A 1,153,433-nucleotide genomic window follows, 5' to 3' on the forward strand; every position below is an offset into this window, starting at 1 on the left:
GTGGCCGATCTTGGCTCACCGCAACCTCTGCCTTCTAGGTTCAAGCAATTCTCCTGCCTCAGCATCCCCAGTAGCTGGGATTACAGGCATGCTCCACAACGCCTGGCTTATTTTGTATTTTTAGTAGAGATGGGGTTTCTCCATGTTGGTCAGGCTGGTCTCGAACTCCCGGTCTCAGGTTATCCACCCGCCTTGGCCTTCCAAAGTGCTGGGATTACAAGCGTGAGCCATCATGCCCAGACTTCCTTGCTGTCTTTTTTGATCAGTTGCCTTGGAGGAAATCAGCTGCTAGATGACTTAGTAGCCTTAGGAAGAGGTATGTGTGGCAAAAAACCAAGGTTGTGTGAATGAGCCAGTTTAGGAACAGATCTTCAGCCCCAATCAACCCTCCGGAAGACCTTGAGCCAGTTGTATATTACCAGAACCTGGTAATATACAACTAACATAAATATATAGGGGTGAACTGCTTATTAAGAATTGCTACGAACAGCATGGATGATGTTTGGGTGTCCATTTTAAGGACGGGAGGTCTCATTATCTGTGTTAGAAATAAGATTTTGACCACAATTGTGTGGTTAAGATACGGATCCTTGAAGGAGACTTCCAGGGCTTCAGTCCTTACTTTCTCACTAATTTTGCTACCCTGAACAATTTGCTCAAGCTCTCAGGCTTCACTCTCTCCATTTATTAAAACAAAGATAATTAGGCTGGGCACGGTGGCTCATGTCTGTAATCCCAGCACTTTGGGAGGCCGAGGCGGGTGGATCGCCTGAGGTCAGGAGTTTGAGACCAACCTGGCTAACATGGTGAAACCCCGTCTCTACTAAGAATACAAAAATTAGCTGGGCATGGTGGCAGACACCTTGATCCCAGCTTCTTGGGAGGCTGAAGCAGGAGAGTCATTTAAACCCAGGAGGCGGAGGTTGCAGTGAGTTGAGATCGAGCCATTGCACCCAAGCCTGGGGGACAAGAGTGAGACTTCTCTCAAAAAAAAAAAAAATTAATAATTACAAAATACTTATTAGAGTGTCTGGAACATAGGAAGCATGAAATAAGCAGTAGCTGTTATTGCTATTTCTGCAGTTGTATGACCTTACACTCAGGGATCTAAGTTTACAAAACAGTGCATATATTATCAGAAAGCATGAAGCCTGGTTTATAATGGGCTCAACGAATGAATTCTCAAATCAAACATTAAGGGTTATCTTCCTCTGGGCCCTCAGCACACACAACTCAGGGGCTGGTCTTGAGGTTGAAGCACTTGGGGCCAATTGTCTTGGGACCATGGTGGTGTTTGCTGTTAGATATTGCTAAAAGAACAACCTCAAATGTATTAGTGTGAGAGGCAAATTAACAAAATGTTCATATTTTTTGACATCTTGGCTCTCAATGTTATTTTCCCCTGAACTCAATGCAATTTTATAGAATTTTAGTACCAGATAAATTAACTTCTCTAAGAAGGAGATCTGGACTCAAATGTGATATGCCTTTGCCTACAATAAACTTTTACCTACTGCTTAATCCTGATGACAATTCCTACGTGAATGTTAAGCATCTGGTACATAGCTAGAACTTCAAATATGAAAACACAAAATAAAACTTAAATTTGCAAGACTTTTCTCAGAACTACCTTTCTGCTCAGACAAGGAACATCAGTCCTGCTCCTGGCCCTTTTCTGTCTCTGTCACTTGCACCCATGAACTTTCAGAACAAACCTAGGCATAGTTTACTAGACAGTATCACACTTGGGTTAATTGTGTGCCTTGCAAGGTGTGAATAAGGCAGAACAGTTTACCACTTTGGAGTATTTTTTTCCAAGAAGTTTTTTGGCCTAACCTTGAAGTAGAAAAATAAATGAGAAAATTCAGAAAAATTCCCTGGAGAAATGAAGTGTGATAAAATATATCAAGAACATGTCTTTCCTGCTAAGAGCAGGGAATGGCACATTTTCATTATGTTTATTAGAAAGTGGTAAGAATAAAATCAAAGTATTTTTAACTGTATACGCTTTGAAACTAGAGAAAAGAGCTACACTGTTCAAGAGACATAGCGAATCAAAAACAAAAAACTTGGTGCCTTTTGCTTTGACGACAGAGGGCTTTCCTTCATTAAAACTTACGCTATTTAGAAAATCACAAGGGCATTTCTAATCACAGAGCATTTTGTGTAGGGCTAATCCATTTGCTTCAGATTTGACTGAAATCAGTCTGCTTTGTTGTTTTTACTAGGATTAAACCTTTAGCCATTACATTTCAAATTCTTTCTCGATGTAAACTGCAGAATGATGAAATAAAGAGAGGAAGCTGTTTGGGGAACAAAAGCCCTATTTTGTTCTAGAAGAAAAATATTTTGAAATACATTACTATAATTAGGTTTTTCTATAGATAGGAATAATAATAGTTTCAACTTTGTAAGGTGTTATAAAGATGAGTTATCATTTTGAGTTAATATTGATAATGAATTTTGAACAGTACTTTGCACATATTTCATGTTGCATAAGTGCTTGTTAAGTGAATAAATAAAATAATTCTCACAGAAATAAATGTTAGTGATAATGCTCCGAGGGAAATAGTGGCTAGAAGTGTAATAGGAACGTAGTAGGTGCCTGAACACTTGTGAGATTACTTGTATTTGCTGAGCTAAACCATTCCGACAGTTCTGCAAAGATCTTCCAGGCAGAGTGTGACAACAGATGGCTTATTTTCTTGAGTGATGAAAATATTTTGTTTTTTCTTCCTTTGTTAGGGCCTCACTTCTTGTTGCTTGGTTCTAGGAGAGTCTTTTAGATTTTTCTCTAAGGTCTTGGTGTTAGATTCCTTTCATCAGAATGGGACCTTGCCATATGATGTTGCCCATTGAATTAGTATGACACAAGTTTTACATGGTGCATCCTCCTGAAACACACATTCATGCATATACAGGAATATCCCCTGGCAAGAATGCTGGATAAGCTTCTACTGGAGTTTGGATTTCTTGCTTGTCAGAATACATTTTTCTCCCAGGGTAATTATTTTGTTGAAGGAAGGAGTAATTGGGTTCTCTGGTTCTTTCTGAAATGGAAACTTTCTGTGACAATTTTAGCATTTCACATTTGCTTTTGACTTTACAGCTTACAAAGCACTTTCTAGAAATTATCTCATTTGATTCTCATAACAATCCTATAAAGCATTAATATTATTCACTTTTTATCTGATCATGACACAGGTAGGAGGGAAAATGAAGCCTCAGAGTGGCTGAATTACCTACCCCAACATCACCACTAATTGTGGAGTTAAGAGTCCCAGACCTAAACTCTTCCCATCTCAACTTTATTCCATCAGTTAAGGTTTTAATTTTAAAGCCAGAATCATGGCAAAAACATTTAAGATGGTTAGTGTATTTTTACTTTTTTTGGATAATGTTTTATCCTTTCTTCCTAGTTGCTTAAAATAATGTTTGAATATAACTTATCTACATATTAATGCCTTTAGTCTGAGGTTTTAGATCTTATGGTAGGCAGACTTCCAAAGATGCATCCCCCACCCCGCTGCCCCAAATTCCCATTCTTTGGTTATTCTATTAAACAATAATCTAATGACTGCTGTGAAGGGACCTTGCAGATGTAATTAAGGTTACTAATAAGCTGACTTTAAAATAGGAAGATTATCCTGTATTTTCTGGGTGGGCCTGGTGTAATCACATGAGTTCTTTAAAAGCCAAAAAGGAAATAGAAACGGAAGCCAGAGGAATTCAAAGTGTGAGGATCCAATGCAGTGTTTCTGGCTTGCAGGTGGAGGGGGTCACGTGGAAAGTATGAGAAGGAATTCTGCCAACAGCCACTGGGCCTCAGCCCCAGGTGGGAATTGTAGCCCTGGATGATACCTTGGGTTTAGTACATGTACAGTTTGAATATGCTTTGTTCCCACCACATCTCATGCTGAAATTTCATCCCCAGTGTGGTGGTATAGGGAGGTGGGGACTAGTGAGAGGTGTTTGGGTTATTGGGGTGGATCTCTCGTGAAAGGCTTGGTGCCCAAGGTGCTGAGTAAGTTCTCCATCTTGTGAGACTGGATTGGTTCTGGAGGAATGGATCAGTTCCTGAAAGAGTTAGTTGTTATAAACCCAGGACACCTGTCAGGTTTGATCCCTCTTTACACTTGTCCTTTGACCTTCTCTGCCATGATTTGATGCAGCACAAAAGCCATCATCAGAAGCTGAGCAGATGCCAGCAGGTGCCACGCATTCTGTATAGCCTGCAGAACCAGGAGCCAAATAAGCCTCTTTTCATTATAAATTACTCAGTCTCAGATATTCCTTTATAGCAACACAAAATGGATTAAGACAGTGTGATGAGATCCTAAGCAGCGAATCCAGTCATGCTGTGCTGGACTTTTGGCCAAGAGAACTGTGAAACAGTAAATGAGTACTGTTTTAAGTCTCTAAGGCTGTGATAATTCGTTTTGCAGCAATAGAAAACCAATACAGGTCTGTAAATTTAAAGTCTATGAAATTCAAAGAGAAATATTTGGTCTTTTTCTATATCACATTCTTGACCTCACTCATGAGATCATTTTCCTGGCCACTGAGATGAGAGAGTGGCAGAAATCTCCATTTATCATTGTCAAACAAGTACAGGGCTCCAGGGGATCCTAAATGGCTTCTTCACATCTGTATCAGGAGACTTTTACCACTCCCTGTGCAACAATAACGTTTCTCTATTTGTAAATAAAAGGAGTCTGAACCACTTCAGAAGGGCATGCATTTGGGTACTTCTAATAATGATAATGGTATCTACCAAACTGTCTACCTACTCTTTCATCTGCCTGCACTTTGACCAGGTCCATGCATTTCTAACGATAGAGGTGCTGTGGCCTCAGAATCCTATTTTTTTTTTCCCCTTTGTGTGACTATAGCTGGCTTCCTGACAGTAGGCCAATGATTCCTTCATGCAATTAAAAAGTACAGTCAGCATCCATGTTTTATCCATTAGACATTTTGTCTGGACCAGGAGTTCTATTCCTAGGTGTTATGGGTTGAATTGTGAAGGAATCTGAAGGAGAAGCTCTTGTATCCTGGTCCACTGTCGAGACAGACCTGTCACAGCCCCAAGGTTATAGTCCCCAAGGAGCCTACATTATTTGGAATTGACTAATTGGACTAAATTTTGGCAGCTCATGTTGAACTGCTAGTTGGAGGAAGGAGTTTAAAGTTTCAAGCATTTTCAAAATATTGTAGGTTTGATGGTGGGACTTGTCAGTCTTTGCTGTTTGTCTAAACTTGTCTAAACACATTCCTCAGAATGAGGTCTGAAGTCATTACTAGTTTCCATTTTCTTAATAAAGATGAAGTGATCATTCCTGGGATGGTGGTAGTGGGTGACATTTGTATTTAGTTAAATTCAATTTAAATATCAAAAACAACAGCAATGACAAACGTTTATATGTTGAAGTCTGAGCCCCCAGTATTAGAGAATGTGATCATATTTGGAATGGAGTTATTGCAGATGTAATTAGTTAAAATGAGGCCATACTGGAGTAGGATGGGCCTCTAACCCAATTTGACTGGTGTCCTTATAGAAAAAGAAAGTTTGGACACAGGAATAACATTATGTGGAGATGAGGCCAGAGATTGGAGTGATACAAAAGAAGTCAAGGAAAACCAAAGATGGACTACAAAGTTCCAGAAGCTGACAGAAAGGCCTGAAAAGATCCTTTTCTCACTGCCTTCAGAAGGAGCCAACTCTGCCTACACCTTGATCTTAGACTTCTATCCCCCAGAACTGTGAGACAATACATTTCTGTTGTTTGAGCCACTCAGTTTGTGGGATTTTGTTATGGCAGTCCTAACAAAATAATAAACTAGGCAAGGTAGGTACTATTCCCATACTGGCCCTTATTGCAGCTGAAGGATGGTAGATATAAGCTGTCTCACATCCTCCTGTCTATCTTATAATGTTGACCTTTGTGGCAAACATTTTTGACACTATCAAGGTGTTCTACAATCTGGTGTCATCTTTGTGTCTTTTCCAGGTCAAGTTTACCTACGGAACCATACACTTATTAAAAGGCCCACATACTCCACATAGAGGAACATCAAGTGAAAGGTTCTAGTATAAAAATATGAGTCATTAACATGAGATGGGCCAAATGTCTGAGTAATGTTTTATTGCTGTCAGTAAAATGTAAGACCAAAAGATATCTTTTCAAAGAATCATGAGTTTCATAAAAAAGCATGTCAATGGGTTTTCTGGAGTTAACAAAATCAATTCACTAGTCCTTTATATCAATATAAAAGCATAGAACAGGAAAAATACTGAGGACTAAGTTCTTACTAGTTCTTATAGCTCCATTTATTAAAAGTAAAAAAAAAAAGTTGGGTATGTTTAACAGCATGTATCTTTCAAATAGAACATCATTTTAGCAAACAAAATGTTATTTTTCTCATCCATGAATTTAGCAACCTTAAGAGTCAGTGTTTAACCACAGTGAGAAAAGTAAAAAAATCTAAGATTTGGAGAGTGTGGATTTCTTGTCTATTTTCTTGACATTATAGATGCATTTGAGCCATTGTTATAACCCTCCTCTGCCTGACTTCTTTAGCTGTGAAATGGGAGTGGATGAGTTGCCAATACTTTCTTCCCTAGAATGTTATGGTATAATGTCTGTGAAAGTTCTTTAAGTGCTTTGAAAAATATGTTCAATATACATTTTCCCAAAGGAAATATGAAAGCGACTTTTGTGTATGTGTGTGTGAAAGCTCATCTTTCACTGTGGCTTCTGAGTCACCAGCGTATTGGAATCCTTTTCCACCAGGATTTGGTTGAAGATGGAGGAAACTGAAAAGGCCTTGTCGCCTAGAGAGGATTAGACTAGCAATGGGGCAGGGCCTGCATCAAGGCACCAAGACTGGAGGCAGGTAGGAGGAGCAATTTGACTATTCTGAGCGACTATTTAGCACTAATACTGATGTTATTAACATCCTATGCTATTTTGCAAAATGCTGAGTTTGAGGTGATTTTACATATGTGTGTATATATATATTCTTACTGTGTGATTTGTACATATATATGTATGTGGGGTGATTTTATGTATGTGTATATGTATGCATGCACACTATATATACCTATACATATATATATACACACACATACATATATTTATGTGCATATATATGTACACACAAAAATACACGGAAGCTTCATAGAATGAGATCATGTATAAACAAGTACTTTATGTAAAGACTGGAGGAATATGGGGAAGATACAAATAAGAATTTCCAGTTTTGAAAGATTAATCTAGCAACATTCACCTTTACATTTCTAAAACTGTATTCATAGATTCAGAGCCTTAAGAAACCCCTAAAACACAGGATTGTGACAAGAAATTCAAGTAGGATAACTGGGGCGCATTGGTCTAAAAAACTTTTTATAAAATCTTTCTCATTTTTCAAGGCTTGGTTACTTTTTCTTTGAAGTATTTCTGACCTCCCACTCTCCCTTTCTGACGCCCTCTGCACAGAATTTATTCATTATACTAAAATAAAACTCGTCATTTTGCATTCTTTCTTCCTCAGACAAATACTTTTGAGGTTTGGTGCTGAGGCCACAGCAGTGAGTAAATATAACGGACACTGGCAAGAACTGGATTTTCATCTCTCTTCAACTCCAAGCAGAGTGTCTGGTGCTTACAGGCACTCAATAACATATTTGGTTCCACTGAATTCCTTGTGTATGTGTGGAACGTTTACTTGTGCATGTCTTCATGTCAAGTTCCCACTTCTGCCTGAAGACACTTGTAATGGCTTTACTTCCCTGACTTCTTGTATTTATGGGTTGAATGATCAAAACCCCTAGAACAAGGCCTGACCAGCGTCAGTGTCAATAACTATTCACTGAATGAGTAAATGACATCTGAATGAGATTCTGCTGCTATGCAGTGTTTAGGAACTTAGGCTCTTGTATTAGTCTGTTTTCACACTACTGTGAAGAACTACCTGAGACTGGGTAATTTATAAAGAAAAGAGGTTTAATTTGCTCTCCGTTGTGCATGGCTGGGAAGGGCTTAAGAAACTTACAATCATAGTGGAAGGCAAAGGAGAAGCAAGCATCTTCTTTGCAAGGTGGCAGAAGAGAGTGAGTGAGGGAGGAAGTGCCACACTTTTAAACGATCAGATCATGTGAGAACTCACTCACTATCACTAGAAGAGCATGGGGCAAATCCACCCCTAGGATCCAGTCACCTCCCACCAGATCCCTCCTGTGACACGTGGGGATTACAACTTGACATGAGCTTTGGGTGTGTACACAGAGTGAAATCATATGAGCTCCGTAGACAGATTTGGGTTTAAACCCTACCTTGACCTCTTACTAGCTTCATGATTGCAGGCAAATTCCTCAATCTCTTTAATCCTTATCTGTAATGTGGAGGTAATAGTATCCACGTATATGGTTGTTTGAAGACAAAATGAGAATACATATGATGAATAGTATTTCTATGGTATCAGTATTTTCTTTTTGATTTTATGACCTGTAATTACAGGGACCACCTCTATTCATGCTTATATCTTCAGAACATAGCTCAGTGCACCTTGGTTTGCCAGAAAGAAGCTTGGTGTTGGATAAATGGCAAGATCATAGCAGGTAACTGGAATTTTCTAATGGTCCTTCCTGCCCATTCATATTCTTCCTGCCACACCTGTCTTAACCTTTGAAAACTTTTCAGTATTCTCCCAAATCTCTTGTGAATAATGTTCAAGAAATACAAATAAACCCTTTTCATGAGAATCAAAAGAATTTTTGTTGCAGACCATATACCATCCACTCTATTTTAAGTAGGAAAGCTTGGAGAACTGAGTCATTGCGAGGACTGGAGAAACAGACTGCAGGCTGAAGATTGGGGAAATATCTCCAAAACCATATCACAGACCTGACCCGGAAAGGAAGCAGCTGCTGCTGCTAGGTCAAGAAGCCACTATTGCTACCAACCATAGGACCATATTACCACTGCTGCCACTGCCCCAAGCCACACTGCTTCTCCTTCCACCCACACCAGCAAAGTGGAGGCCCTGTACTTCCTCATTTTAATTACCTTCTAAAACAAAGCATCATGCAGGTGTGCTGACTGTGGAATCTGTCACATGCCTGCATCATTGCAGTACATTTACATTTTTGGATTCCATATTGGGAAGGAAGTTTGGAGTGTTTTAGAGCTGGAAGAAAGTCAGTTTGCTGGAGTAGAGGGAATAGGGGAGTGAGGCAGTCAAGATACACAGAAGTACTGGTTTACATGCAGGGATTTTGCTCTGCTTGAAACACGGTAGGATGAATACTAAATCTTCCAAAGAAAACTAAGGAAAACAATAAACCGATTATTTATGTACCCTCCCCCCCAATTCATATGTTGAAATCTAACCTCCAAGGTGTTTGTGTTAGGAGGTTCAGCCTTTGGGAAGTGATTAGGTTAGAGGGGGAGCCCTCCTGATGACAGCCATTATAACCAAGTCCCTAGAGAGCTAGCTTGTCCCTTCTACCATGTGAGGACACAACTAGAAGGCACGCAACTAGAAATGCCTTGGACCAGAAAGTGGACTCTCACCAGACAGCAAATCTAATGAAGCCTTGATCTGGTTCTTTCTAGCCTTGAAAACTGGGAGAAATAAATTTTTGTTTTTTTGTAAGCCACCCAGATAGTGGTGGGTGTTACAGACTACTGGTTTGTTACAGTAGTCTAAATGGACCAACGAAGGACGGGAGGGAGGAAAGGAGAGAGAGACAGACAGAGAGAGAGAGAAGAAAGGAAGGAAAGAAAAAAGGAAATGAAGAAAGAGAAAAAAAAAAGAAAGAGGGAAAGAGAGGGAAAGAGAGAGAGGGAGGAAGGAAGAGAAAGAAGAAAAGAAAAGATAAAGAGAGACAGGGAGAGAGGTGGTAGGGGAAGAGATAAGGAAGGACGAAAGGCTACACTGAGAAGTGGACTTGAGAATTGTTTTCTGGAACTTCAGATAACTCCCATGAATTGTTTTTTTCTGTGTGTGTGTGTGTGTGTGTGTGGGAGTACAGGGAGTAAGGAAAGGTTTTATAAGGAAAGATATAGGCAGCTATTTAAGTAAAACAATTTCAGATGCTATGAAGATCTTTCTCCCCAGCTACCCAAACAAACAAAAAGCAAAAAATAAAAACCCAACTAAGGCAACAACTATCAAAATAAAAGCACCTCCCCACTAGTTAACACATACTTAAAATCAGTTTAAGAAAGCACTAACATTGGCCTGGCACAGTGGCTCACGCCGGTAATCCCAGTATTTTGGGAGTCTGAGGTGGGCAAATAAGGAGTTCAAGACCCACCTGGCCAACATGGTGAAACACTGTCTCTACTAAAACTACAAAAATTAGCCAGGCCTGCTTGAGGCAGGAGAATGGTTTGAGCCTGAGAGGCGGAGTTTGCAGTGAGCCGAGATCATGCCACCGCATTCCAGCCTGGGTCGCCAAGATCAATGCCACCGCATCAATGCCACCGCATTCCAGCCTCGGTGGCATTCCAGCCTGGGCGACTAAGTGAGACTCTGTCTCAAAAACAAACAAACAAACAAAAAAAGCACTAACATTTAAGATGGAAATTTAAAATATTGGAAGTTGACATAAGATTTACAAAAGAGGCAAGCAAAGACGGCTGTCTCTGATAGGAATGGGAAGTGAGACGCATGGTACAGACCTATTCACTTTTCCTTTTTTTAATTTTTATTTCAAGTTCAGGGGTACATTTGCAGGTTTGTTACATAGGTAAACTTGTGTCATAGAGGTTTATTGTACAGATTATTTCATTACCCAGGTATTAAGCCTAGTACCCACTAGTTATTTTTCCTGATCCTCTCCCTCCTCCCACCCTCCACCGTCTGATAGGCCCCAGTGTGTGTTGTTCCCCTCTATGTGTTCATGTGTGTTCTCATCATTTAGCTCCCACTTATAAGTGAGAACATGCGATATTTGGTTTTCTTTTCCTGTGTTAGTTTGCTAAGGATAGTGCCTTTCAGCTCCATCTATGTCCCTGAAAAGGAAATTATCTCATTTTTTTTAGTGGCTGCATAGTATTCCATGGTGTATATTTACCACATTTTCTTTATACAGCCTATCACTGATGGGCTTTAAGTTTGATTTAATGTCTTTCCTATTGTGAATAGTATTGCAATGAACATGTGTTTCCATGTGTCTTTATAATATAATGATTTATATTCCTTTGGGTGTATATACCCAGTAATGGGATTGCTGGGTCAAATGGTATTTCTGTCTTTGGGTCTTTGAGGAATCACCACACTGTCTTCTGGCTAGCCATATGCAGAAGATTAAAACTGAACCCCTTTCTTACACCATATACAAAAATTAACTCAAGATAGATTAAAGATTTAAATATAAAACCCACAACCATAAAAACCCTGGAAGACAACCTAGGCAATACCATTCAGGACATAGGCACAGGCAAAGATTTCATGATGAACACGCCAAAAGCAATTGTAAAAAAAGCAAAAATTGACAAATGAAATCTAGTTAAACTAAAGAGCTTCTGCACAGCAAAAGAAACTATCAACAGAGTAAACAGACAACCTACAGAGTGGGAGAAGAATTTTGCTCCCCCTTGAATATTACTTCAGTTTCAATGGCTTATTCCTCAGATACCCCATAAGGATAGGGGAGGAGGATTGCTTGATTTTAAATAAGAGTGTATTTAGGAGCAGAAAATGAGTCAGCTATATACGGAGAATATTTCTGGACTCAAATCCTAGAGGAAACGTGTTAGGATCTATTGATTTATTCAAATAAGGAAGGGTCACATGGATTTACTCTCAGGGGTATTTCCCGCCAGGGCACATGTTCTTGAAACTTGGTAAACATTTCATGTTCCTGACTTAGGCCAGGTCACTGTGACTGTTAGTTACCCATGAGACAATTTTCTACCAGCCTAAAATCCAAGTCTGTCTCACCTGAGATAAAAAATATATATATATCTAAATTTCTTTCTCTGAGGGAAAAGGGTATAAGCAAGCTGTGAAATTGCTTCTTTAAGATCAAATATAGGTTCTGCTTTCGGGGCCAGTTCAGTACTCCTCAGAATTTACTGAATTATTTAAAATGCTATTACCAGGCCGGGCATGGTGGCTCACGCCTGTAATGCCAGCACTTCGGGAAGCCAAGGCAGGTGGATCATTTGAGGTCAGGAGTTCGAGACCAGCCTGGTCAACATTGTGAAATCCTGTCTCTACTAAAAATGCAAAAATTAGCTGGGGGTGGTGGCGGGCGCCTGTAATCCCAGCTACTCGGGAGGCTGAGGCAGGAGAATCACTTGAGTGTGGGAAGCGGAGGTTGAGGTGAGCTGAGATCGTGCCACTGCACTCCAGTCTGGGCAACAGAGTGAGACCGTGTCTCAAAAAAAAAAAAAAAAAAAAATGCTATTACCAATAGATAATTTTGCTTTACAATGAGATTGAAAGTGGCTTATGAAATTCTCAAATGCAAAATTTCATCGTTTTCATATAATTAAAAAATAATATATGTTGTATGAACATTAGAAGATATATGAAAGCACAAAGAAGATAACAAAAATTACTTACAAATATACTATATTAGATATTTTAGATATGTATAGATATGGCATTTACTGAGTCATTCTAAGTATTGCTGTATTCTGAATTTGTGTCCCATTAAAAATTATGTGTTGAAACCTAAAATCCAATGTGTTGATATTTGGAGGTGAGGCCTTTAGCAAGTAATTAGGTCATGAGAGCAGAGTACTAATGAATGGGTTTACTGCTCTTCTAAAAGAGATTCAGACAGCTTTTCTGCCTCTTGTGCCATGTGAGAACACAGTGAGGAAACAGGCATCTGTGAACCAAGAAGCAGAACCTCACTCAACCCGGAATCTGCAGGCACCTTGATCTTGGACTTCTCAGTCTCCAAAACTGTGAGAAATAAATTTCTGTTGTTTATAAACTACTCAGTATGTGGTATTTTGTTATAGCAGCCTGAATAAACAAAGACTGTATTACCATATGTATTATCTTATTTACTTCTCATGACATGTCCATGAGCTAAGTACAATTAGTCTTTCCATTTCACAGATTAAGAAAATGAGATTTAGAAAGGGTAAATGGCTTGATCAAATTCATATAGAAAACTGTGAAGCCTGAATTTGAACTCAGGCAGTCTGATTTGCAATTCTATTCTGCTAACCTGTATTATATGTGTGTGTACATGCATCTGTTAGGAATGTAGGGTCATATATGCTCTATGGATACCTGCTTTTTTCAATTGGTTATAAATATTTCTTGGTGTCTTTTTTTTCTATGACATAATTTTGGAATATGGCATGGTTATCCACTGTACAGTGTAATTTGTTTATATAAAACCTTATGATTTGACATATTCTTTGGTAATTATCATCACTCATAAGCATGAAGGTTTCTACAGAATACATTCCTAAAAGGGAATTGCTTGGTCAAATAATAAGCATTTGTTTTAAAGCTTTTAATATATATTGGACAAATCATTCCACAAAATTGTTGCAAGTTTTCCTCTAAATTAGGGGCATGTGACTATGGCCCACAGGCCAAATCTGGCTCACAGCTTGTTTCTGCAAATAAAGTTTTATTGGAATACAGCCATGTCCTTTTGTCTATGGCTGCTTTTATGCTACAACAGCAGCATTTAGTAGTTGTGGCAGAGACTCATATGGCCCACAATGCTGGAAGTATTTACTAGTTAGTCTTTGACAGAAAAGATTCACAATACTCTTTCTAAATAGTAGATTATACAAGTATAAATTTCCTTCCATTCCTATAAATCTTGCATTTAGATAGATAGATGGACAGATGGATGGATAGATGGCTAGGTAGATATACAGCTGGTCACAAATCTGATAGAGTAAATTAGTATTTCAGTGTTGAAAAAATTTATGTTTATTGGCCATTTACACTTCTACTTTTGTGTCCATGATCCCTTTTTAAAATGTATTTATTTGCTATTTTTGCTATTTTGTTTGTTGACTGTTCATAAATTAAATATTTACACTTTGGCTGATACACATGTCTCTTTTAGATGGCTGTCTTTTATATTATTTATGATGGTTCATAATATAAAGAAGATTTTGATTATTTTGTAGTGGAGTCTACAAATCTTTCCTTTTAGGATTCCTTCCTTCAATTAAGTTACTGACAAAGTCCTGTGTTCTTTTGTGCTTTGTGCATATTCACGTGCATTTTCACCTGGCTCTTGCATAGTTTATTTATTTGTTTATTCATTTATTTCTTCTAACTCTAATTAGTCTGGAGTATATTTTGGATAAGAGTGTAAAGTGAGGACCGATTTTTTTTTTTTTTTTTGGGGGGGGGGGTACAGAGTCTCACTCTGTAGCCCAGAATGAAGTGCAGTGGCGCGATCTCGGCTCACTGCAAGCTCTACCTCCCAGGTTCACGCCATTCTCCTGCCTGAGCCTCCCGAGTAGCTGGGACTGCAGGCACCTGCCACCATGCCTGGCTAATTCTTTGTATTTTTAGTAGAAACGGAGTTTCACCGTGTTAGCCAGGATGTTCTCGATCTGCTGACCACATGATCCACTCACCTTGGCCTCCCAAAGTGCTGGGATTACAGGCGTGAGCCACTGTGTCTGGCCGAAGACCTAGTTTAAAATTTCTAGACACTTAGGCAATTGTTCTAGCATAATCAATAGGACAATCTTTTTGCTGCTGATTCACAATTCTGCTGTTATAATACTAAATTCTGATTTACATTAATGTCTCTTTGTGCCTTTTCTGTGATAGTTCACTTATTCTGACTGTTCTCATGTTATTCCCTAAACCTTAATCAGTATTTTAGAAAACTTAAAAATTTTATTTTTATGATACGTGGCAGTTGTATGTATTTAGAGGGTATATGTGAAATTGGATACAAACACACAATGTGTAATGACCAAATCAGGTTAAATGAGATACTGCTTCAAGCATTTATCATTTCTTTGTGTTGGGAACATTCCAAATCTACTCTTCTAGTTATTTTGAAATATACAATGAATTATTGTTAACTGCAGTCACCCTATTGTGCTACTGAACACTAGATCTTATATCCTTTCTAAGGAGATTTTTGTACCTTAATGATTGAGCATATTTTCAAATACCTGATGGCCATTTGTATGTCTACCTTTGAGAAATGTCTATTCAGATCCTTTACCATTCTTAAATCAGGCTTTTTTATATTTATTTTTTGCTATTGAGTTGTGGTTTGGGTCACTCATATATTCTGGTTATTAATCTCTTGTCAGTTGAATAGTTTGCAAATATTTTTTCCCATTCGGTGGGTGGTCTCTTCACTTTTTTGATTGTGTTCTTTGCTGAGCAGAGGGTTTTAGGCTTAATGTAATTCCATTTTTAAATTTATTTCTTTGGTTGCCTGTGCTTTTGAGGGCTTACTCAAGAAATCTTTGCCCAGACTAATGTCCTAAAGTGTTTCCCCATTGTTTTATTCTAGTAGTTTCATAGTTTCAGGTGTTACATTAAGTCTTTAATCCATTTGTATTTGACTTTTGTACATGGTAAGAGATAGGGATCTAGTTTTAGTCTTCCTCGTATGGGTATCCAGTTTTCCTAGCACAATTCATTAAAGAGATTGTCTTTTTCCAAATGTGTGTTCTTTGCGCCTTTGTTGAAGATGAGTTGACTGTATATGTGTGGATTTATTTCTGGGTTCTCTATTCTCTCCCATTGCTATATGTGTCTATTTTTATGCTGGTACCATGCTATTTTGGTTATTATGTTTAAGTTACTCAGTTTTAACTGATGAAAACAATTCCCTTGTTATTTTATATAAATTTTTTTGACTTCTTCCATTCTATTTATTCTTTCAGCTGTATGAACTTTAGAATCATTTTTACAGTCTTAAAAACCTTAATCTGTATTTAAATTGAAAGTCGTTACAACAGTAATCAGCTTGAGAAGAATTGAAATGTTTACCATATTGTCTTCCTATTTAGTCAGGTTCTTTTCATGTTTCTGAGAAATGTTTTCTGTATAGATCCTGCAGATATTTTCAAATGTTTATTCCTAGAGATAGTAAATTTTCTTGTGCTTAATAAACTCTCATCTCATTACATTTTCTAACTCGATATTCTTGGTATTTAAAAAAGCAAGCTATCATTTTTGTAACAGCCATATGTATGTATTCTGTTGATACTTTAAAATTATTCCCCAGTTGATTCATTTGAGTTTTCACTTGAATGATCTTTCAAATTACTATAATTTTGATTTAATTTTTTTATTGCATCAATCAGAAATTCCAGATGGTGTCAAGCAATAGCAATACCTATATGCATTTTATGTGTGCTTTGTTCCTCACTTCAGAATAATTCCTTTAATGTTTCTCAGTAATATATGAGATTGGATTTTGGTTAAAATACGCTTTCTATAGTATGTTAAGAAAGTATTTTGTCATTTTTATTTTATTAAGGATTTTGTTAGTTTAAAATCTGGAGTATTTGTTGAAAATTGGCAAATAGTTTACAGATATCTGTTAACCCAATTCGATAATCTGAGGTGGTTTTTTGCCTATTAATAGTGCATATTTTATTAATAAATATCTTATTTTAAGCCATTTTTTGCTTTCCCCAAACCACCTCTACTTGCCATTGAATATCATTCAACATAGAGCTGAATTTGATTTAATAGTATTTTATGATTATTTTTATAAATATATTTATGGTGAAAATGAACTGTAGCTTTATTTTTATTTTGTATTTTGTAGGTGTTGTTATTTAGTTTACACCAGCCTGGTAAGATAAACTCAAAAAACTGCATGCTTAAAAAAATCCAACAGTTTGGAATAATTTATTTGTGTAGCATGAGAGTCGTCTTAATGTGTAAGAAAAGTTACTAATTAATTCTGTAGATCTAGTTTCTTTTTAGGATGACCTGTAAAGTTTTAAATTTGTTTCTCTCTGGTTATTGCGTTCTACCAATTTTTTTTTTTTTTAAGTTTGGGTGGATTTTAAAAGTATACCTAATCAGAGTGTGATGAAGTGTCCTGGGCACATAACTTGAAGAAGAGAGAACTTGGTAGGCACATTTTTTTTTCTTAACCTTGTTTTCAGTACCATCTTCCCGTTCACAACAGTTCCTGGCACGTGACAGTCCAGTCCTCTACTTTACCCTCTCCAGTGGGGAAACCTCTAGTTTCCTGCTAGCTCAGAGAAAAGCAGGTGGTTGGCTGCAATTAGGAAAGGAAACGGGGGATTTGTTTCTTAAATAGTCTTACAACCAATTATTTTGCCTTACTCTTGTCTTCAGAGGTATGTGTATATAAGATACGGTATGATCATCATCTTTTAGGTACTCTGGAACATTGAGTATTAACCCAGTATAATAGAAGTAACTTAAAATAGTCTTTACAAATTAGGTATTCCTTGACATAAAATGGAAACTTTATTATGAGCTATGAATGATTCTTTTAAAATGCTGTCTATTGAGTTATTTCTTTCCAAATAATTTACTAAATTAGAGAACTGATACTTAGTAAAATCTGATTAGGATGTCAACATGAAAGAATAATAGGCAAAATCAAATAAGGAAGCAACAGGTGTAACATTTTATTTATGAATTACAAGAAGGATCAAAAATAATATTTAGAAACAATTTGCATTTATTTCCCCTGCCTTTTAAAAAGCACTACTTGTCTGTCTTAGATTTTCTCTTTGACCCCAGAGCCTGATAATTTTTATGTTATATAACATACTGTACCTTCTGCCATCATGGTGGTTTTGAGGTTTATGAGGCTGGGGCTGAGAGGAAGTGAGAGGGAAGTCTCGCGGTAATGACACAGCCTCACCACCCACCACATTGAGGAATCCAGCTCTTTGCTGATCATCTTTTACGCTATAATTAGGTTTAGAAGAATCTGATTGTCACCTGTGAATGCCAGACATGCTTCCACACCACGTTTCACATTTTATCTGCAGAGACAGTGCATCCAGGAAACAACCAGCTTTAAGAATGTGCAAATTCACACCACTGAACTGCTGAGAAATTCTTTAGCTCTAACTCTAACTGTCAGAGTGAGCTATATTTGCTCTCCCTGACTGAGATGTAACAGGAGTTCAAGAAGTCACTTATTTTTCATTTCGTTATTACAAATGTGACTAAAAATAGAAGTAGAACTCCTGGTTTTCACTCTGCAGCTGAAGAAATCACAGTGAGGAGCACCTGCCACACAAGGCATGGTTAATGAGCTCAGAGATTCCAGCTGGCCTTTCTTGGACTTTTGAGGCCTTCCAGACAGCCAGTGAGGGTTATACTATCCCCTGAGCACGAAAACCAGTGAGGAAATGCTGTCCTTCAGCTAAGAGACTCAGCAGCCAACGTGGGTGTCCTGGATAATTTCATTAAGACAGGTCACTCTTCTGCACAATTTCAGTTAAGTCACTGTCTCCAAGATATCTCTTCTGGCTTTGACATTTCCTGGGAGTGATTTGAAAGAGTGGAGGCATGATCAAAGAAATGAAATATTTCTACTTCTCTGCTAACTTTAGAACTGCAGAAGGAATAAATGCCAAGGCTGAAACCTTGCAGAAAGGTGGAATGTTCCCAGAAAAGAGGTAGTTGCCACTTGATGAGAACAAGAGGGAGAGACTAAGGAGAATGTCATCTAACCACAGACATTACAAAATTGAGCACAACATTAGAAATGTTGTGGGTCCCAGCACATAACTTCAACAGTGAGTCTAGATATTTCATGGCATGCAACGTGGCCAGAATTTAGCCTACGATTTAGAGGTGAATGTGTATGGAAGCAGCTGGATCTTGCAAGATTACTCCTTTTTGTTGTATGAGTCTTACTATGTTGACAACTCATATCAGGCAACCAGACTCCAGCCTAAGTAATGGTGGGGGAAAGGAACTAGTGTAGTGAAACTGAAAAGGACACAGGGAAGCAAGTATTGCTTCTGAAATAAATGGGTGTTTTTCATAGCACTTATATTGAATTCTAGCTGCTGGATTACATACTAAAGAAACATTTAAAATGTTGTTCTTCTTCCCTCCTTTCCTTTCTCCCTCCCTCCTTTCTTTCTTCCTTGCCTTCCTTCCTTCCATTGTTCTTCCATCTCTTCCTCTCTTTTGTTTCCCCTGCCTTTCTTCCTTTCTTCCTTGTCAGAAAAACCATGATTTGTACTGCTTCACTGCTAAGTGGTGATGTGTGTGGGTTGATCATTTGTTTAGTATTAAATTGAGGTCATGCTGGTTTCATTCTGCTGATAAAGGATGTGTCTGCAAGCATCATATTCCATTCTTTCTACCCTGTCCCTTCCAAATGCAGAATGGTCTTCTACTTTCTTTACTCTTTACCTCCTCCACAGGCTTCATCACTTTCCTTATTAACTGTGACACTGTGCTCTAAATCAATCTCTCTAGAGCTGTGGTTTTCAAACTGCAGGTCCTGACCTATTAGTGGGTCTTGAAATCAATTTAGCAGGTTGCAACCAGCATAAAAAAAAAAGAAGTAGAAGAGGACATATGATATTAGAATGCATTGCACATAGAAATGAATCTTGCTTTATTTAATGACATTGGTTTAGTAAAACGTGTACATGTACTCTGACTACTATGCAAAATATATTACTTAATGTGGGGAAAAAAAAAAGAAAATTTGAAAAACACTGCTGAGGGATGGTAGAGATTCATTGGTGGCCACTGCAAGAATCTTCAGTGACAGTGGCTATCGTGTCCCACAGACTTTTTTTTTCTGGATGATTTGAAGTGGTATCTTATTCAGATGTTCTGCTTCCTGACCCTCAACATTCTTAAAGAAAAGAATTTTCAACCCAGAATTTCATATCCAGACAAACTAAGCTTCATAAGTGAAGGAGAAATAAAATACTTTACAAACAAACAAATGCTGAGACCCTCCAAGGGGACCCTCTTGGAGTTGCATTAGTTTCCGTCTGTTTTCTAAACCTTGTGTCTAGACTTTTTTTTTTTTTTTTTGAGATGGAGTCTCACCCTGTTGCCAGGCTGGAGTGCAGTGGTGCGATCTCAGCTCACTGCAACCTCCGACTCCCTGGTTCCAGTGATTTTCCTGCCTCAGCCCTCCGAGTAGCTGCTGGGATTATAGGCACGCGCCACCACACCCAGCTAATTTTTGTATTTTTAGTAGACCCTGGAGCTTGTTACTTTTCAGGGTGAAATTTGGCCCTTGTTACTTGGATCAAGTATATTTTGGCATATTGTGAGATGGCAGTGACATCTGTTTTATTATTTTGCATAGAGTATGACCATTTGTAAGTGTTTCTACGAATGGTGTATATTTAAAACATAAAGTGTGCACAAATAAAAATCCCCAGTGATGGGGACTCAGTTGTTGTCATAATTCATTGGTGCTTCTGGCGTGTTGACCAGGATGGTCTCCATCTCCTGACCTCATGAGCCGCCTGCCTCGGCCTCCCAAAGTGCTGGGATTACAGGCGTGATCCAACGTGCCCAATAGTCCCTAGACATTTTTATCAGCTCCCAATATCCTTCTAGTAATTATTTTGCTGCCTAAGTGAACCATAGTTGAACCATTATAGTTTGCAAAGGTCTCTGAAATATGATCTCAAATAGAGAAGTTAAGTGTTAATCTGCCTAATATTGAGGCTGCAAGAGTTCTGAAATAGGAAAGGTCATAAGTGATACCACAAATCTATAATTAATGTGGTTTACTCCCTTCCGCTTTTTTCCCCCCCTAAAAAGACAAAGAAAGCCAAGTTGAGTTCACTAATTAGGGTCAAACAGATCCTCAAATAAAGGCAATATTCTGAATAGTGGTAATGTCATTTAGAATTTTAATGAAATTTAATATGCCACATCACCCTTAATTATACTTCACCAAGAGCCTACTGTAATGCTTGGCAATTGGAGTTGGAAAGGACTGTAAGGGGTAAAATCACCAGATGAAACGGTCTCAAGTATGACAATGTGCTTCTTTGCTATTTCAACCAATATATTAAATAATTAGAGGGTTTAGGATCTAAGCAGAGTCCTAGGCTAGAAGTATTTTTATATATATATATGTGTGTGTGTGTGTGTGTGTGTGTGTGTGTGTGTGTGTATACACATATATATAGCTTTGTTTGTTTATAATAGTACAAGATGGGAAGCAATCTAAATATTCATCAATTATGAATTTTAACAATTAATTGGATACCTGTATAACTGACTGTTATGCAACAAAAAAGATTTTCCGTATGTACTGACATGAAACAATCTCTGAGATAAACTGAGAAGAGCAAGGTGTAGAATGATGCATTTAGTGAACCTCATTTAGTTTAAAAAAAGGAGAGAGAAGCATATATTTGCTTGCTTATGCATAGAAATGTCTTGGGAGTGATTCACAAGAAACTGATGCCTTTGTCAAAGGAAACCTGCTAGGGGACAGGGGAGGATATTTTTTCCTATTACCTTTTGAATATTTTGAATTTTGTATTAAAAAAGTAAATTTAAAATGAAAAGCACCTTTTAACATGATGATCTTTAACCCTGAGTATCTGTTTTTTTTTTAAGCTCCATTTACTCTTTCTTTTCTTTCCATTTTTTTTTTTTTTTTTTTTTACCTGAGCCTTAACATGATGAGAATTATAATCTCCAAAACTCCTCATCTGGGAGAATGTGGAATTGAAGTGGAGTAATTAGCCTTGATGATCACTGAAATACTAGAGACCCTGCAGCTTGTTACTTTCCAGGGTGAAATTTGGCCCTTGTTACTTGGATCAAGTATATTTTGGCATATTGTGAGATGGCAGCGACATCTGTTTTATTATTTTGCATAGAGTATGACCATTTGTAAGTGTTTCTACAAATGGTGTATATTTAAAACATAAAATGTGCACAAATAAAAATCCCCAGTGATGGGAACTCAGTTGTTGTCATAATTCATTGGTGCTTCTGAAATAGACCACTTTGTGACATCCAGGATATCATTTGGGAATATTAAACTGTTGCTACTATTGTCCACTTCTTGTCACAGACATTGCTATGAATATATGCAGTGAGAAAACTGTATTTCATATTTATAAAAAATGAAAAATTCTGGTGCAATATACTTTTTTTTTTTAAAGGCACTGTAACCTACAGCTAGGCCAACAGCACTTGGACTACGATCTTTTCAAGAACTTAAGAGAAAAGAAAATACTTACGTGACTTTTAGTGAGATGCGTATCTGTGCATTAGATGAATGATTAAAATGCCTATGCTCCCCATAATTTCTATGTTTCCATTTTTAAAAGCTTTTCTAGTACCCAGAGTAATAATAAATACAATATGGCTCTCTATTTTTTGAGCTCTTATTTAGATGATATTAACATATTTGTTCCACAGAAATAAATATCATACTCATTCACAGTATATTTCAGGAGCCTGAGCTAAAGTGGTCTAAGTGGGTGCATTAATAATATTCTATATTCTGCAGAGTTTTATTACTAGAGGTATAAGTGTAAGATAAAACCAGTTAAACTTTCAGTTTCAATCTTATAACATCTAATTCATTATATGCATTTTAAAGAAGTGTCATATTTTCCAACGATACAACTTGCATGCCATCTGTTTGATGAGGGGATATTTGAAGTCATGCCAATTGGCAGCAATGCTTATTGTTGAAGCTGAAATTTGGCACTTAACACCCTCCTATTCCCCACCCCTTCCATTTATACATGCATCCACAAATAAATGTACCTGAGCTATAGTGGATAGGTTTAAACAGTTCAACCAACCACAGTTTTTCTCCCTTCCATCCTCTCTCTTGTTTCCACCACCACCTTCTTCTACCCCACCCCACTCACCTCTCTCTCTCTCTGTCTCTTTCTCTCGCTTGTAGGTAGTGATTCTGTAGACTCTGGAGTAAAGATAATTACACCTCTCAACACTGCCTATAAATTCTGGAATAGAAGATGTTGTATTATTATGGGGTGAGGCTTCAGAAGAAAGCAATAAGAGACAAAGCATTAATGTTAGGATTAATGAAAATTCTCAGTTGAAGGAAACTGGTGACCCTAGAAAAATGAGGGAGGGAGAGGGAGGAGAGAGGCCATTTGCAGAGTAACAGATGTCTTAAAACTGAAATAGATCTTGGATTTGGCAAGAATTTATAAAAGCTTCAGAGTTAACCTCTTCTACCAAAGTGACATTATCTTTCCTTCTCTAGCAGTTGGTTAACTCCAGTTAACTTCAGCAGTAATAGCACTTTGGGCTTGCAAGTTGATGAGGAATCTGATTTAACTAGAATATAGATATTAACTTTTAAATAGAAACATCTTTAGATTTTATATGGTTATAACATTATTTTAAATAATATGCAAACAATTAAAAGTTCAAATTAGATTATTATAATTTCAATTTCTTCTTGGTAGTAATACAGGCCTAGTAGTACTTTCACGAGTTCAGAATTTTTTTTTTCTTTTTTTTTTTTGAGATGGAGTTTGGCTTTTGTTGCCCAGGCTGGAGTGCAGCGGCACAATCTCAGCTCACCGCAACCTCCGTGTCTCTGGTTCAAGTGATTCTCTTGCCTCAGCCTCCCGAGTAGCTGGGATTATAGGCATGCACCACCAAGCCCAGCTAAGTTTTGTATTTTTAGTAGAGATGGGACTTCTCCATGTTGGTCAGACTGGTCTCGAACTCCGATGTCAGGTGATCCACCTGCCTCGGCCTCCCAAAGTGCTGGGATTACAGGCATGAGCCACCACACCTGGCCTGAGTTCAGAATTCTTTAGGTGGTTATTGCTACTTGATTTCTGGCTTCCTGATAAACTGTGCTGTATAGGATACAACAATATTCCAATGCAATAATGCATTTAGTCTTTTCCCACTGAGATATTTACATTTGTTTTTCCATTTGCACTCCCAAAACATGAACTCTCATATAGGTAACATTGAACTATTTCACTAGCAAAAAGTGGTAAAAATATGCTCTGAACTAATGAGATATAATGACCTAATCTAGAAAGGAGACTCAGAAAAATGCTATACCAATTCATCAATTACATGCACAAAACAGAGTTTTCTTCAATTTTACTTTTGGTAGTGACATACGCTTTCTGCTATATTATATATTTATGTAGAGATGCACAACAATATCTAAAAATACATAAGGCTGGAAGTAAAATAAACTTTCAGTTTAGATCTCAGCTCACTACTTATTGGCTTTTTGATCTTGGGCAATCTACTGATTTTCTCTGAGTGTCAGTTTTCATCTCTAAATTTGGGAAAAATTATAAATGCATCAAAGATATAATTAAATGAGTTATGTGTGCTTTATCTTTTTCTCCTCTGGTCCATACATTTCTTTTGCTGTTTTTCATTTAACATCTTAATGTTTTAATTAATGATTTGTAATTGCGTTTTGTACATAGTGCTAATAACTCCTTGTTTTATTTGTTGTTGATGATTATTCAAAACTCATGGTCTTGCATTTTGCTTATATTTTAAAAGTGGACTTTTAGAATTTTAACGCTGACAAAATTGCACCATCCTCCCCAAATTATTTCCTCCATCGTGCCTGGTGTGAAAAAAGTCCTTCCTTAACCAGGAATCAGGTCCTCCCCGACACACACACACACACACACACACACACACACACACGGGCACACATACACACAGACACACACAGATATGTATTTGTTTTTCTATTTTTATTCTTCAGTTTTACATCTCTTTCTTCAATGTAATTGTCATATATTTAGCATATGATGTCAGATAACATCTTAAATAAATGTTATTCCAAATAATTAGCTTACAATTTACTCAATGGCATTAATGAATAATCCCTTTACTTTTGCATGTTTTTGATATCATATATTATTTTGCTCGGATTGAATCTTAAGTGATTTTTTCTGTTGCACTGATCGCTCTGTTCTTCTGTCAGTTCTTCACTTTTTCTACGTTTATAGCAGGTTTCACCATCTGGTAGGGTCAATCCTTCTGCATTAGTCATTATCAAAATGTTGAGCATTTTGTCCTCCTGTTTTTCCAGATAACACTTTGGAATTTATGGAGTATTTGAACATTTTTTATTTGCATGTTTTAAAAAACTAATACATGCACATGGTAAAAAGGAAAAAAAATAAAGTAGAAAGTAAATATTTCTCTCAATCCTGATCCCTAGTTTTCCTTTCCCAAAGGTGAACTACTTGGTGGTTAAAAACACTGGCTCTTGAAACAGAATGACTGGATTCAAATTACAGCTTGCAACTGCTAGCTGTGGAACCCTAGGAAAATCACTTATAAACGTTCTATGCCTCAATTTCCCTATCTGGAAGATGAGGATAATAATTACACCTAACAAATGAATTGTTTCCGTAATAGAATAAGTAAACCACTTAGAACAATGCCTAGTTCATTGTAAGTGTGCTGTAAAACTTAGCTATTGCTATAACTAGAAAATGTTTCATGTAAATACTTCTAGAGATAGTCTATGCAGACAAAAGCACATGTGCTTTATGCAAACAAATGGAAGCAAAGTGTGTATATTTCTCTGTACCACTTTAAAGACATTAATAATGATGTAGATAATTCTGTATCAGTTTATATCGATCTTTCTTATTTTTTTCAAATTACTTCATAATAGATCATTGTATAGATATATTATTGTTTATGTTAAAGACCTTGCTAGTGAATATTTAGATTGTTTCCAGTATTTTACTACTACAAACAATTTCGCAATGAATAATTTTGTCTTTTTTTTACCTGTATATTTGTTGAACAATTCCTAGAAATAGAATTGCTAAATCAAAGCATTTTTCACTTGACCTCCCTAGATATTGTAGCAACTTGTACAATCATCAATGATGTGGAATAGATTTTGCATCAACACACTATTATTAGCACAAAAGATTGTCAAACTCTGTCTTTGTGAGTCTAAGATAGGAAAAATGTTTCATGATTTTAATTTGCATTTACTTCACTATGAGTAAGGTCTTTTTCTTTGGATATGCTTTAAAAGATATTTTTTATTTGAAGAGTCAACGAATGTCTTTTTTCCATTTTTAATGGGGGTTTGGTCTTTTTCATATTGGTTTGTAAGAGCTTTTGGATATTATTGGGATATTATTGGGTTTGGATAAATATTGGGTCTTTGACACATGTGTGGTAAACATATTTTCTCCAGTTCTTCATTTGTCTGTTACATCTTTTATAAATTTTGTTTATGTGATCTAGACATTTAAAGTTGCTATGTGGTTAATTTCTTCTGGATTTTGTTACTGGCTTCTGATTTCTTTTTTGCGTCACGGACTTGAGAGTAGGTCACCTCTGTTGTTCTCTGGATCTTTTGTGTGATATTGAGGAATGTGCTTAAGAGAATCGAGGGTTAGAAGAAAGATGTTCGAGTTCTGATTGTGATCCATCCCAATTTAATAGTTTTTAAGGCAACTAACCAGGAGATTAAAGGTTATTAAAGGTTAAAGAGGAAGGCAATCATTGTCACATCTGTCACGGGAGTGAACTTGCAGCTTTTCTCTCTAGACCAAGGATGCTTGCTGGTGGCCTAAGTCATGGGCCATTAGGTGTAACCTCCCATTTCGGTCTTCATCATTATAATTTATTTCTAAGTTTGCCATGGCATACCAGGGAGTTTCAGTAAAATGTGAAAATCTTTTTTTTGGAGTGTATGTATTGAAAATATTTGTATATCTTTAATTTATATTATCGTTGTAGATACAGGCAAAAATAGATACTGTCTCTCACTTTGCTTATCAAATAAAGTGTCTTTTTAGTGCATTGGTACCATTAGTGTTCTTGAGATTTAGTGATGTTTATTGCTCACTTTACTGAAGAGAATACTGGAAAAGAAAATACAGAGTATTGGATGAGATTTCTGCAGTACTGAGCAAGTATATCAAAGAAGATAGATTTATATGTTTTATACAGGAAAAAAGGGTTCATGTTTCTTTTCTACCCCAGTAGACCTAATGTGAGCACTAAGTTTTTTTTTTTTTTTTTTTTTTAAATCTATGGACACTGTATTCTTGGAACTGCTTCATTGAGCTATGAGCAAGTTTTTTCTCTGCTCAAATTTTCTCATTTTTCTGTCCCCAACTCCTTTGTTCTTTCCTGTGATATTTTACAAAAAACCCATTCAACTTAATAAAAGTTAAACTCATTTAAAATAATCCTAGGAAATTGAAAATCAAAAAAGCTCCAATAATATCATAAATACATTATTAGCTCATTTCCCCTGGCACCATCTACCATTTGCATAGTGTAACTTCATATGGTCTTTTATGACTTAATTAACCAATCTCTTTATTTAAATATTTATATTGTTTTCAAGGTTTTGCTTTTACAATCAATAATGGAGATGTTTGTACATATAAGATGTTTGTACATACAATATTTTCCCCACTCGGTGGCTGATTTTCTTTAGGCAAATTATTAAAAGTAGAATTTTGGATCAAAGAATAGGCATATTTTTGGGGCATTTGGTACCTATCCATATTGTGTCCTCCATAACTTATGAAAACTGATACCAACAATAGAGGACATCCTCTTTCCTAGAGCCCTTATTAATACTGAGCATTCACATTGAAAGATCTCTATCAATTTCTAGATGAAAGATATTATCCCATTGGTGGTATAATTTGCATTTATTGGTTATGAATGAGGCTAAACTTTTTTTGCTTATTGTATTTACTTTTTTAGAAAATGTGCACTTAAATAATTAAAATTTTGTGTTGTTTGATTTTTTATTATTGATTTATAAGAGCTCATTGTATATAAAGGGTATTTATCCTTTGAATGTCATGTAGCACACTGAATATTCAATAATCCAAACGTTCTTCTGAAGTTTGTTTATATATGTATATACTGACACATGTATATATAGTACTTTTACTTGATTTTTACATATGTACATACACACACATCATTTTGCTTTCGTACATGTTGATGCTTATTCATGTATATAGAATATATGATATATTAATATCATATATCATAAAAACTCTGTAAAGTAAGTTATATTATTAATAGTTTTATATTATATATGATATGTAATATATGGTATTTAATTATAATATAATTGTATAATATATTAATATAATAATATAATTATAATATAATTACATATCACATATAATCTAATCTAACAATACATTTTTAATCCTGTTTTATATTGTATGCAAGGAGTTTAGAGATGGAGAGGACAACTTGCCCAAGGTCATTCAGCTAGAGGAGGCTGAAATTAGACCTTTAGAACCCCAAGTGAATCAGAAAATTATATTTTTACATAGAATCTCTAGATTTGTTAATGTTGCCAACTAATTCAGATACGTTTTATATATTGTGTGACTCAACAAAATGCAGTCCAAAGACAAAATAGCCACACACTGAATGCAGCCCATTGCTACCATTTTGTGACTTTGGACTTACAGGATCTTTTATTCATGTACATCTTTTCAGTACTGCTGGCTTTGTTCACCACTGCTGTCTTTTTTGGATCTTTCTATGAGGCATTTTATCATTCTCTGATCTCTACACTGTTAAATAGGGTTTATTTACTGGTTTCTTCTCATATTCTTGCAAGCAATTAAAAAGGACAAATAGGCCCATCCAAAGAAGAAAGAGAGAGCGGGAGAAAGACAGAGAGAGAGAGAGAGAGAGAGAGAGAGAAGCTGTGTTCATTTGAGGTACGATATACTAAAATGAAAAAACTCTTGATGAGTTTAGGAAAATTAAAATATTATTTTGAGAAGAATCAGGTAATCTTATAAAGAATTTGTTCTTTACCTCTTATCCTCATTGAAAATCTTTCACCCTAAATACTGCAATGCTCTGTTTCATTAGTGGAGTGCATTGTGTCGATTGCAGGGTTATGTTACCTCTCGTCATCATCCTGTTGTCTATACGCTGCTTTTTTTTTTATTTTTTATTTTGCCTCCAAACTCCTCATTTGAAATTTTTTCCTCATTCATGAAATTTTTTTGTGTGTGACATTAGTCCCATTTATGCCCTTTTCTCTTTTCTTGGTGTACATATGTAGCTAGTGGTACTGGTCTTTGCATTTCAACTGCACTTTAATTGGTTGGGATATTTCATTTGAATCCTTAAGCTTGGAGTACGCTGTCTTACAACATCCAGCAGAGAAATCAGTCCTAGCAGCCCTTTCCTTGCAGAGTTGACATGGTTGAAGTGCTCTACAGGCAATGGAAGCTTTTATTCCGGAAATAGAGAGAAACTTCATGAACTGAAGGACTGGTGTGTGATCTGCAAAACAGAAAATGAGATTGACTAAACTGGGACATTTCTGCCTCCTCCTGCTGAACTAAAACAGAGTATATTCAGCCAATCCCATTTGCAGTCTGGCATTGGAGTGCTCCTGTGATAAGGGCTACATAATAACATGGAATAAAATCTAAACAATTGCTAGGATTACATATATATGTATATATACACATATGTACATACATATGTGTGTATATGTATATATATTTCCTTTAAAGAGATATCTGTTGTTATGCTATAATTTTTTAAAAGATATCATGATTGAAGATATACTTTTTTGAAGTTAAAAACCTTCCCCTTCAATTTTTGTAAAAGATCCCTTTTGCCTCTTATACAATGTTAAGAAAACAGATGGATAATACAAATTATATATTTTTCTGATTATTTAAACTTTTCATTTATATTTGTATCAGGTTTGAAAAAAAAGACCTTTAAGGGCAAAGAAAAAGAGCTGGGGGCAGAGCAGAAATGAGATTGTTTAAGTATCCTCACCTATTGTCCCTATAGCAGGCCTTCCCAGACAGCCAAATTACAAATTGCACAGGAGGTAAGAAATTTTATTCCCTTTTTAAATTGCTAAAAAACAAACAAAAGAAGAAGAATATTTTGTGGCATTTAAAAGTTATATGTAATTCAAATTGTAATGTCCATAAATTGAGTCATATTGGATTTAAGTGTGGTCTGTGGCTGCTTTTCTGCTGTAATGGCAGAGCTGTGTAGTTGCAAAAGAGACCATATGTGTCTCAAAGTCTAAAATATTTACTACCTGGCTATTTACAGAAAAGTTTGCTGACCCCCGAGTCACAGTAATAATTGTTTGAATTGTAATATCTTGTTTTTAATTCAGAAAAATAACTGTTGTGGATTGCCGCTTGCTCTCTTTTAGTTCAGCTGGAGTTTTTCCTCCAAATTATTAATCTGCATATATCTGTTCTGCAATGTTTTTTCAGTTTTGTCTTAACTTTATTAAGATATGCCCATCACTCTTATTTCTATTTGTTTCAAAACAATATTGAGGGTGCACTCAGACTTTAATCAAGTGTAAAGGAAGAATTGGAAGTGAGATTGGTCCCAGTAAATGTACTCCTCAGCATGTATCAATACCTTTAACTCTTGTATTGGGTCACATTACCACGTGATCAAAACCACTTGAAATGCCAGCTTGTTGTCCGGCAATATTAAACAGCATTGTGATGTATAATACATATTTCATATTCCTTGCATTAGCATACAATGCCTTTCACAATGTTGCCGCAACGTGCCCTTCTTATGTCATTTTTAAATCCTCTCCTGTTTATGTGTCTTCTTCTGCCACAATGATCCTCACACTCTTCCCCAACCAGCTTTGTCTAATTTCTATACATTTGTTTTACCTGGAACTCCCTATTCACCATTATTAATCTCTTGTTTTTAATCTGCTCCAAATTTGAGGTGACACCGCTCTATGGCCCAGATTATATATCACTTTAATTAATCTATTTTCAATGCTCTGAAAATTTTAGGTGTTCAAGATCAGAAATTCTTTAAGGTCAATGAGTTTTTACCATTTGTCCATTTGTTTTTCATTAATGGCCATTTGTCCATTTATTTGTTTTTCATTAATGCCCATTTTCATTAATGTCCATTCTTCATTATTTGTTTTTCATTAATGTCCATTTGTCCATTTGTTTGTCTTTAACTAAATGCCCTCACCGTATTTAGACATTACTCTCATGTTCCTGGTTTTCCATCTAGGAGTAGAAAATGAAACCATCCTAGGTCTAGATCTGTTGTTGCTTCAGTGTATACAGTGAAGCAGGGTGTATTAGGGTTCTCTAGAGGGACAGAACTAATAGGATAAATGTATATATGGAAGGGAGTTATTAAGGAGAATTGACTCACACAGTCGCAAGGTAAAGCCCTGGGACAGGCTGTCTGCGAGTTGAGGAGGAAGGAAGCCAGCGGTGGATCAGTCTGAGTCCCAAAATCTCAAAAGTAGGGAAGCCGACAGTGTAGACTTTAGTCTGAGGCCAAAGGCCTGAGACCCCCTGGCAAGCCACTGGTTTAAGTCTGAGTCCAAAAGCTGAAGAACTTACAGTCTGATGTTCCAGGGCAGGAAGAATCCAGCATAGGAGAAAGACGAAGGCTGGAAGACTCAGCAAGTCTAGTCCCTCTACGTTCTTCTGTCTGCTTTTATCCTGGCTGCACTGGCAGCTAAGTAGGTGGTGACCACCCAGACTGAGCATGGGTCTGCCTCTCCCAGTCCGCTGACTCAAATGTTAATCTCCTTGGGCAACACTTTCACAGACATACCCAGGAACAATACTTTGTGTCCTTCAATCCAATCAAGTTGACACTCAGTATTAACCATCTCACAGGGAATTACAGACCCTCAACTCCAGCAAATGAAGGTGATGTCATGGTTCTCTCTCTCCACTTTTTTTTTTTTTTTTTTTAGGGGATAAAAGGGCCGATGTTGTGACTGCCAATGAAATTATGTACATCCTTCTTGAGGGTTAATCCCATTAATTCCTATCAGGAGGCAAAGATTTAAGTGAATCCTTAAACTGCTAAAGGGGTACTTGACACGCAGTTCCCGGAAAAAGGAACCTTAGGCAGAAGAATTATATGTATTAGTCCTTCCTTCTTTAGTGCAAGCATGCAAACACCTCAGAAGACAATGGGTGAAGAAATCTTTGACATGCCCTGCTTTGGAATGATGGTCATCTATTTATTATTATTTAATCTAATAAGAATAAAAAACTCATATAGCAGGGTGACAGAAAGTTTGATATTTTCTTTAAAATTTCACATAGCAATTTGGCAAATTCTACTTGTATTTTAATTTCAGCTTTTATTATACTCCCTAACTCTGCCAGGCAGAATTACTTATTTTTTCTGCACCATAGCATTTTGTTTAGTCATAACACTTACTGTGATGTTTTATAATTTATATTTCTTTTCTTTTTTTTTTTTTTTTTGAGACAGAGTCTCGCTCTGTCACCCAGGCTGGAGTGCAGTGGCCGGATCTCAGCTCACTACAAGCTCTGCCTCCCAGGTTTACGCCATTCTCCTGCCTCAGCCTCCCAAATAGCTGGGACTACAGGCGCCCGCCACCTCGCCCGGCTAGTTTTTTGTATTTTTAGTAGAGACGGGGTTTCACCGTGTTAGCCAGGCTGGTCTCGATCTCCTGACCTCGTGATCCGCCCGTCTCGGCCTCCCAAAGTGCTGGGATTACAGGCTTCAGCCACCGTGCCCGGCTGTAATTTATATTTCTATCTCCTCAAATAGACTGTGAACTTCTTGAGGAATCAGAAGAAAAGCATCTCACTAAAATGTTAACAATGATCACTTTTGATAGTGAGGTTATTTGTGATCCTTAAAAAAATTCTTTTTGCTTCTGCTTATCTAATTTTCTATTCTTTTTCTAACTTTAAAAAATTTGTTCGGCAATTAAGTATTGACTTTGTGCCGGTTTACATTCTAAGCATTGGGTAATATGCAGTAATCAAAATAGAGCGGAATCCCTGTTCTTATGCAGCTTATATTCTTGTGAGGAGACAGAACAAAAGAAAAGTAGGGAAGAAAAGAAGGAGGGGGAGGAAAAAAGAAAAAGACGGTGAGACAAAAGGAAGAGGAAGAGAGAAGAAGGAGAAGAGAAGGAAGACAAAGTAATAGTAGTAGTAGAGGGTGAGCAATGACTGTTGATCATTTGGAGGTAAATGCGAGGTAAAGGATAGCTCCTAATGGGTAAAATCTTGTTAAGTAGAGAATATATAGAAGATACAAATATGTTAGTATGCCAGGAGTTTCTTTAACATCATTTCTAACAGTGAAAATTTCTTTAAAAAAAAAGTGCTGGAAATTCCAAACTCAAGATGTATAAAATCCTGTCTACTGTTGTGGAGAGTGTTGATGGATGAGGGGTTAGATGGAACGCTTTCAGTCACCTTCTGACACACCTACTAGTTTCCTCTGCCTCTACGGAAACTTCAAGAAGACTTCAAGGAGGTTACTGTACTATGTTTAAAGTTATATATTTAAAGTACGAAAGAGGGGACAATTTACAGGTCAAATTCTTTGTAGAGATAGGATAGGATGTTTAGAACACAACTTTGGAAAGCACGATATAGCTCATTGAGAAATAAATAAGAGAAACGGGGAGGCCTACAAAAATGTTAAGATGATGGCAAGGGTGGGTTGGAATAGTTTTAGCCTCATCCCCTAACCCCCAGAAATACCACCAAAAGCAACATAAACGATAATAATAACAAATCTTTAAAATGATTAATTGCTTTTGTTAATATTATGTAAAATTTGTGTAAATAGACTTTTACGAAGTTCTATGATTATAGATCCAAAATGTTATGATATAATTGAAATCAATGTGCTTGCTTGCAAAGGCAGTTTCAAGATTTGTCCCTTAGTCCTCCCTTTTAGCTGGATTACCATGCCAGGCCACTCCTGTTCAGTGATCAAAAGGAATGAGAAAAGAGAAGGCACATTGGTTGGCTTCATTTTTTCTCAGGAAAATAGAAGGTTGACTCACAGCTTAAGACGTGTAAACTTGGAAAAAAAAGGAAGCAGTATCTGGAGTAGCAACGAAAGGCATGGCATAAATAAAATAAATTAGAATAATGTGGATTATAGACATTCTCAGCTCTCGCTGTTATGGATAGGTGCTCTTTTTATTGCTTTTCTTCCTTATCAGTAGTAACAATAATTAACAATTTGCTACTCTGCTGTAAAACTCAAACTATTTTAACTTTTGAGATATTGCTATTATTCTTACCTGTGTTGTTGCTATTTGCACCTATGTAACTATTAATTTACAACACCAGCAGAAGCAGTCAGAGTAGAACTACCTAGATGGATACCAGAATTCTGATAAAAGGAATATTTATATGTAGGGTAGAGATAATGTGGCCCCTTGAGTTCTTGGAAAAAACTCAAGAGTTGGACCTGACAAATAATCCAATGACTAGGTAGGTTTTTGCTGCTAGCATTGATTCTGTACTGGGACCAAAATGATAATAAACTACTACCCCTCCATCCAAGGAAGGTAATTGTTAAATCTAATGATGGCTTTAGGGAAGAATAGGATGGCAAATTCTTAGGTGAAATTGATGCTTCTATTCTAATGCAAGTCTGGGACAAGGAATTTGGTGGGTGTGACAGATGCTTTGCCATAGCACACTACTTATTAGCCCAGGAGTCAGGAGGTAGTTAAAAGAAACAGGTAACATTTGAGTTCTACTTTTTTTCACTCTATGTGAGAGAAAAATTGCTTTTATGTGGGGAGAAGATGATGTTATTTAGTCAATTATGGAAAAAGGAAATAATAAAACAGTCAGGCCTGAAATAAGAGAAAACTATATATAATGGTAAGGTTCATCCCACATAAAATCTCATCATATTCAGGGTTAAACATCAGCCTTTCCCACCTCTTGGTTATTCTCCTCCTTATTTCCAGTGAAGCTTCCTTCCTCTATGACCCAAGATGCTAGAATTTCTCACTGGAATGCTTATCTTTAGATCTGCCATTTATAAGAAGTTTCTAGAATAAGTCTGCGACACTTTCCTTATCAAATAACCAAACTTTCTTCTTTCTCATCACGATGACATACTGAGTGACATGCGCTGAATTGTGCAACCTCTAATTCATATGTGGAAGTCATAACCCCCAGTGCCTAAGAATGTGACCTTATTTGGAAACAGGGTCGTTGGAGATACTCAAGTTAAGATAAGGCTGATAGGATGGGCTTGAATTCAATGTGACTGTGGGTTTATAAATAGGAGAAATATGGACACAGGGAGAATGAGGTGTGAAGATGCAGGCCGAGGTTGTAATGATGTTTCCGCAAGCTAATGAACACCAAGGACCACCAGAAAACCACTAGAAACTAGGAAAGAAGCCTGGAACAGAGTCTCCCTTACAGACCTTAGGAAAAAAACCAATCTTGATGACATCTTGATCTCAGCCTTCTAGTTTTCAGAGCTTGAGCTACTCAATTCATGATACTTTCTTATGTCAGCCCTAACTAACTAATACACTTGGGAAAGCAATTCCTCTCTAAAGTATTAACAACATATAACAAAGGCATTACCAACTCAGAACTTTCAGTTGTTGACAATTTAAGATACTATATACATTTGAAAGTGGAGGAGAAAGATGGAGTAGAAAACAGGCACTTTGTTTGAAAAATCTGTACAAAAGCCGTTAGACTCACCAGGCGACTTCTACCACTCACATAGATGTGCAACTATTCCAGCTAAAGCCAGGGCACTTGTTCTCTAAGCAATTGACCCAGAGAAGCCCTGGACTAAGGGGCAGAAAGCACAACTGAGGGGAAAGAGGAGACACTGAACAGAAAATCTGAAGTGTCAGTGAAAGTATAGGTATTGAATGGTGAGACAACTCCATCCACAACAAAATTCTCCCCTTTCTCAGCAACCAGAATACCAGGCTTTTTGTATACATCTCCTTGCAAGTAAGAGATAGTCTGACTGCCTTTGGAATCTCTTCATTCCAAGAGAAAATATCTACTTTCTTATAGCTGGGCTTCCCCAATGAAATGACTAGGTTCCCATCAGATTACTCTACAGAGAATTCACAATAGATAATTTTTTAAAATTATATTTTAAGTTCTGAGAAACATGCAGAACATGCAGGATTGTTACATAGGTATACACGTGCCATGGTGGTTTGCTGCACCCATCAACCTGTCATCTACATTGGGTATTTCTCTTAATGCTATCCCTCCCCAACCCCTGACCCCCGACAGGCCTCAGTGTGTGATGTTCCCATCCCTGTGTCCATGTGTTCTCATTGTTCAACTCCCACTTATGAGTGAGAACATGCAGTGTTTGGCTTTCTATTCCTGTGTTAGTTTGCTGAGAATGATGGTTTCCAGCTTCATCCATGTTCCTGCAAAAGACATGAACTCATCCCTTTTTATGGCTGCATAGTGTTCCATGGTGCATATGTGCCACATTTTCTTTATCCAGGCTATCACTGATGGGCATTTGGTTGATTCCAAGTCTTTGCTGTTGTGAACAGTGCCACAATAAATATACGTGTGCATGTGTCTTTATACTAGAATGATTTATAATCTTTTGGGTATATACCCAGTAATGGGATTGCTGGGTCAAATGGTATTTCTGGTTCGAGATCCTTCAGGAATCACCACACTGTCTTCCACAATGGTTGAACTAATTTACACTCCCACCAACAGTGTAAAAGTGTTCCTATTTCTCCACATCCTCTCCAGCATCTGTTGTTTCCTGACTTTTTAATGATCACCATTTTAACTGGCACGAGATGGTATCTCATTGTGGTTTTGATTTGCATTTCTCCAATGACCAGAGATGATGAGCATTTTTTTATATGTTTGTTGGCCGTATAAATGTCATCTTTTGAGAAGGGTCTGTTCATATCCTTCACTCACTTTTTGATGGGGTTGGTTGTTTATTTCTTGTAAATTTATTTAAGTTCCTCATAGCTTCTGGATATTAGCCCTTTGTCAGATGGATAGATTGCAAATATTTTCTCCCATTCTGTAGGTTGCCTGTTCACTCTAATGATAGTTTCTTTTGCTGTGTAGAAGCTCTTTAGTTTAATTAGATCCCATTTGTCAATTTTGGCTTTTGTTGTCATTGCTTTTGGTGTTTCAGTCTTGAAGTCTTTGCCCATGCCTATGTCCTGAATGGTATCACCTTGGTTTTCTTCTAGTGTTTTTATGGTTTTAGGTCTTAGGTTTACATCTTTAATCCACCTTGAGTCAATTTTTGTATAAGGTGTAAGGGAGGGTTCCAGTTTCAGTTTTCTGCATATGGCTAGCCAGTTTTCCATATACCATTTATTAAATAGGGAATCTTTCCCTGTTGTTTGTTTTTGTCAGGTTTGTCAAAGATCCGATGGTTGATGTGTGGAGTTATTTTTGAGTCCTCTGTTTTGTTCCATTGGTCTATATATCTGTTTTGGTAGCAGGGCCATGCTGTTTTGGTACCTGTACCATGCTGTTTTGGTTACTGTAGCCTTGTAGTATAGTTTGAAGTCAGGTAGTGCGATGCCTCCAGCTTTGTTCTTTTTGCTTAGGATTGTCTTGGCTATAAGGGTTCTTTTTTGTTTCCATATGAAATTTAAAGTAGTTTTTTTCTAATTCTGTGAAGAAAGTCAATGGTAGCTTGATGGAGATAGCATTGCATCTATAAATTACTTTGGGCAGTATGGCCATTTTCACAATATTGATTCTCCTATCCATAAGCATGAAATGTTTTTCCATTTGCTTATTTCCTTGAGCAGTGGTTTGTAGTTCTCCTTGAAGAGGTCCTTCACATCCCTTATAAGTTGGATTCCTAGGTATTTTATTCTCTTTGTAGCAGTTGTGAATGGGAGTTCACTCATGATTTGGTTGTTTGTCTGTTATTGGTGTATAGGAATGCTTGTGATTTTTGCATGTTGATTTTGTATCCTGAGAATTTGCTGAAGTTGCTTATCAGCTTAAGGAGATTTTGGGTTGAGATGATGGGGTTTTCTAAATATACAATCATGTCATCTGCAAAGAGAGACAATTTGACTTCCTCTCTTCCTATTTGAATACCTTTATTTCTTTTTCTTGCCTGATTGCCCTGGCCAGAACTTCCAATACCATGTTGAATAGGAGTGGTGAGAGAGGGCATCCCTGTTTTGTGCCAGTTTTCAAAGGGAATGCTTCCAGTTTTTGCCCTTTCAGTGTGATATTGGCTGTGAGATTGTCATAAATAGCCCTTATTATTTTGAGATATGTTCCATCAATACCTAGTTTATTGAGAGTTTTTAGCATGAAGGGCTGTTGAATTTTATCAAAGCCTTTTCTGCATCTATTGAGATAATCATGTGGTTTTTGTCATTGGTTCTGTTTATGTGGCGGATTACATTTATTGATTTGCATATGTTGAACCAGCCTTGCATCCCAGGGATGAAGCCCACTTGATCATGGTGGATAAGCTTTTTGATGTGCTGCTGGATTTGGTTTGCCAGTATTTTATTGAGGATTTTTGCATCGATGTTCATCAGGGATATTGGCCTGAAAATTTCTTTTATTGTTGTGTCTCTGCCAGGTTTTGGTATCAGGATGATGCTGGCCTCACAAAATGAGTTAGGGAGGAGTCCCTCTTTTTCTATTGTTTGGAATAGTTTCAGAAGGAATGGTACCACCTCCTCTTTGTACCTCTGGTAGAACTCGGCTGTGAATCCATCTGGTCCTGGCTGTTTTTGGTTGGTAGACTATTAATTACTACCTCAGTCTCAGAACTTGTTATTGGTGTATTCAGGGATTCAACTTCTTCTTGGTTTAGTCTTGGGAGGGTGTATGTGTCTAGGAATTTATCAATTTATTCTAGATTTTCTAGTTTATTTGCTTAGAGGTATTTACAGTATTCTCTGATGGTAGTTTGTATTTCTGTGGGATCAGTGGTGATATCCCCTTTATCATTTTTTATTGCATCTATTTGATTCTTCTTTCTTTTCTTCTTTATATTCTGGCTAGTGGTCCATCTATTTTGTTAATCTTTTCAAAAAACCAGCTCCTGGATTCATTGAATTTTTGAAGGGTTTTTTGTGTCTCTATCTCCTTCAGTTCTGCTCTGATCTTAATTATTTCTTGCCTTCTGCTAGCTTTTGAATTTATTTGCTCTTGCTTCTCTAGTGTTTTTAATTGTGATGTTAGGGTGTCAATTTTAGATCTTTCCCACTTTCTCCTCTGGACATTTACTGCTATAAAATCCCTCTAAACACTGCTTTAACTTTGTCCCAGAGATTCTGGTACATTGTGTCTTTGTTCTCATTGGTTTCAAATAACTTATTAATTTCTGCCTTAGTTTTGTTATTTACCCAGTAGTCATTCAGGAGTTGTTCAGTTTCCATGTAGTTTTGTGGTTTTGAGTGAGTTTCTTAATCCTGAGTTCTAATTTGATTGCACTGTGGTCTGAGAGATGGTTTGTTATGATTTACATTGTTTTGCATTTGCTGAGGAGTGCTTTACTTCCAATTATGTGGTCAATTTCAGAATAAGTGCAATGTGGTGCTGAGAAGAATGTATATTCTGTTGATGTGGGGTGGAGAGTTCTGTAGATGTCTATTAGGTCTGTTTGGTCCAGAGCTGAGTTCAAGTCCTGAATATCCTTGTTAATTTTCTGTCTCATTGATCTGTCTAATATTGACAGTGAGGTGTTAAAGTCTCCCACTATTATCGTGTAGGAGTTAAGTCTCTTTGTAGTTCTCTAAGAACTTGCTTTATGAATCTGGGTGCTCCTGTACTGGGTGCATTTATATTCAGGATAGTTAGCTCTCCTTCTTGCATTGATCCCTTTACCATTATTTAATGCCCTTGTCTTTTTTGATCTTTGTTGGTTTAAAATCTGTTTTATCAGAGACTAGGATTGCAAACCCTGCTTTTTTTTTGTTTTCCATTTGCTTGGTAAATATTCCTCCATCCGTTTATTTTGAGCCTGTGTATGTCTTTGCATTCGAGATGGGTCTCCTGAATACAGCACACTGATGGGTCTTGATTCTTTATCCAATTTGCCAGTCTGTGTCTTTTAATTGGGGCATTTAGCCTGTTTACATTTAAGGTTAATGTTATGTGTGAACTTGATCCTGTCATTATGATGCTAACTGGTTCTCTTGTGCATCAGTTGATGCAGTTTCTTCATAGTGCTGATGGTCTTTACAATTTGGTATGTTTTTGCAGTGGCTGGTACTGGTTTTTCCTTTCCATATTTAGTGCTTCCTTCCGGAACTCTTGTAAGGCAGGGCTGCTGGTGACAAAATCTCTCAACATTTGCTTGCCTGTAAAGGATTTTATTTCTCCTTTGCTTGTGAAGGTTAGTTTGGCTGGATATGAAATTCTGGGTTGAAAATTTGTTTCTTTAAGCATGTTGAATATTGGCCCATCACTCTCTTCTGGCTTGTAGGGTTTCTGCAGAGAGTTCCACTGTTAGTTTGATGGGCTTCCTTTTGTGGGTAACCTCACCTTTCTCTCTGGCTGCTCTTAACATTTTTTCCTTCATTTCAGCCTTGGGGAATATGATGATTCTGTGTCTTGGGGTTGTTCTTCTTGAGGAGTATCTAAGTGGTGTTCTCTGTATTTCCTGGATTTGGATGTTGTCCTGTCTTGCTAGGTTGGGGAAGTTCTCCTGGATAATATTTTGAGGAGTGCTTTCCAACTTGGTTCCATTCTCCTCATCACTTTCAAGTACACCAAATAAACGTAGGTTTTGTCTTTTCACATAGTCCCATGTTTCTTGGAGACTTTGTTCATTCTTTTTTTCTCTAATCTTGTCTTTACACTTTATTTGATTAAGTTGATCTTCAATCTCTCATATCCTTTCTTCTGCTTCGTCTATTTGGCTGCTGATACTTGTGTATGCTTCACAAAGTTCTCATGCTTTGTTTTTCAGCTCCATCAGGTCATTTATGTTCTTCTTCAAACTAGCTATTTTACTTAAAAATTCCTCTAACCTTTTTTCAAGGTTCTTAGCTTCCTTGCATTGGGTTTAAACATGCTCCTTTAGCTTGGAGGAGTTTGTTATTACCCATCTTCTGAAGCCTACGTCTGTCAATTCTTCAAACTCATTCTCCATCCTGTTTTACTCCCTTGCTGGCAAGGAGTTGTGATCCTTTGGAGGAGAAGAGGTGTTCTGTTTTTTTGGAATTTTCAGCCTATTTGTGCTGGTTTTTCTTCATCTTCATGGATTTATCTACCTTTGATCTTTGATGTTGGTGACCTTCGGATGGGGTTTCTGTGTGGATGTCCTTTTTGTTGATGTTGATGCTATTCCTTTATGTTTGTTAGTTTTGCTTCAAACAGTCAGGGCCTTCTGCTGCAGGTCTGCTGGATTTTGCTGAAGGTCCACTCCAGACCTTGTTTGCCTGGGTATTACCAGTGGAGGCTGCAGAACATCAAAGATTGCTGCCTGTTTCTTCCTCTGGAAGCTTCATCCCAGAGGGACACCCACCAGATGCCAGCCAGAACTCTTCTGTATGAGGTGTCTGTTGACCCCTGCTGGGAGGTGTCTCCCAGTCAGGAGGCGTGGAGTTAGGGCCCCACTTGAAATGGCAGTTTATCCCTTATCAGAGCTCTAGTGCTGTGCTGGGAGATCTGCTGTTCTCTTCAGAGCTGGCATGCAGGAATGTTTAAGTCTGTTGAAGCTGCACTACAGTTGCCCCTTCCCCTACATGCTCTGTCTCTGGGAGATGGGAGTTTTATCTATAAGCCCCTGACTGGGGCAGCTGCTTTTCTTCCAGAGATACCCTGCCCAGAGAGGAGGAATCTAGAGAGGCAGTCTGGCTATAGTGGATTTGCTGAGCTGTGGTGGGCTCTGCCCAGTTCGAACTTCCCAGTGATTTTATTTACACTGTGAGGTGAAAATTGCCTACTCAAGCCTCAGTAATGGTGGACGCCCCTTCCCCTACCAAGCTCGAGCACCCCAGGTTGACTTCAGACTGCTGTGCTGGCAGCAAGAATTTAAAACCAGTGGATCTTAGCTTGCTGGGATCCGTGGGGGTGGGATCCACTGACCTAGACCACTTGGCTCCCTGGCTTCAGCTCCCTTTCCAGGGGAGTGAATGGTTCTGTCTCGCTGGCATTCCAGGAACCACTGAGGTATGGAAAAAACCAAAAAACAAACAAACAAAAAACTCCTGCAGCTAGCTCGGTGTCTGCCCAAAGGGCTGCCCAGTTTTTTGCTTGAAACCTAGGGCCCTGCTGGTGTAGCCACCCGAGGGAATCTCCTCATCTGTGGGTTGCGAAGACCATGGGAAAAGTGTAATATCTGGGCCAAAATGCACTGTTCCTCACAGCACAGTCCCTCATGGCTTCCCTTAGCTAGGGAAGGGAGTTCCCTGATCCCTTGCACTTCCCGAGTGACACGATGCCCCACCCTGCTTCTGCTCGCCCTCTGTGGGATGCACCCACTGTCTAACCAGTCCCAGTGAGATGAGCTGGGTACCTCAGTTGGAAATGCAGAAATCAACCACCTTCTGTGTTGATCTCACTGGGAGCTGCAGACCGGAGCTGTTTTTATTCAATCATCTTGCCAGCCACCTAGATAATTTAAAGATATTTCAAGTATCTCTTTAAGGCCTCACTCTTCATGGCTAATAATGTTCATTATGTCCAATGATACTTTTTTCTTAACTTTAACACTGTTTTTTTGTTTTGTTTTGCTGTAAGACTTATTAGTATTTGGATTTTAAAATGTATACATTTACTATTTTGAAACCAAAATAAGGAAGGAAAGAAGGAAGGAAAAGGGGAAGAAAGGAAGGAAGATAAGAAAGGAGAGAAAAAAGAAAAGAAAGAAAAAAGTTTTTAAAAAAAGAGAAAAAAAATTTAAAAAGCAGGCAGGGAGGAACAGAAGGAAAGAGAGAGAATGAGGGAAGGAAGGCAGGAAGGAGAAGGACAAGGAAGTGAAGGAAGAAAGAAAGGAAGAAGCAAGCTAGCTCTAAGCAAATAATAGAGTGATATGTACTTTAGACCTGCAAGATCACCTATTTGTGCATGTTGAGGGTCTATGGGTAGAGAAGAAGGGGTGGTCAATTATGTATTTTTTCCTTTTAGGAACTATTAATTCTCAAATTCTTGTGATTATGGTAAAAGAGTTCAACACCCAGCCCCACCTTCATTGAAACAGAGGAAGCATATACCATAGGCTAACCAGTGTATTTCATGATTCCAGACAAAGTAATTGGCTCAATGATAAAGACATAATTGATATAGATTCATAAGAATACTGGGGGAGAGAGTGTGTCTCATATTTTTCTCTGGGTTTCTTAGCTGTAACCCTGAAGCTGCTGAGGATCATCTTTGCAATTATATAATTGGAGTCTTCCTGGACTAAAACAAACACAGAGGAAATCAGAGTGTAGAAATAGATACAGCTTCAGATATATGAAGATATTGCACATGGATTCAGCCATACCTAAAATGGGTCTAATATTTCTTGGTTATCTTTGCCAACATATATCTTTTGCACTTTGGCTAGTTTGAGTTGGTTTTTGTTAACCTGGCATCAAGAGTTCTAAGTAATACAGAGCCTCATCTCCATTTCCCAGTCCCTTTTCTCTTTGTCCCTGCCTTGTTTGCAACACTAACTCCAGGCACCCACAGTTCTCCTCTATAAAAATCTATGTTAAAACATCATAAACTTTGTTTTTTTTTTTTTTTTTTTTGAGACGGAGTCTCGTTCTGTCCCCAGGCTGGAGTGCAGTGGCCGCATCTCAGCTCACTGCAAGCTCCGCCTCCCGGGTCTACGCCATTCTCCTGCCTCAGCCTCCCGAGTAGCTGGGACTACAGGCGCCCGCCACCTCACCCGGCTAGTTTTTTGTATTTTTTTAGTAGAGACGGGGTTTCACTGTATTAGCCAGGCTGGTCTCGATCTCCTGACCTTGTGATCCACCCGTCTCAGCCTCCCAAAGTGAAAACATCATAAACTTTGTTTCGAAGGTCAGTTAATATGTTATCTGGGAATATTTGAATGTTGACTTGACATGAAAGAGAAGGTGAATAATAGGATTTTCTTTTGTATTTGGTTTTATTTCCTTTTGGCTATTTTAATGAACAATCCAGGTGATCATTGTTCAAGCTTTATCTGTTAAATTGCAATTTTATGCAATTCTTTATAAAGAGACAGTTTAGTTATTGCAAAATAATTAAAATAAATTAGCAAAAATGCAGATGATCTTTAAACAATTGGCCTCATCATTTCCGTTAAAGACAATTTAATTCAGCCAGTTATTTGTACTTTTTTCAGAAACAATATTATGTGACTAAAAATTTGCAAATAACAGTCTAATTGGTTTTTAAAAATTCAGATATACATACATATAGTGTACATAACTATATTTTTCAAACACTTTCCTTCTCAATCATTCTTTAACCCCTCTTACCATTGCTACAAATTTTAAGCCAGGTGAGATACATTTTTTTTTGTTGCTTTACTTTCTCTTTCTTCCCCTCCTTTTCCTCCAGGATGAGGACCCCGATTTTGAGAGAAGGTGATGGTGATGAGGATGTGGGTGGCATTAGCTTCTTGGATTGTTACAATGTTTGACCTACAGGTCAGTTTCCTGAGTGAACTTTTCTGGCTAAAAGCAAGCAGAAAGAACACTTAAAGAAGCATTAACAAAGAAGCAAACAACAAAGTTGAAAAGCTTAACTAGATAAATGCATTTATTTTATTTTACCCATTCTGATTATAATTATGAAATACCAATTATAAATAGGGTAAAATTTTTGGAAACAGCCTAATTATACATGTTTATGCTGACAGAGCCTTTATTTAGATTTTATATGAAATTTATAATACTTAGTGACTTAGCCTGAAACAACATTTTTGTTTGTGTGTATGGATGAGAGGTTTATCAACTCAGAACTCACAACGAGAGGTTTATCAACATTTTTGCAAATAGTACTCTTATAATCTCCTTCCTGTGATAGGTAAAGGTCAAGCTCAGGAACTTCCTGTTGCTATTACAGACGTAATTTTGTGTGTTCCATTACAGGAAAGACAAACGTCAAAATGAAACGGAGCCATCACGCACTTTATGTGGAGGAAAAATGTCAGAATCAGACAGAGAATAGTGTAATTTATATCCATGATATAGGGGTGACACCATCACTCTTGAATGATACTACAAATTGGTAATGAGGACACCTCTGTGGGTAATGGATGCCAATTTCTCAGCATACGATATTTGTGACATATCCAATTTATGAAGTTCTTCCATCTTTAAGTTTCCCCAGAGTTTAAACTTAGTGATAGCTGCTCCTAACTACTCACTCTTGAAATCCAGTATTGTGTGAGAATTGACCTTCAGAATTACGGAGGAAAGAATGAGAAAGAGATATGCTTTTTTCAAATTAACCTATAAACTTAGAAAAGTTATTTACTTTTATCAATGCCTTGGTTTCATCTTGCTCTCTCTTCACATCATAGAGTTTTTAAATGATAAACACTTGTTTCTTAAAATAGCCAATATTCCATACACTGTTGAAATATAAAGTTGTTATTATTAAGAAAAAAGCTTCCCAGAGTTACCGAAAGTAGAATTAGAAAATCTTAATTCTTAAGGGATCCCTTATGTGCAAACTGCTTGGACAATTTGCTTTGATATCAAAGCAACTTCAGATAGATTACCATGCATCCTATTCTAAGGCCTCACCCTCTCTGAAGGTGGAGATTGTATTCATTTCTGCAGAAGCCTCTTTTCTGAATATTAGAATCTCTAAGCAAACCTCCTTTATCTTTAGTGTAAATCTCCTTTCAATCACAACTTAAACCTATTTTCCCACCTCATGTAGCTCTCAGAGTATGAGAAAAGCTGGGAAGTACCCTTTTTAAAAAAATTTTCTACTTTTTAAATTAGTTGTCATTTAATAACCTTCATTTCAGAAGATTGAATAACCTCAATTTCTTTATTCTTTCTTAATATGTTTTATTACCATTCTACTCATCGTTTTGGCCTGCCTTTTCCAGGGTCTTTTTAAAAATTCTCCAAACTGCTCCTAAAATATGGAAATCAACATTAAACGTATACATAAATACGTAACATATACATACACATAAACATAAATAGGCTATATGGTATAGCCTATTGCTCTTAGGCTACAAACCTGTGCAACATGTTACTGTACTGAATACTGTAAGCAATTGTAACACAATGGAAAGCCTTTATATATGTAAACATATCTAACATAGAAAAGATACAGTAAAATACAATCTTATAATATTATGGGACCACCACTATACATGTGTCTGTTTTTGACGGAAACATTGTTATGTGGTGCGTGATTGTAAAGGGCATCATTGCTGGTTATCATCTAGCCAACTGCTGCTTAAAATAACCTATCACTGACTCATAACAAACTCATGATCTGTTATCATTTCCCACTTTAAAAAAATGTGGTCTCAAGGTCTAGCTAGTGTCTTCCACAATTAGAGTTGAGTTTGATTTAGGACACAAATGATTAGAGATAACTGGCAAGAAATCTTCCTTTTCTTCCAGCCTAACATCAATAACATATTGTACCCCTGTTGGAGAACTGTCAAATTTCTTTATTTTACTTTGGTGAAGATGGCCTCATTAAGAACATTACATCTCTCAATACTTCAGGAAAAGGAAAGCTGTATTTCAGTCCACTTGATGTTGTGATGTAAAGATACTTTATTAGTCAGAGTTCTCCAGATAGACAGAACCAATGATGGGGTGAGGGTGGGAGTTGGGGAGAAAGAGAGAGAGATGAGATAGGATTTATTAGGGGAATTGGCTCATACAATTACGGAGGCTAAGTCCCACAGTAGACCTCTGCAAGTTCGAGATCCAGGGAGGCCAGGAGCAAGCTCAGTCCAAGTCTGAAAGCCTCAGAACCAGGGAACCTAATAGAATTAGGTCTGAAGCCAAAGGCCTGAGAACCCAGAGGCCACTGGTTCAAGTCCAAAGGCCAGAGAGCCTGGGGTTCTGATATCTAAAGGCAGGAGAATACGGTTGTAAAAGCTCCAGGAGACAGAGAAAGAATTTTTCTTTCCTCTGAATTTTTGTTCTACTCGATCCCCAACTGATTGAACAGTGCTTGCCTACGTTGAGGGTAGACCTTCCTCACTCAGTCCACCAACTCACATACCAATCTTCTCTGTAAACACCCTCACAGATGTACCCAGAAATAATGCTTTCCAACTTTGTAGGTATACCTTAATTCAGTCAAATGGACTCCTAAAATTAACCATCACAAATACCTTCTCAATAAGTAGAAGAAAGCCAGTGGTTATGTTAAAAAAATTCCAGCCTGAAACTCTTTTCAAACTTCATATATATATTATATTATGTACATATACACACAGATAATTTGTATACAACTGTATTTATATTGATACATTTGCCAATATATTTGCGTGTTTATTGTGCATCTTTGGATTACTAGGCATTGTGTAGAAGGAAAGTATATCCCTTTGGTGTCCTATCAGTTTGCCACATTGCAGTACGACACAAATAGAGTATGGATCTATATAGTCATATGTATTTTAAACATATAAATATCATGATTTTGTTTTTTCTATTCTGGACTTTACTTTTCAAGTTATTTTTATTAAGGAAATCCAGGTAAATATACAGAGCATTGTATGTCTCAGACACATGAATCTGCATGTAAGATATCTCACTCCTTTCCGAGCTCCTGTTTTTTTCTAAATGCGCTTGAATTTAGGAAGATTTTTAATGAAGGAGAAATGATGGTTTAACAGATGGCAGATGGGAGCTTGTTCTGGCTTTCTGAAATAGCATAAATTGTCCTGTAAAACATCTATAGAAGGAGAGAGGCAGAAGGAAAGATGAGTGGTATTTCTTGATTAGCGTGTTGGAAGCAGTTGGGAAAAATGGTGGAGGTGATATTGGTAGGCAGGGTGGGGAGAGTAACCTGGACACCAGACTGATTGCAATATAGGATGGAGTGCCACTGAACTTTTTTGAAGAGGAAGATAATTTCTTTAGCAGCAAAGGAAGAAGAACTAATTATTTAGTAAGTGAAAAGAGAACTATAGAAAGTAAAAAGGAGACTTAGCATATGGTGAATATTCAGCCCACAAGAAAGCATGCCAGCAACCCTTTCTAACTTCCCATTGTTAATTTCCCCACCTAGGAGTAGGCCTCTGATTTAAGTGCAATGAAAAGCAAGTTAACAGAAGAGTCTATACTTTTTAAAATCAAATATTCATCAGCATTCCAACACATGCATTCTACAACTACATGGTACTGTGTTTACAATTGTGAACAAAATAGTGACAGTCCCAGTCCTTGTGGAGCTTCTAGTTTAACTGGGGTGGAATACAAAAACAAAAGTAAGTAAACAAGTAAGTACTTTACAAACTGTGCTAGATGCTATGAAGGGGAAATAGCAATGTGCAGCAAGAGACTACATGGAAATGTAGAGGGGCGAGAAAACTGCTTTAGAAAGAATGTTAAGAGAAGCTTTTAGGAGGAGGTGATACTTGAGATTAGACATGAAATTAGAGAAGCTGGCGTTCAGGGAAAGGAGTTCTAGTTAGAAGGAAGAGCCTTTGTGATAATTTTAAGGAAGGAAAAAGCTTAGTGTGTTTCAGAGGTTAACGAAAGTCAGTGTGTCTGGAACATAGGGCTTAAGGAGAAGGGTGAGACATGAAACTTGGCCAGATCACACTGGGCCTTCTAGACCATATTTTTTTAAAAAAATATTTTATTCTAAGTGGAACAAGAGGTGACTGGCAGGTTTTTAGCAGGCATCTGGCATGGCCAGAATTATATTTTTAAATGAGTGTTTTGGCCATTGCATTAAAATGGATGAGGTAAAACAGGCAGGATTATAAACAGATATGATTATTTAGGCAAAAAGTGATGATGGATTTCATTATGGCAATGGCAGTTGAGATAAAGAGAAGTGAATGAAATCAAGATATGCTTGTAGTTAAATTGACAGGACTTGGAAATGGATTAGATATAAGCGATAAGCAAAAAATGAGGAATCAAAAACAATTCTCAGATTTGAGCAACTGGGTAAATGGGAAAAAGTTGGGGGATTGAGAATTATAGGCAGTATTTTTTAGAAAAATGAAATTTGAAATACCTGTAAGATATCCAATTGGAGATGTCAAACAGCTGCTTAATATGTGAGTTCAGAGGAAATGTCTGAGTTATAGATAGAAATTATTGACATATAGAGGGTATATAAAACATTTATAAAGACATACATAATACAGCATATACCTATTCTGTGAATATGAAATATGCAGGATATAAAATCAAATATGTTTTACCATAAAGTTAAATTGGCCATCTTTGATGTCCCAGGTAATATAAGCTTTAGCTTTTACTCTAGAATGGGCATTACTACTTAGTCAGATTTCACTTAAACAGATATTTGTGGAGATATCAGAATACATTTGAAGACAGAAGACTTAATAGGTTTTTAAGATGATGTTCTGCCTGGTAAAAAGTGAGAGAGAATTCAAGTAGCATTCTCCAATGCAAAGTTTTAGCCCTCATCAATTTTTCATTTGCTTCCTTACTTCTGCTGTTGGGCCCAGAGGGTGTGGTGTGGGGTGTGTGTGTGTGTGTGTGTGTGTGTGTGTGTGTGTGTTTTCTTCTTTACCCGTTTCCTGGTTAAGGACGTGTTCTCTATTATTAAGTCCACCAATTAGGATCACTGCGTTATTTTTCGTTTCTCTTGGCTATTATAATAGTAATCACAATCGTATTTTGGAGCAATCTTTTATCCCTTCAAATTATTTTTGAAAACACTAACTATTTCTTAGTACACTTCTGTGCAAAATAATACTTTTATGGATGCAAGAATGAAAGAGCAGGTAAATTGATGGCATTGTGACAGCTGTTGTTTATTTAAACAATCACTTAAATGATTTGATAGGTAGAATATCTTAGCTGGTGAGTTCATTGCATTTTTTTTAAGAATAGAATGGCAAATAATGAGTTCATGGTCAGAGGAAAGTTAAACTTCATTTATTCTAAAGGCTGAGAGACTGAATCCTAGATAGCTGGACTTCAGTCTATTTCACTATATAACTAGGTAAGTATATAACTATATAAATAAATATATATAACTAAATATTACTGTATATAAACTGTATAAATAGCTATATAATTATACATAACTTCATATATAAAGCTACATGTTTGCCTCTCTATCAGTCTTAGAACGTCAACCATTTTACATAAAATACTTTGAAACAAATCTTTCATCTTAATCAGATCAAACCAAGTATAATTTGATCTTTTCTAGATGATTTAGGATTAGCATTATAAGCATTTATTATTGTACTACACTAGAGTAATGTGAGGCCTACCTGCCAGAAGCTATGAAAAGTTTGCATTCTGACCTCTCCACAAGAAGGCCACAGGGGAGTGCACTCTTGCCTTTGTCTGCTTTCAATATTCCTTATTATCCTGTTCCTTACCACAACTTTTTTCTTAACTTCTTCATTTGCTTATTTCTCATTGTTCTCAGCAGCCTAAGTCAATGCTTAAGGAACTTAATTTTATTAAACCCACAGATTCCTCAGGGCGCAGTGGCTCACACCTGTAATCCTAGCACTTTGGGAGGCCAAGGTGGGCAGATCACCTGAGTATAAGAGTTGGAGACCAGCCTGGCCAACAAGGTGAAACCCCATCTCTACAAAAATTACAAAAATTAGCCAGGTATGGTGGAATGCGCCTGTCATCCCAGTTACTTGGGAGGCTGAGGCTGAGGCAGGAGAATTGCTTGAGCCTGGGAGGCAGAGGTTGCAGTGAGCCAAGATTGTGCCATTGCATTCTAGCCTGGGCGACAGAGTGAGATTGTCACACAAAACAAAAACAAAACAAAACAACAACAACAAATTCATAGATTTGAGTACATTTAAATCTATTTTGGTTGCTTTTTTGTCTATTTGGTTTTATTGAGCTCCTTACCTTTGTTTAGAGAAGTTAGTTATAAGAGTAATATAAATTCATCACATTACTCACCTATCTACTTGCAGAATAATTCTAGGTTATTTATATCTAGATTCTTATTTGGACTCTCCTCATGGTGTCAAAATCCTAAGCTGAGATAGTAATATAAAAACTGAAAATATGAAACTGAAAATATGAAACTCTATAAGGCTATGAACAGAGCTAATTTTTTGCCAATATGGGTTGCCATATGGGTTAATTCCAGGAATGCCAGTGTGATTTAATATATTTTTAAAATCAATAAATAGAATTCACCAAAGTGACAGATTAAAGGATAAAAATAGCACAACCATTTCAATAGGTGTAGATAAATATTTGCTAAAACTCAACACATGTTCATGGTAAAAATTCTCAGAAAACTAGAAATAAAGGATAATTTTCTAAATTTTATAAAGAGTATCTATTTAAGATCCTACAGAACACAATATGCTTAATGGTGAGATAGTGAATGTTTTCTTCTGATGTTGGAAAAATGTCAAAGATGTCAACTCTTATAACTTCTATTTAGCATTTACATTAGAAATGCAATAAAACAAATATAAAAGGAAAAGTATAATGATTCAAAAGGAAGAAGGAAAACAGTGACATGATGACATTCTTAGAAAATCTTTAAAAACTACAAAAATAATATAAATAAATAAAGTTAGCAGGCTCCTGAATACAAGGTCAATATACAAGGACAATTATATTTCTATTTACAAGCAAAAAGCAATTAAAAATTAAATTGAAAGCAGTATCATTTATAATGGCACCAAAAAATCATATAGCTTGAAATAAATTAGTAAAGGTGTACAAAACACTACAAAATATTGCTGAGAGAAATTAAGAAAAGCCAATATAAATAAAATGACATTCTATGTTAATGGATTAAAAAATGTAATATTGATAAGATACTGTAATATTGATAAGATACAAATTTTCCAGATTGATCTGCAGATTGAATTCAATCACAATCAAAATGTGATTGAATTTGATCTGTAGGTCAATTTTGAGAAAACTGAAATTGATCTGTAGATTAGATTCAATCACAATTAATATGCTCATAAACTTTTCTATGGTAGAAGTTGCCAAGTTGACCCTAAAATTTATATGGAAATTTAAAGGACCCAGAATAGGAAAGACAATCTTTTCTAAAAAGGAAAACAACTGCAAAACATACTACCAAATATAAAAACTTACAGCATTTACCTTTCAGTGGATAAACCGACTAGCAGGAGGCAGGAGAGTGCTGGAAATATTATGTATCTTTGTCTGTATGTTGGTTACATAGGCATATACATATGCAAAAATTAGTCAAGCTGAATACTTCATATTTGTGTATTTTACTGCATATACATTGTACCTTAGCCTAAAAATAGCATAAAATTGGTAATAGGGATGCCTCCATAATCTGGAATGTGCATTTTGTTACAGAAATTTCACAGACAAAATTACAAAGCACACACGTAAACCACCACCATGACAGGAAGAATGTACTCCCAAAGAACAGAAAATAATAGAGCAATAGGAAAAGATGGACAGGGTATGGTGGCTCACACCTGTAATCCCAGCGCTTTGGGAGACCGAGGTGGGTGGATCATGAGGTTAGGAGATCGAGACCATCCTGGCTATCACAGTGAAACGCCGTCTCTACTAAAAACACAAAAAAAGAAAAAAAAATTAGGGGGCATGGTGGCGGGCACCTATAGTCCCAGCTACTAGGGAGGCTGAGGCAGGAGAATGGCGTGAACCCAGGAGGCAGAGCTTGCAGTTAGCCGAGATTGCGCCACTGCACTCCAGCCTGGGCGACAGAATGAGACTCCGTCTCAAAAACAAAACAAAACAAAAAAATAAATAAAAATAAAAATGTTAGTATAACTATGTTTAAACTGAGAAGAATAAATCATAAATCAAAGGTCTATCAAAGAGAAAAATGAAGACATAGAATCCATAAAATAATGACAAAATATATTCTGTCTATGTATCTATCCATCCATCATCTATTTATACCTATCTCTTCCCTCCAGGTCTGTTTAAATCTAAAATTTATTATCTGTTTCTTTATCCCACTAAATTGCTCTCATGAACTATTAAAGAGATTAAAGAATTTTAATTTCCATGTTGTTGGTGTTTAAGTTTTTAGAGTTAGATCTTAATGAAAGAAAGAGTAAGTTAAAATCAGAAAGTTGAATCCTTTTTATTATCAAGTCTACGAAAACTGAATTTACTTTATATTTTTATTTCCAACCCTTTCATGTCTTTTTTCTTTAAGAAAATGGTCCTATATGTCTTATTATAAAATATTGTGCCTATAAAATTGAAAGTATCTATAAAGTGCAAATATTCTTGCATATATTATTTCTAAAAGTATCAAGATATTGGCTGAGATACAAACTAATGACATAGCAGCTATCAAATGTTTTCAAATATGAATAGTTGAATCCAAATATATTATAAAATTAGACTCTTTTTATCTTAAATTATAATCCTTTGGTATCAGTTGACAATTACAATCTTATTTTTAAAACTGTGTCTTTTAAAATATAAATATTAATCTTTTCCCGGAAAATAATAATATAATAGGTAAAACATATGAACATGGTCAACACAGTATTTTGCTGTTTCTGGTACATGTACCCCAAAATATTTTAATCTATTGCGGCATTCTAATTTGGAATGTGTGACCTGAACTGTATAAAGAAAGGTTGTAGAATTAGCACCTTGTAGTTATTCTGAAGGAAGAGAAATAAAATATTTACAAGGTCCCAAAAGAGTTTATTCTTCTTATACCAGTATGCAGGATCCTAGGTCATAAGAATCCAGTAATGTAGCTATAAAAATAAATCAAAATGCAAATGTTGGCCTTATACCCAGAAGATAAATCACTTGAAAGGCTCAGCAGTATAATGAACTGAAAATTCAAGAACTTGTCAGGATACATTCTTGTCTTATGACACTGACAAACCATAGATTCAGACTAGAGGATATAGTTGCCTTTTGTTTTTGTTTTGGAAATTGTTACTAAGGGTTATTTATGAAGAATATTAAAGCTAGATGAATTTTTTTCATTAGTGATGAATGCTATAATTTGAAAATGTTGAATACAGTTTAGTTCCTTTCTTTTGTATCCTGAAGATTGTTGGTAAAGCTGCTCTCAGACCCAGAGAATATAGTTAATCCATGAGAGATAACATCAATGTTTTCATATATTTTCCTTAACACTTCATCTATGATTAGTGTTAACTACTCTGCAAGGTAGACTGTGGTACATTGCAGTAGAGACAGCCAGGATTCACCCAGGGAGACCCAGGAGGTGAGTTACCTAGGATGGGGATATACTCCTAAGAAATTTCATTCCTAGGTTTGGGAAAATTAGTCCAGTATTAGGAGCACTGAGGGAAGCAAAGGCCTTCTTGCATTTACAGCTGACATTGTCATATCTGGCTATCTCATAGTAAAGAATGATGATTGATTTTATTAATTTTAGGTTTTACACATATTTTGAAGGACAATCAGGGTTGGATAACTTCTAGATACCTTGTTTTATCCATTAGGAAGGAAAAATCATGGATTTTGGATCTGAGGCTTGGGTTTAAGACAAAGAGAGTAACATCCAATTATGAAGCCCTTCTGTCCTCACTTTCCATATTGTTCAAAAACCCCTTAATGTACAGGTAGAGGAATAATGATAATAATAGTATCTAGTATTGAACACTGACTAGCAAAACCTTGTCTTAACTTAGCTGATCAAATAAAGTTGATCGATGTGGACTTATTTCAGTTTAAGTTTTTTGTTTTTTGCTTTTGTTGTTTTATTTTTGCATAAAGCTATAAAGCATGTTTAAATTTATGTTCACATATTTGATATAAATCCACATAAACTTTACATTTTAAAGTAAAGTTTAAAGTGTACAGTAGTTGTGCCATGTCTTTTATGGTCCAATGTGAAGCCCAGGGTAATGTTGTCATTTAAATTATTTTTGAAACTGGTGTCACTTATTACTAGTTTTGTAATTTGGGGCCCATTCCCTCTCTCTCTGACTGTGCTTCTTCCTTTGCAGAATGAAGGTAATAATTTTGCCTACTTCATTGGGTTGTTGCAACACATTTAGTACAATCTGTGACAAGGAGTAATACACAGCAATAGACAGCTGTTTAAGATTACTCTTTCTCGTCTCAAAATTTTAGCAAGATCTTATTTTTGCAAACAAAATTTCCAGAGGTCAGGGATCATATTTAAAGAGAAATCTCTTGGTAAAATTTCCAACATTACACAATGTGCCTGAAGACTTCTGATAAATGCTGTTCGATTGCGTGATTCTGAATGATCAGGTAAGAAGGATTCAGAAATGAGCCTTCCGGTACATTAGATGAATGAGTCAGTAGAAAGTACAGCAGTAATAAATTCAATGATTCCATGGCATAATTTAGCAGGCTTTCAATGATCTGCTAACTGTTCTTTAGTAATGGTGTTGCCTTTCTTTAGCCACATTTACTGCTGACATTAAGCGGGGGAATTAAATTCCTGTGATTATCAACGTCGTATTACTTAGTATCAAAAGAATGTGTGCTAGAAAGGGACTTCTGAGAACAGAACAGCAAGGGGCTCTCACTTTTAGGGGGCAGCGTGGAGACCCTTTGTTGAACATAAAATGTTATTGGCAGCTATTCAGACATTTCAATTCTATCTTTCCTTTGCAAAATAAATAGGCTCTCTGCAAATTTGTACAGAATTTTGTGCTTCTCAAATAAAAAAAAAAAGAAGAAACCCAAAACATTGGGATGGTATGAGAGAGAAGGTCATGATAATATATTAAGTTTTAGCTCTGCAGAAGTAGAAGATCTTCACATTCTAATTTTGAGCATCTTCTAATTATTCTCTTTAGAATAAACATTGTGGCTCCATTTTAGATCCAGGCATCTAATTCTCTTAAGATATTTTTATCATCCTGTTCAATTAGAAACACTAAAGTCTTGCAATGAGCTAATCTATAATTTACATGGGAAGTTCCTGTATTTTTTACTTCTTCAGCTATCTAGCTGTATACAGCAGGATAATTCTTTATGTTTACTTGATTCTAAGGCTTTCTGTTACTTCCTATGCTCCAACTTTTCCAAAATCACATTCCTGATATAAAGCTTAGCTATTATATTCCAAATGAATAGAAAATTCTTTTGTTTTGATCATTTCATAATAAGCCCTTGAGAATAAGCCCTCCTTGAGATTATTGTAGAGAATGACTCATTATGGCTAAAGAACATACATCTATATCTATAATCTTTTAAGATCTCACATACATTTCAATATTACTTATGTTTATGTGGCACATCCATACACAAAGCAAGAAATGTATTTAGCAGCAAGTATTGTATAGACATATTAACTTCATGGAGTAGGAGAACAGATGTCTTCTGGATATACATCACACATTAAGGAAATTCTAGCCTTTCCTGTTTTACATGGGGAGAAACAGAAGGACCATACTCCAATTGCCAATATCTATTCTGTTTACTAGTTTCACTTTAACTCCTGGTATTCCTGGAAATAGATAAGAAAGAATGAATAACGTGTTGCATTTATAGTCCATTTTAAAATTCTCTTTTTCAACTCATTATTATTTAAATGTATTTCTGGAAAGTGGAATGGGGTCTATTTGAAACCTTGCTTTGCTTATAATTGAATCTTTTGTGGAGCCCTCTTTTCCTCCTCTTATGAGAGTCACCATAATATTTTTTTCTGTGATTCTTAATTTTTACCTGCATCTCCTGTTTTCTCTTTCATTCTTTTTTGTCTCATCCAGATTTGTTGTTGTTATTGTTCTGCCACCATTACACTTTAAAGAAAAAAATTAAAGGTAGTTTTATTATTATAAGTACAACACTGCTCGCTAATTTCCTACTCAAATGCCATTCTTTCTTACTTCCACAGAAGAAAACCTGAAATTTACTTCAACTAAAGACTCCAGTTCTCAGCCTGTAGATGGTGGTGGCCATGATATGTTGGGTGGGGCTTCCGGGAAAGATCCTCAAAGGGGCTGAGTCAACTAGGAAGGAGATGTGCCCTTCACCTACCTTTTACCATCCTTTTCCTGCTACAAATGCAGATAGAATGGACTATGAGGTGACCCCTGAGGGAGAAAGCTGTATTCTACTGGTGGAGCTGGGTCACTCTTGTCTCTGATGTTGCCATATCTCCTCTGAACCTTTTTTAAGTAAGAGAAATAAACTTTTGCCTTGCTTAGCCTGTGTAGTTGGGTTTTTAGTGAACTCAAACACTACACATATATTCAGAATTTGTTTTGAGTGCATATTGGCTCACTGCAACTTCCACCTCCTGGGCTCAACTGATCTCCCACATTGGCCTCCTGAGTAGCTGGGGTGACAGGTGCACATAACCTCATTTAAAAATTTTTTCGTAGAGATGAGGTCTCATTATATTGCCCAGGATGGCCTCGAATTCCTGGCCTCAAATGACCTTCTTGCATCAGCCTCCCAAAGTCCTGGGATTGCAGGTATTATCCCAATGTCGACAAAGTTTTCTTGATTGTTGGCATTTTTCTTTTAACGTTAAAAGATAGGGACACAGGAAAAAGGATGAATATTGGGTTTTAATAGAAAATAAAAAGAGGCATTCTGTTTTGCATAAGTTGTTTTGGGGGTGTTGGTAGTGCATCTGATTGAAGTTGTGCACTATTTCTTGGTCTCCCAAGAGAGGTGTGGGCCCTCTTTATGCTGAGAGAAGAAAATATTAGAACTACTATTTGTATTTAATTTTATTTTTTAGAAAACAAGCTTTACCAAACATCATCTGTGGATGAGCGGGTCTGGCTGGCTCATGTGCTTCCTGTGTCTTGTACCAGAATGTATTATATACAGTAAAGGAGGTTTCCTGTACCAAGAGTTTAATTTTGCACCAAGTATGGGCTGACAGTGGTAGCTTATGTGTCTAATCAGGGGTCTGCTAGACAATGACATTACTGGATAAATGAATTTACAGGATTTATTATTGAGTTTTAACTAAAGAAGGTAGCTCGGGAAATGGACAAGAGGCCTAAAACATTAATATGGGGATTATAGTTCAAAATATTTATAAGCACACATGCACCATAAGAAAGTGTTAGGGCTGACACTTCTCCTATTAGGAGTTTTTTCAGCCATATTGCATGGTTAAAATGATGATTATCTACTCAGATCTGACAGAGTTTGCCAAATACATTCACAATTATCCACCTGTAAGTTTTGTATTAATGGCTAATGACAAAATAACAATGCAAAGACTATAATGAAAAAATAAACATTAGGTACTAGGCTTAGTACCTGGGCGACGAAATAATCTGTACAACAAACCCCCATGACACAAGTTTACCTATATATTAAATAACAAACCTGCGCATGTACCCCCAAACCTAAAATAAAAGTAAAAAGAAAGAAAATGGACATTTGGAAATCTTTTCATTGTTTCAATAATGAATGTATTAAGTGTGCCTTTGTTAAAGAGTCACACACACACACATACATGTAAGAACCTTGAAAACAGAATTTTCTAAACAGGTTAAAAATATTTCATACAACAACCCACTTGTTAAAAATACAATAAAGCAACATGGTCTAATATATTTTCAATGACAACTGTTTGACATCAGAGAAAATGGGTATTTACTAGCTGAACATTTGCTTTTAATGATGGCCATAACCAAATGAAAGATACCTCATATAGCTATCAAAATAAACTGAACTTAGAATCTGACCTATAACCAATTACATAACAAGATATTAAATAAAAATTTAAAAAGGCAGCATATTCAACCATATTGTACTCAATATTGCATTTAAATAGTATTCATTTCATATTATTCTATTTTGAATTAAATTGTATGCAATACAGTTACATAAAATTATACATAAATAAATATACACGTATTAGGACTATGTGATGAAGATTTTTGTACTAATAGAAGAATATTATAGAAAAAGCTTGAAGACTGTTGATTCAGTAGAAAATTGGAGGTTAGAATGAGAGATTCCCTTTTGGTGGATAATTGGAGGATTAGAGTCATTCAGGAATGGCATGTTAAATGACAAAAGGACTGATCAAAGTGCTCCTCTGTCTCATGACTATTTGGAATCTAATTATACAGTAGAAGCATATGAGAAACATAATCCACAGACTCTATAGTAGAAACCAGTATGAAAATGCAAAGGGCTCTGTGTCCAGCAGTCCTCAGTTTCAATTCTGCTTCCACCGTTTCCTAGTTTATACTCTGGGCAATTTATTTCTCAGAAACTCAGGCTCCATATACATGAAATGTAAATAATAACTAATTCTTTGAATTATTTTGAGCATTTCTGAGATGATATGTGTGGGATACTTAGATTCCTGCCTGGCAGGCAGTAGGTAACCAACAAATGACAGTATTTGTTATGGCATTTACTCAGTATGATGTCATTGAGAAACTCAATTTCCTAATAGTTACCATATGAGGCTGAATTTCATTTGAGAATAGGAGTCATTCTCATTTCTTTTGTTTTATTTTCATCATCACAGTGATGTGAGCTGGCATTTGCTCAAATTTTGTGGTTTTGGATGGATATATTTCTCTTCTGTAGGTAGGGATCTAAAAGATTCATATTATCTGTGGTATTCTCCCAAAAGCTTATGTTTAATTTTATGTCTGATCCCAGTCCATCTTGCATCTTAAATCCTTTTACTAGACATCACATCCCTTTTATTGTTCCCCTTTGCTATTTATTAAATTATATTGCTTTATAAAAATATTCCAGTGCACTTTTATCTTGCGCTTTAATCTCTCCATCCATCCCCATTGTGCTTAAGACACCACTTTTATACCAGCTGTTCTTTGGACAGAACCCTGCTGCCAAACAGTGCTGCCCACCTACCAGGAAATCTTGAAAACATCTTTTGTAGGCTTTCCAGTTTATGTGCAGATGCTAAGAAATTCATATTTTCTCAGCCCCAAGGGTCCTGATGCTATTCAGAAAACCCAGTCCTCAGCCAAGCTCTGTGCTTAATTATTTCTGTCAGTTACTTGTCAGCAGAAGTGGTGCACTCACCTTTGGCTTTTCATCTATAAACCTGAGTCTGAAAGAAGATAGTCAGGAGGTTGAAGTTAAGTGTAATGGCAGGCTGATCTGAGTCTCTAGAGATCTCCAGATGTCCCCTTCCCATTCCCATCTCCTGGAAGTATCCTCCCCTTGTGAGACTCCTGTAGTTATTATCTTCATCTCCCCTGAAGCCCTGGAGCCTTTTCTGACACCCAACTCTCAAATCCTGTGTCATAGGTGGGAGGGAGGGAGGAATTGTCTGCAGCAGCTGCTCTTTTTTCAATGGTAGGAGATTTTAAAATTCCTTTTTAAAAAATTCAAATGGAATCGCTTTTGCTTATTTATTTGTTTACAAACTATTGGTATTACCTATTTTATTTATTTCTATTTTCTTTTCACTAAGATCTTAGGCCAGACTCTCTAGGACTAACTCAAGGGAAAATTAGACAGATGCTCACATCATTACACCCTGTCAGTGTTTCCTAAACCTGGCTGCACAGCAAAATCATTTGGGAAAGCTTTTATTCTTTAATTATATCTTCTGAAACTGAAACTGAAGTTCTTAGAAATTACTGAATGAGATGTCTGAGATGGGGCCTAAGAATCCTCACCAAGCGTTATCACCCCTTAGTTACAATCAGTAAGTGTTTCTGAATTGTATCCAAGAACTATATTTATCTCCTACTTGAGAGCAAAGTCAATGCCTGTGTTTTTCCTGATTTCTCCCCACTTCCCCCTGTTTAGAGCTTTTTCATTACTGGCCTCCAGACCTTTCTTTCCTCCTGCCCCATGACACATCATTATACTAGGTAGAACAAGGATACTGAAGTTAATGTATCATTGTAAAATCCAACACAAATGAAAACTAAGAGCATAATTCTCCCTATGGAAATTAGGGGAAGAAACTTCTACTCTGTCCTTTTTTTTAAGAACATTTACTTTACAGAACTTGAAATTTTAAGTTATTTCTGCTCTCTTTAAAACATACATGAGTCCTTTTGAAAACTAGATAGGGCTTTTTTCAGCTTTTTGATACAGCAATGTCTTTCTCAAGGACCTCGGTGCCATCTCTCTGAAATGTAAACATTAAGGAAGAGAGCACCTCTGTCTCCCAGATTCTTTGAGAGGGTAGGAGGCTTAGTGGGTGCCTTGCTCCAAGTTGCAAAACTGCCTCTTGTCATATGGATATTAGAAGTTTATTTTTCCTCTGAATAGAGCCAATTAGCTAAAACAAATGGTCACTCCAATTACCCATTAAAGTTAGGATGAGCTATGTGGGACAAATTGTGCCGTCAAGTCCTCTTACTTAAAGACTGGGTATTGTTTATTTTGAAACATACATGGAACAGGTTGTATCTACTTGAATAAAAAAAGGGAGATTTATTTCTGTCTTCACAATCTCTTAGCACATTGTCTATAATATACATCACATTCTGGGCCGGGCGCGGTGGCTCATGCCTGTAATCCCAGTACTTTGGGAGGCTGAGGCGGGTGGATCACGAGGGCAGGAAATCGAGACCATCCTGACCAATATAGTGAAACTCCGACTCTACTAAAATACAAAAATTAGCCGGGCGTAGTGGCGCGTGCCTGTAATCCCAGCTACTCAGGAGGATGAGGCAGGAGAATCGCTTGAACCAGGGAGTTTCAGTGAGCTAAGATTGCACCACAGCACTCCAGTCTGGTGACAGAGTGAGACACCATCTCCAAAAAAAAAATAAATAAAACATTATTTATAAATATACCCCCTCCCCACACACACACATCACAATCTGGTTTAATCCTTTGTCACCAAAAAATAATATTATTTTCTCTTTCTCTACTATCTTTGTGAAGGATTTCTGGGTTGGGAGATTTTGTTTTTAATTGTATTTCCCTGGCATAATCAGTTAAGGAGGATTTGTGAAGGAAGAAACAGTGTTTACTATAAATAAGAGAAATTTAACTGGAGAAAGGCCTGAAGAAGATGGGGAGGAGAAATGGGGTAGAATGGACTGGGTTTGAATATAGGAGTGGATAGGGCAGCCATTTAGAGGTGAACTAAGACACCTAAGAAGAACCATCTTAAAATAAAAGGCACTGCCTTTTCTTTTTCTTTTCGTATTTACTTTCCGTTTGAGGGAAATATAAGAGATTTCTGTGGGATACGGCTTTCCTAATGCAGGCAGGGCTGGGCTGAAGGCATGAAGCAAGGTGAAGGGGTAAGATTTCTTTCCCAAACCAATACCGGTGAAAACAAAGCAGACACACATAACTTAATGACATATTCACTTTAAGGGAAAGAAAAATTCTGAAAAAGACTTCAAAACAGAAACAATAACTGACAAAGAGATCAAGGAGACAAACAAAATGTTCAGTAAAGCTGGAAGAATAAGCTTTTGCGGATATGCACAGGAAAAATACGGCTAAAACAAACAAAAAACTCAAGAGCCACCCTCTGTTCCCATGCCATCTGACAAGTTTCTCTTCTTCCACAATCTCGTTTTCCTCTGCAGATAGGCAACTGTCTGCCTCCCCAAGGGAGGTTGGTCGTGGAGTTACCTCAAATTGTAAGTGCAAGGAACTGGGGGCAAGCAACCTTCATGCTCTCAAAAATATCAGTGCCTGTATGACTCTAACTCAATTTTCTCTTCAGCAGCTCCTGGCACTTGTCTCTAGATAGACTTTGGCTGACACTGTAATCAATTCGTTTGTAAGAATGTTCTAAGAACTCTGCCATAAGCTAATATGAATAGACAGAGTACACATCAACATTTAAGAACTGCAGGCTGGGCTTATACAAATGGCCCTATGCCTTGTAGATAAACAAGATGTACCATTCCACAGGGGGCAAACTGCTTGGATGTAGATTTAGGAAATGTTTGAGCATTGACATTCAAGCTCTTGACAAGCCACTATATTTCTGTTTGCTTCACGAACTGGGACAAGTATAAACAGTATCTTACTAGCTTTTTGACCTTAGTTTAAATTTATCTGTGGCTGGCTGGCTTCCAGGGCTACAAAGCATCTCATAAATAACAAAGGAGAAAACTAAATGTGAAATTATACCCACTTACTACAATGAGAGTGCTATGGTTTGAATGTATGTGCCCTTCCAAATTCCATACCTTGGAACCTAATACCCAATGTGACAGTATTAAGAGGTGGGGCTTTTTGAAAAGTGATTAAGTCATGAGGGCTCTGCCTTTATAAGCAAATCAGTACTCTTATAAAAGAGATTGAAGGAAGTGCCTTCCTACCTTTTGCCGTTCCATTCCTTCTACTTTGTGAGGACACAGCCTTTGTCCCCTACAGAGAATGTGGCCATTGTGGAAAAATAAAGTAGCCTTCACCTTCAGGGAAATGCAAATCAAAACCACAATGCGATATGACCTTCCTCCTGCAAAAATGGCCATAATCAAAGAATCAAAGAAGAGTAGATGTTGGTGTGTATGCGGTGAACAGGGAACACTTCCACACTGCTGTTGGGAATGTAAACTAATACAGCCACTGTGGAAAACAGTGTGGCGTTTCCTTAAAGAGCTAAAAGTAGAATTATCATTTGATCCAGCAATCCCACTACTTGGTATCTACCCAGAGGAAAAGGAGTCGTTATTTGAAAAAGATACTTGCACATGCATATTTACAGCAGCACAATTCACAATTGTAAAATTGTGAAACCAACCCAAATGCCCATCAATCAACGAGTGGATAAAGAAACTGCTATATATATGTACAATGGAATACTATGCAGCCATAAAAAGGAATGAATTAACAGCATTTGCAGTGACCTGGATGAGACTGGAGAATCTCATTCTGAGTGATGTAACTGAGGAATGGAAAACCAAATATTGTATGTTCTCACTGAACCAATAGAGCTAAGATATGAGGATGCAAAGGCTTAAGAATGATACAATGGACTTTGGGGACTTGGGTGGAAGAGTGGGAGGTGGGTGAGGGAGAAAAAACTATAAATATGGTGCAGTGTATACTGCTCTGGTGATGGGTGTGCCAAAATCACCACTAAAGGACTTATTCATGTAACCGAATACCACCTGTACCTCAATAACTTATGGAAAAATATAGAAAAAAGTAAAAAAAAATAAAAAAATAATAAAAAAAAAGAAAGTAGCCTTCACCAGACACCAAATCTACTGGCACCTTGATCTTGGACTTCCCAGCCTCCAGAATTGTGAGAAATAAATTTCTATTATTTACAAATTACCCAGTTTATGGTGTTTTGTTTTAGCAGCAGGAATGGACTAAAACATATGCGGCATGTTTGTCTAATTTACCATATGAGACAGTAGTATGAATTATCTCATGGTGGCTTTATTAGGCAGCACATAATTATTTTTGTCTAAATGTCCATCATATGCCATTTTGAATGGCCTCATCTGGGACGAACCTCCCTTTGGCTGATTTACACATTATGACTCAGATGTTGAAAATATATCTGAGTTTACAGTATGAGAACCCGTGAACTCATGGCTATGTTTGGCTTACTTTTCCCCAAATTTATTAAAATAAATTCAACAAGTATTTTGTGGTTAACTATAGTATTGGGGCACTGGAAACAAAAATAAAACAAATGATCCCAATCCTGTAAAAGTATACATTGTCATTGGGCATAAAAAACCAAAACACATAACTCAAATAATGTAATTCAGTGTGCAGTCTCAGTTGTTCAAACATATTGTGCTTAGCTCTAAATGGGAAAAGAGAAGTAAAGTGCTTCAGAGCGGAGGAACGACTTCAACTGCTATGAAGAATTAGTAAAATGTAGCCAAAGAAAGCAGGAAAGTGTGGGCAGTCCAGCATGAGCTAGCAGCATGAGCAAACGAATGGAGGTGTGGGAATAAGCATTGCCAATTCCGCAAACTGTAAAGCTATTGGCTTGTCTGGAAGAAAAAATTTATATTATGAAATGTATCACTTAGGATTAAATACAAATGACAGAAAAATTCTAATTGGCAGAGGTTTTTTTTTTTAACACAGAATTGAATTTCTCGCTCATATGAAAACCCAGATGTATGTGGTCTGAGGATGATAGAAACACTCTGGTGTCAAGGATTCAGGATCTTTCCATCTTGTTGCTCTACCATGTATTAATTCTAGGTCCAAGATCATCCATATGTGAGATGACTTTTCAGTTATATTGTCATCATTCTAGCTAGAAAGAAGGATACCAAAGAGAAGAGTATACTTTCTTTAAAGTGTTCCTATAAGGACATTTCTGGGAAGTTGCAGGTACAAGTCTGCTGACGTCCCATTTATTCCACTGACCACACCAAGATTCAAAAGGAGCTGAGAAATGTAGTCTTCAGTTCAGTCTGCTATGTGCTTGGTTAAAATAATCAGAGGTTTCATTACTATAGAAAGTAAGAGTAGATATAGAAAATAACAAACCATCAGTGCCACAGAAAGTGATAAGGAATGAGATAGGATACTTTGAGTGGTCTAGGTGAGGGTTCTTGATCAGAGAGGCAAACGTTTTCCGGAAAGAACTGACTAGTCAACATTTTAGGCTTTGTGAGCCATACAGTCTCTGGTGCAACTACTCAACTTTGTCATTGTAGTGCAAAAGCAGACATAGATAATAAGAAAGTAAATGATTGTGGTTGTGTTTCAGTAAAACTTTATTTGCACAAGCAGGTAGCCAGCAAAGTTTGTCCCACAGTCTATAGTTCTCTGATTCACAGCTTAGATTATAAACTTGACTTGATCAATAGGAATCTTTGAAAATTTCATAATGTATACAACATGGAGAGAGTATGCTATGCATATGACAGAAGAATCACTGAGCTATTTTTTGGGAGAGAGTCTAGTTCTAGTTGATCAAAAATTCAATTTGCAAACTGGAGAAAGTAATTTCTGCAAAGGGTCAAATAGCAAACATTTTAGGCTTTGTGGGCCATAGAGTCTTTGACACAACTACTCATCTCAGTCATTGTAGTGAGAAAGTAGCCATAAACAATATATAAACAAGTGAGTATGTCTGTGTTCTCATAAAACTTTATTTATGGGCACTGGAATTTGAATTTCATGTAATGTTCATGTATCATGAAATCTTTTTCTTTTGATCATTTTCAACCATTAAAAAATGTAAAAACCATTCTTGGTTTGTGGGCTGTACAAAAACATGTAATGGGCCAAATTTTTCATAAAATAATCCATTTTATGGCCTAAAGTGGACCATAATTTGCTCATTCCTGCTCTGTGTGCAAGCAGTTCTCTTGCAATAAGACTTCTGACCTCTCTTGACATTCTTACCCTGTTTGGGAATCTGGAGAGAGAAACAGGGCACATGTAGCTCTAGCCCTTTTGCTTCCTTATCGTTAGGAGAAAGGAGCACATTCCATTCTATTCCCCTACAGAGAGGCTCTGCCAATTTGAGGGTCAGGAACAGGAAGCAATCTCTGGTTCAACACGGGTTATGTCTGTTGATTTCTGGGATTCAGTTTGTGGGAAAGTTACTTGTCCACAGACATAAATTACATCCACCAACTCAGTTTTATCTGAGTGATATTTTGCAACAGACAATCTTATGATTTAGAATTTGCACAGTAAAAGGAGAGCTATTTATCAGGCCACCTCAGTGACCTTGGGGAGTGCTATCTGTTTCCAGAGTTGGACAAGTCATTGTTTCAGAGACTTGAGTGCCTGAAAGCACACCTGGAGACTCCCTAGCCATAGACATTAGAGACTGGAAGAGTGCTTAGAACATATTAGTTAATGGGTGAATTAACGAATATGTAATTACTAAAGCATGGGAATAGGGTTCTGAAATGGTGGTGGAAGACAGAGGTAGGTTGACTTCATCTAAACTGGGGCTACATTCCTGCAATTTTGACTGCCTATCAGCTGACATGTACAGTTGTCAATGGTTTTTACTCAAGTTATTAGGGTTAATAAGATATACTGAGACAACTGAAAATTTAATGTATACCATGAATCTCTTTGTCTTATAGAAATATTGAATTTATTTGAGAAAGAAGAAGCATAACTAAGATATATATATGTATATATATGTTTTTTAACTTCTGAGGAGCTGCTTGAGATAAATGAAGTTAAATTCTTTTTAATAAAATGTGCTCTGTTGCTTGTCTCAGAAACAGAGAGAAAAATCCATGAAAAAGACATTTGGTTTCCTAATTAATGCGTGTAAATACAATAGACAAATGGTCAGCAATTACTGAAAGCTGCCATGTAGATTTAAAACCAGTACTAAAGGATTTTACATTGTAGTTTTGTCAGCAAGTTGGCATCACCTTTTCATTTACTCCTTCTTAAGATCTCTCCTCTGTTCTAGTTAAATTGGTCCATAAAAGAAATTGGGCCTGTATCCCAACATGTGGTATCTATCTGTGTGTGTTATTTCCCTTATTTGGTAAACACTGAACCTTGTCAATTACCAAATGCCACTCTTCAGTTGTAGCCAAAGGTCCAAGTATATCTTCCTACCCCAACTCCCATTCATTTTCCCCTTCTCCAGATACTTTTGGCACAAAAAAACCTATTCTTTCTGTTCAGCAAGATGGATATTATTAACATTCAAGACGACTCAGATTTTGACAAAACTACAGAGGCATTTTCTGGATCTGCAAACTTACTTTGTTACATAGTATTTGTATAATCATTTTATGTGTATTGAATAACTATAAATGGCACACTGGTACAATTACTGTTAGTGAAATTGGGCCTAATTAAGACAGGTCGTGGATTATGTTCATTTTCCAGGATGTTAATGTAACTCCATTCTTTTCTCTCCTATTTAAGAATGCCTAGCTTAATACAAGTAAAAGTGAAGTTTGTCATGTTGGGGTGTTCTAGTGACCTATTGCTGAGAAACAAACTAGCCAAAATTTAGTGGGTTAAAAAAGACATTTATTTTGCTCACGAATCTGCAAGTTGGACATGGCTTGTAGTGGGGGCAAGAGGATCCCATTCATAGAGGGATCACTCACATCCATCGATGTAAAGTGGTGCTGGCTTCTAGCTGGAAGCTCAGCCAGGGCTGGGGATTGCTGGCTGTAGGCTGAGGGCTTGATGGGTAGGGGTCTTGCCTTTTTTCTATGTAGGTCTCTCTACAGGCTGCTTGGGTTTCTTCATAACTTGTTTCCAAGAGGAAACATCTCAGGGAAACAAGGCTAAAATACATGACACTTTTATGACCTTGCTTCAGAAATCACATAGTATGACTCTGTCCTACTTATTGGTTGAGGCAGTCTCAAAGCCTGCCCAGGTTTAAGGGCAGGGATATAAATGCTACCTCTGGATAGTCATTGGCAATTCTCAAAGAGCTTATGGGATAGGCGGTATTGCTGCAGTCATCTTTAGAAAATATAATCTGTCAAAATCGAGTTTACTTTGAATGAAACTAGTAATTGATTGCAACATACTGTTACTTTAACCACACTTTGGTAGAGAGTCTCCTGGTTTATAGTTCAGTGTTTTGTGCTTAATATTAAATTGGTCATAAATGATTTTCTCACTGTCTCATGCTGTGCACGCTTTATACTCCACACTAGATTAAAGGGAAAAGACCATGTCTTACAGTGTTTTAACCACTCACAATGAGTGTCAGAATGCTGGACATCTAAGTGAACAAGGAATTGTTCATTGGGATGTGAACAGAGAAGAGTTTGCGCTGTAAATTCTGTCTAGATAAAGAAAGGAGACTGGTGTTTTAAACAAAACCCTGAAGTAAACATCCTGTTGTGTATTGTCCTACAAGGCAGCCATCTTAGAAGGTTCCACACCTTTTCCAAAGAGGCTGCTCTTGCTGATAACATTAAAAAAATTCACATTAATACTTGCTTCTTGGGCTTTAGCAGGTGGTTAGAGATGTCTGTGGTTTCAGGGTAAGGGACTGTTACAGCAGTACAAGGTGGAGGAAGTTCACTGAAAATGAATCACAACTTTGCCTACAGCCTGGGCCAGATGCACTACTGTTGACCATCCAAGACACACACACATACACACACACACACACACACACACACACACACACAGAGAGAGAGAGAGAGAGAGCGAGAGCGCTAGGTAGATAGATCCCAAATCTGGTCTTTCTCATCATTGCTGCTGGTGCCATGTCACCAGGTTACAGCGTTCTGTCTCATTCTTTCTGTTTTGACTGTTGTACTATGTGTTCTTAGCATAACAGCAACAGCAAGAATCATCTTTTAAAAATGTAAATTGAAATTCTGATTCATAATGTAACATAGGTAAAACTTGAAACATTGTGCTAAGTTAAAGAAGTCAGACACAAAAGGACTAATGATTTCACTTATCTGCGGTGCCTAGAATAGGTAAATTCATAGAGCTAGAAAGTAGATTAGTGGTAACCAGTGCAAAGGGAGGGAAGGATGCAGAGTTATTGTTCAATGGTTCTGAGCTTCGGTTTGGAATAGTGAAAATGTTCTGAAAGTAGTGATGTTGATTGCCCCACATTGTGACCTTACTTAGTGCCACTGAATTGTACACTTAAGTGGTTAACATGCTAAGTTTTATGTCGTATATATTTTGCTACAACACAAATGTAAATCAGATTATTTGGTTTGTCATAAAGACTCTTTAATGGTCTTCTTGTGCTCTTAGGAAAGATTCGAACTTTTTACCACGTCCCACAGCGTGGTGCGTGGACTCTCCTCCCAGCACTCTCTGCTCTTGCTCCGAGGGCTCTGCTTTGCCCCCATGATGTCTTTTGAGTGGGTTCACATGGTTCTTCAGGGGCATTTGCCCTGTGGTTCCTTCATCCAGAAAGCTTTCCCCACCCCGGAATTTCCTATCACTCACTCCCTTATTTTCTTCAATCTCTGCTCAGTTGTTGTCTTCCTTGAAAGACCCATCTTGCCCGTCCCCTCTAAAGTAGATGCCTCCCACCCACAACTTTAGAGTTGTATGTCTCCCGGCCTGGCTGAAATGATCACTAATGACATCATATTACAAATGCTTTATATCTATTGTCTGTTGCCCCCATTAGTGTGCAATCTTTCTGCGGTCAGTGGCCTGTGTGTCTGGCTCACTGCTGTGTCTCCAGTGCCCAGAACAGCACTCCAATGAATGAAGGAATAAAATTAAAATATGCCCTTATATTTATGTGGTACTTGATTAATTTAAAACGTGCTATAACATATATCCTCAAAACAATCTAGGAAGATATCCTACAAATAAACCTGGAAAGTTGACAGGGAAATATTATGTACTTGAATAGATTCAGTGATGACCAATATTTCATGTTTATTATGTTTAAACGCATGGCTATAATTATTAACACAGCTCACCTTATTATGTGTTTACAATGTTTCAGGCATTGAGATAAAAGCTTTATAGGTGTTATTGTATTCACTTCCAATAACAGATGTTATTATGTATAAGTTACATAAAATAATTTTATTTTACAGATGAGAAAATTAAGGCTTAAAACAATAACTTGCCGAGTGTTACTCAGCTAGTGACACTGATCTGAACCCAAATGGCTGCCCACTACATTAGCTACAGAATAGGTGCTGAAAATCAGGGATTCCCAAGCATGGCTGTGAATCAGAATCACTTGGAGAGTTTAAAAATGATCTTAACATTTCAAACCAAAACCTATGTGCCAGATTTAAAAAATGTACTGATGTCATTTTAAAAAAAATTTCCTTGACCATGGTGTGGACTTTGCCGCAGGTGAGCACCAACAGATCTCAGAACAAAGAAGTCATTTGAAGCCCTACATGGATTGTTTGAATTCAAAGCAGATACAGTAATTCAAAAAACAAAATTGTGGTTTTGAATTCCAAAACAAACCACTTAATAAACAAACCTCAAACCCTTGATTGAGAATACTGGGGTCCATATTTGTGAAAGAAAGGTTATCAGATTCCACTCTGTGGATTCCACTATTCCACAGAACAACAGACTGGAAAAAAAAAAATAGACCAGGAGCCTTTTCCACTTGGAGAAGAGATAAAAAAACTCTTTAGGATTGGCCAGAAAAACACTTCCGCCAACATCCTTGTTCTCTCACCTCACCCCCATCATGGAGTTGCCTTGTACCCTGGGGAATGTAAAGCTCTGAGAATTTGGGAAGCAACTATGATGAGGCAACCATGGAGATCAATCACAGCGTGACTACACCCCCTGAAACAGTTGATGACCATACCTGACTGGGGCAGAGGGAAGCAGTTATAAAGGTCAGACAGCTCCTATTTCTGTCTTAAGTGTCATTAAAATTTTTTTAAACAGCTTTATTCTGCTCTTATCTTAGACCTCTAAATTCCAAGTTAATCTCTCTCTTTCCCTCTCTGTGTGTAATATCTTAGAATCACTGTATACTGTTGATAAAAGTTACTTTCAAAATGGAAACAAGCCAAATAAAGATTTGGTTTGTAATACTTCTCAATCTGAGTATGCTTCTAATTCACAATGTGTTACTGTGTATGGTAGGCAGACTTCTAAGATGGTGTTCATGCCTTTGTGTCATCCTCTCCTCTTGAGTGTGGGTTGGACCTTGTGACTTGTTTCTAAAGAATAGAATACATCAAAAGTGATGGGACTTAACTTCCATGATTAAGTTACCAAAGACTTCGACTTTCATCTTTGTAGGATGCTCTCTCGTGCTAGAAGACTCTCTTGCTTTCTTGGCTTTCTCACTTTGATGAAGCAAGTTACCATGTGAGAGAGACCAACGTGGCAAGAAATTAAGGGCGGCCTCTGGCCAACAGTCAGCAAGGAACTGAACCCCTCAGTCCAACAACCCACAAGGATTAACTCCTACCATCAACCACATAAATTAGCTTGGAAGTGGTTCTTCCCCAGGAGTGCCTTAAGATGAGCGCAGTCAGCCAACGCTTTGACTGCAGCCTGTGAGCAACACTGAAGCAGGGAATCCAGCTCAATTGTGTCTGGTTTCCTGACCCATAGAAGCTATAAAGATAATAAATTTTGTTGTTTTAAGACACTACATATTGGGATTAATTTGTTACACAGTAATAGATAACTATGATCATTAAAGCAAGTTAATTTTAACATGTATAAGAAATTAAGAAATGAAATACAACCTTACTCTGGAAAATATAATAACCACCTTGAATAAGGTATTAATAAGCAACCTAGATATTTATTTTGCTTTGTATGACATTTCACTCCTTTCTTTTTCAATATTAAAGAAAAGAATACTTTTTCCTTGAAAAGGAAATGAAAACCTAGCACTGGATTGAAAAACAAAATGTAGTAACTTTACAAGTTTTCAGTGTAAATTATTTCAAGCTTTATGCACTGAGCCTTCTGCTCAGGATGTGTCAGGTGGCAAGTTTTGGTAAATGTTTCCATTAGTGTTTTCTTTCTGTTCTGCCCCAAATGATATGAATTTGTGTTTGTCCTTAATGATAATTCTGTCGGTAGGTTTGTACTACAGGCAAATGGCAGTTAAGCAGAAAGCAAAAAACGTAAGAACAAGAGTGTAGATGGTTTTGGGCCTAAGTACCTTGAGCTGGTGATCCATCTTGTGGGCAGCTATGCATGCATGTGTGTGGGAAATCCTCATGGCAACAAGGATTTATATTTTATGAAGATTTCGCTGTAATTGTCCTTAGAAATTTTTCCTCACATCTCACGTTGCAGGAAAAGCAACAAAGGGGATTCGCCCACCTCCAATCCAGAATTATAGCCTGGTGATACTGCAATGATGATTGTCTAATTACCCCTATTTCTCACAAATCTTGGGTCTTATAAATAAAAATTTCAGTTGGCCAATTAGCTTTTACTTAGCTTTCTAGGGTATGATGAAACATAATTTCTAGTATGACAAGCTACATATAGAGGAGTAAAAAGTCCACAAAAAGAAGGAATAATTTAATTTTCCACCAACAATAGGCAGTAGCTTGCAGTGGTCTTTGTCTTGTATCGATTTTTAATAAATATGAACTCTTCATGGTTGGAAACATTTATCCTGTGCTATTTGTACCAGATTCATATGGTTTAACAGTCTTACTCCATGAACTAGATGTTTCCTAGGAGATAACTGTTATGAGTGAGTTATTAAGATAACCTCACAGGAAAAATAAAAAAGAATAATTGCTCTTCAATGATGACACTTTGTTTAATGGGGCAATATTTTTTCTTACAGAGCCCAGTGATTTCTGGCTAAGGGTAATGAGTGTACACAGCAGAGATGGAGTCTGACATCAGTTATTTTCAAGGTATAAGGGGTGGGAAATTTCTCCCCAACATCAAACATAACTGACAGTGGGAACAAAGCTGCTACATGGGGATGGCTCACTGTTTTTTACTTTTGTTTTTGCAGAACTAATCTGCACAACAAAATACATATCAATAGGGAAGCTGGGCTAAGTGTCCAGAATTTGGTACAAAAATATACATGTGTAGAGAGAGGATTAATACACCTTTGCCTTACTTAGGACTAAGTAGGCATTTTTCCTTCTGCTATCACAAGAAACATTAATATTTACCTTAACAGTTATATATATATATATATATATATATATATAATTTTTTTTTTTTTTTTTTGAGACGGAGTCTCGCTCTGTCGCCCAGGCTGGAGTGCAGTGGCGCGATCTCGGCTCACTGCAAGCTCCGCCTCCCAGGTTCACGCCATTCTCCTGCCTCAGCCTCCTGAGTAGCTGGGACTACAGGCGCCCGCCACCACGCCCGGCTAATTTTTTGTATTTTTAGTAGAGACGGGGTTTCACCGTGGTCTCGATCTCCTGACCTTGTGATCCGCCCGCCTCGGCCTCCCAAAGTGCTGGGATTACAGGCGTGAGCCACCGCGCCCGGCAACAGTTATATATTTTATTGGATTTGTTAATATTTGCTCATTTCAGGAAATTTGGAGAACACAAAACATACACAGATTTGTAAATAAAAACAACCCATAATCCCATTGCTCACAGATAACTATTGTATTATTTTCTGGCATAAAACTGTGTGTGTATGTGTCCAGCTTTGCCATTTACTGTCTAATTTTAGGCAAATTACTGAATTTCCCTGTGCCTTCACTGCTTGAGCTATAAAATGGTGAAAATAGTAGCACATAGGATTGTTGTAAAGATTAAATAAATGTATACACCTGTTTGCCTGGCAAATGATAAGTAAAAGCTATTATTCTTCTAATTATGTACATGTAGTTTGATCAAAATTGAAATTGTATTATATATATGGGATTTTAAACTTCATAGGTATTTCAGGAAAATTATTTCTGGTTCATAAAATAATATTCTACAATATGGTTTTAAATGGCTAGGTAGAATTTGTCACATGGATGTATCACAATTTATTTAACAAATTATCTTTTTTATTAGATGTGTATTTTCTCTCACTATAAATAATGCCATAATCAACCTCCTTTTATCTCCATTTTTACCACAGATGCTACTCATTCTTTAAAATAAAGTTTACAGTGAAAATTCTTTAGTCAAATGGCATTTATGATTTAAAGATTTTTTGTAATTATTGCCAAATTGCTCACCAATTTATACATCTCATTGGAAATCTATGAAAGTACATCTTTCTTAAATCCAAACAACACACACACACAAACACTCTCTTATTTTTCTTTCTCCTCAAAAAACCAAAACCAAAACCAACATCCAAACTAAAATCCTATAACAATTTTATATGGGTAAAAATTCTATTTATTTTTTATTACTAGTGAAGCTGATTTTTATGTGTCTATTGATAATTTGAATTCCTTTATTTTGGTCTGGGTGACTATTTTTGAAATCTTTCTTTAGATGCCTTTAGATAGAATGTAGAGACACTGATGAATAAGAAAAAAGGAAGTATTCTCTTTCTATATCTTTGTTTAAGTACAAATAGCCAATGCCACAGCAACCTGCTACTCTGTTACAACATAGGTAAATTAAGTTTCAGAAGTTGTCAGTTTAACTACAAGCTGACAAGGGTGATTAAGTCAGTTGATGTCTGAGCTGATCTAGTTTAAAAAAAAAAAAAGTAAGTAGAAGCTTTACTTGACTTGCTTCCACACGAGGGCTCTCAATGCTGCTAAACTTCATTTCTAAAACTTATCTTTTTAGAGTAGATGTGAGCATGAATGTTTCCTTAGTACTTAGTGAATTCCATTTTCATGATTAACTACTTTAGTCTTTAGGAGTGTTCCAATATTCCATGAGAAATATAATGTAAAGCAAAATGTCATAGATGATGTGATTGACAACATAGAAAATCCAAGAGAATCTGCAGGCAGACTATTAGAATTTAGATCAGTAACTTTGCTGAATATAGCAATCATTGCACAAAAATCAATAGCATTTATATATACCATTAAAATTAATTAGAATATATGATTTTAGAAACTCATTCAATAGAGAAAAACATCTATACATCTAGAAATAAATATCACAAAAGTCATTCTTTATTTTGAGAAAATCTTATATTTTTACTGAAGATAAACCTAAGTAAATGGAGAGAAATACAGTGTTGTGGGTAGAAAGACAACATAGAGAGTATTTCTATTTTGCCCAAACTTATTAATAAATTCAATACTATTCTAATACTAAAAGTGCTTTTCTTAGACCTTACTAAGAATGAAAGAGTGAAGAACAAAGATTAGTCAAGACAAATTTAAAGGAGAAGAAAAAAAAGGAAATGGAGTATCTATTTGCCCCGCAAGATTTCAATACTTATAAAACTATCATAATTAAAACAGAGGATATTGATACTAGATTAGGTTGATAGGCCAAATTGAATAGGATAAAAAATCCAGAAAAGGTTCCATGTTTATAAAACATGTAGAAGGATAAGTTAGCATAGTAAATTAGTGGAGAAAAGTTGACTATTAAATATATGGTGCTCAGAAAAAAATCACTATTTATATGGAAAACAGTAAAATAATGTTTCCAGCTTATACTTTATTTATGCAAAAATTCCAGGTGTGTTAAATGTAAATATTAAAAAGCCAAAATTCTAAAGCTTCCATGAGAAAAATGGAAGATAATCTTTATAACATCAGAATAATGAAAACTTTCTTAAATAAGACACAAATGTACAAACCACAAATGAAAATACTGCTTAATTTCTTTGTGACAGAAGACATCATTGAGCGTGAAGAAAGTCACAGGTTTGAAGAAGATATTTGCTAGGAATAGATCTGATAAAGGTTTAGTACCCAAAACACAAACAAAATCTACACCTTCATTAAAAGAAGCATATCTATCTATCTATCTATCTATCTATCTATCTATCTATCTATCTATCTATCTATCTATCTTAGTATCTATCTATCATCTATATCATCTATCTAATCTTGTCATCCATCCATCTATCCATCAATCTATCCATCCATCCATCCATCCATCCACGAATCCATCCACTCTCCCACCTCCTCACCTATGATTTGGGAAAGAAAGCTGAATATACACATGAAAATATGTTAAGCCTCACTGGTTGTTCCAGTCAGGATCCACTCAGGAGACAATAATCATACCGATAATTTTAACCGGAAAACTTTAACATAAAGAATTAACTAGTGAAAAGTGGTTAACTACAAAAAGAAGTTAAAAAGGACCCTTAAGGATACAGAAGTAGCAAATACAGAAAATAGCTACTACTCCTAGGCTGCAGGGGAATAAACAAGAAAAAAATTAAGAATGTAGAATACTCTGGTATCCCCCTCCCCTAAATCTACCAGTGGGAAGAAGAAACTCACCAGAAGGCATGGGCTGGAGCTGGCCCATAGATGCATTCAGCCAGGTGGCTGAGAAACTTGCCAGAGGGCATGGGCAGGTTGGAGAAGGACCATGCATACCGCTGAGGTGAATTTGCTACCAGGCCTCTTGCACATCAATTTCTTGGCTACTGTGCTGAACAGGAAAAGCACTATGTGTTGAGGAAAGGAAACCCCTTTATGCTATGGTTTTGAACTTCATTCAGTAGCCTCTGTTGACAGACCCTAACATAAAAGGACAGATGTTTATGGAGTCTTGTTCCAGTATCACAGAGTGGGATAAAGAAGGGTGGATTTGGAGCCCAAGAATCAGTAAATTGATAACTTTAATCAAATTAACACTGTTAATCAGAAAAATGCAAACAAAAGAACAAGAGGATATCTATGACAAAAATTAAACAAGTGATAATACCAAGTATGTGAGTAAGAACAATCATACATTTCTGGTGATAATGAAATCAACAAAGCTATCTTGAATAACAATTTGACAACCCTGAGCAACGCTGAAGACATGCATACTTTATAGCTAGCAATGCTACTTCTAGGTACAAGGGAAGAAATCTCCTGGCACATGAGCACAGGAGATGTGTATGAGGATATTTATCACAGATTTATTTTTAATGACCAAATATTGGACACAACCGAAATGTCTATTGATAGGCACATTATAAAATAAATTGTGACTTTTCCATTGGTATTTTAACTATGCAGCAGTTTGTAAAAATGAATTTGACCTACAGGTATCAACATTGATAATTCTCAAAAACAGCGTTGAGTGAAAAATGAAAAGTTACATGAGGCTTTTTTATTATGAGACCATTTATATAAATTTTGAAAACAGATAAAATAACACTCGGTATCAGGGATCAATAAAGTATCCTGTAGATGGCCTGATGATGTTCTGGGCTTTGTAGCCCACATATATTCTTCTTTGTTTCAAGACTTTAAAAATATAAATCAATCCTGACTTATGGGCCATATGAAACAGGCCATGGCTGGATTTGGCACACAGGTTATAGTTTGCCAACTTCTGCTTTCTATTGTTTATGCAAACATAAGTATATAGATAGTAAGGCTATGTAACAACTTTACAGTGGTGGCAACTTCTCAGAAGGCAGGGAGATAATCAGACTGGGAAATTATGATAGAATATTAATATTTTCTGGCTTTGGGAAGTGAGTACATACGTATCTTCTGTTATTTTTCTCTTTGTTTTTATACACATTTAATGTATTTCATAATTAGACATAATTTGAAAACAGTATAATAAAAAATCGTGGGCATGTGTAATTTGCAGATTAAGGCTAGTAAATTGCAGGTATTGTCTAGTTGACTTAAACAATAGAATTATTTTCTAATTAATTTTTAGTATTATTAATATTCTTTCTCCAAATTATTTTTACTCTTTTTTTCTTCTTCTATTTTCATTTTACGTTGCAGAGGTACATGTATAGGTTTGTTACATGGATAAATTGCATGTCTCTGAGGCTTGGTGTATAAATGATCCCATCACCCAGGTACTGAACATACTAATCAACAGCCTTCAAAACCATGTCCCTCTTATAACCTCCCCTCTTAAGTAATTCCCAGTGTCTATTGTTCTCATCTTTGTGTCCATGTGTATTCAATGTTTAACTCCCACTTATAAGTGAGAACATGCAGTACTTGGTTTTCTGTTTCTGTGTTAGTTTGCTTAGAATTATGGCTTCCAGATATATTCATGTTGCTGAAAAGAATATGATTTTTTCTTATTTATGGCTGTGGAGTATTTTTTATAGTGTATGTGTACCACTTTTTCTTTATCCAGTCCACCATTGATAGGAAGCCAGGTTGATTTCAAATCTTTGCTATTGTAAATAGTGCTGTGATGAACATACGAATGTGTGTGTCTTTTTGGTAGAACAATTTATTTTCTTTTGGGTATATACCCAGTAGAAGGATGACTAGGCTGAATGGTAGTTCTAAGTTCTTTGAGAAATTTCCAAACTGCTGTCTACAGTGGCTGAACTAATTTACATTCCCACCAACAGTGTATAAGTGTATGCTTTTCTCCACAACCTCACCAGCATCTGTTGCTTTTTGACTTTTAATAATTGCTATTCTGACTAATGTGAGGTGGTATCTTGTGGTTTTGATCTGCATTTCTCTAATGATTAGTGATGATGAGTATTTTTTCATATATTTGTTGGCTGCATGTATGTCTTCTTTTTAGAAGTGTCTGTTCATGTTCTTTGCCCATTTTTTAATGAGGTTGTTGGTTTTTTTGTTTGTTGAATTGTTTAATTTCTTATAGATCCCAGATGTTAGACATTTGTTGGAAACATAGTTTGTGAACATTTTCACCCACTCTCTAGGCTGTCTGTTTAATGTGCTGATAGTTTATTTTCCTGTGCAGAAACTAGTTAAATTAGGTTTCACTTGTTAATTATTGCTCAGTTGCAATCACTTATGGAGACTTAGTCATAAATTATTTGCCAAGGATGATGTCTATGATGGTATTTCCTAGATTTTCTTCTAGGGTTTTTGTTGTTTTAGGTCTTTAAGCTAATTTTTGTTTATGATAAAAGGAAAGGGTACTGTTCCAATCTGCAGATGCTAGCCTGTTGGTATAACATTTCAATAAATTCACTATTTATTGAATAGTGAATTATTTCTCTCATTGTTTGTTATTATCAACTTTGTTGAAGATCAGGTAGTTGTAGGTGAGTAGCTTAATTTCTGGGTTCCTAATTCCATTCCATTGGTCTATGTGTCTGCTGTTGTACCTGTAGCCTGTTTTAGTTACTGTTGTCTTGTAGTGTAGTTTGAGGTTCAGTAGTGAAATATCTCTGGCTTTGTACGTTTTGCTTAGGATTGTTTGGGTGATTTGGGCTCTTTTTTGGTTCCATATGAATTTTAGAGTAGTTTTTTTTCTACTTCTGTGAAAAATGACATTGGTAGTTTGATAGGAATAGCATAGAATCTATAAATTGGTTTAAACAGAGTGGCCATTTTAATAATATTGACGCTTCCTATCCATGAACATGGAATGTTTTTCCATTTGTTTGTATTGTTTCTGATTTCTTTCAGCAATGTTTTGTAATTCTTGCTGTAGAGATTTTTCACCTCCTTGGTAAGATGTATTCCTAGGCATTTTATTCTTTTTGTGGCTATTGTAAATGAGATTGTGTTCTTGATTTGACTCTCGGCTTGGTTGTTATTGGTGTACAGAGATGCTACTGATTTTTGTACATTGATTTTGTATCCTGAAACTTTACAAGGTTCAGGTTTATAGGTTTTTGTCATTTATCAGATCTAGATGCCTTCCAGTGGAGTCTATGGGGTTTTTCTAGGTATAGAATCATACTGTCTGCAAACAGAGATAGTTTGACATCCTCTCTTCCTATTTATAGTTTTTATTTCTTTCTCTCACTTGAGTGCTCTAGCAGGGACTTCCAGTACTATGTTGAACAGGAGTGATAAGAATGGACATACTTGTCTTGTTCCAGTTCTCAAGGGAAATGCTTCCAGCTTTTGCCTGTTCAGTGCAGTGTTGGCTGTGGCTTTGTTATGTATGGCTCTAACTATTCTGAGGTATGTTCATTCAATGCCTAATTTGTTGAGAGTTTTTATCATGAAGGGACATTGAATTTTACCAAAAGCCATTTCTACATGTCTTGAGATGATTATGTGGTTTTTTAAATTTTAATTCTGTTTGTGTGGTGAATCACATTCATTCATTTGTATATGTTGAACCAAAAGCCAACTTGGTCATGGTGAATTAACTTTTTGCTGTGCTGCTGGATTCAGTTTGCTAGTATTTTGTTTAGAAATTTTGCATCTATATTCATCTGGAATAGTGACCTACAGTTTTGTTTTATCCATTGTGTCTCTGACAGATTTTGGTATCAGAATGTTGTTATTTTCATAGAATGAGCTGAGAAGGAGTCCCTTCTCCTTGATTTTTTATTTTTGAATAATTTCTGTAAGATTGGTACTAGCTCTTTTTTTTTTTTTTTTTTTTTTTTTTTTTTTTTTTTTACATCTGGTAGAATTTGTCTGTGAACCCATCTGGTCCAGGGCTTTTTTTTTTTTTGTAGGCTTTTTGTAGCAGATTAATTTTATAACTCATTATTGGTCTGTTCAGGATTTAATTTTCTTTCTGGTTCAATCTTGGGAGGCTGTGTGTTTCCAGGCATTTACTCATTTCTTCTAAGTTTTCTAGTTTGTATGCAGAGAGGTGTTCATATTAGTCTTTAAGGACTTTTTTTTTGTATTTCTGTGGGGTTGATTACAATGTCACCTTTGCCATTTCTGATTGTGTTTATTTGGATCTTCTCTCTTTTTTCTTTACTAATCTAGCTCACAGTATATATGCCTAGTTGAATCTTTCAAAACACAACCTTTGGTTTTGTTGATTTTTTGTATGCATTTTTGCATCTCAATTTCATTTGGTTCAGCTCTAATTTTGGTTATTTCTTTTCATCTACTGTCTTTGGGGTTGGTTTGCTCTTGTTTTTCCAGTTCCTCTAGGTGTAATATTAGATTATTAATTTGGGATCTTTCTAACTTCTTGAGGTAGATATTTAGTGCCATAAACTTTCCTCTTAATATTGCTTTAGCTGGGTCTCAAGGATTCTGATATGTTATGTCTCTGTTTTCATTAGGTCCAAAGAATTTTTTTTGATTTGTGCCTTAATTTTATTCTTTACCCAAAAGTCATTCAGGAGCAAGTTGTTTAACTTCCATGTAATTGTATGGTTTTGATAGATCTTCTTGGTATTGATTTCTATTTTATTGTTCTGTGGTCAAACAGTGTGATTGGTATGATTTTGATATTTTTAAATTTGTTGAGACTTGCTTTATGGCTGAGCATGTGGTTAATCTTAGAGTATCTGCCATGTGCAGATAAGAATGCATATTCTGTTGTTTTTGGATGGAGTATTCTGTAGATGTCTTTCAAGTCTGATTCATCAATTGTAGAGTTTAAGTCCTAGATATTTTTAGTTAGTTTTCTGTCTCAATAATCTGTCTAATGCTGTCAGTGGGATGTTGAAGTTCCCCATTATTATTTTGTGGTTGTCTAATCTCTACTCTCTAAGAATTTGTTTTATGAATCCAGGTGCTCCAACACTGGGGGTATGTGTGTGTATTTCAGTCATTTCAATCTGGTTAAGAACCATTGCTGAGGAGCTAGTGTGATCATATGAAGGTAAGAAGACACTTTGGTTTTTGGAGTTGTCAGAGTTCTTGGACTGGTTCTTTCTCATCTGTGAGGGCTGATGTTCCTTTGCTCTTTGAAGTTACTATCCTTTGGATAGGGCTTTTGTTTTTATGTTCTTCATTGCCCTTGAGTGTTTGACTGTGGTACAAGTTGGATATAGTTGAATACTTTTGTTTCTGGATTGTGTATACATATACATATACATATACACACACACACACACACAAATGCAGGAAATGTGTGTGCATATATATATACACACACACACACATACACACATACATACACTGGGTGTCTTTTGGGGTCTCTCTCTCTCTCTCTCATATTTAATGTTAGACTACATTAGAGTACATGTTTAAGGAGGTCAAAAGCTCTTTAAAAACATTAATTAAAATTTGTTGCTCTCTAGAGAAGTAAATAAATAATATTTTTCTTCTGGAGCAGTAATCTTGACCAAGTAGAGGGTTGTGCTGGTTGGAACCTTAGCTCAAAGTCAAATGTGAGTCATTATCTAGGATGCACAGAAAACTCAAGGTTCTTTTTCCTGTTCTCTTGCTAGGCTACTGCACAACTAAGAGAGAGAGTTGGGTATAGTTGAATACTTTTGTTTCTGGATGTTTTCAGAGGGCCAAGGCTTAGCTCTGCATTCCTAGGCTGTATGCTCTAACCCTGGGTGACTGAGACCAGGCCCATAACTTTGTGTTCTTGTCTCTCGAGGTTTAGCCCCAGCTGGGATGGAGGAGCCAAGGTCCTACCAGACTACTGTCAACAGTGCTCTATCAGGAGGGGCAGAGGCACTGTGGGCAAAAAGTGCTCTGGCAGGGGCAACGGGGCTTTGCAGATGAGAAGCACGGTGGTAGGGAGGGTGCAGAGTCACAGGCAAACATACTCTGGTGGGAGTGGGTGGAAGTCTCTGGAGAAAGTGCTGTGGTGGTAGCCACTGGCAAAAGCACTCTGGTGAAGTAACTGAGGCTATGTTGCATTTAATATTACATATATATATATATATATATATATATATATATATATATATATATACACACACACACACACATATATTTAAAATTAAAACTGCATTTTGTATTTGTAATTTTAGTCTGTAGTTGTGTTTCATAATATTTAGGAAGAGATAAGAGACAAGCTATTTAAGAAAACAAAACATGAAGTAGTAATTATGTGAGGTTTAGAGATAAAAGAAAATTATTTGAGGTAGATATTGTCTTTGAAATGAAAACAGATGAGGAAGGTATAATTTTAGGGAAACCAATCTTTTAAAATGATGGGCTTACATTTTGGGACATGAGCTCCAAAACCAATGCTCACACCATGAATTTGTAGGATAAGGAATTTGTTTCAATTCTTAAATTCTTACAGGAAAGCAGCAATAGTTAAGACTAAACTTCATGACAGATTTTAGCTAATTGGTAGTAGCTGTGTGCATTTAAAAATACCTTGGGACTCAGTTGTTTCTGTTATTGGTTTGGTAATGATAAAATTCTTGTCACAGAGAGCAGTGCTCTGCAGAAATGCCAAGGTGATAACTGTGTTCTCTTTTCAAATGGATGGAATTCTTAGGTTTCTATTATGTCTTCATTGAACATTGCAGAGCATCTTTCCCTTATGTGCAATGTAATGTAATCTAACATTAAATATAAGTAGTCTTCTTTTAATTTTAATTTACCTAACATTTTATTCCAATATCTGTTGTGGAAGTCATTTTAAAGGTGATTCAAAAAATAATGACCAAACCAAAAATAGAGATCATTATACAAAGGCTAGTACATGTTTAAGGAGGTCAAAAGCTCTTTAAAAACATTAATTAAAATTTGTTGCTCTCTAGAGAAGTAAATAAGTATTATTTTTCTTCTGGAGCAGTAATCTTGACCAAGTAGAGGGTTGTGCTGGTTGGAACCTTAGCTCAAAGTCAAATGGTGAGTCATTATCTAGGATGCACAGAAGACTCAAGGTTCTTTTTCCTGTTCTCTTGCTAGGCTACTGCACAACTAAGTCTCTAAGTGCTAATTAAGTAAATGAACCAAAAAATTCAAGTAGAAAACAAGCAAAGAAACAAAAATGTGAATGAACTCTAGAACTATGATGTTAATCTTTATAAAGCATTTACTTTATCATAAGTAAGGATGTTCACCTAGTTTAACCATGATTGTCTTATTACCCCTAGCTTTGGTTTACCTGAGTGTAGTTCAATGATGATGGTTATTTCTAAGTAACTTTTAGGCACTCTTAGTTTATAATATGACACATATAAAATATCTTTAGCTTTGGGGGAAAACGCTCTAGAAATATGAAGTTCATTTAGGATGATGAAGTGGGTAATACAGCTACCAGTGCAAATGTATTGCTCATTAACGGTGTGTGCACGGTTATGTTCACAGTGAAGTAAAAACCATTCTTAATAATGAAGTTTACCAATTTGCATAAAGACTTGAAAAATATGTTTTTTAAGAACATTTTAAAATACATATCACATTTCAGAAGAAAATGATGATTTTTTTCAGGTTCTATGATATACAGTCAATAATCATTCAGCAACATTGCAACTCAGGGAGATATATAAGAAGTCTGTTTAAAAATTATAGGGTTTGCAACATAGATAAAGGAAAATATTAATAAAACATTTTTGGTTGGCAATGGAAGATTTCATGAGACTGATAAATGATGATCACCCTCTAAAGTTGATGAGCCAGATGAGTTGATTATTAATATATTAAATATTAAATCAATAGGTTTTCATGTAGGGGCTTCATTCAGGGTTTGTTTTCTTAAATATGTGTTAATACTGCTCCAAACAATTTTAAAACAAACCCTAAAATCCAAAGAGTAAATCCAAAAAAAACATCTGTGCTAGAGTACAATTTAACAAATTTCCCTTGGTAATCAATTTCATGGAATATTGCTGGGCTGGCATATTTGTTGTTCTAGTGCCCCTGAGTATATTGTAAAGACAGGAAAGCTACACTTAGTGAATGGTTATAATAATAAGTTTAATTAAGATAAAACAACATTAATTATATGGTTTGGCTATGGCATTGGCAACAACTCTTCCTTTATCCTGCCAAAATCATAATCTCATGAATGCGTCTGTCAGCTAGCTTAGAAGAGCTGACTGTGGGGAGTTTTCCTTTCAGGTTTCCTTGAGGAAGGTGTGCTTTCCTCTTGTTCAGGCAATTTTTCTATTTATTTAAGACAATCACTCCTAAACCTCTTGAGACTGGTAAAGTCCCACAGTAACCATCTCAACTTCATTCCTATGTTGCTTATCCTAAACCTAGGCTCACGTGACACTAAACATTTCACAATTTTTGCCACAGAATGGAGAGCTTCTTACTTTTGACCTGAAGTCTTCTGAAGACTTTTTATTGTATGTGTCTAAAGTGTACCACATAATGTTTTGATACACACAGAGTGAAATGGTCACTATAGTTAAGCAAATTAACGTATCCATCATTTCATATCGTTACCCTTTTATTGTGTGTGGCCAGAGTACCTAAAATCTACTCTTTTACCACTCTGAACATGACTTATCTGAAGTCCTTATTTTTATCCTCCCTCTCCCAGGGCTATATCCTGAATCTCTCTCACCCTAAACCTTTAGTAACTGGCTGAAAATGTTATTTAAAGGTGGAAGGGGGCATTTCCCCCTAACTAAACATCAACCTCCTTTCCCTAAGGCACTTTCCATAGTGTTGGAAAATTTAGCTTCATGATTACTATTCACCCAAGTGCATTTTCTGTTTGAACTGCCAAAAGGCCTTCAAATGTTCAAATATATCAGCTAAATATGGGAGTGAAAAATGTCAGCCCCAATATTTTATTAAGGTTTTGATGGTTGGTGCACATAAACCTGTTCAAACTATAGTCTATGAATGGTTTGCACAAGTGTAACCATCTTTACCAGTAGTATGAGCCAGAATTCACAAATGTAGATTCTAGATTTCTAAAGACACATGGAATTAATTAAGTCCACATGCATTCTCATTTCAAGAATGCCCTCTATGAGATTGCTCAGAGATGGATCTTGTATTAGTCAATCTCGCTAAAATACAAATAATCCCCAAACATATATTTCCTTTTTATTTTAATATTGATTGTTGTGGCCCTACTCCACATATCTTATTCTAGGACCCAGGCAGAAGAAGTAGCACAGATTTGGGACTTGTTGGTTTTGTGGGAGGAGGAAAAAGGCAAGAGAGATATTGGAAAATCATGATGCCTCTTAAACCTTAACTGTAATAGAAATCCTTGCTACTCAAAAGTTGTCCTGATAGCTGGCAGCTTCAACATTACTTGGGAGCTTGTTAGATATACTGCATCTCAGGCCCCAATCTAGACCTACTGAATATGAATTTCATTTTAGCAGGATCTTCAGGTAATTTGTAAACACATTAAAGTTTCAGAAAAACTGGCATGTAAACAGGCCCTGATAACCACTGACCAAAGCACTTCACATGGACAAACCCCATATGGGTCAAGGAAGTACACACCCACAGAGAGCTACTGCAAGTCACATGGCACTTGGCAGGGATAAATAATCCTCTTTCAGGGAAGGAGCAAAACACTAGAAACTAAAATGCAATCTACAACCCCTAAAGCTTCTGTTTCTTCTGCTTATGCCAAATGGAACTAGTTATTTATTGAGGCAAGCCATTTTGATTATTGAACATATTTGTTAATTTAGTTTTACTCATTGATTCTACTTTGGTCTTCTGCAGTGAAGAAAACATCTACTTCCTAGTCTATGTAACGTTTATTGAATAATTTGAATGCACTCCCTATGTGCTTCTTCATTTATCCAAGTATTATCCAAGTTAAACAGACATTCTTTCTTCAGCATTATCAGTTTGTCTAGCTCATTATCCTGGTATCCCTGTTTGGTAACCACCTACTCAGGTTGGAGATACTAGAATTGAGTCTGATATTTTATTATCTGCCAGGCATAGAGAAGAATAGGAACATTTAATCTTTCTTAATCAGGATGTAGTCTAAGTTTACCTTGGTGTGATGGTTAATATTAGGCATCAACTTGACTGGATTGAGGGATACCTAGATGGTTGGTACTGTTTCTGGGTGTGTCTGTGAGGATGTTGCCAGAGGAGACTGACATTTGAGTCATTGGACTGGGAGAGGAAGATTCACCCTCTGTGTGGCTTGGCACAATCGAATCAGCTGCCAGAGCTGCTAGAACAAAGCAGGCATCAGAACTGGGGTAAGCAGCTTGCTAAAGCTTCTTGTTGTCTCTCTACCCATGCTGTGCCAGACACTTGGCTGCTTCTCCTGGCCTTGGACATCGGACTCTAGGATCTTTGGCCTTTGACTCTGGGACTTACACCAAAGGTCTCCTGGGGATTCTCAGGCTGTCAACCTCTAACTGAAGGCTGCCATGCTGGCTTTCCCGGTTTTGAGGCTTTTGGACTTGGACTGAGCCACACTACCAGCATTTCTCTTTCCCCAGCATGCAGACAGCCTATTGTGGGGCTTCGCTTTGTAATCATGTGAGCCGATCCTCCCTGATAAACTCATATATATTGGTTCTATCTCTCTGGAGAACCCTAACTAATGCACTTTTTCTTTTGGTAGAGATGGGGATCTCACTGTGTTGTCCAGGCTGGCCTTTAACTACTGGCCTCAAGTGATCCTCCTGCCTGGGTCTCCCAAAGCTCTGGGATTACAGGCACAACCACTGTGCCTGGCCCTTGCCTTGGGTTTATAGCAGTTGTGTCATACTGCTAGCTCCCAGTATGTTTGTGCTACCATCTTAGGACTTCTGAGCTGCTGTCAAACTGTTCCTTTTCCAGTCTGTACCCAATGAACTGATTAATTTAAATGAATGTTAGGGCTTTAAATTAATTCTTATAAATTAATCTTGTGATGTTGGTTCATTCTTTTGGAAATTGAAGATTTTTTAAGTTCCCAATTTCACTAGGTCATAAATGAAATATCCTACCCAGTGTCAGTTAATGTATAGTCATATTAAAAGCCTGCGTTTGGGGCAGAAGCATATCCCGTATATGAAGATCTGAATCTCAGAGGATTTCTTGGTTTTCTCTTTTAAGAAAAAGAATTTCAAAATACTTTATTTTTCTAAATCTCACAAAATCATTGTTAAGGCTCTGTTAAATGTTTCAAAAGTGACCCTTGGGTGTGAGGGGCCCTGAAAATTAAGCATTATTAGTTTTATGATAATTCTTCCACTGAACTTGGGACACAGTAAATGAGAAATTGAGGAGTTAAGTGTAACATAGGAGGATGACAATGCATTTATTAAAATGATAGCTCTTGAAATGGCAGCACAGGAAGAAGAATATGGGTAGAGAGGATTGAAAATGAGTTAACCATCAGCTGAAATTAGGAACCTGAGTGAAATGAGCCGTTGAAGTAGGATTAAAAGCCTGTCCTCTCATATCTTTAAGATCATGGATTAAAATTACAAACCAAACAGGACCATTCAAAAATTCAGTCTGCAGGTATTAATTAATAAAACTAATAGGAATATGTGATACACATGCACACACATAAAACCAATAGGAATATAACACACACACACACACACACACACACACACACTTCCCTCTCCTCTTTCATTCATTTAGAGTTCTCTTATTTACGACAACAAATTTCCTGTCAAACATGTATTATATTATATAAATTATCTCAACTTCACACAACACAATTTGTCCCATGGCAAAAGTCCATTATTCCAATGCCTAAATTTTTATTAAAAAACACATATATCCTGTTTCCATTGCTTTCATTCCATTTATAATGTATTTTTTAGTAGATTAGCCAAGGATTTTCAGAAAAATAGAACCAATAGGATATGTGTCTGTCTGTCTGTCTGTCTGTCTGTCTATCTATCTATCTATCTATCTATCTATCTATCTATCTATCTATCTATCTATCTCTATCACCATTGCTATCTCTAACTCTATTTGTGTCTACCTTATCTATCTATCCAGAGACATTTATTTTAGGGAATTGGCTAATGTGATAATGGAGGCTGACAAGTCCAAAATCTGCAGGTGTAGGGTGGAAGTCTGGAGATCCAGGGAAAAGCTGAAGCTGCAGTTCAAGTCTGAAGGCTGACTGCTGGCACAATTCCTTCTTGGCTAGAAAAGGTCATTCTTGTCTATTAAGGCCTTTAACTAATTGGATAATGCCCACTACATTATGGAAGGCAACTTGCTTTACTCAAAATACAATTTAAATGTTAATCTTGTCTAAAAAACACCCTCATCCAGAATACTGTTTGACCAAGTATCTGAACACTGTGGCGTAAGCAAGTTGATATGTACAATTAACCAGCATATTTACACTGGAAGAAGACTTGAAAAACATTTGTGTCCCCAAGTCATGTCTGCTACTCAGAACTTTGAAACCTTGAGAGCCATGTTCCACATTCCTTCCAAGATTTTCTCAGACCCCCTTTATGGAAATGAACCCAAAGTTTTTCAGAGTTTCACAAGACTCTGAAATTTCCATAATGTAGGGAGAGTCATCTGGGGGAATCTTTTTTTTCTAGGGTTCAGACCATGATACATATAAAACCAACTAATTATTGGGAGAGACTGAGACTACTCTGGTGTAATATTTCTGGTGATCTTTTGTCAATATTGTGTTGAGAGGTCAAGGCATCAGTGTGTGAAAGTTCACCAAAGTGGGTGGAAAGCCTACAATGTTTTCTTCTAGTAATTTCATGGGTTGAAGTCTCAGATGTAAGTCTTTAATCCATTTTGGTTTTTTTATATATATAATGAAAGATAAGGGTCTAGTTTCATTCTTCTGCAGATGGCTATCCAGTTTTCTCAGCACCATTTATTGAGGAGACTTTTTCCCGTGTATGTTCTTGGGCCTTTGTCAAAAATGAGTTGGCTATAAATGTGTGGATTTATTACTGGGTACTCTGGTTCTGTTCAATTTGTCTATGTGTCTGTTTTTATGCCAGCACCATGATGATTTGGTTACTATAGCTTTGTAATATATTTTGAAGTAAGGTAGTGGGATTCCTTCAGCTTTGTTCTTTTTGTTCAGCATTATTTTGGCTATTTGGTGTCTTTGGCAGTTCCATACAAGTTTAAAAATTTTTTTCCTATTTCTGTGAAGAATGTCATTGATATTTTCCTAGGGATTACATTGAATCTGTAAATTGCTTTGGGTTGTATTGTCATTTTAACAACATAATTTCTTCTAATTCACAAGCATGAAATAGCTTTCCATTTGTTTGTGTCCTTCTTATTTTCATTCATTAGTGTTTTTATAGATTTTCATGTATAGATTGTTCCCTTCTTTGGTTAAATTGATTCCTAGGTATTTTATATTTTTTGTACCTATTATGAGATTACTTTCTTTATTTTATTTTATTTATTTTTTTTGAGACAGAATCTTGCTTTGTCACCCAAGTTGGAGTGCAATGGCATGATCCTACCTCATTGCAACCTCCATGTCCCAGGTTCAAGTGATTCTCCTGCCTCAGCCTCCCGAGTAGTTGAGATTACAGGCATGCATCACCATGCCTGTCTAATTTTTTTTGTATTTTCAGTAGAGATGCAGTTTCACCATGTTACCCAGGCTGGTCTCAAAATCCTGACCTCAAATGATCCACCTGCCTCGACCTCTCAAAGTGCTGGGATTACAGGCATGAGCCGCCATGCCTGGCCATCTTGATTTCTTTTTAAATTGTTTGCTGTTGACATATTATTGCTTTTTGTATGTTGATTTTGTATCCTGAAACTTTACTGAATTTGTTTATCAGTTCTAATGGTTTGTTTTTGGTGGGGTCTTTAGGTTTTTCTAAGTATGGAATTATTTTGTCTACAAACAAGGCTAATTTGACTTTTTATTTTCCAACTTGGAAGCCCTTTATTTTTTTTTCTTACCTAATTGCTCTGACCAAAACTTCCACTATTATGTTGAATAAAGTAGCAAAACTGGGCATTCTTGTCTTGTTCCAGGTCTTAGAGGAAGGGCTTTCAATTTCTCTCCATTCAGTATGGTGTTTGCTGTGGGTTTGTCATATGTGGCCTTTAATAGGTTGTGGTATGTGACTTTTGTACATCATTTATTGAAGATTTTTATCATATAGGGATGATAAATGTATTGAATACTTTTTCAGCATCTGCTGAAATGATTATATGGCTTATGTTCTTGGTTCTGTTAATGTGATGTATCGTGTTTATTGACTTGCATATGCTGAACCATCCTTGCATTCCTGGGATGAATCCCACCTGATCATGGGGAATGATCTTTTTAATATGTTGTTGGATTCAGGTTGCTAGTATTTTTTTGGGGAGTTTTGCATCTACGTTCATCAGAAATATTGGCCTGTAGTTTTTGTTGTAGTTATTGTATCCTTGTCTTTTGATATCAGGGTAATGCTGGCCTCATAGAATGAATTTAGAACTATTTCCTCCTCTTCAATTGTTTTGAAGAGTTTGAATAGAATTGGTAATATTTCTTCTTTAAATGTTTGGTAGAATTCAACAGTGAACCAATCAGGTCCTGAGATTTTATTTGATGAGAGACTTTTTACAACAGTTTCAATATTATTACTCATTAATTTGTTGAGGTTTTCTATTTTTTTCATGGTTTAATTTTGGAAAGTTACAAATCTATTTCCTCTAAGTGTTCCAATTTTTGTCATATAGTTGTTCATAATGGTATCTAATGAATCTTTGTATTTTGTGGTCTCAGTTGTTACATCTTTTTCATATCTGATTTTATTTATTTGAGTCTTCTCTCTTTCTTTCTTAGTTAATCTAATTAAAGTTTATTGATTTTAATTATCCTCTTATATTTGGTTTGGTATATCTTTTATATTGTTTTTTATTCCTTGTTTCATTTATTCCTGCTCTGATCGTTATTATTTCTTTCTTTCTACTAATTTTAGTTTGGTTAGTCCTTGCTTTTCTCATTCCTTGAGGTGAATGGTTAGTATATTTGAAGTTTTTCTACTTTTTAAATATACACATTTATTGTTATAAACTTCCCTCTTAGTACTGTTTTTGCTGTATCTCATAGATTTTTGTACATTGTATTTCTACTTTAATTTGTTTCAAGAAATTTTTAAACTTCCTTCCTAATTTCTTCATTGATCCATTACTCATTCGGGAGCATGCCATTTAATTGCCATTTGTTTATGTACTTTTTGAGTTCTTCTTGTTATTGGTTTCTAGTTTTATTCCAGTGTGGTCAGAAAATGTACTTGATATGATTTCTACTTTTTTGATTTTGTTATTTATTTTGCCATCTAAGATATGGTCTGTTCTAAAGAATGTTCCATGTGCTGATGAAAATAATGTGTATTTTATAGCTATTTGGTGAAATGTTCTATAACTGTCAGCCCCATTTGAGCTAATGTGTAGTTTAATGTATTGCAGTCTATCTCTCCCTTTATATCTATTACTGTTTGCTTTATATATTTGGACCTCCAGTGTTGGGTGCATGAATATTTACAATTTATATTCTCTTGCTGAATTGACTCTTTTATCATTATATTGTGACCTTCTTTGTCTCTTTTTAAATTTTTGATGTATAGTCTATTTTATCTGATATGAGTATAGCTACTCCTACTATTACTCTTTTTTGGTTTCTAATTGTATAGAATGTCTTTTTCCACCCCTTCACTTTCAGTTTATGTGTGCCTTTATAGGTGAATTAGGTTTCTTGTAGCTGAGTCTTGTTTATTGATTAAGCTACCATATGCCTTTTAATTAGTAGAGAATTGAGTCCATTTATATTCAGTTTTGTTATTGATAAGTAAGGACTTACTACTGCCATTTTGTTGCTTGTTTGCTTGTAACTCTTTTCTTCCTTTTTTACTGTCTTCCTTTGTAATTAGATTATTTTCTCTGGTAGTATGTTTTAATTCTTTGCTTATTATTTTTAGTTAATATGTTATAATTTTTGCATTGTGCTTACCATGAAGCTTACAAAAATATCTTATAGATATAAAATGTTGTTTTTAAAGAGACAACTTATACTAGATAACAAAGAAAAGAACAGAAACAAACAAAGACAAAACCCAGAATTCTACACTTTCACTCTAACCTCTGGATATTTTGACTTTTAGTTGTCTCATTTTGCATATTTTTATACTGCCTTCTCTTAGAAGGTTTCTGTAGATATTATTATTTTAGATAGAGTTGTCTTCTGGGTTTCATACTAGAGTTATAAAAGGATTGCATACTATTCTTATACTGTTAGAGTATTCTAGGTTTGTATATATACTTAATATTACCCAGGGGTTTTTATACCTTTGAGTTTTTTTCTTTTTGCATGTTTGTGTTTTTTCCTTTTAGATTGATCAATGAATTCTTATTAGCACTTCTTGTAAGATGGGTCTTACAAGACCATCTTGTAAGAATGGAGAATTCTTTGTTTTTGTTTTTCTGGAAAAGAGTTTATCTTGACTTTATATTTGACGGATAGCTTTACTGGATACAATATTCTTGGATGGCAGGTTTTTTCTTTCAGTACTTTGAAAATGTTGTCCCACTCCCTTCTTGCTTGTATGGTTTCCATTGAGAAGTCTATTGCTAGGTAAGTTGGAACTCCTTTACATGTTATTTCCTTCTTTTTTTCTTGTTGTTTTTAGGCTCCTTTCTTTGTCTCGACCTTTGAGAGTTTAATATTCATGTGCCTTGAGGTAGTCTTATTTGGGCTGAATCTGTTTGGTGCTCTCTGACCTTCCTGTACTTGGATATTATCCTCTTTCTCAAGTTTTGGAAAATTTTATGTTATTTCTTTGAATACAGTCTCTCTGCTTGCTCTTGCTTAACTCCCTCTTGAACACCAGTAATTCTTAGATTTGGCCTTTTGAGGTAAATTATTATAAAATTTTGTAATTTGAGGTATATTTTATAGGCCATCTTCATTCTTTTTTTTTTTCTTTTGTCTCCGTGGACTGTGTATTTTAATCTCCTTTAAACATTTCTCTGATAAATTTCTGAATTGCTTTTCTGTGTTATTTTGGTGATCACTGAGTGTCCTTCAAACTTAAAACTGCTGTTTTGAATTCTTGGTTAGAGAGTTCACATATTGGAGTCTTGTTAGAGTCAGTCACTGGCTCCTTTGTCTGTTTGGAAAGATGTGATTTCCTCTCCTCCTCCTCCTCCTCCTCCTCCTCCTTCTCCTTCTTCTTTCTTCTTTTCTTCTTTGTGTGTGTGTCTTTACATTGAATGATTAGTCGTTTTGTCCAGTCTTCTCTATCTGGTGCATTTTTTTAAATGTGATTCTTAGAGATTTTTTGTTTGCCTCAGTTTTAGTAAAGAGAGTGCTGTCTGTCCCCAAAAAGGGAGGTCCCAAAAAGGATGTCCCAGTAGTATTGGAAGTCTAGCTAGGGATTAGCTCCCAGGGGACCTGTGGAATTACCTCTGCAGTAATGTGCTGCTGCTCAACAGCCACTCTGATTTGGTGTCTTCTTTGACCAAGTAACAGGGCAGTTTCCACGTCTGGAGATGGGTCTGGGGATGGTTGCCCTCCCTCCCCTGTTTGTTTCTGACTGTCCTCAGGGACATTTCTCTCTTCAGGCACTCCTGATGCTTCTTGTAGGTTGAGTCAGAGACAGATTTTCTGCTAGGGAAACCAAGATGATGGGGAAGTTGGCTGTCTATCTCAATCTCACTTCTTCCAGCGTAGAAACCATGAGTCAGAAGGAAATTTTCTGCACATTTAGTGCTGGGCAGATTAGGGAGAGAGGCATTGCAGATATGGAAGTGTTATTCTCTTACCATCTGTTTGGATTTTTTTCATTTCTCTGTGACCCTAGAAAATGTCTCCTCCTCATATTTGAGTTCTGGGTTATTTCTGGTGATAATTTAAGCACTGTATATTTGCTTTCGGTTTTCTGTGGGGAGGGGGAAGTTAAGCCAACTTGTTTCTACACCACTATTTTGGAACTGGAAGTCGTCACAAAGCCTTTTTGTGCTCTACTTTTCATGCTGACTAGGCTGTCATTTCATCTTGTTGTAATATCTTATTTTTGACATGACCATACTAGTACATGTCACAAGAGGAACATTTATTTCTTTAGCTGACATGTACAGTACTTTCCCTTTATCCATGGAAGATATGTTCTAAGACCTTCAGGGGATGCCTGAAATTCCAGATAGTACTGAACCTTACATACACTATGGTTTTTTTTTTTCTATACATACATAAACCAAAAAGTATCTGAGACAGTTCTCAATCAATTTAGAAGTATATTTTGTTAAGCTTAAGTGCACACCCAGGAGAGAGGTCTGTGCATTTCTCCAAAGATGATTTTGAGGGCTTCGGTATTTAAAGGAAAAAAGTGGGCTGGAAGGGAAAGAGGGATGGCATGGTCATGTTACTGAATCCATGTGGTACCAGAGAAAAGGAGCAGGTAGGGGAATATCAATTATGTTTTCTTCTCAGACTCAATAGATTGGCATTTTACATAAGATGCAGTGAACACAGAGTAGGTATCTATGGAGATATTTAACCTTTTATATGTAGCTATCTGCTTAGGAACAAAAGGAAAGGCAATTTCTTGCATGACTCAGTTTTCAGCTTAACTTTTTCCTTTTGGCATAGTGAATTGGGGTCCCAAGTTTTTATTTTCCTTTCCCAGATACATACCTGTGATAGAGTTTAATTTATAAATTAGGCAAAGTAAGAGATTAACAACAATCATTAATAATAAAACAGAACAATTATAATAATACAGTGGAATAAAAGTTATGTGAAGGTAGTCTTTCTCTCTCAAAATAATTTATTGTACATTATATTTTCAGACCCTGGCTGACCATGGATAACTGAAACTGTGAATAAGGGTGGACTACAACACCCATTTCAAAGACTACCCATGTTTCTCTGTGAAGGTACTTCTGGTGACCACCCTTGGTCCAGATTTCCGAACTCCGCAGCAACAACCTATTTACAACAATGAATTCTATATCAAATAGATCTCTGCTCAACAGTCCCAAGTCACTTTCTTTCCACTGCAGAAGATTATCTTCATTCAAACAGAAGTTTCAGAGAGTTCACATTTCTTTAAAAGGGGTGGAAAATACAGTTAGGTTTAAATGCTCATGTAGTATTCTATTATTTGCCACTGCATGGTTTAATTTCTAAAGCTGGCTGCCATGTGTGACTTGTCTCTGTTGTGTACTGGTTAAGTGTGCAGGCTCTCCAACTAGGCTAAGTCACCCTGTACTCTGGCTTCATCATTACTTGTGAAACTTGGGCAGATTACTTAACCTCTCAAAGTCTTAGCTTATTCCTCTATAAAGTGGGAATCATGATTGCATCTACCTTATAGAATTGTGTGAATTAAATAAAATATATATAAAGCATTTACTATAGTGCATAGCACATAGGAAGCACTCACTAAATATTAGAAGCTATCATTTTATTATTAGAAATAAACATATGCCTATATTCCTTTATGTACAGCATATTAGGTAAGAGTATGGGCTTCAGTGCCAGGTCCACATTTGCTAGGTATGTGACCTGAGAAAAGTTCCTTAAGCAGCCTGACCCTTAGCTTTCTCATCTGTCTAATGGAGAGGAGTAGGTACTCTGTAAGGTAGCAGGAAATAATTTGAGTTAGATAATATACATAAAGCACTTGCTGAAGAACTGAATAAGCATTGCTATTGTTATTCTTATTGTAAAGTTTTCTTCTCTGGATTCATCTAACTGTGATAGTTTTCTCTGTAAGCATGTGAAGTGCACTATCACTTTATTTCAGCAAATAGCACGTGGTGAATTCCATGGTTTAACTTGTTACATGTGTATTCTTCCCTCCATCTAGTTATAAGTCCCTGGATGAATGCGTTTATGTTAACATTGCCATCCACATAAATTGCCCTACACATATATCCATTTAATACATATTTGTATGTGGTTGTGGGGTTCATATACTATATAAATATGAATGCTTTGAGAATCAACAAGTTTTGCTGAATGACTAGTAAAACATTCATTCATTTAACATACATATTGAGAATGCACTGTGTTCCAGGCACTGCTTTAGGCTCTGGGGCTATCACAGTAAACAAAGAGATTTTATTTCAAAGAATAAGGTGTATATTTTACTCTGTCACAGTTTGGTGTTGAGAACATGTTGGTGAAACATGAAAGTGGAAAGATGGGGATGAAAAAGCTTCGGTGTTGAGATGGTGAGGTAGATCATGTGAGAGGTCAAACTGCTGATTATTTTGTAGAGGTAACTGAGATATTGTCCCTTCAAATCTTGAACTGCTGTACCCTGTTCCCTTTAGCAGCTTCAGTTTTTGCTTCCTTGTCTCATTGCTGCAATTCTGCCTCTGGTCCTGCCTGTCTCCTTTGTCCATCACTCATGCCTGTGGCACTTATTGGACCTCTCACTGTGGCTTGGATATTTGCTTAAATTGTTTCTGTCCTTTGATATTTGTCTGATATTTTAATGTAGGTGGTTGGGGGAGGGAAGAAGAAATGATTTTCCCATTCTTAAGGTTGGTAATTATTGATTAGAGGCAATCTATAAGCGAAAAGAGAATACTGGGGTAATCAAATCCACTCCATATGAAGTTTTTATTTATACAATAAGCATTTGTTCAGTTTGTGAAGACTAATCTATGAAGTGCCACATAAAACGTGTAGTGCTCTATGTACATCATTTACATGCTCTTTGTGTTGCTTCGCAGGGAATTGGGGGTGGAGAGGAGAGACTACAAGGAAATGAGATCTTCATCTGAAAGCAGATGTGTAAGCTACTGGCCAGCCAGGGATTATAGAAGGCTTTTCTCCTTGTTGCAGTTCTAGGAAATCTAGGATCAGTGAAAAGTCTGTGCAGAGACACTCTATTTTACTCACAATATTTTTGGGCAGACACACTCCACAGCTATGGTTTTATTTTCCTCCAATTTTATCATATTCTTTCTCTCATCTAGCAGCATCTGTGTTTCAAGTTATTTTTCATTCATTTCTTTATATCCTGGGACACTGGAATGTAATGTTCAAAGACCAGTTTAATATTTTCTGGGAAAGCTATTAATGCTGAATGACATACCTATTGGTCACTGTAATATGTTTAATGACAGAAACAAAGATACTGGATCAACTTCTGCTTTTTATTCTGACCTAGACAGCTCCTGCACTTCCTTCTGACTGACCACAAAATTGATGAACCTTAAAAATGACTTACCGGTTTTTTCCTAACCCATCTCTACTGCATGTGAACTCAAATAAGATCTCTGAAAGGAAAAATCAAATGTTTTAAAAAAAATTTCTTGTGTCAATTTAAGCCTTCTTAATTGAATAGGTAGCATTTCCAAACATAAAACATATCCTCATAAAGCTAAAACTGCCTAATCTATAATCTTGAAATTGTTCCAGAAAACACACAGAAATTCCACAGGAAGTAATTCAGCCAAGCAGTTTAATTTAATAACAAAAATAAGATAGAAATGAGGTTGAGTGACTGTATATTAAACATACACTATAGCCATGTCTAGCGTGTTGCCAGTCATCAGATATTTTCAGCATATCTACCAGTCCAATAGACTGGATAAAGAAAATGTAGTACTTATACCCCATGGAATACCATGCAGCCACAAAAAAATGAGATTGTGTCCTTTGCAGGAATATGGATAGACATGGAGTTATCCGTAACAAACTAACACAGGAACAGAAACCAAGTATCTCATGTTCTCACTTATAAGTGGGAGCTGAATGATCAGAACACATGTACCCAAAGAAGGGAACAACACATATGGGGGCCTATTGGAAGGTGGAGGGTAGGAAGAGAGAGAGGATGAGGGAAAATAACTAATGGATACCAGGCTTAATACCTGGGTGATGAAAAAATCTGTGCAACAAACCCCCATAATACAAGTTTACCTGTGTAACTAATCTGCTTTTGTACCCCTGAACTTAAAAATTAAAAAAGTTAGTCTTATACAAATTATAGAATAAACTTAGGGGCTTAGTGTTGGGGATGTATGGGGTAGATATAATTTTGAGGTGTACTGTGATTTTTCCTCTGTTCTATAGTTGACATTTGGGAGTCAGAACTGGGGATATTCTATTACATCTGTAAAAACTTAGTTGCTTCTCAGATTAAGATTTTGAAGGATCAAATTACCAGTAAAATAATTTATTTGGGGCATTGGCTTGCTGAAACGGCTGATAATGAAATTATTTCTCTGATATCTCATTTTTAAAAGTATGCTTTATGACTAAGACTTGTCCATTATCATTTTAGGGCAACAGTTTGCAACTTCTTTTTTAAAAAAATACTGAAGGACACATGTTTGTAAAACAAAATTTTACATGGAATTCCAATTATCAACGAGGGACTGATCTGCCTGTGGTATGGTTCCTCCTGCTTCCCATTACATCTAATGGAGCACATACAGAGAGTCCCAGGCCTCTGTAGATAAGTGTGAAAGCCACTGTCCCAGGTTTTAAATTCCCAGAGGCCATAATAGACCAGTGGTTAAAGAATCCTGCTCTGAAGCCAGATGGATTTGGGTTCTAATCCTAGCCCTGGGAGTTATTGGTCTTGTGAACTTGGGAGAATCACTTAACTTTACATGCTTCATTTTCCTTAGTTCTAAAACTGGGAAGATAATGTCAATGACATGGTGTTATAAGGAGTAAATGAGATATTTCAGAGATTGTTAATTTTGGAGGGTCATAGAACCCTTTGGTACAATTGGAAAATATCATATATACAGTTATAGAGAAAACCAATTATATTCAATTATATTGAAATATAGTTATCAAAATATTAAAGATTATGTGACAGTAATATATGTGAATCTTTACACATTAACAAGTTCTAATCATGAGTCAAATTAAAAAACTTCAACGTAGTAACAAACATAAACAAGTTTTTAGAGATAGTTGTTGTAAGTATAATGTATGATGAAAATAATTTATTATTTCTATAGAGGGAAATAATAGATTTCTGTTGAAAGAAATGATAAATTTCAGTTAAAGTTTAGTAAAAATAACGATGTAATTTTTCCCATTCAAACATATGGATTCCTAGATTCTACTGAAATCTGAGTTAAAAAGTCCTATATTGGAGGGTTTAGCGTAGTATGTTTTGAACAGGGGCTTAAGGTATTTGGTGTTACAATTATTACCAAAACCATCATGACCATTTTCATCATTTCAGAAGGTAGGGATATGTAGTTGGAATTATGAGTTGAGTGATAATGTTTCAAGATGCTTCAATGATACTAAAAAAAAGTTAAGAAAATTGACAATACAGAGTGAAATAGTTTTTCCTAAGTTATACATTCATGTGATCTATATATAAGTGTTACCTTTCAAAAGTTTAGTGAAAATAAATGAGTATGAACTAGCGATGGAACTAGTGACAGAACGATCTCCTGTGCCTGTAATTTTAGTTCTTCCCATCAGGTGACAGTAAAGCAATGTGAGTCAGTGTTTTACATACTCTCTTTTAACCACAAAAACCCCACTAAAATATGACAATTTGATATTTCATTAAAACTCCATGCAAGGATATTTTCTTTAAGTCAAATAAAAAGAATTAGAACTATTAACAATTAGATGACTTGTCATCTCCAAAGTTTTTATCTATTTGACAAGTTTTCTTTTTCTTTTCAATTATAATCCTAGTATGTTTTTGTTCTCATCACTCATCTCCACATTTTGTCACATTGAACAGATACATAATCTGGCTTTAAAAAATACAGAAAGTTATGTGCATCTCTTCAGAAGCCTGTTACAGAGGCAGCAATAAAATAATTTTATAACTCAGTATCTAGTTTGCATTTTGTCTGTATTATATCATATATTAATTGTGCTTTATATAAATAGAAACATGCATAGTAATATATGTGAGTCTTTACACATTAACCAGTTGAAGTTATTAACTCTTAACTAGAATTCCATGTATGAATATACCACAATTTATTCATTTTTCTGTATTGGCATTTGATATTTTCCAGTTTGAGACCATTAAGAATAGTGCTGTAATGAATATAACAATTCCGAGTTTTAGCAGAACACAGTGAATGATTTGTTTGGCATTTATCTAAGAGTAGAATTGTTGTGTCTTATTGTATACATATAAGCTAAGACACAGAATGAAAGCATCAAATCAAACTCAGTATATCAGAGATCTTATACCTTAGCAAGCTTTCTTAAGTAATTTCAATTTGAAAACAATCATACATTTCAGAAAAAGCAGAGATAAGATAGGGGCATTGAGGCTGAGTTCCCAGGTCCTGTTTTCTTCTGTGAGACATGGCTTTCTGGTTCAGAATAAAAGATGAGATCTCTACATTAAGTTTGCAGTACCATTTCACACAGCAGGGGCATTTAAATTGTGAAGTCAAAAAATTTTGAAGTCAAAGAATTATGTAACTTGTATATCTTGGGTTCTTTTTTATAGGTTATCCTGAACCAGGACATCCTGCCAGGGTTGTAGGTAATCCTGAACCAGGACATCCTGCAAGGGACATTTTGGAGACACAGTCACTTATTTCTAGCAAATATTATTAATCTATTTATTTGGAGGTCCAGTTATGAAGATTAGAGTGGATGGACTAAAGAGCCTTTCTGTCACCCAAGAACTTCCCTTTGTGAGGATAATGAATGGATTAAAACCCAGCTACTTGAACTCCTTCCCAGCATGGGCGGCTTTAGTAGATACCGCCAAAAAGTTTTACAAAGTGATTGTACTAATTTACTCTCTGAGTAGAAGTGTATAAGTATGTAAGATGTTATCAACATGTATTTTCCATTTTTGTTTTGTTGTTTATTTTCCTCTTTACCATTATGGTAAGCATGTAGTAACTATGAAGTTGAACGCCTTTTCATATCTTTGTCGGTTTTTTGAACGTTATCTTTTGTAAAGGTTTTGTTCAGAAATTTTTACCCAATTTTTGCTGGCTTTGTGTGTCCTTTCCTGTTGATTCATGGGAGTTTTTATATATTCAGGATATAATTTTTTGCATATATGTGTTATGAATACCTTTTTCTACTCCATGTGCTTCTTTTTTACTCTTAGTATTTTTCTGATGAGTAGAAATTCTTAATAATATTATTATCTAGTGTTCCATGTCTTTTTAACATAGAAAACTACTACTAAATTTGATATTCCAAGTGTCTCTACTCCTTGGCCTAATTAAGAAAATACAGGGCCCAGACAGTGTGAATGAAGATGATACCTTAGAAGGAAGAAAAGAGGAGAACTGTAAATGATTTTATGATACTTTGTCCATGTCACACAACAATATAATGCACATTGTCACACTTTATATTCTGAATGTCTGGCCATGCTGTCTTCTGACAGTTTTGGGATTAGAAGGCCTGATAATTTTTTGTTTTTCATAGCTCAGCTGCATCTGTTTATTTGCTACTTTTACCTAAAAGATGTGGCTTAAATCCTATTTTCCACATTAGACATGCAGAAACTTTGTGTGTATGTTTGTGTGTGGATGTGTGTGTATTCCCTACTCAGCATTATAACAAAGTCATTCCACATCTGCTTTTGTTCCCTAGATGGAAAAGATTTTCTAAAGCGTTTCAAGGAAAGTAGTCTTTATCAATAAGTTCCTTCTTCAGCCCCTTCTTAAAGATTACTTAATGGCAGAGGGAATTGTAAGAAATTTGTCTCTAATTTCTCACATATTGTGAGAAATTTCTGCTTTTAGTATTGTCAGGTTTTTGAATTTTAGCCATTCTAATAGGAATGTAGTGGTATATCATCTTTGTTTTAATTTGCAATTCTTTAATGATAAATGATGTTGAACATCTTTTTATATACTTATTTGCTGTCTGTGTATCTTCATTATTCAAGCATCTATTCAGATCTTTTGCTTACTTTTTAATTGGTTGTTTGTTTTTTAGTGTTGCTATAATTACATATTAGTTTTGTTTGTTTGTTTTTGTTTGTTTTAGAAACTGATGTTTATTTTCTATCAACCATTTTTCCATGTTGCTTAAGAGCCCGTGCAAGAACAGCTTAAGACCATTCAATGGTTGCTCCTACCCATTCAGTGGCCTGAGCAGTGGGAGCTGCAGATCAGTCTTCCGTGGCAGGCTGAGCACTCCAGTCTTCAGTAGGGAACTGCTGAATGGGCACAGAGGGCACCTGCACACCTTCAGACCAGTCTGCAACCTCAGGCTGAGTAGCAGTGAACTCAGGAGCTGGAGCAGTCCATTCACCCTGAAATTCCTCCTTGGTCACTGCCTTTTCAGCAGCAGCCTGCTCTTTTTTTCAATCTCTTCAGGATCTCTGTAGAAGTAGAGATCAGGCATGACCTCCCACGGGTGTTCATGGGAAATGGTGCCACGCATGTGCAGAACTTCCCGAGCCAGCATCCACCACATTAAACCCACTGAGTGAGCTCCCTTGTTGCTGCATGGGATGGCAATGTCCACATAGCGCAGAGGAGAATCTGTGTTACACAGAGCAATGGTAGGTAAGTTAACATAAGATGCCTCCGTGAGAGGCTGGTGGTCAGCCCTGGGGTCAGTAACCACAAGAAGCGGTGACCCCCGGAGGGCTGCCTGGATCTGGTTAGTGAAGGTTCCAGGAGTGAAGCGGCCAGCAATTGGAGTGGCTCCAGTGGCAGCAGCAAACTTCAGCACGGCCGGCCCTCTAGCCAGTATTCCTGGAGGATATAACACTGACATCAGCAGGGTTTTCAATGGCAACAATGGCACGAGCCGCCAGCAGAAGCTTCTCCCAGGTCCTCTTCAGATTTATGATGTAGATGCCATCACTTTTCCTTTTATAGATGTACTGTTCCATCTGGAAGTCAAGATTGGTGCCACCTAAGTGGGTTCCTGCTGCAAGGAACTTAAGGACATCCTCCTCCTTCATTTGCAGGACATCAAGGGCTCCGGACATTGTCAAAGTTTCCCTTTAAGTTACGACGGGAATCCAGAACAACGCCGTATGGACCCCTCTGTAGGTAGTGCAGAATTACATATTAGTTTTAAGGGTACTTTGCATATTTTAGATAACAGTCCTTTATCAGATATGTGTTTGCCAAAATTATCACTGAGTCTGGGGCTTGCTTTTTCATTTTCTTGTGTCTTTCACAAAGATGTTTTTAATTTTAATAGCATCTCACATTTTTCTTTTACAGATGATCCTTTTGTGTTGCATCTAAAATTTCTTCGTTCCTACTTCATTTGTTGAAAAGATAAATCTTTGAATTGCCTTTACTCCTTTGTGAAAGATCAGCTGGCTCCACATGTGTGGATCTATTACCAGGCTTTCTATTCTTTTTCAGTGATTTATTAATATGTGCCTATTTTTTTCACCAGTACCAGACTGTTCTGATTTTGGTAGCTTAGGAAGTCTTGAAGTCTAGTAGGGTCAGTTTTGCAACTTTGTTCTCCTTCAGGAGTGTGTCAGTTATTTGGGATCTTTTGTCTTTCTGTATAACTTAGAATCAGTTTGCAATATGCACAAAATTGCTACTTGGGATATTGATTGGGATTTCTTTGAATCTATAGGTGAAATTGACATCTTAAAATATTAAGTTTCTAATAAATGAATATGAAATATCTCAACATTTGTTTAGATATCTTTGATTTTCTTCATCAGAGTTTTGCACTTTTCAGCATGAAAAGCCTGAGTATTCTGCTGGATATATTTTGATGTATTCACTTTTGGGGTGCTATTGTAAATGCTATTGTATTTTCAATTTCAAACTCTAATTGTTCATTTCTAGTATGTAGGGAAGCAATAAACATTGGTATATGAACTTTGTATCCTACAACCTTGCTATAATTGCATATTAATTCCAAGAATTTTCCTGTCAATCCTTTGGGATTTTCTACACAGACAACCATGTAATCTGTGAAAAGGAAATTGTATTTCTTTCTTCCTAATCTGTGTTCATTTTATTTCCTTTTCTCATCTTATCATACTAGCCAGGACTTTCAGTACAATATTGAATAGGAATGATGAGAGAAGACATTCTTGACTTCTTCTCAACCTTAATAAGACAGTATCCAATTTCTCCCAATAAGCATAATATATTAAAAACTGTATAGTTTTTGTAGATGTTCTTCATTAGGTTGAAGTAATTCTAGTTTGCTGAGAGTCTGTGTTGTGAATGGGTGCTGAATTGTTTTTAAATGCATTTTCCACATCAGTTGGTATGATCATATGATTTTTCTCCTTTAGGCTGTTGATGTGATTGATTTTTGAAAGTTGAACCAGCTATGCCTATCTAAGATAAATCTCACTTGGTCATTGTATATAATTCCTTTTAGTTGTTCTACTTTTAGTTAGCACTAAGATATAAAGGCGTAATTTAATGTTTTATATATCTATAATTTGCAACAAAATTATTACTGTTATTTGCATCTCTTATCCAAAATATTTTTGTCATTTAGTAAATGCATACTAAGTATTTGCCAATTGCTTTCTTTAACAATCAGCAGCTATTGTCAAAAGGTAACAAAGTAGAGAAAACTCCTTGAAACATTACTTGTCAGACTGAAGCTAATCCTGGGATTAAAAATTTATCATTTTTATTAGAAGGCTCTCTTCTTCAATGAAGCCATTGAAGCAATCTACTTCAATTTCTTCCATTATAGATGTCAATATTTATTCATTTAATGAACTACGAAGAAGCAACAAAATCATGAAAATAAGAAGCTACAAAGTTATAAAAATAAAGTAAAATAGCATTTAGGAAGAAAGTACAACAAAAAAGGCAGCCCTCCTATCCTATAGAAAACGATGGAGAAATTAGTTACATTATTTTTGCTGGTCCCAGAAAAAAAGAATGTTTGAAATGACTTGGAGGTAGAATATTGTGAATTCTGATATCCGAAATGTGTGAGAAATATTAGCCAGAGAAACAAACCTATTTCTGAGGAAAGTACCACAACAATCCTGGAAATGATCCAGTGGCAAAACATTTTTGAGCTGTGTTGGTGGTCTCATCAGTGATTGAATGGAATCCGAGAAGACTGGTGTGGTGGTGTGGAAGAAATGTAATAATAGCAGAAAGTAATATCAAGTCACTGTTTTGATGTTACTGTTGGATCTTGGAATTATTAAACTATAAAACCTGCCATAAGGAAATGAATAAAATATAAAATACTTTGCCCACCCCCACTTAATATGCATAAGAAAAGCACACCTTGCTTTTCTTGCTTAAGAATGCTTAAGAAAAACAAGTCCTTGTTGTGAACAACCATATACCTTCCATTTAAAGGTGAATCAGAATGATCTTATTAATAGATATACCAAGTTCTTGGAATTTACCTATGATTGTGCATGTAGCATTGAGCCAGTCATTACGAACCTCTTTGTTACACAACCTGAGGTAAGCACAATTTTTTTCTTCATCAGAGAAAGTTCTTGCAATTTTGTGAAATTTTGAAATGAGAAATCACTTTTGAGAATGATGAAAGAGCAGTGTACATATGTATAAAGGACCTACTAAGTTTACCATTTCACTTATGTAACTCACAGATGTATCCATTATACTATTCAAATTTTTGATGTATAATTAATAAATAGCCAGTTTATGTGGGGTGATCTATTTTATTTGTTACCTGAAAGCAATCTGGAAATGTTGTTGCTTACAGAAAAAAAAGTCTTAATACAGAAAGGTAAAACTTATTTTTATTGTTAGTAATATATTCATGCTATTTTATTGATTTTTTTGTATCCAAAGGCAGCCTCTCTGTTTTCTTGTGTTAATGTGAAGTAAATTATGATTAATTTCCACTAACTTTCTTTCTCACGAAACTCTAGTTATTATTCCATTCCTGTGGCGTATCAACCAGATTGGCCTACTCTGCACCATTTCTTTCCCCTTCTAGATGGCCTCCCTACATTTGTAGCTGGCCAGCTACAAATTAAACGTTGTGATTCCCTTACAGCTCGGGTTCTACATGTGTTTCTGTTTCTCCATGCAGTTATACTCACAGAAGACCTGGGGGTAGAAGTGAGCAATAACACACGGTGGCACCACAAGGTGAGACGGAGTCTCCTGGCGGCATGTTTGAGAAAAGTAACACGATTCATGTGCTGGAGCAGAACCTATGAGAAGAGGGTCTCAGGGGAAAGAACTGGCAACCACATCCCGCAGGTCCTGGTAGATGGAAAACCTTTGGAAGATCGTGAGCGGAAAGACACCATCTGACTTGTATGTTAAAGGAATTGCTTTGGGTGATGTGTTGAAGAGATTCTAATGTGGGAAGGTGGAAACAGAAAGACTAGTTAGGGTGTCATCACAATAATTTAGATAGAGGTGATAGTGACTCCAGGTAAGTATTAGTAGTGGACATGGTGAGCATGGTCAGATCCTGGATACATTTTAAAGGCTGAACCAAGGGGTTTCCTGGATTAAGTGTTGCAGAGGAGGGAGGACTCTTCCACTGGAGGAGCAGCTTGGCCAAGTGTATAGAGGAAGAGTGCTCACCCATGTCAGATGCTGCCCCGAGGCCAAGGAGCATGAGGACTGAGAAACAACAATAGGCAATGTGAATGTCACTGGTGACCTAGAGAGGAGTAAATTTGGTGAAGTTCAGTGTAAAAGACACGGTGGAGGCCGGGTACAGTGGCTCACATCTGTTATCCCAGCACTTTGAGGGGTCGAGGCATGTGGATCACGAGATCAGCAGTTCAAGACCAGCCTGGCCAAGACGGTGAAACCCCGTCTCTACTAAAGATACAAAAATTATCCGGGCATGCTGGCCGGCCCCTGTAATCCCAGCTACTTGGGAGGCTGAGGCAGAGAATTGCTTGAACTTGGGGGGCCAAGGTTGCAGTGAGCCGAGATGGCACCACTGCGCTCCAGCCTGGGTGTCAGAGTGAGACTCCGTCTCAAAAAAAAAAAAAAAAAAAAAAAAAAAAAAAAGCAGACACAGTGGAGTGGGTTTAAAAGAGAATAGGAAGAGAATAATTGGAGACAGTGGGTAAACACAATGCTTTCAAGACATTATGTGCTAGGAAAGTGTGATATTGTACTTTAAAATAAGAAGTACACATATTGATCTTCATCGCTAGTTCCTGAAACAGAGCTCCTAATCCCTTGGAATTTCCTGGGTGATAGCTGTGTTAGGCCATTCTTGCATTGCTATAAAGAAATCACCTATGACTGGGTAATTTATAAAGAAAAGATATTTGATTGGCTGAAGGTTCTGCAGGCTGTACAAGCATGGTGCAAGCATCTGCTTGCCTTCTGGAGAGGACTCAGGGAGCTTTTACTCGTGGAAGGCAAGGCAGGAGCTTGAATGTCACATGGTGAGAGAAGGAGCAAGAGAGAGAGAGAGAGAGTGGGGGAAATGCTACACACTTTAAACAACCAGATTGCATGGGAGCTCACTCACTATCACAAGGACAACACCAAGCCATGAGGGATCTGCCTGCATGATCCAATCACCTTCCACCAAGCCCCACCTTCAATACTGGGGATTATATTTCAACATGAAATTTAGAGGGCACACATATCCAAACCATATCAGTAGAAGTGTATTCCTTTTTTTCTAATGAGATGACCCATCATGAGCTTCTGGATGTGAGCTGGTCAAAAGAAAGACCAGGCCATGATTGGATGCCTGGAACTGTCAGCGTCATTGCCATCCTCTGGGAGGGACAGAAGAGCAGGATTCTCCTCTTCAGCTTAATTGTGCCTATGTGATGAATCCTCCATAAAAATCCCTAACCTACTGGGTTTAGAGCGCTTCCAGATTGCTGGACATGGGGGGGTGCCTGGAGAGTGGTGCACTTGGAAAGGGCACGGGAGTGCTGTGCCCCTTTCCTCAGACCTTGTCCTGTGCATCTTTTCCGTCTGGCTGTTCCTAATTTATATCCTTTTTAATGAACTGCTGATATATTAAGTAAATGTTTCCCTAAATTCTGTGAGCCACTCTAGCAAATGACTGAACTCAAGAAGGGAGTATCTAAGAACCTCTGGTTTGTAGACAACTTGGCCAAAAGTTGTGCAGAATCTGTGGACCTACTGCTTGCAACTGGTGTCTGAAGTGGAGGACAGTCTTGTGGGACTGAACACTTAACTTGTGGGATCTGATGCCATCTCCAGATAGATAGTGTCAGAATTTAGTCAGCTTACAGGAAACCCAGTTTTTTTCTGCAGGAGAATTGGATTGATGCATGGGGAAAAAATCACACATGTCTGGTGTCAGAAGTGAAGTATTGAGAGCATTGATAGCATAGTAGAATTTTTCTTTTTTCTTCCTATTATACAGAAAGCAAAGCAACAGAGTGGGAGAAAGGAAGCAGACAATGAAAGGAAGGAAAATTTGCTTTTTTTTTTTGTAATGTGGAAGGAATACTTATGTATCTGTATGCTAATAAACTAGTAGAGAAAAATACATGTTGATATAGGAGAGACAGAAGAGAATTGCTATAATAATGTCTTTGAGTAGGAAAGAAGGGATGGAATCCAGTGCTCACGTGGATGGCCTGGTTTAGATGGTTGCAGGGGTAGTTCATATTTAGCAATAAAAAAGAAGGCAGAGCATGTGTATATAAATGCAGGTAGAAATCTGGTAGTTCTCTTCTAATTCTTTCAATTTTATCAGTAAAATAGTACTCACAACAAGTGAAAGGACTTTGGGACGATTAATGGATCAATTAATGAATAATATGGCAAGTGGTGATATTATAGCTCTTCAAAGGTTAGTTCAGGCTGAATCAGTTCTCTAGCCAGTGCCTGGACATGACAGGAATGAGAGTAGGCAGACAGCGACAGAGGAGAACTGAGTCTAAATTTTGCTAGGAGGATACTGGTTAGAACTAGGCAGGGCATCAGGGACCTAATTAATAAAACTGAGGGCTGGGCGCGGTGGCTCACTACTATAATCCCAGCACTTTTGGAGGCCGAAGTGGGCGGATCACAATGTCAGGAGTTCAAGGCCAGCCTGACCAACATGGTGAAACCCCATCTCTACAAAAATACAAAAAAATTAGCCAGGCGTGGTGGCGTGTGCCTGTAATCCCAGCTACTCGGGAGGCTCAGGCAGGAGAATCACTTGAACCCAGGAGGCAGAGGTTGCAGTGAGCCGAGATCGTGCCATTGCACTGAAGCCTGGGCGACACAGTAAGACCCCATCTCGGGAAAAACCAAACCAAACTGGGGCAGAGGGTAGGCACTGATTGCAGTAGTGTATAGAACCTGAAAAGCACTCAGAAAATCAAGGCAAAGTCATAAGGAAGAACTGAATAAAAAAGGACGATTCAGTTAGGTATATATGGGATGCTAAGAACCCACCCGAGGTATAGGTAGATCTCAGCAGAAACCCTACCTCTGATCCCACTACTAATATTTTGCTCAGGTGCCGGGAGGGCTGAACTGACATGAGGAAGCCCTTTGTTGCTTAGAGCTTAAGACTGTTGGGATAAACAGAAAATTATAGAACTCAGCTTATTTTTTCCAGTTGTATCTATATCATGCCAAATGGTGAAATCTTATCAATTATGTTAATGTTTTGTCCACACAAGCATGTAAATTAAAGCAAATAGCTGACTATTGGGCTCGTTCCAACATGTTCTCTGACATCTCAAAATAAAACTGTAATTTCTAAGTGTAAGTAAAATGTTGAGATAATGTGTTCCTTTTAAACAATTCAAATGTTTATATATATTGTAACATGTTATTCTATGAGGCAGATAGCATTATATTAGATGAGAAAGCTGTGTAATAGAGATGCAAAATATCCAAGCTCACAAAGTGGTGAGTGGCAGATTCAAAACCAACTCTGATTTTAATTCAGTGAACACTTATTAAGTTGCTGGGTGTCAGATACTCTGCTAGGTGTTTTGTTTTGGTCTCACTTCTAGACCGATGCTCTTTCTGAATAAAGAGACTGTCTTAGTCAGTTCAGGCTGTTATAACAAAGTGCTATAAACTGGGTGGCTTATAAACAACCAAAATTTACTTCTCACAGTTTTGGAGGCTGGAAGTCTGAGATCAAGGGGGCAGCATAGTAGGTTCTGGTGAGGGCCATCTTTTAGGTTACACACTGCAGACTTCTCACTGTGTCCTCACATGGCAGAAAGAGGGCCAGGGAAGTCTCTGGGGTTCCTTTTATAAAGACATTAATCCCATTTATGAGGGCTTCACTCTCATGCCCTAATCGCCTCTCAAAGACCCCATCACTTAATACCATCACTTTGGGGATTAAGAATTCAACATAGGCATTTTGGGGAGACACAAACATTTCATCCATTGCAAAGATCATCTTGAGAAAGTTTCCATCATCAAAATAACTATTTTTTTCTTTATGCTAAATAATATGAAGTAATTCATCTTGTATTCATTGAAATCACATTATGAAAATAATGACTGGGTAAATCTGCAAATATTTCTACAAGGATGGGCCATAGCTACTTTTGCAGAATTCCAATGTCATGTTCCTTTTTTTTTTAAATACCATCTGTGCAAGAGTCTTTTATACAATGAAGACTATTTTCAACTTGCTTGTCAATTAAAAATGCCTTGGTGTTGTTGGTAGTAAGGCAATTAATACTAGTGAATTCATGTTCTGCCATTTCTTAAAGGAATACTCTGCTTTTGCCTGCAGGCTAGTGTGCATAACAGAAAAAAAGAGGCAGTTAGAAAATAGTCACATTTTTGCACCTGCATCCATCTTGTAGGCGGGTGTTTATAGCTACTTTAAATGAGTGTTTCGATAATATGGTGCACTCTGTCATCACTATGCCAGGGCAAATAATCAGGCTCAAGAAAGAGATCTGTGCTTAAAGAAATCTGTCAATAAGTTGATGAAGTTGATTTCTATAAAGGAAATGGGCTTCACCATTTAAGTGCTTGCTTGGGAGACCGTTATGAAGACAAAACTTCTAACAATGCCTGCGGTAGTGCTGGCTAAAGCTTCACTTATTTACTGTACTAGTATTTGAAGATCGATATTCCTTTAATTTATATAGTTTGGAACCAAGATAGGACTTTATGTCTCTGAATTACACTGCTATCTGGACAAGGTTGTTTTTAAGAGTGTATATGACTATTTGGAAATTCCATCATGATGTGTGAAAGTTGGCATAAGTGATAATAAAACATATATATACAATTATATATATTATATATAATGTATAATTATATATTATATATACAATATATAATATTATATATACAATATATATTATATATACAATATATAATATTATATATACAATATATATTATATATATATAAGGCCTTTCATTAGGACACACGAGGTTAAAAATTGGTATAGTTGTTAGTTTGCAGTGTATTGATCAAGGTCTCTGATTTTCCTTTGCCTAACCTTGTTGCTTTTCTGAAACCTGATGTGATGTAGGTACTGCATAGTTACTTTAATAAAGAGCTAACACATTAGAGTAAAATCCTAAAGGAATTGTTAGAAGCTCTTATTTAAAAGGTGATTTTCAGTTAGAAATCCTAAACAAACCAGAATTGAATGGCCAGCCAGTTCCACTGCTAAAGATAATATGTTAAATGGTTTTTAAAAAAAATGTAGGTTTCCTGTAGCTTCCCTTAGTACTTCTACTTCATTTATTTAAATATATATGGTTTTAAAAAATTATTTTATTCATTTTTTGAATAAATAACGTTTCAAAAATCATCATAATATAAAGAGGTTTACATTGAGAAGTTTTGCTCCTACTTGTTTCTTTCCATCTCCTATGAGTAACCATTTTTTTCTGTGTGTGTGTGTGTGTATGTATCCTTTCCGTGTTCTTTATGCAAATACAATGAAATCCTAATATGGATGTCTATTTTCTCATCTGCTTATTTATGCCGACCCGAATCTTGAACTTTTCACTGAATCTGATCTTGGAGATCTTCCCATGTCAGTATTTGGAGAGCTTCCTTTTAAAGAATTGTATAGTATTCCATTGTGTGAGTGTAGCATAATTTTCCTCATTTGTGAACATTTGAGTTGTTTCCAATTTTTTGCTCTTACAATGTTGCAATAAATAACTGTTTTGCACTGTGCAAGTAAATTTGTAAGGTAAATTCCTTATTCCTTTCAGATTTGCTACTGCCAGTCAGTCTGTAGTGGAATGAGCATGCAGATAACTACCAGACACCCAGATTACCACAATTAAAAATTATACATTGTCGGCTGGGCGCGGTGGCTCATGTCTGTAATCCTAGCACTTGGGAGGCCAAGGAGAGTGGATCACGAGGTCATGAGATCGTGATGTTAACCCTCCTGGCTAACACGGTGAAACCCCATTTCTACTAAAAATACAAAAAATTAGCTGGGCGTGGCGGCGGGCGCCTGTAGTCCCAGCTACTGGGGAGATTGAGGCAGGAGAATGGCAACCCGGGAGGCGGAGCTTGCAGTGAGCCGACATCGTGCCACTGCACTCCAGCCTGGGCTACAGAGCCAGACTCCATCTCAAAAAATAAAAAAATAAATAAATGAATAAATAAATAAATAAAAATAAAAAAATTATATATTTTCTGTGAAAAAATCATTTCATCTCAAGATGATTTAAGTACTGTATGTTTAATGACCATGCCTCTCAACCAATTGTCATTGAAATAATGAAAGAAATATTTAAAAATCGTTGAAAAAAGTATGATAGGAGCAGCAAAACAGGAAAGCTTGCTGAGAATAAGACACATGTCTTCAAGATGCTGTGCAGAGAGGGCCAGAGTGAGGAAACCAGCCCACAATAAAATACATGTCTAGGGAAGAACCTGCTTGGGCATAAGTAAATGTCATCTCCCGTAGTAATCTCAACATCTCACCTCTCTGAGAATGGCCACGCCTGGAAGTAAGAGGGAGTCATGGGTGCTCAGCAAGGGAGTAGGGGTCATACTTCACTCTATCAGGATTTCAGAAAGTACCAGCAAACCCCAGACTGATTGGGTCATTGTTTCTAAAATTTTCCTCTAGCTTCTCAGTGCTCTTGGAAAAATGTGAAGATTTTTAGCATGACTGACAAGAGCCTGTCTGCCTCTCTTGTCATCTCTTGATTCATTCTCCCCTTTGGTTACAATATTTCATTTGTGTGCTCAAATACACATGATCCTTTCACACCAAATACTCTTTTAGATCTTTCAGGTCTCAACTTGAGTGTCACATTCTTAGAAAAATCTTTTTTCTTCCCCTAGACAGAGTAAAATACAATTTAAAATGCTTTTAATGTGTAATACAATTTTTTATTATTGTGATAATCACAATCATAATTAGGTGCAGTCAAGGGTGCTAGAAAGTACAGACAACAGGCAGAAATTATATTGTTGAAGATGGAGATATTATTTCTTCAAATTTAACACACCTCAACAACCGAAGAAGAAATAAAATTTAGTTATTGCTCAGATAAACATACAACTTCCAAAAGGCATCTGAGTTTTTTAAAATTAAGATTTCTGAAAACCGATGGGACAAAGTTGGGGAGATGGGAATCTTCAACACATAAATTATTTTTATTTGTTTTAAAATTAAAATACTGTGTCCCCCCCAACGCCCCAATGACATACAAGTTCACTAAATGTGAATAGCTTTGCTTTTCACGTGATTAAGACCCTACTCCAAATTGTAGAAGCTTTTCAGGAACCATATTACTCTCATGATACTTCATTAATCTCCATCATGTATGCCAAGCCTGACACATTTGACAGTGAGGACAGTGTGGCTTGCTCCTTTTTGAATCTACAGATAATGCATGTTTTACAGTACTCCAGATGTCTACACTCAATAAAACATTTGACAAAACCAAAAAAAAAAAGAAGGAGGAGAAATCTAAAAGTATCAATACATAAAGACTAAAATGAATACGCAAAAAATAAAATAGCTCTTGGAGTTTTCTGTTTTCCAAATTAAAAATAAAGAATTCAGATAAAAAAATTTAAAATTAGAAATGAGAACGGCCGGGCGCGGTGGCTCAAGCCTGTAATCCCAGCACTTTGGGAGGCCAAGATGGGCGGATCACAAGGTCAGGAGATCGAGACCATCCTGGCTAACATGGTGAAACCCCGTCTCTACTAAAAATACAAAAAACTAGCCGGGCGAGGTGGCGGGCGCCTGTAGTCCCAGCTACTTGGGAGGCTGAGGCAGGAGAATGGCGTAAACCCGGGAAGCGGAGCTTGCAGTGAGCTGAGATCCAGTCACTGCACTCCAGCCTGGGCGACAGAGCGAGACTCCGTCTCAAAAAAAAAAAAAAAAAAAAAAAAAAAAAAAAAAAAAAAAGAAATGAGAAAAATGTGAACAAATGTTAATGTATCTTAATTTAAATATTAAAAATATAACATATTAAATTAGAAGATATGTAATATCCAAAAAGAAAATAAAGAAAATGACATTCTAGATTTTAAAAAATATATTATTTTACAAAAACTTGGAGATGGGATAAAGAAGGAGTTAAAAGTATATTAATCTTTCTCTTTACATGTGGATGTCAATAAATGTTTATTTTTTACCTTGATAGAGAAATATATGTTAAAATATAATTGAAATTTAAAGGTGACCACCAGTTACCAGAATACATGCCACCTGGAATAAAGATCTTCATTTGCCTTTGTACTGCTAGGTATGGTCATGGGTAGGAAATCCCAGAAAGAAGAGAGAAGTAAGGAAGAGCTCCAAATTCTATGTACAAACTCTTTTCAAAGCCTTGTCTGACTTAGAACTGCACATGTTTGGAGCAAGTCTCCAAGGAATCCAGGGGAGCAACAGCTGCTTGAAAGCAAAAAAAAAAAAAAAGAAAGGCTGCCCAAAGATCTTGGTAGCTACCTGTATATTGGGAAGAAAGAGCTCAGGACTTTGATTCCCACCAACTTAATGATATTTGGAAAACACCTCAGACTGTTCACAGAACCCAGAGGGCCATGGATTAGAAATAAGAATCACATCTCAGGTATAAGGGCAAAATGGAAATCGGTTTGTTTTAACAGCCTGACACTACATCTTCATATCAGTAATCTGATCCTCCACTAATTTATTTGCTAGAACAAAACTTCATACTTGTCAGAAAGATAGGAGAATTTTGTACTGGAAGCTCAATGGGCAAATAGATCAATAAGATGAAATAGTGCAGAAACAAACCCAAATAAACATATTGTATTAATACCTGGTGCAGTTGTATTTACCAGAAAAGCAAAATCAAACAAAACCCAAAATAGCTAACCTCAAAATAACAGTGGCTTTAACAACTCTGCAATGTGCTATCTAATACAGCAAAAGATCTCTAGACATCTGAAGAAACGGAAAAGTGTTACTCATAGCCAAGAGAAAAATATGATTGATAGAAACAGAATGACAGATCAGATGATGAAATTAGCTGACAAGGACTTTAAAATAGTTATGATTAATTTGTTAACAAACCTACTAAAAAAGATGAAAGTAATGGGAAGAAGTTGGGGAACTTCAAGGGAGATATAGAAAGTCCACAAAGGAACCAAATGGAAATTCTAGAGCTAAAAATATGCAATATCTAAAATCAAAAATTAATTGTATGTTATTAATAAATAATATAGAAATAACTGTTTAATTATTTGAAAAGAAAAACAACAATAGACTTCTACCTGACATCTCATACCAGGACATAAGATTTAAATGTTAAAACATAATTTTGATGTATAAACATATAATATTATAAAATATTTAAAGTAAAACCATAAAATAACACACAAAAATGTAGGTAATATTTATATTTTCTTGAGGTGGAGAAGACCATTCTCAACATGGCCCAAATGTAGAAACTATTAAAAAAACAAAAAAGTGGGCCGGGCGTGGTGGCTCATGCCTGTAATCCCAGCACCTTGGGAGGCCAAGGCGGGCAGATCACGAGGTCAGGAGATCGAGACCATCCTGGCTAACACGGTGAAACCCCGTCTCTACTGAAAATACAAAAAATTAGCCAGTCATGGTGGCGGGTGCCTGTAGTCCCAGCTACTCGGGAGGCTGAGGCAGGAGAATGGCGTCAACCCGGGAGGCGGAACTTGCAGTGAGCCGAGATCGTGCCACTGCGTTCCAACCTGGGCAACAGAGCGAGACTCCATCTCAAAAAAAAAAAAAAAAAAGTGAAAGTTTTCACAAAATAAAAAATAATTTTATTATAAAAGCAATACTTTTAAAAAGGAAAATACAAATTATGAACCAGGAAAAGTATTTGCAGCACATATGTGTTACTGGTTTTAATGTAAAGATATCAATTTAGAAAATTGTAGAAATTCTGACATAAAAATGGGCAAAGGACAGAATTTAAATACTTGCAAATTAAGAAATACAAACGGCTGACAAACATGGTAAATATTCAGTTTCAACAGCAGTAAAGGATGCAACTGAAAACAAATGATATGCCATTACATGACTATCAGATTAGGAAGTTTATAAAGTTGAAATAATAAGTTGATAGTGATGCAGGAACCTGGGCTAACACATAATAGAGTTCAATTTTTCTAAAAGGCATTTTTAGTGAAGATTTACATAAAAATCATTTAATATGGCATTCTCTTTGACTTGGTATTTCAATTTTAGGGATGTATACAAAATAAACAAATGTGTGAAGATAGATATTTGATAACGTATACATATGTATACTTATAATACGAAAAGAAGGAAATGATCTAAATGCCTTTCTTAGTCTATTTAAGCTGCCATAACAAAAGACAGTGTTATCAACTGGGTAGCTTATAGACAAGAGAAACCGTTTTCTCACAGTCTGAAGACTGGGAAATCGAAGGTCAAGGCAGGGGCAGATTTACTGTCTAGTGAGATCAGGCTTTCTCGTAGATAGCTCCTCTTGCTGTATCCATGGTGGAAGAAGAAGGACTGCTTTCTGAGGCCTCTTTTATAAGGGTACCAATCACAATCATGAGGAGTCGGCCCTCATAACCTATTCACCTTCCAAAAGGCTCTACTTTTTAATACCATCACTTTGGAAGTTACAATTTCAACATATGAATTTGTGGGGGTCACATTCTCACCATAACAGTATTCAAAATATAGGTTGATTTACAAGTTGTGATTTACTTATACAACAAGTAAAGCCATTAACAATGACAATATAGATAAATGATTTTTGCCATGATATCTGTGATATAAGTGAATAAAAACAGATTTTAAAATAATATGCCTAGTATAATCAATCAGTTTTGTTAAAAAATAACATTATACATATTCATACATATATATGTTTGTATAGAAACAAGTCTCAGATAATATGCATCAAAATGTTAAACACAGTTACATATGGGTGGTGGAATTACAAGTGATACATTTTATTGTTTATCTGGGTTTCTTAATCAAAATAATAAAAGTTAAAGATAGTTTTGGTAGACTTTTCATGCTCCTCCAGTGTTCTGGCTATATTTTCTGTTTTGAATAAACAATCTTTAGAAAAAATGAAGGGTTACTGCCACATAATGATTAGCACTACAGTTAAGCTTCACCTTGGGTTAAATAGTGTTCTGTGGCTGGTCTGTCCATGATGTATAACACTGAATGCAGAAGAAAATGCATTTGGAGTTCCAAATAACAATTTTTTGGAATAAAATGTATTGTAAAATGGGGACTTCTCGTTCTGTTCTAGTCACTCTGTCCGTTTGGTAATCACTTGCTCTTTTGGGTCATTGTAAGTCTCTGAATAAACAAGAGACAAACTGTGTTCATACTTTGAGTGGCAAGTTTAATTTAGACAATCTGCAAATTTGAGAAAAAGATTCTATCAATTCCCTCTGAGCTTTTTTCACCCCTTCAAATTGGCCAAAGCTGTGCCAGTCTTTCCACAGCCGTGATTGGGCTCAAAAGTGTGTACATAGAGCTCTCTTGGCACAATTCAGCACCAGCATCCAATGGAACTCAGTCAATTTTAAGCCCTCGAGAGCTCCTTTTAGAATCGCATCTCTGGTTTCCTGGGTGATGTAGACATCTGCATTCATGTGAGAACAATATACAACTTTGTTACCAGAAGTGGAAACTACTTGAGTTCTGCACAGGAAGGAAGAAAATCAGAACATGCATAGTACTTAGATGAAGATTCTGGTGGAAAATGTGGGAAATTAAGCTGAGAATTTGTTATTTTGTGCTGAAATATTAAAATTAAATATCCACAGGGACAGTGAAATCAAAGCATAATGCCTAAGTAAACCTCTTTCCTCTCTGCATAGTTTGGAAATAAACCTCTAGTGGATAATCCCAGGTAACTTTTAGCTATTGATTTTCTAAAGTTAAACAAAATGTTATTACAGGTAGTTCTTGCTTTGCACAATAGTGCAGGAACATTAAATGGCCGTGCATGCTGAAACCACACAAAGGAATCTTAACAATAAATGGGAAATTGTATAATGTTCTGTGACTATTAGAAATTGTTGTCAAGGCATTAGAAACACTCTTACTGTTGGTCTTGAGTTTATAGGGAAATTCTTTAAAAATAATAAAATTAATATTTACTTAGTACACAATCTATAATATTGGGAATATTAATAATTAACATGTTTGATTTCTTTGTAAAAAGCTTATCAAGGGTAGTTTGAACTGTGCTGCTTGATTTATTGTCATTGTATAACTTATAAAGTGAACAACTTTCTATGCCTGAGCCAATTGTCATATTTCTTTCCTTAGATTTATTTGGATCAGCTTTCAACTCTTTATCCTTTGCTCTTTTAATGTTGGAAATGTCACCAAGATTTCCTTTAATGAGAAGTGCTTGACAGCATGACTTCCTCTGAGACATCATCCTTTTCATCGCTTTTCTCATGTATGTCCATAGCTTCACCTTCACTATGTTCTCTTTTTAAATTTTTTAAGGCGACAGATAATTACATGTTTTTATGATATACAAGATGTTCTGAAGTACACATGCATTGTGGAATGATTAAATCTAGCTAATTAATAAGTGCATTACCTCACATAGATATTATTTTGTGATGAGAACACTTAACATTCAAACTCTCTTTACATTTTTCTTTTTCTTTAACTTTTATTTTAGGTTTTGGGATACATATACAGGTTGTTATATAGGTAAGTTGCGTGTTGTGGGGGTTTTGTGTACAGATTATTTCATCGCTCAGGTTATAAGCCTAGTACCTGATAGGTATTTTTTTGTTCCTCGTTCTCCTCCCACCCACAAGTAGGCCCCAGTATGTTATTTGTGTCCATATGTACTCTATATTTAGCTTCCACTTACAAGTGAGAATATGTGGTATTTGGTTTTCTGTCCCTATGTTAGTTTACTTAGGATAATGGCCTCTAGCTCCATTCATGTTGCAGCAAATGACATGATCTCATTCTTTTTTATGGCTGCATAGTATTCCATTGTGTATATGTACCACATTTTCTTTATCCAGTCTACTGTTTATGGTCATTTAGGTTGATTCCATGTCTTTATTATTATAAATAGTGCTGTGATAAACATACACGTGCATGTGTCTTAATGGTAGAACGTTTTATAATCCTTTGTGTATACACCCAATAATGGGATTGCTGGGTCAAATGTTACTTCTGTTTTTTTGTTTTTTGTATTTTGTTTTTCTTTTTGAGACAGAGTCTTGCTCTGTTGCCCAGGCTGGAGTGCAGTGACTTGATCTCAGCTCACTGCAAGCTCCACCTCCCAGGTTCATGCCATTCTCCTGCCTCAACCTCCCAAGTAGCTAGGACTACAGGTGCCCGCCACCATGCCACACTAATTTATTGTATTTTTAGTAGAGCCAGGTTTCAGCATGTTGGCCAGGATGGTCTTGATCTCCTGACCTCGTGATCCACCCCCCCCTTGGCCTCCCAAAGTGCTGGGATTACAGGTGTGAGCCACCATGCCCGGCCGGTATTTCTGTTTTTACATTCTTTCAGAAATTGCCAAACTGCTTTCCACAATGTCTGCACTAATTTACATTTTCAAATGTATAAGTGTTTCATTTTCTCTGCAACCTTGCCAATATCTCTTATTTTTTGAATTTTTAATAATCGCCAGTCTGACTGATGTGAGATGGTGTCTCATTGTGGTTTTCATTTGTATTTCTCTAATTATTAATGATGTTGGAACAAGACAGCTATGCCCTCTCTCAACACTCATATTCAACATAGTACTGAAAGTCCTGGCCAGAGCATTCTCGCAAGAGAAGGAAATAAAAACCATCCAAATAAGAAGGAAGGAAGTCAAACTATCCCTGTTTACAGAGGATGTGCTTCTATACTTAGAAAACCCCATAGTCTCAGTCCAAAAGCTCCTTTATCTGATAAACATCTTCAGCAAAATTTCAGTATACAAAGTCAATGTAGAAAAATCAGTAGCATTCCTATACACTAACAACATCCAAGCTGAGAGCCAAATCCAAAACACAATCTCATTCATAATAACCACAAAATGAATAAAATAGCTAGGAATAGAGCTAACCAGGGAAGTGAAAGATATCTTCAATGAGAATTATAAAACATTGCTCAAATAAATGAGATGACACAAACATGTGGAAAAACATTACATGTTCACGGAAAGGAAAAAATCAATATTGTTAAAATGGCCATGCTGCCCAAAGCAATTTATAGACTCAATGCTATTCCTATCAAACTAACAATTACATTCTTTACAGAATTAGGAAAAACTATTTTAAAATTCACATGGAACCAAAAAAGAGCCCAAATAGCCAAGACCATCCATCCCAAGCAAAAAGAATGAAGCTGGAGGCAGCACATTATCTGACTTCAAACTATACTACAAGGCTACAGTATCCAAAACATTATGGTACTGGTACAAAAACAGTCACATAGAGCAATGGAAAAGAATGGAGAGCCCAGAAATAAGGCCACACATCTATGACCATCTGATTTTGACAAAGCTGACAAAAGCAAGCAGTGGGGAAAGGACTCCTTATTCAATAAATGGTGCTGGGATAACCAGCTAGCCATATGCAGAAGATTGAAGCTGGACCTCTTCTTTACACCATACACAAAAATCATTTCAAGATGGATTAAAGACTTAAATGTAAAACCCCAAACTATAAAAACCTGGAAGATAACCTAGGAAATACCAGTCTGAGCATAAGACTGGGCAAAGATTTCATGATGAAAATTTCAAAAGCAATTGCAACAAAAACAAAAATTGATATATAGGACCTAATTAAACCAAAGAGCTTCTGCACAGTGAAAGAAACCATTAGCAGAGTAAAAAGACAGTCTAAGAGTGGGAGGAAATTTCTGATAGCTGTGCATCTGACAAAATTCTAATATCCATGATAAGGAGTTTAACAAATTTAAAAGCAAAAAAACAAACAACCCCATTAAAAGTGGACAAATGATATGAACAGCCACTTTTCAAATGAAGACATACACGTGGCCAACAAGCATGTGAAAAAATGCTCTCTTTACATTTTTTAGGAATAAAATATATTGCCAATAACTATAGTTAACTCTTCTAGACATTAGATTTCCTAAAACTTATTTCTCCTAACTATAATTACTCTATCCTTTGACCAACCTCTCCCCAATCTCATGTCCCCCAACCACCCTAGCCTCTGATAAACACCATTCTACTTTCTAGTTCTATGGGATCAACTTTTTTAGATTTCACATATGAGTGATACCATGTGATATTTGCCTTTCTGTTCCTGGTTTATTTCACTTAGTATAATGTATTCCAGATTTAGTCAGGTTGTCACGAATAGCAAGATTTCATTCTTATGGCCGAATAGTATTCCATTACACATATAGCCACATTTCCTTCATCCATTCATCTGTTGACGGATGCATAGGTTGAATTCATATTTTGGCTATTGTGAATGTGGCTGAAATAAACTTAGATAGTGCAGATAATGGCAGCAGCATACGTCTGCAGTGGCCACTGAGAAGAGACCAGCTACAGTGGGGAAGGTGCAGCCAGGACCGCGTGCTCCAGGGAGCCAGTAGAAGCCGGACCCCTTCAGAGTTGTGAGGGCGAGAGCCCCACCCTTCTGGGCATAGCTGTAGCCACCCAGAAGCTGTTGCAGACTGGGCTTTCCTGTTCTCTTGGGGGCCTGGGAAGCCTCCCTTCCCCCACAGGCTCAGAAACGCCTGCTCCCCTGTGCAGCCACCTAGCTGCTGCTGCTGCAGACCTGGGCATTCCTGTGCTCTTGCCCCCCACAGGCTCAAATGCCTGATCCTGCCACCCATCCTCTCCCGACTCACAAGCCCTCTCTGTGATTTTGGAGCAAAGTTGAAGCCAACTCCAGGCACTGTCACAACCTGGACAGTGTCCATACACTTGGGACAGTGCTGATGTAACGCCTAAGGTTTTTGCCTGGCCACGCCAAAGAATTGGTGTGGCAGCTGACCGAGGCGAGTGATAGAGATGCAGACCGATAGAGAGAAAAAGCTGTAGGCTTTATTGAGCAGAGTGAAAGTACAAAGCTTCCACAGTGTGGAAGGGGTCCCGAACGGGTAGCCAGAGTTAGAGTCTATGATTGCCTTTTAAACTTTTTTAAAAAAATTTATTTATTTATTATTATTATTATTATTATACTTTAAGTTCTAGGGTACATGTGCATAACGTGCAGGTTTGTTACATATGTATACTTGTGCCATGTTGGTGTGCTGCACCCATCAACTCGTCAGCACCCATCAACTCGTCATTTACATCAGGTGTAACTCCCAATGCAATCCCTTCCCCCTCCCCCCTCGCCATGATAGGCCCCGGTGTGTGATGTTCCCCTTCCTGAGTCCAAGTGATCTCATTGTTCAATTCCCACCTATGAGTGAGAACATGCGGTGTTTGGTTTTCTGTTCTTGTGATAGTTTGCTAAGAATGATGGTTTCCAGCTGCATCCATGTCCCTACAAAGGACACAAACTCATCCTTTTTTATGGCTGCACAGTATTCCATGGTGTATATGTGCCACATTTTCTTAATCCAGTCTGTGACTGATGGACATTTGGGTTGATTCCAAGTCTTTGCTATTGTGAATAGTGCTGCAATAAACATACGTGTGCATGTGTCTTTATAGCAGCATGATTTATAATCCTTTGGGTATGTACCCAGTAATGGGATGGCTGGGTCATATGGTACATCTAGTTCTAGATCCTTGAGGAACGCCATACTGTTTTCCATAATGGTTGAACTAGTTTACAATCCCACCAACAGTGTAAAAGTGTTCCTATTTCTCCACATCCTCTCCAGCACCTGTTGTTTCCTGATTTTTTAATGATTGCCATTCTAACTGGTGTGAGATGGTATCTCATTGTGGTTTTGATTTGCATTTCTCTGATGGCCAGTGATGATGAGCATTTTTTCAAGTGTCTGTTGGCTGTATGAATGTCTTCTTTTGAGAAATGTCTGTTCATATCCTTTGCCCACTTTTTAATGGGGTTGTTTGTTTTTTTCTTGTAAATTTGTTTGAGTTCTTTGTAGGTTCTGGATATTAGCCCTTTGTTAGATGAGTAGATTGCAAAAATTGTCTCCCATTCTGTAGGTTGCCTGTTCACTCTGATGGTAGTTTCTTTTGCTGTGCAGAAGCTCTTTAGTTTAATTAGATCCCATTTGTCAATTTTGGCTTTTGTTGCCATTGCTTTTGGTGTTTTAGACATGAAGTCTTTGGCCATGCCTATGTCCAGAATGGTACTACCTAGGTTTTCTTCTAGGGTTTTTATGGTATTAGGTCTAACATTTAAGTCTCTAATCCATCTTGAATTAATTTTCGTATAAGGAGTAAGGAAAGGATCCAGTTTCAGCTTTCTACTTATGGCTAGCCAATTTTCTCAGCACCATTTATTAAATAGGGATTCCTTTCCCCATTTCTTATTTCTCTCAGGTTTGTCAAAGATCAGATGGCTGTAGATGTGTGGTATTATTTCTGAGGACTCTGTTCTGTTCCATTGGTCTATAGCTCTGTTTTGGAACCAGTACCATGCTGTTTTGGTTACTGTAGCCTTGTAGTATAGTTTAAAGTCAGGTAGCGTGATGCCTCCAGCTTTGTTCTTTTGACTTAGGATTTTCTTGGCAATGTAGGGTCTTTTTTGGTTCCATATGAACTTTAAAGCAGTTTTTTCCAATTCTGTGAAGAAACTCATTGGTAGCTTGATGGGGATGGCATTGAATCTATAAATAACCTTGGGCAGTATGGCCATTTTCACGATATTGATTCTTCCTATCCATGAGCATGGTATGTTCTTCCATTTGTTTGTGTCCTCTTTGATTTCACTGAGCAGTGGTTTGTAGTTCTCCTTGAAGAGATCCTTTACATCCCTTGTAAGTTGGATTCCTAGATATTTTATTCTCTTTGAAGCAATTGTGAATGGAAGTTCATTCATGACTTGGCTCTCTGTTTGTCTGTTACTGGTGTATAAGAATGCTTGTGATTTTTGCACATTAATTTTGTATCCTGAGACTTTGCTGAAGTTGCTTATCAGCTTAAGGAGATTTTGGGCTGAGACGATGGGGTTTTCTAAATATACAGTCATGTCATCTGCAAACAGGGACAATTTGACTTCTTCTTTTTCTAACTGAATACCCTTGATTTCTTTCTCTTGCCTGATTGCCCTAGCCAGAACTTCCAACACTATGTTGAATAGGAGTGGTGAGAGAGGGCATCCCTGTCTTGTGCCAGTTTTCAAAGGGAATTTTTCCAGTTTTTGCCCATTCAGTATGATATTGGCTGTGGGTTTGTCATAAATAGCTCTTATTATTTTGAGGTATGTTCCATCAGTACCGAATTTATTGAGCGTTTTTAGCATGAAGGGCTGTTGAATTTTGTCAAAAGCCTTTTCTGCATCTATTGAGATAATCATGTGGTTCTTGTCTTTGGTTCTGTTTATATGCTGGATTACTTTTATTGATTTGCGAATGTATACGTGTGGCAGGAAGATGTTACCAGAACAAGAAACAAAGGCAATTAACCATTTGCGACATGTCTTAGATCTTGAGGGAAACTGGAATTGCAACTTAGGTTTTATCTACTTTATGACCTTGTAGGAGCATGGCAAAGGAGATAGGATCTTACAGGACTTTGTTACAAAGTATGTTTTCAAGGAATTGGAATTGGGATGATAGATAAGGTCTGCTGGTCACAGAAAAACAGGCAGTTAACATTCCTTTTACTTAGTTTCTGGGGAGGAGGAAGGGAGAGAGAGAGAAAAGACATGGAAACTTACAGCAAAATTTTCACTGTTTATAGCTTTCTTGGGGAAGAAAACACATGCACAAATCCTGATGTTAGGAATATTTTAAGCACATATCTTCAATATTATTCATCCAGGACCGAAGTAGCTTTCTGAGCCCCTACTCGACCCAGGAAGCCTAGCTGGCCCCTCCTCTCACTGACACAGCAGCCCCCTGCTGCCTTGGCCTCCTCTGGACTCTGGGCTCTGATGAGCATGGGAGGGAGGCAGAGGGGGAGTTGAGGGTGCCTCAGCACAGGCCTGCAGGCGCCCCTTTTTAGGAACAGCTTGGGCACTGGGGATGGCAGGTTGATGGCAGTGGGAGGCAGACAGGTTCCTGGGCCTAAAGGGACAGGTCCCTGTTGAAGTCACACATTCAGGCCTAGGACTGATGGCCTGAAGCCTAGGGGGTCAGGCTGCCAGTTCCTTGGACCAGAGTGAGAACTTACCGTGCTTTTTCTGGGCCTGTCCATGGCCAGTTATGGACCAATAAGCACCCACTTCCTGCCGTCTGAAGCTCATAAAAAGCCCAGAGTTAGCCAAACTTTGGCAGACATCCCAATAATCTGCCTGCAGGGAGGAGCTAGGCCCTGTGGGTCTTCTCTCAGGTAAGAACTGAGCAGACATCGGGATGACCTGCATGCGGAAAGGTTCCTAAGAGCTGTACTGTCACTCAATAAAACACCTCTTCGCCTCACTCACCCGCCAGTAATCTGTGTACTTCATTCTTCCTGCAAGTGGGACAAGAACTCGAGACCTGCCGAATGGTGGGGCTGAAAGAGCTGTAACACAAACAGAGCTGAAACATGCCCCTTGCTTGCCACTTTGCAGGTGACGAGTGGGAGAGAAAAGAGAAGGAGAGAAGAACTGTGACCCTTCTGGGAACCCAGACAAAGGAGCTTCCCGAGCCAGGGCTGTGACACCCTTTCTTTCGGGGCAGTTCCTGGCATCTGCAATCTTCCAGGCACCACCACATTCCCCAGTGCCAGCAGTGGAAGCCACTTGCAGTATGCCTGGTTTGCCACTTGCAGTATGCCACAGGCTTGCACGGAGCCAGCACCCGAGCCGGCGACTGGAGCTGCCTGCTGTGTGCAGCTTCCAGACCCCATGCTTGCTCGCTCATGCACTGCGCCTTTGCCACTCTATGCCTGGCCTGCCCTTGGCAGGCATGGGATCTGGGCCAATAGTGTGAGCCGATGACAGCCTGCCAGGCCAAGTGCGCACAGCAAACCCAGTGGGCCTGGGCAAAACTTTCGTAAAGGCACCACAAGCTACAAAGTTTTCTGGCTAGTGAAGTGACACCCCAAGGATCTTGTGACAGATATCTTTTCAACATACTCATTTCATTTTCTCTGCATATATATTGAGTAGTGGGACTGCTGGATCATATAGTACCTCTGGTTTTTATTTTTTGAGCAATCTCCATAATGTTCTCCACCCATAACGGCTGCCATTGTAGGGTTCTTAATTGGCCTAATTTTGATTATCTTGCGTTTCAGGGAATAGGATGGTCTGAAAAGAGGGAGAGATGATGAAATGGCTGGTTGGTGGAACAGTCAGAACACACACAATATTTATCAATTAAGTTTGCCCCATTTTATGGGTGTGGTTCATGGTGCCCCAAAACAATTACAATAATAACATCAAAGATCGCTGATCACAGATCACCCTAACAGATATAAGAATAATCATACAGTGTGAAATATTCCAAGTATTAAAATGTGACACAGAGATATAAAGTGAAAACATGCTGTTGGAAAAATGACGCCAATATATTTGCTCAATGCCAGGTTGCCCCAAACCTTCAATTTGTAAAAAATTCAATATCTGCAAAGTACAAAATATTAAGTGCAGTGAAGCAATGTATGCCTGCATTTGAGTCTTGTTGTTTAATCTATTCAGCTACTTTATGTTTTTTCTTTGAAGAATTTAATCTATTTACAGTTAAGGTAATTCTCGATATGTAAGGACCTATCACTGCCATTTTGTTAACTGTTTTCTAGTTGTTTTGTAGATCCTTTTTTTTCCCCTCCCTTAATATTTTCTTTTGTGGTTAAGTCATTTACTCTAGTAACATGTTTTGATTCCTTGCTTTTTATTTCTGTGTATCTATTATAGGTTTTTGCTTTGTGGTTGCTGTTATGCTTACCAAAAACATCTTATAACAGGTTGTTTTAAACTGATAACAACTTAACTTTGATCACAAAAGTAAACCTCTGCACTTTAAATTAACTCCACTCCCTCTCATAGTTTGAATTCTTTATGTCACAATTTATAAACTTCTTATATTTTATATTCCTCAACCATTCATTTTAGCTATTATTATTTTAAAATATTTTATCTTTTAATCTTCATACTAGAGAGGTAGATAGCTTACATAACACAATTACAATATTAGAGTATTCTAAGTTTTACCATGTGCTTACTTTTTACCAGTGATCTTTATATTTACAAGGATTTTCATGTTACTCATTAGCTTCTTTTTTTTTTTTTTCCCCAATTTGCAGAGCTTCCTTTAGCATTTCTTGTAAAATAGGCAAATAGGTCTGGTGGTCATGAACTCCCTCAGCTTTTGTTTGTTTGGAATAGTCTTTGTCTCCCTTTCATTTTTGAAGGATAGCTTTGCTTTCCAGAATTCTTTGTTGGCAGTTTTTTGCCTCTAAGACTTTGACTATGTCGTCTCACTCTCTTCAGGCCTGTAAGGTTTCTTTATTTTATTATTTTATTTGAGACAGAGTCTCGCTTTTGTCCAGGCTGGTGTGCAGTGGTGTGACCTTGGCTCACTGCAACCTCCACCTCCGGGTTCAAGTCACTCTTGCTCCTCAGCCTCCCAAGCAGTTGGGATTCCAGGTATGTGCCAACACACCCAACTATTTTTTTATGCTTATTTTTAGTAGAGATGGGGTTTTGCCATGTTGGCCAGGCTGGTTTCAAACTCTTGGTCTCAAGTGATCCACCCACCTTGGCCTCCCAAAGCTCTGGGATTACAGGCATGAGTCACCATGCCTGTCCCTGGCCAGTAAGATTTCTGCTGAGACATATGCTGCTAGGTATATTGGAACTCTCCTACATGTTATTTGTTTTTTTCTCTTGCTGCTTTCAGGATGCTTTCTTTGTCTTTGAGTTTTGTCAGTTTAATTGTAACATGTCTTGGAGTAGCTTTATTTGAATTGAATTTGATTGATGGTCTTCGACCTTTCTATACCTGGATACTTATCTTTCCAGATTTGGAAACGTTTTGCTATTATTTCCTTAAATAAGCTTTCTATCCCCTTTGTCTTCCTCCACTCTCTCTTGAACTCAATGACTGGAAAATTTGCTCTTTGATGTTGTCCCATAAATCCCACCAGATATCTTTGTTCCTTTTCATTCTTTTTTCTTTTGTCTCCTCTGTCTGTTTTCAAATAGCCTGTCTTTTAAGCTCACTGATTCTTTCTTCTGCTCAGTTTGGCTATTCATGCAATATACTACATTTTTCATTTTGTACATTGTATTTTTTTCAGATATAGGATCTCTTTTTGATATTTTATTACTTCAGTCTCTATTAGGTATCTCTGGTAAATTTTTGAATTCTTTATTTATATTTTCTTGAAATTCACTGAACTTACTTGAAATAGTTATTTTGAATTATTTGTCAGGCAGCTTACACATCTTCATCTCTTTAGGGTCAGTCATTGGCATCTCATTTCATTTGGTGAGGTCATGTTTCCCTCATCATTCCTGATACTTTTGGTTGTTCATAGATGTCTGCACATTGAATAGGAGGGTATTTATTTCATCTTTGCAGTCTGCCTCTGTCTGTGACTACTTTTCTACAGTAGGCCTGACTAGAAACTTTGAGCAGACTGTTTGTTTTGGTCTCCAAGCTTATCATTGCCACAGCCATTGTAGCACTAGAAAGTGGTTTAAACCAGCATCTGCTGTGGCCAGCACCAAGGTTCACATGTTGGTTGCTGTGGGCCCCACTCCTATTCTTCATTTATAATTGACTCCTGGTTGACTAGCCCTGCTAACATTCCCAAGATTCCAGAGCAAGCCACATGTAAAGTGTCACAGAATGGTGAGGAAGTCAAATGTCTGCCTCCAACTTATACTTTCCGCTGTAGAAACCACCATCAGTCCAGAAGAATTCTCCACATGTGGCACTGTATGTGCTTAGAGAAGGGGTGTGATGATTAAGGAGAACTATTTCCCTTACTCTCTGATTGCTATTTTTCTTGGCTCCATTAATCCAAGGGAATATCACAGCTTTACTTCAAAGTTCTGGGATATTCAGGATGGTAATCTTGACTCTAGATAGTTGCTAGTTTTATCTTCTTGGTGGGGAAGAGAAACCAGAGAACTCCTACTTTGCAATTTTGTTGATGTCATTTTTCAGTGTGTTTCCTGGCTTCACATCTAGAGCCTTCCTAATGGTGTCATTGTCAACATTCCTACAATTATTGATGAGTCCACTCAAGTTTGATTCAAATTTCACTCCCAGTGTTATTACTCTTGATTTCATTGTTGCACTTCCACTTTTCTTGGCCAATTTTTTTCTTTCTAGTATCTATTTTTGTAATATGTCTCATGGATTTAAAACTGAGAGACAAGTAGGCAACCTAAGCATACGCTTTGCTATGTCAGAACTGAATGTTTATATAATGAACAATCACCAATAAACTTTGATAAAAGTGACATGATTGGTCACAGATCATGATGCACCTAGTAATTTGTGGAATGAAGAGCTAGCAGTGAAGTACTTTATGTGATTACTCACAGTTAATATGCCATGGTAACTAAATTTGGATGGTGTTATCGACAGGCTGATGTTATTTATTAAACCTGTAGCAACTAGAATTTTTGCAAAGCAAGAACAACAGGTACTGAATCAAAATTATGGTCTCAAAACTTAGGTAAAAGGAAGCAAAGGTCTGTGGAAAAATCAGACCTGCTTTTAAACTTCAGGTGACATAATTGTTCTAAACTATTTTTTCTGTAGCTGTGAGCTAAAGAACAAATAATTTTTGTGGTAGTACAATTCAAAAGACTAAGTTGCATTAATGAAGATGATGCACATGTGGACTATAGCTTATATGAACCAAAACTGACATCAGAGTAAGCTGATTGATGTATTTATGACAATAAAAAGAGTTGCTTGTCTCTGGGTCATGAGAAGGAAAGAAGGAAAATACTGGGAAAAAATGGTGGAGTGATTCTGAACATCATAATAAAAGTACCGATATTCTGATTTCAACAATCCAATGGTTTTAAAGGCTGATGACATTAAAATTTTCCTCCATAACTTATTTTTCTTTTGTAGTACAGCAAATTATTTTTTCAGGGTCTACATATTATACCAAAATAGAACATACTTAAAAAATTTAGTGGTAACATAAACTCTGGATGACTAAAGTAAGATTTGAAAGAAAAAAGCTGCTCACAAATAAAGTGAAAACTATGTAGTTAACATGAGGATTTCTAAAAAGTGAGTGGGTTGTGCTCATTAAGTCAATAAGCAAAAAATAGTTTCAAACAATTACTTTATAGTATGAATAAATTTGTCAAAATAGCTTTTAGAAAAAATAAGAATGCTCAAGAATACCAAAATAGAGTCAGGAGATAAGGTCCATGTTTTAACACACTTCATAAATCAATTTTGGAGATTACAAAAGGCAAGAATTCCATGAAGCATAGAATTATTATTTGCAGCTTCATGAAAGACAGGTAAATGTACAAAGCCTTCACTACCAGGAGAGATAATTATAGAAAAGTTTATAACATAGAAACAATAAGATAAGCAATTGTGAGAATAGGTAAGTTTAAATTCTATTTTATCTTCAACTTTTTTCTTTGTTATTAGTATACATTAGTAAATAAGAAGGTGACTCTGCGTCTGAGGCTTTCCAGAATAATTGACAGAGTATGCTTCAAATTGGATTTATTTCACAATTTGGGTTTAGCAGGCTTAAAGAAGAGTAGTTGAGAATATTGCAATCTGACTGATGAATCAAACCTTGCTGATAAATGTGAGTAGGTCCAGTTGGAGGTAGGAAGGATCTGGTAGGGTGCCATAGCAGTCACTATTAGATATGATCATAATTAGCATTTTTATTAGGGAATCTGAATAGGAGTAAATATCAAATTAGTGGAACAGCTGAGAAATGAGCTAGGAGCACTAGTTTATAGCAGTAGGGAATATAATAAAATATAGGTAGATAGAAACTGAAGAACCATAGTGAGAAAAATAAAAGAAAAAAACAAAATAGAAATCTGGTTCAGTAGGATGATGAATCATTCCCACATGAATTTTAATCAGAAACTCAATTATAAAATACTCTGAAATTGCATAATAATAACTAGAGGTGCCTGCATAGACAATAAACTTGGGCATTGTAAGTTGTCATCAGGGTTTTGTCGTCCCCAATAAATTATTCTGCCTGTCTACACCCATATGTCATCTGTAGGAAGAAAGTACTGGAATGGATTGCCTGGATTTGATCTCTGTGGCTGGAATATCATATATTGTAATATGTGCATAAAAATTTGTGACAACAAAGGCAATAAAAATCCCATCAATTGTGAAGTAGCCTTGGACTTCCTTTTTCTAATCACAAATATACATTACTGTAGGTTGATCCTAGGTACAAATAAAGACTGTGATACTATAGGTACTTTCCCAGGTTATAGCATGAAAGAGGTTTTACCATCAGGAGGGGTGAAAGGTTGCATGGCTAAAACAAGAAAATTCCTGAGGTTAGTTCGTTGTTTCTTTCCTTCCTTCTTCTTTGTTCCTGTGTTGTTTTTCTCCCCCATACATCTGGATATCCAAATTACTTCTATTATGCTCACCATTTTTAATCTGAACACTCTCTTTTGGATTTTTTTCAATTCTCTGATTAATTTAAGGAGTGTCAGTATTGATGGTTTTCAATTAGAGGGGTTTCCTAGGCTTTAGCTTTAGCTGCCAGCTGGTGGTAGCTGTTATTTAATACTGAAATAGAGAATCCAAAAATTTTTCTAAAATTTAGCATTTACACAATTGCTCCTATGTTCATTTGAAAAATTGAATGGACAGATAGTTTTTAATTGAACATCAAAGCTAATATAGCTAATGAAAAATAAATTGGAGGCCACAAATTCACTTTAAAAGGCTTTTCTAGGCTACTGATCCTAGGGAAAAAAAGCAGCATTATTAGCAAACTAAATAGAAATTAAAGGTGAATATTTTTCTTACTTGGTCTTTATGGAAAAAACTTCTCTGAATTTTATTATTTTACTTTTGTACTCATAAGTCATTCAAATTGCAGTTATAAGAGCAATTATCTCTACTTTGCCCTAGCAAAATAAAATAGACAAGGCATTTAAATCCATTCAAAAATGTTTTGTTCTAATATATGATTTGTTCTATATTTTTTTTACCTCAGAATACATCTCTTCAGTAACCTGACAAATTAATTTGTTGTTTCATTATTACCTCTAAACAAAGGCTGCCCTCTTTTTTCTTGAATAAAACAGCATTTTATTAGTAAATTGATTTTAAAAGTAAACCTTTAACTCTCTAAACTCTTTTTCTTTATGCCTCTACTGGAATTAAAAAAACAATAATGAAAGCAAAAAAGTAAAACAAAACAAAATCCAAAACTAACCAGTTAAAACAGTCTATACCACCACCAGTAAAAACAACAACAAAACATTAAAAATTTTAACTAAGGTCACATTCAAATCAAGGGAGAAAATTTAAAATCAGAAAAATGAAACAAATTCTTTATCACTTCTTTATAATACTTCTTTGTATAATAATAACTGGCAGCTATGGATGCTAGTTAAGCATTATAAATATGCATAGAAATAGAATATGCCATTTATTCTTTATAATCTCATGGGAAGATGGTACTGTCATTCCTAGTTTGTAGATGAGAAAAGGGAGGTATTGAGAAGTTCAGAATTTGCCTAGAGGCACATAACCTGAGAAGAAAATTTTGAAAAACCTGCACTCCACCAGCCACACTCAATTCTCATTATTTCTTATGTTCGGTAATTCCATGCTCAAGAACATAAAAACATATCTCATTCATTTAAAAAAATAATAATAACTCAAGAGACAATGTAATCTTATTTGACATTGAAATAAATGCAGTTCAATGATACAAAAGGGCCAGTACCAACTCAGAGTAGGGCCCTTCATTGCTGGGTGAAACAAGGAATTCATTTTGTTTTCAACCTCTACTTGTAATTTAGTTTCTTACAACGCAGAATGAATATTTCTATTGTGCTGTCTGAGCTCCATAGAGTAGACAAATGGAGAGGGATCTGCTTAGTATGCAGATTTATGCTAAATATAATTGATGGAAAGACCTCTGCATTCTTTTTGCTAGAGAGAAGTCAACTGCTTATGCACCTTAATTACATCTGCAAAATCTTTTAACCCATAGTTGTGAATATGATATTCCATCATATTCACCATTCTGTTAACACTCAGGGGGAGGCATTTATGTTGAGTGTGTACACCAAGGGCTGGGAGTCTTGTGGACCATCTTAGAATTCCACCTACTGCATGGTAGCAGAAGTGTCTATAAAATTTTTGTTGCCTTACACATAATAAAGAGGGGGAAAAAACTCTTATTGTGACATGTGCGCACTGACAATGGTGAACTTCACCTGAGCCCTGTGATCCTAGAAAATAACAATGGCTAAGAAATCCTACCATACTTTGTGTTCCAGGAAGCAGATTACTGCAAAGAAATTCTTCTCTTCTACATCTTTATTTGGGATATTTTTTAGATTTCCAATGAGGACAGTCATATCTGATGACTTAGATAAGATGAAGGGGCACCTCTCTTGTTTACCTATTATAAGGCCAAAGACCCTCCAAAATTTCTGTTCTTTGCCTCATAAATGATTAGCTTAACTGTGTCTTTCTCACTAACCAAGTGGAGGAAAATGCCTATTAATATGACTTGATCAAATTTTAATTAAGCTTTTCTCCTTCCTCCACACCCCTGAACTTTGATTCACCCTTAGTCTGAGTCAGCATATACTCACTCCTTAACAGTCCTTCTGAAGAATAGGCGAGTTCAGGGTAAAACATTCTTTGATCTACTGTCCTGTCACTGCCACTTCCGTGCCTTCTTTGAATTTACCCCACTTCCAACACCAGGTTCTCTCTAGCCTTGCTTACTCCTCCTATAAAAAAAAAGCCCTTTTCTGCCTAATTAGAGATGCTTAACATAGATAGAACATCCTCTCTATTGCAATAGCCTCTTCATTTCCACCCCTGGCAATATTCCATTCAAATAGTCTCTCCTTACCAAAGTCTAGATTTGTTTTTTATTTGGCAAATCTGTGCCCTTTGAGGCCATATTCTATTCAATTGATGTAATTTTTTAAACCATTGCTCCAAACACAGGACAATTATTCCTGCATCGCTGGCTGCTGTGCACTGAGACAATGACACAAATGACACATGCAGAAATCACCACACAGCAATAGTTCTTTTCCTTGGAACAGTTAGTTAAAATTACCCCTCTCAGATTCCAGTGAATTTAATCTGGTTAGCTTAAATTAACACAAACTACAATAAAGGTAAGTTAGAATTTTAAGGAAGAGAACTGCAAGAAACAGCCACAACAGTTTTATTTATTTATTTATTTATTTATTTATTTATTTATTTATTTATTTATGAGACAGAGTCTCACAGTGTCACCCAGGCTGGACTGCAGTGGCCGATATCAGCTCACTGCAACCTGCATCTCCCAAGTTCAAACGATTCTCCTGCCTCAGCCTCCTGAGTAGCTGGGATTACAGGTGCTCCCTACCATGCCTGGCTAATTTTTGTGTCTTAGTAGAGATGGGGTTTTGCCATGTTGGCCAGGCAGGTCTTGAACTCCTGACCTCAGGTGATCCGCCAGCCTTGGCCTCCTAAAGTACTGGGATTACAGGTGTGAGCCATCTCACCCGGCCAACAGTTTTAAATTTAAATAAATATATATGTTGGCAGTGGGGTAAAACTATTTTTATTTAGATGCTAGTTCATGATGAATGATATCTTTATCCTTTGCATTGGCTGTGCCCTGGGATTCATATGAAATAAAGCAAAATTCATGAAATCCATGATGTTTAAATGAGGCCTTATAGGCTTCCCTAGAAAATATTAGTCACACTGCATCATTATTTGGGATTTTTCTGATTTCCAATGAAGATAGATTTTAAATTGTAACTCCGGTTTTATGTACGTATTTCTCATAAACCAAAGCACTTTCTCTTTGCTCCATAGTGGTGGTCACTAACTAGGTTGTTATTACATTATTTAATGATCAACTCTACTATGAGACAGAAAAGAAAATGTCTCAGTGAAAATTACAAAAGAAGCAACACTCTTTGATGTTAGCTAGGTTCAGCTTTTCAAAACTTGAATTAATAAAACTCTTTAGGTTACTGAGGAAATTTAGACCTTACCTTTCAAAGTCTAGACATTCTGTTCAGATTTTAAAGCTTCATTTTTACCCAGGAAAGTTAACTCACCAGATTTAGAGATATAAAAGGCAAAATAGGACTCAGAACTTACAATTTATGGATTTAAGCACATTTTAAGTCTTTATTGGGCTGAATTCTTAAACACTAGATTTTAGATTTGAATAGTATCAATTAATACACGACATTTATATTCTGGTTTATGGGTGGAAAATAAAAAATCTCAACTTAATGTATTTGTGATTTAAGAAACTGATATATTTCTCTAGCCACTAGCAAAGCAGAAAATCTTCCTGATTTAATATATTACCTAATGCATATTAACATGTGCTTAGTGGCAATTTGACAAAAGTACATTTTATAAGAAGTCTGACTGAATGGCAATTAAATAAATCCATGTCAAGTCATGTTATTATAATTTTCATCTATGTCTTCTCTGTAGTTCAGGACTCATTTTTGAAGACATTAAACAAGACCCAATCATATAGGCTGATAGGGTGAGATTCATATTATAGTATTTGGAATTTGGATACTTTATACATTTGAACATTTCTACAACTCTCTGCATCTCATTAAATCTACAAAATCAGACAAAAATCTTGCAGATTAAAAAATGAAAATAGTAGCATAGCAGGGTTTGTGACATACTAGGTTGAAAAAAGTATGACAGAATTTGTTCCTAAAATGTAATACATGAGGCACAGTTTCAGAAGAAATAGTAATAGAAATCAAACTTATCAAATGTTTCAAATATTCAAATTTGAAAATAAATATTATCTTTTAATCTTAAACTTATGCATAAATTACCATTATCCAGCATGGTGTCATAATAACGTCAACAGCATCATCCCTCAGAGTCAGGATGCAGCCAGTTCCATCATCAATTCTTGTGGCCTGATCTTAGCTGGACTCATAATGCATTCAGCAATCCTTTCCTCATGGACCCATCACGGACACATTGTTAAATGATCATGGACACATTGTTGATGATGTCCGGGTACTTTTCTAGTCTTCTCCAATCTTAATCTCATTCTTATCCTCTTCATTCTTTGCACTTGACTGCATATTGAGACTGAGATCTACTAAATAAATTGTTTTAAAGTCTTCTCTTTTCCATCCGAAATTTCAGCTTTTATTAAGCATATTCTTCACTTAACCCCATAATAAGAAATGAGTTCATTAAAACAAAATGAAACATTTTCTTGAGGTATGATTGACATATAAAAGAGACCTGGATCTGATCAGAGTAATCCATTTCCCTGACAACAATGATTCACCCAAAAGGTGAACATGTGACTCAGATATATCACAATCACTCCCCGGGATTCATGTTTAGGTGACAGAGATAAAGACACCATCCCTCTCTGCTCTTGTTCCTAAGCTTAGAGCTGCCAGTGCTCATGCTTTTTGCTGTATAGAGAAAACGTCTTGGTAAGAGAAAAGAATGAAGCCAATATGTAGAAAAGCAAGGCTAGAAACGGAGACAGTGCCCTGAAATCTCCACTGTGATCCCTAGTCTCAAGTGTTCGTAAGGTTTCACACATTACTGTCCTGGTTAGAGTTTAGCTGTTCAAGTGTTCCTTAAATTAAGAAAATTGATTAGTTCATCTTATTTTCTTTGTTCCACCTGGGTTTTTGTCATATGCAAACTAAATATTCCAAACTGATAGATGTATCCACATTCTTCTGCTGGTCTCCATCCAGTCTTTGGGGGTCAGACCACAGAAAAGAAGGTACATGGTGTATCTGGTTGGAGGGTTGTAGAGAAGGGAAAAGGTAGACCCTTCTGGCCTGGCTATGAGCTGTAGTTTTGATAAACATCCATTCTTTCATGTAGTTAAAACCTATACGCGATCTTTCTGTGATCTTCCAGATATGTGTTACCTTTGGAAATATGTTTTAATTGAAAAATGCCTTTTGTTGAGAATTGCCATCCTTAGAGGGATTGCATAGGATAAACATAATGAAAAGTAAGGTGTGGCCGGGTGCGGTGGCTCACACTTGTAATCCCAGCACTTTGGGAGGTCAAGGCAGGCGAATTACCTTAGGTCGGGAGTTCAAGACCAAGACCAACCTGACCAACATGGAGAAACCCCACCCCTACTACAAAAAAAAAAAAAAATTAGCCAGGCATGGTGGCGCATGTCTATAATCCCAGCTACTCGGGAAACTGAGGCAGGAGAATCACTTGAACCCAGGAGGCAGAGGTTGTGGTGAGCTAAGATTGCGCCATTGCACTCCAGGAGCATATAAACTGGACTACACATTTTTTTTTTTTCCTTTTGGAAAAAAGGAAAACCTAGCTAAATAAATTATGTTCATATTTTAATTTCCCTTTTTTCTAAAGAACTACATTTACATCGAGTATTTAAGGTCACAGCTTTGCAATTTGCAGAGATAATAAGCCTGAGTCTTAGTAAATAAAAATGAATGAGCATCACTAACACATTTTATTTCGTTACCAGATTTCTTTCCCATCTGGGAAAAGAGATGTAGTGTCAGTTCAAACAAATGATTAAATGAAAGGAAAGGGACACGTCATGGTCTTCACACTTAATTATATGTAACTTATTTTTCTGATGAAAAATGATGTTATTCTTGCAGTAAATTAGCTATTTGGAAGTCTCATGGTTTCTAGACAAAGACCTACCAGTGAGAAAGAAATGAGGATCAGTGGAAAGGATTCTTGATTTCCTGAAGTTAAGAATGGCAACAGGGTCAATTGGGTGTTACAATGAGAGCAACAACCATGTAAATGAAATATAGTTTCCCATAATAATGCGTTCATATATAACGTGTCCTCTAAAGAGTCATGAAGGACAGCGTTGACTTCTGGAATTATTCATTCAATAAATATTTATTAAACATTTGTCCTGTGTCAAATGTCATTTTAGGCAGTAGAGATACAGTGATAAACAAACACCCAAATTCCCTGTCCTCAAGGAGCTTTCCTTCTCTAGGGAACAGCAATGTATGGGGATTGAAGATACAGCTTGTCCTCGTACTCGCAAGTGATACTTATGAAAATGACTGCCATCTCGTTACATGCATGAGAAAGCTCCACTGCCCACAATGGGCATGCAATAGCAAGTTTCACTCAGCAACTTTTTGCAATGGAAACAAGATCCGTTGAGTATGCTATTGCTCCTAAATACCTGTTTTGCAGATGTTTCGAGGCCAACGGCCTTCGATAGGGTGAGGTCAATAGCTTTCTTCCTTCTAGTTACAGGGAAACTATGTAATTTACTTTCCAAACTAGGAAACCTTAGAAATTCAAAGAAGGCACTAGCAGTAACTATGCTAGGACAACAACCATAAAGGCAGCCCTGTCTCTAGATCCTGTATGTCTGTTTGCTCACTCTGTTGACCTGCAGCCACTTTGCTGGGTGCGCTGCCTTTAAACAACCATCCTGTGCCACCTAGCAAGACTCTTAAGCTTCAGAAAAAGCTAGTAGTCTCTGGGGATACTAGGGACTGATTTTAACTTCCCCAGTTCCTATGGCTAGACAAAAACTGTTCAGTAGGGAACCCTTGATATTTTGACAGCTTCCTTGTACCCAGTTTTATAAGGAAGGAGATATTCTCTCCAAAAAGTGATCAATCTTTCTTGCTTTATCAGCTTCAAAGAATGTTACAGGACATATTTGAATTCTTATACTTGGAGGCTTGTAAATTAAGAGCAAATTGTGTGAGAACTCCCTACAGCTCCCCTGTTGGATAATTCAGCAACACTGCAAAATTCCCTAGGCTTCCAGCCTGCATGCGTAGGGCAAGATAATAGGACTTATAAAGGACTTTCAGTTTCTAAACTTCATCATGTAATTTTATAATCTTCACAAATGACACTTTTAGTAGCCCAGATAATAAAATGTAATCGTTTTGCTTGACAAATGTTGGTGCAGTAGATTAATGGCTCCGAATGTGTTTATTATTCAACCTTGATTGAGCTCCAATAGTACTGCCATTGAATGAGACACATTCTGTATATTTCAAGAAACAGCTGTTATATGATTTAAAACTCATCCATATATTTGTAAAAGTTTGGGGACAGGAATAGGGTGACAAAAATTTAGGGATAAACTTGCCTTAACTGGGGTAACCACTCAGTAATTGCCAATTTTATTCCATTTGATAAGTAAGCTACATTTCCTTATGGTCTACTTGATTAGGCTTTTCTTCTGACCTTTTTCTCCTGGCCATTTTTCCCTAAGAAATCTATGTTCTTTGCCCATTTGTCTTCAGACATTTCCCATATGGCCTGAAAGACCATATCTGTCTTGTTCTCTGTGGAAGTCCCAATACCTTGCACAGCTCATGACACAATGGTTATCTTTGAATAAACCATTCTTTAAAGCAATTTAGGTGTGTTGGTAATGTGCAGGATTCTAGCAACACTGAACACAGATCTTGACAAAATACAATCTATAATCTTGGGAATTATTTGGACAAACTATTTTCCTATAGACGTATACAAAATTCAGTTAACACATTTTCTTCTATGTGTTAGAGATTAAACAAGCATCTCTGTGATTTAATTGAGGTATATCTAGTAAATGTTCCTAAAACATCAATCCTAATCTATCATTTTAGTTTCATTCTTTTGAATGGAAGGATTGTCTTCAAGAATCTCCTATTAAAATGCAAATAAAACTTTGTTAATAATCACCATAGCTGAAATTAGTTCCCAAGAAAGCCTAGATTGAGATGCAAAGATATCCACCCTCAATGTTTGCCTCTTGTCTGTTCCATAGTAACATTTTAATATAGGTTCCAAAACACTTGAAAACCTTCAACTTTGTGGAGAAAGACTTCACATGTGTTTTATACACATTCCAGAATATAGAACTTGCAAAATAGTAACTGTAGGCATCATTTTTTTCTTTTGTAAATCCACAGCTGTGTTTGGGGATAACAACCACAGATCAAGGGGAGAGAGAGGATTTAGCTCTTATTACAAATTAAGATAATCATTATCATTTTAAGAAAAATTATAAAAGGCAGTATCCATGCTGCACTGGAGTTTTGTGTTGTTAGTTTCCTTTATAGTTAATTTTATTGAAAATTTTATTTAGGCAGTGAAGGTGAGGTTTTGATAGATGGTGCAAGGAGTTGCTTTTGCCTTTGAAAGTTGTGTTTGCTCCTTGGAGCAAATTTCTCTTGGCAGCATTGATAGTTTAGAGAAAATTGGGAGCACTCCAGTTGTGTTTTCTGTTATGTGAGTGATGGACAGAAGGTAGCACCTATGAACGTCAGATTTGCCTGTTTGCAGAAGTATAGTGACTACTTTAATCTATAATTCAGTTGCTTTACTTCATTAGAAAAGTGCTGTTGGGGTGTGAGAGTGTCTTCCAGCCTACTATGAATGTGCTGTGTTAAACCAAAGTATTTTAATACTTACTGTTGGTTCAAAGGAAGTACTAAAATGAACATAAAATCTTCAACCAAGAACTGATAAGGTCATTACAAAGCACCAAGTAGATGATGGGTTATAAAGAGTTTAGAAAATTTTTGATAACATAGAAAGTGTACCAACGGTAAGAAGATATACAAAATTAAACTGTGAATCACCCTTTTTACATAAATTAATTTAACTAATTAACATTGTAAAATCTTGGGCTTAATATGGATTGACTAGGATGATGTAAGACTATTTTCACCTAGACAGTTGTCACCATTGACATTTAGATGCTCTCCTTGCATTCAGCTTGCCTTTACTCCATTTCACAAGCCCACACGTTCATCTTTTCATCCAAATGTAATGGATCCAAATGTGACACATGACTAAGAAGCAAAGAATATCAACCCTGAGCTCATCCCCTCCTCTGATGACAACTTTCTTAGCCCTTCTGAAAAAGAGATAGGTTTATATTTGAAAAGATGCGGTGCTCTTAAAGACAATCCTCCTAATAGAGTAATTATATTTCAGATCTATTTATTGATATAAGATGAAAGATAAAGCAACTTGGAAAACAATGATGTGAAATGTAAGATTAAATTCTTTATTTTTCTTTTTAGTTTATGGACAATTCTATAACATAAAATCTCATTATGCTCCTGGCTCTAAGAGAAAGGTTTTAGCTTTTATTTTAGTTTACTTTTGAAATGTATGCGTGCCTCACTACTCTTCAATCTGTCTTCTTCTATTTATATTACCATATCATGAAAAGAGGGGATGCCAAGGATCTGTAGAGGCAAGCCCACCCAATTTGGTATCCTAAAATACAGGTAAAAAATAACTCCAGATAATGTGCAAAAGAAAGGAATCCTGTGTTCTAGGACAGAAGGAAGTCTTTGGCCACTATTTTACCACTCATCTCTTCTGTGCTTGCTTAAAATATGTAACACATATATTTGTATAATGGCATAGTAAAAATTCAGATATAAATAGGTAAACTGAACTGGAGAGATCTGATTTCTACCTAGCTCTTTCTTTCCATACTAGGAGCTCCTTTGGAGTTGAATTTATTTATTTTTTATCCACAGCACTTAGGAAAGTTTATGACACATAAAAAGCAGGTACTTTAAAAAGATGTTCAAATGAATGAATAAACACAAAATCTGTAGAGATGAGGATTAATAAGAATGACGGGGATTAAGAAAAGCATAGGCAACAGGCAAAGGAGTCAGTAAGTTTGCAACCCTTTACAAACAGATCTCAATGAGAGTCACTGTAGACAGGAAGGTTTTCATCTCCCTGCTTTTCCTTCTTCCACTATTTATCTTCTTAGGAAAATAAAGGCTATTTGCTTCCCTCTTCTGTCTGCCAATTGTCTGCTGCCTGGAGGATCTGGCTCCTGTTTGAAAAGAAGGCATATTCTCATGTTCCCTCCCCCGACCCCACCCCCCAGCCCCCAGAAGGACTGCTCTTCCTATACTTTATCACAATTACCTTGACTCTGGTCTGAATGTGTCAGGTTCTCATGTTGATACTCAGGAAAGATCATGAACAAAACATTATTAAACAAATCTAGTGTTCCCAGTAATTCATTTCCAGCTAAAATCCTCCTGCTGGTTTCTCCCATATGTTTTGTACTGTTGCCCTAGAAAAGGTCACTTTTTTTGTTTTTCTGCTTCACTAGAGAACTGTATTGATGAGAACATCACCTTGAATTCTTTGATTTTAACCTTCTTGGCAGCTATTTCTCTAGGGTAAAACATGGCATTTATTCAAATGCTGTTGTCACATTCCGTGCTCTTTAAAAAATAAAAAAAAAGGCTCATTTTGGTATCAGTGGCATACAATCAATTGCAATCTTTACAAATGTAAAATTGGTGAAAATTTGACATATACATACACAGGTGAGACCATCACCATAATCAAGAGAATAAGCATATCTATTATTCACAACTTGTTTTTGATCTCCAAGCCCATTCAGGGTCCTGGACCATTTCTGAAAGAAGTGATGTAGAGGAGTGAACTCAATGCTTTTTGTTATCCTCTCTGTCCCATTCCATTCTTGGGGTGTTATTAGAGTTTCTCAAAGGAATTTTATTTGTACAGTTTAAGATAATTGTATTACTTCTTCTAATGCAACACTACTAAGTATTGTATAGTAGCATTGCTCTTGCTTTCTCTCATTGCAGAGACAGCTAGCAGTCTCCCAATCTACTTTTCTACTTTTCCTTTTGTAATAGCTACCCAGAGTTTCAGCTACACTAAAATGCCTCCCCAATAGACAACTTCATTCCCCAGTTTCCCTTGCAGTTAGGTGTGACCAAGTTCAGTCCCGTGGAATGTGAGCAGAAGTAATAAGTACAATTACTGGTCGTTCCCTCAAAGGTTAGGAATGTAGATGCCCTTTGCTTAGGCTAGAATCCAGTTTCAATGGTCATCTTAGACCATGAGATAGAAACTGCAAGTCAAAGATGGCAACGTGAAAAACAGAAGGGACTATATTAAGCCTGAACTTTTGAAACTGTTACTGTGGGAGAAAAATAAGATTCTATGTTGTTTAAGACACTGTTACTTCAGGATTTTTTTGGTTACTGAAGCTAAAACTATACTCTAATTGGTATGCTTGCGCTATGGTCTGAATGTTTGTGTTCCCCCTACCCTACATGCCTATGTTGAAGCCTAATCTCCAAGGTGGTGATATTTGAAGGTGGAGCCTTTGGGAGATGATTAAGTCATGAGAGCAGAGCCCTCATGAATTGGATTAGTGTCCTTGTAAAAGAGACCTGAGGTCATTGGTTCACCCCTTCCACTAAATGAGGATGCACAGAAGGCATCAGGTATGAAACAGAGTTGGCCCTCACCAGACATCAAATCTTCTGGTGCCTTGATCTTGGACTTTCCAGATTCTAGAACTGTAATGAATAAATTTCTGTCCTTTATAAGCCACTCAGTTCATAATATTTTTGTTATAGCAGCCTGAATACAAAGACAACTTCTATTTTTATAAACACAGAAACTTGGACACAGAATGGATAAATTAACAAACCTGTGATTCAAACCATCTTGTTACAATGATTATTTGCTTCTTCTAAAATAAACTCAAGGGTAAAGAGTAGACTATTTGAAATCATTTCCAGTGAATGTCATAGAATCCCAGACATTTATTTAGGAAAATGATTTAGCAAGATTGGCAACATGGAATACTTACATAGCTGCTGCTTTTCAGACTTAAAAAAAAGTCTGTTCTCAAGAAGTGTCCTTTAAACAAATACTTGGCTAGACATGCTAGCCTCATTTATTATATCCAGAACATTAATATTCTTCTTACTTCTTTAGGCCATTGCTGTTTTACCTTCATTATAGCAGCAGTTAGAAAGTTTTCTAGAATGGTAACAAGACCTGATTTGATATCATCAAGTAAATAGCTTGGTAGGATGCTTTTTTAGTTCTCTGCCAGGAAGGACTGAGTGTTAAATATGTCATAATTTTATACTTTTTTATATGCAGAAAGTCTACCTTGACATTATCTGAGTGGCACAGCTGCACAGATTTTCCTTGCTACTCTCACACCCCTAAACATTTGGAGCTCCTTTATTATAATGGTACATATTATGTAATGCAGGTAGTTCTGAAAGGCCATAACATAACAGACCTTTACCGCTGCCGAATTGAAATATCAGGCACCGCAGATGAACAGGTTGCCTAGCAACTGATACTGCAAGCTCCAGCGACTGCTTAGGCTCACTGAGATTGACAAGGGAGCCATCACTGGCTGCCTGTACCTTCCTACTTAGCAATTATGACAGTGAGACCAAAGCCACCAAAAGGAGGGTTATGTGATTAATTATTAACATTTAAAGAACATGTGTGTGTGTATATATATGTGCGTGTGTGAATGTGTGTGCATATATGCTGTCTTTAAATGTATAGTTAGAAATGTATAGTTAGAAACTTTTCTTAAAGATATTCTTATATTAATTAAAAGAGACAGAGGGAAAGACAAAGACAAATAAAACAGAGAATGGAGGAAGTAAAATAATTGATTTGAAAAAGAACAAAATAAAAAAATGGACCTATTGTGAGCTTTGGTTTTCCATTTTATAATGAAATGCAATTTATTTTGGCTGAGACACATGTCTAATGCACGCATGACTAGGCATGTCCAAAGAAATTTATCTTATAATATAATAACCATGAAATGACTTTTGAATATCTGAACAGGTGGAGCTACATGTTTCTGTACACTGTTTCACAGCCAACTGTGGGTTGTGCTCAAATTGTTGAACATTGCTAGCACTCTGATTTAGAAGTGCTAATTTTCATCCACTGGAAATGAGATTTTATTTTATATTTTATGGCCCAAATAATTAACTCTTGTGAAGTATTTCTTTTCTACACTGCTTCGCAGATAGCATTTAGTTTCTGGAGTTTTTGAAATATGTAAACATGAAGCACCAGTCCAAATATGTCTCTTAAATGAATTCAGTGCATGGCAATCTTTTTGTGTAATGTTCAAGCAAGGAACTGTAAACTCTTTTGTTTTAAAGTAAAATAAAGTCTTTATTTTGAGATCCCTCAGATTTTAGAAACAAATCATTAATTATAACATCTGTCCCATTTCAAATAGAATTGAATTTATGTTTTGCTATGAATTTCATCTAGAAATTAATCATTCATATTCATGGATATAATGCACATGGTCTAACTACCATATTTAAAGAATACATACATCCTCTGGTTCAGCAGTTTTACTAGTAGGAATTTATTTTATAGTACATTCCTGATATGTGGAAACATACAGGTTCAACAACACTAACTGCAATATTGATCATAAGAGCAAAACATATTAACCTAAATATCCATTAATAGGATACTAGTGACGTAAATTATTATATAGCCATTAAATAGCATAGCAACCCTACTAGCAGAATTGCTGAGTCAGGGGGTATATGTATGTTTAAGATTTATTAGCTGGGCCATATGCTTTGTATCCATGATACCTATATCCATTATGAATAATGTCATGGATGTGTGTTTTAGCAAGAAATATATCCAAGATATATGTGAAGTAGACAAAATTTAAACAAGAGAATGTAAATAAAACCATATTTGTGTACCAAGATCCAGAATATATATGTGTTTATATGTGGATACATGCTTTTATAGTGGTTCATTTTAGAGAAAATTTTTAGTATACATTCAGAGGTGGGTCAGGGAAGGGAATTTTGCTGTTTACCATAAACACTTTTGCCTTTTAAAAAATCATGAACATATATTACTTTTACAATAAAAATGCTAAAACACATGTTGACTAGTAACAATACTATGAAATATATTACTTTATTTATGCTTTGTACAGACATCCACAAACTGAAAAATATTTGTCATATTATTTTAGCACAGCATCTTTAGAATCACCCTGTCTTCCATAATCTTGTTAGGGAAAATATTAAAAATGGTGTTCTTAGTTCTTCCTTGGGTCTTATGTGTGTTTCTAGGGTCTTAAGTAAATTAGCTCGTGAACTTTTCTGAATTACTGGGAATTATCTTTTCAAAAGTCCCAAGAAGAGTTAGCGAATTAAGAAGGAGCAAATGTAAAACTGATCTGGTTCTTTTTTTGAAGCCCCAAAGTCAACAATATAATTATCTTCTATTAAGTTGATCTCATCCTCCAGTAAAATAATGAAGCAAGCATTAATGAGTGGCACTTTAGGCCTTGTATCATCTCTTATGAAAACAGTATTTATGCAAGATTTGTAGAATAAATATTCTACTTTGGGGGGAAATTGTATGTCTGCTTTGGATGATGTTTTCCATATAACCCACCTGCCACCATGGAAACAGAGCTTACATGTATATTAGAGAAAAATGATGACTTAGCTTCTGAGAAGTTGATGGTTTAAGAGAATAGACCAACTTTATGATAATTTCCTAAACATGGTCCCAACTGAGACAGTTCAAATACAATCAGTTTGGATATCTAATTACAGCCAGAGTGGCTGGCTTCTGGTTACCCGTGATTTTCTAAAAGGAAGGTTAAAATACAGAGGCCCTGGAAGTAGACATGGTAGAAAATATACAGAAGGATTGAGGGAGAAACATGTGAGTTATTTAAGAAGGTGCATATTACAAGTGATGGACAGGTATGTCATCTTTGGGAAATGGACTCAATTCAGTTTTCTGGTTTCCTATTCAAATGATCTGTTTTATTTTGTTTTGTTTTATATTTTACCTCAGACATGCCCACTCTAAGGCAAACCCTCTTGCCACATATCCTATATAAAGTAACCTCAAATGTCTCATGGAGGAAGCTTACTAAGCATAGGACTTAACTCATATCCATCCTTACTCATCTTAGGCCTCATCCTTTCCTCTCTTCCCTCATCATATGACTGAACAATGTAGCTTACCTCAATAACAGCATTAGGAAATAGAAGAAGAGATAATGTTTGTGCATGGTTGCTATGGTTTGAGTGTATATGGTCCTCTCAAAGTTATTTTGGAACTTAAACCCCACGGTGATGATATTAAGACACTGGGTCTTTTGGAAAGTGATTAAGTCCTGAGGGCTCCAACTTCATGAACGAGATTAATGCTCTCATAAGAGAAACTTCAGAGAGCTGCCTGGTCCTTCCGTCTTTTCTGCCATATGAGGACACAGCAAGAAGATGCCATCTTGGAAGCAGACACTGAATCTCCTGGCACCATGATCCTGAACTTCCCAGCTTCCAGAACTATGAGAAATATATTTCTATTGTTTATAAATTACCCAGCCTAAGATATTTTGTTATAGCAGTAGGAATGAACAAAGACAATGATTTGTTCCATTTCTTTATTTCATACTAAGAAGTTAAACTTTAAAACAGGCATTGAAAAAGGCCCTTTGGCCAGGATTTGACTAAATCTCAGAGGTTCTACTGTTTCCTCTGTACTTGGGCTTCACTTCAATGTTCCTGAAAACAGGTTTTGAAGACAGAGAGATTTGGCCTAAGACCTTGTCACTGATTGGTTGAACTCTGAGTTACCTTAGATTCCACATCATTAATTTGGGGATAATAATAACAGCCTTGTTGGACTGCTTTGGAATTAACTATGATAATTATTTTTAATGTGCCTCAGCACAGTGATTGGTAGACATTAGGTAACTGTATATTCTCTTCTTCCCTTGAGAAAAACTTATTATTATTATTATTATTATTATTACCAGAAGGAAATAAAAAAGAAAGCTAAGCAAAGGCATTCTGTATTGTCCTGACTCTTTTTGAACTGTTGATGTTGGTGACTTTACAACGTTTATAACTAGCAGTAAGGTTGACTCCCTCAGAAGACCAGTTCTGTGAGTAGCCAATTTTGGCTCCCATGGCTGAGCATTTCCTGCCTTCTTCAGTCCGGGAAAGCCTCCTGACCACCACTCCTCTGAACCAGCCACGTCCTTCTCTTCTTCATTGCTCTTGTTCATCTCGCTTTCCTTCCCAAGATAACTACTTTTTTGTTTGTTTGAGATGGAGTCTCACTTTGTCGCCCAGGCTGGAATGCAGTGGCACGATCTCGGCTCACTGAAACCTACGCCTCCGGCGTTCATGCCATTCTCCTGCCTCAGCCTCCCGAGCAGCTGGGACTACAGGCGCCTGCCACTATGCCCGTCTAATTTTTTGTATTTTTAGTAGAGACGCAGTTTCACCGTGTTAGCCAGGATGGTCTCGACAGGATAACCATTTTAAAAGTCAATCTATTATCTCCATACTGCAGTTACTCTGTCTACATTCTCCTACCTGTGATCAACTCGACTTCCATCGAATGCTTCTACCACAGAAAGCTGACTTTGCGAGGAGAACTATCGTATTTGTTCACAGTTCTAAATGTTATACTTTTTTTTGTTGTACTGAGTTGAAAGCGGCTTCTTCACTTTAATCTTTGGTCCTAATATTGCCTATTACACTAATGCAGACTAAATCTAATATCCTTCTACATAATTGGTTTTCTTTAAAGGGTTGACGAAAGTTAATATATTTTCTGTACATTTTCTTTTCTTTGGGTTAATCATCTCCAGAACTTCGAACTTTCACTCAAATGTCTGAATTTCAGTACCATTATGCTCCTAACTGCCTTCTGGGTGCTTTCTGGTTTGTTAATGGTCTTTTAAAAATGTACTTCCAGAACTAAACTCAATACCCCAGGTTTGGATTGGTTAGTTAGCAATAAACTACAGCTGAAAATTACCCCCTTTGATTCAGGCAACATATTTTTATTAAAACTGCCCAATATTGCATTTGCTATTTAAATCAGTCATATCCTACAACTGGCTCAGTATTTTTTCAAGCTAGACAGCTTGCCTGGTAATTGTGTAGCCTCAGGGTCAGATGGCTTGGTTTCATGCCTTAGATTCATCATTTTCACCTACATAACCTTAAACTAAACGTTCTATGCTTCAGCTTCCTCATCTGTAAAATGAAGATGATAATTGTATTGCTGTAAATATAAAAAATGACATTGCATTGTCTCTAGTCACTAGATGTTAGCTATTTTAAGGAACTAAATGCAATTCACAGAAATTGCTGTTAAATCAGCCCCTCATTCCTCCCACAACACCTGTCTTTGTGCAGTCAATATTTTTATTAGGAAATGCATGTCTTCAAATTCCTCTCTATATTATTGTTTTTGCTTGGAAATCAAACCTGTTGATAGAAACTTTATTTTCTTTTTTTGTTTTACTGTCTTTGGCATTTCCATTTTGTGTCATCTGCTGAATTATTTGGTGTGCCTTCTCTTTCTTTATCAGAGCCACTGATAAATTATTGAATTTGATAGAACACAAGCCAGAGAACCAAACCACTGGAAGCTCTTTCTCTCTTCCTCCCATCCATGCTTCTCCACGCCCTCTGAGGGATACTCCTGGAGTGTTCTGTTCAACCAGGAATACCTTTTCAACAAACGCCCTGGCCTCCAACTTGCGTTATTCTTCCCAGATCTGAATTCCCTGGACACCAAACAGTCTTCGTCCATTGAAGACACTCCAAAAAAAAAAAAAAAAAAAAAAAGTAACCAAACCAACATTGCAATCAAATTTTTATAGAAATGTAAAAGCAGCAACTATTAATTTGGCTGTTAGGAATCAGGGAAGACTTCTTAGAAGTTGTGATGTTTGAAAATCAGTAACATTATTACTGGTGTTGGTATTGGTTATAAAGACAGTAATATAGTAGTTACAGATGCAGAGGGAAAGCCTTGTCCTAAGGTTCTGAGAAGGGAGTGTTTATTGCTTATATTCAGAAAACTTAGTCTTCAGTGATCACAGTATGGAGTGTATGTGAATGTGTGTGTGTCTTTTTTTTTCTGGGAAAGGAGGGATGGAGGGAAGAAAGGAGGGAGCGAGAAACAGGGTGGGAGGTAAGGCTGGATAAGTAGAACACAATTCTTAAGGGTTTTGTAAGCTTTATTAAAGAACTGAGCTTCATCCAGTAGGCAAAATAGAACTATAGGATTTCTAAAACATGACTGTGAAATAATTAGATTTTTGTTTTAAAAAGATAACTGCAGGTTGGGCATGGTGGTTCTTGTCTGTAATCCCAGCACTTTGGGAGGCCGAGGCAGGTGGATCATGAGGTGGCTAACATGACGAAACCCCGTCTCTACTAAAAACACAAAAAATTAGCAGGGCGTGACGGCAGATGCCTGTAGTCCCAGCTACTTGGGAGGCTGAGGCAGGAGAATGGCGTGAGCCCAGGAGGCAGAGCTTGCAGTGAGCTGAGATCACGCTACTTCACTCCAACCTGGGCAGTAGAGCAAAACTCCGTCTCAAAAAAAAAAAAAAAAAAAAAAATGGCTGCAGACAAGAATGGATAAGAGACTGAACTAGTACAGTGGCAGAGGGAAAGTAGATAATGGAATTGACTGATTCATGAGAATTTTGGAAGTGGTATTAACAGGACTTGGGGGCTGATGGAAATGTCAGAGAGGAGGTATAGGAGAAGAAAGCTGGGCAACTGAGGCATCCAGCCTGATTGGACGGGATAGGTGGAGATAATGATACCATTGACTAAGTCAAAGAATGGTGCTAGGGAAGACAAGGGCATCAATCCTGTTCTCTGTGAGATTGTGAGAGAAATTTGTAGTAGACTGATATAAATGCAATCAGGAATTCAGTATGGGAAAGAGGTACATCTATGAAAAGATATAACTGTTATCGGAGTGAAGTAGCATGAGTTTTGGAAGGCAGCATTCTGGAAATCGTACTGTTAACCTGGCTTATGCACTCTTGGTAGCAGGATCCTAACTGCAGTTATCAGGAGGGGGATCTACCTTATCTAGATATCTGCACTTAGAACAACACCTGCAGGGACCTTTCCTCAGGATTTTAGGAAGATAATACAAGAATAAGCTGAAAATAACTGATCCCACACTGGGAAATAAGAACTAAATTCAATTACGTTCAACCCAATCATGGAACATCTCTGCAAAATAATCAGTGGGGCGCAATCATTTACAAATGCAGACTTTTTTTTTCTTGTGAAATGTGAAAGTCTTCAATCAGATGTGGTGAAGATAATTATTCTTTTCCTCAGCTTCTACTGGTAATACTCTATGTTCCATACTGTTTTTGTCATATGCCAGAAAGTACTGTCCATAAATTCATCTGCGATTACTCAGATTTCAATTTTAAAACAGGGAATCAGTGTGGTATTCAGATTCTTTATTTCAAAAACTTTACACTAAACGTGTGCTCTCAGTTATTACTTAATCCTAGAATTGCTCCTTTTCCCATATGACTGGTCTGTCTTCCTTCTCTTGCAACCTCACTACTTTCTCTTTGTTTTACCCTTGAGTGTGTGCTCTGTATTCAGTCCCAAAGGGAGATAGAAAGACAGAAGAGCTAAAGAATATTAAGTAGAGAATTGAGAAAGTATTCCCTCCCTTTTGCATGGGCAGATTAACTTCCCACTTGTGTCCAAATTAGAAATGATTACCCCCACTGGTCTTATATTTACACACTATAATGCCTCCTGCATGATTGTATTAAAATATTTCATTATCTCTTGTACTTCTGGGATTTTACTGACTTGTCTTTTTGGCTACCCCTGAATAGTGGTAGATAAAGCCATGAATGTATATGCGATACCCTAGTGAGGACAATATACAGCCAGTAGAGAGAGACTTGATGATTGAATCCTGGTAAACAAAAATACATAAGGAAGAGAACAGATGAGAGTAAGAAGGAATTACTGCATTCTACTCTGGTCCTTGAGGGTAATCAATTCCATTCTCTCTCTCTGTCTCTCTCTTTTTCTCTCTCTCTCTCTCTCCCCAACCCCCCCTTTTTTTTTTCTAAAACACTCATAAAACCATCCTTTAGTAATCTATTCCAGAATTCTACTGGAGATGGAGGCTAAGCTATAGTTTCTATAGATCTATAGTTTCTAGAATTTCTGGGACATTTGCCCATTTCACCCCTGGCATATCTCCCAGACTCTGTTATCCTTCAGTGACTACACAAAGACAAAGAGGCTCTGAGTTCACTTCTGCGTGTTCCTCAATATTTCTAAGCACCATTTATCTGTTCCTTGAGGCTTCTGTACAGCTAAAGGACTGGGTAGTCTATCACCATCTTCTTGCCTCCCTTCTTCTGAAATCTAAATTCTGAATTTTCTTACTAACCTTAGAAGCTATCTTAACTCTGTGCTTTGAAACAGGAAATACTGGGGGAAAATGAGAAGTTCTTAAATTTTATGGAAAACAAATGAAAAAGCGCATGTAACACAAAAGTTATTTCATCTACCTATATTAAATTTAACACCTGGAATTTGGTTAATTTTATGGTAAATGGAGCAATTCTTTGAATCTATTTTAGCTATTTATTTATTTTTTTTACTTTCTGAGATTTTGGTGCACCCATCACCCGAGCAGTATACACTGTACCCATTGTGTAGTCTTTTATCTCTCACCACCCCCTCCCACCCATTCCCCTAAGTCCTCAAAGTGCAATACATCATTCTTTTTAAAAAAATTATCATTATACTTTAAGTTCTAGGGTACATGTGCACAACGTGCAGGTTTGTTACATATGTATGCATGTGCCATGTTGGTGTGCTGCACCCATTAACTCGTCATTTACATTAGGTATATCTCCTAATGTTATCCCTACCCCCACCCCCTCCCCACAATAGGCCCCGGTGTGTGATGTTCCCCTTCCTGTGTCCAAGTGATCTCATTGTTCAATTCCCACCTATGAGTGAGAACATGTGGTGTTTGGTTTTCTGTTCTTGCGATAGTTTGCTGAGAATGATGGTTTCCAGCTGCATCCATGTCCCTACAAAGGACACAAACTCATCCTTTTCTATGGCTGCACAGTATTCCATGGTGTATATGTGCCACATTTTCTTAATCCAGTCTGTGACTGATGGACATTTGGGTTGATTCCAAGTCTTTGCTATTGTGAATAGTGCTGCAATAAGCATATGTGTGCATGTGTCTTTATAGCAGCATGATTTATAATCCTTTGGGTATATCCCCAGTAGTGGGATGGCTGGGTCAAATGGTATTTCTAGTTCTAGATCCTTGGGGAATCTCCACACTGTTTTCCACAGTGGTTGAACTAGTTTACAGTCCCACCAACAGTGTAAAAGTGTTCCTATTTCTCCACATCCTCTCCAGCACCTGTTGTTTCCTGATTTTTTAATGATTGCCATTCTAACTGGTGTGAGATGGTATCTCATTGTGGTTTTGATTTGTATTTCTCTGATGGCGAGTGATGATGAGCATTTTCTCATGTGTTTGTTGGCTGTGTGAATGTCTTCTTTTGAGAAGTGTCTGTTCATATCCTTTGCCCACTTTTCGATGGGGTTGTTTGTTTTTTTCTTGTAAATTTGTTTGAGTTCTTTGTAGGTTCTGGATATTAGCCCTTTGTCAGATGAGTAGATTGCAAAATTTTCTCCCATTCTGTAGGTTGCCTGTTCACTCTGATGGTAGTTTCTTTTGCTGTACAGAAGCTCTTTAGTTTAATTAGATCGCATTGGTCAATTATGGCTTTTGTTGCCATTGTTTTTGGTGCTTTAGACATGAAGATCTTGCCCATGCCTATGTCCTGAATGGTATTACCTAGGTTTTCTTCTAGGGTTTTTATGGTTTTAGGTCTAACATTTAAGTCTCTAATCCATCTTGCATTAATTTTCATATAAGGAGTAAGGAAAGGATCCAGTTTCAGCTTTCTACTTATGGCTAGCCAATTTTCTCAGCACCATTTATTAAACAGGGATTCCTTTCCCCATTTCTTGTTTTTGTCAGGTTTGTCAAAGATCAGATGGCTGTTGATGTGTGGTATTATTTCTGAGGTCTCTGTTCTCTTCCATTGGTCTATAGCTCTGTTTTGGTACCAGTACCATGCTATTTGGGTTACTGTAGCCTGGTAGTATAGTTTGAAGTCAGGTAGCGTAATGCCTCCAGCTTTGTTCTTTTGACTTAGGATTGTCTTGGCAATGTAGGGTCTTTTTTGGTTCCATATGAACTTTAAAGCAGTTTTTTCCAATTCTGTGAAGAAAGTCATTGGTAGCTTAATGGGGATGGCATTGAATCTATAAATTACCTTGGGCAGTATGGGCATTTTCACGATATTGATTCTTCCTATCCATGAGCATGATATGTTCTACCATTTGTTTGTGTCCTCTTTTATTTCACTGAGCAGTGGTTTGTAGTTCTCCTTGAAGAGGTCCTTTACATCCCTTGTAAGTTGGATTCCTATGTATTTTATTCTCTTTGAAGCTATTGTGAATGGGAGTTCATTCATGATTTGTCTCTCTGTTTGTCTGTTACTGGTGTATAAGAATATTTGTGATTTTTGCACATTGATTTTGTATCCTGAGACTTTGCTGAAGTTGCTTATCAGCTTAAGGAGATTTAAGCATTTAAGAATGCTTGTGATTTTTGCACATTGATTTTGTATCCTGAGACTTTGCTGAAGTTGCTTATCAGCTTAAGGAGATTTTGGGCTGAGACGATGGGGTTTTCTAAATATACAATCACGTCATCTGCAAACAGGGACAATTTGACTTCTTCTTTTCCTAACTGAATACTTATTTCTTTCTCTTGCCTGATTATCCTAGCCAGAACTTCCAACACTATGTTGAACAGGAGTGGTGAGAGAGGGCATCCCTGTCTTGTGCCAGTTTTCAAAGGGAATGCTTCCAGTTTGTTCCTATTCAGTATGATATTGGCTGTGGGTTTGTCATAAATAGCTCTTATTATTTTGAGACATGTTCCATCAATACCAAATTTATTGAGAGTGTTTAGCATGAAGGGATGTTGAATGTTGTCAAAGGCCTTTTCTGCATCTATTGAGATAATCATGTGGTTTTTGTCTTTGCTTCTGTTTATATGCTGGTTTGCGTTTATTGATTTGCGAATGTTGAACCAGCCTTGCATCCCAGGGAGGAAGCCCCCTTGATCATGATGGATAAGCTTTTTGATGTGCTGCTGGATTCGGTTTGCCAGTATTTTATTGAGGATTTTTGCATCGATGTTCATCAGGGATATTGGTCTAAAATTCTCTTTTTTTGTTGTGTCTCTGCCAGGCTTTGGTATCAGGATGATGTTGGCCTCATAAAATGAGTTAGGGAGGATTCCCTCTTTTTCTATTGATTGGAATAGTTTCAGAAGGAATGGTACCAGCTCCTCCTTTTACCTCTGGTAGAATTCGGCTGTGAATCCATCTGGTCCAGGACTTTTTTTGGTTGGTGGGCTATTAATTATTGCCACAATTTCACAGCCTGCTATTTGTCTATTCAGGGATTCAACTTCTTCCTGGTTTAGTCTTGGGAGAGTGTAAGTGTCCAGGAAATTATCCATTTCTTCTAGGTTTTCTAGTTTATTTGTGTAGAGGTGTTTATAGTATTCTCTGATGGTAGTTTGTATTTCTGTGGGGTCGGTGGTGATATCCCCTTTATCATTTTTTATTGCATCTATTTGATTCTTCTCTCTTTTCTTCTTTACTAGTCTTTCTAGTGGTCTATCAATTTTGTTGATCTTTTCAAAAAACTAGTTCCTGGATTCATTGATTTTTTGGAGGGTTTTTGTGTCTCTATCTCCTTCAGTTCTGCTCTGATCTTAGTTATTTCTTGACTTCTGCTAGCTTTTGAATGTGTTTGCTCTTCCTTCTCTAGTTCTTTTAATTGTGATGCTAGGGTGTCGATTTTAGATCTTTCCTGCTTTCTCTTGTGGGTGTTTAGTGCTATAAATATCCCTCTACACACTGCTTTAAATGTGTCCCAGAGATTCTGGTATGTTGTATCTTTGTTCTCATTGGTTTCAAAGAACATCTTTATTTCTGCCTTCATTTCATTATGTGCCCAGTAGTCATTCAGGAGCTGGTCATTCAGTTTCCATGTAGTTGAGCGGTTTTGATTGAGTTTCTAAGTCCTGAGTTCTAGTTTGATTGTACTGTGGTCTGAGAGACAGTTTGTTGTAATTTCTGTTCTTTTACATTTGCTGAGGAGTGCTTTACTTTCAACTATGTGGTCAATTTTGGAATAAGTGTGATGTGGTGCTGAGAAGAATGTATATTCTGTTGATTTGGGGTGGAGAGTTCATAGATGTCTATTAGGTCTGCTTGGTGCAGAGTTGAGTTCAATTCCTAGATATCCTTGTTAACTTTCTGTCTCGTTGATCTATCTAATGTTGACAGTGGGGTGTTAAGTCTCCCATTATAATTGTATGGGAGTCTAAGTCTCTTTGTAAGTCTCTAAGGACTTGCTTTATGAATCTGGGTGCTCCTGTATTGAGTGCATATATATTTAGGATAGTTAGCTCTTCCTGATGAATTGATCCATTTACCATTACGTAATGGTCTTCTTGTCTCTTTTGATCTTTGTTGGTTTAAAGTCTGTTTTATCAGAGACTAGGATTGCAAGCCCTGCTTTTTTTTGTTTTCTATTTGCTTGGCAGATCTTCCTCCATCCCTTTATTTTGAGCCTATGTGTGTCTCTGCATGTGAGATGGGTCTTCCGAATACAGCACATGGATGGGTCTTCACTCTTTATCCAGTTTGCCAGTCTGTGTCTTTTAATTGGACCATTTAGTCCATTTACATTTAAGGTTAATATTGTTATGTGTGAAGTTGATTCTGTCATTATGATATTAGCTCGTTAGTTGTTTTTTTGGTTATTTTGCTCATTAGTTGATGCAGTTTCTTCCTAGCATCAATGGTCTTTACATTTTGGCATGTTTTTGCAATGGCTAGTACCTGTTGTTCCTTTCCATGTTTAGTGCTTCCTTCAGGATCTCTTGTAGGGCAGGCCTGGTGGTGACAAAATCTTGAAGCATTTGCTTGTCTGGAAAGGGCTTTATTTCTCCTTCACATATGAAACTTAGTTTGGCTGGATATGAAATTCTAGGTTGAAAATTTTTTTCTTTAAGAATGTTGAATATTGGCCCCCACTCTCTTCTGCCTTGGAGAGTTTCTGCTGAGAGATCTGCTATTAGTCTGATGGGCTTTCCTTTTTGGGTAACCCGACCTTTCTCTCTGGCTGCCCTTAACATTTTTTCATTCATTTCAACTTTGGTGAATCTGACAATTATGTGTCTTGGAGTTGCTCTTCTCAAAGAGTATCTTTGTGGTGTTCTCTGTATTTCCTGAATTTGAATGTTGGCCTGCCTTGCTAGGTTGGGGAAGTTCTCCTGGATGATATCTTGCAGTGTTTTCCAACTTGGTTCCATTCTCCCTGTCACTTTCAGGCACACCAATCAGATGTAGATTTGGTCTTTTCACATAATCCCACATTTCTTGGAGGCTTTGTTCATTTCATTTTACTCTGTTTTCTCTAAACTTCTCTTCTTGCTTCATTTCATTCATTTGATCTTCAATCACTGATACTCTTTCTTCCAGTTGATGGAGTTGGTTGCTGAAGCCTGTGCATTTGTCATGTAGTTCTCATGTCATGGTTTTCATCTCTATCAGTTCTTTTATGGTCTTCTCTGCATTGATTATTGTAGTTGTCCATTCATCCATTCTTTTTTCAAGGTTTTTAGTTTCTTTGCACTGGTTATGTAGTTCTTCTTTAGCTCTGAGAAGTTTGAGCGACTGAAGCCTTCTTCTCTCAACTCGTCAAAGTCATTCTCTGTCCAGCTTTGTTCCGTTGCTGGCGATGAGCTGCGCTCCTTTGGTGGGGGAGATGCACTCTGATTTTTTGAATTTCGAGCTTTTCTGCACTGCTTTTTCCCCATCTTTGTGGTTTTATCTACCTTTGGTCTTTGATGATGGTGACGTACTGATGGGGTTTTGGTGTGGGTGTCCTTTCTGTTTGTTAGTTTTCCTTCTAACAGGCGGGACCCTCAGCTGCAGGTCTGTTGGAGTTTGCTTGAGGTCCACTCCAGACCCTGTTTGCCTGGGTATCAGCAGCAGAGGCTGCAGAAGATAGAATATCGCTGAACAGCGAGTGTTGCTGTCTGATTCTTGCTCTGGAAGGTTTGTCTCAGAGGTCTACCCAGCCGTGGGAGGTGTGAGGTGTCAGTCTGCACCTTGTGGGGGATATCTCCCAGTTAGGCTACTCAAGGGTCAGGGACCCACTTGAGCAGGCAGTCTGTCCATTCTCAGATCTCAATCTCCATGCTGGGGGATCCACTGCTCTCTTCAAAGCTGTCAGACAGGGACATTTATATTTGCAGACATTTCTGCTGCTTTTTGTTTAGCTATGCCCTGTCCCCAGAGGTGGAGCCTACAGAGGCAGGCAGGTCTCCTTGAGCTGTGGTGGACTCCACCCAATTCGAGCTTCCTGGCGTCTTTGTTTACCTACTTAGGCCTCAGCAATGGTGGGCACCCTTCCCTGAGCCTCGCTGCCATCTTGCAGTTAGATCTCAGACTGCTGTGCTAGCAATGAGGGAAGCTGTGTGGGTGTGGGACCCTCTGGGCCAGGTGTGGGATATATAATCTACTGGTGTGCCATATGCTAAGACCTTTGGTAAAGCGCCATATTAGGGTGGGAGTTACCCAATTTTCCAGGTGTTGTGTGTCTCAGTTTCCCTTGGCTAGGAAAAGTAATTCCCTTCTCCCCTGCACTTCCCAGGTGAGGCAATGCCTTGCCCTGCTTCAGCTCTCACTGGTTGGGCTGCACCCACTGACTAGCATCAACTGTCTGACACAACCCAGTGAGAGGAACCCAGTACCTCAGATGAAAATGCAGAAATCATCCGTCTTCTGTGTCACTCACGCTGGGAGCTGGAGGCTGGAGCTGTTCCTATTCAGCCATCTTGGGTGCCCCCCACTAAGACCATCACTTTTAGTTCATAAGGAATCTCCACACAGTTTTCCTTAGTAGTTGTACTAGGTTACATTCCAACCAACAATATATATGTGTTCCTTTTTTACCATTATCTTTTTTTTTTTTTTTTTTTTTTTTTTTTTTTTTTTTTGAGATGGAGTCTCGCTCTGTCACCCAGGCTGGAGTGCAGTGGTCGGATCTCGGCTCACTGCAAGCTCTGCCTCCCGGGTTTACGCCATTCTCCTGCCTCAGCCTCCTGAGTAGCTGGGACTACAGGTGCCCACCACCTTGCCTGGCTAGTTTTTTTGTATATTTTAGTAGAGACAGGGTTTCACCGTGTTAGCCAGGATGGTCTTGATCTCCTGACCTTGTGATCCACTCGTCTTGGCCTCCCAAAGCGCTGGGATTACAGGCTTGAGCCACCGCACCCAGCCACCATTATCTATTTTTTAAAAATTTATTTCATCATGGCCATCTTGGAGAAGTAAGCTGGTATCACGTTGTGGCTTTGATTTGCATTTCCCTGATAATTAGTGATATTGAGCATTTTTCCACATGCCTATTGGCAATTTGCATATCTTCTTTTGAGAATTGACTATTCATGTCCTTAGCCCACTTTTTGATGGGATTGTTTGTTTTTTTCTTATGATTTGTTTGAGTTATTTGTAGATTCTGGATATTAGTCCTTTGTCCACTGTATAGATTGTGAAAATTTTCTCCCACTCTGTGAGTTGTCTGGTAACTCTGTGGATTATTTCTTTTGCTGTGCAGAAGCTTTTAAGTTTAATTAAATCCCATCTGTGTATCTTTGTTTTTCTCATACTTGCTTTTGGCTTTCAGACATGAAGTCTTTGCCTAAGCCACTGTCTAGAAGGGTTTTTCTGATGTTATCTTCTAAACATTTTATGGTTTCAGGTCTTGGATTTAAGTATTTGATTAATCTTGAGTTAATTTTTATATAAGATGAGAGATGAGGATTCAGTTTCATTCTTCTGTGTGTGGCTTGCCAATTATCCCAGCACTATTTGTTGAATAGAGTGTCCTTTCCCACTTTATGCTTTTGTTTGCTTTGTCAAAGATCAGTTGGCTATAAGTATTTGGGCTTTATCTCTGAGTTCTCTATTTTGTTCCATTGGTCTATATGCTTGTTTTTATACCGGTACCATGATGTTTTGGTGGCTATGGCATTGTAGTATAGTTTGAAGTCAGGTAATATGATGTCTCTAGATTTGTTCTTTTTGCTTAGTCTTGCTTTGGCTACGTGGGCTCTTTTTAGGTTCCATATGAATTTTAGGACTGTTTTCTCTAGTTCTGTGAAGAATGATGGTGGTATTTTGATGGGAATTACATTGAACTTGTATTTTGCGTTTGGCAGTATGATCATTTTCACATTATTGATTCTAGCCATTCATGAGCATGGGATATATTTCCATTTGTTTGTGTTGTTTATGATTTCTTTCAGCAGGGTTTTTTAGTTTTCCTTGTAGAAGTCTTTCACCTCCTTGGTTAGTTATATTCCTAGGTATTTTATTTTATTTTTTGTAGCTATTGTAAATGGGGTTGAGTTCTTGATTTGATTCTCCACTTGGTTACTGTTAGTATATAGCAAGCTACTGATTTGTGTACATTAATTTTGTATCTTGAAACTTTGCTGAATTCATTTACCAGTTCTAGAAGCTTTTTGGATGAGTCTATAGATTTTTCTAGGTATTCAATCATATTATCATCAAACAGAGACAGTTTGACTTCTTCTTTAATGATTTGGATGCTCTTTATTTCTTTCTCTTGTCTGATTGCTCTGACTAGGACTTCCAGTACTATGTTGAATAGAAGTAGTGAAAAAGGGCATCCTTGTCTTGTTCCAGTTCTCAGGGGAAATGCTTTCAGCTTTTCCCCATTCAGTATAATGTTGGCTGTGTGTTTCTCAGAGATGGCTTTTATTACCTTAAGGTATGTCCCTTCTATGCTGATTTTGCTGAGGGTTTTAATCATAAAGGGATGTTGGATTTTCTCAAATGCTTTTTCTGGATATATTGTGATGGTCATGTGAATTTTGTTTTTAATTCTGCTTATGTGGTGTGTTATATTTATTGACTTATGTATGTCAAACCATCCCTGCATCCCTGATGTGAAACCCACTTGGTCATGTTGGATTATCTTTTTGATATGCTGTTGAATTAGGTTAGCTGGTATTTTGTTGAGGAATTTTGCATCTTTGTTAATTAGGGATATTGGTCTGTAGCTGTTGTTGTTGTTGTTATGTCCTTCCCTGATTTTGGTATTAGGGTGATACTGACTTCTTAGAATAATTTAGGAAGGGTTCCTTCTTTCTCTATCTTTAGGAATAGTACTAATAGGATTAGTCCCAATTCTTCTTTGAAGACGTCTGATAAAATTCAACTGTGAGCCCATCTGGTCCTGGACTTGTATTTTTGGCAATTTTTTTTTGCCAAAAAAATCATAAATCTTTTCGAAGAACCAGCTTTTTGTGTCATTTGTCTTTTGAGATTTTTTTTTTGTTTCCATTTCATTTAGTTCTGTTCTGATCTTCATTGTTTCTTTTCTTCTGCTGGGTTTGGGTTTGAATTGTTCTTGTTTTTCCAGTTCCATGAAGTGTGACCTTAGATTGTCTATTTGTGCTCTTCCAGACTTTTTGAAATAGGCACTTAATGCTATGAACTTTCCTCTTAGCACCACTTTTGCACATCTCAGAGGTTTTGATAGGATGTGTCACTATTATCATTTAGTTCAAAGAATTTTTCAGTTTCCAGCTTGATTTCATCATTGACCCAATGATCATTCAGGAGCAGGTTATTTAATTTCCATGTATTTGCATGGTTTTGAGGGTTCCTTTTGGAGTTGATTTCCAATTTTATTCCACTGTGGTCTGAGAGGGTAGTTGATATAATTCCAGTTCTCTAAAATTTACTGAGAATTGTTTTGTGGCCTATCATATGAACTATCTTGGAGACTGTTCCCTGTGCTGATGAATAGAATGTATATTCTGCAGTTGTTGGGTAGAATGTTCTATAGATATCTGTTAAGTTCATTTGTTGTAGGGTATAGTATATGTCCATTGTTTCTTTTTTGACTTTCTGTCTTGACCTGTCTAGCGCTGTCAGTGGAATACTAAAGTCCCTCACTATCATTGTGTTGCTGTCTATCTCATTTCTTAAGTCTAGTAGTAATTATTTTCTAAATTTGGGAGCTCCAATGTTAGGTGAATATATATTTAGGATTGTGATATTTTCTGGTTGGACTAGTCTTTTTGTCATTATGTAATATCCCTCTTTGTCTTTTTAAACTGTTGTTTCTTTACAATTTGATTTGTCAGATATGAGAATAGGTACTTCTGCTTGCTTTTTCTTTCCATTTGCATGGAGTATCTTTTTCCATTCATTTTCCTTAAGTTTATGGGAATCTTTATGTGTTAGGTGAGTCTCCTGAAGATAGCAGAAACTTAGTTTGTAAATTCTTATCCATTCTGCCATTACGTATATTTTAAGCAGAGCATTTAGGGCATTTACATTCAACGTTAGTATTGAGATGTGAGGTACTATTCTATTCATCATGCTATTTGTTGCCTGAATACCTTTTTTTAAAATTGTGTTATTGTTACATAGATCCTATGAGATTTATGCTTTAAGGAGGTTCTATTTTGGTATATTTCAAGGATTTGTTTCAAAGTTTAGAGCTCCTTTTAACAGTTCTTTTAATGCTTACTTGGCAGTGGTGAATTGTCTCAGCATTTGTTTGTCTGGAAAAGACTGTATCTTTCCTTCATTTATGAAGCTTAGTTTTGCTGAATACAACATTCTTGGCTGATAATTGTTTTGCTTAAGGAGGCTGAAAATAGGACCCCAATACCTTCTAGCTTGTAGGGTTTCTGCTAAAAAATCTGCTTTTAATCTGATAAGTTTTCCTTTATAGGTTACCTGATGCTTTTTCCTCACAGCTCTTAAGATTCTTTCCTTCATCTTGATGTTAGATAACCCGATGATTATATGCCTATCTTTTTACAATGAATTTCCCAGATGTTCTTTGAGCTTCTTGTATTTGGATGACTAGATCCCTAGCAAGGCTCAGGAAGCTTTCCTTGATTATTCCCTTAAATACGTCTTTCAAACTTTTAAATTTCTGTTCTTCCTAAGGAACACCAATTATTCTTAGGTTTGGACACTTAACATAGTCCCAAACTTCTTGGAGTCTTTGTTGATTTTTTCTTATATTTTTTCTCTTATCTTTGATGGATTGTGCTAATTTGGAAACCTTATCTTTGGGCTCTGAAGTTCTTTCTTCTGCTTGTTCGATTCTATTGCTGGGACTTTCCAGTGCATTTTTAATTTCTCTAAGTGTGCCTTTGATTTCCAGAAGTTATTATTGTTTTGTATTTACGCTATCTATTTCACTGAAGATTTTCTCCTTCATATCTTGAATCATGTGTTTTATTTCTTTAAGTTGGACTTCACTTTTCTCTGATGCCTCCTTGTTTAGCTTAATAATCGACCTTCTGAATTCTTTTTCTGGCAACCGAGAAATTTCATCTTGGTTTGGATTCATTGCTGGTGAGCTGGTGTCATCTTTTGGGGTGTTAAAGAACCTTGTTTTATCATGTTATCAGAATTGGTTTTCTGGTTCCTTTTCATTTGGATAGACTACATCAGGAGGAAGATCTGGGACTCAAGAGCTGCTGTTCAGAATTTTTGTCCCACATGGTGCTCCCCTGATGCAATATTTTTCCCCTTCCTTTAGGAATGGTGCTTCCTGAGAGCTGAACTGCGGTGATTGTTTTTGCTTTTCTGGATCTAGTCACCTGCCAGAGCTACTGGGATCCAGGCTGGTACTGGGTAGTGTCTGCAAAGAGTCCTGTGATGTGATCTGTCTTCAGGTCTTTCAGCTGTGGGTACCAGCACCTGAGCTGGAGATACCAGGGGAGTGAAATGGACTCCGTAAGGGTCCTTGATTATATTTTTGTTTTGCGCACTGGTTTTGTGTTGTCTGGCCTCCAGCGAGGAGGTGGCACTTTTAAGAGCACATGAGTTGCTGTACTATAGCGAGGATGCAAACTTGCCCTAGGGACGCCTGCTTAAGTATTCAGGTTTCTCAGGCAGTGGACAGAGCCATAGAGCTCCCAAGAGATTATGACCTTTGTCTTTTACTACCAGGGCAGGTAGAGAAAGACCATCAGGTGAGGGTAGGGATAGGTGTGTGTCTGAGCTCAGATTCTCCTTTGGCAGGCAGGACTTGCTGTGGCTGCTGTGGGGGATGGCAGTATGGTTCCCAGGCCAATGGAGTTATGTTATGTTCTCAGGGGGATTATGACTGCCTCTGCTGAGTCATACCGGTGGCCAGGGAAGTGGGGGAAAGCTGGCAGTCACAGGCCTCACCCCGCTCCCACATAGCCTGTGGTCCTAAACACTGGTTTCACTCCCATTGTGTTCTGCCAACAGCACCAAGTATATTTGTAGGCAACTGGTGACTAGGACTGAGATCTTGCCCCAGACCACGAGCCTCCCCGCTGAGAAATCAAGCAGACTCACAGTTTTGTGGCATCTCAGGGAGCCTACGGCGGTGTTCCAGTTTCTTCAAAGGGTCTGTGGGTTCTCTTGGTTTTCCTGCTATGTTCCTGCAGTAGTTCTTGGACCAAAAGTTCACAATGTGAGTCTCCACATGCTGCTCTGTCCATCTGAGTGATAGCTGCAAGCTAGTCCTGCCTCCTGTCTGCCATCTTAATTGATAATTAAATCCATTAAATAAAATGATCGATTTTATTTAATGTTCTATTAGAACATTATTCTTGAAAGCTACTGTTCTCCATTACCCCTCATCACTCTTAAAGTATCAACTGGATTTTACCTCTGTTGTAGTTTCTTCCATGGTCACAACCTTAAGTTGTTCAGGACTAGGTTTAGTTGCATATACCAGAAACCCATCAAAACAGTGGTTTAAACTAGCTGGACATTTATAGTTCTCACAAATGAAGGAAGTCCAGTGACGAGTGAGGACTCATGGTAGCTCAATAGTCATCTGGGATGCAGGCATCTTCTGTCTTGCTGCTCCATTATTGTTAGTGTTGAGTTTCATGGTCTTTGATGGCTGCTTCACTAATAGCCTTCGCTTTTGCATTTCATTCGACAGGAATGAGAAAGTGGCCAAAGGCAACCTTTCCCTTTAAGGAGACTTTCTAGAAGTCCCCATGCAATACACTATTACTATCATATCACACAGGCACTCAGATATGAGAGAAACCAGGGCATGTAGTCCCCATGCAATATAGTACTTCCATCATATCACACAGGAACTCAGCTATAAGAGAGACCAGGGCATGCAGTCCTTTAAGTGTGATCATTAAAAATCTAGTTTGAGAAAGAAAAGGAGAATAAATTTCTGGCAGACTACCAGCTATCTTTGCCATGTTATCATTCCAGAATTCATATTATACTTATCAGAAATACCATTTAGTTAAGAATAATTTTAAACAGCCTTGTTCTCTTGAACTTGAGAGTAATATTTTTATAGTCTTTACTTATTTATATAACATGCCCAGCTTCATAATTGCTTCTTAGCTCAACACAGAATGTTTTTGAATATGCAAGTTCCAACTTTTCTCAGGATTGTTCATCAATCTTTTATAGGAGTCAGAGACATTGGAGGTGACTGAGAGTCACTTGATTTTTACTCTGAGTTATTCATTGTTTACTATCTCCGAGAGGTAAGAAATTTCTGTTTGGATTTGGTAAATCCCAATAAAAAGTCATTAGAGAAGAACAACTTTTAAAATCTCACTTACAGATATTAATACATCTCCCATGAACTTAATACAATTCCTATGTGGAAAAAAATATGCTGGGTAGTTTATCTTCCCATCTGAAAATAAAATTGTCGTATGGAATGGTGCTGCCCTGCATCTTATTTTCTCCTTTATCTTTGCTTATTTTATCTCTGGGTTTATTAGGGATCTCCTTCTGCTACCTCCTCATTATATATTATAGGTCACAGTTTCAAGGTTCTCTTGTCTCCTGACTCTACTCTCTAAGAGACAACATGTACTCTACAGGTTCAATTGCCACCAATGAGAAGATTGATGCAGGTATTTCCCCCATGCAGGCCTTTGCTCTGAGTTGTAGACTTACTCATCTCCTTGTTTAGTATCTTCTGCTGAATGTCCCAAACACATCTCAAATTTAGTAAGTCCCAAATTAAGCTCATGATCTCCAGCCTGTCATTTCTGCCTCCACCTTAAAGTCTTCTTCAGATGTTGCTTATTTAATGATTGCTACCACCATCCATCTGGTTGCAGAATCTAAACATCGAGTCATCATCTTTAATACCTACCTTCACATCTCTAACCTTTCCTAAGTTCTGTTGACCTTACCACCTCAATTACACTTAAATTCAGTTTTCTCCATCTTTACAGGCACAATATTATCTCAGGTGACTATCAACTTTCACTTACCCTGCCACCTCTTAACTGTCTTTTCCATCTACCCCATACCCAGCCCATTCCCTACATTATACGTAAAATGTAATGATCCACATAGCACCTACTCAACTTCAGATCACTGCTCAATCATTACTATTTATGGACATGATGCTGAAGTTTACAACCAGGTTAAATTCTCCTCTTATGTGCTCTCATGGCAGTCCATCCCAGCATTTCTCTCCTCCTTAGGACTTATTTACTTCAGGAAATCCTGATTAATAGGAATTTTCACAAGATCTGGGACCACATTTCTTTTCACTCACCATTGTGTCCCCGGTACTCAGAAGAGCTCCTGGCCCATAGGATGCATTCAATAACCATTCCATGAATGAATAGATGATTTAAAGACAGATGACTCTTTTTAATGATGCAGATGAGGTTTATACAAATCTTCTAAACCTGATGAAGTAGCACTGGCCATATAGGTTTGAGTTGCGCTTTGTATGTACCTATGGGCAAAAGCATGTCTGTTGTGGCTTCTATTTGTTCACAGGCCATCAAGGAAAAACAGAGTTGACTCTAAGCCAAATTGTGGAGCTTTTTGTGCCCTTTCTGTGTCATTTCGATGCCTTGGTTGCAGTCTTTTTTTGCTCCCTTTTCTCAAACTCCTTCCCTTCCATTAAAACAGGAAAGCACCTGACAACAAATATTCACACTTATTTTCATCATCAGTCTCCACTTTGTGCCATTTTCTCTCCTTGGTATTAATCCTTTACCTTCTCGCCTTCAGGCTTTCTCATTTTTAGTATCTCCTTCCATTAAAATACATGATTCTGATGGTAGTCATTTTCAATTTCTTTGCCTTTCATTTTTCTGAGCTTCCTCCCAGGAGGGATCTGGCAGCTTTCTGGGCTAGAGTTGCTGCAAACTCATTCTAGGGTTTGTTGAGGAAGAGAAGGATGGGTCCTGTTGTCACTGACTTCTGCCAGGACTCATTCTATCAGAACTGCTGTGAATGGTTGGTGTAGGGTTTTCCTCGCACAAGAACACTTGGCCAAGTGTGAGGGAGGCACAAAAAAAATTTGGAGGTGATGTATCATGTATTGCCTTTATTGTGGTGATGGTTTCACAGGTGTATGCATAAGTCTAGACTCATCAAATTATGTACATCATACATTTATAGCTTTTTATATGTTGATTATATCTCAATAAGCCCTTTAAAAAAGAAGTCATTATAAGAGCCAGAGGCAGTACTGTAGACTCTGTTCTGTTCTCCTGTGGCACTTTCAATAAGGCTTCTTCCAACCATGACATTTCAGCAGCTCTTGCCTTGTTCTCCCTACCTTCCTCACAATCCTCTTGGTTTTTCTTCTCAGCTCCCGTCCTGTCCTCCTTTCTCTCACAACTCCTAAATTTACATTTTACAGTCTCTACAATTTCTGACATGATACCGTGTCCGGAATTGGTGGGTTCTTGGTCTCACTGAATTCAAGAATGAAGCCGCGGACCCTCGCGGTGAGTGTTACAGTTCTTAAAGATGGGGTGTCCGGAGTTTGTTCCTTCAGACTTTCAGATGTGTCTGGAGCTTCTTCCTTCTGGTGGGTTCATGGTTTTGCTGTCAGGAGTGAAGCTGCAGACCTTGGTGCTTAGTGTAACAGCTCTTAAAGGCAGCACATCTGGAGTTGTTCCTTCTTCCCGGTGGGTTCATGGTCTTGCTGGCTTCAGGAGTGAAGCTGCAGACCTTCATGGTGAGTGTTACAGCTCATAAGGGCACCCTGTACCCAAACAGTAAGCAGCAGAAAGATTTATTGCAAAGAGCAAAAGAACAAAGCTTCCACAGCGTGGAAGCGGACCCTAGCTGGTTGCCGCTGACTGGCTCAAGCAGCCTGCCGTTTATTTCCTTATCTGGCCCCACCCACATCCTGCTGAGTGGTCCATTTTACAGAGAACTGATTGGTCCACTTTACAGAGAGCTGATTGGTACGATTTGACAGAGTGCTGATTGGTACTTTTACAATCCTTCAGCTAGACACAGAGTCACAGAGTGCTAGTTAGCTAGATACAGAGTACCAATTGGTGTATTCACAAACCCTGAGCTAGACACAGAGTGCTGACTGGTGCACATACGATCCTTAGGCTAGATATAAAAGTTCTCCAAGTCCCCATCCAGTTCAGGAGCCCAGCTGGCTTCACCCAGTGGATCCTGCACCAGAGCTGCAGGCGGAGCTGCCCGCCAATCCCCAGCCACGCCTGCACTCTTCAGCCCTTGGGCTGTCCATGGGACCCGGCGCCACGGAGCAGGGGGCGGCGCCCCTCGGGGAAGCTCAGGCCTCGCGGGAGCCCACCGCAGGGGGAGGAGCTCAGACACTACGGGCTGCAGGCCGGAGCTCAGACACAGCGCGCTGAAGGTCCCCAGCCGTGCCCCGCCGGGAGGCAGCCAAACCCGGCGAGAATTTGAGTGCAGCGCGGGCAGGCCGGCACTGCTGGGGGACCTGGCACAACCACGGCAGCTGCTGGCCCGGGTGCTAGGCCCCTCACTGCCCTGGGCCCGCGTTACCGGCGGGCAGCTCCGTGTCCAGGGGCCGCCCAGCCCGCGCCCGCCGGAACTCACACTGGCCCGCGAGCGCAGCCCCGGTTCCCGCCCGGGCCTCCACACCTCCCGCAAGCAGAGGGAGGAGGCTCTGGTCCCAGCCATCAAAGAGAGGAGCTCCCACGGTGCCATGGCAGGCCGAAGGGCCCCTCAAGTGCCGCCAGAGTGGACGCTGAGGCCGAGGAGGCGCTGAGAGTGAGGGCTGCTAGCACTTTGTCACCTATCAATACTATTATATATTTATTTCTATAAATTTGTCTGTTATTTTTATTGAAGTTATGCATGCACACATTGAAAAGTCAAATGGTTCTATAAGGTTTCCTATGAGAAATAGCAGACTCTTACCTGTTTTACCTCGCCATTTTCTGCTCCTCATTCAAACATATGCTCAACAAATATTTATTGAGCAGCTACTATATGTCACACACTGCTGTAGGTGCTTGGGATTCATTAGTGAATAAAATAGGTAAAATTGCTAGGATGGAATTTATATTCTATCAGTGGGAAGGCACAGACAAAAGACAATAAATACTGTTAGTAAAGTATACAGTATATGTGATTGTACTAGTCATGATGGGGGAAAATAGAGCAAGAGGGGATGAATCATGAGCACAGGAAAGGATGTAGAGATGGAGCAGTCACATGAGACTTACTGAAAAATACCTGAGGTAATGAGAGATTAATCATGCCCATATCTGGGCAAGGTGTGGTCCAGACAGACCTGACAGCACAGAAGAATTAAGTAAGCAGCAAGGCTTGGTGTGTATACAGAAGTCTAGAAAGCCTGTATGACTGGAGTGGAGTCAGCCAAAGGTAGGGTAAGAGATGAAAACAGAGCTAAGGGAAGAGCAAATCGTGTAAAGCATTGGAAGTCAGGACAATAGTTTATAACTCTTGCAGTGAATTAATTAATATTGTGAATTAATGACTTTGTGGGTTTTTTGTTTGTTTGTTTTTAGGTAATTTATTTATTTACTTCCCATTTTAGATGACAGAATTTAACTCTTTTACCTCCCGATACACCGTCAACACATGTTACCCTCTTTCCTTTTCCTGATATATATTGTAATTTTATTTAGATGAATATTAATGATTCCATTATTATAACTACATAAATCTTATTCATAATTGATCTCTGTAGATAATTTCTATCATTTTATTTCTATGGGGTGGTTTTAGTATCCCAGTAGTTCTCAATGTGTCGTGCCAGGACCTTGGGGGTCCCCAAGATTCTTGCAGGAGTTCACAAAGCTATAACTGCTTTCTCAACAATGCCGAGATATTATTTGGCTTTTCACTGTGTTACTATTTGCACATTAATAGTACAAAAACAACAGTGATAAAACTTCTGGTACTTTTTAGCTCAAATAAAAACACTGGTACCAAACCATTAAAGTCATCTTGTAGCTCTTCACTTCAAAGCACTCTCAGTAGAAAAACAAAACAAAAGCAAACAAAAGCAAAACACAGCACAAAGTCAATTTCACATACGAATGGCATTGGTGAATCAATGAAAATTAATTGTATTAAATCTCAGTCCTTAAGTATATGTTCTTTCAATATTGTAGATGATGAAATAAGAGGTTTTAGAAAAGCATTTCCTCTGCTACTGAAGTACTATAGTTATCTCAGGGAAAAACATTTTGTAATTGAGTTGCAATCTGAACTAGCTACTTGTTTCAGGAAGCAAAATTTTTACTGGAGAGAACAAATTACAAAAAAGCAGTTGAAAGACATTTTCTTTTTTTTTTTAAAACACAGGTTCTTGCCATGTCACCAGGCTGGAGTGCAGTGGTGCGATCATAGTTCACTGTACCTCAAACTCCTGGTTTCAAATGATCCTCCTGTCTCAGCCTCCTAAGCACAAAGTGTGTGAGCCTGCCGCTTAAAGGAAATCAACAGATGGTATTTTTTGCCAGTAATAAATTTTGAACTTTCAAATGAAAATCAGAATTTTGAAAAACATATGTGCCACCATGAGCTTGATCGCTTCCCAATACTTAAAGACTTTTCTGATTATATTAGTGGTGATATGAATGAATATGATTTTTTGGATATTATATAAATGAAAGATTTTAACATTTGGAAGATCTGCATAACTTAACCGATATTTTTCAAATGGTTAATGATCATATTACAAAATTGTGCAGAGTACAAGATCCATTGAAAGTACAAGATAGACTGCTAGATTTTAATATAGGAGGATAAAAAGTTTATTGATATGGTTTCAGATTCCTCACTGAAACTAACTTTTAAAAAACTTCTGCTCTGGGTTTTGGTGTAGCATCAAAGAAAAATATATAATGCTAAAAAAGATTATGAAAAGATTCCTTCTTTTTATGATCACGTATCTCTGTGGACCCAGATTTTTCTTTACATACTTCATATAGTTTGAATTGAATGCATGGAGTGCAGAAGCAGATACGAGAATTCAGCTGTCTTCAAGTCAGTCAGGCATTCAAGAGATTTGCAGAAAATGTAAAACAATGCTATTCTCACTAAATTTTCTTGTTTTGAAAAATACGTTATTTTTCCTTAAAACTTTTTTTTTTGTTGTTAACAGGCAATGAGTTAATTATTTTGAATAGAAAAATAAATGTAAAATGATCATTTTAAATGTCTAATAGGCATATTTCAAATGTTTTAATAAAGAAAAGATATTTGGGATCGTTAATAACTTCCAAGGGTGTAAAGGGGTCCTGATCTCAAGAAAAGTTTGGAAACCACTGTGCTACAGCACAACTGGGGAAGGCTGTCTCACTTTATAGCCTACAGCATCCAACTGTGAAAGCTCTGTACACAGCATTTTGATTCTTTTTTGATGATACATAAAGGACAGGATACTTTAAGAGGAACTTTTAAATTACTATAAAGCCTGAAAATGGTTTGTGTATTGAGTAGAACCCTGACACACATCTGCTTCACTGCTGGCAACCACAGCACCAGGCGTCCTGTTTGGCTGTGCTTCGCATGGATCAAATACTGAGAAAACAAGCATGGGTCAGCTCCACAGCTGAAGCACAACAGAAATTTGAATCCCTTTGCCACAAAACTCCTTTTTTTTAACATTTAATTATCTTTTAAATGTTTTCTTAAATATCTTTCCTTCTGTAGAACATGATAATTCAGAAGCAATTTTCTTGTCATCATGTTTTCTTTCTTCTTGTAAGTTTCAAGTACTTGGATGATGATAAAGGGAGGTGGAGGCACATGCTATGAAAAGGTTTTGTTCTAGGACAAGTTGTGCAGCTAACTTTTTGAGCTATTTAATGAAAATATTTTCTCTCAAAAATGGGAGTATTAAATGTGGGGTTACACTGACCGCAAAACTAGTGAAATGATCTCTGTGAAGGCCTAATTTCAACCATTTGATGAAAAGCAACTTGAACAAATGAAGACCAAGGTTTTTTTAATTTATTTTTTTATTTTTTATTTTTATAAAGTGCTGGGATTACAGGCATGAGCCACTGCACCCAGCCTGTCTTAGGATTTTTCGACTTTATAATGGTGCAAAAACAAAACATGAGTACCTTACAACTATTCTTTTTCACTTTCAGTAGAGTACGCAGTAAATTACATGAGCTATTCAACACTTTCTTTCTTTGAGATGGAGTCTTGCTCTGTCACCAGGCTGGAGTGCAGGGGCGCGATCTCGGCTCACTGCAACCTCCGCCTCCCGAGTTCAAGCAATTGTCCTGCCTCAGCCTCCCGGGTTGTTGGGACTACAGGCACGTGTCACCACACCCAGCTGATTTTTGTATTTTTAATAGAGACAGGGTTTCACCATGTTGGCCAGGATGGTGTCGATCTCTTGATCTTGTGATCCACCCACCTTGGCCTCTCAAAGTGCTGGGATTACAGGTGTGAGCCAACGCACCTGGACTTTTTTTTTTTTTTCCTAAAGATGTGCCCATATTCCTACATGCTTGGCTAGAGACTGATATTGCTTTGTGACAGTAGTTATCTACTCTAAAACTGAGTGCTGTTGACAGTGACAGCATAGGCAGGTGCCATACTCTATTTTAATAATTTAAGTAATTTGAATACTTGTCTTCTATGTAACTATAACTTAGGGTAAAAAAGTTCTATTGTCCGAAAATCTTTCAAAATGCTCCAAAACATTCTAGACTGCAGGTAAAGTGGAGTGTTTTTCTAAATAGAAGGAGAGATGTTGAAGCTATTTTAGTATTGTTTATTATTATGTGTTGAGATAACATTTTTAAAGGTCATCATCAGCTTTCATTGTAGGACCGTAAGTTAAGTGAAGAAAATTCTCTGCATTACTTTAGTAGTTCAAGGTCCAAGAGGCCTACATGAGGGTTATATTTTCAAATAAACCTGGCATTTTTTTCTTTTGTACAATGTTCTTTTTCTAGGGAATAAGAGATTCTTGTGTTTCTTTTTGAAATAATAGATCAGTCTCTGAGGTCAACAAAACAGATATGATTGCCGCAAGGATTGCAAATGTTCCATTGTGCGAGGGGGACCTGGGGTTAGTCACTGTCCTGAAGCAACTTTTCTAGAATGTTCCTAAAATTGGTATAGCAGACAAGGTGAGGCTCAAGGTCAGGCAAGGTTTGGAGACTGCAGCTATGGCTCTGCTGAGCCTTATAACTCTGCAGAGGAAGAGGAAGTAAGTGTAAGCAAGGCTTAATTCACCAGGAGCTGACTTGGGGCAATAAATAAATAAATAATTTATACCGAACACTCGCCCTTTACATTAGAAAATTGACTGCAGAAGCTAGAATCAGCTTGGAATCAAAGAGGGAAAAATGTTTTTATGGATAAGGTTGAGTAATGGCCACACCTCACCAGAGTTTGTGCCCCTTGTTACCAACCAATATTAGCAGGATGTGACTTTCTTTCTCTTCAAATTCTCCCTCACTGACATCTCAAATTGCCCTTTAGTTTTTCTGATTATATCAGTAAATGACTCTGCTAGCTGATAATGGATTTTTTAATAACTTAGTTCTTAATTGCTTTTGTCCTAGTCAGAAAATGAAGAAAATTCTTTGTCCTCAGAAAAAAAGATAAATTATTGGTTCAAGTGGGTATTTATACTGCATCAGGGCAATCTTATATTTCAATATTCTCTTTCTCTCCCCTGGAAAAAGAAGGCATTTCATATGACATCTTTCAGATGATGTACCAGGTTATGTTACCAAAACAATAATGGACTACGTGTTATTTCCTGTAGAGTAGTGGTGTGTGACCACTATTATAAAGTGCTAACAACTCTTTTCTTTCAATTGAGTTTGGATGCGTGTGTGATTTTACTTTCATTAAAGACAAAAATTTATGACAAGAAAAAAAAGCTGCACATTTTCAAAGGCATTGCCAAATAGCAGAATGAGGCATACATCATGACCTTCTCCCTTCAGGACAGGACATGGAACACTTTTATATTACTTACAAACCAGGACTGATAATGACATGGCATTCCATGGAGAGAATTTAGATTCCAGAAACTTCTGCCTTGGGAATACAGAATCATGTGGTTTCATCATTGGAAGACATTTTTCCAATATTATCTTTATGTATTTTGCTAATATAACTAATTATAATGTATACACCTTTTGGGGGTTAAAGTCCTTCATCAGAATCATAGACTTTTTAAGTTAGTGTAGACCTCAACAGGTCATCAGATTCAACACACTGGTCTTCAGACAGTAAAGTTATTAGTCCTACTTTGCCGGCCCACTTCCTATACAACTAAAAAAACAAGTGCGTTCATAAAGAAATACCCCCTCTTCTTTTCCCCATTCTTATTTTTTTTCTCTGTCGTATTTTTTTTTGGTCTGTCAGATTTTCCTTTTTGTAAGCATAAGTAATCAGAACAATTGTTCCTCTGGGCAACTGGGAATAGTTTGTTTTTATAATAAGTCAGGAGTTGCGTCTGAATGAACTCCTAAGAGTAAAAGTCCAGTTTTTAATCTTGATTGGTTTTTTGGCACAATATAAAAATGGACCTTGAGCCTATTGAAAACCAGCATTACTTTCTCTAGATACAGTATTTCTATGGTACTATGTTTCCTTTATGATTTTATACCATCTACCAGAGAACCAATTTACCCTAAACACAAAGGTAAAAAATCTTAATTGGAAAAGAAAGTAAGGTTTATTCATTGTTCGTAGCAATAACTGGCACACAGCTGGAAAACTCTGGAAAACCCTGGAAAACCAGACTTTCAAAGCACCTCGTAGTTGAATACCTTTGTCAGTATCTTGTTGCCTCTCCATCATCTGTCTGCCTTTCTTCCCCTTTCAACATCCATCATGGCTTGCCATTCACTACACTTACAATGCCTCTTGGTTTTTTTTTTTTTGCAGTCTTTTCACCAAAGACTAGGGAAGCCTTGTAATCCCTATGAATCTTAAATGCACACATTTGTTTTCTTGTTCCCAAATTGCTTTCCACATATGCCTTTTGTATTTCTCTCAATTTAGCTGTCAATTCTTTCTCCTCTCATTTTCCCTCCCTCCCTTCCTCCTCTCTGCTTGTCTTTCTCTCTCCCCCTCCTCATCCACCAGCCTTTAAAAATAATGATCATGCTTTTATTCCATATGTCGCTGAAAGAGAAAAACACTGAACGCCAAGCAGAGTGGAAAATTGATTTTCGTTCTCTAATTTATACTTTGGAATCCTTCTTTCCCACTTATGACCTTTTATACAATTTTTTAACAGCCGAAAAACTTCTACTGTGTTAATTTAAATGTTGAGAGGCCTAAGCTTATGCAAGTATAACTTGAAACTTAAGCAGAGCCATTTCTAAATGACTTTTATTTGCATATGTGGTATGAGCAAGAGATGGATCGTTCAACCTCCTTCACCCTCAACATATCAAATATTTCTGGACATTCATTACTTGACCAGAGACCTTATGAACATATCCAATTTTGCAGGAATACTTTATACAGCTAGGCAAGTACCCATGAAGGCCTACTATCTTTTCTTGGATACATAAAGAAAGTAAGATAATTTCTTCTAAAAATGAAATACTATGCAGATTTTTTAGTGTCAAATGATAAATTCTGAGAAATCTATCATGTTAGAATTACAACTCTGGAAGTTAATTATACTTATTATGATAGGGAAGGTCTCTGCACAGCTGTGGTGGAGTGAAGCATTTGAAATTGTGGACAAGGGCTGGCATCCTGCTATATAAACACATGGTCATCATGTTGATGTCAACAGAAACATAAACAACCTCAGCTCTGTGATATCCTAGAAAACATGCTGGGTAAACACTCAGGCAGAGGGTCTGTGCTTGGGTTCCTGAGAAATCTGTATAGTGTGGTGATGAACAATTTCTTGGCTACTCCACAATAATAGCAGCAGCACACTTACTTCATGGAATTACCTTTAAAAAATTTTATATAAATATTAATTTATATTATATTAATATAAATATATATAAATATATAAAAATATATATATAAAAAACAATCACTGGGATCTGATGTTTTTGGATACCCTCATAAAAATATAAAAAAATAAAAGACCACACTGTACTTATAATTCAAGTCGTCTAAAGAGCCTAATAACATTTTTTTTTCAATCAGATAAATAATCTGCTGCTCAATTAAAATAAACTGTGCTGATTATGAATGCCTGGTCCCTGCTCAGGAGGCCACAGAATGGATTTCTATGAAGTACTCTCTGATTCACTGCCGAACTTGGCAGGGATAGAGGTTTGTTTTGGCCTTCTCCATGCCTTTTCTCTGTGGCAAGAGAAAAGTGCTGGGCTCACACTGAGGCTGGTGCTCCTTCACGAACACCACATCATCTGAGTTAACCAGCCCCAGTACAGCTTCATATGCACTCTCATGTTTTTCTCTTCAAGGGAGCTTAGCAAACAGGCTTCCTGCCAAATGAGTACATGGGTTAGTAAAATTGGGAGACCAATCGTGATTGGAGAGCTTCAGTTCAAAGCATAGTGCCATGTTTTATATTTGCATCTCTCCAAGAAGAAAAGTGGGTCCAGTTCTCACCTCACCTGCCTGAAGAATGACCAAGAGTGAGACTGTGCAAATAAACTACTTTATCCAAAGTCTCCAATCGGATGGGTCATCTGATATGGTTTATCTGCCTAGAGGATGGATATAAAGAACTCTGGAAGTGAAAAGGAAATGGATAATTGCCTAAAAGCTGGTCATGCTCCAAGATTCTGAAACAAAAGGGAAGAAAAGTTTCCAGCAGAAATGCCTTGTTGTGGAGGCCGTTTGCTGAAAGTGACTTGTGGAAGCATCCTTCTTTTTAGGAAAGAGTGGCAGCCGAATCCATCCATGGAGGTCATGAGGTGGTTGAAGACCCCAAGAGAGAAGGAGGTCCTGTCATGAATTTGCTCCATTCTTCATTCAGCTTTTCTGATACTTGAATCACTGGGGAGGCTGGACAGCAAGAGAAGGACCCTGTCAGATGATTCCCGTGCTCAATGTCCCCTGCTCTCATGCAGAAGAATATCAGCAAGAAGCAACCATGTGAAATCCCTCCCAGGCTAGGCACAAGAACCACCTGGCATAGACTTTGCTGTTCTTATTAAAGGCATCAGATGGTCAGAATTTGTATAGAAATATATCTGAAACCATTCAAATTAGTCTGATTACATAACTCAAATGGCAACCATATGTTATAAATCTATATAAGATATAAAACTTTATCTGTAAATATATTTGACAAATTTGACACTTGTATCCTCAGAATTATTATCAATCCTGCCAAGGGCTAATGCTGAAAAAGGTTATTAGATGGGCCAGGCGCAGTGGCTCATGCCTGTAATCCCAGCACTTTGGGAGGCTGAGGCGGGTGGATCACGGGGTCAGGAGATTGAGACCATCCTGATCAACATAGTGAAACCCTGTCTCTACTAAAAATACAAAAATTAGCTGGTGTGATGGTGCATGCCGGTAATCCCAGCTACTCAGGAGGCTGAGGCAGGAGAATCACTTGAACTCGAGAGGCAAAGGTTGCAGTGAGCCGAGATTGTGCCCTGTACTCCAGCCTGGCGACAGAGCAAGGCTCCGTCGCAAAAAAAAAAAAAAAAAAAAAAAAAGATCATTAGGATAAAATTTATTTTTAAGAATAAAAAAAATTTAGAAGCATACTACTCCTTTTAAAATTGGAACTACTTACTAGTTGTGAGTCATTTCATCCAAAACTCATAGCGGTTTTCTACAGTGACAAAAAGTCAAGTCTGGGCTTCTCAGGACAGGATTTGAAAGGAATGCTCCTGAGCTCTGGGAACACAGCTAATCTTTCTTTGATTGTTATTATGCTCTTTTTCACTTTGATGGAAATTCCATGAGGGAAAACAAAAAACAAAACCAAAAATCCTAAGACAATCTGCAGCTTTTATTCACCTGTATGATTCCCCAGCTCATGTGCTTATACATAACCTTTGTTTTAAGCTTACCTTGAGTGTCCAGGTTTGTGGTAATGATCCCTCCAAGGGACCAGTTCTGGATAATTCACAGTGAGACAAAACCAAGCTGTGTTTTAGCTTCTCTTCCCTTTAATGACTTGTTACTACTTCTTGATGAATGAATATATTAGCTTCCTCTCCACAACTCACAGAGAGAAAACACAAGGAATCTCCTGTAGCATCCTTCCTCTTATAACATGATCTTATGATCATGAAATAATAGGGCCATATGAGATATCTTGTCCTCTGATATAATTATCTGGATGCATGATTCTCAATTCACAATTTCAAAGCTCTAATTATAATTTTTAGTGAATATCTAATTGGATAATTAATACTGGTCACTTAGGATTATATTTTGCAGCCAGTTTATCCTATACAGATCACTGGAAAATTCCATCACTTAAAAGTTAGATGTTTCATGAACATTGAAATTAAAAAGAACACTTTCGTGGACACAGCATGCTTTGGTGAACTGATTATTATATTCTCTAAGCAAAAGTTATTATTTCCATGTTCTACGATGCACAACTTTGGGATCTCAGTCTCTCATATGTTGAACTAAACCAAAACTTGTGTTCTGAGGAAGTTCTTAGCAGTTCTCCAACAGTCTTCTCCATGGAAAGGGAGAGGCCTTCTGGATACACTGTTTCTATGCAAGGTTCTGCAGACAATGAGGCATGCAGATCTAATCTTAATTCATCCCAAATACCTGCCAGACCAGTGAATTTAACCTTAAACTTTCTGCGGACTAAAAATTATTCACTCTTCAGCAGAATAGTTGAGAACTTAGACTGTAAAACTAAGCTGTGAGGATAAATTCTGGCTCTGGCATTTACTACCGTGTGTGATATTGGAGAGGATATGTACCTCAGTTTCTTTATTTGTAAAATGAAAATAATGATAGAATATGCCTTATAGATTTCTTATGAGGATTAAATAAACATTTATAAAGAATTTACAAGCACTCAGAAAGCTTAAAATTGTTACCTAAACCTCTGTTTTGAGAAATCATATTCTTGGGTGAGTTCTTGAAGTAGAATAGATGTTCTACTTTTTTTCTTTTATTCAGCCAGACCACGAGAGAGCTTTATACATGTAGCACATTGTATTGACCCTGTGTAAAACTGTTTCTGTTGATGGTACTTGGATGTAAAGCCTTTAATTGTATTAGCCAAGGTTCTCCAGAGAAACAGGATAGATAGGATAAGTGCATATATACAGAAAGAGATGTATCTTTAAGAATTGACTCATGTGATTGTAGGGGTTGGTAAGTCCCTAATCTGCAGGGCAAGCCAGCAGCTGGAGGCTCGAGAAAGGGTGGTTGTTGTAGCTATAGTTTAAAGGCAGTTGGGAGGTAGAATTCCCTTTTCCTCAGGGAACCTCGGTATTTTTCTCCTAAGGCCTTCAACTGATTTGATGAGGCCATCCATATTACCGAGGGGAATTGGCTTTACTCAAAGTCTACTGATTTAAATGTTAATCTCATCTAAAAAAATACCTTTATAGTGACATCTAGAATGCTATTTGACTAAATATCTGGCTACTGTGGCCTTGTGAAGTTGACACATAAATTAACCACCACATTACCCTTCAAGAAGGAACATAAGAAGCATCTCTATAAAACTCTGAGATTTTATAAGAATGTTATTGATAAAGAATTTACCATGGAATAAAGCATGAGGGTTCACAAGAGGCACCTCTTGGTTTTTTGCTTCTACAGAGGAAATGTTGGCTTTTATTTTAGAGACACTGTGAACTACACAACTAAATATAGTTTCTGTATTTGCATTGGTTGCTAGGAAGCTCAAGGTCATCACTTGGCAAAGCTCCGGGGAAGAGTCTAAGACCTCGAGGCACACATTTTAGGTACTACATTAGCCTCTGTATCACCCTGATTGTCCTTCCTATTATTTTCTGGCAACCTGTATCAATGCCTTTCCAAGAACTCCTATAGTACACTCTTATTTATTTTCCACAGAAATCCATCAAATTGTTGTAATTCGATTTGTCAGTCTGTATGACCTCAAACACCCTGAGTCCCTTAAAAATGGGGACCATGTCTTGTTAAATATCACATCATCCACTTCTAACACAGTATCTAGACTGCAGCTAATTCTGAATATACATTTGTTGGACATATTTAAAAAGTACATATCCTTATAAACCACCTCAAGTCCACTTTAGGATAAAGCACAACATAATTGCTACATAAAATTACATTCCATTGTATGTATAAAATTCCTTATGAATCTTAGAAGTGCAATTCCATTTTTGAGAGAGGGGAAAAAGATAATGGTAGTTTAGGAATTAATCTGAAAAACTGATACACACTTCTAGCTGGCAAAATAAAAGAATATAAATTGAAAAGCTAACCTTCAATTCCAATTATTGAGATTATTCTCTTTTGTTGAAAAATCCCTTATTAAAGGCAAGCTGGCCCTTCTTCCTGGACGTTAGTGGATAGTGGGAAGGGAGGTGTACTCAGCAACCCCTCAAGAGGCTTTTGAGACTCATACGATGGTGGTTGCTAAGACAGAATCATTTTCACAATGAATCATTTGTTTTTAGGTAAGGGTAAGATTTGCCAGATGTTTCTGGCTGGGTGTTTTGGGACAGGTGACTGTCCTCTAGTTGATTAAGCCCATGGATGGGTCTTACCAATTTAGTTGGTTTTGAGGTGCTAGTCTGTTAGCTTACTCGTGGCCAACAATGCCTTGACATTCTCCTCAACTTGACTAAACTTTAGATAGTCTTCTTGACCTCGCTTTTCTTAGAGCTGTTCATTTAGAAAACTTGCAAATCTTTATCTGCCTCCTTGAGATGTAATTAAAAAAAAAAAAAACAAAAACAAAACAAACAAACAAAAAGCAAAAAATCCAAAACTCCTTGCTATTTTTATAGCCCAGGAAAGTCTTTCTCAAGGACCTTGGAGACGTCTTTATTGAAATCTTCATGGAAGCATGTCCTTATCTTCCAGTTTCTGTAAGAGGGTAAGTGCGTAACTTCTGCAGGCAACTTGCTTCAAAAATAAAACTACCTCTTATCATAAAGATACCTGAAAGTTTATGTTTGTTTTGGTTTAAGGCAATGAACAAACACAGGTGGCCTATAATCCTCCACTCTCTTCCCAGCTCTTAAAACCTCTCCATCTCTTAGGGCTCAGACTGAGTTCTAGCTTCTCTCCCCTATTGCATTTGGCTTGAATAAAGTCTTCTTTGCATGTGTAACTTTGTCCAGTGCATTTTTTTTTTTGAAAGAGTCTTACTCTGTGGCCCAGGCTGGATGCAGTGTCACTATCGCCACTCACTGCAACCTCCATGTCCTGGGCTCAAGTGATCCTCCCACCTCAGCCTCCCAAGTAGCTGGGACTACAGGTGTGCACCACCACACCTGGCTAATTTTTCTATTTTTAGTTGACATGGGGTTTCTCCATGTTGGCCAGGCAGGTCTTGAACTCCTGGGCTCAAGAAATTCACCCACCTAGGCCTCTAAAGTGCTGGGATTACAGGTGTGAGCCAACGTCCCCAGCCAAGTCCAGTGCAATTTTTGCTTTGACCCTCAGCACCAGGTTTATGGACTCATGTTAATGACATTTTAAGGACAGATTTACAAACCAGAGTGCCAGGTTTTATAAGCAGGAGTTCAAGAGATGATTGGCAAGCTCATCATTAAAATTAAGTGTTCTCATATAGCTTGTAATATTCACACTTTAACTTTGGAGTTATTTCTGCTTAAAAAGCCACTACTATTTGTCTACTATGAGAAAATCCTTTCTTGTAATCACAGTTGGCTGAACACCAATTACAATTTTTGAAAAATCCTTCTTATTACAGTGGACTTAGTTTCCTCACCTGTGATAATGAACTTTACCTGTGTTCTTGAATAGCAGCAAGGGTCAAAAAACTTCCCACCCTTTTGTGTTTCCAGAAATGACTCACTACAAAGAACCATACTTCCCCAAATTACTTAGACAAAGCTCATAGATGAATACCTTGTTTAACAAACACTGTAACAAAGTGACACACAAACCCTCCAAATTCCTATTTTTTATTTTGGAAATTACTAGCTGAATTGTTTGTCCCTGTTAACCAATCTGAAAATAATATTTGATAACTTGACCAAACCTAATTCAGGCTTCTTGCTTTCACCAGGACTCAGAACTTTGGACCGCCTTTGAATTTAAGCAAGTGTTGGGAGCTTAACCAAGCACTGGAAAGTAGAGTTACCACCCCTCACCGTACCTCTCAGAACTGGCTGACCACAAAGAAGAAGTTTCTTGCTCAAATACCTGATCACCACACTTACTCGTCCCATGCTCTCATACCTAGCTTTTTCTCTTCCTGTTTACCTCAGTATTAAAGAAAAGCCTTTCTGCCTGAGCTCTGAGATGCTTGTAGATCTTACAGTTGGAGTGCACTCCCTATTGCAATACCCCCTACTATTGCAGCCGTCTTTTCAAATACAATTTCTCCTTCTCCAAGTTTGAATTTTTAATTTTTTCACCTGAAAATCATCACCATTTTCATTGATTGCCAAGCTTTCTCTCATCTCTATATTCTACTGTTTTTGGTTCTGACAGCTCTTTTATGCTGTACTACCCGTTACAAATTTAACTACAGAAGAATCTCAGGGGCAGGATGATTTTGTCACCATGGAAAACTGTGTAAATTAACATGCTAGAGACATGGATAACCCTGAAAAACTAAAGCTGAGAATGGTTCAAAATTTACCAACTCCACTTTCTGAAGCAATGGTTTTTTGACTGACTTAAAAAAAATTGGCTGTGTGTTTTTACACAGAGTCTGAAGACAATCTGAAAATTCAAGTTGGCTTGAAATTTATATTGGACTACCTGTGCTTTTCTACTACAATCAGCTACTAGCCTCACCACCACCATGAATGATGATGCATGTTTTCAATTTTATGCCTCTATTCCTCGCCTGAGAATGTTTCCATAGAACTTGTTATTGTTTGACTTGGGGACTTAATAATCTAAAAGAAACAAGTAGAAGCACCATGGTGTCATGAAAATACCTCTAGGGTAGGAGTCAGGAGACCTGGGCTCTAATATTGGGGTTCCATTTATTTATGGTGATCTTCGGTGGACACTTAAACTCTTCTGGGCTTCCATTTCATTAGAATAATTAATCTTACTACATATTTTAAAGACGCAAAGAAATAATGTATCATATCCAGGTTTTTTTCATATTTAAATATCATTACTTGTTTCACATATGTATCCTATATCTTCAATAGATTGAGAGTTGCCTCAGAGACCCGATAGTTCCTAACTGCTTAACATAGCAATAAACACATAATAGTTGTTCAATAAATATCTGTGAATATGTGACTTGATGTATACCACTGTAAGCAATACTAGAAGAAATTCCACAAATAATTCAACAAACATTTATTGTGTGAACATTATTGTGCTAGGTCCCTTAAGAAACACAAAATGGATCAGACATGACTCCTGCCCTCCAGGCACTTGAGAGTCCACCACAGGATATCAGAAATGCATATAAATAACAAGATCGAATATTTGAAAAGTCCTAAGAGAGGTACAGAAACAGTGGCATAAGAGTTCATGGGACAAATTATTTCCAACTTGGAGGAAAAGTATGAAAAACTTTATGAAAATGAAATATGAGTTGTCCTTTAAAGCACAAGTAAAATTTAGACAGGGGAAAGGGAAGAACTTCTAGGGGAAGGGCACAAAGATTCTGGCTGGTCATGAGTGCAGTGGGCCAGGAAGGCACTGCCCAGGCTGGAATATATATGCTCTCCTGCCTAAGGGGACAGCTGTGACTCAGCTTTGGAAGAATGTGTGCATGTATGTGTGCGTGTGTTGTGTGTTTGTGTGCACATGAGAGAGACGGAGTTCAGGGGACACTTAAAAGGAGTGGAGTAGAAGACGGCTTCCTTAAAATTATCATTCCTTGAGACTTATTCACCTGCAGTTTTTGCTATAGATTAAAAAACAAAGAATACCACACCACAACTCGACATTCTTAGAGTAGCCAAAAAATCCACGCTAACATTTTTAAGTGTGCAATTTCTGGATAGCTTTCACATATACATCTAATATGGAGTTACTAGAACTAAAGAAAAATCAAAGTGAAAATATGTAAGATTTTATTTTACAGCAGTGAATCTGTAGAAGAAATATTAGCCTAATGTATTGAATTTATATGTTTTTAAAGATATTGAATTTGTATGTTTTCAAACATATGGTTAGTATGTTTCTTTTCCTTCCAGATTTTACAGTGTGGAATGGGTGACCACATACATGGTCTGCATTCACAGTTATAGGTAACGGAGATGAAACTGAGCATTATGGATTTGTGTGTGTATATATATATATATGTAGATTGATACATATATTCAGAGATATATACATATATACATACACATATGTGTATATTATATATGTATATATGTAGAAAGAGAAAGAGTAAGAGGGAGAGATTTACCAAATATTATTCCTGTCACCAAAAAGTCATCTTATAAATAGGCTATACAATTACATTATAATTAGCATAAAAGTTATTTTATTGAAAAATCAGTCCTTAGTTATGTAATAGTTTTTTTGCATAATGATGTTGCTTTTATTTTTAAAATCTAATTAAAAATATACTTTTAACATCTTGACATTGAGAACATTGTAAGTTTCTGACAGGAGTTCAGCCTGAGCTGTGTGGTTTTTAAGGCTCTAGCTTAGAGGCGCACTTGAATGTTGAAGCACCGTAGTCTCCGCCTCATGGCCTGAGTGCCTTCAAGGTCGTGAAGAGCAGGAACTGATTCACTTGAGTTTGAGGCAGACCACAGAAGACCACACAGCTCAGGTTTAACCACAGACTAATCTAAATACACATTTTAGGAACTTCGAAGACCCCGGTCTCCTCTCCACCCCCCTTCCCTGCCTCAGACTAAAAAAACACATCTGAAATCGTTGAAATGACCAAGAAACTGCTAAAATCCTTCCCCATGGTATTTCCTTTAATGTGTATCTGAGGATAGTGAGAGAAATTACCAGTGTGACTTTAACACAAGAGAAGACACTAGGGACTGTTTGTGCATTTGGCTCACCTCAGGCTTCCAGAGACAATCGTTCAATCAAATACATCCACTCTCCTTTTCCTTCTGCTAGAGACTATATAGATAAAAATTTTTTAAGTCCTGAAGAAGTTCATTTTTTTTTGTATGCGATGAAGAACTGTAGTATGAGTAGTTTCCTTTGTGAAACATGCAGTGAACTTCATTACTTAAAATTAACATTTTTCCCTGTTTTGTTTTCTGTATTGGAACTTACTGTTGTCTACTAGTTATCTTTTTGCCACAAGATAGAAAAAACATAATATTTATGTAAGAGTATGATGGCAGCAGATTTCTGACAAGCCCCATTTACATGGTACATTGTTCCAAAGAATGTTTGAGTAGAAAATACAGAAGCACTATACAAACCTATTATTACATTTGAGAAATCATTAGCCTCAAAGGAGTAATAATGGTATGCTATTAAAACCATGAATACATTTTTAGTATCTGTATTGAAAAAAAAATTTTATAAATATGTAAATTTCTGTTCAACAAATCCAAAATAAAATGCACTAAAAAACTGATATGTAGACAAAAGTTTATTTACACCATACAACATTTTAAATATTTTATACACAGCTGCAGCAGAGAAAGCTTCTCAGAGCTTTCTAGAGAAAACTGCAATAATAAAGATGTGAAATATATTATTCATATAAAAGTGAGATTATTACTTTATTGCATTTAAAGCAATGAAGAATGTAGCTCAACAAACATTCATTTAATGACAAAAACTTTGCTTTTATATTATAAAGTAAAAAGTGTAGTAATGGCCAAACAGACTGTTATAAACTTTAAAAACTGCATAAATATATACATTGTGCTTCATGGTGAAGTTTTTTGAAAACTAAACCATATGAAGCGGTTACAACATGAATCGTTGCTTGAGGTTTATCTATAAAGATTACCTTACAAATCCATTCCACGGGTACTTACAACACAGGATGGTCAGAACTGTACACCTGGTCATCTCTCCACTAGCCTGACTAGTGAGAAGTTACCATATGAAAACACCACTGACATTTGGCACATGAAGGTCCTGACATAAGATAGTCACACTGTCCAGATAGAAATGTCAGGCTTCCCAAGTCTTAAGTGTCAGTGCAATAAATTGTTTTGTCTCTACCTCAGTCCATTTTGATTTTGTTAAACTTCTGTTTGAAAATCACCCTCTTGCACATCCAGAGGCAAATTCAGACACTTCTCCCACTCTGCCGGCCTCAGTTCCAAAGCATCCTTTGCCTCTGTGTCTAAGACATTGATTGTGGTGTAATGCGGGTATTCACTGGGGTTTTTGAAAGTGTCCCATGGATTCTTGTTTGGTGCTGGGTTTTCCTGTTGAGAAGAGAGGGAAAGAGAGTCATTTATGTGAGGACTAGGATCACCGCTAGTTGAAGTTTCCAGGAAGAGAGCGTGTTTGTAATCTTAATCCAATTTCTATGATGCAGAGATGACTTGAAAATATGGCCAACTGCGGGAAATAGTTTTTGATTTTAGTTTTATTTCATTGAACAAACTGATGAATACCTTCTCTAAGTTACCCAACAATTTTCTAGGAATCAAAGGAAGTGAACACTAGTATAGAAGGCAAAGTAGGCGATGTTTTGTTTGGGGCATGTTGTGAATTGTCAGTATGGCCATATGTTGAAGTAGGAAGGAGAGTTAAGTCACCACTAAGATTAAATGTAGAAAATGTAAGTATTGTGACAGAAATTTGGTGAGATTAGCAGATTTGAGGTCTTGTGGGGCATATTATTTAACAATAAAAAGTCACTCAAGGTAACAGTATTTCATTAAATAATTTAGAACACTATGCCTAGTTTTTCTCAAGAAATTAACATTTTAGAATATTTAAATGCTGCTATATTCTCTTGTTTTGTGGGTCTTTTTGTTGTAGAATACAGAGATTCACTAAAACTAATAATTATTAAAGAGATAAAATTTAACTGTTTATCTAAGTACTTTTTAAAACTTTTAATTGTATACCAATGAATTCTATCAGGTTTGAAAGATGTTTCCCTTTTGAAAATCACTGCCTTTTAATTTCTACTGGCTCTTTATTTATATTTTTCAGAATTATTAAAATGATCTTAGAAGCTTAATATTCCAATTTCCTTTTTATTTTTCATTATAGAATGTCATGTTTAGTGAGAATATTATAGTTGTTGAATGTAAACCTTCCCTGCTCCCCAAATCTGGCCTTTAACTGATTATAACTAATTATCAAGTGAACATAAAATAGGTACTTGAATTACTATCCAAATTCCACTCAATATATTAAACATCATCTGTAGAAATACTTATCATACTTAAGCCAGGTGCAGTGATGTGTGCCTGTAATTCTAGCTACGTGGGAGGCTGAGGTAGGAGGATTGCGTAAGTCCAAGAGTGTGAGACCAGTCTGGGCAACATAAAAAACCCAAAACCAAAAACCAAAACAACAACAAAAACACTTATCACAACTGGAAATTAAATTAATAAAATATTTAATGCATTAGATGTTTTCAGCACTGATTAAACTTACTCCCGAGAATATATGGGGAAGAAAGGTTAATAGTAAACATTTAATAAAAGGTTAATTTTTAGGATGTGTGGAGGGAATTAATTAATTCTGCTTTAGTCAAATGTTCTAAAGTCTCATGAATTATAGTCTTGTAGCTCTCCCTCTACCTTATCCTTCCTTTCTTTCCTCTCCCCCTCTCTGCTTCCCTTCAATCAATATTTATTTATCAGCTGCTCTGTGCCAGACACCATATTAGCTACCAGGGAGGATGAAGTCATAATCAGCATGGTCCACTAAGAAGCTCAAGATTTAAAGCCTGATACATGCAGGTCCAAATTCCAGTTCCTCCACTTCAGATGAATGCGATTTTAAACAAGTGATTTCATTTTTCTGAACCTCAGCCTGAATATCTGCAAAACAGAGATATGCTTTATATTGTGGGCCAAGGAGTTGGCAGAACATGTGGATTAATGCCTACTTTGTGGGGTTGCAAAAATACAAAAAATGGGGTAACCTAGAATAATGCCTGGAGAATTTAATAAACACTCAATATATAGTAGCCATACTTATTACAGAAGGGTTTATAGTTAAATGGAGGTTAAAACATGTTAATATTTATATCTATCATCTAGGAAAAGTGCTATGGGAATTCAGAGAAGGGTAGAGAGATGGCTTCTTTATATGGGAAACACATAAAACTTTCTGAGGAAAGTGACATTAGGGCCAGAATAGAGGGCTGGGCCTGGCCATGAACACATATGTGTGGTTGGAGGCCTGGTGGCTGAATGGCACACTGGGAAGTAAAAATCCAGAGAGCATGGAGATGGGGAAACCATGAGAACAGTGACCTATCTATTTTAGTTGGCATAAAAAAGAATAGCAGAAAAGTAGGCAGAAAGTGAAGTGGAAGCCAGATCATAAGGGATTCTGAATGCCTGGCTACTAAATTTGGAATTTATTTTGTAGGCAATAGGGAGATGTTGAACGTTTAGGGGCACTATGGTGAGACCTGAATCATCAAACATCAACTGAAAGGCTTACTCTTTCAAATTCTGCTGAATCAGATCCATAGTGGACTCATTTATCATAGACAAGGGTTGTGTCTATAGGAGATTTCTGGGAATCCTTAGTTTGACAGAAGGTCCAATTAGCTCAATCCTGAAAGAACTCACACTGTTTAAAGTGTTAGTTCATTTGCTTGGAATATATAGGGGTTCCATTATGTGTGGAACAGATATGATTTCAAAGATCAACCATTATGGATATGTGAACTAAAATGGCCAATTTTAAACTTTGTCAGAAAATCTACATTCTAATTTCAAATGGTATTATTGTCACTACATGACCTATTGAATTCCTGAGAGGTTCTATTAGTGGGTAATACATTAATTCATAATTCATAAATTCTGGCTTTCGGCTAATCTTTAGCATCCCAAGTCACTCCCAGCTCAACTGGGGTTCTCATTATTATTCACAAATGTGTGGATGCCCTTTAGGTTAGAGCCTTCTTTAGTGGTAAAAAAAACTACTGCACCCAGAAGTCAGAGTGGGAACAAGATCTGCAGGGAGTAGGGAGGGACCTCGTTGTCAGCGTATGGTACCCAGGAGTGACTCATCCTCCTGTGTGTTGGGTGTGATAAGAGAGGAGCCTACAGATTCTCATACTGAAAAGTGTAATATCATCAATGGTCCAAGTAAATGATGAACTGTGGAGCAGTCCAAAGGGATCATTGAATTTGGTGGTGAGAGCTGTAGGTGCCAGGAAAGGTTTCAATGGAGGTATGAATCTTATGATAAAAACTTCAAAGTTAGTGTAAGTCTCCGAATTTATGCAGCTGTTTTTTGTTTATGTATGTTTTGCACTTGAGTACAGAATAAGGAGCTGTAGTTAAACAGATGCATATTTGTTAAAGGCTCAAAAATTACAAATTCCATATAAGCCAACGTGCACGAAGCTTCCCAAAATGCTAATTTGGTCTTAAGCTGCATCAGTAGAAATAGGATGTTCGGTAAACAGAGTTCAGAGCCACCCAAAAATATGGCAGGGCTGCCTGAGCATATCCCATAGTTCATGGATCCAGAGCACACTGGCTGTCCACTTGTGGATAGGTCCCTTCCTCCCTTCATCCATCTATCCTTTCCTCTTTTGTCCTTTCCTTTTTTTCTTCCTTCCTCTCTCTCTTCTTTCATTCCTCTCTCTCTTCTTTCATCCCTTTTTCTTCCAACCTACCAACATTTGGGTATGAAGCAAAAAGGAGTATGCTTATTTTTAAAAAGTAAGAATTTGCAAAAGCTACTTGGGGGAAAGAGATCTTGACTGAATGGTTTGTGAGACACACACAAAGTAAAATAGTTTCTTCTCTGGATATGTGTCTTCTCTTTTTTAGTGTGATTTAAATGTTTTCCTGCCTGGAAGCAAGGAAATGGACTAAATGGTTTTTTGGTTTCTCTTTGATTCCCCAAATTCTATTATTCTACATAATTACCATCATTTGCAGTGCCAGGCAGGTGCCGTGAGTTAGCAGCCCAGAAAAAAAAAAAAAAAAGAAAGAAAGAAAAACCCCTTTATTTGAGATTTTAAAAAAGTCTTTCTCCACCCAGTTATGCAATTTTTCATTAATAATGTGCCACTACAAATTATGTGACTAAATTAAGGATAATGAACTCACTCGTGCTCATTATTAATCAAAACCAAATAAGGAAGTTGCATTTTTTTTTCTCTCTCTTCTCAGATATTTAGGATGACAGTCAAGCAGCAATGACAATTCTATCCTCTCCACTCCTAACCTTCCAAATGGTAAATATTTATAAATCTCCTCTAGAAGAGGCATGTTGCTGCAGAGATGTGATGTAATTAGTAGACTATTTTTTGTTGTCAGGAAACTGAGATACAGATAGTTGTGCCATTAATGATTTAATACCCAGACCATACAACAAGGGGAAATTACAATCATATTATAGCAGTTAGCCAGCTGTATCTGTTGCATAAGACTTTTAGATTTGTAAATATAACCCTCTCCTTTTCTAAGTAATGAAGTTTCTTCAATTATTTCATTGTTAGATGTTACTATTTCAAAATGTGTAGCTAATGTGTTTAGGTCTAATCTCAATGGTGTAATTCTCATTTGCATGTTAGCTAAAAATTGATAGCTTTCTATGAGGAGGAGTAGAAGAGGAAGATCCACTCATTATGAATGAAGTGTTTTCTATTTGCCTAGCATTTGATTGGTGATAAAAAATAATACATGATTCCTACTTTAAGGAGAAAAATTGATGAACAAGAAACTATTAAGAGACCAATTAAGAGTTAAAGTGTGTATTTCTTATAGCCTTCCTTTAACACAGATTGAACGATCATAGCTATACTATAAATCAATAGCAGCCATGATAGCTTACTACAACCGGCATTGTACCAGTACTGAGAGGAATAAAAGAAAAACATAAAGATATATAAATGCTTACTCTTTAGCTCTTCAGAAGCTAACATTACTAATCAGGAAGCTAGGGCTAAGTCTCATAAAATACATATGGAAGAATCACTAGATTAAGAAGGTGACCAAACATCATCCACTTTAGAAAAATATGAATATTGATGTCTGGAAAAGAAGATGGACCATCCAGGGACTGCAAAGAGTATGAGGCAAAGAAAGAGCCCCACATTTGGGCAAAGGAGAAGAGCTGGTGTCAGATGGCAGTCCTAGCTCTATGTCTTATAGCTGAGCCTCAGCTTCCTAACCTATAAGGTGCTTCCTAACCTACTTGCTTTTGAAAGTGTTGTAATGACTGAAGATACATATTAATTACTGTTTTCTATGCTCCATTTAGGAGGGTGAAATTGAAGTTTAGAAACCTGAGTTGGGTGACTTGCTTAAGATCAGATAGTTCTCGATTGAGCTTTCAACTAGTATACTGATTTCTAGAGTCCTGGTCCAGCGCTCTTATAATTATGTAAACTTCTGTGAAGCTATGAGTATGCCATAAACATAGTAATTGTACAAAGTTATTTTATTTGATGAAGTCCTGTACTAAGATTGTAATAGTGTGAATGAATGAGAAGAGAATGGTCACAGTTAATAACCAGAGTCCCCAGTGTTGATGTGTGTACGAAAATTCCTACCAAAAAATAAGTAAATCTCCTGGAGACAAAAATCTATCACTCTGGTTTCAGGTAACAACTTCATATACACAAAACAATTACATTTATGTCAGACATTCAAATGAAAATGGAAATATTAACCCAAAGGGATATTCGAAAAGAAAATTAATTTTAACTCTGATAGTAAAATGATCAGATGAAGCCAACATAGTTTTGATATGTAACCAATTCTAACTAAAGCTTATAAATGAGGATATGTGAAATATCAATAAAATGCCTAAAGATTCTGCCATTCCTAATTTGTCTTGGTAGACTTTCCAAAGTACGTTTTCGAGGCTTATACTTTTTTTTCTATGTAGGCTCGTTTTATGTTCCCACGATAAGGAGGTCCTGGAAGGCAGGAATAATATCTGGCATCATGCATCTTCTACTCAGGCATTGAAGCAAAGCATACTTACCATACTGCTCGTATTTGGTATATCCCGAAATCTGTCCAAAGTTTGAAATTTCTGATTTAGCTCTTGAAATAGTTCCATATGCCTCTTCCTTGTATGCATGACCTTCTGCAAAAGAGAACAAGATAGCTCTCATCCCCAACTTGATGTATGTTTTTCAAACAAGAGATTCAATACTTTTGCTTTAATAATAAGGATAATCAAGTTTGGCAGGAACCAGGAGGTCCTACAAGATGCACAAATGCAAATAAGTTGCACCAAATCATTGTCTCATATTCAGCACTTCTTACACATTAATAATTGGCTTTTTCTTTCACTTACAAGACTACGAAAAAAAAAAAGGTTTTCTTGTGGGTACATTAAAAATGTACCAGTCATTTCTGAGTAAGATTTTCATTATTCAAAAGTTAAAGCTGTTTTACAAAAACAGTTATAATATTTTTAAAATGTTAAAAAACTCGAACTGGTAAAGCATCCAGTCCCTGATGTTTGTCATGGGAAATATTACTTTTTTATGTCTTATTTCTGTAAACACTAAAATCCTAGTTGGCTGTACTAAAGTGGGAGCAAAATCCCAAACCCTGCCATTAAGGCTGAATCAAAGCACTAAAGTGTCTGAAATATATGTGGGATGTAAAACCTTGCATTTTCCATGTGCATAATGATTAAGCTTCATAGGAGGCAAATCTGACCCATAGATTTCATCAATTTGTTTAAGAGATGGTACAGATTCTTAACAATTAGGGTTCAGAGCATAAATTGTGTGGCTGATATGCTTCTAAAATCACAGATACAAATATATTCATACTTCTCATCCCTGGTTACACCCTTTTCTCCCAACTTCACCATAACTCAACAAATGGAGTCAAATAAAAATGACCTTGGAGTAAGTATCATGGGGTGAATCTTGTTCAATTACAGATCATTTCAGAACCCCAAAGAAGAGTTAGATAATAAGTACCCTGTATTTGTAATTGTTATTTTAAAGGAGAAAATGTCTTCCTCCGTTTTGATTTTTTAAAGTTAAAAATCAGTATTTTGGTGATTCTCCAAGACTATGCCTTCATATTTTGTAAGATTTTACTGTATTTTAAGCATATGCCTCATAACTTACCATTTGTTCATGTGGTTTGCATAGGTATATTATATCTATGTTTAAGCTAGAATTTGAATATTTGGTCCATTGTTTTAATTAGCAAATATTTTCAAAAATAAGGATTTGTTTTGGAAAAAAATACATAGTTGGGAAAGCTGTAATGCCTAATTTCCTTCTAAAAGACACTGCAGAGAAACACTTTACTTCCTTGAGGAAAAGGAAAAGGGCAAAAGACAAAAACAATGGAATCTTTAACACATTAAAAAAGCCTGTTCTCTCCTATGCAAGTTTAATTTCCTGTATTTAATAAATATGTATCTAGGCAATACATTATTTAGCTCATTTCTTTCCTTTCACTAGCCTACTTTTATGTGAGAGATTTCTGTCATTTTATGTCTTGCAAGAATCAGTTTCTGTCTTTGCTCCTTTTGGCTCTAGGAGTTGGCTGTGTGAGAATCAGGTGTTTGAGGACAAGAACATGGCAACATTACTCATGATAGGGACATGAAACATAGCAAGCAATTATAGAGCGATTAACTTCCCATCAGTTTGGGGGAGAATATACAAAACAGATTTGCAGGATTAATAGAGAAACACCAGGCAAACATAATTTGACTAGTGATGGCTTGTGGGGATTTAGGAGAGAGAGGATTTGCATAAGCAGCTCAATGGGGAGATTCTGAGGACCCTGTCAGTTGCAAACATAAAGTAGCACATTCTTTCCTTCGGGAGACAAACACTTTCATGCAGTACCAGGTTCTAAGACACTGATTAAAATATGGATTTGTGTATAAGGAACACTTAAAAAAAAACTATTGTAGTTAGAAAACTGGATCTGCTTCTAACTTACAAATTTCATTTTTCATAATAGTGAATCTTTTTATATAGAGTTATTTTCTTCTATGGTACAGTAGGGGTGATGTACTGACATTTTTCTAGAGATATTTTATTCCATCATTTACTACATACTTACGAGCATCACATATTGTGCTAGATGCTCAGGTAATGATGTTGCACAAAATCTGATTGAGTTCCTGATCTCTTATAGCTTGCAGTCTAATGGAGGACACAGGCATAATAATTCAAATAAATGTAAAACTGTAAGTGTGATAAAGAAAACATATGGTGCTGCTATGAAAGTGATAGGATAATTTGCTAAGATAAATCCAAGTGAGGCAATTCCCTCATTTTAATATATCCATTTTTAATTTGAAATTCCTCGAATTAGTTATTCCCATGGTCTTATTTGTCTATCCTCTCTTTTCCATTTTCTAGGATTCAGAAAGTTTCTAGCTCAATTTTTAAGTCTATGCTGGAATCCCCTCTTTCAATAGGATCTTTCCTTTTCAAGTACAAGAAACTCATTCTCTTCTAAGACAGTTGATGCCAAAGGCATAGCACCCTTATTTTGAGATGAGCATCTGATGATTTTTGTTTGTGAAGTCTCCAATTATCCTTCATCTTGTGAGGAATCTGACTTTGCTTTGGGGAACTATACCTTCCCATGTTGCTGGAAATGTCCGTTGACATTCCTACTATTCTCTGGCCAAGAGGTGAATTATTCTGTCCCCTTCCAACAGTTACTTCATTAGTCAAAGTCACCTAATGTTTGTTGCTGTCAAATATACTAGATAAAGCATTTTTAAGAAGCAAACCAAGCATCAAATACATTCCATGGAAAAGAAGATATACTAGCCGATTGGAGGTTTTATAATTATATTCTGATTGAACGGGTAGTACCTAATTCAGAACTGGGTGGATCATATTTCAAATAATTGGATTGCTATGAAGTCTAAAAAGTATACAGGAAAAATATAAAGGGATGCTGGTCACCAATATTGTATAACCAGAAACCATTTTGATATTTTCTACATGGGTTTATTAAAGCTATTAAAGCTCAAGGACACTGAAATGAATATGGAAGCAAATGAAAAATGTGTATGCTGAAATATGGGGCCCTTGCTACCTAGAAACATTAATGGCAAATACATCCTCATGCCAAATATTCATTCTAATTTGAACCGCCACCTTGGCACTGCCAGAAATAACCATAGCAATGATGGCCTGGATTTCTGGCAGAAGTATCACATTATAGCTCTCACTGTCTCACTGACAAGTCATGTCTCTGACATGAACTCAGTTTGATTGTCCATGCATGATTTCTTCTTGTTCATAGACTCAAGTAGATCACCCAGCCTTTAAAATAAAGAAGATTCCATTGATAAGAATGCCAGCTTCACAGTGAACACTGGAGAGTTTGTAACCCAACAATATTCTGGGGCAACAACTTAGGTGTGATTTTAGTTTTCACATGTACTAAAGATTTCCTCTTATTTATTTACTTGTATGAGTATTTATTTGCAGCACTGATGCCTATAATGAGTTGCCACTTGCTTAGAAGTTTTCATGCTTATAAATCTATTGGTCTATTTCATTTGGCTATTTTTTTATGTTTAGTGACATTAGGGTTTATCCAATTGCCTTTTTCTTTCTTTTCTAATTTAAGACCCCTGCTTTTTAAAGAAATCGACTTCTGTCAAAAACTGAACTTATAACTGAGTTTTCAAAATGTGTAATAATGAGAAAATTCTAACCTGTGGATTTTCTATTTAAATAAAGATATATTCTGATTGACAATATCTACATATCTATAGAATTCAGGTGGCTGTCAAATATTATATGCATCTTTTGCAATAAAGATAAGAGCATGATAATGTTTCCTTGCATTCATATTAATATCACACAACATTTCTGGAAGCTGCATATGAATCCCCATCCTGAGAGGACCACTAATCTAACTGCACAAAAAATATGCTCTCCTGAGTAGCTTATTTCAAAAGACCCCTTTCCTTGTATACATTTTAAATGCAAGAGAATTAGTCTTTGCAGTCCTTTAATTGTTGATATTAGAGAAAAAGTGATGCTATAAAATAAAGCACATTCATCGTATTTCAGATATTTGAGAAAAATGAAGATGGAAAGCCACCTGTATGTCTGGAGTACCTGCTATATCCCAAGAACTCTCCTAGACCATTTAAATACTTGGAATATGTCAAGTCTGATAGTATATTTCTCCAAGTTGGATCTAGAGAAATGCATATTTAGATCTCAGTTGTATCACTTTTAAGTTGTGTGGTCTGAAGTGTAAAATCTAATCTCCTTTTAGTCCCAGTTTCAGTAATCAGACTTACCTTGCAAGGTAATTTTGAAGATTTAAAAAAGGATATAAAACACTTATCACTGGGCCACACAGATAAAAGCCACTTAAGAAATGGCAGCCATTATTATCTTTCTTAATCCTCACAATAACTCTGGGAGGTAAAGCCATTATCTCCACTTTACTGATTAGAAAACTTAAGCTCAAGGAGGCTAAGTAAGTTTCCCAAGCTCACACAAGTGGTGAACAAGCTGGAATTCTTTCTGAATTCCACATCAATTCTCTTTGCTTGCTGCAATCTTAGATGTATCTCATAGATCCAGGGAGCACTCTTCTTTAGACTATTCAGGTGTGTAATTATGTCTTGTTAAAATGGAAAATGAGACAAAACAATCCAGGATGGGCTAGGTACTCTCCGTAGTGAGCCCATAAACTCTACAGATATTGACCACCCTGCAGCTATTCCATAGTACTGCAATTATATTTTTCATGGCTGGTCTTCATATTTTGTCTCTGAACAGTTCCTGGGCAATGACTTATTTGTCTGTATATCACTGGCACCTAGCACAGCATTTGGCATTCAGCAGGTGCTCAATAAAAGTATACTGAATACCTTAAATGAACAAGACAGCACAGGCATATAGGCCACGGAAGGTGAGTGCAATATGGAAGGCCATTATAAATGTCGTCTTCTCTTCTAAAAGAGGTCTTCCCAATGGAAGAATGGCTCATTTACTGGCCCCAGACAAGAGCTTTGCCTCCTCAAGCCATTTTCAATACAAATGGCTTATAAACGGGCTTAGAACAAACTGTTTACAAATTTTCACTTTTAATTCATAAGTGTGAATCACAGAGTTGAAGCTTAAGTCTAAATTATTTATCAGAGAGGTAGTTATGGTATACAGATTTTAGAAGCTGAAATAAATTGTTAGAGAAAGTTGGAGAATCTCCTAGCCATTAACTTTATAGTATGAGGTCTGGAAATCATGGGCTCATGGGAATTATAAACCAGTTTCCATGAATTATGTTTTCCAGCCTTAGAACTTTATACACCTACAATGCCACTGCCCATATCTGCTAAGATGAACCTGTGGTTCTTCTTCTTTACTGGTTTGCATGAGTCCTGCAAGGGGTGGAAAATTGTGACAACTTCCTCCCCATCGTAAGGGTCATGGCCAACGTTTCTAACCTCTACCACAAAAGACAAGGGTGGGTTAGAGAATTTCTTTATGGCTGGCTTCTAGATAAAAAGGTATGGGAAGGTTAGAGTAGTATTTTTTAATTTTTTTGACTTGTTTTGGGGAAAAGAAGTTCTCCTTACTATGATCCGATTTGGTGAAGAGGATTCTGGTATCTATGACTTACTTTGGAGGAGAATAAGGGGCCAGTGACAGGAGGGAAAGAGAAGATCAGAGAGATCCTGGTTCTGAGGTTGCTTCTGAGGCCTTTCAATGTTCTTAGTTCAAAGCACTCAGTATGCCAAATCACCATACTCTGGGGTATCATTTTCTGAGCCCTGTATTCCTCTCTCCAGAGTAGGTTGTTGAATATTAGCCTAAAGTGAATGTCAAAACTCATATTAAGGAAACAATGCACACTAGGGTTTTAGCTTAGTTCCTAAAGCAGTGTTGTGAAAGGGGGATGATTTCCTTGGCTGGAGTCTCAATGTTTCCCTCACATGGAACTATGGAACTTGTAGACCCATTTTCAGTGTCTATGTTTCTTTTCTTTTCTTTTATTTTCTCTCTCTCTCTTTTTTTTTTTTTTTTTTTTTTTTGAGACGGAGTTTCACTCTGTCGCCCAGGCTGGAGTGCAGTGGCATGATCTTGGCTCACTGCAAGCTCTGCTTCCTGGGTTCACGCCATTCTCCTGCCTCAGCCTCCCGAGTAGTTGGGACTACAGGTGCCCGCCAGCACGCCCGGCTAATTTTTTGTATTTTTAGTAGAGACGGTGTTTCACTGTGTTAGCCAGAATGGTCTCGATCTCCTGACCTCGTGATCCGCCCGCCTCGGCCTCCCAAAGTGCTGGGATTACAGGCGTCAGTCACTGCACCCGGCCTCAGCGTCTATGTTTCAAATATGTTTCTGTTTGAATAAATATGATGCCAGAGTTTAAAACAAACGAGATAAAGTGTCTGAAAACAGCAAAAATTAGTTGCATATTTTTTTATTTTATATTTTTATATATAAATAAATATATATTTATATATATATATAAATAAAGATGGCTATTGTCTAGGACTAAATTGCTCAAACTTTTCCTCTAAAAGTACCCAGATTGCCTAATGGAGTGCCCTTACTGCTGGGGCTCAGGGACAGAGCAGGAAGAAGTCTGCTATGAACAAGACATTTCTTTGAAATGTTATACCTTACACTTAGAAATTAAAATATATTTTGATTTTTATGTCACAATTTAGCTGTGTTTATAGTGATATTGAATTAATATAAATGATATCTTTCTTGGCTATCATCACCTAAATCTCCTTGTAAAAAATCAAGCCCCCATGAAAATGGGGATTTGTGATTACCCCGTGTCTGTGTCTTCTTTTGCCCTCTGTCCACAATCACTGTCTCCCAGTTTGAGAAGTATGAAAATAGTGGAGGTATGGAGCTCATTAAAAACTCAAAGAAACATCCTAAAATGTTTTTAAAAGGCTACATAGGCCAGGGACAGTAGATCATGCTTATAATCCCAGTATTTTGGGAGTCTGAGGCAAGGGAATCACATGAGCCCTGGAGTTTGAGACTGGCCTGGGCAACATGGTAAGACCCATCTCTAAAAAAAAACAAAACAAAACATAAATTAGCCAAGCATGGTGGCACATGCGTGTGGTCCCAGCTATTAGGAGGCTGACGTGAGAGGATTCCTTGAACCCAGGAGGCAGAGGTTGCAACGAGCCAAGATTGCACCACTGCACTACAGTGTGAGTAACAAAGCCAGCCTCTGTCTAAAAAAAAAAAAAAAAAAAAAAAAAAGCTATATACTTTTCATGGAAAACTGTGAAAATTTTTATCTCTGCATTTTTGGAAGTGAAGATTAAAAAACCATATCTATATGACAAGTATATGGATACCAGTTTTTTGTTGTTGTTACTTGTTTGTTTTTACTTTTTTTTGAGATTGAGTCTCACTTTGTTGTCCAGGCTGAAGTACAGTGGCTTGATCTTGGTTCACTGCAACCTCCATCTCCTGGGTTCAATTGATTCTCCTGCCTCAGCCTCCCAAGTAGCTGGGATTACAGGCATGCACCACCGTGCCCAGCTAATTTTTGTATTTTCAGTAGAGACCTGGTTTCATGGATACTTCTCTATCCATATATTTTTAACATAGAATGGATACTGTTATCTATTAGTGTTTCAGAATGAATGTCTGCAATTGTGGTTCTGGAAATTCTTAGAGCCCAAATCTCGACACAAGACAGACAATTAGAACAACTTACCTAATTGTCTGTTTTAACATCATATTAGGAACCTTTATTCTAAAATATTAAAATGGAACTCACCCTGACTAGATGTCTTCTTGATTTCCCTAGTTCTGTTACTGGTACTAGCAGACACCCAGGCTCAGAACTGGAGAGGATTCTTTTCTCTGCTCCCTCACCCTTTCACCCTATGCTCAGTTAAGGACCAAATTCCACAGATTCTGCCTCTGCAGAGTCTTCTCATTGCTTTCTCTTCCTACCACCTCCAGGAAGTGGACTTTCATTACCTACCACATTAGCCAATCCTAATTGGTACTTCTGCTTCTCCTTTCACCCTGCTATACAATCTATCCTCCCTGTTACTGACATACTCATCTTTTTACAACCCAGAGTATAGCAAATCATTCTGCACTGAAACAGCAACAACAAGCAAACAAAATATAATAGAAAAAGCTTAGCAGCTTTTAGTAGCAAATTAAATAAAAATCCCTCCTGGAGTATAAGGCATGGTTTCTAAATTACTCACTTTAGTCTCTTCTTCCATAGACCCCTGTTTAGGTAAATTTTGACTTACTTGTTGTTTCTTAAGAATACCACAGATTAGCCAACCCACATGCCTTTTCCTCCTCCTAGAATTTCTACCTGCCATTTTTCTATCTCCTTGAGTTATATCTAATGTGGATATCTTTGAAATTCAGTGTGGCTATCTTTGAAATGTCTCTTCCATTGTCGTCCATTTTTTATGCTAGTCTCTGCCTTAATTCAGGTACAGTGTCCAATAACATTTTGTTAAAGCAAACTGGATGGAAAAGTAATTCAATTTTTTCACCATTTAAAAAAATAATTCCTGAATGCTTATTAGGTACTAGGACCTCCGGAGCTGGGCATACAAATTCAATAAGGCATTTGGTTACAGAACACAAGAATATCACTACAGTATTTTCTGTATATTTTCCAGAAAGCAAGAATCCAGAAATGCAATGCTGTTCTAGAGACTGTCTACATGAAAGGGCTATTCCCCTGGTATGACATTAACTAGCCACAAGAGTTTTAGGGATATATGAGTTGGCAGAATATTATCATAGTGTGTAGACTCTGGGGAGTGTGTTAGGCTTAAAGCCTGAAGCAAAGATGCTTTCAGAAGTCCAAGAGGCAGTCTGTCAGTGGCAAAATGTTTAAGCTGGCCATTGTATGATAAAGCTTGCAGGGGGAGCAGGAGGGTCAGAGAGCTTGATAAAAATTTAATTAATCTAGCCTGAATTAAGAGGGGGAAAAGCTGGACTTTCCCTCAAGAACCACCCACAAAATATAAATAGGTTGTATTACAATTCATTAGCATTTATATCTGGCAATAAGTTTTCTAAACACAATCCATGAAATATTGGCCACATAACTGCTATAGCACATAAAACTAAGGGAAATAGCTCTAAACAATTTGTAGGGTAAAAGTAATGTCTCAAAGTTCCCACCCGCCCCCACCGAATTTTGATACCTATAGTAAACGTAGTGATTACAGCAATTCAAGAGCTAAAGACATGTCTGGGGTTCTCGTGTTGCAATTTCTCTTCTTTATCAGGAAATGTTTTATTAACAACATGGTTTTATGGGTGGAATACTAAGCATAGAAATAAATATAAGCTTAAGGAATATGCTACCAGTTGCCATAGAGAATAGATGAAAAAAGAACAGTTTTTCCAATGCTCCAAGTGACACAGTATGATTAGATTTCTTTTCAGTGTTTGTGATTACATAACTTAGGTTGGTTGAATTAAGGCTTAATTTTAGATCTAGTTTTTTCTTTTACTATATTTTGCCACTGATGCCTAGGTGGGTTAATTCCTTCCTCCTCTCTTTTATACTAACATAACAATTTATTGCTTTTAGACAAGGATATATACTGTCCGATTCTCTATTTCTGGCTACCTGAAGAATTAATATTAAAAAGCCATAAAATATCTGTTCTTGAAAGGCACTAAATAATCTAAAGGCAAAGATTGCTGAATATTGTCTATTCAAATTTATATTCTTGATACTTTTATGCTAAAAACTTTGGATGCAATAAAATATATATTCAGTGCTAAGTTACTACAATGAGGCTGCATCAGTATTAAAACTTTCTATTTAATCGTAGATAAAAGATTCCTTATCATTACTTTGTATCTTGTAGTCTGAAATGTTACTGAAAAGAACCAGTTATCCTTGGACTCCATTCAGGGTAAAACCATTGTTGACCATTGCAGTAAATAAAAACAAGTCTTAGTTTTGACACATGATGTACATTGTAGAGCTACAAAATTCATCTAAATAAATGAAATGACTGAACTTGGAGTAGTTAGCATGTCCTGGGAAGCTTCTGTAATTTTAGGAGTATCAATTAAGAGTATTGAGTTCTATGTATGTATCACAAGGGTACAAATATACTGGAGAAATATGTAATGTATTGTATCCAATTATGTTAGCAGACTATGAATCATATTCAATTATCAACATACATAAGTACATTTTATATGATGCTTAAACATCATTAATTTTCTGTTTAGCATAACCTCCTCAGATGGTATGATTTCAGTAATTTGCAGTAACAGTATTATAGCATCAATATAAATTCAATGTAAATTGGAAAATGAAAATTTTCATCTTGTTTGTATCTGTGAAAAGGCATTTACTAAACACAGGAGCACATTGAATCAATAGCTTCTATTGAGAAAAAAAGTATCTGAATGTACTGCAGAGAACCTAAATAGCAGGAATCAGAAGATGAAACAAGTAATTTTCAGAGAAAGCCTAGCTAACCAGCCTAAGCATGTTCACAGGATCTCTTCAGGTAGTCACTGAAGTAAAACCAAGAAAATGCTTTAAATATAAAAATCAGGAAGTTGACATTCCCCCTCCCTACAAACAATCAACCAGGTTCAGCTCCTAACATAAATTGTTCACTTATCTTAGTATGTATAAAACAGATTCCTCACTTGTCCAGATAATCTGTTTAGCATATACTTAAAGTAATTCAAACTTTAAAAATTTCATGCTATACAAGATAAATTTTAATTAAAATGTTTGACTTATTTAATTAAATTAGTACATAATATCATTACATGGCTGCATAAAGTCCTAATCTTTAAGTAATTATATATCAATTTTGAATTCAAGTAATTAAAATTCTAAAATAATTCATATAAACTTACCTCAAAGTCAAGGTCTGAATATCGTGATTTTCTTCTCTGTAAGATATATTTTTAAAAAGAAGAAAAAAAACCAATAAAGTTATGTTTAGTCACTCAAACAAAATGAAAAATCATCATTTTCATTAAAGATAATCCTGCTTGTTTTATACATATTTCCTTCACATAAGGAAAAATGTAAAATATTATGTAATTTTCATGAATCATGAAAAATTTTATGATTTTGAAATATTCTGTTCACAATTTTCTATTTTTACTTTGAACTTCTTTTAAAATTGAAGAATATAAAAATACAGAATATTTCTCATTTTGACCTCTTAACCCAAATTTTTAGTAAGGAGAAATTGTTCCTATGAAAACCCAGACAGACATTTCAATCTTGAAAGAGACTTTAGGCTTACTACAGCAAAACTACAGACAAACAGGATTAAAAGTTGTATAGGAAAAATTGTCTAGTTACCTTGACATCTTCAACCAACGTCTAGTTTTCATTTCTACCAAATTCTACCCAATCCTCTAAGTCCCAAAGTTCTTCATAAGTCTCACCCACATATTTCTTGTAATTTGATAGTCCTCCATGACAGAAAAGTCCTTCTCATTGCTAGTCCTGAGGAACTAATGTATTTGTTCTAGTTCAGCAAAACAAACTATTCCACACCCCAGTAAAATGTCGATTTACATGTAAATGTCTCACAGTGTTTCTCTATGGCTCCATCTTTGTTACACAGTTTCTGAAATCTAGTTATAGATAAAATGCATTAATAAAATAATGAAGACTGATACAACCAGAAAACAGGATTAAAATGAAATTAATACAATTCATGTGATATGATTTTCATGATATTAGTATAAAGTATTCTTAGCAAACTTTTAGTATAGATTTTTAAAATTTTGAATTTTTTGATGACAGAGGGAATGAAACAGGGAGAATTAACAAACAAAGTATGCAATATTCAGGTAGTTGGAAAAATATATAAACCTTTGGGCAAAATTTTGTTTCATTTTTCCCGTGCTCCCATCCCAAAACCTACAAACTTTGATAATTTAATAGGAAACCACACCCAAGATAGGTAGGAGACTCTAGTCTGCATTTTAACTGTTGAACATTAGGAGAGACAGAAAAGAAGCATTAATGTAGTTTCTTGAAAACTATGATTAAATTTCTGCAGCTACAGTTAAAATTGTCACGACAAAATCAGAACCTCACTGTATACCTAATCCCCAAACCATGTTTCAGTAGACAAAAGGGGACATGCCAAAAGAAAGGTTTCATGTTTTAAGTGAAAATTTCCTGAAATAATTTTATTTCAGTGAAGCTGTTTAAGACTGAAAATGCAGTCTTCAAGCACAATCAAGGAGAGGGCTAAAAGGAGACTGCTTTATTAAATGAAAACTCAGCATGTTGATCTCACTTTCTTCTTGTCTCCAACAGCATCTCAGCCTTGCCGTGGTGACATCCAGGAAGGAGAAAAGTACCTGTGAAAGCACTGAGCCCAGTCCTCTTTTGCAGTCTCCCCACCACTATTGTTATCTAACTGTGTTGTGTGAAAACCAGGCTCCAGTGTACTGCGCCACACTTTGCTGCAATATGCTAGACTAAATGTCAGTGCTTCCATTCTGCTCTTGTATACCTTGCTTTCTTGGCACTGTGACTAAGCAGGACATTTTTGTCAGTATACATTAAGCAAGATTCTCTCTTAATACAGCAAAATTTAAGGCTGGAAACAGTTCTAAGCAATAATTATAAAACATGAGTCACGAGCTTTGCATTTTATTTGAAACTTAAATAGTGAAATCTTATGAAAAAGATTTAGAAGCAAGAGCAAAAGACAGGAACCTAGAAGATCACCAGAGATAGATTCTGTTTCTGAGAGCAGGTATGTCAATGTGAAATAGGGAAGGAAAATGGATACACTCATATAAGTAGACTCTCTCCTATTTAATTTTATTAAAATTAAATTCTAATATAAGGCGTAGCATAACTGGCAGTCTTGAAGGATTAGACTAAGGAATGAACAAATCAAACAAACAAATTTTAATCAAAAGAACCTAAAGATGGTGGTGGGATTTGGAGTGGATGCAAAATAAAGCAGTAGAGCCTTAAAAATTGGAGAGTGGGAAAAAAATGACAGATTTTTACAGTCCAAATGAGTTAAAAATGTGTGTAATGTGATTCAGGTTTCCACAATACTGACCAAGTGTTTCAACCTTTTGTTGTTTATATAGCACTTCCACATTTGCACATGCTACCCACCCGTGGGATGGCCGGATACAATATTATTTATTTTCCTTATTTTATGAATAAGAAAAATTGAAGGTCAGTGGAGTTAAAATTACTTGCCCACTTCACCTGGGTGGTAAGCAAATGAGTTGGGCTCCAAACTCAGGACTTCTGACTCCAAGCCCAGCATTTTATTTACTATCTCTTGCTGTCTTCTCAGTAATATAAGAGTGCTATGTTACAACAAAAATGCCTGTGATGTTTTGCTAATTGTTACCAAACTCAGCAAAAATAACAATAGATGACCCAGTCAGTCCAAGTCTGACTTTCTAAGCATAAAGCAAGGCCAAGCAGATTAACTTTTCCTTGTCAATTGCATTTTGAAGGAGAGAAAAAAAAAAAAAACCTAGCAATTTGATATTTACATATTTGAGAAAATATCTGTGTTGAGTAAAATAACTTAGAAACTAATATGCATTCATTTATAAGCAATGATATAATAACAAACAGTAGGAGACTTCTCCACCTCCAGACATGACTCTCTCCTTTTTTTTTTTTTTTTTTTTTTTGAAATAGTCTTGCTCTGTCACCTAGGCCGGGGTTCAGTGGCACGATCACAGCTCACTGCAGCCTCAACATTCAGGGCTCAAGTGATCTCTCCACCTCAGCCCTCCTAGTAGCTGGGACTATAAACATGTGCCACAACACCTGGCTAAGTTTTTCAATTTTTGTAGAGATAAGATTTTGTCTTGTTGCCTAGAATGATCTTGAACTCCTGGGCTCAAGCGATCCACCTGCCTTGGTCTCTCAAAGTGCTGAGATTACAGGCGTGAGCCCCATTCCAGCCTTAGTTTATCTAAAAGGGGCATGAGGCATTGGGAAATTGATGGTGTAAAGAAAGAATAAGAACATTCAATTCTGTTCGGTTTTGGTCTGTTTCCACCTTTGGTATAGAAACAGCGTATTGGAAGGTCTTTCAAAGTGTTGAAGTTTATTGAAACCCTGACTTGCATGTTTATTCAAATGTCTTTCTGAGCTCTCTAAAATATTAATTCCAGAGAAGCAAGTGGTTAGAAATAATGGTTACGTATGTTTTAAATTAAGAACCAACTGAGAAAAGTGGTCAAGTCATAACAATTTTTCTGATAATCTGATAACTTTTAAAAATTCTACATGTAAATTTAATATAAGCCATGTGATATTGAATTATTTTATGAAGATACAAATCCCTCTGTACCTATATTCCAATTTTCCAAATAAACTAATGTAAATAATCCTTTTTCTCACAGTAGGTAATGGAATCCTTCTATGCTGTTTCCTCTTCCTAATTTCTATGCTGTTTCCTCTTCTTAATTTCTCACTTAGAACTCATCCCAACTTGTATTCTATTCTCAATATTCCATTAACATTCTTCTTGCTGACTGTCTCTGATGAGCTCCATCTGGTCAAATTCCAAGGTCAATTTTCTGTCCATCTTATTGGACACTCAGAAGCTTTTGAAAGTTAATCATTTCCTCATTAAAACACTCATCAACTCTCAGTCTTTTTATTTTTCCTCCTCTTACTTGCTGCAGCTTATGCTGAAGTCCCCTTTGTTGGCACTCTCACATCCCTGCCTTCTAAATGTTGACTTCCTGGGCTCTCTTCTTTCTCTTATTCTCTTCTGGATACCCTAATTCACTCCCATGATTTAGCATACCATCTTTTAAGGTGCAGACATCCTTTATTCCTCCTGCCTTTCCCATGATAGAAAATGCTGGATTTCTAGTCGGTCAAGCCAGAGACTTAGGAGTCATCCTTCCTTCCTTTCTGTCCCTCGTCTTCCACATTCAATCCACCAGCATGTGCCATCTGTTCTATCTCTGAAATACATCTTGTTCTGCCCACTGTTTTCTATCTCCACTTTCACCTCCATGGTCAAAGAAACCGTTATCTCTTGTCTGGATTACTTCAGTAGCTTTCTGACTGTCATCCAACTTTCTGTTCTGTCTCCTCTCCTAAAACCTCTGGCTTCTAATCCTTTACTTTCTAAACAACCAAAGTTATGGATGAATGGATAGATGGATAGATGAATGCATGGAAAAATCATTGTGACAATCTTTTGCTTAACAGTCCTCATTTGCTTCCATTGCTTTACAAGACTCTGCAAAGTCTGGTCTCTCCTTTCCATTCTAACTTCATCTTAAGGAGTTCAACATTAGCTTCACAGGTATTCTGATCTTATGAGAATATGCCAAAACTCTTTTCTACCTCAGGATCACTGCACTTACAGTTTCTTTTGCCTGAAAAGTTCCCTTAGCTCCTTGCAAGCCACATTACTTCTCAATTTTATTTCTTACAGTAAATGACACTTTCAAATGCTTCCCAGACCACCTTATCTAAAGAAGTCTCTCCCTTTCATTCCATAGTTATTACCCAGTACTGCACACTATTTCATTCATTGCTTTAATGGTTAATTGTCTGTCTCTTCCATAGGGTGTATTCTCCACAGGGGCAAGATCCATTTCTATCTTGATTACATTTATATCCACAGCATCTAGCAGAGGGTATGGCACAATAGGAAACATTCACAAAATTATTGGCAAATGATTAAAGGAGCTGCATGATAACAGTCAAAGGTATTCAAAAGAATGTGACTTTCTATTTTTGTTTTGTTGTTGTTGCTTTTCTTGGGCATACTCTGGGAGAATTTGTTTAAGCAAGTAGACTAAACACACAATGAAAACCATTATGAGTAGGTCAACTGACAGCTAAGAGAATCAAGACAATTTGCAGGAAGGCAGGCCTATCACTAATAGAAAGGAGAAATTCTTTACAATGATTTAAAAGTGAGAAAATGTACAACAGTATGAAGGTACTCAAAGGAATACTTAGTGAATGTATGCATAGAGGCATTTCTCCACATCTAAGTCTTGTCGAATGATGAATAATTTATCAAAGGGAATACTTCATTGTTTTTGTCACTGCAAATTAAGCTGGACAAGACACTAGAAGATTCGTGGCAAGTAATAAATTCCACTGACTAATGAATGGCAATATGACTGCCATTAAAATTTCTATTATAAAGTGAGCAATAAACCTACTTGTAAGGAGAAAGCTCTGGTAGCAAATCCATTAAAAATAGCAGTGGCAATGATATCTGAGAATAATTAATTTTTTTAAATGACTTCTATTCAAGCTAATTTTGTTTGTATGCCTGCAACAGAGACAAAATTCTGTAATCCAGGAGTAAAAGCAAAACAGTAAAAAATGGCAAGTCTTCCTTTCATCAGACTTACATGAGAAAAAAATATTTAAAAAAGTTGTTTCTGCACATGGTCAATTTTATAATGGTTTCTGTTAGTGACAGAGTGCCCTAGTTCCTAAGCGAGGCCATAACATTTTGTCTAATATTCTGAATATTGATTTAACTCAGCATTCAAGCTTCTTTGCAGAAATTCAGGGCATAACGGTAATGACATAATAATAACATAATCTTACATCTAAAGTGCTTCTTACAATTTCAAAGGTTTTTCATGTACATTATCTAATTTGATCCTCACAACAGCTGTAAGGGAGGCACCTGTAATGTGATATTATTGCTAAAATATTTTACCTTTAAAAACCATTATGCTGAGAACTCTATCATTCATGTCCAGAGAAAAACTGATATATAAAAATTTAGCCTAGAATGGTGTCTCTTTCTGGCCATTACAAATTGAGACACACTTATTTGGTTTCCGACATAGAGGTAAGCTTATACACAAATAGACAAGCTAGAGCAACAAAACCTTCTATTTTGGATAACAGTTTTGTAATGTAGTATCTAACTCTTATCAGTTATTAAGTTTTTATTGGTAAGAAAAATTAAGGCAAGAACAACAGAAACCACTTAAGGTGTTTACATTTCAGCAAGATGGTCTACAAAAATTTAAATGATAGAAGAACTGAGACAGCACATAGGAGACCATGCAGTAACCCAGGGATTAGCAGAAGAGGTCAGTATACCTCCTAGGCTGGACAGATAAAAGGAGAGGGCAGAGTGACTTAAGCCCATGGGTTGCAGCACCTGGCATATACTGGAAGCACTGTGGGAACTACACCAGACATACAAGGTGCTCCCAAAAGCATACAGAGTAAGGGAGAAAGAGCCCAGGTTTCCCTCTTTTCCTCAACCTCTACTCTCTCACCAGTGCTTTCTGTTGACAGAACCCAGCCAAAAGCCAGTGACTCAAGAACTTGAATTAACCTTGAAAGATACAAGGAAAAGAGTGAAGAATGGACCATGTGCTTAACATGTTCAATATGTGCACATAAGTTGGAAAGACTCTTGAGTGAAAAACCACTTACTATTTAAATCTAACGTCTACAACCTGCTAAAGTAAATGCCACAGCTTCAATGATTCAGAACAAATACTGACCTGTCTCCATACAATGTTACAACTATAAGTTTTCAGGAAATAAATAAATAGAACAATCCAAGGTTTAAATTAGATTTTATAGTCCTCAAGTGCTTGAGAACCATGATACCTCTTTTGTCCCCTCTTGCTCAAAAGCAAAATCTTAGTGTGTTTTTTGTTGTTGCTGTTGCTTTGCTCTATGTATACATCATGTATTCATCATATTTGGTTCATTAATTGAAGGTAAATGACTAAAGTGCTGATGACAATATCATTCTTCTTAACCTTAAGCAAAGCAGTTACAGGATATTTAGGGCTGGAGCCATTGTTGTGAAAAATCTTATTATATTAGTATACCAATTATTCCATAATTGTGGCAGCTCTATATCTAAAGTTTTCAGAATTGCTTAACAAGTTCATTTGGGAATGACTACAGTTAGAAAGAGAACATATCAGCAGAAGGAAAGAAACAAGGTACTATTAGGCTCAGAGAAAATCTAGATATGTTTTTAATGCCAAGAAACTTCATGAATTTTTAAAACTTTTTATACCCACTAATTGGGGGTTAGCTGAACAAACTCCCGTGAAGGCTGGAAGCTTTTGTGCTGCCACTGACTTCAGGGTTGGGGAGCCTCCTTCTTTCTTTGTTGCTTCTTGCTTATTTGAACAAATACTTCCACCCACTCACCCACTCGAGTCTTTTTTGGCTTTCTTTTTTCCTCCCTCAACTCTTGTTTTCCCTCTTTTGCACTTTCTATCACATTCTATTCTACTATATTAGTATTGCAATTATTCCCATAATTGTGGCCGCTCTATATCTAAAGTTTTCAGAATTGCTTAACAAGTTCATTTGGGAATGACTATAGTTAGAAAGAGAACATATCTCTCCATGTTATGAGAATATTATTTTTGATTTTTTTATTATTAATTCTCACATTTTCTGTTTTACCCTCTTCTGTTTCTTCCTTCAGCACTTTCCATGCTGGCAGTTTGTCAAAACGGATTCCTCTGGAGGTAAAATGTGAGCATCTTTATATTAGATCCTTGAAAGAATCCTGAGGATCTTGGCCATTCTCTGCTGTGCCAGCTGCCCAGGATGGATGTTCCCTATGGCTTTAATCTTCCTTCTTACTTAGAGGGAGAAAAGACTTAAATTGTTCTATTGCTTAGGCCTCATGTGATCCACATGATTTACCATTTTCACCTTAACATTATCTTCTAAGACTCAAGACACCTCCTGACTACTGTTGATCCCACTCTCTGTGTAGATACTCAGGTCATTTTTCTGCTTTTCCTTTATTATTGTCAGAATACCATCTCCCTTACCAGTTGACCCAGCATATACAATCTAGCAGAGCTGATAATTCTACTTGACAATGCATCATGCTGCTCAAGAAGAAAGCCAGATCCCAAAAACTATCTTCATGAACACAGCCCCATTTCCAGAATGTGTTAATTATACACACTTAAAGGACAAGGGCTTTACCCATTTCATGTCTTTATTCATCATAAGACCAAATGCCTGTCAAGGATTAGAAAGAACTTTAAAGTTACCTTCATGCTAATATTCAGGCTCATTACTGTCTCTTCCAGATGGCATAAAATTGATCAGGACAGAAAGATTCTATTCCTAGATTTGCTATGAACTTGCTCTATAACCTTGAACAAATGACTCTACTTTGAGGATTATAACAACTTATCCATCGCATGGAGGTGTTGTGAAGATTAATTCCTGTTTTTAAAATGATTTGAGGATCTGCTAATGAAAGATGCTATATAAATGCTAATTTTTATTATTCATTCCCACATCTATATATTCTCTTTCTGCTATCTCATAAAATCATCACCCTAAGCAATTACTATTAAATTCATTTAAAGAATGAAAACGAAGAACCAAATTTTCATTCTGAATTCTGAATTTCCTTCCTTTTCAAGATGTAAGTCTTGTGATCTCTAAGTCATTTAAATGCAGATCTTTTGGCTGAATCACAGTTATATATAATACACTTAATAATAAGGATACGGAAATTTGGAAAAATTACAAACTGAACAAAGAAGTTCTTGGAAATACAGTCTATTGTTCAAGCACAGATAACCTGTACAATATCAATCCAGCAAAGTTTTCAGGCTTTTAGATGTAAAACATTTTTGTAACAACCAAAATATTTTCATGCAATTCCATTCAAACCCCTTTAACACATTTAAAAGAGCCATACTATACAGAAAACTTCCACATAGTCATTATGATTACTTATAATGTTATGTTATTATATGCATACTTACTGAAAATCCTTTTAAAAACTTTTGTGATTTTTGTATAAATATTTTGTAGTTTGTCCTTATGTGGTCATTATTACAAACCTGGTAGTCTCTGGGATATGCAAGTTACAAATAAGGAAACTGCAGCTATTCTGCTAATTCAGGGGGATGAAATATTTTTGTTCAGAAGGGAGCTCCAGTCACCCTGGAGTTGAACTTGGCTTCATTACCCCTATCTATGCCTTTGGTTCTGAAGAATGATTCTGACCTAGAAGCCTTATTCAGTTTGAGGTTGATCCAGAACTTGGGGACTTACCTTAGATTTTATTCACATTACCGTTTATTGTCTAGAATTTTCTCAATCCAGCTGGGAAAACCCTGAAAATTACCCTATTCATCACATTTTTTAAGCCTCTCAGAACACCTTTTCATTTTGACCTAGTGGAAGGCATGGCTTTGGGGAGAAGCATGAAAAAATTGCCTCTGGGAACTTTTGGACACTTGAACATACAATTATCAGCATAACTCTGATGGAAAGGGCAGGCAACTAATTATAGTGCCTTTGTGTAGATGGTGTTTTATGTAATAATCTATTATACTAAAACAACTGGCAATACATATAAAAGTATGCATGTAGTATCATATATGAATATATATATCAACTGCAGGTTTACAGCTATTTTTCACTGTATAAGCAGGAAAGCTGTGACGAGCTTACTGTTTACTTTTGGTGGCCTTATGAAAGCAAAAAGGCCATGTTGTTGGGCCTCAGAATCCTGACTGTTAGTATGCTCAGATTATATTCTTCCTGACAATTCACAGTCTAAGACAAAAAATTTTAATGGTCATTATTCTGTAAGTTAAGAGCAAAATATTTACTCTGAATAATACTGATCTACTGTGATAATAATTAGTTTTTCATCAGTATAATGGTAAAACATTTAGAGAAATATTCCAATTTTGTAATTTTTAACAGTTACTGTTACACAGAAAGTATAGATCTCAGTTTCAGTTTGTAATGCCATGTAGACACTATGCACCAAAAGGGCCTGTGGTACCTGAGAAACATCAGAAGAATCCTCTGCTTTTTATTTATTTTATTTTTTATGAGTGCCTAACTTAGTTCCCATCATGACAGAATTATGACTGATTAGTATCTTTTTAAATATAATAGTTTCTTTTTTTAATATTATCTTGAATAAGGGGATTATAATGCACTACTGAGAAAACCCTGAATTGCGACTGAATCTCAATAGCCAGAAATTTTCATGATACCTAACTGCAAAAGCCGATGTGAATCTTCTCTTCCAACACCAGTGTCACATCAATCAATCAACCAATCAATCAATATCTCTATCTATATCTATTCATATTTCAACTATCAAGGAAAAATTTAATCTTCTGTGGCTCACCTCTAAAGAACTCATTGATATCGTTGATCCAGTTTCACTTCTTGATAGTCCTGCATTATCATCCAACTCAGAGGCCATGAAATTCTTCACAGCTGTGCGAGGTTCAAAGGGCAAACTCTGCATATGTTCCTGGGGTGTGAGATGTTGCTCTAAGTTCATATTGAACTGGTCCATTACAGGGGGATTCATATTGAATTCAGGGTTTACTTTGTAGTGCAATAGCCTTTCATGCGGCAAGGTTTCCATGCCAATATTCATTTTGCTTTCTTCTTTCATTGAAGGCTGGTTATTTACAGAACTTCTGGGCATCACAATATAGTCACTTTCCATCATTCTTTCTTGAGGGTGGACTATGTCCATGTCAGCCCCTCTCAAATTATCATCTGTACATAAGTACACAGTTCTCCGCAATTCACTATTTTCTTTTTTCAAACATGGATTGCTAAGCTCATTCATACTCATGGGCATGTGCAGACCTGTGGGTTGCTGGATGATGACTTTGGAAATGACATTTCCAGGCAATGTTGAATAGCTTAGTCCTTCAGGGTTTGTTCCCTTTTCTTCTTCGTCATCATTTAGAGAAATCCTAGAGAGCGTTCCTGTTATTGTGGCTGCTCGGCAAGGACCAATATCCTTATGAAGAACTGTGAGTAGGAATGTAAAAGTTGAAGAAAGAGAGTTAATGTGTGTTTATTTTTCATTATTATATTATGCTGTCTTTCTTTCTACTAAACAATTTTCTTATTACATATATATTATTTGATAGATATGTTATTTAAAAATATACATATCAATTTGTTTGTACATGGTCCAGAGATTACTCAATCACTCTTTACTGATTCTGTTATGCTCTCATAGATCTCAGATAGCCCATAGCTAAAGCATATCTGAAAGCTGATTAATGGGCTTTCAAAAATCTTAGTACCCTGTCCTTAAACAACTCCAAATAACTTTCTAGGGAAATAGGAGATTACCAGAGAAGTTTTCTCCATCAATCTGCTCCAAAGGATTTTTGTAAAATTATGAATATTTTCATACAAATTTGATTTTTTTCTTAATGGCTTTCCCTCTAAACTGTTCTAGAAGTTATGCTCATTAAAATGCTTCTTGAAGGGATAATTAATGGGAACTTCATCCTACTGGATCAGAAATCCCTCCAAAAATTATGCATATTGAAAATTAATGAGGATTTTTTCATTGAAGTCCATATGGTCAAGGTGGATACAATATTCAAAAGTACTTATCATATTCAGTTTTATATAGAAGAAAGAAAATTTAAAAATTAATCTATATGTTGGGATGCCCCTGTGAGAATATTAAAACTGCCAACTGAGTTTAAGAAAAAAAACTTTATGAACCTCCAAAATCTTTGTTCCACTTTAAGCCTAAAAATAATGATTTAGGAGAAAAAAATTTATGATAACTTGTAGTATGAAAATGAACAAAACAAAAATGCAAACCAAACCAAACAAAAGCAATCAACAAAAGAGTAAATAATTCTTTATTAAAATATATTTGGGTTTTTTTTTCCCTCTTTTTGCCTCTGTATAAAAAGAAAGCCATATTTTGGGGATAATAGGGCAGAATAACACAAAGCATGCTTAGTTATGAACAATTGTCAGTTTTGAGGATACAAATGAATAAAATTCTGAAGACTTGTTATTGTAACTTTGGAATTGAAAGCATACAGAATAGCACTGTGTGAAGTTGGTTCAACATGCACATCTGGTGCTAACCTACCTACAAAGTAGAGCAATCATCATTTAAAATTTCATTAGGTATAGATGACTGTAAAAATCTGGTTTATTGTCTCCTCATAAAAAGTTTCAGATATACTGATTTTTTTCTATTATTATCCAGTTTTCAAATAGAATCATAATTATTATGCATTAAAGCAGAGGTAGAAAAACAGATTATAAATGTCTTTCCCTGTTACATAGAAACAAGATTTTAAAATTATTTCAAAACATGAATCATTCATGTAATATCTGTTATCTTGAAAGATATTGTATCTAGTTATTGTATTATTGTCTCTTTATCTTAGGCAGTAAAAATCATGTTAAATTTACATCTTTTTTAAAATTAATAATCTGGTTGTGCCTTTTTGTGTATTTAACTGTTATACATCATAGAAAGTAGAAAAATTCAGTTTTAAAAAGTTATTTCCAAACCCCTAAAAATAATAGATCAATAATGAATTCTAATTTCCAGGAGTAATGATACATGACAATACTAAGGGGCAAAGTATGCTAAATTTAATGATATTGTAATGATTTAATGATACTGTAAATAAATACTTTAAAAAAACTCCAAATTCAGTGAGGGACACTTTTAACCCTTAATTGTATATAGAAATAATTCCAAAATTTATAGCAGTAAAATTTAAACATGAGTTATGGGAACTTATCTTATTTCATTAAAATATATAAGTAACTTTAAACTTTTATTTAAAAACTATAAAGGAAGTATTGGCACTGTGTATTGACTTTATAATTTAAATTTGTACAAGATACATTAAGCTTTGTACAAATTTAATATGATTTATAGTTATAGCCAACACATTTTAATCAAGTTATATAGCTGTGTTTGCTGAAAATTTATATTATATATATACACACATAATATGTAAATAAAGATAATTCTTCTTACGCAGTAGTGGCTGCTCTGTATGAGAGAAATGCCTGCCTCTTAGAGTTACTTAAAATGTATATCCAAGTTTTGAATATACAGCATAAACAAACCGTACCGCCTACACATGAAAGCATGATGTTAAAGTGATGGGACTTTCAAGAGAAATTAATCAAGTAGTGAAACACAAACTCCAAACAAAATATAAAGCAACTGAATATTTGGCATGATCAGATAGAAACGCTGCCATGTAGGGAAGTGAATTTCACCTCATTATAAAGAGAGATTATTCAGAGTTCATGAATATGCTTCAACATAGACAGACATCTCTAGATAAACTGAGAAGAAAGCTCCTAATGGACTCGACCAAAAAGGGCACCAATAACAGATGAAAACAGAAAATGAACACATTAGAAAAATTATTTGCTAATAAAATAATGGTACTGGCCTGTATTAGGGATGCTAAATCCCAGCATACAATGAGGCCCAGAAAAATCTGTAACTTAATGAAGGAGAACAAGATAAATACTGCAGAGATGAGATCACAGCTTAAGGAGGATGGTTTAATACAGTGGTACTCAAATTTTAGCATGCATCAAAATTATCTGGATGGCTTATAACTAGTTCCTATACCCCAACCTCCAGTTTCAGACCCTGGGTTAGGGCCTCAAAATGTGCATTGCTAATAAGTTCTCAGGTGATGCTAACACTGATGGTCTAGGGACCACTCTTTGACAACCACTGGTTTAATGTTACAGCTGTTAAAGGAGAGACAAAACCATCTGCTCTTACATTGCTTCTCTTTCAAGGAGAAGTGTAATGAGTACACCAAATGAGGCTGAAAAAAACAACACTGAAGGTGGAAGATTAGGAATTAAATGAATACTTACTCATTGTAAATAAATTTAAGCTTTTAAACCCGGAGAATCACATTCCATCTTGGAACATGGATGTGGAAATTGGCACCGTGGCTAGTGGTTTTTGAGAAATTATGGCAGGTGGATGGAGCAAAGTGACAATATTGTATCAATTATCCAAAAAAGGAAAATGATCAATTCTGGAAACCAAGCACTAGTGAGACTGCGTCCTGGCAATATTTTGTTAGATTTTCAACAGGAAATGGTGATTTCTAATGCCCAGCTCTGGTCCACTATGGGTTGCCAAAGCATGACAGTTACCTTACTGCTCTGCTATGACCATACTCTACATAGAGTATTTAGATTAAATCCAGGAATGAGAATATGAGATTAGTCTCTCGTATTCTTATGATCATGACAAGATCTGAGATTCTGCACAGATGTTTAATGGTTTTGAGTTGAATCTGAAAACTCCATGTAGAGGAAGTCTGCTGGCAGATAGGGGGTGCCTTACTGAATATATCAGGTTTCTCTGCTAGGTTTCATGACATTCAACTCTTTTAACTACAGTTTGAATGAAGACTTAGAAGGTATTCTTATCAAACTTTTAATCACCAAACAATGGAAATGGATAGTATGCTAACCTGAAATTAGTAAAATAATAGCAAATAGACATAAATGCAAAGGCCAAATTTCTTTTTCAAGGAAAACATACCAAAAACAAAACCTTTACATAATAGACTGGGGAAGCCCTGACAACTCTTACAAAAAGTCTTAGGAGTTTCAGGTAAGTTGACACTAGTACTGAAATAGAAATCATACACAAATGTATATAACATTAATACAAATAAAGAGCCCACTGTGATAAATGCTGGGTGAACATGTATATATTTGGGCACCATAATTTAAAATTATTGATAAATTGGAGGCTACCTTGGGTATCGTGCCTCAGAGAATGCTACAAGAAATGAATGATGAAATAAGACTTGTTTAATCTGAAGAAAAAAATACTTGGATTGGGCTAAATGATAATTGCTTTAAGGCAGTTGGATATTTAGATGAAGTAGATACCCACTGTTGTTTTAAAAGGCAACAGCAAGATCAACAAATAAAAGGTAAAATGAGGCATATTCTGTTCCTACGTAGGACCATATTCCAACAATTGGAACTGTCCCTCAAAACTGAACATACAGTTTCCTTTAAAACTATTGAGCCATCTACTCTGGTGAGAATTTAGCCACAGCCTGGGAAATTATGGCATACAAGCCGTCTAAACAGGACGTGCTGCAGAGTTTCTCTTGATTCTTTGTAAAATTAAAACCACAACAATCTTAACACACATACAGACAACGCAATTTCATCTTTACAATAACCCATATTCCATACATGATAAAATAGAGGCACAGAGAGGTTAAATTGACTGGCCTTACATCCAACAACTATTACTTGGTGGAATGGAAATCTTATGTCTCCATGTGAAAGTTTTTCTGCTGTCATGGTGTTTCCAATGAACCATTCTTAGTTTTTCTCTCATTCTCTTGTTCGTTCTCTCTCTCTCTCTCTCTCTCTCTCTCTCTCTCTCTCTCTCTCTCTCTCCCCTCTCTCCCCCTGCCTTCTTCCTCCACAAACACACTTCTGTTACTACAATCCTTCCATTTTAAAGATTCTGTTTATTCATACACATAAATATGGAGACAAAAGTGACTCCATCTTGAATGCTAATCCACCATTTTGACTTCTGAATAACCCTAGCCCTATGAATGCCTCCTGATTCTTACTTTATTTACTGTACTTAATGTAAGAACATGTACTCATTACAAATTCTGCCTTTAGATCAAAGCAACCTTGATGTTATTGTACAAATTATAGGCTATGAGGCTCATAGCACTCTTGCTTATTCTGGAGGATTGCCTTTAATTGTCTATACAGCATGTATCCCCTTTCCCTATGGTATATAAACCCTGTGTCTGAAGAGTAACTGTGCGGGGATCTATCTGTCTTGCTGCTGCCCAAGACTACCCTCTTGTCTGTAAGTTCCCTAATATCCTCCCTTTAACCAACAACTGAATTTTTCTGCCTCGTTCTTTGGTTTCTCAGCTCTGTTGGCATTTGGGGGCTGCTTTACATATACAGCCCTTTCACAGAACCATATGTAATGTGTAAACCACAGTATTTTCTTTAAAATTAAAATCTATAGAAATGATTTAACATCCCTACTGGTTAGATTTTCCAAATCCAAATATGCTTACCTGATCGACAAGCAATGTCTACATCCTTTTCAAAGTCTGTCTGTAACAAGAAATAAGAAGACATAGAACCATCATTTAATGAAGACCTCAAGTGTCTTTTACTAATCAGATTATCTGAAGTTTACAGATATCTAAGTTGGCAGCACAAGTTTATTGTTTTGTGCATAGGAAGTTTCTCTAGGTATAATTAGATTGTTTTCAACAGTGTTTCCTAGAGCCCAAATGTTAAATAAAATCAAAGGAAACATAGCATACAATTTTAATAAGACAATACAATACCCAGTGTCATCTTCAGTCTGGAAACTGGTAATCATGTATTAGAAGGATAGAATTTTAAGGCAATTCTCTAACCATAATAAAGACATCAGAATGTGAATTATGATGAATATACTTAAATAATTATGTTTGTTATTGGTATTTTTAAACATTCAATTTGAACATATTACTTGTAATGTAACATCTTATAATCCAGCTTTGTCAAACTAGGTTAAACTACGCTCAAACTAGACTCTTCTAATGATTCAAATGTGGCAAAAAGCTTCCAGGTTTAGGACTTAAAATTGAAGATTAAACCATACTCATCTGTTCGAGAACCTTCTGGGGTTTAGTTGTGACCTCATATTTTCCTAAAATTTTATTTTAAACAAATCAATTAATTTTTGAAATGATAAAATTTCATTATCTTAATCAGTGTCTTCCAATCAAATGCCTTTCCCTATTAATATTTTAAATCAGAGATTTTGGTTATCTATTTGTTTTTAGTAAGGAGTTGATTATTCTTTGCAAAGTCTTAGTTACTAATGTATCATCTAGCTTATTATTGTTGCCTAGTTCAAAAAAGCTAATAAATCGAATATACTGTAAAAACAAAACTTTCCTATTTAATTCCTGCTTTAAATGACACAGTTTAAATATCATCTTATTTCTAAAATACATCAAAGTGGTTATACCTACAGTACACTTTGATTCCAATAATAGCCAGAGCTCCCATACAATAACTGATCTTTCACTAAAAGGGTGGCTACTTCTTACGCTTTAGGACAGTGGTTCTCATCTTAGGCTGCATACTGGAATCATCAATACCTAGGTCCCACTCCCAAGATTTTGATTTTATTTGGTCTGTGGCGTGGCTCCCCTGATGATTCCAATGTTTCACTAAGGGCAAGAACCACTGCTTTAAGACTAGAAGTGCAGGTTCATAGTGTTCTGATCTGTAAAAGACATCCACATGCTCCTACGCACAAATCATTAGCCCTAATTCTATGCAAGGAGGAACATACTCCGCAGTGTTGCATAGGACTCCCACACTCAACACCCCAGGGAACCAACAACACGTCCTGGACTCTGAAGCCATCTGGAGATAACGCTTATGTGGGACCAGAGTTCGCAGTCTATTAATGAACTGAAGCCAAAGTCAATCAAAGTGAGATTTTTACACTATTTTACTAACAAGGATTTCTTCTATTCCCTTGAGAAATCATGACTTAATTAACAAGCAGTGGAAAAATAAAAACTCACCATGATTTGAGCATGTCCATTAGGAAAAGAACTTGAAGAGTCTGCATTGATAGGATCTTGACAGTTTCTCAATCGGCATCTAAATGCATCCTGAACCTGTGGGGAGGGGGAACACATTACTTTTCTTCTCTCTTAGTAATGACAAGATATTGTCTATATTGGCAATCAACTCTGAGGCAGTGGTTATCATTGATTTTACAATCGTATACCGATTTTGTTTACTTCTTTGTTAAAAGAAATTATTATTATTGTTGTTGTTGTTATTACTATTATTTTTTGAGATGGAGTTTCACTCTTGTTGCCCAGGCTGGAGTGCAATGGTGCAATCTTGGCTTACTGCAACCTCCGCCTCCCGGGTTCAAGCGATTTTCCTGCCTCAGCCTCTCAAGTAGCTGGGATTACAGGCATGTGCCACCACTCCCGGCTAATCTTGTATTTTTAGTAGAGATGGGGTTTTTCCATGTTGGTCAGGCTGGTCTCAAACTCCCGACCTCAGGTGATCTGCCCACCTTGGCCCCCAAAGTGCTGGGATTACAGGCGTGAGCCACCGTGCCCTGCCTTGTTTACTTTTTAATACAAATGCTGGTGTACCTGGACTTTTGCTGTATGGCAAGGAAATTTATCACTTACCATAACCTATAGAGGGAAGTGCTGGGAACTCCTTAGCCATCAAAATAGCTATATCTGTTCGACACTAATAATTCTTGCCAGAAGGCAGATTTATTCCACTGTTGCAAATAATATGTGTGTCTTTTAAGGGGATTTACTATTTGGCATGGCATAATCTTCCTAACAGCTTTTGTGAAAAATGAGATTATTCAATGATCTTTTCACTGAAATTGATTTTGGATGTTTCTTTTTATGTCTCATGTAAGAAATCTTTGAGTAGACTATCTCTTGTCTCCCTGTGTGCCCTGATATAAAAACAAAACACAACAAAAGGGAAACAAAACAGCACTACTCCTGGTGGACCGACTTGCCAATAAAAAGTCACTTTGCAAAGCCAAACTTCCTTCATATCCATTTATAATCAAATTCTGAAGAAAGAACAAACATATCTCATGGAAGTTCTAAGAACATTACATTAATTCTTTTATTAAAAAACAAGTGAAGGAACATGAATAGCTGAGAAGCAAACATAAAAAGCAATCGATAGTTATTCTCTTCCTACAGTGTCTCAGCATCAGCCTGTTCTTTCCAATTCCAGAGGTTCATCAAGCTCCCCAGGAGCTGTTGATGGACATCGTTACAAGTAGCTACTTATCCCAAGTCAATGTCAAGGTCGTTTCACTACTTTGTTTTTCTAACTTCATATTATTGACATTCTCTTTCTTGTTTATTACACTCTGTTTTATTGGATTAAAAAACAAAGCATAGATGATGTTATATTTTCCCTATTTTACTGATGCACCATTATAGGGACTACTAAGGTAAATATAGAGAGGTTTTCATTTTTGAGAAGCACTGATATAAGATCTCTTGTCACCATTTTGATGTGAGATATTCATATATACCTGTTGGCCAGGAAACAAAACAAAACAAAACAAAACTGAGCCTATTATGTTGTTTTTAGCTTCCTCTTTGTCCTCTCACCTATTTCATAGTCATTAGTAGCCTCTCTCCTAAATTGTCACATTGCAGGATTTGGAAACTGACACCAAGTCTAGTCACAACCAAAGACTGGCCAACTGGCCCAATAATGAGACCTCTGTCCACTTCTATTTCTCCACTTCCAGTTCTAATCCTACTGATGCAGCCATAATGTCTGTGAAATGAAGGAATGGGGATAGACTCAGTGTTCTCTGACCTGTCTTCCATTCTATTACTCTAATATTTCTAAATCTAGAATTTCTTTGAAAAAGAATGCATTACCTGATACCCAGAAAGGTAATTTCTTATTTCCTTTTTCAAACACATCAGTTAAAGTACAGATGTAGTGAAATCTAGTCTGATCATCTTTTCCTGAAGAACTGAATAAATATTTAGAACTAAATCATCTAGCTTTTCCTAGTAAAGGAGACACAACCAGGACAAAATTAGATTTATCATATGTGAAGGCTTTTAAGCTCCTTTTTAGATTAAGAAGTTGTTGTATGTTTTAAAGAGAGACATTAGTAATCAAAAATTGGTAATGAGTCTAGTATTTTTCAGATCATTACTTTTTCTATTATGCAGACATTTGATTTGGGGAAACCACTAAGAAAGTATATCTGTTTTTACAAAAAAAAAAAAAATCCTAGAAACCAATGTCAGAAAAATAGGTACATACTAATTATCTGTTTGCGCCTCAAGGCAACTATTAAAAAACCACATTTTACAAAGGAAGATAAACTATGTTAGCAATGGTGCCTTCTGGGAGCTTGTCTCATGAAGATTTCTATCAAATATATTTCTAGATCAGCATATATAAAATGAGAAACATTTTGGTAATACCAGAGATTAATTCGAATGGTCCTTGCTAACCACTCCCAATTTTCAGACCTTCAAAGCATAGTTGCCAATATTTTTGACTGACTATGAAAGATGGAAATATAATTTCTGTAGGTTTCTCTTCAAAATCAACTCTTAGTTGCTTAAAGGAGATGTAAAAGAAATCCAAGTCTTTTCAGAACACATGCACATATAAAATCAATACCTTCCACTACTGAACTCCCAAATAGAACGATAGATTAAGGGCATTTGTACACCGAATGATGATGTCAGCTTCATGAACCATTAAATGCTACTCAGAAGAAATATAAATCAAAAAAGAATAAATATTCTCCAGTAAATTCAAGGTTATTTTAATGGTCATATAAATGTCACAATTTAAGTGCTAGATTCTCTGCCACTTTTAGTGCCTCTGATACCTCTAATTTAGAAGGATTTGCAGAAGAAATTCTACTTGATTCTAAATGCTCCATTTTATTTATTTTTTTAATCTTAAAAATGTATCTAGGGGGCAGGGCATGGTGGCTCATGCCTGTAATTCCAGCACTTTGGGAGGCGAGGTGGGCAGAACACGAGGTCAGGAGTTCGAGACCATCCTGGTGAACATGGCAAAACTCTGTCTCTACTAAGAAAATACACAAATTAGCAGGGCGTGGTGGTGGGCACCTGTAATCCCAGCTACTTGGGAGGCTGAGGGAGGAGAATTGCTTGAACTCGGGAGGTGGAGGTTGCAGTGAGCTGAAATTGTGCCATTGTACTCCAGCCTGGGTGACAAGAGCAAGACTCGGTCTCAAAAAAAAAAAAAAAAAAAAAAAAAAAAAAAAAAAAAAAATTGTATCTAGGGAATCTGGATGCATTAGTCTTAAATATTTGTCCAACACTGTCAGGAAAGAATGATTAGATTTCATAGTGCATACTTCTTATCACAGAAGAGAATACTTCAGGCAAGATGGTATCTGGAAAAGGCATTCACAGCTATTTGAATGCATTTGGATAATTAATTGAATTTTATATCTGGTCAACTGAGAGAGGCTTGATTTTGGTGAACTGATGTGAATTGTGCTGATGAAGAATAATTGAATTTTTGTAAAAAGCAAGTCTGTATTTCAAACAAGCAGAAAACACACACAAATAAAATAAGACAGAATCTAGATATTGCTTTCTCAACCAGAATATTAAAATATGCTGTATCAATAGTCAGATTTATAATGCCTGGCAATAATATTACTCTTTGACTTACCATTTGGAAAATCACTTAATTTAGGTAACAACTAAATTTAAGATTTATTCGATATTAAAATCATTGCATCTTTGAGTTCTTGTGAAATTAACATTAAAAAATTACTTGATACCAGCAAATGCAATTTTTTACTAAACCTATAGGAAACAATTTAATATTTAAGATAAATTATGGCACAGTTAAAATCTAGACTTCAAAGTTTTCTTCTTTTTATAATAATCTGTAATAGATCTTTCACATGAATTGATAGGCAGAGGGTCAAATATCTGCAGGAGTAGCAAGGAACAGATACGTAACTAACACTGGGATATTTAGGAGACTTTAAGGCAACCTAATGGCATGTTGTAAAATGAAAGAAAAAAAAAGAATGGTAAGAAACATCACATAATAAGGTGAAGAAAAAACAATAAGCTGTCAAGGTTGTCTCCTGAAAAGAAACCAACCATGCACTTCCAAAGTTATTTTGACTGGCTCCTGCTGCTCTAAAAACTCCTGAAAAAGCTATAAACTCTGATGGATTTTTGGATGAGACATGAGTTCAAAGAGGTTTGTAGGGGTGTGTCTCGCTCTTGTCTTCTGAACCAGGAGAGCGATTCACTTTATATCAACAGCAGCAGGCTGAGAGCTTCTAGATTGGTCCTCGCTCTGAAGGCAGCTGGCAGAGTGTCATTGTGGAAGCCGGTGCCAGAGTTAGAGATTGCTGGGGAAGAGCACCGAGCGATGTTTGGCAGTGTTGCAATTCAGACAAACCTCACAGGAAAGAGCTACCCAGTTTGAAACGGGTTCTGTATTTAGCTACTGAGCAAATCAGACCCTGAATCTTCACTTTTAAGAAGACAGTTCTACCTACAGTAATTCTTCTTGATTTCCTATTCAAGAGGATCATTCTAAACCAGGAAAATAAGTAGAGTTACATTCTTGTAATTATTTGCAATTTTTCCTTCGGGGGAGAAGACTTTCTTATGTGGCCTTTTATTTTTTGAATCTCATTTCTATCATTGTTTCATATTTGAACAAACAGCTCAGCTTTTTGTAATCATTACATTCTATACAATCTAATCATGAAAGGAATGACTTTTCAATTTCATATGTATTATGACACTTGATATAACCATTAATATGAATGAATTATGAGCGACTTCACATTATTAAAATATTAAATGACTTTGCTGATAGCAAAGGAAATAAACAAAAAGTGAAAGTCTGCCATTTACTATACAATGAAAGAAACATATGAACTCCAGAGCCAAATTTCAGTCCCAATGACTTTCTATTAGAATCCCTTAATATCTGAAAGATCTATCGCTTAATCTCTAAAATTGTTATACCTCTTTACCTTCAAATTACTTTTTATATTAATTCGAGGAGGTCATATAAGCTTCTCTAAATTATACGGCATGTGCATGATCTGAAAAATATGTAGCAGCATTTCTTCAGCAAGAGAATAGAAAGGAAGGAAAGGGAAATTATGTGTCAGACACCACGATCCCATGCCTTCTGCAGGTGATATTTCATTTCAGCCTCATGCCATCCCCTTTGTGGCAGACATTATTTCAGTGTCATAGAAGAGGACTCTGAAGCTTAGAGAGCTTAAGTAACTTGCTCAAGATCATAACAATAACAAGTAGCAGAGCTGGGAATGGAATCAGGTCACTTGACTTGAAAGCTAGTCTTCATTCCAATGTACCACCCTATTGTCTTACTGATCAAAGAATAAGACAGTTTAAGTGAAGGAATAAACCAAAACAATTATTTCCAACTGGTCAGAAATTAAGTTGCTGTACCATAATTTCCAACCTTTCCTGATTTAGATAAAAAATAAGAAATGAGTTAATCAGATAAGTTTTCAGTCTGAACCTTTAAGACACATCGAACCTCCAGTTATTAGTTTGTCCACCTACTCTTCTTTTTTTTTTTTTCTTGACAGAGTCTTGCTCTGTCAGGCAGGCTGGAGTGCAGTGGCACGATCTCAGCTCACTATGACCTCCGCCTCCTGGGTTCAAGTGATTCTCTGTCTCAGCCTCCTGAGTAGCTGGGACTACAGGCACCTGCCACCATGCCCAGCTAATTTTTTTTTTTTTTTTTGTATTTTTTAGTAAAGACAGGGTTTCATCATGTTGGCCAGGCTTGTCTTGAACTCCTGATCTCAGGTGATCCACCCGCCTCAGCCTCCCAAAGTGCTGGGATTACAGGCGTGAGCCACCGTGCCCAGCCTACTCTTCTTGAGTATAGACAGAAGCACCATGCTGCTACCCAAAGTAGGGAACAGCTGGGAGGGCAGTGTGAGGCTCCCGCAGAAGAACTGTGGGTAACAGCAAGCAATGGTTTGATGTTAACTGGCAGGCATGACAGAGTTTGTCAATTTCTGTTATGAACTCTTTGTCTGAACTTTTTTACTGATACCATTTCACCCATCTTATTTCATGCTCTTGTTAACCCCTTAAATCTCTGCATGGACTAGGAGAATCATGTGTGAAAATCAAGACTGATGTAAATATTCATAATATAATTGCAATTTTGCTAAGTCAGGAAAGCTTAATCTGGAAGGAGAATTCGAATTCGAATTTACCTGCCTAAGAAGTGGGATGACTTTTGGGTCAAATGAGGTTGGTGATTTCTTGGAAAGGTATATAAGAATATGAGCATATTGTCCTTACCTGTGTCATGCCCATGCTCTTATTTAAAAGCAGTTTTTGTGTGCCTCATTCTCTGTTCTGGTAAAATCTAGGTTTATTTTTATACCTGCAGACATTCTCCCATTACAAAGTACCTCATTCTATTTTTTTTTTTCTTTTTAGAGATAAGGCCTCACTCTGTCACCAAGGCTAGAGTGCAGTGGCTCAATCATGGCTCACTGCAGCCTTGACCTCCTGAGCTCAAGCAACCCTCCTGTCTTATTCTCCTGAGTAGCTGGTAATACAGGTGCACACCACCACACCTGGCTAAATGTTTTTCAAATTGTTTTGTAGAGATGAGGGTCTCACTGTGCTGCCCAGGCTGGTCTAAAAGTCCAGGCCTCAAGCAATCCTCCCATCTTGGCTCCCCAAAAAAGTGCTAGGATTACAGGCATGAGCCACTGTGCCTGGCCCCACATCCTATTTTATTACAAATGAAACAACATTTTTCTGAAATGTGTTTCTTTATGAACTTTCAATCAGGCTGACAAGCATACAGCTCTTAGGAACCAACTCCCATCTTGCTTAATTCTTTTATTTATTATTATTATACTTTAAGTTTTGGGATAACTATGCAGAACATGCAGGTTTGTTACATAGGTATATACGTGCCATGGTGGTTGCTGCACCCATCAACCCAACATCTACATTAGGTATTTCTCCTAATGCTATCCCTCCTCTAGGCCCCCACCTCCTGACAGGCCATGGTGTGTGATGTTCCCCTCCCTGTGTCCATGTGTTCTCATTGTTCAACTCCCACTTATGAGTGAGAACATGCAGTGTTTGGTTTTCAGTTCCTGTGTTAGTTCGCTGAGAATGATGGTTTCCAGCTTCATCCATGTCCCTGCAAAGGACATGAACTCATCCTTTTTCAATAGCTGGGTAGTATTCCATGGTGTGTATGTGCCACATTTTCTTTCTCCAGTCTATCACTGACAGGCATTTGGGTTGGTTCCAAGGTTTTGCTATTGTGAAGAGTGCTGCAATAAACACACATGTATATGTGTCTTTATATTAGAATGATGTATAATCCTTTGGGTATATACCCAGTAATGGGATTGCTGGGAGAAATGGTATTTCTGGTTCTAGATCCTTGAGGGATCGTCACACTGTCTTCCACAATGGTTGAGCTAATTTACACTCCCACCAACAGTGTAAAAGCCTTCCTATTTATCCACATCCTCTCCAGCATCTGCTGTTTCCTCACTTTTTAATGATCACCATTCTAACTGGCATGAGATGGTATCTCACTGTGGTTTTGATTTGCATTTCTCTAATGACTAGTGATGATGAGCTATTTTTCATATATTTGTTGGCTGCATAAATGTCTTCTTTTGAAAAGTGTCTGTTCATATCCTTTGCCCACTTTTTTTTCTTGTAAATTTGTTTAAGTTCCTTGTAGATTCTGGATATTAGCCCTCTGTCAGATGGATAGATTTCCAAAATTTTCTCCCATTCCATAGGTTGGCCTCTGATCTGTTCCATTAGTCTATATATCTGTTTTGGTACCAGTACCATGCTGTTTTGGTTACTGTAGCCTTGCAGTATAGTTTGAAGTCAGGTAGCGTGATGCCTCCAGCTTTGTTCTTTTTGCTTAGGATTGTCTTGGCTATACAGGTTCTTTTTTGGTTCCATGTGAAACTTAAAGTAGTTTTTTCTAATTCTGTGAAGAAAGTCAATGGTAGCTTGATAGGGATAGCATTAAATCTATAAATTACTTCGGGTAGTATGGCCATTTTCATGATATTGATTCTTCCTGTCCATGAGCATGGAATGTTTTTCCATTTGTTTGTGTCCTCTCTTTATTTCCTTGAGCAGTGGTTTGTAGTTCTCCTTGAAGAAGTCTTTCACATCTCTTGTAAGTTGGATTCCCAGGTATTTTATTCTCTTTGAAGCAATTGTGAATGGGAGTTCACTCGTAATTTGGCTCTCTGTTTGTCTATTATTGGTGTATAGGAATGCTTGTGATTTTTGCACATTAATTTTGTTATCTTGAGATGTTGCTGAAGTTGCTTACCAGCTTAAGGAGATTTTGGGCTGACACAATAGGGTTTTCCAAATATACAATCATGTCATCTGCAAAGAGAGACAATTTGAATTCCTCTCTTCCTATTTGAATACGCTTTATTTCTTTCTCTTGCCTGATTGCCCTGGCCAGAACTTTCAACACTGTGTTGAATAGGAGTGGTGAGAGAGGGCATCCTTATCTAGTGCCAGTTTTCAAAGGGAATAATTCCAGCTTTTGCCCATTCAGTATGATTTTGGCTGTGGGTTAGTCATAAATAGCTCTTATTATTTTGAGATAAGTTCCATCAATACCTAGTTTATTGAGAATTTTTAGCATGAAGGGCTGTTGAATTTTGTCAAAGGCCTTTTCTGCATCTATTGAGATAATCACGTGGTTTTTGTAATTGGTTCTGTTTATGTGATGGATTACATTTAGTTATTTGCATATTTTGAACCAGACTTGCATCCCAGGGATGAAGTCAATTTGATCAAAGTGGGTAAGATTTTTCATGTGCTGCTGGATTCGGTTTGCCAGTATTTTATTGAGGATGTTTACATTGATGTTCATCAGGGAAATTGGCCTGAAGTTTTCTTCTGAGGAAGCTCAAAATGTTAGAATCAGTAAAAACCTCAAAATGTTAAAATCAGTACAACCACCTTCTAAGCAAGCTCAAAATGTTAGAATCAGTACCCTGACCCTCCCTGCCCTGAGCTACTTATGAACTCTGAAATCTATTTAACTTTCTTTATGAGACCACTCATAATGGCCACTTATCATGGTCATTGAACACGCTGACCAGAAAGCACAAAACATCACTTAGTCAATGCTTTGTTCTCAAATGTCATCAGTAATTTTCTTTTGCTGCTTCAGTCATAGCTATCTAAAAAAAAAAAAAAAAAAAAAAAAAAAAAAAAAAAAAAAAATCACTAGTGTTCAGGATCACATCATTTGCTTTATGTCTCCACGTGCTTCATATAGTTCCAGAGAAGAATCAAACTCTCTACTATTCACCACAGGCCCCACTCCATGGAAACCATATGCCCAGTAACCTTTCTCCATCTTCCTATAACAGAAACCTTCACTTCCCTAATCTTCTAACCTCATTGCTCCCTTAGGAACCCATGAGTTTTGAAGTCTTTTATCACCTCCTCCTTCCTCTTCAAAGACCAACTAAAACAGCTGACCCATCCTGCAGTAAAGGAAGGCACAGGTATACCCTTCCATGCTAATGAGTCATACTCAATTTCCCTGTAAGTAGTCAAACCTGGAGGTTCACGTAACTCTCTATCTGAGCTATATTATGTGCAATATGGACTCTTTACATATTTTTATGTAGTTATTTCATCACTACTGGATTCATTTATTTTTTTAATGATTTACTTTGGAATATTACTTGTTTTAGATTAGACAAGTAAGGGTGCTTGTCTGTTTTACATATTCACTGCCATGTGCATGTAAATCATTTTGTTTATCTGTACGCCTTGTGGAAATAATAAGACTAAATAGAAAATAGGCTTAAAAAGGGTGGGAGTGGGAGAAGGAAGAAAGAAAAGGTTTTTATTTTAAGCATTTCCCTACAAGATGACTTCACAGGTTTGGATACAGATTTTGGGACCTCATCTGGTGCAGCCTAGACCTCCTGCCAGTGCTTGGGAAAGAGAAAAGAGGAGTTTGGCCCTGTTAGTGATGCTTCAGAACAGCCACAGGATTCTCACACACTGATATAACAAAATTATCCATTTAAGCACCTTCCTTTTATCCTACCATTTAGTGAAAGAGTTTTATTGTGGCTTGTTTTGTATCACAATCTTGTGATTTTCCCCCTCTGACATAGAGCTGTAAGATTGTCTTAGAGCCAGGCACAGCCAGAGACAGAAAGATGAGAAGAATGTGCAGGCATCAAGAAAGTGGTTTCCTAGCAACAGTAACTATTTCAAAGGTTTCATAACTCTTGTGTCTTTCCATTTCCATAGCAATGTGGGGAATAGTAAATAGTATATTCTGTTATCTGTTTAATTCAAATAAATTCTAAAAAACCAATGATGGATAAATGAAGGAAAGCCTCTATACTCGTTGTATTAAATTCTGTCTTATTAGCTGTTATACATATTAGCTTCTAAGATTTAGGTTCTGTTGCTAAAAGTATGTATTGTGATGAATCAGATGGCTTCTTTTTTTTATTCTTATTTCCTCTTTTTGTCTTTTTTTCCAGAGAGATTTAGTAAAGTAATTCAAAAGAAAAGTTATTCCAGAAGAAGAAACTGTATTTTCAATAATATAAATTTTATAAAGTTTAAATATTAAGATTTTAGGTCTGAAGGTCAGAACAAATAGTTCTGCAAACATTCAAAATTTTTTTAGTGGGATATAATTGATTTGGCAAGACAGAGTAATCATTTCTCCCTTTTCTCCTGATTTGAAATGATTTTAAAATTGGACCCACTAAAAGCAAAGGCACTTTTAAAATAAATTAGGCTCCATACACAGCACATTAAAAATATCATAGTTATAGTATTTCACTTCTTTTCTCCTTCTTAAATTGCAAGGCTATATTCTTTCCCTGTGTAGACCACCTCCTCCACAGAAATAATAAATATGGGTAAAGCCTTCTGAATTCATATTGGGACAGTCATTAAAGACCAAATTATGTTTGTGTCTGTCAAAAATACATAGAAATAGAAATATATATATATATATATGTATCCAGTCTCTACATTAAAAAATATATATTTTACATTGCTTACATATTTTTAAGAAATAAAAGCCCACATGAATTTTAGTGAAGTAAATATTTTAAAGTGAAGAGCAGTAGAGATAAAACTGTATTTCTAGGATCCAATTATAAATTATCAAGTATATGAATAGATACAAATCACTACCTAATGTTTTACATGTAGCTATCTATTCCATTTGCTTTGGTAAATCTTTGTGAAATTACTGTTCAGTGGAGACACAGAGGAAATGGGAAGATACTTCTCTTCTCTTGAACCGTGGTAATGTCAGGGCAATGTGATCACAAGTGATCTGAGATATACCCATTGCTAGTGTCAGGCAAAATACCTTTAGAAGGTTAAAAAGAATTTCCGTGTTCCAAATGAGGCCTCCTATGATATCTTCCTTGGGATCTGTAAAATCCTTCTAAACAAGGTGTTTAAATAAGATCTTCCTCTAGGAATTCTGAAGCAGAATTGCCATATACCTGAAATCTGCTCTGTGTATTTACAGCAATGTCATAGGGTACTTTTAAGGTTCAATTAAAAAAAAATACGTGATTTGCCATTTCAATGATGGAGATAAAGAGTGTTATGACACTCTGCTGTTAATTCATTTGCTATAAAATTATTCAACTTGAACTAATAATTGAAAATGCAACAACAGAGATGTATCCATATTTTTATTTTCTATTAGTACAGAAAACATGTATTTAGAGACACCTACTTTAGCAGAAGTATTTATTATATGATTGATTTAATTACTTGTAAATCATGTTTTTGACAGTTAATGGTCCAATTAGCAAGTATGAAAAAGTTCTGAGGGAAATCAAGAATTTTTGTGCCAAGTATTTTTCTTCATGTAAACAGCAAACATTTGATAATTAGCCACCATAATATCTGCCATTTTAAAACCTGCATATTTTGATGATAGCTTAAGACTATCTAGCAAGCTTATTCTGAAGAAAAAGGGAAGCTTATATAGTGATGCAGCTCTGTTCTACTCATAAACAGCTAAGGTACTAATATCTTCTAAAAACTGTATGTAGGTATATCATCATGTATCTTACTTAAAACCTGAAATACTTCATTCTTAATCATCAATCAAAAATATATTATGTGTCTACTCATTTAGAACAATCTCGTTACTTAATTATTAGTGGTAATATTAATATAGAAGACCCATAAGATAGTTATAGTTGGAGAACATAAGCTAAATTATTATTCAATTTCCTCTTAATTTCTACTCCTTTGGTCTATAAATAATTCAATGCTTGGAAGATTTTTAATGCTGATATTCTAGGTAGAAATCTGCTAAGGGAATAGTAAGGCTTGGCAACTGTAAACGACATCAGACTTTTTAAATGCTAAAATACTCTTCTCCCCTTGCAATGTGAAGTTACTGTTTATTGGTTTTCATTGATTTTCTTCATAGAATGTTCTTAGAATAAACATGGGTTTATTACTGACATCTGTATCTTATTAAGACATTTATGCAGCCAACAAACATATGAAAAATAGCTCATCATCACTGGTCATTAGAGAAATGCAAATCAAAACCACAATGAGATACTATCTCATGCCAGTTAGAATGGTGATCATTAAAAAGTGAGGAAACAACAGATACTGGTGAGGATGTGGAGAAATAGGAAGGCTTTTACACTGTTGGTGGGAGTGTAAATTAGCTCAACCATTGTGGAAGACAGTGTGACGATCCCTCAAGGATCTAGAACCAGAAATACCATTTCTCCCAGCAATCCCATTACTGGGTATATACCCAAAGGATTATACATCATTCTAATATAAAGACACATATACATGTGTGTTTATTGCAGCACTCTTCACAATAGCAAAACCTTGGAACCAACCCAAATGCCTGTCAGTGATAGACTGGAGAAAGAAAATGTGGCACATACACACCATGGAATACTACCCAGCTATTGAAAAAGGATGAGTTCATGTCCTTTGCAGGGACATGGATGAAGCTGGAAACCATCATTCTCAGCGAACTAACACAGGAACTGAAAACCAAACACTGCATGTTCTCACTCATAAGTGGGAGTTGAACAATGAGAACACATGGACACAGGGAGGGGAACATCACATACCAGGGCCTGTCAGAGGCGGGGGCCTAGAGGAGGGACAGTATTAGGAGAAATACCTAATGTAGATGTTGGGTTGATGGGTGCAGCAAACCACCATGGCACATGTATACCTATGTAACAGACCTGCCCTTTCTGCACATGTGTCTCAGAACTTAAAGTATAATTGAAAATAAAATAGTTCAGAAATATTGTTCTTCCCATCTGATAAATCAGGTAAAAGCCTCTGGTAATCTCTGCACATCACTGCAAACTATAGGGTTTATATTCATATGCACATGTGTTTTTTTTTGCAATATGCACATTGCAATAAAGTTCTCAAACAAGCTAGATAATGCAAAATGACAGACTAGATTGTTTTCTCAAAATGACTAGCATGGCACTATATCATGTGTGTTTTTGTCACCACTCATCCTTAGAGTAAATGCTAAAATGACTCATAAACCTTGTAAATACTCTCAGTGCTTGCAAGCATTCAAAATAATTTTCACACAGGTTGGAAAACACTATTTTATTTCTAAACAACTCAAGTCTGAAATCTCTTACTGTCCTGGATGGATCTGGTGCTACTTAGTGTCTCCATTCATGAAATATGACTTCTTTCTTTCCCTACTACTGACAATGAACCTCAATCATGATCCAGATAAATGCTGATATGATAATACGTCTACAGTTCTTGGAGACAATCACTGCCTATCATGTCTCGCTGTATACATTTTCAGTGTTTTCCTAAGAGTAAACATCCATATCAAAAGCAATAATCCATCATAATCATAACCAAAACTTAGCAAAGAGACAAAAGAACTAAGAATTCATCTTCAATGTTTTCTACTTAAAATAGTATCAGTTAATATATGCAATGAGAGTGTGCTGTGTGAAGAAACATGAGTTAGGGAATAAGCTTAAGAACTATCACTGCATTATGCTCATGAACTGTGTCTTTAAAACATATGCCTCTAAGCCCTCTTATTCACTAGTTTTTCTAACAGACTTATTTATACAAATCACTCCATGTAGCTCCTCTTAAATCTATTATCCCTGGCTTTTGACACCTCTGGTTTTGTTTTTTCTGGCATAGTCCCATCTGTTCTAATCTGTCACTTTCAGAGGGCTGGGGGCCCTCCCAAGCTGTCTCTTAAAGCATTCCTTCAGCTTTGATTCCCAAGTGATTGTCAATGGAAGCGACCAGCTTTAATCTGAACATCAAGATATTAAAACATCATTCTTGTTACCAGGAAATACCCTTCCAACCATCACTGTTCTCTATCACAAGAATGCTTCTCACCTCTCTCCGAAGAATGCAGTGGACCATGACTATAACAAAGCCTTGCAATGAATCAAATACAGCAAAAAGTATTTGAAACAATATGGAGCGTTTATCTGTCATGGCCAGCACTGCAGACATCCACGTCAAAGCCAGAAGGGGCAACACCACACAGGAGCTCCAAAGAGACGCCCTGTTGAGACCAAGAAAGCAACATTACGTAGCTGTACGTCACACCCCAGGCTATAGCCAAACCCCCATTCAACACAGCATTTTTGTATGTGGTTCCAAGACCATTAACTTGGAAACCACAAAGCAGATGACATTTGAGAGTCTTATTTATTTTTTTATATAATATCCCACAATAGCTATAAAGACAGTTGCTAATTACAAATATTTAAATATACTCTCTGCTCTTGTATTAGCAAACACAATTTTTTTTTTCATCATAGCATTTTCTCACATGCACTGTAAAAGATTTGTAACAAGAAGATGTAAATGATTGGGACTAACATGGCGTTACTGGCGGTGGTGGCTGACAAAGCTGTTGTTGAAACTACTCCACACTTGGCACATTTGAGCGTCAAACCGCTATGAGGCTCACTCATCTGACTGCAAACAAACAGAACACCCACAAAAAGAACAAAATATTGAATTGTCACCAAAAAAAAGTTGCTGCTGCAAGTTAGCTTTTAAATACAATTTCATGCAGAAAAGTATATTTATCGAAAATGAATGCTCTAAGTTGTTGTAAAGATGCGTTTATACTACAAATTATCTTTGTAACATTTACCTTTTAATATGGGCCTTTGTTGCATGCAAAACATATTTCCATCATTACACCATAAGTGGCCCTGTGTCTATTGATCAAAGTTGTTCAATACACTGAGTTAAACATAAGTATGTGCTTCTGTAGACACATAGTGAAAACCCTTTATTCAGACCCTGATAATCAAACATGTGGGGACTCCTAGCTCTGAGGATGTTCATTGTTAATTGCAGAAGGCATATATTTCTGTGAAAACCTTCTGAAATGTAAATAATTATCTTAGAAGTCCAATATAGGAGGAAATGGATTTTAGGAGTCTTCAATTATTTGTTGAAGATGTAGCTTTTTTCTCAAGAGATTCATGTTTTGAAATTTCTTACAATATCAATGTATCGTTCACATTTTAGGGTGATCTGAATATAGGGGCTGATGAAATTTGATGAAATATTAGTTGATAATAAAAGAGTGATAGTTTTCTGCTTTCATAAGACACATTTAACATAATCATTAAGTTCAAAATATTATTTCTGAACATTTGTCATAGACTCCAATTTCCTAGCATTTAAATGGTCTATTATGGTGTAGAGGATTTTGCCCATAAATTCGGATTCAAACAATTCATACTCCATCTACTACATTATAGAAGCAAAGTTGTATTACATGGAAAAACTTTATACACATTTCGCTTTAGAAAAGCGTACCTTGAAAATTACAGATTTATTAGAACATAAACCTTTCAGGAAAAACCAAAAAGAAATTACTTGAATTAAAAATTCCAAACACCTTGGAATAATGCTCTGCAGTGTGCATAGTCCATTCCTATGTGGTCTCTATGGCTAAAATGATTACTTTGTAGGTTTTCATAAAGAATCTTATAGCGGAGTTGCATTACTATGTGTATAAGAAAAGTGGCAGAAGGGAGAAAGTTGTAAGATGCTCATAATTTAGAATCTCTGGATTATTTTAAATAAGGGCACTCACTTGTGAATAGTAATGATATGAGATAACAAATCTGAAAGTGATTAAGTAAGTAGATTGATCAGCAGATCCTGTGAGAAAAATCAAAGCTTTCAGACATGGGTGTGGGGGTGGGGAAGATGACACTAAATCCCTCACTTTACTGATCCAGTCCAGGGCATAGGTACTAGCCAAATGTGTCCAAACGTTTCAAAGTAGTATGTATCCATTAGTCTGTCCAGTTTCGTTTAGGAATGCCTTAATGGACATGCCGGTGTGTACATCCTAAAGGAGTACATAGACTAGTATTCTCTACAGTGGCTGCGCATCAGCTGTCTATCTGGCCTCAACCACAAAGACTCTAATTTAATAGGACTTCGGCATCTGCCTTTTTTAAAGCTCCACAGATTATGCTGATGAACAAACAGGAACAAGTACCACTTCTCTAACTAAACATTTGAATTTCTTTAATCTTGTTAAATTTGATCAGATTAATATGAAAAAGGGATAGATTAGTTACATATTGTTTCCTTTATCACAGAAGATAGGCTGTATGGTGTTTATACTTCAAACACTGATGCAGTTGTCTTTCTTAATCTAAAAATATGTTGCCTCTAGGCTCTGAAACAAGATTGAAAGCCCAATATTACTAAAAAATAATTTTAAGTACATGGTGTATTTTAGTCCTGAAAACTGTGATTTAATACAATCATAGGCCTGTCAGAAAATAAATTTTAAGCCATTATTTAAAATGCTTATTTGTCTTTATTTGAGATTTATTTGAGGCTAACTACAAGATCTATGCCTACTTCCCTTAGTCAGGGCTAACTGTTCAAACTATGCTTGATGTTAACTGCTGGGACACCTTTGGCATTCCATTACTGGATGTGCATGAAGTAGAATAAAGATAAGTTACCTAGAGACATGCAATGTTTTTTCCTAGTTTCTGTGACCACTATGGAAATTAATATAATATGAAAAACACATAGTCTAGATGCTAAATTGGTTGCTGCATTGAAAAATAAGATCTTGTTTCTTTATTATAGAAGAAATTATGCATTTATAAAATTAAAAGTTCAAACAGTAGGGAAAAAAAAACAAAAACTTGAGTTGTCCATACATTTAAATTTAACCAATATATCCACCAGGGCACCAGGGTAGGATCACATTATAGAAGCAAAGTCACATTAAATAGAAAAACTTTACACACCTTTCTCTTCAGGTTGTTCTGTCTATTCCAGTTATTACTGCAGATCTTAAAATCTACAGGTTCTAGTTCCCTTCTCCCATGTTATTTTTCTCTTTTGTTTAAAGAAAAAAAGTCTGACTGATTTATTGTCAATAACATAAAATATTCCCTGGAAAGGAAATGTGCCAGCCTCTCTTTAAAAAAAATCACAAGAAATTTGTAAAGAGTACTAGTAACTCAGTTTCCTTAGTTTCAGGTAGGTAAGACAAAGAAGTTTAAGACAGTAGACAAGAAAGTTCCACTGCAGAAAAATAGAGAAACTTAAATTGTCTGCTGAAGATGTTCTAAAAATATACATGCCATTTTAATCCTGATTTCATTCATTCTCATTATCATTTTATTTAAGATGTGTTGTATTTACAATAAATTTCTTCTTGGTAAACTAATGGGTACTAGGCTTAATACCTCAGTATGAAATAATCTGTACAACAAATCCCTGTGACACAAGTTTATCTAGGTAACAAGCCTGTACTTGTACTCCTGAACTTAAAATTTAAAAAGAAAAAATAATTTCAGTAGAAAAAATATTAATATAGTTTGGGTATTATAAAACTTGTTAAACTATTGTATTATTTATTAAACATTCACTTATTAATTCCTTATAAATATTTATTGAGCACAAACTGTATGGTTGGCTGTTTCTAATAACTGATTACAAAAAAGAAGAAAGGGAACAAAGAAACAGAAAAAATGGGAGAAGGAACATCTTGGTACAATATTTGGTTTTAAATAACAACCTAGTTGTAAAAGACATGCTTGATATATTTGTATATTCAAATAAGCTGAAATGATTTTTACAATTAGGAGGACTGGTTGTCAAGTCAACCAATTAGCTTCCTGCTTAATGTTTCTTTAGTTAATTTTGATGATTCCTTCTTCACTGGGGACTGTTCTTCACTGTCCTCACTACTTTTCTGTGAACTAAAATTATTCAAACCTCTATAGCTTCCAAAAATTTCCTTCAATCACACTTTGGAATGGAGTACAAATTTCAATCTATATTTGCTTAAGCTAAAATAGTACTTTATATTAGAAATACAGTTTGAAAATCTAAAGTAATTAATTTGTTAATAGTTCTTTTCTGCTTTGTACAATAGCCAACATCCTGCTTTTATAACATAAGTTAACATTTCTGTTTCTCTAGCAGTGACCTTTGAACCAGAAAAACACGGACTCAGTTTTGCCAGTGAAACATATGTAACTTCTAAGAATATGTTTAGAATAACTTATTTGTTAATATGTAGATTGAAATGGATAATTTCTAAATTCATAATATGATACTCTTGTCATTTCTTCTAAACCTATATGATCTCTTATAAAGAGCTATATGAATTAAACTGGGCTTTACACATAAAATAATTAAATAAGAAAAAATACTATGAATTTAATAAATCTTCAACGTCATATTCATTTCGATGATCTTATCTCTTTTTTTGACCTTCATGTCATGGATGGTGGAATCATGGATTCTTGATTGAGACCTTCTTTTGGAAAGACTTTTGGAAAGTTAGAGACCTTCCAAAACAACCTCATCTGTTCAGGTTGGCTTCTCAGAAGAGCAGCCACTGTTGAGTGAATGCTTGCTATATGCTAGATTCTCTAATGTGTGCTTTATACACATTATATTTTCATATACTACATGAGGCATGAGTTATTTTCCCCATTTAACAGATGAGGAGACTGAGTTGCAGAAAGTAACATGCCCAAAGGCACATGGACACAGCTAGTAAATTGCGGAGGTTTATCTTAACCACTAAAGTTCCCATTTTATTGTTGAGGTTGTTTAAATTATGTAAGTTTATACTACTAGCAGCAGAACTGAGTTTCTATCCCAGTACTCAGTCTGATCAGTATATTCTTACATAATTAATCTGGACAGAAATAACTGAAGAAGCTTACTCCAATTCCCACCACATGTGGCATAATAACAAGAGTAATTGTGTGAAAATTTTGTGTTCAAATGATCTAGAGAGTTGTGTTTGTACTACGTTCAAGTCTACATATTTAAGGATGTTATAGAAACTCATCTGCTGTGAAAAAAATCTCTAAATGAGAGAAGTGATCCCCCCTCAGGAAGAAACTTTCAGTGATGTTTTTATTACACTATGGTATTTCTAGTGTTTGATATAAATGATATCAAATTTTTATATTGAAAGCCATTAAATTTAGTCTTTTGCTAGGGAAAATAAATATCCAGATTATCTTATTATATAAATCATTACATAGGTTATAAGAACACAAAGGACTTAAAATTTTACAAGTAACTGATCAATTAGTGTGACTATTAAATAATACCATAAATCATGGAAGAAAATAATATTACATGGGTAAGTTTTGAATGAGGGTACAGTTCAATGGAAAGGAGAAAGCTGGAAACTTTTTATAGGGAAGGTCACAAAGAAAAAATCAAAGGCATTAATATTTCATTCACGTGTCAACAAATTTATATGATAAAAGATGACATAACCTTAAAAAGCTACTAACAATCTAGATATGAGACATTACTGTCATTATATATATAATATATATAAAATATAGATATATATAAAATATATAATACTATACACACACACACACACACACACTTTTTTTTTTGAGACCTAGTCTTGCTCTGTCACCCAGGCTGCAGTGCAGTGGCGCGATCTCGGCTCTTTGCAAGCTCCACCTCCCTGGTTCCCGCCATTCTCCTGCCTCAGCCTCCCGAGTAGCTGGGACTACAGGCACCCGTCACCACGTCCCGCAAATTTTTTTGTATTTTTAGTAGAGACTGGGTTTCACCATGGTCTAGATCTCCTGACGTCGTGATCCGCCCACCTCGGCCTCCCAAAGTGCTGGGATTACAGGCGTGAGCCACTGTGCCCAGCCACATATATATGATAACATATAATAAGTCATCAGATATTTATATATTATAATAACAGTAAAATTAAGGGAGATGCTTTTCTAAGTTTTATAAGAAGTTAAAGTGTGAAAATTTTGAATAACTCTTTTTAGCCAGTTAGATTAAAAATATCATAAAGAATGAAAATATAAGACACACACAAATAGTGCTTGATAAGTGATTATTTCAAGTAAAGATTTTTTTTCCTGATATATACAATTAGTCAAAGAAAATATAGTATTTTGCCCTGTTTAGGTTTGCTTGTTTTGATTCTGCTCTGTCACATACCAACACTGACAATCTACCTCCTGACCTTTGTGACCAAAATGAGGAAGGCTTTGAAAACCCTTACCTAAGGACAACCATTGTAAGTCTAGCCTCAATGTTTAATGTTCTTATCTGACAAGCAGGCAATATGCACAAATACACTCCAAATTTCCTAATGGCCTGTTATAGTATTTTTAGATTTTTGGTCATATTACTTAAAAATAGCACATTGGAAACTTTTACATGGCAGAATCTACCGGACACACTAGTACATCAATGACAAAATTCAAGGCATAGTCAACGCAGTCAGTGATGGTCTGAAATTGGAGTACGGGATTCACTGGTAAATAACCTTCAAAATCCACCAATTGCAGCTTACCCGGCTCTGTGTTTGAGCTTTTTATCTAGGATTCCATCTCTGGAAACAAGTTTATTAAATACCAAAATGCCAATCACCATGTTGACCTGTCAAACAGAAACAAAGTTGACCTTTCAATGATATTGAAGGGAATCAGGTCCCTGTTTCTCCTGAAAATCCTATTTTTATCAATTCATAACCACCGTATCAGTAGTAGTGGTATGAAGCACTCTCAAACATTTTATAAGTGCACAGAGGCATATGGAACAATTTAACAGTGGTGTGCTACTTTAAAGTTGTAAAGTACATTACGTTCATTTAATTTCCATGCTTTGCCGTTAACACTGGGGAAATTAACCTTCAATTGCCTGACTTTTAAATGGTACCATACTATGCCAATCTGGCATTCTTCTGTCTGAGTCAACCCTGAGTAAAATCATTTGGCTAAATGAGTTTTACCCTATGCCCGTGAGCCAGGAGATTCTGAATCGTAGAGCATGAGGCTAGGGTGAGCCCTGGCAGCAAAAGGTGCTGATGATTTGTCATTATTCCCAACACACAGGACAGAATGCCTAAATTCCTCATGCTGTGTGGTTATTCTCTTCTGTGGAAGGGGAGCATTTTGATGTACCATGCTTTTCTAGGCAGAAAGGAAAGCCTATTCAATTCACCAGAATCTTTTTCACAATGGACACTAGTGCTAATTTTAAAAATATGCTCTAGTGTACAGTTCTATCATTTTCTTTCTAAGACTTTCTTATTCTCACTTAAAAAGTCTTTTGCATGACATAAAATGAAATCACACTTATTTTTCCTTTTTCAAGTAGAACTGTAAAAACTGCATAGATGTCTATTCGTACCAGCTTACCATGAGCCCCCACAGTTCTCTAATCTACCAACACTTTCTGATCAGGGAATCCAGTCCAATGAGTAAATGAAAAATATGTTCTTCTTTTTGCCTTTCTTGCCTCTTTCCAATCTTGGTGTAACCCTGCCCTGCTGCCAATGAAGATGGTGAATATAAAGCGAAAATGCGTCCAGTTGCTAATATAAGGAAGATGTAAAACATACCTATTAAGTATGGACCTAGGAAGAGTCACTCTTCATAGTTTCCTGACAAGACACCATTTAATCAAGAGAATACTTATTCATCTATGTAACTCTCATTATTTAAATTAAGAGAAAAAGTGTATTCTATGGATTCTAGTAATCTACAACTTAATCATAAGGGAATTTGTCACCCCTCCAAAGACCATACTTTGGTGTTTCAATTATATACATACTTTGTTTCTCCATTTTAGTGTTATATGGGCATTAACCTAGAAGCTTAGGGAAATAATTCAGTTGATTAAATAAAAATTCAATGCAGCAGACAAAAAGGTGTCTAATAGTTTTGATTTCCCTATGCTCTAAGATTCTTGCCTTGATTTTATTTTTCTTGCAAATTATAGACAGTTTCTGCTCCCTGTTACAGCTTAGTGGAGGGAGAACAAGCTTAAAGGAAGAAAAAACTGACATCAGAATTAGTAGCATGTCACTACGCTTCAATTTTTTGAATGAATCACTTAAGAAACCAAAGAGTAACTTTCCAATTAGAAATATAATTGTACAGCAATATGAATATTTGTGTTTAATTTAGACTGTTTCTTTCCTCCCTTATTTTCTTTAAAGATGCACTGGGCAAGAAAAATTTGTAATCAATAAATCCAAACAGAGAAAGAGAAAGGCAAATTGGAAGGAAATATTTCACATTACCATAGTTTAAAATTTTAAACAATTATTTTGTGGCTTCAAAAGAGAAATTTAAAATCCTTATCTATAACATATGGCAGTGATTCTTAAACAGGGATGATTTTGACCCCTAGGGACCATCGGAAAATGTCTGAAGATGTTTTTGAGTGTTATGACTAGGGGGTACTACTGGTATGTAGTATGTAGAGAAGAAGGATGTTGCTGAACCTGCTAAAACACACAAGACAGACTCTGCAACAAACAAACATACGATCCAAAATGTCAGTATCACTGAGGTTGAGAATATATTTCCTTTAGATATTTGACAGGGACAGCCTTAAAGAGATTTCCCTATTAATAACCATATGTATTATACAGAATACTCTAAAGGTTAGATTATGGTAAATGATGAGATTCTATATATTAAAGAGGAAGAATTCATTAAAACTTACTCAAACTTCTTCACAAATCTGAAATTACTGTAAGAGAAATACCACACTCCCAGTTTAATATTCTTCAGTATTCAAAATATGAATATTTTAGAATAATAAAAGACTGAATAACAATTGATATTCAATCAGAATAATAGTCCATCGAACTTTAAAATTTCTACACAAGAACTACATTATCAAAATTGCCACTCTGATTGAAAGAAATTAGTTTTTTTTTTCCTAAGAAAACAAAATAAGTTGATTTCAATGTTTACCAGGACAACAGCAGCTGCAGGTCCCACAAAAGCATAAAGTAGTCCTCCTTCAAGAGAGAGCCAGCAGCTGAAAATAACATTAGATAAGAACTAACAAAAATTAGTGACAAGTATTAGACCACTAAAGTGTGATACAAACAACTTAGACTATACATTTAGCCTTGGAATTTTGGCACATGTTAAAGATTTGTAATAAAAAAAATACATAGAAGATATAGAAAAAACTAGAATTACATCATTTCATGAGTAAGAAATACTATATACGTCTAATTGAAACAGTTTTATTATAAGGATTTACTTTCAGGCAATTGAAACATTTTAGACAAATTACTGTTGCAGTGAGGTTTCTATATTTACTCTCAATACAAAGATAAGTATTATTTACATTTCATAAAATGCTGCTTTATATCCATTATGGATTTTTTCAAATGTACTTTAAAGCAAGAACAGTGTATTTTTTTTAGAGTTTTAGATGTGCCATTTACCTGCTCTTCCTTGAGGCCATTGAAATATTGGGAGAAATTGGTTTAAAAGCCATCATTGCAGGGAATGGATAAGCTACGTTTGCATGCTATTTTTCTTCTAATTTTACTTTTTCACCAAACTACTAAGAAAATTCCCTAAAGATAAGCTTTTGAATAAAAATAAATGCAGCTGTGTTTGTTTCAATGACTAAATTCACCAGGTTTGCATTGATAGAGACAAGATAATCGATTTGGGAAGAAACAGTCTCTCACAGCAGAGGGAAATGCAGAGGGAATGGGGCTGACACTGGAGGCTTTGCAGGGTGGCACATCTGCCCATGCAGAATCCAGGAAAGTGAAAATGAGGGAAGCGTGAGGGGCTGCTGATGCAAAGAGTCACGGCCACCATTTCATGCACCTGTTTTTTGACGTTTGACCCTTGCACTATTTCTTCTCAGTTTACAGAATCAGCCTGCTGCCTTTAAAAGTAATAACAATGAACAGTAACTGCTCTGTATCTGTTCTAACAATAAACTGCTCTATATTAATTGTGATGGTAGTTACATGACTTATGTATTTCTCAAAACTCACAGAACTATACACTTAATAGGGTAAATGTTACTCTATGTAAATTATACCTTAAACATATTTACCTGGTAATTAATTATATATGTACAGAAAGAAATACTATATTAGCATATATATACACAAATATGTGTATGTATATTGAAAGTCTGCATTTAGTTATTGTTCCTCAACATAACAGCAGAAAGATAAAAATGTACTTTTCCATTTTAATATCTATTTTTAAATAATATACCTGGAGAAAAAACCTTAGTCTCACAGAATACTTTAGATTGTGTCTCTAAGACTGCCACTAAATTCCCACTGTATGTTTGTGTAAATTAATCTCTGCCACTAAATCCCCACTGTAATTTTGTGTACACTAATCTTCAAACTGAGGTTTAATATATCTTTCAAGATATACTAATAGAGATTCAGTATATCTTTTTTTTTCCTAGGAGTTTACACTGTTATAAAAATTTATAGTTATAAAATAAATGCATTACTTATTGTATTGTATTGCACTTTAATTATAAACTCTTTGAAAGTAGGAACCATCATATATATAATCTTGCTTATTCCCATATTCCCAATACAGTGACTTTCCAAAAATAGATGTATACCAATAATGATGCTATTGTAAAAAGTAATAAATTAAGGTGATAGTGCTGTAGTAACCAGTACTCTGCCATCTATGCTATCAGAATTTTTAAACATAATATAGATTGCATAAAAATGCTCTGATGACACGAGCTTCTTAAACTTTTCAGAAGTTTCTTTACGATAAACAGGTGAAATAATATCTCTCAGTATGTTTACAATTTGTACGAACCTACCAGAGGGCCTAATTAGCAGTGATTCCTACCTCAAACCCAAAATAATTAAACAGAACATCATGCTTTAAAACATATGCTTTTAATAAGATGCGCATCTCTTTCCCCACTTCTTAGTTGCCTCCTCAACTTGGAAGCAGATAAAATAAAACATGAAAGTGCATTGTTTAGATTTAAAATGTTAAATTCAAACTTTACCACAAATTCTCTCATAGAATTTATCAGCACTACCACTATAAAATAAGCTGATATCATATAACTTTTCTCCCTTTTAATTTCTTGCATAGTCCAAGTATTTTCTAATGTAAAATCCATTGGTTCCCTTGATCTATAATTGTTAGTATGCATTGCCCTAACATAGTAACAAAACTTGAACTAACATGACAGAATTTGGTTAATAACAATATACATTATCATTAATGGAATTAGAAGCTCATAGCAGTATCACGTTCTAAAAAGTAAGTATGTCAAGACTTATCCAGTTCTCAATTTATTTGAGGTTGGGCATGCACAATAAATATTGAAATATTTTAAAAGCCAAATATGCTGGTCTTATTAAGAAATGGGAAACTGAAACAAAGATTCTGAACAGTGCCACACCATTTACTTCTTAACCTTTGTAGATTTAAGCTACCTTGTTTTGTTCCTTACTAATGCAATTTCTACCATTGTTAATGATTCCATGATAAAATGCAAGCCATCAGCAGTGCCAACCAAGACTCTTTGATGATTTGTTAAATTATAAACATGATTTATCACTGTAGATGGACTTACTAGTGATCAGTGCCATATCCTTTTGTTCTGGTGAAGCCTACAGATGTGGCCACTACTAAGGCTGGTAAACCTGTAAGAAAAGCAATGTCACGCATTCATATTTAGCTATAACCACTATGCATACTGGCCTAAGAAAAGCCAGAACAAACTCCAGATGCTTAAATCAGAGAAACTATCTTTGGATGAGTCACTTCACAAGGTACGTTTCTATTACAAAATTTCTTTCAAGTTTAAAAATATGAGAGAGGTAGCTGAGCTTTTAACTTACTGCACTTCTCTGTTGTTGCTAGGTTACCACCACATTTGACATGGGTTTAAATGGAAGTAATAACAGAGATTTAGTACATTTTTTAAGTCATTTTTTTCCCTAGGGGTTTACACTGTTATAAAGGAAATTTATAGTTATAAAATCAGAAAGGCAAAAACTGGGTGTTCTGGTGTGATGTAGTATCAGAGAAGTGGAACATTCCATTGGCCACATATTGATCCACATCAAGTTGTACTTATAATAAGATAGAAAAAAACATAAATCTTTTCAGTTAACGCTTTCTTTATAATTTGCTTATAATAACAAGAATGTAGAAACAGAGAGTTCAATTACCTACATACCTGTACCAATTCTGAGCTAGCATCTTCTTTTAGTTTACATTTATGGGAATTACACTTACCTCATTCAAGTTCAATGGAACCTCCCTGTGTTTTGGTAGAGTCTCTAATCTACGCTGTTTAAAGATTTTTTTTTTTTTTTTAAGTTTTGGTTATGCCTTCTTTTCAGGAAGATCATGTTTGCCTTTTCTGGTTGAAAAATCCGTCTTCTAATCATCTTCCTGTATCTCCTCTGCCCATCTTCTTTCTTACTGTCATTTCACATACTTGATGCTATTCTCCTTCTTCTGTGAGCCTTCTCTAGTGACATCACATTCCTTCATGATATTTAATGACAAGAACTATGGAAAACATCTCAGAGGGACACACCATAGTGTTAAATGAACACTGGTGACTATATATAATTTCATATACATATATGTATATAAAATTGTAAATATATAGTCCCCTCCTCATCCTTATCCTCCCTTTCCTCCTCCTCCTTTTCCTCCTTCTGTTTCTCCTCTTCTTGTTCCTCCTCCTCCTCCTCTTCCTTCACACATGTAATTTGTTGATTTTTTTGATTGGACCAAGTTCATTAGGGAAAAAAATCCCTCATGGGTTATAACTGAAGAATTAATAGTATGTATTTCATACAATTTAGATTAAATTTTGTCTAGACTCATTATGTTGTACTTGTTCATGATGAAACACATACACCACTATTCTGCCAACCCATAAACTTTCTGATACTTTAGCATCATCAGTTTAGGTTTTTGCTACCTAGAGTAGTTTAAATATTAGCTGTAAATCTGGAGATTGTTGGTGAACCCTCTCCTCAAAATCTTTAGTAATAATTTTAAACAAGGTAGTCACCAATCCTGAAAATCACCATGTTTTATTCTTCATCAAAAAATGTGTTCTTTTACCTGTATTCTGTATTTCTTAGAATAGTACTAATTCATGGCAAAAGTGTCCCTTGATTTAAACACTACTTCAACTTTAGAAGGCCTTTGTCATGAAATTTAGACAAAAATTTGATGAAATTCTAAGTGGAACAAAGTCTTCAACTTTCGTGTTTGTGTGAGATAGGGTCTTACTCTGCCACACAGGTTGGAGTGTCGTGGTGTGATCTTGGCTCACTGCAACCTCCACTTCCCAGGCTCATGCAGTCCTCCCACCTTAGCCTCCTGATAGCTGGGAATACAGGTATGTGCCATCACTCCTGGCTAATTTTTTGCAATTTTGGTAGAGATGGGGTTTTGCAATGTTGCTCAGGCTAATCTCGAACTCCTGCACTCAGGCAGTCCACCCGCCTCGGCTTCCCAAAGTGCTAAGATTACAGGCGTGAGCCACCATGTCTGGCCTACTCTTCAACTTCTTAACTGCTTTTCCATTTGTCTCAGATAAAGTCCTAATACGTTAATTCGACATAACAGACCTTGCTGAAACCTAATGAATAATATTTAAGTGTTCTTGATCATATTTTTCCAGCCTAAATTTTTCTGGAATTGTTATAAGTACACTTATTTGTAATTTCCCAGGTTCCTCTCAGCTTCCCATATGCCAGTCTTCTAATACAGTAGATATTATTGTATATTTGGGCTTTTTCTAAAAGTAGCTTCTTAAATTAACTAGACTATCAGTAGAATTGGCTCTATAATATAGATCTTTGAGATGTCTAGGTCATGAGGCAATTTGAGAGAAATTTCTTAATAAGCACAAGTGAAAAATTAATTCTCAGTCTGTCAGCAATTCTGTTTCTACTTTTGAGGATCACGTTGACTAGCTGTGAAGTTTCATTACTTCTCTAAATGGTGTTCTTCCTGTGAAATGAATTACTTTATTCTTTAATTGCTTTGAGATTTCTTGAAATGAAGTCCTCTAAGTTTTCTTGGTGGGAGTACATGCTTAGTGAACCATCACACATTAGGCTTTGAAAATTTTAAGGTATTTTGCACTTTCAGAAAATGTTAACCGAGAGCACTGCTTTTCTGTGTGTAGGTATCTCGGGTCTCATCTCATACTATCTAGGCACTGTTGAATGTTAACTGACTAGCTAAATGAGCATTCAATACTTACTTCCTTTTAAAGTTCCAAATGACCAACGAATGTTCAAAATTGACCAGCTCATGTATTTTCACTTCCACAGATTAAATTAGACACAAAGTAGCCTGTGTCTAATCACTCTTGACTACTTTATAATATGTGTTCAGAGTCATTTTGTGAAGAGCACGAAAGGGTATATCAATATGCTTACCCCATCCAAGGCACAAAAAGCGTTTTCTTATAAGCCGTGTTCTAATTTTTCCAGTTACAGCCATATATGATTGCCACGCCTCAGTCAAAACCCAACAGAATGAAGCCAGGAAGAAAAAGTGCAAAAATGCAGTGGTGGTTGTGCAGATACTCTGTGGAAACAAACAAACAAAAAAACTCACACTGAACCAGGGAGAGGGAAAATGATATGTTCTTCAGAGGACTGTTAATCCCTGATTCATTGCTTTTATTTCAAATACCTACTTCTCCTCAGTGACAAGAGTAATTATTTACAGAAATTATAAACCCTGTGGTCTTTATGCTCTATACAGTATTTACAATTGAAAAAAAATGTCTAATTCCATTTTCACACTTAATTTTGTATGAGAAGAACCCTGAATGTAAATTTGAACTCAAGGGAGATTAAAATTACTGTTTTACTTGAATTTTGACAAATATAATTAAGAAAATGCTCTTTTCTTTGGTTTAAGTTACAGACATCTTGCATAATTATTTTGGCTACATTCTTTATTCTTCCCTTTTAACAGATAATCGTTCTTTGTTGTTATATCTGTGTTGATGTTAAAATTATATCTGTAAGAGTAACAGCCTTTCAAAAGAAAAAATTACTTTGCTCTTCTACATGCATGATATTCAAGGTGTAACAGCAAAGTACAAAATGAGGTTTAGCTGATAACACAGTACAAAAATAACATATGTATTTTAAAGTACTTAATACAATGCTTCTATACTCTTACTTAGCAAAGTGTGTCCTAATCAAATAATTTTGAAAAGCTAATCATGTCACCAGCAGTACGGAGCTAAGATTTTATAGATAGTTTTCTTCATGTAACTTAATCACCTTGAATATGCTGATCATTAGTTGTGACTCATCAGCAAAAGATCAGCAACTTCATTTTGGTAAAGGTTGCTACTTATTTCACTGTTGGTATAATTTCTTTATAAATCTTGTTGACATGCAAGTCTTTATAAACCAGAACCAGCAACAGGACTAATTTGTTCCTTTGTCAGTCATTCTCATTCTTACTGTTTTTAAAAATGGAAAATGGCAAAACGAACACAGTAGAACTTAAAAAATTGTAAAAAAAAATTACAAAGAAATAAAACTATAACCCATATCTTCTCATGACTACCACCATCCACTGCTAATGCAGAATATCTTACAAGAATTTTTTGGCCCAAATTATTCATATGATTTGTTAATTTTGTTAAATTTCACCAGATGTTGACTTAGTTTGCCAGTTCTTCTAATCCTGTAAAAAGAATCTCAGCATGTTTATCCACCAGGTTGTGTAAATGATCAGAGATAATGTTAAGAAGCTGAGTAGCACTGTGCTAGGTATACAGCAAGTGCCCGACCAAATATGACTATTACCAGCATTATTATAAGTGGCAATAAAACAAAACAATTTTTTCAGCATGTGAAGCCTTGTTTCATGCAGTACTTAAATCTATTTAGCACTTGTTTCTGCTTATAAAGATGATAAAATCATGGATTTCTTGAACACTTCCTCATACCTATACTCTAGTCTCAGGTATAATGCAGTAGCTTTAACCAATTGTAATTCCTCCTATTCTTGACACGTTAAGACTTTTATTTTTTCCAATTTACAGTTTAAATATCTTCAGGCTGACCAGTTCGCTTATTTTTAATCTATAGTTGCCAATCCATTTGAATTCCAAAGATAACTCTTCCACTTGCTATTCAAGGACTAGTTAACCTTTCTAAGTCACTAGTTACTCTTTCATTTTCCTCCACCTGTTTGTTTCAACTCAATTGTATGTGCTAGCAAAGCTAGTCCATCTCTATTTTTAAACTGTCAATAAAGAGTTATATCAAACTGCAAATACGTTGCAATGTTAGACCCTAAGTGTTGGTGTACTGAAATTTTATAAGAAATAATGAAGTGTTCAATGTCTGAGGACAGAGATTTTAACATTTTCTTTCTGTATATTGTGTTCATTACTTTGCAACCCCCTGATATTCACTTTAATTCCAATACAAATTGAAGCACATGTAATTTTGAGCCACTGACATTTATTTCAATAATCACGTCTCTTTGAACAACAATATGGCCACAGACTACAGGGAAATGTATTGTAACTAAAGAAATAAGGCCTATTTCTTCAGACAATAGTATTCTACAATAGCTGGAAAAATATTTAACCTTAAGTTGCTCCGAGTACGGAGGTAAGCTATCTCAACTTAAGGAATGTGTACATGTGAACCAAAGAGGTTTAAGTCGCAAAGCTAACCATATATGAAGAGCATCGCAAAATCTATGATCTTGAAAAATAGAAAAAAAAGGAGCTACACTTTGCTTCATCATGTGAAGATTTAGTATAAAGTCAAACACTCCGATAACAAGCATATGAAAAATGCTCAACATCACTGACCACTAAGAGAAATGCAAATCAAAACCATAGTGAGTGAGATACCATCTCGTATCAGTCAGAATGGCTATTAATAAAAAGCCAAAAAGTAACAAATACTGCTGAGGTTGTGGATAAAAAGGAAGGTTTATATACTGTTGATGGCATTGTAAATCAGTTCAGCCATTGTGGAAGACAGTGTGGTGATTCCTCAGAGACCTAAAGACAGAAATATCATTTGACCCAGCAATTCCATTACTGGGTATATACCCAACAGAATATAAATTTTTCTGTTATAAAGACACATTCCGGTATATGTTCATTGCAGCAATATTCATAATAGCAAAGACACTGAATAAACCCAAATGCCCATCAATGATAGACTGAATAAAGAAAATATGGTACATATACAACATGGAATACTATGCAGCCATAAATAAGAATGAGATCATGTCCTTTGCAGGAACATGGATGGAGCTGGAGGCCATTATTCTTAGCAAACTTAGGAACAGAAAACCAAATACTGCATGTTTTTACTAATAGTGGGAGCTAAATGATGAGAACACATGGACACACAGAGGAGAACAACAAACACTGGGGCCTATCGAAGGATGGAGGGAGGCAGAAAGGAGATCAGGAAAAATAAGTAATGAGTATTGGCTTAATACCTAAGTGTAAATAATCTGTCCATCCAGACCCCATGACACTCATTTACCTGTGTAACAAACATCCACATGTACCCCTGAACTTAAAAGAAAATCAAACACTCCATACAAGGAAACACACACTGATTTTTCTACTGGTATGTTATATTGGCTAAATTGCAAATAGTCTTTACAATACAACTTTTATGAATAGCAATTTTCAAGTGAACTTTATTATTTTCCACAAATGACACATCAGCTTCTATAAAAGAGGCCTTTTTACTGTTCAGGGCTCAGGATTGTTTGATCTCTTCTCCTACGTAACCCAAAGCCACATCAGTAAGCCCCCAGTGATCAACCATCCCTTAGATCCCCTCAGTACTAGGGTTTTTTCCACTTACAAGCCTCAATCCCTGAATCTCCTTTTCCATAAAGAGGTTTGTATCTTGGCAACTGTTCAATTATCACTATCACTGGACTCACTATTGTGACCTTTGGTCCTACAGTTTTTCTTTATTCAAAAGTCTCCATGTGTTGACTTCCACTATGGCTAAGCCTCGCAGTTCACCTTTCGAAATGTGAGACTCATTAGCATCTCAAGTTCATCATTCAATTCTTCTGATTTGCCTGCCTTGTCAAACCCCAAACTGGTCTCATCAGTGTCACAGCTGATGAATGTTATTGGCAAATATTTCAAAACTTGAGAACGGATTTAAATTGTCAAACTGAGCACTGTTTTCACCTAACACTCTCAAGTACATCCTTTGCATCAAATTCCTAGACACAATAGAAGAGATTGCTTAAAATAACTGGAAAAAATAAGAAGAGTAAACTGCGATGGACAAGAGACTGTGAGAAATTCCTTCAAAGCAAAAGTATATAAAGAACAGATTGACGATGGATACCACAGCCCAAAGCTAGGTATTGGGAGCAGGAATGAAGATATGGGAAGTAGAAAAGTCATGATGCACGGATGATACAGAAGTTCTGAAGTCTGTTTAGAAGTACTTCCAGAAGGCAGAAATCAGGAAAATCGGGGGAAAGGTAGCATTTAAAGAAATATTGCAGAAAATTTTCTCAAAACTTTAAAAATTCTCCTGACTGTAGGAGAGACTAAAGATCTCACACACACACACACACACACACACACGTGCACGTGCACATATACTTTGATGAAATCTGTGAAAATAGAGAATAAAGAGATAAATCTTAACAGCTATCAGAGTAAAAAGAAACATACTCATGAAGAAATCAGAATCAGATTGACGTCAGATTCTTTGCAAGCAACCCAGGGTACAAGAAGGCAGTAGAATGAGATTCTCAACATTCTAAGAGAAAATAACTTTGAAGACAGAATTCTACACCCAGCCAAGCCACTGTTCAAGAGAGAAGCATAAAGAAAGATATTTTTTAAATTGGAAGAAACTTTGAAGTTAATTACCTCAAGATCCTCTTTGAAAGAATTGCTAGACAATATAAACCACTAACAATAAGAAGTCCAGGAGGAGGGAATGAAATAAAAGAAGCGATGGACAGCAAAGAAAGTAGTAAGTCTCCATGTGTAACAAACCTGCACGTGTACCCCCGGAACTTAAAATAATAGTTAAAAATAAATAAATAAATAAATACTTTAAAAAAGAAGAGAATAAGTCTAAAATGTTTATTTTACATAAATTTATATAATTTTAAAAATATAGCCATGTGGATATAAAATTGAAAATAATATCAGAAAGGGTTCCAAGATGAGAGTTGCAAGGGAACAGAGGAAAATAAAAGTATTCTAAACCTCTTTTTTGTTGTTCTCAGGGATGAGATACTGATTAATTCTAGATTATAGAAAAATTCACTTGAACATTTATGTTAACAATGTTTCAGTTACCACAAAAAATAATAACAATACATTTGTAAAATAGAAAAAATTGAACTATGAAAAATCTATCTGTTCAATTAAAGGTGAGCAAGAGCACAACAAACTAGAAAACATGAGAAATAGAAAAAAAAACAGTAAGAAAATGAACATAATTCCAAACATCAAAAATCACAACAAATGGTAATACTTTATATTTACTGGTTAAAAGTTAGAAACTTTCATATTGGATGACAAAATCTAATTCCAGTAATGTAATTATGTGACATACTTCAAACCCAAAGACTGACACAGGAAGATAGAGAACAAAGAGATGAAAAGAGCTAGCTTATGCAAATACTAACATGTTAAAACGAGCTGTCACAATATTAATATTGGGAGAAAAATGAAAGAGATGAAGAGGGACTTTTCATACTAACAAAATGAGCAAGGCACAAAGAAGACACAGAAGGAACACATCGTTATGAGAACAATAATAATTTCTCAAAGTGTATGAAGCAAAAACTGAGAAAACTGCAAGGATGAACTGTCAAACTAAAATTATAATGATAGACTTAACATACAGCTCTCAGAAACTAACCAAAAGTGGAGAAAAAAAAATTGATGATTATAATGCAATAAACACAAGTGGTTAATATTCTTTCTTTGTAATATTATACATAAAAAACAGAGCATATCTAGATTTCTAATATACAAATGGAACCTCTTAGGATAGAAAGTGAAACAAAATAAATTCAAGAAAGTTTATAATATACAGGACATTTTCACAGACCACAATTTAATAAAATCAGAAATCATAATTAAAATTCTGTACCTTTTGGAGGAAAAAGCTTTTGAATAATTAAAGAGAAACCAATACTCTAAATTATAAACTATTTATAACTGAATCACAATTACAGCAGCATATATATGAAAACTTGTGAAATTTTGCTATGATAATAGAATATTTATAGCCTTAAATAGAAGACAAGAGAAAGATGAAAATTAATGGGCTACTTAAAGAAATCAGAGGAATAGATTTTAAAAAGATAAAATCGGAAATTAACAAAACAGAAAATTTAAAAAACAGTAAAATTCATCTATAAAGACAAAGCTGACTCTAAAAGACCAATAAAGCAGCAAAACCTTGGCCATTGTGATGATATTTAATGGTGAGAGAAAAAGCAAGATAAATAAGATTAGGAATTAAAACGGTTATATATATATTTGGTTATATATATATGAGATTATATATATATATCCTTGACAAGCTACATAAAATGGACATTTTTCTAGTAAAACATAAATTATGAGAGATAAAACTAATAAGAGATAAAATGGAGTCATAATGGAAGAAGTAGTCCTTCAAAAAAAGTAGAAATTCAGAAACATTTCAGTATCATTTTCCATACACCAACAGGCAAATTCTAACAAGCGTAAGAAACATCCAAATTCACATTACCATTTCCAGGTCAAAGAGAAAGATTAGAAGTATCCAACTCATTTTATAAGGAGGCTAGCATGACATCGATACTGAAATGAGCAAGAAAGCTGTAAGCCACTTCCACTTACAAGCATAAATATGAAATTACTAAATAAAAGATTATATCTAGAAAAACAGTAAAAGGATAATAAATCAGTATCAAATCAGAGTGGTTCCGATAATGCAGGGTGATTCAACATCAAAAATGACCTCCCCATAATTTATTACATTAACATATTAAAGAAGAGAAATCATATGGTCATATTAATAAACGTGAAAGCATTTGATATAATTCAGAACCCAAATAATAATTTTAAAAAATGTTATTTGGAAATTATATATTGAAGTGAACAGTCTTAGTTAATAAAGATCATCTTTTGAAACCTCGTAGTGAAAATCATGTGTAATAGTAAAATACTAGATTAATGTCCATCAGTTATGAATAAAAGTAGGATGTCTACCATCACTTTTATTATTCTAAGTTGCACAAGAGTTTCTCACCAAAACAATACAAGAAAAAACAATAATAAAGATACACATTGTTGTCACTGCAGATAATATATCTCCTTATTAGAATATCCAAAAATAATCAATTTTTAAACTATTTGAAATAGTAAAAAGAATCAATGGGGTGGTTGGATGCAAGATCAACACATAAGAATTTTATTTCCTATACACTGAGATCAATATACAAATCTAATTTTTCTATATTAGCAACAATGTTATTCGGAAAATGTAGTCCAAAATTTTTAATAAAATATTACCGATTTGTCTTTCTTCTACTTCCCAAACTACACTAAAATAACCAAGTTATTAAGTCACAAAGAAAAAATTATAGGCAGTGGACACCATGAACTCAAGGTGTTGACAAATTCAGAAGATTCTGAGGAAACAAGCTTTAAATGACAAAGAGTGGTAGAGAAAGTTATACACTACCTGCTTATAGGGTGGTGGGGCAGTGGGTGGGTAATAGAAATGTTGTTTGTAATAAAGCTTATTCACTCTGTGGACTTTCTGAATGTGGGGACCAGAAACAGAAAGATGACACAGTTTTATATGGGGTTGAAAAAGAATGGTTGGTTGAAACATCTACCTAGAGAATAGTTGAAACTTTGTGTTTCCTTCTCTAGTCAACACAGCTCAGCACTGTCACAAGGAAGATTAGTTTCTGGAGAAATTGAATGGGTTGGTTTCTGAAGTCAGATACCAATCTCACTAGTGGGTAGGTGTATAAGCAGGAACAAATGTATGTATTAAACCATAGGACCCTCCTCCTCTCCTTTCTCCTTCCCCTCTACTTTCAGAATGTCAGAGATTAATATTCTCCCTCAAAGCGAAAAAAACTCTCATACACTGGTTCATCTTTGATGTACATACTGTGAAGCCCACCTTTCAAAAGCCCACTCACCCACACAGAGCTATGCATCGCTTTTTAGGGCCTTGCTTATATATATGAATAAACAGCCAAGAATAATGAGACAATTTGAGAATCCTCCAACATGAAAAAAGAGAAAAGTCCAGCAAACAAAGGACAAAGGGGTGAGCAGAGACAATAGGGTAAGAGCAAAATAAAAATTTCAAAAAAATGTAAGTCCTTCAAAGGCCGAGACAGAAATTGCACATGTAGAACAAAATTGTTAAGGGACAATTATCAGATAAATTCGAAGGTTCTATTAATAATAAAAACAAAAACTATAAAGTACCTTAGAATGAATTTTACTAAAATATGCATGAATTTTGTGTAGAAAATTATAACATTTAATTAAAGACAAAAGAAGACATGAATAAATGAAAACTATATTATATACATGAGTTAAGAGACAATATTATACAAATGTCAATCTCCCTCAAGTCAATAAATTTATTCAATGTAATTACCTTCAAATCCTAATTTTTAAAAAATTTTTGTTTGACAAGGCAATTCTAAATCATGGAAAAAATTAAATGCAAAAAATAGTACACAAAATTTAAAAAGAAGAAAGTGGGATAAAGGGACTTCCTAGTGATATAAAACAAAATAAAATGTGGTCAGATGATCACCAGCCCCATTTTACTTGTGAGGCATTGGAGAGACTAAGCAACTTGGCCAATGTCCCTTGGTTAAGAGTGGGAAGCAGGGGTTAAAATCTTGTCTCTGATCCCAGAACTTGAGACTTTCTTGACTACCTTATACTGCCTTTTGAAAATATTTTGTGCTCATTCCAGAGTCTAATCCTCACAGTCTTTTTCATCCTTCTCAAGCCCCAACATTCCTCCTTACTGTCTTACATCAAACTGGCTTGTCTTCTACATCATTGGTGAGGTACAGACCATCTATATTATTGATATCTTCATCTTCACTAGTCCAACTACCTTGAAATTTCTCCCTAATTCCACCAACTGCCTTCTTCTCCAATGCAGGCCCCTCCCCTTTCAGGAGATAGTGTAATAGAATCACGCAGTGTCATACCCTGGGTTCACATAATACTTCATTTACAGGCTGTTATTTAAAATCTGTGACTCCCTTCCTCAACTATAAAGTGAGAATAATAATAGCACCTACCTCATAGGATTGTTGTAAAGATTTGATACATAGTAACTACTATTTGGTGGGCTAAATTTTTAAACTGACATTATCTTCTAATGCATAGAGAGTAATAATTTTTATAAACAAATATGTGTTTTAATCCACAATAAATATTATAATAAAACTTGATTCATTTGTATAAATACATACACCTATGTAACTGTAATCAAGATAAAAATTAGAGCATCTCCATCCTTCCAGTCCCAAAGCCTCACAAAGATAACCACTATTCTCACATCTAATATCAAAAAATAGTAACTACTCTTGATTCCATATTTAGTCATCTCTACATTATCTTCCTTTAGTTATCTTATGTACTCGATCTCTTAGCCTGCAAATCTGTTGAAGTTTCTTTGCTCAACTAACCAACCAACTGTCCATTATTCTGGTTTTCACTGGTTCTCATTGGTTTGTTCTCTCTCTCTTTCCAATTGTGGTCAAACTTCCTGAAAGATTAAGCTACACTTCAACTGCTTTATTACCTGCTCTCCTCTTTTCTTCTTGCCATCTAGTATATCCCCTAAACTTTCATCCCACAGGGATCACCCACGACCTTCTAATTTCCAAAGCTAATAGGATGTTTTCAGTAGACCACAAAAACTTTGGACCTCAACATTCTCACTTACAAATTATGAGAGTTTTATCATACAGTTGTGAAAGGCTTTCCTAGATCTAAAATTCTACAATACCAAGAATTCTGTAATTAAAGTCCTCATCAGGCTATTCACTTCTTAAATTAATTTTGAAAATTTGTGTTTTCTTAGGAAATTATCCACTTCACTTATATTTTTCAATTTGTCAATATATGATTGTGTGTAATGTTCTCTTGTACCTTTTAAGAAATACATTTTTCCTTTTCTAATATTACTTGTCTATGTTTCCGATTTTTCATCAGATATATCTGAGTAGTCTGTTTACTAAAATTTTCAAATGTTATTCTTTTATTTCCCTTTAAAAATATTATTTTATTATTACAGTGATGAGTTTCTTAGAGTATGAAATATAACTATTTACTGCTTTTTGTTTGGCAGGGTTTCAAGAATTTTTGAAAAATATACATAATAATATATTTACCTTATTTCCAACATTCAAATAAATGAGTTAAAGGTGTTAGCATCTTAAAAATAAGCAATATTAGATACCTATCTTGTAAGTATTTCAAAAAGCAAAAGAGAACATGTTTGCTATGACAGATTATATAAAAAACATGAATGGAATAAAATGTAGAGAATTGTGCTTTTGCTAGAAAAATGACAAACAGAATACTGAAGTGAAGCACTTTAGTATACTATTTAGAAACTCTTAAAGAGTGTCAATATCTGCACACTTCAATTACAGTATTTATGAAGAAATCAAGAATCATTTGCAATTATAGTAACATTTCAACAATCTAAGACAAACTAAACTAATTCCTACATATAAAGCAATTATTATTTGAATTGTTTAATTTCATCAATTCACATCCTGATTTGCCTGTAATAAATAAATTAAGAATACATATATCTTGCTATTCACATGGAATAAAATATGTACAAGGCATTTACAATATAGTTCTGGACACACCAGTAACTCCTTACTCATTAACTATCCTATGGAAAGAAATTTTGGTGATGACCACAGTGATTTCAAAGGCAGTTCTTTAAAGGCTGCACTAATAACTGCATATTTACATTATTCAGAAGACCATAGTTCTTGTAGATTAAAAATAAATTATTATGAAGATGAAATAACGGCTAAAATGGGGATTTGCATAAAGGTAATACATAACTTTACACACAGTAAGTGCTTGATAAACAATAGTTTTTATTTGGCAAAATAAGCACATGTGAAGATGTTTGACCGCATCTTAAAACATGATGAGAAAACTAACTGATAAGCACCTACTCTGCTTAAACGTTAATTTTGCAGCAATGCTGTACGGGAAATATTTTACAAAGGAGGAAGGGAAGCTCAGAGAGTTTAAAGAACTTGTCTGAAGTTACATACTCAGCAAATAAAGAAGCACATGTGCTCTTTCCACTATAACATGTTGCCTTGTGCTTTAAAGGGTTCTTATTTTCTTTTTTTTTTTTTTTTTTGAGACGGAGTCTCGCTCTGTCGCCCGGGCTGGAGTGCAGTGGCCGGATCTCAGCTCACTGCAAGCTCCGCCTCCCGGGTTTACGCCGTTCTCCTGCCTCAGCCTCCCGAGTAGCTGGGACTACAGGCGCCCGCCACCTCGCCCGGCTAGCTTTTTGTATTTTTCAACGGGGTTTCAACGTGTTAGCCAGGATGGTCTCGATCTCCTGACCTCGTGATCCGCCCGTCTCCGCCTCCCAAAGTGCTGGGATTACAGGCTTGAGCCACCGTGCCCGGCCAAAGGGTTCTTATTTTCTAATATTAATTTTCTAATGATTGTCCATATTCTTTAACAGTACTGTTATTCTTTTTGAAACAAAAGGTATGCGCATGACAAATAAATAGATGTTATAATAAATAAACAAAAATTATATTAACTCATGAGCCTTTGTTGTTCAAATCACCACCAACTAAAACAGAGAAATACACCATTTCCAAATATATTTTTGGTTATATAAACTCCATCAACACATGTACAAATTAAGGTTACTTGGATAAAGCACCTCAATTAATGAAGTGAATCACTAAAACCAATAGATATTGTGAAGACAAGGTTCATTTCATAAAATTAAATGAAAAATTTGATGGCAATAAAAATTGAATCAGAAGCCTTTTGTTATTATCACTTCACCTAACCTTCCTTTTTCCACAGCTGCTATGACATGCTACATCAACAGCAGTGTCATTTGTAGACAGCTGAAAAACCTCTCTCATAGACCCAAGTACTTGGCCCATGCATTCTTTCCCTTGGATGTTATAGAAAATATCAATAGAAGAGATATGATGGACTTTAGTTCTTTCTTGAAAACTCTTGGTTCACCATTAAATACAAGCTACAGTACTTGCTTACAAGGTATGGCACAAGGTTATGATGAGGAAACATCATCTCTTTAACCCTTTACACAACCTTCAATTTGTGAAAATTTTGAAGCAGGTTTTCTACATAATTAAAATATCTGTCACAAGACTAACTCTAAACAGAAGAAACTGTCAATATAAAGTTATGTAAGATACAAAATGATGAATGAAGGAGCAATAAAAGCAATTTCTAAATGTGAGTATCTCAAACAATAACTCTTATTTGCTAAATTTTTATAATTTCATATTCATAAAACCATCACTATTAAAAAGAAAATAGGTGCTAGATATATGTCAGCAGAGATAAAAAATCTGTTCCACAGATGTCAAAAATATGTATCTAGTGGAAAACATGTTCATAATTTGAAGCTCTTGGAAAGTTTCTCAAACATAACAGGAAAATCTGATTTTTTGAAATGTGTGCTTTGGAAATTCAAACATTTGTACATCGTACACAGCAGATGCTTCATTATATACTGTTATCTCCAGGCTTAAAAAAATAACAATTTTATTCAAAATGAAATATAATTAAGTCACTTGCTAAATAAGGCCAAGAATTCAACGAAAGCTTTACTAATAATTTAGAAACTTCAAAATGCTAAGACAGTGGTTGTTCAAAAAAAGGAAGCATTTTCTCTTAGGTGTCTGGAGAGACCAGAGGAAACTGTTAAATGTTCTCACCATAGAAATGATAACTATGTGAGGTAATGCCTACATTAATTGGCTAGATGTAACCATTCTACAATATATATATATTTCAAAACATCATTTTGTACATGATAAATACATACAATTTTATCTGTCAATTTAAATAAATAAGCAAAGAGTAAAAATCATGTTGTAAACTCTAAGACAGAAACTGATTTACACTATGTTATTTATGTGTAGAGGAAATCCTTTTTCAGTAGGTTTGTGCCCTCGGGTGTGTTTAGATATCCCTTCCCAGCTTGCAAGCACCATATATAGTCACTCAAAACCAAGGATCATAATAATGCAAATATAAAATTGCTTTCAACTTGCAACAAGCAAAGCAAACAAAATCTTGCAGCCCTGTTGCTGAGATTTCTAGGCCTTGAAAATATTTCTTGTATAACTTTGAAGGCAGAAGAGGATAGTGCTTTCCAGTCAAGAAGACACTTATTTATTCTGTTTGTCATGTTTGATCAATGGTCTTGTTGGTATCACAGAACTATTTCAATGTGGAATGAAAACAATTTTTGATTTAGCGGTAGCATGGGATAAAAAGATTGTAGGTTTTAAAGTCAAGCTAGTGTTTCCCAACCTTGGCTGCACATTGGTATCACCTGGGGAGCTCTAACAACTATGGATCTCTTAGTGCTATTCCCCAAGATTCTGATGTAATCTGTCTCTCGTGAAGCCCAAGTATTAGAATTGCTAAGGTGCCTCAAGTGATTCTAATGTGTATCCAGGGTTTAGAATAAGCAATTTAGACAGTCATGGACTGACTGTTGGTAATTAAAGCTACCAAATGTGTGACCTTGTGCAAATTATCATATTTTTCACACCCTCAATCTTTCGTTTGTAAGATGGGAATGAAAAATACCTACGATGCAGGATTACTATAAAAATTGCTTATAATAAGTGTAAAGTGTTTAGTTCTTGGCAAATTCTCAAAAGTATTAACAATAATAACAATTCATACATATTCTCAACCCGTTACAGTAATTTATCTAGACTTAGGCAGTTCCTAAAGTTCTCAAAAGAATAACACACATGGAACATTCTGCTATGCATTCATATGTTTAATCTATAATGAAATTAGAGCTAATATACTTCTTTATAGAACCTGCTATGAAAATGATATCAGATAATTAATATTTAGGATGAACTTTTGAACAATAAAGTGTATTTTTTAAGCAAAAACAAAGTAATACTGCCATGGTGGGGTGCAGGAAGAAGGCAGGCTATCATTTAATCCTGTCCTCAGACCTCTCTAGACAAATAAGAGAAAAATGCCTCCTTTTTTTAAACAACCACTACAATTGAATTACACTAAATGCCACCATTGGGACTGTTATGGAATTCTAGGTGTGACAATTCATGGAGATTTCAAAGGACTTCTATGACAAAGTATCAATCAACCCTGAGATTGGTTGATTCCATTTGTGCCTATATTTCAAATCCCTATTTGCCTATCTCTGAGCTATCCATCCTCAGATATTTCAAGTCTACTATCTCCAATAATGAACTCTGCCTTTCTCCTTAAGGCAGTTCTTCCTTCCCTGTTTGCTGTCAGTGAAAGAACACTATCATTCCCACCAGGAACTTGGATGTCATCCTTGTATTTCCCTCACATCCACTCAATCACCAATTCCTATTTGATTGCATCTAATAATGATATAGAAACTCCACTCACCCTCCATTTTCATGATCCTAGTTGGTGCCATTGCTCACTCTTTCCTGGATTATCAGGGAAACAGTGAGATTCCTGTGAGGAGTCAGCCCTCTGCTGGCTCCACTTCCATTGGCAGAAGTGAAATGTGAGCTCCACAGGTAGGCATGCTCCTAATGAGGTCCCCTCACCTCTTTCTCTAAACAAATTGATAAAAGAGGTCATAGAATACGTCTGGTGTATACTAAGTTCCCAATAATGATGAGCACTAATTATCAGTATTTTAAAATTAAAACTGCAAAAGAGGATGTGGGTATGAGTTTTTTTTTTGTTGTTGTTGTTTTTTTTTTTTTTTTTTTTTTTTTTTTTTTTTTTTTTACAATAGGAAATATTAAAGCATGTTTAAATACTAAAAGAAGAATCACATGGAGAAACTGATGAATCGGGAGTGAGAAAGAATTGATTGCATCAAGGTTTGGAGAAGTCTTATGGAAATGAAACCTAAAGCACATGAGAAGGAATGAAATTTAATAAAAAGAAGGGTCCCCTCTTGATTTGAAACAGGTAGAAAGGAATAAAAACTGGGTGTTGATGTAAATAAATTAGCATATTTTATGGTAGGAAGTTGAGATAATCTCAGTCTGTTATGGCTACCAAATTCTTTTTAGAGTAGCAGTTGGGTCAGATGCAAAAGTGAAAGATGTAGGAGGGAGATCAGAGGTTTGAGTACATGTGAGCAGATTGGAAATTCTCTTTGTTGAGAATTAAAGAGCTAGATAATGTGGAATTGCTAAGAGGCATTGAAGCCTCTGTTAGCTAAGTGACCATGCATTTTTATCAGCTCATTAACACTGGAAAAACAAATGACCTATACCACAGACTCCCTTCCAACTCTGAAACCACATATTCCAGTCTTCTGCAACGATAGAGAAATACTGGTTTTGCTGTTTTTCTGTTTGGGGTTTTCTCTTGGTTCTTCTTTGAATGCACCATCCCATTTTATGGTTTCATCTCCTTCCATCTTGGACTTCTTGTGACACACTTCTTGTAACATAAGAATAGACAAACTACCTCTATGGAAGCAATTCATGCTATTGCTAGAAGCAAATAAAAATTTCAGTCCACTGGTTAAGAAATGCTGAAATCACATTGCAGCAAACCCCTTATTCTGAAGCAAGATTGAAGATACATCTCAAGCTACCTGTTATCGTTTTAATAAACAATTACCTTTGAAAGTTTGGAACCCTACCAGGTTACTTTCTCAGTTTCTCAGCATGTGGGAAAAATAACTATGGTCAGGGTACTTTAGTCTATATTGGACCAAAATTACAGATGGCAAAACAAACTATTTCAAGTAACATTACTTTTATAAGTAATGACTATAAATACATTTTTGGAAGATATTCATCTATTGGAAAAAAATAGCTCGGTCCAGAAAAACTCTAGGAGGTCTTTTTCTTTACCATGGTTTCTTTACAGCTTTTGTCATTGAGAAATTCAGGGTCAAAATACTTATTGAGTATCCAATGTAAGAAAATCCTACATCAGGCAAGTTATAAACATTTCACAAGAACATTTTTAAAGTTATGTAAGTATAAAAACATCTATGAGAAATTATGGCATATACCTGTGTTTAGAATGGATTATTGGAATAAGTAAGGCCAATAAGATAATAAGAACACTTCCAATTTTGAATTTACATTGCCATTACATTTTCTGTGTTTAAAACATTCTAAAATTACCAATTCCTTTTGTCAGCCCAGAATGTAGCTAAATTTTATTACTATACCTTACTTCTAAATCTGGGTCCTAAAAGGGACTACCAAAAAGTTGATTGAAAACAGGAAGGAAGTCAAACATCGTTTTACTTAATTTTCACAGCATGAAAAATTAGCAGTATATTATACAATAACCTCTAACTTTGTTTAAAAATGGTGACAGCTGAATCTATGTTTCTGGGTTGAGCCAAGGATTTATTATTAAGCTCCTTTGGCTTCAGTATGAAATGTCATTCATTACACCATTTCCTCTTATCATATTTAAATTTTCATTTGAAACCAGAGGAGGAAAAAAGTGTCAACAAGAAAAGAGAAGCAAAATCCAAAAGACTATTAAGTCAAAAATAGATCTTACCAAATATTTTAAGTATAGTATTTTATTCTTATGTCGTGAGTTTAAATTACACAGTTTGAAGTAATATGGATGAGCTGAGAAAATCCCTTCATTTTTACCCACAAGCATAAAAGTTGTGTAGAGGGAGAAGGAGAGATCTGGGCCAAGGTTGATGGAGAGAGGATGGAGCGGGGTGAAGACGGAGGTGAAATGTGTTCTTGGGTCTTCTCTGGGGAGCTATAATTTTATTCCCTTCATTTTAAGTGGATGAAAACTATTCCTCTCAACCCACCTCCGACCTTGCCTCCTTCTATTCTTTTCTATACATTTTTGCCTTCAGAGGAGAGGTGTGGCAATAGTCAAAGTTAGTACTGGAGCAAGAAAGAGAGAAGAAAGAGAATCCAATTACATCTAGCAAATTGTTCTCCCTCTATGACTACATGCATTAATGCCAGAATTCCACAGGGAAGAGAAACTTGATACGTAATCTACTCGATTCAAAATGAACCAAATACCTTATAAATAACTGATAATATTAAAATGAAGCTAATATTATATAAATAATACCTGTCTTTGTCTTAGCCCTACTTATCTATCTTACTCAATTCAGCTTGAATATACTAAGTATATATTTCAAAGAGAAATCAGATTATGATTCACATTCAGTTCTCAATTACAGCCTCTCAATGCATGAAATATTCCCTTGTAATAAATGAAGCACTTTGAGAGGAAGATGCATTCTTCCAGGTTTTCAGGATGCAATTTAATGCATGACTACAGCAAATAATGATTGCATCTCAGAATAATACAACATTTACTTTTTTTCCCATGAATTCAAAATCACTTTGTCTTTATCATCACATTACTTGTTGAAAATTCTCATTTTTATTTTTATCTCACAGAATATAGCTTCTAAGAAGAAAATTGGTTCCTTCTTTTAGATCCAGTGGAATATCTGACATGTAGGTTTTATCCAATAAATATTTGTTGTGTGAAAAGAAAATAACTTTGTTATAAATAATATCAATGGGAATTTCATTTCAATATACATGCTATTGCTTACTGGTAATTAAGTGAGGGGAGTTCACCAATCACTGTTGTTGTGGAGATGACTGGCTTCCCCCAGTATTTGTTCTTTCCTTGTTCTCATAACAGAACTGTAACAAATATGATGTTGGCACATGAGGCACCAGAATAAAGAATGGATTTCCCAACTTTGGTTTTAGCTAAGGTCATATGATTAAATTCCTGCCAGTCAAAGGTAAGCAACAATAGTGTGTACAACTCTGGAGAATATTCTTTTTCTATTTTCCTCCTTGTCGTCAGCTGGAATGTTTACATGATGGCTAGAGCAGGAGCAGCCATCCTGAATCTTGAGGTATGTATTTCAAATTTAGTATGGGAGAAAAAAAAAATCAGTTAGAAGGAAATTAGTTCCTAACGATCAGGAGCTACCTACATTTCTGTGAGAATGAAATAAACCTTTATCTTTCCTTTACTACTCTTTTATCTTTTCTATGTCACTCTTCTTTTGTGTTTTCCTATAACAGTCAAAATTAAACCTAAATGTTACCTTTGGTAGAAGGTAGACACATATTATTATGCTTTTAATTGATAAACTATTATATACTGTGCTTAGGAAATGCAATCTATGAACCAACTGGAATAAATTATGTTCATTTCTCGGCTCTGAAATTAATCCAAATATTTACACTTCATTTAATGAACTATGAACCATATCTTCCTCAATTCCTCCATCTCTTCCTTAACTTAGCAATAAATGATATTTGTAAACTGTGGTGGATTTTGCGTAGTATTTAATACCCAGTACCTCATTTGATACTTGTGCTAAACAGGAAAGGTAAGTGTAATTACTATTATTTAGATTTCATTGTGAATAAAACATGTCCAGTGAGATTAGGTAACCTTCCCAAAGTCACACTGTAGAGGCAGAGCCAGGACTCAAACTCACACAGTTTGATTTATTCCAGGTCTCATTTCCTATCCTTTATACCAAATGGTCTTAGTGGATCTGCTTAAATTGAAAAACGTCTATATCATCTCAAATTCTTAAACTGGAGCAGATCTTAGACATCTAAAACTTCTTGCTAAACAAAATCCTCACCTTTTTCTTTGCTGCCTTTCCAGCATATTCATATCTAGATTCCTAGGCTTCATGTTGTCTAGGTATAATATTGCCACCAGAATTTACTCTTGAGTTTTACATTTAATACATAACTTGAATCGACCCACCTCATCCACTTACATGAGAATGGGGACTCTGTGGAAAAGATAGAGTCACATTTGGCCAGTCACACCCTTTAGCCATTTGCCTAATTCTTCCATAGAGATGCCCAGTTAGCCTGGGCTACTGCAATAAACTAAACAACTAGACATGTGATTCTTCTGGTGTCTTCATTAAAGATCTTGAACCCAAGATGTGGCAGGGCTCATGAGAAAAAAAAAAAATGTCCTACCGTTTGTAGCACAAATTTTTAAAACTGAAAAAATAAAAAGAAGAAGAGATATTTGAAAGGAATACAGAGAAACTGGTAAATCAAGACAAGACCTGATCAAGACCAGAATTTCCAAAAGTGTCACGGAAGGGTGAAGAAAAGAAATATAGGAGCTATGCTTATAATGAAACCTCTCCTTGACTGTTATTTCAAATAAGATATTGCAAGGACTCAAAATGTACCAATATTGAAATTACTCAAAAGCCAGAAAGACTGCGAACTTTCATATTTTAACCTGATTTATATTTAATGTGGAACACGTAAACATGGAAATATTTATCTTTGCTTAAAATACAGCATGTGGCATAAATGTGATTCTGAAATGCATAAGAAATTTAACTACAACACTCTCTTTAAATTGGTTGCATTGTGGTTGGTTCTTTAATACCATAACTTTATAGAAGACAATGACATCAGGATAGATTTTTAGAGTCAAATAAAACAGTCAACAAAAAGGAGCAGTTACTGAGAATGTAATGCAACTGTACTTCATACTCTAGTTTGAAACCAGAATATGAGCATAATTGAGAAAGTAAGAAAGTTGTTGGAAGCAAAAAAAAAAAGAAGTTACTTTAATAAATGAAGCTACTATAATGTCTTGGGCACAAAACGCAGAGAGGGGAGAGTAAGGATGTAGCAGGCATGTACACCAGGCGTCGCAGGAATTGCAATGCAATGTGTTAGGGGTTATAATAAGAGGCTATGATCTCAAGGTAAATAGGAACAAATATGATGGAATACGCTGAGAAATCTTGCTTGCTCTCATAAATCTGCGATACACCTTTTCATGTTCCACTGGGCCCTGTCCTCTCCCATAAATATCATTAGTACATTTCATACTGTATTATCACAGCTGTTTTAATTGTTTGCCCACACTCCTCACTCCCCACCACACACAAATTAGGAATTAAATACTAAAGGCAGACTTTCCATTTGCTATTATTGTTGTCACTGTTCATTGTAATCTCAGAATTAGGTAGTGAGTCTGACCTGTATTTAGAAATAAAAACAGTTAGTTGCTAAGTGAATGAGTAAACTACTGGCTGAATGTGCACTTTCTTTGTATTGCAGTATTTATAGTTATTGATGTACCTGGCTTATTCCCCTTAATGTAAGCTTCCTGAGAAAGATCTATTTCCAGTTTATTTCTCTGTGTGTTATTGTGCCTAGTACATAGGTTATCAACTTGATGAATCCATGATTTAGGAAGTTTTCTTATTTTTTCTATGAATGAGAAGAGACAACACATTATGCTATGTATGACAGAGATTGAAGACTTTGGATTAAAGGCAAAACAGGAGAAAAATGTTAGTGGTCTTGATTTTTAAGAAGTTATGTGTTATATGGCAATATATCATGACATCATTGGGCTTATGTAGATAATTTTATGATGGTGATGAGTTATTTGTTGACATGTTCTAAATTTCTATAGTATAAGAGAAAATTCATAGTAACTTACTAACTCCCACCTCACCCCAACACTACATATACAGTTGCTTCCCCCTACCCATGAAGGATTGGTTACTTACTGAACCCTCATGGGTACCCAAATCCAGGGATGCTCAACTCCCTTATATAAAACGGCATAGTATTTGCATATAATCTATGCACATCCTTCCATGTACTTTAAATTATCTTTAGATTACTTACAATATACAATACAATGCCTACACATCACTTAATTAACCTGGATTCAACCTAGTATTCTATGCATGGTAAATTCAAGTTTCGGTTTTTGGAACATTGCAGAATATTTTTCCCAGGGGTATTTTTAATCTTCAGTTTGTTAATCCATAAATGCATAACATATGTATGTGGAAGACTGATTACATTTAGAATCAATGATAATAGAATATTCGAGGGCTTAAACAGTAAGAGAAGGCTCTGTGGTTATGAAAAGAGCCCTGTGTGGATTATTTCCATGAGCCTGAGTCCAGGTAGCCTCTTTAGCTAGAGCTCCACAAACATGACCATGGCTATAGGTCTGGTCCCTATGTTGACTCTTTGCTTTCACTGTGTTTTTTTCTCCCCCACTCCTCACCAGAACTCTGATACACTAACCTTAATTGGGTCCATAATAAGTGTGAAGGGACTTGCACATAGAAGGGTATAAATCTAATCTTAATTCTAGAAAAAATATTTAAAGTAAATCAGGATCATCTCCTTCATAGCAGATGGGTGGCAACTTAATATAATGAAAAATTATCTCATGATTCCAATGAAGAAATAACTCACACTGTATAAATCAGCAATCTCTATTAGCCAAAAAAGTAAATTTTGTAACATAATAATAATCACCGTGAGTAATAACAGCTTTGTGGCACTGTAACAATTTGAACACCATATGATTAACAAAATCAGAAGAAATAAACAATGTTTCTTTGTCTTAAGTATATTTGCTTAAGTATATTTAGGATTAGTGTAATTCAGGAAAATTACATTTTCAATAATAAAATTCTTATTTGTTTTGTTTGAAGTGGCTGCCATCTGCCAGGCACTATGCTAACAGTGTTACCTGTATTGTTTCTAGCCTTCACAATAGTCCTTCTAGGAAGAACTACCATGTGTTATTATTACTATATATAGGGGAAGAAAGTGAGGCTCAAATAGAGTAATATATTCATGGTCCCGTAAAATGTAATGAGCCATGCTGAGATTCACACTCAGACACATTGAGCTTCTTAGTCCATATTTTTATATGACTCTAAACTTCATCTTAAATGTTTGAAAATTACAGATTCATGAATGGTCCACCACAGATTTGGAGACCAGAAAATGTTATTAGCCAGAACCCTTTGCTTGCAAACTGTTTAGAAAATAGAAACACTAGCACATCCCTTGAAAACAAAGAATGCTGATAGAAATAACTACCCTTACTCTAGAGACAGATAAACTGAGAGAAGAAAGGTTATGTCTCTGAAGACACAAGTCAGAGCAGGAGTCAAGAATACAATCTATCACCAAATTCTATTCTGTTAACTATTGAATGTGATATGGCAAAAACAGAGCAGTAGAAGAAATAATTGGACATATAACTTTGACATAAGAGACTGATAAAATATAACTATCCAAGAAGCAAAAGGATGACTTACTTATGCTTAATGTAGCTAACTATAATTAAAACATAAAGAAGACAGAAAATTGCAGCAACTAAGCTATGTGGTTACATTTTAATTAGGATTCTAATTTTACTATATTCTTACTACTAGTAGGCAGACTTTGAGAAATACACAGGAAAGGAAAGAACTTTTAAATTTATGTTTCTGTGCAAGTCTTTAAAGTCCTAGAATCAGGGACTTGAACTTATTGAATGTACTTAGGTAATGTGGACGTTATATTTTTGTCTTAATTCTAAGGCTGTAGAAAATAAATGGAGTTTTCCATGATGATTTAATTATTCACTCAATATAATTTTTAGGAGAAAACCTGCAATATCAGCAACCCAAGGATTTAAAAAGTCTGAGTTTCTTTACAATTCAGTTATAAATCAAGAGTGATAAAAATTTTGTTCAACTTGGAAATTAGAAAATAATTATATAACCTCTTTTTTTTAAAAAAAAAAAAAAAAAAAAAAAACAACCTTGTATTTTGGTTGAAATTTTTGCCTAGAATAAGATTATTGGAAGAAGAAAAAGAGAAAGAAGAGTTGAAAGCAACTAAAAGTATAAGGTGGTCTTATAATAGACTTGGATCCTCGAGAGCTATTAATGAAAAAAAGAGGCTTCGAGTTTTAGAAAGCACTCTGTGGTCAAGGAAAATATCTTTTAGAGAAGAATCATACTTCACAGAAGGTGATTACTACTAAGTTACACATGAAATGCTATTTAATTACTAATCAAAATCCCTAACTCTTAAAAAATAAAAGCCACTTTGCCCAGACATTCCATTGAAAACAGAATTCTTCAGACATAGGTCAGTTTTATGTGCAATTTTAAAGTAATGTCTATGATTGTGTAGGAGTGAAGACATGGAGTAAAAATGAGCAAAAAAAAAAAAAAATGTTCTTTTAAGTTTGAGATTAGGTGGATTTTAAAGGGATTGGATGATGTGCAGAGAATTTAATAGATGCCAAAACTGTGAGAAAAAAAATTGCTGAATGGGCGGGAATGCAGGACATAGCCAGCAAAAGGAAGGGTGACCAAAATGGCTTTACTTTTCCCTTCAGCCTGAACAAATTTGAAGTGCAAGTGGATCATCATAAAGGTCTTCATCCTTGTTGTCTTCCTGTTGAGTAGGCTGAGGAGGAGGAGAAAGAAGAGGGGCTGTTAGTCTTGCTGTGTAAGGGGTGACAGAGACGGAAGAAGCAGAGGAGGTGGAAGGGGAGGCAGAAGAGGCAGGCACATTCCGTGTAACTTTAAGGACATGCATCGTAATTTCTGTCTGATTTTTTTTTGCTTTTTTATTTCTCTAAAAATGTTCCTATACAGCACCAGTTTTTCTTCCACCATTTGCTTTAGTTTCAGTGTTCATCTCATATAAGGATCCATGTTGTAAAAGAAGCCAAAAGCAGTGTGGAATAATCAAAACTTTCTGCCAAGTTTTGTACTATTAACTGCTACATTCAGTCTGGCAAAATTGTGAAAATAATATCAATTATTATCTAATGTCAATTTGTTTTCTGGCACTACTTCTAAGTCCTCTTCCTCATTGTCTGGCACTGGTTTGGAAGCACTCATCTCCATCAAGATGTCTTATGTAATTCCTCTGGAGTGGTGTCTCTCAGCTCTGAAATTGCTCCAAGATCCGTTTCTTGAAATTCTTCACTCTCCACCTGTTTTGCCACATCCAGTCTCTTTCATGATTTCCTTGACTCGCTCTGTCATAAATCCTGTGAAGACATGTGAAGACATGCGCAATATATGGACACAGTTTTCTCCAGCAGGAATTTATTGATTGTTTAGAGCGTGACGGTTTTCAAGGATTTTTCTATAACAACGATGGCATCTTCAATGGCGTAATCCTTCCACACTTTCACGATGTTCTCTCTACAGGGTTCTCTTTCATAATGTCGACAATCCTTTCCTACAGGGTTCTCTTCTATAATGTTGGCAATTCTTTCCATAGAGTACCGCGTGTAATAGCTTTAAAGATTCTTATGACTCCTACATCTAGAGGCTGTATTACAGACGTTATATTTGGGGATGAACAGACCACTTTGATGCCTTCAGTGTTAAACTCATGGAGTTGTGGATGGCCAGCGGTATTGTTCGATGTTCGATTATCAAGAGAATTTTAAAATATAGTCCCTTACTATCAAGGTACTTCCTGACTTCGGGGACAAAACACCAATGGAACCAATCCAGAAGAAAAATGTTCTCATTCTCTAGGTCCTCTTCTTACAGAACCAAGAGACGGGCAGCTGGTGTTTATAATTTCCCTTCAAAGTTAGGAAATTAGTAGCTTTATAGATAATGGCAGTCCTGATCATAAACCTAACTGCATTTGCAAAACTGGTGAATTAGCCTATCACTTACAGCCTTAAATCCTGGAGCTTGCTTCCTTTCCTTACTAATATATATCCTTCACGGCATTTTTTTTTTTTTTCCAGAATAGGAGACTTCCATCTACATTAAAAACCTGTTCAGGCAGATATTCTCTCTTCAAGGAGTTTCTTCATGGTCTCTGAAAGCTTGTTTGCTGCCTCTTGGTCAGCAGAAGCTGCTTCTGCTATTATCCAGACATTTTTAAAAGCTAAATCTCTTTCTAAAAGCATCAAACCGTTCTTTACTTACATTAAACTATTCAACTTCAGATGCTTCACCTTCTTTTTGCTTTTAGTTGTCATACAATGACTTTGCATTTTCTTGAATTATATTAGAGTCCATAGATATGCTTTCCTTACAGCAATTCTGCATCTAGGTAAAAGCTGAATTTTCACTATGAGATGAAAAAATACTTTGCAAAGAAACTGATTTTTTTTTTTTTGGTGCCTATTGTCATAGCAGCAGTTTCATGAGTTATTTTCTTTTTCTACAATGGTCATTACTGGATTTATTTATCTTAAAATAGTGGGCAACCACAATTACAGTCCTCAATCTATGGTACATATCAAGAAATTCAACTTTTCTTGTAATGTCATAACTCTTCTCTTATTCTCCCAGTATCACTAGTGGTGCTTTGTATGGGCCCCATGGTGTTATTCAAGATTTACAATATTGCACTAAACATGATGAAAAATATGCAAGAACCACAAGAAATCACTTTTTAATGCAATATGCAATTTACTCGAGAGATAAGACTAGTTTTCTGAGATGATTAGAGTCACATACTGTTTTCAGTAGATACTAGTAACAGTTGAGCTCGCTGCAACAGCAAAAGGAGGTGGCTATGCAATTATTACAGTAGTACAGTATGAAATGCAGTTAAGTTTTTGCAGTTATAATTTAATACTGCATATTTACATTTCTCTCAGCTGAATATAATCTGTGTTTGTATGCATAAATTTTAAATTTTTAAATTTTAAATTTTAAATAAATTTTAAATTTTTATAATAGATTTGTGTATATTTTATGGCAGGAGGTGATAACATAGAGTAATATCTACATATATTTTGTGCATTCATGACAAAACTAACTCTTTCTTAATACTTTCAATATCTGTAGGTTAGGTGGCTCATCTGCAAGTTTTCTCAAATTGTTGCAACTCTCTAATAAATTTTTTCCAATATGTTTATCGAAAAAAAATCTGCTTATAAGTGGACCTGTGCAGTTCAAACTCATGTTGTTCAAGAATCAATTGTATTTTAGAAAACTTACAATTATAAATAAAATCTTTCTACATCTCTGCACCATTGAAATGTAAATCTTCTAAAACCAAGAATGTCCTTCTCAAGGATCTGGAGGCTATCACTTTGAAATGTTATCATCATGATAGTGACAACTGATGAACATGGACTATCTCTTCAATACTTGTGTCCTCTTCAATATTTTTCATCAATGTTTTATAGTTTTCATGGTAGAGTTTTTCACTTCTTTAAGTGCATTGCTAGATATTTTATTAATATTTGTAGCTATTGTAAATTGGATTACTTTCTCAGCTTCTGTTTCAGATTGTTTGCCAGTGGCATATGTAAATGCTGCTGGTTTTTAATGTTGCTTTTGTATCCCGTGACTGTATTAAATTTGTTTATCAGTTCTAATAGTTTCTTGAAGTATTCAGATTTTTCTAAATATAAGATCATATAATCTGTTGCAAATAAGGATAATTTGACTTCTTAATTTCCAATCTGGAAGTCCTTTATTTCTTTCCCTTTTTCGATTGCTCTTGCTAGGACTTCCAGTTTTATCTTGAATAAAAGTGGTAAAAGTGGGCATCCTTGTTTGTTTCGTGATCTTAGAGGAAATGCTTCTAGTTTTCCCTTGTTTAGTATGATACTGGCTGTGAATTTTTCATATATGGCCTTTATTGTGTTGGACTATGTTCCTTTTATATCCAGCTTGTTAAGAGTTTTATCATTAAGGAATGTTTAACTTTATTGAATGTTTTCTCTGCACCTATTGAGATGATCATATAGTTTTTGTCCTTCATCCTGTGTGATAAATGACATTTATTAATTTGTGTATGTTAAACTATCTTTGCATCACTGGGATGAATCTCACTTGATCGTGATGAATCATTTTATAATGTGTTGTTGAATTCAACTTGCTAGTATTTTTGAGAATTTTTGCATGTATAGTCATCAGAGATATTGTTCTATAGTTTCCTTTTTTTTTTTAAGTCTTTGTCTAATTTTGGTATATTGTTAATATGTCCACAAAACTCAAAGAAATCTACAGATTCAATGCAATCCCTATTAAAATACCAATGATAGCCTTCACATAAATAGAAAAAAATCCTTAAATTTATATGGAACCACAAAAGATTCAGAATAGTCAAAGAAAATCTGAACAAAAAAAAGAAAGCTGCAGGTATCATGCTACCTGACTTTAAATGATACTACAAAGCTATAGTAACCAAAACATCATAGTACTGACATAAATACAGACACATAGCCTAATGAAATAGAATAGAGAACCCAGATATAAATCCATGTATTTAGACTAGACGCATTTTTTATGGGGTTGCCAAGAACATACAATGGGGAAAGGATAGTTTCTTCAATTAATGGTGCTGGGAAAACTGGATACCCATATGGAGAAGAATGAAACTAGACCCCTATCTCTTGCCATACACACAAAAATCAAATTAAAATGGATTAAATATTTAAATGTAATACCTGAAACTACAGAACTACTAGACATTGCTCTGGGTAAGGATTTCTTGAGTAACACCCTATAAGTAAGGGCAAATAGACAAATGGGACAACATCAAGCTAAAAAGCTTCCTTCTTCAAAGTAAAGGAAACAATTAACAAAGTTGAAGAGACAGCTCCCAAAAGAATGGGAGGAAATATTTGCAAACTACCCATACCAGAATGTATAAGGAACTCAAACAACTCAATAGCAAAAACAAAAACAAAAACAAAACAAAACAAAAAACCCAAAAGACCAAATAATCCAATTAAAGTGAAAAAAAGATGTGAACAGACATTTCTCAAAAGAAACCACAAAAAATGGCCAACAGGCTTATGAAAATATGTTCAACATTACTAATTATCAGAGAAACACATACCAAAACTACAATAAAATATCATCTCACCCCAGTTAAAATGTCTTTTACCCAAAAGACAGGCAATAATGAAAGCTGGTGAGGATGTGGAGAAAGGGAATCTTCTTAAACTGTTATTGGGAGTGTAAATTTGTGCAGCCACTGTGGAGAACAGTATGGGGGCTCCTTAAAAAACTAAAAATAGAACTACCATATGAAACAGTAATCTAACTGCTGGGTATATTTTCAAAAGAAAAGAAAACAGTGTATGGAAGAGATATCTGAGCTCTTACATTATTGCAGCACTATTCACTATAGCCAAAATATGGAATCAACCTAAGTATCCATCAATAGATGAATAGTTTAAAAAGTCATACTAATACAAAATGGAATATTATCCAGCCACAAAAAAGAATGAAGTCCTATCATTTGCAACAACATAGATGGAACTAGAGCACATTACGGTAAGTGAAATAAGCCAGGCACAAAAAGACAAATATCACATGTTCTCACTTAAATGTGAGAGCTAAAAATATTGATCTCATGAAGACAGACATTAGAATGATGGTTACCAGATGCTGGGTAGGCTAATAGGGAGAGGGTAATTAAGAGGAGATGGTTAATGGCCCAAAAATATAGTTAGAAGGAAGAAGATTTAGTGTTCAGTAGCACAATACAGTGATTGTAGTTAACAATAATTTATTGTATATTTCAAAAACTAGAAGAGTAGAATTGGAGTGTTCCTAACACAAAGAAGTGATAAATGCTTGAGGTGATGGATATCCCAATTACCCTGATTTGATCATTACACATTGTATGCCTGTATCAACATTTCACATGTACCCCAGAAAATATATACAATTATTATATATCCATAAAAATTAAAACTTAAAAAAATGAATAAAGAAGACAGTGCCCCTATTTCTAGTCTCTGTGGGAGGGTCAGAGTCTATTAATCAGCAAGACACAGATGGCCTATCACATTGACCAACCTCCCTCTAGGACCAGCAATGTTCCATTGGCTCTCTCCAGCATTCACTTTTTCTTTCTGCAGAATTGCGTTCAATCTCTCTCTCCTGTTGCAATAGTCCCTCTCCCATATTTAGATGAAAAATCTACCTTGCCATCTTTAACAAGTGTCCCATGCAATTTTTCTTTTATAAGGAAAAGTAATTCAGTACCACTGAGTGCCTGCATGTGCGTTCTTATGCTACTCTAATAATAACTCCAGAATAATGTGAGAATGAAAACTCCAAGAGGCCAAGTAACAAAAACAAACAAACTCAGTAAATAGTAGAGAAGGATTTCAAACCATAACCTCTGTCTTTGTAAGGCCAAGTTTCTTCTAATCTTTCTATGTAAGGGAAAAAATGAATGGCAGAAATGATATATGTAAAAACGTAATTGGAGAGAGATCAATTTTAAATGTATTTTTCTTATATAAAACATCCATCATAATCAAAATTGGATTTTCGATTTTGAGTTCAACTATAGGTGCTTTTATAGTATTCATTTGCTTGGCTACTTCTCCACTTAAAAAAACCTTCGTAATTACCAACCTAATTACCCTTCTTTCTGAGTTCATTTCACATTGTATGATTTGTGAACCATCTTTTGGAAATCTGTTGTTCTCCTCTCCTTTAAGACCTTTGACAACCAATATATTCCTCCATTCCCACCTAAACCCCCAGCTGTAGCAACTTTATTACTGAGGAGGAAAAACTTGGAGCTATCACCTTTGCTTCCCTCATATCTCAATGATAGAATTGTGATACTTTTAGGAGCTTAACACCAAAAGTCTTCCTCAAAGCATATATATATATATATGTGCATATATATATACACACACACACACACACACATATATATACACACACACACACATACACACACACACACACATCAAGCATATACATATATATATATGCTTTGAGGAAGACTTTTGGTGCTAAGCTACTAAAAGTATATGTGTGTGTGTGTGTATATATATATATACACATATACACATACATACACACACACACACACATACAGTGAGAGAGAGAGAGAGAGAGAGAGCAGTAGAAGTTTCCTTATTTTTTTCTAAGCGGTCTGTGGTATGGAATTAATAGAAAGTAGAAAGTCATTTACATAGTACAATCTCCTCAGCATTTATTGGGCTGGTATATATTAGCTCTATTGATGTCACACATTAACAAACAACCTTCACTGGAAACAATGATGACTTCCATTATCACTACAATGATGAAACTCATAGCACCAAAGGTTGCTGACCAAACTCTTATACAGTTTCCATTATTGATGCAGTTGTGCATCAGTTAGGCTGCATTTATCCCGGAGTAAAAGTCTGAGAAAGATGAGAACTTGGCCAACTAATGCTTCAAAGTGGCAAAACTGTAATATAAACCTATAACATAACCAAATTCTGATTTTACTCTGTTGACATACACTTTAACATTGGTTTAAAAGGCAGCAGCAAGTTTCCTCTAGAAAAGCAGAAAAGCAATATATATAAATGGATCAGTCTCAGTTCTAGTATGGAATGAGATATGTCATGAGATCCCTGGAAGGTGATGACAAGTTTAGAGATTGGGTTTGCGCTTTTCTGCTGAGAGCTCTATGAACTACCATGTTTTGGTCTCTATCTCCCTCATAGAAATGGTATGAGGATAACGACATAATTCAAAGGAATATATTTTGAAATAAAAGCTTGGTAAGTAAGGAGAATTATTTTTATTACTAAGAGAGTGGCCATCTGTTTCCAAAGAACTCAAGTGAGAACACGACTATTCACTTTATGTGGAGTAATTTTCAGATAATGCGTTTTCATCGCCTCCTGTGCTGGAACATTACTTGAGCTGAAAGACACTCTGTCCCATAATTTTCTGACATGTGTAGGGCTCTAATTATTTCTAAGGAAGACATCAATTCATATTAACACTAGAAAAATGTTGCCATGTCCCAAAATATGCATTCGGGAGATAGGGAGAAGTGGGATAAGAAAGCAAAGATAAAATGAGTAAAAATGATGAGATGAAAACACTGCTGAGCCTCTTGTTTGTAATGCAACACGGCTAGGAAATCACCATGCAAGCTAGTTATTCACCATGATTAACCTTCCTGGGTCTATTTAACTCCTTGAAATTTGTACCGCAATTCTGTCAATTGTACTTATTACAGCTATTAATAATAATAACCCTATCTCACTTTGGATATTCATCAACTTAGTTAATATGGATATTATGATAAAAGGTACCATGTTTGATGAGAGTCACTGGTGAAACACAATTTATTGTTTAGCTTAAATGCCAACAGAAGCAATAGGATAACATAACTCCACAGGCCAGCTTGAAGTCATTATAAACCACTCTTCATATGCAAATATATTGTTACTAGTCCATCAAGTAGAATATATATTCTCAGGTTCTCCCCCAAGTCAACAAGATTTCTTGATTCATAGACATATTCTAGTCTGGTTCTGCTATGTGAATAAGGAGGCAATGTCAACATTTGGAAGAGAACAAACAATGGGAGACAAATATGAACCACCACCTCTTCAATTCAGGGCAGTGAGGTTGATTGTATGGTTTGCAGGTTATTGACTTTCCTTCTCTGGCTCCATTAAGAATGGTTCAGTAACTGTGAAAAGTAAAGGCAGACTACTGCACATCTTTAATAGCACAGGTGCAAGTGTTGTGGGAACTGTGTCTCCTCCCCTGGTGTTTGCAAGAGGCAGCACCAGCGTAGAGGTGGTAGTGACATGTGCAGTTACCTCTCACTCTCATTCCTCTATTGGGTGGGTTTACAGTGTAAAACATTATTGCTCCCAGATAGCATGACCTTTTTCTCAGCCTTTGGAAGAGCCTCTCTGTGCTTCCCATCAACACCCTGGGCAGCCTGGCCTCATGGTGTGAAGCCTCGGGTCCTTCAGCTGCTCTTCCTGAATTGTGAGGTGGGGGCAGTTAGAAAATTTAATATGGAAATGGTAGGGGAAGCAGGATGCCCATTTACCTACAAATGAAGGCCAAGTTCCTTGATTCAGCTCCACCAGCCATAGTCCCAGCCTAAGGCTTGAATCAGTTTTTCAACTGGAAGGCAGTATGATGATGACTTTAGAAATCATGACTAAAAAATACAGCAACTTTTGATCAAATGAAGCTCCACTGTTTTGTTTCTCTTGTTACCTTGTTATTTATAGATTAGATCTGGATTTCAAAGATCCCTGCATCTACTGACATGGATAATTGAAAATTGGCTATGGTTTTTAGTAACATCAGGCAGTAAAGTTGATTACCTTCCCTTTCCCTCTGTTGCCAAATGTTGGCAGTGTATACCAGGTCAGTCAGAGCAGGCTTGCTGCACTGAGAGAGAGAGAGTTATAAGCAAAGGCACAGAAACAGAAATGACAGAACGTCACCAAATATATTCCTGATTTTTCTCAGCAATGATGTTATCCATGATGAATTGAACAAGGTGATACAGAATATGAAAATAAGGAATATAAGTTTTATCACTGAAATCAGGATTTTCAAAACACACAATCTTATTTATTAGCAACAATGGACAAAGATTGGGATTCAGATGTGTGTCAAACTCTTGCGCCTTCCAGGAAACTAACAACAACAACAAAAACCAACTAGGAATTGAATTGTTATATAACCCAGGCAGTATCTCTCCTCAAGCGTTATCAAGAAACCAAATGTGAACATTTCCAGCCCCACTGCACGGGTTTTATATTCATTATATAAGTACCATATGTGTAAGTCTTATTTTAAGAGCTAGCAGTGCACTGTCCTAGTAGAATGACACGTGAAAAAGATTCAATGTGGGAAGTGTCGGAGCGAATTGTAGAGAACCCAAAGGCTGCAGCTTGCCATCAAAGGCTCTATATTAGGTAAGAGGCAGCATTTAGTTGAATCACTTTCACTTTCTTGCCCCTCTGCTTGGCATGTTGAAATATTCCACTTCTATTTTTCTCCATTTGTCCTATTTACCTTGTAACTCCACATGCAAATTTAGGCACAGCTGAATATATAATGGCTTTTGAAATATGACTTATGAAATGTACATGTGTTACAAAAAGATTCAGATTGTCAGAAAACATTTTATACCTCTGAATCTATCTTTGTAATAGAGCTCATTCCCTTTAGTTCAGATAAATCCAACATACAATGTACATAAAATATCACGGCATTCTAACACTTTAAAAAAATTTAAACAAGTTATATCAATCAGAATACAGTCAAGAAAGCAGAAACCTTTCCAGGTGTTTTGAGGCATGGAATTTTATTATAATGAATTTGTTAAGCAAGTAAGAGAAGGCTGAGGAGACGAAGAGGGAACAGGGATACATTCAAGAGATTAGCAATAAGAGGAAGATGCCACCACCAACATTTTTGGAAGATCCTCAAAATTTGTGCTACCCTCCCCCCTGGAAAAGGAGGAACCCTGATCTGGGCTCCACATTTTAAAAAATCCTACTCTGTTCCTTCCTGGCCATGTCCTTTCTGACAGAAGAAACTCCTGGGTCAAGAAGATATAAACACCCAGATCCCATCCCCCATCCCGTTCCAGACTGTGCTCCAGGTGGGTAGGTCCCTGGCTTTCTCTAGCCAAGTGGATGACGGACTTCATCCACTTTCCCTGAGCCTATCTTCCCTTGATCAGCACAGAACTCCAGAGCCACAAGGTAGCCAAGAGGCCCCAGCTGTTTACAACTGGGGAGGGAGTAGCTAGGGCTTGGATGTAAGATCTGGAGTGTCTATGTGAATGCAGTCAGTCAAGCATGAAATGGAGCCAAGAGAAAGTGAATAGGTCTGGGACACAAGCCTGAAGCTTGAGTCTGAAAGTTCTAAATTTGAACCTGGACTTCCAGCCTTAGCTCTCCTTGTGAAACGTAATGGGTCAACAACCACCACATTGTAAAATTAGAGGCACCTGTGGACACGGAATTCTTAGTTTGAACTAGGTGGTTTAGTTCGAACTAGTGTCCCTATCACAAAATCCTTTTAGTTCCCAGACAGTAGTGTTCAGAGAAGACTAAGGTAACTAAGTAGCCAAGCCTGGGGTCTGGGAAGTAAAAATTTCTACCCTCCCCTCCACTCCTTAATAAGTAAGAGAAAGTGGGTGTTTGTTTCATGGATTCCCAAGCAAGATATTTTTAAAATGCCATTATAAAACTATGTTCATCAAAGTAGAAAAAAATTGAAAATACTTTTAACAATTTCTATTTGATTTATAACTTTTAAACATGAGATACAGATGTATGGGCTTTGTTTTGTCCCCTTCCCCCCTGGGGCCTGCAAATGTTGGAACGAGTTGGCCAAAGTCCAGCAGCTGGAGCCATGCAGTGGGAGATAGACCTGTGGCGGGGAGCTGCCAGGTGGGAATGTGACAGTGGAGGAAGGCGCAGTCCAACAGGAACCAGAATCACAGAGGAGATGCAGCTGCTCTAAGCATAGAAACAGACTGAGAGAAATACTCTGAATTCTCATTGCTTCCTCCCTCCTATCTCCCTACAGTGGATCTCATTGGTGGAACCCGCCCAGAAGCCAAAAGGCAGCAGAGTCTGACAAATGTAGTTTCCTATGACCTAGAGAGAGCAGAGAAAGGGGTGGGGAGTGGAAATAAGAATGGACAGACAAGGAATGCCATATGAAACAAATAGATCAACAAATGCATTCATATACAAACTAATGCATTCTGTTGAGTGCTACTTTATCTAGTTCAGGAATTCTGAGAAAGGATAATATACACAGTGCTTTTCTTTGTCTTATATATCAATTGTTTTCCAAATAAGGGAAGGAGAATTGGGATGATCTGGGGGGTAATTTGCAGCCCTTCAACATACTTCTTAATAGTAATTATTCATTGCATTATCTCTAGGAAATGTTTGTGTAGAGAAAAAAATATCTTTCTCTCCATCTGTCCTGAGGAAGTTCACGGCTGAGGCATCTAAAACAAAATTTAAAAAGAGAAAAGCATATAGATTTATTTAACATAAGTGTTACAAGACATGGGAATCTTCATAAGGAAATTAAGATGTAAAGAAATAGTTAAACCTACAGATTTTTATGCGAGGTTTCATGAAGAGTAGACAGGGAGAAGTATCAATTTCTATAATGGATATTATAATCGAATGGTAATAAACTAGAGAAAACTTGGCAAGGCTTGTTTTTTCCGATTTTTCTCTGTGACCCTTCATCTTCAGGGATAAGGATACTCCTTTCCTCTCAGTATAGGGAGGGCACCTCTCACAGGAGGGTCTCATGACTTGTTTCAGGGCAAGTTCAGAAAATCCTTCCTAGGTTTTATGACCCACTTCAAGGAAGAAGAATGGGGAGAAGGTTAGTGAGTCCTTCCTGCATGTGCTCTTTATCAAATTCCTTTAGTGTAAAATAGTTAATATGCCAAAGTATCATATTTTTGGGGGTAGTGTATCCTGAACCCCTTCATTTGCCATGAGGTTAGGGTCTGCTACAGGCTCTCCTTATTGAAGAAACCCCAATATATATAAAATCGGGCAGCTTCCCTAAATTGGGCTTCAGGTTAAGGAATATAGAAAATGTTTTTATGAGTAACCCAATTCTGAATATTAAAAATAAATGCAGTTACTTAATGCTAATGATAATAAGGAAGTTAGATTACGCAAGATTATTATTAAGGAAGTAATAATTATGAAAAGTTTAAATAAGAAACAGCAAGGTGTTTTGGGAAAACTACAGATTCTACCTTTGAATCCTAGTTCTGCTGCTTATTAATGGTTGTTATACATTTTCAGTGAATTACTAAACCTTCTTTCACCTTAGTGCTCTCCTCTTTGAAATAGGAATAATAGTATCAACATAATTAGTTACAAGTTATAATTTATACATGTATATACTCTAATACATGGCTGTCATATAGTGCATGCTCAAGTAATGCTTAATAATAATGATAATAATCACAGTAATAATAATAAAGTGAGCATTATTGGAATTCTGAGAATTATATAAAGGTGGGCACACACTCACAGGGCTAAATTGTCCCTCACTTTTATTTCTCAGCAAAGCAAATGAAAAAAAAATCTCTAAAAATTAATCCAAGAAATATTAAGGAGAGGATGACAAAGCTTCCTTTATAAAATCATGCTGCTATAAAGACAGATACACACGTATGTTTATTGTGGCACTATTCACAATAGTAAAGACTTGGAACCAACCCAAAGGTCCATCAATGATAGACTGGATTAAGAAAATGTGGCACATATACGCCATGGAATACTACGCAGCCATAAAAAAGGATGAGTTCATGTTCTTTGTAGGGACATGGATGAAGCTGGATACATGTATACACATGTAACAAACCTGCACGTTGTGCACATATACCCTAGAACTTAAAGTATAAAAAAAAACCCATTTCCAGTTTTAAATATTTTATTCCTCACTGCTGATCTTAATGGTTGAACTCAAATTTTCTATCTATATAATCAGATATGACTAAAAGTGAAAGCTGAATATAAATAGAACAGCAGGTATCATTCTGATAAAGGTAAAATAAACTGTGTCCTAGAATTATAAGGAAAAAGTACTAGATGCCTAGAAAACTTATTTTGAGTAAAGGTTGACCTTATCATGTACTTGTTTCAGAGATTCTCATGTTAACTGAAACACTAACATATCTTTAAACAATTATTATTTTCTTAACTAGCTTCATTCTGTCTGTGATATTGCTATATATGATAAACATATGGCTAGAAAACTTATTAGCTAGGGTAAAATTTATTTACTTATTTGTTTGACACAAACACTGCTTTTATTATTGTATTTGGGGCTTGCCAGAGAAAAACTATGTGATAGAATTGTATGAGTATGTAAAATCACACATGCTGAATTTAAGGAGGCTTAGTCATATACTGACAAATATAATTAAAAACTTAGAATCTGATTTGGGTTAGTAAGCAGCTATCCTTTATTTGAAACCACAAGTGACCTGTGCTTGTATGTTTCTCTCTCTATTTCTCTCCCTCTCTCTCTCTCAGTCTCAATCTCTTCCCCCTCCAGACTCCACCCCTCAAGGGTTAATGTTTTGACAGCTCTGAGACCAGCTCCTGCTACCAATTATTTTAGAACGACCACTGCAGCAACTTCTCCTTTGTGCGATGGCTGCTTTCCTGTTTCTGTCACTCCCTTCTGTAATTAACCTTGCTATTCTTAGCTACAAAGCACAGATCTTGTGCCAGGCTTCTTCAGAATTCTATTTTATATTTCAACGGCCGGTTACTGTCTGATTTTCTCCAGGGAAGGGTCTATAATCCCTCAGTTATATTAATGATGAGAGGGACTCAAACCTTCCCCACCATTCTCCTTTAGTATGCATCACAATTAATCCTCTGAGCTTAGCAACTTGAACTGAAATGGCTTACTTGCAGCCAGACCTGCCACAATTCTGGTCCCGAGGCGGGTGTGCATCAGTAACCAGTGAAAACACAAGCTTCCACTAAGAAAATCCAATGTTTGTGGGTATCCAATCCTCCTTTCGTCACAACTGAGAGGCTGCGCACACTCCTGAGAAGGGGTGATTCTCTAATGGCTGTACCATGCACTGACTCACATCACCACAGCGTGCCAATTCTGTGATACGGTGGCAAACGAGATGTGGCAGAGTGCAGCACCTTTGTCGCTGATGAACACAATTGAAAAACAGCGGAAAGCCAGACAGACTGCTTCTCTAGCTCAGCCTATTTAGGCACCTGTCTGTAGTGGAGGTGAAACTGTAGGGCCAAGGATATTTATGGGAACAGAAAAGTACACATTCATTTGCTGAAGATCAAATGCCTTGGTTCAGGTTTGTCATATTCGTGACACCTAGCTAAAGCTGTCTTTGGGGCCATGGGCATGCAGGTGTGGATGAGGCATAAAATAGGGCCATGTAACTAGTGGGCTGGAGGTGAAACAGGTGTGATTGCAAAGGAAAGTCTGGAGCAAACCCGTAAGGCCTGAAATTAAATCTGTCCTTGCTGAATTGTGAAGGTATGTAGGCAACGACCCCTCCTTCCACTCTTGGATCAGAGTTCTGTGAAGGGTGCTAATCTGAGATTTTTGGTTGTTTTGACAAGCTGCGCCTTTATTGAGATACACATCTTCTCTTCCAGTGGAAGAAAGTCGTGTTAGGGCCTCCTGTATGTGGAGGTATTATTTAGGTGACTGTCAGAGATGTGATGTGTGAGGCAGCTCAAGACTCTAACACTTCAAAATTATCTCTTTATTCTGTACCGTGCTGCCATCTTATTTTATAATTGGTTTAAAAGTTCTACCATTACTTCTATTCTTTTGGGTAGAAAACTGGGCTCTCTCAGGAGATCACCCCTGAAAAGTCCTTGTATTAAAAAGCCTCAGGATAGGGACCCTTCTCTCCAATTATTTCATTATTTCATTAGCTATATTGTTATAATGCAAATAGAACACAAAGGGAATAAACATCAGGTTTATTGGGTTGGGGGAGGGTTGGGGGTGTACACACAAATGGAATGTCATGGGAAAGAAAGTATGGAGTACGAAAGAGAACCGTGTTCCTTTGCAAGTTGGCTCTGCTCGTACCAATAACACCACCTTGACATATAAGAAAGCCAAGTTGACATAAATCATTTTTTCAATCATTTCACACATAGAGATTCCACTGTTATCAACAGAAATTTTCTAGAAGACCTGAAGGTAAAGGCTCTAATTAAAAATAAACAACTACACTGTGCAAGCCAAAGCCACACACCTGCCCAGGAGGTACACCAGGGTTGAAGCTAATGACTCCCTCGGGGAGACACATCTGCAAGAATTGCCATTGGATTGTTGAAACTTTTAAAAGTCTATCAAGCTGTAACAATATAAAAAGAGTTGAGTAAAATTTCATTTCAGTTTCTAGAGAATAGTAAGCAGTAAACCTGAAGGACAGAAAAATGTTTCAATTGCAGTACAAAAGGCACTGTCAGAAACCAAGTTTTGGGTTGGTTCCAAGTCTTTGCTATCGTGGACAGTGCTGCAATAAAAGCAAAATGTGGCACATATACACCATGGAATACTATAAAAAGGGATGAATTCATGTCCTTTGCAGGGACATGGATAAAGCCAGAAACCATCATTCTCAGCAAGCTAACACGGGAACAGAAAACCAAACACTGCACATTCTCACTCATAAGTGGGAGTTAAACAATGAGAAGACATGGACACAGGGAGGGGAACATCACACCCTGGGGCCTGTTGGAGGGGTGGAGAGCTAGGGAAGGGATAGCATTAGGATAAATACTTAAAGTAGATGACGGGTTGATGGGTGCAGCTAACCACCATGGCACATGTATACCTATGTAACAAACCTGCATGTTCTGCACGTGTATTCCAGAACTTAAAGTATAATATAAAAAAAATTAGTGTCAAAAAAATGAAACAAGCTTTATTGCTACTGCAAGTTCTAGTTACCTACATAACAAAACAAAATGATAATTCAAATATTCATATTTTCAAAAGTAGATCTCTAAAAGTTCCTACATAGTTTAAAGTAATTGTATCTGAACAAACAAAACAAGAATTACCACTATCAAGATTCCTGGAGATATTATATATTGACTGGAATTTCTCAGTTATAGAATCAAATTAAAATTCAGGTAATTTACGTAAGTCATTTTTCTTCCACAAGACCAATTCGATATGACATGACGAGAGGAAGAATTGAGGCAAATTCATATTCAAAAGATGTGTATAATGAAAGAGTATGAGATGTGGTGTCCAGGGCACCTGGGTTTAAATCTTGGCTCTATCATGTTTCATTTCTCTCTGTGAGCTTAATCTTCATGGTTCTCAGTTTCCTCAAGTGTGAAAAAATGGGGACATTACAGTGGTTCTGGGTTGCTGTGAAGTTACAAAAAATCAATATTTGTGAAGACACCCGGGTTGATGCCTGTTACATGTAGATTCAGTTGTTTTCTTTTTCCTTTCTGTTACACGTAGATTCAGTGTTTTTTTCCTTTTCTCACTGCAATCATTCCTTCCATGAGAAACGGTGTTGAACATTGGTGTAAGTTATTTTTTTAAAATAAAATTCACATGTGAAGAGTTTTCCGACTGTCCTCTCAATCTTGAGGAAATCTCAATTCATCTGGAGACTGAAGGGGTTTTGCTATCACTTTTCACTTAGTAGTTACTATTTGCTCTGTGGATAAGTATTAAAAAACAGGTACAGAGTGGACTCAGAAATTGAACACAAGTGGCATAAACTTGAAGGGCAGAGATAAAACGTGCACACAGAAAACACATACATCACACGCATGCACATACTCAAGAAACTAACCTTCAAACTGTCTTCATTTTTTCTTTACACCAACTTATGATGTTTGTCAACACAAAATATTATATGATGTCAATATAGGATACCTAGAGCTGCAAAGTTTGAAATAGCTGTTCATATGAAATGGTTCAGTGGACTCCGTAGAACTTAATGCATTACAAGCACTTGATAAATATTAGATTAGAGAAAATCAGCAATGTGTTATCACACTAACATTAAACTCATCAGAGAGGTTAATAGTCGATCACTAACATTACATATTTAATAGCACTGATATTATATAGTAATTTAGTTCTCAATAGGATGTGAAGAATTTACAACAACTTGATTTTTTTTAGCAGTGGGAATGTTCATTTTCTTTTTTTACAATAGCCTGCTTCCTAAGAGTTAGGTGGATTCCCACGTGGATTTAAACATGGTGACTTTTAAAACACCATATTATTTATTGATGCAAGTTTCTAGTTTTGAAAAGACTCCAGGATAGTTTCTCCCTGGTTTAGTATTTTGGATGGCAACAGCTGCATTCTCTACTTGGATCCAGAGTCATTTTTTGGCAGGCCTTCCTCTGGACCTGTGGATGTACTGCTCATTCTAGTCTCACCTGCCAGCCTGGTCTTGCTGCACCTGCAATGTCTGGCACACAGTACCTTTGGTGATATGACAATTTAAAAGGGACAGGCAAATAGCATCTTCTTTCTAAGTTGGGGTTCTCATATTGCTGTCAGACATGAACAGTTGAAAGCAGAAAACAAGAGGGCCCAGGATTAAGGGGGGAGAAAGTAGGATGGAAAAGTTGGAAAGGAGAATATTAAAGCAAAGGAAAGAGAAGGTAAGAAAGTGCAGATCAGATGAGGGAGACAGAGATTAAGCAAATATTCAAGAGAGATGAGAAAACACAAAGTTTAGAAATTAGGGATATAGTTCTGAAAGACGCCTGGAACCAGGAAAAAAAAATAACAGAATGAGAACTGTCAGGAAAAAGTAGCCAATACCAGACTTTCCTTCGAAAATTGTCTTCTTTATCTACTCTTCCTTATTCAGCAGCCTATTTTGTAGAAGCAGAAGTGCAACAAGAATGGTCTAAGGTAACTAGAAGGCCCAAGTTTCAGAATTGACAAACCAAGTATGAGTGGGGGCTATATTGGAAAGCACAGGCATGAAAACTTTACCTCCTTTAATCAGAGAAACATTTAATTACAGTAAATCTTTTGTTTTACCTAAAGCCAGGTAGACTTACGTTAGTAGAAGAACTAGACTGGCATCTGTCTACAGGTTATGAGTGAGAAGAGAGGCCAGACTCAAGCAGAAGGTCTGTGCTGGGAAGAGTTTAAGATAAGGCTGGACAGGGGTACAGTGTAGGAGATTATGCAGAATATCAAATATAGTTAGAGGGTTGCAAGTAGTTCTTCAACAGGAGACTGCCACAATGACAGTACTATTTTATTTACTTACTTATTTATTTTTTAAGATGGAGTCTCATCCTGTTGCCCAGGCTGGAGAGCAGTGGCGTGATCTTGGCTCACTGCAAACTCTGCCTCCCAGGTTCAAGCAATTCTCCTGCCTGAGCCTCCCAAGTAGCTGGGATTACAGGCACCCACCACCATGTCCAGCTAATTTTGCATTTTTAGTAGAGACGGGGTTTCACCACATTGACCAGGCTGGTCTCGAACTCCTGATCCTCCCATCTCAGCCTCTCAAAGTGCTGGGATTACAGGTGTGAGCCACCGCACCCAGCTGACAGTACTATTTTTAAAAGATTACCATGGAAATCAGGTGGAGGATGGACTAGAAGTGGAGGAAGCTATGAGGCTGTTGCAGTGAGCTGGGTTTGTGGAGACAGAAGTAAGGGAGACTAGACTATCAATAAACTTATCAAGAGGCAGCCTCATAGGCTAGTTTCTGTTCTCTTTCCTAAATACTCAGTGTATAGTATCTATTTCCTTTTGCAGAATTTCTCTTTATCACTGGAACTCTTGATCACTGGAACTATTACCACTGTCAATCCCTACGGATTCTTTAAACATTTATGCCTCTTAGGCAAACAAACCTGAAGTAGGAACAGATATACTCTAAAGTATTCTTTGAGCATCTTATTACTCCCCAAAGGTGTTATGTGTTCTTTTGATTGTCAACTGTAATCATTTTTTCATTCTTGATGAATAGCTGTATTCCTAATGCTTTTTTCTCTGAAATATCTTGCCAATTTTATTTGTTAAATCCAAACTTTATTTTATTTCCGATGTGTTTTTCTTGTACTTCTCAATCTTCCCTGCTGTTTTTCTGCACCTACCAGAAAGCCCATTATAATAATCTTTTTTTATTCCCTCAAAGTTTTTAATAAAGAGGATTAAACTGGAGAACAAAACAAATTGATTACATATTAGTAACTAGACATTTTTAGAAGCGCCTTCACTTAATTGTCAGGTTAAGTGGCAAAGTTCATAATAAATCAACTCAAAATCAAGTTTTTTTTAGGCTAAGATACACAATGTCAAGGGAAATAAAGTCCTGCTTCAATTTGCATTTCCATTCCTTTTAGAAAGATTCAGAGAAAGGACCAGATGTTGAAAAGTAATAACCAGGGCTCCTTGCCCAATTTTATGTGATACCTTTGGGGTCTTTGTTGAGTGCTTGGCCAAGCTTACAGTCTTAATTCTGACAGTTTACAGCGCTTTTAAATTGCCTGGGTGGAAATCACAATGCCGGTAGTCAAGCAGATCAAGTCGTCTGATATGATTGTATCTCTGACCTTTACCAAGAACACAACAGGGATCAATTATTTTCATTGCCTGATGGATTCCAGAGGAAGCCTGGACTACAAATGTAGTGGAAAAAATATGATGACTGTGTGCAAAGTATACGCATCAAGGTGGTGTGCCAGAAGGAAGAGATGAAAGGTGAGAGGGAATGAGGGGCAACAAAGAACAATCTCAGGGTTCTGCTTCAGGCCAGCACTGCCAGGCAAGGTGAAGGGTGATAGATGATCCATTCTACTCTGTTTCTGACAAGACTCCGAGTATAAATCCCAAGAACAGTGAGAATTAGAGCTTCTTTATCACCTTCATAGAACAGTAGCAAACATAATTTTGGGTAAAAGAAACAGGCATCGTTCCAGGGCCCCTTTTGTGGAATAAGCTAACAGCCCATGAGTCACGGTTGTTTTTCCTCTTTTCAGGGAAGAGCTTACAGAGTATAGTAACTTCCCATGCTGCTGCATTTTAATGGGGGACTATGTACAAGTACAAAGCTCAGCCATTCAGTTGACACCACTGCCTACACATGTTTTATTGGTCTGTTAGCATCACAGTTCAAAATGCTAATGCCGCACTTGCTTGTGCTGAGATTTTTCTTAGATTATCTGTAAATCTATTTGATTGCATATCAAATGAAGTGGACTACACATTGGTTTACTGAAAAGAATATTCACAGAACCAAAGTGAACCCATTTTTTATGACTCTATTTGTAATCATAGCTGCTAGTTATGGCTTTTTCTTTTTTTTCCATATGCCAACCAATGTGCTAAGTTTTTTTCATGAGAGGAAAAAACTGAGGTATGGAGAGATCAGGTAACTTGCCAAAGTTCACTCTGTCACAATTCGAATATAAATCCCAGCACAAGGAGCCAAAGCAATGTCTAACTCCTCTGGGAAGTCTTGCCTGGTGGAGTGAAGAAGCCCAGTCTTCCCCTATCCAAGAGTGGAAAGGCCTCTCCCCCAAAATATGGCAACTGTGATAAGATCAGCTGGGAGGCAGGAGTTTCCTCTTCAACCCTTGAGAAAAAGGGTGAAGCATGAAATTGTCTGCAGGCCCCAGGTCTGGGCTGCTCTCTGAGGTATCATTGGCATATCAGTCTTACTTCATTTTCATTACAATCTAATCTCTTCCCCAAAGCATTTTCTAATTGTGTCACTACCCTGTTACAAAACAGAAGCAAAAACAAGTATCTTTTAATATATCTCCCAGTGCCCTTGGCAATTTCCTAGAGAATAAAGTTCCAATGATTTTCCCAGGCTCATCTTCTTTTATTCCACTTCTGACATCCGGAGCTTGGAGCGGCCACTGGACTGCTCACAATCATTCTGTTAATTCTTTGGGTTTTTTTCCTTTGCACTTTTGCCTTCTCATTAGTTCGCGTCCTCATTGGCCCATCTCTTTTATCTTCTATCCATCCTGTCTATGCTAGCTCAAACGTCCTTGATCTATTCTCACACTCCTACTTCTACTCTCATGGAATTTTAATGGAACCTCCTGACTTTCAGGTATCTTATCAAGCTTTGTATGATAACATGACTGTCTTTCTATATTTTAAGCTACTTAAAGGCAGAAATTATTCTATGCTCATTTGTTGTAATTCTTACATGGTACCTAGTGATTTATAAGTATTGATTTAATGTATAATATACTTGTTATGCATGTTCCCACCCCACAGATTCACATTTAGTTCTAAGAAGCTTATAGTCACCCAATAAATATTGGTTAGCTTACGCCTCGGTAGTTTCATTGTTAATCATTTTACATATTTTCCAACATCACCACCTGTTCGTAATAAAAAAGCAAACAAAACAACAAACTCTTTATCATAACTTTGACATAAGTCCTATAAATACTTTATGAAACTGAGAATTTTTAAAAATCAAATTCTGAAGAATCATATTACTTAGATGGAGTGACCTAAGTATATTTCAATTCACTTTTGACAAAAGTAATTTCGACTCTCCCGTGCCTTCATTAAATTTGTTTCTCTTTAAAAAAATATTTTTATGAACTCGTGGCTATACATAGGTTGGGGCATTTTTGTACTGCTCTTTTTATTTGGTGTCTATTATCCTTTTAGTCTCACAAAGCCCATCTCATCATTTAGTTCTGGGAATAAGCCTCAAGCATCTTACGCCTTTTCAAAACGGTGGGTGGATTTCTATGTAAGCAGCTTTTAAAATCAGACGTTCAAATCCTGATATTCATTTTATTTGCCAAATGATTCTCATTTGGAGAAATTTCTCTTGAGAAAATAGAGTGGGATGTGGAAGCAAAACCCCCTGAGAGACTGGGAGGGGAACACCTTTTCATTCTGAGCTCCTGGCACACAGGGTAGCCTTTTTGTGACAGCACAATGCAAGCCGGACTTTTATCTTTATGTGCCTGCAAGCTAGTCAATTACTTTGAGACATACTCCAGTGATGCTTTAGTCTTTCCCCTTCCCATTAACATGCCCAAATCAGGATGACAATAAATTCTGAAAGAAGCTAGTTTAGCCTGGACATCAGGACTTTACTTTTCCCTCCAGTGTTATGATATACTGTGCTGAGTTTAATGAATTTTACTTAATCCCTTGTCATAGCTATCTATTATGTAATTTCAATTGGCACCCAACACTGAGTCATGCTTTTGTGTTTTTCTGAAAGAGTGGATTCTCCCCACATGAATCCTTCTCCATGCCCTCACTTAACTAATCTCTCCAGAATCTTGGCAGGATGGACTGTGCTGTAATCCAGAGCAGTTTTGCCAGTACCATGTGGGATTCATATTTGAGAGAACTTAGAGCAATGCAGGCTGAGGTGCAGCAGGTGCGGATGGGCTGAAAGCCTAGACCCTCCTGACCCACCAGAGCCAGGCCTCTAGAGTTTGCAGAAAGAGGGACAACTGCTCTGCAATATGGCTCATCTCTGCTATGCTGGGTTTCTATGAGCAGCATTACATTCAGACTGGGTGTCAAATTGTTTAAGGGTCTCTCACAACACCAAAGGTTTCCCTCCTCCATCTTCCTACTTAATCTATTGACTATTTCCTGAAAAATGAGTAGAAACACTAATGTTCTATGAATCAGTATTTGTGTCTGAAGATAGGCTCAAATTTTCTAATAAATGTGGGCAAGAACCTGATAGTCTATCCTCGTTGTACCCACTGTGTGGGCAGAGCATGATGTTTTCACCACTCTTTCAGGACACATTTGACCAGCAGAAAAGCAACCACAAAGAAGACCTGAATCAGAAAACATGCTCCAGTGGAAATGTATGCTCTAAATTACCAAACAAAGTTGTTCTATGGTCTGTGGCTTAATTAAATGCTGTGAGGCTGCCTGAATTGCTTAGTTCTCCAGGTAGTATTGTCCTTTTGACTAAGCTTTCATACTAATTAATTGGCCTGCTGCTGTATTTCAGGAGGGGATTCTGAAAGATTGGTTACTAGGACATTTTAGTTTGAAAGAAAGGAGATCCTACTGAGATTCTGTTTCCTGTTACAGTGAATTAGGGTTTTTTCTTTTTTCTTTTGTATTATGTTCCTTATATGTTTTGTTTGTTTTGTTTTGTTTTGTTTGTTTTTTTGTAGTTACAGAAGCATGTAATTTTGTTTTGCCATTAAAGCCTGCCTGAGTTATTTGCTGTTTAGAGCTACAGGATAGCTTTGTCTTTGAGAACTAGGTTAGATATTATGTGCCAGGCATTGTGCTGAGGTTTTGGAATTAGAAAAATTGATTAAAACCTGTTCCCTACTCCTAAGAAATAAAAGCAAATATTTGGATGGCACTTGCTATGTATGTATCAGGCTCTCTTCTAAGTGCTTCACATATATTAACTCATTTAATCTTCACAATATTGCCATGAAGTAGATTTATTATTATCTATTTAATACTATTATTCCCCTTACATGTATTAGTCTATTGGGGCACAGAGAAGTTAAAACACTTGCCCAAGGTCACACAGATAAGAAATGATGGAGCCAGAATTCAAAACTTGGCAATCTTAGGCTGGAGTCTTTGCTTTCAACCACAATATAATACTGCTCTCAGGAAGACACAGACTGAAATCAAATATATGTAGAGCAGTGAGAGAGGTTCCACAATAGGGTGGGGGTGACTAATGGGATACAGGTCAGTTCTACCTGGTGAGATGAGGGGAAGATTTAAGATTTGACAGCCACAAGTCCTGAGTGCCTTGTGGCTTTGTCCACTGACTTCCACAGGCCATCTGGCCTTGGGCTTCCATTATAATGAGGAATATTCTCCCGCATACAGCAGAATAGAGAGGAAACTTGAAAACCAGAAACATATATTTTTGAAAGTCTCAGCGTCTTTCCCCCCTCCTTGCTCTGGCTGTCAGCTCTCTTTTGAGGAATGTAGCTCCTGCCGATGACTAGGGAGCCCGGCCAGAAACCAGAAGCACAGACGCCTCACAACCGTGGGAGGCGTATGACTACAGCAGCTGAAAGCAGTAGGAGGCTTTTCTCTAATACATTTTTTTTCTTGTTGGAGGCTTTTGTTGGACAGACAAGATACCAAGAAGGAGTACTGGCTACCTAGTATAAAAAGATGAAATGTGAGGGTAGTTTCAGTTTCAAACAAGCGAACAGGTTTTTCCTCGGTCCTCCCTGTATCTCCCTCCTTAATTTCTAGGCTCAGGACAAACCTGGCATCTCTCATTAACGGGCTGGATTCCATAGGCTTAGAAATAAGGCATATCGGGCCAAAAGAGGTCTACATTTTACGTGGATTGGTTAGGCCAACAGGTATTAACCTTGACAATGGTAATGTCAGGATGAAGCATATTTCTCAAAATTTTCAAAAATAGTCATTCTGGAGTGTACAAATATATACATGTATAATTACAGTCTGATAGATCTGAATCAACTGAAGTAAAATTTTAAATGTAGGCAAGAAAGCATCATTACTTAAGAAATAGCTAGGTAAATAGACACACGCACACACACACACACACAGAGTTCTTGACTAATAATTTTTCGCCTTTACGATAGTGTGAAAATGATACACGTTGAGTAGAAAATGGAATGCTCCCACCATTCTGGGCAGCAAGAGTGAGCTGCAGCTTCCAGTCAGTCACAAGATCACAACCGATACTCCGTAGTGCACTGTGTTGCCAGATGATCTTACTCAAGTGTAGACTAATGTAAGTGTTCTTAGCACGTTTAAGGTAGGCTAGGTTGGGCCAGGCGCGGTGGCTCACGCCTGTAATCCCAGCACTTTGGGAGGCTGAGACGGGTGGATCACGAGGTCAGGAGATTGAGACCATCCTGGCTAACACAGTGAAACCCTGTCTCTACTAAAAAATACAAAAAACTAGCCAGGTGAGGTGGCGGGTGCCTGTAGTCCCAGCTACTCGGGAGGCTGAGGCAGGAGAATGGCGTGAACCCGGGAGGCAGAGCTTGCAGTGAGCTGAGATCCGGCCACTGCACTCCAGCCTGGGCGACAGAGCCAGACTCCGTCTCAAAAAAAAAAAAAAAGGTAGTCTAGGTTAAGCTATGATGTTCAGTAGGTTAAGTGTATTAAATGCATTTTTGACTTAGTATCTTTTCAGCTTACAACGTGTTTATTGGGACATCACCCCATCATAAGTTGAGGAGCATCTGTATATATATATGTATATATATATATAATTTATTTATTTATTTATATGTATTTAATATGCCATATGAGGTGTGAGGAAGTGAGAAGGTGAATTCTTGAAACAGAATTCTTGTTATAGGAATGCAAAGATCAGAACTTTTTTAAAAGCTTTCATTTTCAAGTATTCCATTAAGTTTCTTACTTCGTATTAATATCTAAATGTGATATTAATGATAGTTTAAATATAGTGATCATGTTCCTTTATGCCAGGAATTGGTTACATATATTTTTTATTATCTTTAATTCTCAGAATAACCTTCTAAGACAATATTATTACTCCCAATTTACAGAAAAAAAAAAAAAAAAAACTGAGACCAAATCAGAAAGGATAGAAAAGCAAAGACTCAGGAAGTTGAACCTGGAACCCATGGTCTTCACCAGGACACTGCTCTGGTTCTTATAGCAAACAATGAATAAATGTTCACTGATTTTTGCCTGAACGTGCTTGTAATGTCATAAGTCCAAAAGAGTCACAGATTCAAAAGGGTTAATATAGAATTTGTTGAACTTATGCTTATGATTAGCTATCAATGCTATTCATAAAAAAACACATTGGGCAATATGAAGAGATGAAAATATCATAAACGATGGGGGGGAATAATGTACAAGATAATAGAGGAATACTAATATCTCAATTGTCATACTGAATTAATTCACCACTAATATACTGCTGTTATGCATCATAAGGAGTTGTCAGGGCTCATTGAATTAAGTTATCTTACAATTAACATTTTTTAATGTCTTGATGAAGGGAGGATGAAGTTAAGGCAAAGTGTTTCTTGCCTTTTCATGAAAGCAACTGACCAGAATGTATGAATACTTTTATTGTGTGACTAGATTAAAACTTTTTTTCCAAGATGCCTTGTTGTATTGAAAATGCTAAAGATCACTAAGGGTATCTCTGTGTGCATAGACAATTGGAATCTTATAAGTGTAGTTATGAATTTTGCATCTCAAAGCCCTATTATATGAAGAAACATTTTCCCTCGAAAACATGTTCACAAAGAATTAATAAGAAGAAAACACCTTATGTGCAAAGGAGAGTATTAGTATAAACCAGCACCAATGTTTCCAAGCTCAGAACACTATCCATGGTATAGAATGCAGTAATGAAACAGCAGTAAAAATAATAATAGTTAATATCTGTTAAGTTCTTACCATGTGCCAGATACTTTTCAAAGCACTTCACTTGTAGTATATCATTTGATGCTTACAACAAGACTATGAGGTGGGTACTATTATCATTTTACAGATTCTGAAACTAAAGCAAGAGTGACCAAGTAATTTTCCCAAAGTCTGTGGGCAAGTGGTGGAGTCAGGGAGCCCACTGTGGGCAAGTGGTGGAGACAGGGAGAACATAAGTTCTGGGCTTGTGTTCTTAATCGCCATTTCTCTTTTTTCTTAATAATAACAATAATAATGATAATACAAATAATAATGGGAGGTGGGAGAAGCATGAGCTCTACAGAAATCCATAGCAGCAGATCACAAAACTCTAAAATGCAGCCAATGATACCACCTGAAGCTGACATTGTGGCAATTGAGATGATAGCTGCACACCTTCTGAAGTCCTTTGGGAGTGCTGACTCTACAAATCCATGGGGGCTCCTTAGGCTGTGCCAACTCCATGGTGACTTTACACAATCTGGTGTCCTGTATTTACCAGTGTACCACATTGTGTTTCTGCTGGATACATATGAACTGCAGAACAGCAGGTCATGCTACCCATGAGAGAAATGGTGTTGACTGGTGTAGAGCCACATGGCAAAAAGTCAATTTTTAAGTGAACAGATGGAGTAGAGGCTTAAGAAAGACTATAGTGGGCCAGGTGCAGTGGCTCATGCCTGTAATCCCAGCACTTTGGGAGGCCGAGGTGGGCAAATCATGAGGTCAAGAGTTCAAGACCAGCCTGACCAACATGGTGAAACCCTGTCTCTACTAAAAATACAAAAATTAGCTGGGCATGGTAGTGCGTGCCTGTAATCCCAACTACTCGGAGGCTGAGGCAGGAGAATCGCTTGAACCTGGGAGGCAGAGGTTGCAGTGAACTGAGATCGCGCCACTGCACTCCAGCCTGGTGACAGAGCGAGACTCCATCTAAAAAAAAAAAAAAGAAAGATTATAGTAATGGTTTTGTGTTCTTTTTTAAAAACCATTTTATTGAGGTATGGTTGACAAATAAAAAGCTGTACATATTTAATGTATACAATTTGATGGGTTTGGAGATAAGTATACACTGTAAAACCATCACCACAATCTACACCATAAACATATCCATCACCTCAAAAAGTTTCCTCTTACATCTATACCATAAAGGAGCATGCTCCATAAGGCTAAAAGGTACTCAGAATGGAAAGTGATGAAAGGAGGAATGGAGAGGTGGGCTAGCTTCACATTATCTGCACCCTGTTCATTTATTCACTCTCAGAAAAGCCCTGAGATCATCTGCTCATGGCTAATGAAGACCTTGGAAAGCCCTTTCCTGAGCCCCGGGGGATTAAAAAAAAGGTTAAAACGAGAAGCACTTCACATATTGTACATGTGCATTTTAAAAAAAGAAATAAGCGAAAAACTTTGATGGGAATTTATTTGAGCATTTCTTTCTTGCAGGGATTTCCTTCCTCCCCACCTGCCCTGTAGCATTTTTAATTTTAGATTGATTCAGATACGGAATGACTTAAACTTGAGAGGTTGTTTATTTGCTTCCTGTTAAAAACTTCTTGGAATGTCTCCTGACCACAGCCTGAATTCATAAGATGGCTTATTTTAACTTCTTCTTCTCCATTTGGCCTTGTGTTGATATCTAGATACTAAATGTCATTTGTGGATGTGATTAAAATGGCTCATATTTCCTACTTCTTGATGGTATCCACTCCCTCTTCCTAAGCATAAATGGAGACATTTCACAGAAATATGCTAAATACAAGATATTGTATAATTCCAGGAGAATAGTCTTTGCAATCCAAAGTAATTCATTATTATTCTTTATACAGTCTTGCTGAACTTTTTACCTTATGAGAAAGCCTAAAGTTTATGCCAAGTTTGAATGAAGTAAAAAGTTTATTATTTAATACCATCCAAAGGACTATAGCAAATGCTTAGTTGCATGGAGATGCAGCAATTAAAGGAAAAGAGGAGAATGGCTAGGCCTAGAGCCACCTTATAGCATGTATGTTTGAACATGGCATTTTTAAAAAATATTTCATGGATTCTCCTTTCCTCCAGAAAGAACTGACCCTTGAAACTCAAGAGAAATTCCATTAGTCTCAAAACACTCAAAAGGACATCATAAATAAGTATTTTCACATTATCCCATGTACTGTGAAAATATCTACTCATCTACTAAAGTTTTTAGAACTATACCTAGTACTGAGCATTATTTGATATATAATGACAATGTTTTTAATATTGTGTCCTCTATAACAAAAATATATTTTAAAAATAATAATGCAATAACAGATCATTGCATGTATTTTATAGGAAACTTTTTTTGCATATTATACTGGTATCTCGATCATATATTATGATTATATAATATGTATTTTTATGACTTCATGAAAAGAGGAATAATAATATAATTATACATAATTAATCTCAGCTACTGCCTCCCCCAAAAAAGTGAAATTAAAAAACGCCTTGCATAAAAACTAGAGTTAAAATCTCTAGGCCAATGAGGAATTACAGTTGCTAATACATAACATTTCTTCCTCCCTCCCTCCTTACCTATTTTTCTTTTTATTTTTTTAATGCAAATAATACTAGACTTGCAAACATTTTTCTTCTAACAAATTTTAGTTGGAATAAAGATGAAGGAAGAAACTATAAAGTCATGAAAATTCAAACTGTGAAGTGCCTTTGAATTTTAAATAAGGAATTGAACCTATTCATTGTAGTCTATCTGTGAGATTCTGGGAAGGGGTAATATTAGTGAGATCACAATGCTCTCAGCCTCTCAGCCCTACATCATAGACTTGGAAAATATACTAGAAGCATGGGATGTTAACTCTCAGCAAAGCCATGCTATATCAAAATGCTCCCTTTAAATATTTCTGTTCTATCTTTCCTTGGGTAAGTGGTGGTAGGGGGCCAAACAACACTCCTCTAAACCAAGAGGATGGGTAATATTTAATAATAGAATCCACCAAATGAAAAATCCTAAACAGGGATGAGGAGGGTTGGGGAAGCACAAGTAGTATATCACTACATTTCGAAGACTCAGTTTCATTCTTTGGCCAAGTTTCCATTGATGTTTTATTGCTGTTCTGCAAAGACCCTCTTTCAGCAAGAAGCAGATGGAAAGAAAGAGGTAAGAAGACCTTTAAGCACCTTATTGTTGCCTGACTGGTTCTTTCAGAGCCAGTCTTTCAGTGCAGGCTCACCTTTCCCACTAGACTTAACTCTCTGTTTTTACTAGAATAAAAAGAAAAAAGAAAGGAAGAAAGGGAAGGAAGGGATGGAAGAGAAGGAAGGAGGGAAGGGAACAACGAATAAAGGAAGGACACAAGGGAGGGAGGAAAAAGGGAGGAAACAATGAATGAAGGAAGGACACAAGGAAGGAAGGAAGAAGGAAGGAAGGAAAGAAAGAAGGAAGGAAGAAGGGAAAGAAGGAAGGGAGGGAGAAAGGAAGGAAGGAAGGAAGAAAGGAAAGAAGGAAGGAAGAAGGAATGGAAAGAGGGAGGGGTGCAGGGAGGAAGGAAAGAAGGAAGAAGGAAAAAGGGAAGGAAGGAGGGAAGGATGGAAAAAAGGAAGGAAGAAAGGAAGGAAATGCAACCACCAATGTGAGAGACAACCTTTTTCTTGGTACAAATTATCTCATGCTCTGCCCGCTGCTTCGGTAATGAACTCTAACATTCTTTATTTCTTGGCATGAACACTGAGAGTCAGGTAAAAATGTTTAGCTGTTTGTGACCTGAGGATTGAAGGGTAAAACTCACAAAATTGGTTTGGCTTAGAATCCAAAGAATTTTCCCAGAGGTGAAAGGTTTGTGTATCGGCATAGCAAACATTGATTTTTGTTTTTTCTTCTCAGAAATTTTAAAGTGCAACTTGGAACTGTACACACTTCAGTGTATAGGTAATCTTTTCATCTTCTTGACCTTGTTTTACTCAAAATGCCTATTTCAGCTTCTTTCAGGTTTACATAGAGATTTGTTGACCTTGGATGTCTCTATTCAATTTTTCCCCTACCTCCTGAAGACATCCACTACCACCACACTTCCACACCAATTCCCATATAGACAGATCAGCTTCCAGAGCTATTCTTTTTATTTCAGTGATTTTTTTTGTTTTGCTTTTTTGTTCGTTTTATTTTTTCTAACTGCATCTCAGGTGGCTGCTGACTGGTGAGAATTTACCCCCAGTGACAGACTGTTTTCTAGAATCATAGTCCATATGGCGGAAACATAGAGGAAAGCTCAGTAGACTACAGATACCCTCTCCCGCTAGCAGCAGCAGAACCACACTGCATCTGAAGTCCCTGTAAACCTTCCACAACTGTTCAAGGTTGTCTTGTTTTCCCTTGACATTGCTGGTTTTACAGAGGCACACAAAGAAACTTGAAAGCTGCCACATCATTAAGTGTTTAGCATGTAAACATTTCCAAAATGGACCTACAAAGAAAATGATGGAAACCAAGGGATGAAAGTGCTTTTGATTCTTATAGTTCCTAATCTCAATTCCAGACTTTATCCTTTCACACCCAGTCCTAACTGTTGATATGAGTTTTAAAATTATTGAGAACTACAAACAGCCAACACAAAGGATTTCCAGATCCATAATATAATCTACTTAGAGCCAGTTCTTCCATTTTCTAGACTGCACGAATTTGTCTTTTTTACCATGCTGTGTGTGGCCAATAAAATCACTAGTCTACATGGCCGCATTTTTTAAGATAGGAGAACTGAATTTGATACATGGAATTTAGATGCCTTCCCATCTGCAAACAGTAAACTTCCATTAGCAGAACCCGAGACCTAACACTCACAGAAGTGAATTTTTATGGGAGAGAATTTAGTTTAGTAATAGGGCCAGGCACAGTGGCTCACACCTGTAATCCCAGCACTTTGGGAGGCCGAGGTAGGCGGATCACCTCAGGTCAGGAGTTCAAGACCAGCCTGGACAACATGGTGAAACCCCGTCTCTACTAAAAATACAAAAATTAGCCTGGGCATGGTGGCACATGCCTGTAGTCTCAGCTACTCAGGAGGCTGAGGCAGGAGAATTGCTTGAACTCAGGAGGTGGAGGTTGCAGTGAGCCAAGATCACGCCATTGCACTACAGCCTGGGCAACGAGAGCAAAACTCCTTCTCAAACAAAACAAAACAAAACGAAACAAAAATGGTAAGAAAGCAAATAGATAAAGACATCTCAGACTTACGGAATTATTCAAAACTTATTTGTTATGGGCCTGGCTCAGACTAGCTGCCAGGGAACAGGCAAGTCTTCCTCTGCTGCCCAAAGTCACCAATCCCATTGTGGCTACCCTACTTGAGAAGTCATCACCTGTTATGTCTGTTGTAACAGACTTATACTTTGTTTCTCTATCTCCAGTCTCTCCGTATTCTAATTCATTCCTCGTATTTTAGTCAACTTTGTGTTTCTAAATTAGAGTTCAGATCCAACATTTTTCTTTTTTTTCTATGACATTTGAGGCCCATCTCAATCCAATTCCAGATTCCTCCTTTCCTTTCCCTACACATTTGGTGTTGGAATTGCAGTGCAGTGCTAATTATTGTCTACCCAGTTACGTCTTTTTCGCTTGGGAAAATTTTATTTATATGTCAAATACTTTTCTAATTTCATGTCCTCCATGAAATTTTCTCTAACTTTTCCTTTCCATTCTTGCTTTTGTCGTGCAGAATTATTTACTTCTTTCTCTCTTGAGCTGGACAATAACCACCACACTGCATCCTAATGATCTGCTGACCTGCCCATATCCTGCAGGGCAGGGAATGAAAGCCATTTGTTTTGGAACCCCTAGCACCTGGTGAGGGGTGAGGGATGAAAGATAAATCTCAGAACATATCCCAAATTCAGATGGAAATTTCTACAACTATTAGGACCAACAGTTTCTGTGCCTGTCAATTGCCCAGGAGGTATGTGTGGGTGCAGCGTGTGCATGTGTGAATGTGCGTGTTTGCTCTTTTATTTTACATCATTTTTGTTAATTTCTATGTTATTTTTAACTATTTTTTTTTTTGCCCAAATGTGTTTGGAATTTTCTTGTGAGCTACTTTTTATTTTTCAGATAATTTGAGATGAATGGTGTATACAACAATAAGAAATGGTACTTTTCTACATTGCAATTTTATAAGCAAGGAAAAACTCATATGTTTTTAATACACTATATTTACTAAGGCAGAAATAAACTTTTATATTTAAGAAAGCAAAAACCAAACAATAAGGCTAAAACAAAAAATCTGAATAAACAAATATTAATTATAACATTTCATCCTGTAATTGGAAAGGGGTGTGTCTGTGTGTGTGTGTGTTCATGAACTTTCAAGTGCAAATGAGATGCAGAGAGGGAGAGAGAGACAAAAAGAGAGAGATAAGTATGTTTACATTTCTGACTTAGAACAAGTTAGACAATACGTTTTACATGAGATATCTTTAAATAGAAAACTCAATTCAGAATGACGCTACATAATTAAGGGAACTTGGATGCCTACTGTTTGATTTATAAACACATTACCAAAAATATTATCTGTAAACAGAAAAAATCTAGATGAATGCATTTTAAGCAATTTAATTTTCTCCCTTTTGACCTCAGGTGTATCAATATTGGATTAATCTTAATAGTTCATTTATGAAACTATCTTATCATTGATCTATGCATCACTCTTTTTAATTCACTGAGCCATTCATTTATTGAATGTATTAATAATGTTACATTCATTTACCCACAACTCAGTCACCTAATACAAAAAATAGAGCCTTGAAAATATCTTATACATATCCATCTGTCCTCTGCCAACCAGTCTCCTCAGCTCTCTCAACCTGGGGTAACCACCATCCTGAAAACCACATTAACTGTGCCCTGCTTTCCTTATCACTCAGCTTTGTTTCATATTTACATATTCTCACAGTTATTCCATCCTATGGCTAAAGAATACTTTCCTTATTTTTCATAAAACAATTCTGGAGAGTTTTTCCACTAATGATACATTTTATAACTTTCCTAATTTAATGCAAATTATTATATTTTTATGGTAACTGAGCATTGTAAGGAGAATATTGTCCACTGATCTAAAAATCAATGAAAAGCACAATGTCATACTACCAATTCAATGGATTGCTTGAAAAAAATGCATATTCTATATACATTTTTCCCTTTAAAATATTGCTGGTCACATATACCGTAAAATAGTATAAAAACAAGGACAGAAATATATAGAAAATCAACTTAAATGTATACATATCACTGATTCAATTTGTGTATTGTATTAAACGAACCTGGGGAAAATGTCATTCTTAACCAAACAGCAGGGTAGTGAGTAGACTTAGAGATCCCAGCCTCTGTGATGTGTAATATGATTATGGCTTAAGGTACAAGTTGGTACTTAAAGGGGCTATGTGTTTGATTGACTCCATAGATTTGAGGTTTTACTCAGTCTTTACAGACTCTAATTTCCTCTTCAGTAAAATGTATTTAATCAGCTTCATTTTTCCTTAAAGAACAATTTGATTATTTTTATAGATTATTTCAAAATAGTACGCAGTGTTATTTTCTTTTCTCAATATTAAAGCCTTATAGACTGGTACATCTTATAGTCAAAATATTTATAATTTCATTTTAATCATGCTTACAAGTTTCCTCTTGAAACTAAGCTCTCTAAAATTCACATGAGAGACACTGGCCAAATAAGAACTGATGTTTAAAAGAGCAGAGGGAGTATACCAAATCCCAGTATTTTTCTCTGTGACAGCCTTTCTTCTTGTTGCTGCGTTACCAACAGTATGTTCATTTACAATTAATTCATTTAACTGATAAATATACTTGACATTCTGTACCAAAAGCTCTAATCATGGAAAGCCTGGTGATCTAAAAACCATTTTTGACAAGAATTCACTGCTGGAAGTCTAATATTAAAATGTCAGCCATAGTGGAGAAACCATGCTTATTAATTGAAATAAACCCATCCCACAAACTCCAAAAAGTGCCACAGCCATGCATGCAACTCTGATAAGCCAAGGTATAAAGATAAGAAACACTGTACTTTATACATTTATGTTATAAAAATATTTCCCTTAATTAATAAAATTGCTCTCAAGTATCTAATTTTACAGTTTTTACTATGTGTTAATAATACAGATGCTTCTAATATTTGATAGAAGAAGGATTTTGTATGACAGCAAAGTATAAGGTAGCTTTTACAATATTTAATTTGTTTTTCAATTTCTAAAGGAAATTATGATACAGGAAATCCTATTTGATAAAACTAAAGTATCAAGAGTATGACAGGCAAACTAAATAAACCATATAGTAATAATGAATTTCACTTCTTGGTTCACATTTTAGTCCTTACTTATGAAATCATATGATATTATAAACTAATTATTGCTGTGGACACATTAGTCACGATATTCTTTTATTTGAAATGTAAATAATTTAGTGCTAACACTAAATGTTAGCATTGACTCTCTTAGAAATAACAAGGCTTACTGGTAACAAAAGAAATAAAAAAATTATTTGACAGATATGCATTTATACAATTCAAATTCTGATTAAAGGGAACTACTTGAAGTATAACTAATTTTGAACATGCAAATATAAGCACAAACCACTTTATTAAAATGAACATACAAGCTTAGCTCAAATTACAGGAGAAATTACCATTTTAAGATAATCTTTTTTTACATTGGAAACATTTTTAAATGTTTGAAATTTTTAATGTTTTTGTTCTCACCTGTTTTCAACGAAATCTTTATTCAGGTTTTATTCTGAACAAACGCCTCTGTATTCTGTTTGAACTACGAATGTTGTTTCTGGAATTGGACAAACCTAAGTTCAATACTTGATTCTGACTTGTGCTAGTTACATGACCTTGGGCAAGATATTTAACATTTGCAGGTTTCAGCTTCTGTATTTCTAAAGGGGAGGATGAAAGAACCAATTGTATTACATTGTTTTGAGGTGTAAATGTGATGATTTATATAAAATACTTAGGATAGTGTCTTGCACAAAGTAAATGCTCAATAAATAATAAATAAAAGAATAATATTTATGATGATGATATAAAGAGTAGAAGTAGCCATAGTAGTAGTTCAAAGAGCACTTGTGAAACATCTGAACCAAAAACAACCTCCTTGATCATCTGCTCACCTCATTTTATGGGTGAAAACGTCAAGGCCCAAAGAAAGCACTCCAGCTATTAACCAGTCCTGCCCCTAGTCCCAGCCAGCCCCCTATTTTGGAATGGGCAACACAGGGAAAGTAGTGATAAAGTCAAGGTGAAAAGAGGCTTTTCTCTAATGAACAGAGAGTAATCATGAATGACAGAAGAGCAAAGTTAAATGAATTTATTGATTTCTCAAAAAATTAATATGAAGTTTCTACCCAAAGAATCGCTTCCATGCTGAAAGCAAGGGGTCTTAAGGCCTGAGAAGTAAAGGGCTCAGGCCCCCTTGGCCAGAGTATGTCAATACTTGTGTGTAGATGCCTTAAATGCCCTAGGAGCCTGAAAGCAAATCATACCTCCGGCTGCCTCAAAATGTTAGAGAGGTCATCTTGTCAAAGCGGTGATTGCTTAGAGAGAAGTCTAACAGGAATAGCAATAAATTCAACTGGATATAATGTCAAAACTGTTTAATGTAATACATTGGACCTGACTTCCTACTCATCCAAAAAGAAGCAGGTTCTTTGAGAAGACTTAGTTCAACAATAATGCTCAAGAAAATAAGACATAGTCATTTCTTAGCTTTCAAATAATTATATTATGAACTTGGATTTTAAAATTATAATTTTGCATTAAGAAAACATAAAATATTATAATTGCACATTATAAAAACACATTGGAAAAATTATATGACAAATTTCTGTAATTATTTATCCAAATATTACCACTGTACTATTCAATTCCCTGTGCATCATTTTCAAGTTTGTATTATCTTTCTATAGCCTAGAATACATGCTGAATTTTTCTAGGTTTCTTTACTCCAGCTTTCTTCCACAAAATTATTAAAAATGGAAATACCTCTGTTCTTAAAGCCCTATAAGCAGAAACTAGAAGAATTTTAAGGAACAACTCATGTCTGACATGTGGGCCACACAAAAAGTTCACCGAATTGCTAGGTGTTGTGATCAGAGCCATTCAAACAGGAAACCGGGAGGGAAATTTGATGCTTTTGCTCTGTAGACAGTTTTTCTCAAGATGTTGGAACAAAACTCAATATCGTAAGACTCTTACTCCTCTCAACACCTACCTTCTTCAGTTGGCAGTGTGATGTTGTAATTGAAATTAGTAGCTCCTGCTTGTATAACTTGAAACAACCTGACCAAGAGATACTTTGATATCTATTGGTGAATAAGAAAATAGGCCAAATGGCTATAACAGATTTCATTTAATTCCCTATGGTGATTTGATTTGTTCAATTGGTTGTCTTTCAGCCTAGGTTCATAGCTCAAAACTGTTAGACAAACTGGGATTGCCTTCTAATATTACTTTTACTTTGTATTTCCCGTTTTTAAACTTTGCATCTTTTACTTGTTAGATTTTTGCAGAAGCACAAATTTTAACAGACTAATGCTAGTTCAGCACTTTTGATGATGGGAGAAGATTATGGAACACACAATATTGAACTTAATAATGGACTCCAGGTAGCCAAAGAACCACTCCCTTCAAACCTGTCTTGTAATTCAAAGGTGGCTTAAAGGGTTTTGACACTGACTCCTAGTTGTCAATCACTCCCCGCAATGTGGGACAAGACCAACAATTTGGACAGGTCCATCTTAGCAGTGTGGAATGTCAGAACCTAACAGTAGCAAGATTGACTAGTGATGCTTTATGAGATAGATCTTGATCAAAAGGGGGAAATGTGAAAATTGTCAGAATCAATGTAGAGTTGCAAATGTTAGAAACAAAAAAATTTTTTAAAAGCCTCGCACTGACAAATAGACAAATAGAGTTGGGGAAAGCTATTAAGAGAGGGTTCTCATGCTTGTATGACTAATAAAAACTATTACAGAAGACTCTGAAAATCATAGTCTTGCACAAAGGCCATCACAACCTTACACAAAAAAATACTTCTGCATGGACACTGCGGAGCAATTACCTGTACAACCTTAGACTGGTATCACCCTTGTTATTGATCTTTGTAGCCAAGGATAAACATTTCAAAACAATTATATAATCGTCCTCATTTTTCTTTTTAAAAATTTTTGTCTTCCGTTACATTTCTGAATATGCATGTAGTTTACTATTGCATGCAGATTCCCATTGCAATGCTATATCTCCAAATAAACATCATTTTCTTTTACATAGTCTCTCTCTGTTTGTTGTTGAGGTCGACAATTTATATATAATCAATATATTTATATGTGTGTGTATATATCTGTGTATGCACACGTACAGATATGTAAAGTGACTTTTAAAAATAATCCAATAGGAAATGATTATTGGGTATATTACTAAACTATAACATTGAAACTGGTGAACAGATTAATACCCTAAATAGTATAAATGGCACTTATTATCTGTCATAATAAATCTTTTGTGGACAGAGATTAGCTTTTTATGCCAACTTTCTAGAAATAGTAATTTGTATTAGGTCTCAAGGGGTAATTTTCTATCCATATCTAACTAAAGCTTCAAGAGACTTTAGGCTATCTTCCCTAACTATGGCAAAGTACACATAAACATTGAAATACTAACATAGGTTCCTTTGAATTAAATTTAAGAAGCCATGCTAAAACATTCAGATTTTGTTCTTTATCCATTACTGTCAATAAGAGACAATTAACACCCTACACAGTCCTTTGAAGATACATACACAAATATCTAATTATTACCTTTAATTATTAAGTAAATATTTCATGTTAGTAGCTGTGAACCATATTTTTCTTCTTTACTCATTTTAAAGATTTATCGAGCAGAATAAAACCAAAACAATAAAACTTATTGACATAAAAGATTGCCCTTTCAAAAAACAAAGAAATAAAATCCCACAAAACTGTAAGAAAGTTCTTGTAAGTTCTTCTTTATCTTAATACACTTTCCGAAAGAATTCGAGTGATTTGAATCATTTCTGTATTTTTTTTCAGTTATTAAGCATGTAAAGAATGAGCATGGGATGAAGCAGAGACTGAGGTAAACAAACTACATTTTCCTTGAAAGAGTCATTTGTCTTCTACAGATGAGCAAGTTATTACTGAGAGAGGGCATTTTGCTTACCTCAGTCCATCACAGATCTGGGTTAAGCTAATTGAAATGTGCTTCAGGACACATGTGGAGACAGCACTTGGGGGAAATAGAAAGATAGAAACAAAGTGGCCAGGAGCAATTCTATTTTTAAAATTAGTCAATGACCTCAGGAGTTTAAGATATTAGAATGGAGAAGAAGTATTTTGGATTTTTTACAAAGTTGGACCAAAATTATTTCTTTATTTTTGGAACATGTGATTTGGTAACTTTCCATCTAAATCAAATTCAATTTAGAGGCTTTCACAATTAAGTTAAATTCTAATCAAATTGAGGGACTTGAGTATTTTAAGAAAATCATATAAAGTTGGGCAGCTTCCCTATATGGAACATGGGTGATAAGAACAGGACCCACAAGGCTGTTTAAATGTGGGATCAGTTTTAGTCAGACTAATAAAGAGTTTTCTTGTGGACGGGGGTTAGGGGTGGGATGGTGCTATGTAAAGACATTTACATTTAAAAATAGCTATTTCATCTGAGTCAAATCATCTCTGTTCACCTTATAAGGTCTATTATAAGCTCTGTGACTCAATTCTAGCTGCATATGAGCATCACTTGTGACAATTTTTACTACTCTGGTTCCCTGAACTCACCCTCCGAAATTCTAATTCAGTGAATTTCATGGTTGATTCTCAGGACTCCCAGCTTTAGAAAGCTCTATGGGTGATTCTGATGAGTAGCCAGGATTGAGAGCCACCGTATGAGGCAATGTTCCAGTTTATTTGTTCCTATTGAAAGACTTCAGTAAGAGAGAATGTGCGCATATGTGTGTGTCTTGTTCGGGGAATGTGAAGGGAGATAGAGAGAGAAAGAAGGCTAATAATATTTTGAACAGTGAACTTCCTTGGGAATAAACCAATGGAACTATGTTTCTTGAACAATGATTCAGACTTTCCAGAAATTTAATGCATCAATAAAATACAAAAATGAACAAAACTCTGAGAGTATTATAGAATAGCTGGTTTACAGACAAACAGATACACTTCTTTTCTCAGTAACTGTGTAAATACGTTTTTTTAATGTTGAAAAGAACTCTCATTACAATTCATTTCTGTAGTTGTTCTGTATCCTATAGGATAAGATAGGTGGGGGCATGGAGTAGTTTGGATGAGACTCATTCATAGGTATATTTCTGAGAAGACCTAGAGTGAGAATGCAAGTCCAAGTCCGAGGAGGGTAATCAGATAGTATGTGCAGCACTATAATAGCTTTGGTAGTCAAATACTCAAGTTATTGCACAAATCTAAATTTAAAAAAAAAAGGAGATGAGAAAGACATGCCTGTCTAGTGGGAAAGAAGGTTTTAACATAAAGAAGAATAGAAAAAAAAGTATAAAAGATATAGTTAAGAAGGCAGAGTAATAAGACCAGAAGAGGAATTAGAAAGAATAGATTTTCAAGATTGTCAGGTCAAGTTAAAACTGATCACACCGATAGTTTTTAGCACATGAAAGCAAAGACCCGCTGGGCTTGAAATAGCCATGGCGGTTTCTAGTTATAAATCTCCTTAGTCTGTAGATCACAGATATCCTAGTTTTATTTAACTTTCATGCTTCAAGTGAAATAAATTTCCCTAGAGAGTTTCCTTCTCACCTTGCAAATTGTCTTTTTCAAGAAATTTTAATTGGATATAGTTTTCTCCTAGTGTCTATCTTCGATTTGGTAAAAAAAAAAAAAAAATGGGGATAAGGAGGGAATAAGGACAGCAATACATGTATCCATCGATGGATGAGTCATTTCTGTCCTTTCATCCTTTTAGAATTTGGACTTCGGAATTAAACTACCTATTATGAGATGTAAGGATATGTATTGAGTAGAAGGAATATGTTAAATGTATATAGAAGATATCGAAATGAAGTTTACCTGAGGGTTAAATAACGAGGAAGCTGAGTTTTGCTCAGCTCTGCTGCTAATCATTGTATTTGCTTTGATCAGCCCTCTATGCCTCAGTTTCTTCATTTGTAAAATGAGAGATTTGAATAAAGTTAATTATTAAGACTCTCTCCAACATTATGTGAATTACTGTGAGACAGCACATCAGTCTCCCTTAGCATTTAATCTGCCTGAAATTTTACTTCTCCATGAAGCCTCCCCAAATTAATCCAAAAGCAAACATTGACCCTCCCACATTTAAGACAGACTTGGAAATTCAAGGGCTGTAGTTTTCAAATTTAGCCTCAGTTTCTAGGCATTAAGTTAACACATGCAAGACTTGCACATAAGGCAAATACGACACGTGTTTCTGTTAGATTATTGTGGCTTCCAGAGCATACTGTCCAACACTGTGCTGTTAGGAAATGTGAATGATGCTTAAGAAAGACAGTGATTGCACTCATGAGTCACCAACTTTCTTGTGTCAAAATGCAAAAGTCATTTAGGTGCCATTATGCAAAAATATCTCTTTTCACCACCATGATTTTTGGAAGAAAAACTTGAGAGAAATTTTATGTATCATCACCAATTATATATCTGAAATATAGCATATGAATGAGAATAAGGATTTATATTCCCTATGGACATCAATACTAACGTAAAAAACATTCACTGATGTCAGCACTAGGTCTGCAAAAATTAACATACTAAAACAGAGTTCCTTCATGTCTTTGTCTTAAAGACAGTGAACTGAAGGAAGTCATAACAAAGTGGTGTTTATCGTTTCCTTTAGTATCTCTTGAGAGCCACTTTTTAATAAAGATAAATTATACCTACAGGTAACCTCGATTTTGACCTTTACTTTTCAATAAAGAGTCAGATTTCTGAACTCTTTCCGTTAAGCAAATTTAAAATGGTTCCTTTTTGCGGAAATGCAACATCTATTTTTAGAAAACGCTATGTGTAAGATCTCAAACACACTACAGTACTCCTCCTTTATGGGAGGGGAATATGTTCTAAGACCCTCAGTAGATCCCTGAAAACCTAGATACTACCAAACCCTATCTATGTTTTTTTTTTTTTTTATGACACATACATACCTACGGTAAAGTTTATTTATAAGTTAGGCACAATAAGAGATTAACAACAATAATAATGTAATAGAAGAAATATTACAATATACTGTAATAAAATTCCTGTGACTGTGGTCTCTCTCTCTCTCTCTCTCTCTCTCTCTCTCTCTCTCTCTCTCAAAATATCTTACATTAACCACTGGTAACTGGAATCACAGAAAGTAAAACCAGAGACAAAAGAGGGAATTACCATATTATGCTCAAAACATAATTTTTAGAATTTTCATATGGGGTTGGAGAGAAATATTGAGAAATTGCCAATAAATGATAAGTTTCTGAAAACATAGGAGCAATTGGAAGTAACATATCATGACTGTGGTCCTAACCACCCACTGAGAGAAAAACATTTATGTTAGTAAGGAAGGAATTGTTATTAATAAGACCAAAGGGAACAAGGATGAAGAAAAAAATAACACCTCCTTCTCAAAAGTATTTGAGTTTCACATGCTTTCACGTCTGCATATCTCTTTACTGAAGGACTTTCAGCCCAAGGTGTCAAAAATTTAAATACGTTTAGAAACAAATGAAACAAAGTGAAGAATTAAAAATAAGCAGGCAAATAAAATTATGCTTTTTTCTTTAAGATGGAATTGCTATGAACCATAGTGATACTCTAAGTACTGCTTTCTATAGCACAAACCAGAATTTGATATAAAGCCAGTATAGCCTGGACCTCATTCAAGGTGTGTTGATTTAAAGACAAGATAGGGATGACTATTTTCTGTCCTTTATGATACATTAAGATACTTTTCTCTCCAAAAACATATTTATGTATTAACAAGAGATACAGAATTCATTAAAGGCAAAGCATGCTAATGCTGATTATGCTTATAACCTATTAATAAAGACAGACCCTCTAATCATAAATTAGACCTAAATTATTTTACAAAATATTATATAAACCTATTTTTATTCTAGTATTAATAAATAAATACCAATACCCATTGGAATTCTTACCTAACTTTTAGTTTTTCTGGTCATATTTGAGTATCTACCATAAAACTATTCTTTGCTCAGAAATGTAAAAATACTTTGGCCTTCATTTACAATTTGGATTACTGAAATAAGTACTATATAACATAAACCAAATATTTACCATGAACACCCAAATGTTAGATACTATTGCACAAAATAGCTTAGAAGATAATTCTATCCCAAGAGACATAGATTCATATTTATGCATACATGTACTCATTTAGGGCTTTCTTATTTTACAATGTTTTTGAAAAAAAAGTATACAAAATATCTTATATCAAACACTGAAATAATTTTACTGAGGCTCTACAATTTTCAAATAGATGAAATTAAATATACGGAAATTAGTATATTTATATAGAAATTCCCATTACATTCAGTGGCCCCTGTATCTGTACTTTGGAGTGAAACCTATTTTCCCTTTTTTACATCTGATAGTTCTTCATTCTGTATAAACTTAGATTCTAAAGAAGTATCTTGAAGAAGTTTTTTCATTCTGCTTATAAAACCTACAAATCTCTTGCAAGCTGAACTTATGGCATTTCTGAAATTCTATCAGTTCTAACAGCTTGAGACCTTTTTCTTACAAAAACATGCCTTTCCCTGCAGGGTTCTGAAAAGTTTCCCAGCAACGTTCATTAAGAAAGGCCGCAGCTATAGATTAGCCTTGCTGCTACCATTTTCCTTGTATTTTTGTGTGTGACAATTTTCTATTCAATAGTGTAACTGCATATAATTATTCAAATACAAAAGCCTGTGGTAAAAAAATGTGGAGGTGATGATAAAAACATTGGAAAGCAAATGAACTGCTATGATTTTAGACATAATTTTGTTCTTCATTGTATTTACTGAGAATTGCCATTAGGAAGGATCTTTGTGTAAAAAACTGAGGGCAGATTTGGTCCATTTGCAGAGAGATAATGTTCCTAAATACAATTTAGATTAGTTTAGATGTATAATAAACAAAATAATTCCTATCTTTAGTATATTAATGTATCATCAATAAATTGTGAAAAAATACAATGGCAAATGCTAATGTCCATATTTTAATCCCAGGACGTAGGAAATTAGAATATAAATAATAATTATAGGATTCTCCCTAGGTAAGAATCCTGGAATCGTAGAGCTATACAGTAACTAAAGATGGTTTTTATTTAACCTTTCCTAGCAGAGTCCAACTCTTTTCATACTCCACCCCAGACACCAAACATATACACACATAATTCCATTCACTCTTAAGAAAACTGGTGTAGAGACAGGCTAGAAGACTCGCCCAAGTCATCTTTTGACTGGTGACAGAATTAGGATTTGAGACAAAAACCATTTTTGCTATGCCAAGTTGTCTCTGAAATAGTGTCTAGAAGGAAGTCCTAATATTAAAACAAATTTAATGCTTATTTCTGCTTCCAATGAGGAACGCCAGTTCCCTCACACTGCTTGAAGAAATGTAAATACACTTACAGCAGGAGGGTCTATTACTTATTTATGTCTGAATTATTGACCTCTGGAAGGTAGGATCCTAAAACTTAGTGAAATGTATGAAAGTATATAGGTTTACCATGTAAAATCACAGACAATATATTTTACCCAAAAGCTGTTCTAATCCAGTCTGGTCTACTATGCATTAAAATGACATAATAAACTAATTTTTAATAGAAAGTTGACTGTTAATATGTTCCTCCTTCAAATCTTCGATTCCATCATAAAATGGAGAATTACTAAAATGAAAAATCTATAACTGAGCACTAATCACATCACCTGTGCACACACACACAACTTTGTGTATTAAAACAGACTTTATACAAGGTATCCCTACGTAAGAATGGTTTTTGATTATATGAATTTGTGTTAAACAAAATTTTCTTTAAAAATTTTTGGCTAACTTTTCTTATGTTATTAATTGTAACTCTGTAGTTACGCTTATTATAACCTACAAGGAAAGCTTGTCCAGCTTAAATAATTCAATTACTATTATTTTATTAATCTCTGATATATCCACAATGTCTTTATATCTGAGTCCATTAATATCATTAATATTTTACATATTTGCTGAATTAAACTCTAAGATCTTATTGTGAATAGAGAATAAGGAGAAAAACTACAAACATGTTCGTTTTAGAAATTTTAAGGTTAAAACTAACTATGTGTTCTTGAACATCAACACAGGAGAAAATATTAAAGAATGTTGTTGGAAGGCTGACAGAATTGGCAGCAACAAGGTTAATTATTGAAGACTTTTAAGCTCCATGTTACTTAAAATTATCCTTCTTGTAGGCCCAGCTTTTGCTGAATCTCATCTGCTTGGAGCTGAGAACTTGCATTAATTTACACTGTACTGACTCATTTTCTTATTAAGCAAATTTGAAATGATACGATATTTTTGGCTTTGCTGGATTCCTTTCTCTTAATATCATGTGCTTTTCTCCAGGAAGGTCAAAGTGTTTAATATTAATCTTTATAACTTTGCTGTGGTATATTCTTATCCTTATTTGACATGCAGTACAACTGAGGTAAGTAGATTATATGGAATAGACCAACACAGGAGAAGTACTGACAGGTGAACTTCAGTCTTCTATTTCTTATCTAGCTTTCTATTTTTTGTTGCAGGCTCCAGTGGCAGGGGTTCTTAACTAACGAGATGTCTATCAGAATCGCCTGTGGAGCATTTTTAATCTATCCATTCAACTCCTGAAGGTATAACAGAATTTGGAGAGGGCGTGGGGAAGGTGAATTGAAAACTCTCCAGATGGTTTTTCTAAATGTCCTGTCTCTTTTACCCTAGTTGGGAACCACTATTGTCCTAGTATACTTTTCCATATTATGCACTTCATTTCTCAAATGTATTTCCCATTATAAGTCACCCTTTTAAAAATGTTTGTAACATTTCATTATAAGAATTGAATAATTCCTACTTTGGAGCTCTGGACTATATACCATTTTGTCATTAGAAAAATGGTTCTAAGCCTCAACATTTTAAATACATAAAGGTAATTTATTTCTTTAACGAATTTGCAGTTTTTCCCTTTGCTGAATGCATTAACTGCATCTAATGTTTTTATAATCAGTACAATTCTCAACCGTTCTTCACTTCTATATACATGTGAATTCAATATGCAGATATTTCTTATGTTGACAAGTCTCTGTCAGTATTCTATGGAAATGACACCAACATTACACATTATTCGTGTCATTTCCAAGTTTCAAAAACAAAGCACAAATAATCATGGCCAAATGAGATTTTACAGGCATAAAAATCTGCTCCTCTTCATCACTTTCAATTCTGTAACTTGCTAGTTTTCCTCTAATATCTAGAAATTCTTTTGCTTTTCTTATAATTATCCCTAATGACACAAATAGTTGTCTTTTTTTAATCCTTCTCTGTGAATACAATTTCATTTCTGAAAAATGGAGCTTAAAGATATTCTTCTTTATATTGCTAGCTGCAGAGATTTCATTCAAATTCTCCGTTCTTTCCTGACAAATGGGCTCTGGAAGCTTAACAAGGATCCTCTTCATAGCTGGACATGAGACTGGGAAAGTTGCATAAACACACTCCAACAATCTCCACTATAGAATAACAACCATGTTTCTACAAATAGTTCTGCCAACAAGCACTGAGGATACTGTGATGAGCTACCCTGCATGATACCTTAAAGAATCTAGTTTTCCCTTGATGTACGTAGCTAAGCTCTATTATCACCAAAAGAAATTACAAATGGGTCTCCAGGGGAGAATCTGCACTGAAAACACACTTCTCTGACAAAATTCATACTATCTCCCTTTGAGACACTAATGCACACCAGCCAACTAAATCTTGAAGACGATCAGAAGACAAAATGCAAAATAATTATCTTTTTCCACATCTGTGTAAGGTATTTTTTTTCCAATTGTTCTTAATTGAGTTTATCATCACTTTCTAGCAGTGGAAATAGGTAAACAGGATTTTGTTTACCTCAAACATCATTTTCTTTTTATGTACAACCAATAACTAATACAGCCAAATGAAGAGGGCTGTGATGGGTGCAGGATGAAATACAAAGGCATTTTTAAAAAATCAGTTCTAATTGAATAAGGAAAGATAATAAGATATATCTAAACATAATTGGAAGATTTATATTTTTGAGATTTAATGAATAAAGAAAATGCATCATTTTTTCTTGATAGTATAAAAAATAAAAGAAAAAACATAAAGATAGTTATGCTACATACTCATGTTTTCATATCACTGAAACAGCCTCACAGAGATAAATGAAAAAGTTCTCTAAGAATAAAACACAAATTATACATAATAGAATCCTTTCTAGTATTTGAAAAAAAATAATAGGCATACTCATGTGATTACTGTGTTAGTAAAAAGGAGCAGGCTATATTAATAACACATGGGTAAATGCCTTATTTTACCTTTTGAATAATAGCACTTATGTTTGAATTAATAGGCAAAAGAGCAACTGTTTTCAGATATTTTGACCCTAAGCAGTTTAAAAGGGGCCAAATACAGAATACCACCTACTTTTTAAAACCTAATCAGTGAAATTTAAACACAAATGGTTTCTATACAGAATATTCACTAAAGACTTTTAAAACATGCTCTCATTCACTGTAAATGAAGTTAAAGGGTACTTGTTTGACATACATTCTGGTCCTTGTGCTCTTTTTAAATTACTTTTTTAATTTCAGAAATATTCTGCTTCCACGTAAAACGTGTGCCACTAGCCTCCGACTGCCTGGAAAGGAACATTGCTGCTCATTTCTTAACTTTCTACAAATATTCTATTTGTGCTTAGTCAAAGTGGCATGACCTTCTATATGTCTAAAGAAAAAAATGGCTCATGAGTTTTTGACCTTAGAAATATTTTTGCCCTCAGCTGATAATGAACAAGCTGAAGAAATTCAAAGAAAATAAATCAATCTATAATTGCATCCTATGTTTGATATATTGAAAATATATAGTATTTTGGAAGGAAAATACTCTGCTTTAGAAAATATATTTAGGAAGCAATCACATAAAATATCCAAAAGACAGAGTATTGAAAGACAATAAGATCAAGGAAATAACTGCTTGGAGCAGAATATTTGTCCTAGAGCAGTGCGTAGTTCTCTCCATGAACTCCTAATTTCTCAACTCTTCTTTAGTTTAATAATGAGCATTATATAAGAGTCCAAAATCACTGCAATTTGTGACGTTCTTTCTTTCTCAGCATCCTCATCTAACTGGTCACAACAACTTAATGATTCTATTTCAGGAAACCAATTCATACCCATTGCCATTAGATGATTAATAATAGTTATCAAAAGAATATATTGGTTCCTAGCTAAATTAACCTGAAGAGTCAATCAATGCAATGCTAAGAAAATTGCAACACACTTTTTTGTAGAAATTGACAAGTTGATTTTAAAATGTATTTGAATACCCAAAGAACCTAGATTATACAAATATAGATAAAATACCTAGATTAAGCAAAATAATATTGGAAAGGAAGAATGAAGTTAGAGAACTCAAGCTCTTTGATTTCCAGACTTAGTACAAAGCTATAGTAGTAAAGATTATGGCACTGACATAAGGAAAGATAGATCACAGAAGCAACATAGAAATCCAGAAACAGATCCACACATACAGTCAACTGATTTTGCAAAACTACCAAAGCAATTTAATGGGAAAAGGAAATCTTTTGAACAAATGGTACCTACCAGAACAATTGGATATACATGTAGAATATAACGAACCCCAAGACCTACCTCACATAACACACAAAAATTAACTTTGTTTGAAACATAAATCTACATAAAAGCTAAGATGACAAGGGAAGGCTTAGAATATAGACAAGATAATACAGAAAAACATTTTTATGACCTAGAGGAGCAATGAAGATCTTTTATAGTGGACTCATAAACACAAACTATTTTTTTAAATGATATACTGAACTTCACAAAATTAAAAATTTCTACTCAGCAGAAGATGCCGTTAATGCAGTGTAAACGCTAGCTATAGGAAAAATTATAAATGACAAAGGATTTGTATCCAAATAATCTAAATAAAAAAGAGAGAAATGACTTGAACAGACACTTCACAATAGAGGATGTAAAATGGCCTATAAGGACATGAAAAGTTGCTAAATCTTATTAGTTACTAGAGAAATGTAAATTAAAATGTTGTCAAGAATAGGTAACACTGGGACTATCACAGATTACTGGTAAGAGTACAAAGTGGTATGACCATTTGGGAAAACCATTCAGCAGTTTGTATTTTTTCTTTTAAGTTAAAAATACTCTAACCTGCCTTTATACTCAATAATTTTACTCCCAGCTTCTTACCCAGAAGAAATGAAAATACATGTCCATACAAAGATTTTTACAAAAATTTTAAAGCAATTTTATTCATAGTAACAAAAAGCTAAAAACAATTAATATGTCTATCAATTGGAAAATGGATAAGCAAATCATGATATATTCATACAATAGATAATATTCAGCAATATAAAATAATTAATTACTAATATATACAATAATATAGTTGCTTCTCAAAGAAAATATATTGAGCAAAAGAGGTCAGAAGAAAAAGTACTCATGGTATGATTTCATTTGAATAAAATCCTGAAACAAATAAAATGAATTCACGATGACCGGAATCAGAACAATGCTTGCCTATGAGGGGATGGGGATTGACTGGCAGGATACAAGAGAGAACTTTCTAGGGTGATGACAATGTTCCATATCTTAATCAAGTATTTGTTACTTAAGTATATATTGGTCCAGCCTCATCACATTATGTACTGTGCATTTCACTGTATATACATTTAACTTCAATTAGAAAGGGTACAAACTTCCAGTTATGAGACCAATAAGTTTTTGAGATCTAATGTACAGCACAGTAACTTAGTTGATAACAATGTATTACATATTTGAAATTTGCTAAGGGAGTAAATCTGAAGTGTCCTGAAAACAATAAATAAAAAGGGTACCTATGTCAGGTAATGGATATGTTAAGTAACTTGACTGTGGGAATCATTAGAGTATACTTATATCAAAACACTATCTTGTATGTCTGAAATATATGCAATTTTTTGTTAACTCTATTTTAATAAGAAAAAAGTATATTGTGTGCCAGATACTGTCCTTGGTGCAATCTTACATGATTCTTATAACATCTCCTCCTTGCTTCTAGATTTAAAAACATCTGAGGCTTAGCTATTTCCTTCATTCATTTAAAAATATGTAATGATGTCTGCTATGTGCCAGGCACTGTATTCAACACTGGTTATACAGTGCAAATCAAACAGATAATGTTCTTTCTCTTCTGGATATTAATTAAAATAAGATTACAAAGTAAAGTAATGGCTGTGAAAAAACAAAACAAAACAAAACAACAAAAAAAACCGATTCCTAGACAGATTAGTGGAAAAACCATGATAGTGCTCATTTTAGAGGAGTAGGATTTTAGGGAAAGCTTCTCTAAGACGATTATATTTTATCTGCAGAACATACGTAAGTTAATGTAAGTTAACTAGGCTAGCCCAAGATTGGAAGAAGACTAATAACGGAGGAATATGAAAAAGCTAGGAGGCAGAGAAAAGAGCTGGATGCTAGGAAAAGCATATAATTGATGAGATGCTTTTGAAAGTGGTCTTGCTACTAGTTGCACCAGGGCAACAGGTACAAACCAGAAGAATGGTCACCTGACTAAGGGTTTATTGACCCCTACAACATTTCTAATGGGTGGCCACTGTGACAGAAATATACAGAGAGAAAAGAGTAATGAATATGAGGCAGTGAGGTGAAAGAAGTACATAGGCCCATGTCATGTTGAGGCTTGTGGGCCATATTATGTGGTTTGGATTTCATTCCAAGTGTAATAATAGAAGCTTCACTTATATTCACTGAAGGGTTTTAAACAGACAAGTGGCATGATATGATTTATAACTGTAAAAGATCACTAGGCTGGTGAGTGAAGAATGGTTAAGTAACTTGACAAGTGGTGCATGCCCAGGAAGTAGTCGAGTTTAAAGTACTTCAGTTGGAATAAGTGAAGTTTCCATCACACCTGGAACGATGGGTCTGTTTACAGTAGATCCTTCCAGCTCCAAGCAAACCTTGGGTTCCTGTGGCTCTGACACATCTTCATTGCACTCTCATGAGAGACTCTGAGCCAAAACTGCCCAGCTACATCTCTCCTAAATTCCTGACTCATAGAAGTGGTGAGGATTATAAATATGTTTTGAGCTACTAAGCTTTGAGGTAATTTGTTACATAGCAATAGATAATCAGGACAGATTGTCCTTTTCGTTGTAATAAAGGATGCTGTTCTTAGGTATACAAAATTCACCTTTTAGCTTTATTTTGGAGATTTTGAAAATATATAACAGAAATTTCTAAACAGAGAAATAGATGGTCTTAGTTCTAATACAAAGAAAATAAACAAAAATAAGTAAATGAAAAAAGCAGAACTAATTTGTATTTTGTAAAAGCAATACACGTTTTTATTCATTAGGAAAAATCACTTTAAATTACAGATAGAATTTAATTGGCAATAACATAGATACAAATAAGATTCATTCAAAACCTTCTGTAGTCCTGATTGCATGTATACACTGATGTATCACCTACCAAAGACACATCTATAGAGATATACGAAAACTATGTGTACTGTAGTTTAACAAAGAACACTTATACAGGCCCTCATCACAAATATTAACAAATTAAAATTCTTCTGCTTATATGTCTACTGTTAAAGCTAGTAATTTCTTATTTACATTACAATTGAAGTCTTAATCTTTGATTTGATCCACTAGCAGCCTAAGATAACTATAAATATTTTAATTTACTTACTTTGAATTTCATACATCTTAAATTTCATAGTCAAGACCTAGACTCAACTCTATCATATGCCTAGTTCTTTCTTCAAGGCTTAAGATTTAAAATTAACTGACTAGCTATCACAAAAGAAGTAAAAAATGGACTTTAATCTGCTTATTTCTTTATTATAGGCATTAGTGTTTGGTCTTTAGTTCCAAGATTTGCTATAGCAGTGCTTATGATTTGATATACATAATAACAATCCAAATTTTAGGGTAGGGTGAGATAGGATAGAGGCAGAGAGGTCAAAAGAGAACTCTGCCTATGCATGAATTTAATTGGGAATTAGCTTAACTCTGCCATCTCTCTTTTCTGCTTCAGATGTTACTTCTCTGCCCAAGACTGTCAGATGAAAGAGTTTCTCTAATCAGGGCTTTAACAAATACTGCTGTACATTAAGAAGTTTTCTTCTACAAAGACAGCCAGCTTTGTTGTCTCATGCATTGGGTATTTGTTAGCTACTTTTAACTTCTTCAATTTATAAAATGTCCAGCTTGGTTGTGAGTGATCTGATTCCTGTTTTTTTCCATAATGTTATATACTGGTAAACAATCGGCATCATAAGTGAAGGCATTCTGTGATAAGTTCCAGAGTGCTCCAAAGAAGAAAATCGGCTGGTCGCGCTGGCTCACGCCTGTAATCCCAGCACTTTGGGACACCAAGGTGGGCAGATCACGAGGTCAGGAGTTCAAGACCAGCCTGACCAACATGGCGAAACCCTGTCTCTGCTAAAAATACAATAATTAGCTGGGTGTGGTGGTGCACACCTGTAATCCCAGTTACTCAGGAGGCTAAGGCAGGACAATTGCTTGAACCTGGGAGGTGGAGGTATCAATGAGCTGAGATCGTACCACTGCCTGGGCGAAAAAACGAAACTCCATCTCAAAAAAAAAAAAAAAAAAAAAGAAGAAGAAGAAATTCAGTGTTTTGCACTCCTTTTCATCTTGGCAGAAGCCTTTTCAGAAAGTGCCAAGGTCCTCTGTTCCAGTTCTGCAGGCTACACAGGCTAACCCTTGGGTAGACACGTCAGAATTGGAGGTTATTTTTACATAAAGCATCAGCCCAGAAATAGGCTGGCCTCACCTTACATTGAAGTTGGTATGCACACAAGATACTTCTAGAAAGCTCAAAATTGCCTAAGACTAGGTCCCAGGCCAAATCCAGCCACATCCATTGCTTTATTTCTATAACTGTTTTCTAGCAACAACAGCAGAACTGAATAGATTCAACAGATAGCATATGTCCTACAAAGCCTAAAGTATTTACTATATGGCCCTTTACACCAAAAGTTTGCTAGCCTCTGAATTACATTATGGAGCATTTGTCAAAAGAGTTATCTGCTACACTATTCACACCATTCCAATGTCATACTGAGACAAATTTTACTTTGGTCAAAAGATCTTTAGTGATAACTTAAATTCTACTCTCTTCACCTCATATTCACCCTGAGAGGCACAGTCTCAAAGTTCATATCATGGGCCATTGAAAATTCTATTATAATCTTATCTCAATGGCTTTTCATTTTTTTTGTGAGAATATCTGTAAATTAAAGTAATTCACTTTCTGTGATGTTTATCTGGTACTTCAGTATTTTACAGTGTATTAAGAATTCTCATAAACATTATCAGCTATACTCCAACATCATTCCTCTACTGACATTAGCCAAACTTCTGACCAGTTCATATTATGTGCCAAGGAGGGGAAAGGTGAAAAATAATACATAGGGAGACATTTGTAATTTCTCTACTGGTTTGATTTCAGGGGAGAAAAGCAGATATTCTTCAACCTTTCTGTGAGACTCTTGGAAGGACACTCAATTTCTCAAATTCTCTTTTGGATATCTCTACATAAAGATAAGATCTGATTTAACTCAACCATCTCTCATCAAAGGATGGTCTCAAAAATCTTCTGTAGGTCTTTGGTATTTTCTTCAACTCCCTTATATCATCATAAAATGACAACAATACAACAATAATAGGCCGGGCGCGGTGGCTCAAGCCTGTAATCCCAGCACTTTGGGAGGCCGAGACGGGCGGATCTCGAGGTCAGGAGATCAAGACCATCCTGGCTAACACGGTGAAACCCCGTCTCTACTGAAAAATACGAAAAACTAGCCGGGCGAGGTGGCGGGCGCCTGTAGTCCCAGCTACTCGGGAGGCTGAGGCAGGAGAATGGCGTGAACCCAGGAGGCGGAGCTTGCAGTGAGCTGAGATCCAGTCACTGCACTCCAGCCTGGGCGGCAGAGCGAGACTCCGTCTCAAAAAAAAAAAAAAAAAAACAATAATAAAAAAAAAATTGACCTCTATTGCAATTATTCCAAATGGGGCCCCCAAAGATGAAGTGGCTATACTCCTATTATATTATCCCTCATTCAATAGGTATAGTCATCACTTCATTCATTCATTCAACATTTATTAATTTCATGCCATGTATAAAACAAGTACTAGTGTTAATGGTTTTTAAATCCAGTAAAAAGAGAGACATACTATCCTTGAGAATCACAATACAGTGGGCAGGATTGATCAGGAATTAATCACTTACAGAATAAGGTGATTCGTGCTAACAATAGAGGTATGTATCACATGCTATGAAAGCAGAAAGGAGTGTTGTAGGAGCTAAGATGGTTTGCATAAGTCCACTCTGAAGTGTGGCAGGAGTTTATCAGACAGAGTAAAAAGCAAGTGCAAAAGCACAGAAGCAAGAGGAACTCCCATAGCCATAAGAAAGGTGGAATGCACTCAGAGAGGGTCCCTAGCAGGGAACAGAAAGGGGATGCTGAAATCTAGCTCTTGTTGCCAAGCCAGAAGGCTTGCTAGAGGCTATATTAGTCTGGAGGTAGAGGATGATTTTATAACTCATCCGCATCTGCCCTGAAGGAGTGCCCTTTTGATTTCCCACAAAGTCAACTTACGTACTTCAGGCAGCTCTGAATGCATGTGATATGCAGAACATGGAGTTAATCTCATAAGCCCTACAGATCCATCATACAGTTTGCAGCAGGGGAATTATGCAATCAGGTATTTGTTTTTTCTTTAAATTGAAGATATTTCTCACAGTGATATGGAGGATGGGCTAATGGAAAGGCTTTAGTTGCAGAGGAAAGTTAGAAGAACGTTATAGTAGTCAAAGGGAGAAATCATGAAGGCCAGGCCTAATGCAGGGGTGGTGGGGATGGAGAGTAGAATTAATCAAGTCATGGGGTTTCTTTGCATTGTCTGGCTTTTGTACAACTCCCTCAGCATAAATGAACAAAAATTAATGAGAGTAGGCCTGACATTGTCAAAGCAATCACTTGCACACTAGGCTGAGACTCGTGTTCTGCTTCTCCCCTGTTGAGTGAGTGCTCACTCTTCAGTTTTGATCAGCTTTGAAGCTGAAGCTAAGAATACTCACTGAATGTCCAAACTGCTTCCTTGTCCCTCAAGGTCACTGAGCTCTTGACATCTCAATCATTTCAGTAATTCTATTGTCAAATAATTCCACGTTCATCTTCTTTGCTTGCCCTGAGCCCATTCTTCATATTGATCTTTGCCCTGTTTACAGTAATGTGGTCTCTGGCTTTTACCACACAAAACTGGAAATGAACAATCGAGGGATGAGGAGGTTATAGTAGTACAACAGAGTCTCTGCTATCTAGCTGTCTCTCACTTCATTGGGAATCTGTTTTGGGAAATCATCTTTTATTGCTGGGAGCCCGGGGAAATGAAGAAGCTAGCCAACCATTATGTTTCTTGGTTTGATGAAGGTTTTCAGGAATCCAGAAGAACTCTAAGTTAGTAAGATAGTTCAAAATGGAACCAAGTGAATCACACATAAGCTTATAACATTCAAATCATTTTACAAACATCATAGCAAGTCAACAAATTAGATTTTAATGAATCTAAATAGGTGTTACCCTCGACCATTAAAATCACATATTCATTTGCGACATAATAGACTTACACTTGGGACACTATTGGCAGGATATGTCTCCGGTGAGAAGAATTATAACTAAACACATTTCTTTTTAAGGCTATGAACATTATATTCTTATGAAGAAAAAAGATTAACAATTACTAGTTTTCAGCATCTCCTTAACTAAAATCCAGGGGCCAGATCACATTTAAAGCATGCCATCAATCACTTAGAGCTAAAACAGGCCCTAGAAAAATAATCTATCACTATTAGCTGAGATCTTGTCTAGAGTGGGGGACTCTGCTTTTTGGACGACTAATGACAGCTATTAGATTCATAGATATAAGCACAAATATATTCAAATTTAGTTCATTCATTTAATAATACTTACTATTTACTTACTATACATAGACTATATGTTTGCAAGAGATTGAAGAATGAGTATAACCTAGTCCTGCCCTAAGAAGTGTATAGTCTGATTAGAAGCAGGTAATATAATGCAAGATAATAGGTATGCACTGGAAATCCTGGAACCCAGAGCAGGTGTGCCTAAGGAGGGTTTTCTCTAATGGGAAAACTGATCAGAGTGTCAGAGAATGAGCTTGAGACAAATAAAGACAGTTCGGAAGTCAGGTGGGGTTGGGGTGGAGGAACAGTGCCCCAGGATGAAGTACAGCATGAAACAACAACAAAAAATAGATTAATTTGGATGAACTAGTAGAAGCTTGGTGATGCTGGTATAACAAAAGTCAGTAAAATAGAAACAGTATGGAGAGGTCAGCACGGGTCATTTTTAAGATCTGCTTTTTCTCAAGTTTTACAAGCTCCAGAAGTTTTTCTCTTGTACGATTTATTCCTGAGTTCCAATATATTATTACAAGAAAAGCAATGAATAAAAAAATCTTCACAGATAAACAAAATATGTTTCACTACTTGTGTCTGAGCACAATTTGAAAATTACTTCTGCAGGAAATGAGACAACAGTAAATGTTACATAGGGAAATCGAGTGGTCACATTTGAATGTTTGTCCCAAGGATAGATAATGGGGCTGATAATACTGTAAGCAGTATGACCAATACCTGATAGAGACAAGAAACTAGATCTGAGAAATATTTGAGGGTTAAACTGTCATAGGTGGATGATTTATTAGATTTACTCCATGAGAGAGAAGGAGACATCAAGGGTAACTTTCAGAGTTCTAGCATATGTAATTGGGTTGGAGACTACAGAAAAGGCATTCAATTTTGCCTTTGAATGCAAAAGACTGGGGTGGAGACAGAAATGGTGAATTTAGTGGTGAGCAGGAAATTGGACATGAGGAAATATGAAGGTAAGAAGTGAAGGATAGAATCAGATGTATATCTAGGTGTCATAATTATCTTTGGCATAATTATAGCTACTGTTTAAGTGGTACGTACACTTAAACAGTACCACCATCTGGGTTAAGTGCTGATACCAGCCTCTGGGTTAAGTGCTTCATATGTACTAATTCATGTAACCTTGACAACAAGCTTAGGTCTAGAGATGCAGTGTGTCATGCTTAAGATCACACAACTAGGGGAACTGGCAGATTTAGGAGACTGAAGTCTACCTGGCTTACAATGCTTTCTCTTAACCATCCCTGAGACTGGTATCTCCCAAAGAAGCATGCAGAACACTGAATCTCTAGGGCAGGGGGCAGTCTGCTTCAAAGGGTATCAGGCAGAACTGAATGGATAGCTATAAATACATATTCAATATTTTTTCTCAGAAGTTGAAAACACATAGATATTTAGAGGTTAGGCATATACATAAATGTGTGCAGAAGCTGGGACTATTGGCAAAAGACAGTCATGGGACAAATAGGTAAATTAGAGAGTGCTTGACTCAAGGTATTCAAATTCAAGGTTTTATTTTTTAAAAAACACAGTGATAACAAAACAAAAACATCTTCCATTAGAGTAACTATAACCTACTAGTTTGGCCCATGTTTACTAATTCTCTCTATTCAAACTACAGAACAAAAACAAAACATCTTTATAAAAGGTAAATAACCACAAGATGAAGTAGAAGAAAACATAATAGAGAATGGGACTTTTAAAAGTGCTTCGAGATGGAGAATTTTTGTATCTTTTGCAAGTCTGAATTAAAAGACACAGCCCATTATGTAATACAATGCTCCATACAGAAAGAACCATGAGATAATTTTCTCCTAAATAATGCTAAGAAAATGTTTGACCACCCCAAATAATTTAGAAACTTCCCTTTATCTATCAATGAGGACTTTCGCTTTACTCCTAGGTCAATTAAGACTCAAGCTAATATCTCTTTGTTCTCTCACAATTGACTAGTGTTTCTCAAAATATTAACCTTTGTATATTTGTTATAATATTTGCAATTTATTTTATAATATTTTGGTATTTCCAGTATGATACCGTATATGTGCCAGTTAGTTTAACCTGTAATTCTAGGAGAAGTCCAAGAATGCTCAGACTAGTTGGTTAGTCGGCTTTATATTTGGAAGGCCCATACACGGCAACTACAGGTCCTTCTTACTGAGGTGTAACTAGCCACAATCAACACTTTACTCATTATCAAACTAAATATAAAAGATTAGTCCTTATTGGTGAACTAGTGTCTGGTTAATCACTATAATGAATGTATTAATGGATTCCCTTTGGTGAAAGTAAAGGAATTGAAGATATGTGTATTGGCTAAAACAGTTAAACACTCCTTACTCTTAAATGAACTGTACATAAGATTCCACTGAGGCCTATATCCCATATCTTTTAGCGATGGGGCCCACGGTTTTATCCACAATCATCATTCTGTGTCCAGACATTGGATTAAGAGGACTGAATGACACTGACTAAAGGGCACAGAATCTTGCTCCTAGAATGTTGCTATGTCCACGTCAGTTCCACCTCAGTGAATATTACATACAGGGTGGGTGAAAGTATCTAAAAGATCAAAAGACCTAGGCCCTCATTGAGCTTACGGAATAGGTTTTGTTCCAGATTTGCTAATGAGGGATTATCTAATAAATACCTAAATGTGTGATAAAATTTGGACTTAGACTTGCTTTAATAAAAGCAGGTTATAGTAATAACTTGGTAGTGAGGTTGTGAGAGACAGAAGCTATCTCCCAGCTCTTTGAAATTCTTGGGTGTTATCCTTATCTAACCAAAAAACCAAGAGTTTTGCCAAATTTGTCTTCTATCAGTTAAAAAGAGTGCTATGAAATCTTCAATATGATAAATCCTTTAAATTCTTAAAGTCCTTTGAAGCAAAAGCAATATATGCTTTTGTCATTAAGAAAAACTATTCTCTGAATTTATGTTTTCAAAACAATCTTTGCTTTCTGCAAAACAGTAGTACCAAAAATAGTCTACTCAGCTCAACAAAAACACTTAAAGGTGTAAAGGAAACTGTTTACAAATAAATAACATTTGAGCAATACAAAGACATCCTGGTTGAAAGTTTAAATACACAAAGAGATAAAAGGGAAATACGACTTTATGAGAAAACTCAAAATATAATGAAGTGGGTTATAATTTAATTTTACAACTGCATTTTAAGAGAAGATATAATAAAATGTACTTGGTTCCTTACTTTGTTGCCAGCAATTGAATATACAGTTAAAAAATTTGAATACATTTATTTTATGCAATGGATTATTTCAGCTTGTTTATATCTCAATTCAAAAGGAAGCAGAGATACTCAGTAGCAAGATAATGAGGTCAATTATATTTCAATAAGCAATTCAGAGAAAGGCCCTCATATGACACTTCAGAACTATTCTGTACATCGACATCAGATACCAGCTTTCATACAAACTAGCCATGACAATTCACTGAAGCAGTATCAAATAATTTCTTCATCAAGAAGCTCTCTTAGATGTTTACACTTTCTAAGATGGGAATACTAAAGCATCAATTAAAACTTATCAGGGAAGTCAAAGATACAAATCTGATCAATGAAAAAATGCCCACAGAAGCAAAGGGATCCTATACAAAGCCAAAATAAAATACTTTAGTCATCGAACAATATTTTACAGTTTCAAAAAAAGTTATTTGTAGTTTATGCACATCATAAGTTTATACAGACAACACACTTTGTACTTTTTTTTTTTGAGACACCATTAATCCCAAATACAGTCAAACAGATGTAGTCTTTCACATACCAAATTCTCATATATAAATACAAATAGAGTCAATCTAATTCAACTAATAAAAAACCAGATTATTTCCCCTAGAAAATGTGATATTGTTTTGAGTGACTAAGAATAAAATTCCAGGATTTTGTAATTTTCTCTTCTAATCACTCTAATGTGAATTGTCCTAGGATTGTAAGAACATCTACTCAGAGCTAGTAAAGCAAAATTAATATAGCATAAGGACAAACTAATACTCTCTTATTTTCTTCATCAATACTACCACTTACTACCCACTCCTCCCCAAATGCATCAATAACTATAGCAGCAAAAATTAGCATTAGTCAATCTGAAACAAAACCATTTTGGTTGCAAAACTACACAGAAGCTATTCTATAGTTAATTAGTTGGGGAGAAACTACATCAACCTCTTATTTTGGTAGTAAGTCAATACCAGCCCTTCCTCAAAATAAGAAATGAAAAGTAAACAAAATTTATCTTGTCTTTGATATTCATAATATTTGCAGATCTCAAAAGACATTATTACAAAAAAAAAGAGGACATTGAAAACCTATGAAGTTCAAACTGGGCAGACAGAATGTAGTTTTTCGAGATAATTTTAGTTTCTGAATATACCTGGCATTTAGACCTACACAACATGGTAGACACTAGCTGCATGTAGCTATTGAACATTTGAAATGTAGTTAGTTCAAACTAAGATGTATCATAAGTATATAATATACTCCAGATTCTGAAGACTTAAAAAAGATTGTAAAATGTTACATTAATAATTTTATATTATGTCTTAAAATGGTAATATTGTGGATATACTGAGGTAAACATTTTACATTAAAATTAATTTCATCGGTTTTGTTTATTTTTTAAATTTGGCTACTAATATAATTTAAATTACATATGTGACTTGTATTTGTGTCTTGCATTGCACTTCTATTGTACATCAGTGATTTAGACCATAACCACTATGATGTGGAGTACACCTTGTAGAAATGTCTGTTAGTACCACTTGGCTCAGAACTTATAAAAACTTTACCAAACAGCATGAAACAGTTTTAAAAGCATATTTTGTACTGTGGATCATGCAGTTTTTCATAGTCTAAGGAGAGGTATGTCAAGAGTGTTTGGAGGGTAAAAAATAACAGAAAAGGAAGAATGTTTGGTGAAAAAAACTTAAACTCTGAGCTCAAGCTGGCTCTAGCTTGACTTTTTCTGGTTCCTGATCCCAATAAACAATTCCTATTTCAGAGGAAAGCTCTCTTTTTCTGGGTGAAGGTTGAAGGGCAAGCAGTTAAAAAATTGGGACTAGGTATTAACCAGTGTATGAACATTGCTAAGAGATCTGAGGCCCAGCCCAAGTGAACCACCAAAGAGGAAAGAATGACATGAGTAATTTAATAATTCTTTAAGGTTTACAGTCCGTCTCATCTCCTTTATCTCTACTTCCTTCCTATCATTGCCTTGTTTCCCTTTTTCTTTTCACTTACATCCATGTTTACCCTCATTTTTCATTCTGTTGGTTATTTTGTGCCTCCTTCTCTCCCAATTCTGATTGGCATCCCTCTCACCTTTAGTCATTCTCTCTCTCTCTCTTTTTTCTTTACCATGTATTTCCTTTTTAAAATTTGTATTAAATGTTTGTAACATGGACCTGAACTATATTTGAATAGTCTTTACTTTCTTTCAGATTCTTTCTTTTAGAAGAAAAGATATAGGAAATAAATGGAGGAAAATTAAACACTCAAAGACATGAAAGTAATTATTATTTCTACAGGGTCCTTGATGGGGTTGTCGTTTTTGATTTCTCCTTCAGGATTTCTGGCCTACTCTTTGGGCCCTTCCCCTGACCTAGGGCAATGTGGGCCAAGAAGAAACATTCATCAGAATCACTTAAAGCAGCCTCCTAGGTCCTACCCAGACCTAGAATTTGGACTCTTTTGGTGGGAATCACCAGTCTTAGGAACTAAGGTTAGCAAAATAAACAGACTATCCATTATCCTTGACATTAATACATGTCCTATGAATATATAATACATGAAAAAGACCTACTGAAGTGCACATGATTATTTTAAAATGATGGCTTATGGGAAAAATTTTAATTATTCGCTTTAGTATTTGAAAATTAAAAAGCTGAAAAATAACAGGCCTGAAGGCATGTGATTGATTGACAAATAAGTTATCAAAGTGGTGTTTAACAGAATCCCTTTGAGGCAGGGGTAAGTTAACTTCAAATTGCTATTATGGGTTTCTTAAAATACATTTCAGAATAGTAAAGACAATCATTTCTGGGAAAAAACATGGTTATTGAACTCATATAAATTGGTTCATTCATATAAACAGAAAACATACTTTTATATTCTGCTAAGTATCAAAAGACTTTTAGGTTAATCAAAAATTTTGAAAGGCATAGAATCTAAAGTAGCTTTCATCTAACACTTTCTTCAATTATTACCTATGGATATTTTTCAGGTGGATTTTCAAGAGAGATGTTACACTTGTAAGCAATTCATAGTTACTTTTTAGGAATCAATATGTTAATAAATTAGACCAAAACACAAGCCTTCTATGCTATTACAATTAGATCTTATTACCATTAGACTAATGAATCGAAACATGTGCTTTTGATATCCCAAGGTTTTGAACTCATAGAGCTTTGATATAATGTTTAATAAACATACATTTTTACTCTTATGAACAACCTCTCAACCCACAGGAAATTAAGTCAAGGGTATACACTTCTGAACTGGAGTAGACAATGTTTTTATTCAGAAACCAATAAAAAAATTTTGCTTTAAAATATAATTTTGTCAGAAATACTCCATTTTAGAATGAATGTTTAGATTATCAATAACCAACTATATGCCAAAACATAAACACACAAAAAGAATCAGAATAATCACCAGTCATACCTTATTATGTGTCTGAGTCTGTCCAACCAGTATGAGGATATTGGATGAGATGATAGACAGGCAAAAGTTAATTAGTATTATGGACCTCTCAGATCGTATGTACCTAGCCAGAGAGAGAAAAGTTGTCCAATTTTAAAATCCAACAGAAAGATGAAGAATTCTATATTGTGCAAGTTGATGGCATTCATCTGGAACAATAAGTACTGTAGCACAGGAATATTTACAAAAATAAAAAATATAAAAATAGTTCCTAAAATAAATAATTACTTTTAGAGACCCAGTTTTATAGTGGTATGGCATGTGCATGAGTCCTTCAGAATTTTTTTTTCTTATACATTGGTGGGACAATATAGCAATTCTGATAGAGCCTAAGTTGCCCATCTGTTGTCATGATACACTTTTTTTTTTTTTTTTTTTTTTTACTAAACATATAAAACTTCTTGGAAATATGTCAATTAATATAATACCTTTATACACATGTTTGTGTATGTATGTGTATATATGTTTAGCATTATTATATGAATCAACCAACAGAAACTTTGAGAACCAAAAAGAAAAAAATCACACAAATTGTGAAGTATTATTGTTATTTACTAGAAAGATATCATTACTTTCATGAAACTGTGAACACTTTTATCCACTCAAGCATTTTAATGTAATTAGGCTGTTACTCTTTATATTTTTCCTAAATAATTGTTCAAAAAATGAATCTTTATTTCTAAAAATGAATCCAATCCACAAATGATAATTCACTCTTAGGCAGAAAATCACTTGACATATGCCATATTTTACCCTTATGAAGAAGTGTTTATATACAGTCTGTTATATAGTTGTTAAGTGCACCAAGAATGTAAGCCATAGAGAAAACTGCTCAGAATCAAATGTTCTACCAGCTGTTTACCCTGAAAGAGTAACAGCTATTTTGCTTCACTGTATTCTGTGGTAAATCACTGACTGACAGTAACAAAAAGACACTGTTGTATTTGCTGTATGTTTAGGCCTGTTCAATTTCTCTTATAACATGGAATCACATTCTACAGCGGGCATGAGCTTTTCTATGCAGTATTCGACAGGAGTGCCAGTGATCTGGAGGCACTCTGGAAGGTAAAAATCTATCAAACTTCTCTGTCTCTCTCTCTCTCCCTGTCTTTGAAGGCTATTAAGGTAGAATCCCCACATTTCATCACACATTTCCAAAAAGAACACAAGAGTAAGAATAACAATAAAATACACAAAGGAGTTTTTGTAATACAAAAAGAAATTCCCTTCAGTCACAAAACAAACTTAAATGGGACCAACTTAGATCAAATCTCAACACAAAATGGCCTTGGGGTTGCTGAACCTTGTTCCTGTATCATCAGCGCAAACAATAGAATAAACCACACACTGAGATGCTGAAGACATCATCAACTATTAAGTTGTCTCTTTTTTTTGTGGTTGGGGAATATTATATAAAAAGTTAAGGGGCTTCATATAATTAACCCTCTGTTTGATGTTAATGGCTTCCATGAAAGCACAAACACACAGACATTATGAAAAGGGTTTCAGTGAAACTTTTTGTTTTGTAAATAGACAAAAATACGATAATGAAATATCCAGAACTGACTAGTCTGAAGTTTTTATATGTTTCTATTTTTATCAAAACTGAGTCCTACTGTTGCCTTCATAATTGCTATGAAATGTCTCAATTTTCACAAATTTCTTTACCATGTTAGATTTTTTTAAACAAAATTTAAGAATTCTTTATGTTAATACGGCGATGACAAGGACATGATTCATTAGTTTTTCATGTAGAAATGTAATTCTGCCAAACTTATCTATAAGTGAAGAGAATATAACCTAATGTATTAAATTTTTGGTGAACATTTCTGATGAATTACATGCAACACCAACAAATTTATAAACAGCCTATTATGTGTAAAATACTTGAGATGCCTGTACATGTCACAACTCTTTAGAAATCAAAATTTCTAAACTTTTTACTTAGAATAAAAGGTGATAGGAACCTAGCATGCTTAACAGCATACAGTAATATTATACAGTACACAATATATACCCTACATGTATAATGGCATCCTTCTAGTAAGCAAGGATAATACTTCACATTTGTGTGGGGATTTAAAATTCAGTTCTCAAAGTTTCTATTGGTGTTGCTATAGGTGTTTATAAACTGCATTTAATTCATCATGTTATCAAGATTCACTTAATGATTCACGGAGTCTTGTCACTTCTTTTAAACTACTAATATTATTTCAATTCTTCTATTTGTATAGAATGAGTTGATGACCACTAACCCTTAGGGATTTAGATTTGTGTTGTTTCTTGGTATTCTCTTCTATAATTCTCAAGTTCATCTTAAGTTTTAATAGATCCTTTGAATTGTTTGGTAATTCTTAGAAAACTATTGTAGTAGTGACTTTCCTGAACTTTCTGCATTAAAGAAAACTATATTATTGACTAATTAATTGTATGTTTCCTTGATTAAATATACACATCACCTATCCTGAACATGTATATGCTAGTATTAGTGATATGTATTGAGGGGTAAATAAAAGGTGGAATTGCTGCCTGAACCCTAAATGCTGATAAATGGAATTTAGTTCTAAATAGTTCAGTGAGCATGAATTATGTTGCTATTGTGATTACCTAATTCCTAGTCTTTAAATGCTGCCTCATGTTTGAACAACTGCTATTTAAACAATTGTGGTAGAGGAAGTTGTCTACTTTTCAATGTTTATCCATCTTACTTTTGCATTACCGAGACAATGTCTGCTTGAGTGAGCCCTGAACTCAAGATTCTGCTGCCTACAATGTCATGCTTAAACTAAGCATTTCTTTCATTTCCTGGAGCAGGACATATTTTATCAGATTATCCCACTTTGTCAGTGTTTCATTACTAGATAATTCCTTCACAGGAAGGAAGGATTTCCATCATGTACCAGTGCTAATGGGTCAAGAGATACCTATTTTTTACTTTTGCATGAAGCATAAAAACTCTTCATAACTTTGACAATTTAAGTATCTGTGACAATTAATTCTTTCTCTCAAAAGAGTAAAAATTATAATGAAGAACAATACATTTTCTTAAAAGAATGAAGTAAAATGGTCTTTTTAAATAAAACTGTAATTCATTTTTCAACTGAATATTTTTTATCTTAAGTGAATAAAGATTAAGATTTCTGAGGCAGAACAATCTACTTTTGCAATTCTAATATTACAAATATTCAGAAAATATTTGGCAATTTTCTATATACTAATATAGTTTAAAATATTTAGATTATTTTTCAATAATAAAAATGGATACAAACATGTTTAACATTTAAAAATTTAAAAATCCATTAGAAAAATCCAGTACTTTGGCCATATGGCTATGTATTTTATCAATATGTGAGTAGACAATAAACTTCACAGGTCTAATTCTTAGTAACACAATCAAAAACAAGTCTTTAAAAATACTAGTGTTTCATATATCAAGTAGGTTCGATTTCAACTATTGTAGAACAAAAATTTTTCAATAACTTCCCCTTGTTTATGTATTTTTATGACTTCTTTTAATCAATTTGTCAAAGTCTGACTTCTTGGACACACTCAACCAACAGGCATTTTCTGGAATATAGTGGTATTATGTTAGTGCTTTAATATTATAGAAGAGTTCACTAGTTGTCTGGGACATACTAAAAGCATGTGTTTGAAACTTGAGAACTTGAGATTATATTTTTATAACAGATAAATTAATTTGACTGTACCAGTTAGACTCACAGTCTCCATAGCAATTGGGATAAATAGAAACCACATATAGATTGAACTTGTGGTATAAGAGTACCACGCTTGAGGTAAGCAACTTGTTGAAGGCTACTAACACTTGAAATGAGAATAAAAGTTTACGTGTGTACTGTTTATTTTCTCAACTCAGGCAAATATATAGGAAAATTAGGTAAATACAATTCATTTATTATAGCTCAATTACATCAATTATAACTCTGTTGTAAAAATATTGCTTTCAGTGAATTAAGAAGACAGGAGACATATAATAATTATCACATGTCTTGATTTAACTATGAACAACTAAGCATTGTATTTCAAGTCTATCAATTGATTACTTACCTCCATAATGCTGCATAGACAACTGCTAGGGTAATCAAGGCCAAGCAAGAAAGACCACTGCCTACTATTAGGGTAACTGAAGGTGTGCCAGAGGATTCCATGATCTGTGAATTAAACAAAACAAAAAAGAAACAAATTGGTTTTTAATGAATTAAAATAACTTCTAGACTCAGCAAAGCTAACCTATCACTCAAAAATAGCCTATATAGTTGTTATAGTTACCAGATAGTTACCCATGAATCCACTCTGTTCTCACATTCTCAACCTCTAAAAATACTAATTCCAGCTTCCCCTTCTCTCCCACTGTGAAGTAATAAAGTCATTAGAGTTTTAAATAGTGGATTATGGAATATTACATCCTTATAACTTTTGAAAATCAAGACCTAAAACTACAACTTGGTCAACATTCACATGTTAAATTTTCTCTAGCTGAAATTTGAAGCATCACTCATTTTTCTTTAACTAACTGCAGGTTAGTCATTTCACAATAAGATTCTTGGTAAAATTTATCTTGATCCTACCATTTACAACTCATTATGATACCTATATCTGTATACAGATACTGAAGATTTTTCAAACTTTCTCACTTTTTGACAACTTTATTCTAAGTCAAGTATTCTCACATTTAATTGTACTTGCTTGGCCTCTGAGGATATAGGAGAAAATCAAACATCAAATTTAAAACCTTTAAGTATATTTTGTGACTTTTTTAACGGACAAAATATGTGGAGATAATTATTACAATGCCAGTATCAGTCCCTAAATACATGACCTTGAAAAATAAGCTTTCTATCTTTTAAAACATATATAAAGATTACATGCATTCACTGATCTGGAATGTGTCTTTCCTTGGACACTTACATGACATTAATTAATTAAATTTGTTGGTTTTCATATTATTAACAATGGGAGTTTGAAGGAATACACTTTAAGCGTGTTCTAAAACCTCAAATATGCACATCAAACTGTATTAGTTTTTATCATCAAAATTAGTAAGAAGAGTGATGCTTATTTAGGCCAAATGTAAGCATAATGTCACATTTACCTGAATAATAATTGTTCAGTATTCATTCTGAGTTATATTTCCTCAAAATACAATTGATGAGAATATTATTTTTCTTTCAGACAGTTATGTACAACTGTCTCTTTTAGAAAGTATTTTTGAAAAACCATATACTATTAAGGAATAATTTTACAGTTCCTGACAGCCATGCTTTCATAAAAACTTCATTTGATTAACATATATATTTCTTTATTTATATTTACATCCAAGGACACTTCCAGAAAACCTATACTGAAAATATCCAATGCAGATATGCAATGTGTTTCACTATAGTGTCTGGGGTCTTCATTCTACTACTAACAATACCTTCACAAATTCCCCAGAACATCTTTCCAGCTTTAAAATAAAGGTTAAGTTGACGATTATTTTTATTTGAAAGTTTGCAGCATATTAGTAATATGATTGGACTACATCCTTAAAACTACACTGCAGAAATTTCAAGTTAGAAGACATAAAATTGAGTAGAATTTAGTTATAGAATACCAACTAGAATTCATTCCACCAAGCTACTGTAGCTAAGGAGGAGACGAACCCAATTTTGCCACCCTGCAACATTTTTCATTTCCCCATTTAAAATGCAGTTCCCTGGAGAAACACTAGCCACAATGTCCCTGCCTTTGCATTAAAGCCGTGTTTTCTCTTTGTTACTTACTATTTCTCTAGGTTGCTGAGCCAAAATGGCGAAGGTAGAGAGACGATCACATAAGCATTTCGTATGGGATGCATCGGTAAGCACAGTTTTACATCCCTGGGTGGACCACGTTCCCAAAGACTCGTTCCTGCAAAGGGGAGTGAAGGGGGAGGAAATCGGGATAAATACGCCTGATAGCCAAATCCGTAAAGAAGAAAATGCAGTTTAATTGAGAGAGTCGTCTACTGTAATTCCTGTACAGGAAAAAAATTCTACTTGTTGTTGAACAGGATGTAATTTAGATGCATCTCCAGTAATGCAAAGCGAGAGTGGGAAAAAGCAAGCAGGCAGCGGTGCGGCGTGCAAAGAGCTGTCCAGCGCCGGAGGTGCTGAAACCGGGACTAGGTCTGTCCAGCCCTCTGCGAGGAACAGCAGCGGCAGCGGCGGCAGCACGAGCAGCCGCCAGAGCGTTGGCAGCCACTTCCTATGCTCATCGGATCGTTTCAAATACTCAGGGTGTAAAGAGGCTTTTCATATTTTCCTACCAGCTCTGATTCCCGTCCCATATTTTGGACCATAAATGCTGGCTTTTAAAATGCGGATTTCTTTGAAAAGCCTGACTAAAAGGTTACATAGCTTGGATTGGGTGATAGGATCTTCTCCGCTGCTGGTTAGGGATTTTTCCTCCTTTTAGAATAGCTGCTGTGAAAATTTCACCCTGGAAACGGGAAGCAGCAGCAGCGGCATCAGCTGGTTCTGACTCTCATTGCCTTTGCCTGGTATCCAGGGGAGGGGTGGGTTTCAGACATAAGCTTCCTACTCCACACTTCACTCAGTCCAGCTCGCCTCTGACGTCCTTGACATTTCTTTCCCTCAACTGCTTCTTTGCCCTGGGGCAGAAGCATTAAGCTAACCCCAAGTCCACTAAAACATTTAGAGGAATAACCCCACCCCAAAGTCCAGTAGGAGTGGGGAAGAGAGCCTGGTTCAATTTTCTCTTTGGTGTAGCCATTTAAAAGGCTAAAGCATATGGTTTATTTCTCACCCCAGCAGAACAATAAAAATGGTATCAACCTACGTCTTCTTCGTGGTGGGAGGGATGGGGGAGAACCCTTCCACCCCCAGCTGAACTACACTACAGGAAGAGAGAAAAAGAAAAAAAAAATGCTATAGAGCTCAACCAATCAACTTTATTATCATTACACGTGTTCTGTACTGAATGCACCAATTGTCACCTCCCCTCCCCCAGGCATGGAAATTCTCCAGCTAGCAAACCTGTACGTTTGTGTGTTTAAATTTCAAACCAAGTTACTATCTGTGTTAAAAATTACTTCAAAACTTTAAGAGAAAAACACATGGCTTGACGTTAATTTTGATATGGTGCTTTTGATTTTGCTTCCTACATCTCCAAATGCCTGAAGCTATTGGGTTAAATATGTATGCAGTCTATTTCAGAGAGATTTCAATGAGACAAGTTTCTCTCTGACAGTTGAACTTACAAGTTGAGTTACAGAATATAATTCACACTATCCTTTTTTGGTATCTACCAGCAATATATTTTTAATATTCATTATTTGATATCATTAATATTTGACTCAAAATACTCTTAATTACAACTTCTCTGAAGAAGAAAATGCACTGTACTTGAAGAGAGTTAGATAAAAATTATACCTAACTTTACCCCAATACTTCTAAGTATTGGCCATTTTTTAATGTGTTAGGTCTCTTTTCTTTCTCATAATGTCATGCAACCATGCCAATTTTTTAAAAAAACAGTTATACTATCAACTGCAACAGTATTAAACTCTAATTCTCCCTAACTGTAGCAGCGCATCAATTTACTTCATTAGCTGTCTGGCTCTTATCTTCTTGTGACAAACAGTTAAGGCCAAATGAAAAGCATTTATCTCAGCTGATCAAAGTTTAAAGAAGAAAGATACACTTAAGAGAATCTGACACGTTTTAAAACATAACACCGGCATTATTCATACTGGATGGCAGCTTTACTTTAATGCAGTATCTATGCTTTCAAGTGGAGTCCAGTACTTACACTTTTCAATTATGCAGCTATGCCTAATAAATCAATTCAATATCTTAACAAGAAAAATCTTTCTGTAAATAAAACCTCTTAGGGGACAAGTTATATACTTATATCCATGTAATTAGACTTCATTACTCAAGATGATGTTAGCATCACCAAACTTTGACTGCTACATATGAAGTCTATATTCAATATCATGTTGCTAGATTCTGAAGATCATGTAAATTTTATATGACATGTTTAGAAATGTGATTCCATTTACTTTACTTTGTACAATGATTGCATTGCTGACCTGGCCCAGCCCCAGGCAAAACTGGGAAGTAAGTAATGCTGGTGTTCATGTTTCAGTCCTTCACTCACTCCAAGCATGAAATGCTTCTACTCTCACTGGGGCCCTTTTCATGCACACTTTCTTGAGGCTACATCACCTCTGTCCTTATCATTCTTTAGAACTATATTCCCTTCATTGACTTTATGTGATTAAACTAACGTACAATAGCGTCTGAGTGAGTGAGTACAGCTTAATGTGCTTTCCCAAATTTAAAAGAAGATATATAAAACACAATACTGCATCTGCTAGGAGAAGAGCAGAATTTGGAGCAGGTAAGTAGGAGAGAAAATCTTGAGAGGTGAGGAGGGGGGTAGGTAACAACCAAGTTTTGCATTTCATCACTCCCAAGATATAAGTAAGATGTGTGATATCATTCTGATGATAAAATTTATATTGTTTCACTAAAACTCTTGGTATTTTTAAATCAAATAAAACTCATGAGTTTTTTTTAACTCACTAGCATACATATAACTATTATTACAAACTCTATAGTGTGTGTTGTCTGTATTTTCAAACTTTTCATGGTTTATTCCTACTGTAAAAATTTATTTGAAAGCATGGTACACATGTCTGATTGATTTCAGGGAGTCCTTGTAAAGCAAACTGATAAGTGGCAGAGCAAATGTGAAGCAAAACACCTTCTCCATTCTGCACAGAACAAGATTTCTGAACATGTGAACTATTCCAGCAGTCACCTTATTCTTCCAAAGTCATAGTTTTGCATGCTATAACAAATGTAAATCTGTGCATTATTCTTAATTATGGAGTCTAGTTTATTATCAATAGGGTAAACAAAAAAAGTAAAATATACATGAAAATTAAAGATACAAGAATAACTGATGATATCAGAAGCAAACACAGAATGATGATGCGGGCATATACATCATACCGAAAATCACATATTTACTTTTCATAGTGTCTTATCTGGGCATTAAGTCACATTTTTTCCCAAATGGTTTTCAAACGTAACTATGTTTGCAGAAATTCCATGCAACCAGCACATTCTTTGTTGTCTACATCTACATTCACCCATGTTAGCTATTAGCTGTCATCTGTACCTCTTTTTCTTCTCCCTATTACTACTGAATTAGCCTGGCTAACAGAAGGAGCCTTTCTGTCCCAAATATTCAAAAGTACATATCCCAAAACACAGAATTATGTGAAAATATAAGACACAAAATCTATTACTTCCTAGCTTAATATTTACTTGATGGCTTTCCCCAATTTCCTAGGAGTCTATATGGTTTCTTTTTGGATCTGAGTATTTGGTTGAGTTTTTGGTTTCATGAAGTTTTAAAACAGGTGTTTATATTTTCTGGCCTTTAAAAGTAAAGGGAAAAAGTTATCAGCTTACTCCAATGAAAAGCTATTTAGTAAAAAGACTGACAGCAAAAATTCATAGGGACACATTTTAAAACTGTTTCAAGAAATCATACTTTTGATCTTTCCAAATACCAATAAAACTAGATATTCCACTTCAATCTTCTATAAAACTGTTTATTCTCTTCACAGTAAATCAGCATGCAAATTATTTATTATGAATAAGTTATACACTTTAGGAATTTTATTAACTCTTGGGATATTAGGAGCACATTTATTCAAAATCAAAATAGCTATAGTAGCATTTTTTAAAAACTTACACAGAATTTCTAACGACACTACCCTCACATTGTATGTGTACTGACAGAAAGTCATTGCTTTCCAAATCATAATAATAGTTAATTTCTAAAATTTAGGTAAATTTATATTACTTTTGGTGCATATGCCATACCCAAATGATGTATATATGACTTTTGGTATAAGTTATTCTCATAATATAGAAGGATTTTTAGTTTAGATGTGAAAATGTTCTCAATTTTGAGCAGGAACACTCTTTGAAGTTAATTTCTACTTTAAAGGACATTGCAAATATTGAGAACACTGTTTTTCCAGCAACTGTTACTATGTCAAAATATGATGAATCATAAAATTAGAAAATTTTACTAGCAGTAACCTTATTGATCATCTAGCCCATTGGTTTTCAACACTTAATGTACATTAAAATTACCTGAAGAGCATTGAAAATTAAACCCTATGATAGGGCTTGGAATATTACTTTTTAAAATGCCCTTCAGATGATTTTAGTGTGCAGTCAGGGCTGAGAACCACTGATCTTTTCCAAACACTTAGTTTTATAGATAAAGAAAGTGAAGTGTAGTTAATTCAGAAACTTGTTTTAAGTCACAGAGTGAGAAGCAAACTAGGCTTTTCATTTCCAGGTGAATTTTTAATGCTAAACTTTTATTGTAATCTGTTTAAAAACAGAATGTACTGAACATGTCCTATGAAATTATAAGAAGATGTAAAGATCTCATATAGTAAACACATATTTTATGATAAAAAGAGTAACACCAACATAAAGCATATATATGCACTTCATTCACTTGGACGAGATTTAGGAGCAGGCACTTTCCCATCACCAGAAGGGACAGCTGTCATCCACTATGCTGGGCCTTGAGTTAATAGCAGTTCCTTCATACCATAACACCGGTGTTCTAATTTGTTATCTAAAAATTAACTAGTTCCAGGAATTCTCTAAACATAGATCTTCCCCCATGCTCCTCTATACCTGTTAATGCTTTCCATTCAACACTATAATATTAGTTGATACATTCACCTTGCTTTCTTTCATTTATAAAATTAATACTCTACATGCCATATTAGAATACTAGTGCTTTTGAGAATTATGTGAACTTTGAATCCCTGACACTGTTTTTCACTTAGTAGTCTTAATGACAAATGTTCAGTTCATGTAATGATTTTTTTTTCCTTTGAGACAGAGTCTTGCTCTGTTGCCCAGGCTGGAATGCAGTGGCACGATCTCAACTCACTGCAACCTCTGCCACCTGGGTTCAAGCAATTCTCCTGCCTCAGCCTTCTGAGTAGCTGGGATTAATTTGGTAGAGATGGAGTTTCACTATGTTGGCCAGCCTGGTATCAAACTCCTGACCTCAGGTGATCTGCCCGCGTTGGCCTACCGAAGTGCTGGGACTGCAGGCATGAGCCACCGCACCTGGCCCATGTAATGATCTTTTACCTTTTAATGGATGACTTTTAATACTGAGTTTGATCTAAACAGATTATTTTTGTTGTAAATCATTTACTGTCCTTTAGCATATAGCAGACATGTAATCTGAAGAATATCAATAGCTCTTAATAGGGTCTTCTACTTGCTTCGGTCTTCAAATGTCATTTAATGATGAACTCTGTAAGATTTCAGCATCCTGTGGTGATTATGTTCAATTCAACAGTGAGGCTTGAAACTTTACTAACCAGTCAATATGTATTTAGTGAGTGCTTTTCAAATACCAGATGAAGTAGAAGACACATTAACAAAATGTAGTTAGCTTCTTAGAGAAGCTGACAGATGACTATACACAATCTAATAAAGTGTTTTCTGCCTAATTAGTTCTAAAAATTATTCCAGAAAGTGTTGTCAGTCCTATCCTTCTATTTCAAGCCACCATCATCTCTCGCCTGGGATAATCTCTTCATTGGGTTTCCTGCCACTCACCCTCAAGTTTGATTTCAATAAAAAATTCAGAGACATCCTGTTGACAAATATGTAAACTCCACTAAAAATTGTGTCACTCCTTTGAAAACTATCAATGGTTTTTTCTGATCTCACTCAGAGTAAAAGACAAAGGTCTACTTATAAGGGTCCTTATAACAGTCTACAAGGAATTATACTATCTGGTCTCTCATTGGCTCCCCACATTCATCTCCTAACACACGTATATTTGCCAATCACTTCCAACTGCTCTGAGCTCCTTATTGGCCTACCTTGGCATTTTGTGCTAGCTATTCCCTTGGCTCAGAATGCACTCTTCAAAAATATTCACATTACCTGTTTCCTCACATTATGTAGGCTTCTGCTTTTATGTCATCCTATCAAAGATGCTATCACTGACTATCCATCAGTAACTTCCCATTCATAGTAGGCTAAAAATGGCTACAAATTACATTTAACTCTTCCCATCAAGAGGTAGAGTCTATTACCTCCTCCTCTGAATCTGGATATATGTATGGTGACTTGAATCGATCAAAAGAAGGCAGTGGAAATGATGTGTGACTTGTTAGCCTAAGTCTCAAGAGGTCTTAACGGTGTCCACTCTTCTCATCTTGAAGCGCTGCTATTATGTGAGGTAGCTCAGGCTAGCCCTACTGAGGATGAGAGACTGGCAGCAGCCACCAGACATGTTAGTGAGGTCATATACGATCATCCAGCCCCAAGTTAAACTTCCAGATAGCAGCCTCTTTAATTATACCAGATGAAACTAACTGACTGAGCTCAACCCAATAGCTATGCCATAACATTTAAATCAAATAATAGTGGTTGTTGTTTTAAGCCACTAAAATTTGAGGTGACTTGTTATAAAATAGCTGATACACAATACAAGCACTTTCCAAGTGCCCTTTGCCCTTACTCTGATCCATTGTTGCCCATTGCACTTATCACAGTTGATGTATTATATACTTTTCCATCTGTTTTTTGCCCATCTCTGCTCACTAGAATGTACATATCATGAGGACAGGTATATTGTTATGTTCACTTAGGTATTACCTGATTCTAACACAGTGCTTGACACATAGTAGGTGCTTAATAAATATTGGTTGAATGAATACCTGGTAAAATTTTGATCTGATATAGTTGGAGTTTCCTACATCATTCATTCATTCACTTATTCAACAATATTTATTCATCATTAGATATGATGCAGGTGCTGTGCTAGGTTATTGCGTGGACATATTAGATTTCTACTTGGCCACTTTTCAGAGTTTGAGAGCTTCACTGGAAATTATCTCACAGGTGTAGTGTCACTGCTGTTGTGTCATAAAATACACATTAAAACCAAAAATATGTCACTCTTGAGGTCAGGAACATTATTTACAAGAATGGTCATACAGGTTTTATTGCCAGTAACATCTTTTTTGTTGTTGTTTTAAATTGGAAATAGTGAGAGTAGAAAGGAGTATGGTAAGAAATAACATTAAGGAAGCCAGTCTACTGGGTTATAAATATGTATAAGTATCTTTACAGCATGATTTATTAATAATTAAAGGTTAAAATATGCTACCTGCCATCATTAATTAGTCAACAGGCAAATCAACATCACACTAGTGAAAATAGCTAACAGTTTTCAGGGTCTAGTCAGTGTTAGGTGTTGTAGTGAATAACACACTTTAAAAAATTTCTTACAGTAAATACCAAGGTAAATATTATTGTTATTTCCTCTATAGGAAAATGGAGATAAATTAAGGTCCTGGATCCATCCAGGATCATGAGGACCTTACAGATGAAACAGCCTAGAGTCAAAAGTTGCCTTGATATCTCAATTTCTGTAATACAGCCATGCAAGTCCTGGACTGCCTACCTTTGTTGGTGCTATTTTATGTTTAAAAGAAATAAATGGAGCCCAGAGGTTGTGACTTTCCTAAAGACATCCACCTGGTAAAGGGTCGTGCCAGGAATTGAACTCAAGTCTGTACGACTCCAAAGCAGATTCCCCTTACCCTGTTCTCTCAGTGAGGGCTAGACACAGTGAGAGAGTGCAGCCAAAGTTAGGAACATACAGGAAGAGTACTCAGAAATGGTGAAAGAATACTGAGAATTAATATCTCACAGAAAATAAGTGGAGAGAATTTCACTAAAACATGATTGATCAAAGGTCAAATAAGAAAATAAAAACATGAAGCTTGAAATGGTCACGGTGGGCATGCAGGAGGCCATTGAGCCATTAAGAGCCTTAGGAAGAATAATTTTAGAAGAGGGGTCAGATATAAATTAGATTGCTAGAAGTTAAAAAAAGAAAGCTTGTGATATCAAAGAGTTTATCAACAAAAGTCAAAAGACTGCATGAAAGTCAGATAGCACAGAAAATTATATTTTTGTCAACTATGCTTTTACTTTGAGGTGGGAATCAATCTCCCAACAGGTTACAACGCAGATCGAAACAGTTCAGGAAGACAGAGATCATGATAGGATGTATTGAAGATGAGAAAATAATCTCATAATTTGATTCAGAATAATGATGACAGTGTTAATATTAAAAGGAAGGAGAGACAGAAAGTATCTTCTATTGAAATTGCAAGGGGAAGAGCACAATTGCTCTCTATAAGATGGAAGAAAATTCAAGAATAAAGTTTAATTTATGTCATTTTAAGTCTTTTTTTCTCAGAAAATTTCAAAACATTTGTTTCAACCATTAAAAAATGGCAGACATTTTTTAAAAAGTGACTATTTGAGGGAATAGAAATGGAAATTTGAATAAAACTGAAGAGGAGTACTGCTATATACATTAGTTCATGGATAAATTATATGTGACGTGTTTAATAAAACAACAAAATACATTTTAGTTCTGTATGTAACTAGATTAAGAAAGATTTCCAAGGTTGTTCTTGGGTGTAGGTAGGGGAAGATCCTAAATTATTTTTTCTCTCATTTCTTTTCAAAAGACTTTAAAATGCCTTGAACATTGGTCATTTGTTAATCTAAAAGCCATAAAATAATTCATTCTGTTTGTGTATTTTTTCCTTAAAAAAATGTTTATCTGGGCGAGGAACCAATTTTTCGCCTAATATAATTTGCAACAGTTGAGATGCACAACCTTAATAAAGCAGAATTATGGAACTAAAATAGAGCACATTTAAACATATGTTACTTTCCACACTAGTTTTCAAGTGATCTGGACAAAAAGCCACTCCAGAGATGTGACCAGACCATTGTAAAATTTATAACATAGTGCATTCAAGATCTCACCAGTTTATATATCAACTCGCTCACTCCCTGACTCCAATGGCTTTTACTTCACAAACCTTTTAAAAATGATTAATTACAAATATGATACATTTAGAAAAATACACATGGGAAAAACATGGAATATATATTGAAAAAAAATTAAGAGTAATTATCTCAGGGTAATAAATTGTAGGTATTATTGTTTGCTCTGTTATGTTTTTATACTTTTCCACGTTTACAGTGTAACTATATTACTTCTGCAATCTGAAAAAAAAATTCTTTTGAGATTCAAAAAAAAAAAAAAAACCGCCAAGTGCAATGGCTCACACCTGTAATCTTAACACACTTAGGGAGGCTGCAGTGGACAGATTACTTGAGGCAAGGAGCTTGAGACCAGCTGAGCAACATGGTGAAATCCTGACTCTACTAAAAATACAAAAATTAGCCGGGCATGGTGGTGCCTGCCTGTAATCCCAGCTATTTTTGAGGTTAATGTAGGAAGATCTCTTGAATCTGGGAGGTCAAGGGTGCAGTGAGCTGAGGTCACGCCACTGCACACCAGCCCCTGGGTGACAAAGAGACTCTGTCAAAAAAAAAAAAAAAAAAAAAAAAGAGAGAGAGATTCAAAAAAATTATGTAAAATAATACCAAACTAACACAGGCAGCTATTTGTATTTTACACTTTTTCCTTTCATTACTTTTGAAATTATAATTACGATGTGTCTTGGCTATACCTGACTGAGTCATGCTTTTAGCATGGGATCATCGGTTAGTTTGCTTTCTAAGTTAAAAATCTGAGCACGTGCCTGCAATGCTACACCAAAATGGAAGGACAATGCTCAAAAATAACTGTTGAGACATCAGTTAAGGGTTAAGCTTAATTCACCAAAAATTCTGCTTCATTAGTTCTGGGATGGGGCCAGAAATATGTGATTTTGATATCAGAGTCATTAGTTTCAAGAAACAGAAATTTTAACTCTTGAGTTAATCATACTTCAAAATTATGATTCATCATTGCCTACATACAAAATGTAAAAATAATGGTTCATTGGACTTTTATATAGTTTAAACAACAATTTGAGTCAAACGATATTCTTAGAATTTTGAAAATGGGAGTCCTGAGTATTACAGGAATGTTTCTTTGTTAGCTTCCTTAGTGTACTATGTGCAATTTGGGAACTCAAATATTAGTTGCAGAGAGGAAATAGAGATGGGTGGAGTAGCTGCATGAAATATTACTATATGCAAGCACTTTGAAATGAAATAAAGTGATCCCCATAAGAAAAACTGGATTCAATTAAAATGTAAACTAGGAAAATAATTTGTTCACCTTAAACTAAGTGGTTCATAATCATAAATATATTAAACTAACATTAATTTTGCAACAATTCCAATATCACTCATATGAAACTATTGAATTCTTTTTTAAAAATCAATATTTCAGCATTGCAGTGTTCAAAGTGAAAAAGCGCATTCAATAAAAGCCAGCTGCAAATGTTTTGTACCTACTCAATAATAGAAATAAGTACATTCACCAAATCAAAATTTGAAATAATGGCTTCAGCAAATATTAGATAATATTTTCTTTTCATTGTTTTTTTCTTCTAATTGAAATTACTTTAGATTTACTTGTGATCAATTTAAAAAATCTTGCCATTTTCCCATCTTTTTACATGATCTATATGATCTATGAAATAAATATCTTTGTTCTGCATATAATCTTTAAATTGAATTTTACTTTTAAATCCCAGGTGTGATAATAAGAAACTTGGCTTCTACACAACCAGAGTGCTGTCATCAGGACATCACCAGCTTAACCTGGGATCCAGTGTGCTCATTTATAAAACTAGCCAGTTGCATGCTCTATCCACTTTATAGGAATATCGTGTTGATAAAAGTCAAGATAATGAATATCCTGGACAAACATTTATTTAGTGGTTGTATGGGCAAGACATTATTAATACGGATAAAAATATTTTCTCTACAAATTGAAAGTTCTATATAAATGCAACATATTATCATGATGATCACCTGTACAATGATTTTTGACAAGAAAATCATGTCAGAGGGGTTAAGTGACATGAACCAGATTATCCATCAAGGATAATCCCTCTTACATTGGCACCATAACATTTCCAGGTTTGAGAGGAGAATACCTGAGTCCACATTTAGAAGACTCAAATTTAAGAGAAATAAAATAATTAATGTACTCCATGAAGAAATAAGGAAATGTAATGAATTGATTTTCACCATGAATTTCTTTTTTTCTTACTGTTAAGACTTTAAGAAGTTCAAATGGAACTCTGGATAACCAAATATTTTGGGATCAGCTAAACCACATACTGTTTTTAAGTCATGGGTGGCCAGTAAAATATGAAAAGAAAAATTATGTGCTACCAAAGTGAAGAATTCATATATTCTGGCATGAAATGCAAAGAAAATAATCTTCCTATCTTCTAAACACTACCATTGCCAAGAAATTATCAATGGAAACCTTCCACTCAGAACACCTTCTTTGTAAATTCAGTATTTAAAATAAGTGCACTGAGAAGTATAGTCAAAAAGAACCATATATGAAATTCCACAAAACTAGTAATTTCTATAAATGTCTGGCTTTGGGGAAATCTGAAGATAAACCTCTGTTGTAAGAGGCCATGAATTACACACTGCCTATAAAACAATAAGATGTTAGGTAAACGAGGGAAGAGTAGCTGCTTCAGTTGACAAGAGTTCACAGAGGAAACACTGTCCTAAGGTTCCAGAACACCCTGTATCGCCCACTTGGCCAGACAGTCATTTGCCAGGTTACTTACTGTTTTAGCTACATGGCAACTACACCAGAGAGTAGCAGTGAAAAAGTAATAGAAGTCTGTGCATACTTCCTCAATAATAGCACATGCAGAAACAATAACAAAGAGGAAAGAATGTCTTTAAATGAATTTTGTAGTATGGCATTTCCTAAATACAGTGCAAGTTGATATTTAAATTCCAATAAAAGATCTGAAAGGGCAATATTCTTTTATGAACGTATGGGTAGATAAAATTAAGGCTTTTATAATGCTGATTTAGACACCCTAAAATGCTGACTGTCACAATTTAAAGAATAGGAAATTCTGCTTTAACTTCATACATTTGAAAATTTATATAAATGTTTTAGTGCCTCTTTTGTGCTAGGGACAGTATGAGGCATTGGGATTGCATAGATTGAAGATAAACATAGTCCCTTTGTTCAAGTGTGGTGTGTAGACAAATATACAGCTTGTCCACTAACAGCCCCAATTAAGAAATCTGAAATCTATAACCCAATCAGAAATTGTTGGGGTGTGGATAGTGATTTAGTGATAAAGGGGAAGAATGCATAATTCCATTTCTCAAAAAGCTTGAGAAATACACATTGCCATGTATTTAAATAAATACATACTCTATCTTCCTATCATGCTGGTACTCCTTTGAACTATTACTTCTTAATATGTTAATAAGGGAAGCAGTTTGAAATTTCTTGAAGGGCAGCACTGAACCCTCCATGGCATAATTAACATTTTAATGAGCAGTGAAGGTCTTTCCTGTTTTGGATCTCAACTGTGTGTCTCCTGAGTGGATCTCAATCTGTTGAGCTCAGAGAATGAGGTGATTCTATCTTAGTGAGATTTTAAATAACAGTAGATCAAACGGGCCACAGTTTCAGCCTGCTACTGCTCTCTCTTTGGTTGGAAAGTTCTCTTATATTCTAATGTACCATGTCAGAGTCCAGTAACTAGCTTTCAGCTCTCATTTCTTTTTTTGGTATGCACAGAAACTGTATGCATACAGTCACAATCCAGGAGTGGCTAATTTTTAGTAACTGACCAAGTAATTGCAAGTTCTCTTTATTTACAAGGTATAGTAGCTAACTGCTATTTGGAGACAGAACAATTTGAAGAAGCAGCATTGGATAATGCTTGTAATTTAATTATTTGCAAATCAAGCTTTGCCTAATACAACAAAGGTACTAAACGTCTTCATTGGAGATAAGTTTGAAGGTCATTAAAAAGCTATTTGTTTTGAGATTTCAGAAAGCAAAGTACCTAAAAAAATGGTCTAATGGACAGAAGAAACTTTTATTCCCAGATAAAATCTCCCCAAAACATTAAAAAACAATATCCTTATTTTCATTACTAGGCAAAAGAAGAAGAAGAAGAAGAAGAAGAAGAAAAAAAAAAAAACTCGCATGAGAAAAGTTCCCATGTGAAAGCTTCAAGCATCTTAAAAATGAGGCTTATAATGGAAAAGCCTTCTCTGTCATAATTAATATAGCATCACTAATATAAAGCCCAGCCTGCTTCTCCTGCCTTTATAACTCATTTCTGACTACTGCAGACCCATTACTATAATGTACATTACACATAGAGCACAATATAGTTTATATTATTATTTAAGGTAAAGGATGTTGAATGTAAGGGAATTTTGACACTGATTCCTTGGTATAAGAATGTATAGCTCAAGTTTTCTTTAAGTTGTGAGCATTAATAATCCACATAGATATTGAAGTAGTTCAACCACTACTTTAAATTTTGCTTACTGATTCAGTCATAAAACCAAGGACATCATGCACATTTACCTGTGAGTTACATAATCTTTTAGCAAAGATTTAGCAAAGTTGCAAACTCTAGTTGTGTTCCTTGTGTCCTTCAGCTCTGTTTTTCTCTTACCCCACAGCCAAGAATATATACACATGTGTATATATACACACACACACATATATATATGTACATATATACATATATATACACACACATACATATACGTGTGTGTATATTTTTAAGTTAAAGCACAGAAATGTCTACCATGTTTAGTTGATTGATTTTATGAAGAATGGTTGTCATATGGTGTCTGTTACTGATATAAAGTTCATCTGGAGAAGAATACTCCAAGTTCTCCAAAAAGAATCAGGCATCAATACAATGCTCCAGGATATAAACAACCAATTTTTGTAGCCAACTACCTATGATGCATAGAAAACCCTAGAAAGTCCAAACTTTTCCTAGTGAAGAAACATTGAGAAAGACTGGTACAAAGATTGTTTATTCTCAGGGTAGCACATAAAATTTACTTTACTAACAGCACAATTTTCGTCTTTGCAATTTCAAGATAAAGGAACAAATTACCTATGTTCAAATTTTACTAATTTAAGCTATCCTATATATTTTCAATGTCCTAGAGTTTAACTATGACCACTTCAAGGGACAGACTCAGATTTAAAGAACAGCTCTGGGAAGGGAAGTACAGTAACTACATTGTGGAGCAGTAGTTTTATATTCCTAAGGTGGCTTCTGTACTGTTTTACACATGAGAGAAATACTGACAGAAATTTATGGCAGGTCCAAGTGAAAGTGATGATATTCCATGAAATAAATGCAGTTTTAAGAAAATATTTAAGAACTCAGTAGTTGTACAGAAAATCCATTGTGTGTGACCCCATAAATTCTCATTGGCTTCAATTTTCTCTACCGACTACAACTTTCATTCTCCTCCTAAGGTATCTTTACCTAATTAGGCTCCTTTTGCTACCACACTTGCAGAACAAAGCCTCCTATAAAAACATACAGATTCTCTATAGAAAGTCAAGCACAAAGAACAGGAACAAGAAGAACTTGCTTTTTCAGTCTGCTGGTTATATTACAGTAGTTCGGTGAGATTTCTCTTAGGTCGTTAATGCAGATGTCCTTAAAGTAACTTATCCTATTAGTATCCCTGATAATTAGATGACAATATAGAAAAGACTATTGTTCACAATTACCCACCTTCTCCTCTTCTGCCTCTTCCCAGAGTGTCAAAGTATAGACTGAAGTGATTCCTGTTTATATATCCACACTGGACAGAATCTGCCAAGGGCTACAGTTTATATAAAATTATGATGTGAATGGGACATTATAGATGGAAAAATTTTACTAATGGAGTCTAAGATTGGACTGTTATTTAAAATGTGAGTAGCTCCTTTTGGTACCAGAATCAGTTCTGACATTAATGGGTTCAACATATTCAACTTTACATACTTATAGACCACTTTGGAGGAAAGGTTTCATATTAATATAAGAATGACTTTTTTTTTTTTTGCAGTGTAAGGCTTGAAAGGTTTTGATATTTTTTTGTCAGCTGGAGATAAGGCTTTTACATGTTCACCAGAAGATGTTAATGTTATATGCAAAAAGAAGTATATCTCAAGACCTTCCAGATATGAGAGCCTTGCATCCTTATTTAAGAGTGAGCTATTCTGAGGCGAGCTCCTCATCACCTATATCATAACCATTTCGTTTTTTAAAAAACTGAATACCTCTCTATCTAAAACGGTGGGGGAAAATGCTATAGCTTCATTACTCTTAATTCTGTCCAGTTCACATCTCACTCTCAGATCTACATTAGGGAGGACTCAAGGACAGAAGGCTCCTCAATCTGACAGCCAAAGGGGTTATGAAGGGAAGCAAATCAGGATTTTTAATCATTCTATAGCACAAAGGAGAGAACATGCTTGACATCAAATTATTAATCTCCCATGGCATCTTTCAGGTAAATCTAAGTCCCTGCCTGACTAGAGTTGAGATGTGCTGCAGTCCATGGGGCTGGGCGACACCCTGCTTCCTTTCCTTGCAGCTAGGCCACCTTGAGCAGAGCACTGCATTCTTGCTGTATCACGCAGCCTTCCTTACCAGCCACGTTACTGAACTATAGATAATTTATGACTGCAACACTCAGAAATAAGGGGCAGAAAAGCAGATGCTCAAGGCCAGGTTTTGCCAGTTTTATTCTGTTGCCTACCACATCACAAAAATCTTTTTTCTCCTATACAAGTTTTATTTGCAATCATTATACAGATTTATCTTAGAGACTTGGGATAAAAAGGGCAGTATCTCAGACATTTCCTTCAGTACAAGTACTGATAAGAACTCTCTGCTTCTTGGTGACTACTGCCAGGACCTCAGCTTGGCCTCCAAATGACCGACTGTTAACAAGGACCACACTGTCTTGTCTCCAGAGTCATTTATTTAAGACTCTTTTGGGTACGGCATCTGCACCACCCACTCAGGACGCAAAGAAACTGAAGGTCCCTTTTCTCACATTCATTCAGCTGGACTTGATCCAGAGTGGCTGAATGGAAACATGATGATTTACATACTCCTATTGTTTCAACAATAAGAATCAAGCCTCCTAAGTGTCTTCCCTTTTTCCTCAATAAGCCCCTTCCCGGTTTCGGAACAAGACAGGTTGCAGATAGGACAGCATTCAGGAGTGGGAGTTGTGTGGGCAGCTCTGTGCCCTCTTCATCTCCAAATCTGAAGGCATGCAGTTCCTCTCTTTATCCAGATTGACAGATTATTTCATCATTCCACTGAAGACTACCATTTAGAATAAACAGCAACACCACTGGGACCCCATGTCCCTGAAAGCTAATCACTGTCACTCTACAACCAATGGTCAGCTTCTTTCTAGTTATTCTGTCCAAACCGATTCTTTCTGCCTTGGGGGATTTTCCAGAGCTCTCCAGGCTATTTTTCTGTTTCTGTGGAACTGAACCCCTGGGGCTTCTTTTTATGTGTTCTTGGAATGGCTTTGCTCTGGAGATAGCTCAGTGTTCTCTCTCTCCTCAGGTCGCTCACAGTGGATTCTGTGGTTCGAGACTTTTTCACACTCCTAGTTTTACCTGTGGCTGTTGCTCAGTGTTTAGCCTTACTTACATTTGTTCTTCCTTTCTTCTGGGCCCATGGCAACAGGAGTGGCTTCTGATAACCCCAACCAGGCCCTGTAGGTAACTTTTCCCTTAACAAGGTGTTAAAAGCCCTTCAAATTACATTACTTAGCTTTTTGATAGAAACCTTGATCCTAAATCAGCCTTAGGTAAATTTTCTCACTAATTCTAGGTATTCAAATGCAAGTGGCCCCAAGCAATAGCCTTCAGAGATGGAAAGTAGTTTGTTTAGACCTATTAGGGTCTTTTAATCAAGTAAATTCTTTAGCCTAGGGCTTTTCATCCATCCATCCACTTAATAAATAAAATGCCTACCTATTGCCAGGCAATTACTAGGATTTTGGGAAGGTGAAAATGATACTCTGCCACCAAAACCAATATACTATTTAAAATAAAGCCAGTATTTAGTAGCAGCCAAAAAATATGCTATGTAGAATATACACTTATTTAGATTATAATCTCCTAACCCAATGGAAGACGAAAAACCAAGTTTGTGTCCTAGAAAGTAGTCAAGGTAGATAGGAGATCTGAATTTATACTAACAATCTATGTCAACTGTGGAAAAGAATTAAAGGAGTTAGCAACATCCAGCTTGAGGATTATTAGGACCTAAGAAATTTATTTCATTGTGTGGAAGACAACCACCCACCCTTCTCCTTCTCTAACAAGCCAGAGAAATTTGGTTTTAACTACAGGAGGAGACCTTTAAGTCAGTTGTAAGAACATTATTATGAGAGAATGGACAAAGCCACAACTAATAGACTTTGGATTTTTTTTTTTTAAACCTGTCCCTGAAGTCTTTGAAATTTCTCTAATGAGAATTGTGGGATAGGCTACATTGGATCTCTTATATGTAGTATGACTCTTTATTCAAACAAAAAAGGTTGAATTTAGCTAATATTTTCCTGAAAACACTTCACTTTTGAAAGCAATGGATATTTCATAAAAGGACTGAATTATCTATAGAGATATATCTATCTATATCTATCTACACACACACACATACACACACACACATATTTCTGTTCATTTTGTCATCTTTTCTTCCTTTTTTGAAGCTAAAACTAAGAAAAAGAGAAAATGGGAACTAGAATGTATATTTTCTTTTTAACATTTTATTTTGAAATAACTTTAGAGATAAAATGTAAAAATAGTACACAGATATCCCCTTCACTCAGCTCTTCTTCTATGTTAATTTGACAGAACCTTAGTACAATTAATGTTATAAAGTTAAAATTAGCACATACTATTAACTAATCTTTAAATCTTCAAAATCCAATTGTATCTCTCATGTCCTTTTTGTGACACTGCATCTACTGCACGGTTCTGTACTGCATTGCCATGTTATCTCCTCAGTGTCCAATCTGGGACAGTTCTCAGTCTTTTTCTTTCATGACCTTTACAATTTTGAAGAGTATTTACCACTTATTTTGTAGAATGTCCCTCAATTTAGGTCTGCATGTGTTTTCAAAAGAGTAGACGGAGAGACAGAGGTTACACATTTTTGATGGGGGTATCAAAGGAGTGATGTTTTGCCTTTCTTGGCACATCATATCAGGAAGTATATGCTATGCGTAGGTCTTGTTCCTCACTAGATGATGTTAACTCTCATCTTTGCTAAGGTAGTGCCTGCCAGGTTTCCCTACTTTTTCAATTTATAATTTAAAAAGTATATTTTAGGAAGATGTATTTTCTTTTAAGAATTTGAGTTTTTTATAATTAGGTTGGTGCAAACGTAATTGTGAGTTTTGCCATTACTTTTAATGGTAAAATCGCAATTATGTTTGCACCAACCTGATAGAAATTGAGACACGGGCAATTGTGGGGGATCTCTTTTAGGGCTACAGAGCTTCTTATTCCCTCCTGACACCCAGCATGCTTCAAAGTCATTTATCCACAGTCTAACAGGACTCTGTTCACCTTAATTTTAAACCTAAGTAGATTTGGGGGATCAAGTCTTTACAGCTAATATCACCAGTCTGGTTGTTGTTTTAGTCACTTTCGTGGTTGATCTTTGCCAGAAATTTCTTCCTTTAATAAAACATAGCTCTTGAATATAGTACCTGTCCCCCAGATTTTTTGCAGTCTGTTTTGCCTGCTAGGAAAATGAAATAGATCTGAATCAGCAGAGACAGAGGATGCTTTAACTCTACAGTGGGTCAAGCAGCACTGACTACAATACTCAAGGGCTTCTTAAAACCCATGTCAGATACGTCATATAGTTATTTATTACTAAGCTGATGCCTCAGTGCAACATCACACCCAGCTGACACCACTTCCAACTGACAATTGTAACAAAAAGGGAACTAAAGAGTTTTCAAATTCCTCATGCACATTCCTGTCCATCACTGTGTGCCTTTGCTAATGCTGTTCGTTCCTCTCCTCTACCCCTGCATGGGATATTCTTCCCCAGTTCAGGTCAAATACCTTCCTCTCTATAAAACTTTCCTTAATATTTTACACCCAGGGATGCCCAGGGCTGCTTGTGTTCTGATAGCTATTTTTATATGTCATTTATAAATAGCATATTGTATAGTGGTTAGTTATTGAGGTCACTTTCTCCCCTACTAAATTTTTAGGTCCTTAACATCAGAGACCATATTAATCTATTTGGAACCACAATATATAGCTTTGAACATATTGGGTGGTAAATGAATGTTCATTGAGCAAAGGAGGTACAAACTTGGAATATAGTAAAATAGTAAATGTTGTATCATATTCTCTCTATCAATCTATTTATTGATCCATCTATCTAATCTAGCTTTACCCTTCCAGTTACAGAAAGATTTAAGGTGGCATTTGAACATGTACAATAAAAGATAAAAATAATATTAAACAAAAATAGATATGAAAAAGTAGAAGGAGGAGGAAGGAGCCAGGAGTGTATCAAGCAAAACGCATGTTGTACTGCCTGTACTTTTGCTAGAGATGGAATCTAAATAAAGCCTGTGATAAATATGGAAAAATAGTTTTCAAAATGTCAGGAAACCCATGGGACTATACTGTATAGCCACAGAATGTTCTCTGTGGGAATTTCCTTACCCAAAAGCCAATGTATAGCCAATATTAATTTCTAAAATTAAAATACAGGAATAATCCTGAATCATGCAAGAGTATTTCATGATTGCCAGTCAAGGTTTACTGAAGCAATGCACATACCAGTTTTTGTTTAATTTTGTGACTTTTGGAACTAAGCACCTTTGGGACCAGAGAAATAGGTAGGTTACCCATAAGGTAAATATAATGTGAGAGTGAAGTGCAAACTAATTCTCCTATTTGTTGAATGTTCTCATTCCTAGAATTTGTAGGGAAGAAAATTATGTTCATTTGAAAGATTTCTGAAGCCAAGTCGGGAGAGTGAGATAGAAACAAATACTTGAATTTGTTCATGTGCATGAACTTTAATTTTGAGCTAAGTATTCACAGTCTTCACAAAATAAAGTGATGTCTTTTATAAAATGAATAAAAGTTCATGTATAACTGCACTAATGTATCTCATTAGATTTGTAGGCTAAACTGAAATATTATGTGATCATATTACAGGAACACTTGTCAAGCTATGCATCAGCTTCGTTACAAAAGATAATATTTTTTCCTCTCACTCCTCTTTATACACTTGAAACTAAAATAATGTCTGTTACCTCCTATCACCTTTCTACTGCTGAAAAGAGATGTCACAGGTCCACAGATCGAGAAAGTTCTACAATAAGCAAGATAAAAAGCTGGTTCTGACTTGCTGATAAAGGTTACATGCAAAGACCCTTAATCAAACACTACCCATTCCTCTTTTCTAACACATTAAGTTTTCTTACCAAACCAGTAGTTTCATTGTCTGCAGTGGGATTTTAAATAGGAATAACTGGCCAATTAAATATTTCAAATATTCTGGCTACCAAATCAAGGAAAGAACAGGATAATCAAGCAGTGCAATTTGATGAATGTCTGGAGGAATAAAAGAAAAGGTCATGTTTCAGTTTTTACTGGGGATCCTTTTTTTTTTCTTTTAAAATAAAACTTTTATGAAAAGATACATTGAATAATCATCTTTAACCTTAAAATGTTTTTGAAAATTGTGTAAATTAGCTCTTTTGTTGGGTCATCTTTAAAAACATTCAGTGCTCCACATAAAATGGGAACTCAATAGTGTGGTCTGAATTACTCTTAAATAAACAGTCTTGTGTTTCTCCCATTTCAGGCTAAATGAACTTGTGTATCCACTTTAATTTTTTAAAATGTAGTTCTGTGTGATTTATGTTTTCACAAATTCAGGAAAGCTAATTAGAGGGCAATATTAGAAAAGGCCATCATAAAACACGTTTCACAGGCAAATAAGCAACAAAAATGAGTTTTGATGTCTTTTCAAATGCTGTACTGTTCAGTGAGGTTACAGTAACCTTATTTGATTTCCTACATATTCATTATGCTAATACTGAAAATTAATTATGTTCTTACATCAGAATTTATGGAAGTCAGAAAATATTAAACTTCTTATAAATTTGAGAGTAAAACTAAGTTCACTAAATCAAATAATAAAGTATACACTTGAGCTTATCTCTCTTCTTTATACATTTCTCTGAATTATGTAATATCTAAACATTTATTTTATAATAAAAAAACGCTAGACTATGTAAAATACATGTGGTTGTAATCCATACAGAATTGGTTATGAAAGATGAAACAGTGGATAGCAGTATAATTTTGTGGTTTGGAGATGGGTATGGAGTCGTCTATTCATATGTTCAACAAATAATGTCCCAAGCCAAGTTTTAGTCCCTGGGAATATAGCTGCAAAAGTCCCTGGCCATACATTTGAGTGAGAAGCAGATGATAATATAAACTAATAAATATCTTATATAATATAAACCAGAAGAAGAAGTGACAGGGAAGGTCCAGAGCTTCTACTTGCTTGAGTAGGCCTCTTTCAGCTCAGTTGTTATATTTTTTATGATATTTTTCTACCTGATAGTGTTCTTGCAGCACATGAAATATTATAATACAGGTAACTTTTTTAGGTCTTACTTGGCACTAGATGCAAAAAAAAAAAAAAAATAGCTTAAAGATATATAGGATTAAGGGATTAAGTTTGGTAGAAAAGCCCAAATCATATTGTCTTTCATCTACAATCTGAAGAAAGGTGACTCATAGCTTGTATGATATTCCACTGCATCAGGGGTAGAGATTCCCTTTCTTTTATTGGCTCTATCATGCATGACCTCCAATTCAGGCCTCAAGATGACTGACCTAGCTATAGATTGCCCACCTTCATTCTAGCAAGCGGGGAAAAATAAAAGAAAGAGAACTTTCTCCTTTCCTTAAGAGTATGTCCTGAAAGTCACATACATAACTTCTGCTTATATTTCATTGACTAGGCAAATTAAAAAGGCAGGGAGGCTGGGTGCTATGGTTTGAATGTCCTCTCCAAAACGCATGCTGAAATTTATTTGCCATTGTAACAGTGTTGAGAGATGGGACCTTTAAGAAATGATTAGGCCATTGGCTGGATGTGATGGCTTATGTCTGCATTCCCAACACTTTGGGAAAGCAAGGCAGGAGGATCACTCGAGCCTGGGAGTTTTAGACCACTCTGGGGACCCAGTATGACCCCATCTCTACAAAAATTAAAATGTATGTGATGGTTAACATTGAGTGTCAACTTGATTGACTTGAAGAATACAAAGTATTGATCCTGGATATGTCTGTGAGGGTGTTGCCAAAGGAGATTAACATTTGAGTCAGTAGGCGGAGAAAGACAGACCCACTGTTAATCTGGGTGAGTCTAATCAGTTGCCAGTGTGGCTAGAATATAAGCAGGCAGAAAAATGTGAAAAGAGAGACTGGCCCAGCCTCCAGGTCTACATCTTTCTCCCATGCTGGATGCTTCCTGCCCTTGAACATCAGTTTTGGAGCTCAAACTGGCTCTCCTTGCTCCTCAGTCTGCAGACGACCTATTGTGGGACCTTGTGATCATGTGAGTTAATATGTAATCAACTCACCTTTAGAGAGAGAGATATATATATAAAATAAATATGAATATATATGACATATATGACAGATATATGAATATATGGTATATATGGTATACATGATATATATGAATATGTAGATATATATGATATATATGAATATGTAATATTCCATTAGTTCTGTCCCTCTAGAGAACCCTGACTAATACAGATTTTGGTACCAGGAGTGGTTCTAGAGGAACAGAATATTAAGAATGGAGTTCTTTCATTGGTTTTGGGGTTTTTGGAGTTGGCTGCTTAATATGATTAGACCTCAAAATGCTAAGAACTCTTCCTCTAATAGTATGGAGAACACTAATAACCCTTGGTATGAACTGTTTAGAGAGTTATGCAAAGTAAATGCATTTGATTTATCCTGACTCTTTGCTCGTGAGAGGCAAGAAGTTTAGTGACTCTATACATAATAGCTTTGACCATATGTGGAGAACCAAAGAACATCTTCTGGTACCTGGTATGTAGCCATTGACTTGGTAAATGCCTATTTCTCTATTTCTGTCCATAAGACCCACCAGAAGCAATTTGCCTTCAGCTGGCAAGGCCAGCAATACACCTTTACTCTCCTACCTCAGGGGTGCATCAGCTCTCCAGCTTTGGGTCATAATCTTATTCGGAGAGACCACAATTGCTTTTCGCTTCCACGAGATATCACATTGGTCCATTACATTGATGACTTTATGCTGACTGGATCCAGTGAGCAAGAAGTAGCAAACACACTGGACTTATTGGTGAGACATGTGCATGCCAGGGGATGGGAAACAAATATGACTAAAATTCAGGGAACTTCTACCTCAGTAAAAATTCTAGGAGCCCAGTGGTGTGGGGTCTGTTGAGATATTCCTTCTAAGGTGAAGGATAAGTTGCTGCGTTTGGCCCCTCCTACAACCAAGAAAGAGGCACAATACCTAGTGGGCCTATTTGGATTTTGGAGACAACATATTCCTTATTTGGGTGTGTTACTCTGGCACATTTATCAAGTGACCTGAAAGGCTGCCAGTTTTGAGTGGGGTCCAGAATAGAAGAAGACTCTGCAACAGGTCCAGGCTGCTGTGGAAACTCCTCTGCCACTTGAGTCATATGAGCCAGCAGATCAAATGGTGCTTGAGATGTCAGTGGCAGATAGGGATGCTGTTTGGAGCCTTTGGCAGGCCACCATAGGTGAATCACAATGGAGGCCTCTAGGATTTTGGAGCAAGGCCCTGCCATCTCCTCAGAAAACTAATCTTCTTTTGAGACAGAGCTCTTGGCCTGTTACTGCGCTTTGGTGGAAACTGAATGTTTGACCATGGGTCATCAAGTTACCATGGAAACTGAACTGTCTATCATGAACTGGGTGCTTTCTAACCCATCGAGCCATAAAGTGGGTTATGTACAGCAGCATTTCGTCATCAAATGGAAGTGGTATATATGTGATTGGGCTTGAGCAGGTCCTGAAGGCACAAGTAAGTTACATGAAGAAGTTTCTCAAATGGCCATGGTCTCCCCTCCTGCCAACCTGCCTTCTCTACCCCAGCCTGCACTGATGGCCTCATGGGGAGTTCCCTATGATCAGTTGACAGAGGAAGAGAAGACTAGGGCCTGCTTCACAGATAGTTCTGCACGATATGCAGGCATCACTCAAAAGTGGACAGCTGCAGCATGACAGCCCCTTTCTAGGACATCTCTGAAGGACACCAGTGAAGGGAAATCTTCCCAGTGGGCAGAACTTTGAGGAGTATACCTGGTTGTGTACTTTGCATTGAAGGAGAAATGGCCAGATGTGCAATTATATACTGATTCATGGGCTGTAGCCTGTTGAGGGAAGTCAGGGACCCAGAACGGAGAGACCGGCTGAAGCCATGGCAGAATAACATAAATTGTGAAGATTTAATGGACATTTATCAGTTCCCAAAATTAATACTTGTATAATTTCTTATGCCTGTCTTTACTGCAATCTCTGAACATAAATTGTAAAGATTTCATGGACATTTATCACTTCCCCAATCAATACTCTTATGATTTCTTATGCCTGTCTTTACTTTAATCTCTTAATCCCAACATCTTTGTAAGATGACGATGTAGGTCACCTCAGGACCCTGTGATGATTGCGTTAACTATACAAATTGTTTGTAAAACATGTGTATTTCAATAATATGAAATTAGTGCACCCTGAAAAAGAACAGAATAACAGCGATTTTCAGGGAACAAGAGAGATAACCATAAGGTCTGACTGCCTGTGGGGTCAGACAGAATAGAGTCATATTTTTCTTCTCTCAGAAAGCATATAGCCAGGTGTGCGAGTAGGAGAAATGTTGCTGAATTCTTTTCCCAGCAAGGAATATTAATAATTGAGAGCCCTGGGGAAGGAATGCATTCCTGGGGGGAGGTCTGTGAATGGCCACTCCGGGAGTGTCTGTCTTATGCGGTTGATATAAGGACTGAAATATGCCCTGGTCTCCTGCAGTACCCTAAGATTGGGAAATTCCAGCCTGGTGAATTCTAGTCAGACCAGTTGTCTACTCTCAAATCCTGTTTCCTGTTAAGATGTTTATCAAGACAATGCATGCAAGCGGGACACAGACCCTCATCAGTAATTCTAATTTTGCCCTTGCCTTGTGATCTTTTATTGCCCTTTGAAGTATGTGATCCTTGCGGCCTACTCCCTGTTCGTACATCCCCTTCCCTTCTAAAATCCCAAATAAGAACTTGCTGGTTTTGTGGCTTGGGGTCGCCATCACGGACCTACCATTATGTGATGGCATCCCCGGAGGCCCAGCCGTAAAATTTCTCTCTTTGTACTCTTTCTCTTTATTTCTCAGACAGGCTGACACTTAGGCAAAATAGAAAGAACCTATGTTGAAATATTGGGGGCTGGTTCCCCCAGTAGTGGCTGGATGGTCAGAGACTTGGAAGAAGCATGATTGGAACACTGGTGACAAATAAATTTGTGGAAGAGTTATGTGGATGGACTTCCCTGAGTGGTCAAAAAATGTGAAGACATTCATATCTTATGTGAGTGCTCACCACTGGGTGACCTCAGCAGAGGAGGATTTTAATAATCATTTGGATAGGATGACCCGTTCTGTGGACATCACTCAGCCTCTTTCCCCAGCCACCCCTGTCATTGCCCAGTGTGCCCATGAACAAAGTGGCCATGGTGGCAGGAATGGAGGTTATGCATGGGCTCAACAACATGGACTTCCACTCACCAAGACTGACCTGGCTATGACCACTGCTGAGTGCCCAATTTGCCAGCAGCAGAGACCAACACCAAGTACTCGATATAGCACCATTCCTCGGGGTGATCAGCCAGCTACCTGGTGGCAGGTTGATTATATTGGACCTCTTCCATCATGGAAAGGGCAGAGATTGGTCCTCACTGGGTTTGTCTATTCTGCATGCAGTGCTTCTGCCAAGACTACAATCTGTGGACTCACAGAATGCCTTATCCACTGTCATGGTATTCCACACAGCATTGCCTCTGACCAAGGCACTCACTTTATGGCTAAAAACATGAGGCAGCAGTCTCACACTCATGGAATTCACTGGCCTTACCATGTTCCCTATCATAGATAGAAAGGAGGAATGGCCTTTTGAAGTCCACAATTACAATGCCAACTATGTGACAATACTTTGCAGGGCTGGGAAAAAGTTCTCCAGAAGTCCGTGTATGCTGTGAATTAGCATCCAATATATGGTACTGTTTCTCTCATAGCCAGGATTCACTAAAATTCAGAGACCTTCTACCTCAGTAAAATTTCTAGGGGTGCAGTGGTGTGGGGTCTATTGAGATATTCCTTCTAAGGTGAAGGATAAGTTGCTGCATTTTGCCCCTCCTACAACCAAGAAAGAGGCACAGTGCCTAGTGAGCCTATTTGGATTTGAGAGGCAACACATTCTTCATTTGGGTTTGTCACTCGGGCACATTTATCGAGTGACCCAAAAGGCTGCCAGTTGTGAGTGGGGTCCAGAATCAAGGGGTGGAAGTGGAAGTGGCACCACTCACCATCATCCCTAGTGATCCACTAGCAAATTTTTTGCTTTCTGTTCCTGCAACATTACATTCTGCTGGCCTAGAAGTCTTAGTTCCAGAGGGAGGAACACTGCCCCCAGGAGACACAACAGCAACTCCATTAGAAGGGAAGTTAAGACATTGGGCTCCTCCTACCTTTAAGTCAACAGGCTTAGAAGGGAGTTACAGTGTTGGCTGGTGTGAATGACCTAGACTATCAAGATGAAATCAGTCTACTACTCCACAGTGGAGGTCAGGAAGACTATGCATGGAATACAGGAGATCCTTTAGGGTGTCTGTTAGTATTAACATGCCCTGTGGTTAACTACAAATGGTAAACTACAAATGTGGTCAACTACAAAATGGAAAACTACAAAAGCCCAATCCCGGCAGGACTACAAATGACCCAGACACTTCAAGAAAGGAAGTTTGGGTCACTCCACCAGGAAAAAAAAAATCATGACCTGCTGAGGTGCTTGGTGAAAGCAAAGGGAATACAGAATGGGTAGTAGAAGGTAGTCATCAATACCAGCTATGACCACATGACCAGCTGCAGAAAGGAGGACTGTAACTGTCATGAGTATTTTCTCCTTTTGTTAATAACATGTTTTTGCATGTATACACTTGTACTAAGAAAAATCTTCATTTTATTTCTTTTCTCTTTTATCATGTGACATAAGATTTATTGACTTCACATCAGCATGTAAGTATTGTTAACATTAGGTAATAATATTCGGGTTGGGGATTGGTGCGTTTCTGGTTGTACAAAGGATAGTTGTATCATGTTAGGCATAATTATGACCTTATTATTCTCTTTATTTGAAGATTATATATAATCTCAGGAGATGTGTATGAGTTCAAGTTGACAAGGGGTTGACTTGTGATGGTTAATACTGAGGGTCAACTTGATTGAATTGAAGAATACAAAGTATTGATCCTGGATGTGTATGTGAGGGCATTGCCAAAGGAGATTAACATTTGAGTCAGTGGGCAGGGAAAGGGAGGCCCACCGTTAATCTGGGTGGGCACAATCTAATCAGTTGCCAGTGCAGCTAGAATATAAGGAGGCAGAAAAATGTGAAAAGAGAGACTGGCCTACCTTCCCAGCCTGCATATTTCTCCCATGCTGGATGCTTGCTGCCCTCAAACATCAGACTCCAGGTTCTTCAATTTTGGAACTCAGATAGGCTCTCCTTGCTCCTCACCCTGCAGATGGCCTATTGTGGGACCCCGTGATAGTGTGAGTTAATACTTTATAAACTCATATATATATATGAGTTTATTAATTATTAATAATACTGGGGTTGTAAAATAAATTGGCAACAATTTACAACAGTTGCCTAATTTTACAGTCTTGGAAACTGGGGGTCAGAGAGATTAAAAGACTTGCTAAATAAAAAAAAAAGAACCCAACAATTAATGGTGGCAATAGGAGATGAGTCTTCTAATACATATATATATATATATATATATATATATATATATATATATATATATGTATTCAATTAGTTCTGTCCCTCTAGAGAAACCTGACTAATACAACGTAAAAAAAAAGAAAACATTTAGCTGGGTGTGGTGATTCATGCCTGTAGTTCCAGGTACTTGAGAGTCTGAGGCACGAGGATCAATTGAGCCCAGAAATTTGAGGCAGCAATGAGCTATGATGACACCACTGTACTCCAGCCTGGGTGACAAGGTGAGACCTCATCTCTTAAAAATAATGTAAAAATTTACATGATTCAGTCATGAGGGTTCTGCCCTCATGAAGAGATTAATGCTATTATTGTGGAAGTGAGTTATCATGGGAGTAAAACATATCCTAATAAAAAGATATGTTTGGTCCAAGAATTTGCCCTCTCTTGCACAATAGCTTCTGCCTCCTATGTTTCCCACTACCAGAGACCAGTGCCATTTTCTTGAATTTCCCAGCCTCCAGAGCCATAAGGCAAATAAACATCTTTTGTTTATAAATTACCCAGTCCATGGTATTCTGTTATAGGCATAGAAAATCGACTAAGAAATTGGGTAAGGTAATTTTTTTGATTTGTTTGTTGTTTGTTTTAACCACGAGGCTATCTTCTCAGCTAAAAATGAAAAAAAAGGTCTTTTATTCTACAGAAAGGACAGAATATTGGTGGTAGTCTCAGTCTTCAATTCATAGGGCAGTATAATTGAGCATCATGATTCTCTTTCTTTAGAGTAGCTTTGAAACTCTCCTGACAGAGGAGAGAAAAATGCTGCAGCAGTGAGGACTTCAGGTGACTTGAGTTAAATAAAATGTCCTTATATTGCATGGACATTAGCTTTTTAAGTCAATATTTTGAAAGTAGGAGTGTTAAGCAGTATTCAGTTTCAGCTACACAATTCTGTTTTAATGAAGCCTTTTCCTGGCTGGGTTTAAAATATGCTAAACATTTTACAAATTATTTAGCATTTACTTTTAATGGAAAAAGTGTATGAGCATATTACAGGAAAGATTTTAACTTAATATAAAATAAATCCAGCCTTTATTACACTACATTTTGCTGAAGGTTACATTAGGAATGTGTTAACAGGCACAGTATGATTTTCAGAAATTGAAAATCCTATAAAGTACACACAACCTACTATCTACTTTTAAGTGCCACTTAACATTGTCCATTCATACTGGGGTTGTAAAATAAATTGGCAACAATTTACAACAGTTGCCTAATTTTACAGTCTTGGAAACTGGGGGTCAGAGAGATTAAAAGACTTGCTAAATAAAAAAAAAGAACCCAACAATTAATGGTGGCAATAGGAGATGAGTCTTCTAATTTCTAGATAAAATGCTTTGTAAAAAATAAGAATATGAACACAGCAACTGAGCAGGGCAAGTTAATTTTATGAACCCAGCTCTTCACATATTTTTCAAATGATGGTATTGGAAGGAGTAGAGGGATGAAAACTAAAATACCAGTAGTGGGGTTTAAACCCACACGGGCAGTACCTCATGGAATCTTAAGTCCAATGCCTTAACCACTGAGCTGAATCAGTGATTTTTGAGACTGGCTCTTAATCACTATCCTTAAAATACCAAACTCAAAAGCAAAAAACAACTAAAGACATTCAAGTACTATATTAGTACATATATGATTCAATGTTGTATGGTTATTCATGTCTTTAAATACTTTGGGCTTTTTAATATTTGGGAACATAATCGTTTTTATTAGTGTTACAGGAAGAAAAACAAATGTGATTTAAGTATCAATAAAAAAAATGTCCAAAGGAAACACTTTGCTTCATGGAAAGATAAAAACATTTTGAGGGCTTTGGGCTTTTTATATTTTACACAAAACATTTAGGCTTAAAAGCCATGCCAAGTCTCAGAGAGGCTTTGAAACTTTAAGTTAATGTATCCAGAAGAAAGGTTAGTGCTTATTCTTAGTGCATCACTGGTCAGTCAGTCAGTTGGTAAATACCACTTGTTAAAAACTAAATGTGTTCATGGAACAGCTTTGGGATTGTTAAAAACATAAATGCTAGCTTCGTTTCTCTTATCAGAGCTGTTAATTATCTTAAGGATGACTGAGAACACTTGCAAATGAAAAATTTGAAGTGAAATAAGACACAAGCATATACAAATCTAATAGCAGACCTCCTGGCTTCTGTACATAAGAGCAGAAGGATCACTAGACTTACTCATAGACGAAATTTTAGTGGCCAATTGAAATCAGTTAAATCATGAGATTCGAAAGAATGTCCTGGTCTTTGGAAAATGAGGCTTAGTTTGTGTGGATTATGCCTATTGGTTAGTTTAGAAGAAAGATGTAAGGATACATGAGAGTAAGTAGATGTTACAGAGAATAATGTGGAGGCAGAAGGCAGGAAGTATTGTGGCTGGATAAAAGGGCAGGGACCAATTATTAAAGAATCTCGAGGGTCACATTTTCAAGACTGGCCTCTGTCTTGTGGATGATGGTGCAATATTGGGAGCTTTTAAGAAACAACGATATGACTTCTTACCAATTCCAATAACTCATAGCATATGTGAAGCCTTAGTATAATTAAATACAGGTAAGAGAAAAAAAAAAGAATGGAGAGAATAATAAAAACAAGGAATAAAGGAAAGAAGAACAAGAGAAAAGGCTCTGTTATTATTTGCCCCTAAAACCAAGGTCACCACTCAATCCTGGCAATGCCTGTTTTGCTGATGGATGGGTTATAACAAGGTGTAGTTGCTAAAAGCCTACTCAGTGATAATGATAATAAAATTACAGTAACGATCTGTTGTATACTTTCCAGGATTAAGGTATGACTTAAAACTGTTTTCACAACCTCTATGGATTATGCTGTGCTAATTTCAAAAGCAGCTTTTTTGTTTGTTTTTTTCAAATCAAATATCTGTATTCTTAACTGAGTTTCTCTCAGACCTCAGTACTCTATCCTTTAATGGCTGTGATCACTATGTTATGTTACCATGATTACTATCTGCCATGGTTTTAATTTTCACATAATATTTGCTGTTATGATTATGAACTAGCAGCTGGGGAGACTAATTTATTACTTGGCTATTACTGTTGAAGGTCATGTAACTCCAACTTTCTGCTAAAGCATTTGATCACATCCTGCATGCTCTGCCAGGAAGGCTTTCTTCTGGCAACTCCTCAGGCTTCTGTGGAATTTATCACTTTTTCAACCAGGGAAGTTGAAGCCAGTAGGTACTTATTTCTGGTAGCTGCCAATGAAGTATTTGATTTCTCAAATGCCCTCTGTTCTTATACCAAGCATTTCTTTATGCAGTAGTTATAAGAAATGGTATTCACAAAAATTCAGCTACCTACAGAGCCAACCTTCACATATCTGTTGGAGACTAACTTAGTTCTAAATATTACTTGAAATCTCAACTAGGACACTTCACTGTGTTATTTAGGTATATGGAAGAATATGTTCAAGTCTACCTGTGAAAAGTCTATTAATATTGCAGGTGCAAGTCGCGGCTTATAGGACAATTTTGAGACAGGCAGAGGAAGACTCTCTCTCTCTCTCATTCTCTCTCTGTCTCTTTCAAGTTGAGTGGGTAGTACAGATTGAAATGTAGAATTTATAATGGAATAATGCAAGTGGTTAAGTGTTAATGCCCTAAATGTAAGAGAAAAGACAGTCAGGTTCCACTTCAGCATGCAGAAAAGCATAGAGGTTTTAGTAACCTTTCCTAGAGCCCATAGATAACTTCTCAGTTAAATATAAGTTTAATCTTAGAATTGTCCTTAATATTGAAAAGGCAAATGGAAATCTAAAACATCATTTTTATGAGACAATTTGCCTATCAACATTAGAGTGTTTGTGACCAAAACATAGCCTCATTAAACATTTGTGAATGAGAAAAAACAATATATCTTCAAGATAAGCCTGACTTCAACTTCCGGTTCTGTAGAACATTGAGGAAGGACTGCAAATCACACTGGCAGGCAAGTTGGCATGTAGGAATGGCGTCCTATGGCACAATTTGAACATCACTTACAATACAAAGAGCTATACAGAAGAGCTCAGTTTTTCCTGGATAAGATGTCTGAGTAGTGATGGTGATGCCATATTTCTGGAAAACTTATATGTATCATTTTAAATGGCAAGGGTAGACAACAGAAGATACGTTAAGTTTTATGAAATGACAGGTCGGATTAGAGAGGGGTAGGGATATCCTGGAGGTAGTTGAAATAGTCCATTCAGGGAAGAAGCAGGGTTCAAATGAAAATTCTTTTATAAAAGAAATGTCATGGAAGAAGAGATAAAGTTTAGGATGGACCTAATGTCATTGAGACCCATGTGGTTATAATCCTGGAATGGACAAGAAAATGGTGATGCTGACAGTGCTGACATTAAGAGCACAGCCATATAAGGAAGATAAAAGTATACACTTTTCATATTTTGAATCAATAAAATTTAAGTATATAGAAGAGAATGAAGCAAAACCCAGAACTCTAGAACATGTGCACTTTTAGGAGTTAGGAAACAAAACCATCAAAGCAAGCAGAGAAAATTAGAAGGTTGGAGGGGTCAGAGAGAAAATAAGAATAAGGAGAGATAAAATAAAAAGAAGTTGGAAGTAATCAGTAGAGAACTTTAAGAAAGATAGGTAGTCAAAAGGGCCAAATGTAACAGAAAGAAGTTCAGGAAGAAACAGCCAAGACAAGGTCCTGGGAACTAGAAAGCTTAAGGAGCCAGAGGAGGAAGTCACATCCAGGCAAGGTGGGGAGAAGGGGGAGGCAGTAAGTGTAGACCATCCTGTGGAAAAGACTTTTCAATAAAGCATTTCAAAAAATGAGGTTTTAACTCAAGAGTAACAAGGGAAGTATTTTAACATAAAGAGAAATAATCATGGTGTGTTGTTGTTTGTTTCTTCAGAGGGAGAAAAATCTAAATGGAAGTGTCTAAAGAACTAGAGAAAGTAAAGGGTGATTTATGGGGCAAGTTCACAGGAGGAAAGATACAACAAGAATGTGATTTCTATGTTAAAGCTATAAGTCATAGGCTCTGTGAAGCATTTTTGTCATCTTATGTCGCTTAATAAATACATTTATTTTTGCACTTCTTTAACAAATTAATAATGAGAGAAAGATGGACTCTAAATGCTTCTTCTGACACAGCATAAATAATGGTTCTAGCAGTGTCAGCTTAAAAAAACTTATTTTCCTTTTCTTTTATTTCTCCCTGCTTTTAAAAATTCCACTTTGGGGATGTAGGGGTTGGCTTCCTCCAGTTTTCCAAAAGCTCCTTGCTTGTAGATTTCTGGTTTGTTTTGGTCTGTGGCGCAGTCATGGAATGTCACTGTGAAAGCCATGTGGGACTCCAAGGATGTGCAGCTGAGAAGGCTTGCAGAGGCCTTCATAGATCTCACAGCTGTTTCCATCAGGGTATAACAGTCACTTGCTTTTCTACAGATGCTTAGATTCTCGGTTTCAACAGAAACATTATATCCTTGGTCAGAACCTTCAGTCAAATAAAAATTGCAATGTAAAGAATGCCCAGTTGGTGTCCTGGACTTTGACATTCACCAGTTTGTCTCAGGTGTCATGAGAGTTTATGTTCTCAGGCTTTTGCTCCTTTCTAAGACACACATCTCCCTTTACTAACTTTATCTGTCAATGTGGGTTTAATTTTATTTGTATACTGATGACAACAGATTAATGTTATAAATTTAGCCTTAATGTTCTCTCTGCCACATGTGTGCTATATGCTTGCCAAACTGATGTCAAGGATATGATATCTAGAATTTTTTTTTTCAAGTTATCCCTACCAAAATGGTTGCTTTTATGAAATGCAGGTAGCCCTGTAACCCTTCAGGTTTTCTCTCTCATTTTCTTTAAACTTCATGTTAGAAAACAACATCTTGAACATGAGAATATCAGACCCAATAGAGTTCTCTCTGTTTTTTCTGTTGTTGTTGTTAAAACTTTATTTCTGGTAAAAAATAACAACAACATACACAAATCAGAAAACCAATGACATCACGCTCTAGCAATCTTAATAGAGAAACGATACTTTACTTCTTTTTCAGAAAGCAAATGCTGGAGTGATGTGCCTTTCCATCTTAAACCTTTTTTTTTTTTTTTTTTTTTTTGATCAACATTGAATGGCTCAGAAACTTTAATAACAACTAACATTTGAACAGGGCTATGAAGGTTTCAATGGATATTTATGTACATAATCACTTTTAATTCTAGAAAAACTTTGCAAGAGAGTCATTATTATTACTCTCAGTTTGAATCCAAGGTCATAAAGAACAGAGACCTCAAATAATCTCTAAATGATCATCCATAAAGCAGGTAGCTGAGCTTCTGGGTTCAAACCTCAAGATCTTTCTATAATTCCACATTACCTCCAAGCTATGTGTTACTGTTTCTGGATACATTTATGGCTTCTATTGCAATAAAACTTTGTCCTGAACCACTAAAGTGACAATAGAATGATACTTTCCTTTCTCAGAAAGTGGTTAATGCCAACTTAACTTTTAGAAACTTGTAGAAGTAATCACAACAAAGCTGAATGCCAGGAAAATTATATTTTTTCTTAGTTATAATAAGAAAAGTTTATGTTTCTTGAACAATGATCACACACCAGGAGCTCTAGTGCTTTAAATGAGTTATCTCATTTAATTTTCATAACAGTATTATGCAGATTATTATTACTATCCCTATCTATCAATGTGGAAACTGGCAATGATAATTTAACTTGCCCAAGGTCATCCAGCTGACCTCAAAAACAGCCTGCTTCTAGAGCCTGCATGGTTAACCTCAGTAAGTACTCCTTCTCAGTTAAAATACTTGGAATGCAGTTGGTCTGTTGAAAAGCTTTTCCTCCAGAATAGTAATGTAGCCCCCAAGGAAGTGTTAGCAGAGATGTGCTGAGCAATGAAAAAGAAAAGTGAGGGAAATAAAGTTTTCAGAGTAAGTCTATCCACTCTAGAGATATTTACTGCCACACCCATAGCTGTTCCAAAGCCCATCATCAGTTGGTGTATTTCTGCTTCACCTCCACTGGCGTCCTTGCCTGCTTTGACAGAACCAGGTAATGGACCTGCATTTAGTCACACGCTCAGTTGCTCTGCATGTCTCATCATTTTCTCCAATGAGCCCGGCACTTGAGCTTGATTCATATTAAATGGTCAGATTTCTTTTGGATTTTGATAGATGGTGTGATTAGGATGTAGAAAATGGTATTATATCAATTAATTAATTTCCAGTACATTTTGTATATTTACTGGAATCACACCATATTTAGGCATCGTTGACCCACTTATTCATTTATTAATTAATTCAGTGGATTCCTAGTACAGTCAAAATAAAATCTAATCTCTCCAGATGACTATATGGCCCTACGTGATTTGGCCCCTGTTAATCACTCCAGACTTGTCTCTTACCACTATTTCCTTGTGTTCCCTTATTTGCTCTCTTTCTGTTAAACATTCTGAGTTGATTCCTGCCTCACAGCCTTTGCAGTTGCTGCTACCTTTGTCATAATGACTTGACCTCTCCAACTCTCAGATAGTCACTTTATTCAGGTATCTGCTCAAATACCATTTCTCAGACACCTGCCCCATCACATTATCCAAAACATCACCTCATCATCTCACTCTCCATCTTTTCACCCTGCTTTTTCTTTATACCCATTATTCTAACTAATAGCATAGTGTTTATATTCCTATTTTTCTACACTGTAATATAAAATCATGAGAATAGGGGCTTTATCAGTCTCATTCATCTCTTTATTACCAGCACCCTGCATAGTACCTGACTCATTTCAGGTGCTTGTCTTGAGGGCCTAGTTTTTCTTAGGCACTACTCTAGATTCTGTGATACAATTATGAATAAGACCAACAAAGTCCTGCTCTCACAGAACTTACATTTTAGATGGAAGACTGACAAAAACAAATGAATTATTTTTATTATATCAGATGGTAATGAATTAATAAGCCAAATACCTACAGTATATATCACTATTAAGAGGTTCAGAAACACAAGTGGAAATTATTATTCTTACCCTGATTAACTGGAAATTATTCATATAAATACAAAGAAATCAAATAGTATGAAAAAATAAAGGAATGATCAGAGAGGAATAAAGGTATCAGGAAACCAAAAGAGGTAAGTTTTGAATTAAGTAAAAGAGGGGAATTAAGGAATAGAATTAAGTGGATAGGCACAAAGGCAGGAAAAGCACCATGCACATAAAACTAAATATTTTGCAAACTACTTCATGAATCCTCCTTTGTCTTCTTTTCTTCTCGCCTTTAAATTGCTTAACCTCTTACGTTTGCTTGATATTATACTTACCTCAGTAAAGTACCTACACTTGATAATATTTATAATATGAAGGTTTAATTTACATCCGACTCCAAACATTATCTAAACCTCAGTTGTGCAACAAGAAATACATGAGAGCAGGGATCCAAGAGTCCCACATTTTAAACAGGTGAGTGGAAATCTGTGGCAATGTAAATTGTAAACATCTAACATACTATATTTATGTCTTTTCCATTAATTATTATGCTCATAGATATATGTGTTTGTATCCATTTTCTTATTTTGAAGTCCAAAAGTGAGTGAATATTTTATCAGAGGATTTCATTAAGTAGGTAATTTAAAAATTCAACAATGTAAAAAAAAGTATTCACAACAGTAATTATGAAGAACACTTTGTTTTAAATATTTAGGCCCCAACATAAATCCTGTTACTATAATACACATATATATGCAATATTATAAACACTTACCATATATAAAATACCTAATTTGAAAAATTAAAATGTTAAAATATTTTTGTTCTTGAGAAAACGGTAAATAAACTAGCAAATAAAAACACTATTAAATATGAAAACGGACTAGTAAGCTGACCAATGAAAGTTCAATTTTGATTAAAATATACTAGCAGATTTTTAAAAAGCCTTTTGTCTTGTCCTTGATGGAAACTAAGTGTGATATTAATATTAATAATATAATAAGAGACACAGACACCCACACATATACATATTGATATAGCTGGCAAAGTGCAAAGTGAAATTACTTCTAATTCTCAGAGCAAATAAGCAGGATGGTATTATCTCCATTTTTAAGATGAAATATTAGGGCTCTGAGAGGTAAAATAACTTGCCTGCAATAATGTACTCAAATTCTGATATGTCTGACCCTAATGCCTGTGCTCCTTCTACTACATCATACCGCCTTCATTAGATGACAAATCACTCTTTGTGATAAATCAAGGAATTACCTCTTTAAAAGCAAAACAAATGAACAATAGAGACATTACTTGCTCTGCTCTCTCATTATGTAAGTGTTACAGACTGAATCATGTTCTCCTAAAATTCAAATATTGAAGTCCCAACCTCTAGAACCTTAAAATGTAGCTGTATTTTGGAGATAAGGTTTTGAATAGAGGTGATTACGTTAAAATGAGGCAGTTAGAATTAAAAGTTAAGTTACTACTTCGGTGGGACCCTAATCCAATATGGGCCAGTATCCTTATAGGAAAAAGGATAGACACTTGGGATACAATTGCAGAGAAAAAGCTATGTAAAGATAAAGTAAGAAGACGGCCATCTGATAGCAAAAGAGAGGACTCAGATGAAACGAAACCTGCTGACACCTGGATGTTGAACTCACAGGCTGCGGAAGTGTGAAAAAATAAATTCCTGTTGTTTAAGCCATGCAAACCCTGGTACTTTGCTATGGCAGCCCATGCCAGCTAATACAGAAAGGCCAGCCTATTTACCATTTTATGAAGACCAACATCACGGATCTATTATTACATGGAAAACTCTCATTAGGATCCTAATTCATATGAAATTGGCAAAAAAGGACATTTTTGTTATGTAAAAATTTAAAAATTTATGACTTTATGTACCCGTGCATTACATTATGAACATCATAAGATGAACGCAAACTTCTTTTCAAAAGTAATTTGAGATTATTTTGGCAGTATACAACTTTTATCAGTAGACTATTCATTTTTTTCTGTGAAATCAATAGTTGTTTCCTAAACTCCAAACTCTGAAAAGATAAATAAGGCCTTGTTATGGCATATTTATGCTTTTGTGTAGTATAAAAAGAGGAATTGATTTAAACTGATATTGAGAAACATGGCATAGGCCAGAGAGACAGAGAGGTAGAGACTATCATTTCACCAGGACTTTGTTCAGTTTGGCCTTGAGTTAAAAATCAAAACAAAACAAACAAACAAACAAACAAAAACAAAAAAAACTTTATGTATTGGTTTCTCCAAATGCAAAAGCAATAAATGAAAACCTGTCCTTGCTCACAGGATATAAAAAGATATTGTAAGAAGAAAAGCCAGAGAATAGTGGTAAAAATCAGGGATTTCAATTGCTTCAATACTCTATAAAGATTACTCCAGTTTCTCTCTCTCTTTTTTTTTTTTTTTTTTTGAGACAGGAGCTTACTCTGTCATTGAGGCTAAAGTGCAGTGTGCAGTCATGATTACTGCAGCCTCCAACTCCTGGGCTCAAGCGATCCTCCCACCTCAGCCTCCCAAGTAGCTGGGACTAGAGCGAATTTATTTTTTATTATTTATTTTTATTGTTTGTAGAAATGTGGTCCACTATGTTGCCAGCCCTGGTCTTGAATTCCTGGGCTTAAGTAATCCTCCCACCTTGGCCTCCCAAAGTGCTGGGATTACAGGCATGAGCCCCTGAGCCCAGATCACACAGTGTCTTAAACTTCTAAGAGTAGCTTCTGCAATTTGTACAATTTTGAAATATTTCCATTAATGAAACTCTGAATATTGAAAGAGTTTAAATCTGATATTTCCAACATGGATTCAGTGACAGGTGGACACAAGTAGAGTAGCTTGTCCTTAAATTCCTAGGATATTTGGATGTCTTTCTCTCCACTCCTACCACTGCACACAAACAGTAAGACCAAAGTATCTGCTGACTCAAACTTCTTTACAAACACACACCCATCTCTAGCCATATGTCCATATGATAAATACAAAATATTAGCAGCTAACATTTACTGAATGCATGCTATATACCAGGCACTGTTCTCAGCACTTTATATGAAATAGCACATGAAAGTCTCATAATCCTGGACTCTTACTACTTTTAGCTGTACTGTGGCAAGAGATGCTAAGTACCTAAGGTCACACAGCCAATAAGTTTACAGTTGGTTTGAAACCTAGGCAGAGCGGTCCTAGAGAGTGGAGCCTATATTAAATATTAAGCTTTATAGGCCCTAATAATAATACATTTGTTTATATATGTTTTGAGCATCAAAATTCCTTGTTAAGTAAGATTAAGAGGTTAACCTTACTAAAGGTTACAGTGATTTGATAACCATCACATGACTCATAATATAAATGGTGAAACCAGGTCTAAAAGCCAATACATCTCACTTCCTAGCCCATTCTCACACAATCAAAACTGATTTTGGCAACAGAGAATGGAACTCACTACTCATTTACCCTCTTATCTTAAGCTGCCAAACTACGCTCTTATCAAGAACGAACCAGCGAAGTATTAAGAAATTCTGCTGATTTTCTGGAAAATCTGAAGAGCATCTAATCACAGCATCCAGCTCCAAAGATGAAGGCTGTCTCAGCAATTGTACAAACCTGGCCAGTATCACTATTACCCAATATGTACAAGTCCCTGAGGGGAAAAGAACACTATACTACCTGCTGTACAAGGCACAGTTAAGTGAAACCCCACACACTCTCAGATCCAGTCTATCTGTGATGCTATATTTTACTGCTTTTTTATTTTGGGTAAGGTTTCCTTCACCATCTATCATATGACATATATTTTAAAAAATTAAAATAATTTAAATTTATTTTGTTTTAGAAATTTATGGCCACACTGGAGGTAAATAGAGAAATATGAGAGGAAAATTCTGAAATGCAACTCTCTAGTTTAAGGATTTAAAGATAAAGATGAGAAGGATGAGAAAGGGAGAGGAAAACTTTATGAAAATGAAAATGAATATAGTAGATGAAGAAGACAGATGATGGATAAAATGGTAGCTGGAAAACATTAAAGCCAAAGAGCAGAATAAACTAGAGCTTCACCTTTTTGCCCTGACTTTAATTTGTTTTTCTACCAGATTTGACTTGGGTTTTCATAATTCAAGTCCTGAAATAATGTCATCTTTATTTGTGTTGTGCCTTATAGTTCACATAATACTTCCTGCCCTTAGTTTACAGAAAAATCCTATGATATACTTAAAGCAGGCTATTATTTTAAGTTCTAGGTAAAAAAAAAAAAATTGAGATTCAAAGGGTTAAGTTGTTTTCCAAAGGTCATACAGCTAGTTAGTGATAGAATCCAGGTGTTCTAATTACTAACTCAATGTTCTTTTTACCGCATGCTGCTACCTCTTCAATGTGTTATTTAATATGGTGTTATAGTGTCAGGACAGATGAAATTGTCTACTTCTCTTAGTTCTCAGAATTTTGATGTCTTTAGCTTGTGCCGCTGCCTTCATTTTCTATGAGACTGAGGTGAGAAGAAAGGCCTGAATAAAAGTACAGATGCCGAAGCACATCCACACCCACTAACAGATATTATTTCCCTGCATCAAATTCTTTGTCATCAAGACAACAAATGAGAACAGACTCAAAAAAAATCACAGAACAGTTTTTGTTTTAGTTATTATTTTCTTGCTGACAAGTACCTGCAATCTAGCCATCACATTGCTTCATATCACACCTGTGTACTCTCTCAGAAGTAGACAGGAGCTGGCAGAAGATGGAATGTTGAGTCAGAGGAAGACATGACTACATCTGGAGAGGGAAATTGACTGCGAGAGAGGAAAGGATGAATGAGAAAGATAGGAGCAGGCAGTCCTGAAGAAAAACTGGCAGATGATCCTCTATACAAGTATCTCAAACCTTGATTTAAAAGCAAAGAGGAATATAGATAAAGGTAACTTACCTTGACAGTTTAGGACTCGTGATATTGAAAAGTAAGAAAAAGAACGACCATCAACTTGATTTCCCCTATATATAAAACTCCTAGGAAAATAATAACGTGGCTAAGTTTATGTTTCCCCTCAACACTAACTGAATTTGTAGCAAAATGTTGTAATCAGCAGTGAAAAATAGTGATAAATATATGTAGATAAAAGCTCTAAGCAAGCTGAAAATATGTTTGTTTTGTTCACTGTTGTATTCCTTCAACTTACGTTAATGCAGAATATAACAGACCCTCAAAAATATATGTTTAATGAATAAAAACACAGATAAGTTTTATAATGCTTAGCAGATAAGCAAGATCTCACAAGAAAAAATCAATACTATACACACAAAAACTGATAACCCAGTTTGGTCTACTTTGAAATAAGAATTACAAACTATTAGAAGACAAAGTTTAGAACCATTTTACCATTTTATATTATTATAGATAAGAAAAAGCTCATATACAAAATGTGATGGTTAATATTGGGTGTCAACTTGATTGGATTGAAGGATGCAAAATATTATTTCTGGGTGTGTCTGTGAGGGTGTTGCCAAAGGAGATTAACATTTGAGTCACTGGACTGGGAGAGGCAGACCCACCCTCAATCTGGGGGGACAACATCTAATCAGCTGCCAGTGTGGCCAGAATAAAAGCAAGCAGAAGAACGGGGAAAGACGAGACTGGTTTAGTCTCCCAGCCTACATCTTTCTCTCGTGCATCCACTTCCTGCCCTGTAACATCGGACTCCAAGTTCTTGAGCTTTGGGACTCTTGGACCTTCGACCCCAGACTGAAGGTTGCACTGTTGGCTTTCTTACCTTTGAGGTTTCGGGACTCCAACTGACTTCCTTGCTCTTCAGCTTGCAGACAGCCTATTTTGGGACCTCACCTTGTGACTGTATGAGCCAATACTCCTTAATCAACTCCTCTTTATATATACTTCCATCCTATTAGTTCCATCCCTCTAGAGAAACCTGACTAATACATAGATATTCACAAAGGGAAAGATTAAGGCTAAGGATTATCAGATCAACAGGACCTTGCCTTCCAAGTTGCCCTTCCTTCACTCCCCTCAATCTAGTTTTTAATTGCCTACTCTAAAATTAGATAAACAGTCACTTACGGTTGTCTCAGAAGTGCTTGCACCCTGCTTTCCAATCCTCAAATCCTGTACTATCCAATCATCTTGATGTATTATGATTACTTTTTACTTGTTTCATGGTCTCCCACACTCCTTCTACTTAATCTAAATATCTTTGTCTCAGTCAAGGCTCTGTCTTGCTTATTTGCAGCTGTATTTTCAGCACGTAGAAAACTGACAGCACATAGTACGCACTCAACAAATATCTGTTGAGTGGAATAAAATGTATTTCAAATGCACTTCTCTTTCTGAACTTTGTAATCCCCAAAGCTTTCTCCATTAGATTTATATTCTATAATAAGCACAAAATAATTATTTCAGATAACTTGTTAAGACATATTTATTATGCAACCATAGGTATAAATAATTTTAATCATGTAAAAGTAATATATTTGAATCACTTCTTGACTTCACTCTATCAGAAGTGAATAATTTTATTTTCTTAATATTAATGCTAATTAGAGAACCAATGAAACTACTGTATTGGTGTGTTTGCCAAAATAAATATTTTATCAAAAATCCTTGAAAATATATAATTTTCATTATTATTAATGAAAATACAAAAGGATTTATTTCTAGTTGAATGGTTTACGGAGCTGTAGCTTTTATCTAAAATCCATGAAAACAATGAAAATTATATATTAATATATACTATATTATATATAGTATATATATAGTATATATCATATATAATTCAACTAGAAATACATCCTTTTGTATTTAAAAAGGCTCACATTATTTGCATTTGAAGTTGTTGATATTGATTAAAGTGGAAGCAGCAAGCTGTTATGGAAGAAAACATTGAACTAGGAGTGCAAAGCAATGAGTTTTAGTCTTAGATTTATTATAACTACATGTGTAATCTCAAATCATAATATTTGGAGGCTGGTATTTTACCTCCAATAGGAAGTAACACTTGAGAAGATCAGATAGGATTTAGTATATGAAAGCATTTTGTAAACTCAACAACACCATACAAATACAGTCATGTGTACTTAATGTAATGAGGAAGATACATTCTGAGAATTATATCATTAGGCAATTTTGTAGCATAGACCTCATAGAGTGTACTAACACAAACCTAGGTGGTACATAGCCTACTGCACACCTATATGGTACAGCTTATTTTCAGGCGACAGACTTGTGCAACATGTAACTGTACTGAATGATGTAGGCAATTGTAACACAATTATAAGTATTTGTGTATCTAAACACAGAAAAAAATAGTAAAAATATGGTATGAAAGATAAAATTAGTACACATATATTGAGAAGTCACCATGAAGGGAGATTGCAGGACTGGAAATTGCTCTTTTGGGTGAGTCAGTGAATAAGTGGTGATTGAATGTGAAGGCCTAGAACACTATTCTATACTATGGTAGATTTTATATAAACACTGTACACTTAGGTTACACTAAATTTATAAACAATAATTTTTTTTCTTCTTTCTTCTTTCTTCAATAATAAATTAACCTTAGTTTACACTGCAACTTTTTTACTTTATAAACTTTTTAATATTTTTTAACTTTTTGACTCTTTTGTATTGAGACATAACTTAAAACACAGACATATAGCTGCACAGACATATTTTTTTCATATCTTTATTCTATAAGCTTTTCTCTATGTATTTATTTACTTAAGTTTTTTTTTTTTGTTGTTAAAAAACTAAGATATAAAAACGCAACCATTACCCTAAGCCTACACAGAGTCAGTATCATCAATATCACTGTCTTCCACCTCCACAGGTTGTCTCACTAGAAGGTCTTTAAGGACAATAACAAGCTTACAGCTGGCATCTCCTATACAATATCCTCTTCTGGATATCTCCTGAAGTGACTTCCCAAGGCTACTTTATAGTTAACTTTTTTTTTAATAGTAGGAGTACACTTTAAAATAATGATAAACAGTATAGTATAGTAAATACATAAGCCAGTAGCATAGTCATTTATTATCAATATGAAATATTATGTACTGTACATGATTGTATGTGCTCTACTTTATATGAAAGGCAATATAGTATGTTTATTTCCACCAGCATCCCTATAAACACATACTGCCTTGCACTAGGATGTTATGATGGCTACAGTGTAACTAAGAGATTCAGATTTTTCATCTCTATTATAATATTACAAGGCCACCATTGTATATGCAGTCAATCATTGACCACAATGTTATGCTGGGCATAATGGTATACAACATTACTATGGTTACATTCTGCAAAGGACCTTTCTATTCTTAAACAAGGTTAGATGATATTAGTAAATAAAATTCAATATTCTCTGTGTACCTCACAAAGCAAAGAGACAAAATTTTATTGATGAGCAATCTAAGGTCAACTGCTGACTCATTTTAGCAGAAATTGGCTTACATTATAATAGATGTGCCTATTTATAATTCTGAGAGACTCCCTAAGGAGAATCATATTGAACTAGATGGCATTTTTACCAGACAGAATTCGTTTCCACTGAAATAAAAGTGAATGTTAATGAGTATGACTCCAATCATAGTCGCATTAATAATTCCAAAACATTTTTAACAAACAATAATAAAAAATGTTTACCCATCTTCTCATGCCGAGTCAATAGTAAATCCAGAAATGTTTTATCACTGATTCAAAATCTTTAATATGAAACAGCACCAATGTGGACAAAAGCAAAAAATTTTCAGCATTGAAAGTGCTGGTTATAAATGCAAACATCAAAATATAGTTGAACTGATAATGAGTCTTAGGTGAATAGTTCCCAAAGGAATTGACCTAGAAATACTGGAACAAATACTGCTGAACATTCAAGTTCCTGTTTTGACTTCACCACAGAAAATATGCTGTTATTAACTAACTTAATTTAACAGTTTCTGACATTCATATGTTATCCCCAGATTGTGGAACTTCAGTTTTGTTTTCATTTCTAAGTGTTTGGAAAGTACACATAGTGTTCCAGAAGAAATGATGTTAAACTCATTGGTTATTTCACAGAGTGACTGTGTGGAGAAAGAACACAGAAATACTTCCTGTTTAATTAAGTTTAAAAATCTATCTTTTACTGTAAAATACCAAAGAGCATTTGTGATATTATTCTTATTTTATTTTACTGCAGATACTTTATTTTACTGCAGATACATATAAAAAGGCACTTATAATTAAATTTCAGTATTTGTGCCATCCAAAGAAATATATGCGAAGACATTAAATTAGAAAAAGATATATGGAGACAAAGGATTTCTCCAGAGTCCACATTCCAAACAAATGTGTCTGTTATAATACAATGAATTTTAAAAAATTATTAAGCCCAGACACACAGATATTTTTAAATGAGTTCCATGTTTTCCATCTTTGATATGAAGGCTTTGAACATGCAATTGTACCAAAAAAATATAACTGTTGTGAAATGTTGAAACATAAAGCTAGTAAAAAGGGATTCCAGGGTCAGGTGCAGTGGCTCACGCCTTTAAAATCTCAGCACTTTGGGAGACAAAGGTGGGTGGATCGCCTGAGGTCAGGAGTTCACAACCAGCCTGACCAACATGGTGAAACACTGTCTCTACTAAAAATACAAAAATTAGCTGGGCGTGGTGGAGGGTGCCTGTAATCCTAGCTACTTGGGAGGCTGAGGCAGGAGAATCTCTTGAACCCAGGAGGCAGAGGTTGTAGTGAGCGGAGATGGTGCCATTGCACTCCAGCCCGGGCAACAAAGAGCGAAACTCCATCTCAAAAAATAAATTAATTAAAAAAAAAAAAGAAGAAGAAATTCCAGGATGGAGACATAATGAAAATTTCTTGGATAATAACTCCCAGAAAAAAAAAAAAGGCATTTTATGGAGAATAGTCGTTTTCCTATCAGGGTAAAAGCAAAAAACAAACAAAAAATAACTTTTTAGTTTTATTGGAATGATTAACTTTATGAATCTGGGCCACATTCCATTCTCCAATAATATCTAAAACAAGGCACTATTAATCACCTAACAGTTATCTGATAACAGAAATTTTTAGAAAAAATGTCCTTTTACAAAATAAATCTTATCTCAACACGATTTCTGGAATGAACTAGTATCGATATTTTACCAACTGTTTAGTCATCACTTGGACAAGTCACAGAATGATTTATTTTCAGAATGACCCCAAATTAAAGGGACTTGACAGCCTCCAGGTTCTTCTCCATCTTTGCTGATTTTAGAACTATCTGGGCAAGCAGAACTTGGTGACCAGCCAATGCCTGGCTCTTATGGTATCTCTAGCTGCTTTTCCCTTTCACATCCACTGTGCCTCCAATCTCCTTTCAAGAGCCAGCTCTGTCAAAAGCTGGGGAGGCTTCATAGATGGGTGAGTTCTTGAAAGCCCCTACATGCAGAACATATACCTAGAAAACATCCTCTGATTTGTGTTGAAACACAAGTAATTGATTTCCATTCTGCTTTTAAGCTGGCTAAACTACAAGAAACAAAACCCACTGGGTAACAACTTCAAAGGGGATGATAAGCCACAATACGAATACTGCTACATGAAATTATTATTGATGGTATATTTCTGCCTGAATTTAAATATCACAGAAGTCACATAATTTCACTTTGAAGATGAAAACATCATTCAGCAGAGACCTGTAATACAGATTATTGTCTAGTAGTACTGCCAGATACCATCATTATACAGATGTTCTATTGTAATTTTAGTGAATCATCAGAAAGTCTCATACAAACAATAGCAGTTGTTATCATCCTAAATCTTATATCTGGCAAAATTCTTATCTCTGGCCCTGAAGGCTTTACATCCAATATTATAGGGAAATATGTTATTTTTCACATTTTAAAATTATTATTCAAATTAATTCATCAAAAAGGTTTTTAAAGGCAAAAATCATTTCATTCTCTTAGTCTTACTCTTTCATTCACTCCCATGTACACAAACATACACATATTGTAAACATGCAGCAATATAAATAGTATAATGAAGTGAGTATTGTTTTTGGGTTTTTATAATTTCAGAAAAACATGAGGGGGAATCAGAAAGAAACAGTCACGTTTCAAATGTTATGTTTACCATTCTAATTATTGTTGTGTAATAGCTGAATCTATATATTGAAGAATCAATTCAGTTTCATGCTTTGTCAAAAAAAAAAAAAAAAAACCTTACTATGAGTATACAGAGTATTAGTGGCCCAAGCACTGGTAATAGTACTTCTGTATTTAAAAAAAAAAAGTATGCACACACACACATATACACACAAATTCAGACTCACATTGAGCATTGACCTCTGGTTTTACATACTTTACAGACTGAAATTCAGGTTGGTGCTGGTATACATCTGAAAGGCAGATTTGAAGAAGCAGATTTTTGGTTCAAGGTTAATACAATAACTTGGAGATTTTAGTTGATTCTGTTTAATACAGGTTTATTCAAACATGTATTAAAAATAGTGACTGAGATTTTATTATGTGTCAGGCTTCTCTTATTTTCTTCTTTTTTTTCTTTTTTCAGGTGCTGGGGGTGTAATAATCAGAAGACAGATTTGCTGCTTCTGCATTACTTATATTCTTGTTCTATACTTGGAAGAGAATAAATGATGCTGGGTAGGGAGGGGAGGTTTTACTAAAGTAAGCGTATGTTCCATCCTTGCAATGAATTATACATTTCTGAGTGGCAAGGAAGTAAATGCTGCCTTCTAATGTTGCCTTTATGAAAAATACAAATAAAATGCATTTAGATCTATTACTCTTAAAATAAGAAGCACCATGTCTTTTAGCTTATTTGTGGCCAAGGACAAAGATAACACACAAAGTTTAATTCGTTCAGTAAAGGGTTTCAGGCCAATTGACAATTTTTTTTTTTTTTTTTTTTTTTTTTTTTTTTTTTTGCTATTTCATTTGGTGGCATGTTTGAAAAGTTACTTGAATGCCCAAAGGAGAATACCCAGTTTCTTTTACACCTCTGAGCAGGCTTTATTCAATTCTGCATGTCAGAACAAATCCAACAAATCTAATTGGTTACCAGCACTACTCCCACAAATGCACACATGTGTGTTTTCAAATTTGAAGCTCTGATTTTCTTTCTTTTACCCAGATTGATCACTTTGATCCATTTGGGGTATCTTGACTTACGTATACTACTAAAAAAAAAGACTTAACACACAGATTTTTTTATTGGAAATAGAAATTCAAAATGCATTAGATGCCAGATTCTTGTGTAAAGCTGTCATTTAACGTTTGGGAATTCACAGTATGCTAATTGCTTCTCAGAACATACAGAAGTCATCATGTATTCTTTGCAACTTAAAAGTCAACGATAAGTATGTCCTGCCTTTGAAAGATAAGGTGCATACACATATTTTATTTCCTTCAATTACATGAATCAAGACCTAAATAGAACGTGCTGAAATAAGATCAATGTATATTCCTTATAAAAGAAGTGATAAGAATGAATGTAGTCCTTTAAAAAGTTCATTTCATTCTTCAGAGGGCATAGAGTGTGAATAGTGGTAGATAAAATGAAAACGGAAATTCTAAGAAAGAGTACTCTGGTACTTGTACCAATACGCCATGTTCTGTTCTGTGCTGAAAATGTTCCTGGCTCTGCTCTAATCTGCTATTTCAGTTACACAGTTGTTTTTCTTTCATGAAAGATGTGGGAGGGTTTATATATTCTCTTAGCAGCCTCATGGCTAAAGAAGTGAAGGCCAAAATTGTTAATCAATAGATCAGTAAATAAGACTTTGTAAATTTACAAGAAGAGTTTTTATGCTGTAGTCTTCTCTGTATCAGCTAGGTCACCTGCATTTTTTTCAATATGAGAGCTGGATGAGGTAGGATATAGGTACAGTACTAGTATAAGTTTTTGAATTTTCATTAAACTCAAAACACCTGAAGTTATACTTATTTCCCTTGTTCCTACAAATGTAAGATATTTTCTTGTAGAGAAGCAATTTGAAGGCTAATCCTAGTTTAGAAATTATAGAAGAATTTATGTAATATTAAAAATATAATGAATTAAGGATGTGAACTCTGACAAGTCTAATTCTATATATGTCTAATGCATGGATGGCCTCTTGTGCTTAAATCTATCACTGTCATAGAATATCCCTTCACTCTATTGAATATGAAGAAAATGATTCAAATCTTTAAATCAGACATTTAAAAAATGAAGCTCAAGTAATCATCAAGTAAGTTTTACGGCATATTATTTTCTACTAACAAATCTGCCCCATAAAGGATATTGCTATGCCCCAAGGATATTTTTTCAGAGCATTTTTATTTACCTTATTTTCCTTTCCCTTAGGAGGTTTTTTTTCGGGCACATATGAAAGTATCTTTTTATTTTTTTCACAGATCCATGTGCCTCCTGCTCTTTTGAAAACACTAATAAAACAAAATATCTTTAAAAAGTCCAATTTCTCCAGAAAGACAATAATGCCAAGCTAGTTTATAATTGTAAAAATAAAAATAATTCTGATTTGGGATTTTATACATATTTTAGGATGATATATTTTATGTTACAGAAAATTACAAAACTTCATGTACAACTGAGCCACATGTACATATTAGTGATATATTCTGCCTAGGTCTTTTTCTTTTAAGTTATTTTTTGTCTCTTATTTCTTTGATGTTGGCAGCCATTATGGTGGTGGTTTGATTTTTATTAGTGTTGGTGGGAAGAAAAACTATACTTACATGTTTTCTCAAGTCATATGAGAAAAGGTAAACTATCACACCCATTTGTCTGATTCCTATAGCACCTGTGTACTAAATGATGGGAATGACATTAGAAGTCGGCTGATGGGGACACTTTTTGTTTGTTTGTTGTAATGGATGGTCCTATAAAGAGTCAGTGATTTCAATCATGACTTGCTAGAGCTATGAGCAGATGAGGGTGCCATAAAATTGATGTATCCATTTCTTTATTGGATAGACAAACATAAAATGTCATGGCCACCAGCCTTAATTGTTATTTGAGTTATGAAAGTTAAAAATTTTTTATCCTCTCATTTGTTTACATATCATAACATGTTCCTAAGTTACCACACTTGAGCTTCTGTGAACTCCATTTTATTTCAGCTTGAATAAAACTACTGTATTAGTTAACTTTCCATAATAATGATTATAATACAAGGAAGATTAAGGGCACACTAATTTATTTACATTGTCCATGTCCCTGAAACTCACAGTAGGATACTGGAGTGTTTTCTTCCATAAAAATGAGTTTGTTCATGTCTATGAAATTAATTTACATTGAAATCTTTTCAAGCCTGTAGTGTTTTGGAAAATCTGATACCAACTTGTGTATCTTAGAGAAGTTAAATTTCAAAGGTGTAATTTGTAATTTAAGGTTAAAATATGGATTTACTTTTATTTTTTACATACATCATTTAAGTTTGTTCTTCATTGCAGATTCAAAAAAATGAAATCAATAATCTGGCCATGTGTTCTGAGAATTAGTTCAAGGATTTTTAATGCTTTATAAGTACTTTGGTAAGGAGCTCTGTACCAGAATCTTGAGTCTAGAGCATTTAGCTATTTAAACTTACTGGAGCACTTCAGAAATTGGAATTCCAATTTGAAAGAATGAAGGTCTCCTAAAAACCTGAAGCACTCCAATAATTTTAAATTATTTCTACTTTGGAAGTTTACAGTCCTCATCACTTATAAAGAGAGGCACTTATAACAAAAGGGAAAGTACCACAAAAATTTCAAATCACTTTGTATAGTACAGGGCAATTTTAAGTCATTGAAGTACTTATAGGTTTTGCCATTTCATTTGAAGGCTTTCAATCTGAAAGGAAGTAAAGCAGCTCTTATAACATGACAATTCAAAATACACTAAGTAATTTCAAAATTAACCAAAACTATGGTGAAAAGTAGAGTGCATATAGTTAGAAAAAATATATAAAAATTAAATAATGTGTATGCTTTAAAATATAAGAGAGAGTTAAACTGTCCTATACATTGCTTAGTTGGCATAGAATAGCAGGATGTGGATAAGGGGTAAGAACCACATGATGGTAGTGTCATATTTTAAATAACTCAGAAAGTAGTTACTGAATTTTATGAGGAAAGATTAAAAAAACAAGATTGACATGCTTGGTTTTAATATTCCATCCAGTGGTATACTGGAGTGTGTTCATAAAGGCTCACAAGAATCGACTGTGCTTCCAGTTTTTTATTGTTCAGCAATGTTATGATGATAGCCTGACATCAGCCATGGTAGGAATATTTACACCATGGAAGTTGTGACAAATGCTACAAATTAGGACCTTTTTCCTTTTGAGAGTCTATTGTGAACATTTACCAGCTTACCAATTGTTATATCCAATTTATTTCTATGCTAGGTGTTTTCAATTTTAAGGGAACGGGACTCACTCAGTTTGCCTCAAGTAATGCAGAAATAATGGCAGTAATGAAAAAAAATAAGGGAAAAAATAATTCTCAGCCAAGATAAGAGTCTCAGGCCAAGTGGGAAGAACAGAACAAACAATGAAAAATCAAGACTATCACTGAATGACAACTCAGAGGTCAGTGATTCAGAATCCAGTGCGGCTCTAGGTTCCTCAGAAGCAGCATTTTAGCTTAGGATACCTTAACTAGCCTTCTGTTTTTGTTATTGCTGTTGTTGCTGTTGTTGTTGTTTTATTTTTATTTTATTTTAGTTTTTTACTTCCATAGGTTTTTGGGGAACCAAAGTGGTGTTTGGTTACATGAGTAAGTTATTCAGTGGTGATTTGTGAGATTTTGGTTATGTAACTCTGTGATGATCTTTCCATTACTAACTGGTTTCTTCATACTCTACTCTGCAATTTTTCTCTATGCCATAGTTTATGTTTACGTGTGATTTTTGCACCACTCATAACCCAGTTTTATACGTGTCTCATAAGACTCTCTCCTGTCTCATGGGTGCATCTGCGTGCCTGTGCATCCTTTCATTTTCAGTCTTTGTAGCCAAACGAATGATTTTTTGGCCATATTTCCAAGTCAAAAGTTCTGAGGTTGGGAAGTCTGGTGAGCCAATTTTTGCGATGAACAACTGTCATAAAGGTCCTCTCACTGGAACTACTGAATTTCATACAATTTACTTGTTTATTGAGTATCTTCTTTAGGTATTATTGGAAACAATGCTAAGTAAGATTATCCCCAAACACAAGAAATTATTAGTCTAGTTGATTATAAAATTCTAGTTGACTAAATGATTATAGTAAAAAAATGAAATAAGCTAAGTAAAAAAGAAGTGCAAATATAGTACTATGAACTTTCAAAGAAAGGAGAATATATTTATGGCTATATAAAAGCAGTTTCCAAATAGTTTAAAATGTTTTTGTAGATGGTAATCATTGATGAAACAAAGCTTAAGAAGACAACATTCTAGGCAGAAGGTGGAAAGAAGAATCTGGACATTATTTATGTTTATGTTTATTTGATAATGTATATGCAAGAAGCAAAAACCATTTAAAAATAATATTAATGTATAAAAGCCTCCACAAAATTCAAAGATAATTTAGCTTCTAGGTAACAGAATTAAAAATATTTCCAATTCTATATGCCTTACCAACTCAGATATTTTTATAATGCATATATAGTGCATTTATAGGTTTTAAAAATGAAATTGAAACAAAAAATGAGTATGAATTCAACCCGTCTGACTGGAATACATGTAGATTTTTTAAAAAATAAGAATATTATGGGGAAAAGTAAATGGGATGGATATAGATCATGATTAAAACATTAACAGTTTTTATTTCAAGACAGTGATTAAAGGCATGCCTCAGACCTTAGAAATAGTAAGATAGTGCATAAAGAGAAACTCTATGAGCTGTATTTTGATAAGGAAAATTGAAATCCACCAGAATCATAAAGGAAACCCCACATCTCAGGAGGAGGATGCAGGCAAACAGCCCCTGTGACAGCATCCAGTTGATAAAAGTGAGTGAAGCCCCAGTATGTGAGACAGACAGAGAGCTCTCTGTGACTTACTTTTCTACTGGGGATCTGAGCAACCCAGTAGGCTGAGGGAGTACATTTTCTTTTCTCCCAAGCTCTGGAATGGACTCGCAGAGCGGCTTGGGTACTCTGTGAGGGAAAGACACCAGGAAAAGCTGCTGGAATTTTCCCAGAACCAGGAGTAAGAAGAGCAGGATGTCATTTTTAATCCAAGGACATACAAAACCAGCCATTCTGTGGTGACCCAGCAGCCTGGTCGCACAGGCATTTTAGGCTTTGGCCAGAAATAGGAGTACCTACTCTGGAGTGGCGTAGGGGCCTCCACAGTCAGAACTGTGGAAAGCACCTCAGCAGTAGGTGTTCCAATTATGCTCTCTCCATTGCAGGCCCGGGGGAGAAGGAGAGCTGCTACAACTGCAGTTTCTCCTGGACTGAGACTTGCAGCCAGGGTCAGCTTGGCAACTTGGAACTGGTCTGTGTGTGTCATTGTTGGCTGCCCCGGCCTGCTCTCCTGAGATAACGGTGGAGCAGGGCTCTCTCTACACCATGCCTAGGCAGATCTCCAGGCATTCGGAGCAATAACTCTCCTGGTTCAGCAGCCTGAGCTGCCCCACCCTTCCTAGACACAGATTGTGGTACAGTGAAGACCTCTTCACTCCACACCTAGACAGATTCTCTAGGCATTTTGATTACCCACTCACCTGCATCAGCAGCCTAAACTGCCCCACACTTCCTTTTCATAGATTGTGTTGCAAGAAGGCCCTTTCTGCTCCATGCCCAGGCAGATCTCCAGGCATTCAAAGCACCTGCTTGCCCAAACTGATAACCTGACACCCCATCCTTCATGTGCAGAGATCCTAATGTAGAAGGTACTGCTCTACTCCACACCCAGGCAGATCTCTAGGCATCTGGAGCAGCTGCTTTCTGAATTAGGAGTTTAGGCTGCTCCCATTCCCATACAGAAAACTCAGGGCCAAGGAGATTTCCCAGCTCCACGCCTTGCCACACCTCTGGATGCTTAATAGCCATCCACTGGATATTCCCTCAGTATTGGTGCTTGTGCCTGCCATTGGGGAAACTGTAGGTGGACATGCTGTTTGGCCTTGCCCATCTGGCTCCTGCAGCCAGGGGCTGAGGAGAGAACTCAGACCACAGTGCACTTCATGAATCAGCCCATTGCCTTAGGGAACAGAGAGCTTCTTCAAGTAAGCAAGGATCAAGTATATATGCCTAGTCATAACGGCCACAGACAGCTCTTACCCATAAGTGTCACCTACTGGCTTGTAGGTCAAACTGTACAGTGCAATATAAAACCTGTTGACAGAAGTACATAGGACTACAGAAGCCAAGCCAAAAACCCTTACCCAACATTCCCTACAGCCACACCCCCTAGGGAAGGAATGAAAGGGAAAGAAGAAACAAACAATAATATTATCTAGAAAAAAAACGTGCTACCCACATGAAAAAATGACAAAAGCTAAAAGTGCCAGCATCTCCCGGTGAGAAGGAACAAGTTCAAGAATTCTGGCACCATGAAAAAATCTGAATGTAGTGATACCATCAAAGGACCACATGAGCCCTCCAGCAATGGTCCCTAACCAAAATGAAAATTCAAATGACAGATTAAAATTTCAAAGCAAGGATTGTAAGGAAGCTCAATGAGATCCAAGACAAGGTCGAAAATCAACATAAAGAAACTTTTCAAGCAATTTAGGAAATGCAGAAGGGATACACATCTTAAAAAGAAATCTATCAGAGCTTTTAGAATACAAAAACTCACTTAAAATTTTTCAAAATACAAATGAAAGCTTTATTAATAGACTGGGCCAAGCAGAAGAAATAATTTCAGAGCTTGAAGACCAGTCTTTCAAACTAACCCAGTCAGATAAAAATGAGAAAATAATTTTTTTAAATGAACTTCTTTGAATTTAAAAAATGAATTTCTTTGAGAAATATTAGATTATGTAAAGTGAACAAACATACAAATTACTGGCATTCTTGAGAGAGACAGAGAAAAAGAAAACAACCTGGAATACATACTTGAGATAATAATTTAAGAAAATTTCCTTAATCCTGCTTAAGAGGTAGACATCCAGTTACAACAAATTCAGAGAACACCCATGAGATACTATGTAAGACAGACATCACCAAAAGATATAGTCACCAGACTATCTAAGATCAACAATAAAGAAAAAATCTTAAAGGCACTTAGAGAAAAGGTAAGACCACATACAAAGGAAACCTCGTTAGGCTCTAGACTTCTCGGAAGAAACCTTATAAACCAATAGAGACTAAGGGCCTATTTTCAGTATTCTTAAATAAAAGAAATTCCAACTAAGAATTTCATATCCTGCCAAACTAAGCTTCATAAGTAAGGGAGAAACAAATTTTTTTGAGGCAAGCAAGTGCTAAGGGAATTCATTACTGTCAGACCAACCATATGATAAATCCTTAAGGGAGTTCTAAACAGGGAAATGAAAGAATGATACCTGCTACCACAAAAATACATTTAAATACATAACTCATAGCCCCTATAAAGCAATAGAAACCACAAAGCAGCCAGCAAACAAGTTCATGATAGGATTGAGACCTCACATGTCAATGTTAACTTTGACTATAAATAGTCTAATTGTCCCACATAAAAGGCACAGAGTGGCAAGCTGGATTAAAAAATAAAACAAATAAACAAAACAACCAAGACCCATTTGTCTACTGTCTTCAAGAGACCCATCATACCTGTAATGTAATGACATTCATAAGCTCAAAGTAAAGGGTTGCAGAAACATCTATCATGCAAAATTGAACACAAAGAAGAAGCAGGGGTCACTATTATATCAGATAAAAAAGACTTTAAATCAACCAAAGTAAAAAAAGGACAAATATGGGCATTACACCATAAAGGGTTCAGTTCAACAGAAGTTTAACTATTCCAAGTATATATGCATCCCACATTGGAGCACCCAGATTCATAAAACAAGTACTTCTAGACCTGTGAAAAGACAGCTATATAATAACAGTAGGGTACTTCAACATCCCACTGACAGCATTAGACAGATCATTGAGGAGGAAAATAACAAAGAAATTCTGGACTAAACTTTGACACTTGACCAATCGGACCTAATAGATATCTATGGAATACTCCACCCATGAACCACAGAATATACATTTTTCTTACCTGCACATGGACCATACTCCAAGATTGACCACATGCTTGGCCATAAGGCAAGTTTCAATAAATAAATAAATAAATTTAAATCATATCAACCATACTCTCAGACCATGGTGGAATAAAAATGAAAATCAATACCAAGAAGTTATTTCAAAAGCACACTATTATATGGAAATTAAACAACTTAGTCCTGAATGACTTTTGGGTAAACAACAAACTTAAGGCAGAAATAAACAAAAAATCTTTGAAATAAAGAAAAATCGACATAACACACCAAAATATCTGGGATGAAGCAAAAAAAAAAAAATATCTCGGAAAAAGCAGTATTAAGAGCAAAGTTTACAGCATCAAACACCTATCTCAAGAAGTTAAAAAGATTTCAAATGAGTAATCTAACAATACAGCCAGAAGAACTAGAAAAACAAGAAAAAAACTCAAACCTAGAAGAAAAGAAATAATGAAAATCGGAGCAGGACTGAACAAAATTGGGACCCAAAAATCAATACAATGAATCAACAAAACCACAAATAGTTCTTTGAGAGGATAAACAAGATCTATAGATTGCTAGCTAAGTTAGAAAGAAAGAGAGAACATCCAAATAAGCACAATCAGAAATGACAAACGTGACAATACAACCAATCCCACAGAAATACAGAAAATCCTGAAAGACTATCCTGTATACGTATACGCAGACAAACTAGAAAATCTAGATGGAATAGATACATTTCCAGACGCATACAATGCCCTTAGATTGAATTGGGAAGAAATTGAAACCCTGAGCAGATCAATATTGAGTTCTGAAATTAAATCAGTAGTAACAAACTTACTAACCTGAAGAAAAAGCTGCAGACCAGATGGATTCACCATTGAATTCTACCAATGTGCAAAGAAGAGCTGGTAACAATTCTACTAAAATTATTCCAAAAAATCGAGGAGGGACTCCCCCATAAATCATTCTACAAAGCCAGCATCACCCTGACACCAAAACTGGCAAAGACACGACACAGCAGGCCACTACTAGTGATAGAACATGGACACACACACACACACACACACACACACAAAATCCTCAAATTACTAGCAAACTGAATTCAGAAGCACGTAAAAAAGTTAATGCATCATGATCAAGTAGGCTTCATTCCTGGGATGCAAGGTTGGCTTAACATATGCAAATCAATACATGAGATTCATTACATAAACATAATTAAAAACAAGAACCATATGATCATCTCAATAGACATCGAAAAACCTCTTGATAAAATCTAACATCCCTTTATGATCAAAGCTCTGAGGAAACTAGCCATCGAAGGAACATATCTCAAAATAATAACAGCAACACATGATAAACTTGCAGCTAACATCATACTGAATGTGCAGAATGTAGAAGCATCCTTCTTGATAAATGGAACAAGATAAGGATGCCCACTCTCACCACTCTTATACAACATAGTGCTGGAAGTCCTTGTCAGATAAATCAGGGAGAAGAAAGATATAAAAGGCATTCAAATAGAAAAAGAAGAAGTCAACTCTCTTCTTATTGATGATGAACTGATAAACAACTTCAGTAAAGTTTCTAGATACAAAATCAATGTACCAAAATCAGTGGCATTTCTATACAACAATGACTTGTATTGCTATGTTAAGAACCAAATCAAGAATACAATCCCATTTACAATAGCTGCAAAATAACATACCTAGGAATATATATCTTGCCAAGGAGCTGAAAGATCTCTACAAGGAGAACCACAAAACACTGCTGAAAGGAATCACAGCTGACACAAATGGAAAAAACATTCCTTGCTCATGAATTGGCTGAGTCAGTATCATTATAATGGCTATACTGCTTAAAGCAATCTACAAATTCAATGTTATTCCTATCAAGCTACCAATATAGTTTTTCAAAGAACTAGAAAAAATATTTAAAAAGTCATATGGAACCAAAGAAGAGCCTGAATACCCAAAGCAATCCTAAGGAAAAAGAACAAAGCCGGAGGCATAACATTACCTAACTTCACACTATACTATAAGGCTACAGTAACCAAAAGAGCATGACACTTGTACAAAAACAGACACATACACCAATAGAACAAAATAGAGAACCCAGAAATAAAGCTGCACACCTACAGCCATCTGATTTTCAACAAGGTTGACAAAAATAAGCAATAAGAAAAGGACTCCCTATTCAATAAATAGTGTTGGGATGGCTGGCTAGCCATATGCAGAAGAATGAAACTGGATCACTACCTTTCACCAAATACAAAAATCAACTCAAGATGGGTTAAACACTTACATGTAAGACCTAAATTCTTCTAGAATTCTTATAGTTTGAGCTCTTACATTTAAGTGTTTAATCCATATTGAGTAAATTCTGGACATTGGCCTTGGGAAAGAATTTATGACAAAGTCCTCAAAAACGATTGCAACAAAAAACCCCCAAAAACTGACAAATGAGTTCTAATTAAATTAAAGAGCTTCTGCACAGCAATAGAAACTATCAACAGTGTAAACAGACAACCTACAGAATGGAAAAAAATACTCACAAACTATGCATGTGACAAAGGTCTAACATTGAGAATCTATAAGGATCTTAATTCAACAAGCAAAAGACAAGTACTTTAAGAAATGGGCAAAAGACATGAATAGACACTTTTCAAAAGAAGACATGACACACAAGTGGTCAACAAAGTGGGAAATTCTCCACATCACTTATCAACAGAGAGCTGCAAATCAAAAGCACAATGAGATATCATCTCACACCAGTCAGGATAGCTATTATTAAAAAGTAGAAAAACAACAGATGTTGGTGAGGCTATGGAGAAAAGAGAATGCTTGTACACTGTGGTGGGGATGTAAATCAGTTCAATTACTATGGAAAGCAGTTTTCAGATTTCTCTGAGAACTTAAAACAGAACAACCATTTGACCCAGCAATCCCACTGTGGGGTATATACCCAAAGGAAAATAAATTGTTCTACAAAAAAGACACATGAACTCATATGTGCATCAGAACACTCTTTACAATAACAAAGACATGGAATCAACCCAGGTCCCATCAACAGTGGATTGTATTAAAAATGTCATATGTATACACCGTTAAATACTACGCTGCCACAAAAAGAAATGAAATCATAGTCTTTGCAGCAATATGAATGCAGCTGAAGGCCATTATCCCAAGCAAATTCATGCAAGAACAGGGAACCAAATACTGCAGGTTTTCACTCATAAGTGGGAACTAAACATTGAGTACTCAGGAAGAGGAAGAGAGGGATGCAAGTGCTGAAAAACCAACTATTGGGTACTATGCTTAGTACCTGGAAGACAGGATCAATCATTCTCCAAATCACAGCAGCATGTAATATCCCCAGATAACAAGCCTGCACAAGTATCCCTGAATCTAAAATGAAAGTTGAAATTATTTTTTAAAAATTATCTTAAAAAAAGAAAAATAAATAAAAGTACATGAGTAATTTCCTTTAAAACAATGAGGGTTTTACCACTTTACAGCAAGTGATGGAAGATCCCTTTCTTCAAACCTTCATCCTATTAGCTAAAGTATTTTCTATATGAAGAGCTTGGATAAGATTTTGAGGTGAACAAATTCCCATTCTTGCATGTTCTCCATTACTTTCTGCTTTGTCCTTTTCCTACATAAAACCCTTTGGGGTGCTCCCATCATTGTGTCATTTGCTCAGCATCCTCAGACTGCGTTTTAGGTTCCGTGAGTTTTCTCACACAATCATATTCTGTGACCTTTTTTATCCACCTGTCACTATTTATCCATCATTCTTCCATTCCCTCTAGGTCCTGCTTTCTGCTGGACAAAGACAAAGAGTGGCAATGACTTATAATAAGATAAAAAAAATCAATGCTATAAGGTTAATTGACTATTATAATATCCTTCCCATTTACCCAATGCTTTAATTGTGTAAAAACGCACATATCCATCTTCATCTCCATCACTCTCATCTTACTCCAAGTTACCATTCTTTCTCATTTAGACTACTGGAAATAATTTTCTTACACCTGTCTTATCCACTGAGTGATACACAAAGATATAAATTCAGAAGTAAATAAAAATGAATACAGAAATCAGACCACTTAGTCTTTTGTTTAAAAAAGAAAAGTCAGTGGCTTCAAAGCTCTCTAGAGAAGAATTCAAATAACTCTCCTGGCTTGGCTGGGTGTGGTGGCTCACACCTGTAATCCCAGGACTTTGGGAGGCTGAGGTGGGTGGATCACCTGAGGTCAGGAGTTCGAGACCAGCCTGGCCAACATGGTGAAACCCCATCTCTGCTAAAAATACAAAAATTAGCCAGACGTGATGGCACATGCCCGTACTCCCAGCTACTTGGGAGGTTGAGGCAGGAGAATCACTTGAACCCGGAAGGCAGAGGTTGTAGTGAGCTGACATCATGCCACTGTACTCTAGCCTGGGCGACAGAGTGAGACTTCATCTCAAAACCAAAACCAAAGCAAAAAAACCACAAAACTCTCTGGGCCTAAAGTGCCCTGACTGATCCAGGCCCTGCCTATAGCTCCTGTCTATTTACTACCCTTTGTCACTCAGTGTATTCCAGACATACCAGCATTCTTTCTTTCCATTTCAGCCATTTTGTTCTGTCTGCTCTCTCAGCCCAGAGTGCTTGGATCAAATCTTCCTGTGATAGGCTCCTTGTTGTCCTCAGGCCATGTCTCTAATGTCTGCTTCTCAAAAAGGCCTCCCCTGACTGCACAAAGTAGCCCCTCTTGTTGCTTCTGTCTCTAACAAGAAGTCTCTCTTTTGCTTGTTTATTTCTTTATTATTGCTCTTTCCCTCTACTAGGAGAGATGTCTCCTGATAGCAGGGATCTCGTCTGTATTGGTCACTGCTATACCACCATAGGTAGGCATAATTAGGTTTGGTTTTTCTATAATATAAAAGACCAAAGTATACAGTTTCTACAGTGGTTGTAGACAAATAGACATTTATTCCTCTCATATAAAAGAAATGTGGGGGATAAGTGGTCAAAGCTCATATGATATCCCCCATGATCTTATTAAGAACACAGGCTCCAATCTTACTGCTCTACTATCCTCAAAACACAAACTCCAACTGCAGAGTCACACCATGGTCAAGAAAGCTGCTATTGCACTAGTCCTGAGTTACCATACTTCCAGGAAGATATATGTAATAATTCATCTGCATGTCACTGGCTAGAAGTAGTCACATGGCTATACCTTACTGCAAAGGAGGCTAGGAAATGAGGTACTTATTTTGTGTGGCAATGTAGAATCAAACATCAAGCTGCATTACTGAGGAAGAAAAAAATTGATATTGGGTAGCAACATCTTCCACAGGATATAAGGTTAGTTAGATTCTGTAGTTTATTGGAGTAATAAAGGGCTTTATTTTGACTCTGTATTCTTTCTTTATGCTAAGTAGTTGCAAGATGACTGCCTAAAATTCCTTTGTTCACATCTAGGGGAAGACAGGGAATGAGGCTGAGTCACCTCAGGTTGTTTTCTCAATAGGGAGAGGGGGTTTCTTTCTTATACATCCCAGAAAATGTCTCCTCTAATTGTATGGATCATAACCGAGTCAACAATTATGCCTAAGGGAAGAGACTAAGATAAATCACATGCGTCTTTATAGAACTAGAAGTTTGAGCTACCTTACCCCATAGCAAATGGATTATGGGTAGGAGCTCTGGATACCTGATTGGCAATCAGAATAGCTATCACGAACAAGGGCATGGAAGTTGGCCAGGCCATTTTTGGTGGCACATGTTTCTCAACTCAGATCATATCACATATACATGTTGAGTAAAAAGACAGCCATCTCCTAATTTTCTTCATTTTCTTCTTTTCTTGTTCTTATCAACTAAAATCCATATAAGTTCAACAACTATGCTGGCTGACATGGAAGTCATTAGCCACATGTGGCTATTGAGCATTCGAAAAGCAGCTAGTCTAAATTGAGGTGTGCTGTAAGTGTAAAATACACATTGGAATTCAAAGACATTATGAAAAATAGAATGTAAGTATCTTCCTAATACATTTTAAACTGATTACATGTGAAAATGTTAATATTTTACATATATTGGGTTAAATAAAATTTTTTTAGAATGAATATATTATTAGAGTTACAATTACTAAATTTTAAAATACCTTTTTTTAACTTTTATTATGGCTACTAGAAGATTGCAAATTATGTATGTAGCTTACATTATATTTCAGTTAGACAGCACTAATTGATAACACTTTTTCTGTCACCTTACACGAACTCTCTACCTTGAGTTCATCTACCTTCAAGCAAAATTGAACTATGTGCTACTAACATGCTCTAATTCCATATCTGAATTCCCCATCTCTACTTACCTTTCAAGCTCTTACTCCAATGCCATCTCATCAACAAAGATTTACTATGGTTCCTTTACAACTAGAAGTCATATCTTCTTCTTCTCCAATACCATACAACTTTACCTGTGCAGTTTGATGGCAGAGAACACGTTTTCTATATATCAGAGTGAATTGTTTACATGTTTTAACACTTCTATAGACCTCATGTTTTCTTTTCTGGGGAAATGTGGTGGTTCTGTATATTTGTATTCTACCTTAATTCCTTGGCTATGATAGGAGTTTAATAAAGCATCTGTGGGTGACAGAATATATAGTGCTGCTGTGAAAAACAAAAAAGGGACAGATAGGCCTATTCTAGAAGGAAGGCTGAAAATAAATGAGTGAATGCTGGAGAAATAGCAAGGGCCAAGAAGGCTTTTGAAAGTGATGAAATACTAGTTGTGTGCCATAAAGAAAAAGAATACTTCCTACGAAAGCAAGGAGTATGCTGTTGAGAATCCACATCATTCAAACAGTCTAGATCTAGGCTTTTAAGCAAATGCTTTATTTTCAACATATGCTTGAACTGAAATGGTTCAAGGAAAAAAAGTCTCAGACTTATCATAAAAATTTGGAAAATTACTTCTGAGTGTCTCAAATCAATTCAGTCTAAAATGCTAGTAAAGTGTTCATGACATTTTAGCATTCAGGGGTCCCTTGAGAGCAGGAGTAAAGAAAATCTATCCAAAACTTCTCCTTAGGGTCAATTTCCCTTCATTAATTGTACTTAGAACTACTAGTGCTTCCTAAAGCCTGAATGGTTTTCTGAATCTGACTTTCCTGTTGGAATTGTTACGTTCCAAGAGTGCTCCAGAGAGTCTTCTAGCTGACTCTACTTTTCTGCACTTAGCTAGCCACGGACCTCAAGGCTGTTAAGACTAAATAGAGACTATGCATGATAGTCTAATTCAAGGTCAAGCTATAAACTATCCTCTATCGGGCCACAGTTGCCAGGAAAAAAGTTCATGGGCATTAAAACATTAGAAATGGTTGAATATTCCTGAGCACTTAAATTGGGAACCAATAGTTATAGAATATTATTCTTTAGTTTTTCCTCAGAAGATCTTATTTACATTTAAGGTCAAAACTATTATCTTCAACAGATTCAATCTGTACTTTTCGTAAGATTCTCAATACCTATGGTCTTTAATTTATTTAATTTATATCATTTAATTGATAATTAAATGATAATTTAATTATAATTGATAATTATATGATAATTTAATCATGATAATCATATAATTGATAATTATATGATAATTTAATTATGATAATCGTATAATTTATTATAATTTATAATTACTTTAATTTATATCATTAAATATTATTTAATTTATATCATTAACACATTTGTTACTCATTGTAACTATAGTGTTCTGAAATAGCTTGCAGCACTGTCAGACAAATTTAAAATAAGTAAGAGAAATTGGCAAAAAAAAATTGATAAGTAAACTCTAATATGAAGTTATACTGAGCACAGCATGCATACTGTGAAGACCTATATACTTGCTAGATGTGGGCTACATTTTCAGTAGTCAGTTGTAAAATTGCATAATCAGAATTTATAAAAAGTGGGCATTTGTTTTCCAATCCATCTGTCAATATGATATAGTTTCCCTCTCTTCAATCATTTACTCTCTTTTTAAGGTATATCTGTTTCCCAGGCAGCATAGCTATAGAGGAACTATCTTTTTTTCCTACATAAACTTCCACCTGCTTTATTTAGAACAGCAGATATTCATTACGTTATTGGAAAAAGTAACTGAAAGTGAAGGTAAATCCCTTTAAAACACACCAAATTTTTATGGTAAAGATTCTAAAGCAAGAATAAAAAAAATATAAGTTAAATTGAGATGTTAGTAAAAAAATTTATGATATATTTATTTTTATTTAAAAATTGTGTTTGTAATTTAACTATACATCAACTCTTAGAACTGCAGACTGAATTACATGCTGATTTTTCCAACCAAAAATTAAAAGGGACAAAATGATATTCTGTCAACAGTGTGGTATGATATGAGTAATGCTACAACATTTCTTACAGAAACTATGAAATCACATCTTGCAAAAATTGAAATTTTAGTTTGCAATTGATTTGCATTAAAATTAAATTTTAAGTTAATTTGAATTAATTTTAAATTATGGCTCATATCCACTATAAGCCATAATAAAAAGATCTGGTTGGACTGGTGGGGATAAATGCTACTGCAAATTATGTGGGGTGTTTAATGGAGACTGGTTTTCAAAAACATTAGTTTATTGGAGAATCTTTTTCCTTTAAAGCAACCTTTAGTTCTCCATCAATGTCATATTTGGGTACTTAGTAAATACTCAGGTAATTAGTATGCCCTTACATTAACTAGTTAATTAACTTTATTTGTTGCTTTTTGATAGATTTTGTTTTCCCATGCTAGAATTCTGCTTTTAATTCCACATTTAATTATTCAGGTAGCTAGAGTCACATTATCTTCAAACTGCTTTTTAGCTGATGAAATTGAACCCAGCCTTCTCCCTGTTCTCGCCTACTTGGTAATATACTGTACCTTTCTATTGATTAAGTAACTTTCCTTGGTAGGCATCGGCTCTTATAATTTATTAGATTCTAAACTATGAACCAGCTCAGAATTTCAGGTTACATAGTTAGGTAAGAACAATGTGTAAATTTCTTTTCTAAAACTTAATTTCTAATAAGAGTCTCTGTTCTGCATCGAAATTCCAGAGACTTAAATAATCTCCCAGTATGAGATCATCATCCATGGTTTCTCATTCTGCAATGCAAGGTCACTCCAAATAAAACTTCCTTTCAGAGATTTCTTTGTTCCTGGGCACATAGGAAAAAATTCTATTGCTGTAGGAAACTCATTTAGGCTGCCTAAAAACATGAGCCACCCCAAAGCAAGTCCCCCTGCCCCTTACACTAGCAACTAAGGGCTCTGTGATGTTGGCTAAGGCCTTCTATTGAGCTCTAATACAGGCTAACCAGCTATTTCTGTGGTACAGCTTCTGCACCTTGCTGGAGGACAGGAGAACTCTGGGGTCTGGTTATTTTTCTGGACTCTTTTCAGGAATGTAGCACGTGGCCTTTCTGCTCTTATGCCCCCAAATATATCTGGAGAAAGCGTATTATTCTCTTACCCTGAAAGACATTATTTAGAATTGGCGTGAGAAAGAAACCAAAACAAAAATGGAAAAACCCAAATCTCTAAATTTAGATGTTTGGTGAGAAAATCCAGGACAAAGCACTGAAAAATTCTAAATCAGTTGAGACTACACACACTGTATAAATTAGAGGAATGGAAGCATGAAATAGAAATTAGGATTAGCTTCAGGAAGAGAGTTTTTTTCATGTATATCTGAGTTTTTGCCCTGAAATTTGTTCCTTTTAATACACATATCTAATTATGTCACTTCTTGTTCTAAAACCTTCAAGGACTTTCTACCATACACAATACAGAATAAAGTTCATATTCTTTATAGTGGTTCTCAAAATCCTTCTGGTTAGGCTTTAAGCTTCATTTTTAGACCACTTCTCTCTATACTATAGGCTACAAACACAATTATCAAACAGATAGAGAAGCATACATACTCTATCTGTTTACAATTTGCAAACAGATAGAGAAGCATACATACTTCTACCCTAGCTGCTCTCTGTAAGTGATGCATGGGATAAGCAATAAATGCCCAAGAACTTGGGAAGAGAGAAGTATGACCTCCTGCTCTGTGACAGTCAAACTCTAAATAAGCATACAGCAGAACAAAGATGTACAAAATATTCTTAAAGGAACAAAATGTCATCAGATTAAGATTTGTATAATCTAATTGTTAACTTGAACATCACCAAAAATTTTTCTTAAATCTTTAGCAGACTGAAAAAAGATCAGGGATGGAGCATTGATAGAAAAGAGAAAGCTAGGGAGCAAACATTGACTGAGACCCCATTGTACTGCTCAAAAGAGAGTGCCTTGTCATCACAATTAGCATATAATTAAGTTGTTTCTATAATGAAGATGGAAGGATACAGCTACCAGACCTAATTATACAATCCTGGTATTTAATATTTGTGAGAATAGGACCTTGTTTTTTCTCTTTCATTGTTGATTTCCTCAGTGTCTACAACAGTGAGTGGCGAATGGATGCACTCAATATTTGTTGGAAAATTAAGTCTCATTAACCCCTACAGCTCCAGTTCTGTGTGTTCCTAGCCATCTTTTAATTATGATGTAACTTTTTATATAGTTTTGACAAGGAGTGAATGTACCTATCAGTGAATAGATTATGTATAAAGTATCATTCTACATTTTATACATTGCTTTCTTGTTAATTTATTTAAATTGAATCAATCTTCTAGAGACTGATGATTCTCGAAAGCACTAATATTCAAACTTGTAAATGTACAAAGCTCAGAGTGAGAGAATGTGACCAACCAAGGTTCTATTCATGTGGGGATCCTTCTAAAAGGCCATGTGGTCTGCCCTAGATGACACACCTCTATCACACTGCATGCTTTCTTCAAGCTACAAACCTGCTGAAACTCTGGTTTTTGTCATACTCACTCACAGATCAGTTTTTCTAAGTAGTCTTTCCTCTTCTGTATTGAGATTGCATAGAAAGCTTCCCTGGCATCAAAAAATTAAATAGAAGGTCTGCTTCCCTCATTGCTAATGGTGGGAAGTAACACCTGCCTTGCTGAAATGTTGTGAATCTTAGTGATAATATACTGTAAAATTCTGAGTACAATGGTAAGAGAAGTCAGTGCTCAGTAAATGATATCTATCATAAGTATTGTTTCAATAATTTGTTAGTATTTCTATTATAATACTGCATTTCAATTCCATTCATTTTAAAAAGTATGTTTTCAGGTAAAGTTCTTAACTCAGAGCATTAAAATTTAGTCTCTTGTGCCTCAGTTTCTTCATCTATAAAATAAAGATAAAAACAATACCCTCATAGAGTATTTGTGAGATTTAAATTACCTTATACATATAAAACGGTTAGAACAGTGTCTACTACATTTGTAAAATCTCATTAAATACTAACCATTATTATTAGTAATATTACTAGAATTTAGAGGAGAGACAGGTGAGTAAACTATAAAAATAGTAATATAAGCAACCCTAGAGTATGCAAAAGAACCAGAAATAACCCAAAGAAATAAGGGATGACTTTAATTAGGGTGTGTTAGTTGAGAGGTTTCCTGGAGGAGGCAGAATGTGAGCTTGTTTTTGAAGGCTGATTAAGATTCACCAATTAGATAAGGGCTTGAGGTTGCAAAATGAAAAAATCAACTCCAGGACGATACATGGCATCCAAAAGAGCATGGTGCATTGGTGGAAGTAAACCAAACAATTGTTTCGCTGGGTGTAAAGTGAGGTTGGGGAGGATGGCTGTTGTGGGAGAAGATAGTTCCCAAGGAAGACACAGAAATGACAGATATCTTGTGTCCTACATATTTTGGATTTTATCCTGAGATTCTTAATTTAGGGTACTTGCACCTCTATCGAGGTGACCATAAATACCTAGAACTTGGGCACAAAGTCTTGCGTTGTAGATGCATTTTAAGTGGGGGAGAATGTTCAAAGCATTTTAATAGATTTTCAAAAGGATCTGTGTTGTCAAAATGAAAAACCACTGTTTGTTGTTGAGGGTGACATTAAGGATTTTAAACAGGATCAGGTTTAGTTTTGGAAACGTCCTCCTAGTGGCAGTGTGAAAGAACGCTGGCTGGAAGAGATTTGGAGTGAGGAGTAAGGAGACTGTGTGAAGCGTCCAGGCAAAATAAAGGTCTGCAGGCATAGAAAGAGGAGAATGTCCACTCTCCATTAGGTATAGAATGATTTGTTCTTCCCATTAGGATCTGTGAGATGTTTAATATGTGCCAGGCACTGTGCTAGCTGCCAAGAACAGAAAACTCCAGCCCTTAAAGAGCTTTGAAACTAATAGAGAAAACAGGCAATGGAAAATTATCTAATTATAATCGTGTAACTGCTATGCCTTCCCCTTAAATTGGGGTTTACAGAGTTCAGGGACCCTGTCTCATTCATCTCACTGTCTTCTAACTGGCCCACAAGAAGTGCTCAATTAGTCCCTATCTAATAGAATACATATCTTAATTGTCCCTTGCCTGGTGGACTCTTATGAGTGCTTATCTCTACTGACAGTAAACATACCTACATGGGCTTCTAGTCTGGTGCTAATGCTTGCCTTCTTACCTTTAATATCAAGACCCTGCTCAGAGATGAATCTTATGCTAACCTGAAGTCTGCAAGTTACAAAGTAATAAATTCATTTATTCAAATTCTTCATGAAATTACTTCAATGTCTGGATATGTGATTACATTTGCTTGCCGCTGATTCTACATGTTTTTAGGCATTAAATTATCCCCCTTGTAAGCTTTTTTTTTTCTAACTTGATTAAAAAAAGAGTAGCAATATTGTTTGATTTGTCCTGTTTTTCTTTTGGTTTTCCCCTCTCCCTTCATTCAGCAAATATATTCAGTGCCTGCCATGTGCCAGCACTGTGCTAGGTGTAGGTGGAAAAAAGATAAATGGGAGCCAGGTCCTACCCACAGACAGTCCTCAGCTTAGTTTGCGATGACAAATACACATGTGGACAAGTAGTTATGATCAAAAGAGCAGTTATGCGAACAGAGGAAGAGAAGGGTGCCTCCTTTCACCTTGGGAAAAAATACTGGAGATACAAAGCTGAATTAGACAATACCTCACCTTCAAAGATCTCACTAGAGGGAACATTTTGCAAATGCTAATTAAGAGGGGCAGGGAATTTTTAAGGAGGAGCAGCCTCATACCTGAAAGATGCCTCATCAGGCACTTAGAAATACTAACATAAAACTTAAAAGAAAGTCATGGTTGAAACTAGATATAGTTCAAATAATGCAATACCTGAAGGACCTACTCTGAATGCAACATGCAAATTTTAAAAAGATAATTATTCAAATAATCAGAGGGTTTCTCTCATAGAATGAATGCAAGATACTTCTGTATGAAGTATAGGTTGCTTAATTACTTTTAATGTAGTTACTGCAAAACCTAGGGATTCTACCTTGAAAGGGTTGTACAGTATTTACAATTCAACCAGTTTCTTAACCTATCCCTAGAAAATCTTGGGGACTGACACCTACCTGCCCATCCTATTTCACCTGGGCTTTGGGTCACTTCCAAGCAATTTATTATATCTACGATCTCCTATCTGAACTGATTAGCATTTGCAAGACCAAACTGAAAATACAGCTTTTCTCTGCCTTATTTTTTTTTTCATATAATTTGAATGGCTTTACTTGAAGGTCTTCTGAGTAGCATTTAACCTTTTCAAAATTATGTCCATTTGTAATTTGCAGAGCAAATCATTTGTCCCATGGTTGTATAGGAAGAGGGGTACCTGGTTGCAATAGAAGTAGAAAAAAGCTGCCCAATTAAAGTAAAGAATCAGCTATTTTATATACTTTTGGATGTCTGAAGTAACATTTCCATTGGTGGTGTTGTGGCTAAAGTAGTAGTAAGGAAAACACACATTTCAACTTGAGCTTCTGTCTGGGGAATGGATGACCTGAAGCTGTCTTGGGCTGATGTGATAGGTAGTGGTTAGGGCATCTCTGCTTCCTTCTCTCTCTTTGAGATGATTAAGAGAATTGATAACATGTTGAACTAAATGTCAGCCAAAATCAATAACCAGGAGGTAAGAGCAGGCTGAGGCAAGTGAATTGACTCAGACAAATAAGCAGTCCAAGGGAACAGAATCCTCACAGCTGGAAAGGCTAAGCTGCCTCCTGCTGCTGTGGCAAAGAATATGAAACCGCCTGTTGAAACTAGATGTCACCAGCTCCCACAGTCTGTGTGGGAACGGTGATGGGGTCAAGCAGGCTGCCTTTATGATACAGAGTTTCTTGATACAGAGTCTCAACTGGACTGGCAAGCTTTTGAGAAATATAATTAAAGCACCATGTACTCCCATGCAAAAAAAATAATAATTCCATGAAAATAATGTCTGAGTCTATTTTAAACAGTTTCCCTCACTTTTAAAATCATTTACTTCTACCTTTAAATTAAAATCATTTTCACTCGTTTAATAAAATGTTGCTTTATTTTTTATGTTGATTCTCCTGGCAACTTTAAGCTATTATGTCCTTGATCATATTACTAACTTGCTAGGTGGTCTAAGCTTTTAGATAGAGAGAAAGAAAGAGAGGCGTTTGAATGTTTGTACTTACGTATTTAGAACCACCAGTTCCCTACAGAATGAAATGTAGTTAGTGGCGAAGTCTAAAATATATTTCTTGTTACTCTAGGCTATGCTTCTCTCTGTCTAAATGCATGCTTAATTGTAAACAAACGGACAATATCATACTGAAACCCCTTATTGGAATTTAGCTCCACACAGTTCTGTTTATATATAAAATTGAAGGTATACTTGTTTAAAATATTGATTAAAAAGAGTATTAATTTTCTAAACATAAAATAATTGAATTATCTAAACATAAAAGTCATTACGAAAGAGCTTCTTAACTATTCTCACCTTGATTTTCAGTAGCAGTCCATGTTAGAACCATCCATGTTACATAGTTGCTTAAAATTTTTTATAGCATATAATTCTCAGATTATAGTTCCCAAGCCAGCACCACAACCACCACCTTGGCCATCAATGGTTCCTGATTCCTGGTATTTACACCTTATTGAACCCCTTCCCACTGAGTGTGATCTGGATTTATTGACTTACTTCTGCCAAATAGAATGTGACAGATATAATAGGACATGACTTCCAAGATTAAGCTACCAAATTTCTGTGGGTTTTACTTTGGGGGCTATCTCTGACTTTCTTGCTTGCTCACTCTGATGGATGCCAGCTGCCATGTGAGTTGCTCTATTGAAAAGCTACCTGATGAAGACCTGAGGAAATCTTCAGCTAACAGCCAGTAAATAACTGAGGCTCTCAGCTCAATAACAGAGTAACTGAACCATGTCAATAACCTCATGAGTGATTTGAAAGTAAATCCTCCTCCAGTCAAACCTTCAAATGAGACCATATCCCTAGCTGACACCTTGATTGCAATTTGCAGCTGGATTCTTGACCTACAACAACTGTGAGATAACTGTTCATTATTTTAAGTCAGTACATTTTGGGATGATTAGCTAGGCAACCATAGATAATGGATATAGCTGGAACTTGTTAGACCTACTGAATCAGAAACTTTAGAAGGGAAGCTCAGTAATTAGTGTTATAACAAGCCTCCTAGGCAATTCTGATGCATGCTGAAATTTAGAAACCACTACTTTACAGAATGAAGTCTAAAACCATTAGCTAAGCCTATAAGGTCCTTTCTATGGTTCTTTTTTTGATAAATCTTTGTTCTCTCATCTTGTGTTATTCATCCCTAAGAATTCTCCATTCCAACAAATTTCAGCAGTTGCAGTTGAGGAAGCTTTAGCAGCCACTGACTGGTGCCTAAACCAGTCAGTGAGCTGCCTAAACAATGCTGTTAAACTATTCTTATTATTTAATTTAGTAATAATAATTATAAAAGAAATGATAGATACTAATAGTTGAGTGCAGACTACATATTAGGCTTTATTATAACCATTCTGTGTATTATCTTATGAGAATTTGCTGATAAATCCCTATGAGATAGGTAGTATTACTATTCCCATTTTACAACTAAGGAAAATAAGTTTTAGAAAGATAAACTAACTTGTGTGATATCAGTTACCATACTAGTAACTGGTAAAACTAAGATTTGACATGAGTCTGAGTGTTGAGTTGGCATATTGAGCTAATGGGCCACATGCCTCTCAGAACATTGCCTCTGGGTCTTTGAGTTTTCTCAAGTCTCTTGGCTTTCTCACATCCCTTGGCCTCTTTCTTGAAACTAAGTTCAGAGGTAACTGCCTATGTAAAACTATTCTTGACTCTCTCTAGAAGAGATATACTCAGTTCATTTATCCATTCAACAAATATTTATTGAAAGCTCATTATACGCCTATAAACATTCTACATACTACAAATTTAGCACTGGAAGAAAAAGCAAACAAACCAACAGATAAAAATTATTGCTTTGGAACTTACATTCTAGCTGGGGAAAGAAAAAACCTGAAAAGAAATAATTGAAAAATACAAATAGCTATGCTAGATGATAATGAGATTATAGCATTAACATAAAGGAAAGATTGTATTAAATGCAATGGTTAGGGAGGCCAGCACTGAAAGATAACATTTGAGCAAAGTCCTGATGTAGGTTAGGAATGCAGTTTGTGGCACTGATAAGTGAATGTCATGATTAGATATGAGGAAGTGTGAAGTTCCTGAGATGAGAGAGTGCCTGCCATATCAGAGGAACATCCAAGAGACATGTGTGGCTTGAGTGGAGTGAGTGAAAGGGTAGCTAGCACATGAGGGCAGAGATGAAAGGCAGGAGGAGAGATATCAAGAAGGACCTTGTAATCCATTATAAGGAATATAAGTTTTTCTCTGCATGAGATGGGAGGACATGGAAAGGTATTGAATACAGAAAATGACATGGTTTAATTTCTACCTCAGCAGATCACTCTGGTCAATATGTTATGAATAGTCTATATGGCAAGTGTTGAATCAGGAAGACCTCTTAGAACAATTAGAATCCTATGTCAGTAATCTAGGGTTTAGACAATTGATCATGAATGCTTGGGTCATGATAATAGCAGTGAAAGTAATAAGAAGAGATTAAATTCTGGAAACATCTTGAAGGTGGAGTTGATAGTATTTTCTAAAGCACTTGACATGGGGTGTGAAAGAAAACATTTTGGCCTCTGATCAGCTGGAAGGATAGCATCATCTTTTACTGAGATAGGAAAGAATGTGTGCATTATAGGTTCCTGAATTTGGGTTTGGAATGCTAAATTTATAAAGCATATACGCTATTCAAGAGATGTGCGTGTGGAAATCAGGTGTCCAAGGAAATTCAGAGGAGCAGATGATGGTATAGATATTAATTGGAGAGTCATCAGTTTATACACAGTATTTATAACCATGAGACTGGATGAGATCATTAAGAAAACAAATATAGATAAAATCATTGGGACTCCATGAACAAATGCATATAATCATTAGAGCTTTCTCACTCCTTCACTTCCTTTTTAAACGTTTATAAAATATTTACTACATGTCTGACAAACAGCTAGACCTGGTTTGTCTGCTTGGTTTATTTCTCTTTCCAACTAGAAGAACTCACTGAGCCAGGGTTCAGTTCATTAACATTCATATTTGCATTTCAGGTACCTGACAGATAATAGATATTTTATTGATGTTTAAAATCAATCTATAATTAATAAATATAATCAATTCTGTTAATACTTGAGGTAAGAAATACAATAAGAAAAATTTTAAAAATAAATTATAGTTTATACATAAGAGTATCACCACAGTTAAAATGTGAATGGAATATAAGAGAAAGCCATTTATTTTAATTTGGAACACATGAATTCTACTTAATAATGAAAGACATTTTTTAGGAGGTGAAACATAAAAGTAGATTAGGAGGAATGTGAAAAGAATTTCAGGGACAATGAAAGGAAATAAATTAGAAGGAGCTGAGGCCTAGTAAGTTACGAGTGTCTACATTTCAGACTCAATGTAAGAAGCCAAAGGACATTTAGAAACTTCAGACATTAGACTAAAGCCACAGTTTCTCAGTGTTCTGCACCTGATGAAATATGAGAATAATTTCATGAGGTATGGTATAGAGGTGGTGGGGGTAGGGGAGTTGGATGCTGGAGGAAATAAGAGAAGATGAATTATGGTATAATAAAACATAGAATAAGGAGCTTGATTCTGACTTATTCAGATCCTCAATAAGATTGAAAAATTGTGATAATCAAATGATATTATAGCCTGCATTACTGTATTCTTCACTTTGGAGTTGCAAGAAGACCAGTTCCCTCTGGAAAGTGCTCTTATGATCACTTTGAAGTAGAAGAGAAACAGCTGAGTGGAGGCAAATGAAAAAAATAATATCTTCAAGCAGGGTTCAGAGACAGCTGTCACAGTATTTTAGTAATAATGTTGAAAGACTTATGAAATGAGGGCATCCTCCCCCAATATCCTGTAATGAGTAGTATTAATAATAAAAGTTTATCGATAATGTAAATTTGAAAGTTTATTTTTTATTTTCTATTTTTGTAAAGCCATATTTCATTTGATTGAAGTGTAATTCTTAGCCAGAATGTCTTTCAATTAGAGTAATACATTCATTTACATTGATTCTGAGTTGATTCTGAGACTGCTTAAGCCTCATTTTGTATTTCCTTTTTTTTTTTTTTTTTGGCTGAACTTTAGCTGAGGGTGAGTAAATTAATACTTAATGTAACATGTGTTTTTCAATCTAAGTTTAATCATCTTAGGTTATATGGAGTCATATCTATGAGAGATGGGGAAAGGAAGATGCAAGTATCCAATGCTATTTGACACAATTTAACAAACATTAATCAGGTTTATTTGGTACCCAAAGAAATTCAGCAGGTGTTGTGTAGGTGTGAGGGGGAAAATAAATAAAAAAACAATTTCTAACTAAATTGTTTACAATATGGTAGGGAGAAATCATGGAAGTAAACAATGAATAAGAAAATCATACATGCTACCAGGATTTATATATCTTTTACATGTATCATAAGACTAAGCAGGAGATCTCCCATAAGATAGATCTAATTAATATTTGTTGAAAAATGAATGATAGCAGAGAGGATGATTCTACAGCAAGTAACAAAATACCAGTCCAAGAAACCTAGACAAGAGGAATTTATGTTAAAATCACACTTAAAAAGAGCTCTTGATGTAGGTAATTCTGCACTTGGATAATTCAGCAGCTCAATGATGGCAGAACTCTAGTAATTCTACATACTGTTATTATACTCTATAATACATTTAGGCTTCTTTTGCTATCATAAGTTGGTTGCCACCATTCTAACCATCAATTTCTCATATCAAATTATCCAAAATCATGGAGGGGAAAGGGAATTGTCTCAGGAGTATTTCTTTTTTTTTTCTTTTTTTTTTTTCAGAGAGGTATTACTTTCAATGGCAAAAAAATGCAATTAAATTTGCATCAACCTATCATTTATTAGAAACTTATCCCTCCTCCCCCTCTGCCCCACATACATGTTCCCCATAGGCCTTTTCTAGAATCACAGAACCAAAGCCAGAAATGAAGTCTGGGATAGAATGTATGTGATATTTGAGCTTTTGTTGTGAGGTCTACAAGAAAAATGAAAAGGAAGAAAAATGGCTCTAGGTTAAGAAGCCAAATAGCAGATGCTCTTGGAAATATCACCACCAAGTAATTTCTTTGAGCAATGTACAACCTTCATCTTTTCCACTACTGAACATGCCCTCACAAGTGCTCCACTAGGTACAGAAGCTCCCCAAATACCTATGTCCACCGGTTCTTGGCATCTGAAGCTCGCAATATTCGTGCATCAGTGTCCTATTGTTTTATTTTTTAAATAACTATTTTACAGTAATTACCTGGTACTGTTCTTAGTCCTTTATGAATTTTAACTCATGTAATTCTCACATCAACCCTATAAAGTAGACATTATTATCTCTACTTACAGATGGGGAAACTGAGGCCCAATGAGGTTAAGTAATCTCCACACAGTTGCACAGCCAGTAAGGTGTGAAGGGTATGAAAATCAGAATGTTTGCGTCCAGCATGGATGCCTGCACCACTCTGCTGTGCCACTTCTTCAGTGGCTATGGGAAACATAGTGTCTTCTCTGACCTGCAAGCTCAGGCCTGATGGAAGTCTAGTTATACTAAGAGTGGTAACAAATATTGCTACAAATCAGCTTGATCAAGTACTGAGCGGTGTTACCTAACACCCCTGAGGTTTAGTTTCTTCATCTGTAAACCAAAGAAAAGTAGAACTTCTGAGGTCATTTTCATCTTAAACATTCAGTGATAAAATTGACAATTAGCTGGTGTAGCTGTAGCAATAGTTGAAAGTCAGCCTTTCATTTTCCTAACAACATTGGACTTTCTGTTTTCATTCTTGTCTCTTTGCAATCCATTGTATACAAGGAACCCGAGAGACTGTGTAAAAAATCAAACAAATCAGCCATCATGTTGTTCTCTTGGCTAATGGGTCCATATGACTTCTCATTGCTTTCTGAACATATCCCTACTCTTTACTATGACCTAAAGACCCCATGTGAACTGACCCCAAATGAACTCTCTTTTCTTATCAAACATACCTAGCAAGGTAAATCTTTGTCTCATTCTTTGCCACATTAAGCTGTTTCCTGCCTCAGGGCCATTGTCTTGCTATGTCCTCATCAGCAAGCTTTCTTGTCCCATCTCCTCACAGGGCTCCTTCTCATCATTCAGATATCAAGTAAAATATTACCTCCTCACAGCGGTTTTCCCAACCATGCTGTCTAACATAGGGCCTCTGAGACTCTCTGCTGACACAGTCATTCTTTATCATACTATCTTGCTCTGTTTCCTTCACATAATATAACCATTTTCTGCCATTACCTTGCTCATTAACTTGAGGGCAGGAACCATGTTCAGTTTTTAACCATTACACGGCCAACATGTGTAATAGTGACATTTTATTGAAAAAAGTTTCTAATTTATGTAAAAGAAAATTATCATATTCTGGGTTTAATTAATTGAGACTAGGTTCTCAATTAAATATTTTTAAATTAAATTAATGAGCATATGTAAAACTAAATTAATGAGTCTTCTAATTATAATTATTTTTGTGTTTATTTTAAAACTTTCATTAAATATATATAAGAAACATAAGAACAAATATAGACACAGTCATATTGCCATATAAGTGAAAATGGCTAATTTTTGTTTGCCTTTTAAAAAATATATTAGTACTCAAATGGGTACTATTACATTATTTCTCTCTTTTGAAGCTTCTAAATGAAGGAAAAGTATTTCTCCATTTTGTCAAACGACTATCTTCTTTTTCTAGGAAGCAGTTGATTTTGTGTATTTTTTGGAAATATGATGGCCTATAAAAAGTTTTCAAATGGTAGAGGTAACCTGTACTCAGCACCTGCTTTAGAAATAGCTCCAACATTAGATGACAGCAGTAGATTGACTGACTGGGATTGATAGTAATAAGTGACTGCTCTTAATTCCCTGTTCTATGATGATTCAATTCATTCCTCAACTAGTAATCCTTTAAAAATACTATTGGGTTAAACTTTGTAATAATCTAGAGTTCGCAAAGTATCTTGATAAAGAACAAAAGGTACTCCCTGTGGTACATGATGGCATAATGTTGAATTTTCTATTTTCCTGAAATGTCTTTTCTTTTCTTGGAAGCAAGCAAAACACTGTGGATTGTTTTTTAAGTTTGGCAGATGAAAACAAGCACACAAAACCTTTTTGGTGGCCTATACCAAAATGTAGATATAGATCTTTATCTTGTCTTGAAGTTAATGGAGAATGGAGGTAGTATTTCGGGCGATGTGGCTGGGAAGGGCAAACATTGTCATGGCATGAAATATTCAGTTTATTCCTTTCTGTCTTCTTATTAGATAAATTGGATATCTCTCTCCATATAAGGCAATTTGTCACCTTAGGTTATTAGCTGTATGAGAATTAGCTCCCAAATCCAGCTTAATAAATCAGGTCTTGAATTTTAGAATACTTGTAAAACCTATTAAGAGTTTCATTGCTACTTAAATAATCAGATGTGGGCAAAATCAGTTTATCACTTTTAAACTGTCAAAGCCAGAGAATTTTAAAACTTTTAAGCTAATCAGTTTTCACTTGTAAGAATATGCTATCTTAGCAAGTAGCAAGGGCCTTGGGAAACAACGTGAAATTAAAAACTGTTGCTTGAATGAATAAATCAATGAATGAATACATAGATGGGCGAATGGATAAATAAATATATTGTGCAGACTAAGGTATACTATGCAACTCAATAGAAAATCAGCATCTACTATGGGGTAGGCATTGTGTGAAGACTGGAGAAATCAAGTTGGAGGGGAAAATCTTTGACCATTAGACCTATACGTTAGTAGAGGGACTGTCACTAACACAAGCTCATTACCACATGCTATGTGGTAGGTAAAGAGTGCTCTGGGAAAACAGAAGGCAGTGACTAGAGATGTGATCTGAATTTGCCAGGCAAAGAAGGAAATATATGAAGAAAATTATTCTAGGCAGATGGAACCAAAAAGAGGAAGGTGCAAATCAGTGTGGTGTGTTGGGAAAATTGCAAATGGCTGACTACTGTAATGACAAGGCAGAGGTAGAGAAGGGAAAGAGAAAATGATGAAAGATGAGGCTGGATCATGGAGGGCTTCATAAATTATGCTGAGAAATCTGCACTCTATCTAATGAGGAGGTGGGAAACAACCAAATGATAAAATATTCTGGTATTGAAAGTGAAGATAGATTTAAGAGTCAAAAGCCAGGACAAATTATGTCTCCTACTGCAATTATTGACTATCAAAGCAAATCTCTCATCATCACATGGGAACTAGGATCCCTCCTAAAACACTGACATTGATCTGTGATGGAGACAATATATAAGCATGAAATTGTGGGCAGAGGAAGGGCATATATAGAAATTGACTATAAAGTCACAAAATACCAGTTTCGAAGTGTGATTTCAAGAGTCAGGTTCATTATTGCATCATTACAACTCATTTTGTTAGATTAAAATTATGTAAGTTCCACTTTTACTGTTATATTTCTAAGGTAATTAGGCTCTTACCAGATTTTAATATAAAACTTTTTTTAGGGGGAAGACGTTTCACAGATAAATGATCTTTACCTGATGGATCCCATTTGAAATTTCCCACATTTTTATATGGCCATAATACTAAGCTTGATGAACTTTTCTTTGGGATCAAGGCTATGCTCTCATATCTTGTTGAAAAAGAACTACCTATTTCTGCGAAAGGGACTTATAGCATTTTGGAGGTCAAAATGTCAACCCCTTATTACTCTCCATTTATTTTTAGCCTATTACTCTACAATGCTTCTCAGGTTTTCCCCAAACCTCTTTTATCCTTTGTTATTCCATTTGCTTGTATATCTTTGAAAGTCATTGACATTATCAAGCTTGAAAAAGAGACAACAATACAACTCCCTGGATCTCAAAGGTATGTGTTTAGAAGCAGGAAGAAGGGTGGTGTGGGGGCTTCAGGAGTCTTTAAGAACAACTTTATAGTTCTCTTTTTTTTCCTGCCATGGGTTAATCTCTGCCCTAATACTATGTTCTCTATAAACTTTTCTTACCTTTTAACATAACTTAAAATTGAAAATCCAACTGTTTTGCATGCAGGGTTTCATAGGTTTCCTACATCTTAAATATAGTCTTTTTAATATCTGGGAGGACACTTCATGCGAAATTCACTTCTATAGCTACATGTTATTGGTTATGACTCTAAGCTTAGCACCTGCACATGTCTTGCAATCATTTCCTTAACACTATGACTTAAATAGTTATTAGAAAATAAGTGAGATCATAAACTGAGTACATCAATGCAGTTCCAGAATCCTCAATTTAGTCATAGAGATATAAATAACCTCTTTTACAATTTATTTAGACATTTCACATACTATTACAGTATAGTATAAAAATATACATAAATACAATTTCTTTCATCTGCTTTTTGAACATTCAACCAAAGACTGTTGTAAAGTAATATATAAAATCAATGAAAATTGTTACTAAAAATTTTCTTAAATGTGCATCCTTTGTGGGGGTCAACTTTGATATTTATAAAACAACAGCATATACCCAGTTCTACTTATGTATTTAGGCACTTAACACATGTGGATTTAAAATTGTGTAGCCAACAAAACTGCCCTTGTGACTGACTTGGGACACTTAGAATTAGCTATTTGTGTTCTTGTGATGAGGGACAAGTCACTAACAGCATCTGTAATTAACCACCTGCTCACCTAATTACAGAATCACAGATTAAATATTCTGGAAAGCAATTTGCTTTCTACATTTCAGATTAAAGACACAGATTTACATAATAGGAAAACATTTATCCCACTAATGATTTCTAATAAATTCGTACTCAATTTGCATTAAGAAGAGTCACATTGGGACCTGAATTTAAACACTACATTTTCAAGATTTCTCTCTGGATGTGTGAAAACTACTAGAAGCAATGACTTCCACAAGATAATTCCATTTGAAGAAATAATTATGGAATAATGCAAAAATTTTTGAAACAAAAAAATTAGATTTAGGGCTTGAAAGAAATAAGACTATTTTTGCTTCACCCCAAAATAAAATAAAATGTACTTGTATATTAGTCTGTTCTCATGCTGACATAAAGACATATTAAGACTGGGTAATTTATAAAGGAAAGAGGTTTAATTGACTCACAGTTCAGCATGGCTGGGGAGACCTCAGCAAACTTACAATCATGGCAGAAGGGGAAGCAAATATGGCCTTCTTCACATGACAGCATCAAGGATAAGTGCCAAGCAAAAGGGGAAAAAGCTCCTTATAAAACCATCAGATCTCATGAGAACTCACTATCACGAGAACAGCATGAGAATAAACACCCTCAGGATTAAATTACCTCGCCCTTGGTCCCTCCCATGGCACATGGGGACTATAGGAACTAAAACTAAAGATGAGATTTGGATGGGGACACAGCCAAACCATATCAACTCGTGAGCTTTGGTCGGGTCTTTTTGGATAATATAAACAAATAGCAAAACCATTTACGGTATCAGAAATATGTGGAAAGGATTGCTGATCACAGGGCAGAGCAAAATGGCCAAATAGAAGCTTCCACTGATTGTCCTGTCTGCAGGAGCACTGAGTTTAACAGACATCTACACAAATAAGTCCTTTATAAGAACCAAAAATTAGGTGAGTGATCACAGTGCCTGGTTTTAACTTCAAATCACTGAAAAAGGCACTGAAGAGGGTAGAAAAGATAGATTTGAATGACCGATGCCAACTCTCCCCCTTTCCCCAGCAGCAACCATGTGGTTCAGAGAATCTGTATGCTTGGGGATGGTGGAGAACAGTGACTGTGGGACTTTGCAATGGAACCCTGTCATAGGTTCCATGGAAAGCAACACCAGGCAGAACTCAACTGATGCCCACAGAAGGAGCATTGAGATTAGCACTGGCCAGAGGGGAATCATCCATCTCAGGAGTCAGAACTTGAGCTCTGGCAAGCCTCGACACTCTGTGATAAAGGGCTCTGGAGTTCTAAATCAACTTGAAAGGTAGTCTAGGTCACAGGACTGCAATCCCTAGGCCAGTCCTAGTGGTGTTCTGGGCTTGGAGCCAGTGGACTTGGTGGGGCATGCAACCTAGTGAGACACCAGCTGGGGTTACTAAGAAGTACTTGCACCAACCCTTCCCTAAACCTAGGCAGTGTAGCTTGCAGCTCCAAAAGAGACTACTTCCTTCAGTTTCAGAGGATGAGAAGAAAGCATAATGTAGACTTTGTCTTGCAACTTGGATGCTAGCTCAGCCACAGTAGGATTGGTCAGTGGGCAGAATTGTGAGGCCCCCCTATTTCTGGCCTAGCTCCCAGAGGACATTTCTAAACATACCCTGTGCCAGAAGGTAACCTACTTCTTTGACGGGAAGGACTAAGTCCCGACAGGATTCATCACCTGCTGACAAAGAGCCCTTGGGTCCTGAATAATCAGCAGCGATAGCCAGGTAGTACACGCTATGGGCCATGGGTGAGATGTGCTGCCTTCAAGTGTAATCTAGCATATTCCCAGCTATAGTGGCTACAAGCAGAGCATCCTTTTGTTTAAGGAAAAGTGAAGGGAAATTAGTCTTGCAGCTTAGCTACCATCTCAGCCACAATTGGACAGAGCACCAAGTGCATTCTTGGGGGTCCCCAATTCCAGGCCTTGGTTCTTGAATGGAATTTATGGACCTGCTCTGGGCTAGGATGTAGCCCACTGACCTGGAATATGAGTCCCAGGCCTGGAAGCATACACCACAAGTTGACTGAGGAGCCCTTGGGACTTAAGTGAACATTGACAGTAGACTGGAGGCCCTTTCTGTGGGCCTGTGACAGTAGTGGTTATGGGGAAAGACTTTTCTGCCTGTGAAAAAGAAGAGGGAAGAGTGGAAAGGACTTTGTCTTGTGGTTTGGGTGGAATCTCAGCTACAGTAGAATAGAGTACCAGGTAGATTTCTAAGGTTCCCGACTCATGGCCCTGGCTCCTAGATGGCATCTCTGGACCCACCTGGAATCTGGGGAACTTGTTTCCCTGAAGGGAAAGATACAAACCTGATTGGCTCCACCACTTGATGACTGTAGAGTCCTACAGCCTCGACTGAACATAGGCAGTATTCAGGTAGTGGTTACAGTGGGCATTGGGTGAGATAGTGCTGTTCTCGCTTCAGACAGTGCTGTTCTCGCTTCAGGTCTAACCCAGAGAAGTCCCAGGGGTTGTGGCCACAGAGGTGCTTGTGTCACCCCTCCCTCAGCTCCAGGGATCTCAAACACACACACACACATGCACACACACACACACACACACACACACACACACACACACAGAGACAGAGAGAAAGACAGAGAGAGAGAGAGAGAAAGAGGAGAGAGAGAGAGAGACTCTTTTTGGGTGAAAGTAAGGGGAAGAGAACAACCCAGGAAATTCTCTCTGATGCTACCCAAGACCACCAAGTTGGTCTGCAAGAGCCCCAGCATTACTCTGTGTGGGGTGCCCTCTAATGCAGATAAGGCTGCAGTGACCCAGACTTAGGTCACAGCATCTAAGTCCCTTCAAATATCTGGAAACCCCTCCAAAGAAGGACAGGCAGAAACAAGCCAAGACTGTGAAGATCACAATCAATACCTAACTTTTCAAATGCCCAGACACTGACAAACATCCATAAGCATCAAGACCATCCAGTAAAGCATGCCCACACTAAATGAAGTAAATATGGCACCAGAGACCAATCCTGGAGAGACAGAGATACGTGACCTTTCAGTCAGATAATTCAAAATAGCTGTTTTGAGGAAACTTGGAAATTCAGGATAACACAGAGAAGGAATTCAGGACCATGTCAGATATATTTAACAAAGAGATTGAAATAATTAAAAAGAATCAAGCAGGAATTCTGAGTTGAAAATGCAACTGACATACTAAAGAATGCATCAGAGTTTACTAATGGAAAAATTGATCAAGCAGAAGAAAGAATTAGTGAGCTTGAAGACAGGCTATTTGAAAATACACGGTCAGAGGAAATAAAAGGAAAACTAACAGAAAAGAATAAGGCATGCTTAAAAGATCTAGAAAATCACCCCAAAAGAGCAAATTTAAGAGTTATTTTCCTTAAAGGGGAGGTAGAGAGATGGTGTAGAAAGTTTATTCAAAGGGATAGTAACAGAGAACTTCCCAATCCTAGCGAAAAATATCAATATTTAACTACAAGAAGGTTATAGAACATCACACAGATTTTCCTCAATCTAGTTAATAATCTAGATTGTCTCAAGATAGCATAGCTATCTTGAGACAATAATTAAACTCCCAAAAGCCAAGGATAAAGAAAGGATCCTAAAAACAGCAAGAGAAAAGAAACAGATAACATACAATGAAGCTCCAATATGTCCGGCAGCAGACTTTTCAATGAAACCTTACATTCCAAGAGAAAGTGGCATGACGAATTTAAGGTGCTGAAGGAAACAAAACTTTTAACCTATAATAGCATATCTGGTAAAAATATCTTTCAAACATGAAGAAGAAATAAAGACTTTCCTAGACAAACAAAAGCTTATGGATTTCATTTACACCAGACCTGTCCTACAAGACATGCTAAAGGGAGTTTTGTAATATAAAAGAAAAGGACATTGATCAATAGGAAGAAATCATCTGAAGACACAAAATTCACTGGTAATAATAAATACATAGAAAAACACAGAATCTTATGACACAATAACTGCAATGTGTAAATTAGTCTTATCTTAAGTAGAAAGATTAGAAGACAAACCAATAAAAAATAATAACTACAATTTTTCAAGACATAGTACAGTACGATACAAACGGAAACAATAAAAAGTTAAAAAGCAGGGACATGAAGTTAAAATGTAGAGTTTTTATTAGTGTTCTATTTGTTGTTAGTTTGTATGTCTATGCAATCAGTGTTGTCATCAGTTTAAAGTAATGGGTTATAAGACATTATTGCAAGCCTTATGGTAACCTCAAATTAAAAAACATACAATGGATATACAAAAAATAAAAAGTAATAAATTTAAAAATACCATCAGAAAAATCACATTTATTAAAAGGAAGACAGGAAGGAAGGAAAGAAGGAAAAAAACACCACAAAACAACCCGAAAACAAATAACAAATAGCAGGAGTAAATACTTACTTATCAATAACATTGAATGTAAATAGGCTAAACTCTCTAATTAAAGGACATAGAGTGGCTGAATGGAAAGAAAACAAGACCCAATGATCTTTTGCCTACAAGAGACACACTTCACCTATAAAGACACAAATAGACTGAAAATAAAGGGATGGAAAAAGATGCTACATCTCAACAGAAACTGAAAAAGAGAAGGAGTAGTTATATTAAACAAATAGATTTCAAGATGAAAGTCATAAAATAAGACAAAGAAGGTCATTATATAATAATAAAGGGGACAACTCAATAGGAAGATATATCAATTGAACATATATATACACTGAACACTGGGTCACCATATATATAAAACAAATATTATTAGAGCTAAAGTGAGAGATAGACCCCAGTACAATAATAGCTGAAGACTTCAATACCCAATTTTCAGCATTGGACACATTATCCAGTCAAAAAAATCAACAAAGAAACACCAGACTCAGCTTCACTATAGACCAAATGGACCTAATAGATATTAACAGAACACTTCAACCAACAGCTGCAGAGTACACAGTCTTCTTCTCTACGTGTAGTTTATTCCCAAGGACAGACCATGTGTTAGGTTACAAAACTAGTGTTGGAACATCAAAAAATTAAATCATATGAAGTGTCTTCTTTGATCACAATGGAATGAAACTAGAAATAAATAACAAGAGGAATGTTGGAAACTATACAAGAACAAAGAAATTAAACAATACGTTCCTGAATGACCGGTGGGTAATAACAAATTTAAGAAGGAAATTGAAATATATCTTGAAACAAATGATAATGGAAGGAAAACATACCAAAACCTATGGGATACAGTGATATCAGTACTAAGAGTGAAGTTTGTAGCTATAAGTGCATACCTTTTGAGGTATGCACTTATGGCTAATGCACTAATGATGCATCTTAAAGAATTAGAAAAGCTAGAGAAAACCAAATCCAAACTTACTGGAAGAAAATAAATAATAAAGATCAGAGTTGAAATCAATAAAATTGGTAGAAAGAAAACAATACAAAAGATAAATTCAACAAAAGCATTTTTTATAAAAGATAAAGAAGCCTTTTGCCAGACTAAGAACAAATGAGAAAATACCCAAATAAATAACATCAGAAATGATAAAGGAGATATTACCACTGATATGCAGAAATTCAAAGGATCATTACAGGCTACTGTGGGCAACTATATATTAATGAATTGGCAAACCTACAAGAAATGGACACATTCCTAGACATATACAATTTACCAATATTAAACCATGAAGGAAGAGGTCCAAAACTTGAAAAGACCAAAAAAAAAAAAAAAAAAAAAAAAAAAGAATGAGATTGAAGCCATATTAAAGTCTTCCAGCAATAAAAAGCCCAGAACTTGACAGCTTCACTACTGAATTCTACCAAACACTTAAAGAATTAATGATGGCAGCAGCAGCCCATCTAGAGTGGCCACTGCCATGACCCTGGCTGCAGTGTGGGAGGCATGGCCAGAGCCATGCACTCCAAGGAGCTAGTGGTAGCTGGGAACAGGTGGAAGTCTTGTCCCCTTCTGAGTTGTCAGGGTGAAAGCCTCATGTTCCTTAGGTGTGTCTGCGGCCACCCCGTTGAGGCTACAGACCTGGGCATCCCTGTGCTCTTGGGGGCTGGGAGCAGGCAGGAGCCCTACCCTCTGAGATGCAGCTATAGCCACCCAGCCATGGCTGTGGACCCAGGCATCTCTGCACTCTCAGAGGCCCAGGAAGGCCCTCTGCCTTCTCAGGCTCAGAAGAGACTGTTCCTTCTGTCTGGATTCTCCCCACTCCCAGTGCCCACTCCGATCTTTGAGCAAAGTTGAAGCCAAGCCTAGGCACTGTCACAATGTGGCCAGGTGTACTCAGGCTCAGGGCAGCACTGACATGCCAGCCTCCTGCCAACTTAGACCTCTCCAGACTTTGGGTGCTGATGAGCATGTGAGTAAAGCTGAGGGGAGGGCTGAGGGTAGCTTGGCACTGACCTGCAGGTGACCCTTAGCACTAACAGCCTGGGCACCATAAAAATTGGTAGGAGGCAAACAGGTTTTTGGGCAGAAAAGGGAGGGTCCCTGGTGAAGCCCTACCTTCAAGCTGGGGAAGGCCTGAAGCATGGAGGCCAGGCTGGTACTCCCATAGACTGGAGTGGGAACTTATGGTGCTTTTCCCAGGTCCACCCATGGCTGCCCATGAACTAATAAGCACACACTTCCTCCCTTCTGAAGTGCATAAAAACCCCAGACTCAGCCAGACATGAAGACAGGTCAGGATGAACAGCTGTAGCTACCCACTCCACAGTCTCCTCTGCTGAGAGTTGAGCAGATGTCAGGATGACCAGCTGCAGAGAGGAGCTACCGACTCCAGGGTCTCCTCTCTGCTGACAGCTGAACACTCATTGGGATACCCTGGCTGCAGAGAAGCGCTACCCACTGCAGGTCTCCTGTGAGCTGTTCTATCACTCAATAAAGCTATTCTTCATCTTGCTTATCCTCCACATCTCCACATATCTCATTCTTCCTGGACATGGGACAATAACTTGGGATCCACTGAATGGTGGGGTTGAGAGAGCTGTAACACAAAAGGAGCTGAAACACGCCCCTTGCTTACCACAATGCAGACAACAAGAAGAAGATAAGAGAGAAGAGTGGCAGCCCTTCAGGTATTCCAGACCTAGGAATTTCCTAAGCCAGGGCTGTGACACCCCTTTGGGGGCTGTGCAGTTCCTGGCATCTCCAAGCTTTCAGGTGCTACCACATTCCCCAGTGCCAGCCATGGAAGCTGTTGTGGGACACCTTGTCCAGTTGCAGTCCTGCTGGGAGCCAGCACCCATACCAGTGCCTGGAGCTGCCCACCCTGCCACAGCCAGCATGCCTGGCTATGCACAGTAACCAGACCCCATGCTTACTTGCTCACACACTCCTTGCTGCTCCACATGCTTGGCAGGCCTGGAATCCAGGCCAGAAGTGCAAGCCAAGTATGCTTGTCAGGCTGAGTGGGCCCAGTGGGCCCAAGCAAAACTCAGGCAAAGGTGCCACTGGCCACAGAGGTTTCTGGCTAATGAAGTGACACCCAAAGGATCCTGTAACACTAATACCAAGACTACTCAAACTATTCCAAACAATATAGGATGTGAGGATAATTTCAAACTCATTCTATGAAGCCAGATTACCCTGAGAGCAAAACCAGACAGAGATGACATATCCAAAAAAAAAAAAAAAAAAAAAAGGAAGGAAGGAAGGAAGAAAGAAAGAAAGAACACACAAACAAACAAACTACAGACCAATGTTCCTGATTAACATTGATGCAAAAATCCTCAACAAAATACTAGCAAATTGAATTCACAACACATTAAAAAGATCATTCATTATGGCCAAGTGGGATTTTTTCCGGGGATGTAAGGATGGTTCAACATATGCAAATCAATCAGTATGATACATTATATCAACAGAATCAAGGATAAAAATAATATGATCATTTCAATTGATTCTGGAAAACCATCTGATAATATTCAACAGCCCTTCATAATAAAAAACTAAAACAACTGGGTATAGAAGGAACATACCTCAACATAATAAAACCCATTTAAAACAGACCCATGCATAGGATCATACTGAATGGGGAAAAGCCAAAAGCCTTCCTTCTATGATCTGGAATATGTCAAGGATGTCCACTTTTTCCACAGTTATTTAACATGATACTGCACATTCTAGCTAGAGTAATCAAACAAGAGAAATAAATAAATAAAGGGCATCTAAATTGGAAAGGAAAAAGTCAAATTATCCTTGTTTGCAGATGATACGATCTTATATTTGGGAAAAAGTAAATACTCCACAAAAAAACTATTAGAACTAATAAACAAATTCAGGATTCAGGATTCAGTTTCAGGATGTAAAATCAGCATAGAATGATCAGTAGCATTTCTATATGCCAACAGCAAACAATCTGAAAAATAAATTTAAAAAGTAATTTCATTTACAATAGCTAAAATTAATCTATACAATAGCTACAAATAAAATTAAATACTTAGGAATTAATCAAAGAATCATTTTGACAATAAAAACTATAAATCATTGATGAAAGAAATTTAGGAGGACACACACAAAAATGAAAGGTATTCCATGTTCATGGATTGGAAGAATCAATATTGTTAAAATATCCACATTACCCAAAGCAATCTACATATTCAGTGCAATCCCTTTCAAAATACCAATGATATTCTTCACAGAAATAGAAAAACAATCCCGAAATGTATATGGATCCACAAAAGACCAAGAATAGCCAAAGCTGTCCTGAGCAAAAAGAACAAAACTGGAAGAATCACATTACCTGACTTCAAATTACACTACAAAGCTATAGTAACCAAAAAAGCATGGTACTGGTATTAAAACAGACACACAGACCAATGGAGCAGAATAGAGAACCCAGAAAAAAATCCATACAACTATAGTGAACTAATTTACCACAAAGGTGCCAAGAATATACACTGCAGAAAAAAACAATCTCTTCAATAAATGGTGCTAAGAAAGCTGGATATCCATATGCAGAAGAATGAAACTAGACCCCTATCTCTTGGCATATAAAAATATCAAATAAAAATGAATTAATGACTTATATCTAGGACTTCAAACTGAAACTACTACAGAAAAACTTTGGGGAAAATCTCTCGGGACATTTTGGGCAAAGATTTCTTGAGTAATACTCTACAAGGACAAACAGCCAAAGCAAACATGTACAAATGAGATTACATCAAGTTAAAAAGCTGAACAGCAATGTAAACAACTATTAAAGTGAAGAGACAACCCACAGAATGAAAGAAAATATTTTCAGACTATCCATCTGACAAGAGATCAATAACCAGAATATGTAAGGAGCTCAAACAACTCTAAAGGAAAAAAAAAAATCTATGAATTCAATTAAAAATGAGCAAAACACCTAAATAGATATTTCTCAAAACAAGACGCACAAATGGCAAACTGGTACATGAAAAGGTGTTCAATATCATTGATCATAAGAGAAATGAAAATCAAAACTACAATGAGATACCGTCTCACCCCACATAAAGTATCTCTTATCCAAAAGACAGACAGGCAATAACAAATGCTGGCTAGGATGTGGAGAAAAGGGGACCTTCATCCACTGTTGGTGGGAGTGTATATTAGTATAACCTCTATGGAGAAGAGTTTGGAAGAGGTACCATATGATCCAGCAATTCCACTCCTGGGTATATACCCTAAAGAAAGGAAAGCAGTGTACCTCAAAGAGTTATCTGCACTCTCATGTTTATTGTAGCACTATTCATAATAGACAAGATTTGAGAAGAACTTAAGTGTCTGTCACCAGTTGAATGGATAAAGAAAATATAGCACATATGCTCAATAAAGTACTATTTGATCATAAAAGGAATAAGATCCTGTTATTTACAATGACATGTATGAAACCACAAGTCATTTTGTTAAGTGAAATAAGCCAGGCACAGAAAGACAAACTTCACATGTTCTCATTTATTTGTGGAAGCTAAAAATTAAAACAATTGAACTCATGAAGGTAGAGAGTAGAATGATGATTACCAGAAGCTGGGAAAGGTGGTGGTGGGCACCAGGAGAAAGTGGGGTGGTTAATGGGTACAAAAATATAGTGGATAGAATGAATAAGATCTAGTATTTAATTGCAAAACAGGATGACTATTGTCAATAATAATTTAATCACACACTTAAAAATAACTAAAAATATAGTTGAATCATTTGTAACACAAAAGATAAATGTTTGAGGTGATGGATACCCCATTTACCTTAATGTGATTATTACACATGGTATGCGTATATCATAATATTTTGTGTACCCCATAAATATACAAATCTACTATGTACTCACAAAAAATAAAAATAAAAAAAGAGAAAGATATGAACAGGAATTCCTAGATAGGGTTAAGAGTAATTCACTTAACTTGTTCATTCGTTTACTCACTCAACAATCATTTAATAATAACCTACTTGGCTCCGGGCACTGTTTTAGGTGCAGCAATAAACAAAATAGAAAAAATCCCTCCCCTAATGGAGCTTTCAAGGGGGAAGGGGAGAGTAATAAGCAGGACAAATAAGTGAAATATACAATATTTGGATAGTGAATGCTAAGGAGAAAAAAATAAGGTGAAAGAAAGAAGACAGGAAGTCAGTTTGGGGCAGGGAGAAGGTGATCCTTGAGTAATTAACAGAAATGAGAAAGTAAGCCATACAGTTATCTAGAGAGAAAATATTCCAGTCGGTGCAAAGGCTGTTTTGGAGGGTACCTAGTGGGTATGAGGAAATGTGAAGAGGTCAGAGTGACCTGGAGAGCAGCACGAAGCCAAGTAGAAAGGGGAAGTGGGAAGCAGGCAGTCCATGTGGAACCTTGAAGATCATCATAAAGACCTAAGTTTCTACTTCGGATGAATAGTCTGGGAGGAACTTTGTTAACTGATGTCATGGGGGAAAACAGGCTGTGGAATTTCTGAAATTAAGAAATTTAGAAATTGGTGTATTTTAGTTATGACCAAGTTCAAGTTCAAGTGCTCCATTTTAAGATAAGAAAAAAAAGAAAGAAAGAAAGAAAAAAGCATAGAGCAGCTGAGATTTGCCCATATGTAGCTAGTAAGAAGCAGGGTTGGGTCTGGAAGCTAAATCCTAACTCAGTCACATACATTGTCTCAAAGGGTCACAGACATGGCTCAGGATGGAGTATATCTTAGCTGTAAGAACAGCTGAAATTAGTATTGATGAGTTTAGAATTATAAATCCTAAGATGAACAATCATTAAGAAAATGATGGGGGAAAATGGAATTCTCTAACATTATGCTTTGATCTTAAATTTGGCACTTTTTAAAAATATAATATCTTTAATTAGAGTATGTTCCACAGGAAGATTTCAAGTGTTAAGCCGATCTGTTCCTTCATTTTCTTTTTGGAGGTTAATTTAGAATAGTCTCAAAAACTGGTCTGAGGACCTACAATGGTCCTCTGTGATTTGCATAATAAAAGTATGTCTGTCTTTTGTCTACAGTTGTATATGAGTGTATGTGCGTAGGAAGGGCTTCATGCATGGCCATTTAGTTTAGTTGGTTAAGGTCTGAAGGTAATTAAGTTGAAAGCATGAGGTCTTCCCTATATGGGCTTGTACCTTGGCCCTAACAGCTGCAGAATACATCCCACACCCTGACCAGCTGTCTTGAAAATTCAGGCTTTTGGTTATAAGGTCAGGGCCACACAAGCCTATCACTGAGGATGAAATGATTGCTCAAAGCACATACCATACTGATAGTATGTCAGCTGCATCCTTTTAAAACATGGGCAACCTGCTGATTAGTCTTGAGCTGGCGTAAGGCTGGTTACTTCCCCGGCTCATGACAACAAAGGCAGATGAACAGCAATTTTTTTTTTTTTTTTTTTTTGAGACGGAGTCTCGCTCTGTCGCCCAGGCTGGAGTGCAGTGGCGCGATCTCGGCTCACTGCAAGCTCCACCTCCCGGGTTCACGCCATTCTCCTGCCTCAGCCTCCGAGTAGCTGGGACTACAGGCGCCCGCCACCACGCCCGGCTAGTTTTTTGTATTTTTAGTAGAGACGGGGTTTCACCATGTTAGCCAGGATGGTCTCGATCTCCTGACCTCGTGATCCACCCGCCTCGGCCTCCCAGCAATTTTGTTTCACGATGTGAATGTCTCCTTATGTCTGTAGGGGGTATCTGCTGAAAGTTCCTCTCAGTAGGTCTCTTCGTATGGGAGTATGTACATATTCTAATCTTAGACCTGATCAAGTAAGATTGCAATTTTTTCTTTGTTTGTTCTTTCCTGTGCTCTTCTTGAAAAGCTGAGTCCAGCAACAATTCCCAAGAACTGTCATATTTAATCTTATATATCAGTTGTTAGAGACTTTTGAATTCAAAGTATAAATTTACCAATGTAATATTGTCAATTAGTACATTGCTATTAATCTTATAATTTTTCCAAGTTTTCCAACATGCTATGCTTGCATCTAAGATGCTAAGCTGCTGAAATGACAAGTTTTGAAAGAGATTTTTTTTTTTCCAAATGGCATATTCAGTGAATTATCTAGGCTACAATGTAGGAAGTGGAAGGCAAGAATACAGACTCTAGTTCTAGTTTGTGCTATGCTGTTCAGCAATTAGGCTACCTTGAAGTAAGAGCATTTAATTTCTATAGGTCTTATTAAAATAATTACTTTAGATAAGGTGACTTCTAAATTAACTTCAAAATAGAAAAATAGTCTTACTTATTCTCTTTATATTGAGAGTTGAAGCAAAAACATGTATTTTAGTCAGGATACACTAGTTGTAGTTAAGACAACAGACAGATCTGTGTTCCAAGTGTATTTCCCACTTACTGGTTGGATAAGCTTGTACAACTTACATAACTTTAAAAACCTATCTCCCCATTTGTCAAACAAAGGTGAAAATCCATAAACAGGTTTTGGGAAGATTAATTTAGGTAATATATAAAGTACTTGGAGGAGTGAATGCCACATAATAGTAAAAAATGGTTGCTATTGTATCTCCTTTTCTGCATATTTCTATATATAGTTTATGTATATACATAATTCCATTACATTAATAATGTAAGAATAAACATAAACCATTCCTCAGATGAAATGCAACTTTACCCAACAGATGCGTGTCTTTATTTGAGAAACAATGACAATACACCCACAATAACATCTCTCACTCAGTGCAGAATGCCTGAAATTCCTGTATCAGCAGTTACTTTTTGTACTAACAGCGTACTAAAGAACCAACCAGTCTGAATATCAGTGAGTCACACAGGCATTTATTGGCATTTGAGTGCCTGAGGGGACAAGTCCTTTTGGGACTGCTGCCAGGCTAGATGAACGTTGACAGCAGGAGAGGAAAATGGGTGAGTAGAGGTGAGCAGCACTGGACCAGCTGAAAGGGCAGCCCCGGTAAAGTGCTACCTTGGGAAAGCTCTGGATTATTGGGTGCAACAGGGTACCTGGTCTGGGGTGCAACCGGGTACCTGGTCTAGGGAGGTGGTAAGGTGAAAGGGCATGAAAATACAGTTGAACATTTCATGAACTGACACTCAACATGGTCATCTCATTTTGAGTAATTTCTCTCAGTATTGGTCAGTTTTTAAATAGTAATTGTTGGGTTTAGGGTAAACACAAAAACCAGGATCTGATTACTGTGAATAGGGTCATGCACTAGTTAACTTTAAAAGTCAAATAATATTTTCCTCTAGAGTCTTCTGACAGGCATAAAGCAATTTTTCTCAACTTAATTTTTTTCCTTTTATAACCTTTACTTCCCTTAGTTATTTGAATTATGATGTGAATTTATTCATTTAGCTGTTCTTTTTAGTATCAGTGGCAGCTTTACAATGAAATATTCTTATTTCTCATTATAATTTGTTAACCTAGCATTTTATAAACTTAATATTATAAATCTCATTAATTTAGAATTCAGGAAAGAAAAACATAGCACCTCCAATAAAGAAGCATTTATTGTACCTGATAATTCATTTTCACCACTGAAGAACCTGACATTGAGCCAATTTCCTTTTCCAAGAAATAATTTATGAAAGAATCAAATGACTTGAAAATGGGTATGTTGAGCATGAGGGTTATTAAGGTTTATTTTAAATCTCACTTTTGTTTTGGTACATTTGTACAGTGAACACCTGAACACTGGCTGCCACTGAAGTTTATCAGTAACCTCTTATGATAAAATGATGGTATCACGTCAGAATCATTACACAGCTATGCCTGAGCACAAGACAGCTCTGGGAATTGGCAGCTGAATATACTTTGGCAACACTGAAGATCTTGAAATAGTTAACCACACTGCCTGTAGCTAGTGTCTTCCTACATCATTTTTCTGATGCTGGAACAGTATTGTTGAATAAAGTGGATGCGGTAGAGACTGCCAGCTAGTCTCCACAATTTTTTTCTTCCTCCTGGGAACACAGTAAGTCATATATTCCAGGCTTCTTTCTTGAAGTTAAGTATAGTTTTGTGTGATACAGTTTTGAACAAGAGAATGTCCATGGAAATGATGGGTACCATTTCTAGGTCTGAGTAATTAAAATCTCCCACATTTGCTCTTCCATGTTATTCTGTACTTCCTGTTGTCTGGAATGGGCCTGACCCCAAGTCAACCACTGAAGACATACTAAAGGTGCCAACATGTTTATCAACTGAGTTGCTGACAGCATGGAGGAACGCCATTCTGTCAACCTTTTCACCTACTTGTTTGTTAACATGAGGTAGAGAAAGGTATCTATTGTGTTTAGACATCGTACATTAAGGGGCTATTTCTTTTCTTTTCTGTTTTTCTTTTCTTTCTTTCTTTCTTTTTTTTTTTTTCGGAGACAGAGTCTCGCTCTGTTGCCCAGGTTGGAGTGCAGTGGCACGATCTTGGCTCACTGCAACTTCCGCTTTCTGGGCTCAAGCGATTCTTCTACCTCAGCCTCCTGAGTAGCTGGGAGTACAGGAGCCTGCCACCATGCCTGGCTAGTTTTGTATTTTTAGTAGAGATGGGGTTTCACCATATTGGCCAGGCTGGTCTCGAACTCCTGACCTTGTGATCTGCCCACTTTGGCCTTCCAAAGTGTTGGGATGACAGGCGTGAGCCACCACACCCGGGATAAGGGGCTATTTCTTACAGTAACTAATATAGTGAGCTATCTAGTTTCAGAAACTGCTCTTTTAAGCTACTGATCTATTTATTTATTTATTTAATTTTGTGTGTGTGTGTGTGTGTGTGTGTGTGTGTGTTTATTTGATTTGCCACAGCATCAGCTAGTCCATCTAGATGATCCAAAAAAAAACACAGAAAATATATGTTCATAGGTTTACTTTATCATTTTGTGAATTAATGGGGGTATGTAGCAAGGGATAAAATCACTGAAAAAGTATTCAAATATAACCAACTGGGCAAAAGGTAACTTTTTTGAGAGTAAAACAAGTCTGCATAGAGACAAGAGGAAAGGACTTTGGATAAATGTTTGCATTAAGATTCTACATTGGAACTCACAAAATGCAGGAGTTATAAGAAACCACACTGGTCCTTTATTTTAATTTCACATTTGAGGCTCAAAAAGATCTTACCAAAAAAAAAGAAACACCACTGCATCTGTGGGATGAGAAGTAGAAAGATATTTTCTATTGGAAAAAGATATGATTTTTAAAACGGAGGAAACTAGCAGTGAGGGATTGAAATCGGTTCTGTACCCAATGACATCATTGACCCTGTAGAAAGTATTATCTATTCATTGTACGTAATGTGTTTATATAAACAGAAAGTGCCATAAAAATCTGGGCACTATTCAAAGTAGAAAGATAAATTTTCTCTTCTATCTAGATATGCATGTCACCAAAATAAGCTGCTACTGGAAGTCCTGGGCTTTAAATATGCCTATGGCTACTAAAGGAAATAAAGAAGTTTCAAAGCAAAGGAACTAAAACGATCAAAGGAAAAAGGTTAAAGAATGAAGAAAATGTGAATTCTCCATTTTGAAGAAGAAAAAAAAAAGGTAGGTTGAGAATAACCAAAAGAAAAACAACATGAAGGCGATTTTTAGAAGAAAATGGATTTGTTTATATAACAAATATATAGACATATAGAAGTAGATGATGAATCTAATATTAAAATAAAAGAAACTCATTACTCTTCAGTGTAGTAGGATGTATGTTTCTGCTTCATAAAGCATCAGTAGCATTTAGCATAGGCTGCTCCACATATAAAGGAGAGCTTATTTACATTTGAAGTGCTACATTTATAGAGAAAAGTTGTAAGTATACATTCCCTCATTTTTTTGAAGTTATCACCATGGATTGTAACTGTGCTTCTCAGAAATTATTTTTTGGTACCAGCATTACATACAGAATAGGAGAGAGAGAAACCAATGTTTTATTTAGGATGACATTTCTTAAGTTCTAAATTTTTTTATGGCTACTATAGTTTGCATCCTATTTACAACTACATACATATATTTGCATATATACACACACAGCCATGCCTACATATCTATGTCCACACCCACATACATAAACACAAATTTATATATGTACATATACATATATTCATACTAGGGGTATATTTCTGACATTACTGCTTTTCAGTAAAGAGTGTCCTAGGAAAGAGATATCACAAGTTATTTAATTTTGGTGCTTGTGATTTTCTACCTTCCCTGGTGAAGGCTAAATCAAAGTTATGTCTTGGTACATTTCCTTGAATTTCATTTCAATCACACAGGGAATCTTTTGTAGAGGGAACATTTTCTGTTTTACTTTCTGTTTATTGCTACAGACTAACGTGTTATGACTTTTCCAAATTCAACACTTGGCATTTTTTCTTGTTCTCCTGATAGTCCCTATAGTCTCTTTTCCTGGGTATTATAAACCTTTTATTTTCAGGCAGGTTTTTGATAACCATAATTCAAAAAACACAAGTTGCTGAATTTTCCAAGTTAAGAGTTGAAATTGGTCCTTTGGTATTATTTAGACACAGGAAACTGCAAATTCCTAATAATTAATGCGTTTAACTTGCTGGATTTTTTTGAGCTGAGACAAAATTTTTCTTAATAATGAAATAAAAAGTATAAATGCCATGTTGTCTGTACTTAGAAAATTCATACATAGAAGTTAATTCATGTATAGCTTTTTCCATTGCTTAATATGACAGTACATTTATTCTGATGAATTAAGAGAGCATGGTTTTTACAAAGGTAACTACATTTTTCTTGGCATTAAATTAGCTTATAGAAGACATCTTAATGGACTCTATTGAAATCAATGTCACCAGGTGAAAATCTGTAAACACTATATTTAAAGAGGCTTGCTGTAATGCATCAAAATCTCCACCAAAAATAAAGTAGTTGTGATTTTTGCTGAATAGTACTTACATCTGTTAGGCTGCTTCCAGAAGAAAATAGAAGATAAGAAGTCTATAATGGACAACGAACTCACTACTTAGCATAATCAGTTCTGTTACTTATTTGGAATTTTAAAAGCTTCTTTTTATTATTTAACATCCATTTGGGTAGCTGATTCTTCATGTCTCTATACAGTACATCAGGGTCCCTTTTAAATGAAATGCTCAATGTATTGAAATTTATACCCCTCAGAAAATAATGTGAAAATACATTATATTTCCAGAAAAGAATAAAAAAACGCTAAACAGAGTTTGTTTTATACCACAAATGACACTTATATTTTTTAAAAATGCATATTAAAACCTATGTAATCAACCTTCTTTAACTTATTATATTCTATGGAGATGTTGCTCTTCAATTCCTTTTGAAACATAGCCATCTAGCTTATATTTCCATATTTCCTTTCATTCATGTATTGTGTAAAATCTTAAAATTATTCTCCAATTATTTTAGGTATATATATACACACATAATATATATATACACATATACATATATATGTGTATATGCACACACCGCTAAGGTTCTCTAATTGAGGGTTCATATATATATACATATATATTTCTACTTCATAAAGAATCAGTAACTTTATGAAGTAGTAAAGAACCTTACTAAGTTCATGAGGCAGAAACCATCCTTACAATTTCTTGTACCATCCTGTACTCTTTTCAAACTGCCTGACTTTTACTACTGGACTAAGAAAGGTAGTGAGAACCATTTCTGCAATATGAGATATGAAGTGCTATGGGGATTACAGGGAAGTAAAAGCTATGGTCCCCAATACCAAATATGTTTTCATAGTGCATTTGGCAAAACAATACACAACTTAGCTGAGACAACAATGTAATATGTGGTGGCCAGTGTAAACAATCAGTGCTCTAAAAGATACAGGAAGCTACAATGTTGAAGAAATGCTTTCTGGAGAAAATAGGATTTACCCTGAACCCTCAGTAAAGGGTAAGAATTGAATTGGTGGATGAGGGTAGAGAGCATAAATGGTGACCAAAAAGGGACGAAGAATGGAGTGGATTGTTTGTAGAGAGAGTGTTTATTTAAAGCAAATTCAAGAGGGTCAATTCTCAGAGTCCCATTTAAATCCTTGTGCTTCAATTCACAATTGCAAAAGTATGGAACCAGCCAAAATACCCATCAACCAATGAATGGATAAAGAAAATGAGGTGTATGTATACCATGGAATACTACTTAGACATAAAAAGTAGCAAAATAATGGCATTTGCAGCAACCTGGATGGAGCTGGAGAACATTATTCTAAGTGAAGTAACTCAGGAATGGAAAACAAAACGTCTTACAATCTCACTTATAAAAGAGAGCTAAACTATGAAGATGTAAAGGCATAAGAATGATATAATGGACTTTGGAGACTTGTGGGGGAAGGGTGGGATGAGGGTGAGGGATAAAAGACCACATATTGGGTACAGTACACTGCTTGGGTGATGGATGCATCAAAATCTCAGAAATCACTATGAATGAACTTTTTCATGCAACCAAACACCACCTGTTCCCCCAAAACTTTAAAATAAAAATAATTAGAAAAAAAAAAAGAAATTTTCTTTTTTTGTTGTGTCTCTGCCAGGTTTTGGTATCAGCATGATGCTGGCCACATAAAGTGAGTTAGGGAGGAGTCCCTCTTTTTCTATTGTTTGGAATAGTTTCAGAAGGAATGGTTCTTCTTTGTACCTCTAGTAGAATTTGGCTGTGAATCTGTCTGGTCCTGGGCTTTTTTTGGTTGCTAGGCTATTAATTACTGCCTCAATGTCAGAACTTATTATTGGTCTGTTCAGGGATTCAACTTCTTTAGCCAAATCATGAGTGAATTCCCATTCACGATTGCTACAAAGAAAATAAAATACCTAGGAATACAACTTACAAGGGATGTGAAGGACCTTTTCAAGGAGAGCTACAAACCACTTCTCAAGGAAATAAGAGAGGACATAAATAAATGGAAAAACATTCCATGCTCATGGATAGAAAGACTCAATGTCATGAAAATGGCCATACTGCCCAAAGTAATTTACAGATTCAATGCTATCCCATCAAGCTACTGTTGACTTTCTTCACAGAATTAGAAAAAACTACTTTAAATTTGATATGGAACCAAAAAAGAGCCTGCATAGCCAAGACAAAGCTAAGCAAAAAGAACAAAGCTGGAGGCATCACACTACCTGACTTCAAATTATACTACAAGGCAACAGTAACCAAAACAGCATGTTACTGGTACCAAAACAGCATGGTACTGGTACCAAAACAGATATATAGACCAATGGAACAGAATAGAGCCCTCAGAAATAGCACCACACATCTACAACCATCTGGTATTTGACAAACCTGACAAAAACAAGCAATGGGGAAAGGATTCCCTATTTAATAAATGGTGTCTAGAAAACTGGCTAGCCATATGCAGAAAACTGAAACTGAACCCCTTCCTTACACCTTATACAAAAATTAACTCAAGGTGAATTAAGGAGTTAAACATAAGACCTAAAACCATAAAAACCCTAGAAGAAAACAAAGGCAATGTCATTCATGACACAGGCATGGGGAAAGACTTTATGACTAAAACTCCAAAAGCAATGGCAACAAAAGCCAAAATAGAGAAATGGGATCTAATTAAGCTAAAGAGCTTCTGCACAGCAAAATAAACTATCATCAGAGTGAACGGGCAACCACAGAATGGGAGAAAATTTTTGCAATCTATCCATCTGACAAAGGGCTAATATCCAGAATCCACAAGGAACTTAAACAAATTTACAAGAAAAAAAACAAACAACCCCATCAAAAAGTGGGTGAAATACACGAACAGACACTTCTCAAAAGAAAGTATTTGTGTGGCCAACAAACATATGGACAAAAGCTCATCATCACTGGTCATAAGAGAAATGCAAATCAAAACTGCAATGAGATACCATCTCATGCCAGTTAGAATGGTGATCATTAAAAAGTCAGGAAACAACAGATGCTGGAGAGGATGTGGAGAAATAGGAACGTTTCTACACTGTTGGTGGGAGTGTAAATTAGTTCAACCATTGTGGAGGACAGTGTGGCGATTCCTCAAAGATCTAGAACCAGAAATACCATTTGACCCGGCAATTCCATACCTGGGTATATACCCAAAGGATTATAAATTCTGCTTTAAAGACACATACATACATATGATTATTGCAGCACTATTCACAATAGCAAAGGCTTGGAATCAATCCAAATGCCCATCAATGATAGACTGGATAAAGAAAATATGGCACATGTACACCACGGAATACTATGCAGTCATAAAATCAGATGAGTTCATGTCCTTTGCAGGGACATGGATGAAACTGGAAACCATCATTCTCAGCAAACTAACCCAGGAACAGAAAACCAAACACCGCTTGTTCTCCCTCAAAAGTGGGAGTTGAACAATGAGAACACATGGACACAGGGAGGAACATCTCAAAAAAGGGCCTGTCAGGGGGTGTGGGGCTAGGGGATGGATAGCATTAGGAGAAATACCTAATGTAGATGATGGATCGATGGGTGCAGGAAACCACCATGGCACATGTATACCTATGTAACAAACCTGCACGTTTGGCACATGTATCCCAGAACTTAAAGTAGAATTTAAAAAAAAAAAAAAAGGAAGGCAGTTAAAATGTGCTTGTAATAAAATTTAAATAAATAGCTCATTTTATAGTATACAGTATTTATAGTATTTAGTATATAGTATTTACCACTTTAAATTGTTGTATATTTTCTACGCTATTAAAAGCACTTCAGGATTGGGCATTCAAGGTGGATGACCAGAAGTAGTATGAACCCTAAAAACCTGAGACAGGTCTCAGAAAAAAAGAGAAATAAAATCCTTATGCTTTAACTGTGGAGACACACATAGAAACTGTACTCATTGAAATTACATACCATGGACTTGTATTCAAACCTAAGTTACTTTCTTCAATACTGTTTGGTGTCAGACATACTGAGAATTTTCAATGTCATTTCTTGATCCCATTTTAGCTAAAGATAATTTCCAATATTAGCTTTCAGGACTTGCTTTGACTTCTGCAATAATTGCATGATTTCTAATTAAATATCTTATACTGAAAGGGTATGGAGTTGAACATTCTTTTTTTTTCTTCTTATTTCAAGCTAACTTATACTAGATTTTAATACTGAAATAATTAATGGTTATATTCCAACATTTGAAGTTCGTGTCTTCTTTTAAAAATATTATTCTGTTTTAGTGGTTCTTAACTTTCATTTGGAGATTTTATTTTCTTATAAAAAGTAATTAAAATTTGAGGAAAACTTAGCAAAAAACCCTATATCTTACATCATTTAGATAGTGAACATCAAATAAAAACATGTTCACAGAGGCCTCTGGTAGGATTTGCTAGGTGGAAGAACCACTAAAGGATATATCTTTCATATATCATTTACGTATGCCAGGAGGGCATAATGACAGGAGTTAAAGAGCCGAAATCATTGTGTCATTCAAGAAAAAAGCTGAGATACTGATCCACATTAGAATTTGTTAAATCAAGTTTACAACTTAATAATAATGGGTAAATACTTAGACAAAAACCCAAGAAACACAATGCATAACTACTAAAACCAGTGTAGTCAAAAAAGACAATAAAAAAGCTTTAAATAATCCAAAATAAAGAAACAGAGGAAGAAAAAGGAGCCCAGTTGGGGGGCTGAATTTCTATTTTGAATTGACTAAAGTAGTTGAGGGGCTTCCAAATCTACTTTAGTCAATTCAAAATAGCATCCTCCTCTCTTTTAGAAGAATACTAGTGTCAGTGGGGGATGACTGCATGGGAGGTCACAAATATGACTTGGGTGACAATGTGTTCAGAATTGGGCATGCTAAGATAACCAAGACAATACATGACAAGAATGAAATACAGCTGCTATAGTCTGAATACTTATATAACCCCAAAATTCATATGTTAAAATCCTAATGACCACTGTGATAATTTTTAGGAGATGGAACCTTTGAAAGGTGACTAGGTCATGAGGGTAGAGAAGTAATTGGCATTAGTGCCCTTTTAAAGAGGCCCAAGTGAGCTCATTTTTCCCTTCCACCATGTGAGGACAGAGCAAGAAGACACCATCAGGAAAGTAGCCCTCAGTAGACACTGAATCTGTTGGCTCTTTGATCTTGGACTTCTCAGCCTCCAGAACTGTGAGGAATAAATTTCGGTTTTTTTCTAAGTTACCCAGTCTATAATATTTTGTTATAGCAACCTGAATGGACTAAGACAAGGGATTTTTCAGTATTTTGGTAACCAACTAGATTCTATAAAAGTTGGTTATAAACAATTAGTGTAGATTATTTAGTGGAAAGGGAAAATGCAATGAAACAGAGTCTAGGAAAGATATTCCAGGAGAGGACTGATACTGCATTTCTGCACTAAAAAGAATTCATAGAGTACAATTCTTTTTCTATTTTGTGCAATGTAAAGACTCAATGATTAGTCCATCAACAGTTGTAGTTCAGTGAAATTACATCATTTACACCTGACCTGAACTGGTGTCTGATATTTGTTCATACAAAACCAAGACTGGGATGCTGAGATTACAGTGTGTGTAACCCAGGAAGCAATAATGTAATAGCATATGTGTAGCAATTTTAAGAATGAAACTTTTTAATTTTATATTTTCAATTTGTGATATTCTTCCCAGTTCATTGACTTAAGAAAGTCAATGTTTTCTTAAGACTTTTCTATGTAACACTCTCTTCTTCCAATGTTCTTATGTTTTTGTTTGTTTGTTTGTTTTTCAGGCTCTTTTGAACTCTTTTCTCTTTATTTGTCACTAATTTCTTCACTTGGGCTTATTTTGTTCTTCATCTTAATTCCTATTCTTTCTTTGATGCTATTCTTTAACTTCCTTATTCTATCTTTCACTTTTCTGTTTTTATTTCATGTGCATCATCTGCAATTTTAAAAAGCTCCAGTGCATTCCGTAGGCATTAATTTAATTCCATACACATACCCAGAATTCCTTATTTCTACTAGTGAGTAGAGAGCATAAGATAGGATTTAAAAGTTACCTGAGCTGAAGTTTTTGCTACTTTACACACTAATTGTGTGGTTTGGCCAAGTTACTTGGGTTCTGCATTTCAAATTAACATATGTGTATAAAGAAGATAATAGTAGTACCCACCTCATTAAGCTGTGAAAGTGAGCATAGAGGGTTAAAACATGGTTACTGTTCATAAGTATCATAAGGAATTTATATTCTAGAGATAGTTCAGAAAAGTAAATCACCTACCCTAAGAAAAGGCTTGCTAAAATGAGCACCACATGGGGAAAGGACTATTAACTTGAAACGAATCGGTCTATCGGTTGCATGAAGACTTAGATGAGACCCAATTGTCTCAGTGCTAATTCTGCAACCTGAAGTGAGAAGACATTCAGTATATCTAAGTTGATCCTTAGGTTTTTATTCAGGCAAATTATTGCAAAGTTATAAGGAACATGGGAATTATAGTTAATGTGAAATTGGGATATAAAGGTCCCTAAACTGGAATAACCAAGTTCCTTGAAGATGGTCTGAAAATAGTCAATTTAAACAAAGCTAAACCTACATTTTGAAAAAGAGTCTGAGGAGAAAATAGTACCATTTCATTTACATTTTCATTGCGTGGCTTGTTGAGAAAGTACTAAAAATAGATTGCTTGGCTTCAAGCCTGGATCAATGATTCCTGGAATTGTTTTCTTTTCTTTTGGTAGTAGGGTGGGTTTTTATCTAGTGTATGATTTATCACATGGCAGAAAAAGACCTCGGTAGAAAGTCTATGATTACTGTCACTACGTATTACAGGCAGAGAAGGAACATTTTAAGTTATTGATATTACTGTTAAAGAATAAATAATTGTCTTCAAGTCATAGACCACAGGATTCCCTAACAGCATTCTTCACTTAAACTGAGGCTTTACATTGTAATAGACGACTCAAAACTGGATTTTGTCATTTTGGCTTTGGGGAATTAAGTCTTTAAGTAAAATTGTGTGGCAAAGATACAGAAATACATTTGACTTTCAAATAAAGGGATAGATCTTAGATACTCTCTTATGAGCAGACAGGTGATGGTGAACATAAGAGGATGTGTCCTAAATACTGATAATAGATATAGACACTTTACAGTCAGCTGGCACCTTTCACAGATTGGGTACAGTCCATCTACAATTTCTCACTGCAAAGAGAATAACTATATATATATATATATATATTTACAAAATGAAGAATCTGTCCCTGAGTGAATATATCATACTGACTCTTAACATTTCATTTCTTTTCCCTCTAGAGAGAAGGCTTTAGTATCTCTTTGTGGGGTATGTATGAAGGAGACCTTTAAAGACATCTATGTCCAAATGCCATGCCAGAAAAAAAACAACAACAACAACAACAACAACAACAAAAACTATTATCTTGGCTGTAGCTTTGCTCTGTTGGCTCTGCCTCATACACATTTCCAGGTCACTGGAACATTCATGTAATATAGTTTTAACATTTACAGTTGTGTAACGCTATCTTGCACCCAAGTTGTCCTCAATATCCAAAATTTTTTAAAAGAGGAATCACACCTAAATAAGAGGTTAGCATATTTTGGAATAAACCTGGATTTTTGTAGTGCAAAAAAGGCAAGGAGGGAAAGTTAATTTTTTACTTGAATACTCACCATGATCCAGCTATGTTTTGTATGTCAAACTGAGTATACTTTAAGTGATTTATATTTTATCCTCATTTTTAGAGAAAAGTAAGACACAGAAAAGTCAAATGATATGTCCCAAGTCACTCAGTTACTGAATAGAAATTGGAATTGAAGCTAAATTTGTCATTTCAAACTTAGAGAAAACAGCCAGACCAACACACCTTCATTTGGCAATTAAAGAAAGGACATTAAGCAGGAAATGATTCCACAGTACTGTGCCATACTTTTCCCTCTAGTATTGAATCAATTAATACTTATTGATTGCCTAAAATATACTAAGACATAATTGGGCTTGGAAGTCTAAATAAGAGAAATAATAAATACAATGTGTTTTGGTGGGCTTATGATGAATGTTTTAATGCCACTTCAGGGCTACAATTTTTAGAATTGAGAATGGATCAAGCAGTCCTGCAACCAGGAAAATTTTAGTCAGGAAACTGGATGGTAATCTTCATTGTTAGCTGAAATTCTGAAGTGTGATAGGAAGACTTGTTGAACACATATCCCCATAGTGGAAACAGGGAAGACTAACATCTCACTTTTGCTTCCCACACACTATTCTCAAAAGTTCCTCTTCTCTCTCCAGCTTCCAACCCAATATCAATTTCCTATATCCTTAGGTATACCTGGGGCCAAATTCCAGCAAAGCAATTCTGTCTCATATTCTACTAGGGAAGAAGAGAGTCTGGACTGAGGGGAAAAAGAGTCCTTTAATTTAGGAGCTAATGAGTTAACTCTATTGTTGTTATCATAGAGTTCCCTCTAGAGCAATCCAGCACATTCGGCTTAGAGTTGGAAAGGTCAAACTCTAAAGGAAGGTAAGTGTGATGGTTAATTTTAGGTGTCAACTTTACTAGATTAAGGGATACTCAGATAGCTGATAAAGTGTTATTTTTAGGTATGTCTGTGAGGGTATTTCTGGAAGAGATTGGTATTTAAATCAGTAGACTAAGTAAGGAAGATCCACCCTTCTCCAATGTTGGCAGGCACCATCTAATAATCTGAGCACTCCGATAGAACAAAAGGGCACAGAAAAGGTGAATTATCTCTTCTAAAGATGGAACATCCCTCTTCTCTTGCCTTCGGATATCATAACTTGAGGTTGTCCTACTTTTTAACTCTGGGACTTGCACAGCAGCCTGCCAGGTTCATAGACTTTTGGCCTGAGAACTACACCACTGGCTTCCCCACTCTACCAACGCTGCTGGTTCTCTAGCTTGTAGATGGCCTATTGTGAGACTTATCCACTATTGTGTGAACCAATTCCCCTAATAAATCTCCTCTCATATGTCTTTATCTGCGTATATATGTGTGTGTGTGTGTGTGTATGTATGTATGTATGTATGTATGTATGTATGTATCTATCTATCTATCTATCTATCTATCTATCTATCTATCTATCTATCTATCTATTTCCTGTTGGTTCTGTTTCTCTGGGGAACTCTAATACAAGAAGGAAGGGAATTTCTTAATATTATGTACTATCCTAAATTACAAATTACTATGTTAGGTTTTATTTGTAACTAGTCCATATTCAGAAATACACTTAGTGCATATTCAGAAACAGTAACTGGGGCAAAAAGCACAGGAAGTACAAATTAAAAGTCATGGATTTGACTTTGACCCAAATGGTGGACAAAACACAAGATTCTTCATCCCATTACTGCTTCCTCAATTCACTGAAATGGCATACAACATATTCTTAAGAATGGGAACCAAGGGCCAAGTTCAAATCTTGAGAACATGGATATGAACGGAAATGGCTGAAAGAGATACCAGAACAGAACAAATTACCTTCAAAGTGGGAGGTAAGCAATGTTGTTTTTAAAAAAGCATTACAGAACTTTCAAATTCATTAAATAAATAAAGGGTGTTTGGGTTAGTCAGATCTCCCCTTTTCTTTAGATATTGTCTTAGTCTGTTTGGGCAACTATAATAAAATACTACAGTGTGAGTGACTTATAAACAACATAAATTTATTTCTTAGAGTTCTGCAGGCTGGGAAGTTCAAGATCAAGGTGACAGGAGATTCAATGTCTGGTGGAGGCCTGCTTCCTGGTTCATAGACCGTCCCTTCCAGCCATGGCTTCACATGGCAGAAGCGGCAAGGGATCTCTGTGGTTTCTCTTTTATAAAGGCACTAATCACAATCATGAGGTCTTAACCCTCCCAAAGTCCCCACCTCCTCATGCTCTCAGCTTGAGGGATGAGATTACAACATATGAATATGAGGGACAAAAAACATTCCGACTATAGCAGTTGTGCACAAAGCAATTGAGTTAAAGCCTGAGAAATCTCCCAGAGAAGTGCTGATCTGTCTGGGGAGAGCTCCTTGTATGTGCTTAGGAGCTGAAGTAACAATAGGAGTAGAGACTAAGGGAACTCTGCACTTCTGCAAATGATATAAAAGGATTACACAAACAGGGAAAGGTAACACCGTCCAAGAGGGATGTCAGGTTGGCAATTGGCTGGTCTGCCTGCCTGTCCTTTGTCCGTGGACCCTAAGAGGAAGCCTGCCTGTCAACACCTCTGCCTGGTGATGTAGACCCTGCAGTGATCCTTCTCACCCAAAAGGATGTTATCAGGAGAAAAAGACTTCTACCATACATAAGATTCCCCCAGAACCAGCCATTCATATGTTGAGATGCTACATTCTTCATCCGTAAATATAGACTGACAACTGAGCACCTTAAGGCATTTAAATAAAAAAAAATGGCAAAAATAAAAATACCAGGAAATAGAAATAGAATGGCAGACTCCAGAGGAAATAGAAAAAAAAATTAATTTGGTGAAGAAAAGAACTTTACATTGTTCTAATGATTTTCCTCTGGATATTTGATAGCATATTGCATATATGGAAAAAAAGAATAGCATGCCATATAGAAAGAATAAATAAAAAAGTAGAAAACATCCTTGGAAATTGAAATTATAATTGTCATAACTTTTTAGAAATTCGAAAGATCTGCTCATTATTAGACTGAAGACGACTGAATACTGAATTGGTGATCTGAAAGATAGCTTACATTAACTTGTCAGTCTCTATAAAGTTATGTAAACCTGACAACATTCTTCTAATGTAGGTATTAATGTGATCCTTGTTTTCTAGATGAAGAATCACATACACACTGAGAAGAAGTAACTAGCTCAAGGTCACAGAGCAAATTAAGTTGGCCGCTACAGAATTCTAACTCAGGCAGTCGGTAGTGCAGAAAAAGATAAACATGTGGAAATTATAAAAGAAAAAATTAAGAGGCATGGGAAACACAGAAATCCCATCAATTCATGTAACAGAAGTGTTAAAAAGTATGAGATAATAAAGAATGAATAAAAAAGGAAATAATGGCATTTTCAATGAGACACAGAAAGATCAGAATCTTCAGCTACACGAGCAGGTGTTTTGGGAAAAAGACATTCATTTGGACAACAAATCTGTGTAAAATATAAAGATATGTTAAAAATTACAGAGTTAAAAATGTCACCTACAAAAAAACAAAATTCAGAGTCCTGCAATGTTGCATGGTTGGGGTCAATGATGCCTCTAATGTTTATAGGAAGGATAATTTGATCCTACAAGTGTATTTTCAGGTAAGGTAATAATTAAGTGAAAACCTAAGGAAGAGATATTTGTAAAGAAGCCAAATTATGTAAGCCCTCTTTCCAAAACCTTCCACTGGTTCTTTACTCCAAGTAATTAAGTACTTACAAAGGTCCATAATGCTCTGTATGTTTTTCATCCTACTGTTCTCATTTCTTAAATTTCTATCACTCCTCTGTGGTCATATTGACCACCTTACTCCTCCTGTAAAAGGCCAGATGTGTTCTAACTTGGCCTTTGCAGTATGTCTTTGAATAACTCTCTTCTCCACGTATGACTTGCTCTCCTACTCCCATGAAGTCTCTCTCAAATGTCACTTTCTCAGTAATTTTTCCCCTAGGTGGTGTACATAAAATGGCCTTATTCTTATCACCCCATTATTGATATGTTTCTCTCCTGCTTTATCTTTCCATGTAGCATTTATTGTATAGCAAATGCAGCTTATTATCTAATGATCTTGTTTATTATCTATCTCCATCCACTGGAACATAAGTTATAGGAGAGTGAAGACGCTTGCCTATTTAGTTCACTCTTAGAGTCCTAGAATCTAGAATGGTGCCAGGGACATAGAATCTCAGTACATATTTGCTGAATAAATGTTGAACAATCTGCAAGAATATTTTCAGAAAATTTCAGAGGCAGGAGGTCAAAGTTCTTGCCCTTGAACTTGTAAGGCAGATGAGATTTGACTTAATTTGTACTTATATGAGGAAAACTCTATTTTACTTTTTCTAACTCTAATATTTAGTCACCTATATTACACTCATTCCCTATGAATGTATAAAAATACAAAATGGTAGTTAATTTGTAATTTTGCAGTTCAGTTGTGTTAATCTATATTGTGCAAATTTATCCCTTTACATGTAGACCATAATAGTTCCTCAATTAGAAACCTATAATAATGAAAACCAAAATCAACATGGCTATTAGGTGATACTTATGTCTGAAAATAAATATGGCCGAATCAAGCTAGCTTCAAACATATAGATAGATAGATAGATAGATAGATAGATAGATAGATAGATAGATAAGTATTATTATCCTTATTTTCTAGATGAAGAATCACATAGACACTGAGATGAGGTAACTAGCTCAAGGTCACAGAGCAAGTTGTATGTATGTATGTATGTATGTATGTATGTATGTATATTTGAAGTCAGCTTGGTTCTGCCATATTGATTTTATATGTTTGATGCCTCCTCTTGGCAATGTTTTACCAAAAATATATATTTTTTGCTGAAAAAATAGACTTGGTCTTAGCAAATAGCTTGAATATCCTTTCTTGCAACAAAATGAAAGAATAATCAGTTTTCTTGGAGAAAATGACTCAAAGGTTGCCTCTAACTTTATTTTTAATTTATCTTCAGACTTCTATAGAATTCAGAGATGCTATCCTTACTTTGTGAAGTAAGAGAGACAAGCCTAGAGACTGCAAACAAAATTTAAACTGTTGTAAAAAGTTAACTGCATAAACTTGGATAAACAAATTCATATAGAAACAGTTGTTCTATTTTGTAGTAAAAATACATGTTTCTCTTTTCTTTTTACATGCAAGCGAGGTAAATAATTGTTAAATTCAAATAGCCACTCCTTCTACTGTGTCACACATGTAGTACCATCAATCTGCTTTGTGATAGTCATCTTTATTACCTATGTTTTAAAGCTCTAGCAAAACTTCAACAAAACTCTGATTTTCCATGTAATTATTATTTCTTTTTGAAAGCAAGATAATTTTCACCCCCCAAAAAAAGAGGTAAACTGTGCTGCACTATCCCCATCTCCAGGCTACCATGTCCAGGTACCATCTCCCCTCCCTAGTACTTAGAGGGTGCTTAATTTGCATAAGGCTATTAATATACATTGTTTGATTTGGCTTATCAAGCCAATTATTGACATCAGTACCATTACCATTCACTCTTTAAAGACATAAAAATTAAGGCTCAGATAGAGGAACCATCTTGACCCAAGTTAGTCTTCTATCTTCAAACCCATGATGTTCCCATTCTGGAAAAGGAGTCCCTGGTCCTTACACCTTGGAGATGATATACAGTGTTTCTCAAACTTGAGTGTGTACCAGAATCACCCGGAAGGCTGGTGAAAGCGCAGATTTCTGGGCCACATGGCCAGAGCTCCTGATTGAGTAGATTTAGAATGGGACCTAAGGGTATGCATTTCTAACAAGTTCCCAGGTGATGCTCATGCTGTTGATTCAGGGACCACATTTCAAGAAGCAATGCAGTACACAAATTCATAACCTCCAGACTTCAAAGAAATGATGCAGAACTCCCATTCCTACCCCACAAATCTGATCCATTTGTAATTTCTTCCATTTTACTTAATGGCAACACCATTCTGCCAGTAGCCCAGGCCAGAGTTTTTGAAGTTATTCATGAATCCCCTACTTCCATACATTCAAAATGGAATTTTTCAAATGATCTTTGGAATCTGACCATTTTTCACCATCCCTACTGCTACCATCCTGATAGAGATGGCATCATCTCTCATCCGGCTTACTGAAATAGCCTCCTGTCTGGCCTCTCTGCTTCTAAATAACCCGTTGCCAACACAGTAGTTATTGTGAAATTCTCTTAAAATGTAAGTTTATCTCATTTTTCTGCTCAAAACCCTGAAATGACTTTTCATTTCCTCAGAGCCCATTTTCAAGTTTTTGTAATAGCCTAAATGCCTTATGTGATGTGGCTCTTGGAGCTCTCCATGCTCCACTCCTGATAAGTCTTCCTGGCCCATTGCACTTCAGCCATACAGGTCTCCTTGTTCTTCCTTGTGCAATCCTGGCACTCTCCAATTTAATGGAGAGTTCTTCCTTCTTCCTGGAATGCTCTTCCTCAAGTGATCACACACACACAAAAAAAACTTTCTTATTTCCTTAAAATCACCCATCTCAGTGAGTGTTATGCTGACTACATCCCACCACAATTCCTAACACATCACCTCGCTCTACTTTTTATTTTTTCAAAGCATGTATTACCTTCTATGATATAATCTGCTTATTTATTATGGTTTTTATTTATTATATGTCTACTCATATTAGAATATATACTCCAAGAGAACGGGAATCTTTGTTATGCTTACTGATGTACTCCAAACTCCTACTATGTGCTTTGCATATAGTAGGCAGAAGGAAATATTTGCTGAATGAATGAATAATTCTTTCTCTTCATCTAACATTTTATCATTGGCTGATAAATTCCATGCTACTGAACTGATGTTAGAATCAGCCATTCATCAATACTTTCCCTGAAATAACTTTAGCTCAGTTAGACACAGAAAAACTACAATTGTCAATAGTTTCTGACTTCTGTGTAAATCAGAGGTTTTCCTTGACAGTGAAAAACTGGAAGATTGGTGGACTCAAAATACTACTAATAACAAATGTCAACTTTGAGAAATCTGTAATGTAAAGCACCATTATAATAGCAGCTCTAATTCTTTTTGAGTGAAATAAAATATGAAGAAAATTACAGCTTAATTCATATTGTATTCTTCTAGGGCATATTTATCATATACTCTTCATTATAGGAGGAAAAGTTTAGAATATTATTACTAAAGAGCAATTTTATTATAGATAGATAAAATATAAATTTGGTTATTTATTATTAAAAATCACTTTCAAAACTTTATAGGGTAAACGCATTTAAAGTAAGTCTATATACTTACTATGATATGGAGGCTCTTATTTATTTATTTATTTATTTTTTCTGTAAAGCAGTGGCTTCTTTATATGTTTCTTATACTAACCTGATACTGAGAACTTCTGGGACTGTGATCTGACTCCCTTAACATTGAATCCAACCTGTATCTAGTGTGACACCCTCCGCTACAGAGACTGAAAATATAAAATATGATATGTCCCAGAGACCTTGCAAGTGATTCTAAATGTAATTTAGGCTTCACCAATCATATACACTTACTTGAAACCTGAATTTAGAACTGAGGTAAAGGAGGAGAGAAGATGGGTGACAGATATCCATTTTGTCAGGTGTACCTGGGCCTTTACTCTGGTAGCCTGAGACTTTATCTCTTGTAGGCATCTTCTTGATTCTAAAAGGACTATCAGTTGCTCAAGTGACTGGCCAAGTTTTGTATTATTTAATATTATATATTAAACTTGCTAGACTGGATTGTTTTTTGGCATTTTGACACTGACCACAACAAAATACCAGGACTGGTACTCAATCATCAATGCATGAGTTAGAAGAGGCCTCTGGGCTCCAAGAAGAACTACTACACCAGAATTATAGCATATTTGGAAGTATTTAATGATCCTTTAGTTCGACCACCTCATTTTCCAAGTGATGAAACTGGGAACCGGCTACTTTCTCAATTTGATTGATAATAGGGCCATACCTAGACTCCAGAAGCTCATGACTATTTGTAGAGCAGTTCTTGTATAACAAAGACTTGAGTCTAAAGTGTTAATTATGCTGCTATCTTTGTGATTTTGGAAAATTCATATATTGGTAGAAGAGGCAGAAAAACAGGGAAGAAAAACTTGGATTCTGCAATTTAACTATCTTCACGTTTTAAGATAGTCATTCCAGAAATAAACAATGTGGTACAGCTTTACATTGTGGATATCAGCAATCTGTAAAAAGGCAGTAGTGAAGAAAAAGTATGTTCTTTGGAGACCACTGTATAATAAGCTCCAAAACTTAATTTTAATCTAATTCAATAAAACAGATCATACTCAGACACAGGAATATAAGACAATAGTTAGAGGGCACAGAAAATTTGTCTTGGATTTAGAGCCCAGTGCCTTAAAGCTCAAAATAATGAAAAATTTAAAAACAAACTGTCCTTGATTAATCCCTCATATTTCTAAACTTGAGATAATTAAATTTTAAACTCCCATTTACTCCTAAGTATTACCTATTGCCTCCAAGAATTTGGCTTACTATAATATGGCTCTGATATTACTTATTAGAGGACAGTGATTTAGAATGTATTAGAGTATCTTTTTCTGTTTCTTCTGCTTAAAGACAAAGAAATATTAATGTATGCCTGATAGCCTGAGAGCCACAAAAATCCCAGAAATGTGTGTTCTAGTGGAATAACATACTTAAACTTTATCAGTGGATTATACATTTTAATTCAACTACTGTTGAGAATGTCAATATAACAGAAATTAATGTAGTCCTAACAAAACTTGTAGAACTTCTATTGACAAGCAACTATATTAATGATACAATAAAAAAGCAGGGCAGAAAGCACTATAGAAAGCATAACCATTTTTGTAACTATATTCTATCTGTATCCACAGCCAGATCCACATTAACATCTATACTAAATTTAAAAGATTCTAAAAATACGCATCAACATGGATTGTGGCAGTACAGATACTTTTTTGTCTATCTTTTTTTCCTAATTTTTATTCAAGTTATATATATTATTTTTGTAATAAGACAAAAAAAAAACAACTAATAGTTGGAAGTAGAGGAAGTATCTTGAGAGCTTTAACTTCTGAAGTCAGCAGGGCTCAGCTGGAAGAAAAGGGCATCTAGGAAGCTGGCTGCACAGAGGCCCACCGGCCAAGAACCAGGCTTGCAGGGCTGAGGCCCCCTTGGCAGGCACTAATGAAGCATGCATATCAGCCAGGCACATTAGTAAGCCCTGCATGCCCACTGTCGTAATGTGCCTTCACAAAGCTCTGCCTCAGGCAATGAGCCACCTGCCCAAGGACAATGGGTTTGTTAATAAAAGTTTTATTCTGAAAATCATATACTTTCTTCTTACCCTAGCACTGTTAACCTTAAAGAAGGCACAGCAGTTGTTAATATTAAATCTTTCAGAAACTCCACCTTCTTAATACTACCTGGAGCAAGAAATTGCCTTCAGTTTTTACTGCAATCCATGAAAATATGCCTCTCTAATCCTTATTTTTCCTAATCCCTCCTAGCTTACATGTATATTATGAAAGAAAATTTTATTTCACACAACTTGAAATCCCAGCTGTGCCTTGAAAAATAACTTTCATGTCCAATCTCTTCATAGCTGTATCCAAATGGTGAAAAACCTAAATTTGGTTTAATTTAGTATTAGTTCTGAGTTTTTGCATTAAAAAAGGTTTAGGGGTGAAAATAGTTGTGTGTGGGTGCAGTGTTTGGAAATCCACTGAGAGGGTTAATTTTATATATTGACTTGGCTAGGCTATGATGCTCAGTTGTTTGGTCAAACAGTAGTTGTGGAGATGTGGTTAACATGTATAGGCAGTTGACTTTAAGTAAGGCAATTTGCCCTCTAAAATGTGGATGGGCTTCATCTAACCAGCTGAAGGCCTTAAGAACAAAAGCTGAAGTTTCCTGGTGAAGAAGGAATTCTGCCTGAAAACTGTAACACAGAAATCCTATCCGAGGTGCCAGTCTGCTGGTCTCCCCTACAAATTTTGAACTCAAGACTGCAACTTCAACTCTTACCTGAATGCCCTGCCTGATAGCCTACTCTACAAATTCACACTTACCAGCCTCTATAATCGTGCAAGACAATTCCTTAAAATGCTTTTGTCTTTCTCTTTCTCTCTCTCTAGAACCCAAACGGATACACCCACTTTTACCTAGATGTAAGCAAAATTTGTATAATTTTCTTTTTTATTTTATTTTATTTTATTTTAACTCAAATCCCAGTCATGCTCAATCCTTGTCTGGGAACCATCTTGGGAGAACATAAGCATGGTTTAAATATAGTAGGGGATGCCAAATGGGGAAGCTATCGGCTAACTGCATTCTTTGAAACATGTTAATTTAAGTGGCACATCTCCATGGCTGCCACAAAGGCTGTATATGATCCATTTTAATTTAACAAACATTTATTGGTTGCCAATTTTATTTATTTATGTATTTATTTATGTATTTATTTTTATTATACTTTAAGTTCTGAGATACATGTGCAGAATATGCAGGTTTGTTACATAGGTATACATGTGCCATGGTGGTTTGCTGCACTCATCAATCTGTCATCTACATTAGGTATTTTTCCTAATGCTATGCCTCCCCTAACTCCTGACCCCCCAGATAGGCCCTGGTGTGTGATGTTCCCCTCCCTGTGTCCATATGTTCTCATTGTTCAACTCCCACTTATGAGTAAGAACATGCAGTGTTTGGTTTTCTGTTCTTGTTTTAGTTTGCTGAGAATGATGGTTTCCAGCTTCATCCATGTCCCTGCAAAGGACATGAACTCACCCTTTTTTATGGCTGCATAGTATTCCATGGTATATATGTGCCACATTTTCTTTGTCCAGTCTATCATTGATGGGCATTTGGGTTGGTTCCAAGGTTTTGCTATTGTGAAGAGTGCTGTAATAAACATATGTGTGCATGTGTCTTTGTAGCAGAATGATTTATAATCCTTTGGGTATATACCCAGTAATGGGATTGCTGGGTCAAATGGTATTTCTGCTTCTAGATCCTTGCGGGTTCGCCACATTGTCTTCCACAATGGTTGAACTAATTTACACTCCCACCAACAGTGTAAAAGCGTTCCTATTTCTCCACATCCTCTTCAGCATCTGTTGTTTCCTGACTTCTTAATGATCGCCATTCTAACCGGCATGAGATGGTATCTCACTGTGGTTTTGATTTGCATTTCATTAACGACCAGAAGCTTTTATTCATATGTTTGTTGGCTGCATAAATTTCTGATCTTTGACAAACCTGACAAAAACAAGCAATGGGGAAAGGATTCCCTATTTAATAAGTGGTGTTGGGAAAACTGGCTAGTCATATGCATAAAATTGAAACTGGACTCCTTCCTTACAACTTACACAAAAATCAAGTCAAGGTTGATTGAAGACTTAAACGTAAGACCTAAAATCATAAAAACCCTAGAAGAAAACCTAGGCAGTACCAATCAGGATATAAGCATGAGCAAAGACTTCATGACTAAAACACCAAAAGCAACGGCAACAAAAGCCAAAATTGACAAATAGGATCTAATTAATCTAAAGAGCTTCTGCACAGCAAAAGAAACTATCATCAGTGTTAACAGGCAGCCTATAGAATGGGAGAAAATTTTTGCAATCTATCCATCTGGCAAGGGACTAATATCCAGAATCAACTTAAACAAATTTACAAGAAAACAAACAAACAAACAACCCCATCAAAAAGTGGGTAAAGGATAATGAACAGACACTTCTCAAAAGATTTGTATAATTTTCAGGAATTGGGAGTAAAAGAAAAGAAAAATCTTTGTCTTGTCTTGAACCATCCTATCAATTTTCCAAGTCTCGGGTTTTCTATCTGTAAAATGGTGATAATAGTACTTACCTAAAGGAGGTTGAAAGGCTTAAATGTGAAGGACTTAGGACATGCCTGGGATAGGGTGAGTATTCAGCGAGTAGTGGCTTAAACAAAATTACTAAATCCATATTAAGATGCTATTGGGATATTTGATTTTGCCGTCCCAGAATCTCATTGTTTGGGCCATTCATTGTCCTGGGCACCAAAACTCTGCAGGACTTACACCTTAGTAATTCCTTGGGAACACAAGAAATTAGGTAATGCAAATTTTTGTTTTAATATGCATTTGAAAGACAGCCCCCATGCTGTATAAACTCAGCCACTCAGGCTGATTAGGTGACATCATTAATATCTGTCTAAATCAGACTTAAAGTAATAGTCATTCAATTATTTGATACTGAAAAACATTATTAGGAGGTCATAAAGATAAAAATTATGCCCCTTGCTGCTCACCAAAAGGCCTTGAATAACTAACTTCCCAGAAGGAAAATAACTGACTAATTGCCTCATTCATGTAAGTTTATTTTTCTCACTTTTATGCCAGGAAATGTTGTAACAAATGATATAAACTTCTGAACATAGGTAATATGTTAATATATTTAGTCATTTTCTATAAATATTTATGATCAATTGAAATGAAATTTTCTTATCCCACTTAATTGACTGAGGATTATCAAGAAATTGCAATTATACATTCTACTGTGGTTACTAATTATAACTTTATTTTAGTTTTTTTAGAACTTGAGTTTTCACTAATTTGTAAAAACACATAAAAATTAAGGAAAGTATTTCTGTAAGGAGTATATACATAATATATACACACATATCTACATTCATATACATATACATGATACATATATACATATAAATATGTGTGATATATATACAGATTGTACATATACATATGTATAGCCATTCCTTGGCATCTGTAGGGGATTGGTTCCAGTACTCACCCAAGGGCACCAAAATCCACAGATGCTCAAATTTCTTATATAAAATAGCATAGTATTTGCATATAACCTGTGCACATCCTCTCGTATACTTTAAATTATCTCGGCCGGGTATGGTGGCTCTTGCCTGTAATCCCAGCACTTTCGGAGGCTGGGGTGAGCAGATCACCTGATGTCAGGAGTTCTAGACCAGCCTGGCCAAGATGGCGAAACCCTATCTCTACTGAAAATACAAAAAGTAGCCAGGCGTGGTGTTGCTTGCCTGTAATCCCAGCTTTTCGGGAGGCTGAGGCAGGAGACTCACTTTAACCTGGGAGGTGGAGGCTGCAGTGAGCCGAGATTGTGCCACTGCACTCCAGCCTGGGCAATGGAGCAAGACTCCATCTAAAAAAAAAATTATCTCTAGATTACTTATAATACCTAATACAATGTAAAGATTAGGTAAATAGTCATACTATATTGTTTTTAGAGTTTGTCTTATTTTTTTATTTTAATTTTTGTTTAATTTTTGATCTGTGGTTGGTGGAATCAATAGATGTGGAACTCATGAATACAAAAGGCCTGCTATATATATACACACATTGATATAACTATATAGACAGGTATAAGAGTTTTTTTATTAATGGTCTGGCAATATAGAGAAATGTGCTTGTGAAGCATACCTAACTTGTCCCCAGTGCTCTCGTCTCTATAATATGAAGACACTAAAGAGTTTTAGCCAGACTACATTCCCTAGTCTTTATTGCAACCAGGTGAGTCATATGATTTTGACTAAGTTTTGGACAATAGGATGTGAATGAAAACAGTATAAATAATTACCAAATCATAATTCCTAAAAGAAACTGTTTATCCTCCACTTATTTTCCTTTCCCTTTTCTGCTGGCTGGCAAAGGGTGACAGGTGGAACATCTGTCTTCCATCCAGAAATGGAAGCCAAGTAGAAGATGACAAAGTAGCACTACCAGCCATTGGGTGGGGCATGCTCACGTAACCACAACGACCAGAGCTACCTCCTGTTTCTGGACTGCCTGCCTACGCACGGACTGTAAAGTGAGAAGAAAAAAATCTTCCTTGTGTCCTTGATTTTTTAGATATTTATTACAGCAGCTTAGCCTATTCCCTAAATATCGCAGAGCCTATTTGCCATCAGGAGATTCCTCCCACCAAATGATTAAACAGTTCCTGCCCATACAAAAATTCCAAATCAGTGGAACTATAAATGACTATCCCACAACAACTCAAAACGACCTATACCCCAACAGATACCCAATATGCAACCCAACCAGAAAGTAATTCTTTCAGATTTTCTCTCAAAGTTTTCACAGAAGGGTTTTTTAAGCCGATGGTTCACATGTATTTGATTGTTTTATTTATTCTGCATTTCACAAGTCTAAGGTGAAATAATATTTTCATTTAAAATAAATAGTTTATTGCATCAATTAAAACTATCTTGGTTTCACATATCCAAGAAATTGTGTTGGTTTTATACCCAGAAAACTGAACTCAAACTGACTAAAATAGTAGACAAACATGTTAGCGTAGTCTGCTGAAGAACACGGTGATAGTGCTAAGCTAAGGTGTGACTTGAATCAGAAATTCCACAGTCACCTAAGACACGCTTTTGTTCTGTTTCTCCATGAGGCTTCCGTACTTGACAGTTTTATCTAAATACTGGTTACCTAAAGTTATAAAATAATGACAGGCAGCAAACAGGGCTACACACTGTCTTCTTCATGGCCACAAAAAGGGGAGGCTTGTTTTTCCATGAAAAGCCAAGACGTGTGGATACATCAGACAGACTAAAGACATGTACCTACTGCAAACCACTTACCTGGCCACGATTCAGGTTTGTTTACATATTCTGTTGCTTTAGGTAGGGATGAAGACACACCCACACAAAACGAACAGCTTTGTATGGAGAGATGAATGGGTTTTTCTAAGAACGGTTGTGCTATTATTCCCAGAAAGAACAGAATACAAGCTGTGTATCCAAACACTATTTCACATGTATCAGTCCCAGTTTATTTGGAAGGTCCCTAAATGATTCTAATGTGATTCAATGAGATATAATTCTAAGGTTCTGTGTGAGGAATAACGTATTTGTTGATAAAAACTAAAATTATTATTTTTTTTCTGAAATCTTTTCCCAAGAGATTTCATTTAGGGTATGATTTTTATTAATACTGGTTATTTATTTATTTATTTATTATTATACTTTAAGTTCTAGGGCACACGTGCATAACGTGCAGGTTTGTTACATATGTATACTTGTGCCATGTTGGTGTGCTGCACCCATCAACTCGTCAGCACCCATCAACTCGTCATTTATATCAGGTATAACTCCCCACAGTATTATTTTATTAAAGACAAAATCATCAAAAACCAAATCCATTTTATACTCCGAATAATGGTGAAAAAACAAAATTTACTTTCATGATTTTCCTAGATGGGCTCTATTTTTCTGAGATTGAATATTTCCACAAGTGGCAAGTCTAATCATGCATATCCCATTAAGAAGGTGAACAAGATTTAAATATGTTCACCGTATGTAAGCTGAAGATAACAAATATCGACCTTAAGAAGGTTGCTAATTTTCCTGCTTTCTTCACAAACCCCTGTTTCTGTCAACAGCCTGAATATTATGTGCTATGTGTTTATACTTCACCACTTCTGATGGGCTTTGTACTATTATACAATAGGTAAGTTTTTAAACTATTGTTAATTTTTACAATAACTTCTTATTTTCTAGTACTTTAATCAGAAAAGGAAAAAGATAAGGATGAAACAGCTTTCAGGAGAAATATTAAGGACTCAATTACATACTCAATATCAAAATAAATTCTACAACAATTAATGACATTTTACCTATATGCAAGGGAATTTTAAACATTTTTTATAGTAAGTTCTGTTTTTCTGTAGCAGTTTCCTAATTATTGTGGTTTTCTTTTTCAACGAAGAGTGACTAGGCAATCATAAATTGTTTACTACTATTGAGATATTATGTTCAAAATATGGTCTTATTCTATCTTTAACTCAGCACATGGAATATTTTAATTTCATCATAGTAAGCATGGATGCTATAGAGTCAAAACTACAACTTCAAAAAAAAAATAGTTCATCTCATTAAAAAAAAAAAATAGCATCATGCCTATAATTTCAGCACTTTGGGACACCGAGGTGGGTGGATTATAAGGTCAGGGGTTCAAGACCAGCCTGGCCAAGATGGTGAAATCCTGTTTCTACTAAAAATAGAAAAATTAGTTGGTCGTGGTGGTAGGCTTCTGTAATCCCAGGTACTCGGTAGGCTGAGGCAGGAGAATCGCTTGAACCCCGGAGGCAGAGGTTGCAGTGAGCCAAGATAGTGCCACTGTACTCTAGCCTGGGCAACAGAGCGAGACTCCATCTCAAAAAAAAAAAAAAAAATTAAAGAAGGCAATCATAGTACCAGTGCACCATTCACATTTTTGAAGTATCATGGCTATTAATTATACTCAATAATAATAATGACAGCTGAAAACAGAAATTTCTCATAACATTTTTTGCATGTGTTATTGATATTAGAGACTAGACTTGCTACACTAAACCCACCAAATAGTATTTAACATAATCCCCTTTTTGCTTCCGTTGCATCACCAAAACAGAGTTCTGAATAGTCACTGACCTGCCATCTCTAGTATAGAGGGCTAGAAGAGATGCTCTGCTATCAGATAATCTTGGAGGAATTTCAACTTTTCACTCACTAGTTATGTAAAGCTGGACAAGTACCTTAACCCCTATACAGCTAATTTTCTCATTTGTAGAAGAGGGTTAGTGATACCTACCTCACTGTTTGAGAATTAAATAAGACAATGAATGTGAAGTTGAAGGCATGTTTTCTAGTAATCAGTATTACTTCTTATCATTGCTATTTTTACGATTTACTTTTATTGAGTCATATGAGGACTAGTAGAACCACATACCTAGTACAAAGGGACAAAGGAAACAGAGAACTGGGAGAGATAGGGAGGGCAAATAATATTGATTTTATGCCCCTCATTGCCCCAAGAAAACTGATTTTGGATATTCCCAAATAGTAGACAACAGTGAAGGAACTTCTACATCCCCTTTTTAAACTACTAAAGACACTTCTCCTCCTTTGCCATTTATTTCATGAATGAGCTATAATTTCAAAAGAAATTCAACCTTGTCTAAAATGCCATCAAACTGGAATTTTTAATTTTGCTTATACTACAAGAAATAACATAATCCAAGAATCTTACAGACCACTACAGTGGGTAGTTTTATTAAGAGATAAATCAGATACCGTAACCGCTTACTGAATGGCCTTCAGTGGCTTCCTATCGCATTCAGAACAAAATCCAAGCTCTTTGGTATGACCAGTTAGTAGGGTGTTGGTGCAGCCTTGTGTGCCCAAGACACTTCCAGTTTATACCTGTTCTTCTTTCATGATGGTGAAAATTACCTCTTCCCTACCACCTTCACTCTTAAAGTTTCCTAGTTCAGAATATAAATTAAGTAGTCACTCTTTAAATGAGGCCCAATACATTTCACATCCCATTGCAAGATGATCTTTACCATACCACAGGCTTTTCTGATTCTTGAGGGCACTACACACTTGACTGCCTAAAAGTTTTCCAGCATTTTTCCAAATCTTTTCCTGGATGATTCTTGCCTGTCATCCAAGCCTCAACCTGATTTTACTTCCTAAAAAATGTCTTACTGAATTCCCCAAACTAAATATTGATCTCCACACCATTCTTCTCTTTTATAACACCTGGTTCCTAACCATCCTAGTCCTTATCACAATTTGCCATCACACACACATAGAAACACACACACACACAAAATAAGGTGTTTAGTGTATGCCTTTCTCACTCCTGCATTGCAAGCTGGAAGAAGTTAAGTATTTTGCATATGATGTTTGCTTTGTAATCTTGCAAAATCCACTGTATAGGCATTCTGATCCTTATTTCAGAGATGAGATTTGGAAAAAAGTAAAACAAGAAGCTTGCTGTGCCATTTACAAATGGAGCTAATATTAAAATTCAAGTTTACTTGACTCCATATCCCACCCATTTGCCTGTACCATGTTGATCTGAAAGCTTAGGTAAATACTTAGCCACTTCACTGTACTCAATCTTAAAGGGGAGGGAAATTGCAATGAGGAATTTGCAATGAAGCTGAATAAGTCTCATGGCCAAATTTAGCCTTTACAGTCCCTCCTAAAAGAAAAAGACTGAATAGTTTCTGTGACCTGGAGCTAAGATTCCCAGGACTTACTCCATGATTCAGACATACAAGAGAGTTCGTTCTTCTTTGGCTGACTTTTTTTTTTTTTTCAATTTTTGTTTTAGATTCAGAGGGTGGGGACATGTACAGGTTTGTTATCTAGACTCATTGCATGATACTGAGGTTTGGGGTATGAATGAACCCAGGTACTGAGCATAGTCCTCAGTAGTTGGTTTTGCAACCCTTGCCCCCTCCCTCCCTCTCCCTTCTAGTAGTCTCAAGTGTCTACTGTTGCCATCTTTATATCCCTGAGTACCCAATGTTTAGCTCCCACTTATAAGTGATAACTTGCAGTATTTGGTTTTCTTTTCCTGTGTTAATTTACTTAGGATAGTGGCCTCTAGCTGCATCCACGTTGCTATAAGGGACATGATTTCATTATTTTTATGGCTATGTAGTATTCCATGGTGTATATATACCATATTTTCTTTATCCAATCCACCGCCGATGGGCACCTAGGTTGACTGCTTGTCTTTATTATTGGGAATAACGCTTTGGCTGCCATTGTTTAACTCAGTGATTTTTAAAAAATATGTGACTAACTTGCAGTGTATTTTGTAATGCAATCTTGATTGATTTCTTAAAATGAGAAAGCTACGATCAAATAAGGAATATAAGAAGCAAAACTCTTTTACTCCCAGCACCTTGAATAATATTTGCACATATTAGGCACTCAATAAATATTTGATAAATTATTTTCATGTATTTTAGCGTATATCTAACGTGATATTAAAATGGCATGTTTGAAAGTGATCTTTATTTAAATGTTCATTGTACTAAACAAAAACATCAATTTTAAGGAAATCGATTTTAAAAATCTCCTGCACTTATACATAAGTAGAAATACATATTATTTTCTATTTAAAAAATGCTAATTAATAAGAAAGCACACTTACGCACGCCATGTAGTTTTCTTACAGAAGCTTAACGAAGATTAGTCATAGTGGCTATTGTTTTGTTGGCTAGAAAGAACATCACAAATTTATTTAGACTTTCTTTTGGAAGATAGTTATTAAATACATTTACATAAAATAGTGGCATTAAGATCCTCAATGTAGTAATGCAAGTTTTGAGAGACTGGAGAATTTGGCCACATTTATATTCAAGTGAGCTAATGGCACTGGACCAAAATTTCTTCCATTTTGCTTTTTCTGCTAGGTAGGTTTTCATGCTGCATATGTGCAGAGTCAGGAGTTACACTGTGATGCTGCCCTGGTAGAAGACTCTAAGCACATTTACATCCTGCTGTGATTTGCCTTCCACTATTTAGACATTCTCTTTGTCTTTTACATGGCCAATAGCACATTGGTCATTTCTACATTACCAAATACTGCAGGTGTAAACAAATAATTCATGATGAATGTTTTCCCAGAAGCACAGTTCTTTACACAAAAGTCCCTTGGGGAAAGTGCCTTTTCGGGCTTTACTGTATAGCATATGATTAAAGCCTCTGGCAAACTGCTGGATTCACTGAATTCTCCTGGTGAACAAATGGATCTGACCAGTGATGGTAATTGAAATAAGTTGGTTGAGGAGCAAAAGCTTTTACTTACTTAGATACCTTTCAAAAGGTGATTTACTTTCTTATGGAAGGGAGGAGGACACACGAATGCATTTTCTCACATTTTTAGTACTAATACGGAGAGAAAAAATAAGGCCTAAAGAAAGTAGTAGGTGGCAGAAGTACAACTTCAACCTAGGCCTGTCACATACCACCATTTAATTAAACACAACTTATACTCCTTTAGAAGCATATGTCTGGAAATGCATGGTTGGACTGGACAGGCATGCCTTAGCCGAATACTAGTAATAAATGTAAAATAACATAAAAGATTATTTTCTTCAACAAAAAAAGTTTCTTGTTGATTTTTTTTCTTTTGGATGGAGTCTCACAGAAAAAGCCCGTTGCCCAGGCTGGAGTGCAGTGGCACAATCTCAGCTCATTGCAGCCTCTGCCTCGCGGGTTCAAGCAATTCTTCTATTCTTCTGCCTTAGCCTCCCATGCTTCAGCCTCCCGAGTAGCTTAGATTACAGGCACAAGCCACCATGTCCTGGCTAATTTTTGTATTTTTAGTAGAGATAAGGTTTCACATGTTGGTGAGGCTGGTCTCTGACTCCTGACCTCAGGTGACCCACCTGTCTCAGCCTCCCAAAGCGCTGGGATTACAGGTAGGAGCCACCGCATGTTATTCTAATATTTGTTTCCCCCCATTCAACAAGGTAACTGGATCTCCTTGGTGCTAGGCTGTGTTCACATCTGGGTTTTGTCACGTACTAGCTTTGTAACCTTGGGCATGCTACTCAATCTGCCCTGCCCTCAATTTCCTCATTCATAAAAGAGAGATAAAACTAGTAACTGCATCATATGATTGTCTGGAATATTAAATGTTTTTTCTTTTATAAAAGGCTCAACTTTTTAAGAAGCAATACTAGCTCTGGCAGAAATGGGGCTGGGTGTTTGGGGAGAGGTAAGAGAAAGAGATAAACTATGAGCTTGGACTAGAGAGCTGGAAAGATTTTTCAAAAGGAAGGAGGCAGAGGGCCATGCAGGCCTGAGGAACTCACACTGACAGTAGAAGAGGGTAGGAAATAGGGAAATAGCTACATGGTACACGAGTGTGTCTGGATCAAGTTCTGAGAAAAATTTCCATGCCCAGGAGGAGGGCAAAAATAGCAGCAGAAGCACTGCTACTCATCCACGGCAGCCAAAGTGAAGTCAGTACCAGCGGAACCTTAAGTGTCTTCATTAGATCCCTGGAACTTTTAGAGGCTGCAATGGGCAGGAGGGAAAGGTGGGAGAAAGGGAAGGGTGGTACAATAATGGTAGATGGAATTTCCAGGGAACTCACTAGGATTAGGGTCCAGAATCAGATGAAATTTGATTTTAAGAAAAATGAATGATGAAACATTTCTTGCAATTGAGAGTTTGTGGAGCACAAGTTGTATCTACCAAATATCCATTCCGTATTGCCTACTACCATTAGTATTGAGTAACCTTCCACTTCACTTACTTGAGGATCAATTATTAAGTCATTTGCTATCAACTACAATGTTAAAACACTTTTCAAATATTATCAAAAGCATAAAACTTGTATGTTGATTGTGATATCTGGTGTCTCCCAATCACAGGAAAAATATATTTTGGATGAAAATGAACAGATGATAATGAAACAGTAAAATAGAATACACATATGTTTTTGAAACTTCCTTGGAGCAGACTACAAATAAATTGTTTAAACATAAATTTTTAAACAAACTTCCAGAAAAGTATTACCATGAAATATGATAATAAATATTGAATTATTGAGCAAATAGGAAAATTTTTACTGAAACAAATATTGTGTTTTCAGTGTTACTCTTTGGCTTTTTACCACAAAAGTAGTTGGTTAGAAGTGACAGTTTCCCTTACTATATTACAGAAAAGAGCAACATATTCTTTACATAATTTCATTTGCCTGTACATTTTTATTAGAATGTGAAAAAATCTAATAAAACAAAAATTTTAAACTAAAATTTCACAATAAGCAGAAGTTAAGCTCTGTCCTGAACCATTAACAAATTAAAAACTAGCCGGGTGTGGTGGCTCACGCCTGTAATCCCAGCACTTTGGGAGGCTGAGGCGGGCGGATCACAAGGTCAGGAGATCGAGACCATCCTGGCTAACACGGTGAAACCTCGTCTCTACTAAAAATACAAAAAATTAGCCGGGTGTGGTGGCGGGCACCTGTGGTCCCAGCTACTCGGGAGGCTGAGGCAGGAGAATGGCGTGGGCCCGGGAGGCAGAGCTTGCAGTGAGCCAAGATCGTGCCACTGCACTCCAGCCTGGGCGACAGAGCGAGACTCCGTCTCAAAAAAAAAAAAAAAAAAAAAACAAATTAAAAACTAAAGTTTAATGGAATCTAAGATACAAACAAAAATTCCAACTTCAGAAGACACGATTATTCAGTGTCTAGCATATTAATGTATAATTTAAATATTGAGAGCATCCGTGACCTTGACAGATAGGAAGTACCTAGTTGTTAATTAGCTTGCCTACAAGTTTTCCTACTGTCACTGCCTGGTAATTTTAAAACAGAAATGCTTCTACCTTAATATATGTGACCTTATAAAGAGAAATATAATAATATTATAATAATGAATATAATAATAAATATATTTTACACAAATTTGGATATATCAATGATGAGAGAGCTTTCCTGAGTGTATATGCAAGAGGAGTCATCCAATTGCTCTTGTTCATTACTTTTACAATTCACTACAGGATAAAATTAAAGATAAAAGCCACAGGAAAGACTGTTTAAAATCTTTAAGCCACTTTAAGATAGATAAAAGATTTTTAAAAATTGGATTAAAGCCATGAAATTATCTTAATTAATAAATATCCAAAGCTTCACTGGCAAATGAGACTTCTTTTTTTCCTTAATCAATATATTTTAAAAATGTGATTATTGAGACAGAAAGTTGGCATACTCTAGTTATGATATATATAATTAAATCTACAAAAATTACTTATTTAATTTGGTTGTCTAAGCAGTGCTATATAAAATAGTTTTTTTGATGTCTACTTTGCTTGATGAAAATTAGCTTCTCTTTATATATTGGTACAGTATTTCGTTTCAGTAAATACTGTAGCAATTGCATAGTTATAACCCACTTATTTCAACTGAACAAAACAGAATTTCAGTACACCAGAAACATTTGGACTCTCTCAAGTTCAAGATTGGTGAATGTCATTATGTACAGGCTGCAACAAGGGTTATGCCATCCACCTTACAAAAATGAGTAGATTTTTATTTGTGACTTTTTTTGAGGGCAACATTTCAGCACTTTGAAACTTTAATTTTGAGATTACCATGGTAACAAGTTCATTCCGAGCATACTTTTCCTTTTGGCATTGTTGTCATGAGAAGGAATATACAAAACAAAATATTCAGCAGAAACGGAGCAGTAAAAGAATGAAGTAAATTACACTTTTGATTCTATGTTTGTCTATTCTTACAAAGAAATTAGAATAAATCTAAACATAAGAATGAGTTGCAGAACAAAATGAAACTGCCGCATAGTGATAATGTATTCATGAATATATACATGAAGTATATCAAAAAAACGTTGTGACTTCCTTTCAAAGAGGTCAGTTATATCTGGACTCTCATTACACGTCCAGTTTGTTCCATAAATCAGATGTGGCACCAGGTAGACTCTTTTCTACCAACAAATCAGTATAAAATTACTGATGCTCTATTTTTCACTTGGGCTCCACCAGTTCTACCTCGGTGACCCTGCTGCTCACTGATCCATTCACATCACCCTGTTCTCAGAATGACATGAATGCCTCTGCTCCCTGTTGGCCCAGGAAATGTGGCCTCAGTCACAATGCCAGCAACCCCTGATCCCTAAAGCCATGTATTTAAACAGGTGCTTCTTAGAAGCTGAAACACATTAAACATACAAGTTGGTCTTTCTTAAAAGGAGTTTTAGATGTATATTAAAAACATTTAAAATGTACAAAAATACACATATTTGAAATATGTTTCCAGGCTTATTCTAGGATACTCACCATACTGACTTATTTAACACTAAATTTAAACACTAAATTTTTATTTATAAAAATTTCAGAAAAGGTGTCTGCTGCTTGGGATCACTTTTCTAGGTTCACTACAGCAAATTAAAATGATTGGGATGCAAAGGTTTCAAAGTGACTATGCAAATTTTTGTATTTATACGTTTTTAAGATGGAGAGTCTTAATATATTAGGAGGCAATGTAGTATTCATGCCAGAATAGACTGTTTGAGTTCAAATCCTATTCTACCCTCACGAGCTTAGTGGTATTGGGAAAATTTTATACCTCTCTGTGCTTCATTTCCTATTGTGTAAAATAGGGATGATACTATCCTATAGGGCTTTATGAGATTACATGTTTTACACACACACACTCACACAAATATTTAGAACAATGTCCTATATATAGGACATATCATAAAATGTTTCTTCTATAATATGATAAAAAAGTAAATATAATTTAAAATTTATTTCTTTCATAGTCTATTTTTATAAGAAATGTATAAATGGCAAATAAAAGCCTAAACACAAACTAAGCAGTTTCCAGGGTTTGTGAGTTTTGTGTCAATTCAACTCAGCTTCTTGTATTCTCCTTTTTTGCTCACTGTTCTGCAGTACAAACACACACACAATACTTACTGTATCTAATATTTGCATTTAAAGCCTTAATGGTACTCCAGTTCTCAAAATAAGTGTCTGAGTAAAAACAAAGAGATAAAACTGTTTTAAGATAAAATTTAGGCAAATTTTAATTTCACTGCAATATAGAGCTTAGAAGACCAGCAATCCATACATGCTATATGCATTAACCCTTACTGAATCATTCTATTCATTTGAGCAGTTTTTCACTCTGGAAGCATTTTATACAAGCATTATATTACTTGTGTTTTGGGGGTGGGCAGGAGTTTAGAAGCCACTAAAGAGTGGTTAAGTGGTAAGGTTAAGTGTTCTTAATCTGGGAAAAATGTAGGACATAAAATCTTATTTTAATATTTAGGAAATGCTTTACCCTATGGCTTCCAGGATCCTAACTGCACATGAATGGGCTCCAAAAATCCCTTCCTCCCTCCCTCCCTTCCTCCCTCCCTCCATCCCTCCCTCCCTTCCTTCCTTCCTCCCTCCCTTCTTTCCTTTCCTTTCCTTTCCTTCCTTCCTTTTCCTTCCTTCCTTCTTCCTTTCCTTTCCTTCCTTCTTTCCTTTCCTTTCTTTTCCTTTCCTTCCTTCCTCCTTTCCTTCCTTCCTTCTTTCCTTTCCTTCTTCCCTTTCCTTCTTTCCTTCTTTCTTTCCTTCCTTCCTTCCCTTTCCTTCCTTCCTTCCTTCCTTCCTTCCTTCCTTCCTTCCTTCCTTCCTTCCTTCCTTCCTTCCTTCCTTCCATGCTTTTGTCTTTTTTTTCTTCCTTCTATTAAATCTATACTATTTCTAAGAACAAAATTGAATGTAAAGGCTTTAAAGGGTAAAAATTTAACAGTAATTACTTTTCTGGATTTATTATACAAATTTTCAAGTTCTTTTTGTAAAACTTCTAGCAATTGGAATAGTATCAGGGTATGATCTTATTTGAAATACAAAGCCAATGTCTGACCAAGGTTAGGTCTGCTTGTATTCCCATTGACCCATATAGCCCAAAAGCATTTAATATGGGAGAAGGTCAGCTGTTACACTTGAGTAAAAATTTTCCAGTTACTAATTACAAAATGAGAGAACTTAGTTTTTGCTTTTCTCCTCTCCTCTTTTTATCTCTGTCTCTCTTATAACGTTTTAGGAGACATTGTTTTCCTAATGAACATTTTATGGATTGGAACAAATATTTTTTGATTTTTAATTTTTAGTTATTTTGTATCCAGTTACAACTCTGCAGGTGAATAATGAATAATATGAGTGTTTCACAGAATGTAAAGGGGAAAAATAATCTAAACCAAAAAGTAAGAAGATTAATAGAAAATGTTAATATATAAAATATATTTAAAAGTTATAGATGTAGACCAAAAGATTTACAGAGAATTCCGCACTAAAATGAGAGAAACACATTCAGAAATATTCCCTTGCAAATGGGCACATCTAATAAAAGTTAAATAATATCTAAAGAGAGACCAGTGGGAGTTGTTTTTCATAGGAAATACTATTAGTTAATTTGTTTAAATGTAAATGACTGATGTGTCCAAACCTGATAACACTTGCAAAATAGAATTCAAAACTATTTTCAACATTTGGAATTATTCCGCTTTTTCAGACCTTGTTCTTAAGGAATATTTATATAAGAGCCACAGATATTCACATAAAGAAACAAAGGACTTAAAACTTCATATTCCATATGTAAATCTCTGTGAGTAATGGCATTAAGCCTGGCTCACTTGGTACAGGTTAAATAATACTGGGTGAAGAATGATTAAATGGAATCAGCCGTTGGACTGTCTTGCCCCAGTGCATAGCATTACACAGTAGTGAGGAAGACCTCATTCTGCCCTATGAGAATGAAGGAAGTCTGTTTTCATCTTGAATCCAATTTGTTAAACACAAATGTATTCACAGTGTTTATATTTTGGGTAGAATTAATCAACAAGTACTTAATAGTAAGTAGCAAGTGCAGCACAGTGAGGAGCAAGAAAGGCCACTGTGTTTTCAGAATATGTTGAAAAGAACCAAAGCTTCCCTAGGACAATATGGTAGAGGTTTCACTTAGAAGAAACTTTGTACTCATACATAAGCAAATGAGAAGAACTTTCTGCTAACAGTAACATAGGAGTCTCTGAAACACAGAATTGTCATATATATAAGGAAATCAGCACAGGATGTAGGTACGTTTTAGGAGATCTGAACACAGAGAAAGCAGATAAATTTCAGCTCAATCAGAACAGAAGCAGTTTGTAGTTGATATGGTTTGGCTTTGTGTCCCTGTCCAAATCTCATGTCGAATTGGAGGAAGGACCTGGTAAGAGGCATTTGGATGATGGGGTGGATTTCTCCCTTGCAGTTCTCATGACAGTGAGCGAGTTCTCATGAGATCTGATGGTTTATAAGTGTGGCACTTCCCCTTCACTCTCTTTCTCTCCTGTCTCCATGAGAAGGAGGTGCTTACTTCCCCTTACCCTTCTGCCATAATTGTAAGTATCCTGAGGTCTCCCATTCATGCTTACTGTCAAGCCTGCAGAACTGTGAGTCAATTAAACCTCTTTTGCTCATAAATTACCCAGTCTCAGGTAGTTCTTAATAGTAGAGTGAAAATGGACTAATATAGTAGTCATTACTTGGGAGCCCATGGCATCTCAAGTTAATACATAATGAGTTTATAGCTCATAGTGTGGCTTCATTCATTCTCAAAAAAATATTTTTTTCTGTTTTCATAGAGTCCCAAATTAATAACACTTGAAGTAGATGATTTGTTTCAGTCATGATTCTGATATTCAAAGTAGTAAAACAGGACCAGGTGCAATGGCTCCCACCTGTTATCCCACCACTTTTGGGAGGCCAAGGCAGGAAGGGAGTATGGCTTGAAGACAGGAGTTTATGATCAAAGTAGTAAAACTCAGGTAAGCTGCACTATTCTAATTGGTTGTGTGTGTGTGTGTATGCGTGTGTGTGTGTGTGAAATATCACAGAGTAAAATAGAGAATCAGAAAATAATTTGTAATGCTGAGGCAGTTTGTCAGAAATCATTCACTGGTTAATTCAAGAAAATAACCTATATTTACCTAAATTATCTAAATCCACTTGTGTAAATGGAGCCTCAGAATATCTGGTTTTAATACTAACATAATTATGTTTTTACTTTTCCTTTTCATTTAAAATAACTCATAAATGTTTACATTAAAAATCTGTACCATTTTCCTTGGGTCTCTGGAAGACTATAATTTTCCAGCTATGATGAATATATTTGTTTACTAAAATAAGTTTAGGAATCACTTCCAAAGTGTTAGGTATGTCTAGAATTTTTCCAATGTCTGCAGCAGCCCTATATATATATGTGCGCGCGTGTGTGTGTTATACATATATATACACACACACACACATGCACACATATATACACACACATATATACACACATATATATATATTTTTTTCAATATATATTCATTATTTTATTATCCAATAGCTCCAGAATGTATCTTTGAGGAAAACATGTGGTTATGTTAGTGTTGGAGATGATTTTGGAATTTACTTATTCTTACTACTATATAGAAAAGTAGAGTCTATTAAGACAAATTGTCTCAGCACATAGACATGATTGGTTAGATGTATTGCATTTGTATGCAGAAAATGCTTCTTATTTAATGATACCAGAGGAGTTGTAATTCTCAAAGATCACCAAAAATGCAGTGTACTTTCAGCAAAAGTTAATTAATTCATCCAAGATGTAGCAGATACTTAAAAAATACTTTCTTTTTAAGTGAAGACATGTGGCTTATAGCTGTTCATTTAGTAAAATTGCCATTCATTGGAAATGTTTAAAACCAGAGATACATTTGTATTATTCTTATTAAGTTGGTCATCATGTAGAGCTCAACCTGAATCACAGATATGCTAATCTCATGATGTGATAAGTGGCATCAATATGACCTTTCTTTAAATATTATTTAACATTCCCAAAGATAAAATGAAACAGAACGTAGTATTTAATTCTCACTACCAGCTACAGCTTTTAAAGTGAAATCGCTTTCTTAGTGTCCTCTTTCACTTTAATGTTAGAGGACATCAGGGTCAGCTTCTAGTATTTATATAAAGCAGGAATTCAAATAGCTAACTCACAGAGAAAATGTGATTTCACTTTCTTTCAAAGACTCAATGCAAATTCCATTTGGATTCCTGAGAGACCTTGAGATTCACTTCACATTTCACTTGAAATGCAGTGTGTAGTGTAGTTGAAATACAGGAGAAAAACCTCTGAATGCCTGAACTGCTCCCCAAGATCAAATGAAGCACTTAAAGAAGTCAGAAAGGTATTGCCATCTTCTACAGCGAAGCTGAGACCTACCATATTTGGGCAGGGTATATCGGTGACTTTTAAAACTGACTAGCAGCTATGAGAACAGGGTCCTATCAGTAGAAGGAACGAGAAACAGATTTTGATAAGAAAAAAAATTAAGCACAAACTATAAGCAACATTATAGTGACTTGGGGTCAGGAAAAACATCCACTTTTAAGTTAACCAGGTAACTGCTTAGATACTTTTAAAAATGGGGGCTGGGCGCGGTGGCTCAAGCCTGTAATCCCAGCACTTTGGGAGGCCGAGATGGGCGGACTACGAGGTCAGGAGATCGAGACCATCCTGGCTAACACGGTGAAAGCCCGTCTCTACTACAAAAAAAAAAAAAAAATACAAAAAAACTAGCCGGGCGACGTCGCGGGTGCCTGTAGTCCCAGCTACTCGGGAGGCTGAGGCAGGAGAATGGCGTAAACCCGGGAGACGGAGCTTGCAGTGAGCTGAGATCTGGCCACTGCCCTCCAGCCTGGGCAACAGAGCGAGACTCCGTCTCAAAAAAAAAAAAAAAGAAAAAAAAGAAAAAAGAATAGTGGGGGAGCTAATATTCAGGGAAGTTTTTATTTGTAAGTATTTTAGTGGCATCAAATAGTTAATATAATTGTTAATGCTTTTCTTGATCTCAGAAAAAATCTGGATGGGCATAATAGATGCATATAGAAGATGAGGCTTTTAACAAAGATAAGCAAAAACAAAATAAACACAACAAAAACCCTCTTTCTTGGACAGAATACAATTGTCTTCAATTAAAGCAAGTTCACATAGCTTTGAGACTTGGGTTGGTTTTAAAAGCTGATCCTGAAAGGACACAAAGATAGATGTGTACCCGCCCCCCACCCGCTACACCCTTGTTCTGCTCTCTAATCTTTGCACATACCAGAGATTTCGTAAGTTCTGTGAGTACCTGGTTTTCTGCACGTACCAGAGATTTTGTTTTGCACATACCAGAGATTTTGTAAGTTCTGAGGCAAGGTCACAAGACGTGTTTAAGTAAGATAAACTCTTGCTGCCATAAACCTGCTCTCCCGCCTCAAAGTTTGAACCAAAATATCAGAAATGGCAGGAACCAATCATAGTTAGCCAAATCGCCTTGTTCAAACACTAGCCAATCATATATCTGATTTGTATAATAACTCTATGCCCACTTTTCTTAGACTATATAACATTGTTCGGAGTTGAGTGGGGGAGCTCTCCTGCCCGTCTCGTTTCACGAGCGAGGGAGAGTTCCAGGTTCGAACCTGTAATAAAGATCCTTGCTGCTTAGCTTTGACTCTGGACTCTGGTGGTCTTCTTCGGGGAATAAACGGTCTGGGCATAACAATCCTAGGCATTACCATACAAAAACGGTAAATTAAATTTGAAACCTTTGACTATAACAGTGGTGAAAAATTAGGAAAGCTAAAATATTCATTTATGAACTAAAGGGACTTCCAGACCTTGTCATTTTAAAACACTTCAGCTGAATTCTCTTAAAAGTTCCGGGAAGAAATGGAAATCTGTACTAAAAAAATAAAATGTAAGCCACAGACACATCTGATATAGAACAATCAATAAAAGTGTTGATTTTTAATTGTCTTTAAAGGAATTTTAGGCCTCTGGTCTTACATTAGATTATTGCTCATTATTTATATCTGCTCTGAATCTATACAATATTAACCAAAAAATTGTTAAAACCAGTGTGATAATCCGAGGACATGAAGAAATTTTAGAAACTTCATATGCAATACAACAGTACAAACAAGCAAGAAGTGTGTGTGTGTGCGCGCACGTGCGTGCATGTGCGTGTGTGTATGTTGTATTATCATGTGATATTGAAGCAACACATTTCAGTACGCATCTCGGTTTGCCTATTTCTGAAAACCACTTTGTGATTACTTTGTGAACGAAATCAATGTCTTTTATATTGCCAGAACTCATGAAATAAAATGTAAAAATATCCCACAGCACTGCACTTTCTTCCAGACAGACAAAGCTATTAAAACATGTGATAAACTGAAAAATCTTACATTACTAAATCCCAGCTTTTTAGCCTGGACTTTAATATCATTTGCTAACCAGGTTTCCCTGCCTTACCAGCTTCATTTTCTTTTTTTTCACTAACTACATACGTTGGCTGTGCCTTTAAAGAACTTTCTGATGCTTTCCTCAACATATAAGCCACTGTCAGCCATGCCCCTGCCCTCCGCCCTCCATGCTCCTCTCCATCTGTGTGGACACAGAGCACTCTATCTTTACAAAATCTGGTTCAGAACTCTCCTCTGTTGAAGGCCTGCCATGATCAAGTTTTCCCATTGTGGCTGTTACTTTAAAACAATTAGAAATTTCAAAAACAAGTCAGTAAATCTGCTCTTCTACATATTCCTACCATTTAATCCAGCTTTTTGAATGTTAGAATAACCTGCAGATATTGTGGGAGCCATATGTAAATAGCAACCCACAGAAAATGATAAGACCATTAAATTACTCGGGGTTAATTAATTCTGACTTGGAATAACTGGAACAAAGGAATACACACTCAAGAGGGATTCAAATTGTTCTGTGCTTGAAAAAGTCCTAAAGCACAAAAGTCACACTGATGCCTTCTATTAGGTCCATATCTTTTGTTCTCTTCATGTAGCTTAAGTCAAAGTTATCATGTAACTTGTGTTATTTTAAGCTATCTTAAAACTGTGCAAACAGTTTCATTTTATAATGCTCTAAATAAGCATTCTGCCTCAGATATGGTTGATCTAGGCATTGGTAGTATCTTTGCATATGGGAAGGCATCCAAAAATGGCCCTTAAACCACATTATCTGTCTAGAGATTTTAATTTTTTTCATTTTACATAAGTTGTTCAAGTTTAAAACCTTTAATATTATGTTCTATATACACAGCCAACCATGAAGATTTGAATGCTGTATAAGGAAGTAAACACATTTGGTAGAATAATGAAAGCAGACTTCTGATAACTACAATTATAAACACAGTATGATATATAGCTTTCAATGGCAGTTGAATAATTCAATCTTTCATCCTCTGGGTGCCAATTTAATTTGGATATAGATATCTAAATGCTAAATATTAATTAGCATTTGTGTGTTAGTCCACCATTTGTACCAAATCAGAAAGTAGTTTGGCCTAATACAACATCACTATAAGCACCTTTCTCAATAAAACAGGAGCAACTGATAAGTGAAAAGCTTTGGAAAGAACAAACTACATCTTTAATCATTTCAACAATTACAATTCAGAGCATAAGAGAGCCATCAATTTGGAAGTTTAATCAAAATGCATCAATTAAATTTCCTGCCAGAACAGAATAAGAGTCTGTGTGGAGAAGGTGTTGTACAGACCCTCTGATCAGACCTACCTGAGACTCATTCTCAATTTTTCTCCTTCCCTCTGCCTCATGTCCAGTTGGCCACCAAAGTCTGTTGGTTCTGGTCATAGTAGACACCTCTCTAACCTGTCCACCCCTCTTCACCTTGCCTTCACTGTGCAAACAGCTAACTGTCTGCCTTCCTGGATTCCTGTAAGAGCATCAGTACAGTTTCCAGCCTGCAGTCAATCACTCTAGTTCAATTTTCCTATCACTACCTTAATATCATATTTTTAAAAACAATAATTCCTGATACTCTGATTTAAATAATTTTCACAGCTTTCTATAACTTTTAGGAAAAAAGTACAAACTCCCTAGCAAAGCAAGCACAGTTCTTACAATTCTTACATCTCTAGTTCTCATGAGTTTTGCATCTTGGGACAGCTCACTCCTCTATGGCTGAACTTGGGCTGCCCACTCCTATCCCCCTGAACTTAGGCTGTCACCCTTTCTCTTTCCCTGAACCTACAGTGCTCACCTACTCACCCTTGAACCTAGGTTTCCCACCCTATATCCCCCGAAACTAGGTTGCCCATCCCACTCCCTAGATCCTGGGCTCCCCACCCATCTCCCCCTGAACCTATGCTATCTATCCCCTCTTTCCCTGAACCTTGGCCTCCCGCCCCTCTCCCCCGAACCTAACCTGCCCAACCCCATTGCCCCCTGAACCTAGGCTGCCCAACCACTCTATGAACAACGGTTGCCCAAACCCTATCCCTTGAACCTAGGCTGCCTAACTGTCTCCTTCCTAAAACGAGGCTGCGCATTTCTCTCTTTCCCTGAACCCAGGCTACATGACTCTCCTGAAACTAAGATGCCCACTACCTCTCCTCTGGAACCTAGAAAGCCCATCCATCTACCACCGAAGCTAGAATGCCCACTGCATCCCTTTCCCTAGGCTGCCCAACCCTCTCCCGCTGAACAAAGGCTGCCTATCTCAATTCCCTGGACTTACGCTGCCCACCTCTCTCTCCTTTAGCCTGCTTTGCCCACCCCTCTCTCCATGAACCTAGGATGCCCATCCTTGTACCCCTGAATGTAGGCTTCCAGTCCCCTCTATCTCTGAATCCAGGGTACCCACCCCGCTCTTTCCTGAACCAAGGCTATCCTCCTCCGTCCACTGAAACTAGGCTGCCCACCCCTCCTCCCCTGAACCTAGGCTGTTCACCCCTCCACCCCTGAATCTAGGCTTCCTACTCCCTCTCCTCCTGAACCTAGGCTGTCTACTGCTCTACCCCTGAATCTCGGCTACCCACCCCTCCCTGCCAAACCTTGGCTCCTTTCTCAACAAGGTAAGTGCTCTAACACTACCCTCTGTGCCATTACACAAACTCCTTGTTCTTTTTTGAAAACATTCTTCCCCTTCCCTCCCCCAGCCACCCCGCTAACATTTAATCATCCAATGTCTTCACAAACCAATTCAGGCATCATTTCTTGTGAGTGACCTCCCTGGGTCCCCTAGTCTGATTGCTTCTGCCTTCTATATACTTTTTTGCTTATTAACTGTAACCATCTCTCTACTTTCCTGTTTTCATGACTAACTGTAACTTCTGAAGGGAAGGATCTGTGTTTATTTATATGTATGTCCTCAGTGCCCAGTCAGTAACTTGCACACAAAATCTTTTACGCATATGTTGCTTATTATAAAAAAATCAAATCTCCAAAGTATTTTTGGATCACTTTCTGTGTGCAGAGGTAGGTACAAGTTTGGAACGGGGTGGGGATGGGGTTGGAAGATGAATAAAACTGAGTCTCAATTTCTAAGAAATTTACAGTCTATTTGGTGAAAGACATAAACTCATGAAAAGTTAATTAGAATGTTACTTCAAATCAACAATTTAATAAGAATATGGGGTCAGTCTACTGTTGTTTCTATTTCTCTCCAAAATAGACAATGGAAGTGATCTGGACACTAGATGTTTCTGGTACTCCTTTAGGCAAGACATTGACCTTGAAGAAGGGTAAAGAGAATAGGACAGATGAATCAAGCCTGTGAAGATGATGACAAAATTTAAATAGGTTAAAAGGAGGCTATTTGTTTTTAAGAGATACTGGAGAATCTTTGCTAACAAAGTTGAAAAAGTCTCTGGAGGGCAAGACTGAAGAAGCCGGAGAGAAAAAGTTTGACTGTTGAAATCTCTGATGAAGCTTTAAAAATGGAAATCTAGGACTCATGAAGAGGGGCCACATTTGCAGACTGCTTATAGAGAAACAGGCTTTGGAGGAACTTAAACAGATGGCTCATTCAAACATTATTTTCCAGCTTTATAATTAAAAGTTATTTTTGTACATTTTTAATCATGTCAAAAATATTCCAAATATTTAACATGATTTTTATTTAAAATTAATAGACTATATGGAAGATTAATTTTTATTTATTTACTTTTAAACTTTTAAGTTCAGGAGTACAAATTCAGGTCTGTTAAATATGTAAATTTGTATCATGGGGTTTCTTGTATTCTATACATCACTCAGATATTAAGCCTAGTACCTACTGTTGTTTTTCTGAATCCTTTCCCTCCTCCCACCCGCCAACCTCCAAAAGACTCCAGGATGTGTTTTTTTCCTTCTGTGTATTCATGTGTTCTAATCCTTTAGCTCCAACTTAGAAGTGAGAACCTGTGGCATTTGGTTTTCTGTTCCTGTGTTAGTCTGCTCAGGATAATGGCCTCCAGCTCCATCCATGTCCCTGCAAAGGACATGGTCTCATTCTTTTTTATGGCTGCATAGTATTCCATGGTGTATATGTATCACATTTTCTTTATCCAGTCTATTATTGATGGGCATTTTGGCTGATTCCATGTCTTTGCTATTGTGAATAGTGCTGTAATGAATAAACTCAAGCATGCGTCTTTATAATAAAATGATTTATATTACCTTGAGTATATATTCAGTAATGGAATTGCTGAGTCAAATGGTATTTCTGTGTTTAGGTCTTTGAAGAATTGCCACACTGTCTTCCACAATGGCTGAACTAATTTACACCCCCATCAACAGTGTATAAGCATTCCTTTTTGTCCACAACCTCGCTAGGATCTGTCATTTCTTGACTTTTTAGTAATAGCCATTCCAACTGATGTTAGATGGTGTCTCACTGTGGTTTTGATGTACATTTCTCTAATGATCAGTGGTGTTGAACCTTTTTTCATATGATTATTGGCTGCATGTATGTCTTCTTTTCAGAAGTGTCTGTTCATGTTGGAAGGCTATTTTTAAATATAGTTTTATGCCTAAAATTAAACCATTAATTTAATTAAATTTCAGGAAAGTTTCTTCTTTGTAATAGCGAGAATATGGGCAATATGTTTATAGCACTTCTAAGCTAATTTCCCCTATAGCATTAACTGTGATTGGGGCAACCATTAGGCATTGTATGATCTTTTCCAGACAATCAAGATACTATTTCTTTTGCTGAATAGGTAAGTTGTTAATTAACGTTTCATAACTGGTTAGCTCAGGTATAGCCCTTTGCTAATGAAAACCATGATCTTTATTTGACTCTGTGGCCACATATCTAATATTTCCCCTACAGATTACAAGTTCTATATTTTGTTCACTATTTGTGTCCCCAGTACCAACATTGTGGGTACCCAATGAATGGTTGTTGAATAAATATAGGCATAAATGAATCAAATAATAAATGAATAAATGAGTGAGTGAGTGAAAAAGTGAATGAGTAAACGGCTATGTCCTCATCCACTATGGTTGTTATTTATTTGATTAGACTGGGAAAATTCAATACATATACTGGAAAGCAAGGGCATAGTGCACTTCCAGCCAAAGGACAGCCTGTTCAATGACATCACTCATCATTTTGGTATGCACAGGACATTATTACAGTCAAATTTACTGCAGACAGGTTTCCAAACAGGGTCAACAACAGATGAGGTCCCAGAGATACTAAAGGTGATGACCTCATAGTCCAGGCATTTTTTGGAGATGAGGTATTGAATAACCCACATACCTGAAATACATGTAATATTAAGTTTACACACTCGGTTTAGCTATTTGATTTGCACCAAGGTAATAGAAGTTTAGAAAATGAAAAGCAGAGAAGGCTACTTGAATAATGATTCTCAAATTTAATGTCTGCTAGAATCACTTGGAAAGTTTACCTTGCTAAAAAACAAAATAAAATAGAAAAACAAAAATTCATACAGTACTTACATAGCTCCAAAAGGTTGTTATTCTAAGTTGGGGGCAAAAATTTGAATTTTCAACAAGTTCCCCTGTATCAGTGTTCTCCACCCGGGGTGATTTTGTCTCTCCCCACCCCCACGAACATTTGGTAGTATCTGGAGACCTGTTTGGTCATCACAACCAAGAGGGTCAGGAGAGTTATTGGCATCCAGTGGGTGGAAGCCAGGGATGCTGCTTAACACCCTGCAGTGCCAAGATTGAGAGACGCTGCTATTTGGTAGAGAACGAACCAGAGCTCTAGGGCAGGAGCATTATCTCAGCCTGGACCATGCTCACAATACAGGAGGCAAAGTACCTCCTACAAAGATAAATTAAATGAGTAGAATTGTAAAGTGGCTATAAAAGAGATAAGCTCACTTAACTGGAAATTCCTTTATCAGCAATACAGTTTCAATCTTTTATTTTCCAGTATGCTTGATAATGAGATATTAGTGAATAAATAATTTACTTAATTCTAACAACAGTTAGAGTTGAGTTAACTCTAACAACAGTAGAGTTCTTACTAACTCTAACAACAGTAGAGTTCTTGGCCTCTAACTGTTGTTAGTCTCTAACAACAGTTAGAGGCTAAGAAGTGTTCATGTATTTCTAGGTATCCTGTAAGGGAAAGATTAGCTCAGAAAAAAATTATATAAATGTTCACACATTCAAAAAATTTTCCTTTAATATAAAATTAATGAGCACCTAATTGACATTCATCATGAAAACATCTGAAATAGTACACTTTCTTTATAAAGTCAATGATTATGCCTATGTTCAGAGTAGGTCTCAACACATATCTCATGTTAATATTTTTGACAAGTTTAATTATAGTTTGAACTGATTTCTGTCCTGCAGACACACTGCAATACAATTCATTAGAAAATACTGCTGCCTACTTCCAATAATAGTAGAAATCTGTAAACAACTTTACTGAGCATTTCAAATATCAGAAAACAATAGTGCTTCCTCTGTGGAGCTTCAAAGAACTTCCACTAATTAACCCTTTGTCTTCTTAAATTAAATTATCACTCTTTAGTAAATTTCAAGACAACTGCAAACCTTCTTTTCTAAACCCGTAATATCAACACACAAGAATTGCTTCTTTCACCAACTATGGCTGATTTACCATCTAGCAGAACAAATTAAGAACTTAGCAGTAATTATGAAAATAATTTCCTTCTTTTATTGAAATACTTTGCAGGCACTGCAGCTTAGCACATTATTATTCTGGGTGGCGTAGGTGTTGTTGAAAGGCAGTGTGAAAATAAGAACCTGAATTATGAATTCCTCCCATGAACACGGAATCACTTTGTATTTTCTGTGGCAAATGAACTTATTTCTCTCTTGAAAGAAAAGAAAAAGAGCAAGAACATTTTAACTTTCAGAAACACATAAGACTGGCCAGGCACGGTGGCTCATGCCTGTAATCTCAGCACTTTGGGAGGCCAACGCAGGCAGATCACCTGAGGTCAGGAGTTTGAGACCAGACAGGACAACATGGTGAAACCCCATCTCCACTAAAAATACAAAAAAATTAGCTGGGCATGGTGGCACGTGCCTGTAATCCCAGCTACTTGGGAGGCTGAGGCAGGGGAATCACTTGAACCCTGGAGGCAGAGGTTGCAGTGAGCTGAGATTGCACCACGGCACTCCAGCCTGGGTGACAGAGTGAGACTCTGTCTCAAACACAACAACAACGACGACAAATAAACACATAAGACTGCTTTATTATATATATTGAACTAGATTACCTATCAACTCAGAAATTGTGTTTTTTTTAATGTATATTGTTCCATAAAAGTTGACACGTTTTTATATAATATATGTGTCAATAAAGACAAGGATAAAACCTATTTAAATTTATCATAAACTTAAAAATTTCATTCCATTTCAATTCAGTAAATATTTATTACACAGCTATTCTCTTCTGAGAACTATACAGGTATTGGAAAAAGTGAAATGGGTCATATAGGAAGGATCCAAAGAAATCCATTGAAGGGAGAGACCTCCCTGAGAAAACCAATTCCATTTAAGACAGTCTGTTCAGTTTTGCATGCCTGAAACTATAGAAAACATATTTTCGTGTCCTTTTAGTTTTTGAAGGAGATCACACATATTAGGGGCTTGTGATCTGTACTCATGTCAGGGTGAAAAGATCTATTAACACAAGAAATACATTAAGCTAAGGCATGAAATATCTTTTAATTACAGTAATTACTAAAAGGATAGTTGCTCACCTGTGACGTAGACTCGTGGGTAATCAAGCCTTTCTAAACAAAGGTATTGTATTTCTTTTAGCTGCAATACATGCCAGTTGTCTAAAATATTTTCCAATTCTTTCTACCTATTCATTTTTCATAAACAATTTTCTTTTGACTTTTCAACTGTCATGGTTCATTTGGGCTGCTATAACAAAATACCTCACATTGGGTAATTTATAAACAACAGAAATTTATTGGATGATGGGAAGTCAAGATCAAGGGACTAGCAGATTCAGTGTTTGGTGAGTGCTTATTCCTCATAGATAGAACCTTCTATGTTTCTTGACATGTCAGAAATGATAAGCAAGCTCTTTGGGGTCTTTTTTGTGAGAGCAAGAATACCAAGAGCTCATCACCTCTTAGATGCCCCCCTCCCTCATACTACTGCATTGGGTATTAAGTTTCAACATATGAATTTTGGGGTGGCACAAACATTCAGACCATAGCAGTAACATCAGTTCAGTATGACAAAGCTGTTTGGATTATCAGATATTCTTCTATTTTCCATAAACTTCTAGATTAGGAGAGGTGAATGGTAATGAATTTAGAACAGCAATGTTAAACTTTTTACCTTTTAAATCTCAACTACTGGGTCCTGAGATTAGAAGTTCACAACAATGAAAGAAAATAAATGCAATCCCTTTTGTAGGTAGCAGATACTGGGGCAGTCTTGGCTGTTGCTCTGAATTCCAATTTTAGTGTAGGTTCAAGTTATAAAGTGTAAAGTGTCAGGCCTCTGAGCCCAAGCCAAGCCATCGCATTCCCTGTGAGTTGCACGTACACGCCCAGATGGCCTGAAGTAACTAAAGAATCACAAAAGAAGTGCAAATGCCCTCCCTCGCCTTAACTGATGACATTCCACCACAAAAGAAGTGAAAATGGCTGGTCTTTGCCTTAAGCGATGATATTATCTTGTGAAATTCCTTTTCCTGGCTCATCCTGGCTCAAAAAGCTCCCCCACTGAGCACCCTGTGACCTCTCCTCCTGCCCACCAGAGAACAACCCCCCTTTGACTGTAATTTTCCTTTACCCACCCAAATCCTATAAAACGGCCCCACTCTTATCTCCCTCTGCTGACTCTCTTTTCGGACTCAGCCCGCCTGCACCCAGGTGAAATAAACAGCCATGTAGCTCACACAAAGCCTGTTTGGTGGTCTCTTCACACGGGCGCGCATGACATAAAGGATCTATATGTGTGTATAATTCTGGAAAGGAAGCTGACAGGTTATAGACTTTAGCAAGTAGTACCTTGTTGGCCAGAATTCTGAGACTACATGGTACATTATTACAATTACGTTTCTAACAAAAAAAAGCCTAAGCCTCTTTGACTCAGCACACAGATATCCACACACAGCAATTCCCGGCGTGAAAAGGTTAAAAATGCACTTTTTAGAAATCTTTCTTCAGTGCTACTGCGATTTCCCTCTTCTCCTTCTCCAAAAGACCCAACCAACAAAACCAATAAAAAATCTGGCACTAACTTTCAAATCTTTGGCTGCAATAAGATCTCAATTTGACTCCAAATGTAACTTTTAAAATATTATTGCTTGATTTACAACCCTCAAGTATACTTACTTATGTGCATTGTATCAAATGAAAATGATTAAACAGAAGGTTTCATTTTTTTTCAATCAAAATCATTATCGACACATGCATTTTTATTCTATTACTTTTCCTCAGTGGCCTCCAAAGTTGGATTGATAACCAACATATTTATTACAAACTTTAAAATAATTTTCTTTAGATTTATTTTATCTTTACTGATGTTCCTTCAAATCTATATTTTAAATAATTTAGATAAATATATTAGTAAGAATTTTAGGAGATATTTGCAAATGCATAATAGATTGCTTGTTAATAATGTCTAAAAGGGTCAATGTTAGGTACCTTTAATTACTGAGGAACACCAAACCTGCAAAATGGTAATTAACTATAGTACAAGTGGGAAATTCTGAATTGGAGAGTTAAAATAAGAAAAGGAAATAACAAATTAAACATTAAGGAAAATGTCCAGTCTTTTGTTTATAAAGGCTAAAATAGAAAAAAAAAATTAGCCTGAGTCATTCAAATGACTGGAAAAATACAGTGCTAAAATTACCTAATATAAATCCTCAGCAGTATAAACCTGCGTCTTTTCAAAATAGAACCACAGACATTAGAAAATTAAGAGAGGTTACCCAGGGGCTTATCCTTACCAGCCAGTTCTGCGTTGCTCTTATTAATACTATACCCATTAATATATTAATAACATAATTTTAACATTCTTGTCTAAAGTTTTCCTGAAATCATCCCAGGGTCCCTGAGAACAGTCTAAATTGGTGAGAAATATTGGATGAATTCCAAGTTTTGCTATTATTGATTTTTAGAGCATTTTGTTTAAGTAAATACTTCGAAAACTGACTTCAATAACTTTCTGAGAATAAGGAGAAATGAATGAGGCAGAGTGTACATTTCACACAGTACAGACACTGATGAGAGCTTCCTATGACACCTAGGAATCTTCTGGTTGGCATCTTTTGGCAGTATTTTCACCGAGGATATTTTTTTTCCTTTCCACTCTGGAAATCCTTCCCAAAGTATACGATAACCTTTAAAAAATAACTTTTCCAGATACCTAAGACCCATTGTTCAAACAAGAGAATAGGAATAACTATCCTTCCTTTGTAGATTCTTCCACTAACCACTCAATGATACAGACAACTCATGCATACCCCAAACCTTTATTGAGCATTTCCCACACTTTAGTCACTGGACCAAGCATTGTTAGAGAACTTTTTCGTTGATTCTTATCATTCACCCCCATGCAATAGGCAATATTATGCCCATTGTGATGTTTTCAGTAATCTGGAACTTAGAGTGATGAGATATATTGCAATTATTTTTATTATCATACCTTATTTCATATTATTAATTAAAAATTTGAAGCGAATTTTCAATTTCACGACCTCAAATAGACAGAAAATGTTTAGACAAACTGAAAGCCCTTATTTCCTATAAGATTTTCAGTAAACTATAGGAAGGAATTTTGAACAATATTAATTATTTAAAAATTGTTGTTTTTTCAGGTCATTATTCATATGCTAAATAATAGACTATAGGAAATAGTAATCTAGATATCACTGGCAATGTTTTGGATTGAGAAACACCTATGAACAAAGCCAGGGAGTTTTCATTTCTGAATTTTATTACCATGCTAGAAAATTAGTATCAGAGAGTAGATTCTACACCTTTAGTAGTTTGCTTTGTTTTGTTTTAACACACATGGCTCCTTGGTTTTTCTTCCTTTTGTAATAAATAAGCATCTTTTTGGCTAGAATTCTTAGCTATCTTAATTTCAGAAAATATTTAGTTTTCATTTCATAATTTATATCTACCGCTTCTCAAGCATTACATAATTTAACTGGATAGTTGGGATAACAATCACTGTGGGGCCAGAGGGAAACGCAGACAGCAGACAAAAGATGACAGACCAAACACTAGAGGAAAGCTAGCTGAAATGGACAGAGAACTCAATGACCAAATGTAACCGTTAATTAAAGCCAGGCATAATGGCTCATGCCTGTAATCCCAGCACCTTGGGAGGCCCAGGTGGGCGGGCCACTTGTGGTCAGGCGTTTGAGACCAGACTGGCCAACATGGTGAAATTACGTCCATACTAAAAATGCAAAAACCAGCTGGGTGTCATGGCGTGTACCTGTAATCTCAGCTAATCAGGAGGCTGAGGCAGGATAATCACTTGAATCTGGAAGGCAGAGATTGCAGTGAGCCGAGATCGCACCACTGCACTCCAGCCTTGGTAGCAGAGTGAGACTCTGTCTCAAAAAAAAAAAAATAATTAATTAATTAATTAATTTAAAAAGTTACAGTTAATTAGGTGCTCAAGAAGGCCAGAGATGGATCCTGGATCCTTTATACATTTTGGATGCTTGCTAAGCAAACATTAATTGTAAAAACGAATGGTGGAATCTTGGAGTAAGTCAGTCAAAGGAATATGAATAATTCAATTGAATTAAATGGCGTTACCTATTCTCATATTGATCTAACCACCCATGTAATTCTTACCCTTTAACACATTATGTAATTTATGTATCTATCATGTTTATATCCTTATCTTCCCCCAGCCCCTCCCACATCTAAGTCTCATAAAAAAGTTATTTTTGTTTATTCACTGATATATGTGCCAGATATCTTAAACAGCAGAACAAATAATAGGTTCCCAAGAAACATTTGTCAAATGAATGAACACATTACTGATAATTAGTTGGAAATCTCTTCACTAAACACAGTATAATTTACAAAAACGAATGTGACACACTTCTAGTCCTCAAATACTTTAGTCTAAAAGGAGATATCAAATTGCTGCAAAATAAAGCAGAAAATATAAGGATTATAAAAGATACATACACAAAGCTTTTCAGGGCAGCACTCTCTACGGGTATACTGTGGGATGTGGGTATTATTCAAGAACTACATATATGAGGAGATATAGATTTAAATTTTCTATTTCCAGCAATGAGATTTTTTTTTTCAGATCAAATTTCCCATTTGAAAACTGCTATAAATTCTGAACTATATGAGGAAAAATGTGACAACGATTCAACCAGGATTTGCAGCCTGGTTTCACAACACTTGAGTGATTCAGGGAACCTCTAGACTCTATTTAGCTTAAGGGATCCTAGGTTAATGCAATATCAATAAGCATTAAGCAGAGGCAAATACAAATTGTTTTTGGAGGAATGTACTTTGATCCTTGGCTTGGCCTCAAAGAATTCTCACCAATAGTTTGTTAAGGACAATTAACATGACATAACCTAGCACACTAAGAGATAAAGTACAATGAGTGAGAACTGGAAGAAATAAAAGAGAGCAGAAACAAACCTCAAAGGTTTTCAAATATAAGACATGTCAGCTACAGATTACAAAATAACTATGTTTAATACATTAAAAGAAACACAACAGATTACAAAAATCTGCAAAAAATAAAAACCTAGAAAGTAACTTAGCAGATCAAAAATAATTAAATGGAAACTCTAGAAATAAAAAATGACAATTACCCAAACTTAAAACTCTATGGATAATTAAATAACAGGTTAGACAAAACTGAAGGCAGAATTAATGAACCGAAAGTAAGTTAAAATAGATAACTGGGAGGGGAAAAAAGTAGAACTATGGAAGAGAGATTATGAGGTGAAAAGGATAGGAAACAATATTATTCAGTATTACAGATGAGGATGATATTTCAAAAAGTGACAGAGAATTTCCAGAACTAATGGAGATATTGATCCTCTCTAGCCTTGGGCATCTTACCCTGACTCTGCTTGAAAATATTTTCATTCATTTACTTCAATATGATGTATAATCAATATTTTCTGTATGCCAAGATATAAAAAGTGCTGGAAAGCACTGTTTTGGGCAGGCGCTGGCAATTTTTTTTTTTGTCTATAAAAGACTAAATAGTAAATATTTTAGAAGTTGCAGGGATTACAATTTCTGTTGCGACTCAACTTTGCAGTTGTAGTACAAAAGAAGAAATAGACAATACATAAACAAATAGGAATGACTGTGTCTGATAAAATTTTATTTACAAAAACATGCAGCAGTCTGTATTTATGTCACAGGTTGTAGTGTGCAAACCCCTATGTTAGATGGTCAAGGTGAGAATTACAATAAAAAGCACATGGTGCCATTTGATTCCCAATGTTAGCCCAGAGAATTTGTGTTGAGGGCACGATGCAGCATTTCTTGAACTTTATAGCTCATGCTAATGGACATAATGGGTTGCTAATAATATTAGAAGCACTTATGTAAACGTTATCAGTTTAAAAAGAATCACTTATGTGCTAATAAATGTAATAATACACCTTTAAGAAACTAAGCATTTAAGATTTAAAACCATTAAATCTATGATGTAATTTAAAACATTCTAAGATAATTTTTAAAATTTTGAGAAATTAAAAAGAAAAATTTACCTGAAGAAAGCTGAATTATAATGGCTTTATGAGAAAACACACAATTGCGAATATGAAAAAGCTTCAAAAAGTAGTGTATAGTGTAAACAGAAAAGCAAAAAGTAAAAGCTTCATTTAGTTTCATGTCAATAAATCTTTAATTGTATTTCTATTTTTTTTAGAAAATTAAATTTTTTCTATTGCTTTTTGTAATATTTTTAGAAGAGCAGGGTTGCTTTGCAAATAGAAGCAAACATTTTATCCACAATAAATCTGAAAACCAAGAACCATTCTAAAGTTTGGCATTATTATCTTTGATTATAATATAAATTTTCTTTTTTGGAGATCAGGTAAATTTTACTTTAATTTATAAGGACTAGTATTTTGATAATGTAAACGTCTAGTATTTTCAATTTTTTTCAATGTAAATATAATCAAGGGACAAAAGCATAACATAGTTTTATAATATTAGATAATTAATGATTGGACTTGAATGGATAATGGAAAGTTCTACGGCATTTTAACATCTTAGATGCAAATTCCAAAAATTTAACTTATCTCCTTCTGCAGTTCTGCAACATACTGACTGTGAATATACCTACTGAGGCAAGGTTACAAGTGTCAGCCAAAATTAGTTATTTTGTTTTACCCCTCTAAGTACAGAAAAGAGCAACTACAATACCTTAGGAACTATCCAGTAAAATGGAACATGCTGGCATCTAGAACATATATTGGAGATAGAGGCTGCACATAACAATGTTAATTTAGAAGACTGAACATCATATGTTTGTCATACAATTGGGATTTCTTTCTAAAGTATCGACTGCGATAATGTAATCAGTTACATGTTAACATGTAGTAAACAGACCAATCTTTGCTACAAAGGTAACATAATTTCTTGAAGTTAAATAGTTTTCAAATCCTATCTATGGTTAATTGAATCACCAGGAAATTCTAGAAATAGTTTTCTACTGGAATGATGGCTATACGTTGTTAAATATTTTTAATATACAGACTTTTTTTTTCATTGTTGCTCACAAAAAGGCTTCAGTTAGGTAATTATGAGTCTGTAGAGGATGTTTCCACATTTCTTTCCAAACAATGAGACCATGGTATTGCTGTTTTACACGGTTACTATTCTTGGTTTATTTCTTAATTGCTTAAATGAAGTCTCCAACAAGACCTCTTTCTTGTTCTTTTTGCTCCTGTATCATACTTGTAAGAAAATTATTTTCTGTCCATCTTAGTTTGATCCAACTCTATCCCAGTTTGAACAGAGCCATATAAAACAGCTTTATCATTTGGTTATTCCCTGAAGGGAAAGGTTGGCTATCCAATAATAGTAACACTTTGTGTCAGTATTTAAAATTTCTAAGAGGAACATATTTTTCTTAAGGTATATAATATTGTGTCTTCCTAATATATAGATATATCAATCATCCACAGAGCAAATAAAATGATGTCAACTTCCCTGAAATAAGAAGATGAGGTTGAAGTGTTAGTTTTATGTTTGCTAGGATTTATACTGTGAGGTAAACAAAATTTTGACTCCCAGGATGAATGACGAAGGGAGAGAAAGATATTCTGCTTATGAATAAATAAGAATAATGGAAGCAAAGGAGAGAAATTGTTCAATTATTTAACTTTGAGAGAAAACAAGCCAGTGGCAGTCTCAGTCAAGATATGACGGTTGCTACTCCCAACTCCAATAAATCAATTTGAAATGAAGAAAAAATGGCAAAGTCTGGTCCTTAGAAGCTTTTGTTTTCAATGACAAGATAGGTAAGTAAATTACAAATGGATTGATGAAACATTTTCTGAAAACACGTAGTCCTTCACAGACTGGACAGTATTAGATGGATAGTTACAAGATCCATAGAGAAAGACCACAGGCTAATTTAAGGGAGGGAGTATAGGTTTTCCAGGAAATGTAGTCACCATGCATGATCTAATACTCAAAATCCAAATTTAGAGTAGCTCAAAGAATGTGCAAATTATCAATCACTCAAATGATAACTTTGTAAGCCACTTTAAGAGAACATTTAACTAGCTCTCTTCCTAGTCACATACTCTTTCTTTCTTTCTCTTGCCTGATTGCCCTTTCCAGAACTTCCAATACCATGTTGAACAGGAGTGGTGAGAGAGGGCATCCTTGTCTTGTGCCGGTTTTCAAAGGGAATGCTTCTAGCTTTCGCCCATACAGTATGATATTGGCTGTAGGTTTGCCATAAATAGCTCTTATTATTTTGAGATATGTTCCATCAATACTTAGTTTATTGAGAGTTTTTTGCATGAAGCGGTGTTGAAATTATCGAAGGTCTTTTCTGCATCTATTGAATAAAAAATATTCTCCTATTTAAAATAAGTCTATGTCTGAAGTGAGAAAATTACTTTGAATTTATTTCGTGCATCACATACAATGAAGCATTTTCAATATCTTGTTAATTAGTGAGCCAAAACAAAACAAATATATGTTTCTAAATTGTCTAAAGATGCTTTGTCTAATGATCGTAAAATAAAACACCTTTGTTTGAGATAATCTGGGTAATAGATTATTCTTGGAAATAAAATTAATTGTTTATAATGGATCTTACTACTGTAACAAGCTGAAACATTCTTCCATCAAACTTCCAATGTTAGGTCTAATAATTGCTAGAAATATTTATCAACTGATAAAATCAAATAGAGATGGGAATAATTCTTAGATAGAAAATGTACTTAGGAAACATGCAAACATTCATTCTTGGCCGGGCGCGGTGGCTCAAGCCTGTAATCCCAGCACTTTGGGAGGCCGAGGCGGGCGGATCACAAGGTCAGGAGATCGAGACCACGGTGAAACCCCGTCTCTACTAAAAAATACAAAAAATTAGCCGGGCGCGGTGGCGGGCGCCTGTAGTCCCAGCTACTCAGGAGGCTGAGGCAGGAGAATGGCGGGAACCCGGGAGGCGGAGCTTGCAGTGAGCCGAGATCGCGCCACTGCACTCCAGCCTGGGCAACAGCGTGAGACTCCGTCTCAAAAAAAAAAAAAAAAAAAAAAAAAAATTCATTCTTTTACCAAAATAGCCAATAAATATTTATCGAATGTATCCTACATGCAGGTATAGTAGGCACCAACAGTGCAGTGATGAATAAGAAAGACAAAGTATTTCTTTTATGGTGCTTATTTTCTTGTGAGGAAGGCAGGTGGTAACCAAACAAAAATAAGAAAAAGGAATGCGTGCTGTGAAAGTATAAAATGGGGTGATATAAAGAGAACGACAGGGCAACATTTTGGATTAGGTGGGCAGGGATATCCTCAGGGAGAGATGTACAACGAGATACACAGAAGCACAGTTTATAGACTAAAATTAATGATAAATCATGCCAGTAGTCATCGACATAGAGAATAGTAAATCAACTTTGATATACCTATACAATGCAGCAGATACAAGGAATGAAATATAGGAAGTGTAAAACAAATTTTCCAAGATATTTGTTGAATTTCGAATTGGGATTGTCAAGTGTTCATACAACATAAAAACATTTATTTAAAAATAGTGTGAATGTCTATGAATGAATACATACGTCAATGTATAAATGGATATACGAAATTAGGAACAACAAAATGTAAATAGGAATGATCTTAGAGATCTGGGTGGATGTGGAGGCCCAAGATGGTGATGATCAGTGGGGTTCTTTACATTAACAGTTCTACTTTAAAGTTTTACAAGTAAAAAATACTCGTGCATTGCTTTTGTAATGAAAAATCAATTTTTAAAATTAAAAATAACAGCAACTTGATAAACCAACATTAAAGCACAACTTCTAATTTGAACTTTATTACTGCAATCTCGAAAATATTTAAGTCAGCCTTTTTCTGTTAAAAAGAAGTAGCACTATCTCTTCACTATTAACTATATTTACAGGACCTATACTCAAATTCAATATCATTACATCGATAAAACTATTGTGTATATATAAATATAGTCAAAATAGAAGAACAAATGTGAAGAAAGGAAACAAAGTTGTCTCAGCCTTCATTGTTTAAAGCTCACCCAGAAAAACACTTTCAATAATGAAACAATCTAGCGAAAACTGTGATGGGAAAGGAGTTTTGTCACAATGGGAAGGTTTTTGATCACTTTCTGGATACATCAAGAAAACATGAACTACACTGATCCCTTGAGATTATCTTCTTTGAACGATAACTAAACACATTTCCTCTCCCTGGGTAGTTTTCTTCAAGGACAATTTAGAAGCTGAATTTTGTAAAGCTGAGACATTCTTCGTGATGGCTAACAGTCATGTTATCGGCAGATGTTAGGGAGGTGTGATTGATTCCTCAGGTGAATGCTGACCTCAGAAACCAATCGTTTTATACATTCAACGTAACACCTTATACTGTCTATGAAAAGTAGCCAACAGGAGGCACAAAATAAGGGACTATCTCTTGTAGTGTCCCTTTAATAGTCCTAAGGAACTTTTGGAATAACTAACACTTTCCCCTGTTTAGATCAACAAAGAAACAGATTGTACCCAGTAAAAAAAATAATAATAAAACTACATCAAAGTTGCTTCTTATTCACAGAGACATGGAAACTAAAATCAGGAGTGGCACATGTATACATATGTAACAAACCTGCATGTTGTGCACATGTACCCTAGAACTTAAATTATAATAAAAAATAAATTAATAAAAAAGATAGCACATGTTTCTCGGGCAGAAAATATTCAACTAGATTTTTATAGCATTTTATTCTTCCCTTGGCTATATAACACACCAAGTACACCTTAGATTATACCACCAAATTCTTCTCTGGCTAATGGTACAGAGAGAAAGCTTGCAAAAATTTTACTATCATGGATTTGTCTGTAAAGTTCCAAAAAGAAAAAAATAATAATGACATCAGTAAGGCTATTCAGCTCATGTTATCACCAGGGCTATTTGGAATTCTCTGTACTTAACTATTGTACTGGACTAGAAGTAGAGGATACCCAGAGTATCAGAACCTATAGCAAAAAGTGTGTTTAATATTAATTGTAATTTAAACTATATCAGCATCCTAGGACTGAGAAAATTGCCCGAGAGTTCAATCTTTTCCTAGAGATTCTAAGAATGTTCCTCTTCTAGACTCTCTGGTGAGAAACAAGTAGCATCACAAAACCTCAGATGTAGATCATATCAGGGGTGAAGAACACCAGGAAAATTCGTAGAATACATAGAGTCCAACAATATGGTGCTTCATCTGACAGCATATATAGAGTGGTATTAGCTTTTGGGATTTATTGATATTTATCTCCCCTCATGCAAAATCAAACCAAACCAAAAAATAAAAGTTGTAACCTACACAAGTATTTAAAGTATAGGCATCTAACCAAGACTTAACTACAGATTTTTCTGCTCTTTGAGACATCAAAAATCTCATAAGATTATCAATAAAATAAAGGTGATTTTGATGAGCTATATTGCGATTACTTTTACAAACAAACAAAAAACATGGAAGAACCACTCACACTTATTTAGTGCAATTGTTTTTTCTGCCTGAATTCAAAAATATACAAATACAAAATTAAATGTTATTCAATGTTTTTATGACAAAACAATTTGGAAGGACCATATAAATATTGCATTACTCTGATAATAGATTCAAGGTCATGTGAGTAATATATTGGCTAAATGACCATAGAGCTTGCTATTTTATTCTGCAATGCTAAGCTGAATTACTAGGGCAAGATGTAAAGATGGCATTCGGGCCTCTATAAATTCTAAAATATCAGAGCTTTTAAAAATTCCTCATGGAATTCACATTGCAATGTGCCTTACACATTAGGTAATGCAATTCTATCTTGAGATGTAATCTGATGGCATCATTACACACAAACACATTCATCATGCTGTACTGAAGATTCAGAAAGAGAATGTTTTTTTTTTTTCTCTGAATGTAACATCTCACTGACTTATATTCCTGTTAACTAGCAGGCAGCTGAAATAACTTAATGGACTTTGAATATTTAGCCCAAAGTAATGTAGGAAAACATCTGCCACTTACGTTTTGGCGTCATCCCACAACACACAATAGGGATTCAAAGTACCCTAAAAAAAAGCAAAGAAAGAATGCATATATCTTGAGTACATATTATAAAAAGATTGAAGGATTATGTGAAATAGAAACAGAATAGAAGATTTCTTATCTTGTGGTAAGAGATACTTTAATGATTTATTTTCAATTATTTATAAGAAATTCACATTTCCTTTCTCATAGATTTAGTGACACATTTTATAAAGTTCTATGAAAACAGTATCTTTATTCCAAACACTCTAACTTGTATTTAGTTTTCCTGGAAATTAAAAGTGAAGCTTTCATATACCATAAGTCTATATTTTGATGATTTTGATTTTATACTTATGTCTCTAAAACATTAGTTGCTAGATTACTTTCTTTAAGATCATAGTATTCATAATATTGAAATCACAGTGACATATCTTATAGTATGCACATGTATAATCATCACCACTACCTCCTCGTCAGCCTCTAGTTGATGTTTCCTAGAGACAAGAGGTGTCCATTTCTTGTTGACTTGCAATATCATCTTAATTAGCATATTATATTTGTATAGGATAATGTCTAATGAAATTTTAAGTGAAAATGCTAGATTTTAAATTTATTTCAATAATTGTGAATTGAGTACCTGCCGTGACCTTCAAGATAACACCATGGGTTTTTCACACTGGATTATTCAATGTACTTCTGTTTCGAAGAGTTCTAATATATTTAGATACATGTATCTACAGATTCTGTCATACGCCTGAAGAATCTTCTCTTATCCATTAAACATACACTGTTGGTTTGAAGTCCTCTCATCCTCCACATGACTAATTTCCTGGAGCATACACTTTTAAAGTGTATTTAGGCAAATCACTCACTTGAGTCTGACCTGTGCACAGCAAAGCACTACCATTGCCTCTCCAAATCAGGTGCCCTCTTCCTAATAATGCAAACTAAGATTGTATTAGATATATGGGTAGACTCTTCCTGAGCTAGATGGGTATTACTCATACATGGCAATCTCTGCTGAGCTTTTAAAATCCTGATTTTGGCATCCCACACATCCAGTATTGCTTTTAAGCTTTGTGTCATTACAGAATTAAAAAACCAAACATGATTATCTATGTCTTCATCCAACTTAGTTACTGATAATAATAATTAACAGACCAAGGCAGTTAAAAGAGTCCTGAGGCCGGGCACGGTGGCTCACGCCTGTACTCCCAGCACTTTGGGAGACCGCGGCGGGAGGATCACGAGGTCAGGAGATGGAGACCATCCTGGCTAACACGGTGAAACCCCGTCTCTACTAAAAACACAAAAAACTAGCCGGACGTAGTGGCAGGCGCCTGTAGTCCCAGCTACTCAAGAGGCTGAGGCAGGAGAATGGCGGGAACCCGGGAGGCGGAGCTTGCAGTGAGCTGAGATGACGTCACTGCACTCCAGCCTGGGTGACAGAGAGAGACTGTATCTCAAAAAAAAAAAAAAAAAAAAAAAAATACAGTACTGAAACAGGCCACTTTCTTCCTTCCACAGGTGGAAACAGTCCCTCATAGACAGTAAGCTATGACCCAGCCCTCAGGCTTCAGTGTTGTCTACAAATAGTTAATCACTGGAGTGTATCTGGGAAAGAAATATCTTTGAAAGTCCAGAGAAGCTCTTTTGGAGGTGTGCCTTTCTAAATGTTGTTTGATGGGTCCCTTCTAAATTTTTGTTAGAAATAAATAGTAAGATCGCTGTTCTAAAACATATGAAATTAACTCAAACCTTTTTAATTGGTACATGACTAACTCTAATATTGCAGCATCCCAGTTATTCTAAAAATTCCCTGAAAGACCACATATCTAAGGTATCTTGGATATTTTTTTTAAGCAATCAGAAAATGCATTTGGTTTTGTTTCCCACTCTTCCTTTAAAATTTATTTAGTAAAAAATGATCTTTTTCTTGCTTCTGGATGGAAATTTAGTCATAATTTGAAAACAAACAAACAAACAAAAAACCAAACTCCAAAGTTTTGAGTCACTCTTAAATAACAGGCTTTGGTTGTCACATTAAATCACGATCGTCATGTCATTAGCAATTGAAAATGATCTGTTACAAACAATAATCAAAACACAGAACCTGATTGAATGTCAGATCATCTTCCCTCCTCCAGATGAAGGCCTGGGCGGAGATGGGGCATGACTCTGCCAGTGGCCAGGGTGGTAGAGGGGTGAGGGAGGGGAGGTAAAGGAAGCAAAAGGTTTTCACCTGCCTGCTAAGGTCCAAAGCCAGTTCTGAGCAATCTGGCCCTATTTGATGATTTATGTTGACTCTTCTCACTGAGACAGCCAGGTGGGAAGGGCTCCCTGACAGAACCTCCAAGGCCTGAGCACTGTGAGGAATGTGCAGTTGGGTGAGCCTTGGGAGGTTCACACCATTTGCCGGGGAGGAGCCTGGCCTCTCCTCTCCTGGGGTGGAAACTGGAATTCAATCAGCCAGGCAGGAAGCCAGCTAGCAGGACTCTGGCTTTGCGGAGGGTCCCTGTTTTATTTTTATCCCCTCTTTTCCCAATAAACTCCATTTTTTTTTCTCACCCTTCAAAGTGTCTGGAAGCCTAATCTCTTGTGACCATGTAATAAGAACCCGGCTCTTAGCTGAGCTAAGGAAAAAGTCCTACAACATCGCCAGCACTTGGGTGGATTCTCAGAAGACTCCCTTGCTGAGCCCCATTGGTAGTCAAACCTCTTGGGGCCTCTCCTGCCGGGTACTTCTTACCTCCCTGCAGCTTCTTTCCTTTGATGGGGTGGGGTCTTATTACGAAATGCTCATATCTCCCTACACTATGCTCCTAAAGTATAATAACACTGTCTTTCCTGAAAAAAGGTCATAGTCGTATAGAAGTAGATGAGAAATATACACATGGAATGTTCCTATAGCAATCCAAGCAAAATGTTTACATAAATATCACTAGCCATAGTTTACTAAGTAAAGAACAAATGAGGGAATGGAGCGTCATGGCCTATTCTAGTCAGCACAAGTTTCATAGACGAAATGGGTTATTATCTGGTTCCTACAGAAGGCATAGATCTAGATGTTCTAAGGAAGGAAAGGGGAATGGTGTATTAAATTTGTTTCTTATCTATCTTATAAGATCCTGTCTAGTCTTACCTGAATTTTTCATATAGCTTGTGACTTTCTGATAAATCCACAGCACCGCCAAAATGCTGTCATAAAGTTATGCTATATTTACCTAGGGCTTTGTTCAAAGGAGCTCAGATAACCTTATAGAAAACAAATTATCCTTGTAACATCACAGTGAAGAGTATGGGAGCATGCATTTCAAGGATACAGAAACCAAGTGCAGCTGAGGAACTTGCGATAACAGATCCATTAAATCTAATTGGCTGATTTTAATGAGGTATAATGTAGGATAAATCTTTATATAAACTAATATAAGATACTGACTATAGGCTTAATATTTCACAATGATTGTTCACAGTAGGGCCACAACAACAACAACAAAAAATAGAAAAGAAACAACATGTAAACTTAATTGTTTGGATACTTCTTTCCTTTTTATCACCATAAAGAAACTGATTTATTCTTCAAAAAAGGTTTCAAAATGAGAAATGCTTCTTCTAATCTTTTTCCATGACTTTGTCAACATTCAGTTTTATTCTCCATGTTCTTCACCCCTTACTTCTTAGATCCTGCTGCATGCTTCTCTTTCTTTTTGTGCTTATGGAAATTTAAACACCATACATGTGAGCATTATTATAGGTTCCAAAATGCATCATTCAATCTTAGGTTTCACTACACATTCTGGGATACACACCATAAACATTTATTCTAGTATGGTCACCAATATGTGAGACTGTGAGCTAAGGTCAATAGTTGGAACATTTGAAGTTTAGAAAAATAAGCAGAACAAACAAATGAGAAAAAACTTAGTACCTGAAAACACTAGTCACTTAAGCAATTAGAATGTGAGATGGAAAAAAAAGTAACCTATGATGAATGGATTCTAAATATTAAAAAAAAGAAAGCTGGCTACAAGGTTTTGCTGAGTAAGTGCCTGTAAAATATTTGTTATAATTTTCATTTACTTTCCTCAAAGGGACTCTGTTACTAGATCTGTTATGAGGAATTTACAGAAAATCAATAACGGGAAATAGCCCAATATAAAAAAAAGTAATGGCAGGGCTAGAGGAAAAGAGAGAAGCTAAGTACTAATCTGTAGAAGTAGATTTAACAAATGTAGTAAACTAAGAAAACAAAAATTCTCAGGTAAACAAGACAGATGGGTTAAAGAAGATTAATTTACCAAACTATCAATAAATAGTATATATTGACCTACCAAATGGTAATACTGCACATATTTGGAAACTTTTGAAAAGGAAATGCTATTCTTGACAAACATATTTTTTGCAAAACAAACAAAAACTGCCACTCTTGGTTCCATTCAAAACAGCATAGCTGAATTCTACATGTTTCTACTTACTCACTTTTAAGCATTTAAAAAATTCACCACTGCCCAAATTTCTAATTGCCGTAGATGTTCTACACACCACTCTCGAGTGTCTTCGCTATTTTCTTTTACTTCTCTCCTCTGTTCTGTTATCAACCAAACAAATATATTTACTTAATAGTAGAATATATCACTAGCTTTGCCAATGTATTTCAATGGGTGGTTCCCCTTTTGTTGGACTGCATGACTTTTTTTTTCTTATTTATAAAATAGATGATCTGGACATCTTTTCTAGCCCTCACTCTCAATGATTCTAGAAATTCATTTTATTCTTTCAAAACTCTCTCCTAAGTCTTTTTAAGGAAATACTCAACTATGTTATATTACCCTCACAAAGTGCAGAAGTCAGAAGAGATAGCAGGCAGATGATCACAACAAGTCTGACCATTCTGCAACCATTCTGAATTCATTTACTAAACACCTGTTACATTCCAAGAACCATTCAAGGCACTGTGATACAAGGATGAGCAAAACTAAGTCCCTGCCTCATGTATTTCACCATAGTGAAGGGCAGAGAGAGAGAGGTATGACTAGGTACGACTAGGAAAATAGAGTGGATAGTACTTTTGTTTATTAAGAAAGCTTCATCAGTAAGATTATCTTTGAGAAGAGATCTGAAACAAGTTGGTTACAGAAAAGATAACAATAATATCACAATACAAATGACCAAGTTTCTATAAATTTTCCCTGGTGTTTTAAATTTTAAATATATTCAATGCATATGCTACCTTAATCACACTCTTGCTATCTTAATGATGCTTTCAAAGTGTTTCTCTGGACCTACTTCAGAATAAACTGGGATGAATACAAAAAATGTGGATTCATTGGCAATAGGAATGTTAAGGTTGAGGCTAAACGTAGAAATCTCCATTTTAATAATGACAATCTTGCCTCTTCGTAATTTTTTTCACATCAAATTTAGAGAATCATTGCTCATGATACACATGGCAGAAATAACATGCTGAAAACATTTAAACCTACTCGGTAATTTTGAAATAAACAATGCATTACTATTTATCATAGTCACCATTCTGTGCAATAGATCATTAAAGCGTGTTCCTCCCGTCTACTGAAACCTTGTGAGGTGATGGATTTGTTCATTACCCTGATTTAAGCATCCTATATTGTAAACATATATCAAAACCTCTCATTGTACCCCACAGGTCAATACAATTATTATTTGTAAATTACAAACACAATTGCTTAAAAAAAGAAATAACGTGGTTACTCTATTTTTACTCAGATGTTTGAATGCTTGGTGGTCATATGCCATAATAAACTACTAATCTTCAAACTTCAGAACTTTTTTGTACCTTCATAGCCTCCTTGAAACAAAAATAATCTCTTTTCTGTGGAGGCAAAGCAAGTAAATAGGCAAAGCAGCTAAGTGCAGGATGAAGGGCAGTGACTTCATCATAACTATTTGACATTTCCAGTGCTCTGAGTTAGATGTTACAGAATGAATTTTTCTGTCACATTGTTCAGTGAGTTGGACATTGGTCTCTTGAGTGTAGGGGAGAAAGACTCTTCAACTGACACTGTATTGTCTGTCTTTAATTTCCTAAATCTTAGATGGCAAGGCATTACTTTAAAATGACCTGGATTCTAAGTTTATCCTCTCTTTCTTTCTCCACTAAAGATTAATTGTTATTATTGTATGTAACTACCCAAATAGATTTTGGAGATTCCTCAAGAATATTTCCAGTTTGCATAACTGGATCTGCAAAAGACCAATTCATATCTTGTGCATATTATTTATTTATTTATTTATTTATTTATTTATTTATTTTGAGAGAGAGAGTCTCACTCTGCAGCCCAGGCTGGAGTGCAGTGGAGTGATCTTGGCTTACTGCAACCTCTGTCCTCCGAGTGCAAGCCATTCTCCTGCCTCAGCCTTCTGAATAGCTGGGATTACAGGCGCCTGCCACTGAGGCTGGCCAATTTTTTTTTCTTTCTTTTTTTTTTTTGTATTTTTAGTAGAGATGGGGTTTCACCATCTTGGCCAGGCTGGTCTTGAATTCCTGACCTCATGATCCACCCGCCTCGGCCTCCTCATAATTTTAATGATATTTTAGAAGGACACATTCAAAAAATCTCAGGAATTGCTAAGGGAAGCAAGACATTAGTAGATGTAAATTTTTCCACAGTCAAATCTATCACAGGTCACTAATAGTTGATCAGTGAGAGGGACCCATTTCAGGGTCATGTCTTTTAACATATGAACAGTTCTACAGGGCCTTAAAGAGTAAAACACCACACAAGGGGATGCAGCAGTGAAAAAGTACAATATAAAACTCAACAGGAAGTAATCTCCTGGATGTTCTTCTCTAATATTTTCTCAAAGTTATGATAAGTACTGTTCCATATTTTAGTATTTTAAATGATACTTAGAAGGAGCTAAATCTGGGTCTTATGTTCAGTTTTTAAGGGATAGCTGTTGTGTACCTAAAGCCTAAAAACACACATTGAGAATACAATACTGAACTCTTACTTGTTAGGAAGTTGGAAATGTAGATAATTTGGATGGATTTTATGAGGATTCTCATCACATTGAAAACCAGATAAACTAAGATGGAATGGAAAAAAAATGGCTTTAGCTAAAGCAGAATTACATGAAGGCCACTGAAGTGAGAAATGTAGAATACTGTTTTTATCATGACGAGTCCCATCCATGTTACATAGCTATTCACAGAAAGTTGGCAGCTATTTGATTGGAATACAAGGGGAGGACACATATTTAATATCACTTCTGCTATGTAGTTAGTAGCCTACATTAACCAGATGACACTATTTTTATAGATAGGATAACAGCTTGCTTCTCTAATTTCTGAGATATATCACTAACCTGTGTTATTTCCAGAGGAATACTTTCCACTTGTCATATGGGAAGCAGTAAAAAGTAGAACTATCACGAGGACATTTTTACATGTGTATCCTTCAAAGAAAATCATTGCCTCCACATATATTTCTCAGAGTGCCCTACCTGTATGTGATTACACCATTTCCAGTAATGGCTGCATAGAGTCTGGTGTACCTCTCAGCAAACAAATGGGTCTTCTAGAGTTAAAAATGTTCAAGTATTTATTATTAATTAATGTGGCAAATAACTTTAATAAATAAATAAATACAATAACTAGATTTTATATAGGTACAACATATAGCCTACGTCCTTTTCTTTTACATCCAAAAGGACTATAATAACATGCCCTAATAATAATTATATAGGGCTATAGCAGAGACAAGGGGAGTCACACAGAAGTTCCTCTTGACATGTAACACACATATGCCTTTTGACATGTACTCACACAAACATCCCTTCTGACTTGTAACACAACACAGTCATAGGTTCTGGGGATTAGGATGTAGACATTTTTGGAGGAGTCACTATTCTGCTTATTACACAGGCGTTGACCATGAGCCAAATCTGACCTGCCATCTGTTGTAAATTACTTTTATTGAAATACAGCCACACCATAGTTCAGTGGATGTGACAGAAGCCATTATGACTCTCATGCCTGAAATTCTTTACCATCAGACTCTTAACTAAAAAAGTTTGCCGAACCCCTGCTCCAACAATAGCACAATCATACTGAAATGTTTTTAAAGAATATCAATTATGTATTATAAATATAAATAAACTAAATTTGAAACATGAGAAGGATGTCTACTCAAGTTAAGAAATTTAGGCTATAACCAAAAAATGTAGCTAGAGAGCAATTTCTATCTCAATTTCAGTTGTTGGAAGGGCCTTCAATCTACTTGTCTAGTAGCATTTCAAGACTCTCTAGAAAAGTTACCAAGAACTGTAAACAGACAAAATATCAGAAACCACTTCCAAATGGATAAAGCTAGGGCAGAAAAGTAATTCAAAAAGTAAAGGCATATCAAACAACCCTTTGTGAAAATTACGGATGCACACACTGAACTTTTTAAAGTTTTGCCAAGTAATTTTTAAATCCTTAGGTTATTAACCTTTATATTCATGAAAATACCCACCGATGAATGTTGGAATTTCTTTTCATTGTTTCTCATGTTTATAATGAAGATACAGTTGTCACTGTGTTTTCCACTATGATTTACAAAGGTCATAGGGTCATGGTTAATTTTCATTTAAAATTACTTTATACACATAAAACAAATTTCTTTAATTTGTCAGCTTCATACTATTAGGATGCATGCAAATATGGCAAAGAAAACAAAACCTATAAGCCAAAATTCTCATTAGATCAATTTGAGAACTACAAACATAATGTATTATTTATGTCAACCCTGAAAGACAGCAGCAGCACCCTACCTACATCATTTGGAGTTGATGCCCAGAGGAAAAAAAAAAAATTAAAGTCAAGATGAGACTGCAGGCTGGTGTGGTCCACTCTATCTTTCCATTCAAAATGGAACTACATAAAAACTTCATTTGGGAAAAGTATGCATTTTCAGGCTTGCAAAGTTGATAGAGCATGAGATAACTAAAATACATTTACCTTCTTTTTCTTCTAACTCATCTTTAAATATAAAGATGTTATTCACCTTGGAAAGTCACAGTAGGCCTAGACCTGTCAGACACAAGGGATCCTAATAGTATATGTGTTTGTGTACATAGGGATCTATTCTATTGCACTCATTGGGCCTCAAGAATTATTTTCAATAAGATGATTAACTTTCCTTATGCATTATAGGTTCTAAAAATTTGATGAGTATAAATGTCACTCTTAAGTGATATAAAAAACAAATTTTTGGGGGGGGAGGAGAAAAAATTTGATATTTCTTGAAAGCCATTAATTATTATGCTTAAGCACTAAAGACCATATACCCTGACTTTATAAGTCATGACAATGAAGCCATCAGCCTGAAAAACTGAACTAAGCATAGTGTCTTACTAATTAATGACATAATCTGGTTAACGCTGCAATTGGCTTTGCTAAACACAATTTGGAATTGCTAGGTTCCATATTTTATTACCTATTCCTATCAGTTTCCAAGAGCCTTATTATATTTAACATATTGTAAATGCTATTTGTTAAAAAGTTTTCTGAGACACACTTTTAAAAGAAAATGTTAACAGGCTTTTCCTGTTAACTCACTGTAACTCACTATAACTACTAATTCCCATCTTCCTTTCTTTTTTCACAAGACATTTTAATAAAATGTAACTTTCAAGTTATTCTTTCCTGAAAGTACAATGGATACTTTTGATATAAGAAAATAGGTGAAAGTAGACAGATTTGATATTAGAGATACGCCATTTCTAAAAAATTTTGCAGGCAACAAAAATGGGCATGCATATGTATATACATGCATATATACATAATTGTATATATTAATATATATGTAGGTGTATATGTGTGGAGGTTGGAGGTGGGGGGTGGGTGTGTGTATATTAGTTGTCTCTTGTTATCCATAGGGGGTTGGTTCCAGAACCCCTTGCAGATACCAAAATCCATGTATGCTCAAGAATCTTATATATATTTGCATATAACCTATCCACATTCTTTCATATACTTGAAATCATCTCTAAATTGCTTAAAAGACCTAATACCGCTGGGCGCGGTGGCTCACGTTTATAATCCCAGCACTTTGGGAGGCCCAGGCAGGTGGATCACCTGAGGTCGGGAGTTCAAGACCAGCCTGACCAACATGGAGAAACCCCGTCTCTACTAAAAAATACAAAATTAGCCGGGGTGGTGGCACATGCCTGTAATCCCAGCTACTCGGGAGGCTGAGGCAGGAGAATCGCTTGAACCCGGGAGGCGGAGGTTGCGGTGAGCCGAGATCGCACCATTGCACTCCAGCCTGGGCAAAAAGAGTGAAACTCTGTCTCAAAAAAAAAAAAAAAAAAAAAAAAAAAAAAAGACTTAATACCATAAGACAGTGTAAACACTATGTAAATAGTTTTTATACTATATTTTTACCTTTGTATTATTTTTATTGTTGTACTGTTATTTTTAATTTTTTTCCAAATATTTTTCATCTGTGGTTGGTTGAATCCACAGATGCAGATACTGAGGGCCAACTGTATATATGTATGTGTGTGTGTGTATAAATATATATGTGTGAAAAAAATATATATATACACATATATATATATATGAAGTTCAGGCTTTTTCTAATAAATTTCAGTCTGCATATTTAAGATCTATTTTTTCTTCACATTTCAGCTAACATTGTATTTCAAAATGAACCTTTTTTGTCTTCTCTTCAGTGGAAATAAACTAATCTCAGTACATAGAATATATTTTTATAAGATTGGTAATAATATTATGATATTCAATAAATAAACCACATATTCCCTCCCTTAGTGAACAGTAATACTTCCCAAAGTATTTCACAAAATCTAATTTTAGCAATAAAATAAATGTAAATACAATGAGCTTTAGAAATTCAAAACAGTAAAGTAGAAGGGTTGTATGCATTGTACAGACAACAGTGAGATGGACATTTTAAATAAGAGTCCAGAGCAGCCCAGAGAGGCTCAGTTGTGTGGTCAGTAACTGGAGGAGCCTCTGAGGAGAGGCACGATGTGCACGGCGGAGAGTCTAAACAAGAGCGCCTAGAGACTTTTTCTTCTCTAGCGTAAATTGTTCCTCTTTCTATTCTCCTCTCCCTATCTACTTTTTGTAACACATTCGTCTACATGTATACATATATTTTAAATACGGGCTTTCTAGAGTGGAGATAGTATTCTTGTGGGAACCTGGTCAATTCACTTACTCAAAATACTGAAAGACACAATTAATTCTAAGTGACTTGGGATAATTATCTCATCATTCTTCCATGCTGACTTTCATTGTCATTCCAGTACTAGCTGGTGCTTAATAAAATTTGTTGACTATGTTCTTTGTTTTCCATATGTAGAAAATATTTTTTGTACATGGTTTATATCTTTTGTAAATCAGCTGACAAAATACATTTCCAGAAGATAAAAGACAGACTCAAAGCTTAAATACGTTCATTTCAAAAAGTTTTATTATACTCAGATAGTGAGACTATTTCAACACTATTTTTGAGACTACTCTTTTTTAATTTATCAAAAAAGCTTCCTTTAACATGTTCTTTAAGTTCTAAATAATGTTTTAATCTTTATTTACGAAAGTCTTGTGATTCATTTGCACAAATGTTCTCTGCATAAGAAACAGAGTACACATTCTGACACTGGGTGCTTTTTCAGTAATTCTATAATCTGATACAGGGAATTAATATCTCTTACTACTTTCTCCCAAAGCTTGTAACTGTAGATAAACAACAAAAACATGTATTTTCATAAAAAAATGTTGAATGCACAAATTCTTTATTCAAAAGCAAATGTTCAAAAGTTAAAAATGTCTCCCAGTTTTCAGTGCAGTGAAGAGATGAGGGCTATACTAAGGCATAAGGAGGTAGATATTGTAGAACTAAAACACGTTCTTAAGGTTAGATAGAAGTAGTATTTTGGCAAAAGTAGTAAAACACCTAGTAGTTTAAATATTAACTGCAATCTTTGAAAGTTATTGCAGAGAGATTTGAAATTTTTATTAAATGATCTAGGAAGCCTAGGGCATCTTAGTAAAAAGTGATTCACAGGAAAGATGATTATCATTTTTCTATAAAACTAAGGCTGATTTTTTCAGGAAATCAGAAACTACACAATAGTAGAAAATACACAAGTTTTATAGCCAAAAGAATGTGAGTATAAATTATGCTATGTCATTCACTAACTATATGAGCTTGGGAAAATGACTTAATCACTCTTTGCTTTTTTTTTTTTTTTTTTTTCAATGTAAAGAAAGGTCAACTTCATAAAAACTTTGCAAGGAATAAAAATAAGTACATGTAAATCATGAGATGGGCTTATTTTAATACAGGAACTATGAAAGTACAATAAGGAAGACTTTCATAGGAATCACTTTCCTTGCTCCTGTCCTTCAATGATTTAAGTATTCGATTATTTAAATAATAAGTAGACACTGAAAATTTGTATAGAGGACTGAACAAAATCTGAAGCATTTCAGTTGTAGTTGGATAGATTTAAGAAAGGGTTATTTTCATTCTGACATGAAAGACTTTGATTTAGACAATGGGAGCACCTAAATAGTTATAATAAGCCTTCCCTGATCCTTGACTTAGTATTTCTCCCTTTCTTTTTTTTTTTTTTTTTTTTTTTTTGAGACGGAGTCTTGCACTGTCGCCCAGGCTGGAGTGCCGTGGCCGGATCTCCACTCACTGCAAGCTCCGCTTCCCGGGTTTACGCCATTCTTCTGCCTCAGCCTCCTGTGTAGCCGGGACTACAGGCGCCCGCCACCACGCCCGGCTAATTTTTATATTTTTAGTAGAGACGTGGTTTCACCGTGTTAGCCAGGATAGTCTCGATCTCCTGACCTCGTCATCCACCCGTCTCGGTCTCCCAAAGTGCTGGGATTACAGGCGTGAGCCACCGCGCCCGGCCTTGACTTAGTATTTCTACATGCCACCCACCCCACCCAGCACCCCCTTCCTCTGAATTAATCGTTCCCCTTTGCACTGTTTATAACTTTTACTTTAAGTTGCGGCATGCAACTTAAATTTTTTCTTTCCTACCACATAGTGAGATCGAGTTTTATTTACAGATAAAACTCACCAATTTTAAGTATATAGTTTAATGCTTTAGATAGTTGTATACTACCATGTAAGCACCCCCACAGTTAATAGGCTAGTACTCACCTCACCTTCTCCAGTGCCTAGCACAAAGCTTGGTAAAGATGTGTGCACTGATAAATTATTTATCAACTATTATTTGGATAAATTGAAGAGAATTTTATCATGAAAAAAGCATAGAATAATCATTATTTGTTTCTTTATAATACATTTACTCATTTGGATAAATTGAAGAGAATTTTATCATGAAAGAAGCATAGAATAATCATTCTGTTTCTTTATAATACATATACTCATAACAAATTAATTCATTTGCAACTATAAAAGTCTAGAAAATGTATTCTGGTGTTATCAGTCAAAGAATGACTGTTAAAAAGGTAATTCTACAAGCAAGTCAATGCTCAGTGGATGGTACTTACATTAGCCAAATGAGCTAGTTCTATCTCCAGAAATGAATCGGTTGTTTTGGGTTCAGGCCTTATTGTGACCACGATGATTTTGGAATTAACGACAGTATAATTTCTGAAACAGAGTAATTATAATTAAAAGGAGAAATGATTGATGAAAAGTATAAATTGCTACTACTCAATACATTTTGGGATGGTTTCAAATAAATGCATCCAAAGCACAAACATAAATTGTGGTATTACTCATGGAAAGACACATTTTGCTGCTGTAAAGAAACCTTATGTGGAACAGAAAACTTAGGAGAGAAAAGGCCGTTTTACCATTTTAGATGCAGAAAATATGAAAAAGCAACAGCACTAACAAGCTTTTGATTACTTAAATCTGATTCACCTACAAGAGTTATGGATTGTAAATTCAAATCTTCAGACAATATTTAAATGAATATAATTCATTTATATCAAGGAGGACCTAAGACTTTTGTTCTCTCGGAGATCAAATACTCTTATTGCAATGTGCTGTGTTGGTGTTTCTTTGATTATCCCAAAACATATTACAATAAATAATTGGAATGTGGAGTAACATTAGAGCAAATAGAGTTTAAATAGAAATAAATGCTCTTGCTAATTATTGACCATAATTTATTTCAACAATAGAGATTGATAGGCCACTGCTTGATCTCAATATTCTTAATCTAAGAAACACATTTTCCCTGAAATATCTTACCAAGATATTTCATTTACAGAGAAGTTTAAGTTATTTTAATAAAATCATATCTATAGTTTACAAGAAATTATCCATCAATATAAACATAAAACTGAACCAACCTTTTCTTGTATATGTAAGTTTTCACACAAAATATGTAAAATACGTAAAATGCTGCAGATCATGTAGTATTTAGAGATTCAAAGATGAGTGTGTGCATATGTGTGAATATATCCCTGTTTGGAATTTTGAAATAATAAACCACTTGCTCTTCCATTGGGCATGTACTATTCCGGGGAATTCACATTAGGTATCAATGACAAAATCATTTAATTTTTTTCCCTCTTTTTTGTTTTTTAAGGTAGTATTTATAGATAAAACTCACCAATTTTAAATATATAGTTTAATTCTTTGGATAATTGTATAACTACCATGTAAGCACTAACACAGTTAACATAGACAAACAATCCCTCACCCTAAATAATTTCCTCAAGTCCCTTTTTATTTAATCCCCTACCCTTCCATGCTCCCAGGCAACCATGGACATGCTGTTGTTATAATTCTGCCTTTTCTAAGATTTCACTTTAATAGAAGCATACAGTATGTCGACTTCTAATTTTAACTTAATTCATTTAGCATAAAGTTTTTGAGATTCATTTATTTTGTTTCTTTCTACAATTGAGTAATATTCTATAGTACAAATACAAATTCTATGGTACAAATACAAAAAAAAATTATTGATGTATTCACCAATTAGGTTAAAACCTTTAGGTTATTTCTGGTTTTTAGCCTTTAGAAATAGTAACTAATGATATTTGGCAATTACAAATAATTACCATACATATTTTATGTATGGATATGTATTTTCATATGTCTTAGGTGAATATCTCAGAGTGGAATTCCTTGATCATGCTGTAAAGGCATACTTAGTTTTATGTTACTGCCATATTGTTTTCTAAAGTGGTTATACCATTTAAGTCATATAGTTCTGATTTGGTGGAACCATGATGAACCTTGCATTTTTTGAGATTTGTTTTTCTCTAATGAGATGGTTTTTGGCACAAGATTTCATCAGAAAAAAATGCGGAGTTATTCCGTGGTTGGGGGAATTTACTACATTTACTAGCAGAGGAACTATACACCTATTTCACATGGGTTAACATTTTTAAGTGCATTTCTCATGTATGCAGTAATGTCAAATAACACTTTTTTAAACACTCAGGAAGCTCAGAGAGAAAGCCTAAGAGTAAAAAGTAAAAAACAACAAAGCATAAATCTATTTTGTTTTTGTTAAGAGGAAGATTGTCGCAGACAGAGAGAGCTGGTTAACTGTTCTTTTTTTCATTAAATGCTAAATGAGTCAATTGAAGGTATAGTACATTTTGAAGGACAGAAAACTCAGCTCTAAATGCCGAGCTTCCTTTGCCAAATTATTCTTCCCTGTTTCTCTGTGAGTAAAAGTGATCAGAGAACCAAGTGAGAATAGAGAAAATTGACAAAGTTGAGAGGTGATCCTGGGTGGTTGATCATATTAGCACAGCTGACAGGTCTCCCAGAGAATGGTGCATACAGCTTAGAGTCAGGGGAAATACCCACCTGTCATTACCAGAGAAATTATGAACATTTCTCCTAGAGAACAATCAGTCCTCAAGAAACAGATGTAAGTTCCTTTTTTGGATTAGCCTGAATGTGTTTAAGTTCTGGTTTGGTTTTGCAAAACAAAAATATTGACAGTTCAGTCAAATTCCATTTGTCTCTTTATTCTGATTCCGTTTATAATCCTAGTTACCAGCTTTTAATAAAACCCAATGACTGCTAATTTTAATTATTATTAGATAATTATTATATTAGAACATACGGTATCTCTATTATATTTAAATTCCATAAGTGAATACATTACTAGGAAACACAGATGTGGGTATTCTATAAAGAAGATTGCAATTTTGTTAAGATGTTTATGAAGCTCCCTGTGTGTCTGGGAATGTGGAGACTTTGGCCCTGAATGGCTGGTCTGTAAGGAGTAAAGTAGCTACAATAAGTTGTCTTCTGCAGGGTATATTACACTGTGTTAGGTTCATCAGCTGCTCAACTGGCCTGGTGGAGAAGTTCCCTAGAGGGCAGAATCAACCCTATGGCTTTTGCTGAAAGAGAAGGAGAGACGGAGAGAGAGAGAGAGAAACAAAGAAAGAGAGAGAGAGAGTAAATGTGTGTATGTTTTAATATATTTAGAATATATTTGAGAAGAGATATGTGTCAATGTATTCATGCATATCAGTGTGCTAATATCATTCATGTGAGTCCCTGCCACCTTGTGCCCCAATACAGTAACGTGCACCTACCTCTACCAAAGCTTTCATCGATACTACGCATGTCTTCTTCCACATAATAAGCTCGATGAGAGCAAGAATTTTATCTATCATTTATATGTCCTCATTTGTATTATTCTTTGGAACATTTTAATACTCAAAACATGTTTCAGCGTTTTGTTTAATAAGCAAATACTAAACAAAAATACAAAAATTTTAACAAGTTGATTTAAAATGCCAATATCATGGTATTAAATGCCTAAGAAAGGGGAAATAAATAAGCAAATTTACATTATGCAATGGCTTCCTTTTTAAAAAGTGTATAGTGTACAAAATTGTCTTTAATTTATTCCGTCAATTTATTCTAATTTGCACAAGTGAATAGCTGGCTGCTGATGTGCCATGTCAGGCTTTGTGATCTGCTAATGCTCCCTGGCTGGCTGCACGTTTGAATTCACTGCTAGAAAAGCAGATCTGACAGCCAAATGGATTTCATGACTAAAATAATAAAATTATTTTCTGTCCTTGAGATTTGTGCTAGTTGATACATAAAACAATTTAAAATGTATAGAGTTAATCATTCAGTGGCAACCTAACTTAATCATCACATTTTTCTGCAGAGTCTTAAGATGGTTAAGGCACATGAACCATATCTTAAAGTGAGTATAAAAAGTGATTAAAAATACAATTCAGTTGTCTACAACAGACTCATTTTGTATATAAGGGCATGCATAGACTGAAAGTAAAAGTATGGAAAAAACATCCCATGTAAAAGATAATTAAAAAAGAATGAGGTTGGCGACACTTATATCAAACAAAATAGACTTTAAGTCAAAAACTGTCTCAAGAGACAAAAAAGGACACAATGTAATGATAAAAAGGTTGATTCACTTGGGAGATATAACAATTATAAATATATGTGCACCTAATGTCATAGCACCCAAACATATGAAGCAAACCTTGAAATAATTGAAGAAAGAAATAAATAGTAACAATATAATAGGATATTTTAATACCCCATTTTAATAACTAGACAGATTAACTAGATAGATTACTTAGACAGAAAATTAATAAGAAAACAGGTGATATGAGTAACATTATAGATGAATTGGACCTAACAGGCACATGCAGAACTCCATACAACACTCCATACAACAACAGCAGAATACACATTCTTCTCAAGGGCAGACAGAAAGCTTTCCAGTATTTACCACATGTTAAGCCACAAAACAAACCTTAACAAATTCAAGAAGAGTGAAATCTCACCAAGTATCTTTTCTGACTACAATGGAACAAAACTAGAACTCAACACCAAGAGAAACACTGAAAAATTCAGAAATATGTAGAAATCAAACAGCACACTCTTAAACAACCAGTGGATCAAAGAAGAAATCACAAGAAATATTAGAAAATATCTTGAGACAAGTGAACATGAAAATACAACATACCACACAACATATGCGAGGCAGCATAAAGGTACTAAGAGGGAAGTTTATAGCAGTAAACACCTACATTAAAAAAAAGAAAGATCTCAAATCAAAACCTGACTTTATACTTCAGAGAACTTGAAAAAGAGGCATAAACTAAACCCAAACTTAGTGAAGAAAGATAATAATACAGATTGAGCTGAAATATACAGAATAGAAAATAACAAACCCATGTAAAAATCAACAAAACTAAGAGTTGATTTTTTGGAGAAAAAATATACAAAATTGGCAAACCCTTTTTAAAAAGAGTAAGTAAAAAGAAAGAGAGAAGACTCAAATAACAAAAACCAGATAAAAAGGAGACATCACAACTTCTGGCACTGAAGTAAATAGTATCATAAGAGACAGCTATGAACAATTAATTCTATGCCAACATACAAGATAGGCTAAAAGAAACAGACAAATTCTAAGGAAAATATAACGTATCAAGACTGAATCATGCAGAAATTTTATTTCTGAATAGACTCATAACTAGTAAAGAGATTGGATCAATAATCAAAAACCTCTCAATAAACAAAAGCCTAGGGGACCAGAAGTCTTCACTAGAGAATTCTATGACACGTTTAAAGAAGAATAAACACAACTCATTCTCAAAGTCTTCCAAAATATTAAAGTGGAGAGCACTTCCAAATCCATTATAAGAGGCCAGTATTACCTGGATACTGAAATCAGACAAAGATACTATTTAAAAAAAAAGAAAACTACAGACAAATATCCTTAATAAATATTGACACAAAAATCCTCAACAAAATGCTAGCAAACCAAATTCAGCAGCATGTTACAAAGTTTATATATCATGACCAACAGAGATTTATTTCTGAAATGCAAAGATGTTTCCACAAATGAGAATCAATCGGTGTAATACATCACATTTACAGGATCAAGGTCAAAAACTACATGATCATCTCAATTGATTTTTATTTTATTTTATTTTACTTTTTTGAGATGGAATCTCGCTCTGTCGCCCAGGCTGGAGCGCAGTGGCGTGATCTCGGCTCACTGCAACCTCCGCCTCCCGGGTTCACGCCATTCTCCTGCCTCAGCCTCCTGAGTAGCTGCAACTACAGGTGCCCGCCACCACGCCCAGCTAATTTTTTTTGTATTTGTAGTACAGATGGGGTTTCACCGTGTTAGCCAGGATGGTCTCGATCTCCTGACCTCGTGATCCGCCTGCCTCGGCTCAATTGATTTTTAAAAAGCATGTGACAAAAACACCCTTTCATGATAAAATCGCTTAACGAACCAGGAATATGAAGAAATTATCTCAACATAGCAAAGGTCTTATATGCAAAACCCACATCTAATATCACACTTTATGGTAAAACAAACAAACAAAACAAAACAGAAAAACCTGAAAGTTTTTCCCCTAAGATCAGAAATAAGACAAAATGCCCTCTCTTGCCAGTTTCATTCAACATAGTACTAGAAGTCCTACCAACAGCGATTAGGTCAGAAAAAGAAATAAAAGGCATCCAAATGAGAAAGGAAGAAGTAAAATTACCTCTGTTCATAGATGACATGACCTTATATGTAGTAAATCCTAAAGATCACATACAGACACACATTAAAAATCTTGTTATAATTAATGAACAAATTCAGTGAAGTTGCAGAATGCAAAAAAAATTAACACACAAAAATCAATTGGGTTTCCATACATTATCAATGAACAATCTAAAAGGAAATTAATAAAAGAATCCCATTTAAAAAGCATCAAAATAAATAAAACACGAGTAAACTGAAGGAGGAAAAAGAGTTATACATTGAAAAGTATAAAATATTTCTGAAAAAATTGAAGGGAGAGACAGATAAATGGAAGGAAATCCTGTGTCCATGAATTAGATGACTTAATATCGTTAAAATGTCCATATTACCCAAAGCAATCTATCCAAATGGTATTTTTTGCAGAAATGGAAAAAAATATAAAATTCATATAAAATCTCAAAGAATTCTTGACAGCTGGAGCAGTCTTAAGAAAGAAAAACAAAATATTCTCTATTTTCAAGCTATATTACAAAGTCACAGCAATGATTTTTTTAAAAGTATGGTACTGGTGTCAAGACAGACATACAGACCAACAGAACAGAATAGAGTGCCCAGAAATAAATCCTCTTGTATATGGTCAAATGACACTCGACAAGGGTGCTAAGGCTACAGAATGGGAAAAGGATAATCTCTTAAACAAATAGTGTTGGAAAAACTGGATATCCGTGTGCGTACACCATATAAAAAACTTAACATAAAATGGATTAAGATGTAAACATAAGACTAGAAACTATAAAACTTTTAAAAGAAAACACAGAGAAACACATTCAAATCATTGAACTTGGAGATGACACCAAAAGTACAGGGAAGAAAAGCTAAAATAAGCAAATAGGACTTCATCAAATTAAAAAACAAAACAAAACAAAGTAACTTTTGTGCAGGAAAGAAAACAATGAGTAGAATGAAAAGGCAACCTATGAAAAGGGAGAAAATATTTGCAACTATGTATCTGGTAAGAGGTTAACATCCTGAATATATAAGTAATTCCAAAACTTGACAACAAAAGCCAAACCAAATCATCAAATTAAAAAATGGGCAAAAGACTTGAATAGATATTTTTCCAAAGAAGGTACATAAATGGACAACAAGGATATAAAAAGATGCTCTACATCACTAATTGTAAGAGAAATGCAAATCGAAACTACAGTGGGTTATCACCTCACACCCACTAGGATAATCATTATTAAAAAACAAAAGACAGGCTGGGTGGGGTGGTTCATGACTGTAATCTCAGCACTTTGAGAGGCCAAGGGTGGCGATCTCATGAGGCCAGGAGTTTAAGACCAACCAGGGGAAACCTCATCTCTATTAAAAATACAAAAATTAGACAGGCGTGGTAGCACACATCTGTAATCTCAGCTCCTTGGGAGGCTGAGGTAGGAGAATCGCTTGAACTGGAGAGGCAGAGGTTGCAGTGAGCTGAGATCTCTGCACTCCAGCCTGTGCAAGAGAGTGAGACTCTGTCTCAAAAACACAACACAACACAACAAAACAAAGCAAAACAAAACAAAACAAAAAAACAAAAAACAAAACAACATAACAAATGTTGACAAGGATGTGGGAAAATTGGAACCCTAATGCAATGTTGGTGGGAATGTGAAATGGTGCAGCTGCTTTGGAATACGGTAGGCAGTTTCTGAAAAAATAAATAAAAAATAATCCAATGGTCTCTCTTCTGAGTATATATCCAAAAGAATTGAAAGAAAGATCTCAAAGAGATATTTGAACACCCATGTTCATGATGTATAATTAACAATTGCCAAGAGGTGGAAGCAAGCTGATTGTCCATCAATGGAAGAATGGATGAAGAAAATGTGGCATATACATAAACAATGAAATATTCTTCAGCCGTATAAAAAGAAAAAAATCTTATATGCTACAAGACAGATGAACCCAAATGATATGCTAATTGAAATATATCAATCACAAAAAGATGAATACTGCATGATTCACTTAGATAAGGTATTGAAAGTGGTCAAACTAAGAATCAGAAAATAGAATGACTGTTGCTAAGGGTCAGAGGGAGTGGGAAAAGGGGAGTTGTGCTTTAATGTGTAAGTCTTAATTTTTCAAGATAAAAGTTTCTAGAGATCTGTTACACAAGTGCATATAGTTAACATTGTACTGTACACTAAAAGTAGTTATGGTAAATTTTATGTTTTGTAACACAATAAAAAATGTAATGCAGTTATAGAAAAAGCCCCAGTGGAGGAGATGGCAGAACCAATAGCACACATACAGTATTGCCAGATAAGTTATAACAAAAAGATGTTAAGGGTTTAATGGAAGTTAGTAAAGTTACTATAGCCCTTTTCCATTTTTAGATTTATAGTTCATATAGTTTCAAAAGTGAAACTTGCATAAATGTTTTAAATGAATAGACCAATTTAAATAAGACCAAAATAAAATAGATGATTTCATACAGTATGGGAATTTGGGTACTTTACTAAAATTTTAAAGCTAAATATCTTTGTTTTTAAAACCCAAATCAGCTGACAGCTGCTAAAAAGTAGGATTGGGTTTACTTAAAGTTGAAATGAGTTAGAATTTCACTGTAGGTTGCTAAGATATGTAGAATCTAGAACTTTAAAAATGCCAAGTGATCAGAGATTTACATCCACTTTAAAAATATCTGACCAAGCTAAACCCAGATTTTAAAAAATAATGCACTAATAGCACAATATTTTATACTATAATCTATGCCAATTTGTAATTTCCATAGATAATTTAAATGTCTAATGTTTTCATGAGAGGACAATCTAAAAAGGTACAGAACGTCACAAAATTAGAATATTTCATTGCACAGTGAGATTAAGGAAGACTCAAAGTTTAGGTCCTAAACCTAAGGCATGAGCTCTTGAGAGAGCTGACTGCTTCAGGGTGATTGCCTTCAGCGTGCATTGGTGTAAAAGTGATTACGTCTTCAATTTTCTATTATTTCCAATATTATTTTTCTATTCATTTTTAATTTTTATAGCATTAGGAATTCAAATGAGTTCCATTTCCTGAATATATAAAAATTTCAGCCTCATTTACCTTAATTAGGTTAGTGTATTTGACAAGAAATTCATGTGATATTTGCATTATTGAAATTTGTTCCTTTCTTCAAAAATAATTTTGTAATGACTTTTGGTTTGAGGACACTTTACTTTTCATTCATCTGTATTTTTCTTTATTCCACTATAGTGAAATTTACATATAATTTTATTAGTTCTTTTATAATTCTTTTAATGTTAATCATTACAAAAAATGCATTTTTTTACAGGACTACATTTTTCATGTCTTAACAGAATAACGACATACTGCTCACGTACTCAGAACTTTCGTGGCTATCCCACAAAATTGGAAACTGAACTTATTAAATTAATCAGATGAATGATTGTTTATAACCATTTATTGATATCTTGGCTTGAGGGTATACTTGGATATACTTTTCTATTTCCTTAGAGATTATTTCCTTAAAATAAATTCTTCGAAGTAGAATTGCTATATCAATGACAAAGCACTTTTAAGTCTCTTGGTATTGCTAAATTGGCCTCAAAAAATGCTATAAAAGTAAGTTAAAATTCTCAGAGCAGTTTATGAGCTTGCCAAGATATGCAAGTTTTCTAATTCCTTAATGTGAGTGGGGTCTGTGTGTCAATATCTCACTCCCTCAAAGGACCCTCTGAACTGAGTTGGACATGCACATAAGTGATCATGGGGGAATGGGAGGTGTGACAAATTCAAGTCTTGGCATTGACAGCCTGGGCTGGGGCCACCAGGCCAGCCCCAGTGCTCCCTGAAGCTGCCAACATAGAGCCACCTGTTCTGGCTCTTACAAGATTTTCTGCAAAGGATACAGGTATACTCATGAACTATCATAGAAGTCTATGGTTTGTATTGCTTAAAATAATAAATAGTAGCAGAATAGAGGGAATGAGATATAGTAGAAGAGTCCTGGTTTTAGCGAACAAGATAAGTTGGATTATAATTCAGTTACCTACTGGACATATAATCTTAGGTCACTTAAGCGATAAGGATCTCAGGTCTCTTATCTATAAAATGAGAGTTCTAGCTCACACTAAACCCTAAAAGGCCTTACAGCATTAATATCCTGTAGTTCTATACTTTTTACAAATTTATTATTTTTTTATTTTTTTTTGAGACAGAGTCTTGCTCTGTCACCCAGGCTGGAGGGCAGTGGTGCAATCTCTGCTCACCGCAACCTCCACCTCCCAGGTTCGAGTGATTCTACCACCTCAGCCTCCCAAGTATCTGGGACTAACAGGCATGCACCAACACGCACGGCTAATTTTTGTATTTTTAGTAAAGATGGGGTTTCACCATGTTGGCCAGGCTGGTGTTGAACTCATGACCTCAAGTCATCCACCACCTCAGCCTCCCAAAGTGTTGATTACAGGCGTGAGCCACCATGCCTGACCCATCTGTACTTTTTATCTATAAGAAATTATTCTGAAGAAGGAAGTTGAGAGGCTGAGAATAGCACATAGTTTGGAATTCATCTGAAGCATATTTCCTTCAGTTGAAGTAACAATCTGAATCTACTTAACTTTAAAAGGGAAGACAACTGAATAGTAAAATAAAAATTGCAGCTCGAAGGACAGTTGAATATATATTAGGGCTAAGAGAAGAAGAGAAATATCTCAATAAAGAGACAGTCAACTTGCAAAGTTATTTTTGTCTTTGTATGAAGGACAATTTCTAAACTATATTTATTCAAAGCATACATCAAGTCCTGCTTCATAGTCTCTATGAGAAAAATTATGAAAATAATTATACCAAAATATACCATTTCTGGAAACATAACAAATCTACTATTACTATTTCTGTGTATAACAAACGTGGCTTCACATATTTCAACATATAATTAGTAAAATCATCAACAAGGAATACATTTTATAAAAATGCGTAAATAATAACTGAACATATAGAATGAATTTGTACGTTTTATGTTGAATAAGAAGATGTTTCCCTTCCTATTGAGTTCAATTCACACAGTCACACTTACACAGTAAAATTGCAAAATACACATATTTTAATCCTCTGTTCCTAAAATATTTTCATAGTACAAACATTAAACTTGTACTAATTGTAACATTGTAACATTAAACTTGTAAATATTGTGCCTTATTTTTAAAGATGTCTTATATAAGATATTTTATCAGATAGAAAAATTAATTATTACCACGGTGGCTCACACCTGTAATCCCAGCACTTTGGGAGGCCGAGGTGGGCAGATCACAAGGTCAGGAGATCGAGACCATCCTGGCTAACATGGTGAAACCCCATCTCTACTAAAAATACAAAAAAATTAGCTGGGCCTGGTGGCAGGCGCCTGTAGTCCCAGCTACTCAGGAGGCTGAGGCAGGAGAATGGCGAGAACCCGGGAGGCGGAGGTTGCACTGAGCCGAGATTGCGCCACTGCACTCCAGCCTGAGCGACAGAGCGAGGCTCTGTCTCAATAATAATAATAATGATAATAATAATAATAATAAATAAAAATAAAAATAAATTAATTATTACAGAAAAAAATCCTTGACCCTTTATCAAGAACTGTTCTGAGGGTTGCGATAGCAGGGGAAGTTTAAAAGAATTCATACAGTACTGTTAGCAGGGGCGCTGCTCAGTAAATGTTTGCTGAGTGACTGTGGAAAAAAGAATCACCCTTGTTCAATAAAAAGTATATTTTCATTTAGCAGACCTATAATTCGTGCAGTTACTCATTAGACTTTCTGGAAGAATGTTTTGAAACGGAGAAAAACAAGTTCGAGGGTACTTAGTGGTCACATTATATTACTACAAGAGATAAAATGAGAAGTAAACACTAGTACTTCACCTTTCTAAGAGTACTTAACAAATATTTCATCCTGAGCATTCTATTGTCCTTATATCTGGTCAGTGATCTAAGTACTATTTAGTTGTCCTATAGACATTTACTAAATTACTTTATGGATACAAAGAATGTATAGGTAAATGAATTCGTGATTTTTATACAGAGGTTATTAAGGACTTCAATCTAAAGAATATGTAGGAACTTTCTGCAATGAAAATATAATTTCTGAAGGTGAAAAAAATTTTAAGTTCAATTACCACATTTTACTCATAAAAAAAGTCAGTGACTTGCCCAGTGGCCTGTCTGAATCCCTTTGTGTTACAGGCGGTATCAGGGGAGCCAGTCTGTCAGACTGGTCTCTACTGTATCCATTAAATCATCCATAACGAAGCCATTAATCTACCCATAAGCTTTAAGAGACAAACGGCCTCTGTCATGATATTTTTTTTTAAAGTTCAAACACTAATTAAATGCTTCTTTTTTCATTTTACAAAAAAGGCTGGGATCCCTTGGGAAATTTCCTGAAGAAATTTCCAATTATATTGACTGCATAAATTTATAAAACTTGGAATAACCTGACTTCATTTGTGTAGGTGAGTGAGTACTATGAGATTATATGGAACAAGATTAATCATAATGCAACACTGCTGGACATCTAGGAGGGAAACTAATCTAAAAATTTTTATGTTGAATATTTCATTTATAATCACTATGTATCTCAGGAGCAAATAGGGAGAATGTTGCACATAAATACGTTTCTATTTTAAAGTTGAATTGAACGCACATAAATACTGAGCGACTGGACAAGTTTATAAAACTCTCGACATGTTTAATTGAAATGAAAACACAAGTCACCTGATTTTAAGTTAGTGTCTAGTCTAGAGTTGTTAAAATATAAGCTTTATATAAATGAATTCCCTGTGGAAATAAATGTCTAACTTTGATTATCTGGGCATTTTTTTTTTTTTTTTTTTTTTTTTTTTTTGAGACGGAGTCTCGCTCTGTAGCCCAGGCTGTAGTGCAGTGGCCGGATCTCAGCTCACTGCAAGCTCCGCCTCCCGAGTTCACGCCATTCTCCGGCCTCAGCCTCCCGAGTAGCTGGGACTACAGGCGCTGCCACCTCGCCCGGCTATTTTTTGTATTTCTTAGTAGAGACGGGGTTTCACCGTGTTAGCCAGGATGGTCTCGATCTCCTGACCTCGTGATCCGCCCATCTCGGCCTCCCAAAGTGCTGGGATTACAGGCTTGAGCCACCGCGCCCGGCCATCTGGGCATTTTTAACTTTAGCATATCTCTCATCAACATCAAACATAAAGATAGAGGCAGTGTAACTATGAATAAATTTTATCTGCGAGTAACTGTAAATACCAATGAGTTTTAATAAAACCACTGGAAAAGTTGAGAGTAGACTTTTTTGTTTTCAAACTTGTTTTGTTAGCAAAACACAAACACAGACTGATCCAAATTGAGGAAATCTGAATTCTATTCAGAGGAGAAGGGAGGTAAATAAATTTCAACTTCCCATGGTTGTCTCTATGGTTGAAGGAGACCCTGCATGGCATCTACAGGGGCTCTGGATGACTCTCTACCTATATTAATAATGTGCTTCACATAGAAAGATTTTCTCTAAAGATTCATGACTAATCACTGCTGCTTCCTTGGGTGATATTTTTTTCATCTGCACTGAACTCTAATTGTTTTTATTTATTAGGCTATTTGTTTTGTCCACAGTATAACTGCACACATCATTTATATTCTTTCCTCTCCAAAAATGTAAAGCTTTATTTATGAGGGTATAAGAAAGAAGTCCTACTGTGATCGTATTTAACTAAAACAACTTTATCTCTATCTTCCAAAATGAGGTGATGTGGAGAAACAGGTCACTATGAGTGATAACATCACAATCCAATTAGATGTGAATGATGTTTTCTGTGAGATTTGGTATAGTAGATAAGACAGTAAAGCAAATAAGTTAGTTTTGGTAGAATTACTATTTGTAATTGTTTTTAATATCTGGGAGGAAAGAAATTAATAGCTTTCTTTCAGAAATAGTCCTCTAAATAAACAGCAGCATTTTTAAAAAGTGTAGCTGTAACTGAAAATTTATTTCAAAGCAAACTAAGATCTTGTGCAAATAAACAATACCATGTTTTCCCAGTCATCATGACACTCCTTTAATTTTATGTCATGTTGATGAACAGTACCATTAAGCACAACTAAAGGGAGAAGACAGATTAACTTTACAGTGACCCATTCTATTATACACACTTGTGATTTTTCTTTTCTTTTCTTTTCCTTTTTCAGAATCCAGGCAAGGTATTATTAGTCACAAAAGTATTTGCAGGGCTACAATCAGACACCAAAATTATCTTTCCTAGTTGTTTTGAAATGCATAATTGCTAATAGCCTGTTCATTAAATTTGTATTTTCTATTTCATTTAAGAAAAATCCCTTTGTATTACCACAGCTTGTTTGACTATTTTTATAGAATGAGCTCTAATCACATTCTGGAATAATTTACAAAATTACAACAGTTTATTACTTTGTAGCTTACCTCAAAGTAGGCAAAATTAGATCTAAGTTTTTGTATAGTACTGCTCCAAGAACAAATACAGATGATTCATCTAATTCTAGAAAGAATAAAATTTGAAGTATTAGCAAACGGCAAGAAAATACTATGTCTTATAAAACTTTAATCTGCTAATTACAAGATAATTCCAGTACTTCCTTATGCAAAGATAAAGCCTGGTAAAAAGAAATGCATTCCTAACCATGCACGTTAATGATAGCTCTTGAAGATGTGTTTTCTATAGTTTTGCATCATGAAGGAAACTTCCTTTACCAGGTTGAGATAAGAAGCTGCCTGAGTCTCCATTTAAGAGTTTAATTTCCCAAGGATATCAGAAAAGAGAACCAATTCTCTTTTGGATTTTTACCTTTTAAGGTCGAAATCTGCAAAAGTGACCACGATGTCACTTTTGAAAAGAGCCATTAACTCTAAAGGCTATTACAAATGTTCTAAAAACTTAACTTTTTCTCAAATTTGTTTTCTTTTAAACTTTATTTTAAGTTCAGGAGAACATGTGCTGGTTTGTTACACAGGTAAACTTGTGTTGTGGGGGCTTGTTGTACTGATTATTTTATCACCCAGGTATTAAATTTGTTTTTGTATGCCAAAATAATATCTTCAAACCAAGGCAAATTTTAATGAGGCAGAAATAAAAATGACATTGCATGGAAAATACAACACATTTCAATACCTAAAGGTAAAATATTAGTCCACATGCTTTATACGGGGATAAAACCATGAATATTGAAACTTGACCATGGCAAGCTCAGGTCGATAATTTGCACTTGTATAGTTTTCACACTGTAATAGACTGTTTTATTCAGTAAATTCAGACTTTTGAACCAAGAATAAGTTGTCTATATTTAGAAAATTAGTTTAACATAATGATTACAGACTATTTCTAAACTGTTTAATGTGTGAAGATTTATACCTAATTTCTAATTAAATGACTTTATCAAAAATGTCTTGTTCAAGTTCACATTATTTCAGATATTTACCTTTTGATGACACCGGAGTGAAAATGCTTTTTGGAATTACTACCCTATCTTCTGAGTTTCTTGCCCAGTCAACCATTCCCTTCCGTCCTTTCATTGGAAAGTTGATGTCTGTTAGAACAGAGGCTGCAGGAAGCTTCTGAATACTAGCCACTATTAAAAAAGAAATAATAATTTCAACTAAACTTGCTTTACATTTTAGTGTAATCAATATTGATCAAGGTAAATCTTGCAGTATATTCAAAATAAAATTTCAAGTCAAAATTATATTTATCAGAGCAACAAAATAACTATGTCTTCTTATTAGACAAAATTTTTCATTAAGGTTGCTGAATTTTACTTATCAGTCTTAGTTTTTGTTGCTTTCAGTGGGAATCATACAATCTTGGTCAATAATGGAGTGGATATTCTGAGAATATTAACAGGCACTGCTATACTGATTGTTCATGGTTGGTCTCTATTTTAATTGTCAGAAACTCATACTGTATTTTTTAAAAACATTTTGATTAACAGACTTGACTAATGGATTGAAATTTGCATTTAAATCTGAATTTTGTCTTAAGAAGAAATTTTCTGCATTTTCATCTGAACATTGTCTTTGGAACAAATTTTCATGGATTAGATAGGGTACCCTGAAGAAATGGAGAACAAAGCCATATTACTTTTGGAGATAGAACTATCAGAATCTATATAACAATGTCAGAATTGCAAAAGCAAAATAGTATGTAGGAATAGTGATTAAATAGATTAATAATAATTCTTAAAACTTCTCTCTAAAATTGAAAGTAAAAATGTGTGTGTATAAATATATATGTAAACAGAGAATTATGTCCTTAATACCAATAAATATTATAATGCATATCAGAAAATGTATGAATAAGTTTAGTAATATTTTAATATATTTTATTATATTTAGTAGTTATATACAAATGCATATTACATATACATTTATAATGTGTAAAACTATGATGATAAATACTCCAGAACTTCTAGATTATAAGCATTTTCAATTATGAAGTGTAATTTGTAAAACTTTTGGATAGGTCCACACTTGTTCTACATCATATTTTCAAGTGTCCCTTGAAGAATTTATACAGAAATATGATGCAGACAATTGTAAAAGCTATTGCAATTGAATAGCTAAAGTAAAAATTCATTACACTCCTCATAAGTGAATTTCATTTAAAGGAAGTTGTAATTTAAATAAGGAGGATGAAAATTAAGAATTTAACAATATTAGTTGTATAAATATATTACTGCACTACTAACTTAGTTTCAAATTAAATTGGTTATTATTAGTACATCACATTAGTGAAACTGTACTTTATTAAAGTTCTTTCAGGTGATTAGTCAATCCATTATCAGCATAGGATGGAATTTCATTTATCCTCTAATATGACATACTAAGCTTTAAAAAGTATTGTGTAAGTAATGTTAAAGGAAAGAGGGTACCGGGTAACATATAAATAAGTTACAGATGTCAAATGCTGTTTTGGGATACCAGTTCTAATATAGTTTCTTTAAATTTTAAAACAATATACTTTTTGCTATCCATAAATAAGCCAGTTCATCTTTCCTACAGGGTCCAAATCTCTGCTGTATATAGATAAGCAGGTCAGCAAGTTAGTAGGACATTCTTTAAGCATTATTCAATGTTTAGAATTAAGTGTATCTACTGTTACATGCCTTAACTTTAACTTTCGATATCTTGGGGTTTAGAGGAAATTTATTACACTTCTTTGCTCCAAAAACTGCTGAAAAGAAAAAAACGCTTTCTGATTGTCATACAACTAGTTTCTATTTAAAAAGAGAATAAAAGATATATTATTGGACCCTGAGGTCTAATAATTTCTCTGTCTCCATATACATTAGATGGAAAACAAAAAAACAAACAGAAAAGCGTAACCAATGGATAATATTCTGTAAAGGAATGGAAAAGTCTATTAGGATCACTAATTTATGCAGTAAATCCCTTAAATTGCATAGCTTTCAGTGTGAGAAGTGCACAAAAATAAACACATATTTATTAATTATAGTTGGAATGTAATGGAAGTTTTTACTGTTATAAGTATATACACATTCTAAGTGGTTTGAGATGTTTGCATGGATGGTAACTAACATCCTGAAATATGTCTCTGTTTCTTAAGGTATTTTATTTCATTTCATTTTTAATTAGCAAGTCAAAATTATATATAATTATCATGTAAAGCATGTTGTTTTAAGTAAAGCATGTTGTTTAAAAATACGTATACATTGTGGAATAGCTAATTTGAGCTAATAGTATAAGTACTACCTCACACACTTTTCATTTTTTTGTGAGGTGAGAACACTTAAAATCTACTCTCTTCGCAAAATAGTTCTTAAAGTAGTATGAATCGTTCAATAAATCCATTATGAAAAGGAATATACTTTCATACACTGATGAGATTCACATTATACCTGTGAAATTATCACCATACATGTTTTTACAAATACGAAATTTAAAGTTATACATATTTACCTCTAGACTAGATAGGCAGACGTCTAAAATAGCAATGTGGTTCTTTATGACCCCTTAATAATAGATAAGAAAACCTATTTCCATGTAGCAAAGGTAATTTATAGATGACTTTTACTTCTTTCTTTTTCCAGTTCCTGTACCAGACACTAGATCAATCCAACCTTCAATCCCTTTCCTTCTTCAGAGTTTAACTGTCAAAACACTCAGGTAAAATTTTGATGCAGTTAACATCTTTAGGGAAATAGGAAGCTCATATGTTAAGTGAATACAAAAAGAGGTAAGATTTAAAAATGTAATGCTTAAACTACGTGTAAGTAAATATGTGCCTCATGCTGATAAAGGGACATAAATACAAAGCATAAGTGATAATCTACATATCTTGCTTCTGTAACAATTGTTGAATTAAAACCAGTCATTGTGGGTGTTTAGAAGATGGGGCAGCTTTCCTCTAACACTAAAAAAAAAACAAAAAACAAAAAACAAAAGCCTTTCTTACAGAATATTAAAGTACTTAAAATAAATCTCAAAGGACTCAGTGTCCCTGAACAAATAGGCACATCTTGAGTGCTCCAAGAATTATCCTAAATTTACTGTATCGTGTTTTCATTACAACACTAGATTTGATTTCTTATGCAATAAAAATAGGTGACTCATCACTGATAAACCTTAGAGAAAAACCAGCTGCACTTCCATTTTGCGATTTTAATACTTTCATTTTGAATTTGGATAGGCAACATAAAATTCCTTTGAGAGCATCATGTCCTTTATTGGCCAAACTTTCAAACGATTCAGGTTCAGTATAGATTTCTGTTCATCAGAAAGCATAGGGAATTTTTGCAGATGGGTTTAAAAGCACATGAGCTGTTTTTCTTGGTAACCAGTGAGCACTCCTTTGATACACCAAAGCAGGATAATAACCTTTTCCCTGAGGGAACTAATGAAGTTTTGGCTGTATTGAGGTCCTGGAGGATGAGGATTCCGTCTTATTCATCCTTGGGAGTGGTTCACATACAAATTGGAGGTAATATGATGCATCAGTTGTATTACGGACAAGAATGGAAGGCATGTGAAAGAAAAAGTCTAGGAGCAAGAATGGAAGAGTGGAGGGATGAAGGCTGTAGGGATGAACAAAATGGACAAAAGCCAAAATGTGAGAACAGTGGTCACTACAGTAGCTCACACAGACTTATGATCTGGATCTAATATCCAAATCCCTGATTTTTTAGGGTAACCATTTCTCCTAGATTTTACAGATCTGTCTGGTTTATTCCTGCTGCTTTGTATACTTATTTATAGCATCCTCTATCAGTCTCAAAAGTTTCGGTTTGAAAGATAAATTCCATGTTCATCTTATAAGTTGTATGACTGAGCAAATTGCCTAAACTCTCTGTGTCTCAAAGTCTTTTTCTGCAACATGAGAATAATATTATCCATCTACCTCACGGCACTGTTGGACGAGCAAAAATGTTACTATCAAGAGCTAAGAATAGTTCACCTAGAACAGAGTTTGGTGCTTGAATGGTCCCATGTCACTGTTGTCTATTATTACTGGAGCAGGTTTTCCATTATCAAATCCAAGAGAACTACCCCATAGTGTGTCCATATCATTATAACATATTTGACTATGTAGCTTACATTATTTTTTGGTTGTCCTTCAGTGATCCTAGGCATGAGATTATATATTCAAAACTTATGTTGATTATATTCATATAACAAAAGGCAGGAACTACACTAAAAATAAATAGAGCTTCTCCTTTAGCACTTAAATATACCACCTGGGAGTTACATAAGGGTTCCTTTTTACTTAATCTTCTTTCTTTTTCCCTTCATCTTTTCTTTCTTTCTTTCCTTCCTTCCTTCCTTCCTTCCTTCCTTCCTTCCTTCCTTCCTTCCTTCCTTCCTTCCTTCCTTCTTTCTCTCTCTCTTTCTTTCTTCCTCTCTTTTCTTTCTTTCTTTTTCTTTTTCTTTCTTTCTTTCATTCCTTTCTTTTTTCTTTCCTCTCTCTCCTTCCTTCCTTCCCTCTCTCCCTACCTCCCTTCTTTCCTCCTCTCCTCTTCTCTCTTCTCCTCTCTTCTCCTTTCCTTTTTTTCTTTTTGAATCTGCCAGAGGGAAGGGGTTGCCTTATTTGGGTACACAAGATCAGCCAGGTTTAAAAAAAAAAACTTGCCTCAATAGATGAGAGAATCACTGCATCAAGAATGTCAAATTCACTATTTCCACTGCAGTCAAGACTATAAACTGCAAAGAGCACTTCAAAAGCATTGCATTTAAGCATCAACCTAAGTGCTTAATGCAGTAACTCAAGTTCCATACACTCAGTTGATTAAAGAAAACACTCATGCAATGGCACCTCATCACCATAAACAAATGTTTCAGGGGATACAAAATAACTTTAAGGACTGTCTTAAAGACCATCCTTTTTATTGTTGCCTTATACTGATGTTTCCAATATATTTGAAGTTTGCATCATTTTTCATGTTGATTCAGAGGGAACAACTTACAAACGGAAACTTGACTCATCAATAGTAGAAAATTGCCCAGTTATCAAAATGGAATTGTTTGTGGAAAACATCACTCAATATCACTAGATGGTCACCTGTACTGTTTTGAAATTCTGTAAGAAAAATACAGGGTCAGGAGAGAATGATGCATTGCCTCAGTGTGTTAGAAAAGCATCTATTTGTTTTGTTAGTGTATCCATAGCAAGCACACAGGAACTGAACTGAGTCTACATGTAGTATCACCCACTTGGCATTAACAGTTTTTTTAAAAACATGACTTATATATTTACATAGCAATGCTAAGTACCTTGTAAAATACTAAAGGCATATGGGAGGGAAGGGAAGGATAGCTAACATTTATTGAATACTTGTATGACTCTGGTAATCTTCATTCATTTCTTACTTCATTCAACAGTATTTACCAAATGCCTCCTCCGTGTTAGGCACTGTTCCTAGCACAGCATTTGGCCAAATGCTTTACACACGATACCTTAGTGTATTAGGCTGTTCTCGTGTTACAATAAAGAACTGCCCGAGACTGGGTAATTTATAAAGGAAAGAGGTTTAATTGACGCTCAGTTTTGCAGGGCCACAGAAACTTCAGGAAACTTACAATCATGGCAGAAAGGGAAGCAAACATGTCCTTCTTCACATGGCAGCAGAGAGAGAAATGAGTGCCCAGTGAAGCGGGAAGCCCCTTACAAAATCATCAGATCTCATGAGAACTAATTAATTATCACAAGAACAAGATGGGGCAAATCACCACCATGCTACAATCATCTCCACCTGGTCCCTCCCACGACACGTGGGGATTATGGGAACTACAATTCAAAATGAGATTTGGGTGGGGACACGGCCAAACCATATCACTTAGTTAACATTTAAAACATCATGGCCAGGCATGGTGGCTCACATCTGTAATCCTCACACATTGGGAGGCCAAGGCAGGATCCCTTGAGCCCAGGAGTTCAAGTCCAGCCTGGGCAATATAGTGAGACCCCATATGTTTAAAATATATATATATACACACACACACACACACACATATATATGTATATATGTCAGGCATAGTGTTGCACACACAGCTAGGGAGGCTGAGGTGGGAGGATCCCTTGAGCCCTGGAGGTCAATGCTGCTGTGATTGCACCACTGTACTCTAGCCTGGGCTACAGAGTGAGACTCTCAAAAAAAAAAAAAAAAATTCCTACAAGCTATCTTTATTAGCAACATCCTTATCATTACTATCAAGATGCTCATTTTACAAATGAGGAGGCACACTGTGATTTTGCAATGTGTGGTGCAATGTGATTTTATGTGTGAAATTGACAGCAAATTTATTTTGCCTCATTGTAATATGTTCTACTATGTATAAAAGACAGACATACTGATTTCATTTGAGAAAATAAAATTCTCACTGATCAGTCAGGAGATCATAATTAGATACCAGTAAAGAGTGGTGGTTATCAAAAGGGGAAATGCATATATGCTCAGTTTAATTTGCCTACTACAATCTTTATGTTCTAACATTTCTATGAAAAATCATATTTTAGGATTTTGCAACAGTGGTCTGTAAGAAACTTTCAGTTATTTATACAGACATTTCTTCTTGTTGTCCTCTGCACCCTACTCTCCTCATCTATTATTATTTCTGTCCCAAAAGGCTGGGATTGAAATATTCAGGACGTAGAAAAAGAATAGGATTGCTGGAGAGTAACATGTAGCCATCACTTCCCTGGAAACAAAGCAGCTAGGAGGGCATCTGCAAGGACCACAGTGCCCGAGAGAGTTCTAACAGCTTGACCTCCACCATCACCATTACATAGGTTAAGATCTCTAAGTCCCAGAAGTATCCTCACACAGAGATTTAGATGGGAAACATTCTTCACCTTAGGAGTTTATAATTACTTTTTAAAGAGAATGAGCATGATTCTTTGATACTCAAAAGTAGACAAACTAAAAGGCCAGTCAAGAAAGTAACTATGTAGCCTTTTATGGGTTCATTTTTCAACTTGTTAGTTTTTAATAATGTAATATATATATAGAAACTTTAAATAATTAGCTATTTTGCAAATCCCTTTTCAACACAGGAAAATAAACTTGTAAATTATTTATGACTTATCAACTTCGAATTCTTGTGTGTGTGTGTTTTTCTTTTTCTTTTTTGTCCGTTAGTCATTTCAAAGCCTGGGCATCTCTGGGCAGTGGGGCACATTTTTGCCTTTTGCTCAAGGGCTCCCTGCCAGACTTCAGCGCTCTCCATTGAGGACTCCCTCAGCTTCCTCTCAGGCCACTCCTACTTTCTCAGCATTTAATAATGTTGGTGTACAGGGTGCACCCAGAGCCATGTACACAACTCTTGTAAGTTTTCTTGGCACGCAGCCACACCCATTCACTAATATATTGTGAAAGTTGTCTGAATCAAAATGGAGTCGCCTGTGTGAAAGAAAGAAAAAGAAAGAAAGAAAGAAAGAAAGAAAGAAAGAAAGAAAGAAAGAAAGAAAGAAAGAAAGAAAGAGAGAGAGAGAGAGAGAGAGGAAGGAAGGAAGGAAGGAAGGAAGGAAGGAAGGAAGGAAGGAAGGAAGGAAGGAAGGAAGGAAGGAAGGAAAAGAAAAAGAAAAGAGAAAAGAAAAGAAATAAAAGAAAAGAAAAGAAAAGAAAAAAGAAAAGAAAAGGCAAAAACCTGACAATAGAGTGGGGGAAAGCGATGAAGACAGGATTCTGATGCATAAATGCCTGATAACAAGAAGAATCACAAAAGCCTACAAAACCCACAAGCTTACACTGAGACTTTACACAAAAATATGCTGCTGCAACAATAGCTACCCAGCAACTGTCTGTCCAACCTCAGACTGGCACCACTCTCATTATTGATTCCCATATACAAATACAATTATATCAAAACAATTATGTAATCGTCCTCATTTTTCCTTTAAAAACCATTATCTTCCTTTAACATTCTAAATATGCACATAGTTTACTATGGCATGCTAATTCTCATTGCAATGCCCATTCTTGAATAAATATTCTTCTTGTAGAGAGGCTCTCTCTTTTTGTTATTTAGGTTGACAATGTTGTCCCTGTCTGCTTTCATGTTACAATGGCAGAGTTGAGTAGTTGCAATGGGGACTATGTGGCCCATAAATCTTAAGATATTTACTATCTGTCCCTTTACAGAAAACGCCTGTCTATATCATCTTAGACATACAGTAACCCTCGCCTTATCCACAGAGGGTATGTTCCAAGATCTTCAGTGGATCTCCAAAACCATGGTTAGTACCAAACTCTGTATGTATATATGTGTGTGTGTGTGTGTGTGTGTGTGTGTGTGTGTGTATATATATAAAAAATAAATTTCTTTTTCCTCATTCACAACCTCAAGGATAAAATATTCCTATCATAGATCTTAGCAAACTAAACATATGTTTTATCTTCTTTCCTTATTACCTTGGAAACTAACCTTTTTCCTTAAAGTAAGTACTTTGTTGTTTCTCTTTGGCATATCCAATTGCCAGCATCACTGCTCTTTGGAGCCATTATTAAGTAAAATAAGGGTTTTACACAAGTACTGCCATACCTTGACAGTCAATCTGATAAACAGGCTAGCTACTAAGTGACTAATGGGTGCATAGAATAGACAGTGTGGACATGCCAATCAAAGGCATGATTCATATTTGGGGCAGGATAGAGTGAGATGACATGAAATTTCATCATGCTACTCAATGACACACAACTTAAAACTTATAAATTGTTTATGGAATTTTTTCATTCAATATTTTCAAATTACAGTTGACAGTGGGTAACTGAAACCAGGTAAAGCAAAACTTTACATAAGAAGGAACTACCAGCTGGGCGCGGTGGCTCAAGCCTGTAATCCCAGCACTTTGGGAGGCCGAGATGGGTGGATCACGAGGTCAGAAGATCGAGACCATCCTGGCTAACATGGTGAAACCCCGTCTCTACTAAAAAAAAAAAATACAGAAAACTAGCCGGGCGAGGTGGTGGGCGCCTGTAGTCCCAGCTACTCAGGAGGCTGAGGCAGGAGAATGGCGTAAACCCGGGAGGCGGAGCTTGCAGTCAGCTGAGATCCGGCCACTGCACTCCAGCCTGGGCGACAGAGCGAGACTCCGTCTCAAAAAAAAAAAAAAAAAAAAAAGGAACTACTGAAACTCTAACAGGCTGTTTTTGAAGATGATAATTATTCTTTAAAGAGAAATAAATTTAAAACTTCTCAGTTTTGTCACTTATTTTGTTATCTATTGAATGCTTATTCTTTCTATGCTACACATAATATAATGGAGAAATTTTAGGTGATCATAGCACCTTCCTTTTAGTTTTCAAGAAGAGTATGTTTTATGGACTTTTAGAAACAGATACTTATAAATGTTCATCTTCTTTACACAAGTAACTCATGATTTCGATCCATACATGAACACAAAATAAAATGTGATAGAAGTAATTTTTGCATGATTCTCTGAAGATTAAAAACAAATCAATATGGAAAATGCATTAGGAAATAAATCCCCCCGCTTTCCTCAACCAGTAAGATTACGAACAGCATTCCTGCAGAGGAAAGAGCATTAGATGATAATCAACCAAGTACAAAACAATGAGAGCTTGTGTATATACAGCATTATTAACTCACAGTGTGTGTGTGTGTGCATGTGTGTGTGTGTATTCATCATATGTTATTTGATACTCAAGGGTGTTCAAACCTTATTAGAGAAATAAGTCAGGAATCTAAGAGGAGTTAGGCACCAATGCAGGCAAAAAACAACAACAGGAGGCAACAATGCAAGGACTTCCCAAGATAGCAAATCACTCATTCCCAGAAGAGCAGTGACATTGAAAAGTGTTATAACTTAACAAAGGAAAAGAGATCATTGTAGACAGAAGAATTCATTGTATACATTTATTATCCAACAAACCTCTATTGAGCCCCTATAGTATTCTTTGGACTATCCTAGCAATGAAGAATTTAACAAATGAACAAATACACCTGTGAAAAAAGTCCCTATCCTCATGGGACTGGCATAGTATTTGGAGAGAGACAGACAAGGAACAACTAAACAAAATGAGATAGAAGGTCAGTAATGAAAAATGAAAGATGATGTATTAGGCTTGGCAAGCTATACTAAATAGAGAAAGCTTCTCATGTAAGCTGACATTTGTGCAGACACCTAAAAGAAGTCAGGTTGGAAGCTATGAAGACCTTGAGAAAATGACACAATAGAGCAAGAACTTAGGAAAGACTCACTTTTAGAGGATAAAGAGAAACAAATAGGGAAAGATACCACCAAAATCAGTGGTGACAGAAAGAAAGAGAGAGACAGGAAGGCAGAGAGAGAAAGAGAGAGAGAGAGAGAGAGAGAGAGAGAACAACAACAGCACATTAACTTAGAAAGGGATAGTTTAATAACGAGAGTATGGTTTTATAAGGAGTCAAAGGCTTTATAAGGATTATGTAGAATAAAGAACAGCCTTTGGATTCAAAAAATGAAAACTATACACTAAAATTTGTTTTACATTTAAACCATGTTCTATAACAGGAGTTGACAAACTTCTTTCTACAACGAACTAAAACCTAAATATTTTCAGTTCTGTAGGCTATCAGGCCTCTATTGCAACTACCTAACTCTGCAATTATGATGTGAAAGCAGCCACAGACAATTCATAAATAAATGATCATGCAAGGAAATATGGTATTTAGTCATATAAACAAAGCCAATATTGAGATTCTTTAATTCAACAAACGTTTACTAATTAGAACCCTTTATTTTCCACTACCAAAGCACTTTCTTCCACAGTCTTTCCCATCTTACTAGAAGGTGCCACCGTGTACTCAGACATTCAAACCATACATTTGGGGATCATTCTTTATTTCTGATTTTTGTCGCCCCCTACATCCCACCCATCAACATGTCTTCTTGGTGTTATTTCTGGAATGTGTCTTCAATCACTGCATTTCCCTCTGTCTCCATTCCATAACCTGCCAAAAGCCACCAGAATCTCTCAACTGAATTAATTCAAGAGCTGTCTGACTGGCTTTCTTTATTTTACTCCTGCCCCTAAATTCTTTCTCTCATAAACCAGAGTTATCATTTTTAAATATAAAGCAGATTATGACTTTTTCTTACTTGAAATAATTCAATGACTGGTCAGTGCTCCTAGAAAAAAACCCAAATCCTAGCTTGAACTACAAAGCTCTGCATTGCTTGGCTCTGTACATCTCTGCAGTCACATTATGCATGGCTGTCTTGTTTGGTGATCATGACTAAGATGCGCAGATCTTTTCTACCACAGGGCTTTTCTTTCTAACTAGAACATTCTTTCCTCGTACTTATTCACGGGTCTTTGCTAAATTATTTTTCCCTTAGCTTGGTCTGTCCTAACTGCCCCATATAAAGATATCCAAGCCCCAATTTCTCTCTATTATGTAATTCTGTTTTTTTACATAGACTTACTCATTTTCTGCCTCCCACACTAGATTTTAAATTCCAAAAGGATGGGCATTTTTCTGTATATTGTTATGTGCTAACATCTTAGCATATAGTGAGTTTGGTGCAATAACTATCCACATGTTTTTAATAGATGAGGTTTACCAAGGGCTTAATTAGAAGCAGTGAGTTTAATATGATCAACTTGTGCCCTGGAGTCAACCAGGCCTAGTTTTCCATTTACTTTGTGAACTTTGGCAAGCCATTTAATTGCTGTTCACTTCGACCATCTGTAAAAATCAATAACCTTTCATTAGGATTAAGTTGGAGGCAGTTAACTCACTCCTTGTACACAGATTCAATTCATGACAACTCTTTTTTATTCTTCACTTTAACCATTCTCTGCCTTATATAAAATGCTGTGGAAGATCCAACATTAAGAAAGAAAGAGTCCTTGCATTTAAACAGACTACAATGTAGTGAAAGACATACTTCACACAGTATCTTAAGTACGGGAAGAATAGGTATAAGACATTTTCTTCTTAACTCCAGACCTAATACTAAACTGTCTACTTGGACTTTTTCATTGAATTTCTTCAGGCATCTCAAATGTGATGTATCCAAAGCTCAACTCTGGATTTCCACCCACTATTCATCAAAATATGCATTCCCTATGTAATCTTTCTCATTTCTGTAAACAGCACCTCCATCGACCCTGTACTCAAGCCAGAAATCCATAAGTTACCCTTGACACATCTATGTCCTCACTTCTTGAATCAAATTCATCATTGTACTTACTGTTTCACTTCTAAAACACAGCTTAAAATTGTCTTCTCATGCCCATCTTGACTGTCACACAGTAGTCCATCAGACCCTATGTAAATTAAAACAACTCACTATGTTCCCTGCTTCCATTGTTGTGCCTTTCCCATTTATTCTCCACACTGCAGCCAGCATAGGTTTTAAGTATAAATTGAATCATGTTGTTCCCAGGTTTCCGGTTATATTTGTATAAGATACGAAATCCTTTTCAGGGTCTCCCCAGCCTGGTCTCTAACTTCTTCCTCTATGTTAGCTCATGACCTTTTCCATTAAATTATTCTTCAATCATACTTTCAGTCTTTCATTTCAACCAGCTCCTCTCTTGGCTAATTATTATATTGGGTCCTGGCTTGTTTATGGATCTGTAGATACTTACTTAATCTTATAAAAAAACAAAAACAAAACAAAACAAAAAACATAGGTCCTATACCTTTTTTCGAAATAGGGAGAACTGAAGTATGTGTGTCTAATCAAATAAATTTTTTGAAGAGAGAAAAGGGGTAATAACAGCAATAGAAGACACCATTTACTAAGCAGTTAAATGCTCGTACCAGCATATTCCCTCATTTGATCCCACAACACACTCTGAACCAAGCACAATTAATTATATTTTATAGACTAATTTTGGATCATAAAGAAGCAAAAACATATCTTAGTGGTATTATAGTAGAGATTCATGAGTTTATAGTTGGAATTATGAACAAACTAAAGAATGATGATTAATAAAATTAATACATCAACTCTATATTTGAAAACATCATGTCTCTCCCATATGAAGCAATAGACTATTAAGGACACTAAAATTCAGAAAATAATTTTGGTCTTTGGATTATTAAACAAACAGTCCCCAAACAAACAATATCTTACTCTCCAACCCCACAAACACACACTCTATGATCAAACTGAGTATTCTATTTCACTTTATATAGCTATGATCTTTTTAACTATATAAAATTTACCAGTGAACACTAACTGAGTTCCACAAACACTGAGTGTTCATTAGTAAATTCTATATAGCTAAAAAGAGCATATCAATCAATTATAAATTTGTTTCACCTATGTAGTCTAAATTATATTACAAAATAATATATTTGCTTCTTGGTTAAGAAATTATTTAAAAATAAATATTCCATATTTCTAAAATTCTGTGATTTTAAAGATATTTTAGATTTTCAGAACACATTTTAAATATAATAGATGTTATTTTGGGGCAATAAGGTAAGTATTTGGAGTTAGGGAAAATTAAAAGATAAACAATCAGGGAATTAATTTGGAAAAAGCAAAAGGTGATTATATAAAAAGTAGAGAGGAAGGTCAGACTCTGTAATAAAAAGTACAGATTCTTCAAAAGGAGGAAGGTTCATATTTCAAAGAGGAAAACTATAGCTAAATGGAGATTGAAGATGCTTACTAAACATTTTATAGTAATAAAGAAAAGGCTTTAGTATCCTAGTCTCAATATGTATTCCTACTTCATTTGAGAACCCTGTTAATAAATTCGATGAATCAGGTTTTGTCTGAATTCAGAATATACATTTGGGAATATAACCTATCATCCATTATAAATCACTCCCTTATGAACAGTTTGCTTCTACTTTGTAGTCATCAGCTATGCCTTCAATACAATACCGTCCAGTATAGACAAGTATATACCCTTTAAATCTTGCTATTGTAGGATTCTCAATTCACTTTAACTTTCATTAAAAGGTATCTTCATTCTTTAATGTAACTTTGAAAAAAACCACCTAATTTTTCCTTAAGCCTGTAGTATGAATTTTAATGATATCCAAAACAACTGCATATCTGGTTCAAACACTGATAAGTATTTTAGAAGATACACACACAAACACACATTCCTACCTGCTCTCTCGTGTACATATGCCATAGATCCAAACAAAATACCAAATTAAAAATATATGCTAAACTAGTCATATAAGAAATTATTTATATTTCTAAAGTTAAAGCTGTTCATATGGAAAATTTAATTGCAATGCAAAAGAACAAAAATATGTTTGACTATTCAAAAGATTTCTGTTAAGGATAAAAATGAACTAATTCACTTATAAATTTCAGAGAATGTAGCAATACTACAGAATTATTTGATGCATTTATAGCGATAATCAGCAAAATTTTGCAGACCACAGTTGATGGAGTATATGTTAAGGAAAGAATATAAAATTAAAGCAGAAACTATTTATTTGTATGAATCATTCAAGAGAGCTAGTATCTGACTAATGACAAATAACTGCATAGAAGAATCGCTTTTTAAGATAGTAAAATGCCAAATGCCATTGAAATCTTCATGGGCCCTAACTGCCATTACAGCAGAGAAGGCAACCGTAAAACAGCCAGACAGCACATATGGTTTTCTAGATTGGTCATAATATCAGCCTAGAAGTCTGGGATCTGGGTCTTCCTTGTAAAGTACACAAAAAGTATAATATTTGGATTATTTTTTAAATGTAGAATACTAAATTTAAGTAAAAACTTTAGAAGCTCCCTAGAGGAGTGGACTGTGGCTGTAAGGGACTGAGCAGCTTAACCAAAGTCACATAACAAATCAGTAGCACAGCCCATATTTGGTCTTGTGTTTGTACGTGCTAAATATATGTTACCTTTACTCTTGACAACTATACAGGGGAGATAACTTCCAGAAGGCTAGTTAGTCACGGTATAGTCAAGGTTTGCAGCCAGATGTCTAACTCCAAAGCTAGCATGTTTTAAAAGACACAAAATGGCATCCTTACTTGCACTGACATAAAAGCACCAGTCTTCAATCTGAGCCAGAATTTTTAGTTTTCAATTCACATGAGTATTTATTTATTTGGAATTCAGTGAAGGAAGCAAAGGAGAAAAGGAATAATTTAGTCCAGATTTCTTGGTATAATAAATAAATTAAGACCTTTGAAAAGGTGAACTGAAATAGAAAAAAAAATGAAAAATTGTTAAAAGGGAGTCAATACCTCTTTTCTCTTCACTGGTTATTGTTAAATAGGCAGACCACTATTTCCATAGAGATGAGCAATTATTACCATAGAAACAGTTAAACTGTTATTGTTTTTTATATTCACACAAACTCACAGTAGCATCCTTTTAGTTCATTTGAAGAGCAAAGTTGAAAAGAAGGCATATACATAACTTTACTAATTTCAAATCATTGCAATATAAAACCAATAAAAATCAGAAGTAATATTTTATAAAATTCAAAATTTGTTTTCAATTGACTTTAGATTTCACTTTCCCATTTATGTTATTGGTGTGAATCTACCAGATTTTGAACGAGGTTATCTCAAAAATAACAATGAAGTCAACCAGGGAAGACCTATAATTCCAAGATCTTTCATATATGAGGTCTCCAGGGAAACAGAAAGCCACTTGCTGCTTAGTTTCCCATATGGTCTTCTTGCTCAATCCTATCTTTAAAAACATTTTCCTAATTAAAGTCCTCTGAAGATCTCTTGAACTAAGGCAAAGCACCATCCCCTTGATGCAACACTTCTCTTTATACCTTCCCTATGGCACACAGGTCGTCAAAAACTTTTTTGTAGAAACTCATGCTCTTCATAGAAAATAAAGAAAACTTCCAGAACAGTGGCTCACATTCTTAATCCTAACACTTTTGGAGGCCAAGGTGGGAGGATCTCTTTAGCCCAAGAGTTAAAGACTAACTTGGGCAACATGGCAACCCAGTCTCTACCAAAAATACAAAAATTAGCCTGGTGTGATGGTGCATGACTATAGTCCCAGCTACTCAAAAAGCTGAGGCAGGAGGATCACTTGAGCCCAGGAGGTGGAGGTTGTAGTGAATTTAAGTCATGCCAGTGCACTCCAGCCTGAGTGGCAAATTAATAACCTGTCTCAAAATGAAAAAAAAAAGAAAGAAAGGAAAGAGAAGAAAGAAAGAGAGACAGAGACAGACAGAAAGAGGGAGAGGAAGAAAGAAAGAAGAAAAAGAAAGAAAGAAAGAAAAAGAAAGACAAGAAAGAAAGAAAGACAAGAAAGAAAGAAAGAAAAAGAAAGAAAGAAAGAAAGAAAGAAAGACAGAAAGACAGAAAGACAGAAAGACAGAAAAAAAGAAAGAAAGAAAGAAAGAAAGAAAGAAAGAAAGAGAAAATCAAACCCAAAATATTTGTGGCCAGGTCTACATGTTAACATGTACGAAACTCTAGAATTCTTGAGTGAAAGAGACAGAGAGAGAAAAGAGAGAAGAGAAGAGAAGAGAAGAGAAGAGAAGAGAAGAGAAGAGAAGAGAAGAGAAGAGAAGAGAAGGAAGAGAAGAGAAGGAAGAGAAGAGAAGAGAAAAGAAGAGAGGAGAGGAGAGGAGAAAGAAAAGAAAAGAAAAGAAAAGAAAATTCAAACTCAAAATGTTTGTGGCTAGGTCTATATGTTAACATGTAAGAAACTCTAGAATTCTCGAGAGAGAGAGAAGAGAAGAGAAGAGAAGAGAGAGAAAAAAAGAAAGACAAGAAAAGAAGAAAAAGGAAAGAAAAGAAAAAGAAAATTCAAACCCAAAATGTTTGTGGCTATGTCTACATGTTTTGTTTTGTTTTGTTTTATTATACTTTAAGTTCTGGGATACATGTGTAGAATATGCAGGTTTGTTACATAGTTATACACGTGCCATGGTGGTTTGCTGCACCCATCAACCTGTCATCTACATTAGGTATTTTTCCTAATGCTATCCCTCCCCAACCCCTGACTCCCCAGACAGGCCCTGGTGTGTGATGTTCCCCTCCCTGTGTCCATGTGTTCTCATTGTTCAACTGCTACTTATGAGTGAGAACATGTAGTGTTTGGTTTTCTGTTCTTGTTTTAGTTTGCTGAGAATGATGGTTTACAGCTTCATCCATGTCCCTGCAAAATACATGAACTGACACTTTTTATGGCTGCATAGTATTCCATGGTATATATGTGCCACCTTTTCTTTGTCCAGCCTATCATTAATGGGCATTTGGGTTGGTTCCAAGTCTTTGCTATTGGGAATAGTGCCGCAATAAACATATGTGTGCATGTGTCTTTATAGTAGAATGATTTATAATCCTTTGAGTATATATCCAGTAATGGGATTGCTGGGTCAAATGGTATTTCTAGTTCTAGATTCTTCAGGAATCACCACACTGTCTTCCACAATGGTTGAACTAATTTACACTCCCACCAACAGTGTAAAGCATTCCTATTTCTCCACGTCCTCTCCAGCATCTGTTGTTTCCTGACTTTTTAGTGATCACCATTCTAACTGGCATGACATAGTATCTCACTGTGGTTTTGATTTGCATTTCTCTAATGACCAGTGATGATGAGCTTTTTTTTTTTTACATATGTTTTGTTGGCTTCATAAAGGTCTTCTTTTGAGAAGTGTCTGTTCATATCCTCCACCCACTTTTTGATGGAGTTGTGTGTTTCTTTCTTGTAAATTTGTTTAAGTTCTACATGTTAACATGGAAGAAACTCAAGAATTCTTGGCCTGTATCCTTATTGGAAATCTTAATTTTTGAAGTCATGTTTTCTATTTGAGGACAGCTTTCACAATTCATGTCTGGTATAGCAAGATATACTATTCAAGCATACTCCTTCACCATCACTATTTCTGTTACAGTCATTTCACTCTTTGGTCCATAAGCTCTTTTCTCATACATTGTACAGCTACAGGAGAAGTCAGCTTTTCCTCTACTTTTCCTATTCATGTTCCCAATGCTGCTGCACATCAATGTGCATTCTCTATATCATACATTTGCAACCTAATTCTGTGTGACCTCCTTAGGTTTCTTTAGACTATGAGTATTTTCTTAGTAAATAAAAAATTCAAAAGAAATTATGTGCCTTAGAATGAAAGGTTTGGCCCTCTATTTATGCCCTCTCTCCTAAACAGTTGCTGGAGGGATGGAGACTGAAGGAGTAACAAGCAAATTCACATTTTCATTATCTACGATATGGTATAAAAGATTTACGAAAGCTTAATTTGTGTAATTAGCCAGAAAAATAATTTCAAAATTTTTAACAAAGTAGATACATATGAAGACTATTAGCAGAAAAGAAAACAAATGGTCAGGAGTTATTTTACCTCCATGCAGAAATATAGAACAGATGAGTATGGTTTCCCTAGAGTCACAAAATAAAAAAATTACACTGAAGTTCATTATATAACAGAAGTAGGTTAGAGTGTGGTTGGCTGAGCGAGATAATGAAACAAATCTTTAACTCTGAATTACCAAAATGCAAAGGGGAAGAAAATGCACCCACTCTGAATGGGAGGCACTGATGTCGGACAAATTATGTGGGTACCCCTCTCACCCAGTCTGAAAGGTTGTGAAGAGTAAATAGCATCATGAATATTGGTGAAAACATTAATTTGGGGCATGCTATGAAATATTAAGGATGCCATAACTTTTCTTAGAAAGCTTGAGGAATAAACGGGGAAAAACAAATAAAAATACCTTTCTTTATATTGTACTCAAATGGTACTTGTGAAGGAAGTTCAGAAGTTTAAGGTTAGAAATTGGCATAATATCTGATAATATAGAAAGTTTAGAGCATTTGGTTTACTCAAAACAAAAAAGAGTATTAACAACGTTTTCAAGTTTCTCAGGGAAAAGAAGCATTATTTAATAATGACAGCATGAATAATTGTGTCTTTGAGCATGGCTGTTTAAAACAGATAAGATAAATTCAGAAATGTTATGTTACTATTTTTTTCACACCAGTTAACTTCTAAAAGAATGCAGGCCTACTAATAAATTGAAACATCATAACATGATCAGTGTTTTCGACATTAAGGTCCAGGGTTATAACTATAAGAGTAGTTCTATTACAAATAACATTTGTAAAGCTGTAGAGATGAAGATGTTTTACAAATATATTTCCAACTTAGACAACAGACTTCTATGGTATTCTTATTTTTAAGTTTTTATTAAAACAAAACAAACCAAAACAGAAAACAGCTTTCAAAAGAATGGAGCTGACTACTCTCTTGCTGGACTTGGTTGAGACTTAAGAGTTCTATTCTAAAGGCTCCATGGCCTTCCAATTAAAAAAGAAACACAAAAATGGTAGGGAAAGTAGGATTTATTTCATTTGTTAGCTGGCAACTCAATATGAGTTACAAAGTCATTTTAATGAACAATTTCATTCTGGCTTTTGCCCAAGGATTTGTATGGTGGGATGATGACAGAATGCTGATGGCTTCTGAGGATAAAATTGCTCAGTCTCCTTGAGAACAGTAAAAATGAAATGGGCTTAAACCACAGGAGCAAGGATTTGGGTTGGAGTTAGGAAGGATAACATATTTTTAAAAAGCCAAAATAAAACTGCTTTGAATTCTAAACTTTACAGGCATTCGAATTGCTGCCAAAGTAAATTTTTGATATAAATCTGTCTTGCTTCTGTAGTTGGGTTCTTGGGGATGCAGTGGAGACATTTCCTTGAGTGCTCTACTTCTTCCACACTCTATTTCTAACTATTAGCAAGCTCTTTCAGATCAACAACTAAAATATCTTCAGCATCTGACTCCTTTTCACTATTTCCACTGTCACTTGACCCAAACCTCTGCTCTCCCACCTGAGTAAGCACAGCACTGCCCTTCCTATTTTCACTCAAGCGCCAAATAGTCTATTATAATATCTCCACTTCATAGTCAGAATGAGTCTTTTATACCTAAATCAGATAATAATCATGTGCCACATGATGTCTTGGTCACCTATGGACCCAATACATGATGGTAGTCACATAAAATTATAATGCACCTGAAAAATTTTTGTTGCTTAGTATTTACTATGCTGTACATTTTACCATTATTTTAGGGTGTACTCCTATTTAAGAAAAAAAGTTAACTGTAGAACAGCTTCAGGCAAATCCCTCAGGAGGTATTCCGGAAGAAAATAGTGTTATCATAGGAGATGCCAGCTCCATGCATGTTATTTCCCCTGAGGACCTTTCTGGTGGACATGATCTGAAGGGGAAGACAGTGACATTGATGATCTTGATCCTGGGTAGGGCCTAGGCTAATGTGTGAATTCATGTCTTGGGTTTAACCAAAAAAAATAAAAATCTAAAATTTAAAAGTCAAAAATAGAAAAAAGTTTTATAGAATAAAGACATAAAGAAAGAAAATAATTTTCCACCTGTACAATATGTTTGTGCTTTAGGCAATGTATTATTACAAGAGTCCAAAAGTTAAAAAAAACTAGAAGTTTATAAAGTAAAAGAGTTGCAGTTAGCTAAGGTTAATTTATTATTGGAATATATATATTTTTATAAATTTAGTGTAGCTTATGTGTACAGTGTTTATAAAGTCTACAGTAGTGCATAGTAATTTCCTAGGCCCTCACACTCACTCCCTACTCACTCACTGACTCATGCAGAGCAACATGGAGCTGTAGGCTCCATTAATTGTAAGTGCCCTATGCAGGTGTACCATTTTTAATATTTTATACCAAATTTGTACTACAGCTTATCTATATTTAGGCACACAAATATTTACCCTTGTGTTACAGTTGCCTACAGTATTCAATACGTAACATGTTGTATAGATTTGTAGCCTGGGAGCAATAGGCTATCCTCTGTAGCCTAAATGTGTAGTAGGCTCTACTATCTAGGTTTGTGGAAGTACATTCTATGATGTTCGCACAACAAAATAATCTAAGGATGAATTTCTTAGGCTGTATCCCCTTAGGTAAATGACAAATACTTGTTAAGCATTTTGTATTCCTTTCACACCTCAAACAAATACCTTATAGTTTCTCTTCCCACTCCTTTTCTGACTTCATTTCCTCCCACTGCTCCTCCCTCAGCTATTCCAGCACTAGTGGTTTTCCCCAGTTCCTCCAATATATGAAGCACATGAGTGCATCACGGTCTTTGTACTTACTGTTTCTTCTGTCTGGAGTGTTCTGCCCCTGCATATCACTGCATCTCATGCTCTAAAGGTTCAGTACTACATTCAAACATCACTTTGAAAAAGAAAGGCCCTCCCTGGTCATCCTCCTTGAAATGACACTGCTCTCTTGACTCATTAACTGCTCACTCTGTCGACTGCTTTATTCCACTTTGTAACAATTACAACCACTGGACATGTTTGATGGCATTGGTTTGACACCTGTATCTCTACTACAAAACATAAATTCCGTGAGAGCAAGAGGTTTGTCTAATTCGTTCACTGAGAAATCTTCTAGGGCAAAACATGGCACATATTTACTGAATGATTGTCTGAGACCTCTTAAAGCTGGTTAAATCCATGAATCATTACCAATCTATCACACTAGTACTAGGGAGCACCTTAGCCTGGGGTTCAGTTGTGTGCAAGAAAGCCTATCACACACCTGGGCAGTTTGTCTTGTTTGTTCCTAACAGGGTCTGATATAGCCTTTCACAATGTCAACCTCCCTAGTGCTTCCACCCCAACCATATGGAATTAGAGGATCCTAGTAAATACCATGAGATAATTTCTATTAAATGAGAAGCAATCAAAGAACTCTACGGCTGCATATCAAAGTTTAAAACTATGTTTGAACTGCTTGTTTTCTCAGGAAACCAGTATGTTAGCACAATAAAGAAACAGATATTTTTAGTTGTATTTTTTTCCCTGACCTACAGAAAAACACCCACTAGCTTCAGGTGTTTAGCAAGGGTGGTAAAGAGCCAGAAGACAGAGATAGAACTTAACACATTTAGACTCAAATCTAGCTGACTGAACCAACATCAGGTGCTACAAATAAAAATACCAAAAAAAAAAAAAAAAGTTAAACTGTGTATTTTTCAGGCATGGTATCAACAGACTACAAATGTCACATTTTTAAAGAAAGCTAATCAAACAAGAGATGGGGATGTGTGAATCACGAAACTAAGCAGCAACACAAAGGAAAATAAGCCTAGAAAGAAAAGTCACTATATTTTAGAATAATATTGTCAGACTGAAAGTTGGTTTCTCTATTAAAGAACAAGATTTTCTACCAAAGGAATGATTAAGTTTGCCAGTGAATATAAGAAAGAACACAGGTTCGGTGTTGATGAAAAGGCATTGCACAGAGAAAGGAGATGTCAACATTGTATCACACCATTTTTCAGGTTGAATTTGGATTCAATTTCAGAAAACATCAACTATGGATTTTCATCCTGACAAACCTAATATTTAATATTTTCTAAACCAACAAGACACAGGAATATTTACCTTTTCAAAGAAAAATATCTTACTATAATGCTTTCAAGGCACTAGCCTTATTAGATTTCTGGATAACTAAATTGATACGTTTTAGATTCTTGTATCTGTTAGGGCTTATATATCAGAAGAACTTTTGAAATTCCTTACAACTAATAATTATAGCATTCTGTATTTGAAGATCTTATTTAGCCTAAAACCATTCCCTTCTTATTTGATATTTTCAGCATCAAATAATTCCTAAGGAACAGTTGTGAAATAGCTGTAAGTGGGTGTAGCAACATTCACCTATCTAAAGTAAATTCATAAAGATTACTGTATCAAAATGTTAAGGGTGTAATGCATTGAAACCACATAAATAGCTTGAAAATTTAGGTCCTGTTCACTGTGCTGCACTTTTCCTTAATAATTTTCATGTTATAGAATTGATAATTCCATAATATTTATCTTAATTCTTAAGATACTGAACTTTATTAGCAATTGATATTAAGTATAGCAATCAATTTGAAACGTTCTTTCCATTTTATTAATTATAGGACACTGATTTTATTCTGTATTGTTCTGGAACTCCTTATACCTACTACCTCTAACCATTATTACTCTGACACCAACTTTCATTCTTTGTTTTTAATGTAGATATCACCTTACGTCTCTTCTATCTTATTATTGTATTGATAATTGAAAAAAACTTTCATGGCTTCAACTATCACTTTTATGCAGTTGATCACCAAATGTGTATTTATAGATTTGACTCCTCTAATAAAATCCAAGTTCTCATTTTATTTTTTCCACTTGGGGGCTATACTTGTCTAAATATTAATATGTCAAAAATACTCACAAATGTGTGTTGAATAAACCTAATCTCAATCCCTCCATTCTCTCTCGCATCCCAGTCAGTTATGGAATCCTATCAATTCTAGCCTCAGACAGAGTCTCTAATTCATACCCACATGTCAGTTCCTATTCTTACCACCAGCAATTCCTGTCTTCATTGTCTCCCGCATGAATTACTATTAAAAGCCTTCTCTCTACATTTGGACTCACTATGTTGATGGTGCTTCCCAATTTCAATCAATTCCATTTTCTCATCTTACACATGTTCTCCCAAAGCACAACTCTTACCAGGTAAAGATTCAGTGACTGCTTATTATCTTTAGAATTCAGAACCATGTATCAACCTGCCTTTCCAATTTTATTTTACTTCCTTCACTTCTATACATATGTGCTTTTATTAAAATAGATCACTTTTCCCCCAAGCACAATTTCAACTTTGACATCTCTATATCATCTTTGCTAATAGAATGTTCTGGACTGTAACCATCTATTTGCTACCTGCTCTTCTTTATGTTGACTTATCAACAATTCAGTCATTCTTCAAAGTCTACATTAAATGCTTCCTTCTCTAAGAAGTTTTTCTTGATCCTTACACAGAACAACATCTCCGGGAATAAAGTACTAACATTTGGCTTATATGACACATATCAAAGTGTATTTGATGTTTATTTATTGATGTAATTCTTTACTGTCTACAACTAGACTGCAATTTACTTGCAGGCTAGAAGATTAGTCATTTATTTTAATGACCTGAATCACTTAGCAAAGGCTTTGCTTATAGTAAGAGAAAAATTCTTTTTGTCTGTACTTGAACATAGTCAATGGGTGAGTAACATTGACACATCACTGATCTTCCTTGAATTCAGTTCAATGAATGCAATTCTAGTTCTAGGTTCTAAACTAACACAATTTCTAAAGAATAGGATATTCTTATCAATAAAAGGAAATGTAACATGCTACATGAAGCTATTGTGAAAAATATTTAAAAAACTGAAAATGTAACAAAAACTATAAATCATCACTGTAACTTTGGACAAATCGTTAGAACAATATAGTCCCATTCCCTTGCCTTGTCATTCTAATCATGTCAGATCTCATACACTCCATTTTGTATTTGGAACTGCAAACAGCTAGACCTCAAAATAATGTACTTTTATCCTTTTCAGGGCTTCACGTTATTTGTTTTATGCTACTATCTCAAAAGAAATCCAAATACTTTGAAGCCATGAGTTTAAATTTATCATTTGAGTATATTTTATACTGTATTTAATGTAAAAATGTTAAAGGAATGAACAGTATCAAGAAAGAGAGTGGTTAGCAAAGCACAGAGGATGTGAAGGATGAAAAATGGGAGGAGATTTATTCGGCAATTAGAGTTTCCTTTCAAATAGGAGTTTCAGGAAAATAATAAGAGAAATAGGACTGCAAGGTACTTAAGGAAAAATGTTTAGAGGAAACGTATAGAAAGCAAGTTGAAGTAAATCTTCAAATAATATTTTCACTGAAAAATAACTTTCTGTCTTGTTGAAAAAATAACCTTTTAAAAATGTTTCATATTAAATAATATAAAGATATGGCCCTCCAGACCTAATTGATACTTATACACTTTTTAAATTACTGATATATTGAAAAAGTCACATGCTTTTCCTAAAACAAAAACCACTTACCTATGCAGACAGTTAAAACATTTCAAATATAATTTTTTTAAAAAGAGGCATATTGAAAATTGAAATCTTTCATAGACATTCATTCATTCATTTATACAGTAATTATATAAACTAGTAGAGCGTTTAGTCTTTAGTAAATGTTCATTAACTCATGTGTTACAACTTTCATGTGTCTATTTTAAATGTCATATATGTATTTAAAAATGAAAACTAAATATTCTATTGAAGCTTGATTATTTTATAAATTCACTGGTTTGAAATGCTTATTTGTAGATTATTTTCTTCCAAACCTCTGTTAAACATTTTGAGATCATAAATCTTTTAAGAAACAGATCAAAGCTATGAACATTCTCCCTACAAAAATGTACATGCACGCATATATATCAAAATGTTCATAGAATTTTTTTATCATATAAGAGCACTTCACTTATCAAAAGCTGATACAGATGGGGACATTTTTCAGAAAAAAAGAAGCTTCAAACTTTTTCATTTGAACTATTTTTGAAGAAAGTCTTTCTAATATATGTCACTCCTTTTTCTGAGATTTTAATCAGATTCTAGGAACTTTTATCTTGATGAATTAAGGCCATGCTTTTAAATATGAATTATTGTCCTAAGTCTTAGAACTAATGCTCTCAAACGTGAGACATGAGTTGTCATTTCTATAGGAAATGACAATAAGGAAAAAGTATTTCTTTGTTATTATTGTTCCAGCATTTCATCTATTCTATTTGCTATATATGTGCCTCTAATAGCACTGCTTCTGCTTCAAACTCATTCTATTTAATCCAGTAACTAGAAAACAGAAATGCTAAAACTATATTTAAAGTTGAAATAAAATAATCTACTGGTTCTGAGAGTCTTTTATTAAATTGCATGGTTTTTTTGGCATTTATATTGGACTGTTCAACTCTTTCTTCCTTCAGGAGTTTACTATCTATAGTCCAGAAAAGTGACTATATATCTATAGTCCAGAAAAGTAGCTATACATATAGACTTTATGAAAAAATAATTTATAATCTCTCTAAAATACATTATGATTTTTGAAGTTCTTTAAGTAATCTTAATCCAACACATTCTAAAGAAAATGGCCATAAGGAACAAACTTTCTTAGTTACTTAGTCTCTATTCATTTCTCACATGCTGTGTACATGCCTGTGTTCCTGCATACATGTCTGCTCAGTATAATGAGCAGACTGTTGGATAATTAATCTTTGGACTTAGAATGTAAGACAGAATGAGGGCCAACTCACATGTTTCACAACTTTCTACTGTAAAATAGTCTCTATTCATGTCCATGCTCAAAAACATTGGAAATATGAGACATAACATTATAATGTTTTACATATATAGTATCAAATTGGGTAACATAAAAAGTATTAATAGTAAGAGATCATTATTCATATTACTTAATTTGATACTAGTGTATGCAATTTGGAAAACTCCTGAATACTATGGAGCATAACTCTCAGTTCTAGTCACCAAACTACAGTGTCAGTCAGTCCCTGAGCTAACATTTGAGGAAATCAACAATAACTAAGATGTCTTTTGGGTAGTCCATATAAACAATGTTTATAATTTTTACTCACAGAACATAACTTTTAATATGGATAAGTGTTGCTATATAAACAATCAGAAGGCAGAACAATCACACTATCCTCAGGCAAGATGGACAACGATATAGGACGATATTGACTTTATTTGCAGCATTCGATTGCTTTGAGTTATGCTTAATATACCTCTTAAAGTTTAATCACATTTAAGGGAAGAAGGCAAACCTAGATAACATAATCTTATTGTGAAAAAAATACACAATATTTTCAAATATACAAACTTGGTAAGTCAAAGAAAAGTAAAGATGAATAAATGATTGCAATTTATGGACATTTGTGAAATTTTTATATCAAGTAATACTAGTGCTATAGAGAATGTGATATGCTGTGATTCTGAAACATAAATCCAAATTTAAGTTTAAATCCAATTTAAGTTTGCTAGACTCTGTGATTGGCTTTTTTATAGTTTTTTTTTTTTCTAAACACATTCTGCACAAATGCCATGTATTGATCTGAACATCCTTTTAATTAGCAATACCTTTTAGAAGTAGACATTAACATTTACAAAAAGAAGCAGAAAACAATAGTTCTTTGTTTTTCTATCTCATTTTAACTCATAAACTACTTTACCAATTGTCCAATCTGCCCCAAGACCCTTCATAACTCATTTCCTTCCCTTGGGAAAGTGGTTCTGACTTGGGTGACTAGCATCCCTGGAATCTTTCTAGGTTCCTTCCATGTGCCTTAAAACTCATAGCTGTGATTGCTAAACCTTTTCCACAGACATGATATACCTTTCCAACAAACTTTCTTTCCTTTATCTGCCCAGTCACTTTTATAATGGACATTGAATTGGGAATTTCTCTGATTTCTGAATTCACCTTTCAACAAAGATACCACCTTTGGTCTCTTTTTACTCTAATTGTCCATAAGAAGAAACAGCTTCCTCCATTACTGAACTGGCACAAGCTGCTGGACACCCACTCTGGAGAAAAGTGTAGGGCCTCCAACAGGCTCAGAAGATACATTAAGATGTTAAACTCACTGATAAGGCCTGTGCTGGATGAAGAGGATACATGGGCTCCAAAACGTCTCCAGACCTTTGAAGTATCCATTACATAGACTTTCCTCAAATGAAGAATATTATCAGTAGTTAACTGTAACCTATTGTAATCTGAGGTCACCCTGGTGAAGATATCCCAGGATAAAATGAGTCCCTGCAGGACTTAGGTACCTTCAGAAGAAATTAAGTATAAAATGAACCACCAAAAGCCTTAATCATAAAAAAAAAATATGTTCTCTACCAGTTGAACTTCCCTAGTTAATTGCCCCACCAAAGTTAGTCTCTTCCTAATCCAGAAACTAAAGCATAATTATCTGTGAATATGAATATAGGGCAACATATGTTTATTTAAACACATTACTATCTATAGTTCAGTGGTTTTTATGTTAAGAGTATTAAAGTATGACAAATGAAAGAAAATAATTCTGAATCACAGTAACATTATCAGAAGAAGCTTTAAAGAAATGAGAAAACTGTAAGCCTATGTCAATTCAATGTGTATCATTAAGAAGACTATTTCTTGGCTCTTGTTAATTTTTAACCACAAAGAGCAATGTGTCATTTGGTTAATATAATGGTTGTTGCATTACAGAGTCCACTACAGAGGGACCTGAGAGATCCACTGTGTACTGGAAGATATTCAGAAAAACTGCAGTGGCAGCAGTTGCACCATCATCTGAACCCTGGAAGGTATTCTCAATGTTCCACCACACACAGATTCAGCACCTGCCTGGGACAACCAGTGCGAAAGTAACTTGGCATCCTCAAGAACAATGTATGGAAGAGCATAAAGACTAACATGTTGTTTTCAAAATAACTAGTGTGTATACACACACATACACATTCATAACTAGATTGGATAGCAATGAGCATTTGGCAGAATGAAAAAATAAATACATATTATCCTACATATACACGTGAAGACACACACAAATAGGCCTACAAGCAGTCATACAAATGCATGAAGATAAATACAAATATATGTGTGTGTGTGTGTATATATATATATATATATGTGTGTGTATATATATATATAATGCAATGTGTTTAGGCCTATCTAAAAGTCAGACACCAAGTATTCGAAATATATTTGCTCACATGTACTTAAACATATGAATAATGAATATTATACTTGGAAACGTATGGTGCAGATACTTGCAAATTTTTTTATTTCAGAAAGTTTTTTGGGGAAAATCCTATTTCTTACCTACATTTCCAGTCATTAAGTATGAATTCTGAAAGTCCATCATCCCCATTCCAACAATGTGTATAAAATCTTCAATCACCTGCATTAACTCTATTGACCCTGGATAAATCTAGAAAAAATAAGCAAAGGTTACGTGGAATAAAAAATCGATACATACAATGGCATATATAACTGAAATTTTTTAAGCCTACATGAAATCACAAATGAGCTTTGTTCTACTTCAAAAAAATCTACAGCTGCCTATAGTTGTATTTTTTAAATTAACAGTTGAGAATGACATCAGATGTCACATGGGAGGAACTTTGGAAGTAATATGATGTAATGATTAATCCCTCATAAATCTAAGGGAACTCAAAATATCTAACAGACTGTCTCCTCAGAAAATACATGACTTTTCTTTTGATGAACTCTTTCCATCACTTAAATATAACAAAAACATAGAACACTGAAATTGGGCTCTTTACATGTTTAACTTTGCAACTACATGAGGAACACAAGAGGAAAAACAGTTAATATTGCCACCATGAAGATATTTACAAACTATTAAGTTATTGCATAATAATAAATATCTTAAGAGAAACATTTATTGTTTAATAATTATAATGTCCACCATAAGAATAATGGTAATAATTTTAACATTACAATAATATTAATAGCTCTAGTGAATGTGCTTTACATGAACAAATACAAAACACACCTGTGGGATTATTATTCATATTTTAGGAAAGAAGAAGAAAGACCTCAAGAAGGTTAAACAGCATACCTAAGGCTATATTGTATCTTTAATAGTGGCTGAGCAATACCTACCTATCTAACTGTCCATCTATGCATCTATCCATTTATCCATCTACCTACCTATCTACCTACCTACCTACAGGACCATCTACCTACAGGACCATCTGCCTCCATGGCCCGTGTGTTTCTTTCAACATCATGGCACCTCACACAGTACAAATGGACGAGTGTTTTTTTTATTTGGCAACCATGATTGTGGCAATAGTTCATAGTGTTTGGGACATAAAGGCTATTGAAAATGTCACATGCACGTGTATAACCCATAAAGCTTATAAAGTCAGCCTGCATTACATAACCACTTTAGAGGAGAAAATCTTTTGAAGTCAAGTTAATTTCTTGTGTCCATTCAGCACCACTGCATTTTCTAGCCATGAAAATTAAGTGGATTAGAGAGTTCTAGCTGCTTTGTAATCGCAAAGACTAGTGCAGAAGACAAAAAGGCATTCTGAATAGCAGAAAAGCATATAGTCAGAGCTGAAAGTGACAGCAGGCATATGTGTATTTCAAAGGGGCTTGCGGTTGTGCCTGTCTAAAAATCAGACAGTATCCACAGTATATTTACTCACATATACTTGAAGACATGAATGACGCATATTAACTTAGACATGTATAGCTGAGTTAGTTCCAACTTTTAATTGTAGAAAGATTTGGGGGATAAAACCTATCGCTTAGCTTCACTTTCAGTCATTAAACACAAATTTCGAAAGTCCATCATCCCACTTCCAAGAATGTGCCTAAGATTTTTGTTATCGCCAAGGCTTCCTGCTACTGCTGTATTTTCCCCTTATCTTTGTATAGGTGTGTATGTATATGAGTATGTGTAGTGGAAGGATGAATACAAATTAAAATAAGATGCTTATTTTTTTCTGTTGAAAATATGGGAAGAGGCTCTCCCTCCCTCAACCCCACTCTCTTCTCCCTTTTCTTAGAGCATTTACTTTTGGAAACCTAGTAACTGTAAGCACTTTTTCTCTTTGAAATGCATATCAATTTATTTAAAAGCTAAATAGTCTCCTACAGCTTAAAGATCCAGGAATGTCTCTCTTTGAAAGGTAAATATACAGAAAGATAGTGCCCCTCTTTCTCAGTTTCTGTGAAAGGTAGAAGCCTAACTTCAGAGGCCTCTTGAATTTTGCTTCAAGTGGCAAAATTGCTTCCAGTCATAAAGATATAAGGAGGTTATTTTTTTCTTTGAATAAGGCCAATTAAGTAACAAGATGGTCACCACCAATTACCAAGTGAATTTAGGATGAACTATGTGAATTTAAGATGAACTATGTGTGACAAAGGGTGCTCTTAAGTCCTCTTCAGAACTAGTTACTATTTACCTTGAGGACACTGCTAGGCTGTGTAATAGGGTCTTTGTAATGTCAGCGGATTGCCTATGATACACATTACATTCTGGTTTACTGCTTATTCAATAATGAATGTGTTTTCTTTCTCTTCTGCCTTGGTGGAGAGGTTTTTTAGGTTGACTAAAGATTCTGTTTATATTTCTCCAAGTGTAGTCAAATGTTATAGAGCAGGTTATAAAAGGTTGCCAAACTTTTTCTGTTTGCATATAGTAAATATTTTAGGCTTTGCAGGACATGAAGTCTCTGTTGTAAACCCCACTCTTTCCTTGTGGTACCAAAACAGCCATATATAGGTTATATGTAAATGAATGGGTGTGGCTATATTCCAAAATATGATTAACAAAATAAGCCTCAAGCTGGATTTGGCTCACTGGCTGCAGTTTGCTCACTCTTGCTCTAGAGACATACGAATTTTCAATGTAATAAAGAAATATCAAACATAATACATGACTAAAATGACTTGTCTTGACTAAACTGGACTTGTCAACTCCAGCCATATGGGTAGAGTGTAAAGCAGTGCTATATAGAAAGTAGTTTTTGTGTGTGTGTGTTTGCTTTTTTTACTTTAGTATGCTACGTTTTTAGTAGAATGATTAATCTAAACATAGTTTTATCCTTCGTAACTGGAACTGATGGGTAACAACTTCCGAAATGACCGTTCAAAAGAGTAAATTTTGTTTGCAAAAAACTTCCGATGTCAATAGCCACCATTTTACTCAGCTCATTTTCCAAACGTACACAGAGTTCTGTTTTATATTTACTTTTGTTAAGGTTATTACTCAAAAATAAGAAGACCCACAAATATTATCTTTGATAGATTTTAAACAGTACCTATTTCCACAAAGTTCACCCTTTGTGCCACAAACTCAATAGACCCATTCACCACCTGGCTGCATTTATGACACCACCTTTTAGTAAAAGCTACAGAACAGGGTTGTTTTTGTTTTTTCAGTTTCAAATCGTTATTTCAAAAACAGTATTAAGGATCATTATTATTGGAAAAAATACTTTAAATATAAGAATATAGCTAACTCAAAATCTCAAGGAAATAGATGGTTTATGAATTCAGGATTTTTCATTGACAAGAAGTTCTGCCACCATTCATTATTTGTTAAAGTTAGGACCTCACAGTAAATAACAGCATCTGATGAATTGCACTCTTGTTTTAAATAGGATATTATATATTTCTTCTAAATATATCCATAATTAATAGTCTCTAGCATTCTAAAAGATGTACTTAGCCTCTGCAGCTGTATTCTAAGGAAAGACACCATCTTCTTACAGTGAGTGAATGAGGCTGTCCTCTAGAAGAAAGTCAAGGACAAATATGTAACTCGAATTGGTAGAAAAAAATAGATTTAAAGTATTAAAATAAGAGTTTTTTTTTTTTTTCTGGCTATGCCCAGATGCATGAAATTTATACCTAATAATGAGGTAGACCCACACTGGACTATTTTTAGAGCTCCTGTCATAACAGGATAAAGGGCATACTTTACTCCTGAAGACCCAGAACATGATTATAAAGGGAAAACCTGAACCTCAGTAAATGTTCATTTTTTTTTTTCAAGATTATCTTATTTTTAACAAGAGTCAAGTAGAAAAACTAAAGAAGATTGACATCCAGTTAAATTACATTTACATAGAATTTTTAGAACCATATTTTTTCCCTCTTTCTAGACTTCTAACCCACTTTTCCTATAATTCGGAGGAAAAAAAAATTAGTCACTGTATATCAGTTAGGATACCACAAATGGTATTGCAAAGCATTTATAAACAATACCTTAACCAATAAGGCCACTTGCTACACTGATAAAGCATAGCAGGAAGATTTTTAAAAATCATAACATAATTTTTGGTGAGGCCTGATTTTAACAGTTCTTGGCTTTGAATAAAAATTAATCGCTCTGTCTATGATCCATATTATATGCAACATTGTAGTAAATGCAAATGGTTTTACTAGTCAAAGCTCTATACTTTCATTTGAAACATGTACTTTTAGATGTGCTGTTTTTCTCATGGTCTACAGACAAAAAAGGAACTTATTGGTTAGGCATATAATTATTACACATTAAATCCTTAAAGTTTTAAGTTGCTTAAACTAGCTCAGCTTTTTTTCACATGAATAGACATTCCTTCCAGACTGATAAGGTAAAGATCATTTGTCTCCTCAAAAATTACTAGGATATAACCTAGACTGACTTAAAAATATCTTATTTTCCTGAAATAGCAAGCCATTAATTTAGTCACATATTTTATACACTTCGTTTCGCCAGCTTCATTTTAAGTTCTGAAATAACCCCAACCTTACCTGTTGTGCATCTTCCCATTTTTCCTTGTTTTCTTCATCTAGAAGGTTGCTAACTATTTGAAAGAAGTTCTGTAAATTAAATTAGATAAAAGATTTAATATTACATGAGAGAATTATACTTTCTAATAACATCCATTTGGGTTGACTACATGGTAAAGGTATAAAAACTTTGCAATATTGCTTTATGACCCTAACATAGTATTCTAGAAGATCTCTGAGGATCCTTTTTCAGCACCATAATTCCAGGATTTTCATATACGTTCATTTTTTTGTACTCTCAGAGGAGGTCAGTATAGAGAAAACACTTTCACTCACAATTATTTGTTCCATTATGGTTTCTATATTCCACTCTGTAATGTCATTGTGTAATTATTCCATACAAGTAAGTTTGATCCTGTCTGTAATGAAAGTCATCTGTGACCAGGCATGGTGGCTCATGCCTGTAATCCCAGCACTTTGGGAGGCCGAGGTGGGCGGATCATGAAGTCAGGAGATGGAGACCATCCTGGCTAATACAGTGAAACCCTGTCTCTACTAAAAATCCAAAATAAATAAATAAATAAATAAATAAATAAATAAATAAGTTAGCTGGGTGTGGTGGTGGCACCTCTAGTCCCAGCTACTCGGGAGGTTGAGGCAGGAGAATGGCGTGAACCCAGGAGGTGGAGCTTGCGGTGAGCCAAGATTGCGCCACTGGACTCCAGCCTGGGCTATAGAGCGAGATTCCGTCTCCAAAAAAAAAAAAAAAAGAAAAAGAAAAGAAAAAAAAGAAAAGAAAAGAAAGAAAGTAATCTGTATTTGTTTCATTACAAGTTATCCTGTTAATTGTGAGTCGTGGTTGTTACTTGCAATGTTGTTTCAAAGAACACCCTAGTAAAAGTATAGGCAAAGTGGAGGAAAGACAAGCTCCCCTCAGTTGAAATCTTGACTCTGCCCTTCCTGCTCATTGTACTTTTACAACTACCAATTGCAAATATTAAATGAAATTTTCTAAGTTCCTGGAATATCACATATGCTAAGAGCACAATAAATCTTAGCTATTTTCAAATTATTACTCTTTACTCCTCTGCTTTTTGCCAGCAAGCCAACATGGGAGAATGAATAGACATGTAACATCCTTGCCATCATTCTTGTCTCTAACTGTGGAAGACCTATTGGCTTTATTTTCACCTAGCAGTACCCAGTGGTTTTTGGTTTTTCCCTTTCCTTGCAGGAAGGTCATTTTGATGTTCACATTCCATTCACACTGACAGAGAGCCGGGCTCTGTTCAGTTCTGTTTTGCAAGTGCGCATTTCACACGTGAAGGATTTTTACCAGAGAGAGACTTTTCTGTCCTTTCACACTACACTGTGCCATCAAGACATAGGAACTAGGAGAGAACAACCAGTGTGCCTTTGAAGGCAAGCTGTGACTTGGGGTCACAGGAGACCTGAGAAGTGTAAAGGGAAGGCATGGTGTTTATCTTAAGTTGCATAGGCAGTAGTGGCTTGGCTGTGTTCTCAGAAGTCATCTCTTTTGACTGTGTGTAGGTTAGCAGTAACACTGCTTCATACTGATACATTAACTTGGACCAGGACCAGGACTCCCTTGAGGGCAGAAATAATCATAACCTGTTAGACTCATCAGTCTTCCTCCCTATCCAGCTTTTCAAAACAGACATTTGCACTAATTTCAAAGAAACTCACCTGGGTGTTATTAAATTAAAAACAAAGCTGCCTCATTTCCTCTTGTGGTTTGAAGCTGTTAGTATCTATATTTAATTGCCCTATTTGTGCTATTTATTTTAATAGTTCCTGGCAATCACATGGTTGAAACACGGTTTGAGTCATAACCTCTATAAAAGTTACAGATTATTTTATGCAACTCTTAAAAAACCTGCAAGTCTGTAAGTCTGTTTTAGACCCGTTTTTCAATTCATTTAACCTTTTTGTACTACCAGCCATTTTTTTTCCACTTAAAATTTCCTGCTTGAAGTGTTAACATTTGAAGGGCTTAGTCCATTGAGCTGTAACTCTACCTATGGTCAGAAAGAATTAACCTTCAGAGTTCTCCAATTGCCTATGGTTGGTTAACTCAGTAGGGGACATGGTGCTAATGAGGCAAAAGTTGCAGGTTTTATTCCTGTACATGCCAGTTAGCTGTGCTGAGGTCCATGACCTCGGTCTGCATTCTAACCCCTGCCAGCTTTCATACAAAATGCATGCTGCTGCTAACAACAGACACCAAGAGAACAGGAAGCAATTTGTGCAACTGCATCTCCATTTCTGGAAAAAAAAAATTTATTTTCACAAAGCATGTTTTGCTGACAGTGGGTCGGTGACTCCTTGCTGTACATGAAGGCCATTGCATACACAAAATTCCTTGATGAAAACAATAAATTCAGAGTTCAGTTCTTTTTTTAAATCACTGAAGGGCACACATAAAAAACACAAATTATTAAAATATATGTTGAGCCAACCAAACATAGCATTTTGTACTATTCTTCAAGCATTTTGTACTATTCTTCAAGGCCAACAATGTGGCTTTACTAAATCAGAGTGGGAAGGCAGTACAGAATAAAGTTATTTGTTCTCACTATTGATTAGACTTTGGAATAATCAGTAGTAGTGCCCTGACTAATGAAATCCATGTAGGGGTACAGTGAGCTAAGTCTGAATATCTCAAGCAGTGGGGCAACATTTATGGAAGACTAAGTCTTTCTTGTTCATCAGTGTATCCTCAGTGCATATGACTTGCTCATAGCAGATATTTAATAAAGTCCTACATTTAAAACAAAATTTAAGTTGCAAAGTCAGTACATCTCAGCTTGTTTCTTTTTTCTTTATTTTTCCAACTTTACTTTTAGATTCAGGGGATACATGTACAGGTGTGTTACCTGGTTTTATTGTGTGATGCTGAGGTTTGGAGTATGAATGATTCCATCACCTAGGTACTAAGTACAGTACCCACTAGTTAGGTTTGTAGCCCCTTCCCTTCTCCTTCCCTCCCTCCCCACTCTATTAGTCCCCAGTATCTATTTTTGCCATTTTTATGTGCATGAGTACACAATATTTAGCTCCCACTTATAAGTGAGAACATGCAGTATTTGGTTTTCTGTTCCTGCATTAATTTGCTTAGGATAATGGCCTCCAGCTGCATCCATGTTGCTGCACAGGGCATGATTTCATTCTTTTTAATGGCTGCATAATATTCCATAGTGTACATGTACCACATTTTGCACCTCAGCTTTCCTAAAAATATTTAGCACCATTTCTTTCAGCTGGCCTTGCTCTAACTTGTCTCACACATATATAAAATATTATATATATATATACACACACACACATATTATATATATACACACATACTAATACATACTGAATATATATTCACTTTGACATTTACTAAACTATCAGACTGATAAATAGAACCAAACCTAACAGAACAGCTCTTTGAAGAGGTGACTCATGACATTTCAGGCCGCATGACTGAATTTTTCAAAGTGTGAAGCTCCTTCTGTGGTAGCAGAGCCACTACTTGCTAGTATTCTTTTAAAACTCCATTAATGGTGATAATCGCTCTTTTGATGATTTACGGATTAGGTCACTTATGTCAATCCCTAAAATAAAAAGGTCAACATCTTACAGTAGGTTTTGCCTCACTTTTTTGCTTTTTTTGTTTTTTGATTTTTTTTTTTCAGTCACCCCTGATCTCCATGACCTAGACTGATTTGAAAAACTGAGTGTCCTTGGAAGAATCTGAGCTGTTTGGAGTTTGAATGAGGCAGACCCCGTTTAACATTTTCCCCATCAATTATTAACTGTATTGTTATGGGCAGATGTTGCCCACCTATGCTTTATTTCTTGAATCTGTAATACAGGAGTAATAATAGCTACCTAGCAGAGCTATTGTGAAGCTTGGAGTTAATTCTTAACACAGTATCTGATGCATGGCAAGTGCTCGATATATGGTAACTTTATGATTTTATTACCTTTATGTTATATATTTTTTATGACTGGCTGCATGATTTGTATTCATTGCCACATTATGGCAAATATGCACCTATAATTCTGAGATAGACTTTCACAACCAGTAGCATTCTCCTCTATCCTCTTTAATGTCTCTTCCTCTCTCAGCAATATGTACAGAACAGAATTGATTCACCACTAACTCTGGGGAACAGGAACATAATTTGTTCAGCAGAAGTCTCTTCTTTCTAAAAATGTGCTCTGTGGGGAGGGGGTTTCAGGGTAGTTAGTATTAGATACCTACTATATGAGAGGCACCATGGTGAATGGTTGTGGTACACAAAGGTCAAAGAGGCATGATAATTCTTTCTTTGCAGGAAGTATTACAAAAATCAGGGCAATAAATGTATGCTATAAAGAAAAGCATAAATCCTTCTGTGACATTCAAAGTAGAGGCCCTAGATTTGGCTATACAAGACAAAAAGGACACTTTATTTTATGGAAAGCAGTAAAACATTCTGTTTTTACTTCTGATTGGCTTCCACTTGGCAGATTTCTTATGGATTATACACAATTTTTTATAAATATACTAAAATATGTCTTAGCATTTTGCTTTCGCTGAATTCCTATTTCCATGGAAATAGAGTTTTAGATTAGGCTAGCAATTTCAGCCACAGGAAATGTGCTCTCCTCCATCTTAACCAGTAGCAAAATGGTTGGACACCAAGGGACAAAGACAAGCCCTAAGAGTCGAATTTAGTAAGGTAGATCTGAAGTTTTGAAAGAATTACAGTGACTCTGACTAGAAATATAGAGGGAACTATTAGAAAGGCTTAACAGCAAACAAGGAAGCAGGGATAAGCCATTAGGATAAGGATGCATAACATAGGATAGATCATTGATCCCCAACCTAGAGATCAACTAGTTGACGGCTGCAAGGCCATGTGTGATCCAGCCGCTTCCCGACTCTCCAAATTTATCTCATGCCCTCCTGCCCCATGCTCTATTTGTACTCCAAGTTCCTTAGACTTCTTCATGCATCCCACACTATTTTTCTGCCCTGCCTGTAGGCCTGTTTACATGCTGTTTGCTTTCTTGGACTGCTATTCTTTCTGTTCTTTACTCAGATAACATTTTCTTATCCTTTATGTCCAGATTTACATGCAATTTCCTCAAAAAGGCCTTATGAGATCATCACCCCTCCCCCAATTATACAGAGTTGGATATTTTCTTTTTCTCTTGGTACTGTGTGACCTTTTCTGGAAGTATATAGGATTTTGAAGTTATGATTTATTTGTATGACGATTGGTTTAGGGCTTTTCCCTCTACTAGCTTATAATCGAGTTATTTCTATTTTTTCACTCTTGTGCCCCCAGTGCACAACATCAGGCACAGCAGCATGTAAGTACTCAACTATTTAAAATTGATGCATTACATGTCCACTGTGTGTAAGGAAATGGGCTAAGCATTCATGGATTTTTTTTTTAATCGAAAACAATAAAAAGTTTATACCTAATTTACTGCCTCTTTTTCGATTCAACACTCTCCTCTTCCAGTGATGCTTTTAATGCTACCGGGGCTCTCCTTATGGTCCAGGGAATGAGAGATGACACTTATTTTTACAGATAAGAAAACTAGTTATCTTGAACAAGTATGGGATCGACCTCTTCTTATTTTCAACAGCATTTGAAGACTCAACATCATCCTTGAGCACAAATATATACTTTTGAGAAGTTGTAGGACTACAGGAAGTGGCTGTGGATATTCAACCCTGGTCCTTAAACTCACATGTAGCAACAAGCAAGGAATGGGACTCCTCTTCCATAAACCCACGAACTTCATAAACCCAGTTCATCCTATGCCAAACACAGGGAACCCTCCCTATGCATCACTACCCTTACCCTGATCCTGGCGAGATGCACTTGGTAGTACAAGTTCTTCTTTGTTCAGCAAAGGAATGGCATGAAGAAAGTTATAAACATATCAGCCAGAGAGTAAAGTCAGGGGGCTTTGGCAAGAAAAAAGAATGAAGAAAAGAACATCACTAGAAAGCATTATCAATAGCCCCAAATAGTGATTATTAAGGCCTAAAGGAGAACAGTGGATGTGCAAATGAAAAAGCAAGGAAAGGTATACTAAATACTTAAACAGAAATGTATTTCCTTATTCAAGTAGTAGTTATTGAATGCCTTCTCTATATTTGGCTGTTCTGTTCTAAGTGCTGTGAATATGATAGTGAACAAGACATATGAGGGTTACTTCCCTCATTGAATTTATGCTCTAGTGGGTAAAGAGAACAAAAAGTAAGCAAATACATTTAAAAGGATGATTTCAGACAGTGATTGCAACAGTTTGAATATGATGCCTCCAAAATTCAGCTGTTGCCAATGTGATGTTATTAAGAGTTGGGGCCTTTAAAAGGTAATTATGCCATGAGGACTCCTCTCTTGTGAATAGAATTACTGCCCTTATAAAAGAAGCTTACTGCAGTGTTTGGCTAACATACCCTTCTGTTTTCCACTATATCAGGACCCAGAGTTCCTCACCTCTAAAGGATGCAGCAACAAGGCATCAGCTTGGAAGCAGAGAGCAGCTATCACCAGACAACTGAACCTGCCACCCGTACCTTGATGTTGGACTTTCCAACCTCCAGAACTGTGGGAAATACATTTTTATTCGTTATCAATTACCCAGTCTCAGTATTTCGTTATAGCATCACAAATGGACTGAGACAGTGACACAAAAACAAAATAGGTTATAGGAATAGACTGAATAGGTCAGCAAGGAGTATGTGTGTGTGTGTGTGTGTGTGTGTGTGTGTGTGTGTGCGTGTGTGTGTGTGTGTGTGTGAGACAGAGAGAGAGAGAGAGAGAGAAAGAGAGAGAGAGAGAGAGAAAGAGAGAGAGAGATTACTTTAGATTAGATGGTCAGAAGGAAAGACCTTTCTAAGAAGGCTACATTTGAACTGAGACCAGAATAATAAAAAAGAGACAGCCACACGAAGACCTGAGGAAGACAGTTCCAGAAAAAAAGGGAAGAGGATGTTCAAATTCCCTGGGTAAATGACAGTCTGAACAAGTTTGAGAAATAGAAAGAAAGATAACATAACTAGAGTTGAAGAGGGGGCTGGGTGAGGTGAAGGGATGAAAATATTAATAGAGAATGAAAATCATACACAGGGGTCAGGTAAAGTAGGCTTTGGTCCCACAGTGGTTCTGTTACATGAGTTGTACTAAAAATCAAGGTCTAGCTTTGGCCACTGAGTGGAAAATAAAGTATAGGAGAGTAAGAGTAAAAACAGGAAGATTAGAATGCAGTTTGTCGTAATTATTGAGGCCAGAGATGACAGCAGCTTGGTTTAGAGAAACGACATGATGACAGATTGCACGGGAGAAGCAGCACAGATTCAAAGGTAAGGCTTTGGTTCATAGCTCAGGTAGCTGAGGGTGATGAGTTAGCCATGCTACCACATAAGCAGCAGCAGTGTTGAGAAGAGAAAGTGACCTTTGTTTTGTTCAAGTTGAGTATGAGGGATCTAAAACATAGCTAAGAAAAGAGACCCAGTGGACAGGTTTAACTACAAGCCTACAGTTCAAGAGGAAAAAATTTGTGAACAATTAAACTGGAGGCTTTTGAGACAAAAAAAAAAAAGAAAACAAAATTAATATTATCATGACTAGAGCTGAGTGGCATGAAGTCATAGTTAAAATATAGAAGGTAAATTCATAAGAAGAGAAATAAATAAAAAAATGATGAGGAAGTAAGAAAGAAAGCAGGACAGACAGGTAACAGAATAATATGAATTTTAAATCCCAGCTCTTTGGGAGGTCTAGGTGGGTGGATCACCTGAGGTCAAGAGTTCGAGACCAGCCTGGCCAACATGGTGAAACCCTGTCTCTACTAAAAATAAAATAAAATTAGCCAAGCATGGTGGTGCACGCCTGTAATCCTAGCTACTCAGGAGGCTGAGGCAGGAGAATCGCTTGAACCTGGGAAGCAGAGGTTGCAGTGAGCCAAGATCACGCCACTGCACTCCAGCCTGGGTGACAGAGCGAGACTCCATCTTAAGAAAAAAAAAGAAAAAGGAAAAAAAAAAAAAAAGAAGACTCTCCACTGCTGAGATTAATTCAGAGGAGACAGACCATTCCTTTAACTAGGTAAAAATCCAGTGTTCAAAATATAGTGTATAGGTTGGTGCAAAAGTAAATGCGGGTTTTTTGTTTTCCATTAAAAACTGCAATTACTTTAGCATCAACCTAATAGTAGATCTCATTTTTTGTTTTGCCCTAATGCACTTGGCTGATAACATTTGCATGTGTGATACATAAAACCATGAATACATCCATATTATAGATTAAAGAAGGGATCACAGGTTCCCTGTGTTATGGCTGCGACTTTACCTCATAGCATCCTATTCTATTCAAGAAAGTATACTGAAATGAAATTAAGTAAGAACAACATTATTATGGAAATCATCTTGAGTTTACTCTTTTCAAAAAAATACTAAGTAATCTCTAAAGAGTGCTCTAGGTACTTTTTTGGTAATAGGTGAATAGGCAAAATAACTCCTAATCAAGCAAGACCAAGAGGCCCAATACCATGGTTTAGACCTTTTATCCAGAATGTCTATCAAAGCAGCACATCAACTGAGCATTAGTAACTGAAAACTAACAAGGATTCAGAAGGGCACAATATTATAATATAGGATGTCATCTAGCAGGTTTCAGAAACCAAGGCATAAGAAGAATATAATCTAGAGTCAAAAATCTGAGCCACTGGAAAACTGGGAGACAAAAGATAGGAGGACATCGGAAGGACAAGGATATCAAGGTCAGCAGTGGGATCTGCAGCAGACCAGATGGCCTGACCTGACAGTGGTGTTCAGAGGGCTTCTGATGGCAGGGCTGGACTGACCCTGCTCTCCCACTGCAACCTGCCAGACCAAAAGGAATGTGAGAACAGATAATTGAAATTAATATCTCCTAATAGTCACTAGGTTAGGGGAAAGAAGTCTTTAAGAACACCCTTTATATATATATATATATACACACACACACACACTTCTTTTAGCACTGACTCATTTGAAAACTTCACAAGAACAATGTTCCAGGAATCACTGTCTTTCACACTAATCTCATTACCTTGCCATGATGTAAGAGAGTTTCACCTGTGGAGTCCCAGAATGGCTCAGATGGGGAATTTTTTATACCATGCTCTCAGTATCTCTGAGTTATCTTTAGGATCAAGGATTCCAACAAGAGGTAACAGAGTAATTCTGCTGTGAGGTATACTAGATGGGATGAGGCTAAGTGGAAAGAATAAGCCATCCAATCTTTAGTGCTTTGAGGCATGAGCTCAGTATTGCCTACAGTCCTCTTTTAAAAATGAAAGGTAAAAATAGTTAGTGATACTAATACCATTATATATGATTTTTCCCCAGACATAGCCTGAGAGAACAGCCAATGTTATAAAAACATCATAATTTAGTGTGACAAAATCATCATCATATTCAGACAGGAGATGCTTCTTAAGTGAGGAAGAAGGTAAGGAGTGATTCCTCAAGTTTGGTAGACCTGGCTGATATACCTAAGGGCCACCATGTGAGAGATGCCTGCACACATCTCAAGTTTAGACCCTTACAAGACTACAGGCAGTAGTCACAGCAGGTCCAGTCCTGAAGAAAGATGACTGATACAGACCCCTTCAATAAAAGAAAATTCTCATAGTCCTTCAAGATTCCTTGTTATAGGCTCACTGTATCTCAGCACCCCGCAACCCACTCCAAAATCTTTATGTTAAAGTCCTAGTACCCAGTAGCTCAGATGTGATTGTCTTTGGACATAGGGTTGTTAAAAAGGAAATTAAGTTAGAAAGAGTGAATCAGTGTGGGCCCTAATCTAATCTGACTGGTGCCCTTTAAGAAGAGGAGATTAGAACACACAGAGAGACACCAGGGATGCAAGTGTGTAGAGAAAAAGACCATGTGAAAAAGACAGAGAGAGAAGGCAGCCATCTACAAGCCAAAGAGAGAGGCCTCCTGAGAAACTCAACCTGCCGAGACCTTGATCTTGGAGATCTAGCCTCCAGAACTGAGAGAAAATAAATGTTGTTGTTTAAGTCACTCAGTTTGTGGTATTTGTTATAGTAGCCCTAATACACCAAAACACTCTTCAATAAAAACTTTTTAAAACAGAAAAATATTTGATAATAAATGGAATCACAATATAAAACCATTTGTAACTTTTGCTAATGCAAATCTCAATATTTTCTTGACTCTGAAGAAAATAATAGGAGCTTTGGAAAGGGTAAAACTAGCAGTCTCATGTTTTATTGTATTTTTAAAGAACTTGATCAAACTAATGTATTTACTCCACATGGCATTTACCAATTGATACACTGCACTTTATACATTCTTCAAACTACTTTACCTCTCTTCCTCTTCCCACATGGCTGTGGTGCATACTCCGGGCTCTTCTATGGAGCTTGTTAGTTTCTCTCAGTCACCAGCTATCTTCTAGATTCGTTCATGGTAGGATATAACCATGTTGGGTTGTGAAGCAAGATCTGTTGCTTCATATTTCACCCACTTAAGAAAGTTATTTCCCATTAAATTTCTTATTTTCATATTTACAATAAGGGTGGGGTTTAAATACTATCTAGAAAGTGATGCTAGTTACGTTAGGCTCTCTCTACCACAGAGAAATGATAGTAAATCTTCTCAGGCTGTTAAGCATTGAAAACAGCAGCCATTTAGATGACTTGGAGTGATTGTTGACTGGGAGCTACTGTCTTGTACCTGGCTTATTTTCTACTGAGCCAGGCATCCTGGCTATTGATTGAAGCAATTTTTCTCACCCCCTTGCTCTCTAACTACAAAATGGCCCTTCAGTGTTGACCTTAAAGAAGAGTGTTGCTTTTTGTTTCCATTTTCCCTGATACATTTCCTGCCCTTTTCTTCCATAATAAGTGAAAAAAAAAAAAAAGCAGTGCCCACACTCCCTTAGGTGGTTCCATGAGAAACATTCAACCTTTCTTTCTTGGCAGGAGAGATACCAAATATACATCTGCATTGGCAGTAGCTACCTGTGCTCCAAGGACTGTAAATTTTTGCTCTATTTTTGTCTTGTTGGATGATAATAATAGTCACATTTCTTGAGACCTACCAGGTGTCAGGTACTGAGTAAGTATTTCACACAGTAAGTTTAACCTTCACATGAATCCTATAAGGTGGGTACTATTATCCCATATTGTTGAATAGAAAATGGAGGCATAGAGTGGTTGAATAACTTGTCTCAGATCACAGAGCTAACAAGTGTTAAAGCCACATCCGGAAGCTCAGAGCAAGTACTCTTAGCCATCACACCCTACTCCCTTGCTTCCATTCCCTATCTCCCTTACTCATGTTTGAGAAAATTATTAGCCTTTCTGGTTACATAATGCCTGTCGAGCAGAGGATCTCAAGGTATCAGGTTGTGTCTTGAAGGCTAGAGTTGTACTGTAATTCGAAACCAGAAAAGCCTCCCCAGATCTTATTTAGTCAACAAAATTATACTACCTCTACAGATGAGGTCTATCATTATATGAGGGTATTATATTATTATATTAATAGCTGCTTCCACATTTATCAACCCAATCTTTAATATAAAAAAGCGAATGGTGTCTGGCATTAAAACCAATGGAGAAATCATACTCCAAGGTCTTCACCAAGTGACTTAATCTATTGATAATCAGCATGGGAGTAATCCACGGTGCAACATATCTGCTTGCTCATCAAGTGTTTTAAGATAAAAGATGTGGCCAGGCACAGTGGCTCACATCTATAATCCTAGCGTTTTGGGAGGCCAAGGTGGGTGGATCACGAGGTCGAGAGATCGAGACCATCCTGGCCAACATGGTGAAACCCCGTCTCTACTGAAAATACAAAAATTAGCCAGGCGTGGTAGTGTGCGCCTGTAGTCCCAGCTATTCAAAAGCCTGAGGCAGGAGAATCGCTTGGAGGTTGCAGTGAGCCGAGATCGTGCCACTGTACTCCAGCCTGGCGACAGAGAAAAACTCCATCAATCAATCAATCAATCAATCAATAAAGATGCTTGGTTTTATTGAAATTACTACTTCTGCTTTCAGTTTAATTCCTTGATCACCTATCTCTGAATCATTTGTTTAGAATATAGTCTGAACTTAAAAAAGAAATCAGAAAACTAAGGTTAGAGCTTCCTATTTAATCTCAGCTATTGAGAAACAAATTTCTTAAACCCAGGGGATGTATCAGATAAACAAGTAGCATTCCAATGTTGAGTAATGACCTGTTTCAAGGTCATGATTAACTTTTCTTAATGAAATAGAAAATAATGGAGAATACCAGAGTGTATTATTACACATAGTGAGGTAAATATTATTTTGGAAAACTCTACTTTTCAACTGTATGTTAATGTAACTGTGTGTTTTACAGCAGGTCACAGTAAAAAAAACATTGGGAAAACACTGATCTTCTGTTAGGTCCACAGAAGTAGGAACATGCCTGGGTAGAAACAGGTCCTTGCATTCAGATAAGTTTCAGGAACACAGTACACTGTGAGGGTCTGTGGACATTTCTATGTGTGTATTTTTTCCAATATTTTCTTTCTTCATCTCCCAAATCTAAACTGTTTCAAGGGCCTTTCTTTTCTTCCATGAAGATGTTTCTTTCCTCTTTTCTGAGCCACTGTCACTAAGACATGTTCTCTTCCTTTCTCATATCTAGGTCACTGCCACAGCAACTCCATGGGCTTATTCCCCCTCCTTCCCTACTCTTTCTCTACTCACCAATCCATGTTATTTACCTTTTCAGACCATCTTTCCAAAAACTGTCTTTATATTTAGTAAATCTGTTTATAGTGAACCAAGTTCAAACTCTTTTATGTGGCCTCAACTTTCCTGCCTTTATGATCTGCATTTTCCACCATGCATCCTATTTTCCAAAATATTTTCCAAAGTAGGATGCATGGTGGAAAACGCAGATCATAAAGGCAGGAAGGTTTTTCTAATGGACGTGCCATTCTTACACTACTTCTATGCTTTTGACTGCATAGTTTAATTATTGTTTCTGTACCTAACTTGCTTCTCCAAATTCTATCTTAAGTCCTAACTCTCCCAAGGCCTTTTTTTTTTTTTTTTTTTTTTTTTTTTGAGACGGAGTCTCGCTCTGTCGCCCAGGCTGGAGTGCAGTGGCCGGATCTCAGCTCACTGCAAGCTCCGCCTCCCGGGTTCACGGCTTTCTCCTGCCTCGGCCTCCCGAGTAGCTGGGACTACAGGCGCCCGCCACCTCGCCCGGCTAGATTTTTTTTGTATTTTTAGTACAGACGGGGTTTCACCATGTTAGCCAGGATGGTCTGGATCTCCTGACCTCGTGATTCGCCCGTCTCGGCCTCCCAAAGTGCTGGGATTACAGGCTTGAGCCACCGCACCCGGCCTTTTCCCATGACTTCTTTACTTACTGCTGTTGTTCAGACCTCTTTCAAAAATTCATAGAAGTGGAACATGCTATACTTATATCAGTGTAGCCTCACTCAAGTCATTTTTTTCTTCTACATAACTTCTATATAACTCAAGTTATTATAAGCAGCTTGAGGGCAAGACCCAGGTTTTTCTTCTGTGCTGGTAATTAAAATACTAGCAATAATGACATTATGTAGTACCCACTATGTGCCAAGTAATTAATAAATATTATGTATGGACTCATATATTTCTGAGCCTCACCTTATCCCTGGAAAATAGATAACAGTTAACCTTCTGATTAAATATTTATATTTCTGAATTCACCTATGTGTTAAAATTTATTTGTAAGATTGAAACTAAAATGCACAGCACCATCATAGCCAATGGTGGACATGCACAAAGTGGTAAAAATTTTGAGTTGGCCAATGTGCATGTTTCTAGCTGAGGTCTAACATGATGATGCCCTGCCTTTTTGTTTTAACCCTTATCTTATAACCAAGTATCCATTTCAGATCTTTTTACTGCCACATGTTTCATACTTTTGGGGCTTTTTTATGTTGTTGATTTCACTGCTTAAAATGAGCCCAGAATGGTGCTGAAGTAGTATCTAGTGATCTTAAGCACAACAAAGGTATGCTATACTTTACATAGAAAATAAGTATGTTAGATAAACCTTCTTTAGGCATGAGATAAAGTGCTGTCGGCTATGAGTCCAATGTTAGTGCATCAACAAACATACATTAAATAAGGTGCATTTTAAGTGAAACACACATAAAACAAAGTCATTTTGATTGGTGATGAAAATGTTGTGACCAGATTCTCAAAGGAACTTAATCTTGTATTTCCCTTTGGAGCAATGGTTCAGTATTTGTTAATTCAGAGTTTGCTGTAATGTTATAGACTACACCTATCACAAATAATGAATTGACTATTATCTCTTCTTTATTTCTTTTTTTACAGAAACTAAGAAATAAGGTAGACAAAGATTAAGTAACATGCCTGAAGATACCAAGATAGTTGGACAGGATGAAATTTGATTTTAAATATGTCTGATTAAATTTTATCAAGTCTTAAAGTTTCTGGAGCAAGCAGTGCAAACTCAATCCTCTATTGATAGAGTAAGACTGAGTTGAATTATTTCAGTGGTCAAAAAAAAGTAAACAAACAAGTTTTCTTTTTCTTTTTTTTCCTCTGAATTAGATATTCAGAGCATTTTTCTAATATTTTGTGAACCAATGTAAGTTCCTCAAACATTATTATATTACCTTTAGTTATTCATTTATTGTATCAACAAATATTTGAGTGTCTACATGCTTCAAGTACCAGGGTAAGCCCTAGGGATAAAATAATCTCTCAACAAGCTTAAAAGATATTGCTGAAGGCAGACCTAGCAACAATAATTATGATGTTGTGTATGAAAGTGCTATAGTACGGATGTTTACAAGATTTCAAAAGTCCACAGAAGTAGAAAAAATCTAACCTGCCTGGGATTGGGTGAGAAGACTTTTGAGAACAACAACAACAAAAACGACCTTTAAGCTGGATCTTAAAGAAACATATGTCAGATTAGAAAAGGGAGAGCTACAACACATAGCTTTAATGAATAGTCTTGGAGTTATGGCAGTCCAAAGGTTTGGAAAAGAATATGCTTGAAGGGAAAAGTTTTTGAAATATGTTCTAGTAGTTTTCTAAAATAAAATTATTACTGTGGCTTATCATTCCAAAACATATAAGCACATTTTCATTGTATGAGGTTTTTACAATGTTAACATCTCATAAATCAGGATGGGACTTAAAATGAAAGTCAGATTAGTATTGTCACAGGTATACACACAGCAGCTTTTCTTACTTACAGGGCATAAAATTATGGTGTATATTATAGTTAATATTGTCCAAACCAGGATAAAATATAGTTTTATACTCATATCCAAAGATGGGTACTTTCAGGAAAGAATAAGATCTTAGAGGGAGCTTCACCTTATGACTCAGCGGCTGACCAGGCAAAGCCTCTGCAGCCACCTCTTTAGGGAACAGCTGCATATGCTGCATTCACTTCTCCTCTTAGAGATCTGGTGAGTGACTAGTTGAAAATACTGATAACGTCATAAATTACTTTCTTTGTTTCTTCTCTTTTACTGATCTATTTCAGTTTTGGCATCAACAATAAATAATGGGTATCATATATATGCTTTGATATGGACTTAATCATAATATGCAACAGCTGCCAAAGAGTTAAATGGCTACATGCAGACAGAGTAATGAATGAACGGAAACAGCTTTGCTGGTAGTTAACCCATGTTTCTTATGGAAGTAATTGTGCCCATTTTCATGGAATTCGGTGTTGATTTAGTAACGTGATACTTTTGGGATTTAGCCATGCATTTTTCTGTGAAATAAACAGCAGTGATACTTTTTTACTTTGATAAGTTCTAATTATCTTCACTGGATAATCATGATGGAATAAGGAAAAGCTAAACACTTTTTTGGTTTAAGAAAAATGTAGGGGTTATAGATGTTGTTTCTTCTTTTCTCCATTGTCAATGGCAGCAAATTATTGCTCTTAGTAAAAGAGGACATTAATTCCAAGAACTTAAACTGCAGTGGCTCATGTGATTGTAATGCTGTCCTTCAGTAAGGTGAATAATCTGGGAAAAGATTAACTTCACAATTTTATTAATTTCTTAAGGTGAATACACTGTTCTGATTTGTGAAGTTGTCAAGTTTCATGTTAAAGTAATGAAAGAAGATAACTGTACTAACGTTAAAAAATAGATTTGTTGTGAATTCATTTAGGGGATGATAACAATAATAACTTATATAGTTTGAAATTTTAAGGGTAAACATATAATTCTATGGATTTGTTAGTTAAAATACTTACATAAATCTCTCACATCCTGAATTACTATTATCAAACACAGATAGATAATATAAAAACAAATACAAGAACAAAGTTTCTTAGTGGTATTTAGAAACCCTGCTGAATTAAATTTTTCATGAACAAGTTTTCCCCATAGGCCAAAAAATAAGTTACCTTTTAGAAATAATAATGATAATTAAAAACAGGAGTCATTTTAACCAAAGGACCTCATGTGTTGGGAGGAATCAGAAAGACTTATCAGAGTTGAGCTAGAATTATGACAGGCAGATATGGAAGAGGAAGGAATTTAAGATGAGGAGGGCATTCCAGATCCTCCAAAAGACACCAGTAAAGTTAACGACATAGGAAAATGCAGCTGACATTTGTGAGGCGATGACGAGGATACCAATGGGCTTAGGACTTTGTGTATACTTCCTTTGATGAAGTGGGATGGAAAGAGAGAAACCTATTTCTGACTACACTAAAATGAAACAAGATAACTAGCCAAATTGCTCTATTTAATCAAACCAGCTAACGTCCATGACTAAGCAACTGGTTAATAGAATTGTTCATTGAATTTATGCACACAAATAAGCTGCTCAGTCAAAATATGTTCTAAATATAATCTGGTCATCTTAATTTCTTGAACTTCCACACATAAAAATTTTGAAGCCCTACACTTCTGAGAGTTAGAGATTCTTTCATAGAGTACTTTGCCTAATGTTTCAACTGTGAACAGAGTTTATGAGAATTTTTTTGAAATCACAACCTGTATTTTCTGTCAAAGACTTTAAATGCTATTTTTAATGTACATATTAATAGAAGCATTTCAGAACTACAGGGAAAAGTACTTGGTTATTTTATTAACATTTAAAACTTAGGAAAAAGCCTGTTTCATCTTTATAAGAGAAAAAGCATCTTTGAAATGCTCAAATGATAATAATCTTCCCATCCACTCCAGGAAATGTACTTTTACAATTACAATTTTAAATACGGACAATGGGGATATAATATAGAATTCAGCACCAATAATTCTCATAGCAGTTTCTTTCAGCAGTATATGCATATGATTTTAGCAATATATGTACCCCTATACAAATTAGGGTGTCAGTATTATTTATGAATGATTCCACAATTCCAAAAGCCTTCTTTTCCTCTTTCCCTCAGTAGCTAATTAAAACAAAACAAAACAAAACAAAAAAATCCTGTATTTTCCAAGTGAAATACAAATAAACTTACAAATTTAGAGTAGGCTGAAGGAACACAATACCTAATCTGGGAGTTTTGCCAAACCTTTATTTTAATGAACTTTATGCAGAGATACAGTAAGAACATTATGCTGAAAATGCAGAAATCAACTCAACATTCTTTGTAGGAGGACCTTTTAATCTACACCATAAAAAGAGTTAATCTGAAATGCAAACTGTAGTTGCATTAAAGATGCTTTGCTTGCCATTCAATAAGCTTTGCTTTAATGGCAAAGGCAATACCGACATTGGGTGAGTACTTAAACTTTATTGTGGAAATAAATGACATTGTTCTAAAAGTCTTCCAAGACAAGAAAAATATGCATGAGAAGTTACCGAATTTCTTATTTTCTTAGCTAGAACAATTTTCTATTTGCCTTATATTTTTAGGGAATAGTTTGATAAAATTAAATATGTTTTCCTCCCACTAATAGCAAAATCCTAAACAATCTTTCAACTGTCTTTTTTGCATGTTATAGTTAATGTATTTTCATTATGCTTAATGCACTTTTAATAGTCTCCTATGGCAAGATGGTATATTAAATGTGGGAATAAAAGATCCATGATACCACCTTGAATTTTCTACAGTGCCTTTTATCTGGGGGCTCAAAGCACTTCACGCATGTTCTCATTCAGTATCTCCTTGAGGTGTAATATATGCATTTTATGGGCGAGGACACTGAGGTGGAGAATGACTGAGGGAATTGAGGTCATTTCCAGAGCTCACACTAAGCACAACCTGGATGAGCATTCTCTCCCTTCAGCCTGCCTCCAAGATGGCTGCACTGGCTTCATGGGACCAAACACTGATTGCATCTCCACTAGCCTTTTCCTTCATGAACTTGTCTCTCTTACCTGGACACCATCAGATGCAGGGATGTAACTTGCCCTTTTAAATGTGTCTGTCACATTTCTCAGGATCTCCACAGACATCAGAAGATCGCCTGCATAGAAATTTTTTCTCTGAGTTAAATCCAATAGTGTCTTGGTCACCTGGGACATTCCATCACCTGCCAGCATTCGCTGTCCCTTAGCAAGGTGCTCTTTAATCTGTGATGGTCAAAAGAACAGAGCAAACATCAGAATCTTCATTACCATTTATCTGAATAACTTCAACAAACAACTTTATTTAAAATTGCTCGGTCAACTTAAAATAGCCTTGCAATGCTTGGGAGGATTTGAAAACTGTAAATTGTGTGTATCCCATACTCAGATGGATAAACATCCAGCATGCAAGAATTAATGAGTGTATACTTTTCGTCAGGCTTGACAAACTTGCCATTTCTAGTTAGAACACACAATTCAACACATTCGGGAAAATGTGTATTAATTTAGGTTCTTAATTGGAGTAAAAATCAAAAATACTTTAGCATGTGGTAAACATGGGGGACTGTTTAGTAAGGTGTGATCAGAGATGGGAGATTATAAACACTTCAAAAATAGCCATTTTTACTTACAAGCTGAGCTTATTAACTTTTGCCTTGCCTCTTAAAATGAACAGATTATAGAGCAGCAAAGAAAGTTATTAGCAGTACAATTTTACTTAAAATATCTTTAAACTTTGGAGATTTACTATGACATGATAGAAAACCAGATTGCTTTAGCTTTATTAAAAAAAACCAAAAACCAAAAACCAAAAAACAGCAAAAACAATTAAACTCTCTGCTGGGTCTTCAGCAACAGAATGAACTATTAAAATGCAAAGCTTAAACTAGTTTGATGGCCAGAGAAATGTGCTGCCAATTCTCACATTTGCTTGTTGTATAGTTCAAGGGAGGAAAAATATCTTAAAATGCAAAAGAATAGTAAGGTAAGAGAGGGTAAAGAAAGAGCAAGAATCCATTATACTTTTACTTGTTTACTGAAAGTTTAATCTGTACCTTTTCTTTGCTAAATTTGTTATAAAATTAACTTAAAAAATGAAATAATAATGAACAGGCCAGAGAAACGTTAAAGTACATTAATTGTAATTATCAATTTCCCATCAAGAACTGTACCAACAAATCTTTTAAAGTAGGGCAATCAATCTGAACTAATCAAAAAAGTATAAATTTTCTAAGTATTATATTTCAAAAAGTGTTGAAATCTCAGATATTTTCCTTTTCTTTTTCTGTAAAGATGTCTAAAACAATTTTGGTAAAATAAAATTTTCAGAGACATACTTTATTTCCATTGTGTTATGCTAAAAGTCATAACATATTTAGGTACTTTACTTTTCCCTATTTTCTTCTTTCATTTCCTTTCATCTCTCTTTGGTAGCTGCCATCAACCATAGACTAAAACCCAAATGATTGACACGGCATCAGTAATCCAGCTCTTGCCTATCTCTATAGTGTCAATGCTAATTGCTTGGTAATGGAGTGGTATTCACGTATTTATTCATGAAAGAGACACAGCACTGGCCAATAAGAAGGACATGAACCCTCAAAGTAGAAGCCAGCTGGTTTCTACTTTGTACCAGGCTGTACCACCAGGCTGAACTCCAGTCCTGCTTCTAAACTACTGGTAATTATTTGTAATTTTCTGTTCAGGTCATGTGTTTCATGACTTCAGATTTTTGCAATAGATATCCTACCCTCTTTTCTTCCATGGTCTCTTGTTTAAAAACCACTCATATTTAGTTCTTGTTCTTCTAAATAACTAAACAGAGTTAATCAAAGCCTTCTCTTGTTATCTCTTAAACAGACATGACTTTTATCACAGAGAATGGTAATTATTTGCTTAAATATTTTTCTGTCCCAATAGTCTTTCTGACACTTGAGGGTAGGCTCCCTGCCTTATTCACAGTCTTAGCAAACAGCACAGCAAAATTTTGTTGCAGTGAATTCAGTTGTTATGCCCTAAGTACACCTTTGTGGTGCAATACAATGGAATGGACTTTAGAGCCAGGGGTGCCTAGGTTTGTGTTTCAACTTTGCAGCTTATTATCCATGTAATTGAGTTCATTGGAGACTCAGTTTACCATGTCTCCTCTAAGATTTGAAAAATGGATCTATATATTAAAAATGTTTTAAAAGTAATTTTCTTAACACAATTAAACCCACACAAGCCTAAGATAATTAGCAGAAGCTAGAGCATACAGGAAAGCATATTGCTCTCCCACGGTCTGTGTGCCCTACATGCTCTAGTTCCTGTGGACTTCTTCCCCCTTCCCCGGCATTTGCTGTGTTTTAGTGGCACTTGTCTTTTTGCTCTTCCTCAATAACATTAGGTACATGCATATCTCAGGGCCCTTGTCTTGCTTTTTTCTTTCTTTTTTTTTTTTTTTTGGCGGGAGTGGGGTCGGGGCGGGTGTGGGTGGTGGGGACCTTGAATAGTCTTTCCACAAGCATTCATATACTTTTTGTCACCTTCTCAGAAAGGTCTTACCTGACTTCCTACCTAAAATGGAATCCTTGTCATTCTCAGTCATCTCGTCAGACTTCATCGTGCTCAACCTTACCTGCCATTGTGCCATCTATGTCTTGGTTTATTCATTTTTCTTCCTGTGCCATTAAGATATTAATGTAAGCCTTCTGAAGGAGGAGGTTTTGTTTATTATTTTATTCCCATTATCTAGAAGTTTATTCAATATACTGAATGAATGAGTCAAAGGAATGAATGGGTTAATGAATCAACATCCATCTATGCTTACATTGTTAGGTCATAGGATTAAGTTAGGCACACTTGAAAGACGTAACTCACTCATGGACATAGTCCATAGGAAACACTGGTAACAAATAGCATGAGACAAACACACTACATAACTTAAAGAGGTAGTGCTGCTTTTGAGCTGAAAAATGTCTGGTGCTCTAGCTGCACTTGTCCTTTTGCTCTTCCTCAATGACATTAGGTACAGGCATGTCTCAGGATATACATGAAGTATGAGGAAGGTTTTGAAGAGAAATGAAGCTAATAGAGTCTAACCTAAAAAAAGTCATAAAATTCAGTCCTCAGTTTTGTGCTGGCAATGCAAATCACAGCTGTGATACTCAAAGCTGCAGAAGATTAAATTGTTCTCCATTAGGAATAGAATGTAGCAATGGTTGCCACGGTAAATAATTAATGTCTGACTGCCTCAAATCGGCCCTTTCTCTATTATTTTGGCAACCCATACCTGTGCCTGTGAGGGATTTAACCTGTACAGATCTAATGTATGCTTCTCCTCAAACAAAAACATCACAACATAGAATTGAATCTTGAGAAATAAAACATTTAGACATGCTTTCTGTTTGCATTAAAAATAGTTACAGAAGGTACTGGATGGCTCAACTAATATGAAAGCCAGTCTGTCACGTCTAGGTCAGCATCAAATCTGGCCCAAGTCAGTAGTAAATTAACGTCATTACCATCTGACAGCTGCTTAGAAGGCTTATGTAGAATGAGTTGTTGTCAGTCCAGCTCTTAGCAAACAGGTGCCCAGATGACAACACCAGCTCTAACAATTGACACTGATTAGCATCCTTCCTGGCATTGTCGGTGAAAAGCACTCGGGACAAATACCTTGTAATATTTTCACACACTGGTGAGACTATTCATTGCCTTTATACAGGGTATAAAGAATGTTTGAATAAGATACGTTTCTGTCCAGAATGTATTTAGTTGAAAGACAATTTCCTAGTTCTTGATCTTCTATCCACAACACATACGTACTGTGAAGAGCTCTCTCTCTCTCTCTTTTTTTTTTTCCTTATGTCTACCCTTTCACCACCTATTTCCTAGAATGACATGTCCAAGTTTATCTGCTAGATTGTTTTCCATTTTTTCTTTCTGGATTATGAAGTTGAGAATCAATGGGTTTGCTCATCTTACCTCTTCTCTGTTTCAAACTGTCCTTTATTTGCATTCTACTTCTCCTCCTTTGTTGTTGTCTCTATGGTTTAATTATACGGTTATTCCTAAGATTTTGAATCCCATCCAATCCCTTCTTCAATATTTCTCTCTCTCAAAAAAAAAAAAATGGCCTGATATCATACATCTTATTTAAATACCAACTTCTCTTATTGCTACTTCCTTTCAACTACTGTCTTCTCCCTAGTTCTCTTCAAAATCAATATCAGAGGTACAAAATTTGGTTTGAGCCCAACAACTTTTTAAGTTGTAAATTAAAATTTCCCGTTACCTACAAAGTATGCTTTCTGGAAATCTTGCTAGCATGTCATGTTTATGCAGCAGTTGTAATAATAAAATCTAGATTTAAATTGTGGTTCTACTACGTATTACAAAGAACCACTGGAAAAATTATTTAACTCTCTCCTAGGATGATTTATATGTAAAAAGGAGAAAATAATCACATTGTTATTATGATGGGTTAATGTAAAAATAGAGGTTAAAGGTGGACATTCAATGACTGTTTCTTCTTCTCCCAAATTCAAGATCCAGTTTCTCTAAATACTAGCTTATGCAGTGTTTCTCTTCTCCCTCCTTTTCCTGTAGACACGAGATGGATCCTGGTATAGGTCTTCAGTACTTAACTTCCAGAAGGTTAATTCTTTCTTCAACTGAATCTAATTGGCTATTTATTCTATTCATTAATTTCAATGACAATATTTCACTTATAGAAGTTCTGTTTAAAGTTTTTCATATTCTTTAATTACTTAACTGTGATTTCTGTTCATTCACATCTTAATGATTTTAAACAATATATTATAGTTTTTAAAATATTTTCTATTCTTTTAAATTTCTTGTTTTGCTAAGTCTCTTGATTCCTGCATTTGCTGATTCTTCCTCATAATGTTTTGCTTTGTGATATTTATAATTATTGTAAACTTATATTCAGTGGGATATATTTATCTTTTGGGAGCCCCAAGTGCCTGGTTTGTGAAACAGTTGTTAGAGATGCTTTTGAGTGCATTTCTCTGGGAGTGGAACCTTCAGGCAGTTCATTGGTCCTGAATCAATTTATGCAAATTTTCATGTTAATTCCATCTGTTCTTGGTTCAGACTAGGAGTTTCCATTTCTGAAAGGCAATTTATTTCCTCTTCTCCAAGAAACTCTGTATGAATTACAAATTTCTTAGACATATTGCAGGCCTGAGAATGCATAAGGTTTTTCTACTTCATGAGGCTAGAGCAGCAATACAGTGCCTGGTCATTGCTGGAGGCTTGGAAGGGCATCACTGCTTGTGTGAGAAGTGTTGTTAGCATCCTCACGAAGGCTTTAGGACCTCGGCTCCTAGCACCCAGGGCTTGTGTATGATCTAACATTCCAGTAGCTTTTTCCTATGGTTCTGGCTTTGATATCCTCCTGTGTTAATTTCCAATACCACAGGATTCCTAGGTCTTTTTTTGAGAGAAGCTATAAGTCAATATTTGAAAATATATACTTCCTATAGTTTATGCAGAAGTCATTATGATCTATAATGGTCAGCTTGGTTCACCCCACTGCTTTATTATGACTACTACAGGTACCCTAGTAACAATCTGTTTAAACTTCTCACCATTTCACCCTGCAATAATCATGGATTCTGTCTTTGCTCCCCGACTCATGCTATTCTATTACTTTAAATGCTCTCCCAAAATCCGCTCCTTAAATTGTTCTCTCTCTTTTCTCCTTCATGAATTCTTTTCGGATAACTGCAGTCATGATATGATCTCTATTTTCAGGCTCACAGAAGTAATCTTGCATATCTCATATCACTATAGTGTTTGTCCTGTTATCCATTCCACTAGAACATAAACTCTTAAAGAGCCTGTAGTTTCTTCTTCATCTTTGTTTCCCCTATAATCTCTAAAACACTATGTGACACACAAAAGTACCTGTTCAAAGGGCTTGCTGAATTGAACTAAAACTACAGGAGGATTTTTTTACTTTCAGCAACTATAATCCACAAATGTTGGCAAGGTAAAAGCAAGAGTCCATAATTATTCAAAACAAAGAAATACATAATAATTGGAGAACTTTTACATTTCCTGACAGAATTGTCTTGTAAACTATATCCAATTAATATAAGTAGGCAAATGAATTCAGAAATTTTAGAAATCTAAGTTATATACTTGCTACCTTTAGAAAATGATAACAACAATAATATATCATTCTGACTATATGGCAAGCATGAGAATACATGTTTTAAAGGGGTACCTCACTTGAGCTTTAAAACAATCCTTGGAGGTGCCATAATGATTCACATTTACAGAAGAAGGAGTGGAGACTTAGTAAGGTTAACTGCATTCTCCAGGATTGCATAGCTCCTAAGTAGTGACTATGGAGATCTGAGCCCAGGCAGTCTGATCCGTAGTCCATGTGCTTAGCTAATACTATAAGCTTCACTCAGGTTTTATATGGTGCTTTCATTAGAAATTATCAAAATACTTATTTTGACAATATTTAAGTGTATTAATATGTTTAATATGTTCAGAATATTTAAAAATCATTATCAACCACGTTTATGTTAAGGAGAAATTCAATATTTTTCCTATGAAGAAACAAAAGACATGAAGCAACTCACTGGATTCTTGAGGTATTGAAAATTATTTGAGTAGTAGTTGTTATTTTGGAATATAATGTGTAAGCATTTCTAAAGCCATTTACCAATACCTATAGAAGATTTTGTAGGTAGATTTACTCAAGTAGAGGTTGAATAAAAACCTAAGGATACCTTAAAGACTCCATGTCCTTTGGGTAGCATGTTTTGATTATTGCAATTTAATCATGGAAATAATTAAGAAAGTTTTTTTTTAATTTGCATATTTCCTTTTAAAATTATAATTATCAGCAATTATGCTTGCTCACATTGCAACACTGTGAGCATCACTGCTCCAAAGAACAAGTCTTAAAAGTTTCTGTGTCATTCATATTTACTACTATTGAGAAGATCAACGGTGAAAGGGGGAAAAATGAATCTAAAAATAGTTGCTCTTCAGAGTTCTAGATTAAGCCTCCTTGTTCTTTATATAGAGAGATGTGGAGAGGGTCACGGTTTAAAGAGTAGGTGTGTTTCTGAAATAACCTTATTCTTTTCTTTTCAAGCCTCCCACTGCCAGCCACAGTTGCCGCTATTGTGTGAATCTTAAAAAAAGGTTTATCATAGTTGCTCTGTGCAAATGACACATTTTAAACATCATATATTTATATATTATTTTCAGCATCAACTCCTCCAGTCCATCTGTAAGGTGTATTAAAGGCTTTCGCAGTTCTAAGTGGCTCCAATTAAAATATAATTATACATAGAGCTTTCTCATAAAGCAACAATCTAACTATAAATTTTTTAATTTTGTTCATAATCTGTCATATCCTAAGACCAAAGTCACTCATTGGACAATGGTATTTGATTATTTACAAATCTACCTGAAGTCTCCATGAAATATAGAGATTATTCTATATGAAAAAGAAGATATACCCTTAGTTCTGGTAAATGAATATTTCTTAATTTTCCCTATGTTTGATATGAAGAGTTTGTGTTCATCTCAGGGTTGCCCTAAAGTGAAAAGATCAAGTCTGAAAATAAAATCATTGTCTGGAGACAATATGATAGGGCAGATTTGGTCCAGAATTTCACTGCATAAATCATATATGTATCACACAGAACTCAGAATTGTGGGTTGAACAGCATTTGGCCAAAAGTGCTTTGCATATCCCAGTTTCTTGTCTGAGGAATCTCTGAAGTAAGAGATTGGACGGCATGGATTTGAGAACTGTATATTATTGTTATGGGAATAAACTGAGCCATGGAGAAAACTGAGTCTGGTATTTACTGTGCATATTTTCCTGTAAAACCTGAAGCTTCCAAAAGAATGAGAGCATAGTAAATTTGCCTACCCAATATAAATAATGGATAGCTTTAATTTCAGAGTTTTTGGCTAGAATTTGACAAAACTGCAATCCTGAGCAAAGGACATATGTAGGTGAGACTTCTTGTCTAAACATCAAACAAATCTAGATGTTCTCATAAATATTTTGAGCCAGCAGATGGAACTAGAGCATGCTCTATGAGCTTAAAACAGTATAGTGGCCACAAACTGGCGCCCAAGCTTTTAGGAACCTCCCCCAATCTGAAGCAGAGCACTAAGTAACATGATGTTTCTCTATGGGTTTCTCAATTCTATTTCCATTACTTGACTTTTCTGGTTCTAGGGATTGTATATCAGTCAGAACAGGATAGATTATGCTGTGCTAACTACTTCAAAATCTCAGTACCTGAAAGCAACAAAGGAATATTTATCACACTGCATATGCAACCCACATCATCAGGGAGGCTCTGTTTATTATAGTCCTTCAAGGGCTTGAGATGATGGAGGATAAAAGACCTTGCAATGGCAATGAATGACACTCTCAGGCCTGACACGGCAATAGTCACCTCCATGCACAACCAATTGACCAGAACTAGCCACACAGGTAACTAACATCAAGGGGGTGAGGAAGTACAATCCTCCCATATGCCCAGAAAAGGAAAATCAGGTATCATCTAATATGATATGTTTTGTGATGGTATAATGCTAACTAATTGTCATTTTACTTCTTTGCCTCTCTCTAGTGCCAGTGGATTCATTCATCAAAATATTAACGCTGGATAAAACCTACCACAGTGCTTCTCAAACTTTAATGTGCAGTGAATTACAAAGAGCACTTTTCAAAGTTGCTGATTCTGATAAAGTAGGTCTGGGGAAGAGTCTGAGATGCTACATTTCTAACAAGCTCTCAGGTGCTGCTGATACCTCTGGTCCTCAGAAAACCTTCTGAATAGCAAGCCTTTAACAAATGCCTTCCCTGCACCTGCATTCAAGTAGCTCAACTTTGTTGCAGAAAAATCATAACCAAACTGACAGCTATACTCTAAATTCTGTATTTCAGACTTCAGGTTGTATGCAATGCAGCCTGCTAATCCTATTATATTTCTCTAATGGGCTTATTTTCAACCTTCTGGAAATTACTGTTTTATACCTTTTCATCTCTCTTGAAAAGACACACGTTTCCTCCTAAATCCTCACTCTTAGCTAATGATCCTGCCTCATACTAAATGGAGAAAAAAGAATCCATCAGATGAAAACCCCATAATCTCTCCCACACAAAACCCACTAAGCTCTTTTCACTGTATTCATCTTTCCCATCTGCTTTCCTCTGGTTATAATGGAGAAAGTATCTTTTCTCCTACCAAAGTCAATTTTTTGACATTTGCTATGGCTAACATTTCTTTTTGCCTTGTTGGGTATTCTTGAATTGTTCATGTTTCTCTTCTAAATTTTTACTGGATAATTTCTTTTAACATATAAAAATGTTATAATATTTCTCATTTAAAACAAAACAAAATAATACGAAACCCTTTTTTGGCCTTACATATCCTCCTAACTACTACCCTATTCTTCTGCTCTCATTCATTATCAAAATTTAGAAAGGGATGAATACACAACCTTTTTTACTTCCTAATCTCCTGTTCTTTGTGTTGATGACTTCCAAAATTATTTCCTGTCCAGAAATTAGAATCTGAGTTTCCGACTCCCATACCCAATTACATTCTCCAGATTTAATAGAAACAACCTTTGACAACCCGCAACCTCATCTGTCCCAAATTATTCCTCGTGGTCCTGCCTTCCCTGCCTCAGAAAAATGACATTATAACCAGCCAAATGTGATTACTAACCTTAATAAAGGACACCATCATCTCTCGTCTGGATTACTGCAGCAGGTTTCAAAGCTTCCAGTCCTGCCACCCTATGGTCTATCCCCCATAGAAACCTCATATGACCCTCTTTAATTAGATTTAATCAAACCATCCCTCTTCTCAATGCATTGCCATTGCACTTATTATTAAATCCAAACTCCTAGCAAAGGCCTTAAGGCACAGCTCTCCAGCCTCATCTCATGATACTCTCTTTCTGCTTACTATCTCTGGCCAGTAGATCTTTTTGCTTTCTTAAAGACCTCAAGGTATTTCCAAATGTCATTTTCACTACATGGAATGTGCTGTCATTTCCTGACATAGTCATTCTCTCCACCCTTTACACGTTCATCTCATGCATTCATCTCATCTTTCAGGTCACAGTATTAAATGTTATTTCTAAGAAGAAATAGAGAGACCTTACTGTTTGTTTGTTTGTTTGTTTGTTTTTTATCTGAAATCATTTCCAAACATTATTCTGTATGTTGGCACCCTGCTAATTTCCTTTAACATATAAAAATTTGAAGTTATTTTTAATCTCATCTCCTGTCTATTTATATTTATATTGAATTTATTGTGTATTACATTCAAGTTGCTTCCCCAGGTCCTTTAGCTCTACTTGGCACATAGTTAAAGGTCAATGATTATTTGTATAATGAATTAATGGGTAGATGAATGGACAAATGATTGAATAACACAGTATAGTTTCTTTTGTAATTTTTTTCCCATTGGTATTAGTCTGAATATACTTCTCTATATAATTATATTCGATTACCATTACACTATACAATTATATATACTATATATATATATATAATATACTATACAATTATATTCCAGCCTATAAATAAGTTTCACTTAAAAAAGTTTCAGACGAGATCGGGCCTACTCAGTGTTCGTATGGCCGTAGACACTTCAAAAAGTTTCAATGCCTAAAACTGACTCTAACATTTATCCTCCAAGTCACACTAAAAGCATACTTTGGGAGAAGCTTAACACTCTCCTTGGCTTTTGTTGATATAATCAGTAATAAGTTATAAGGTTAAAAATAGAAAAAATAGTATATCTATTAGAGATATTTCATATATATACATATATGTATGTATATCTATATGTATGTATATCTATACTATAGTATATCTAGATATACTAAAAAATAGTATATCTATTAGATATATTTCTCATATATACATATATGAAATGTACATATGAAATATACATATATGTATATATATGAAATATCTCTAATATACTATTTTTTCTATTTTTAACCTTATAACTTATTACTGATTATATCAACAAAAGCCAAGGAGAGTTTGTATATGTATATGTTTGTATATTTATGTATATGTACATGAGAGATATATATATATCTCATAGGCTTCCTTAAAATTTCAAAGGGAACACAATCATATGTGACTAAAGATTATTTTTCTTTTTTATAATACAATTTAAATCTACTGGTTTGGGATAATGTCTCACTTATGTAAGACTAGTGTTTTTTGCCATTGCAACTAGAAAAACTCACATAAATTACAAAAATGACACTTTCAAGGACATGAGAGAGCTCTGTAAGTAGTGAGAATGAGACGAACTAAATTGCCAGAAAGTAGAGATCTTTTCTGAGGTAAGCCAAATATGTCATTCATTTTTTTTCTCTCTTGTGAAAGTTTGTTAATTCTGGGTAAGAACTGAGGGTCAAGCATGGGTCAGGCAGATTACCTCTAGGGTAGAAAGAGAAATTAATGTAATTTGGTTGGCCAGAGATGGAAAAATACAGTGAAAATTTCAGGGGCCCTAAAAATCCTGCTCAGATTTTTTTTTTTTTCCCCCCTCAAGAGACATTCGCTGAGCTTTTGAGCTGTGTAAAAAGCTGAGGAGATAGGATGAAAAATTATTAAATGCAGAACTGCAATTTTCCCTTTCCTTTAAGAGCTTTGGGAACTAAGGGAAGAGTCCAGAGTTAAGCACCCAGTTGGCCTCACCCTCAAGACAGTTGACAGATTTGAAGTTGCTTGGGCAGAAAGTTAGAACGTGGAAGTAGCAATTACTGAAGGCTGAGCTGAATCTCCCTCGGTCTCTCAGAGCTGACAGGATGGGCACATGTAGGCTCTAGAAACATCATGGAGAAAGGTAGCCTAAGCAGATGTAGTCTTATTAAAAGTGCAAAATAGCCCTGACCCAGATCAATTTCTGACTGAATTAAAGTATCAACTCCTCATTGTATTTGAATAGCTAAGGAAAGGAAGGATATTTTCTGGGATACATTAGCCAGTATGATTTGAAGACCATATGTTTATTTTATGCAATGTCTGACATTCAATAAAATATTACTGGATATGAAAAGTGGCCAGGAGATACGACAGACAAAAAGCAAAGCAAAGTAGACTCACAGATTATGCAGATGTTACAGTTATAAATGTACTTTGGGAGGCTGAGGCAGGCGGATCACGAGGTCAGGAGTTCCAGACCAGCCTGGCCAACATGATGAAACCCCATTTCTACTTAAAATACAAAAATTAGCTGGACGTGGTGGTGGGTGCCTGTAATCCCAGCTACTCAGGAGGCTGAGGCAGGAGAATCGCTTGAACCCTGGAGGCAGAGGTTGCAGTGAGCCGAGATCACAGCATTGTGCTCCAGCCTGGGTAACACAGCGAAACTCTGTCTAAAATAAATAAATAAATAAATTACAAAATAGACATTGTCCATTCTTTGGAGAGTCCCAAAAGTGTTCCGATATTAAAAACAGAAACAAAGTGTATTCTAGACTAGGAGTCAGTAAACTATAGCCTGCAGGCCAAATCCAACCCATTGCCTGTTTTTGTATAAAGTTTTGCTGAAACACAGCCATGCCCATTTGTTTATTTATTGTCTGTAGCTGTGCTCTTGTACTACAAAGCAGAGTTGAATAGCTGCAACAGAAGCCATATGGCATGTAAAGTCTAAAATATTGACTATCTTGTTCTTATAGAAACAGTTCACCAGCCCTGTTCTAGTCTTATAATACAATACATAAAGTTACTACAATTGAAAGCTTTCTTACAGGCATAATGGAAAACTCATTAGGAATCTGTGAAATAGGTTGTAAACTCTGACATATGAATTGCTTAGAAAAGAAAGATTTAAATAACACCTCCCTTCCAAGTTTGTTTGTTTCCCATCAGTGTCAATAAATGTTAGCTATTATTATTTGCTGAAAACACAGGGAACACATAATTTTATTCAGGACCACATGTTAAAAACTCCATAACTGTGGAGCTGAACTCAGATCTCAAAACTCTAACAGGTGGTTTCAAATAAAATAAAGAGGCTTCTGCCCATTTTAGAGAAAGCAATGTCCTTTAATTTTCCTTGTTATTGTTGGGTTCTGCAATGATTGTTTGAATTCCTAAATGAGTACTCACAACATTTTGGAGTGTGGCGACAATAATTAAAAGGCAGTCAAATGCTATGTCTTGAGTACTAAGAACAAAGTTGTCCACGTGATTTCATGAGAGGACTATGTAGTTAGAAATACATGTATATGGATGCAAAATCAATGTAATAATTAGTAATAATAATAACTCACAGTTACCGAATGTGTACTACGGTCTGGTAACAATCCTGTTCAATTTGTCTGGAGTGACTTCCTTATTGATTCAGGGTTAAGAACTTCCACGTGATCATAATGTTGTCAGGATTAAGAACTACTGATTTAGGTGCTCCCGGCTTTCCATTACTTGCCATGTTCCTGCCTTATTTTATTACATAGAACTTGCAGAACAGGTAACTCCTGTCTCGCAGGCTTACTCACCCTCACCTAATTGGTTAATACTTGAAAATTAAAACCATCTGCTAGTTCCTATGACCAGCTGAACCTCGGCATTCATTTATTGGTTTCTTAATTGCTCATTAAAGAAACAGTGAGACTAGCATGCTTTTTAGCTCAATACATACTTGTTGTAAACAAGACCTATGATGGTATTGTTTTGTTTTCTTCCCCCAAATAAGCTGCAGTAATAAAATGTGTTATTGTCTTTTAGGCAATGTGCTGAGCATTTGTGCAATGAGATGGTGACCAAAAAAGTGTGATATGTGAGGAGTTTTGTTGCATTAACTTGAGAAAAAAGGAATGCAAATATTCACCTTTCTGTCTCTTTCTCTCTCTTTGTCTCAGTTTCTTTATCTCTCTTGGTCTCTCTGTCTCTCTTGGTCTCTCTGTCTCTCTGTAGTTCCAGCTATCTGTTCTAATAAACTACCCATAAGAGTAGAGGAAAATAAGAGGAATAAAGTCCTTAAACAGGATTCAAGCTCTTTAATATCTGTAAAATATGTTAGGTAAAGATGACTAAATAATCACTCCAACATTTGTATTTGTTTGTTTAATGAAGATTTGAATCATAGAAACAGAGTTTTAAGGAATAATAACCTAACACGGCACATTTATACCGAATTCTTCATATTTTCCGATGGAAGAGCTTCCATTAGAGTAGTATCTTTAGCCTTTCTCCATCTTCATCACTCACTCATCTCCAGGGAAGGAGGGGTGATATACCTGTCCAATACATTTAGGAGAAAGCATTGGTATGCTTGGACCACCCCCCTTTGCTTTAGATTTGTCTACCTACAGGGGCATACATTCTGCCAGTTACACACAGCTTGTCTCCCCAGGTGTCTGTTTGTATGTATGTAAAAGAGAGGAAGAGGAGGAAGAGGAAAAAAGAGAGAGAGAAGAGAATGTCGCCTGTGATTGTTCGCATACACCAAAGACAAAATAAGTCTATTTGTTCAAGTGTAGGCTGGCCCACTGGACCACAATATTTAGCCATGTTCTCCAAATAGCTTTATAAGTAATAAGAAACGATATTGTTAACTTATTTGACACCTGTGCCTATTTTTCAAGAGTTTTGCAATTATGTTTGCTTTGTCTGGTATACAATTCAAAACATACTCCACAGTATGAAATGAAACATTAACATATTAAAAATTTAAAATTTCCAAGAATCTCACTACATTTAGCACTTTGTTCTTATATTCTCAATTTTATTTAATTGGGTATGTGTAGTTGTGTCTTGTCTTTTAAAAAACAACAACAAACATATTGACATCATTATGCAATGGCTGAATAATTTCATAAAGTGATTTCACCAATCACTACACATTTCTAGATATTTCGGGGCTAGAAAAATTGCACATGAAGGCTAATACTCGTTACTTTCATGTGGTTAATATGCATAAACATTAAGTCTGGTGTATCACCTTCTCAGAACTCTCCAGCTACCAGTATCCTTCTACGGATAAGAAAAGTAGCAAAGTCATATTTTACTCAAAAATCTATGAAATATTTATTAATAGTATACGCTTAGTATTGTGTTAGGAACTATAGCAATGGAGGTTTGCAAAAAAAGAAAAAAAAAGGTTCTTGACCTCAAATAATTCAAACCAAATGTCCAACATGACAGATTAGTGATTTTGTATCTTAAACTTATTAATGGCCCTTTTGCTTACCTCATCTGATTTATAATTGAGAGTTCATAGAACATACACAACTAATATTTATTAATGATAAAATTTCATTTCAAATTTAGGTGATTGCTATATATTTATAAAGTAGGTATACACATATATTGTAATCTATGTTTCAAATAGTTGGAAAACATAGATCTACCTATTTTTAATATTTTTCTACAGTAGATTATAATTAATTATTATTGAATGAAATTTTTGAATATAGAGGGGTAAGACAATGAAATCTCTTAAGGATTAAATGTTGAAATGATAAACTACTAAAAGAGAAAAAAGCATAGTCTCCAAACTAACTTAAGAATTTGAGGAAGTCTCAAATGTTCTATATCACAAATACTATCTAGTTTTGCTACTTAGACAAAGCATGACTTAGCAAAACCTCAGAATGAGTAAGACTATGCAGAAACGTTGATCTCATTTCTGTTTCCAATTGAGTATGCAGAGTATGGATGATGAGGCTGATGTGTGACATAAGCATTATTTAAAGTATAGATTCATTCATCCTATACTTTACTGAACATGTGAAAAGATCATGCTCTTTTCTTGTGTATGCATACATACACAAGCCCTAGATTTGTGTATGTATGCATGTATAAATGTGTGTGTATATTTCATACATGTATTTGAGCATAATTCATATGCCAAAATATATGCAACGTCTATCTTCTATCTATCTATGTAACTATCAACTATCTATCTATCTATCTACTTACCTATCCAACCATCTGTCCATATCTAATTTATCTATACCTTTCTACAGGTACAGCTCAAATTAACAATATGTTGAGTTCTATAATTGTATTCTTATTGAAACAATTCTTTAAACTCAAAATCAATTTTCTGTACCCAGAAATATTAATGCCCATTGTTACACAACTCTTTCACAATGGTATGATTATTTCATATATCTCATTTGTTCCATTCCAAAACTTCCACAGGTGCTAAGATGATGGAACCAATTCCATTTTGTAAATAGCAAGATAAGACTTGAGTGTGATCATGTGACTTTTCCTAAGAACATGTACGCAGAAAATACTGCTCTCGGCAATAGAGTGTAGGACAGATGATTTTATATCAAAAGTCGAAAAGATTAAATGGCCTAAAGAAAAGAGATTAGGTTTTGAAACAATTGTGCCTAGGGCATACCTTTCACTCTTTACCTCACTGAAGTGGACTGCTCCCCTACAGATATTCAGTTTCTTTTTATGTAAACTGCAGCATGCACACCCATCTTGCAGATTCTTGTGAGGACTGGGATTCATTTATGAAAGTTTCCAGCCAAATGCCTGGCACTATGTAGGAGCCGAATAAACAGAGGCAGCCTTTTACTATACAAGATCATGCACCTGATAATTGCAACCAAGTCAACAAGGGCATATTCATATCTGCTGTCAATTATTGACTGAATAATTTCAACAGGATTCACACTTTGAGAGTTCATTTCTTCTATTTCACTGAGTGTATCTATCTCATCCATCATCAGATGGCCTGCACTCAAGAATGAAACCTCATTTAAATATTGCAGTACAAAACAGTACATTTGGAAAGTGAAAATTTTCTGCAACAAAAGTGATACTATTCATTCTTAGCAAATTTGTAAAGATTGCTCTATTATTTACTTAATCCATGCAATTATTCCCATTCATCACCATGACTAAACAAGAACTGAATATGGATATAATTAAAGTAAACAAAGTCTAGTGACTAAAATTAGAAAAAAAATCCATTAAAATTTAATCTATATGTTTTCACTTATACCTAATTTTGAAATATAATGGTCTGAGTTATTGAAAGCTATTAATAAAAGAAGCTTTATATTTCATATTCTTAAATTTTATATTATGAAACTAAGCTATATGTTATATTATCTCACATATATATTTTTGTCTCTAAATATAAACAAAAATGACTATAAAAAATACATGTGTATATTTATATATCTGCATATAATATATAAATATAAAACCTTATTTATATTTCTATTTTTACATTTATATCAATATAATACATATTATATGATATATAAATATAAAACTTTGTATGATAAATATGTAAAAATAATTATGTATTTTTCTATGTTATAAGTATATATAGAAATTAGCCAAGTAATCATCAATTACTGCTATACACATATCTGTAGCAATGGCCCTTGAACAACACAGGTTTGAACTGTGCAGTCCACTTATGTGCAGATTTTGTACTGCCTGTGCCACTCCTGAGCCTGCAAGACTAACCCCTCCTCTTTCTCCTTCTCAGCCTAAAGATAACGAGGATGAAGACTTTTATGATAATCTACTTCCACTATTCAAGCAAATATATCTTCTTTATGATTTTCTTAATAACATTTTCTTTTCTTTAGCTTACTTTATTGTAAAAATACGGTACAAAATATATGTAACATATGAAATATGTGTTAATAAACTGTTTTTGTTATCAGTGAGCCTTCCTTACTGGTCAAGAACAGGCTATTAGTAAATTTGAAGGGAGTCAAAAGTTACATACAGATTTTCGACTGCCCTGGCGGTTGGCGCCCCTAACTGCCACATTATTTAAGGGTCAACTGTATATAGCTATACATAAGTATATATAATGACAGAAATAATGCTCTAGAGAGTTAAATAATGATAAATTTAACTCCAAGTTTCGTAAGTAAACATGCTGTGCAGAATTTGACTTTCAGATTTTAAAAAATGCATTTCTTTGGTTTTCTGATAATGAAACAAATACTCATTCTATTAGTTGATAGGGGTTGTTACTGTATAAGCTATTTCTTCATCCACAAGAATACTCTTTAGGATTCTTAAAAAAGTTTTGTATATTTTTGAGTGACAGTAAGAACCGTAAAAGAAAACATACGCACAACAAAACATAAAGGCATTTAAGTAAACATCACTCCTGCCAAGATTCAACTTCCCAGTTGGCTCATGTTCATATTTTGTTCTACACCCCACAGTGTTTACTCATGTATGAAGACCCTCTTGCCTGTCAGTATGAAATGACAACAGTCTGCAGTAATGACAATGACTTGTACTTGTAAAATACTAGGCAAAATGTAACTGTGCTCAAAATATTCATGCATCATACTCTGTGAATAAGTCAATGATATGTGGGAAAAGAAGAGCTATTTTCGGAAAATTTGGCCCATGTAATCTTTTGGGAGTAATTAAGTTTCTCTGGTGCAATAACACTGTCATTTATTTTAATGTCTTAATCTCAAACTGCAGTGAACAATTTGATAGCTAAGTGACATAGCTTTACTATTGTTCAACTACTGAAAATTTAAATAATTTAATTTTAAAATGTATGATATTTTAAAATAAATATTTAACGCAGACTTAAGCCAATCACAATGCATATGTTTAATTTTTATAGGTAAAACTGAATAACAGATTTTGCTCAGGCCTTTACCCCACTAGACAAGGGATTCTTTCATTTAAACAGCAGGATCCATAAAAACCCATGTCCTAGGAACAAAACAATTTAGCACCGACTTATAAAAATTAGCTTTCTATCACATGGCTTTCTCCTTCAGGCATTTCTTTCTTAGAGATGTTACTGATTTGATTGTACAGCAGAAGGTTAAATTCTCACACCATGATCATTAGCAAAAAATAAACAGAGCAAGTACTAAAGCTGGCTTTGCACCTACTGAATGCTGCAAGTGTCTGTACTCATTTGATATGCATCTTGCAAAGCTCGGCTGTTCCCAGAAGGCCACTCCATGAAGACTGAGAGAGCAGCGTCTGCTAGTGGTGCCTGCGTGTCACAAAGAACAGAGAGAAGCTTTATAATAGGGATGCTTGAAGGCATCACACATAGTTGGGAATCAGGCTAAAAATTAAGTTTGTACTTTTTTTCTTTAAAAAACATGCACATGAAATTGATATTTTGATTATTTCTTATAATGCATATTAGTCACACTGAGAAACAATTACACTAGCAATATTTTCTACATCTTTTCATTGGCTTCATTTATGAAGCACTTCACCAAAATTGTTTCATTATTTGCTTATCGGACAGACTTATTTATGGATATAAGACAAAAACATGACTTCATAAACCAACACCGCACGCTGTTCTTGGATGGGGATTATCATTAGGGTCGGGGTGGATCATCCTACTGTACCTGTGGCATTCAGGGGACATTGATTGAATGCCAAGTCGCCTGCTGGAGTCCTTTTCCACACCATCGACATCAGATAATCCTCAGGGCATATTTCATAAGGTGCTGCAATTTTAAACAAAGGGACTTGAAGGTCAGTAGTGTTTAAAAAATTTTGGCAAGAAACAATTTTCAAAGGTACCTCTCTAACTGCAGAGCTCCTTAGTTTTCCTTTTTTTTTTTTCTTTTTTAAGAGATGGGGTCTCACTCTGTTGCCCAGACTGGAGTGCACTGGCATAATCCTAGCTCACTGTGTAGCCTCAAACGACTGGGCTCAAGCCATCCTCCCTCCTGAGCCTCTTGAGTAACTAGGACTACAGGCATGTGTTGCCACATCTGGTTGATTTTTTCTTTTAATTCTACGTAGAGACAGGGTCTCCTTACACTGCCAGGCTCACCTTGAGCTTCTCCCAAAGTGCTCGGATTATAGAAGTGAGCCACCATGCACGTCCTCTTTCATTTTCTTTAATGTATGTTGTTTACTGAAATGTTAGTGGCATAAACATAGACAAAAACCCATCAGATTTCCTTTTTGTATCTACAAAATATTTACAGAATTGTAATTTCTTTTTAAACTGCTTACTGTGCAGACTATTTATAGAGGTCATTTGGATTTGCCTACAAGTTGAACATATTCAGGCATATCAATATTTATAATATTTCAGGATGTTACACAAAAAAGTGACTTCCAACACATCAAAAGGCATATTAAAATTATTAACTCTTAAATGTCAAAAATAAGCATAAAGAGTAAAAATATATAATTTTTTACTTCTTCAACTAAAAGCAATGATAGCAGTAAAAATATATCAATTTAATCTTTTTGTCATATTATATTCAAAATCTCAATTTAATTATTGAACAAGAAAATTAAAAATAACATCAAAAATGACAAATGTATAACTGAAATATAATGAAATGCAAAATAGTAGTGAAAGAATGATGTCTATCTATATTGTGTTAAAAGCGACATCTTGTTCCCATATGAAAGAATATTAGTCCCTTCTCTAGACACACACAATGTTGTGCTTTTTATACAACGTTGCCACTTACACGTTCATATATCAGTCTTCACTATTTGCTAGGGATCTCGTTTAGGTCTACTCTCCTCTGGATCACTTGTACCTAACGGTGTGTTTGCCGCATGAAGTTGCTCAAAATTGAATAAATAAATAAATGAATATATGCTTTATAAATACCTTGATAAATAAGTGAGGATCTTAAAATACTAAGTACATAAATAAATACAGGAGTGTGATTTCCTGAGAGAAACATCTTCTTTGCCGAATAATATAATATTTAATCCATGATAATCATTGTTCTACTGATGCCAATTCCACTCCAGAATTTACGAACTCATTAAATTACCTTATAGTTACTAGTAGGGAGAAGATGCAAGTTGACAAATTAAATCTTGAAATAATATTTTAAAAAATAATTACCCAAGATAAGATGAATGGTTTGAACCCATGGGGATTACAAAGCTGAGAGTGTCACTGAAGATCACCTATTCCATCTCCTTCCTTTTTACAGATGAAGGCACCAAGCCCCAAAAAGAGGCAGCTTGTCTAAGGTGACAGAGCTGGTGGAGGTGTCAGCAGGACTGGATCCTAGAATCCACACTCCTCAGTCATCTTCCTTTTCCGTTTCCCACATATCCTCTTCACGACTTTGAATTATCTAAGATAGTCCTCTCCCTCTGAGTATATATAAATATATATTCATTTATTTATTCTAGGTTCCCATTAAAACACATAGGTGATGTTTTCAATTTGTGTCTTCTTTGCTTGGTGGAGGGTTTAGCAGTCAATTCAACCTTCAGCAGCCCCATTTTCATTAGCTGTCTCCTCCTAACCTTACCATTGATCTGCCAACAAACCTCATCTTAGTCTCACACAGTCTGGGCCTTGTCTGTACCACTATATTTTGACTTTTCTCACCTTCGTGGAAATACTTTCTTCAGCATCTTAAGCCTTTCTCCAACACTCCTCCACCAATCCCTCAGAGCATTCTTCCTTTGTCTCATTCTCTGTGTACTTCTCAGAGTCATTCATAACTTACTTTTTCCTTATGTTAAATGTTTTTCTTGGATAATTTAAAACATATTAATAATAGTAATATAATCAAATTAGTATTCATTGAGCCCTTTTGGAGAGCTTTACATGCATGGACACATTTGCTCTCTCCCAACTACATACGAGTTAGCACCTATGAGTTAGAGGTGACTCTTATCCTTCTTTATCACATGGGGAAACAGAAGCACAGAGAAGCAAATGAACTATTTTTCTTCCTCAAATTCCAAACTTTATTACATATGGAATCCAGAGGAGAAACTGAATGCAGGAGGGGGAGGTTGGATGGGGAGGAGTCATTTTGCCAGGTGCTCCAAACCTTCCCCACTGGGGAGTCTAGCCATGCCCTCCTGGCTCCATCAAAGCACCTGGGCTGTTAAATAGGGTAGGAGAGCTGTGCTGAGGTTGGCAAGGCCCTTTCCTAGGACACAAGAACTGGATTTGTCACAGTTTAGCTTGGGAATGGTGGTGATGAATAGGAAAGGACTCATCATAAATCAAAAATATAAAATAATAAAATAAAACTAATCACAAAAAAATCTACAACTCAAGTGAAGGTAGGGGCGGCCTCTAGTTAGGACTAACTCCCTCAATATCTTGGGAATAGAAACAACAGGAAAATAAATTAAGAGATACAGCAGCCACCAGTAGCGAAGCACCAGTAACCACCCATTCCCACACTAGTCCCGAAGGTTAGCAAGCCAGAGCTACTTCACTGCCTGTTGCATCTGTGCCCCACCCTTTGGAGAGCACATGCTACTGGCCCTGCTGCCCCATCCCGCTTCCCACCAGTGGGCCACGGAGGTCCTTGGAAGTGTCTCCTAAGGAGAGCAGCAGCAATGTCAGGAAGCAAAGGCAAGGCCCAGAGACCAGACAGTGGTGAGGGAAGGTACTGCTACAAAACTCGTGGTGCCCAGATTAATGCCAATAAAGGAGAATCAGTGGAAAAGAAGAAAAGTTAGTAAATGTTGGAGCCTCAATAAGTACGTAATCAATTGGTTTCTGATCCCACCCTTTGCTTGTTATATGGCAGTCATGCCTGGACACACGCCCTCTACTTCCACTATGTATTAGGAACATATACAGTCATCCCTGTCATCTATGGGGGATTTGTTCCAGGATCTCCTGCAGATAAGAACATTCACTGATGCTCAACTCCCTGATATAAAATGGTATAGTATTTGCATGTAACCGATGCTGTTCCTCCTGTATACAGTTAATCCTTGAACAACACAGGTTTGAGCTGCATGGGTCCACCTATATGTGGATTTTTTTTTTTCAACTAAACACTTATTAAAAATACGATATTGGCAGGATGTGAGACCCGCATCTAAGAAGGGCAGACTTTTCCAACACACAGGTTCTGCAGGGTGATCTGCAAGACTTGAGTAGACAGGATTTTAGTAGACACAGGGTCCTGGAACCAAGGTATGACTGTACCATAAGACATCTCTATACCATTTGTAATACTTAATCCAATGTAAATGCTATATAAATAGTTGCTATAATGTATTGCTTAGGAAATAATAACAAGAAAAAATTTGTACATGTTCAATATAGACATCATTTTTTTTTCTGAATATTTTTGATTTGTGGTTGGTTCAATCCACAGAGATGAAACCCATGAATACTGACAATCAACTATTTGTGTTTCTTTGGTTCAGATATCTTTCTTGGGTTTTGGCTGGCATAGCCAGTTTTTGAGAGGCATTTTTTACTTGGCTATTCCAAAGAAATCTCAAGTGAAGCTGCTCACACTTCAATTCCCAACATTATTCTCCACAATGCTGCTTGTTTCCTCTCCTTGCATTTCCTAACACTGCTAATGGTACTACAATCTTGTCCCCATAACTAAAACAATCAGATCCATCTTCTAGTCATCCTTATCTCACTTTTAACCTTCCCTGATTTTACCTTCACCATTCACCCAGGCATTCATTCTGTCCTGGTTAAATTAGGGGAACAACCTCATTGGTTATTTCACGCACTTACCTGACATGCGCTGGGCCCACGTGCTAGGCTACATTTTTACCTAATACATGCTGTTAATGTAATATGTGCTAGGCCCTGCTTTAGAAAGAACCAATGGTGAATAAGAAAAGCAGTCTGGGCTGGGCACAGTGGCTCACGCCTATAATCCCAGAAGTTTGGGAGGCTGAGGTGGGCGGATCACGAGGTCAGGAGTTCGAGACCAGCCTGGTGAAACCCTGTCTCTACTAAAAATACAACAATTAGCTGGGCGTGGTGGCATACACCTGTAGTCCCAGCAACTCTGGAGGCTGAGGCAGAAGAATCGCTTGAACCCAGGAAGCAGGGTTTGCAGTGAGCCAAGATCGCGTCACTGCACTCCTGCCTGGACGACAGAGTGAGACTCTTTCAAAAAAAAAAAAAAGAAAGAAAGAAAGAATAAAGGAAAAGCAGTCTATCTAGTCATTCTTCTAGTCAAAGGGAGGAGGCAGAGGTGAAACAAACAATTACTTGAGTGCAATTGGGATGAGCACTTCAAACAGTAAGTACAGGGTGCTGTTTTAATCTAAAAACTGAAGAATTAAGGAAGGCTTCCTGGAGAAAGTGACATATAATTAAAACTGGCAGTGTGAGGTACAATAAATGCTCCAGGAAGAGAAAACAGTTTGTGCAAAGGCCTTGAAGCAAGGAAGAGCTTGGGGCATTGAGTTCAGCAGGGCTGGAAAGAGAAGAGTAAGGCCAAGTGTAATGGTCTGGTGAGACAGGCCATGATTAGAGCCTATAAGGCCGCATGGGCAGCCATTGCAGGGTTCTAAACAAGTGACATGATTCAATTTAAAATTTTAAGATCAGTGTGCCTTCTGTGGGTAGAACAGATGGCCAACGCCGTGGAGGAGACCAATGCAGTGCTTCAACCCTGAAACACTGATGGCTTTAGGTAGGATGATTAGACTAAAGATGAGAAAAATTGGTGGATACAAGGTAAATTGAGGAGGTAGACAAAACTATGCGGGAATTTAGGAAAACACATGGGTCAAGGATGATGCTTGCTGTCTGAGCTGAGGAGCTGGGTAGTAAGTGGTGCTAATCTCCTCCATCTGCCCCCTTAATTCAATTTTCATGCCACATCAAAAGAGTAATCTCTAAGAAAAAGTTTAATCCCATAATTTTCTGCTTAAAAACCTCCCATGCTTCTCCAGTACTGACAGGATAACATGGAAAGAACTGAGATAGCTGTGCTCAGTGTGATGCAAAGGCCCTGCTCTTAAGGGGCCTAGCCTACCATTCCCATCATGGCTCATATTTACTCTCCTATGCAGCAGCCACACAGTTAATTTTTCTGAATATTTTTGATCTGTGTTTGGTTCAATCCACAGAGGTGAAACCCATGGATACTCTTCTTATTTTGAGGGGTAAAATTCCTATTTATCCTTAAAATTCTGCTTAAATGATGTATTCTCCAATAACCCTTTCCTAATATCTCAGTCACTGAATATATGAGTATTATAGCTCTTCTCAGAACAGATTGAAAATACTTGGATACATCTGTGAATCTCCCTGATTCCCCAATGTTGCTTTTTAGGAGACTAGCCATGTTTTATCTTTTTAATCTGTTGTAATGAACTCCAGTGGTATCTAGTGTATAGTAGGTGTTCAAAACACTTTCATTAAATACATCACTTTTACTGGGGAAATAACATACCAGCGCTGTCCAATAAAACTTTTTGCAATGATAGAAATGTTTTCTATTTTCACTGTCCAGTATGGTAGGTGCTAGGAAAATGTGCCTCGTGCAATTGAGAAGTGAATTTTGGATTTTAATTTTAATTAATGTACATTTAAATTAAAATAACTACTATGTTGGACAGTACTGTAATAAATGATATTCATGTTTCTATAAATGCCAACCAAAAACTATTACAGAATACTAAAAGAAGGAAAATTAGAACAAATGTTAAAGTTCAAAAAATACATCATGAATAGGTTATTACATAATTGAATTCTAGATACAATGACTAGTCCGTTTTTAATAACGACATGGCAGTAGTTAATCTAATCTGACTGCCACATTTGATTATTCTTTTTGTTCCATCTATATATCCCACTTCTGTTCATTATCTCCTTCATTATCTCTTCATTTATAATCTTTCACTTTCATTTCACTTGTACTGTCTTTTTGGTTTTCAATGCTTTGAAATTCAAATTTCCTTTACTTCCATTGGTGAACTTTGAAATACATTTCATAAAACCTGTTGCTATAGCTGAATACTAGATTTCCTGATTCAGTCGTGACATAAGAAAACTAAGATTCAGTTTGTCTCATGAACTTTTTCATTTTCCTGTGGGGGTATCAGAAAGTTTTTCACATTTAGTATTATTCTGGCAGAAGGTACTTCCTTGCTCCCTGCCCCTCCCCCATGGTCAACTGCGTGGTCAGAAAATGTGGTCATTGCAAATCTTAGCCACTAGATGGCACTGGTGAGCCAGTAGGGTGAAACGTTTACTGGGCCGACTGCGGAATTTGATGGGTTCAAAATTAAGGTGGGGAGTAACAGTAAATATGTGAAATAAGTCAACGCTTGATTTTTTTTTTTTTTAAGGCAACTAGTTGGGGAAAAATAAAACGTCCTCTTTTCATGTAAGTACAATGTTTAATGATTAAACTAGCGTCAGTTACAGCTTGCCTCTCCTCTCCCCTGCTCCACTTTCACAGCTTCCCACCAGCTGCGCAGCCTTCTCCACCCTTCTTCAGTGTTACAGGCTGACTGCAATCTCAGAGCTTGTGCGCAGGTTCTTTCTGCCTAGACCATCCCCTGCCTCCCCCTCTCAAACACGTCTGCATGACTCATGTCTTTCTAGCCTTCAATCTTTTCTCAAACCTCACATTCTTAGACCCCACTGACTGCCCCTCAAACACTCTCATCCCTTTCTCTGCTTTATCTTTCTCCAAAGCACTTGCCTGTCACCTTGTAACATCTATACATGTTTTCAGCTGATTTATTTTTCTCTTTTGGCTAGATGTTTTTGAATTACCCTATTTTTTTAAGATCACAGAGAATGAAGATGATTTTGCAAAAATACTGTAGACATTGTGTGTGGGGCGGGGGTGAAGGTGGGGGTGGATCCTCTAGCAGTAGATAGCCCGTGTCCAGTTAGGAGCAGAAAGACAGGGAGGTTAGCTACTACAGTTGCCTTAAAAATTAGTCAAAAGAGGTTTCCAGGGTCTCATGTAATGACTAAGTTTGGCCTTGGAGGGCTATATCTGACTTAGTAAGAGCCTATAGGACCTTTTTTTAGAATCCCCCAATGTGCCCTACACACATCCTCACTCTGGTTAAGGAAGAAGCTGGTTAAATAGTTGCTTTCCTTTGACCAACCACATCTTTCAATTACTGAATTTTACCTTCTTAGTGACTAACAGTTTGGTCTACCTACAAACAGACAAACAAAATGAAAAGCAAAAATCAATAATTTTTTAAACCTAAATATGTCAACAACTTTTCGTTTTGTTCCATAGTAAATTTACGAAGCCTTGGAGTCATTGTGCTTCTTGGAGACAGAAACACACTACGCAAATTATTATTATTATTATTATTAATTTCTTTTTAAAGGAAGATAGCAGGGGAATCATAGACTCACAGTTGCAAACTGGTCCAGGGTTTTCAGCTTTTTAGTAGTAATGTCAAATAACCCAGCTGCTTTAAATATTTTATCAAAGGTGACTTGGCATTCTTTGAAGAGTCTATCTCAGAAAATAGGTCCATTTATGCTTATAACAAAAGCAATATAGCTTAGACATTAAAATAACAATTTATTTTCTCTCACCTCATCTTTATGAATTTCCCAGTAGTGGGATCTTTGTAGGTGCTTCTCAGTGCCACTTACAGAATTCATTCATTCAACAAATATTTGCTGGGTACCCATCATATCCCAGTTACCTTGTTAAATACTACACATAGAAAAGGCTAAGTAAGAATAGTCAATGTCTCTTGACTCCTAAAATTGTCATAAAGATAATAATTTGAGAAATTACAGTACACAGGATGCCCACTCTAAGATGGGAAGCCCTGACTGCTCTGGGAGTACCTTAGGGAAGAGTGTGTCAGTGGAAGATTTCCAGAGGGATGTCCAGGTTAAGGTGAAAAGGAGAAGCAGGAGTTCACCAATGAAGAAGGGGAGAATGTGTCATGGGACCCACATGTGGGAAGATCCAGGGAGCAAAGTGACCTGGGAATAACCAAGAAGGTGATCATTTCCGAAAGGGTAAAGTGTAAAGTTGGGGATAAGTAGAGGTGGGCGATTGCAGGAGGAGGAGGGGTAATATATGATGAGGTAAGCAAGGATCTTGACTTTATATTAGGGGCAAGGGAAATTTATGACAATGTTTTAAATGCTTGCTATGCCTGCAGTTTGGAGAAAGGATTGAAGGACAGAGAGTTGAAGATAGGGAAGCCTACCACAATCTAAATGATGTAACTAGGGAAGGGATGAAGAATCAGAGGATGTAGATTAATTCAAAATTTAGGAGGTAGAATGGGCTCAGCACTATGGCTGATTGTATGTAAGAGGTGAGGAGGATAAAGAAATAAAAGACAGAACTCAGGTTTCCAGGAAGGATATCTTATGGCTAGCTAGATCCTGAACTATAACATATGAGGAAGAGATGACTTGGGAGAGGATATGCTGAAAATAGTTTTGAGTTTGACATATCTAGGCACATATAGGTATTACAAAAAAGTTAATTGATACATATGATGGAATCAAATCTCCAGAAGAAAACAAGCTAGAGATAGAGATTTGTTTTGATTATTTTTCTGTTTAATGGCACCTCTGTGTGTTTTGTAAATTAGAAAATAAATAACTAGCTGAGGTTACTCTCTGGACTCAACATAAAAACATATGATTGTGCAGCAATAGGAAGGATTCTCTTTTTATGCCTTAGCTGAAAGGAATAGTAACTTTGTTCATCAGCTCAAAGATCTCACTGTTTGCTATTACTAGTGCAAAGATACAAAAATCCATTTGTAAGATACAACGGTACTTGACGTCACAAGTATGTAGTTAGCATGCCTCCTTAAAGTAAGGTAGCAATTACCTAGTGATTCGTTGTTCATCTGTCTATTCAAACTGATTTTCTGACTCTTAAAAATAGCAGAAATGATATAGGGCTTAAATCAATTTGGTGTGGAAAATGAGTTTTCACCCCATATGCTAGAATTTCAGCATTAAAAAGAAATTTATTCTAAACTATAGAGTTGACATACACACACAAAAAGAAAAACATGTACTACTCAAGACCCCACATTTCAAAATTCACTTGTTGCCAATTCATGAATTCTTGTGTTTGGGGAATTCTCTGTGCTGGAGGATGCAGAGGAAAATAAGACGGACCCAGTGTCTGTGCTCAATGACTTACAGCTCTAATTTCCAAGGTGGAACCTACTGCTGCTGCTAAGGTCTGTGGGAAAAAGAAGAGTGTTTATGAAGTGTGTTTCATAACAGCATTCCTCATATAGAAAATGGTTTTAATCTGTCTCACATTGAAACAACATACAATTATATCAGCAATATTTACATAACAGTATGAGTTAGTTTTCTTACTGTGTTATATATTTTAATTCATGGGATTCTTATAACCTTGTGAAGTGAACAGAATTGTTATTCTCATTTTAAACATGAGGAAGTCAAGACAGAAAAGTGTTTAGTGTTTAGCCTGAGGCCACTAAGCTAGGAGATGATGGACCTATGGTCAAATAGCTGAGTCCATTCTCAGAGAAGTTTACCTCTTCTTTAAGAAGAGGAGTTTTTTTATTGTTATGGTGGTAAACAAGTTATTTATACATTTTGGAAAAATTTGTTTTTAAGTCTGGAAGTTAGCAAACCATGAACTTTCAATTTATTAGCAAATGATATATATTGCAGATTGTTTAAGTACCTGGTGAACAGTGTTTTATATACATACTCATAAGCAAATTCTGTATTATTATTGTGTAATTTTATATTTAAACTTAGCAGACAAGATCACTCTAGTTTCAACCTGAAAACAAAGTTAATTTAAAAATTAGCTAACTAACTTTGAGGAATAACTCTAAAAAGCTATTTACTAACTTTTAGTTATACTGAATTTTATACTGGGGTAGGCTCAACATTTTGCTGGAAAGTTGTGTTTACTAAGTGTCTGTGTTACCTTAGGGACAGCCAAAGATGACAGTGAGTCTTAGCCTTCTCTAGGTCATAGCACATGTAGAAATGATAGTATCTGGAGGCACACTGGGAGAAGTAGGCAAGGCTACTGAACACTGGAGACCACTAGCCACAGTCTCCTGCCTTGTCAGTTGCTCTGAGGCTTTAGGAACCACTATTCAGGCGCAGTTGGGACCAATCCTCCCATGACATGGCAGAACTGCCTTGAGAAGCTCTGGCTTAAAATAATAAGCTGGGCTGAGATTCGGGGAAACTGAACAACTTGCTACAGAAACATATATTTTTCCTACCTCCCACATCTCAATTACTTATTTCCAAAGAAAGAGGAATCATACCACAATTTATAACTACAAAATAAAAAATCATATATGTGATAGAAATGCTCTTCCAGTAAATTAGTCCATTGAACAGACTTTTGAAAGACATGTTGAACATGACTTTTGAAAGTCATGAAGTATAAGGCATTAACATCAGAGTCATCACAAACTTTTTATTCATATGCTTTTATATAAGTGTTTTCATTAGTTATAGCTTTTATGATATGAAATAAAAACATTCAAAAGGGCTTGACCTATTATATTTAACTAGGCTTAGTGAAGAACCAGGAATTCAGAAGACTGAGAACAGATAGTTCATCTGCAGTGAGCTGGAATTTCAACAGATATCATCATATAATAATAATAATAATAATATATAATCAGGAAATATCAAACAAATGTATAGGGGTTCAAAGAAGAAAGAACACTTATGAGATTGTGCGAGAAAGAATTATTAGGAGAGCAGACATCTCTTAATGGATGGGCTCCCAAATTCTCCTATATCAACAGATGAGGATAAGGGAGGGGACAGAGACATTAGGGGAGCCCAAGTGAATAACAGTGCAAACAGCACCATAAGGGGAGAATATGCACCCTTGCATCCAGAAACCAGAGGCTGCATCTGCTTGATTCTATTAAATATGAACAAATGTATATTAAAATATGTATCATAAATGAGTAGAATGAGATAACATTGGAAAGCTAGTGAAGCTGACAGAAGTATTAGAATCTCAGGGATCCCAGTAGGATGACATTTGGCCAGTAATGAAAAGCCACAGAAGTTTTTTGAGCAGGCGAGTCCTAAGAACAAGGCTATAAAGAAGAGAGAATAATCAGATAAATCTGTGTAGAAGAGATTAGAGAAGGCAGGTGTTGTAATAATATGAGTAACAGACAGAGTACATGAACTGCCGCTTGATGATCCTAATTAGCTCCAGCATTACATCCTGGAAATAGTCTTCTGCAGCACATATTACTATCCCTATTTTATAAATGAGGACACCAAGGCCCAAGTCGGTACTTTGTTGGACTCCATAGTTCAGGCTCTTTCTGCTGCGCTGCTCCTTCCTTCCTGGAAGCTGGTGGCGCAGGAAGTGAAAGCAGGGCCACTGAGAGAAATACCATGATGGACTCCACCTAGAACAGGGATTGCTAGAATGAGGAATCACTCCAGGTGACACCGAGGATCTGGTGGTCACAGAAGAAGTTTCCCCAGTCACCTAGAGTCTGAATGGAGTCCCAGGTAGGAAAGGAATATTAGGTTTTGTGAGTGATCGGGCATAAAGGTAGATTCGTGGGCGTTGCTCACAGAGGCTACAGTTGGTGAGAAAGAGATCAACCAAAGAGGAGAGTGCTGGGGCAGAGTCTTAGGTCATTCATATGTCAGGATACACAAGGTGAGAAAAGTGTTGATGAGAAATATCAAAGACCAATATTCAGATTTAGTGTCTTGGTAAACATTAAGCTCAAAAAAGGTTTAAAAATAATTTTAAATCTCTTAATTTAAAATAATTGTTAAACAGTTCCTAAAGTTTATTTTTTCCCAGAAAAAATGGTGTGGGATGAAAAACATAAATAAAAATACAGTAAAAGGTGGTTCTTAAATTTTTCTTTTCAATTTGAGAATGATCAGCATGCTGTTAAATATTCCTAAATTGAACAAGGTAGGGTAATATAAGATTACAGAAAATTGCTTTTTAAGCAATTCATGGCAGAAACTGTGAGAGTTTTATCAAAGTCTCATCTGAAGAATATCTGATAAAATGAATTGTGACAATAAGTATCTCCATAGCAACAGGTTTGAATAATAGACATCTGGTATACATACTGTATCCACAGTAGTACTATCTGTTATTAATTCTTTTAGATCTCAGCGGTTCTTCCCCAAGTCTGCCCATAAAACTCAGCTTGCTTTGCTGCAGAACTGTAGACGAAAATAGGTGGTAAAACTCATCCTTTTTGAGAGGATTGGATACTATTTTAGGTATTTATTAAAAGCAATAGGTGGTCTCTCTCAGCTGTGGGGTATCTTCAAGTTCTAATTCATTTTCCTACTTTTTACTATTTATCTGAAGTGTCTTGGCAAGAACAAATAGAACATTTAATATTAAAGAAGTCAATAACTAGTGCCACCTACTGTCACCATTAAACTCAATGGTTGGTTTTAGGTGAACAACTGGTGTGGACACTTGCGTAGGACCTAATTTGCTATTCCCCAAAATATGCAGTCAAAACACTAGCTTTAACCTTTTAAAGAACGCAACAGATAACATAATTCCTTAAAGAATATACAGATAACATCTGAAAGCAGAAAATAGTATAAATTCCAATGGAACAGGAGCTTTAAAAAGTACTATTTGTGCTCAATTAAACTTGGTTTGAAATGAAAAAGGTAAAGCAGGTGTCAATTTGTATGCAAATATTTCATTATGCAGTAGTGTATTTTCTCTTTAGAAAAGAAATGCAAATTTTATACTGACATATTTGGGTTTCTAATAATGATTACATTCAGTCTTAAAATTGAGTGGTTCAATAGTTTAGAAAAGTCTAACTTATCAAACTTGTTAAACTTGTCTCAAAGACAAAAATATTTGTATCAATAGTGATTAGTTCACTATTCTACTAACTGGGACTTGAGGAGAAAATAAGTCAAAGTGAGCTAAGAACTCATCTTCTTCCATGACACCATCCCCACACCAAGTATTTTATACCTGTATGTGTAAATATTAGCTAATTAGCTAATACCCATGGAGGATAAGAGGCGGGGGAAATATACTGCTCAGGAAGAGAGATGCTGGGGCTGGCAATGTCAGGACTGCAGATCTGTGTCTTGGCAGTGCCTGGTTTTACATCAGACTTATTCAAATGATACCCAAGTTGTTTCTCCTGCTCTTCGTAGTACAGGAAAAATGAGGATTGGAGAACTGAGAGTTGGAGAATGACTAAACCATCTTTTTTTTTTTTTTTTTTTTTTTTTTTTTGTGCACAACAGCTAGTTAATAGTCCTATTTTTCTTTAAATGACTTCTGTAAAGAGATCTTATTTTGGCTGAAACATGAGGTGGCTAGAGGCACTCAAAATGAATTGTGTTTTCATTATCAACCAATTCCAGAAAGAATCCCTCATTATTTATGAAAAAGGATGACAAAAATAAAATTTTGCAATTTTGTTGAAGTGATATTTCAACTTTCTCCCATGGAACAGAGGTAGAGGATTGTATTCCACTTCTTTGTTAATTTTATCACCTTATCATTATTATTTTTACTAGAAGTTAGTGCAACCCAAAGAATGATTTGCAGACCAGCATCTTCAGCATCACTTGAGACCTTCATAGAAATGCAAATTCTCAGGCTCATTCAAGACCTACTGAGTCAGAATAGCTGGGAGGTCTGGCTCAGGAATCTGTGTTTTAACAAGCTCTCTGGGTGATTCCTATGTACACTGAGGTTTGGGAAGCACTGCTTTGGACAATGAGGGAGGCACTCAAAAAAAGACAGGAGTGCAAAGTAGGCAAGCTTTGTGCTTCTTCTTTGCTACTGAAGCTAAGTTAAAAGACAATTACTCAGAAACCAAAGGAAGACTCTCCTGGTCTCCTGAGAAGACATGATCCTATCGGAGAGCAAACTGACAGAAATAAGGAACCGTCACTTCCAGAATGACATTTCTCCTCAGCAGGGTGGGGACGGGGATCACATTCGCTATATTATAGGGCACCAAATCCTAATACAAATGTATTACAGTGTTCAAAACAAATTTTGCATTACCAACACTACTGCTGCACTCCTTTAGTATGAATATTTATAAATAAACAACACAATAATTCCTACATTTCTGGTCTAAGTTGCTAGTACTGTATACACTTATGATATGGCTGTCTTACTTCACAAGTGTTTATCAGCACATTCAACCTGGAGGCTTCACCCACCATTTACAGACAAAGCAACTGTGGTTCTAAGAAGGAAATTTTATGTATAAATAAAGTGTAATTTTTACTCGTAAATGGTAGTTTCCAACTTAGCAGTTAATGACTAAAGAGTAATGATCCTAGAATTGGAGTTATAGAAGTAGCAAGCCCTTCTCCTAAGAACAGGGCAAAGTGCTTCCTAGGAAGCTAGAACGTAAACTTAGGACAATCCAACAGTAACACTTGCTTTCTGAATATTATTAACCAGGAGAATACTGGGGTGAAAATCAAATTAAAAACCTAAAAAATATTATGTATGACATTGTAACAATTAAAAAAATTAGGAGAGCTATTACCATCCTACCATTTAAACCTTCAAAAGCCTGAGGATATACAATGAGACTGAGATAAATGAAACCATTATCTGGTGAGTCTGACCAATTTAAAAATTGGACCACTTATTATCTCCCCTGTAGCTATTCTATTTCCCAACTAGCATTATTTTAAAAAAATATTTTTTTCATTTCTACAATTATTTTTTATGAAAACAAAAGAAATTTTTTTTTGTGGTCAATGATGATATTTTTAATACTTATTTTATCTATCTACCAGCAAAGAAATATCCTAATCTTGAGGGGAAAATAGTTTTATTTTTCATTTTTAGTAGACATCATAACAGCTTTTGATTAGATCCAGATGATTAATCATTATTTTCATTAATTATTCAGACAAAGATGTTCATATATTATATTTCTCCTTCCTGACAACAAAAGACCTCTTAGCAAACTTGATTAATTTGTTTTGACTCCAAATTAAGGGAAGTGTAAAATAAATAGTTGTTGTTTTCAGCAACTTGAAGAAATATTAAGAATGAATAGACTAAAAATAATACTAGAAAAAGCATATTGTTTAAAAAAATTGTTGAAACTTTGTTGTTAACACAAAGATGCCTTAGAAAATGTTATGGTAATTTGAAAGTTTTCTCAATGTATATTGTCAATCTGCACATAAAAAAGTTAAATAATTAATATAAAAGAAAAACCCCTTTTGTAAATTAAAAAAATTCTCTAAGCAAAGCAGAGGTATTTTTGAAATTAACAGTCATACACAATTTCTGATGAACAATGCAATTTTTGTTTATATAAATGCACCAGACTAGGATATATTCAAAAGCTTGGTGTATACATATATATTTATTTATATTTATTTGCCCCTGTATAAGTAGTGATGTTTAAATTATTTAGCTGATTCAAGAATTCTTTTTAATCATGAAAATGGTATCTATATGCTTGTAAGTAATTTGTGGTTCTTTTCATATCATATAATTGACAAGCATAAAATGAAAATGTTAATAATACCAAAAATGTATAGTGTTTATACTTTTTTTTTTTTTTTTAGTTTTATGTGATTTTTTTTTAACCTGCCTTAAGTCATGAAAGCTAGCAAACAAGCCCAGCAAATAAGGTACACTGTCTTTTCATAAATAGATCTGTAAAATGTTTTTCAAACAGCAGGTGGCAATCTCTGTAAATTTGATTGCAGCAGGACTATCTTGGCTCTATATATGCAGATGAAAGACAGTTTTAAAAGACCAGTTAAGAACTGTGGTATGCTTAGACTGATTTAGATAACATCAAATATTGAAGGGGTTGATTTAATTATGCTTACTATTCTGTGAAATTTCTCCCTAGGCAAAATAAATGTTTTTGTTTAATACATCTTAATTCCTCTTACGCAGCACTGGAGGAATTTCACAGTGCTAATCTGAATAGGTATTATCCTCTTAATAATCCTGCATGCTGGTTACTTCTTATATTGAATTCATATGGCCTTAAGAATTAGCAAACCTAATTTTAGTTTTTGTTTTTGTTTTTTTTTTTTTGAGATGGAGTCTTGCTCTGTCGCCCAGGCTGAAGTGCAGTAGTGCAATCGCGGCTCACTGCAACCTCTGCCTCTTGGGTTCAAGCTATTCTCCTTCCTCAGCCTCCTGGGTAGCTGGGATTATAGGTGCATGCCACCACAGCTGGCTCATTTTTGTATTTTTAGTAGAGACGGGGTTTCACCACATTGGCAAGTCTGTTCTCGAACTCCTGACCTCAGGTAATTCATCCGCCTCGGTCTCCCAAAGTGCTGGAATTACAGATGTGAGCCACCATGACTGGCCCTAATTTTAGATCTTTTTAAAGCCCCCCCAAAACTCCAACTGACATATTGTTATTACTAAAATCCAGTTCTGTTGTTATTCTTAGTGTTGTACTGTGAGAAGTCTTTATGATTCTAACTATGGAAAAATACAAAGCTTTGACTCCTGGATATCTCTTAGAATACCTTGGTTTTTCTAAGTTGAAACAATCATGTGAGATAAAGGCAGAAATTCATAGCATTCTGAACTGAAAAGGAACCTCAAAGATCCCACAACCAGCTGTACTCACTACCCCCAGGAATCAGACAGCCGGAGAGATCAGTTAGCTTGCTCACAGAGTTACTAGCAGCAACAGGACTCTAAGTGGGTTTTCAAATTCTCTAGGTTCAGCACGTTGACACTGTATTGTCAAGTTTGAAAATTCTGTCCTATCACATCTTTGGTATGTTTATAGTATTTTCCTTAGGATATCATTATAAAATCCTGACTTTCACTTACTTACTGAGTCCTCAGTGTGTCAATAATATTTTAATGGAATGTACCATGATTAGGAAGGAGTTTTTGTTCTAAATGATCCTGTAAAATATGTGCTGTATAATCTGGGCAGTTTCTGGCCTTTCATTATTTTCTCTTCTTATATGTAAAATCTTTTAATGTAGCAGGACTTTCATTTTTTCATTAGCATTAAGACTTTATACTTTCATTTTTTTAAAATGCATTCCTCATAGGAATTTCCTTTACCAGTGAAAAATGGGGCAAAGGCAAGTAAATGTAGATAACCAAGGTCACACATCAAGGTGAGAGTGATTAGCAACAGAACTTAAAAGCATCTGAATGTCAGCGACACTTCTTTATCTTCTCATTCATTTCTTATGTCTTTACATTTCCAGTACATATATCCCAAGGCAACTTGTTTTGTATTCTCCACAAACAAATATTTCACGTGGAACAATTCTATGACACATGAACAGGGAATGCCCCACATAGTAGAGAAAAAAGTAAATTGCCACCTATCATTATTAGTCCTTTAGTTGAGGAAGTATGACCCTTAACCAATGACAATATTTTTAAATCTTTTTTTTTTTCAGGTTACAAAATGTTTCTTTTGAGATAATTTGGGTTCATTCTCACCAGGGCATCGCTGCTCACTGCATCTTCTCACTTCTTCACCCGTTCCTTCACATTGCTGCCCTGTTATCACTGCACCCTGACAGGTCCTTATTCGCCTTTCCCAGCCACCATCACAGGACTTGGAACAACCACTCCAATGGCCCCACTGATTCCACTGACCATTGGCTGAAAGAAATGTTTCATGGTCAATGTCAGTCGTCTACCACACACTGCTTTAAATTTTAAAATCTGAGAATGTTACTACTCCTTTCCATTTTTGTTAATCTACCACACACTGCTTTAAAAATTTTAAAATCTGAGAATGTTACTACCCCTTTCCATTTTTGTTAATGTACCACTGTGAATAAACTTTATTCAAATATTTAACTTACAGGTCCTATATAGAGCATTGAGATGAACAGTGTAAAAAAGTGTAAAAAGTGCAAGCTCAGTGCTAAACTTCCTCAAATGTATTCATAGTTCATCTCCTAAATTTTACTACTTTACTAGCACGGCATACAGTAGAATAAATTCTGGTATAATTGGCTTCATTAATAAACACACACACACACACACACACACACACACACACATATACTGATTATCTTATTTCATAGTTCTGGCATAGTTCTGACATATTTTATAATGTGCCCTTTATACGGTACGAGTGCCCATTATATGCAGGAATCAAGCCCTACCTGTACATTCAGGGTTGTAGCACTCTCTGCTTTCTGCCCATGGCCCTCTGCATTCGGAGCCTCCATGGGCAGCTGCAGTGCACTGCCGGCTTCTCTGCTGAGTCCCATTCGAGCATGTTACTGAGCACTGGCTCCATGAACTCCACTCTTGCCACTGTCCATCAACTACCAAAGCAGAAAAAGAGACAGTATAAGGATATCTTCCAATAGGAGAGGCTGTACAGAAAGTACCTGGTGAAACCACCCTTGAAGACGAACCCCTATCAATGGACTATGAATTAATACAATGGAAGGTCATACCAGCATGAGATTTTATTAACTCCCCAAATATTATTACCTTATTTTCCCACTTTTATTTTCTTTTATATATCCAGCATATCTTTTTTGTTTTGTTTTGTTTTGGAGATGGAGTCTTGCTCTGTTGCCCAGGCTGGAGTATAATGGCACGATCTCAGCTCACTGCAACCTCTGCCTCCGGGTTCTAGCAATTCTCCTGCCTCAGCCTCCCAAGTAGCTGGAATTTACAGGTGCCCACCACCACATCCCAGAATAATTTTTGTATTTTTAGTAGAGATGGGGTTTTACCATGTTGGTCAGGCTGGTCTCAAACTCCTAATGTTAGGTGATCCACCCACCTCGGCCTCCCAAAGTGCTGGAATTACAGGCGTGAGCCACTATGCCAGACCTCCAATATATCTTTTGATTCACTTATTTCTTCAAAAATATTTATTGATCACTCAAACATGCAACACATTGTGCTAGGAGATGGGGTACACAAAACAGTGAACAAACTAAATACTGAGCAAGACCTTATCGAGCTCATGTTTTAGAGAAAGAACCCCTAGAAATAAACCAGAAATTGCATGCTAGATAAATCAATTACATGGCAGTGTTGCAAAGGATAGTTTCAGGACATTGTGAGATAAGACTTGGGAAGGTCCAGAGAGTCTTCCTTGACAAACTGAAGCTTCAGGCAAGCCTTGAAGGATAATGAGAAAATACTTAGCATAAAGGTATGTTCCATGCAGGGGAATATACAAAGGTCTTTGGAAGAAGAATCATGGGCATTTCCAGGAACTGGAAGAAGGTCATTGTGAAAGGCATCTAGAGTGCTGGGTGAAGAGAGATTGCAGAAGTTTTAAAAAAGAGAGAGGCTAGATTTTGCAAAACTTTCATCAGCTGTGTTAAGGATTTTGAGTATTATTCTCAGATGTTTAAGAAGCCATTGAACAATTTAAATAATAAATTATATTATCAGATCTAGCGTAGGATTGAGGGCAAATTACAGAAGTTGGGAAGGATCTGAGTTGTGATGATGCAGCAGTGCAGATGCAATGTCTGGGAGAGATTAGAAAGTTACTAGGAACGGGTGGTGAGAAGAAACTGAAGAACTGGCCATGGGAGCTGAAGCAAAGAGAGGATCCAGGTGACTCTTAGATGGCTGTTTTCTGGTGACTGGAATTTAATATAGACTGCTGAGCTTGATTTATCTTTGGGAGATTCAAATTGAGATTCATGTATTCATTCATTCAAATAACTTTTGAGAATCTGTTAGTCATCAGACACTGTGATAGGTGTTAAGAAGATACACAGAAATAAAAGAATATAAATCCTAACCTCAAAAATTTTATAACTTAGGACATTCTGCATAAAAGCAAATAAATAAATACATAAATAAAAGTTTAAAGACAATACCATGTTAACATGAAACATGAGGTATTTAGGCTTCAGAGGACATACTGCATCTGTTGGGGATGTAATTATAATAGACATAGAGTGCTGAGTTATGGATAATTTAGACCAAGTCAGCATTGACAAAGGCATAATCCCATATGCCACAAAATAGAAATGAGCAAAGGATTTAACCAAAAATACTTTCCGGATTAGAATGTGCAAACTAGCATGTAAATGTTATAAATGCATCAGTTTATGGATGTCTACTTTTTTCCAATATCAGTTCATGGTTCTTAGTCAATTTGATCACACGTGAAAGAGAATTCACCACAAATCCAAAGTTTCAAAATAAGCTAATATTGCTATGAAAATCCATCCAAATAAACAAGAAAGCCTGGCAGAATATAATAATTACCTTCAACCTAACTTCAAGCCTTACATGTAGGTATTAAAAAGAGGTTGTTTAATAGGTATCTAGCTGTACTTAATAAACCCTTTATGAGATTTTATAAAAATCACAAAATGTCAATTTAATCATTCCATTAATGTAATTTTAGCATCTCACTTTATTAAAAGTACCTGATACAATCATATTGGCCATGTAGTCCATTTTCCAGACTAAAAAGAAAATTCTAGTGAAGCAATAGGATATTATAAATTATCTATTTCTCCTCTATTTTAGCTTTAAACATGAGTGCATTTTTCATTTCAGAATTTTTCTATTCAAAGATAACATTTATTGAGCTTGCAGTATGAAGCCTCACCATCCTAAGCATTCTGAGAAGGGTTTATAAAAAGAGATTCATGCCCTACGCCTTACAATCTATTTGGCAAAAGGATGTAGTTATGCACACTATTGAGAACATTCAGAAAGAAAGCAGCACATTAACAAAGGTGAATTAGGTGCTGCTAAGCTAATCTTAGTGCTTAGTGACTAGAATAAAGGACTTTGTGATGTCCTTAAGTATTCTGGCTTAAGGTAAATTTTGATTATGATTTATTATGAAAGCAATAGTTATATGCTTTCTGGCAAAGAGAGGAAAAGACTGTCTGGCAAAGATGTGATGTCTAGAATAAGCAAGTCAAATGTGGAAATCAGAGAGAAAACAATTTGGCAGGGGACTGTATTTCTATGAAGAATTAGGAAGGACCTTGCTGAGATGATATTAGGAAGAACAAGAACATCTATTTGTGAAGTGTTTTGCTCATCAGGCTTTTACTGAAATAAGACTGCATCAATAATAAAAAAAATGTTTTGAGACTTTAAATTCATATATTTATAGTTATAGTTGTTCAACCCCTTCTGACCATGTACATATTCTGTGTTAATGTTAAAGCTTAAGAGTGAGTTAATATTAGAAATCTGAGGACAATTTGAGGTTCAGTGTTACTATAAACATCCACAAAACATGTATTTTAGATGGGGTCAGTTTTGTTCACAAAGTCAGTAACAGAAAAAAATAATACAATTGAAGATGTATCAAGTGGGCATTTTTTGCGATTTTATTTTAACACTGAGAACCGAAATATCCTTTTATTGAAAATTAATGGCACTTTTTTTTTTGCAAGCTTTTAAAATTATTTTAAATTATACTTTAAGTTCTAGGGTACATGTGTACAACATGCAGGTTTGTTACATATGTGTGCGTGTACCATGTTGGTGTAATTGCACTGTTACGAAGGAATTGGCTTGACAAAATAACTCATTGGATATAAAAAACAAAGGAGGAAAGGCCTAATATTTCTTTAGTGTGTCAAGTCCAAATCACTGAGAAAAGAGATAATTGAAAAGTCAGGTAGGAGAGGAATATATAAATTTAACTTAAAAAACTACACAACAGACTATGTATATACACACACATATATACACATATAATATATACACACATATATACACAGACAACAGACATTATATATATATATGTTTTTATATATATGATTTTTAGTGCCAACTATGAGACATTGTTTTATTTTTAAGTTTTTCTTTTCAGTGATATTCTGGATTAAAAAAAATATTAATGGATTTGTTTTACGGGTCATAGCCCCATAACACTTCTGGAAACAGTAGTGTCATTTTACTGAATGAGAAAAAAATAGAGAACAGGGAGGCTTTTGGGAGGTGGAAATTAAGAGTTCTGTTTTGGATATTTAAGCATTTCCAGATAGAATTTGTGCATTATCTTTTAGGGATAAATGTAGAGAAATGTAAAAATAAAACCAATTTATCATATAATATATCTCTATATCTTTTTTTATAACCACTCACCTAGGTTCTCCAACATGTGAAGGAACAGCTTTTTTCTTGTTATCTGATGTTTAACTGGGGAGCTAAAGTGGGGAGGAAGCTGCTTCTCCTTCAACCCTGCATGCAGGATTGGCTTTTTAAATTTTATTTTATTTTATTTTATTTTATTTTTTAATTATACTTTAAGTTCTAGGGTACATGTGCATGGCTTTTTACCTGGCTCAGCAGCGAGGTAGTAGAGACAATCAATGCCTCTACCCACTCAATGCCTGTTCCTTGTGTACGGCTTACTTCCAATATTTGTAAGAGGGACCTCTCAGGGTCATTGTAAACCTACAAATTTAAAAACACCTCAAAGCTTTCTTTCTGAAACTGTATTTCTATTGAAAACGGATTCACATCTCAGCATTCTGTCAGGAAAGAGTTCCCTGGTAAGTTGGGAAAACGTAACCACTCCACAATCCCTCTCCAAGTCTCATAACACACACAGGAGTAAAAATTTATAGAGAATTTAGTCTGTGATTGGCATTGCTCAACTGCGCCACGGGGGAGCTGTGGTGATTAGGACTGGCTGAGCTCTGCTCTTATGAACATATAGTCTGGAGGCTGTAGTGGGGGCAGATGATAAACGAGCAAAATGAATAAACCAGAGCGTTTCACTAGAGGTGTTATGAAGACAACGTGCTAAAGAGGGCAATGCGACAGGGAGTGCTCAGGCAGTCTCAGGAGAGGACGATATTAGAGCTGAGTCTGAATCACTGCACAGAGCCAACTCTTAATTTCCACTTCGCCAAAGCCTCCCTGTCCTCAATTTTTTTCTTTTTCAGTAAAATGACACTAGGGTTTCCAGAAATGTTATGGGGCTGAGGACTGTAAAATAAATTAACTAATATTTTTTTTTAAATCCAGAGTATCACTGAAAATAAAAATTAAAAATGAAGCAATGTCTCCTATTTGGCACTAAAAATTATTTTACATGTAAAATATCTGTTGTCATGTGAAGGTCTGTGTTCAGGAACAGAGAGAAGGCTGGGGCTTGTGGGGATCCTGGAAAAGGAGAGGTGGCAAGAGATGGGTTCAGATGCTGCGCAGAAGCCAGATCTTATAGGGCCCTATAGGCCATGCAACCAGGGAAGATGCAAAGTATGAGAAGATTTTAAAGTAAGGAAGTGATAAGATATAATTTACATTTCAAAACTTAATATTGTGGTTTTGTGTAGAACGGATGGTACAGGGGCAAGAATGGGTACTGTGAAATATTGGGGAACTATACTGTATGTAGTCCAGAGAGAGCTGACGGTGGCCTGAATTATGGTGGCATCAGTGGGCATAGAAAAAATGTGGATGAATTTACAGTGTTTTCTGGATGTAGAGCTGGCAGGTTTGTGGTAGGGTATAGAAAAGTAGAAAATCAAGGTTGACTTTTAGGATTTTAGCTTAATCACATAGGTAAAGGGTTGATCATTTTATTGAACTGGGTTAGACTAGTGTTCAACAATTTGGGTGTATATAGCTCTTAAATCAAAATTTCTGTTTTTTTGATGTTAAATTTGGAATGCCATTTTAGACATGAGGCAGCAAGTACTGCAATGAATAACCTTTGTTTACAAATTTACTTCTCAAATTTAATTGAAATGTAATCCCCTAACTTCTTCTTTTTTTTAATTCATAGAACACCATTTAATAAACACTGAACTAGAATACATAATTTCTTCTCTCATATGTAGCCAGGTCAGAATCAACACTTTCTTAGGCTGTTTCAATTTCTCTTCTTTCTCATCAGAAGCACTTGCAGTTGGATTCTGTTTTCTTAATGTTAGTTTTCAAATTAAAAACTCCAAAAGTCTGTTGCTTTCTGAGCCATTCTACAAAAGTGACTAAGAATCAAGAACGATAAGGCTGTGTTTTGAAGCTGGGAGAACGCTGAGAGATCAGCGTGCCTTACCATCCTGTAACATGCTTCTTTATATACCAAAGTCATTCTGGGGACAATTAGAGTTTCGCTTCAGCAGTGTGACAAATTACCATATTTTCTAAAACTAGAAGAGTTAAAACTGCAAAGATTAAATTGCTAGGTTCCTGGGGTTGACTTTGTTATATGAACCTCCTCCTGCCATACATATGGAGTTGCAATTGGGCTCACTTTGAAGACAAAATTGCCTTCTTTATACAAGAGCCAAATTAAATTCCATAATACATTTTAATAAACATATTGTTTTCAGTCTATTTTTACATCCTTACCAGTAAATGTTGACAACTTAGAACACGTTAGATAAAAAGAACCACAAATTAGATTATGTTGTGAATATTTTGGATAATAAAACTAGCATTTCAGCAACTGTTCTGGGTTGAGTATTCTTGATTGATTAAGTCATAGGTAGGAAAGAATTAAGGGGAAGACAAATTTTGGATGCTGGCTTTAAAGTTATTTCATTTTGTGATGGCAAATTTGGAGAGTTCAGATTTGCAGTAAGTTGGGAGTTACCCAGGGATCTGTAAAGACTCTTTCGGTACACAAGACTGAAATGTACAAGAGTCCAGCTTCTGCCCAGCATAGTAGCTCATGCCTGTTATCCCAGAGCTCTGAGAGGCTGAGATGGAGGGATTGCTTAAGGTATAAGTTTAAGATCAGCTTGGGAAATATAGTGGGACCATGTGTCTACAAAAATAAAAAATAAAGGTAGCAGGGTGTGGTATTGCACACCTGTAGTCTCAGCTTCTCAGGAGGCTGAGGTGGGAGGATGCTTGAGCCCAGGATTCCCAGGTACAATGAGATATAATCATGCCACTGCACTCCAGCCTGGGTAACAGTGCAAGACCCTGTCTCTAAAAAAACAGAGTACAAACTCTTGCTTTGGGCATATGTTGAAAAGCAAAAATCTGTCTTCCATTTGCCATTTTAAACTGAACTACATAGGAGGAAAATAAAAATGCAACATCACTTTTTTTTTTTTGAGATGGAGTCTCGCTTTGTCGCCCAGGCTGGAGTGCACTGGCGCGATCTCGGCTCAGTGCAAGCTCCGCCTCCCGGGTTCCCGCCATTCTCCTGCCTCCGCCTCCAGAGTAGCTGGACTATAGGCGCCCGCCACCTCGCCCGGCTAATGTTTTGTATTTTTAGTAGACACGGGGTTTCACCGTGTTAGCCAGGATGGTCTTGATCTCCTGACCTCGTGATCCACCCGCCTCCGCCGCCCAAAGTGCTGGGATTGCAGGCGTGAGTCCCCGCTCCTGGTCCAAATGCAACATCATTTTTAAAAATTAGAATTAAAATATAACCAAATGATAATAGTAAGGCTAAGAAGGATTAAAAAAAGTAGGTAAGTTAAAGTTTGAATGAGAAAAAATACTAAATAGTAAAAGAAAGCAAGCCAAGATTAATAAAGACACAATTAATTTAAAAATCTTTTAAGTTAAGAACGGAAAAAAACACTGGAATAATGCCCCAAATCTAAAATGACATAAAACAAATATAATTGTCGTACAACAGGCTAGAAGGCTAAGAAGATAAAATCCATATCAATTAAAGAACAGGTTAATGAGGCAGCATTTGACTTACAAATTATAACAACCTCATGCAAACACAATCAGGGACCTTTGAACCAAATTCCAGCAAATGTTTAGAATCTTCCCACTCGCTGTCTTCACCAGAAGGGCTCCCTGCAGAGAGATGGAGGGCAAGGCATCCTCCCATAGATGCTGCAGACCAGAATTTTAGGCTCGTAGGAGACTAAAGCCTTTTTCTCTACATGACAGAAATATCTGGGTCCATCTGTTTCTAAGGCCCTACTCTTAGGTGATTCTTTCTCTCTTCTTAGGGTTTGTAAGAGTATGAAATGTATCTGGAAACTGCAACATGGCAGCATCCCTCTGGTAGGGTTTAGGCTCCCAGTAAAGCATTTCTCAAATGCAGTTTGATGGGTGTGACACTGCTCAGCCCAACAGACTGACACAGCCTGTATGAAAGTACTTCTTCCTAGCACAAACCTGGGAGAAGAATCCCTTTGAGTCTATGACTAAGACTGTAGAGCCCAGTAATTATCATAATATCCCTGGTTTATTTGACCTATTTCTTCCAAAATCCCTTCATTTTAAAGTAATATCTTCATATAAATCATTAAAAAAATCCTCTACTTTACATTGATTTTTATACTATACAAAGTATTTCTACCTAATTATAATAATATGTCAATTCTGTAATATAGAGGGGTAATTAATACTGACTCCATTTCACAAAAAAGGAAATTGAAAAATAGAGTATATAAATTGCCCATGTATTTTAATTAAGGATTGGGACTGAATTTTAATCCATGTCTTCTGAATCACAGACCACTCTTTGTCCCACTGAATCATATAATTAAATCCATATATATATTTCAGTATATAAGTGAAGAATTATTTACCAATAGAACTTTCATTTATTTTAGTTTTTAATCTGTCACCCAATTATTATTTATCCTTGTACCTTATATTATTTATACTCTACTGCATGGAAACATATCAGATGGGGAAATGTCCACACTGAAAACAGTAAGAACTAAACTTAAATCATTAGCTTCTCTAATATTCAACTACTGACTAGGGGAAAATATTACGATAAAGTAAAAAGCTATAAAGAAAATTAGTATTAAAACTTCAGGCTTTTAACTAAGATCTTAAGCTTTTTATGTTCCCCAAAGTATTTAATTTTGGAAATGGTTATATAAATTTTATTTTGGGTATATATATCTATATAATTTTAATGGCAGTCATACTGGAAAATGCAACTTTCCATTATGTGCGACACTTTTCTCCTGTTAAATATTAATAAAAATCAAGACCATTAAAGACAGAGGGTTCTAAAGTGATCAAATCACCCTACAGGGGGAATCACCATAAAAAGACACTTACAGTTAGACCTGATTAGCAGCTTGCGTGATGCCCACAGAAAAACTGTTATCGCTAGTTAGACCTAACCCATGTCAGAAAACATAAATAACATGCAATGACACTTAAGAGACAAAAACAAGGTCATAGTGCAACTCACAAAGTACCAAACATTCTTCTTTCTCGGCTAATATGAGTGACTGGTATTTCTTTACCAATTATGGCTGGTCTTCCAGCCACAATTTATTAAGGTATCCAGATAGTTTATTATCTGGATAATTTATTAAGGTATCCAACCATAGAATTGTCACACCTTCCAAACAGCATCCAGTTCAGAACAAAGGCCGCTCGTTTCCTCAAACCCTCTGCCAAATCACTTAACACAAGCCCAGATCCCTTAAGTATTTCAAACACTCCGTTGCTGAGATCCCCACAGTTCCCTATGTTAGTTTCCCCTCACTCTCAAGAGTAACAAATTCAGCTAGGTCAACTGCAGGCATGACTCTGATGAACTTTGGTTGAAGGGCGTTAACATACTACTACTAATACTTTCACAGTATTTACTCCCTATCAGGTTCTCTACCTTACAGCATCTCACAAAGTCTTATGAAGTGGGTATTACTATCGTCCCCATTTTACAGATGAATAAACTAAAGATTAGATGAGTGACATAATTATATTGAAAGGTAAAAATCTACATTTAAATATGTGATCTCTTGCAAAAGTCCAAGATCACTCTGCTTCATCACATCAATGTATTATGAAATACACATAGAAAATGTCCTTTAAATATTGGGATATTAGAAATTTGGATATGTTAATGTCAAGAAAATCCACTTAGTTGTAATTTTTTGGTTTCCACTAGGTATAGAGTTGCATGGAGAGAAAAATAGGAAATAAAATAAAATTTATTTATCCTCAAATATGTAAATTATTAATTGAGAATTGACCATTATTAAGTCAATTCTCAATTAATGACTACAATGAAAATCAGAGAAATAGAAAACATATTGGACCACCAGAACTTTGGTGAGATAAGTAAAACAGACCACAAAGACCATTGAACACACATATACACACACAAATACACACCTTTCCATAATATTTTAATTATTAGTGTAGATTACAAAGAAAGAATAGGCCACATTATGCTTATGAGCTAGGGAATTCCTTTTGTTGCTCTATGCCTCTTGCCTGTCTTGTTTCGTCAGTATCAGCCCCCTGTTCTCAGACATGGGATACAAATCAGTAACTAACAACTCAGACTAGGAAACACTATATCTTCTTTTCCTTTCTCCTTATATGGATCCCAGACAATGGTTTTCTCTCACCTCAAAAGAAATGGGAGGAAGTTGTACATTGACTCAACAAGGAATCTGATAGCAAATTATCTACTTATAGGTATATATCAAACTCTGAATACATAAAAGTATTTCATTATTTGATATAAACAATGCATGTCATTCCTACATAGTGTCTATTTCATTAGGGTGATTTCATATAGTTTTTTAAAGTAAGAAACTTTAAGACTGTAATGCTGTTTTAACATTATCCCACACAAAAATCTCACTGCGCATTATTACCACAGCCCATCCCGTCAAATCCTGCAAAAGTAGTGAGTAGTGGGAGACAGTTTGTGGTTTTGCCTATTTCTTCTGTCCTGCTCTTATCCATACTCTAGTGTAGGTCCTGATCTACATTCTTCACTACCGATGTACTACCTATCATAGCTTTATTCTTAATATGATAGCTTAGGGATATCATGTAAGATGGTTAGAAAAAATGTTGCCTGAAACCACTGAATCCTCAAGTTACCATCTTTCATTGAAGCTAGCATATTTACATGAGGTTTTCAGAACTGCATTCAACTTTACACATGCTTATGTCTGAATCTTCTGAATGGAAAGTAAAACTTTTGAAATCAGGGACTATATATACTTTTCAGCAGTGCCTTACATCTAGTTGACAGTTAATAATGCTTTCATATCCAGTGAAGGTGCCTGAGTTTAGCTATAAGTTGATAAGTTCTAAAGTTAATTTCAAATGTTTCTATCAAATAAACCTACATATTTTAAAATCATAACGTCACTTTTTTTTTGGGCACAGCCTAGAAACTTAAAAAGAATCCTAGTTAGTTATTAGAGTTCGCTTTCAGATACTAAGTTCATAGGGATACAATGTGATAAGAATTTTACATCTTTTATGATGCAACTAAATTCAAGAATGAAAATAACGGAAGTCAGAAATGGCACATGATACGTTTAAGTACTCAAGGATATGCCCATATGCTCACTGATGAGAGAATATGAGCAAGGCCACATTTAAAAATAATATAGTCATAATGCACAAAAATAAAGGACCTACATGAAAGAAAGCCATCTGATTTTGTTGGACTAAGAGTGCTTCCAATGATAAGATAATACCACTAATATCCAAGTAGCTTAAAAACTTGGTTACTACTTGAGTGATAAAGTTCCACAACTGTATCAACTTAAAAAAATGAGTTTTCACATCTGAACTCTAACATAGCCTCTCTACTGATATCTAAGGATTTTGCTCCTAGAAAAGCTAATGGAGAGTAGACTATGAGAAACTTGGTTCACAATATTTTAACCGATCAATGCCATTTTTATGTTTGTATTTATGGAGTCCAGCTGACATAAAAGAAGTAACAAAAAAGTATTTAAAAAGTTTCTATAGTTAGTTCTTGTCTTTTATTTCCCCAAATTGTCTATTTCTTTGAACTCCATGGACAAATAAGAGTAAACTATATTTGACTCTATGTAAATGTTACAGCTCAGCATTGAAAAAAATTGAAAAATATATAAAAAAATAAACTTTTCCAAATCTTTGTTGAAAGCATAAGGCATGACTACATGTGTGTGTGTCTGCCTGCCTGTGTGTTTATAGAGAGAGAAATAAGACAGGATGTTACTGATCTCATAAACAGATTTTCTAGTACTGGTTAACAAATAACTAATCATGGTTTTGACCCTCTAATATTCATAATTGCATGAATATTAACTCATAAGTTATATTTATAATTCACAGAATTCATAAAATTTTAGGAAATAATTATATTAGTCAGTAAAATAATATAATTATAATTATTTGCCTTCATCTTTAATTCTACGTCATTAAGTACAGGAACCTAGTGGTCTTTCTCTGAAGGGAACAATTAATCTTGTTAGATGACTTTTGCATATCTACACATTGGATTGTTTTCATATTCTTAACGTTTTATATATTTAAAATTTCCAGAAGGACTTTGAAGTATTGTTTCATAGTTCAGGACATTAACTTGGGGGTATTCAAAGGGTCAGTGGGATTGAGGGTGAGTTGTAGGATTTATTTGGAGGACAACAGTACTGGGATCCCAACTATGTTGCTTGCATGCAGAATATGTAAATAAATGGGCTAATGAGAAAATCTCCCCAAGAAGAGAGTGATTACTTATATTGATCTTTGCCATCTTAGCCTTTGCAATTCTCCATCTATGTCTCTTTCTTTAAAATGTGTCTTTGCTGGCCCTGAGAGATTATATAATCTATGTGTGTATATTTTCTCCCATAACTTGTAAGTCCTTTGAAGCTGGACATTATTCTTATTTATTTTGGAGGAATTTGTTTGATGTTTGAATAAACTAAATGAGAGCATTGTGAAGGCTTCCCTCTAGCATAATGGGTGAAATTAATTATCAAGGATAGATAAAATAGAATGGAAACATTTTAAAGGAAAGAAAAGTTTAAGATAACATAAATATACTCTAAGAACAGACTGTATAGTCTTCATAATCCCATAAAGATTGTAAATTGTTTATAATTTAGCCATTTTATGCATCTAGCAAGAGATCTAGAAAGTCTGATTCCCTAGCAAATATTTTTATACATGGTCAGTGGTACATTGCCACTCCCTAATTGAATGAGTGTAAGGGAATACCATAGGAAGGACTGGCTCTAAGTCAGATCTCTCTAGTTTCAGTGTGAAGGCAATAATTAATCTCAAGTCTTTAGGATTCCTTGTGATTTTCCCAGAAAGAAAAAGCAAGTGCGGATAAAAATCTTGGTGGAAAACATTAATATACACATTTGTAGAAATATAATAAAGATTAATGTTGATTGACACTAAAGGACATATTCTATACCACTACATATGATAGAATCAAGAAAAGTACCCAGTTTTAGGCAAGATACAATGAAAAGGACACATTTTCCAATGTGACTGAATGAAGGTTGTCCTCTTAATATTTCTTGTGTACAATAGGAATCTTATAAAAAGCACATAATGCAAAGATAACCAAATGCAGAATAGGCTCACCTGGGCAAAGAGCAATATTACAAGGCTTATGATGTGTTTCAGGTCCTTCACACGGCCTTCCTCCATACTGAGGAGGTGTGCATGACCTTGTTCTTGTTCTTTGGCCTCGACCACATGTAAATGAACATAAACTCCATGGTGACCATTCCTCCCATACTCCGTGTACTGTAATAAAGCAAAGAAGCTTCAACAACAAAAGCAGAGAAGTAAAATCAAAGATTATTTTCTTTATAATTAAAAAACAAAACTCATTAAATAGACAAATATGAAGATATTTTAAAACACAGTTAACATTCTTGTCATAAAATATAATTATTAATTTAAAAATTCATTAAAATAATGAAAAATTGCATGTGCTTTTTTCTGCATTTTAACAGTTATTCATGTCATAAATTTTAAACCATTCCTTATATTTAATGGAAATACACCTCTCTCCCTCATGGTAAAACAGTCACAAATTATTTTTAAGTTAAAGTAATATCAGCTAATAATATAGAAAACTAAATCTCTTAGAGATAATCTCCTAGAATTAAGTTTTCATTTAGATAGCCAAAGCCCAACATAATTCTCCTAACATTTATAAAATTTTGGGATTAATGATTTTTATTATGTTAGAAAATTTAAAAAAATCTGAAAATTGGCCAGGCGCGGTGGCTCAAGCCTGTAATCCCAGCACTTTGGGAGACCGAGACGGGCGGATCACGAGGTCAGGAGATCGAGACCATCCTGGCTAACACGGTGAAACCCCGTCTCTACTAAAAACTACAAAAAAAACTAGCCGGGCGAGGTGGCGGGCGCCTGTAGTCCCAGCTACTTGGGAGGCTGAGGCAGGAGAATGGCGTGAACCCGGGAGGCGGAGCTTGCAGTGAGCTGAGATCCGGCCACTGCACTCCAGCCCGGGCGACAGAGCGAGACTCCGTCTCAAAAAAAAAAAAAAAAAAAAAAAAAAAAAAAAAAAATCTGAAAATTGAGGGTGCATTTAACTTTTAACATCACATTTTAGAAAATATATTTTTTTGCCATTTAAAAATTTGGTTTAAAGTTACCATATTTTGAATAAAAAGAATTTCAAACAGAGTATCTACTCACATAAAATATTCCTCTTATCCCTGTTTCAAAATGAACGGAAAATACGATAATCTCTTTTTAATGACCATGAAACCAGAAGATGCTTTTCTTCCTCTAACAACTTGATAGAACTAGAACTCTACCGAATTTATATAAATTTCTAAAGAAAATAATTATGCTTAACATAAATATGAATATATCAATTCTTCAAACATACTACTACAAGGAATTAACAATTGATCTTAAATAACATAATTTGTGTTCTTTCATAATAACCACTGTGAATAAATAATGTTATATTTTACAAAAGACCATCAAGATTCAGTGTTTAGTCCAGGTGTGGTGGCTCATGCATGTAATCCCAGTGCTTTCAGAGGCCAAGGTGGGCAGATCACCTGAGGTTAGGAGTTCGCAACCAGCCTGGCCAACATAGTGAAACCCCATCTCTACTAAAACTACAAAAATTAGCTGGACATGGTGTTGTGTGCCTGTAGTCCTAGCTGCTCAGGAGGCTGAGGCAGGAGAATCACTTGAACCTGGAAGGCGGCGGTTGCAGTGAACTGAGATCAGGTCACTGCACTCCAGCCTAGGCAACAGAGTGAGACTCCATCTTCCAAAAAAAAAAAAAAAAAAAAGATTCAATGTTTGATCCTTTCCCTGCATGGTAAAATCACCACTCTCATCCTAATTTTTAATACTTGAGACAATAAGTAATAGCACCCTAATAGACAATATCAATAAAAAGGCATGAGAAAAAAATGTGCTTTTTGTTCAAAAGCTCCTCTCTCGATGTTGAACCTCTCATCTTGCTATACTCTTAGAAGTTCAAGAGGCCAGATGTTTGATATGACACCCACAGATATGATTAAGGGGAGTAGAAATTTATAGAGGAAAATGACCCCCCCCCATTTTTTTTCTTTAACATTGGTAAGGGTAAGCACAGGCCCATAAAAAGTGGCAGAGGAAATAGGCGAGTAAATATAATATATCTAGAATCTTCTTCATATGTATGCTTACCAAGTTGTTACTTTAGAAACACATATAGGATACCTTAATTGTGAGATATCCCTTCCCCTTCTATTGATGTTATTTATTTGCCTAAATTGGTTGTGACAGGATGTTTAAACACTGAAAAAACAGCCAATAGAAATATCCAATATAAAGCTCTTTAACATTCTGAGAACCTTGTTGGGAAATATAGTTTTAAAATAACATGTAGGGAAAAAAAAAAAAGAGAGTGAGAAAAAATAAGATGTTTTACTTTTTCCCATAAAATTTTGGGAAAACCAAAGCCAATTTATAAAAAAATAAGTCTATATCTAGCTCTAATAAAACTATATATATATAAGATGTATATACTACCCACATATATAAATATTCATATATGTATATATGATCAATTATAGCAAAATAGTTTAAAAGTACTTACATTAATGTATTTTGGTATATTAAATGAATATTTTTATATACTATTGCATTTATTTCCAATTACCAATATTTCTCCTAAAACAACCTTTTCTCCTCCTATTTTAAAAAACTTATCTCCTCCTAGTTTAAAAACCTTTTCTCTTCCTATTTTCTCCTCCTATATAAAAAGTTAATGATGCTATATAAAATTCATATTGCTGCTTCTGTTCATTTTTTTTCTGTCAGATCATACTGTTCTATATGCATTGCACAATCCCAGAGAAAAAGGAAGGTGCTAAATTGTCATATTTTCCTCCATGAATCTCAAAAAATGTTGATTAACCTTGATGGCTTAAATTATGAAACTGGAATCTTCAGAAAATTAATGTTACTTAATACTTTCTAACAGTCTTTATGGCTACATGGTAAAATTTCATGACTCATTCACGTCATTTTTAAAAAGTTTTTTTTTTCATTTGAAAAGGATACAAATCATTAACAATTATTTTAGATACTATTGAGTTAGTAGAAAATTACAGCACATACTGTATAATGTTTATAGATGCTATTCATAAGATTAATGTTAAAGATTAGACATTTTTATTTTAATGGCAAATTGTTATTTTTTTATTTTGCAGTAAAACATGAGAATCTGTAAATGATCTAGTTCATTTAAAATGATCCTAATAAAACAAATATATTTAAATGAAATTCATTCATTTTTACAGTTTTCCTCCTTAGCTTCGGCACTAGCTATATTATTATGTCTCTTTGTGTGATAACTAGAGATGAAATGAAGAATATGCAATACCTGAAATATATTACAACCATATTTTGAAATAAACATATATACATTTTCTTATGATTTAGATTGAGCTGTACATAAAATAAATGAAAGGTTTTATTTTATTCTATTTTACTCATTTTATTTTGAGACAGAGTCTCACTCTGTCACCCAGGCTGGAGTACAGTGGCACAATGTCAGCTCACTGCAACCTCTGCCTCCCAGGTTCAAGTGATTCTCATGCCTCAGCCTCCTGAGTAGCTGGTATTACAGGCGAGCACCACTGTGTCTGGCTAATTTTTGTATTTTTAGTGGAGACAGGGTTTCACCATGTTAGCCAGGCTGGTCTTGACCTCAGGTGATCCGCCTGCCTCGGCCTCCCAAAGTGCTGGGATTACAGGCGTGAGCCACCACGTCTGGCCAGGTTTTACCTTTTAATAAATAAATGAATATAAGAACTGTAACATTTACAAAAAATAAAATTCAAAAGCCTTCCTTAGCCTGCAGAAACTTCTTCTACAGGATTAAAACACATATAGAGTACACCAGTGTCTCTCAGCTAGTGGCAATTTTGCTTCCCAGGTGACATTCAGCAATGGCTGGAGACATATTTTGTTGTCACAACTTGGGGAAAGTAAGGGGGCTACTGGCATCTAGTGAGTAAAAGCCAGGTATGCTGTTAAACATTTAAAAATACACAGGATGGACTCCCCCCAACCAAGACTTACTGGGGTCAAAATGTCAGTAGTAATGAAGTTGAGAAGCCCTGGAATAAACCATAAAATTGTAATTCAACTAGGGCAATAAATTGTGTTGTTGAATGTAGAGCTCTATTTTTATCAATTTACTTTCTGTTTATGTCCATTGTTTTTTACTTTGAGTAATAAAGACTTTTGAAGAGAGTACAATGTCCAAGTAAAAATTCTGCTAAAGGTCAAATATCTTAGGATCCATATTGAAGTAACATATTGCATAATTTAATTAACACAGACTTCTGAAATTTGAATATGGGTGAATGATCAATAATTTATAACACTACTGATTCGCTTTTTATAGTACAAATAAATATAACCTCTAATACTATAATTCCACACATTTTGTGGAAAGTGACTTTAATATTCAATTTGTTCATTTATTGTGTCATTTTCATTAATTAAATGCCAAATACATTTGAATGTCCAAAGTGTGACAAATCAGTTACTGATTTCTGAGTTAATTTTCTTTTTGGGAATTTATTATTTTAGGAAGGTATTTCTACTGTTTGAAACATTACATTTTAAAAATTTACTTTTTATCACGATTTTCAGGATCTATTAGATTGCAAAGTAAGTACATATTTACCAGCACAACAAATAATAAAACATTTGAGCACAAAATATTTCATAACAAATATCACAACCAGATGAAAAATATTCCAGTTTCTTATAGTGGGGAACTTATTCTGTATTTCTAGTTTGCTAAATTGTCCTTTATGCTTGGAAAATTAAAAATAAATCAACAAAACTGTTTTCATTTTCTTTACTTCAACATTCTGAACTAAAACAATGATTAAAAGATAAACTTGTTGTCAATGGTACTATTTAATCAAATTTAGAAACAAAAAAGACTTCATGTATATAAAGGTGAAGAGGAGCTAGTAATTGGTATGTAGTTCTATAGGTGTAAGGGTAAAAGGGTTTTTGGGTAATTTATGCCTAGTGTTCCATTATTGGAACACAGCATCTGGGAGTTATTTATATTCTACTGCTCAAGGTCGTCACCAAGATCTGATTTTTCAAATTCAAAAAATTGCAACCTCAGGCATAAATGGGGAAGACAAACTTTAAATTAAAAATCTTTAAATTATGGAATATTAGATAGCCTTCTGGACATCAGACACAGTGAAAAAGTGGGTTTGGCAGTTCTGTGTGGGAGAAGCGCTCTGATCCCACCACAGATGTTCTCTGTGAAGGCGTTAATAAGTAGTCTCTGGTAGAAGGATGGCAACTTGCATATGTCATCCTTATGAATGTGCGTAACTAGTGGCTGGGAAGTAGGCTGTGAATGGAAAATATGAGAACACTTTCCAATCCACTCAGACTCACATTTAGAGATCCATTTGCCATAATACTATCCTTGTGTGTTGAAAGCGTCTTGGCTATTCAAACACATGTTGATTAGATAAATTTATATTTCAAGTACAGCATAATTCTTTATTGACATTTTTCTCATTATCAAGGACAGAAAACTTGATCCTGGATCTCCTTAAGTCAATACTGTAAGTAGGGAACAGCTTTTAAGTATTCTTCCCAGAAAACCCACTCTACCCACACCCAAATGAAAGTAAGTGTCTACCCTTGTGGGATGAAGATTTCATTTCTAAAACATGTTGGTCAAATGATATGTAATCACAGTTAGATAGGAGGAAGAAATTCAAGAGATCTATTATACCGCATGGTGACTATGGTTAATGACTATATATTGTATTCTTAAAAAATGTAAAGAGAGTGGATGTTAAATGCTCTCAGCATAAAAATAACTATACGTAGTAAGACACTTGTTAGATTTAACCATTTCACAACATTTGATATATATATATATATATAATGTATATATCATGTACAACATGACCTCAAAATATGTTGTACATGATAAAAACATACATGTTACCTGTCAGTTTAAAAAATAAAATAAAATAAAATAAAATCTCCAGATCTTTACTTCTACTTGCTTTCCTTGTGTTGCCGAATGTACCTAGAATCTGTCTGCTCTATGAACCCTGTTTTTTTTTTTTTTTTTTTTGAGACGGAGTCTCGCTCTGTCACCCAGGCTGGAGTGCAGTGGCCGGATCTCAGCTCACTGCAAGCTCCGCCTCCCGGGTTCCCGCCATTCTCCTGCCTCAGCCTCCCGAGTAGCTGGGACTACAGGCGCCCGCCACCGCGCCTGGCTAGTTTTTTGTATTTTTAGTAGAGACGGGGTTTCACCGTGTTAGCCAGGATGGTCTCGATCTCCTGACCTCGTGATCCGCCCGCCTCGGCCTCCCAAAGTGCTGGGATTACAGGCTTGAGCCACCGCGCCCGGCCTGAACCCTGTTTTTAATCATGTTTTTCATCTTCTTCCCCCTCACAAACTCCTTAAACATTTTTTCTTATGAATCTTTTTAGTTTTTACTTCATGTTTTTTTCTTGCTCTAGTTTAATTCCCACTGAGCCTCACTGATTTTTCTTGTTCTTAGTGGCAATTGTTGCTCTTTTCCAGTTAATTCTGCCTTTCTTTCATCACAGGCTTCAGTTCTCTGCCCTGCTTAACTTTTAATTCTACCTTCATCTACTGCTTTGTTACCTCCCAATTCTATTCTAAAGGGATCGCCCACCTCATTGCATCATTCCTCCATCTTCTGCCCACCACTTTCTTTATCTTTTATTTCCTCCACACTGTCCTTTTTTATGGTGATAAAAAGCACATAATGTAAAATTTACCATCTAACCAATTTTTAGTCTACAACTTAGTAGTATTACCTATATTCATAATGTGAAACAGATATTCAGACTTTTTCATTTTGCAAATCTGAAACTCTACAACCATTAACAACTCTCTCAGACTGTCTTTTAATGGATCCCCTTTGCATATTCTGCTGGAAAACTGACATTATTCCTGCTCTTACTCCATGCCACCCACTCTCTACTCTTGCTTTTAGCAACTGTGGAGTCAGCCATCTCTAGAAATGGAACTTAATGAGAAACTTCTAAGCACAAGCTAGCAGATGAAAGGCTGCTGCAGTACAAGTCATTTTCTTTACACCTGTCCCCTTTTGGAGGTCCCTGGAAAGGCTGTGAATGCAAGTCCAGTGTCAACTGTAGCTGTCAGTATGTTTATAGTCATTCATCCACCACATAAATGGTTAGACAAAAAGATAAATCTGGAGATTCGTAACATCATGTGCTTTGACCTTTTGGAAACGAAGTCCAGAGTCCTATTGTTACTTATTTTTACATGAAAGTCAGTGGTCTGGGAAGGAGAAATGTCTATAATATGCAGATGTGCATCAACTGAAGAGCAAAATTGTGATGTAACATGGAAAATCTGACACTAAGTGGGCATGCTATCGTTAGTGCTTCATTTAACATTAAAGATCTCTCTCTCTCCCTCTCTGTCTCTCTTTTCATTAAGTTTCATTTAAGTTTACAAAGCCGTGGATACCTCTGAGGATGAAAGTTACTTGAATGAAATAAAATAACAAAAAGTTATTTGGTCAGGGACACTCTTTTCTTTGATAGGGTCAGAGAAGTGATATAAAAACTACTGACTGCCTGACAGACTATGTCAACTACTGCCTTATGACATGAATATACATCATATTTTTAGTACGTAGGCAGATTACATTTTTCCTCAAGAATTCAATTGAACATTTTCACCATCTAAAACACAGAAAAGATATTTGAACCTTAAATACTCTTAGAAGTAGATACACAGATTAGAAACTGATATTTGCAGTGAAGAGGGGAGTCATTTACCTAATTTTGTGACTGCTTTAAAAGCAGAAATAATCACACACATCTTAAAATATTACAGTTGAATAATAATTACACTTATCCACTCTAATCAAAATGCCTATACCCATTTCATATGAAAATAACAAATCGTTCCAAATGCGTAGCATGACACAGTTCAATAACATCCACAGTTGTAGTTGCTGCTAACACTACCTGGACAGAGGGCAGTGTTATTGCAAACCCTTGATTCTCTTAATGGGCCGCTGCAGTGTGTCCCGTAAGGTGATACACAAGTTCTGGTTCGCACCTGCGACCCTTGACCACAAGTAACTGAACATGTGCTCCACTGGGACCACTCTTCCACACCAGATTCACCTGTGTGCAAGACAACAAATAAACATGAAATACTGTCTTAAATATTCATCTAGTAAGCATTATACCAAACTGACATTATGACATGCAAGAATAATTTAAATGTAAAAATATGACCATACATCAAAAGGTACATGAAAACATTTCAGAGAAAAATGAAGTTTAAAGAGGAATGCATATAATGCTGATGCAAACACCAAGTTTTGCCATAACCTTATTAGCAAAATACTCTTCACAAATTACACTGTACCATGGACACTATGAAGGAACTAATCAGCATTTTTCAATATGACTAATTGTTGAAATGATTCTCTTCAAATTAATCTAAGACTTTGTATTTTGATGGAAAAGGAAGCAAAATATATTTCTAAGCTTATTCTATGGCTTTGGTGAGCAAAAATATATTGATGTGTTCCTCCTTAGTCCTTTATTGTGTAACACCCTTTCTAATGCTAGATGATGTGGAAACCTGGGAGCTTGGACACATCTAATGTATATTGTATTGAGCACTGACATTTATAGTTTATTACTAGTGCATTTTCTACTTTTTCATACTCTGATAGCTATTTATTTTGTGGTAATTTATTTAAATCCTTCTGCTAACAATTTCACCTATGATCTAGAGTAGTGATTTTTTAACTCAAAATAAAGACAAATTTGTTGATAATTTTCATTAATTTGATATGGAACTAAAATTTATTTAAAATGGAGCTCTAAAAAGCCAATGAATATCTAAATTCATTAATTTTCTTGGAGTTAGCATCTCAATGAAACTATGTCAAATTGCTATTATTATGTCCCAAGGAGACTCAAAAGTCAAACATTTCCATGACCAACAAAATAGGCTTGTAATTCTACCATGGCATCATGTTCAGGATGAATTTTAAAAACTGATTTGAAAATTTGCAGTCGTTTTTCTCCAGATTCACACTGGATCATTTAGCTGCTGGCAGTTAACTACTTAAGTTAACCATTTAGTCATTGAAAAGTTTGTAGGTGAAATGTTTCTCAAAACTTTGTATTACTGATTAGTAGATCAAAGAGCAATTTAATAATATTTAATGTTTCTGTTTATAATTTGCCTTTGGAATAGAATTCAAAGGGTAGAATATGATCATGTATTTGTCCATCGTTTTCTAGAGAGTTAGTAAATGACTTGAAAATTATTTGCAGGGCTACTCAAGGCAGCTGGTCCACAGACTAGTACTCTAGGAAAGAAGGAGTTTGGGCCAGAATGTAATTCAACACACAAGTTTTCTCAGTGAGAAGTTTGTTCTAAAAATAAAACGTCAGCTGAAATAAAACCTGTGCTTGAGGAAGTTGTTGGTTTTACATTCTGATGTAAACTGCTTATTCCTTTGAGAGACATAATGGTCAGTTTGTGGACAAACACTATTCTACTAACCACACTTTGAGTAGTACCATTATGACGCATTTGCTCTTATATTGTTCTGCATCATGCACCCAGAGGCATAGATGACCATCTGTTTATAACTGGACATATATTGTAAGGGCACAGACAATGGTAACTGGGATGACAGATTACATCAAATGGGACTGCTTTTCAGTGTTGTGATCAGTGTGAATTGAAAATACTGTATAGATAATCCTTCATCATTTCAGAATTTTTTTCTTCACAAATGTATATATTGCTAATTTCATAAAAATGTCCTTGGATGACTATCTGAATAACAGTTAAAGCCATGCTTTATAATTTGTTCTTTTACATTAAAGAATACTCTATCAAGATTGAAAATCATTATTCTATAAACCAAATAGAAGGATAATAGTTAAAAAATCCACATATATGAATATATGTGCATATAAATTTAGCAATATAAAATTTAAGCTGAAGTTAGGAAAAATATAATGTACTTTTAAAAATGATGTTCCAAACTGTGATGAGATTAAGTGAGGTATAAATATTATGGTTGCATGTTATTAATTAAAAGAAAATTATGAACAATGTGGATTCCATAAGTGAAATGATAAAGGTTATGAATAAAATTAGTTCTATTTTACCACAAAAGCAGCCTTTTTCCTCTTGCATTGTCATAATGACAGAAAAACATAATTTAACTAAACTGAGCAGTGAATCCAGATCAAGCCCTATATTTGAATTACTTTTGTACAAGTATTTAAACATTTGAGTTGCTTCTGAATGTATGATACTGCAATGATGCTGAACAGGCTAAGCAGTGGTGCCTGGATCATGAAAGTTTGATAATGAATGCTCAGAATTGGCCTCATCACTCTTCCTCTTTCTTCACTGATCAAAAATAAAGTAAATAAATAAATAAATAAAACATATTGGCTTTCAGATTTTGAATTAAATTTTTGCCAGTGAAATAGTGGCCTACCTATCAAAAAATCTTGTTATAACTCAAATCCTATAGTTTCAGTGACATTTCCACTAAATACTTCTTTTTTCCATGCTGCCCCTTCCTTATTTATAAAAGTATGAGGAACATTCTAGGCAAGAACATTAGGCCATTGTGAGAACAGCTAATATACATTATAAGAAAGATGTTAAAAATATTCAATGACTTTAAAATAGTCAAGTATAAGACAAAGTATACTGTTTTTAATATATGGGTCTTTGGAGATAGTATGAACTAAAAGCTCTTTAGCCTAGCATGAAACACAAAAGGAAACTGGAAAAGCATTGCAATTAAAGTCAGAAGACCTGTGATTGATGGAAATCTACTGAATAATAGCTCTGTGACCTTGAGAAAGTCATTTTATTTCTTTGAATGTCTTTGATAAAATGAATGTTATATTTACTTCAAATTCTGTGAAAATTGAGTGAGATAATGTGTGAGAATGCATTTTAAATTATTAACAAAATATTAATATAAACTTTTGCTAATATCTTAAAGTCATGAAATTAGAAGTGTACTTTTAATTTTATTTATTTATTTATTTATTTATTTACTTATTGAGACAAAGTCTCACTCTATAGCCCAGGCTGAAGTGCAATGGTGTGATCTCGGCTCACCGCAACCTCTGCCTCCTGGGTTCAAGAGATTCTCCTGCCTTAGCCTCCCGAGTAGTTGAGATTACAGGTGTGCACCATCACGTCTAGCTAATGTTTTGTATTTTTAGTAGAGACAGGGTTTCACCATGTTGATCAGGCTGATCTTGAAGTCCCAACCTCAGGTAAACCACCCACCTTGGCCTCACAAAGTGCTAGGATTGCAGGCATGAGTCACCACGCCCAGCCTAATTTTATTTTTTTTAAATTTTAGATAACATGTTACATAGTCCAAATTTAGGCTATTTTCCTCACTGTAATAAAAGACTACTTTTGTAAACATGTTTATAAATTAATTGATGACTATGATACTTAAGCATAAGCAAATGTAACTAGGATATCTTAAGTCATCTTATTGGCATTCAATTTAGATGTCTATATTAAATACATGTATTTTTATGATATCATTGAATTTTATACTCCTTAACGATAAATAAAGATTGCATGATAGGCTATTACAGCATCATCATTTATGTCCAAACTCTGCTACTTTATCAAACGTTACTCTTTTTAAAAACTGTTACACTCATTTTATCACTCTATAGAAAGATTGCTTTTAATTACAATCTTTTACTGATCATATTGATTGAAGAGGCCAGGCTACTCATTTGGAGAAGTAATTCTTAAATATTAAAGTGTGATAGCTTTTGCTTTTTTCTCCATGATTAATATGAAAATATATTGTCTTTTGTTATTGTTTAAATTTATGTTTTTGCCTTATTCTTTGTTCTCAAATTACTGTTAACAAATTTTATATTATTTATATGCAACAGTCTTTTTTTGGCTTAAAGACAAATACAGGGAAATATTTTATAAGTAAAGTTTAATTTTTATAAAATTTCATTGTGTGACACTTACCTGTATTTATTCACACTACCTTAACACCTAAAGAAAGTATAATTTAGGAAAATATTTAAGGAAAACCTTCTTCTCTTTTTCATATTATAATTGTCTTCTGTTAAATTATAAATTTTTAAAATTACTTAAAATAATGTAGTTTCCCAGTTTTACATCAGTACTGAAATAGTTTAATTTTAAAGTCTTATACATGTCTTTATGTTTGTCTATACTATATTTGGTTAAAATAAAATAATAAATATTTATTACTCATCATTTTGAAATTAGTAATTCCTTACTAGGAAAACACAATGTTCCTTGAAATTTGAATTTACCAAAAGGGTATTGGCTGAAAATTGTGAACTGAACTAGGTCACAGACAAATCAAAAAACTTGTACAAAACCTTTTGGCCAAATTGCATAATATTTATGCATAAACTAATCATGTTACGCTATTGGAAATGTAAAACTATCATTTTCCATTTCACTTCCTATTGGCTCCAGTTTTTAGGAACTTCAGTAAACCAGTGTCTGCCATGTCTTTTGCACAAATAAAATACACCTTTTTTAATCTTGCAGAAATGCCCCCACGAGATGGTGCTGATGAGTAGTCAGCCCATGCCCGTGTGCCTTGACTTAATGTCTCTAATCTCTGCTCAGTGGTTGAAACTTTTTGCTCCCTATAAAGAAGAGAAATACATTTAGAAATTTGGAAATTTGCCTAAACCTGTTAATACACTTTTAGACTTGTTCAAACAAATAGTAAAAATGAAAATCAATTTTTCTTAAACAAGAAGGTGCACAAAAAGGGATCCAGATAAGCAAGTTTCTACATTTCTGTATTTGGTTGCAATATATATCTCAAAAAAACTAAAAGTGAATCTTTGTAGAATTTATTTTAAACTTCCTGTTCTGAAAATTTGACCTCCTTACAACTAATGTATCAAAATCTTCTACTCACCCATTATTGAGAGCAAAACTCTTGAACAATATTTGCATTTTTATATTGCAGATTCAGATCTAGTGTTCTAAAAAATATTATCCTAAGAACATGTGAACTGAAGGAAATATCCATTTCTTGGGGGAATTTCATCACTGTCCATCTAAATGTCATGTCAGGAAATTGGTCATGTACTTGAAACTTCTGTATTAATGGCAAAACATCGAGACGTATACAATTTTTTAAGACATAGATAAAACTGTTAGCTTTCAATTTCCCAAAATAAAGGTAACAATTGAAAATTTACAAAACAAAGTTTAAACACTTTTTCTTTTAAGGATGTACTACATGCAATGTACTCAGATGGAATTAGATCGTTTATTATGATAAGAAAAAATATGAATACATATATTAGTTCAAATTCTGTAACTAAATAATAGGCATAAATTATACATACTCCAAATATTTACAGATATATTTGGAGGGAGGTTTTAAAAGTAATCTAATTAATTTAGAATTAATCATTTTATAAAGTAGAAAGTCATTTTAGTTGATATTTAATTAGTTGGAATGTGTTACAGCTTACTTAACACTGTCAACTTGTTATTATTTAGCTTATATAACACAACTCTTTTCAAATAAAAATTATTAAAATTTTTAAAAGTTTATATTTTCTGTGATTTTAACAATAATTAATACTTATAAGTAGGACCACACTTGAAAAAATTCAATATATTCAATATTGTTAAAAAAAATTTGTCTAAAGTTTCATTTAAAGTTATAATTTTTGAAAGTCTTATGTCAATCAATTATTGAAGAAATAACTTTGCTGTCTTTCTTTAAACATTTAATGATACATTTTAAGTAGTTAATTAGCATAAATGCTACTATGTAAATCCTAAATGTCCCATACTGAAAGCAAAATAATTCTTACATAATTTTTGTGCACTTTTCAATTCACAGCTACTTTATTTATGGACTTTAACTGGTGACAAAAAAAAATGGCTCAAAAAAAATATCAGCTCCAAAAACTGACAAATGTGCAGCAAAAGATTATGAAAACATGCAGTGGCTTCATTAAATTAACAACAATAAATATACAAATGTAACTAACGTATTACCAGTTTGTGCCATAAATTTAGCAGCATCAGCTTGTTCCTGAGGGACCCTTTTTTCATGAACAGATCGAGGTCGCTGACTTTTAATTGTATGATCTCCCATCATTCCAAATTCTAAAGACAGAATAAAGGTATATGAAAGCTTGTGTGTAGACATTTCTCACAAATTACATTACTGTCTCATGCAATATGTTCCTACACATACCTAGAAGATAATTATTAAATTCACAGTTCTAAACTTGCTAGGCTAATCTGCTTGGAATATCTCAAAACTCAAGTCAGAAAACCTATAAACATGAACAAGATTTCAAAAAACAATAATAACAGTCAATAAAATGACACATCAGATTTTTAGTCAACTTAACAGAGATACTGTACTCTTTTCTGATAATGTTTTGAAGCAATACATAAGAAAAAATACAACCACAGTGTTAACTGTTGTTTTTTTAGACAGAGAATCCTGACTTGGTAGCATCTGCTTCTTTGCTCAACAATGATCACCCCCAGAAGTTTGTCAGCAGTTTCCTTGTTACTAGATTACTCAGTCCTGTAACTTAACTTTTCTAAGGTAAACCCAGTCATTTAACAGACTACTTCTTTTTGTTTTTTTGTTTTTTTGTTTTTTTGTTTTTTTTTTTTTTTGCCATCCAAAGATGAGGTTGCCCTTGGTGTCTTCAAAGGCTCATGGAATATAATGGCCTTGGTCATTCTCATTATTCCCTTCCCTGCCCCAATAAATTCCTCCCCCCTTTTCTAATCACATGTAAAGGAATATTTTCTATTTTAAAGTTATATTTATAAAATTTATTGTTTCCAGCCTTCTGTTATTTGATAGCAGAACTTTCAAGAAAGGCAGAAAAAAATTATCTGGGAGTAACTCAGAAACAAATGGAAGAAAGAAAAAAATTAGTTGAGTAAAAGAACAGCTTCTATGTAATGTATTTTTAAAAATTCATATTCTTAGAATTCTGCAAGAGATCTGTGCTCATTGAACTGTGACTGAAAAGTGGTTTTACTAAAATCAGAGCCTAATGTATGGAATAGTTGTTGGTTCTGTCTCATAGGAGTTTAGACAGGGGAAGGGAATACTGAGGGGCAAGAAATTGTGCTGCTATCTTTTTTACATCAAGAAAATTACTAGGCCCTTAAGACCAGGTGTCTTAAACATGACAAAGATGACTGGGTGAAATGTGTTCCACTGACACTGCAGATAGTGTAATTAAGCAGTGTATTTTGTAAGCAGTAATTCTGCCAATTCTTATATGTAAGGAGAAAAGACTAGCATACATTTTTATCTGTCCTAGCTAATCCTCACATAAAAATTAAACCATGGCACCTGACTGATGTGTCATAAAATTTTTTACAGATAATCTACTCAAAAGAACGTCCCCTGAGAAATCTGAGAAATCTAAATGTGTGTTTGTTTTTGTCAGGTGAGAAAATATCCAAAGCAGAAAATATAAAAGAATAGCTTCTATTTAATATATTTTTAAAAATTCATTTGCTTAGATTTCGGCAATATCCTACACTGTAGCTATTTCTACTTATCAATAATAAAATGTCAGTGGGTTTGACCTTGTAAAATCCATCACTATTTTCCATTACTGTCAACATCCTTTCATTCCATTCATTTATGTGTGCTGTAAGTGGTGCCTAAACCATGTTTTGCCAGGCCATAAGAAGTATCTAATCACTCATTCAATGATTTTGGAAATTAATGATTTAGGAAGTTTATATGTAGAATGACTATCCAATATTTTCAAATGTTATATGCAATTAGAATGTTTCTGGATATGAAATAGCACCGGAATTTAGTAGTAATTTTTATCAACAGTATACTTCACCTTATTTCCTCTTGAATTTGTATTTTAAGTTGTGGGTATGTCTATTGTTTTCAGCATTTATGTCAGAGTATAGGTTTACATAAGTCACCTGGGGGCTCTGATGCTCACACTAAGGTAATTTTGGCACTGAGAGGGCAAAGAATGCTGAAAAGATTATTTCATGCCTACAACTTAATTATGTAATAAATAACTGTATAACCTGTTCTAGCAGAAGGTAATTCTTCAACTCAGTGGCAGCATGATAACAGGCGGAAATCTCTTTTCTAAGGAAAATGGTTTATTTTTAAGAGAGACTATGATTTCAAATTAAGGAGGTCTGAGTATGTCCGTGGGTCTTGGTCTGTCACCCAGGCTGAAGTGCAGTGGTGCAATCATAGCTCACTGTAAACTTGAACGCCTGGGCTCAGGTGATCCTCTACCTTGCCTCAGCCTCCCAAGTAGCTAGGACAACAAGCACCATCCACCATGCCTAGCTAATTTTAAAGTATTTGTTGTTGTTGTTGTTGTTGTTGTTGGAGCAGGGTATCACTATCTTTCCCAGACTGATCTCAAACTCCTGGACTCAAGGGATCCTCCCACTGCTGCTTCCCAAATTGTTGGGATTACAGGTAGGAGCTACCATGGACAGCCTTGGGATGATTTTAAAAGTGGCATATTCAATTTTTAACACTTTCTTAAGTTTAAAACAAGTTGAAGTGTTCATTTTTTAAAGAATAGAACAAATTTAAGTAAATCATTTTATATTATCAGTTGGAATGTGATTTACATCTCTTAAAATATGTGTAATACAAATTGAATTTCAATATTCTACAAATTAAATTTCAATATCCTACACCGTAGTTATTTCTACTTATCAATAATCAATGTTATATGAATACTAGTGCTGATAGTTTATCATAAGTCACAACATTTGCAATAAGAAATTCTTCAATACTTTATGAACTTGATTACAAACTTATTACATAATCAGAAGTTTGAATTGGAATTGTTGATTATGGTCATCACTATAATGTATCTGAAAAATTATTTTTAAAAAATGAGAATTAATATGAGGTCCTGATATAACTAAATTCCTTATAAGAGAGAAGACATTAAAATTCATTGATTTTTTTCAGATGGGAAAACAACACTATGGTGGTATTTTTTTGAATATTCCACATCTATTGTTCTGGCCTTAATTCAAATTTGTAATTGAAATATATAAACTATTGTCTAACCAAGTGTGTTTCTTCTGCCAAAGTTTACGTCCCATGTTTCAAAATAAAAAAATTTCTTTGTTTTAGAGTTGCTATTAACAGTAAGATTTAACAGATAATGTTATAGTTCTCTCCATACCTCACAATGGGGTATTTTTAAAACATTTGTGTTGTCTTTCAAGATAGCATTATCTTCTTCACTTCTAATAAAAATTTAGGCCAATTGGATCATCCCAACTTAGGAAAAACCAATTATTTTTGCTATTATTTTATGTGGTGAAAGTGGGTTGAGGTATACTTTTAGCATAGCAGGCTTTCTGAATAATATAAATTCTTCATGGATGGTTGATTCATATTCAAATGATTCTTAGTTGGCAAAGATAACATATTACATTAGTTACACGAGAAAAAGAACATAACCAAATAAAAAGATGATCTGCTTTGGTGAAAGCAATGGAAAGCAAGTTATGAAATCAAATGAAATAATGTATAGCATAACATTATATATGTACACATGGTACATGGTTTATGAATATACAGGGTTATTTCCTATACCTTTATGTTTATGTTATCAGTGAAGTGGTGGGTAAACAACTATGTTCATGTATAAAACCCAAATGATTAGAGATGACTTCCATGTTTAGGTATATTTTCTCAATCTTTCACTGTGCTTCTTGCTAAAAAGCAATAGGCTCTGGAAGTCACATACAATCAAGGTTACATGAAAGAAAAATTTTGAAAATAATTTCCTTCAGTACAATTTTATGTCATTTCTTCCCCAATCCAGGAATATGTAAGTAGATCATTAAAAAATAAATAGACTTAAAATTTGACTTTTGATAGTCAATTATCAGTTATAAAGTTTTTGTCTGGAAATTAAGGGTCATCATATGAAATCAAATTCATTAAAAAGTTAAAACACAAACACATATCCGTTTCTTATTCTACCATGTGTATTTTTAAACATACAGACAAACACATCAATAGATTAGGAGATAAGAGTCATTACTGTAATCTATCTAGCAATGGAAATACTATTTCACATTGTTAGTTATCTTTTGTTTACATGTCCACAGAAGTCATCCTCACCTATGCCATTATTGCTTCTCAACAAACTTTTGGAGTTATGTCCTACTTGCACTGTGTGGTCAAAGTGCACTACTTGTTGTTATGAGATTCATCAAACCACTGCACCCTTTCTTACATTTTCCTAAACTTAAAACACCTTCATTTCCAGTGATGCCTGCAAGTAAGTCTCTCACCAAGCCCAACTCAAATGGCAGCACCTCCATGAACTGTCTCCTCATTAACCAAACATAACCTCTGCCTTCCTCAACTTCTATTTTTCTTGACTTTGAATTAAAAATTGACTTTATTTATAATTATTAGATTGTCTTACTCTTTCTAGCAGATTATAAACTTCTAAGGAAAAGGAAGTATTATGAATTTTAAAATCACTTCCTGCTTTGGAAATAACTGAAGTTCAATATTTATTTATCAAACAAATAAATTTTACATTAAGAATTGTTTCTCCAAAATGCAAGTTTCTAGATGTCGAGAACTATTTCTTTAACTTGCTTAGTTCAATGGGGAGAAAAATAAAATTTTCTGTGAAGTACTTGAAAATTAGTTATGTATGATTATCATGGCCAAAATTCCTGCTGGCAATAAGGTTATTATCCATAAATATTCAGGTTATTATTAAAAAATTAATACTGCTTCATTTAAAAATTAAATGTCGCCATCCTGAAACAAAGCTTTTTTTAAAATAAACATTTATTAATTAGTATCCTAGGAACAAAGTCATAAAGATGAATCAGAAATGGTTTCTGATATTCTAAAGCTCATAGTTCAAGGAAATCCATTAAACATGACCTGATCCTTTGAAATATGTAAAACTATTATAATCAAAATATTATTGAGCTACACTTGAGATTCATTTTTTATAACAATTTCTTAAATGCTGCAATGTTCTCAACTACAATGACTTGCTAATTTGTCTCCAAAGAGAAAACAAAAATAATCTTTTAATATGTCTCCAAAGAGAAATAGAATTAAATCTTTCAAGCCATACAATTGTACATTGGAACTGATATCTCATTTATCACAACCCAACAAGAAAGAATATTAAAATATGATTTGCTGACAGGAGAAAGATTCCATCATCTGACTGGCTTAAGGTATTGTAGGCAAGTAAGTACTGTTGAGAAGCAACCATATATTTTCTGAAAAATATTATTAGATTTAATGCCTTATAGGCTCATATTTAGGCAGGAATATAAATTATTAAATTTGTTCATTTAGAAACAGAACCGGCACAGTGACTTTGCATGAAAATTTTTCCTACACAATGTAGCTGGGAGGTTTTTTTTGTTTGTTTTTCTTTTTTGAGATGGAGTTTCGCTCTTGCTGCCCAGGCTGGAGTGCAATGGCACCATCTTCGCTCACCGCAACCTCCGCCTCCCAAGTTCAAGCGATTCTCCTGCTTCAGTCTCCCGAGTAGCTGGGATTACAGAAATACACCACCAAGCCGGGCTAATTTTGTATTTTTTTTTTTAGTAGAGACGGGGTTTTTCCATGTTGGTCAGGCTGGTCTTGAACTCCTGACCTCAGGTGATCCACCCGCCTCGGCCTCCCAAAGTGCTGGGATTACAGAAGTGAGCCACCGTGTCCGGACATAGTTGGAAGATATTTTGATAGTGAAGAGCAACCCAGATTATCAGGATTTTGGTATCTTTCTAATTTCTAAGAGTTTGCCTTGATTTTAATAGTGTTTAAAAATGTTATCAGATTTAAAAATTGTATTCTCATTTAATTATTGTTTTAGTACCTGTATGGCCAAGTGTTCTGTGAAAAGACAGAGCTGATAGGATAAAAGACTGGAATTGATATAATAAAAAAACATTTCTACAGTTAGCATGAACTGAATAAAAATTTTTAAAGGATACTTTTACTACTGATTATAAATATACTAATTTCATTTTCCCAAAGAACCATAAAAAATACAATAGATGGAAGAAAACTTCCAAAAAATTCAAGAATGACAGTTATATAATAAATTAATAAATATTTGGATTATTTAAATAAAATAAGATTAATCAATACTAAACATATTAGAAATCTGATAGATATATCGTTAAAATTTAAGAGATTAACTGATATTCTTTCTTTCTTATTATTTCTTGGTTCCATTCCCAAAGCTAGATATGTAGCTACACGGCCCAAAATGCTATTTCTTACAGAAACAAAACAAAACTTGCTTTTCAAAATACTTCGACAGAAATGATTTTATTGGGTAGCTAGGCGTAACTCTGTTAAGCAAATGAGTAATTTTAGGGCACTTCTAAAAACGGATAAAACATGAAATAGTCAAAGGGCACACTGCTAATATATTTACAGAAAAGTTAAAAATGTTCAAGAGTGTTCAATGTTGTTACACTATCTAACATAACATTTTGTAGAAGTGACTATCAAATATATTTGGTGTATTTAGACAATAATGCTGTATTTATGTAACATTATTCCAAGTAAAAACAATGAAATAATTACATATAATAGATTTTCCTTCGGAACTCCTCAAACATTTGTTTGAAAATTATGTAATAAAATATTTTATGAAAATGTTTTCAGGAAATTCAGAGGACAAACCCTTAAATCATTATTTTTATACTTATTCTGTTTGCTGTCCAGGAAATGTTAGTAAGTTGGACAAGTCTTCTATGCAAGAATTCATCAATGTGTGTAATCATACGGGAATTATTTGCTATGTCTTATCCATTATGCAATTGTGTGTTAATATCTCATATCTTCCTGAGACAACTACCGAATTCTTATAAATCAGCAGGAATAGTTTGCTTAAAAATATGTTTTGTTTGTTGGTGACGAGAAGCACATAAATGACAAATACAATTCTACTTTCAACAGTACTAGCAGTTGGATATTTTTTGTTGTTGATTTGTTTCAGACCTTAATTTAGCACATTAGCATACCAGTGGCTAAATAAGATGCTTTACTGTAATTGTTAACATTTTTACAGTAGACTAAAACTCTTACAGCATACAATTTTAATAACCTTGCTGCTAATGTGTCTCTTGACAAGATCTTAGAAAGTCAGAAATATAAGAAAGTAAACTGAATTGTCCCTGGATGGTTATTTCTATATTTTCCAAACTAGAACATGGCTTGGTTGCTTTTCTACCAAGCTTTCTGACCTGCACACTCTGTCTTCAGAAAACATTTTATAGGGGCTACCAAAAGGATGGAGACTTATCTGGCTTATGTCCAGTATGGTACTTTTAAATTCACCAAAGCTCATTATCATTTATTATAACAGTGTAATGTAGAAGAATTTAACTTAAAGCAATATCACTGTATATATATTTCCTGAAATAACTTAAAATATTCCATAAAATAATTTGTACATTATTTTATAGTACTACTATTGGTACATTGTTGGTATATTATTAGTACAAAATAAATGCTACCCTACAATTGAAGGTTAAAGATTAGATTAATGGTTGCTTGACCAAAAAAAAAAAAAAGTGGTAGATGAAATATCTTCTTTTTTCATAAAACACTAGTATTTAGGTAATTCTGGTGCCTCTGTATTGTACTTGAATGACAGTCAACTGAGTTGAAAGATTTCAAGGCTTACTTTTTGTAGGGAGGTAAGGGAGAAAGGTTTCTCTCTTTTCCACATAGTTTTACTTTACCTATTATATTTATATAAAAATGCTTTTTTAAAAAGAGAATCTAGAAATACCAGAGTAGTTCTGGTCATGTTTTACCATTTATCTACCACTATATTTTAGTTTATTACAAAAAGTTTTAACTTAAAATAGTATCTTTTATACACATTTAGTGAACGAAGTATCAAACCTGACTTTCTTAATAAGAATGATTCTTCTAAGACATGTATATAGCATTTATAATTTCTAAAATAACTCTAATGCCATCTTAACTATTCCCTTAACCTTTTAGCTTATCTTTCAGAAATGAACTAAGATACATGGAAAATACTTTCAGTATTTTTCTAGTACATAAAAATTCTTTTAATCAATTAACTACTATTTGAGCTTGTTTTCATCAGTTGTTATTACTACTAAGGCACAAGTGGTATTCTATAGAGAGATCTACAAATAATTAGTATCTTCAAAGCTGTGCTTCACATACTAAAGATAGTTAAGACCATTTTAACTGGGATGAAAGTTAAGGCTCAATGTGGAGGGGTGGAAAAATAAATAAGCAATCAGGAGATGCAGCTCATATTTCAGGGCATCACGCCTTAAATTCCCTGCACCTGTTTCCTCTTCTTGCAAAAGGAGATACTGGGAACATGATCTCTAAGGTCTCCTTATGCTCTAAAATTACATCATTTTCTCAGATCGAAAGTTGATTCGTGAACATATAGGCTATTTCTCAGCAGACCAAGAGTTGTAAAAGACCTGGCCAAGCTCGATGAACAGGTCTGTACACAGACATACACGAATGTGTGCACATGCACGAGTCTGAGTAACATAAGAGTTGTTTCATTTCCTCAAGACATTTTCTCAAATCATTCAAGGTTGAAGTTATTTTGATCCACGTCTAAGCATTAAATCAAGGTTTACTTTGCACGTGAAACCTCAGATTGCCTAATACTTATTTTAAAAAGTACATCTATGCTGTAGCTAGCATCCATACTGGACAGAATTTTTTTTATAGGAGGGAATTTTATCAAAGGCATTGGGGAATGAATACATTTCACTCATTCAACAAACATTAAATGAGCAACCATCACATTCCACACAGGATTCTCGGCACTGGAGATGTAACTGTGAACATAGCAGACAAAAATCTTGTTTTTGATAGAAGAACATTATTGTTATTCCTAGTCTGATATATAAGGCTTATGAAATATTGAATGAAAATTAAATTAACAAGCCAGCGCTTTAGAAAGGTTATCAGTAGTTATATATACATTTCTCTTATAAATAACTTTTAATTTAGTTTTTCATTCATAGAGTACTTCATATAAAACCAAGCGCGTATCTCATCCGTATTATTATTCCACAAAATTTGTTTTAAAGGACCATTTAAATTAAAACTGTGGACACAAAAGACATGTCACTATGACACAAACAATATTGTAGTCTTACTGTCTTCTATGTACTATGTTTACAGTTTTCTCTTTTTACTTTTAATATTTTTTTTGTTATGGGCCAATCTAGTCTCTCTATATCTCAGAAGATAATATCTGTCCTTTATCATTCTATCCTCCTATTCTTACATTATATATTTTATTATTTTTATTTTTTTTAAACTGCCCAAGAAGATATAAATGTACTTGAACTACATAACTCCCTTATATTTCCCTATCGCTAGACATATGTGTTGTCTTCAAAGATTTTTCTACCTGAAGAGAGTCTCCTAAAGTGGTTTTGCTGTGAGGAATCACAATTTAAATTTTGTTCGATATTGCCACATTCCACATCCCCCGCCAAAGAGTTCAGTGTTTATCCTGACATACTTTAGTGCACGTAGTGTTGGCAGGGCAGACATTAACTCTTCTTCATCTGAATCTATTTGATTTCTATCAACATACAACATCTCTCTTCATTCTGATTTGTGCTTTTCATGTTTACTCCAATTTTGTCTGATATTAATGTGATTATTCCTGCTTTGTTGATACATTTGTCTGCTACATCTTTTTCTATATTTTATTTTCAGCCCCTTGGTGTCATTTTGCTTCAAGCATGTATCTTTTACATAACATATATAGTTGGATTTTAAAAATCCCATCTGACCCTCTTCCTTTTAATAGGGAATTAAACCCACTCACATTTATTATATTTATTATGATGTTGAACATTTCTCTTCTGTCTTATTTTAGTGTTCGTCTTTACCATGTTGTCTTGCTGTTTATTTTTTGCACTTTCCTAATTTTTTTTTGATTGATAGGAATTGCCATTGCTTTTTTCTTGAGATATCGTAATTTAATTATTTAAAAGTGTTATACCCTAATTTTTCACATAAAGTGTACTTTTAAAAATCTGTCAATCTCTTTAATTAATCAGCATCTATAGGTTTCTCCAGCCAAGACAATAATTTGGGTCTGCTATCACTTCCCCTTCTTCCTTTATATCCATTTGTCATGTATTTCCAAACCATTACATTCGTACATTGTGCTTTAATAATTTATACTTAACTATTAGATTATTTTTGGTTTCTTCGTTTGTCTTCTTTCTTGGATTCATTTATCATTTTGTTCAACATATTCATTCACAGAGAATGGGCCAAAGTTGATTTACCTCACCCTGACACGCTTGAAAGTTAGTCTGGCTAGCCTTAGAAATTTAGGGTTAAGTTTTTTTTCTCATTAAACTTTGAAGCTACTTCTATACTGACTCCTAGTATCCAGTGTTGCCCATGAGTCTTCTTACAAGAGAACAACTTTTATATCTGGAAGATTTGTAGGACTTTTTTTTTTTTTCTTTTTCTTTTTTTTTTTTTTTTTTTGAGACAGAATCTCTGTCGCCCAGGCTGGTGAGCAATGGCGCGATCTCGGCTCACTGCAAGCTCCGCCTCCCAGGTTCACGCCATTCTCCTGCCTCAGCCTCCGGAGTAGCTGGGACTACAGGCGCCCGCCACCGCGCCCGGCTAATTTTTTGTATTGTTAGTAGAAACGGGGTTTCACCATGTTAGCCAGGCTTGTCTGGAACTCCTGGCCTCAGGTGATCCACCTCCCTCGGCCTCCCAAAGTGCTGGAATTAAAAGCGTCAGCCACCGCGCCTGGCCCCCGCTTTTTAGGACTTTTATCCTTGGAAGTTTGAAATTGTATGAGTGTGTCTAGATATTCGTGGTTTTCATTTCGCTTACTTGGTACTCTATGTTCCCCTTCAGTACAATGACCGGCTATCTAGCAGCGCACACTGGATGTTTTCCTCCTTAGCTAACTTTCTAATTTGTTTTCTTCCACGTTTGTTTTGGAGCTTCTGAGTTACCGCCAGCTGTACTCTGCTTCCATCTCAACCCCCTCATATTCCAATAATTTTCTCTATGAAAATTGAGCCCATGATTCTTGATTAATAAAGGGTAACTGCAAAATATATAATTTCCCATTTCATTCTCGGAACAATTCTTTCTTGTTGCAGAAACCTCTCAAAAGAATATCCTCTAATTCCTCTCTTCCCACTCACCCAATAATGTCAGATAATCTGAACTTCAAACCTCCTTCCTTGAATGAAACTGCTCTCTTGAAAGTCAATTGCCTCTTAAGAACTGTCATGTTCATCATGATTCTTTCAGGATTTGACATTTTCCCGCCCTCCCCATCCCACAACCGTTCTTGAAATGCTCACCTTCCTTGGCTTTCAAAGCTGACAGGATTTTAATTTTCTTCCTCCTCTTGTCTGCTTTTCTGTCTCTTTCACTGCCTTAGTGACTCTTCATCCTCTAAATGTGAGTTTTCCCTTAGGTTCTGCCTCACCATTCTCTTCCCCAGAAGTCTCACTCATTCCTACAGTATTAGGTATGGCTTTTAGGCAAATAACTGTCAGCCTCTCACTCCCATTGGCCAATATACATTTTCCAGGCCACCTACATTAAGTGCCTCATAAATATTTTGCTGGCCAACAGCATTTATTAAAACAAATGATCATTCCCCTTAGGAGACCCACTCCTCGTTGTACATTTTGCATTTCTTTTTAACAGACACATGGTGCCCAAGATAAATATTTGGTGAATAAATAAATATCAAATTAAAAATAATTTGAGCAGAAATACTGCAGAAAGTTGTCTTAGGCTTATGAAAACATTGTGATAGACCCATTTGGTTATATAAAGATAGGATGCCAGGCTTGAAAATTTATAGGTTATAAAATAGAGATATATTTTACATAATTGCAGAGTAATAATTAAAGTTTACTGAGGCTTCCAGAGGGAAAAGGTGAGGCTCATTGTGGACAACAGAGAAGGACAGTGAGGCTAAGAAATCTTGGGAGAGGAATAAAAAAAGACATGACCAGAAAAATGATGGGAAAATGAGATCAGAGGGAAAAAAACCGAAAAATTCCTTGTGGAAGGAATTGAAAAAGAAATTATTAATAATAGTGATATTTAGATAGAAATACATACTATGCTGTGGTAAAATATAATCCCTCTCCACTCAATCCAACTTTTATTAAATGCCTATATAACCTGCATTACAAATACTTAAAAGGAAGGGATTAAAGAAAAGGAAGCTTGGTTTCATGTTGAGGTTGAAAAGGGAGACAGAATAAAGAAAATAGCTCCAGAAGGAAAATGCAAAGCAATTATTGATAATACAGATGAAATAAATGGATAGGTGGACAGGAAGAAATGTATGCAACCCCTGCCTCAAAGAACCTTTAGAAATATTAAGAGGATGTTGAATTTCTAGCTCTAAATTATGTTACAGTTAAGCCAAGTGTGTGTTTAAAAATTTATACTAAATTAAAGATAAGTTCTTGGAAGGCTAGAGAATTTGGGAGCACCTTAATGACAATGCTAGGGTTATAAATTCACATTCCTTTACTTGTGTCTGGGTATTTTGTATTAGTAATATCCATTAAACATGGTCCTTCCGGTGATTTTGTACTTTCAGAACCATATGAGAACACTAACATAATCTAGCAAGGAGTCCAGAGTTGTTTGCTCATCATCATATGACTACCCTTCTACAAGGCTGGCAACCAAGTGGCCAAAAATGGGCAAGGGGGTTAGGGATGGCATCTCTTACATGTCAAATTATTCCTATTCCATCTTACAAGTTTTTCTTCCCCCAACATCGCAACCTTTACAGGAGACATTAGCACTAATTATCCAATTATAATGAACTTTCTCATCAAAAAGTAGAAGTCATTACAATTTTGCTTCTCTGAAGGAAAAATGTTTTCCGCTGTGTTGCAGTTTTTAAAAAAATGTTTCACTTGATATTTTTCCATTAATTAAAACCCTTCTATGAATCTGTATATTCTGTATGTTATTATTTCTTTGTCAGAAAATTGTATGAGAGTATATCCTCCTAGCGGGGATACAATTGACTTAAAATAAGTTATGCTAAAATGATTGCACTGGTTATTTGATAACCAAAGTTTAATGAGTCAACATTGTAAGATAGCTATACCAAACCTAAATTTAATTTTGATTGGATTTTTGAAGCATGGAATTAAAAACTTTTGAATTACATATCAATTAATCGTGGTCTTCATTTTTAAGACGCACATTGATAAAGTAAAATATGTGCAAAGAAGGGTGCTCAGAACATTAAAAAGGTGAGAAGGGGAGTGAAGATTGTCTGAAAAGAGATTAGTTTAATCTTTATTTTGGAAATAATTTTTGAGTGCCCAATATATAAGGCACTTTAGAGAATAAAATCCAGTAGGAAAACTAGGACAAATCCAAATAATCAGACTTCAATATTGAGTTATTAGTACCATAAGTGACATACAAATAGCTTCTAACAAAAATCAGAAACTGAGATTATTTAACTTGAAATAAGAAAACCTCAGAAAAAAACTGCAATTATCTTGAAATGTTTAGAAACTTATGTAGAAGAAGGATTAAAAATAAATCAACTATATTGTGTAGGCAACTATATTGTTTATAAGGGAAAGTAGGTCAAATCCATAGGAAGAACTTTCTAATGATTTGGGATGTATGAAAAGGAATGAGTGGCCACATGAGACACCAAGTTTTGATCACTGGAAGTGCTTAAGTGGTGGCTGTGTGACTAATGAATATTGTAGACATAATTATTACATGCATTTATCTATGATTTCTGGAATTGACTGTGATTCTTATCTTTCTCCCAACTCCATGTCTATCAATTTTAAATTCCCATCATATCCCTATCCAAAGCTTTACCAAATCTGTAAAATCAGTGGTAGAGCTGATGACTCTACCTCTCCAGTACAAATCCCACTAGCCTCTATTACATGGACCAATGCAATGGTTTCCTAACTGCTCACATCACACCACCGCCCAACTCCCAGCATTATCTGCTGCTTAGAATTCTCCACATAGCATAGGGACAGATCCTTTACAAGGTAAAATATAAAACGTAAATTCCATTCTTAAAGTCCTTTTATGATTTCTTTGTATTTAGAATAAAATCCAAATTCCTTACCCTGGCTCTTATGAAAAAGCCCAGTAGAATCCGTCCCAGCCTACACCTCCAAGACCGTCTTGCATCCTTCCTACCATGCTCTAACCATGCTCGCCTCCTTTTTGTTTCTGCAACATGCATAGCTCATTTCTCCTTTGCACTAATTGATTTTTTTTTGACTGAAAAACTAATTGTGCTTGACAGATTGTCTTGCCATTCTTATCTAAGCTAAAATTTCACCCCTTTCAAGAGACCCTTCCCAACCACCAAATACAAAGTACTTATACAGTGATTTCCTAAGACAAAATTTCAGTTATTTGCAAAGAACTCATCAACCTGTGTTTTGTTTGATTTTTGTTTATTTGTTTAATAAATTGCTGTATCCACCAAATCACTAGACTGTGAGCTTCATAGGAGTAGGAATATTAACTGTCCATTACTGTATCTTGTGCAAGGTAAGTGATTGAAAAGTACTTTGGAAGGGTGAGAGAGAAGAAAGAGGAGAGAGAGGGGAAAGAAAAAGATTATTTTCATTGAACAATCTCATAATATTAACTTTACTCACTTTATTCTAGGTGATTTCCTCAGATATATCTTCCAATTCACAAACATTTCCTTTCACATTAGTGTTTATCCCATCTATGGAATTTTTAATTTTAGTAATTGTATGTTTAATTTTTAGTAGTTCTGCTTTTCTTAATCTGCTTATGCTTCTTCTATTTTTATTTATTCATTTTTTTTTATTCATTGTTTTAAAATGATTTCAACTCCGTAGGAAAGTAACTTTAAACATATCTCTTTCATAGTTTATTGCAGGTATTTTTTCTCTAGTTATTGGTTTGCTCCTTGTGTTGCATCTGCTGCTGCTTCTGCATATTTTCTGTTTCCTTCTATAGTTTATTTTTTCTCTATTTTGTTTTATTTAATTTTATTTCTATTGGACACTCATCTTGCACAGCACTTTTCCCCTGTGAAACTCATAAGTAAAAGTCCTTTACTTTTACTTATGTCCTTTAAAAGGCCTTATGTCCTTTACTTATGTCCTTTTAAAAGTCCTTTAAAAGGCCTCACTGTAAAAGTCCTTACACAACTTCCATAGCAGTAAATTGCTTGGCTTTAGGTTACTGAATCATGACAGTATAAATTCACACCATACACCTGCGTGGTATGTGCCAGTGTTTACATTTTTCTTGGGTAGGTTTTTTTTTCCCCCTCCCACTCAAGGCTCCAGACAGAAGGCAAGTTTTCTTCTCACTGTTTCCTAGGCCACTGAGTAAAGTTTTTCTAGATCTCCGTTGATAGAGGGGGGCAGTTTTTTGAAGCCCAGACTTTCTGTAGTTGGATTGCTTTTAGTTCTCCAAAACTACAAAGGCTGAGGACACTCTCCTGTCTACACAACAACACTTAGATCCCAATTCTAAGCCCTTTAGAGCATATAACTCTCTAAAACAATTAAGATAATCTAGCATACCCTTACTATTTTGTCTTTTATTATTCCTGTTGTATTTTATGGACACCTATACATTTCCCTTTCTTTTGGGCTTGGCTCATTTTTTCTGCCATATTTTATCCAACATTTTAATGAATTTTTAAAAGGTTTGGTTCCATTAATATCAGCTCATTCTGCCATGTGGCTGGAATTCTTTCCAGTGAAATAGGCACTATATTTAAGTGCTGTCTTCTGGATGAGTTATGTCCTATTATTATTCTCATTTTAGTTATGAAGCTGATGAGGTTTCTAGAGGTTATATTACTTGTCCATCATTACGTAGCTAATATGTGTTGGATCTGGGACTCAAAAAAAAATTGTATCAAATTGATAGCCAAGTCATGCTCTCGAGAATAAGGACATGTAGTTAATAAGACCACTAAGGTTTCTTTCAAATTATAACTATTTTTATGTTCTTTGTATCCTTTACTTCTCCAAATTTGCATACATGTCTTCATGGCGTTAATTATGGTGGTGAGGTTCAAATATGATTAATAGAGAATCAGGCAAATATATGCTCTGGGTTTTTATAATCTTAGATGTAGGTTCCTTCCAACTCTTTTGTAGATTTTATTTGATACTCTATGGGAAACAAAATATGCTAGATTAAGTGCCTCACAATGTGAATTGACATTAAGATATATTTAAAAAGAATGTAATCCTATGGAGTCATCAACATGAGGTTGGATATAATAGAATCACTTTAATGATGAGTAAGGCATCCTACTGCTTCCTCACTAATGTTTTCACCTGTGGCAACCAGGTACCTTTGAAATTTTGCCTCTACCAAAATGTATTTTATGGAACATAAAAGAAAGTAAATATACATTATTAATGAAGCATTAATAAGTGTTAGTATTAGGCCACATTAGATTCGTTCTGGAACAGGCACAGAAACCAATCAAATTTATATATTCATTCCACAAGTTACTGAGTCTGAAAAAGCATTAATTTTGGTGTCCTCTATAGACCCTAAAGGTTTTCTGAATCCAGTTTCAATAAAAGAATAGAATTCTCACAACAGTACTCAATTATTCTTAGTAAATGGCTGAGAAAGAACTGAACTCTTTTACCAGGCTTGCAATCTGTTAATCGTTCAAAAAGGTCACAACTGAATCATACAAATACTTTATTTTTCTGTGTAACAGTGCTCTATGTTTTTCTCAAACCCAGTAGTTTCATGGATCAGAATTTCCCACTTCTCTGAAACACTAGATTGACCTCAAAAACAAGTCTCAAAAGATATCCTTCCAGACATTTAAAAAAAAAACAGAAACAACTACCAAATGATGTTTGACATTTATGAATGACCTTTGTGTAGCAAAAAAAAAAAGAGTAATTTTCAAAAAGCCAACTTTCAAACTTTCCCAGAAATGAATTTCCAAATGAAAAGACACCACACCATGAGCTAAAAAAGTAATTGCCAGCCTTAAACTTCTTTTTGCAAACACCACTGAAATTAGTAGAGTTAAATGCCCAAATTAAACATAAATGCTCTGTTAAGTCTCACGTCCTTTTTGCAACACTACTGAATCAGGTTTGGTAACTTCTAAATGTGCACTTTCTTTTTAATTGTTAAACCTCTGTCTCTCACACAGAGCCTCCTGTATAGACAGGGAGCATAGCATGCTGGTATCCAGAGTATCACACTGAATTTAATGACTTAGGCATTTACATTAGGTTTGTGTTTTGCTGTCTTGACCTGTGGTCTAAATTTCATACTGAATCTACCTACAGAAGGATATTTCTAGGCTTCAAGCAACAGATTGTTTAGAAAAGAGTGATAGGAACCATTTAAGTCCCACTCTGATACCAACAAAGAAGCAATATCAAAAAATGCATGACAAAGTTACTCTCAAATGATCATATAAACTCAGAACTCACAGAAAGGTCTGTCAACATTTTCTTCCTTTTGTTCTTAAGTGACAACAACATTTCATGAGCTCTGACCATGCCTCTCTGCCTTAGTATAGTAGAAGGATAAAATGTGTTGCCTCATTTACATTTCTGCATAATAAAAATTTTTATTTCTTCACCACTGTAGAGATGAGGAAGTAGAGGATAAAGTAATTGTGTCCAGTTACAATGTAAATTAGAGAGCTGAGATTCAAAATGAGGTATGTTTGTGTTAAAAGCCATGTTCTTTGCCCTACAATACTAAAAGTAAATACACAAAGGCAGGGTGTTCTTTTCTCATCTAAAAGTTATTCAAGTTTATAATAGAAAATATAAAATGCTAGAAAAAATATATCATGTGTCCACCAACTCCACTACCAAAAAAATTATTAGTAACATTATCTTCCAAGTTTTGGACTGTGTTTTGTGAGGAAGAACATATAACAAGATGTTATTTGGTTTTCTTGAGAACTTGTTACCACACATTACCTAATAGTGCAAAGATTATAGAAATTATATAGCAATACGAAAGTCACAGAAAGGACTTTATTTTGAAAGCTTGTGATTTCACTTTGAGTTCAACTTCACTTTGAGAGTTTAACTTCTTAATGGAAATATTCAGCCTATAGTTAGAAATATAGACTAAGACTGTCATTATGAGGATATAGGCTTACTGACTTGACTGTGATTGGGTGAGGTCGGATGAAGTCCACAAAGCAAATAAGAACTACAGGCTGCTTTTGGAGAAAGCCCATTTGTGAGGTTGGGAGAGAAAACAGGAACTTCGAAGTAAAGTGAAGAGGAATAGTGAAAGGAGACAGAAAAACTAGGAGAGTGTTTCACCAGGGAGATCTAGCTGAGACCTATTCAAAGAATAAGAGAAATGCTCTCAGGCATTCAGAAGGTTACTAGATTTAGAAACAAGGTAGTCATCGTGGACCCTTAAATATCAAACAATTTCCAAAAAGATAAAAGAAGAAATACGTTAATTAGAAACAAAAAAACCTTAGAACTGGTCATTGATCAATAATGCCAATAGATGTTTCTTTTTGAAAGTAGCAGAAAAACTGTAGCAAATTTAATGAGGAGATAAAAATCCATGTAAAAATTAAAAGAGCAAGAGATAAATAATTTATTGACTTTAATATTAAAGTTGATATTATTGTAAACATTAATATTAAGATCTCATTGAACTTTATGTCTCATAAAAGATAAGGTAATGCAAGAAACAGGAGAAATATTTCATTGTTCAATAAAGAAGAAATAGTAAATATTAAAGAACTATATACAAATAAGGACAAAACTCATATACATTGAAGGGTTGGTTTTTGAATTTTTTATATTAAAGTTATTTCTTGATATATATTACAGAAATGGAAAGGATGAAAAGCTACCTAATTTGCTTTAGAAAATTAAGACAATACAGACAGCAACATCTGGTAAATATGGCTAAAAATAAAAACCATGAAGCAAAATAACTTATCTGAAAATACTAAGTAAAATACTAGGAAAAAATTACTAGTGCATGAGAAGATAAATCCCTTACAACTAAAATCAGGGTCCATTCAAGGAATTAAGATAGTATTAACATTGGGCAACCATTGAGAGAAATATAATTTCTATAAACCTGGTAAAGTCTGAAATGTATCAACTCTACTTAATTAAAATTATTTTAAAATAGGAATCCCTAATAAGAAAAAATAACAAATGTCTCGAGCTCATAGTTCTATCACATTTAGTGATGAAACTCTAAAGCCATTCTCAGAAGTAAAAAGTACAATCAAGGATGCTCATTATAACAATAATTATTTCACACTGGTTTAGAAGTAGATCCAACAGAATAAGAATCAAAGAATTTATACAACAAACAATAATGAAAAAAGAAACAAATCATTTGAATTTGTAGACGATAAAGTTATAAAAGCTCAATTTTAAAACTGGTAGAATCAATAAGTTCATTGTGTCTGAATATGTGCTAAAATACTCAAATTAACAGCTTTGCTATATCAATAATAATAAATTATAAACAATAATTTCTAAAAATTTACTGAAAACGAAGTATAAGACAAGCAGTGAATTTAAAAATAAATATGCTAAAGCTATTGGGAACAAAACTTATAAATGTGAATCAGAATTATTGAGTGAGTCAGATGCTGTTGAGTGCTTCAGAATATTACTTACTCCTTACTGTTATCCTTTTGTATATATATTATTTTCATTTGAGGCTTAGAAAGATGAATAAACTTGTCTAATGTCTCACAGTTAAGTGGCAGGATAAAAAGGAAAAGAGTGAAGGTAAAAAAAGGTGAAGAGACTGTACAGAAGCAAATAGTAACAGATGTGATAGATTTTACTGTAGAAAGCTTCCAGTACGTTATAAAAAGATTTTGCTCATCAGAAACATTATTAATAAAATTTAAAGTTTAATAACAAACCAGGGAAAATATTTGCAGCACAGTTGCATGAATACAAAATTAACAGACAAACATATAACAATAACTAATAAACATGCTCAGTCCATTAACCATCCAACTAACATAAACTGCAACAGCAATAATTATTTTTATTTATCAGATTAGCAAAAGTCTAAAACATAAACAATACTTTTAAGGGAGTCATAAAATGAGCACTGACAGAATGCTATTGGAATCTAAATTATGTAAAATATGTCTTTCAACAATTTGACCATTTTTATTAGCAACTTTAAAATTGCCAATATTCTTTGACCCAGTAAGTCTACTTTTTGGAATCTATCTGATTAAAAACACTATGACACATGGTCAGTGATGTATGATTAAACATATATTGAAGAATCTCTAATATATATGGTATATAAGGTATACCTTGGTGCTTGTAGGCTACAAGCAACAATATATATGCTATATACCAGTATATACTATATATATTGAAGAATTAGAAATTAAGGAACAACTACAAATAATGAAATTAATGCCATATTTGAGTACCATTTTCCAAAAAAGTTAATGGCAATCAAAAATGCTCCTGCTACATGTATAAACACAGTGAAAAGAACCAAAAAGGAAAAAAACAAAAAAACAAAAACAGAAACTTGTGATATTTATTTCTATGAAGCTATAGCTTATGTTATCTTTATAATTCATTGTCTTTTGAAGATTATCCACAAGGATTATATATTATTTCTAAAAGTCAAGCAGGAAACCTTTTTTTTTTTTTAAATTGGTGGTCAGGACAGTTTCTCTAAAATATAGAGAGGGAAACTACTCTTGTGTATTTAAAGAGAAAGTAGGTGGTGAGAATATTCAGGCAGTGGTCAAGTTTCTTCCTTCTACAACCTTATGAAAGAAAAGAGAAAACTGGAACAATAGCTAGAGGGAAGACTAGAGTGAATATTTGGCAACTTTTTAACCTAATTTGCAAAACTAATTTACAGTTTGAAGACAATCAACGAACTGCTGTGAAGCAAGGAGACGTGGGGATGATCCCATTTCTACTCAGAGCTGTGGAATGATAAAATTGGAGATGGAGGTCATGGACCAGCCTGCAGCAGGTAAGCTTCAAAGTAGGACACAGGTAACTGACTGCTTGACCAACCAAGCAGAAAGGGACGCCTGCTAGAGTTGTCACTGCTATTGTGATTAAAATAGATCATAGCCTATTTTCTACAAAATACATCTATTTGCAAGTAACTTTAAAATTTTAGTTCATAATAAAGGAAGTGTTTTTTCTCAATCCCGATGGATAGAAAATAAAGAGATGTCTCATAGAGTAAGGAATAGAATTAACTTATTAATTGTTCTTCACACCGGAGACTCAGAAGGAGGCTTTGTGAAGTTCATGTCAGCTGGAAAAAGGATTAGCCTATCACTAACAAAACAAACTTCAGAATTAATTAGATGACCTTACCTGTGTACCCTAAATAATTGTTCTTTAGGAATAGAACTCGAATAAACCACAACATGGGTTTGGATGTACTTTTGGGGACTATTAAAACAGATAGTTATATAATACTTATATAATAATGCTACATATTGGCCAGATAATACGAGATATAGGTAACAGTCCCAACAACCTAAACATACATTTTCTTCCTTGTGATTTTGTCCAGTATGAGCCAAGTTAGCAGTCCATACACGGTGGCCATATTCATCTTTATAAACGGAGTAAAATTCAATGCCCAAGTAACATAATCAATTGCATAAACATGCTCCATGTTAAATTAAGAAAGAAGAAAGATTGTCATTTCTGAAAGTCCTACAACCACTGAAGTGATGAAAATCATAATAAAGCTTCATTAGATTGAGTGTTTATTGAAGGAATGCCTTTGTGAGCTAGTTTCAGCATTTGAAACAAGATCACGAGAGAAATATGAAAGGAGAAAATGAAACCAATGGATTCCTGGATGCCCATGGTTAGAAGCATCTCCATGGAAACAACCTAACTATCTACCAATAAGCAATAATTACATAAATTATAATATCCAAAAATAAAACATTGTAAATGGATTAAAGTATGAGTCAGATTTATGTGTATTGGCCTGGAAGAATCACCAAGGTATATTTTCAAATGAATAGTATCAGATAATTAGCAAGGATTCCATTTATTTAGACCTTCACTAAAAACATATGCATATGTGTGTGTATGTGTCCACGTAGAAATGTCTCCAAAGAATTACATCAACTTTTAGAATTGGCTATGTCTTTGTAGGAAAGCCAAATGAGAGAAGTAGCAAAGTGTGTAGTCAACATACAGTCATATGCCACATCATGACGTTAAATGAGGTCCACATTTATGACAGTGGTCCCATAAGATTATAACTGAAAAATTCATGTCACCTAGCAATATTGTCAGGGTTGTAATGATATAGTGCAGTGCATTACTTTTTCTATATTTAGATGTGTTTAGATACACAAATACTTGCCATTGTGTTACAATTGCCTACAGTATAGTAGCCTGTTGTTAAGAGTTTATAGCCTTTATAAAATTGAATATTTTCATGCCCAAATACCTCCCTTTTGCCCTTCCTTCCTCCCTCTCTCCCTCCCTTCCTTCCTTCTTTCCTTCCTTCTTTCCTTCCTTCCTTCCTTCCTTCCTTCCTTCCTTCCTTCCTTCCTTCCTTCCTCCTTCTCTCCCTCCCTCCCTCCTTCCCTCCCTTCTTTGTTTACTCTCATCTCCTCTCTCTTTTTTTTCATAGTGTCTTGCCTTCTCACCTGGCTTTAGTGTAATGGCACAATCAGTTTACTGCAGCCTCAACCTCCTGGGTTCAAGTGATTCTCCTGCCTCATCCTTTGAGTAGCTGAGATTATGAGAATACCTCACCTCACTTGGCTATTTTTTTAATAGACAGGGTCTCACTATGTTGCCCAGGTTGGTCTCAAACTCCTGGCCTCAAGTGATTCTCTCACCTCGGCTTCCCACTCAAAGTGATGGGATTTCAGGCATGACCACTGCTCCTGGCCCCATTTTCTCTTAAAGTTAGTAATTAGAAAGCATCAGAGGTGGTTGTGTCTAAGATGGCAGCAGTTAGGCACAGGAGCAGGCCTGCTACTGCTCTTAGAGTGTTATAAGTGTTACAGATATTATAAGCATTATAGGCAATATTTTCATTTGAGTTCCAAATAGCAGCAATTCAGTTGCAAACATAAGCAAAATTTTCTATTTAAAATATTCTAATAGGATATTGTTTTGTTAGTTCATTTATGTTTTCATCTGATATCTGGAAAACTAAATATATCCTGAGACAAACAAATATGTGTTGGTTAGGTTATAATATTTTGATATGTCATCACTAAATTTGTAATCCTTTTCTATTCATTAAGAAATATGTGATTGGGTTTTTATGGTGGCATTTTATTAAAAATAGGTCATTTCGATATTTCTCAATTTTAAGTAATAAGAAATTTAGAGATACAATAATGCATAATCTTCTATTTATAATTTTATATCCTGAAATGTTTAATTTGGTCCCAGCACTGACTATTATTTACAGAGTTGCACCTTGCCTCCCTAAATAATCTACCTTTTTTTCACAAAAGATTTGTTTTATTGTTTGATCAGCATGCTCAGCTGAAGTCAAAAGTGTGAATCTGGGACCAGCTAGTTTTTTAAACTTTGTCCTAGATTAAATTACATGTTCTGGATTTCTAGAGGAGTCTCATTTTAAATATTCTATACCTGTAGTCAATACTTACTAGAACAGGTGGACTGATATTTGTTTCTACATTCCATAATCAGAGACTTTTCACAGAAACCACAGAGGTTGCAATGAAATAAAACCTGATATTAATCAATTTAAAAATTATGTCAAAATCATATATGTGAGGTGAGAAAGACTTTTAATCACATTGTCTAGTCCCTTTAGTCTACTCAATCATGCAGAGTTTAACAGTGCTAGTGTCAAGATCAATAGGTAAAGCTTTTTTTCAGTTTATCATTCAAATGAAAAAGACTCACATGATTATATGTAGTTACATGTATTTTTTTTTCACTGTTATAGCTAGTTATAGTCCCTATAAGGCCTTACTTATTGGCTTTTTTATGACCTTTTTCAATATTAAACAACCAACTATATCAATCACAACTTTCATGTTGAAATCTGAACTAACAGTATCTTATCTGTTAAGTTTTTCTTTAAATACTCTCATTCTACATTTATTTAGGGGCATTTTAAATTTTTTCTAGCATAATAGTAGAGAGGACAGCAGTCAATATTCCTTAATTATTGATTCATAATGAAGAAAACAGTTTCTACTCTACTGTTTCTTGCTTAATGAAAGATAAATTAAAATCCCTTGACACTGCCATGTGTTAATAATCATTCCCTAAGCAGGAAAAAAAAAATTATACAGATAGATGGCTTGATTTATTGTCTTAAAAAGTTTTCGGAGAACATCTCTATTGTTAGTACAACTTTTGGTGTGATAACAGACACAGTTTTCCTTGAATAAAATGGTTCAATATGTATGGCTCACCGGTCATTTTGAATCAGAGGTAACAGTGTGAATATCTCGTTATTCACATACTGGTTTCAGAATACATATAAAACATAAGGTACAAAATTGTGCATTCTATACACCAACATGATATTACTAGAAACCTAATGCCACTAGTGATAAAAGGTTTGTAGCGAGTCATCCATACTCTGCCATGCCCATTTCATAATAGTTCTTAACACAAATTCATATATTGAGAAGATGCCTCTTACAGCTAAAAAATATAATTTAACATTAAATATTGCCAATTTTACCACTTCTCCCATTTAAAAAATGTACAAATGTTTTAAAAACAATATTAAACACTTTTGGAAAAAACAAATCTTAACTATATCATCATGCTACCTGGACAACATTGTTTTAGTTTTTGTGTCTTCCCTACTAATATTCATCCTTGTGTCTGTGTTTGCATAGTTTTGTTTTCTGCTTTTCTGTTTATTTTACAAGAATTTTTCATTATACCATGTAGTATATATAGCTATTTTAAGGACTTTTTATCTAATATTTTAATGTATGACTTTTTTCCTCATCGTTTCTCATTTAAGTTGTTAAAATTATACACCAGTACTATAGATAACGACAAAAGAAATATTTTAATTGCCAAAATTTACTTAGTGTTGTAAATAAACAGTGTCTAAGATGGTTCCCAATGACCTCTACATCCTAATATTCACACCCTGTGTGAATCCCCTGGATTTAGCACCCGGGTTTAGTGACTCACTTGTACCAAAGAGTATAGCAGAGGCAATGATGATTGAGTTATAAAAAGACTGTGGATTCTTCTGACTTAAATGTTCTCTCTAACTTTCTCTTGGATTATTTGTCCCAGAGAAAGCCAGCTATCGTGTTCTGAGGCACTATGGAGAGGCCCATGTGGCAAGGAGCCAACGCCTGCAAATAACAATATGAGTGTGCCTGGAAGCAGAACCCCACCCCCCTCCACCCACCAACATCAGCTGAGTCTTCAGATAAGACCATATTCTGGCCAAACGCAACCTCTTGAAAGGCCCTGAAGCAGAGGTATGCAACTAAGCTCGGAATGTTACTTTTGGTTTAAAGAAACAGAGATAATAAATGCTTGTTATTATTTACTGCTAAATTTGAGGTAATTTGTTATTTAGACATAAATAACTAATATAGACTTGGGAAAAGAAGTAGCGTTCATGGTAAGAACAATAATTCCATGAGCATGGAACTATTAGCATGTCTTATTTCCTGGGAAATGAATTTTTTGCTTAGAAGTTATTATCTTCGAAATATCAAAATAAGTCATTTTATAAATCAACGGATGATAGTTTTTGCAGAAGCATTGTAGGGAGGGAAGGCAAATTCATACACAGAGTAAGTATATATTTCAGTAAGAAGAAGTGCTGTTCCTTCTATGATGGAAATGGTTCAATTGGTTGATGCTCCAGGGGACTGGTGCTACATCACGGGCCCAGTGTTGGTCTCCGATGCTGGTAATGGGGCACTCTGCAATAGATGCAGCCAGATTGCTGTCAATGAGTTTGTGTTGCTGATGAATGTGTAACCTCCATCCTTGTCACAATGGTACTTTGTTCATGAGCTCATTGGGCAATGACAAGAGTGGCTGGGGAAGGACACTGAAATTCACAGAATGGGTCATCCTATCTACTTGTTTAATAAAATGCTCTTTTTCTGCTGAAGTCAATCTTTGATGAGAATTCACATAGGATCTAGATATCTTCAGACTAGCTGCCTATTTGGAGAGGTCTATCCACATACCTTTTTCCCAGGCCTCCTTGTGGCTACTTTCCCTGTCATGTTCCCTATGAGTTCCTGAATATCTAGCCAACTATTTACTTATAGCCTTTGAATCTCTGTAGACCTGTGCTTCTGGTTATACAGCAATATATAACAACTGTATGTAAGCACATTCTCAGAAATAAGATAACGGATCAAAATAAATGGTCATTTTTATAGTTCTAGTAATTGTTTTCAGATAGCTATCATGTTTTTCCACTGCCAACATAAATATAATAGTATATTCATTTGATTGTCATCCTATTATTACATATTTCTAAATGTATACTTATATATAATTATAGATGTATGCATTCACACAGTTAATACATTTACTTGCTATTTACTGAGAAACTACTGTGTACAGGACAGTGTCTTTAATGTCTCATTAAAAAAAATTATTGATTACCCTCAATGTAAAATGTTAGTCTGTATTTTTTGGTTGCTGTTTACTCTCAGGTATATTATTCATGCCTTTTTCTTAGCCATTGAACTCCTGATTTTAAAATACAAATTCATTAGAGTTTTTTATGTATTTAAAAATTTTAATAGTTATCTAATACTTATTGTTTAGTATTCTTTATTTTTCACCACATTAAACCTTAGAAAAATTATCTGCTGAGACATAATATTTATTCTTACCATTGCAAATTTAATTTTTAATATTTAATGTTTTAGTCCATTTGGCCTATAGTTTGGTATATAAATATGATAACAACTATATAAGAATGGCAAAAGCATTTATCTAAGAAATAGTTCTACCTCTCAAAACTATTTCCAAAGGCTTTCAATATTAATTTGTTGGTAGCTGTCAACTAATTTTTTAATTTTTTTAAATTTTAGAGTAGTCTTACATTTACATAAAAGTTGAGAAAATCATACAGAGTTCCCATAAAACCTACAAGCAGTTTCCTCTAATGTTAACATCTTACATTACTATGGTATATTTGTCACAACTAATAAACCAATATTGATATTATTAACTGAAGCCCATACTGTTTTTAGATTTTCTTAGACTTTCCCCAATGTCCTTTTTCTGTTCTAGTATCTTAATAAAGTTATCACATTAGATTTAGTATTCACGTCTTCTAAATCCTGTTGTGACAAATTTTAGACTGTCATTGATTTTGATGACTTTAATGGTTTTGAGGTGCACTAGTCATGTCTTTTCTCAACTGGAGTTTGCCTAATATTTTAATCATGATTAGACTGAGGTTATGGATTTTGGGAGGAAGATCATTCTCATCACATCACATCAAGGGTACATGTAATGAACACGAATTATCCCTGTTGATACCTTAGTTACCTGTTTTAGGTAGCATTTGACTGATTTCTCGACTGCAAAATTATTCTACTTTCCCCTTTTCCACACTGTACTCTTTGGAAGAAATTCACTATGTGAAGTCCATATCTAAGGGGTTGGGAGTCATGTTCTAACTCCATTATTTTTAAAATAGTGCCAGGAATACCTTTTCTCTCAAAGCAAATACTCTGAAGTTTTGCTCTGATGTTGTGATGGTTAATTTTACTATCAGCTTGCCTGGATTAAGGAACACCCAGATAGTTGGCAAAACATTATTTCTGGGTGTGTCTGTGAGGGAATTTCCAGAAGAGATTAGCATTTAAATCAGTAAACTGAGTTCCCTCACCAATGCGAGTGGGCATTATCCAATTCATTGAGGGCTTAGCTGAAACAAAAAGGGGAAAGAGAAGCAGATTTGCAGTCTTCTGGAGCTAGGACATCTATCTTCTCCTGCCCTTAGACATCAGAGCTCCAGGTTCTCGGGATTTTGAATTCCCAGAATTACACCAGTGGCCCCCCAAGTTCTCAGGCCTTGGGATTCAGTCTGAATTACACCACAGGCTTTCCTGGTTCTCCACCTTGCAGATAGCATATTCTGAAACTTTTTGGCCTCCATAATCCTGTAAGACAATTCCTATAATAAATCTCTCTCTGTCTCTGTCTCTCTCTGTCTCTCTGTTTCTCTCTCTCTCTATACATATATATATATTTGTTTCTGTTTCTCTGGAGAATCCTAATAATTGTTTTCCTGCGTTTCTTCTCTTTTCTTTCTTTCTCTCTTTCTGTCTCTCTCTCCTTTCTTTCTCTCTTTCTCTTTCTCTTTCTTTTTCCTTTCTCTTTCTTTCTCTATTTCCTTCCTTCCTTCTTTCTCTTTCCCTCCCCTCCCTCCCTCCCTCCCTCCCTCCCTCCCTCCCTCCCTCCCTCCCTCCCTCCCTTCCTTCCTTCCTTCCTTCCTTCCTTCCTTCCTTCCTTCCTTCCTTCCTTCCTTCCTTCCTTCCTCTCTCTTTTTCTTTCTTTCTCTTTCTTTTTCAACGAAGTAACCTCTGTTGCCCAGGCTGGAATACAAGTGGCGCTGTCATGACTCACTGCAGCCTTGAACTCCTGGGCTCAAGTAATCTTCCTGCCTTGACTTCCCAAAGTGCTGGCATTGCAGGCATAAGTCACCACACCCAAACCTCTCTGTATTTCTTGTGTTAGACAAATTAAACCTGAAGTGTTGTTTCACGATAAAATTATCTTCATCCTGTCTCCTTTCTGCAATATGTTCCCTTTATCTAAGCACCCTCCCACCCTCATAGTGTTCCCACATGAACACCGATTTGGATCAGTTGTTTGGTTTATCCCTAAGTGTGCCTTAGCATGACTACATAAGGACTGAGATTGAAGTCTAAGATTGATCTTGTAACCCTCAGAAGAGCTGCTGGGAGTGGCTTTTGTGTGTAGCCAGGGGCCAAGAGATTTACTGGTTTTCAAATACTGTGGGAATTAGGTTAGTCTGTTTAAAGTTATGGGCTCTGATTCTACAAATCAGGTGTTAGATATAATTCTCCATGGAAAGAGTATTATTGTGAGTGGCAACAGAATGAAGGTGTCTAGCCCAGTAGACAGGTATTTTTATCTTTAATGATCAAATTGGATAGGCGATGATTTTGAATGTTACTTTTCTTTAAAATTCCTAGTATAACATTGTGTTGAACCCCCATCTCCTTTCTCATTCCCCTAATTGATTCTTTCCTTTCCCCATATGCTTTCTGCTTCTCAAGCAAGAAACAGCTTTGCATCAGTGAAACGAGAGAGAGAAATAAAGAAAGAACAAAAGATTTTACCTTTGCATTATGCTTAATATAACAGAAACTTTATAGTTCAGAGAAGTTACAGTCAATCAAAAAGAGAAGAATTGGATCTTAACTAAAGCAAAATTCTCGGCATTTTCTAATTGCTTCGTAACTTTAATGTAGCCACTTTTGAAAATTTTCAGCTATTTTTCTCCTCTATACAAAATAATAACTGAGAATAGTCTTATATTGAGCAGAGAGAAGAGAAACTTTTGCATCCCTTCCTGACAATCTCTGACCTGGGTCCCAAGGTCTTTTGGATTTTTCATGTGGTATTCCCTCTACATAGTAGTATATATCAGGGCACAGAGGACAGTCAGAAACTATTATAAATTCTCCAGTTCTTTTATACATATTTTTCAAAACCTAATGTGATTATTAGCTGTCAGGTCAACAAGCTCTAAGAGAAGTCTAACTTTCAAGTACTACTTGTACCTAAATTCCTGTCCTCCTACTCCTTACCAAGTGTATATGTTCCTCTTAAAGGAAGCTACCAGTTTCATTACTCTTTAAAAGCACAAAAAGTGAGTGCTAACTTCATTTCTGGCTTATGTTCTTATCAAAATTTTAATTTCCCCACGTGAAATTGTAACCCACACAAAGAAATACCACCTTTTTTTGCTTTGCCTCTCACTCTCTACTCCATATTTTTAATAATAATCATAAATTTTGTTTTTAATAGTTAATACTTTGATATTTTATATGTTTCTGTCTGCTAGTGCAGATCAATTTTAAAAAAACATAAATTATTTCTTCAAGAATATATACAATAACGACAATTCAGGAGAAAAAAATAACACTATGTGAATTCCCAGTTTCCATTGCTAGGCATTTATTGATCTGCTGAGTCTTAACATTCTGTACTTTAAAAAAGTTATTTGGTGATTTTGCTCATCAGGAAACATTGGAAAACATTAATCTGAACAACTGGCACACTGTGTAATACAGTAATCCCTCACTAATATCAAGTTTCAAGACTGTAGGTCTTTACATTGCTCATGTTTTAAGATATGAAATATTTTCATGTAAGAGAGTTTATTCCTCTGTAATCAGAGCATATGACAAATACTGTTCTACAGAGCACATAGTTGGTCTATGAAATAGTGCACAAGCAAATTTGTTCAGTTCCACCCTCTTGGTGCATGACTAGAACCCCAGACCTAGAAAGATGTCATCACAAAAATTTGCAAAATCCTGTACACTAAATACATGTTTTTCAAGACTTGCAAAAATAAAGCAAAGAAAAATACAAGTGCTAAATACATTATATTTCAAGTCACTGTGACTTCTTTCAAAGGCTTCCACAGGAAGTGTAGTCTTCACAGCATTGAACTAAAAAAAAAACAAATTAGTCTCAGCAGATTCAGGAGCTTATGAAACCAATACAATATTGCACTACTGAAGGAGATAGCAAAGGAAAGTTAAATCTGGGGAAGGATTATTATACTAATGAATATCATCTTCAGAAAATAATACATTCTATAATTTTTATTTATTGTGTTTAAAAAGTATATTTAATACCACTTAATTTTCTATACTAACTGCTTTTATCTCTGAGATCTTGATTTTGACAAATATAGACTTGTTTTTTCAACTATGATGCTTTTTGATAACCCAAAGCACGCAGTTAGTTAGGGATTACCTACTGATAATGGGATCCTGTCTGATTATAAACACTGAACACTGAATTAAAAAAAAAGTTCATTCACATAGCAAGAGGATTAATAGTTATTTGAAGTAACAAATCAAGCTTGTATCTTAACTCATGATTTGAAGTGAAATGTTTATGCCAAAATTACTGGGCTCACCACGTGTTCCTTAGACTCATTTAAATTTTTGAGATCAGAAAGAGTTAGTGTTTTGATGGAGTTATCTAAATAAGTACTTCATCTGCATTTCACAGGCCATGAATGCAATTTTTTTCTATACCAACCAATCCATCTGTGTATACAACATGAGTTCATAAGGTAATTATCTACTTTCTACTATGCTCCTTTGGGCAAGGAAGGCAGATAAAGGGAACAACGTGCAGTGTTTTGAGGGCTCATGCCATAATTTTCAGCACTTTGGAGTTATCTGTTTTTGATTTTCTCATATCTTCTATCTAAAGAGGCATAGTCTAGAAAGAAATTAATGACATATACCTTGTAACTCATACAGTACAGGAATCTTTCTCCAGAACAGATGTTCTGGAAGTTCAACAATTAAACCAGCAGAACTTTACACAGCTCATACAATATGTCCACATTTTATATCCATCTTATTTAGAAGCTAAAATAAAGCACCATTTTGCTTTTTCTAAATGTGGAGCATTGGTCAGGAAGCAATGTATTCCTACATGGGGATGCATTATTGTTATCTAATTCAATAGATAACATGTACCAAGCAATGGGTCATGGAACAACTATGTTTAATTCTGTGTGATGATGAAGTAATTAAAAAAGGATTTCAAAATAAATGTTATTTCATAGCATTATTCATAAGATTATCTACATCTGGAAAAAACTGTAGCAGGATTACTTTTTACATTTAAATATTAACTTTATATTATTAAAATATATCATTTAAAAATAAACCATGTTATTGATACATATATCATCTATGCTCACTTAAGAAATTTTCAGCTTTTCAAACTCTTTGAGGGTGATGAAGTTAAATACCAGATTAAATATTTGAGGAAGAAAGACATATAAGTACAGTATTTGAATAAAGTTAGGATTAAAATTATAATGTTTATAAATTCCAACGTTAATTTCCAGGGTCTTAATATTTACAAAAACTGTACATTGACAAAAAAAATTTAAGCACATGGAATGTAATTTTTAACTTATATTTTGAAATAAGTTAGCATTAATTAAACTGATATCTTTGAGTTAAGACATGCTCACTTTGTTTCATAAAAGCATAACACTTATGTGTTCCTTTCTATTGTCCTTTTTTTCTCTTTCTTCCTCTTTGTTTCTTTTTTCTTTTTAAATCATTCATAGCAGTGGGACAGAAAGCATAACACTGAAAAAAAAGAGCTAGTTGTCCTGGAGACAGGTTTCTTTTTTCTCTATCAGTAGGTATATACCCTCATTTTGAATGCTAAGGAAAAATACTGGCTTTCATATATAATTCTTTTTATATTTAACTTTAAAGATATGTCTCAGACAAGGTCTTTTATTTTAAAAACCTAAAAATATTGCATCACCAATTTCATTCCTAGTGAAATAAAATTTTATTAAAAGTATCACTTTCTGGTTACTTAGGTAATGAAAACAATTTGATAGGCCAGCTGCTTTATTTCACTAACTCTATGAAAATAAACAACTATTTTCTGGGTAATAAACTAGTCTTTATTTTTCACGCATTTTGAAGCAATAACAGATCCTTTCTCTTTCTCTAATAAACTGCCAATCTGAGAGTTTTGTTTGATTTTGTTTTCTACATAGTAATGACAATGATGTTAATTTCATATTATTATTGAAATTCCAGAAAATACCCTGAGCAAAAATTTTCCAATGTTTTCAAGGGTCATAGAGGTCCAAAGAATAAAACTAAAGCAGGCATTAGAGGAGCAGCTAAGAAATAAATTACTTCTCTGGTGTAGATAGAAGTGAGGTGGAACTTGGGAGCTGGGGACTCTATTTGAGGCTTTACAAAGCTCAAACATTATGTAACTTTCTTCCCCGTTAAGTACTATCCAAATTGCATCTTTCAACGGATACTATTTCAGTTTTTTCTGTCTTAATAAACTTTGTGAGGTATATATTTTGCCAATTTGCCTATATATATTTCTCCGAGTGTTTTATTGCTGAAATATACTGACAACAACAAACTTGCTTATGGAACCTTCTGCTTAGTAGTTACATATTCTTGTTCGTATTTATCAACACCGAACCAATATTTACTGCACAACTCAGGCCCTCTGAGAGGTATGAAAAATGTAAGACACACATGATCCCTGCTCTTAGGGAGTTTACAATCCAGTGGTGGAGGCCAAGGAAAATAAATAAATAAATGAATAGAAATTATGATCTATGCCATAAAGGAAATAAATTGAGTGTTGAGTTGGAGACTAATAGCAGTGAGCTGGCTAATTTACATAAGGGGCTCAAGGAAGACCTCTCTGAGGAGTGACACTTAACTAGAGGCCTGAAAGATGAAAAGCAAGAGAAGAACACAAAGGCCTTGACCAGGAAAAGGTTCAGCCTGTTGGGGAAATTCAGAGGCTAATGTGACTGGGGCTTTAGGTGGACAGAGTGAGGCTGGAGATGCCTTGTTATTGCTGTGCTTCAGTAGTTTGGATCCTACTCCTCGACAATGAAAAGCCACTGGAGAGTTTTAAGCAGAAGGAGGTGTTCCAAACTATAGTTTAGGGATGACACTTGATGGCTGAGTGGAAAATCGATTTCAGTGAGACAAACGTGTTTTAAAATTCTCTATAGCTGCATTTATCAATTCTGTAGCCACTAGCTGCAGGAGGGTATTTAAATTTAAACTAATTAAAATTCCATAAAATTAAAAATATAGTTCCTCAATAGTCACATGTGATTGCTGGACACCAGACTGGACAGCACGGACAGAACCTTTTCATCAGTGCATGGACATATTCCTGGACAGTGCTGCTCTAGCAGATCGCCCATATCTTCTTGGTCTCCACTCTTCGGCTCCTCCACCCTTCTGTAGTAACTACCAGCTGGAAGATTGTTCTTGGCTCCCTCATCTTCATTCCTCACTTTCCTGACTCTTCTATGACCCTTTCTCTAACTCCTTTCCCTTCAGCATCTCCCTCTCCTCTTCCTCCACTCCAGACACAGCTTTTCAGCCACTGGTTGAACAACTTCATAGAGCTATTATGAAGGTGGATTAAATTCAAGACACTCATAAGTGTTTTATTTTCCTCGTGAGTATTAACTGAACCTGAACCCTCTATTTTTATTAATGGCACTACAAATCTCTTAGTCATAAGCTGGAAGTCATCTGACTCCTTCCTTCTCACTCAGGCATTCATTAAGTTGTTTGATCATACATAATCTACCATCATAATGTCTCGCATACTTTTCATTTTTAAATTTACCTAGTTAATTCTTATCTAGCCTTTTCTTATAATTTCCCTAATAAAATTCAATCCAGACTAGCATTGTTAGATTAGTCTTAAATTAAGGTATAAATCAAGGACCTCAAATATACACACTGCTTTCCCAGTATTGTGATAAAATAATGTTGGATTTGTAATTTTACTGTTCCCTATTTGATATGGTTTGGCTCTGTGTCCACACCCAAATCTCATCTCATAGCTCCCATAATTCTCACATGTTCTGGGAGGGACCTAGTGAGAGATAACTGAATCATGGGTGCCAGTCTTTCCTGTGCTGTTCTTGTAATAGTAAGTCTCATAAGATCTAATAATTTTAAAAACAGGAGTTTCCCTGCACAAGTTCTCTCTTTGCCTGCTGCCATCCATGTAAGACATGACTTGCTCCTCCTTGTCCTCCACCACAATTATGAGGCCTCCCCAGACATGCGGAACTGTAAATGCATTAAAATTCTTTTTCTTCCCAGTCTCAGGTATGTCCTTATCAGCAGCATGAAAATGGACTAATATACTATTCCTATATTTAGTTCATTTGCTATTCCAAAAAGCTGCCCCATGCATTTCCATCCTCAAGTTAGCTTATACTCTCCTTCTTTCACCTGCTAAGCTTTCCACCTTCCTCTATGATTGTCATAACTCTCCTTTAATTTAAGATCCATTCATGGCATTTATGATGCTACTTGTTCTATGATGTCATCTTTGAGATTCAATACTAGGCATTTTCTTTCATTAATTCTTAGTGCATTTTTAAAAATCTCTCTCTCTCTCTGTCTCTCCCTTTTACATATTTGTTTTTTGAGTTTACAACTATCCACCTTGCATCATAGATTTTATTAATGTCTTGTACCTTTTAACCTCTAAGATCAAGAATAGTGTGCACAAATTTATATCCCTTGCAACAATTAGCATATGTGTTTAATTGAATTAAGTAAAATAAAAAAAAAACCACAAATTCATTACAGATTTCATTGCACCTATAAGGAAATACTCTCTCGCGATTTATCTGGATATCAAAATAAGTGTAACATCTTTGTAAAGATTGCTAAACTGTGGTATAACAAAGTTCCTTTAAAAAATTTGGGACACAGGTCTTCAGTCACGTTGTAGTCCCTCAGATGGATTTCTCTTACCTGTGGAAAGAAGCATAAAATATTCTATTTTGTTAGGGCAATAGTAATTAAAGGATATAAATTGAACATCATGAATAAAATTCTCAAGCCATTGTACTTACCTGTAAGTTAACCTCTGCCAAGATTTCAATTCTCAAATTCTTTAGCTCAAGATGAAACATGGCACTCAAAGTGAAGAACAGATATGCTAACATCTTGATGAATTAAGCGCTTTGTGGTTTTCTTGGTACTTTATTAAAAAGTATTTCAAGTAGAAAATACCTTCATCAGGTAATCATAAAATGTACAGAAAATATTGACATTTTATTATTTGCATATACTTTTGAGAAATCATTTGAAATATTTTGAAATTCAAAATTAATTGGTGGTTATGCACAGAGTTTTACAACAGTACTTACTACTTTTTAGATACCCATAATAATACATGTAAAATATATATGTAGTTACAAAGGAATATGAAAGTTGTACTTCACAATTTTGGGTTAATCTTGCAAATGTTATCAATAAATCCATTCTCTGTGGTCACTGCTGCTCATTTAAGAATATTTACTTAGGCCAGCCATGGTGGCTCACATCTGTAATCCCAGCACTCTGGGAGGCTGAGGCAGGTGAATCACGAGGTCAGGAGATCGAGACCATCCTGGCTAACACAGTGAAATCCCGTCTTTACTAAAAATACAAAAAATTAGCTGGGTGTGGTGGCAGGTACCTGTAGTCCCAGCTACTCAGGAGGCTGACACAGGACAAGGGTGTGAACCCGGGAGGCGGAGCTTGCAGTGAGCCAAGATTGTGTCACTGCACTCCAGCCTGGGGGACATTTACTTAATGTTAGTCTGGAGCAACAAATGAAATATAATCTAAAATAGGGAAATCATATTACCAATTTCACTAGGTGCCACCATACAAGCTCATAGTCTTAGGTTGATCAGCCATCAATAAAATTCAGGAACCAAATGTGGAGACAACTTTTGGAAGCAATATTGTTCTAAGATGCTACCTTGTTTTTTTTTCCAGTCATAACTTGAACCATGGCAAACAAAACGTTGAATTAAATGAAGTCTGAATTTCAATATTTCGATATGTAAACCAATGTGAATTTGTTTAGTCATCGTTACAAGTTATTAGTAACACCACTAAAATGTTATTCTTTTTTTATTTTATTGTATTTTTTATTTATTTATTTATTTATTTATTTATTTATTTGAGACAGAGTCTCGCTCTGCCACCCAGGCTAGAGTGCAGTGGCGTGATCTTGGCTCACTGCAAGCTCCGCCTCCTGGGTTCACGCCATTCTCCTGCCTCAGCCTCCCGAGTAGCTGGGACTACAGGCGCCCGCCACCTCGCCCGGCTAGTTTTTTTGTATTTTTTAGTAGAGACGGGGTTTCACCGTGTCAGCCAGGATGGTCTCGATCTCCTGACCTCGTGATCCGCCCGTCTCGGCCTCCCAAAGTGCTGGGATTACAGGCTTGAGCCACCGCGCCCGGCCTAAAATGTTATTCTTAAAATTTCTACATAAGCAATTTATACTTTTTGTCACTATTCTACCTATCTTGATTGATCCTGTCTTTCCGCTGACATCCACCTCTTACAACCTTTGTCTTTAAGTTCTTTCTAACATGACAAAAAACAAGTATGTCTAAAAGCAAATACATCAGTGAACATAACTTTCATGTTTCCCACTTTCTAGCCATCTGAGTCAATTAATGGATTGGAGTGTTAACTTTGAAAAAAAATCAATTCAATAGAAAAGTAAGGAAGTGACATAAGTTTCTAAATAACCCTTGAACATGCTGAGAACCAAGCACATTCCTGTCTCAGGACCACCCCATTGGCCTTTCTCTCTGCCTTTAATACTCTTAACTCTAGATTGCTGCACAGGTCTCCCGGGACCATTCTTAAATGTCATTTCCTCAAAGTCTTCTTCAATTACCATCCTATCTAATAAGCTTCCATTTCCCTATCTGCTTATTGTGCCATAATTTTTATTCATTGCGTTTATTATCTCTCATTATATTCCATAACTATATATTTGTTACCAATCTCTTTCATTAGAAAGTAGCTGGAGGGCAGGAGTATTTTTGTGTGTGTGTGTGTATGTGTGTGTGTGTGTGTGTATCTATTACCCAAAAAAGGAACTGAAAATGCTAGTGATAAATAAACATGAATTGAATAAATGAATGTCACTACAATATTAATTTTATCCTATAGGACAATTCAAGTCTATATGATCAAATGCACAGACACTTGTGATATCTATCTCTTCCGCAATTATATGGGAAATATACATGAATGAATTCAACTGTCCATTATGAAACAAATTATTTAATACTATTACCATTTATCTCTTATTATAAATATAAGAAAACATTTATTGAACTGCATTAATAAGTCACTGTTGTCAGGGATCTTCTGTAGATATTTGGGAATGGTGATTATCAATGCTGTGCATAAACATTTTCTTCCTACCCTCTCTTGAGGACTCTGTTCTAACTTGATTGTTCCATGAGCTCCACTGCAATCTGATCTCCCATTGTCAATCTCAAATTGTCCTTCATCCTCTACTTTTCACATAAGCCTCTAGCTCTCATAGGAACAGGTTTTTATACTCTTTAAGTAACTAAGATTTTGTACTAAAATGAAAAAGCATTACTCTGGCAGTAAGCACAACACTTGGAAAGGAGTGCCAATGTGAGAAGGGTGAAAACTCAGCTACTGTCAGCCGTCAAGTGTGTAAGTGGGGATTTTGGGTTTTATGATTGTTCATGCTAATTAACTTGGAAATTTTCCACATTGTGCCGCATACTCTGAGACAGCTGAAAATAAGGTTCACCTTTAGTGGCAATATAGGGCAGCCACTTAACTTGTTGGCTTTCACAATAAATATTTTGTTGTATACACTTCCCTTTGGTGTTTTTAAAAACATAAATCCTCATAAAATAATAATAAAATAAATTATATAAGACAATGTTGATAAATATTATCAGTTACTCATTTTAAGTAAAATAGATAATAAACAAAGTTTAGTCAAACTGGAAATACTAAAGTTAGACAATACTAGGCATTTAGCATCTTGATTTTTTAGCATGGCACAGAAATTTTTTTCCATTATAATAGCAGGTATAAGAAACTCCACTATTTTAATAAGTTGTTGAAACTCATTATTTTGTCTGATAACCAGAAAATAGTACTTAAGAAATTAGTTTGAGCTCTCTGGTGGAAAATGTGCTAAGAATGTGAACAGGCAATTCAAAAAGTAAAAAGATAAATAACCAATACACATAAAATAATATTTACCTACAAGTAATTCCCCCTCAAACGCAAGCCAAAACTCAAAAGATATCATGTACTAGCTAATAGATTGCAAGGATACGTATCAATGGTTAAGCCTTTTTTTGTTTGTTTGTTTTTGAAAGAGTGAGGGATGGGTGCTTTCATATCCTGTTGGACGGAGATAAAAATGGAAGTATATAAGGCAATTTGAAAATATTTTTAAATCTTAAAGCTGCACAACTTTGAAATAACAATATTGCTTTTAGAAACTTACTCTAAGGTGATAAACAATTGCGTAAATACCCACACATATGTATGCGTAAATACCCACACATATATATACATATATATTTATAACAGAGTTATAATAAAATATTCCTATATCTTTTAGGTGAGTAAGCAAATATTATTAGATAATTATATTTATAATATAAAATATTGCAAACCACCCAGACTTACAAAACCAGAAGGTTACTAGAACTTTCATTGAAGTTATAGGGATGATGTTATTCTACAATTATTCATTCAGAAGACATTCACAAAAATAATGAATTGAAAAAAGCAGGTCACAGAACAGTACATATAAAGCGATTACATTTTTAGACATAAAATAAGATCTCATTTCTATAACAAAAGTGATATTTTATGTATATGCAGAGAAAATAAGCTGAGAGGATATGTGGTAAAATATGAACAATGGTTCTATTTGAATGTGATGGTTAAGGATGATTTTTTATTCTAATTATTTTTGCTCTTTAGTTTTCCGCATCTGGGTTAATTTTGCTAAAATATTTATTTAAACAGCACTTTGAAACATTGCCTAAAAAGTAAACAAGATGATAATCTGGTTGGAGGTTATGTATTATAATTCATTGTTTGGGAATGAACTGTGCTTAGGTGTATCTATGATATTGGAAAAAAGAAAGAAGTATATATGAGATAGTCCATATTTCTGATGAATGTTCTATTTTTACTTTCAGAATAGAGAAAAGTTACAGCATTAATGGGGGTCATTATTGCCCAAGTTGTGCCTGTTAGAAGAGAGACATGACGAATTACATTAAAGAAGTTTGACCCTAAGTAATGAGCACTATACTTTAGGTTTGGTAATGAGTACTGTACTTTAGCTAAAGTATTAGTTAATGAGAGTGACTAAATAATGTCCAGCAAGGTAAACACCAGCTTGCAAGTACAAGCAAGTCTAAATACCAGAATCTGACAGTGGAGATACAGGTACTTTTGGCTTCTGGTTCTGAGATTTGCACTGCTAACACTACTATTACTGTAAAAAGGAAATTGATTAAATAATCACAAAAAACATTCCTAACATTTATGGGGCATAAAATTGTTTTCTAGGACTCCTCACTTTTCCTTGAGTGTCTACATCTAAATAATTACCCAATCTTGTCTTTTTGTTTTGCATTGTTTTATTTTCACTTGATGCTTCAAAAATATTCCTTCCTTCTTTCCATTTTCATTTCCATTACATAAGCCATTTATTGCCTCAGTCTAGGATTTTGACTCTAAGCCTCTGAATTTGACCATTTCCTCTTTCAAATCCCTTTGTCAAGCTTTCCCTGGTCACGTTTAACATGTCAATTTTATCCTAGCATTTCCCTTCTCCAAAGTCTACAGTGGGTACCCAAGACCCATAAAGTGTAGCACAATTTCTGAATGCTAACTGAAATTTTGTACCTTTGATCACTATCTCCCCTTCTTGTATCCAATCCCCTACCTTCTTGTATCCAATCCCCTACTCCTGGCTTCTGGTAACCACCATTGTACTCTTCTTCTATGAGTTCAACATTTTAAGAATCTACATATAAGTGAGAACATGCAGCATTTGTTCTTCTGTGCCTAGCCATTTTACTGAGCATGTAATAAATATATACTGTCTATTTCAAAACTACTAAAAGAGAGGATTTTAAATGTTTTCACCACAAAGAAGTATGTGAGGTGATGGATTTTTGTCAATTAGTTTGACTTAATCAATAAAGTCAAACATCACATTGCATCCCATAAATATATATGTTCAATTAATATTTATTAGTTGAAATTTTTAATTTTTTAAAAAATTAACCTGGAGAAAGTTGCATTCCATACTCTTCATAATCAAACTGACTATCTTCTGATCATTTCACCAAATTGTAGCCACTCAAAAACATCTTTCAATTTTCTCCCTCGATAAATATTTCTGTTAGTCTTGAAATATCATATATCTTTCCTTCAGACCATTCAAATTCTCCCAGTTTTTTAAGATCCCCAAAGAATGCCCTGACCACTGGGGACCTCTGACCAATCATTTTCTGCACAATTAATTAAGCAATTAAACATGGCAATTTCATATGCCTTGCTTATTATAGTTTGTTATTGTATTGAACTATTATTTAAATATTTTACGATTAACTTTTCGTATGCTTGTGACTTATCTTTCTACCTATATTGCCAACTTTCTAGATTAGGTACTGGGTTTTATATCAGTGATCTTCAAATTGATGTATGATTACTTCTAGGAAGTATTGGAAGCCTTTTTAAAAAACATTTTCAAGATGCTCAAATTCCACATGTACTGTTGTCTAAAATTATCTCCCAAGAATCTGGCCTTTTCAAAAATGCCAAATTTTTACAAAACAAATAAATGAAAAAAAGACAAACCTCTCACCCATTCAGCATCTCATCTTTTGTGCATTGAGCACAACTCCTCTCCACACCTACCTCTCCTTCTCTCTCTGTTTGTCTCTCTGTCTCTTTCACTGTCAGATTTTCATTGTATTTAGGATAAAAGCCCCTACTCTGGCCTCAGGCTTCCCATGATGTAGTTTCTGCCCACTGTCTCCAACCTCATCTCAGACCATGTCCTACACCCCTGGGTGATTTCATGTCTCAGGGTTTTCCTGTTAACTTTTTCCTCTGCCTGGAATACTTACTAGGTTATGCTTTAGTTTTCAAGTGACTAATTTTTTCTTGCCCCTCAGGTTTCAGCTGAAAGCTCTTAGTCTCTCAGAGAGACATGTTCTCACTCTCAATCCAATTTAGGTCAACCTATTATTTTCTCTCCCAACACCCTTTATGATGTCTTTGCAGCACTTATCACAGTTTCTATTTATTTGTGTAATGTAATATTTGTCTCCCCCAAACCCTGAGCCCATGAGCAAAGGAGCTTTTCACTCTACTGACACATCCCCATGCCTGGCACTGTGCCTGACATGAAGGAAGTGCTCATAAAGTACCTACTAAGGCAGTGAAAGAGTATATTAAAGCCTATATTGAATCTAAAAATAAGTCTATTTTAAAATTAAATGAACCTTGGAAATCATGGAAACCAAAGCCATGACCTCATTTTCAAGAGAGAGGAGCTTAGGTCTCACATTTAGTGCCGGATAAAGCAGGGATTAAAACAAAGCACTTTGAATTCTAGTTAAATTATCTTTTATTTTTTTCAAAATATCTTTTAATTCTGCTTTCTTGTTTACAATATAACATTAAACAAATATCCATTGACAGGACAGCAATGTGGGGAGTACCTTAAATTATTGAGTTCAAGCCTTATTAATTCTAATTTTAATTAAATTAATGAGATGCATACAGTTATAAACCATCTTGCCTCAGTATTTCCATCTGTATAACATGATGGTTGTTCAAAAATGCAGCTTAGTAAGCATATCAGAGGAACAGATTATAAAATACTTATTTTTTCTAACTTTAGTACTTTGAGAAGAGACTGCCTTTTTTTTTTTTTTTTTTTTTTTTTTTTTTAAGACGGAGTCTTGCTTTGTCACCCAGGCTGGAGTGCAGTGGCAAGATCTTGGCTCACTGCAAGCTCCACCTCCCGGGTTCATGCCATTCTCCTGTCTCAGTCTCCCAAGTAGCTGGGACTACAGGCGCCCGCCACCACGCCCATTTAATTTTTTTGTATTTTTAGTAGAGACGGGGTTTCACAGTGTTAGCCAGGATGGTCTCAATCTCCCGACCTCGTGATCCGCCCGCCTCGGCCTCCCAAAGTGCTGAGATTATAGGCGTGAGCCACCACGCTCTGCCGAGACTATCTTTTTAAAATTATTTTCATAAAAGAAAGATGGAAAATATAAAAATTATAAGTCAGTTAAGAATTAATAATGAAATATTTATGAAAATTAATTCCTCTTCAGTACCTTTCTATATAAGCAGTTTCTTAGAGCACTTCAGAAAGACAAACTTGCTGTCATAAACTTTTTCCTTTTTTTTTTTCTTTTTTTGCTCTGAGGCTGGTTCCTCACATCTGGCTTACAAAACTAGTAATAGAAGTGGCAGTAGATGGGATGGTGTGCTTACCTAGTTGGTCTTCCAGGCAAATAACCATTAAGAGACTCTTTCATATCACATTACTTCAAAAGGGCTTTTTAGGTGTTATATAAACTGTTTATCATAAAAGTAGGGAAGAGGAGGAAATCTGTACTGCCACAGAGAACACCCTGAAATATTTAGTATCAATTATGATTGAGGACTTGCATGCCATGGGGTAGGAGCCACTACAAAAAAAGGAAATCATCCCATTTGGTCACCTTCTATTTAGAGAGAGAATTATATAGGACATTATCACAGAATAGAATCACATAATGCAATGTAAAGGAAGCATATAATTCTTTTAAGACCTTTGAGATGACAAGTTAAAAAAAATCAAAACATGATCATTTCATTTTATGCTCAATATAATAAAATGGAAATCTGTAGCTCTTCAGATAGAGGAACAGTCCTATATTCACATGGAAAACTCCCAACAGGAAATGAGAACTTCAGTGTCCTGTGGTTTAAATGTTACACATGAAAATATAATACCTATTATTTGTATGCAAACTACATACATTACCAATATTGAATCACTACTTCAAAGTATGTTTTTGAAATACCTTGGGACTCTACAATGTAAATATATTTTTCCTTGTGGTTGTAATAGAGCAATTACTGATAATATCCATAATTTTCTGTAGAAATAAGATCCATATTATGTCCCAGGTTTAGAAAAAGCATTAGAGAATATTCATGAAATGAATGGGAATGTAACATTTCTAAATCAAAGTCAAATAACCTTTAAGAGAACATAAAAGGTTGCTAACGGATCTAATTTATCAACACCTAGGAGAACAAAATAGTGTACAAGAAAGGATTCATAGATTTCACGTAAGCAATTAGGAATGGATTATTATAGTCACAGACCTGTGTACATAAAAATCTCGATGTAACTTGCCTAATGAAATAAAAACTATAATTATGGTAATACTTAAATGTATATCCAATATTTTGTTGACTGTTGTATGGAACAGATGAATATGATCATTGTTTTTACTACTTTAAACTGAAACACACACATAAATGAAACAAAGCGTGTTTTATTCATTTATTTCAAAAAGCTGATTGAAAGCTAGCTATTGAAAGACAAAGTTACCTTCCAAAACACTTAAGTGTTCCACAGTGAACTGTAATTTCTGAGAGACTATGATTTCTGGTGTCGAAGACTAAATTCCCATAGTCACTTGTTCACAACTCACAACAGACTCTCTTTGGCTTGAATAGGTTGGCTTTTATTAGGATTTGTGTCATGACTTATCCCCAAATATCCATCCTTACTAAATGCAAAACTACATGAAGAGAAAGACTGTGCCTTAGTCATCTGTGTTCTCCTGAGTACACTGCCTTGAATGCCAATGTATATTCAGGAAATATATACTGAATTGAATATAGTTCAACTACTCAACATCTATGAACTGGGCATCTACTATGTGCCAACATTGTACTAAACACGGAAAAAAGCAGATGTTGAAGGTGGAAAAGCAGATGCAGGACTTAATAAATAGGTTGGCATTTGAGAGAGATCACCCTGCAACACACGCAAAATATGAGAAGGAGGCAAGATTTGTATTTTATCAGTCACGTAACTGTGGATTTGACGCTAAATATGTAAAATATCCAATGTATAGTATTTATTTGAAAAAAAAAAAAACTTTATAAGGAATGGTAGTTTAAAACCTAGGAGTATAGCTGGGTTAAGCTACTTGTCCCAGATCCCTTCCCAAAGCAATATAACCATCCTATTAGCCCCTAGAGCATGGTACTTCCCTGGTGAAGAGGGAAAACTGTTTCTAATCATAGTTTCCAACCAACAAATGACCACTTAAAAAAACATAAAAAATAATACTTTTCTCACCGACTTTTTAATGACTTGTAAAATTTATACACATAGTGCTGAATTCTTTATTAGCTTTATATTCTTTGGTCTCTTTTTTAAGGTAAGAAATGCATTTATATGAGAAAAAGAAAAACATCAACAATTACTAGAATGATAGGCAGCCAATATTTGTAGAATGAATTCATGAATGAACTATATTAATTTGTTTGAGGGGACAATAACTCTGTTGGCTTTTTTCCCCCCACAAGATGCTCTGTGGAAAAAGGCCCCACCCTTCATTTGAATTGCAAAGTTCCCTTTGGCACCTTCTATAAATGACTTCCTTATAAAGTACAAACCCTTTGGGGATCATTGGCCCAGAAGTTATGTACGCTGTAGTATGAATTAGCTTCAGGAGTCCCTCAGGATTCACAGCATATCTAGCAAGCTTGAAATAGGAGTGTTGCTAGATGGAGTGGAGAGGGATATTTTGGAGGGTGGCATGGCAAAAAAGGTAATCTTTTAAACTTACTGCAAAAGAAGTTTTGTCAGTCTAAGAGTTTTTACGCTTAAGAAACAAATTTGACTTGCATGTTATTTCCTTTATTAAAGTAACAATAGCATATAGTTGTATAGGAAAGGAAGGAAGCTATTTATTTGAAACTGATAACATAGGCCATCTGTAACACTGCAACTTGTTGTCATGCCTGGCTTTAACCACAGGAATTACTAGCAGATGGAGGCAGACTGTAATTCTGATTCACCCTTGCCTAGCTGACTGACCATAAGCCATCAGCCAGTTCTCTGCAGTACACGCCACTTATCCCAGGCAGTGGCTGCCTTATCCGAAGTCAGACATCAGGATCGTCTCCTGATTCAGTCATCTCTCCACTTTAAACAGTTTGCAAGCAATCTGACCATATCTCGCTATTATTATCAAGCTGTCATGACACACAAAATTCTATTTTATTAAAATTGGTTTATATCTCACAATCTATTAGGGCTGTCATATAGACACATTTTGATGCAATTGGCCTGGGTTAAAGTGCTAGTGGAAAGAGTGAAAGCCTTAATATCTGCTTTGACTCATTTGTTCATAATCTTTTGAACATAAAGATCAACTGATGCCGCCAAATGACTTGGATGAGGCATCAGCTAAACTGTCTGTCAGGGCATGAGGCTTATGCTAACTCTGCCCTCCTTGGTTCGACCTGGGATCTAACCAATATGATCTGTCCAATCACAGACCAGAGTCCACTTCCTAAAATGATAAGCTCAGGTATGGGGACGTGACTCACATTGCAACAAAGAAAGCTCTCCTTGAAACTTTCCCCAAGACCACTAGAAAGATGCACACACACATGCTCTTTTCTATCAGGCATGCTGGTCAGGAGTGGTGGAAACCTTTTTTGCTACCAGTTGGGGAAGAATATTTACTGAGAATAAAAGCAACAAAAAGTAGGCGGGGCGCGGTGGCTCAAGCCTGTGATCCCAGCACTTTGGGGGGCCGAGGCGGGCGGATCACAAGGTCAGGAGATTGAGACCATCCTGGCTAACACGGTGACACCCCATCTCTACTAAAAATACAAAAAATTAGCCGGGCGTGGTGGCGGGCGCCTGTAGTCCCCAGCTACTCGGAGGCTGAGGCAGGAGAATGGCGGGAACCCGAGAGGCGGAGCTTGCAGTGAGCCGAGATCGCGCCACTGCATTCCAGCCTGGGCGACAGAGCAAGACTCTGTCTCAAAGAAAAAAAAAAAAAAAAAGAAAGAAAGAAAGAAAGAAAGAGTAAAGCAGAAAAGAGAAATGGAGAATCAGACTTCTGACATTATTGGAGCACTTAGATCCAGTCATGCAAGCATCTAAAAATTTCAGTTGAGTCAATAAATCATTTATCTTGCTTATACCATGATATGGTTTGGCTCTGTGTCCCTACCCAAATCTCATCTTGTAGCTTCCATAATTCCTACATGTTGTGAAAGGGAGCCAGTGGGAGATGCTTGAATCACGGGAGCAGGTCTTTCCTGTGCTGTTCTCCTGATAGTGAATAAGTCTCATGAGATTTGATCGTTTTTTAAAAATGGGAGTTTCCCTGCACAAGCTCTCTCTTTGCTGCCATCCATGTAAGGCACGACTTGCTCCTCCTTGCCTTCCACCATGATTGTGAGGCTTCCCCAGTCACATGGAACTGTAAGTCCAGTTAAACCTTTTTCTTTTGTAAATTGCCCAGTATCAAATATGTTTTTATCAACAGTGTGAAAATGGACTAATACATGCCATTTTGGGGGATTCAGGCAAATATAAAAATGTGACAAAATCTGAAAGAGTTACAGAATACCCATACTTTTGGATACTGTCTTCATGGAACTATATGCCTTTTACAACATAAATTGAAAGATTATCCATTTCTCTATAGAGAAAGAATGTTTATAGATACTGGTCAAGTTTTCTTAATGTAAATAGCACAAACACAAATGTCTAAAACACAAAGCATTTTGTATATTTTGGATTCTGTCTAAAATATAAATTATTTAAATGATTACTAGGTTTTTTTTTTTTTTTTACAATTTTGCCATCAGTAAAAATCATTGCAAATACTTTCCTTAGCAAAACGATTTAATATTTTAGAGGGCCAAAATGAACAAATGCACATAGTCTTTGGGATCAGCTATATATAAACATGGTTTTAAATAAGTTATTTGAAATTTTATGTCTTTCTTATAATAATGAAGTAAACATAAAATAAAATCCTCTGAACTGAAATCAGGATAAAAATATTGGAACATTTTTCAATAAAAAGAAAAAGAAGTATTTTAAAAAGTTGTCCTAAAAGATTTCCTGAAATATATATTAAAATCCAAATAGAGAAAAATAAAAGAAAGTAATTTTAAGTTTAATATAATGAAAAAGTTAATCATATAGCAACAAAAATTAGAGTCATAAAAAAGCTGACATGATTCTCTGTAAAAATTAAGCACTCATACTCCATTAAATATAATAGATTCTAGCCATGATTATATATCTTAATTAAGTTATTCATATATAGTCTGATCTTGATTAGGTACTTGGCTAGTGAAGCAAAATTGGTTGACCTCATTGTTTAAAAAAAGAAAACAAGATAGGAGTGATAGATCAGATTAATCAGTCAGTTATTCAGCAAAGTGTATCTTTTGTGATGATTATTCTAGTTAGCTACTAAGATGGACTATTAACAAAAGTCGTTGATATAAATTGTTTTTATATTGTACGTGCCCCTTTCATCTCTCACTATACATAAATGTAAAGTACTTTTAAACCAATAAATTGCAAGAAAGATAATGTCTTTATTTTCAATACTTAAAAAAAAAAATTCAGATATGTCTAATTAGCCCAGATCCATTAAAACTGGAGATGTGCTGAGAATAAAGGTCCTTTAGGCATATCCATTTGGAAGAAAACCCGCCTTTAATGAAAGTATAAGCTGTGAACAAATGGCCATGCAAAAGATGAACTTTTCATAAGCATAAAGTAGCCTTATGTGAATATGAAAATACTCTTAATGTTACAAATTATGAGGCGGCGCAATGCTTGAAAAGTGATTGTTCTGAGTCTAAATAAAAAAAGAATAATAAATCCTAAATTCTTTATTTCGAACATATGCACTATTCATCATCTTGTTTTTCTAAATGGTGGCAAGTATCTATAACTGTTCTCAAATGCTGCCACCTAAAGGTTAAAGTTGGGTATAGCCTAATAATGTCTAGAAACAACAAAAAAGTACAGTAATCCAATCATATAATTTTACCCATTAATTTACATATAAATTTATCTTGCTGAATATTTTCTGAAGGGAAATATAAAGGCTACCCATTAAGTAATTAATGAATATTTTATCAAGGACTTTAACAAAAGAAAAAAGTTAGGAGACATGTGGATCAAAATAATACTAATACTAGTAATAAAACTTAAAAAGATGATTTATAAGATGTTTTTCAAAATAAAATGTTTGAAGTATTTATTTGCTGATTAAACATTTAAAATTAACATATAGCCACATGAACCTTAGTTTTGTCAATGTATTATGGGTGTGTACAAAATATTTCTAATTTTGAAAAAAGATCAGTAAGAGCCATACCTGTAAACTAGTTAAAACCATCAATAAAAAGAAAACATAACCATATGCTAAAAATACATAACAGTTTGTAAATATTTTGCAGAAGATAAATACCCAGGTCTAATCAAGTTGACTAGGATACAACCAGAGAAAGACAATACATAAATGTAACTGTTAACTTAATGAATTGAAATGTTGCTTTTGGTAAATCCATAACAAGAAAGTATTTATAGCACTGTTTATTCATCACTGACTATAAAGACTAACAATATCTTGAAAACAAAATATTTTGGTCCAAAAAGCCATTCTAGGAATAGACTAGAGCTGATTTCCTATAAGAAAAGTAAACTACCCATCCATTCACACAATCTATCAATCCTTTTTGCTGCTACTATATATTTACCAAAACTGTCTAGTAATAATTTCAAGTCCCAGACACTTTCTATGAAAGTATGGCCTAGTGTCACCTTTCAGAAATCAACAAAATACTGCTTTGACTTCTGTGCTTTGGTCTTATGAGTTTAGTTTAAATGAGTCTGTTAATCACAGCCTGATCATCTCGTTGTTGACTGATACAGTTCAGTTTCAGTACTTAGAAAGAAGGCTCCATCTACCCCACCAAGACACAGCTCCCACAGGGAGTCCTTCACAAGGCAGCAGTTCACATTTCTGTCTGACATCTTTTTACCTGTAAGTCATCTTTATATGTCTATAGTAATCACTAGACAGGACGTTCCTTAAGAGCTGAGACTGTGTCTGTCTGGTTGGTATCCTTAATATATATTTATTGATTGAATAAATATTGAAATTATTTATATTTAAAATTAAGAGTATATAATTGTTTGCTGAATTATATGAGTAGAAATATGGTATATATTAATAGGCTTGCTCCTCATTCTTTCTATGTAAGTTTTTAAAAAACTAAAATTCCTCTCTAATAACATATTCTGAGGAAAAGTATCACTTTTTAACACCAAAATTATTTACTTGAAATAAGGTCATTTGTTTTTATTTTTTTGATGTGATTAAAACTTTATAAACATAGTTGATATTTAAAATACTGTAATACTTCGGGATCTACAAGGCCTGGTTACCGTTCTCATTTCCTTATCCTTAAAATGGCAATAATAATGCTGTTTTCTTAGTAATACTGGGTCAGCATAATGAAACAAAATAAAATCTAAGTAAATAATAGTCATACATCAGGAATCAGAAAAGTCCGGTACTTAAATTTAAACTATTTCTTATAGTTTTAACTAGGCATGTGCATTTGTTGCTAGATGTGATCTTAAGACCACATTATTCGTAATTAGCTAGGGGAAAACATCTGTTTCTGTGTGCAGTGGCTCATTTTCATGCTTCCTTTTTAACCTTAGCAAATATATCAGCTGATTTAGGCAAGTATTTATACGAAAGGAAGTTAAGACCCAACATTCTTTTTACAGTTTTGTTTTGGGGAAAGGAAAGGGAAGGGTAGGGGAGGGGAAGGGAGGGAAAGGGAGGGAGAGAGGGGGAGGGGGAGGGGGGAAGGAACGAAGGAGAAAGAAAAGAAAGAAAAAGAAAGAAAGGAAGGAGGGAAGGAAGGAGGGAGGGAGGGAGGGAGGGAGGGAGGGAGGGAGGGAGGGAGGGAGGGAAGGAAGGAAGGAAGGAAGGAAGGAAGGAAGGAAGGAAGGAAGGAAGGAAGGAAGGAAGGAAGGAAGAAAGGAAGGAAGGAAAATACTTCATTTCTACCCAAACTGATGCTTGTGGTGGATTGTCATTAAGGCACTGAGGGGATATCAGTGAAGCACAGCTATCTGCACCCAGAGCATTTGCCCCACTACTACAGGATTCTTTAAATTGAGATTTTTGAAGAGCCAAACACCCAAAATTTTACTATGTGAATCATGATTTAAAAATTATAAAGACATTCATATATAGACTGCTTAACTGAACAATCTAGTTGCGAATTCCATGAAAATAGCAAATAGTTTGATACAGTCATCAATGTTTAAAATTAATAGTGGCTTTACTTGAATTTCATGTATGGAATTCTGACAGTATCCAGAACTATATGTTTAAGCTACTAAAATATTAACACTGGCCTTAGTCTTCTTAAAGTCATATGCTTTTTCTTTAAGCTATATAAATAGGATTTTCAAAAATGCTATTTAGTAAAATAGCATTTTACCAAATTTGAAGCTTTACATATGGATTCACTTAAAGCTAATTCAGGAAACAATGACAGTTTTATTTATTATTAACTTTCTAAAAGGCCAGAGTGTCAGCCACACTAAATGCCCTTTGAGAAAAGAATGTTTTAAAGTGTGCTTGAGTTTATAATTCATAATTCATAACCCATAATTCAAAATTCATCATTATGAAGGATGTATAATTATAACAGTCAAACCTAGATACTTGGGGAGTTACCTGGAAATGTAATAATAAATTATAAGGTCATAACATGTTATTTCCCAGAAGGTCGTAATTTAAGATAATAGTTACAGTAGTAATATGTAAAACTGTAGATTCTATGCATACCAAAATCACATTTATAAATGGTAGCATTTATCATAGGTAAAATTATCCCATCATATTAGAAAATCCTAATACTATCAACAGTGTTACATGGCGTGAAAAATATATATGATAAAAATTCCTAAAAGTCTAAAAGTCAAATTTTAGAGTTGGCACATACTGTAATGTGTGGAGTATTAGCATCCAGAGATCTTCAGTGTTCAGTCATTATAATTACACTATTTAACAACTAATAAAAATTTAGAGCTTTCATTTACTATTTAGGATTTTCTGAGTTATGTTAACTAATTTGGAGAGAAGAAAGAATACATGCAAATTTTTTTACAAAATAAAATGTTTGTCCAGGCATACAGATTTACCTTTAGGGATATGTAATATAAGCATTTTAAATATTTAATACAAATTTCTAGTAAAATAAGTTATCATAATTTTACTTTCCTTCTTACTCCCTTGCCCCAAGAGTGAATATATTATTAATACTGGTGAAGAAACTTAGATCTTATAATGATATCCTACACTTTTCATTGTTGGAATTCATAGTCAATAATTTAAGGTTGAATGTTACATATTATTACTTTATACCATTGAAAATAACAATTGAAGGCATTGGTTAATCATGAAATTTCCCTCAGGATAAGCAGAATCTTTACTCACCATTTTTAATTTTCCTTATCTAGTCCTTTTTGCTAATGCACTGCCTCCTCTCTTATCACTAGCACTTAGAGAAATCACATCTGTTATACTAAATGTTGCCCCAGTTATTTCTTCCCTGGGGATTAATGGCATTACATCCAGGGGATTTTCATTAGCTTTCAGAGAGAAAAATACATGAAATATGGCCGTAATCCAAACTGCAATCTCATAGAAAGTAGCCAAACCTAAAACCAGAATATGTTCACCTGCTATTTAGAAATGAATATCATCCATTGCTTTTGCTGAGACTGGCTTGGAATTATACAATGCTAGCATGTTTATCATATTACATATTAACACCATCTATTTAAAGACATCTTGAAGGATTTGTCACAATTTTAGTAATTGCAAACTCTTTTTTTTTTTTTTTTTTTTTTTTGAGACGGAGTCTCGCTCTGTCGCCTGGGCTGGAGTGCAGTGGCCGGATCTCAGCTCACTGCAAGCTCCGCCTCCCAGGTTTACGCCATTCTCCTGCCTCAGCCTCCCGAGTAGCTGGGACTACAGGCGCCCGCCACCTCGCCCGGCTAGTTTTTTGTATTTTTTAGTAGAGACGGGATTTCACGGTGTTAGCCAGAATGGTCTCGATCTCCTGACCTCGTGATCCGCCCGTCTCGGCCTCCCAAAGTGCTGGGATTACAGGCTTGAACAAACTCTTAATTCATAAATGGCTATCTCAGTTCTTTTTGTTTTCAGCAATGCTGTTTTCCTAAAACCATCTCATGTTCCAATAGCTAAGTTACACAGAGGAACATGTGTGGTTTTTGGGTTTGTGGAACTTGGAGAAGAATCAGCCTGTAGCCAGTTTGCATTAATGAATCTAAATAGCCAAATATTCAATACATTTCTCTCCTCTCCACTTTATCTGGCATTTTGTTGTTGTTGTTTTGTAAAATGGTTCTAGAATGTTTGAGCTTGACCAGCAACAAAAAAAATACATTAAAAGTCTAATTGATACCTAGATATTTTCCAGGTGTCTCCAGATGGGCCACTGACATAGAACCCAGAACTACTATGTCTTTCCTGTTCAGAGCAGGTAAGCACTAGGCAGTTTATTTGAAGTCTTATTTAGGGTTACATTTAAAGGCAAAAACAGCCACATAAACCATAAAACAAGCTTGTACCACAGTTTTTGTGGATGTGTTATTTCAGTAAGTATATACTGAATTCAAATGTGGTAAAAGAAATCACAGAACTAATAAACTCATTCACAAAGGCCAATCATTTTGGTGTATACTGCATACCAAACATTAAACCCTGGCAAACTCTAATCTGGAGATTTAATAACACTATTACTTAAGGGAATTGAAGAAAGATGAAACATTTTAAAAATTACTACCAGCTCTTCAACAAATTGACCGTTCAATTTCTGTTTTTTTCTTCTTATACGTTTCCTTTTTAAAAATCACTTTTAGTTGTTTTTTCCTCATCAAATAATATCCTTTTTGATAATTGTTGTCTTCACTTTCCCCATATTTTCTATTTTTCTTCTTAATAAAAATTTAGCTGTTGTATTATGTAAAATAAATACAACAACAGGTAGTCAAGTCACTACACAGTATTTCTGCAGGCAAACAAATGCTAACTAAAGCTGGCAAAGACTTGTCTTCAAAAAAATTATCATTTTCTACAACCTGACAGGAGAAATTGGCTGTTGCAAATACTGTAAATATTGCCTGTACAATATTTGGAATTATGGTACACTTTCCATCCTTTCAACTACTCTCCAAATCTCAAAGTCTTACACACATGGCTGTTTACACACTTTACTTATTTGAAAGTTACAGCAAGAGAAAATTTATAATACTTAATCACAAAAACCATAAGATAGTCATATCAATGAAAAAAATTGTTATACAAAATTTTAGCAAAAGTTTAAGTATCAAAGATGACCTTATGAAGAAATAAACCTAATCAAATAAGGAATAGACTTAACTCCAGTGAAATATTATTCACTCCATAAAAATGTCCTTTCTTGCCTTTAGGTAGATTTTAGGGAGATAAAACAAATTTAATTTGACTAGAGGATAACAAGTCCCACATATTAATGATTATGACATATGCTCAGTATTTCTTTTTATGTATGACTTTAAAGCACTTCTTTTTTCAGAAAATAGACTAATGCAAGTGAATACCTCTCTTAATCTTTTATTAATAACTTCAAATGGAAGAATGCTTTTGGAGAAGGAGAGCTTCCTAGTTGGTGTGCAGGGAGTCAAGTCAACTTAAAATACAAATTATGGAAAAAGGACATTTGGGAACACACATGTTAAACTTTGTGGCAAATAAGCTTATCAACAAGAAAAACATGCTACAAATGCTTGTTTATATTCACAAGGAGTTTTTTTAATGAGTACAAAATTGATTATATGAACAATCAGAAAAAGAGAATCTTTATTCCCCCATGCAATCAGCACAATTCTAAAAGAGACCATTAAATTCGCCTAAGTTAAATAAAATTTTGAAAGGGAATTAATGCAAGTCTTCACACTTTATCCCTGTTTCCCCTCAGTCATCTGTTTCTAGCTTCTCAAAATATTAATGTTAATTAAGCATTTTTCAAATATAAATAGAAAAAATAAATTCTTCATCCTCCTTGTAATAGACAACTGAAGATGGGAAATCTTACATGATTTTTCTATCTGTGCAAGTTCTTAAAGAAGTAGTTGTTCATAAGAATAAAACAATTTTTTTATCGTTTTTGTCTTGGATCTTTTATATGATGTGACTGACTTGTCCATCTGCCTTAGTACCTTTCTCATATTCAAGACCATGTTTTCCAAGAGAAGGGTAAGTTAATAAAAGCTGAAGTTGCAGGGACTTTCACTCAAACACTTAGAAAGAAATGAAGAATTAAATGAATAGGGCTCTATAAGCAGAAGCTAGATTAGTGTCAAGCCACAGAAGGACCTATCCTTTGAGTAGGCTACTCTGCATCTCAACTTCTAAAGAGTGGTTTAATAACAATAGCAATCAGACTGAGTGTAAAATTTGCCAGGCACTCTTCTAAACACATCACAGATCCATACTGGTTTAGCCTCATAAAACCCAATGAGGCAGGTATTATTTTTCTCCTCACATTAAGCATGAGGAAACTAAACCTCAGAAATGTTCAGTAACTTGCTCTGAATCACAGAGCTGGCAAGTGGCTAAGCTGGGATTTGAACCCATTCAGACTGACTCCAGAGACCACACTTTAACCACTACACTTCATTGTCTGGATAACTCAGGGGATCAATAATGACTCAATGTTTTCACCTGTGAAAGATGGATTAACTCAAGGGTCAAAAGCTCAAATGTCTTTGGATGCTATGAGGGAAGTAAATAAATTTAGCATACTGTCTGAGATAAAAAGGATAATAGGAGCTGTGGAAACTTGATGAAAAAACAACTAATGGCTAGACAAGACCAATGTATTTCCAAGCTCCTCTTGATTTTTCAAGACATGCTGATAATAAAGAATTCTATGTAAAATTTCCAAACGATTAAAATACTAAATAGGCCAAATACAACTGTGATTAAATGCTGCTCCTGAGCCAGCAGTTGGTGACTCCTCAACCAGATGAGTTCTAAGAATTCTTTCAGCATCATTGCCCTAGGACTCATCTATAATACGCATGTGGCAGTATATCTAACAGCCAGTCTTCACGCGAAATAATGCTACTGGTTTCTGACATAGGATATTCAGTAAAAATCACGTGGCTAACTATATTAGGAAAGATGAGTTTGCCTTCCACAATAGAATGTTGCTTTTCAGCTGGGCGTGGTGGCTCACGCCTGTAATTCCAGCATTTTGGGAGGTTAAGACGGGCGGACTACTTGAGGTCAGGAGTTTGAGACAAGCCTAGCTAACATGGTGAAATCCCGTCTCTACTAAAAATACAAAAATTAGCCAGGCATGGTGGCCTGTGCCTATAATCCCAGCTACTGGGAGGCTGAGGCAGGAGAATCGCTTGAACCTGGAGGTGGAGGTTGCCGCAAGCCAAGATTGTGCCACTGCACTCCAGCCTGGGTGTCCGAGTGAGACCCTGTCTTCCCGCCCCACCCCCAAATAAAAGAATGTTGCCTTTTATTCAAAGTTATGTCTGCACACAGCCCTCACATAAAACTGGAATTTAAAATAACACTTTATAATTTGTCATATGTGAGAGTCCATAACTACAAATAAATTGGAAACATAGACTTTTTCCTACTTTATCTTAGGAATAGATATTTGCTCTTATATTGAATTTATGATTTGAATTATCTAATTTGGCTACACAAATATTGCTTGCTAACATTTGTCAGTATTATTTGCATCATAAATGCTTAAACTGATCTTTGATGTTCTTGCATGATTTCTCTCTTAGATTATTCTGTCTAGAAAATTTAAGCTTCTGTAGATATAATTATCACTCTAAATTTGAACCATACATTTGGCTTACTCAAAACAACTAAAGATATTCCTTTAATTTCTTATTTTAGAAAATCTCTATAAATAATTTTAACTATGGCTTTAGTCATGACTAAAGCCATAGTTAAAATTATAAATACATTAAAACGTTTCTATATCAACCAGAGGCTATTTACATTTCTGAAGGGATTATAAACTTGGGAGTCTTTGTTTTTAGTTGCCTATATTTAGAAAGTGATAGATGTGTGGAATAATTGCAATGATAAATGCAGAATAATTGAAATGCAAGCATCTTGTAATTAATTTCTCTCTAATGTACTTTAGCTTCCAGTTGACTGCTGAGAAGGATAAAATCTTTGAGGTTAAATTCATTAATTTCATTGGGAGCTCCTGGACAGTATTCATTTTGCTTTGAGGGTACATCAACAAAACCAAAGCACAGAATTTTAAAACTGGATAGGATACTGAGATTAAGTTTAAAAACACACACACACACACACACACACACACACACACACACACACACAGAGACACATCATTATCTGGAAGTCCTATTTCCAGAATTATATTCAGCATGTTAAATACTTTTTGCTTCCAACACTTCTAGGAGTTTGTATTATTATATTACAAGGCAGCTTGTCATCACACATCTGGCATATGTCTACACAGAAATATTGCACAAATGTGTATCATAATATTTATTCAAAGCATCTCAGAGAAAGATAATAATAGTTATCAAGGTTATGACAATTCCCAAAACTAGATTTATTTTCCAAAATAAAATCTATAAATAGCATTCTTTTATGCTCCCTTAAAAATAGGCATTTTGGGAGCAAAGAAAAATAAATGTTTGCTTTAAATGTATGTTGTGAAACTACTGTATAGTTGCTTAAACCAGTTTTGTGGATTTGGTTTAAAAATTATATTGTTGTATATAAAATGGTTTGTGGTTTGTAGTACAAAAATCTTCCTAAAGGTAACAACATGTTGCATTATTTTATTTTCACATTGCCATAAAGAAGATTGAGACTGAGTAATGTATAAAGAAAAGAGGTTTAATTGACTCACACTTTTACATGGCTGGGGAGGCCTCAGAAACTTACAATCATGGCAGAAGGTGAATGGGAAGAAAGACACACCTTACATGGTACAGGAGAGAAGGAGCAAGTAGGGGATGCCACACACTTTTAAACCATTAGATCTCATAGAACTAACTCATTCTCACCAGAACTGCATAGGGGAAACCTCCCCCATGATCCAGTCACCTCCCACCATGTCCCTTCCCTGACATATGGGGATTATAATTCAACATGAGATTTGGGTGAGGACACAGAGCCAAATCATATCATTTTACCCTTAGTGCCTCCCAAATCTCATATCCTTCTCACATTTCAAAACACAATCATGCCTTCCCAACAGTCCCTTATAGTCTTAACTCATACTAGCATTAACCCAGAAGTCCAAAGTCTCATCTGAGACAAGGCAAGTCCTTTCGGCCTATGAGTCTGTAAAATCAACAGCAAGTTAGTTACTTGCAAGATACAGTGGGGGCATAGGCATTGGGTAAATGCTCCCACCCTTTTGGGAAATTGGCCAAAAGCAATGGTCTACAGGCCCCATGCAAGTCTGAAACCCAGCAGGACAGTCATTACATCTTAAAGCTCCAAAATAATCTCCTTTGACTTCATGTCTCTCATACAGGGCATGCTGATGCAAAGATTGGCCTCCCAAGGCCTTGGAAAGCTCCACCTCTGTGGCTTTGCAGGGTGCAGTCTCCCTCCCGGCTGCTTTCATGGGCTGGTGTTGAATGTCTGTGACTTTTCCAGGAGCACAGTACAAGCTGTCTGTGGACCTACCATTCTGGGGTCTGGAGGATGGTGGCCGTCTTCACAGAGCTTCACTACGCAGTGCCCCAGTGGGACTCTGTGTGGGGGCTCCAACCCCACATTTCCTCTCTCCATTGCCCTAATAGAGGGTCTCCATGAGGGCTCCACTCCTGAAGCAGACATCTGCCTGGATACCCAGATGTTTCCACACATCCTCTGAAATCTAAGTGAAGTTTCCTAAACTCTTGCCTTCTGTGCACCAGCAGGCCCAACACCACATGGAAGCCACCAAGGCTTGGGGCTGGAACCCTCTGAAGCCACAGCCTGAGCTTTACCTTGCCCCTTTTAGCCATAGCTGAAGCTGGAGCAGCTGGAATGCACAGTCCCATGTCCTGAGACTGCACAGAGGAGCAGCACCCTGGGCCTAGCCCACAAAACCATTTTTCCTTCCTAGGCCTCCAGGTCTGTGATGGGAAGAGCTGCCATGAAGATCTCTGAAATGCCCTGGAGACATTTTCCCCATTGTCTTGACATTAGGCTCCTCTTTACTTAAGCAAATTTCTCCAGCTAGCTTGAATTTCTCCCTGTAAAGTAGATTTTTCTTTTCTACCACATGGTCAGTCTGCAAATTTTTCAAACTTTTATACTCTGCTTTTGAACATAATTTCCAATTTCAGAGCATCTCTTTGTGAATGCGTAAGAGTATATACTATTAGGAGCAGCCAGATTGCATCTTGGATGCTTTTTTACTTAGAAATTTCTTCTGCCCAATATTCTAAATCATCTCCCCTAAGTTCAAAGTTCCACAGATCCCTAGAGCAGAGTCAATGCTGCCAACCTTTTTGCTAAAGCAAAGCAAGAGTAACCTTTGCTTTACTTCCCAATAAGTTCCTAATCTCCATCTGAGACTACCTCAGTCTGGACTTCATTGTCCATATCATTATTAGAATTTTGGTCAAAACCATTCAACAAGTCTCTAGGAAACTCCAAACTTTCACTCATCTTCCTGCCTTCTTCTGAGCCATTCAGACTGTTCAAACCTCTTCCTGTTATCCAGTTCCAAAGTTGCTTCCACATTTTGAGGTATCTTTATAGCAGTGCCCCACTTTCATGGTACCATTTTTCTGTATTAATCTATTTTCACACTGCTATAAAGCACTAATTGAGACTCGGTAATTTATAAAGAAAAGAGGTTTAACTGACGCACAGTTCTGCATGGCTAGAGAGGCCTAAGGAAACTAGCAATCATGACAGAAGGTGAAGGGGAAGCAAGGCATGTCTTACATGGCAACAGGAGAAAGAGAGGGAGCAAGCGGGGAGCTGACACACACTTTTAAACCATCATATCTTATGAGAACTCACTCACTATCATGAGAACACGATGGGGGAAACTGCCCCATGATTCAATCACCTCCCACCAGGTCCCTCCCCCAATATATGGGGTTTACAATTTGACCTGAGATTTGGGTGGGGACACAGAACCAAACCATATGACTTGTTGAGTGGGAACAGTGTCAAACTCTGACACAAGGAAGTTTTAAGTAACCCACCTTCTGAAGTGAGGGGCCCATAATTGTGACCAGATATCTCCCTCATTGCTCTCTAAGACTCAAGAGATTACAGAACCCCTCTGATCTCTGTCTACTACATATATGGGTGAAGAACAGAGGTAGTGTATGAATCATATGTTTGTGAAAATTTTGTGTTACTGGTAAGAGGCAATTTGTTCTCCTGGCCATGGTAGAAAGGAGGAGGAAGGTTACCATTCTATTGCTTCATTGGATATCTGCTTGGGTAATAGGTTTACTGATTTGGCTTAGGTCTCTGAGCAAAAAGGGAATTGCAGAGAGACAGCAGGAAGGGTAGACAGGGGTGCAGGACTAAACCATGCACATATCCGGCATTCAGTATAGGAAAATGAATGAGTTTCCATGGCCATGGGAATTTTGAGAATGAAGAATGTGAATCATTCTGCTGATAGTCCACCCAAAAGAGTTGCCCACCAGATGAAGGGACCCCTGCAGTTAGAGCATGGAGTGTTCCACCAGTGATAAGGGCTGAAGATGGCTTAGGGGCAATGTTTTAGTATGATCTTGAACCTCCACACTAGGTAACTGAGCAGGAAGGTCCCACAGGACCCTTCAAAGCATGTACCTATGTACCCCATGAGAGAAGCAGGATTTCTTCTTCACCTGGCAGAGAAGGTAACCCTGAAGAGAGAGGTGAGGCATGAAAGACAGATTCTTTCCTTCCCTTATAACTTTAGATCCCTCAGTCACAGACAAGTTTGTGTTTGGGAAAAAAGAGAAACTGCAATTTTAATCAATTGGGATTAAATTTTTTTCAGAACTGGACTTTTCATTATCAAAATCACAGAAAAAAATTATATTATTTCCAAAATATAATAGGGGATAGGAGAGGGTCTGAGGATGAGCAAAATATCTTTTGAAACTCCTCATAAACTGGGGGTGAACTAAGACTCAGGTTTGTGTTGGTATTTATTTTATTGTATTTTTGAATATACATCTGGACAAGAGGAAGCTGGAACCAGAGGTACAAATAAATTTGCAGACCAAGAGTTAGCCTTCAGTATAGAAAGCAGGCAATTTAATCATTCCTTCAAATTCTTCAACAGGTCAAAACAATGAGAGTTTGAGTGATATAGTATAGTCTTTCAGGTGGAGTATAAACCTTAGAAGACTGAGAAAAATGGCCCTGCTGTAATCAACAATCTACTCAGATACTACTTGCTACAATTATAATGTCTTACAAATTAATAACCTAGAGACAACCAACTATCTTCAGAAAACACTAATGCTTCAAGCCCCAGAATTTTCAGGTGGGATTAATATATTAGGGATTTAACTAAACTCAGGAGCTCCCAGAACAAATGAGCTGGCCAGTACCTTGAGCAAAGGAAATGCTGTTTTCACACAATTAGCTATTTTCTTGTAGTAATTAGTATTAATTAGCAGAAACATAACATAGACTTCCAAATAACAGGGAGTCGTTTATTTTGTCTTCAGTTCAGTGACTCTGTTGTCAGCTTTCTGCTCCATCATCCCTAGGGTGTGGCTCTCATTCTCGTCCTATCCAAGAATGTCTGAGATTCAAGCAGCAGGTTTTAGAGAGGAGGAAAAAAACCACACTTCTTCCTTTAAGATTATGACCTGAAAATGGCATACTTTTCCTCTATCTCATTGTCCAGAACTCAGTCACTTTGCTGCAACTTCCTGGCCACTGTGACCTCAGCTCAAAATGAGAGTTCTTTTATTGCAGGAGAGGATATATAGCGGACAATTAGAACTAGCAGTTGCTAACACATCACTTATATGGCAACTATAAGTGCCATAACTAAACTATGCATAGATATAGCCATATCAAGAAATTAAGTAAAAATATATTCTAGGCAGTCCAGTAATTATTACAAATCCATGCACTAAGCTTGGTGAACTTTATTCACATAAGAGTGCATCATATCTGAAATATTTGTTTTTTCCCTGATCAAATAATTTTGATAAGATGGTATAAAGCCTGCAATTGAAGAGAAGAAATCAATTATAAAAAAAAGAAGAGTTGATGGGGAATAAATATTGAATTATAATGATCTTTGGGACCCCTGAAGAATAACCTAATTAGGAAAAAGACACAACTCCAATAGCAGAGAGATCTAGAATAAATGCAAGAATTTAGTATAATGCATATGCCATTTACTTCTCGTTTTATCCTACAAGTATCCCCGGAATATTAATTGCAATTCATTAGGTGTTTTTAAAAAGGGTATGACCTTTTAAGAAAGGCATGATTGAATATAATGGATACTGAGAGTGCCTAAGTAAGGCTAATTTCTGAGCTTACAGGCAATAATCACAAGCCATTTGGAAAACTTAGCTATCCAATAAAAGCCATTCTCTAAGTAGTCTAAAAGCTGAGAGTTTAATTTTAGTGTGTCCATATGTATATTTTTTAAATGTAGTAATCAATAAATGGCTTTTATGTGCTGCACTTAGACATACAGTTTTTCAAAATATGTGAGTTTGCAAACTGATTGAATATCATTTTTAAAAGATTTGTAAATTATATTGAATATCAAGAAGTATGATTCATAATAAATATTTTAATAAATGATTGATTTATTTAAAAAATCATTATAAGTGATTATTTTAATAAAATGTATCCATTTTACCTCGAACACATTATAATTTATCTTATTATAATTGCTAAAGTATTGTAAATTAACTTAAACTTAATTGCAGTCACTATGCAATGAGAAACACTATGGTCCATATTACTTCATATATATGGTAACTTTACTAACAATTAACTTTAAATATATAGCATAAGAATTTCTATTATTAAATGTTAATTTTTTAAAAAAATATATTTTCTTAAATAAATATATTTGACCATTTCTTTGATCTGTACTCAGAAATTTGAATTTATGATAACATAAAGTATCTCTGAAAATCCAAATAGATGGCAAATAGAGTGCTAAAACTAATGGAAAGGAAAATACTCCTTTATTTACACATACATATAGAATGTCTTATGAGAACATTTAGATAAGTGGCAAACATTTTGGGACTGAAATATTGGTAAGTATGCACAAACTAAAGAAATGAAAAATATAGTAATTATTAACTTCAAGGAAAATAAAAAGTAGTAGATAAAAGGAAAAATAATCATAGCCCTGAATAGCATTTTCATAATCTTACTAACGCAAATGCTTAGTACTTATCTACACCAAAGTTATAACTCAATTATATTGATGACAATTGGAAGGGGAAGGGAAAGAAGAGAGACACAAATCTTGATCATTTGTAGTGGGAATTTAAGAAATCATTATTAAAACTAGTAATCAAGAGGAAGCAATAGAAACATGTAATATAAAGAAAATAAATGCTAAAACAATCATCCAAAGGAAGTAAAAGTGATGGCCTTAGTGGAGAAAAAAGGTAGGCAGGGATCATTGTTTTATGAACAATATTTCATATATATTTGACCTTTAAACTAAAAGAAAGAGTAAAAGTGAAGAAAATAAGGAAAACGAAATTTAATACATAAAACTGAGCAAACTTAGCTAAGGACATTGTCACATTTTGATACTTGGTAAGATTTGTGGCAACTTAATATCTCTGAGACTTGGTCCCCCTGACCCCAGCTCTGTAAATTATAGTACTTTCTTCACAGAATCACTATGAAGATTGCAGGAGAGTTTGTTTGTAAAGAGTCTGTACCACTTGCTGTACATTAGCACTTCCTCCTGAACTGTTATTGCTCGTGTAATGAAACATTAGGATGAAACACTTCCCATTCTGGTGCACCCATGGTGTAGGTCAGATAGATTGCAGACAACAATGTAAGAGACATCTCTCCATAGACAGATTTTATGAAGAAACAGGAAACAAACAAACAAACAAAACTAATGTCTTAACTTTTGAGTACATCAAAGATATCAAAGACTGTCCAGTGTTGGAAAGGAGAAGGTTTGTGAAGACTTTTCTTTGGAAGGAGTAATGGTGAGTCTTTATGCTCATAAGGAGAAAGCATTGCTGAATTGGGTTGGGGTGCCCCTCCTCCTTCTCTTTAAACCTACTGAGGGAAGTTTCCACAGGATGAGTTGGAAAGTTTGAAATAAGAGCTCTGAAGTTGGGAGCCAGGACAGTGCAGTGTCTGACTGGCTCTCGAGAAGCAAGAGTGAGCAAGAACAGCAGGACAGATAGTAATGATAATGACAATAATGGTTAAAAATACCATAAACTAATCTAGTTCTTATAACATGTCAGACACTGTTCTAAGCACTTTGCATGTATTGCTCCCATTTAATTCTCACAACTTTATCTAGTGCATGAGGGCACTGAAGCACAGAGAGGTAAGTAGCATGCCATGGTTGCACAGATAGAAAAAGACATAATGTAAGTTTGAACAGACAACATTTGACTCCAAGAGTACTTAATTCTAACAATTATGTTAGACTAATGGTCATTGAAGATAGGACTCCATCCAAAAAGAATAACCTACAATTTGGAAACTGAAGGCAGTTAATTTTGCTATGGTCTCTTGAAAATAAAGTACTACAGATTTGCATATTTGCATGACTGTGGTATACTGACTAGTGCAGAGAATATTTTAGTTAGACAGATGGTAAGTAGTGAAGTTGGGTTGCAAACCTAGGCCAGGTGGGTTATAGAGGCCAGGAAATATCCCCTCTACTAGAGTGGAATTCATATCTGCAAACTGAGGATAATAGGGTTTATTTCATGCTGTGTTTTGTTTTGCAAAAGCAATGACTAGCACAGTGGTTCTCAGACAGTGGCCCAGGAATCTCTTGAGAAATTCAAGACTCTCTCCAGGGTCCATGAGATCAAAAATAAGATCCATTTGTGGTGCAAGACAGATCAATGAGTTTAAATGCAATGACTCTGAAATGTGTATTAATATGGCTTCATATTCCACAATGTGACTAACTTTTAAGAAAGGACCACTGGTTGAGTTTTAGAGTAGCCCCAATAATATCCCCTGTTCTTAAAAAAGGATATTTAAAAAACTCTTGCCTTTTGCTATATATCAGTATAAGTTCTTTGGAAAACAGTAGGGAGATTTCTCAGAGAATAACAGAACTACCATTTGACCCAGCAATCCCACTACTGGGTATCTTCTCAAAGGAAAAAAAAAAAATGTTATTTCAAAAAGACACTTGCACTTTTATGCTTATAGCAGCAAAATTCACAATAGCAAAGTCATGAAATCAACCTAAGTGTCTATCAGTGAAAAACTGGATAAAGAATATGTGATATATATATATATATATATATATATATATATATATATATATATATGGTGTACAGTATGGAATACTATGTAGCCATAAAAAAGAACGAAATCATGGCTTTTACAGCAACATGGATGGAGTGGGAGGCCATTATCCTAAGTGAAATAGTTCAGAAACAGGAAATCAAATACCACTTCTTCTCATTTATAAGTGGGAGCAAAAAGAGAGGGAAATAATATACACTGGGGCTCCAAAAGGGGAGAATGGAAAGAGTATTAGAGTTGAAAAATCAACTATTGGGTACAATATTCACTATTCAAGTGGTGGGTACACTAGAAGCCCAGATGTCACTATTAGACAATATATCCATGTAACAAATTTGCACATGCAACCCTGGAATCTATAAAAAATAAAATAAAATAAAGGTTCTTCCCTTTTTGAACTATATATATCTGTGTGAGGCTTGATTTTCTTTTTATGCATATATAGAACAGCATAACACAACATACTGAATACAGAAGCAGATACAGAAATATATCTGTCTTCCATATATACAGACAGTAAAGGTATTTTCAAAAATGTAAAACAGTGCCACTATTCTCTTTATATATTTTATTTTGGAAAATATAGATAGTTATTTTTCATAAAATACCTATAGTACTATTGTTATGGAATAATTATTTTATTTTTAAATGAATTATTTCATATTTTTACATTTTCCCAATTGCATTTCTATTAATAGGTATTATTGATGTAAACAACAAAATATTGGGGCTCCTCAATAATTTATGAGACCAAAATGTTTGAGAATTATTGGCCTATCATGGCTACTCAATAAACTCTGATGTGGTTTGGCTGTGTCCCCACCCAAATCTCATCTTGAATTGTAGCTCTCATAATTCCCATGAGTCATGGGAGGGACCTGGTGGGAGATAATTGAATCTTGGGGTGGCTCTTTCCCATGCTGTTCTCATGATAGCAAATAAGTCTCACAAGATCTGATGGTTTTATAAAGGGGAGGTCCCCTACACAAGTTCTCTCTTGCCTGCCACCATGTAAGACATCCATTTGCTATTCTTTTGTCTTTGGCCACGATTGTGAGGCCTCCCAAGCAATGTCAAAGTGTAAGTCCATTAAACTTCTTTTCTTTATAAATTACCCAGTTTCAGGTATGTGCTTATTAACAGTGTGAGAACACACTAATACAGTAAATTGGTACCAGGAGTGGGGCACTGCTGAAAAGATACCCAAAAATGTGGATGCGACTTTGGAACTGGGTAATAGGCAGAGGTTGGAACAGTTCAGAGGACTCAGAAGACAGGAAGATGTGGGAAAGTTTGAAACTCCCTAGAGATTTGTTGAATGACTTTGACCAAAATGCTGATAGTGATATAGACAATAAGGTCCAGGCTGAGGTGGTCTCAGATGGAGATAAGGAATTTGTTGGGAACTGGAGTAAAGATCATGCTTGCTATACAAAGAGACTGGCAGCATATTACCCTGACCTAGAGATCTGTGGAACTTGGAACTTGAGAAAGATAATTTAGTGTATCTAGTGGAAGAAATTTATAAGAAACAAAGCATTCAAAGGGTGACAGAGCATAAAAGTTTGAAAACTTTACAGCCTGATGATGCAGTAGAAAATAAAATCCCATTTTTAAAACCATCAGATCTCATGAGACCCATTAACTATCATGAGAACAGCACAAGAAAGACCCGCCCACATAATTCAATCATCTCCCACTGGATCTCTCCCACAACAAGTGGAAATGATGGGAACTACAAGATGAGATTTGGGTGGGGACACAGAGTCAGATCATATAATTCTGCTCCGGCCCCTCCCAAATCTCACATCTTCATATTTCAAAACCAATCATCCCTTCCCAACACTCCCCCAAAGTCTCAGCTCATTTCAGCATTAATTCAAAAAGTCCACAGTCCAAAGTCTCATCTGAGACTAGTCCCTTCTGCCTATGAGTCTGTAAAATCAAAAGCAAATTAGTTACTTCCTAGATACAATGGGGGTACAGACATTGCCTAAATACAGCCATTCCAAATGGGAGAAATTGGCCAAAATAAAGGGGTTACAGGGCCCACGCAAGTATGAAATACAGCAGGGCAGTCAACTCTTAAAGCTCCAAAATGATCACCTTTGACTCCATGTCTTACATTCAGGTCACACTGATGCAAGAGGCAGGTTCCCACAGTCTTGGGCAGTCTGCTCCTGTGGTTTTGCAGGGTATAGCCTCCCTCCAAGCTGCTTTCATGGGCTGGCATTGAGTTTCTGCAGCTTTTTCAGGTGCACTGTGCAAGCTGTCAGTGGATCTACCATTCAGGGGTCTGGAGGACAGTGGCCTTCTTCTCACAGCTCCACTAGGCAGTGCCGCAGTAGGGACTCTGTGTGGGGGCTCCAACCCCACATTTCCCTTCCACACTGCCTTAGCAGAGGTTCTCCAGCCATGCAGCAAACTTCTGCCTGGGCATCCAGGCATTTCCATACATCTTTTGAAATCTAGGTGGAGGTTCTCCAACCTCAATACTTGACTTCTGTGCCCCCGCAGGCTCAACACCCCATGGAAGCTGCCAATGTCTTGGACTTCCACCCTTTGAAGCCACAGCCCAAGCTGTACCTTGGCCCCTGTTAGACATGACTGGAGCTGCTGGAATGCGGGATACCAAGTCTGCAGGCTGCACAGAGCAGGAGAGCCCTGGGCCTGGCCCAACAAACCATCTTTTCCTCCTGGGCCTCTGGGTCTGTGATGGGAAGGGCTGCTGCTAAGACCTCTGACATGCCCTGGAGACATTTTCCCCATTGTTTTGGAGATTAACATTCAGCTCCTCACTTATGCTAATTTCTGCAGCCAGCTTGAATTTCTCCACAGAAAATGGGATTTTATTTTCTATCACATAGGCTACAAATATGCTCTGTTTCCCTTTTAAAACTGAATGCATTTAACAGCACCCCAGTCACCTATTGAATGCTTTGCTGTTTAAAAATTTCTTCTGACAGATACTCTAAATCATCTCTGTCAAGTTCAAAGTTCCATAAATCTCTAGGGCAGGGGCAAAATACCACCAGTCTCTTAGCTGAAACATAACAAGAGTCACTTTTGCTCCAGTTCCCAACAAGTTCCTCATCTCCACCAGAGACCACCTCAGCCTGGACCCTATTGTTCATATCACTATCAGAATTTTGGTCAAAAACATTCAACTGGTCTCTAGGGAATTCCAAACTTTCCAACCTCTTCTCATCTTCTGAGTCCTCCCAACTGTTCGAACCCATGCCTGTTACCCAGTTCCAAAGTCACTTCCACATTTTCAGGCATCTTTTCACCAATGCCCCACTCTACTTATACCAATTTACTGTATTAGTCTGTTTTCACACTGCTGATAAAGACATACCCATACCGGGCAATTTACAAAGGAAAGGGGGTTAATGGAGAAATCACAGTCCCATGTGGCTGGGGAAGCCTCACAATCATGGTGGAAGGCAAGGAGGAGCAAGTCGTGCCTTACATGGATGGCAGCAAGCAAAGAGAGAGAGAGCTTGTGCACGGCTACTCCCATTTTTAAAAACTTCAGATCTTGTAAGACTCATTCACTATCATGAGGACAGCATGGGAAAGACCCACCTCCACGATTCAGCCATCTCCCACCTTGTTCTGGGAATTACGGGAGCTACGAGATGAGATTTGGGTGGCGGCACAAAGCCAAACCAAATCACTGGCTAATTTTTAAAGAAAATTTTTGTAGAGATGGGGGTCTCAATATGGTTGCCCAGGCTGGCCTCAAACTCCTGGACTCAAGCGATCTTCTCGCCTTGGCCTCCTGAAATGCTGGGATTACAGGCATGAGTCATTGCCCCCGGACTAGAATTATTACTAATCCAGTACATTCTTAATATTAGGCAATACAATTAAATCTATGATTTATAATTTAATGATTTTCTATTGTTCTTTGCAAAGTTTTTTAATCGTCTAATGTGTTACAGAAATGATTTTGTTTAATATTGGTGCAAAGTGAGGTATTAAAATGTTTGATAATATCAAAGGATATATTTTAGTGTTATATATATTTTAATAAATCACATATATTATATAACAATATAAATATTTTTACCTAGAAATTCATTATTAGAAATTATGTCATACATGATTAAATTAAATTAAATTAATGCTATTAGTTTTTCCCTTAAAGTGTTTAATTTTATGGATCACATGGCTCATGTCTTGGTAGACTCTCATAAGGACAGTAGACAGGAAACTATTTGAAGACACTATAAGTTGAGGCTATATTTGCTATTCTTAAGTATTTAAAATCAGAATTTTTGTTGTCTTTAAATGACCTGGTAAACAATCACCATTATTGTAGATATTAAAAGATATTTAGAGTTGATATCTACTAAGAAACAGGCATAAAAGAGTAAAACAGAATACTTGATTTTCATAAACAGACAATGTAATAATGCAAAATGCAGCAAAAGACTTAGGCCTGGAGGAAGCTCTTTTCAAGTAAGTTTGGACACAGGTTCCTTCCTGACAAAAGCTATCCTGCCTAGGTCTGACTCCTTAGGCAAAGACAAGAAGAGGTAAGAAGCTGCATGTAGAAGCAGGTGCAGGGAGTGGGTTTCTGAGGCAGGGTTAAGCAGCAGCAGTAATATTCCATAGGATCTCCATGAATATCCTTGGCCAGCATCCCAGAGAGATGACGGCAATGCCGGGAGAGACTCTGAAGTCTGCAGCTGGGGTCCGAGGTGGATAGATTGTAGTGTTAGGTATCAAGTCAGAAAGGCAAGGCAAGGAAAACACAGAGAGAAATCTGTGCCCTAGCGCCAGAGGTGGAGAGAATGAGTTTAGAGTGTGGTATTCAGTGGATAAGATCTAGGAGTTCAAACACTAAATCTGTAAAATGCTGGCATAGGGAGGACATTTCTTTTCTCTATAGCCAAATCTTTTGCTAAGATGAGGACAGTATTTATAGGCTGGTCACTTGTTTGCACCAACTAGCAAAGCTCCAAAAAAAAGACAAGCTTTTTTCCAAATTTTTTTTTTTAATTTTTAAAATTTATATATACAATTGCATCTATTTATTGTGTATTACGTGATATTTTAAAGTACATATACATTGTAGAATGGTTAAATCCAGCTAATTAACAAGTACATTACCTCACAGTTATCATTTTTGTGGCAAGAATACATCCACCTTCTTAGCATTTCTCTAGAATACAATATATCATTATTAACTATAGAAACCATGCTATATAATAAATCTCTTGACATTATTCTTCCTATTTAACAGTAAAGCCGAGCTCTTGAACCTGCATGAGGCAAACTAAATATAGATAAACTCATTCCAAAAAATTAGCAGCCATAGCCAGAGATCTGCAGAGATTACCTAACGGAAGGAATGACAAATGCTTTAGAGAGGCAGTTGATGGAGCCTGTGCACATAGAGCGTTTGATTAACAAAAGACAAAAACAACGACAAGGAAATCCTGAGATTGTGTCTGGATAGGAGGTAGTAGCCATCTTTATATAGGTCACTACAAAACAATCACAGCAAGAAATGAGCAGTCAGTGCAGAATTAAGAATTCAGATGATTAATAAAAGATCTGTACAGGACTGAGTCAAAGAAAATTCCCTTCCCACATGCATGGTTAAGGATTTTAGTGCTTCCTTTGTAGTGAAAGATTGCAAGTAAACATTAAAACCACAATATTGGTAATCTATGTTACCCTTATTCATGTTTACGTGAACTTTATAATAAATTGTAAACCATACATTTGACATGTGATTCTGATTATTCTCACATCCTTTTAGGTTTTACTTTTTTGCAAGTTTGAGTAAGTTAGAACAACTTCTTCAGTTACTACTAATCAAAGATATTTTAAACAGATAGATTTCAAATGGACTAATTCTGAAAATCTTCCCAGATTGGGCAAATAAATAAGGTTGCACCCCTTACAGAGCTATGCATAACAAAGAATATCCTATACACATATTTTTAGTCAAAATATGAACAGAAATATTTAACATTTTATTGTTTTCTCAGTACCTACAGGTTTTCTTCTCTTTGTAATAACATTTTAGATTTCATATTTTCTCCAGTAGTGAAAATTTGTTTTTACCTAGACAGATAAGAATCACCACAGGATGAAAAACGTTATTAAATGCTTTGCCACAAAATGAATGAAACCATTCATTTATTTCAAACTTACGGTTATTAAGCATCAAGTTTTAAAATCTCTTGAAAACAATACAGGTTATGAAATCTTTACTCAATTATAACGTAAGTTAATTGTTTTTTTCTGAATGCATTTTTCTTTATATTTACTGTGGGCTATTTCTGTCAGATATTATCGTACAAAGATATATCATAATTTGTTCTGCTTTGGCTTGTCATGAGTGCATAAAAGATTAAAGCTTTACTCACGGGTAAAAATAAATTATAGACACTAATGAATGAGAATTTCATGGAATAAAATCTGGGCTCTGGAATACATACAAGGTAAACTATATGATATTTCAGGTATGAAATTAAATGTCGACCTTGGTCAAATGGATTAAGTCTGCATTGAGGACATTTTTGCTGCTGGGCAGTATATATGGCTCATCATTTAGTATTCTAGTCACAAAGGTGACATTGTTTCCATTCCTGGCATTTTAGTCTCTTGAGTCTAAAGAAGTAACTCATTATTCCATACTCAGAGCCAATATTTTCTACTTTAAACAAAATTCTAACAAAATTAATGTGAGATGAGGACAGCATTAATTGATTTCCAACTAAATTAGTTATCTAGTCTTTGACAGTCTACACTGTTACAGTGTGCAGCACTGAAGACTACAATTTTTTTAAAAGAAAAAATGTTGAGTGTTTATAAGAAAGATAGAATATGCTTACGTAGCTTTTTTCTTCCTCCTAGAAGGATCCCATTAAAAAGATGCCACTATAGTGTTGGCACAAATGGTGGAGCTTTTTTAAAATATCAAAATGTTTAATGAAGCCAAAATACATTTGTTTACATCTGGAATAAAACAATTTCAGGTGGCCTCTAAGAGCTTTCAGCAATAGCTGAAGTGTTTGTCTATACTCTTTAACGATACACAAGTTATTGTGTGTATGATAATACAGTTTTGTACTAATTATATAAACTAGTTTGAGCATTTTTGTTAGAGGTCTATTACCATATATTTTTAATTTTTCTATGTTAACCTAATGTGTTCAATATATGCTAATTTAACAACTTAAACACTTCTGAGTCCAATTACAAAAATGCTTTCATCTGTGGAACCCTGACTAATTAAGAATAAAAGACATGAAGTACAATGATTATTTTTTATACAGTGTTCAAGGCTACATTAAGATAAATGGATAAATCTGGACACTCATGATTAAAACACATTTGTAAGTATGTTGTATTTGATAAATAACTTTTAATATCTAACTTCTATAAGGAAAGAGGAAATATAAATTGTTAATGTATTTGGGAGGAAGCATAGTAACAACTGGAATAAAGCATGAGGATTTATAAACCTACAGCAATAGGTTATATAGTAAACAACGTTGAAATGAATAATACATAAAAAGATTTAAAACATGTATTTTTGCGTCTTTCTCACATAATAAAAAAATCTTGGCTCACTGCAAAATGCAAATAAATTGCCTATGATTTTATGAATCAGTCAAGAATATCAGAAATATCACCATCTCCGTGAAATCTGTATCTTTAATGCAACTTTTATTTATCCTCCTGAAACTTTCCAAAAGTCATTTTACCTACTTGATATAATCACAGGAAAAGTAGTTCAGGAATATATTTAAAGAATATCCCAATACAATATGATAAACTTTCTATCACTAAAGATAGAAAGATTAAATTTTAAATGATAGATTGAAAAACTGTAGGATTGTGTTAAATTTTAGAAATAACACTTGTACATATTCATGGGGTACATAATGATGTTTTGATATTTATAATGTATAGTGATCAGATCAGGGTAATTTTGTATCATTTAACAAATCTTTCTCTATCCCTAAATGCCACAGTTTATGCAGCATAATTATCTCAATAATGTAATGATCATTAAAAATTACATGTCATGTTTCCATAATCATTTGATAAGTATATGCAGAACTTTCAAGATTAAGTAGTTACTTCTTGGTTAAAATGGTTAAAATGTCTTCACAGTATTAGAATTTTCCTCACTAATACCTAGGAAAATGAGCAAAAATTGTCATGTAAAAAGAAAAACATTACCAACAGTGTCCTGAAAAGGAAAGACGACACTATAATACTCGACAACTAGAAAGAAAGACAGCTAGAGAGACAGAAAGAGACAGAGAGGAAGAGAGAGACAGAAAGAGGCAAAGAGAGAAGAGTAGAGAAAGAAAATCTGCATGCAGCTCAAACAGAAGCTTTGAAAAAAAAATTAACTGGTATCAGGTATAGTAGGAAGAGGCTAAACAGGTTACCCATGTTTTACCAGAACAGATAGAACTTTATAGAACTCCCAAAATGATCAAGGAAAGGAAGCAAAGCCATGTCCAAAATAGAAGAAAAGTAACTGATGGAACAGAATGGAATTACTCACAATTATTTCATATTATGAAATAACATATTGAGAATGTAAATTCTTCAAAAATGAGCTCAAATGTGAGAAACAAGTACATGTAATTAAAATGTCTATCAGGCCGGGCGCGGTGGCTCACGTCTGTAATCCTAGCACTTTGGGAGGTGGAGGCGGGCGGATCACGAGGTCAGGAGATCAAGACCATCTTGGCTAACACGGTGAAACCCCGTCTCTACTATAAATACAAAAAAAAAAACCAAAAAACTAGCCGGGCGTGGTGGCGGGCTCCTGTAGTCCCAGCTATTCGGGAGGCTGAGGCAGGAGAATGGAGTGAACCCGGGAGGCGGAGCTTGCAGTGAGCCGAGATTAGGCCACTGCACTCCGGACTGGGTGACAGAGCGAGACTCTGTCTCAAACAAACGAACAAACAAAAACAAAAGTCTATCAGACTTATGAACCCAAGTTGAGGATCAATACTCCACCATTACATAACAATATATAATTTAGAAATAGTGAAAACAAAATTGACTTGACTAGAAATCAAATAAGTGATATTGTTAAAAATGTTGAGGTTTATATAATGAATGCTGCTTTGTTGTAAGTGAAGAGGATTAAAATGATTAAAGAAAAACAAGTAGATATGGAAGTGTGACTAGGTAATACAGCATAACAATAATTCATGTCTGTAGAGACTCAACAAATGTAGCAGAAGATGCATGTTGAATCTGTAATCTTATTTCCCCAAATAAGTAACTTAATCTAAACATTAGAAGTACACAATTTTAAGTAAACTTGACATAGTCAACAATAAGACATGGCCTACTCAACCTACTGACTATTCAGATCCCCACACCCCTCCCACAAAGTGTCACCTAACAGGAGAGAAAACATGAGGCTAGCTGCAGACATTTCCAACATACAGTGCAAGAGGTGATAAAACAATGTCTGCACCCTCTAAAGCAACAAAAGTGTAACCCAAGAATTTTATAACCATTCAAGATGTTATTTCAAAATAAAGACAATAGATAGGTGCTATCAAACAAGAATGAATTAAGATAACTATACTCAGGTGCCCCTCTTGAGGAAAAAAGTAAAAAAGCTTGACCATGAAATATGTCCAATTAAAAGATAAATGAAAACACACACACACACACACACACGCACACACACAGAGCAACTGAGAATCTGTGGTAAAATGAAATGGTGATGCATACTGAATCCCGTTATATACGTAACTATTGATAAAAAAAAAAAAAAAAAAAACTGTGGGACCTGAGATTACAGAACAAAATGTGAATGTTTTAAACATGGGCAACGTAAACGATAATATGCCTTATTAAAATGAGGAGATGTAAAAGTGGTAATACCACTATTATGCATATTTTAAACATGTGTAAAATATGACACATTTTAAACAGGAATCCAATAAAGTTGAAATTGAAGAAGGTGATTTAGAAAATCATTCTATTGTAAAAATCATTCTATTGTCTTCTCACTTTTTCTTTAACTGTATTGGTTTATTTCTTCTATGAAGTTCAACTGAAACTAAAGTACACACATTTGATAGAAAACAACTTCTATACTATGGTTCCCTTATTATAAATTATTTCCATCCAGCTATCCATGCAAACATCTATCTAAGAAGTTAGAAGATACAGATGGAAGTTCTATCTGTATATTTGCATAGAGAGGTGAATTGTGACATTGAGACCTGGGTGAGATAGTGTCCAGCTAATGTTAAAAATGATAGTTTGAGAGTGGTAGAATTTGAATTTTCATCTTTAATTTTCAGTATTATTTGTATTCTTTAAGGATTTACAATTTTGACAAAAACAATAAAATGCATTTCTTTAAAAATTGGAAGCAAGTGTGTAAAAAAGGTATAATAATCTTATTTTCAGTGGCTGAATACTAATTTAACTTCACAAGTTTGATTTAGATAATTTCAGTATTTAACACTTATGTGTATGCAGTTTATTCTTCCCTCAATATTTACTCTCCTACATAAGAGATTACTTAAATTTTCAGTAATTTTTTTTAAAATTGCAAATTAGAATTTAACTTAAACGTGTAACTTAGATGCTAGTCTACATTATGGTCATTCTTTAGACTTTACTGCAAACACTCCAAGCAGACACATATTTTTTTAAATGTATTAATACAAATATATGATGAAGTACTTTCACTGGGAATGATTATTGAAGGAAACTGATGTTTTCTTATATCCCTTTTCATGATTCAAGAACCATTTCTCACCTAGAGATTAAAGCAAATATTATTCCTTTTCAAAACCTTCTGAATAAACAACTCAAACATTTCAGCCATCATCCAAGGGGTGAGCATTTAACCTTTGTAAAAAAATTAATAAATCTTAGATGTACTCTTTTGTTTCCTCCTTTATTCCTTTTAATTTCAGATATGGTGTTTTTATTAACTGAGAAGATACATAAAAAATTAAGTTAGTCTTTGAATTGTCAATGTTAATAAATCAATGGAACATTCAATGAATGCTAATGCCACCTTAGGAAAATTCTTAATGTCAGTATAAATGAAATGTTTTAGGTTTTGTTAAATTTTGACAGGACTGTACCTGAGAGAATAATGACTTATAAGGTGAAACAAATTTTGACAAAAGAAACAAACAAAAACAATGCTTACATTATTTGTTCCTCAGTCAAAATTTTCCTTTGCTCTATTGATTTAGAAATTGTAAAATTTAGAAATTTTAGAATTTAGACTTAATAACATAAAATGCTAAACATATTTAAGTAGAATTATGTAAAACATAGTAAAAATATGTGATTGGTCTGAGAAAGAAGAGATATTTAAAAATATAAATAGAATACTCAATAGCTAGTTTCGTAGATTAATGCAGAATCATAGCCACTTGCTTTCTGTGTGACTTTTCACTCCCAAGTCAAAATATATTCATTAAAACTTCATTTTAAATGAAAACACTCAAAATTTGAATTTTACCTATCTTCTTAGTTTCTTAGTTAGCATTTCTTAAGAGCAAAGATTAGCATTTCCCCTTTGATTTTTAGATGGGAAGTTGCTATTGTTGCTGTTAATAGGGATAATACATTGTGTTTGATTCATCTATTATAACCAGAGTGCAAGATAAAATTAATAGATCACTGGACTGAATAACCAGTATGAAAGATTTATGTTTTTACTATTACCTCTTCATTGCCTTTTTAAAAGTGATTTTTTTAATAGTCACCATTTCTTATTTTTATGTTTTGTTAAATTTAAATTTAACATTTTTAATCCTATTAAAATTATAAACTGTTTTTATTTTTATTAAATGCCTGGTATTTAATTTTATGTTTGATTAACAAATATTAATTGTACTTAGTTTAAATCTTAGATTTGTAGAAATGATTTTATGTTGATATCTTTTTTAGATTTAATTTCTCAGTTGTATTACTCAGGTTCATAAATTTGTACTTAGTTAACATCACTTTCTTCTTTTTTTCTATTCTTTTTTTTTCCTTCCTGTCTCCCTCCTTCCTTTCCAAAAACATTCTCCTACTACTTCCTTCTAAAGTTACTTTCTACACTTTACATACTCCTTTTGATTTCATTTGCTTTTCCTTTTTTCTTTTTCTTTTCTTCCCCCCCACCCTGCCTCTTTTAACAACAAAACAACATAACTTAATTCTTTAACAGTGTATTAGTCTGTTTTTACGCTGCTGATAAAGACATACCCGAGACTGGGAAGAAAAGGAGGTTAATTTGACTTACAGTTCCACATGGCTGGGGAGGTCTCATAATCATGGCAGAGGGCAAAAAGACACTTCTTACATGGCAGCAGCAAGAGAGAACAAGGAAGAAGCAAAAGTGGAAACCCCTGATAAACCCATTAGATCTTGCGAGACTTATTCACTATCACAAAAATAGCACGAGAAAGACCGGCAACCATGATTCAATCACCCCCTGCTAGGTCCCATCCACAACAAGTGGGAATTCTGGGAAATACAGTTCAAGATGAGATTTGGATGGGGACACAGCCAAACCATGTTATTCCACCCCTGGCCCCATCAAATTTCATGTCCTCACATTTCAAAACCAATCATGCCTTCCCAACATTCTCCCAAAGTCTTAACTCATTTCAGCATTAACCTAAAAGTTCACAGTCCAAAGTCTCATCTAAGACAAGGCAAGTTGCTTCCGCCTATGAGCCTGTAAAGTTAAAAGAAAGCTAGTTACTTCCTAGATACAATGAGGGTACGGGTATTGGGTAAATACAGCCATTCCAAATGGGAGAAATTGGCCAAAATAAAGGGGTTACAGGGCCCATGCAAGTCCGCAATCCAGTGGGACAGTCTAATTTTAAAGCTCCAAAATAATCACCATTGACTCCAGGTCTCACATCCAGGTCACGGTGATACAAGTGGTGGGTTCCCATGGTCTTGGGCAGCTCCGGCCTTGTGGCTTTGCATGGTACAGCCTCCCTCCTGGCTGCTTTCACAGGCTGGCATTGTCTGTGGCTTTTCCAGGTGCATGGTGCAAGCTGTCAGTGGATCTACCATTCTGGGGTCTGACGGACAGTGGGCTGCTTCTCACAGCTCCACTACGCAGTGACCCAGCAAGGACTCTGTATGGGGGCTCTGACCCCACATTGCCCTTCCACACTGCCCTAGCAGAGGTACTCCATGAAAGCCCCACCCCTGCAGCAAATTTTGCCTGAGGATCCAGGCGTTTCCATACATCTTCTGAAATCTAAGCGGAGGTTACTAAACCTCAATTCTTGACTTCTGTGTTCCCGTAGGCTCAACATCACATGGAAGCTGCCAAGGTTTTAGGCTTCCACCCTCTGAAGCCACAGCCTGAACTGTACGTTGGCCCCTTTCAGCCATGGCTGGAGGGGCTGGGACACAGGGCACCAAGTCCCTGGGCTGCATACAGCACAGGGTCCCTGGGCCTTGCCCATGAAATCACTTTTTCCTCTTGGGCCTCTGGGCCTGTGATGGGAAGGGCTGCTGTGAAGGTCTCTGACATGGCCTGGAGACATTTGCCCCATAATCTTGGGGATTAACATTAGGCTCCTTGCTATTATGCAAATTTCTGCAGCCAGCTTGAATTTCTCCCCAGAAAAATGAGTTTTTCTTTTCTATCACATAGTTAGGATGCAAATTTTTCAAATTTTTATGCCCTGCTTCCCTTATAAAACCGAAGGCATTTAACAGTACCCAAGTCTCCTCTTGAATGTTTTGCTGCTTAGAAATTCCTTCCACCAGATACCCTGAATCATCTCTCTGAAGTTCAAATTTCCACAAATCTCTAGGGCAGGGGCAAAATGCTGCCAGTTTCTTTGCTAAAACAATAACAAGAGTCACCTTTACTCTAGTTCCCAAGAGGTTCCTTATCTCCATCTGAGACTACCTCAGCCTGAACCTTATTTTTCATATCACTATGAGGATTTCGGTCAAAACATTCAACAAGTCTCTGGGAAGTTCTAAACTTTCCCACTTTTCCTGTCTTCTTCTGAGCCCTCCAAACCATTCCAACCTCTGTCTGTTACCCAGTTCCAAAGTCAGTTCCACATTTTGGGCTATCTTTTCAGCAGCACCCCAATCTACTGGTACCAATTTACCATATTATTTCATTTTCACAATGCTGATACAGACATACCTGAAACTGGGAACAGAAAGAGGTTTAATTGGACTTACAGTTCCACATGGCTGGGGAAGTCTTATAATCATGGCAGAGGGTGAAAAGCACTTCTTACATGGAGGCAGCAAGAGAGAATGAGGAAGAAGCAAAAGCAGAAATGCCTTATAAACCCATCAGATCTCATGACGCTTATTCACTATCACAAGAATATTATTAATCCTTTGTCAGATGGTTAGTTTGCAAATATTTTTCTTTTTTTCATTCTGTGGGTTGCCTCTTCACTTTGTTGATTGTTTCTTTTGCTGTACAGAACCATTTAACTTCATGTAATATCATTTGTCCATTTTTGCTTTGGTTGCCTCTATTTCTGGAGTATTATTCAAGAAATCTTTGCCCAGACCAATGTCCCGGAGGGTTTCCCCAATGTTTTCTTGTAGTAGTTTCATAGTTTGAGGTCTTAGGTTTAAGTCTTCAATCGATTTTCATTTGATATTTGTATATTGTGAGAGACAGGAATCTAGTTTGAGTCTTCTGCCTAAGGATAGCCAGTTTTCCCAGCACCATTTGTTGAAGAGACAGTTTCTCCCCAATGTACATTCTTGGCAGCTGTGTTATCAAGGAGTTCACTGTAGGTGTATGGATTTGTTTCTGAGTTGTCTATTTTGTTCTGTTGGTCTGTGTGTCTGTTTTTATGTGAGCACCATGCTGTTTTGGTTACTACAGCTCTGTAGTATAATTTGAAGTCAGGTAACATGATTCCTCCAGTTATATCTTTTCACTTAGGATAGCTTTGGCTTTTCTGAGTCTTTTGTGGTTCCGAGTCTTCTGTGGTTCCTAAATTTTAGGATTTTTTTCTATTTCTATGAATATTGTCAGTGCTGTTTTGGCAGAGATTGCATTGAATCTGTAGATTGCTTTGGAAAGTATAGATATTTGGACAATATTGATTCTTCCAATCCATGAACATGGAATATCTTTCCATTTGTTAGGGTCATCTTCAATTTATTTCATCAATGTTTTATAGTTTTCATTGTAGAGACCTTTCACTTCTTTGATTATTTTAATTCCTAGGCATTTAATTTTATTTGTAGCTATTATAACTGGAATTACTTTTTTATTTCTTTTTCGGATTGTTTGATGTTGGCATATAGAAATGCTGATTATATTTGTGAGTTTATTTTGTATCTTGCAACTTTACTGAATTTGTTTATTAGCTCTAATAGTTTTTGGTAGACTGGGTTTTTTCAAATATAAGATCACATACTATGCAAACAAAGATAACTTAACTCCTTCTCTTCCAATTTGGATGCCGTTTCTTTCTCTTTTCTGATTGCTCTAGATAGGAGTTCCAGTACTATGTTGAATGACAGTGGTGAAAGTGGGCATCCTTGTCATGTTTCAGATTTTAGAGAAAAGGCTTTCAGTTATTCCCCATTCAGTGTGATGTTACCTGTTTGTTTGCTGTATATGGCTTTTACTGTGTTGAGGTACATTCTTTCTATACTCAGTTATTTTATGGTTTTTATAATAAAAGGATGTTGAATTTTATCAAATGCTTTTTTCAGCATCAATTGAAAGATCATATAGCCTTTGTCCTTCATTCTGTTTAGATGATGTTTCAAATTGATTGATTCGCATATGTTGAACTATCCTTGCATCCCCGAGATAAATCCCACTTGGTGATGATGAATGATCTTTCTAATGTATTGTTGAATGTATTGTTTGCTAGTATTTGTTGGGGATTTTGACATCAATGTTGATCCGGGATATTGGCCTGTAGTTTTCTTTTTTAAAAAATATATATCTTTGCCTGATTTTGGTATCAGGGTAATACTGGCATCGTAGAATGAGAATGAGAGCATTCTCTCCTCCTCTATTTTGCAAATATAGTTGGAGTAGGATCAATATTAGTTCTTCTTTAAATGTTCTGTAAAGTGCAGTAATGAAACCATTGAGTTGAGGACTTTACTTTCCTGGGAGGCACTTTTATTATGGCCTTGATCTGATTACTTAGTCTATTCAAGTTTTGGATTCCTTCATATTTCAATCTTGATAAGCTGCATGTGTCTAGGAATTTATTCATTTCTTCTAGGTTTTCCAATTTATAGGCTTATAGTTACATAGTTCCTAATATTAGCCTCTAATGATGTTTTGAATTTTGTAGTATCAGTTGTATTGTCTTCCTTTTTCATCTCTGAATTTATTTGGATTTTTTTTTTTTTTTTGTTAGTCTGGCTAAAGGTTTGCCAATTTTATTTATCTTTTCAGAGAACTAACTTTTTGATTCATCGATTTTTGTATTATTTTCTTCATTTCAATTTAATTAATTTTTAATTTTTTTATTTTAATTTTTGTGGGTACATAGTCAATGCATATATTTATATGTTAAATGAGATACTATTAGGTCCATGTGGTCTGTCATGAAGATTAAGTCTGATGTTTCTTTATAAATTTCCTGACTGGATGACCTGTCCAAAACTGAAAATGGGTTGTTGAAATCTCCAGCTATTATTGTATTGGGGTCTATATCTCTCTTTAGTTCTAATAATATTTGTTTTCCATATCGGGGTGCTTCAGTGTTCAGTGCATATATATTTACAGTTTATATATCGTATTGATGAATTGTCCCTTTTATCATTATCTAATGATCTTCTTTGACTCATTTTATAGCTTTTGTCTTGAAATCTACTTTTTCTGATGTAAGTATAGCTACTGTTCCTTTTTAGTTTCCGTTAGCATGAAATATCTTTTCTATCCCTTTATTTTCAGTCTATGTGTTTAATTATAGGTGAAGTGTATTTCTTGTGGGTAACAGATCATTAGGTCTTGTTTTTTATCCATTCATCTACTCTATGTCTTTTGATTGGAGAGTTTAATTAATCTACATTCAATATTATTCATAAGTAAGGATTTACTCCTGTCGTTTTGTTATTAGTTTCTGTTTTTCTTTTTTTTTTTTCTTGTTTTTTTTTTTTTTTGTGATCCTCCCCTCTTCTTTCCCTCCCTCTCAAATCTACCTGGTTCTCTATTCTCCTGCAGTTGAGCTGACACCCAACCCACAAGACAAGGTCTTTCCCTCCCATTTCCAAAAGCAGAGGAGTCTCTCCCCATGGCCACCACCAGCACAGGCCCTTGGGGCAGGTTGTCCGAGCTACTTGGGAGGTTGAGGTGGAAGGATCACTTCAGCCCAGGCCCAGGAGGCAGAAGTTGTAGTGAGAGGTGACTGTGCCACTGTACTCCAGCCTAGGTAACAGAGAAAGACCCTAAAAAAAAAAAAAAAAAAAAAAAAAGACTCTGCCCAGTGCCTTACCCCACTACCCCACTGTGGTAGTATCTAAGCTGCAAGACAAAGTCCTCTTTATTCTTCTCTCTCCTTCAGCAGAAAAAAGAAAGGAGTCTCTTTTAGAACTGCAACATCTTTGGCCACCCCAGCTTAGTGTCTTCCTAGTTCACGTGTCCCCCAAGTACACTTGCTCTGAGCCCGGAACAGCTCTAGGACTTGCCCAGGAGTTGCAGTCTTTGTGGCCTAGACTGCCTTTCAATTTTATTTAGAATCCCAGAGTATTAGCTTGTGGTGGTGAGTTTTGCCAGAACTCAGGTTCCTACTGCTGATGGGCAATTCACCTCTGGGTAGGGCTGTTCTAAATACTGCTTCTGTGGGCACCTGTCAATCTCTGTCTGGTGTTGCTTTCCACTGTAACAGGAAAGGACTAAGCTCTAATGCAACGCCCCACAATCACTGTGCTCTCCCTCCCCTATGCATACAAGATTTTGTTTCCATGCCCCACGGCTGCTGCCGTAAGACAGGGGAGGGTTGGCATGGGCAATTCAAGATTGTCTTTCCTTCTCTCTTCAGTGCCCCTTTCAGCAACATGAACTTAAAACCAGGTACTATAATTGCTTGTCTGATTTTTGCTTCTTATGAAGGGCTCTTTTTTGTGTGTAAATATGTGTTACATTTGGTGGTTCTGCAAGGAGGATGATTCAGTGGAGGCTTTTGTTTGGTTATCTTTCTCCATCTCCCTCCTTCATTTGCTTTTTTAATGGCCAATGAGGAGCAGAGGTGTAAGGCTAGGAACAGAGAGAGTCCACATGGCCGTTGTGAGTTTGGAATTTTGTTCCTATAAGGCGGCATCTATGTAAAGTTCGTTCATCAAAAAAGTCTTATCTCTGGATACTTGGGAGAATGATGGAGCAAACCTTTCCAGAAAAGTAAGCATTGTCCACACAGAAATGGTAAAATTGGCCTTTTGGCATGGGGCTGTCTTTTGACACTCTACATAATGCAGTCACCATATGAGAAGCTATGTATTGTGAAGTTCATAGTTTTTGATACATTTTGACTAAAATATGTTACAACACTGGAGCAGAAGAATGGCAGGAGAACACAACTTTACCTGATTTTGTGAGAAGCTAGATGGTGTTGCAATTCCTAAGAGAAAATGACAGAAAAGATACCTGCATTTCTATAGCAGCTCACAAGGAGGACCATATTTCTAATTTAGACAACTTAATGACTTGTTACAGCAAGGTCTTATGTGAATGTGTGGGAATATATATGTGTGTGTGCATGTGTGTGTGTGTGTGTGTGTGTGTGTGTGAGACAGAGAGAGACAGAGAAAGAGGAAGGAAGAGAGAGAGAGAAAGAGAGATAGAGAGAGAGAGGGCAAATGTGTTTCTCTCAGATCATGTAACCAGTTTAGTTTTCTTCTTTGTGTTTTTGTTTTGATTTGGAACTGAAAGCCAATGTGGTTTCACTATTAGTTTAGTGTTTGTCTTGACTTAATTTTGTTTTAATTATCTGTTTGTATTTTATGTGTCTGCAAGCCACTTCAAAAAGATTCTGAAATGAAGCAGAAGGAAAAATAAATAAATGCAAACTGACACATGAAATAATCTCTAAAACAACCCCTGACTTTCATTGAAACAACATATCCACTTTGCATATCAGCATATCAGGCATGGAGAGGTAAAGCAATTTGTATAAAATAAAGCACTAAATAAATAACTATTCTGAAACTCTGAACTTAGGATCCCAACACCTACTTAAACCAGTGTGCTTTCTAGCATCCCATTTGGCTTTGCCACAACAATTTATTTTACTAACAACACAATTTACCAAATAAATGGATTATAGTATTACTTGCCATGACATCTAATCTGAATTTGTAGTATTTGGAAAATGATGCAATGTGGAATGGGAAGCACAAAGGGCAAGCAAAGTAAATCCAGCTAAATTTAGGAATAGAAGTTTGTTGTTTGTTTCTTTGTTTATTTTTAATACTGTGTTATGAGTGAGAAAAAAAAATGAGGTAAATTGCTGTATATACCCTCAGGAGCTATATTCCTGCAAGTTTTACAGTATGCAAATGAGCTACAAAGGGAGGACAGTCACAGTAAGTTCATCTAGTCAGTTTTGGGTGTCCCTCTGATCTGTTAACATTAATTCTTGTTTTGAAGAGACATAGAGAAATAAGCATTGATAATGCAAGAAGGTTCTATTAAGCCCTTTAAACAGAAAGCCTCCACCAACTGGATTCTGAAGTCAGATTCTCTCATCCTGGTAGCAGTCGGCAGAGTTCCTGGCATTCCTTTACCTATCATTGTTCAGGTTGACATTTTCCTGTACATTTTTTCTTTCTGAATACTGAGTTTTCCTCTGATTTTTTTTTTCACATAAAAAGGAAAACAGTGTGGTGATTCCTCAAGGATCTAGAATTAGAAATACCATATGACCCAGCCATCCCATTACTGGGTATATACTCAAAGGATTATAAATCATGCTGCTATAAAGACACACGTACATGTATGTTTCTTGCGGCACTATTCACAATAGCAAAGGCTTGGAACCAACCCAAATGTTCATCAGTGATAGACTGGATTAAGAAAATGTGGCACATATACACCATAGAATACTATGCAGCTATAAAAAAGGATGAATTCATATCTTTTTAGGGACATGGATAAAGCTGGAAACCATCATTCTCAGCAAACTATCACAAGGACAGAAAACCAAACACCGCATGTTCTTACTCATAGGTGGGAATTGAACAATGAGAACACGTGGACACAGGAAGGGGAACATCACACACTGGGGCCTATCGTGGGGTTTGGGGTGAGGGGAGGGATAGCATTAGGAGATATACCAAATGTAAATGATGAGTTAATGGGTGCAGCACACCACCATGGCACATGTATACATATGTAACAAAACTGCACGTTGTGCACATGTACCCTAGAACTTAAAATATTATAATAATAATAATAGAAAAGGAAAACAGAAGTGTGGAAAAAATCAAGATTCAGAATCAAGGCATAACTATCAGAATGCCTTGGAAGTTAATTTTGATGGGCCTTCTTATAGGTCAGCTTGAGATAAGGTTTGGTAGTTCCTATTATAAATATATTTTAAACCTGGCTAAATCCTTAGACAGCAGCATTCTCCTTGAAGAAAGTGAGTGGGAGTCTAAGTACACAGGTGGTTCAAACAATAAATCCACTCAGAGGGAATCTTGGCCTTCAGAAGCCATGCAATAGCCCCCAACCCCCTCCAGATCAACAAACCAATTTTCCAAGCGAGAAAGACTATAATCCCTTATTGCAAAGACCATCTTTAAGCCCATATCTATTTCTTCAGCTAGGTATGTAAACGATCCCTGAATGATATGACTCACTTTCTATCTTATTTCAAGTCTCCAAAAAGAGCAAATGAAACTTTTTATTGATAAAATCTTTTCTTTAAAGGATATATATACTTTACAGAAATTTTTACCTTTTTCTATGTTATATCATACAAATTACAAATTAATTTTTCCACATTATCTCTAAGGATATTTGAACACTTGCACAAATAACAATTATAGCTATGATTAATGTAAAATAAATGTATGGCATAAAAGTTAATTGTAATGGAAGAATATATCAACTATTGTTGACTTTTTCACTTTTTACATTATATTGATAGTATAAATTGTTAGCGTTTTTATTTATTCTTATAGTCTCACACATCTGGTAACATAGCAAGTAATCAAAAGCAGCAATTTTATGAACCCAGATTTAATTATTTCCTGTACTTCAGGTAAGCCTAACAGCCAGCAAGTTACTTACAGAGAAAAGCTCTTTAGTTTTTGTTTTGTATGCAGTTCCTGGTTTGGGATGTCATGATTTAACAAATTAATGTATTCCTTTCTATCAAAAAGATTTGAGTAGGACAGAGCCCATTGAGAGGGCTAGAGGTTAGACTGACGAGTGGAGAATTGCAGAGAGAAAAAGCTAAAACATTTTTCATTTTCTCTAAATTAGGATCCTCAAAACGCAGGTTACTTTTTTGAAGGTATATGGATTTTTAATACCTTAAATTCATAATCAAATACAAATGAATTCTGAAGTTCCATGCATCATATTTTCATGAATAACTTCATTCCACCTTCACATTTCACTCTTTTAAAAAAAATAAAATAGAGGTGGAGTCTCACTATATTGCTTAGGTTGGTCTCAAACTTCTGGGCTCAGGCAATCCATCTGTCTGAGCCTCCTATAGTATTGGGTTACAGGTTTGAGCCACTGCACCCAGCCAACATTTCACTCCTAACTAAGGTATATGGCAGGGAGATAAGAAATTATGTGTTGTTGCTCTCTACAATGAACAGGTCAATGTCATTTTCCCATAGCAGATTAAACATCTATCCATACTTGCAACAGACAGCTCATCGGAATTTCAGAGGGCACTGACCATATTTGAGTGTAATGTGTAACCTCAAGTTGAAGATGCTGAAATAAGACTGTCTCTGCCTGAATCTTCTTTCTGAAACTAATCAACAAGAATATAAATGCAGGAAACAAAACTCCATCTTTGCTGAAACTAAAAACAGCTAAAACCCTGAACCACAATCAGGAAAACAGATTATCGAAGGCAGCAAAAAATGTTGCAGGGAAGAAGTTAAGAGTGAACCCACTCCAATGCATCTCTCAGGTAACTTTATACTCTTTAGTTTCAAACCAGTGCCCCTGGCCTAGAAAGACAAGATCTAGGAGTGTGGGCAGGAGTGCAATAGATTCCAGAGTCATTTGTCAAAGGGTAGCAGGGAGGTTGGGGCCACGTGAGAAAGAGCTTCATGGCATTTCTAATACAACTCAGGCTTTTGGTTTGCCACATGGAAGAGCAAAAGTCACCTCAGCAGCTGTGTTTTTGACATATTAGAGAAAAGAAAGTGCAATGTCCAGAACTGGTGATATGCAGAGTGTTAGAAATGCAAAGCATGTTAGCCCAGCAGATCTGCTAGCCAAGAGCAGAGGTGGTCTCCTTGCAGAGTGGAGGTCTTGATACAGGCCTAGCCCCAAGATCCACCAGCTAATAGCCCACTAGCTCATATCCCCTCATTGTTCTTCAAAAAATTGCTGGGACCAGGAAATGAAATAATCACTAAACAATGACTGATATTCAGAAGGAAATCTGCTTTTAACCCAAATCAAAGCAAAAAACAAAGCTACAAGAAAAATATGAGAAAACTTAAAAACCAATTGAAGAATCCATAACAGAAAAATGCTGTAAAGCAGGCAAACTATAAACAGATTCCTTAAGAATCTAAATTACAGATGTTGTGACCTCTCTCATCTAAGAACTCTTAAAAAAAAAAAAAAAAGAAAACATGCAAGAGCTCCAAAGGGAAACACAAGAGATGAAATTTGAGCTGGAAGAGTCAGGGTAAAAATGAAAAGGAAAAAAAAGGTAATAGGAGCATATCATGTTTATGTGAGTTTGGGGTGTAACTTAGTACTTTAATAAGTCATGTAGACTACTTGCATTTGCATTTAGGATAAATTTTTTTCTAGGATAATTGAAAAAAAAATACACATAATTCTTTCTTATACAAATAAGAGAACAAGGAAGCACCACACATTATTTGCATATATTTTGTCTAACTACAAACTCCACAAAAAGAAGACGTTCAACTACTTCACGTACTTCAGTGATATAAATTCAAGCCAATTCAGGAAAACAGTGTTGGTCTATCATGACAAATCAAATCGCCTAGACCCTCTGTGAGGTTCAGCCAAGCCTCCCCATCAAAATGCAGTGAATATATGGAAAGTATTTAAAATAATGTCTCCTCATTTTAGCAAACCTAACACCCAAACACATCTTGAAGTCCCATTGTGTAAGGTCATAGTTTAATGTGTTCTGAAACTGACAAAAATATTTTCTGACAAAAAAACTTTCTCCTACAATTCTCCTCTAATAGTGTTTGTCAAATATTTTAAGAATTGATATTATATAAATAAATATGTTCCATAGTTTTTAAATGCTTGGATTTTTTAAAAACTCATATATTTTCAATTATACTAGGTAGTAACTTAGTTTGAGGGGAAAAAAAATACTTACACTCAATTGACCAAAACTTAAAGGCTTGGGGTCTGACCCAGATTCTTCAAAGCAAAATCTTGAACTCTATGTTATAAACAGTATATTCACATGTCCTGCTGAATTCAGTCATGATCCTAGTACTTTCTTGCTTAAGTGACTCATCAGATTGGAGTTAGTGGCCATCCATAAATATATTCTTCCAGCCCGTCTCAGCACTGAACAGATGGAGTATCCACAAATAAACCCAGCAAAACTAACTCAAAATGTAAAGGCTGAGGAAACATTGAGTTGAAATTTTATCCTAAAGAATTTCAACTTGGCTGCAATCCTTTAGATTTCTGATCCTTCACAAAAAGTGGTTATTTTTTAAAGTTGCTTTGTTCGATAATTTTGAATTTAGCTCAACTCATCACAGAGTGGAACCATCGAACTACCTTAAATCACTTATATTTTAGATTTTTTATAGAAAATCATATATACACACATGAAATTCTAAGCATAGTACTATTATTCTGTTAATAATATCCCATTTTTCTGAATTACAACAACAATGTTCTACAGTTAGGAGACCATAAAGTTTAAGTAACCATTCTTACAGGGTTATTAGCCTTGCGCTGATCCACACACACACTTTTGCTGGTGTGAACTTTGAGCTCTATATAGTAAGAATTACGTGGAGCACAGCATTGGGAACCTCAAGACACTGACATGATGCCATGTGACTTTGGGTATGATATAGACTGAAAAATGGACCAGAGTTGCACAGAATGATATAAAAGAGTTTACCAGTTAGACTAGGTTTGCATGTTATTTTTCTTTGCATAACACAATTATGTTGATTTATAAACAGAAGTTGGTTTCCAGGTTATCAGATTCATGTTTCATTCACTTAAAAATTTTTATTAATTCCTCATATATGTAAGCACGGTGCTTGGTCCTGTGGACACTGCAGAGAGGAAAGAAAAAAAACACCCTTCCTGTACAGAGTTTACACTTTATAACAAAGGAAAATATTTTCCTCTTGACTTGATTATCATAGCAAACAAATTGACATTTTAATTTCTATCATTTTATCTTTTCTCATTCCAGAAAAATACATTTGCTTGGATTGTTTTTGAATGCAATAATTATGAATGTTTTCCCAGTAACAGATGGTTAAATTATTTGTAAGAATTGCCCTTAGTGGTGATTGTTAAGAAAATCCAGTCTGGGAGACACAGCGAGACTCCGTCTCAAAAAAAAAAAAAAAAAAGAAAAGAAAAAGAAAAAGAAAATCGCATTTTTTTTCTATTTTAAACATATTTGCAAAATATTAATGAATTTTATTGTTTTAGAATGTTAAATTGTATGTAGCTAATTGATTTACTGTTCTCAGTAAAACAGGATAATGAGGATTCTAAGTTCAAACACTTCATTCTTTAATGTAAGAATACTTACCTAGTTGAAATAATAAGGAAATTGATTTTCTTTTTAACTGCTTTATATTTTGAACAGTGTAATAACATTTTAGTTCAATGATTAGATTTTCAAATTTTAAACTTGACCAAAGCCACAAACTGAAGGACTCGATATATTGTGTTGCTCTGATACCAAAAGGCTTTTATATTACCAAGAATAGTATAAAATTAAAGAACTATAATATCTGTAATATCTTCTCTCCTAGTCACATAAATTTTTTCTGTTATCTTATTTTATATATAATACATTAAGATTCTTTTTAATAAAAAACACTTGTTCTATCTTGGATGAAGTAATCTGTATTATTTAAAAATAACTTTATAAAATAATTCACCATGAAAAGTTACATGTATGAAATGAAATCAGAAAACACTAAGGTATTTTGAAGTTGTCAATTGTATACATATGATCTTTCCTATAAAGAAAGGATGTGGCTATTTTGGTTTAAAATCATGAGCCTTTGGAAGAAATAGGTCTTTTAAAAAGTCTTCCTGCTACAGGCTTGTCTTAAATGGGCTGATTGTATTTTTGAGCACACTGCTGGTTATAGCACACAGAAAAGTACACAGTGGGCAGATGCTAACATGTCAAAATGGGAGGATCATCAACACAGAAATTTCAGATCGCCAGGCAGGCTGAAGTAAATGTTGTGCTCTTCCTTTAGAACAAACATGCTTCTTATTCAGACAGAACAGATAGTGTTCTCCAAACTTATTTTCCAGAGATATAAATGAATTCATGTAATATTTCTACTTCTGTCCACCCACTCTTTTGTTTTATTTTTAACAAATATTGCACAGTTGCAAATATGGCCAAAGTGGAGACTGAATTTGTGGCCATGAGAAAGACAAGTAAAAGTCCCACATAGAATTTGAACCCTTAATTGATCGTACTAGTATCATACTCCAACTAATCTAATAACAACGATGCAATGAAAAAATTAAACAAGATAAATTGAAAAATAAAAATACAAAAATGCATGCTGTTATAATTAAGACCGTAGCATATCACCTTTGTTGATATGAGTTATTGAGAAGATACTTCACTATATCTTTAATTTTGGACTTTGGGTCTAGAGGCAAATTAATGTGGGAAACTCAGAAACGAGTCTGACATGAATCCTCTTACTACGGAAATTAAGAGTATAGTCCAAGAGGTGAAATGACTAGTCAAATAATTATGAAGCAAAGAGAAGATGATAAGTGTCTTTACTGAGACTATGATATACTTTTTTAAATAAATAGAGACAAATCAACATTGTAAGTTTCTCAGGTTTATAGAAGCACATTTGTTTTTAAGAATTGTGTTAGATTTAAACATCTTATTTAATAATAATTTCTGAATGTCTTTCTACACAAGTATGTTTATGTCAACGATCTTAGGAGTTTTATATTAATTATGTCTAATCCTACTAGATTATTCATGCTTTGGATACAAAGTTCAATTCAGAATGTACGGTTAAAAGTACGTATAGATAATTAAAGTGAATTAGTCTTGTTTAAACTCCTTAATATTGGAACTTAAAAGAAAAAGGTAGCTGTTAGTTGAGACTTAGTCATTACACATGATGCTATTAACAATGTCATCATTAAGTCCGCATGTCCATCTGGGCTCCGATCATTGTAGTGTGAACCAAAAGAGTAACATATTATGAAAGTACAAATTTAGGAGTGATCTGAAACAGAGTTTGCCACTCTAATGAAGGATGGATGAAAATACTATTTGAGGCAGAGGATGTAATTCAAGATATAACTATATTCCCCAAACTTTGGGGGCACAACTTATTTCTCATTTCATTTGACTTCCTGGAGAGTCTAATCCCTTTGACTATTTCCTTCTTAAAACTATTCCCACCTTGACTTCCAGGTGTCCACTCCATTCTGGCTTTCTTACTACCTCTCCTGGCAACCTCAGATGATGAGTTTCCTAAGGTTCCACACTTGATCGTCGTCTTTTCTCAGCCACAAGCTCTCTCTCAGAGTTCTCATTCACTACCCCTTGTTCAAAACTAGCTAAGTCAAATGACTCTGAAACCTTAACCAAACAGACTTCTATATCTCATAGGCAGAAAAGAACTGTTCTGAAAAATCTGATAAATACAATTCAGTCTTCTAAGCTCTACACTCCTTTTCTTAACTGCTGAAAGACTTTTACACCTAACAAGTTCACAAAAATCTGGAATACTTCAAATTCAGCATGTCCAAAACCATTAAAATCAGCCTCTCTCTGTTTTTGAATCTTCTCCACCTTTGCAGTCACCATTTTCCTGCTGCCTAAGTGAGTAGCCTTGGGCTCTTCTTTGACTTCTTTTCTGTTTTTTCTACTCATATTTAGTTCATCACCATGTTTTTTATTGTGTCTCTATAGCTTTGTCAAATGTGCCCCTTCTTGTATTCCTTTCCCTGCCATAATGCGGCACTCTGCCATCTTTCACACAGATTATTGCTGCAGTAGTTTCCCACTTTGTCTATATTTCCAGAATTGCCCTCTCAATCCACCTTCTATAATGCTATTAAAATCAGCATTAAACGTAAGTTAGATCATGTTATACCCATTTGTTTTAAGCATTCTCTCTCTCTTTTTTTTTTTTTTCCAGTTGTTCTGCCATAAATTTTTTGATGACTTCCAAATTCTTTAGCATGGTGTGTATGGCAGGTAGGGGTTTCCCAAAACTTCAAAATTAGGTGGCAGACCATGATTTTAGCACTGTCCCTTATTTCCCTCCCCACTCCCTGATCCACGCTCCAGAGCAAAGATTACCACCCTTGGCTCACTACGATCTTTCATCTTCCATGCCTTTGTACAGATGGATAAAATGAATATAATCAAGTAGTAAGAGCCCATATTTTTATTACTAATTTTGTATCAACTTAGTTTCCTCTCTCATAACCTTGACCTCTGCTGCTGGATAATCAATTCCTGACATTTTCAGTTTCAGGGTATTTTAAAATATATCATTTCTGGCCAATTAGCACAAAAAATGCCAGTGAAATTAAGAAAAGTTCAGAAAAAGAATTTACTTTTCCAAATAGTAACAAACTAGTTATTTTAACCTAAACTGAAAAGCATTATTGCCAAATGTCTGAATGCAAATAATATATAGAAGAAAGAACTAGGACAGAAGTTCCAAGTTCTATATATTGCTTTTAGACAGTGAATTTGTTGGAACTGAGAGATCTTGGTTACAGAAAAAGTTGGTTCACATTATGAATTCCATTTCTGAATATGAAACTTTGCTTACTTTGAAATTTTCTTCTTTTCTTTCCCTTGATCTAGCATTTTATTGTCCATGTGACAGTAAAGGGCAAGGTATTTCCAGATCTGATACCATCAGAGATCTTAAAATGTCAAAAATAATACTTGATAATGGAGACCGTTAACAGTCCCTGATTATGGAAATACTTATGATTCATAAGAAACAAGACATTTCTTAAAATGAGCCTCATATACCACTATTTTTTTGAAAGTGAAAACTTGGATGCTGCTTTTCACATCTGTTTTGATTGTAAAATCTTGGCTGTTTATTGCTTCCCTTAAACAAAGTATATTTCTACTCACTGATAATTTAGTATACTTGGTATGTCTGAATAGCAGATACAGCTATTTATTTCACTCATTTTTATCATGTTCTATCTCATATGAGATTATTTTATTTCCTCTTCTAATAATAGTAAATTCCATTTAGAGCATTTTCTATTTTAATCAAAGTGAAAATAGAGCTCCTGTTACATGATAGTCATTGCATATAAATGTGGAAAAACTAATAGCAATTAACCTGAATAATGTGATTTTTAAGCAAACAGTTTTAATTGTGTTTCAATTCTAAAGCAGAGCCGAAGAAAAAAAATTACCTGAAATTTCTAAATGTATTTGTAATTTTTTTTGTTTTACATTTATAAAAATTAGGACCTTGAGTAATAATATGGTTTTGTTAAAAGTATATTTAATAATTCAAAGTATTGCATTGGGAATCTAAGTAGTTTTATGTAACCCCTCATGCCACCTAATTCCTTAATTTTCTTGACTTCGTATCAGAAAATTCTCCACTTATTAATGCCAAAAACTGTTAGGACTTAATTTTGCATTGATATTACAGCAATGATCTAATAACACAACAGTTATTTAAAAGTTATTTAGTTAAATATGGCCGGGTGTGGTGGCCCATGCCTGTATTCCCAACACTCTGGGAGGCCGAGGTGGGCGGATCACTTGAGGTCAGGAGTTCGAGATCGGCCTGGCCAATATGTTGAAACTCTGTCTCTACTAAAAATAAAAAAAAATTAGCGGGGCATGGTGGTGGGCACTTGTAATCCCAGTTACTGGGGAGGCTGAAGCAGGAGAATTCCTTGAACCCGGGAGGCAGAGGTTTCAGTGAGCCCAGATTGTGCCACTACACTCCAGCCTGGGCAACAGAGCAAGACACCAACACAGAAATAAAATTTAAAAAGTTAGTTAAACAGTTATTAAAAAAACAAACTTGTTTGTTTTCTCTGAGATATGGGATACTTGAAACATTAGCTAACGGGATATTGTGTGACTCAAGGCAACATATTTAACTGATGGAAAATTTTTAAAATTGTAAGAGAGCTAATTTCCTTCTCTGAAAATTAATATGCTAATTTATATTTCTGTCTCATAAACTCCAGTCATATAGTGGGCATATGTAAAAGAATACTACAGCCTCTATCCCTTGGTTGTGGAACTAAGGTCTATATGATCTAAAACCCTTTTGATAATCACCCAGGTAGCAAGAATCAGAATCAAATCACTCATTTTATTTAATTCCTAATTTGATTCAATAGCTTATGTTCCTAGGTTTTAATTAGTGTTGAGAGTCTCCTGGCTTCCAAGTGTCAAGAAAATATTAATCAGCCACACTGTTTTACTCGTTTCTTTGTTTATATGTATATTTGTACGTACGTGGAGTTTCCAATTCAATTTTTTTTAAATTTTGATATCCAGCCTCTTCTCCAACACCCCTGACCAACCTTAATCATCAGCCTCAACACACTACCCTAAACACTTTTAGAAACCAGTGAACATTTTATTTTGGTGAGTAAATATTATAAATATTTGAGGCAGTGCCCTCTCAAAGCTATAGAATCACAACTAAAGGTTCTCAAATTTAAGCTTAGTTTTGAATGTCTAAATAACATTTTCTGTATGAACACATTTTGTCCTTTTTGGGAAAAGTGCTAGAACATCTTCTTCAGAGGCAAAACGACTTACTGGCATATTGAGATTACATTCTACTTACTAAAATATGTTATCCAGACAGCACAGTATAATTATGGCAATAACCTTCTCAATCTATTGCACTTAGGCAGCCAAATTGAGGGAAAAAAAAAAAAAAAAGAGGCACCTGTATTATTTACTTTGTACCACATAACTCCAAGTTAAATACAGTGAAGTGTTTTTAGTTCCTAACAGGCTTATTAATTCATAAAACAGTGAATGTCACCGTGGCTACTCAGTGTATACTACATGCGTTTTATACATTTTTAAGTGACTTGGTTCCAGCCCTAAGAGAGTAAATCCTAATAGTAAAGATGGATCCTAATCAAATGAACTCAAAATAAAGGGAAACTTGTATTTGTGCAAAGTGCTATGAAGGCCTGAAGGAAAGCACAGGGAAAGTTCCATTGGACATGAGTGTAACAGCATGTGCAAAGGTCCTGTGATGAGCAAGAGTGGGATTTCAGTAACTGAAAGGCCACTGTGGCTCAGCCATAGAGAAAGGAGCTAGATTACCCAGGTCTTTTGGGCTACACGAACAAAGATGATGCACTACATTTGTGAAAATAGTCATTTATGATGATCTTGTAGACATCATACCCCTAAAAGCCCAAACCATAACTATAGAGCCACCTCCCCCCACGCCCCTCCCCCCCACCCAAAAAAAAAACCTTGAAAATAAACATCCTTTTAAATCCTAAGCTCTCTTGGAACTTAACAAAGACTAGCTCCTCCACTTATAACACATGAGATCTCATCCTTTCTCATCTGTTCCGGAGCAAAATCCCAGCAGTTCTCCTTTCTCTCTCCCATATTATCAGTTTTTCTCTCTCTTCAGATTTTCCCCTCTACAAACTGCTGTTATATTTACCATCTGAAAAAAAATCTCTTTTATCCCTGCTCCCCTACCTACCTATGACCCCATTGCTTATTTATTATTATTATTTTTGAAGAATCACTTCCTTTCTTCCCATTATCTCCTGAACCCACTCCATTGGGCCTTTCCTGCCCTTCATATTATGAATGGTTTTACAGTAAAATTACACTCTTCATCTTAATTGATACTATCAGCATCACTTAGGGCACTTGATAATTTTCATAACTTTCGTAACACTACATAATTTTCATAACTTCCAGGACACTACACTTAACATGTTGTTCTCCTAATTAATGGGCTGTTCAATATCAATCTGCCTTTCTGGTTTTCTGTCATCTCTCAAATCTCACAAAATAGAGCTCCCTAGGACTCAATCCCTATAATTTATCTCTTTTATATTCTTACTCACTACATTGAGGAGCTGATTAGGTGTCAACTCTTAAAATAAAATCAATATATTTATGCCACCCAAATTTATATCTCCAGTCCTGCCCTCCCCTGGAACTACCTTTCTGTTTGAAACTTATACTAGGATGTCTAATAGGTATCTCGAATATAATATGTCAAAACTGACCACTCCAAGTTCTGGCCATTCTAGTCTTTCTCAGTTCATATTAAATCTATCCTTGCAGTTGTTCAGGCCAAAAGCAATGTAGTCATTCTTGATTCTCTATTTCATATCCACATGCAATCCAATAACAACTCCTGTATTCTTTACCTTAAAAATACTTCCAGAGTCTGACCTGACCACTTCCTGCCACTTCCACTGCTAGTGTTCTGATGAAAACCACCACCCTTTGTCATCTAGATTGCTATAATAGCCTCCTGGGGTGTCCCTACTTTATCTTTGGCCAATTCCACTCTCTCTCAACACAACATCCAGATTGATATATTTAAAACATAAGTCAGATGATATCAGTTCTCTTCTGGAAGCATTCCAAAGGCTTCCAGTTCCACTTGGAGTAAAAGCCAAATTTCTTCCAGTGCCTACATGGTACACCCTTGTTATAGCTCTGAGCTCCTCTCACCATGATCACTCTGCTCCAGCCAAGCAGACTCCCTTGCTTTTCTTTATCTATATCTATTCCCTAACACTTCGGGGCATTTGTTTTTACTGTTCCCAGCTTCCACACAACTTCACTGGTCACCTTCTTCAGTTCTTTCTCCTCAGTGAAGCCTTCCTTGAATTCCCATTTCAAGGTGTACTTCCCTTTTTTTTTTTTTTTTTTAATTGGGAACCATAATACAGTATGTTAGCATCTGGTTGTTCCTAGAACTACATTTTTTTCTTTTTTTAAATTATACTTTAAGTTCTAGGGTACATGTGCACAACGTGCAGGTTTGTTACATATGTATACATGTGCCATGTTGGTGTGCTTCTGCCCATACCGACACTCTCTATACCCTTTTCCTTATTTATTCCTCTGTAGCATTGATTCCCATTTGGCATACTAAATGCATTACTTATTCCTTTTAATTATTATCTTGCCCCTACTAAAATGAAAACTCTCTAAGAGCGGAGGTTTTGTCTGTTTCTCTCACTTTTGTGTTCCTAGCACTTAGAATCATGTCTGACACCTAGTTGGTAATCAAAAGGTATCTGTTGAATATATAAATAAATGCACGATTTATTCAAAAGAAATATTTCTGGCACAGAAAAATGGGGAGGAAACTGAACACTAGAGTGGATCGTTAGGTCCTAAGAAGTTACTGTAAAAAGTGGTTGTATTTATCCATTCTCACATTGCTGTAAAGAACTGCTGAGACTGGGTAATCTATCAAGGAAAAAGGTTTCATTGATTCACAGTTCTGCATGGATGGGGAGGCCTCAGAAAACTTACAATCATTGTGGAAAGCAAAGGGGTAGCAAGACACTTTCTTCACAAAGCAGGAGGAGGAAGAAGTGCTGAGTGAAGGGAGAAGAGCCCCATACGAAACTGTCAGATCTCATGAGAACTCACTCATTATCACGAGAACAGCATGGGGGAAACCACTGCCGTGATTCAATTACCTCCACCTGGTCTCTCCCTTGACACGTGGGGATTATGGGGATTATAGGGATTACAATTCAAGATGAGATCTGGGTGGGGACACAAGGCCTAACCATATCAGGGTTCATCTAAAGTTCTGTTTCTTAATCTGTGGGTTGTGAAAAGAGGCATTTATTTCATTGTTTTACTTACACATGACACATATGCATATATGCATACATTCCTTTATACAGATACATGAAAATTCTGTTTATGTGTGAAACATTACATAATAAAAACTTTTAAGTGGTCTTGGGTACCTGTGAGATATCTAGCAAAAGCAAATGCCAATCCTCTCTTGAAGAACCTACCTACAATAAAGGCCATACAGAATTGTTACAGATGAAAATGTGCAAAAATATGCAGACACAGTGCACATGTACAAAACATTCAACGAGAGAAGCAACCATGAGCATAATTTACGAAAAAAAAAATTAAAGTGTAAGTAGACCATAAAAGGTTCAGATTGGCAGGGCGCCATGGCTCATGCCTGTAATCCCAGCACTTCAGGAGGCAGGGGTGGGTTGATCACCTGACGTCAGGAATTCGAAATCAGCCTAACCATGGTGAAACGCCGTCTCTACTAAAAATACAAAAAGAAAATTAGCTGGACGTGGTGGCATGCACCTGTAGTCCCAGCTACTCCTGAGGCTGACACAGGAGAATTTTTTTGAACCCGGGAGGCGGAGGTTTCATTGAGGGAGATTGTGTCACCGCACTCCAGCCTGGGCAACAGAGCGAGACTCTGTCTCAAAAAGAAGAAAGAGGTTCAGATTATAGATTTACTGGATGCACATTATAACATAAATATTTTAAATGATAAAATACATAAAATGAGAAATGTAAATATGTGAAAGCAACAAGATACTATAAAAAAAGATGAGACAGGTTGGGGGAAAAAATTCCCAGAAGAGCAGATATAAATATTTTCCATGACTGTGGTGGTAGTTGCAGGATTACACATGTATACTTATAATATATAACACATATCTAATATATATTATTATATATAATATGGCATGATATACATATATTATATATATAATATGTAGTGTGCTATAATTTATATATGTATAATCATGAAATACATATATACATATTATATGTATAGGAGATATATAAATATCCAATGAATTGTACCCTTGAAATCACTGAAATTAAAATTTTATGTAAATATGTATTTATATGTAAATATATCTAAATACATTATATATTTATGTAAATTGTACCTTAGTAAAGATAACTGTAACACATTTTATAGAAAGTAAAATGTAACCATAATTTAAAATGCAATGGATGGTACAAACAGTGGATTAGATCTGATATGGAGAGTACTGACCTAAAAGACAAAACTAAATCAAAATTCTTCACAGAGATATAAAGAAATACAAATATGAATAAAAGTTTAGGAGACATGGCAAACAGAATCAGTCTCATCTAGATCTAACATAAGTTTCATGGTCAGAAAATAGGTACAATCCACATGGGACATATTCAAAGTGAAAAACCAGACAAGCGTAAGCACATGTAAGACAAATATGAAGAATTCCACAGTCAGGCACGTAGCAGTAAATATTCAGCACACCAGGGCAATGTTAAAAGTTGTGGAAGAATAAATAAAATCTGAAGTTTTCAGAAAAAAATAACAGAATGGAATACTTAACTAAATTCTTACTCAACAATGAGATAATTACTATGACATTTTTATACAAACCAGAGAAAGCTTACAGATATTCACCAATGACACTTTTAACTTGAAGGAAGAATTTTTATGCAAGAAGCAAAGATTATTTAGCTTAATAAAGCTATTGAACTTCATTTATTGTTTTATAATATGATCCCCTTATTGTAAGCAGATGCTTTTCAAACATCTGCTAGCATCATCTAACAGAGTATATCATGCGTGAGTTGTTTTGCATCAAGATTGTTAGTCACTGACTTGATTATTAACCAAAATAGAACAGTTCTAAGACAAATCTTTACATTAACAACTGGAAAAAATACCCATGACAGAAAAAAATCATTCCTATTTATCATGTTTTATGTCTGAAACATGAAGGAAGTAAAACATATTGTCTTCTGCATTACCTTAACAAGCATTTACATTGTTATAATAAATAATAGAATATTAGTATCTATTTACCTATTGATCAATCAATATATTTATCTATCTATGTATCTACTTACCATCTAGTTTGTCAGTTCCCAAAACATAAGATGGGAAACCCTGCTGTAACATTTTTATGTTTATTTAAGTAAATTCAATTTTTCTATCATAAAAGCACTGTTTTTTTATTCAAAATATAAAAATTGCAAATATATAGAAAAGTATGACAAGTATTCCTACTAGCATTGCTTTATTTTTTCCTATGCCCAACTTTTTAAATATCATGATCCTACTGACTATAGAATTTTTTTGTTCTAAACCTTTCAATTAACATTATTAGCACCTTTACCAAGCATCTTTTAGTAGCTACATAATATTTCACAGTGTGGATGTATAAAATTTGTCTTCCTTTCCTGTGTAGATGTCTTCTGCTGCTGTGAATTATTTGAAAGTAGCAATCATCTTTGTGCCTAAAACTTCTTGTGCTTATGTTTATTTCTGCCATCTAGATTCCTAGAAGTGAAATGACACATTCTTTAGCTTGGAAATTAATCTCTAGCTTGTAGAATGTAAAAGGAAAATATTCTTCCAAAGATTCTTAACTGAATTGCAGCAAAGCCTTTGGAAATTGCCACTAACTTTCATGACTAGAGAATCGTTGAATCCTGAATCTAAAATAAAGTCTCATAATAAAATTTTTGAATGACAATTTCTTTTTCTTAAGATCACTACAGAGTTTCTGAAGCTACAGTACAAGGCTTTAAAACAGAAGCTTTACATAAAAGTTTTTTTTTTTTAATCTGAATGTTGAGCTATAGTCCTTTGCTATGAGATTTGTTGATTCAAATAGATATCAGATGGACCTTGAATGGTAGTTTTTGAATTCTAATAAGAAAAGGAGCTAAACAACAGGAATACTGGCCTTCAGAGAACATAATAACTCTATTTGAAGACAGCTTTTAAGCTACTCTTACTATGACAATACATCTCAAATAGATAAAATAATAGGTATTTCAAGTGGAACAAAATATGAGAAAAGGAGGATGTAGCCAAAACAGAAATAGATTCTCGCCAGACAGCTTCTGATCACTGTTTTGATAAAATCTAGACCTGCATGTATCAAATTATAAATAGTTATTTTCCTTTCACCCTAACTTCCTGTTTTTAGGCCTTCTCAATAATTTTATTATTCCTCACTTTTGGAGTGATGGAATTGCCTACATAGAAAGCTATAGCTATACATTAAATTGTTTTATATTTGTAGGAACATACTTGAGATTAGTCTCTCTTCTCTTTATCTTCTGAATGTCATCAGTTTTCTTTTTACTCATTTCACAGGCACATACATATCTAGGCAGAACAGTAGAGCAACAGTCTTGAGGGCACTGAATTTGGACCCACGCTTACTGAATTTCATTGTACCAACTTTTACCTACTAGCTGTATAACTTAGGACAATTTACATACATCCTGGATGCTTCAGATTCTTCTTCCATATATACAAATAATAATAGTGCCTACCTCCCTGGATTTTGTAAAATACTAAATGAATTAATATCCTTCTGAATAACAGTGTAAAATGCATACTATGTTTAATACACATTTTTCAGTAGTATTATATGTGGCTTTTCAAATTTCCAGTTGCATCATGGAACTAAATCATTTTATTTCTTAATAAAATATATGTAAGAAATGTGTAAATATATTAATTAATACCACAAAAGTTTCAATAGAACAATGCAGCTTTGCTACCAGATGAGTTGATTGAAATCAAAAATTCTTTTCCAAGCCCTTTAGATTTATATGACACTATGCAAGAAAGACTAAAAAAAAGAGACAAATTATATACATTATCTATTTCACTCGAAACTCAAATTTTTTTATGGAAACATATAATATTTATTACACATGTTTATATAGTGAGGCCATTAAGGAATGCCACTGCAAAATATGCTACCAAACGGCAAAATGAAACCAGTGTCAATTACTGACAACAACTTTTGACTAACATTAGCATCTAAGCAATATGTATATTAATTAAGATGTCTTTGAATGTATATTGTTTATTCTGTTTGACAAATTTTTGAGTAGTGTATAGTGGAATAGCATTGCAAGGACAGAAGAAAAAGTAAAATCTACATTGTATTTATGTAAAGTAAGTAATTTACACTTATGTAAAATCCCTGACTTTTTGCTGTTTTTAGATTGAGGTGAGGATAAAAATAATTATACAAATAAACATAGAATATGAAAAGCAGTAATACAACTGCTACAAGACAAGGTAAAAAAACAAAGAACCAAAAGCTTCAAAGATGTTGATTGATTAATATTTATAAAGTATTTACTATGTCCTGTTCTTTAAGGTATTTGGCTTATATGAAAACAGATTGGCAAAAATCCTTGTTTTCTGAAGTTTTCATTTTTATTAAGGCACAAAATTTACATCCTGAGTACATGATTGGAAAGAAACTCCTGAGGAAGGTGACATTTGAAGGGGGCCTTGAATAACAGACCAGACCTGTCAAGGACAGCTTTGTACTCTTTTCTGTATTTCATGTTACAGACACAGTGTATATGACTTTTTGAGTATCATCTGTCTCTCTGTCTAGACCAGAGGGACAAAAGGACATGGTCTTTGTTTTGTTCTAACATTCTATTCTATTCTCAATATTCAGAACTATGCCAGGCCCACAAAAGATGCTAATAAAGTTTGTCAAATAAGTGGACAAATAGTAAGTAAAAATATACATACATGCATGTTCTCACTCATTTGTGAGAGCTAAAAATTAAAATGAACTTATTGAGGTAGAGAGTAGAATGATGGTTACCAGAGGCTGGGAAGGACGGTGGAAGGAGAGAGAAGCGGGGATGGTTAATGGCTACAAAAACATATTTAGATAGAATAAATAAGAGCTAGTATTTGATATTCACCACAGGGTGACTATAGTCAAACATAATTTATTGTATATTTCAAAATAACTTTAAAAAGTGGAATTTGAATGTTCTAATACAAAGAAGTGATAAATGCTTGAGGTGATGGATATCTCACATAACCTGGTGTGACTGCTTACACATTCTACATGTGTATCAAAACATTCCATATTCCCCATAAATACATATATGTATATACCTACTATACATTCATAAAAATTAAAATAAACTAAATTAACAAAAGATAAATTAGTATAATGCAGGTAGGAAGAAAGGGAGAAAGGGTTGGAAAGAGGGAGGGAGAAAGAAAATTATTTTAATAAACTGTAACAGTGGGAAGGAAGGAGAGTTTTGTAAAGAGAGAAAACATGAGCAAGTGCAGTGAGATGTGTACAGATGCAATCAAGTTAATTGGTCTAAATACAGTAGAAGGTAGATCAGAGTCTTTCTGTGGAGGGCCTTGGGTACCAGGTCGATACAGAAGGCAATGGAAGCTACTTCGAAGGAAAAAATACAATCGATACAAATATTTAGTAAGTCTACTTGGGCAGAGACATAGGCAAGAGTGAGATAGAAAAAGAGATGACAAGGTTATTTAAAATAGCTCAGGCTAATGGTAACAAAAGTATATGATGAAAGTCGGGGAAATAAGATGTAACTTTTAAAAAATCATGCAGGAAAATCCACAGCACAAAGCAGACAAACAGCAAAAGAAAAGAGAACGTTTACAAAGTGGTTCCTCTTTAATTTTAATTTTTATCTATTTTGTTTAACTGTATGTAATTTTAACTATTTCTTATCTATTTTTATCTAATTTTAACTATTATCTATCAACAGGTGAGAATAAAAGAAGAAATACATTTCCATGGGGAAATAGTAAGTTTTGTCTTGGAACTTTGGACTTTGAGGTGTACAGTGGTACCTTCAGGCAGAAATACTCCACAGCAGCTGGATATATATGTGTAAGATGTCAGTCCTACATATAGAGATTTGAGAGTCATGTCCCTAGAGGTACCAATCATACTCAATTTATGGGAATGAATGAATCAAGAGAGTTTGAAAGAGAGCACTCATCTGAGGATGTAATCTAGTTGCAGACAAAAGAAGAAAGGCAAGCTAAAAAAGACACGGAATGGAGGGGCAACGCAAGATAGTACAGAGGAGTTCAAGAACATGTGTATGGTGGAAAGGTGCCACAAAACATACCAAATAGTGCAGAGAGACTGAGGAGGAGAGTGATGAGAAATGGCCAGGCAGTCACATGGCGGTTGCAATAGGAACAAGTAGTTTCAATGGAGTGAAAAGGGTGAGAACCAGATTATCAAAGGGGTGTGTGAGTGTGATGGAGGACACATCAAACTAACAATAAGCAACTAGCTACAAATGAGGATAGGTGTATACCATTGCTTTCATACGTAAAGTTGAAAAAAATAATAGATGTATTTACATACTAAAGGCTGGATAATTTTCTCAGTGGAATAAACAATATTCTGCTCACTTAACCATTATTGCTGCAACAGATGACAGCTATAAAATTTCAAGTTAAAGAAGCATCTGCCATGTGCATTGTTCCTTTCAGTTCAAATGTTTTACATAGTGAAACATGTACTTATCAATCTTTCATAGAAATACTGCAGATTCCTTTGAAATCGATCTTTCCTCAGAGAGTTGGTTTTCTTTCTGAATTTGAAAGAGAGAAAGACTACAAGATCAAATAAAAAATACAGTTGCTTTCTCGTCCTTGAATTTTCTGTGTTTCAGATTTTTGTATTGACAAAATATAGTAACATTTCTCTGGAACTATCTGAGGATAAGAAGACTTGGATAGTTCATTTTGGAACAGTACATAATTAGAACTGCAAGTGATAAATAATTAAACCCACATTTTTGTGGGAGAAAAATGAGATTCAGAAAAGTTTTGAGGGCCCAAGATTATATTGCTAGTAAGATACAGCCAGAATAGCACCCTTGTTCCCCCTTTCCAATAAAAATTTCATGCTAGTTAAACCACTAAATCTAAATCAAAATTTCCTTCTCAATATTTCTCACCACAGCAAGCTGTTTCATTCTTCAACATTGCTTTCATATATCACACCAGACTCGATGGAAGGTTGGGAAGGGGAAAGGAAGGAAAGCAGGTCTTGAGGATTGCTGTGTGCCACACATGGTGCTAAATGCTTTCAGCTCTGGGCTCCCTCAATCCTCATTAATGGAGGTGAGCGACAAGCATCCTTATGAAAGTGTAGTGACATTAAAGGTGCGAGCAAATAAACTGTATCTAACTCTCAAGTCTATGGCTCGTTTTCCTGCATAGTTAAAGGAGAGTCTACAGGTGGAGAAGGTGGTGCGCACATAGAACCATGCATGTGGTTTACATTCTTTCTGCTCTACCAGCCTGTGTTCTTTGAGTTTCTCATTTGATACAGCAAACATAGATGGATTTGGTCCCAGTTACAAGAACCTAAAGTCACTTTATTCACTGAACTTTGGTGGCTTGAAAAAACACAAAAAAACAAAGTAACTCACTTTCACTTCTATCCCATTTCACCACAAATTACAGATGTATTTTTCAATTTCTTCAATCAAATGCTTCTAAAATGATGCAAATCACAACACTAAATATGTTAACTACAAACACAAGTTATTTTACAGAAATGAGCAAGAAGAAAACAGATCATTAATCATTAATTTTTTCTCAAAATTCTACCATACAACTTTTCTACATGTACCATACCACTGGTTTTAATTGTCCCCATGCTATTCACAAATGCAATTTGGCTTGAAAAACAGTAAGAAATACAATGATAGCTACAATTTATTGAGGGCTTACCATAGGTGCTTGGTACTATCATAGATATTTTTACCAAACCTTACAACAATCTTACAGATTATTACAAGACTGCTTTTACAGAGGCATTTGGTTGTTGCTGGGGTTTCACTAGATATGTTCTATGCATGAGTGCTTGTAACGCTTTCACTTGAAAGTACTATTTTAGCATTCTAGTGGCATACTACATTAAAACATTAAACAGGCTTCTATGCTTTACAGGAGTACCAAGTGGTAAAGAGTGCTTACATGTGAAAAAGAAATCTACATATCTAAAGAATATCATTAGTAATAAAACTATTGCTTAAAGTCATGCTTTTTAAATAAAATTCAGAAATTTTATATATATAAGGACAAAAGGAAATAATAAATACATTTTCACTATTAATTACTTCAGAATTGATAAAATAGGCCCTTGATTATTGGTATTTATATCAAGCAGGACACAGAGTTTTTCTTCTACTCATTCATTCAACAAATACTTGCATTTATAAAATACTGGCAATGGCCAAGCATACGGTGCTGGTGCTGAGTAAGTCCCAGAGGAATACAGAGGCCAGTAACAGATGTTTCTACACTCAGGAATTTTGGTCTAGCAGGGAAGAAGGGCATGAAATACAAGTCTATATTATAAAAAATACCGAATATTGTGAAGATTAAACCTGGGGATTGGCTTAACAAGTCTGTTTATGACAGGAAATTTTCTCTACATATTTCCCAATAGTTGGGAGAACAGGACCTAGTAGATTCATATCAGATTAGTGGATTCCCAGCAAGACGTCTGGAGAGACAAAATGGAATAGAATCCATTAAAAGGAATTTTAAAAGCACAAAGATTTCCTGATTTGCCCATTTGCTTAGGATTGGATCCAGTTTTTTGTTTGCTTTTTTCTTATTTTTTTAATTTTTCTTATTAATTATAACCTTTGTGTGACTACAGTAATAACTTTAAGGCAAAGTAAAGAGAAGGAATCGAACATCTAGTGTGTTAGAAAAGGTAGCTTGGGAGCCAAAGGCATCTAGAGAAAGATAAATTTATATTTGTTTCATAAATAAGGACTTGTAAACCAAACTACCAAACTAATTAGAGTGAGGAGAAAAGAGCTCTTCTCTTTAATCTAGTCGTCATTAATATTGCAGAAATTATTTTTGCACCCCTGTAGAGCTAATTACAAATCAATTTTATATAATTAGTTATAAATATTCAGTTATGTTTTCTAATAACTCTCCATTTAACAGTGTCATAACTCAGTACAGATTCTTAATCATTTTCATGATAATAAATAATCATAATTTTTATTCCAATAAGCATTGGCTACTTGTTCCAAACTAAATATTCGTAGGTTTATTTCAGATTCAATGTATCTCAGTATACGGATCAGTGCTTATATTAATTATTCAAAGTAAATGTAATTTATTTGTTAATTTGAAATTAACAAAATCATATTTTTTCCCTTTCATCTAATATCAACTAATTTTTATTCTTCCAAATAGAAATTTTTTCCACTGTATTTAATTTTAATAATTCCACTGTATTTAATTTTACTTGATCTTTAACTTTATTCCATTATTCTTCCAAGGGTGGATCCTTGTTTGATTTCTTTGGGACCTTTGAAAACTAAAAACAGAAGAAAGTATGTTGTAAGACACCTTACCCATATCTGCCTATACTACTGCAGATTTTCATTTAAGATATGCAGTTTTATTAAAACCGGTGTAAAATCAAAAATACATATGTCCCAACAAATAAAAAAAAAAGAGGCTGAAATATCCTGAATAAAACTTAAAGCAATGTAAATATTAAAATTATGTTGTAGATTTTTGTCTATCTTTAATATAAATTTATTTTATGCAATTATGTATGTGAAATGTATTGAAGGCCAACGATTTTTTGCTTTGGCTGAGTTTCATAATTCAGAAATAGTTTTTGTGTAACTAGTACATCAAATGAGATCTACATGCACACATGTACACACACACAATTATTTTTGATGATCAAATCAAATTAATACTCTCTGGTTATCTTGAAAGTTGAATGTTCACTACTAAAAGTATATCTGACTTATCAAAAATTATATTAAGAAAATAAATTCCCCCTTTGGGATGTTAATAATAAGGGCCTCCTAGAGAATCTAAATCAATAGATTTACCAAAAGGCTGTTTGACTTATTTCATAAATATTAGACAATTTTGGTTTGCTTTGACAACTTCAGCCTGCTGACCAATCACGTCAATACTGCAATTACCTTATCTAAGAATTCAAAACTAAATAAGGTCCATCTTTTCAGATTCGGTATTTAGTTTGGAAAAACAAAGGAAAAGGTTTAGAACTGCAGTTTAAATTCTTACTTAAACTCCCCATTGAACACTGAAAGAAAGCAGCTGAGTAGGAGCCCTGAAAGACTGGAAAACTAACTGCCTTGAAACAAAGAAACAAAGCATTCCACTATTCAAAACAAGTCAAATTCCTTTCACTGTTCCTGCATGCTCTAAGTTAGTGTGAGCCTACATACCTGCTACAGGTAATATTAGGTCCAATATGTTATTTTTTTAAAGCTGGTTTGTTACTGTGACTATTAACGTATTTAGCTAACACTTGCAAGCCTAGTGTAGCCCAGTGGGTACAAAAATAGTGTGAGATCTTGAGGATTCTGTATCAGTCCATTTTCATGCTGCTGATAAAAGCATACCTGAGACTGGGAAGAAAAGGAGGTTTAATTTGACTTACAGTTCCACATGGCTGGGGAGGTCTCACAATCATGGCAGAGGGTGAAAGGCACTTCTTAACGTGGCAGCAACAAGAGAGAATGAGGAAGAAGCAAAAGCGGAAACCCCTGATAAACCCATCAGATCTCGCGAGACTTATTCACTATCACAAGAATAGCACGAGAAAGGCCCCCATGATTAAAGGACCTCCCCCTGGGTTCCTCCCAAAACACGTGGGAATTCTGGGAGATACAATTCAAGTTGAGATTTGAATAGGGACACAGCCAAACCATATCAGATTCTAAGAACATTTAAATTCCTAAAGTTCAAACCATCATTCTCAGCAAACTAACACAGAAAAGCAAACACCACATGTTCTCACTCATAAGTGAGAATTGAACAACGAGAACACATGGACACAGGGAGGGGAACATAACACACCAGGGCCTGTCCGGGGGATGAGGAGCTAGGGGAGGGATAGCATTAGGAGAAATACCTAATGTAGGTGACGGGTTGATGGGTGCAGCAAACCACTATGGTATGTGTGTACCTATGTAACAAACCTGCACATTCTGCACATGTACCCCAGAATTTAAAGTATAATAAAGAAGAAAAAAAAAAGAACTTACAGTAGCAATCTTTGTACATTGGTAGAAGCAACATTAACAATTAAGCACCTAATAAATGACACTGTTGTGAGAATAAGTCCTCACATGTTATATATATCACTGTCTAGTACAGTCCTTGCCAAAGGAAATGGTAACATTAGCAAGGCACAATGGATACATAACTAAGAGAGTGTTACTATTATCTATAAAGTATTGTTAAAACACTTAAATTATTTCATTACAATTGGCAAGTCTTATAATTATCTATTGTAAAAAAGTACTTAAACTCCCTAAAATACACATATTCGAAAGTGGGTTCTCTTTAAAAATGTTAACTAACTCAGAAATCAAAATAAAGATATATTAAACTATCCTTAATCACAATGGATAATGTAAATATTTCTATTATCTATCACCTCTCTACCATCTACAGGATAAATTTAAAACTATCTTAGCCTGGCATTTCAAGCTCTTTATAAATGGGTCACACCCACATATACACTTCTTTTATTAGGCCTCTGCAATATCAGGTTAATCTACTCATCTACTTAGTGTCTCTCAAGAACACATTACATACCACAAACTTAGGCTTTTACTCATGTCTTTCTCTTTGCACCTCTCTGCCCCTGTTCAAATCCTGACAATCATAAAAGTTCTGATTAAATAATTCTAATGTGGCATTATAGTCTTGTCTTTACCTACTACAACTAAAAACTCTCTCTTCTTTACCTCACTAAATATTTAGGGTATTCTCTGGTTTGATCACCTTTTCATATATTTAAAAATGTATTAATTGTGTGTATATAAGTGTATATGTATCCATCTCTGTCTATCTATCCTATCACACTTCTCCCACAACATGTAGAAAGTACATGTCCATTCAGATGTTCTGTATTTGCTTTAAGAATCATCCACCTCAGCTGGCCACGGTGGCTTACACCTGTAATCCCAGGAATCTGAGAGCCCAAGGTGGGTGGATCATTTGAGACCAGGAGTTCGAGACCAGCCTGACCAACTTGGTGAAACCCTGTCTCTACTAAAAATACAAACATTACCCTGGCCTGGTGGTGCATGCCTGTAATTCCAGCTACTTGGGAGGCTGAGGTAGAAGAATTGGTTGAATATGGAAGGCAGAGGCTGCAGTGAGCCAAGATCATTCCACTGTACTCCATCCTCGGCAGCAGAGTGAGACTCTGTCTCAAACAAACAAACAAACCCAAAGAATCATCTACCTCATTAATTTGGCCTGAGAGAATAATGCAATGTTAAGTAATAAAAATAAAGTAACATGAAATATAAACCTTATTTTTATTATCATGTTGCTTATGTTATATATAAACTTAGGTACTTTTGTTTGTTTGTATATACATGTGGACATCTCAATGGATTTATACAGAAAAAACAAGTGCCTAAGAATTAAAATGTTATCTCAAATGATTACCATAATAATAAAAACTGTGGCTTAAAAAAAGAAGTAGAAATATATATTAAGTCATTATCAAGGTAGTGTATAGTGGGTATGTTCAGGCATTAAAATCAATTGACTCTGAAGTACAATGGGTTTGCATGTTTTTAATTAACTTTGGAAGACTATATATGTATATATCCTCATAAAAACATAGAGTAAACAATTTTTAACAATGAATCCACATAGTTGTTATTTATGTTAATCAAAAAGCATGTTTCAAATTCATAAAGCAGATGGGTTTTTATATCACTTTATAATATCATTTTTATATCATTTAAAAAATGTATTTCCTGATTACTTACAAATTTGGCAAATAATACTGCTATTTTTTATTTTTACCAAATCCTTCTACCAGTGTCCATTGCCTTATATTTTAAAGATACACTCATAATTAATTTTCCTATTTTTCTTGCTCTGATAATTTTCTTTCTGCCCCAAATATGTTTCATATTTCAGTTTTGTATACTATTTTTATAATTATGCTTTTTCATTTTTATTTATTTTTAATCTCATTGTGACCTAATTGTTGTCTATCTCACCACCACATATTTTGTATTTTTCTTCTCTCATGCATTATGCAACCATACAGAACACTCAGAATCGTCTACCCCAAACCATTTCTCAAAGGAGAAAACTAAGACCTGGAAGGATCTGTCTACTTCCTCAGATTCAAAGAAGTTACTGACATTGCTGACTAGTAGCCAGTCTCCTGAGTTTCACCACAGTGGTTTTCTACTATTTCATCTGTTCACTCAGCCTCAACAATGACTGAACCATATTTTGAAAAGCACCTACTTTGTGGTAGGCCTTGTCCAGGATAGGTAGTTCACCAAAGGTCTGGCCATTGTTGATAGCATCCAGGGCAATGGTTCTCATTTGGGTTGGGGTTGGTGGAGATTATTTCCAGAAGGATTTGTGGAATATTTTAAATTACAGACCACTTTATTCCATTTTTAAAGATTATGACATATCTCACTCCCCAAAGAAATCACAGCTTCCCAAAGCAGCCACTCCTGGTCAATATCAGGAGTAACGTAACTGTTGATCATTTATCAACTGAGAAATTTCCCATTTATGTTCATATATAATGATCACAAAGGCAGCAACAACAGCAACAGTAAGAAAATGAAATCAGTGAAATGCCAGGAAAAGTCAAATATTAACATCTTTGGATACCCATGAGGAAGTTAAAACCTCTAAAACATATGGTATTACCAGAGACCCACACTATGCTCTTACTCCAAAGCTTAGAGCGCTTTTGCAGAAAAGTAAAAATGAACTTTTCACTAAATAATGTATGCTAAAATATGTATTTTCTGACATTAAATTTTCAGTGACTTAGAAAGAACTGTCTTTATTTGCATAATATACTTGTGTTGTAATTCAGATTTAAGTATTGGAGAGAAAAAAGGCAGAGACTAATATGTTTTTAACACAGATTAAAATGCACATGTTAAACAGAGATCCATAGGACCTGTGTTTTTTCATTAATAATTAACCATTTTTTCATCAATATTGGCAATTATTTTAAATGAAGGAAATACAAAATCAGTACCTGACCTTTGGGATTATGAACTCATGTCTTGCTTTTCCTATGCTAAGTTTTTCACTAGACAAAAAATTTATTTAAACTATGTAAGTAGAGAAATATGTTCATAATCTCAGAAGGCATAAAGAAAGCATGTACCTAGATACATGCATTTTATAATTTTAGGAAAACTACTATTAACAATAATCAAATCAGCCACCATTATCTATTATTTAGATTGTAATTGCAACATTTGCCTGGGCAAAACACATTCCAACATCGATCGATTTATAGTAAATATGTTGGCATGCAAACTTTTTGGTATTCAAATTCTTAAAATAATTTGTGTGCTTCAGTAATTTAGAGAAAGGCTATACCTATGCATCTTAATTATTTTATTACTTGAACATTCATCACATTATCTCTGAAAAAAATACTCTGTAAGAAAAACATATTCTATCATAAATTCTCCTGTTTCTGTTTTAAGGATGCACCTGTCAACAGCAGTGAACAGAACAGTGAGTGCATCCTCTTCAGGTTTTGCTTTCCAATGTGTGCTCCTGAAACGTTTATTTATTTAGAATGTTCTCAGAACATATTCACTTCATAATCTTTAATGACCACCCACAATGCAAAATTTTTTTTTTAAACCAGCACAATTAAAAACATCAGGCCAGGGGTCAGAATGTTCAAATAACTTTACACTTTGATATATTTTAAATTTCAGTGGGCACAAAATTCATCTTTGTTGCTCCTGAAGAATACAGATCCCTAAGCCCCATCCTAAAGGACTCTGACTTGTTATATATGAGGCAATATGCAGGAATCTACTTTTAACAACACGCAGTGTTACTCTTTTACAGGTGGTCCTCTGACCATGGTAGATACTTTTCTGATAACAGCTGGTTATGCAAAGGCTTTCATTCACTTAGTAATCTTTATTTCTCTTTCTCTCACTCACTCTCTCCCCCTTTTTTCCTCCTCCTTTTTTCTCTTCTCCTCTTCCTTCCTTATGATATCTACCATTGACTACAGAATGTACTTGCTATGAGTTACCTTGCGTAGTATTTCTTGGATTTTCAAAACATTCTAAGAGACATTATGAAATGTGTTAATGATTATATCTGAAATTTAATTTGATGTTTCCATTTTATCCATTTATGGCATACTATTTATATACAAAACTGTTTTATGAAAAAATATATAATTGGTACAGTACTGAAAATTGATTCGATTTGAAAATAACCGAAACATAGTAAATGTATAGTTAGAGGTAGCAAAAAAAAAGGTCTTGAAAAGTGAGGTTTGCTCCCCCACCCTTATTGGAGTAAAGAAGTAACAACCTTGTGAGTCTGAGAACTGTTCCAATGATGGTACCTGAGACAGAAGCCAAATCACTACTTTGTATTCAGCTGATAAGGTGGTGGATGATATTACCAAAACATGATGATGATCTTACTTCTCTCATTGATTATACTTTTGACATCACTAAATACCAGATCAGAATCTATTGTGTAGGAACCCAGAGAGCTTAATTTAATTTTGTCTTTATTTTTTCAGGAGTAAAAGGAAATTAGATCCATTTGACATGGAAATACTCTTATTGAACTAATTTTACAAATATTTTAGTCCTTTCTTAAAGGTATAACAAAGTTATTGTAAATAGATATTAAAGTTAGGAAAATCATCTCTGAAGTGAGACATCCTGGGAAAAAAATAAAGTTAGGAAAACCAAATGGGATTTAAATACTTAATAAATGTTTTCATATCTCCCAGTTCATTAAATTCTCTGCAGTATTAACTGATGACAAATTTAACCAACTGAGCTGTTCTGTGGTTCTACTTATAAAGTGGCATAGTATCTCCTAGAAAAAAATAAGAAGTATTTTTTTCACAGTTTTTTTGGTTCTCACTTGAGTATAATATATATAAACATTTTCAAATGCTTGATTTGAAATAAGTATATCTGCAAGCTACAGATAATTGGAATGAGACTGCCTATGTATCATTATCGTACTGTTTCTATTTTTATGTTGGAATTTATGATCAAGTGGCAAGCAGAGAACATATCACTCATCACTGTCATATTAAGAAAAATTATCATCCATTTTAATGTGATATAGAAGGAATATATTCAATAAAACCATTATCTCACATTCCCTATAACTAAAATTGGGCTTTACTTGAATGAGATATTTTGTAACTGGTTTACAAATTCCGTAATTCATGCTAACGAGTAATTCAAAAATATTCAAAAAAGTTAAGTTGCGTTACATCATTGCTGTCGGCAATGTAACTTTGCATAACCTTTTCTTGAAATTATACAGTCCATGCGTATCAAAGCCTTAAAGATATGCATACCTTTAACACATGTTTAAGAATTTATCCTAGGTTTCTGACAAGACAATTGTGTAACAATATGAATGCTTATTGTAGCATTGCTAAAACTGCCACAAATTAAATATATTCTAAAAGTTGAGTATAGGAACCACTCTAAAATTATGGTATATATTCCAACAGTCCAAAAAGGTAATACTATGCAGATAACTCTACTGTATATTTAAGAAGAGTGTCTTATATACTTTTAATAAAATTTCTGGTTATAAAATACATATTCTTATTATGTGTTATATGGTCACATTAAAAATATATACCTTATATATTTATATTCACATATTAGTTTATATAGAAAATTAGAAAGAAAAATAGCTAGATATTTAAAATGTTCAAGAGATGTTTCAACATATTAACTGTTATTGTCTCTGAGAAGGGGAATTATAAGTACTTTTTCTTTTTAATCCAACTGCTTGCTAATTTATAGCTTGATAATTAACTCAAGCAACGTTTTTTAATAAATACGTGAATAATAATCAGAGTATTATGTAAATTTTAGATTGTCAAATCTCTAGACCATTATATAACCATTAAAAAGAATTAAAAAATTTTTAACAACCAAGACAATTCTGTCTGGCAATATGTGAATACACAAAATACAAAATTGTAAATATGTTAAGATTTCAGTTTAGTGTTATAAAAGTTATCTGGAATGGATCATGGAGAGTAAATCTCAGTGACTTACTACATTATGGAATTATTAGATGTTCTTGTTTTTATCTTGTTTGCTTTTTATTTTAAAAATGTTATCAAACCATCTTAATCAAACCATTTACCTTCTTGCCTGAAGTTCACAATTCAATAGTTGTTTATTCCTGAACATCTGGTATAGGAGTGAGATCCCTATTGACTATAAAGGGAGAATGTTGGCTGTGAATATGTGAGCCACAGTATTCAGATTAAAAGTTAACAAATGTACTCACATGGTATGTTATGCTTCTAGGCAATGCTATGATGACTCTATATATATTTTAAGACAAAAATAAATTCTCACGGGTTAAAAATTGACCCATCTTAACTTTTTAATACATTGTGTTATATCAAATATTAAACGTGTATTTGCAAAGACCCTTATAATCCTAAAACTACACAGGAAATATAATGGAATAAGTTTAAGTGTGACATATAAATAGTATAGCTATTATTCATTCATTTATAAACATCTATAAAATACAGCCATTGTGGTAAGCTGTGGGATATATGCAAGCCTTATATGCCATATAAAATATCATCTCTGCCAACTGAAGAGTATGACCTGGTTGGTGAAGGCAGGCTCCACACACCTTCTCTGACAGTTCAATAGCTATAGATAGTTGGATCTTTCATCTCCGGTCTCAAAGCCTTAAGTGGATCAGAAGAATTCCAGAATATCCCTTGAGAGAGAGGAGATTCTTTTATGGATTAAGGCAAAATAAGACAAAGTTTGACTCATAATGGGCTCACTGAGTAAAACTGAACTCACTAAGCAGTTCAATTTTACTCACTAAGCAGGATGAAGCTCAGTAAAGTAAATAATGTAAAAATAGACTGAGAAGAGTAATGGACTACCAGATGAGTAAGCAATATTTAGAGGAGATTAAGAACTTATAAAATGTTCATATCGTATTTTGTAATGTCTTTGTAGTACAGATTCACCTAAAGATGGCATTATTTTCAGAACTGTGGTTTAAATATGTTAACATAACATTAGAATGGCTGAGCACCGTGGCTCACACCTGTAATCCCAGCAATTTGTGAGGCTGAAGCAGACAGTTGGATCACTTGAGGCCAGGAATTAGACACTAGCCTGGGCAGCCTAGTGAGATCTTGTCTCTACCATGAAAAAGTAAAATAAAATAGCCAGGTGTGATGGTGCATGTCTGTTGTCCCAAGTACTTGAGAGGCTGAGGTAGGAGGATTGTTTGAACCCAGGAGTTTGAGGATGCAGTCAACTATGACTATGCCACTGCACTCCAGCCCGGGTAACAGAGTGAAGCCCTGTCAAAAAAATAAATAAATAAATAAAAATAAAATAAAATAAAAATACCATGGGAAACCAGAGAAAAGTCAGAGATACCATGAAATATGAAAAAAATGGAGCTCTAACAGGTATTAATTGAATTTGAATGATCTGACATATAAAATAAATGTTGAAGAACTGTCATATTTTAAATATCGATTTAAATATTTAATTTTGTTTTAGTAATTATAAGAAGAAAAGTCAACACTTTTCTCCTAATAACTGCAAATTCATCATTTAAATTGCAAAAATAATTATTTATTCAATTTCTTTCATTATTTTCCAGATTCATACGATACAGAGAAATATTACAGAATTTCTCTCACCAAATAACTTTCATGGAGGACAGAATGTTATCAAATGAATTAATACTTAGTGATTATTATAATATGCTGAGAACTGTGAATGTAAAGATTAATTAATATAGACTCTAACATAACTGAACGAGTAGTGTAATAAGAAATAGATAATTTTAAAAAATACTACTAATACATTGCATGTACTACTGAAAACTTATAGGGCACATACAGGGTGCAAAGGCAATAGAAGAAGCAGTTACTAATTCTCTATGTCACAATTAGGTAAAGCAAATGACACAGTAGATTGACATTTGAGAGATAATTTACAGGATAAGCACGACTTTCTCAAGACGAAAAGTGTAAAAAGGCATTACAGACAGAGGGCAACAGCATAATCCAAGGCCGGAAGGTATAAATGTGCATGATATTTTGAAGGCCTTCTGGTGTGGTTATTACAAAGGTTATACAAAAGTTGGATCCTATTAAGACTGTGAAGGTACATGGAGTTTATTACAGGCAATGGGAAACTACTGAGGATACTTCACAAAGACAGTGAAATGATTGCATCTATTCTCCAATTAGACCTTGAGCTCCTAGGAAACAGGTAATCAGTCAAAAAATGGAGAAGGTACTGGAAGATCTATATCCTTAAAACCAAGTGTGAGCAATATTTCATGAAAGAGCAAATGTTCAATGGTATTGAATGTTGGATAAAAGTGAAGAGAATGAGAATGAAGATAAAAATACCATTGATTCAGACAAAGAAAAATAATTGATTTGGACTTTAGAACCATTTCTGTAGTGCGGTGGAAGTTAACACTTAAATGCATTGAAGTGAAGAATAAATAGAAGTGAAGCAAGGGCATGTGCATCAACTGACGTACCCACAGATTTGTTTAGATAATAAAAAGCAAGCAATGAGCAACATGGCATTGTTTTGAGGAAAAAGCAAATGTTATGTAAAATGGAAATTATAAAACCAAGTATATTGTAGGCTGACAAGAAGAGGATAGTGAAAACAAAGAATCAAAGGTATGAGAAACATATGGTAAAATCCTAGATTGGGAAGGGAATATGAAAAGAACATGGGTAGAAGATTTGGAAGGTACTTCTTTGTGATACTTCTTTGTGGGAGAGGAAAGCTGGAGCGAAGACATGGATATATTTGGAGGTTGAGCAATTCCACTGAGTAGAGTATACAGTTAACAGACTGGTTTCAGTGAGCCTGTAGAATGATAGGTAACAGTGGTAGGATTGGAGGGTTGAAAAAAAATGGTGAGATTTGAATTGTCTCCTTTGGAGAATGCAAAAAACATGGAACTCTGGACAGGAAGATGAACAGGTGGATAGCCTGGAGGGTCCTGTAAATACAGAATTTATGAATTGTGAAGCCCATGAGCAGTCCTTGGATTGTTATATTAGTTGACATTTGATCTGGGTCTTTGAAGAAGTCATCGAATCAGTAGAGAAGGATTAGAAGGGTAATCCAATAAGATAAATAAACTTAAAGAAAGGTCCAGGGATGAGAAAATGTTTCATATATACAGACAATAGAAATTTGAGTAGTTATTCAATATATGGTATATAGTATAACATTAAAAACAAGAAACACAAAGCATATAGCTAGAAAAGATAATGAGGAACAGGGGCCAGTGACAACATTGGAAAGATAAGTTGAGGTAGATGGCAAGGACCTTAAATGCCATGTGAAGAGGTTTGAAATCCATTCTGTAAATAGGATGCTGTTAATAACTTTAATAAAGGAATTGAATTAATTATAGTGTTTACAAAAACAACTGGCAAAAATACAAAACCAAGATTGGATTGGTGGAGACTATTTATCTAACCACTAACCTGGAAAATCTAATTTCCATGGGTTCCCATGATGAATCCATGGCTTTGTGTAGACAAATAAGTTCTAAAAACTTAACATAAGTTATCTACACATGACCATGAGTTCAACTGTTGAAGTTGATTCATTAACCAAGTGATTAGCTTAATTGGTTTTGCACTTCAACTGACCAATTGTTTCAGTAAACACATACACTTTGAATAGTTTGTTATACCATGCTATTCTTCACAAGATTCATGAGTATTCAGAAATTAAATATTAAAAGTTTATACTCTGTATCAATATTTATTGAGTTCCTTATTCTCTAAGCAGGTATAGTCAAAACTATTGCTTCTACATCACAACAACTGAAGAAACTTTACACTTGAAACACAAAGATAAATTAGCCTAGCATTGTACCTTTCTTTCTACATCCATAATGTAACATTTTATATTGCCAACATATTATAGTGTTTGCTTCCCATCTCAAATCCTGCTCTTGTTTCCAAGAGTATAATAAAAATTAATCCGCCTACTCAATGGAAAGAATTAGACTGTATTCAAAATTCAGTTACTGTGGTACACACACATACATACACACACATGCATATGTGTGTTCATTTTACTTTATTGGAAAAGGAAATACCCTGGGATTTGAGAGTCTTGGATTTATGTCTGAGTTCTACAAAATTGAGCTCTGTGCCCTAGAATGTATCAGTTGAAATTACATTATTTCAGTTTCCTCAAATGAAGAATAAGGGAGTTAGAAAATTTCTCTTTTGTTCCATAAGGTTCTATGATACCATTTTGAGGGGTCGGCTTCAATATTATGTGCTTTCAATCTCCTCTAAGTCTCATAAATCCCATAGTCTATGTGGGAAATACATCAGTTTAATCTAGGCTTTGTCCATTGCCGCAGTTCAGTCATGTCTGTACATACTTGTCAAGCTAGTGGAACATACTGGAGACGAGCAGTCTTTATTCATGCATTTCATAGGAGTTTCCATTTGTTTAATAAGGAAGAGGAGAACATTGAGCTCTTGGTGTCTGGATGTAGGATTTATTATTTATTTTATTTTATTTGTTTTTGTTTTTGTTTTTTGAGATGGAGTTTCGCTCTTGTTGCCCAGGTTGGAGTGCAATGGCAGGATTTCAGCTCACTGCAACCTCTGCCTCCCACGTTCAAATGATTCTCAAATGATTCTCAGTCTCCCAAGAAGCTGGGATTACAGGCACCTGCCACCACACCCAGCTAATTTTTTGTATTTTTAGTAGAGACAGGGTTTCACTATGTTGGCCAGGCTGGTCTCAAACTCCTGACCTCAAGTGATCCACCCACCTCAGCCTTCCAAAGTGCTGGGATTACCCAGCACGGCCTCCCAAAGTGCATGAACCACTGAGCCCAACCTGGATATGGGATTTAAGTAGTGTTGGGGAGCTTAAAAATGGAAAAGACAGGATAGAGACTCTCTTTTTTCTGGGTTTCAAGTCTGTTGAAAAAGAGCCTGTAACCCCAAACTGAAGGAAAGAGATACTTACAGTCTCTAAGAGTAAAGGATGACACTAAGTAGGAAAGAGAGACATTTCTGTTATGAACAGAACATTCCAGGAAACTTTGTTGTTGCAACTTCTAGAAACAACACAGGACAGGGGAGGAGGACTAAGTTTTTCCATTATATATGAGCAACAAGCAGGTTGAACAGTGAAATAAGTGCTGTACATATTAATTAATCCTACACACATAGGCCAATGGAGCTGGATAAATTAAATTTGGATATCATCTCATGATAATGCAATCTCTTTCTTTTATGTCTTAGAATAAAGCTTTTATATTAAACAGTTTATGAGGTACAAGCAAGGCTACTTGTTCAAAGGCACCCTGGCTCTGAAGCTGGCTACCTGCTTTCTTTGTTACCTTCCTCCTCCCATTTAGATAGACTTCTCTCCTTCTCCGTGCTCCCACAGCAGCTGTCTGCACCTGTATTAAGTCATAATGTTAATGCTTTTATTTTTGTATAACAACTTCGTAGGTATGCATGTTAACTCCTAATTTGTGAGCTAGTTCATTCAGAAGCAGAATGCTGTTAATTTTGAAAATCCAGAAAAATCTCAATACTTAACCTCCGTGACCTTCGGCAGCAACTAACATAGTTGACCCATACTCTTCTTTCTATTACTATTTATGTCACTGAAATTCACAGATGGGATTTTCCCTGCAATATCTTCCTGTTTATTCCCCTTCTTCTTTGCTAGTGCCCTCCTTGTCCTGAATATTTTTGTAGTATACCTTCAGTCTCAACATCTCTCTGCTCCTTCTCCATTGGATGTCTTCCCCTAGTCTAGGAGATCTCATCTAAATATATGCCGATGATTCCCAGGTTCATAGCTCCAGCCTCTCTCATAAGTGCAGAGGAAGACGGCCACACACCTGACAGACGTCTTTATGTGAAAGTCCAAAATGCATCACAAGCATAAGACATCCAAAAACAACCTTTCAATTCGTTCTTCCCCATATTCCCCCACAACTTTGCTCTTCCCCTATTTCAACTGCTCAGGCCCAAAATGTATTAATCCTACTTGCCTCTTCTTTTTCTGTACACTGAAACTAATCCATCTATACATCTGTATAGTGAGATATATACTGAATTTAAACACTCTTCAATTCCTCACTATCTTCCTAGTCCAAGACACCATGATATCCCTCATAAACTGCTGCAGTGGTTTTTCAAGTCTCTGTGGGTACACTCTTACCTACTACAGATGATTCTACAAACTCAACAGACAACACGATCTTTTAAAAACATAAATCAGATCTTGTCACTCTGATAGTCAGGAAACTTATCAGGGTTTCCATCTCAAATGGCATAAAACAGCAATTGCAAGGTCACTTCCTACCCCTCTGAAGCTCATTTCCTATCACTCCTCTACCCTGTTTTCACACTTTGGCCCCTTCCACTGCATGCAAGATTATTCCTGTTTCATGGTGTGCACAGTTATTTTTCTCTCTGTTTAGACCATTTTTCTTCCAGATCATCATTTGAACATCTGCATCATTTATTTCTTCAATTAAGTGTCACCCTCTCACAGGGACCTTTTTAAATCATGGCCTTTATCTATTTCCTCATGTGCTTTAGTTTTCTTCATAGCACCTCACACCACCTAAGATTATATGTTCTTGTTATATCTAATCTGATTTCCTTTATAGAATGCACATTACCTAAGGACAGAGAACTTGTTTTTTTGTGTGTTTTGTATACACAGTACTTAAAAATTACTGGAATATAGTAAATAATAATATTTTTGATGAATGAATGAATTACTGTTTCTCCCCATATTTCTGTCTTCTTTATTTCCTGCTATGGTAAGTGGTACTACTTTTTATGAAACTGGGAAGAAATATTAGATTCTGTGTGTCTCACTACTTGAATCCAATGAGTCAATAATTTTTAGTGTTTCTCCCTCTTAAATAACTTTTTCTTTCCTTCCTTAGGGCACTGTTACAATGTAATGTTGCTTACGCTTGTAGTGTATATATATATATATACATATATATATATCTGTATTTTAATATTTTGTTTTCTGTTTTTAGATTTTGTACTCATTTCCTATCTTGTCTTCCTTATCTAAATGCGTACTCCTTCCCCTCCCTCTATCCACCAATCTATTCTTTAAACTAAAAGGTGTTTATGTTTTCTATTATGTAAGTCTGTTTAAATATCTCTCCTCTTTTAAACCTTTCACTGTCTTCTGTAGCCCAGAGGGTGAAATCTAAGCAATCAGGTTGCTGTCTTTTCACCCATAACCTTGCCAGGGCCCTCAACCTTACTTCTGCCCATTGTCCTTTCACTCGTGAAGCTTCTATAATATGGTTGAAGAACTTCAGCTTTCCTGGGAGATCCATGGCATGTCCCTGCTCAATATCTTTTTACTGTCAGTAGCCTGAACCCACTAACCTGCTTCTTCTGGAAAACTTCTTTGCAGTCACAGCTTTCATGTTTCCTTCTTCAGAAAACATTTCTTTACTCTCCAGACTGAGTCCCTGTCTCTTCAGTGTCATCTCTATGTTTTGTTTGTTTTTACTATACTTTAAGTTCTGGGGTACATGTGCAGAACGTGCAGTTTTGTTACATAGGTATACACGTGCCATGGTGGTTTGCTGCACCCATCAACCTGTCACCTATATTAGGTATTTCTCCTAATGTTATCCCTCCCCTAGCCTCCCGCCCCCCCACAGGCCCCACTGTGTGATGTTCCCTATCCTGTGTCCATGTTTTCTCATTGTTCAACTCCCAACTACCACAAGAACAGAAAACGAAACTGCTGTATGTTTTAAATGTGCTCCTATTGTTGCATTCTGTATTTAGTATTCCATTGCATTAGCTGACATATTTGTCTCCCTTACTAACCTGATAGCTCCTTAAAGAAGGGGACGGTGTTAATTCATCTCTTAATACTTTAGATGAAGATACAGAATAGACTTAGCACATAGAAGGCTTATGAATACATGAATATTTGCCAAAATGAATTAAAATACACTTCTATAAACTATGTTATATATAGACTAGTTGCTTTTCAATAAACCAACCATTTTCATAAGTGTATTTTAAATTTTATTTAAGTCCTTTATCCTCTGATTTGAAAAATAAATTTGTTGCTGAGGAGAGGATAGCGGAAAGATATTCTTTAATTTTAAAACTGATTTGATAAAGAATTCCTTCAAATTAGAAATTAGAACAACAGAAATGTTACAATAAAAAAGTCTAAGTGGGAGGAATGAAAGCATGACAAGAATAGAAAATGCCCACAGCTATATTCATTGGTAACTAGTTAGAACCAGTCAAACTGAAATACTTTAAAATGATTTACTAATAAAGCAAAAATATTATTACATGGTTTTAGTTTCCTTACTTAAGATCTACTTTTCAACAAAGGTAAAACCACACATGACTCAAGAAAAATAAAAATCTGAGCAGCAGGACTTAAAGAAGGGGAGGATGTCTTGTCTCGACATAGCCAAAGAAAAAAGCATTTGGTGAGGTGGTTAAATCCCTAGACCAGAAACTGAAAGCCTTCAGTTCAAGGTCAGTGATACAGCTCATTAAATAGAAGCCTCCAGGCCAAACCCTTAAGTACTCTGAACCTCCACTCTCTCTTCTGTAAGATGGAAGAATGACTCTGGACTTCCCTACTTTCCAAAGATGCTGCAACTAGGATTCAGTGCCCTGCCCTCCAGCTGGGCCAGATGGCGGACAGGTTTCAGGGTGTGCCAGCATCTCTCTCTCTCTACCCTCTTCAACTCTGCAAGTGCAACCTTTTTTTTCTTTTTTGGCTTCAAATGCCTTTATCCTGTCTCCATTCTTTACCTGCTGAGACTCAAATAAAACAAATTTCAAAAAAGTTTTCTCTTACTGTTCTAGACAGGACTAAATATTTCTGCATGTGATTTGTTGTCCACAGCTCATTTGCTTGTCTCCTCTCACTGGGCAGTGAACTGTTAGGGGGCAGGAGTTGTGTTCTCCTCTTCTCTGAACCAGAAGCTTCTATCAGCGTGATTGACCCATGCAAGGTACTTAAAGCATGGGTGCACAATGAATGAATACAGAGATGAAAAATAGAAGGAATTATCATCACGGCTCCTTCAGTTCCATGTCATGGCTTACTTTTGCTGCTAGCTATGCCTCGTGATAAGGAATGGTAGATATTCTAAACATAGGATGCCCCTTCCCACCACCACTAATCCCTAGGAAATTAGGAAAACAAATATACTTCATGTCTCTGAAAGTATTTTCAAATGGCTTTACCATGACCTGTGAGATTCTTTTCCTTTCATTTTGCAAAGAAGGATATACAACACAGAGACAAGTATACATAAGTCAATCTTTTTCTCCTACACTGACATTTTCCCCCACAAAGGCTACCTATCAATCGGCGCCTAATAAGTTTCAACCTATCATCTGCCAAACTCATTCTATTTGATTTCATTTCCAGAAAGAATTGGGTCTAAGTTGTTACGAATGAGCAAAGCCATTTCCCGGACTGACTGCACCAGAAGTTTTAAAAGCAAATATTGCATTGCACAGTTTTCGGAACTTGGGTCATAATTTTAGCACTGTCACCAAGACAACAGAGACCTAGGCAGTGAACCTCAAAGATGGGCACACATATTCCTAGAAGATCTGTATTCAGAAAGTGCTTTAACTGAAGTTTTGAGACAAAATAGTAAATTGTCAGAAATCACTTTGAAAGACTGGTGGCAGACTGATTATAGACACTCTGGCATAAAATGTGAATATCTCAAAAGAATGACAAAGATAATGAGGATACTTGTAACCCTAGAATATTCAGAACGAATGGAGAAACTGTTAGGCAGAAGAGGGTTTAGATATATAATATATAAATACAAGGCTTTAAAATAAAACCATTGGAGATAAAATGACATTAAGGCCGATTCCAGTCAGTACAGTATATAGAAAAATGTTGTTGATAAAGTGGTAAAACACAGAACGGAATACTTTGGACCAAAATAGAGCTCTATCTAGATGCCAGGTGGTTTATAGCTATATATTATTTTCATATAATTCAATACATTTCTGCAATATATTAATTTCTTTATTACAGGCAAAGGATGAAATTCAAAAACCAAGTTGCAGAGAAATATTTGAACTAAAATATACTTGATTCTAAAGCCTTCTCTATTCTTTCACACCAATGATTCTTAAGCACAGGGCTATCATTTATTATGCAGCAAAATAGAAAAGATTCACAAAGATGGAATCTGAAATTTTATGAGTCTAAGATTCCATGAATTTATATATAAAATCATTAAGACACAGTAAGTATGAAGTCTGCAAGTCAGTCTAGCTCATAGACAGATTTTAAAAAACTTTTAAAGATGGAACAAATGCTGTTCTAGAAAAATAATTATTAAGAATTTGTGGCCTTTGTTCAAAATCTGAGAAAAGCTACAAACTTTCTCCTCAGGATGCTTTGCATTTTAAATTCAAGGTGTTCATGTACACCTTCAATCCCGTTCATGAACATTCTGTGTTTACTTCTTACTTAGCTTAACCTTTTTTCAAGGACTTCTGACAATTTCTGCTTTTAGAGTCCCCATAAATATTCAACCTTTAAAAATTAAAACTTGACTGAGGGAAAATTCTGATGTTTTGATTTGAGGAAAAATATTGATTTGACCTCTAGCAGCTAAGAGCACCTTAAGATTTGCATTTTTATCACTGTACACTTGCATCTGATTATGTTAAGGAGAAATCTGCAATTGTTCCTGTGTTTTTCATAGTAACCTTTAGCTTCCTGAATGTCTAATAAATCTTCATTTAAAAGGAAATGATCACTTTTGTCTGAGTTTTCTGTGCTTTTCTATAAAACATATTTTCTTTTATTTCAAGATATAGTTTTACTTTAGGATAATTTCATTTACCTATAGTTTATCAAAGATAACTTTAATTTTCCATGTTTTTCTTCTTTTTTTGGGAAATGCCAGACACTAATTACAAGACTGAAGAGATTGTTAAAGTGATGAGTTTCCAGTGACATATACATGACAGACCAGCACACAGCTAATATCACTGACCACACTGACTGCTGGGGACATGGATTCCTAAATGCTATATATGTCCTCACTTTCACTTTTATGTAAGTTTTAATTAAAAGCCTCATTACTTGGGCTCACCTGTGTATCTATGGCATTAGTCAGTATTTTAGATAATCTCAAAATTGGTAAAAACAATTATGTTTAAAAATAATAGTATTTATAAAAATTTATGTAGAACTTCCCCAGTAAATTCATCAAAAACACTCTGATTTATCTACGTAGATTGAAGGAGGAAATAGAATGTTTTGCCATCTTAGGACTCCACCTTTGCCTGGTACCGAAACTTTTAAATTGACCACAGTTAATAGTCATATACAGGACAAGATCAAACTGGATATGAGTGACATAAGTCCAATACTTCTGAAATCCTTTCTGCATACCAATCTCTCAGAGAACATTAATTTCCAATCCCTGATTCTTTCTATTACACTGTAACTCTAATTTCCTTTGAAACTACAAAGGGAATAAACTCACTAAAATAGACTACCAGGTTGTGAAGGTGGTAATTGTCATATCTTGGGGAAATTACTTAATTTCTTTATATGTAAAGTGGGAATAACAATAATACTTCAAAGGGTTGTTGTGAATATTAACTAGGTAGGCATATAAAGTGGTATATAATACAAGCTCAATATGTTACAGTTATTACCACAGTATAAATTTCTTCCCCCAGTTTCATCTCAGATCACAGAAGAGCAAAATGAATTTGCTTGCATTTCAAATTGATTCCATAGCTTTAATAATTCTTATATTTTATGTATCTGCATTTAGAGACTAGGATGAATTATGTATATATGCATATATGTAAAGTGTGTATTATATATCCAAAATACTAAGAAGGGCTTAACATGCCAAGGCTCTCCCCATAAAGGATTATATTTGGATTTACATAATTGCTCGGGCTATAGCTTTGTATCATTTCCAAATTTTAAGGGACACATAAAATTTGCTAACATACATAAGCAATTTATTTACTATAAGCTCCAATGTTGATTTGGTTATATTGTAGACAGTATGAAAGCACATATTTGAGCTGAAATATTGCTTCACACATACAAGTCCCAAACTGCACAGGAAATTTTTAACATTTAGAGTTCTAATGAGACAGCTTTACATGCATATTGAGAAAGCAGCAGTGGAAAGTCTCCTTTTGTCACAGATGTAAGGGTAATAAGTAATATGTTAAATATATAGTTTGCAGACTTAAAACATAAAATCTTTCAATTTTTCAATTAGTTACTGAGTTTGTAACTAATATAATCTGTAAATGGGGTGATAATTTTATCCAATTAAAAATTTTAAATATAGGCTAGGTGTAGTGGCTTTTGCCTGTAATCCCAGTACTTTGCGAGGCCGAAGCAGCTAGATCATATGAGGTCAAGAGTTTGAGACCAATCTGGCCAACAGGGGAAAACCTCGTCTTTACTAAAAATAAAAAAAATTTAGCTGAGTATGTTGGTGCATGCCTGTAGTTTCAGCTACCTGAGTGGGTGAAGCAGGAGAATCACTTGAACCCGGGAGGCAGAGGTTGCAGTGAGCCGAGATCATGCCACTGCACTCCAGCCTAGGTGACAAAGTGAGACTCCGTCTCAAAAAATACTACTACTACTACTACTAATAATAATAATAATAAATAAATTATAGAATATAACATTGAAGAAAATTATAAATGTCATAAAAACAAATGCATCCACTAAGATAAAATAGTTCATACTGGAAAGGATATAAAGGGATGATCTATATATGTAAGTAATATGTGTAATACACATACACACATGCATACACACGAAGAATATAAAAAATGTAGACTAGCATTACTTGGTAAAGCATTCAGTATATGGACAAAATGTGTGATCTGTTGGTTTGTTAAGTTACAGTAACAAGCAGAATATTTTAAAGATCAAAACCTAGATATGAACTTACAAAGGTGGAATAAATGTGCCCGTGTAACCCTGAGGTGCAGGAACAGTTTACAAGACATGTTGTGCATGAACTTGTGCTGTTTCAGTCTACTTAGTTACAATTATGTGCCTGCAATGTCTTGCCCTAGGTTTATCAGGAGCCCAAACTGAATCAAAAAGGTAAACATTTTAATTGCCTGACATAAAGAAAACAAAAAGAAAAGTACCAGAAATCATTTTGAGGCCGGGCGCGGTGGCTCAAGCCTGTAATCCCAGCACTTTGGGAGGCCGAGACGGGCGGATCACGAGTTCAGGAGATCGAGACCCTCCTGGCTAACACGGTGAAACCCCGTCTCTACTAAAATACAAAAAAAATTAGCCGGGCGAGGTGGCGGGCGCCTGTACTCCCAGCTACTCGGGAGGCTGAGGCAGGAGAATGGCGTGAACCCGGGAGGCGGGGCTTGCAGTGAGCTGAGATCCGGCCATTGCACTCCAGCCTGGGCAACAGAGCTAGACTCTGTCTCAAAAAAAAAAAAAAAAAAAAAAAAAAAAAAAAAAAAAAAAAAAAAAAAAAAAAGAAATCATTTTGAATGCTTGATGACAGGAAGTACAGAAGAAACAAACAAACAAACATGAAGTAACTATCAAAAATGTCCAGAAATATGCTTCCTGAAGTTAAACAACTGTGTATGACCAGGGGTTAACTTTGCTGAGGATGTAGATCATGTAAATAATACACAGTGTCCTTAGGGTAAGCCCAGACATTTGATCCAGTATCTGAAGTATAAGGTTGGGGACATCGGCGGGAAGGCTGTTTACTGTTGATAAAATAGTAAGTATCACCAGAGTATCCTTGTTTCTGCCCAACAGGGACACAATTACAATTCAAACTCCAAATATTAAAACAACTGGTTTTTACAAATAGGATTGAAAATGCCAGGTCTCTTGACAGTGAAAGGAAATGCTGATAGTGCAGAGTAAATGGATTGTAGACTGAAGGAGGAAATATGTTCCTGAAACATGTTCCAGGACAATACAAATACCGACATGAAGGAATTCAGCTCAGAGAGAGGGAGGGCTCCAAAGCCACAGGGCCACAATCACTTGTAAGAGAAGGAAAACCAAGGCCTTACTCAGAATTTAAAGGCCTCTTAAGCAAGAACCTAAGTGCCTACTGTTACTTAGCAATAATGGCCCTGAAACAAAGCCATAGGACAAGAGCAATGCTGAAACCTTGTTAGAATCTTCAGCCAGATGACTTTTCTACTGTTAGGTTTCACTCTTCTACTCTTAGGTTAGTGTCATGCTAGTTCTTCAGTGAGGAAGACAAAAATGAATTCCTGACCATTGAAGATGGACATACCTAGACTTCTTTATGAATGGCAGAATTCATCAGTCATTCCCACAAATACAGTTAGCTTTTGAAATTTGTGAGTAAAACAATCTTTAGAGATACCTGGTGTAGGAGCACTGTATTTTAACTTTTCTAGTCAAGATTCTAAAACATAGAGATGGTAAAAAGAGGAAAGTAATCTCCATCTTTTTACCAAATTTTTTCTTAACAAAGATTATTTCTCTGGATAAACTATAGGTTATACTGACACAGCCCTGGCTGACCACTTATTCAATCCTGCATTAACCTTCATAAACTTTGAATTCTGATTTCATCCCTAGAACTTCTCTTTCCAAGCTTGCCAAGCCATAACTTAGATTTGCCTACAACCATTATTATAATATTTTTGGCTTGGTCAAAATATTCTATATTGTCACATTGAACTGATTTTTAGTTTACTTGATTTAAACATAATATAATTTCAAATATATAATTTGAATAATACCTTTACCTTGATCATCAACTTCTCTTGTGGATTATGTTTTAATTTATTTTCAAAAAGATCTTTTTAGAGTGTGAAGATGTGGTCACACTTTTACATATATGGAAAATGAGGCACAGTTTCCTCCTTCAAAGTCAGCAAATCATTCAAAGTTAAAATTACACAGTTAGAAGTGAAGTTCTAGATTGCCGATTAAGATAATCTGCAGTGTCTCTACAATAATAAGCACCAAGTTTTTCTTTCCCCAGGAGGAAACTGAATTTTCCTAAACAGTCAAGTTCCACAGAAACAACAAGAAAAAGAGAGAGAGAAAAAAAGGAATTAAAAAAACCTTCCACTAATTTTCTTGACATTTCTATAATGCATATAGTTGTTATACTTATGTAGTATACCTATATTGTATAAACACACACCTTCATACTTGTTTTAAAAACAACATTTTCTAATATTCACTTGCATGGTCATGAATCACTCTGTAATTATGTGCATATGGGCATGGGTGTGAGAAGACATAAATGAATATTACCTTTAGAATGATTACACTGCTAATTTTAACATTTTTTTCTGAATAAAACCCTACTGATAAGTTAGAGGAAGATATTGCTGAGGAAACTCAGAAGGTAAAGATATAAGTTGTTTGAAGGATACTTGTCACGTAAGTATATATTTGTCACTTAAAGATACAAGACTTTTTTTTAAGAGATGTGGTCTCACTGTGTTGCCCAGGCTGGTCGCAAACTCCTGGCCTCAAGCAGTCCTCTCCTCAAGCAGGCCTCAAGTAGCTGGAATTACAGGCATGGTGGCAATATATGATATTTCTAAAATCAGCCATAAATCAATTCTGATATAAGCTTATTAATTCTAAATAAGAATTTTGCAAAATAAATTGTGATGATGAAGCTCTAGGAGATTCAGAGGTTCTTTCATCCCTTTCTCATATGGCTATTATCCATAATTAAATTCAGCCATTTTTTATTCACCTAAACTGCTTTAATCACAATATTTGGCAGTGATCTAGAGAATTTTGACAGTCAAATAAATAAAATGAACACTACTAAACTCCATGAAGGAAAAGAAAACAAGGCAAGGAAATCTACTACTTTAGTGTCAAGAAATCTTTCTATTTTGCTGATATAAAGCTACCTCCATTTTAACACAGATGAGATATAACTCAAATGAGTGCCTACAAGAAAGTAAAATCAAAGAAGGCAGGGAAATAATTTTTCATCTGTTTGTGAGCAGACCAGAAATGCATTTCTACCTTTAAAGCACCTTGCAACATAATGGAAACAAGGTGAAGCTAAGTTTAAAGCTCATATAAAAATATTCAATAGCTTTTTATTTACTGAGAAAATATATATACTTGACAGGTGAAATTTTTGAGATGTAGACAATTGCTAGTGAAAAAAATTATATCTATGAAAAAGTCTATACTGAGAAGTAATACGAGTATGTAGGTATACAAGGAAAATATAATACCATATAGGAAATTTGAATAGGAATTATATAGCAGTTTAATTTCTCTAAATAAAAGTATATCACATAACTATGACAAAATAATGAGAGATAATTTGTCTCAGGTCAAGATGATATGTGAGCATAGACAAAGGAGTGACACTGGTATCCCTTCTCAGCCTTTTGGTAAGATCAAGTGTAAAAGTAACAGTGGTTTGAACAAGAGGCCCACTTGAGGTCTTGCCACTGCTATTTAGTAGACTTATAGAAACAGTTTCACCTTTCTACTGCTCTCTTTTCTCATATTCAAATTGTAGCAAAAAGAGCTATGCTACTAAATTCATAGGGTTATTTGAGTATCATATGTGAAAATATATGTGAAAGTTTTATTATAATAAAGTATATAATTATAGAACTACATTTATTCAGATATTATTGTCTTAATTTTGAGCCAAATGAATAGAGGGCTCCAATCAAGCGTTTGTAGATTCTCAGATATCTCCTCTCAGATATCTCCAGTCTCTTATTAAGAACACTGATTTGTAATGACTGAGAAGTTAAAGAATAGTATGAGGTCAGATGCAGCTGGCTGTACATCTACTACACAAAGGTAACATTTAAACTCCCGTCCATTTTTTCAGGGCATCCTTCTGATATTCATCCAGTTCCCTAAACAATGATCATGCACTCTACAAACATGTCATACTAGTGATCTAATTCTGCAGGTTGAGTATTATTTCAAAAACAAAACTGATTATGACTCTCCAAAGTACACCATCATCAACAGCTTCCCATTTTCTTGAGTGTGAATTATTAATATCTCCTGACTATGATGTGCCTTCTGACTGTCTTCCTAGGCTTTTCCCTTATCAAAATTTCCCCTCCCATACTATCCCTCCAACAGGTCTGAATTACCTTCAGCTAGATAGCCATGCTTACCAAGCTCTTAGAAAATAACATACAGTGTTGATACTGCTATTCTGCTCTTACTGCTCTTGTCTTTTTGTTTACCTAGAGAAACCCTCATATTTCAAGTTCAACTTGAGTGTAGTGTTGTCTCTTCTGTAGTTTCCCTTTCCCTGGAAGGAATTGGCCACTGCAGTATAGCCTAGACATATAATTAATTCAAAAAAAAAATATATATATATATATGGAGGCAATATAGGGCAGTGTTAGGAGCATGGGTTTTAGAGACAGATGGTCTATATCAGAATCTTGGATGTTCAACCTTGTCACTGTGGGCACTATACGTAAGTTTTAAAAGCCTCAATTTTATCATCTGTAAAATAGGAGTAACATACTGAACTCAGAGGGTTAAATAATAAACTATATTTAAGCAATGTATTACAGTTCCTGGCATGTAATTATTACTCCATAAATATTAGCTGGTAGTAAATCTAAGCATTAGCAGCAGCAATAATGGCAGTGGTTGTTTTTTACACGATTGTCACCTCTTTAAAAATGACAATTTTTCCACAGCAGAGCTAATGTTCATTTCATCTCATTTCATATGTTATCACATGGTATGTCTATTAAAAAATGAGTATACCTGGCACAACATGATTGGCACATTTGAACTCAGGTTTATTACCTACATTTCCCTTCTTTTGCTTGTAATACCCTACAGTGGTACACTGAAACTATGTTTTCTTGGCTCCCTTGCTATTAGGATTCCAGCTAGGTTGGGTGAGTGGGTGGTGCTGGTCTAACAACGTACCTCAGCTTCTTGGGATCCAGGAGCCCCACTTTTCTCTTTGTCCCTCCAGCTCTGCACAGGTAGGCAGCTTCTGTTGGTGGTTAACCTTAAGTTTGCCTCACCCTCTCTTGTCTGTTTTTTGAGTTATTTTATCTAATTGCAATCATCATATTAAATTATCCATATTAAATTTCCTCTACTGATGTATCTGGTATGAATATGTTTTCCCAGCTGAATCCAGTTTTTTAAATGAATGAATGAGACCTTTACTCTTAGGAGCCCACAAAGCTTAAGTAGAGACAAAATTATTAGCTTTCCCTATTTCAAAGGGTTGTGTAAGATCAAGGAACATCCTGCAGATAAAAGCATTTTGAAACTATAAATTATTACACAAATACATTTTTTGTTCTTCATATTTTTAATTGTGAAGGAACAAGTTAGCTTCACTGGTCTAAAGTAGCAATGTGCTAAAAGATAACAAGGTCTTCCAAAGACACCATGCCTTTAATTTACATGGTAGATTAATGGGAAACACAAAGTCCAAGAGAAAACTGCGTTTGGCATAGCAGAAATTTTATGACCTCATAAGTCAGAAGATCCTCATAGAAATGGTGAAAATTATGATTTCACTGAAGACAAGAAACCTCTTGGAAGACAGCCAACCTAGACTTTGATTCAAGTCTTAATTTTGCAGATGAGCAATCACATTAAACTCCACACGAATTCATGCAATTGCAGGTTACATTATCAACTTATTTGAGGATAACACAAATTAAAACAAAATGAAACATAAAAGCTTTGCTTAAGACATCCAATTTTCAAGTAATTTTTTTTAGTTCTGAGTTGAGATATAAAGCAGCTATCTGAAACACAATAAAATAATTAATCAAGACGTGATTAAGACATTTTAAATAACATTTTTTAAGAAGCTACATAATTGTGAAATCCACATAAAGTCTGTAGTTAATAGATGTGTACCACTGTCAGTTTCCTTGTTTTCATAATGTACTCTGGTTATGTAAGGTTAGTTATCACTGGGGGAAACTGGGTGAAGAATACAAGGGAACTCTGTACTATTTTTGCAACTTCTGGATAATCTAAAATTATTTCAAAATAAAAAGTTAAAAAAAAAGTTAAAATAAAAACCTTGTGCTTAGTACGCCAGAAAGAATCTACTAAGAAGTTGAACTATGAAATTTATAGCCTCATAAGGACTGTCTACATGAAACTGAAAATGGAGTTCTTACATTGCTACATAAATAAGGTGCTCATCCATTTCTTTTTTATTATTATTAATTATACTTTAAGTTTGAGGGTACATGTGCACAACGTGCAGGTTTGTTACATATGTATACATGTGCCATGTTGGTGTGCTGCACCCATTAACTCTTCATTTACATTAGGTATATCTCCTAATGCTATTCCTCCCCGCCTCCCCCCTCCCTACAACAGGCCCTGGTATGTGATGTTCCCCTTCCTGTGTCCATCCATTTCTTAATCACTCCACAAACATGTACTCTCAAGCAGTATGCATTGGATTGATTGTAATATTTTCCTCCTGACTTCCTTTGGGAGATGTTCTATCTTGTTTTCTAATCTTTTCCTCATTTGGCCATGAGGTTCAAATAACCTAAACGCTTCTGCTTGAAGGTTTTGTCATCTCTGATGAACATACGAAGACAATTAGTTACCAAATCCTCCACAGATCAGTTTTCAAAACATCAAACAACGTACCTATGAATTAACCATGGGGCCCTGGTCACCATCCTGTGATATCTCCTCTTGGGTTACATGTATAGCTTGTCTGAGGCTAGACAAAGAAGAAAATAGTGGGACAAATAGCAGTTTCATTCTCAATGATGCAGCTGTTAGGGAATGAACTTCTAAATATCTTAAAGGAGATTCCACTGGGAGTATGAATATCCCTGCAGTTACTCAGGATGATTTCTTATTCTAAGATCTAACAGTGTAAAGGGGCTATGCAATGCAAAACAACCAGTTTTCACTTTCTTTAGATGGGAACAAGTATATGTATACTTTTCTCTGATTAAATGGAATTCTTTAACCTGAAAGTCATTATTTTCAAAGAAAAAAACACTCTTACGGAAACTTCTCTGCAGGATAAAAAAGTGTTTCTTCTGTGGTTTTATTTCCTACTGAAACATTCTTCCTATCACACAGGAATCGCTAGAATAAGAAGTAGGGAAATAAAGAAGTCAGTACACTCTCTTTCTATCTCACTTCCTCCATTGTATGTAAAACATTGTCAGGAGCACATCATCTGTAGCATGAATAAATGCTGTGTGACTCTGAGAAAATTCTTAGCCTCTCTCTAAGCCTCAGATTTAAAAAATAACACCTTATGTTTAATGTCTGTGATTAGCCTAGATTAATTTGGCACAGTGTTTGGTACATGAAAAGCTCCATTCTTTCTGAAAGCTAGAAAGTCAGAGGCAGACATACTTTTAAGACCTGCCTTCTTTCCACTGATGATTGATACTAATTTTTTGTCCAAGATCAGATGTGCCAAATGTTGTTAAATCCTCCCTGCAGTAGTGGTTTATGGTATGTCAGTGTAAGTCTTCGGCAATGGTTACGTAATCTCTGTAATAGGGCTTCCAGATCTTCAGTGACCCCATGTTGCCCAGGCAGCATCATATGGAAATTGTGTGCTTCTCGTCAGGACTCTAGGGAAGGGGCATGTTTGTGGGGAGAATGAGGGGGGAAAAGGTAACTGTGCTACATCTGCTATAGCTTTTTAAGGTCATTTTGTTTTCATTGTGATTTTATCTACCTTCTCTGTTACACACACTCACACATACATACATATATACCACACACATATAATGTATACATATATATATCACAAAATGTCTGGAGATTTAGTGTTGCCCAAGCCGCCTCATATGGGCAGTACCATGCCCCTGTTATGTATATATGTGTGAGTGTGTGTGTATGTACATATGTAATATGTACACATATATAATTTTAAAAAATCATTGCTAATAAAGTGGGTGATCTCTTCTTCAGCTGAGAGTAGATGATTTCTTCTTGCCAAATCATCACCCACTAAAATCGCTGCAGCTCCCAGTGACTGTTTGCTGCATTACCATTGGCTTATTTTTTCACAGTTGGCTCATCTTCATTTGTGACCACAAACAGGGTTCCCATTTGCTACACTGATCCTTGGAAGCCTAACTGAGAAACAATGATCTTACTGTTTGGGTTAGGTCCAAACCAGAAGTGCCTTCTGTGCTCCACCAGATGGCAATCCTGCATCAGAATGGGGGAAAATGGGGACTGAAGAGAGGTAGTATTTTGGATATACAAGTATGCAGTTCTGGTATTTTCTGCGATGGGAGAAACTGACAAACATGCAGGTTGGCTCAGTAAGAAATGCAGTGTAGGTGTTTTGTAAAAACTCATCACAAGTGCTCTGCAAAGTTCAGAAAAAAGCAAACAATTGGAACTGCCTGAATTAAAATTATGTCGATGACTAACAAGTCTGTGCTACATGACACTGGAAGAGTTGAAAACACATCTACAAAACATAGAATGTGTTCAACTTTGTGGTTATAGTCACTATCTGCATTTGTTCAGTATTCTAAATATACCTCTGTTTCATAGCGAGGAACTGTCTCAACTTATGAATTTGGAAAGTGGGCATGACGATACACTGCTGGTAGAATGAAGAGAGAATGTGTACATGTACATGAACAACCTATAAAGAATTGATATAAAGGGATTTTAAAGATCTAGTTTCGCCCAGCAACATAAGGTATATGAAGCTTTTCCACCTGTCACTTATAGCAGCCTTCACCATATACTAGACTAGATAACCTTACCCATTCCCTGGAGAAATCCAGCCCAGAATCTTTAACACATTGCTCATGCCTGTAGTCTGGCTCTGTTCCAAGACAATGTCATTTGCTGGCAGAAAGTGATGCTAATGAAATAGCATCTACTTCAGGATGCCTGATGTGATGTCTGTGACTGGCTAAAAGGCCAGTTCCATAGACAAGAATAAGTAGAGTCAACATTTGTAGTCTTTTACCTACTGAAACTTAATGCTACATTGGCATCAACAGGCTTTGTTGGTTCATTGCTTAAAGGATGTGCTAGCTGACGAGATCAGGATGGTTTTGCTTTACTTGCTTAGCAAGATTGCATTTTCCAGCACGTTTCAAACATCAGCTAAAACAAAACTTGGCATCAGCTATCAAATTAGTATTTTTGTAGCAGACCCTGTGTACATGTCTGTGCATGAATTCTCTGGACATTCATCTCTTCTCAGTTGGGAGTCAGCTTAAAACACCTTTGAGAGATAATTTAAAACCTTTTCCACAGATATATATTAGCATATCTACTCATGTTTTGTAGTATTTTTTTTTTAGATTCCAGAGAGATCAATTGATTGCTTCCTAATCCCTTTGGTCCCATTAGCAATTTTTTTAGTACTAAAGAAGGGCATATTTATTTTAGCTATTCACTATAACTTTCTATGTGTCCAAAGATATTTTTCCCTGACACCTGTGTCTTTTATCCCTGATCATTCTGGTTATCACTGGTCGCTAATATGGGTTTTTACTTTGGCTCTCTGATACAAATTTATCTTGCATAACCAAAGTATAGAGATATTCACAGCAGGAAAAATAATCTGCAAAAAATATGTATTTCTACATTCCTAGCAGAATTTTGGTCAGGCATCTTTTTCTATTTAGGATATGTAACCAAAATGTTGACGTCTGAAGATAATTGCTAACTGCATCATAGTGCAAGTGAACCAAGGTCAATTAATTTAACATGATGCTTGTTGGCAATGGTAAAAGGTTATATCACTGAGCTTTCAGAGATAAGAACACACACTTACATGCTATTACAGTGCATGGTTCCATATTCCTTGCACACAGGGGAAAGCATAAAGATGTGGCTTATCAAACTCTTCAAATTATGACAGTTGGATTGTATTATACTACAGAAGCAAATCTTGCACATTGTATATTAAATCAGTTGTTAAAAGGGCTGTTTTACAATATTTTCTATAATCAAGCAGCTAAATGGGTCACAGCATAATAGTTTATACATTTTTCCTAACCCAAAGACCACATAAAAATTTGACCTAATTAAAGATCTGTAAAGAGCTTTTAAATTATTCTACTAAGGTGAATTTTGCTTAGTTATGAAATGAGGTTTAAGGATTTCTTTTTGATTATTTCATGTAAAAACCTTCAAGAAAATTAAAGAAGATTAATAGCTTTAGAAAAAAAGGTGACACAGACTACAGCTTTTCATTGTGAGTACCCACTATAATCTGCAATATCATTTTTCTTAGATTTGTTTACTTTCCATTATTCATAATTGCTTCTTTTAATTGGACCATGCTAGCTCCGTTTAGACTCCCCCTGAGAGTGATGCTGGCAGAAATGATTGGCAGTTCTCTCTCCCACACGGTGCCATCCTGAGATTGCAAATGTCAGTTAGCAGGCTTCTCTCACCAATGTTTAAGAGTGGGAGTCTGCATTTAGCAGAAAGCAGTCTGGGTGCACATATTTCTGAATAAATACATGTGAAATTATGCATTCAAATTATGGAATCAAAGGACTGAAGGAAAACCAGAGGGGTCATACCCCATTCATGCCACAGACTTCAGGTTCCTAGTCAATTCCTCAGCCACAAGGCATAGGAAACTTTATCCTATTTCTGAGAATCATCATATGTAACCCCACCTCAGTTGTCTATGTCTATGTCTGAATTAAATTTGCAAGCATTTCTTTTAATATCATGACTTTTTGAACTAAGGCTCTTATTAGAGTCTCTGACCAGAAATAAAGTGGCAATTCTCAGTCCCTTACCTCCTTAATTTTCATACCTAGCTACAAAATTGAGTGCTATTAAGCAGTGAAATGGCCAATATATTAGGGAAGTAGAATAAGCAGAAACTGTTGCAGAAACAGAGTCTATGTTTGTCGCAGTCTTTGGATCATGACAGAATATTCACTCTATGTACTAAAAGCATGTAAGGAAAATTCTCAGTCACCTTAATGGATGCTGAAATGACACAGCACAATTCTACATTGACTCTCCAAATTCTTATTTGTGATACCTCTAAAACTAACAAAAACACAATGTAGTATTTAACTAATGCAATATGAATACAATGGCTTTAGAGTAACTCAGTTGGATATTTTTTTTTAAAAAAAGAAAGAACCCAAAAAGGCAAAGAAAAAGAAAAATGCTTTTGGCAGCCAGGCTGCCTGGATTCAAAATGAATTAAAGAGGAGAAGAGAGGAAATTTCTCATGGCTATGTCATAATTTGTGTTGGCTGAAGCAAAGAAGCCTGTGACTGGACCAGATAAAAGGAGACGTAAAGCACAAAATGGAGTCTTGCTATTCTTACCTGTTATTTTGAAATCTCAGAGAAGAAACTTTTGAATCAGTTGCAGCGTTCCTACTCTATGCCAGTCACCATTCTGAGTGCTTTATAAATATTAACTCATTTAACCTTGGACATAAAGGACAAGCATGAGATTTGGACCCCTCTTTGGAAGTATGGCATGAAAACCTTTTCTGGCCAGCTGCTACCTGGAAGTCTTGCACAGAGAAATGGATGTTCCTGCCTTAATCTTATCGTCTTCTCCCTGAAAAAAAGACACTGTCCAGTTCTCCCTCCCAATAACCACTTCTAGTGACCCGCAGCAGCCTGGGGACCACACATGGCCCTTGGTGCACAGGGCAGCCACATTTGCTGTTCCTCAGCTAGCAGGTAGTGTTCACTCGTGTTCACTCTTCCTGCCTGGGTCCTTTCTCATCTTGACTCCCGTTGACTCCCCCCATGCCAGGAGCCACTGGGAAATGCAGACTGGAGTTGAAGTGGGTAGTCACAAGAAAACTAACATGAAAAGACTGTTTTTTGAACAAGCAACTTGTCAGAGTTATGGAAGTAAGGGTTTGATGGAACTTATTTAATCCTCACAAGAAAGGTTCTTCCTATCTTCACTCTGAGGCCACAGGCAGGAGCCATTCACGTTTCCCTATGTCCTGCCTAGGTTACTCTCTTAAACAACTAGAATGTCTTTTGCCTCAATAAAATGTTGTCTTCCACAACTCCTCCTCCCAAAAAGCTTACAGGACAAGAGTGTATTTATAGAGCAGTATTCTGCACAGTGGCTGAAATGTATCTGTTGAATCCTGAGTATTTCTTTGCTCGAAATGTGTTTATTTCTGTGATAGACTTATTGATAGAATCTTACTGTTTTAAACTCCATTCACATGAACATGAAAATTAATGTTTTATAATAACATATTTTGGAAGCCAAATGGAATGGATTTCCAGGCCTCCTATTCTATTTCAAATCTTTAGGATGTTTTTTTAGAAACAAATATGTCACTGAAGCATTACCTTTTTCTGAACAGAAAGATCACTAAAAAAGAAAAAAGAAAAAAGCAATAAATATAAAAAGGCAGCATGCTAATACCTACCACCCATAATAGGTTTCCTGTAATAAAAAGTATCTGAAAATATGTGTAATTACAAAAGCAAAACTGAGGGGAATTTAGCCTAGTTTCGTTTGGGGGTTGTTAAAGCTAAACACATGTATTCCTGGAGCAATCCCAAGGAGACCACTATTAGAAAATACCGTGAAAACTTTAGGAATTTCACACCCCCCTACCAAAAACAAAAAATTGGCAAAGTGGAAGATTCAGTATTATCTGCCTTAAAAGACACTAGATTGCACAAAATAGATTATTAAAATTGTTTTATCCAATTTTTTTCCTGCTTCCTACACTACCTTTGTTCCTTTCTTAGAACCAAAGACTTGATAATATGAGGAATCACAGGAAAGTCTCATTTATTCAGGAATACCTAAGTTCACACAAGGTAATTTTCTAGAAAAAAAATAACATTTTAAATACTTTTATGAACTTTTAAAATGCTTTTATGACAGGAATCTGAATTAGACAGCACTCTGTCTTCTTTGCAAAGAAAATATATTGCATGTAATTTTACATGTTTGTGTGTAATGTAGATGTCAAGGCCCTTAATCGTCTTTTCCAGTTTTCCTCTTAGTTAACACATGGACAGCCCCACCTTGGCCATTATGCATCCCACGCTCCTCCTTAAGCTTCTCAAGGAGCCTTTCTTCTTCCCTCTATCTTATATCTAAGCCTCCAGGCCTTGCTGCCACTGTAATGAACCCAAGTTTTATTTTCAGATCCCATTTCTAGTCTTAGCTTAGACATCTCTTCCCATTAGAAGTCTTTCCTGATCCTCCACATCTGGATATGTCTTATTCCTGAGTTCTCAGAGCACAATGTACTTCCCATAACAACTTATTACACAGTATTTGTAACTACCTGTTTAGTTGTGTCTTTCATTGAACATCAAACAAATGGGGAAATCATTAATTTCTATCTTATTCACATTTTTAAATCTCTAGCGTTAGTACAGTGGCCAACATTTAGTAGATGTTCAATAAATGTTGAATTAATGAATGCAAGAATGAGCACAAATTATCTTACTGTGCACTAATATTGGGTTATCTCAAGGTTTATGAACTGAGTAGCATTACAAGTTCTTACTAGTTTTACTCATGTCTCTTGATTCAGACAGTCCCAGCTCTTTAGGACTGTATAAATTTTGTGCCCATAGCACAGGGTAGAAGAACGAACCTGCATTCATTCTGTTAAACAGCAGTGAGAAGAGCTGGATTGGCGTCCTGGCTCTGCCACATACAAATAGGGCAACATTAGAAAATTCCTTAGTTTCTTTAAACTTCAACTTCTTTGTTAAATGAAAAAACTGAGTAATATTGAACCGATAAGTTGTGGCTAAGAAAAAATAAGACAGACAATGTTTGTAGAATGTGTTTGTTTGTTTGTTTAAGATGGATTCTCATTCTGTTGGCAGGCTGGAGTGCAATGGAACAATCATGGCTCACTGCAGCCTTGACCTCCTAGGCTCAGGTGATCCTCCCACCTCAGCCTCCCAGGTAGCTGGGACTAAAAGCGTGTACTACCATGCCTGGCTATTTATTTTTTTCTTTTTTTTTTTTTTTTTTTTTTTTTTTTTGGTAGAAACAGGTTTTTACCATGTTGCCCAGGGTGTTCTTGATCTCCTGGGCTCAAGTGATCTGTCCACCTTGGCCTTCCAAAGTGATGGAATTACAAGCATGAGCCACCACACCTGGCCTCTTTGTTTGTTTTTACAAGGTATAAAGGCTATTTCTGCAGTATTTATAATTAATATTAGTAATTTGTGTTGAGATGTTTATGATGCTCTAGCTTGAATCTGTTTCAAATGTCTTGACTTTTCTCATTAGAGTACTGGCAAAATAATACTTTTCTCAGGATTGATTACTGGTATGATATGTCATTACTGGCAGGTTTGTTGTTTTTTAAGGCATAAGTCTCAGATGCCTTTTTAAAGCTGAACATATTCGCTTCCAAATCTGCAACTGGAATTTCACACAGACTTCCAAAATCCAATCTGCAGTTTCAGGAGACTCATAAACATCTCAAGCAAGCAGTCCTATGAATACCTCAAAAGTTCAAATCTGAAATTACGTGTCTCCATTTCTGAAATCTACTTATCGACCCATCTTCTGTATTTCCCTAAATGACTTCACCATCCCTTAACTTACCCAGCTTCTAAATTTCACCTCTAGCCCTCCCATTCTTTATCCCTATCACCTACCTTTCCTTGTGCACCCATTCAGTTGCTAAACATTTTCAGTTTTGCATCTGCAATACTTCACAGCAGTCTTCTCCATTTCAATCTCACTACCCTTTCCCTAGGATATTGCTATAGCTTCCTAACTGATTACTTGGTTTGGGTTCTTTGCTGTTCCAATTCCTCCTACAAAGTGCTGGTAAAGCAACATTCCATTGTGAAAGTACAATTTTCCTCACAGTAGTCCTCTTCTAATAAATAGAAGCAAGCAACAAACAGAGCTATAGAGCTGTTAATGCTTTCTCACTCCTTGAGAAGGTCACAGTGCTTATCAAACACTCACAATGCTATGCGGTCTGATTGCAATTGAGCCTGGAAAACCACTGATTCTCCCTCAAGTTCTATATATTTTCTCTGTTCTGCAACCTTTCCTTTCCTTTGCAGGTCAGATGCAATATGATCAGAAAACCCCTTCCCTACCCACGCTATCTACCTAACACCCCCAGGACATGCCATTCTGTTTCTCCTTAATGCTGCTATATTTTTCTTCATGACATTTGAAATTATACGATATTGCTAACTTGCTTGCTTCTTATTTCTCTCTCCTTTTTAGAATGTAATCTCACTGAGCACTGGGAGTTTGTTTCATCACTGCTGTATTGTCAGTATTTAGAATGTGTGTATGACTCAGAGTAGGTAATAAATATTCATTAAATGAATGAATAAAGGAATGAATGAATGAATGAATGAATATGACTATTGTCTTTAAAAGGGGATCAGCTAACATGTCATTTAAATCTCTTCAATTAGAAGGTAATTCTATATATGAGCAAACATATATATGTGTATATATATGCACACTAGCGCACACAGCATGGTCTCTGACACGTTATAAATGCTTAATAAATGGTGAGTCAACTTTATGTGCACACATTTGGTATTCTATTTTTATTATTGTTCCCTTTTCTACTTCTTATGAAAAAGAAGAAGAGAACACTGTGCATTCAATAATTTTGTTTTTGTAGTCCCCAAATTCGTCATGGAATTTGAAACATTCCATAATGAAAATAAAAGTTTACACAGCAAAAATTTAAAATTAAATATTAACATAATGCAGTATGATCCATTAATGGATGCACTCATCGTTTGATTTCGGTGAAAGAACCTTCACATAGGATTCATGAACTAAAAGAAAGAAATTGCATTTACCAACAGCCAGCCACGTGCCAGTCACATTGCACAATACCACTTTTCCAAATTGATAATAATGTTAAGAGGCAGCTCAGAGATACTTTTAGTGCCTAACAAAGAACTCATAAATATTTTCAGAAGAAATTAGGAATTCCCTAATGTCACAAAACAGAAGATTAAGGATGTACAGTCAGGTGTGTCTGACTGTGGGACCCAATGCTCCTCATGAAGCCACTATCTATGCCAATTCTCAGGGATCACAATCTATGGGATCCAGCATTAGCCCCACCTCAAACCTCAACTTCCTAGAATTTCAGTTTCCTCTTATTTATAATTACTCTTCTAGTTATAATAAAATGAGACCTAAAAATAATGCTATGTTTTATTCTTAAAATTGAGGACAAACTCTTACCTCTTACTTTTAGAACGCAATGAAGAGGTCTGAATGACAGAAAGAACAGAGTATAAGTCTTCCTTGAAAATAATCACCAACCCATTTGAGTAACAGAATCTCTGAATGAGGAGAAAATTAATTATTTCATCTAGATTGCTGGTGGATATGGTGTCAGCAGTGTGGATCAAACAAAAAACAGACATATCTCCCAATTGTTCTATTAAAAGTTTTAGTTGCCTCTGTGTTTTTGGTACACATTAGGTTGCAGATGCTAATGAGATGCAGAAAGGCAAGAAATAATGCGCAGAGTGATGAGAAGAGGGTCTGCATATTCCCAATCTTATATCTCAAGACAGAGATGTACATTACCAAAATTGCAACATCAGTGATTTTGGAACCACTTATCAGACTGTGTTGTTGTTCCCTTAATGTATTCCTTCCAGAGTGCCTATCTCACTGGCCAAATAATCAATAAGAGCCCAGGGATAAAACTGAGAATGGAGTCTCAGAATCCAATTACTGAGGTTTGTGTACAAAACACCAGAAAACAAAGTACGCAGATTTCTTTTTCTCTTTCTATTAAGATAATAAAAGACAGTGGTTGTCAGTTGAAAATGAAGATAGCCAGAGTAATTCAAAATATTGGAAGCATAACAATATGCCATGTTTTAAATAATTGAGCTTCAGTTAATTTCAACAGGAAGTCATAAACAATTTGGAAAATTCATCAGTGGTAAATCCTCAACTTCTCCCATCTCCACTAAGAGAAGACAGAGTTTAGAAATGAGTTCTTGTCTGATTGATATCTATAGTTTTTTGAAAAGATTTAATAAAAATGATTTCATTTTTTCTCTCAGAATTTCATTTAGGAAGGAATAAAAAAGATTAAAACTTTTAACTTAAAGAATCTCAATTTTTTTTATCACAATAAAGAGTTATATTACACTATTGTGTGTGTGTGTGTTTTTTTGTTTGTTTTTGTTTGTTTGTTTGTTTTGTACGTTCAGTTTTGGGATACATGTGCAGAACGTGTAGGTTTTTTACATAGGTATACACGTGCCATGGTGGTTTGCTGCACCCATCAACCCGTCATCTACATTAGGTATTTCTCCTAATGCTAACCCGCCCCTAGCCCCCCAACCTCCAACAGGCCCGTGTGTAATGTTCCCCTCCCTGTGTCCATGTGTTCTCACTGTTCAACTCCCACTTATGAGTGAGAAGATGCGGTGTTTGGTTTTCTGTTCCTGTGTTAGTTTGCTGAGAATGATGACTTCCAATTTCATCCATGTCCCTGCAAAGGACATGAACTCATCATGTTTTTATGGCTGCATAGCATTCCATGGTGTATATGTGCCACATTTTCTTTATCCAGTCTATCATTAATGGGCATTTGGTTGGTTCTAACTCTTTGCTATTGTGAATAGTGCTGCAGTAAACACAAATGTGCATGTATCTTTATAGTAGAATGATTAATCATCTTTTGGGTGCATACCCAGTAATGGGATGGCTGGTTCAAATGGTATTTCTGGTTCTAGATCCTTGAGGAATCACCACACTGTCTTCCACAATGGCTGAACTAATTTACACTCCCACCAACAGTGTAAAAGTGTTCCTATTTCTCCACATCCTCTCCAGCATCTGTTGTTTCCTGACTTTAATGATCGCCATTCTAACTGGCATGAGATGGTATTTCATTGTGGTTTTGATTTGCATTTCTCTAATGACCAGTATTGACGAACATTTTTTTTTCATGTTTGTTGGCTGCATAAATGTCTTCTTTTGAGAAGTGTCTGTTCATATCCTTTGCCTACTTTTTGATGGTTTTTTTTTTTTTTTTTTTCTTGTAAATTTGTTTAAGTTCCTTGTAGATTCTGGATATTAGCCCTTTGTCAGACGGATAGATTGCAGAAATTTTCTCCCATTCTGTAGGTTTCCTATTCACCCTGATGATAGTTTGTTTTGCCGTGTAGAAGCTCTTTAGTTTAATTAGATGCCATTTGTCAAGTTTGGTTTTTGTTGCCATTGCTTTTGGTGTTTTAGTCGTGAAGCCTTTGCACATGCCTATGTCCTGAATATCGCTTAGGTTTTCTTGTAGGGTTTCAATGTTTTTAGGTCTTACATTTACTTTTTTAATCCATCTTGAGTTAATTTTTGTATAAGGTGTAAGGAAGGGGTCCAGTTTCAGTTTTCTGCATATGGCTAGCCAGTTTTCCCAACACCAATTATTAAATAGGGAATCCTTTCCCCCATCGCTTGCTTTTGTCAGGTTTGTCAAAGAGCAGATGGTTGTAGGTGTGTGATGTTTTTCTGAGGCCTCTGTTCTGTTCCATTGGTCTAGATATCTGTTTTGGTAGCAGTACCATGCTGTTTTGGTTACTGTTGCCTTGAGGTTTGAAGTCAGGTAGTGTGATGCCTCCAGCTTTGTTCTTTTTACTTAGGATTGTCTTGGCTACACAGGCTCCTTTTTGGTTCCATATGAAACTTAAAGTAGATTTTTTCTAATTCTGTGAAGAAAGTCAATGGTAGCTTGATGGGGATATCATTGAATCTATAAATTACTTTGGGCAGTATGGCCATTTTCACAATATTGATTCTTCCTATATATGAGAATAGAATGTTTTTTTCTGTTTATTTGTGTCTTCTCTTATTTCCTTGAGCAGTGGTTTGTAGTTCTTATTGAAGAGGTCCTTCACATCCCTTGTAAGTTGTATTTTTAGGTATTTTATTCTCTTTGTGGCAATTTGAATGGGAGTTCATTTATTATTTGGCTCTCTGTTTGTCTATTATTGGTGTGTAGGGATGCTTGTGATTTTTGCACATCTTGATTTTGTATCCTGAGACTTTGCGGAAGTTGCTTATCAGCTTAAGGAAATTTGGGGCTGAGACGATGGGGTTTTCCAAATATACAATCATGTCATTTGCAAGCAGAGACAATTTGATTTCCTGTCTTCCTATTTGAATACCCTTTATTTCTTTCTCTTGTCTGATTGCCCTGGCCGGAACTTCCAATACTATGTTGAATAGGAGTGGTGAGAGACGGCATCCTTGTCTTGTGCTGGTTTTCCAAGGTAATGCTTCCAGTTTTGCCCATTCAGTATGATATTGGCTATGGGTTTGTCATAAACAGCTCTTATTATTTTGATATACAGTCCATCAACACCTAGTTTATTCAGAGTTTTTAGCATGAAGGGCGTTGAATTATATCAAAGAAGTTTTCTGCATCTAATAAGATAATCATGTAGTTTTTGTCATTGGTTCTATTTATGTCATGGATTACGTTTAATGATGTGCATATGTTGAACCAGCCTTGCATCCTAGGGATGAAGCTGACTTGATCGTGGTGGATAAGCTTTTTGATGTGCTCCTGGATTCGGCTTGCCAGTATTATTTTAAAGGAAAAAAACTGTGTAGCTCTTAACCCCTGGAATTTCTTAACTTGTAGATTCCTGCTTTGGAAGAACATTGGTATTGTCATGTTATATATTCTAATTCACAAAACTTAAAAAATTGATTTGGCCTACTCTATTTCTGTATCAATAATATAAAGATACTTATACAAATGATTTATACCTCTAGAAATACACAATTAAGGAGCTAAAATGAAAGCATTTTAAAATAATGCTTATTTTAACAAAAGTCTAGAGTTATAGAGTATATAAAAATATAGAGAAAATTTCCTTCATCTGACATGAGAAAAAATGACCATGAATAGTCAAAATGTATACACGATTCCAAAAAAGAGTGTACTGACAATATTTTTTGAGAACTATGAATGAAAAACCAGTATGTTACAAATGAGTTATTGTCTCATAAACAGATTTCATTATGATTTAATCTCTACATAACTAGCTGAGTTGTGTTTTTAATCATTTATAGATACTACACAATTGCAGCATAAATAAGCTGTAACTTTTTTTATAAAGATGATCTTTTATGGCTGTAGCTTTTGAAGTTTGTTCAAGTTTGACTAGTAATTGTAAATTCTCATGAAGAGTGGGACAAGAAGTAAAAAAGCTGTTAAGAGTACAACTAATTGGAATCATTTAGTGTACATGTTTACAATAGGTTTTAAGGAAATGTTTTATTAAAAGAATCAAGAAAATATAAATTAAGTAAATATAAAATTATATTCAAAATAGCCTCATCCAGGAAGTCTTAGCAATCACATTAAAGCAAAAATAATATGCCATTTTTATCCATTAAATTACAAGTTATTCATAAGATCTGCAATTCGAGATCTAAAAATAAAGTGGTAGTAAAAGCCATTCACTTTCATAAATAGAACTATGGAGAGAATAAACTGATACAACCTCTGTAAAACAGTGGCCAATATATGTATTGTCCTTTAAAAAGTTCATACTATGTATGAAGGAACTAGTATAGTACCTACAATGAAATGTTTAACCAAAAATAAAAATCATTTAGTAGAAAACACACAACATTGAAAATAAATAACTTGAGCATTCAATGAAATAAAGTAAAAAAGAAAAACAGAATTAACACGAGAAGTTTAAGAAAAAGTAACAATTGAGATAAACAAATAAATAAATGAAACAGAAATTATCAACAAAAACCACAACTGAGGTGGCCAACCAAAATAATTTACTGCTTTTTGCAAAAGACCTAAAAGAAATCTGGCAAGACCATATAAAAATTAAATACATCCACACATGATATGAAAAATCTAAAATGAATATAATGGCATATAAATTTGTGATTTTAGAATAGACAAGCTATTATTAAGGTATACCGAAAAATTTGAAAACACTGAATAAATGAAACATTTTTTCAGACACATGGAAATATATAGAAATATATAACTTACCAAAATTGACCAAGAATAAAAACAGTGACCTAGTCCAGGAGCTTTTGTAGGGATTTTTCATAATTTCATGAAATAGATACTCTTCATCTTACACACACTATTTCATACTACAGGAAAAGACGCAAAACTCTCCAATTTTATGATATTAGTATAACTTTGACCTTAGGACTAGGCAAGGTATCATACGGGAAGAAAATTGTAAACTTGTCAAACTTATAAATAAATATGAATTTAATAAGACAAGACCCTTGCAAGGATCAATAATTATAGCACACTATGAACTAAGAAGCAAGATTAACTCAACCCTCTGCTCCAGTTGTGTGTGTGTGTGTGTGTGTGTGTGTATGTGTGTCTATATGAATATCTACAGTACAAGAAAGGTTTTTGCAGTGATGATCTAAATTTAGAAAAATCTACCAATGTAATTTCATCACATAAAGAACAGAAAATGTGACTGGTATTAACAGATGGATAAAATGTCTTTGATGATCTTTAATGCCTATTCATGACTAAAAAATTATTTTAAAAATTAGGGGTAGAAAGTAACTTCCTTAAAATTAAACATTGTCTTCTGCTTCCCAAAACAGACCTGAAATAAACATCATCCAAAATTGGTATAATTTTATAAATATTTCATAAGTAAATACATTAATATTTGCTATTGATTTTGCTACTCAACATTATAAAGAGGTCCAATGAGGGCAAAAAGATAGTAAAAATAAAGAAAGGACATAAAAGTCATAAAGCAGTCTCAAAATTAAGACATTCTGCAGGAAACATACATTTATGGTCTTCATGTGCACCCCAAGATTCTATAGACAAACTCCGAGAACTAGTAAGGGGCAATAAGTTGCTGGATTGAAGCCAACATGCTAAATTCAGTAACACTACATCATATCAGCAGTTACCAAATCAAAATTTCAGCAAGCAAATTAGAGAGTAACATTTCCTAAGATGTTCCAGAATAAACTTTACCAAAACATGAAACATTTTGTTAATGAAGTTACACATTTCTATCATTTTCATTGAAAGACATAAAAGAAGACATAAATAAATGAGGCCATGTACCATGTTGAAACATTTCAAGATATTAATTGATTTAAGTTAATCAATGCATTCAAATCTAATCACAATGCTAATGAAAATTAAATCATGTGAGAAATTTTTGACACGAGGATAACTACTAAATAAAAAAGAATATAACTTTAAAGGACAATTTTGAAAGGCTTCCATCTCTATCTTAACACTACCTGTGAAACTCTCATCTTCATTGAGACATCTTCATTGAGACATGGTGCATTATTATATTTTTTTTCACTGGTGCTGCTTTTGTGGTTCCTCTTGATAATCTGGTCTTTATTTATGATTCTGGTTTTGAAACTTCATGCTCACTTTCAGAGTCTGCTCGAGCAGTCTGATATCTCCTGTTCACCTGAGCCAAAGTGGTCACTTTCAGTCTTTTGCTGAGTGGATTTTGATGCTTCAGTTCCAAGTTGCTTTGATTTCCTTGAGAAGATCATATATACTTCTTTATTCTTTTCATCTTCACTTTTTATAATTGTCATGGTCAGTTTGGTATCCTGTGTATCAATGGTATCAATCATCATATTCTATATTTCTTTTTTCTAACAGTATCCTCATATTCTCCAAAATTCTGACATTCCCTGTGTGTACTTGGCCTGGAATCTCATTTAATAGAACCAGATCTTGGCAAGAACATTAAATACTGATGGTCGAGATCACATGAGAGAGTAATTGTGGATAAAAATTTGATAAAGTCCAATGCCTATCTCATGTCTAAAAATTTTATTTATTTATGTATTTATTTGAGACAGGGTCCCACCTTGTCACCCAGGCTGAAGTGCATTTCAGCTCACTGCAACCTCTGGCTCCCAGGCTCCAGTGATCCTCCTGTCTCAGCCTCCCAAGTGGCTGGGACTACAGACACACTCCAACACACCAGGTTAATTTTTGTAGTTTTGGTACAGACAGTGTTTCACCATGTTGTCCAGGCTAGCCTTGAGCTCCTGGGCTCAAGCGATCCACCTGCCTTGGCCTCCCAAAGTGCTGGGATTACAGGTGTGAGCCACACCGCTACCACACCGGCATCATGTCTAAAAATATTACATAAAAAAGAAAATTTCTTCAAGTAAAGAAAAATAGCAACTCTTCTAAAACAAACAAATCTAAAGGGTGATTATCCTTAATGGTCAATCTTCAGATGCATCACCTTTAAATTCAGAAACAAGACAGAAATACCTGCCATCACTTCTGATTACATCTAGTTAACATTTAAAATGTACAGCCCTTATCATTCAGTAATTCTATCAGAAGGAAGAAACCCTTTAATATGAGCAAAACATAGGGATATTAAAATTTCAGGCTAACTTATTTGTAATAGGGGAAAAATCAATAAGAATATGAATGTCTAGCAAGGTGACATTAAATGAATAAAATAGGAGTAGCATGTTTTTTCAATGATTAAAGTATAACAGTTAAAATAAGTGGCCGGGCACAATGGCTGACGCCTGTAACCCCAGCACTTTGGGAGGCTGAGGCGGGCGGATCACCTGAGGTCAAGAGTTTAAGATCAGCCTAGTCAACATGGTGAAACCTCATCTCTACAAAAATACAAAAATTAGCTGGGCATTATGGTGGGCACCTGTAATTCCATCTACACGAGAAGCTGAGGCAGAAGAATCGCTTGATCCCGTGAGGTGGAGGTTGCAATAAGCCAAGATCGCACCATTGCACTCCATCCTGGATGACAGAGCCAGACTCCATCTCAAAAAAGAAAAATTTATCTCCTAAATGAACACATGTATGTGTATGTTTGTGAGTATCAGAAAGATCAACTGTTACAGTATTAATTAATTAAAACAACCTAAATGACCACAAACAAGGAATGTTTTAAATGAATGCATGGAGTCAGGTTAAGTTTTAAATTCTGACTCTGAGTTTAACAAATTACTTTAAATCTTTAAACCCTATGTCCCTCCCTTGAAGTTTACAGAGTAATGTGATTAATAGACAGTTACTTGTGCTATTATAAATAATTCACTTAGCAGGTTTTTTTGAGAGAATGTAGAGTTTCAGTAAATGATAGGTGCTATTGTTATTACTATAATTCTTATTTCGAGTTTTTATGATTATGAGTCTAATTTTTTGACAATTTTATTTAGGTTCCACTTATCAGTTATTTTATGAGGACCATGCTACTTGATCTTAAGTATCATATGACATTTACAATTTATGCAAATATGTTTATGACTTATTTTATTGTTTTCATTTACTTTCTTTTACCTTTACAAATAATTTATCAGTCCTATTTGTTTGACAATTCTTTGTTTTACTAATTTATTTGGTCACATCTATCACTCTCTCTCTATATATATAGAATATATATAGAATATATGTAAAGAATATATATAGAATATATATAGAATATATATAGAATATATATATAGAATATATATAGAATATATATATATTCATGGTTGGGCTTATGTCTATTTTGTCTTATTTTGATGCTTTATCTGTAAATTGCTAATTTAATTATTATGAGTTCACAGTAAGGTTTAGCTCTTAGTCAATCAACTTGCTCACTGTTACTCACTTATTTTAACAAAACATATAAGTTATTTTCACCCGTTAACATTTTCATTTAACTGCAGATTACAAAGCTCTTAAAAAGGGGATTAGAAAAATGAGAGAGAGAATGAGGAGAAAAGAAGAGAAAGTCAAGGAGAAAAAGAAGGGGGAAAAGAGAAGGTATTGAACAAGACAGAAGATGAGATGGTGGAGAAACGAGTGGAAAAAGATGACCTTTAAAATACTACATTAAGCCTATAAAATACCTTGGAAAGAAACGATATCTGTACAATTATTCAGTTTTACCATTCAGGGACATTGTAAATCTCTTTGATATCTGAATATTTGTATATATTTACTACATGAAACTTTCGTTTTACATTAAGGTAGATTTTAAATGTAATAATATGGCTTAAATCATTATATGATTGATACGAATAAAAATCTGCCATTCTTATGGAAAAATACTAGACAATATAATGGTGACATACAACACCTCTCAGTTAAACTCGAACTTGACATACACATTATCTAATTGGTCTCATAACAACTTTCCATTTTCCATTTTCAATTACCATTTTTGAACACAGTGTAATGATGAGGAGAAAACCTAATAGTAAAACATATTTGAATTGTCGTGCTGAAAAACCTCAGACTTGATCAGAGGACAAACAAGTTTGCAACAACAACAACAACAAAGCAGAATCTAAAGAAAAGGGCCGTGAGAAAACAGGTTTATGTAACATGACCTATAGCCTATATAATAAAAGAGAAAATAAATACCTGGCGCCTGCATATTTTGGGACATAGCAGCATAATACTCTTTGCACTCACTGAAGTAAACCAAGAAAGTACCACATCGACACCGAACAAGCCTGCTGAGGACACCAAAGCACAACCTGTGCTCCACTGACACATATAAAGAAATATGTAGTAAATGTAGAAGCCTAATTTAGGTTCAAAGTAGCACCATGGAGTTAACTAGTCATGCCTGACACTGCCTACAAGGAATTACCAATTGAAAACCTAGGTGCGTCAACAGAAAGGGATAAATAAAGAAGTTTAGGGCGTTTATATAAATATGTAAATCCAAGTGTGCTTGTTGGAGAATATTTAGGGCACTGTCTACCTACTGTCTATTATTTCTCCCCTCTCCTTGCTGCCTCTCACCTGCAGACTTGGAGGTGGGGAGTTCCTGCCTTAACAGGGCATGTGATCTGAACTGGCACTGCAGGAATTGTACTGCTGTTTACTACTGTCAGCAGCTGTCCTGTTTCTTAGGATCACCAAGGAGGAGTGAGAACATTCGCTGTAGGAGGCAGCACGAAAGATGTCAACAGAATCAACTTCATTTTTCCAGCATGGAAATAACCCAAACCATTTAGCTGGAAGACAACATTAAAAATGATACCAAAGTATTTTAGAAATTATAAGTTTAGCAAAAGGAAAAATTATAGTATTTGAATATTTCCTTTTGGTTTCCACTATATGCCATATATCTAAATTGCATGTTGAATGCAGCTGACAAATTTATGCAGAGAACTGGACATGCAGCTATTATAGTGTCCTGTGGTGGGCTCAGTAATTGGACATTGAATCTAGCTAGAATTCATATCCAGTGACGTTTTGCTGAGGGTAAATGTATTCCGGCAAATGGCATGATTTTCTCCAGCTAGAATACTAAAAGGGAGGCAGTCCACCTGCGTGGACAGCTGCTACTTCACAGATTCTTTGCCAGGAGCCACCATTGAATAGAGTTGTGTAGACATTATGTTTGTTGTTTTCCTCTGACAAAAAGCAAGATGAGTTGAACTTCAGTTTTTGCCTTGTCTTGTTTTCATAGCTTCTGTGATTTATCAGGAAACAATACTTGGTAACGTCATTTTATTTGGTTTTGACCAGAGCACTCCTTTGATACTTCATGAATTACTTATCTCACTTTAATAAGGCTTAACATGGAAAATTTAACCTCCTATACATTTCTAATTAGTTTTTAATGAATTTTAGCTTCTCTGATAGGAAAAGCTCTATCCAACTAGCTACTAGAAATTTAAAATCCATTACTGAAGTGTATGACAACCACTCCTAGGGGAGAAATGTCCTTGAATTGTGTGTATGTGTGTGTGTCATTTTCAGAAATAACTCATATTCTAAATGTTTACCTCCACCTTTGATGGCATAAGGAATTACCATCATTTGCAATGAATAAGTGACTTTCATTATACAATGCTGACCATAATGTAAATTATACAATGATCAGAAGTACTGAATTGCTTGTATCTGCTTATGCTTTTAAGATATAAAGGAAATAACAGGCCAAACTAGCAAATTATGTAATTAAATGTAATTTTCCAAGTTAAGGGCACATTCACTAGAATAAAACCAAAAATATAGTATCATATCCAAACTGAACTAAAATAACTTCAAACAATTAAGATATTATTTTATTTAATGAATAAAAACCTATGAGATTTTGTTAGGTCAAATTTTACAATATATGGTAATGCCAATGAAATAATTTATGCTATTAACATCCATTTTCTTCACCTATAGTTTTCACTTTTTACCTCTCAATTGGCTTAGTTTAGTTTGTTGTTTTTGAAAGAAAATTTCCTTTTTACATATTGGAAATATTTTCATTAACACAATAAATATTCTATATTTAAGTTTTGAGCATAAGAAACATTCACATTAATGAAACTTTTTTTGAAATATCTTGCATAAAAAAAGAACCAATTTGATATAAAGAATACGTGACCTCAATTTTATATAAAATCAGACCATGTGAGAATGTAAGAGAAATTTCTAGAATAAGGAATGCAATGGTTTAAAGTTACACACATAGCATCTGTATTAAAAATAAAGAGACCAAGATAGGAATTAATAGTGAACTAAAGCAAAAGAATAAATAAAGATACAATCAGTGAGAAACACATATTTTGTTAGGCAATATATGTAAAATAATCTTTCAAGAACTGAATAAAATATTTAAAAGAAAAAAGTTCACAAAACTATGTAAATGCTTTTGAACTGATAAATGAATAGCAAATTGGTTTAAATAATTTGGAATACATTGATTATTTTCTCTTTTCATTTGCCTCAAACACATGGGAAAATAAATGCTTTTTATTGGTAGTGAATGGCTATGTATGCACTCTATATAGTAATAAATAGGCCACAAACCATTAAAACATATTTAAATATCCCATCTCTTCTATAATTTAATATCTACTATTTTCTCATAAGCAATGAGATTATCAAGGGAGGTTGCTTGTTTTAAAATACTTTATCATGGGTAGCCTCTTCCGATGAGGTGATCTTTCAAGGCTTTTCAAGCCCTCTAGAGTTCATGGCCTACCATTTTGTATTCTGGGCACCTGCTAGATTTAAGTGCTCTTGAAATTGTGTGTGTTTGTATGCATGTATGTATAAAACTGCCAGTCTCGGGAATCACCCTTATGAGGAACAAAGCTGGTTATAATTCAAAAAGGAATGAAACAATGTAGTTACCCTAAAGCAGCTTTTAGGATTGGGAGAAGGGTGGTCAAACAGACACATAAGCAATTTGTTATACTACAAAGCTGAACAACATCAATGCCATATGCTATAAAAAGTGCTTAATGGGCACCATGGGAGGAATGTTTAATCATTCATTTCAACTAGGGGCTATAAAAATGACTTCAAGAAGGAGATAATAATTCAGCTGGACTGCATATGTATAGAACATTTTTCTGCATTGGCAAATAACTATGATGAAGAAATGTGAATGTATGTGATATCCTGGGACTTAACCATAAGACACATGGGGGAATATATTAGAAGATAAGACAAAATCATAGATGACATAAATGACATATTAGGAGGAAATGCAGTACAGCTGGAAATTTTTACAAAGAAAGGGACACAATGAAACTTTGTCGATACTGTGTTTGTTACAGTTGTTTTCTTACTGTTAACGGAAACAGATACGGTAGAACAAGAAATAATAAAAACAGGACTAGAGACAACACGGTAGAACAAGAAATAATAAAAACAGGACTAGAGACAACCTTGAAGATCCAAAATGAAGGTGATGACGATGATAATGATTATGGTGGTGAGTGATGGTAATGGCTATGATGATGGGATGATAGTGGTGATAGTGGAGTCAGTGATATTAGACACTTGCGTGGCTGTGTTTATTGTGCTCTTCATATGTACCAAAAATGTGTTAAACATTAATATTCATTACCTCTAATCTTAACAGCAAATTTGTGAGGAGAATTTGTCTCCCATAGATGAACAAATGAGCCTTAAAAGAATTAAACAGCTCCCCTAAGGTTATATCCTATCAGAGGCCAGAATAGGAAGGTAGGTCTGTAAGGCTTCCTAGCTGATACACTTAGACTTTCACTGTGGCGCTTCCCATTAGCGACAGAGAAGGGACATACTCTAAAAGGCAAGAGGATGTAATAAGGAGTTTCTGATCAAAGCTTCAAGTAGAATCAAGCAATAAGTTGCATAAATGCTGTGAATAGATACTGAAATCAGTAATTTAAAAGGTCAATGGTAATGCTAGAGAACAGTTTGCATAGTGGTAACTACAGAAGTCAGACTGCAAGGGGCTGAAACATTGGTGGTAAGTCCTCAGGAGTTTTCTAGGGATACAATAAGATATGGGTATTATTTCAAGAGAGAAAAGCAAGACTAAAGTAAGGTTTTAATTTTTTTTTTTCTGTTTTGCTTATTATGCCATAAAAGTCTCAAGCATCTTTGGGACTTGCAGAAAAAGAATTATAAGAAAGTGAAAAGGAAATTTCAGGAGATATAGGAAATGAAGGGACACAGCACTGAAGAAATGAAACTGTCATTAGAAGCACTGGTAGATAAGTTGGACAAAACAATAAAAATGGAAGGTAAAGGCATTTGATTATTAGATCAATAGTCTGGTAGAAAATGAATCTTAAACTAAAAGTCAGACAAATAAGGTTGTGAAAAGGGAACTGCCATGATTTAGACACTGACTTCAGAGGTTATGTTTAGCAAAAAAAAGCACAACATCCAAAACTTAAATCAATCTCTTTTTCCAAAGTACCAACAGACGGCTAATCCATACAAAATTGAGGGTGGTATTAGCTGGTGAGCAAAACACAGCAATAGGGAAGACATGATTTTAGGAGACATGATTTACACATATCTGGACAGGTGCAAAACCGGGACATTAAATGCAGGACAGAGACCTGGTCAAAAAAGGTTATGCTCAGGAAGAAGCTGAGAGCTCCTGATAGAGAACAGAACACAACAGGAGAGACGAATAAAGGAAATTTATAACCAAATTGGAGGGAAGTTGAAGTAATTATCAACAAATGGTTTCCAATTTTTGAGAGAAAGGAAATGCAGGAGTGTGGAATAGAGAGTATGAGGATTTCAGAAGATCTGAAAGATGTGTAACCACTATTTAGAGGATGTGAAGGAGTGCCACAGACACGAGAAATGAATCTGGTAACAGCACTGCCAACACCGCTGAATGTTACATGATATTTCACAAACGGAAGGCACATGTTATGTGATTAAATGTCCATTATCACACTGGGGGAAACACTGTACGGAAACAATTTTAATCACTCCATAAATGTAAAACTGTGTTAAACTGTGTTCTGTGCAGAAGCAGTCAGTATATCTGCAACTATTAGAATACCAAGAGTTTTGGAACTAAATAGTCTGTGTTCCTCGCGGCAACTTTCTCCAACATTGGAGGCCGTATGATAAACAAAACAACCCCGAGCTCCCATCTGGTCTCTGTGTGGCACAGCAAGCCCAGGCATGTCCTGCATTTTTTTTTTTTTTTTTTTTTTTTGGTATTGAATATAGCCAGCAGTAAAGTGAGCACCTGCACTACAGGAAAATAATCCATTGCCATTTTATCACACAGATTTTCAAAAATAAGAAGTCATGCTTCTATTTCATACTATGCATTTGGATTTAGGCAACCACTTTCTTCCACAAGCCTAGCTTTTTATATTGCCTGTGCACACACAATTCCCCCTTGGATTTAAAGTGCTCTGTGTATGAAAAAAGGAAGAACGGTATGCACTTGAAATATTATCTTATTAAATTGTTTTAGTTCTTAACTCTCATACCCATGGGGTTGATAGGAAGGAAGCAGTGTTATCCAATTATAAAGTTACTCTCTTCTTAAGCAAATGCTTTAAATTAAACCAAGGCAATTTTTTCATTGGTGGCATTCAAATGGAAGTTATATACAGCCGTCTCCTGGGGCATTATACTCTTGTCCTCTACCCTTAATTTGACCTGAAGAAATTTCCCAGAGCCCAGTTAGCTATCAGGTGAAGGAAGCAGAAACATGACAATGTGCCCATTAATCAAAACTCTAGACTTAGAGAACACATATATCAATGTTTTCTAAAAGTTCTTAATAGGACCTGGAAAAAGGCAGAAGCATTTGTACGCTACCTAAGAATTATCTTCCTTAAATACGCTCATTTTGGAAAAAATGTGTTTTGTTTAAAGCTAGACAAATGTACCATGTCTTCAAAGATGGTTGAGATAAAACAACAAAACACTATTAATCAGAAATATGAAGTCTTATGTGCAATTTTACAAAGCAAATGTCCCGAGTAAATTCCTAAGAAAATATTTCTCCTGTGTTTGAGACTCTCCACTTCCTGGCACCCAAAGCCTTCAGTTCTTGCCCTTCTATCTTCTGTCATAAATACTTTGAATCTTCACCATTTTGTGGTTTCTTCCCTGCTTCCTTCAAATATAGAATGTTACAGTTCCCTGGGTTGATTTCTGACTCCCTTCAAACTCTCATCATCTTTATTCATTTGTATTGTTCACCTTCCATGGAGTGACTATTCTTAACTGACGTTTCTTTTTTTTCAGGTCTATGTCAACTTCATTCTTGGCAGGTGGCCTTGCCTCCTAATTCCCCAAGAAAAATCCAGACGAACCATCAAATTGATTATGAGCACACGCATAGCACTGCCCTTCACTTCAGAATCCACACTCTTATCCTTCTTTCTAATGTCGAAAAATAGAGGCACTTCTTCCTGCTCAGTTAGGTCAAAACTGTCCAGACACTGGACCCCCCCACCACCTCCTCTGGAGAGAGGGGTCATTTCACTTATCATCCTCATCGATGTCAGCATATTTATTGTTTTATTGCCTCGCTTCTTCCTTTATGACTTTAAACAATCATATCTATAAATAATCTGGAGGGAAGATAATACTCTCTTCTCAAAATGTATTTCATCCTGCTGCTCATCCCTGAAGCTATTCCAGGACTCTCAGCTCCACTTTCATTAATGCCTTTGAACTGGCTTCTGCTTCCATTAGTTTGTGCCTAAATGAAGTTGCGTTTATAGATTCGCTCAACCACAAGCACACGTGGTCGCACATGCAAACACAAATTTATGCAGGCATGCGCCCATCCCATGTTCTCAGTATATTCCTTCCATTTGACACTGTTATATTTGGCTTGTCTAGTATTCCTCTAACAACAGTATTGCTTATCCATCTGGCTGAGTGTCCTTGCTCAAAAATTCCCCCCATGGCTTCCTTTTTCATCCCACAGCCCTGTCACTCCAGAATATTGTGCAAGGGTTGGACTTCAGTCTTCTCTCAATTCTCAGTGAGAGCATAGATGTTGATATCTTTAACTTTTCTAATTTTTTTTTTTTTTTTGTAATTTCCTCATTCTCCACACATGACTCCCACATGTAAGCGCTCATATTAAATGGAGGGAGTCTCATCTAGACTTCGTTTATGAGTTTCTGAACTCAGAATCTACATTTTGTATTTTACACACTTCTTGTTCCCAATTCTCCTGGATGAACACCTGGTAGTGAGCATTGAATCCAAATATACTGACCACCTATCAGGTACTATGTTAAATGCTAACAAGAAAATAATACAAATCATATACAATGTGTGTTTTCAGAGTCCACCAGCATAAAGGAAACAATCAAAAGGCAGAGCTATTAATGGTGTAGTAGATATAAGCACAACATGTTATGATAGTAAACAAGAGAGAGGGAAGTTTATCTTCTTTATTTTTGATTTTCAGTTATACTTGGTGATCGCCTGTATAGAAACTCCCTGCCCCTCTGACTTCTTGGTCTCTAAAATTGCCCTGCTATGACCAGAGGCCTGGCATGAAAAGAAAGTGTTCAGAGACTAACAAAAGTCTAATTTTCCTAATCTAACAGGGGGATAACACTATCCTGCCTAACTCATGATAAACATGAAGATCAAATATGTATCGTAGTTGAAAGTAGTTTCTACATTTTTTATCCTTAGATTTAATCTTTGACTTTGGAGAAAAGTTAATCTTGCTTGCTAACTAAATGAGGGACCCAAATCACAATGTAGCACTAAGCTCTCCCCACAGGGACCCGCTCTCTTACAGAACTCACGTTCTGAATTTATATTCACTTCATATTTCCAGCTGTTACCTCGGACGAATAATACATCCTTTCTAGATCCCCATGTCCTACTATTTCAAATGATTTAATTTCTAAAATTCCATTTTAAAAATGACTTTGTGCCTTCAAAAATTGCATATCAATAGTTTAGAAAGAAAATTTCAACTGGGTATTCTTCCAGGACCTCAAACCAAATTGGTCACGGTGTCCTGCGAATACATCCAGTGCCCCCAACCAGCACCAGGCTGCTTTATTTTTATCAATGTCACAAAAACAAACAGGTTAGGAAAAAGTAATTTTTCTTTACTTTTACCTCTCTCACTTCCAGTCAGTTACTGACATTATTTTTATGACACCTCTCAATCTGTCACATTCTTCATGTTCCCATTACTTGCCCCTCTCTACTTAAGAACCCACCTAGAACATTATAATGATGCAGTAACTCCCCTGACCACCCCTAGTTTCTACCTTCCTGTCACATAGTGCAAACTTGACTGTGACTCCCCAAAATAACTCTTTTCACATCAGTCTTATGTTCAGAAATCTTCCATAGGCATCCTTTGCCAGAGAGATGAATTCAAAATTACTGCACCTCCCTTGTCAATCTGATGACCTACTATTTTGCGGCTTAATTCTTGTGGCGTTAGCTATTTGCAGACGCCCAAGAGACTTAGGTAATTTCCTCTCTTCCCTTTTTCCACTTTCCTTAAAGGCTCATCTGAAGTCCAATTCTGTCCGATGGACTTTCTAATCAATCTCCTGTGGAGAATAGGTGCCCAAATTTGACACTTACTTGGCAAGTTAAGTCTTACATATTCATTGATATTCTTGTGTATGAATTCTGTTCTCCCTGAAAATCATGGATAGTGTATTATACCACACTATCCCTGTCACCTAGAGTGGTACCTTTTCCGTAGCAGCTCTTCTTATTTTTGATGGAAATGCTGATGATGTGGTGTCCTATATTCAGTCTCATGCATTAACATCTTCCACAGGTACCTCTGCTTCATGTACCCTACCTCAAGCGCTTGTTATGTTAAAACAGAACAAACTCCTTCACTTTCCCTCAGCTGTCTCTTAATGATTTTCAAAGCTGACCCCATTCTTCTGTGACCCAAGGTCTGCTTGAATATTTGAAATAAGTTTGCTTACAATTACTCCCATCACTAAAATATCTCACAAGTGTATACCAGATTTACCCATAAAAAAACTTTTTTTTTTTTTTTTTTGAGACGGAGTCTCGCTCTGTCGCCCAGGCTGGAGTGCAGTGGCCGGATCTCAGCTCACTGCAAGCTCCGCCTCCCGGGTTTACGCCATTCTCCTGCCTCAGCCTCCTGAGTAGCTGGGACTACAGGCGCCCACCACCTCGCCCGGCTAGTGTTTTGTATTTTTTAGTAGAGAAGAGGTTTCACCGTGTTAGCCAGGATGGTCTCGATCTCCTGACCTCGTGATCCGCCCGTCTCGGCCTCCCAAAGTGCTGGGATTACAGGCTTGAGCCACCGCGCTCGGCCAAAAAAACTTTTTATCAATCAAACAATTAATCAAATATGTAATGTACATGCCTACACTCTCTGGAGCAAGAATTTACAACATTGCCTCTTGAACTTAACCCCAACATCTCAGCTTGACACTCAAGAGTGTACACCAACTGGACCCACCTTCTCATTTCAAACATTTGCCTTGATTCAGTCTATGTACTTCTTAGTCTTGTCAATGTATGCCTTCATATTTCAAGAATATTCTACCACAACTGGCCAGGTGCAGTGGCTCATGCCTATAATCCCAGCACTTTGGGAGGCCGAGGCAGGTGGATCACCTGAGGTCAGGAGTTGGAGATCAGCCTGGCCAACATGGTGAAACCCCATCTCCACTAAAAGTACAAAACTGGCCAGGTATGGTGGTGCATGCCTTTAATCTCAGATACTCAGGAGGCCGAGGCAGGAGAATTGCTTGAACCCGAGAGGTGGAGGTTGCAGGGAGCTGAGATTGCACTATTGCACTCCAACCTGGGTGACAAGAGCAAAAGTCTGTCTCAAAAAGAAAAAAAAAAAAGAAAGAAAGAATATTCTGCCGCAACTGAAATCCATTACCATTATTGGGCCAAATCAATTCCTACACTATCTTAACCAGGTAACTAGTTCCATATTTCAATTTTGATTTCTTGTAATACCAAAAGTGCATTATCTTGCATTTGTTTATATATTGCTTACAAATCACCTCAAATTTTTATGCCTACATTTTACCAATTGAATCATAGGTTTCCTAAAAGCTAAAAATCTTTTCTTATAAATGCCTTTTTTCCCCCACAGTATCATACATAAGTTGATGTGGGATGAATAGTAAGCTAATGATAACTGAAATGAATTGATACAAAATTAAAGAAAATAATGAGTTCCCAGTTATTAATATCACTATATCACATCCTCAGGGCACATTACGTTGTATAGATGGAGGGCTTATAGTTGTGTCACACCCGAATTTTGTGCTCAATAAATAACTGCATATGCTTACTAATTAAAATAATTACAATATGCCCCCTTGCATTTGTGTTCTCAATAGACATGAAACAAGATTTTTTTAGCACTGAATGGATTCCAGTTTTGACAATTATGATGGCTACAAATAGATGGGGGTATGAGGATAGTATATGGATTTTTTTAAATACATCAGGTTGCCTTTGGATTATTTGAGGGCAAAATGCTCCCTTGGTATGGGGGAAATTTTAATAAGACTTTTGATTATGTAAATGTATTATAATAGCTAGGAGACAACCATTTGCATAATAATATATTTTTAAATAGAGTTCTCTCTTTCTCCATGAACTTACATCTCTGACGTTTTATTTCATTTTATTTTATTTAACTTGAAGACCGAGCTGTCACTGGGAAAGAAGGAGATAAGATGGAAACTTGTTTTCTTCTGTGTGGACTCAGCATATTAAGGACAGTGGGATGGGGGAAAAGGGTAGGTGGGCATAAATTCTGTTTGCAAGTGACCTGGTTAAGAATATTCTTATCAAGAGGGATAAATTGGCCCATGAAACACGGTAGAAGTCTAAACTATGAGAACTCAGTGAGGAACCCAGTGAAGAGTTTCATGGTATGGAGCATGAGAGCAGTTATATCTAGAATTGAGTTTAATCATTCTTGTCTGTGTCTGACATTTTCAGTAAGTACTGTTAGGTAGTAGAGCCTGGACTTAGCTATTCTCAAACAGACACCAGGTAACCTGCATCCACATTTGCAGAAGCAGCAGTACAAGTGGAGGAGCAGTGTCCTGGAAGAGGAAAGCTGCACTCAAGGGATAGAAGATGACGCCCAAAAGAGTGGAACAATAAGCTTAGCTTAGGACAGATGGGCAAAAAAGGTAAGATCTCCTTGGGACTCCCAGAAATACATGGGAACAAATAAACCTAAAAGAGGACTAGCTTCCTGAAGTCAGGCATGCTGTGACTTAGACAATGGTTGTTGTCTAAAGGCTAATGACTGACGTCTGCAATATATAGGTTACGTGCTTTAAAACTTTTCTGGATGACATTATTCCCATCTTTCACTAACCCATACTGCCCATCCTCAGCCAGCACCCTCATTGTCCCCACCCCACCCTCACTGGCCAATGGTAGGTTTCAAAACACACAGCAGAAGAGCTCATTAAAAATAAAGCAGACATGGATAGAAGTCTTTGCAGAATAAACAGTTATCAAATGGCAGAAAAAGGAAAAAAATATTTACTAACACAGTTGTAGGCAAAAATAAAATTAAAAATTAATCAGCCAACTTGTTAATATTTTGCTTCAGTGCAAATACATAGATGAACTACCTTTGATAACATGCAAAAAGAGCAACCTATTCAAATTAATAGAGTCATTTTTTTCATGGAGTCTAAACCCCCAGCAATACAAAATCATTCTTGTTGCAGTGGATAATACATATGTCCTATTTTGATTAGCCTTTTTCTGAAAATTCACCCTATCCCCAAGTCACATAGATTGAAATTGTATGTTGAAACGTTGCTAGTTATTTTAGAACATATGAAGCTTTTGTAAAAATTCAGTGATCACAAGAAAACTAAGTGTTTAATGAAAAGCCTGTGATTTAATACTAACTTAAATATATCATACTCTAAAACTTACTACTTTTTTTGAGCAATACTTTTTATTCCTACTACAAAATATGTGGATACTGATATTTATGGCAGCAATGTTAATTGTTGAATGGTAATAAACCCAGTTTCATAATATAGCTGCTGATATTCTAATGTATTTTTTTTCAATTATCAAGCATGGTTACAAAATGGATGTTCACTAATCAAATATTCTGATTAACATAGAGAGGTTACCTGTGGGTTACCTATTATCCACGAATAAGACCACATTAAATTGTTATAAATAATGTAATATTTTATAGATTCAGATTACAATTCAAGATCCTATATTATTGTAGTGTCATCAATATGACCACCAATATACTTATCGGTGTACAAGAATTCTGCCTAACATGCCAAATACAGACTATTTTGACTTCCTCTTCAGTAGTCACAATCCTTGCTTTAGAATGCAATAGTGTTCTTTTTTAAATGTATCCTTCAACAGTACTATGATTATTGCTGAGAAAATGTTAGAAGAGGCAATCATAGTGATTAAAATATGGTGATTTATGAAATTTAATAACTTTTTTCTTGACAGCCAGAGAAATTGGACAGATGCACACACAGAAAAATTAATCATGATACAGTTACTTGAAACCATTTTTATTCAACATTAGAATATGCGACAAATTTATATGCAATACTGTCAATAAAATACAAATACTGATGTATTAGGTTTCTCTTAGAGGGACAAAATTAATTACACACACACACACACACACACACACAAAAATATATATAAAGGGTAGTTTATTAAGTATTAACTTATATGATCACAAGGTCCCACAATAGACTGCCTGCAAGCTGAGGAGCAAGGAGAGCTAAGGGAAGCAGAGAATAAAAGTTTGGAAAATTTACAGCCTAACTATGCGACAGAAAAGAAAAACCCATTTTCTGGGGATAAATTCAAGCTGGCTGCAGAAATTTGCATAAGTAGCAAAGAGCCTCATGTTAATTCCCAGGACCACAGGGAAAATGTCTCCAGGCCATGTCAGAGACGTTCATGGCAGCCCCTCCCGTCATAGGCCAAGAGGCCCAGGAGGAAAAAGTGGTTTTGTGGGCTGGGCCCAGGGTCCCCATTCTGTGTGCAGCCTGGGGACGTGTTTCCTTGTGTCCCAGCCTCTCTAGCCATGGCTGAAAAGGGCCAATGTACAGCTTGAGCTATGGCTTCAGAGGGTGGAGGCCCCAAGCCTTGGTGGCTTACATGTGGCATTGGGCCTGTGGATGCACAGATGTTAAGAATTGAAGTTTGGGGGCTGGGCATGGTGGCTCAAGCCTGTAATCCCAGCACTTTGGGAGGCTGAGGCTGGTGGATCACGAGGTCAGGAGATCGAGACCATTCTGGCTAACATGGTGAAACCCTGTCTCTACTAAAAATACAAAAAACTAGCCGGGCGTGGTGTCAGGCGCCTGTAGTCCCAGCTACTCAGAGGCTGAGGCGGGAGAATGGCGTCAACCCGGGAGGCGGAGCTTGCAGTGAGCCAAGATCGCGCCACTGCACTCCAGCCTGGGCCACACAGTGAGACTCCGTCTCAAAAAAAAAAAAAAAAAAAAAGAGTTGAAGTTTGGGAACCCCCACCTAGATTTCAGAAGATATATGAAAATGCCTGGATTCCCAGGAAGAAGTTTGCTGCAGGGGTGAGGTCCTCATGGAGAACCTCTGCTAGGGCAGTGTGGAAGGGAAATGTGGGGTCAGAACCCCCACACAGAGCCCTACTGGGGCACTGCCTAGTGAAGCTGTGAGAAAAGGGCCACCAATCCTCCAGACTCCAGAATGGTAGATCCACTAACACCTTGCAGCATGCACCTGGAAAAGCCACAGACAATGCCAGTCCATGAAAGGAGCCAAGATGGAGGCAGTACCATGCAAACCCATAGGAGCAGAGCTGCCCAAGACCATGGGAACCCACCTTTTGCACTAGTGTGACCTGGATGTGAGACCTGGACTCAATGGAGATGGTTTTGGAGCTTTAAAATTTGACTGCCCTGCTGGATTTCAGACTTGCATGAACCCTGTAACCCCTTTGTTTTGACCAATTTCTGCCATTTGGAATGGCTGTATTTAAGCAATATCTGTACCCCCATTATATCTAGGAAGTACCTAGCTTCCTTTTGATTTTACAGGCTCATAGGCAGAAGGGACTTGCCTTTTCTCAGATGAGACTTTGGACTGTGGACTTTTGGGTTAATGCTGAAATGAGTGAAGACTTTGCGGGACTGTTGGGAAGGCATAATTGATTTTGAAATGCGAGGACATGAGATTTGGAGGGGCTAAGGGTGAAATGATACTGTTTGACTGTATCCCCAGCCAAATCTCAACTTGAATTGTATCTCCCAGAATTCCCGTGTGTTGTGGGAGGGACCCAATGGGAGGTAATTGAATCATGGGGGCCAGTCTTTTCCGTGCGATTCTCGCGACACTGAATAAGTCTCATGAGATCTGATTTGTTTATCTGGGTATCCACTTTTGCTTCTTCCTCATTTTCTCTTGCTACCACCATGTAAGTAGTGACTTTCACCTCCTGCCATGATTCTGAGCCCTCGCCGCAAGCCATATGGAAATGTAAGTCCAATTAAACCTCTTTTTCTTCCAAGTCATGGGTATGTCTCTATCAGCAGCATGAAAACAGACTAATACAACCGCTAATGACAATTTTTGCCAAATGATAATTTAAGGGCTATGGGCATTTTGTTGCCAAGAAAACTCTCAACTAGGTAATTCTGACTTTTTCTAGATGTCATAATCTCCTATAAACTATTCAAAGATTCTTCCATTTTACACTTTCATATCAATCTTCTTCCTTGCTCTATGTTTAGTGCCAAATTTGCAAATGCAATTGGCTGAAATGATTCCACTTAAAGTACTTAGATGAATTATAATAAAGCATGTGGAAACAGTATGTTCAGATTCTGAGTCAAGTCTAGGAGATTGCTTCAGGGCTTGAGAATGTATTCTATAGGTTCAAATGGATGGAAAAAATAATTAAGCATGCTGATTGCAGATTGCAATAAAAAGTTATTTATCAATTGATCCATTAGCACAAACTCTGCCACAAATATGAATGCTATATAACTGTTTGGTATTGAGTGATTTCACTACCTTTGCTGCTGACAATGCATTAATGGATGATTCATTGCTCTCTGAGAAGCAACAGATAGGGCCACTTACACACAAGCCTAATCTTTTGTCCACATAGCCTGAGTGTTCATCCAGATAGGCTAATAGCCTGAAAGAAAATGGTCCTAGCCCAACTGTTTTTTATTCAGGGGAAATATTTTTCTATCTAAGGCATATTTTTCATGTAATGAATATATAATTTCATGCATTATATGTGATTATATAATTTAATTCAATGAAGGTAATTTTATTTCCTAGTTTCCAAGGGGCTCACTGAATTCTCACCTTAATTCTGTGTAAGCCTTCACTAGTGCAGGCTGCCTTAACAAGGTAGTGACTTATGGAAGCTGTAAGATGACTCTGAGCCTGCTGCTTTTATGACGGATGTATTCTGTCCAAAAGACACAATAACCCAATAACTAAGCAAATACAACAATCCACAAGGGAAAGCAAATGGACTACGGGACTAAGAACATGAAATGAAATATTTAGAGGATGTAGAAATCAAATTATCCCCAAACAATATTAAATAAAATAAAAAATGTTAGTTTAAAAGGATTAGAGAGTCAAAAAAATTACTAAAGAAATCAAGTGAATGTTTTTGGAAAGACCGAGAAAAACTACAGACCAGGGACTAGGGGAAGAGGGAAAGCTCAAGGATAAGTAACAAAAGGCCCTACTAGAAATGGAGAGTGAAAAAGGAGAACAGGTTAAAACAGAAAGAACTAAGAGAAAAACCAAGGGTCATTGAGAGAACAGCCATGTCACAAGTCAAAATGGGATGAATTCTATTAAGATATGAGAAACAGGATTCTAATTATGATGTAGTATCATGTGTATTTCAAACAAACTCCAGTTTATTTGATTATATAAAAATTATAAGCATTTTTATAGTGAGATACTTCCTAAACATAGTTATAGGAAGGGCTCTTGTGAATCAAGAAGAAGACAATAATAACTTAAAAAGGGAGAAATTGATTAAGGATACAAACAAGAGGTAGTCAGAAAAAATACAAATCACCTATGAACATAGGAAAAGCTTCTCACCTCACTAGGAATTGAAGAAAGAAAAATTAAAATAGTAATGTGATATATTAAAAATTACATTAGTAAACACTTTAAAATTTTTAGATAAATTATTTAAATTTATATTAGGCAGTGTTGGCAAGGCTATACCAGGAAGGGCATTTTCAAGCTCTATGGAAGCTAATTTGGCAGCCCTAATATTTAAAAATGGGGAAAAGTGTAAATGTTCATATCTGTGATCCAGAATTCTACTCATAGAAATACATCCATGAGAACATTTTTACAGTTGTTTATTGTAGCAATTTTGCAATAAATAGGCCTATCAATAAAATAAAACAGTGTCTTGCAAATACTATGGTTTCAATAATTGTAAAGTTACCATTATTATCATTACGATCAACAGTATCGTTATTACAAATTGTAATAAGGAAACATGGAAGGAAAGCTGTGTTATAATGTGAAGTGGAAAAGGTCAGCTACAGAACAAAATAAATGATAAGCTCACATCAAGGGGAAAGCCATAACTAAATATGTGTGTGGGGGGATATATACATATATATGTACATTCTAAATTCATTTCTAAATTTATAAATATATATAAATATACAATATAAATAAGATAAAACACATTATTTCAATATAAATAAGATTACATAGATGACATATATATACACATGTATAATTCATAAAGATCAGAAGGGAGAACAGAATATATACTGAGAGTATTTTTTAATTCAAGCAAAAAACATAACAAATTTTACTAATTATTTTTAAATGTTACATTCACATTGTTGGGAAACAGATGTTCACAACTTTCTCATCTTGCAAACCTGAAACTCTATACTCATTAAACAACTAGTCTCTTCCCTATTTCCCTAGTCCCTGGTAACCAGCATTGTTTCTGTTGCTATTAATCTGACTACTTTGGATACCTCATATAAGTGGAATCATACAATATATTTTTGTGACTGGCTTATTTCACTTAGCATAATGTCCTAAAGCTTCATCCATGTTGTTGTATATGATATAATTTACTTCATTTTTTAAGACTGAAAAATATTCCACTGTATGTATACACCACAATTTGTTTATTCTTCTGTCAGTGGTCAATGGGCACTTACGTTGCTTCTACCTTTTGGCTACAGTGAATAGTGCTGTTGTGAACACAGATATGCAAATATCTCCTCAGAACTCTGCTTTCAATTATTCTGGCTGTGTATCCAAAAGTGGGATTGCTGGATCATAGTGATTTTTTAGATTGTGTAACAACTCACCCACAGGCTGTAGGTAATAGGAGACCTGGGGCACTTTCCATCTTTTTTTTTTTTTTTTTTTTTTAACTGGATTTGAGGCCTATTTCTGCTTTGTTACAAAATTGCTTTACTTAGATTTTCAAATTGGGTTCTTTTTTTATTTCACTTTGTTTATTCCTATTTTTTTAAATTATACTTTAAGTGCTGGGGTACATGTGCAGAACGTGTAGTTTCGTTACATAGGTATACACGTGCCATGGTGGTTTGCTGCACCCATCAATCTGTCACCTACATTAGGTATTTCTCCTAATGCTATCCCTTCCCTAACCCCATACTCCCCGACAGGCCCTGGTGTGTGATGTTCCCCTCCCTGTGTCCATGTGTTCCCATTGTTCGACTCTCACTTGTGAGTGAGAACATGCGGTGTTTGGTTTTCTGTTCTTGTGATAGTTTGCTGAGAATGATGGTTTCCAGCTTCATCCATGTATCTGCAAAGGACATGAACTCATCTTTTTTTTATGGCTGCATAGTATTCCATGGTGTATATGTGCCACATTTTCTTTACTCAGTCTATCATTGATGGGCTTTGGGGCTGGTTCCAAGTCTTTGCTATTGCAAATAGTGCTGCAATAAACATATGTGTACATGTGTCTTTATAATAGAATGATTTATAATCCTTTGGGTATATATCCAGTAATGGGAATGCTGGGTCAAATCTAGTTCTAGATTCTTGAGGAATTGCCACACTGTCTTCCACAATGGTTGAATTAATTTATACACTCATCAACAGTATAAAGCTTTCCTATTTCTTCACATCCTCTCCATCTTTTATTTGATATATTTATTCATTTTACAAAGTTCTGTTTTTTTGTATTATAAATGCAATTAATAAGAAAGAAGCCTTCAAGATAAAATAAAATGTGTTTTCTTCTTTTCCTTCATTCTTAGCTCTGTTCTTCCCCATCTCTTTCCAACACTACTTGTCAAATATCATTCATATACAAACCTTTTACCCATGAAAACAACCTGCCATTTTTCCATGGGTGAAAGATACTCTACAAATAAAATATATATGCATATATACATATATTGTGTTTTAAATTTTAATAGACTCCAGATTGTTTTACAAAAAAAAAGGGAGGGCTCTAACCATTCTCACTTCTACCAACAGTTTCTAAGCAGTCCTCTGTTCCCTACACATTAGTGCTATGATTCTTAATTTCTGTTATTTAATTAACATAAATTATAGAATTAACAACATAACAGAATTAACAGTTTCTGCAAAACTGCTACAATTCTTTATTTAGTTCTCTTAATTTCTTAACAGAAATGTACTTGTTGGTGTAAAATTAAGTCTCATTTTAATTTGTATTTTTCTGGCAAATTCTGATTGTCAGTTTTATTTCTTGTATTTTGGAGCATTTCTATTTCCTTTTTAGTGAATTTCCTTATTTCTTTGGAGAATGTCTATGTCTAGTGTAATCCAACAACTTTATCAGAGCTGATTTAAGAAAAGAAGATACGAACATGCATATATACACTCACACAGTTAATAGTGAGGAAATATCAGCCTCAAAAAATAGAACACATGTCCAAGAAGATATGTGTTTTCAAACTATTTGGACAGTCAGGCAACTTCTTGAACAGAAAAAAAAACGGAGCACTTAAACATTTTCAAATCTACCACTAAAAAGAATTTCTGGATATCCAAAAAAAATAAATAAATAAACAAGTAGAAGATTTAGAAGCCTCAACTTAGGAAATCAGAAGATATATTGAAAGTGAGCAGTCATTGCTGAGATCTTAATCAGTAGCCTGAATGATCCAGAAGAGAAGGAAAACATGAGAGAAAAGATGAGACTTAGCAGATATATTCAGGTGACCTAATACCCAAGTAATAGGAATAACAATAAAAGAAGGAACAGAGAAAGAAGCTATAATTAAATATTTAATAGAAGCAAATTTCTGAGCTAAACAAATGTGATTCTATAGACTGAAAGAGCCACAAAATCCAGTCTAGATATATCAGAAAACATATATGCATGCCTAGTCATATCTTGTAAACTGAGCTGTAAGAATAAACACAAGTACTATAGAACTCTAAACGGGTGAAAAAAAAAAGTCGCTTAAAAAGATACAAGAAATACATCTTTATTACATAAAATTTAGGAAAAATAGAAAATTATAAAAAATATATTAAAATTACATGTATCCCACTATATAAAATATTATTAGATGTTTTAATGCTCACGTCATTTAGTTTATTTTCTTCTTTGAGGAAAAACAATATTTAGAAGGTTACGTGGCTACTTTATGATCATATTATTTCTTAAGACTTCAATTAATATTTTAGGATGATTTAACATTTAGTGATTCCCTGCTTAGTGCCAGATATTGTGATGAAATATTCACCTCTCCTTTATTCTAATTTAACCTTCACAGAAAATCTATGTGGTAGGCATTTATTATTCTCTGTTTATTGAGAGTGCAGATGTGGGAAGCAGAGGAGTCAGGTCTCAATTTCTAATCCAAATTTTAAACCTGTCCTTTCAACTATAACAACTCACTTTTCAAAGAATCAGTCTTGTTCCTGAGAATGATTAATATAAATAGTGCTTTTATTTTTCATTTTCCCCTCTGTTAGAGTCAAGTCCCGGAGGAAGTTAAAAAAAAAAAAAAAAACTGTAAGAGTTCCTCTAAAATGTGTATCACCTGTCATATAAAGTATTAAATTTCCATTCATACATTAATGTTGAGACATAATATATAAACAGTGTGCTTAGTGAGAACTGGAAGAATTACAATATATGCTGAATTTGAAACTATTTTACATCTTGAAGAAGCTACTCATTAGCAATGATTTGTGATAAGACCGGGGAGAAAACACCACAAGCAATTTATCTCCTAGGATTTCTTCAGAAGTCAGTTGCAAAGCAGTAATAGTCAGTGAACGACATCACAATTTTAACTTACTTCAGGGAAAGTGTTTCCGTGTAGTTTTCTTCATATTTTAGGCTAAATTCTTCAAACAAAAGATATACGAACATTCAGTTCTTTGCACTTTCAACACAGAAAATTGTGTTCAAAGTTTTTCTGAATTTTCCCATGTGGTCCCTCTTACTAAAACAACATGTGAACTTGGGAATGATAATGAATTTGCATATTTAGCTAAAATGTTACAAGAAGAAGAATGCAAAAAGGAATGTTGAAAAGAATTTTTAAAGAACATTTCATTGGAAGCAAAAATGTTTCGGTTGTAAAAAATTGATGACAATAATTAAATATGTCCCCTTAATAAGCCAGTTTGATATAAGATTACTCTTCTAGGCTTATGATAGAAAAGGTAACAAACATAGTGGTTAAGAAGGCCAGGGCAAGGCCGGGCGCTGTGGCTCAAGCCTGTAATCCCAGCACTTTGGGAGGCCGAGACGGGTGGATCACGAGGTCAGGAAATCGAGACCATCCTGGCTAACACGGTGAAACCCTGTCTCTACTAAAATGCAAAAAACTAGCCGGGCGAGGTGGTGGGCGCCTGTAGTCCCAGCTACTCAGGAGGCTGAGGCCGGAGAATGGCATGAACCCGGAGGCGGAGCTTGCAGTGAGCTGAGATCCGGCCACTGCACTCCAGCCTGGGTGACAGAGCGAGACTCCGTCTCAAAAAAAAAAAAAAAAGAAGGCCAGGGCAGGCACAGTGCTCAAGCACTGTAGTCTCAGAACTTTGGGAGGGTGAGTTGGGAGGATCACTTGAGTTCAGGAGTTTAAGACCAGCGTGGACAATACAGTGAAACCCTGCCTCTGCAAAACGTACAAAAGTTTATCTGGGCATGGTGGCACATGTCTGTAGTCCCAGCTACTCGAGAGGCTCAGGTTGGAGGACAGACAGCTTGAGCTCGTGAGATGGAGGTTGCAGTTGAGCCATGATCGCATGATCACAGCACTGCACTCCAGCCTGCGCAACAGAGCCAGGCCGGGTCTCAAAAAAAAAAACAAAAAAAAAACCCAGACTGCTTGTATTCAAGTACCAGCTTTCACATTTGATACCTATGTGACCTTTGACCTTAGGAGGTTACCTTATCTCCAGGTGCCTTAGTTTCATAATCTGTAAGATGTGGATAAAAATAGTTTTTGTTGTGGTAGTTTCATGAGAATTAAATGTGTTAACAAATATAAATACTTATAATAGTGCCTAGCACATAGGAAGCCCTATGCAGACACTAGATACACCATTCTGTGTCCATGCATGCATTTGTTTCATTTTTTGTTTTCCTGTCAAGCAAACTGACAAATGGTTTTTCACCAACTTCCACGCTTGTCCCAAAGTTTCAAAACTCACAAGCTCATTCTGTATTCTCCTGCTTCCTTTCCCTTCTTAGAAAACCAAAACATAAATCATTGTATGCATGCACTTCAGAGAAACAGGGATTCGGTGGGGGTAAGGAGTTCATACAGAAGACTGACATGGCCTATCAACACTTAACTATGTTCCAGTTCCCACAAACTCACTTTATCTTTGTTAAGGGAACAGGAGAAATGAAACAAATGGTTCTGCCCCAATTTAAATCCTACAAAGTATTTCTGACATCATTCTATAGATACACCAAAGGCAGTTTTGCATAACATAATGGATAAATAAATATTATGTTTTACTAACACATAATATTGTTAAGGGATAATTTTAAAACCATTGCATGCATATATTATAATAAGATGTAAAAATTAACACTGACATTGTGGCCCATACGAGGACATGATTCCTATGAAATATATGCTTCATTCTGAGTAGCCAAATTGGATTTTGTTTAAATAGTTGTATCTAGTCCAAAATCTACCCTTCTACCATATTTTCATCCAAGGTTAATGATACAAATTGATGGTTTTTTTTTTCTTAAAGATGCTCTAATTACCCATAAGAATATTCATTTGCTTCTTGTTGATATTTGTCTCCTATTTATCACATTTTCTTTTCCTTTATATATAGTGAGACCAGGTCTCACTATATTGCCCAGGCTGCTCTCCAACTCCTGGGCTCAAGCAATCTTGCTGCCTCAGCATCCCAAAGTTCTGGAGTTATGGCCTGAGCCACCATGTCCAGCCTTATCACTTTGGATTAGTATAACCAGAGGTTTTTGAAAAGCCTGCCCAGGCACACAACACTGTATGCAATTTTTAGTAGCACAGACTTCCATTCCCTAAAACATAGCCTGATATTTGTGTAAAGGAAATTCTTTATTAATTATCAGAAAGTTGCAGAAGTAGAAAATGTCATATACGCCTAATCAAGTATACAATAACTGATAAAATAGAGTGTCAAAGAGTTTTGTATAGACTTGTCACTTCTGAATAATTGGCATTAGCCACTTAGAGTTGTACCTGTTATTAATGTTGTAATGCTAAATAAGCATCTCTATTAACAAGCTACAACCTTTCAATACTAATAGTACACAAAGTTAAACAAAAACATAGAAAGTAAATTAAAACCAAACAAGTGAGATAATGAAACTAAATGACTATTGATGGCTTAAACTCTACAGCTAACTACGTGATGGCTTGATGTGTGTTCATAATTAACCTACAATTTGAATATGTAAACATTCTGTAGATTCCATTTAGTACCAAAATAGTTTTCTTTTTAGAAAATAAATCAGAGTTAAGGAATGAGAATTCACTTTTCTGGTCAACTATTTCACTTTTCCTCTCTTTCCAGATCTTAAACATCTGCTATCCTCACTGTTAGCTGTTTATTCTCAAAAAATGTGAACAAATAGAACAGAGTTGGCAAAGGCTCTCACCCTCATGTCTATCACCTACCTGCATCTAGTCCTGTGCACTCTGACCTCTCTCATCTCCCTTCATTCTGCTATCTGAAGAAAATCCCTCCAATTGTGCATCAGGCCCCATCCCCTCTTACCTACTTAAAGACAAGCTCTTATTCTCTTGGTTTCCTATGTAATCATTTTTCAATTCTATAGAAATTCTAGTAAATATATAAAAACATGAAAGACTTCCTCTCAACCAAAACCAAACAAAACCCTCACTTGACCACACATACCTTGCCAATATACAATTTTCCAGTTTTTTTTTCCAACAAAATTCCTACAAAGATCTTTCCTTACTCATTGCTTCTGATCCCTTCCTTCCTATTTACCCTTAAATCCAATCCATTCAGGTTATTCAGACGTCTACCTTTGAAAACTGCAACAGAGGTAAAGTACTCTTGGTAAGGTCGTCACCAATGATCGCCATGTTTCTAAGTCAGTAGTCAATGAATGATTGGTCCTCATGTTAGTTGACCAATAACAGAATTTGAAACATTTGCTTGCATCCATTCCTTTTACTTGACTTGACATATAAGGCATCACATTCTTAGTTTTCTACCTTACTGGCCAGTTCATGTTAGTCTCCTTTCCTGTATCCTCTTCATGTCCCCAATCTTTTATGTTGGAGTGACCCAGGTCATAGTCCTCAGGCCCCTTCTCTATTTACAATCACTTTCTTGGTAAGATTATACAATTTTGTAATTGTAAATATACACTGACAGCTCCCATATTTTAACCTTTGCTTGGACATCCCTCTGAAACTTTGTATTTGAATGTGAAATATACATCACAGACTTACATTGACTCAAATCAAACTAGTAATCTTCCTGCAAAATTTGTTTTTTCCTCATCTCAGAAAATAACTCCATTCTTAAAATTGCTCATGCCAAAAACTTCAGGGTCAGTTTTGTTGACAACTCTTATTTTCATATTTTATACTTAAACATTTAGGAAATCTTGTCGGTTCTTCCCTCAAAACATAGCCAGACTCAGATAATTTTTCATTGTCTTCATGACCTTCTCCTTCTAGCCAAAATTATCACCTTTGTTCAGTCCACTGTCATTTTCATCCCTAGGTTATAGGAATAGCCTCCCAACTTATTTCCCCCTTAATTGGTCTCCCTGCTGCTATCCTTGTCCCCCAGCTGTTCTCAGTCTAACAGGACAGAGATATCCATTTAAAATGTATGTCTGAAAACATCACTCTTTGACAGAAAATCCTCCAGTCAGACCCCATTTCACTCAGAGAGACAGCCAAAGTCCTCACACTGGCCTGCAAGATAATACAAGTGCTCTCCCTCTCCTCACCACTGAGATTTCATCTGCTATCAGTTTGTACAAGCCTCAATGGCTTCCTGAGTTTGCGACAATGGCTTTCCTGAATTTCCTCCAAATTCCCAGCAATGTTTTACTTTTTAAATGTATTTGCATTTGCCATTTCTTCTGATGAGAATCCTTTATCCCAAAACATTAGCATGGCTCATCCTTATTCCCTTTCAGATCTTTGCTCTCAATTCTTCTTAGTAAGGTCTTTCTTGATCACTTTAGTCGAACTTGTCCATTCTCCCCGCAACACCTTTTCCTTTCTCCTTTATTTTTCTTCATAACACTTCACCAACTGTGATTATATGCAAATATTTAATTGATTAACCTATTTATTTTTGGCCTCACCCACTAAACCATGAATGCTCATAAAGCAGATACTTGTTGGCTACTTTGTTGTGCTCTTAGGTCCTGAAGTAGTACCTGCCCCATAGGAAGCATTCAGTAAATATTTACTGTTGAAGACTTTCAGTCTCACCTTTTTCCGGCTTTCCTTTGGAAGAGTCATTTATACGAAGCTGAGTTGATTTGTAATCACTGAGAACCATGAGATTATGAGCTCATCAACGCAACACAGACAATTTATGTTTGAACCCTCTTATTCCAGGGCCCACAGTTCTCCTGGACCCACTTTCCAATCTTGGTTCTCTACAGTCACTCCATTTCTTGTTGTCTATTTAGTGCTTGATAATAACACTCTTATTGTATGGGGAAACAAGTGGCAAGAACTTGCATTTTTAGAGTCTGAAGACCTGAACTTAAATTCTGATTCCAGCTCAAAGGAATCAAAACACTTATTATTGAGAAACAATGTTCTTATATTCAAAATGGAGATTTACATCAAGTAATGACAAAAATACCTTTGAAAAAAATATACACATCTCTTAAACCTGTGAAAAATGTGTAACATCACTAGTAATTAAATAAATGCAAAAAAGAATGTCTTTTTTCCCTACTAAATAACAAACTACAAAATACTCAGTGCTATGAAGGATGTGGAGAGCTGGCTCCTGGCAGGGGGACAATTATTTGATACAATTCTTATACTTGATTCGTAACTCTTAATACAGTAATTCCACTGATGACCAATAATAATCTAAGATGCATATACAGATTTAAGCATGAAAACATTTTTCTTAGCTTTTTATAACACTGGAACATTACTAAAAATGACCAAAAATAAAACAAAATTTAAGCAAATTATAATTTGCTCACAGGTTATAACATAGTCATAAGTAATATTTGCTACTATATACGAAAATGTTTATTACAACTTACTGAGGGAAAATATCCTTATCAAAAGGTGTAACATATTAAAATACTAAACATGACTAATTCAAGTTGTTAAAAAAAGAGAGAAAAACTGACAGAAAATAAAGCAACTATTAGTAGTGACTAATAGTTGTCACTATTAGTGACCCAGCTTCTAGAAACTGGGATAAACTTTTCTGTATTAAAAAATGTAAAAATAATAATTTTAAATATTTTCCTGCTTCCCTTAGGAATGTAGAAAAATTTTAAGATACTATATTAACTAAGCAACTAAAATTATTTATTCAATATTTAGCATTTCATTTTTACAAAATGTAATATTCATTCTATTTTGGTCATCTCTAAGTGTACAAGTCCTCTAAAAGCTTCCCAGTCTTGTTTTGGGGACTTTTCAAGGCTTTCCAGCCTCAGTCTCTCTCTGTTATCCATCCAGAGATCTTTTTCTCAAAGTCCTCATTGAAATCTTACACAGAACTGTAATATATCTGCATTTAATTAAGTCTAATTAGTAGAGACACTCACACTGTGGGAAAACAAACCTTGCTGTCAGCTGACATCAGCAACTACAGACAAGTGGAGTGCCACTTAATACAGTTTATTATATTTTATTACAATGGAGATATTCAATGTTATTTATATTGTAAAATTTTTTAAGAATTATTTTCCAGCTGGACATGGCAGATCACGCCTCTCGTTCTAGCACTCGAGGGGCTTAGGTGGGTGGATAGCTTGAGCCCAGGAGTTTGAGACTAGCCTGGGCAACAAAGAGAGACCCTATCTCCACAATTTTTTTTTTTTTTTAATTAGCCAGTCATGGTGGCAAGTGCCTGTAGTCCCAGCTACTGGAGAGGCTGAAGCAGGAGTGATCTCCTGAGCCCAGGAACTTGAGGCTACAGTGAGCCATGATCATACCACTGCATTCCAAACTGGGCAACAGAACAAGACTCAGTCTCTAAATCTACAACAATAACAACAACAATGCAATATTTTCTGACTTCCTAAAAGATTGATAAGCTATTTTAGATCACACAGTTCCTTTACCCATAATGCAAAATTCAAGGCAAAAAATTGTAATAAAATATTTTGTAGCACTCAGTGATTGTTGCTCTATAAAGACTGCAAAATGTTTTAATCCAAAACCTTTCATCAAAATGGAAAAATTCATCTATTTTAAGACAGAAACAAACTTAGATATTAGGAATTTGCTGCTAATATGGGTTTATGCAATCTCGAGTTCTTTTTCTCTGTAAGATAAATTCAGTCTAATGCCATAAGCATCCATGGAATAATGATCTCACACAAGCATGGTAAAAAGACAATCCCTGGGTTGTTCAGTTTAAAAGCATTTTCCTCACAATTTCGTTATAACCTCAGAACTTAGTATGCTAAAAAGTTCCAAAATTTTTAATCAATTTAATTTGACAAATTTAAATTTATCAATGTATGAGCGCAACTATACTCTGAAATCAACATAATCTTTCTGGTACTTTCCAAATATTTGCATAATAAATTAATAGATATCTTTTCTATTTATAATTTGTAAATGATTTCCTATATTCTTATCTATCATATATATTTACACAGTATATAATTCTAATTTGATTTAATTCCTCCAATTGTATCAAGTCATCACTTTATTCTCTATTGTAGAAAAGTAAAAATATGTTAGCTATTCCAAGCACTGCTGAAACTTTCAGAAATTAGGCAAACACATTTTTCATGACAGATATGTCTTGGATTCAATTATTTGTATTTTATATTTTAAGTAATCTTCATTCTGGAATTTAACTTAATTATTCATTCATTCAACAATATTTTTGATCATGCACTATGTTATGTACTAGGCATGCCACCTATACCAGTGAATAAGACATACTCAATTGCTTCTTGGAGGTAGCAAGCCAGAGATGGAAAAATCATTGAGCAAACAATCACAGGTATTGTGAGAGTTACAAAGGAGATGGTCATGAGTCTTAGTGATTGTTGCTCTATAAAGATCCTATCTAGTAAAGAGGTTTTGGGGGATAGATGAAGTGAATAGTATTCAAGGTAAGAAAAAAAAAAAACAGCAAAGACCAAGAGGCATGAGAGGTCAAGGTAAATTTTTAATGACTGAAATAATTCCTGATAGCTTGAGTTTAGAATAGTCAATGAGTTAGACTTGAATAAGATGAGCATGGTGACATAAATATGTATTTTTAATTTTTTACTTGTAATGAGAAACCAAAGCTTTTAAATTAGCAGTGACATGGTCAGTGACATAAGCTATTACAATATTTGAAATTTTCTTTAATCTTTGCACTGGTATTCCATATTTTCATAGTATTATTTGACCCTGTATGATCTCTATGTTTTTATCACTTCACTTTATTCCTTCAAGTGTTGAAATTCCTAGTAGAAATCCAAGTTAAACTCTTTCAGTAGGAAGTCCTTTCAGATGACCTCATACACTGATCTCCTACTTTTCATTACATCAGTTTAATTGTCACATCTGAACCATACCACATTCCTTTAAACTCTTTCAAGAGTTTACCATTCTCCCAAATGTTTCATTAAAAGGATAGTTCAGAATTATCTTCATTTTTCTTTGTTGTCTCCAAGAGACATACTAACTAGGTTGCCTAGTAGCTTCCTTCTGGAATGCCCTTGTAATTGGTTTAGATCGTCCTCTCCTCATTTTCTTTAGCGTCCTCCCACCATTCACAATACTTCTCAATGTTTTTACACAACGTTTTTCTTCTACATTTACATCACCCTGGGTAAAATGTAAATATACAGACGGCTCTTTCTGAGATTCATGACCTCAAATTCAGTGTTTGTTTCCTGCGTTTTCCTATTACATACATGCCCAAGATTGAACCACATCATTATGATAAGAGGAAGAATCTCTAGTTATGAATATGAAGAAGCTGACAGAAGGTAATCTTTAAGTTTGCAGTGCTCGGAAAGGAAAAGTGGAAAAGGAATGTTAAAAGAAAAATTAAATGTTCAAATTCACCCTGCCTGGGAGAGGCAAGGGAGATGTCCTTGCTCCTTCCCACCTCTATTCCACATTCCTTTAACATATGGCATAATTCATTGTTCCTTCTTTCTCATGTCTCATGAAGGAAACAAAACTCTATAGTTTTATTTAGAGTATGAAAATATTTCTATAAGCTTTGTTTTGTTTTCAAATGTATGTTTACATATTTATAATACCAACTTTTTCCATGAAGGCTTTGAAAAAAAAATACCATAGTTGCCGAACAACATTCTCTTGTACCTTAAAATTAACATTCTTTGTTCTTTTAATATATTTTATTATTTTAAAATTTTTTATGCATAGCTAGTGGGTATATACATTTCTGGGATCTATGAAATGTTTTGATACAGGCATGCAATGTGAAATAAGCACATCGTGGAGAATGGGGTATTCATCCCCTCAAGCATCTATCCTTTGAGTTACAAAAAAATCCAACATTACATTCTTGTAATGTACATTCTTACATGTACATTACATTGTACTTGTACATTCTTACATTCTTTAAGTTATTTTAAAATATAAAATTACATCTTTATTGACTATAGTCATCCTATTGTGCTATCAACTAGTAGGTCTTATTCACTCTTTCTATTTTTGTACCCACTAACCATCCTCACTGCCCTCCAGCCCCCTCCTAGCCTTCCCAGCTCTGATATTCATCGTTCTACTCTCTGTGAGGTACATGTGTGGATTTGTTACATGGGTATATTGTCTAATGTAGAGGTGTGGGCTTCCAGTGAATGCATTTCCCCAATAATGAACATGGTACTCAAAAGGTAGGTTTTCAATGCTTTCCTCCCTCCTTCCCCCTTTTTGAAGTAACCACTGTCTATTATTTCTATCTTTATTTGTATCATTGTTTAGCTCACACTTTATAAGTGAGAACATGCAGTGTTTTGTTTACTTTTCTGAATTATTTTACTTAGGATAATGGACTCAGGCTGCATCTATGTTGCTGCAAAGGACCTGATTTCTTTCTTTTTTATGACTGCATAATATTCCTATATATATATATAGGAATATGTATATATGTGCATAAATGTATATCAATGTATATATATAAGTGTGTGTGTATATATATATAAATTTTTCTTTATCCAAGCCACCACTGATGTACACTTAGGCTGTCCATTATTTTGCTATCGTGCATAGTGCTGCAATAAATGTACGAATGCAGATGTCTTTTTGGGAAAGTGACTTCCTCTCCTTCAGGTAGATACACAGTAGTGGAATTGCCAGGGGGAACAGTAGTTCTATTTTTAGTTCTCTGAGAAATCTCCATAGTGTAAAACCAAAATTCTTATGATGGTAGTAAATAGTGGTTCTCAGAGTTTGGTTCCCAAATCAGCAGCATCATCATGAGCTGGATGACATTAGAAATAAAAAATCTTGGTCCAGCTCCAATCTTACTGGATCAGAAACTCTGGAGTGGGGCCCACGGACCTTTAACAAGCCCTCCAGGAAAATTCGATGCTGCTCAGAGTTTGAGAACTATGAATAATTGTTCTTAATCCTGACTATACATTAAAAGTACCCAAGTGCCTTTAGATAATATCTCTGAGTAAGACTCACCACAGACTATGTAAATCCAAATATCAGGATAGGAGTCTGCAGGTTTCACAAAGATTCTGCTACACAGTGAGGATGGAGTCTCATGGTCTCCTTCACCTTGCAGAACGATCTCAGGCACTCTTCCACCTCAGCTGAATGCTCTGCAAAGTCATCCCAAACTTCCATTTTCCAGTTCTTCATACTATTTCTCAGGCTTCATGTTTCCCACCATATCTTTCATACCATACTATAATTTTAACAATGGCCAAATGAGATGAGGGAATGGGTTTTTATCTTCTTTATTTCTGAATTTCAAATTCTATAGTTTTTATAACCAAAGCAACTTTCCTTTATAAATAGTTCAGTGTGTGTTGTTCCCCTCTATGTTTCTATGTATTCTCACCATTTAACTTCCATTTATTTAAGTGAGAACATGTGGTATTTGGAGGGTAGGAGGAGGGAGAGGATCAAGAAAAATAACTAATGGGTATGAGGCTTAATACTTGGGCAATGAAATAATCTCTAACAAACTCCCATGCCACAGTTTATGTAATAAACTTGCACTTGTACCCCTTAACTTAAAAGTTAAAAATATAGTTCAATATTAAAATATTTTTAAATAGTTAAACTGAACAAAATTTTAAAGACTAGTAAGTTGTTTCAAATGACCAATTACTTAATAAGGAGTTATTTCATTATTATAAGATGTAATAATAAAATAAATTCATGCATTGTATTCATGAGTAGATAAGTTAAATATACTCATGCAAGTAGTACTGCACTTTTCCTTACCCTTTTAAAAAATAATAGGGAAAACAACCTCGAACCTTGAAGACATATGTATATATGTGCATAAATGTATATCAATCTATATATTTAAATGTTCAGATTTCTTAATTTATTCAAGCCCATTACTTTATAAAACAATTATACATTTTTGGACAATAACAATGTGATTCACATGCCTATAAATCATTAATATCTAAATACATCATTTCTTTCTTATCCTTGAAGTGAAATATAATGTTACACTAAAACAGTTACTAAGATTATATGATTTATTATTTTATTATAAGTAAAAATATTTTGGTTTAGGCATATGTCATTGTCTGTTGTAAACTGTTTGTGACTAATGCAAAAAGCAGAAGTATAAAACAGGAGCTTGAGCATTAATGATACATCATATTATTAAAAAGTAAAAAACCATATTTATTTGAACTATATCATATTTGAAAACATGTATATTCTAAAATTCAAACTTTTAAATAAAAGTATCAGCATTACAGATCATATTCTAAAATTATATTTTGAAACTACAGTCTTTTTTGTAACATTTTTATGTACTCATTTTGACATTTGGAAATTCAGCTTGTTATGTATTCATTTCTATTACTTTATTAACTTATAATGCATATTTTTTGTAAATGAACAGAAATAATTTAAATTAATACTTTTTGGGGGAAAAATGTTTACAATATATAATTGGCCTGTATTAAATCAGTAACACGAGGATTAAGTTATCTACAGGAAAGATATCTTCAGGGTAAAATAATTAGATATAAAATTATCTACCAAATAGTAACTTATATATGTTTTAGCATCATTATTCTTCTTCAATTTCTTTAACTTATAATACAGTTGAAAGAAAGGACTTATATATCTTTTGCATTTCTTTCCTATAGTTTCTCAAACCTACTGAAACAACACATTAGACTTGCTTGTTGCTTGGCTGCAGTCCTTATTTCTTTTTGTTTTCTCCCTAAATAAGCTTTCTTTCACTTTCTGAATAATTAAGTTCTTCTCCTCCGTTTCTGAATGTAACCCTGAAAGTCAGTGTTTGATATCCAAGCAAGTATCAGTGCTAGAGAGCAGTGCACTTTCTCAATCTGTAGATTAACATCTGAAATAAAAGCTAACTACAGACTTTTGGCTAATTGAAAACTGGGATACTCATGCATGAATGAAAGCTACATATAATTTAAAAGTCTCATTTAAACCATTAGTTTTAGTGTTTTCCCCAACTACATCTCTTTATAACTGAGTTGTTGAAAATTATAGAATTGACTCTTGAGTTTTACCTTCTTTGGTTTCCTTTTATTCTGCTGTAACTGCAAGAAGAATGAGCCTAGCAATGACCAAAAGCAAGAAGTAAAACAGGGAAAATAAAAAAGACTCTATAATTCACAACTCTTTAACAGTTAAGAGTCAATTGCATATGAATTTATCCATGTGTATCATTTCAATATTTATGTGCCCATATTTTCTCCTTCTTTCTTCTGGCGCCACAGTGCCTGAGCCATCAACTTTATTAGATGTTTGCTGGATTTGTGTCATAATTCCAACTTAAAATGCAAATTTCTGAAGGAATGAGGCTTCATGGTTTTAGATTCTGTATAGCACTGTGGATATTAATAAATATTATACATCCATAAAGTGTTATTCCCCTTATTGGATTTATTTTGTTTCCCTCTTACGATGGTTCATCAACTTCTTATGATAGTTCTAGAAAACTGAATGTACTTATGTGAGGTCACATAATTGTTTATGCATATAAATCCACTAAAATTTAAATATAAATTTACTGTACATTTAACTAAATATAAGAATTTAAGTATTAATCTGATTAAGTTTTGAATAGATTCTATGTGTACTGGAAATATAAAAATGAAAAAGCCCTTTATCCTATTTTCCAACATTTTTCTATTTAATTATGGAGGCCCACAAGTAAACAGATTGAATAAAATACAACCTTATTTCCAAAATACTATTTGACTTATTTTTCAAGCATCCTTTTCCACTAGATTATAAGCTCCTCAAAGGCGAAGCTAGTTTCTTATTCATTTTTGTGTCTCCGGAGCTCATAAGAGTACTTTACCAGTTTATAACTTGGCCCAATAGATTTTTGGTGTCTAGAAGTAGGATCTATAGTGTAAGAATATAGAAAAAAAATGTGCATTTGTAAATGGGGAATCAATAAAGCATAGAGAAAGCTATTATCTGATTATGCTTCCATCAGCACAGCACTGATGTTAAGTGTTCGGAAAAGTGTCACCATAATAGCAACAGTAATTGCAACAACCACACAACAATAACTGAAATGTTGGCCCTGAATTTGTAAATAGCCTGGGAAAGAGATTCTTGGGGATTCTTATGTGACCCAAATGCGGCTCAGCACCCTTAGTTGCCTGCCTTAGAGCATCAATATACTATGTAAAATTCAGGCTATGGATCTATGGGGCAAGAGAAATCTCTCTGGATCTGATCCATGCTGATCATTCTGACTCGGCATGCTCTGACTTTACATCCACAGTATTCATCAGGCTCTCCAGCAAGAGGTGTAGCACTCTTTCTGTTTATCTCGATGACGGATCAGATGGCATATCACTTCTGTACTATAATCAAGGTACATTTAGAAATAATTTTAAGTCCAGGATTGCACTTTCCAAAAAGAACTCATGTTTTCCTAATTACTTATCCAGGGGTATTTCTGGTATTGACTTCTAGATTTAGCATCGGTAACACCAGGAATGCTAACAAAGAAAGCTTTCCCAGCAGCTCTACCATCTAAGGGCACAGCCAAGGGAATGGCAACAGGGCAGAGGGATGAGAACTCCTGTGAGATGACTTACATCTCCCTTTTAATTATGCTTTTTTTATTAACCTGATAAGAATATAAAAATGTTATCAATTTGCTTACCAATTTAATGTTTGTATTATTCTATCTTATGTGCTCTAATTTCTTTGCCTATGTTAGAGTGGCTTATCTTAGTTTTTAACAAGTGGAAAAAAGAAAGGTATATGTATGCTTCTTAATAAAAAAAAATCACATTGCAGAATTTTGGCTTAAGTAAGAACTTCTGATAAATATGCTGTCTGACTGGGCAATACATTCTGACATCATATTTTGCCTATTAAAATCAAGGCCAAATAATACAGTTTATTGGCAAGGTTCCAGGACTCTGGAACCACCGTGTTTTGTTGAACTCTGGCTCTGCCTTTCCTCGTTGACTGTTTGACTTTGGGCAATTACTTAGCCTTTGTGTTTATTGATTTCTTCATCTGTAAAAAAGGGCTAATGATAGTCCCTACATCATAAGGATGTTATCAGGATGAATGAAATAAAGATATCTATATCTACATCTGTATATATATCTATAGGCACACATGCTTACATATTGTGTGTGTGTTTGTGTGTGTGTGTCTGTGTAATTTAGAAGAAAGCCTAGAAAACAGTGCCAGAAAAATGTTTATATGTGTGCACGAGTGTTTTAAAAAATATTTTGTAAAACAAATTAGTCTCTGTGTGGTCTGGAAACTTCAGTAGCTGTGGAAAAGATTCCTTTGCTATTTCAGAACGTGCTTTTTTTCTTTTTTCTTTTTTTTTTTTTTTTCTGGTCCCATATTGTTAGGCTGGGAGATAAGAGTTGTGTAGTTTTCACAGACTGCCAAGAACTTAATTTGCATACATAAATCTAGATACAGAAAGATGTATTGCAACATTGTCAAATCTCATCTGGACATGTACTGGAAAGTATAGCTTTGGGAGCTACCAAACATCAGCAAACATGTTATCAAGCTGCAAAAGAAATCAAATGCACTTAAAATGTCCCTTTAGTGTACTCTGTTAATTTTTTTTTCCAAAGAACATAGCCTCTGTTCTAGGAATTTCATTAATGTGTTAAACCATCAAAATGTCAATTTGAGTGAAACTTACAAGTAAAAAGCCATTCTCATAGAAGAGTCAGAAAATCAGATCAAGTACAATTCAATAAAAATTCCCAGATAAAATAAAACAGAAGAAACTTATATTTAGCTCCTGACAAATAAATGCTTGATTATTTTATTTTCAGAAACTATTAAAAGTTTAACAGTCATCTTTGGTGAAGGAGTTCAGTTGGACTCAGAAGAATTGTTTTATGTCAGCTGATTGAGGATGAGAACCATTATATCACCCAGAATGACTTGCTGTCAACTGGTTCACTTCACTAAATTCACACAAATAATTCCCAACACCAGTTTTCTAGTTTTTCATATGACATTTGGATTTTCAAGAAAGGCCTATGGAACATAAAGCCCCAAATTTCACATGGAGGATAAATCTTATAAGCCCTTTAATATTAAATTGAGAAAGACTCAGTGAAAAAAAGTATAAAACTGTAGTGATGCCTCACAATCATGAACTTTTTTCAAGTCTAAAAAGTTACTTTTCAGGAAAAATAGGAGGTTAAATTACAATATACCAGCATGGATTTCTTGGTATACATCTTTTGCTTTTTCTCCAGACTTTGCAGAACAGTATGGAACATAATTTGGAAAGGATGCTTAGAAACAATCAACCAAGAAAAAGCATATTATTGATCACATTTTGGTGCAATTTTTCTGATAATCTTCATATAACCTTAATTACATTCAATGACATAAGTTTCTTTAACCTGAAGAATTCTTAATTTCTAGTCTTAAATTATTTTTTCAGAAGTTTTCAACTGTATCATTACCACAACAAACAATATGCCTGGAGAATAATTCTGAGTTTATATTAGATTTTTTTTGCACAGATACAGCTTTAAGGCCTTTGTTTTGACAATTTCAACCTAATAAATCAGTGCTTGGAAAACTTTGCTCCACAGAGCTACTAATGTAGCATCATTGAATGACAAAGCTGAAAAGGAACTAGGTATCAGGGATCATAAACCCAAGTGCTTACAGGGGCTACAACACGGATATTGGACAAGAGGACTTAAGGTAACCTGGGAGACCATTTCTGATTAAAGGTATTAAAATTCTAAAAGCTGTGTGAAGTTGACTGAACAAATCTTCAGGGAGCTTCAAGAGATCTTAGCTTCTAACATTAATTTTATCCAATAAGGAAACTGCAGCCCCCAGAGTGTGCAGCATCCAAAAGCACATAATATATCACAGTTGGGGTTAGAGTACAGTGACTTCCATTCCAGTGCCCTGTCTGCTTTATAATTTTCTTCTTCCAAAAGCAATGTTTTCTATTGTACTCCCACTGCATTTTAACAAACATGAAATACAGCAAGTCTAACAAAAAGACATGTAGGGCCAGAATCTTATAAAACAGGATGTCAGATCTCAAAAATTCTATAGCTCTAGGCTCTTAATCTTGTCATAAATATTTTGTATCTTTTATTTTCCATACAGGGAAATAACCAAGCCCTCCAAATAAAGGATTTTCCATGCCCTGTCCACATGGTCCATCTAAATGCAGCTCAGCAGTCTCAATTCCTAGGAGTCCAGATTGAGCTTTAAGACAGATGGCAGCAAACCATGCAGAACATTTCTGCAATGACACAGCTCATTTGTTTTTCTCTGCATAGAAATGACCTCTATCTTTCTGTTCATGGACTAATGGATAACATATCAGACCAGGAATCAGGAGATCAATCCCAAATTTGGTTTTGCAACTGACTGTGTGCACATCTTGAGAAAGGTACTTTTCTAATTTTAATTTCTTCGTCTCTGAATTGAGAAGGCAGATTAAGATAATCTCTAAAGTTGCTTTTTAAATCCCTGTTATATTTTTACATAGATTTATATACTTTTAGATGAAAACATGTCATGTGATCAGAAAAAAGATCATGGAAGAAAATTTTCCAGCATATAATATTTGATAAAAAAATCTTCACTAGAACTACATTTAAAGTAAACAGCAACCCTCCAACACTTACTTAACTGCATGAACTGTTGTCTATCTAGAAATCATATGGGGAATTTTATAGGCAATAATATTATTAGCTTCCTCACTGCCAAATCCATAGACCTCTTTAACAGCCTTTATGTTCTGCAAAATTGGACACTGTTGTTCACCTCCACCCTTCCTCTATTTTAATCTTGACTACCAAGACAACAATCTCTTGGAAGCTCTCTGTATTTCCTTAATTAATTAAATTTAATTTCAGGCTCTTGGCTCCTTTTCCTAGGCCCTCCTTTTAAACATCTGTCAATGGTCCCCCTTGTTCACTCTGTGCTAGTGTTGACTCATCCACCCTCGGAATCACAACCACCACTTGTAGTTGCTAATAATGCTCAAATCTTGATTTTTCACCCTAACCTCTCTCCTGAGATAAGATCAGTTTTTTATGCTCCCTAAATATTGTACAGGCAACTAACAACCACCTGCTCTCAAAACAGTTCTTCAGTGTACTCGGCATCCTCCATGTTACTCAGGCTAAAACCATGGCATCATTCTCAAGTTCTTGTTTTCCTCACCTCTGATATCAAACTGGTCATCAATTCCTTTTTATTTGTGGTGGAAATGTTGTATGAATACATCTCATTCTGGGTAATATCATCTTCTGGCTTATTTCATATCTTTGACATGTGGACTACTGCACTAGCCTCCTAATTAGCTTCTATCATTCTAGTTTTCCTTCTAGCAAACCAATTTTCAGGGTTATTGCCTGGATTCTCTTTCTACAACAAAAATCTAATCATATGATTCTCTCTGCCTTAAACATTTAGGGATCTACATTATATGTGGGACAAATCCTAAAATTCTCAATATATCCTCTAACATCCTTCAAATTCTAGATTGAAGCCCCACTTCTGGCTCCCATTGTTCCTCCAACAAACCAGGGGATGAGCACAGGTTTATTCTTTAAGAAGATGTGATGCATGTTCATACTACAAAATGACTTTAATGTACCATCTCTTCTGCCTAGACTATACCAACACTTTTCTAATCTGTGAAGCCTTCTTATACCCCAAACGTGCTTGATGGCACAATTCTATGACTCCCAGTAGCATTCCCACAGGTCTAATGAATATATGTATATTTATGGAAAAAAAAAAAAAAAACAGGCCAGATTACAAACACTAAGACAGGTCTATAAATTCTAGTGTGTATGTTAGTTGTATACATGCCTTTGTTATAAACTTTGTAACTATATTTCTGTAAAATGCACAGACCATGTCTTGCTCTCATTTATACTCCTAGTGCCCAACACACTGCTTTAAGCATTTGCTTGATGAATTAAATAAATGGTTCGTAGATTTTCTTTCTCCAATGATAAAAGTTAAATCAATGAAAAGAATGGGAAAGTCTCTTTATAAGGAATCTTCAAGAAAAGTGAGTTTTTAACCAAAAAAAAAAAATTGTGAGTTTTTGCACTTAATTTTTAGATGCAATAGCCTAGACTGTCAGAATCACAACTCTGAAAATCAAAGAAACATAGTCAGTAGTGAATTCTTTTATTTTGCGCATAGGAGGAGTTCAGATTAAAATTTTATTTTTTTTTACTTCTAATACAAATTTTATGGGCTTTTTAAAAAAATTATAAAAGATGCTGCTAGTCTCCAAGAAGCAGAAATGTTTGTTTTCACCACAAGCAATGATTTATTAAATTGGAACTTTCTTCCTAGGACAATAAACTATTGAAATATAGAAAACTGACCTGCAGTTGACCTATATGTTGGCCATTCCCAAAAGTCAGTAACAGTCCATGGAATCTCCTATTTAGTTTCATATTCTCCATGTTACAGTTAAAGTCTGTTTCTTGTTAGGAATTTGGCGTCTGTGCAATATGGCTAAAAGGACTTCCAATGTGATAACATGACCTCTACATGACTCTGGAAAGTACTTACCAGGACTTTAACATTTCTGGACCAGTACCTACCAAGCACCATATGAAATTTAAAAATCAACTGTATAAAAACAATCTTTTCACTGAGGGTTTTTTTTTTAAATATTTCAAGTATACTTTCGTTAGAGACCCTGCTGTCATGCTAAAATTTATTTACATTTGTCTTAACATCTAGGTAAATGTTTTAAAACTGTAGCACTGTTGAGCTGTATATTTCTTTGATGTGGAAGGTTGTCCTGTGCATTGTAAAATATTTAGCAACATCATTAAATCTCACTAGATGATAACAGATGTCAGTACAAACCTCTTAGATATTGACACTCAACTATGTTATCAAGCATTGCCAAATGTTCACTAGGGGGCAAAATAACCTCCAGTTGAGAATCACTGTTTCCAGTGGTGACCAACTTGATTTATACTTCTTTATATACTCTCCACATAGTACAATGTCAGGCAATAGGTATTGAAAGAATGTCTTTAGAAAAAGTTAGTAAATGCTAATATTTGAAACTTTATGTCGTATTCTATCTCAGCAATTCTATAAATATGTCTTAGCCGCAAGGTATACCCAATTCCTAGCGCTGATAGTTGATAAATTATCTTCGCTCTTGGGAAAACCTACAAAACCAACAGCTTTTGACTTCCTTCTCTATATGTAATTAACACAATTTTGTATGTGAGGCAGAATACAATTTATAACCACTCATCTTCAGGGATTATAGACTCTTAGTGCAAGTGGGAAATAAGATTGCCCTCTGTGAGCTAAACTATGGAACTATCGCTTACCAGATAAGACAGAAGTCATAAAAAGTCATCTTAAAGAGGTCAGATGTCTCCCACATTGGCTAACCTTGGCTGTGATTTCACTGACTCCATTAACATCTGAAGATAGAAGATACCAGTTAAAGAAGAACCGCATGACCTGAGAAAAATAGACAAAAGGGAAAAGCATAGAGGAAAATGTAGGGTCTAGTTGATGCAAGAACTGACTCCATGTGGCACATTATCTTTTACACGTCACGTCTTCATATTATCTTTCCATTAATAAATTACATGAAAAGCTAAATTATCAGAGGTTTGCTTAGCTTGGTAGAAAATCAGAAGCAACTGAAGTCACTATATGACAGAATGTTTACTATATTTAAACATTGTGATATGAATATGGCCATGTCCAACAGGCAAAAGTTCATGAAAAGAATGCCTGTAAGAATCCCTACAATGTCCCTCTAGAGCGTACCATGACTTTGCAGGCCTTTTGGGAATGTATTTTGCTCCTTGAAACCTTTAATTTTTTTGCCTTTTTTGTTTGCTTGTTCTCTTCATCTGATTTTAAAATGAACAGTACCATATTTAGTAATTAAATATAGACAAAATGAAGTCACTCTCTAAAATATCCTTTAGGAAAAAAAGAGTTGATTTCTATTTGAGCCTTCATACATATCTCATGTTATAGGACAGTCTGTAATCACTTTATTAAAAAAAAAAAAATAAAGTGCTTTTTAGGAACACGTATCTACCTGAAATGTACTGGAGCAATGATGGGTTTTGGAAAAAGAAGTAACACGATAGATTCAGTTAAAAAAAAAAAAAAAAGAAAGAGAAGAAATTTAACACAAATTGACTCAATATCCAAGGTGGTATAACTTCATCTTTTAAGCATCAGTGAAATTTTGTGGCAATTGCAAATAAATACCTCAAGATCAATTTTTAAATTATTATTATACTTTAAGTTCTGAGATATACGTGCAGAAAGTACAGGTTTGTTACATAGACACACACATGCCATGGTAGTTTGCTGCATCAACCCGTCATCTACATTAGGTATTTCTCCTGATGCTATCCCTCCCCTATACAATCCCCGCCCCAACCCCACCGACAGGCCCTGGTGTGTGATACTCCCCTCCCTGTGTCCATGTGTTCTCATTGTTCACCTCCCATTTATGAGTGAGAACATGTGGTATACCATCATTCCCAGCAAACTAACACACAAACAGAAAACCAAATACCACAAGATCATTTTTTTTAAATATTCACTTTGTGGAAATTAATATGTGTGGCTTGGAATAAAATCATACATAGATTTCAAAAGTGCTAAATTTCTAATAATTTAATAGGAAATTATTATATTGTAAATCTGTGTTAGATAACTTAAAAAAAGAATAATGTGGACACAACTGTAGAACATATCTATAAGAAGAATGAAGAAAATTGTTTCATAAAATGGAAGTAAAAAATGATTAATAAAAATTTATTGTGTAGTTGCATTAATAAATTACATATCATACATTAAAAAGATACTTAATCCATATTTCTAAACGTTTATTTTTATTGTCTTGTTCTCCCCTCTCTCATTTAAAAATCTTTATATTGGGAAAGAAGAATTTACTGAACACTAGGGATTGCCACCTTGTTGGGCATACAGACCCATTTAAAGTAGAACGTTCCTTTCCTTTCCCCTGCTAAGATAACTTAGGGGAGACCGAGCACTTTATTATAAATATATACATCTATAGCTTACTGAAGCTGAGATGATAATTTAGGTGTATGTCTATTCCATTTTGAAGAACAAAAAACTTTCAGAAAGCTTAAACATTGTATTAAAATGATGATCTGTGACAAGAAGACAACAATCATTATCATCATCTAACCTGGTATTTTATTGCTCTTCAGACTCTGAAAGATAATAGCAGAAACACCTTCCTCCCACCCTGTGTGTGTCACTGTCTACAGCAGCATAGAGAAACCAGGCAAGTGTTTCCCATAAATTCAGTGGGATTCCTATGGAAACCGTAGGAAGAAGCGAGTGCAGGACTAAAATAAAACACATATGGCCGTTTCTTTTCTGTTTTCATTTTTTCTTGATTTGAGATATTGTACTGGATTCTATACAAAGAATTCACTTGGTTTTATAAACAGTAATAGATTCAAGATTCTGAGACTCATTTCTCAACTTGAATAAAGAGACTGTATTAACATAATCAATTAATCTCACTTGTATCTTTGATAAGTCATACTTCCCTTCCAGAGGTTAGAGTTTCTGATATAAATTTCACTGAGTAGTTTCGTCTTCAACACTTTTATTGAACTCTAATCAGGTAAAATTAAAAAGCCCAAGGTTAGACATAAGAAAAAAATACAATTATGAGAAAGGAATGCACAGCCTGAGGGGTGTTCTTGCAGATCAGGGAGGTGTGCCATGGATTTATACCAGGCATATGAAATTAGGGCTGTGTTAGCAGTTGCTGCTAAAGAACTCACCTCTTTCTGCTACGGTTACATTCTAGTTTAGCAGTTGAAGAACCAGAAAAACCACCTTCCAGAAAAACTACTCCATTTCATCATATGCAAGCTAGGTCTCTACTCTCTTCCCCAAAGCAGGTCCACAGGCTTAAACGTATCAATTCATACTTGATTCCTTGATTTTGCCCTTTCCACAGCTGTAGGATTCATATCAAATATGTTCATGTGCGCAAGGAAGTTTAATGAAATTTCAGTAAACACAAGTGGAGCGATGGTAATTACCTAAATGAGTTGTTGAAACACGAAAGCCTTCCTTTTCATCACTACCAGTGATAATGCACCCAAAGCCCTCAAGCAGCCTCTCTCTCTTCTTTCTGTCCCTTGTCACTCACCCATGCCCAACCTCGGCATATACATACTCACACATAGAATTTGTATGTGAAGCAATGGGTGTTTCTAATTTCCTTTTTTTTTTTTTTTTCACTTTATCTTGGCATCATTTGCTCTTTGAATTGATGCCAATTCATCAATGAAATGCTGAAAGACCACTAAAAAAAGGTTTTTGTGATTCCTACGGATTCAAGAGAAATAAACAAAAAAGAAGGAAAATATGAGAAGAGAAATTATATCTGTAAGAGCTTTTCTAACTTTTGTAACTGGTTTCTAATTTCTTTACATCTAAACGTTGAGTACTTAGCCAAAACACAGCTAGGGATCACGTAGAGTATCTTTCCAAAGCATAACTGTTAATTAAACAGAGGCATCAGAGTTCTCTGATAGAATTTATAATATGACTTAAATTAATTTATCTTACCCTCTCACTCTCATTGTATGCTGTTCGTTTTGAGGTGTAATTATTTGTGCCCCTATCTACATTGTCCAATATGGTGGCCACTAATCACAAAATCTTAATTAACTTTATATTAATTAAAATTCAATAAAGTTAACATTCAATTATTCAGTCATAGTAGTCATACCTAAAATGTTCCAGAGTCACATAGGCCTAGTGGCTATTGCATTGGACAGCATAGGTACAGAATACAGTATAGATATAGATCATCACAGAAAGTTCTATTGAAGCACTAATAACATCAAGGTCAGGGACTTAAAAACCAACTAATGTAAGAATAGAAAAAGAGTTTATATTTACCCTGTTGGCATAATAAACATATATTTCCAACTCATTCTTCATCCTTTCACCAAATACTTTATATAACTTATAAGAACACCAACTCTCTACAAAACATTCTATTAAGTGCTAGTACATAATTAGGACACAATACACCATACATTTTAGTTCAGAGGCTAGAAAACTCTGAAGAACCAGATGGTAAATATTTTAGGTTTTGAGGACCATTCATCCCTGTCACCACTACTCAACTCTGCTGTTATAGTGCAAAAGCAGCCTTAAACAATGTGTCATCAAATGGACGTGGCTGGGTTCCCATAAGACACTATTTACAAAACAGGCAGTGGGCCAGGTTTTGCCTGCAGACCATAATTTGCCAACCTCTTGTTCTAGTTGATAGATTAGCACTTACACAGAAGGTAAAATAACTCCATATAAGTACAAGGTACACTGTGATAAATGCTGTATGTGCAAAGTCTTATGGAAACACAGGGTTGAGAGATAGATTTTGACTGAGTGAACTGAGGAAGATTTCTCAGAAGAGATGAGACATAAAATGGGTCTCGAAAAATGAATACGACCTCAATAAGTAAATATGGAGAGAAGGGAATTTCAGCAAGAGGGAACAACTTGAGAAAATACAAAAGGCATAAGGACATAAGACTTGTTCAATGAGTCAGTGGTAGATCACTGAAAGTGGAGCTGACAGAGGCACCAGAACATATTTTAGTAAAAGGCAGTCATGTTTTGTAAAACTATCCGAGGATGTTTTTTCTTGACATCAACAAAAAGCGGTAATTCTCTAAGTGGTCCATGGCTTGGCTACATTATCTCTGGTATTTGTTAAAATTTAGATTCCTGGACTCCAATCTCCAAAAATTCTAATTCAGTAGATCTGTGGTAGGGCTTAAAAATCTCCATTTTGAGCAAACATTGTTACGATTCTGAACACATGAACGTTTGTGAACCACTGACATCCATGGTTATTTAAAACATCTCTAAACACCCTTCCTTAATAATTTAAGAGAGAGTAAAGAGCTTTAACATTTAAAATAGGCAAAACAGTTAAGAAAGGCTGAACAATGTTAGAATGATTTTTGAGCCTAGTTTGAAACTTTATCCCTTCTTCAAGAAAGGACTTTCAGAAGTTTGGTATTTACTGTTTAATATGATTTCAAGGAGTTCCTCCCCATTCTATCCTATTTCAACTCACTGAATAGACTGTGTTCATTATATCATTTCAACAACGAGTTTTTATCCATCAGTTATTCTTTCTTCTAGGCTCAGCTTTCTGAAATAAAATACACAATTCCTTTTCATTGTTCTCACTCACATCCTCACCCTTGCATTTTCTAGAACAAATCATCTGTCCACTGAAATTTCTCCATATTTCTTTGAGACACATTAATAAAGCTTACACAACATGGTAGATAGAAAATAATGTTTTATTAATTTATAAAATGTAAGAAATATTTAGTTTAATTTTTATATCTTTATTAAATATGGCTAGTGATATGAAGAACACTTGAACCAATAGAAGTACATGAAATTATTCTAAAAAAAATGGTGCTTCCAGTCCTTTCCCAGTACAGGAGCTCTCTTGGAGCCAATTGCCTTATAAGTAGAATCACTTTTCCCTAAGTGCATCACCTTGCACTTATCTACACAAAACCTCATGTTTATTTTACCCATTTAAGAAGACTTTCTATAAAATAACTTTCATTTTATTTTCCTCATTTTGGATACCTACAACATTTTTAGATTAAAATTTGTTATGATGTAGCATTCTAAAATATATCATTTTTAATGCCAAGGCTTTTATTGAATATAATTTGAATTGGAGACATTAGCATCTATAACTGTGGCTATAAATTTGGAATTATTATAAAAGGCTATGAATTATGTATAGATATGTTGCTGTAAGAACCTTTATAAGAACTGTGCATGTTTAACATTTAAAACTGTTGATACGGCAGAAGTAAAATTTTCCCTTAAAAACTGTCCTTTACTGAAAGGTTGTTCAAGGCAAATTGAAGCAATTTATTTATAAATACATTATAAAATGTAGTGGTACTTTTTGAAAGAGAGGGACATTTCAACAAAACATTCTTGAGTAGAACTTCAAAACTGCTGAATATCCTATGTAGAAAGATAAGCACCTAAGTGAGAAATAAAGAACGCCAGCTTTATCACAAAGTCTCTTCATGGAAAATAAAGACATGAGAGTATTAATAAATCATATAATAAAGAAAAAATATTTGAATCTTAAGTTTACAGGCCCATAGAAAGTAAATCATTTTCAGAAGTCAGAGCTTATCTCTAGGGAAAAGGAGCATAAAACATTTTGCCTCGATGCAGACTCTTCACAAATCACCTAAATATGTCAGCAAGCTTCCTGGTAAAAAGAATTAGGAGCAATGATGAACTCAAAAAAGTTGAACAATTAGCTCTTTCAGGGCGGAAGGTAAGCAGTGGGCAAGGGAAGAAGGAGAAAGCTCTCATTTGTAGTGTTTGTCAATTTCTATGATGTAAATACTCCTACCACTGGTGATTTCAAGCTACTACTGTGATATCCCCGAAAGTAAAGTTGGAAAGAAATCCTAGTTCTGTGGGCTGCTCTGAGTTGCTCCTCTACAACTCTGGAAAAAGAAAAAACTGAGTTGTGATGCAAATTTTAGCCTGTCAAAATAAGTATGGAAAATATAGTCTATATATTACAAAACCAGTAAAGCATGGGCCCACAATTCAAGAGAACTTTAATATATTCAGGTTTCTTTCTTGAGCACACACATACTAAGAAATTGTAAGAATCAGGCAGGATAATAAGAATTCAATCTTTCCAATTAGATTCCACTTATAAATATTGTCCAAATAAATAAATAAGTAAATCTCCACATAAAATGAACACATGAAAATCTACCCTGTATTTTAATTAAAGCAGCTGAATGGATCACCTTCAGATATTCCAAGGCATTTACATGAAAAAAATGATGTGGTCACTGAAGAAACTACAGATTTTATTTAAATTAGAAAAACTTGGATTTGAATGCCCAGTTTACCAATTATGATTTGTATAACCTTGAATAGTTTATTTGACATAGGTGAAGTACAGTTTCTTCTTTATTTAATCTATGTAATGCCAATCTTAATAAGATAATGTAAGTCAAATATTTGGCATTTTTTTGAAGTTTACATAGTTTAAATCTCAAGGGTGGTCAGCATTCCTCTGCCACCATATGCACACACCCCCAATACATCCACTCCAAGAAAGAGTGTAGTGGTTCCTGCAAGTTGTGGGCTCAATACTCATTTCTGTTCCTATTTTGGGAACACATTATTACGTAAAATTGTTTCCTTTTTTATTATACCATTGTGAGTTTAATTCTTTTCTGTTAATTGTAGCCAATGGAACCCTAATGGATACAAGGGAAAATAAAGTGGCTGATTTATAAAGTTAGGGTAAGAATTAGCATGTATGTAAAGTGACTAATGGAATGCTTTAAAACAAAGTATATTGATTGTCCATATGTTTACTAAACAATTTCTTTCCCTCCTTTCAAAAATTTGAAATATGGACAAATAACAATCTCTGAAATATCATGGAAGATTAGTGGGAGAATGAGCTAGGCAATGAGAAAAACCTTGGCTCCAGTATGGGTACACCACTTATTAGTTCACACGACTATAGCAAAGTCATGCCCCTCTCCAATCCTCTGTTGCTCATTTATTGAAAAGGATCTAATATTGCTGAGTGAAGAATATTATTGTGAGAAGCAAACAGAAAATATAAGTGAAAAGATATCACAGATACTTGGTATTTGATAATATCAGTAAACCTTCTCCACAAGCCCTATAATGGGAGAGACAAAGAAGCAGGATAAAAATAAAGTGCAGACGTGTGTTAAACAATCTGGAGGGCTACAAACGAGAGGCTTATAGAAACTATTACACTCCTCAGTGATCCAGTCAAGTCTCTGATGCAATTTCAATACATAGAACCATAATGGTTATTAATATTAATGTACTTACCAATTATTTTCTTATCAGACTATAGTTTTGTTGTACTACCTGCCCTTTGCAATGAAAGACTTTCACAAAGTCTTTTATGTTTTGTCATGAATCAAAGCTATTTTTAATGCAAAGCTTTAATGATGATAAATATAACTACTATGCACTGTAATGTTCTTTGCTAATACACTTGATATGCACTAACTCATTTGATTCTCCTCACAATCTCAAATGTGACATGGGTTATAGTAACCTTTTTTTACAGATAAGAACACTTAATCTCAGAGCACTTACTTTCCAAGGATTACAAAGCTCAAAGTGTCAGAAAAGAAAAAGAATTCCAGATGTAATTCCAAAGTCTATATATTTTTAAGTGTTTACTATATTATACTAGAAGATATTTTAAGATAAAAATCAAATGCCTTTTATATTTTCCAGTCTGTTGAAAATGAATCACTGTTATTCCTGAGACATATCATATATCAAATTATAAAATGTATTCTCTCACAAGCCTACCGTTTTATAAACCCTTATGTTTTCCTTTGTCTTCATTACATGTACATTTTAGATTGAAAACACTTTCAACACAATTTTTCAATATGCCAATGTTTTGTGGTACACAGAATATTCAATCAAGCTGTGTTTCTTCTACCTCCTCAGTATTTTTCATCATTATTTTCCAGACTGGCTATTAGGCAAAATAAATAGATGAGCCGAGGTGTAGTCAGTGCACACCTGCACATAGCCATCCCACTATCACCATATGGTGATACAACTTTTGTAAACACTGACAATAGTGTTATATGAATTAAGCAAATGAGAAATATCATTTGTGCAATAATCTTTTGACAAAAAAAAATTTGACTAATTAAAAATCTCCTTATTGTTTTGGATATGTTCTCTTTGATACGTTTTTGTTTTCTGGAATTAAAATGTTCCTTAGGTTGTCAGACCACCCTGATGAATGCTCAACAAGTTTTAAAAATAATATATAAATAGTGATTTCTTTTGAAATTCATAAAGCTATCAGAGATTCAAGTCTGAGGTACAAATTAATACCACAAAGGCATGCAAGTATTTTATAAAAGTTTTCAAGCAATGAACAGTTTATATTTTATAGTTAAAAACGGGTACAGGCCGGGCGCGGTGGTTCACGCCTGTAATCCCAGCACTTTGGGAGGCCGAGGCGGGTGGATCACAAAGTCAGGAAATTGAGACCATCCTAGCTAACATGGTGAAACGTGTTATTTTAGTATTTACAAAAAATACAAAAAAATTAGCCGGGCGTGGTGGCGGGCGCCTGTAGTCCCAGCTACTCAGGAGGCTGAGGCAGGAGAACAGCATGAACCCGGGAGGCGGAGCTTGCAGTGAGCCAAGATCGCGTCACTGCACTCCAGCCTGGGAGACAGAGCAAGCCTCTGTCTCAAAATAAAACAAAATAAACAAAAACAAAAAACCATGGGTACAAATTGCTTAGATTGTATGTTGCCAAAAAAAAATCTCTTAGAACATCAACTATTTACTGTCCTTCTAATGAATAAAGTTAGTCCTTACTAATCCTTTTATATAAAATGCCATATATAATTGTAATGCATTCAATATATAATGTATAAATAATAATTATTTTAATTCAATGATTGTTGTAATTTAAATTTGATAATAAATCTCTAAGATCTATATAATGGTTATATAAAATTGATTCATAACTACACATACAAATAAATAGATAAATTATCATGGGGTAATAAATATGAATTTCAAATTCATAGATGTAAAACTAAAATTATAGCTTGGGTTTAAAGATAGAGTTGTGAGTAAATCAAAGGAGAGGAGTTATCCTTTGCTACTCTTGGAATATTCAGTCTAAAGGAAAGATACTAGATGGGAGGTTACAATGTAGGGGCAAAAAGAGGGCAATCTGTTAACAAGAAAGGTACCATTGGAAGAATAATATGAGAAACGGAAGTGTAATTAAAGTTGGGAAAGCAAATAAAAATGTTAGATAGAGTTATGAAAGTTCCAGTTGATTCAGAAAGCAATGTATAGTCAGAAAGGGAAAGACTGGCAGACTGAGAAGCATAGATGGAGGCAGAAATCGAGGTCTAGTGGACAGAATGGTTCCAGTGCTCAGTCTGGGAACGATTTTGTGACCACATAAAATATGCCTAAGAATTAAGAAGCATCAACTCTAGGAAACCAGAAAAAAATGTAAGTTGGAATCTTCCAGATATGAAGTATTTTCAATGAGAGCAAGTAGACAAATGGCGGATGCTTTGATTATTTGATTCAGAAGAACATTATCTGAATAATTTGTTCACAAACATTGGAAATCGTGGAAAAGTGCCTAATCCATTGATCTCTCAGCCATTTTATTTCCATCACGGTGTCATTGTGTTATTGTTGATGACACCATATGGTATCCCTAATTAGATCATAAAACTAAGTTTTATCTGAAAGAAAAGGCTGAGAAGTAAAAAAATCTGCTGATTCAAAGTATAACCTTCAGCTAATTCAGAACAAGGCAGCATTAAATATTCTGCTGTATAAATAAAAAATTGCTGTCAATATTTGAACGTCAAAGAGGCATTTAAGCACATATATTAAACTGACCAAAATCTATAAATTTCCAAAATGAATGTATAAAAAATTATTTTATTAATTAGTAAAATTATCAGTATCTAATAAGGTTTATTTTTTAAAAAGCAAAACTCTGAACTCTGAAAATTAAAGCTGTCACACTACTTTCAAGTAAGCCAGAAGTGTTCTTAACTACTAAATAGTAAGTATTCCCAACAACAATGATAAAAATAGAAAGTGTTTATTATCTAAGTAAATAGGGAAAGCAAAATCCATTCAGCTGGTCTCAACATCCATGATCATAATTTACTGAACCTCTCTCTCATGTTTTTCCCTCTGTTTTTCTTTGTCTCTCTCCCATGTCTCCCATTTACTAGTCCTTCCTCCTATATTTCTACATTTTTCTCTCTGTCCCACTTTTCACAAAACATCTTTTCATACCCTCTGACTTTACTCATACATTCTTTCTCCTTCTGATTTCTGAAAAATGTAATGTAATATTAGAATAATACAGATTTCTAGTGATTTTGACAAGGTAGGAATAAAACACGCTACAGGCAAAAATTCACATTTGCATTCTAGTGTTAGAAGCAAAACTATTAAAATGCAAAAAAGAGTTTAAAATGAATTTGAAATAGTAGCTACTGAATGCCTGTGGTGTAGATCAAGACCAAAATTGCTAATATAGCTGTGCCCTTTGCCTTTTTTTTTCCCAGTCACCAAAAATTGCCACCTCTTTATTTATTGAAGGAATTTTATCTCTGCTGAACTAAGTTGCAAAATGATGTTCTACATATAAATTAAGCCTCTGTCCAACTCCTGTTTCATAAACATTTTAGTGTACTTTGAAATTCAATAAGTTTATTAATAATATTTTGCCCTCAAGTCATTATTTTTGGAGCCTTAAGTCTTACTTTTTAAAAATATTTACTCTGGAGTTATGTTTTGTTTCCATAGCCTAATACTTCAAGCCAAGAACAGACAGAATCTTTAAGATACATTCCCATTAAAACTATGCCTTCCCAAGAAAGTACGTTCTGCTAAAAGTAACACCTCCCAATCCTACCTCATTAGGTAAGATATTGTCACTGACACAGAACTTAGGTATTTTGATAAATTTTCATGCTAATTATGATTACCTTGCTAAGGAGTAAGAAATGTGTTTATCTGACTAATGCGATGACTGTGCAGATATAAACTGAGTGATGATTGAAGCCATGAGTATGAATGAATCAATCACATGTCTAAACAGAATGAAAAGAGAAATGGGCCATCAAGCATGCTTTTGAAGCGATGGGCTAACAGCAGACCCAGCAGTCAAGTCAACGTCAGTTTTGCTGAAGCTAAAATGTAATTAGCTTTGTTGGGCTAGCTGATTCTTCAGCCAAAAACAAACAAACAAAAACAAAACAAAACACGGATGTTGGCAGAGGAACATTTATGCAGAAAGTCAAGGTAGGGACAATTTCCAAAGGCATACTAGAAAGCAAACTTAGTTCGTATTTCATTTTGAATTAAGACTTCAGAGAACTGCATATATTTGTTTTTTTCTGGCATTTTCATAGTTCTCAACATTTGCTAAGTTTGTAAATTCTGTTTGTTTTCTTATGAACTAGCCATAATCACTTGCGCAAAATAGAAATTGTTTTTGAAAACCTCATTGTAAAATAGAGATTGGAAATTACAGTTTTCCAGCATTCTGGAAGGAATAGGAATTCAAGACAATTTTATAATCACTGTAAAAGAGAGAAGAGAAAAATCAAGCAGGTCACGCTCTTGGTAGGAGAAAAGAAATAAGGTCTTGGCTTATGAATCTGAGATCTGGAAAGATAAAGATAGCATCAATTGCCCTCATTCCATGAGGATGCAGAGAACTGGCAGGGAGAGAGCTGGCCTGGGTAGAAAAACAAAGAATGTACTGATACATAATGGAGACTTGCTGGGGTTAATTTCACAGTAGAGTTTGAAGGGTGAAAAGGGATCAAGGGAACTAGAAAGTTTTTCCCTTTTAAAGGGAACATTTCCCCACCAAAGTCTTTTGATTATTTCAAGAAATGGGAGGAAAGAAAGAATAAAAGGGGTCCCAAAAAGAAAACTTTTGTGGGAGTCAAGAATACAGGGAGATTTAACACTGTGGACTGCACACCTCCAGGAGTTCAATTTCCATAAAGACGCCAGCTGAACCTAAGGCAAAGAAATGATGAGAAATACTGGGCTAATAGGAATCCCCAAATCTAAGGCTCTGAAACCAGGGTTGGAGCCAGGGTGACCTGTTAATCATCAGTAGTTTCTACAAAGGAATCCCTTTTAGGAAGGCCAGAGTAGAGATATACCCTGCAGAGGCCAGGGTGGTGCATTGGTACTGATTCCAGTCATTCCCCCAAGGTCATTGTGTCAGGAGAAGAGAAGGGTCTGTCTGAAACTAGAAATATTATGAAAATAGTTCAGATGTAGGAAACAGAAGCGGACTTCTTTAAACAGTCAGCAAAAGCACATCTGCAGCCAGGAGAGTGACCAGATCAACCCAAATAACAGATGGCATTTGTCATTAAGAAATGCCAATGTCAGTACAAAAAAATTAGTAATACAGGCAGGAGCGGAAGAGTGAAAACTACCCCAGATAAGAGCTGCAGCAGAAGAGGTGGGAGCCTGGTGAGCCGGGGGGAAGGAAAACGGAAACCCACAGCACCAGAGTTAGAAAGGAAGTAAGTAATAACATTCAGAGAACCAGAGAAAAAAAAAGGGCTTACAGGCAATGATTCTTTTGTTAAGATCTCAGGTTAAAAGTTATATTCAGAACACTTTTCTACAAAAGCATTATCTATATCTCCATCCTCCCCACTTGCCAGCCTTTTTAGCCCCCTGATGAGGGAGAAGTTAAGAGCATGAGCTCTGAAGCTGGACCACCTAGGTGCACATTTGCTGTCCACAGAGCAGCTCCAGGACCTCAGTTAGATTACCCCAGAGGCCAGTAAGTGCTCAATATGTGTTAACATGTGTCAGCTATTATCATCATTTTAAAGTAAGATTTAAAGGTAAAGGGGAGAGAAGAGCAGTAAGGAATGCCATGGGCAAGGGCTAAGAGGGGCAGCCAAGAATGTAGTGGTTTTCAGCTTTTCAAACACTGAAGCGTGTAATTATTTCACCAAGAGAGAAATACATCTACTAGAAGTTGTTCTTCAAGAGAAATATGATATTTAGGTTATTTCTATAAACAGAAACTTCCTTTTGCATATGTAGTTTAACACTAATAATGTATTCTGGTTTAATATTTTAATTTATGAGCTGTGTCCTCAATGGAAATGATATTCCTTCCAGAAAAAAAAAAAATGACGCTATTTGAAAAAAATAATTGCTTTCTTCTCTCAGTATAGCCATTCACATATTCAACCACATGGACAAGCTCCACACCTCCAACTGAAAGGCTGAGGCACAGCTTAAACACTGAAAGTTTCTGAAGCTTGAGAAAACTAATAAGAAAAGCCCCCTGATTCCCCTGGCAAATTCGTTAGTGGAAAAACCACTTAGTATTCAAGTTACCTTATTGTTATGTAAAATTATTTTCCTAAATCTGATGCATTTTTGTATGGAATGAAAACATCATGTCATATAAGTATTATAATTTTTGCAAAGTTATATTAATTTAAAATAGTGTGATAGAGCTTAATACACATTTTACCTCTTGTAAAATGCATTAGAATACGATTAGTATGCAGCACTCTATCTCAACTGGAAAAGAAAGAAATCAGTGTGACCAATGGCAAAGCTATTCGCTATTAAATAGCTGAAATAGCAGCAGGTCTAAAGTATCTGCATCTCATTTTGGATTTAATTATTGCAATAACATCTCATTTGCTTCAAGGTATTACAATTATCTTCTGTTTTAAATTGAAAGGTATTTTAGAATGAATGCAGCTAATGCAGCCAAAGGTTCAAAATGTCCAGAGCATTGAGCTTTAAAGTAGAACAACCCACATTTTAAACAAATCCTTACTAAAAGACTGCATAAGAAATGCATTTCCTTTCATCAAAACCCCAGTGTATGTGCCTAGTGAGATATAATGATTTTTTTTTCTGATTTCAATGTTATTAAGTTAAAAAAAAGTGACATTAGGTACAGATTGATAATAGGCATCGACATTAATGAAAATCAAAACGAAAGCTCATTTTCATAATTTCATAATACTATTTGCAAGTATGAAATAGTCACTTAATTTTCGGTAAAACTATTTTAAAAATGAAATCAAATGAAGCTTTAAATCTGATATGGATCAACAGTAAGATATTTTCTTCTTCTTAATTAGCCACTCTTGAAATAATTCAAAACATTTTTAAACAATATTTAGCACAGATGTCAGTGGTTAGGAACTTTTAAATGTTAGATCTCTTTAATTGGAAGTGTTTGGTTTTGTTTTTAAAAAATCTAACCATGTGAGATGTTTCAAACTTCTGTTAATTTTACAGATTTTATGTATCCTTGAACTGGGCCCTTTAGGAAATTTCACTGGAGAATGTCATTTTTCTTAGGTAAGGATTACTCGAGGACAGGGAATAGAAATGCTTTCAAAGAAGGCTAAGTCAAGGCCAATTTAGCCGCTGGGCACAGTGGGAGGCACAGGGTCTAGGACCCCAGATACGTTTTGAGGTCTTTAGAAATGTTTTAATTTCTTGTGAAATCAAAAGAAGAAAATGTTCTGGACATTTTGAACCTTTTGCTTCACTAAAAAGTTGAACATAATATAGCTTGGGTTATATTTCTCATTATACTAATGTCGTTACAATATAATTTTTTTATTACTATTTTTATTGGAAGAAACCACAAAGTCAAAATTGCCTCTGGCCAAGGAATGTATGGGCCAGTCCTCACTCAAGTTCAAAAAGTCTGTTACCTGAAAATTTCATGGCCCCTAAGTGAACAAATTGAAATTCTGCCTCAGAATAAGTAGAAATTCTCCAGACATTCTTGTCTTTTTTGCTCTTGATCAATCATCACGCTTGCCTGGGTGCTTGTCTGTGTCTCTCTGTGACTTTACTTTCTTGTGTCTCTGCTTAGCCACCCTCTTGCAAAGGAACTTTGCCCCTGAAGTACTGACTTTCGTGTTCAGTTCTACAAAGCTAATGGACTTAGTCTAATTGTCCTTCTAATTGTGCCTATGCCTTCCCTCTTGAGTCCCTGAGCACAGACTGATTCTCTAATAAAGGAAAGGTAGGGCGGATGATAATAACTAATTTCTTAACAGTTCTTACACTACTGGAGTTCCTTCTAAAATAATTCACTCAATTTTATCCATCAATTTACTTCATATTGTGATTATTGTGAATTGATGAACTTACTTTAAATAAGAACAAAGATTATTTATCAATAATTTATAAGTATAATTATCCAATTAATCTCACAAATACAGGAAACTATGTTTTAATCTTTAGCCCATTTGATTGGATTATGTCAGTTGAGTATGTTAAATGTAAGCAACTAATACATAGGTAAAAATAAACTCATTTTTTCATTGACTATAATTTTATACTAATAAATTGCATATATTGGGAATGCAATTCCAAATACACACAGAAACACAGATAGACACAAATGGTTTTACCTCACTAGAACAGGAAATATTGCTGAAAAGGAATTCCTTAAGGTACCTGGATGAATCCAGATGTGCTGCTGGGAAGGAACATATCTAAGAGCACAACAATTCAAGTAGATGTGATTTAAACTAGATTTCAGCCTATTTCAAGGCCAATTTCAAGATAATCCATTAGACAATCAGTCCAAATAGACCATACAAAAATGAAAAGATGACTTTTAAATCTGTTTTGTCACTGATATAGTCATTGTCAGCAAATCCTTCCATCAAAACAATCTTAATTATAAATGACTAGCTATGGGTAGACTACAATATTATACACGCACTGGAAAAGAAATTATTACATATGCCTAGAGTAACACTAACATTTAATTAGTACTCATTAAGTCCCAAACTTTTTCTCAGAACTTGTATGTCTCATACTATTCTACAGCAGACAATACCATTATCCTCATTGCATAGATGTAGAATTAATGCATGGAAATATTAAGTAACTTGCCCAAGGTCACATTGCTAGTAAGTGACAGAGCCAGAATATGAACACAGGTAGTGCGGCTCAGAGCTGGTGCTCAAGTCATGCTGCTACACAAACAACACAAACATGCAGATGCACATATGTGCTGTACACATACAGTCACCTCCACTACTCATAACAAGCTTTTTCTTATAGGCTAGGTATAGTAAAATACTATGTTCACCAAAATGAATGTGTGCTGCTTTAATCACATAGCCATATCTTTTATGGTGAATTGAGGTATTTATTTTTCACTACCCAGTCTTCCCCACCCCAGTCAGCTCCCTCATTGCTGGGTCAAAATTTTAGCAGTGGCTGCTTCCCTCTAAGTCCCAGACCCTATAATGTTCCTCCTTCTCTTTGCTCCTTTGGGGGTGATAACAGCTTCTCACTGTTGCTAGTGAAAAAGACTCTACCCTTGACCAAACTCTACTCAAGCTTCCTCTGAATGCTTTTCTTAACTACATCTAGACCTTTCAATCTCTGTGACAACCTTTGCGTCATCTAATTTTAGCAAAAACCCTAAGTCAGTTTAGAGAGAATGCCCCCACTTCAGTATTTGATCACCACAGTTTTTGATCAACTTCCTCATCCACCATCATCCATTAGGTGATATCTGATCACCGTGGCCTACCTTCACTAAGAATCCTGTCAAGCTGGGTTAGCGAGAATCACTCCTCACCCCTGATGTTTCCTCTTTGTAATTTTCTGTCTACTGACTCCCACCCTCCTCTCTGCATGTAACTTCTCACTTGCCCATGCTATATTCGGAACCGACTCCAGGACTATGCTGTGGTATCTTTTCCACGATTGCAGCAGCTCCTAAATAAAATCTGTGCTTGTCACTTTAACTGCAGTCTAGCTCTGTTATTTCTTCAGCGCTAGTCCCTGAATGTTTCCCCATCTCAGATTAGTCCACTTAGCCCTGCCCCCACCTTTAAATAACCCTTTCATTAAACTCTCTTCAATTAAAACTTCACATGTCTATCTGGTTCGGAGGGTGTGTGGTCAGGGGCACTGACAGACACAGAGTGAGACTCAGAATTAGAAGCCTGGATTGTTTGATTCCATCATGATTCTTCAAACAAATAGACATTTATATTAAAAAGGAAAGGAGGAGATCCTGAAATTCATTTTCTCCCTTTCAAGACCACTGAAATGCTGATTTGCATTACAATGACTTTTAGAGAAGAGAGGCTTCAGAACTTAAGTATTCCAATTTATTGAGCATTTACTCTGTGCAATTGAAAACACAAATAGCAATGGATAAGCATTGGAGAAATCACTGTCCCTACACTCTTTGAGCTTAAATTCTAGTGGAGAAAACATATAAGCAAACATTATATTGAGTGCTACAGAATGCTATATTTGAAAATATGACATAGCTAGGCTGCTCTTCATGTTTAGGGTAATGAGTTGGAGGGAATGACTACTAAGTTGATACCTAAGAATAAAGAGTAGCTGGACAAACAAAAAGGAAGCAAGAACATCCTAGAAAAACAAAAATCTGTGATTTGTTTTAAATATAACATTTCAAAAATGTAGCATTCTTTGGTAACTATAAATGCATTTTGTAATTTAAAAATATTTTTCCAGTATTTCTCTAAATATTTAATTATAAATATAGGCAGATATGATTAAAGATTAATTAAAGATATATTGTTTGTGATATCACTAAATTACTAACCAGATGTTATAGATTTCAAAGACTGTTTTTTTCATTTAGATTTGAGACAAAACTCTACCTAATGATACAGGATTTTACTTTCATTGATGGAATTTCAAGCTTCACCTGTTAAAAGGAGCCCTTTGTCATAAAGCAAGGTTTTCACAGATTATTTAGCACTGATTTATGAAATCAAAGCATAATTATACATACCTGTGGACTCCAATTAAACTGGACATTTCAAAGTTTTTGTTTATTTTTAGCGCAAATATGTATATTCTGCTTCTTCATGTAGGCTGCTCTTAAGTAAAATAATTTGGTTCTCATGAATTCAGTCAGAAGGAGAAAATATCAGAACATTGTGTTATAAGACTGTGAACTGTGACCTTAATAGACTTCTAATCTCAAAGTTATTGATAGAAATATTTTCTAAAAACAGCAAAAAGCTTTAAAGTAGGCGAATTCAAATTTGTTGCTGTTAAAAATAGCTGCTTCCTAGAGCATGCTGTTCTCTTCTTAACTTTTAATGAACTCTTGAAAGCTCACTTGAGAATGATAATCAGGTTGGCATTATTCTCTAAGTGCCCCAAATCTAAAAGCAGAGCAAAACTTTTAAAACAACAAAGATACAATATTTTAGGTTAATATGCCTAGATGCTTCAGTAACATCATGCTTACCTCAATAGTCCAGGTTTCTTTCTCATATTTTATAATAAATTTGGACAACCTTCAAATTAAATGTACACAGTGTTTCATAATAATTTATGTTTAAAATGTTGAAATGTTATTCAATGGTAAAATACTGTATAAATAATCAAATAGGTCATAAACATGTATTAGGGACTAACACATTGACAACTTTTCACTTGTAAACTTCGTGCTGAAGCCCCGTTTAAATGCAAAGATGACATTTAAAATTAAATTTTGCAGAAACATATATCAATGACAATAAACTAATTTTAATGGCCAGGTGCATTGGCTTACACCTGTAATCCCAGTACTTTGGGAGGCTGATGTAGGAGGATCACTTGAGGTCAGGAGTTCGAGACTAGCCTGGCCAACATGGCAAAACCCAGTCTCTACTAAAAATACAAAAAAAATTAGCCAGGTGCCTGTAATCCCAGCTACTGGGGAGGCTGAGGCAGGAGACTTGCTTGAACCTGGGAGGTGAAGGTTGCAGTGAACCGAGATCGCACCATTGCACTTCAGCCTGGGGAACAAGAGAGAAACTCGGTCTCAAAAAAATTAAAAAAATAAATAAAAATAAAAAATCTTAATCAATGGGGTTCTTTTTTTTTAATATTTTAGGTATTTTGTAAACCTTTAAAACAAGAAAACTCCCTATGTATAGCCATAATTTAATTTAGAAAATTAGTGTGGAATAATAATTCTTCTGGAGAATTACTATATAAATTATAGAAACATATATATTTAATTTCAAGTCTGAATCTGACCTTTATGACTATAAATTGATATACTCAAAATTTCAAAATTATACTTCTTTGACCCACACAATGGTAGCAGTTTATGGGACAGTGTTTATATTGTATTTAAGCTTGCTTTTCAATTTTTACCAAATTAAGGGAAGCAAAAACATTAATTTATAATGCTAAATTATTAATTCTGAATGACAAAAAAGTTTGCTTTGAAATCCACAAAATGTAATTTGTTCAACATTATGCACACTTTCAAACATACAGCAGAGCTGAAGTTATTTCACAGTAAAGAATTATGCAACCATCACCTTGATTTTACTGCATTTTACTATACTTGTGGGTTAATATCTATCCTTCATTAATCTTTCCAAGCATCCATCAATGCATCTTATATTTGATCCATTTTAACATAAGCTAACAATATTGAATAGCCAAAATGCCAAATTTAAAATATTTAGAAAAACTTAGGCGTATTTTAAATAACCCTGCAATAATGGCCAAAAGTCACATGAATGCTGTACAAGTTCTAGCTACATATATATGTATCCAGAAAACAAAAGCAAATCCTACATATTTTATATTTCAGTCAAGTGCATCAGCCAGGGTCTGATCAGAAAAACAGAAACTACTCTGAGTGGTTCCAAAAGACCAAAATATTACCATAAGATTTTTATTGATTCTTTTATCTTGGCTGACTGTAAATCCTCTCATTTTTCTGTACATTCTTATTAATTGAACTGAAATATTAGGGGGCTCTTATATTTAAAAGAAAGGTAATTAGAGTGCTGAGTTCTGTCTTTTAGGCCTTGAATCCTTTCCTGCTTTACTCTGTAGAGCAGCCAAACTGACCCCTGTAGGCTGCCTCACTGACACTTAAGTCAATAAGGAATCTAAAAATAATTTGATATATTGAATTAATGCAGTCAAAGACTATATTTCCAATTTAATTTTGCAGACTCGTAAGCAATTTATTATCGGGAGAACCCGCTCCCAATGTTTAACATGGGTTCTTTTCTATTTCCTAAGTGTCTCGGCTGGGTTGAGAAATAAAGGGAAAGAGCACAAGAGAGAGAAATTTAAAGCTGGGTGTCCGGGGGAGACATCACATGTCGGCAGGATCCATGATGTTTCCTGAGCTGTAAAACCAGCAAGTTTTTATTAGCAATTTTCAAAAGGGGAGGGAGTGCATGAATAGGGTGTGGGTCACAGAGATCACATACTTCACAAGGTAATAAAACATCACAAAGCAAATGGAGGCAGGGCGAGATCACAGGACCACCGGATGAGGTGAAATTAAAATTGCTAATGAAGTTTCATTGTCATTGATAACATCTTATCAGGAAACAGGGTTTGAGAGCAGACAACCTGTCTGATCACAATTTATTAGGTGGGAGTTTTCCTTGTCCTAATAAGCCTGGGAGTGCTATAGGAGACCGGGGCTTATTTCATCCCTTCAGCTTGGACCATAAAAGACAGGACGCTTTGAGAGGGTCATCCACAGGCCTACCCTCAGGGCGCATTCTCTTTCTCAGGGATGTTCCTTGCTAAGAAAAAGAATTCAGCAATATTTCTCCTATTTGCTCATGAAAGAGAACTACAGCTCTGTTCCGGCTCACCGGCAGCCAGTTCAAAGTTACCTCTCTTGTTCCCTGAACATTGCTGTTATCCTGTTCTTTTTTTAAGATGCCCAGATTTCATATTGTTCAAACACACGTGCTCTACAAACAATTTGTGCAGTTGATACAATCACAGGGTCCTGAGGCGACATTCATCCTCCTCAGCTTACAAAGAAGATGACGGGATTAAGAGATCAAAGACAGGCACAGGAAATCACAAGGATATTCTTTGGGGAAGTGACAAGTGTCCATGAAATCTTCACAGTTTATGTTCAGAGATTACAGTAAAGACAGGTGTAAGAAATTATAAAAGTATTAATTTGGGGAACTAATAAATGTTCATGAAATCTTCACAATTTATGCTCTTCTGCCGCGGCTTCAGCCGCTCCCTCCGTTCGGGATCCATGACTTCCCACAACAATTTATCAGTCCTGCTGATATGGTTTGGATCTATGTCCCCACCAAATCTCATGTTGAAATATATTCCCCAGTGTTGGAAGTGGGTACTGGTGGAAGATGATTGGATCATGGGGACAGATTTCTCATGAATGGTTTAGCAGCATCTCCTTGGTGCTAGTTTTCCAAAAGTGAGTGACTTATGAGATCTAGTCATTTAAAAAAGTGTAGTACTTTCCTCCCTCTCCTCTCTCTCTCTCTCTTGCTCCTGTTCTTGCCACGTGACATGCCTGCTCCCTCTTTGTCTTCCACCATGATTGGAAACTTCCTGAGGTCTCCCCAGAAGCAGATGTTGCTATACTTCCTGTACAGCTTGCAGAACCAAGAGCCACTTACTCCTCTTTTTCTTATGGATTACCTCATCTCCAGTATTTCTTTATAGCAGAGCAAGAACAGCCTAATACACCTGCCAAACCAGAATCAACTGTGCTTGTCCAATAGCTCTTGTATCCCGTAGCTTGAAATAAATCACCAAAAAAAAAAAAAAAATCTAAAATCTTCATATGTTTATAAACATCACTTATATCTTTAAAGGGTAATTAGGATAGTGGATAAATATGAAAAAGGAAGATGTTTCCTGGTGTGTTATGACTGTGCCATTTGATGTGAGAAATTTCTGAGTTTCTTCTTTGAGGCAGAACAACAATAATGAAGAGCCAATTTAAATGTTTTTCACTGCACAGAAGAAAAATGAACCTGTTTTGGTCCTGTTGTTTTGCAAGCCATCAATCAAAAGAGCCTTGAACCAAGATGTGGTAAAAAATGAGATTTGATAAAAGAAGCAAGTTTTCAAGAAGCTGTTCTGTGAATCTGACATGAGGGGGACTTGTAATCATAGCCACACCACCTTGCAAATGCAAACTTTTTTTCCTTCTGATTAAATTATCTTGTAAAGATGTATACTTCACAAGAAGGTGAATAGGTTTCATGTTATGTATCAACTCAGATCAATTGGTAGTGACAGCCTGGAGCTTTGTATTGAGTATGACTGTGGATTCTCATTTGCACCAGGTGAGGAAGAAGGCCTGACTAATGATTGATGTCTACTGTTGGAAAGGATGGAGGGAACTAACAGTGAGTCATGCTTATTTGTCAGCCCAGTCCCAAACAATAATCTGAGGCTATGTTTCAGTCAGTAGCTATGAAACATCGAGGCAATGGAATTGATTTATTGGCTTTAATATTGTACCATTTTCAACACTGCGAGATTTAGTCAGAAGCCATTTTCTTGCTGATAAAAATAAATGACAGTTTTATAGTGGCAACTTTCATTGATTATTCTAATCATTTTGAAGTGCTTTTTATAATTTAAAATTAAATTTACTCTAATTTCAGCATAGAATCAAAGATATTCATTAGGATATTTAAGTCTTTCATGTGTTCTACGAAATTCCTCGACTAAATCTACAAAACATAAATTCTTTACCTTAGTTACAAGGAAGAAAAAGACCTAAAATTTCCTCAATTCCATGATAACTAACAAATTACTTGTAAAGGGGGTTTCTATGTGTTTTTTTCTGTACTGAAATTGTTTAATTATGATGGATAAAGGGAAAACACACTAAACATAAAATAAGACTGAAGATATTTGGTATTGTTCTAATGGCAGAAGTTAGAGGAGAAAAATTACAGCAGATCTCATTTATACTTTCCAAATCCCTTTTCTATGATTGGACATGCTAAATCGACTCCAACTGTTTATAGATTTCCTTTTTAATATCCTCTTATATTGATTGCAGTGAGTAAAAAGAAAAAAAAAAAGTTGTTTTGAAAATAAAGTAGATCTACTCAAGGGAAAAAAAAGGTAATGTTTGCCCTTAAGGACTATAAATATTTGATAGTATACTGATTTAATGTCTGCTTGAAGATTTCTTGTTTGGATTTGAAACTTCTGCCCTGTGTCCACATTAAAATCCTATTCAAGACCCTGTCTCGCCCTCTGCCCTGGTCGACCTGGGCACCTCAATGTGTTTTCGCATTATTTGTATAAGTATCAAAATTTGCATTAAGGTGAAGACCACATGGTGTTTATGTACCTTTTTTTTTTTTTTTTTACCCCTTTTTCTCCTCTAGACCTTGGAGGAGTTTGTGTGTGTGTGCATGTATATGTTTTACAGATTCCCTAATATGGTTATTATATATCTTCACTATTCTATGATAAAGGAATGATTTGAGTCACACAGTTAGGAGTGAAGATGTCTTTGAAAATAGGAGGTACCCGAGAAATATCAGTGTGGATGACTGCCCTTCGCTTGAATCACTTACTACAACTCCCTCTAAAGGCAGGGACTTGGTTGTCTTCTATTTGTCCATGTCCCGCACCCGCTGCTGGGTGAAGGGAAAGAGGTTCCTAGGCCTGTTGTTCATGATGGGCATGCTCCAGCACACTGATCTGTTGAACTGCTCTGGGTGGTGGTGCGCAATCAACTTTCCCCGGCTTATGATGTCACTCTAAGAGCTCTGGGTATTTGTATTATCTTTGTGATTTTGCCCATGCCCTCAAGCCTGATTTGGGTCTCCAAATGGGAGATTCTCTTAATGCAAAGGAACCTATGGGATGTTAAAAGAAGTGGTTGTCTAAGTAGAAATAAATGTAATCAATCAAGTACCAACAACTATTACAGATAATACTTTTAGTTTCTCATAAATATGTCTCAAAATATTAAAAAATTTGTCACCCAAGCTGTGAAAGTTCCTCGCCTTCTGCCAGTATTCAAAACATATTAATACATCCCAGGAATTATTTGCTTTATTTTATAAAGATCTTTGAAATACTGATCTCTGAAAAATTCTAGGAACAAATTAGCTGGATTTACTCTTTAGAATTGCCTCATTTACGTGCTAGTTTTTCTCTCAATAGAAGTGATTTACACAAATAGATGCACCCATCTGGTCAAATTTATTGGCCTGAAGTATCTGCAAAATGTAAAGTAATGATTCAAAGAACAAGTTTCTCTAATTGTTGTTAAATACAGAAGAGCTAATGTCTATTCATATTGTAGAACTGGATGTTTCACAATTTGTGATCCAAAATATGTAGAAGCAAAGGGAATGTTTTCAGTACAAATAAAAGCTTCATTTTAAAATAATATTTTAATATTCAGTTTATTAAATTTCCTCCAGGGAAAAAATATACAAAAGTTAGATAAATCTGTGTTGAAGCAAAAGGAATCATAGATAAAAATTAAAATCACCTGGGAAAATTCATACAAATAATCTATATGCCCAGATCTACCTATTAGAGATTTTCAATCAGCACATCTAAGATAGCATATTTGATCCTTCCATCACCTGTGACTATTACCTGAGTCTTTCATAGAAATCACAAAAAGCAGGTCACAACACCATCTACTTAGCAGATCTTCCTCAAATCCACAGGCTAGAATAAATACCTTTTCTATTTGCTTTCCTAGCACCCTCTCACTAAACCACATTTTAATCTCGTTATCAGTAACCATGTTCTCTCTAAATTACCATGTTCTTTTTTTTAAAGGCTCCTGGGCTCATTACTAACTCTCATAAAGGTAAGAATGATGCTTTTGTGCATATCATACAGCAGACATACAATTATGTCACTGAAATAAAATAAATTTAAAAGATAGAACAAAATGAATGTAATAAAAAATCTCAAATAAAATAAACTGACACAATTAAGCAATTAATATACAATCCTTTCTAAGAATCAAGAGTTCCTATTTATTTTGAAAAACTCATTCCAGTTCTTTATGTTATGATTTAAGTGCTTACTTGTTCATCTTTCCTCATTGGTTTCTATTTTTGTATTACAATCTTTCACATTCTTAAATGAGCACTATCTCATTTAAACATTCTCTAAACCTTGCATTTCTGTGTTTTAATTGACCTTTCCCAGTTTTCCTCACTACCAACCACATAAAAAACATTCAGTTCAAAAGTATTCTAAATTGCAAGACAATTCAATAAAATCAAAATATAATTTGTATTTCATTGGTTAGTGTTAAATTTGAACTAACTTGAAATAAGTGGCAATATTTATAATATATATTATAATATAACCATAATAGTTACAATACCATATGCTTACTAATCTATATTTATCATATATACATCATTTGTGTAGCCAGCTACTATCTATCATCTACCTAGCTATTTATCTTATATCTGTTTATATCTATATCTGCCTCTCTATATATCCATTTGATACTTACAATAAAACAAAATAAAAGATATTATTAATTCAATTTTACAGATGAAGAAATATAATTTTATATTATATAAATAACTTGTACAACGTTATGACTATTAATTGATGGAGTCAGAATTCAACCTCAAGTTCCTCTGAACGCAAATCCTTTGAAAGTCTTCAACAGCAAAGAACTAGTCCTATATCTGATAAACAGGGCAATGTGGAATAAAAAGAAAGGTGTCTGTTTTGTCAAATCCTAAAGATTAAATAACAGGTGGCAAGCAATGACATTGCCCCTATTAAAATGAGTGACAGTGCTGTACAGTTTGTTTCACTAAAAGAGAAGACAAGGAAGGCTGAGGATGCTTTCTAGACAGGAATCATCATTATGCAGAACCAAGTAGCTAGGTCACTCCATTAGACTGATGGAAATTATTAAGATAAGTAGTATGAGTCAATACTAAAAATGTTACTATGAAAAGCTTAACCTCCTGCAATAAAGAAGGATGAGAGAACAAAGAAAACCAGCACAAAAAGGCATTCCATGGATTTTTTGAAAGAACATATAAATGAGTTTACATGCTCGATGAGAAAAAGTCACTTGCCAGTTAGACTAGCATTATAAGCAAAGGTATAAACAATGATGATCAAAGCAGGCCATATATACAAATTTCTAACTTTAAAAGTATCAAAAGCCTTACTTTAAGAAATCCATCTTACAATAAATCCCAAATAAACTGGTTAATTGAAATGAAATAGTTATTTATGAAATTTGCTTTTGTCAACAAAATGCAAAAATAATGCCCTTCCAAGAGAGAACAGTGTAAAACTTATTTCTAGACATTAACATGGGAAGCTTTCTTTTTAACATAAACTCAAAGTTGAACATTTTGATCTCAAGGTTTGATTCATCCCACACACAGTTCCTGAGAGAGAGACAGAGAGAGAGAGAGAGAGAGAGAGAGACAGAGTATCTTCTTAGAATTCTTTGTGGTTCTCTGAGGTCTTTTTATTTTTACTGACTGAGCTGACTGAATAGCACAGGTGATAATTCTCTAAGAGTAAGGAGTACCACACTACAAGACATTTGCACAATGGAATCAGTTTACAGGAGAATGAAAGGTTTTTTAATTAATCAAAGCAGTCTGGAATGTACAGATTTTCTTTAAAGAAAATGCTCATGCAAAGTTAACTACAATTTGTCTAAATTTGTTTCATGTTGACCTCCTGTAATATAAAAATAAATAGTTAATTTTCTTTGACTAAAGGACCTGAACACTCTATGATTGCTAAAATCGTTTAAAATTTAACTGTTTGGAGCCAAGTTAGAAACTGACTTTTAATTACCAGTAATCATTAGAAAAAAAATTACAAAAATTTGTCATACAATGTGAAAAAAATATTCTTGTTATATTATAAATGTAAATGTCTTAGAAGAAGCTCATGAGGAACTTTTTCCTCCATGTCAAAATAATAATACATCAAGTTCAGGAATTTCCTTATCCAAAAACTTTCGTTATTGTGATTTTGCTTTTATTTCTAAATTAGGTTGTGCAAAATCTCATAGGTTTTCTTTTTTAAAATTTTTAGAAGAAAAGTAGCAAATGTCAATTTTCAAAAATACAGAAAACTATAAAAATTTAAAATCCAACTTATAGATGGCTTTATTAACATTATTGTATAGGCCTTTGTATCTTTAATGCAGAAAAGCAGAGAGTAAAAAAATCTACATTCAGCTTTTAATTTCTAAAATAAGCATTTGATTCCACAGTGACACAATAATCTTGAAAGCCAGGATTTACTTAAAGAGAAAATGAGAAATTCCAAAAGTTCCCTCTAAATATTAAGTGTTAGTCTTGGCTAATTTGGATCACAAAAGCTTACTGTAAACCATTGATAACAGGATTTCAGAGAAGTTCTGGCCAGGCAAGAAGAATGGAAAGCCTTCAGAGAGGAGGAAGCGGAGATTCAGATAAACAGAACCTGAAAAGAGACTACCCCTTTGGGTCGCAGCCAAATACAGGAAGGCGCTAAGAAAATCCACAACAAAAATCCTAGATATGCAAATGGCGAAGCCAAGAACATCGAGAATCCAGCTCCTTTGCCTCACAACATTTAATGTGTGACACGCAGTTATTTTACCTCTGTAGGGTCAAAAGCACTGAAAAATGACACCAAGATTGTCTATTTGGGCTCGGTCATCCCTGTATGTGCTGTATGATAGAGCCAGCATTTTGATCCCATCAAGGTAGCAGTCAGATTGGGAGAGGACAGCAACAGCAAGACCCACCAAGAATGGACTGCGAGTCTCACTCGCTGTGGACTCTAACAGTGGTTAAGCAGTTGCCCAGACATCACTCGTGTCCGGTCCCAGTCTTTAGGAAGCCAAAAGAAACCCAGAAAATGGCACTCAATCCAGGGGGCCCTTCCCTATCACAAGAAGACATGTTCCTAGGTTTTCTTTTACATCCTGACGCCATCTTGGAATGAGAAAGCAAACACTCGCATAAGAGACTGGTAATCTACTCAGAAGAGGCCTTTTGCTGAAAGTTTAGATTTGTTCCCCTCTTTTCTCCCTGCTACCTGTCTCCCATTAGTAGTAAATGAGTGCAAGAAGAAATTACACTCAGAAGGAGGCCAATGTTTTTAAGGCAATCTGAGTTACAGTAATTTCAATTCAATTTTGACATGCTATACAGATGTCAAAAGAAATTCTCAGATATGATTTCAGGACTGGATGATATTTTTCAATTATAGCCATTTTTTAAAAGCCTCACCTTTATCATATTGCTCCCCCTTGTCATTTCTCTACATTCAAGCAGCTATCTGTGCTATCTCATACTGTAGCCACTAGCCACGTATAGTCATTTAAATTAAAATAATTAAAACTGAATATAATTACAACTTCACTTTCTCAGTCACATTAGCCACACTTCAAGTGCTCAGTTGCCACATATAGCTATTTCCACCATCACAAGTTTTATTAGATATCACTGACAATAGACTATACCATGCCTATTACCTCATAAGAGGGGATATAAAATAGCCCAATACAGAAAAGGATGAGTATTGCTGACTTTGATTTCTAAAACCCTAAACCCATAGAGACATAAAAAGAAGTCCAAGGTATTAAACACAATGCTTGGGAGAATGGTGTTTAAAAAGACTGATGCTTTCTCCAAAGACAGGAACCCTGGCCTAGGGAGCAAGAAGATAGTGGCGAAGGGATAGAATCTAGAGATGAGGGACAGGAGCAGTTTTTGAGACTTAGGAAAGTTCAAAATACTCATTTTCTTTCTGTAATGTAGGCTGGAGAGAGCACAATGATGAACAAAAGGGACAGAGCACCAGAGTTTAAGGGATCAGGAGGAGAGGAACACAGCATGCCTCTGAGGTAAACTATAGGAAAAATAATTGAGGGCCACATGGGATAATGGATGTCTCAGCAGACATCTGTGTGTGTAGTCAGAAGACTAAAAAAACAAGGTGAATGAGGCCTTTCATACACACCTCCCCCACCTCACTTCCACACCAATGCCTGGATACTAGTTACCCTCTCAAACTTGGAAAAATCTCAGGATAGCGGTGGGGGTGGATATAAAAAAAATTCACTTAAGTTAGGTTTCTGCCACTCAAATGAATGGTTGGTGGTTCTAAATGGATCTACATATCTTATTAACCAAGTTAGGAAATAAAATTATATTCATCCTGTGTACACTTTCTTATAATAAGGCTCAATATGTTAATTCACTAGGACCCTGGCATCATACCTCCTATAAAGAAAAAATTTTGTCAACAGTCCTAAATTTGCAAATGACACTTTTGAGTGCTTTCCAAATTTGGGGGCAGATGCCATGTGTTCCTGATGATTAATATGCATCTAATTTGTCAATTAGTATAGAACATCCAGTCCTGCTGATATCATAAGTTCAGAATGAAAAATATTGTTTTGGTAATTCATAAATTTGCATGAAAATCAAAGACCAATATACATCACAGAAAAGAAACACTAAGAGAATGAAATATCTTGCATTACTTAGTTTTATGAAGCTCCAAAATTCTTTGTAAAGAGTCAGGGGAAAATAATATGCTATGGTTCAGTTAACTGGTTTATACAGAATAATATGGAAGGTTCTACCACTATTGTTTCAAAAATTTGAAATTCTTATACTAAAGACCATCGCTTAAAAACATAGCAATGCAAAGTTTTCTTCACTACATTCATGATACACCGTGGTATGTGTCAATAGATAGTCATACCTCAGGCCTGACAATTTATTTCACTCAGTTCATTTGGTTGGTTGTGTAGTTAATTTTCATAAGCCTAAAACCCAGAGTTGGAATTACAGGGACATACAAGAAAAAACTGCATCCACTGAACCCACAAATGAGTAGGCATTTTTATTAGAAAATATTTGACTTCAACAATTTTCCCACTATTATTTTCTTTCTTAATCTCACACTTACCTTTAAAATTGAGGACACTGTGCTTTCAACTTGAGTTTCCTTAAATTGATCCTGTGGAGCTGAGTCATCAGAGAAGCCCCATTGACCACCTTTCTTTGTTAGTATATGTTTTTAAGCTTCGATTTTTAAGAGCCCTTCTAAAAACATTATTTCACTGTTGACATTTTTAAAGAGTGTACACTAGTAGCTACCATTTTCATTTCTCTTTACAACCCCTGTGCTGTAGGAAAAATCATTTCCCCACCCATCAAAATAGGAGTAGAGTCAAAAGGCAAACTTTTAAAACAGTGATAACAAGTTTCAAAATTCTATCAATTTCAAAATTACTGTAACACAACACAGCAATAGAATGTTCAGTAACCTCCAACAGACAATATTAGTCTCAAACAACCAATTTAAAATATCCCTAAGGATTCCTTTGCTAGTTTGATTTTAGCATTAGTTAAGGACCACTGCTAGTAAATGTGTATTTCATGGGCTTTTGGGTACCTAGAGTACAGGTTTAACTAACCCCTGGTATATTTTATGTTTTAAACCAAGGTGAAGAAACAGTGTAGCATACAGAATATTTAAATGTATTGTCTCACTTTTTAAAATTAGAGAAAAAATTATAAAAAGGAGAGTTCAAGATCAAAGAGTAAATATACTTTGAGCAAGATGACTTATATTTGTTCAGCATCCTCACTTGCTGTGTTGTTATTCTTTACTTTTTTTGTAATTTTAAATATGGAAGAAAGAAGATTTCATTGCTTTAAACACCAGATTAACTTCCTAGGGATCATCAAAGTAGTTATTCCATATGTAAACAGCATTTGAAATGACATCAAAGTTAATGGACTCTAAAAACTGATTGCAAGTGATTTTGCATAGTTGATTCAAATGTTAGAAAATGTTTATCCTAAATTTTCTAGGGAATATATTTGAAATTATTGTTATAAATAATTATTAAAATCCTCTATTTATAATTGTAATGTAGTTGACATATTGCAATTAATCCATAATGGTTTTTGTAGATGAGTATATATGTGCACAGTAGTAAAAACTCTGTATACATGGCCATTCTTTTGTAAATCTTCAATATACTAACCACTAGTGAATAAGAACAAGCTTCTTTCACTGATTTCATTAGTACTTGTTAATAAAATGTATTTGAAATTTATAAGCAATCCAGATATCTAATGGAGGCTATATACTGAGTATCTGGATTGCATATATATATAATTATCCTTCTAATTAAGGATTAGGATAGTACTCACAAGTAAGAGAAGAAATAGAAATTGGTACTTTAACAAATGCTTACTATTATTACTTAGTGGTGAACATTAGCACCTATTGTAGCTATGTACTGAATTAATCAGTGACATGATGCTCATATGTACTGAAAAAATTGATTTTAAGAATGTGAAAATGTGAATTAAATAACATATTATCCTTAAATCATACCTAAAATTGTTGGTTCAGATAGTGAAAACAAAAGTTAATGCATTTAAAGTCAGTTACATTTAGATTGTTGCATAACAAATCATAATTTTAAATACACTATTTTCAATCAGATGATTCAACTGAAATAGTAGGTAATAATTAAGCTTCAAATAGTGCATATAAGTTGCTGCTAGCCATAGCCACATCAATTTCAAAATTTCCCTGAGAGGAATAAAACTCAGACACTACACATTCATCTATCAATCGACCAAATGCCTGGTCCTTGTTTCAAGGCTATTGAATATTCATGCAGCTGTGACTTAGCACTCTTACAAAGTCAGCAGCTATTTTCAGAGAGAAGAAAGAAAACATGATGAGAAACTTACCACAACGTCTATCACAATTCAGATAGTTAATTAAGAAAAAAAGTCATGTACTCTATAAAGTATATTCAGTTTTGTTAAGATCCATTCAAATATTCAGCTGATACCGCTAGAACTGAAATGGACACATAATTATACTTGATCCTATATGCATTTTAACCTTTGTCCTGAAGTAATAAAAAATGAAACAAAATCAGTTAAAAGTATTTTTGGCAAACATCAATTCCCTAATAGGTGTAAAATAATGTTGCACTGCTGGATAAAGTGTTTAGTTGTCAGAAAAAAAATCCTGGCCATATTTAATGAAATGATTATTGGAATTCCTTAAAAGTTATTTGCATAGCTTTTTCCTTTCCTTAACAAAACTGCAATCTAGAATGTGTTCTCTATGAAATAAATGGGAAAATAAAATAATAAAGCATGGCGTAAAATGAAAGAACGGAACTGTTGGATTTGGGATGATGATCATATACTATATGCCAAATTAGAGCTTTAACCCATATAATTGTACTTAATCCTTATAGTAGGTAGCTATTATCCAATCTCATATGCTGAGGTTTTACAGATGAGGAAAGCTAGGCTTACAGGTTAAGCAATTTCATAAAACTAGTAAAGTGAATTAAACTCAAACTTTTCTAAGTCAAAGCTTTATGTTCTTTCCATAACCACAGGAGAATGGATAGTATTCAGGGGCAAGAAATGCAAGCTAATCTTCTTAGTTTCTCTGTAAATCTAATATATACAGAAATTTGATCCTGTTCATGGAGATCATACCAGTGGGGCAGAAACAATCATTCTGACAATAGCAAATCTATTATTATGTGACAAAAAGGGCATTTCTCCTACTGTGACAAATTTTGAAAGGAGGAAACTTGTATCCCTAAATATATTTTAGTCTGTGTTTCCATGCCTCAAAAGCACCCAAACCTAACAAAGGTACATTGTAACATTTCCAAGTCTTTTTAGGGAAAAACTTCCTGAACATGCATTAGAGTTGTAGTTAGTCCTATAAATTGTTCTCAACAGCTCAGTAGCACGTAAAGGCTAAGCTTTGTATCTGCATTAACCACTCACTGCATAGAGGATTGTACATTCAATGACCTAACACAGAAAAGGAGAGCAGACGACCCTACTTGCTCACTGCCTGAGTGAGGGTTTGCATCACAGCTTCAATCCAGGAGTCCAAGTGCTTCAATTTCACACCCACTTACGCCTATAACCACAGACACAATGAACAAAGACTGTGCTAAGAAGGCTAAAGAGAAAGTGTTTGCAGGAAGTTACTGATGCAGGAGTTGTGAGTATAATGACCAGAATGACAAAATATGTGAAGAGACAGGCAAAACAATCTCAGCAGGCTTGAAAATGTTGGCGTCAAGAAAACTGTTCTGAACTTTTGTTTCAGAATAAGGTATCTGGTACTTAAATTATAATTCAGCCACCTTTGATAATATGTCCCCTTCGCAAACATAATTAGTAATAAATTCCTAAGTATTACATAACTATGTAAAATTAACAGCTCATCGGCTTTTAAAAATTGTTTTCTTTTTCTTTTGGTCCATCATTAACAAAAACAAAAACAAAAAAAACAGAAGAAACCACAAAATCAACCAAAAATCTATAGCAGTTTTGCTCTCTTTTTCATGGAGTTCGAATTACTGGTAAAGATATTCTCATAATTTTAAATATTCATATAAACCTGTACCCAGGTATTTAAATAGTAATCTACATTATTCTAGACCTTATTTTAAGGGTATTCAGGCCTGAGCCAGTTAATCTGGGTTTGTTCCCCCCACTATATTTGCGGTCTGCCATTTTCTGCTCTGCTTTGTACCCTATGAACTGCAACATCTAAAGTTCCTTGGCCCCTAGCTCACATTAGTAGCAACCAGAGTCAGGAGGCACCAATAGGAATTTGAAGTGGTGGGGCCTGAGGGAGTTCTTAGCCCTCTACCTGCCTCCCTCAGTGCCTTGACTCTAATGACACCTACCCTCCTCCAACCCTGCCCTTTAGGATCCTGAGCTCTCTTCAGGCTCAGATACCACCGCTTTCTCCACTTGCTTCTTCAGGCATTGGGTAGCTGACACCTTCCCACTGTTGCTTTTCCTTGGGCACTTCACCCTTAACTCTGACCATACCTCTGTAAAAGGTCTTTATCCTTAAAGGGCTATTTACAGAGGTATGGTCAGAGTTAAGACACCCTCTAAGGGTTTCCTCAGGTAAACCCTTGGAGGGTGTCATCTGTGTCTTGGTGGAACTCCAATACAAAGCATTTTTGGAAGAAATACATAATCTGACAGAGTAAAATAAGAAATGATTAGGACAATGTGGAATCATTAATGAAAGGATTAAATAATGCCAGAGAAAATGTTAGACTTCAGAAATACATTCCAATCAAGTCCTGTGGTCTGTTGTTAAAGGTGGGTTCTAAATTTGATTCTAAGCTTTCAGAAACAAGAGGTTCATTTCCTGTGAAGTTAACAAAGCTTAAGCTTAGGACATTTCTCTTGCAGAGGACTTCTAAGGCCCTGGGAGGGGACCTAATAATATGTTTACAAGATAATTCATTTTTGTAAAATTTGCATAAATGAGATATTTCAGTTATAATTAATAAAGACCATTGTCTCTTTCCAAGACAACGTTATCCCTATTACATTCTCCCCTCCTATTGGGTGGCTAAACAACGGCCTTGGGTAATTTGAGATCCAGCTGTGGTGAAGGTGAGTTTTGGATTCTTTATATTTGGGTTTGGTAGAATCTTTTCTAGATGCCTAATGTTTGGGCAAATATCAAGTATTCAACTCAACTAAGTTTAGGTTGGCGGAGGGGAAATTATAATATCTAAGAATATAGAATATTTAAATTGAAAGAGAAAATAAAATATTTAAACATTAGACTCAAACTAATGTTAAATGTATTGATCATGGCATATGTCAGAGTGAAAAGAACAGGGGACTCAGAACCAAGTCACCTGCATTTTAATTAAGCTTCAGCACTTTTGTGGCAGTGGACAAGACACTTGACCTGAATTTTATTATCTGTAGAATGATGGGGTTGGCATTGTGTTTCTTAGGTTTTCTCCATCTTAAACCAACCATGACAACTTGGTCTTATAAATAGTGCCTGGATGTAAAGAGCTCCAGCTTCCATGACTTAATTTTTTTGGACAAGTTACTCAATCTCCTTTTGACTCAATTTCCTCAAGGGCCAAATAGAGATAACATTGTATTTCTCTCTTTCTAAATGTGTTTGGCAGGAATGGTGAAAAATTATATTGTTTTTATACTAAAACCTAGTGTACCTCAGTGACTAATGTACCTCAGAAAACTCATTTTATACATACTAACATTGGGGAAAAAATAATCTTGGGAACTTGCAGGTATTTTACACATGAAAACAAAGTATATTAAAGTACATGTTCATTCTCATAGAACTTTCTTTTTTTCCCTCACAGATCTTATCAGAATTGTTAGTTGTACATTTATCTGTGTGAGTTACATATTCCACTTTTTTTTCTCTGAAAGGTGATGTTCATAGTGAATGGCACATAATAAATACACAGTAAGTGTTTGTTGATTATTCATGAATCAGTGAATGAATGCTGGCTAATTATGTGCTTAATTCATGTAAGGCGATAGAAACAAGCATGGGCACACATTTTTTTTCTTTGAAAAGAAGATACCTAGCTCATTTCCAAAATTTAGACACAAACATACATGGCAAAATATGCATCTCAGATACCTGAAAACTGATACCTTAGCCTTCTTAGTGCCTCAGACCAGATCCTGTTCAGACATGCTATAATAAATTAGTATAAGCTTATTTTGGTGCAAAAACATTTAAAATCTATGCATAGTTTTTTCATAATATATATTTTCTATGAACTTTTTGAGATCATGTATATAAAATATGAGCATGTGTGTATATTTATACGTACAAAACTTTCAAAAGAAAAATATGTGATATGAAATTGAAATGTCTCTCTTCATGACACTAATAATGGAAAACCTGATATTTAGGAACTTTAAAATATATTTAGGGTTTGTTAGAAATTCTGCCACATGTATATAGATATTTTCTCTCTATATATGAGAAAAAATATATGATATGTATCATAAATGTATATATTTATGTATGATACATATATAGAATGTCCATATCCATATGGCAAAATGTGTTTGTAAATATAAATATATATATCCCAAAACTACTTAAAGTCACTGAATGCACATTTTTCAAAAAGTATATTTTTAAAAATCACTTTTAAACTCATATAATAGCTTTTTAGATTGGCAGGTTATACCTTCTGGAGAACTAGAATCTTTTTAATGAGACAATGTATTATCTGAAATCATTGATGCCTTATGAAAAGTTAATGTTGACAATATCCCAAAGAAATCAGCAGCTTACAAACAAATGACTTATTTTAAGAAGGGAGATGATGTGATGTTCAAAATGAAGCCAACCACATCAATTTGTGAGGAAAAATTAATCTTGTTCATGCCCTAAATGAGAAAGACTGACAACTGACAGCACCAACAACAGCCAGTATCTTAGATATCTCAGTTGGTTCAGCTTACCCAATTCTGACTGAGAAAGTAAAGTTGAGAAAACTCCACTGATTTGTGCTAAAACCACTGTGGCCAGATCAGCTATGGCAAAGAGCAGAGCTTTAAATAGAAATTTTAAACAAGTAGGATCAGGATCTTCTTGTTTGCAAAAAAAAAACTTCTTTGCAAAAAAAAAAAAAATTGTAACAGGAGATAAACATGACTTTACCAGTATGATCCTGAAGACAAAGCACAATCAAAGCAATGGCCACCAAGAGGTAGAACTGATCCAGTCAAAGTAAAAATGGATCAGTCAAGAGCAAAGGTCATGGTGACAGTTTCTAAGGATGGTCAAGGCATTCTGTTGTTGACTTTTTAGAGGGCCAAAGAAAAATCGCATCTGTTTATTATGAAAGTGTTCTGAGAAAGTTAGCCAAAGCTTTAGCAGAAAAATATCCAGGAAAGCTTCACCAGAGACTCCTCCACACAACAATGCTTCTGCTCATTACACTCATCAAATAAGGGCAATTTTGCAAGAGTTTGATGGGAAATCTTTAGGTATCCACCTTACAATCCTTCTTTGGCTCCTTCTGACTTCTTTTTGTTTCCTAATCTTAAGAAAGCCTGTAAAGGGCACATATTTTCTTCAGTTAATAATGTAAAAAGATTATATTGACATGGTTAAGTCCCCAGAACACTCAGTTCTGTAGGAATGGACTGGTATCATCACTTACAAAAGTGTCTGGTATCATCAAATACAAAAGGGCTGGTATCATCACTAACAAAAGCGTCTTACACTTTAGGAAACTTGTGTTGAGAAATAAAGTACATATTTATATTTTTATTTTGTAGTTCCCTTTTTTCCACAGACTTGTGTGGTTCTCTCATATCTGCTACATAAAAGCCAATAACTTTCTCAAGTTTGACTCAGCACAATAACACAGAATTTGCCTTATATTAAAGAACTTTAATTTCTGGTTCTTTCCTTCCCCATTGTCTGTCTTTCTACTTTTTCTGTGTTCCATTACTTCAAATTTTCTATTTCCACCTCATATACTGAACTTTTATTTTGGCTCTCATATTTTTAATTTCTCAAAGTTGTTTCTTGTTCTCTGAGTTTTAAAAATATATAATTTACTTTTTGTTTCAGAGATACAATATATAGTTACATTTAATTCAGGACAATAATTTATAACTTCTTTGACTTTATCTTTGGCACGCTGAAAGTCTTCATTTTTAGGGTTGTTTTTACATCTTTTATTTAAATTCTTAATTTTATGGGTATCCCTTAACTTATGTAGGAGTAAAGCATGAATAAGTTGATTGGAAACTCTACCTCTGTCTGTGTATGGTACATCTAATCAATGAGTTTCACAGAAATGCAAATTCAGCTTTCCATTAGAGATACTCAATGTTTAAATATGTCAAGAACTTTTAGTCTTAGTTGCCCAGGGTCTGTTGAGTCTTTCCCTGAAGGCAAATGGTACCAATATTTAGGGTTGAGAAAATAAGAAAATAAGGCATGCTCTCCTTTTTCTTTGAGTATTTTACCCAACGAGTTTGTCCATCATGTTACCCCATGCTCTTATGATACTCAGGAACCAAGTCCAAATATTATTTGATTTCAGGAATATATGGTGATTTGACTCACTAATAATAATTTATAAATTAGATGAATTTATGACATATGGCTCCAGTTCTATTTTAAAAAGCAATCTATTTATATATAGCTAGTATATCATAAACACATCCTCACAATGTCTCTGGAAAATTTTCCCTACGTTAACATTAGAATCTCTCATAGCTCAATTTATACCACATTGCTCTCATTTTTCTCCCAGTGGAAATCAAGTTCCTCTTAATAAAGATTATATTAAAAGGGGGCCTAATTAAAAGTAGGCCAGACATGTCAATTCAGATTTCAATGACCCCATTATAAAATGCAAGATTAAATCTCAAGAAATGATCATATTCTGTATTTTTTAAATGTTGCCTAAAAAATGCATCTTTTATACCTTGTTTGCCACTGAGTTAGCAAGATTATTATAAAAAGATGGAAATTGAGCTTTAAAAAAAGTATAGTTTAAACTGCAACAATGCAATAGAATGAAAACTAAGAAGTAAATGGCTAGGAAAGGCACTGTGTAGACTCAGGAAAAAAAATAAATAAGATTCAGATCAATAAGTAAGACAGAAAAGGTAGATAAACCAAGTAGATTAAATCCAGAGTGACAGGGACAACTGGAGGACAGATATGAGAGCTATCAAGACTATACAGGAACATTACAAATTCTAGGACACTATGACTGAGAACAAGACAAAGATTGCAGACTAACAGTCCAAGCTAGATTTATTCCGTGTCTGTTGCCACATATTTCAGAAAATTTAAAATTAATAAAAAATCTATATTTCCAGTTTTTCTTAATAACGTATCAGGTCAGGAAATACTTGCCCACATTTCTAAATGACAGAAGTCATCAGGAGCTGAGAAGCAGATGCCCTCTTCAGATAGTTTATTGGTGTTCCTACCAGTCACATAGTGTAGGTAGTCTATGAACTTATATCTGGCACTCTTTATCCACTTAAGTATCTGCTTGGCCCAAGCAGGCCACTGCATTTGCTATGCCCTATATGAGGCATTCGCAAAGACAGAGGGACACTGCCTTACAGGTATAATGAAGGAAACCATTAGCAGGTATTTGTAAACTTAATTCAGACATCACTTCTCTTCTCACAATCTTGCATTAGTCCCACATCTCAGAAAAAATGGAAGCCAAAGATCTTGCAATATTGACACAATCTCAGTTCATAGGCCACAAAATTCATTTTGATTCTAGTGGCCCATCAAATATTCTGAATATAAACATTTCCTTAATATAAAGCAATACATAATGTAGAAGAATTAAATAGAAAACATGTAAAGGGAAAATATTACTCATAACTCCATTGTCTAAAACAATCACTGCACTAGTTGCTTTTAGTATATTTAATTTTTGTAAGTCAACTTTTAAAAATTTAAGAATAACGATGCAAACATTTTCCAAGTCAACAAAATTTTTGAAAATATTTTTGTTTTATGGCTGTATCATCTTATCTTATGATATCATAATTTAATTATTGCCTGAAGTTTGGGTACTTAGTTTCTAGAATAGGGTATTATAAATACTAGCACCATGTAAATCTTTATTAATATCTCAGATTACATTTGCTTAATAAATTCTAGAACTCAGAATTATGAATCAATTTCTTTTAAAATGTATAAGTACATGTACCCAGCTTTACGTTTCCAGAAATGTGTATATTAATCTAACCAACATCAACTATTTTTATTTAAAAATATTAATTTTTTTAGAAAACACTGAATTGGCCGGGCGCGGTGGCTCATGCCTGTAATCCCAGCACTTTGGGAGGCCAAGGTGGTTGGGTCACCTGAAGTCAGGAGTTCAAGACCAGCCTTGCCAACACAGTAAATGGCAAAACCTTGACTCTACTAAGAATACAAAAATTAGCCAGGCTTGGTGGTAGGTGCCTGTAATCCCAGCTACTTGGGAGGCTGAGGCAGGAGGATCACTTGAACCCGGGAGGCGGAGGTTGCAGTGAGCTGAGATTGTGCCACCACACTCCAGCCTGGGCGACAAGAGGGAAACTCCATCTCAAAAAAAAGAAGAAAAAAGAAAAGAAAAAGAAAACGTTGCATCAGCTCCTTATGTGTTCTCTGTCATTTTATTTGTGGTGTTATACAAAATTTTTAATTGTGTGGAGTCAAATACAGTTATTTCATTATGGTCCCTTCCTTTGACTTTCATGATAAATAGTGCTATTGCTGCTAACAGCAGATAGTCTGATAAATTTCATTAAGAATTATAATTTTTTATTTCTTCTAATTAATAATATTTCTGAAAATTTGGTATATGGTAAGATATGAGTTTCTACACTATTTTTTTCTTGCAAATTAACTTGTGCAGTGCATTATATGACTGAAAGTTATCAAATTAAATAAAAATATTATAGTAATGTGTTCTTCTGAATTTATTTTCTTTGGTTCGATTTCAGCCTTCAGGCTACCCTGATTGTTATCTTGCTTTATATTTATACAACAGTTTTTATCTTCCAATAGGGTATTCTCTATTTGGAGGTAAAACAAAATAAGATAAAATTACTTCAAGTGAAAACAGACTGGGTTAGTTGTACACTTGAAATAATACTTTATTTTCAAATTGTTTGAAATACTACCTGATTCTTGTAAAATATAGTTAAAATTCAGTGAGGGTATATTTGACCCATAGTGGGTTCTGGAAAGAAAGATTCACCTGTAAGTGTAGAGTGGGAAGACACTCATCTGCAACTGCAGCGGCCAGTGATTTCTTCATTGGATCCTTGGATTCATGGTCAACCTTGACAGTGGATCCTCCCTTGCCTGGCTAAATCACCCAGTAACTTCCTATTATTTGACCTGCCTGTCTCACATTGCTCTTTACTTATAGTACTCATGCCCATTCTCTACTCAACTAGAGCCAACACTTTAATCCAGTTGTCATACCAGAGTAAAACGCACAGGTTCCTAGGGTAAGTTTAAAATATACTTATGGATATCAAATTTGGAACGGACAGCTATTGAATCTCTGTTGGATTAAATGAAAATAAATTCTAAAGTACACTAACCTAGTGCCTAGTTCTATTATAGCCTATTTTTTTTTTTTAATGCTGTTATGATTTGCTTGTGTAGAGACTTAAGTCTAGTTCTATAGAAATTATCTAATCTTGGATTCGTAGTTTGAAAAGAAAGACAATATAAATATTGAGAAAAAAGTGCCTTTTAGTTAAAAGTGGCATGATGGAGCCAGGCGTTGTGACTAACTCCTGTAATCTCAGCACTTTGGGAGGTCACGGTGAAAGGACTTCTTGAGGCCGGAAGTTTGAGACCAGACTGAGCAACATAGCGAGACCCCATCTCTACAAAAATTAGAAAGATTGGCCAGATGTGGTGGTGCATGCCTGTAGTCCTAGCTGCATGGGGGCTGAGATGGGAGAATGACTTGAGCCCAACTTGGGAAACAAAGGGAGAGGCTGTCTCATAAAATAAAATAAAATAAAATAAAATAAAATAAAATAAAATAAAAGTGGCATGGTATAGTTTGGATATTTGTCCCCTCAAAAACCTATTTTAAAATTTGATTCCCAATGAAGGTGCAGTCTAGTGGGAGGTATTTGGGTTGTGAGGGCAGATTTTTCATGAATGGCTTCGTGTCCTCCCCACCATAATGAGTGCATTCTAGCTCTATTAGTTAGAGCTGGTTATTCAAAAAGGCTGACATACCACTTTGCTCACTCTCCCTTGTCCTCTTCTTTCTGCCTATTCCCCTTAGGCTTCCTCCATGAATGAAAGCGTCCTGAGGCCCTTACCAAAAGGAGATACTTATATCATGTTTCTTGTACAGTTTGCAGACTGTGAGCCAAATATATTTATTTTCTTTATAAATTACTCAACCTCCAGTATTCCTTTATAACAACACAAAATAGACTAAGACATGGAGGAACACAATCCAGTTTTTTCTTTAAAAGCTAGTTAGTTAAGTACATTTATGACAGATTTTTGGGTATTTGTTTAATACTGCTCTAAAACTAATGTAATTTCCAAGTCCAATAGAGGTCTTAATACATACGTATTATTTACCTATTTTATATACATGTGTATGATTTACCTATTTATCTGAACGTATGCCTCAAAGGAAAAATGAACTAACTATAAGACCAATTGCCACTGATATCATGCAGCTCTTCTGGTTGCCAATACCCGGGTTTAGAAATTAAATTCTATCCTGTTGGGTTGCTCTAGTTATTCCATTCAGAGTGGAGCCTCAAAGACTTTAGGATTAAAGGGGTTGAAGAGCTTTCAGCAAGGTTAACCAGCTCTACCACAGTTCAAATAGATGAAGAGTCCAAAATGCTCTAAAGGCCATTACCAAAGTGCATAGCTGGGCCTACCTTTCAGCACGCACTTCAAAACCTGCCTCTCTCTACCCTGTGCACTACTGGTCTCTTTCTCCCCTCTTTTGCCCTGCTGCTTACTTTGTACAGATCTATTTTTACTGCTTCTATCTTTTCTGCTTTCTTCTTTTTTTTCTGCTCCTTAATTTATTGTTTTTTCCTTCTAGTTGCATTCTTCTTTCCTCCTCCTACACTTACCTGACAACAGTATACTTGTGTCTAAGTCCGTCAAGGCTACTATAACAAATAGCACACACTGGGTTGTTTATTCATGACAGAAATTTATGTCTCACAGTTCTGCAGGCTAGAAATCCAACTTCTAGGTATATCCTTTGTTTGGCAAGGACCAAGTTTCTGGTTCATAGACAATACCTTCTAACTATGTCCTCACATAGTGAAAGGGGCAGGGAGTCTCTCTCAGTCCTCTTTTGTAAGGGCACTAATCCCACTGTCATGATCTAATCACTTCTCGAAGGCACTACCTCCTAACACCACCCCACTGGGATTAGGACTTCAACATGTGAATGTTAAGAGGATACATTCAGACCATAGCAACCTATGAAAAGCATTTTTTGTTATTTGACTATTTTTTTGTGTTTACTGTTCTCAATTATTTCTCTATAGGAAAAATATACTACATTAATTTAAATGATGCTTTTCTATTGAACATATCACTAAAGTGTATTTTGGTTTACTTGTTTCTGTATTAAAAATAACGATGGCCTCCCTGATTATTAGAGCCACTTATTTTTCATAAGCCACCTCAGTCTAAACCTCATATAGACTGAGGTTTCAAATGGAAGGATTCATTAATGCTGGCAGATAGGACTGCCTGTGGCGGATGGCGTGTTGCTTACTAACATTTGTGCTTCTCCTTTCATTTTCCTGAAAAGCAGCTACCTAGCCAGGGACTTTATTTACCAACACTCTTTGTGTCTAGGTGTGTCCATGTGACTACTTTTGCCAATGAAATTGTGAACAGAAGTGGCTCTTCCATTCTAAAATGAGCCAGTGTGCCTTCTGTACAAGCGTTCTCCTTTCTCTACTTGAATTCAAGAGACCCTATGTCCCTTAAGGGTGCAGATCCACAAGGAAGAAATCTGAATCCTTGCATCATCCAATGAAGAAAAGCCACCCACAAAGCAGGAGCACATTCATTGAACTTTACATGAGCAAGAAATAAAGTTCTACTGTGTTCATTTTGGGGTTTATTACAGCAGCAAACATTACCCAAACTAGTGCACACTTGATTTTGGTGTTTTTTTGTTTTTTGTTTTTTGTTTTTTTGTCTAGACTTGAATATTTTATATCAATCTAACAAATATTTAATTTTATGCAAATGACATATAATTTAGAAATTAGAGAATTCTAGGATAGATATCTGAAAGAGAAATAATATAGAATGTAAAAATCAGAACAACTCAGTAAAATGAGATAAGAAATTTTTTAAGTGAAATTACAAAAAGCCACCATTTGTATTTGTGTGCATAACTTCAAAACATGTCAGGTAAGTCATTGGACAACTTGAAATAATATCTTTCTGAAATGTTTTATTAGCATTATAATGTTTCTCTGATATTGCTATTACTACTATTAGCATTATTATTTTAATTATTACATTCAAGAGTTTCACTGACTCCTGGAATCAATGCAGTGTTATTATTTTTATAACAATACTATCAATCTTATGTAACAAAAATCAAGTGAAATTAAATGAATATGAGCAATTCACACACAAAAAAAATAGATGCAAAACTGGCTGTTAGATCCAAAGGTAGGAATTCTTTAAATGATCTAAACCTGAATATATTCCTCAATTTCAGATCATTTACTTCACCCAAACTTCAATTACACTCATATTCTGAATGAAGTCAGCTTTTACCCCTCACAGGTTTTCATTATATCCAACTGTCTTTCATATGTTCTAAAGCAAGGATCACAATCTCAACAGTTTATAGGGGCTGCAGGGGTAGACAATGTCTATGCATCATACTTACTGGGAGGGGTGGGACTTGTGATAAACGGAGAAGGCTATGCCTCCTCAAGTTCATTGTTGTTTACTTTTTCTCACTTGAAAATAATGTTGACCTTCCTGTTTTTATCAAAGCCACTGTGGTTAGTATAGACCGAGGTTTTAAATGGAAGGATTCATTAATATTGATGGATAAGGCTGCAGATGCTGCAGGCCATGGGCACATGTTGTCTTATGGAAATGCTGGCATAGTGCTTTATCCATTTATTTATTTCAGACAGAGTCTCGCTCTGTCACCCAGGCTGTACTACAGTGGAGTGATCTCGGCTCACTGCAAACTGCACCTCACGGGTTCAAAAGATTCTCCTGCCTCCAGACTCCCGTGTAGCTGGGACTACAGATACACACCAAAATTAGCACGCCCAGCTAAGTTTCGTATTTTTAGTAGAGATGGGGTTTCACCATGTTGGCCAGGCTGGTCTCAAACTCCTGGCCTTAAATAATCAGCCTGCCTTGGCCTCCCAAAGAGCTGGATTACAAGCATAAGCCACGGCACCCGAGCCCTGAAAGTGTATTTTAAGTTGATGAAGAAAATAAAGACCAAAGATCATTAGAGAGCACAGATACTTTGGCCTGTCTTTTGACTTAGCATAATCTAAAGAAATGTGGCACTTTCTAATGTTTTATTAACGAATGGATTATCAAGATGGCTATTTTTTCAGGGTGATATCTCATCAAATTAAAAATAAATCATGAATAAAGTAAATGAAGAAAAATTGGATGTGTCTTTTTTATGTAGCACCCACTTGATTATTACTTGAAATCCTTTAAAAATTCCTTACTTTCACCGGTAGATCAGTTGAGGTCAGAAGTTCGAGACAAGCCTGGCCAACATGGTGAAACCCCCTCTCTAAAAAAATTACAAAAATTAGCCCAGTGTGTTGGATCATGAGATCAGGGGTTTGAGGCCAGCCTGACCAACATGGTGAAACTCCCTCTCTGACAAAAAATACAAAAATTCTTCCAGTGTGTTGGTGCGGGCCTGTCATCCCAGCTACTCAGGAGGCTGAGGTGAAAGAATCCCTTGAACCTAGGAGGCAGAGGGTGCAGTGAGCTGAAATCATGCCACTGTATTACAGCCTGAACAACAGAGTGAGACCTGTCAAAAAAGAAAGAAAGAAAGAAAGAAAGAAAGAAAGAAAGAAAGAAAGAAAGAAAGAAAGAAAGAAAGAAAGAAATTCCTATGATCCTATTTATATCAATAAATTCTGAATGATCCGTTGAAACATTCAAGTTGGGGGAAAGAAAGACTGTATAATGGCAAAGTAGTGAGATCTCAAGAAGCAGATTCTAAGCTAGAGTCTGCAGTGACAAGAAGTAAACAACTTAAAATAATTCTTAAGAAAACTAAGTTATCAAAGATTTGCATTGAACCAGAGCCAGCAGAAATGCACTGAGGACAGTACATCTTTTACTAGTTAGGAAAAGAAAACTATATGCAGCATAAAGAATGAACTTTCAGTTTTACATAATACACACAGTGTTCCGTGCAAGGCTTTTAAGAAATACAAATATCTGAATAAAATAAACAACGGAACCTCGCCAATATAGTAAGTATTCTTGCCAAATACTAATGTATGGAGTCCTTACTCTTTATGTACATCTCTGCCAAAACGAAAAGATGTGCACTACACAGGAATTATTTAAGATTTCTGGAATAAATCAGCAAAATGCAATTGAATAAACAACATTCTGAAATGGCTGGCTCCTGAGTAACTGTGTTTTATTTTTTTATTTTTTTTTTATTTTTTGCTTGTCTGTTTTGCAAATTGGATTAGGAACTATTAGAATTTAGAAAAAGCTTATTTTTTTTCAAGAAAGCTAGTCACTTTCGTTTAACTGCAGGTTGAAACCCTTGGTAATTTAGAGGTGCCACATGAGTCTTGTTATATGCACATAAGATCATTAATTCACCACACATTCATTAAAAAGTCATTTTACTCAGCACTGTACAAAGAGCTATGGAGGACATAAAATATACTGTCCCTGTCCTAGGGGATTATGCAGTCTAGCTGGAAATGCAGGACTATAGAAATATTAGGAAACAAAAGCAAAGTGCACAAAAATGTGGCTTGAAACAGATTCACAACATGGGTAGGCGCTTAAACAGCAGTTCTCTGGCTATGAATTAGCTTCACTGCAATGTCGTTATTGTATTAGCATTCTAGAACGATAATACCATCCATAAAAAAATGGCAGACTTTCGTTTAAGAAACAACTACATTTTTTTGAAGTCAACTTCGTTCTCTCTCTTTTCTCTTTCACTCTTTTTTTTTTTTTTTTTTTTTTTTTTTTTTTTTTTTTTTTTTTTTTTTTTGAGACGGTGTCTTGCTCTGTCGCCAGGCTGGAGTGCAGTGGTGTGATCTGGGCTCACTGCAACCTCCCACTCCCTGGTTCAAGCTATTCTCCTGCCTCAGCCTCCCGAGTAGCGGATTATAGGCACGCGCCACCACGCCCAGCTATTTTTTTGTATTATCAGTAGAGACGGGGTTTCACGATGTTGGCCAGGATGGTCTCCAACTCCTGACCTCATGATCCGCCCGCCTCAGCCTCCCAAAGTGCTGGGATTACAGGCGTGAGCCACCGCGCCCGGCCTCATTCTCTCTTTTAAAGAACAGTATTATTTAAGTTGAAGCACTTTGTATAAATACATACAAATAATTTTTTTATCCAAATGTTAAAATGTGGCAAAGAAAAGCAAATAGTATTGTAAGTGAAAGACAAAATGGAGGTAAATAGTGATATGTGTAATTAGAAAAATACGAGGATAAAAAGATTAGAGTAGCAGTGGTTTCATAAAAAGCGGATTCTTCAATTTCTACTGATTTGGAATTTTGATGATTGGGAGAAGGTTTCAAATAAAAGAATGAGTGAAGACCTTGTCTGAAGCTTCGCCACCAGGGAGAAATGAGAAAAGCAGAGTATGCTGCTTAGTCACTGAGGGCCCTTCCACAGGAAGGCCTGTGGTCCCACTTACAGGGGAAGGTAACTGGAGAAGCTGGTGCCCTGGCGATGGAAATTCCCCATGCAGTGAATATCTCTGCAGATCTTTTTTCCAGTTCCATCCATTCACTCATGCTGCTTCTTTCTAGTCAAAATCTTGCTTCTACTTGATTTTTAGCTTTTCCTGTGAGTTGTCTTGCTCTTTCAATTATATGTGCATGCTTTAGCCTCTTCCTTCATGTTGATTTCAATTTTGTTTGTATTCTAACATTAATTTCACTCAAATTAATTTCTTAGTTCTTGATACCATTTTTTTGAATTTTAAGCCCAGTTATAATAATTTCATTTTTTCTCCTTGCTTTGTATCTTCTGTATCTCCAGTTTTAAATCTTTTGTATACTTGTTTCACTATGTTCTATTTTGTTATTGCTTTGGGGCCAGAATTTAAATTTTGTCCAGTATTTTATCAACTTATCACATATTTCCTTTGTTTTCTCTTCTCTGTATTGATTGTAAGCAATATGCAAACCTGGAAGAGGTAATGTAAATATGTAGAGGATATCTTCCTTCCAGCTTCTCCTGCCCTTTCTAACCATGAGTTCAGAAGAAAATATTACCCTTTTTCCCGACAACACCATCCACATGCAACTAAACTGCATCAGTGTTAGGACTGCGTAATAAATCTCACTATTCACAATACATATTGAAGGAAGAGCCTGAAACACATCAGTTAGACACAATAAGGACATCCCCTGAACCAGGGTCCAAAACATCATCTTTAAACTAACTTCCCTATCTTATATTTTACACTGATCCATACCCTATAATCCAGGTAGAACCTATGAGCTCTGAGAATGTTTCTCTGCTCTCCCAATACAGTTTTAGAAAAACATATGATTTGGAGCTAGAAACACTTTGAATCAAATTTTGCCTCCTTTACTTAACTGCTTATGGCACACTGGAAAAATTATTTCAGCTACTACTTTTGTGTTGGCTTCAAGTGAATGCCGTTCTCTCCTTCCTTTTATTCTTTGCATCTCTATAGACTGCAAGAGTTCTTCCTGAAAGTTTCGGCACATCTAAAACATGTTGAAATACAAAATGTCCTTCAAGGTACAGCTCATAGGTCACCTGGACTTGAAATCGATTTTCCCTTTGCATGATAAACCAAGAGTAGTACCGTATTTATAGCTCTTTCAAGCTGTGATTAAATTCTAGTTCTGGTAACATCTCCTTTGTATTTGTTTTGTCATGCCTAATAAATGGTAAACATCTCAAAAATAGAAAAATAAGATTTTCATTTGAATTTCCCCTGTGACACCTATTTATTTATACATGTTTGTGTAAAAGTGGTTGCATTTTTAATGTATAATATTTTTATCTCTATTTGTGGTGAAAAAATTCCCTTCTATTGTCTTACAATGTTTCATGTTGTCTCAAAGTTTTTAGCTGTTAAAATCACGTTATGTTGCAACTAATTCATGTTTTTACCTAAAATATTTTGACAGCATTCCAAACAAAAATCAATCAAAGAAAGCACGCTATTAACATCAGAAAATCCTTTCTCCCTCTGACCATGTAAGATGCCAACCACTCAGACAGCCTCAGATAAATTGCCTCGAGTATGATGTCTTAAGGTCATCGTATCCTATGATTCTAAAAATAGGTGTGAGATGCTTTCCAGGGAACTTCTAAATAACAGAGATCTTTAGAAATGACTTTGGCTTTGGACTTTGAAGGCTGTCCCTTATTTTATAGTATAAGAAATCTAATTATTTTAAATTTCCTTTCCCCAAGGGCACTATAATTTTGGCAGCTCTTCCAGGAATTCTTCTCACTCAAAGGCACATAGAGATAGCAGAATAGGAAGTAAATAGTCCCTATTAACTCTCCATTTGAAGGACAAAGATTTGTCCTAGGCCAATCTTAATGAAATATCCAAATGTGAAATCTGCTTCAGGAGAATTAGGCGATACATTTAGAAATAAAAACCTTCCCAAGTTCACGAATGGGTACCAAAAAATAAGGGTCTGGAAAAAAAGCCTTTAAAAAAAAGCTGGGGAAATGTTTTTATCATCTCTGAAATTAAGGGAAGTAGCAGGATAAAGATTGCTAGTAAAACCCCAGTGACAATTACGTAGGTTTTCAATAACATGTTAAGGTTTTATCTTTTGTTCTCTTCTAGTTTCCAGAGTCTCTTTTATTTCAGGAACACACTGCTCTCTCTCTCTAGCTAATACAAGGATAGTCAAACAATTCCTCTCACAAACAGCAGGCAGCAAGATAATCTGAGAATAGCAGAGGTTATGAAGACTGATAACACTGAGTTTTCAGCACTGCTTCCTACCACACACTGCTGTACATACTATCTTTTCTGGGAGTGAGTTTTTCTCCTGTTAAATGGCAATAGTAATTAAATTTACTTCCCAGGGTTTGTATGTGAAGTAATAACCAGTAGTAAACAGAGATTCTTGAACTTGGTAGGTTAGTTTCCTCACTTCCTTCTATGCTGTCTATTAGTCAGAAAGGGAAATGAGGGAACTTACCTACCAGGGGTAAGAATCTCTTCTTATTTTCAGTTATTTTTATTCCCATTCAAACCCTGGAAAGTGACTTTAATCGTTATTGTCATTTAATTATTATTGCACTTAACATACACACACAAACATACACATAGACAGACACAAACACACACATATGTATACACAGAGAAAGAGCGAGAGAGAGAGAAAAGGGTGGGGAAAGAGAGAGAGAGAAATTCAGTTTAAGGAATTTTGGCTCACATAATTTTGGAGGCTAGCAAGTGTAAAATCTGCAGGGCATTCCTGCAGTCTGAAGACACAGGGAAGAGTTGCTATTGCAGCTCCAGTTCAAAGACAATCTGGAAGCAGAAGTCTTTTTTCGTGGGGAGACCTTAGTCATTTCTCAGAAGGCTTCAACTGACTAGATGATGCCTACCCATATTACGGAGAGTAATCTACTTTAATGAAAGTCTACTAACTCAAATATTAATTACATTAAAAAAAACCTTCCCAGCAACATCTAGACTAGGGTTTGATCAAAACCTGGGTACCATGTACTAGCCAACCTGACACATAATCTTAACTATCAAACTCTGCAGTAGGCAGTAACCTTATTTCAAGGTAAGCTCAACCCAGATATAGCACACTCCTGTATACCAGGCAGCCCTATGATCTTTGCTACCAAAGGTAAATATGAAGATTTTTCTTGGACTATAAAGGGGTCTTATCCATTCATTAAGTTAAATTTTATTAAATATTTTCTCAGTAAAAAATTCTTGAAACAAATGATAGTAGAAACGTAACATATAAAAACCAATGAGATACAGCAAAAGGAGTACTCAGAGGAAAGTTACAGCTGCAAGTGCATCCATCAAAAAAGAAGAAAGACATCAAATAAACAGTTTAGTGATGCATTTTAAAAAAAGAATCAAAAAGCAAGAGCAAACCCAACCAAAAATTAGTAGAAAAAAAGAAATAATAAAGATCAGATCAGAAACAAATGGAATTGAAATGAAGAAAGTAATACAAAAGATCAAGCAAACATAAAGTTGGATTTTTTGAAAGTTAAACAAATTGACAAACTTTTAGCCAGACTAAGAAAAAAAAAGAGAGAAGATTCAAATAAATAAAATCAGAGATGAAAAAAGACATTATAATTGATACTACAGAAATTCAAAAGATCATTAGTGACTACTATGAGCAACTAAATGACAATAAATTGGAAAATTTAGAAGAATTGGGCAAATTCCTAGACGCATACAACCTACCAAGATTGAACAAGAAAGAAATCCGATACCTGAACAGACCAATAACAAACAACAAGATCAAAGCAATTATTAAAAGTCTCCCAAAAAAGAAAAGCCTGGGACTTATGACTTTACTTCTGAATTCTACCAAATATTTAAAGAAGACCTAATATCAATCCTACTCAAACTATTCTGAACAAGAGAAGAGGAGGAAATACTTTCAAACTTATTATATGTGGCCAGTATTACCCTAATGCCAAAACCAGACAAAGACACATCAAAACAAAACAAAACAAAACAAAACAAAAACCTACAGGACATCTCTGATGACTATTGATGGAAAAATCCTCAACAAAATCATAGCAAATCAAATTCAACAATACATTAAAAAGAACATTCATCATGACTAATTGGGATTTATTACTGGGACGCAAAGATGATTGCATATATGCAAATCCCTCAATATGATACACCATAACAAGACAATAAAAGATAAAAGCCATATGATCATTTTAATTGATGCTGAAGGTAGCATTTGATAAACTTCAAAATCCCTTCATGATAAAAACCCTCAGAAAACTGGAGATAGAAGGAATATACCTCAACACAGTAAAGGCGATGTATGACAGACCCACAGTTAGTGTCATATTGAATGGGGAAAAACTGAAATCCTTTCCCCTAAGATTTGGAAAACAACAAGATTACCCACTGTCACCACTGTTATTCAACTAGTATTAGAAGTCCTACCTAGAGCAATCAGACAAGAGAAAGAAACACAGGACATCCAAATCGGAAAGAGAGAAATCAAATTATCCTTGTTTACAGATGATATAATCTTATATTTAGAAAAACCTAGATCCCCCAGAAAACTATTAGAACTGATAACAATTCAGTAAAGATGCAGGATACAAAATCAACATACAAAATTTAGTAGCATTTCTATACACCAACAGTGAACAATCTGAAAAATAAATTTAAAAAAGAATCCCATTTACAATAACCACACATCAAATTAAATACTCAGGAATTAACATAACCAAGGAAGTGAAAGATCTCCATAAAGAAAACTAAAATATTGATGAAAGAAATTAAAGAGGACACAAAAAAGTTGAAAAATATTCAATGTTCATGGATGGAAGGAATCAATATTGTTAAAATGTCCATACTACTCAAAGCAATCTACAGATTCAATGAAATCTCTATCAAAATACCAATGACACTCTTTACAGAAATAGAAAAAAAAATCCAAAAATTTATATGGAACCACAAAAGACCCAGAAAAGCTAAAGCTATCATAAGCAAAAAGAACAAAACTGAAAGAATCACATTACCTGACTTCAAATTGTGCTACAGGGCTGTAGTCACCAAAACAGCATGGTACTGGCATAAAAAACAGAGACATAGACACATGGAACAGAAGAGAGAACCCACACACCTATACTGAACTCATTTTCAGCAAGGTGCCAAAAACATCCATTGGAGAAAAAAGACAGTCTCTTCAAAAAATGGTACTGGGAAAACTGCAGAAGAATGAAACTAAATCCCTGTCTCTCATCAAGTATAAAAATCAAATCAAAATGAATTAAAGACTTAAATCTAAGACCTCAAACTATGAAATAACTACAAGAAAACACTGGAGAAAATATTGTGGCCATTGGTCTGAGCAAAAAGTTTCTTGAGCAAGACCCTACAAGCACAGGCAACCAAGGCAAAATAAATGGGCTCACATCCAGTTGAACAAGCTTCTGCACATCAAAGGAGTGAAGAGACAACTCACAGAATGGGAGAAGATATTTACAAACTACCCATCTGGCAAGGGATTAATAACCAGAATATATAAGGAACCCAAACAACTATATAAGAAAAAAATCCAATAACCCAATCAAAAAATGGGCAAAAGTTTTGAATAAACATTTCTCAAAAGAAAGAATACAAATGGCAAACAGGCATATTAAAAGGTGCTCCATATCATTGATCATCAGAGAAATGCAAATCAAAACTACAATGAGATATAATCTCGCCCCAGTTAAAATGGCTTATATCAAAAAGAGACAATAACAACAGCTAGCAAGGATGTGGAGAAAATGGAAGTCTCATACACTGTTGGTAGGAATGTAAGTTTGTAAAACCACTGTGGACAACAGTTTGGATGTTCTGTAAAAATCTAAAAATTGAGCTACGATATTCACTGCTGCGTATATACCCAAAAGAAAGGAAGTCAATATATTGAAGAGATATCAGGATCCTATGTTTGTTGCAGGACTGTTTATAATAGCTAAGATTTGGAAGCAACCTAAGTGGCCATCAAAAAATGAATGGATAAAGAAAATTTGATATATATATATGTAATATATACACATATACACAATGGAGTATTATTCATCCATAAAAAAACTGGATCCTGTCATTTACAACAACGTGGGTGAGACTGGAGATTATTATGTTATGTGAAATAAGCTTGGCACAGAAAGACAAACATGGTATGTTCTCACTTATTTGTGGGATCTAAAAATCAAAACAATTGAACTCATGGACGTAGAGAGTAAAAGGATGGTTACCAGAGGCAGAGAACGGTAGGCAGGGATTGAGGGGTAGATGCGGCTGGTTAATGGGTACAAAATAAATAGTTAGAACAAATGAATAAGACATACTATTTTATAGCACAACAGAGTGACTCTACTCAGTAATGATTTAATTGTACATTTTTAAAAAACTAAAAAAGTGTAATTGAATTGTTTGTAACTCAAAGGATAAATGCTTGAGGGGATGGATACCTCATTCTCCATGATGTCCTTATTTCACATTGCATGCCTGTGGAAACATCTCATGTATTCCATAAATCCCATAAATATATACACCTACTATACACCCATACATTATTTTAAAAATTGTAAAAATAAATACATACATATATTCATAAATATTTTCTCAGTGCTAGCCTCTTTGTTAGGTGTTCCCATCCTAAAATTAATTTAGCCATCTCTTATTCACCAGACCACAGGAGGAAATATACAATGCTATGGGATGATTACTTTATAAAGTTTTTCTTATTATAAGATAACCTGATCAAATCTGGGGGAGTCCAGATAAGTCTCTTCCAGAAAGTGATACTTAGGGTAAGAAGTGAAAGATGGGTATGTGTTAATTATACTTTGGAGGCAGAGAGAAAAGAAACTCGAGGTTCTAGTAAAGGTAATAGCTTATATATGGGCCTTAAAGCATTAAAAAATGGAAACAGTAAGCCAGCAGGTGACGAGGATGAAGACTACAAAGAAGAGCCTTTCCTTTTTAATGATAGCCATTCTAACTGGTGTGAGATGGTATCTCATTATGGTTTTGATTTGCACTTCTCTGATGGCCAGTGATGATGAGCATTTTTTTGGGTATATACCCAAAGGATTATAAATCATGCTGCTATAAACACACATGCACACATATGTTTATTGCGGCACTATTCACAATAGCAAAGACTTGGAATCAACCCAAATGTCCATCAATGATAGACTGGATTAAGAAAATGTGGCACATATACACCATGGAATACTATGCAGTCATAAAAAGTATGAGTTCATGTTCTTTGTAGGGACATGGATGAAGCTGAAAACCATCATTCTCACCAAACTATCACAAGGACAAAAAACCAAACACCACATGTTCTCACTCATAGGTGGGAATTGAATAATGAGAATACCTGGACACAGGAAGGGGAACATCACACACCGGGGCCTGTCGTGGGGTCAGAGGAGTGGGGAGAGATAGCATTAGGAGATACACCTAACATAAATGACGAGTTAATGGGTGCAGCACACCAACATGGCACATGTATATACATGTAACAAACCTGCATGTTGTGCACATGTACCCTAGAACATAAAGTATTAAAAAAAAGAAAAAAAAAAGAGCCTTTCCCACCATTCCAAACTTAAGAAAATTACAGGGAATTCTGGTCCTAGAGAATAAACACCATCTTTCTTGGTATACAAGTTACTTAGTTCACAATTTGAAAACAAATTATTTCCTATATCTAAAAAGCTATGAATATGAGTTTTGACATATGTCTTCATTAAACTGATAGGAAATTATATACTCAAAATTCATAAAAATGAATACAATTACCAAAGGAAAAAGAACTTGCACTGATTATAGCAGATATGATGGACTGGAGCTGTCTGTTATACCTTCCTAATACGAATTCTTGTGCTGTCAATTTTGAAGGGCTAAAATCTACATTTTGCAGACTTCCTGTCGGTAGGGTTCCAGATGTGATTTAGTTTCACCTTATTAGACACTGTTATACAAGATTTGGAAGAGAGATGTTTTTTCTGCCATAAAGATGCCCATGAAAGCATTTTGTCCTTTGGGGGATCATTCCACTATTGATGCTTACAAAAAGACTTAGCGGCCGGGCACGGTGGCTCATGCCTGTAATCCCAGCACTTTGGGAGGCCGAGGTGGGTGGATCATAAGGTCAGGAGTTCTAGACCAGCCTGGCTAACACGGTGAAACCCCATCTCTACTAAAAATACAAAAATTAGCCAGGTGTGGTGGCGGGCTCCTGTAATCCCAGCTACTCAGGAGGCTGAGGCAGGAGAATCGCTTGAACCCGGGAGGCAGAGGTTGCAGTGAGCCAAGATTGTGCCACTGCACTCCAGCCTGGGCGACAGAGCAAGAATCCGCCTCAAAAAAAAAAAAAAAAAAGGCTTCAGTTTTTTTGGCTCTAGCAGCTGCTACACAGTTTTGAACCAATATTTTACAGGGTAACTTCCTGTTCTCTGACTTGCAGGAAAGGGGATTATCATCGGTTAGCTTATACTACACAGTACTTAGTAGCTAAAACAATGAACGTTTATAGTTTCACAAGATTATGTGGCTTGGCTTGGTGGTTCTGATCCCCAGGCTGTTCTGCTAGGGCTGGATGGTCATATATGTATGTGGGTCCAAGGCTGGTATGGCTGGAAGTGTTCAGTGTAGCTGGGATTGTTCTATGGGGCCTCTCTCTTGTGGTCTCTTATTTTCCAGAACACTAGCCCTAGCTGCACACATTTTTCAGTGTGCCAGTGGCCAAAGTACATCACATGATATAGTTAATTGAAAACATGGCAAGAAAATTTTACAGCTCTTCTTATCAAGAGTCTGTTTCACTGACTCTTGAATCTGGGCTGGCCTTGTTATAATAGTTATTTTGACAAACAGAATATGGCAAAACTAACAACATGCAGCTTGGAATCCTAGGTATAAAAAAGCCTTGGAGTTCCAGCAATGTCTGTTTTCCTGTGAAGATAGTTAGTTATGAAATTTTCTTCTTATGAACGAACTGTTTATCATACTGATGTAAAGAATTATCTGAAACACATATTAATTCTAAAAATTGTTTGACTATCTCAGGTTCTATGGATATAAATTCAGACTGGCATCATTCCTGAAATTTCTTTCAAGATTATAATATTAGGTTGAAGAGAAGACCCAGAACTGTAGACCCTAAGCAGAGGAAGACCTATGAATTAGCATTTTAGCACGCACATCCAGGTTTAGTAGAACTGCGAAACTACCAGGTAGCTTTGATGGTTTTGCTTAAATCTGTAATACTAAATTTCTAGCTGAATTGCACCATGAGCAAATAATCATTTGTAAATCTTACCAATTCCTTCCTTTTAAGTAATGAGAGTATTTCTAATCATTCTACAATTATGAATATAAATTGAACTTAGCCAATGATACCAGTTTGATCCTCATGTTTTATGAAAGTTAAATTTTTCCCCTGAACTTTAAAAAAAGTACCAATTCTATATTCTATAAATAATATAATTCTATATATTCTGGCATTGTTTATAATGTGGTTTGACTATACAATAATCCATTATAACTACTGAATGACAACCACAATTTTCCAAGTAGTATTATTAATACTAAGAATAGTGGGTCAACTTCATTTTTGTAAAGAACTAAAAATAACCACATTAATTTGGATATGGCACATGTTTTTCAGAGAGTACAATATACTTTCCTTTAAATTATCCCATTATCTCAATCATTGGCCACTAAAATGCCGTGTATTTTATATCAAGGTCATTTATCATTTCTTTTTTTAGGGTAAGTCATCCAACTACATTTATAAAGTTCAAAATAAGTTCTAGTTTTGACATTAATAAGTTTTCAAAAATTATCCTGAGAATAAAAATAGTTAATGACAAAAATGAGATGATAAGATAGAATTTCAATTTGCTACTTTATTTACAATTCTTAATTTCAGAAAAATTAAGAATGATTTTTTTCTCAAAATATCTGAATACACTTTACAATGAGCATTTACAAAAACCACAGTGTTGTTCTCTGGGACCTATGACTAACTTGCGTGTCAACAGAACAGAAAAGCATTTCTTCTGAGGGGAATATGACAATTACAGGTATCCATCAAAAAGTGTAATGATACGGACAAGTGGACTGAAAAAAGACCCATTTGTTCAATTCTCTTCTGAAAGGGAACAGTCACATGAATAGATAACTTTAAAGGTGGAAGAGAACATAGAGTCAAAATCTCAAATTCCTTCTGTGGTCACACACCTAGCATAAATGTATGAAGTGGCTACACATAAGCTAATTCTGAGTGGCACAGACTGAAGGATCTGGTGACACCATGCCCTGACTGAAAGCATTTAAATTTCAAACACGCCTTAAACACTGAGCTGATACTTCAAAATGTTTCTTCAGGTAGACTCAGGACTGCTAGTTTGTGATTCCAGATCTTGTCTATGAGATATTTATTAATGAAGAACATGAGACTCAAAGGAAGTGTCTTGCCTAAGGTCAGAGGTAAATAAATCCCACGAATATATTTTAACTGGAATGCACACCAAAATAGTTAAATGTCACTACATAAAACCAAATATTATGTTTATTTATCATTTGATATTAGATAAACTTCTAAGAGATCATACTGCACTGCTAATCTTGGGATTACAAAAATTAGACACTAATATAGGATGTTTATGTGATATGCATTTATGTTATTATAGTATTTAACATAAGAGCTCTGTACATGAATACAAAGGTATTAACTTATAATCCAAATCATAAATATATATTATTGGAAATATTTTCCTAATTAGTACATTCAGAATAAAGTATTTACAGAGTTATTAATCTGAAGAATTTAAAGTGATATCCAAGCAAAAATATATTTAATATTAGAAAAATTAAGCCTCAATTACCAATGATGATGTTCATGATAGTTTAACATTATCATGTAACTATCATGGTATGTGGTACTTGTCTAAACACTTTGCATATGTTGGCCAGCTCCATTAAACCCCAATAGAGCTCTGTGCAATAGGCACTGTTATTGTTGTTGTTGTTTTCCTCCAGAGATATTCAAGTTATACCAAAATACCTAAGGTCCGATAATGTTAATTTAGATAAAATTATTTTGAGGAAAACATTTTGGACTCCAATTAAATACTTCAGAGAACTAGAATCTTTTTCTTCTTTCCTTCCAACCCTTGAAATCCAATTGGCACAGCAAAACGAATATAAAGAGAAAGAAAAACTATCCATTTACAGCAAATAAATGAAAATACCATGACCCCAAAACACAAACTACAGAGAACCTACAAAATACCATGAAATGAGAAGTGATGATAAAGAGTGACGCTTCACTCTTCACCTTTCAAGAAGGATAGCATTCCCTAAAGTATCTTGGCCAGTAAAGAAGGCTGAAGGTGAAGCCTGGTGAAGGTGGGAGGGGAAAGATCTCGTGACCTAAAGAATCGAATCCAATTACATTCAAGGTACATGAACAGCAAAAACTGAGAGATGAGCTCCCACCTAAAGATTAAGAATGTGTATAAGACTAAACTCTGATGAAAGCTGCTGCAGTCCACTCAACTGTCAGCCACACTCTCCTTGTGCTCACTTCCCTCCAAAAACCCCCCTCACTCATCCTCCCTTATGCAATGTTTCAGACAAACATTTGGAGGCAGTAAAGTACAGTGGTGAAGGGTACCTGCTCTGGAGACAGTCTGGATTCAAATAATCATTCTACCACTGCAAATCCCTGGGCGCACTTAACTCTCTGCACAACTTTCTTATACGGGCCAGAAGAGCATAAAAATAGTAGGATTCAGAGGTATTTGTCTTAGTCAGTTTAGGCAGGTATAACAGAGCGCAATAGCCTTGGTGGCTGATAAACAAAGGAAATGTATTTCTCATAGTTCTGGGAGGCAGAAGGCTGAGATCAGGTTGTCAGCATAGTCAGGTTCTGGTGAGGACCCTCTTCCATGTTCCTAGCCACTGACTTCTTTATTACTCACATGGCAGAAAGAGAACTTGCGAGCTCTTTGACCTCTTCTTATAAGGGCAATAATCTCGTTCACAAAAGTTCCATTCTCATGAACTAATTGTGACCCAAAGTCCCCGGCTCCAAATAGCATCACATTGGGATTAGGATTTCAACATATGAATTGAAGGATGACAAAAACATTCAATCTATAACAATATTTTATCCTAAATATAATACCAAACACATCTCGAACACTTTCATACTACTAAAAAAATCAGTATTTGAGAATGAGGGTACATCAGCTTTCAGTAATGATGTTACTGTAAAAAATGTGCTTAAAATTAAATTATTTATTATACTCTAAAAATGTAGGATACTATGAGAAATAAAAGTAAATTAGACAAATGAGAACACTTATCATTTTTAAAAGGATAAATATCATTCAGCATATTCAACTCCATTTTAAAATAATTCTTTTATCCCATGAATGAAATTTCTGTATTCAAATTTTGCTGATGGTGACTTTCCTATTGACTCTCATGCTTTTAGTGAAAATTAAATTGCACAAAAATACCACACTGCAGATGTTTTAGTTGGGCTACTTGTAATTTATAGATAATGTAACTCTAAAGATCACAATGTGTAGCATGCTAAAATACTTGAATCATATTTGACTTTCACATATTTAATAACGAAGTTTCTAGATGACGAAGAAACAGTAGAAAGTCAAATGCTCTCTTCGGCTTTTCATATTTAAGTCATGACGAAATCAAGGCAACTTGCTCATTGATAGTTGTAGAATTTCTGCCACTTTCAAATTATTTTTATTCAAAGCTTCAAAAATTTCTATTCATGGCTTGTAAGGAATGAAGGCAAAAATTCAAGCCGGCAATTCTTTAAAGGCAAAATTTTTATTTTCATATTAACCCTGAAGTTCTGCAATGCATTGCCTTCTATGGGCAAAACACACATGGATACTAATGGCAGATCTAAGCAAATATACACAATTTAAAAAGGTACAAAATTGGTTGCATAAACTCAAATGTATATTTTTATCCTATGACTCTCAAGTTTAAAATTCCAAAAATAATTAATAAAACATATATATTTTTCAAGTACTAGAATGTAATTTTGTATTTTACATGATTATGCAAATTTGATAAATCATGCATTTTTTAAATCTAAATGAAAACTTGATTTAAAAATCAGGAAGCACTTCCAAAAACTTTTCAAAATGGGTCTAAAGGAGAAGAGTAGTAAAAATTATATGATGAATACAAACTATAATTTATTGTTTACAAACACAATGAAAACTCTTAAAATTTAGTCTTCTTTGTATTTATTTGTGAAACTTTAGGAAAATGAATTGAAATAACAGAGGTAAGTCAAAATAAAATAAAAGTTGTTTAAATGTTTATCTTATATATTTCAATTTACTTTTCCATATAACATAATTGAAAGCTGACTTCCATATAACGTTGTTGAAAGCTGACGTAATGAGTTTACTAGAAAGTTATTATCTATTTAAACAAAAAGTTTATATAATATCTGAAAGGAAACTTATACTATATATTATAATATAATAATAGCAATTCTGGAAGCCTTGGGCGTTAATTTTTTTGTCTTCCCATTTTCCCTGGGAAGGGGAGTAGTTCTAAAATAGTGGTTTTGTAGTTAATTTGTTAAATAGAGTCAATAAAGAAAAGCACCAAACACTATATCTATGATTCTCTTTGGATAACATTAATATATATGCATAATTGATTTTTTAAAGCTACAAATAACATTTTTATAGAGGATTTTGCGTTCTAAAGTTTCTATAGCAGATGAATTTTATATTCGAATATTGTTTTGAGATATACTCATTTATCATTTTTGTGGACAGATACTAGAATACAACTTTTATCTTTAATTTAACTCAGATTCCTAAAGCAATTGTTTAATAGATATTGAAAGACATTTTTAAAAATAATTTTTAATACAACTTCTAAATCGCATGACCTGTGACCACAGCTTTAATTATTCGACAAACATTCCTTACTTAAGCCTTAGAATTATGATTTTTCTTTTCAATATTTGACTACTCTGGAATAATCCCCCAAAGTCTCACCCTATCCTGGGAACTTCACTTAAATTCTCTCTTTATCTTATATTATTTTCATTATTGATCATGTAAAATAAATTTACCCCTGAAAATTAACTTAGACTCCCCTCTCCAAAGGTTTCATATTTTCCCCCAAATTAGTAAGCACTAAAATTACATGAAAGGGACTATTCTAAGCTGCTCAGATTTATTAATTTGTTATGTGGTAAATCCATAGCCATTAAGTGACAGAGCTATAATATCAAATTCTATTTGTTTTTTCACAGGACATTGCCAATTGAATTATCTGCCAAAACCTCAGACTCATCATTTCTGCACCATACTTGGCTCAACTTGAACCAGTTCCCCTTTGCAAATTCCTGACTTGTGCCAATATCACAAACATCAAAAGTGAAGCCTTTTATTTCCCTCTGGTACTTTATTTAAAAACTTTATGACCCCTTGCCACTTTAATGTTTCAAACTGATCACACTGCTTTTCATCATTGTTTTTCAATTACTTCTGTTGTAATCAATTTATTTTTGGATTACTGCAGAAGCCTCATGATGGTCCCATTAACGCATCTGGTTCCCTATTCCCCTTCCCAGATATAGCTTAAATTTCACCCAACCTCTACCTCCTTCATGATAACTATTTGCCTGTCTCCCTCCACCCTGATCACAAATTCCTTCTGAAGTCCCCCCACTACCATTAGATTAAAATCAAAAGCACCTGGCCTTTATTTATTTAGCTTTATTTAAAGCTGTTTCCTTCACTCAAATTGCATTCCTGCCAATCATCCAAAGTCCAATCTAAATCCAAATAGAGATAAGCCATAAATACATATATATATATATAATATATATAGCCACCTATAATGTTTGTTTCTTCCCCAAAATGATAAAAATCTTAAATAATCTTCTCATTTTGGGTATTTATTAAATATATTCCCTGTTTATATTCAATGGCTCTGACTTGAAGGTTAATGATATAATATACAAAGAAATCCTGTCTGCCATTACTATCTCATGTAATGCCATACCTAGAGGCACTTCTTGAAAAATTAAGGACCAAAACACATTTTTTGTATATAAAATCATTGAACTCTTAGTATACTACTTCATTCTGTGATGCTTTATATATGTTAGTAATTATATATTTATAAACAAATACATACAAATACATAATTTTTGCAAAGTGATTTTAGACTAAGAAGAAAGAAAGCACTAAGAATCATGATTTTCTGACAGTCGTTTATCCAACTTATTTCATATAAATTGTGTACATGCCTGCCATCCACAACCATTGTAACATAGAGTGAGTTAAATTAACGTTTTGCTGAAGAGAAGAAACTTATGGCAAAACTCAATCCTATTTGTTGATAAGATCTTAAAAATTGGAATTACTGTGTAAGAGTAATTATAAAACAACATCCCTTGCTATGTAACTGAAGCATTTAGCTAGAGATGAGACATTTTAAAAGAAGTCCATCACGGTTTCCCTTACAAGTGTTTCAATCTTATCTTTACTGTCATTCTATTAATAAGCCTACAATATACCTAGAAATTTGGATATATGGAAGCAAAATTTTAAAAGGATGGAATATCAATTTGAGGGACTCTGAATGATTTGTACCTTGAAAGGGGAATTCACATCATTAACTTCTGGTATTGCCTACACAAGGTAATTGTGTGTATAATGCTTATTTATTTTAAAAATTAAATTAGAAAAGTAACTTTTTCCCTGCAATCTGAGAATGCAGCCTCATTTAACACTTTCCATTGAAAGCATCCCAAAGTATCGACATACTAAATGAAAACAAAGGAACTGATACATAAAAAAGATTCACTAAAAAAGGTAAAAACACATAGTACTAAAATATACAGTAAATACTGTACTTATTATATAGAATATATTATAAAATGTATAATCTAACAAATATATTAAACACCTGAAAGGGTGTAAGCCTAGTCTTTATCTAGTCAATCAACATTAATTTGTGCTGAATATGACATTGGCTATTACCATAATATTGTTTATTGCCTAAAATGTGCTTATACGAATTTCAAGGACATTCTATCATAATTATCTGTATTAACTTCAAGAACTGGCTTTCTTTGTTATATTTATATTAAATTGAAGTATGGTTTTAATCTGTGTTATTCATATTATGCATGTAAATTTCAGCTACACTACAGTAAAGGATTATGAATTTGTTTTTCAAGGAAAATCACTATGGCAAAAGAAAGCAAGAATTAATAGGAGTTAATCTTTCCTAGCAGTTGTGTGTGCATGGAGGATCAGTGTAAAAGATGGTTACTGCTGTGTTAAGTTTCATTACTCCAGCTGTTAACCAGATGTTCAAAACAAGTAAATTGCCCTGGAATGGTTTTCTAAATTCTTCTTCTTAATTTGTTAAATTATGCAAATGCTAGAATATTTTTAATCATGTACCTAAAGTCCTTTCACATAATTTGCATGATATAAGAATGTTGGAGTAATTTAAATACATCTTTTAAAAAGATGAAGTATAAAAATAATTCATTTTAGATGGCAGGATATATATTTGTGTTGTAATATAAATGCAATAGTTACAAATTACATTAAAAAATCAATAAAAGTCATTATAAATATGTGGGGAAATATGCTTTCTTAGCATAAGTAAATATGAAAGAAATTCAAGAAAACAAAATAAAGAAGGAAAAAATGGAAACTTCATATCATCTTATGTACTTTACAGATAATTAATTTTGTTCTATTTTCTTCTTTCTATTTTTTTACTGACAATGACCTATATAAGTTCTCTGAATTTTCTTTTTTTTTTTTTTTTAGAAAAAATGAAGTAGCTGTTCTTTTTATCAAGATAAATAATTTTGTTTAGAATACTTCCTCTGAGGAAACCGTCACATCCCCAAAACATTGAATCACTTATCATTAAAAAATTGCATCAACTTGATTTTCAGTAATTGTTACCACAATTAAGAAAATTCCACAAAAAAATTATTTTAGTTAGAATGGATCAGGATTTATTCTTTTTTCTAATAGGATGATATTTATTTTTGGTTCTCAGGTAAATAAAAGTTGAGAGTTACAAAAGAACTTATGAAAATTATTTTAAAGACAAAAATTAAATAAAATATTCTCTAAGCCAGGGAATGAACTTTTCACCGCTTTCTTTTATAGGTATCCTGTATCTTCTGGTACTAGAGATGCCTAATCTAACTATAAATTATTTTTGTCTAATAGAAATGACATCTTACCAACTTAAAATCATTAACTTGCACAAGAAAAGACCATTGTAATTCTAGTTTTATTTTGATCTTCCATAATCATAATTACAGAAAAGATTAAGCACCTCGTTGTTAATGTGGTGCTAAGTAAAGTTCAAGGTAATTAAACTGCAAAGCCTTTGACACCTATGCCCCTGTAACCTAAGACATTTAATGTTTTCTAAAACAAAATGTTAACAATAGACTAAACTTATATCTAAATAAATATGTATACTAATTTAAAATGTAGCAATTCAGAAAACTTTGTATTAGTGAGTAAAAAGTAAGCTTTGCATGTCTCATAGCAGGTCGAAATCAATACTCCACTTTTTTTATTAACTGGAGGTTTCCTGGGAGAGATGAGACTGCAGAATTCTTTGATCAATAGGCTTGGTTAAAGAAGGTCCTTTTATTAGTGAGGATACATGCAGACTATAGCTTGGAAAACACTAAGCATTGGAAGAAGCATTACCAGACAGAGGCCACTAAACACATCTGGAGATGTACTTTGCACGATTTAAAATATATTTTTCTTTTCTATTTGCAACCATCCTACAGTTACAGAAGATAGGATAAGCTCTTTTTGAGTTTTTAAATAATATTGTGTTAAATGTATCTTTACAGAGCGGTGGTATAGTGTAAGAGTTCAGAGAATGAACTTGAATTCAGCTCTACCTCTTCTAATGTGATACTATGCAAGTCACTTAACTTTTCTGTGTCTCAGTCTTTTCATCCAGAAAACAAAAGTAATAATAATAGCTATCTCAGGGGGGCTCTTAGGAAGTTTGAAAGAGTTAATATTTAAAATTTTATCTGACACACAAGAAAAATTCATTTTAGTATTGTGATTATGAAATATACAAATAAGTAAATATAAAGTATGGGCTTAGTAGTCTGTTGTTTGTTCCATTTGAATTCTCAAAACTACCACAGATGGTAAATTTCCATTAATGGATTACTAAAATAGCCATTTCCCATAGATGCCAGGTTAACAGAAAAGTCTACACTGTTGGGGTTAAGTTGTGCAATGCCAGTTGTAGCAAGCTATAATTAATCAAAATAAATATATTAGGCTATTACCTGAATTAAGCAAAGATCTATAAAAATTTGCATATAGTTTCACCTATTAATTTTGCTACACTTGTTCAAAGGCACAAAACTGTTTTCAAAAAGTGTTTACAAATTCTAAGGTTTGATAAAACTTTAAAAGTTGAGTATTTTAAGTAGAAAGTAATAGGAAAATGTTTAGTTCATCTACTAAATCTGCTGAGTAACCCCATCAGAACAAAACCATGGCCAGCTGCTTGATCACATTTGTCCTCTGAAATAGTCCCACCTATCACCTACAGAGAAGACACCAATCTGTAGTCTTTTCAAGACTGATGCAAAAACATAGCATACAATTTTGAAGCTCTATTAACAGGTTTCCATATTTTCATCTGTTTAAAAATTTTTACTGTAGTAAAATTTACCTAATTTGCATTCCTTAAAGATTAATACATTCAATTCTTAATTACATAACATGGCACTGAGACCTAGGCTTATTTATAAATAGGCTTTGGCCTCTACAGAAAACAAATAGTTCCGTAAAACTACGATATCTCCCAGACCATTTTTGTTTTTAGCACTTGGGGAAATTTTTTGATAAATCTTCATTTGTACTCATTTTCCTTTAATGCTAACTCTTGACTTTCCCAGGAAACACAAGGACAGAAAGGCTGTGTTTATTTTCAGGCTGCTTGTCTGACTGGTGTAAAAGTGGAGGCCTTTATAAAGTAACTCATTATATTTCTGATCTTCATCTACAGATGAGTAAAACTGGAATTGAATAAAATTGAAGTCGTTACACTTCATTTTCTGTGGGCAACCTAAAACTTAACATTTTAGATTACTTTAAAAACCTGAATTAAGAGAACTTCCTACTTCTGCATTATTTGTGCATTAATCTTAATATTGCTTTTTGTACAGACTATATTAAGAAAGAATAGATATGATTTCTATTTTGCAGATGCAGAAAATCTAGTTCATATTTTCTATGAACCAAACTATGAAGCAAACTGCAAAGGTTACAAAGCTAGTGGAAAGCAGGGTTGGGAGTGGAACTCTGAAATATGTGAATATGAAGCCGAAACTCATCGCTTCCACTGATATAGAAAGTAAAAAAGAAAAACCAAAGAAATAAATGTTTTCCTAACAGAAGATCAGAGTCTTACTTTAAAATGTCAAACCCAGCAAATCTATCCAACAATGTGTGATATTTATCATCAAAGGACTGGACCCTTATTTCACATACACACAGGCCAATGAACTAAACTAATAAACGTGAAAATATTTACAAGGTTATGTTGGCAATAATAATAATTACAACAACATTTTTGTATGCTGGTTTTCATTTTGCTAAATAGATTTCATGTATATTATACTTTCCACACAATTCAGTGTGTTACAGATGATCATTTTGATCTTTATAACTGAGCAAACTGAATTTCTCTCTAAGAGATTATGTGACTTGACTGAATTTACTCACACAGTAATGGCAAAATCTCGTCCAGAGGGCGGTTTTCTAATCCAAATGCTCTTCTGAATACAAAGGACTACAGAGAGTTAAAAATCTAACATCACATTTCTAATTCTCTTGTTTGTAATATCTAAAAGTAAAAGTTTCATAAAATTGAAAGTAAAACAGTATGATCTTTTAAAAAATGGAATATGGATTTATATTTTATTGCTACTTTCCTACATTAAGCCTAAGAATAAACGTTAAAAAAAAAGGGGGGGGAGGCAGCAAGCAAGATATTTTTCAATTGACTCTGCTCAGGAGGAAAAAGGCATTCAATGCAGGCCAAGACATAAATGATACTTTGGTTCCTTTTAACATGCATACCAATCCTTAGGAAAAAAATCAGAATAGAGATTTTTAACTTGATTTAACCAATTAAAGTAAATATATTTAAACTTCAACATGATTGAGAAAGGACCAGTCCAAAGTGACATCCATATTCACAGAAAAATACACAGAAGAAGAAGTTAGGTGGCTAAAATATACTTGCCTTTTCTTGGTTAGTCTATCCTGGTCTTCAGGAAACCATCATTTGGGGCAATCACCCTTTGTCAAACAATCTCTAAATAAAACTGACTAGTCTGTTTTAAAAGGAAAAAGTGGTGATACTGTAAACAGTGGTGGATATTTGAAATGAGGACTAAAGAATAAACATGTCTTAACTCAGACATTTTTTCTCATGTGCATGAGTATTCAGAGGAAATAAAGAATTAAAGATGCAATACATTTCCGAAGACTTAACAGTCCAGGAGGCATTTTAATTTCTCTGAGGTCAATTAAAGAAATTGATTACTTTTTATTATGAATCAAAATTTGATTTGTTGTAATAAAGAATTCTAATTGCAGTAAAGGGTTCCAGGATTACCCAATTAATGGAATTTAACATTTATTGAGCCTTTACTACATAGTCTAAACATTATGCTAAGAATTTTACACACATTACCTAATTCAGTCTTCCAATTCTTTCACTGAAGTCATCACCACTTCACAGAAAAACAGAAACAAAAACAAACGGAACAAAACAAAACCCTGATCTTTAGAGAAGTGTGTAAAAGTCTCAATGCCACAGAGCTGGAAATTGGGACTAGAACCCAGGGAGTCTGACCCTGAACCACTATGACATGTTGTCTCTTGCAGCAATTTCTGTTTTACATTAAAATTACCTTCCTAAATTCTGGAACTGAATTTATAGCTGTGAGATGTGTAGAATCTAGTATGTAACACACTGCCAAGAAACAATCAATGATCAAAGACAATGTGAGACTGTTAATTTATTAAAACATAATATATGTGACTTCCTCAGAAATGTAAAACTAACTTGTTCTCTTTTGAAATTGATACTTGTTTTCACTTTTAGAAACCTACTTGGCAAACGATTTACTCTTAAATCTTAAGTAAAACTTTAATTTCTGATATGCAAAAAGATCCATAGAATACTGATCTGAATGTATTGATTACAAAGACTTCATGTGAATTTTCAAACAAATCTAATTAAAATTTAAAGCTTCCTTTGCAGAAGGTATTTTTATTCTTTGTTATTCCTATGATCTCATAAATCACCCTGGTTAAAAGTATATTTAGTAAATATTTAGTTAGTAAATTCAGTTTAACAGGGAATATATTCTCAAACTACTGAAAAATAATTATCTTTTCAAATTATATATGCATATACTGCTTGTGAGCATTTAATGTCATATATTCACATGTAAGTGTATATGTGGATGTGTGTGTGACAGATCAGATATACAAATGTGGGAACTAAACTGACAATTCACTCCATCCCTGGATTTCCTTCACAATACATAACAAGAAAAAAAAAAAGTGTTTATTTTTTCATTTTGTTTTAATTTCTTAATTGCTCAATGGCCTATGTGTACTATTCTTTGACTACTGAAGCCTCTTTTACAATTAATGAGCATATCATAATCCAAACTTCATGAGAATAAGAAAGCCAGGAAATTAAATGCAAGGCACAGCCCCGTAGAACAAAGCTTGCCAGCATACCACTCACATTTGGAAGAATTATTTCCTCCCCACTAAGTAACTCACAGAGTCTTATTTAAAGTTTACAACAGCCTACTTTTCCTCTCCCGCCTCTCAGGGGAGATAAGAATACTTCTCAATGTGACAAAAGCCCACCTACTCAAAGGGAAGGTTAATTATTGCTACACAATTAACCTCACAAGAAAATTGTTAAGATTAATGAAGCAGTGCTTACTAAGTGATTACAAGTTCCTCATGACCTACGGTAGAAATATTTGTTTACCAAACACCTACATGTATATTAATAACAGATTCCGTGCAAATTATTTCAATGTCTAACCTGTAGACCAATATTTATAAATTATAGTCTATGTATTAAAAAAAGGAATACAGGAACAAAGGAGGATGAGAGGGAGAGAGGGAGGGAGGGGCTGTGAGAGAAATAGAAGAGAGAAAAGATGACAGAATACAAGAGAAAAGGAAGGAAGATAGGCAGGAAGGAAAGGAAGAACAAAAAGAGAGCAGGACAAGTTCTTACCTTTCAGCAAAACCACCATGCTAGAATAAATGTTTTTCTCTTAGTTCTGTAACAATCATGGTTCAGCAAAGGACCACAGAACCTTCTCTCTAACGTAGTTTTAAAATAAAGAAAAACTCGAGTATCTTTAAATAAATGACGAAAGAATAGTCTTCTATAAAATTACAGAATTGCTGTACTTATTTTAGTATTTATTAATTTTAAGTAGGCTAAAACAAGATTATTTTGATAAATCATACCTAAAATGGGTTCTGGAGTGCCTTGCTAGCAATAGATGCAGCTACCTCAGAGTACGGAATATGTGCATACATTCTTCCCCCAAAATATCATTTACTGACATGCCCATCACCTTATTACATCTGGATTACAGAACACATCACCAATGTAACTAATCACGTTTTAGCACACCACAACTGCTCCCCAATCCACCTCAACCGGACATTATAGATACGTCAGAATAGGATAGGTGAGGTTGCAGCAACACCACCAACCCCCAACTTCTCAGCGTCTCGAAAAAGGAAGGTATTCCTTGCTCATGCCTCACAGTCATTATAGACAGGCAAAGGCTTAGAGCAGAGGCTCTTCTCATTTTAGTCACTTAAGAACTCAGCTGAGAGGAGTCCCTTCTCTTTAGGTACAGGTATCCATGCTAGAAACAAAGACACTTTCATGGTCTTCCTCCAGCAATAAAATGACTCAGATCAGAAGTGAGCAATGTCACTTTTGCTCACAACTCATTAGCCAGAGCCAATCATATAACCCCATACAACCATTAGTAGGCCAGTAACACAATTCCTACATAAACCCAGAATGGTAGGCGTCTGGAACAATTTGGTGAAAAATATTCATGACACCTCGATTATCTACTGACATCTAAGTAATGTCAATGCTAATAAGCTTTTTGTTGTTATTTTATTAACATGTCTTCAGTTAAGGATATTCATTATGTGTAAACAATGAAAAGAATTAAACATAATTATTATTGCTCTAATAACTTCAGCTTATTCCAAGAAACTTGAGTTTGAAACTGAAATATTTGAGGATTATCAAAACAATAAAGGACAGGCAGAACGAATACCATCCAAATGTATTACATTTATAAAGATTTAAAATTAAGGCTTCTGAATATTTATCAATTGTACTTAAAAATTTTAAAGGATTCTAAATAAATATTCGTATTTATCTAAGTAAACTAGTATTTGAGAAAAAGATATGATTGGAGTAAGCTAATTTGCAGGAGGGTTTCTGTTTGGGAGCCCAGGGTGGAAGAGGTCTGGAGTTCAGATGACCAGAAAGGTGGAGAAATGTGGTGCCTGTCCTGATGTCCAACAGGGGGCCTCAGGACAAACTGGCTGCAGACAGTCTGAAGAAAGTGTTTATGTTCCAGGAGCAAGAGGCAGGTCATGAGCAGATCTGTTATTTCACAAGTGTAACACACTGGGAAAGCGGGAGTCTCACTGCTGGCTTAAACACAGCTTGGTTTCATGGCACTGAGGTCTGTGCTAAGCAAAAGCAGAGACACTGAGTCCTGGCAGGAGATTGCAAATGCCTACCAGACTGTTTGAGGCATGGTGGAGAAGTGACAGAGAATGCTTATGGGACACTACCCAGGAGGCATTGAAGACACCTGAGAAGCTCCATAGAGAAAGCTGAAGACTTGCATAAGAGGTGGGAGTTAGACTGAGGCAAACTCAATTATCGGGCTGCGTGGGGAAGAGCAGAGTATGGAAACAAATTAAGCACAGATAGATATGCAGTCCATAGGATCCTAGACAAATTATGAATTTTGTTCTAAGCAAAACACAGTAAGAACAAACTAACAGTCCTTATACATACTTTGTGATCATAAAACTGAAAATATTAGTTTTCAATGGAAGAAAGTTTAAAACATGAGTTTTTTGTATGCGGCTTCATATGGGAACACTGATTTATAGTTCTGCAGTGGTTTTTCAAGAACAGTTGCCTCTCCTACCAATACAGGAAGAAAAGAGAGACTGATTAGGCATGGCTTTAGGCTTTCTGTCCACTTCATCCAAAGCAGCTCTGTTGTTAAAAGGCTCTTATATATTGGCTTCCATTTAGAAAAAAAGGTTCCACTGCTAAGGGGAGAAAATGTTGTATTAATTCACATCCTACCATTTACTCATTTCTTTTGCCTAAATCAGTTCTTTATTTAGTGGCTCAACTTCTGTTCTCCTAAACTCCCACTGCTCCATATTTGTGGTTTCTGTGGTCTCAGAATGCAGAGGCCAGAGGCAAGCACATGTAATATTTATTATACCTAGAATTCATTTGTGACCCTTTATTACCAATTGAACGCCAAAGTATGATCATCAGAAAATTCCAGGGAAACCACTAAACAGAAAGAAGTCATATGTTTTTAAAAGAGTAGATTTTGACTATACTACAAGCTAAAGTATTAAAATGTTCTCTTTCTTGGAAGTGAAATGATGCTGCTCCACGGCTATTTGCTTCATCGTATTTGAAAGCAAAACCTGTGAAAAATAAAATGGCCATTGCAATTGGCTAATTTCTCAAGCACCACTTAAAAAATATACAGTTTGCCCTTTAAGTTACAAAAACCAAGGCCAGCCAAAGAGAACTGACCACAGGCTGACATATCTGTAAAGGAAGCTGACCTCTCTTGGAAGCCAAAATAAACTGAAATTTCTCAGTCTACAGTGCAGAGGCAGATCTTTGAAAGTTTGCCAGATTTATGTGGAAAGATTATATAAAGTAAACAGATTTTTGTTTTCCCAAGTTGCCCTCTTTTTTACATTATAATTATTAAAAGTAGTAAACATAAGAAGTATTTCCAAAAACATTCAGCAGACATAAAATAATTGTTTTGCATTGCCTATTCAAAAAAATCATAAAGCTGTTTCAATAGAAGTCTAGAAGAAAAGTCAGCCTTTTAATTTTTTTCAGTTACTTCTTTTCCTCTCAGGCTCCTTTCTTGATGTGAAAAGCAACAAATGGACAAACAAAAAGGAAAAGTAAAAAGCTGTAATTTTCCTTATGAAATTATAAAGGAAAACTTAGCTGCCTTGATGCGTTTTTGGAATAAAACAAAGAAGATACACAAAAATACGTTTTGTGTGTGTGTTTTGTTTTGGTTTTGTTTTGGTTTGAGACAGTGAGATCAACAGGCAAAATGAAACTTGAACAGCAACCAAAATTCTATTTTTATTTTTATCTTTCATTTTTTAAATGATATAAAATTAGATTAAATTCTTAATCTGTCAGGAATTTTTATGTTTTATATGGGAGCCTTGAAGTAATTTGTTTTTGTCAGCTCACACAAATTTCTTTGAACATCTAGGGCAGTGCAAATGTTCCACTGTCACATCAATACTGAAAATAAACATTATGTATGATGTATATGAATGTATGTGTGTTATATAATTTTTAAAAATTGTGATGCAATAAAAAAAAACCAACAGATAAATACAGAAAAATACATAGAGAGCCTAAACTCAAAGAAGAGTTATTAAGACAAACACATATTGATATTTTAATTTTCATTACTTCATTGTTATTTATTTCTCTGTACACTTGGGCTACTCTGTGCACCCATCTGCAAAAGGGATAATTATTACATAGGACCTTTAGTTCATTACATGTAAGGACCAAAATATAAAACACTGATTTCTGATTTATTTTATATATACTCCAAAATCACCTCACTAACTCAACTATACACCCCGGTGTTAGTCAGGGTCCCAGTAAGAAACCCATGGTTCTTAAGGTATTTTGAGAAGCAAGTACAACAGCATGAATAGTGCTTGGAGTAAGCAAGGAAAGGTAGTTCAGTGTCCAGGGCTAGAAACAGTGGGGAGCCATTACTACCCACAGGCTTCAAGGAGTAAGGCTACTGGCACCAGAGCATCAAAGAGGGAGGTCACCTGACAGAAGCTATAATCTTCAACAGAGGACAGGGGCATGCAGCCAACCCACAGCAATGCAAGGGGAGAGGCCCAGAAAAAGAGACCCCGACTTTGCTCATTTCTCACCTTCAATGCTATTTCTCAATGTATCGCAAGTTAACCAAGAATGCACGACATTATTTCTCCAAAACATAGATTTCCTCAGACAATAACAAAGTAAAAATCCAAGATAGATCATCTTAGTAAATCTATACAGACTCTGAACTTGAAATACATGCTCTTTAAATTTAATAATCTTAGACTGAAAATCAGTCGTTTTTTGAGACCTACCTCATATTTGTTTAAATTATGTATACAAAATAGAACAAAAAACCTAATGAATGAAAGCTTTAATTTGTAGACACTAGTCTACATTAAGTAGTATGTCAAGGTATACTCCGATTACTGTCCTGAATAAATATCAGGTAATTTTAATGATTAGACTTATCAAATAGCCCTAAATGACTGCTCATCTTTTATCTTATAGAGATGCTGTTGAATGTATATTCCAAAACGAGTTATGCTCAGCTGAAATGATGGTCCCATTATATGTATGCAGATTAGGGTTCCATTAATCAGGTAAGATTTGGACTAAATAGTGTTGAAATATCTTTATAAGTCTTAATATTTGTGATTCAGTTTCAAAAGTACTCCAGACCTAGAGGGAGTAAGAAAATCTATAGCTCTGAAGTTCTTTAGCTTTCCATTTGATCTAATTTGTAGTAAAATTATTTAAAAAGAAAGACCATGATTCTTAGAGTATTCTGCATAATTGACACAGGCAAATAATATGTACCTGACACAGTTTTTGCCCATATAAAACGATACGTGCAATAGAGCTTTGCAAACTAGAAAGCATTTCCTGAATGATAGGTGTTGTTATATTCTTTGTATTTATGAAGTCTTTATTTAAATGCTTTAGTTCTTTATTTTCTGAAGGGTGATATGTAAAGATTCTCTTTAAAAATGCATCTTATTGGAGAACAAATTATTAGTGTTTAAGTACATATAGAAATTTTCAAAAAAAAAATTTATCAAAATTTTAAAAATTGCCTTAAAAAGGAGGAACACCAGGAGAAATGTCATGAGATGAATGTTGTATACTACTCATCTAGTATGAACCACCCAGGAAAGCAAATGTTTCTGTGACATTTCTATTACCTTAACATATCTGTTGTTAAAAAGTAATGTTACCTAGATAACTTTCCGTGATTGACTCCACAATTTTCTTAATGCTTTTTAAGCATTAATGTCTGAGTACATTTGCTACATCCTAGATATTGCAATCTGGATCCATCAGCGTTCTAATGTCTTTCTCATGCCCATATTTGTTCTCTTTTGAAAAAAAAAAAAAAACTCTCACTCCCCAAATACACTTGTTTTTTAGTAGAAATAATTTGAGAAAATATTTATCCAGGATTAAGTTGGCAGGTAAATTATTTCATTTTACATAATAGAAACAGAAACCAAACAGTAACCATTTTACCTTCATATTTTATAACATGCCCCAGGCATCATCATTGTGTGACAGGGATTGGTTATAGGAAAAATGCACATCGGCAAACATTTTAGATTTCAGAAAAGACTGCTATTCATTCAATTAATTTTGAGTTAACCAGCTACATGTTCATGTATTTAGTGCATTTGTTACTTATTGAACTTTCCATGCACACTAGAAATACTTTATTAAACTTTTACAGCCATGTAGCTAGGTCACTCTCTGCAAGGAGACAAAATTCCTGGAGGATAGCGGAAAGATAATTGAATGTAGAGCCTGTGGCATTTCATAGAGTCTCATAGATGATAGTTTTAAATTTTACCTTATGAAAATATCAGAATTCTCAAATTAATGCTAACCTTTTTGGGGTTTTTGTTTTTTTCAATATCTAATTATGTAAGCATTGTGGGGGGATATTCGGGATCATTGGTCTCTAATAACTTATCACAATTCACTGAATGAAATTCCAGCAAAGTCATCCTATTTTCCAAGTGGTTAAATATGGACTAGCATTTCGAGATAATTTCTTTTCAAAATAGATCTCAAAACATAAACTGCATTTTGCAGAATCCAGCAAAGATTAAAATAGTCGGAAATCATTTAACTTAAATAGCTTTGCTGCCTATCAGCAATGATATTCAAAGGACAGCATTCCAGGCCCAGGATGATGCACACACCACTATCTTGATCTAGGTGATGTATTATTAGTCATGCCTTCATCAACACAAAGGTATTGAGATGTTACCTTTTCTTCATCTAATACAAAATAGACACATATCTCTATGGCTTTATGATCCTTGGTTAAATGCTCTAAATTTATAGTCAAGTTCAAATAATTAAATGGCACTCTAAATCATTATTGATTATCAATTATCTATGGTTTATAGCCAAAAAATAAGAATAAAAACAAAGTTTCCAAAACTGCACTGATTTGAAGATAATATTTTATATCAATGTATATTAATATACAAAAATAAAATTTAAAGTGTTGGGTACTAGATACATTAAATACCATATAATGACATCATATAATGAAAAATATATACAAAAATTATAACTGTTTCAAGTGTAAATCGAATACTTAAATAAAATTCTGCTTCACAAAGAAACATTATAAGCAGTTTCAAACATAATGAAAAATACCTCAGTGAAAATTTATTTTGATTACGATAATAGGTTATAAGAAATCCATGCTTAACATATGTAGGTCTCATTCTACAGAGCTACTACACCTTCTACACTCAACAACTTCATTATGAACAGCATTCTTTTGTTTCAATTTTGCTTTGTTCATTCATATTTTCAATCATACACACATGAAATATGGAAATCCTTCTTAAAGTTTCCAACCCAAATTCCCTTTTCTGGTCCCCAGGATTATACTCATTAAGAATTCCATGCACAAAACTTCAAGTACTCAGTAGATTCCTAATCAGTAAATAAATAAATGTTTGCATAATAACAAAAATACCAGAGAAAAGATGTTTTTAAACCAATATTATCACCCCCTCCTCTCCACAACACATGCACACACACATGCACACACACTCTTACACAATTAAAAGTTTCAAATGGTTCTCAAAACTTTGCAGACCCATATAACTGCTATGTAGCATCACATAGTTACTCAAGTTACTTCTTCTCTTCCTTGCCATTCTCCCTACCCAAAAACAAAACAAAAAATAAAATGTACTCCAGTCCTGTATATGCAAGTTTTATTAAAGGTAAAAAACAGACAAAACAACCAATAAAAACATATGAAGTACTAGGAAAATTCGGTGTTATCATTTGTGTTTGTTTATTTTTATCAACTCGCCAAAACTTGGAATTCTATCTTGTTTTTTGTTTTGTTTTTTGTTTTTGACAAAGTTTTGCTCTTGTCGCCCAGGCTGGAGTGCAGTGGCCTGATCTCCGCTCACTGCAACTTCCTCTTCCTGGGTTCAAGCAATTCTGCTGCCTCAGCCTCCTGAGAAGCTGGGATTACAGGCATGCGCCACCACACCCGGCTAATTTTTGTATTTTTAGTAGAGATGGGGTTTCATCATGTTGGCCGGGTCCAGAACTCCTGACCTCAGGTGATCTACCACCTCAGCCTCCCAAAGTGATGGGATTACAGGCGTGAGCTACTATGCCCACCTGGAAGTCTACCATTTTGAATGTTAACTTTTTCCATCCTGGACACAGGTCATCATGTCTGGGTAATTTTATTTTATACAAATGATAAACAATTTCTAATATTTTATGAGAAAATTGCATAAGAATATAGATATGTCTGAAATAAAATGTGAGTTTTAATCAGGAATTGTTTTGATCTACCAGAAGTTGAAGAAGGGAGTTTGAGGGAAAAGAAAAGGGCACTGGGCCGCCACGGTGGCTCCCGCCTGTAATCCTAGCACTTTGAGATGCCGAGGCAGGTGGATCACCTGAGGTCAGGAGTTCGAGACCAGCCTGGCTAACATAGTGAAACCCCATTTCTACTAAAAATTCAAAAAATTAGCCAGGCGTGGTGGTGCACACCTGTAATCCCAGCAACTCAGGAGGCTGAGGCGGGAGAATCGCTTGAACCCCGGAGGCGGAGGTTGCAGTGGCCTAGATCACACCATGACACTCCAGCTTAGGCAACAATAGGGCAACGCTGTCTCAAAAAAGGAAAAAGAAAAGAGCACTAACATTTATCGAGGGCCTAACATAACTTGAGCTTACACGCAGTCTCATTTAGTATGACACTCCATTACAGTAGGTATTATTCTCAGTTTATTAGTTAGTCAAGCTCAGTCACTTGTCAAAGGTGCTACTAAGTGGCTGAGTCATTTTTGGGACCAAAGTTTTTCTTATACCAAATCATGCTTCTCATTTCAAGGAAGTGACACATCTAGAAAAAAAGTAATATCTCTGATTTCTTATTAGTTAATTGAATTGGGAAGAAATTTCCACAGGCACTGACAGGAACTGAAATATTCCAAGTCATTAATTTTATTAATTTTTTATACATGATGTCATTTCCTATCCTCCTGTACCCTGAGAAATAAGCATTATTAGCCTACTCTGAAAATAAGAAAGTGATAATATAGAGTAATAGTCATTATAAGGAACAGCAAATTAAAACTCAGCTCTCTTTGGTTCATGATCTTAAAACCCAATACATACAATTTAGAAAAAAAAAAATTTGTTAATCTTATTTTTAAAGAAACAATGATTTATTTTCCAAGGGCCAGATTGCTTTTATAGGTAATATATATCAGACTTAGCCTAAAGAAAAACTATGATTTATAAATTAGATACATGGAAAAAAATCAGCTTAACAATAAAATTGCTTCTATTAGCAAAGTAAGTAAAAGAAAACATGCAAAAAGCTGGATTTTAAGAGAAGTAAAATTCCTATCTTGATTTTGGTAGAAAATGAACTTGAAGTACATTTATCTACAGCTGTAGTAAAAATCCTCTGGAACACAAATGCTGGCACATGTGTGCATGCATGGTATACATACAAATGCACTTGTGTTCACACCCTTCTTAGTATTTTAAATCTATTGTCTACAAAATATATGTTACCATGTAATGGAGTTTTCTTTCATTAAATGCTACATATATGAGCTACTCCTTAATTGGCGAAATTCTAAGATGGCAAACAGAATAACTGTGGCATTTTGTTATACTTGACCAGGCCTACAATTTTTACTAATATTCCATCATTAACATAGATCATAATCAAAAGTGAATAACAGTAACATTGAAACTGATGTGTAAATAGTCTTTTCCTATTTCTTGGAAAGACAGCTTATGTTTATCTTCAAAGTGTGGAGGAGAGGATTTGCAAAATGTCATTACTGTACAAGTAATGCTAGGGCCAGAAAAGAGAAACAGAGAGAGAAATGAAGTCAAATAAAGAGAGAAATTGGCAAATTTTCTTACCACTTTTTTTCTAGATGGGCATACATAGCAAGTTCTATTTATCATTGACATTTTAAAATAAACATATAAATAATTAAGAATGTTTGTTAGTAAGTCGTTCTTGTTCTTTTAAAAACTTTTAAAATAACACTTTGTAGATCAGGAACTGACATCAATAATGCATTAATAACATTGGAAATTATAAAAATAGTAGCAATCTTCCCCTAATAAAGCTGTAAGTAAAAGGTGGATGCTTTCCCAAAGTCACGTATTTCTATTCTTTTTATTGTAACCTATTTATTGCTGTCTTTCCTATTGAGATATTTTTGTTTCATTTATTTCACATTCATTTCAACCAATATTTACTAAAACCCCGTTCAGAGTGTGCTGGATAATTGAAAGCCTCAGGATTTTTTTTTTTTTTTTTTTCTTTTCCTTAGATAGAGTCTTGCTCTGTCACCCAGGCTAGAGTGCAGTGGTGCCATCTTGGCTCACTGCAACCTCTGTCTCCAGGGTTCAAGCAATTCTCTGCCTCAGCCTCCTGAGTAGCTGGGATTACAGGCTCCCACCACCACACCCAGCTAATTTTCGTATTTTTAGTAGAGACAGGGTTTCGCCATATTGGCCTGGCTGGTCTTGAACTCCTGACCTCGTGATCCACCCGCTTCAGCCTCCTAAAGTGTTGGGATTACAGGCGCAAGTCACTGCGTCCAGTCGAGATGAAAATATTAATGTAAAATCACACTGCAATATGATGAATGCTAGAAAAGAAGTATAGTATGTGCAAAAGTCTGTAGGATGTAGCACAGGGAAAGGGCAAACTATCACTCTGTTTCTTCAAGGAACAACAAATTCAGTAAATCTTTCTGCATTCTGATAAAGAGTATGGCATCCTGGCAGTGATATACAAGACAAAAAAGGAAGATGAAAAAAGTATAAAGAGAAAGGTGAATGATGACTCCTAAAGTTATCTGAGGGCAAACAGAACAAAGGTAAAAAGAAATGGGGACGATTAAACTGACATAGACTCAAATCACTTTAGACTGCAAATATGTGCCTAAAAATACCAACACATACACACGCAGGCATGAGCTAAAGTCTACACAGGCCTATGGTGAGACTTCCCTTGGGGAGTGGAATATCAAGGATTAGCAAAGGCAGAGTAGAAAGACAAATGAGTGTGTGTGTTCAGATTTCCTGGAATCTATACAGAGATCCCAATTTCCTTTCACATAAGTAGCGCCATTGATGCCAGTAAGAAACAAAGATTCCATTAAGGCTTATTACGTGATTTAATATCCTGGTGTGGAATTTTTCTGCCAAAACTGTTTTAATCATTTATTGTAAATGAAGTGGTAAGAAATAAGATATTTTTATTCCACATTTTATATCTCAGCTATACAGTCCAGAATTATCTTCAGCAAAACAGTCCTATAAACCATAGTAAAGACCTCAGGACAATTAAAGATGACTTTGTTAACAAATACCAGTCTTTCTCCAGACTTGTACCTAAAATCTGGTAAACCACAGCGTCATTTGAGTTTTTTTTTTTTTTTTTAAGTTATAGCCATTATATGTTAAGAGGTTTTTAAAAAGCTGTATGGAATACGACATTTTTATTTGGGAAAAAAAAAAAGGCTTTATTTTGTCAACTTAATAATTCACAATTTCATATAAAAATTAGGGAAATAATTAAGTTTCTATAATGACATGATACCCCCAAATACGTCAAATATGATCTTAAACAAGATATTTTTAAAATGTACTCAAATGTAATACTTTAATGAAGCATTAGTCAAATAATTTACTTTGTATGATATATTCAAGATCACATTTGTAATTGTTAGTGTCACTAAAAACAGCAATAGTTTTCTTGCTGTTGTTTTCTGGTTATAAAATTTTTCAGCACATGAATATATTATTAAAGACGGTTCTAGCATAAATCCTATCTCAAAGTAGGCATCCCACTCCTGACAGTCTATTGTTTCTTCAATACTAAATACCAAATATGAGTTCATAATACCAGTGGACACACTCACAATATTCAACATTTGATATGTCTTTGCCATCACCATTAGTATTACACAAAACAATCTGGAATCACATCTACTAAGTGTGAAGACTCTTTGAATTTGTGCCACTTCTATGGTGTAATACGTGTTGAAGATATTTCTACTCCAGGCAGGCCTTCTGAGTCAGTATTTATTAGTGAATAAAATGGGAGTCAAAGGAGAGTAATCTTGTATTTATTCCTCTGGTAACTTAAAAGACAACCTTTTAAAATAGGAAATGGAAAACTTCAAGTAATATAAAATATAAGTTGAATTTTTAAAACCTAATTTTAAAAGCTAGAATTACATGCTATCATATAAAATGACACTCTGGAATAAAATGAGATATGAGTAGCACAACTATATGTAATGAAAAACCTCAAGCTCTATGTCATTATATGGTAGTTTACTTGAAATGGTATTAAATAATTATTTATTAGTATTTTATATATCATTAATATCAAATATTGAAGACAAAATGTACTTTGCTTAAATTTGATTAAATCAAAGGTCAACAGATTTTCACATTCCTTTCCTACAATGTAGCCTAGCCAAAGAGATATTATTTAACTGGGGTAAAGAGTGGTGCAGGTACTCTGTAAGAATTACTTAACAAATGCATCAGCTACAATTGTGTCATCAGTAATTTCTTATCCTTACCTTTCTGACCTCAGAATACCTAAACAAAGAACACAAATTCACAATGTACAGAATAGACTATGCACTTCTACTGACATAGCATATGTTGCTCCCCTATGAGACAAACTTTTCTAGTTCAACTCTGTTAACATCATACTGCACTTTAAATGTAAGTATATTTGTCAGTGAAGGTATTTCTTTTTCATTTTGCCAGTGAATAAACAACAATATACAATTTGTCTCCCATGGTCTAAAATCACTCTTATTTGTCTTCACTTACAAAACAAATGGCTATCTAGTGTAGCTTCTGTAAATCCCAGCATTATCTTAACCCACATTTCAAGGTCATGATCAACAAAATCTTTGAAAATCATGCTTATTGTACACACTAAAACTTTGTTTTTGTCACTTACTACCTTTCATATAAAAGAGTTGTGACACTGAATTCACTTTCCACTGTCATCAGTACTCAATTTTATGATAGAAATTTAACCATTGAAGAAACAGAGTTTCTAAATTTTATTAAAATAACAATAAAGCAAACAAAAACCAGCTTCTTATGTTAATTGTTTATTAGCCAGGTTGTAACATCACATTTTTTGAGTGTACTGTAGCTTCTTATTCTAGGGGACACTAATTAGTTTTAAATGGTGTTAAATACCATCCCTGCAGTTGCAAGTGCTTCTCTGGGATTTTTTACTACAGAAAATAACTCCTGCAATTTAAAACCACTTTGTTTTCTTCAGTCACAGCTGATAGTGAAACAGTGACCTGCAGAAATCTTTAAGGTTTTCACCCCTCTCTCACTGCCATTAGTCTGCCTTCATTTTCTAACAGGTCTTTTCCTCTCCGACCATCGCTCTTCCATAATTTCCATCCCTTAAATTGCAGCCAGCAGAGAAATAGCGTTAGGCTATTTAGGTTCTCCATTCCTCCACTCCCCCTTACAAAGCCTTGGCTACCCTTAAAGAAAATTCTCCAACAACGTGTCAATTTTATATTGGCCACAAAGACAACGTCTGTTGGTTGAGGAAAAGGAAAGAGGGACTGGAGCTTGGAGACTGGAGTTTGGCTGTCCCTTTCCACAGACTGGGATCTTTGTGGCGATCAGAAAACATTTCCTGCATAAGAAATCAATACACTCTCTGGTTGCAGGATTGGGAAGCAAGAACGAATATGTATCAGCCGTGTCCTTAAAGGAATGGAACACAACATCCATTAACCTTCCAAACAAGAAAAGTCATTTTCTCAAAATATGTCACGCTTTCTTGCATTATGACACATCATCACAACCTCAAATCCTCTGGTAGCTCCCCCACTGGGGATTGGGTGAAAACTATAAATCATTCCTGTACTTTCTTTTTCTTCCGCATTTCCGCTGCACTTCCTCCCCCTCCCTCCCCCCATCTAGCTCTAAGACGTTCCTTCTCTTCTGTGCATCAACCGGGGACCAAGAAGATAAAGACAAAAATTCACTCTCAAGAGGCGGATGGGGTCCTAAAGGATCAGTATGTGTTTTCATTGCACCCCTCCACCCCATCCTCAGGCGACTCCAGAACCAGAAGACCTGGAGAGTTTGCACTTCTAGTGACTGCCTTCTGACCCAGGAAAGAGCAAGCGTGCGAGATTTTTGCGCAAGCACCTCAAATAAAATTCCAGACCAGGGGAGAAGGTATACCCCTGCCTTCAAGTGTCAGGAAGTCATTTGGTCCAAACAGGCAAGCTAATGAGTTTGCACCACCTTTTAGCCAAGATGCCCCAAAATCAAACCTGGAAATGGGTGGGGAGTGAGAGGGAAGGACTCTGTGGGCATAGGAGAGAGGAAGTAAAGTGGACGTTTTGCTGGGCTGGAGCAGAAGGGAGATGTCTATAAATCCATTTCACAGGTGGAGCGTCTGTGTCACCTCAAGGGGCTGCAGCCTGAATAATGGCATCCCTCTCCCTCCTCACCAATCTCTAGTACAAGCTGGCTCTAGGTTTCTGCATCTTTCTCCTGAAAATTCCACCCGCACTTCCAGCGCATGCTGGTGAGCTATCCAGCCCTCACCGCCCTATCTCTAAAACCCTGAATCCTAAAACTAGCTCAAGAGACCTTTATCAGTGAATACCACAAATCAAATGAATTCAAAAGTGACAATAAAGGAGAAAAAATTAGGCCTGTCTGTTGAAACAGCACGTTTTAACTCCATCTCCCAAAAGTGCTCCCCCGCTCACCTTCCCCTCTCCTTTGGCCACTTACCTTCTTTGGGTGGTCGCTTGGCCTCCCTGGTAAGATTGCAGACTTGGGTGGTTTGCAGCTCCTGGGTCAGGCAGCCCTCTGTCTGCTCATTCAGGGGTAACACCACGTTATTTAACAAAACCAGCGACTGGTCGTCGATCCCCCACTCTCCCAAATGCTGAGGGCAGGTGCATTTTGTATACATGATCCCACATGATTCTGTTCTCCCATTTTCTGATTTTAAGCAGCTCTCCAACCAAGTGCATAATACATGACAACCAAATTGGCTTGGGCTGACCTTGTTCAATACCAAAAACTCAAAAAAAGATTTCTGATCTTCTTCCCCTTTTTTCTGTAATCCTGGGAAATCAGATGGAAATACTCGACGTATTTGAATAAAATTTTTATCATATTGTAGAAAAACGAAAGCATTCTTGGAATTGCAGAGTTGCATTATAGAATGATTCTTTCTTAAAAGATCCTTTATTTTTTCATGGGAAAAATGATCAAACTGATAAGCCAGGAGTGAAAAGTTAGAGCAGCTAAGGTCCTTTTTGGAAAATTTCAGGTAAATGCTATATTTGGTTGGATCTGGATTTTCCAGCGTCCAAGTGCAGTTTGTAAAGTTTTTGGGAAACATTTCACTTACAGAATACGATCCATAAATGACTCCCTTCACCAAAGTTGAACACCAGAAGTCTTGGGCAGCATTAAATCCAAACATAACCAGGAGATAGGTGGAAAATATATAAATCAGCAGGTTACGAACAGCCTTCATCCTATGTCATTTGGCCTGTAAAAATGGCAATGAAAGTAAAATGCAAGTAGGAGTCTACACGCATTGAGAAAATAAACTCCTTTCAATATTACAGCCAGCTGTTTTCAAGATTTCGGTAGAAAAAACCCTTTTTAAAAGAAGGACAGGTAATTTTTATTTTATAACACAGGAAAATTATCTGTTGCTGTGTGAACAGCGCCCTCATGTGGCCATTCACAGTGGTCAAATTCGCAACATTCCATTTAAAAATAACATTTAATAGATTATTAACAGGAATGCCCTAACTTATCTACCAGGATATCCTCCACGTCCATTATCATTCTATCGAATGAAAAGGGAAAACATGGAGTTTTAAAACGTCATAATGTAAACGCTAATTGTCGAAATAGTATTAATCAGTCTATAGTCTATACAACCTCTCTCTCTCTGTCCTTTGCCTGCAGTAAACACCATCATACAAAATCTAATCTGATAATCTGGGAACAGGCTGTCATCACATTATTTCCCTTCTCTTAAATGTGAAAAGTAATGATGATAAATTATGGCCACAATTTTAAAAGCACAAATGATAATTTATTACAGATGGAACATCATCTCCCAAATGCCCCACTTGCCTTTGCAGGGGCCACCATGTGAACTGCTCAGAAATTCCTTTGCAAAAACATGGGCATTCATGTGGATTAATTAATTTTAAAAACATCATTTGAGAAAGGGCATAGATGGATAAACACATAGGGGAGACTTGTTGTTCAACATCACCATTGAGAACCAGGATTTAAGGCAGTCATTTCAATGTGACATGCCCTCTTGGGATACATAAAGTGGATCACTGTATTAGTATCTGTATCCAAAGGTGATGTCAGTAAAAAAAAAAAAAAAAAAAATACAAAACCATAGTAATTGAGCTGGTTTCAGTCTTTTAATTTTTGAAAAATTATCTTATCAACTGTAATTTAAGGCTTACACATGGTAATAAAACACATTAGCATTTTTGTTCCTAGCAGATTCCAATTATTGGATTGCTCCCTTTCCAACAACAACTCCAAAGCTCCTCTTTTCTTTTCTTTCTTTTTTTTTTTTTTTAAATTTCAACCCTGGCTTTGGATAATAAAGTAGTCCTTGATTATATTTACCTCTGTAAGTTGTTATCCAAAAATAACTTGAATTTTTTCAGCTTTAACCTTTAAGAAGTTATTTCTTAGAATAAATGACACTGCTTTTTGTTTGTTTGTTTGTTTAGCCTTTGAGCTGATAAAAGTGATGCCAAGTTAATTTTAAAAGTCTTTAGGCTGCAGTCTCTTCCACTGTTCTGTAAACAGAGACAGACATACAGACATATAGACAGTTAAGAGTTTTCATGCCTTTGCCTGGGTCTTCTCTGAACCAAAGGATAAAACCCTCTTCCTTCCCATTGCATAACACACACCAACGCATGCACACCAAATCCAGTGACCGAAGTCCCTGAAGATATATCTGCATTTTCTAGATTATAATTCAAATTCTATGTCTTGATATAGGCAAACACAGCCCCAACTCTAAATCTCTATATAGCAGCAGTTTAAAATAACATCAGAACTGCTGGGACCATCAAAACAGTGTTCTCTGTTTCAAGCAAATAGCTCAATGAATAATGCATTTTCTTCATGAGAAAATAAGCCAATGAGCATTTAAAGGTTTAAAAAAAAACAACAACAGAGAAAGTTGTAAGAAATTCTGGAAATAATTTCCTTTTTTTTCTTTTTTCTTTTTTTTCTTTTTTTTTTTTTTTTGCTGTTGCACTTTGCAGGCAATGCAGGTCTGCGCAGTGTTCTTCAGGATAGAGTGTAGGCGTTGAGAGCCAATGTGACAATAAGTGTCTAAATTAGGAATTCCATCCATGAAAGGGGATTTCATTTTATAATCAGGAACTCAAAAAGAGGTCGTATGTCTTTTCCTAATGAAACTGGTACTTTTGCTTCCATTTATTTGACAGTGCATGTCTGCAATGCCGTGCTCATCAATGATCAGAAAGAGTGAGGAAATAGCACTTTAATGCCTGCTCAAGAGAGCACACTCAGTATAATGCTCTTTATTTTTCATCAGTCTGGAGTACAGAGTCTTGTTTTGTTCTAAATAATAAAAAATAAATTATTACCCTCATCCCCCTTTGGACTGCAGGGACCGTTCAAAAAGCTGTATTTCCCTCTTAAAGAAGAGGTGGGGGCAGGGGCAAAGGCTGGCCACGGAGGTGTCAGGATGTTTTATTTATTTATCTATCTATCTCTTGCTGAGAAGCAAACCAGCACTGAGTTTAGCTATTCTCACAACTGATTTTCTGGGTGACACTTTAGTTTAGTCGAACATAGACGGCGCCATCACTCCACAGATTTTTCCCCCCAATAGAAGACCCACTGCCTTCTCTTAACTTCCTTTTAACCTAAAATTTTCCCCCCATAAAATTACCCCAATCACACAAAACTGCCAGATTTTCTAGGTCTCTCTGCTTATTCCTTCTGACCCAGCACATCTCTTGAAAACCAGACTTCTCTAACTTTTCAACTGCGGCGTTTAAGTAAATGCAGACAGTCGGATTTGCTCACAGCCTCCCCATCCGCCAGCAACAGCCTTTCCTTTCATTTTCCTCCCTTCTCAAACATTAAGCCCAAAGCTCCACGGTGGCGACCCCCGGCAGAGAAAAGGTGACCCCTGGACCCCCTTCCTTACCTTCCACTCCGAAAGCTCAGGGAGGCTCTTGCTCTAAGACACCAGCACAGGCACGCGTCCCAGCAACAGTGACGGAGAGACTCCCCTTCGGTCCCAATCACCGTTGCCCATTTTCCCCGGCTCAGCTTCCAAAATCAGGATTTATTTTAAAAAATGCATACATACGAAAAGCAAAAGGTGAGGGGTGGGAACGAAAGGGGGGTCGATGAGAGAGAGAGAAAAAAAAAAAGCCACCAGGAGCCCAGAACCTTGCGCCGTATCCAACTGAATCCAACCTCCAATCCGAGGGGGGCTAAAGGGAGGAGAAGCCCCCCCAAGGGAGACTCTAAGGAACCCCCCAAAATGTAAGTGGCTTAAGAGCGAAGATTTGTTTCATAAAAGCTACCCCCAACAAACCGATTAGCCAAGAAGCAAAGGAAGCGCTGAGACGAGAAGTGACCGGCGGCGGCGGCGGCTGCTATGGCAGATTTGTTGGGGCGGTGGGTTTATTACGGGAGTATTCGTGGTCGGATCGGAAGGCTCAAGCTTATGCTCTTTCCTCTTTCCGCTTTCCTCCCTCCTCCTCCTCCCCCCTGCAGGTACTGATGGACGGACGGCGACTAAGGAGAGGGGGGAAAAATCCTTGGCTGGTGATGTCGGAAAGCTGTTTGAATGCCCAGCGAGGAGGGAGGTGCGAGAGGGAGCGAGATAGTAAAGCTCTGTCTCGGGTGTGCGCGCCGGCGCGCGGTGCTCGCTTTCCCTTGGGCGCGCGCGCGGGGGCTGCGCGTGTCCCGAGAGCGCGTCAGCGCAGCGGCCTCCCGCGTGCTCGTGTGCGCGCGCGTCCCGGGTGCCGCGCGCCCTCTCCTGCACAGCTGCGGTGCGCCCAGCCGCCCGCCAGAGGCTCGGCTCGCGCGGCGCGGCCGCTGCGACTTCCTGGAGTTCTGCCTACCGGGTGCGCGGGCGGGTGTGTGAGAGAAGGCGAGGGGAGCCGCAGGGTGGGAGAGGAGGGAGTCCCGGCGGGAGGGCGGGGTAGAGGCTGGCGGGAGGGGGGCTTCACGGAGCTCCAGCCAGGGCCGCGGTGCGCCTGCACGTCACGGCTACTCAAACCCAAGCACGTCCCGAAAGCGGTATTTTCTGCGTCTGGGAGGTTTTTGCATCCTCAGTTCCCACCGCTGGGGCTGGCGGCGACCAACTGTAAGAGAAACTCACTGGGAGGCGAGGCAGGGGGGTGCGGAGGATGGGAAGGCGACTCTGAAGGGTGGGAAGTGAATGCTGGACTTGATCGTCTTTCTCTGTCTTTCAGCGCGGACCTGTCGCAGCCAGAGAGCTGTCATTTTAGCACCGGGATTCAGAATTGATCCAGTCCGCAGCGGAGGGGGCACATCCCAGCTCCCGAGCTGCTGAGTGTCTCTGGCTGGAACAATAGTAGTTTTTCTCTGCGAGGCTGCAATTAACATCTTATTTGTTCTGGCTCCATACAGGCTTTGTCAGGATCGCGGTGCGGCGACCGAGGTTGGGCTCTTGCATTGCTTTCTGCTTGGCAATGGAATCATGGTTTCGGGGTCTAAACTTTTGTTTCATTTTGTAGTCTTAATGCATCTGATTCTTTTTCAAGTTTCCCTAGTAACAGGTTTGGGGACGGGGTGGGAAGAAACGAGAAAAGGGGTGAAGAGAAACAACCAGATTATATAGAAAGGGAAAAGGGATAAGTTTCCCCACCTTTTAATCTATCTGCCTGTCTATCTATCTATTATCTATCTATCAGTCATTTTGCCTCCTGGACAGTTGGCTGACGAAGTGTCTGATAAACCAGCTTCAGATACATGCTACAAAAGGTCATTCGCCTCCTGATTATGTCTCTACTTGTAAACGCAGTTGGTGGTTTGCAAAACAAGTGCTAAAATAGTGCAATGATGTGGTGGGAGGAAACCACCATGGGCAATTCATATAAAGTGCTGGAATCTTCATAAGGGTGAGTTTCTCGAGCGGCAGGTGAAGTTGAATAAAGCAATTTTTCATCATTTGTTCCCCTCACTCTTGCATTTTTTTCCTCCGCTCGTTTCTCTCCCCTGGGGCGATTATGGATAGCCAAGAACACCATTTTAAAAGAGATTGATAGTGAAAACAGGAAGATGCTGATGGTCTTTTATCCACTGAAGTTGTTTGAAATATTAAAATTGGTCCTTTACTTCTTAATACATATTAACAGAGTGACCCTCTTCAAGACTTTCCCTTCTTAAACGAGTGCCTGGGATAAACACTCTGTAAGGGAAACAGTTAATAATTCCCCAACAGGCTTTAACTATTTTCCCAGTAACAGATCACCGGCAAGAGAGCAGCCTGGGTGGCATTTTGGTTTTGTGTCATTTTGGTTCTTTACAATATTTTTTATTCATTTAAGGAAATGTTAAAAGGAATAATTAGGGTTTATATCCAGAACAAATTTTGAAACACCGTTTAAGCAAACACATTTTCTTTTAAAAACAAAGAACATTGAGCAACACAAAGGAGAAAAACATTTTATTTCAACTTCCTAGAGATCATAATTATGATTTTTGCAAGGCAATTTGCTCATTTCTGTTACTTTATCCAGAGGAAAAGAAAACCATGACAGATGTGGAATAAAAATGGAGAAAAAAAAAATGCTTTGGGTGGTTTATACATAAAAAGGAAATAATGTAATGGGAGGTTCAGTTATACTTCTATTTTGCACCTAGTGATTTCTCATATTATCTTGTAACACTGTGATTTTGATGTTTCTTAGAAATTCTTAAAGTCATGACACAGTGGCATAAGAATAACAGCTGAAAGGGAGAATTTAAAAGGCTTAATCCTAAATGGAAAGGATCACTTACTCCCAGGATCATTTATATTCAAGTAGAAGTCAGGGCAGGGTCAGAAAAGAAAGCCATCCTTAATAAAGCCCTTCACCCTTCACATTGTTTCTCATAACCTTCATAAATTGCAGGCTACTGAGCTGGCCTGATGATGATCCTGCTGAGATATATTTATAGCAGATGATTTGTGGATGATAACTACGCCAAGCAAGACACGGTCTCCAGTAACCCCAGGCTCGTCTGATTTCCTCAGGGGATTATAATCAAGAATCAGGAAAAGAGCCCTATATGAACAGTCTGGTCTCTGGACACGAACAACAGCACAATCCAAAGGCAAAGCAAGGAAGGAACCACTTTGTTTCATGTCTGCAAGATGCTCCATATAGAAAGCATTGCTGACATGTTGACCCAACAGCAAAAAGAGAGCAGCAGTTCACACACCCTCAGCTCTCTGTCCTTTCGTTTCTATTGATGTTGGTCCACTTTTATGATTTAATACATATTAAATTCACCATTTCAAATTATCATTATCTGCTTTCATTGGTCTTTTTCACGAGTCCAAGTGTATGTCTATATTTATGTTTATATATATAAACACATATTTATACATACCTATGTATATGTATGCACACATTTGCAAGTATGCATACACATATGTGTGTGTATATATGTATTTGATATGTATGTATTTCAGTTGATACACATATATTTGCTTGGGAAGTTTCACTATATTGCTTTGTATTTCTCTGTTATAAAGTAATGCATTTCATTCCAAAACTACCAGATTAATTGTATAAATTGATTATTACATAAGTTTCCTTGATGATTTACAGAAGAACTATTGAGAGGTCAGTGTTAGCACATCAAAATATAGACTGGTATTACATTTTAAATTGACCCAGGTATTTAAAGTTAAAGCCTTTGAAATTTATCTCTCCTATTATTAATGCATTTTATTAAGATTACTTTGGAATGATGAGGTTTCTAAGTTTGATTTATCTCTGTTTTTCATCTTTTTCTCTGTATGTGCTAAATTTAGTCCCTCCACTTTGAGAATAACCCTATAATCCAGGATCACTGCTTAAAATTCAGTATCATTTGCACAATTCTCATACTCAAATAAGAATGTTTCTAGAATACATTTACTCAATTTTAAAAAGTGTTTTCTCTTTCCTTCTTTCTCTCATAGTCTTTCTGATATTACCATATTACCACATTCTAAATTCTGTAACTTGTTATTTTCAGTAAGGCTTTAAGAAGCATGGATAGGCTTGTAGGTTATTTCTTGTTAAATATGCCTTAATCTTTTAGTATTTAGTATTACTATTTAGTTTTTAGTATTTAGTATTTGGTATCTCCCATATATATATACACACATATATATATACACACTATACACACACACACACACACACACACACACACACAGCTTTTGGAATGTTAATTAAATGATCAAAATATTATAAGATTACATTGTTATGAGTACTTAACTTACCCTTAAAAGTAGCATATTTACTATAAACTGAAACAACTTCTTCTTCTTCTCTGTCTCCTCCTGATTATTATTTTTTTGTTGTTGTTATTAAATAAGGAACTCTCTCAGGAACCAAGCTGTATATCCTCTAGTCTCTTTGAAAAAACAAATTGGTCATTTTCTACTTGGACATCCCAGAATAGAAAGTACATGGAAGTACTAAAAAATAAAGGGATAGACTTGGGGTTAAGGGAGATGTCATAGAACAGCTATCCTGGGTTAGTTCAAGTGTAGTCCTATCCCATGCCAGGCAAAGTCAAGGTTAAGTTTAGTCCAAAAATCCCAGTTACATCAAGTTTCCATTTTTTATCATTATTTCCCTATACAACGATACAAGTTTTAAAAAAGTCGGTAAATACTTTTGGCCATCAATTTTCAAGGTTTCGTTGGTGATATTAAGGAAATACTGTAAGTAGGTAACACATAATGTCACATCTGTGTGCTGTAGAAGCATCTTGAAAAATATGGACTTTAAAAGCTCAAAATATGTGTTTGCAATTGAACATACATTCACCCCCAAATTTGTCCTTTTTCAGCTAGTTATTTTTTCATATGAAGTTACTATACTTCTACCATTATCTTTAATCTCTGAAATTTCAATTATACTAGAAATCAGGATTCTTCATTTTTACTCACGAACCTGACACTAAGTGTATACCTCATTAAGGACAAGAAGCTATGAATTCTCTGGACTTCAGTTATCTCACAGAAAAAAGCTTGATTGAATAATGTCTAAGGCTCTTCCTGACATATTCTAAATAACAGAAGGTGTCTCACAAGAAATGGAAGCAGTGAGAGAAAAATGCAATTAAATCCTAGACTAGAAAGAATCACAATTTTTCCACTCACAGGTTGGTAATGCCTCTCTATTCTATCATAATTTTGAAAACCTCCGTAGTTTTACCAGCTTTGCCTTACCCCGTTGCTATCATCTGCTGAGGTACAGACAGTCCTTTCCATTTTTGTTCCTCTCCCACTCTAATAATTTTTTTTTCTTTGACAGAAGTCCCACTTTACCATTAATGATGACAATAACTAAAGCTGCCAGGAACAGCACATTTGCTGACCTTTATCAACACCAGGTATTGAAGTCTATGGACTACCTATTATTTCTGAACATTTCTTCATGTTCAGTCCTGTTTCTACCAATTCTGATCCACTTATCTCCACCATTTCTCTTCCTAGCAGATTCTCGCATTTTGCCTTCTGGATCTCCATGCTCTTTTATACCAGCAAACAAGAGGAAGAATATTCTCTACCCATTTCCTTGACTGAAGCCTGCTCTTTTATGAAGATATGGCATCTCTTCCAACCGTGTCAAACAGAAGCAATTTATGTGTATGCCGCTTCCATACCCTGATTCAATGGGTCAGGGGCAGAATCAGTATCCTTACTCTCCCCTTTGGTTTCAAATATTTACTCCTCATTTCCCTTTCATGCCCACCTTTCTGTAGAGATCAAGGCATTTGCCTTTGCAGCTTTACCTCTTCTTCCAGATTATATTTTCCATTCATGGAATCTTTTAGCTGCCGGCTCGCAGTTTTTCTGTCCACCTGACTTCCATTCCTCTTCTCATGGCTTCAGCTCCCATGCAGATGTCTTATCCTGACACACTAGCTTCTCCATTCTATTTCTGTTTTTTGTTTGTTGTTTGTTTGTTTTTTGTTTGTTTTTTCCTACTACTTCAACAACATTTCCCTATGGTCTTTAACTAAAAAGTCAAACCAGTGACTAAACCACTCCCAATATTTAACATTTAATGTTTCAGTGCCTTAATTACCACCTTCTACTTTTAAAAACTCACCTCCTAAGTAACCACATGGAATCAAGTCTTTCACAAAATTCAGGTCTTTATTATTATTATTATTATTATTAATTCCCACCAGTTTCTACTCTTATCTTCATTTTCCTCCTTATACCCTGTGGTAAGCAGCCTCTCACATGGACCCTAATGATCCCTACTTCCTGGTATGTGCGTCCTTGTGTAATTGTCTCTCTCTTGAATGTGGGCTAGATTTAGAAATTTGCTTTTATCAAACAGAATATGGTAGTAGCAATGGGATGTTAAGATATAAAATGAATGTGTCTTCCATCTTGGGAGCTCCTTTACTCTTCCTTAGAGCATTTGTTTGCAATAAGCCAGGTACCGTGTTATGATACCGTCCTAAATAGAGAAGTCCATGTGAGTTTGGCCTTCTGAGGCCTGTCAAAAGACACATGAGTGAGCTCAGAAGTAGAAGCTTCCTCATTCAAGTCTTGAGAGGACTGCAGTCCAGCCAACATCTTGGTTGCCCTTTCATGACAGGCTTGTGCCAGAATCAAGCAGCTAAGCTGCTTCTGGATTCCTGACCTACAAACACTATAGATCAGGAATGTTTGTGGCTTCCAACTGCTAAATTTGGGGATAATTTGTTATGCAAATGTAGGTAACTAATGTATACCTCATGGATTCCACGCCCATTGTTATGATAATTTACTTACAACCATCTTCAGCTATTTACTACATTTTTCTGGCTGGATCACCATGTTTACTGTGATGGACAACTGCCCTTCCTGATCCATGACCCATGCAACAGAGCATTACTGAAGAAATTCACACCCTCAGGCAATTAGATGTCCCTGTAAAGTTATAGTCAACAGGTTCTTATGACCTCACCACATAGACTGTTACTTATAAGCTCCCTCTCTTATTACACCTATGGATATTTTGTAACTTTTCTTTGATCATTAAAAAGCTTCTCCTCAACTCTTGAATGATAAGTGATAACCTTTTTTCATTCATTATTTATAAAACAGATGTGATTAGATGGAAAATACCTTACATTCATTAAACTGACTTTACCTTCCCCCATTTTCTCCTGTCTTCCTATCTCCAGGGAGATACTGCCCTTATCTAAGAGGTCATCCCCTCCACAGGTAACTTGGATCTTACTTCTACTGGCTTTCACACCTCTCTCCTGGGCCACTTCCATCAGCATACATATTTTATAGCAATACTACCCGTCTAAAAACTTCTGATCAATAACCTGTTTCTTAGATCCCCTTCATAACGAATCTTTTTTAAAAAAGCAATCACATTCACTTCACTTCCTCACTTCCCTCTCATTTCTCAACTCAATCCATTCTGGCTTCCACCCCCACAATTCCACTGAAAAAATTCTTGTCAAAAATCACTAAAGACCTTCATGTTGCCAAGTTAAAGGGATAAATGTTTTTCTCATCTTACTCCAACTTTCAGCAGCATTTTAAATGCAATGCCCTCCTTTTGGAAACCACTTCTATTTTGGTTTCTGTTTTATCATACTCTCCCAGATGTACTTTTATGTCACTGATCACTGTGAAGACACTGAGACGCTTCTCAGTGTCTTTTGCTTGTTCTTCTTCCATGTTAACTTGAAATGCTGACTACTGTAGTGATAAGTGTTGGATGTACTTCCCTTATTTCTCTACCACCTCCCCTTTGGTGATCAAATCCACTCCCTAATATTGAATATTACCATAAGTATGTATATGTACATACATGCATACACACATATGAATAGACACCCCATGTATATTCCTTTAACAAAGATATGTCCTCTGAGCTCTAGATTTTTAAATAATCAACTGCCGTGATTTATATCTCTACTAAATATGCCTCACAGTCATCTCAGATTTGGGGTAAAGGAAACTTCCTGATTACTCCAGAGAAATGTGCCCTTCCCTCAGTCTTTCTGTTTCAGGAAATGACATCCCTATCTACCTAGTTATTCAATTGGCAAACATGGGAAAGATACTTGCTGCTCATTTTCTATCATTCTACATCTAATCCCTTGACAAATATTGCCTGTCCACTTTGTGTAAGTTTCCTAGGGCTGCCATAATAAAATTCCACAATGTGGATGGTTTAAGCAACAGAAATTTATTTTTTTCACAGTTTTGGAGGCTAGATGTCTAAAATCAAAGTCCCTATTGGATTGGTTCCTCTGGGGCCCCTTTCTCTGGCTTGCATATGGCTGCGGTCTTGCTGCCTCTTCAAATGGGGTTGGGGGTGTGCAGAGATGGGCACAATTCAGCTCATGATATAACTTCAATACATAGATCTCAAATCTAACCAGTTCTTTCTTTTTTCACTGTTACCCTTTGTGTGTGTGTGTGTGTGAAGTATGTAGTTTTTGCTTAGTCTCTTCCACCTGACATTCAATATTCTTTATTAATCTATCTCTAATAAGTTATACTTCAAAAAATGTATCCCTTTAAAATCAAATGAAAAACATTTTAATTCCAGGTACTTCTCACATATCACAAATAATAAAATCCAAACTTTTAATCGCGACCAACAGTGCCCTACCTCATCTGATTCTTGCTCCTCTCTCTAACTTCATCTTGTACCACACTTCTGCTTACATATAATGCTCAAGCTACATTTACCTTTTTCTAAGTCATGAGGACACTACATTTTTATCTCCTTACAATCTTCCAATGTCAGGATCATTCTACCTGGAATAAACTTCCCTTTTTCTACTGATAGGAGAAACTTTATAGGCCTGACCTGCTCACTTCTCATACCTCAGATTTCATCTTGAAAATTCCCTTTTCAAAGTTTTTGAAAATTTTTTTTAACCACCCAATCTATGGTGCTCTCTCCTTGTGTTCTCTTTCAAGGTACTTATCTGTCTTTTTTTTTTGTGTGTGTGTGTGCTCAGGTATATATTTTTTTCCTTTTTTAAAATTATACTTTGTAAGTTCTGGGATACATGTGCAGAACATGCAGGTTTGTTACGTAGATATACACGTGTGCATGTTCTCACTCATAAGTGGGAGCTGAACAATGAGCACACATGGACACAGGGATGGGTAACATCAAACATCGGGGCCTGTTTTATACTAGTTACCAATTTTTATTTAGTTGGTCTTCATCTTTTTGCTTTTTATTAGTGTGTTAGCTCCATCATTACAAACTCCTGCCTAAAGTAGTGCGAGACACATGGTGAGCACTTCCTAGGTCTTTAGTGAATACATGGGTTGAACAACATGATGAATCTTATATGTGGGTATTAGTTGTGTTCATTGGAGAAATATCTATTCCAACAGCTCACATATTCCTGCATGATAACTCAGCTAGAGTTCTCTCTTCCCTGGACCAAATTCCTGATTTCCTGAGAAATTTCCCAGGTGACATGGTCTCCAGACTTTTCATCTTTATGACTGTTTTCAATTGAACTTACCTAGTTTGTCACAGTTCTTTGATGCCACAATTAAAATACTGTAGATTTCAGCTGCTCAGCATGGTTGTAATACCTTTATTTGTTCAATCCAGAGAAACAAACAGGGAGCATCTACTTAGCCAGACTATGAGTTTACAATGATGAATGTCTCATATGAGGAGAATAAGGCTTTCAAATCCCTGAAATCAATTGATCATTTATGTATTTAACACATAATTAACAAGCACATACATCATATAAGACATGTTGTAAGGTGTTTGGGAAACTGAAGTGACAACACGGAGTCCCTGCCCTTGTGATGATTGCCTTGTATTTGTAGTGATAGCCAATGAACAGCTAGCCACCAGATAATTATAAACGGCAAGTGTGTCAAATGTCTCGGAGAAGAGACAAATCAAGCTGCGAGAGGTGTGGAGTCTGTTTGTGGGAACAGACAGGATGACCTAGTATGGAAGGGCAGAGAACGTTTACCTGAATACGTAACAGTTGACCAGCAATTCGAAGGACACTAAGGAAATTTAATCATTCCCGTCAAAGGGAACAGAATGTACAAAAAATGTGAGGCGAAAGGAAGTAGAACACATTCTAGGTAAAGAAAGTTAAGGTGAGAGAATAAAAAGGACAAAGAGGTCAGTGGCAATTCATAACGTTTCTGATAAACTGTTTGCTAAGTATTAGGATAAAAATCAGTGAATCTTAGCTGGGCACAGTGGCTCATGCCTGTAATCCTAGCACTTTGGGAGGCTGAGGCAGATGGATCACCTGACGTCAGGAGTTCAAGACCAGCCTGGCCAACATGGTGAAACCCGGTCTCTACTGAAAATACAAAACATTAGCTGGACTTGGTGGTAGGCGCCTGTAATTCCAGCTACTCAGGAGACTGAGGCAAGAGAATCGCTTGAACCCTGGAAGAGGAGGTTGCAGTGAGCTGAGATCGCGTCATTGCACTCCAGCCTGGGCAACAAGAGCAAAACTGTGTCTCAGAAAAAATAATAATAATAATCAGTGAGTCTTTATAATAATAATAATATGATTGAAGGATTGTAAACAGAGACTAACTCAGATTTACATTTTTTAACAACTCATTTCATTTCAGTTGGAGGAGTTATTTGAGAGAGGTAAGAGTGAATGTGAAGATTCAAGTCAGGAAACTGTTACATAAGTGAAAACGGTGGCATCAGTAGGGATGAAGAAGAGAAGTGTCCAAGAGACCTTTGGAGGCAAAATTAATAGAATATGTCAATGGTTAGGTATAAGGAGAATGACTGGATCTGGATAAGAGTCTCTGTTAGTGAATCGGCTATATGCACTGCTGGTTCATATTCAACTGACAGTTAAAACAAGTTGATCTAAATATTTATTTATATTTAGAATTATTTATTTCTTGATACAATTGAATTTGTGATCTTAAGTGTGTGTGTGTGCGTGCGTGTGTGTGCGTGTGAGAGCGTGCAAGACAGAGAAAGGGAGGGACACACACAGAGAGACACACACACAAAACATGGTGACATAAAATAACAATTTATTTGTCTCATAAATATGCAATCTGGGGAGGCCTTTGCTGTTGGAATAGCTTGTCTTTTGACACTGTCTTTCAGGGTCAGCCTGAATAAACCGAGTGTGAAGGATCCTTGTCCAAGATAGCTCCACCTGTGACTGGCATTTGGAGCTAGTTATTGGCTGGGGCTCAGTAGGAGCCGTAACACAGGGGATGTAGTACATCTTTACACAGACCATTCTATAGAGCTGCTTGCTCTTCCACACAGCATTGCAGCTGTCTTTCATAAGTCAGTGTTCGAAAATATAGGAAAAGAAATCTGTCAGTGTCTTAAGACCTAGGTCTGTAAATTGGTACAGATTCATATCTGACATTATTCTTAGTCAAACAGTCACTAAGCTTGTTCAGGTTCAAGGTGCTGGTGGAGGGGGCTGGGCTGGGTAGGGAAAGAGCTGAAAATTCTCTAGTTCTTAGTGTAGTCATCATTCTCAATGAAATGAATATTAAAGAATGTGTGATATGTGGTGTACACTCTGTTCATTGACATCCTCTTTCTGGATTCTATCATTCAATATGTTAGGTATTATTCCATAATTAATGAAATCTGCATATCTGAAGTGATTTCCAAGTCAGTGGCCACTGTTTCAACATAGTGTCAGTGACATACAACTAGAAACATTTCTCCATTATAATGCAAACTTCTGGGGGGCAGGGATATTATCTTATCCCTTAATATCAGCCTTTGGACAACACTGGATAAATATTGTTTTTCTAGCTCACTAATTAAGATCCTTTTAATTATAGAATGTTATTTAACCAAACAATCCATATGTATCCTTCCTTTCTTCAGAAACATGAGAGATTATTTCAAACACCTTGTAAGAAGAAGCATATGTACTATGCTTACAACACTCTCCTCTGTGACATCCCTAGCAGTAGTTGTTAGATTAATAGTAATGTTTCTTAGTATAGCCAGGTTGGTCTCTGTTTATCCCCATTTTGTTTTCTATAAAGTCACATACCACTTATTCTGTAACATATTCCATAATTTTTACACAGACCGCTATTAAATTTAAACAGTTTATTAAATGTAATAAACCATGATTTCTAGAATTCAGCCCTTTTTCCCTTTTAAAACATAGCCAGTATTTATCACCTACTACTATTTGTTTCCTGTGCCCACCTATTTTCCAAGAATTTTCAAAGGTAGTTGGAAATACTTTAATAAGAACACTTATACTTTCTTTAAGTATACCGTGATGTAATTTTTCTAGACCAGGACATTTGAAAAAATGATAACATACCTAAGGATTGTTTCATTTTCTTGATTTCTTGGGTACCATTTTACTTTTAAACATTGTTGGTCCATGCTTTCAAAGTGAAAAATAATTCTTTTTTGATTGATGATGGAATCAAAGTAGGAACTGAGTTATGGTTCCTCCTGTCTTCTTATATCATTACACATTCTGTGCCATGAAGGCAGAACTTTTTCACATTTCCTGTTATTTTTACACATTTGAAATTTTTTACTTGTTTTATCCTTCTTTATGTGGGTTTCTTTCTCTCGTTCTAATATCCTTAATTTTTTTAAAGAAAAACTCTTAGAATAAGGTTTTCTACTGATACAAATGATTGACTTGTATTATTTTCATCATAATTAACAAGATTTATATATATTTATATAAAATCCATTTTCAGCAATTTATTTTCTTTCAATATTTAAACAAAATTTCTGGAAGTTTTTTTTTTTTTTTTTTTTTTTTTTTTGAGACAGAGTCTCACTCTGTGGGCCAGGTTGGAGTGCAGTGGCGTGATCTCTGCTCACTGCAACCTCCGCCTCCCGGGTTCAAGCAATTCTCTGCCTCAGCCTCCCGAGTAGCTGGGATTATGCGCGCCCGCCACCATACCTGGCTAATTTTTGTATTTTTAGTAGAGACGGGGTTTCACCATCTTGGCCAGGCTGGTCTTGAACTCCTGACCTTGTGATCCACCCGCCTTGGTCTTCCAAAGTGCTGGGAATACAGGTGTGAGCCACCGTGCCTGGCCTAAGATAAAATTTTTCATCAAAAATTTCAAGACTTTTGGGGGGAAATCTGTTTACCAAAGTCCTTTTTATATATGCTGAATTTTTAATACTATGGAGAATTTGACAGTCTCAGTTATAGACAAGACAATTTTTATAGTAGATTTTTCTTTGATTTTACTATTGAAGAGTAAATCTCAAGCAGATTCACCATTTCTGTATTAACACTGTCTTTCTATGATCTTAATTGCTTTTACTAAGGGGAAAATTGGTAAATAGCTTCTCAAAAAGTTCTGTATTTTAAAGCCATCTGACCTACTTAATTGGCTCTTTCAATGTCAACATCTGAAATAATTTCTTTACGTCCTAGAGCCTATTAAGTATTATTGCAAAGTTGATGCTGCCTGGATTGCAGGCACAACACTCAGGTGATATCTTAAGCCTTAGGACATTAACTATAAAGCAATTTATCAGTGACTTAAAAAGAAAAACAAATTGGTAATTTGATATCAATTATGTGAATGCATCTTCACATCTTTTTATAGGAAAAGGAAAGGGATTCAACATGCATTTTATTAGTCCTTTTCCCTTTGTGCCTCTCTTGAATCAAACTGAATTAGAAATAATAAAACCTTCACTTTAATCTGTCATTAAGATAAGAAAATGCAGATCCAGATCAGTTTATTCAGTTTTCCCATAGGCTACGAATGAAGTATCCTCATTGAACAAATGCTACTTTCTGAATAACTGGAGGCATAAAACAGGAAGAATTTCATGTTTCACACACGCAACTGTATTTTAATTTAACTCAGAATTTCATTTTCCATGCCGTCCTCATTTTAGGGCCCTTGGTAACAACAAAATATATACCAAGCCAATTTTTTCAAAACTAACTTATACATTAGGAAAAAAAATTCTAAATTAAGCCCAAATATTGGCAATGAAGAATCATTCCATTTATCCACTCTCCATTATTCTACAGCAACAATTTACTCCTGTGTTCTTTGAACTTGTTCCATCATCAGTGTAAATTGGTGTGTTTACTAAAATATGCACACCCTGAGTTCCTTCCACGAGGATTCTGATTCTTTAGGCTTTTTAGGCTCATATTTTTAACTATAACCACATGTGAGTCCTGTGATCAGACAAGTTTGGGAAATGATACGCTTTCAGGTCCTGGGTTTATAGATAAGGAAACTAAGACACAGTCACCAAGAGTGAACAGCCCAGGATTATCCAGTTGAAATGAGAATCCAGGTTTTGATGGTCTGTTCCTTTTTCACATTTTCAAAACCATTTATATTTTGATATATTTTTCTTTAAATTCCTAAGTGAGATCATTATTTACTTTTTCTGTGGAGTATATTTTTTAATCATTAGATTACTTGAACAAATTTATGCTGTATTATCTTTTCTTATTTGTTAAGATATAGGCATTCTTTCCTGGGACTTGCATTAGAACTGCTTATAGTAGGCACCCTTCAACTGATGTGAAGCTACTCTGGTTACCTTGTCTTATCTTGGCCCAGATAGAGAGTTGATCAAACATCTTATAACCACTGAGAGTGTTGATGAGTACAATTGAATACTCAAAGAGGCATTCTAATTCCTTTGACATTAATTAATTAAAATTATAAATGGACTTCATGGAAGTGAAAGAGAGCTATTCATAGAACTAATAAAATGTTATTAATGCATCCATTTAAGAAGAATATTTGTTACACCTTTGTTCCAGCAGCACATATGCCATATGTGAAATCTCAAAGGAGATTATCATGGCCCACAGTGCAAAGATAACCAAAACACAGTAGTGGAGCAGTATCGCTTTTGAGGCAGACCAAAGTTTGAATTCTGACCCGGTCTCCTAATGACTTTGTAGACTTGGACAAATCATTTGACACCAAATTTTAGTATTTTTTAAATTATTAAGATAATACTGCTTATTTTATATTATTAATATAAAGATTAAGAATGACATAGGAAATGCCAAATACAGTGGCAGAAGTCAAAGGAACTTTAAGAAGTGGTAACTATTAGTGCTGCTGACAAGCATGTTGTATGACTGAGTTAAACACAGAGGGAGTAAAGAGAAATACAAAAGTCTCCTGTTCTCAAGGCAAAGAAAAGTTTTGATCTGAAATATTGGAGATAGCACTGAGCAGAGTGAGGGAAAATGGTTCTATATTTCACATTGTAACAATGGTCTACTTACATTTTATTTAGCCTAGAGACTACTTGCCTTATCAAATATATCAAGCACTCAGCAAAGTTAAGAAGAGCATATATATATATATATGTATGTATGTATGTATATACACACGCACATTTCTATGCTATAGTTTACCAATTAAAATGTAATTATTTAAGCTTATCTGCCTCTATGTATTTTTTAATGCAAAGCAAAATAAAATCTAGATATAGAGAAATATTTGCATTAAGCAGTTGTCTTGAGGTACTAACTTTTACGAGAACTTTTTGGAACTTACAGATAACCAGTCAGATAACTAGGAGTCTGACTGGTTATCTGTAAGTTTTGAACATGTTTAAATTCATTTCAAAGATATTATGTATATGATAGGGTTGATTTATGTTTTTACAAGTAGTATTTAAAACACAAATCTGTCCTTATTTCTGAATATAATGCTTAGTTATAAGTGACATATAAAACCAGCATTCAGATATATCCCTAATTATGCTGAAGAATTTTATTTAATAAACCTTGGGTAATGAAAAATTAGCCCATAATTCAGGAAAATGTTAGAATTTTAAATTCAAAATTTGATTTTTTTCTAGGAAAATAGAAATAATAAACTCAAAATATCTATTACATGTCAAAGTACTCACACAAATAAGAAAGTAGTACTGGAATCTGTAAACCTACTTTTCATTCTTGATCATTTAATAGTAATCACCTTAATTCTCAAGAGTGGCAAAATAATGGAGTCAAGACGTGTTAACTATAACAATTTTCATGTTTATTTTAATGTACATGATTAAAAGTTTGCTGAAAGAGGCATTGAATGTAAAGTTTTATTCTGAGGTGAACATTTCTAGCTAATGTCAAGCTACTTTTAACCTTCTGAAAAACACTTACAGCTTATGACTTTGGCAGTATAATTGAGTGTTTCTGCAGTAAGTCTCAAGTAATTGTAAAATTAAATTTCTGTCATGTGCTTACAGTAAAGAGCAGATTGTAATAATCATTAAAAACTTAGATCATAAAAATTAAAATTTAAGGTTAAACTCTATAGCTGTTACCATGTACTGAAGTTTCAAAATGTGTTAAGTGGTGTTCTAGGATCATTACTATGTGTTACTAAACTGCAACATTCTTTCTAAGCAATTATTATGTGTACGAGTTAATTTGTTACAACGACCAGTATTGTCATTTCCTAAAAATTGTTAAGTCTGTCAATTACTTTAACGCAAAAAGAAAACAGGACTGGAAACTTTGGGAGAGAATATTATACATGTTGTGGGACAAATTCATTTTACTCTTCTGAGTCTCCACAAATAATCACTATGCAGCAAAGACATCAAATTCTCATATCTATGCCCATGGAGTTCATAAAATATTGTGAAATTCCTTTAGAATTCAATAGAAATTATAGAATCAGATCAGCTCTCCTGTTAGGTAAAGAAAATTGATGTTGATACCTGAACAGTATATAAGATCTAGAATAATATATCAAAAGAAGTTTATTTCCAATTTGTATATTTTCCTCATGTCTGTTGGAATATGGAATGGAACCAGATTCTAGGTTTAACAAACCCAAATTTTGATCGAATTCCTATATCATCCATTTGACAACTTTGACACTTTAATTTACTCTTTCTTTTTAACACAAGCATTTCATTTCTATCTTTTCTCAATGTCTACAATTAGAAATTTATATCAGAGATGGAATTATTGGGTAAGATTAAAATAGCATTCAATACTAGAGAATGAGAAATAAATATTTAAATGAAATCTCTAGTAATGACAATGAGAATTTACCACCTAGTTAAGGTAATCTGGTAAGTAAATTAGCTGGAATCTTGTCACTATAGTCCTATGAAGTAAATAGATTGATGAAATCTTAACTACTAATATAACCTACTGTTGACTAGAATCTTTACAGATAACATAAACACTCGCTTAACTAGTATTTACATATATTTTATGAATTAATGACATACATTTTTCTTACTGTTTTTGATATTTCTAGACTGCATAGTTCATCTGAGTTTTTTTCAAATTGTCACAAATCTCCAAAAATTCTTTCAAAACATGTATTGAAAAAACGTCTACATATAAATGGATCTGCACAGTTCAAACCCATGTTGTTCAAAAGCCAACTGCATGTTTATACTATGTGTATTTTGACAAGGCTAATACAAGAAGCAGTTAGACAAGGAAAATACATTAATTATGGTATTAAACTGAATCAAAATAATTAACTTAGAAAACTATAGGTGATTTTCTATGTATTATATAGAAAAATTAAGGCATATCTAGCATCTGTTCAAGAAATTGTAATCAGAAAGAGAAAATAACTTAAATGGTTTAAAAGCCATTTCTAAAACGAAATACTTTGGCTATGTTCATACTCATCTCCTTAGTTCAGGTCTTGAAGCAGTGACCTGGAAATTATTCCTAAAGGTCTTTGCTTATTAAAATGATTTGCTATTATAGCAATAACACAATCTCACTGTAGATAGCATCTGAAAGAATCAGTGCAATCCTCTACATCTTGCCTCCAAGTGTAGGGTTTTTCTTTTTTTTTTTTTTTAATACATCGCTCTATTCTCCTGGCTAAGTTCATATCCTCTTGGTTTAAAGCCAATTTTTAATTGAATTCAGTTAGTTTAATTGCTCCTCAGAGATGTCCATAAAATGTGCTCTCCCAGATTTTCTAGCAGAAATGCCATTGCCTCTGCTCAGCATTCCCAAGCAGACAGCAAAACTGCCATCAAGCTCCGTCTTGCTCAACAATGACTCTTTAATGTGGTCATCTCGTGTGCTTTGTATTTCAATTATAATTTAGAATGAATTAAAATCTATTTAAATGGATAACATCATCTCTTAGTACTCGATGGAAATTCATTTCAGAACATTCTATCTCCTTAAGGTAGCACAGCAAAAAAGTGTGTCATCCTTTACATCATTAATTTTATGTCATCAATTTTATTTCCCTTATAATTTAATCCTACATTTTTATTGATTTTCATTAACCAAATAAAATACAGTGATATGTTTGTGTCATATACTCTTCATAACTGAAGCATCAAAGTTTCACTCAAAGATAGATTTAGAAGTCCAGATTTCTGTATTCTATATTATAGAACAGATTTTAGAATCAGGGATCTCATGAAAGCAAGTCAAGTTATTTTCTACAGTATTGAAACATAATATTGTTTCAACATAAAAATGTCTCATGGAATGAAGTCTAAGATTACAACATCATTTATACTAATGAACACCATGTTAGAGTTTCACAATTTATGGTTTATGAAGTAGTCCTTTCACGTGGATTTGATCACTTTTATCAACTCTGTGAAAAACAAACAAACAAGAACAGCATTATTATTCCCAGTTTATAGATCAGGAATTGGCAAACTTGGGCCAAATCTGACCAGCAACATGTTTGTATAAATAACTGTAGCAGATCATAGCCATGCCCAGTCACTTATATGTTATTGATGGCTGTTTTGGAGCTACAAAACCAGAGTTAAGTAGTTGTGACAGAAGCTATAGTGTCCACAAAGCCTAACATGGAATATTTTGGAGGCAGAGTGGGCTGGAAACTAGCACACTGAATCCAACAGTGTTGGGAATCTGAAGCCTAATTTCATCACCAAGCAAGTGTTCCACATATGCCTGGGTTACTCTGTCTTGTAGCCAGACGTCTGAGATGGACATGATAGCGACAGCACATAGAGATTTTACTTTCTTTTCCTTCTGTCCTGACAACTTACGTTTATTTGACCCCTCAGATAGTAAATTCCATTAGGTATGTTTTCATTATAATCTGAAGAAAACTCATTATTCCTGTTCCTGCTGACAAGTCATTTAGACTGATTTGCAAAATATACCATAATAAAGTATTTTATAAGAGAATTTGAAATAGCATTTAATTTTGATGAAGGTAAACCAGGTCATTCATCTTTTTCTGTTACTACACTCCATTCACTAGTTTTTGTCCACATTCTAATTCTTGTAAACACTGACTCTACATTATTTAATATTTTCATAAGTTTGTAATTTAATGCTAGAAAAAATGTATCCTATTTATAAATCCTCTTGAAAATATAAAATGAAAATGCATTTTTTTATTGTTTAGAGATGGTTGGAAGACATACAAAATTTTAAATGTTTTAAATTATTTTATTTTACTAGATAATTAAAAATTTCAAATACAGTGTTTTAATAGGGAAGAATACATGTATTTTCGGAAAAGAGCCACTTTAGCATGGGATCTATGGATAGGCTCCAAATAGATTGAAATCTAACTTAGAATTCCACTCCCTTTATTACACCCTATACTTCATCCACTGATTTGACAATATTTGTTTAGCACCCATTATGTTCCAAGTTTTATTTTAGGTCCTGCGACACAGCAGTAAACAGAATATAAAAGTTCTCTGATCTCTAGGTGCTTATGCCATGTGGTGCTAAGTGCTATGATTATGAATATACCCATGTGAGGAGTAGAGAGTGATGTAGAAGCTGGGGTCAGCTGTTTTTTACAAGTGGTCAAGAAAGGCCTCTGTGATCTTTGAGAAGGAACCCAAAGTAGTGAGTGCAGGACCATTTCTGTGTGACCTTGGCTGACCTGGCTCCCCACTCTCTTTCTTCCTTGAAGTTGGCAGAATAACTGTAGAATACGCTGTGAATGCAATATCCTGAGATAAGAGGAAGTGGCTGGAAGAGCCCAAATTCTGTTCTTGTCCCCTCAGAACAATTTAGCCCAATGCATAAGGTACTCTGGGGTGTAAAATACGGTGAGGAATGTTTTCAGGGTCCCTCACCTGCAGCACAATGTGAGACGCATGCAGAAAAGACTCCATCTGCCCTGGACAGCCTTCCTGAACAGCTGGCCATTAGTCTTAGGCTTCTACTGTCCCCTGCTACTTCTCTGTGAGTGAGAAGTTGCTTTACTTAACTTGTTTGTGTGAGTGCCCTGTTTCACTGAACTCACACAAATGGATTAAAACCAGTCCATGGTATTGGTGAGGAGTTTACAGTCCTCCTCTGGAATTGACACTGGGGCACAGTGAACCTGCTTCACCATGAAGAATTGAGTCAGTCTTGTATCTGAAGCCAGAGGTATTTGAAATGGCAGAGATAATAAGTGCCAAGGCATGAGCTAGACATTTGCTTACTGTGTTTTTGGTACAAGAAAGTTTGAAGGAAAAGGGCAGTTGATGGAAGATGCTGTCAGGGAGAACTATGTGGCCCAACACTGAGCTTCCAAACAAACAAAAAAACTGTCCTTGTCCTTCAGGGCACTACTGTGCTCTGTGCCCTAAAAGCTGCCATCTAGACTCCTTGAGCTGTTGCAGGCTCTTCTCAGGCCACTGTGTTACATTTACCACACAAATGAGAGGTTTCTGGGATTTATCAGATAACTCACTATCTTATTTCAATAAACACCATGATAATTAAACATATTTTAATTTCTTATTCCAAGTCTCTGTTCATCGGTTGACACTTTTGAAACATTTTACTATCTTATTAATAAAGTCATATTTTTAATGTCATTTTTTCTTAACTATACATTACATTTTAGGTTTGCCCATACCTTCCTTATATTTACTTGAACATTTTATTTCTCTTTATAACTATTTCTTTAGTGGACTAATATGTCCCATTTTTAATTTACTTCCACAAATAAATTGTGATGATATGGTGATACAGATTTCATATATGTTTAAATCACTTCAACTTATAAATTAAAGCTTTTTTTGGAGACTGAAACTTAGGCACCACTTTCTTCTACAGAATAGTAATGGGTGAATAATTTCTTCATGTGGCATATTTCTTAATTTATGAATGAGATTCTTAAGAGTTGTGAACAGAAATTACATATCTATGTATATATATAATTTTACAAAGAATGTATGTTTTTAAAAAATATGAACAGCTTATAGTTTGAAGAACCAAATATTCAGAACTAAACACAATAAGATTTTTGTTTACAATTATTCATATTGTTGCCTATGCATAAATACATGAGAATATATGTACATAGTTGTATCATCCTGTATATGATATTTTGTAACATACTTTCTTAAATGGAAAAGAAAAATTTAAATGCTTTATTAAAGTGATCTTTATGGCTTTTCAACTTAAAAGCTATTGAATAGAAAAGCTGATACTAGAGTATGAAATCATTTATGTAATCTTAAAATTCAAAATTATTTTATATATACAACACAGAAAACAAACATAACAGTTTCAAGATAGGGTTTACGACTAGAAAAGGAGGAGAGAAAAAAGGAGAGTGGTGTGGATGTTCTTAAACCTATCTATTGAGTGTTATTTTTTGATATAATAATCTTTGGGACTAAATAATAAATAAATAATCATCCTAAAACATTATTTGTATTACCTTATTCCCCAATTTAGAACATTTCAAACTGCAAAATTTAGCATCTGTTAAATCTTACTATATATTTCTCACTTCATGAAAATTAAAACTTTCTACCAATTATGTTTAAAAATGTATATATTTGGTATTTCTTTAAAAAGTTTTTTTCTACATCTTCACTTTTAATGGCCACATAAAATTCCATCATATGAATATGCTATAATCTGTTTAAACCTTCCCCTATGTGTGATCATTTTGAATGTTTTCAATATTTTGGTACTACTAATCATATTGCAATGATAAACTTTTACTCAGTTCTACTGATATTTAAAAATAAATCCCTTCTGAGTGAAAACAATAAACATGTCTAAGGACTTCTTTGTATTTATATTGCCAACTTATCAAATGCCATAAATGAGTCTGTGTTAATTTATACTCTAAATAGAAATGAGGAAGAGTGATCAATTTAATAAACCATCTACAAAGCAGTAGTATTTACGTAGTTTTCTACTGATATGAAATTAAGACAAATAATCATTTCTTAAAATATCATTTAGTGAGGATTAATTTATTTTCATGTGTTTATTAACTGTTTACACTTCTTCAATGTAGTACACTGGTTAAGGGCAAGGCCTTCACAATCAGAGATCAATGAGTTTGAGAACAAGTTCTGATACCATTGAATGTATTCCCCTGGATGAGTTAATTAATCTCTCTAGGTCATTATTTTCTTTTATGCACACAAATTGTATTTTATTAGTTTGCTAGGGCTGCAGTAACAAAGGAAAACAAACTAGGTGACTTACAGACAGAAATTTATCATCTCTTAGTTCTGAAGGATAGAAATTCAAATCAAGGCGTTGGCAAAGTTGCTTCCTTCTGAGGGTTGTTAGAGAAGGATTTGTATTTTCCTCTCCAAAGTTTTCCATACAATTTTCAATATTTTATTGGGTATAGATAAAAAGTAGATAAATTATTCTTAAAAACAATTTGGTTCATCAAAAGACAATGTTTAGAAAAGGAAAATGCAAACACGGAGAGGAAGAAATTATTCACAATCTGCATGTGAATATTTACTAACAGGTTTAAATATAACCCATGGAGGATTTAAATGTTTGTAACTAAAAGGCTAACCTCAATAATTGCCCAGCTTGAATTTTTATCAACAATTCAGACAAGAGTTCTATTTTGAAAGATAGTTGTAAAAGGTTAAAAATATATCAGTTATGCATATAAGAGCTTTGATATGGACAAAGAAAAAAGATGACCAGGGTCTCATCTTCACTAGTGACCTAGTGTCCTGCAATTAGAAGGCACTTAGTTTCCTCAATCTGTGATAGAGACCAAAGAGAAAATGGCAAAGGAAGTGATTGAAGCCAGAAGACTGATAAATTAGAAGGAGAGCCCGGTGCTCTGGATTATGCAGCAGGTTTCCATTGGCCACTTTGCACCTCTCCAATCAAGACTGCTTTTTGCTGCCAGAATAAATGTCCTATAACATTATTTTTAGAATCTTATTTTGCAATATAGGAAATTTCAACTACATAAAATGGACACTTCTCTGTTATTGTTTCAAGATGTTTCATAATATTTTTTCACCCTCTCCTTCCAGGCAGTTAAGCTTCTCTGGAGTTGGAGCTATTTATTTTACCAACCCACAAATGCATCATGATAATTTCGCTCTCTAATTCCCTTTCTAGGTTATTCCCTAGCCATAAATTAAATTGGGTTCAATAAATACATTCACGGAGCTCCTCTTTTATATAAAACACTGTGAGAGATACTACGATGAATCAAAACACTGCCCTCACTTCTGCACATAGTGTCTTTTACATGCTAGCTGTTGAGAAGATATACGAGGTAAGGAATGAAGAAATGAACACTGCTATTATAACTTTCTGTCTTACACTTTGACCCTTCATTTTTGAAAAAAGTAAAAGTATCAAGATTCTTTTATTCTATGAAGCCTTTCTTAACTACTCTAATTCTTTGTAATTTCTTTATGTTAGAGTTCTTTCAGTCTGTACTCCTTGCTATTCAACTGGTGATCCAAGGGCCCATAGTTTATTATGCAGACTCTCAGGCTCCACTGCTAACCCGCCAAATCAGAATCTGCCTTTTAATAGAATCTCCAGTGAGACACACACACACACACACACACACACACACACACACACACACACACATATATATATATCTCCAGTGAGATATACAGATATATATATATATCTCTCTCCAGTGATATGCATATATGTGTGTGTGTGTGTGTGTGTGTGTGTGTGTGTGTGTGTATAAGCACTTGTCATACCATAGAATTTGCCATTTTTTGGTACATAATTCTGAATTATTGAGATTTGTCATAAGCCCCAGAATCCCCTTCTGGCCCTAAATAAATGCTTGCTTATTGATCACATTGAGAAAGTGACAGAACTCTAATAATTCACAAACACAACATAGAATACGTAGCAGTGGTGAGAAATGTAGTCCTATGACTCCACCACAATAACTAAAAGAAATTAATAATAATACAATAACATATAGTTTATTTTGAGAAAAAATTAAATTTCCTAATAATGTTCTTCATAGTTTTTATAAAACATTCAGATTTCAGTGATATTTAAAGCGTTGAATTCAGGTGTAGTATCCTTTTATCTGGAAGAGCCACTCCTTTCATTTATGCCTTTCATGATGTTGGTGTTAACATTTTTCAAAAATTTCAGACCATTTGGCTGATACTTGAATTTGTCTGAATTCAACCTGTATTAGACTTCTCTAGAGGGACACAACTAATAGGATATATAGGAATTTGTTAAGTATTATTAACTCAAACGATCATAAGTTCCCACAATAGGCTGTCTACAAGCTAAGGAGCAAGGAAGCCAGTCTGAGTCCCAAAGCTGAGGAACTTGGAGACTGGTGCAGAAAGCATCCAGCACAGGAGAAAGATGTAGGCTGGGAGGCTAAGCCAGTCTAGCCTTTTCATGTTTTTTTTTTTTTTTCCCCCCCTGCTTTATATCCTAGTCTCACTGGCAGCTGATTAGATTGTTCCCTTGCAGATTTAAGGATGGGTCAGCCTTCCCCATCCCACTAACTAAAATATTAATTGCCTTTGACAATACCCTCACAGACACAGTCAGGATCAATACTTTGCATCCTTCAATCCAATCAAGTTGACACTCAGTATTAACCATCACAAGTCTGCCTCTTGTCAACTTGAACCCATGCACATCTCCAGAGATCATATATCACCTTCAAATAAAGACAATAATAAGGTCATAATTATATATAATGTAATACAACTATCCTTTGTACAACCAGAAATGCACCAATCCCCAACTCAAATGCTATTCCATAAAGTTTACAATACGTAAGTGCTGAAGTGAAATCAATAAATCTTATGTCACATGATAAAGAAAGAAGGAAATAAAATGAAGTTGTTTTTAGTACAAGTGTATACATGCACAAATATGCTTTTAACAAAAGAAGAAGGAAATACTTATGACATTTACAGTCCTCATTTCTGCAACTGGTCACATGGTCATAGCTGGTATTGATGACTACCTTCTTCTACCACCCATTCTGTATTCCTTTTGCCTTTAGCAAGCAGGTTGTGTTTTTTTCCTGGTGGAGTGACCCAAATCTTCATTCCTGAAGGGTCATTTGTAGTCCTGCCTAGATTTGGCTGTTGTAGTTTCCCATCGACCTTAATCACAGGGCATGGTAACACTAAGAGACACCCTAAGGGATCTCCTGTATTCCATGCATACCCTTCCTGACCTCCACTGTGAAATAGTAGACTGATTCCATCTTGATAGTGTGGGTCAATCACCCCAGTCAACACTGTAACTCCCTTCTTAGCCAGTTGACTTAAAGGTAGGAGGAGTCCAAAGTGTCTAGGTGGCAATCTTAACTTCCAGTTTAATGGGATAATTGTTGTGTCTCCTGGTAGCAGCCTTCCTCCATCTGGTACTACAAACTCTAGGCCAGTAGAACATAGTTTCATGGAAACAGGAAGCAAAATTTGCTACTGGATCACTAGGGGTGATCATGAGTGGTGCCACTTCCACTTTCATCCCTTGATTCCTAGACCTGTGAATCCTGGCTATAGGAGAAACAGTACCATATATTGGAGGCTGATTCAGAGCATACATGGCCTTCTGGAGAACTTCGCCCCAGTCCTGAGAAGTATTGTCACCTAGTTGGTGTTGTAATTGTGACTTCAAAAGGCTATTACATTGCGCTATCTATCCAGCTGCTTCAGAATGATAAGGAACATGGTAAGACCAGTGAATTTCATAAGGATGAGCCCACTGCTGTACTTCTTTAGCTGTAAAGTGAGTGCCTTGGTCAGAGGCAATGCTGTGTGGAATACCATAACGGTAGATAAGGCATCCCATGAGTCCAGGTTGTCTTAGCAGAAGCATTATGTGCAGGATAGAGAAACCCATATCTAGAGTAAGTGTCTATTCCAATAAGGACAAACCTCTTCCCTTTCTATGATAGAAGACATTCAATATAATCAACATGCCACCAAGTAGCTGACTGACCACCCCGAGGAATGGCGTCATATTGAGGGCTCAGTGTTGGTCTCTGCTGCTGGCAAATTGAGCAAATCAGCAAACTCAGCAGTGGCCGTAGCCAGCTTAGCTTGGTGAGTGGAAGTCCATGATGCTGAGCCCATGCATAATCTCCATACTTGCCACTATGGCCGCTTTGCTCATGGGCCCATTAGGCAAAGACAGGGGTAGTTGGAGAAACAGGCTGAGTGGTATCCACAGATCGGGTTATCCTATCCACTTGATCATTAAAATCCTCCTCTGCTGAGGTCACCCGTTGGTGAGCACTCACATGGGATACAAATATCTTCCATTTTTGACCACTCAAAGAAGTTTATCCACATACCCCTTCCCCAAGTTTGTTATTAATTTTTCAATCATGCTTCTTCCAAGTCCCTGACCATCCAGCCAAACCATTGGATACAGCCCATTAATCAGTGTATAATCACACATCTGGCCATTTCTCCTTCTACACAAAGTGTGCAACCAGGTGCACTGCTCGACATTCTGCCCACTGGGAAGACTTCCCCTCACTGCTGTCCTTCAGGGATGTCCTAGAAAGGGGCTGTAGTGCTGCAGCTGTCCACTTTCAGGTGGTGCCTGCATATCATGCAGAGCCATCTGTGAATCAGGCTCTAGCATTCTCTTTCTCTGTCAAGTGATCATAGGGAACTCCCTATCAGATCATTGGTAAAGGCTGGGGAAGAGAAGTCAGGGTAATAGGAGCAGAGACCATGGGCATTTGAGCCACTTACTCCTGTAACTTACTTGTGCCCTCAGGACCTATTCAAGCCCGATCACGTATATACCACTTCAATATGATAATGGAATGCTGCTGTGGATGACCCACTTTGTAGCTATATTGGTCAGAAAGCACCCAGTTCATGATAGGCAGTTCAGGTGGCTTGATGACCGATAGTCAAACATTCAGTTTCAACCAAAGCCCAGTAACAGGCCAGGAGCTGTCTTTCAAAAGCAGAGCAGTTATCTGCAGAAGATGGCAGGTCCGTGCTTCAAAATCCTAGAGGCCGCTGCTGTGATTCACTTATAGCGGGCCTGCCAAAGGCTCCAGACAGCATCCTTATCTGCCACTGACACCTCCCGCACCATTGCATCTGCTGGGTCATATGGCCCCAGTGACAGAGCAGCTTGCACAGCAGCCTGGACACATGGCAGAGCCTTCTCCCATTCTGAACCCCATTCAAAACTGGCAGCCTTTCAGGTCACTTGATAAACAGGCCAGAGTAACACAACCAAATGAGGAGTATGTTGCCTCCAAAAACCAAACAGGCCCACTAGGTGTCGTACCTTTTTCTTGGTTATAGGAGGGACCAAATGTAGCAACTTATCCTTCACCTTAGAAGATATCTCTTAACAGGCCCTACACCACTGGACCCCTAAAAATTTTACTGCGGTAGAGGGTCCCTGAATTTTAGTCCACATTTATTTCCTATCCTCTGGCACACAAATGTCTCACCAGTCAGCCCAGTATGTTTGCTACTTCTTGCTCATTGGATCCACTCAGCATAATGTCATCAATGTTATGAATCAGTGTGATACCTTGTGGAAGCAAAAAGCAATCAAGTCCTCTCTGAATAAGATTATGACACAAAGCTGGAGAGTTGATACACCCCTGAGGTAGGATAGCAAAGGTATATTGCTGGCCTTGCCAGCTGAAGGCAAATTGCTTCTGGCAGGCCTTATGGACAGGAATGGAGAAAAAGGCGTTTGCTAAGTCAATGGCTGCATACCAGGTACCAGATGTGTTAATTTGCTCAAGCAATGAAACCACGTCTGCAGTTGGTTTTATCACTTGGTTAAGCTTATGATAGTCCTCTGTCATTCTCCAAGATCCATCTGTCTTCTGTACAGGCCAAATAGGAGAGGTGAATGGGGATGTGGTTGAAATCACCACCCTTGTGTCTTTAACGTCCTTGATAGTGGCACTAATCTCCACAATCCCTCCAGGGATGCAATCTTGTTTTTGATTTACTATTTTTCCAGGTAGAGGCAGCTCTAATGGCTTCTATTTGGCCTTTCCCACCATAATAGCCCTCACTCTATCAGTCAGGGAGTCAATGTGGGGGTTCTGCCACCTGCTAAGTACATCTATGCCAATTATGCATTCTGGAACTGAGGAAATGACCACAAGATGGGTCTGGGACCCACCGGAAACACTGTAAGTTGGACCTGAGCTAAAACTCCATTAATTACCTGACCTCCATAAGCTCTACTTTAACTGGAGGACCACAGTGATGTTTTGGGTCCCTTGAAATCAATGTCAACTCACAGCCAGTGTACAGTAGTACCCGAAATGTCTGATCATTTCCCTTTTCCCAGTGTAAAGTTACCCTAGTAAAAGGCTGGAGGTCTTCTTGGGGAAGGAAGAAAGATTAACAGCATAAATTGTCAGTACTGTAGGGGGTCCTTCCTCAAGAGGACCACAGCCTCCCTTTCGTTTAAGGGGTTCTGAGTCTGTAAACTGGCTCAAGTCTGGAAATTGATTGAGAGGCCATTATTCTCTGTTTTATAATTCAAATTAGTCTTTTTTTCCATTCGACCTAGAAGTTTTATGCTTATATATTAAGTAGAAATGCAATAGGCATCCTATCAATTTGACTTCTAGGAACACCGTGATTAATTAGTCAATGCCAGAGCTCTACATGAGTCAAACCATTCTGATTGCTGCTTTGCCTCTGCTGTCCATTATGGTAGCTACACCCACTTTGCCATTGACTACTGAGTGAGGCCATTGGACCGTGCCACCTAGGAATCCAATTATTCCCATTGTATTTATTTATTTTAATTATTATAATTTTTGAGACAGAGTCTCACTCTGTCACCCAGGCTAGAGTGGAGTGGTGTGATCTCGGCTCACTGCAACTTACACTCCACTTCCCAGGTTCAATTGATTCTCCTGCCTCAGCCTCCCAAGTAGCTGGGATTATAGGCACCCACCACCATGGCTGGCTAATTTTTGTATTTTTAGTAGAAATGAGGTTTCACCATATTTCCAGGCTGGTCTCAAACTCCTGATCTTAAATGATCTGCCCACCTCATCCTCCCAAATTGCTGAGATTACAGGCGTAAGCCACCTTGCCCAGTCCTATTGTATTTAAATTTTGTAGTTGAGTGACTGTGGTCCCCACTGTTGGGGACATACAGAGAAAACCACATGATCGGCCATAAAACTGTTCTCAACAAATTAAAAAAAAATAAAGTTATACCAACTACAGTCTTGGACCACACTGCAATAAAAATAAAAATCAATACTAAGAAGATCGCTCAAAACCATAGAATTACATGGAAGTTAAACAACCTGCTCCTGAATGATTTCTGTGTAAATAATAAAATTAAGTCTGATATCAAGAAATTCTTTGAAACTAATGAAAACAAAGATATAAGATATCAGAATCTCTGGGACCCAGTTAAGGCAGTGTTAAGAGGAAAGTTTATAGTGCTAAATGCCCATATCGAAAAGTTAAAAATATCTCAAATTAAGAATCTAATATTACACCTAGAGGAACTAGAAAAATAAGTCAAACCAAACTACTTCATAGCTATCAGAAAAAAGAATCAAAATCAGAGTTGAGCTGAACTGAATGAAATTAAAATGAGAAAAAACATATATCAAGAAAACCAAAAGTTGGTTCTCCAAAGGAATAAATAAGTTTGATAAATCACTAGCTAAGTTGATAAAGGAAAAAAGAAGATCCAAATAAACACAATTACGGTTGACAAAGGTTACATCATCACAAAAATAGCAAAAACAAAAATAAAAAAAAATCCTCAGAGACTATTACAAACACTTCTATGAACAGCAACTAGAAAACCTAGAAGAAATGAATAAATCCCTGGAAACAAACAACCTCTCAAGACTGAACCAGGACTCAATCCCAAGACTAATCCTTCCAAGACTGAGAGGAAGTTAAACTATCAATCTTTGACAAAGATATTATTTTATAGCTAGAAAACCCCATAGTTTCTTCCTAAAAGCTCATAGATCTGATAAATAACTTCAGTAATGTTTCAGGATACGAAATCAATGTAAAAACATGAGAAATTAAAACCATGTTTAGAACAATAACTAGTTCTAAAATTGAATTAGTAATAAACCAGAAAAATCCCAGGGACATATGGATTCACAGCCAAACTCTACCAGACATATAAAAAAGAATTGGTACTAAGCCTACTGGAATTGTTCAAAAAATTAAGGGGAACTCCTCCCTAACTCATTCTATGTCAGCAGCATCATTCTGATACCAAAACCTAGCAGAGTCACAACCAAAAATGAAAACTTCAGGCCAGTATTCATGAGAAACATATATGCAAAAGTTCTTAACAAGGTACTAGCAAACTGAATCCAGAAGCACATCAAAAAGCTAATTCAGTATAATCAGGTAGGCTTTATACCTGGAATGCAGGGTTGGCTCAGCATATGTAAATCAAAAAATGTGATTAGTCACATAAATGGAACTAAAAATAAAAATAACCCTGATTATCTCTACAGATGCATTAAGATTTTAATTTAATTCAACATCCCTTTATGTTAAAAACCCTCAAGAAACTAGGAAACAAAGGAACACACCTCAAAATAATAAGAGCCATCTACGAGAAACCCACAGCCAACATTATGCTGAATGAGCAAAAGCTGGAAACATTCCCCTTAAGAACTGGAGCAAGACAAGGATGCCCACGTGTCTATTCTATTCAACATAGTACTGGAAGTCCTAGACAGAGCAATCAGGCAAGATAAAATATAAAAGGCATCCAAATACGAAGTGAGGAAAGTCAAACTATCTCTCTTTGCCAAGGACATAATTTTATGACTACAAAACCCCAGTCTCTGCCCAAAAGCTCCTAGATTTGAAAAAAATTTCAGGAAAGTTTCAGGATACAAAATCAGTGTACAAAACTCAGTAGCATTTCTATACACCAACAGCATCCAAGCTGAGAGCCACATTAGGAACACAGTCCCACTTATGATAGCCACACCAAAAATAGAATAAAATACCTAGAATACTAACAAGGGAGTTGAAAGATCACTACAACTAGATTTAAAAAACACTGATGAAAGAAATCAGATATGTCCCAAACAAATAGAAAAACATTCCAAGCTCATGGACAGGAAGAATCAGTATTGTTAAAATGGCCATACTGCCTAAAAGAATTTAAAGATTCAATGCTATTCCTACCAAACTCCCAATAATATTTTTCACAGAATTAGAAAAAAAAAAACTAGTCTTGAATTCATACTGAACCAAAAAAGCAGCAGCCTAAATGGCCAAAGCACTTCTAAACAAAAACAAAAACAAACATCAAAATCGAAACCAAAAAACAAAATCCAAAGCAAACAAATAAAAGACAAAGCTATTACACTATCTGACTTGAAATTACACTACAAAGCTACAGTAACCAAAAGAGTATGGATTCATGCAAAATCAAACAGTCTAATGAAACAGATTATAGATCACAGAAATAAAACCACAAACCTACAGCCATTTAATCTTCAACCAAGTCAACAAAAACAAGCAACGGGGAAAGGATTCTGATACAGTTTGGCTATGTTCCTATCCAAATCTCATATTGAGTTTTAGTTCCCATAATTCCCATGTGTCATGGGAAGGACCTGGTCAGAAGTAATTTAATCATAGGGGTGCTTACTCTCATGATGCTCTTATGATAGTGAGTGAATTCTCACAAGATCTCATGGTTTTATAATGGGCTTTCTCCCCTTTTACTCAACATTTCTCCTTGCTGTCACCATGCAGAGAAGAATGTGTTTGCTTCCCCTTCCACTATTATCGTAAGTTTCCTGAGGCCTCCCCAGTACTGTGGAACTGTGAGTCAATTAAATCTCTTTACTTTATAAATTACCCAGTCTCAGGTATTTCTTCATAACAGTGTGAGAACAAACTAATACAGTAAATTTGTACCACAGAGTGGGGCACAGCTGTTAAGATACCTGAAAATGTGTAAATAATTTTGGAACTGTGTAACAGGAAGAGGTTGGAACCATTTGGAGGGCTCAGAACAAGACAGGAAAATCTGGGAAAGTTTGGAACTTCCTAGAGACTTGGAGGGCTTAGAAGACATGAAGATGTGGGAGTTTGGAAAGTCCTAGAGACTTGTTGAATGGCTTTGACCAAAATGCTGATAATGATGTGAACAGTGATGTCCAGGCTGAGATGGTCTCAGATGAAGATGAAGAACTTTTTGTGAACTGGAGTAAAGGTCACTCTTGCTATGCGAAGAGACTGGCAGCATTTTGCCCCTACCCTAGAGATCTGTGTAACTTTGAACTTCAGAGAGATGATTTTGGGTATCTGGCAGGAGAGATTTCTAAGTGGCAAATCATTCAAGAAGAGGCAGGACATAAAGTTTGAAAAATTTGTAGTCTGACGATATGATGGAAAATAAAACCCCATTTTCTAGAGAGAAATTTAAGCTGGCTGCAGAAATTTGCATAAGCAATGAGGAGCTGAATGTTAATCACCAAGACAATAGGAAAAATGTCTCCAGGGACTGTCGGGGGTGCCTACAGGGAAAAATGGTTTCATGGACAGGGCCCAGGGTCCCCTTTCTCTATGCAGCCTTGGGACATGGTGCCTTGTGTCTCAGTTGCTTCAGCTCTAGCCGTGGCTAAAAGGGGCCAATGTACAGATCAGGCTATAGCTTCAGAGGGTGCAAGACCCAAACCTTGGCGGTTTACATGTGTTGTTGGGCCTGTGGGTACACAGAAGTCAAGAATCGATGTTTGGGAACCTCCACTTACATTTCAGAAGATGTGTGGAAATGCCCAGAGGTCAAAGCAGAAGTATGCTTCAGGTGAAGAGCTCTCATTAAGAACCTCTGCTAGAGGAGTGCAGAAGGGAAATGTGGGATCCAAGCCCCCACACAGAGTCCCCACTGGGGCACTACCTCCTGGAGCTGTGAGAAGAGTGCCACCATCCTCCAGACCCCAGAATGGTAGATCCACCGACTGCTTGCACTGTGCACCTGGAAAAGCCACAGCCACTCAACACCAGGCTGTGAAAGCAGCCAGGAGGGGAAGTTTACCCTGCAAAACCACAGGGCCAGAGCTGCCCAAGGCTGTGGGATCCCACCTCTTGCATCTGTGTGATCTGTATGTGTGACATGGAGTCAAAGGAGATAATTTTGGAACTTTAAGGTTTAGTGACTTCCCTTTTGGATTTTGGAGTTGCGTGGGTCCTGTATCCCCTTTGTTTAGGCCAATTTCCCCCATTTGGAGTGGGTGTATTTACCCAATGTCTGTACCCCCTTTGTATCTAGGAAGTAACTAACTTGCTTGTGATTTTACAGGCACATAGGTGGAAGAGAGTTGCCTTGTGTCAGATGAGACTTTGGACTTGGACTTTTGAGTTAATGATGGAATGAGTTAAGACTTTGGGGGATTGTTGGAAGGGCATGATTATGTTTGAAATGTGAGGACATGAGATTTGGGAGGGGCCAGGGGTGAAATGGTTTGGTTTGGCTGTGTCTCCACCCAAATCTCATCTTGAATTGTGGTTACCACAATCCCCACATGTCATGGGAGGGTCTTAGTGGGAGGTAATTTAATCGTGGGGGTGGTAACCCTTCATGCTGTTCTTGTGATAGTGAGTGACCTCTCACAAGATATGATGGCTTTTTCCCCTTGTGTTTGGCACTTCTGCTGCTGCCATGTGAAAAACGATGTGTTTGCCTCTCCTTCCACCATGATTGTAAGTTTCCTGAGACCGTTCCAGCCCTGTGTATTTGTGAGTCAAGTAAACTTGTTTCCTTCATAAATTACCCAGTCTCAGGTATTTCTTCATACAGCATGAGAATGGACTAATACAGATTCCTTATTCATTAAATGTTATTGGCATAACTAGCTAGCCATATGCAAATGATTGAAACCAGACCCTTTCCTTTTATCATATACAAAAATTAACTCAAGATTGATTAAAGACTTAAATGTATAATCTAAAACTATAAGAATCCTAGAAGGAAACCTAGGGAATACCATTTTGGGCATAAGCCTTGGCAACAATTTCATGACAAAAACACCAAAAACAATTGTAACAAAAACAAACATTGACAAATGGGACGTAAATGACTAAAGAGCTTCTGCACAGCAAAATAAACTATCAACAGAGTAAACAGACAACCTACAGAATGGAGAAAATATTTTCAAACTATGCATCAAACAACAATCTAATATCCAGAATCTATAAGAAACTTAATCAATAAGCAACAAACAAAAAACTCTATTAAAAAATGGGCAAAAGACATGAACAAACACTGCTTAAAGGAAGACATACATGTGGCCAAAAAGCATATAAAGTGAGGCTCAACATCACTAATCATTAAAAGAATGCAAATCAAGACCACAATGAGATATCATCTCATACCAGTCAGAATGGCTATTATTAAAAAGTCAAAAAAGAAAAAAAATGCTGGTGAGGTTGTGGAGAAAAGGAAACATTTTTACACTGCGTAGAATGTAAAATAATTCAGCCACTGTGGAAAGCACATTGGACAGTTCTCAAAGAACTTAAAACAGAATTTCCGTTTGACCCATCAATCCCATTACTGGGATTTATTTTCAATGGAATATAAATCATTCTACCATGAAGACACATGTACATAAATGTTTATTGTAGTGCTATTCACTATATCAAAGACATGGAATCAATGCAATTGCCCATCAATGGTGAACTGGATAAAGAAAACCTGATATATATACACCATAGATTACTACACATCCACAAGAAAAGAATCAGATTACGCCCTTTGCAGAAACATGAATGAAACTGGAGGCCATTATCCTAACCAAATTAACACAGGAACATGAAACCAAACACTACATGCTCTCACTTATTAGTGGGAGCTAAACACTGAGTACACATTCACACAAAGAAAGAAACAATAGACACTGGGGCCTAGTTGTGGGTGGAGGGTGGGAGGAAGGTGAGGATCAATAAACTACCGATCAGGCAGTACGTTTATTACCAGGGTGATGAAATTATCTGTACAACAGATCCCCATGACTTGCAACTTACCCATATAACAAACCTGAACTTGTACCCCCAAACCTAAAATAAAAGTTGGAAAATAAGAAAATATTCAGAAAAAAAGATAATTGCGTCTGCACTAAATTCATACAGACTTTCTTTCTTGTCATTATTCCCTAAACAATAGAGTATAACAACTATTTACATAACATTTACATTGTGTTAGGTATTATAAGTAATCTAGAGATCATTAAAGTATGTGAAAAGATGTGTTCAGGCTATATGCAAATATTATATCATGTTTATAAGAGACTTGAATATCTGTGTATTTTAGTATCCATGGGGATCCCAGAATCGAATAGCCACAGATACTGAGGGATGACTGTATATCTAGTAGTGGCATTGCTGGATCATATGGTAATCCTATTTTTGTTTTTTTGAGAAAACCTTTATATTGCTTTTCATAATGGCAATATTATTACCAACAATGCATTAAAGAAAGAACAGTGTTCTGTTTTCTCTACATTCTTACCAATACTTGTTATCTTTTGTTTTTTCGAGAAAAATTATTTTCATAAATATGAGGTAATATCTCATTATGGTTTTTGTTTGCATTTTCCTGATGATTAATGATGTTAAGCATTTTCTTCATATACTTGCTTGCTATTTGCATATATTTTTGACAAAAGTCTATTCAAGTCCTTTGCCCATTTCTTAATAGGGTTGTTTCCTGACTATTGAGCTATTTAAGTTACTTATGTAATTTGGGTATTAGCCCTCATCAGATGTATAGTTGGTAAATTTTACTTTCATTCTGTAAGTTGTGTTTCCACTCTAGTGATCATTTTCTTTGTTGTGCTAAAGCTTTTTAGATTTCTGTGATCCTTTTTTATACATTTTTGCTTTGAATGCCTGTGCTATTTGAGTCATATTCAAGATACCATCGCATAGACCAATTCCATGGAGCTTTCCCCACATATTTTCTTCTAGCAGTTTCATAGTATTGGGTCTTACATTAAGTTTTTAATCTATTTTGAGTTGATTTTTGTGTACAGTGTCAGATAAAGGTCTAATTTCATTCTTCTGCAGTTGCATATCCAGTTATCCCAACAACATTTATTGAAGAGACTGTTCTTTTCCCATTGGGTGCTCTAGGCACATGCATCAAAAATCAGTTAGCTGATTTATTTCTGTTTTCTCTATTCTATTCCATTGGTCTATACGTTTTACTCTATACCAGTACTAAGCTGTTTGGTTACCATAAATTTTGAAGTCAGGTAGTATGATGCCTCCAGCTGTGTTCTTTTTACTCAAGATTGTTTTGGCTATTCATAGTTTTTTGTGGTTTCATTCAAATTTTAGTATTGTTTTTCTATTTATGTGAAAAATGTCATTGGTATTGTGGTAGGGTTTGTGTTAAATCTGTAGGTTTCTTTGGGTAGTAAGGACATTTTTACAATATTAAGTATTTAAAACCATGAAAATAGGATATTTTCCATTTATTTGTGTCTTCTATTTCTTTCATCAACATTTCATAGTTTTTAGTGTGTACAATTTTCACCTACCTGATTCAATTTATTTATAATTTTATTATTTTTTGAAGCTATTGTAAACGTAATTTTTAAAATTTCTTTTTTAAATATAGTTCACTCAGGTATAGAAATGCTACTCAGTTTTACATCCTGAAACTTTACTGAATTCATTTATTAGTTTTAATTGTTTTTTGGTTAATTCTGTGAACAGCAACAATTTAACTTCCTCATGCCTTTTATTTTTTCTCTCACCTCATTGCTTCATTGCTATAGCTAGGACCTCCAATATTATGTTGATTAGACATGGCAAGAGTGAGCATGCTTGTCTTGATCTCAGAAAAAAGTGGTTTCAACTTTTTACCACTGAGTGTGATGTTAGCTATGGGTTTGTCATATATAACATTACATTGAGGTACATTCCTTCTATATGCATCTTTTTGACAGTTATTATCATATGTTGAATTTTATTAAACACTTAAATGTTTTATCTGTATCCATTCAAATTATCATACATTTTGTCCTTCATTATGTTAATATGGTATATCACATTTATATATTTGCACAGGTTGACCAATCATTGCACCCTTGGGATTAATCCCACTTTAATGTGGTGAATGATCATTTTAATGTGCTGTTGAATTGAGTTTGTTAGTATCTTGTTACATTTTTGCATCTGTATTCATCAGGGAATTTGGTCTCTAATTTTCTTTTTTTGTAGTATCCTTTTCTGGCTTTGGTATCGGGGTGATATTTGCCTCCTAAAATGAGTTTGGAAGCATTCTTTTCACTTTTTTGGAAGGAGGTGAGAATAATTTTTATTAGATTGAGTCTTCTTTAAGTGTTTGATAAAATTCAGTAGTGAAGAAATCAGGTCTAGGCTTTTCTTTGATGGGAGATTTTTCTTACTGATTCAATCTCCTTTCTCATTATTGATCTCTTTGGGTTTTCTGTTTCTTTATGATTTAGGCTTGGTAGGTTTTATGTGTCTAGGAATGTAGCCATTTCTTGTACCTTATAGAATTTGTTTGTATGCAATTGTTTGTAATAGTCTCTTAAGATCTTTTGTATTTCTGTTGTCTTAGTTGTTATATCTTCTTTTCCATTTTTGATTTTATTTCAGTCTTCTCTCTTTCTTTAATAATCTAGCTAAAAGTTTGTCAATATTGTTCACTTCATCATGTATTAATTTGTTTGTTGGTTCATCCATGAAACACGCAAAAAAATCCTTAATAAAGGCACTGTATGTATTTTTAATTTTTTCAAATTTTTATTGCGATGTATAAGACCATTCTTGAATTGCTATAAAGAAATACTCGAGATTGGGCCATTTACTTTAAAAAGAGGTTTAATTGGCCCACAGTTCTGCAGGCTTTACAGAAAGCATGGTGCTGGCACCTGCTCAGCTTCTAGGAAGGCCTTGGGAAACTTACAATTATGATGGAAGGTGAACGGACAATAGGCACATCACATGATGAAAGCCGGAGCAAGTGAGAGTGAGTGGGGAGGAGGACCACACACTTTGAAATCACCAGATCTTGCAAAAACTCACTCGCTAAGGACAGTTCCAAGGGGATGGTGCTAAATAATCTATGAGAAATCCACCCCATGCTCCAATCACCTCCCACCAGGCCTCACCTCCTATACTGAAGATTACAATTCAACATGAGATTTCGGCAGGGACACATGTACACGCTATATCATATGGGTACATAATAGGTATATATGTATATATTTATGGGGTATGTGTTATGTTTTGATATAGGCATACAATGTGTAATAAGTGCATTAGGGTAATTAGGGTAAAAATCCCCTCAAGCATTTATTATTCCTTTGTGTTAGGGACAGTCCAATTTCACTCTTACAGTTATTTTAAAATATAAAATAACTTGTTGTTGACTATAGTCACCATGTTGTACTGTCAAATACTAGATTGTATTCAGTCTATCTAACTATATTTTTGTGCCCATTAATCATCCCCACTTTATCCCTTCTCCCCACTTCCCTTCACTTTATATTTTGCAAGTGTTATTTTACTTATGAATAGAATCTTATGAGATGAGTGCTATTATTAGTCCTATTATATAAATAAGAACAAGTTAGCAATTTGGTTATTATTACAGAAATAGGTAGTGGCAGAACTATAACTAGAATTCAGATATTCTTACTCTCAAGCTGAGGCATCATGCTATATGCCACATATTAATGACAGGTGCAGAAATACATACCAGAGTCAGATACAGTGTCTACTCCAAGTCACTCTTTGCCTTGAAAGGGACACAGATATGTTAGGAGATATTTATAATTTAAAACAGAAAAGTGATTCATTCTGCCGATCTTACATACCATGCTAATGACTCTAATAAACAATGAGATGGATATTTATCAACTTACAGATTCATTATAAGCTTTTTTCTTTCAGTGAATGGAAGTGTTTGAAAGAGAAACACCTTTATAAGCTAACCTTGAAAATATGCTATTAGCACATGTTTCTTTCTCCATTGGGCTCTATTAAGGTAAGTTGAGAAATCCAGCAGTAAAAGGCAAATGTAAGAAAAAAAGGTGGCATGATAGAATTTCCTTTTTAAGAAAATAATTTCACCAGCAGTGTGGAAGACAAGTTGGAATATGAGAGACAGTAGTAGGGGGAAGGACACAAGGTCCTTGTAAAATTCTAGCAAAAGTTGATGAATACATCATGAAATATTTTAATAGTATTTATCAGTTATAAACTTCATATCAGTTTTCCAAAATTAAACATAAAGATACGTAGCAATCATTTATAGAATTTCTTTTTGTTTTGTTTTGTAGGAACTTGCTGTAGGCAGTAGGTCTTAAAAGAGTGAGGAATTCACATGCTTATTTTTCATTGCACTGCATATCAATTACCCCCCAATTAAGAGTCTAAAATAAAATTTGATTAATTAACAAGTAAATAGTCATTAAATATTGATGATGATTAACTTTTTTTCAGCAGGTATTACATATATCCTGAAACATCGGTTTCTGCTACTTAGTAGAGGCAGAATAATGGCACCCTGAAGATATTCATGTCTTAATCCCCAGCTTTGAATATGTTAAGTGACACTGCACATTGGAATTGAGGTTACAAGTGAAATTACAGATGCCAGTCAGCTAACCACAGGACAGGGAGATTAGCCTGGGTTATTAAAGTGGGCCCAATGTATTAGAGAGAGAGGATCTTAGGAGTGGAAGATGGAAAGGACGCAGAAGAGGGCAGCAGAAGAGTTAGCAGAGATATGTCTATGGAAGTGTGCTAAGAGAAAAAATGTGGAAGGGTCTGGATTCCATTTTGTTAGCTTTGAAGATGTAGGAAGGGGGACCACAAGCCTAGTAATGCAGGCATCCTCTAGAAGCTGGGAAAGGCGAAAAAACAGATCTATCCAGCACTTCTATAGAGGAACAGAGCTCTGTTGCAGCCCAGTGATGACCTGATTTTAGCTCCGTGAGACCTGTGTCAGACTTCTGACCTCCAGAACTGTGATATAATAAGCTTGTGTTGTTTAACACACCAATGTTTGTAGTAATATGGTAAAACAGCAATAGGGAATAAAATAACAGGTTAATTGGTTAATTTTATTTTATTGGATTGCCAACACAGGCATATTTTTCTTAAGTTTGCTTACAAATTCTGTCAGGGAATTATCACTGCTGTTAGTCCCTTACTAAAAAGCAAGTCTGTCTCCATCTGTGAAGGTCATTCTCTTTGATAATATGCTTAGTTTTAGAAAAAAGAGATCCACGCGAAGCTCTGTTGGCAGAAGAGGAAAAGCTCTCACACACGTCATCAACCAACTAACCCTGCTACACAGTAGGAGTCACGTCCTGGACACACCGAGTTCACAGTGAGAGCTTTTACTTCCACAACAGCATCTGTGTTTTGGGCTTGTAAAAATGAATAGATTAGTATATAGTATACCTCTTCATTCATTTCAAAGCTAATCAGAAGTTTGATTTAAAGGTTACATACAAACAAGGAGAAACATCACATGTACATGTACATACACACACAACTATGGGATACTTGGGCTCACAGAAACCTAAAAACCAAACTTAATTAGCACTTTTCTTGGTATGTAAAATAAAATCCCCCCATATTAAAAAAGTATAAAATCATTAAAAAATTCAAAATGTCTGGTATATAAGGATAAAGTTATGATTAAAGATAAACAACTAATAAATTAAAATATTTAGTTGGGAGCTAGAAATTTAAGGAAATAAAATGCAAGTTGAATTATTTTAAAGCAATATTTCATTCCTAAAGTAAATCTTTTATATTTCATGTGCCTCTAAAACTGTCTTAATCTTTCCTTCTACATTAAGTAAGAAACAAACATAATAGCAGAGAAAACCATATGCCCAGTTATTAGAATTTGCTCTGAAATGTTTTCACAATGTTCAAATTTAATTTAACTTTTTGTATTTAATTTACTTTTGAAATAGTTTTTGCTAAAATTATTTAAACTTTTCTAAAAATTTAAACTTTCAACAGTCAGTTATCATCAATGTTCTTATTCTATATACATAAATGAAAGTAAGATAAAGTAAAAATCTGAGGGTATGTGAATATGTCAGCATATTCACATTTACAAATATTTAAAAATATTTAAATAAATTTATTTAATATATTTAATAATAGGCATATTTCTTACATTCCACATAATTGCTTTAATTAATTTTTATATATACAGCCAACCCAACCAATCATTGTCTTATTTTTCACATAGAATTTTAAGTGCTATTATCAATTAAGTATAAATGTTGAAAGTTTGATCTGACAAAATATTTAATATTTTACTTTTCAAAAATAAAATATTCACACATTATTTCAAAGCCTAAAAATGACTTAGACTTGGTACTTAACATTCCTTTAAATATCTATCTTATTTTACTATTAGGAGTAAAGCTTAAGAGCAAATTGGCATGGAAAAATTATGTAGTTTATTAATTTCTAATTTATACTAAATGTGTATGTCAGTTAAAAGGAGGGAGGAAAAGCATAGTGGCGTGGAGAAATATAACGTTTGGGTTTATATGAAGAAATATATGCGTTGTTATAATAATGAGTCCACTTTCAATGTAATATTGCCACCACAATACCTGTAGAAGTCTGTTTGAATTCATATATAGTTATTTGTAAAATGACTTTACCTTTGGGTTTCTTTTATAATATACAGGCACAAATCTGAAAATAGACTTATTGAAAAGGTGAATTTGTTAAAAATAATTCTCACCAATTTGTTTTTCCTGACATAATATATTTTCTTGTCAGTTATTACAACTTGCTCTTATACTTTCTTAATGCTGCATTCCCATTTTTATACCTATCTAATGTTCTGAGACTATTGTGCACAATATATGCGAAGTTATTCATGCAAAGGAGGTCTCTAGGTGGCGTAAAGATCCACATGTGCAATATAAAGCTGTAAAGTTAATAGAAGAAAAGTCAGTAAAATAGCTCTGTGATCATGTTATGGGGAAATATTAAACAATTTTCAAAAGTGCATACCATAGGGCAAAAAGTCTATCATTGTGATTAAGCAAAAATTGAGGACTTTTGTGCAGTGAAGAAGACCACAGTCTCTTCATATGAAGAGATTTTCAAACTGCTTATAATTATATAAATGCAAATGAAAACAACCATTTGATTTCACTATATCAATCTTAGCTTGACTTAAAGTGCAAAGCACTGGTGGCTGTATGGGATTTAGGAATGCTCAGGCCCCTCTAGTGGGATTGCAGAGCTGTTCTGGAGAAAAGCATGCAACTTCTTAGACATCAATTATTCTACTGAATATAAGTCCCATAGTAATTTTTGTACAGATCTACAGGGGCTTATGTGTGTGTATGCTCCTTGTAGGGAATTACTTGTGGAGGTAAGAAGTTAGAAGTGTTCTGGATGTTCATTACAGGGGAGTGAAGAAGTACACTCGCCATGTTGTATGGCAGTTAGATGCCACTGATTCAAGGTCCACATGGTGACGTAGGCAAATCTTTAAAAAACTGCGCTCAGTAAAAAAATCCAAGAGAGAGAATTAGCTATATAATGCACCAGTCTTTGTGAAAATTAAAAACACAAGCATACAAAATAATGATAAACATTTAAGAAGATTACATGCTTACAAAGGATTAAATGGTTGCCGATACAGACAGGTTGGAGGTGGGTAGAGAAGGAATAAATAAATAAAATAAGAAAGATGAAAACAATAATAAAACCCCCCACTACAACTGTGTTGCCTCACACTGAACCCTAATGGTTGATCCAAAACTACCAAATAAGAGAGGGCTCCTCTGAAGTTTCAATCACAACATATGTCATAAATACTTTTCAAATTAAATGGGTGTGAATAGGTAACTATTTGATAGCTTTTATAAAATAGAATGAAATCATTAAAAGAAGAATTAAGAGTTATTCTTCATGGCAGAATTGTTAACCAAGACATGATCTGTCCGAAAACTATTTTTTTAAAAAAATTACAAGTCCCACATATGAAATATAAATCTCCAAAATTTATATGCTGGAGAATGTACTGCCCAGAGGCCAATTGAGATACAATTACCAATTGTGGATTTTAAATTGGTCTCCCATCAGAATGGCTCTGTGATTAATATGAAAGTTTATTTCTCTGCAAGGAAGTCTGATCCCAGTGGGGAGGTACGTTCTTGCTGAGCGGCCTGTGGGCGAAATGTTTTTAAACTTTCATGTACCATATAAATGAGTGGGATTATTATTACTATTTCTTTACTGAGGGGACAATGCATGTCTATAACATTTCTACTAATAGGTAAGAGGGTTTTTTTTTTTCCTTATTAAATGAACACTGACTTAAGGAGAATACTATAGGGGAATTATATTAATAATTTCTTGGGCAAAGATAAAATAATTGGTCTTTCATCACAGAGTATCGAGCAGCTTATTTCTTCCTATCCGGGTAGTCCTCCTCAGATGCTATCATATTCATTTAGCTTTTAATTTATAATAATTAAAAAATTTATTTCCTGACATCTGAAGGAGTCAATAGTTGTCACATTATTTGAAACTTTCCCCCCATCATTTATGGAAATAATCAAAACATATAATGATATGCATTTTAGAACTGAAAGCCCATTAAAAATATTCACTAGAGATTTTCTAGGTTTGAAGTATATCTTGGTGATGGAAACAACTACATCATTAAATAGTTTTTCTAGCATACTGGCCTTATTAAGTTTCAATTTGGACTTAAGTATAGTAAGACCATTATACACTCAACTGTGTAGCTATGGCATGTTAGAAAAACAAAAATAAAAAATTAACTAATTATCTATAAATAAGTTGATAGAGCCCATGCTGAAAATAATTGGATAGAGGTGAAAATCCTCTGTTTGACCTAATGCACTATTTTTCTATCCCACAATTTGACATGAAACTTTAAAAAATGTACCACTACACAAGCATAAGCTCAATTTAATTTAGGATTCCTGTTGTTTTGTGCTCACCGATTTTGAACTAAACCAAAGGACTTGGGTCAGGTTGCATGAGCAGTACTATTCTCGCCTAGAGCTAGAATGATCACTGGAGGTCTGAAAAACTAACAGCAGAAAAGGAGGTTCTAAGATTATCAGGACATCTTTGTGTTGTCTTTTAAGATTTAACAAACTGATATAACTGAACTTTTTTTTTTTTTTTTTTTTTTTTTTTTAAACACAAAGTCTTGCTCTGTCGCCCAGGCTAGAGTGCACTGGCACGATCTTGGCTCATTGCAACCTCCTCCCCTGGGTTCAAGGGATTCTCTTGCCTCAGCCTCCAGAGTAGATAAGATTACAGGTGCATGCCACCACACCCAGCTATTTAGAGATGGGGTTTCACCATGTTGGCCAGGCTGGTCTTAAACTCCTGACCTGAAGAGATCCACTGCCTTGGCCTGTCAAAGTGCTGGGATTACAGGCATGAGTCACCACGCCAGGCAGATATAACTGAATTCTTAAAGCCTTTCTTTTCTGCATATATGTGGAAGGCAGAAAAAGGCTAATTTCTGAAGAGCTACAGTTAGTAAAACCAATGCTTCCCATTTTAGATATATATATATTTGTTCATATTTAAGATTATATTAATCCCTAAAGAAAATACTTGATTTAGAAGAACAATTTCTTTGAAAAATACAGAAGGGCATCAACCTTTATATATTTTTAAGTCATCGTAAAATTATTATATTCTGTAGAATTAGTCAGTTTGCTGCAGTATTCGGCATTAGTCCAGGGGAATTTAAGTCACTAAAATGTGGTAAAATGAGTATCTGATCTCACTGAAATCAATCTTCTTCTCTCCTTCCCTCCCCACCTCCCTCCCTCCCTCCCTCCCTCCCTCCCTCCTTCCTTCCTTCCTTCCTTCCTTCCTTCCTTCCTTCCTTCTTTCCTCTCTCCTTCCCTCCCTCCCTCTCCCGCTCTCTCCCTCTCCCTCTCCCGCTCCCTCCCTCTCCCTCTCCCCATTCCTTCCTTCCTTCCTTCCTTCCTTCCTTCCTTCCTGCCTGCCTGCCTGCCTGCCTGCCTGCCTGCCTTCTTTTTTTCTTTCTGAATCAAGCTATATAAAGAACTAGCCTTTATGTAAACTAAAAATACAGGCACAAAACCAATTATACACTAAATATTTCTATACATTTAGAAAAATCACATGCTGACATAAAATGACATGGTTGCCAAAGCAACCTTTCCTCCTTCTTTCCTTCCTTTCTCTTTCTTTCAGCTGAGTTATGTGCTATACTGCAATTTGAAACATTAATCTTAAAATTTAAGATGGTAAATATTTAGGATATATTGAGTCATTTACATTATCACACAGTCACCCACTGCTGGGTACAATTCAAGCAGCTAGGAAAATAGAAGGAAAATTATGTTTTGAATGATAATAGATATATGTATGCAAGAAAAATTTTTTCTTCTACTAACTGTATTATATGCAGATATTTGCTGTTGTATAAGTATTTTCTTTAAGCCAAAAATCCATTTTATTTTGATAAAATAATTTGAGATATGGCTGCTTTCAACTGCTTTTTAATACAATGCTCTGTTTGAATTCATATCTCATGAATGTGACAATTTGCCAAAAATATATTATTCTGTTTTGAATATATTAACACACTTAAGAAACTGTGGGGTCCATATGGCTTGTGATAATAATTAGCATAATCCAGAATGCTGGAGTAACTATTCAGTCATCTCCAGACCTTCTGATGGAAAGATTATAAGGCTGGAGATGTTGCTCCTTTTAATATAGCTCTCATAACATCCTTATCTCTCATTCACTGTCCAGGATGAAAAATAATTCATAGTAATTGTGCATTGTGATTATGGTAGTTTTATACCTTTTTAAACCTTAGAATTTACTGTTTTCATTTTAAGAAAAAATTCTTATATATATCCATATTTTATGACCCCAAACTGTGGTTATAAATTCTTTTAAAATTTGAATTGAAGTGAAACAGTACAGTGTAAAGATTTTCTTAAAGAAGAATAGACAAAAATGGCACTGCCAAACTATGTTACCTAGGCAGCAAATTATGCATCTATATGAGAAACAGAAGAAAATTCATCAAGAATGTCAACACATCCTTTGGGCCTCAATAGGCGGTCTGGCATCCACATGGAATTGAGTCCCAAGCAATAGAAGAAGAGTCAAGTTTTGCTGTCACTAAGATGGACAAGATACTGTCTGGTGATAAAGCCAAGTCTGGAGTCCTATTATCTTTGACTCTTAAAACCTCTGGATAATAGAAGATTTAAAGGTGTGATGTAATGGTTACCTTGAAAAAAAAATAACAAACAAAAACTGTGCCTGATGCTGTATTATCTGGTCTTTCCCAAATGCTGCTGCTGATGATGATAATAATAATGCATTAAAGTATTTTATAATATGCAAATATTTTATCTCTTGTAAATATAGACCAAATCACCTTGGTACAAAGGTATTATTTCTACTTGCCATTTTTCAGTGGAGAAAACTAAAGTTTAGCATGAGTTGCCTATGGTCACGTAGATAATAAGTGATAAATGTAGTTCTTAAATGTTGTTCATGCTATTCTAGGTGCTTTGCCTCTAGGTAGAATCTTTGAAATAAAGTCCTATCTAGAACGATGCAATTTTGAAATGTTAAATAAAAACATAGTTTGGGAAGTCGAACATTATTTGAAATAGAGATGTAGCAAAGTGAAAAGAACACTGAATTAGGTTTCCTGAAGTAGCACTTAAGAATTGTATGAATACCATTAGTCTATGGCTTTTCTAGGTCTTGGTTTGCTTATTTACAAAATGACAATAAATACTTGTTCCACTTACAATTCAGGATCATTAGGAGATTCAAGAATAATACCTACATTGTTACAGATTTAATATCTGTATTTACATGAAAAGAGTTGAAAAGCACTTGCAGAGAAAAAGACCACACATGTCAGAAAGTTTGTAGGGGAAACTCTTTCTTTTTGTTTGTTTAATGTGTAGCAAGCATTATTAAGTCAGATTTGTGAGAAATCATGTTTGGAAGCTGAAATAACAACCTCAGAGATAATGAAAAGACGTTGCTTTTTCCTGCCTCATGTCCTTCTCCCGTGCAAGCCACTCAAAAAAGATTTAATATTTTAGAGAAATAAACATTTTGATAAGGCTGTAGCGGACACTGTTGGTGTCTCATATGAATTCCTGGAAATCCCTTTTATCTGCAGCTATGGATGCCCTTTTTCAACCTCTCCTGGAGGACTGCCTTGGGCTGTGGAACTGCTGCACTCATGAGGAGACCAGAAGATGACTGACTGGTGCTGGAGTACCAAAGCCCTTGCCTCTTGGGAGACAGACTAACTTTGGCACCAGGAACCGGTTTCCTGGAAGACAATATTTTTTCATGTGAGGCGGGGGTGGGGAGGAGGAGCGCAGGATCGCTCATGCGCAGTTCACAAATGAGCAATTCACAATAGGTTTCACCATGCTTTGAGAATCGAATGTCCCGCTGATCTGACAGGAGGCGAAGCTCAGGCGGTAATGGCTGGCCTGTTGCTCACCTCCTGCTGTGCGGCCAGACTCTCCACAGACCTATAAGATCTGCAGCCCGGGCTTGGGGACTCCTGCTCTAGAGCACTAGGTATAATCAGGCTGAGGCTGGACCTCACCTGAAACTGCATTTTTACTTTGCTCTCCCCTTTTCTTCTGCCACTTCACTCACCCTCTTACAGGTTTCTCCTGAGAATACTTCCTTAATAAATCACAGTTGTAAGAATCTCAGTCTCAGTCTCAGGCTCTTCTAGTGAACTTGACCTAAGACAGGATCTGATTACTGTCTTACCCGTTACTTGATTCAAAACTTTTAAGGAATATTTCAAGTAACCTAAATTTTAGGTAACTTGTTTATTAATCATGAAACTGAACGTTGGTAAAGGAAGTAAAAATGAGAACTCAGATGAAGACTGAAGATGACGAATAAAAATGTGAGAAAAAGTCTCTTCTAGTTCGTAATTTTACATAATCTAGACACAGATGGAGTTCCGAGGTCATATTGCTGACTGTGATGAAAATTAATCTTTGTATTAAAAAGTATAGAAATAGTGGACTGTTCAAGCCTTGCCTCACACACACACAAAAAATCGCATTGGTTTTAAAGCAGATTTTTAAGTGTTGGCTTCCTCTTTCTCACTACAATTTATTCAAAATGAACTTTCCTGTGTCCGTTTTTCATTCTGCCTTTTCTTACCTTTTTTTATACTGAAGTAACTGGTAACCATAGATATGGATGACCTTGTTTTCAGGATATAGCTTATTATGCACATATCTCAGTCTTTGGCTTGGAACCTGGAGTAACAAACTCGGAGACACTGGAAAGATGCTGCTTCTCTCCTCTTCCAAGCCACTCAAAAATTGATGAGTGTTTGTGCACCAAGAGACTCTTTTCTAAGTCTACCCAGAAAACAAAATCTATTTTTGGAGAGACTTTTTAATTGTAGTATTGCTACATATTTTTATCACTATATAATAGAATCACATATTTTGGGGGTACTAGGATAATTTGATACATTCATATAATGTGTTAAGATGAAATCAGAGTAATTGGGACATCTATCATCTTATTTATCTTTTTTTAATATTAGGAACATGTGAAATATTCTCTTTTAGATATTTTGAAATACACACTAGATTAATGTTAACTCTATCCACTCTACTAATCGATCAAACGCTAGGTCTTATTTCTTCATCCCCCCTCCCTACTACCATCCCCAGCCTCTGGTAACCATCAGTCTACTCTTTATCTTCATGAGATCCAAATTTTTAGTTCCCACATGTAAGTGAGAATGTGGAATATTTGTCTTTCTGTGCCCGGCTTATTTCAGCAAACACAGTGGCTTCCAGTTCTATCCATGGTGCTGCAAATGACAGGATTTCCTTCTTTTTCATGGCTGAATAATATACCATTTTGTTTATATACCACATTTTCTTTATCCACTCAGGTTTGTTTGTACACATAGGTTGATTCCATATCTTGGTTACTGTGAGTAGTGCTGCAATAAACATGAGGGTGCAGATATCTTTAATATAATGATTTTCTTTCTTTCAGGTAAATTCCAAATAATGGAATTGTTGGATCATATGGTAGTTCTATTTGTAGTTTTTGAGGAATCTCTATACTGTTCTCCATAGTTGCTGCACTAATTTACATTCCCATCAACGGTGTATGAGGATTGTGCTTTCTCTGCATCTGCTCCAGCATTATTTATCACCTGTCTTTTGGATAAAAGCCATTTTACCTTGGCAAGATAGTATCTCTTTGTGATTTTGATTTGCATTTCTTTGACAGTTAGTGATGTTGAACATTTTTCATATACCTGCTGACCATTTCTATGTCTTCTTTTGAGAAATGTCTATTCAGAACTTTCATTTATTTTTAAATCAGATTATTAGATACTTTTCTCATGAGTTGTTTGAGCTCCTTCTATATTCTGGTTATCAATCCTTTATTAGATCAATAGTTTGTAAATATTTTATCCTATTCTGTAGGTTGTCTCTTCGCTTTGATTGTTTCCTTTTTTGTGCCTAAGCTTTTTTAGCTTGATGTAATCTCACTTGTCTATTTTTGCTTCAGTTGCCTGTGCTTTTGAAGTCATGCACAAAAAAATCTTCACCCAGAACAATGTCCTGCAGCATTTCCCCAATACCAGTGTTTATTTTTTTATTTTTTATTTTTTTATTTTTTACAATTTCAGGCCTTATATTTAAGTCTTTTATTCATTTTGATTAGATTTTTGTTTGTGGTAATAAATAGGGGTCTGCATTCATTTTTCTGCACATGGATATTCAGTTTTTCCCAGCAGCATTTATTGAAGAAACTGTCCTTTCCCCAGTGGAAATAATAGGTGGGAGTGCTTCTCTGCTCTACTCACTCATCTGACAACCTGCTTACTGCTAAACTGTTGGGGAGCCCCTCTATCCTCACAACCCAGGGCAACATTATTGCCCAGAAGAACTTCCTGGGAACAGAGAACTGGGTGGCCCACTCTTGCAGCCGTGCCCACACTCCCTTCAAAAGCATACTGGTTGTGCCATACTGGTTGTGTCCTTGTGGTGCCACTGCCCTGCCCAGGGGTGCTCTGCCCTTAAGAAAGTACACCAACAGATCATTTGCAAACATATCATACAACATGTTCTGATTTTGGCAAGCACAGGGGACCAGCAGGTCCCTGGGAAGCTGTGGGTCCTCTGGAGATCTAACCCTTGGTATGAATTGCCCCTAAGTGAGGGGGAAGCACAGCCTGACAAAGCTCCCCTTGGAACAATGGAAACATGGACACTGTGTCAGCTGCTGAAGGTAGTGGAAACAGCAAGGGGGTCATCTCCTGGCCCCTCTGCCCCATACATTATTGCCTACACAGCAGTTCCTCCAGCAAGACCTGGTGAGCATTCACTGAAATCAGGTGCATTTCGTGCTTTTCTGGCAGCTCCACCCACACTGAAAGTCAACATGCACTGAATGAAACTGGCTTTTTATGCATTCCCAGTGTTTCCACCCCACTGAAAGTGAACCTGCACCTGTTTGGGCTTTCACAAAGAGTGGGGTAAAGCACCCCTTCCTACACAGAGCAGCAGCACCCTGGCAAAAGAGGACAGAATGTGGAGTTGCGTGCCCTGGACTGGGGATAGAAAGTGCCCCAACTCACATTCTAGCATCAGCTGTCAGAGAGACAGATCCATGTTCCACAGCAACAGTGCATCAGGGAACCAAAGGATGAAGCCTTTGTAAACAGGTCATAAACTAGGTGATGAAAGGGAAGTGGATTATGTTTCTACTGGGGAGGGATGAGGAGCTGGTACCCATACTCAGCCCCTTTCCCCAGAGACTAAAGCTTAACACATTATAATCTCTTCCCGCAAGGCCTGTCAGTGTAGGTGTATCCACTGGTCATCAGCCTACCTGCAAGCTCTTAAACACCATCTACTGGACTTCAGCCTGAACTGCACCACCAACAAAAATACATCACTACAACAAGCAGCATCTGAGAAAGTTGCCACATAGGACCTATCCACAACCAAAGAATCCATACAGAGCCTTGGTCCCCGGAAAGCACCCAGAAACAAAGTCAAATGATCATCCACAACATAAACTACAGTAATACTTTCAAACAAGAATTTAGAAAAGCCTTGTCCCAACTTTAGCAATTTCTAAAATAAGAAATGATAGCTCCCTAGGATGAGAAATAACTAGTTTAATAACTCCGTCAGTACAAAAAGCCAAGGTATTTTGAAACCTCACAAAAATTGCGCTAGCTCTCTAGCAATGGATCCTAACCAGAGGAAAAGTATGAAATGACAGATTAAAAAATTCAAAATATTGATTTTAAGAAAACTCAATGAGATCCAAGGGAAAGTTGAAATTTATTACCAAGGAACCAAAAAAGGAATCCAGGACACAAAAGAGAACATAGTTACATAAAGAAGGAGCCAAACAATACTCTTAGAATTGAAAAATTTACTACAGGAATGTCAAAATACCATTGGAATACTTAACAATAGACTAGATCAAGCAAAAGAAAGAGATTCAGAGCTTGGAGACAAGTCTTTTCAATTAACCCAGTCAGAAATAATAAAGAAAGAAGATCTTTTAAAAGTGAACAAAGCTTTCAAGAAATATGATATTATGGAGAGTAATCAAATCTACAACTGGCTGGCATTCCTGAGAAAGAAGAAGACAAAGAAAGTAACTTGGAAAACATATTTCAGAGAATAATTCAGGAAAATTTTCCCAATCTTACTATATTGGTTGATATCTAGATACAAAAATTCAGAGATATCCTGCAAAATATTATCCAAGATGATCATCACAAGACACATAGTCATTAGACTATTTAAGGTCAATGGGAAAAAAATATATTAAAGGCAGTTAGAAAAAAGGGCCAAGTCATCTATAAAGGGAATCATGTTGGCTGAGTAATTGTTAGCCTATTTTTAGTCTTCTTAAAAAAATGCCAACCAATAATTGCATATCCTGCCAAACTAAGCATCAAAAACCAAGGAGAAATAAAGCATTTTTCAGATAAATTATAAGGGAATTTGACACCACCAGACAGTAACTATAAGAATTGCTCAATAGAGTTCTTAACATGCAAACACAAGAATGACACTTGCTACTATAAAAACACATGTAAGTACAAAGCTCACAGACCCTACAAAGCCACAATATGATTGAGACTGCAAAGCAACTAAGTAACAACACTATGACAGGAACAAAACCTCACATATCAATATTGATAATGAAGATAAATGGCCTAAATACTCTGTAAAAGATGGAGAGGCAAGTTAGGTTAAAAAACAAAACAAAACAAAACAAACAAACAAAAGACCCAACCTTCTATTGTCTTCAAGAGACCCATGTCACATGTACTGACACCCTCAGGTTTAAAATGAAGGGGTGGAGAAACATCGATTACACAAATGGAAAACAATGAAGAGCAGTGGTCCCTATTCTTGTACAGGGTAACACAGACTTTAAATCAACAATAGTAAAAAAGGACAAAGAACATTATACAAAGTGAAGGTGTTAAATTCAACAAGATTTAACTATTCTAAATCCACACACCCAACACTGAAATACCCAGATTTATTTAAAAATATGATTAGACCTAAGAAAAGGGATAGACAGACATACTATAATGGTGGGTGACTTCAGCACCCCACTGACAGCGTTAGATGGATCACTGAGATGGAAAACTAACAGATAAATTTTGGACTTAAGTTGGAGACTTGACCAAATAGACCTAATAAACATCTACAGAATATGCCTCCCAGCAACCACAGAATATACATTCTTTTTCTCATCTATACATGTAACAGTTTCTAAGATTGGCCACATAATTGATCATAAACCAAGCCTCAATACATTAAAAAAATTAAAATAATATAAAGCAGCTCCTTGGACCACAGTGGAATAAAATTAGAAATCAATACCAAGAGAAACTCTCAAAACCACACAAATACATAGAAACTAAACAACTTGATTCTGAATGACTTTAGGGTTAACAAGAAAATTAAGGCAGAAATAAAAAAAAATTTTTTTGGAAAAAAATGAAAATAAACACACAAAATACCAAAACCTCTGGGATATAGAAAAAGCAATGTTAAGAGGAAAGTTCATAGTGCTAAATTCCTACATCGAAATATATATATATATCTCAAATTAACAATCTACTGTCACATCTAAACAAACTAGAAAAACAAGAACAAACTAAATCCAAGGGAAGTAGAAGAAAATAAATAACAAAGATCAGAATGGAACTAAATTAAGACCAAAAAACTATACAAAGGATCAATGAAATGAAAAGTTGGTTTTCTGAAAGGATAAACAAGATTGATATACCATTAGCTTTATTTAAAATGAAAAAAAGAGAGAGAAGATTCAAATATGCACAATCAGAAATAAGAAAGATGAGGCCGGGCGCGGTGGCTCAAGCCTGTAATCCCAGCACTTTGGGAGGCCGAGGCGGGCGGATCACAAGGTCAGGAGATCGAGACCACAGTGAAACCCCGTCTCTACTAAAAATACAAAAAATTAGCCGGGCACGGTGGCGGGCGCCTGTAGTCCTAGCTACTCAGGAGGCTGAGGCAGGAGAATGGCGTGAACCCAGGAGGCGGAGCTTGCAGTGAGCCGAGATCGCGCCACTGCACTCCAGCCTGGGCAACAGCGTGAGACTCCGTCTTAAAAAAAAAAAAAAAAAAAAAAAAAAAAAAGAAATAAGAAAGATGACATCACAACTGATACCACAGAAATACAAAAGATCCTAGAGACTACTACAAAGACCTCTATGTGCACAAAGTAGAAAATCTTTAAGAAATGAATAAATTCTTGGAAACAACTTCCCAAAATTGAACCAGGAAGAAACTGAATTCCTGAACAGACCAATAATGAGTTCTAAAATTGAATCAGTAATGGAAAACCTACAACCAGAAAAAGCTCCGTGCCAGATGGGTTCACAGCTGAATTCACCAGACTTACAAAGAAGAGCTGATATCAATTTGACTAATATTTCAACAAATCACAGTGAAGGGATTCCTCCTTAACTCATTCTACAAAACTAATATCATCCTGATAGCAAAATCTGGCTAAGACATAATTAAAAACAGAACTACAAATATCCTTGATGACACACAAATCCTCAACAAAATACCATCAAACTGAATCCAGCAGCATATAAAAAACGTAATGCAGCATGATCAAATAGGCTTTATTACTGGGATTCCATATGTAAAAGATGCTTTTACATATTCAAATCAATGTGTGATTCACCACGTAAACAGAATTAAAAACAAAAACCATAGAATCATCTCAATAGATGCAGAAAAAACATCCAGTAAAATCTAACATTCCTTCATGATAAAACACTCAACAAACTAAGTATCAAAGCAACATACCTTAAATGAATAGGAGCCATCTACAAGAAACCCCCAGCCAACATCACACTTTATGGGCAAAAGCTGGAAGAATTTTTCCCAAAAACTGGAACAAGGCAAGGACGCCCAGTCTCACCACTCCTATTTGACATAATACTGGACATCCTCACCAGAACAATCAGGCAAGATAAAGAAATAAAATGCATTAAAACAGGAAAAGAGGAAGTCACATTAACTCCACTTGCTGATGACAGGATATGATTTATTTATTTATTTATTTATTTATTTATTTATTTATTTATTTGAGATGGAGTCTTGTTCTGTGGTCAGGCTGGAGTGCAGTGGCACGATCTCGGCTCACTGCAACCTCTGCCTCCCTAGTTCAAACGATTCCCCTGCCTCAGCCTCCAAAATAGCTGGGACTACAGGTGCACACCAACATGCCCGACTAATTTTTTGTATTTTAGTAGAGACGGGATTTCACCATGTTGACCAGGATGGTCTAGATCGCCTGACCTTGTGATCCGCCCACGTTGGCCTCTCAAAGTGCTGGGATTATAGGTGTGAGCTGCCGTGCCAGCCGATGATATAATTCTATACCTAGAACACAATAAAGATTCTTCCAAAAGACTCCTAGATTGACAACTTCAGTAAAGTTTCAGGACAAAACCAACATAAAAAATCAGTAGTTTTCTATAAACCAATAACATTCAAATTAAGAACCAAAGTAAGAATGCAATCCCATTGACAACAAACACATATACACACACACACACAACCCCCCTAGGAATACATCTAACCAAGAGATGAGAGACCTCTACGAGAAGAAGAGCTAAACACTGATCAAAGAAATATTAGATGAGACAAACAAATGGAAAAATATTCCATGCTCATGGATAGGAAGAATCAATATAGTTAAAATGGTCATATTGCCCAAAGCAATCTACAGATTAAATACAACTCCTATCAAATTTTCCAACATCATTTTTTCACAGAATTAGAAAAATTATTTCTAAAATTCACATTGATTAACAAAGAGCCTGAATAGCCAAAGCAATCCTAAGCAAAAAAGAAGAAAGCTGGAGACACATTTCCCAATTTTAAACTATACTACAAGGCTATAGTAACCAAAACAGCATGGTACTGGTACTTAATCATACACATTGGCCAATGAAATGAAATAGAGAACCCAGAAATAAAGCCACACACCTACAACCAACTGATATTTGGCCAAGTCAACAAAAATAAACAATGGGGAAAGAACATGTTATTCAATAAATGTTACTCAGAAAACTGGCTAGCCATATACAGAAGAATGAATCTGAACCCCTACTTCTCACCATATACAAAAATTAACTCGAGATAGATTAAAGACTTCAATGTAAGACCTAAGACTACAAAAATACTTAAAGCCTAGAGAGAACCATTTTGGACATTGGCCTTGGCAAAAAATTTATGACTAGTGCTGCAGAAGTAAATGCAACAGAAATGAAAATTGACAATTGGGATTTAATTAAACTAAAGAGCTTCTGCATACACATACACACCAAAGAGTAAATAGACAACCTACAGAATGGGAGACAATTTTTGCAAATGATGCATCTGACATAGACCAAATATTCAGAATCTATGAGTAACTTAAACAAATCAACAGGGAAAAAGAAAAAACTAAAAATGGGCAAAGAAGATGAATAGATTCTTCTCAAAAGAAGACATACAAGTGGCTAACAAACATATTAGAAAACGCTCAACATCACAAATCATCAGATAAATGTAAATTAAAACCACAATGAGATGCAATCTCACACTACTCGGAATGGCTATTATCAAAAAGTAAAAAAAAAAAAAAAAAAAAAAAAAAAGACAGATGTTGGCAAAGATGCAGAGAAAAGGGAATGGTTACACACTGTTGGTGGAAATGTAAATTAGGTTAGCCCCTGCAAAAAGCAGTGTGGAGACTTCTCAAATTACTAAAAGCAGAACTATCATTCGACCCAACAATCCCACTACTGGATAGCTACCTGAAGGAAAAGAAATTGCTCTACTAAAAGGACACCTGCACTGAAATGTTTACTGCAGCACTATTCATGATAGTGAAGTCATAGAATCAACCTAGGTACCTGTTAACTGGATTGAATAAAGAAAATGTAAATACACATCATAGAATACTATGTGGCCAAAAATAATGAAATCCTCAAATTTACAGCAACATGGATGGAGCTGGAGGCCATTATCCAAAGTGAATTATCACAGAAACAGAAAAACAAATACTGCCTGTTCTCACTTATAAGTGGAAGCTAAACAATGGGTATACATAGACATAAAGATGGAATAGACAATGAGGACTCAAAAAGGGAGGAGGGAGGGAGACAAGGGTTAAAAAACCACCTATTGGGTACTGTGTTCACTTTTTGAGTGATCGGTTCAATAGAAGTCCAAGCCTCAGCATTTTACAATATATCCATGTAACAAACCTGCACATGTATACCCTGGATCTATAAAATAAAATAAAATAAATAAAATAAAATAAATAAAATAAAATGATTAATGGTTGCCAAGAGTTTGGTGGAAGGGAGGTATGAATAGGCAAAACTAATAGGGCACTGGAAGTTATCTGCATGATACTATAATGACGGTTACATGTCATACATTTGTCAAAACCCAAAGAATGTCCAGCACCCTTAGCGGCCTCTAATATAAACTACAGACTTTGGATGATTAGGATGTGTCAATGTAGCTTTCTCAATTGTGAGTAATGCACCACTCTGGTGGGGGATTTCAGTAACAGAGCAGGCTGTGCATGTATATGGGGAGGAAGTATATGGTAAATCTCTGTACTTTCTTCCCAATTTTGTTGTGAAACTAAATGTTCTCTAAAAGATAGCATTTAAAAGTAAAAATACAGAGTAAAAATGTATTTCTGACTTTGTTTCCAAAGTTTTAGACTATTTCTTACCATCTTTTCTCTTTTAACTTCATTTCCACTGCTGCTCCTTAACTTTTCACTACATTGTCCTCTCAGCTGCATCTGAATTGTTTTGCTTGGCATTGCTATCTGTATCTACCTGGTCATCCTCACTTGCTCATACTTAGTTAGCTATAGATTTCCCTGGATTCTTAATACCAGCGGAGTATCTCTTATTCTAAATGCTTGAGACCGAAAGTGTTACAGATTTCAGATATTCTCAGATTTTAGTTTAATAGCATGTTATTTACAAGAGATTACATGAGATATCTTGTACATGGGACCCAAATCTTAACACAATTTTTTTGTTTCATGTACAACTTACACATATAACCTCATTTTATACAATATTTTAGATAATTTTATGCATGAGACAAACTTTTGACTGTGGTTTGACTGCAATCTATCACATGAGATCAGGTGTGAAATTTTCCACATTTGGTGACATGTTGGCACTCAAAACATTGTGGATTTGGAGCACTTCAGATATTGAATTTTTGGGGTAGGATTGCTCAACCTGTAGTCACAAATGATTGAAGTCTGTCAGACAGACTTTCTTACTCACTCCAGCACTTTGTCCTACTCCATTTTTATTTGTTCTGTGCTAGTCCATGGATATAGTGACTGCCCATGAAATTACCATGAGAGGACAGAATGAGTCTGAGCTGATGTCCTGCCTGAGAAAAAGTTAACAAGGGAGAAAAATATTGAAAAAAAGGATGAATTGGCTGTAGCACAGAAAATAAGATGGCAGTGCATGCTAGCTTTGCTTAATTGTTCCTTTATACTACAATTTTCTGAGCATTTTCTATTTGATGATTAAGTATTTAATATTATTTATGAGGTGAATATTATCTCCATTTTAAGATGAGAAAATTACTCTCAATTGTGAGTAATGCACCACTCTGGTGGGGGATTTCAGTAACAGAGCAGGCTGTGCATGTATATGGGGAGGAAGCATATGGTAAATCTCTGTACTTTCTTCCCAATTTTGTTGGGAAGCTTAAGTAATAGTGTTGCTAAGATTATATTTGCCTCACTCTAAAACTGTCCTTTTAACCATATTATGTATTATTACTGTATAATTGACACCCAAAATATTTCTGACACAAATATTTGAATTGCTTATACTTTAGACATAGATGGAATTAATAGCTAATAAATATTGGCTTCATATAAAAGCTGCTTATGCAACCCAACAAGCTTCCATGACTTTTTGTTCTTTTATCTCCACTTTTAAAAAAAATTGGACTTTAATAAGGGTTGGAGGTGGTATGAATGCTCCTGCTAATAATTTATCCACTTTCCAGAACTTCGATCTTTTCTCTTCTGTAGTCTTGTTTACTGGCTTTCCCTATAACCCCATCATCATCAGTTTCTTAATTCATTCTTTCTTCTTTCCAATTCTTATCTCACTGTGCAAGATTTTTTTTTTAAATAAAAAGGCATCTTTTTGTTTTTTAGATGAGGTTTTGCTATGTTGCCCAGGCTTGTCTTTAACTCCTGAACTCAAGCAATTCTCCTGCCTCAGCCTCCCTAATAGCTGACATTATAAGGAGATACCACCATTTTTTGTTTGTTTAAGACCAATAATCTTTTAAATAATTTATTCCAACTATTTTTAATGCCTGTACAGTTTTAACTCTGTGAAGGTTCATGTTACGAGTATAGTTGCAAGTGGCCTTATGAAAATAGAGATGTACTATAATATCCCCTCTCATTTACAGTGAAGGCAAAACATTATTTGGAGTCACTGTACTAGTCAAAAAATAAGATTTCATCAATATAGAACATACACTGGGATTCAGTATATGTGGGCTTCTGGGATTCAATCCAGAGAAAGATGCTTAGTCTTTCCGATTTTATAATTAACTAAAATGGAGATACAAAAGGGGTCACATCCTTGCTGGTTTGTTTGGGAGACATTGAAACATGTGAAGACACCACATACGGCTTACTGAGATATCTTGTGCTGGGGAAACAATTGCTATTATAATAATTATTTGAAAGTTTTATGACAGTAATAAAAATTATTCTTTGGTTTGGTCATCACCACCCAATGTTTAAATTTGAACATCTTTGCATATAAACTATTTGTTTGGTTAGAAAGTTTTGTTTATTTGTTTGTTTTGATTTGCTATAACTCAAATTCTTATTTTCTTTTTAGTGAAAACTAAGGCACATTATTTGAAGGGCTGTTTTACTCTCTAGAAAAAGTATATGATTTGCAACCAACAAGATACCACAATTGAAACAGGACATCCATTTTTTCAGCCAGTTTTGAAGCAGCTTCATACCATTACTTTCAAGCACTATGAGTTTATTACATCTTCTTTGTGCACTTACCAAAGACAAAACAAGGAATTATTTCCACAGTTCATTCAGATAATGTATGAAAACTCACAGGAACTTCCAGATGGAGTGTCAAGATTTCACTGGGGAAAGAAAACAAGTTTTAGTTTTGGGCACTTAGAAACTTGAGAAAAAAATAATCGGGTAATCTATGATACTGTTAGGGCCTCTAGTTCTAGAAAATATTAATAAACTCCATATCTTATGGTCTGTCAAGATGGATACTGAAGTCCTAAAAATTTTACAGACTTGAAGATCTAATGCAAGTCTTGCATAATTTTTTGAGTATTATGTTTTGGTCTTTATTGTTAGAGATCAATAAAACCAAATTTCCTATTTTAAATAATATACCTTTACCAATATAAATGAAGCAAGTAAATATCTGTCCATGAAACACTACATTACATGACAGATCTAACAAAAGTGTAATTCTATACACATGTACATTCTAGAATTGAACCCACTACTTCCTAATTTATGAAATAATACTTCTATACACTTTTACTATATAATACTTTAGATAATAACTGTCCATTTGGTCAATTATCCCCTTTTATGAATAAGAATACTAACATTGATACACTATTTTGGTTTTTGAAGTTTGCAGTGATCAAAGAGTCCTTTTTCCCCCCAGAACTCTTAAAAATTGTGCTTATTTTCTACTTGCTGTATTTGTGTATGCTCTTTCAATAGATCATCTATTTCCCTTGCTGTAAATGAAGCTGGAAGGTATTTATGATGCTAGTGTGTAGTGGAGGTTACATTGTGCAATTTTGCAACAAACTCAAATGGCCAAAAAAAAAAATGATTCTTTATCAATACACGAGTCTGACCAACAATAAGTGTCCTGGAGATCTTTCCACGTGTGAGTTTGGTCACTATGGATTTTCATGGTTTTTATGAACAATCTTTTCTGGGCTTCCTTGTGACTATGGTGAGAATCAGGATGTCATACCTAGCAAGGAGTTGCCCTGTCAACAACTCTGCATGATAAGGGATCAGGGTAGACTTGTAAACTATCATCATCTGCTGAGCCTTCCTGCAAGGTCTTTTGTAGAGGGGAATGACTAGAGATGGAATACAATGATGTTAAAATGACAGTTAATTGATAAGGTGGACTTTTTTCTCCTTTAGTCTACTTGTGTAGATAAAGATGTCTTTTCTCTCCTTCATGTTTTTTTCTCAGATTTTATTTTTCTTTCTCTCTTTAAGAATCCCAACTCTTTCATCTACCTACATCTGTCATGGACAACCTATACCATTTACTTTTTCTTCCTTTCAATAAAATTTCCAACTTAATGCTCTTTGTTTCTTTACATTTTTAGAAAGAGCTCCAAAATCTTATAATTGGGACTATGTTTTTGGAAAGTAGATATATGTTTGCAAGTGTTGTCACACAGTTGTTTTATAGAGATTTTTCATGATGACAGATTTTTAACTTTTAATAGGCATAGAGACTTTTTGAAATTTAAGTTTTGAACAATTCTTAGCACAATGCCTTGTATTCAATGCTCTAACTGGCTGTTGGTGTGTTATAACATACAATTATATTGCATGGATTAATATTTTTCTTCTCTTTTCCTAAGAATTATGTAACTCTTATCCAGAAAAGTCAAACATTGTAGCTAATACTGAGATCTTCATTCTAAAAATTTGACTAGCTCTTTCTTTAAGAACAGTAAAAAAAAAAAGCAAAATCAAATTATTTATTTTCGTATCTATTAAAAGTATAAAATAGAGCCAGCTTTTTATTGCTAAAAGATATATAAGTCCTTTTAAAGTACCAATTATTGTGTTAGAGCTAAACATATTTAAAAAATAATTTTAAAGAATAATTTCAATAAGAAAGAATACAATTTTGAACACATTTTGAAAGCACAAAAATTAGGTATTAATGCCTCCTTTTTAAAATAATAAACACGAGCAACACATATAAACATGTATCTTAGTATAAAGTGCTGATATCTCTATTACACAATGACACAAAAGGTTAAGAAAACATAAATAAACTGAGATTTTTTTATAGCAAAGTACAGGCCAGAGTCTTCACTGACTCTTCAGAGAGTTTCATTAATTATATACATAGAAAAGATTCCCCTTCCTTCCCGTCCAATACAGCCCCATTATGGAACCTACATCTTCACAAGCAGAATGCAGGCAGATTTCAGCCCACAACCACCTCTTTACACAATTGTCCTTGTGCAGGACATACCTGCATACCTGTCCAAGACATCATTAGTGAAAGTTGTAGAACAGCCCTAAATGTGTCTTTGAAGTAAAAAAAAAAGATTAGAAATATTTCCTCCCTACTTTCACTTTCCAGCTGTATACTCACACGCACATATTCTAGGTAAAATATGGAATAATATTCATGGTAATAATTTTTATTCACACAGTCTAATACTATTATCACAAGCTTGAGTAATTCAACCTGTCATGTATCTTTCTTAATAATATTCTTTTGTGACCTGATAGTTGTAATACGTTCTAGCAAATTTAAAATTTTCACCAAGTGAACTCTGACACCCTTTCATGCTTCATAATTTAACTTCACTTGGTTTTAATAGATTCAAGGGAGTGGCCTTAAGATACTCTCAAAACATGAACCAAAAATTAGGACTCAGCATTTCAGAAAGTAGAACAAGTTGCAAAACCCTTTTGGCTTTGAATTTATTCTTTTACTGAACTGTGCTTTTCTGGTCTGATTTTGATTGTTGCATACTAATCGTTTCCAGTTCCTTAGTTTGTAATTGCTGCAAAATAGCTTCATGTTACTTTGTCATTTATCAAGCTCAAATTAAACAATTGACCTTAATAGGCATAATTTGCTGCTTCCCTGGCTAATATATTAATTAACATTCATTTCTGCAACTACTTCATCATTTCTGATACCAGTTCATAGTAAACTATATTCCTTTTTTTTTTTTTTTGCTAGCATTCTTGCTTAGGCAGATTCAGTACATTATAGCTCCTGATTTTCCTGAATTAGAGAGGAAGCTCATCATTCCATCAAAAGTAGAATCTGATCAATTTGAAAAATAGGGTTATGTACAAGTTCTGTTCTATTCCGCATACTATTACAAAATTTTGCAAATTGATTTTGCTTAACATGTCATATTTTTCAACCAAAAAGTTATGTCAAATGGTTAAATTAGTATCTTTCATGTTGTTAAAGTAGCAAGATGCAGGGCAAGAACTGTTGTATATTACTGTATTCACCATTGCAAATTGCAAAATTCCAGTGGCAGAGTAAGTGCTTAATAAATTTCTGCTCAATTTAATTTCTTAGTCATTTTCTCTATTACACTTTCATTCTAATTTCCTGGGTCTGGAAGGTGACAGTGATTTTGTTGAAACCCTAGAAAGAGGTATATGGTATAGACTGAATATCATGACATTGAAATCTGGGCTTAAAATACCTTCAAATTCCCCTCCAAAATTATTAGGATTTAATGACACCTTTAGGTTCAGGCAAGGTATATGTTTGCCTGGATGTGTGTAAGCTATTTTGAGATTTTATATATACATATATATTATATATCATATATAAATTTACATATATAAATTTACATATGTAATTTTATAAAATTATAAATTTTATATATCATATATAAAATTTTATACATATCATATATTTTATATGTATCATAAATTTTATATATATCATATATAAAAATTTACATATGATATATAATATACACCATATATGATATCAAGTTTAATATATTATACACAATACCATATATATTATATACATATGATATATCATATACATATATAATATATATATTTGATAAGTAATTAGGAAGCATATCAAAACATCTAAGAGGCCATTTGCCGCCTTACATCTACATATATATTATGGTGTGTGGTAATGGGAAAAATTATCCTTTTCAATCTTAATATGCAAGGGCATGATTTACATAAACAATTTATAGAGTTTAAGTGGAAAACAATAATCAATATACTCAGTACAGAAACATTTTACATCACTTTTTCACAGAAAGAACAAAAATGAAGAGTGATTTGGGGAATGGTAGTGTGAGGAATGAATGTGCATGGGAACAGGGTAGCAGTGAAGTACTTAGAACCAATGTTAATTTACTCTGGGATGTAGCCTACTGACTAATTAGTCCAGATAGGAAAATCTTAATGCCATGCTGTTTTTCCCCTTGAAAACCATAGAAACAAAAACATTTGCCTTAATTTTAAACATCAGTTTAATTTTAGCTGTTGCTAGTTTCAAATGTTCTTTTCCCTTGCATTTATTTCACTGACATTTTATTTCACTGTCTCATATAATTTAGAAGGAGGCTTGAAGACATTAAATAAGCTATCAACAGCTATCAAGCACTTTGAAAGCAACAAAAAGCAAAGAAAAGCCTTGCGAGTTCCATTTAAACTTGGCATAAAGACTGGAGTATGGATCACTCTTTCAGGAATGACTCAATTTTTAAACAAAATGTCAAGGCATGCCTATTATTTTATACCAGGATTATAATATTTAATATTGTTATCAAAACAAGGAATAAACAATTGCTTAAGGAAATGGGTGATCCTCCTTCTCTGGGCTACAGTGCTGACTCAGTCATGCAGAACTAATTTCCTGGCGGTCTCTGAATGCACATAAAGCTGCTCTGTAGCTGCTGCTGACAATGAACTAGTGACTAGAAAAAGGAATCTTAAACACAGTCACATCTCCTGCCTGTTAAAATCCTGTTCACAAGGCACACTGATCTAATACGCTGCACGACAGGAATAACATCTTTTAAAAAATGGCTAGACAGTATACAAAGTTTTTCATCTTCTATTTTTTTTTCTGGAGTTGCTCAGCAACTGCATCATTTTTACATATTTTCCTCAGAGTACCAAAATTCTATTTTGGATATTTCTTTCCCATGAATAATTAAATGTTGAAAAGTTTGCCAGAAACATGATTTTATAGTAAATATTTGTCAATGACATTTTAAGAGAAGCCATTGTTTAACTTTCCAATGAATATTTTAAAGAGAAACCTAAAACAATTTGAGTAGACAGTTTTACAAGAAAAGTGTTAATATCTGATACTTAAAAAGGAATGTAATACTTTAACCAATTTGTAACCTAATTACAATGGTTGACTTGCTAATTAGTGTTTATTGATTGAGCTGGATCAAGTGATGAGTTTTGTTTAAAGTGCAAATATTAGAAACAAAGTGATTTCTCAGATAGACTTTATTACTTGGCAGAAAATAAAGCTGAAAGTTGCATCATACAGTACCCCATGTGGTTTTGCAGGGACTAATTGTACTGGCAGTCCCTGAGCATCTAACAAGACTGTACTGCCCTCTAGTAGTAACAGGGTTTGCCAAGTTCATTTGGGAAATTAACTGTATTTAGAAATTTAGAGATACCTGTGAGTCTGTGAGAAAAATAGCATAAGTATTTAAGAGTAAAGATGAATTTAAATATGTTAAATTTGGAGATAACACTAGATAAATTTTCCATCAATTCCATGTTAATCACTACTGTACAACCCGATTAGAATATAGTCATATTGAATGCAGCCTTTCAATAGCACTTTATTGACTTCATCATTGTGTGAGAGTGGTATTTTCTAAAAAATTAGTCTTTTTGGAAGAGTTAAATATGAAGAAGTAGGTTACTTTCTATATTAGAAGAACCGAAACTTGAGTTGGGACTTTTAAAATGCAATTAAGATGATAAAAATAGATTTTGTTAAATTCAAAGCAATCAGTTAACACTTTTTATCAATTGAATTGGTCATTAATTTTAAACATACATACACAATGCTTTCATCTAATTTTAAAATAATGGGACTCATTATCTTAATATATTCATTTTACTATTTTTCATCTCATAAAATCCTAGAAAGTAGGTTTTAGAAGGTGTTTTGTTGTCATTATTGTTGTTGTTTATCTTATCTAGACCAACAATTAGTTAAGGAGGATGTAAAATTTTTAAAGTATTTGGAAATTTTAACGTAAATATTTATTATTAATGTCTAATTCTAGCCAGTATAATTTATGTTTTGGAAATTTAGATGTTTTTTAAAATCTGTGTGTTTTAGTTTAAGCCCAGTTTCTGAAATTATCTTATGGAAAATTGAACTGAAGACATTTTTATGATAGGTTATGAATTGAAATAATATATCAACATTTTCTTTATTATGTTATTTATTAGGGTCCTCCTTGTTTATATATATCTACTTGATCTGTCATAAAATGATTGCTATGTTATTAGTTCTTACACTCTAATTGCCTTCTCTCAATTTCTCATATTTTCCTAAATTTTTCTATCTATATTTCTTGAAATATTATTCAACTTTTAGTGGCCTATACATGTACATGTTGTCTTCATTATATATTTAACCTTTATCAATATAAATGTTTTATTTATTAAACTAGTGCTTCTAATTTAAAATTTTTTCCTGATGTTAAGATTGTAATAGTTTGTTTATGGTTTATTTATGTATTTTGTTCATCTTTTTTCTTTTAAAAAATTATATCATTCTGATGATCTTGTATGCAGTTGTAGTCGACGCCTGTTACTGTTTTTGTTTGCCCTTCATCTCTCCCTTTCTAAACATTCCGTCCTTCTCTTGTGGAGGCCATTAATTGAATACTCCACCTTTGCTGCTACAAGAGTCCACTTGTTATCCCACCTGTCTGACAGCAGTGATTGGTTCAGCAAAAGATTAGTGGCCCTAATTAGGCCAATCTGAGTCTTTTTTTTTTGCTTTGAGACAGAGTCTTGCTCTGCAGCCCAGGCTGGAGCACAGTGGCCGTAATATCTCACTGTAGTCTCTCTCTCATGGGCCCAAGAGATCCTCCCGCCTCAGTCTCTGAGCAGCTAGGACTACAGGCATGTGCCATCACATCCAACTAATTTTCTTGAATTTCTGTAGAGATGGCATCTTACTGTGTTGTTTGAGCTGGTCTCAAACTTCTGACCTCAAACTATCCTCACACCTAAGCATCCCAAAATGCTGGGATTACAGGCATGAGCCTCTGCACCTGACCCAGAATTATTTCATCTCTGTGAATGACTTATGACTAAGACTTTTTAATCCAGCGCTGTGGTTTGTATATATCTTGTTCACTATTCAGAGAGAGCTTTCCAGTAAATAAAGTGAACACTAGAAAACAAAGGCAAGATTTGGAGAAACTTAAAAATTCCCAGGGCATCTGTTGAACCACTGGATCCTATTACGAGTGAAACTAGTCATACAACTTATAATTGGCAATTATATGTGCCAATAGATTTCATATATTGAATTATGTTTCTGTTACCTGAAGCAAAAGAGTCCTGAATAAAAACATATAGTAATTTTAATATAACTATATATTAATATGTGCTCAATCTTAGCCAAGAGTTCGTATTAAAAAATAAAAACAAAAACCAGTTTTATTTTTACTTTTAATCTTATTTGCTTATTCAAATCATAATTTGTTTTACATATCTTTTGTTTTAAATATCTAGACATTTAAAATTACATTTAGTTGATAGGCCACAGTGGTTCAGTGCGCACTTCCTGAAACCATCCAGCTTAGATACAAATTCTAGCTTCACCATTTCCTGGTTGTATAAAGGTGGGCAATCAGGTGATCTACTTCTGTACAAGGGTTCATATGAGAATTAAGCGAGCTTATACAGAAAGTGCTTAGAAATGGCACTTATATATTCATATATGAATATTCATATTAGGTAATGTTTTCCTTTCACTTTAATTTTCCTTACTAATAAACCATATTTTGTTTTTTAATATTTTTTTGTAAAATGGTGATCATAACCATCTTTTAAAAAATTTACTAGAAGTGTAAGTTCTTAGAAAAATCAAATATATTTCTATAGAAACCCAAGAATGGCTTAATTTTATTTTTTATGAGCAGAAAGATTTGCAAACAGATTTTCTTCTACAGGAGCATTTTATTATTACTATTACTATACTTATTTTTTTTCATTTCTTTTTTTTTTCATTTATTCCCCAGCAGTACCTATACATCACGAATGGGATCTCCATTCTCTGCCCTCCATATTCTTCATCTATTTTACTTTCATTTATATTTCATTTTCCCTGGATTCTTATGAAGCTTTTTCATTTTGTCACTGATTTACTTGGGTTTTAAATGGCTACTTTTACTAGTGAACTGAGTTCTTATCTTTCATATTAGTTACTTTTCATTATTTTTCTATCTGTATTGGAATCTCTTTTTATTTCTGTACCCTAAGCTACTCAGTCCATTGTTATTTACTCTTATCTTCAGTCTCATGTTTTACAGTAGGCACAACATCTCATATTTGTCTTACAGTTGTGTAAAGTAGACACTTTCCAAATAATCTGTTTCCTAGAAAAAAATGATTAAAAGTGTATAATTTGTCCGCTAATCTTTAAGAAAATTCTCCCATTCTCTTATACTGTGAAATATTCTTTCCTTTTCTCTGCTGTTGCTAATTATTTATTTATCTGAAAGTAAGAAATTTCTATGTAGGACTGATGTTTGCCAACAGATAACATGTGAATGCTTTTTTATGCCCATTAATGTTTGGCTTGGCATGGACAGAATTCTTCTCAGTTTTAAACTATATATAAACTATATGTGTAAACACCCTCAATAAATTCTCATCACCTTGTAGCATTTGTATAAAGCGACTTTACTGGCCAGGTAGGGAGAGACATTTTCCTGCTCCCATTGCCTGGTTATCTCTGTTAAAAAAAAAAAAAAAATTCTTTTTACTATATAATAAAATGTAATTTGTACTTCTTCTTTGACCAAAAGAAATATATAAAACATCACAGTTAGCAAAGTAAAGTGTATCCAAGACACTCTCACACTTTACATTTAATAGCAACTTTTTATTCTGAGATAATAAGAAATGGAGTACTCCGTTTGCCTCCTACGCCTACTTGATTATTCAGTACAACCCTGGAAGCCATCTCTGATAGCTCTCCACATTTCTACCACCTGAACCCACACTCATCCTGCCACTTCTCACAGCCTTTCAAGTATCATGGATGAATTTGTCCCTCCATTAATATAGAGGGGTAGTTTGCAAATGTGTTATCCTATTCTGTGGGTTGTCTCTTCCTTTGTTGATCCTTTCCATTGCTGTGCAGACGTTTTTTAACTCGATGTGATCCCTTTTTTCCATTTTTGCTTTTGTTGTCTGTGCTTGTGGGGTATTACTAAAGAAATCTTTGCCCAGTCCTATGTACTGGAGAGGTTTCCAAATGATTTCTTGTAGTAGCTTCATAGTTTGATGTCTTAGGTTTAAGTCTGTAAACCATTTTGATTTGATTTTTGTATATAGTGAGAGTTAAGGGTCTAATTTAATTCTTCTGTGTATGGATATCCAGTTTTCCCAGCATTATTTATTGAAGAGATTGTCCTTTCCCTAGTGTATGTTCTTGGCAATTTTGTTGAAAATTAGTCTACTGTAGATGTATGCGTTTATTTCTAGGTTCTTTATTCTGCTCCATTTGTCTATGTGTCTGTTTTTATGACAGTATCATGCTGTTTTGGCTACTGTAGCTCTGTAGTACAACTTAAAGTCAGGTAATGTGATTCCTCTAGTTTTGTTTTTTTGCTCAGGACAGCTTTGGCTATTCTGGGTCCTTTGTGGCTCAACATAAATTTTAGAATTATATTTCTATTTCTGTGAAAATGTCATTGGCATTTTGATAGGGATTGCACTGAATCTGTAAATAGCTGGGGGTAGTATGTACATTTTATCAATATCGATTAATCCAATCAATCAACATGGAATACCTTCCATTTGTGTCATCTTCAATTTCTTTTATTAACGTTTTATAGTTTTCATACTAGTGATCTTTTACTTCTTTGATTAAAGTAATTCTGAAGTATTTAATTTTATTTTGTGGCTCTTGTAAATGGGATTACTTTTCTGATTTATTTTTCCAATTGTTTGCTGTTGACATACAGAAATGCTACTGATTTTTGTATATTGCCATTGTATCCCGCAACGCGACTGAATTTATCAGTTTTAGAAATTTTTTATGGAGTCTTTAGATTTTTCCAAATATAAGACTATATCATCTGCAAACAAGAATAATTTGACTTTTTAAAAAATCCAGTTTGGATGTCCTTTATTTTTTTCTCCTCTAATTGCTCTAGCTAAGACTTCTAGTGCTATGTTGAATAACAGCAGTAAAAGTGGGCATCCTTGTCATGTTCCAAATCTTAGAAGAAGACTTTCAGTTTTTCCCCATTCAGTATGAAACTTGCTGTGGGTCTATTGTATATGGCTTTTATTATGTTGATGTATGTTCTTTCTATACCTAGCTTCTTAAGGATTTTTATCATGAAGGGATGCTGAATTTTATAAAATGCTTTTTCAGCATTAATTAATATGATCACATGGTTTTGCCCTTCATTCTGTTTATGTGATGTATCACACTGATTGATTTATGCATTTTGAAAAAACCTTGCCTCCCTGGGATAAATGCCACAGGATTATGAGGAATTTTCATTTCAATGTGTTGTTGAATTCGGTTTGCTAGTATTTCATTGAAGATTTTGGCATCAATGTTCATCAGAGATGCATCTTTGTCTGGTTTTGGTATCAGTGTAACGCTGGCCATTTAGAGTGATTTTGGAGTTATTCCCTCCTCTATTTTTCAGAATAGTTTGAGTAGGATTGATATTAGTTCTTTAAATGTGTGATAAAATTCAGCAATGAAGTAATCAGGTCCTGGTCTTCTCTTTGCTGAGAGATTTTTATCATGGCTTCGATCTCATTACCCGTTATTGACCTATTCAGGTTTTGACTTTTGTCATTGTTCAATCTTAGTAGGTTGTATGTTTCACGAATTTATCTATTTCTTCTAGGTTTTCCAGTTTAGTGGGACCTATTTGCTCATTGGTCTTAGTGTCTTCTCTTTCATCTCTGATTTTATTTATTTGGGTCTTCTCTATATTTTTCTTAGTTATTTTGGCTAAAAGTTTCTTTTTTTATCTTTTTTTTTTTTTTAAATTATACTTTAAGTTCTAGGGTACATGTGCACAATGTGCATGTTTGTTACATATGTATACTTGTGCCATGTTGATGTGCTGCACCCATCAACTCGTCAGCACCCATCAACTCGTCATTTATGTCAGGTATAACTCCCAATGCCATCCCTCCCCCTTCCCCCCTCACAGTAATAGGCCCTGGTGTGTGATGTTCCCCTTCCAGAGTCCAAGTGATCTCGTTGTTCAATTCCCACCTATGAGTGAGAACATGCGGTGTTTGGTTTCCTGTTCTTGTGATAGTTTGCTGAGAATGATGGTTTCCAGCTGCATCCATGTCCCTACAAAGGATTCATCCTTTTTTATGGCTGCATAGTATTCCATGGTGTATATGTGCCACATTTTCTTAATCCAATCTGTCACTGATGGACATTTGGGTTGATTCCAAGTCTTTGCTATCGTGAATAGTGCCGCAATAAACATACGTGTGCATGTGTCTTTATAGCAGCATGACTTATAATCCTTTGGGTATATACCCAGTAATGGGATGGCTGGGTCATATGGTACATCTAGTTCTAGATCCTTGAGGAGTCGCCATACTGTTTTCCATAATGGTTGACCAGTTTACAATCACACCAACAGTGTAAAAGTGTTCCTATTTCTCCACATCCTTTCCAACACCTGTTATTTCCTGACTTTTTAATGATTGCCATTCTAACTGGTGTGAGATGATATCTCATTGTGGTTTTGATTTGCATTTCTCTGATGGCCAGTGATGATGAGCATTTTTTCATGTGCCCGTTGGCACATGTATGCATGCCTTCTTTTGAGAAATGTCTGTTCATATCCTTTGCCCACTTTTTGATGGGGTTGTTTTTTTTCTTGTAAATTTGTTTGGGTTCTTTGTAGGTTCTGGATATTAGCCCTTTGTTAGATGAGTAGATTGCAAAAATTTTCTCCCATTCTGTAGGTTGCCTGTTCACTCTGATGGTAGTTTCTTTTGCTGTGCAGCTCTTTAGTTTAATTAGATCCCATTTGTCAATTTTGGCTTTTGTTGCCATTGCTTTTGGTGTTTTAGACATGAAGTCCTTGCCCATGCCTATGTCCTGAATGGTATTACATAGGTTTTCTTCTAGGGTTTTTATGGTATTAGGTCTAACATTTAAGTCTCAAATCCATCTTGAATTAATTTTCATATAAGGAGTAAGGAAAGGATCCAGTTTCAGCTTTCTACTTATGGCTGGCCAATTTTCCCAGCACCATTTATTAAATAGGGAATCCTTTCCCCATTTCTTGTTTTTCTCAGGTTTGTCAAAAATCAGATGGCTGTAGATGTGTGGTATTATTTCTGAGGACTCTGTTATGTTCCATTGGTCTCTATCTCTGTTTTGGTACCAGTACCATGCTGTTTTGGTTACTGTAGCCTTGTAGTACAGTTTGAAGTCAGGTAGCGTGATGCCTCCAGCTTTGTTCTTTTGACTTAGGATTGTCTTGGCAATGTAGGGTCTTTTTTGGTTCCATATGAACTTTAAAGCAGGTTTTTCCAATTCTGTGAAGAAATTCATTGGTAGCATGATGGGAATGGCATTGAATCTATAAATTACTTTGGGCAGTATGGCCATTTTCATGATATTGATTCTTCCTATCCATGAGCATGGTATGTTTTTCCATTTGTTTGTGTCCTCTTTAATTTCACTGAGCAGTGGTTTGTAGTTCTCCTTGAAGAGGTCCTTTACATCCCTTGTAAGTTGGATTCCTAGGTATTTTATTCTCTTTGAAGTAATTGTAAATGGAAGTTCATTCCTGATTTGGCTCTCTGTTTGTCTGTTACTGGTGTATAAGAATGGTTGTGATTTTTGCACATTGATTTTGTATCCTGAGCCTTTGCTGAAGTTGCTTATCAGCCTAAGGAGATTTTTGGGCTGAGACAATGGGATTTTCTAAATATACAATCATGTCATCTGCAAACAGGGACAATTTGACTTCTTCTTTTCCTAACTGAATACCCTGGATTTCTTTCTCTTGCCTTATTGCCCTAGCCAGAACTTCCAACACTATGTTGAATAATAGTGGTGAGAGAGGGCATCCCTGTCTTGTGCCAGTTTTCAAAGGGAATGCTTCCGGTTTTTGCCCATTCAGTATGATATTGGCTGTGGGTTTGTCATAAATAGCTCTTATTATGTTGAGATACATTCCGTCAATACCAAATTTATTAAGAGATTTTAGCATGAAGGGCTGTTGAATTTTGTCAAAGGCCTTTTCTGTATCTATTGGGATAATCATGTGGTTTTTGTCTTTGATTCTGTTCATATGCTGGATTACGTTGATTGATTCGCATATGTCGAACCAGCCTTGCATTCCAGGGATGAAGCCCACTTGATCACGGTGGATAAGCTTTATGATGTGCTGCTGGATTCGGTTTGCCAGTATTTTATTGAGGATGTCTGCGTCAATGTTCATCAGGGATATTGGTCTAACATTCTCTTTTTTTTGTTGTGTCTCTGTCAGGCTTTGGTATCAGGATGATGTTGGCCTCATAAAATGAGTTAGGGAGGATTACCTCTTTTTCTATTGATTGGAATAGTTTCAGAAGGAATGGTACCAGCTCCTCCTTGTACCTCTGGTAGAATTCAGCTGTGAATTCGTCTGGTCCTGGACTTTTTTTGGTTGGTAGGCTATTAATTATTGCCTCAATTTCAGAGCCTGCTATTCAGGGATTCAACTTCTTCCTGGTTTAATCTTGGGCGAGTGTAAGTGTCCAGGAAATTATCCATTTCTTCTAGGTTTTCTAGTTTATTTGTGTAGAGGTGTTTATAGTATTTTCTGATGGTAGTTTGTATATCTGTGTCATCGATGGTGATATCCCCTTTATCATTTTTTATTGCGTCTATTTGATTCTTCTCTCTTTTCTTCTTTATTAGTCTTGCTAGGGTCTATCAATTTTGTTGATCTTTTCAAAAAGCCAGCTCTTGGATTCATTGATTTTTTGGAGGGTTTTTTGTGTCTCTATCTCCTTCATTTCTGCTCTGATCTTAGTTATTTCTTGCCTTCTGCTAGTTTTTGAATGTATTTGCTCTTGCTTCTCTAGTTCTTTTAATTGTGACATTAGGGTGTCAATTTTAGATCTTTCCTGCTTTCTCTTGTGGGCATTTAGTGCTATAAATTTCCCTCTACACACGGCTTTAAATGTGTCCCAGAGATTCTGGTATGTTGTATCTTTGTTCTCATTGGTTTCAAAGAACATCTTTATTTCTGCCTTCATTTTGTTATGTACCCAGTAGTCATTCAGGAGCAGGTTATTCAGTTTCCATGTAGTTGAATGGTTTTGATTGAGTTTGTTAGTCCTGAGTTCTAGTTTGATTGCACTGTGGTTTGATAGACAGTTTGTTATAATTTCTGTTCTTTTACATTTGCTGAGGAGTGCTTTACTTCCAATTATGTGGTCAATTTTGGAATAAGTGTGATGTGGTGCTGAGAAGAATGTATATTCTGTTGATTTGGGGTGGGGAGTGCTGTAGATGTCTACTAGCTCCGCTTGGTGCAGAGTTGAGTTCAATTCCTGGATATCCTTGTTAAGTTTCTGTCTCAGTGATCTGTCTAATGTTGACAGTGGGGTATTGAAGTCTCTCATTATTATTGTACGGGAGTCTAAGTCTCTTTGTAAGTCTCTAAGGACTTGCTTTATGAATCTGGGTGCTCCTGTATCCGGTGCATATATATTTAGGATAGTTAGCTCTTCCTGTTGAATTGATCCCTTTACCATTATGTAATGGCCTTCTTTGTCTCTTTTGATCTTTGATGGTTTAAAGTCTGTTTTATCAGAGACTAGTATTGCAACCCCTGCTTTTTTTTGTTCTCCATTTGCTTGGTAGATCTTCCTCCATCCCTTTATTTGAGCCTATGTGTGTCTCTGCATGTGAGATGGGTCTCCTGAATACAGCAAACTGATGGGTCTTGACTCTTTATCCAATTTGCCAGTCTGTGTCTTTTAATTGAACCATTTAGTCCATTTACATTTAAGGTTAATATTGTTATGTGTGAACTTGATCCTGCCATTATGATATTAGCTGGTTATTTTGCTTGCTAGTTGATGCAGTTTATTCCTAGCTTTACATTTTGGCATGTTTTTGCAATGGCTGGTACTGGTTGTTCCTTTCCATGTTTAGTGCTTCCTTCAGGATCTCTTGTAGGGCAGGTCTGGTGGTGACAAAATCTCTAAGCATTTGCTTGTCTGTAAAGGATTTTATTTCAGGCCGGGCACGGTGGCTCAAGCCTGTAATCCCAGCACTTTGGGAGGCCGAGACGGGCGAATCACGAGTTCAGGAGATCGAGACCATCCTGTCTAACATGGTGAAACCCCGTCTCTACTAAAATACAAAAAAAATTAGCCGGGCGAGGTGGCGGGCGCCTATACTCCCAGCTACTCGGGAGGCTGAGGCAGGAGAATGGCGTGAACCCGGGAGGCGGGGCTTGCAGTGAGCTGAGATCCGGCCACTGCACTCCAGCCTGGGCAACAGAGCCAGACTCCGTCTCAAAAAAAAAAAAAAAAAAAAAAAGGATTTTATTTCTCCTTCACTGATGAAACTTAGTTTGGGTGGATATGAAATTCTGGGTTGAAAATTCTTTTCTTTATGAATGTTGAATATTGGCCCCCACTCTCTTCTGGCTTGGAGAGTTTCTGCTGAGAGGTCTGGTGTTAGCCTGATGAGTTTCCCTTTGTGGGTAACCTGACCTTTCTCTCTGGCTGCCCTTAACGTTTTTTCCTTCATTTCAACTTTGGTAAATCTGACAATTATGTGTCTTAGAGTTGCTCTTCTTGAGGAGTGTGGTCTTTGTGGCATTCTTTGTATTTCCTGAATTTGAATGTTGTCCTGCCTTACTAGGTTGGGGAAGTTCTCCTGAATGATATCCTAAAGAGTGTTTTCCAACTTGTTTCCATTTTCCCCCTCACTTTCAGGCACGCCAATCAGATGTACATTTGGTCTTTTCACATAATCCCATATTTCTTGGAGGCTTTGTTCATTTCTTTTTCCTTTTCTTTCTCTAGACTTCTCTTCTCCTGTCATTTCATTCATTTGATCTTCAACACTGATCCCCTTTCTTCCAGTTGATTGAGTCGGTTACTGAAGCTTTCACATTTGTCACATATTTCTCGTGTCATGGTTTTTATCTCTGTCAGTTTGTTTATGGCTTCCTCTGCATTGATTATTCTAGTTATCCATTCTTCCATTCTTTTTTGAAGATTTTTAGTTTCTTTGCACTGGGTACATAGTTCCTCCTTTAGCTCTGAGAAGTTTGATTGACTGAAGCCTTCTTCTCTCAACTTGTCAAAGTTATTCTCCATCCAGCTTTGATTTGTTGCTGGTGATGAGCTGCGTTCCTTTGGAGGGTGAGATGCGCTCTGATTTTTTTGAATTTCCAGCTTTTCTGCCCTGCTTTTTCCCTATCTTTGTGGTTTTATCTGCCTTTGGTCTTTGATGATGGTGATGTACTGATGGGGTTTTGGTGTGGGTGTCTTTTCTGTTTGTTAGTTTTCCTTCTACCAGTCAGGATCCTCAGTTGTAGGTCTGTTGGAGATTGCTTGAGGTCCACTCCAGACCCTGTTTGCTTGGGTATCAGCAGTGGAGGCTGCAGAAGATAGAATATTGCTGAACAGCAAGTGCTGCTGTCTGATTCTTGCTCTGGAAGCTTTGTCTCAGGGGTGTACCCCACCGTGTGAGGTGTGAGGTGTCAGTCTGCACCTAGTGGGGGATGTCCCCCAGTTAGGCTACTCAGGGGTCAGGGACCCACTTGAGCAGGCAGTCTGTCCGTTCTCAGATCTCAACCTCCATGCTGGGAGATCCACTGCTCTCTTTAAAGCTGTCAGACAGGGTCATTAACATCTGCAGAGACTTCTGCTGCTTTTTGTTTAGCTATGTGCTGTCCCCAGAGGTAGAGTCTACAGAGACAGGCAGGCCTCCTTGAGCTGCCATGGACTCCACCAAGTTCGAGCTTCCTGGAGGCTTTGTTTACCTACTTAAGTATAAGCAATGGCGGGCGCCCCTCCCCCAGCCTCGCTGCTGCCTTGCAGTTAGATCTCAGACTGCTGTGCTAGCAATGAGGGAGGATCCGTGGGCGTGGGACCCTCCCGGCCAGGTGTGGGATATAATCTCTTGGTGTGCCATTTGCTAATACCCTGGGTAAAGAGCAGTACTAGGGTGTGAGTTACCCAATTTTCCAGGTGTTGTCTGTCTCAGTTTCCCTTGGCTAGGAAAAGGGATTCCCTTCTCCCTTGTGCTTCCCAGGTGAGGCGATGCCTCACCTTGCTTCAGCTCTTGCTGGTCGGGCTGCACCAGCTGACCAGCACCGATTGTCCGTCACTCCCCAGTGAGATGAACCTGGCACCTCAGCTGAAAATGCAGAAATCACCCATCTTCTGTCACTCGCGCTGGGAGCTGGAGGCTGGAGCTGTTCCTATTTGGCCATATTGCTCTGGAATCTCTCTCTTTTTTTTTATCTTTTAAGTAAAGCAACCTTTTGTTTCATTTGTGTTGTCTTCATTTTAATTTCATTTATTTCTGCTTTGATCTTTATTTTACCAGTTTTGGGTTTGTTTTGCTAGTTTAGGTTTGTTGTGCCATGGTGGTTTGCTGCACCCATCAACCTGCCACCTATATTAGGTATTTCTCCTAATGCTATACTTCCCTTAGCCCCCCCCCCCACCTCCTGACAGGCCCTGGTGTGTGATGGTCCCTTCCCTGTGTCCATGTGCTCTAATTGTTCAACTCCCACCCATGAGTGAGAACAAGCAGTGTTTGCCTTTCTGTTCCTGTGTTTGTTTGCTGAGAGTGATGGTTTCCAGCTTCATCTATGTCCCTCAAAAGGACATGAACACATCGTTTTTTATGGTTGCATAGTATTCCATGGTGTATATGTGCTACATTTTCTTCATCCAGTCTATCATTGATGGACATTTGGGTTTGTTCCAAGTCTTTTCTATTGTGAATAGTGCCACAATAAACATACATGTGTATGTGTCTTTATGGTAGAATGATTTATAGTCCTTTGGGTATATACCCAGTAATGGGATTGCTGGGTCAAATGGTATGTCTCTTTCTGGATCCTTGAGGAATCAGCATACTGTCTTCCACAATGGTTGAACTAATTAACACTCCCACCAACAGTGTAAAAGGATTCCAGTTTCTCTACATCCTCTCCAGCATCTGTTGTTTCCTGACTTTTTAATGATCACCATTCTAATTGGCGTGAGATGGTATGTCATTGTGGTTTTGATTTGCATTTCTCTAATGATCAGTGGTGATGAACATTTTTTCATATGTTTGTTGGTTGTTTGCTTTTTTCTTGTAAATTTGTTTAAGTTATTTGTAGATTCTGGATATTAGCCCTTTGTCAGATGGATAGATTGCAAAATGTTCTCCCATTCTGTTGGTTGCCTGTTCCCCGTGATGGTAGTTTCTTTTGCTGTGCAGAAGCTATTTAGTTTAATTAGATCCCATTTGTCAATTTTGGCTTTTGTTGCCATTGCTTTTGGTGTTTTAGTCATGAAATCTTTGCCCATGCCTATGTCCTGAATGATATTGCCTAGGTTTTCTTCTAAGATTCTTACGGTTTTAGGTCTTATGTTTAAGACTTTAATCCATCTTGAGTTATTTTTTGTATAAGCTTAAGGAAGGAGTCCAGTTTCAGTTTTTCTGCTTATGGCTAGCCAGTTTTCCCAACACCATTTATTAAATAGGGAATGCTTTCTCCATTGCTTGTTTTTGTCAGGTTTGTCAAAGATCAGATGGTTTTAGATGTGTGGTTTTATTTCTGAGGCCTCTGTTTTGTTCCATTGGTCTATATATGTTTTAGTACCAGTACCATGTTGTTGTGGTTATAGTTTTCAAAGTTCCTCTTGTTACTGATTTCTAGTTTTAGTCCATTGTGATCAGAGATGATACATGATATTATTTCAATTGTTTTGAAGTTTTTAAGACTTTTTTGGTGGCCTAATACATGGTCTATCCTTGAGAATTTTCCAAGTGCTGAGGAAAAAAAAAAAGTTTTCTCTAGCCATTGTATGAAATATTCTCTTAATATCTATTAGGCCCATTTGGTCTATAGTGCAGATTAAGTCTGATATTTCTTTGTTGACTTTCTATCTGAATGATCTGTCCAGTGCTGAGAATGGAATGTTGAAGTATCTAGCTTTTATTGTGTTGGGGTCTACCTCTCTCTTCAGTTCTCATAATATTTGTTTAATATATCTGGCTGCTGCAGGGTTGGGTGCATATATAATTGTTATATCCTGTTGCTGAACTTACTGCTTTAACATTATATAGCCAACTTATTTGTCTCTTATAATTTTTTGTTCTGAAATCTATTTTTTTCTGATATAAATATAGCTAGTCTGATTCTCCTTTGTTTTCTATTTGCATGGAATATCTTTTTCCATACCTTTATTTTCCGTCCATCTGTGTCTTTATGGATGAAGCGTGTTTCTTGTAGTTATGAAAACATTGACTCTTGTTTTTCTATATATTCACTCCCTCTATGTCTTTTGATTGAAGAATTTAGCCCATTTACATTTAACTTTATTATTGAAAAATAATGACTTACTGTTGCTATTTTATTATTTGTTTCCTGGTGGTTTTGTGGTCTTCTCTTCCTTTTTTCCTGTCTTCTTTTTATTGAAGATGATTTTCTCTGGTGGCCTGTTTTAATTTCTTGCTTTTTATTTTTTGTATATCTTTTGTATGTTTTTAAATATGATGTTGCCACTATGCTTGCAAATAATATAATTCCTTATTTTAAACTAATGACAACCTAACACTGATTTCATAAGAAAACAAACAAGCAAACAAGCAAAGAGAAAAATAAGAAAACAAACAAGCAAACAAAGAGAAAACTAATTAAAACTGTACAGTTTAACTTCTTGTCCCTGCATTTTTAACTTCTTGTTGTTCCTATGTATATCTTACTGTACTATCCATGACTTGAAAAGTTGTTGTAGTTATTATCTTTGATCAGTTAATCTTTTAGTCTTTCTACTCAAGATATGAGTAGTTTACACACAATTAGAGTGTTATAATATTCTTTATTTTCTACATATTCACTATTACCGTGAGTTTTGTACTGTCAGATACTTTTTTCTGTTCTTTAACATCATTTTCTTTCCGATTAAAATATTTCCTTTAGCCTTTCTTGTAGGACAGGCCTTGTGTTAATGAAATCCATCAGTTTTTGTTTGTCTGAGAAAATCTTTATTTTTCCATCATGTTTTAAAGATATTTTCACTGGATATACTATTCTAGGGTAAAATTTTTTTTCCCATTGAGCACTTTAAGTATTTTATGCCAGTCTCTCCTGGCCTGTAAGATTTCCACTGAAAAGTCTGCTGCCAGAAATAGTGGAGTTCCATTGTATAATATTTATTTCTTTTCTCTTGCTGCTTTTAGGATTCTTTCTTTATCCTTGACCACTGGCATTTTAGTTATTAAATGTCGCAAGGTAATTGTACTTGGGTTAAATTTCCTTGGTGGTCTATTAGCCACCTGAAATATTTTTGATAACTCTTACTATCATCCAGCCTTTAAAGTTTTTTTTTTTTTTCCCTTTATGGCAGTCATTCATTGTCATATCCTGGAGTTTCACTGATGAAGAAGAAAATGTCCTTTTGTCAATAAATGTATATTTTAATGAAGAAACAGTTAAGTAAATGAGTAATTAAAATTTGGTATACTCACATCTGTGTTAGAAATAACTTCAAGATGAAGACTTATGAAACCATCTTACCCAGTTAAAAGGGCATGATTAAGTTTTCTTGAGGGAGTTATGTTTACCCTAAACCTGAATGATGAGTATTTGAGGATATGAAAGGAATAGTATTTCAAGTTTGAGTTATTAAAAGTTGCAAAATCTGTATATATGGAAAAAGCATCCAAGATTGAAGAGTTAAGTGCCAATATTTTGGTTAAGAGTGGCAAATCTGCATATGAACATAAAGGGTATTAGCCCTGTGGAAAAGAACTTCTGCTACTAACTCATGAAACTATTTACAAACTTTTAAACAAAGGTACAACACAATAAATGTTTGATTTTAAAAAAATCTATCTGAATGTAATGTGGTAAAAATATTTCTGAGGTCTAGGCTAAAAAGCAAGAACATAATTTGTAGCAGCAATCCAGAGAAACTTTTATGTGGCACAAAATTATCATTAATGAAGATCAAGTCAAGACTGTGGCTTCAAGGAATATTAAATAAATGGAATGGACATGACCTGGCAATCGGTTGAATATAAAGAAGCGTGAGAAAGATGCGACAAGAATGAACCCCCAGGTCTTGACTTGCACAATGTGTAAACACCAGTGACTTGCTGAGACAGGGAATTCTGGTACTGAAACAGATTTGAAGGAAAATATCATAGGCTCAATTTCAGTCACTTTGAATATGAAGGGTATGCAATTCCTTCTAGAGAAGTTATGAAATAGAATTTAAGAGCTTGCATTTTCAGGAGAGATTTTTTACAAGTGATTCAAATTAGTGTTTAATCACTTATAGGTAAAACTGAAGACATTACAATGGGTAAAAAGACCTAAAATTGTGATTTCTTTACAATGAGCAAAGAGTTCTTTGCAGGTCATGAATAAATTTTTAGAGACCAAAAATTCATTTTTGAAAAACTAAATAACACAGAATACAAGCATGCAATTAAGGTAAATTACATTTCACAAATCCTTTGTCTCAATAATACATAAATAAATGTATGTATTTTTCTAGGTTACAATATAGAATAGGATTTTTTACATTTTTTTGACCTACAATTTTTAGATTAAAAAATGTTTTAATCTATTGACCTAGAGAGAATGTATGGAATAACCAGAGGCAGACTTATTTATGATCATAAGAACTGCAATATTTATAGGTGTAGTAGTAAAGGAGCCAGTGAAGGAGATGAATAAGAAATAGCCAGAGATAGGGAGGTCGTGTCTTAAGGTCATATAACCACACAGAATGTGTAAACATTTCTGCCTCCTGTTGAGTGCTTAAGTAAGAAACACCAAACAATAATTTGTAGAGCATAATAATAAGCAAACACTACTAGCTTCAGTGTCCTTTTTGTTATCCAGGGAGACACCTATAAATCATAATTAATAGCCCCATCTACTCACCCCTACTTTATCAAATCCTGTTGATTGAACTGCGAAATCTTTTGAGGATTTTTCTGCTTTTCCCCACTGTCACCATCAGTACAACAATCCCAGCAACCTCCAGTATTCATTTAATAGCCTCTTAACTGTCCTCCTCAAGAGTATTATTGGGGAACATCACACACCGGGGCCTATCATGGGGAGGGGGGAGGGGGGAGGGATTGCATTGGGAGTTATACCTGATGTAAATGACGAGTTGATGGGTGCAGCACAGCAACATGGCACAAGTATACATATGTAACAAAACTGCACGTTATGCACATGTACCCTACAACTTAAAGTATAATAATAATAAATAAATTAAAAAAATAAATAAATAAATAAAAGAGCAGAACTATTTTCACTTGAAAAAAAAAAAAAAAAAGAGTATTATTATTATTTTTTTTGAGATGGAGGCTCACTCTGTCACCCAGGCTGGAGTGCAGTGGTGCGATCTCAGCTCACTGCAACCTCCACCTCCCGCGTTCAAGCGATCCTCCTGCCTCAGCCTTCCGGGAAGCTGGGACTACAGGTGCGCGACACCATGCCCAGGCTGGTCTCGAACTCCTTACCTTGTGATCCACCCACCTCGGCCTCCCAAAGTGCTGGGATTACAGGCGTGAGCCACTGCACCCGGCCAAGAGTATTTTTCTATTCCTCTAAGTTCTATCCATGCTACACCAAAAATAATTCTTTTAAATCAAAATGCACATCTGATTCAATTATCACACCCACGTTGATCTTGTGTAAAAAATTTTGATTGCTTTTGATCATTTTTTCATTTGTGAATTATCTACATGGTTATCATTACTCTAAGTATTTCCATTTTACAAAATTTCAGAAAATTACAGAAAATCTGTAACCTCTTTTTAAAAATTTAGTTTTACTTTTACTTGACAAGTTATAATTTTATCTATCTATGGGGTAAAATGTGATATTTTGATACTTATATACAATGTAAAATTATTAACTCAAGCTAATATATACATTACCACAGATATTTATAATTTTTGTGGTAAAAACATTTAAAATGTACTCTTAGCAATTTTGATGTATGTGATACATTATTATTAACTATAGTCACCATGCTGTGCAGTAATAGATTGAGAAATTATTCCTCCTAACTTTGTACCCTTTGACCAATATCTCATTATTCCCTACCACTCCCACCCCTACCCTAACTTCTTGTCACCGCCATTCCTATCTACATCTATGAATTCAACTTTTTCTGATTCTACACATAAGTGAGATCGTGCAGCCTTTCTGTGCCTGGCTTGTTTCAGTTAGTATATCGCTCTGCTTAAAAAATAATTATGTAATTATGTACTGAGAATTTATTCCATATTATTACATATTTTCCAAAAGCAAGAGTTTTCTGATCCCATAACATTGCAGCATATGCACATATACTTATTTCATTTTGTAATTATTTAGATATATATTTTTTAAATTTATTTATTATTATTATACTTTAAGTTGTAGGGTACATGTGCATAACGTGCAGGTTTGTTACATATGTATACTTGTGCCATGTTGGTGTGCTGCACCCATCAACTCGTCATTTACATCAGGTATAAATCCCAATGCAATCCCTCTCCCCTCCCCACTCCCCATGATAGGCCCCGGTGTGTGATGTTCCCCTTCCTGAGTCCAAGTGATCTCATTGTTCAGTTCCCTCCTATGAGTGAGAACATGCGGTGTTTGGTTTTCTGTTCTTGTGATAGTTTGCTAAGAATGATGGTTTCCAGCTGCATCCATGTCCCTACAAAGGACACAAACTCATCCTTTTTTATGGCTGCATAGTATTCCATGGTGTATATGTGCCACATTTTCTTAATCCAATCTGTCACTGATGGACATTTGGGTTGCTTCCAAGTCTTTGCTATTGTGAATAGTGCCGCAATAAACATACGTGTGCATGTGTCTTTATAGCAGCATAATTTATAATCCTTTGGGTATATACCCAGTAATGGGATGGCTGGGTCATATGGTACATCTAGTTCTAGATCCTTGAGGAATCGCCATACTGTTTTCCATAATGGTTGAACTAGTTTACAATCCCACCAACAGTGTAAAAGTGTTCCTATTTCTCCACATCCTCTCCAGCACCTGTTGTATTTAGATATTTTTAAGTTGTGCCAGTTTACCAGCATTTACAATTGCACAAACATGCTTTCATGTATGTTATTTTACCATATCTGATTATATATTTAGAAGAGAGTCATAGAAATTATATGATATGATTTATTTAGTGTAGAACTACATACATTAAATTATTTCTATATAGGATAAGACATTATTTCTGCTTCTTAAAAAATTAAAAATATTGATACATTATTTTTTGAAAAGTTGTACCAATTTATAGTCCATCAATAATGCGTAGGTATCATGAGTATTCCTGATTTTCTCTCTTTCTACATTTAAAACCTTGCCCATCACAGTTCTTACCTGTGGTTTCTCTTTTTCACTTATTAAAAATATAGTTGTTAACCTACTTTTCTCAAGTATACAAATAAGTTTTTAAAAATGTAAACTTTTATTGGCAATAAGGTGTAAAAGTATTTTTTTATTCACTACCCAACTACTTAAGTGAGTAAAGTACATTCATTTCCTATTATTCAATGCAGTCTGCTATCTACACCATCACACTGTTGAAACAGCATTCATAAAGATCATGTGACAATGACTTAATTGCCAAATTAATGGCTTATTTTCAGCCTTCAATTTATCATTTTATTTAATGTCTCCAACTCATGAGCTAAAGTCTGTTTCTTCAGGTTGAAATTCTCTTCTCTGTTGTATTTAGTGATACCACTGCAACTAACTCACAGTTTTCTCCAGGTTTCCATATTCACCTTACCGATTTTCCACTATCCCTTTACCTGACAGTCCACAATATTGAAAACTTGACATAATCCAAAAACACTTGTCTTATAACCTGCTTCCATTGTTACTCCTCATGCTTAAACTTTCTTCTCCTTTTTTATTTTCCTAAATTTAATTATAAAGATTGTCCATCTCTGCCTAGTTTTCTTTGCTCTTATCAGCTCTTTCTTCTTAGAACTGAACCCACTGACTCATCCCATTTCAGATTCTGCCACATTCCTCCTTGTAAACTCGTTTTAATTGAGGCAAGGAAGCTTGTGGGGGTTCAGTCAGGCTGGTGGGAAAAATTTTAGTTACAGAGAATATACACAGATTCTTTGGGAAGGCCTGGCATTTTTTTTATATACAGTACTTGGCTGAAGACAGCCTTGCCCCTTTAGTTAAATAAATTAGAGTAAAAACAAAGGAGTGTGGGGAGTTTATCTAACTAGAACCTTTGTTCTACCAGGGGTACTTAATTGCTTTTTTTTTTTTTTTTTTTTTTTTTTGAGAAGGAGTCTCGCTCTATCGCCCAGGCTGGAGTGCAGTGGGGTAATCTAGGCTCGCTGCAAGCTCCGCCTCCCGGGTTCATGCCATTCTCCTGCATCAGCCTCCCCATTAGCTGGGACTACAGGTGCCTGCCACCACGCCCGGCTAATTTTTTGGACTTTTAGTAGAGACAGGGTTTCACCATGTTAGGCAAGATGGTCTAGAACTCCTGACTTGTGATTGGTCCGCCTCAGCCTCCCAAAGTGCTGAGAATACAGGCGTGAGCCACTGCACCTGGCTACTTAATTGCTTTCTACTCTGGAAGTCGCAATGTCAATTACCCTCTAGTAGTGTTGATTCAAGCCTTTGTCAATTAATCTTACGGAATAAATGCGACTCTCACTGGCTGGTTGGGACCGCAGTCGCAACTGTTCACAGCACTCAGCTTGGAGTCTGTAAATGGCCCGGATGCTCAGCGGGACTGGCAAAGCAGAATATCTGTGTGTCAGTGTACTTACTCATCTGTCGTTGGGTCAGGGTATGCAGGACAGAACCCGGCAGAAACTATCAACAGCCCAAACACATTCAAGAAGTTCAAAATTAAATTCTCCCGTCATATCTGGAATCCAGAGTGATAGGCATTCTTTTACCCAAGATTCTCTGTTAAACAGTCTTTGTTGATCTTGTTCACAGGCTTAGGAATTAAGTTTCTACCAGAATCTAGATTTTCTAGGTTCCCGTGCAATAACTTCTATTCTGTTTCACCATTCTCACTACATCCATAGAAACTTTCTTAATCACAAATTCTGGCAGATCACTTATCTGTTTAAAAACCTTATATAATTCTCAATTTCTTATTTTTCATGCAGAATTAAGATGCTTAACAACTTGATAGAGTCCTTAATCCACTTGGTAGTCTCACTCTCAAGACAACTATTTCAGGTAGCTAATAGACAGTAGTAATTTTTGACATATTGTTGGTTTGGATATTGGTAATACCTGTAACAGGCATTTCCAGAAACACTATATTATCAAAAAGTTGTTGTTTCCCTAAGTTTTTGACATAGTAGATATATGAGGTTGGTGCAAAAGTAATTGCGATTTTTGCCATTACAAGTATTACTATATTAGAAACTTAGGATCTTGCAATGAGGTTGCATTGGACATGCTCTGGTAAGTATGCCTTGGGTGGGGACATCATTAGTCCAATGACAGGGAAGTTTAGATTGACAGGTACCCACTGATATTTAAAGTATATGATGAGAGCATGTCAAAATCTCAACATAGAGTTGACATTAGGAGGTCAGAGAACCAGGGAGGGGCCCGAGTCAGCCACTAGAGGTAATATAACTGTACCTACAGGGAGAAGGGGAGGCATTGATCATGGAAAAGAGGTATAACTTTCCAAAGCAAGGCTGAGTATCACTCATGAATTAAAAATAGGAAGCACAGCAGAGACCTAATTAGTTGGGAAATATACTGTTATGACAGTAAAGAAGCAGAATCTGATGAAACTCTGTGGGCTAGGGCTTGTGATTCAATTTGACCTTTGCAAATCATCATGTCCATGGGGTGGAGAAGAAATCTAATGAGAACTGTTAAAGTCGGCTTTGTAGGAGATTAATGACTAGAGCCTAATGTACAAAAATCGGCTTGTTCTAGACACTACTTTTCCCTTGGAGGAATATCAACCTCTTAAAAAATAGTCAATTCTCTTTCAGTTTTTGAAACATAAAAAGTTTGTAACAGTGAGACTACAATGCAAGGTGAATCTAACCATGTAATAATTAAGTCCTAAATTCTATGGTATTGAAGTAAACAAATACATAAATGTTCTATTGAAACTTCTTTAGAAATAAAACTTATATGAGTATAATTCTCTCAAAGTTATAAAAATGTTATCTGGAATTTTTCATTTTATAATAATGGCTTGGTATATTTTTATTGTTGACAAAGACTAAACTGTGAAGTTGTATCCTATCTAAATAAACATGATGATTTTTCTAGAGGAGTTAATCTAGGGATTATTTAAAACAAAAGGGGAACTATTTAATTGAGATAAATTTTATTGCACATTTTACAAAGCACTTTACATGTTATCCTTTAAGGACCACGATCACCTCTCCTTCAATTGCTAAGTTTCTTTTAACTCATGGACTTTATCTCCTAAATCATCCATTAGTGATTACATACTTACAAGGACAGGTTCACACTTCTTATGGCTACTCAAATACTGACCACAACTTGCTTAGGCATATTTATTACACCTAACGAAACAATATGTGTATAAGTAAAAAATACGCGTGAGGCTCCCACATAAAACATGGTTGGGTATTTCTTCAACAGTACAGTATACATTTATATTTTAAAGTTATAGGGAACTGGAAATAGTTAAACACATTCCTGTTGTTTATATATTTGTTTACATCAAGTAACTGATTTTTAAAACTCTGACATTTATATTCATATAAGCAATGTAGAGATAATTGTAATACAGGAAATGTGATTTTTTTTAAATTAGATATAAGCATCAACCTGTGATAAGTATTTTATGCTGCCAGAGTAAAAGAAAAGCACACTTAAGACAAAGGTAAGTGACAAATAAAGAGCTGTCTGAAAATACAAAAGAGTATATCTAATACATTATAAATTTCCAGTCTAAGCTTTTCTTAATACCTAAAGACTCAAGTTCTATTGCACAAGAAAGATAGTAGTTCGAGATCATAAACAAAATGAAAATGTTTCTGTGGAGAGAATTGCTTGAGATTTTATACAAGCTTTACAAAGGGAGTATAGTAGATCAAGTGTTCAGGAAAGTCCATAAATATTTTAATACATCAATTTTTCATTGATTTAACAATTATAGGTAAATTCACTCATTAATGATTGATTATTAGCACCAGAATCCTGAAAAATTCAAAATATATTTATTTCCTGTGGCTATCCTAACACAGTATCACACAAATTGGCTTAAAACAATAGTAATTGATTCTCTTATGGTTCTGGAGACTAGAAGTTCAAAATGTAGACGTTGACAGGACCATGCTCTTTCTGAAGGCTTTAGGGGAGAAGTCTTTTTTCCCTTTCTCCTAGCTTCTGGTGGTTGCAGGCAATCATGCCCTTTCCTTGGCTTGCAGCTGTACCATTCCAAACTCTGTCTTCACTTGGTTGTCTTCCTTGTGTGTCTCTTTTTCCTTTTTTACAAGGATAGCAGTCATAATGGATTCAGGGCCCACCTTATTTCAGTATGACTTCATGTTAAGTTAATTAATTATATCTGCAATGACCCTACCTTCAAATAAGGTCACAATCTGAGATTCCAGGAAGGACATAAAATTTTTGGTAGATAATATTGAATCCAGTACACTAAGCAATGTTTATCATCTTTTACAACCCATATTCTTAGGAAAAAGACCTTGAATTGAAGACCGTATGATTAAATGTCAAGAGATTTTCCTCCTACTTTTAAGTTATGGTAAGTCTATTTGTCCTAAAATTTATTGAAAGCTTAAATATTGAGAAGGTACTTTATTCAATATGGGCTGGAGTATGTAAAATCATTGATATAAATGGATGGAGCCATTTACTGTAATTGCCTTTATATGTTTGATAAAAGAGAAATGCAACTTGGGCAAAAGGATGGATGAGGTGTTAATGGGGTTAATCAGTGTGCTGATGGGAATAAGAGCTGAGGTAGAACAGTTGTAAAGCAATAAGCCCTTAGGGGCAGCTGTTTGAAAAATCTCATTTCTTCAAAAATTCACGTGAGGTGTAGTTGAGGTTAAGAAATTCAGGTACATGTCAAGGTAACTAACATTATTCGTTCATTATATAATAAATATTTATTGAATGTCAAATGTATGTATAGCTTCATGTAAGTACTATGCAGGTCAGAAAGAAGTACAGATATGATTTATATTTATAGCATAAAACCTTGAAAGAAACATTTGTACCCTAGAATCTCCAGTGATAGCAACCTAAATTATGAGGTGATTATAATGCCTTCACAGTTCTGTGACTTTTAAAACATTTTTAAGAATTGCATATAAAAACATAAAAAATGAAATGACAGTAGAGAACAGTATGTCATTCAGTCTCATAACTTTTAATTATGTCTGTTAGTTCAAAAGTGGAAAAATATTTAAAGATTTCTGACAATTTTATATTGAATTAGTGTAGAATTTTAGAGTGAATTGTACTGTGTTCTGCTGTCATTCTCTCTTCTAAATGTACTTGTGAAAGCACTGAGAACAATTTCTCACTGTCATGAAAACACACTTATTATTTAATTCCTATAGTTCTCACTGAGGGAATTTAGATTTTAGTAGTGTATTTTTATCGATAAAATGGTCACATAATTGTTTAAGAGGTCAGTGGATTTTTTTTTTTTGTTTTAGCCTACTTCCTTCAGTTAATGAAAACATTTTTGAAGTTATATCGGTTATTTCAGATGTTCAAACTAGTACTTAGCAATTTCTTACTTCAGTCCTTGACTTAAAAGAATTACCCGTTTTGCCAATGTGACAAATTTTGGAAAAGTTTGAAGACAATTAGGCTACAAATGATAGAACAGCATGGTGGTGATTTTTTTTTCCTTTTCTTACACAATCTGAGGTGACATCCCTATGAATGGCATTGTGTGAGGTAATAAAATAGTGCAGTTTCCATTAAAATTGGCCATACCAATAGCAAACTTAATTTCATATAACTTCTTGGTGAAGAAAATATTCTGATACCCTCTATTTATCATGTTACTTAATTGAAGTGAGAATATAGTACGCAGTATTTTTAAAAAACAAAACTAGGTGTTATTTTAATGCTAATTTATTTATTAAGTTAGTCATTCAATTAAGTATTTATCGATTACCTATTCTGAGGCAGGCACGGTTCTGTATACCTGGGGGAAAAAAGACAAAATTCCTATGCCTAAGGAGCTTACATTCCAGCATCAGCGAGACAATGAACAATAAGTATAATAAATAAAATGAGAAAGTTTATAAAATGGTTACAAGTGTTATAGAAAAGAAAAATTAGAGTAGGGCAAGAGATATTGGGTATGATAGCTATGTGGGTGTTTGTTTTATTAAATAACCTGGGCAGATTGCATTGAGAATTTAAGATTTCAGCAAAGACTTGGAAAATCCATCTGGAGGAAGAGTAGTCCAGATAGAATAGATAATTAGCGCAAAAAATATAAGGTTTTTGAGATGAGCTAGAAGGCCAATGTGGCTGGGATATGAGTGAAGGAGAGAATAGTGGGAAAGGAGATCAGATAAGTAGTGAGAGATTTAGATTTAATATAGTCCACCAGGTAGGTCATTGTAAAGATAATTACTTTTACTCTAAGTGAAATGGAGAAGCATTATATGACCTTGATACCCATGAAATCATTACTACCATAAATGTAAAAAGCATTTGCGTCGCCCTGAAAACTTCATTGCAAACCTGAGTAATCTATCCTTCATTTTTCATCCAACCTAAATAATAATTTGCTTTAGGTCATTATAGATTACCTCAAATTTCTAGAATGTTAATAATGGAATTATTGAATATGCATTTCTTTTCTGGGAGTACCTATGGTTTGAATGTGTCCCCGCTGAAATTCAATTGTTGTTGATGTGATAATATGAAGACATGCAGCCTATAAAAGGTAATTTGGTCATCAGGGCTCCTCCCTCATGGGAGAGATTGTGTTTCTTATAAAAAAGGCTTTATGTAGCATTCAGGGTGATTGCCCTTCCACCTTCTGCTATGTGAGGGAGCAGCAAGAGGGCTCTCATGAGATGCTAGCACCTTGATCTTAGACTTCCCAGCCTTCAGAACTGTGAGAAATAAATTTCTGTTCTTTATAAATTACACAGTCTTGGTAGTTTGTAATTATAGCACAAAATGAACTAAATCAAGGGGTAGAGAGTCTGGTTTCTTTCACACAGCATACTTATTTCAAGTTTTGTCTATGTTGTGGCATATATTGAAGTTTCATTCCTTTACATTACTGAGTAGTCCATTGTAAAGGTATAACACAATACTTTTTATAATTCACTTTTTGATGGATATTCGGCTTGTTTATAGGTTTTGACTATTTGAAATAAAGATGCTATGAACATTTACATACAACGTTTTCTGTAGATATGTGCTTTGATTTTTCTTTGTAATACTTGGAATTAAATAAATGGCTCATTTGCTAACTTTTATTTTTAATAAAGTTTTAATTTTATAATGGCTTTAGATTTACAGAAAAGTTAAAAAGATAGGAGGGAGTGTTCCTGAATACTCTGCACTCAAGAATCCCTGTTGTTCACATCTTATATTATTATGATACATATGCCACAAAGAAGGAACAAATGTTATGTTGTTATCCACTAAAGTAAATATTTCTTTTCATATTTTTAAGCTTTTTGCCTAGTATCATTATTCTGTTCTAGAATCCCATCCAGGATATTACTTTATATATAGTCATCATGTCACCTTAAGCTCCTCTAGACTGTGACCATTTCTCAGGCTTTTCTTATTTTTGATGATCTGGATAGTTTTGAGGTGTACTAGTTATGTTTTTTTGTAGAATGTCCTTAAATTTGAGTTTGTCTGGTGTTTTATTCATAATTAGGTTGGAGCCATGTTCTCAGGAGGAAGATCACAGAACTAAAGGGTCATTCTCATCACATCATACCTAGGTTATATACTATAAATATAACCTATCACCAACTGATGATGTTAAGCTTGATTACATGGCTTGGGTAGTGTCTATCTGATTTTCCCATTGTAAAGTTACATTTTTTTCCTGATATGGTAACTTTCAAAGAAACTGTTAAACTGTTTTTCAAAGTGGTTGTAACATATTAACACTCCCTGCATGAGAGTTCCAGTTTCTTTATATGACTGTTGACACTTGGTATGATAAAACTTTACACCATTTTACTCCATATAGTGGTTTCTCATTGTGGTCTTCATTTGTATTTTCCTAATGACAAATGATGTTTAGCCTCTTTGAAAACTTTTTTTTTCCAAATCTTTTGTCAATTTTAAAGTAAGGTTATTTGTCTTATAATTGAGTTGCAAGCCTTCTTTGTATATTCTGGATATAAGTTCTCTATCAGATATATGTTTACAGATATTTTCTCAACATCATTTATTAACTAGGGAATCCTTTCCCCATTGCTTGTTTTTGTCAGGTTTGTCAAACATCAGATGATTATACATGTGTGGCATTATTTCTAAGGCCTCTATGATATTCCATTGGTCTACATGTCTGTTTGGTACCAATACCATGCTGTTTGGTTACTGTAGCCTTGTAGTATAGTTTGAAGTCAGGTAACATGGTGCCTCCAGCTTTATTCTTTTTGCTTAGGATTGTCTTGACTATACAGTCTCCTTTTTGGTTCCATATGATATTTAAAGTAGTTTTTTTTTTTTTTTTCTAATTCTGTGAAGAAAGTCAATGGTAGCTTGATGGAGATAGCATTCAATCTATAACTTACTTTGGGCAGTATGGCCATTTTAACAATATTGATTATTCCTGTCCATGAGCATGGAATGTTTTTCCATTTGTTTGTGTCCTCTCTTATTTTCTTGAGCAGTGGTTTGCAGTTCTCCTTGAACAGGTCCTTCACATCCCTTGCAAGTTGTATTCCTAGCTATTTTATTCTCTTTGTAGCAATTGTGAATGGGAGTTCACTCATGATTTGGCTGTTTGTCTATTATTGGTGTATTAGAATGCTTGTGATTTTTGCACATTGATTTTGTATCCTGAGACTTTGCTGAAGTTGCTTACAAGCATAAGGAGATTTTGGGCTGAGACGATGGGTTTTCCAAATATACAATCATGTCATCTGCAAACAGAGACAATTTGACTTCCTCTCTTCCTATTTGAATACCCTTTATTTCTTTCTCTTGCCTGATTGCCTTGGTCTGAACTTCCACTACTATGTTGAATAGGAGTGATGAGAGAGGGCATCCTGGTCTTGTACTAGTTTTCAAAGGGAATGCTTCCAGTTTTGCACATTCAGTATGATATTGGCTGTGGGTTTGTCATAAATACTTATTATTTTGAGATATGTTCCATTGATACCTAGTTTATTGAGAGTTTTTAGCATGAAAGCATGTTGAATTTTATCAAAGGCCTTTTCTGCATCTACTGAGATAATCATGTGGTTTTTGTTTTTGGTTCTGTTTTTGTGATGGATTACATTTATTGATTTGCATATGTTGAACTAGCCTTGCATTACAGGGATGAAGCCAACTTGATTGTGATGGATAAGCTTTTTGATGTGCTGCTGGATTTGTTTGCCAGTATTTTATTGAGGATTTTTGCATCAATGTTCATCAGGGATATTGGCCTGAAATTTTCTTTTTTGTGTGTGTTTCTCTGCGAGGTTTTGGTATCAGGGTGATGCTGGCCTCACAAAATGAGTTAGGGAGGAGTCCCTCTTTTTCTATTGTGTGGAATAGCTTCAGAAGGAATGGTAGCAGTTCCTCTTTGTACATCTGGTAGAATTCGGCTGTGAATCTGTCTGGTCCTGGGTTTTTTGGTTGGTAGGTTATTAATTACTGCCTCAATTTCAGAATTGTTATTGCTCTATTCAGGGATTCCATGCAGAAAACTGAAACTGGACCCCTTCCTTACACCTTCTACAAAAATTAACTCAAGATGGATTAAAAACTTCAATGTAAGACCTAAAACCATAAAAACTCTAGAAGAAAATCTAGGCAATACCATTCAGGTCATAGGCATGGGCAATGACTTCATGACTAAAACACCAAAAGTAAGGCAACAAAAACCAAAATTGACAAATGGGATTTAATTAAACTGAAGATCTTCTGCACAGCAAAATAAACTATCATCAGAGTGAACAGGCAACCTACAGAATGGGAGAAAATTTTTGAAATCTATCCATCCAACAAAGGGCTAATATCCAGAATCTACAAGGAACTTAAACAAATTTATAAGAAAAAAATAAGCAACCATATCAAATAGTGGGCAAAGGATACGAACAGACATTTCTCAGAGATGACATATATGTGGCAAACAAACATGAAAAAAAGCTCATCATCACTGGTCATTAAAGAAATGTAAATCAAAACCACAATGAGATACAATCTCACGCCTGTTAGAATGACGATCATTAAAAAGTCAGGAAACAACAGATGCTGGAGAGGATGTGGAGAAATAGGAATGCTTTTCCACTGTTGGTGGGAGTGTAAAGTAGTTCAACCATTGTGGAAGACAGTGTGGTGATTCCTCAATTATCTAGAACCAGAAGTACCATTTGAGCCAGCAATCTCATAACTGGGTATATACCCAAAGGATTATAAATCATTCTACTATAAAGATACATGCACATGTACATTTATTGCAGCACTGTTCACAATAGCAAAGACTTGGAACCAACCCAAATGTTCATCAATGGTAGACTGGATAAAGAAAATGTGGCACATATGCACCATGGAATACTATGAGGCCATAAAAAAGGATGAGCTCATGTCCTTTTCAGGGACATGGATAAAGCTGGAAATCATCATTCTCAGCAAACTCACATGGGAGCAGAAAATCAAACACCACATGTTCTCACTCGTCAGTCAGTTCAATAAGTCTTATTCTTATTGAACAATAAGAACACATGGACACAGGCATGGGAACATCACACACCAGGGCCTGTCTGGGGATGGGGAGCTAGGGGAGTCATGGCATTAGGAGAAATACCTAATGCAGATGATGGGTTGATGTGTACAGCAAACCACCATGGCACGTGTATACCTATGTAACAAACCTGCACATTCTGCATATGTACCCCAGAACTTAAAGTATAATAAGAAATATTTTCTCTACTTCTGTCTCTTAACTTTTATTAAACCTGTTATTTTAAAAGCAAACACTCCTCATTTTGATCAAGGGCAATTTATACAATTTTCCTTTTATGTATTGTGCTTTTATATCACAGACACCTAAGATTAACAAGATTAGTTCTCTGTTTTCTTTTACACGTTCAACAGCTTGAGTGTTTACATTTAAGTCTATGATAGATCATAGGTTAATTAGTATAAAATTGTAAGTTAAACATTGAGGTTCTTTTTATTTAAGTTGTATATATATTTTTTCTCTACTTCTTTATACTTTTGTATTGTCACCTTTGTGGAAAATCATTTGACCAGATATCCTGGATCTATTTCTGGAAACTTGATTTCTTTCCATTATTTCATGTCTCTTTTTATACAAATACAACTCACTCTTGAGTATTGTACTTTTATATAGTCTTGAAATAAGTTATTATAAATCTTCCAATGTTTTTCCCAAAATTAAAGACAGTTTACTTTTGCACATTGACTTCATATTTTACTAAATTCATTTGTTATTATACTCCAGTAACATTTTTGAGATTTATGGTTTTTTTCCAAGGAACGTTTGCTCTTAATAAGTAAAGGCAAAGTGTTGTATTATGCATTGCATTTCTTCGTGCCTTATTTCACAAGTTAGGATGTCCATAATTTATTTTTATTTTTATTTTTGAGATGGAATCTCGCCCTGTCACCCAGGCGGGAGTGCAGTGGCACGATCTCAGCCTCCCGGGTTCACACCATTCTGCTGCCTCAGTCTCCTGAGTAACTGGGACTACAGGCGCCTGCCACCAAGCCCTGCTAATTTTTTGTTTTCCTATTTTTAGTAGAGATGGGGTCACCATGTTAGCCAGGATGGTCTCAATCTCCTGATCTCGTGATCTGCCCTCAGCCTCCCAAAGTGCTGGGATTATAGGCAGGAGCTACCACGTTCGGCCGAAACTTTCGAATGTAATTTTGAATATGGATTTTATTTCTTGTTTCTGATCTTAGGAGTAAGAAATCCAGCCTTTTAAAATTAAATACAATATCGGTCAGAGGTTGTTAGTTGATGGCCTTTATCACATTGAGAAAGTTCCACTTATTTATTGTTTTCGGATTGTTCTTACAATGAATAAATGCGGAGTTTCACCAAATGCTTTTTCAGTATCTATTAATCATGTTTTCCTTTTTTTGTTTTCTTTTCTTTTCTTTTTTTCTTTTTTTTTTTTTTTTTTGAGACGGAGTCTCGCTCTGTCGCCCAGGCTAGAGTGCAGTGGCCGGATCTCGGCTCACTGCAAGCTCCGCCTCCCAAGGTCTCGCCATTCTCCTGCCTCAGCCTCCGGAGTAGCTGGGACTACCGGTGCCTGCCACCTTGCCCGGCTAGTTTTTTTTTGTATTTTTTCAGTAGAGATGGGGTTTAACTCGGTTAGCCAGGATGGTCTCGATCTCCTGACCTCGTGATCCGCCCGTCTGGGCCTCCTAAAGTGCTGGGATTACAGGCTTGAGCCACCGCGCCCAGCCTTTTTGTTTTCTTAATATTTCAGATTACACTGGTTCATTTTCAAATACTGAACCATAACTTTGCATTCTGGGTCACGGCAGTCATGAGCTTTCCTTTCTTGTTTTCCTTCCCTCAAGAGTCCTTTTCCTGTATACTGTCAGATATTTGAAAACCACAGTTGCATACAATTTGTTTTATTCAATATTGCATACAATATTGTTGTATGAAACTTAAGGGTGAACCTGGCCACTCTTACTATACCATGATCATATTGATTCTGTCCAAATTCTTACTATTCAATTTTTATTTCTTGTGAATAAACCTCAGCCTGTTCCTTCAGTTAGTTACACTTATGTTCCCTCAGACCTAAGCTCCTGATTGGCATTCCAACTATTTGGAGAAAGGGGACAGCCTTTGATTTCACTAATGGCTCTCTTTTAATTTTTTTTTTTTTAAATTCTTTGAATATCTGCTACCACTTCCAGAATGCTCTGAAAACAATGTGACTTTCTAGACTTCACTAACATATTCCACTTTCCTGGCATCAATCCCTTCTAGCACTAGCTCATGCTCCTAATCATCTTATCTCATTCTAGAAGTCTCTCTAATGTCTTCTCAACCCAGGGTGTGTGAAATCTATCCTACAGAATATAAATCCCTGGCTCATGCCAGGAAAGCAATTCCTCTGCAAAGATACCTATTTACTTTGATAATTATTATTTACAGATATTATATCCTCTGATTTTAAGCATTTATTTTTAAATCATAAATACCTTATTTTGAGATATAAAGAGAAATTTCATAGGGCTTTACTTGAGAATAGTTGAAATATGTCCCTTGATTTTCTACATACTGAAAATATTATTGTGCCCTAGATTATTTTCTTACAACTAGAACTTGACATTGGAAATGTTGTTTTTATACATTAATTTGAAAGAAACAGACTTATGTCTTAAAGAATATTTTACTTACATTCTATAAAGTAGAAAATAAATAAACACTTAAAGGGATCAGAATCATAAGTCTTATCAACTATCACTTGGGCAGATATTAGTTTCTTGCTTTACTTTGCAGTAGTTGCTGAAAATTATGAGTAAAAGAAAGGAAAAGAGATAGCTTCAGGAATGATGGAGGGGAGAGGAATGGCCTAAAAGCAGGATGCATAGGGGTGAAAAGTAAACTATCTACAATTTCATCTGGAGTTGGACCAATATCGCACAAAACATTTGAAGTTAGTATGATTGTCTGTAGCCACGTGGCTGGATGAATCCACAATGATCGTTAAAGGGGTCACTGACAAATACCATACAAAAAACTGTGACTTATCTACCTAGTCATTTACATCACTATACTTCTCACAGCAAAGAATGACCAAGTTTATTTTAAAAGCAGACATAGCTTTAAAAGATATGCTCTGTTTGTGAAGAGTTCTATTCTAGTATCTATTTAAGCAATGGCTGATTATTTTAATAGATGTTTTCAGTTTCTTAAAAATTGACAGATTAAGGAAGCTTTTGTCTGAGAAATGACAACATCTTGAGATGCTTTGTCTTTCTTGGTCAAGGACCTTCAAACAAAAATTAATACACCTGACTAAGGAAGGTAGGTTGATCTCACCTAATTCCTTATTCCTAAAGGTGTCGAGGAGGGAAAAAAGGAGGCTAAAAACAATAGCAGAATCAACGTGTTCTAAATGGCAAACCTATTTTGGTAGCAGAACCAGACCTCCCTGGCAGGGCTGCTCAGGAAAACATATGGTTACTAGAATCTGTTCATGTCCAGGGAACATAGGTTTCTTGACGTGACATGTGGTTGCTAAAGCCACCAAGTTGAAATGTCTACTTTCTTTGTTGCAACAAAACCTGGTTTTATGGTTAAAAGTTATATCTGTTGCTGACAAATAGTTTTAATTCTCAAAAGAGAACAGGAGAAAAAATGAAAAAGAATAGAAATTTTGTTCTAAAAACTAAATATTTCATTCAGATAGAAAAGTCTCACTTTCTCCATAAAAACTTCACTCACTCAGAGCCTCATTGATTATAATGGTAGTCATTTTGTAACTTATCATGTATTGGCTAGGGTTACACTTTTTTTCTGTTTTGAACATTTATCTTTGTAAGACCATTTTAAGCTTGTGGGTGAATTCTTAGAAAATATTTGATAAATACTGCTATTCAATTGAAGAAAACAAAAGGAAAATAAATCCAAAATGACTTCAAATTGTTCTATTTATGTTTATTCCCTAAATTCAAACCAGACTCAGTCCCAGGGTTATGCCTTTAACCTGCTGTATGATCCTTTTGAGCTTTTTAACCTGTTAGTGCAATGTGATGTTGCTTTTTGTTCATAATACTAAAGCCATTTTTCTCCATTCTGTTTTCTTTTACTTGTCATAACTCTCAGTTCCGAAAGTAAAAGTTCTCAGGGAAACTTCTACTGTTGATAACTGAAATTGGAAAAGCCTTCCAGAATCCTGATACAGGATCCCCTTGTGCTGGGTTTTCTTTCCTGAAGGGACAGATGTACTAACGTCCAGAAAAAGTGTGCCATAGAAAGCACAGTTTTAGTGAATTATATGCAACTGGTAAGATATTTCAACTAATAGATCCAGATTTTTAATATTTGGAGAGATAAGATCAAAATACTCAAATGAAACTCACGTTTATTTTTATTGTGATTTAGTTAAGATAGTAGTAAATTGGAATATGGAAGAAACAAGTTTGCAGCAATGCTTCTTTATTGAAATAATAGCTAATATTAAGTTAACTCTATTTCAAAGTGCAGCAGTATACCAGTATGAAAAGTATAAATGAAGAAAATGATTAACATTAAACTGCAGCAGACTCCCAACCCAGCACATTCTTCTGTACAAATGATGTCCACGTTAGCTATTACTATACCATCCATATTTATATCTATATCTATCTCAGACATAATATGAAAATATTTTTTGTATAACACAGGATGCTTAAATGGTAAGCACATATTGATAAATATTAATGGTAATAATTATATAAGAAAATAAAATATAATACACTATGATTTGCACAAAGTTTTACATTATTTACTTTTACCTCAATATCAAGACTGTGAAAAAGGAACGTCAAATATCTGTAACTGGTACTATCTTCTTCATGAATTCTAGTGATAATTATACTATATCATATTTACATTTTTTTTTTTTTTTGTAAATTACTTGAAGTTTCCACCTGCTGACTTAATAGGAAATCCTGGGCAATCTTTGTTGTCTTTTATTGGCAGGCTGAATGGAGAAGACTATAAAGACCCAAAGGAAGACAGTGCAAATAATGACAGAAGCCTGTGTTCCTAGATGATTTCATGGAACAGAGCCTCTATGCTCATCACTTCCTACAACCTAATTCGAGCTGTTTGTTATAGCAGCTAGCCTACCTCATGAATATATTATTCATCCTAAATTTACATATAAGTGAAAACCAAAATTGTAATACTTCTGTCTTGCTTCCTCTGTGAAACTTCTTTCTTGGATATGTAGCCGTAAAATGAAACTAATTTCTTAAGATATTCCAGGCACATGTTCCTGCTTTTCAGATTTGGTTTCTATCAAAAACTCTTTTGCTTTAATTATGAACATATTTGACTCCCAAATAAATGAGAAAATGCTATTTATTTATTTAAACAGGTTAGGAGATGCTTCATGAAGTTAAGGCCTTGTCTTTAAAACCAGAACCTAGAATAATGCTACTATGATAGCACTCAGGAAATTTTGAGTTAATTATTTACTAAATGACCTCACTTGAGTTCAGAAAATCTTAATTATGAAATATATTTATTTAAAAACACACACATATATAAATATATATATTTAAACACACACATATATAACGTGTGTATATATACATATAACATAATGACATATGACACGTTTAAAAACTTCACAGCTGTATTTAAATGTCAATACAATGTTTTTAAAGAAGACATTGAAATAATATTATAGATATGAGACTGTGTCCTTTATACGGGTATTAAATTGCATTTTTAAATATAATTATATTATTAAACCTAGACAACATATTTACACATTAGGGATGATAATCTATTGAAAAAAATATTACTTACAGTCAAAATACATTACCCGAAAATCACATCCACTTATGGTCTTTTATAGAGTTTTTAAAGATAATTTCTAAATAAATTTATTTTCATATTTCTGCAAAGTTAAGAATTATACATTTCACATCCTTAAAAATAATGCCATCTAAACTATTCTAAGCACTTTTACATGAAATATTGTATTCAATCCAACTATAATCCATTAAGAATTAAACTATTACTTGCATGCAGCTGGAGTGGTTCTATTGCCTGTGCCACACAAAAATAATAGCTTATGGAACCAGAATTTAATTAACGCTGAAGTTCAAGTTCTGTACATGTAGCCACAATGGACTACTTTTTCTAATCATTATACTAATCATTATACTAATATAAATTTTAGCCTAATAGTATAATTATAGAGAATGTAACTTATTTGACTTATTTTTGTAACTTCAAAAAGGAAATGATTTGTACCCATTTCTTGTACTTCTCACAGGGAAAATTATTCTTTTATTGAAAAGATGAGGAAAATTCTGCTTTTGGTAGTCTGGATTCCAGGGAACGAAAAAAAAAAAAACTTTTAAGAATTAGCAGAATTATTAAATCATACTCCATAAGCACCCCAAATAACTGAGCAGCATCTCTCTTACCAAATTGGATGGATAATATAACCCTACTCAAATATCTCTGTAAGAACTGGTAGTATTTACAAAATCTTTTTTATTTTCCAATTTGTGTCTGGTAAGAAAATAGTTGTTTTAATAAATTAGGTACATAAAACTATATCTGAGTCATTTTTTGCTAGGCAGAATTGTGGGTACCACTTTGCCCAGATCTTCTATTTTATCTTATGAAGTAAAAATGATTTAAAACATTGAATAATTTACTGTCATTTTTATGTTTAATCAAATAATGAAATCTTAGAAATCTTAAGAAATTTGGAGGTAAATTTCTTACCATAGGACATTTTCCCTTAAAATAACTGTGATTTAGCAATATCTAGCCTTTGTTATATCATGCTAATTAAGACTTACCGTTCCAAACTGAATGTTCAAAATACCATAGTTTAATGTTGGGAAGAGAGGAAAATGGCGGATAGGAGGCAGGACTAGCTTGCAGCTCCCACTAGGATGAACAGAGCAGCCTGTGGTGACTCACATCTTGAACTTTTGATCCAAGAACTACCCCAGGAACATACCAGGAAAGCCGAGATAATCCACAGACCCTTTGAAGGAAGAGGATTTCTCCTGCAGGCCCTGGGAGACAACTGAAAAACCCTGAGTGCCCAAAGTGTGAAAGTGTGAAAGGGGGATCATCTGCCCCTGAACATACACCCTCACTGGGGAACTTGAAGGTCAAGATCACAAGAGAAGGATTCGACCCTACCTGAAGCTGAGACAAATTTAGAGAGTCAAGTGAAATACAGGGGTAGAAGTAGCAGTTGGAAGAACCCTGTGGGCTCTCTCGGTCCCCACGGAAGTTATTTCTGACTTTGTCTGGCAGAGGTCCTTGGAAAGGACTGCCAGAGGAATTGAGAAAAGACCACAAGGAGAAGGAAATTTCTCAGCTGCCTGGAAATAGACTGGGTGCTGTTGTGGGGGCACACGGTGAGAGTTAGACTAGCCATTTGGGCTGTGTGAGAGCTGGGTAAATCCTGTAACTTCTGGCTTTCCCTGGCGAACTGCATGACACAGCAGAGGCAGCCATAATCCCCTGGGAACATAACTCCATTGGCCTGAGAACCACACCCACATCCCCCAAAGCAGCTGCAGAAGGAACCACCCAAGGAGATTCTGAGCTCAGACACGCCTAACCCTGCCCCTACCTGATGGTCTTTTTCTACCTACCCTGGTAGACAAAGACAAAAGACATAACCTCCTGGGAGGTCTAGGCCCCCACACACCACATGATCCTCCCTATAGCATCTCAGCTGATGCTTTCTTGAAAGTGCCACCTCCTGGGTGGTGTACAAAAAACACAAAACTAGTGCAATAAACAAAAGTACAACTAAGTACCCTCACAGAGTCCACCTGAAGTGCCTGCCACCTCCACAAGACCAGGTGCTGCTATCCACAGCTGAGAGGCCTGAAGGTGGTTCACATTGTAAGAGTCTGTGCAGATGCCCCCAGTACCAGCCCAGAGCCTGGTAGCTACAGGGAGTGGCTAGATCCAGAAGAGAAATAACAATCACTACATTGGGCTCTCAGGAAGCAACATTCCTGGAGGAAGGGGGAGAGCACTACATCAAGGGAGCATGCATGGGACAAAACAATCTGAAGAGCAGTCATGGGCCCCAGATCTTACCTCTGACACAGTCTACCCAAATGAGAAGAAAGCAGAAAAAATATTCTGGTAATATGACAAAACAAGTTTCTTTAACACTCCCAAAAGAGCACGCTAGCTCACTAGCAATGGATCCAAACCAAGAAGAAATCCCTATATTGCCAGAAAAAGAATTCAGTTCAATTATTAAGCTAATCAAGGAGGAACCAGAGAAGGGTGAATATAAAATATAAATATATATACAAATACATATATAAATATATAAAAATTTATATATTTATATATGAATATATATTTTTATATATATGATGTGAAGGGAAAAATCTTCAGTAAAATAGTATAAATAAAAAACAATCACAACTTCTGGAAATGAAAGACACACTTAGAGAAATGTAAAATGCACTGTAAAGTCTCAGCAATAGAATTGATGAGCAGAATAAAGAACTTCAGAGATCGAAAACAAGGATTTTGTATTAAGCTGATCTAACAAAGAAAGAGAAAAAAGAATTTAAGTAATTGAATGACCTCCAAGAAGTTTGGGATTATGTTAAATGGCCAAATCTAAGAATAGTGTTCCTGAGGAAAAAGAGAAATCTAAAAGTTTGGAAAACACATTTGAGGGAATAATTGAGGAAAACTTTCCCAATCTTGCTTGAGATCCAGACATCCAAATACAAGAAGCTCAAAGAACACATGGGAAATTCATTGCAAAAGATGAGGTTATCTAAAGTCAAGATGAAGGGAAGAATCTAATAGCTGTAAAGCAAAAGCACAAAGTAACCTATAAAGGAAAACCTATCCGAGTAACAGCAGATTTCTTAGCAGAAACCCTACAAGCTGGAAGAGATTGGGGCCCTATCTTCAGTCTTCTTAAACAAAACAATTAGCAGCTAAGAATTTTGTATCCAACGAAGCTAAGCTTCATAAATGAAGGAAAGATACAGTCTTTTTGAAACAAACAAATGCTGAGAGAATTTGCCACTACCAAGCCAGCACTACAAGAATTGCTAAAAGAAGCTCTAAATCTTGAAACAAATATTCAAAATACCCCAAAATAGAACCTCCTTAAAGTATAAATATCACAGGACCTATAGAACAATAACACAGTAAGTAAATTAAAAAAAAAAATACTGCTATTCAGACAACAAACAGCACAATGAATAGAATAGTACCTCACATCTCAATATAAATGTTGTATGTAAATGGCCTAAATGCTACATTTACAAGGTACAGAATGGCAGAATGGATAAGATTTCACCAACCAAGTATCTACTGTCTTCAAGATACTTGCCTGACACAAAAGGACTCACATAAACTTAAGGTAAAGGGGTGGAAAAAGATATTCCATATATATGAACACAAAAAGAGAGCAGGAATACCTATTCTTATATCAGACAAAACAAACTTTAAAGCAATAGCAGTTAAAAAGGACAAAGTGGGACGTTATATAATGATAAAAGGACTAGACCAACAGAACAATGGCATATATATGCAACTAACACTGGAGCTTCCAAATTTATAAAACAATTACTTCTACACCTAAGAAATGAGATAGACAGCAGCATAAGAATAGTGGGGGACTTCAATACCTCACCCACAGCACTAGACAGGTCATCAAGACAGAAAGTCAACAAAGAAATAATAGATTTAAACTGTACCCTAGGACAAATGGACTTAACAAATATTTATAGAACACTCTATCCAGGCCGGGCGCGGTGGCTCAAGCCTGTAATCCTAGCACTTTGGGAGGCCGAGACGGGTGGATCACAAGGTCAGGAGATCGAGACCATCCTGGCTAACATGGTGAAACCCCGTCTCTACTAAAAATACAAAAAACTAGCCGGGCGAGGTGGCGGGCGCCTGTAGTCCCAGCTACTCAGGAGACTGAGGCAGGAGAATGGCGTAAACCCCGGGAGGCGGAGCTTGCAGTGAGCTGAGATCCGGCCACTGCACTCCAGCCTGGGCGGCAGAGCGAGACTCTGTCTCAAAAAAAAAAAAAGAACACTCTATCCAATAATTGTGGAATATACATTCTATTCATCAGCACATGGAAAACTCTCCAAGGTAGACCATATGATAGGCCACAAAACAAGTCTTAACAAGTTTAAGAAAATAGAAATTGTATCAACTACTCTCTCAGACCGCAGTGGAATAAAATTGGAGATCAACTCTAAAAGGAACCCTCAAAATAATGAAAATACATGGAAATTAAATACGTTAACCCTGAATGATCCTTGGGTCAACAATGAAATCAAGATGAAAATTAAAATTTCTTTCAATTGAACAATCATAGTAATACAACCTATCAAAACCTCTGAGATATAGCAAAAGTGGCACTAAGAGGAAAGGTCATAGCATTAAATGCCTACATCAAAAAGTCTGAAAGAGCCAACTAGACAATCTAAAATCACACATCATGGAGCTAGAGAAATAAGAACAAATCAAACCCAAACCCATCATAAGAAAAGAAATAACCAAGATCAGAGCTAAATGAAATTGAAACAAGAAATACAAAAGATAAATGAAACAAAAGGCTGATTTTTTGAAAAGAAAAATAAAATTGATAGACCATTAGTGAGATTAAGCAAAAACAAACAAACAAACAAAAACAACAACAGCAAAAAAACCACAAAACTCCAAAGAAGCTCAATTAGAAATGAAACAGGAGATATAACAACAGATACCACAGAAATGCAAAAACATAATTCAAGTCTACTATGAACACCTTTACACACATAAATTAGAAAACCTAGAGGAGATGGGTAAATTCCTGGAAAGACATACCCCTCCAAGATTAAACCAGGAAGAAATAGAAACTCTGAACACACCAATAACAAGCAGCAAGATTGAAACAGTAATAAAAAAATTTGCTGACCAAAAAAAGTCCAGGACCAGACAGATTCACAGCTGAATTTTATCCGATATTCAAATAATTGATGCCAACTCTACTGATACTATTCTACAAGACAGAGAAAGAGGGAATCCTCCATAAATAATTCTGTGAAGCCAGTATCACCCTAATACCCAAACCAGGAAATGACACAACAAAAAAAGAAAACCGCAGACCGTATATATCCCTGATGACTATAAATGCAAAAATCCTTAATGAAATACTAGCTAATAAAATCCAACGGCATATCAAAAACATAATCCACCATTATCAAGTGGGTTTCATACCAGGGATGCAGGGATGTTCCAACATCTGCATGTCAATAAATGTGATACACCACATAAAGAGAAGTAAAAACAAAAATCACATGATCATCTCAACAGACACAGAAAAGGCATTTGACAAAATTCAGCATCACTTTATGATTAAAACCTGCAGCAAAATTGACATAGAAAGGTCATACCTTTAATGTTATAAAAGTCATCTATGACAAACCCACAGCCAACATGATACTGAATGGGGAAAAGTTGAAAGCATTCCCTCTGAAAACTGCAACAAGGCAAAGATGCCCACTCTCACCACTCCTCTTCAACATAGTACTTGAAGTCCTACCCAGAGCAATCAGACAAGAGAAAGAAATAAAGGGCATCCAAATCGGTAAAGAGGAAGTCAAACAGTCACTGTTTGCTGATTATATGATTGTATACCTAGAAAAGCTGAAATATTCCTATGAAAATCTCCTGAAATTGACAAATGAAATCAGCAAAGTTTCAGGATACAAAATTAATGTACATAAATCAGTAGCTCTGCTATATACCAACAGCAACCAAGCTGAGAATCAAATCAAGAGCTCAATCCCTTTTACAATAGTTGCAAAAAAGTAAAATACTTAGGAATAATCCTAACCAAGGAGGTGAAAGACCTGTACAGGGAAAACTATAAAACAGTGTGGAAGAACTCACAGATGGCACAAACAAATGAAAGCACATCCCATGCTCATGGATGGTTAGAATCAATATTGTGAAAATGACCATAATAATCACATTGCCAAAAGCAATCTACAAATTCAATATGATTCCCACCAAAGTACCAGCATAATTCTCCATAGAACTAGAAAAAACAGTCTTAAGACTCATATGGAACCAAAAACGAGCCTGCATGGCCAAAGTGAGGCTAAACAAAAAGAACAAATCTGAAGGCATCACATTACCTGACTTTATACTATAAGGCCATAGTCACCAAAACAGTATGGTATTTTTTTTTCTTTTTTTTGAGACAGAGTCTTACTCTGTCGCCCAGGCTGGAGTGCAGTGGAGCAATCTTGGCTCACTGCAAGCTCCACCTCGCTAGTTCACGCCATTCTCCTGCCTCAGCCTCCCAAGTTGCTGGGACTACCGGTGCCCGCCACCATGCCTGGCTATTTTTTTGTATTTTTAGTAGAGACGGGGTTTCACTGTATTAGCCAGGATGGTCTAGATCTCCTGACCTCGTGATCCGCCCGCCTCGGCCTCCCAAAGTGCTGGGATTACAGGCGTGAGCCACCGCGCCTGGCAACAGCATGGCACTTCTATGAAGATAGGCACACAGATTAAATGGAACAAAACCAAGAACCCAGAAATAAAGCCAAATACTTACAGCTAACTGATTGTCGACAAAGCAAACAAAAGCATAAAGTAGGGAAAGGACACCCTATTCAACAAATGGTGCCGGGATCATTGACAAACCACGTGTGGAAGAACGAAACTGGACCTTCATCTCTCACTTTATACAGAAATGAACTCAAGATAAATCTAGGACTTAAATCTAAGATTTGAAACTATAAAAATTCTAGAAGGTAACATTGGAAAAACTCTTGCAGATATTGGCTTAGGCAGACTTCATGACTGAGAATCCAAAACAAATGCAACAAAAACAAAGATAAATAGATGGGACTTAATGAAACTAAAATGCTTTTACACAGCAAAAGAAATAATCAACAGAGTTAACAGACAATCCACAGAGTAGGAGAAAAGCTTCACGATCTATACCTTTGACAAAGGACTAATATCCAGAATCTACAAGAAACTCAAATCAGTCAGGAAAAATCAAACAATCCTTTCAAAAAGTGGGCTGAGGACTTTTTTGCGAATTGCAAAAAAATGCCAATTTTTGCAATTCGCAATTGCAAAAGTATGGAACCGGCCAAATTCCCATCAATCAGCGAGTGGACAAAGAAAATGTGGTGTGTATATATGTATATACACACACATATATATGTATACACACACACACATATATGTGGCTGAGTAGTATTCCATGCTGTGTATGTATGTATACATGCATGTATATATGTGTGTGTATATATGTATACATACATACACACATACACACCATGGAATACTACTCAGCCATAAAAAGGAATGAACTAATGGCATTTGCAGCAACCTGGATGGAATTGGAGATCGTTATTCTAAGCGAAATAACTTACGAATACCGAACCAAATATCGTATATTCTTGCTCATAAGTGGGAGCTAAGCTATGAGGACGTGAAGGCATAAAAATGATACAATGGACTTTGGGGACTTGGGGGAAAGGATGTGAGGGGGGTGAGAGATAAAAGACTACACGTTGGGTAGAGTGTACTGTGCTTGAGTGACGGGTGAACCAAAATCTCAGAAATCACCACTAAATAACTCATTTATGTAATCAAACACTCCCTATTTCCCCAAAACCTATTGAAATAAAGATAATAAAAAAGTCTTTATTTTACATTTAAATATACTTTTCTGTAGTATGTATTTATTGGTCCTAGACTTATAACTATATAGAAAAGTCTAACACTTTAAATTTTAAAAACAATTATGTTTCCCATTCTTTTTCTTGAACTCTTGAGTATTAGATATTTGCCTATTTGTCAACATCACTCATGAAAGTGATTCTCAGAAGAAAACAAAAATTATTTATTATTTTATCTTATTAAAAAACAAAGACCAAGTTAATCAGTGTTGAAGTGTTTTTGAATTCTGAATTTCTGAAATACTTCCCTTCTTTGAGGAAATCTAAAATGTGAGAATTTTTTGATTCATTCATACATAGGGCAGTATTTCTAAATCAGATTATATAAAGATTGGCAAACTGATTTTAATGAAGCTTAAAATTTATAAATGATCACAAGATAACACATTTTATTCTGATAATGAGTTTGAATGGTTTTTCTATAGACTTTTCTACTTGAAGAAAATATGAAAAGGAAGTCAAATCTCTGTACATGTTAATATTTTCAAATTTAGTTAAAAATTAGAAGAATAAAAGCTAATTTTTATCTACTTATTGGTTCAGAGTTAAGTATTTTTTTAATTATCTAACTTCTACTATTGCTTATAATTATATGTGGCAATTTTCCAACTTGCTTTACAGCTCTTATTTTAAAGTTTAACTATCTTCCCAGTGAAAAAGCTGTGAGGACAGACAAGATTTCTGAGAGTTTTACACTTTGGGTATTTTTGACATTGTGGAAGGTTATGTTACACCAATGACTAAATTTCTTCTTTGCTAACTATGTACCTAATCTGTTCTAAAAAATGGATGTTGAAATATTTTCTCAGTGATATATTCCTAAGAACATATGGAATGAAAGGCATCAGCTAAATAAAAATCACCATACCCTATTCTATGGAAGAGGTATTGTAATTTTTGCTAGCAAAGATATTAAAATGGTCTGTTCAAGGGAAATTGTAAAAGAAAAATGATTTCGTATACAAGTTGAATAACAATTTAAAACTATCTTAACTATGTATGACAAAAAGTTATTTATAGTATATTACACAGCTTACCTATTATTCAGATAAATATGCATTAAAAAAGCAATAAACTTCAATTTGTGAATTTTATCATGACATTATTGAAACCTATTATCTCTCTTTACACTTACCATGTAAAGTACATTTTATGTAATTTAAAATAATATGACATGGCACTTAATCATTTAAAAGAAGAACCAAACTATCTCTGGTAATGGAAAATTATGATTGAATTGTCAAATAATTATATAACAGTTGAGGACTCATAAATAGCTGAAAAGTTTCCCAATATGATTAGAAATTTGAAAAAAAGTTGAATTTTCCTGACAATTAGTGATGTTGAACACCTCTTCATGTGCTTTTTTTTTTTTTTTTTTTTTTAAACATATTCTTTGGAGAAATTTCTACTTATATTCTTTGCTCATTTTTTAATTTTTTTTGTTTGGTTTCATTTGCTATTGAGTTGTAGGAGCTCCTTATATATTTTTGCCATTAACCTCTTATCAGATGTGATTTGTAAATATTTTCTCCCATTCCATGAATTCTTTTATGCCTCTATTGTTTCCTTTGCTGTGTAGAAACTTAAATTTGATGGAGTCCCACTTGTATATTTTTGTTTTTGTTGCTTGTATTTTTGGTGTCGTATCCAATAAATCATTTCCTAGACCAACGTCAGGATGCTTTTCCCCTGCGATCTTTTTCTAGAGTTTTAGAGTTTTAAATCTTACATAAAACAAGGAGATATCACTTCACATGTATTATAGTGGTGATTGTAAAAAAAAGATAACAAATGTTGGCAAGGATGTGGAGAAATCGAGGTCATTGTACATGATTTGTGAGAATGTAAAATGATGCAATTGCTATGAAAAACAGTATAAAAGTTCCTCAAAAAATTAAAAAATAGAACTAGCATATATCATGCAACAATGCCACTTATTGAAATGCATCTAAAATAATTAAAATCTGGATCTTGAAGAGACATCTGCCCTCTCATGTTTGTTGCAGCTTTATTCGCAATAGCCAATATACAGAAACTACTCAAATATCTATTGACAGATGAATGGATAAACAAAATGTGGCATATATATTATTCAGCCTCAAAAAAGAAAGAAATTCTGGCCAGTTGTGGTGGCTCACGCCTGTAATCCCAGCACTTTGGGAGGCCGAGGCAGGTGGTTCACCTGAAGTCAGGAGTACGAGACCAACTCCTTCTCTACTAAAAATACAAAAATTGGCCAAGTGTGTTGGCATATGCCTGTAGTCCCAGCTACTCCGGAGGATCGCTTGATCCTAGGAGGTGGAAGTTGCTGTAAGCAGAGATCGTGCCACTGCACTACAGCCTGGGCGATAGAGCGAGCCTCTGTCTCAAATAAATAAATAAATACATAAATACATAAATACGAGATTCTGCCATATACAACAGCATAGATGAACTTGGAAGACATTGTGCTAAGTGGAATAGCCAATCACAAAGGACAATTTATGATTCACTTATATGAGTTGTTCAAAAAAGTCAAACTTATAGAAAAACAATTGAATGGAGGTTTCTAGGGACAGAGGGCAGGAGAAATGGAAATTGCTATTTAATAGGTATACAGTTTTAGTTGTACAAGATAAGTAAGTTCTACAGATCTGTCACAACTCTGTTCCTATAGTTAACAATATTGTATTGAATACTTAAAACTTTGTGAAGAGGGTATATCTCACATTAACGTTTAGACAACTATAAAAGATAGACATATTTTTTAGAAAAGAAATTTGAGAGTTGACATGATCATTAAAATGTCACAAATTTGGGTAATTTCTCATAACTTTCATATCACATAATTTGAGTGTGTTCATTTGAACATTCTTTACCCAGGGTCTTAATAGTAAATATAAAAATAATTATGTGCTAAAAAATAATTAAAAATAATAACTAACACATTTAAGAAGGCCAATTTAATTTTCATAGACTTTCACACTTCAATGTGCACTAAAATCAGTAAAAGTGACACAGCCACCCATTTCCCAAATTCATTTTGTCATGGAAAGCTACAGAAGAAGATATCTTTTGGGAATGTCATTCTATTGCAGTGCTTTCAAACTATCTGGGGTAAAGGATTAAAAATATCTACTTTGTGTAGGCTAATACTTTTATAACATATAATACAAATTATTATAAAATAAAATAAACACATACAAAAAGATGGCCATCTAATTTTATAATCAGATCTAAAAAAAATTATATCTAAATACTATTAAGTATTCCTATAGACTTACTCTCATGTTGTATACTTCATCTCATCAGGTTTTGAAAACACATACCTCTTTACTGGCAACAATGCAAGGGACGGATTTTAAGTAGTAATGCTTGCTAGAATACACTTTGTGAAACAGGCCTTGAAGTAAAATACTCCATTGTTCCTTCTATAGCCTCAATGACTAAATGAAAGAAGTGTAGTACAACTTTTGCTTAAAACTTTCTGTAGAAGATAACCTAATTCGGTTTTTCAATTTTTCTTCCACCCTCTCTCTCCTGTTCTGTTTTTCATTCTTCCTTTTTTTCCTTTAATAATGATCCATTATTCGAAAAAGCTTTATTTAAACTATATAAGAAGAAAAGTGTGATGTAAAATTTTGTACCAGATAGGGATACTGTGGGAAATACAAAATAATGATAAAATATATGTTCTCCTGTTAGGAAGATGGTATGTACATAAGTAATTTGTAATATAAGTGCAATAATGCCACAAAAGAATATCATAGTTTGCTACAGGAATTCAGTAGACACTGTCTTTTAGCTTTAAAAAATGATTGTCATATTTGTTTCAGTTTCCATGGATTTGTAGATTTATGCTCTCAGTAGTTATACAGCAACTCTAATGTTTCCGCAATTCAGCCAGCTTGTATATATCTGAAAACAGCTATCATTTCCACCCAACATCTACTCTTTCTAACACTTAAAATCACCAGCTCTAGCAACCATTTGTTTGGCAATGACATCATTCTATATTACTCAAACCAGTTATTTCATTTATTTCACAAGTATGTTGTACTGACTATAAAATAAAATGAAGCTTATTAAGTTACCTTGTCATTTATGTAAAATCAAATGACATAGATGACATTCAGTCAGCTAATTCAGGTCATAGGACTGGGAAGATTGTTTTGTATGTTTGATAAGGCTGTTTAGAAGCTTATCAATTTTACTAATCTTTTCAAACAAACAACTTTTGGTTCAATTGATTTTTCTCTATTGATTTTCTCTATTTCACTGATTTCTGCTTCTGTTTTTATTACTTCTTTCTACCTGTTTACTTTTTGTATAAATCGCTCTTCTTTTTCTAGGTTCTCAAGGTAGTTGGTGAGATCATTGATTTTTATCTCTTATTTTTTAATGTAAGTATTGATTGCTATAAATTTCACTCTAAGCACTACTTTATTTGTTCACACACACTGTGATATGTTGCATTTTCATGTTAATACAGTTTTAAATAAATACTAAATTCTTGTGACTTTTTTGGTATATTAATTTATTTGGAGGTGTGTTAAGTTCCAAATACTTGTGTATTTTCCACATATATTTCTGACATTAATATGTAGTTTAATTCAATTGCTGTCAGGTAACATTATACTATGAAATTTACTGAGAGTCATTTTATGGCTCAGGATACTCTTTATCTTGGTGTATGATACCTGTGCATGAGAGAGCAATATATATTCTACTATAAATTACACTTAGGTCTAGTTTGTTGGTAGAGTTGTTGAATAAGATCTCTATCCTTAATATTTTTTTAAACTTCTCAATTACTCAGAGAAGAGTGTTGAAATATCCAACTATGATTCTGAATTTCTGAAATCCTTTTAGTAACAGTAAATTTTGTATTTGTATTTTTAAAGATCTGTTATTATATACATTCATTTTAATAATTTTTGTAATTAATGAAATAACCATTTTGTCATTATTGTAGCTTCCTCTTAATTACTGGTAAAACTCTTTACCTTGAAGTTTACTTCTTCTGATATGTAGTAGAGCTACTCCAGTATTCCTATAATTAGTGTTTGTATGTAGACTTTTAAATATTTTCTTTAAACCTTTGTTTTTATATTTAAGATACATTATTTGCTTAACAATACCGTTCTACTAATTAGAATGTTTAGACCATTTACATTTAATATAATTACTGATGTGGTTAATTTTAAATCTACTATTTTGCTATTTATTTTCTACTTTGTTTCTCTTTTTTCTCTTTTTTTGGTAAATTTAATTTTTTTAGGGTTACACTTTATCTTCAGTATTAGAGAAATTTAAATCTTTTTTTGGTTAGTGATTATACTAGGGTTTATGATATACATTTTTCCTTACCAATATCTAACTTCAAACAATAATAATAGTGTGACACTCGATATATAAGAGTTTTCAACATTGTACTCCATTCCCCACCCTCCATATGTTTTCTGACATTTGTGTTGATCTTACAATGCATTGTTACTACTTTCAGTCATGGTTATATTTTAACAATACTTAAATAAAGAAAAAACATTTTTTATATTTTCCTATATATTTGCCTTTGTCTCAGTTGGTCTTCGTTTTTTTTTTTGTATAGATTACTTTTCATGTAGTATAAATTTTCCCCTAGCTAAATAATTTTCTGTAAAATATACTGTAATTCATACCCCCAGTGATGAATTCTGTTTCTAATGATTGGGAAATAATCTTGATTATGCTCTTTGAAACAAATTTTTGATGATGTAGACATTAATATGTCACAGTTGTTATTCCATTATCTGTTGATCAGGAGAGTTTCTGCTGATAAGTCTATTGTTAATTTCTTTTTTGCTCTCTTTCCTCTGATGCTTTTAATGTTTTCAGCTTTATCAGTGGATTTTGGAAATTTGGCTATGATGTACTTTGGTGTGTTTTTCTTCACATTTCTTCTGATTTGATACATGAGAGTTTCTTGAACCTGTGTGTTTACAATTTTTATCAAATTTGGGAAAGTGTTGGCCATTATTTCTATAAACATTTTTCTGTCCTTCTTCCCATTCCTTTCTCAGTTTCCAGTTACATGTATGTTATACTGCTCAATATTGTTATATAGGTCACTTCTGTTGTATTCATTTAAGTCTTTAATCTCTTTGGTGCTGTTGCTATATTTTCAAGTTTTGAACTTTTTCCTGCAATATCTACCCTGCCGTAAATCCAATTCAGTGCATTTTTAATTTTAGATATTATTTTATTTGCAAAGAAGTAACAGCTTAAGATAATTTATATATCATATTTTCTAAAATTATACAATTTTGTTTTTATTCATAGATGTTTCATTTGTATCTCATTTGTTTATGGTGTTGATTATGTACTTGAGTATATTTATAAAATTTATATTAGCAGTCTTGAAGTTGTTATCCGCTAATTTCATTTCTGTCATTTATGTTTTATGGATGTTTTCCTTTAGTAACATATACATATTTCCTTTCCTCTCTGGAGGTTTGTTACATTTTGACTGATTGTGAGATATTGTTAAATTTTTTAGCTGAGCACTGGATTTTTTATGTTCTTTTAAAAAAGTGTGGATTTGATTCTGGGAGGCATTTTAAGTTATTTCAGAATAAATATGATATTTTTGAAGCTTGATAAATTAATTTTAATGTTTTTGGAAATATGAGTCCAGATTAGCCATTGTTCAGACTCTAGCCTCATTACTAAGGTGTGACTCTTTATGCAGTATTATATTTTGTCTTTTATTTTTGAGGTCTCTCTGTTCTACCTAATGAAAATCAAGCTACTCTTAGAGATATGTGAGCTATGGACACTTTTTAGTCTATTTATTACTCTATATATGGGGAATTTTAAACAAGCCATGTACAGTTCATCACTCATCTAAAGACCTATCTGATTTTGTATTCTGATGCAAATTCTACCCACTTTAGACTCTCTGAATGCCAATATGTGTATCCTCTATTCAATGAGACTCCAGGTTCTGGGTTCCTACTATCTGCAATGCAGCAATAAAATTGACTCAAGGATGTAGTTGGTGAAATCACAAGGCTCCTCTCATTCTATTTGATAAAATACTACTCAACAAAATGAACAAACTACTGATACATACAATAATGAATGGATTTCAATGCATTTTGCTAAGGGTAAAAAAAAGCTAATCTCAAAAAGTCACATGCTATATGATTCAATTTATATAATATTCTTGTAATACAAAATTATAGACATGGAAGAAAGATTAGTGGTTTACAAGAATTAAGGATGGTGGTTATTAGGTTAGTGTAATTATAATGGAACCATATGAGGGAGACCTTTCTGTTTATGGAATAGATTGGTACCTTGATTGCAGTGTTGGTTATACAAAACAATATATGTGATAAAATGGTATAAAACTATACAAGTTGTAGCAATGTCAATTTCTTAGTTTGCTATTGTGTTTAGTTACATAAGTTGTGTCTATTGAGGGAAATGAGATGAAGTGTACATAGGACCTCTCTGCCTTTTCTGCATCTATTGAGATAATCATGTGGTTTTTGTCATTGGTTTTATGTGATGGATTATGTTTATTGATTTGTGTATGTTAAAAGAGCCTTGCATCTGAGGGATGAAGCCAACTTGATTGTGGTGAATAAGCATTTTGATGTGCTGCTGGATTCAGTTTGCCAGTATTTTATTGAGGATATTCTCATCATCATCAATGTTCATCAGGGATATTGGCCTGAAGTGTTATTTTTTGTGGTGTCTTTGCCAGGTTTTGGTATTAGGATGATGCTGACTTCATAAAATGAGTTTGGGAAGGGTCTCTCCTTTTAAATTGTTAGAATAGTTTCAGAAAGAATGGTACCAGCTTCTCTTTGTGCCTCTGGTAGAATTTGGCTGGAGCAAAAATGTTTAAATCTTTTGTTTTGAAATTCTATCTTAAAGATTAAAAACTATTAAAATAATAAAGTTCCTAAAATCCATGGTTAAAGAAAGAAAATAATTTAAAAAACAAATTTTTCAAAATATTTTTGGGAATTTGAGGAAAAATAAGACAAAATTAAAGCAGAGTAAAGAGAGAAGTGTCAGAAATTCTTGATCTGACAAGAAGTATGGTGTCATGTTAGGTAAATATAAAAGATTCTGTTAGAATTCCATCACTCATCTTATGAGGAACATTAAGGTGCTGCATATGACAGAAACTGTTATGGAGATAGATGGAAAGCTCTCCATTTTAAGTACATTCATTGCTTCAGATCAAAAAAGTTCAAAAGCAACAACTTTGGTTTACTGAGATCGAGTAAACAAAGTGTAAATTGTATATTATAATTTATGAAAGACGTGACAAGTTTCATGAACTGAAGGAAATCTTGAATTTACAGATCCAGAAATGCCAGGTAAGAACTAGTTATATCATGGCCACTTGTTTTATAATGGTAAAGACAGCATTTTACAAATCATCAGACAAAAAATCCATACAATTTATCTATAAAGGAATGGACCACTATAGACTTTAGTCCATAATATAGAACACCAGAAGACAATGATTCAAGGTGTGGTTCAATAATTTGATGTCTAAAAAATATTGTCATTTTTGTAATACTGCAAAGAAAACAATCCCTAGACACATGATCATTAATTCTGTGGTACTAGGGGATGTTATTGTAGGTCATCATATTATCATGTAGAGCCAATGTCTTGTTGGTTTCAACTGAATTCTGTAAGAGAAGAACTTAGTCTGGAGCAGCCAATTTGAAAGCAGAGGTAAAAGGAGAAGTGTTATGGAAACTATCCAGGAAAGTTGCTTAAAAGAGCCAATTTAACCGGAAGAACTATCGCTCTTGCATTCTCTTCTTTCTTCCGGACTGCAAACATTCTATTTAACGGCTGCAGCTCTAGCATCCTTCTTGGATTATGAGGTAATCTTGAGAATGGAAGCCAAGCCCTTTGAGGTAAAGTACAAAGTTAAACACTTTAGTCACTGGTGGATTGCCTGCCTCTAGGTTTCCTCAATGTAAGGCAGAAATACACTATCTCATTTAAATCGATATTCTTTTGAAATTTTTTCTGTGTTGTCCAAACCATTTTTTACCTTGTAAAACTGTGTATAATAAGTAAACAAAATTCTGTCCAGGAATATAGTTACTAAGATAAAATAAATAGTTTCACAACTGAACTACGTAAATTGCCATGCAAACAAATAATTATTAGGAGATGAAAGAGTCATGGAATTTCACTGATTACAACATTAAAGCTTAATCACTATGTTATTATGTGCTAAATTCCTGCCTTGTAGAATACTGATTCAAGCATCTGATTCTTTACATTAATTTTGTTATAATTTGTCCTTTCTAAGTAGTAGTACTTTCTGTGAAATAAGAACATTTAAACATAAATGTTGAAAGCACCACCCATAAACATTGGAAGATACTGCTTAGGAAGTTTGGCCTGAGATTCACAAGATTTCCCTCCAACTATGAGAAAATGAGTCATTATTAACTGAGGGCAAACTTATTGACTTACAGCAGTAAGAGGAATCTGCCCCCCAAAATAGTAATGGAACAGGTTAGAAACATTGCTTTTAGTCTTTTAGTCATTCATTTGAAGACTGTTGTGTCTTCCTGAATATGACTCTTACTAAAGGACTTGTACATGGACAAACATTGCTAACCGATTAATCTTCAATGTGTTATAGTATATTGGAGAAATTTTGGAGCAGGCATATTGAAAACTAATATCTATGAACCTATTAAAGTTCAACCACCAGTATTTTGAATATTGATCATTTTAAAAATTATTATTCCCTGTAAAGATGCATAACCTGAAGAGACTTATTTTGAAATGATTAAAAATTTTATCTGAAGATCAAAAGCCAATTCTGGGTGATGGAGAATTTAAAGTTCTAAAATGTTAAACTTCAATGTGTTTTAAAAATACAATTGAAAGTTTTACTGATGTCAGGAGATTGAGACCATCCTGGCTAACATGGTGAAACCCTGTCTCTACTAAAAATACCAAAACAAAACAAAACAAAACAAAAATTAGCCAGGCGTGGTGGTAGGCGCCTGTAGTCCCAGCTACTTGGGAGGCTGAGGCAGGAGAATGACGTGAACCCGGGAGGTGGAGCTTGCAGTGAGCCGAGATCGCGCCACTGCACTCCAGCCTGGGTGACAGAGCGAGACTCCGTCAACAAACAAACAAAAAGCAAACACACACACACACACAATGGAAGAAAATGATAGAAATGAAGACCAATGGCATTTATTTGAAACTATGAAATTTTCAGTTTTAGAATAAGAATTGAAAAATATTTTGAATTTATACATATGTTTGGAAAATAAGTAACTACCTCAGATATCCTAAAATATTGGTTTATATATAGTTAAAATATATTTACTACAGTTTACTGCATTCCAGAAAGAACAACAATATGCAATATAACAAATATCACATTGCTGCTAAAAATACCTTAATTTTAAATTTATTTGAATTACTGGTGTTTTCATGGGGCTGCCTTGAGGAGTCAAATAAAAATCTAAAATTGACAGGCATATACACATATACATGCATATATACACTATATATCCCTGGAGCCTCTATATATCTCATAAACCATATCTCTGGTTCCCTGGCCATAGGCACCACAGGTGGCTATGTGAACAAAAATAGGCCAAAGGAATCCTCCCTTGGAACTTATACAATTAAGAATCACAAGAAAAGCGTTAATACTAACTCTCATCAGTTAGCAAAGCCATAGGATTTCATAAATTCAGGAGTCATGTTTTGTGTCTTGAAAAGTGGAGAAAGTCAGGAATGTAAAATGATGTCTGAAATCAGAAAACAAAAATTAAAACAAATTATCTCTATGTAAAATAAAATTAAAAAGGGAGAGAGGATGAAAGGGCCCTGGAAACATTACCTAGTTGCTTAGTTCTAGTTGTCCGTAAGTGCCAGTCACGTCCCCATTCTTCACAGAGCTTTCCAGTTTAAACTTACTGGTCTGTTCATGTCTTTTGCCCATTTCTTGTTGATATATTTTTTTCTTGCTAATTTGTTTGAGTTTGTTGTAGATTCTGGATATTGGTCTTTTGTCAGTTTATAGATTGTGAAGATTTTCTCCCACTCTGTGGGTTGTCTGTTTATTCTGTTGACTGTTCCTTTTTTTTTTTTTTGCCATGCAAAAGCAAATATACAAATGGACAACAAACATATGAAAAAAAATGCTCAACATCACTAATGATCAGAGAAATGCAAATCAAAACCACAATGCGATACCACCTTACTTCCACAAGAATGGCCGTAATCAAAACAAGTGAAAAAATAATAGATGTTGGTGCGGATGAGGTGAAAAGAGAATACTTCAACACTGATGGCGGGAGTGTAAACAAGTACAATCACTATGGAAAACAGTGTGGAGATTCCTTAAAGAACTAAAAGTAGAGGTGCCATTTGATCCAGCAATCCCACTACTGGGTATCTACCCAGAGGGAAAGAAGTCATTTCCTAAAAAGTTACTTGCACACGCATGTTTGTAGCAACACAATTTGCAATTGCAACAGTGTAGAACCAATCCAAACGTCCATCAATCAATGAGTGGATAAAGAAAATGTGGTATATTCATATGATGGAATACTAGTCAGCCATAAAAATAAATGAATTAATGGCATTTGCAGCAACCTGGGTGGGTCTGAAGACTATTATTCTAAGTGAAGTAACTCAGGCATGGAAAACCAAACATCGTATTTCTCACTCATAAATGGAAGCTAAGCCACGAGGAGGCAAAGGCATAAGAATGACACAGTGGACACAATGGAGACTTAGTGGGGAAGGGTGGGAAGGGGGAGAGGAATAAAAGACTACAAAGCCTACAAATACAGTGCAGTATTCTGCTTGGGTGATGGGTGCACCAAAATCTCACAAATCACCACTAAACAACTTATTCATGTAACCAAATAACACCTATTCCCTAGAAACTTATGGAAATAAAAATTTATTTGAAAAAAACTTACTTGTGTTTCAGGAGCCACTATCTTTCCTGTTTCAATTAAGTCTCTGTCATTTGCATCTGAGAAAAAGTATCTGATTGATGTAGAATTTGGGGAGGCAGTGAATACTCCACCAGCTGGATGAAAAGTCAGCAGTCTTTATTAGAAGGAGCAAAGTAGTTTGTTAAATAAGACATTGGGCATATGTCTTGAGCTCTGAGAGATAGCTAGCTATAAGAAACTTGAGCAAATGTAAATGTATTACAACCCTCAGCAAAGGGTTTTAAGATTGAGATAATTTATCAAACCCTCTGAAAAGTTATACAGAGCAACACAAGTATATAGATTTTTTCTCAAATCAGCATTATTGAGTTATAATTTACATGTTATAAAACTGCCTATATTAAGTGTGCATTTCAATGAGTTTTGACTGATATACACATCTCTACTATGCTCAAAATGTAGAATATTTCCATTGTCCCCCCAAATATTCTCCTATATTTTGTAGCTAAATTCCCCTACTCTTAATTCTCAGGAAAAAACTAATCTGCTTTATGTCATTATAGATTAATTTTTGCCTGTTCTAGAATTTTTTATAAATAGAATCATGCAGTAAACATTTTTGCATCCAGGTTCCTTTTCACACTCTAATATTTTTTAGATTCATCTATGTGGTTGCTTCTAGTATTAGTTCATACTTTTTGAAAAATATCACAAATTGTTTAGCATTCATGTGTTTATGAATTCCTGAGGTGTTTCTAATATGGGACTAATAGAATAAAGTTGCTATAAATATTCTTTCATGAGTTTTGTTTTCTTTCTTTAAATTTGATTTTTGTGGTATGGAAGTTATCAAACATATAGAAAAGAAGAAATTTTACAATGAGTCCCCATGCAACCACTGATTATTCTACTATTAACATTTTACTATAATTGATTTGTCACTTTTTGTCTATTTTTATTTCTCAATCCATTTTATTATTATTATGAATTTCAAAGTTAGCTAGAAATATTAGTAAATGCCACCATAAATATTTTAGCATATATATCAAGCACAGTTTAATGTATACTTGCTGGTCTCATTTTTCTTCTAGGGTAAAATTTATGTAAAGTAAAATGCATACAGTGTACCTTCCTGGTTTTAACATATTTATATAGTGACCCAAACCTGTACTAATATCTGGAACATCAGTAGCACACAAACGGTTCTCCCATGCTCTCAAACTCTGCCCCACCACCAAAAGGCTAACATCTAAAAAATATTTTTTTAATCTTAAACACATTCCACTACTTCATAAAATTTCAGTGAGTGTAACCATATAATATAGACGTACAGGGCATCTTTATTCAGCATGTTTTTGATATTTACCATGTTGTATATATCAGTAGTTTATTCCTTTTTATTACCAAATACCATTCTATTGTATGGATATACCACAGCATGTTTATACATTCTAGTATTAATGACACATTACCTGTTTCCAGTTTTGGGCTGTTGTAAAAACTTACTGTACGTGTATTTTTGTGGACATATGTTTTCACTGGGCTTAGTTATCTGTAGGTAAAATTTCTGATCTAGAGTATGTGCTATTTAGTTTTATTACAAATGGGCACATCTTTTTCTGCAGGGGTTGTACCTTTTTACCACCACCATTTTTGAGAGTCTGTTGGTATTCCTCATTCTTTAAATTTTACCACTTTGATAACACTTAAGTATTCCCTATCTATTCTTTTTTTAAAAAACTAAATTTTTTTAGAGCAGTTTTAGGATCAAAGCAAAATTTAGCAAATTTAGCAGAAGTCATATAGCATTCCCATATATGCCCATAGCCCCCACAGAGGCAGAGCCTCCACCATTATCAGCATATCCCATCAGGTGATACATTTTTTTACAATTGATGAGCCTACATTGACACATTATCATCACCCAAAGTCATAATTTACATCAGCATTCACTTTTGGTGCTGCACATTCTATTGAACAAATGTATAATGAAATACATCCACCATGGTAGTATCATACAGAGCAGTTTTAGTGCCCTAAGAATCTTCTGTACTCTGCTTGTTTATCTCCCTTTCCCTGCTAACTGCTGACAATCACTGATCTTTTTACCTTTTCCATAATTCTGTCTCCAGAATGTCATACTGGAAGACAACATTGTCACAATGTCAGTTATTTCCAAGTTGATTAATAGATTCAATGCAATCCCAAACAAAATCTCAGCAATCTAGTTTTTAGATATTGATGATTGTAAAGTTTATACTGAGAAGCAAAAGATCCAGAATAGCCAACATGATATTGAAGGAGAAGAACAAAATTTGAGGACACCACGTGACTCCAAGAATTACTATTAAGCTGTTGTGATCAAGAAAATGTGGTATTAGTGAAATAATAAATAGATCAATGGAACAGAGTAGAGTTAATAAATAGATTCACTTTGATAAAGATCAGTTGACTTTGATCAGTTGTCAAAGATAAAGATCAGTTGTCAAAGTCAAACTGATCTCTGAAAAAGAAGCAAGGACAATACAATGAAGAAAAGATAGCCTTTTGAAACAATGGTTCTGGAACAACTAGACATTAATATGGAAAAAGAAAGAATCGCACACCCTTCACGAAATTTATTACAGTGGATCACAGACCTAAATGTACAATACAAAACTAGAAAACTCCTAGAAGATAACATAAAAGAAAATCAAGATGACCTTGGGTTTGGCAATGGCATTTAGATGCACCAAGAAACAATCTATTAAAGAAATGTCTGTGTGTGTTTGTGTGTGTGTGTGTGTGTGTGTGTATATATATTTATTTATTTATTTATTTTTTGAGACAGTCTCACTCTGTCACCCAGACTGGAGTGCAGTGGCCTGATCTCGGCTCACTGAAACCTCAGCCTCCTGGGTTCAAATGATTCTTCCGCCTCAGCTTTCTGAGTAGCTGGGATTACAGACATTCGTCACCATGCCCCGCTAATTTTAGTAGAGATGGTGTTTCACTATGTTGGTCAGGCTGGTCTTAAACTCCTAACCTCAGGGGATCTGCCTGCCTATGCCTTCCAAAGTGTTGAGATTACAGGCGTGAGCCACCTCGCCAGGCCCATTAAATAAATAATTGATTAGCTAGACTTCACTAAAATTTTCAAAATTCTGCTCAAGGAAAGACACTGTCAAAATAATGAAAAGACAAGCCACAACTTAAAAAAAAAATTGCAAAAGCCACATTTAATAAAGAATTGTCATCTAAAATATACAAATATCTCTTAAAACTCAGCAATAAGAATACCAACAACTTAATTAAAGACTGGACCAAAGAGCTTAACAGATACCTCATTACAAATATACAGATGGGAAATAAACACAAAAAAATTTTCCAAATTTAGTCTTTATCTAATTTTTGTCTATTTGTACTCATTACATTTTATATTAATTTTAGAACCAGTTTTGCATTATCTACAAACATTTCTGCTGGAATTATGGTTGAGATTGGTTTGAACTTGTACATTAATTTGAGAATAATTCTTCAAATTACGGAGTCTTAACAATCCATAATCATGATATAGCTCTCAAGTCTTCCTTTTTACTTCACAGTTGTATTAATTTTATTGCATGCATTTAAGGTACACAATGATGTATTTTTAAACTTTTTAAAAATCTCCACAGGTTATTGGGGAACAGGTGTTGTTTGGTTACATGAATATGTCGTTCAGCGGTGATTTGTGAGATTTTGGTGCACCCATCACCCCAGCAGCATACCGCACCCTATTCGTAGTCTTTTATCCTTCGCCCCCTTCCCACCCTTTCCCCACGAGTCTCCAAAGTCCATTGTGTCATTCTTAATGCCTTTGCCTCCTCATGGCTTAGCTCCCACTTATGAGTGAGAAAATAAGATGTTTGGTTTTCCATTCCTCAGTTACTTCACTTAGAATAATAGTCTCCAATCCCACCCAAGTTGCTGCAAATACCACTTGTTCATTTTTTTATGGCTGACTAGTATTCCATCATATAAATACTACATTTTCATTATCCAGTAGTTGATTGGTGGGCATTTGGATTGGTTCCACATTTTTGCAATTGCAAATTGTGCTGCTATGGACATGCATGTGCAAGTATCTTTTTAGGAAAATGACTTCTTTTCCTCTGGGTAGATACCCAGTAGTGGGATTGCTGGATCAAATGGTAGTTCCATTTTTAGTTCTTTAAGAAATCTCCACACTGTTTTCCATAGTGATTTTACTAGTTTATATTCCTGCCAGCAGTGTTGAAGTGTTCCCTTTTCACTGCATCCATGCCAACATCTATTATTTATTTATTTGTTTGATTATGGCTATGTTTGTGGAAGTAAGGTGGTATCACATTGTGGTTTTGATTTGCGTTTCTCTGATCATTAGTGATGCTGAGCATTTTTTCATATGTTTATCAGTCATTTGTATATTTAATTAAACTCACAAGCTTTTCCATGGTGAAAGGAACAGTCAACAGACAAATATATATTCCCCCTAAAATGTGGTATATTTATATGACAGAATACTACTCATATTTTCCCTCAAATATGTTTTCCAAACTTTTAGAGTTCTCTATTTCTTCAGGAACATTGATTATTCTTAGGTTTCATCATTTAACATAATCCCAGACTTTTTGGAGGCTTTGTTCATATTTTCTTACTCTTTTTTGTCATTGTTGGATTGAGTTAATTCAAAGACCTTGTCTTTGAGTTCTGAAGTTCTTTCTTCTACTTGATGAATTACATTGCTGAGACCTTCCAAAGCATTTTGCATTTCTCTAAATGTCTCCACTTTTTCCTAAAGTTTTTTTATTTGTGCTATTTTTTTGAATATTTATCCCTTCACTTGTTGTATCCTTGTTTTAATTTCTTTACACTGGGCTTCACCTTTCTCTGGTGCCTCTCTGATTAGCTTAGTAACTAACCTCCTGAATTCTCTATCAGGTAAATCAGTGATTTCTTGTTGGTTTGGGTCCATTGCTGGTGAGCTAGTGTGATTTGTTGGAGGTGTTAAAGAACTTATTTTGTCACATTACCAGAGTTGGTTTTCTTGTTTCTTCTCATTTGTGTAGGCTCTGTCAGAGGGAAGGTCTAGGGCTGAAGGCTATTCTTCACAGTCTTTTGTCTCACAGGGAGTTCCCTTGATGCAGTACTCTCCCACTTTTCCTATGGATGTGTCTTCCTGTGAGCCAAGCTGAAGTGACTGTTACCTCACTTATGGATTTAGCCACCTAGCAAGTCTACTAGACTCCGGGCTGGTACTGAGTGTTATCTGCACAGAGTTCTATGACGTGAACATTCTGTGGGTCTCTCAGTCATGAATACCAGCACCTGTTTTGGTGGAGGTGGCAGGGAGGTGAAATGGACTCTGTGAGGGTTTTTAGCCTTGGTGGTTTAATGCACTATTTTTGTGCTTGTTGGCCTCCTGCCAGGAGGTGGCGCTTTCCAGAGAGCATCAGCTGTGGTAGTATGGGGAGGAACAGACGGTGAGTGGGTGGGGCCCTAAAACTCTCAAGGGTGTATGCCCTTTGTTTTCAGTTACCAGGGTGGATAGGAAAGGACCATTAGGTAGGGGCAGGACTAAGAGTGTCCTTGGACATGTCTTGCTGCAGCTGCTGTGGGAGATGAGAGTGACATTCCCAGGTCAATGGAGTTATATTTCTGGAAGGATTATGACTAACCTTACTGTATCATGCAGGTTGTCAGGAAAGTGGGGAAAAGTTGGCAGTCACAGGTCTCATCCAGCTGCCACCTAATCTGAAGGGCCAGTCTCACTCCCACTGTGTCCCACCCCTAACAGCACCAATTCTGTTTCCAGGCAGTGGGTAAACAGGGCTGAGAACTTGCCCCAGGCCACCTGCCTACCAGCTGGGAAAGCAAATATGGCTTTCCTTCTACCCCCACAGGTGGAGTCTCCATACCACGTTCACGAGTTCTGGCCAGGAGGCTTCTTGATCAGTTCAAATTGTAACATAATTCAGCTGAAGACTTCCTTTTCCCTGTGGCCTTTTCCCAGTGCCTCTGGCCACCCTCCTGGAGGACCCCTGTGAGGCCAGGCAGAAACGGGTTGCTGGGGGACACAGTGAGCTCCCAAGGCTTTTCCCACTGCATCCCCTACTCCTGTATTTCCCTCAGTTCTCCAAGTTGACTCAGCTTGAGGTAACGTCAATATCTTCTCTTGATCTAGATCTTCAGTTTCCCTATTGGGAGGGGAGTGGTGTGTTCGGGGTTGGACGATCTCCCTTTTCCACTTCCACAGTTTGGGCACTTACAGTATTTGGGTGTCTCCTGGGTCCTGCAGGAGCAATCTGCTTCCTTCAGGGGGTCTGTGGGCCCTCTCAGGTCTCCTGATTTATCCCTGCAGTCATTCTGGAGCAACAATTTATGATGTGGGCCTCCAAACGCTCCTCTCTCTGTTCGAATCAGAGCTGCAACCTAGTCCTGCCTCCTGTCTGTCATGATCCTCCAAAAATTCCTAAACATTTTTAAACTTGTATATAATAGATGTACATAGTTTTGGGCTAAATGGGTAATTTAATACATTCATATAAATTGTAGATCAAATCTGGGTAAAGGGGGTGTCCATTATCTTAAATATTTGTCTTTTCTTTAGGCTAAATATTCAAGTTATTCTCTTCTTGCTATTTTGAAATGTACAGTAGATACATATACATGGTGAAGTGATTACTATAGTCAAGCAAATTAGCATAATTTGTATCATCACATTTCTTTTTTATTTTGTACTAAGATTGCCTAAAACTCACTTTCTTGGCAAATAACCAGTATACAATACAATGTTAAATATAGTTCTCACGTTGTACATTTGATATCTAAACTTATCCATCCTACATAAATGCAACTTTGTACCCTTTGATCAACATCTCAGGACATGCTTCCCTGCCACCACCCTGATAATCACTGTTTTACTCTGTTTCTATGTAGTCAACTTTTTAAAATGTTCTATGTATAAATGAGATCATGAAGCATTTTTCCTGCTGTGGGTGGCTGATTTCACATACTGTAATGTTCTCTAGCTCCATCCATGTTGCTGCACTGCAAATGACAGAATCTCATTTTTTATTAAGACTCAATGTTTTATTTTGTGTGTGTGTGTGTATGCCATAATTTCTTTATCTATGGATCTATGGGATTGGGAGGATTCATACATTGTGTCCCAACTTTCCTGAGGCTCAGCTATGGCTACCAGACCATTTGTTAGATTAAATGAGTTAATAAAGTCCTCCCTTTTGTGACTCATTTTTCTTGTGTTTCTGATACAAGCCATAAGAATCCTAATATACCAATAATCTTTAGGCAATATAGGTGCCTTTAGAAATCTTTCAATGATAATGCATGTTAACCAATGATAAAACAAAGTGGAGCTTGCTAAAGACACAACGACAATAACAACAAAAAAGCATTGTTAGAAATACATATTCAAGTCTTTCCAAATATCTACTCTGGTATTTTGTGACTGATACGAACTCAGCATATGTTCATTAATTACCAGGAAAAGAAAATTGGGGGAAAATGATCCCCCAAATGTGGGGGATCTATATCTATATTGGAAAGATATAAAGTTACTTAAGCTAGTTTTATTTAAGTCATTTAAAATTAAAGTCAATTAAAATTAAGATGTCTTATATATAAAGTATACGCTTTCTTTCTGTATTTTAGTTTTCATTTTACTTAACAGAACTCTGATTTCCACTACATGCTTCTGTAGTTAATGATCAATAAGTAACAATCAATACTATTAAACTATCAATGAATAAGGAGGGGAAATTTTATTTTCTCTATACAGTTGGCCTCTGACTTATGATTTTTTTTACTTTAAAATCATGTGAAAATGACAAGCCAACTCTCTTCTTGTAATGTGAAGCTGCAGCAAGCTGCAGCTCCTAGTCAGCTATGCAATGCCAGTTAAACCATCAACAAATATCAGTAACCAAGTATGTTCTTCTAGCTGTTCTCAAAAGTCATAGAAGAGAGAGAAATTGATGACCCTGCTGCTATTGCATCCCCGTCATCCAGCAATTAATTTTAGTTCAATGCTTTAAACATTCTTTCGGCCCAGTGTGCTTTCAGCTGTGTAGGGTAATAGTGAGACTCATAAAAAACATTTTGTTTTTTACTTTCAGTACAGTATTGAATAAATTACATGAGATACTCAACACTTTATTATAAAATATGCTTTTTGTTAGGTGATTTTGTCAAAGTGAATGTTAACGTAAGTGTTGTAAGCATGCTTAAGGTAGGCTAATCATGTTTGGTAAGTTAGGTATATTAAATGCTTTTTCAATTTACTGTATTTTCAATTTAAAATGGGCTTCTCAGGATGTAACCCCATCATAAGTTTAGGAACATCTGAACCTCTTTTCTCTTTCATACATCCCAAGACAAATGTAAAAATAATAACTATAAAAAAGATAACTTTGGGTATTACAATTTGAGAAGGAAATATTATTACAAATTAAATCAGTGCATTTTTATGATAATGGACCTAATTTCATATGATGCCTTGAACACATAAAACACTCTGCAAAATATGGTAATTAATAAGCCTGGTTTTCTGTTTGATAGCTTCCCTAGAAATATTAAACATGTGAAATGGGAAAAGCCTTTGATAGTTGGCTTTGAAATTTACATTAAATCAGTACCCTCATAGCTGTTGTATCACTCTGGAATCATGTCTGAGTTGTGATTTTGCAACAATCAGTGGTAGTATTCAAAGTAACACACAATACTTTGGTAGAATTTATGCTGTATCTGAAACTATAATGAACCTAGTCAGCTGCTTGGATCAATCAAGACTTTGTTTTAATTCAGAAAGAAAGCAGATGTAGATTTCCAGTTTGTTATCAGAGTTTGTGATCAAAGACATCAAATCAACTAAAAGTATTTATAGGGAGTGTGTGTGCGTCTATATGTGTGCATGTGTGTGTATGCATAACAGAAATAGAATAAAGAGGAAGGAAAAATTACAAATTGAATTTTTATGGACTTACCAACAGTATCCAGCATTAACTAACTGTAAATTCATGTTAATAATTTCCCAAAGCTGTATTTTAAGATATATGATTTCTGCCTTAAAATAAATGCACATATACATATAACTGAAGACATATTTGAGTATAGAAATACACAACATTACACTTTGTTCTTTACCCAACGCCTTCTTCTCAGATTCCTTTCTCTTTTTTACAATAACAATCCAAAGGCTAATAATCAGCAGACATCAAATCAAGACATGTTAGGAGTCTTAATACTACCTGAACCTAGGAGTGTGGACATCTTACTTGATATGTGTATGATGTTGGGTAAAACAAAACACAAAATTGTCACGAGAAGCCAAAGCTATTAAAACAGACCTTTACTTTTTCACTTTCTTTTAATTCACTTGAATGTTGAGTGCGGACATTGCATATGTGGTAAGATTCATGCTGTTATTTCAAAGTTATATTATCAGCTACAGATACATTCTAATTTTTGCATTTACCCTGAAAATAAGTGATGCCCTTTAACATAATGATGTGTAATTATACCACACAAAAAATAATGGGAAAACTTAACAACTAATACGAAATATAAAAAGAAACCTAAAGACTAATTTTTGTTAAAAATGTTTAAGAGCATTAGACAATTTCTCCAATTACTTTTCACAAACTAATGACGTCCATTTGGGATACAGAAAACAATGGAGGAAGAAGGTGAAGGGGTACTAGTTTGAATGGCAAAATGGAATGGTTGTGTTTGTACATGGAAAACAGATAAGAGAACAGTAGAAGTTGCCTAATTTGCAGTTAGATTTTGTCTTGGCTATTGCATCTAACTGTTATGAACACTTGTGCTTAGCTTTTTGTATAGATATAGATTTTGTTGTTGTTATTTAGAGATGGGGTCTCACTCTGTCACTTACGCTTGAGTGCAGTGGCATGATCATAACTCAATGCAACCTTGAACTGCTGGGCTCAAGTGATCTTCCTGCTTGGTCTTCTGCGTGGCCGGGAATAGAACCACATGCCTGGCTAATTCTGCACTTCCATGAACAGCTAGTTTTTTTAAAAAATATTTTTTAGAGAGAAGGTCTTGCTATGTTATCCAGTTTGGTCTTGACCTCCTGCCCTCAAGTAATCTTCCCATTCAGTTCCCTGAGTAGCTGGGATTATAGGTGTGAGCCACCAAGCCCAGCTCAGATGTATATTTTTATTTCATGTAGGTAAATACCTACAAGGAGAATGATTAGATTGTATCATAAATGTATGTTTTACATTTTAAGAAACTGCTAAACTGGTTTCCAAACTGGTTGTAATATGTTATGTTCCCAGAAGGGTATATAAGAGTTCCAGTTTCTCCATCTTACCAAAAACTATTATGGTTTGCTTCTAAATTTTAGCCATTCTGATGCTGTATAACGGTATCTCATGGTTGGCTTAATTTTCATATTTCTAATGACTAATGACATTGGCATGGTTTCATGTGGTTATTTGTATATTTCCTTCGATGAAGTATCTGTTCAGATACTTTCTCTATTTATAAAATTCTGTTGTTTGATTTCTTGTTACTGAGTTTGAGGGTTACTTTATATTCTGGACATAGTCCTTTATCAAATATATAATTTTCAGATATTTTTACCTGTCTGTGGCTTGTCATTTCATTCTCTTAATAATAGTTCTCTTAATAGTGTTTTTTTTTGTGTGTGTGTGTGTGTGTATGTGAAGAACCAATGTTTTCAATTTTGAGGAAGCCAAACTTATCAATTTGCTTTTTTTGTGAATTATGCTCTGGTGTAATATCTAAGAAATCTTTGCCTAACTAAACTGTGTTTTTTTTTTTTTTTTTTTTTTTTTTTTTTTTTTTTTGAGAAAGAGTCTCGCTCTGTTGCCCATACTGGAGTGCAGTGGCATGACCTCAGCTCACTGCAACCTTCGCCTCCCTGGTTCAAGCAAATTATCCTGTCTCAGCCTCCCGAGTAGCTGGGACAACAGGTGCCCGCCACCACACTTGGATAATTTTTGTATTTCTAGTAGAGATGGGGTTTCACCATATTGGTCAGGCTGGTCTTGAACTCCTAACCTCAGGTAATCCACCCGCCTTGGCCTCCCATAGTGCTGGGATTATAGGCGTGAGCCACTGCACTTGGCCATGCCTAAGTAATCTTAACAAAGATTTTCTCCTGTGTGTTCCTATAGAAATGTCATAGCTTTATATGATTTAACCTTATGTCTTTTTATATTTTGGGTTAATTTTAGTGTGATGTGAGAGATATGGACATAATGTGTTTATTTATTTTTTGATATGGATATCAAAGTGTTTAAACAAAAATTGTTGAAAAGATTATCCTTTTTAACTGAATTGCCTTTGAACCCTTGTCAATAAGTTGTTTATAAATATGTATTTCATTTGGATTATTTTTTATATTCTGTTATTCAATTTGTCTATCTTTATGACAATACAACACTGTCTTGGTAACTGCTATTCCACTAACTTTGCTTGTCTTTATGAAAATTGTTTTTGGCTACTCTCAGATCTTCGCATTTCCATTTGGACTCCCAGTTTGTGAAATTCTACCAGTAATTGTGCTTGGATTTTGATTGGCAATGCATTGAGTCAACAGATTAATTTGGGAATAATTAATATCTCAACAATATTGAGTCTTCTAATCCATGAGCAAGGTATATCTCTTCACTTAGGTAATCTTTAATTTTTCTCCACACTGTTTTGTAGTTTCTCAGCATTGTTGTACCGGCTTTCCACAGTGAGCTTTGAAAGTTTGTATATGATTTCATATATGATTAAATTCAGGAGCATGTTTTTGGATTGACCAGTTAGTAGCTGTAGAATATGTAGTAACATCACTTCTTCTATTCCTAAAATGATAATATGTGTTTTGTCTTTTTGTTCTAACATGGCAGATATTTGTCAGTTTTATTGTTCTCAAACAGCAAGACTTTGGTTTCTATGGTTTTTCTCCTTTGTTTTCCTGGTTTTTAAAATTATGTTGTTTTCCTCTCTCATTGTTATTATTTTCTTTCTTCTACTTACTTGGTTTTAATTACCTCTTCTTTTACTGCCTTTTTAAGGTAGAGCTGAAGTCATTGACTTAAGACAATTCATTTTTTTAAATAAAGTGATTTAATGCAATAAATTTCACCCTAATACTGTTTTACAGCCTTTCACAAAATTTAGTATGTTACACTTTCTTAGTAATCAAGTTCAAAATATTCTGTAATATTCCTTTGGTTTTGTTTTTGACTTAGGATCATTTAGATATGTTATTTAATTTTAAAATCGCTATAGATCTTCCAATTATCTTTTTGTTATTGATTTCTAATTTAATTCCATTAGGATTAGAGGCATATTTTTGATTAAATTTTTAAAAAAACTTTTAAAATGATTGAGATAAAACATTTTATGTTTTTATCTGATATCCTTCCTTCTGCTTCATCATTTCAGCTATTGACACTTGTGTATGCTTTACGAAGTTCTCGTGCTGTGCTTTTCAGCTCCATCAGGTCATTTATGTCCTTCTCTAGACGGATTATTCTAATGAGCAGCTCCTGTAACCTTTTGTCAAGGTTCTTAGCTTACTTGCATTGGGTTAGAACATGCTCCTTTAGCTCAGAGGAGTTTGTTATTACCCACTTTCAGAAGCCTACTTCTGTCAATTCATCAAACTCATTCTCTGTCCAGTTTTGTGCCTTGCTGGAGAGGAGTTGCCATCATTTGGAGAAGAGGCATTCTGGTTTTTGTAATTTTCAGACTTTTTGCACTGTTTTATCCTTATCTTTGTGGATTTATCTACCTTTGATCTTTGGGGCTGATGATCTTTGGATGGAGTTTCTGTGTGTAGGGGGTGGTCCTTTTGTTGTTGATGTTGATGTTATTCCTATTTGTTAGTTTTTCTTCTAACAGGCCCCTCCTTTTGTAAGTCTGCTGGAGTTGGCTGGAGGTCAACTCCAGACCCTGTTTGCCTGGGTATCACCAGAGGAGGCTGCAGAATAGCAAAGACTGCTGCCTGATCTTTCCTCTGGAGGCTTTATCCCGGAGGGGAGCCCGCCAGATGCCACATATATGAGGTGTCTGTCGACCCCTGTTGGGAGGTCTCTCCCAGTCAGGAGGCATGGGGTCAGGGACCCACCTGAGGAGGCAGTCTGTCCCTTAGCAGAGCTCCAGCACTGTGCTGGGAGAATCCTCCTTGTCAGGATCCGATGCTCTCTTCAGAGCCAGTTGTCAGGAATGTTTAAGTCTGCTAAAACTGTGCCCACAGCCACCCCTTCCCTCAGGTGCTCTGTCCCAGGGAGATGGGAGTTTAATCTATAAGCCCATGACTGGGGCTGCTGCCTTTCTTTCAGAGATGCCCTGCCCAGTGAAGACGAATCTAGAGAGGCAGTCTGGCCACAGCCACGTTCCCGGGCTGTGTTGAGTTCCGCCCCGTCCTTAGCACTGTCAGGGGAAAACCGCCTACTCAAGCCTCAGTAATGGATGACGCCCCTCCTTAGATCAAGCTCAGCCGTCCCTGGTGGACTTCAGACTGCTGTGCTGGCAGCGAGAATTTCAAGCTAGTGGTTCTTAGCTTGCTGGGCTCCGTGGGAGTGGGACGCGCTGAGCCAGAACACTTGGCTCCCTGGCTTCAGTCCCCTTTCCATGGGAGTGAACGGTTCTGTCTCGCTGGGGTTCCAGGTGGCACTGGGGTACGAGAAAAAAAAAAAAAAACACAAAACAACAACAACAAAAAACAAAAAAACCCACTACAGCTAGCTCATTGTCTACCCAAACATCCGCCCAGTTTTGTACTTGATACCCAGGGCCCTGGTGGTATGGGTATACGAGTGAATCTCCTGGTCTGCAGATTGCAAAAAACGTGGCAAAAGCATAGTATCTGGGCTGGATAGCACAGTCCCTCAAGGCTTCCCTTGGCTGGGAAAGGGAAGTCCCCCCACCCTGCTCTTTGCACTTCCCAGGCGAGGCGCCCCACTCTGCTTCTGCTCTCTTTCTGTGGGCTGTACCCACTGCCTAACCAGTCCCAATGAGATGAACAGGGTACCTCAGTTGGAAATGCAGAAATCACCTGCCTTCTGCATTGGTCTCGTTGGGAGTTACAGACCAGAGCTGTTCCTATTCAGCCATTTTCATTTTGCCAAATCCCGTGCTTTTTAGGTCATATATTCCCATTTGTCTGTTTTACTTTTGTTGCCTGTGCATTTGAAGGCTCAGCCATGAAATCTTTACCTAGACCAATGTTCTAAAACATTTCCCCCATGTTTTCTCCTAGTAGTTTTAAAGTTTTGGGTCTTACATTTATATCTTCCGTCAATTTTTAGTTGATTTTTTATATGGTGAGAGAGAGGGATCTTGTTTTATAATTCCACACATGGACATTTAGCTTTCCAAGGATCATGTACTAAGCACAATGTCCTTTCTCCAGTGTACGTTATTGACACCTTTGTCCCAAATCAGAGGCTATAGATACATGGATTTATTTCTGGAGTCTGTGTTCTGTTCCATTAGTCTGTGTATCTGTTTTTATGCCAATACTGTGCTGTTTTGCTTCACAGAGCATTGAAGTATATTTTAAAGGCAGATATCTGATGACTCTGGCTTTCTTATTTGTGTTCAGGATTGCATTGGTTATTCTGGGTCTTTTGTGGTTCCAGATGAATTTGAGAATTATTTATTTCTGTGAAGATTGTCACTGGTTTTCTGATAGGGATTGCATTGAATCTATAAATTTCTGTGTGTAGTTTGGACATTGTAACAATAGTAATTCTCGGATCCATGAGCATGAGATGCCTTATCATTTCATTGTTTCTTCAATTTCTTTCATCAGTATTTTGTAGTTTTTCTTGTAGGAGTCTTTTGTCTTCTTCTTTTATTTCTATGTAATTTATACTTTTTGTGGTTATTGTAAGTGGAATTGCTTTCTTGATTTCTTTTCACCTAGTTCATTATTGCTGTACAGAAATGTTACTGATTTTTCCATTTCTTCCCCCTTTGTATTTGTTATTATTTTCATACCTTTAAGTAAAATACATGCTATGAATGATTTAATATGTTATTATTTTTATTAAACTATTATTTTAAAGTGATTAAATATTAGGTGGATGCAAAAGTAATTGCAGTTTTTGCTATTAAAAGTAATGGCAAAAATAGCAATTACTTTTGCACCAACCTAATATTTAAAAGTCATATGTTTACGCATGTAGTCAATATTTCTGTTGCTCTTCAATTTTTTCTGTATGTCCAGCATTCAATCTTGTATCAGTTTTCTCTTGCATGAATGATTTCATTTAACATTTCTTTACTTCAGTTATACTGGTGATAAATATTTTCAGCTTTTTGCATTTGAAAATGTCTGTATTTCCTCTTCATAATAAAAGCTATTTTCACTGGGTATAAAATTTCAGGTCGATAATTTCCTTCAGCATTCTAAAGATACTGCTCAACTGTCTTCTAGCTTACATTGTTTGCAATGTGAAAGCTCGGGTAATTCTTGTTTGTGTATAGTTTGAACTTTTTCTCTGCCTACTGTTAAACTTTTAAAAATCTTAAATGTTTTATCCAATTTGATGATAATGGGTCTTTTTAGTTATTATTCTTCATGTTTTTGAACTTGTATTTTGTTTACTGGACAGGTATATATAATTGTTCATCAAATTTTTAATTTAATATTATTTCTTCATACATTTTGTCTCCTTGTATTAGTGTTCTCCTTTGGCAACTCCAGTTACATTTATATTAGGCCCCTTTAGTTGTTCCACAGTTCAGTGGCGCTCTTTTACCTCTTATGTTTTTCTCTGTTTTACTTTTGATTATTTCTATTGCTATATTTTCTACTTTACTAATGTTTCCTAACCATTATTGAAGGATAAATAAAGAGAAAGCTAGTCGTAGCCATCTTAGACAGCTTTGTGGTCTAAGAAAGATTTCCCAATGATATTGGGAAGAGATTGAACCAAAGTCAGATGTCAAAGGAGTCCCCTTGCTCCCAGGAACAGTTCTGTCTTAGTATCACTGCAATGCTCAGTCTGCAATGCTCATTTCATGAGCTGTTCCATTGACTGGAAACAGCTAATGAAAGTGTGACCTGGTTCAAATATAACACTTGATTTTAAAGTGCAGCAGCTGAAACTCGTGATCACACATCTACACATGTTTTAGTACTCTGAGGCTACTTTATTAGTTTTCTTGAATAGAGGAAATAAGGAAATACACCATGAATCATGGGAACAAGTTTCTCAATATCAGAAAAGAGGAGTTATTATATAGAAAAGGGGAACCATAGATTGCATTGTTATTGTATTTGCTTTTTTTATTGACATATATGTAAAATTTACCATCTTTACCATTTTTAGGTGTACAATTCAGTGTTATGAAAAAGATTTATATTCTTTTTTTCCTCTTTCTCTCCCCTCCCCTCCATCCTCCCAGACCTTGTTATTGCATTTGAATTGGAGTAATTAATATGAACTCATATTTTAAATATATATTTCTGTAAGTATAGAAATAAATACAAATATAGCCAGGTGCGGTGGCTCACGCCTGTAATCCCGGAACTTTGGGAGGCTGAGGTAGGTGGATCACAAGGTCAGGAGTTCAAGACCAGCCTAGCCAACATAGTGAAATCCTGTCTCTACTAAAAGTACAAAAAATTAGCCAGACGTGGCGGTAGATGCCTATAATCCCAGCTACCCGAGAGGCTGAGGCAGGGAATTGCTTGAACCGGAACGGTGGAAGTTGCAGTGAGCCAAGATCACGCCACTGTACTTCAGCCTCGGTGACAGCGCGAGACTCAATCTCAGAAAAAAAATCAAAAAACGAAAAAAAAAAATATATATATACAGAAATATATACAAACACACACATACCACATTCACATACACACACACACACACATTTCCTAAAGACGTAAAATTCTTCTAGCATACTGATCTTTGTTTTTAAATATTATTTTGAACTAAAAGGAACCAGGGCTCCTTGAATAAATAAATAGTTTATTTCAGAGCTGGGGCTAGCAATGAACATTCAATAATGTTGTAAGGTAAGGATATAAGGAAGTGTAAAATTATATATATACACATACAAATATTTTATAAGTTTATATGCATATTACAAATATATGTTTATAAACATGTATATATTAATATATACACAAAATATATTATAAATAGGCTGGGCATGGTGGCTCACACCTGTAATCCTAGTACTTGGGGAGGCCGAGGTGGGCAGATCACAAAGTCAAGAGTTTGAGATTAGCCTGGCCAACATAGTGAAACTCTGTCTCTACTAAAAATACAAAAAATTAGCCAGGCATGGTGGCAGGAGCCTGTAATCCCAACTACTCAGGAGGCTGAGGCAGTAGAATCACTTGAACCCAGGAGGCAGAAGTTGCAGTGAGCAGAGATCACCACTGCACTCCAGTCTGGGTGACAGTGCAAGACTGCATCTCAAAATAAATAAACAAACAAATAAATAAATAAAATACACACACACATCTATATATATAATATAAGTATATTATACACAAACATAATATAATATTTTGGTATGCCAAAGATCAGCTTAATGGGATTCCCAGTGGCCAAATTTAGGAGACATTAAATATCAAAATAAATAATGATAATAAAGGTAATGGATTATAACCCACTGAATAAAGTAAAAATCATTGTGTCCACACCAATATTAAATAATAAACACAAATATGAGGAATCTCATATTTAAAGTATAAAGCCAGTAATTAAATGTAGAAGAAAATCGAGTTAGCAAACCACTATTTGACAACTATCACGATAATACTTGATTTATACAAGAATCATCAGAGGACAATTACTGGTGTAATTGTTGAGCATCAGGATTTTGCCTAATACCAAAGTAACTTTCCATGAAATAATCAATTATTCCAAAGAAACAAATTGTAATTTTTCATTGGAGGAGGCTGTAGAGCCACATTTATCAAGTGATCAAAATTAACCACACTGGCAATGGGTCAAATTGAAACCATGTGTTACCTGGCAGGATACAAGGAGAAAAACATGACTTCTATAATACTCCTGCCAAAGATATATGATCTGAATTCATTTATGAAGAACTTCAGACAAATCCAAATTAATGGACTAACTAAAAATACCTGGATTATACTATTCAAAAACAGAAGAGTAAAGAAAAACAAAATAAGACTGAATTAAGTGTTAGATATGGAAGAAAAATAAAGGGACATGAAAATTAAATTGAATATATTAGTCAGGGTCTTTGTTTAGCATAAAGATAATCGTACAATTGCAGAAACTTAATAAAGTTTATATCAAATACTGTAATTTTGTGGTATTGATAATTGTGCAGGAAATTATATTGGTTTTTCAGAAAAACACTGGTGTATTAGGAGCATCATATTTACAACTTAATCTCAAATCATTCAGAAAAAATTACAGAGTGAGAGAGATAGGGACTAACAAAGCATATGTGATAATATGTTAACAATGGAGGATTCTGAGTGTATACTTCCTTATATTATTCTTGATAGTATTCTTGTAACTTTCTGTAAATGTGAAGTTAAGCCAACATATAAAGACTCCCTAAAAGTAAAAATAAAGTGGTACATGATTTAAATTTACCAATCATATCTGGATTATTGGAGGAGAGGAGTGTTCCATAAAATTAGAAGCAGGCATTTTACTTAATAGACACATAGGAAATGAAAGAAGTCTGGTTTAGGAGATTCACTTTAGGTCACTGAAATCCTATTGAGTATATACCATGTGCTGCACAGTGTGCTCAAAATTGGAAAATGAAAGGAGGATAAGACCAGTGATAGAAAAAAATTTAGGATGTTATCATATGATACTGGAGCAATAGATCAAGGTATCAATAACATTTTCTTTTCATCTAGAAACATGTTTGATCTGAGAGATATGCCAATGACATGACTTTTAGATAGATAGATGAGGATAAGACATTAGAAAGATGCCTGAGATGATGTCAAGGCCAAATAAAAAAGTTCTCACTAGTATGCTTCTACAATCAATTATGAAGGTTGCTTTTCAATCATAACTTCTGCAAAAAACAATTCCATTGAAAAATTTCTTTAAAATATTTTAGCACAAAATTTATACTTTTATAAAAATAATTCATACGTATTCTTAGTATGAAAAAAGGAAATGTGAATGTTTTATTGTGGGAAACTGAAATATTCATTAATGTGTATTAACGTCATATTTATTAAATGCTTATCTTAGACTTTTCTAGATTCGGGACTACTAGAAAAATAAAATAATTGAGAATTCACTAAATAATTTTTAAATGGTTATTTTGAAAGTGTTTTATCTTTATTATTTTATTAAAATACACAGCAAAGTGAAAGTGCTAAAACCTCTCTAGGTTGAAAAGAGTAACATCTTGTTTTATTAGAGAAGTTACGCAAGGCAGTTTATCACATTAAAATAATGTAAGGATTAAATTGTAAATTTATATAAATATTTTGTGGGAATCATTTGTATGTCAGAGTTGTATAAACCTGTGTTTATTTCTGGACAAACAATGTTAACTTTTCAAGCTGACTGTGTTCCTTTGCTTTCTTGTGGCTCAGCAAAGTAAGAGATAGGCTTTTTTGGGGGGAGAGTTAAATGAATTTATTTTAGTTCTAACTGAAAATTGTCTTTCAGATAGCTCTCCTGAATACCAGTGCATCTGTCAAATTCTGAGTTCTGATTTTCATTTGACTCAATGCAATCACTATAATTGTGGTTTCAACAGCTAAGTTATGAGAAAAAGGAGGTTGGGGAGGATGATATGTTGATTAATTAGTTTGAGATTTCTGTGTAGAAATTCAAACAAGCAGATAAAAGCATCTGTTTTCAATTAAAGCAGGAAATCAGGATTAGAGCTAGAGATATCCAATATCCATTTATTCATCTATTAAATTAATATTTATTTCTTCTATGTGCCAAAAACTTCTCTATGTGTTATAATTATAAAGACGGACATGTAACACCAAATGTGTATATTCCCAAAGATATTACAATGTTGAAAGACAGGAGAATAGGAGCAAAGACTAATCCTTGCATAATTACTATTGTTATATGCTGTGTAATGATGTTTTATTCAATGATGAACCACATAAATTATATAGGTCCCATAACACCATATTATTTTTGTACCTCTTCTATATTGAGATAAACAAATACTTAAATTGTTTTATAATTGCCTACAGTATTCAGTATAGTAACATGCTGTATAGGTTTGCAGCCCAGGAGCAATAGGTTATATCATACAGCCTAGGTGTGTAATTGGCGATACCATTCAGTCTGTGTAAGCACACTCTGTGATTTTCACACAGTGATGAAATTGCCTAATGCATTCTTCAGAAAGTTCGCCTGTTGTGAAGTGACACATGTTGGTATATATAAAATCTGAATAGTAGAAATAAGGCCCTAAATGGTTACAGGGCAGTTCCAGAGAAATAGAGGAAGAACAGGTAGGAATAAAGGAGAAAAACTCCTTGCCATGGAAACCTTAAGATATGATTGCTACACAGCATCAAATGCCTTAAAAAGCCCTATAGTGACTGAAGTTGGGGGTGTAAGAAAGGGCTAATATATTTCCCAAAAAGCAGTAGTTTAATTAGTGACTTTTACAAGTCTGGTAGAGGCTTGGAACTGAAGCAAAGCTTCAAAGATTTAATGAAGAAAAACATGGTGATGGCAAGGGAACTGAGGATAAACTATTCTTTAAAGATGTTTAGCAAGGAACCTCCATAGTGTATTCCATAATGTCTGTTCTAATTTACATTCTCACCATTAATGTATAAGCATTCTCTTTTAAAAGTGAAATAAATCAGATACAGAAAGAAAAATATTGCATGATGTTACATGTGAACTCTAAAACAGCAGAATTCACAAAAACAGAGCATAGCATGGTGGTTGTCAAGGGCTAGGGTAGAAGCAGGAGTGAGGAAAATGGGAAGATGTTGGCATATGAGTCAACGTGTAAGTTTTATAGGATTAATAAGCTCTACAGGGCTAAGTACAACATGGCAACGATAGTTGATAATACTGTATTTTGTGCTCTTCATATTTAGCGATCTTTAGTGCCCTCACACCACACACACACACACACACACCTGTGAAGAGACAGCTATGTTAATTAGCTTGACTGTAGCAGTTAGTTCACTAGGTATATATACTTCAACATATCACATATTTTTAAATACATACAATTTATATAAAAACTTTAAAAATAAACTATTTAGCAAAGAACGAAAGGAGAAAGTTTACAGTCATAAGTAAGCGGTTAGTGGAAAGAAGACGGGGAATTGATTTATTAGGAATGGCTCGTGAGAAATATAATACTATGGCAGCTGCTTTGTATATTTATTGATTCCCAACTTCAGAGAGAAGAAAAATGAATTTTAAGAGAAAACGGGAGCACTTGGTGGGGTATGAGGATATATTTCATAGCCTACTATGATCAACAGGCAGGCTGAAAAATCTTTACTTCAAGAATACAAAAATAGAAACAACATGATCATTAAAAAATAAGAATTTCTGTCATAAAAGGATACCATAAGGTAATTGTGAGAAGATATTTTTAACTCATACGTCTGATAAGAGTTTATTTTCCAAAATATTTAAATAATTTCTTAACAAAAATCATTAAGAATTGGATAAAGAAACCAACAGGAAAGAATAGAAGCCATACACAGATGTTTCACAGTAGACAAAACATTAATAACCAGTAATTTAACATCTTTAACAGTCAGGAAAATCAAAGATAAAGTCAAAATAAGATAACATAAAACCCCACAGGATAAGGAAAATGTGAAATGTCCAATTCAATTTTTATTGAAAGTTGTAGCAACAGGAATGCTTATCTACTACTAATGTAAGGATAAATTAACACAATGACTTCGCTACCTAACAGAGTTGGAGATGTGCATACTTAAAACCTAGCAATTTTACTGCAAGATTATAATTGAGAAAATTTTCAAGTGTGCACTAGGAGATATTAAAGAACAATCATAATCCATTGTTTGGAATTACAAAAAAAAAAAAAAAAAAGAAAGCAACCTAAATGTCTAGATGCAGGAGAATTATTAAATAAATTATAGTATATTACAATACGATATGAAGTACAGCAATATACATTAACAGGTCTTAGTATCAGAAAAATGATGCTCAATGAATGAAGTAACTGAGAGAATAAAGATCAGTATTATTCCATTCCTCTAAGTGCCATAAAAACATAAACAAAATACTACTTAGGGGTACACACACAGTTGGTAAATATACAAAGTAGCACAAAAGAAAACTAAACTTTAAGTTTAGAATAACGAAAAATCTGCATAGGGAAAAATGGAGATTTCATAGAAAAGAGTATGCAAGTTTCTCAAAGGTATTTACGATGCTTTATTTCTTAATCTGTATAGATTATTGGGCATGCTATAGTTGATAGCATTGTAGTTGTACATCTATATGTTACATTTTTTTACAGGTTGATATATTTCATAGAACTAATTTTTAAAATGCTATGAATAGATGAATCCAAGCTATATCTATAAGCCTCCATAAATTCCACAGCCTTTCAGAAAGCTCACACCTTCACTATGTAAACTGTTGTCACCTTTTATGGTGACTCTCAGACTTCCGAGTTATACGTATCTGTCACTAACATTTCAAATACAGTGATAGTATTTTTAAAGAATACTTTTCTTCTGCCTGCAACACCATTTAGATGTAGGTATAATACAGGAAAAGGCCTAGAAGACATTTATAAGTACAACACTTTTATTGGAGGCTATAGTTTAAAATTATATTTATTTATTTATTTATTTATTTATTTTTATTTTTATTTTTTTTTGAGACGGAGTCTCGCTCTGTCACCCAGGCTGGAGTGCAGTGGCCGGATCTCAGCTCACTGCAAGCTCCGCCTCCCGGGTTCACGCCATTCTCCTGCCTCAGCCTCCCGAGTAGCTGGGACTACAGGCGCCCGCCACCTCGCCCGGCTAGTTTTTCGTATTTTTAGTAGAGACGGGGTTTCACCGTGTTAGCCAGGATGGTCTCGATCTCCTGACCTCATGATCCGCCCGTCTCGGCCTCCCAAAGTGCTGGGATTACAGGCTTGAGCCACCGCGCCCGGCTAAAATTATATTTAATATTAAATTGGACAATCTGGGTTTGAACATCAGTTCTCACAGTTTTTAGTTGTCGTCTTAGGGAACTTAACTCTCATTCTTGTTTTCTCAGTTTGCTAATCCATAATGAGGATAACAAGAACAGCCCCACAAGAGACTGTAAAGTTTCTGCCTTTTGGAAAAGGTAGTCAAGGTTTAGCAGCAGTAAGAAGAGACAGAGAAGAAAAGACACATTGTTAAATATTGAAGATATGGCTTCTAAGGACGGATAATTTCTGAGATAAATAGAATATTCAGCCTTATTTTAATATGCTTATGATAAAAAAAACTAAAATAGATGTTTTGATAGAATGCACACTATATTTTTGGCTTGTATTTTAAAACACATCATGTTACAGGAAAAAAAAAAAAAAAAAAAGGCCGGGCAAGGTGGCACACGCTTGTAATCCTAGCACTTTGGGAGACTGAGGAGGGCAGATCATCTGAGGTTGGGAGTTCAAGACCAGACTGGTCATCATGGTGAAACCCTATCTCTACTAAAACTACAAAAATAAACTGGGTGCGGTGGCGCACACCTGTAATCCCAGATAACTTGGAGGCTGAGGCAGGAGAATCGCTTGAACTCAGGAGGTGAATATCGCAGTGAGCCAAGATCTCGCCACTATACTCCAGCCTTGGCGACAGAGCTAGACTCTGTCTCTAAAAGAAACAAAAGAGAAATAAATGAAAAAGAAAAGAAAAAAAATAGCCATTTTCTAGAGAACTTTGAAAACAGTAACTTCTGATACTCAAAAAACATTTACAATTAAATATTAAAATTATTTATGCATAAAAAACATATTTTGCTATTTACAGAGTTAGCGGCTTTTATAGAAAAGATAATTTAGGTTTCGTGAAGATAAGTAAAACATTTGGCTTATTTGATCTATATAAACAATCCAAATGTGAACTAGATTGTGCATATTCATATTTTTTGAAGTCAGGAAATATACTTTTTAGAATGTATAATAAAAGTCAATATTTTAATGTTAAAGATAAAGAAGACACTATAAATTTAGAAAAAAATACATATATGGAATAGAAAAAAGAAAAACATGAAAATAGAGCCAAATTAGAGTTGCTTATTTTGGTAAAACCCTGTTTTATAAAAGAATATAAATGGAACATGTTCTTAAAATAAAATTTTACTTGAAGTTTCTAATTAACAGATAAAAATGGATTTACTTTTGTGGAAAATGTTAGTGGGAAGAAGGAGTGCCTCCCTGCCACTGCACCCCACCTCTCCCAACCATACCTGCTGAACGTATTTTCATAAATTCAGAAAAACAACAATAACAATGTTCATTTTTCAGAATCTCCTCTGTTCAAAACGTCTTTGCTTCAAGTAAAGAGTATGCCATTGAGCCAAAATGCAGCTAGGCAGACCGGTTACTAACCTAAAATGAAATAACTCTAAACGGAAAGTATACTAAATATATAGATTGGAATGTTAAGAGTTTGATGGGTTAGTTTGGACTGTAGATCACAGCTCAGAAAAGTAATGCTTGGTTTCTCTACTAAAGGGACTCCTCAGCTCCTTATGGGGCAGAATATTGACATTTGTTGGGAGCTAGAAGAAAATGGCAATAAAACTGAGATAAAGAGAGATCAGAATATAACCTACCCTCCTTCAAAGTGAAGCTTTCCTGGAAATGAAAGTATAATTGTCGAGTTTAGAGGATCTCCAAATTTTTTATATTATGTATCTCTATCTGCTAAATTTTTTTCAGTGCGTACCCTCTAAATATATGTATATTTATTTACGCCTTATAACAATGCACTATATTGCTAGAAGTTTCACCATATGAAATAAATCAAAACAGAATGTAAAAGAGGATGAAATAAAAGTAAAAACAAACAAATTGCAAATGTTTTTCTCCCATAGTTCAATATAGAGACAATTGTTTAGGTTCTTCATGTCACATTGATTTTGTACCCTCCATTGTAATGTCTGTAAAAGGAATAGTTTGGAGTAAATAATTTCCATCAATGGTAGATTTTCGTTAGATCTCCTAAGATAAAATCATGCATAATATTAGAGTGGGAAGATTATGAGATTTACATATAACATTTAAAAATAATAGTGCTGACAGGTCTTAAATATATTAAAATTGCATGATATGATTTGGTGGGAGATTCAAGTTCTTATTTTTAAAAAGTCTTTAAAGTTGTCTTGAACTAAATCAATTGAATGATTGCTCTTAATTTTATTTTAGCATATTTATTTTAGTGTTCATCAAAATCATCTTTTGGAATCATCTGAATTCATATTAGAGATATATGATTTTGAGTGCTATATCAAAATATCTAACGTGCCCCCAAAATATATACATCTACCATGTACCTACAAACATTTTAAAAAATAAAATAATTAGAAATGAAAACATAAATTTAAAAGAGGGAAAACAAAAGACAAGTTAGACACGTTTATATGGGATGATCATAAATTGAAAAGCATTTTATAAGCTCATTAAAATTATAATTTATTGAGTGTGAAGTGATTTGGAATTATAAAAATCAATATGTTTTCTTTCAAATATGTTTTTGCCATAAGCAATGAAAAAATGCAGAGCTTTTAAAATAAAAAGGTGTTGCGCCACTCTTTCTGGTGATATCTTCATCTTAAGTAAAGATTGTTAAGTGAACAGTGAAACCTAAAGTCTCCAACCTTTATTTTAAAACTCTGAAGTCTCACTTGGTCACTCTTATTAACCTATAAGAGGCTTTTTGAATCAATATTACATAATTAGCCATAAAACTATGGGATTTAAGTCACCAAGTAAAAAGGCTTTATTACTACAGTTTTAAGAAGAAAACGTAAAATTTTCCTTTTTACGGATTATGCTTTTATCACTGTTTGCTGACAAAGTCATGCTTTAATTATTAAAAGTGAAACTTTTTCAGCTATTCATGGACATGTGATCCACCTTCTAAATTTGAATTAAAAAAGAGTATATTTGTATTAGAAAAAGAGAATGACACTGTCAGGCTTAGACCAAGAATTCTCTTCCAAAAGAAAAAGAAGGTAAACAGAACTTAAATAAACAATAAAATATAGTTGGGTAAGCAGATTTCTGAAGTAAAAGGAAAATAATACAGATATCCTGTTAATCTAATAAAATTAGTTTCTCTCAGCTTCCTTCAAACCTCCATGTTTTCTCAGTTGTAGGCATATGAAAAATTTGTTTTCTCTTCTACAATGTTATGAAGAGTTAATATTTTGAGAGCAGGTATGTTTTGTTATTATAACACATAACCATCATTTTCATAATTGAGATCTTATCGAAACTATTGGAAAGAACTCCTCTGCTAAAAACAGAACAGGAAGATAATAATCATAAGAGTTGACATTTGTTGAATGTGAGTTACTATGACTAGTTTGATTATACATGGATCATCTTACTAAATTTTACCTCTGTCTTCTGAGTTAGGGGCTATGATTTCCCTTATTTAAAATAGAAAAAAGCAATCCATTTAGAAAGGCTAAATTACTTTTCTGAATTCACATACCTTGTAAATATTGAAACAATGAAACTTAGTCCTATCATCAAACTAATTCATTTAAAATTTCCAGCTATATCCAAATTGTCACACCAATTCAGCCTTTGGAATTTTGAATAGATTTTCAATTATGTTTAACAGATTTTTTTGAAAGTACAGCATATATATTTGCTCTAATGAACTAGAAAGAACTACATTGTGTAGATGGTGATGGTGAATGTTTATTATTTTGGGGGGTACATAGTAGTATATATATCTATGGTGTACATGGCGTACTTTGATACAGGCATTCAATGCATAAAAATCACATCATGGCAAATAGGGTATCCATTCCCTCAAACATTTATCTTTTGTGTTACAAACAATCCAATTATAGTCTTTTAGTTATTTTTAAATGTACAATTATTTTGACTGCAGTTACCCTGTTATGCTATCAAACACTAGATCTTATTCATTCTTTCTAATACTTTTTCTACCCATTAGCAATCCCCACTTCCCTTCACTCTCCTACTTTTCTTTCCAGCCTTTGATAACCATCCTTCTACTCTCTATCTCCATAAAGTCCATTGTTTAAAGATTTCAGTTCCTACAAAAAAATTAGAACATGCAAAGTTTGTCTTTCTGTGGCTGGCACAACATAATGATCTCCAGTTCCATCTGTAGTGTTGGAAATGACAGTATTTCATTCCCTTTTTATGGCTGAATAGTAAGTGCTCCATCGCGTATATGTACCACATTTTCTGTCTATTCATCTGTTGACATACACTTGGGGGTCTTACAGATCTTGGCTACTGTGAACAGGTGTGCAACCAACATGGGAGTACAGATATCCCTTCAATATACTGACTTCCTTTCTTTTGAGTATGTACCTAGCAGTGGGATTGCCAGATCATATAGTAGCTCTATTTTTCGTTCTTTGAGGAACCCCCAAAACTGTTCTCCATGGTAGTCATATTAATACTAATATACATTCCCATGATATGGTTTGACTGTGTCCCCACCCAAATCTCATCTTGAATTATAGCTTTCACAATTCCCACATGTCATGGGAGGGACCCAGTAAGAGGTAATTGAATCATGGGTGAGATTTTTTTCCCGTGCTGTTTTTGTGATGGTAAGTTTCATGAGATCTGATGGTTTTATAAAGGAGAGTTTCCTGGTACAAGTTCTCTTCTCTTGACTGCCACCACCCATGTAAGACGTGACTTTGCTGCTCTTTGACTTCTGCCATGATTATGAGGCATCCCCAGCCATATGGAACTGTGAGTCCATTAAACCTCTTTCCCTTCTAAATTACTCAGTTTCAGGTGTGTCTTTATTAGCAGTGTGAGAACAGACAAATCCACCCACCAAGTGTACAGGTTTCTTTTCTCCACATCCTCACCAGCATTTGTCATTGCCTGTCATTTGAGTAAAAGCCATTTTAACTTAGGTGAGATAATACCCTATTGTAGTTTTGATTTTTATTTCTCTGATGATCAGTGGTGCTGAGCACCTTTTCATATGCCTCTTTGCTATTTGTATATCTTCTTTTTAGAAATGTCAATTCATATCTATCCTCCATTTAAATCAGATTATTAGCATTTTTCCTATGGAGTTGTTTGAGCTCCTTATACATTCTGGTTTGTAATACCTTGTCAGATGGGTAGTTTGCAAATATTCTCCCCCATTCTGTGAGTTGTCTCTTCACTATAATTGTTTCCTTTGCTGTGCATAGTCTTCTTAACTTAATATAATCCCATTTGTCCATGTTTGTTTTGATTGCCTCTGCCAGTGGGGTATTTCTCAAAAAATTTTCAAGCAGTCCAGTGTCCTTGGGAGTTCTCCCAATGTTTTCTTGTAATAGTTTTATAGTTTGAAGGCTTAGATTTAAGTCTTTAATTGATTTTAACTTTTGTATATGGCAAAATATAGGGGTCTCAACATTGTTTTCTCAAAAGACTGCAGTTTATTGTTTACATATTTGTAAGAACACATACTTTGAGTTCAGACTGCCTGAAATCAAATTCTAGCTAACTAGGACAAATTATTTAATTTCTCTTTACATCAATTTTCTCATCCATAAAATGGAGATTATATTGATCCAAGATTGGTGTGTTAGTCCAATCCTGCTACTATATCAAAATACCTTGATTGGGTAGTTTATAAAAAATAGAAACTCATTTCTTACAATTCTGGAGGATGGTGCATCCAAGATTGAGGTACCAGCACATTAACAGAGTTATTGTCTGGTGAGGCCTCACTCTCTGCTTTAAAGGTGATGGTTTCATGCTGTTTTCTTACCTGGTGGAAGTGAAAGGAAGCTCCCACCAACCTCTTCTTTAGGGGCACTAATTCGATTCATGAGAAATGAATCTTCAGTATTTATTCACCTCTTAAAAGGCCCTACCTCTAAATACTGTCACATTTGGGGATTAAGTTCTAACATATGAATTTTGGGGACACATCAGTATTCAAATCATAGCAGTTAATCACAAGATTTTTGTGAGCAATAAATGAAACATTTGTTGTCCAAAAGACCACCAAAATGGCTGAATTGTAGAAAGGAAATTTTTATCAGTGATATCAGCTTGCAAACTGGGAAGAAGCAGTCTCTGATAGGAACTGAATGTGCTCTATCTTTGCAGAGGGAAAGGGCAGATGGGTTTTATGACTCACAGAGTCATACATATTCAACATGTTTCTGGAAAATGCAATACATATTTATGAGGGCAGTCAAGCATTTGCACAATGTGTAAACATGTATGTAACACACATCCCATGTTCAACTTGGGGTGGGGTTTTGGCCTTAAAATGAGGTGGCGTCTGGGTTGTAAATTACTTTAGGAGAGGGCTGACATTTTGCCTAATACCTCTTGTAGTTAGGGTGTTAGTTTACCAAGAGTATGGTTTTAATTATAGCCATAGGAATTTAGAAAGTTGTCATGGAAGCTGAGTCCTGAGCCTTCAGCCTGTAGGTAACTTTTTACTTTTCTTAACCTTAGAATCCAGCTTATTTGATAAAGCAGCATCTATTTTTGTCTCTCTGATCATACAATGCATGTTAAGTAAAACTTCAATCATCTTAAGCTGTCACTGTTATTGTGGTTCTTGGGGGAGCACTTTTGAAAAGTGGAAAAGTTTATCAACTTTGAAAAGCGATTAATCTGCATAAGAAACTCAGCTCTGATCTTTCCTAATTATATGACCTTGGACAAATATGTAATCTCTTAGAATATCACTTTATCTGTATTTTAGAAATATGTAAAAATTATTGCTCTTAAGACTACTAACTTAGATAACATATACAAAGTGCATAATAGTGTTAGCCACATTGTATATTCTCAATAATGTAAGTTTTTCCTTGATCTTCCCTAGGTACACAGGGAATTATATCTCTGATTTTAAATAAAATCAAAATGATAGACCCTTCTATTAAAAAGATGACTCATACTACTTAGTCCAAATTTTTGAGCTTTGAGAAACTCCAGTTTAATATTGATGTTTCACTTATAACCAAAGTACTATTTTGTGTATTGTAAAAGACAGTTGTTTTACATCTATTCAAAAAATACTTATTTAACACCTATCAGATGTCGAACAATGAATTAGGCTTTTATTATTAATACAACACTATGTCTGTAATTAAGCAAAAGTAAAAATTTTAGTATAATGTTCTAAGTGCTATGATAGTAAGATAAAAATATGAGTGACCATAATCATAAAAAGGATTAAATAGCTGGTATGCAAATAGAGAGAAGTTTGGGATAATGCCAGGGATAGAATCTGGATGGAACCTGGAAAAATGAATAAAAATGCTGTTAATTGAAAGGGGGTTAGCCTGAGAATGGGATAATGGATGGGATGTGGAACATCCTGGCTACTGCAGGAAACTATAAGAAGATGGGTATAAATAGTCATTGGAGCATGAGCTAAGGGGAAATAAAAGAGTTTTAGGGACACAGACCAGAGGCTTCGGTCTCATGCTAAGAAGCTCTGACAGTAGCTTTAAGGTTCCTTAAAGGAACCAAAGAGGAGGGAGACGAGTCAGTGCTCTTGTATCTTCCTCAGTTTTCATTCAAAACAACCTTTTAAAATATGTCTTACAATTTGAAGCTTTGTGGAATTAATTCATTGATAAATATTTATTGAGTGTGTGTCATGTGTTAGGGACAGTTCTAAGCACTAGATATTCAACCATGACCAAAACAAAAATGTCTGTCCATGCAGAGCTTCTCGTCTAGGGAGAGAAAGACAGTCACTAATTGAGAGAAATAAGTAAATTGTAAAATATCTTATATGGTCATTAGAACTAAGGTAAATAATTAAATGAGAAGATAATGTGTGTGGGGTGTAGAAATTTAGAAAAGGTAGCCAAGAAATGTATAATTAAGAAACTGGTATTTGGGTATAAATAATTTTAAAATGTTAGCATAAACTATTCTGCTCTTTGAACTAGCAACCTTTTTTAAAAAATAACAGACTGAAGACATCATTTCAGTAAACAAATATAATCAAATTTTCAGTTAAAATGGATCAGCCTGGCTGCAGCATGTAAAATAGATTTAACCTGGGCAAGATTCTAGGCAACAGAATCCATTCAGAGGTTGCTGAGAAAGTCCAGAATTCATGGCAAATTCCAGCAAAAATCATAGGGATGGGGAAGGAACAGTGGTAAGGAAGATAGGGCAGACACAAGAAATTCTTAGCAAATAAAATTGGCACAGCTTTGTAATGAAACACATGTAGAGGATGACAAAGCATAAAAGCTAGAATAATTCCTAGATTTCTGAATGAAGCTGTAGGGACAGATTTTAGCAAAAGAAAGCATAAAAGTAGTATGGCAAGACTGTCAGCTTCGTGAAAATTCAGTTCACCAGCTATCTAGTATATAGTTCAGTAATATATTCCTGAATATAATGCCTGCCATATATAAATCCACTAACTGTTTTTTTCACTCAATGAATGAGTAGATTATATTTAATTTGAAGTGATTGGGACTCTGAGGAGTTAGATAAATGGGATGCTAAAGAACAAATCCTAGAATGAATATATGAATTTGGGAGTCAATAAAATCAAAGCAGTAGTTAAAACCAAGAAAATGAACAGAGATGCAAAAGCAATTATGTTTGCAGATATTGATAGATATGGATAGATGAGATATGTGAACATAAGCCCTAAAGTAGTGGGGCAAGAATAGTAAAGACCGATTATATCTTTCCTTTAGATTTCACTGTTGTGAGCATTTTACATTTCTTTATTCTCTCCTCTTTTTCCTTCCTTGCTTTCACTCTGAGAGTGAACTGTAGGCATTATGTTTCATCATCCCCAAAAACTTTAGTATGCATGTAAAAAGACACAGCTACATAAACACAGTACTATCATCAAAATGAGGATATTAGCACTGATAAAGTACAATAATCTAATTCACAGACTCCAGTCAGAAATCACTAGTTGTTCTAATATCATTTATAGAAAAAGGTTCCTATTCAGGAGGATACACTACATTTATTGTGCCTCTTTCAATTTGGAAGAATTCTTCTGATTTCCTTTTTCTATCAGGATCTTGGCATAACTGAAGATTATAGGACAATCATCTTGTAGTAAGTTCCTCAATTTGAGGTTGTCTGTGTTTTTCCCAAAGTGAAATGCCATGGTCAGGTATAGCTTGAAAAATAGCAGCTGTAGCAATCTTCCTCTTCCTCTTCCCTCCCCCCACCGTGAAACTACGGTAACACTCGTTTAACATAAAATTAAACATTTTAAAGTGAACAATGGCTACACCAGGAATGTTGACCACAATCTCACTGTCATCACTACCATGCTCGGGAATGAGAAATAGTAAGCAAGTGAGTAAAAAAGGCACAACGCCCTCTTACTAAAAAGCAACTGCCCTACTGTTCATTAAGTTGTCTTCCATTTGCAATTCCGAAAAAGTGTATTCTATCGGTTATTGCCAGTTTTAATGGTTTCAATGGAGGGATAGTTTGAGTGCCTTACTCTGCCATTTCCATGATGTTACTACTATAAAAATATTGTCTTGTACATTTATTTATTGTCTGTGATGTTTAATCTTTACCAACATATTGAATTCTGAATCTTAAATAGAAATTCAGTTCTACTACTTTATACACGTATTTGTGTTTTTATGGAATATGATTTGCCTTTTTGATGTCAAATGTGTTCATATTCTTCAGGCTTTCTATAATCAATTACTTGTTTTATTTCTTTCTATTGAAATTTGCATTTAATATCTTGGTGTAGAGCCCTGAGTTAAGATTCACTTCCACAATGATCTACACTGTTGGAAATGGATAAGTACCAATTTTAGTCACCCATAAACATTCAAGCACTACAGAGGGGGGCATTGATACAATATCATGACCATTTATATAACACACACAAAAAAATCTTAGAACACAGCTGATTCTCTTTATCTGTGGGTTTTGCATCTATGGATTCAACCTAATGTAGATTGGAAGTATTTAAAAAAGGTAGATGGTGGCATCTGTACTGAACAAGTAGAGTTTTTTCTTGTCATTGTTCCTTAAACAATATAGTATGACAAATATTTACATAGAATTTACATTGTATTATGCATTATAAGTAATTTAGAGATGATTTAAAGCATACAGATGTATATAAATTATATATGCAAATACTATACAATTTTATTTTATTTATTTTTTGAGATGCAGTCTTGTTCTGTCACCCAGGCTAGAGTGCAGTGGCGCGATCTCGGCTCACTGCAACCTCTGCCTCCCGGGTTGAAGCGATGCTCCTGCCTCAGCCTCCCAAGTAGCTGGGACTACAGGCTTGCACCACCACGCCCAGCTAATTTTTGTATTTTTAGTAGAGATGGAGTTTCACCATGTTGGCCAAGGATGGTCTCGATCTCCTGACCTCGTGATCTGTCTGCCTCGACCTCCCAAAGTGCTGGGATTACAGGCATCAGCTACCGTGCCCGGCCTACAATTTTATAAAGGGACTTGAACATCTAGAGAATTTGCTCTCTGTGGAGGGTCCCAATCTCTCATGGATACTGAGAAAGTTCTGTATTTACTATTTAAATTTTAGCAAGAGTTTGCTTTGGTACATGTATAAATCGGACCATGCATTTCTACATAACTGATTCCAAGAAGAGGATGCATAAACATCCCTTAAGATAATACACATACATTTGGGGCTTTCTGGTTAGCATTTCTTTTTTTATTTAACAAAAATTAACATTTATCTGTATTTTTCTGATACAACAGATTAATATAAAAAAAGGTTTAGTTTTTTTAAATTTAGTTCTGAATGAAATTGTTCAAATTAGAAAAGAATTGTGTTTAGTTAATACAATTGACCACAACCAACTGTAAACATTACCTCAACCATATAGTCACCAATAAAATTAGTTCAAGTGATGATGCTTATTACTCTCTACACGCTATTGCTCACTCCAACATACACCTGGTTTGAGTAATCATATAACGTAAGGATTCAATTTAGAAACTTAAATTATATGTTGAGTGAATCAGGCCAGACTCCTTTTTTAATGGAAATAATAAATGATGGAAGCTATAATTTCATTACAAAAGAAACATTTTTGGGTTAATTGGATTGAGATAACTCAGTTTTCACTAAGTTTTTGAATTCCATTTTTTTTCTTTTCAAGCTTATATAGATTTTATCTCTACAACCATATTTAACTCTTTGATTTTCTTAAAATTCTCAGAAAAATGTAACAGTTTTTTTCAATCTGCTTAGCCATGTTTTATAATTTTATTTTTTGCTATTTTTTCTTGACAGCTGCCAGACAACAGATAGCTAGTCCATTTGGCTTACACACCAAGACCTGCTTCTTCTGTATTTTGCTCCACTGCATTGAGATCTTTTATTAATGTCTAACTACAGCAGCCTCATGTCTCTGGACTGTAAATGAGAATTACTCAGGGAGCGGTCTGGAATTTGTTCCATTACAAACTGGAACAGGGCCAAAGGCTGACTACTTGGTTTTGAGTCTAGTGACAGGTTTAGTATCTGATTTCTCAAGAAGCCAAAGATTTGAGACACATTAAAAACCTGCCCTGTTCCTCAAGATCTGCGATATTATAATCTGAAAAGTCAGCTATTATCTTCTGAATTTGACAATTGGTGGTATCAAATAAGAATATTATATGGAAATTCAAGTGCACCTAAAAGAGAGGCAAAATAAAAAAGAATTTATTTTTTTCTCTGCATTTGGTTATATTAGGATAAAACTCTTTAACTCCAAGGAGGTGAGTTGCTGAAATTGTAATTTAATATTATCTAGGCACAAAATTTTTAAATATGTTAAAATGAGATAATACAGGAGATAAGAACCTAGGGTAAAAGGAACAGCCCTATTTTAGTCTCCTGGTCAATATATTGATACAATCAAATACTTTCACTATGTGTCAGATATTATACTAGAAACTTTGCATATATTATTTTAATTAGTCTATATGCTAACTTTATGAAACAGCTGTTTTTCTTCCACACTTTGTACAAGTGAAAATGGAGGATTATAGACCTTATGTAACTTGGTTAAGTAACATTCTCATGAATAATACACTAGTAAGGAGAGAGTATAAATTCATTATCCTTTTGAGGTAGATATCCTATACCATAACACATTCCATACGAATAAAAGGTGATCTACATCTTCCTTTAGATGTCATAAAGAGCAAAACGATCTGATAATTCATGTAATTTCATCATCATCTCCCTAGAGATAAAAGTATTAAAGCCAGAAAATTGAGGCAGTATGTCTATAGGCATACAGGTTATATCTGATAGAAATTGATACAACTTTGTACATGACTTCATAACTTTTAGTCTTATGTTTTCATTTATCATGTGAAAATGTTCAAAATTTAAAAAAGCTCTGAATTGTACTGAAGAATTAGTGAATGGTTCGGAACAACTGGACAAACAAAATTCTGGGGAATTGGAGATGGTGATATGGTCAGTACAGAGAAGGCACTATTAGTGGAGGTAGCAACCCAAGAGGAAGAAAGTCATCCACAGTTGTGCCCACAGTTTGCTATCATACTTTTCTCTAAAACAACAAATCAGTCTCAGATGAGTATTTTATAGCACATAAGCATGTTGTGATAGTTAATTTTTTTGTGTCATGTTGACTGATCCACTGGTTCAAACATTCTTTGGGATGTTTCTGTGAGGGTGTTTTTGGATGAGATCAACATTTAAGTTGGTAGGCCAAGTAAAGCCAAGTATCTTCCCTCATGATGTTGGGTGTGTTTCATCTAATCAACTGAAAGCATGAATGGAACACAAAAGCTGATCCTCCCCTGAATAAGATAGGATTTCTTCCACCTGACTGCCCTGAAATTGCCATTGGCTTTTGCCTGCCTTTGGACTCAAACTGGAACATCAGCCCATGTGTTTTGAGCTTACTGACCTTAGGTAGAAAAATACACTGTCAGATCTTCAAGTTTTTAGGCTTAGGACTCAGGTTCGAACTACCATTGACTCTTCTGGGTCTCCAGCTTTCTGACTCACCCTGCAGATCAGGGAACATGGCAGCCTCCATAACTACATGAAATAATTCCTTGTAGTAAATCTTTCTATTATACATACATCCTATTGGTTCTGTTTCTGTAAAGAACCTTGACTTTTATATATATATATATATGTTCTTTATATATATATTCTATAAAGAACCTTGACTAACATATATATATATAAAATTACCTATTTCTACTTTTAGTATGCGGAGTTTCATTTCTTTTATTATTCTGATTGGAGGAATAGTCTATATTTTTAAATAAAAAATTAATTCAATTAAGAAGATGTCATAATAATGCCAACTCCATAAAATTTGTGTATTCTGGCGGGGCATGGTGGCTCATGCCTGTAATCCCAGCACTTTGGGAGGCCAAGGTGGGTGAATCACCTGAGGTCAAGAGTTTGACAACAGCCTGGCCAATGTGGTGGAACCCCGTCTCTGCTGAGGATGCAAAATTTAGCTGGGCCTGGTGGTGGGCACCTGTAATCCCAGGAACTAAGGAGGCTGAGGTAGAATAATTGCTTGAACCCAGGAGGCAGAGGTTGCAGTGAGCCCAGACTGAACTATTGCGCTGCAGACTGGGCAACAAGAGCAAAACTCCATCTCAAAAAAAAAAAAAAAAAAAAAAAAAAAAAAATTGTGTATTCTGAAATTAAGTCATACTATAAAATGTGAAGTAAAATGTGATATATTTTGATTTTTATTTTGGCTTTGGTGATCTATATTAATGCTGTCCTACAAACTATCAATTATGGTCCTTAGCTGTTATTACTTGGGTTATAAAATTTGCTTATAAAATTTCTTGAGAAGTAGAAAGGATTCAAGGCCTTTTTCTGTAATATACTACTCCTCTAAAAAATACCTATAGAAAAACATTTTGTAAATTTCTTCTTTAACCATTAGCCCTACATATATTTTACCTTTAATAAATATTTGATGGCATAGTCTTAAAGAGTTATTTATGTATTCATTTTTCAGTCAGTATAGTTTGATTTCAAAATCAACCATGATATAAGCAAGCAAGTACATATGTACAAAATGAAAACATCATACAGTGAACAAAGAATATAGATTTAACTAGTTCATTAAAATTTCCCTCTGACTTAGCTGGGAAATATGACATCAAGAAATTATAAATGCATTATAAACATCATAATTTAATAGCAGAAGGTTCATAAACTTAAGATAAATTTTCTGTGGAACTACTAATAACTACTACCATTTATTGCAGGCATATTATATGCCAGACATTACACTAAGAAAGTTGTTATAGGAAATTAGAGGTGGATCCCCTTCCTAGACCAGATGATATTTTGATCCTTTTATTGATGACAGTTGCTGTAAATTTCAGGACACCAGCAAAGACTAGCCAAAGAGTTTCACCAAATATTTTACTCACTAATAAGTAAATATTAACTTATTAGTTGATATTTTCTGTACTTCTTTGGCTCTCAGGCTGAAGGTGAGTGGCTGCATTTAAAAGAGTTTAGTCCAGGACTGATGACAAGGTTTTCTATATTTTAGATCAGTGTTTCTCAGTTTTGGTTGACCTATACAATCACCTAGGCAACTTTTTAAAAACACATAGTCTCAGACTTCCTTCTCAGAATTTCTAATTTAAATAATCTGATGTTTGCCATGAAATATTTTTTGAAGACTTCCCACTATATTCTAATGTTCAGGTGAACTTCAGAACTACTGGCACAAATGGAGAGGCAATGGGTCCTCTTTTTAACTCTCTTCTTGGCTAAAAAGGGAGAGAGTTGCTGGAATTCAACTCTCTCCTCAAGCTCTCAAAGCTTATTCTCAGTAGATATTATTTGAGAAAAAACACATTATTTCTCATCTTGTTGATGCTATTTGACCTTAAATGCAAGAGAAATCCTCTTCCTAAGTAGAGGAGACAAAAAGACAAGTCAAAAAAATACTTAAACCAAGGAACTTTAAGTACAAAATTTGCATCTGTTATTCATTCAAGTACAAATATAGCTCTTGTTCCAAAAAAGGAATGACAAAAAACACAGGATGCATTGACATTTGGCATACTTTGTATAGGATCAAGTGTAATACTCTTTATGTCTCTCACAAGGAGGAGAGATTATTACAGGAGCAAGCTATGGGGGAGGGTGGTTTAGGACTGTGTAAAATTTTCCTAAGGATTAACAGATTACACAAAGCAAGAGCCACTGGACAAGACTCTGAAATCCCACCAAAGCTCCATTTGATAGATTCTGTACCCTGGCACGGATCAGTCAGCAGAAAGGATGTGGTGCCGTTTTGTAATTGTTCTACCTGTGGATAACATAGCTCTTAACTACTTACTAGTCTCATTGCCTTAAACTACATAGTTAACCTTTGTGTGCCCCAGTTTCCTCTTCACTAAAATGAGAATAATAGTACCTTATTAGGTGACTAAGGAGATCCAATGCATTATTATTTGTAAAGTGCTCAAAACTTCCCCTAAAAGTTAATAAAATATAAGGGCTTGTTAAATAAATGAAAAATTAGACCCTTTTTCAAAAGCAAACTGTTTTGGTTCTGCAAGAGGAAGTTCTGTATGTTCAATTACAGGCCTCCAAACATTCCTGTCATCTCTATTCGATTTGGGTATTACAATAATTCTACATAGTAAATTTTGTTCTGCCTTCAAAGATAAAGAAAGTGACCCTGAGAAATTAAGTACTTATACAAATTATATACTTAATAATTTGCAAAGCTGGAAACTAGTTATCACTTACAGCTGATATAAGGATTATGCTGTTACTAAAAAATTAACTTATTTTATGATTCCATATATAATAAAGTAGAATGTAGGGTAAATGGCATAAAATCACTAGTAAAAGGGCCATTTCCTTATCAACCTGGATGTTTTACTGAAATTGCAGTACCCTTTCCTCTAATACTTTCTATCTCCTTTTCCTCCATTTTTTCCTCTTGGCATATAATACTGTTTAACTTATTTATTTCTCTTATTTACTTTCTGAATTTGTATTAGTTTGTAAAATCTACAAGGTAGGGCCGGGCGCGGTGGCTCAAGCCTGTAATCCCAGCACTTTGGGAGGCCGAGACGGGCGGATCAGGAGATCGAGACCATCCTGGCTAACCCCGTGAAACCCCGTCTCTACTAAAAAATACAAAAAAACTAGCCGGGCGAGGTGGCGGGCGCCTGCAGTCCCAGCTACTCGGGAGGCTGAGGCAGGAGAATGGCGTAAACCCGGGAGGCGGAGCTTGCAGTGAGCTGAGATCTGGCCACTGCACTCCAGCCTGGGCGACAGAGCGAGACTCTGTCTCAAAAAAAAAAAAAAAAAAAAAAAAAAAAAAAAAAAAAAAAAATCTACAAGGTAGGCATTTGGGGTCCATTTGTTTTCAGTGCACAAGTATAGGCAAGCAATAAATATTACCTGAAAGAACAAATGTATGAGTCCTCCTTTTCCTCAGCAAAGATAGACTTTTTTTTGAAATGTTATGAAGATATTTACTATTAATTTATTGTTCAATAGAGTTTGACGACCCTAGATGGGTGAATAATTAAATTGGCAGTAACATGACCCTTTCAGTTGTCTCATAAATTAACTAAACCATTAGAAGATAGTGAAGTACAATCAGTTACTATAGTGAAACCTTGAGCAATGCAGGTGCTAGGGGGTGCTGATCCCCCATGCAGTCAAAAATTGCATATAACTTTTGCCTCCCCACATATTTAACTACTGATAGCCTACTGCCAATAGTTGACTGGAGGCCTTACTGATAAACAGTTGATTCACATATATTGTGTATGTTATATGTATTTTATATTGTATTCTTAAAGCAAGCTAGAGAAAGAAAACGTTGATTTAAAAAGTAGGAAGAGAAAATACATTGAAAGTATGGTACTATATTTGTCATTACCATAAGTATATGTAGTCTGTTTACTAGATGGCTTATCTGTCAGTAACGGGCAGTTGCAGCTGAAGATCTCAATCTTTGGTACATATCAAACGTTAACATTTTCTTGTAATGTCATGATTTTCTCTGCTTCTTGGGAGAACTTCAGCATCACTAGTCGCACTTCGTATGGGTCTCAAGGTGTTATTCAAGTTTTACCATATGGCACTAAGTGAAAAATATGTAAGAACATCCAGAGATCACTCTTTACTGTGATACACAATTTACTGGAAAGACAACTGCTCATTTGGAGTTGACGAGTATCACATAGCATTTTAAGTGGATACTCAAAACCCTTGAGCTCACTGCAATAGCAACAGGAGGTGGCTACAAAATCGTTATAGTAATATAGTATATACTATGGTTAATTTTATAAAGTTATGACTTAATCATATATCTTTACCTTTGTTTACATTTCTACCAACTGCAAATGATTCCAAGTAGTCTGTGTTTGTGTGTGCATAAACTTTGATAAATTTTAACTTTTTATAAAAAAAATCTGTGGATATTTTATAGTAGTAAACAATGAAATAGACAAGTTGCTACATATATTTTATGCATTCATAACACACTTAACTATTTCTTAATTTTTTTGAGAGTTGTATGCTACTTTTTTTCTAAACGTTTGTTCACATTGTCTAACACCCTCCCACACACAAATTTTTCCAATATACTGCAAAATATCCATGTATAAGTGGACCTGCACAGTTGAAATCTATGTTGTTCAAGGGACAACTGTACTTGAAATCTTTTACAAAAGTTACAATGTTAATAGTTGTATAATACTTAAAATATCTACCAGTGATTATTCTAAATGCTTTATATCTATTAACGCATTTAATCCTCAGATCAGCCTTATGAAATAGATTATATTGTACACACCATTTTAAAATAGGAAATTGAGACACTGAGAGGTTATGTGCCCAATCTCAGACTACTAGGAAGTAGGGGAGCCAAGCTTCAACCCCATGGAGTTTAACTTCAGAATGTATACTCTCAGTCAGTCCACGTGCTGCATATATTACTGTAAATTCATATATTTGGACTATTGGATGGCTATGTGCCTATTACTGTAAATCTATATATTTGGGCTATTAGAAATGAAACACTAAGAGGTTGTTTTAAATTCTCAGAAGCCTGACTTGTAATTTTACCTAGGAAGAAGCCCAATCCACTTTAGCATGAATGCCTTCAAGTGGAGTTATTATTCTCTATCAAATATGAGCTTTGAATCTTATCAGATAATTCAAAAGTACTTGTAAAACATTCAATAGTTCTTTAGCAAATCATAAAGAAAGATTGACCGGGGTGACATTTGCATTTTTAGGGCAAGAGTTAACTTATCGTATTGTCCATAATACAATTACACAATTACTGTGTTGTCTTATTTATGAAGACCTGAGTTACACCCATAGACCTCTTTAGGATAACATAGTAGCAAAGAATACTGCCAAATATCTAATAAGTTAATATTTTGGATGGGTGGCTTGTGACCATCAGTAAATATATTGGTACATACCTTGCACTTACATGAGTTGTAGTTTTTTGTGACTAATATTGTATTACAGTTCTAGAAAACTGAGCTTGTTTCACTCTGTTTAAGAGACTAAAATTTTATACCTACATAAATGTCATGACTACAGCTCAAAACTGTACCTTTGATAACTTGTCATCTTGTTTGTCTATATACTGCTAAGGTCCTATGCAATATATATAATAAGAATATCATCTTGCATTCCCTAAACTATAAGGTTAGGTAAAATTTCATGGAATCCTCCATTTCTAAAGTTTATGCAAGCCCAAATTATTTTCATTTATTTATGCAAAAACCCATGGAGCTTGTGTCTAATATTTCCCTGGGTTTAATTTTCTACCACTTTAATTCAAGCACATAGTTCACCAAATTTCAAAGCAAACAAAATTATTATTTATATATGTGCAAATAGACTATATTAAACAACTTGGGGTTGAAGATATTTCATATTCTTTATCCTACTGTTAAGAATTTATTATTGTTCTTAAAGATTTTTTACCACTCTACCCATTCCCTTACTTTCCTCCATTACTACATGAACGTCATGTAAAGTGATCCAATCCAAACAGAAAAGTAAAATTTTAAAAAATCTGATTAAATGTCCAGTTATAGTAATGACAGAGGTACTTTTATTGAACTAACTGTGCTGAAGGCAATAGCTACAAACACTGGGCAAAGTACAAAAAAAGAAAAACCTTACAACTGTATGAAGGCACTGCTGAGTAAACAAAATCAAGCAGAAACCAGAGTAGATGAAACTCTTGAAAGAAGGGATGCAACGCTAGGTGATATGTAACTTTAATTAGTCTTTCCTAGAGGATATTTTCCCATCTACTGGAAGGGTGGGGTTATAATAGAACATAAAGAGATCAACACTCTTGTTAGATGAAAGTATTGAAGGATCGAGTTCAGAAATGCCAAAGTAGACACATATTAAGGAGAAAAGGTGAATTCCAAAGAGAGATACATACTTTGAGGAGTCCCAGTAGCTAATACATAAGCTATGCCCAAATACTCTGTGGAAGACTGAACTTCACATGAGAAAAAGAGATTCATAATTACCCTGTAAAACTAGTAGCTAAAATGTCCGAAAGCAAAAAGAAATTATTCCTGTTTTCCATCACAATGAACACAGAGTTTGGTATTTGAGTCATGCCACATGAGAGGGAGTAATCACCACTGGGCTTTCTACAGAACCATCTTATAAAAACTGAATATGAAAACCCTAAAGTTGAACATAGAGCAGTTTGTAAATGTCTGATAGAAGATAAATCAATACACATCAGAGTCAAGGTTCTCTACAATGTATAATCCCCGATGTCCGATGTCCAATTGAAAAAGAGTTATTAGACATATGAAACAGAAAAATGTAACCCATTGTCAAGAGAAAAAAAATAGTGAAGATAATCAGAACATGAGATGCCACAAATGTTAGAATGAACAAATAAACAGCATTTCTGAGCAGACAAGTAATGCATTGCTTAAAGATTTAAAGAAAACGTATTTTTAAGCAGATGAGTAACTAAATTGAGAAATACAAACTATAAAGTAGAAGTAAATAGTCATTTTTTAACGTACTATAATATAGAAAGTAATAAATTTATGGCATAGGCTTAATCTCAGATTGCTGAAAACAGAAGAAAGGGTTAATTCACTTGAAGCAGAATAGAAGTGATCCAAAATAAAAAGGAGAAGGCAAAAAAATGGACAAAAATAAAAAGGCTTTGCAACCCGCTGGATAATAACAGTGTAATATCTATCTATATATAAAACATATATTACATATATATATGCCCGTATGTATGTATATGTTATATATAAAACAATTATTATATATAATTTGAATGCAAAAAGAAGAGAAATAAATTTTTAAAAATTTAACAAAATTTATAGTATTTTAAAAAACGAGTTAAAATTTTTCCAAATTTGGTGGAAAACACCAGTTTCTAAATCCTCAAATCTGAATAAACTAATAGTAGGATAAGTAAAAAGTCAAATAACTGAAGATAAACGTAAAGGGAAAAATCTTGAAAGTAGTAGGAAAAAAATGATGCATTGCCTATGCAGGAATAATGAAACAAATGACAGTGGGCTTCTCATAAGAAAATATCAAGCCGAGAAGATTCTGTTCCACTGAAAACTAGTTTTAACATGTTGAAAGACAAAAAACATAAAACAAAATTCAAAAACAAAATTGAGCAATCTCAAGTTCCATATCAAAGAAAAATATTCATCAAAAGTGAAGATAAAATTAAATCATCTTTTAAAAGAATGAAAGCGGAGATAACGCATCACCAGCAGACCTATACTACATAAAACACTTAAGGAAGTTCTTCACATTAAAGAAAAATGAAATCAGAAGAAATTTGAATTTACAGAAAGGAATAAAATGCCCTGGAAATTAAAAATAAGTGGATAGGGGCACGCCCAAGATGGACAAATAGGAACAGCTCCAGCCTCCAGCTCCCAGCGTGAGCAACACAGAAGATGGGTGATTTCTGCATTTTCAACTGAGGTACCAGGTTCATCTCACTGGGGTGTGTCGGACAGTTGGCACTGGTCCTCGGGTGCAGCCTGACCAGGAAGAGCTAAAGCAGGGCAAGGCATTGCCTCACCTGGGAAGTGCAAGGGGGAAGGGAATTCCTTTTCCTACCAAAGGAAATTGAGATACACAACACCTGGAAAATCTGGTAACTCCTACCCTAATATTTGGCTTTATAAAGGGTCTTAGCAAACGGCACACTAGGAGATTATATCCCATACCTGGCCCAGAGGGTCCCACGCCCACAGAACCTCCCTCACTGCTAGCACAGCAGTCTGAGATCTAAGTGCAAGGCAGCAGCGAGCAGGGGGAGGGGTGCCCGCCATTGCTGAGGCTTAAGTAGGTAAACAAAGCCGCTGGGAAGCTGGAATTGGGTGGAGCCCACCACAGCTCAATGAGGCCAATATGCCTCTGTAGACTCCTCCTCTGGGGACAGGGCATAGCTAAACAAAAAGCAGCAGAAACCTCGGCAGAGGTAAATGCCCCTGTCTGACAGCTTTGAAGAGAGCAGTGGATCTCCCAGCATGGAGGTTGAGATCTGAGAATGGACAGACTGCCTGCTCAAGTGGGTCCCTGACCCCTGAGTAGCCTAACTGGGAGACATCCCCCACTAGGGGCAGGTGGACACCCCACACCTCACACGGTGGAGTACACCCGAGAGGAAGCTTCCAAAGCAAGAATCAGACAGGTACACTCGCTGTTCACCAATATTCTATCTTCTGCAGCCTCTGCTGCTGATACCCAGGCAAATAGGGTCTGGAGTGGACCTCAAGCAATCTCCAACAGACCTACAGCTGAGGGTCCTGACTGGTAGAAGGAAAACTAACAAACAGGAAGGACACCCACACCAAAATCCCATCAGTACATCACCATTATGAAAGACCAGAGGCAGATAAAACCACAAAGATGGGGGAAAAGCAGGGCAGAAAAGCTGGAAATTCAAAAATCAGAGAGCATCTCCACCTCCAAAGGAAGGCAGCTCATCGCCAGCAATGGAACAAACCTGGACGGAGAATGACTTTGACAAGTTGAGAGAAGAAGGCTTCAGTTGATCAAACTTCTCAGAGCTAAAGGAGGAACTATGTAACCAGCACAAAGAAACTAAAAACCTTGAAAAAAGAATGGATGAATGGATAACTAGAATAATCAATGCAGAGAAGACCTTAAAAGAACTGATAGAGATGAAAACCATAACACGAGAACTACGTGACAAATGCACAAGTTTCAGTAACCGACTCGATCAACTGGAAGAAAGAGTATCAGCAATTGAAGATCAAATGAATAAAATGAAGCGAGAAGTGTAGAGTAAAAAGAAATGAACAATGCCTCCAAGAAGTATGGGATTATGTGAAAAGACCAAAACTATGTCTGATTGGTGTGCCTGAAAGTGACAGGGAAAATGGAACCAAGTTGGAAAACACTCTGCAGGATATCATCCAGGAGAACTTCCTCAACCTAGTAAGGCAGGCCAACATTCAAATTCAGGAAATACAGAGAATGCCACAAAGATACTCCTCGAGAAGAGCAACTCCAAGACACATAATTGTCAGATTCACCAAAGTTAAAAATGAAGGAAAAAATGTTAAGGGCAGCCAGAGAGAAAGGTTGGGTTACACACAAAGGGAAGCCCATCAGACTAACAGCAGATCTCTCAGCAGAAACTCTCCAAGCCAGAAGAGAGTGGGGGCCAATATTCGACATTCTTAAAGAAAAGAATTTTCGACCCAGAATTTCATATCCAGTCAAACTAAGTTTCATAAGTGAAGGAGAAATAAAATCCTTTACAGACAAGCAAATGCTTAGAGATTTTGTCACCACCAGGCCTGCCCTACAAGAGATCCTGAAGGAAGCACTAAACATGGAAAGAAACAACAGGTACCAGTCATTGCAAAAATATGTCAAAATGTCAAGTCCACTGATGCTAGGAAGAAACTGCATCAACTAGCAAGCAAAATAACCAGTTAATATCATAATGGCAGGATCAAGTTCACACATAACAATACTAACCTTAAATGTAAATGGCCTAAATGGTCAAATTAAAAGACACAGACTGGCAAATTGGATAGAGTCAAGACCCATCAGTTGACTCCAGGAGCTGGTTTTTTGAAAAGATCAACAAAATTGAAAGACTGCTAGCAAGACTAATAAAGAAGAAAAGAGAAAATAATTAAAAAGATGCAATAAAAAATGATAAAGGGGATATCACCACCGACCACACAGAAATACAAACTACCATCAAAGCATATTATAAACACCTCTACGCAAATAAACTAGAAAACCTAGAAGAAATGGATAATTTCTGGACACTTATACTCTCCCAAGACTAAACCAGGAAGAAGTTGAATCCCTGAATAGACCAATAGCAGGCTCTGAAATTGAGGCAATAATTAATAGCTTACCAACCAAAAACAGTCCAGGACCAGACGGATTCACAGCCGAATTCTACCAGAGGTACAAGAAGTTGGTACCATTCCTTCTGAAACTATTCCAACCAACAGAAAAAGAGGGAATCCTCCCTAACTCATTTTATGAGGCCAACATCATCCTGATACCAAAGCCTGACAGAGACACAACAAAAAAAGAGAATTTTAGACCAATATCCCTGATGAACATTGAGCAAAAATCCTCAATAAAATACTGGCAAACTGAATCCAGCAGCACATCAAAAAGCATCCACCATGATCAAGTGGGCTTCATCCCTGGGATGCAAGGCTGGTTCAACATACGCAAATCAATAAACATAATCCAGCATATAAACAGAACCAAAGACAAAAATCACATGATCATCTCAATAGATGCAGAAAAGGCCTTTGACAAAATTCAAGAGCCCTTCATGCTAAAATCTCTCAATAAATTCAGTATTGATGGAATGTATCTCAAAATAGTAAGAGCTATTTATGACAAACCCACAACCAATATCATACTGAATGGGCAAAAACTGGAAGCATTCCCTTTGAAAACTGGCACAAGACAGGGATGCCCTCTCTCACCACTCCTATTCAACATAGTGTTGGAAGTTCTGGCTAGGGCAATCAGGCAAGAGAAAGAAATAAAGAGTATTCAGTTAGGAAAAGAAGAAGTCAAATTGTCCCTCTTTGCAGATGACATGATTGTATATTTAGAAAACCCTATCGTCTCAGCCCAAAGTCTCCTTAAGCTGATAAGCAACTTCAGCAAAGTCTCAGGATAAAAAATCAATGTGCAAAAACCACAAGCATTCTTATGCACCAGTAACAGACAAACAGAGAGCCAAGTCATGAATGAACTCCCATTCACAATAGCTTCAAAGAGAATAAATACCTAGGAATCCAACTTACAAGGGATGTAAAGGACCTCTTCAAGGAGAACTACAAACCACTGCTCAGTGAAATCAAAGAGGACACAAACAAATGGAAGAACATACCATGCTCATGGATAGGAAGAATATTCTTAAAATGTCCATACTGCCCAAGGTGATTTATAGATTCAGTGCCATCCCCATTAAGCTACCAATGACTTTCTTCACAGAATTGGAAAAAACTGCTTTAAAGTTCATATGGAACCAAAAAAGAGCCTGCATTGCCAAGACAATCCTAAGCCGAAAGAACAAAACTGTAGGCATCATGCTACCTGACTTCAAACTACACTACAAAGCTACAGTAACCAAAACAGCATGGTGCTTGTACCAAAACAGAGATATGGACCAATGGAACAGAACAGAGTCCTCAGAAATAATACCACACATCTACAGCCATCTGATCTTTCACAAACCTGACAGAAACAAGAAATGGGGAAAGGATTCCTTATTTAATAAATGGTGCTGGGAAAATTGGCTAGCCATAAGTAGAAAGCTGAAACTGGATCCTTTTCTTACTCCTTATATGAAAATTAATTCAAGATGGATTAGAGACTTAAATGTTAGACCTAAAACCATAAAAACCCTGGAAGAAAACCTACGTAATACCATTCAGGACATAGGCATGGCCAAAGACTTCATGTCTAAAACACCAAAAGCAACGGCAACAAAAGCCAAAATTGACAAATGGGATCTAATTAAACTAAAGAGCTTCTGCACAGCAAAAGAAACTATCATCAGAGTGAACAGGCAACCTACATAATGAGAGAAAATTTTTGCAATCTACTCATCTGACAAGGGGCTAATATCCAGAACCTATAAAGAACTCAATCAAATTTACAAGAAAAAAACAACTCCATCAAAAAGTGGGCAAAGGATATGAACAGACACTTCTCAAAAGAAGACATTCATACAGCCAACAGACACATGAAAAAATGCTCATCATCACTCACCATCAGAGAAATGCAAATCAAAACCACAATGAGATACCGTCTCACACCAGTTAGAATGGCGATCATTAAAAAATCAGGAAACAACAGGTGCTGGAGAGGATGTGGAGAAATAGGAACACTTTTACACTGTTGGTGGGATTGTAAACTAGTTCAACCATTGTGGAAAACAGTGTGGCGATTCCTCAAGGATCTAGAACTAGAAATACCATTTGAGCTAGTCATCCCATTACTGGGGATATACCCATAAATCATGCTGCTATAAAGACACATGCACACGTATATTTATTGCGGCACTATTCACAATAGCAAAGACTTGGAATCAACCCAAATGTCCATCAGCGACAGACTGGATTAAGAAACCGTGGCACATATACACCATGGAATATTATGCAACCATAAAAAAGGATGAGTTCGTGTCCTTTGTAGGGACATGGATGCAGCTGGAAACCATCATTCTCAGCAAACTATCACAATAACAGAAAACCAAACACCACATGTTCTCACTCATAGGTGGGAATTGAACAATGAGATCACTTGGACACAGGAAGGGGAACATCACACACCAGGTCCTATTGTGGGGAAGGGGGCAGAGGGGAAGGATAGCATTAGGAGATATACCTAATGTAAATGATGAGTTAATGGGTGCAGCACACCAACATGGCACATGTATACATATGTAACAAACCTGCACGTTGTGCACATGTACCCTAGAACTTAGGTATAATAAAAAAAAGTGGATAAATATAAATAATTGTATTTTTATTTTCTTAATTCTTTAAAAGACAACTATTTAAAAGAAAAACAAAAATAAATTTTAATAACACACACGTATATGAAAACAAATCACACAAAAATGAGAGTATAAATAAAATTGTCTTAAACTGTTATGAATTTTCACATAAAATGTAATGTCTTGCTTGTCACAGTGGTTCATGCCTCTAATCCCAGCAATTTGGAAAGCTGAGGTGGGAGACTGCTTGGCCCAGGTGTTCCAAACCAGCCTGGGCAACATAGCAAGACCCTGTCTCAAAAAAAAAAAATCAAAATATTATCCATGTGTAGTGGTGTATGCCACTACTCAGGAAGTGGTGTAACCCAGCTACTCAGGAAGCTGAGGCAGGAGAATAGTTTGAACCCAAGAAGCCAAAGCTGCAGTGAGCTGTGTTCATGTCACTGTATTCCAGCCTGAGCTACAGATTGAGACCCTATTTCAAAAAATAAAATGTAATTTTTTTTACATCTTATGTGAGGAGGTATAATAATAATGCTAAGATGAATGTAGTAATTTATGAGTAGGTATTACAATGCTTTGAGCAAACAATTAAGAATACAAAAAGATATCATTAACAAGTGAATAGAGAAAATTAAATGTATTGTTACAATATATTAATACCAGTCATGTTCCTAAATTAATTAAATTAAATGAACTAAAAACTCCAGTTTGAAGGTTCTTTGTTAGATGGGATAGAAAACCACCACCAAACTACATACGATTTATAACAACTCTACATTAAATATAAGGGCAGAGATAAGTTGAAAGTAAGAGAATGTAAAAGATGTACCATACAAATCATAAGCATGAGAAAGCTCAGGGCTATCTTAATATCAAATGAAGTAGTCTTCAAGACAAGGAGTTCTAACAGACATAAAAAAGGACATTTATAATGATAAAGAGGCCATTCATCATGAAGATGTAATAATTATAAAGCTGTATACAGTTAATAGATCTTTTTAATAAAAACTGACAGACGAAAAGGAAATGGTTCAGAAATCTAAAATTGTAGAACATTTTAAAAATGCTCTCTTAGCAATTATAAATTAATGAGACAAGGAAGTTAGAAGAGGACAAATTTGGACAACACTATTAAGAAACTTTAATATTTATAGGATGCTCCATCCAACAATTGTGGATTATATTTTATCAAATAGATTTTTCCATAATCTACAGATTAAAAATCACAGAGGAAATTATAAAATATTTTATACGGAGTTTCATTTTAAAAAATCAAAATTTGTAGGAAGCAGTTAATGCAGTGCTTAGAGGAAAATGTATAGCTTTAAATATACCAGAAAAGAATCATTTTACTTTTAGTGATGCAGGTTTCCAAAAAAAAAAAAAAAAAAAAAACAACTCAGAAAAGGTTAATAAGTTAAACTAAAAGTAGGATATGATATAGATAATAGCAGAAATTACAGAGAACATGAACAATAGATAAAAGTTTTAAAGCCCAAACTTAATTATCTAAAAATATAAATAAAATTTGACAAACACTGATTGTGATTAATTCAAAAAGTAAAAGACAACATTATTATAGATACTTCAAACATTACAGTATAATAAGATACTGTGAAAAAATTTATGCCAATATATGTGACAGTTTTAATAAAAGATAGAAATGTATTGCAACTTATTCAAAAGTTAAAGGGAAAATAGAGAATCCGAAAATTTCTGCCTATGTTTAATAAAGCTTTTAAATTTGTCATAAGTTACTTCCTACAAAGATAACTCCAGAACCAAACAAATTCACTGGTGAATATCATAAAATGTTTAAGTGAGATATAAAGCCAGTTGTATAAAAACTCTTTCAAAAACTATAAGAGGGCAGCATAAGCTTTATACTAAACCTTGACAAAGTTAGTCCAAGAAAAGAAACTTCAAGATCAATCTGTCATGAACCTAGATGCAAAAATCCTTCAAAATATATTAGCATATTCAATTCAGCAATATATAAATTGTATATTTGTACCATTCAGAGTTTAACCAGAGAATTACCAATAGGAGATAAGATATGTCACTAAAGAATGGTGAGGTTCGTAAATTTAGAAAGGAGGCCCCAATTTGTCATAAAAGGTTGCAGCTTACAGGGTTGCCTTCTGACAGGCTGGCAATCATAGAGTCCAGTCAGAAGCCAGAAACACACTTCAAGAGAGGGCCAAAGGGAACAGAAATTTATGCTGTCTGGGGTAACTGTATGTACCTATTTAATAAACTGAAGAAGGAGTCATGAATATTTAAGGAGAATCATGCTTATTTGCAGTTAAGCTTCATGATTCTCTAGGGATCCATGTTAAAAAAAAAAAAAAAAAAGCACCATTTGCATGATGGAAGGGTGGAGTTTCCAGCCCTCTGACATCAAAAGGTGAAGCAGAGGACATAAAAATCCTGTTAATTCTCCATTGCCTGACCAGTACCACTCCTTGGTTCTTTTGTTTCTTATCAGGAAAGAATGCTAGTCAGCTGTTTTGTCAAAACCAAGAAAGGGAGGGTCAGCGGCAGGCGGTTAGTTGATATCAGAGGTGGAGTGAATCTCTCCAAAGAGGTGATTTCTGTTCAGCCCTTGGGCAGTTAGTTCAGCCCTAAGGGCAGTTAGTGAGAGAGGGGATATAATGAGGCATGTTAAACCTCCCATTCCTTTACAGTCAGGAACTCAGTTTCAAGGTTTCTCTGGGGTGCCCTTGGCCAAGAGGGGATTCATTCAGTCAGTTAAGGGGCTTAGAATTTTATTTTTAATTTCTTAGAGAGATGATAATAGATGTTAGATAAATAGTTACCTTTATTACAAGCAATTGGTTTACATGATTTATGAGAGCTGGCCAAATAAGTGTTAAGTTCATACAACGTAGTCAGGGAGGAAGATCTTGAGATGAATCAAAGTCCATGGTTCATGTATAGAATTTTCTTTTTTTTCCTCTTCAGAATAAACTTCAGCTTTGTTTTTTCTTTCTTTCTTTCTTTTTTTTTTTTTTTTTGAGACAAAATCTCGTTCAGTCCCCCAGGCTGGAGTGCAATGGTGCGATCTCAGATCACTGCAACCTCTGCCTCCCCGGTTCAAGTGATTCTCCTGCCTTAGCCTTCTGTGTAGGGTTTACAGGCACCTGCCTGGGATTACTGGCACCTGCCACCATGCCAAGATAATTTTTGTATTTTTAGTAGAGACAGGGTTTCACCAGGTTGGCCAGGCTGGTCTCGAACTCCTGACAGGTGATCCACCCGCCCCGGCCTCCCAAAGTGCTGGTATTACAGATGTGATCCACTGCACCTGGCCCAGCTTTGGTTTTAAGAGCTTCTAACATATTCAGTCCGGACCACAAAAGGAATTTATCCAGCATAATCTCCCTTACTTCTAATTTCAACTGATTAGAGGCTTAAAATATATCTGTAAGATACTGTCACACAACACCTACATTTTTCTTTTTGATAGAAAAATTGGAGACCGCGGTTCAAATTGACACATCAATAAAGTCATTATAATATTACATATTAATCAAGTGGGATTTATCTCAGAAATGAATGGTTTATGTAATGTTTAAAAACAATTTAAATAAATTTACTATGTTACAGAATAAAGAATAAAAATGCATTAAAATTCAATATCCATCTATATTAAACATCTTTTGATTTTTGAAAGATACCTCAGAAAACAAAAAGTAACTATACATCTATTCCAAGTATATGTATCTGACAAAGTTGTATCCTAAACATATAATTAACTCTTACATATAAATAATAGGCAAAATAATTCAAACACTTCACAAGAGGAGATATTCAAGTGGCCCTTAAACCTGTAAAAAGATGCTCAATACCATTAGTCATTAAGGAAATGCAAATTTAAACAATGAGAAAACTTTGCACATTTATTAGAATGCCTACAATTAAAATATTGGCAACACCATGTATTGGTAAAGACGTGCAATAACTGTAGTTATCATATACTGCTAGAGGGAGGTAAGGTTGTACAGCCTCTTTGGAATAATTTGGTAGCTTCCTACAAACTTGAGGGATATAAAAGATCAACTTTTAAAATAGAAAATAGAAAAGTTGAATCTCTTTGATGGCAAAGAGTTCAGAATTCTTTTTCCTGTGGAAATTCAAAAATACATTGTAGAGACCAATGATTTGAGTCCAAACACTTCACAAACAAAATAAAGCAAACAGAAAAGCATATCTGACTATATTTTATTCTGAAAATAAGTGCGGTTTCCATATTAAGTTTTGCAGAACATTTCATCATTCTCATCATCTTATTCTAAAACATCATATCCATTAAGATCCACAATGAGCAAAATAAAATTTTATGATACAGAGCTCTTTTCTTAAAAGATCAAAAACTTGAGATGCAAAGTTAATCACATGGAGTAACATAGAACTCCTGCAGAGGATTTATGATGCTCTGTGGATGGTAGCTAGAAATATAGAAAACAGAAATCTGGGAGAAGGCTAGCAAGATGCCTGAATAGGAACAGCTCCAGTCTGCAGTTCCCAGTGAGATCAACGCAGAAGGTGGGTGATTTCTGCATTTCCAACTGAGGTACCTGGCTCATCTCAATGGGACGAGTTAGACAGTGGGTGCAGTCCACAGAGGGTGAGCCAAAGCAGGGTGGGGTGTCACCCCACTTGGGAAGCACAAGGGGTCTGGGAACTCCCTCCCCTAGCCAAGGGAAGCCTTAGGAAACTGTGCTGTGAGAAACAGTGCACTCCAGGTACCTATGCCACCAGGGCCCTGGATTTCAAGCACAAAACTGGGAGGCCATTTAGGCAGACACCAAGCTAGCTTCAGGAGTTTTTTTTCATACCCCAGGGGTGCCTGGAATGCCAGTGAGACAGAACCATTCACTTCCCTGGAAAGAGGGCTGAAGCCAGGGAGCCAAGTGGTCTAATTCAGTGGATCCCACCCCCATGGAGCCCAGCAAGCTCAGATCCACTGACTTGAAATTCTTGCTGCCAGCACAGCAGTCTGAAGTCGAGCTGGGATGCTCGACCTTGGTGGGGTGAGGGGCATTCACCATTACTGAGGATTGAGTAGGCAGTTTTCCCCTCACGGTATAAACAAAGCCTCGGGAAAGTTCCAACTGGGTAGAGCCCTCCACAGCTCAGTAAAGTGCTGTAGCCAGACTACCTCTCTAGATTCCTCCTTTCTGGGCAGGACGTCTCTGAAAAAAAGGCAGAAGCTCCAGTCAGGGGCTTATAGATAAAACCCCCATCTCCCTGGAACAGAGCACCGGGGTAAAGGGGGCGGCTGTGGGTGCAGTTTCAGCAGACTTAAACAAGCCTGCCTGCCATCTCTGAAGAGAGCAGCAGATCTCCCAGCACAGCATTCAAGCTCTTCTAAGGGACAGACTGCCTCCCTAAGTGGGTCCCTGAACCCCATGTCTCCTGACTAGGAGACACCTCCCAGCAGGGGCCAACAGATACCTCATAGTGGAGAGCTCCAGCTGGCATCAGGCTGGTGCCCCTCTGGAACTAAGCTTCCAGAAGAAGGAACAGGGAACAATCTTTGCTGTTCTGCAGCCTGCGCTGGTGATAACCAGTCAAACAGGGTCTGGAATGGACCTCCAGCAAACTCCAGCATGCCTGCAGCAGAGGAGCCTGACTAATAGAAGGAAAACCAACAAACAGAAAGGAATAACATCAAGATCAACAAAAAGGACATCCCCTCAGAAACCTCATCCGAAGGTCACCAATATCAAAGACCAAAGGTAGATAAATCCATGAAGATGAGGAGAAACCAGTGCAAAAAGGCTGAAAATTCCAAAAACCAAAACACCTCTTCTCCTCCAAAGGATCACAACTCCTCACCAGCAAGGGAAAGAAAACTGGGTGGAGAATGAGTTTGACAAATTGACAGAAGTAGGCTTCAGAACTCCTCCAAGCTAAAAGAGTGTGTTCTAACCCAATGCAAGGAAGCTAAGAACCTTGAAAAAAGGTTAAATTGCTAACTGGAATAACCATATTATAGAACATAAATGACCTGATGGAGCTGAAAAACATAGCATGAGAATTTTGTGAAGCATACCCAAGTATCAATAGCCAAACTGATCAAGCAGAAGAAAGGATACCAGGTTGAAGACCAACTTAATGAAATAAAATGTGAAGACAATATTAGAGAAAAAAGAATAAAAATGAACAAACAAAGCTTCCAAGAAATATGGGACTATGTGAAAAGTCCAAACCTACATTTGAATGGTGTACCTGAAAGTGACTGGAGAATGGAACCAAGTTGGAAAACACTCTTCAGGATATTATCCAGGAGAACGTCCCCAACCTAGCAAGACAGGCCAACACTCAAATTCAGGAAATACAGAGAGCACCATAAAGGCACTCTTTGAGAAAAGCAACCCCAAGACACATAATCATCAGATTCACCAAGGTTGGAATAAAGGGAAAAATGCTAAGGGCAGCCAGAGAGAAAGGTCTATTTACCCACAAAGAGAAGCCCATCAGACTAACAGCAGATCTCTCTGCAGAAACCCTACAAGCCAGAAGAGAGTGGGGACCAATGTTTAACATTCTTAAAGAAAATAATTTTTAACCCAGGTTTTCATATCCAGCCAAACTAAGCTTAATAAGCAAAGGAGAAATAAAATCCTTCACAGACAAGCAAATGCTGAGAGATTTTGTCACCACCAGACCTGCCTTACAAGAGCTCCTGAAGGAAGCACGAAACATGGAAAGGAACAACTGGTACCAGCCACTGCAAAAAGATACCAAATTGTAAAGATCATTGACACTATGAAGAAACTGCATCAAATAGCAGGCAAAATAACCAGCTAATATCATAATGACAGGATCAAATTCACACATACCAATATTAACCTTAAATGTAAACAGGCTAAATGCCCCAATTAAAAGACACAGACTGGCAAATTGGATAAAGAGTCAAGACCCATTGGTGTGCTATATTCAGGAGACCCATCTCATGTGCAAAGACACACATAGGCTCAAAATAAAGGGATGGAGGAATATTTACCAAGCAAATGGAAAGCGAAAAAAAAAAAAAAAAAAGCAGAGGCTGCAATCCTGGTCTCTGATAAAACAGACTGTAAGCCAAAAAAATCAAAAGAGACAAAGAAGGGCATTACATAATGGTAAACAGATGAATGCAACAAGAAGAGCTAACTATCATATTCATATATATATCTCCAATACAGGAGCACCCAGATTCATAAAGCAAGTTCTTAGAGACCTACAAAGAGACTTAGTCTCTCACACAATAATAGTGGGAGACTTTAACACCCCACTGTCAATATTAGACTGATCAACAAGTCAGAAAATTAACAAGGATATTCAGGACTTGAACTCAGCTCTGGGCCAAGTGGACCTAATAGACAGCTACTCTATTAGCTGTCTCTCCATCCAAAATAAGCAGAATATATATTCTTCTCAGCACCACATCACACTTATTCTAAAACTGATCACATAATTGGAAATAAAACACTCCTCAGCAAATGCAAAAGAACAGAAATCATAAACAGTCTCTCAGACAACAGTGCAATCAAATTAGAATTTGGGATTAAGAAACTCACTCAAAACTGCACAACTACATGGAAAGAGAACAACCTGCTCTTGAATGACTACTGGGTAAATAACACAATTAAGGCAAAAGTAAATAAGTTCTTTGAAACCAATGAGAACAAAGACACAACATACCAGAATCTCTGGGACATAGTTAAAGCAGTGTGTAGAGGGAAATTTATAGCACTGAATGTCCACAAGAAAAAGCAGAAAAGATCTAAAATCGACACCCTAACATTACAATTAAAAGAACTAGAGAAGCAATAGCAAAGAAATTCAAAAGCTAGCAGAAAGCAAGAAATTACTAAAATTAGAGCAGAATTGAAGGGGATAGTGACATGAAAAACCCTTCAGAAACTCAATGAATTGAGGAGCTGGTTTTTTGAAAAGATCAACAAAATAGATAGACTGCTAGCCAGACAAAGAAGAAGAGAGAGAAGAATCAAACAGACACAATAAAAAATGATAAAGGGGGTATCACCACTGATCCCACAGAAATGCAAACTACCATCAGAGAATATTATAAATACCTATATGCAAATAAACTAGAAAACCTAGAAGAAATGGATAAATTCCTGGACAAATACACCCTCCCAAGTCTAAACAAGGAAGAAGTCAAATTTCTGAATAGACCAATAACGAGTTCTGAAATTGAAGTGGTAATCAATGGCCTATCAACCAAAAAAAAAAAAAAAAAAAAAAAAAAGCCCAGGACCAAATGGATTCACAGCCAAATTCTACCAGAGGTACAAAGAGAACCTGGTATCATTCCTTCTGAAATATTCCAAACAATAGAAAAGGAGGAATCCTCCCTAAACTCATTTTATGAGGACAACATCATCCTGATACCAAAACCTGGCAGAGACACAAGAAAAAAAGAAAATTTCAGGCCAATATCCCTGATGAACACCAATGCGAAAATCCTGAATAAACTAATGGCAAACCAAATCCAGAAGCACATCAAAAAGCTTATCCACCACAATTGAGTTGGTTTCATCCCTGGGATGCAAGGCTGGTTCAACAGATACAAATCAATAAACGTAATCCATCACATATATAGAACCAATGACAAAAACCACATGATGATCTCAATAGAGGCAGAAAAGGCCTCCAACAAAGTTTAACACCCCTTTATGCTAAAAACTCCCAATAAATTAGGTATTGATACAATGTATCTCAAAATAATAAGAACCATTTATGACAAACCCCCAGCCAATATCATACTGAATGGGCAAAAACTGGAAGCATTCCCTTTGAAAAACCAACACAAGACAAGAACTTCCACTCTCACCACTCCTATTCAACACAATATTCGAAGTTCTGGCCAGGGCAATCAGGCAGGAGAAAGAAATAAAGGGTATTCAGATAGGAAGAGAGGAAGTTAAATTGTCTCTGTTTGCAGACAACATGATTATATATTTAGAAAACCCCATCGTTGCAGCACCAAATCTCCTTAAGCTGATAAGCAACTTCAGCAAAGTTTCAGGATACATTATCAATATGCCAAAATCACAAGCATTTCTATACACCATAATAGACAAACAGAGAGCCAAATCATGAGTGAACTCCTATTCACAATTGCTACAAAGAGAATAAAATAGCTAGGAATACAACTTAAAAGGGATATGAAGAATCTCTTCAAGGAGAACTACAAACCACTGTTCAAGGAAATAAGAGAAGACACAAACAAATGGAAAAACATTCTACGCTCATGGATAGGAGAATCAGTATCGTGAAAATGGCCATACTGCCCCAATTCATAGATTCAATGCTTTGCCCATCAAGCTACGATTGACTTTCTTCACAGAATTAGAAAAAAACTACTTTAGATTTCATATGGAACAAAAAAGGAGCCCACATAGCCAAGAAAATTCTAAGCAGAAAGAACAAAACTGGAGGCATCATGCTACCTGACTCCAAATTATTCCACAAGGTTACAGTAACCTAAACAGCATAGTACTGGTACCAAAATAGAGATATAGACCAATGGAACAGAGCAGAGGCCTCAGAAATAACACCATGCCTCCACAATCATCTGATCTTTGACAAACCTGACAAAAACAAGCAATGGGGAAATGATTCCCTATTTAATAAATGGTGTTGATGGCTAGTCATACGCAGAAAACTGAAACTGGACCCTTTCCTTACACCTTATACAAAAATTAAGTCAAAGTGAATTAAAGACTTAAATGTAAGACCTAAAATCATAAAAAGCCTAGGAGACAACCTAGGCAATACCATTCAGGACATAGACACAGGCAAAGACTTCATGACTAAAGCACCAAAAGCAATAGCAACAAAAGCCAAAATTGACAAATGGGATATAATTAAACTAAAGAGTTTCTGCACAGCAAAAGAAACTATCTTCAGAGTGAACAGGCAACCTACAGAATGGGAGAAAAATTTTGCAATCTATCCATCCAACAAAGGGCTATCCAGAATTTACAAAGAACTTAAATTTACAAGAAAAAAAAATATCAAAAAGTGGGCAAAGTATATGAACAGACACTTCTTAAAATAAGACATTTATGCAGCCAACAAACATGATAAAAAGCTCATCACTGGTCATTAGATACATGCAAATCCAAACCACAATGAGATACCATCTCACACCAGTAAGAATGGAGATCATTAAAAAGTCGTGAAACAACAGATCCTGGGGAGGATGTGGAGAAATAGGAATGCTTTTACACTGTTGGTGGGAGTGTAAATTAGTTCAACCATTGTGGAACACAGTGTGGTGATTCCTCAAGGATTTAGTACCAGAAATACCATTTGACCCAGCAATCCCACTACTGGGTATAAGGATTATAAATTTTTCTACTGTAAAGACACATGCCCATGTATGTTTATTGCAGCACTGTTTACAATAGCAACGATTTGGAACCAACCCAAATGCCCATCAATGTTAGACTGGATAAAGAAAATGTAGCACGTATACACCATGGAATACTATGCAGCCTTAATCCCAGCACTTTGGGAGGCCGAGGCAGACCAATCACGAGGTCAGGAGACTGAGACCATCCTTGCTAACATGGTGAAACCCAGTCTCTATTAAAAATACAAAAAATTAGCTGGGCATGCATGCTGGCGCATGCCTGTAGTTCAGCTACTTGGGAGGTTGAGGCAGGAGAATGGCTTGAACCTGGGAGGTGGAGGTTGCAGTGAGCCTAGATCATGACACTACACTCCAGCCTGAGTGACAGAGCAAGACTCCATCTCAACAACAACAAAAATACAATAAAATAAAATATGAGTTCATGCTATAAAATAAAATAAAATAAAATAAGAGTTCATGTTCTTTGCAGGGACAATGGATGAAGCTGGAAACCATCATTCTCAGCAAACTAATACAAGAACAGAAAACCAAACACCACATGTTCTCACTCATAAGTGGGAGTTGAACAATGAGAACACATGGACCCAGGTAGGGAAACATCACACACTGGGGCCTGTTGGGGGGTTGGGGGGTTGGGGGCTGGGGGAAGGATAGCATTAGGAAAAATACCTAATGTAGATGATGGGTTGATGGGTGCAGTGAACCACCGTGGCACATGTATACCTATGTAACGAACCTCCACATTCTGCACGTGTATCCTAGAACTTAAAGTATAATAAAAAAAAAGATTTAAAATTCAGTTTTACAAATATCAAGACAATAAGTCAGATCTCTTGTCTAGAGTAAATATTCCATATAAAGAGTTTATACGATGTATTTTATTTACTTTTTGAGACAGTCTTGCTGGAGTCCAGTGGCGCTATCTCGGCTCACTGCAAGCACCGTCTCCAGGGTTCAAGCGATTCTCCCATCTCAGCCTCCCAAGTAGCTGGGATTACAGGCACCCTCCATCATGCTTGGCTAATTTTTGTATTTCAGTAGAAATGAGGCTTCACCATGTTGGCCAGGCTGGTCTCAAACTCCTGACCTCAGGTGATCCGCCCGCCTCGGCCTCTCAAAGTGCTAGGATTACACGCATGAAGCTTTAAGTTTGCTTTTGCATCCTCCCACATCTCCATTAAGCTGTATAGTCCTTGGAAACCCAGTATAAGAACACTTTTAAGTCACAGAGAATACAAACATTAAAGCAGATTTTTATAGATGTGGTTACTCACTCAAGTCCTGAGATATGGTGGCCTGAGACATGGGCTGAGACATGGCGGATTGATTGAGTGGTTTTAAAATACTGTGTAAATTTTTCTTAAATATTAAAAAAAAATTTGAAGAGTAAAATGATAGTTCTGAATATAAAAAGGTAGTTATTTTCCTTTTGCACTCTTCTTATTTCCTTTTGCACTCTTGAGTTTCTTTAGAAGTGGGGATATTTTATTTACAGGAAATAATTTTAAACTGAATTTAGGCAGAAAACCAAGAACTTTGTGTTTTGGTGTAGCACTTTCAGTCTTCTTTGAAGGGCTTTGAAGAGTTAAACGGGGGGAGGCGGTGACTGTCTTACATGCATTATGAATGTGGGCACATTCTGGTTTTCCTCCGTTTCTGCCTGAAGTTAATTAAAACTAACCTAAACCAAGCAAAAAAGACAAATAGAAAAGAAATGCAATTAAATAAAAGTAAAAAAAAAAGTAGAAGATGCAAGAATAAATAACTTATAAAGTGCCAAGCAAAGCCAAATGTCTAAATTAAAACATATTAAAAACTGTGAGGGATATAAATAATCAACCGATACAACAGAAAATCCTAACTAATTAATGTTGAATTTCTTGGTGGGCATAGAGTGCAGAATTAGTTCTCATGTGAAACTTCAAAAACATTTTGTACAGAACTATTAGCACAGAGTTATTACGACTCTCCACTTGTCATAGTTATTGAAGAAGCTTGTTATGGAAGAAGCTTGAAAGTCAATGCTACCAAATCTATTACTGATTTGCAGAAGTGTCCTGTGTGAACAAAGCTCTTGTCAGAAATACTGAAGGTAATAATCAGCAAATAATATGGAATTCTTCAAGTTTCTTAAATTATGAGAATTATGTATCTCATTTTATATAATTTTATGATTTATGTATATATAAGGTATAACATACAATAGAAGTACAAATTACTTTATCAGCCAGTGTTTCGCATAGCATCATAACATGATCAGAAGGATTTAACCTAGGGTTATTTATTTCATGTGCCAATTGCAATGCTATAAACTCATTAATCTGTTTGGTTTATTGCCATTTATGCTATTAGAGTTAAATTATAGAGTATGTATTATACTTAGGTCTTTATATCATTTAAACATTCTAATCAAACAGTTGAAGTAACGCTTTAGAAATAATTATTTTAAGTTTCATTAGGGGTCTACAAAAACTAAGTGTAATTTGTGTCTAACTTCATTTCAGTGACAAGACTATCTAATTTTTTTCTATAACATCATGTACCATAACACAATATAATTGCCTTTAATCTTGTGAAATATAGATATTTAATATTTCTGTATCTATTATCTACATAGAAAAATAACCTGGTAATTTTGAATATAAAAATGTGTACACGTTCTTTCTTTTAACCATGTACTTGGTCTATGCTGAACGTATGTGTGTGTTTTAATTTGCAAATGTTAACTATTTACATTTAAAATAAATGATTTACCAATATAAGGGGTTTTACTGAAAACTAGAGGTAGAAGTAGAAAACAGAAAAACTCACAAGAGCTAAAAATAAATATACTCTTGTCATTTTCTATATAAATGATGAAGTCAGTATATGTATCTTCCTTTTACAACTCTACTGAAAGTAATGTTCAAAAGTGAAATTATTTGTTAAAAGCTCTGAAGTACCATAAGAGTTTAAGTAAAGCTTTTGTTTTTTATTAATGACCGAGTCTCAGACAATTATTTTTAGATCTCTAGAAAGTTTCACATGCCACATATTTATGATTATTGGTCAAAATATTTGGTAATATTGCAAAATATTACATAAATTGATAAAATAGCAAATTCAGTAAAATTGATAAAATAGTAAATTGAGTCTCGAAAATATAATGACTTTTTTAGGGACTTAAGTTCTATAAAGTCAAATCGTGTGCACATAGTCATTTGAGCTGTTTTCCCCGCTACCATTCGAGAGTTCCTAGAGGAAGGTCATATACCAGTTAAATGCCACCATTTTGCCTCTTAGTGCCCATGCTTAGGGCCACTCGCTCAACTCCTGAGATCTTAATGAGAAGCCACTGACAACTAGTTTCAGGATTTTTCCATCTATTGTAAGACTGACGTTCCCTGGTGCCAGCTGCAACCAATTGTTAACTTAGAGAGACCGTTTAACCACCTCCTGAGCATCACCTGATGGTCACCAGACATTTCTGGTGGCTGGGGAAGGAGGCCCTCTCCCGCCCTGCTGCTGTCTACCTACTCTAACATTACCTCTTCTGCTGATTTAAGTACATAGAAAAAAACTGTAAATGTCACTATTAGGGCAAGACTTCATATATGCCAAATTGTGTACATGGGTTATCTGCTATAAAAATGCATCTATATCTTGGCTGTAAAAAAAAAAAAAAAAAAAAAAAAAAAAAAAAACTTTGGTTAGGTGACAAACTTTTTTTTTTTGATAATTATATTTATTATTTTTTTCATGGCTGCATAATATTTGATTATATAAATGCATTAATTTATATAATAGATCTCCCCACTTTCTTAGATATTTAGATGATTTTTTTAAATTTTTTTTATTATACTTTAAGTTCTAGGGTACATGTGCATAACGTGCAGGTTTGTTACATATGTATACTTGTGCCATGTTGCTGTGCTGCACCCATCAACTCGTCAGCACCCAACTACTTGTCATTTACATCAGGTATAATTCCCAATGCAATCCCTCCCCCCTCCCCCCTCCCCATAATAGGCCCCAGTGTGTGATGTCTCCCTTCCCAAGTCCAAGTGATCTCATTGTTCAGTTCCCACCTATGAGTGAGAACATGCGGTGTTTGGTTTTCTGTTCTTGTGATAGTTTGCTAAGAATGATGGTTTCCAGCTGCATCTTTTATGTCTCTCTGCTTTGAATTCGATTCTTAATGAAATAATCAGAAATGATAGATGCTTTATTAAATGGTGATCAGATGCTTGAATTCTGGGAGGGCAAAATTAGAAATGCAAAAGCCTATTCTATTCTGATACTACAATGTAAAATCCACTTGATTCTGATTTCTGAAAACATGAAAATGATGAAAGAGAAAGGAGGAATATGGATTATTCACTCAACAATGATAAGGCAAGTATATTATTCAGCCTACAAAAATACTTTGAAAATATGCAGCTTTGAAAACGTCGTGATCACCAGAGGAGCATTCAAATTTACTTTTTTTTTTTATTCTCTGAATTGTTTTGGGTGATCTATTTTACTACTCTATTGCACTTCATTTTTCACACACAGTTCTGTTACTAAACTTATTAAATTCCTGCAGATAAGCGTGAACATAAAAATATAATTATACTCTTGAGTTTTAAGTATAAAATTTATTTCTCAGAACTATACCTTTGCCAACACTTGTGATTAGAATAGCTCCTTTGATTTGGTATGTCTTTAAGTTGTTCAATTTTATTATTTACATATTGTTTCCATGTAAGGTAATAGAAAGCCATGCTAATTAAAATTATTTCAATTTTTTCTAACATATTAAATTCTTTGATGCTGTTATAAATTGCATGTAGCAAATTAAATAAATTTACTGTACTTCTCTGAAGGAATCTAATTTTTAAAATAATCTAGGTTGTATAATTCAATACTGTATTTTGAGAAATTTCAATGAAAACTTTGAGACCATTCAGAAATTGCTGAAGACAGAAGATATAAAATTATTTGAATATACTCTTTGTGAATTATGCTGATGATCACATTTGGAGGTCCACAAACAATTGTTCCTGCTTATCAGCCTGGATTTAGCAACCTACAGGTTAGAGGCTGGCCTCTGTAGCTGTTTTTTTTTTTTTTTTAAATCAGATAATGATTAAGATTGAGACAACATTTCCTTTGCCTTCTCACAAATTTGGCTTCACTACTCTTTCCAATAGTAAAGGTAACAAGATGTAATATTGTCGCATTAACTGTTCTTACTCCTTTGGTGTTACTAGAATTTCCTAATTTAACAGGAAAGGAAATATATGGAGAGACTTGTATCTGCCTTAAGTCTCGTGTGCTAGGCTCTGATTCCAACTCAAAGCCTGATGACTCATTGGCAATAGATATAGACAAACTAAGTTAAAACTTTTTTCAATAAATATGCTTAGGGTTTGAAATTATTTTATCATACTTTGTTCTAGGGTACATGTGCACAATGTGTAGGTTTGTTACATATGTATACACGTGCCATGTTGTTGTGCTGCACCCATTAACTTGTCATTTACATTAGGTATATCTCCTAATGCCATCCCTCCCCGTCTCCCCCATCCCTCCACCCTACAACAGGCCCCAGTGTGTGATGTTCCCTTTCCTGTGTCCAAGTGGTCTCATTGCTCCATTCCCACCTATGAGTGAGAACATGCGGTGTTTGGTTTTCTGTTCTTGCAATAGTTTGCTGAGAATGGTTTCCAGCTGCATCCATGTCCCTACAAAGGACATGAACTCATCCTTTTTTATGGCTGCATAGTATTTCATGGTGTATATGTGCCACATTTTCTTAATCCAGTCTGTCATTGATGGACATTTGGGTTGGTTCTAAGTCTTTGCTACTGTGAATAGTGCTGCAGTAAACATGTGTGTGCATGTGTCTTTACAGCAGCATGATTTATAATCCTTAAATTTTAAAAAATATTTTATGATGATTCTATTTTGTATGACAAAGAGTTCCATTTCACTTTCCAGCAGGATAAAATAGTTCTTCAAGGTTACAAAATTATAATGCAAGTTCTTATTTCCAAGAGATTCTCTCTACATTCCTTTACAGGGTTAATGGGGGTGGTGGGTTGTGATATCATTCTATGCATTATGAATGGACACTTCATGCCAAATGTTGGCTATAATCCTGATTTTTAACACTGATTCATCTTCATGACCTTGAATAAATAAGTTGTATATGATTTTTTGTCATTAAATATTTCTGCTTCTTGAAGTAGGTATGAAAAATACTAATATGTTGTGAATTCCTCTGAAGCACTGTATAAAGACTTAAAGTATTATTTATTATAGTAATACATGAAAAGGAGAAAATATTCCAAAAGGGCCTCTAGAAATATAAAAAGTCTTCCAAGTCATGGTCCAACCATTCACTGAAACTTTTTTAAAGGTAAAAATACCTGCCTTTTTCATACTAGTTATCCACAGACAAATAAATTTGTTAGAAATATGTGTAAGTGTTAAGCAAAAATTATTTATTTTGATTCAAAAATAATGACTTCCAAATCTGGATAAAGCTCCTTGTTTTGTTAGTTCTTATCTAAGGTGAGAATACTACTTATTGGTGGGGTTTTATTATAATGAACTTAACTCTAAAACCTTTAACAGCTGGAACTTGAACTTACTGGCCAAAGGACTGCTAAAAGGCTATATTTTATTACATTCCTTATTCTTAAACATTTTGCATAAAGGCCTAAGATCTAAAATTTTTTTATCTTAGCATAATAGTATTATACCTCCAGAACTATAATAAAAAATTAGACTACTTCTACTCTGATACCGATTTTTCATAGTTTAATGATTCTGTGATCAAAATACCCTTGCAATTTGACATGCATGTTAAGACAGGTTATAAGTTACATTCAAAGGTGAAATGGCTTTATGAAAGTATATATCTATAAAGAAAAATACAAGCAAGCCAATTTTTTCTAAAGTAGAACTCAATCTCATCACACAAACAAAATTTGCTTTCTTGTCCATTTTGAAAGCATGGTTTCTACTGTTTTGAAAAAAAAAATTGTTTACATAAGTAAACAAGCCAGGGCTGCTGTGAAAGTTATTATGGAAGATACCATTTATATATTTTCTGGAAAATATATCACCTCATGGAACAGTCCTCATCTGCACTTATGTACAAAGCCTTTGCTTTAACATGTTTGTGTAACCAATTACTTATTCCAATGAGTACAAGTCTCCACTAGGTGTTTTAAATTAAATTAGGTGTGATGTTAATGCATGTTCTAAAATACATTTCTGAGATGTTTTTTTTCCCTGATCCATTTTTGAATCTCACACTAATCCTCCCACATGGGTACTTCTAATGGTCTCTCCAGCATTAAAATCAAAAAGTCTATGTATTATAAATTGGAAATCACCTGATGACCAGCATTTACTTTAACTGCTTACATAATGTTATTTCCTGATAAATCTTTCTATTCTTGATAAATAGGTCTATTCATATTAAATGTCAGTTTATAAATTTTATCAATCATTTATATGAAAAGTTAAAAAAGAAATCCAAAATGAAAGTTGTTCACATAGCTACAGATGCTCTCTTCTCAGAGTAGCCTACCTAAGCATATTTGATTCTGTAGGCTGTGTGTTTTAATAGGATGTATGTAACACTTTGTGATGAACTAATAGACCTGCTATTTTTAATTGCTTTCTAGAGTTTTTGTGGCTCAATAAAGTAATTTCAGTGAATTCCCAGGATGCTAAGACAATAGGTAGGATTTTGAAAAATTTTAAACTGCTTCTTGTTTTCTTCTTCCTGCAAATGCAAAACAGTGAGGTTCCCCTACAAGCCACCAGGGATTTGCCATGATATCCTATGTATATTGTAATTTTATTGGCTCATTTTTCTTAATTTTTTTCCTCAGCTGAACAGCTTGGTAAGAATCTGTTGGAAATTCCACAATATCAAGGACTGCACATCTATTTTAAAATGTAGCACTTAGTATACATCAATTATCCTATTATGATTGTTAATTTGTATTTACATCAACATAAAATTAAAACAAAAGCATTAAATATAGCATTTACAATAATTTAAACTCTCTGAACTATTAAATAAAATTTAAAGGCATATATAAACTTGTGGAATTCACAGATTAATACATGCATTTGGACTTAATTTTGTGGATTTAACGTATCCCTTCAATAGATAGAAATGTTATCTGTGCTATAACACAAGTGAAAACTATATGCATATATTAATTATAATTTTAACATGGTTATGGTTATTTGCATTGAAAATGCATATTCAACATATTCTAAATCAGACAGACTCACATAGCCTTGAAACCTATTTTCAAAAATGATAAAGGTTGTAAACATTCTATTTACCTTGATAATTTTTTCCCTCATCTGGTGTGCAATTTTAGCACTGTTATTTCCTCTTCACCCTGTACTACAGATTGAATGTTTGTGTCCCCTCAAAATTTATATGTTGAAACCCTAATCCTCATTGTTATGGTATTTGGAGGTGAAGCCTTTGGGAGGTAATTTAGTCAAAAGCTTGGAGCCCTCACAAATGGCATTAGTGCCCTTAAGAGAAATGAGACACAAGAGAGATTTCTCTTCAAATGCAATGATTAAACAAGAAGTCTGTGATCTATAAACCACAAAGAGGGCCCACACCAAGAAGGAGGGCCTATATGCCTATATATTTACTCTCTCATTCATATACATTTCAATGGAGAGACTCAGTATATAATCATAACATGAGGCAATGGGTAATTATATGAATACTTTGGTTCACTTAAAGGAAATACACTTTGAGAAAAGTTGCAAAAGCAGTGCTTGCACATTTCTGTCATTTAATATCATTACATATTAGAATTATTAATTTCCTTTTACCTAAGACACTAGATTAAAAGTATTCTAGAATACAAAACAGATAAATATCCAATTCGGTAATGGTATTTTTTATATTAATGTAAATGTGAAGTTTTCAAAAGAATCTTCACAAATGAGGTCCATTGTGTGCCACACAGAAAAACTGCAGCTGGGCCTAGAAAACATAACATTTCTGTTACTGAAAATGTGCTGGCTGGAAGCCAATGTTATGATACCAGTTTTTGAGAAAAGAAAGAACTTTATTGCAATTTGTCTTCCTGATTTGGGGGTCAGGACAAACTCCTATGCGCTAGGGAGGAAAGGCTGGTGTGCGTAAGCACTGGTAGTGCTGGTTTTGATTGGAAGGCTTTAAACCTGACCATTTTAAGGTATGAAATAGTGGATTTCAGTACCAGAACTTCCTGCATCAAGGACTTCTTACTTCTGAAAGGGCTCAGGTTTCAGTCATGTCCCAGCCATCTTGGTTCTGTGGGGGAAGAAACACTGGTTCTGGGCGTTCTTGAAAGTCAAAGCTTTTTCCATGTGTATGCCCTGGCTGTATCACATGCAATTTCAGCTTACGTGCATCCACAGAACAACTGCAGCAAGGGTACACAAGAGTTGAACTGGTTTGAGCTGGTCCAGTGGTTACCTTTCCTGGTGCAAATATTTTTCCAGAAAACCTGAAAAATATGCTTTTTTTTTTTCTTCTTTCCAGTGCTCTAATCTAAGAGAACTGTTAGCAGAAACATTCTAGTCGACCTTAGTTGTCAGGATAATGTATAGATATTTTCCATCATTTTTATCCCTAACACTGCTCTTAAAAGGCACTCCAATTTTGTGACCTCACTTACATTCCACTAAAGTTCTATTTACTATGCTTCCCCACTACAATTTAAGTTATTGATTCTCTCTCAGAATGATGGTCTTAAAGTTCTTTTTGTTCATTTAAATCACACCAGTACAATGGCTTTTTACTTTGGCTGCAGGTGTCACTTTACAGAGCCCATCACTAAAAAGGTAGGGTGCAATGGACATTTGTATTGACACCTACTCTATCTTGTGTTTAGACATTGCAAGCAATTTATTTAAAAAATTGCTTTATTTTAATTGGAAGAACATAGTAGTGTGTTCTTCAATTCATGGTTACTTCTCCTACCTTCATAATTCTGTCTTTCCATTTCCTATTGTTAACAATAAACACCCTATATGTATAATGTGATCTATTTAAATTCTAATTTCAAATGCCTTCGTCAGTTGTAAGTTTTCTTTTTTATTCATGGTTATTTCTTGGAAGAACATTCTTCAGTAATTTATTTAACAAAATATTGCCTTATACAATAAATAACTGTTGATTTCAAAGGCAATATAACTACTCATGACCTTGTTAACCTGTTCACTAATGTTATTAAACTAACAAGTGCACACATAAGCACTGCTATTCTTTAACAAAATTAATGTTCCTGCTCAAGAGAGGAAGAAGCACATTATGAAGTGCTATTAAGTTCATTAATAAGGGTTAATATTTGATAGATATATAGATTTAATTTGGAGATCATACAGATTTAGAATACCAGGGTTAATGCTATTATCTCTGCTTAAAAATGCTTGACCTAAGAGAATTACTCAAATAATATATCTCCAAATCAGTGTTTCATAAGGCACAACTGATCCTTCTTGTTTTAAAAAAAGTGTGCTAGGATACTACAAATAATATTTTAAAGAAATGAGAACAAAGACATGGTATAATTAAATATGGGAACTTTCGTTTTCTTCCAGTCTAATACTGCAAATATTATTTAAAATGCTGTTATGTTTTGATTTTTCAAAGATATTATCTTTTCTCTATTAGCTCTTTATACAGAATGTAGATTCTTCCTTTTATTGTTTCTACTAGTTTTCTGCATTTAAAGCTGTTTAGTAACATTCACCTATGACACATCCATTGTAAGATTTAATCTAAGAAATAAAGAATGTAATACTTGTGACTTAACTTCCTTTTAACCATTTAATTTCATATTTAAAGGACCTGAGACTTTCCATTTTTAAATTGACTTATGAAGACTTTCTAATGAATTTTTTGAACACTTAGAGCAGAGAAACATGTCTTCAAAGGTAAACATGTATTTAAAGGTATATTCAAGCACAAATTTTGTTTTATCTTGAATGTCTCAAAATATTCCCTCATTAACTACAGTGTAGAAAACACCATATTACTTTTTAATTAATACAGATGGGAAATATCTTGTCTCCCCTCACCTTTCCACAGTAAAAATCCTAGTTCTACATCAGCTTATACAATTATAAATTTTAATATAAAAATTGTTTTCCTATGGGTCATGTTATTAGGGCTAGTATAAGAGCAAATGGAAGTAATGGTATTATGTTAGGCCTGACTTATTTTGAACTCCATCTAGGGTCATACAGATTTTAGTTATCATTTTATTTTAAAAATATTACCTTGCAGAATCATGAATCATTGCTGATGTTTGAAATAACAGATCAGTGAGAGAGACTTGGGCATCTGGGTAGAATTAAGAGAATACTTTAAATCCTCATTGGACTTTTCACCTTATTTAGGTTATAACACTTATGAGCTGTGATTGAATATTGGAATTACTAGTCATAAAATTATAGTATTTTGCCTTCAAATACACAACTTTATACCAAGTTTATAGAGGTTGCACTTTCCCTGATTTTTAAAGACTTTGAGCATATATAACTGTAGGAATGAAACGGACACATATAGACAGCATCTCGTTCTATGTGTCCATTTTTTCTGTAAAATTAGGTAAACATTCCCTAAAAGCAGAATTCAAGTCAGGGATACATGCCCATGTGATTTATTGAAGGAATGCTCTCAGGAGAAGGGGCATGTTGGAAGCAGCGTAAGGCTGAGGATGAGCCATGAGCTATGAATAGCCCACACTCAGCAGATATGGAAGGTATGTGTACTAGCTGGGTAAAGGGAGCTAGGTAGGACATCAGCAATGTCCAGTCCAGATGCAAAAATACAGCATCTTTATTTTCAGTAGTAGACAATGTTTATTTGTAGAACACCTCTTCATTTTGTCCTAGGCAGAGATATGGAGAACAAAGTAACTCTGTCTCTTTGGTTTTGGCTAGTTTTTGTTGGTTGTGGTGGTGGTAGTGGTTTGTTTTTAAATTCCAGTGTAAAGTTTTTTTTTCAAAGCTTGTATTTCTGGGTTTCCCCCCCCAAGATAATCTGTCTATGTAGTGATAGTAGATGTTGATTTGTTCTTTATTTTGTCTGACCTTTGGGTGTTAACTTTACCTTCTTTCAGCCATTGTAGAAGTGTCTCCTAGTGGGGATACATGTCTTTCAGATTCCTGGGACCAAAGAGTTTGATAGAGAGAACAAAAGAGAACTAAACACGTAAATACCTAGGTTTATCTGTTCACATACCACTCGGCTCTATGTAATGTAAAATTTATGCATCTATGGCTTAAATGTTTCATTTGTTGTTTTTTGCTGTAGGCAAATGCCAGATACAGCATCTCTGTTCTATAACCTTTTGAATAATATTCTAATTCCCTAGCCACCTGCCTGAGACCACCTCCTTTTGCCATTCACTAATACTGATAACTATAGTTTTATGAAATAGGTGTTTAAGGACTACTCACATTTTGAAACTCTCTTCTTTGAAATGAGGTTATGAATTCCCTAGTTCTATTTCATTTCACCCTATGATCACTTCCACTTTATATCTTCTAAAATTGTCACAATTTTAAGTCACATTTTCAAAACCTTTTGTGGTGGAGCATTCTAGAAAAGCTGTGAAGTTATTTTTCTAGTATCTTTTTAATTTTAATGAGATTATAGGAAGAATAATCAGTGAATATACGTGCTTACTTACCCATTTTATTTCAAAAGTCCTGTCCAATTTTTTGTTTACCTTTTGAAAATCAAGATTTCTTATATTTAGTAAAAGTATGCAACTAAAGTATATTCACAATTATATAATACAAATAATAAAATGTACTTATAATTTATCTAAAATAATTGAAATAAAGTACTCATAATACAATAACATAGATTTAATTTATAATTCATATAGTATTAAATAGTGTCACTTAAATTTCTTTTTAAAGTCACATTAATCTTGTCTGTTATTATCACAAATATCTTATTTATTATGTGTGTTGGTAAATTGTTTTACAATGCAGGGCATCATTATTAAACTAGAATTCCACTGGAATGAGTCTGAAATCAACCTCTTTAACTTAATTATAATGATTTTACTGTTTGCAGTTATGTATTATTGAATGCAGAGTGATCTGCAAAATATCTGCAAAATAAAGGTGCATATTCAATTACAATTTCAAATCATGTTGTCTGGAAGCCTGTAGTATCTTTTCTTTGTTATTGTTACTGTTTCTTTCCTTTAAATAGTCAGACACTTTTAAGATTGGACAAGTTTTTTTCTATTTATAACGTATTTGTTGAAAGAATTACAATTTTGTGATATTAAAAATCAAAGAATTTCAATACTTATACGTTTATCAGGTTACTGCGGAATCTATGAAAGCAATGTAAAAATCAATGGTATGAAAAGAAATTAAAGTTTTGATATCAGAGACCCTAAATATGTCAGGAGACATTTTCTAGTTCTCCATTCCAAAGACTCAAATATCTTAGCTGTGCTGTTTGTCAGGAGTTTATGAATTAGCTCAATAGATCACACTCAAAAGATTCTTTTTTAAATGTCAACTTTTGCTTAACATCCTCTACATAAATTTCTTTACTTCCAGAGCAAGTATAGAATTGAGAAAATCTAAACATACGAACATTTTCTACTGAGAAAGGTCATGAGAAAGTTTGCATCCATTTACTAAGAAATATGTACATAAAAAGCATTCTTTCCAACCTTCAAATGACTTATGTATAAAAAGTGTACTAGTCAGGTTTCCCTAAAGGCACAGGACTAATAGGAGATTATATATATAAAAAGTGAGTCAATACTCCTGAGGACTCACAGGATCACAATGTGAAGTCCCACAATAGACCATCTGCAAGCTGAGGAGCAAGGAAGCCAGTCTGAGTCTCCAAAACCTCCAAAGTAGGGAAGCCAACAGTGCAGTCTTCTGTCTGTGGCTAAGGCCAGAGAGCCCCTGGAAAACCACTGGTGTAAGTCCAAGAATCCAAAAGCTGAATAACTTGGAGTCTGATATTCGAGGGCAGGAAGCATCCAGCATAGGAGAAAGATGAAGTCCAGAAGATTCAGCCAGTCTAGTCTTTCCATGTTCTTCTGTCTGCATCTATTCTAGCTGGGCTGGCAACTGAGTGGATTGTGTCCACCCAGATTGAGGGAAGGTCTGCTCTCCCAGTACACTGACTCAAATGTTAATCCCCTTTGGCTACACCCTCACAGATGCACCTGGGAATAATACTTTGCATTCTCCAATCCAATCAAGTTGACACTCAATATTAACCATCACAAAAATATCTAAAGATTAAAAAAAAAAAAGACTAATCTGTGTTTTCCATGAATATGCTCATATTCTCCTTAGACTTCATATTTTTTATCTAATTTGAGAAAAAGTATGTAAAATCTTTTTGAATGTATTCTAGTTCGTATGTAAGCCTTTTCTCTGTAAGTGCACGCTAACAGTGAAGATAAAAGACAAAAAAAAAAAAAAAAAAAAAAAAGAAACATAATGTGGGCACGGTGGCTCACACCTGTAATCCTTGCACTTTGGGAGGCCCAGGATGGATCGCGCCCAGAAGGGAGGTCAGGAGTCGGAGATCAGTCTGGCCAACATAGAGAAACCCCATCTCTACTAAAAAATACAAAAATTAGCTGGGCATGGTGGGGCATGCCTGTAATCCCAGCTACTCGAGAGGCTGTCAGGAGAATGGCTTGAACCGGGGAGGCAGAGATTGCAGTGAACCAAGATCGTGCTACTGCAGTCCAGTCCAGCCTGTGAGGCAGAGCAAGTCTCTACCCCCGCCAAAAAAGATGACATATAAAATATAAAAATAAATTATTTAATAGAAAATGTACATGGTCAATAAATGGAGTTAGCAGGCTAATTGTAAGAATATAAAAATATAAACTGTTCTTGTACCTTAAGAAAATAAGCAAGTGAACTAGATATAAAACTGTGCTTCTTCTTCATGGAGTCTATTTGAGATGCTATAATAGAAACTCCTTATATAAGATTTAGACAAATTAAATAGCTTAGTAGTTTAATAATTATCTAAATATCCTATAATTAATCTGTTAGAAATAATTCTAAATGCACAAACTCTAACCGATAAAATGTATCCAAAGAGCAAAGAAGAAAAGAAATGATTATTTTAATAAAACATTTCAAGTGAAAAAATAATTATAAATTAAGGGAATTTTCAGCACTGAAAGCAATTTTTTGTAGATATGCAAAGCACTAGTTGTAAACCGCCACTGTAGTTTCTCAGCAATTAAATGTCACCTGAAGCGGGGAAAGAAGCCATCGGGCAATTGCCTGAACATATTGGTTGGCTAGGCTAAAATATTCTAACTTGCTATGCCTGCCTTCATGAGGCAAGCAGAATACTACACCAGTAAAATAGGGAATAATTGCATTACTCACATTAACATATTTTTCACTTAATGTGTAAAGATATTGGAACAGTAGGATGTTGGGAGATGTAAGCCAGAAAGTTACTTGGGCATTGGTGGAGTAGAGAAAATAAGACTTAAGGCAATGTTACAGGATGTTTAAGGATATTTAAATTACCAGTGCTCTGGATCAGGTAAGAGAGGAAGGAAAAATTAGGTTTGCACCATTTATCCATTTGATATCATTACTGAGAGGAGAGGTCAAAAAGAGTCAGGAAAAATGACACCTTAAATAAATGTATTTTATGGCAGTTGGAGTTAGTTGGATGAATGGTCACCATCCTTATCAATACCTATGCCTATGAATCAAATTATATATATGCATAAAAGACACAATAGTTAATGACAAAGCATTATGGTATCATGCAATGGATAGCTGGGACTGGGGTGTATGTGGCAAGGTGATGACAGTGGGGCTGCAGAGCAGACAGAAAGGGCGTAAAAAAGAAGTCAAATATGACTCTGCCTTCTTACAGAGTGCAAATCAGAGGAGGGGAAAAGCATTAAGTCGACAAGCAAAGGAGAATAATTGCAGTGTAGATTACTATGGCATCAATGCCAAAAGCATAGCATATACAACATAGCTTAGGCCTCATTTATTAAAGGGAACAACTACCGAAGACTTTGGACCAGATTCCTTAATGGAAGTAGCTAGATTTGAGGATGGTATAAATAGTTAGAACTTCAATATGTAAAGATGTAAGGGAGAGAATTTCAGCTGGCCAATTAAAAGTAGAGATACCAAAGGAAAAGTGTTGCGGGAAGTCAGGGACCCTGATTGGAGGGACCGATTGAAGCCGCGGCAGAAGAACATAAATTGTGAAGATTTCATGGACATTTATTAGTTCCCCAAACTAATACTTTTAAAATTTCTTACACCTGTCTTTAATCTTTTAATCCTGTCATCTTCATAAGCTGAGGATGAATATTGCCTCGAGGACCCTGTGATGATTGCATTAACTGCACAAATTATTTATAGAGCATGTGTATTTGAATATGAAATTTGGCACCTTAAGAGCAGGATAACAGCAATTTTCAGGGAACAAGGGAGATAACTTTAAAGTCTGACTGTCTGTGGGCCGGGTGGAACAGAGTCATATTTCTCTTATTACCAAAAACGGGTAAGATAAATATCACTGAATTCTTTCCCCAGTAAGGAATACTAATAATTAACAGCCCTGGGAAAATAATGCATTCCCAGGGCAGGGCCTCTAAAATGGCTGCCCTGGGAGTGTCTGCCTTTATGCAGATGTAGATAGGGATGAAGCATGCCCTAGAATCCTGCAGCACCCCCAAGCTTACTAGGATTAGGAAATTCCAGCCTGGTAAATTCTAGTCAGACCAGTTCTCTGCTCTTGAACTCTTGTTTACCAATGACAATGTGTGCACAGCTGGACATGGAAGTTCATTAGTGATTCTAGTTTCTCCCTGACCTCCTGTCTTGTGATCTTTTGTTGCCCTTAAAGCATGTAATCTCTGTGACCCACACCCAATTTGTGCACTCCCTTCCCTTTGAAAATTGCTAATAAAAACTCGCTGGTGTTATGGCTCAGGGAGCATCACGGAACCTGCCGACATGTGATGTCTCCCCCAGACACCCAGCTTTAAAATTTCTCTCTTTTGTATGCTTTCCCTTTATTTCTCAGACCAGCTGACACTTAGGGAAAATAGAAAAGGACCCACATTGAATATCGGGGGTGAATTTCCCCCGATAGAAAAGGTATGTTGAGGGAAGAGTAGTTTGTATACAGGTTTTCTCTGGGGAGTAGTGGAAAGAGATATATTTAAAAAGGCAAATTGGTGCCAGATTATGGGTTTAATAGTTTCAGCTGCTATTTGACCAATGTGGATATAAAACTACTCTATTTTGTCCGTCATAATGCTCTCCTTCATTAGATTATAAGCTTTTTGAAAGCAAGGGCTATGTCTTATAATAATTATCTGTATATTGCACAGCCTTTACCAGAGTAAACTGCAGATACTTGGTGCTTGACATTTGGCTTTCTCAGAAAGGAATGTGAATGAAAGAAAAAGCTGGAGTTTATATGAATGAGTAATGGTTCCCTGGCAAAAATATTCATGCAGATAGAACCATTCTGTAGTGTCTGTTTCACAGGTGTTTGGAATCATCTTTGCTCCTGACTATAGATAAGGCTTTTCTCTAATTTTCCCATTGATTCTAAGAAACTATCATAGGCTTGCAATAAATTTTTATTTTGCCGAAGGTAGTGACAATTTCTGTTTTAAAAAAATAAATAAATGACCCAGTAGATGGCCTCAATATATATACATGAGATATTTTGCAATCTATGGGTTCTTCCCTGAAGATAGACTGATCACAGCAATATTTTCTTTCCAAGGGGGGGAAAAAAACAAACATGTGCAATTTTAAAGAATAAAATGGGATTTAGAAAACTAATGGTTTATTTAAATATACTGTGGCCTATACGTATGAAGATATATAATGATGAAGTTGAGAAAATTGCTTTTCTCATGTTCCTCACCCAATTTACATATTCTTACCAACCAAACAGATACTTTTCAAGACATACTATAATTGGTACTATCAATTTATCAGATTCAGAGTATAAAACGTGTTCTCAGATCACTGAATCAAGAATTCAGTATACAACTTCTATTAACAATAAAAATGGTTAGGCAAATAATTCCCTTTGCTCAGGAACTGAAAACCTTACCAATTTCTAAGTATTTAGTTTGTAGGAATGCTTATTTGTAACTCCTTAATTCTTTATTATGCAATTCTTGCTACAATACATAAAATGCCTGACTGATGTAAGTTGTTCCATCATAATATCTTTGTAGCAGGAAAGACTGGATGGAAAGTTGACTTTTAGTTCACAAGGTAGTTCTACTTTCTGTCTTTTCTACCTCAGACAGATGACAAGTTTGTTATGGCAGTTCTAGGCAGCACATCTATGGAGCTATTGGCCAGAACTAGGTACAGGAACTCCTCTCTGGTATCTTCATAGAAAAGAGGACAACTGTCCAATGAGTATTCTGGCAGATTTCCTCTCTTGTCTCAAAAGTCAGCAAAGTGTTAACCTTATAAGTATTCACAAATTTCTACTTTCATTCATCATTCTCAATGTAAAAATTTTCAGGTCTTCCCATTAGACTGCAGATAAACTTAGCTGGGCAATAGAACCACCATAACACATTTGAATTATTAAGCACTTAGCCAAAGAACTGGGTAGTGGGTGTCACCTTTTCTTAAGTTACATGAGGGAGAGGTAGACACCTGAACAAAACTAGTCTCTGATAGTAAGGTTGAAAGAGAAATGAGTATCGAGCAGGCTCTTAGTGGTCTGCTATACTGTGTCTGCATTAATATATTAAAATTATATTTGGCTACTCTTACTGATTAAGCCATGTATGAGATCTTATGTCATGCATACGTTTTTGCAGTTGCCATCAAACATCAACAACACTGGTTATTTTCCTCATTTTTATTTCCAGAAAGTAGTTTTAAAATGATCTGCAAAAGATCTGTCAGAATCCTAGTTGCATTTGAGCTTTATCCATTAGCAGCAGAATTCAATTAATAATAATAATCCTAGCTCAATACATTCTATTGTAATATCTAGTTTTTACCATTTTTCAAACAGAAATACTTACAGACTCCAATAACATGTTTGCAATCTCCAGGGGTACATGAATTACAGTTTGAGAAACATTATATAAAAAGTCAAAAGTTTGAAGTTGGAGATTTTGCAAAACTAAAGTATAGACAAACAGAAATACATGAGGCAAAGCTACTTAATTATTTATTAGAGTACATAAAAGGAAATAATGCCATTCAGTGAACTAGAAAATTGGATTCTGGTTCTGTCTCTCTTGATAACTGTCACTTTGAGAAAATCTCAAACTCTTCTCCATAGTTTCTTCATCTTTAACGCATTCCTACCATAAAGAACTCCATGTAGTTAAAACAGTCATATGTGGATTGATTATATGAAATTCTGCCCTGAAGAAAGTTACTACATTTTTTGGAAAATGAAAATTGAATTGGAAGAGGCTATATACACAGATATAATCATGTATTCATTCACATTTCAGTATGAATAGAATATAAAAATAATTTTAATATTTTTTAAAAATTTATTTTTAATCTCTAGGTTTACATAAGATGCAGAGTGCAGAGAATTCCTGCATATCTTTCACCCAGTTTCCTTTAAAGCTACTATCTTATGTAATCATTATATACTTACCAAAACTAAGAAATGAAAATCACTAAAATATTATTAATTAATGTATAAACTGTGTTCAGATTTCACAAGTTTTTCCACTAATGTCCTTTTTTTGTTCCAGGCTTCAATGCAAAATGCCATGTTGTGTTTGGTCATCCTGTCTCTTTAGTGTTTCCAGGCTGTGACTTTTTCAGTTTGTCCTTGTTTCTCATGACCTTGGTACTTTTGAAGGTTACTGATCAAGCACTTGGTAGAATATACCTCACTTTGGGATACATATTTTTCAATTCATAATTCCAAACTATGGGTTTATGAATTTTGGGGTAGAATGACACTGAGGTGAAGTGTCTTCTCATCAATTTAGACTGCACAAAAATGTTAACATAACTTATTACTGGTAGTGTTGAACTCGGTTATGGTAGTATTTGCCAGGTATCTCCACTGTATAGTTTCCGTTTTTCCCTTTCTGTACTCTATTACTTGGCAGCAAGTCGGAGTCCGGTTCATTGGAGACACTACCAACAAATTTATTTTTGTTAAATGATTCTAAAAACAATTACAAAACCATTATGTTTTAAGCCAAAATCTATTTGAGAAGGTTTGCAGCCATTTTAGATATATTTCCCCAGAGGGTAACAAACAAAGTAGTTTCTACATCTATGTGTTGCAACTAGAAAAGGTAAAGTTTTCCCCAGATATTTCTGATTTCTAAAATGTGCTAATAAGCATATCAAGAAGTTAATCTTGCATAGGTCAATAGAATGGAGATATAACCGGAACCGAAGTTTTGCATAAATACATTTTCAATGTGTCAGCCGCTTTTGAAAGCTGAATCAATTCCTACAGAAGGTGAGAATACATTTAGTATCAGAAGCATTACTACTCCCGTGGCCTTAAATTATTGTTTGATGTAACATGGAAAAGTGCCTAATTTGCTTTCAAGTAGCAGCTTTCTCAGTAGAAGAATGAGTACTATTTCAAATATATTTTGCATTAGGCAACATTTCTCAAATTATGGGCTACATTCACTTTATGTGTCATAGAAAAGTCTCTCAGTAAAATAGAAATGTTGCCATATATTTATATATTCATTTACTCATTGATATTTTATGTATGTATTCTTGAAGTATAAATACAAAAGAAAATGAAAAATATTTGTTTTAGCACTGAAGAAATTAGAGAAATCCACTAAAAGTATTTTTTCATTTGCCTCCTTAACTTCCATTAGATAGACCTCTCAAACATACATACACACACACACACACACACACACACACACACAGAAATTCACTATTTCTTTTAGAGATTTTTGTCAGTATTACAACTATAGTTGATGTCAGCTTTGAAATAACCTTCACCAACGTGAATCAATCAGCCATCAAGTTTTATTGATTCTTCCTTAAAAATAACTCTTTAATTTAGCACTGTCTTTGTATTCTTATTGACTTTGCATTAGTTCAGGCCCTCATACCCGAACCATCAAAATAACTTCCTTCCCAATATTCTTTTCTTGTTCCTGTCTTTTCTATCATTTATTTGATGCTTTATTATCAAATGAGATTCCCAAACATTATATAGAATATATGTTTGATAAAAATTCTTAAATTATTCTCTGTTTACACAGTAATATCTCAGACATTATTTTCTTGCTCTCATGTATGTTTATAAATTGTAGTGAGTGTTCCTAAATCACCTATTATACTCCTTTTCCTATTTTTGAAAAATATGTTTTTTGTCATCTTCTAGGAAAGTCCTCTTTCCCTGTCCTAAACATGTTCATTCTAGTAGAATCCTTCGTTTTAGAGTGATTCTGCATCCTTGGCTTTGCATTGATTTGTCTGAGATTTAGCAATTGTTACGATATAGGTCAATTGTATTATTCATTGCGATGGCCACAGTTAATTTAATCTCAAACACAGCCACACACTAAGATAATTATAATCTCTCCCCAGTTTTATACTTAACAACTAAAGAATACAAGAATAAAAGGGAGTTGGGGAAACAAATGAAAAAATACTTTTAATTGATTTCTCAAGAATTTCTTCTATGCTAATACAAGGAAAAGAAAGGAAATCTTAATGCCTTCCCAGTGACAAACTTGGAGATATGAAGGGTGAACGTTGACGCTGTTTATATTTTCTGCCATGTGTAGACAGTATGAAAGAATGAAGTCAAGATAGCTAAGTATATCTTCTTAAGAGAGAGATTGGTGGCATTCAGATTCCTTACTCTGGGAAACCAGGCTTGAAAATAGCAAATATCAAGAAAAGCCTAACCAAACCACAGAAATAGTGTGAAGAAATGGATCTGGACATTGGAAGTCATCTCTAACACCTCCACCACCTGATGTCACTGCTGTTGCCACTAGAAGGAATTTTCAACCATCTATTCCTTTGCCCGGAGTATTCCAGATTAAAGTCCCAGATGAGAGTGTCTGATTGTCTGACATGGGATATGTATATTCACTCTGGTTTCTAAGACTCTACATAAGCAAATGTTTGCTCTTAGGTTTCTGATATATCGGTGAATGTCATCTCCCACAAAGAATCACACTGTGGCAGATTGCCAAATATAAAGTCAATTCAGGGGCTGGTCTGACCCCCCCGCCCCCACCAAAATATCCAATACTCAGACTCTTTCAATTAGTTTTCTTTTCTGCCTGAGCTAGTTTCAGGAATTTCTATTGCAAAAATGATTTAGACCCACACATTAGTCATATGTTAATCAATAAGTAACTCACATGTCCCAAGAACTAAATATATGCCAGGTACTTCATATTCATTATTTTATTTAATTTTCATAATAACTTAATGAAGCAAGTGTTAGTCTTCTCAGATGAATAAATGGAAGTTTAGTGACATTGAAAAACTTGTTATAGATTATACTTGTCATAGACTACTCCATCAAGTAACGACAAAGCAGTGATTTAAACTCAGGTTCTCAACTTTTATATAATATTGTTACCTATTGGTACTGCCTTATTGTTTCTTGCATTCTTTTGAAATTCTTATTGTTTCCACCAAATAACCTCACAGTCATTCCCACTCATTCACTGAACAATTTGACTCCTGGTTCACTGCATTACTCACCACCCACATCCTTATGTGTTGACCACACAAACGGATGAATCTCTTGGAGTCTTGCTTATTTACCCCTAAGCATTAACAACCTTTTACTCCATTCTACATTCCTCACTCACTTACTGGATCCATCCTGTACTTTGTTATCATTAATTGCAATGGTTTCAAAATTCAATTTTAAGCATTTTATTTTCTTTTCTGCTTTCCCACTTATTCTAGTACCCTTAATGAAACTAAATTATTTGTATTATTATGGAGTGGTAAGAAATTTTTATGTATTATAAATACCATTCTCTTATCAGATAGATTATATTCAAATTTTTTTCTTCAATTTATGGGTTGACTTTTTACCTGAATGTATCTTGAACATTTGCTTTAAGGAACACAGTTTTTATTTTTATGAAGTCCAATTTTTCTATTTTTTTTCTGTTTTCATTTGTCTTGGTTTTATCTCTATAATGATTTTGCTAACCCAATAGACAATTAGAATACTTCTATATTTTCTTCTACAGATCTTAGTTTTAGCACTTCCATTTAGATCTATAATACATACCAGGTTAATTTTTGTGTGTGTGTGATGTGAGGAAGGTATTCAATTTCATTATTTTGCATGTGATTATATAGTTTTCCTGCTACCATTGTTGTAAAAAAGACTATTGCTTTCCTTTTGAATTTTCTTGGAACCTTTGTTAATTCATTGACCATAAATATTCAATTCTGTGCATCTATGTTTATTACACTGTCTTGATTACTATAGTTTTATAGTAAATTTCAAAACTGTGAATTGATTCTTTCAACTTTATTCTTATTCAAGATGGTTTTGTCAATTCTGGGTCCTTTGTATTTCCATATGAATTTTAGAATCAGTGTCAATTTATACAAAAAAGCCAACTCCATACTTTTGAATTTCTAATTGTACCACCACTGAGCTCAATACGGATTTTCATTAGATTAGCAAAATACAATGTCTTTTTCTGAATTGCTGTTTATTAAATTTGGAGTAATTTTCTTTGTAGATGGGGTTCAAACTAAAGAAATTGAAGAAAATATAATTTAGTTATGAAAATTATAAGATTTAACAGAGTCAGAATTGCCTGGGATATAATAAAAAACATGATTTTTGAGGACAATTTTTTTTCTCTCTTTGGATAAAATTAAATGTACTAGTTTGAAAACTGAGTTGTACCTGTGGTTACCATCTTTGTTCATCACTATCAGAAGTCAAACAATGTCCTAAGATAACTTCGGGCAAGGCCGGTCACAAATAAACACTAAAATTCATTAGTTACAAGGCAGAAGCAAAACCTATGGCTGTTATTGATATCTGAATATCCATTTTAATTTTGGCCACAGTTGTAGATATTTGAGTTTTGGTGTCCTGTGGATTGGCTCTTCTTGCTCGTTTTGTAAATGATAGTAATTTAACTGACTTCCATCTGCTTGCCTAAGATGCTGCCTCTTAGATTGCTTATGTATGCATACAGTCTGATTTTGTGGTTGTGTCAGTCCCCTAATTTGACCTCATTTGTGTCTGTTTTATCAGATTTGAAAAAGTAAGAGCTGCTTTCAGTGTTCAGTGTCTTTTGTCTTAAAAGTGGTGGGATTTATTTCTTTGTTTTACTCAGTACTATTTGAAAAATGCAAATCTTTAGATAACTGTTGCATAGGAGCATATTCTTGAAGGTAATAATGGGGTCCAAATGAAGGTTCTGGCCAACTGAGTATTAGATTGACTAACAAAATTTAACACAATTTACAATTCTCTGTGTTCTGTATTATTTTAGCTTAATTTTTTTGTGTATACAAATTGGAAAACTATCCTGCATATGCTCCTTTATCTTGCTGCCTGAAGGCCTTCCAACCACCTTATTGAAGTAGTAAAAAAATGTTCTCAGAATTTACTTTGCCACTTTTCTTTTACATTTTAAATTCCAATAGAAAGCCAACAGTTTTTCCTTACATTTTTATTCACAAGTAATTTTCAAACTGTATTTGCATAACCTTTTGGAATTCTAAAATACACATTTTAGAAAATAGATTTTAAAAGAATAAAAGAATGCTTGAGAGAGAATTAAACACATCCAGGTATTTCCTGACTTAATAGGTGGATTTGCAAATTATATAATAAAAATATATCCATAATACACAAGGTTATTTTATCTTAAGGAGCCTTTCATAATTCCTGTGTTTGTTTTGACCAAATGTCTTATAAAATATATCATATATATTCATGTTATTATAAATTATTGCTCATTACCTTTACATATGTTGAAGCATGAAACATTGAAATTAACACAAACACCTTTTCAAATACACTCGTGTACTTCACTGGCATTTTTATTGCAACTGACTCTACAATTTCTTCTTTCCGTTTACTCTATGTGCTAGTCCTTACTCCTACAACTTGACTATAAACTGCTCTTCACAATTCCTCACGTTTTGACAATTCCTTTATGAATTATATAATTCATATATTACAAAACCTTATTTATAACATTTTAGTTTATCCCGTATGGTCCTGTTCTTATCTGTTACTTACTTTGTCTGTATGAACAGCAGAGTGGATATGTTATTGACAATATTACTGAATAAGTGTGTATTGTTGTAACTCTTTTTGTATGTTGCTGATTTTTAATAGTTTATATCCCCCTCATACTAATGCTTAAATAATTCACCTATTTTTACCACCTCTTATTTCATAACTGACCTCCAAATTGCCACATGTAAAATATTAAGAAAAACTGGTCTTAAATTTTTTATTCTGAAAATTTGATTTGTAGGTCATTGCAATTAAATAAATCACGTTTTTAAAGCATCTCATCTTACTTCATGCCTACAGAAATGGCAGGATGACACTTCATTTCTCCTTCATTTCTTTCTTCTATTCTCTGTTATACTGAGTAAAGCAGTAGAAACTTTGTTAGCATAACAAATCAAGAATGTTAGGACATGAGGCAGTTTAAATTAGCCAAGGAGATATCTGGCTTTATGTCATTCTCTCTGAATATTTGAAAGTGTCTTATTCAGCATTCAAATCAAGAAGTTGATAATTCTTTCAAGGATGGACCTTGGAAGGAAAATGGAACCGACAATAGCTGATTACAACACCAAGTTATTTCTATAAGTATTGGAGGTTTACCGAGAGTAGAAAGAGAGATAGAGATTATATGGGAATAATGGGGAAAAGTGGAGGATGCTGAAAAAATAAGGGAAAATCTAAATGATGGTTTGAGGTGAACTTTGAAATGCCTCATAAATGACTTTGTAACTAATATTTTTGGATCATGACAGTGTTCTATATGTATTTATGATCTACTAATGGGAAACCTTACTTTCTTATAATAAACTGTAGCCACATGCGTCTCCAGGCTTTAAAAGCAAAATGAAGGAATGGCAAGAAGAGTGAAGACTTGGGTGTGGAAATTTTTAATTGAGTCCTATGTCTGCCTACAGCAGTATAAATCTCTGGCTTGAACTAGGAAAGCAATACTGTGGTGTCGGAACTGGCGGAAAGAAATGGGCATAAACATCACATGAGCAGTAATGGTGGAGAGAAATGAGGTAAAAACTAACATTATAACATCCCCAAGCCTCCAGGTTAGTGGAAAGTTCAGCAGTGAATAGTTCAATAAGAAATCCAGATCTTATTATGGAAGGGAACAAGGGAGAGTGGTTTACATACTGAAGATTTGTGTAAAGTGTTTTTTGAAAGGGAGTAAAGATGTGCAGTACGACAGAAATGGTAAGAAGATCCAGGCAAACTACCACATTAGGATTCCAGATTGAAACACAGTGGAAAATAATAGATAAGGTAGGACAACTTCTTCTGGATTTGATCAGGCATTAAAATGCATTTTTTGTGTTTGGTAAAACAGTAAAATACCATATTTTGGGGTGGAGTTGGTGAAGAGATACAAAACGTGTGTCATGGAGTTTTGAACACATGCTGTAAACAGCATAATAATGACATTGATCAGCTAAGATTCATAGTTTGGATATAGTGCTTTGAAAGAAAGCAGAATGGATATCTGTGTTGGCAAGTGACTCACTGGAAGTTTTCGAGAGGTCTTTAACCAGTAAAAGTATGATAGGCCTGTGACTATCCAGCAGAGACAAGAAAATTCACATTGTTTAACAATTTTTTTTAACAAGAATAGGAGGAGAAGGTGAAGGAAAGGATGACTCTCGGAGATACAAAATTAAGTGGAAAAAGCAATATGAAGAATATATACTGTGCAATTCTGTTAGATACAGTCAAAAAGAACAAAACCAATCTCTGATGAGAAAAGCCAGGATACTTTGTACCCTGAAGGGTAGTGACATGGTGGGAGCACACCAAGGCCTGTAGGATGCTAGATGACATCTTTCTGTTTCTTGCTCTGGATGCTAGATTCATACATGTGTTCTCTATGAATTGTGAAAATTCATCTCCATGAACACTTGTGATTTGTGTAATTTTTTATATGTGAGTTATTCAATGCAAAATTTACTGAAATAATTTAAAAATAAGATTATGTATGTAAGTAGAGCAAGGGGAAAAATAATATAAATGGATATATCTTGAAACTTTGAGAAAAGACCAAGAGGAGAATGAGCCTAGAGTTAGATCAACCAGTTAGGGAAGAATGGAAATTTGGTCACTTACCTTCTGGATCTGATCTTTGAATTCTACTTGAATAGGAAAGACAGTGTCTGCATGGTTTGATTTGTATTTTGTGTCTCAGAGCCCAGACAGAAGGGAAGAAATACTAACACCTGAGCCTCCTTTTGTCCTTTAATCACCTGTGTCACCCATTTGTCATATCCAAAAGGAAGCTAGTTGGAAAGGAAGCCTGAATGATACATTTTATAGGAGCCAGTCTTTCAGGTATAAATCGAGGTCAGAGAATAGTTCTGGATGGACAAAAAAAGATAACCTTAGAAAAGAAGTTGATACCTAGTGCAACACCTTGTTATGAAATTTATTATATGTAATAAGTATACCTACTTATTACAAATAAACACATTGGCATTTCTTGGTATCCTTATTTACTATGCTTGAAACAACAGCAAGGCTGAACTCAACCAACCGAATTCTAAAAGGAAGCTGAGAGTCAGCAAAGCTCTGGGAATGGTCAGAAGTCCAAAACTATCACACAGCTTGAGGTTCTTAAGTGGTGGGCAGTTAGAACTCTTTATGCCTCTCAGTTATGTTCAATTTAGCTTCTGTGCCTGCTGTTTCATTAGAGACCATTTCTCCTTAGCTACCTCTGTTTCAAAGATATCTTCCCAAATTAAGATGCCACTGCTGAAATGTCAACAGCTGGAAATGTATATTTAATTGTTCTTCCAGGAGAGAAAATATGTTGCACCCATCCCATTGGGATCATTGACTTGCTTTCCTGGGATGGCTGGCCGCACTTAATGGTGTGATTTGTGTTGGTAGAACAGCTTTGTTGTTGTTGATGTTAAGGTTTTTTCATGCAGAGCTAACTGTTTCATACAATTTGATCTATAACCTTGTGCCATTAACAATTTTCTAAATAACTGAGAAACAACCTATATCCTTTTACTCAAATGGTAAGAATCCAATGTGATTCTCACTCATAAGTGAAATATTTAATCAAATAGCTTCTATGAGGTAAACTATCTTGGTTTCCTTCACATTAATTTTAATTTATAAATCAAGTGACTATTCCTACTAAATATACAGGTATGTTTATACTTCAATTTTCTTTTCTGTTATACACATATGTGTGTATATATATATTTCTTTAAGGGTTTATTCCTCCAAAATAAATAAAATATAACAGCTATACCTTTAAATGCTGATTTTTTTCATAGAAGGCAATTTTAGATGATTTAGCCTTTATCCAATGTATATACTTGGTTTGTAAATACACAACTCAAACCATTAGCAATATTAAAAGCCATTTGGAATATCTATAAGTTAATCATAATTCTCCTTGATATCAGAGCTCATTTCCCTGCTTCATTAACAAAGATATAATTAAACTTGTAGCTTGACATTTTATTTTCAAAACTACATGTGTTTATAAAACTATCCGAAGATAAATCCTCCAAGGTTGGAAAACATAAGTATATTTCCACAAACTCAGTGTTATACATGAAATAAAATAATTTTACTAAATAGGTCAGTATGTAAATCAATAGTAAATTTTTCAAGCATCTGGGTATGAAAATATTTGAAATTCTTCCATAAATAAAGAAGCAAAGAAAAATTGTCTCAATACCACTTTAAAAAGTAGGCATATGACTCTGTGGCTGCTTTACTAAGGTGCTAACAATCCCTTCAGATGCCATCAATTTTTACTAACTAGAACATTCAAGTTCAATCACCAACAGCACACCTACCTTTGGGGAGTATATTGGTCAATTCTTACCATGTGTTAAAGAACTACATGAAACTGGGTAATTTATAAAGAAAAGAGGTTTGACTCACAGTTCCACAGGCTATACAAGCAGCATGGTTGGGGAGGCCTCCGAAAACTTACAATCATGGAAGAAGGGGAAGGAAGCATGTCTAGCGGGGATGCTACAATTTAAACAACCAGATCTCATGAGAACATGCTCATTATCATGAGAAGAACAGGAATATGTCCCCATGATCCAATCAGCTCTCACCAGGTTTCTCCCTCAATACTGAGAATTAAAATTTGACATGAGATTTTGGGGGGAAGACATAGTCAAATCATATCATTTCTCCCCTGGCCTCTCCCAAATCTCATATACTTCTCACACTTCAAAACACAGTCATGCTTTCTCAACATTCCTCCAGTCTTAATTTATTCCAGCATTAACTCAAAAATTCAAGTCTAAACCCTCTCTGAGACAAGGCGAGTCATTTCTATGAGCCTGTAAAACAAAAAACAAGTTAGTTACTTCCAAGATACAATGAGGTTACACACACAGAGTGAATGCTCCCATACCAAATGGGGGAAATTGGCCAAAACAGAGGAGCCACAGGGCCCATGTATGTCCAATACCTGGCCAGGCCATTATTAAAAATTTTAAAGCTCCAAGATCCCTTTGGACTCCATGTCTCACATCCAGGGCATACTGATGCAAGTGCTGGGCTCCCATGGCCTTCAGAAGCTCTGCCTCTGTGGCTCTGCAGGGTATAGCCTGTGAGGCTCCTTTTGCTGGCTGGTGTTGAGTGCCTACAACTTTTCCAGGTGGATGGTGCAAGATGTTGTGTATCTACCATTCTGGGGTCTAGAGGATGGTGGCCTTCTTCTCACAGCTCCACTAGACAGTGCAGTGCCTCAGTTGGGACTCTGTGGGGCTCCAATCCCACATTTCCCCTCTTTACTGCCTTAGTAGAGGTTCTCCATGAGGGCTCCAACCCAGCAGCAGATTTCTCCCTGGACATCCAGACATTTCCATACAGCCTCTGAAATCTAGGCAGAGGCTCCCAAACCTCATCTCTTGCCTTCTGTGCATCTGCAATCCCAACACCACATGGAAGCCACACAAAGGCTTGGGGCTTGCACCTTCTGAAGCAATGACCCAAGCTATACCTTGGCCTCTTTTAGTCATGACTGGAGCTGGCATGGCTGAATTGTAGGGCACCATGTCCTGTGCCCTGGGTCTGGTCCTTGAAACCATTTTTCCCTTCTAAGTCTCCAGGCCTGTGATGGGAGGGGCCACTGCAAAGGTCTCTGAAATGCCCTGGAGGCATTTTCCCCATTGTCTCAGTGATTAACATTCAGCTCTTTAATTATGCAAATTTCTGCAGCCTTGAATTCTTCCTGAGAAATGGGTTTTTCTTTTCTACTGAATTGTTGGGTGGTAAATTCTCTATACTTTTACGTTCTGCTTCCCTTTTAAATATAAGTTCTAGCTTCAGATAATCTATGTTTATGCAAATGAGTATACACTATTATAATCAGCCAGGCCATATCTTGAATGCTTTGTGGCTTAAAAATTTCTTCCACCAGATATCCTAAATCATCTCTCTCAAGTTCAAAGTTCCACAGATATCTAGGACAGGGGAACAATGCTGCCAGTCTCTTTCCTAAAGCATAGCAAGAGTGACCTTTACTCCAGTTCCCAATAAGTTCCCCATCTCCATCTGAGACCACCTCAGGCTGGACCTCACCCTTCATATCACTATTAGCAGTTTAGTCACAACCATTCTACAAGTCTCTAGGAAGTTCCAAACATTCTCTCATCTTTGTCTTCTTCTGATCCCTCCAAAGTGCTCCAACCTCTGCCTATTACCCAGTTTCAAATCTGCTTCCACATTTTCAAGTATCTTTACAGCAATACCTCACTCTTGGCACCAATTGTTTTGTATTAGTCTGTTCTCACACTGCTATAAACAACTACCTAAGATTGGGTACTTTATGAAGAAAAGAGGTTTAATTGACTCAGAGTTCTGCAGGCTGTACAAGAAGCATGGCTGGGGAGGCCTCAGGAAACTTACATCATAGCAGAAGGTGAAGGGGAAGCAAGCACATCTTACCATGGTCGAGCAGGGGGAAGAGAGAGAAGTGCCACACAATTTTAAACAACCAGATTTCATGAGAACATGCTATTATGAGAACAGCAGGGAGGAATTATGCCCCCATAATCTAATCACTTCTCACCAGATTCTTCCCCCAACATTGGGAATTATAATTCAACATGAGATTTGGGTAGAGACACAGAGCCAAACCATATCAGGCAGTATCAAACTATAAGTTGACTTGTATGTGTTATTAACTTGTCTATGACTTGTGTGTGTACCTGATTTACTATGTGTTATGAAATTTTGGGGGATTCACAGTCCAGGCTCATTGCTTTTGTGTTTATGCTATATAGAATTGCAGCATAAGCTAGTTATCTTTAGTTGTGATACAACAGTGTAAAAAACTATTACTGTTTACAAGTTCTCTAAATATTAATAGCAGCATTACTACCAAGGAAACAACACTTGAGTGGGCCTAAAAGATCAGATAATGCTGTCAGGTAGATACAACCACTCTGAAAGATTTGTCTTTATTAATTTGCAAAACTCTTGATGACAAGAGATGGTCATATTTGTGCCTGTAACTCTATTGCCTATTACAGTGCATGGCATATTATTGTTTCTTGATATATGTTTACCTAATTGACAAATTGTTATAAACAATTTGGGCACTGGCAAACATAGAGAGCTGATTAAGATAAATGTCAAATAATAAAATAATACCCACATATATAAATGTTTCTTTATGGTAATGACATTTTGTGTAAATGCATTTTCATCTAAACAAAACAAGGAAACCTATATGACTGCACGTAGAAATTTGACAGATTAGGAATTGAAACTCTCATTCAAATTACAAATATTTTTAAAATTATGGAGCATGTATGATATAATAATTCTGGCCTATAGAACACTTCATGAAGCTCTTTTGTTTCCTGTTGTTAAATAAAAATTTTTCTTTCTCTTAATTTATAACATATTGATAACTGCACAGTGAAGAGATAATAAAATTCCTAACAGAGCTATGATACCAACAGCCAAAGAAGTCTCTAATGCCTCCAATTTCTAAATTTTATTGAACTACTCCCTGTTCTCTCCCACATGAATTTTTTGGATCAAGTACAATACCAGTGGAAATTAATTTTCTTCTTTCTTGAAGCCTGGGTACTACAGTTAAATCCCTTGACATAGATAGATATTATGATGTTGTTAAAATGTCTACCATAGAATATATTGTACAGTAGGTGCAATCTGACCTACTTAACTCTACTAAATTATTATTTTTTTAGTACATTAACTCTTTAGTTCCCAAATTACAGATTATGGGTTAAAACAATAGAGGAGTTTAACTCTTACATATATATTTTCCCCTTTTTTACCTTGGAGAGGGTCACCTCATTTGCAGTCTATCAAAAATATATGAACATATTGTATTGTTTTGAAAATATGTATACTTTTTAAGTTTCTCTGACTTACCATCTAAAATATGATACATAATAGAAGAGTTACTGAAAGAAGATTTTAATACAGCTAGAATTTCTATGGTTTATCAATTAAGTATATACAAAATCTCTCCAAGAATTCTTACTGTTATGGGAATAATCGACACTAGGGATTACTAGAGGAGGATGCAGAGTGGGACAGGGCTGAAAAATCATCTGTTGGGTATTATGCTCACTACCTGGGTGATGCACTCATTCATAACCCTAACCTCAGCATCAGGCAATAAACCCATGTAATAAACCTGCATATGTACCCCCCAAATCTAAAATAAAAGTTGAAATTATAAAAAAAATCTATTGTTGATTACATAAACTTTAGTATCCAAATATTATATTTTTAGTTTTAGAATCATTTTTAATAATTGGGCAGTGTTGCATAGACTTCCATAATTCTTTCAGGCACCAGAATTTTTACCACTTTTCTTCTTTATGTATTAGACAGTGTGAAAAAACAGAAGGAACTATGTCAGGGAAGGCAGCCTGAAGTACAATCTGGAAAACTAGGTGACTATTTCTGCTATTTAGAACCACCTGTCTCCTCAATATACTGTTTTTCTAAACCCACGAAGACTTCTTCATGACCACAAGTTTTGACTGAATGAATTGAAATCCCTATATCTGAAGCCACAGTTTCTGACAATAAAGTATACTTTTCAATTAAAATATTTTCACAAGAAAATATAGTCTCAACATCTCTCTCAATTAAGCTACCAGGTATCTATATGTAAATAAGTATACATTTTGAAATAGGAAGGGTATTGTTTAATATAAAAAATAACAGAAACCTTACCACCAGACCAGACAAGTATAAAGCCTGAGGAGGAAGTGTGCCTGGAGCTAATTCCAGGCATGGCATCACATACTATCTTCTCAGGCTAACTTTAGTAATATCAAAGGGGATGGTTTCCTTTTTTGAGTGTAGTGGATTAGAGAACCTAAGACTTCCTGTTTCAAGACATCTAGAAATGATTAAAAATAAAACCAATATCCTTTTAAATACCACCTGGCTGAACTCAAAAGAAAGGTGTGTGAGATTACCCAGAGAACTACAACAAAGATGGAACTGAAAATCGGAGCGGTAAGCTGATGCTGCAGAGTTCCTGGGTAGGTCTTTACCTGGGACAAAAGGCTTGGACTCCTGCAGAGTGGAGAGTTTAAAGTGATTGTATTGCCTACACCCAGAACTCTCAAAAAGCTATACTATTAGTCAAATGTATAAATAAGGATGAAAAACTCACCAGCACAGTGAGAAATCAAAGTTTTCTCTCTTGGCCTTAGTTCTGAGATTTTTGTTTGTTTGTTTGAATAAAGGTTTTTAAATGTGAATCTGTCACATCTGAGCTTGTGGTACAAATTTAGCAACACCTTCATGGTTCAAGAAGTTCCAACTTAAAAAATTAGCAAAAATAATAACAAACTTTGTCTTAAGTAAGTTATACCACTGTGATACCTGGAAGAAACAAATGCAAAACCTTTCTGGATAAAAACTAATTCAATCCAGGCTGCAGAAGATTTCCAAAAAGTATTCCTGAAATAATTTTTATATCCTAAAATTACAAATACATTAGGACAAAAGTTACTGTGAACGAGACCCAGACATGATACATAGCATTATTTGAGGCCAAGAATATTATATAACAAAATTCCTAGACTGATATTGTATAGTACATATATTAAAAATGATTGGGTAAAAAATATAATCAAAACCAAGTGACAAAAATTGTCTTAAAATTCAATAATACCAAATAGATACTGTACAAATTAAAATTTTAACAGGCAAGTAAAACCAAAGATTAAATACTACATGAAGAGAGTCAGAAAGCAACAAAGAAGGATGAATGAGGGAATGAAATTTATGAAAAGAGTGTTAAGTAAAATAGAAAATAGAATAAAAATGTCAGCATATATCTAATAGCCATTCTAGAAAGAAACAGTAAAGAGAAAAGAAGCAATATTTGAACATTTGTAAGATTTTAAAAATACATTAATCCTTATATCCAGAAATAACAAGTATCAAGCAAAATAAAAATAAAGGAATGAAGGAAGAAAGAAAATCAGTATCAATATGTGCTGATAACATGGAACTCCAAAGTCAAAGTGATCTTAAAAACAGGAAGATCTATCACTATCAAGAAATACTTTGATATATTGATTTTACCAGCAACCATATGAGCCAGAACTCAAGGAAAACTCTGCAAGATGCTAAGAAAAAATAATAGTTAGCATCTAATACTCTCAATTAAACTATCATTCAAAAATTACAGAAAAATAAAGATTTTTTTTTTGGCATAGACTTAAAGAGCTTACCACTCATAAACCCCTGATTTGTTACTACTAAAACACTAATCCATGTCTTTTGAGAAGAAAATGAACTCAGATGAGACAAATAGTTGTACAAAGGAATGATGAGTAAAGAAACTTTTGTAGATAAATAGAAATAAAAGAATACTAACAAAAGTATTTGAGATTTTAACACAAGAATCACAACATGTAACATTGAGTACATGAAAGAGTAGTAAATAGAATTAACTCATCCTAAGATCCTTGTATTATGTAACTGAAAACAAGATATATTATTAAATTTTATCTCCATTGTAAAAATGATGCATATTAAAATGTAAGAATTACAACTATAAGAGTAGAAATAGAATGCAGAGATTTCAGAGCAATAGTTGGAAAATAATTGAAGTTTTAAAAATCTCAATCATCTCCAAAGAAGGCAGGTAAAATAGAAAACACAAAAGCATAATAAAAAGTTGAGATGTAGAACCTTCAAAAATTATGGAAACAAGTGGACATATTGTAGTATGTTTATATATGCAAGTGCACTAAATAACTAGTCAAGTATAAAATTGTCAACTTGGATCTGGAAGCAAAACCAATGTATGCAATTTACAAGTGGTTTATCATCAAAAGCAATGTGGACAATATAGATATAAGATGAAATGGTACTTAAGGCAAAAAGCAATATTGAGGAAAAAATGATCACTATATAAGTATGAAATAAAAGAAACAAAAACATGCAAGTTTTTATGGGATTAAGTATGAAAAATGGAAAATGGATGGGATTATTATCCCTATAGTAATGTCTCCTTTTATACTTATAGTGTAGCTTGTAAATGTTTTAATACATAAGAAATATAAGAATTATAAATTAAAATACTCAAAATAACAGTGTCATAAATAGACAGAATTGAATGGATTGTTTAATAAATCTTAATCATAAGAGTAAATTTTAATACTTCTCAGAAATTAGTAGATCAAAAAGAAAAATTAATAAGGGCAGAGAACATTTGCTATAAAAATCAGTATTTTTGAGCCAATGAACAATATGAATGGTATATGACCTTTATAAACATACATGGACAAGGTGTATTTGACATGCATTAGGCAGTCTGTGCAGAAAACATCGACCACTTCTAAGAATTTATATAATGAAGATCTCAATCTTTCACCACAATGCAATAAAAATAGAAATTTACTTAAAATCATACATATATAATGTATTTTTTATATATATACACACACACACACAAAATAGCCAAACCATTTTTAGATATATCATACCCATAAATGCTTTTATTTGAAAAAATACCATTAATAAAATAAAGATAAGGTCAAGAACTAGAAAAAGAGCTATGGAGTAAACAGAAAGTAGAAAAAAGGAAATGACAGAGAAAAAATTAAGGAATAGAAAACAAAGTTATAGTAGAGTGAATTAACAAAGCCGAAAATGATTTATTAAAAATTATAACAAAATAAACAAACCTTAGGTAAAATTAAAATAAGAGCAAAACTTAAAATATGTGAACAAAAGTATAAACACAAAAGTAAGAGAATGATAAAAATATAATGTTTGTGCCACTAAATATGAAAACATAGACATTATGAACAATTTCTTCGGAAACTAGAACTTGACTAATCAGACTCAAGAAAAAAAAACTGGACAGGTTTATACCTTTTAATAATATAATTACTTCTCAAAAATCACTCAAAGAGCCACTAGACACAGATAGCTTTAGAATAAAGTTCTAAAAATGATTGAAGATAAAGTATTTTGAAATATAAACTGTTTTTAAAAATGGACAAAAATATTTTATTCATTTTATGAAAGTGTAATCAGAGAATTATAATTGAAAAAATATATTATGAAAAAGGGGGAATACAGGCCATTCTTACTCTCAAACATGGTTACAAATTTTATAAATTAAATATTAGCAAGCATATTTGGTAATCTTTTAAAAAGTTTTAATACGGCTAAGTTGAGCTTATTCTAGGAGGGCAAGGATGGTTTTATATTAAAAATTTATTCCTGTAATCCACCAAATATCAAAATAAAGCAATTACTAAAATTGTTAAATACCCTAAAATCATCTTAACAGGTATGAAAAGGAACTTAATCATGTGAAAAGCACCCAAGTGGAGAAGAGGGACAATACTGTTTTTAAGAAAACAATGAAACAGAAACACACCAAAAAGATACGACACAAAATCAATAATGCTTAATAATATGATTTCATGTCATATGCAGTGAAAGTTATAAAAGAACAAAGCAAACTAATGAATTGATAATCAAGAGGTAAGGGTTTAAGATAATCTCTGTTGGAAGTCAGATTTAGTAAATAAAATATAAAGGGAGATATGGGAAATTTGAATTAAAAATGCTATCTTAATTACTTACATACACATAAACAGAGGTGAAAACAGACAATACATATTCTTTCCAAAACCAATAAGCATTTATAAATGTTGAACAATTAGCAACCCGAAAAGTAATTTTCTGGTTCTTAAAATATGATATCATATGGGCTACAATCAGTATCTGTAATTTTAAAGTATCTGAAATGACTAATAAAAGAGAAATTTTAAATATAATCAAGGAGAAAAAAATCACAAATTGCATTATAAGGACAAAAGGTGAAAACTTTCTAGGCTATTACTCCATATCTGTGGCTTAGTATGGTAATTGCTTCTGATAACATATTCCTGTAGCATCTAACTCTCCTGGATCTCATCACTCCATTGATACCAGGTAACTCAATCCCAGTTCAGCACCTCTCATCACCAAATGTTCTATCAACTCTGACCACCACTGTGTGTTTCAAGGATGCTGGTATCTTCTTCACTAATGCTTTTCTTTTCTTTCTTTTTTTTCTTTTTATGGAGATGGAGTTTGGTTCTGCTGCACAGGTTGGAGTGCAGTGATCTTGGCCCACTGCAACTTCTGCCTGCTTGGTTCAAGCGATTCTCCTGCCTCAGCCTCCTGAGTAGCTGGGATTACAGGGGCCCACCAGCATGCCCAGTTTTGTTTTGTTTTGTATTTTTAGTAGAGACAGGGTTTCACCATGTTGGCCAGGCTGGTCTGGAACTCCTAATCTCACGTGATCCGCAGCCTCCCAAAGTGCTGGGATTATAGGCCTGAGCCACCACACTTGTCCATGAGTGCTTTTCTTAATGCCCTATTTAAAATACCTTCAGAAGCTTCTTGTGAATATGATTGGGGCTTGGCTAAGAAGAGTACACAAAACATATCCTCTTCAACATTTCCATCTCCCTGAATTTTTAGACTCCTCCTATGGCATATCAGGGAAATGAAAGCATTTTAACCACATATCTATAAATCAGCTTTGAATCCAGACTTGAACTTGCTAACTTAACAGACTTTTAATGCCACTTGTATTTGTTCAACCAAAAACATTCATTTTTAATTTTAAATGAATATATCCATAAATGTACATTTGACAGGATCAATTTTATTTCATTCTTTATGGTCTAACACCCTTAGCATCTACTTCCATCCACGGTCTCTAGATTACTCCGGATTCACATAGGTTAAGAAATGCTTCTTAAATTGCAGATTGACATCTATTTCTCATTAAGAAACCAGGGACCTTAAGAAGGTATAATGGGAGTGGGTGAAATTGCTTGTGAGACAACTGTTCCAGATGAAATATTTTATTATTATTTTATAATGAGTACCAAAGCTCTTAATGGTTGCAAAAATGAAGAAAAGAAGGTCTACTTCTTTTGGCAAGGGGAATCCAAAGGTACTTTAGTTGTTGACCTTGTCCTTCCCTAGCAAATGTTCAATCCATACTTCTGAGTCTTAATACTTTCCCTCAGTGCCCTTGATTTAGCAAAAGACAAAGTACTCTGAATATTTGTCACTGCAACTATGTAGCTTTTTTTCTCAGCTAGATGTGGAACTCCGCATTTCAATTATAGGAGATAGAGACTCAGAGTTGCTATCAAGGCTAGTTGTTCATTCTCACATTTGGTTATATACAGATTTCAGTTTCTCTGTTTCCTTACCTCACATACCTAGGATCATGGGTGGAAGTGAGCAATTTCCATCACCTTGAGTTAGCTCTTGTCTCCATAATGCCTCACTAACTGTCAAATATACCAAAGTTCCTAATGCCCTGCTCTCTTTGCATTCCAATCCATGCCATGGTCTAATGGTCATCTGAGCAAATGTGATGAACCTACATAAAAGAACTGTACTGTAACTTGGTGTGAGAAAGATCTATGTGCAGTGGTCAGCTTGACAGTAGAGTTTACTTTCAGTTGAGGAGACAATCAGCCAATACACACCAGGAAAGAGGGAAAGGGGGAAGGAATACCCTGAACTCACTAATCTTTTTCCCTCTGTTTTTGTTTGTTTGTTTTTTTTCCTGGTGCTCTTCATTGGTTAAACCCAACTGGAAACAAGAGAGGAAGAGAGTCTTTTGATACACATTCCCAACAGGTCAACCTTCTGAGGAAAGTAGAGAGTAGCTCTGGAAAGGCAAAAAGAAAATGTTTTGCATATTCTGTAAGAAGGTCACAAATGTTCAAACTCCAAGTGATTGTTTCACAAGTCATTGTTTATTCAGTGATATATTATTTTCAATATGGTCTTAATTTGGAGATTCTGGTATTACATTCATTTGAGAGCAAATTGGTCCATATACAATGATATCAAAATAATCTCAGGAAGTTAAAATCAAACATTTTTCAGAATAATATGAACTATAACTTTAGGCAGTCCTATTACCCATGACTGCAGTGAAATATATTAGATTCCATATGAATGAGAGTCAAGGACAATTCTTATTATTTCTAAGCAGGGATATGACTTTTCCCTTCTCACATTTAGCATTTAAAGCATATGGGTCTCACTTCAACTAACAACGGAGAATTTATGCATTATAATTCATCTTTAAGAATTTCACTACTAATTGACTGAAATCTAAAAACTGCCAAGCGTTGGCTCAAGACTTGCAAAATTTGTAAGAGAAAGGAATTCAACAGATGTATTAACTATCTTTTCTTCTGTCTGTAAATTCCATCCCAGAACTAAGATACAGCACTATAAATTAAATAAATAGATCTATTGTCTCAAGTCATAAATATCCTTATTAAGCTTTTATTTTAAAATATTATTTTCCTCTTTGTACTATTATATTTTCACATTTATAGAATAATAAGTGCCTGAAACAGGTCAAAGATCTTTTTAAATGCATTTATTTAATCATCACGAAAATTACACATATATAATTTGAATAGCAGTTTTGCTATTCAAAAGCAAAACTGAATAGCATTTTTGTGTCTTTTAGAAAATTAAAGCTGAAGATATTGTGTGCAGTGTTGACAATTACAGCACAGACAAAACACATGGGGTAAAATTTATGCCTTAGTAAAATTCTATAAAAAACATTTTTTTCTTAGGCGTGTGTGTGTGTGTGTGCGCACGAGTGCATGCAAGTGTGTATAAGTACTTCAGAATAGAAATGTTGTATAATCCATATCTTAACATTTTAAATACAGATTTTTCACAGGTTTAGAATTTAACTGAGAGTACAGTAAGCACAGCTCATGTACCTAATGGATGCTCTCTACTTTCTCTGCACAATTTATGTGATTTTTATTTTCTTTTATATCTCTAATATATTTTTAATATCTCTAAGCCATATTTTTGCAATAACTTCCAACTTGCTGTAAGCTTTTTTTGATTCAGTTTCAAATATATAGCATATACATTCTTAATAAATAAGGTAAAATTAATCTCAGTAGCTTGCTAATATTCGCAGCAGGAAATCTGGCTGTAGTTATTAAAGACATGGAGTCATAGTTTTGCTTCCATCCACAGAAATATATCATTAAAAACAATTTCAGGCATATAAAAAAGAAAAAATCATTGTTTCACATAGGCATTGGATTACTATATTAAAAATACTTTTATAAATATTAATGAGGATCGCAAAGCATTTTACATATTTATCAACCCTTATTGACTTATTTTCCAAATACAAAGATAGCTACATGCATATAATAAGAGCAATGCTTTTTGATATAAATATATATGACGACATGGAAACACATCTTCCCCTTTTATGAGAACTTGCTGAAATGACAGATAAATCCATATAGATATTTATAACCAGTTATGAAGGAGGCTAAGGGATTACATCATTTTCGGAATACATTTTAGTCATGAAAGAGAAAAAATAACCAAGAGCAACAGGTTCTTTAGTTTTAATTTCTAGAAAAGCACCATTATCACATTGAAATTCTTATTCATGAAAGCAATGTTCTGTAGCCTGGACACTTGGGGACACCGTTAACCCACTGGCAGATGCTTCCCTGGCTCTTTAATGTGTCTGTTGAGTGGTGAAATCTGCTTTGCTGTATTTTTCCATTTTCCCAGTCAGAGTTGCTCTCCACCTTTCCCCACCCTGCTTTATACCAGTGGTATTTGCTCTGTTTAGACTAAAGGAATGTCTGTGAGCCCCAGGAGATTAAAGGTATAACGGAGTTTAAAGTCAGGTACAGATCCTCCTGATTATCTCCTTGCATGGATATTTTAGTTGGGCTGCGATCCTTAAAGTTAGTTGTAGCTTCTTTAAATGTGAGCCTCTCCACAAGACTTTCTCCTTGCACGTTCTAATAACTATTTCACTTTTTCACATCGAGGAGTGGTAACTTCTCTGTGATCTCTGCCGTGGGTGTTGTACCATTCTTATGAATTGCCAGCATTCTGTCCATACTTAAATATGTATTTTCTCCGTTAAACTATCCTGATATGAATGTGCCATCCATTTCTTTTTGAAACTTTTATTAATATAAATGGCTTAGCAGTTTTGCCTTCTCTTGGTGCCTGGGCCTTATCCCTTAATCCACTGCTGTTGTTATACTGGTTGCATTTGCTTGCTTGTTTCATTCTGACACAGTGATTTCACCGGCACATCTTACTTTTGAAGTTTTAAACTTGGCAACCCGGTTTATATCACTCAGCCTTGGCTGTCATCAAAGAACATCCTATAATGAAGCAGATGATTGGGTAAAGTGTTGCTATTTACTGTCCTTGGTCTGAGACAGGAATGCCTTAATGATCACTTCTCTTATGATGGGCTGCCTGTGATCAAAGCCACGCTGCTCAAAACTGTACTCATCTCTTTTCTATCATGTAGACTGTTATAATCCACATGCAGATGGGAAGGAAACAAGGAGCACTGGCATTATGTAAAGCTAATTCTTACTTTAAAAATATCACAATGAGGTCATTATTTTAAGTATATTACCCTGATGCTTTCAGGATATTGTTATATCTATATCTACCTACCTACCTAGCTGTTTATGAGTTTATCTTTAAATCTCTCAACTTTTCAAGTTTTTCAACTCATAACCATCCTTGGTAAACATTTTGCCATGGTTTACACGATCTTTTACAATCTGACTCTATTTTATCTCCCCAAACTTACAGAATTGCAATCAAGGGCCTATATGTCAAAATTATATAATAATATTTCATTTTATATGGGTCTTGTAAGAAAAAAAATCATGATCTTTGCAAAATCTTCCATCAAGTCTCTCCTTGAGTGCTAAATGAGAAGAAGATTAAAAATAACACATAATGTTAAAATTCCTAATTTTATCTCCCAGATAATTAAGTGTCAATTTACTATCTAGTTTGGGAGTTGATTCACCGATTAATTCCTTACCTTTTCAAAAAGGGTACAATTCTTCACCCCAGGTCTTTTCACTCTAGTTTAACATTTTCCTCTCTGTCTGGAAAATATCTTCTCCTATCCCCTGACAACATCAACTAGTGCTTGAAAAGTGACTGAGCTTGTGACTCAAACCTAGCATCACTGGTATGTTTTTCTCAAACCTAGAAACTCTGGCGTGTTTTTGACGAAACTAGAGCATTTCTTCAGTCTGAATTTGTTTCACATTGCTGCACACTTTGAATAGGATTTATCCCCTTACAACTGTGTCTTTGGTCCTCACTCCTTGGGTAGGAAGATTATCAGGTGTAGTCCCTGTCATTTCTCTACTATATGGAACTAAGTTTCTGAAGAATTCTCTGTTTCCAGGTCTATGGCAGGGAATGTACAAGATAAGCTTGACATCTCATTGGACCTGAAATTATGGAAGTACTCAAAAACTAATGGGTACATGAAAAAAAAAAGGTGGGGAGGTCACAAATATTCAAATGCTCCCTGTTAGCTGAATTGGGGATAATCTGAGCATCAAAATATATAATGATAGTAGTGGATTATAACCAATTTAATAAACTAGAAATTCACCAGCTTAGACTGATACACATAAATGAAGAACTGTAGCTTGTTCTTATAGTAACATGAAAAACACTATATGGGAATGAATGATGCTGTTAGGACAATAACCATTTAACATAGTAGTAACTGGTTAGGTGAGAAACATCAATGGGTAAAAAAACTAGTAATCGATGTTTGATAACATATGGTATATCTACATAGTGCTAAAGTGTCACCCCCCCCAAACAATTTGTAAATTAAAAAGTAACTTCACAATGGAAAAATCTAGAAGATACCCCTTTTACAAAGTGATCAAAGTTAACATCACCTATGAGAAACATATAAACTATATTTATATACATACATATACATATATATTATACATAATTGAGTGTTTTACATATTTTTTTGATATTTTTGCTGCAAAGGGCATTATTTGGGAAAATATGAGTAAAATCTATAAACTAGTTTTTATCAATAAATTTCAAGTAAAAATATGTACATTTTCTTAGTAAATAAACAGTAAATTATTTAGAGGTAAAACAGCATGTCTTCAACTAACCCTCAAGTGGTTTAGGGAAATAATAAAAATATGTGTAAATATGTAGTGCTTAGTGATAAAGCAAATGTGTTAAAATATTTACAATTGGAGAATCTGAACGTCAGATGGAAATTCTTTGTTATGATTTTGAACTTTTCTAAAATTATTTCAGAAAAGTAAAACAAAAGTAGTAAAAGTCATTGTATTCGTTTTCTAGGGATGCCATAACAAAATACCACAGAGTGTCTGGCTTATGCAATGGTAATATATTTTATCACATTTTTAAAGGCTGAAAGATCAATATCAAGGTGTTGGCAGTATTTAGTTATTTTGAAGCCACTTTCCTTTGGTGTAAATGGTCATTTTTTCTCCATTTCTTCATATGGCCTTTGTGGGAATTAGTGTTGTGATCTCTTCTTCTTGTAAGAACTCTAGTTATATTGAATTAGGTCTCACCCTAATTACCTCATTTTAATTTAATTACCTCTTTAAGGAACCTATCTTCAAATACAGTCACATTCTGAGGTACTAGATATTACAACTTCAAAATATGAATTTTGAGTACAAACCATTCAGATCATAACATATATAAGCCTTTAAATTAATTAACTATTTCATGGCCAATTGATATGAAAATGTTTTTTAAAAAGTTTTAGAGTCAGGTGGTACTTGTGCAGGTCTGTTACATGGGTATAATGCATAATGCTGAGGTTTGGGCTTCTAATGAATCCATCACTCAAATAGTAAAATAGTACCCAATAGGTAGCTTTTCAACTCTTTCTTCCCCTACATCCTCTCTGAGTTTCCCAGTATACATTATTTCCATCTTTGTGTCTATGTTTACCCATTGTTTAGCTTCCACTTGTGAGAAGATGTGTTGATTTTCTATTATTTTGAGCCATGTTCCTTTGATGCCCAGTTGAGAGTTTTTATGAAAAAGCCACGTTGGATTTTATCAATTATTTTCTGCATTTATTAAAATAATCATATAGATTTTATTTTTAATTCTGTGTATGTGACATGTCACATTTATTGAGTTCCATATACTGAACCATCTTTGTACCGCTAGAACAAAACCCACATGATCATAATGAATTATGTATTTGATTCAAGTTTATAACTTGTTATTGATCTGGTAGGGATTTCAATTTCTTTCTGATTCAGTCTTGGGAGTTTGTAGGTTTTCAGGAATTTATCCATTTTCTTTACATTTTTCTGGTTTGTGTGCATTGCAATGTTTATAGTAGTCTTGGGATAACTTATATTTCACTGATATCAGTTGTAGTGTCACCTTTATCTTTTATGATTGTGCTTATTTAAATCTACTCTTTCGTTTTATTGGTTGAACTAGCCAGCAGTCTATCAATTTTATCATTTCTAATATTGCTTGGATTTGTGTCCCTGACCAAATCTCATGTTGAATTAGAGGAGGGGCCTGGTGGGAAGTGACTGGATCATGGGGGTGGATTTCTTCCTTGCTGTTCTCATTAGAGTGAGTTCTCCTGAGATCCAATGGTATAAAAGTGTGTGGCACTCCCCCATTTTCTCTCTCTCTCTCTCCCCTTCCACCATATAAAGAAGGTCCTTGCTTCCTTTTTGCTTTCTGACATGACTGTAAGTTTCTTGATGCCTCCCAGTCATGCTTCCTGTTAAGCCACAGAATGGTGAGTCAAATTAAACCTCTTTTCTTTATAAATTTTGTGGTCTCAGGTGGTTCTTTATAGCACTGTGAATACAGACTGATATAGAAAATTGGTACCAGAAGAGTGGGACACTGCTATAAAGGTACCTGAAAATGTGGAAGTGACATTGGAACTGGGTAATGGGTATAGATTGGAACAGTTTAGAGGGCTCAGAAAAAGACAGGAAGGTGTGGGAAAGTTGGGAACTTCCTAAAGGCTGTTAAATGATTTTGATCAAAATGCTGATAGTGATATGAAGTCTAGGTGAGGTAGTCTCAGATGGAAATGAGAAAATTATTGGGAACTGCAGTAAAGGTCACTCTTACTATCCTTTAGCAAAGAGACTGATAACATTTTTCCCCTGCCCTAGAGATCTTTGGAACTTTGAACTTGAGAGAGATGATTCAGGATATCTGGAGGATAATTTGCAACCTGATCATTTGGTAGAAGAGAAAAACCCATTTTCTGGGGAAGAATTCAAGTCAGCTACAGAAATTTGCATAAGTAAAGAGCTAAATGTTTATAGCCAAGACAATGGGAAGAATGCTTCCAGGGAATTTCAGAGATCTCCACAACAGCCCCTTCAATTATAGGCCCTGAGGCCTAAGAGGAAAATTGCTTTAGTGGGCCAGGCCCAGGGGCAAGCTGCTCTGTCCAGACTCAGGACAGGATACCCTGAGTCCCAGCTACTCCAGTTCCAGTCATGGCTAAAATGGGCCAAGGTATAGTTTCGACTGTTACTTCAGAGGGTGCAAGCCCCAAGCCTTGGTGTCTTCCACATGGTGTTGGGCCTGCAGGTACACAGAAAGTAAGAGTTGAGGTTTGGGAGAGTCCACCTAGATTTCAGAGGATGTATGGACATGCCAAGATGTCCAGGCAGAAGTCTGCTGCAGGGGCAGAGCCTCATGGAGAACCTCTACTAGGGCAGTGAAGAGGGGGAACATGTGGGATTACAGCTCCCAAATAAAGTCCCCACTGGGGCACCACCTAGTAGAGCTTTGAATAGAGGGCCACCATCCTCCAGACCCCAGAATGGTAGATCCACCAACAGCTTGCACCATGCACCTGGCTGGCTTTGAGCTGCAGGCACTCAATGCCAGCCCATGAAAGTAGCCACAGGGACTGTAACTTGCAGAGCTACAGGATTGGAGCAAACCCAAGGTCATGAAAGCCTACCCCTTGCATCAGAGTATGCTGGATATGAGACATGGAGTCAAAGGAGATTAATTTGGAGCTTAAGATTTAATGACTGCCTGCCTAGGACTTGCATCGGTCCTATCCCCTTCATTTTGGCTAATTTCTCCCATTTAGAACGGTAGCATTTACAAAATGCCTCTACCCCCACTGTATCTTGAAAGTAGATGACTTGTTTTTTATTTTATAGAATCATAGGTAGAAGGGACTTTGTCTTAGATGGGACTTTGGACTGTGTACTTTTGAGTTAATGCTGAAATGAGTTAAGACTGTGGGACTGTTGAAAAGGGATCATTGTATTTTGCAATGTGAGAAGAACATATGCACTCAATACTAGAGCACCTGGATTTATAAAACAAATGCTACTAGACCTAAGGAAACAAATAGACAGTAATACAATAATAGTGGGGAACTTCAACAGCCCTTTGACATGACTAGACAGATCATGGAGGTAAAAAACCAACAAAGAAACTCTGCACTTAAATTGGTCTCAGCTAAATGGTCCTAATAGACATCTCTCTCTCTCTCTCTCTGTGTCTGTGTGTATGTATATATATATATTGCACCATGTGTATGTATATATATATACACACACACGTATATATAAAGTGTTTCTGCTGAGAGATCTGCTGTTAGCCTGATGAGATTATCTTTGCAATTTGGCCTTTTTCTCTAGCTGCCTTTAAGATTATTTTTTGTTGTTAACATTTATCTTGGGTATTCTAATGACTGTATGCCTTGATGATGGTCACTTTCTGTTATCTTGCAGGTGTCTTCTGAATTCTTCTCTGGATGTCTACTTATCTAGCAAAATTAGAAAAAACATTCCTGAATTACTCCATCAAATATATTTTCCAAGTTCCTTACTTTTTGTTTTTGTCTCTCTGAAATGCCTGTAAGTTTTAGGTTTGATTGCTTCATATAATTCCATCTTTGTCAAAGTCTTTCATCTTTAAAATCTTTATTTTTTTGTGACTAGGTTAATTAAAAAGACTGGCCTTGGAGCTCTGAAACTGTCTCCTCTGCTTGGTCCAGACTACTGTTAAGACTTTCACATGAGATTTAAATTATTTCAGTGAATTTGTTATTTTATGTATATATAAAATATTGCATATATTATATATATTTTATATATTGCATATATTATATTTTTACATATATATAGTGTGTGTGTGTATGTGTGTGTTTTGGTTTTCAACTTTCTTGGATTTCATTGAGCTTCCTTACAATTCATATTTTGAATACTTTATACTTTCATAATTTTATACATTGCTTGAGAACTAGTGTGATCCTTTGGGGGTGTCAGGACATTCTGTTTCTTCACAATGCTGGAATTATTGTTCTGGTTCCTTCTCATCTGTAGAAGCTCTTGTTACTTTTTAATTTACTTTCATTTAGGTTAGGTTTTTATCTCCCTTGAGCATAATACTGTTACATATACTGGGTAGGATTCTTTAGATTTGCTTCTTTGTGCTTTTAGGGGGCCAAGGATTTGTATGGCTTCCCTGGTTATAGATAGCTTTAGTGCAATGGTTTTTTCAAATAGTTGTTTGTGACTTGTAGTAGTGGTGTGCTGTGCTTGTGGGTCAGGCTCACTGTCTCCTGCAGGGCTGGGAAGGTGAAGGTGTTGATAGGCTTCTCTTATTCCTCAGCACTGT

At 35.4% G+C, this 1,153,433-nt stretch overlaps 3 protein-coding genes and 1 pseudogene across 7 annotated transcripts; 1 reads left to right on the forward strand and 3 right to left on the reverse strand.

The window, feature by feature from the left end:
• Positions 1 to 102,613: 102,613 nt before the first annotated feature.
• On the reverse strand, positions 102,614 to 103,581 carry LOC714656 (small ribosomal subunit protein uS2 pseudogene; annotated as a pseudogene).
• Positions 103,582 to 186,830: 83,249 nt separating this feature from the next.
• On the reverse strand, positions 186,831 to 925,487 carry ADGRB3 (adhesion G protein-coupled receptor B3). Of its 3 annotated transcripts, XM_015136641.3 has the most exons (32): positions 924,777 to 925,487; positions 923,207 to 923,382; positions 921,317 to 922,088; positions 643,525 to 643,635; positions 637,434 to 637,595; positions 629,490 to 629,654; positions 616,391 to 616,555; positions 615,714 to 615,878; positions 597,939 to 598,040; positions 597,462 to 597,568; positions 578,589 to 578,783; positions 560,208 to 560,276; positions 555,750 to 555,858; positions 527,022 to 527,171; positions 526,009 to 526,084; positions 511,593 to 511,695; positions 498,062 to 498,105; positions 341,767 to 341,893; positions 340,052 to 340,155; positions 335,948 to 336,050; positions 250,567 to 250,717; positions 247,722 to 247,791; positions 245,087 to 245,153; positions 242,671 to 242,756; positions 236,682 to 236,780; positions 236,190 to 236,361; positions 221,739 to 221,834; positions 220,221 to 220,260; positions 214,487 to 215,130; positions 204,219 to 204,254; positions 193,364 to 193,468; positions 186,831 to 187,641 (listed from the first exon to the last, which is right to left on the reverse strand). In XM_015136641.3, exons 3-32 carry the CDS (start codon positions 922,071 to 922,073, stop codon positions 187,453 to 187,455), a joined length of 4,569 nt encoding a protein of 1,522 aa, XP_014992127.2. In that variant the 5' UTR covers positions 922,074 to 922,088; positions 923,207 to 923,382; positions 924,777 to 925,487; the 3' UTR covers positions 186,831 to 187,452. The 3 variants fall into 3 exon arrangements, with proteins under 3 accessions (XP_014992127.2, XP_014992128.2, XP_014992130.2); XM_015136642.3 differs by lacking the exon at positions 923,207 to 923,382; XM_015136644.3 differs by lacking the exon at positions 236,682 to 236,780.
• On the reverse strand, positions 923,323 to 924,904 carry LOC144340734 (uncharacterized). Its single transcript, XM_078001261.1, has 2 exons — positions 924,777 to 924,904; positions 923,323 to 923,382 (listed from the first exon to the last, which is right to left on the reverse strand). Exon 1 carries the CDS (start codon positions 924,885 to 924,887, stop codon positions 924,810 to 924,812), a length of 78 nt encoding a protein of 25 aa, XP_077857387.1. The 5' UTR covers positions 924,888 to 924,904; the 3' UTR covers positions 923,323 to 923,382; positions 924,777 to 924,809.
• LOC716824 (uncharacterized) lies at positions 925,208 to 928,113 on the forward strand. Of its 3 annotated transcripts, XM_078001260.1 has the most exons (4): positions 925,361 to 925,949; positions 926,059 to 926,267; positions 926,521 to 926,727; positions 927,724 to 928,113. In XM_078001260.1, exons 1-2 carry the CDS (start codon positions 925,361 to 925,363, stop codon positions 926,157 to 926,159), a joined length of 690 nt encoding a protein of 229 aa, XP_077857386.1. In that variant the 3' UTR covers positions 926,160 to 926,267; positions 926,521 to 926,727; positions 927,724 to 928,113. The 3 variants fall into 3 exon arrangements, with proteins under 3 accessions (XP_028703286.1, XP_077857386.1, XP_077857384.1); XM_078001258.1 differs by having other exon boundaries at positions 925,361 to 926,267; XM_028847453.2 differs by having other exon boundaries at positions 925,208 to 926,727.
• Positions 928,114 to 1,153,433: the final 225,320 nt, after the last annotated feature.

The sequence above is a fragment of the Macaca mulatta genome, chromosome 4, assembly GCF_049350105.2.
Source record: "Macaca mulatta isolate MMU2019108-1 chromosome 4, T2T-MMU8v2.0, whole genome shotgun sequence".
NCBI classification, from domain to species: domain Eukaryota; kingdom Metazoa; phylum Chordata; class Mammalia; order Primates; family Cercopithecidae; genus Macaca; species Macaca mulatta.

Excerpts from the sequence above, each read along its gene's own strand:
- LOC144340734 (XM_078001261.1), bottom strand. The coding sequence starts at position 924,887 with ATGGGCAACGGTGATTGGGACCGAAGGGGAGTCTCTCCGTCACTGTTG.
- ADGRB3 (XM_015136642.3), bottom strand. The coding sequence starts at position 922,073 with ATGAAGGCTGTTCGTAACCTGCTGATTTATATATTTTCCACCTATCTC. Across the intron at positions 637,596-643,524 it reads TAAATTTATGGCACAAACTG|GTGAATCTGGTGTGGAAGAG; the intron begins GTAATACGTTAG and ends TCTTGCACACAG. Across the intron at positions 242,757-245,086 it reads CTGCAGCTGCTGTTGTCCTG|GTCAACATGGTGATTGGCAT; the intron begins GTAAACATTGAA and ends TCTGTTTGACAG.
- LOC716824 (XM_028847453.2), top strand. The coding sequence starts at position 925,361 with ATGGACGGACGGCGACTAAGGAGAGGGGGGAAAAATCCTTGGCTGGTG.